Source organism: Camelus bactrianus, chromosome 26, assembly GCF_048773025.1.
Source record: "Camelus bactrianus isolate YW-2024 breed Bactrian camel chromosome 26, ASM4877302v1, whole genome shotgun sequence".
Lineage (NCBI taxonomy): Eukaryota > Metazoa > Chordata > Mammalia > Artiodactyla > Camelidae > Camelus > Camelus bactrianus.
In genome coordinates, this window is record NC_133564.1 from 22,339,909 (window position 1) to 23,322,307 (window position 982,399).

Genomic DNA, 982,399 nt, shown 5'->3' on the forward strand with positions numbered 1-982,399 from the left:
GCAAAGAATTGTCTCTCCTTCCCAAATGTAACATTTCACAAATGCCATTCTTTCATGATATAAGGATGGTTTTGGCCAAAATATTGTAAGGTAGTATGTACTTCAATGGTTTAAGTTTTCATTTAAAAGCCTTGCGAAAGAGTAGTAACAACAGGAAATGGGTCAAATGAAGCATATAAGAACCTGCAGTGAAAGTAGTAGTATTTTTAATGGCTTATCACTAGTGACAAATCACTTCCACTTACTGTATCCAAAGGAGTCCTAATAATGGCCCTATGAGTTTATAAGGTCAAAAGTTACCTTCATTATACAGATAAAAAGCTGAAATTCTCATGCTTTGCAAAAGCCCAGTCTAGAAAACAGCCCAAATGTTGGTCTTTTGACTCCAAAATATCGAGCAATTCCCAATCCACCAATTTGCTGTATCTATTCTTGTTTCTGTTGTTGGTTTTGCTTACTTGTTTGTGCATGAGAACTATGGCTTATAGTATTTTTAATATGAGATAATGCATTCATAAGCAATGACTACAACCAGTATTAAGTCCCACCCAGTTGAGAGAACAGGAAAGCAAAGAATAAAGGAAAGAAAAAGGAGAAATAGGAGGGAGTACCGGAAAAAGACAATGAAAATGGAGGAGCCAAGAAATATTGAAGGACTGAAGAATGAGAAAAGGAGATGAAAATACAATTGGACATACTTTTGCTTGGTGTTGGATTCAGTCTTAAACACTGATGAGGCATTGTACAACTCACATTTGAATCTGTTATCCAGAGTCCACAGAAATATTTTAACTGCTTTGATTCTTGAGTGTATTCATTTGATGTGTGTGTGTGTGTGTGTGTGTGTGTGTAAAATGTTTGACGGATAAATACTTAACTATTTTATGTTAAAGTCACCTAAAAATGAGCACATAGAACTGGATTCTTTACCATGTTTTGCCACACACTTTCCGGTGAAGTTGAGCATTTAATCCTCTTAAGTAGGATTTAATCCTCTTAAATCCTACTTCTCATCTGCAAAACTGGGGGTTTGAAAAAAGGGTTATCGTGAGTCTTTAATGAAATTGTCACACAGCAGGTGTGCAAATGTTCATTTTATTTGGCTGACATACAACGCCTGTATATTTTGGCTTTAGAGCACTAGGCCTGTGTGATCTGACCCGTGTTTATTTCTCTAGCCTTATCTTGTCCCAGGTTTCTTTTCAGTCACAGCAAGGACAATGTCCTTCCTTCCGGGGTTTTGTTTATTTTGTTTTATGTGTGTTTTTACTTTGTTTTGCTCTTTTCCTCTTTAAACCCTTTTTCATCTTTTGGTTTCCTATGCCCACAAGACTATAAACAGCAAGGTGGCAATCATGCTTGGTTCAACCCCATCCTGAGGTACCCAGCTCATAGCACCAAGCAGATATGTTGCAGATATTCATTTAAACCATGTGAAATTTATTACTTCAGACTTTTAGAAAGGTGCCCCCTCATGCGAGCGCACACACGCACACACACACCCCCTTAAAGATAACATGTGCCTAACTTGTGTAGATTTCATAATGACTTCCTTTTATTCTCTGAAATGAAAATTGTCTAATGATTTGTGTAAGCCTTTTTAACCCCAAATCTTTTCTTTGAAAAACCAAGGAAAACTCTATATTTAAGATATTAAGAAACTTTATATCATATTTATTCTAATCTTTATCAAGTGCCCACTATATACCAGTTACCTACATACTATATGCTTAAGAAGTAGCAGTGAACAGAGAATAATGTCTGCCCTGATAGGAATCACATAGTAAATATGTAAATAGAGAAGATGAGGCAGTGAGGGAATCAATAAAGTAGTATAGAGCAGCCAAGAAGGCTTCTTGAATAAGTGATATTTGGGTTAAACAGTAATGTTGAGAAAAAGGCAGCCTTGCTGAAATCTGGGAGAAGAGAAGAACAAGAACAAGTTGCAGCAGAGGTCCTGACATTGTAGTTCTCTTGAATTGACTGAAGGCAGAAGAGAAAGCTAGCCTGACAAAAGTGCAGTGAATCAATGAGACATGGAGGGGGAAAGTTGGGAATGCAGGTGAGGACTAGCTCATGTGGTGTTAGTCCCTGGAAGTAGCTTAGATTTTATGCTGAGATGAAAGATCTCTGAGGTTTTCAGCTGAAGAGTGACTTATTATTTCATGTGTGTTTCAAATTCACAAACATGATGTAAACAATAAATGATGGCTACATTGCTTAGTTATGTTCCTTAATAATTCCCAAACTGGTGCTTGTTTACAACCAAGAACACTGTATTTTCTGAATATCTGAGAAGAATAAACATTTGATTCTGCAGTTGCAACATAATTTAAGAGTTGCTTATAAGGGAACAATTTTCAGACCACAATGAAAACATTGAAATTATTTCTTAATGGCATTAACATCCATGTACGTAGTATATTTTTTCTCCTGCCTCAAAGATTCAACTAGCTTTTCTCTAAAAATGTGTGCTTTCCTTTCCAGAAGGCCTTGGCTCAGCCCACCTTGGATTCAGGTGTAGCCAAGTGACAAGTACTCACCAACAGATTATGAGCCAAAGTGATGATTGTCACTTCCAGGCTAAGGCCTTTAGGAAGCTAGTGGGTTCTCTCCATTCTGTTTTTCCCCTTCTTCCACTAGAACACAAAGGTCTACTAGAACTGAGGAGCCAGGGGAGCCATAAGATGGAATGAATTAGTTCCCTGAATTATGGGGGAGAATAAAGCAGCCCACCAAACTGAGACATCCCCATTAGGTTTCCCTTTCTTCCCCTCTACAGTATATAGATAGTTTTCTTCCATGAAGTTTTATTCATTTCCTGCAGATAACTAGCACCCCCAATAAGACCATTCTACTCTGGCAAATCTCAGATTGATTGTATATTCTGTACTTCATCTCAAAGAACCCTAGAGAGCCTCTCTTTCTTGCCCCAGAGAGTTTAGGGTGGTAGGGAATCTAAAAGTTTAATGATCATTTTCTCTGAGGAATTTTTTCCCAATCAGTTCTTATACTCATTAAATGACATTCATTTAGCTTAGGGACCAAAAGCCTTTCCTCCCATGTGTCTTCTTTCTGCTAGCAATAAAGACATATCTGCCCTTGTCATGGAACAAATAATTAAATCTGACTGTAAGTTGCAAAGAATTGTGGGGCTGATAGAAATCTTATCAATTTTTCTATTACTTTATCCCCTAAAACTGCTAAGGCAGGAGGTCAGGTAGTGAGAATCAAAGAGTTACCAAAACAGAGGTGGCTACTCTCTTACTTGATGGAAGAACCATTCCTACCAAGAAAACCAGTGTTGGGTCAGATATTTAATAAGGACATGGAACAAGCAGCTGAGAATCTAGGAATACAGTGAAGTCATTTCCTGAAGAATCCAAGCATTTTACCACAAACTGATGCAATTAAGGGAAATCATCCAGATCTCATGAAGTGTAGCTGGCAGTGTTGATTGGGATAGAGCTGCCATTTTGAAAAGATGCTTAATTATTCCCTCATAACCTCACTTAAAGGTGTCTCATGGGCCTAGACTGAATTTTCTGAATAGACTGGAGATCTCCACTCATGGTCTCAGATGTTCAAGGAAATAGAGATTCATTTGAAAAAAGAATGAAGAAGACATTAGGGGGACATTGGGAGGGGAAGACATTTCACTAGAGATTGGTAATACTAAATGGTAAGAATTACGAGCATAAGAATCTCTGCTGTTAAGCTTAGTACTCAACTTAGATACTATGTGACTTGTAATAGATGCTGAATGCATGAGTGCTGTGTAAGTAAGTGGATGGAGAAAAAGTGGATGGAGAAATGAATGAGCTAGTAATGACTGAATGAATTTTAGCTCCCTGGTTATCATATCAACTTGTCAGATGGAAATGGAACCATTCAGATTCAACCTATGATCCTCCCTCACAGATTCAGATATGTGCCTTGTCCTCCTGCACCACCCTATTTCTTGTAAGAATCATTCTTCAAGAATCATCTTGAGATGGTAGAGAATGAGAATGGAGCAATGACACGTTCATTATGAAGGTAGAAAAGGAAGTACTATCTTAGGTCACCTGGAGCCAAGGCTCTAGATAAGCAATAAGGACTAGATATAGAAAGAAAAGAAAATCCAATTTTAGCCTCAAAATGGTGAGAAAAGAACAACGTTTTGGAAAAAACAAGGTCAAGTACTAGATTTGATGTTAAAAGAAAAAAAAACTATTTCTAATTCAGTGCCTACTACACACCCTTATACTATACCACCTATGCCTCAAAATTGTATTCCCCTTTCCCCATTAGTAATATTTAGTATTTCAACACAGTCATATGGTAAATAAATTGACCTGTGACCTCCCATTTAGAATAGTTGTCTTTCAAAAGAGAAGCATGTTGCTACAACCACTTACATTTTGGAACACAGCCAGTAACAGGGTAATTGAGAAAAGGTCTATAAATATTTGCCTTTGCCTAACAAATGCAAAATTGGTTGTCCTAATATGTGGAGTACTAATCTGAGGGGAAAACAACACAAGTCAGAGAATGAAGATTTTTAAAAAGAAAGAAAACAAGTTAATAAATGTTAGATATTTTAAGTATATTTAATCCTTTTGCTCATAATGAATTTAAAGAGTTAATAGCAATATCTTCAGGCAGTTTATCTGGCGTAAAGTACAGTAATGTTCTTAGAGTATATATTTTCACTTTAACATCTGACTTTGAAACATCTACCCTGAGTCTAGATCTTCCTATGGCAATGCCAGATCACCCCTGTAGATTACCTCTAGATGGCAATGTCTCATTAAAGTTATAATTGGAGACATTACTAGGCTCTGTTTAGGCCCTGTCAAGCAAACCCTTTCGAATTAAAGTGCCAGGTATAGAACCTCTATCTATATAACTTATCTTTTAGCAGACTGGGATGGAAAAAAAAAAAAAAAGATTCTATCTAACCAGCAAGTTCAAAATGGAAGTCTTGCTCTGAGCCCACATTGACCGGCTGTGGATGGTTTCCATGACTTCAACGAATTCTCAGAGTCATTGACCACTCTTGGACTCACCCAGCGCTGAGCATGTGTTCTTTTCAATAAAAGGTGTATGTCCGTTCTCAAGGTTATGTTTCAAATTGGCTACCTAAGACAGATTTTATGTTTTCTGGTAGTCTAAAAACTGCATAACTGTACTGAATGAGCAACGTGGTCACAGAGCACCAGACAAATGTGGGTTTGAATCTTCTTTTTGACTTTAAGCTAGTTACTTAACCTTTCTGAGTTTGGTTTCCTTATTAGCAAAATAGGGATAATGATATCTAACTTGAAACAGCTGTGGTGAAATTAATGAGTTAGTGCATGTAGAGATGTACCCATAGTGTCTGATGTATTTAGAAGCTAAACGGTAGCTGATATTATGTCTCTCTCATTTTCAGTGTGAGTCCTGCCAATTTTCCACCCAAGAACTAATCTACCTGAATAACTTCCTCTGTCATTTTACCTGTAACTTTGCAATTTCCATTCATTCTTCAGGAGCCAGGTACAGCTTTTCTGTTGAATTTCCCAAGTTCCATAACCAAACTGAGTTATCTATTCCCCTTGCTCCCACCAAATTTATTGATACTTCTGTTACACCCTCTCCATGTTGTTTTGTTACTCATCTGTTTGCACACATCAGCATCTTCCAAATGACTATGAACTTTGCACGGCCAAAAACAGTGTTTTATTCACCTGTGCCGTTTCAGGGCATAGTATGAAGTACACCACATAGTAGGGTCCCAGTTAAAGTTTGCATGAATGAATGAATGAATGAATGACCCTTCACAGACTCACCTTGACCGGATTTCAAATTTCATAATTCCCACAGTCCTTTCTGAGTGGATCGCAAAATGGGTCTGCTCTGCACTTTTCCCAGGATAGTGAGAGGAATTGCTTATCTAGTCCCTTTGATTTGGAGCCAGAAGGAATTACTTTCGGGAAGATTGCCTTGCTGGAAACAGCAAACCTTTCACTCTTTTTTTTTCTTGATTTCCCTTTTCAAAATCCCTGTGTTTTATCAGGCTGAAAAAGAACGAAGACATGTTTCTGTGCCCATTAAAAGGTCCTGCCAAAGATAAGAAAGAAATAGGCAAAATTGGAATAGCCTTGTTAGATTTCTGGCATTATCAGTAATTGAAGATTTTATGGTATGGATAATTTTTACAATTAAAAGACAAGGAAAATAGCTGCTGTGGTTGAAGAAAGTCCCACTGCTCTGTTGAAACCCATTTTCTACTCTGCTGAAAATAATCTGACCAATAGTGCATTTAAAAAATTGTGGCAGATAACACGGTGTTTTGGAGACTAAAGAACAGATGGGTTGACTTTCATTTGGAGTTCCTTTTCACTCACTTTCAACTGGAAGTTGCGTGTTTGCCTGATAAAGTCCAATCATTTGGCTAAACTGAGAAGTGCAGTCTGTCTTCCTGTGCTCAAATAAGATCTTTAGTTATACCTTTTTAACTGACTGAGATGATAATTGCCTCCTGTACCTCATACCTGTTCTAAATGAAATCCAAATCCTTTACTTAGTAGAAAGGGTAACTCTATAGTCCATCTTTGCCAAAATTTAACAGTGGCATGGAAATACTGTGGTAGTTTCAATGGAATTTTCTATGTCTAAAAGGCTTGAAAAAATAATTCATTCAAGGAAATTTCAAAAATTGGGATAAATTATCAAGTGGAAAGGAAATTTCAAGAGTAACATAATAAGACATTATAAGACCTCCCAAGTACATAAAGTGTTACAAGTCTACAGGTGTTAGTGACCAGCTTCGTTTCCACCCAGAACGGTACCTGACTGCAGAATCTCATGGCCTTGGCAAAGCCAGGGAGCACATCCTCCTACAAGACCTGGTGAAGTCCAGACCCTGTCTCAGAGGGTGCCTGCAAAAGGATGCCACGTAGGAGCAGAAATTTACCCTTTTAAAGACTAGGTTCTAAATGTTTTAAGAACCAAGTCCAAGTGCTTTGGGGTTACCTTCTTACTAACCCACATACTTGCAACACGTTCTAAGTTACAATCGTGCATGTCCTACATGAAAAAAAGTCTTGTGAAGTGAATGTTCAAGTAAAGGGTTAACTTCCAAGGATATTCTCTAAGGATTTCAGAAACTAAATGAACTCTCAGATGGTTGCTTTGGACCATATTTGATAATGTAAGCAGATTATCTTCATTCATATGTATCTTTTCGTCTCCCCTTCCTCTTCCTTTTTTTTCCAATTCTCAATATGCTTTCTCCTTCTATATATCTTATGATTTGGAGGTTACTAGGATGTAGCTATGTGAGAAAGGCAACATATTCCACAGTGTAATTGGCTCTAATTGACAATATTCCAAATTGTGCTTTTCCAACACACAAAAATTGGGAATTTGATACAACTTAACTGAAACAGACAGAATGCAGTTAATAAGTGTTGGTCTAGGCCAACTTCTTAGAGTACTCTATTCCTTTCCCCATGCCCCAAGCATCACCAGATGGAAATGTGACATTTGCAAAATGGAGGGTCATATACTTGTCTCCTATGAAATAAAGGTGCCAATAAACATGGGCCAATAATATTAAAAGGATAACTTAATCAGAAAGTGCCCTTGAGTAAATACTGGGTGGTATGCATTTTGTAGTTGGACATGAAGAAAATCATTCAAGATTTGCATAATTGTGTAGATCAATAATGGAAATTGTATGACAAGTCAGAGAAAGAAAACAGATCAAAATCTAAGAAACCAACCTGAGAAGTCAGGATTTTGTAGCACCTATGCCAAGGAAAAGTAACCAAAATCAATTTCAAAGTACAGCATACTGATTCCGGGGTACGTTTTAAATATCTAGAAATTGGATCAAAGTAAAAATTTAATACAAATCTACTTTTTTTAAAAAGTAAATATCTCTGGTCAGAGTCTGCTTGTTCCTTTCCATGGTCCCTCAGAGATGTAAAAGTTCCTGGATCGCTTTCAAGCTCATGCCTTCACAGTCACGTGCCATGAAAGTTATTATTAGCCAAGAAATAAGAACATGCCAATCCCATTTGTGCAACTTAGAGCTCTAGAATATAAAGACTGCCAACCATATGAACATATTGCTACAAACGATCCTGAATAATAAAGATAATACTCTTCTAACTTATATACAAGTTATTTCAATTAAAAATCACTCAGAGATTAATGGATAATCTGACATCAAGAAATGGCAACACATCAAACATAATTGATTAGTACACTTAATTTATATTGCTATGTGATTTATCACTAACAACTATTGAGTATCCTTAATATATCTTGAATTGAAACCTCATGCTACTGAATAATTATTTGATGTTAACAAAGAACAGATTATATTCAGATCTTGTGCAATTTATAGTGCATCTGATTTTTATTACTGCTTGGCTGATTGCTTCCTTAATTCTTCCAATTTTTTTTTTTTTACTAAAATTGTTCTGAATTGAGTTTAGTGAGCAAGATGAGTTCTCATTTTATTATCAAAGTTTCCAGCACATAATAATAAAAAGCTGTGATGTAATTGTACAAATATCTCAATTGCCTAGCAATGAGAAAGAGCATACAAATAAGATAAACAATTATCAACTGAGGAGTACTCCAGAAAATTATCACACTGTTTTTCTTTTATCAGTTCTAAATCTATTGCTTTTTTTTTCATCAAGGGTAATAGCACTGTTTTTACCTATTTGGATACACTTTTTACCACATTCATATTTTTAAATATTACTGAGAACTAGTTATTGGCTGGACACATTAGGTAGATATATTAAGAAAAGCAATATCATAACTATTAAAAGTTTTAAACATTATCTAATGTTTCAGAAATTCTGTTACTAATTAGCAATAACAGATCTTTTTTTTAATATTCATCCAATAAATACATGAAGCATACATGTGGTTTAAAAACTCAGATATTTCTGGAAAATTTAGGATTAAAAGCAACAGTTATCTTCCTAATCACTACTTTTCTGTTTCTGCTTTCAGGGTCAGAAATCATTTGTTGCTTCCAATTCTTCTGGTAGTTATCCTGTCATTTCTGAATCATGTGTTTATATTGATGTTTTTTATTTATCGACTATAAACATTGTTTATTGGCTTTCTGATGGGAGAGAGGAGAATTCAGCTCACTTAAGCCACATTTTTTCTGCTCTTTCCTCCCAACAGTGATTTCATTGCTTACAGATGCTTCCTGGTTACTGTTGCAACTTTAAATAATGAATTTAAACCACTTATTCTTGATCTATTAATGATAGTACCACTTTACTCCTTCCTTTATGAAATAAGGACCTTCTCACTCGTACCTTTCCTTCCACTCCCCTATTCCTTCCACATATAATGTCAACTGTGCATGTAACTTTAATATCAGCAGAGTTGATGGTAGTTATTATATTCTGTTGTGTCTAGTTAATCTCTGAAATGGGTTGATTAGTGGAGTTTAACAACAAAAAAATTTTAAATCTCTGCCTACCTTAATAATATTCTCAAGTTTTTCTAAAATTTCAGTCATATTTTAGACCACTCTTTTTCCCCAGAGAAGTGAGTCCCAAATGAATCAGTTAATTCATCTCTTTCTGGCTTTCTGGGCCTACTACTTAACTGACCATCTAAGAAGTACTTTTATTATTACCTTTGGGTTGAATTTATTATTTCCTGAACCCCTTATCTTTTTCTCCATGTTTTGCTAGAGATCATCCTCTATACTTTCAAAGGAGTGGTATGTATAAAATAGATTTTCTGAGATTGTGTGTATCTGAGAATGACTTTATTTTACTCTCACATTTGATTAGCAGTTTTGCTGGGTGTAGAATTCTAGGCAGGAAGTAATTTTCTCCTCAGAATTTTAAAGGCACTGTTGCATTGTCAGTGAATCAGTAGTGTTGCTGATGAGACTAATACCGCCTGGGTTTTCAAAGTTACCTGGATTTTCCCTCATGAAACTGTATGGAATATCATTTTATATTACTTTTATTCTCTACTTTTTAAAATATTTTAATAGTCTAAGGTGGCAGTGATCCTTTATGTTATCTTTTCTTTCAGTATATCTAGTCTCTTTGTCCTACACTCTGGGAGTTTAACTTCAATTTATTTTCCAAGACTTCATTTTTGTTTCAAAAATTGTGTTGTTTGTCATCCAAGAGATTTCTTATTTCCTGATTGTGTTTCCTCAAAAGTGTATCAGAGAATACATACACATGTCAAAACTCAGCAAACTTCAAATGGATGTATTTTATTTTATGCGACTTATGCTTCAGTAAAGTTGATTTTATAAGCTGGAAGCTATCCATATATCTCCATGCCCACTGTTAGCCTTCATTGCTTTCTCATTCTTCTGAAATATTTTTCTTAATGATTTCTTTATTTCTACCCTTGTCAATCTGGAAAATATCATCCCCAGCTAATAATAAGCAGCTTTTAGCACGTGACTCACATCATATAAGGCTTTCTGTTGGACACAGAATAGTATCTAGGCACCTTGGTATAGACCAAAAGGTCTGTCTAGTGTCTGACCTTTTCGCTGACATCATTTCATGAATTATCTCTGTTATTCACCAAGTTTATAATGGAGATTTTTTTTAGGTTTTTGAAAACATCAAACCCCTGCCTGCCTCATGGCATTCTGTTCCTTCAGCCTGGAACTCTTGCCCTATGGTTGTCTGCACAACTGACTCCTTCTCATCACTGAAGTCTCATGTATCTCACCTCTTCAAGAAGGTCTTACCTGATCACCTTAATTAAAAGTCTCCTCCATTTACCACTCTGCATTTACATTTTCTTTATAGTGCCCAGCAGTATGTAAAATAACCTTGTTTTGTTTTCTGTTTCTTCTCAGCAGAAAAAAAGCTTCTTGATTGATAGGATTGTCTATTCACACATAACTAATATTTTGTAGCATGTTCATGTACCTGCATTTTAACAGCTTCCATTTCAATATTATCTATATCAACCAATGGATTATACAATCTTGATTCTTTTTTAAAAAAATTCTAGACAGAGCATGCACAGATTGCAGCCAGAAAGATCTTTCGCAGAATTCTGAGTTAATTCTTTGTTAATTTAGCCTCTGGGCTTCAGTTGTCTAATCAGTAAAATGAAGATTGTATTTGCAGTGGAAAGGATTATTGAATAAATTAGGTGACTACTTTCTAGACAAATTTAATAAATCTAAATTATCTTCCCTATCTTCACTTATTCGTTCCAAAAATATTGGTAGAACACCTGCTATCTGACTTTACAGTTCTAGGCCTCCATGAACACCCCTAGAGCTGGAAACTTACAAACCTCCAAGAAATGTCCCATTTTGAATCAACATTAATGTTAAGATGTTACAGTTTATGTTATTGGGAAATTTGCCTTCCATTATTTTCACAGATTCTTCCATATGGCAGGCTTGTGACAGTGCTTTTTCTTTTCTAAGTCTTCTTTGCTCCAACTTAAATATTTCCATTTGCAATAGGCATTCTCCATATGACACAGCTGCTGTTTTCTGGGTGAATTCCTATTTGTCATTTTTCCATGTACTGCTTATTGCCCAGAACTTCACAAAATTCCCCCATGTATTTTCATGCTAGGGTATACTGGAACAAGACCGTCATCTCCTGAGTTTATTTTACTCATCATCACACTCACTTTTATTTTTTCAAGTGGCATCCCATGAAGTCTTACATTGAGGCTCCCAAATCTTTCCACATATGTTTCCATTAAGTAATGTCATCTTAATGTCGTACTTCTGCAGATGACTTTTTGTTTCTTAATTCAAGATTGACAATTATCCTTAATACATTTCAGGCAAAAAGATTTTACCTGTATTCTATCCTGTCTCCTTGTCTATGATTTTTAAATGGGCAGCAAGTGTAACAGTACAGAACATTCTCAACTTTTCCCCTAGAATTTGAATAATGTTGAATGTTAACCATTAAATAATGCATGTTTGTGCTCATCCCCACTCACTAAAAATGAAGTTTTGAAAAATCTGACATCTGGGCTGTATGCATGTGTATTTGTACCATCTGGTAGATGTTACTGCCTTGTGGAATAAAAGAATTACGTAGTATTCTAGGAAGGCAGGTTTGGCACACATAGCCATAAATATAGAATGAAATGAAAAGAATGAATTTGTCAGTTAATTCCAAATCTGTATTTATTAATAAGCAAGCAATAAATGTGCACATCTGGAATGTGTAACCACTGAAACAAATTTAAGTCTAATTCTTAAATACATCCTTATATTATTTTCATTAAAATTGATATTTTGGTGGTATAGATTGTTGTATTTTATGTCCATGTTACAAATTCAAAGAATTCATTTATCAGGGTACTTTTATATTCCAAATTGATCATTTTCATTCAGCGTCTTAGGAGAAAATGTCCTCTAACTGCTTGATAAGCATCCTTTGAGGATAGGAGCATTGCGTCAGCTTTTAACTAAATCAAATTTTATATTGGTGGGAAGTATACCTAGGGCTTAAACTCCATAATATTTTTGTGGTTTTCCTTGTCTCCTCCCCCAAAGCAGTCACATATGAGGCTTTTAAAATTAATAAAAGTTTAAAGTTTATTTAGAAAACTATGAAAAATAGATTCATTAAATTATGGTTGACACCTATTGTTTTTTATCACCTATTATGCATACCCTCAGTTTCTGGTGTAACAGCTTGATTTTCTTTTAGTTAATCCCATCCACCTCACTTTTAATCTGTATGGTTTTGTTGGGACCCAATCAGTTCCATTCTCCAAAGAGTGGGGGTGTGATGCATGCCTGGCCAAAATGTTTACCCTGTCCTTTTAGTCATCAGGTATAAGGAATGAGCATTTGATTTAAATTAGAATAATGAGCATTATCCCTACAACTTTTGCTGAAATAGGGAAAGAAGATCCATGTATTTACTGAGATTACTAAACAAGTAGGGTATAAGCCCAGAGATGTTAGAGACTGTTTTCGAAATTGCTTGGACATAACGAACCTAAAAATGAAAGACCACATAGAGAAAGAAGATACAGCGAAGAGATAGAAATATACTTTTAAAACGATAGTTTAGTTATTTGGATTTTGCTATACACCTGAAGATCTATTTCTGAACTCTGTGATCCAAATAGTTTTTATAAATCCCAAAAGGAAAAAAAAATAAAGTAAATTTACCTGTCTATTTTAAGGTAATATGTATGTATGGTTATAAAAGTTAAGATTCATGACACCCTTTTTATGCAGGAAAAAAAAGGCTGAAAATAATTTTCTTATAATGTAACCTTCTTATAATATAAAGGTATCAGGAAACTTAGATAACTGAAAATTTTAGACCAGGGCTTAATTCATCTGCCTATGTGTTTTTGCCAGTAAATCTCTCTATGGTTGGAAGAAGACATCATGCCTTTTGTTACATGACCACTATTGGGTCATACGTCTATTTTCAGATATTTCTTCCCAAAGAGACTGATTCAGTGGGTCTAAGATGTGATCTACATTCTAACAAGCACACTAAAATGATTCTGACATAGGAGGTGGAAGGGCTCTGTTTTGAAAAACCACTGCATAAACTTTCCTCCTTCCAGTGGGATGAGTTTTCCTTTCTGGTTGTATTGGCTAATTTTTGCTGTGAAACAACAAAACACAAAATCTCAGTCGCATTTAACTATAAGTGTTTAATGTTCAAATGGCTGAAATCAGCTGGGTATCTCTAAGCAGCTCGGTGTATAAGAGCTGGGCTTGCTTATATGTCTGGAGATGAGCTGGCAGATCCACTCATCCAGACTGGCCAGCTGACATGCCTGGGGCACTTCTCATCCTCCAAGCAGACTAGCCCAGATGTGTCCCAAAAGTGAAGGCAGAGACACAGAAGAGCAAGGAGAAGCACTCTAGTTCTCTAGAGTCCTGGGCTCAGAGCAGACCTGTTGTCATTTCTGCCTGACTCTATTGAACAGAGCAAATCACATGGTTGAACTCAGCATTACAGGGTGAAAAAATATTTTCTGACCCTTTAGTGGGAATAACTGCAAAGTAATCTGACAAAGGGGATGAATATATAGTGAGAATGAAAAATTGAGGCCATTATTGCAGTCAACCCTTAAAAAGTATTGGAATGCCAAGTACTCTGGATGGAAAGTGAGTTGGGAGCCATGAATTTTATTTGGGGGAACATGGATTTGTAGATATGCTAATTCAAGGGAATTTCTAGAATTCACATCCAATAGGAATGGAGCAGTATAATCTAGTCCTATCAAGAGACTTATCTAAAGCTTGTGCTGTCTTTTTCCTCCTATACATTGAAGTATGTATAAGTAGCTGTGCAAGTTCACATTGAGCATAAATGCAACTTCAAGACTGTGTTAACCTAACATAGTGCCATATATCAGATACATTTGAGTTTGTGAAGCCTTCAAGGAATTCAAGCAAATAAATAAAATAGGGGTTTTTTGTATGAAGTTTTAAGAGTCCCAAACAATAGTTATAAACATTTTGAAATATCATCTACTTGAAAATTTATTACTTACAAAAAATCTTAAGATTCCACATTTTACAATGCATGATTTTCTGGGATGGGATGTGTTCAGGCTTAAAGCTACTAGAGCTATGATTAAACATGCTTTTGACTGTAAGAGAACATACATTTCAAAGCAGGATTTGAAATGCCAACAACACCCTATTTTAGAATTTTTTCTTGAATTGTTTTCATATTTTGGATAGATACTAACTCTAGCTCATTCTTCTTTATTAGTTTATATAACCTCAAGTCTTTTACCAGTAACAACTGTATTCCTATAAGGAATATGTGCATGGTAGTAATGAGACTGGCTTCCTTTAAACATTTTCTGAAATTGAAACGTCTTAATTCAGTCTGGTTTTTGTTTTAATTCATATGGATTAGTGGGATTTTGCATTATAAAAATGTCAATATGTCTTTATTTTAATAGATTGCCAGTGCTCTGAAAATGGAAGATTCTGTGTATATAACATTTAAATATTTAACAGAAATCATTTTTGACACATACATTAGTCAGTGCTGGAAGAGTTACTGTTCTCCAAGTAAATACAGAGAGTGAAGAGATAAATGATTAGCCTTGTGCCTCTTCTTGTCATGGAAGAACGTGAAGAACCTCACTGTAATAAATAGACAACTCTGTCTTGTAAGCTCACATGATTTCACATCTATAAAAATAGAAAGTATTGTTGATAAATACTCTTGATTTGAAGTGCCACAGAGACATCCTGCTTAGAAGGTTTTTTCCCAAAGTCTTTACTAAATCGTAATATTCAACAAAGTTTCTAAGGAAAATTTTGAGAAGGGAGGAAAGGGCTGATGGGACTAGGGTGTCGAAAATCAAAATACTTATTTTAAGAATGTATTCATTGTTAACAAGAATGAAGTGCCATTAGCTTACTTTTGTTACCTGGCTGGAGTTTCTACCAGTCTTTGAATAATGCCAAGGGCATTTTAAGGGCATTCAAAAATGCCATGGGTACAACATTTATTAATTTGATGTTATAGACTTTAACATTAAAACAAAGTGAACGTGGTGAGAAGGTAGACATATGGAGCTATTTAATGATAAATTAATTAAGACATGTCCTTAAACCAAAAATACCAACCACAAACTGCCCATCAAAAGATCCCCTAACTTTATTTCTTGTGATTTGGAAAGGTTTTAAAAATGTTGTTAATTTGTCTTGAAAAGTTATTTTAAAAATGTAATAGCTCCAGAAGGATCTGTCCTTGAAGCTTTTTATGGAATTACAGTTGATACTTAAATTAATATAGTGGTTCAGGGTAGCTTCCAGATTCAAAGGAAGAGACTTCCAAAGAGGGATGTGAGAACAACAAAGAAAACTTTTCCTACATCCAATGCGCATTAGGAGCAAGTGCAGACTTTTCAACAGGAGGCACTTCTACACTATTGTTCATGCAACAGAGAACTGATCTTCTGTGTATGTGCCAATTGAATTGGGCACCCTTGAGGTACAAGTTTCCTGAGGGAAACTGAAAGGGTGTGCTTTTCCACCAGTTACATAACTAAGCAGTAAATGGTAAGTTCCATGAAGGTAGGGAATTTACTCATTTGCTTCTATATAAGCAAGACCCCAAGCCCCCTTGGCAGATGGTTTGTGCACAATAATTGACTGAATGGATTACAAACTTGAGGTATTTTTTAAGTTCCCTGTAAAACTGGTGATTCCCTTACAAATGTAAACTTCTCATCTAGATGTGTGCTACAATTACATAGTTATTGGTCTGAGACGTTTCGGAGAAAGGGTTTGCACTTTACTTGACAACGGTGAACATTTATTCCTAATCCATCCACCACCACTCAAAATATATTCTCAAATTCTTTTTGACATCATTGAATAGAAGTAAAACAAATCAAAGTCATCTTACCTGCTTAGTAACAGTGTTGCCTAATATTCTCTGCTGACTCAGTCTATACATGGGTGTGAGTGAAGAAGCTCAGGAAGTATAGACATATTCTGAAATTGATACCTCATTAAAGCAAGGTCAAGTATGCATTGATGGCTAAAACTTTTCAGGGAAAATTCTGATAAACATGTAGGTTAGTACAGAAGTCAGTGCTTACAGAAATCCCTTTATACTTCTCAACCATGCCCCCGGCCAAAGCAAGTTAAGAACCTCAAGAGAGCCATCCCCAGATGAAGCAGCTGCACTGGCCACTTTAAAATTAAAGCCCCTGGAAGGTCATTTCTGCCCTCTGTTCATCAATCTGTGGTCCAGATTCCAGTCCAGAATCCACATGTCCTTATCTGTACTTCATGAAGGGCTCTATTCTTCCATAATTTGAGCTGAGGGCCAATAAAGACCCAATGGACTTCCCCAGGATTACATCTTGCACTTCCACCCCACCTCTCCTTGCACCACACAACCTAGATTTTCCTATCTGTGTTTACTTCTCTAGGTAAACAAAGGCTGGAAGAGGGAAGACAATAAAACTCCTTTGAAATAATTTACCTGTTTCTTCCTGTATTCTCAGTTTTATTCCTAAATGACTCTAAGTCAAATACCTTCATTATCAAAAAAGCAACAGCAAATTAGTAAATTTAATTAATATTTCAAAACTCAAAGTCAACATACCTGTGATTTTTTTATTGAAGTAGAGTTGATTTACAACGTGTACAGCAAACTGATTCAGCAATGTGTTTGTGTGTGTGCGCATGTGAACGTTTTCAGATTCTTTTCCATTATAGGTTATGCAAGATATTGAATATAGTTCTCTGTGCTTATATAGTAGGTCCTAACTGTGGTTTTTTAAAAACACTTTATTGGGGTATAATTGACACACAAAAAGTTGTACATTACTTGATCAGTCTGGAGATGAGGATACAGCCATGAAACCATCACTACAACCATGCCATAAACATCCATCACCTCCAAATGCCATTATTATTATTATTATTATTATTATTATTATTATTATTATTATTATTATTATTATTATTATTATTATTATTATTATTATTGCTGAGATTAGCATGGTAGTGGCCAGGGACCGGGAGCAGGGGAATATGGGGAGGTAACTTAGTCAGAAGGTACAAAATTTCAAGATGAATTAGTCCTAGAGACCTGAACAGCATAGTGCCTCTAGTTAACAATACCGTATCATACACTTAAAAGTTTGATAAAAGGGCAGATCTTACATTGTGTTCTTACCATGCAAAAAAATAGATAAATAACTGTGATTTTATTAATTCTTTTGTACAGCTCTGTTGTGATTTTTTAAAGGAACAACCTGAAATGAATAATACTAGAATTGTTTGCCTTAAGTGATGCTAAAAAATGCCGGCCCATTTTCATTCTTTTTTACTTGATCTTTCCTTCAAGAAAAATGTGTACTAATTTAGACAGGGAATTTGATCCACAGAGGAAATGCATCAGGATGCCGAGGGAGAAAGGAGCCAGGCACTTGGATTAGCTTAGCAAAATCTAGAAAATCTGTAGTGTGGGAAAACTAACCAGCAAAGAAAAACACATGCTCCAAATATTTTGCAAGTTTAAGAGCTATTTGTTGACTGTGAAAGACTCAGTCCTGGTAGATCTCCAAGCTTCTCTGCTCTCCATTTCTTCAGAAAAACAACAAAAAAAGATGATTTTTAAAACTCTGACATCATTTTTTTCTTTAATCTAGTATCATAATCATAGTTTACACATTATTAATAATATGCAGTTTTTATGGCATATTTTAGTATGTATGATAGAATGTTCACTTCCTTGAACATTTCTAGTATTATAAATTGAAATATGTTTAAATTTTTCATTGTCATGGAAATATTTGTAGTCTTACAGATCAAATTCTTCATTCCTTTTATCTGGAGAGCTGACTGATCCCATTAGTTTTCCTTGAATGGAGAAAGTTCTTTTTACATGTGAGTGAGGAAAGAGCGGAGGTCCATCTATGTTCCTTTAGATCCACCCCACACCCATTTTTCTTCTTCGGTCAGTATGGAAGTCATCAAAAAGATCCCTTGCCCTCTGACTTCTTTTGAATGGAGAACACTAGCAAGAGAAGGGAGGGAGGAGAATGTGGGCATGGATTTAACCTGCTTTTCCCCTCTGTGAAGGATCACCTTGGAGACTGTCACCATCCTTCAAATGAAAAGGTCCTAGGTAATGTCAACTCACCTTCTTCACACAATCCTCTCTCCACCCTCCCTCAGAGAGAGACGGAGAGTCTCTCTCTGTCTATGTGTGTGTCTGTATCTCTGTCTCTCTGTCTCTCTCTATACAGTTGTCTGGGATCCTTGTGTCCTCTCTCTTGGTTATTCTTGGTTTCTTACACCTAACTTCTGTCTTTGAAAGTAGTCCTTAATTAAACTTGCCTCTTCTTTTGTTCTCCAACCAATACTCTCTTCCTACCCTTAACAATTAGAGGAATTTAACTTACTGAAAAAATAACTCACCTCCTCTGCCTGGAAGTCCTCACTGCTCATCACTCCACTGAGCCTGCTATGACAGAAGTCACTGATTGTCATCCACAAGCTGAACCCATTAGAAGTAGACTTCTTATTCTACTTGTGCCCTTCAAAACCCTGAAGAATATTATTCATGCCTTCTTTTTCATTTATTTTTGGGTTAGATTTTGCCATATCACTTCTATCTCCTTAAAAGATCCTGTTTGATGCTCTTAATTTAATGATGTTGTTCAAGTCTCTGTATTCACTGCTCTGATTCTCGATGATTTCAGCAATAACCATGGTTTCAGTGACCACTTACATACTGAAACTTCCTAAATCCATAATTTCAGATCTTTTTGCTAATTGAAGGCCTGTATATTCAACAGCGTTATTATCAGTTCTAGGTTGAGGTCCCTTAGATACCTCAAAACAAAGGTGTCTGTTTATTAACCCATCTTTATTTCTAACCTATCCCTTCTCCTGAATTCTCTCACCTTAATGAATATTAAAACCATCTGCCTGAGAACAGAAAACAAGAATAGTGGATTCAAAAGTGTGCAACCCAGATTCTCCCTTTAAGACCAAGGCATGCATTTCCCCAGTTGCTATAGGAATGCTGACAGTAAATTAATGAGTCCCTCTCCAGCAAATGCCCCTAGCTAAATTAGGAAGCTCTTTTGCGCAAGGTTATATCTATTTCCTGGGGACAGTCCACGTCCAATGATTGTTATACATGGAGGAGAAAAGCTTACCGTTCTTGTGTCTGTTGCGGACAACTCCTGGGCTATCGCAGCTCGAGATCTAATGTAGGATCAGTGAAGCTTCTACAGCAAATCACAGTTCAACTTCTCTGTCTGTGCAGTCAGTCATAGTTTCCCTAATCTTTTAGAAGTGTTATTCCTTAAAGCACTCCCCAGTAAACTCCCTGCACAAAATCTCTACCTCAGTGTCTGCTGAATTTCTGCCTGTGTTTCCACCCTCGAACCCTTCTTCTCTTACTACCATCACTACTACTACTACTATTACTGCGACTGCTGTTGTTACTACTAACTCACACACACATACTCACTTACTGGAATTTTTTTTTAAAGAGTCTTATAACTCCATTCACTCCATTTTTCCAAATAATTTATGCTGGTGTATGCTTTGCCATCTTCAAAAAACACTAGTTCTTCTACCTGGAAAGTTTCCTCTGGCATATCCTATACTCTGTACCCCATCCACCTTTCACCTATATTTTCTGTGGCTCTCAAACTTTAATGTGCAAATCTTATTAAAGTGTAGATTTTGATTCAGTAGATCAAGGCTGCAAAGCTGATGCTGCTAGTCTGGGGACTACACCAGGAGCAACAAGGTCCAAGTTAACTCCTATTCATTTGTCAGAAAGCAGAGGTGGAGAATAACTGTTAAGTAATAGTGACATCTGAGTAGGAGCCTTTACCCTGATATGGTGTCTTACTGGATACTATTTGCATTCTCCCATAGTCGATAGACACAGAACTTGCCTAGCCATAGAGGAATATATCCAAGGACTGCAAGGTACTCCTTTGTAGCTGTTGATGGCTATTATTCTCCCTGTTGGCAACCCTGCTCACTGTTAATTATTTTACAATGGTAGTAGTCCCTAATAGATCATCTGTCCTATCTACTAGTCTCACCTACAAAGTGTCACTAGTGACAAAAAGGAAAAAAAGCAAATCAATATGCAAGCAAACAACAACAGTAAAAAACAGAATTAAGTAAAAATATCTCAGGCTACTGTAGAGGGATGTGGCTGCAACTTAGTATTAAATTAACATCAAAGGTAGCAGCTATAGGGGATCCCACACCCCATCTCTTTCAGGAGTGAATGCCCTTTATCTTTAAAATGTTGTGTCTTATTAATATGCCATCAGACAAGCTACTAAACTAATGTTGTCATTCATCATCCTTGTAAATCAATGAAATCTGAGTTACAGATGTTATTTCCTTTGATATAGTTCCAACAACAACCATGTATTTCATCTTATTAAAACCATCATATGTTTGCTATGAGGTTTTTGTAGCAGGTGCTCCAAGTAAAAGATAGAAAAAGATCAGGAAAATATTAAGCCAAAAAACTCAAAGAAATTATAGTAATAAAGGTAAATAATAATCAAAATATTATTATTATCAAATTATTAGGAACAAAGAATAACTATGGTGAATAAATAAAATAATTCATCAGGGATGTATAATAGTTCTGATTCTGTATTTATTTTGAAAACATACACCCCAAATACATAGCATAAAAACTGATATAATCACTATGAAATATTGATAAATTTGCTGTCATAGTTGGAGATTTTAAGATAGCATTATCAGAAATGTATAGTTCAAGTAAAAAAAAGGAATATAGAAGCTTTGAAAAACCAATAAATTTTATCTAATAGAAATATATAAAACCTTGAATCTAACAATTAGAGAATAGACATTTTTGTTCAAACATACAAAAATTATTTGTAAATGTTAGACAAGTGCTAGGTTTAAAAGATCTTTTCCCAACAGATAACAAAAAATTGTACTCATATTGAGGGCCATTATACATTTCTGTTAAAAGCAAGTACTCAGGACACAGTCTGTCTATGTTAATAGTCCAGCATTGTCACTTATTACTTGGATGGCTTTGGGCAATTTATTTAACCTTTCAAAGCTCAGTTTTTTCATCTGTGAAATGGGAATACAATACCTGTGTCATAAATTATTGCCTTCAAGCTAGAACAGCACTTGGTACCTGGTAAGCACTCGCTATTAAGAAATATGATGATCAAATAATTGATAGGTCAAAGAAAACTTCTGATATTAGTAGAGCATATTTGAAATTGAAAAACAATGAAAACACTCCAACTCAGCACTTGTGAAGTTCAGCAGACCTTGAACAGCATGAGTTGTATCTGTGCAGGTTCATTTACACACAGATGTTTTTCAGTAAATTTAGCACATGTATTTTCATTATACAGATCATTAAATTAACTAAGTGTGGGGAAAGTTTATGTTCAATTAGAGATCACAATATATGGAATCGAACTAGGGTTTGAGTCCTGATTCTATCAAAACTGTTTCAGCTTCCTGCCCTTGGGTGAGTCTTTATCAATTCCTTTGTTTTTGAAGCAAAGATACCAGTATGCAGATTTTCAGCTGGGTGGCATTGGCGCCCCAACCCTCCGGTTGTTCAAGGGTAAGCTGTATAGCTTAATTAGTACCAAAAGAAAAACTTAGACCCTTAAATTCATGCACTATTATAAAAGAAATAATCAGAAGTAATCAGATAATTTTGACAAAGAAAGAGTTTGTGAAGGAGAGAAAGAATAAATAAACAATCTTAAGAATGAAGAGATGGAACAAACTACAGTTACAGATGAATAACTTTATATCAATAAATTTAAAAGGTAGGCAAAATGGGAGCCTTTCTAAAATGCATATATGTGTGTGTATAAATTTATCATATATATGCATACACATATAAATGGTTTATATATACACAGGTAAATGGACAACACAAATAGACTAATAGTAATTAAATAAGTTGAATTTATAGTTAGAATTCCCTCCCCACATCTCAACATAATGCATGTATACACAGAAACACCAAGCCCAGACAATTGTACTGTAAGTTCACTTAGGATTCAAGCAACAGTACTTAATAGTATACAAACTCTCTCAAAAAAGAGAAAGGAGGAAATAGGCCCCAACTCATTTTATGATAGAGAAGCATGATAAAGCCCATGAAAAGGGCCTGAGAAAAGAAATTTAGAGCACAATCCCATTCAATAAAATAGATAAAAGAGTCCTAAGGAAAATAATAACAATGTGTTGGCAATGTATAAATAATATGTAAAATAATGTATAAAATAATCAGAAAATATTTCATCAAATCAACTGAGTTTATCCTAAGAACACAGGGCTGGTTAAACACTGGAAAATCCATTAAAAACTTGCATAAAATATGAAGAGGCACAAACCTTCAGTTATGTAAATAAATAAGTCACAAGAATGTAATACACAGCAAAAGTCGTATGGTCAAAAATACTGTAATAACTTTGTATGGGGACAGATAGTAGACTTACTGTGGTGATCATTTTATAATGTATGCAAATATCAAATCACTGTGTAGTACACCTGAAACTAATGTAATATTGTACATCACCTATATTTCAATGCAAATAAATAAATAAATGCATTTACATACAATAAACAACTTCATAAATAATATATAAATCTATAAAAATAAAAAAAATTTTAAAATAATATGTAAATCTAAACCATAGTCTGGCTGAATTACTTTGTACACATATAAAAGACAAAACATTTATAACAGATGTAATTAAAAATCTACAAATAAATATGGTCAAATAAATAAATAGGGATAAAATATGATAAACATACTGTTAAATTTAAAAAGTAATTTGCAGAAGGCATCATGCATAATGCCATTGATATGTCTTAAACGGTTAAAAAATTAGCACAATATAACCTATGTACTTTGAAATGATTACCACAACATAGTTAGTTAAAACATCCATCATCTCACATGTTACCTTTTTTCTTTGTGGTGAGAACATTTAAGTTCTACTTTCTTAGCAAATTTCAAGTATACAATACCATAGTATTAACTGTAGTTATCATCCTGTATGTTAGAGCTTCAGAACTTACTTGTCCCATAAATGGAAATTTGTCCGCTTTGATCAGCATCTTCCCATTTTCCCATACTTCCTCCCCACAGCCCTAGCAACCACCATTCTACTCTGTGTCTGTGAGTTCAACTATTTTAGATTTCACTTATAAGTGAGAGAGGTCATACAGTATTTGTCTTTCTCTGTCTGACTTTTTTTTCACTCAGCATAATGCCCTTAAGGTCTATACATGGTATTGCAAGTGACAGAATTTCCTTCTTTTTTATATATATCACATTTCCTTTATCTTCTCATCTGTTGAAAGATACTTAGGTTGTTTCCATTTCTTAGCTATTATGAATAATGCTATAATGAACATTGGAGTGGGAGTTATCCCTTCAACATAGTGATTTTGTTTCCTTCAGATACTAATCAATTAATCAACCAATCAATAAAACATATACAGCATTCCTCAATATCTACATCTTTGGGGGATTGGTTCTAGGATGCCACCTTTGAATTCCAAAATTTGCATATGTTCAAGTCTCAAATAAGAAATGACGTAGTATTTGCATATAACCTATGATGTGCATCCCTATACTTTAAATCATTTCTAAATTACTCAAAATACCTAATACAATGTAAAGAATAAGTAAATAGTTGTAAGTAAATTGTAAATGTTATGTAAAATAGTTGCTGGGGCAGGGAAAATTCAAGTTTTGCTTTTTAGAACTTTCTGGAATATTTTTTCCGAATATTTTCAATCTGCAGTTGGTTGAATCTTCAGATGAGGAACCCACGAATACAAAGGGCCAATTGTACACACATAAAAGTGTCAGACTAGACTGGATTTATTTCAGAATCTGTATCCTTTTGAGGAAAAAGTTATGAAATCATTCTGACACACAAAAAGGCATAAATGATATCAACAACTGTGTACTAAACACCTGTGTTGCAAATACAAGTGAAGCTTCTTCAGCTCCCCAGACACATTCCCCAACCTTCATCTTGGATTTATCCCTGTGATAGATTTAGTTTTTATCCACACTAAATTTCTTTGTACTTGACTACATATGTATCTATCCTAAGCCATATATAGCGCACTCTTTAGGGCTACTAAATTTCTATGACACATAACAGACTGGTAAATGCCCTGACAGCTTTCTGTTTCCCTATCAACATAATATTTGTGAGACCCATCCAAGAGTGTATATTAACTCATGTTGACTTATTTTTCACTGATGTTTATATTACTTTTGGTGAACGCACCACAGTTTATCTACTCATTCTCCTATTGATAACATTTCATTTTTCCGGATATTTACTGTAATTCACAATGTCGCTGATTGTTGTACACATCTTCTTAATCTGTAGGATATATGTTTAGCAATGCAATTGTTGAGACATAAAAACTATATACATCTCAAATCTACCAGATAATAACAAGCTACTCTTCAGCATGGTTAAAACTATTTATATTTCTTCATCTATGAAATGAAATTCTGTTGCTCCATATCTTCACTAGCATTTGTTATTGTTGGACTATTTAGATATTTCCCAGTCTGAGAGCTGAGAAATGGTATCTCTTTGTGACTTTAATTTGCATTTTACTGATTTCTAGTGAGGTTGAACATTTCTTCATGTGTTTATTGGCCATTTGTATTTCCTTTCCTATGAATTGCCTTTTCATAATTTTTTTCTATTTTTCTACTTGGTTGTTTTCTTTTACTTTTTGATTTGTAGTTTCAAAAATCTATTTTGAATACTAATCTTTGTTAATATTTGGCATTCCAAATATCTTCTTCCAGACTGTCCCAATCTTTTCATTTTTATTATGTCTTTTGCTACCAGACATTTTTAGTTTTAACAGTCAAATTTATTAATCATTTCCTTTGGCATTTTTGTCCTCACTCCAAATTTTTATAAATATTCTACTTTATTTTATTCCAAATGATTTTAAAGTTCCCTCTGTCTCTCTCCATCTCCCTCTGGTTTATGTACAACGCCAACCTTGTCATCAATAAAATTTATATATGTCAGGGTCAATTCTTTGATTCTTTATTTCTGTCCTGTTGGTCTATTTTTCTGTCTCTGCTTCTGTTTCATACTGTCTTAAAACTTTGTAAGCCTTGATATCATAGGACAAATGCACCCACTGGGTTTGTCTTAAAATTATTTTACTTCTTTTGGGATCTTTGATCTTTTTTATGCATTTTTAGAATCATCATTTCAAATTCCAGTCAAATCCCTATCAAGATTTCTATTAGAAATATATTACCTTTTTGGAGATGATTAGTAAAGAATTGATATTGTTATTATATTAACTATTCTTCTCCATGAACATAGACTGTGTCTCCATTAACTTTAAGTTCTTCATATATATTTATTTTATTCAATATCAGTTGGTAAAATATTATACTTATATTCCTAAGCACTTTTTATTTTTTGTTGCTATTGTGAATTGGATATTTTGAAGTATGTATTTTCAAAATGTTTTTTTCTGGAGTGTAGTAAATTATTTTAGTAGATTGTGTAACAGATTTGATACATATGTAAATATATAGCTATCACTAGTTATATTCCATTTTAAAAGTTCTATTATTTATTTATGCATTCTCTTTCTCTTTCTTTTTCTGAAAAAGATCTTCCAGATCTTTATCTGTCTCCTTAAAGATTTAGCTTTGACTCTGTTGGTTTCCTCTATTATAACTTTTTCTATTTCATTACTTCATACTTATTTTTATTATTATCTTTTTCCTACCATTTTTTCATGTCTATTTTGTTTCTTTTATAATTTCTTGGCTCAAATTCTTACATCACTAATTTTTAGATATTCTTCATTCAATATTTACATTCAATATTTACATTTATGGACATATTTTTCTAAGTATTACATTGAATATCCAATAATTTATTATTATTTAATCATAAGTATATTATGTCAACAAATACATTTATGTAATGATATTTTATTGGCAAATAGGTTAAGACAAAATGCCTTTCTGGGCCAAGGTAGTTAAGTGTCAGTTGTGTGAGATTCCTCACTCTTTCTGCCGTCTAGGATGTTGATGATGCCAGGGTTATCTTGAAATTATAAGATGGTAGGTTCACAAGAGGGAATTCTGAGTCATGGCTTGGAGGAGAGCTATCTGTGTCATTCTGGCCTCTGAAATGGGCAAAACCCAAACATTTTTATATTAATCCACTGAGATTTCGCAGTTGTTTGTATTTGTTGGCTAACCTAGCTTATTCAGTGACACCCTCTTTCAGTAGGCACCTTGTACCTTAGACTTCCAAAATTCATTGTCTTTACTGGTCTCTTTCACAGAAAATATCTTTACACAGTAGGTATAATAGTGGAGATGTGCTTTCAATTAAATGTTTTATATTATTTTATCTTTTTGAGTTTTATTCTGTTGATGAAATCCCCTCATACTAAATTTAACTATGAACACATATATATTTTTAGAGAAAGCTGTGTTTGGAGTTAGAAGTATTTTGTAATGTATCTGAATATCAAGAAAAGTAAATGTGTTATTTGCATTAAATTTGCTCTGAGTTATTAATAGAGTAAATTAAATTATTGTTCAATGTGGTGGTAAAGAGAGCCAATTTCATTATTTTAAGTGGTACTTAAAATGCTTCTAAGTGTTCATTGATCTATTATCTTAAGACATTAGATGGAAAATGTGCTAGTTCCTTTTTTCTGTAAATGCTTATAAAAGTAAGAAAAAGCTGTGTAAGAAATCAGCTTTCAAATATCTAGTTCAATAACTGTAATTTTACTTTTTAACAGCTAGATAAAAATTAGCTTTTAATGAACACATGAAAATTTGCCCATTTATCTAATTATACCCTAATTATTCTATAATTAGAATTTTATTTGAATGCAAAAGATAATAAAGATTTTTCTCCAACAATAATAATTTAGGCCATTAAAGTACTAATATAAGTCTTTAGCACTTAATGTTCTAAAAAAAGAATGAGTAAGCTTTTCTCCAGTCCTGGACAAAGTAAGGATGCAACTTATTAAACCATATGTTATCCAAAATGAAACTCTTTGCTCCTCTACCAAAGTCATGATTAGAAGCTGTATTTTCCTACCAAATTTGAGCTCAGTTTTAGAATATTGGTATACAATATCCATAGGATGTAATTCCGTGATACTTTGTAAGAGAACCTGCAAGAATGGAACGTGGACCATTGCTTAGAAATCCTTACTTTAATAGCAAAGAAATATACAGTTCAGTTAGCCTATTAATACACTAGATTGTTGACCCTATTTAAGTGATGATTTGTCTGTATTAACAAGAGTATTACAATGGAAACACATACATTTTCCAGATGGAGCATGTACACCCCTAAAATCATGTAAGATCACTGGTTTTTGTTACGATCAAACAGATATATTAGGGCATAAATTATAATAGTTACTACCATTTATGAGGCTGCTGGTATGTGCCAAGAATTGTGATAACTGCTTTATATGCATAATCTCATTTGATGTTCATAGAATCCTCCTGCAAGTTGAATTCCTATTTTATGTGAGTAAATTGAGTCGCTAAAAGGATAAATAAATTGAATACTGCTTCCAAAGCTGGTGCAACTTTCACAAAAACACCCTGCTTGTTTTCCCAATTATTGGATATATTTCTAGTATGAATTGCATATTTTATATTTTATTTATACAGACTTTAAGTACTTTTTATGAATGTACGGATTCTATCCCAAATCGGTGAAAAAGAGAAATATTATCATTATTTCAGAAAATGATGGCTACAATTGTCTGGGAAATTATATATTAAACTGTGGCAAGAAAAAAATATATATAAATCAACTTTCTAGCAGAAAGAGTCCTAAGCAAGGAACCCCATCTGGTGTGACAGCCTCCAACACTGTCTACTGCCAACCCCATGTCAATTTCCCTCTCTTTTCCAGATCACAGTACCAGTGACAGAAATCCCTTAGTTTTGGAGATAGTGGTCACTATTCCAGCCTCCAGGGATGAAACTTGACTACTGTATGCCAATTCCAGTAACTTCTTTCCCCTCGAGAAGTGATTGGAAGTTAAATCTTCTGAATAGGGCTTCTAGAAAGCCTTTGCTTTCCTAATGCAGATAGAATTTCTTGAGATGCTGCAGTTATATTATAGATGTGAAGATGGACAACATTCTGAGGATGGCTATGTAGAGGGTAGAAAGAACAGCTTGAAACTGCTTGATTAAATTGTTAATCTTTCTCAGATCCAGTTTTCAGATAAAAAGTTAAAAATGGAAGCACCATCTTGTCCTACATGTATAGACAGCATACACTCATAGAGCTAGCTATTTAGAAGGTAAATTTAGAAAATGATACATAAATAATAGCATAGAGTTAAAGAACTTCAAAATGCACATTCAATATTTCAAACAAAAAAATCAGTAAACTTAAACCAGATTTTCCTGTGCCCATGTTAGAATGCTAGGGTTAAAAGCAAAATTTTGCATTCACTCTTCCAGCTTGGGGTTTTCTAAATATGTCCCTCCAGGGCCTCCATAAGTAGAGTTTTTCACACATAGTAGCTCCTTTCTGCTTACAGACATTCGGGCCAATGCGGACATCATTTGTCCCCTCCTTCCATAACCCAACCTGGTCACCCTGTACCTAGGGAAACTGGACTAGCATTAGGAATGGGGAGGATAACTGGATAATGAGGGGTAAAGAAGAAAGGGGATTTTTAAGACATAGGGTATGGAAACTAGGGTAATGGAAACATACTTTCAACATGCAGATAATTCTTTAAATCCAATTTTTAAAAATTTATTGTTAATCCTGTGGCTTAGTCCAAAAGGGGCAGAGACAATCACTAGAATAATAGGCTTTATTCCAACCTTTTTAGACAGAAGTCTTCTAACCCAGAACAGTATGGGGAGTGCTTTAGGATGTTCTTTCCCATGAAGAAAAGCTAAAGACACAATACTGTGCTTACAAATTCTGGAGCACTTTGGAATAATGATGTTGTGATATGCAAATTGTCATCTCTCATTTCTCAGCGCTCAGAGAGAAAAAGGGTTTGATTTCCAGTCTCCAAAAAGAAGTTTATTTGCAAACATGAAATGGGGCTTCTCCCAGATGTGTTCATGACTATAATCCTTTCTGAGACATTGTCTTAATTGTTAAGTAGTTCATCTTTTCTATCACACTGGGATGCCTCCCACATCCAAAGGTAGAATGGCAGCTGCTAACCATGCAAAAGGTTTTCCATTTTCAAGGGAAAAGAATTATTTTACGGATTTAATTTTCTCTGACAGAAAACACAATCTACCTACAAAATGGAGTAAGATAACTTAATTAACATCTAACTATACCTTGGCTGCTAATGGATACCATGTTCCTTACCCAATGTTAAATTCAGAAAATGCTGCTGCCAGATTAAACCTCCCTAAAGGAGCAATAAGAAAATACATGTATCTAATCCATTTATAATAGAAGAAATGACCTGGGGCAGTAATGTTATTTTCTATTAAGGTAATCCGGAAAGTGGATGGAAACCAGTTAGACAGTAATTTAATATAAGCACAACACAGAACTCAGAAAATGAACAAATTTGTTCCTTCACTGAAGAACAGTTAAATGGTATCTTAAGCTTGTATTTGATCTGAGAAAATTATTTCCAAAGCCAGGAATATAGTAATTTAATGAACACTACTTCAAAGATTATTGAGAAGTACTTTCCAAAACAAATGTAAAGCACATAGTTCCTCTTTAGTGATTATAAAATTTGTTAGAAAGCCATCATCTTAACTTCTATATTTACAGTTTTTTAAAGTAAGTGAGTGAAAGAAATCTTTACTAAGAATCAAATATCTGTCCAACATCATTGTAACACAGATCAGATCCCAGGATAGAAAGTCTCTAAATAGACTTTTACATATTTACATTTTTAAGTTATTACATACTTATATTTAACCTTTGTTTATCGGAAAATAAATGACATCCTCATAAATCCTATGTCTAAAATACAACTTATATATCCACTTATAAAAAATTCTCTCCCTCTCTTTCTCTCTGTCTCTCTCTGTGCGTGTACGTGTGTGTGTGTGTGTGTGTGTGTGTGTGTGTGTGTGTGTGTGTGTGTGTTAATGTTCAAAAGTCTTCCCGGATCTATTGTCTATGTAGAAACTGTTCTAAGCTGAAGTGGCATTTCTCTGTGCCAGTTGTTTCTCTGTTCAGAGCTCAGCCTGGGGAAGGACCAGCAGAAATAGCAGCATGAACTGGGTAGTAAAATTGACAAGGAAACTGGTCAAGTTCTAGTCAGAGAAGTATTATCACACTGCTCTTTAGCTACTCAGATTTAACCCCCAAAGCCCCTAATATTCCAATATTGAGATCTTATTATGAAGCAAGTAAAATGTTATTTTAAACATTTATATACATACTGTCTGCATTTGAAGACAATTGATTGTAAAATACCTTTTTAATAATGGTATTTTCAAAGAAATACCTTTCAAAGAAAAAGAAATATATTAAATACCCACTTTTAAGCAATCAAAATAGTTTTTGTCTTAATAACGACATTTCATCTTAGTAATTAAATATCTTCTTCAGTATCAGAATGAAAGTTTGAGTATAAGCTGTCTTCAGATCCAGAAAACAAAGGTGCTTCTGAATCTCTTCCCTTCTTCAGTACTTATACCTTGTGGCAAAGTCACATCTTACTCTTGATAGATTTTGCTCATGATCCTGACCTCTTTCTTATAAAAATGGCTTATTCTCAAATTTACTATGGTTAAACTCATGTTTTCACTTTTTCCTTAATTGATTTGTATATCCCTGGAAGACTTCTGATTGAGAAATGTTTAGCATTTGTTTGACAGTTCGTAAGGATGCATAAATTTGCAACACCAACCTTTTTTATTTTTCCCAAAATATGATTACAATGTATTCTAATAGTACATTTGGCAATTTCTACTTTAAAATTATTAATTTGTTCAATTGCATAAGAATGAATGCCTTTTCATCATACATGATTCAAATTATGCAAATTAACTCAGATTCCATACCCTGGTCTTCATCTAATAGTTGAACATACATTTTACCATAATTTATTATCTGAAGCAGTCAGACCACAACTGTTGCAATGATACTGTTCCTGAATAGTAATTTTAGGTCTACATTGTAGACAATCCTACACTGATATTTAATAAAACAATTTAGAGAAAAACTACCATAGAGTGCCAAACTTTAAAAAAGTATGTTAGAGTTTTCTTTTTTTTCTTTTTTTTTTTTAAATGGTGAAATAACAGAAGATGTTTTAGAGATTGTATTAATTATATCACTCATCCATTACTTAAACTGATTTGTTTGTTATTTGTCATTTGATAGTTCCAGTTTCTCAACAAGACAGCAAATCCCTAGAAGGCAAGTATATACTTAACATCTGTACTTATCACCACCAGTAACTTCTACTATTCTGGCAGCACAGATTAAGAAATATATAATTCTGTTCAAGAAAAGGTCATAAAGGGATGTATATAGCCCAAAATTTATGGAAATTGTGGAAATAGCAATGGATAAAATGGCTCTTTTCCTTGAAGAGCCTTTTATCTGGTTTTTAGGTGTTCTCAAATTTAAAAATTAGAAGCTCCTGTCCTCAACTCCAAATAATAGTCTAGTAGCCAAATCAGAAAAGCATCACAGAAGATAATCACATGCAATGTAATAAGGGCTTCAAGAGTGGTGCATAGATAGTTCAATTATAGCAGAAAAAAAATCTATTTTTTCCCAAATGATAGCTAGATTTTTTTCCATCTCACTTCTCTGTACTGATCTTAGTGGTCAGTTGCCATCTATATATTGAGTATAATAATAAGAAGAAAAGGATGAAGAATACAGACAAAAACAGCAATAAGAAATTGGCAGAGCTGAAAGTTTTCCTTCTATGATGTGTTCTTCATCAGCAAAATTACAAATTAAAATCAGACATGGTCAGCTGAAAATTTTTTGAAAATTATTTGTAATACGAATTTCTATCCACTACTGTTAACAAGCAACCTTGCTCTGAAAATTTATTGTGGCTTATAATATTAACTAATAATTGCATACAAATACCATGATTTTGTCTTATCTTTATTCTACCCTTTAAGCTTGTTCTCTTTGTGTGTGTGTAATTTTAAAATTCAAGGCTTACATAATTTAAGTGGCCATACTGCTTGGTAAACATCAAATCCCTTCCCTAGCAATTAGTCATTAGTTACTATATCAAGTGCACTGAGTGTCCTTATGCACCTCAGTACCTACACTGGGACCCTGTCTCTCTGTATCCAACAAATCAGAGTGATGCTTAGCAAAGTAAGGAGCCTCCAGGACCCTGCTGCAAGGATTATGGCCAAAATTCATTCCATTTAGTTATTGCCTCAGCTAAGCCTGCTGTTAAATACTCTGAATATCTATCTCCCTTTTAATTAAATGTTGCAAAAGATAGGTAGGTAGATGATAGATAGATAGAGGCCTACATTGAGACCTAGGTAGAGACATAAATAGGTGGTTTCTGGTAAAATCCTAAAAGAAATATCCAATCAAATATATTTGGAAACAGTTCATTTAAAAATAATCAGATCAGGACTCTGGTGTTTTCACTCTCTGATTGGTTTATCAAGTTTATAGCTACCTCTAATGCACTGCTATATATATAAAATGCATATATTATATAAATATATTTAAAACCAACATAGTAAGACATCTGAACATTCCAACCATTCTGAAACTTCCTGAATCCTATGCATTCTACATCCTCTGAGTTCTAACACATTTGCTCTCACATCACATCCTATACCTTCATTTGTGACCTGGCAGAACCTTTAAGACATTTACAGATCGATAGAGGCCTTTCACAAACTGAGAGTTACATGCTGGTTGCACTGTTTTCCCTCACGTTGTCTGGAAGTAACCACTGGAGTTTACTAAAGGTAAAATTAGAAAGTTAGGTCTAGCTTTAAAGAGGGACCAACGTACCTTTACATGCATGTTGTTTCACAAAACTGACACCTCATATCTTAGTTTTTAGTTTTTAATATAGATGTAGAGATTTTGCTGAAATGAATGAGAAAATACATTTTTATTGTGAAAGATATAAATTAAGGCCTACAGTAAATAAGGGCTTCAGAAAAAGCTTACCATATTTTAAGGCAGAAAAAAACAGCCTATTAGCTTTTCAGAATCTTCTGAGAGATTATTTGTGCAAAGGAAGCAGTTTTTAGGCAGAGGATATTTTCTTATAAGGTTCAATTTTAGACCAAAATGCAGTCCAGCCTGGTAACAGAAGATGAATCATGATGAATGTTAAGAGGTCTTCAGGTTCTAAGACTTTAAGGTACATTTGATAGTTATGCTGATTTACACAGTCACATAAGCCATCATTAAAACAGACTGATATTTCATTTATTTCATTAGATTCTATTGGTTAAAATATTCTATAAAGTGGGGAAGAAAAAAAAAGCTTAATTATTCATCCATTTAAAAAATGTTTCTTCAATGCCTCCTCTGCAGAGCCTTGTTCAGGATGCTAAGATACATCAGTAAATAAAACAAAGTCCCCTTTCTCTGGGAGTGTATATTCTATTGGGTGAGATAAATAGTAACCAGAAACACATGAATAACCAAATGCTATGAAGGAATAAATAAAGCAATATAAGGAGAGCATGGTGAAGGTGTACATACTGTTTCTATAGGTAGTCAAGGAAGATCCCACAGGTAAACTGACATTTAAACTGAAAATTCAAAGCAGAGAAATCCATCTGGAGTAAAGTATTACAGGAGAATAATCAGCACGTCCAAGTTCCTGAGGCAGGAGCTCCCTTGACACCCTGGAGGGATGGCAGGAAGGTCAGGGTGCCTAGAGCTTAGGGAGCAAGGGAGGGTAGTGCAAGAGAAGGGGGACGTCAGAGAAACTGGGTAAGGGGCTGGCTATTGCAGACCACCACTGAGTATTTTTACTTTATTCTGAATTAGATTGCAAGTTGCCAGACAATTTCAAGATCACTTATTAGAGCAGGACGTTATTGGAGGATCAGGAGAATGACATAAGCTGATGCTTGTTTTAAAAGAATCAGGCTGCTGTGTGGAGAACAGACTGTGGGGCCAGGCCATATAAAAGGGCAAGCTAATTAAGAAGGTGAGCTTGTGGTCAGCTCTGCCAGGGCAGTAGAGGTCGAAATGGTGAGAGTTGTAGGATTCTAGACATATCCTTAAAATAAATTGACAGAATTGGGTGAAACTAACGAGAAGAACTCCACAAAAGGGAAAAATACTTCCAGAAAATGCAGCTCTCAGCTGGATTATCAAACAAAGTTATCTGGCTTGTAATACAGAAATTAAGATGTGTTAGTCTGTATACAATTATAGTGAAAATACTATGCATAAATACCCATAAGATATAGAGATGTCTAATGGCTAACACTGTCCTGAGCTGAATAAAGTGGCTCCAAAAATAGGGAGACTCCACTCCCCTCCCGTCATGAAAATTTTCACAGCAGAGACCACATGTATCCATCCACAAGTGTTGTTTCAGAGAGCTACTCAGTACCATTAGGTGAGAGATTACACTGCTTGGAGATAAACCTTGTGATTTTCATCCCAATAGGGGAAAAATGAGAAGAAATTAATACACAGTGGAAAAACTTCAAAGAAATGAAAGATCAATCTTATTTTCATGTAACCCTTGTTTCAAAATATACTTCATACCATAAACTTCAGTGAAATATATGTCAATTCCCCACTGATGTCTGAATACACCCACAGCAGATTGTACTTTCAAAACTAGGGTCAACAAATGGAGAATGGTTTCATTGTCTGCAACAGCATTCCCTGATTGGAAACCGTCCCTTGGGAATTCATTGCTGAAGACAAGTCCCACCCCTTGAAACTGCAGCCACCCTCAGTTATGATCATCAGACAGGACATCGCCAGGAATCTGTTCTACCCAGCTTCAGACAGACCAACACAGGTGATTAACCAGGTAAAACCCTTCCTTCTCTTTTTATATTTAATATTATATATACCAATATATACACATTATTATGTGAGCAGTTTGCATGTTAGTGTTTCTGAAAATATGGTCATAATACTTTATTCATGAAATGAAGTTTTATAAGTAGAGAAAAATGCCTAAGATTAAATATACCTAAAAAATTGAGATATTTACTTAGTGTCACTTTCTGGCATTGACTGAAATTATATTCATCAAAAAATGTGTAATGCTTTCACATGGAAAGTATGAGTTTTTAACAATAAGTGATAATTGCAGTGCTCTGCCGGACAGTTGTTTAGAAAGATGATTTCTGCCAAGATTTCAAAGTGAAAATATTTGTTCTATTTAAAGCAGAAGGTACTATTTGGGATTTGCATTTTCATTTCTGTTTTCATATCCATTATTTTATTGAATAATTTCAGTACATATATAACATTATCATTGCATTCTGAAATTATGTATGTTTAAAGTCATTTTGAATAGAAAAAATTTTTATACTGTTCTTTTTAGCATAAACTTTTTCATAGAATATGATCAAAATCTATGAACTAAATCATTTACCTCTTCTGACAATTAACTAATGTACCAAATAGATCCAAGCAACTTAGATCCAAGCAACCAGAAAAACACTGCCAAGGTGATATTGTCTAAAGGCATATCTTTTTAAAAAAAATTCAGAGCTGCTTAATCAACAATGCTACAAATGAAATGATCAGTCGCCTTGAGGTGAGAGTTAATTGAATGAACACACAGCCTGTTTTCCCTTACAGCAACCTATAACACTAATGGATAAGCTAATTTTTTCTTCCCTAAAGTAATTGCACAGTCTCCTTAATTTAAAATCACTTGCATTTACTCGGTTGTTTTCTAACAGGGCAAAGGTCCTGAACATTTAGGCTGGGAGATTTAAATTGTCAATATGATGTAGGGTGTAGGACTCTTCAGCATAAGTAATCAAAATTTACCGTGCATCATATTATGTTAAATACATTATCTGTTACACTTTGCAAGAAAGATAATATTACTACAAATTAATCTTATAAAACCCTAGGTATGATCTTATTTTCTGTTGATTCGATGATTTCAGTTTCCACATCACTTAGGAAATTCTGAATGAAATATTAAATGAAAAAATTATTCTCATCAAACTCTGTCTAGCTCAGTGAATTGTGTATATTAATTACTGTTTTAACATTGTCAAGACTCACATAAACCAGTGAATGATGCTAGAAATGTTACATAGAAATGGGTGACAAACTCAGCATCCTAATGAGAAAAACCCAGCTCATATTTCCGATAGCGTCTCTAATGCACAAGAAGAAATTATTGCAAGTGTTAGTCCACATGTTTTTAGTATTTCTTATTACAGACAATTTACAGGGCAAGAAATTTTTTTTGAATTTTATTAGAAGAATTTGCTCCTTCTTTGAACAATTTAATTTATTCATTATCTTAAATTTAATTACCTTAAAATTTAGCATTTCACTTTGTTATATTAACAGCTCTGTTATCTAAGGTATTGCCACCTAAAAAGCTTAAGAAATCTTAATTTCTGATACCTTAAAATAAGTCTTCAACCTAGCAAAAGGACCTGTCTCTGGAAGTGGTCTGATGACAAAAAATTATATTAGCTACAGATGCTTCTATCTAAGCAAATTTTTAAATAAAGGAGAATACAAAATTCCTCCCTCAAAACCTTCACAGAATTGGAAAGTTTACAGACAAAATTTTGGGAAATAGTAGAAATTTGAAAAATTTATTTTTAAATTTTATTTAATTTTATTTTGTTTGTTCAGTAGCCTGGAAATGCCTTTATTTTGCCCTAACTTTAAAAAAATCTATGGAGAATTTTTAAATATATACAAAAACAGCAGGGTAATGAACTTCTAAGTAGCTAGGACTAAGCATTAACAATTAACATGATTTTTCTGAACGTGTATCCCATGAAGAAGCCTGTAGTTTGTTGCACCTACTCAGAACAATGATTACCTCACCTTTTTCTTATCTCTAATCACCTTTCCCCACGCTCCCCATGTCCCAGACCACCTGCTTCTTTATCCCATAAACACCCCAGCCCCTTGCCCTCGGGGAGGCAGATTTGAGATGTGTTCTTCCATCTCATTGCTGCATTGGGAATAAGCCCTTTCTCTACTGGGGAAAAAAAGGATTAACACATATGGCCGTTCTTGTTTCATACATAGTCCCTTCAGTTTGTTCTAGTTCCCATGTTACATTGAAGTAAATTCTAGACAGCCTGTCATTTCATATGTAGACAATCAGTATGCTTCTCTAAAACATAAGCTGTTTCTTTAAAACACTGCAATACCATGATCACAGGTTTTAAAAAATACTAAAATATATTGTAAGTGTATAAATACCCTGTAGTCTCCTAAATGTCTTTTTTTTAATATTAAAAAAAGCAGGATCCAAATAAAACTCACAGATGGCAATTGGTTGATGCAGGGATGGGTTTGGGGGGCATTAATCTGCAAATTCTCCTATCTTGTTTTTTCCTTGCACTTTGTTGGAAAAAAAATCCTGGATTTTTGTCTTGTAGAGTTTCGCGATCTGGATCTTGCTGATTACAGTATCATGGTGCAATTTAGCAGGTTTCTCTGCCTTCCATATTTTTTCTGAGTTAGTATTTGGGTCTAGAGAATTGCCCAGATTCAGGTTCTATTTTTTGACCATAAACTTCAGAGGTGGCCTGGTGACCCTCCTTCAGGAGGCACTTAACATGGAGCTGTTTTCCTGTTTGTGGTGTCAGCTGTCATTGGTGCTCAATGTTGTATTATTTTAATTTGAAATGTAAAAATATAGTTAATTCTGAAAAATAGTGCACACATTGAAAATACATATGGAAAACAGCCCAAAATGAAATATGAATATTACTTCTGGGTTATTTAGCTAGCACAATCACCAAAGCAGGTTTTTTTTTCTTATGTATGAATGCAGTTTTTGGAATTTGAAATTACATATAAAATTAAATGTCTCAGGATTCTTAGAAAATGTCCTCTTAATTCATTTCTCTATTTTCTTTTCTCTGTGCTCTTGTTTCTTTGTCCTGTTAATGCTGGTTCTTCATTGGACGCTTAGCCACATTATCCAAGTTGCCATCTTATATGCCAGCTTCACATTGTTAGCCTGATTATTCTAACAAGTACTTTCCTGCAAATTAACTGGATTATAGCAATGATGTTTCCAAGAATCAAAAAGAGGGCACGTATCCTGAAAAGTAACCATTTTGTCACATTTCTAGCAATCTGAGAAATATTGCTCCCAGGCTAAAATGCCAGCATTTCTTTAAAAGTTCTATTACTTAAGGAATCAAATGGACAGAATATTTTAAATGATAATTTTCTCAGACAGGAGCTTATACATTAAAGCATAAGATAGCATCTGCTTATTGGAAGATGGGAATTTGAGCTCATAAGCTGGTCAGAAACCTGATTACTAAACTAAAGTATGAGAAGCCAGATCTAGGGCAAGGCTAGCTTATTGGTGGATGGCTGAGTGTTGTATTAGAATCCTTGATGTTGCCATACTTAGAATAACATTAAACAAGACGAGTCTGACTTCAGGAGGTGTTCACATGGCTTTATCTTAAGAGAGTGTATGAAATGGAGACCCATTTTTGAAAATGTATAAGAACCAAAATAAATGAATATTTGTTAAGAAAGTACTGAACAAAGAGTGAAACACAACTTAAACTGGGAATGTATCCATGATTTTATAAAATGAGTATTACATATAAAATGAGAACACTCCATTTGAGTAGTTAAATGGTTGTTCACAGTAAATAGGCAGATATACACAAATAAAGGTCCTGATCAGTTGATGCTATAACTATATATGTACACAATATGAAAATAAAGTTAGTGAGAAGGAAACTTCACTTTGGATGCTGTTTATGGCAATCCCATTATTTTATGTTAAAACAAGTTTACTTTAAATAAAAAATGAACTCTTTAACTGCCTACGATTTTGAAAGGCATAAAAATGAAAAGAAATCTCTATTAGGAATTAAAGTAATCATGTCCAGGTATACGATGGTATATTTTTGTATTGCCACTTTTCCTTCTTTTTAACTATGTCTGTTCTACTTTCTCATTTGAGTGAAGATTACTTGAGGATTGTGCCTAATAATTGACAGAAAATGCAAAATTTCTTTGATGTTGAGTTACTTTAAAATATCCTTGGACACTCCAGTTGTAGCTAATTTCCTGGGGTTCAGGTAATAAGAATAACTGTTATTTCTTCGAGTGGAAATGTTGACTGCTGAGCTTCATTGAGACATTTTAATTACTTTAGTTCTTAATTTCCCCTAGGAATTCTTTAATTTGTTTCCTCTTAAAGTTTCAATCATTGAATTTTATACTACTCGTTCCTTAAGAGAGTTTATAAATTAAACGAAAAATTATCAGAGACACAGGTATGTCTCTTTACAGTGCATTTACTTAAGTACAAACCCATAAAAAAGAATTGAGAATGATATAACATGGAGCCCCTTATAATCTGAGTGTGTGGCACAACTCCTAAAAGAAGAAAAGCATGTTTTCTACTGATTTCTCAGGTTTAAGGTTCTTGAGATACTGCCATATGTGTCAATTTCCCCAAGTAATAAAAAAGGTAGTGCCTCTAATTCAGGCAAGACTCAGTGGAGAATGATAATTATAATGAGGATGCGAAACTTGAATTGGATTCTCCTATAGGCACATAGTAATACACACATAGTAAGTTAGAGATTTGTTTTCCTTTCTCAACTGTACGTTTTACTTACTATATAAGATTTTTATAATGCTTTTTCTTTCTTCAGAATTGTTCTTGCTATTTAAGGACCTTTGAATTCCCAACTTAAAATCAGCTTGTCAATTTCTACCAAAAGAGATTTTTATTTGGATTAAATTTCTGTGTAAATATGGCTAGAATTGACATTTCAATATTGAATCCTCTAATCCATGTATTTGGTATATGTACCTATTTATTTAGCTATTTGTTAATGTCTCTTAATAATGTTTTATAATTCTCTGGGAGAATGACTATAGGTTTTGTAGTTTATTCCTAGATATTTGTGTTCTTGGTTAATCTTTTGTTCCTCATCAATATTTGGTAGTAAAATCATAAAAGAAAGTAAGACACACTCCATCCTTTTGTCATCCAGCATATTTTGACTAATATAAAAATGTTAGATAAAACCACCTGAGCTTAGGTTCTATTTTAGTGATAAATAATTAACAAAGTTTTCCTGTAGATCTTGATTTGTACAAGTTTTCTTCTTCTGTTCAAATCACTTTTAGTTATTTATTATTGCTCTATGACGTTAACTCATTTTATTGAATGTGCAAAATCATTCATGAGATTAATATAATGATCTTTATAATTCTTTAATCGCCCTTGCTATTGTTAATGTATCTGGTTTATAATTTATAATGTCATGTATTTTTCTTTTCTTTCTTTTTGTGTTAATCACACATGAGAGGAATTTTTTTTATTATTGATTTTTCTGTAGAAGCAGGCTTTTTCTATCAGTATGCCTATTTGTTTTCTAATTAACAATTTTCAGGGTTCATCTATGTTAATTTACTTCTCCTACTTCCTTTTGCCTTGTGTTTTGGTTCTTAAATGTTTAGTCTGACTTATTTTCATTTATATTTCAGTTACAGAAGCAATGAAGGCTATAATTTTTTCTCAGAGTATAACTGTAAACATACACCATTTTTCACATTTATATTCTATACAGAATCTCATATTTTCCTACTTAAAATAATGAAATATTAGTTTTGCAATTATAGCATTCCACATGACAGAAAAAAACCCTAATTATTTTTCAAAATTTTAGCTCATTCATGGAATGAGGTGATTTTGATGTAACATATACCTTAGGAAGTTGACTTTGGGCTGATTTGTCATATTCTAAGGCTGTTGTGTAAATTGATTTCTCTAATACTGATTATTAAAGCAAAGTAACAAAAGTAATAATGCAATAGAATAAATTTTACATTAAGCATTTAAAGAAAAATCCAGTGCTTGCAAATGTGTCGATAATCATCTTGTAAGCTGAAGTAAAGGAAAGATAATTACTTTTGGGAAAATTTACTATATCTTCAGGTTAATAAGAGACAGAATACTAAAATAGTAGGTGAGTTCCAAAAGGGATCTTAGGAAGCATATGTCACTCACTCCTATATCTTACTTAGCCAAGAAACTCTTTCTTCAAGGGAAATATTTGTTGCATATGTAAATAATAAAAGTAACCAAAGCAGAACCACTCTAAGTGGGCTCAGCAGAGGTGGAGAGGGTTTGCTTGCCCCATTCTCCCTAGCCTACTCTGCATAGCGCAGCACTTAAAAGTGCTGTGGTCAGCAGCATCACCCAACACTACTCTTCTCTATCTAAAAAATGACCTGAGGGCGTGGGGTGGGTATAGCCCAGTGGTAGAGCGCATGCTTAACATGCAGAGGTCCTGGGTTCAATTTCCCAGTACCTCTATTAAAAAAGGAAGAAGAAAAATGACCTCAGTGGAAAAATAGTGAAATTTTAGTTAAATTTTACTTTCCTTGTTTTACCTGTCTGAATTCTTTTTCATTTGACATTTTAATAATTCTTATTATACTTAAAAATCTGAACTATCAATCCAAATACTCTAGAAAATAAGCTTCTCTATTAGATGAGAAAATTGAAGCCTAGAGAGGTTTGTTTAGACAAAGGGCAGACCACTACTAGTGCCAGAGGAAAATTAGTAATCACTCTTGATACCTTTTTTCTTTTTTCTATATAAATTCCCTTAACTCCTAATAATTTATTCAAGTCTACATTCCTTACAAAGGTGGCTAAATTTAGTTTTCATGTGGCTCTCTTACTTATATATGATGTAATTTCAAATCTTGCATATAGCAATTCAAGTTAAAAATAGATCAGAATGTGTCTACAAGTTTTTTTTTTTTTAACTCAGTCCTGCTCTGTAGTTATGAAAGGTATTTTCAGTGAGAATTTGCAAGAGAGCAAGATGTTGACTTTGAATAAGAATATCTTCATTAAATATATATTTATACACATACATACTTCATATATCATAATATCATTTGTTCTAACCTGGTCAATGCCTCTATGTTTGTGCATTCTGCAGTTCCATTCAAGCTTTTATTCTCCATCACACACACACACATACAGACACACACACGCACAAAATGATCTTTATCTTAGTGTAGACATATAAAATAAGAGTTACTTATTTTAACAAAAAAGAGCAAAATATTAAATTTATCAATATGCTGAGAAGTATAAGTATAGCCCAATAAATGAGATGGTGTTTCAGGCAAACTTTTTTACTAATTTTTACATGGTATTAAACTCATTCAAGTGGCCAAAATGAGCAGTCTCAACAAAGATTGGATAATTATTTGTTGTAAAAATAGGAGAAGCAAAGCAGATGGCCCAGTCACTTTTTATGTCATTCCTCTAATTTGAAAATTGTCCAATGTCAGCTATAATAAAAACTTGAGATATAAGCTGGAAATGCATCCATCTTTCATCTGAATTTTTTCCAAATTAAATGTAGCTAGTCTGTTTCAGAATGTTAAAATAATATCAATAAATGTGATAAGAACTTTTGGCTCCAATAGTACAAGTGTAACAGTATTGATATATGGCCAATAAAAATTCAAGTGGGCATAGAAAGATGAAAAATCTTAATTTTCTTTATCCTTGCTGACTTTTTATGAGGAACAAGATGGCAATGCTGTTTTAATCTCTCCTTCAAACAACTGAACGTTGAATAAAAAAGAGCGTGTATCTATATCATTTAAGTTCACAGATACAAAACCATTCTTCTGATCTGCCTCCCATCCCTACACTGGGTGCAAAGGCATTTAACAGGATAGAACACTTATGATTCTAAAATGATTACCTCTCTCAGAATTTACATTAAGAAGGCATTGGCTCACAGAGCATCTGTGGCAGAACCTAAAATAAGAGACTTTCGAGGCTGAAGTCCTTGTGGCTCCAAGTTGTTGTGAGCCATAAGGGCCAGGGGACTCTGCCAAGAAAGATAGTCTGTCCTCAAACTCTCTCCATCTCACCATCCTGCTACTTCCAGAGGACAAAGGAATAATGAAATAGAGGCCACATTTCAGAGGTTCCTAGTGCCCTCTCTTCTCTACAGAGGACAAAGTTTTGTACTGAAGCAGCCACACAATAACAGACTATAGGATGTGATACTATTGGAATTAATTTATTCATCATTTTAACTCACTCCACATGACTTTAATCATTTTCATTGCAAAAGAACATATCCAAAGTGAATCATTTGCTGTACATATACTAAAAATTATTTAATTCAGGGAATTATTAAGTTCATCACATATACTTCCAGAAGATATATGCATATGTTTGTAAGGATTGTTCTATAAAAGGAGGACTTCTTAATATCTTATTTTTCTAGTTCATTTTTGAGTGACATATTTAGAAACAAAAATTCCAAAAGCATAACGTACAGTGATCACAGATTTCCCACAAGATTTATTGAAACCATTTTATTTAGGCTGATTTAACATTTGTGGGTCTACAGGAAAAAAAAAATGTGCCGTTCTATTTAAAGATGTTTTTAAAGATACTGTAGTGTAATAAACCACAGGCAACTTTTGGCACTGTGTTAATGATACATATTTTCACAATTAGTAATCCTTCTCTACTTGAGAGTATGTTTATGTTTAAATATGTATCTAGTAGTTACCAGCATATCTTTCACCCAGGTTTCTTTAACTCAAGCAGAATCATAGCTGTTCAACAAATTCAGCGTATGCTTCTTACTTTTTTTCTTTAATTGGTTCTTTGATGGCTGTATTATGTCTTCAAAGTCTTCAGGATTAAAATAAATTTTAATATTTATTTGATACTCATCTCATTTTGATGTATTTCTCTTTGGCAAAATTCCAAGCATACAATTGACTTTTGAGATCTGAAAGATATGTTATTTCTCTTTACCTTATTGTTCTTTTCATTATTCCAAGATGCTGTATTCACTGAGATTGTTTTGGTAGTTGATATACATTCATGAAAATGAACACATTTATCGTAGAACAGTCAGGAGAATTATCACCTGACATCTAGAACACTACCCTTATTCAAAAGCAACATGCTTGTGATTTTTATTAGCCAAAAAATTTGAAAGTAACTAAATGTGCCTTTGATTTGGGAAGAGGGGCAGGAAACATCTCTATCATGTCTTTCTCAGTGATTTTAATGCTTGTGGACTGTGTAAAACAATCGTGACTGCAATTTTGCAAATGACCTTTAGTCATTCCAGTCAGATTCTCTAGATGTCTGAAGAGAAAAATGGTGTGCAGTGATTCAGACTGTCCCTTTTTTTTTCTCTCAGCAAATAAAGACATCTATACAGAAATCCATAGAAACTAACAATAAAAAATAGAAATCAAAGATTGAGAGTCAATCAACTGTCAAGTCTGAGAGGAGCTTCCACAGTCTATAAGACTGATTGAAAGGGCCAGTGAAATAAATTGACTTATACATGCTTTGTACAAAATTTTCAAATAAATAAAAACAACGTAAAATTAGGCCATCGCTCCTAATTTGCTTGAAAACCTTCTTCATCAGTCTCCGCATTGCAAGTATAGGTCTTGAAGGTAGTCAGAATATTGTTTTGAAAAGACAACATCATGAGAGGTAAAGAGGCTAGCTGTAGAAGAAAAGGAAATATATAATGCAGAACTGAAATGAGAGCTATAAACACTAAGGAGAAGAGCAAACTGAAGAATTAATGTGAAGCATAGATTTGCGAAATTCCCTCAGAACGCAGGCAAATAGATGAAAGTCATTTGGGAGAATTTGGAATAATGTTAGGATAGGTAATAGGATAGAGCAAGGAATTAGCTTGTCCCTAAAAAATAAATCAAGATAACTGCCATAGAATCAACAATTACAGAAGGCTCTTCCTAAGCAAGTACAGAGCTAAGTAGTCCACACTGGAAGGTCTCACATGGTCCCAGGCAAAAATGAGTAAGAGGCTTATGCTTCAGAAGGTCAGGAGGTTTTTGGTTTGTTTAAATCAGGAAACCTTATATTTGGGCTCTCTGTTTTATTCGTGTTTCGTCATTATCATGTGGTGATAGGATCTTTACGTGAACATTTTCTCTCAATGTCTTGTCCTGTGCTTTGTCACAGTATTACAGTTTCACCCTGGTGAATAGCAATATGCTCATTTTGAGCACAGCCCCAAGGATGACGCTCTTTGCCCACACCACCGCCTCCCCTCAAGGATGTGCACAACCGATTTTCTAACCAATTTTTACTGTATCATTTCTGAATGTGACTAATAGCAACATATCTTCTTTTAAAAAAAAAATGTTGTCAAGTCATGTTCCTCCCATAGTAGCCCGCTTTAAAGTACAAAATTCTGTATCAGTTAAGAGGCGCTCCATTAGACTCTAATAATAAATGACTCTGTCAAGTTAGAGACTTAAAACGACAAAGGTTTATTTCTCAATGGAAGTTCATGGCTATTGCTCTCTCTCAGGCTGGCCTGCCTCCAGCATCCAGGCTGACAGGGCAGCCACTCTCTAGAACTGGCAGGTTGGTGAACAGTGAATCGACACTTAAAGCTTCCATCTGGAAGTGACAACACATCACCTCCACTCGACATTTCACCGATTAGTGCGGGTCAGGTGATCATAGCCAGTTTCAGGGGAGGAAAATATTGCAATCCTACATGTGCCCAGAATGAGAACTGGTAATGTCTCATGAACATAACTGATGACTGCCACACGTTCCCAGCTGAACTGGGGCAGTTAAATTCTCTGATGCTTCTAATATTGGTATGATGATTTAAAAAAATAAAACAAAACTAAGGGATCTAGGCATTTGGAATTGGGGATGCCAGATTCCCTCTTTAAAACACCTCCTCTTGGCGTGTTGCTAACAAAATTGATGATGGCTCTTATTAAAATCACATCCAACTGGGACACAGATTGTTTGAGGTATGTTGGGGAATACTGCAGTGCAAGTTCAGCAGAAATGTGAACAGCCTTGCTATGTTAGACCATAGTATCTTACTCAGACACTGAGGCTAAGTACCTTAACAAGGAATAAAAGAGAAATAGCACTCAGGCTTGGAATATTTGGGGGCAAAAAAGGGAGGGAGGAGGACATGAGGGTGTGACCCTGTTTAAAGAGCATGACTCAATAAGACTTCTGGGATTGTAATTACAAGCAACAGATTCAAATAGAACACTTGGGAAGCTAACATGACCAAACCTGGTTAACAGAGATTAATCATTGCTTAGCCACTAACAACAACAAAAAAATGCTCACAAATCTGCATCAAAATGAAGCTGATGGCTCAGGCAGTAGGGTCTTCTGCTGAGCACTGCTCTTATGGCTTTCTTAGGGGTAAGACTAGGGATACTGAATGAGGGAAATCCTCTCAGTGGGAAAAAACTTGGCAGCAAGATTGGCTACCCAAGATTCATTCCAGGGTTTCAAGAAATGTCTGCTCAGTTACCAAAATACATTCCAGATGAATTAGAGAGTGAGTTTTTTTTTTTTTTAAGATTTCATAAAAACTGAGAGTTCCAATGTAGCTACTCTTTTCATTCTACTTGCTCTGTCCCCTTGCTCTGTTTGGCTTCTAACTGCTGGACTGCCTAGGGACCTTATCATTTCCTGGCCTCCTTCTTTATCAACAGTGCTCCTTAAGTGACCTCATCCAATTCTAAGGCTTTAATCCCCATATGCCAATGAATCCAAATCTGATCTCTGCCCACAAAGTTCAGTTATTTATACCCAACTTCTGATTTTAAATCCCCACAATAATATCCAAAAGGTACACTCACTAAACTTAACAAGGTCAAACAGAACCCTAGGTTTCTCTCCCCATTCCATAAATCTAATCCTCCTTTAGTTGTCTTCATGTTGGTGTATTTCACCACCATCCACTTCAGTTGTCCAAAAGGAAATTTATTTTATCACCAAGAATCCACTTTGTTCTTATCTGTGAGAAAAAAATAAATAGAACATTCCATATAGAACTGGGCAGAAAGGACCCAGAGAACAATCCAGAAGATAAGAAACATGAAAGTAGCTAATCAACATGAAAAAAAAAATCCTCAAGCTCACTAAAATAAAATAAGTGTAAATTTAAAATGATTCTCCTTGATCCAATAGCTGAGCTTCAGAACAGCACAAGATCAGCTTCTGAACAGCACAAGATCAGCTCAACACAAAGTGAGCGTGTACCTGAATGTGGCTTGCAGAGAGCACATGGCGTCTACCCAACAAAGTGCCTATGTCATAGCTGTGGGGAAGATTTGCTAAAATGTTCCCAGAAGAAATGGAGAATCATTGGCCTTGACTGTTGTAACAGCAAATGTTGTTCCGTTGGATCTTCCCAAACATTCTTACAAAGATTTGGAGGGTTTTTTGTTTGTTTGTTTTTCCATTAGCTTTTTCAAACAAAAATGCCAAAATCTCCATCTTGTTATAACTTTCAAGAAGCATGCATAAGCATGTCTGGGCTGAGAACGGTTAAGTTTTATAAACTAACAACAGCCTGTTGTTTAGACAGATGAAGGATAGTGTAATGAGGAATATGGATCATGTGGTTAAAATACAAAGAAAAACTTGGCAAGGACCAGCTTGGTATTTGACTTCTCACTGTGCACTAGCAACTCATAATTGTTATCAGATTCTGTTTTATGTTGAGTGGATATGGTCCAGAACTGTGAAAAATATCTTCTCATATAGGAATGTGAGGGTAATCTGACTCCATCTGTCACCTGGTCAGCTGGCCTGGGGTGATCTAGCTTGTTAGCCAGGTGACCATCTCCTTTCTGACTTATCTCAAAACTATGTGCTTGGTCACAGAATAGAAGAATTTCCCCAACTGTGGAGCAAAAGAGTAGCCATGACCTCTCCCAGCCCCCATACTTCACGTAGTCTAATAAATATCACTTAACCATGAATCCAAAGTCTGTATCTTTAGTCTTTGTGAAAACAGCTGCTGAGACAGTAAAGTAGCCATAATTTCTGAATCATCTTATATTGAGCCAAGATCAAGGTAAATGATCCCAAGATATTTATTTGAACTTTTGTTTAATACGCTTTCTGACATTTTTATGGAATACACTTTAATTTTACTGCTTTATTATCCACTAAAATTGGGGGATTCTTAAATATGCTATACCCCCAGGCCATATTTTTCTGTAGTGGAGTGAATTTATACTTAATGGTCTTATGTTGGATGAACATAGCAATTATAATTCTCTACTGCCTCCAGAATTTTTATCTTTGACTCTGCCCTCTTTCCCTGGCTCTTAACTGCTGTGGAGTAAATATATTCACCTAGATATCATACACCAAATTAAGAATAATGATTTTCTCCTCATTTGGCCAAACCTCTCTTTTCCCTGGATTCTGCCTCTTAGGTTATCTGCATAGTACCTTAAAGTAAATATGCTTGATACCATTTTCTCTCTTAATCAATTGGTCACCAAGTTTTATCCATTCTGTTACCCCCAGTCTTTTTCCATTTTTCATCTGTTTGTTTGCCATTACTTAATTTCAGACCCTCAAAACTCATCAGATGAGCTAGGACAATGAATCTTTGCAAAATGTGCTTGTAATTCGAAGAGCTGGAATTGAACCAAAGACTTTTAAAACCTGGGCTCTTAATACCTGTTGAAAAGTGAAGTAGGATCTATATAATCAAAGTTAACAATTTGAGATTTTTGTCTATACACAATGGGAGTGATTTACCAAAGCATTCTTAAGAGATTGATTTGGAGTTATTATTTAGGATGTATTGGTATACAAGTATACTACAGTCAGAGAAAGAGTGAAAAACTATTATAGTATTTAGGGCATGACATAACAAGGGTCCAGCAACAGTAGTTTTGGAGGGCAGATTTAAGGAAATGTCAATTAAGGATAAATAAAAGAGTGAAGTACTGACAGAAACTTGAAAGACTGGCTAGCACATTATTTTAGTTTTCTAATTGTTATATTCAAATATCAGCATATAATAAAATACTTTATTTTCACTTTTCCAGGTAAATAGGCCTACTGATTAATGACCCAACATTGTAGTCAACAACATTGCCCAAGTTCAAATATAAATTAAATGTCACATTACCCATTGAAAACTGTATTTGTGATGTTCAAAGATTTAGTTTTATGTTTGAAAAGCATACCAGTGCTTTGGATTCTATAAAGCTCTTCAAAACAAAGAGAATCATACATGTCCCCTCCACATTTATCATTTTGTTCAGCAGTTTTGTTTGGAAAATGTCTGTGATATCCAAAAACAAAGTTCCAGATGGAGGAGGTGAAAATAGACATATGTTCCAGCTGTTTTTAATCTCTCTTTTTTTGGGGCTGTAGTTAAAATGAAAGCACACCCTTTAAAAGACAGAATATTCACTCTTAAAATGTGAGGATTTCATATAAGTGGCCACTCACAAAATTTTGTCTCTTCTAGTAGAAGTTGCATCTGTGTATATACATGTTTGTGGTATATATGTGTATACACCTTTGGGTGTGCATGCATATTTAAGTGTGTGTGTTTAAAGAATTTCCCCAAGTAGACTTGTTCTGTAGGTGGAATGGCACCTACGTGTATTCCCAAGTCACTGCTAGACATTCATTACATAAATCCTAAGTTTAAAAAAACTCCTTGTTCCTTATTATTATATTGAGGTACCAAAGTATGGATCTTACTTAGTTTTGGCAGATTTCTGGTACTTTTAGAGTGATCAAAACCAGGTAAGAGCACTTCTTGTGGACTGTCACCTTTGATTACTATGTACAGGCACCTCCAACTCAATGTATCCATATGTATTGGAACCATTCTGTATCTCAGCTGTGTCTGTGCCAACACCCTGTTGTGATATTGTACTAGAGATTTGCAAGATGTTACCATAGAGAGAAACTGGTAAATTGTACATGGGTTCTCTTTGTATTATCTCTTTGAACTGCATGTCCATCTACAGTGATCTCAAAATAACACGTTCAACTGTGAAAAACTCAATTAATTCAATTATTGTGCTTTACTCCAAGAGAACAAACCTCTTTTGTCTTTAATATCTGCTGACAACACCAGCATGTACCTGATGGGAATTTAAGTGTCACCTTTGGCTCCTCCCTACCAATCCACCCTCACCCCAACATTCAGTCAGTCATCAAGTCCTGCTGATTCACTTCCTGTTTCTAGAAAACATCTCTCTCTCCCTCTCTTCCTCTTTTCCACTGCCAATGCCATGTTTCAGAGCCTTATTATCTCTCTCCTTGATTAACGAAACAGCCTCCAAATTGGTCTTCCTGCCTCAGGCCTTATCATCCCAAAACAGTAGTCCCCTAGACAGCTTTTTGAAAATACTGCCACATCCCACAACAATTATATCAGAATATATAGAAGGAGGGCCTGGGCATTGATACATTTTGAAAGCCTCTCAGATAATTCTAAGGTGCAGCCATGGTTGAAAATTATTACCTTGAGCATCTTTCTTTAATAAAAATTCTAGAAATTTAACTAAGATGAAATTTTGGGCATTTCATTCTCCTGCTTTACTGCCCTCTCTATTACAGTTTGAGTTGTGTCCCTCCCAAAATTCGTATGTTGAAGTCCTAAATCATAGTACCTGAGAAAGTGACTTTATTTGGAGATAGAGTCTTTAAAGAGGTGATCAGGTTAAAATGAGGTCATTGGGGTAGGCCCTAATTAAAGGACTGGTGTCCTTATAAAAAGGGGATTTTGAACACAGACGTGCACACAGGGAGAAAGAATGCAGTGTGAGCATGAAGGCAAAAATTGAAGTGATGTTTCTATAAGCCAAGGAACACCAAAACTTGTCAACAAACCACCAGAAACTAGGCAAGAGGCAGAGAACAGATTCTCCCTCACAGCCTTACTTCCTTTTTTCCCTAAAGAATCAATATGTTGCTAAATAATTAATAACTTTATCTATGTAGTCAATACTGTGAAATGAAAATATTAAATATCCTAATTATGGTGTTGTCTTGAAGACAGTGGTTGCAGAAATGTTTTATTTTTTTTTTCTCGGCACCACTGCATTGTAGGAGAAAAATCTCTTCCCAGGGTGTGCACTGCCCTATCCTGCCTTTTGGAAAGCTGGTGGCCTAGAGCTCTGTGTGATTGTTTCCACAGGCTATAGGAATAGTCTCTCATATGAGAGATGAAGTTATTCTCCAGGGAGAGTGGGTGGGCTGATTTTTCCAAAACTTTATCTCTCAGGGACCCCATGAGAGTAGAACTTTGTCCATCTGTCCCACGTCCTTCACACACACACACACACACAAACACACACACACGCGCACACACAAAGGGGTTTTATTTTTTTAATGCATTAAAATGTCTTCTAGGTGACTTTGATGTGTTTACTTTAAATTGCATGAAATACAGTAGCTGATTAAAAAAAAAAAGAAGGTGAGGAAGAGGAGGGGAGTTCACAAGGTATGGGGGGCAGGAAGGTACATTTCCCTATACTTAGAACAAGGCCCTGCAACCCTGAGTAAATTCCTGAAAATTATTTGGTAATCTGAGGGTCCCTGTATCTCTAACACTATCAAAAAGAAGCAGTTGACCCCTCACAAAACCTAAGCATGTAGGAAAATGTTTATTACTCACTTAATGAGTGCTTCTCCCAAGCAGATCTAAAAATGGCTTGAGAGAGAGGAAAGGGGACTGGCTTGGCTTTTATTGTGATTGGGGGTTGGGAATGAGGTGAGGGTTCCCAATGGGCTCAAGTGGTTTGAACTTTCTGCTAGTACCAAAGTGGAAGGCACCTGGGCTTTCCTGTCAGCTAGTCCAAAGGTGGAGCAGGAGGATGGCGCTTGTGGGGTCATCAGTCTTGACATCCGAAGCAAATTTGGGGCAGAATGACCACAACACACTTTCTCCTAAACCTAAATTAATACCACAACAGTGGGCTCATCAAAACTAGACTCCAGGCTTATTTGAGCCACCCTGATAGAATTTTGCAATTTTCACTCTAATTTGAATCTATTGAAAATAGGCAAATTTCTGAATTCTCTATTGCAAAGGGTATTATCGACTAAAAATTCAACTATCTTTTCCTGTTCTGTTTCTCAGATTAACTGATTGTGTAAGTACTTTTCATCTGTCAATATGGGAAAAGAGTAGGGGCAAGCTCACACCCATGTAGAGCCACAGTTCCTATTTCTTTGCAGCCTGTTTAGCTATGTTGCTGCAGAAACAACCGAGTTACTATATTAGGCTTCATCATGAAATAATAAACTAACATGTTTAAAATTGGAGGTAGTCTGAGCTGGGTGTCCCAAACATTCCTAAACAGTTCTGAGATTGGAATTTGAATGAGTCAAATGTTCAGGACTGAGCTTTCTTTTCTCTCAATCTGTCGCATCGCTTACTTCTGTTCCAAGGATTTCATTTTTCTATTGCTCTTTAAATGCATATAGATTTGTTTCTGGGAGCAGAAGTATTTTTTATAAAAAATCTAGATGACAAAAAATACACTAAATAGATGCATGTTTATGTAATTTATATTTTACTATAGTTATAAATTACGTATCTGTATAATCCTGTACCAAGTTGCCAGATACATTTTTAGTGCATTGGGGAAATATGTGGTTTCTTAGCATCTGATCTGATGGACTTTTCTTTCCAGCTGTACTGGAATCTCTTGGGTACAGCTATAAAGAGTTTGGAGAAAGAATATTCATTCCTTTTGAATTTGTTCAGAGGCAATAAAAACTATTTTCAAGTTTGAGCATCAAGAATTTTTATCTCATTTCAAAATCGCAAAAAGTCATGAATTACCTTTAAAATTCACATGATTTTTTTCTATCTGAAAATATGAATTCTGGAGGGATATTTTTATATTAATTCTTTCAAATGAATACTGTATTAATTGGCTGCATACCTCCTAGAAAGATATCTTATCAAAAAGCTTTCCACTAATTTGCTGCTGAGAAAAAGTATGTATATACGTGGGGGAAAAAGGGAGGATTCCAACTCATGGAGAGAGGAAGAGAGAAAAATGACAGAAAGCAGCTACACAAAGGCAAAACTTTGACAGAAAAGAGTATACTAGCAGGTTATTTTCTCCTTTTGGTGCAAAAGACATATTAAATCTCACTTATATGGATGCACTGATTTTTTTCATCCATGAAACTTTTGTTGAGTACCATCCTATGCCAGGCGTTGTGGTAAGCACCATGGATATCATGTAAGATAGAGCCTCTAGCCTTCAGTTGCTCACAATCAAGTAGGAAAGGAAAGTTAATTAAGACACAAGTGTTATAATATGAATTTTTATTAGTGCCTGCCTTAGCATACAGACTACAGCCTTTAATTCTTTAATCAGTGTTTCAGGGTTATGGGCTGAGTGCAAAGAAGATGAGGCTTTAAATTTTAAAGAGTACATCAAACCACATGATCATATCAACTGATGAAAAAAACAAACAAAAAACACCATTGACAAAATCCAACACCCTTTTATGATATAAAAACATTCAATGAACTAAGAATAGAAGGGCTCTTTCTCAAAATGAAGAAGGCCATTTATGAAAAACCCACCACTGACATACTTAATGGTGAAAGACTGAAAGCTCTTCCCTAAGATCGGGAGCAAGACAAGAATGTCCACTTTCAAGGATGCCTTCTATTCATTATAGTACTAGACGTTAGAGCCAGAGCAATTAGGCAAGAAAAAAAAAGGTATCCAAATCAAAAGCAAGAAGTAAAATTTTCTCTGTTTACAAATAGCATAATGTTACAGCTAGAAAATCCTAAAGAATCCATTTTTTAAAACTGTTAGTGCAAATTATTACTTCAGCAAAGTATCAGGATACAAAATCAACAGGCGAAAATCATTTGTATTTCTATGCACTAGCAATAAACGTCTGAAAAGAATTTGGATTGGAAAAAGTCAGTTAACAGCAAAGGAGTGAAATAGAAATATATTTAATAAAGGAGACACACAACCTGTACTCTGAAAACTATAAAACATTGCTGAAAGAAATTAAAGAAGACCTAAACAAATTTTAAAATATCTCTTATGCATGGATTGGAAGACTTAGTATTATTAAGATGACAGTAGTACCCAAAACAATATGCAGATTTAATGCAATCACCATCAAAGTTTCAATGACTTTTTTTGCAGAAATGAAAAAACCTATCCTAAAATTCATATGGAATCCCAAGGGCTCCTGAATAGCCAAAACAATCTTGAAAAAGAAGAACAGAGATGGATATTTCACACTTAACTAATTTCAAAACTAACTACAAAGCACAGTAATTAAAACAGTGTGCTACTGGCATTAAGATAGACACATAGATCAATGGAACAGAATTTAGAGATTAGCAAATAAACACTCACATTTATGGTGAACTGATTTTTGACAATTGTGCCAAGATCACTCATTGAAGAAAGTAGTCTCTTCAACAGTCGTGCTAGGGAAATTAAATATCCACATGCAGAATAATAAAACCTTATCTCACACAATAAACAAAAAATTAACCTAAAATGGATTTAAGATCTAAGATTATAGAAAACATAAGGATAAATTTATATGACCTTAGGTTTGGCAATGGTTTCTTAAATATGACACCAAAAGTATAGACAATAAAAAAATAGACAAATTTGACTTCATTAAAATTAAAATATTTTGTGCTCCAAAGGATACTATCAGGAAACTTAAAAGACAACCCACACAATGGGAGAAAATATTTGCAACTCATTTATCTAATAAGGGTTTCATATCCAGAATATGTAGATAATTCCTACAAGTCAACAAAATAGATAACCCATTTTTTTAATGGGCACAGAACTTGAATGGACATTTCTCTAAGGAAGATACACAAGTGGCTAATACACACATAAAAAGATGCTCAACATCATTAGTTATTAGATGCTTCTATATCAATGTTCATAGCAGCATTATTCAAAATAACCAAAAAGTGGAAACAACCCAAGTGTCCATCACAGATGAATGAGTGAACTTACATATAATGTTTATACATACAATGGACTATCATTCAGTCATAAAAAGGAAGGAAGTTCTGAAACATTCTACAACCAAAATGAATCTTGAAAACAGTATACAGTAAAATAAGTCAGACACAAAAGAATAAATATTATGATTCCACTTATATAAAATATCTAGAATAAGCAAATACATAGAGAAGGAAGGTACATAGAGGCTGCTGGGGACTGGTAAGGAGAGATTAGGGAGTCATTGCTTAATGGGTCAAGAGTTTCTGTTTGGGGTGATGAAAAATTTTGGAAATGGTGGTAACAATTACACAACTTTGTAATTAATGCCACTGAATAGTTCAATTAGCAGTGGTTAACATGGCAAATTTTACTTTGTATATATTTTATCACAAGAAAAATAGAGCAAAGAAAAAGTGTAGAAGAGGGTATCTAGTTAATTATCTTTTCTCTTTGTATTTGCATTAAGAAGCCCAGGGAGAATATATATGACACTAAAATAAGTGGCTACTTAGGTAACATGAACATTCAGCTCATGTACACTAATCAAATTGTACCTGTTAAAATATAGAAATATTCTGTCCTGGTTGATATGTGCTCACTCCCCAATGCTCTGAATTCTCTCTAACTGCTTTCATCCCTGGATACGTGACTGCCCCATGATCCAGCAAGTTAAGAGTTAAGCATGTCAGGGGAGGGGTCTGGCAGGGGAGGGAGGAATGACTGACTGGAAAGACTACTTTGCATACTAAACCTTTTAATATTCTTTTGATTTGTGAGCCATGTGAATATATACATTACCTATTTTATAACAAAAGTTTAAAACTAAAGGAGGAGAAGGAGGGAAACAAAACAAATGCTCAGAGAATTGAAATTCTTGTTAAGAGGCTTAAATATAAAGAGGTGAGAAAGAAGATGAGATTAGATACACAAATTTGGGCCAGATACTAAGGGACCTCTATTTGGCATTCATTAATTTGACTATTTCTATGGCTCTGATAAACCTTTTAGGTATTTTTTGTTTGTTTAATAAAGGGAGTCACTTGAACAGATTTTTGTGTTAGAAAAATAATTCTGAAAACTGTGTAAAGAATGTACTGAAGAGAGAAACTAAGAGTGGGGAGGGCAGAGATGATGAGGAAAGAGGTAATGAGATGGAAATAAGTTATGGTCAGAAGATACTGAAGAACCATCTAAGGGTCGTACTGAAAAAATAGTTAGCTTGGGGGTTGAATTTTATTTTATTTTTTTTTTAAAGGAAGAACAAAAGATGACTAAGATCTCTAGCTTAGTTGACTAAAGGGGTGAATTATGACCTTTAATGGGGAAATTCTAAATGGGAAATTACTCAGAATTTTGATTGTGAGATGTGAATATATTAACATGGCAAAGATAAAGCATGACATAATGTGGATTTCAAACAAAAAGTTACTATGAAAATGGTAATGCTTTGTTTTCCACTTTATTTAGCAATGACTAAGAGAAAATATACTAAATTTTACAAGGAAAAAGTATCTTTATACATAAATGAAGGTCTAAAATCAAAGAGTAATACTGGAATATGATACAAAGGGTATTTTGTGCTGATTTTTACAATTTTTTTTACTGTGATAGGTGTTAGACATATAGAATTACTTCCCCTCTCTCCCTCCACAGTTAAACTTCAAGAAGTAGTCTATACCCATATTCATCATGCCCTTAGCTTACATTTATTCCTCAATCTACTTTGCCAGTCTGCCCAATTTCTATGAGTGAAGTGGCTGTTGTTAAGGGCAGCAGAGGCCAACACATGACTAAATCATCCCATGTAAACTCTCTGTTGCATTGGCATAGACAGCCCATCCTTCTTAAAATGTTTTCTTTCTTTGGTCTCTAATGCTACACTTTTCTGATATCCTTTAATCTTCTAAGATAACTTCTCCTCAACTTCCTTTGATGGCTTATTCTCCTCTACCCAGCCATTACTTGGTGAATTTCTCAGGAGTTGGTCATAGCGTTTCTTCTCTTCCACATTCTCCTTTCTTCCAAGAGAGTTCACCACATCTGTGACTTCAGTTTCCAACTACAGTATAATGTCAGTGATCCCCGGTCCCCACCCAGCCCTTTACTTCAAATCTCTGGGATGGACATTTTCTTCAGACTATAAGCACAAATAACCCAATGTTTCTCAACCTCTCAATGTGAAATATACCTCAAACTAACCATGTCCAAATAATCACCCTCTTAATCAAATATGATCGATCCTCTTCCAATGTTCTTATCTTAATGAAATTATCATTCAGCATTCAATGCACAAGTCAGAAACTTAGTAACATTCTTAACATTTACCGTTTATTAAATCCTCATATCTGTTTCTTCCAAAGAAGACCAAAGCATGTCAATTATTACCTCCTAAGTATTTCTTACATCTCTGTATTTCTTTCCATTTGTACTGTCAAAACCCTAGTCCAAATTGCCAGCATTCCTCTCCTGGATTGTTGTAAAAACTTTGTAAATATTCCAACTAAAATGTTACCATCTATAATCTGAAAAAAATACTGGATGGAAATTATTTAGTCCTCACATCTGTGAAGGAAGCATAGTAAACTCTGAAATTTTCAAATTGCCAATAGAAATGATGATAATTATTCAAATACACAACAGAAACATCTATCCACATTACACATTATCATTAATAAATACCATCCTGTTTAGTTAGAGTAAGTGGTTTGAGAATTGGTAGAGAAAAAAGATGAATGATGAGCACTATTTCCATTTTGCTACATCTTCTCCTCTGTATCTGACCTTTCAAAACCAGAGTATCCGACGTGACATTTCTCACTCAGTCTTTTCCAGATTGTTTTGGGGTCATCTGAAAGCCTGGGAAAGCTCTGATGTGCTTCTCCAATACGGGTAAGAAAGTCTTTCGTATGAAGATATTCATCTATTTTCTCTTGGAGTAGAAGTGACTCCAGTAAAGTCTTTTTCTGTTTCAGGAAGGCAGATAGGGCCAGTTCTTCTCTTTTCTTGTTACAGTTGGGACAATGAGAAGAAATGTGTTGCTTATCTGTTGCCACCTGTTCGGATGTTGTCCTCATGTTTTTAAAATAGGTTCTGTTCAAAAGCTCATCAGGGACAGTACAGTTTAAGGCATCTATCTCTGGGGCCTCTGCATCTGATCTAAGCTGCAGCTTTTTATGTCGGTTGCTCTTTTTCCCCTTAGAGTTCACTCTGTGATGGATCAGGTTTATCTTAACGGCACAGAAAGACTGAAGAGCATTCAGTTCTTCAAGAGATGCCTGAGTGATTTCTGTTTGGTACTGTCCAGAGTTCGTTTCCTTGCCCTTGAGGTTATTGATCCATTTTCTGCTCAACTTCTTTTCACTATTTTTGAAGTCTGAAAGCTCAGATTGCTTGTCTCCATATTCCAAGCATGTAGCCGGTGTTCCACTCCCAGGTTTGCTCCCAGGGGCACAGGACGAGGGCTGCAGTCCTTCAGAGGTGCTGAATGAACAGGAACTCTGTACCTCATCAGTTAAAGGACTCGAAGGACTCCTGCGAAAGGTCCGCCATAGTCTTGATGCCCGTGTGGGCCAGTTCCCCTTGCTGCTCTGAATCCTCGGACTTCTAGGCAGAAGGCCATCGCATTGCATCAGGCTCTGCGCCTCATCTTCTTTGCCATGGTCAACACTGCCCCAGGTCTGACCTGAATCCACAGGGGATGGGTTTTGGAGCCGGCAGTTCATCGGGGCTCCTCTTCCGGGCGACGCCTTTCCGCTGCCTAGGCAACCGGGGACGGTCATGCGCAGTGGGTCGCTGCGGCGAAGCGCTCCTCCCCTTCCGCCGCCTTTCCCAGAGCCGGCTCCGCCTGCGTAGTTCCTGCCGGGTTTTCCGGGCCGCTCTCTCCGTTCGCTCTCCGGAGGCTCCTCCTCAATGCTATTTTAAGTACAAAATCTAATAATCCTTGAGAAAAGGTTGCAAACTCCCCTTCCCCAGGGGCCAAAAAAGTGTACACGTGTATGAGGCCAAAGGGAAAGGCGGCATCTGACTAATCCTAGAATGCATGCCCCTCCTAAATGCATTAAAAAGCAAAACAAACAAACAAACAAACAACTCCTGCTGCCCAAAAAAGCACAAGCAAAAGCATATCTGCCAATCATACAGCCGGATCATCTAATCATAGGTCGCCTGTTAGGTTAAAACTCAAATTCTGAAACCATCCTGCAGGACTCCTGCATGACACGGCTCCTACCTGTTTCTCCAGCGTCATCTTGCACAGCCTTCTGTGCTTTAGCGTTTTGGACGATCTTGCAGTTTTCCCAAATCACGGCTTCTCAGGTCCTCGTCCTCCTCCCACTCCGAATGGCACAGCAACACCTCTCTTCTCTATTTATAGGATTAATTACTAATCCTCCTTCAAGTCCCATTTTATCAGGAAGAGCATCATACCCACCCTGTTTCCAAACACTTCACAGCCTTCCTTTCACGGTTTGCAACTGTCTGTCTGTGTGCATATTTGATAATTGCCTCCGCATCGCCTCCCCCCTGGATAAAAACTCCATGAAGGCAGAAATCATGTCATTGTTGCCCAGCGGTCAGCAGGTACCTGATACATAGTGTGTTCAATAAAATCTTTGTTGAATAAATGTATTGAATAGCTGTGGAAACAAATAAGTATTACCTCACACAGGTCCACTCCTGGATCTTGTGGAATAAGTACTCCAAGCTCAAGGAACTCCAGTCTTTTCTACTTACTGAGCCCCCCAAATTAGGCTGCTACTCATGATATATTCTTTTGCAACAGACTTTTTAAAAAATTGCAGTTTTATTAACAACTATCCTCAGAAATTTTGAAATGTTAACTCCAAAGATTGACTTTTTCTAGATCTTAATAAATATCTGAGTCTAGGTCTTAGTAAATACTTGAGATATTTCAAGAGAATGGGTTCCCTTGCTCAGTTCCCTGTGTGTGTGTGTGTGCGTGTGTGTGTGTGTGTGTGTGTGGCAGGGAAGGGTGTTATTCAAGTCTAGCCAGATATATTTAGTATTATTCAAAAAATGTTCACTTCATGGCAAAAAGTCTGAAATGTTCAAAAAGCATCTCTCAGATATGAGCAGCTTCATATAGAAGATAGAGCAAACCCAACTTCTTTTATTCAACTCAAATCATATTTTATCACATAATGTTAGTGTTTAAGAAGAGGTAATAGATAATTTGTGGTTAATTCCAGGTAATTTCCAACATCTCAAGGGCTCAAGATTTTCATTTTTCATTTTTGTTTCGAAAATCTCTCTCATTCCCTGAAATATTTACACATTCATATTTACCCACAACTCATTATAATACACATTTTTCCTCAAAACACTGAGCAAAGAAGCTATACTTTAAAGTATATTCATATCTTTTGATATGCTAACTATCTGGAATAATCTGTCTCAAAAATTTTTTAAAATACTGTTGTAAATAGCTCAATTTTATAAAAATAACTTTATCCTAGAAGCAAGTAAATTTGCTAAATTAACCAATTTCCTTGTAATAACCATCAGGACTCAGTAAATTGTTTAACATTCTAATATGTGTATTATCTACAGAAGTAAAATAGCTCAACAGCACTATCATTATCAACTAAGATTCATGAAGACAGAGGGCAAAGTTTGTTTTTAAGTATAGAAGCTACTACTCTTGTATAAACCTTATAATTTTACCTTTCAAATCTAAATCTATCACAGAGTAAAATTTAAAGGTGACACTACTTAAAATGTTCACTCTTGTTATCAGTTTTCTCTATATGAAATAAAAATAATATTTGCCTTCTGTCTTCTGAGAATTGTCAGTGATGTACGTGTGAAAAGAAAATCTCAACATTCCATAAGCAGTACTGGTAAAAATATATATTCCTTATTGTTTAGAGATTCTGAAGAGAATTGTGAACAAGTGTGATGTCTTAAACTAATTTTTTTTTTATTTAGATGTTTCAAGTGAGAGAAAAAGAAATACAAAAACCAGGAATGCGTAAAGGGGAAAAGGGAGTAGGGAGTTGCAACTTTCTATCTTATCTAAAATCTTTTTTACTATCCCAGCGGATACAAGTCACTATACTTAAAGATTTTATCAAGATTTTTCAGGGGGGAAAAAATGTAGTGTGTCATTTTAAACTTTTTTTGTTGTTGTTTTTATCAGGAAGAGAAAGATCAAAAAAATTGACAGGAAATATTTATAGCCTGCCCAGAAAATTCCTAGAAACATTTCAGTATCTCAATAACTTAGTTACATAATTGCTTCTTTAATTAGCAAATATCTGTGAACTTTTTTTTTGCAAAACTGAAATTAATTACTTAAAACTAAAATTAACTAAAGCTAAAAAAAAATTTACCTAATCAACATTCAAGTGTGCCAAGAAAATACTGCATTTTTATTTTCCATTATTAATGTAATCTTCTTTACAAGTTCTCACTCATTTTTGTAGCTATGGAAAACATTAACCTTGATAGTCAATGATATCCTAGGTATTTCTATGTCCATCAGTCTCATTCAATGTTAATATGATTTCCTAACAGAACTATTCCTTCCTTCCATATTCTTTTTCCCAAGATGGCGCTTTGTGGAGGAGAAAACTTGATTATCTTTGGGGCATTTGGTGTAGGGGCCCTAACTTTGTGCAGATCTTTTTGCTATTCTCCACTACAGAGTGCAAGTGGTCCCTGGTCATATGCTGTTTTCCACCAACGCACAGATAGTCTGGTTCTTTCTAGGATCCTGACAAAAATCCAAAGCTACTAGAACTTGTCAGAACCTCTCCTGGCTATCTTGTCTATATCTTGACATCCACAGGTACTTCGGTTCTTTGAACAGCCTGCTGAGAAGCAGTAGAGATAAAGAGGAATGTGGTCTGGCACACATAGCATAGCCTAGAACCCTTGTCTCCTTGCCATCACGCAGGCGACTTCCTCTGACAAGCTCTTCCTCCAGAAATCTCAAGCGTCTTGACATCTCTTAGGGGCTGATTGGAATGTTGGGGTCCTTTAGAGACCATATTGTGGCTGAAAGTTGCCTGGGGTCATGGTGGGAGGTGATAAGAAGGAAAGAGATAAATCAAGTGCTTCCAGCCTAACCATGCTGTGGCTCTACTTGTACCGTCCTGCCGTCACTGTCTCTTCTCTCATAGTTCTTAATGCGGAGCAGGGCAAAAGCTCTTCCAGCCTTCCCTCAACAATCAGATATGGTTTGTAGCTATGGGGCTCAACCCCAGAGACAGGTGGTCAATACAAATCAGGCTTCCTCTCTGATTCCATCTCTCTCTCATTTCTCTTTCCTTGGAGGGAGAAGGGCAAGCTTTTCTTCCTGTCTGGCAAGCACTCCTCCTCCAAGGGATCATAGTGGCCTCCTTGCCAAGGTAACATTTGGCCTGTACCCTTTCCTGGATCCGTTGTGGTAGACGGTACCAAGAGGGAATCTAGTTTATGAATAAGGGAAATTAAGTTGACAGATCCTTCGAAACCTACCCTTTACGTAAACTCTGCAACACTGTGCTTGGTTCTGTGAGCAAACGAAATATTATTTCCTCTCCCATGGGGCTAAGTTGAATGTATCAGAAATCTCACTGTGAGAAACCATTTTTGTGGAGTAAGGAATTTTACATCACTCATGATAAAAAATGATTTCAATTTACAGTGCACTGGTTGTTCTTCATATTTAAAAAATGTTTTACCAGACAAATATCTCAGTCTTTTCATTCTTTTTTTTTTGTATGTCTTCAGTTTTATTACTTTTCTGAAATTGATTAATTGCCTTATGAAGAATTGCCTCTTACGTTAATAGCTATTGTTTTGCAAAGATGACATGTGTTTATTGTAGTTACTTTAAAAGATAAAGACAAGCCACAAATATTGATTTTAAGTAAAAGTTACCTGAATTCTGACCTTCCAAAGATAATCACTATAAATACTTATAAAACATTTTAATACTTTTCCTTGAATAATTTTTTAATAAAACCTAGATTATATTGGACTGTGGTTTTATGAACTCTATTCTTCATTACCAGTAACATGAACACTTTTCCATTCAATTTATAAACATTGTTTTTCAACATAATTTTAAAGGTAGTATTGCATTATTTGATTTATTTAACTAATAAAACTATTTAAACATAAGGCATTTCCAGTTTTTTGCACCTAAAAACTATTGGAATAAATATATTTCTAGCTAAATCTTTATATACATTCATAGCTATATATTGAGGATAAATTCTAAAAATTGTATTTGGTAGGTCAAAATGTGTGTGTAATTTTAAGACTTCTGAGATAGCTATCCTCTCTCTTCTCTTTTTTATCCTTCCCTCCTGCAGTATTAAAAATTCCAAGATATAATATTATTTTGTCCATGATAATACAGTTTATATTGCTAGTAGGCCTTTTTAATAACATAGCCACATTATTGTGACTGTCACATCTAAAACATAATAATTCCTTAATATCATTTAATAATTATTTTATATTCAAATTTTTCTCATTGTCTCAAAAATCCTTTTTGCGAGTTGAGTTCCCATAATCAGGGCCTAAACAAAGGCTATTCGCTGCATTTGGCTGACATGGTTCTCCTGTCTTGTACTCAACAACACTTAAAAGGTAAAACAATTTTAAAAACGAAAAAGAAAAGAAGGAGCAGGCAGAGAAGTTTAACTTTTTTCTCTGCATTTGTCATGTTCCCTACTTTAATAATTCAGCATACTCTACACATTGCTTTACACCTGTTGTTTGTTTGTTTTGTTCTCCTAAAAATATATCCTGAATATCACTGCACATCAGCTTAGAGACGTCTTCTGCATTTCTCTCTATGACTGCATGGTTTTCCATTATGGGAATGTTATTCCCACATTTTGATGGGCATTTTGTGATTATAAAAAAAAAAATTTTTTTTTTGTATTTTTGGAGGTGTATCTCAAACAAGACTCCTAAGAGCGGGATTACTGAATCAAAGAATAAAGGTATATGTAGTTTTTCCAAATATTTCCAAATTCCCCCCATAAGGGTATACATTCTGCAGTCCTCCAGCAAATGTTTGTGAGTGCCTGTTCCCAAGAGCATGGCTAACAGGAGATGTGCTTAAATTTAAAATTTTTTGTAAATCTAATAGAGCAAATTTATCAATCATTTTCCTTTATTACTCTTGGATTCTTAGTCAGATTTAGAAATTTTTTTTCTACTCTTATGTTATAAAGAAAGTCACTCATGTTTTCTTACAGTAATTGTGATTCTTTTAATTCCCTTGCTTTAAAACTGATTCTTTTATGTTTTCTTCTCTAATACAGTATAAAGAATGAATTTAATTTTATATTTTTCTAAATGGCTGTCCAGTAATCCCAACGATACAAAATGTTCTTTATTACCTCACTGTCTTTAGATGCTGCCTTTTTCATAAATTCCCATATGCACGTAGGTTCCCCCCAACCCTGGAATTTCAACTCTAATACATTGGTCTGTTTTTCTATTCACATACCAATACCATACTGTTTTAATAGGCTCTATAACATGTTTTAACATCTGATGGTGCCAGAATCCTCTCCTCCATTTTCAGGAATTTCTTGGATGTTCTTATTTGTTTGTTTTTCCAAATGACTCTTATAACCAGCTGCTCTTGCTCTGGGATTGAAGTAAAGAACATATGGTATTTTTTTGAAATGTGCTAAATTTATAAACATTTAGGATTTTTTTAAATTGGGTTTTCCTATCCAGAAATATAGTATATCTTTCCAGTACTCAAGGGTACTTTGGCATCTTTTAAGTATTTTTCTTCATTTAATGGTTCTGTCCATTTCTTTTTAAATTTATGTATTTTGTTTTATTTTGTATACTTTTATTTTGGTGATTGTAAAATATGTTGTTTCTTCTGCTGTATTTTCTAACTGCTTATTATTTGTGTATTAGAATGCTACAGATTTCAATATTTTTATAGCCTGCTACTTGAATAAATTTGTGTTGCTTTAGAGTAGCTTTTTATTTTATAAAGGTTATTTATTTTATTTTTATATAGGCTTGTTTCATTCTTTTACTGTTCAGTTATATGAATTTTAACCATTTATGAATTCATGTAACCACCACCAAAATCAAGATACAGAATTTCCTTGTGCTATCTCACTGAAAGTCACCCCCTCAATCTACCCATGACACCTGTCTGTAAGAGTTTCTTCATTGATTTTTGTCTTGTGATTTTCCAAGGATATAGTATTATTTATAAGTTAAGGTAGCCTCTTCCTTTCTAATTCTTATTCCTATAATTACTTTATCTTGTTTAAGTTCTTTGGCTAATACCTCTAACACAACATGAAATAGTAGTGGAGTTAGTAACCTTATCCACTTAAAAAATTGGATATTTAGCTTTGTCTTTCATTTGTAAAACATATATAAAACTTCTAGTTTAGAAGTGTTTCTGAAGTTAGAAAAACAAAAAGTCAAAATGATCTGCATAATATAAAACTGTCCTATAAAATGCTATTACAGCAAAGCTCTGGTAGATAGATAGATAAAATGTTGAAGAAATTCATAAATTAATAGAGAACAAACTCTCCAATTAAATATTTTACAGAAATCTGCCATCTGTGTTCTTTCAATATTGCCAAAGCATTATTCACATCACCAAGATTTGTATTTTAAAAACTTAAGTTTAAATAAAATTCAATCCTGCAAATGTAGTGGGTTTTTCTTTTTAAATAATTTGTAAATAAGTGATATTTATCTAAATTTATTCTACATAGTTATAGACAAATTGATTAATACAAAACTTATAAAGTAGCAACACAGTTTGAACCTAGTTATTCTAAATGTCCCAGTTCTAACCAACATATTTTTTAGAATTAAGAAAAACAAGCATAATTTCAGTTATCTTTTTTTTTAAGAAAATTACCAGAGATGTGGAACATTCTTTTTTCTTTGTGTAGAGTATTAATTTTCTGGGGTTGCTGTGATAAAGTACTACAAACTAAGTGACCTGTGCAACAGAAATTGTCTCACAGTTTAGTAGAAGTCTGAACTCAAGGCATAGGTAGGGTTGGTTCCTTCTGAGGTCTGTGAAGGAAGAGTATGTTCCAGGCTTCTCCTCAACTTGTAGATGGCCATCTTCGTGTTCATACAGCATTCTCCCTGTCTGCCTGTCTCTTGGTCCAGATTTCACCTTTTCATAAAGACGCCAGTCATGTTGGTGTCCAGTATTGGTGTCCTGCCCTAATGACCTCATTTTAACTTGATTACCTCTGTAAAGACCCTATCTCCAAATAAAGTCACATTCTGAGGTACTAGGGGTTAGGACTTTAACACAGGAATTTAGGGGGTAGGGGAGACAATTCAACCTATAAGATAAGATTTATGTGAAAACCAAATTAAAAGGTAATTAGTCTGCTCCTCAGATAGGCTTTTAGTGTAAAACTGCTAGTGATTTTGCTAGGTGAGAAAAATAGAATTGTTAAGTACAGGGACTTGAGACCAACTGCCTTATAGGTGTACCTAGAACTACAGTATAGTAAGTATCACTTTATTTGTCTGTAACTTAAGAAGCATGTTTAGTTTAGATGATGGCCCCTGGGGGCCTTTGTGAGTACGAGTTGTATTCTCTGATATTATCACAAACTTGACTGGCAAGCTTGTAGACTGTTTACATCTAGTTTTTTAAGTAAAAAATTGTTGTTCTTATTGGAAAATAAGTAAAATTTAATTTTTTTAATTTTATGCAGTTTTTTATAAGATATTTTGATTGGTGCATTTCAGGATTTTTAATGTTTGCAGGCATTAAACAGTGACTTCCCACTGCTCCATCTGAGTATCTGGTAAAATTCCAAGAAGTATAGATCATAAGTTACTCAGTTATTTTAGAAATAAATATCTCCAATATATTTAAAGGCATCAGTGGTGATATTCTTCACAAAAAATAATGTGAAATGTGATTTTGAATTGTATGATCTCTTTTGCCATTTTGCTTGGAAAATTCTGTGGTAAGAGCATACTACAGAGGTTTTCTAGCCTTATTAATTTCCCTTTCATTGCTGTTTAAATGCAGAACTGTTCTCAGCATCTATATACAATTTTATGCAATAGGTCCCTGAGCCTTCCGGCCGTACTATTTAAGATTAACCTCCCTCAGCATCTAGCAAACTAATGTAAATTTGAACCTAAATATAATGTATTTCTCTTCAAAACACAGAGGATATATAAAATGAATTCAGAAATGTTGGCATTGATTTGAATTTGAGTTAAATAGTTTTGTGTTTTCCTTGAGGGTCAGAGGTCTGTGGCTCTGGATGACTGAGGGAAAAGATTAAAATTCACAGTGGTTTTCCTGAAAACTACTGCATAGAATTATTTTTCTTCTAGTCAGTATCTTTGCAAAGTATTTTACTGTAATTTTCCTACTTACAAAGTAAGCTTTCACTGTACAATGAATATTCATATGATTGCATAGGGTTGAATGACATAGAAATAGCAAATAATTTTGTTTGAGACCAGTCTTTCTGTACAAATATTATATTGAAGTGTTCAAAGTAATCATAAAAATATCACTGTGCTCTGGAAAGACATCTAATGTAATAAATTGAGCTCACATGCTCAACTTATTTTATCTCCTTATTTTAGATAGGCATTTTCCAAAAACAAACTCTATCACTGAAGAATGTAAGACTGTTTCTTTAGAGCCTTCCATGCTTAACTTGAAAGCTGTCAACCCGGGAGGCTGAAACAGAGCAAGATTATGAAACCTGAGTGAATAGCTCATTCTTTGCGCCCATGCCCTTGCTGCGCACTGCCCCCTGGTACTAGCCTGAGAGGTATGCACTATGATAGCTAATGAAGCACTTCCTTTATGTCCCACTGACCAGAACTCTTATTTGAAGCCCGAATATTATGCCACTGAAATCGCACAATGTCAGCCTTTGTTCTGGCTAGCAGAGGCTATTTCTTGTCTTTTCTGTGGCTAAATTTTTTGCATCAAACTTGTAAGACCCTTTACTAAGACATGTGGCTATATGTCATTAAACCACGTCACTGTTTGTGAAATTGGTTTTATTGTTTTGTTTTCCCCTTTTTCATTACAGCATCTCCCCAAAGCCAGAGATTTATCATTCTGTAACCCCTCGGAGATAAAGGCATAGAAGCAAGGCCATCCTTTATGTTAAATATAGTGATAACAGTTAACGTCATGAGACTGAGAACAAGAACAAAATTCATTCAAAATTAAGAGAAGGGCATCAAATGGATCAAAATTAGTTGGTCTGCCTAATCCTAAATGTAGCTAAGAAGCATTAAGAGTAGTCCACTTGCTGTATTTTAATGTGTCATTCTGTGTTATCTGATCTTCCTTCCCTCAACTATTAATATATAGATATGTCCCAACCCAAGCTTCAACAAAGTAAGCTAAAGAACAATTGTGATTCCCGTAGACTTCTATAAAATACAGGCTTCAGTTAACCTCAGAACACACAAGAGATGTTCAAAGGGTCTTCAGAGCATTAAAAAAACAAAAACAAAAAAAACTTACGAAGGAGTTGCACCAAGTTCTTCACATTTGTTTCTTGGAATGGGATAGGGATAGCAGCACCCATCTCTTACAGTGGTACTAAGTATTAAGTGAACTAATAGAGACAAGATCTTACCACCCAATACATGGAAGTTACAATCACCACCATCACTGCAGTTCTGGAGTGGATTTAATAGCAGAGCCTGAAGACTAAAATCCTTCTAGTACTGCCGCCTCCACTATGACTTGTTTAATTTTTCGTAAGTGTTTTACTTTTCTGATTCCTAATTTTCGCATTTGTAGCCTGTTTACCAAATAAAGACTGTCCAAAACACTAGTAAAAATACTTCGAACAGCAAATAACTACAAATTACTTCTTCAAATGAAAGCAAAAAAAAAAAAAAATCAAGTGATTAAAACACATGAACTCCTTGGGCCCTACTAGCTCAACATTTCTACCATCTTCATATTTTTTCTGAATTTCCTGATGTCCCAATTTTAGTGAGATTATCAGACTTTTCAGGTCAATAGAATATAAATGCCAGAAAAGTAAGTCTCACAATGCTAGCCTTTGTTCTAGCTAGCAGAGGTCAGGTTCTGTCCTATCCTTTGCTAAAATGCATTCACCAACTTTTTAAAACTCTTTAAATATAAAAGCATGTCTCTATATAAAGTTTATTTTGTTCTCCTCCCTTCTTGTCACATTTTTAGGTGAAAAAGTGTTTTTGAGCAAACTTTCTAACCTTTGATGAAGGAAAATTCTGTTAGTAAATAAAGCTATAATCTGAATTAGCTTCAGATTTTGATTTCATGTTAGAACATATGTCATATGTAATAGCATTATAATGTTAGTAATGGCATTAATGCATTTGTCAGATCTGTAGTATTTCTGATAATTGCTGAATCACTTCCCCACAGCACATATTAAAATATTTTAAAAGTATACCTAAAAAACTGTTGAATTCTCACAACATTTTCTGAAATATAATGATGTCCCTCCTCTCCACTCCTCACCTAATACTTGTATTGTTTAGAAGTAAGTTAAAGATCAAAACCAGTTCTGGAAATTGTTTGGAGTAGAAGTTGAAAACTACTAATGTGGTTTCTGCCAACCTTTTAAAGATGATCTGTAGGCTTTCTTTTCTAAGTGTTTCACTAGCTCACAAAAAAAAAGGTATCTAGGTTAAGTATCTGTACTTGACAAGTATATCTGAACAAAATGATTAGCCAAAATGAAGACAAATTCCATGTGAGATTATAATACTATTTTATCAATATTTTTAGCAATTTATGTTTGAGCTCCAAATTATCATCTTGATCAGATGCTTCTCAGGACAAGTGATACTTTTTCCATCTATTCGGCATCCACCCTCCACCCATCAGAATAAAACTATATCTCACAGACAGTTCTGCCCAGTGACTCACGAACATGGTGTTCTAAGACTCACAGAGCAAAAGGAATTCAAAAAGGATGCCCAGAAACCTATTTCCACTTATATAGTATTCCATTTCCTACAAAAAGGCAGCAAATATTAAAAACAATTTCTAAGTAGTTTGATTTCATACACTTTTTCATACTGCTACTATTTGAAGATATTTATGTTATTGAGAGTCTAGAATTATTAGCTATTAATAGTAATCAGACAATAGCAAAAATTGTTAATTGGAATTGGTCAAGAAACTGGTTATGAGGTTATAAACTCATGAATCATAGAGCAGAAACTCACAGATGAGCTAAGGAATCTGAACCCTGGGAATCATCCATGCGTCCTTTCTCTGCCCCATCACACAGCTCCAGTCACTCATAACCCCCTTCAAGACACCTCTGCAAGCTGTCTGCTTTTCTTTAGTGTCTTTTCAAATCCCCTAGTAAAGGACTTCATCATCTTTCACTGGCTGGAATGCACCTGTCTTCAGGATGCCCTCACAACCTCTAGACTCTCCCCCACATTCTTCACTTCCCTTCTTCTGTCCTTCTGCACCAACTCCTTTCTCAATAACTATCCATACTGCAACCACAGTGAGGCACAGCTCAGACTCCATCCGCCTCCTTCTTGTTTCTTATTACTTCTCATCATTTTGTCCTGTCTGAAATGATGAATTTCAAGTGACTTCCTGGAATATGGATTGGCTTTTACAGATTGCAAAAAATAAAAAATAAAAACAAAACAAAACAAGAAAACAGTGACACATTCAGGATAGTACAGTTACTAAAAGCTTTCTGTAAAAACACTTGAGGAAGGAAAAGAAAGGAAATTGTTTAAGCAGCTGAAAATTCTCCTGAGAACTATAATAACACATAGTATCCAGCAGCATTGCCCCCTGCCTCCTATCCAGTTCTCCTAACTGATGACCATTCACCCTTCAGGCCTCAGCTCATCTATCCCTTCTTCAGACAAGCCTTTCCCTCCACCCCCTCTACCCATGCTTTCAGTGCCCAGAATGTGCATAGAACAACCACCACATTGTCAATAAGCTCACAATTGGGTATTAAATTGTTTACTGTCGTTTATAACTAATAGACTGTAAGTCCCACCAGGCCTGGGAAAAATTTGTCTTCTCCACTGGTAAATTATGTGTCTCGCACCTATCCAATCATAGTACATTTGGAAAAGAATAAATGACTGAAATGGTTAAATAATTGATTTGATAGTCTGGCAACCATTCTGGCAAGTCAGCAGCATCTCTGATAGCTTTCTTGTCAGAAGTAGGCATATGTTTTCCCTATTGTTGCATTGCGTATAATGGTGATTCAGGGTCTTGAAATGATTGAACAGCCAGGCCTCATTCAGGAAAAAAGCACGCCTATCAGGTGTCCAGCCTAGGTCTGCATTTGGGTCATTTTGGGGATATTCTGAAGTTTGATTTAGCAGATTTCTGAATGGCATTGGGCATGAGTTGTAGTAAAGAGAAGAGTCATGGATGAGAAACTGCAAAGATTTGAGTTATCATTAATGGATACAGAAAAAAAATACAAGAAAAACAAGTGGAGGGGAAGAGTGAAATTGAGGTGTTGGAAATTCTAATTCTGAGATGTCTTTTAGACACATAAGTGGAAACATTAAATAGGTATCTGGATATATAAGTCTGGAGACCAAGGGAAGGAACATGGAAATGGCATTTTAGAAGGTTGAAGTCATGAACATGTAGGTAGTACTTAAAGCAGTGAGGCTGGAGGAGGTCACAAGAGAAATGTTTATATATATGAAGAGAAACAAGGAAGCCCTGTGTCCTCTAATATCAAAGATTGGGAACATCAAGGACCCAGCAAAGGACACTGAAGAGTAGCAAGGGAAACACACAAAAAAACAGGGGAATGTAGTGTTTTCGAAGCTCAGTGAAGAAAGCATTTTAAAGAGAAGGAAGTAATCAACCATATCAGACACCTCAAGTAAGACAAAGGCTGAGAATTAACCATTTGATTTATTAATGTGGAAGAATGTGGTGACCTTGACAAGAGTAGCTTTGAAGTGATAGGGATCAAAGACACATGGAAAGTCATTGTTTAGAGAGTTGGAAGAGAGAAAATAGAGACAATGAATTTAGATAACTCTTGAAATTCATTGCTATCAAGGGGAACAGAAAAAGGAGAAATAGCTAGAGGAGCAGGTGGAATCAAGAGATTATTTTTAATAGGAGAGAAAAATAGTACTTATGTATGCTGATGAGACATCCAGTCAAATGGGAAAATATACAGATGCAGGAGACAAGAAGAGAAAGGCTTCAGTGATACCTACAGCAGGTGAGAGATGAAGGGATTGAGTCCATGTATGGAAAGATTGACCACAGAGAGGCACACAGAAAGATGATCTAAAATAATAGGAAGAAAGGTGGTGTATATATACACAAAAGCTGATGGGCATTTACTTTGCAGTATAATGATTTATACAGGTTACTCTGTTGATTGTTGACAATTAACAATCCATGGCACATTAGTGGCTAATGCTATCAAAGTTTAAATATGTTAATGTTCTGTGGGTGTTGATAACTATTGCATTAATGAGACCAATATTGTATAAGCTGAAATAACAAGCTTTTAGTTTAATATTCCCATTCCAAATTCTGTGGTTAACCAATGACAGCCAACTAAATACCTTAAAAACATAATGCTTTTCCATAGAAGAAAATAATTTCCTCCAACTTATCAAATAAAAAGAAGAGTTATCATGGAAGAGGATGTCGGAAACATGAGAGCAACCTGCCCTCATGATCAACCCAGACTTGTGCTTAAGACAAATCCATTTTAAGAAACAGACATGATACTAGATTCCATTAAAACTATCTATGCCTACATATGTCTGAAAATCTCTATGTGCACCGAGAGATATGTTAATGCAAATTGCAGACCATGGTTTAAAAGAATGAGTGCTAATTGAAAGTCTAAGAGATAGATTCTTAGTCTTTGCTCACTATAACTGATTTTTGATTGTGTAAATCACTTCACCCAATGACTCTTAATTCTGTCTTTTTGCAAAGTAAGGGAGTTAGGCAAAGGCAATATTTCCCAGAGTTTTCAAATGAACATTCATCATGAATTGTTCTTTGATGTGTGTGCGTGTGTGGTCAAAGTAGCTTGGGAAATGCTATCAACTATGCTGTCTTTTTTGTGGAAAAAACAATATGCATTGGTAGAATACATTCACTGAAACTTCTTGCAGGAGAAAAGTCCATTTAACTTCAGTTAGCACATTGATTTCTAGACTACTTGACCGTAAAAAAAAAGTTTCATTTTGTACTTTGGAATGTACTTCAAGAATCTCTGAACTGGAGTAAACCATGATTCTTCCTAGTTTACGATTCTATGGTTTAACATAAGACATGTAGCCAGATTCAAGGCATAACTGCAGTCACCAATCTGATTAAATAGTTCATGTATTTGATAGGGTTTAAGCTTATTTTAAGATAGTTGAAACTGCTTTAGAAATAACAAAGAATGTGCATAATGGTATTTTGATTTAGGATTCTGTTGTATCATTTATTTTCTATAACTACAAAGTGATTTTGCAGAATACCAAATGCTTCCATATATATTTTGTCACCATTGGATGGGAAAGAGGATTATCCTCATCCTTAACTGTAAAATTCAAGCAGATTATGTAAAATGTGTCTGTGTTGGTGTCTCTGTTGTGTGGTCAGGATAGTTGCCTGGCCCTGAGACCAAATCCTGAAGTCTCAAAGGTGAAGACACATCACTTGTTTCTCTAATCTCAGTACCGATCTGGCACATAGTAGGCACAACAAATATTTCCTAAATGAATATAAATGTTTCAGCCTATTCATATGTATTTCTAAAACAAGCCAGATTGCCATCTTTGAAAACAATGGAAAGGATAAAAAAGGATAATACATTGCTAGACTGACTCTTTAAGCTCCAGCGTTTTCATATGATCCTTGAAAATCCAAATGTATTACATCCTTGAATTGCCTTTGTCTATTTTGGCAGTAATACTCTCAGAGTTCTTTTGGAGATTAGTTTAATACGATCCTCCGTTCCTGAAACCATGCAGGCCTGTTTCAATCAACCTGTTCTTTTCCAGATGTCTTTTCTACCACATCCTTTAACTTGGCTTAACATTTTGATTCCTCTGCTGTTTAACGTATCAGCCTTTTTTAGGCTGGTTGTGTCACATACATAAGTTATGTTATGTGTGTTAGCTACACAGCAATGATTCTGTGTGAGTTCACTGGGATGTCTTATAAAAACGTGGAAGCACAAATAGTGGAAATGTAACTGTAGGGTTAGAGCAGTTAAATTTGCTTACCTCTTACCTTGCCCAGTGCTTTGTAGAGAGTTTTTGAAACAATTTTCAACTCAGATGGAAGAGCTTTCTAATACAGTTTGTAATTTTCTTCAAAATAATTAGTTATTTTTTTAAAAGGCTTTTAAGAAAGCTGTTGAATCTCTTGTATTATAGTTAGTTTACCTGCCCTTCTGGGTCTTGTCCTATTACTCACAGCTCTATCCTCTCACTAAGACTGATTATTGAACATAACTGACTTTGAAAGAAATGTCTTACAGGAATTTCTACTTAAGTTGTTTATTTTTCTCAAGTGTTTTTACTGCTAATTTTTGCCAGCCCTACAGTAGGAAAATGTCCTTTTCGTGAGTGGATACTCATTTCTTGATTTTTAATATAATTCATCAATTATAACTAAAGTTATTAAAAGGGGAAAAGTCCCAAAATTGGATCAATCTTTTATTTTGCAAATTGAGTGGATAAAGTATAAAAGAGAGAAGAATCCTTTCACTGAAATTTAGTGATTATAGTTGTCCTCTCACTTGATGTATTTCAACATTTTTCTGGACCCCCAAAAAAGCATTTTCTAAAAAGAGAAATTCTGTTGTCAAAAACACTATGAGATGCTCACTATGACTCAGCTAAAAATTAATCAATAATAATACTTATCCATAGAAACTATATTGTATTGATTACTGACCATCTTGTTTATCGATCTATTGTCATAGAAATAGATCGTATTTCTATGCTATCAAGAGGTGGTGTGCTCTTAAGATATGAGGTTACCTAAAGCCACCATTTAGCCATGTATTGCTAAATCCATATGAGAGCTAACCAGGGTAAGAGTAGTTTCCTAAACCTCCATTGCAATCTTTATATCAGACTTCTTTTTCCAGAAGTGATAACATGTATGCATATTTGTACAATTATATTGTTGCTCTTAGGGCAAATATTTGATGTTATTTGTTAAGCACTTCTTATATGCCTGGTAATGAAAACAAAAAGAATTACCTCAGGTTTAACTGAGAGGTTTTTTCCTGAAGAAGATATAAACAAGGCACATTAACTTTGAAGTTGTCTCGGCAGTTGATACAAGACAGTTGAATATCTCTAATGGAACTGGAGTAAACGGATGGGGGAGTAAACTCATTAATTTAAGAATTCTCTACCATTTTCCACTTTTCAGGTGAATAACCCCTTAGGAGCACCTAAGAAAATGCCTCAGCTGTTCTTTAAAAAATTTATTTTATATTCCTCATAGCTTTTTAAATTTCTTTTAAAAATCCTGTAATATTATCCATCATCTTCATATCTACTTCCATATTCCAGACTCACATATCTCTGCAAGTCTCATCTCTTATTTTCCCTCTGGAAACTAATTTTTGTTAATTCAGTTTAATAATAGATGCTGGGTTTCCAGGAATGGATGAGAATACACAGATAGACAAGTATTAGTGGAGTGTGTGAGTGTTAAAAATAACCAGTCTGGGAGTACAGAATGCTATGGAAATATATAATAGTATTAGCTGATCGAGTGTGGTGGGGGGTGAGGTGAGGGTAAGGAGAGGATAATTAAACTTAACAAGAAGAACTAATAACAGCAACAATACACAGATTGAATTCTTGCTCTGTGCTGGACACTATGCCTATATATGTGTATGCCTTAGGTATATGCCTTACATGTATATATTACCCTAATAGACAAACACTTAATATTTTAGGACTTAGTATTGCATACTTTAAGTGTTATTTTAGGTTGATCTATGTTGAAGTGTGGGTGTGCTTGAAAAAATATCAGGGGCATTAATACTCATATAGAATCTTGAAGATGAAAAGTTTCATCCAAATGACAAGGAAGGAAGAGAGATTCGACGAAAGGGAACAATGAAAAATGTGTGAGGAATGAGTGAGAGATAGAGGTGTTTTAGGAATTGGCAAGTATTTCAAAATGACTAGATAATGTGTCTGTAGAGACCAGAGCTGGGAGAAGAAATCAGCAAGGGAGGAGGAGTCAGATATACAAAGGTAGGGATTAAGACAAGAGTACAATAGAGGCTAAATATTTAAGTTATAAATCAATCTAAAAAATACTTATGGTATATTGTGTTTTCCAGCCTCGACATATATGCCTTCTTAATGCATGAGCCATATCTGTCTTTGCTGCCAGCAGAGGCAAAACCTACACATATTTACAATATTCAGAGCAATAGGGTATACCCACCCTTCTTTTTTCAGACAGAGAACAAGAGATGGGGAGAAGTACTTAGGGCCTTAAGAGTGTTAGTCAAGAGAGTGATGTCTGTGGTTACAATTTTGCTATGTCAAAGACAGATATATATGTTTTCTTCTTCAATAAATTTAATAATTGTGACTTGCCAGGGAAATATTAATAATCAATAAATAATAACCATCTAGAATCTCCAGGAGGTTATAAGAAAATCTGTTCAGTTGTTTATTGTAAGTTCTAAATTGAAACTACTATTATTACCCAATTATGTTGATTTAATGCAAGGTAATACTGTACGTTCATTATATCATCAGCTTTCTGTCAGATAATGTGAAATTTTCCTCATTATTTTAATGAAACAGTCCCATGCAATAAAAGTAGCTGATTCATCAAAAGATTTTAAGGAATTGTCATAGAGATTCAACATATGATTATTATTAAGAGTATGTTTTTTATATATAACTTAATTCAAGAAGAAAGAACTTCTCCAAAGATTTCTTCACTGTAAGATACATAGAATGTCTATTTCAGGAAATGTAGGATTGTTTTAACAACATACAGCATTCTAGAGACTCTTGCCAAGTTATGACAGAAAACCATGATTGATGAATAAAATATGGACGATGGAAAGAAGCCTAAACCTGGGATATAATATTCCAGAGTAATTAGGGCCAAACTAAGATGTTGACCCCATTGGAAGCTTGGCCTATCTTCTAATGCTAGCTTTCATTATCAAAAGGCAGTGTAGACTGAGTGGATCCTAAAATAAAGACCCAAGAGAACAGAGGACTCTGGTATTTCCGTAGTTTGCATGAAACTTCAATGCGGAAGCAGAATGATACGTTGGTGATTCATGGATGAACTAGTCATGTTCTATAAATGAGACATCTGGAAGGTGATTTCAAGTTGCACCTTGAACATAATCTTGTAAAACTTTTCAGCTAAATATGGCTTTTTAAAAAGTTCCTCTGTTGATTCCAGTATGAAGGATGTAATTCAACCCTGTTACGGCTTTTTAAAGTGTTCCAAAGTATTTCACCATATTAAAATAGTTTTTCAAGATTGAGATTTATAAACATTTTACATTGCAACTGATTAAAAGAAAACAATTCTCGAATTCTTGGTCTATTTTTAATGCTGGACATTAAATTGCAGAATAATTTCAGACCATGAAATTCCATGGGTATTTAGAATTTATGGTGGCCTGTGATTATTGCTGAAATAAAGATTAATGACCAATATGAGAAAACCATTACATCTGACAGTCTGACCATGGGCCCTACAAATAGCATATCCTTTACAGGATTTTCAAAACTATTTTTGACTTTATAATAGATAAGAATCCCAAGATGCCATAAAAATGTTTTCTTAATCTGGTCTCCTATTCTCTTCAACATATCTTTGAAGCCAATGCACACATCTAATGACTATGTATGAACTCTTGTAGTTGGCTGGTATCCCACTGCACCTTTTAAAAAGTCAATAAACTTAAGGTTGCAAAAATGATTAATTTTTAATATGTTTAATAGAGTTTATAGCATTTTATTCATCATGAAGTGTGGAAACATTGGATTCCAATTTTCTTAATTGCTATCCATAATACTATAATAATGCTGAAGTTTTACTAACTCTGTAGACAAATGAAAGATACCAGGCAAACACAAAGGGTTTTTTTTTTCAAATATAATATTATTTATCTTAGTGTAAGTGGTTCAACCAGATGTAGAATTTTAATCTCCAGATTCCAAATTCAATGTGTTGTTATCAGTAGTATCATCATCATCTGGCTAAATGCTCTCTATATATGGTAGGAAACTAGAACTGATAAAGTAAATTAAGCAGAGCCCAACACCACTACAGAGTCAATTTATAATAGACTGAGGTTTTAAGAACAGAGAATAGGAGGGGTAAACCTTGTCCATATGATGCACCACGACCCAATCCTGAGAATGCAGGAAGCCACCTTGGGCCCCACTTTGTCCAGGAAAGTCAAGGTGAACATTGCCAGGTAAAGGTGACTTAGAGGAAACCCCAAGCTTTTCTCCAAGACATTCATGGAGTTGAAGCTTTCCCAGTTCTTTCCGATCCTTTATAGACATCTCCCTAATACTTTTCAATCAAATTCTTTGCTGTAGTTTAAATAGGATGTCCATAATGTTTTGGTCATTTAATAAATGGGCATTTAATAAATTATTTATTCTTCAGATAACTAGTTCTTCAAATACTGTTTCTAAATGTTGCAGTTTAAATTTAGTTACTCTTGCATTCACTGATAATTAGTTTTTTTAAATCCTATTAAGTACCTACTGTATGCCATGCACTGTCTTAGCACCGAGAAATAAAACAAGAATATAAAATACCAGCCCGTGTAGACAGGACTGCAGTACCGCACAACTCCGAAATGAGGTGCGAGGGCACTGTTAAACTTGAAGTCTATGTGAAGAACGCCCCTTTAGGTTGGCAGTGTACCGACGGTGTGTGTGACCTTTACATGGTGGTGACTGCTCCAGGATGTAGCAAACTCATTTAAGCAGCATTACTGAGCAAAGAGATGTTGAAGTGTATTGTCCAAGTGAATTTCGCAAAAGAAATAAAGCTTACTCAAAAAATGCCAAAATATTTTTAACCATGTTAACAGACAACTTTTTTAAATGGATTGTACACTTTCATGCCTTGTTAAACAGAATATACTGATCAGGCTTAACTTACTCTTAATGACTCCATTTCATCATCTTGAACATAGGCTATTAGACTGTGCTAAAATTCAGTAATTATTCTCAGGGGCATGAATCATGCACAATAGTATGCAATCACTGAGCAGCCCCAGCTGCTGTACTTTTCAGTTCTTTCGTCTGCTTTTTGTAATCTCTCTCTTCATGCTGTTGGCTCTCAGATCCTCCCATCTCTGCACCTATTACTAAGTTTCATTTTCTCATGCTAAAGTACTGTGTTTAATCTACTATGTAAGGATTAGCTACATACTGGCTCCAAACAATTGTACCTGCTACAGTCTCTCTCTTTCCATATATATGTATATATATGATGATGAGGAAATTCACTGATAAAACTTGTTCAGTTTGGCTGCTCTGAGACCTTCCTTTGGCCTCTGGATTGCAAGTTGCTGTGTTTGTCATTTAAGTGACCAGTGTATTAAGTAACTTCCTATTTGCCTGCATGTTTGTGTCTATGTGTGTTTATGTGTTTTTGTGTGTGACAGAGACAGACAGAGAGAGAGAGAATGACAAAGAGAGGAGAGATAAATTGATTTATTTGTATGCATATATACAATTTACGTACTTATCTGTTATTGTATATGGGATACAAATGATATAAAACAATGAATAGTAAAATAACTGTCTTTGTCATTCCATATCTGTCTGATGACTGCATATACTATTTCACCTAAATTATCTATTTCTGAATTTAAGGAAATTTACAACACAAAATAACTACAATTCTACAAGGTACAACTTCAGGAAAGCCTGCAAAGTTATATTTCCTCTAGTCTAACCTCTCAAAAATTTCTTTCCTACTTTTCATTCATTTTTTTTAAATTGACTATATTTAAAACTAAATGTTTATTAAACACAAATCATATACAATGTAATCATTAGAACAAGCAATAATAGCTTCTTCGTCTTCAGTTTATCACATATTTGCCAAGTAGATTGTAAATCTAGTTTATGATTAGAAAATCAATCAATGTAATTTATGACATCAACAGAAAAAAAGAAAAACAATATCATAATTACAATAAATTGTGATAAATGACAAGTTTTTATTTGTCACATAAACATTTGACAAATTTCTTTTGACATCAATTACAATAAATTATAAAATGTAAGAAGTGTATATTTGTTAAACATCTGACAAATATGTAATTGACATTTAACAAATATATATTGAATGAAACTATCTTTATTAATAGACAACATAACCAACTAGGTAGAAAATTCTAAGAAATCTACAAAAAAGCTATTAGATCTAATAAGTTATTCAGTCACATCTCAAATTATAATATCAATATATAAAAATCAATTGAGTTTTTATATATTAGCAATAATTTAAACTGTTAAGAATAGCATTAAAAATAGAAAATATTTATGCATAATTTAACCAAAAATGCAAAACTTACTAGTTAAAAACTGTAAAACATTGCTGAATGTTTAAGAAGACCTAAATAAATCTAGAAATATCACATGTTTATTGATCTGGAAATCAATAGTGTTAAGAAGTGTATTTTCCTCAGATTGATCTATAGATTCAACGCAATCCCAATAAAAATTTCAGAAGACTTTCATTTGAAGAAATTTACAAACTGCTTCTAAAAATTGTGTGAAAATTCAAAGGACCTAAAATAGTCAAAATCAATTTTGAAAAAAAAGACATAAAATTACAATAGTCAAGACAGTATGCTATTGTTGAAAAGATAGAATTACAAATAAAACAGAACAGAGAATTCATAGAGAGGTCCACACATACATAGTCAATTTAATGTCAACAAAAATACAAAGTTAATTCAGTAGTTAAAGGATTGTCTTTTCAACAAATGTTACCAAAAATTTGTATATCCATATGCTAAAGATATATATATATATATATCTATCTATATATATATAGATATATATATATGCCGTTACCTCACACCATATATACTTATTATCTCTACAGACATCATTGACCTAAATATAAAAGCTGAAGCTATAAAACATCTAAAATGAAACACAGGGGGAAATATTTGTATCTTAAGTTATGTAAATATTTATTAGATAAGACAGAAAACTCTCAAACCACAAAAAAAAGAACTTCATCTTGATTAAAAACATTTGTCCCACCAAAAGACACTCTTAAGAAAATGAAAAGAAAGCCACAGGCTGGGAGAAGATATTAGCAAAATATATAGTGACAAAGAACCTAAATTCAGAATATATTAGTGTTCTTACAACTCAATAATTAGAAAACAAAACCCAAGTGAAAATTTGGCAGAAGATTCAACTGACACTTCACCGAAGAATATACATAAATGTCAAATAAATACATGAAAAATTCTTAATATCATTAGGACTATGAAAATTAATATCACAATTAGATACCACACACACTCATTAGAATGATTGAAGTTTTAAAATTTGACCATACTAAGTGTTTTCAGGATGTAGAATAACTGGACCTCTCAGAAATTGTTGGATATGTTCTCTAATATAGTTCATCTATATTAGAGTACAGTTCAGCACTTTTTTATGTAATTAAATATACACTTAACATATTACCCAGGAAATCCATTCTTAGGTACTTACCTAAGAGAAAGAAAACATACTTCCGTACAAACACTTGTACATAAATATTTGTATCAGCTTTATTTGTTATAACCCCAAACTGGAAAAAAATCCACTTATCCATCAGGTTGTGAATAGTTAAACAAATGGTGGTTTGTGTGTACAGTGGAATATCACTCAGCAGTGAAAGGGTTGAACTACTGCCATGCACAGCAATCTGGATGAATGTCAACATGTTACCCTGAATGAAAGAAGTCAGATCTAAAAGGAAACATAATGTATGATTTTACTTATATGATATTCTAGAAAAAGTAAAACCATAGTTTCAGAAAGAAGCTCCATGGTTGCTAGTGCCAGGGGTTAAGAGAAAGGAAGGGATGACAGCGGAGGGTACAAGGGCACTTTATGGTGTGAATATGATGTTCTATAGCATGGTTTTGGTGTTGATTACAGGACTTTATATATTTATCAAAGTTCATCAGATTGTACACTTGAAATTGGTGACTTGTATTATAGTAAATTATAACTCAGTGAAGCTAATAATACTAATAAAGAATAAGTCTGTTAAATTGCTTGATAGCGCAGTAATGTGGAACATCAGTTCCATGTCTCTCAAAGAGAATTGTGATAGTTCTTAACAGTTAAGATACTGTGTTTATTGTACAAAAATTGATAACACAGATTGCTAAATCCTAAGAGGATGGTCTGAACTCTTTCTTGTCCTGGTTTTCTTCTGTGTTCAGGATCTATCCTGACATTCAAAACCACGTTTGTAGATGGCTATTTGAACAAATCCCTAGATGAGTGATGGTCATGTCCGAGGCTTCGTTAACTAACTGTTTGGGGTTTCTTATCTTGTCCTAACAGGATCATTACTAACCTCAGGAATAATTAATTTTGTACTCAAGCCTAACAAGTATTTTGGTGATAACAAAAATTGATTGAGCTTAATGCATGCTTTTTGAACAATACTTTTAGAAAAAATATGTCACATAGCTAAAGTTTGTCCAGACACCATTTTGTAAGGGATGGTGTTTATGTGGTTTATCCAATTCAAGAATCAGAATGTTGAGTGAGATTTTATATTTAGTACCAGACTTCAATCACCTCACTTTAATCATATCTAGAAAGATTCATTAAAACTAGGATTTCATAAAGACCACAAAGTCATTCGCTAAGAAGGATTGAAATTTTACTGTGGAGTGGAATATATAAACAGTTGATTTAAGTTTAGACCTATTTTTAACCATAGTAATACTTTCTTAAAGTAGCAATTAAATGCTTATCTGAGATCATGGAACTGACTGCAGTGAATTTTGACCAAATCTTCTCCAGCTCTTGCTGTGTTCCTGAACTATTTATTCACTTATTTTTGATGTCTGTGTTTCTCAATATCTCATGTTTGCCATTCCATTATACCCTTCTTTTTTTAAAAATCAGGACTGTTACATATTGAGTGTCAGAACATTCTCAAAATCTGTGTGATTACCTAAAATTCAAAGTCCTCTGCAACTAGGTTTATAAAGCTCTCTTTGCTATAATTTGATTTTTGCACACATCTTTTTAAACTGTGTCTCCTCTCAAGTTTTTAAAAATATGCCTGGGGCTAATACAAATATCTTCCTTCTCTTCACACTGCATTGGAAGATATTTTCAAGTTTATCCTAGCTTTGGTCAAGAAAATAAAAACAATTGTTAAATCACCACTACTTGAAATATTTTTTTTCTCTCTTATCACCCCATCCTACCCCACTACTTAGAAATTATTCACTCTACAGATTCAGTGTTTACTATAAAACATATCCCCCCCAGCTCTCTAATGCCTCATCTCAAGAAACAGAAACAAAGAAGAAAAGCTATCAACCTGCAGACCTGCAGAGGTTTTGATATTTAACCTGAAAGACATTTCCTGGACAGCCCCTCTACATGAGTCACTGGCTAAAGGGAGAAGGCATCTAGCCTCAAGGGATATATTGGAGGGAGGTCATTAAACGTGTATTTCTTAAAGTAGCTCTCAGCTTCCTAATCTCATTGGAGCTTTCATCAAAATACAGTTAGTAGATCCAATGAACAAAAGCAGAATTAAATGTCACCAATAACCTACACAAATAATGATTATGACCAAATATGATCATAGGATGTGAAATTATTCAAAAGAATAATATTTTACACAGATTAAAAATAAAGACTTATCTATGAGGAACAAAAGAATGTAAATGACTGAATAGAAAAAATGACAAGTATTTAATTGACCATGTATTTTAAGAGTGAGAGGAAAATGTAAAAATAGGAAACATTTTATGAGATGAAACTATTTTTTGTGGGCAAAGGAAAAATTTGATAACATTATTATCCACTTAGCTTGGGGTCACGAGGAAGGATTATTTCTTCAACTAGTATTTTATTCACACAGAGTGAGGTAACAATAAGTGAAGAGTTAGCCATCCTGAAGTTGAAACCTGCCTCTACTACATATTACTTGAAAGACTGTGGACAAGATAGTGACACTAAGTGACACTTATTTTCCATCTGTAAAATGGGAACATTCACCTCACCCCCACAGCAGCATGTCAGAAGTACTGACTGAAGGGAGACAACAGATGGTTACACCCAAGGATACACCACATGGACATAGAGAAAGCTCTGCATTTAAATGGCCAAGGACACACTCAAAACATCTCTGAAGCGAAATGACCACACAACACGAGAGTAGATGTGGCTTACCTTAGCGTCATATCCCATTGATCTCACTATCCCTAACAGGGGCACACAGCTGCTCCTGATACCATCTGCAAAGAGTAGGGTCTCACCATACCTGGAAGCCCTCGTTGTTGATGTGCTGCTGTCCTTTTATGCTCAGCGTTTGCATCACCATTCCAGAAAGGCCTATTCAAAATAAATGTGTTCCCATTTACAAGAATGTTTACAAACGTTGGTTCTTCTCGGTTCTGATCCACGTTCAACCTCAGCAAGTCCTTTTCCTCACCAGCAGGGAGAAGGTGGCACCAATGCTCAAGTGACCCTAATAATTATCTCTGCTCCCACTTTCCAGCATTTCAGGCTGTAGTTAACAATTCTATATTGCATAGCATATTTGAAAGTTGCTGAGGAAATCTTGAAAGTTCTCATCACACACAAAAAAACTTTTTGTGATTGTGAGTGGTGACAGATGTTAACTAGACTTATTGTGGTGATCATGTCACAGTTTATACAAATATGAAATCATTGTGTTTTGCAGCTGAACCTAATATAAGGTTAATGTCAATTATACGTTGATTTATTATTCTTTTAAAGCCTATTTCCCACAGAAATTTGGAGGGTTTTGTGAGCATTAAATGAGATGATAATCCTATAAAGTTTTAGGCACATGCTGAGCACTCAATTATTTAATAATTATTTAAATTATTTTTAAAGATATTAATTATTTTTATTATTACTTCAGAGAGTTTTAAAATGTGCTAATTGGTGTCACATGCCTAGTTCAGAGCCTGAAACATACTAAGCTTTTGAGACTTAGCTGTTACTATTACTGTCAGAAGTAATGATTCTTCTTGCTGTTGTTGTTGTTATTGTTCTCATCATCCACAGTTGCCCTCACTCTGCTCTCAGCTTTTGCCTAAATGGGTCTCAATCCCATAGCTTTTGTGTGCTTTTTCACTAAAACATTGACTCAAGCCTTGCTATTGTTTCATACCGTAAACAACTTGTTCTATTTTTGATAAAGGAACAGTTTGGGATCTTCACCTTGCCCTGCAAACATTTTTAGTGTTTTATTGCTCCAGGTGATAAAAGAACAATCAATGAGATTCATACTATTTGACAACATATGTGTTAGAATGATTAAGCCTTAGCAAACTTTAAACAGATGCTCACAGGTGATTGTGGAGGGTCCAAATAACAGAACCAGAGTGCAACTATGAAAAGTGTTCTTGGGATGTTAATGGAAAGAGCTTTTATCATCTTTGGTTTTTGTTTTCTTGATGTAAAAACAAGTGAGATCTTTCCAGCTTGAGTTTGTCCTAATACATAGCAGACTAGTGTGTGTTTATGTACTGTTACGATTTTTTAACTAAATATTTAATGTACTTAAAACAGAAACTTTGACATGCCGAAAAATGCCACCTTATTGACTGCATCACTCCTACTTTTTATAGATCCTATAAAAGTATGATGACTGTTTTACAAAAAAGATAATAATTTTGGAATTTAAACACAAAATTCCCTTTCATCTTATAAGACATAATAATGATGTGTTTCCCAAAAATATGGTAACTTTGAAACAGATTCTTGGATGCACTGAGACAATTTTTGAAGTGCCGATGGCCTAGTACTTCATAGTTACAAAAGAGCAAAATGAAGAAGATTAAAAAATTCTCTAAATACATGATTTATTTCATCATATCATATGTGGAGATGCAACACCCCTTCCCTAAAAGTTGCCATTGGATTACAGCTAGAAGTCATTGTACAAGGCTGGCCTGTGATTTTGAAATCAAAATGGATAATATAACCTGGGTTAGTCCTGCCCCGTAACTCGCTAGCCACCTGCCAGAGAGCAAGGCCCTTAATATCCCTAATCATTTGTAAAATAGAGTATGGGTATAATTGCTTTGCTGCTTTATATAGTCAGTGTAAATTTCCAGCTAAGTGCTGAATATGAAGAAGCTTGTTCCTTAAGACTTTGATTCCTCCTTCATGGGTCCACTACTAAAAATACACACATCTCTTACCTACCACTCTAAACTACGTTAAACCAAAGCTTTGAACCGTATAATTCTCTGTGATTATAACCTATAATCCTTAGAATTCCTCTCTCCCTCCAATTTCACCTTGTCAACTCGTAGGGTGGAACCTCCTAACTTTATTTGCCTCTCTATGGAATCAGGTCTGCCTCCCATCCATGTTATGTATGAAGTGTACCTTGTATTCTTCATTAATTGTGTTGTACAACTTACTTAGCTGGTAATCATTGGTGTATATGAAGGGAGAAGCTGTTCACCATTCTTTGGTATTATTATCATTTGTGTTAAAAGGAGTCTTCTTTCCCCAAACTGATTTATTTATAAGCTACCTAAGAGCCAGGATCACTTGTTACCTCTGTACAGCATCCAATACGGATGGAGCATTCTGGATGAGTTAGGGGCTCAGAAGAGTCTGCACCTCCACCTGCCAGTAGCATGGCTGGTTCTATTAGGCTGAGAATATAATATATAATAATCAATATATAAAATGTTGGTTGTCCAAATCTGTTAATTGGATAAACAGTTAAACCTATCAATAGACATTTTATAAATGTTAATAGTATGTACTTCAAAATATAGCACACTTTTATATAATAATCCTCAATATTTGAATCACCATGTTTATCTTTTTGGTTTGGGGTGGGTGTTTGTTTTATGAGCAGTCATACCCACCACCTCATTTAAATCTCGTTAAAACCAGTTTGATAGCTTCAAGGGACGAATGGGTCTTTCTGACAGCTATGTCCCTGAACTCACTTTATAAAGCAAATGATTGTTTAGACATTTAAGTTAATTTTTAAATATTGAAATTTGCCCTTATAGACTTTTTTTGAGGTAGCTTATTCCATTTCTTTATAAACCAGGAAATAATACATAACAGGAGACTCAGTCTGCCTAAGATGTGTCCACCCTGAACTGCAGGGAAATCCAGGTATTTCTGCTAATATTTATATTTTCTTCTGCCTCAAATGAAACTCCTTTCCCCATACTCCCATTCAAAGGTCATTTACTCATAGAGGACTTCCTTCCTAGTGCCAAATCTAACATAGTGCACACCAGGCACATGCACATGTGTGCACATGAAGATACATTACTATTTATTCCCTTGTTCTGATGTATTTTTAATAGCAGCTATCATTACAATTAATAAACACTTACTTGTTTAGTGTCTGTGTTCCTCTTTAGAATATAAACTCCAAAAGGTGAAAGGGCTCTGTCTCATTCTTGATCTGTGACCAAATCTTTGGTTGGTGCCTGGAGCATTCTGAACATTCAATAACTATATGTTGAATAATTGAATGAATGATTATGAGGCGATAAGGCATCTCCTATAACTTATCAAAAGGTGAATGAGAAGCAGAAGGACTAGGTCAGTGACAGGAACGTGGTCCAGTGTTACGGGGGCAGATGTAATGTTCAATATAAGGTCATTTAGATTTTCCTCCATTTCTTTCCCCAAAGACTTAAAAAGGGATGCAATAACAAAACTATTTCAATAAAAACTAAGCTCTCTGTAGAAGACTAAGAGAAAAAAGTGAGAGCTTCAGTCCTACAGTTTTCACAGCTAAGAAAGAGAAGGCAGAGGCTTGAGGGTTGCCAGTGGCTGGCTCTGTCTGTGACAGTGACAGGTAAACACCTCCAGGAGCATATGCCAAGCCTGATCAGCAGGAGTGGTGGCATCTTTCCTAGAGATCAGTACCTTAACTTCCACTTAGGACCTATAGAGCCAAGAGGTGACTTTTTGCCTCATTTGAAGTAGAAAAGGAGGGAAATGGTGCCTGCCATGGGGAACCGAGAGTTTGCAGAATATACACACCACTTTCTAGGGACTCCCAGAACAGTATGTTGCAGTTTTATTCCCTAAATTGATATAATCTTCAAACCCGAGTTACAGTGTGCTGACCCTTTTAGTGACCTGCAATTGGTGAAGTGTGTGTGTGTTTAAGAGAAAAACACAGTAACAACAGAAGATATGGTCCTTATCATTAATGAAGTAAAAACACAAACACGGAATGTCTTAATATCCTCACTGTGTGTATCAAAAATGGTGAGGCAATAGATACAGTCAGATAGGCTGATTAAGGAAAGGTTTTTGGAGAAATAAGTAAGATATTTTGGAATTGCTAGTACAAATAAGAAAGAATCAATTGAACAAGACCAAAAAGCTTGGAAGGAATTTGGAGGCAATAGTCAAAAGAATGACATGAAGAAAGGGGATCATAAGTAGTAAGAACAATAATTACATAAAATATGAAATATTTGTGGTGGTGGAGATTTTAAGTATCCTCTTTGGAAAAATATGATTTGATTCTTGGTCCTTACCACCTGCTGTTTGTTTCTGAAGTGCTCAGAAGCTCAACTTCTTCATCCAGAAAAAGCTGGCTAATATTGTCTACTTTTCATGATTATATAGAAGATTTTAAAAGTTAGTGTAAGTGACAGTTACAATATTGATAAATAGGAATTGTAATTAGTATTGTGCTCTTTTTGCAAGTGAGGAAACTGAGATCCAAAGAACTTATTTACCTGAAACCACACAAAAATTTGTTGACTGACTTCATGATATCTCAGCTCTTCTACATACACTGTTGCTAATACATTTCAAGTATATTTATCCTTCCACTGTTAAAGTATTATGTGCTCACAATGGAAAATTGAGAAACTACTAAAAATTAGAGAACATAGAAATATCTCACCAAGATTCTATTATTCAAGGATAATCACTGTTATATTTTGTTATATTTTCTAGAGTTTCTCTCTGTGGGTGGATTTTTTTGAGTTTTCACTTTTACTTCATGGTGATTTTATTGCCTCCAATTAAATCAGTATTCTAATATAAGCATTATTAATGGTACACAGCATTTCAACTAATGCATACTCCAAGTTTATTTACATTTATTCAACAGGCTATTTCCAAATATTTGCATAGAATTTTGCTGTCATAAACAACTTTGAACATAATTTTTAAATAATTGACTTTTGAAGTATTTATTCTTTCTGTTCATCTTACGTCTTTCAATGTACGCAACTGGAAGATTTCAGGCCAGTATTGAGGGGGACTTGGTAAAGAGACAAATGCAGCAGTTCAGAAATGGAAGGATCAGGGTCAACAGGGTGAGGAAGTGTGGTGAGCAGTGGAGCACACACATGTGGAAGGGCAGCAGTTAAGAGCTTGTGCTTTGAAGTTCGACACTTCCCAATGTGAGAATTTTGACAAGTTAGTTAAGCGCCTCAGTCTCAGTTACCTTATCTATACAAGGAGCATATTAATAGATCCTATCCCCTGGGATTGTTGTCAGGTTTAAATAGCAATCCAGTATAGCCCTGAGAATACGGTCTGACAATTAGTGAACACTCAATGCATATCTGTTATGACTCCCAAAGCTTCAGTAACAAAAAACAGATTCAGGAATTATAGTTCCAAGTGGGGACAGGATTGAATGATGGCTTCCTTATTTTAGGAGAAGTTGAAGTGTATGTTAATATAGAAAGAAAGAAACAGATGGTCATCTTTTAAGTCATCCTTAAAATATCCCTTGGTTAGTTTAGGAGAATCATATTCAGAAAAACCTTCTTCCTTTCATTTTCTTATTCCCATCCCACCCCATGGTAGGTAGTTCAGTGCCTGTTGCCTCCTGGGAAGAGACGTGTTAAGAGAAAGCAGGGAAGACAGCCTCTGCTGGCTTTTGAAAGAAGCCCCCTCAACTCTTTTTTATTTATTTATCTTTTGCTTCTTTTAGCTCTAATCAGGCCTTAATGAATTCAGGGCATAGATAAAATATTTTGGAGAAAAATATCGTAGGCTGGGGTTAGGCTTCTGCCCTAAGACTAAAAGAACTCTCCTTGGGTTGGGAGAGGGGAGCCTTTTCACTAACTGGCTGAGGGATTGGACCACTTGCCCAGCCTAATTGAAGTTATATAACTGGATCTATTTTTAGAAGTAGCAGAAATATATTGTGTTTTCCTTTTGTAATATGATAAGTCATTTTAAAAAATAAAGGTACAAAATGTTTTAATTCATCTTAAAGATAGCAGAGCTGAGAATGTTGCATGTGCTCAGTGTACACAGGACCAATATTTACTTAGAAGGAATAATAAAATTTCATCTTCGTGTTAATTGACTTCCCCACCAGGAATTTTAGCAAGAGAGGAAGGATAATTGGTTAAATTCTATCCATCATCATCATCATCTTTATCATCATCAGTACTACTACTGCTATTACTTATAGACATTAAGTTTCTAGTATCAAGTTTTACTTTAAATTGCAACTCTATAAAATTCTAAACTTGAAAGCGCTATACTAGTCAGTGCAGGCTGCTATAACAAAATATAATTGACTGTACGGCTTAACAACAGACGTTTATTTCACATAGTTCTGGGGGCTGGGAAGTCCAAGATCAAGGTGCTGGACAGTTTGGTTCCTGATGAGGGCCCTCTTCCTCATCAGGTGTGCAGATGAACTCCTGTGCATCCTGTGTCCTCGTGTGGCAGAGAGCTCTCTGCTGTCTCTTCCTCGTCTTACAAGGTTTCTAATCCCATCATTGTGCCCAAGAAGGGTCCCACCTTTAAAACTTCATCTAAGCCAAATTATTTCCCAATAGCCCCCAACTCCAAATAACATCACATTGTGGAGTTAGGGCTTCGAAATAAGAACTTGGAATGGCAAGGGGCAGAGGGACACAATTCAGTCCATAGCAAATGTTAAATTACTTACATATAAAGTTAAAAAAAAAAAACAAAACAGGCATACTACATTTGGTGACTCCAGTATTAAATTCTGTAATAGTTTGGATCTTAAACTAAATTTTATTTGTATTTGAAAATCTTGATAGAACACACTCTTCTTTATTAAAATATAAGTACTAATGTAAAATTGGAACAATATGTCATCTGATTTACTATATTTTGGGTTAAGTGGTGAAAGAACTATTCAGACAACCTGCCAGGTTCTGTTAGGTTACACCCAGAGCTTCACGGTTTAAGACAAATGCAGGCTGAAATTTTGACTCATAGGCATGTGGTCTGGCTCCAGATTACACTACATGTTTCTGGAAACACACACACTTACACACATACACACACGTACACACACAGAGCCAAGAAACACAGAAATGTCTTCAGAGAATGAAAGCAAAAACCAGAAACAGTATCTTGTCCTACCAATTTCCTCCATCCCTTAGAGAAGCAACTAAGTATTTCCTTTGTGGTTTGCATTTCAAGGAATTTTTAAAACTCAGCAGTAAGTAAGTTTCTTTTTGTATTATCTCAAAATTCTATTTCTCTCAAGAAATGGATGTATTAACCTTATGACAACCAGTAGGCTGGTAGATAAGCAAAGAAAAACTTAGGAAAAGCATTCAAACATGATATGAGAAAAGTAACACACTGGTCAACTCCAGATAAATTTGCAAAACAGCCCTTATATTTTTTACTTTTAACATCAATCCCTCAGGTGCCGTTATATTTCACTCGAGTTTTCTGTAAGCCCCCAAAGTGTCATTACAGACCAGCTGCTCAGTCCCACTGTGTACCGACTTGCCCCTTGTTCTAAATTACCCCCTTCATTTTCCCTAACCCTCCTCCCCAGAGTCCATGCTGATCAGAATTCCTGTTCCTATGGATAGGAAGAAAAATATCTCATTAAACTAATGCTCAAATGTAATTTCCTGATAACTTTCCTTCCCTGATTCCCTTAGCTCTTAAGTGTAGTGTTAGGAATAGAATTGTAAGACATGGCCTCGAACTCACAATAGGAGATTCAGATGTGAATCATCTTGGTATGTAGGATCGTAACGTATATTTACAATTCAGGAAAAACTAGGGTTCTGGAGGTGGCATCCCACTAATTTCTAGAATTTTGTTGTTTCATCATTCTATTCCCTTTTTTCTTATCTATTTGCCTTCTCCCACCCTGAAATTTTTCTTTTGGTTGCAAGGAATGACTTCCCTAAATGTAAGAGATCAGTCTTTAATTTAGGGTATTCCTTTAGCAAATCTCCCTTACAATATTCCCAAACAAGAGGCATGTTTGAATAGAGGTATAAATAAAGTATTAAGAGGAAATAGAGAAGAGAGTGGCTACATATAATTTTTGGACCATCTGGGAAGGCATTTACAGAAAAGCAAGACATTAGAGTGAGGGCTTAGGATAACAAAGATTTGGAGAGAAATGTTAAAAATGACTTTCACTTAAAATGGAAAATAAAACAGTTGCAAAAATTATAGAGTACATGCATGTCTAAATACTTTTTTAAATTATCAGATTGTAAAGTAATTGTTTCAATTTTCTTTGAATTGTCACAATTATCTTCAAAATCATTAATAACACTGGGCCTTGCTGTAGGTGTCAGAAACATTTGTTGAGTTTAACTGATCTTCTTTTTCTAATCAGCACTTGAAAGAAAAAAGATTGATGTTAACAAAACTACTTGATCCACTTTATTTTAAGGAAAAGATTTCTTCTAATTCACTTATTCTATTGCTTATATATCTTGTATATTCTGTGGTTTATCAAGTTGGTTTTTAGGAGGAATTATCATTATAGTTATTTCCCCATCTAGAAGAGAAGCAAATAACCATCTTGGCATGGCTATTACATAAGGTAAAACAATTTTTCTTACATGTGTATGTTTGAGTTTGAAAGCTAATGATAGAAGAATCTTCTCTCAAGAGCTTCAGTATCATCAGACTGGCTTCCTGGATACATAGCCCAAAGAAAACAATCCTAGGGCCCATTGCTCAGGGGATTCCATCTCCAAGTTCAGTGGGTCTGCTGCTCAAGATGCCTTTGCATGTGGAGTTGTTTTTGTCCTAAACTTTAAAGTCAAACGTCTGTGTTTTTGATAGTTCACACTTTCTACTCAAAACCAAAAATATTATTTTAACTCATTAAAAATCTTGCAGCTCAGCACGGCCCCAAATAAAATAGCTACTGTGTTTCTGTGATTCATTTGTCTACATAGGAACTTGGCAACTATAATCGACACTCTATTTTGGCCCACGAATAGCTAATATAAGTAGAGGAAACTCTTCTGTATTTTATTCCACAATAGGATTATTTTAGTAAAGTGAAACTCAACCTTCCAACATAAGGATAGAAGAAACTTATTATGACACATGTTTTGCAAACTCTTTCAAACTATTTTTCTAACATTTGAATTTTGGCAAAGTTGTTACTCCATTCTGCCCAACATACTTTTCTCCAACTTAAAATGAGATATATAATTTCATGAAAACATTCATTTTAAAGTTTAAAAAAATTTTTTCCTCATACAAAATGGAAACTGGGTCATTGAAATTCATGAAAGAAAATGCTGTTGTGTGTTGCTTTATCCAAAAAAATAATTAAGGCCAGGCTGTAGAAGTGATATTATATAAATGTGACTATGTCCCATTGGATACTGAATAGAACATCAACATTTCTCAAGAGTTCGAGAAAGAATTGTCTATATCCTTTCAGTTCTAATTGTGTTATTTATTTCTAATGGCTTACATACCACTTCTATCAAGGCTGATAATCTGTAAGTGAAATGATGATTTCTATTGGATACTCAAACAAGCACATGCACTGATACGTTTATTCTTTAAAATTGGCTGGACTCAATTGTCAAGGCTTTGGCTAATACCTAGCTAATAATACTCATTTCAAATATAAATGATTATTCTACTGGTATGTTGAGTTTAAATTGGATAATGCTTAAAATATTCCAGGAGCAGGATGACCTCTGTTTCAAGAAAATATTAGGTTGCTCAATAGGAATCCATTGAAACTGAGGGCTCTCTAGAGATAAACCTCCAGTTTATATTTAATGGATGCTGTTTCCTTCCTGCTTGACAGAATCGTAGTGAAAATTTTTCAGTTCTCTGGATCTTGATCAGATACTTCATCTATAAAAACATTACCGAAAAAAAAAATACATTCTTTTCAAATGCATCTACCAAAATGGACCATATGTTTGGTCATGAAACAAGCCTTAAGAAAATCAAAAATTTCACATTATCCATATTATGTTCTCCAGCCATAATGAAATTAAATTAGAAATTAATAGCAAAAATAACAAGAAAACAACAAACCATTATCCCATTGCAACACAGACACAAGCATTCTTAACAAAATTTTAGCAAATTAAATTCAGTAATATGCAGAAGATAATAATACATCATGACAAAGTATGATTTGTCCCAGGAATGTATAGTTTGTTTAATTTTGGGAATTCAATTGATGAAATGTGCCATTATTAACAGACTGAAAAAAGAAAAACTTTATGCAGGCTTAAAAAAGAAAAATCTTATTCAGAAAAATATTTTTGGATTTCAGTATCCTTTCCTGATTAAAAAAAAAAAAAACTCTCAGCGAACTGGAAATAGAATAGGGAAGTGTTTCTCAACCTCAACGTTGTCGACATTTTGGTCAGATAATTATTTGCTGTGGGAAGCTGACATTTTGGGTCAGATAATCATTTGTTGTGAGAAACCGTGTTGTGCATTGCAGTATGTTTTGCAGCCCAAACACCACTCTGCCCGAGCTGTGACAACCAAAAATATGTCCAAACATCTCCAAACGTCCCTATTAAACAAACTCACTCCTAGTTGAGAAGTACAGGAATAGCGGGAATTTTCTTCCCCTGATAAAGGACATCTACAAAAAATTCTTGTAGCTAATATTGTAATTAATGGTAAAAGACCAAATGCTTTTTCCCTTAGATCCAAGACAAGGCAAGACTGTCCACTTTCACCAGTGTTGTTTAACATTATAATGCAGATTCTGGCCCGTGGAATAAAACAACAACAAAAACAACAATGAAAAACATCCAGATTGGAAAAAAAGAAGCAAAACTATCTTTAAGAACATATGATCTATGTAGAAAATCTTAGGAATCATCAGAAAGCTACTGGAATTAGTGAGTTTTGGAAGTTTTCAGGATACAAATCCATGTACAGAAGTGAATTGTGTTCCATGTAATAGCAATAATCACTTGGAAATGAAAACTTTAGAAAACACCATTTGCAATAGTCTCAAAAATATGAAATACTTAGAGATAAATCTAACAAAAAATGTGTCAGACTATTACAATAAAAAATAGAAAACACTGGTAAAAGAAATTAAAAATCTAAATGAACATTGGGGTGCAGGTGTCATCCTGAAGTAGGGTTCCTTCTGGATGTAAGCCCAGGAGTAGGATTCCTGGGTCATACAGTAAGTCTATTTCTAGTCTTTTGAGGAATCTCCGCACTGTTTTCCATAGTGGCTGCAGCAAATTGCATTCCCACCAGCAGTGTAGGAGGGTTCCCCTTTTTCCACAGCCTCTCCAGCATTTGTCATTTGTGGATTTTTGAATGACGGCCATTCTGACTGGTGTGAGGTGATACTTCATTGTAGTTTTGATTTGCATTTCTCTGATAATTAGTGATATTGAGCATTTTTTTCATGTGCCTTTTGATCATTTGTATGTCTTCCTTGGAGAATTGCTTGTTTAGGTCTTCTGCCCACTTTTGGATTGGATTGTTTATTTTTTTCTTATTGAGTCGTATGAGCTGCTTATATATTCTGGAGATCAAGCCTTTGTCGGTTTCATTTGCAAAAATTTTCTCCCATTCCGTAGGTTGTCTTTTTGTTTTACTTATGGTTTCCTTTGCTGTGCAGAAGCTTGTAAGTTTCATTAGGTCCCATTTGTTTATTCTTGCTTTTATTTCTTCTAGGAGAAAATTTTTGAGATGTATGTCAGATAATGTTTTGCCTATGTTTTCCTCTAGGAGGTTTATCATATCTTGTCTTATGTTTAAGTCTTTGATCCATTTTGAGTTTATTTTTGTGTATGGTGTAAGGGAGTATTCTAGCTTCATTGTTTTACATGCTGCTGTCCAGTTTTCCCAACACCATTTGCTGAAGAGACTGTCTTTATTCCATTGTTTATTCTTGCCTCTTTTGTCGAAGATGAGTTGACCAAAAGTTTGTGGGTTCATTTCTGGGCTCTCTATTCTGTTCCATTGGTCTATATGTCTGTTTTTGTACCATGTTCATGTATAACTGAAAAATTGTGCTGAACACTGGAATTTGACACAACATTGTAAAATGATTATAAATCAATAAAAATGTTTTAAAAAAATCTAAATGGAAGAGATAGATTGTGTTCATGAAATATAAGGCTCAATATTATTAGGATGTTAGTTTTCTCCCAGATTGATCAAAATCCCAACAGGCATTTTTGTAGAAATGGAGGAACTGCTTCTGAAATTCATACAGAAATGCAATGGTCTAGATAATCCAAACAACTTCGAAAAAGAAGAACAAAGTTAGAATATTTACATTCTTGATTTCAAAACTTACTCTAAAGCTACAATAATTAATATGATGTGGCATTACTTAAGAGATATACAAATAGATCAATGGAACAGAATAGAAAGTCTAGAAATAGAACCACACATTTGGTCCATTGATTCTTGTTAAAGGGACAAAGATAATTCTGTGGAGGAAGACTGTTACAAATGGTGCTGGAGCAACTGGGTGTCCTTATTAAAAAAAAAAACACAACTTTGATCCATACTCTCACTATGCAATATAAAAAATTAACTAAATGTATCAAAGAACTTAATCGTAAAAGCTAAAGCCATAAAACTTCTAGCATAAAAAAATAGGAAAAAAAATCTTTGCAATCTTAGATTTGGCGATGAAACCTAATTTCTTTACCATGAGACCAGAAAGGCAATCTATAAAAGAAAAACGTTAATTTTTTTCATTTATCAAATTTAAGAACTTCTACTCTACTGTGGAAAAAATGAAAAGGCAAACTAAACTGAGAGAAAATATTTGCAAATCACTTAATAAAGGACTTGTATGCAGAATATATGAAGATCTCTCCAACTCAGTAATAAGGAAACCACAACCCAGTTTTTTTAATGGACAAAACATTTGAACAGGTACTTTATCAAAGGTATACTGATGATAAGTAAGCAGAGGAAAAGATGCTCCAAATTATTAATTACTAGGAAAATGCAAATGAGATATGACTACACATCTTTCAGGATGGCTAAAATTAAAGATACTGATTATACTAAGTGTTGCCATGCATGTGGTACAACAAAATTTTCAGGAATTTCTGGTGGAAATATAAAACAGAAAATCCACTTTAGAGGACAGTTTGATAGTTCCTGAAAAAGTTTAAAATACGCCTATCAAATGACCCTGCCATTCACTCCTAAATATTTATCCAAGGAAACGAAAGAATTTTTGCATACAAAGACTTGTACGTGAATGTTTATTGCAGTTTTATTTGTAGTAGTCAAATAACTTGTCCCAATGTTATTGTCCCAAATGTCCGTTAATAGGTCAATGGATAAAATAATTGTAGTATATCCTTACAATGGAACCCTACTCAGCAATAAAAAATAGACTATTGATACGTGCAACAGCATGGATTAGTCTCAAATAATCATGCTATGTGAAAGAAGCCGGAAGAAAATACATATATATGATTTCATGTAAATAAGTGCCAAGAAATTTTAAACTAATCTGCTGTAACAGAAGGAAGATCAGTGGTTGCTTGAGGGTGGAGAAGGAGAAAAGAGCAAAAGAGAAAGATAACAAAGAAGCATGAGAAGACTTGGAGGTGATGGAGATGTTCATCACTTTGATGACAGTGATAGTATCACAGGTATATGCATTTGTCCAAACCAACCAAATTGTACATTTTAAATGCATGCCATTTATTTTAAGCCAATTATATCTCAATAAAAGTATTAAAAATCTATATAAGAAATGCCAAAAGCAACTGAAATCTGGGGAAAATGAGAGATGAATTGAAAAATAAAAACGAGGAAGTTAGCAAAAGGACTCAGAACAAGAAAACAACAGTGAAAATATGTTATCTGAAGATGAGTGAAACACAAAAGCAATAAAAAGATGGAAACTGGAGTGCACAGTGCCTGGGGGAAAAGTCCTCTGCACCTGGTTGTCCCAGGCTGCATCAGAGAAAAACAGGAGGTGAGAATATACAAAGAATCACAAGGACAAGCATGCTTGCGAAAATTTTATGTATTTGTTCCTTGAGTATCACCTATTTAACCAATTATCTACTATGAGTATAATTTTTATGTGACTAAGGACAGCAAAAAATCATATTTAAATTGAATAGCAATAAAACCCATAATAGTGGCTGACTGGGATTTGATGAGTGATTGACTGAATCATGCTATCTCATATCCACTGAAGTTTTCACATACGTCATACTCTTGTCCAAAATCAGTCTCTGTACTCCACGTCCCAAGTACTCTTCTCCGCCTCAAAAATTCACTCCAACTTTTCTCCATTCTCTTCCCTATATCATCATTCCTCTCCCTTTGGGAAGATACCATGCTGATTAAAAAAAAAAAAATTGCAAACATACTGTCATTCTCCCATCCTGATAGAAACTTCTCATGGCTGCAGACAGTTATCATGCCATTTGTATGCTTACCTCTGCAGTGGAATTTCAAGAGTTGACTCTACTTGTATCCTTAATTCCTTTCCTCCAGTTTTCTTCTAACTCATGCTAATCAGGCTTTTGTCCATATGATTCTCTGAACTTTTTCTGTTATTATCAACAGTGACCTCTACATCATTAAATCCAATGTCTGGTTAGTTCTTTCTCCTCTTACTTTCTCTATTTACAGTCAGTCTCATGGAGATCTCTTTCAGTCTTTCGGTTTAAATTCCAGTTATAGGTTTAAGACTCCCATATTTCTTTTTGCAGTCCAAACCTCTTGAATTTATATATCCAGTTGTCTCCTTGACATTTCTATTAGAAATGCTTAACAGACATCTCAAATGAAATGTGTCCTAAACTAAAATTTTGGTCTCTACTGTGCAAGGGTTGCTGCATCTCCAGGCTTCTCTTTTCCAGTTGATGGCAACTTCATCCTTTAGTCGCTCAGGAAGTGTATTCCACTCCTCTTTTCTTCTTACGTAGCAAATCTAATTCTTCAGGAAAGACTATTGGCATCAAATACCGAAACAAACAACAACAACAACAAAACCTTTACCTTTCTCATTGCCTCTGCTTGAGCCATCCTTGTCTCTCACCTGGATCTCCATAGTAACCTCCTAATTGGTCTCCCTGCTTTGGCCCTTAATTCCTTTCAGCCTATTCTGAATACAGCAGCCAGAGGGACCCTATTAGAATGCAAAGCAGAACTTGTGGCTCCTTTGCTCAAAGCCTTGCCAGGGCTCTACTTTTCACTCAGAATCAAAGACAGAGTCCTCACAAGACACCACCTAACACTCTCCTCCTCACCTCCCTAAGCACACCTTCTCCTTCTCTACCCTTTGCTCCTTCTTCTCAGCCTTATTGATTCTCTCGCTGTTTTTGGAAACTGCCTGGCACACCTTTTTTTAGGAACTTGTTAACTCTACCTGGAACTCGGTGACCACCCAGATGTCTATATGGCCCTCTCCCTCACCTTTTAAATTTTTTTTACTAAAAAACCCCTCAGAGAGACCTCCCCTGATATTTCTTATTTAATTCTGTAACATGATTGCCCCTCACGCCCCTTGTTCTTTATCATGCTCTGCACCTTCTGTTTTCCCTAGTAATTATCCATATACTAATTTACGTATTTATTATGTTTGTTGTGGATTACCAACACCCTATGCCTCATCTAAACTCCATGAGGGCAAAGTTCTTTCGTTTTTTGTCGGGTTTAATGATGTATCCAAGTGCATAGAACAGTACCATGAATATATTAAATACACAGTAAATATTATGTGTAGATGGAAATTAAGTATGTTCACTTGGTATGTATACCAAGACACTCCAGTGGTTCCATGTTAAAGGGAAAAAGAGAAAAAGTATGTTTATATTTTAACAGAAATTGAACAGATGTTCCTTCAAGGCCACAAGCCTTTGTACCAAGTTCATGACCACTGCCCCTCGCCCACAGTAGTGGCCTGAGAATGCTGCCTTGTATTCTATAGTAGATTAAGGAGTCAGGTGGAATGACTGTCAAAGGGTAGAGATGAAATTGGAGCAGAGATCCTACCGAGAAGAAATTTGGACACAGATAGTTTCAACTCTTTTCCTGGGTGAACAGAGAGTATAAGCAACAATGTGTATGAACAGTAAGAACATTTGAAAGGAAATAGGAGAAGCTAAAAGAAAGCATGAGCTCTTAGCCTAAAGTGAAGAGGAAATATTTTTTGAATAGACTGAAGATACAGGGAAATGAGAATTTCAGAGAACATTATGGTAACATCAACCAGGATGCTGAAGAGGGCTGCCTGGTGATGTTAGGTTAAGTTTTCATACAGAACAAACCATTGTGTGACTTAGAACTAACCTCAGCCCTCTGCTAGCTGGGCGCACCGAGACCTCTTTAATATATCTTTCATGGCCTGGAATTTTCATGCTTCTGAGAGTATCCTGGCCCCTTTGGACAGGCTGGGAGGTTCATCAGTTTCTGAGACCACATGCACTGTAGTGTCTATGCCAATACATATTGTTTTTACTACTTGCTAAGTTTATGTTTTCATTTCTATTTGAAATTTACCAAGTTTTTTTTCATGGCTAGTCTTGAACTGTAGTAATTTTCGATGAAGGGAAGCAATGAACATAATAATCCAAGAAGTAGGTATAACTGGTATTGGTGAATCTCTATGATTTTGATCCTTTTGTTAGTTTAACATTAAACTTAATTGTGTTCCTTTAATAAATTCTTCTGGATGAATACTAAATGTTTAGCAATAGTAGGGTGTCAAAATTTGGACAAAGTTGGTCAAAAAACTAATAATACACATGCAGATTATTAAGTAAAAACTACAAAATTGTATTTTTTCCTATGTGGGTATGTGTCTATCAAAATGAACCTATTGAGAGAAAGTACATTTAAGTATTACTAGAAAAAAATAACTAGGAATCTTGTCAAGTACATTCCATTTTTATTGCTTTGACACACAAGGTAATTGCAATAAATTGCAAGCAAAGTTGTGAAATGCAGACTTTTGAAGGATCAATTTTCATAGACAAAGTGCTCCTGCATTCATTATACTAACTGTATGAGTATGGACACTTCTAAAGTGTTTTAAAGGCATTCAGTCTCTCCACATATTAATTTTAAGTTCATTACTATTAGGACATTATTCTTTCATTAAAATGGAAAGAATATAAGCCTGCTTACACCCACAATATCACAAATGTGAAATGTGAGTGCTGAAGTAATGATGTTTGCCACTCAATTCACAGAGTCAGACCTTCTTTTCAAAGAGTACCTCCCATTTTGCACAGTCTAAAGGTTGTTGGACTATATTAGGGTCATTGAACAATTCTGTAAAAGTCCAGATTCAAATGTACTAAAGATGGCCAGGGATTAGCTAGTCAATCATAGCTAGTGTTTATTATTTAGATCATAATGTGTGGAAAGGAAGTTGATCCTCACAAAAGCTTCTAATCCTCATTCTGCTACTCCTTTTTCTTTAAAAAAAAAAAAAACCCTAATTGCTCCACCAATAAAATTGTTCCAAATCCATACCTTTAACTGAGTTCAACAGATAGATTATTTTTAAAAAAATCATAGAAGAGGGTTGTAAACATGAAAAGGACAATAATTTAAATGGTAAAAATAATGCTAGTTAACAATAAATACTGCATCAGCCATGAGATCTAATGGTTTGACATGGACTGTTGTCTTGAATTTTGAAAAACCCTTAGATTCAGAGGCTAAAACTGAGATTTATCCCGGCTAAGTAACTTACATGGAGTCATCATGATTGTTAGTTTTGGAGCCAGGCTGCTATCCTGATACTTTGTTTTCAACTTTTTAACTGCCTCTGTACCATATTTTACTAGCTGGTCTAGTATAGAATAGTAGGCAAACGTTTAAGGATGTTATGTATTGAGATTTACAAGAGGAAAAGAGAAGAGGACAACTATTTTGGACCACTTCTATGTGCCTGATACTGTGTTAAATATTTAGGAAACTATCTCATTTGTTATCTTTATTCTCATATTTGGTAAAGCCTTTATGAGAATATAAGTTCTGGGATTTGTTTGGAATCAGGCAGCTGAAGTTTGAAAAATAAATAAGAGTGATTAAAGATTTGGGAAGTAATTCTAATAATAGAATAAATCATGATGTCTTATTGGTTTAGAGAAGAGAATGATAAGGAAAAAATTACTAATAAGGGTGTCTAAAAAAGCATTTATAAATCTATGCGAATAGGGTTTTGTTGTTTCTTCAGGCCAGTGTAAACAGAAACAAGGCTAAATTATACCAGGGGAATTACAGGATTCATGAGGAGAATGTAGCTAAGGAGAATTAGCGGAGTGTGAATGTTTATTGAGTGCCCTCTGTATCCTCGAGGCCGGCTAGAGACAAATAGAGATAGAGATACACAAGTTATTTTAGGAAAGAGCTTACATCAATTCTCATTCCATTCTGCCCAGTGTTTTCCTAAGGGAAAGAGATATAAATTTATAAATACATCTGTATATAAAGTTAATCCTGCTTTCCAATCTGTGAGTTATGTGGAGTTGCCCCTATTTTTAAGAAAGAATTTGAAACTCAGAGAGTTGAGGAAGTCTTCCCAGTTTCACACAGCAATTAAGCAAGAGTCAAGAGAGACAGGAGAGGAAAAGTGCAAAATTTAGAGTTAGAAAATCTGGGTTCCAATGTAGACTTGACCACTCTCCATCATTTGATTGTGAGAAAATTACTTTCACAAGTTTCTAATACTTTATCTGTAAAATAAAAATAAGAACATATAAAGATAGTTGGGAAGATTAAATGGGCAGTAGTTTCCGTGGAAATATTTTGAATGTGAACATAAATAACTCTTTAAAGAATTTATGAAATTACAGACTTCCTTCTTGTCATTATGGTTGAAGGTTAACTTCAAGGAATCTAAATGCTCATTGTTTTAATCAGTAATGTTTTGACACAAACTTCTAAAAATTGTTTCTGCCCCATGTTTTGATTTGAATACTTCTCATCTGAAAATTAATGTGTAACATAGTATTCATTTCACATTTTAGCCAAATTTAACATATTAACCACATATTAAACATTAGGTTTAATATTTCTAAAAATCCATTATTTGCACTAATTTTGAGAGATTTTAGTTATACAGTAAGAAAAGAAATAGTAACTATAATACTTCTCTGAGTTATCACTTACTCAGAAAGTACAAAAAAGATGGCTATTGTGATATCTAGATGTCTGTCAGCCTTTATAAAAATCAGAGCCAACTGGGAATAAATATGAATAATGAAAACTGCTTATAATTTCAGAGACATAAAGATTAGATCTTAGGGCTAGTGGGTTTAATACTTCTTGTCCCTCTTTAAATGTTACTCATTTATCTTATTGAAATTGGAATTGTTCTTGTGCCTCCAATTATCGGAAATCTCTGGATGTTTGCAAGTTCCACGTAGACCCAATAATCAGAAAATCTAATCACTAATCACTGAAAAAAAAATGCTCAAGTCATAAACAAGAGAATCCATTGATTGTAAATAAAGTAAAAGGGAGACATTACTGAGCAATTCCAACCAAGCAAGCTAATTAAACTCAGAGATGCTGTTTCCTGTTTCTCTGGTGTAAACACTGAGGCTGCTCCACCGCCCCCTCCACAACCTGATGTCCCAAGGCCACATCCCTCTTCTTTCCTTCCACTTTCCTTAAAGAGAATTCTGGATCATAAAGGAATGAGAATTGGTTCAACTTCTTCCCTAAAACGACTTGAGCTTCCTCTGCGTTTATATTTGTGTCATCTTATTAGAAGACGAGCTAACATCTATTATTAATTGATGCACTAATTAAAGCCATACTTGCAGTTTCCATTAGCTTATTCTCTAAATTCTCCAGAGTTGGCTGTCTGGTTTTAATCAAAACCAAATGGTAGTCCAAGTTCCCAGCCTAGAGCAGCTAGGAGGAAGTCATTCAGTGGAGGCACAAGAAAGCAGAAAAGATAAACAGATGATAGTTCACAACATTTGTGTCGGAAGAAGGATGCAGATATTGTGAGCTGCTTTAGGCATGTGATTCGGGGACTCTGTCATGCTGGAGGGAAGCAGTTGCAAGTGGTTAATGTCAGCAAGACTGTAATAGGATCAAGATGGAGTCTGTCTTCTGCTTTTCCAGCAGAGATGTGTGTGACTGGAGGATCCTGACCAGAGGTAACGCTGCATATGCTATGACACAAACTACTTTAATTCCGTGAAGGATTCTTGGGGTCGGCGAGATCTTGAAGAACACGTTCTATTTGCTGGATCCCTGGGATTTTACTTACAGATCTTCTCAGGTACAGTATATCAGGCTGCAGCATTTTAAATGAAGTAGCGTTTCGAAAGTTTTCAAATTTAGAAGAATTACGGTATTAAAAACTCTGAATGCATCTTGCGCTCTTAAAAGGGCTTTTGAAAGGAGCACTACTGCAAAGGTATTTGAATTGCATTGTGTGTATACATTTAATATAGTGGAAAAGTTGTAGAGGAAGGAGGGAACTGTGTTTTCTTTCCTTTTTTTTTTTTTTTTTTTCTCATAAGCAGTGTGGGATAGAAAAAGCCCTACAACTTTATGACTCTCCAGCTAATCACCTCAAGGGTTTTGACAAACTCACTTCAGTTCTGTGTAAAATCAGAACTCCTAAAACGCCCAGGCGGGCGGCCTCTGCTGGCCCCCTCCTCCCCTCCTCTTCCTTCAGTCTTACTCACATGCACACCACTCAGAGGCAGGAAATGCTTCCCAGGCAATCTGGGCCTGGTTGTGGAGGCCCCTTTTGCAAAACATCAGTCTGAATTTACTAGACAGAAGTCACTAGGAACGCCTTGACAGACTCCTGCTTCAGCTAAGGCTCCCTCCAGCTGCGGAGGGTGTTTTTGTTAGACTCACACACTGCGTAGAACTGCTTAGAATAGAGCCATGATCTCAGCCACGAAATGTGAACTTATATTTCGGAGAAACTAACGGAGACGGACTCCTTTCCTAGCCTGAGTGTTGAACCATGTCATGCCTCGGCGTTTCAGCAACTCCTTGTCTAGGTAAGACGCTGTGGACTATCTCTCTTTATGCTTTGAGTCAGTCTTTGAAGAGGCAGAAAGATTGAGAGAAATGTTAGCATCTTGCACGGAGTGGTGATTTCCTAAGTTTTAGAGCTGAGCCATGAAATCAGAAGTAGAAAAGATTTAGTAAGTAGAAAACTGTGAGTCAAATTGTTTTAGCAAAATGTCAATTCTTAAATAAGCTCTATAGAGATTTCACTCTTTTTACCCATAAACTAAGATCTTATTTTCATCACTTTTTAATCCTTATTTATGAACAGAGCCAGAAGACCAGTTTTCCTATTACATGGCTCGTATGAAACAAGTGTTCACACATAAGTCTGAGGTGTAAATGATTTTTCTTCTTTCCTCTTCTTTTGCCAACAGGAAGAGTAGATCCCACTAGAGTGACTTTTCTTAATAATGAATCTCCAAAGAAAATTTTGTGTCTCATTTAAAATGTGAAGATTGAATTCCTCAATATTTCCCCACCCAGTTTCAACCACAGGTCAAACTGCTAATGTACAGCTTAAATGATTCATTTTAAAAAAAGAGTGAACACGTGAAATTTTACAAATTATTTTCTCTCCTAAATAGTATTTAATCTGATTTTTTTAAATTTAAATGTCAGAATTGGATTTAATTTATATTAACTTTCCTAAATTCACACTATTCAGTGCTCAGATCATATTTTGTGTGAATATTTTTAAATAATTAAAGTATATGTCAATGACACTGACATTCATTATTACTATTTTAAGGCAGCCAGAAATCACTACAATCATATGAACAGCTGATCTGCATTCATAATTCATGTAATCATAAAATTACATTTCCACTGGGCTATAATGTCTTTAAGTTATCTTAAATGTTTGCATATGCAGTATGTGAAGAAAAAAATTTAGTAGTGACTGAAATAGCATAGAGTTTTAATGCATAACATACTGTTATATTTATATTTCTGAATATTTAGAACGAAAATCATTATTTTATAGAACTAATATAGAATGGTATGTGAAGGGAACAAATATCCATGCATGTTTCCAAATCTGTTAGATGAACACAAAATATACTAAATGAAAGATGAAAGCTGTTTTGACAGTTGGATCACAAGAAATCAAGTGTTTTAATTATAAACGTTTACGTAGTATAATGTAACCATTTGCTGTATTAGCTAATTATGCTTACATTTTATGTAGAATAACTTACATTGACAAATTTTAACTACTCAGTAACAATTTAAGTCATGTTTGACTTTTACAAATGATAAAAGAATTTGTTTTTAAGTATGTTAAAAATAAAATACTGACTTTTCTAAATTACAGCTTAATAAAATCCCTCAATAGAATTTTAAGGAAGGAAACAATATAAGAGGTCACCTCTTCTAACACTATCTTAAAGTTGCCAAAAAGGGAGCTGAAGGGAGCTGAAGAATGACATTTAAAAATGACCTGTCCAAGGTCACACCATTGGTTAGTAGGAGATGACAGTGGAACCATAGTCCCCTATGTCATAATCCAGATATCTTTATATCACATAACCTTGCTCTCAAATAAAGCATGCATGGTAAAGTATAAACATATTCGTATCTGGTGGAAGGCTTCTTTAAAAAGAAAATTGGAATGCTTCTTTAAAAAAAAAAAAAGGCTTACAGTTGCCATCAGTGTTATAGTGTGGGAAAAAAAATCATGGTTTTAAAAGAGAATCAAATTTACTAAGTAGTGAAATTTTCTCAAATGGAAAAGTTTCCTTATGCCTTCAACAAACACTTTAAAGGAGTAACTTGTTTGTGACTGTTTTGTTACATTTCATGTTTATGCCAAGAAAGTCAATCCATATTAATTTTAAACTGATGTTTCTTAAAAAAAAAATAGGACTAGAAAGAAGCTTGTCTGATTTATATCCTTGTATCAAATGATATCATTATAAATTACCAACCCAATCAGTGATGTTCAGAAAAGATTGTACTGCCCCCCATTGGAATCTCATGTACCCAGACATTCTTTTATTTATCTAACCTAAATCTCTATTGCTGCAGCCTATTTCTAGTCCTTTGGGTTTCTTGGTGGAAATGTAAAACGCCTAAATGGGTATATGAAAACATAAGTGTGCATTCTAGGCCAAGTAAACACACATCCTTGTATCTTCCCTCCTGCAGCCTATTTTCAGTTCTTTAATTGGTTCGTGTATCTACCCTGAGCCTTCTACAAAGTCCTGTAGTTGCAGAACACAGGATTTCTTACAGTCTGCACTTGGACCAGCACAGTGTGAACTGGAAATGATGGCTGTTTCATCTGTACCGTGCTTCATACATGCCAGCATATGTTGCCGCACGCCAAAACACTTTACTTTCCACTGCAAGAGCCTTTCTTACAAAACTAATATGTGTCATTTCTTTGGAGAAAGTGTGAATCATGATACCTTTTTCTCCTATTTTTGTGAACCAGATTGGATTTCCTGATGTTATTACCACTTAAAAGATATGCTATTCAACACTTCCAGTGTTTTGGCACTCCGCACTATTGGAATGAGGAATAAATGCAGTAAAGCAATAGCCTGTATAACTGATTGCATGATTACAAGGGGCCCTAGTAAAAGAGAGTACATCATTTTATTTTTTTTCTTGAAGACATTATAATAAAAAGAGAATTTTTCTGATCTGTATGCAAACCTGCCCATACCATACACCTCACTACAAATAATTTAGGCATGGTTTAATCTTACATATAGAGGGTGGGTCTTACAGGGTTAAAATAAGTCTAAATTGGGATATTTTTAAAGTATTTTTGTTGTGATTTTGTGTGTTTCCTCTTGGAGAATGAATGAACTGGTGTCAGTATCATCTTATAGTGAGAATCTCTCTAGAAATCACTGTAGTACCGCAGAGTTCCAAATGAGAGATGACTTAGATCTAGAGCAGAAAACTTTATTATCAAAATAGAGAAATGTCAAGAATTGTACATGAAAATTTAAAAAGCATGAGAGAAAATTCCTCCAGATTTGAGGAAGTAGCATAAATATTGTACTTTTGTCCCCCTCACATGAATGATAAGCCCCTTAATTGCACAATTTAAATTGAAAAGGTTTACAGAGAAGCCCAAATCCAGATTGACTTTGGTTTGGGTATAGAAATGCAGTGTTTACGTCTATGGTTCTAGTTTGGTGTTAAACTGCTGGTCAATTCATAGAGTTTTGAGAAATAGATGGGCTTAGTTTTTAAGGAAGAATAAATATGGTGAAGTGTGGCTCTTGAGGCCTAGTTTTAAAGAGACTATTGGTTTTGATTCAGTGGATTATAGGGTATATAAGTGAACTTGAAAAGATAAAATAAGAATTCCAATGCAAAAAAAAAAACCCAAAACAAAAAAAGCTGAAAGGCAGCGTAAACAGTGTGTATATGAACTTGCTCATGAATTAAGATAGAGGACTGAAAAAAAGCAGTTGGAGCTGCCTGTAAGTGTGAAAAGGTTTTCATATCTGAGTGAAATAGCAAAATGATATAGCAATACAACTCAGATAATCCACAGGAAATCAGCCCTTTAATAGAAATGAGATAGAAAGGAAGTAGGAAGATCAGAAAGCAAGTTTAGAAATCCAGTGAGTGTTTCTTTTTATTCCCAGTGATTGGCAAATGCCTAGCATGCCAGGTATTGTTGATACCTGTTTGTCAATAAATGTATGTGGAATAAATAGGAGGGAGAGAGGGAAGAAAGGGAAAGAAAACCAGTGTTGAAGAGTGGGTGTTGTGAGACTTTTAAAATTTTTTCCAGACATCCTGTAATGATAGAATAATAATTTTTAAAGGGGAAGGAAAATAAGAGGTTGGCAAGAGTCATCAGAGCCTGAGGCCAGAGGTTAACAACACTCTTACAAGATGACATTACAAGTTCATTAAAAACAAGAAGTAAGCATAAGTCTCCAGAAATAGTTCAAAATTAAAAGTTACACGAGGCTAGTGAGAGTGGAGCACTAGTGAATTTTCCACCATTTAAATGGGGTGGTGTATTGGAAAGGTCATGAGTAGAGACAGAAAACTGGCTCTTTGCATCTTTGCCATTGGATGCTCTGTGATGTCAAGCATACCCCATACCTACTTTGAGCTTCTGCTTTTTACTGGTAAAGTTGGGAAGGAAAACAATGCAAATATTTGTATCACCAGGTCATCTTGAGCATCAGATGAGATGTTTGTTGTATGTGCAGATTGTTTCACATACAGTATAACAGACAAACCTTTGTTTTAAAAAAAAAACAAAACATAGTTCAAATGAATCAAGAAAGAAAGAATCATAGTGTTTCACATTGTGGTTAAATCACTCTCCTATATTGAAATAAGATGGGCATGTAAGTTACAGTTCCAGCCCTTACTCAGCCATGGATTCTGCAGCTGAGACTTGTCAAAAACTAAAGGAGTCATTTCCATCACCATCATCATCATCATGTCATTTAGTATATGGTGTTCTTGCAATATGCCATGGATTAAGTGCTCTCCTTACATTAATAGCTCATTATTATTACAGTTCAAATATTATTTCCCCCTCCTAATTATAGAAGTGAGAAAACTGAGGAACACAAAACCTAGGTAACTAATGCAAAGCACCAGAAAAAGCATAAAATTTCTTTAACAGATATCTTGCCTTCACAAAAAATAGGGACAATAATCACTGTAAGTGCTAGAGGTTGAGCTAGTTACTTAGTCCTGACAATATTTCTCCCCATAAAATCAGGACAATGATAGTACTCACTTCATAGAATATTTGTGAGTATTATTACTAAAGAAGATAGTGTAAATATAGCACCAAATACAGGACCTGATCCACAACTTAACAAATGAATTAATGCTTTTTTTTTTTACTACTTAAATGCTTAACAAATGAAAGCTTTTTTTTTTACTACTACCATAATCATCGCAAGTTTCTAAGGCATCTGCTGTTGCTTGGGTATATAGGGCACTTGGTAGTAAAAACAAGCTCAAGATGTACATAGGCAGATGACAAAATGAGATGAGAATAATAGATATTAAAAACAGAAGACTAAAGTTGGTATCAGAGGCATCAATCCCTGGTAGGATACCAACCTAACAGAAATAGCTATATTCTTAATGATTTCATGTTCTTGATTTCAGTGAAAGTTGCACTTAACAAGTGACTGAAATCTCAGTATCCTGTTGTCACCTAGCTGTCGGAGCACCTGTGTTGGTGCAGCCCTATCTCTTATTTACATTTAGTGATTACTGAATCTACCGTTAGGAGTGTTCTTAGAAGTGAGAGCAAAGTTAAAAATAGAAAGTGGCCACTTAAAGTAAAGCCACATCTCACCATGCTAATAATAAAGCATTATAATTCATGTCCCTTGTGGAATAGAAGTATCTTTCTATAATAAGGCAAAACCGCATTTCAATTATATTGCTTTGCCATTAAAAAAAAAAAAGACAGGAAAACTTTTGATATCAAATTTAACTCTAAGCTATTTCCTGTTGCATGAAAAATTCCAAATGAAATAATTTCAGAACAAAGGCAATACTTTTCTTTGGTTATAAGGGAGTCTACAGAAAAGAGATACCAAGTCAAAAAACCAAATGATTAATTATTCGTTAAGGAATTTGCAGAAATATCAAAGATACAGTGTAGTTCTAGATGGTCAAAGGGTTGTGCATGGGATTGAGAAGACTGTGTACTTAAAAATAAATACAAAACATGGAAGCCCAAAGAAAGATAGAGATATCTAGAAATTACTGCGTCCATGATGCAATATTGTGCCCCAAGACTGTATTAATTCTGGGGTCTGTTGGAAACCAGTTATCACCAGAAAAGCCTTAGTGGTATCAGCCAAATATCATGACATGTTTCAGGAGTTCCTCAAATTACACATGGTTGTTTAAGAAAATGTTCCGAGAGTCTGCAAACCTGGCTAACCTGAGCTATAAAGTGGTGATAAGTCAAATACTGCCAGTATCTGGGCTCTTCCCTGAAAGGAAATTAAAAACAACTGAGGATCTACTAAACAGCAGGAGGCTGGAGGTAAAAAATAGGGCACTCAGAAATAATAACTTGCAATTTTGTAACAGTCTGCTCTTTTCTGATGAGTGCACTTCTAGTGGATTGACAAAGTTCATTTTCAAATGTACTTGATTCCTGGAATATATTTGACTCTGAGAGCTAAGAAGAAGAAAAAATTTCCAAGCTCAGTAAAACTGATACATACATAAAAATAGGTAAACGTTTTAAAAGAAGTTTTAATTGGGTACCTACTTCTTCATTTTTCTTCTAAAGACCCAAAATGATGGAAGTTTGGATGTGTCTCTTGGAAAAAGTGATATACTACTTATTCCACTGACTTAGTTCATTATAGGTGATTTATTCTGTAATTTACTGAGACTTGATGATTTCCAGACAGCCTGAAGAGATGGAAGCTTTTTCGTATATAATATTTTAAGCTTCATTAAGCAATTTACCAATAAAGAATTTTAGTAAGAGTTTGTTTTTTCCACATAATGAGTAAATTCCAACATTTGACAAAGTATATAAAAGTAGATGGATAATGATTTTGTGAGGGATTAAGACACAGATTGCTACTAAAGAAAGGAAATCTGCATGAAATCATACAGAGATAAATCCTTACATCATGTTATTAAAGGTTTTTCTCTCCCACAGCCTAATTCTAGCCCTAATTTGAATTAGATAGCATGAATATTTTAAAGAAAAAGCACTAATTGTCTTTTACTAAAAGTTGGCTGCCCTGATTAGATCTATAGAAATACTTTTTTGCCATGTGTTATCATTTTTATTTTGCTATTCATGCATTTACGTAAAGAGATTAAGACTAACCATATCTGTTCTAGGCTTTCTAATTGATCCTGAGCATCTTGAATATGTGAGATCAGTTTTGCAGTGAAAAGCACCTCTCTCATGTTATCACTGAGTTATAGAAAAGTAGAAGGTGCCCAAATGTGCACAGTTTAGTTTGCTAGATAATTTGTTCTTTGACAGCCCCATCAAGAAAATGAATTTCATTTTGACCTCCACAAATGCTGTCAGGAAGACTTACTTTGCCATTAGTGAGCACGCATTTGAAGAACTATATTAAGCTGTGATATGTCTGTTTATATCTTGCTGATTCTGTTCTAACTGTCTCATTCAATTCAATAAGCATTTGGGGGGCACTTAACTATTTGCAAAGGTGACTCCCTGAGCACAGACCAAGATACATTAAAATGTCAGATCACTATAGGATGTTAGGATTCCCCATCTCTCCTCTCCGACGTTGTGTTAGCAACAAAGTGGGCCAATGTAGAAATGTCCTTTTCTTGCATGTTAGAGAGTTTAACCTACTTTTAATTAAGAGAATGTTTCCCTTATATCTTCTCTTCCTTCCCCCAGTAACTGAGTACATGCTGTGTGGTAGCTATTATACATATATATGCATTAAAGAAGTAGTAGGAGAAAAACATGACCTGGAAATGTAACATGGGATGGGTAATTAGGAAGAAAGACCCTAAGGGAAACTGGAAGTAACTCCAGCCATTTAAGGAAAAAAGTAGGGAAATTAAAGAGAAAATGGTAGTACTATTATGCCTTTATTTTCCCTTGTATTAAATATGCAGCATCTGTGTGAAAGTATTTAAAAGCAATCCAGGATTCAATCTTGTGTGTTTGTATCTGTGTCTGTGTCTGTATGTCTGTCTATACATATATATATATACATATATATGTGTGTGTGTGTGCATATATGTATGCATGTCTATCTATGTCATCTGTGTTCTGAAAGGATAAAATGAGATAATATATATTTAGGTTTATATTCGCAATGTTTAGCAGACTGTGCAGTCCACTGGGCACTACATGAACACTAGTTGAACTCATGATCATACCAGTCAGAGTTACTCTCAGTTCTACGGAACTGCCCACTTGATTTCAGCCACAAGTACTTCATTTGTGCCATATTCTTCCAGGCTGTATTATCAGCAATAATGATTCTCATCAGGGTTTTCTTCCCTAAGGACAATTGCAAGACTGAAATATAAGATAAGTGTCTGTTTCAGGAGCAAGTGCAGAGGCATGATCATTTGATACCAGAAATAGGTTAAGGATTCTCAAACTAGAATATCTTCCGTTGATTTTTAGTACAATAATATTCCATTTTGATTAATTTTAAAACATACACTGTATGTCACAAAATGCTTATGTTAATGAGTGCTAAGTGTTACTAAATTAACCCAAATAATAAATTTTAAATCACTCTGTGTCTAAACATCCTGCTCACTAATATGCACTCATAAAAGCAAATGTGGACATTTCACAAATATTTTCCAGAATCATTGCATTAGAGGTACATAGAGTTTCTTGTAATACTAATACAGTGGTGTTTGAACAAATGCATTTAAGAAGTGAAAAATCCCCATGGAAATTCACTTCATAAAATCAACACCCTGGAATGACCTACACTTTTCCAGATTCTTCATCCAAATCCTCAGCAGCTGAGCTCATTCTGAATGAAACTGCATAAAAAATTATTTTAAAAAGGCAATAGAAGTTTGCAAAATAAGTAGTTAGGAGTTCGAAATACAATTTTGAATCAGGCAGCCTGGTGAGGAGGCCCAAAGGGAAAGTCGGGTCTTTCACAAAGACTTCTCAGTCTTAGAGGACAGATTCTAGTCAATTTAGATGACAGAAAATGAGGCAAATGTGCTCAGATGTGATGAACAATAATCCAGTACTCCTTTTAACTAATATCCTGTTTAGCCTTTAGATCCTGAAGGCAGATTTTAACTATAAATCTTACAAATCAGAATGTACATAGGAAGTGTGAATAAGAAAGCTGGTAGAAATAATTTTTTTTAAACTCTATCAGACCATGATATATGAAATGAATATTCAAAATGTAGTGATGATGGTCATAATGACAGAACATTTTATGTCTTCAAAATAAGACACTATAAATTCACAGGAATGATTTGGAAATGTCCAAAGAACCTAGATTAGAAGTTAGGCCAGAAAAAGTTAATGCTGTATTGAATCTCTCTAATTTACAATCTCTCTTTGCAGCTAGATTGTCTCAGATCTTGTTGAACTGTCTTTCTTTGACATTATAAAAATACTTAACCTACTTGCCAAGGTTGAGTGTAACAAGTTAATTAATATTATGGTAAGGACTTAAAGGCAAAAATTGTATGTAATCTGTTCCCCGAGGGGTTAATAAAACTCTTTCTCCTTCATAGAAGAAATAAAACCAGAATTCAGTCTCAACTTAAATGTAAATGTGGCTTAGGAATGACACAGTAATACCACTTGGCATTTCATAAGTTAGCCTGCTCTTTCTACACTGGATAAAAATAAAGAAAAAAAAGCATCTAAAACAGAACCGCCCTATTACAACCCAAATTTGCCCATGAAAGCAGAAATTTTCTGGCCTGCATCTATGCGTTTTTTCCACTTTCCGTAGCCTCCCACACTATAATGACTTATGCATGGAATTCAGGGATTTTATATTTTCTTTTGAATGCAAAATGAATGCCAACATGGAAAATGTGAATGCTGACCATTTTCAAAGATACTCACAGACCTTTAAGGGAACCAAATGGTATCCAGAATGATACTTGGTCAGTCTCGGGTACCAGAATTCTAGTACATTCCTTAACTGCACTGGTCTTTAGAGGATGGGAATATTTACCTTTCTGGCATGGGCTTAGTCAGAATAGCTTGAAACGTCTGGTGGGGAGTCAGAGTCCTTTTCAATAGACTGAAGTGACCCAAAACCAGCACAGCAGTTAATCTTGTTTATGGCTGAAATCAATAAGCCAATCCATGTTACGTGCTGACAGTTCTTGTGTGGCGTAAAAACCAGAAGTGTCTGCTCTTGAATGGGATTTTTCTTTTCCAGTCAGGCATTTGGTTTCATTATGGGACAACATTTGGGTTAGTCATTTTTATAAGGTTGAGTTTACATTGGTATAATTTGTTGCCTTTAACTAAGGCTTTGAATAATTCAAGGCAAAAAGGATAGATATGTGGAATGTGTTTATATTCTGACCTTATCTTATGCCTGGTTTTCTTGTTTACTTAAAATTTTATGGCCAAATTCTAACAGAAGTATACAAACTAAACTCCTTAGAAGCCAAAGAATGAGACTGAAGTTTCTGAAGAATTGTTTCAATTGTGTTATCATCCTCACGTCTTCTTTTTGCTTCACTTAAATTCCTGCCTGAAGAGTTTAGAATAAACATATACATAAATACATAGAATAAAATATACATTATAAGACTCGTGGAGGAAAGAGGTGGTGGTGGAATCCCCTTCCTTGGAGACAGTAAAGTTTGTTGGCTGTGTAAGCCTAGGTCTTAGAACCAGGGCCTAGTTTGAATCGGGCTTACCTCCTAGGTATATAACATTGGGCAAGTTTTCTAATTTCTCTAAGCTTCAGCAGTTCTAGCTTGCTAGCTGGTAGTAACAGCAGTGGGTTGCATGCAAATGTGTTTATCCTAAGGCATTGTAAATGGTGTGTTATGCTTTCTTATCTATGAATTATGTGTGAATATGAGCTAAACTGGATTACTCCGTGTTTCTTAGTCACTCCCTAGAGTAAATACATCCCGGTGGTTTGGGATTTGTATTTAGGTCTTTCACACACTAATACATTACATGTGCTGTCTCTATAGCTCAAGTTTTGCATGAACAGTTCCCCAATGGCCTTCAGTGCAGCTTAAACTAAACAGCCAGTAGATTTCTATAAAAATTTGTGTCCACAAAAGTAAATCAGGAAAACTTGTAAGCTAGAGCAACAAGTTTCTTCTGGTGAATTTTATTAAGGATAAGCAATCCAAATATTTTCTTCTTGGAATTTTAAATGTTCAATATGTGTATCTTTAATCATTAATAGATCAGTCAATCCAGCTGCTTTAGAAAGTACTGTCAAGAATTTTGGGCCAGGAATATTAAATGTGAGATTTTCTTCTAATATTAGGCTGTTTCTTAAAGAAGTAACCCTATTAAGACTATTAAACAGAAGCTTTGTAAAATCTCTTAATCTTTCAGAGCGCAGATTAAGTGCTCTCTTTTCTAAGGTAGAATTATATCCTGAACAACTTTTTTTTTAGTTTTTAATAGGTGGTGAAATGGCAACACGTACCTTCTTCTTCAGTCAGTGAATCTGAAGTAACCTTTCATCAAGTTTCATCTCCTCTGGTCTCATTTGGAATGTATCGCTCTGTCTGTTGTTAAACTACGATGACATGTCTGTAGCTATCAGAAAGAGAAGCTGGGAAGAACATGTGACACAATGGATGGGACAGCCTTTTAATTCTAATGAGTGTAACACAGCATGTCATCATGGACTAGTAGCTGACAGCTTGCAGGCAAGTATGGAAAAAGATGCAACTCTGAATGTGGACCGCAAAGAAAGGTGTGTTTCACTACCAGACTGCTGTCATGAGTCAGAGCTGAGAGATATTCCTGGGAGGCCAATGGGTCACGTTTCAAAGGAGGTGCATGAAGATGACAGCCACGAAGGTGAAGATCAGTTTCTTTCTCTGGAAGCCAGCACGGAAACACTCGTGCATGTTTCTGATGAAGATACCAACTCTGATCTGTATCTTACAGATGATAAACAAAGTTTAACTACTCAAGGGCCTAAAACGGCAGACCAACGTAGCGTCAGAGGAGCAGGCTCCTTAGTAAAGACGCTGCCCATCATGGAAAGTAACCAAGATTCTTATAACTCTTGGCAAATGTCTGGTGGAGCTGATTTAGTGCTGGTAGAAGAAAAAGGGGAGAGAAAAGTTGTTGACATGGTGAGTAAAAGCCTGGAGCTTTGTAATGATATAAGCATAAGTGAAATAAAAGATGCATCCAAAATAAATACATGCAATTCTTTGAATGTGACAGATATTGGGCCGGAAAAGCAGTTGCTTAATTCTGCTGTAATTGCTCAGCATCGAAGGAAACCCGATTTCCCTAAAGATGAGCATGAAAGAAACACCTGCAGTGTAGTACAAGACGAGTTCTTGGCTAGTCCTTGTGCAGACAGAGGACTGCCGTTATTAAAAGCAGATTCTGGAAGCTGCCTTCTGCAGCCTCCTTCCTGCCCAAATGGAATGTCAGCTGAAAATGGCCTGGAGAAGAATGGTTTCTCAGAACAGCAAAACAAAAGTCTTCCTGAGGTCAACTCAGGAGATGGCATGCAGTGTTTACACTTAAAGGAGACTCTGGCCACCCAGGAACCCACAGATAACCAAGTCAGACTTCGCAAAAGAAAGGTAAGACACTTGCATTGATTATCTGGCTTTTGGAGTTTTATAAATATCCTTGTTTCCATCACTTATTATTTTGCTGGGATTAAAAAACTATGTGGAGGTTTCTTTGGCCCAGTAGCATAGTTGTATAGCTCAAAGAACATCTTCTTGGGGAAACCATCAAAATATGTAAAAATTAAAATAGTATAACCGATCCATTTCACTAATAATATTTACTATGGTTCATGAACATTCTATTTTGGAATTGTGTTGAAGACAGAACTGGTTTCACCTTCTTTAGTTAAAGTTAAATAGCCACCAGATAGCTCATAGTTAAAGGCCAGTCTGGAGAGTGAGCTCTAATTTTTAGAAAGAATGTCATGGTATTTTTTATTACAATCATTTATTTGGGCTTGTTTCTTTTTCCCTTCAGAAAGTATATTTTATTATAATAAAAGTGATGTAAAACACATATTAAAATGAGCCTTTTACATATACTAAGGCAATAGTATCCCTTCCCCCAAAATATGCTGATGTTGTTTTAAATGATACCCTGGTACATTCACTATCAATAGCTTTTTTAAACTCTTGACAATAACTGAAATACATTTTTGTGCCAAGTTACCTTTGATTAATCCTGTAGATGCTATGCTCCCCTGAGAAGTTTTCAAGTGAGAAACACAAGGGTTGGAGTAGAACTACATGAAATATGGCTTAGTTAGTGAACTTTTGACCAAAGTTTGTCAGGTCTTTAGGATTTCCCCAGCATTCTGCCAACAAGGTAGTACTGTATAATCCTGATGTAAATACAAGTACAGTTCCTTCTATAAACCCAACATGCCTATTGGCATTGAAAAAAAAAAACCCCTGCAAGCTGGACCCTTTAGTGCAAAATCCTTGTCCTTCCCTTGATATATTAATCCATAATTACAATTCTTCTGAAACAAAACTAAGATTCTTAGCTCTGTTCAACCAGGGCTATCCACAATGAGAAAAAAAAAAATCTCCAACTCTGTTTGTCCTGAAGAAATCTGGTTTCCATAAACTGTGGTTTTGCTAACAAACTGGATCAGTAACATGTCATAAGTTAGTAAGTGAAGTCAAAGAACTTACAGCAAAGATCAATAGGCTCAAACTACAGGCCAACAGAGCATTCTGTGCTTCTGGGAAACCCTTCCTTACATAAATTGTATTAAAATGTTAATGCTGCATAAAGTTGTTATGATTGGAATGCTCAGGTTGCTTTTTCAGAAATGTCCATATACTCTGCCAAATCTGTTGGAGGGAATGCAATAATGACATAAGAAAGTATTAACTGACCTATGACATAGCACCCCTAAAATAAGACTAACCCTGCCCAACTGCCGACAGAAACATTAAACATTCCAGAAACATATGCTCACCACTTGGACATTTATATCAATACTAAGAATGCTAGAAAGAATTTGCTCTTGGGCATGTCACTATAGCATGGTCGTATTACAAGTGCCGTAATTATATCTCATTTACAAGTTCTAACTTAAATACTCTATTTTAAACATTTCATCATTCTAAAGTGCAGTGGCATTGTCTGGTGGAGTATTTGCTTTGACTCTACAACTCACTTGGGATGCTTTGTAATAAACAGATTAAATACAAATTTTCAGATTGGAATTTACCCTGGGAAAGTACGGTTATGGGAGAAGCCTCTAGAATCAAAATGTGTAGGAATTTTTGTTCTATTTGGTATTGAATAAGTGTTAAAAATAGCTCTGAATTGCCCACTAGCCATTCTAGAACCTTACAAAAAATAATTTTAAAAATTCATAAAGATATAAGTACAGAGATGTTCATTATTGTATTATAGGTTACTGACAAGAAAAAGATACAAGCAAATTTCCATCAATAAAGGATGTATAATGACTGTTTATCTATAGTTTGGAATGCTATGCAGCCATCAAAAAGCTGAAGTGAGAGCCACCTGCTCTGACTGAACAGTGCTCATGATATAGTATATCTAGAAAAAGACAGTGGCAGACCAGTATTTACAGCACCCCCCCCCAACCTTATATAACAAAATATGTGGACAGAGGTATAGACGGGGTATGAACCTCTCTGGATGACTAAATAGGAGTATGTGAAATTCTAGATAAATAGGCATAAAATTGTTGATAGCAATTACTTTGAGAGAATGGAATTAAAAACATGGAAGCAGGGGATTTTCCTTTTTTCATCTATATAAATTTTATAAAAAGTGATAGCATGATGGATAAGATACATACAGTGAACAGAAGTACAGAAACAAAAAATACTAGATATATAAACTGTTTGAAGCATTTTCTGCATGGCACAAAACAACCCTTTATCTGTAAAGTTATTCTGATTATTATTACTTGTATGAAATGGAAACAAGTATTTATAAACTTTTTCAACATATCAACAAAAGTTTCAATCAACTACTGGATTCTAATACTGAAATAACCAGTCTAAAACAGATAAGCCTTTTGGAGAGACACGTGGGCCACATTTTCATGTCTGAGATATTAGGTGCCAGATTCTGAAAAGAGTTTGCTTAGTTGTCTTGTATCTTTAAACTATTTGTCAACCATGGTGACAGCTTTGAGATTAGAGCTTAGAAAGGTGAGATAGAAAATAAACTAATAAACCTTTAGTTAGAGAACTGTATTCAGCTCATTATCTGATGGTCACATGAGTGAACCAAATCCTTCACTGAATTTATGAACATGATTTTTTTTGTGGGAGAGGTCAGAATATAATCAGGTTCTAAGACTTGAAAAAAAAATGACGAACACAGAAACAGTTTGTAAGAGTAATCTTCAGAATGCACTGAAATATTACTCCAGAGATATCATTGTACTTTAGATATAAATTATCGTTCCTTGAAACCTATAAATATTGGCAGACATTTGTTGTTTAGCATGATGTATTTTTTCTTGTTTTCTAATGATATTTCTGGCCGTGAAGAGAGCCACACATACTTATTAGGAGTCTCAATTGGAGATGACTGCATTTGTAGTATATGTAAATATTGACCTTTTAAGCTAATAATTCTCCCAAATATGATGAAATATATCATTAAATTGAAGCCACTGAAATCAAGAAAAACTAAATAGATCATGAGCAGACATTAGCAAATGAGCCAGAAGGTCGTGTGGTGTATGACCAGCGCTTACAGAGCGCGGGCGGGTCTTTGGGGTAAGACAGCTGGTTAAGAGCAAGTCTCAGAGACAAATTCCAAAGAAATGTGGAGGAGGGAGACAGCCTAAGAAGTGGTCTCTTCAAACCAAATGAGATGAGAAGATGGAAAATATGTAGGGAAAGACTTGAGGTTAGACTTTTTTTAAACAGCTAGTGTATTTGTTCTTGATGGCGGTTTGCTAATTAAAGAGAGTTCAAAATTCAGTCTTCCCCAGAGACTGTTTTAATAGTCCCAAAATTTTTGAATAGTCATAGTAGTTATAGAAATTTATGGAAATATTTTTATTGGCTCTCATGAGACATAATCCATATTACCAGGCAAAATAAACTACAAAAGATAATGCAGAAATGATCTGAATTTTGAGAAGACACCTAATTCCACATGTGAACAAAACCTCACACTCTTAACAGTAAACTGAACTGTACCATTTATGCTATAGATTTGACTGCCATCCCAGAAAACCAGCATAAATTTGGCCTGACCTATTCCTTCTCTCACACATATGTAATAATTGGGAATAAATAGTTCTGAACCAATATGTAGGCCCAATGTTTTCAAAACCTTAGACCTCTTTTATCTAATGGCTCTACCACCTTCAGCCTTTATCCATATTTGGATCAGTCAGAAGAGGAAAGGGTGCAGGGATGGTCACACCCCCGGGTAAAGGCAGGCTCCAGAAGGAACACACTTCCTTTTTTACTTGTATTTCATGTGCTAGAACAACTTGGCTGCATGGCCACACATAGCAATAAAGGCCGAAATGGAGTCTACATCCTGAAATGTCTGCTAAAAATTCTGTTGTCAGAAAAGGAGAAAACTTATATTGAAGGATAACTCATAACATGACTATGTTAAGGAACAACATAAACATAACATAACATAAATATATCCCAGTGTATCATGGCACATTGTGAATGAAATAAATGGGCTGCGTATATGTTCTGTGGTATTCTGTATGAATCCTTGATGCTTTCATGTCACACTACATAATACCTTTCCGTGTTTGGAAACTGTTTATATGTTGAAGTAATGTTGATCAAGTGCTATGCTCTTTCTATGGAAAAATTGCCCAGGACTAAATCATTATACAGGACATACTGTACTTTATCTCAGGACAAATGTAATACATTAGTTAGCAATGACTGAAAAAAATCAGATATTTTCTCCTTACCTTATCTTTAAAATACATATAGATTTGGTAAAAGCACACCTATACCTGAAATGACTTTCTTGTTTGTTTCTGTGACCTTCCTGGTCCTTTCTGTTCTCTGAATGCCTAAATGGGAGCCTTGTAGCATGAGAAGAATTGACCAATGGGTGACATAAAAAACATAGTAAATTATTCAGAAGGTAGAATGGACTAAGATAGGAGGCCAGCTAGAAGAATATAAAAGGGAAAGAAAAAATTGTCTGAGAAATGAAAACCAAAAAGATGGTTAAGCTCTGGCCCTAAGACATGTTGAATGAAAGTAAGGACTAGTGGAAGAACCAGAGTTTGATAGTAAGCCTAGTGTCAGCTGACTAAGAGGGAAGGAGTGGGAAGCAGGGTGAAGTATACACAGCTCTGCAGACAGACTCATAGTATCAGTATGATTTTACATGGAAGTCACATTTGTTTTAAAGACCCAGGCTTATTGAGCAGACTGTATTGTTTTTAAACCTTTTTCCCTAAGTCTAACATTAGGGCTACCAGGGAAAAGTTATTATCAAGTGGAAAGTCCAATAACACCAGATCTTCTCAGCCATATGTTTTAGCTGGATTCGTGTCCCAGGTAAACTGATAGCTTTGGAAGCTCATTTTGGGTGTCAAGCCACTGAAAACCATCAAATTATTTCATGCCATTGAAACTGGGTTTTGCCTCATAAACAACTAGAGAGCCAGAAACATATTTGGAGATATTTGGGGCTGAAATATTTTGCTTTATGATAAACATAATTCTCCTGAAACCAACCAGAAGTGCAAAACCATTTAATTATATGATAAAGGATAACACTAGATACAGTGTCAGGTAAAATTAATCAGTAATAAATATTGAGCATCTTCAACATCCTAGATCCTGTTCTATACATGGTACACCACCAAGAGCCAGAAGTGAAGTTCCTTATATTGTGAAGCATATAGTCCCTGAAATGCTGCTGGACTCCCCAAATACAGCTTCTGTATGAGTAACACGTAAGGCAAGCACTGAGGGAGGGAACAGCCGTGAGAGAGAAAGGGGGAAGGGGAGCAGAGGGCACAGGAGGAATAGGGTCGGGTAGAAGGACAACAGGAAGAGACAGAGAGAGAGAAAGGTGGGCTAAAATAAGGTACCAAGAGAAGCACCAGTCAATTGCAAGAAAAAGCAACCATACAGTTCCTTGACCTGAAGTGGACTTGTAGCAGGCTGGACTCAGATTCTATTCCAACATGACAGAGATAATTATGGTTATCACCAGCAGACGTTTAACAAGGGATGAGGAACATGAATTTGACTCCAGCAGTAACAGTTCAGGTGGAGACAAATTCTTGTCCCTGTCATTTCACAGTAGGAACTCTGCTGACTAGAGCCGGCCCCCAGGGGCTGTATCTCCACCGGGCTAAAGGTGCAGCCCTGATGAGTTCATATTTCAAGATCCTCAAAGGTTTTCCCCTTGGGAGGACTTTCGCCAGTTTCCTCAGCCAAGTTAGTTGCTTGATTCTCTCTTCACCCATGGAGAACTTATTCCTATTAGAATGTTTCCTGCAAATTAATTCGATCCCACCATTGCTAACAAAAATGTCAGCTTATCCAGGGACAGTTTTGTGTCTGCCACAACTCAATTTTGTGTCTATAGCTTCCATCTCAGTGCTTAGAACCCTGTTCATAAGTGTTTAAATGAATGAATAGCCAGTTATAGCAAATGACTTATTTTCAGAAGACAATATCAGGTGTCAAGAACCCAGGTCAGAAGGACAGAGAAGAAACGAAGTTGTACAACCAAAATCAGTAACCAGATACCCCATACTTTATACCGTAGTCTCCTCTCTGTTTTCCCTGCTGCTTCCATGCTAAAGCAGAGCATGAGGAGACAATGGGGAGAAAAGAATTATGTAAAATCTGGGTCTCTGAGGCAACCTTCAAATTTAAGATGATCATTACCCTTTGCCACAAAACAGTTCATTGTCACTAAATAGCTAGATAGCAATCTGAGTGGTGAATGTTATTTGGAATCTACTCAGTTGTCTCCAGAAAGGAGTGGGCAAAGGTGATTGTAAAGGAGGAAAATATTAGAATATCCATTCACACTTATTTGTAATTTATTCTTTAATTTTGTATGTATTTCATAAGATATATGATATATGAATACAGAAGTATATGTGTTATTTATAAGTAAATAACATGCACATGCTCGCTGAGAAGTACATAATCAAAAATGTTGAGAGGCCACTAGTTTAGAAAATCTCTAGCTTTCATGGCTGATGTCATTGTGAGGAAGTTGGGAGTAAAAGGGAGATGACAGGAATAGTAGAGTAAGAGAATAAAAGACAAATGAGGAAGGGAGGTTGGAGGACTTTTGTTCAGAACATGTCAGACAATCGTAAATGTATTTTTAACCTCTACTGTGGAAACCACATGAAGCAGGGAGATTTGATGTCAGGTTCCTTTAAGGCAGAAAAATATACTCTGAATGAGAGAAATTAGATCTGAAATGTTTCTTGTTCTAGGTATTTTTGGTAAAAAAAAAAAAAAGGTAGTTATAATGTGTGATGGGCCTCTGGATCTAAACAGTGACTTGGACCGAAACTGCAAGTTTACATTATTAGTAACAAGACCATTAATAAGTTCACATTAACCCAACATCAACTTTTATTGGAGCAAGAATGAATATACTTTTATGATATTATTTTAAATAATTAATTGGTATTTCAGAGCCAGTTGCACATTAGAGGCTATCATAATAGTGAAACTGATTTAGTTTCTTTTGATGGATTTGTTACTATAAACCAGGAGCAATTTATTAATCTGTTAATGCCAACAAAACTACCATAGATTTTGGCTGCCTCCCTCAAAGAAATGCCAGTATCCACAAAAGTTGGGATAACCAGCAAAACCTACATTGCAGGGCCCTGCCTCTGTTATCTGGGCACTAAGTACAATGGTGCCAATCGAATCTATTCATTTTATGGCTGATGTTCTTAGAAATAAAGTACTTATCCCTGTTGCCAACAAGATCTCTAGTCCACAAATAATTTTCTGTCAAGAAAATTATAGTGCCACTTTAGAGATAACCTCACAATTTTCAAAGGAAATATAAGCAAATAGACAAGTCCACTTTTATTCTTTTTTCAGTTCTATTTTTAAGTTGGCATAGGAATAAAACTAGTGATTAATGAACCTCTTCCATTTTGGGTTCAACTTTTTTGAGCCAGTGAGACTTCAAAAGGACATACTGCTTTTTATATACATTAAAAGTTAACCCAGAGGTTTTTTTGGAAAAAGTTGAAATAGCATCGTTATTTGGTCTAGAAAATTAATAGCTTGGTCTGAGCTTGATTTTCTAACCAAGAAATTAGTAGTGATGAGGAGAAAGCACAATCTAAATTGAGGGGTGTTATTTCATCAGTGTGAGCTTTGCGTGTTCCTGAAAAATGGAGACAATGGCCCCTACATCTCAGGTTGTTAAGGATATTAAATGAGATGGAAAACAGTTCAGTGCTACATAGCACAACACACAGAAGAATCCATTATTTATCCAAAATTCGAGGTGAAGATTTGACAGATAAGTCACTGAAGAATTGCAGAACTAGATCTGGGAATAGGTCCAATTCTAGTGGAATCTATATTCATAGTAAATATAGCCAACTAGGGTATAGTAGCTACTTCAGTTGGAGATTTCTAGAATGCTTCACAGCCCATGGTAAACCTCCACAGCTTCTACACTATGGTGCTATACACAGAACAAAGTACTTAAACAATGGACCCTGAAAGCAGACTGCTTCCCTCACTCATAGCTTTGTCATCATAGAGGTTACTTACTGTCTCTGTGCCTCAGTTTTTCACCTGTATGATGGGATATTTCATTTTGTTGTTGGGAAGATCAAATAAATTAATATGTATAAAGTAATTAGAACAGTGCCTGACACATTGTATATGCGACATGACTTCAGCTATTAGTCGTAGGAATTGTTGTTTTTTGTTTATTTGTTTTACTAAATTTCCCTAGTTACAGATCTAAGAGAGGGTGAACTGTCTGAGAATAATTGTGGGGAAAGACTGACAACATTTGAGAGAGGATTTAGGAAGTAAGTCAGCCCACATGTACATCTTTGTTATCTAATTATCATTTTAGAGTCTGGAATATGCATTCATTAACTACATAAGTATTAAGTCCCTTCTCTTCCCCCATGCACTTTGCCATGTGTGGTGTAGAATCTGAATAAGAATCATATGTGCATCCTTACCTAAAGGAGGTTACACATCAGTAGCAGCAGTGTAACACAAATAACAAATAACAGAATGTTCAGTTATGCTAACTTTTAACAGCTATTACTTTAGATCCTAGTGTACTATTAGATTTTGAACCACAAGTACAGTAACATCCTGGTTCAAGTTTATCCATGGTAGAAAGTATCAAGATCTATGGAGCTGGAGCATTAAAGGCAAGGATAGGGACCCTGTCCGGATGAGGAGGTCAGGGAAGGCTTCACCAAGGGTTGCCTGAGCTGAGCTTTGAAGGATGCAAAGACTTTGCATTTGTGAGAATGAGAGAGAGGGATCTCCCTGTGCCTACTTTAACTGTTCTTGAAGAGATACAATTTAACTTTTAAATACACAGACTTAAATCTTAGGGAGTATATGAAATAAGCAAATACTTCAAAAAGGCCATTTAGTAAACAGACACTTTTAAATGCTAAGATTTTTTCACAAAATATTTCATGGTGATATGAAAATTGAAAGAGGATGACAGTACTTCATATGCTGGACTTTAGCTTAGACAAAGCAGCTTTCTATTTTCAAACTTAGATTTCTAGCCAAGTAATTTCTGGGCTCACTTTATCATAAATAAATAAACAAACAAACGAACAAACAATCTAGATTTCAACATGCTAATGAGTTCTGAGAAAAATGCTAGCCATGTTAATTTGCTCCCCAGTTTGTGTTGGATTAGGTGGCAGAAAAGTGAAGTGATTCATGGAAATTTGCTTGATGTCTAAAGCATCACCAAAATGATTTGACTATAAAATAATGATGAGATGAGATGGTGATTCCCACTTTTAACACCCTCATGGATATGTAAAAATCATCTATGTAATGCTATTGATTAATTTTTTATAATTATGGATGATTGTCACAGAGTGATTAAACAGCATAACTGACTAAAAGCATGAAAAGTAAAAGCAAAAGAGTAATCCGTAGTTTGTCAAAAAATTTAATTTTAACTATGATGTTTCATATTCCACTCACATACTGGTCTAGTGCATAACTGGAAATTTGAATCACTTTGAAGAGGTACCCAAAGTTATTTAAGTCAGAATGTAACAGATGAGAAATGTACTTTATAACTATCTGATACAAGGTAAAATTTCAATTTCCGTCTTACCTGAGTATAAATCAAGAAATGCTTTAATAATACAAACCCATAGGTTCTGTGAATGATGTGAACTCTCTGATGGGCGGCAATGGGTTCAAAAGCCAGCATCAACAACCACCATGCTGTTCATATGTTGTTACATGACTGAGTGGGAAGGATTAGTGCCGAGCTCAGTGTGCTAGATAACAGCCTTTTTCTACAAGATTATTACTTAAATATTATTTAGATTAAACATCAGTTTATACCACAAAATCTGTTTATGAATTTCTGGATGAGTTAAACTTTTTCTTAAGAGAATTATGAAACATATAAAGCCCTTACCTATAGCAGGAAATCTAAAGATACAATAATTTTACTTAAAAATTCTATATATAATTAATAATTAATATGTCTTTATGTGTATAAATTAATTTTCAATATCTGCAATAATCGAGCACAATCTGAGATGCAGTATTTGGCTTCCTGCAGGAAGTACAGGCTTTACCGAAATTTGGAATAGAGGATAAAACACTCAGGAACTGAGTGGGCGCTATTGCAGGGAGGTTACTAAGTCACCTGATGGGGCTCTGTTTCCATGAGGTGCAGAGAAAATGGGAAGCAGGCTCAGCCTCTGTGGTAAACATCACCGTTGAGGCCTACGGACCATTGTCTCACTCCCCACACCCCTCAAACATACAGGGAAGTGGAGTTTACGTCAACACGGCCAACCAGAGCCTACATTGAGAAACAAACAGCTGAACTCTTGGTGCAGCGTAATTTCTCACAGTATGTATTTGCCATGCAGATGGGACTTTAATTTTCAATCCATTCCTCCATTACACCCCCTCCATTTTGTCTTCATTTTGCTGTAAGATGGTCACATGATGTTGAATATCTTGTCACGTGTTCATTTACCCCAAAAGCAAGATGTTGTTCAATTGACTATAGACTACTGTAGGCAGCATCTTATCAGCAAATAAGGAGTGAGAGAGGGAGAATTTGCTTTTCATAGGTCCATGGAATGTCCCAGAAGGAAGAGACTTTAAACATCCCTACATTTCACTTTAACTGGAATAATGCGTGTGTATTGACAAGGCCGAGGAGCTGTAATTTAGAGTGTTAATAGTGGTATGTCCTGTGACCAATGCAGAGTTGCTGCCCCATGGGGAAGATGCTGACTTGCATATTATCATGGAAAAGCTATAATTTAAAAGTAATCAGAAAGAATTGGCCAACATTGAAATGTAACACAAACCTAATATTAAGGGCTTTTTTTTTTTTTTTGAATGATGAAAGGAAATGTTTTATCCTTCTATTTTCAGACATTTGTCCACTTGGTATGCAGGAAAAAAAAAAACACAGCAGAAACATTTAACTACCATTTCAGGTATATGCTGACAGAAGTTTAAAATATATTTTTAGAAACTGAAAAGAGAGTCTAAAATGAAGTTTGTTTTCTTAGATTCCCCTGCTTTCTAGTTTTATAATAAAAAGTTGCTCTTTCCTGAGGCACAGATTTGCATTTAATTCAATTATTCTGTTCTCTTTCCCTGTGATCAACCTAGACTTTTATCATAAATATTATCTCTATCCACTTAGAAGTTACAAAGTGCTTTCTCTCAGATGTCCACAATGTTTGGGTTGAGGCATGATAAATTTTAAACAAGCTGAAAAGTATTTCAAACAACTTCCATACTGTGAGCAATCCTTAAGGAGGCCAGAGGAGAAAAGAAGCTAGCCAGCAATTTCAGTATCATCTTCATGCGAATTTTTCTTTTAAACATATTGGTAAATGTGTAAAACACTAATTTTTTATCTTTAAAATTCTACCTACTCTAGAAACAAAAAGCATGCTAAGTTGCACATCAGTGTAGCCTGGGCATCTTGCAATGGAAATAAATCTATTTTTCACATGCGATACCTTATAGTTGTTATAAACCTAAATTCTGAACCCTCATCACTGAGGAAATATGTGTTCTTGATAGAGAATAAATGGGCAATATTCGTATTGCTTCCACAAAGCCAGTTACTTAGGAAATCGAATTTCTAACTTTCAGACAAATCTTTTCATTTTGAAGAGGACCAAATTTTCTCAGGAGATGTCAGTATGATAAGTCATGACATTGATGAGTGAGTTACGTGTTTGAGCTGCTGAAGGGTATGTGTGCCTCCAGCCTTCCCATCTAAAATCAGAGGACTGGAGCTGAGCTGGAGCTCTGGTTTATTGTGCAGATGATCACAGCAAAAACTGGTGCACATAGTTACTTGAGGCAGGGGAAGGGTGGGTGGGGATGGTGTATAAGGACAAGGAGGAGAGCGCAGGCTCCTTGGAAAGGAATATTTTTAAGCTACTCTTTGTTATCAGTCTACATTGAAATCATTTTAAATCCACTGTTTATGCAGAAAGACTAAACCAGAATATTGTGAATGATCAGGAAGGCCACACTATGGGTTTCCGACACAATATGGGGGCTTGTGGCAGAAAAAATAAAAGTCAGTCTCTCCTAAATAAGAAATAGTAGATATGTGGTAATAGAACCAGGACCCCTGCTACTGGTGGAAGGGAGTGTAAAGCAGCCACAAAGTCATGTGTAAAATACCAAAGAAGTGTAGCCAACACACTTAAGGTGAATAATACCTTTGTCTAGGGATTTCTGATGTTACTCTACATTGCAAATCAGTGGGAGTTATACATGACACAGTGTTTTTAAGTCAGTGTTGCCATTTCAACCACTTAACAATGAAACTTGATTCTGGGAGAATTATTAGCAAATTAGCAAATAATCCCCCCACCCTGAGGTTGCTGGCCAGGCCACTTTCAGCTGTCTGGTAATCTCTCTTCTGTGCTTCAGTTATTATGCAACCCCCTGTCATGGTGCGTGGGCACCCAGGTGAGAAGGAGCAGACGGGACTGCTTATGTTCAAAGTGACATATTTCCTTTCTCCCACTGCTGCTGCTCTAGTTCTGGCAGCACAGAATTCCGTTGCCACTTTGATGACACCCTTCTGCATCCCTCACCTTCTCATGCAGCTTTTTGAAACCAAAAGAACTAAAGGTAGGTGCATACAATTAAGCGTGAGTGGTAAGCAATACCTAGCACCCAAACATGCAGTCCCATCCTTCTGGAGGAAGGGATTTAAAAAGCCAAATTTACTTTGAAGCAATGTGAATTCAGGTGTACCTGTAGCTCTGAGAACTGCAGGAAAGCAATCCATGTATCAAAGACATGTTTCAGAAATTCAATTCACCTGACCTTTCTAGAACTATGGCTAGCCCCTAGGTATGGACAGACATGGAACGATATACATCTCACAGCAGTTTTCAATAAACATTTTGAATTTCTGTCATACAGCATGCACTCACTACATTTCTGCAGGATGAGTGATTGAGTGAGGACAAGCACAGTATTTCTTTTTTTTTTTAACATTTTTTATTGATTTATATTCATTTTACAATGTTGTGTCAAATTCCAGTGTAGAGCACAATTTTTCAGTTATACATGAACATATATGTATTCATTGTCACATTTTTTTCTCTGTGAGCTACCATAAGATCTTGTATATATTTCCCTGTGCTATACAGTATAATCTTGTTTATCTATTCTACAATTTTGAAATCCCACTCTTTCTCTTCCCACACCCCACCCCCTTGGCAGCCACAAGTTTGTATTCTATGTCTGTGAGTCTATTTCTGTTTTGTATTTATGCTTTGTTTGTGGTTTTTTGTTTTTTTTTTTTTTAGATTCCACATATGAGTGATCTCATATGGTATTTTTCTTTCTCTTTCTGGCTTACTTCACTTAGAATGACATTCTCCAGGAGCATCCATGTTGCTGCAAATGGCGTTATGTTTTCAGTCTTTATGGCTGAGTAGTATTCCATTGTATAAATATACCACATCTTCTTTATCCATTCATCTGTTGATGGACATTTAGGCTGTTTCCATGTCTTGGCTATTGTAAATAATGCTGCTATGAACACTGGGGTGCAGGTGTCATCCTGAAGTAGGGTTCCTTCTGGATACATGCTCAGGAGAGGGATTACTAAGTCATATGGTAAGTCTATTCCTAGTCTTTTAAGGACTCTCCATACTGTTTTCCACAGTGGCTGCACCAAACTGCATTCCCACCAGCAGTGAAGGAAGGTTCCTTTTCTCCACAGCCTCTCCAGCATTTGTCATTTGTGGATTTTTGAATGATGGCCATTCTGACTGGTGTGAGGTGATACCTCATTGTAGTTTTGATTTGCATTTCTCTGATAATTAGTGATATTGAGCATTTTTTCATGTGCCTATTGATCATTTGTATGTCTTCCTTGGAGAATTGGACAAGCACAGTATTTCAAACACTATCTTAGTGCCCAGTAATAGTTAATACCATGCTTTCACTGTCTTCTTGTTCCAGTTAAATCACTTAATCACCTCATGCTATATTTCCTCATCTTTAATGCTACCTGTTAGTTCTTAGGAAATTGTAATAAAAAATAACTTGTGAACTAATAGCAAACAATATGAGGACATTTCTACATAAAATGTGCCTTATTTTGTTTGAGAGATAGCATGCTTTCCACAGCTATAGGTAATTACACAGAGTCAAAATTCCTGAATGAATGAATTCCAAGCTTTAAATGGCCTCACTGTTTAACTCAAAAAAAGATGTTTTTAGTTAAGATAACATTGGTTTATTGATCAACTACGTATTTTTTCTTTTTATTATATAAGTGATACACGCACATGGCCAAAAAAAAGTGTAAAATGAAACGTTACATTTCCTCTCTGGCTAGTCTCATTCGTCCAAAGACTACCATCATTGTTTCCGATTCTGGTTCATTTCCTATATAACTATAAATACATACTTTTATTTATAGTTATTAATTAATGACATTACAGAGAATTTATGATGTACATTTGTGAAAGATGTATTTTATTTGTATATATAACAAATATGGTTTGATTGCTGTATTACTTTGCAAGGGCTGTTGTAACAAAGGATCTTAAACTGCGTGCTTAAACAAGAGAAAGCTATTGTCACAGTTCTGAAGACTAAAAGTCTGAGATCAAAATGTCCACAGAGTTAGTTCCTTCATTTGTGTTGGAGCATCTGTTCCGTGCCTCTCTCCTAGCTTCTGGTGATTTGCTGGATTCTTTAGTGCTCCTTGATTTGTAGACACATCACCCTGATCTCTGCCTTTATGTTCACATAGTGTTCTCTATGTGTGTGTGCATGTGTGTGTGTGTATATCCAGATTTCCCCTTTTTATAAGAACACTTGTTGTATTGGAGTGGAAACCCATGCTACTGCAGTATAACTTCATAGATGTGGAAGAGACACAATTCAACCTATAATAACTGCTTATGTTGTGCCAAGCAGTGTTGATGCAATAGACTAGAACAGTTGGCTAACACATTTTCTATCACCAAAAACTCACTTTTCAATAGAATTCAATACTTTCATACTAGCTAAAAGCTTCTTCCCTGCACCTACTGATTTTTATTATTTATGGTATGTTATTTTATATTATTTTTATTAATTTTTCAAATTCATTTTTATTATTTTTATTTTATCATTTATGTGTCTATGTTCTTCTGGTATTTACTCTCATGAATATGCCTGCTGAATGAAATGCTTATTTCCTATATTTGTTGATTTATCCATTTTAAATAGTATTTATTGCATTATCTTTTCAAGTTTAGAAAATTAGTGCATATTTGTTGCTGTGTCTCTTCTCCCCAACTCTGTCTTTTAATTTGTGTTGATAACATTATTTTTGTAGTTTCAAGATTTTAGCATATATGTTCTCTCCTGTGACTATGCTTAATATTCCATGCTTCATCTGTAGCTTAATTGTAAAATTTGAAATCCATAAAAGGCTTTATTATATATAAACATCCACTCTAGAGCAAAACAGCAAAATCAGACTCACAGAGAAGCAGATATAATCCATGTCATTAAAAGGGGGAACACCCAGGCATCAAGGTCTAGTAGATTTTTTTTAATTCCTCCTACATTGTTTCCATTATCTGTGTCACACAACCTTTTTGTATTGGTGTTCTTTATTTTTCGTATTTATTTATTTTATGATTGGCATAGCTCTTTGAAAAACTTCATCACATATGGTGCATTTTTTAAGTCCTTTTACATCCATAAGAATCATTATTTCACCCACATTGTAATGATCAAACAGGTTTGGAAATCTAGGCTTTTTTGATGGCATTCCTCAGCTTTTCTGTGACCCTGTATTTAAGCTATGAACATCTATGTCACACTGATAAGTTGTTTTTTGTTTTTGTTTTAAAGTGTCTGGATGTTTTAAAGTTACCTTCTTTTTCCTTGGAGTTATAAAATTTATCAGTATGTAACTAAAAACAGCTTTGCTTCTTCTAAATGTAGCCTAATGTTTACTAAGATCTTTTAATCTGAAAAGCCATGTCTTTCATCAGCTTAGGAAATACTCCTTCCAATATTTTATGAGTACTGTCCCCTCCCATTGTTTTTCTTGTTTCTGCCAAGAATTCCTATTAGATGTTTTTTTAATAACCTGTACCTAAGTCTCTTAACTTCCATCTATTATTTGACATCTCTTGGTATTTTTTTCTTTTCTTTTTTTTTTTTTTTTTTTTTTGCTTTATTCACTGTGGGATTTCCTTGATTTGCTGGACCAGATCAGCAGCTTGGTCTTTAGATATATCCATTTTACATTTTATTATTGACTATCCATTAACATATTTATTGTTTAGGTCGTACTTTTAACTTACATAGCTCTTTTTCTGTTTTCATTCAATTGCCTAGTCAATAAACAGTTATTGAGCACTTACTGTGTACCAAGCACTCTTCTGGCACATGAGGGATACAAAATAACATCATCTCCAAGAAGGGCTTACTTTCTAGTGTAAGGAAGCATAAAATAAACCAAAAAATGAATAGTAAGCCAACTAAGGAGTGGACTGAACAAATGAAGGGAAAGAATCAAAGAGTAAGTCCTAGAAGCCATGTAAAGAAGCTATTTCTAAAAGAAGAGGGAAATCAAACGTTTCAAACGATGTGGGTCCATTGGGAAGAAACTTGCATTGAACAACATAAGGTCCCGTTGGCCAGCTTGTTCACAGCAGTTTGGGTTGGAGCAGATGCTTGCTTTCAGTGAATTCGAGAGCGAAAGGTAGGATAGGAACTGAAGGAAGTGAGCAAAGCTAACTGTTAAATAATGATTTAATTTTCCTATAAAAGAAAATGAAGAAAGGAGGATATGGAGTCAAGAGAGAATTTTTTTTTATTTTAATGGGTGATATTTGGACATCATATTTGGAAGCTGATAGAAATGACCCATTAGAGGAAACATCATTGATACAAGAGAGGAGGCCACTCTCTGAGTGATGTCCTTGAACTGATGAGCAAGGAGAGAATTCAGGCCCCAGTGGAGGAATTGGGCTTAGATTGGAGCTAAGCATTTATACCTGTAACACGAAGAGGGTAAAGAATGTGGAGTATATTTTCTGCTCACTCTTTGCTAGTAACATGTTTATGTTTATAGATACAACATTCTCTCAAATCTCTCTGAGAATACTAATTATAGAAACAATTTCATGTAAAATTTTGAGATTTTTTAATGTGTTGTTGTTATTACCTGAATTATTTCTTTTTGTGCAGTGGTCTATTTTCCTGCTACTGATTTTTCTTACAGTTACAGTGATTTTGGTTAGCTTTTCCTAGTATGACTAAGGAAGATTGGTTAGAATAGATGACTGAGGTTTGATCTCTCTGGGATTCTTGTAGGAATATATCATTTCTTTGTCTCCATTTCTCATGTGTCCACCTCATCCACAGGCTCATATCAACATGAAGAGGTACTATAATAAATTCCTTGTTATATCTACCTGGATCCAGTTTTTTCTCTTAGTCTAGCATATTCTACATAGTATGATCAGATTTAACCTTCCTAAGAAAACATTATCATCAGGCTACTTTCTTTTAAAATAACACCCAAACAAGCCTAACCCAATCTCTTGGTTTTTATCAGAAAGGGATCATATCCCCCAGCTTGTATTCTAAAGTCCTCTTTATTTAATCCTTGTTAAAAGTTTTAAGCCTATCCTCACTACTCTGATGAGTCCTACAGAAACACACTGCAAATCCATGCTCTTTGGTCATCATGAGCTCTTAGAGTCTTTTAGCAGTGACTCTGTACACCTATGCCTCACTCCAATGTTTATCACTTAACTGTTTAAAATTCGTTCCACTTTCTTTAAGTTCCTAAAGCTATGTATCTTCCTCCCTCTCTCCCTGAAAATGTCTTCCCTGAGGAAAGAAGTAAAATGAATGGGTTTTTTTTTTTTTTCGTTTTGTTTAATGATGAACCTAACAAATGCCTTCATTTGGTGGTACTGTATACTTATTGAGGGCAGAGAATATATGTTTCCCCTTTGTAGCCTCAATGACCAATATGGGATAGTGAAAAATGGGATACTGTCGACTGGATGAATGGATAGATGAGTGGATAGATGGATGGGCTGGTGGACAGATGAATGAGTCTGTATTCTCCCAACCACAAATGACTACAGAGCTATCTACATTTCCAGTAAGGCTGATGTAGAAGAAAAACACAACTTCCTTTACTATGGAAGAAGGGAAAAAGAAATACTATGCTGTCTTCTCATCTCCTTGACTCTGATGTTTCCTACTTTGATTTCACATGCATGAATGAGTGTATCCCAGAGGAAAATTATCATTTTCTGCATGAACACGTAATGTTTGTCAATTAATTCAATCAGTAATTTCTTTATGTAGCATTTTTTTTTACTGTCTAACTTTTGAGCATTATGTTAGTTGCCAGATAATCAAAGATGAATAAGTTACTGTCATTATCCTCAAGAAACTCAAAAAACTTGAAATAAAAACATTTCTAACTCCAACTCTTATGATACATGCTCCATTAGCCATGCTGACCATTCAACCTGGCTCATCCGGCCACCCTGGTTATGCCGCTGTCCCCACATCCTGCCTGCTTAGCTCCCACTTTCAGTCTCTGAAGTGTCTCATTTAGGGGACAGGTTACATAGTTGACTTATGAACTAGCCATACTAAAAAGAATTGTGGCGTAGATGTGTATATAAAAATGAAAATGTTCCTTTTTTCCTCTTCTAAATTTAAACTTCTTAGAGGCATAAGAAAATTCTGTTGAAATTATTAGACTATATTTGCTTATGTTTTTAATTTTCCTAATATGTTGAAGCCTCAATCCAATTTTTTTTTATAGAGATGCAGCTTTGGATAACTCATATAATGTTTTAAAAACATCATAAAAAGTAAAGCTCTTACAGCTGGATGTTCACAGAAAGCCATGCAAGAGCCAGTATTTACAAAGCAATGAATGACTTGCAAAGCAATTAGGTTGCTGAAGTAGTACTAAAGTAATTTCATATTTATTCTGTTTAAAGTTTAAAAAGTATAAATGCTGATTGCTTTAAAATGGATAGATTTCCATCATCACAGTTCACGCCTGTGAACAGCTTCTTTTTGTTCCAAGAGGCAACCTACTCACTTTTATGAATCCCTGAGAAATGGTAAATATACTGAGAACTGATTCTTGTAGAAGTTGGACACATGTAGGTCATTAATTAATACAGTAATACAGAGAATACTAATTGAAGGAAATGATGAGGGTTTAGGTTCATTCTCTTCTTAGAGTCCACATCATTTCTCTCTTGCTCATTAGTGTTCCAAGATGACATCCTGGTCTGTTTCACAGCACAGACTCAGTTCTTAATGCCACGTACCCAACACTTGTCAATCACTGACCTCAGTCCATAGTATGTTCTGCTAAGGATTTGAGTAGCAGCCTCAGGGTTTGTATTTCTTCCAGTTAACCTCAGGGCTGAAAATACGCCCAGGAGTCTCCCCATCTCTGGAAGAGATTTTGTGGTTATGGTTATGTCTTTCTTTTCATTATGAAACTACTACTGTTTATAATCTTTATTTTCTATGGTTGCTATTCATAATACAGTCTTTTATTCACTTTCTTTCTTTAATTCACTAAGTATGTTCAAAAATCTCCATGGCTTCTGGGCACATGCTAAGAATAACAGGAAACTCATTATTTTAACCACTATTTTTTAACCAAAGACCTGATAGGAAAGATAGCCTTTTGCTGGGCCTCCAAAGTCAGAAAACTCAAGTCTTTTTGAACCAAAAAGGACAATCACATTTTTTTTTCCAAAATAAATATTTTCAGAAACAAACTTTAATTATTAAGATATCTATGCTGTACTATTGAAACACTTTTTAAAAGCTGTTTTAAGCAAATTCAACCCTGATACAACGTATTTAAGTCAAAAAAAAAAAAAACCTAGCAGAAATATTAAGAAATTTACTTCTTTTTAAAAATGAAATTATAGTTTGGTCTTCTTTGTCTATATAAAATGCCGTAATAATTATATCTCTCAAAATATGTTCTCATTCAGTTGCAATTTATAAATCACAGGAAACTTAGTAATCAATTTTTTTAAAAGAGAAAAAAATTGGGGAATTAATCTCAGAGGTATTTTATTCTCAGGAAGGCCAGATTCACATATTTTCACATACATAACCACAGCACAGCAACACTGAATCTGTTATTGCTTCTTACGCTGTGATGGAGGGGACACAGAGTTAGCTCACTGAAGAGTATTGATGACACCTCTGACAACCCCTCTGAGCAAGTCTGTCCCCTCCTCAGGCCTGTGTCCTCATTATTCAATGCAGGGTGTTGAATTAGGAAACCTTCACATTCCTCCCAGCCGCCCTCCTATCTAATCCCCACATGCATGTTTGTTAGTAAACTGTGTTTGTGTCTCAGCGTAATGGTTGTTTATTTGTCAGTGTTTACTTTCAAGCATTAGAATTTATCCCACACACACACAAAGCTGTCACTGCAACTGAAAAATTACATCAGTGTCACCAAAAAAAAGGACTTAAAACTTTCTCTTCAAAAAATTGATCTGACCGTTTCATGTGCATACTTTACTTGTAGACTCCACCTGAGCATTGGATATCTGTCTTAGTTTGCTCAGGCTGCTAACCAAAATGCCGTAAACGGGATGGCTTAAGCAATAGATACGTGTTTTCACAGTGTTGGAGGCAAGAAGTCTGAGATCAGAGTGCCAGCGTGATCGAGTTCTGGTGAAGGCTCTCTTCCTGGCTTTCAGATGGCCACTTTCTTACTATGTCCTTATATGGTGCCGAGAAGAAGCTCTGGTGTCCCTTCCCTTTATTATGAGAATGCTAGTCCCATCATGGGAGTTCTAGCCTCATGGGTTCATCGAAACCTAGAGCACTTCTGTGAAACCTTTCCTAAATCAAAATGGCGTAGAGCTAAGAAGCAATTACTTTAGGATACATCTTGCTAATGGATGCACAAAATAAAAAGAGATAAAGCACAGATGCTCACAGACACAGTTCAGAGTTACGGGACTTGATGTCGAGATGCTAAGTGTAGTTCCTGGGGAAGGAGCTCGGCAGGGCCACTCTGCTGCTCTGGGTGTCTCTTTACCAGTTGCAAAACCAACTGAAAACTATTTTCGCTTTTTGTCTTTTTTTCATGAAAGAAAAAATCCTCTTCAGATTTCTTTCCGTTAGTGAAAACAGGCACTAATATAGATCTTTCTTAAAAGCAAAGTGGCGTAAATTGAACTTTTGAGAAAAAAAAATAGGATAGGTGCCCCTCTTAATGACATCATGTTAGAGGTTAGGACTTCCACATGTGAATTAGGAGTGGGGGGCACAAACTCCAGTCCCCAGCAGTACCTCTCTTCATATATCAGGTCAGCATGTTTCTCTGTGCCCCATACCCCAATGTTCAGCATCACAGAGTCTGTCCGTAGGGCTGGTTCCTACAAGATATTGCAGCTTCAGTTCTAGACCATTGCCATAAAGCGAATATTGCAGTGAAGCGAATCTCATGAACTTTTTGGTTTTCCAGTGCACATGAAAGTTATGTTTACACTATAGTGTAGCCTAGTAAGTATACAATAGTATCATGTCTAAAGAAGCAATGTACATGCCTTCATTAAAAAAAATACTTTATTGCTAACAAATACCAAAATAATTATAATAGTAACATAAAAGATCAGTGACCACAGATCACGATAACAAATATAATAGTAATGAAAAAGTGAAATGTCACTAGAATTACCAAAGTGACAGAGACGGGAAGTGAGTAAGTGTTGCTGGGAAAATGGCGCCGGTAGACCTGCTCAAGGCAGTGTTGCCACAAACCTTCAGTTTATTTAAAAAATGCAATATCTGCGAAGCACAAAAAGTGAAGCACAGTAAAATGAGGTATGTCTCTATTTGTCTCAACTATAACCTCTCTAAGGTAAAGACAGGTTTTTCTTTTTTCCTTATTCCTATGTGACATATTTATCGATAGATTGATAGATCCTTTGCAGCACTGAGTGAAAGGTTTTACCAAAAAGAAAAAGGATAAGGTTACTAAGTTTGAATTTGTAAGGGCTATGTATTTAGCTGTAATACACTCATTAAAACCATCAGTATGTTACAATACATTTTAATTTGTTAATAGTCAATCTTCATCTCTCTTCTGAATAGGGAATCTCTGTTAATATAAGAAATGTTTGAGTTGCCCTCTTTAGCAAATGGCATCAGTTTTTTGGGGGGTTTCTTGTTTTTTAACACACGTATTCCCTGCCAATCGCAGCCCCTGGATGGTTCTTCCCAACGAAGCATGACCCAGCAAACCATTAGGGAGTTTTAGTTATGTCCTCGGAGGCGAAATGCTGAAGATTTCTGGAGACAGGCCAAGTCTAACAGTGTGTAAAGAATTCCTAAGGATTAAAGGCCATTCGTTCAAGATAGTTAATGAATTCCTACACAAGAGTATGAGTTAATTTCATACTGTTTGGAGTAAATTATAGAAAACTAAACATTGAATGAAAACAAATATTTCCACAAAATTTTCATTTCTCACTCCCTCCTTCCCCTCCCCCAAGAAAATGAACAACCACTCCCTTCACTCAGTGTATGTATGTCTATATACATACATGTAAGTCTGTAGTGAGAACAGTGTTAGTTTTTTCTGGAAAGATTCCTAAGGTGAAGGACACTGCTCCTAGCCTCTCAACCATTCCCTGGGAAAGTTAAAAATAAGTCCCTCTGAAAAAATAAGTTGGCACTTGTTATTTGAGAAAATTGCTTTATTCCAGGAACTGCCTCATGTAGCAGAAATTTATTTACCATCTGTGTGGACTTTAAAAATTTTCCATCTTAACTGATACACAACTGAAATAGAAACAGACTTTCCGTGCGTAGGTTTTCCACAGGCCTCAATTTTTTAAAGGGTGTTAGCTAAGAAACTTTTCGGATTTTTGTGGTCCCAGAGTGGGAGAGCTCTATGACTGCCCCTCAGCCCTGAGATCTCCTTCTGCCGAAGGGCCCCAAGCTGATGTCACACAGTGGGCGGGAGTGGAAGCGATGGGAGAATCTGCCAGAAGCATTCCAGGGACTTTGCTGAAAGGTATTCTTTATACTAAATGTCCATCAGGATAGTCACCTAGCACATTATGCTCAAAGCATAAAATAAAATAAAAATAAAAGTCCCTGGGGCAATAAATTACTTTTTTTCTGAATCACTTTCAAGTGATGTAGTCAGATAAGACAAATGTGCTTTCCTCTTTTTCAGCTGTATCAAAGGATTATTTTATTCAAATGTCTTATTAAATTCTTCCACAAGAGGAAGTAACTTTGTTCACTAAGGGAAATAAATGAGGTTGAATGGATGGCTGAACACAAGTGGATTTATTGTTAGACAGTGCTTTATATAAATGACAGAAAAATCAAAGGAAATCCAATTGCCACTTTTAATACAAAATAAGCTGTCCTGTCCGGATGTTCCCCTACAGTATTGAGCTATAATACCACTATTCTGGTGGATAGAAACCAGAGTTGCTTATATATTTAATTCTTTTCACAGTTAATGCTTTCTCTTCAAGAAAATTGAACTTTGGCCTATTTAGATGGCTGGATAAATTTTAGCAAAGCAATATCACACTTTTCTAAACATGCAAATTTAACAACTAAGGTTGTTTAGAAGGTCAGATTTTATACACTGTATACTTCAATAATATCTTCCAATCATTTCTCATTGAGAAATTTCATGTTAATCTTAACCTTCAAATACAAATTCAATGAAACTTTTAGGATATGGAGAATTATACAACCTGTCTATACTTTACTTTTGCAAATACCTGTAATTTCTACTATTTGAGCATTAACTATGTGCCAGCACCAGCTCTGGACTCTATGTGCATTATCTCATTTAATCATCACAACAACTTACAAATTAGGTACAAAGTGGTAGATAAAAAAAAGCTGAGGCTTTGACAAATAAATGACATACTTCCAGGTCATAGAGTAATTAAGTATTGGAGCTATAATTCAGAGCTCAGTGAGTTAGGGCTCCAAAGCCCATTATTCTGGCCTTAGTATGGGCTCTTGGACCAGGCATTAATGTGAAAATCCACTTCTAATGGAATACATAGGATTTTTAAGAAAAGCAATGTTTATTTCACTTTTTAAGGCTTTATTTAAAATATAGGTGACTTCTAGAACTTCCAAGACTATTGCTGATTTACAAATTCAAAAGGGAAGTGACTTTGGCTCTTTGACCTATGCACTGGAACATAGGCATATGGAAATGGAAAAGGCAGAACTACTCTCCAGACTATAACCACTGTCCAGTTCTTTCTCACTCCTAAAAAGCTGTGCTCCTGCACAAAATTCATAGAAGAAAGTGTAAGAGAGTGGAGTCTGGAAAGAGACAAAATTCAACTTGGATCTTGATCTTGGATCTCACCACATTTTAAATTGTGGCACTGGGAAAGTTTTTTAACCTGTTAGTCTCATCTATTGTTAGGCTTAAAGTAACAATGGGACATAAGTAGGAACAATTAATTTTAATCACAAAATCTGTCACAAAAGAGACAAATAAAAGAATTCCTATGCAAGAATATGAGCTAATTTCATGCTGTTTAAAGTAAGTTGATGATGATGTTCTGACTTGTGGGAACTGATAGGGGACTTGTGGCAGGGGTCGTGGTACTAGGAAAATATGAGGAAAAGCAGTACATGTGTAACTGAATTCCACATATTCCTGAAAAATTACGATTGCTTCTACAAGAACAAAAACAAGTTACGTTCTTATTGTACCTCCCTTCAGCATTAGTGTGTTACTGTTTGCACAATTATTTTGCAGGTTTTAATAGTTTAAGGTAAAAAAAAGCATGGAATTGAAGTAAAAAAGCAAAACCAAGACTAATTAATCTCTTACTTAAATTGCTGCTGTGTCTTGTGCAATTTAGCCTCTGTGTCAAAATTTCTTCAAGATAAATGGGTGATAATAACTTTTACTTTGCTGCATTATTAAAATGATCAAAAGGGAGACTTCCCTTATGCAGTATTGCCCAAAAGGAACTTCCTTTTTCAGTTGACCTAAACGCTGTAAAGGACTCTTTCAGGTGCCATTAGTCTCACAAGGGGTAGGGAAGATTACCAATGAAATCTCAGCATGAGCTAGGGACAAAAGGAAAGCCGGGGACCTTGATAGCAACCTCAGTAGTAGACAGACAGGAAGAACAGGGTTGTCTGAGGACACGTGCCAGAAACTGGGAAACTGAATCTTAAACCAGCTTCAAAATGGGAAGGAGCCCAAGCTGAGCTCCCTCAAGTTTGGTAGTGTTTCCTAGTTACTGGCGGAATCAAGATCTCCCTGGCCAAAAACAAAAAAGTGTCCCCAGTCTCCAATTTATGCCCACAGAGTTCGCACCTATTAAGATCAAGCAATAAGATTCAAACACAGATTATAATCAGAGAAGGCAGCTACCATAACTGATCAGAGTTTAAAAGCTCAAATTTCTTGTACCTTTCAAGAAAGGGAGGACTGAATTAAGATATTTTTTAACTTGAAAAAAAATTTTTTTTAACTTTAGATTTTATAATATAAATTTGCCATGCTAAAAGTAAATAGTAAAATTTCAAGAATAATCACTAAAGGAATGAAATTGGGTAAATAAATTCTAGAGAACAAAATGGGATGCAAACAAATTAAAAAGTTAATAAGTATTTAAAGAAAAGCAAAATGTATTAAAGTGGAATAAATAAAATAGAAAAATGTTAAAATGGTATGACAAAATCCAGCTATATCAATAATCATGATAAATGTCAATGGATTTCAATAATAAATTTAAAATACATGGGGAAAAAACTCCAGCCAAATGCTGTATATACTATAAAGCATAAGAACTTGGAAAGAGGAAAAGGGTAAAGAAACTATAAAAGGTAATAAAAAAAACGATATTTAAGAAAAGGAATTATTAGAATCACTACATAAAATTGTAAGTCACTAATATTGATAAAAGTTTCAATTCATCATGAAAATATAGCAGTTTTAAACTGTATATAACAAATTAAATAGACCAAAAATTTGTGAAGAAAACATGAATATAAAGACTGAAATTTTGAAAAATCTGCAGTTTTGATAGGAGGCTATCAGATCTCTTAAATATTGAAAGTACAAGTAAAAAAATAACCAAATGATTTAAGCTACACAATAATTAAACTTATCTGATGCACATATAGAACTCTGCATACAATAATTAGAACATACATATTGTTCTCAATCACACATGGAGCATTTTAAAAATTGATATTGTAGGCCATGAAGTATGTATGTCTCAACAAATTACAAATACTTGCTGTCACAGAGACCACATACTCAGAAACCACAATACAAATAAGTTAGACAATTAGGTTAAAGTTTAATAATAGAAATCTTCATACATTTGGAAATTAAAACATATTCACATTAATCATTCAAGAAATAGACTAATAATTGAAATGTTAAAAATAATAACTGAATCATAATAAAACAATAATGTACATCTAAATATGCAGAATGCAACAAAAGAGGTGCTTGTAGGGAAATGCAAAGCCTTAAGTGCTTATATTATAAAGAAGAAAAACTGAAAGATAATAAGGCAGTTGTATTGAGGAGTGAAAAAAAGAACAATATAAACCAAATTAAAGTAAAGAAAGGAAATAATTAAGATAAAAACAAAAATCAAGGAAAAAAGCAATATAAAATTGGAAGAATTAACAACAACAACAAAGTTGATAATTTAGAAAACCTAAAAATAAATATACTAACCTCTGTCAAGTCAAGAAAGAAAGAGAATATGCACAAATAGTGTTAGAAATAGAAAGTAGTATATAAAAATTGATAAATATTAATTAGAGGATAACAGTGCAAAACTTTACGTCAATAAACTTGAAAAATTATATAAAATAGACAAATTACTAGAAAAATATAACAACTAAATTTAACCAAGAAAAAATATAATCTTACAACACTTTTAAAAATAAAAAGGTCTTTAAAATTCTCTGACAAAAAAAATTCCAGACCTAGATGGTTTTACATGCAAATTCTGTTCAGCTCTTAAAACAAACAAATCATTTCAATATCTTGTAAACTCTTCCAAAGAACGGGAAGGAATGAATCTCACTCATGAACATGGATGCAAAGCCTAAAGAAAATATTAGCAAATAGAGTTCAACAGTATAAAACAAGATAAAATATCTTTTCCAAATCAGGTTCATTCCAGAAATAGTAGGGTGGTTTGACATTAAAAAAGATATATATGTCATTTTAAATATTCATTCATGGGTTAAAGAAGAAAAAATATGTATGATCATCTCAAGAAATGCAGGAAAAACGTGGCAAAATTCAACATCCATTTATGTTTTTTTTTTAATTAAGAAAGTAAGAACAGATTGGAACTAACTTAAACTAACAAAATGATATGTATCAAAAAAAAAAAAAAAGCCTACAGCAAAGAGTATTTCTGATGAGGACACACTCTCATGGCCTCTCTTCCCCTTTATGCTAGAGACCCATACCAGCGGGGGAAGGGCAGCAGCAATCAATGTCCAAGAATCAGACTTTTTGCAGATGATATCATTGCCTACTCAGAAAACCCCACAAAAATAATCAAATTATTAAAAAAAAAAAAAGAGGATTTAGCAAACCCACAAAAATTTAGAAAATGTATATTTTAAATTTTGCCATTTTCAAAAGCAACAAGAATTATGTTACAAAGAAGTAAATCTTTTAAGTGTTGTACGTTTTTATGTTATACCTTATGCAGAAAATTATAAAACTTGATTGAAAGATTTTAAAGGTGATCTAAATAAGTAGAGGGATACATCATACTCACAAACAGGAAGACTTAGTATTGTAAAGATAACAATATTTCCAAAATTGGTCCATTGATTCTATGCAATTAAAATCAAAGTTTCTGTACACCAGAAATTGACACAACATTGTAAACTAACTGTGCCTCAATTTTTTTAAAAAAATCAAAGTTTCAACAGTTTTCCAAGAAACTTGACAAGCTGATTCTGAAATGTATATGGAAAGGCAATGGACAGAGTACAGCCAAGAGATTATTGAAGAAGTAGTACAAGGCGAGAGAACTGGCCTACCCAATGTCAAAGTATTATAAAGTTATTAAATTAACATAACGTCATATTTATGAAGGAGTAGACAAATTAACTAATGGAACAGAAAAGAAAGCCCAGAGAAACCCCATATAGATAGAAACTTGATATAAGGTAGAGGCATTTTTGAGGGAAAGGGGGATGATACCTGGAAAACTGATTATCTGTATAGAAAAGGGTAGAGTTAAATCCGCCCCCTCTCTTTCTCTCTCTGTCTCTGTCTCTCACACACGCACAACAGTTATAGCTGGATTAATGATTTAAATGTGAAAACAAAGCTTGAAATATTTTAGATGAAAGAATAAACAGATAAATTTATGATCTTGAATTAGCATAGTAAGGAGTTAATAAATGATATAGAATGAACACTAAGTACATAAGAAAAGATGGCTATACTTAATATTTTAAAATTTAGAAATTCTGTTTACCAAAACACAGTATAAAGGAAGCATTTTAAAAACTGCTTTCAAATCAGAGAAATGATAGTTAAAATCATGATATACCAAATGGTAAAATTACCCCCTCTAGACTGGCACTAATTAAAAAGTACAACATATCAAATGTCAGATTTGATCAGGCTCAATGGAAACTCTTATACATGCTAAGTATCAATATAATTTATATAACAAGTTTAGAAAACAATTTGGCATTATATCTTAAAGTTAAGCATAAACATACTCTAGAAATAACCAAGTGTACTCTTAGATATGTATCCTTAGAAACAGTCTTGAATTTGTCCTCCAAGAAATGTGTACAAGAATATGCATTGCATTAATGTTCATAATAGCAAAAAACTAGAAAAATTCAAATATTCATTGATAAGAGAATGGATAAATACATTGTAGTATATCAACAAAATGGCATATTATACAGGCATAAAATAAATTAAGCACCTTAACCCCCAACTCTGGGTGTTTGTAAAATAACGTTGTAAGGAGTGAGGAAGGCATGTTTCAGAAGACTATGTAAAGTTCAATACATTAATAGAGCTAAAAAAAAAGCTAAGTAATATCTTGTTTAGGCATATATATATATATGCAATTTAAAACCTATTTTTTTTTAAAAACAAGGGAATAAAACTTAGAGTGGAGAGAGGGGAGGATAAGATAGAAGAGGAGCATAAAAATGGATTTAAATCATTGGTAATGTTGCAGTTCTAGAGTGAGAAGGTGGATTCAGAAGGAATGATTGTAATATCATGCTCTATAATTTACATATACAAGATATGTTTCATATATCAGTTGATATAGTAATATTCAATATAGAGAAATGCTTAAATGTGATAATAAATGTGAATATGCTTTAACCACAAAGAATTAGAGGGATTTTTATTGCCACGTTTTAAATCCCAGTGTTTGAGATCTATTTTCCTAGTTAAATTGTAAACTGCCCAAAGGCAAGGATTGTGATTTTAATTCTAAGTAACGTTTGGCAAATATGATGCTTGAGTGCCTTAAATTGGTGAAGAAGACAGTGTCTACTGTTACCTTTGGTTTGTCTGTGTTGCTTTTTTGCTCCTGTGAGTCTAGATTACATTGGACCCCCTGCACTTGGTCACAACATATCTAACTCTCCAGACTAACACAATAAAAGTCCCTGTTCCTAAGGTGCTCAGGGCTTTAAGCTTTTTCTCTGTGTCCTCCAGCACCAACTCTACAAGTTGCCCCAAGGCCTCAGCACACATCAATGAGGCTGCAGTTTTTACTCACTTTTAGCCTAAAACTTGAGTCTTTCTTAACTCTGGGGAAAAACTTTTCATTGTATTCAAATTTCATCTTTTTTCTCTTTTAATGTAGTTTATCTCTTTGATTTATTTCATCCCTTGGACTACAGAGAAGGAAGCATTTTAGCTGTCTTTTTCTCCTTGTAGCTCTTCTGAGCTCTTTCATGTCCCCACAAATAGAGCTGCCACTCTCGTCCCAGATGGCCCTCTTTCCCTTAACAGACATCTCTCTGGGGAAGGGTGATAATCCCAGTCTTTAAAGACATAGGTCCTGGGAATCCAGCAAAATGTCAGGTTTCTGTTTCCTCATCAGAGAATAATAAGCCAAAAATAATAGCTCTAAACAGCTTTTAGAACAATGTTTCTTCCTCATGACCGGAAGTGGCCAGTCGCAATTTGGAGACAAGCACAGGATCAAGATAAAAGAATTTTATCTAATCTACATAGAATCTTTACCAAATTTACTAGTTTCAATAGGCCTACTCCAAAAGTAAACACAATTAAGGGCTTTTTCATAAACGAATATGTAAGAAATCAATAAGAAAAACAAAACAGTGAATATCCAGATAGTCTGAAAATGCATCAAATTAGTCTTTTATTCCTTGAACAGATCTGAAGAAACGAATCCTGGTCCTATCAGGTCATAGTTTTAAAACACTCCCTTTCCATGATTCTCCCCTGTTACCTTATAACCAAGTGGTCAGAATCACCCCCAAGCAGGTATTCTTCTTTGCAACTAATAGAATCTGAAATTTTGCTTATAATCAAGGCCCAAATTCCAGTGATCATTTTCTCACAGAATGGCAAACCTGATACATATTCAGTCACACCAAGTTATCATGCTAGATAACAGTCTTTTGTGAAGTTCCTTGAATGTTGGCAACCAGATAAAAAGCATCTCCCGAACTCCCTTGCTTGTTTTTCTAAGAATATATAAAAGGCTATCTTGGATAGTTGAGATATTTCAGTTCAAATCTTCCAGATGTATGTTGTAAAGGCCAGTAACTTCTGATTTATTTTTATTCTTTGCACGAATGGTACCTATGCATCATAATAATCAACAATAAAACCATAAGGTTCTGGGAGCTCCAGAAGCAGCTACAGCAACTGATAAAACGTGTTCAGTGCTCTTCTCTAAACGCTGTGGGTAGAGAGTGAGCTTTAACTCCTTATAAAGTCCTTTGATTATAGTCCTGTTCATTTCTTCTGCTTTCAAAGGTATTTAGCTGTAAAGAATAGACACATCTGCAAAAAGAACAAGAATGACAAAGGTATTTTATTCCTCTTGTTCAAGATAGATTGCCAACTGACTTATAAAAAGCAAGGTTCCCAGATGGACTCAGGGTTTCTCAATTATTCTCAGCACATATGGTATATGTTACTATAGACTCCAGGATGAAATGACAGCAGAAGAATTGGTCGATTTTTAATAAAAATGATCTTAAGTAGATTTGGATAGAATTTGTATGGACTAAGGCGAAAATATGCCTGCTGACTGATAAGGCCTGTGTACCCCATGGCTTTGCAGCATAGATCTGTGCCCTCCTGGAGAAAGGCTGGAGTGGAAGAACACCAGGAGTCTCATTCTGCCCCATCTGTCCCTGTCATGTGGCTTTCCCCCTTATAGTGCAGATATGGAGCACAGTGGAAAAAGAAGAGAGATCCTAGGTTCTCTCCACTATTACTAAGGTAAAATGAGCTAGATATTAGCAGAGATAAATGCCCCACTACAACTGCTACTGCTGGACATGCAGGAACATCACACAGTATGTCGCAGGCAGCCCCCTTGCACTCCATGCTTATTGACATATACAAATCAGGAAGATATTGTGGGGTAACAGAAAGAGCGCTTGCATCAGAGAGAAAAGGTAAAGTTCGTCCCAGCTCTGCCACTAACTAGCTCAGTGATCTTGGGTAAGTCAGTGAGCCTGCTCCTAAACCTGCAGAAAAAAAGGGACTGAATATAAATAACACTTTGCAAGGGGGGAAGAGCAGGGAGTGGGGAAAATGCCCACTCTAAAGGACGATTCATAGTTTGAAATCAGTAATAAATATCATTATATATTTGAGAAAGGGATAAACAACTATCTTTTTTTAATGTATTATTATTTAAAACTATGGAAGATAAACTCTACAAAAATCTGACCTGATGATGAGTGACAGAATACATGGTGCTCATCACCCAAAGGCAGAGGTATGCCCTGAGCAGGGCAGGGGTTGAGGGGGAAGGGCAGGAAGAAGCTGAAGATGTGAATGTTTGTTAAAGAGGTAGAGGGACATGACTGTTCATGTATTTAAATGTTGAGAAACCCTATGCGGACCAATGTGGATCTTCACATAGAGAGATGGTGACACATCTCTTTATGTGATGCCAAGACACACTGGTATGGGAAGCTAATTCACTGGAGTGGCAGTTTCCATCATCACATTGTTCTACACATATTTTTACATCCATAGGAACCTGGTCTTCCCTCACACTGTGCAGCATGAACCAGCATAGTTCCATAGAAGAAAGGAATCTGTCTTCAGTATCAGTGCTCACAGCAGTAGTGTTTGCTGTATGCATTACGATTCCTAAGTATGCCTGGCCTTAGTCTCAGACATCTACTCCTCACACGTGCTGATCACTTTTACCCTTTGAATAGCAGAGTGTGCCAGCAGGAAACACAGGAGGAAAGTATCTCCTTGTGCCCCCGAATTTGGATACACATCATCACCTCCCCAGGTGTCTCCCTAACCTTTCTTGTGTCCCATCTCAGAACCGTATAGTCCCACAGCTGTACTTTCATGCCATTGGATAGACACTCATAACCTTGAACTGGCAGTGTTTATTGACTTTGTACCTACCCTAGGAGATTAGATCCTCCAACGTAAAGACCATTTTTTTTTATCTGCCTCTGCAACTCTAGCATGTAATGAGGCCTAGAGAACTATCATGATGACTAAATGAATAGAGGCATAGAACATTTACAGTGAGCTTGAGGAAAATCATTATGGATATCTTTTAATTAGACAACCAACATTCACTAAGCTTTTATCATGAAATGTGAGAGACAGAAGTTGCTAAGAGGAGAAACAACCCTTCAGGTGCTGTGAGGCAATTAGATAGACCTACCTATACAGATGTAAATGAGAACAAGGCAGCATATTTTTAAAATGTGCAAGGGATACAGACAATACATATCTAGGTAGGACAACTTCACTGGCTGCCGGGATTCGTTTGTTCTTGGGCTCAGCAGTCTTCATGGAGGGCTCAGTACCTGCCAAGCTCTGCTCTAGATGCTAGTCCTTTAGCAGTGAGCAGAATCACCTGGGGACCTTTCAGAAGGAGGAAGTAACTTCAAGTTAATGCAAGAACGGTTGGGTACAGAAACAACCAGAGAGGAATTTGGTGGCATTCCAGGCACATGTTGGGTGAGTGGAAGGGGTGTTCCCCAGGCCATCCTCTTACTCATAAACTTATAAAAAGACTTGTGCGCACAAGTCTTTTTATAGAATATGTTATGTGACATTTGTATCCTTCTACTTTTATTATGCTTATTCACAGGAAGCAGTTTTTCCATAACATTTCCCTTTTCTAAAAATCAAAGAGGTCACTATTTAGACCGGATGGGAAAGGGAAATCATAACAGTGAGCCTTCAGAAACTTCGCTGTTCCAAAGAAGCAGGTCCACAGTATCAGCCTAGGGCACACTGATGCCAGGGAGTCGAGGGCCAGCTGGACCAGAGAGCTGGTCACTGTGCACCCCCAGCCCCCACCCACACCCCTGTCAGGAAGACACAGTGCAGTTTCAGTGAACAAAGAGATAATACTTATTTCTCTAACAGCCCAGTGATTAGCCTCAAAGGAGTCATTTGGTGATTTTACAGCTATGGGGAGGGAGAAGGAAAGAAAGCACTTAGAACTCATTTATTAACACAATTATCTGAAAAAATAAAATCAGGAAGAAATCCATGACCAGGAATCTTTTTGAAAAGACCACCTTCTGACATTGGGAAAGATCCAGATGAGATCAACACCCTCAACTTCCTGTCCCAGAGAAAGAGAAAAAAAAAAAAAAAAAAGAAAAAAAGAAAGAAAAGAAACAATGAAAGAGGGGAAGGGAAAGAAAGAAATCTGAAAAACACGGAGCATCACAGAACTTCACAGAACTTAGAAATCCTCAAGAGATAAAACAAGGGAAGAAAAGAACTTTGAAGAGAACTGCTCTTTAGAGAATCTTTAGAAGATGTGCTACATTTAGAAAATCAAACTCTAGTTCAGTTGATTGTTTAAAACTCTTAGGAAAGAACTCTTATTCACGAGCTGGACAGAAGAAATATACTGATCTGTGATAATACAACTGTATTGAAGGCTTAACATTTTTAGGTGGTTAGTGAGTTAGTTGGATTTTATTCTGTGAAAGAGAAAATACATATTTTGTAGTATAATACACTATATTCTTATGCCATGAGTCTTTAATATCCTAGCTTATAAAATTGTTTACCAACTTAACAATATGTGAATTTGAGGCGGGTAGATTTTTACCAAAAGCAATAAGCAAACCTTTTTTCTAAGTGAAGGGAACCTATGGATTTGGTTTTTAGTGTCCATTTCACATGACAGGGGTAGGAGAGCTTGAGGGGGAAAAACTGCAATTATAGATTGAGCCCGTATTTCAAAAGGTCACTTAAAGTGCTTTCAACTACTGACTTATGATGTGTCAGCAACATCTGTGATTTCAAAATTGTAGTAGGGACTTAACATCAGATCACTGTTTTCATATGTTGTACAGTGTGAGCTCTGTGGTAACAGAGAACAAAGTATTATTTTGGAGTTTTCTCAAATGTCAACTTAGCATTTCAAATGACAAGGGAATTCTTCTAACGGGCTCACCCCATGTTAGAACATTTTATTGGCTGTATCTTATCAAGGCTCCGAGAAAATCAAAACTTCAATTAGTGGAAATAGCAGTGGGCTATGAGAGTTAGGGGTTCTGTGTTTTACTTCTCACTCAGTTTAACCCTGGGAAACTCACTTCATCTTTCTGGACCTCATGTCCCTTATCAAAAACACAAAAGAGTAAGACTAGATGATGGTTACGGTTTCCTCCATCTCCAGAGTTACGAGTCTTGCCAAAATGGCTTCATTGAAGTTGTGCATCTAATGGTAATAAACTTGTAACACTCAAATTTTGTCTAGAATTAAATTTTTAACTCTGATAATATTTGACTGTTGTGTATCCTTATGTGACTTAAACTCTGCATTCTGTAGTTACTAGAATCATTCTGTTTTCTTTTTTAAAGAAAGAAAGCTTTTTAATAGTCCTTTCCCAACATTTAGAGGATTTTTCTAGCGTCCACTGATCACCTTGAGATTTGCACTGAGCTTCAAAATGCTCATACAATTATTTTACTGTCCAATGTTGTGGTCTGTGTTCTTTTGTCTTGAACCTATTCTATACTTTAATAAACTGTTTCAGAGAAAATAATAAATGATGATAATTTAAAGGAATGACAGATAGTTCCTCTTTTTAACTATTCTCATATTGTACCATAATACAGAGGTAAAAAGGAAAGGTTTAATTACGTCTTAGCTGTATAGGAGGGGCAAATGTGACTAGGTCACATCGCTAAACTAAACCACCAGATTCCTAAGGAGAGTTTGCGTGAACTTTGTTTTTACTTTCATAGTCTTATTTACCATTATTTGTTTATGCATTGATTTCCTCTAGAAAACTGCTCTTTTTTTTTTTAGTATCCTTAGAATTTCCTATAACATCAAATTATTTAATTAAATTAACTGCTCCATTGCCTTGTTCTCTTAAGAATAAATAACTATTATACTAGTTTTCTCTTTTTTCCCTCATCACTGATACATTTATAAAATAATTTTCTACTTTCCATTTTGTCAACCTCATCTCTCCTAATTTAATGTCTAAGAAATTTCCAGTCATTATTAAATATGACAGGAGTATATTTTATAATATACAGTAAATTTTTGTTTGACAGGAGAATATTTTAAATAATTCCACAAAATAAACATAGAAATGGTGGTTTTTAAAAAATATTTTGTCTTCATTCTTTTACTTAGTAAACATTTGTCAAACGGTTAACAAGAGTGGAGCATAGGGCTGGATTCAAGAAAGGAGCTCACAATACCCTGAGAAAGAGAGACACATTTTTTTTTCTTCCAGTTTTATTGAGATGTAATTGACATACAGCACTGTATAAGTTTAAGGTTTACAGCATAATGGTTTGATTTCAATACATCATGAAGTGATTATCACAATAAGTTTAGTGAACATTCATCATCTCATATAGTCACAACATTAAAAGAATAGAAAAATAGATTTTTTCCTTATGATAAGAACTCTTAGGATTGACTCTTTTAATGACTTTCACATGTAATATACAGCAGTGTTAATTATATTTATCATGTTATTCATTATATCCTTAGTACTTATTTTTCTCATAACTGTAAGTTTGTACCTTTGATTGCCTTCATCTAATTCTCCCTCCTCTCACATCCCACTTCTGGTAACCACAAATCTGATCTCTTTTTCTATAAATTTGTTTATTTGTTTTTGAATTATAATTGACCTACCACAGCATGTTAGTTCCTGTTATACAACATAGTGATTCGATATTTCTATACATTTCAAACTTATCACCACGATAAGTCTAGTTACAAAATGTCACCATATGAAGATAATTTCATAGTTATTGACTGTATTCCCCACACTGTAAGTTTCATACACAAAACTCATTTATTTTACAGAGAAACACATTTTTTAAATGCTGAGTGCAAATGAAGTCATGCACAGAAATAGAAATGTATCAAGAAGAAAGATTTTAAATCCAGTTTTTGAGTTGAATACAAATAATCTAAGCCATAATTAAGGCTGTATTCTAAAAATGGGCAATGTTTTCTATTAGGACAACTACAAAATAAAATAGGCAGCACAGCCACTGAAACCCATTGATAACAGCAGATTTAATTATGTTGTGAGTTGATTTTTCTGCAGCTTGATACACAGCTGGAAGAGTCTGTGCAAGCACTCAGAACAGTGCTGTAATATGAGCTCAGTCAACGTTAGTGAAATCTGTATTTGGAGCTGATTCCAGCTTTCAAGCCTCAGGGCCACAAAGGCCATCATATTTGGGGAATCTACTACCTGTCAAGTCCCATTTAAAGGAAAAGGGAACACATAATTCCTGCTTTCAAGGGCAACATAGGCAAGAAAACTTTCACATGTGAAACTATTGGCCTAGAAATCCTGCACTGAATGATGCTGGACTTGAAAATAAAGATAATTGAGAAGAGAGGGGCAATGTGAACAGAAACAGTAGAGGGATGCAGCGTTAAGGAACCACCTTGTAGATGGAAAAGCCAAAAAGTTTATAAACTATACAGAAATGTCACAGTGCTTCTAAAATTTCATTTTTGCAGGGCTGTTTACTGTTTACATTGCTCTACGTATTTATTTGATAGCACTGAAAAATTCAATAAATGTCTTGAATGTTACTAGAAATGTTATGGCTGCTATATTAGGAAGATCTCTGAGAATTCCTTTTGGAAGAAGCTCGTCAGAAAGTAAACACATAGAGTAAAGGAACCTTGGACTTAACTTTGAGAACTAGGTCAAATCACTTCTCAGAATCAGTTTCCTTGCCAGGGAACAAAGGAGAATAGCTGCCTACCTCTGTTGGCCTCACTGGCCTGCAGAGATGATCAAATATAAGTGACACTTTGTAACCTTGAAAACAACCAGGCAAAATGACATTTAGGGCATCACAACCCCCTGGAAGCAGTGAATCTTGAAATAAAATTTTGATAAAAATCAACTAAAAATGTTGTTGCAAAATATGTTATCCCAGGTCCATCCTCCAGAGATTCTGGCTTCAGTATGTCTGGAGAGAAACCCAGGGATATACAATTTTTATGAGTACCACTCAATCCTGGTTATACTACTATAGGTGGTAAGAAGACCATACTTTTGTAAACATTGTCTTTGAGTATATAACAAAGGCTGTAGTCTGTCTTACCAGAAAAATAAGTACTGTACACAATACAAATTAGCCTAAAAATATACAGGTTCAGAGACTCCTTATGAAATTGTTAGGGGTCCGTGAACCCCAGATTAAGAACCTTTAGTCTAAGATTTTACTTTTATATAAAACTCTGTTGCATGAAATCTGCAGGATTGATGTTTTTCCTCTTCTAGACACAAAACTTTTTTCTCTTCTTAATAGTTGCCATTTCACGTGATAATTGTCATTTCAGTCAATTTGCATCTGTAAAATAGATGATGACGTTCAACCAGAAAGCATGAAAAATTTTGTTAATTTGATTAATTTATTAATTTGCTCATCCATTAATTCAACAAATACTGTCTTTCAAACAATGTTCTAAAGGGTTAGGATACAAAAAAAAAATAGACAAAACAACTACAAAACAGACAAAAATCCCTACCCTCATGAAGCTTACATTGCAGTGAGGAAGACATAAAAGATACGTAAGTAAAATACATAAGAAGGTATGCAGTGATACATAAAAATGAAGCAGAGAAAAAGATAGGAGGTGCAATTTTAGACAAGGTGGCCAGAAAATGCCCTGTTGAGAAAGCGACGTTGGAATTAAGACCTATAGCAGATGGGGAGTGTAAGCCAGCATTGCAGGTGCAGGTCGGGGTTAGGGAACTACAGTGCCCGCGAGTTCACCTAGCACAAAGGGCTTGACATAGGATCTGGGGAGGCAGGTGTGGCTGGCAGAGTGAGATGGGTGAAACCTGTAGAAGAAAAGGTCCAAGAAGTGAAGGTCTTTAAGGACCTTTGGCCCTTACCCTGTATGTCATGTGAGCCTTTGGAGGGTTTCCTAGGAGAGGAGTAACATGATATGATGATGCACATATTTTAACAGGCCAGACAAGCGCTTCTCTGTGGGGGATACACGTGTGCAATGTGTCCATCTGAACACGTATGATCCTGTTAGTACAACATGCCGTCTCCTCACTTCTCTTTACCAAAGGCAGATGTTTTCATACTTGTGACACCTGTTTGTAATACTTGCTTTCATAAGCAAAGGAGTCATTTCACCTGATTTGTGGTGAGCTGTCCACAGATTCTGATATTAAATCAATTCTCACACTTCTGTCTAACTAGATTGTTTACTATTTAGTTATGCAATCATTCAACAAATATTTTTTGAGAGTTTACCATGTGCTGAGCACTTGACGTATGGGGATTCAGTGATGAATGAAACTAGCAGGATCCCAGAGTTAGCAGAAGTCACAGCCTCAGTTGTCTGTGCTCCGTGATCTTTACCACCTGCATACCTCTCCCACGTTGCCCCAGTACTGCCCATTCTACACAAGTTCTGAAACTTTCATACCAGCTTCTCCATTATGCAGCCATCAGGCAGTTTTGCTTGAACTCTAACTCCTCTGTTCTCTGTAAAAATGCTGGAATTTGATCATTACTCTTTGCCTTCTCAGACACTTGTTGGAAATTATCTTTTAAGAAAATAATGTACTTTGTTAATATGTTTGACATATGAAATACTATTTCAAGAAGACAGTAACTTATTTTTTTCCTTAATAGATGCTTCAACCAACAGAATCAAACTTTTCCCCAACCACTTCTCTACTTTCTCAATATTACATGCTAGTGTGCTTTTTACAAGATTTTTTTATGCTCATGAAACTATGACCTTGTATAAGTTTCCCAGGAGACATGATTCTCAGCATTTTGTTGGACAAACATTTGTTTTTTTTGTAACTACATGAACAAGCCAAACTGCACGTACGCCAAAAAAATAATTCTCCCTTTTCACCACCACTCTTTTTAAATGCCATATTCAAGGAATTCTAGTACAGTGACAGTTAAAACATTTTAATTTTACCATTTAACCATGAGAGGATTTTAAAACTTGGCACACGTAATGAAATAATTGAATATTCTCAGAAAGATTTTGTAGTGTATTCTCAATTTTTGGCTGTCAGCTGGGTAGACATGAAGGAAAAAAAAAAGAAAGCCATGTTTTGCAAATTCAGAATGTATTTATTTGCTTAAACAATTAGCAGATATCAGTATCTTTTACATTCTAAGACATATTTTAGCAGAAAAAGAAGACATCTTTGTAATTAAGTTTAACTGTAAAATAATAACATTTCTACAATGGTAACTGAGTACTATTGAGTTTCAAGTACAGGAAGTTGAATAAAAAAATCTAGCCAGGCTAACAGCATTTTTATAAATTCTTTTGAGGATAGTCATGAGATTTCCAATGAAATATACGTCCTTAAACCAGACAAATGAATTGGCTGCTCAGTTTGAACTCAGTTGTTTTATCTGAAAAAACTGAAAGCCAAAATATCCTGGGCCTTGTTTTCTGTTAATAAATGTGTAGCATTTCTATTTTCATAATTATAACAAACAAAAACAGGAATATCTATAAATGACTTACTGATTTATGAATCTTGTTTGATAAAGTGAATCTGTTTTAGTTGTTGTATATATCTAATTATATTCCATTTCTCTTTGTTTTTATAAATAATTATATTTAAAACATTCCATCTTGATTCTGGTGAAAATACTAAAGACACTCATTGTTATGTGGGCTAGTCACTTACCTATTTCTCAGTTCTTCTGTAAAATAAGGATTAAATTGCCTGAGAGGGTTATTGTAAAGAGCAATTGAGGTAATGACTGTGAACTCTTTCTAAGCCACTATTGTTACTTCCTTATTATTGTTCATGCCATAACCATTCTCATCTCAGAACTGCAGTTAGCTCAGCTGTGGAGGTAGCTGAGCAAACACAGCCATCATAGACTGTCTTGACATTAGAATAGAATGTCCTGGTGAGGAACCCAGCAGTCCCAGGTACACCATGTATGTATGACTGTGGGCTTACATTCACCCTGAGACTCCCAATGTACCAGGTAAGCTCAGCCTGGTTTGTACAGATCAGATGTGTAGCCAAGGCAGCATTCTCAGATCTAGGTTACCACTGTTGCTATTCGCAAGGTACCAGTGTTTTAATTCTAACATCACTTGAGATCGGTGTAGTCTACTGAAGCAGCTCAAGCTGGAGAACAGAGCAATAATTTCAGTTAACTAGTTTTTTCCTTCTGGTGTGTATATGGTAGTTGTTCATATCTAATGTTTTAGCTAATGGTCATAAAGTAAAAACCTTATGAAATACAGCAATCACATCACCAATTTGGCATGAGGATATCTGGATGTTTTGATATTAGATAGAAAGTATTCCAGTATCTCCACTAGCCATTCATAGAATAACATGAGCTGAGTAACCCTTTTACTCACACTGGGGGATGTTTAATTTCCAGAACAGATACAACTACTGAAGTTGGTCAAACTATAGGCAAATATAGACATAACTATGACCTGGTACAATTTTTTGAATTAACTAATTTTAATATATTTATAAATAAATAAATACATTTATTTATTTATTTATTTATGAAGAAAAAATTATTTAAAATATTAAATTTACTTTACCTTTTTTCATTAGATAACTCTTCAAATGTTGCTATAGTCTTATTGCACTTTTATATAAGATTTCTAAACACTATCTCCCAAACAAAATTTGATACTAGATGCAGCTGAAAACAAGTGAGGCTTAATAGCAGTAAATTCTGATTAAGAAATAGTCAATAAATGAATTCAGTGTGACCTAAACCAGGCAAAAGATAATTATACACCTTTGTTTTCTCAAATATATTTACTCCCTACTTTCCTTTATCTTACAGTTATCTTAAGAATATGTATAAAAATGTGTTTGTTCATGGCCATTAATTTTGCAGGACTATTCAGGAAAACTTTTCAGTCTTGAATTATGAACTCATCAAAATATTATTAAGTTATTTTCTAGAAAAAGAAAAAATGTTCAGAAAATAAAGTGTACAATTACAGTTAAAAATAAACTTACTTTTCAACTGTAATTCTAATTTTATAGTTATACTAAACCTTCTAACTTTCACTACCTCTAATTTTAATATGTTTTATTGCAGAACTTCTCCTTAATTCTTTAAAAACATGTTTTCCTAAATTTATAAGAAAATGATATCAAAAGAATTATGAATTGTGATAAGGTTCAGGGACTAAAACCTGATAGTCCCAATGGCATATATACTTACTGAGACTTTCACAATAATACAGATTTGTGGAAATTTGTAATCTGGTATTACAAAGTTATAGCTGCCACAAATTGAAAAGTATTCCTGTTAAATAATACCCCATTGTGTTCTTCCTCAAGATCTTTGTTTTTCCTCACGTCACGTCACAACTTGTCACTGGCATGCAAAGGGATAAAACAGTATTCCCTTCTCCTGTGTCAAATTCCTAAGTCCTGTCCTATATTTGCCAGTGATGCATGCAATATCCAGTAAATAATAAAGTTTGAAAATTGTACTTCTTGGGTTAATTAAAACAAATACCAGTACAGTCTCCTCTTTGAAAGAGACAATTATCCCTCCTTTGACACTGGAAATATTGTCTCATGAATTCCAAAATGACCTTTCCCTGTTCTTTCTCTTGCAAAGGCAAAAGTTACCTCTGTTTCTCTCTTTTATATCAACTCCATTGGAGCTGAGCTATCTGTCAATCTACACATTTCCAAAGACTATTATTTACTCAAGTCCAACTGTATAGTTAGCTCTCTACATAAAAAGAGTCTTTGTCAAGCCCAGTGATCTCTGATTCTAGGTCATTTCACAATACTGGGATGATTTTTCTTAATTGCTTCATAAGGTTAACCTCTGGAATGATTGTGGCTTGTAAGGTACAAGATGTTCATTAAATTGGTTTCTTCAGTAATCCATGAGCTGCCTGCAAACTGGCCTGAATTGCCTGAGTTCATCTTGGTCTCAAAACAAAATGGCTAAAAGATCCGAGTAGGAAAGCACAAATGCCCAAAACCCCCTGTAGCTCCCAGAAAATGATGAAAAACAATGGTGTTTCCCTTGTTGCCAAATCAGATACTGTACATTTGTGGCAATATATTAGAAACCACATTGCCTGCAACCAAAAATGTTCTAAACCAAGATAGAGTATGTCTGAAATTAAAATGAAAACACTGTGGACAAAGGAGAGAGGTGGGATTCATTTTAAAGATAATATAGACACTATTTTAAAAAAATAATTTAGGAGACACAGGTAGAGTATGTCTGAAATTAAAATGAAAACACTGTGGACAAAGGAGAGAGGTGGGATTCATTTTAAAGATAATATAGACACTATTTTAAAAAAATAATTTAGGAGACACAGGAGAGAAACAATTCTTTCGACCCTGGGCAATCCCATTAACATTGCTTGAAAATATGCTTCTGTTCCAGGACTTTGTGATTCATTACCAAGCTTTTTCCCCTGTGAGTGTCAGTGGATACCCACAGTGACATACTGTAGACTGAGCAATTGCGAAGGGGAGTGAGTCACCTGGTAAGAGGCCTGCCCAGCCATCATTGCTGAGGTTGACCAAGTCAACCAGAGGTAGTTTCCAAGATGAGTTTTGTTTCAAAAATTGTACTCTTTGGAGTAAAAAATGTATCAGCATTTTGTTATCCATGCTGCCAGCATTCTAGAGCTTGAATCTTTCACATATTTCACTATACTAGGGACAAATTTTAGGAGGATTTACTCATACACCATTCATAAATATTTCATAGCCTGATAAGTATGCATATGTATTTTCTAAAAATGTAAATGGTACATTTTAATGTTTGAGAATAGTTTGCAGAGTGTTCTCAAAGGATCAGGAAACCCAATTTGACTGGTCTATTTGAAAAAAAAAATGCATGAAATTAAAAAACTAAAAATAAAAGACAAGCAACTATAACCACATCTTTCACTCTAAAATGGCAGCAAATATTAGAAAAAAATGTTTTCTTATGTGATGTGTACCTTAATTCTTAGCCTATCCACTGCATAAACAAAAATTGACAAAATCTAAGAAAAAGATTTTATTGTACTGTTTATCACCTAGAAGAAATGAAGACTTACTATATAGCAAGCAACTTTCTTTTGTTCTTTTCTAAAATAGTTTTGAGAAGTAGTAAAGAGCAAAGGCTCTGGAGTCAGATTACCTGGAAAAAAAATCCCATTTCTACCACTTACTAGATGAGTGAATCTGATCAATAAAGAGAAAATCCTAGAAAACGTATGGCACACCAATTCTTCACAATCACACATTCACCCAAACCAAATCTAACGTAAGCGAAGTAGAAATTATTCAATGTCACAAAAAGAGCTAGTAGCATAAATCATATACCTAATAAGAAAACATATATATGTAAACTAAGAAAAGGGCAGTATACTGTATATATGTATTTACATGCAATATAATGTGTATGTGCAGTTGAACTGTAATAATTCTACCTAATAAAACTGAAAAAGGAGGAAAAAAAAGAATTACATGATATTAACAAAGAATGCACCAAAAAAAAATGTTTAGTAAAAATCAGTGTGTATTTTAATCTCAGTGTTGGAGATGAATATACTCCAGGGGCATCATTTTATTTCTATGGAAAATGAATTGTATTCTGATTCCAAAAATCAATGTTTGAAACATAGGTTGCTAATAAATTGAGACTCATAGCATACACGTTATTCAGTGTAGTGAAAGCTGGAGCCCTGACCACAGTAAAAGTTTGGGGGAATGTTTTAAAGTCGTAAGAGACATGAAAAGTGAGGCCTCGTTGTTTTTTTGTTTTTGTTTTTTTCCTGGGTTTTGTTTTGTCTTAATTTACGTAGGGCCAAAAGTTTCTGCCTCAAGTGTATAATGATTTAAAACTTAGTCATGACTAAATGAACAAGCCCAGGCCATGGTTTCCAATAACAATTTTTCCCATTGGGAAGGATTTGTGGAAATCAAGAGATGAAAACAAAAAAAGACAGTTATTTTCCATTTCTCACAATTTGAAAATAACAAAGAGGGGGAACAAATAAGCTTATTTAAAATGTCCAAAAAGTAGTTTATTGTACATAAGATTAAGTTCTGTCATAGTGTTGCTGAAATACATTATATCATGCATTTTACATCCCTGAGGATTGTAAGATGAGCATGTAGAAATTTCATTGATATTGTGGGTAAATGTTTATTTCTGTCATCATTTTTTATGTTTCTTTGTTCTCAATTGTGGAACATTTGTGTCATTTAAAAAATTTTTTAGAGGGAATTTTACCTTTCTTTCACTGAATATCATAAAGCTAATATAGGGCTAATTAGCCATTGAGGGTTTTTTTTGTTTGTTTCATTTTTAGAAAACAACTGAAAAGTTCTTTGTTTTAATGTGATTTTCTGATTTGTAATTGATATACTAGTAAATCTTTTCAGATAGTGCAAAGGGATGTAAGTGATTTAACCAAAGGAATGATCATTATTTCAGTCAACAACCCTGAGTAATGGCTTAACCTATCTCCTAACTCCCCCTAAGATTCTCTAAGTTTTCCTTAGATGAAGTATACTGAATATGGGGACAAGAGTGTGAAACATATGTTTCTTTATATCTCTTATACGTAGATATGCTGAACTAGGTTTGGCTCCTCAGAAAACTCTTAGATACTGAGTATGCAGATTCCTTAGGTTTTTAACCTAGAAAAAGAAAGATGTCTGGGTTATTTTTGCTTTGTTTTCTATTCTTTTACAGCTGTTGCACCTCAGAGTAGGATGATATCACTCAAAAAAAGAGGCCTCCCTACAGTAATGTCTGGTCAAGTCTGTAGTCACCAGCGCGTCATAGATACTAATTCTGTCCCTACTCATTACTGTGGCTTTTGTGGAATCAACCAGATGTTCTGCTCTTTGGGGTTGTTCTAGGTGATATCTTTAATAATTGATGGTTCCTTACTCTGTGCCTGTGTTTATATCTTTCGGTTTAGGGTGGAAAATCTGATACTACAAGCCCCGCGGTTGTTCCATTCCCTGGTTTACAAGCTCTGTGAAGATCTAGATTGGGTATTTGTGCTTTTGTCTCTGAAGTACAGGCTTGTGGTTGTTAGTGCCTAGAGTTTCTGGCTTCTTTCTTCATTTACCTTCCTGCCTCTCTCTCCTCCAAATGAAGTCTGCTTTCTGTTCCTGGTTAAGGATGTAATGAATACAGCAATCTGTGGCCAACTGCCTACTGACTTTTGGATGGAAGTGGAAAGACACCAAGAGCATGCAATCAGATCAAGCCATGAAGCTATTAACTAACTCTCTCTCTCTTTCTCCCTCTTCCTCCCTTTTTTTCAATCCTTTAATTTCTCTCACTTTCCTTCCTCCTGTTTTATGCCTCTCTTCTCCCTCCCTCCCACCCTTCCTTCAATCCTTTCTTCCTTCCTTGCTTCCTTCCTTTTTTTTCTGCCTTTCTGCCTTCCTTCTACTATCTTTTAAATATGAAGTTTGGAGAATACATGACTCCATACACAAAGGCCTCGCCCTTTCCCTTTTTTATGGAATTTGTGGACTGAGTGATTTATTAATTTGGGAAGTGTTTTACATTTGAAAATGTCACAATTGCCTACACAAGTAATAGCCTTAAATGGAATTTAAGGAGCAATCCAAGGGCACTGTGTGTTGCATTCAAGACAAGTAAAACATTTTTCACTGCATTATCATTTGTCAGATCTCAATGCTTTTTTAAAGTCAATTGAGTCCCTTATCACTTGACCATCTTGGAGTCAGGCTTTGGCTTCCACTTAGTTCAAGTACTGTAGTTTCTCCCTTTCCTCCCACTTTTACTGATGTTAATCCAACTGAAACCCCATAAAAGCCAATCCAAAATAATGGTATTGAAAAATCATCAATTACATGAATATTATCTTAGAAAATGTTCAGCAAAAACATTTTTATCTAATTGTATGTCCATATATTTTTCATATCTTATTTCTGTCCTCCTTAGATTCATGATTTCTTAGTAAATTTTTTCGAAAAAATAATATATTTATTTATGTTTTAAGTTCCTTTTACCACACTTTATAATTCAGTATGTATATGTTTTTTTGAAATGTCAAATTGATACATCTATGAATGCAGTGGTCAAGCAGTTCCTTTCAACTTTTTCCAGAACTATGACAGAGAGTTTAATTTCTCAAATTTTCATGGAGTCTATGTGAATCTGTCAATTCTTAATCAAATAGGGATTTTTAACTTCTGGCTATGATGGAATAGCTCGTGGCAAACCAATCCTCCCACCAAAAATAATAGCAATCCTGAAAAATAATTTTTAAAAAAATCTATATATGAAGGCATCAGAGAGCTATAAGAGGCAAATAAGAATTAGTGTCCAAGATATTGGGAAGAAAGGAACTCCCAGTATGTGGAGACAGAACTCCATGTGCTGTTAGGTGCTGTTTTCCAAATATTTCCTCATCCTCTCAAGCATTTGTCCAGGGAAGAGACAGAACAAGACAGAGAGCCACTGCTAAGAGGTAAGAAGGTTTCATAAGTCTCTGGTTAAAGAAAGACAAATATTGGCATTGAGAGCTGTCATGACATCAAACACGTGAGGGGATATGACCCATGAAGAAGAAGGCCCAGGGAAATGGGCCTGATACTCAGAGGTGTTGTATTTAAGGCATTAATGGATTCTAAGGCTGCACAGAACCAAAGAATGAGAAGGTAAGAAGATCTTTTAGCAGTCACATGGACATGAGAGAAAAACTGAAGTTCAGGTGGAACTAAAGAGAAGTTTAGTAAATCTCTCAGGTTCTCAGTTGGGACCCCTCAAGGGCAACACACTTGAAATGGAACTGAACCAGAGAAAACAAATCTTACCAAGACTTCAACCCAGCCAAAAGGTAATTCAGTTCCCAGCCCAATTATTGTGATTGGCCCCCATTATAGCTGCTTACCAGGAAATGGGCTGAACTCTTTCTGAAGGAAGAACATATTATCCAGCCTCTACAGTATTTCATGCAAAATCCCTAGCAGATGAGCAAAATTTCCAGCCATACCAAGAAACAGGAGCAAAGAAAAACAGATAATAGAAATCGACCCACAAATGATCTAGGTATTAGAGTTATCAGTTATGGACTTTTAAAGACTGTGAAAGCAAACAATAAAATAGAGAACTTTAACCATATTTATGAAATTCACCAGAGGCATCTGTTAAAAAAAATCAAATGGAAATTCTACATATAAAAACTACAGTAACTGAAATTAAGGTTTCAATAATGAGTATTTAAAATACAAAATATTTAACCAGCAGAAGAAATGCTTAGTGACCTGGAAAATCAGTAGTAGCCAGACTTATACATAGATTAAACAATGAACATTTTTTAATGTGATATCAGCACAGAGAAAATATTACCCTATATGTAATTTGATTTCCAGAAGGTAAGTAAATAGAGAAAAAAGGACAGAAACAATAGTTGAAGAGAAAATGGCCAAGAATATGCCAAAGCAGGTAAAAGACAATGTCAGGAAGTTATACAAATACAAATACAAATACAAATACAAATACAAATACAAATACAAATAAATGCAATGATATCCACTTTTAAAATCATCATTTTAAAAGGCAGTCAAAATGGTAATCTTAAAGTAGAGAAAAATGGCCATTACTGCATAAAAGTAAGTAGAGAAAAACAGCCATGCATTTAAAAGTCCAATACGACCTAAGGGAACAAATGGCTCAGCAATGAATAAATATGCACGTTACTGTATTTTATTAGCCAGACATCATGCAGTGTATATTTGGGGAAAAATAAGGAAGAAGGTTAGAACCATGTGTGAGTGTTATGACTATTGGTGTATTAATCCATATAAATGAAGAAAATGGGACTAAACCTTATACAGCCTCCAGTTAGAGAAGAAGAAAATGGAACTGTACAAACCAATCAATGTAATTAGAGAGATAAAGCCAAAATTTAATTATTACAGAAATGAAATGACTGTTTTTCAAATTGCTTTGAAAATTTCCATGAACCATAATTGTGACTGAGTACTGTAGATAATCACTCTGAACCTCTTCTAAGACTGAATGATAGTTGCTTCTATTCTTGTAATTTTAAAAGACAGTGCAGTGGAATAATATTTTATACTAAAAAAAATAACTGGATCAAGATAAAGAGAAATACTGTAGCTTGTATTAATCAAAAACTCAATATTATTTTGGTCTTAAAAATAATATATTAAAGTTTTTAACACAGTAATTTTGTTCATTCATTAGAATGCTTCCTAAACTTAACACATCAATCAGTGAAAATATCTCTGTCACTCGTTTGATATGATCTTATTAAGACCAGGAATTCTAAACCTATCCTGTGAGCTTATGATTATAAAATATTTTTGCTTTGCTTTGTAGGAAGAATTTGTGCATTATGTATTTATATTCTAGGGCTTAAAAATATACTATGTGTTTACATCATGGACATGTCTAATAATGATTACTTTTGCAGATTCTGGATAACTGTAGGATATTGCTGGCTAAACTTGCACCTTAAATTAGAACAGTAAATTCTGGGTAAAAGGGATAGATAAAAATGCCAGACATTTGACATTAGTTTAAGAAACAGGAGCATTAGCAAAGACATGTTATAGAAATGCGATACAGCAGCTGCCTTTTGGAACTTCATAATGTTCGTGATCACACAGAGTCTAGGAGAAGTATTACAACTTCTCTGGGAAGATCTGTTTGTCTATATTGAACATAGTGTTTCCCTAATTAAGTATCCCCAGAATCTTTTTTTTCATAAAAGCTTTTTAATATTCTTTGAAATTAACATTCAATGGAACACTTTGATAAAATACGACGTAGTCTGAAACTTCAGCTGCCCTTGAATATTGCAATGGCTATGAGGGGTGATTTCATATGAGGTCAGCATAATTTAATAAATCATGGAGGGCCAATATATCTAATAGACAAATTCAAGATACTGGAATTACATTTTTATATATTATCTTTCTAGTCTGGTTTTTTTTTTTAATACTAAAAGGACTATGGATAATGAGTGTTAAGAGGAAACAAAGCTGATCTCTGTGCTCCTGACATTTTTCTCACGTTCTCCTTTAGTTTCAACTCAAATTGGATAATAGAACAAAAGGAGGATGAAGGAAATATATACAGAATACCACATTTATTCTGGCTTTCAAATCAGACACATTTGTTCATTTGGAGGTTTTAAATATATTGAAGATGAATGCAGTTCTTCATAATGGTAGTTTGGTAGAATTATCCCAGGATATATTTCAAATCTGAACAGTTTGGTGGTTAATATCACATATCCTAAATAGAATTCACTTTCTGAAGAAGCTGACTAAAGCTGTGTTCTTGCAAAATATTTCTAAGCATGTATGTAGATAGTAAATATGGAGTAAAAGCAGTTCAACACACAATGCTAGGTAACAGTGAAAAGGAAATTACTGCTGAAAAGAAGCAGTTATTGCTCTTCTTGCCTTTTTAAATTGACTTACTTCCCTCTACTAGTCGGCAGTATTCCTTTGGTATACTTTTTCATCTAAAGTTCCATAAACATTACCCTCTTATTGAGCTTTTATTTTTGAGGAATTACTACCCACTTTGAAATATTCTTGTATTATATGGAAATAGAACTAGATGCTTCATCTCAGAAAAAAATGAGCATGGTTTCTTTAATGTTTTTATTGAAATTTTAAATACGTAAAAGAAATATCACTATTTCTGGACCTTACATTGAGATACACAGCTAATCAGCAAGAGTTGAGATAGGAAATTTGAAATTTTTATGGGCAAACTGCTTCACATATCTCTCTCTATTTATTAACATGTTTTCAAGTAATACTAATAATAATCAAAACAGTTTGTATCAGTAGCATTTCCAGAGGTTATTAAATAACTTTTAATGGGTGCAGGATTTAAAGAATGAGAAACCTGGACCTGCTCCAGCTCCTTCTTGAAAATTCATAACGGATAAAACTATCCATTCACATTTTTATCCAGGATGTTCTGAAAACCCTGCAGTAAGAAAACTAGTATTTCCCAAATTTATGTGGGCAAAGACTTTTTCCACTCTAATACCTATTATCTCACAAATCTAATTTTGGTGGAATACATTTTGAGGAACCCTGAACTATTTTTAGGGACATTTTATCTTGCTCCTGGGGAGGACATTCCTAAGAGTAAGTTCAAAAAGGCGATGGTCCAGAGAAAATATCTACCAGGTAACTGTGTTTAGAGCTATCATAATCTTCCTCATCAAAGATGAATTATGAAGGGAAGGACATTCTTAAACTAAGCAGGTTTAGGAAAGACAGAGCCACCATGGGATGTTCTGGCAGCTGGTTAGTAGTACTGGTAAGGTGATGCAAGTCTTTCTGTGAGATCACAAACAACTAGCTATAGTCTTTTGATGTCAGATCTACTACAAATCCCCAAAGTACTGGAGAACAAAGAGCTGGTTTGTTTGTATTTTATCCCTCAAAAGATTTTTGACTCAAAAAGAGCATACAAAGTATACGTTTCCATTAGAATTGGAAAGAATACCGGGGTTCCAATTACATTTGAAGTTTGCTAATTTACGCTTAGGTGCATTAATTTGGAATTTTCTTTTAGGGCAAAGGTTGTATCAGTATCAGAAAATGCAGAACCTAAACCCAGGTTTCAGTTACCTGTGGTGAACTGAGGTCTGAAAATATTAAATGGAAAATGCCAGAAATAAACAATTCTTAAGTGTTAAATTGTGCTCCATTCAGAGTTGCATGATGAAATCTCGCGTGGCGCGGCTCCGCCCACCAGGGACGCGAATCCCTTACCCAGCGAACCCGGCGTTAGTCAAGTAGTCGCAACCTTGGACGTCAGAGGGAGTGTCACGGTGCCACAGCACATGTGCTCAGGCCACCCTTATGTTACTTAATAATGGCCCCAAAGTGCCCAACTAGTGATGTGCCAGTTTGGATAAGCCAAAGACAAGCCGTAAAGTGCATCCTTTAAGTGACAAGATGAAAGCTCTGGACTTAATGAGGAAAGAAAAAACATTGTATGCTAAGGTTCCTAAGATCTAAGGTAAGAAATAATCTATCTCTGAAATAGTAAAGAAAAAGAAATTCGTGTGGTTTTGCTGTTGGACCTCAGACTGCAAAAATTATGGCCACGGTGCATGATAAGTGCTTCAGTTAAGATGGAAAAGGCATTATATTTGTACAATAAGATATTTTGAGAGAGAGAGAGACCACATTCATGTAACTTTGATTACAGTGTATTGCTATAATTGTTCTATTTTATTATAATTTCTGTTAATCTCTTACTGAGCCTAAATTATGAATTAAACTTTATCACCAGCATGTATGTATAGGAAAAAAACATAGTATATAAAGGGTTTGGTACTACTGTGGTTTCAGGCATCAACTGAGGGGTCTTGGAATGTATCCCGTACAAATAAGAGGGGGACTCTTACAGAGTTTAATTGAAATAGAGTCGCAATTGAAATAGAGTCACGTTCATTTGTCTGCATATTGTCTGCAGCTGCTTTTGCACTGTAACTGCAGTGAGTGGTTGTGACAGAGACCATATAACATGCAAAACCTAACCTATTTGCTCTCTGACGCTTTAGAGGAAAGTTTGCTGTCCCCTGGTTTTAAAGGGTATTGTTGTATGTATTGATAAGTGCAATGAGTCAGGGTAAGTGGATGAAGAGTAATCATGAAAGGGAGGTGGCTCTTTTGAATAGAAAACGTCCGTGCAGAGATGGCATTTGAGTATAGAAGGACCTGAAAAAGTGAACAGGCCAGCCTGTGGGAGTCTAGGGAAGAGTTTCCTTGGTAGAGGCACTCCACTTGATGTGTCTGAAAAACAGCTGGAAATTCAGAGAGGGGAGTGATGTGGGAGATACATGCATCGTAGGGGATGTGGTCTTAGGAAAGAGACAGATCACAACAACTTTTTAGCCACAGTAAATTTGGATGTTGAATGATAAGAAGGCTTTGAATTATTTTGAGTTAGAGAAGTTACAAGAACTAATTTGTTTTAAAACAATCATTCTGGCTGTTTTGTTGCAAACTGACTCCAGAGAGACAACTAAGAAGGAAGTAGGGCAATTCCAAATTAAAACAAACCAACCAACCAATGATGGTATTTAGTCCACCATCAGGTTACAAAGATACTATTGTTAAACATCTGTCATCAAGAAAGGCCATACATTAGAACAGTGGTTTCAGCTTTGATGGCACCTTAAAATCTCAGCAGCTTTAAAAAAATACCACTACTAGAATCCACAGAGTCTCATTTAATTAGATTAGAGTGAGATTTGAGTATCAGTCTTTTGCTTGTTTATTTAAAGCTCTCCAGATCTCTCTAATATGCAACCAGGATTGAGAACCACTGCTTTAGAGAAAAATACTGAAGACTAAAAAAAAAGTCAATTTTATATAATAGCTAAGAGCAGTTCAATATGCAACATAAATTGTCTGGGAGCTAGTGAACTCCTGAAGACTTTATTAGAATTTCAAAATTATTCAGTGCCCTGGACAGTTTTAAAATCAGACCGGGGATGCGTTTGTCTGAAGCAGACGTAACTGTTTAGGAGCTGTGTCAGTATCAAATGGCCTTTGGAGGTCCCAGGCAGCCTCCTGATTCTGTTATTTGAATCAGTTTGTACTACATTTATGACCTGATGGTGTGTGCTGGCAAGGAATGCCATAGTTTGGGAGTTTTAAACACCATCATCTGCACTCAGACCCTCCCTGAAAAGACAGAAAAGAGGCCTCGGCAGGTCTGCCTACACAGTGGTCTCAAGGAGCTAGTTACCAGAGAAATACAGCAATATTACTTGCTATACGTAAGCATGTGGACCTTCTAAGCCTCAGGCATAACCATTACATGAGGTCATGTGTGCTGATGTGATTTGTTGAAAGAAATAAACACAGAGTTAATCACCAGAAAGGAAACCTTATTACTTAATGTGAAAATGATTCACTTGGCTTAGATCATGTGTAAGATAGAATTCTGTGTTTTGACTATAAGAAAATAAAAGACATATTTCAATGTTCAAAAGATACTCAATTGACTATAATATCCACCATCATGTCTCAGAAATACAAGAAATCAATGTGGACCTAAAAGAAAGCCGGCAGCCTGTCTAATGGAAATCAGCCCACAGGCCTTATTAATACACTCTCTCACTGCCCCTGTTTTCTCTTCACCTTGATTAATGTTTTCATTCAAGGGAAAACAGTCTGTTTGCTAAAGCCTTCATTTCTCAGCTTGTCAACTTGAGAAACAGTAGGAATGGCACAGAAGACTAGAAGAGGGCAAAAAGAAGTGGGAGCTGTGTGAATTCTGAGGACAGGTAGTAGAAGCTCTGTGGGCCATCAGAGCTTTTGGAAAATCTCTGAGAGACGACTGAAAACTATTTAAATGTCTTAGGGCACACGCCTCCAGAAGACCAACTCAAAAACTATGTGACTATAAATTCAAATATATTCTCTCAAAGTTTGCCTTTTAATACATATTTTTAGAAATGCAAATTTTTGTAAAATATTTTCTACAAGAAACTCTCAGTCTTCTTTAACACAGAGCTGGGTCACGTAACCCTAGCTCCCCCCTGCCCAAAAAAGTACAAAGATAAAGGTAAATTTCCTTTTAAACTTCAAACCTAAAAGAGTCCATACCAAACACATTTTCACATTTCTGGTAGTATGTGCATTTTTTAATATTCTATGCATTTTGGCAAAGGGTCAAAAATAAATAGGCCATTCTAGCTTCAAGCATCTTTCACATGGCACTAGATCTTACAAGATAGAGCAATGAAGCAGATCCCTGGGAAAATAGAGTTTCCTCCTGAGCTAGTCTGTTTTCTGCATTTGTCCAGTTGCTGTGTGTTAAAAAGCTGCTTAAAAAATAAAAATGTTTTTCTGGTTACTCCTAAAGGAGCTTTTATATTTGTAACGCCCCAATTGTCCAGACAATTATATTTTTTTAGGAAAAAAAATCTCAGATTCCATTTTTATGGGAGAGTCTGGAAAAGTGAAAATAAGGAATATTGGAAAAGAGGCAGTCCTTTTGGTGTACCAACACAGTTTCTCATTTCAAGGATTGGTCTTGATAGCTAATTAAGTACTGGGCAATAAAATTTGATATGTTATTTTCAAGAAAAGCACAAAACCTGATGAACCAACACAGTAAGGCAAATTCATAAATAGAAACAGTCTCTTTTTCCAATATGTATCTACAGAGCACAACATGTTTCCTATGTACGTCTGGACAATATGGGAAAAAAGTGATAGAATGGGAAATAAGATACCTGGAATCCGGTCCCTGCTTCCCATTAATCAGTTTAGTGAAGCTAATTGTTATCTCAGTAGCCCTAAATTTCCTTTCTCAAGTTGTTCTAAAGAGCTAATATTCTTCATCTATGTCTCATTTTCAGTAAACTTTACATTGGTGCCTATTTGATGGCTTATCAGGAAATATGTGTATTCATTTCTGAGGGCTGCATAACAGACTATCACAAACTAGATGGCTTAAAACAACAGAAATTTATTTTCTTACAGTTCTGGAAGCTAGAAGTCTAAAATCTAAGTAATCAGGAAGGTCACATTTCCTTGAAAGGCTCCCTTGTCTCTGACTAGCTTCTGGTGATTGTCAGTAGTCCTTGGCGTTCCTTGTCTGGAAGATGCATCAACCGAATCTCTCCCTTTGTCCTCACATAGTCTTCTCCCCTGTGTGTCTGTGTCCAAATAGCCCTCTTTTATTTTGTAAAAAGAACAATGGCTTAGAAGTCATTATTCTGTCTCAACTCAATTCCTAGCTAACTATGGGAGCTTCATCTGGAATAGCATCCTCATTTGTAAAATGACAGAATTAAGTTAGTCATCAAATCCATGATTCAATAAGAACATTCACTTTTATTTCTCCTTCCAATCAACACATCATAATTGGGGGAAACTTTGTCATTTTTTTATATTTGTTCCCAAAAGAGAGGTGGGTTTTTGTTTGTTGGTTGGTTGGTTTGTTTTGAGTCAACAGAGCATACTTCACAAAATTTATAGGACCAAAGTCCCCTGACATCATACATAATTAAAGAAAACAGCCTGCATGTAATCCCATAATCTCATTTCAGTCAGTCAGTTTTAAAGATAAAACAAAAATCAGTTACTTGTCATTTTGAGGGAAGAAAGGTGAAGATTGTGCAACTTATGATTGAGCTTATCACTGAGATATTTGACAATTAAAAAACAGACTCGGTTGTTAACTCTTCCCATTTGGGATGGACATTTATGATTGATTTATGTAAGTAGCTCTTAATCCCTTTTTTCTGACCTGCAATTACCTTCATAGAAGTTTCCTTTGTGGAAATATGATACTCCTCACCCCTAGAGTGTCTATTCCATAGATTTCTTTCACCACGTTCCTCAAGTCTTACTGGGCACCTGTGCCCCAGAACACCTTCACACACTTTCAGCAGTGAAACTTGCCTCTTTGTTAAAGAGAAAATAGAGTCCTGAGTGAGATCATTCCTTCAAGTTCCTGTCCTCTCCCCACAAATGTACATGCTTTCTCATGAATTCTTCCTTTCAAAGGCCTTCATGGAATAGGAATCCCTCTTCCCTCCCACAGCCAAAGCCTTCACCTTCTACCTCCTTAGTGGCTTGGCTCCATCAATTTTCCTGAATTTCTGTGCTATCAACAACTTTCTTCTCTACTGGCTCTTTGTCTTCAACTTGCAAATTAGATTTAGTCTCCGTGTTCTTTGAAAAAGAAAAGAGAAAAAAAAAGGTGGGGAGAGGGACGATGGGACAAGAAAAAGAAAGAAAGCTGCAGCGATGGTGCATAACTAGATAGCAGCTACTCTTGAACACGTTTTTCTTCTCAGCCCAGCTTCTTGCAAGGCCAGTCTCATATCATTGTCTTCATTTGTTCACTTCCTGTTTGTCCTTCATGTGGTTCTGTCTTACAGCTTCACTACTATACTGGAACATTTCTTACAATGTTGCTTGCCATCTCTCAATTGCCAAAATTTCAAAGCATTTGAATCATCTTCTTTCGTTTTCACTGAGGCAGTTCACACTCTGCATTGCCAATATATCTTTCATAGGTAAAAGAGATTTTCCAGCCCTGAATAGTGTAAAGCAAAGATCAACCTTAAAATCAATTTAGAGTATTGCCTTTCTTACTGAAAAAAATTGAACACTGCTCCAGTCATATTTAATAGAGTGTAAACCTGTTATGTGTATAGGAGTTATGAAACTATAGGATTAAAATGAGAATTCTAATGTTCCTATTAGCATGAGTGCATATAGGATATATTATATCATTTAGTGATTGGTGATATATTACTTTATAATTGTTCATGCTCATTTTTCTTAGATGTATATTTTGCTCTCAAACTAGATCACAATTCCCATGTACATTGTTTTTTAAGCTATCATCCACCAAAATTTGCTTATAGCCAGTGAAATGTAAAAAATATCTGTTAGGAAGCTGACTAGTCAGTCAGGTCTCATTTTCAACATAATGCATTATTGAGTTGATTACAACAATTTGTGTGAAAGTGAATTTATTTGGGCCAAATTTAGAAGCTTTTGATATTGTTAAATCTGCTTCATCATTTTAAAATGTCAACCTAAGGATACTTTCCAATAAATCGATATTTTGTTATTTTTAATAAGAAAATTTGATAGGGAGACAGAAGACCACTGACTGAAATAGACAAATACAAGATCTGTGATAAAATATTAAATATGAATGTCTAATATCTGATCAAAAAATACTTCTTTCTTTGGATTCATTTTCTATACCAACTACTGTGGGAAGCCATTACCTTTTGTTTTCCCAGAATATTTTTATTACTGTATCTGCCTTACTTGGCTTGAGGAGACTGTGAATCACATGACCCCCTTCTCTCCACTCTGCACCCCCTCTTTCTCATCCACAACTCTCCAACCCAAGCCCCAGATATAGGTAAGTGTGTCACTCATTCTGGCCAGTCATAACTTATCCCCTTGGCCACAGTTATCCAGTTTTGTTTTGTTTTGTTTTGTTTTGTTTTGTTTTGTTTTCTGAGAGCACTTTTTCTAAGAAAGATTGTCTTGAGATTATCTTGAGCTCAAGATAAAAATCTTAAGCCCCAGGCGGCCAGGATTGGCATCACATTGAGAAAACTTGCCTGGAAATGAAGCCATCACAGAGAAAACGGAGACAGAGTTGTGATAACTTTGGTTGATACCTAAATGCGTTTGTGCCTGAATCTACCTCCCAGACTTCTCAGTGATATCCCCAAAATACTTTCTTTTTTATTCAATTAGTTTGAGTAGTGTTTCTGTGGGAACACTACCCTCACTTGGCTGACATAGAAGAAGCAATTATGGATCTTCTAGCTTATCCTCTTTTTGTTGAGGCTTTTCTAGTCTGTCCTCATTTGTTTTCTATTCATTCTTTCTCTTTTTTTTAATTTATCAGTGTCTTCATGCAACTAGACTTGATGGCAATTAACTGCACATGCCAAGTTTTAATGCTTTTAAACATCAGGTTAGATTGTGACTTTTTCTGTCTCCGTAATGATGAATAATATAACAAATTGTTGGTAATTTAGTGGCAATAAAATACATGTCACAAAAAATCTAATGGTTTATAAAATTCTGTGTTTCATAACATTTAGTTCTAAGATTTAGAATTTATATAGAGAATTTATATATTAAGAAATGTAACATTGATTCTTCTCAGCCTTCCCATTATATAGGGTTTTTAAAATCAAGTTACCAAATTTCATAAGCCAAAATATTTTAGGTAATTTTCCCAATTTTTTATCCAATGGAGAATGGGCTTTTCCAAGTTGAAACTCTACTTTTTACCTTCAGAAGTTCAGTAGAGAAAAAAGTTAGTGAGCAGCACCTCAAAATACAACCTAAAAATCATTTTTTCAAAAGATTGACTTTAGGTGTCTCGGTGGTCTGTTGCCCTAAAGTGTGTCTCTCTAGTAAGTCTGTCAACAGCTTCCTGGACTCAAAAGTATGATTGTCACCTAGCCTCTATCACAGATTAGAGGTTGCCTGTCATGTCCACTGGTAAAGGGTACTTAAACAGCATTAGAAACATAGATTACATTTTTATTTCTCATGCCAGCATTTACTTTTAAATTTCTTTTTAGAATTTGATTTTTTTCACAGGCTTTGGTTTGTCAAAGACCACCTGCAGCACAATTACATCTAAATTTTCAGATAAACCTATTGGATCAGAATCTCAGTTGTGGGGGACAGGGGAATTTGCATGTCCAGTGAATTCTCCAGGAAACTTTTACACGTTCTCTAATTTGAGAACTATTGATCAAAGCTGTAATCTTGGCTTTACATTGGAATTTCTTAGAGAGTTTTATAAAATACTAGAGGTAAGTCCCACCCTCCAGAGATTCTTATATTCAGGAGTGTGGCCTGGATATCGGCTTTTTTAAAAAAAGTTTTTAAATATGACATGTATAACAAAAAATGAAAGCTATCAAAAACAAAATAGGGATTTAATCTTTGGATTGGATTTTTTGATCCCCAATAACTAATAAATGTATTTAGGCATTATTAAGTATCAGCATATTTTCCAAACAAGTATTTTGGCATTCTTCGAGTTATACTTAGCTGACAATAATTTTTTGTGCCTTTTTGAGCAAGTAGAACAATTTTCTAAAAATCTATAGGTTCTACCACCACAATAAGAGACACCAAAAAAGAAATACAAGAGTGCTTACAATAAATAAAAATATACATATTGAGTTACTACTTTATGCCCTGCACTATAATGAGCATGGAAAAAAGATATATGAAATAAACCTTTCCCTTTTTTCTTTAACTGCTTGGAAGCTCAAAACTAAACTTGCTGCATGATGACAGCAACTGTGTGTATCTCAGCTTTTGGTGTTTTACTTTTCCTTACACTGTATCAGTGGCTCTCAACCAGAGGTACACAGAAAATCACTTCTGAAAGTTTTTTTAAAGTACAGATGCCTGGACCTCATCCAAAATCTCTTAAATCATAACTTATGATAGTAATAGACATACTTACATTGTAGAAAACTGAATAGTTGATCTTTATGTGCACTATTGTTTAGAATCACTGCTCTACATCATTGTTTTTTAAATCTTCATGTTTACAAGAATCATCTAGGGGACCTAGTAAGCTCCAGGTCTCACCCACTATGATTCAGTTGACCTCAATAGGGACCAATGATCTGGCATCTCTAAAAAGCATCACAATGTTCCTGATGCAGGTGTTCATTGAGCCACACCTTAAAAGCCATCATGGGGTATGGATTTTATTTTATGATTTTATTTATTTCACATGATGGGTTTATCCATTTTACTATAAACCAATAAATAATCTGCTTATTAAATTCAGTCTTGAAAGTCATTAAAAAAAAACTTAGAGATCATTGAAGACAGCGGTTTTCTGGATTTCCGTGCAACTTTATGATTAGGCAGAGACTCTACAAAGAGTAGAGGGGTGGGTGAGAGGGAAGTCTCTGCCTTCCCCACCCCACCATGTTGCCCTGCAGCCCTACCAGGGTCTACTTTGATCTCTTCCATGTATCAGGTTGCTGTGTAATATATTCTCGGAAGAAATGTTTCTGTGTCTCCAAGGTATTTGAAAACCACAAATTAGTCCAATGTTTGTATTTCACAGATGAGATAACTAAGTCCTTAGAGAAGTTTTCTTTGCTGCCCACAAGCACAAAACTAGAAAGATGTGAGAGCCTAGAAAAGCAAAAAATAAGAAAACTAAATTTACAAAACACTAATAAAGAATGTTCCCTATTCTCAAAGAACCTCAAATATAACAGACAGGAATGCTGGACTAAGAAACACATAGCACTAGTGCAAGTTGCATTCTGTAGTGTATGCTTTAGGGTGATGAGGGGAGGCTTAATGAAGAAAGCACAACTTGAGGTCAGCTCTAATTTGAGTGAGGATTAGAAAGAAAGGGGAAACATGGAGGGACAGCCTGTGTGCTTGTTTGAAGGAGAAATTTAGCATGGCATGAAAGTAGGCTAAGGAAGAGACTAGACTAAATAGACCTAAAAGCTCTGGGTTGAGGAAAAGGAGAAAATGAGTTCAAATTGTTGGTTTGGGATTAACTTTATGGAGGACCTTTTGAAGAACAATATGAATAATTCCTTGCTAACTTATTTCTTAATTTCTTAAACTTCCCAATTCCTCTTCGACTCTACTCAGAAAACTTGTACTAAAAGATTGTCAAATAACAGAAGCAAATGACCAGGCAGAACATTCATTGGCTTTCAAGAATGGCATATACTGGGGAATACACAAAAAGGAGTGGCAGCAGTCATGCAGTTGCACCGCTAGCCACATTCAAGTACAATACATTGGAACAGACATCAAATTCTGAGAAAGTCAGAACTGGAACCAAATAGCCATATGCCTTTGGCCTCTAGCCCTGTTCTGCCATTCCAGTATTCCTTGATTGAGGAGCACCAACCCTTTCCCTGGAATCATAAAGGGGCTGGGGTCCATGAGTCCACGATGGCCCAGTGGCTTCCAAATCTTATCCACCACCTCAACTACCTTGCTACTCAAAGGGCTTTCTCAAGACCAACATAATCAGTATAATTAGTATTACCTTGGAGAATGCTAGAAATTCAGAATCTCAGGCACCAGGTCAGACCTACTAAATCAGAATCTGCATTTTAGAAAGATCTCCAGGTATATGCATGTCCATAAAGTTTGAAAAACCCACTTTATTAAAACTGATTTACTTCAGCATTATCTATAGCCAGTCTCCAGAGAGCTCTTTGGGGGGCATTTCAACTCAGAAGGCCACCCAGCAGGAGATCCATCTTGGACAACTTAATTCTTACCTCTCAGAGACCCAACAGATGGAGAGAGGGCAGGGTGCTCTACAATCTTCCATGAAGTTTCTTTTCTTCTGAACTCAAGTCACCCGGAGTAGTTGGGCCAGCATTCCTCAAACTAGTGTTCTGTGAAAAACAAACAAAATGAATAAAAGGATGCCATGTCAGATATGTTTAAGAAATGCTTGGTTAAATAAAGCTAAATAATTGTATTCTCTTGAGGGATTCTCAAAGCTTTCAGTATGCTAAGGCACATTATAATGCTTCAGTAAACAATTATAGGAAATAAACATCACAGAAAACAGAATTTCACAAATTTATTTGATTATTCATACATTTTCTCAAGTCACGGCTATTGACATCTCAAGTGAAAAATCCCTGCTAAAATCCTCAAATACCAGTTTGGGAAACATTAAGCTAGGCATATGGGTGTTTGAAAAACATTTACGTTTAAAGTAGATCACACGGCATCTCTTGCCAATAACATGTTTTTTTCTCCCAAGACTCCAGTGGAGCCAATGAATGCATTTCTAACTTCCATTCTTCTGTTCTCTTTTGCTTCCTTTTCTTCCTACACCAGCGCACACCCACGCAGAGACCTAGGAATGGCTGAGATTAAAAGACTAATAAGAAAAACTAAATTCCTTTCTTCCTGAGCCCTAAATGTCAACTGCAGCTCTTCCCTTGTTCCCAAATCCATCTGTACAGAGGATTTTGTCTCTTTGAGACCAAACTGGGAACTCTGCTACTAGATTTCTGGCCAGATGGTCAAGCAGTCACTACATCTAGGGCCACCATGTGCTCATTGTTTTACTAGGTACTAAGAGGGGTGCAAAAGTGTAATAAGACATCATTTCTGCATCCCAGAACTTTCATCTAATAAAAGATTGAGTTTGTTTCTCAAAAGGGCAGAAATTGTGAAAGGCCCAGGAGAAAAGAATACAATTTAAAGGAAGAAGATTTATTCTTGACCCTAAGGAGCTGACACTTTTTTCAAGAAAATAGACAAAAATGAAGGTTAGAGAACAAGGGGCCTATGAGTGCAAGGCGAAAGGATTGATTAACTCCGGGAGAAAAAGGAATAGGAAAGAAGTCAGAGAGGATGACCAATAAATTATGCCCTGGAGAATGAACAGGATATTTCCACATGGAGTAGGAAAAGAGATGGAGTCTGAGCTGAAGAGTAGCACAGATTTCAAGCTGACAGAGGTAGAAACAGATCACGAAAGATTGTCTAGAGAAAGACAAATACCATATGATATCACTTATATGTGGAATCTAAAAAAAAAAAAAAAAGATACAAATGAACTTAATTACAAAACAGAAATACGCTCACAGACATAGAATAGCAAACTTATGGTTACCAAAGGGGGAAGGAAGGGATAAATTAGGAGTTTGGGATTTGCAGACACTAACTACTATATATAAAATAGATAAACAAGGACCTATTGTATAGCACAGGGAACTATACTCAACATCTTGTAATAACCTATAATGGAAAAGAATCTGAAAAAGAATTATTATATATATATGTATATGTGTATACACACACACACACACACACACACACACACATAACTTTGCTGTACACCTGAAACACTGTAAATCAGCTATACTTCAGTTTGAAAAATAATAAATAAAAATAGAAAGATTTGTCTAATCTTCACGTATTAAAAAAAAATCCCATTCTGTACAATTAGAAACAACTGGTGTGAAATTATATCACACTCACTAGATTGGCAATACAGGTTCAAAGAAAGAAGAAATGAATGAAGAATAGAGTGATTCTTGGGAGCTGAGCTGAGCCTGCTGTCCTGGTGTGGGAAGCTGGAGGACAGAACAGAAGAATCCAGTGTCAGGGCAGTGCGAGAGCGTGGAATCAAAGCAAACAGCAGGAAGTCCCAAAATACAGATTAAAGTTGGGCCACATCTGCATTAGAAAAGGCCCTTAGAGGTGGCAAGTTGTAGGCTAAAACTGGACAAAATTAAGAAAAGCCCATGATAAAACAAGAAACTTTTCAGTAGGTTCTCATTGTAAGTAATCTTGAGATATGTTTTCCTTTCTTAAAAAATTGCCTACATATTGTAATAAATATCTTTTTTTTAATATCTCAGATATAATTCTTCTGACTCACTCACTACATTAGATTAAACCTTGTTCTTAGTCTCTGCTTCATTTTCTCACTCTGCTTCATTTCTTACAATATATAGGCAATTTTTTTAAAGAGAAGGAAAAAATATATATAGAATTAGGCAACAGCACAGTAAAGTCAGGAATCCCATATGAAGTGTGAAGTATGTAGGAAATGGGTGGAGAAACAGCTAATTTCTGTATCAAATTTGTCCTAACTAAACTTCTCCTTGGTCTCAGTTATCCTATCTGTTTAAAGATAAAGATACTCTAAATGCTCTCAAGTTCTTCAAGCTTTAAATTCTATGATCCTCAGAACAGAGATGGTGCAGAGTGAGAAAATAAAGCAAAGCAACTAAGAACAAGGTTTACTTGAATGTATAGAGTGAGTCAGAAGAATTATATCTGAGATATAAAAACAAGGTATTTATTATGATATAGAAGCAAGTATGCAGATAACTGAAAAATATTAGTTTGTATCTACCACTGCAATTGTTAATACTACTAATAAATGCCCTTCACGTCTGTATAGCCATATATAATTTAGAAAATAATATAAAATACTACTGAGGCTCGGAAAAGAAGGGTAAAAATATGCTGAGTGTTAACTGCTTGCCAGCTTTATGTTTACATACATAATGCCTGCAATTTCTTTATGGAGGAAAAATGACTTACTAACAATTGCTTGGAATACTAAGCATAGGCAGCTATTCAATTTGTATACAATCAGGTTGGTCCATTCAAAAAAGGGCGGGGGATAATTTTTAGGTGTTTTGGAAGGGGTAGGTGGTTTTTGCTTTACATGCATTGAACTACAATTAATTTGACCATGCCAATGGTCATATTTTTGCTACAACATAGTATGACTCTGATCCAGTACTTCAAAAAATTCCAGCAAAATGCAATTTCTCAGTCAGCAGTAGGGCTTTGTAATGTCCATGTCACCTTCTGCTGAAACAGAGCCCCTCTTCCTCCCAGGGATGGCATTAAATGAGAGATTGATTGGGATAGTAAGCCACCTTCTCACTATACATTAATCTAAAGATGTCAAGCGGACTGTTAGTGCCACTGGTACCACTCCCACCGCTGTCTATTTGTTTTCTGAGTTTTCCTCTTTGGCCGAATAAAAATACTCCATCCTGTGGAACTCTGAGAGCAGATGTGCCAGTCTCTTGACCCCCCACATGGCTCCATCAATATTGATTTGAAACAAACCCTCTAGGGCCGTCTGAGTTCCTGGCAGCGTTTCAATACTAACATGTGGTTAATTTTTCAGAGGATTTTTCTTTCCCTTCCTGTGCTCAAGAGGAGCCATGGAGTGTGTGGGAAACAGCAGCTTGGTTCACGCATCTGTGGCGCTTGCATATTTCCTTAGAGATAGTGACCCTTTCTTCCTAACCCTTCTTCTTTCACTGCACGTTGTGTTCCCAGGAACTCGGAAAGGGACACAGATCCTAAATGCTTGAAGGGCTTTTAAGACAGTATTCCTAGTGACATGTGTATGTGAGAAAGTTCATAGAACTCTTACTACTTACTTCCTCACAAAACTTAGCAATAAATGCATGCTGTCATATTTATAGCTATTTATGCAGAGGCTGTTATAAATACTTGCTCAAAGGAGGTCAGTTCTATTTAATAACTAATTTCTGACCAAGAGCACAAGAAACATCTTAAGGCAAATAATGGAGATCTAATTTTTTTTTCCATTACTGTTATCTTTTCCAAGTAGGACAATGAGTTGTATTATTTTAATTTGAAAAGATTATGAGAACTTTCGGCAAGAAGAGTATTGCTGTGTTTCTATTTTCAATAACATAAGGAGATACTCACCTTAAAATCCTCTTATATGGAATAATGACATTTTTTAAGATTATTTAATTTATTTCGTATTTTATAGACATACTAAAATTCACATTTGGGTTGTATTTCAGCAAATAACAGATTCTTTAAAATAGTGAAATCATAATTCTTATTTTCCCCTTGGTTGGACTTTCTTACTCTGTAATGGAGCAACACTTTCAGTCCAGAAGGAGACATTGAGAATAAAAGTATCCAGTCCTTTCCTTTAACTTGCTTGCAGTAGAAGAATATGTACTTCGAATTATTTTATCAGTAATGATACCAGCTTCTACTAAAAGACCTATGCTTTCTCATGTATTTGGCCTTTTAGTCATCAGCAAATATCTGTGGTTAAATAAAATTAATTTTATCAAATTGAATAACAGCACACATCAAAACAGAAAACCTGTGGAAATGTCATTCCTAATTTAATAGCCACAGATTGTTTAAGAAGGGCCTAGAAGTTTGATAATTGTAAAAATATTTTTTCCTTATTGCTTTATAATGGGATTCAACTGTTGCCCAAAAAACAATAAAATGAAACTTTACCGACCTAGCAGAGGATCCTCCTCACCAGCTTATAAAACAGGTCTCCTTCTACAAATCACTTAACTGGTAAATTTAGGTTCATCTTGAAATAAATATGGGAAATACTGTACCACTAGAGACCCCAGGCAGAGGTGGCACCATGAAGCATGGGGATTTCAGAGAGAGCAGAAGGGGTTCGTTGGCATTTTCTACTTAAAGTATATTTTTATGACAATACAATAATTTACCTTGTAAAAATATCATAATGAAAATCTGGAAAAGGGAAGCTGATGGGTGAAGAGAAGAAAATAGAAAGATGAATGGTAAGCTCGGGGGCCAGTGTAAACCTATGGAATTTAAGTCAACCACTCTGTGTGTGTTTATCACTGTGCTTTGCACAACCCTTTAGCAAAACCTAGTCTCGTGTCATCGCACAACTCAATGAGAATGCAGACTTATTTTTTAACATGTTCCACATCCTATAATATTCCTAAGCACACCTTGCACTTCCATGCCGTCCATCCCCCCAAGTCTTATTCAGTTTTCAAGGCTCAGTTAATTGTTGCCTTCTCTATGCAGCTGACCCCAAGATCACCCAGAGTCTCTTCATTTTTTTGTTTTGATAGCACTTTGCTCTGGTACTAAACTCATACTCATCCCATTTTATTTTGCTGCTTGTTTGCATAGCAGTCTACTAGAGGTAATATAAAATTATTAAAAGAAGGGAGGATTTGTTTTATTTCTTATACACAGCACAGGGTTATTGATCTAGTAGTTGCCCAATAAATAAGGGAAAAAATTTATACAGCCTCTCCCTGAAACCAGGACTAAAAGAAGAGCAATGGGCCAAATTTGCTCCAAGAGTAACTTAAACATTCAAAAAGAAGAGATGTACAGTCGCTAAAATACCCATTTTTCAACCAACGTATACATTAATCATGTATGGTTTTCCAGGGTATATACTTTAACCTTCTCTCCAGCTATCCTTGCAGTCAAAAACCTAGCAAGCCAACTGTTTTTTTATTAATTGAAGTATAGGCAATTTACAATGTTGTGTTAGTCTCTGGTGTACAACATGGTGATTCAGTTATACATACAGGAATATGTATTCTTTTTCATGTTCTTTTTAATTATAGGTTACTACAAGATATTGAGTATAGTTTCCTGTGGTATACAATAGGACCTTGTTGTTTATATATTCTGTATATAGTAGTTAGTATCTGTAAATCCCAATGTATCCATCCCTCCCTTTCTCCCCTGGTAACCAAAAGTTTGTTTTCTATGTCTGTGGGTCTGTTTCTGTTTTGTAAGTAAGTTCATTTGTGTCATCTTTTAGATTCCACATATAAGTGATATCATATGGTATTTGTCTTTCTCTTTCTGGCTCACTTCACTTAGTATGATAATCTCTGTGTCCATCCATTTTTGCTATAAATGGCATTATTTCATTCTTTTTTATGGCTTAGTAGTATTCCGTTGTATATATACATCACAACTTCTTTATTCAGTCATCTGTTGATAAACATTTAGGTTGTTTCCATGTCTTGGATACTGTAAATGGTGCTGCTATGAACATTGGGGTGCATGTATCTTTCAAATTAGAATTTCCTTTAGATACATGCCCAGTAGTGGGATTGCTAGATCATAGAGTAAGTCTATTTTTAGTTTTTTAAGGGATCTTCACACTGTTCCATAGTGGCTGCACCAAATTACATCCCACAACAGTGTAGGAGGATTCCCTTCTCTCCACTCCCTCTCCAGCATTAATTGCTTGTTAACCTTTAAATGATGGCCATTCTGACCAGTGTGAGTTAATACCTCATTGTAGTTTTGATTTGCATTTTTCTGATAATTAGCGATGATCTTTTCATGTGCCTATTAGCCACCTGTATGTCTTCATCGGAGAAATGTCTGCTTAGGTTGACTGCTCATTTTTCAATTGGGTTCTTTATTTTTTTTTGTTATTGACCTGTATGAGCTGTTTGTATATTCTGGGAATTAAACCCTTGTCAATTGCATTGTTTGCAAATATTTTCTCCCATTCTGTTGGTTGTCTCAATTGTTTCTTGATTTACTAATCTTAGACAATTTTTTCATTGGTAAAAAAGCTGCAAACCTCTAAAGTACTTTCCAGCTCTAAATTAGTAATTTGTGGTCTATTTGTTTCATAATTTCACCATGAAAATAACAGAATTTTATCACTAAGTACATTTCGATCTTCCTTGGGCTTCTGAGAAGACTGATACTGTATTGTCTTAAACTCGACCTTTTGAAAACACAGAAAGTTACTTTTATTAGTTGATTCAACCCTCATTAAATATATATTATATATATACCTCAACCATAGTATTTTAAGAAAACTTGAATCCTATTTTCAAATACTTACTATTATTAAGCTAACTCACAAGCTTTACTAGTCACATTTTACTCTGTGCTTATTTGTACTTCTACAATTAATAGCTCAATAATTACTACTCATTATAGGAAGTAGGTGCAGGTCAGATGCACAGGAGACTCATTGAATTTGACCATTTGAATTAAAAACCATGGAAACTTATGGGTCTCTTTTATGGACACATAGTTTATATGGAGAACAAGCAAGATACGTGGATAAAGCAAAAATTCTCTTCCATGTGCTGGAGAGATTCCCTAGGCAGAAATTTGGGTTAAGAGTTATGGCCATATTGGGAAAGAAGATACTGTTTGGTTTCCTTATGCACAAGAGGAAGGGAAACAAACAGGTCTTAATGATCTCAGGGAATTGAAGGATGAGTAACCTCAATATTTTGGAAGCAAAAGGCTATTTTTCAAATGTCCCTTTCCCTCAGAAGTATTATACCACAAAGACGTTTTTGAGTTTTCACTAAGTCTTGTAAGGACACAAACAATGAAGTACTCTGCTGCCAATGCATGTTCTAATCAGTGAATCTGAAAAGTTCCCTTCAATTAAAAAGAAAAATGAAAGTTCCCATAGTAGTTGTTTATGCTTTCTTTCTATAGAAACTTTGACTTTTAGAGATTGACAGTAGTATGTGGATGCTCATTAAAGATTGGGACTTAGGAGATAACTAATTGTTAACTAATCAAAAAATACTTTTGAGTCCTACTATGGGTAGTTCCTCTGCTAGGTCATTCATTGGTTACAGAGAAGCATGAGGCTTCATCTTTTCTCACATGGACTTTAAAAATTGAGTAGTCTATATGTGTATGAAATACTTGATAATACAAGGGAGCTACTATTGACTAGTTATTCCTCTTCAAATTAGCAATCATCAAAAAGAGATCAATGAAAGAAATACTTACGCTAAAAGTAGATGATATACATCCTGGAATTTAACTGTCATTGATTTTTTTTCAACTTTATTGAGGAGCAGTTGACAAATATATTTATATATATTTAAACTATTCAATGTGATGATTTGAAACTCATATACATTGTGGAATGATTACCAAAATCAAGATAATTAACACATCCATTACCTCAGTTAACTCTTGTGTGTGTGGTAGGATGCTTAAGATGTACTCTCAGCAACGTTCAAGTGTACAGTACCATATTAACTATAGTCACCATGCTGTACAATAGATTCTCAGAACTTACTCATCTTACAACTGAAAGTTTATATACTTTGACCTAAATTTCCCCATTTTCTCCTCCCCATAGCCCCAGGCAACTACCATTCTACTTTCTGTTTCTATGAAATCAGCTTTTTTTCTTTTTTTCTTTTTTTTAGATTCCACATATGTGATACCACACAGTATTTGTCTTTCTCTGGCTTATTTAACTTACCATAATGTGCTCAGCTTCATCCATGTTGTCACAAATGGAAGGGTTTCTTTCTTTTTTATGGCTGAATGTTATTCCATTATATGTGTGTGTGTATGCATAAATATATATAAACACATTTTCCTTAGGGATGATCCATTTATCCTTTGATGATCCATTTTTCTTAATATTGTAGAGGTGTTTCTAATGTTTCGCCATTACCCTCAATACTTTCAATTGTCTTATATTCTTAATCAAGTTAAGAATGTTGCCTTCTAAGTACTTGCTACCTGAGAGAGTTTTTGTTATTATTGTTCTATTTATTAAGTCACTAACAAGTGGTTTTAAAAAGGTTTTCAATGTTATGAATGACTTTTTGACTTTTTTTTGTTGTGTATTTTCCATTAATCTATTACTGTAGGGAATTAATGGATTTCTTACTGTGGAATTACTCCGGTTGAGAATCTATTTTTATTGTCCTAATTTTTGTCCGAAGGCATGAAATGGCTCTCTCTGCAATATATTTCAGTGTTCCTCAGCCCTCACTCTACTTTAATTCATCTGTGGAACTTTTAAAAAAACACATTATGCTATGCCAACTGAATCGGAATTTGGTGGGTGGACACTTAGCATGTGGAAGTTTTCAAAGCTATACAAGTGTACTTATAATCATCCACTGTTGAGACCTATTGCTCTAATGTGTGTGTGTTCAGAGGTTCTCAGAATGTGGCTCCCAGCAACAGCAGCATTACCTGGGAACTTGCTGAAAACGCCATATTCCATCCCCATCAAAGACCTACTAAGTCACCAACAATCTGTGTTTAACAAGTTCTTCAGATAATTATGATGTGCACTAATATTTGAGAAACCCCTGATAGCATTTGTTGTTGACAGACAGAAAGACAGACAGAAGGAAGGGAGGGAGGGAAAGGAGAGAGGCATGGAGGGAAGGAGGAAGGAAGGAAGGAAGAGAAGGGGAAGGAAGGGAGAGAAGGAGAAAGAAAAAGAAAGGAGGGAGGAAGGGAAGGAAGAAGGAAGAAAGGAGCAACTCATTAATTAATAAGACAGTTTATCTCTAAATTTATAGATAAAAATAAAATAATGTCACTCCTGTGTGACAAAGTCTGTTTTTTAATATACGTGTATTTAGCCCAGATATCTCAATTCATGCAAGTTTATATGGAAAATAATAACCTTTTGGGTCACCTGTAGAGCTGAAGAAGAAAGTACCTTATAGAACTAAAAGTGTTAGTAGCTACCTGGGTAACAGGAAGCAAAGCTGACTTGAATCAAGAGACTCGGATTTTCCAGTTCTGCCATTAAGTCTGTAGCCTTAATAAAGTCTTAACTTGCCAAAGTTATTATCACATGGGAAAAAAATGAGAGGACTGGGCTAGAAAAGTAGTTCCCATACTTCTTCAATGCCAGGATTCGTCATTAATGTCAAAGCCACAAACGCACATCACATGATAGAAGTTAGAAAATATACAATGGCAAAAATTTACTCTGAATTTGCTCATTTGTGGAAGATTTAGTACAAAATATTAACAATTTAAGTAAATGTGTAATCCTAAAAATATCACAAGAGCAGCCTCATGCATTTTTCATATTTAATTCTACTAAATTAAAAGTAAAGTGGCAAGTCTTCAACTTTTGCTTGGAATTATTATAACACTGACTAAGATACTGAGAAAAAAAAAATTCCATTCTTTGAAGTTGTATAACTAAATTTAAGAGGCAGTTAATGTTCATGCATTCAAGGAAACAACCTTGTGAAAGACCTCTCCACTGGAAATGACATTGAATTTGAAACCAGGGGTTTCCTCTGATATACCCAAGCAAGGCAGAGGTGTGTTAAGCCAAAGGAGCATTATTACATGAGTCAAAAAGAGAGTTGCCAGATAAAATATAGGATTCTCAATTACATTTGAATTTCAAATAAACAACAAAATATGTTTTAGCATAAGTATATCCCACGTAATATCCCGTGCAGTATTTGGGACATATACTAAAATATATATTTCACATTAATCTGAAATTCAAATATACTTTTTATTTGCTAAATCTGATAATCCTAGTTACAAATGAGAGAAAACATGGCATATTTGAGAAACCAAAAGTTCTGTATTTCTGGTACAGTATTTCCTAAAACATAGTGTGGTTTATGTGAGATTACATCAGATAGTATAAGGATTTTTTATTTTGATAATACATTATAAAAAATAGATTATCATTTGTAGTTCATATATTAGATGTATTTTTATAATTACATATAAAAATTCATTGTTTCAATTGAGATATAATTGACATATAACATATTAGTTTCAGGTGTACACAATAATGAATCAATATTTGTATATATTGCAAAATGATCACCACATTTACTCTGGTTAATATTCAATACTACACATAGTTAGACAATTTTTTTTGTAATGAGAACTTTTAAGATCTACTCTCTTTTGACCAAGGAGGTGAAAGACTTATATGCCAAGAAGTACAAAACAGACTGAGGAAATTAAAGAAGACTTAAAGGAATGTAAAGCTATCCCATGCTTTTGGATTGGAAAAATTAATATTAATAAAATCCACAAATGATAAATGCTGGAGAGGGTGTGGAGAAAAGGAAACCCTCCTACACTACTGGTGGGAATGTAGTTTGGTGCAGCCATTATGGACAGCAGTATGGAGATTCCTCAAAAAACTGAAAATAGACTTATCATAGGATTCAGCAATCCCACTCCTGGGCATGTATCTGGTGGGAACTCTAATTCAAAGATGCATGCACCTCAATATTTATAGCAGCACTATTTACAATACCCAAGACATGGAAACAACCTAAAAGTCCAATGACAGATGACTGTATAAAGAAGATGTGGTATGTATATTCAATGGAATACTACTCAACCCTAAAAAAGAATAAAATAATGCAGTTTACAGCAACATGGATGGACCTGGAGATTGTCATTGTAAGTGAAGTAAGCCAGAAAGAGAAAGAAAAATACCATACATGGAATCTTAAAAAAAAAAAAAAAAAAAGACACAAATGAACTTATTTACAAAACAAACAGACTCACATAGAAAACAAACTTATGGTTACCTCGTTACCGGGGGGTGGGGTGGGGAGGGGACTGGAAGGGATAAATTGGGAGTTCGAGATTTGCAGATACTAAATACTATCATTAAAATAGATAAATAACACATTTCTACTGTACAGGGAACTATATTCATTATCTTTTAGTAACCTATAATGAAAAAGAACATGACAAGAAATACACGTATGTATATATATGACCAAAGCATGCTATACACCGAATATTGACACGACATTGTAAACTTACTATACTTCACTTTAAAAAATAAATTAATAAAAAAGAGGGGAAAATCTTTGTACTTTTTGACCCCCTTCACCCATTTTGCCCACCCCCCCAACCAACCTGCCTCTGGCAAGCACCAGTCTGTTTTCTGTATCTATGAGTTAAACTTTTTGTTTCTGTTTTTGTTTTTTTAGATTCCACATTTAAGTGAAATCATACAATATTTTTCTTTCTCTATCTGATTTATTTCACTTAGCATAGTAATATCAAGGTCTATCATGTTGTCACAGATGGCAAGATTTCATTCTTTTTATGGCTGAATAATATTCCATTATATATATACCACATTTTATTTGTTCATTCGTCCATCAGTGGACACTTAGCTTGCTTCTGTGTCTTGGTTATTGTAAGTAATGCTGCAATGAACATGGTGGTGCCTTTATGTTTTCCAGTTAATGTTTTTGTTTTCTTAAGATAAATATCTAAAAGTGGAACGGCTGGATCATATGGTAGTTCCATTTTTTTTATTTTTTGAGGGACCTCCATACTCTTTTCCATAGTGGCTGCACCAGTTGACATTCCCATCAGCAGTGCACATCCTCACCAACACTTGTTATTTCTTGTCTTTTTCATAATAGCCATTCTGACAGGTGTGAACAAATACCTGATTGCAGTTTTGATTTGCATTTCTCTGATAATTAGTGATATTGAGCATCTTTTCATGTACCTGTTGGCCATCTGTATGTCTTATTTGGAAAAATGCCTATTTGGATCCTAAAAATGTATTTAACTGTAAAAAGGTGAACCTAACTGAAGAAAAATATTAAGAAATTTATAGTGGTCCTCAGAATGATTGAACTTGAGGAACACTGAGGAGATCAAGGAGAGTAATGAAAGGTGAAACTAGAAAAGTGAACAGAACCCAGCTCAACACAAGACTTTTTTTTCTAAATTAAATCATATCTTTTTATGGAAAAGGAATAAATTTTTCTTTATGTCTTTTTTTGTTATCCACATTAAAAATCATCATAATAGTCCTGAAAATAGTTTATGAAATATTAATGTTAAATATGTTTTTCTTACGTTTTCAAATCAGAAGAAATCCTGTCTCCTTTGATACCTGAACCCAAAGAGCTGTTGAGAATTGTTAAAGAAAGAAAGAAAGGAAAAAAGAAAGAAGAAAAGATAAAAATAACCTGCAAGGATTTGCAAATATCATGTAGTCGTGATGACACAGAATATGTAATCAATCCAGAAAGACTGACTTTGTGTCTATAAATGTATTAAGTGACTTTAAATGTCAGTCTACAACTTTAGCAGTTAAAGTGAAGACTGGTTTCAGAGTGCTTACCAAATTATTTAGGTAGAAATTATATCGCAGCCAAAAATGAGCCTTTAAAGCCAGGGGAGGAAATCATCCTCAGGTTCCCCTGGGACAGACAGGAATTGCCACCCACACAACCCTTTCCCCATTCACACCTGCCACTTCTAAGTGCTCCTCAGGACCAGCTGCATAAATGTCCTTTGAAACCATCCAGAAGACTGTGTCGGCAATTTACAAAAGTCTCGGCTAAGAAATGCTCCATTTGAAGCTTCACTGGAGTTTAAAAACTGAGTAGAGGAGAGACCAGTTTTTATCATATGCATTTTAAATAGGAGATAAATAGCGAACATAAACACTTAATGTAAAGCCACAGTTTACATATCAGTTAAAAGATGTCTTTCAGCAACTTTAAATAAGGATATTATTTATCTCTCTCCACCATCTAATATTAAATGATATTAGCATATGTTATTATTAATTAGAGATAATATACAAAGATTTTGTGGTTGAACAGACTATATCTGGCAAGTAGGAGATAATTGCTGGGGTTTTCTGTTACTTCCCAGTCCATATAAGTTTCATCTTAAAATGCGCCCGAATATAAATTAAGGCTAACTTATTTAACTTGCCTAGAAATTCTGACATAAGATAATACGTTATTTTTAGCTTCTGTCGGTCAATTCAGATGAAAATCTTCACTGCTTCTGAAGAAACAAAGATTTAATAACTTTCTGGTTCTTTAAGCAGGATATTATACTAAGACAGGAAAGTCTAGAATGAGGAATTTATTGTCAAATGAAATTTATAACACTAATACAAGATTTCATACTAGTCCAGCTGGCTGTAGATCAAATAATTCAGAATGAAGTTGAGCCAAGTCTTTTGCTAAAAGGTCCCTTTCTTTTACGGGTGAGCAAGGAGAATTACCAGCCTAGAATAGCCAGTAAGATGCACATGGAATCAAAGACAGTGTAGGGGCCAGAACCTTGGATTATGAATCAGGAAGTCTTAGTTCTATCCCTGGCCTGGCCTTTAATTTATGACGGCTGTCTATGCGATGCCACAACTCATTGACAAGCAGAACATTCAAGCAATAGTGTGTTTGCTGAGCCAAACTCTACTATTTGGAAGCATCTGGGTATTTCACTGAATTTTTTGGTTCTCTTCCAAATGCTTGACATTAGAAAAATAGAGCCTGTGCGTCCCTGGGGGAGGCACTCTTTCCTCTGGACTTCATGTTTGCCCAGTCTGTGAAATACCCAGCAAGTTGCACTTCCTCCCCACTCACTGTGTGTGTTGTGTTCTATGTTGTTCAATAAAGAGCATCTGGATAAAAAGGAGGGTCAGAATTATTTTCTTAAGATGGGAAGAAACAAAGGTAGTGGAGGCTCCTGTTCAAAGGATTTCAATTTACGTCCCCGTAGAGAATGACCCACTAGAAACTCTGTTTATTTCCCCCAAGATACCACTGCGATCTAAGTGACTTCACTGCCCAGGGATTAAATAACCCTTGGAAGTAAAGAGGGAGCATCTTTCAGATTGCCCAGTAAACAACCATGTGTGGCTTGGCTATGTTAGGTTTTTGACAACAAATCAAATGGAAAAGAAGTTTCTCTCCTAATTTGCCTAAGAATCCACTGACTTGTGTCTGAAAAAGATACAAGTGAAAATTTCTTTCACAGCAGCTACATATATTATCTATACCTTGACAACAGCTGGTTATAGTCTCAAGACAACAGGATGTTTCTGTTCTTAGCATGACAGGCACATACTGGGAAAAAGAGACATATATCACACTGTTGACTCAAGGTCAGGTCACAGTCAACAAAATACTTTTCCTCATTAAACAAGCAGATTGTGGTTATCCAATTAAGAATAGCCTGTTCATATTCTAAGCAGGCACTTAATTCTTAGGCACATTAAAGAGGGTATATAGAATGAAGGGAAATAATTGCTTTCTCTGCCTTCATGGTCAGAGAACATGTAGAGTAATATATTTAATTCTGGGCATCAACCATTAATTGGGTCATTGACAGAATTATGTCATATCCAGAGAAGTGTAAACAGAACTTATAAGGATTTGAAAACATGTCAGATGAGAAATTATTAAAGGAACTGAGGGTTATTTACCTAGAAAAGGAAGAAATGGGCACAAAATAGTTTTTCAAGTATTTGAAAGGCTGTTTCATGGAATAGGCACTCTATGCTGTCTAGCTCTGGAGGCAGAAAATGGGAAGTGAGAGGAAGGCAGAATTTGACTCCATAACATTTCTAAATATTGTAACTGTACAAATATGAAATTGGTTGCTTCCTAGGAAATGATGTATAGCATGTAGTAGGTGGTCAATAAACATACCTTGAATGATTGTTAAATAGAAGTGTAAAGAATTGAACCAGATGCTTCAAAGGCTTCTTGCAATAAATTGTGGTTATTGGTGTTCTTCCAAAACATAGTTTCTGTATGTTGGAAACAATGGAAACCAGGTTGTGGGAGGTAAGAAAGAATACATGATGCTAAAATGGACCTTAAATTTTAAAGTGTACCCATGGAAGGAAAGCAAAATGGAGTATTGGAAAGAGACTAGGACAAAGAGTAGGGAGAGCCAGGCTCTAGGCTGCTAAGTTTACCAGTGAAGGTGGGATCTGGACTCAAAACTCCCTGTTACTCTCTTTTCTCATCTGCAAAGTCAGGACATTGGAACCAATAATGGCTGTCTTGGGCTTCTAGGTTTCTAAGGTCTTAAATGTTGAATGAAGTATCCAAGTGGTGCAATGAGTAACTTAAAGAAATGAGTTTTGACTTATTTAAGTGAAAATACAAATATAAAGATATGTTCATGGTAATTAATTTTAAAGAATTTTATATACATAGATAATGGATAAAACCAGGAAGGCAGATAAAGAAGCCACTACTAGGGAAAAAAAGAAGAACACTAAATTTAAATCTTTTATATTACCAAACTCTGTCTGGGCAAGAAGAGCAAAAGTTAGGGAAAGTAAATACATTAAATAAATAAAATGTTATTTTTAATAAAATGTTTATTTAATATGCTATTATGTTGACTAAACCAAAATTATAGCATTGGTTTAGTTATCAATGTTTCCATTCAAGTCAGATTCTAAAAATGATTCTCCATCCTGCTGGTCCCCACTCCCAGCATGTGTTGGAACCATGCATCAGCTAACATCAGCTTACAGGAGCCAACTGTGTGCATCTCTTCCAACTTTGCATTCAGTAATGCCTAATTGGTAGCTTGAAATCGGCCATGGCTAGGGAGATACTTATACTACAGAAAATCAGCACACATAACTACAAATTAGGAATTTTTATTTGGAGATCCAGTTGCTAAACATTTACCAACATATCACGACTCACCCACTCCCTACTTCCAGGAAATAGGTTCCCAAAAGAATTCCTTATTCTTTTTCACTTTGATCTCAAAATATGTAGGACCCTGTTATAAAAAGTTTCTATTATTTCTTTATAATCACTGTAATGTGGGTGCAATTCGGACCTCAGCAGGAAAAGGACTATGGCTAGAACTAGAACAGTAACCTTAGGATAAATTGAACTATTTAGCATGTATTTGTCGTGTGGCATTGCTGGATATAAAATATGGTGAGGATTTTTAAAAGTTTGGTTGTCAGTATGTGGTGAGAGCTCAAAAATTTTAAAACATAGTAAATCACTAATTTGCTTACATCCTGCCCATGGTCCCATTGCACAAAGAATAAAATTGACCTCTTTACGGTGACCTTCATAACAGGATATAATTTTCCTCATTTTGCCCTAGCACTCACTCACTCTCCCTTTCACTTTCCCTGGCCCAGCTTCTCTAACCTTTTTTCAGATCCTCTTACTCACCAAACTCATTCTCACCTTAGCATCTTTCACTCCCCACCCTGCATGGGACACTACTTTCCCAGTTCTTTCTCCTCCTTCCTCCCTCCTCCCTCTTCTTCCTTCCTTTTCTCTCTCTCTCTCTCTGCATCTCTGTCTCCATCTCTTTCTCTCCTCTACCTAATTTGTTTTCACGCCATCATAGTTTACTCTCACTTCCACAGAAAGCTCTTCACTGACCAACCCCCACAAAGTGGGACATTCCCCCTGTAGTTACTGTGTACCTCATTACCGTATTTGTTTTCTTCTTACACTTGTCCCTGTCAGAAACTATCTTATTTCTGAATTTGTTAACTTTCATTATCTGTCTTCTCATGGTTACTGTAATATTCAGGACAGCAGAGATTTTATGTCTCTTATTCACAGATGAACATTTTGTCCTTTTAATCGTGCTTGGCCCAGAACAGCTGTGACTGCAGAGGAGAAGGCAGGAAAGATGGAAGGGAGAGAATTTCGCATCTTGGCTTTGCTTTAAGGAGGTTAAGTTACTGAAAGACCTAGAACTTCATGGATAGGCAGCTTCACTTATTAAGAAGTTCCTCTTCGTGGCCTGTAGTGACAGTATGAAATGAAAGCTCCACTGTAGGATTCAGCCTCGCCAGAATCTGCAAATACACAGCTCTGTTTTCAGGCATGAGCTGTTTGCTGGAGTTTCGCCACAGACATATGAAAGGTTAGAACTTTGAGAAATATTCATACTTGGGCTTTAACAATAAGGACAAAAGATTTATCCAAAGCATCTGATTTGAATCCAACTCTGTTTTGTGGCATTTAGTGAATGTGTAACATACGATACCAGTCTGCGTACTTGGCACTTTGGGCAGATGTTGTAATGGATGTGGATAAGGAAGCATCCATGAGGGAAAGGGAAAAGAAATGAGCTTATTTCTCTAAAGAAATATCTTAGACCAAGGCTGTTTGACCTTATTCTTTTGGACAGATTATTCAAAATAATTTGATGCCCAGCCCATGGATTTGAAAATGTTTTTAAAGCACAATCTCAGCATCCAGTTAATTCAAAGACAAATTGTTTCTGAGGCTACTGCTGATAGGTCTAGGATAGCTGCAGGATATACTGTTTTATCCGACATTGACTTAATAGCTGGAAGAATATCAAGACATATTTTCTAAGGATTTAGGAAGTGTTATTTCACTGGCTTCTATTGATTTTAATATTATTATATTATTATTATTCATGAAAACATATTGTGTATGCAATGTAGACTTGACTCTGTATCTGCCAGTAGAAAAACTGAATCTTTGTGCTTGAGGATGTTATTACTGGGGAATGAAGGACAATTACACAAAAACACACATGGCTATATAGAGAGATGCAAAGAACATTAACTTGTCAAGCACAACTTGGTGCTTCTAAAAAGAGAAGGAAATTATATAAGCAAACACACTGGAGGAGTAATAAGGGGGACTCTCTTCTATTCAGTAGGATTCTTCCATTTTGGGGTTATTTAGAAGAGAGTTAAACTCAATAATCTCTAATATTTCTGGGACTCTATTTTAAGGTGTAAGTAGGGTTTTACTATAAATAGCATTCTTTTGAATATAACAAAATTCTGTAGCATTGAGGGCTATGATATATAGTAAGGTTCAGGCTTGTTTGTTTGCAAGTATCCTGGATCTTCTAAAGCCCAATAAACTTTCTGGTGACAAAAGTTCTGTAATTCTCTGTCAGAACCTCATTAAATGTTTTAGACAGCAGGGATGATGAAAAGAAAGTTTAGAAAAAGTCACAGCATAGGACTCTAAAGGAATTAACAAGACTCAAAAAGATTCTTAATTTATTCTCAAAATTAATGTCTTTGTGGAAACAGTACTAGGTCTTTCAATTTAACATTAATATTTAAACCAAGCACAGGTTCCGCTTACCCAAACAACTCATCGATGTTAGCTGAATTAATGAATTTTTAACCAACTTAATCTAATAAACCAATTATTTGACTTCTGAAATATAATTATTTTTAATATTAACAGTCTGCTTTAACTGTTTAAGGTAGAGAGAGCCCTAAAGAATTAGATGAATCCACGAAATTATCCCAGTCCTTGTTCTTTGGGGTCTCTCTTAATAGTGACTAGGGAATTTACAGAGATTAACAGAAAAAGTCCCCAAAAAAGTAAACGATCTGATTCAGCCAGTCACCTCATTCATGCCACTACTAATCGCATCACATCATCAAATCCTCCAGCTTACTCCCTCGTACTCATGTAGTTTCCCTTTGAGGTCACCCTTGGTGGGCCTTTTAAAGCTGACTTCACCCAGGTAAATATCTCAGACAGATGAGAAGCTGGCAGCATGAGCCACAAATGATGATTTGCCTCGAAAGTGCTGATCCTGAATCCATTACATCCCTCAGTAGAGTTTACCTCTAAGGAGCCTTACAGTGCTTTCCATGTTTGGTTTTTTTTTTTTTTGTTTTACCCAATACTGCCGAAACCTGATACCTTGCACACTATAAATGATTAAGAAGATTCCTAATACTAAGTGACTTGATTTGAACACAGAAGAATAGTAAATAGTCATGCCCAAACAACTCCATATGGTCAATGAGAAGCTTTGGCTTTTTCAAAAATGAAAGTATTTCCATAAATATATGTCTATATTATGGAGAATTCAGAATAAGTAACCATGATTCATCTGATTTTGGAGGCTTTTTACAAAAGTGTGTCAAAGAAAAAGAAGCTTGAAAATATATATTGGCAATGACATAACTTGAAGCAGCAGTAGGTAAATGGCCCCATGCAAAAAAATAAAACAAACAAACAAACAAAACCCTGCCTTGATTATTTTCCTTTTTTTTACTATACTCAGAAATATTCATTCAAAAATATTATCATATATGCATTCTTAAATGTCTAACCCACAATTATTAGTATGTTATAATTGATTTGTACCATGACAAAAGAAGAGTAAATATACAACTTTTCCCAAGAATAATTAATCAGAAAGTAGTAAATATATATCAGTACTCATTGATGTTATACTTTTTTCCCATTGAGCTTTGCTCCAGAAGATATGTATTTAATATTCATGTAAAATGCTTTCTTGGCAGAAGGTCAGTATCTTCTCAATGAAGAGCCCATTGATGGTACAGAATAGAACTTCCCTTCCCCCTTAAGTAGAAAACTGCCTATTATTCAGTGTCCTTTTTGTCACATTGAAGAACAGGGGACTTTTTATTCTTTCCAAGAAATGGCCTTTCAGATTCAGTAACAACATGTTCTGTTCCTCAGGAAATAAGAGAAGACCGAGATAGGGCACGGCTAGACTCGATGGTGCTGCTAATCATGAAACTGGACCAACTTGATCAGGACATTGAGAATGCTCTCAGCACCAGCTCCTCTCCATCCAGCACGCCCACCAACCTGCGGCGGCAAGTTCCTGTGAGCTTCCTACTTTCCACTTTTTTGCATGTGAACACGGTATCTCTACTTGGTACAGTCCCTCTTGCAAATGAAACATCTTTGATGGCACCATCTTCCCCCACATGACCTTGAGATCACTCATAATTCCAGGCTTCATGCGGGGGGCCATAAGAGAAGTGTGTGATTTAAAAGAAAATGGTTATTAGACAGGAAAGAGGGTCACTTTAAAAAATTATTTTGCTTCCTAGTGATCAAATTCTCTTCATTGCTGTTGTTCCCCTAATTGTCTGTCTTCTCTGATATGCTATACATGCCATCAACAATGTTCTGTTTATCTTGAATATTTTATTTTCAGTGTCCCACAATGTACATTGCATGTAGAAGATGGTTAATAAATATTTGCTGAATGGATCGATGGATAAGGTGGGTGGATGAATGGTTGGGTAGATGAATGGATGGATGCTGATTGAACTAACCCACCATATTACAATGAAGAGTTTAGATGAAATCAACTTGAGAGCACTCTAAAATCTACTCAGTGAAATTCCCAGGCAGAATCACTTACTTCTTCCCCGGTGTTGCTGTAGTGTTTTGCACATACTTCAGTAGGACAGGCATCCAAATGGAGGAGATGCAACCAAAGTAGTATCCTGAAGACTAACAAGAAGGGATGTTTTAACCTGTTTACATATGAAGGCTGTATAGAAGCTTCATACTCATTTTCATCAACTCTTTTAAAACCACATTTTTCAATAGGAGATGCTTCTCAATACTTTTTTGCCAATAATGTAGGTGTGGGATTCATTTTATCTTTTAAATTTTTCTGGTGTGAATTGCTAATCTCTCCCTATCTCTTCAATCTCTCCCCTTTTACTCTATATTGACCTTTCCTCAGTCTCATGTATTTAGGGGAAAAAAGCACAGCCCGTATTTCTACTAAATACAGTTCCATACTATTATCTCCTCCCAGAGAGCAGAATAGCTCTTACCTGCTAGATATGGTTCTTTGCTGAATGGTAAAGACAATACAAAACAAGAGGTAAGGTGGGTGATGATTTTAGGATTTGCCTACATCTATATCTTCTGCCTTCATTTAAAGTATAAACTGGATTTTATATTGCATGCAGTATCTCATGGACCATCATCACCACTGCTCAAATATGATTGATTCTGTAAATAAAAATCTATTTCTGAGTTTCCAGTTCAGCAGACACTTGGAATAGGCAAAATAATACAGTAGAAACAAACTTTGGAGTCTGCAGGTCTAGGTCACTTCCCAGCTCTACAAATGAATATCTGAGAATATAAGGAAATTATTTAATTTCTCAACTTCTAGTTCATGTAAAAAATGAAAAGGAAATTTTGTCTCCTACTTAATGGCTTATTGGGAGGAGTAAGTGAAGAACATATATAAGATGCATTGCAAAGATCTGGCACAGAATACATATTTAGTATTTGTTAATTCCTTTTCCTTCTCCCGTGTACTCACTTACGTCAAGCACTGGGCTAAAGATGAATAAGATGTAGCCTGAATCCCTCAAAACTTCTTTTTGGTCTCTGTTTTTCTAGGTCATCCCTTTTTCTTTATTTCTGTTCCTTGGTATTTAGAGCTAATTGTAACATTCTCTCATCATCAAAAATTTTTCCACATATGATTTCCATTCCTTTTGATAATTGTGCCATGGAATAAGTGGATTATTACAGATGACTATGACCTTGATTGTCCACCAAGGAGTAGTGTCCCAGATTCGGGGAAGAAACTCCCTCTGCCACAGCTTCATACTCCATTGTGAATGTACAGTTTAGCAGAGAAGGCAAGACATGCAGTGAAACAGTGACCTCAGTTTGAGATTATTTGTGAGAAAGGGCTGGAGTGAGTTCTACATGTAATAAAGGATGTAAAAGATGATATAGGCTGGAGTCTTTAAGGATGGCTTTAGTCTATGGCCATACCACCCTAAACGCGCCCAATTTCATCTGATCTCATAAGAATGGCTTTAAAGTTACAAAATATTAAAATAAGGATAGAGGTAAAAATTATAGTAGTCTGCTTTGAGAGAGCCTGACAAGTAAGGGTCAGACAGATCTGGGTTTTAATGCCACGCCTGCCACAGAATGTGGATTTGGTCAAGTTACTTGCTTTAAGCTTTGGTTTTATCATCTATCAAGTGATGATGATAAAACCTGCCATGTAGAGTTTGTGAACACTGAAGCAGAGTAAGACTGTTACAGTGTTGTCTTTAAATGGTATATATTTTCAATATTTATCATTTCACCTGAGAATTATTAGAAAAATGCAAGGTTACCTTGTTATTTACTTAATCAGATCATAAACAGGATGGCAAAATTAATGCAAATGATTTCTGATATACATAAAGGTCAAATATAAATACCTTGTAAACTACCTGCTATTACGATTATGCATCTGATATTTATAAATTACCTGTTGTTTATTACCATCCATTTGATGTTGATTCAATTTGAAATTTTAATGAATCATTTTTCTGTGATGGTAAAATGGTGTTTGTAATTTCCATGCAAAAAAAAAAAAAAAAGAATAGATGACCACTGATCTGAAATCACTCAGAGCATGAGAAATTTGGTTAGGGTTCTGTGTTTTATACACATACTCTTGAGAATATAGTGTTTTTGTTTCATATTTATTATTGTTGTGTATATTTTTATTGAGATATAGTCAGCTTACAATGTTGTATGAAAGTGTACAGCATAATGCTTCAATCATACATGAACATAGATATATTCATTTTCATATTCTGTTTCAGCATAGGTTACTACAAGATATTGAATATATGTTGTGTATATCTTTTGTACTCTTTCTATCTTTGTTTTTCCCTTTTTTCTTTTTTTGTACTTTTATTGAGATATAAGTGACTTATAATATTGTTTAAGGTATACAATGTGATGATTCGACACAGTTATATATTGCAAAATAATTGCCACAATAAGGTTAGTTAACCCATCCATCAACTGTATAACTACAAATGTGTGTGTGGTGAGAACATTTAATATCTACTTTCTTAGCAACTTTCAAGTATATAATACAGTGTTGTTAACTATAGCCACAGAAGTGAGTATTAGGTACCCAGAACTTATGCATCTTATAACTGGAAGTTTGTACCCTCTGACAGACATTGCCCCCATTTCCCCCACCCCCATCCTCCGGTAACCACCACTCCGCTCTGTTTCTATGAGTTTAGCTTTTTATTAGAATCCGCATGTAAGTGAGATCATCACAGTATTTATGTTTTTCTTTCTGGCTTATTTCATTTAGCATAATGTTCTTAAGGGCTATCCGTGTTGTGACAAAAGGCAGGGTTTCCTTCTTTTCTATAGCCAAATAATATAGCTTTGTGTGTGTGTGTGTGTGTGTGTGTGTGTGTGTGTGTATCACATATTCTTTATCCATTCATCCATCAGTAGACACTTGGGTTGTTCCCATGTCTTGGCTATTGTGAATAATGCAGCAGTGAACACAGGGGTGCAGATATCTCTTTAAGACAGTGATTCATTCCCTTTGGATGTGTACCCAGAGGTGAGATTGCTGGGTCACATCTATTTTTAACTTTTTGAGGAACCTCCATACTGTTTTCCAAAGTAGCAGTACTAATTTACATTTCCACTAGCAATGAACTTTAATTCCCTTTTTTCCACATTCTCTTCAACACTTGTTATTGCTTGTCTTTTTTATAATAGCCATTCTAACGGGTGTGAGGTGATATATCGTAGTTTTAATTTGCATTTCTCTGATAATTAGTAATGTTGAGCATCTTTTCATGTACTTGTTGGCCATTTATGTGTCTTCTTTGGAAAAATATCTATTCAGGTACTCTAAATTTTTTAATCAGATTATTTTTTTTGCTATTAAATTGTATAGATTCCTTATATATTTTGGATATTAACCCCTTATCTGATAATAAGGTTTGCAAATATTTTCTCCCAATTCTATAGATTGCCTCTTCATTCTTCTTTTGATTGTTTGCTGTGCAGAATCCATTTAGCTTAATATAATCCTGCTTATTTATTTTTGCTTTTATTACTTATGCTTTTGGTGGCATATCCAAAAAATCGTTGCCAATGCCAATGTCAAGAAGCTTTTTGTCTATGCTTTCTTCTAGGAGTTTCATGGTTTCAGATCTTACATTTACATCTTTAATTCATTTCAAGTTAATTATTGTGAGTGGTGTAAGATGAGGGTCCATTTTCACTCATTTCCATGTGAATATTCAATTTTCCCAACACCATTTATTGAAAAGACATTTTCCCCATTGAGTATTTTTGGCTCCCTTGTCAAATATTAGTTGACTGTATATGCATGTTTTATTTCTGGGCTGTCTGTTCTGTTCCATTGGTGTGTGTATCTGTTTTTATGGAAGTACCATGCTGTTTTGATTACCATAGCACTGTAGTTTGAAATAAGGAAATGTGATGCTGCCAGCTTTGTTTTTCTTTCTTAAGAAAGAAAGATCTTAAGATTGCTTTGGCTGTCCAAGATCTTTTGTGGTTCCATACAAATTTTAGGATTGTTTTTTCCTGTTCTGTGAAAAAATGCTATTGGAATTTTGACAGGGGTTGCACTGAATCTATAGATCACTTTGGTGGTATCAACATTTTCACAATTTAAATTCTTCCAATTCAGGAACATAAGATATCTTTCCATTTATTTGCCTTTTTCAACTTCTTTCCTCAGTGTCTTATAGCTTCTAGTGTACAGATCTTGCACCTCCTTGGTTAAATATTACATTTGTAAGCCTAGTTTTTCTTTCATAAAACAATATTTAATGAGCATGTTCTAGGTGCCAGGCACTATTCTAAGCCTGGGGATGTATCAGTGAACAAGACAGGTGAAGTCCCTGCTCTTGTGATACATAGATTGCAATAGAAGGAGACAATCAAGGATTAGAAAAAGAAACAAATGAAAGATAGACAGAGATATATACAGACAGATATATGGATACATACATATATGCATGCATAGGTAGAGATGGTGGATGCATATAATTGATATGTGGTAGATAAGGTAATGAGATTGCAAAATAGAGAATGATATGCTGTGGAGGTTGAAGGGAAGAAACTATTTTAGCTTGAAATGTTACTCAGGGTCACACAACAAGCAAGGAGTGTCTGTGGGCTTCTACCTCCTTGACAGCAGTGCCTGAGCTCCCACTACTGTCCCTTCCAATTCACAATTGGCTGTTAAATTATCAAAGTAGTAATACTACCTCTTTTTCAGCCTTTGCTTTCTAAAACCAGACCCTCTTAAGAGTACAATTGTTAATACAAAAGAATGTCTGATTTGGGTGACATGGCAATGTCAGCCGTCTTAACTCTGGTGTGTCAGTGTGTGTTGGGAGAAAGAGGAGGCAGAAGAGTGTTGGAGGCAGGGAGAAAGGCCTATAGAGAGCATGGATATGCCCCTCTTATCAATGCGTTTTTTAAACAGGATCTGGAATCAGGATCTGACAGTGGAGCAGATACCACTTCAGTGAATCAGACACAGATAAACTTGTCTGCTAACACTGAGTCCCCTGATCTACCATCTTCCACCCCGGTGGCCAGTTCTGGAACCAAACCCAAGTCTACGGTAAGTTGTAAATGATAACAGTCAGTTTCAACTTGAAGTGTTGATGATCATCAGGTAAGAGTTGATATCTCATCCATTTAATTTAGAAGAAATGCTCTTGGATTCTTAGTTGCAGTGACTTGATAGTATTTAATTAAGTACTACCCAACGTATGCTGTTAGTTTGTTTTATAAATGATAACACAAGTAATTTACTAAAATAGGTAATTATTCCAGAATTTTGCAAAATATGGTATTAAATTTTGTTGCTGGATACTCAGAACTTTAAAGAACCAAGAATGCAAAATCTAAAGATAACTCTCCCTGTGTTATTATCCTGACTACACAGTTTACCAGTTGGAAAATTGATGGATGGATGGATAGATGAAGAGGTAGAGACAGACACGTAAGATCACACACATCATGAAGTTTATGTGGATATTAAATGATATAGTGCATGTCACATGCTTAGTGAAATCCCTGGCACAGAAAAAATACTGAACAATGTTAAACTACTATCATTTTTATGATGATGCTTCATGGACTTAACAATGCTACCAAAACAAACGAAAAGGAGAATTACCACATATAATAAAACAGCACCATGAATTGTGAAAAAAAGACATTTTCCTTTAAGTAAAAAGTTGAACTGCAACTGAAAAGCAGTATTTGACTCTAAAGGTAACATTTATGGAGGAAGTAATTACTACTTCAAATATCTAAAGTCCCAGCAGCTCCAAAATAACCTTTCCTAGTTTAGTGAAAATCACAGTGTCATATTATTTTTTTAAATGCCTGTGTTAGCTTAACACAGAGAAACAAGTTTGGATTGCTTGTTTGCCTGCCTTTAAAATAAAAGGCATGTCTGAAATAAAACTCAAAAGAGAATACTTGAATTTAAAACATCGTAGGTGTGTTCATTTGCAAGAATATCTAAAGTATTTTTGATGGAATAAATATTTATTGAACACCTACAACGTGCCATGTGTTATGCAAGATGAAAAAGACTTGGAGAGCAATAAAAATATATTCTCTGCATTTAAATATCTCACAGTCTAGCAAGGGAGGGAGATATGTAAACAGTGAAATGCAATGACTTGCTTTATGTGTTATGTATATTGGAAATAAGAGGTAATAACCTATTACCTGATACTATTTTGTGAGACACTGAAAAAGTAGGGTCAGAAATAATGTGTGCCAGTGGGCAGACTGCAGTGAAATGGTGCTCTTCTTTTTCACGATGAGTAGATAATGTTGAGATGCAAAGTTCAAATATGAATCCTAACAATCTCATTTTACCACAACCTTATTAAGAAAAAAGATAAAAGCCTCTCAACAGTTTTAGCTTAAAGCTTTGGGAATCGTTGGAGCATTGGTTTTCTGAACACTGGGGACAGGTGTGGGACTGATATGTAAGAAGGTAGTAGAAAGGAAGGTGAATTCCCTCTTTAAAGATATTTATGCTTAAATTTGCTTCTTAAAGCACCAACTATTATCCTGAAGAATTTTTCACTATGAAATTTTTTCTGTGTTCACCTTTTACTTTAGAATAATTACCAATGGTATCGTCTTTCTCCCTTGGAACATATGTATTTTAGTATGTGGTCACCGTATAATTTGTAACAACAGCTAAAATTCTGTGTGCAGTTCTTTCACTTCTCCCGTGTTTGTAAAAGTGGCCAGTGTATTTCCATTGAGATATGTACCTAATTTTTATGGTTACTGTCTTCAGTAAAGTTTCAGAATGAGATACATAAAACCATCAGTTTTCCTAGGACTTTAATCCTTCAGTAGACTTTTATGATGGGATCTTTTTCAAATTTTTCATGTATTGCCATATCAATTGACCAAACTATTCACCCCACAGGCAAAATTAAGAAATACTTAAAATCAGTTATTGAATAGAAATATGTTTTTTTCATGCACCACAAATCAAATATTAATTGAAAAGTTGTTAACTTGGAATAAAATCAGATATGGAGATTTATATCCATCTGTTCACGTGTGACTCGTTTCCCAGGCATACAATCATATCTTCGTAGTGATGCCATAACTCACTAGTCAGTAAGCAATGAGAATCAGTGTGCAACTGACTTGGCCTCAAAACACAATGTTCCCCTTTAAGACACCCAAAACCTGCTTAACGCATCCTGACCAACAGCACAGGCAGAGTTAGATGACTGGACACGCAGCTGTGTTCAGCCACTGAACTATAATCTAGTCAAATTCTCTAGCCGGCCGTGAGAGGTACCCAGGGAGAAAAAAAAACCATTCCACTGTCAAAAGCAACTGACTTTTAGGAAGTTTTTTTAAGAAAATGGCCAACAATATAGCTTGAAAAACAGGCTTTTGTGATGGCGTAAGGGCTGTTTTAATGTGTGTGCAAGCTTTATTTTTTGCTGTTACTGGCGTTGTTATTCTTTTGAATATACTCTCTTTATACTACAGTTTAAAAATAATTCTTGGGCCATGGGTTAATTTTATATTATTGTCCTGGGTTAAAATATTAGAGAAGAATTTTATCTATCTTATGAGATACTAAATTCCCTTCAACTTGGAGCTTAGGGAATAGATGTGTGATGGCAGTTCTGCTATTTTGCGAAAAGAGAGAAAGCTCCAGTGTTCTGCAGAGCTGTTCTTTTCACCATGAACTAAAATTTCAATTTTAATATTAAGTAGAAACATTAAATTCAGAGAACAGCTACTTCTAACATCCGCCTAAAATGAACTAACCTTCTGCTCCATAATGTCACCCTTTTACAGAATGCTTACTTTCATTTCAGAATTATTTAATGTTACACTTGATTTGCTGCTGTGAAGTCTATTTATAATGGTGACTAACTACCACAAATATTTGGCTTTCTTTTTGTGCATAAGGTCTCTGGATTCTAAGTGCCTATTTTTCAATACGTTTTCTACTTTTATATTTATTATTAGAAGAAGACCAATGAATAATCTTTAGATTTTTTTCATGAATGCCATGTATATATATCATGCTGAAAATGGAGCATTAAAGTAGATTTCTGAGATGTATTTGAAGCAAAAATTTAAAACATTTAAAGGTAGGTTATCCACTGCCAAAAAACACATTAGAAACAAGATCTGGTGCTTCATGTCAAAAATCTCATCCGTTTCTTTCTTAAATTCTTTGTTTTGTTCCTTTGAGGCAATCTTATAATGCCTTTCACATAAGACACTTCTGCAAACCCATTTGTAATCATATCATTTTATATATAGTGCTTTGATTGACTGTAGAGCCGTATTTGACATCCCACTGACCAGGGTATTCTGTTGCTAGAGCTGATCCTGTATTAGTTGATATAAGGTCATTACATGAAAGATTTTAAAGCTAGGCACTAAAACAGGTTTTGTCGTCATTTTTCTTAAAGATACTGATTATTGTAGGTGGTCATTCAGTCACCATTAATCATACATTTATGAAGAAAGAGACACCAAGCCCAAGATAAAGAAAACTATATGTTTTATTTGTAAAATAAGTACTGGAGAATCAGGGAGGGTATTCTGCTATGTAGAGTAACATCAGTTTCATAGAGAAGACAACTCGTCTCGTTGACATGTGACTGAGAGGATTCTAACAAGAGGGATGAGAAACTCAAACATTTGGGCATGTTGGAATCCCAGCTAGACAGAGCAGCTTTGAGTGTATCCGAAAGTATATGAAGGAATGTTGGACGATATTGGCATTTATATCAGAATGTATTGAATACTGGAATTACAAAATAACCCTCCTTTGAAGACTTCAGAAACAGCAGAAATTATTAATCTTCATTAGTGTAATTGCTTCAGAATGGAAAAAGACAGATACATTTTACTCCAGCTCAAACTAGCAAGAGTAGCTCTAATTCCACAGACTGAATCCACTCCTAATCTTTTCATCATCACCGTCACAATTGCGATGAGATAGATGAGGGTGGAACGTCAGCTCACGGAGTGGGGTGGGAGCTAAGGGCCAGCAGATTGCCCCCAGCCAGAGACTGATTCTGAATGAATCCTGCCTACATGCTGCTGGAAGGTGACTGAAATAAAGCTTCAAGATTATGTCCTGCCTATAAGTTCGTGATCATTTCTAGATGACTATAAAAAAAAGAAAGGACTCCATTGCCACAGTCAACCTGATATTTTAGCCACTTTTAACAACAGTTTCAAAAATTGCATGATCAGTATAACCTTTGTTGAAGAAAAACAAAAATCTCTCAATATGACTCCAAAACACGTTCATGCTATAATCAACTTAGTGAGGCACTTACACACAATCTATTGTTTTTCCTCCTCTCTACAGTGGTAGAAGCAAACAGTAATTTTCTGCTCTGACATACACTTGTCAATAGTATTGTCCTCCCTAAAAAGCATAAATGTTTTGAAGTGGGGGTAAAAAGGTGGGTGATGACATTGCATATGAATTTTGACATTATATTATTTTCAGCAAAAGCCACTAACATTTAAGTCATTAAAAAACAACCTCATTTAACCTGTTTTCACTCAATGAGATATGGTCTAATCTACATGACTCTTGAAACTGTCAATTTATATGTTGGCCATTGTACACACAAGCACCATTAATTGTCATGCATAGTATTCCTATGAATTTGTATCTAAACCTAGTAAAAGTAGAGACTACAAGAATAAGAACTTGAGGAAAGACCCAGAAGCTTTATCTGGATAATAATTATGGAGAAAAGTGTTCTACCTATGTAATAATAATGTCAAAAATAAAAAGAACAAGCATTTATGGAGTGCACACTGTGTGGCAGATACTATATTATGGACTAGTAGGTCGTAAGCCATCACATCCTCACCACAGTGTTTAAGGCAGATGCTGTTATTACTTAGTGTTCATAGAGAGGAAAGTGGCTAATTTTAGTTGCCTATGGTCTTGCTGCTAATAAGGGACAGGGCCGGGATGACATCCAGATCTTCCAAGCACCTAGACACTGCTTTGTACATAGATTCACATGCTAATCACGTGGCTTCAGAACCAACAAAAATTATTAAATTTGAAACAAAATGTCACTAATGTTTGGAATCTCAAAGTGCACAGGAACAGTTTTATTGAACAGTAATGTACAGTGCTTGGTTAGTCAGAGCATGGCATAGGTTGTATTGTCCTAACATCATTTTCTAAATCATCCATTGAGCACAGACTTTTATATGTGTTTATATGTATGTGTGTGTTTGTGTGTATCACATTTTATGTAATATATATGTGTGTGTATGTGTATAATATATATGTATATGTATGTGTATCTCCATTCCTTGATGTCATTTTCTAATGGTCTGTATGGAATAATTCTTAACTATATGGTTAAATTTTAATGAAACCAAATTAATAATTATGGAGTTCTTATATAGTCATATAGTTATTAGTCAGTATAAATTTTAGTAACATTGATTTTATGTAAGACTATTACTCAGGATAAACATAGAAACCACAAATACGGGTTTAGTCATTGTTACCACGTATGGAGTGTGGTGTTATTTTCATCTGTGACAGGAGATAAAAGGTTTGAAAAGATCTGAGAAAGAGTTTCAAAGAGAAAAGCTCAGCAGGTAGAAGGATAGAGATTAATGGGCACGTTTTACAACCAATAATCAACTTGTTAATTGTTGCTTCTGTAAAAGGAGAACTCCGTGTAAGGCTGCTTAAAAATAAAACTTAAGAAGTCCATAAAATACTGTTTTGATGGAAAGCGATTTGTTAAAGTTATCAGGGACAGTCTGACTAAGAGTCTGACATTCATCCATGATGAATTAGCTACACAAGATTAGAAAAAGAATTAGCTTGGAATTCATGGATGGATTTAGGAGGATGCCTGAACCCCTGAAATTGTATTTTACATTATGTGTGCATGTGAGCATTTCCCCATGGGAAGACTGTCAATATCTTCATCAGATCCTCAGAAAACTCTACAAGGCCCCCGTAAAGAAATGCTTGTTCGAGTTTTGATGATTAGATCAGCTATCCAATGAAGAGACTGATGAACATGACATCTTTGTTACAAATAATGCACTTCAGGCACCTTGACAGGGATTACTTCATTCAGGTTTATTTCCTAGTAGAGAATTCCACAGTATCCCTTTTGCTACACTTCATGGAAATGGAAAATCTGATTCTGCTATGAGACTATAGGATGTCATTGGCATTTGCCCCAGTTATACAGCATATTAATGAAATTAAAACTGATCAAGAAAGGAAAGAAAAACCATCAGGAATCCCCCATAATACTTTCAGTGTAAGCCAGGTTTTATATCTAAATGGAATCACATGTCTTATATATATGATCATTAAGCTAAAGTCATTGTGCTTGTGATATATTAAATGGTAGGCACTAAAATTTTTAAAGAGCATGTAGATTTGGAAGTCCAGATCACATCATTTTAAAATACTATTTAAAACCCAATTCATAAGCAAAATTTTAGTAGTATCTCTATTTTGTTTTACCAGGATATTCTTCAATATTTTTGCTTAAATGGTTATCAGATAATTTTTTTAGCAAAAGTTAGTCATTTTCCCTAATGTTGTCCACTACTTAAAACTAAATAAAGAAATTAAACTTTATTTTTTTTACAAATAGGAACTGCAAATACTCCTTTTTACTGACTTCTTAGGGAAAAAAAGCAAGGTAATATATAAAATTGACTAGAATTTAAATAGTATTTCATATGTCACATAGGATCAGTAAAGGAAATAATCTGCATAGTAAAGCAAAAGATGACACAGATAGAATTCTTGAAGAAAGTAAAGTCACCTTCTTCTGAAACATCAAAAAATTTGAATTAGTACAGTTTACCATTAATAAATGCAAACAAAAATGTAATGGTCCTAGAAAAATGCCTTAGATTCTAATGCTTTTGAATGTGGCTATTTAACTTTGACATAGCTAAACAATAACATTAAAGTAGATGGATTTTTAAAGAAATATTTGTCTTTGTTTACTAAGATCTTCATTGTTTATGAGGAAGAACAGTAAGACAAAATGTATAGCTTTTTAAGGAAAACTGAGCCTCTAGAAAGCTGGGGGGGAAATGTTTCTAAAAAGGAAATCATTCTATTACTATTTTAATGAGATATTTCTTAGAATTCTGATTCTCAAGTATAGAGGATTCCATTCACATATTCTGGATTTTGAAATAATAAATAATGTAATTCATTAACCTTGGGCTTTGAAAAATAGAAACATTTTTCATAGCCATTTGCTTTTGTATTTAAAATAATTCAAAATTTTCTCATTACTTGTGTTTGAAGATACTTACATCTGTTTCCACTCCATTTACACGTTAATTCATGACAGTCTTGTTTGGGATGGGTTATTTGATCTCCACAATGACCTCCTCACGTAAGACTTTTCATTTTGAATCTAGGAGTTTCCTTGTGCCAAGAATAAGTTTAACTTTCATCCAGATATACTGATCCTTAGTACTAAAGACTGAGCACATGGTATTTAAGTAAATTTTCGAGTTGGCAGAATTGTTTTTCTGTCTTTTTTGTGTTTTATTTTTAATAACTTGGTTAATTAAACGTCTGGAGCAGAATTCCTACATCCAAAAGAAAGATGAGAAAAAAATGGAACACATGAATGATAGGACAGTCAGAATTGAATAGATTCCATTAGGGTAAGGAACAGTAAGAAAGAAAAAAAAATCTGCAACCTAAGATTTGGTCATATGAATAGTACTTTTGTATGTTATCATCATTACAATGAGAAAAATTTCGTTTTTCCATGTGCTGATGTTACTTCTCGAATCCAGCTCACATTTTCATCCAAGAGAAATAACAATTTCCAGTTATTTCTGGGCAATGTAAAATGGCAAGCCAACGGCATGCCACATCACAGCAACCAAGAATATAATTCATAGCACTGGGCAGTAATAATAACCCATAGGCCATTTTCACAGAGCTTTCTTCATTTCAAACCAAGTTGTCCCAAAGTTCTAATTACATATTCAATGATACCATTTTTTTTTCTAATTCTCTATTTTGATTCCTTAATTGATCACTAATTCTTCCCCAGGCATTTGATGGCCTCTGTACTCAGTTCTTTTTTTGTGTGTGTATATATATATATTTTATTGAAATATAGTCAGTTTACAATGTTGTGCCAATCTCTGGTTTACAGCACATGTACTCCTTAAAGACAGTTGAAGTCAGTCTAAATGTTTAACCAGGGATTCCAGGTGAATATTCAATAGCAGTTATACAAAGTTTACACAGAGGGCTTTCCTGACTATAGTTTTGAGCTGTCTACCACATACCAGATTTCTAAATGAAAAAGCAGAAACAGCAACCAAGTATTTGAATATTCTGAATATCACACATCTAAACAGATGGAGTCATGTAACAAAATATGAAAATAAGGGAATCACTTACTCTTTATCGTCATGGTGTCCTAAGATACCACCACTTGAAAAATATCAATATTCTTGATATCTGGGTATTTAACAAGCATTTTATATGCTAGGTTTTTTTTAATGAATGAATGGTTTATATTCCTTAGATTATTGTTGCAACTGTCACTTTTTAGTGATTCTCTGTTTTTTCCACTGTGACAACTCGGCGTAATCTGGGCAACTTCAGGATTAGTAAATTCCTTCAAAAGAAAATCAGTTGATGGTCATGAAAACAACTCTGTTTCCTTTTTACCATAGATTGATTTCTCCGTTTTATTTTGTTGCTGCTCTGTTGATTCATTTTGAAGGCCCTATCTTTGTATAAATATTACAGTAACTTACTGAATGGGCATTTACCCAATTAGTCATAATGTGACATGCAGAGAATCATACAAACAAGCAATAATAACAATAAATCAGTGCTGTTCAGACTGTGTGTTGTTCTGGGTACCCCTGGAACTGCCTTCCTTCACTGCCTCAACCAGGCTCATTTATTTCATTCTCTTTTATATAATGGCCTTCTGAATAAGATCTTCTTTGATCAATCCATGGCATTAATTTTGTTTAAATCCTAGACCAAACAAATTATATGGGCAAGGAAAATGTTGGAGATTTTTTTTTTTGAGTCCAGACAGCCTCTGATATATGTCTACTCCATTTCCAAGAGCATCCTAGTGAAGCTGCCCCAGAACTTCTCTGCTGCTAGGGCAAAAAACATTATTTATTCCTAAAACTTCATCATCACCAAGTTCTGAGCTCTGGGTGCCAATAAGAAACAAAGAAAGTAGGAGTGAGAGCAGACTCTGGATCAGAGCAGCTCGACTTAGCCTAGGTCTGGAATTCTGCTGATCCAGATCATTAAATTCTATATTCAGAGACTGGATTGCAGACAGATAGATAGTTCTACCTTTTTTTTTTTTGAACTGTCTATTGGAGAGTAAAGTCAGAATTTTAACTTTTAATTTTAACTTTCAGTAGATAAAAACATTTAGAACCCAGAACCAGTAGAATTTCCATTTAAGTGTATTTTCTAAGCAAATATTAACTATCAAATTTTACATTTTGAATTTCATGAAGATATCAAAATTGTGCAATCATTTCCCTACTTATAGCATATTTGTAGTTTTTCTACATTAGATGCAATATTATATAACATGATGAATAGTTTTACATACATTTTTATCTGCTTTTCTAATATTCTCTTATGTAGTTATATAGACCAAAAAGGAATTGCATATTTGTTAAAGAGCAATTTTTTATTTCTAGTAATAATTAACTTTAAAAATATTTATTAGACATTTGAAGACCTTACTTTAATCAGAATATAAAGAACAGTATCATTAGCCATGTGTAATATGTCTAACATATATTGATGTCTTTATGAAATTATTCTATATTTTATTAAACAAAAGCCTTTCTAATTTATAATGTAGCTGAACTCATACTATTAATGTTATGAACATTAATGTTATGAAACAATTCCTTTTTTTTTTTTTTTTTTTTTTTTTTTTTTTTCAAAAAACTCGTAAGAACTCACTCTCACTATAGGTATGTGTAAGCCTGTGTGCTAGGCACTGGGACAGAATTTAAGGAAAAAAGGGAGGGGAAATGACATGATTGGAATCTCTGGAATCAGGCTCTGGGACCAAGAATTGCTGGGAGAAGCTTTACTGGAGCGTGTTCTTGGGAGATAGAAACATATGGAAGTGAGGAAAGCAGGATTGGTCAGAGGGCAGAGATGGTTGAGCTGCAGTGCAGTAACAGTTGCAGCCTCAGCGGATCCTCTGGAGCTCTCCGGAGCTTGGATGGCTCTTCAGAGTTGTCCCAAATTGAGACAAGGAGGTTGGATCTCTGTATCCTGCACCAGCCAATCCTCGGTCTTAGGCTGCCCCTAGAAAGTGATGTATTCTAGAGCGAGGCAGTTCCTGGCTGCCAAGGACATTTCCCAAAGAGGGAAACAGCTGCAGCCATTGGCATCCATTATTCCCAGAAGCAAGGGAGTCGGTGCATTGACCTTAGGGAGTACCTCTGTAGTCTCTGCCACACATGCCATAACCTTCACCTTCATGAGGAGCACTCTGTGATGTAAGCAGAGACCCAAACATGTGGTTATGAAAAGATGTAGTAAGTACCAAGTTAAAATTATTACCAAGTCTAGGATTAAATGTTAAAGAAATGTATTAATTCTGAAGAGAGTACTATAGAGAAGGTGGGAACCCTTAGGTAAGACTGCCCAGAGGAAATGACTATGGAATGTGGTCTTTAATAATGACTAGGAGTTTCCCAGGTGATGTAAGAGGAAGAGGAATAGCATGTAAAAAGCATCAGAAAACTAAAAAACACTCTGTTCAGGGCATATTAGATAATCTTAAGTTGAATTAAAAAATGGGGTATATAACCACACTTCGCAGAAAATATAGCTAGAAAGGCCTTTGGGTCAATTTGTGGGTAATTTTCAATACCCTGCCCAAAAACCTATCTAAGGGAGATGCCCTTAGTTCTGCCCTTTGATTGATTCTTCCTTTTTCATATGAAATGATCAGTGTTTGCAGCTAAGCAGTTTTCATCCTGGTATGAAACCTCTATATGCCTATAGAGGTTTGGGAAATGTGCTGGGGAAGAGGTCCGATGCAATGACCAGGAATAGAATCAGTCTGGCCATGGGCACTGGACCTTCAGTTTGGGGCTGAGCTCTAGAAGCTTTGGTAGTTTCTTGGAATAAAGAAGAATGGATTTCAGCAATAAGTATACCTATTGGGTTTCAAATAGTCAGATCAAACATGGTTGGAGGGCATTAGGTCAGGCTGACTCCAGAGGAGTAAAGGGATATTTTCTTACTTAAGAGCTCCCTGGGCAGCAGGAATAGGCCTCAAAAGTACCTCCTTATATTCAGATTAGGCTAAAGGACTATTTTTCTTAAGCTTTTTGAAATAATAGACTAAATATAATTTTTTCTCACAAAATAGCTGGAAACTTTCATTAAAATACTGCCATCAAACCAGAAAATAATTATGTGGCAAAAAGTATATGGTGCCATTTAAAAGCAGAAGGCACAAAATTTAAATCATTTCATTGTTTTTCATTAGTTACCATCATGTATTTATTATTTTTTCACAATTATTCTAGCATATTTCTGAGTTACACAGAGTAAACAACATTACTCATTAACTGATTTGAAGAATATTGTCATAGTAGATTATCTATAATTCCATTTGTTATGTAAATTAGAAGGTACATTACAAGGACATGAGCTATATGCTCCCTTGAGCATCTTTTTAATTCAATTCACTTCAACTTGTTAGTAAGTTAGGCACATAAGGGAAGTTCTGTTACATTCTGATGAATGATTTTTTTTCTTTTTTAAAAGATTTGTAAATAAATAAAATTATATCTATGTATATATATTTATTTATCCAAGAAATATATATATATATATTTATCCAAGAAAGAATTTTTATGTTTTTTTAATTATGTTTGTGTATAATGCATTTTATATACAAGAACATTCCTCCACCCCAAACAGATACTTGGGAGAAAATTTTTAACATATTTAATCTCTTTCTGGATCATAAGTTTGAGTACCATATATATTACTTTAAGATATTATTTTTTACTCCAAGATAAAATTAATATACTACTGACTTAAAAGTCTGTCTAAAGATAATTATTGGATCTTTCAAAGGATTTTCTTCTTTGATGAGAGAATAGTACAAGTAGGCTCTCACTCAAGTTATTTTTCTTGGAATGAGGACATCTTACACCTCAAAAAGGATAATATACGACAAAAGATTAATACTAATTAAAGTAACGTTCATCATTGAACCCTTGAACAGTAGAAAGCAGGGTAATTGCCATACCTTGCTTTTTTGTTTTCCTGTTTGGTTTCTTGTTTTGTTTCTTTCAGATTGCTGCCATCTTCTGGTCAAATTGTATATCCCTTCATACACAAAATAAGAGATCTACAATGATGAGGCAATTTAGGTTATAATAATTCACCTTTTATCATTAGGAGTCACCTATTTAAAATTTATGCCTCCAATACTCCAAAACTGTAGAACTTTAAATGATTTTTCAGGAACTTTAAGAAGTTAAATTTACAGAGGATGTTTGAGGACTTGCAGTGCTGTCAGGAAATGTATATTGCACAGTAAATGCCTATGGAAGTACAGATAAGGCAGAGTATCTCTAGGCAGTATTTGGCTTTTTTATTTCTCTGTAAGAATCTATGGCTTAGTATAATTAAGCAACTTTGTCATATGCTTGCTGTTTTCCTCTCTACAAGCTTTCAATTTTCAGAGTGGTTCCCTTTGAAAGAAAATTTTTGTAGTACCTTATAAACACCCTTAATAAATGTCCTCCCTACAACTAAGAGGATTCTTGCCACAGACATGTCTTCTTGTCATAAAGTTGTTCATGTTTCTAACTTTTAGGATTATTTATTAAATGGTGCATAATTTAAAGGGCTAGATTTGATATACTTAAGTGTGATTACTTCGTACTTCTGTTAGTTTTTATGCCTTTTCATTGACTCCTTGAAAGAAAAGTGGAGGTCTTACCATGTGCTGATCTCTATGCTAGGGTCTGAAAAATGAAGGACAAGTAAGATGTCATCCCTGGACTTAAAAGCAGGCAATTTAGTGGATTCTTTTTAGCCAAGTTCCTAAAAATCTTCATTGTACCACGCTGTCCTTAACTTATCCACCAAAAACATCTTAGTCGACCAAAACCAAAAACAGTAAATCACAGTGCGAGAGTTGAGAGCAACTAAAAGACTCATTAGCTGCTGGCTTTTGTCACTGATGGTTTCTAACAGATTTTCTTTCTTTTTTTTTTTCTCCCATGGTATTTACAATCTGCTGACACACATAATCCACACCAAATAGCCATGAAATCAGCCACAGAAATCAATATTTAACATTGGACAATCCTGATACAGTGAGACCCACTGACTTGAGTCACTAGACAAGAACTAGGATTAAATATTAGCTAAAAAGAATAGTCGTGTCTTGCTTCCATCATATGGAAGACTTTTGTAGGTAAAAGCAGGCAGTTACTTTGTCAGAGCCTTGCAATGATATCATGAGGCAGAATCCTCAATAAAGTTGAAAAGTGTACTGACAAGACTGAGTGTCCACTCTTCCTGTGCTAGTTATGAATCCATAAAACAGCTTTCCTCCCTTCTCCCACACACCTCCCTGCCTTATTTCTTAACAATTCTAACTCTACTATCACAAAGTCACACTTCCTAGTCTAACTATATTGTCTTTCCCATATTCAGAAATTGCCTGATGAGTAGGGCTGGTGGTGGGCAGGGAGAAGGGGAAGGAGGGGTGCTGGGCTTCAGAGCAGGGCGTGACCCTCTCAGCGCCAGATCCAGAGAAGGCTGCCCAGTGAAGGGGGCCTTAGAGGCCAGAGGAATGCATGTCCTTAGCTAATCCTCCCCATCTTCACTGGCAGCAGCCTCACCTTTCTCCCCCTTATTAAAATGATCACATACATTGTTGGTTGGTGTTTACCGGGTACTGTGAGAACACTATCCACAGGGAGGAGAAGACAGGAGCCACTGAGCAGTTCCCCACAGTCAAACTATCTCTTCACCCAGGAGACATGACTAAGGCCACATGGGAACATCTTTCTGCTCTTTGATGCTTTTTCTTGGACCAGTAGTTAGAGTACAATTTAAACTTTTTCAGGTTTCACGCTGGTGAAAATATCAGAAGAAAATTAGAAAATCTATAAGCCACTCTAACAAAAATCATAGATATCAATATTTCCTGATATAATAATACATTATATATTATAATGATAATATATAATAGTATATAACATATATATATACGTATATATGTATATAACATATATATATGTAACACATATATATATATATATATTCTCCAGGGTTTTTTAAGCCAAGTTTAGTAAATTACTCATAGTTACATGTACTTTATGCTCTACTTGAGTTAAAATGGTAGCCAAGCTTCAAAGTATATAGATGATTTTTTAAATTTTCATCACATGCCAAAAAAATAGCTGTTGAAATTTCCAGTTTAGATAGTAGATTTAAAGAATTTAAGATTGAGTCAGCTTGCCCTTTGGCCTCCTGGGTCAGAGATAAAGTTGAAGCATGGATTTGAAGTGCTCACTGTGGAAGATCTAAATCCACAGCAAAATGACCATTGATACAGTGTTTCCATACATTGAGACCTATTGAGAGAGGCAAAATTTTAAATATTAAAAATCACAGCTTAAGAGAAGATACAGTTATTTCACTTACAGCATTTCCACACAAACCTATGAAGCAGAAGATGTCACATTATAGGCACATAATTTGTCCTTCATCAATGCTTTTTCTATTTTTTTGAATTCTTGGAAAATTATTCGATTTGGATTAAATTTTGGTAAAGCACTCCAAACCTGGAAATCACGGTAAAAATTTTCATGAAACAGAGCAATACACACTTATAAAGTTATTTAATAATAATTTATATTATTATTAATTACATTCTAATAATTATAGGAATTATAAAATTACTTTATATATGAATGCACACTTATGCATTTTATCTTTTCTCTTTAGTATTTATAATAAGCTGGTTTTAAAATATTTTAATTTAAACTAAATTATTTAACTAGGCCCTTTGAAAGGTTATTCACAAAGATTCAGTGATTTATGGAAGGAAATTTCTATGCAGAGCGCTCAATGCATAGTAAGCCCTCTACCAATGAAAACCATTATTATAATTCACTTCTCTTGTGTTGAAGTATAGCCAATTTACAATGCTGTGTTACTCTCTAGTGTACAGCATGGCAATTCTGTGCTTCAGTTTTATACAATAGATGTACTCTTTAAAAGGAGTACATAAAATTGTTTTTGTGAATTAACATTTTAAATAGTGTGTTTGCATTTTTCTAAATTCTGTGGCAGATTGTTCTTTGAGCTGAATCACATTCTGGTATTCTCTGTGTTAGGGTGAATTAAGGAGACACACAGGTGTCATTTAGAAAAGGACCAATGCAGTTGGGCTAACTAAGCAGATCAACAGCCCATAAAGGATGCCCTTGTCCTGCATGGCCTTGCATAAGATGAGGAGCAGCTTGGAGAGTCAAGTTCCCAGAAAGATGGGACTATTCCAGTACAGGGAAAAGTGAAAGAGGAAGGAGCGCTTTTATCATCAGGAGAAACCCCACAGCACACTTTTGTATTCAGAATGACACCAGTGAATGTGGTCACATCTGGGAAGCTGAGGACAATGAAAAAGATTAATAATTCAGTCAGCCCTCTCTGCATCTATCTTAATCATTGTGATTTGGGTTTCAGTTATAGCCATCTTCACCGCTTTCCCCAGCTATGCTTCTTTTTTGCTGTTCTCTGAGCCAAAACGTGGTGGATGCTGGGTCATGATATTGATGGCATTTCAACCATCTCACCTCATTGGGATAACCTAAAGTACATATATTATAAATTAGAGATACATCTGTTCTGCGAAATTTTGTTTATCTGGCTTCTTAATGGCTTAACACATAGGCCTCTTTCTTTATAAGCAAAAATCTCATGTTAAACAGTGTATTAGGAGGAGTACTATGTCTTTTAAAATGAAACATTTTGTGTTCCTCTGTTAACTTCCCCTTTCCATCAATGGCATGTTCCTTTCTACTCAAGAAGATAAGGAAGTATTTGAGCCTTTGGTCAAAACATGTTAGAAAGTTCACGAACTGTGTTTGTCTTACAACTGTAATAATTCAAATGCCGGCAACTAAACATCCATTTTATCAATGATGAATACAAACACTTACAAAAGAGGGATTTCTGCCCTGTGTTGGAGCCTCTGAAGAAATGATGTTCTTGCCACATCACCACAGAGGAATTCCTTTGGGCATTTTCTTGGAATCCCAGTGAACTGACAATCAATCTTAGAACAATACTACTGTTTCCCTACAAAGCGGCTGTAAACAGGCTACCCACAGAAACAATGGTTCATATTGACTGCAGGTCTGTCTACAAACGTTCAATCTTTATTACCAATTATTAAGGAAAGCATGATTTTGAGCCTTTGACTTGGAATTTTCTGGGGCTTTTAAAATAATCCCTAATAAAGGTCAATTCCCTTTAGCTCCATTTTTTCAGACACTTAGTGTCCTATTTCCCATGACCAAAACCACGCATACACACATTTTAAAAAGAAGTAGTAAGTAATGTAAATGGTAAGGAGGTAAAACTGTTCCCCAATAAGCACAGTCTCAGATCACAGGTCAAATGAATCCTCTCCTGCTCCATCACTCCCTGGTTAATGTTTTTGAGAGGATTTGGCTCTTGAGAATGAATCAGCTCCCAGAGACAGAATGCTGAATGTATTACAGGATCTTCAAGGACAGTGAAAGATCACCGCCAGCAGCTCTCTGTGTCACACATCGCAGCAGGTCAAGGTCTGGACAGACTGAATAAGGGACATTCCACATCCTGAGTCATCAACATTGCAGATTGCCCTTCTTTGTGTAGAAAGCCTGATCAGATCTCACCTTGCTGGTGATAGGACTGCAGATGGTTGCAGATGTGAAGGGGGAGGGAGGCACAGTAGGCAGAACGAGTGATTAGGGCTAAAGGTGAAACCCAATATTTAAAAAGAGTGAGGGCTTTTACGGACAGTGAGAGAACAAAGCAGAAGCGCAGAATCAAAAGGAAAACACACTGAGTTGTGTCCCACCCCATCCTAGTTTCCATCATTATAGACGTATAGTAACAGAGCCTCCAGGGGAACAGAGAGGAAAGGGAAAGAGGCAAAGGTCATGGGTGGAAGGGTGAGCAGCAGAAACAGAGTTGGAGAGAAAGCATTCCCGGTGCCTACAGGAAAGGAAGGAAGGAAGTGATGCAAGGCAGCAAAGAATGCAAGAGAGCCCCAGCAATTCCACAGAGACCGGGCTGTGCAGAAGGGGCCGCAGGGACGGAGAGGGACTGATGGGAAAGCTCTTGGAACCAACTGCAGCCAGATGACCTCCCACCAGAGAGGAATCGGACACACTGGTCTGGAGGGAACAGATCATACAGCTGATCTTCCTTCCCCAAGTCCAAGGACGGGTGTACAGCTTTGATTGCATCTTGAGAGAGCACTTAAATGAACAGAGAGAAAAACCTAGTCATGGACCGAAATTCAAACCCTCTGGAGTTGTTCTGTAGAAATGTGGACTTCTACAGTTTTTCATTCCTTCTCTTCCTTTCTGAGCTCTGAGCTTGGCAGGAAGAACAATGACATATAAGTCACAGCACCTAGAGTCTATCCCCAACTCTTAAGTTTATTATGTGGGGGACTTTATCTGTCTGATCTTCAGTTTATTCATCTTCAAATTGAGTGTGTTGGAACACCATTCATGGTTCACACACCTCCCAGCAGCCCACAGAGAACCTTGCATAGGCTACAGGCTTCACGAGGCCAAGGCCACTTCTATCTCGACCACCCTCACATGACCACACTTGGAGCAGTGCCAGCGTCAGAGCAGATGCTTAGTGGTTGTGCATTATATGAATTGAAGTAGACCACACTCTGAAGCAGCTAAAAGTAGAGCTGTCCTGGCCGCAGCAGCATGGTACCTACTGCTCCAACTGCCTTCTGCACCCAGGGGTCCTTGTGGGAGCCCCGGGACTGCAGGAAGCCCCCTGTGAACACCACTGGACTAGATGTAGAGGCTTCTCCTCTACACATCGTAACTCTCTGGTCTCTACGCAGTATATGCTGAGTTGAAGTATAGAAATTAATCTGGCTTGGTCCAAATTCACCTGACCAAAAGATCACTTTTCCCACTTCACCCTCAACTTCAAAGCCTCAGTCTTTAAACCTTCTTGCTGGTACAGTTCCCCCTCCCTCCACAGAAGATGAAAGCATTTTTCCAGACAGGCCTGCTGTGAGTGACTTCGTGGAAATGAATATCTTGTGTCCCTAATGTGCCTCTCACACGGGGAACTCCTTGTATTTATTTATTTTTAAGAATAGGGCTGGGAGGTTGACGTTTCCATTAGCAGTTGAGTGATATTTTTTTTTAATGAAAACCGTCTTCCTTGTCAGTGAGACATGCCCCACATTCCCGTCTTCCCACTTCAGGCAGTTACGCGCTACTAAATATGCAGTGGAAATGACACATGTCTGGAAACCCAGAAGCAACACCGTCTCAAAGCTGCTTGCTCAGTGGTACACAATGAAAGTGTTGTAAAAGGTTAATTGAGGAAGGCAGACTCCCTGATTCTCAAAAGCAAAATCTGTGGCACCTTATGTACTTGAATCCCATGAACTCCAAGGCACCCTTTGTGGGGGGAGCTGATCACATCTAGAGCAGGAGGAAGGCACAGAATCATATGACCTTCCAGAGGATCCTGGAAATATCACCATGTCCTGAGATAAACTGAGACCAGTAACTCTGCCTCCAAAGGAGGATAACACACTGCTCAAGGGGATGGGTCAGCTCCTCTTACATAACCTTAGATATCAGCAAGCCACGTGAGCACTTAGCTGAGTGGATTCTATAGCCCAGTGTGCTTCTAATTCCAAAGGACAGAGGTAATCAGTTGAACTCAAAGTAATTTTTTCTCAACATATGTCAATCAATGAATGTATTCCTACAGAGTACACTCTTGACCTACGTGAAAGCTAGTAATAGGATAGAGGTTGTGAAATGGAAATTGAAAATGTAATTGGATGGCTAAAGATTATACTAATGGAATGCAGATTGGATTAAATGTAAATTAAGCATCAGGACAGGAGGACCTTTGTCCCAGTTGAAGAAAGTATTGGAAGTCTTTGAGCACAGATTTATCATCCAATCTCAAACATACCACATTTAATCCTTGGCCAAATATGAGGTTAATTAAATATGAGGGGAAAACTTGTCAACTAACTTTTAACAAACTAAAAAGAGATTCTTAGACAACAATTAGTTCTTATTGTTTTGATGGTTTACAGGTAAATGAATTTGAAATGTGAGACAATTTTTCTTTTTTATTTAATTAGAGGAAAGGTGTTTACTTTTGATGGATCTTTGAAAGGTTTGGAAAGAAGTCTTCAGAATGTGATAAATTTAAAAATCACTTAACCCTGTTCCAAAAAAGGAATCTCCATAAGCTTGAGAGATTTTTGTGCCAGTACTTTGGGCCACCAAACACAAGGGGAGCTAGGAGTGGCATTACCTAGAGATCTGGAAACTTAAAAATAATGTTTGACTTGTGTGGAGGGAAGCAAATGGGGGAAGCAAATCTGGAGAGAAAGCTAATAAGCTGGTGTTCCATGCAAAGTTCAGTGTCATCTGAGAATCTAACAAGATCAGGCGTGTTCAGGGTGGTATGGCCATAGACTCATCTGAGAATCTGGATCAGAACTCACTTTATTAGTGTTCTCTGGCTTCCCCAGAGTTCTTGTCTTTTCTCTCAAGCCGGAGTCCAGCCCTATATAATCCAAGATCTGGAAGGAGAGATCTTGGGGAGAAAAGGAGAATATAAAAGCAAATATGTGAGCAAAATACACACCTGCACAGACACACACACAGACACACACATGCACGCCTCTCCCTGCTAACATTCAAGTCATAATTAACAAAGAAAACACCGTAAGAGTTTCTTTCTAATTTCAGAGAACTTCTTACAGTGCAGAAAGAGTTAAGAGAGTATGTACCTTTGTACCTGGTTTCCTTCAGCCAAGTCAAGCAAATGCCACACAAGCATACAGCTTTGTTCTTGACTGTTCAAGTTATCATTTTGCTGCCAAATCTAAAGAGATCAAAATGAAATCCTATTTTGCAATCACCAAACACTAGAAATATTTGAGCTTGGTTGGCAAGGTTAGATTTTGTTGGTCCTACAATGCTATTGGAAAATAAAGCTGTAGGATTCTTTTGCATGGTAATGGGTTTGGTTGGTTGACTGATTTTTGTTTTTGCTTTTGGTCTTATGGGGAGATGTGAAAATAATTTAACTAGTGAGCTTAGGTTCTACATTGTAGTAAAGCAATTTACAATAATTTATTCTTTGCCTCTCCCATGCTTTTTTTGGAATAGAAAGAGCAATGACTTGGAATAAGAGCTAGTTCAATTTCTGGTTTTGTCACCAGCTTCATGACCTTGAACTAATTTCTTATCTGAGCTTCAATGCTGTTACTCCATAAAATAGGGATAGTTGTACATAGTTCTCATGGTTACTATGAAGTTTAAAGAAAATAGTAAATATAAATGGTTAGCATTCATTTATTCAATGATACCTATTAAGTTCCCATAGTGTGCACACTGTGGGGCTACAGTGCAGAACCAGACAGAAAGCAAAACTCTTAGGGAGTGCATATTCAAGTGGGAGATAGATAACAAACTACAAGGAAATCCAAAATCAAACACTTACAGGTGTTCTGCGGGTTCTCATTTGTAGATCTTAACAGAATTGAGATTTTGCAATGATTTATGAGATTGGACGATTCATGTTTATATCCCCACTAAAGTGTAGGCTGCTGGTGGTAGAGACCAACTATTATATGCCATTGCCATGCACAGAGTAAGCAAATATGCATAATTCTGGGGGGAAAAAATGAATGACTGCATTGTGATAAGGAAATAATTTTAAAAAATAGAGAAAAAAGGAGAGAAATCTTTTGATAGGATAGTCTAGAATGGCCTCTCTAGGATGCTGTAATACTTAAATCATGAGAAGAAGCCATCCATGTGGATGGACAGAGCTGGAAGAGGAGAATTCTAGACAGGAAATAGCCAGGGCAAAGGCCTGGAGACAGGAAAGTGTATGGGATGCTTAGGGAACAGGAAGCAGCCGGTGTGACCAATGCAGGATGAGCAGTAAGGTCACACGGGGCCCACAGACTATAAGTTTTATTCTAAACACAATGTAAGTTCACTTTTCCTCTTCCACACCTCCCCTTGTTTATAGTTTTGTTCTAGTAACAAGATTAACATACATTTAAAAATTAGGCAACAATACTAGAGGGCAGATAATTAATCATGGATTATGAGAAATAGATGTCCCTGGTCAGAAATGGAAGAGTTGTGAGCTAATGCATCCAGGAAAGGTAAGCTTACATCAGAGTTTACGTCTAATTTCAGGCTTATCCTTGAGATGATTACTTTATCAGGTACTTGGCTCCCACTTTCGAGAATGCCCAGGAATCTGCACTCAGACAAGTGTTCTACTTTTACACTTTCTTGCCTCCACTCTGGAGGATGTCAAGGAAATTTTTCCAAGCCAGACTTTACAATGCTCCCAAAACATGGATGGACTCTTTCTCCAGTTTTACTGGTTAACTTCCAGCAAGTCTTTTAAGCTCTGTTGCTCAGCTTCTGTGTCCTTTAGTGTCACTGAGTTCACCTTCCCTGCAGATTTTGTCTCCAGCTTCTAGACTGACTCCATAGACTACATGAAGTTAGTATTGTTTAGTGCTAATCCATCTTTGCCCTGTAAGCAAATCCAGCTTAAGCCACTGCTCAACACTTTCCTTTGGGCCAGGAAACTGGCAAGTTCTCTTGATTTCTCAAAAGCTTAGTAGTTGGCATCTATTGTGTCCAGTGACTCTGGCTCTGAGTTTGGATTTATTTCTTTGGTTTTAGGACATTCTCTGTTCACCCTTCTTCTTCCTGTCTTAACTGTTGGAGGTCTGTCTTAGCTTGGCCAAGCATTCGAGTCATAACTTGGCCCAGTGCCCAGCATCCAATGCTATGACTTCCTTGTGGAAGATTACTGATAAATGTGACTGATGAGGACGACTCGGGCAGCAATCCCTGTTATCAGCTGCTTGAGTTCTGCCTTGAGCAAGAAGCTTGAGTTTATCCCTTCCTCAAGGATATTTGATTTTGTTAAGGAATGTTTGCCAAAAAGTTCCTACATAATTTGTGTGAAATTTTCTTCAAAATATGCAAAATAATTACATGTAATGGAGACTTTTTTAAAGATAGGCTACTTCTTTATATTTACACCTGGGCAGTGAGATTACAGATTTTTTAAATTATTATCTTTTTCATGGTTTTCTGCATTAATTTTTAAGACATGGATTACTTGTATAATCAGAAAAATCACACTATTTATAAAAAAAAAAAAAAGCAATTATGCAACCAGAGCACACAGGATAAGTGTTATCCTCCTAATTCTCTAGGGTCCTCAACCTGGGGCACATTAGAGTTAACTGGGGAAAAAAATAAAGATAAATAAAGGGGGCAGGAGGAGAGTTTGGAAGGTAATGGATTTGTGTGTGCTCTTGACTGTGGTGATGGTTTCAGGGGTGTATACTTATCTCCAGACTCACCAGTTGTATACATTAAATATGTACAGCTTTTTGTATGTCAATCACACTTCAGTAAAGTGAGATTTAAAAAAAAATAATTAACTGAAGAACTTTTAACACTCTCAATTCCCAGTCTGAACCATGTATCAGTTAAATCAGAAACAGAAACCCAGGTACCAGTATTTTTAAGTTTCCAGATAATTTCAATGTGCAGCCAAAGTCTACAACCACTACTAGACTAATTAGATAGCTTAGGTCCATTGGTTTGCAACCCTGGCTGCAATTAGAATCTCCTGGGGAGCTTTTATTAGACCAATGTATGTATGGTCCCTAAGCCCAGGTTCTGATTTTAATTGGTTTGTAGGGGTGCCCTGGCGACTAGTTATGTTTTAAATTTTCCTAGGTGATTCTGATATACAGACAGGGTTTCACCACCACCACCCCCATCTCACATAAACTAACGCACTGAATACTTACTCCGGGCAAGGCCCTGTGCTGAGTGTTTTTATGTGCATTTAATTCTCAAAATAATTCAGCGAGGTGGCCTTTATCATTCTCATTTTGCAGAAGAGGAAACTAGGACTCAGAGACATGAAATAAATTGCTCAAGGCAGCTTCTCTGAACCTAGGGTGTCTGTCTCCTGTGGGGATAGGCAGAGAAAGCATTCTCCCCGGTTCTGGGAGAATGCTTTCTAAGTACCCTAAAGAAGAATCCCGCATACTCACTTTTAAAATACTGATGCAATAGCTCTTCACAAGCCTTTCAATTAGTGGTTGTCCCATTCCGGTCAAACTCCATCAAATGTAAACACATCTGCAGTCTGCTGGTATTTCTGTCTGTTCATTCCATGACGACATAAATGGCATTAGTTTAATTTCATGTATGTTTTGATATATGTTGTAATGTTTTAGAATTTAAACTTCCCACTTGTTATGATAGTGTTTCATTGCTTACCTTTATGTCACTGTTCATCTTTCTCCTGAAATTGTGGTATGGTTGATTTTTTTTTTATTTTATATCATTTTTGGTAATGAACAGTTAAGAATATTTTAAGAACTCCTTAAATAATTTTGCAAAACTCCTTAGTTAAGTGCAGGTACTCTTAGATGTCACAAAACCAGTTTTTGGATTGCTGTTCCGCACAAATTTCAACATTACTGGGTTTGCTGAGATCTCCTCTCTGATGTTTTATTTAGAATGAATTGTGTTTTGCCAAACTGGCTGAAAGTAAACTTCACCTCTTCCAATGGTAGCAATTCCCACTGACCTCAAGCGGAGCTGCAGGTACACATGGCCAGCAGAACTGAGCCCTTTTCGTTTATAATCTGGATCCCAGGTCTTTGAAGTAAAACTCATTTGCCCAGATTTGTATAGCATTACCTGAAGGTAACATTACCCAATAAAGCCAAATTGATGGGTTAAGGATACAAAATAAGCCATTTCAGTTGCCAGGAATTCCGGATCAGCTTAAGGGGCAGGTTTTGTGAGACAGCAGAGAGGACAGAACAAATACTGTTTTAAAAGGCGATCGGTAACTGTTTTGCTTTTGCATAATAAAATGGGGATCACCTTTCAAATAATTTTGCAAACGAATATCTTCCACAAGCTTGCAATGTAACATAGTTTTATCCTGAGTAACTTTGTTGGTGAGTTTTTACAAAAAACGGAAAAGAAAGAAAATGTAAAAGAAATGTCTTTCTGGGGTGCTTGGGTTCAGATCAAAGGGAATCTTTCCTACTCACCACCCCTTTTTTATTTCTCTTCTCTGTTAGCATTTTTATCTGGCTCCTTCCTGAGCAGGAATTTTATGTTGTACTTTCAAGGATATTGTAACCCTGTGTTTTGTGATTATTTGGGAAAGAGGAACTATAATGGATAAAATGGAAAAATATTTCAATGTTTATTTCTTTAAAAAAAAAAAAAGTCTTACTACATTTCTTTCACCTACCATGGGCCAGAAGAAAACAGAAGAGGTAAATTAATAATAGCCTATGCTGCTAAGCAAATACCTAAGAATACCTATCAGGGAAATCAAGCTCTTTTTTGGAGTGAATGCAAGTCAAAGGCTATCCCCCTTTCTTCTACCAAAACAACACACCTCCTTTGCAGTCTCACAAAACTGATTCATTGAGATCAAAGTATGATTAGAGCTTTAATGAAGTTCCTCAGGCTATTTTATTACTTATAAATAAAATTATCTATGTATGTGTATTTCTCTATATGGTGGATTGTACATGTGTATTTTGCATATTGAAAAAGAGACTTGTTCTGATAACATCTATTTCAGTTAATTTGTCAAGTTAGAATCTTCTGACTTAGAGCCATTAGTTCTAGAAAAACTTAAGGTGGTTAGGAGAATGTTTGTTATAGAGCAAAATGTGACAGCAAGATCAGCTTTAAAGATTTATCTGGGGATTTTCAGAAAATTCTTATCTCTTTTAAGAGAATACTTAATATATGAGAATATATATACAGGTATTTTTATAAAACGTGTACCCTAAGTGGAATTTATATTTTTTTATCATCAGGTAGTCCTCCCCTAATTTCTTCCAAACATTTTTACACGTTTAGGGAATGGCAAAATTTCTAATCTTATTAATTCTGAATATTCATACAGCATTAAAAAAAATAGGTGTTTTTTTGTCCATCTCAATTTTCATAAGAATTCAACACATCTGTTGCAAAATATCTCAACTATTATAATTCTCAGGAAAGAAAATTCTGGAGATGAAAAGAATTGGCATTTGAATCATGAAAGGAGAATCAACCTGTCTTCTTGTGACTGTATTCAGAATTTCACAATCCTTGCTAAACCTTAAGGGAAGGGCCAAAAGCAATAAAACAGCAGAAACCCAGTAAGAATGTGCCAGAGTTCAGAGAACAATTGCCCCAGGCTTAACTTCATGACCTTTAATCTGTTTGGGGCATCAGTGATTTTTCTATAAGGCATCTCACAACGTGACTGTACTCAGTTTCTGCACAGTCCTTCCGCAAGCCAGAGTCATACCAGTAAAAATCAAATTTGACTTTTGGTGCTGAATTCTTGGGGTAAATTTGCCACATGGGAAATGTAATCGTTTTTGTTTGTTTGTTTTGTCGTGGTATATTTGAACTATGTAGGTGTCAGACAGTAAATTAGGATGTCATGTCTTACTCAGGTAAGTCCTTTTCTGAGGCTTCTCTGACATGTTTTATAAGTTCTTTGCTTCCAAAGACGTTCTAGAACGCTAAAATTAGCACCTTAAGAATGAGGTGTGGTCCAGGAATAGGAAGAAGTCAGGAGACCCAGATTTCTGTTTTTGATGTACCATTTATAAGCCACATGACCTTCAGAAATGAAGTTTGGAAATAATTTTATTAAAGTCCTATCCTATAGGTTAGGACTGGTGAATATAAATAGAACCCAGCTGCTGATTTCACTCAGCTCTTAATTTAATAAAGAATGTAAATTAACACACGTTACTTTTGCATAATTTGAGAAGTGCTATACAAGCATTTGGAAAAATTCCAGAGAGACAGATCAATTCTGTTTGGACAGTGCAGTCTTGGAGAAATTTCAATCAGGACTTTGAAAAGTGATTGCTGCGTAATCTGGTGTGGTGAGAATCTGCAGTGCAGGAGAAGGAAGGACAATTTAGATAAAATGTAAATTGAAGCTATTTGTGAAACACTTTGACTAACTTGCTAAGGAATTTGGGCAACTCGGGCTCTTTGACACTAAATTTCCTCATCTTTGAATAAAGGAATTGGACTGGGCAGTTTCTGAGTTCATAAACAGGTCTAAAAGTCTAAAATAAGATTACATTGAAAAGTTCAAGAGGAAATGCCTTGTATGATATCTGGCCAGATGATATCAATCCCCATAAAGATAATGCCAAGTCAGTAACTGTTACTCCAAACTCCGGAAAAATAACCTCTCTTGTATCATCGTAAGAGTGCTTAATTGGGAAAAAAAAAAAAAAAAAAGATTTCTTTCTTTAATACCTCAGTACTACTTTGTGTTATACATGCCAAAAGAATTCTTTCCAGAGCTTCAAGTTGAATTACTTAAAATTTTATCCTAGAATAATAAAGCTACTTACCTGAATTGCATTCCCCCAAATTCGTATCTCAAAGCCCTAACCCTCAATGTGACTGTAAGTATTCAGAATATTGAAGTAATTAAGGTTAAATGAAGTCATAAGGGTGGGGGCCCAGATTCAATAGGGTTAGTGTCCCTATAGAAGGAGACACAAGAGAGCTTGCTCTCTCTCTCCCCCCTCATGCACTCAGAAGAAAGCCCATGTGGGCATGCAGCTAGAAGGTGGCCATCTGCAAGGAAGGAAGAGGGTCCTCACTAGGGAGCAAATCTGCTGCACCTTGATCTTAGACTGCTGGCCTCCAGAACAGTGAGAAGTAAATTTCTGTTGTTTAAGCCACCTAGTCTATGGTATTTTGTTACGGCAGCCCATGCTGACTAATACAGTTCACCAAGAAATGATTATGTGCTGTGGAATAGCTTTTTTTAAAGTTTCAGTTCAGATATCAAAGTCCATTTTTAAAATGACTGCAGTATTTAGAACATTTGAATATTTATTTCTTTATGGTGATGGTCAAGCTCTAGAAAATAATATATTTTAACTGTGCAACAATATGATGACTATAAATACAACCCTCCAAGTTGTCTTACTTCATTTGAAATGAGAATGATCATTGATTTTAAACTTCTCATTTTCTTCATATCAGAACTTTTTCAGTGAACTAGTATTAGTGGCATTCAAACAATGCAATGGGCTAATGACCTTAGTGTGTAAATGAATTTTGAACTAAACACATTCAGTTTCCGGGGGTTTGGGGTTTTTGTTTTTGTTTTTGTTTTTGTTTTTGTGTTTGTTTTACTTCTAAGGGAGTTCTATTTAGGTGCATACCTATACTAAAAGCTCTGGTAATTATCTTGGCACTCACTCAGCATGAATCTTTTCACAACTACTTGATACCGTGCTGGGCCCTGTGAGTAGACAAAGGGGACAATGACAGACCCAGTCCCTGCTCCCACTTGACTCACAGTCCAGCCCATAAGACAATGAAACTGGCAGTGACAATGAAGTATGCTAAGGGCTATGATAGAAGCACAGCTTGCTGTGGGGGCATGTAGCAAGAGCATCTAACTACTTAGAAGGGCCAGGAAAAGCTTCCTAGTAAAAGCTTTATTTAAGCAAAGCTGGAAGGAGTTTGGCTGATTGTGTAAATCGAGAACTGTGCCTCTGACTACATAGTATAGAACATTAGTGCTGGAAGGGCTTTAGGAAAATAAGCTTTTGTTGTTTTAAGTAAACAAGCAGTAAAAGGTTGTGAAACCTTTTACAGATACTATATATGAATTCAAACACACATTTTTCCGTCTGACTCAGAAGAAACACCACAGATGTAACGGAGGAAAAAGCTTCTTTAGATGGTCTGAAACCCCTGACTAGATGCCCATCTCCGCTTCCTCTCCATGGGAGTTCCTCTTCCAATACTTGGCAGGGCAAGCCACCCCTTGGCTTAACTCCTGTTACCTGTCTGGGTTGCAGCCTCAAAAAGCAAAGCCACCCTGGTCACCATTCAGGGCAATGTGACCTATGTTAACAAGGACAACTTAGAAGGCAGAGTAATATCATCAGGGACATTAAAAATATACAGTATCTTTTTAAAAAGAGGGTTTAATTTTCTAATAAAAAGGATTTATAGTAGGGCTTTTGTTGTTGTTTTGCTAAGATAGATTTTTCTTTAAGTGGATGTCTGTGCATTTCAGCTTTTATCTTCTCTACAGAACAAACGAGGGGGTTACTTGGGGGAGTTACAATACTGGTATTACTGATAAATGTGAGGTTAGTGTTGTAAATGTTCTGGCCACAGGTTTAATTTATTTTTTCTTTAATCATAGTTCTCACAATCAGCTAGTGATTCTTCTTCCCCAAAGACAATGTACCATATACATATTAATGATAAAATACTGATTGGGCTAGATTATTTTTTAAATTTATTTAAAATAAATTCACATAGAACACTTCCTGGACAAAATGATTCCTGTATACTTCCTTTTCTATCTGATGACTTTCTTGGTATGTGTATGTGAATATGAGCCTGGGTCCACAACACGTGTGTTCTGCAAACACACAAAGGTGCACATATTCACATATACAGTCAGACACAGACTACACACACATTTCAGCAGCCAGCACAGACTACCGTGACCTGCCTCTTAATTGAAAAGAGTTTTTATACAATTGTCTTAACCCAACTACCCCAGGAAGCTAACAATTAAAAATAAATTATTGTTTAACAAGTCACAGACTTCATTTTAAATGAAGAATCATGAATGTTTTCTCCTGCAGCATCTTGTTGATAGTCTCTTAAAAGACTATAGATATTTCAAATGTATGCCTTTACTAAAATAAATATTTTCATATTCTGTCTTATTGATATAATAAAAGTTTAAACCCTAGCTGCAAAGTATGTACCCAAGAAGAGCTACTGTTTGTCTCTACATATCTCTAAGTGAATCATGTTTTGAATCAGAGAATAAAAAGGGACATTTCAACTATCTTGATTTAATAAAAAATTACTCAGCTTTAACTATAGTTCTGGACAATTTGTTTACATATAAAACTTATCTCTACTACTATATATTTATCACTTAACTTTGAAAAATGAAAGAACTGATATGCTTATCCACACATGAGTGAGGATTCTACTTTTTAAAGGAGGCTAAAATAAGTTATCTAATATTACAAAGCAATAGTTAATGTTTAGCCAATGGTAAATATTTATTTGATCACATTCTGATCTTGTTGGTGTCTCACATCACACCAGCATCTCTTAATAGAAACATTAAAAATCAAAAGCCATCATAACTGTCCATAAAATTCTTGAGACCTTGCAGATCCTTTAATCTCAAGCACAGAAGTTCACAGATGAGGAAACCGAAGCCAGGGAGAGGGGTGATCTTCAGCCTGAGTGCTTCCATGTGTAACTTGAGAGGGAGATAGGGTAGCGAGATTTGAAGGCAGACAGTCTGGCTCCAGGACCTGCCTTTAGCTGCAGTGCTCCACTGCTTCTCTCTAGTTCCACTAATGTCTTGCCTTTTTTTCATCATAAAGCTGTCTATCCATGACTTCCTGTTATCTCTTTATAAGCATATGGAGCCATTTAGCACATAATAGGAAACACATTCTAAGTGTAAAATGCAACAAAATTAATTACTAATAAGGATTTATTGATCTCTTAATGGTGTGCAAAGCACTCTATAGATGTTTGTGGAAGCATGAAAACTGACAGTAAAATAATGATACTAAAGGTTTTATTTTACTCTTTATTCTTTTCTGTGTTTTCTACGAGCAATGTTTGGCATATATGAATTAAACATTTGTTGAATGAATGGATATACGTTATTATATGCCATGAAAATGAATTCAATTTAAAATAAGAAAAATCAAATCAAATCACTATAATATAAATTACTAAAACTAAAAATTCCTTTGGAATTTCTTTTGAGAAATGTGTCAGAAGATAGACATCCACACAAGTATTATTTTTCTAAGTTTGGGGTTGGCAAACTTTTTCTATAAAGGGTCAAATAATAAATATTTTAGTCTCTGTGGACCATTTAGTCCCTTCACAACTACTCAGTTCTGCTGTTATATTGCAAACAGTGTGAATAATATATAAACCAATGTACATGGATATGCTCCAGTAACACTTTACTTCTGGACACTAAAATTTCAATTTTATATATTTTTCGTGTGCCACAATATAGTCTCTTTTCTTGTTTTTCAGACACCATAAAATGTAGCTTACAGACTGTACAAAAAGTGGAGGAGTATGGATTTGGCTCAAGGCATAAGTATGCAACCTCTTTCTTAGTGATTACATTGGAAAAATTAACATTACCTGATCATGTAGCATATCACCAGTGAAATACTGGATTTGAGACTGAATCTCAACTCTATTTCCTAGTCTGTGACATTAGCTTCTTAAATTCTTAGTGCTTCAGTACCTTCATCTATAAAATGAGGATAATAAAAATAATACCTTCCACATTTGTTTATAGTGGGGATAAATTAATACATGCAAAGGACTTAGAACCATGCTTGGTATATAATAAATACTACATTTGTGTTTACTAAATATCATTGTTTAAAAACATTTGAGACTCATTCAGAAAGATGTTCAAAGCCAATTTACAAATCATGGAAGAAAATATCATCACATTATCATTACCTTATTCATGAAAACTGTCCCTGAATGTGTCCATTTCAGAAAATCTAAGTCAAAATCACACATCTGTATCAAAAATTTACTTCAAAAATTCTACTTTATGAAAACTGTCACTAGATTTGACTGTGTAAAGGTGTAGTTATCTTGAAAAAGAAAAATATTTCAAAGGAAGATATTCAAAAGAATAGAGAACAAACTAGTGGTTACCAGTGGGGAGCAAGGGAAGGAGAATGTAAGATTGAGGGAGTGGGAGGCACAAACTGTTGGGTATAAAATAGGCTCAGAAATAACAAATCAATACAGAGCTTAAAATCTTGGAGAGGAGATATATTATACATACATAAAAAAAAATTCAACTAAGTGTAATAAATGATAAAGGACATATGGATAATAAAGTGATGGGTGTTGTAAAGGAAAGCTAAATGAATTCCAGTTGAAGTAGTTACAACATCTGTCATTAGAATACATTTGAAGATGATCCTTGAAAGAAAGGAATGTGATGTTTAGGAAAAGTTATCAATGTGGTGCATAGTATTTTTTCTCTTCTAGACACCTCCTGCTAACAGATCAAGCCTTTGGCCCCAGAGGGAAACAGGTCATCCAGGCTAGCTCTCATAATATCTCTAGAAATTTTCAGACCTGTCAGACAAGACTGCTTACTTTAGTTTCTGGTCACAAACTAAAAGATGTAATTCTCAGTGTGCTTACAGCTATTATCACCTGCTGCATGGAGAAGCTCTTCTCGAGGATTAAGGTCAGCAAATAAAAGACAAGCAAAGAGGAAAGATAGAGTCCTGATCAAATATCCTGAGGCCACATCCACCTTCAAACTCAGGAGATCTAAAATGCAACCTATCTCTTTTTCCTCCTCATAGCTCTAGCCACTGGCTACCTGCTCCTTTCCTAAAATCAGCTGCACATTGCCTAATCCAATCTAATCATTCACCTAGAATACTCTACCTTTCTCACCTCACCTACCCAAGCCAACATCAAAATCAGATGATTTTTCCTCGGTTTCCTTTTGTGATACTTACTTTTTATTTGTAATAACAAAAACATGTTCATGTTTTAATGGTCAGAGTAGTAGGACTGCATGTATAATAAAAATTTAACAACCCCCTACTCCATCTATCCCCTCTTGATTTCTTCTCCCCAAGCAGTCATTTCAAACAAGTCTTGCTGTTTCTATTGCTCTTCTGTATTTCTAAATAGCATGCTTAACTGAGATTTCTTGATTTTTCCCTTTTAGTTATGTAGCTACAAAAAGGTAAGATTTGTCTCTCCTATACACACACACACACACACACACATAAACACACACACAGACACTTCATCATATTATAATATGATTATATTCCCTTATTTGAAATAACTTTTTGCCCCTTAATTATCTCTTTTGAGAGAAACAGGGCTTATTCTTTATATTCTTTTCACTTACTCATCTCTAAACTCTCTGCCAGAATTGTAAAACTTCTTTCAATGTGCTGGTATTGTTGATCTGGTAATCTGTCTGGTTTGTTTTGTCTTGTTTTATTTTTTTCTTGAAGTTACTTCTCATGAAGCTTTCTATTTTTCTGCTTCCCTGTGGATTATCAGTTATCTGTCCCTCTTCCCCGCTGTCAACCTGTCACCATCATCCGTGGAATTCTCTTTGGTTCATCCTGGGTTGGATCCCCTATACCCTGGAATTCATTTATTCCCCCTTTTTGGTTTACTTCCTTGCTATAGTGGAGAAAATTCTCTAATATCTTCCTAAGGAATGGTCCCTGGAATGTCATTTTTAAAATTAACTTCCATGTCTCAAAATGTTTTTAATCTGTCCTGACAGTTGATTGATAGTTTAGATAGGTGTAGAACTCAAGGTTGGAAATCATTTTCCTTAAAGTGTCTAAGCATTACTTGATTGCCTTCTAGCTTGAAGTTTTGCTCTTGAGAATATCCAATGTCTCTCTGATTCCCAATCCTATATGTGAACTGTTTTCATTTTCTCTACCAAAAATTTATATTCTTCTATCTCTAGTGGAGTGAGAATTTACAGTGATATACCTTAGTGTGAGTCTGTTCCTTTCTCTCTCTCCATCCTTTTTTTCTTTTTTTTCTAAGCGTGTGTTTGTCCCTTTAAGTCTAAAAACTTATTCCTTTGTTTTTGGCGATATCTTTGTACTTTTAAAAATAATTTCTTCCTTCTGGTTTTCTGTGTTCTCTTTCTGGATCTCCCATGATTTAGAGATAGACCTCTTGGGCTTATCCTCCACTTTTTTAAACCTTTGTCTTCCATTTTCTGTGCCTTTTTCAATTTTATCTTCTTTCTGAGAAAATTTTTGCTGATTTGTTTTCCAAAACATCCATTAATTTTTGTTTAAAAAGTACGTAAGACCATTCATGTTCTTTGACCATAGTCAAAAGACCATAGTCCTTTTCTATGGCATCTGGTACCTTTTATGGTATTTTTTAATCATTTACTTATCCATTGACTCTAATTATGGTTTTCTTTACAGTTTTCTTTTCCTCCTTGCATTATCTCTGTTTTCTTCAAATTTTATATTTTGTACGTATTCTTTTTTGTTGTCTTTCATGTTAGCAGCCTTCCTTATATATCTGGTGAGCATTAGCTATATGTTCATATATAAGAATAAGTCACTAAAAGTTGATTGGATGTTCTGTGTTGGAAGGAGATGAAAGAAGCCACTCTGAGACTTGTTTACTGGTGACTAGTGATCTGATTGAGACCCAAGTCTTTTGGGGAAGTTTCTCAAATGCTGACATCTGTTGATCTTTTCTCTTTGGCTGACAAGTTTCTCCAGAAAGAAAGTCTCCAGTATTTCCTAGGTGATGTGTGGTTGTCAAAATCCAAGGGGTTGAGCAGGAGAAGGGAGTGTCTGCCTTTCACTTGCTCTCTACTTCCACTGCTGCATCTCATCCTGCCCTCGGCTCTGCCCAGCTTCCTTGGGTCTGGAACCTGTCTGATTAGTTTCTGCAGAAGTGGCAGATGGGCAGTTAATTGGCCGTGCAGTGTGGGTCTGTGGATCTGGGAATCCAACTGCTACATGTAAAGTCTTTCCTCCTCTTTTTATCCCCACATTCCCATCCCTAGTAACTGGTGCCTCCATTTCTTGAGCAAGTTCAGGTTTCTTTAAGCTCAGGGGTTCTGCTTAATTCTTACTGACTTCCCCCAAGAAGGCTGAGAATACAGCTCTCTGTAGCCTTTGAGTAGCTACCAACAGTCCATCTACTTTCCAGAGTGAAAATGTTATTGATATGGCTTACATTATCTCTGTGTCCTCCTGTCACCTTCGCTTCCTTTCTCCATCTCTCTCTCTCTCACTCTTACTGTGTGTTTGAAGGAGCAGTCTAATCTAAGTGAATGTGTTTATTCATATTTAATCAGAAGTATCTAATTATTTTTTGAATCAAAAACCATACCCTCCATTCCTACTTATCAACTCTCTAACAATGGTCTTCATAAGGTCCTCATCATCTTTCTTATGGCCTCTTAACAACAGCTTCCTAACTAGATCCCTTTTCAGTCTGACATCCTTAAATCCAACACATTGCCAGTTCATTCATCCAAAATGCAAATCTCTCAGTGTCACTTCTGCTAAACTTCGGTAGCCCTCTATGCTCTGGAGAAAAATATCCAACTTCTTTAGTGTAGCACCGAGCCCTGAGTGATCTTACCTCTCTAGCTTGGTTTTGCACTCCTTGCCATAATAGTATACCTTAAGCTTCAGTGAAATGGAACCGCTTGTGCCCAACCATCAGGCACATACATACCACCCTCATGGAGGCCACGCTCTCTCCCACCTCGTTCCCTTCATACACACCTTTTTTTCCTTTCCTCCCCATTTACAAAATACTTCTGCAAGTGAGATCTCCTGGAAGCTTTTTATTAGTATTTTCTTTTCCCTTGAGGATTAGGAGGCCTTATTCTATGTTCTTATAGAAAGTACCTTTTCCAGATATCCTTCAAATACTGAAATGAACTATTCATGCTTCTGTGCCTATAGGAGGATGACTTCTGCTTATTCATTTTTCCTGATTTACTTATGGCCCAAACCTCCTGGAATTAGCCGTGGAAACACCAGCTGCTTCTCTTCTTTCAGCCCTTCCCTCTCTGTCTTCTCTAACCTCTAACCTTCAAAATGATTTACCTAAACTTTAAATCTGCACATGAAGGCTGGCCCAGAATGGGGAGTATACTATAGAAGAAAGATTAAATTCCCAGATCTGCACCTTTCTTGTGCCCCAGCCCCCAACACTTCTACTCCAGCACTGTCCAGTCCTGCTGCTCTTGGTCTCAAAGCATCTGCACATCCTTAAGCTCCTGTGATGACACACCTGGGGCTATCTGTATCTGACTTTCCTCAAAAATGTAGATAAAGCCTTCTTCATCACCATTATTACCACAATGTGATGTTGCTTTTTCATAAAGAAATTGATTTAATGGTCACCTGGTTGTTTCTCCCTTTGTTTTCTGAAACATTCATGAAAAACCAAAAGCAATATATTCTGGTTTTAGGTCTGTTTCCTCTTGTTCTGGACCCAAGAAAAAATAAAACATTGTCAGAAATATCTGCCGTGGAAATATCTTCCCTAGAAAAAGGGAAGCAAGAGAACCAATCACAGGGGCTATGAAATAAAAAGGAGCATGTGTGCTGGGGGCAACACAGCCCCTCTGTCACCTCCCTCCTAGACACATCCCCAGCCTAGACACTGGGAAGGTCAGTGAGTCCACACATTAGAGGAACTCTGTGCTTTAGCATTAAGTTCTTGTACCTGTGGCCTATGTTACAAAGAACAAGAAAAACAGTTAAACTTTAGGTATGTGATGGTCTAAAGGGATTTAGTAAGCAGACTTGCCAATCCATGCTACCATGTCAGGTTGTTTGTTGTTGTTTGTCTATAAGAAAATGATTTCAGAATTCCAAACAGCAGACTTGAAAGTAAACATTTAGACCATAGCTTATTTGCAAATTTCAAATTTCATTCCTGTTGCTAATTAAAAAAAATCTTAAACAATGATTGTGAACAATTTTCCTTCCCTCAAACCCAGTAGTCTTGAAATATGCTGAAAGAGCCTCTTTTAACACTGTTGGGGACGTCTTCACACACACACACACACACACACACACACACACACACACACACACACACGCAATGCACACTGAAAATTTAGCCAGGCTTTACAGACGAGTGACATATATTCTCTAAGGATAATGCTATAATCCCAAAGTGCAACTCAGGACATAGTTTCAGAATATTTTCTCATGTGTCAGATTCTTGTGAAATCATCTCATGATGCAGTAGAAGGTACCTAACTTTATGTAACATGATATGGCAGATGCACAATGCAAAACTTCCAAATATATAACAAATTTGAATGTCTTTATAGTATTTATAAACATCTTAAATAACACCACCAAAGGTTTATGAAGTCATCCTTTTCTAAGTTAAAATGAAAACTTTGTCTTTTTACCCTGATTCATTGCTGAGTTTGAAAGTGCAAATTTACTTCAGCTCACTCTTGATTAACCACATAAGTATATTCTCTCTGCCAAGAGATCCCCCCATCTCTGAACTGTCTGCTGGCCACTTCCCTCCCTCCCTCTCTTTCCCAAGGCAGCCTTTAACCACTGCTTCGAGGAGATTCATTTCCTTTACTTTCTCTGCAATCTTTACTTTTTGCTTTCACTCTAGAGGATCTGAAATCAACTAGTGTTTTAAATTTTAGAGTTGTTTGTAATTACAGCAACTCCTAACATTTTAGGCACAATACGTGACAGTTGGATATTGTTAGGCAGAGAAAAACAAGTCTACAAGTTCCATCGCCACCATATCCTTGCCTCTCAACTTGCATCCCAAGTTCTTCCCCTAGTTCGTCGTCTATCGCACATGGGCAAGTGCATTTCCCCTCTGTGGTTTACTCTCCTCTTGTGCAAAGATAGTGGGGAGGGAGGGCTCTAAATTCCTCTCCTACTTCACTGTTCTGGAATTACAGATATTATTTGCTTTTTCAGTCTACTAGACTCACTTTTTCTTCACTTCTCATTATCCACCTATTATCCAATTTGGCAAAATAATTAAATAATTAGAAGTTGACAATGTACTAGGTTAAATGTGTGTACACAATTAGACTTTTGTCCTTTCTCACCACGTGCAAACTGTGTCTAATTACAAAGTGAAACCCACTTTTATGATTATTACTTTCTTTCCCTATTTCCAAGCCACAAGGAAAAAATCTACCCAAATGATTGTATCTATACTTGCTGTCCTAACAGATCAGTCTGGCTTGTGTTATGATCATGGTCTTCGTGATAGCTATAGAGGAGTAGTGGCTAACCTTGTGCCTTATTTCATCTGTAACCATTTCTACCACTGTTTTGCAAGAACCATTTTGTTGGCATTGTTTGATGGCAGACATCAAAAACCACCTGTCACTCTGTACTCTGTCCTCCATTCATTTACTAGAACTTCTCCTCTAGATTGAAAGTACTATAAAAGGAGAACCTATAGCTAATTCATCTTTGTACTTTCATAAGTATAAAATTCAGAATTAGAGTATAGTAAGAACTCAGTAAGTACTGAAAGAAAGAATAAATGGGTAAATGAATGAATCATTTATAGGATGCTAACATAGATTCAGAAAATACCAAAGCAAAATAAATCCTAAGATTCTGAGAAACCCTGACCACATTCCCAAAAAAATGGTACTAACCAAACATCTTGATGGGCTGGACCTTTTGTGCTACTATTCTGGAAACTTAAACATCCAAGTATTTCAAATTTGGGTCCCTAAGTATGTGAAAATAATATGCAGTATTGACTTTGATTCACATGCTGTAGATTTATTTTCAAACCAATGTCTAGAAAAGGTGCCTCTCTGAGAAAACTCAGGATGGCATATCTATAAATTGAACTAAAGGAATTAAAACTATGGAGAAGTCTAACTTTCACCTAGAGGTAACCCAGGGTAGGAAAAGAGCACAGGTTTGGGGATCAGAGATGACTTAAATTCATGTCCATTCATTCACCAAGAGCTTGACTTTGAGAGGTCACTTACTATCTCTGGCTCTCTTTTTCTTATCCATAAAATGGGACTTACCGTAATCATCATCATCTACATCATCTGCTTTACAGACATGTTAAAAAAATCAAGTAAGATTATAAACTACATAGTTTAATGCCTTGCACAGAATAAACAATATTCCCCATCTTATTTGATGCACATTTTATTTGAGCACATTTTAGCTCAGAGACATGCAGTTTTAATGCTTTTGTCCATTCAGTTATCATAATTGATTGGGGACACCATATTGCACAATCCCAGGAGTTGTGCAAAACAGCAGCCTTGTACATGATGTTCCTGTCTCAGGCAATGAGCCATCAGTTTCTGGGCAGAATAATGACTTGATGTAGCTGCACTTAAGGCTGCAAATGGTATGAACTAACAGTGGTGGACGATCCAATCTCTCAAACTGGTCAAATCACTGAGGAATTATACATCTAACTCTCTTGACATTCCAAGCAAATGAAATTATAGAAAGCATAGGTGAGAACAGTTCACCAATCTAATTTAGATTCTTAAATTAAGATTCTGCAGATTCTGTCTGCAGGCTGGTCTCAGTTTCGTGGAAGACAGTAGGCAATGGACAATTCTCACATGGTAGCATGCGTCAAGCTGTCCCATTTCTTGAGGGCACTCTTTCGCTTTCCTTTCTCATTTTTTCTGTTTTTTTGTTTGTTACTAGTTCTTTTGTACAGTGTTGTGATTCTAAGCTAGAGAGATTAGTTCGATGAGAAAAACATACTTTTGCTGAAATGTGATTCTCCACCCACTCTTCACTCCAATCCTACGAAAGACATGCTTCTCTCAGCAGGAGTCTCAAAGGAGCAGTATTGTTTCTGGACATCGCTGTAGCTGGATAAGAATATGCCTTTGTCGATGCCACAACATGGGGAACTTTAGACAGACTCAGGTGCTGGTAAAACCACTCTGAGGAGAAAAATAATTCATCTTCAGTTGGGTGCAGGCATGGAGCACAGCTGAACTTTCAGAAAGTATAGCGCTGTCAGATTTTAAGCTCTTTAGAGGCAAGGACGTACATTTCACTCCTTTGTGCATCTATCTGGTGGATGAATTAATTACAGAATGTATGGCTTAAACCAAATTGTCACCAAATTTGGGAGAACTTTGAAACATGTGAAGTTTATAACAATAATAAAATAACAATAGGCAGCACAATGTGTTAACAAGTTAAGGAACCAGCTGGTCAAACACCCTCATTTTACAGGAGAGGAGACAAGTGTCGAAATTCACTTCCATTGGGCCTGTGAAAGAAGAACAACCAACAAAAGGAGGAACAAAAAGTAGCAGGGCCATATGCAAGAGGAAAGTCAGCATAAAAAAACTGAAGATGATTTCTAGCCTAAAAAAGTGCCTGGAAGGCCCAGAAGTACCAGTGATGTGGATCGCTTTCCCCTGCATTTTTTCCTCATCTTTGCTCAGAGAGGTTTTCCCTGAGCCCCTGTCTGAGGCCCTAAGACCACACCCGACCCATCATGGTCTACTCCTGCCTCTGCTTTTTCTCTTCTTTTACAACCCTTGTTGCTACCTGATTTTGTGTTGTGTTTTATTAATTGCTGTTTGTCCATTTCCCCCTTCTGGAATGTAAGCCAATGAGAACAGCAGAGATTTTATATTTTATTCCCTGCTGTAATCCCGCTGCTTTAAGCACACAGTAGACATTCAATCAATATTTGCTAAATGAATGGAGAAGTAAAGAAGGAAGAAATGAGTGTGATCTCTTGAGCCACGAATGAAACACATTATAAACTATTTAATTGTTATAGACTTTCTATACCAGTAATTTTTAATTTGGAGAGAATCATAATCCTTCTCTGTATTTAATGAAAGCTGGGAGGTGTTTTCTAAAGAAGTAAAAGTACACATTCACAAATAAATTTGGCATGCAATTTTAGGGATTCAAAAATGAAGGGCCCCAGGTTAAGAAACCCTGCTTTGTGTGCTTACAGATTTACTTTTGTAGAAATGGAATTTTAGGCTTAAATCAAAAATAATCTCTGATTCTTAAAGAAAATTTTCTGGAGATGAGAGCCTTTTATTCTTTTTGTTTCAAAACAGTGAAGTAATGACAGAACATCTCTATCCAGTATGAAGTCGGAAATGGAGGGTGATTTTTAAAGCACAAGCAAATGTCAACAAAAAGGTCTAAAATAATAAACAGTAGTCTGTTGTCTGATGTGATCATTCCTAGAGATGAACCTTATAAAAGGAAAAACTGTAAACGGAAAGTAGAGAATTGAGAAGATAATACTTTATTTCTTAGGCACTTGCTATTTGCCTGGCTCCCTGCTAACTGCTCCACATGCATCATCTCTTTCTTATAAATAACCTAGAAAGGTGGTCACCAGAGACCAGAAAAGTCACACACTGTGCCTTGTCCTGTCTGACTTAGAAGCCAGTTACTATATCTCTTGAGCTGTGTTCATCCCTTGTATAGCCATTTTCACTATGAAAATTGTTCTAATATGCAACATCTCATTGTCTTTTAACCTCACAGCAACTAGAATAAAGGTAGTTTAGTCTATGAAATTCCTATCTGACGAACAAGTGAATGATTCAGTTAATTAATTATCAGTCATTCTGCAAATATTTACTGAGCTCCTGCTCTTCTGGAAATTCCTCTCTGTCTTGTTACCAGACATATGCATGGCTATATATGAAGTGCATCTGGTTAAAAATAAAGACCCAAATCCATAAATGGGTTTTGTTTTATTGCTTGATTAACTTACAGACATTTTGTGTGGAAAAATAAAAAGCAAACCAAGTATACAAAAATAAAAATCTAGATGTCTACAACCATTGTTGATTCTGTGGAATGCTTTGATTTCTGCAAACCACCAATAAAGGCTATTTATTGTTAGTCTACTGTTTCAAGAACTGAGTGAGCTGAGGCTTACCGGTTGCTGGTCAGACTGGTTACTCCCCTGGGACGTGGGTGCAGTGCCACCACATGTTATAGAAGGGGTGAGTCCGTCTGCATCGTCTGGCTCATCCTCCTTGCACAGCTGAGATGTGGGAACATTTGAAACAGATTTCACAAGACTGAACTCAGGATCAGGAGTCAAGAGTTATTCATCTCTGTGTTGTCACAAAAAAGAGGCACTGGTAAAGAACCAATGCCCACTAATATTGATTTTCCCAACTGGTGTCCACACTGGGTTGTTGCCATAGGATGTGATGTGATTGGATACTTTATGGATAGCTTCTCTCTTTCACAGCGGTAGTTGCTGTGTGATGTCCCCTTTCAGACAAAATCACTTAACCCACTCCCACATGCCAGTCTATCACGTCAAGATTTGAGTTCAGATGACGTGGTAGTGACAGCCTCAACCACAAATATTTCCAGTAAAGCTAAAACAATAATTTTTTTCAAAACCATGACATTGTTACTCTAATTTATTCTTAACCATTTCAAAGATTTATTAATCTTACTTCATCTTCCAGCCAGCCTCTAATTGGATCAGGGTATCATCCCAGCTCCCGTGAGCTGGATTCTGAGGGGCAGACAGGACCAGTAGCTTGACTAAGCCCAGAACAAGTTGGGACAAAATTGCAGCCAGTTCATGGTTTTTGAATTGCATCAAACTATCTGCAAAGGTAATGGTTTACAGCAATTTAACCCAGAACTAAGTTCCTCTAGCTATACCAATAGACAGGTGACATTGAAAGACACTACTCAACACATAGTAAGGGATTAATAAATATTAGTTGGATGAAAGAATAAATGAATGAAGCTTATTGGTCAATATTATATACACAGTTGATATTATGGGAAAATAATTTCTTTCATGCAGTTTATATTAATAGCAGTCAAAAGAATGGGACTGACTTCTTGATGCTGAGAGACTCTTGCTTGATTCAATAATTTAGTTAATACTCTGTTAAGTTTTCTTTATTGTTGCAAATCCGTCTCTGTTAAACATCAGTAATGTTATGCTTTCTAGCCTTATTTTACCAAAGTTTATGGGAAAAGTGCTTTGTGGGTACAATTATATATATACCCATCTTAATATATACATTATGTTAGAAATTCAATTTTCTTGATTTTGTTTTATCCTCCTAAATTCCCTGATATATGTGCAGTAAAGTTGAACAGCATGACAGCAGAATCCACCCCCTATTTTTCCATCCATTTACAATTGGTGATGCTAATATGATTATCAAATCAAATCAAGGTATTAAAATTAATTACAAAATACAAATTCCCTAGAATATGTTATTACCCTGTATCGTGACCTTTGAAAATATTGAACCAATTATTTTATGTAACTATGAGTGAATTCATTCATAACTACAAATGAGGTAATTAATTATTCTGAAATTAGGCAGATAATGAGTAATCTTAAAATAATCCTAATTGAATTGGAAGTACCTGCTTGAATTCAAACACCATATTGCTAATATCTAATATGTGTTATAGAAATAATATCCATTTACTATACTCCTTCATATAGACATTTTTTGTTACATAATCAAGATTTTAGCATAACAGAATATAAAAAAATTAAATGCTCTTATATTCTGGAATTCAGTTCTACAATAAAGATATTGTCAAGCAAGTTATTTGAACAAGTCTCCTTCCTATTTCTTTTCTTTATTTTTTAATTCAGGAAGGAGATAGTACTTTCCCTTCTGCCTTTGGCCAGAGACAACTGATTTTGTTTATACTTTGTTTATATTTTCCATTTTATCTCCTTTAGCTGATCATTCACTTCTATTCAATGATGTATGTATCTAAACTATATTAGAAAAAAATGTCAAATTTGACTCCAGTCTTAATGCTTTGGTTTTGCCATCTCAAGTTACTGTTAATGTCACATGGTAATAATATCAGTTTATATTTGGGTGCATACTACATAATGTTTTCAAAATATTTTATTAGTCATCCCAACAACCCTGCAAATGCTGGGTTGTTCTTATTTCCAAGATAAAGAAGATGAGGTTAAAGCCAAGAGCATGTGGCTAGTGAGTAACAGAGCTCATATTCAAATCCACCCTTCTGATAAGTCCAATTCTTTTTACTCACACAGCAAATCTCCACAATAGAACACATAGCTTAGCTGTGTGCGCCGACACAATGCTTAATCTTGACTGCTTTATCTCTCTAAGGTCTCAGTAGCTACTAACTTCACTTCAAAGCAAAAGCTAATCTCATACATTGAGAAAAATAGGACTTCTCTTTTTGAGTGTTAAAAAAAACCTCCTCTGAAATTGTTACATTTCCTAGTCTGCATATTAAAATAATTAAGCAAATTGTATAACATATTGATACATTGTAGTTCCTACATTGTAATTCTACCTCCAGTCCCAGTAATAAACCATATTATCCTGTAGTCAAGCAACTTCACCTTAGGACTGTGTATTTGTTAGAAAAATAAACCTTATTAAAGGTTCTGTTTCCCTGGATTTTAGCAGATAACGGAATATGCTTCACAGATTTAGATGAATGACTTCTAGCTCCTATTGGAAGGTTTAGAAAAAAAGAACTCTATATTTTCAAAAGAAAGATGAGTCTTTAGAAATATGCTCTTTTCCCAGTATTTGGAAAGATTCTGAATATCATATCTTTTCCTCTCCCAGCAAAAATTCAAGTATAGTAAGTAGTAAAATGTACCTTCGTAGACGAAAATATAAAGTCATTTTTTTCACAATTTGTAAAACATTTATGAAAACCTATTCTCTTGTCAAAAAATCAGGTTGTTTTGAAATTAAAAAAGTCTCAGTGTAGGTCCAATGAACAATGATTGATTAATTTTTTCTTCTTTATGTTGTCATGCCCCATGGCAGACTTTATATAGTGTGGACAAGTGAATTGGTGGTTTTATGGAACCACAGATCTAGATTTGGCTTGAACATTCCATCTGTTAGTGTTTTCTATAAGGCAGAATATCTGATATACATTATCCTGTACTTTCTTATGAAAAATAGGAATTTTCATCAGCTTGACCAAAAGGTGGCTTTTCCATGCAGGAAAATAGGGTGTTCGTTTCAAATATGCTTTGAGAAATTCAGTCAGGGGTCAGACAGCCCTCCCTTAATTTTCTTCCAGCCTACGTCAGAAAGTCTCGTGACTTGGTAGTAAACATGAAGTTGTCTGGAAAAGAATTTATTGTATGCTCACATAAAAATATTAAAATTCCGTAGAGAAAAATGTTGGACCCACATGTTCTTGGTTTCCATAATCTCTGAAAGATACCTTTAAAAAAAAAAGTTCTGTATTTTTGTTCCAGTGAACTTTAGACAGATTGTCCATTTGCCTGATTTCCTCCAGGCACACTAGCTTCTATTTCTCATGTTCCTTTGCTCTTCCTTCTTCGAGAGACCCCTAAGCGGGTGAAGGCCCCAAGACGCTGTCTCCAGTCATCTTTTCCTCTCCAGCTACACTTTTTCTTTGGGAGATCTCATCCTGACCCATGGTCTTAAAGACACATTGTAGTGTCTGTGATGACTCTAAAATGTATATATGAAATTTGGATCTCTCCCCTAAGCCCAGACTTTTCTCTCCTCCTTCAGCTTAGCACAGTGATAACCAGCTAGGGTCCTGAGCCAGGTTTTCTGAGAACCAATTCAGACTATGCCACTTATTTTAACTTTAGCAGTCATGATAGTAGTCCCTCCTTGCAGCTCTCCTGTAGCTGATAGGACTAAATTAGCTATTGCACCTACAAGGGCTTAGAACTGTGTCTGGGGCATAGCAAGCACTGATAAATCATAGCTATAATTATGACCTATCTCTGTGTGGATATCTAACAAGCATCTCATGCTTAACATGCCAGCAGAACAATTGGTTTCTCCTCCAAACACCCAGGTCTCCAGCCAATATCCAGGCCACTTCCTTCAAATGACCCATCCAATCCATGCTTCAGGAAGTCCTGCCCACTTTCCAAACCAAAAAAAAAGGCTGAATTTTCCCCTCTCCTTATCCTTGGCCAGAGACAATCGATGTTTGTCTCCCACAATCCCAGGTCAAGTTTCCATTGTTTCCCAGTGTCCAAGCTGGACCCCTGCCTTCACTCCTCACCCGCAGTAGATCCTAGGTACAGAGTAATCTTTTTAAGCACTAATCAGATCAAGCTACTCTTCCTGCTTAAAACCTCCCAGATGCTTTCCATCGCAGCCAGCACAGAATGCCTACCAGGGCTCACCTGGCCTGGAACTTGCTTCCTGACCTCCTCTTCCTCTATTCTCCCCGTCTTTCACTCTGCTACACTGACTCCAGCCTCGTCTCTGAGCTGTGAGCTCACCAAGCTCCTTTCCATCCCAAGGGCTTCGCACTTGCAGCTTCTGCTGCTTCCCTGTATCTGTGCAGGGCGGTCTCCTCATTCCTCAGGTTGCAACTCCGATGCCGCCTCCAGAGAGAAGACTTCTTCCCTGACTACTAAAGCCACCTCTCCCAGCCTAGGTCAGTCCAAACCACATGGCCTTATTTTATCTTCTTCTTCATAGTTATCTGAATATGGCATTAACCTATTTGTTTTGATGTTGTTAGTCAATCTCCCATACTGCAAAGTTAGCCTCCTTAGAGGAGGGGCTGGTTCTGTTCGTCACTGTTTTCCCAGTGCTAGAATAGTGCCCAGCACACAGAGGAGGTGCTCAAAAAATGTCTTGCGTATGACTGACTCTGGGCTTGCTAAGATCTTGTAATGAGTTTCTTACTCTAATGTGGAGCCTAAGGAAACAAAAACGTTTGTAGCTGTCTGACAAATGGATGTTAGATAATGAAGGAGAAGGACACTTTATGAACCTTTCATGAACTCACACTGAGTTTGGGTCACTGTGCATTTTGTTTTAAATATTCTGAAGTCATATTTTAAATGGGAAGACATGAAGGACAGTCCTACAACAAATTGGAGAGCCATTCCCACTGTAGCTTTAAATTCTTCCTTTGAGCAGTTTGAGTCTTAGAAAATTTTTATTCTGCATCTCAAAGAAAAACTCATATAATATTGGCAGGAAGATATTTTACAAGAATTTTTATGCATTTTAATAATAAGGCAGGCAACAAAAGTATTTTTAAATTCTGTAACAAGTAATAAATCCTATATGAAAAATACTATAATCTTTTTTGAAAAATAAATTATTTTTCTTAATAACTTTTACTTAACTTTTACTTAAATACCTTTTTTACTGAAATTTTACTTAAATGAACTTTACTTAAATAAACTTTTATGTTATTTTACTTTAGTAACTTTTTATTTAAGTAACTTTCTAGATTCATAGTGCTGTAGAAATTTCAGAGAGGTGATTTAATCCTTTCCCCTATCTTCAGGGAAGATAAATAGAAATTTTTGTAAATTTCTAGACAGAAGATTCCAGAATCACAAAATCACTCTTATGCGTCCATTTTAGTAGAGATTCAGTATACTTCAGAAAACATCACACTTAAATATATTGTTGTAACTAAACTATCTTAATTCTCAAAAATATCAATTAACCTAGGTTAATTGATGGGTTAATCAGTTTACCTATAATTTACTTCTCAGACAAGGCAAACCCAAGAAGGCAAACCCAAGAAGATCACCTACAGTGCGTATTTACTATTTCAAGCAGCTTCCAGGGTATGTCCTGTGTACTCTGCTTGCTCTCTGACCCTCGTGGGGACTTCTTGAAACTAGAGGGAGGGGTGTGCAGCTCAGAAAATTAGAAGCTATAGGCACTGCAAGAACCAGGGTCTTTAATGAAAGACTGCATTGTGTTCCTTATGCTTTATTTGCTAGGGCAGGAAAATATCCTGGTCCACTTTACAATGATTTTCAACAATAATTGAAATAAACTTTTCCTTTTTTAAATTTAAAGCTATATTAAGGAAAAATGCAATTTATGTTCCATTTCCAAAATAGTCTGGTCAGTCAAGATTTTACTATGTGTGATTTAAAGGTCATTAAAAATGCTGAAGCTAGTTCTTCAGTTAAAAAAAGTTTTTGTTGTTGTTTTACGGAGGCTGAACTCAACCTGAAATTGTTTGAGTCTTCATCCTCAGTCATCACACACACTGTCCTATGGTCACATTCTCAACACGTTATGTCAAGGACCAGACTAGCAAAAAGCAATAAGACAAGGAAAGGATAATATTAAAGCCACTTAAAACAAGGAGCAAGGCCTGACTTGATGCCAATATCAATATTTTACTCTTTTTGGTATGTAAAAATATTTATGCTTTAGAAATCTTAGAAATTTCAAAAAATAGATTGCATTTTTCAACAAAAAGTAAAATATCCTGAGTTTTAGGGTTTTGGGGGTTTTGGGGGGTTTTGATTTGGCGATTTGTTTCTTTTTTGATGTTTCTATCTGCATCATTTCTGAATTAGAACATAGATACTTTAAATTTGAAGGCATTCTGTAGTGAAGGCAGCTAAATGACAAAACCAGGCGTACTGATTTCTTTCCCCTTCTTAACCCTTCATGACAACAGCTATTTTAACAAAACAATACCTTATCTTTATAAGTCTTCAAACTGGATGATCTTTATTCTCCACCTTCTTTGGAGTGTTACCTTTCACTGAGTCACACTTATTAGAATACTGTTAAGCTTAGAATTTGTTATTTCTACACCTGGGCTATGGCTTCATAGCCTCAAATCTAAGCAAAAAAGAATCCTACCAACTGGAGTTGCCACCTAAGAGAAGACCACGTTTTCTCCTATCCATCATTATTTTCTACATACAAAGCAAAGAAAATGTCTTTTTAGCAAGGTCATCATGGCTCACAGACAGGCCTCAGTTTGATTGTTGAAAGAGGGACTTATTTTTATATTGCAGTAAAAATTATTTTTGTAAAAAAATATGCTTCAGATTTAGTCAACCCAGAGAAGTAATTGTCACACCCTCATACTCTGAGGCTCCATTTCCCTGGCTTCAGGTCCTACCAAATTTGTATTTCAGCTCAGACCTCTCCTCTGACCTCCACACCCCTGTAACCAGTGGTTTAAAAGTGTCTGGTTGATCTTGTCCAAGATGAAATTGGCTCCTGCTACCGCCCAGTCCACTCCCCCTGCGGCTTTCTTTACCTCCACTACTCCATCTTCTAAGCTCCATAGGACAAGAGGCTGATGATCTTCTTTGGCATCTGCCTCTCCAGTGTTCCGACAATCAATCCATCGCCAAGTGTCTGCTGATGATTCTCCTTCTAAAGTGTAAAGTAGGTCTGACCTCTTCTTCCCATCTTCATCATCAGCCCTGCAGCCTAAGCAGCAGTCATTTCTCTTTCCTGAACTGTGACTTACCTGTTGGTGCCATCTCTGGTCCTCTTTTCCCCAGTACACTCTCTGCAGTGCAGCCAGCATGATCTTTGAAAGCTGCACGTCGGATCACATCACTCATCTACTTAAAACCCACAGATAGATTCTCAGTGTGTAACATAAACTACAAGGTCTTGTGTAACCTCATCATCACCTAATTCTGTAGCATCATCTCATACCATCCTTTCCATCACTTTCCAAACTCCACCCACAGATTCTGTTTTCAGAACTAGAATCAAACCAGTATGTTCTCCTAGCTCAGCAGTTCTCACAGTATGTTTGCTAGAGCAGCAACAGCAATATCACCTGAGAACTTAAAGAAAATATAAAATCTTGAGCCCCACCCTAGACCTACTGACTGAATGAGACAACTCTGGGAGCAGGACCCAGCAAGTGATTCAGATGCACACTTGAGTCTGAGAACCCCTGATCTAGCTAGTCTGAGATGGGAATGCCTGAAAGTCTCAGTTCTATCTGTTTTATTACTTAGGCATACATAATTTGTCTGGCTTTTTTAGTGAGCTTAGTGAAGGAAAGATATTACGGCCCAGCATTGTTTGTCCAGCTTAATAAATTGGCTCCAGTTGGGGCGGGGAAAGGAGTAAGTGACTTTTGAGTTGTGAGTGGCAAGATATATACACAACTATGTGTACTTTTTTGTGAGCCTTTTACTGTTCTACTATACCACATCCCAAACTCTGAGTAGAGATCAGCTAATGCTCATAGAACTATGGTCTAAGTGCAAGACTTCCTTGAATAAAAAGCTAGACCCTCTCACTGTCAAATACCACCTCTTAGTTTCTTGAATCAGTAGTGAAATTTGCATGTGGATGTCTTTTTCTCTATCTTAAATCTCAAGTTTACTGTCACTAGGAATTATACTTCATAATTTTTAATATCCTCCTCATTGCCTTGTAATACTAAATTTTAGTGTATATTGAATGAGTAGTTAATAGGGCCATTTTCTTGGCTTAGTTTGGAATAAATATAAACCACGGCATGTTTTAAAATATGATACAAGAAGACAATCTTTTCCCTTAGTGTCAACTTTTCCCAGAGATTATTCAGTCCTGACTTTCATTCGTTAGAGTGCCAAAAGTTCTTGTTCTTTGAATTCTTAAATCTCTATAGAATTTTCCAAAAAGTTCCAGCAGCTGTTTGTCTTCACATGAAAGACCAATTACTTACTGAGAATTGTTCACTCGGCCTGCTTCATTTCTGTCTCTGCCTTATGGTCAGGCCTCAGAAACCACCCACTTGCAACCTTCCATGGAGCAGAACAACATTTATGGCCTTCTGAGATTTTCTCTGTGCGTGTATAAAATTATTGTCCTAGAACATGTTCAAATGTTTGAGAAGTGTTGTTGAAGTGTTGTGCAATTTAAGTCTGTTGGAAGCAAGAAAAATGTTTTTTCTGTGTATCATATTATCCCTGCTCACCATTTGTGAAATGATCCAACAGTGTCCTCAAGGGACTGCCTCTGGTTCAAAAGCCAAGAGCTCATTAGCCTCATTGTTACTTCCTTTCCAAGCTTTCAGGGCTCTCACCAAACTATACAAGCAAAAACCCAAGACTGACCAACTTCTGAGATTTCTCTTTTCTTGTTGTTTGTTGTTTCCTCAGTTTTTGTGTAAAATAATTGCCATAAGTTACAGGGTTCAGAAACCTTGTTATGATCCTCATTCCCAGTTGTGTCTGTTTAATGTGTAGTTCATTTACATGCCTGTGTAATTTCTAGGAAAGCAAAATTTTTTTTTAGCACTTAGTGTTTAAACAAATCAATCACTTGAATTATCTTTTACAAACAGTCATTACATAACATCACCAAAGTATCATTAAATGACTATATGATACTCTAATAATTGCGTTAAAATGTATATATTTACATACATACATCCTACGCACACAAACATAACTTTTGATACTCATCAAGGAAAGCACAATTATAATTGCATTTTGGTTACTTTAAATTCCGAATTTTCAAATTTAGTAAAGATTCTAGAAATGCTTCATGTGCAGTAAGATTCTAATCTGGAAAAAAAAAATCTTCCGTTTTTCATTTCATAAGTAAAAGTACATGGTTTGAATTTGTTTTGGAAGCCAAGGGCTTACTCATATTAACACAGAAAAAAGAAAGAAGGAAGCTATATACTACTCATAAATTTAGAGCTTACTTTAAAGTCACTTTTAAGGAATTGCCCTAGAGACTTGTCTCCTACATACTCCTTAATAATATGAGCCACTAAAAATCTTCAGTTTCCTTTTGAAGATACTTCTAGAGAGTTTCCTTATGAACACATTTGAGAGAGAACAGCAACAACAATAAAAATTTTGAACAACATGGCCAGATGTAAGACTTTCTGATGTAAGACTCAAAAAAAATCGAATCTGATTTGTCAGAACCTGTAGTCTGTGTTCTCAAGTAGCAGGCTGTCCCTCCTGTGCTCAGTGGCACCTGCTGACAGGCTCTAATTAAGCCACAGAATTGGATGCATTGAGATACATTAACTGTTTCACATGATTCATAAGCCAGCTTGCTGGATTGACTTACACTAACACTGCATTAAAGTATCTTTTCATATTTTCAAAGCCCTGAGATATGCCTATAATCAGAAAAATACCTATTTTCAAAAGTGATACCACCAATCAGTGAAATGCTTATTGGATGCCTCGTAGGATTACTGTAAAGATTAAGTTTTATACATACACACACAAATACTTAATACCAATAAGGCATTCACTTTGCTGCATTACCTTATCACTGTGTATCTCAAGACGGTATGAACACCATTCGTCTGACTCTGTATACTCACATCTTTGTTGAAAAGTCTAAGTTCCTTAATGGTAGAACTAAGTTTTTATTACGCTGTATATAATTCTTATTTTGGCCTAAAGTGTACAGGGGAGCTCAATAAATATAAATGAATAAATGATGACCATCAACCCAAGCAGAATACTTAACTGCAAAGAATGATGAAAAAGAAAAATAATGAAGAATAGAGATCAGCTGTTCTACCTGATTCTCTCAGGTCTGCCACACAACTTAAAATAACAATGAATAATCTCACACAGTGTTTGTGGGTCAAAAATTCAGGAGCAGCTTAGTTGGGTGGTGCTGGCTTAGCATCTGTCCTGAGGTTGCTGTCAAGATTTCTGAAGGTGTGACTAGGTCTGTAGAATCTGTTTCCAGTATGCCTCACTTACATGGTTGTTGGCAGGAGGCTTTGGTTCCTTGCCATATGAACCACATAGGGGGACTTAAGCATCCTCGTGATATGGAAACTAGCTTATCCCAGAATAAGTCATACAAAGAGAATGCAAGGGGAAAGCTGCAGTACCTTGTATAGCGTCATGTCAGAAGTCACACTTGGCCATGCCCTATTAGAGAAGGAAATGAGTCTCCACCTTTTAAAGGGAGGAGGGTCAGAGACTTGTGGACATATATTAAAACCATCACAGTAAACTCTGTGGGTAATGCCATCTCTAAGCAGTAAAGAAATATTACTTCCTAGAGCTCATATGGTTTCAGTTTGGCTACATTTTTTTGTTTTGTTTTGTTTTGGTTTTTTTGCTACTTTTCCAGTAGAAACTCTGACATTTCAGCACAAATTAAGAATTATTTAAAATTTAGAATTTTAAAGATATGCTAAAACTTTATAATTAAGAAAAGTGTAATCTAAAATGTTTAATTTTCTTAAGGCTACAGGACTAGATCTGAGTTCTCTGAATACCCAGTTTAAATCCCTTGGGGGTTAATTATATGGTAGAATGTCAGATCTCTGTGAATTCCAAGGCAGTAATCTAAATTCAGTGTAATAGTTTGTGTCCAACAAAGTAAGAGAGTTTTATAGGGGGTAAAAATAGATTAAAAATTCTACAGTCCTTGCCTAAGTAGAACAAAAAGCTTCCAATCATTTAACTGTAACAACTAAGACTGTATGTTTATTTTAACAACTGACATATGGTTGTCTTTCAAAGCCAAAATTATCAAGTATTGAACAGCAGTGGGTACCAGTTAAAACAGCCAATAGATATTACCTTAAATGTTTTGATTAACAAATTACAGCATTTAATAAAGCAATTGTGATTAACTTTATTCTGAATTCTGCCCATAATAAAATAAAATTTACTGTAGTTCTTGAAAAAAATACATGTTCAAAACCCCAATGCCAATAAAGCATTTGAATAGGAATATTTTTCAGGCCTACTTAATAAATCTAGGTTCTCAGAATGGAGACTTTATGGAAAAGTACTGTTTGTTATTTGAATTTTGACCGAAATAGTGAAGAAAACAGTTGTGGGAATTAAAAGTAGGCCTACCAGAGAATGTAGCACATTTACTGAATTCCTATAAAAGACACTTAAAAATAGGTCACCACTTTCATCTGGACCATTATGTGAATCATTATTAGGAGAGCCTGCAAATAACCAATTTTAAAAGTATATTCGTTTCTTATTTTTTAAATGATAGAAATTTTAGAAACCTCTCCAGTTTTCCTGAGATTTGGGTAAATTATCCTCCTGACTCAAGGCTAGTGTAATGGTAACTTCCTATAGAAAAGACAGTGCCTAATAGGAAAGAGGAAAAGGCCTCATTACAGACGGAACATAGTCTATGTTACCCAAATGCCCTCACTTTGGAATTACTTTACAGTCTCTAGTTTCTTTATTGACTATTTCCCTGAACCTAAATATTCAAAAGATGTATTGTTCTTTCCTAGTACTAGATTTTGTATTTTAAGTAATTGGGATGATATCAGTTTCATGGGCTTGGGATCCTGCTGTATTGCAGTCTTTAAAAGGGTAAAACATGACATTGCTTTCATATTTTTATTTTAAAACATGCTACCAAATACGTTCCTTTATTCAATACAGAAAATAGGTCATTGGATGAAATTGCACCCAATACAAGGGCTAGAGTCACCCCAACAAGACCTTAAGGTCTCAAAGAGAAGAACTGATAAGACACATTTTTAATCCATTTCATGGGTAGCAGAAGTCACCATGAGGCCAAATATTCCAAATGGAGATCAGGAAGAAGTTTTCGATAATAAAGCAGCATCTTGCCGATATTGAGAATAGAAATAATTTGACTTAGTGCCGATTTGGTCATTTAAAACCCAAATCAGTTTTTTGTCAACCTTAATAATTAGTCACAAAATTGAGCAATGTTTGGGGGAGGATCCTGAAACGAGTGGGTTGGGGAAAGCAGACAATAATGGAGCAGTGTTGAGGGCATGATGTTTTGAAAGCATTCTTTGCCATGGGGAAAAAATGGGATCTCAATTAGATCGCAGCTGTTCTCGAGGGTCACGTGTCTATTCCATGCTTCCTACATTACTTTTACTTTGGTGGGGTGTTTTTTATTTTGTTGATGTGCTCGTACAAACATTTTTATAAACTAAACAGCCAGTAAACTGATTAATTTTGACCTTGATGAAAGGTATACCCATTCTAAGTAAAAATCAGCCCTTTGGCATCCCTGCTGATTGATGAAAAACTCCAGGTCTGTAAAAGGTAGCTCCATTTGAAGTGCTCCTTGTCAGTGCCTGGCTTTGGAGTGAACCTCACTCAGTTGTGATTCTTTGGAAGAGAGGCATCACACAAGGCTAAAGTGCAAAGTGTTCAACTGTCTCATGAAAGTGTATAAATGTTTTCTAGTGTGGTCATAAAATTGGTTTCTCCTTTTACTCTAGTAAGCGTACTCTTAGCCAGTAATGCCTGATTGTGAAGGAAGAGGGAAGAAGTAGCCAGCCCAGGACTGACATGGAGAAGAGGAAAATGTGCCAGGGCTGATTCTGTGTTAATATCCCCTGCCCCTTTCAAATCAGACACACCCACCCATTTAAGCATCTCAAGGATGATGAGGGTTCACTTACTCCTTTAAGCCCACATTCCAATTTGATTTTTTTTTCCCAATAATTAAAAGCAATACCAATATCTTTGGTTTCTAACTTCCTTTTTTTTTCTATCGCTATCTATAGTAGAAGATATTTACAGAAAAAGGAATATATCAGTCCAAGAGAAGCTGTATAGAATAGAGGTTAAGAACACAGATTAATCTGGGCTAAAATCCTGGTTTTAATTCTTGGCTTGACCATTTACAAATGGGAACGCCTTGGGCAAGTAAGTCACCTTGTCTTTATGTGACATGATTTCCTCATATGTAAATTATGAGTTAATATGTGCCAAGTGTTTAGAAAAGTGCCTGGCATGGAGTAGGTACTGGGTAAGTGCCTTTCTTACTGTGTGTTGCCCATTCCCCACGTCATTGAAGCATTTTGACATCACTCTGTCCAGCTAGTCACAAAATGCTGAGCCCACTGGTAACTACTGTAACGTGACTCTCTTGACCCACTTATCTCTCTGCGCATCCTTTCTCAGTCTCTTTCCATTCTCCTCAACTTCTGCCTGCCCTTGTAAATGCAGGCTCCTTAATGGTCCAGATTCAAGTATCTCCCCTCTATACTCTCTCTCCCTGTTTGGTCCCACTTAGTGCCTTTAATCCAGGCCTTCCCCACCCTGCCTTGCTTCTCCTCTGCCTCTGTACACAGCCCCAGAAAGATGCAAGCACCAGTGCCTTAGGGATACTGATCAAAGAAGTGCCACACGTGGTCTTTTCATCCTTGTCTTTTCTCCTAGAACTCTAAATTATTGCCTTCTCTCACCATCTCCTATCTTCTACTCAGCCTTTGATAAATATTTGTTGAAAGCATATTTAGTAAAACATTTAGTTAATGATGAAGTCAAAATTTTATCTAACTTCTAAAGTTATATATAAATTTCAGTTAACCATGCTGTGTCTACAAAGTATTTACTCTTATGGCCAATTTGCAAAATACATTTAACAAGCTTTCTATAGAAAATTAGTATTGAAGCAATTCAATCAGGGCATTAACAATTTCATACTTGCTAATTATCCATCTATGTTTAGAAACAAAAATGTGGCTAATTGTTAATATTATTACCTAATCTTATATCATATCTTAAAATCTCCCACTTCCTCTCTCAGTATCCTACTCTCCCCAAATCTTGTTTCCTGTACTCAATCATTCTAATCTTGTCACCTTTAGCATAAGTTGAAAATGTGTCGGTATCACAAATTTCATCTTACCAAAGGCTCAGAATTTACTGACCCATTTTGAAATGCAGTTTTCTGGGATTAAGATAGACATTAAAGATACGTTAGTGGTTCTTAAGACTTTTTCACTTATTACAATCTATGCCCTACACAATGCCCCACACAGAGTGGGGTAGGCAGGAAGAAAAACAGAATTTTTATGCGCATTCTCAAAGAAAGAAAGGAATAGAGGTGTACCAATTCAGAACAGAAGGAACCCTTAAACTAGGATTATATGGGAAGGATTAATTACAAAGGGGCTGTTTACAAAGTTCTAAGGGAGGAGAAACATATGGTTAGTGCCATAATCAGGGGGCTTAGTACTGAGCCGTGACCACTCCAAAGAGAAGTAAAAAGTTAACAGAATGTAGAGAGAAGAAGTCTGCAAAGTCAGCAGCTTAAGACCTTGAGTGAAAGGACATAACCAGTTCAAGACAACTATGCCATGTAAGATCAAGGGGAATAGATACTCCTTCCCCCTGTGAAGGGGTTCTAGAACCACTTTCCATTGTGGGAGAGGATTTCCTCCACACCACCAAGTAATTCTCCAGACACTGTGTGGGTGTCCTGCCATTCAGCTCTATTCTGACACTATCCACCTGGAGATGGCATCAGATCCCACGAGTTAAGAGCTCAGTCACCCAGACTGCCCCCCTCCCTCCCCACTTCAGATGCCAGTTGCCGGCCCAGGTTATCGCCTGTGCTTCAAACCAACCAGGTATAGATCAGAGGTTCCAAAAACCCACTCCTTGGGTTAGATTAAGTTGATAGAGCGGCTTACAGAACTCAGAGAAACATTTTACTTACTAGACTACTGGTTTGTTATTAAAGGATATAACTCAGGAACAGCCTGATGGAAGAGATGCGAAGGGCATGGTATGAGGAAAGGACAGGGAACTTCTGTGCCCTCTCTGAGTCATCGGTCTCCCCAAATCTCCACGTGTTCATCAACCCAGAAGCTCTCTCAACCGCATCCTTTTGAGTTTTTATGGAGGTTCATTACATAGGCATGATTGATTAAATCATTAACCACTAGCAATTGAACTTAGTACCCAGCCCCTCTCCCCTCCCGGGAGTTTGGTTGGCTTCACTGGCAGCCTACCCCATCCTTCGGTAAGGTCAAAAGGTCATCTCATTTACATAACAAAAGACAACTCTATCACTCTGCTACCTTAGGAACTCCAGGAACAGGATGGAGAAATATAAATACATGACAGTATCGCAGCCTTATATCCCCTGCTGGGGCCCCCATAGGCCCAGCCTACATGGAAGCGAAGGGCATGGGATGCTGTTGATAGAATCCATGCAAAGTGTTCCCACACAAATTATCATCCAAACTGGGACATTTTTGACAGTTAAAGGAGTTGTTAGAATTAATTGTAATTACTGTAAAAAAAAAAAAAAAGGAGAGAAAAGAAAAGGAACATGCCATCCAACACTTACATAACTTGCAGATTTGTATACCCGTTTAGTGAACGATGAGAACCACTTTAGCGGGAAAGGGCCTACTACTCTGAACGTTCTATGGCAGAACTGCCCACTTCCGCTTCCCCACCCACTTCACGTGTGCATATTTCATGCACACCTAGCCCACCCTTCCCTCCTACCCCATCAGATTCTGTGCATCCTGCAGGCTGCAGGAGGCACCAGAGCACAACTGGCTGGTCCATCAAGGACAGGTAGGGTGGCAATGTCTAAGACTTCTGTGGCCACCTGAAATCAGGAGATCGCTGTCCCAAGCCACTTGTGTTTGAGTGCACTTTGTTAAACCCGTGAGCAACCTGCGTGCCGTTCTTGAAAGGGAGGCATTTGTTAGATTATATCTAAAAAGGGTCAGGAAAGAGGCTGTTTATGTCTACTCATCTTTCAGATATAACTGTATATTAAAGTAAGAACGTTGTTCTCTGCACATGCATCTCACACACTACTAGTCAGGATTGTAGAAACCAGAAAGGCAACCCCGCCCTGACTTGTATTAATACAATTATTCTATCCGTAATTTTGTGTCATCAAAAAATGAACATTCCAAAACTAAACATACTCTTACAATACAGTCTAGCCATTGCACTCTTTAGTATTTTCCCAGTGGAGCTGAAATTTTATGTTCACACAAAAACTTGCACACAGATATTTATAGGAGCTTTATTCATAATTAATTGTCCAAACCTGGAACAACCAAGATGTCCTTCAGTAGGTAAATGGATTAAAAAAAACTAATACACCCACACAGTGGAATATTATTTAGTTCTAAGAAGAAATGAGCTATCAAGCCCTGGAAAGACATGGAGCAACCTTTAAATGCATGTTACTAAGTGAAACAAGCCAATCTGAAAAGGCTATATCCTGTGTGATTCCAACTATAGGACAGTCTTGAAAGGCAAAACTACGGGGACAGTAAAAAAGATCAGTGGCTACCAGAGGTTAGGAGGAGATAAGGATGAATAGTCAGAGCACAAGAGGATTTTTAGGTGGGGAGGGTATAGCTTAAGTGGTAGAGCATATGCTTAGCATACATCAAGGTCCTGAGTTCAATCCCCAGTACCTCCTCTAAAAAAAATAAGTAAGCCTAATAAACTCCCCCTAAAAATAAATAAAATAACAATAAAGCAAAAAAAATTTTTTTTAAGAAACAATAACCCAAAAAAAGGATTTTTAGAGCAAAGAAACTGTTCTGCATGATACTGTAATGGTAGGTACATATCTTATACATTAGTTCAAATGCACAGAGTAGACCATGCCAAGAGTGAACCCAGATATAAACTATAGACTTTGAGTGCCAGTAATGAAACAATGTAGGTCCATCAGTTGTGACAAAAGTATCACTCTGACTGTTGAGGCTATGTATGTGTCAGGGCAGAGGATTTAGGGGAAAACGTTGTACTTTCCTCTCAGTTTTGTTGTGAACCTAAAACTGCTCTAAAAATAAAATCTGTATTTTCAATGAAAGAACAATGATTGTCAAAGCTAGAGACTTTGTAAAGCAAAATAGATGATATCAGATTGCCAATCAGACACAGATTTTCAATGAACTTCTTTGTTCAGATGAAAGCAAGCAGAAATCATTGACTAGTTAACAATATCACAGTCTGGAAAGATTTCAAAAGAGTCTTTAAATAGAGATGCAAACAAACCCATTTTCCAGTGTAGCTCCTTTTCTTTAATGTTGTCTTTCATGTCTTCCCCAAAAATGTGAGTCCCCCACCTCTTCCTGTTGTGCCCACAACGGGCTCTTGTGCTCTCATCTGAGACCGAGGCTCTTCCACCACTGAGGGACGTCTTCCTGCAGTTGCTAAGGATGTAACTACCCATTTTGAAATTTCTCTGTAAAATATTTTTGTGGGAATAAAAGCAAATGTTTTTAAGGGAAAGGAATAATTTACTCTGTAATAGTCACTGATTTCTTCCCATTTTTAAAAAGGTAAATAGAGGAAATTCCTATAGAACAAAACAGAGTATTTCAGATGGTTGTGTGAGCCTCTCTAATATTTAAAAACATGCAAAGCAAGCACTACCTATAAGAAGAGAAAGCACAAGATAAGTGGTAGCGCTTTGTCACTTCATGGAAACTACAAGTCAAACCTTTCAGCCTATCATAGCTGTCTATTGTTGGAATGGATTGACTTTCAAAGGGCCTTCTTAATGGTAGTATTTTATCATCCTGATTCCAAAAGATTAATAAGAAAATAATTTATAAAGATAATATATTAATAGATGTATTAATACATATATATGTATGTAAAATATATATGTAAAATAATTTACATGACATCACATATTAATAAAAATAACATATTAAAGTGGAAAAATCTTACTCCATTTTCACCTGAAATCATCACAATGAAATTGGAACAATTAGAATATTTCAGTCATCATTGTACTAAAATGGATTCAGATATGACATCCATTACTTATGTTACCGTTTATGTTAGCAGCTTCTGTGTAGTTGGTGTAATTCCTAAAAGGTATCCAGCTGAGGTCCTTCTGTAAGTGCAGAAAGCCATTGTAGCAACAGACCAAATGAATCAACATATGTCTACAACATTTCCGCAGGGCACGTCAAAATCAGCATTTCCCCGACCACGTTTCATGTCCAAAAACATAAACAGACACACACACAGCCTAAGCTCCCACACACAGCTTTAAAAGACCTCGTTAAGAGAAAGCAAATTATTTCCTCCTCTTTTACGAAAAAGCTTTCTCTTTAATTGTTTCTTAAAAATTCACTTGTAAAACACCTTAACAACTCAGCATAAATGAAACTCTTTGCATGTGGAGAGCTATTGGAGGGTCAGTAGAGCCATAGAATGGTTGTTAGCCTATCATTTGCATATCACAGAGAAGAATAACAAAAGACCATGAATAATTCTTTTCTCTCATTTGGAAGTTATTAGTAGACTTCCTTTGTTCCATTAAGAAATGGGAGAAGAAAATATGAAGTTACAGCGAACCCATATGGCCAGCAGGAAAATCCTATTTAATTGCTTTATTGCCAGAAATGTTAAATCACTTCCTGAGGATACAGTTCAAATGAAACACATGGCAGCTATTAACAAAAACCCCTAATGAATTCAAAAATATGCTTTTTATGGGAGCTTTCTCATAAGCAGCAGTTATGCATGTTATTTAAACTGTATATATAAACACGCACTTGGTCTTTTAATCCCACAAATGTTCGATGACACCTACTCTGTACTAAACAATACAGGCAGCTTGCATGAAATGTTTTTTTTCCCAAGCCTAGGAACAGATAAAAGACTATGAAACCTCAGGACATGGTCCCAGATCTAGCCATGCCACTTCTCAGAAGTCAAAGGCAAGAAGAATCTCCTGACCAGAACTTCCTCCCCCTGGCCTCAGTGCCTGCCCAAGAACACCATTCCACTTCCACCTGGGTTGCCCGAATACCTACCGTCTTCCTACTCCTGTTCATGTCACACCAGTGAGGGTGTTAATTGCTATCATTTCGCAGCCACTGCGTGGAACTCTTCTGTGTCTTTTCATGGATTGTCTTCAGTTGGATTGTGAATTCCACAAAGAAGAAAACTTTCCTAAGGGTGTTTTTCTGTAGAATAATGTGAGGCATCTGATTAAGAATCAACAAATAGCTTTCATTAATTGCAAACCAAGTGTCAGAATTGTTTTTTAATGTAATGCCTTTCATCCCTGGGAAATTTCACAACTCTAATCAGTGTATTCATCAACCATTTTTCTAAAGAGACAACTCTCCCTCAAATTCAAAGATAAATCCACTGAGGGATATCCAGCTGTTATTACTACATGGTTTTACTTTAAAAGAGAATTTGCATACGTTAAACTTAGACATTCCTTTCTCCACGTTATAATAGGGCCATTGCAGTTATTTAATGGAAGTGAACTTTGGTAGCTTAAAGAATCATGCAGAAGAACATGCAGCGAGATTTTAAAGTAACTGGCATTGTCCACATGACATATTGGCTTAGACCACATGGAGGCTAAAATATTTTTGTTTGATAGGGCAACTCATTGATTAACATCTTTATTAAATATTTACTTATATATACTTGGTTACACACTTAATAATCAAAATAAAATATCACTGGCCAACTTGTAATTTGGGCTAAGACATTCAATTTGTCTTAAATGCCTTAGCTGTAAGAAGAGAGAGCTAGCTTAGATGATTTCTAAATGCCTCATATAGTTTCTCCTGCACAAGTATTTTGTGATCTAAGTCAACATCTGCTCATGGGACCTCTCCAAACCTTTCTCTTCTTTCATTTCAAAATATTCCAGTTAGTATTTTAAAATTAGCATTAGTGACCTCAGAGGTCAATGTGCCAGGGGTTGTGTCCTGGCTTCCATTCCTTTACTGTGACCTCGAAAAATTACTCTACTTTTTAAGACTTCATGGAGTTGTTCTAAGGACTGAGTTTATGCAAGTAAAAGCTTAAAACTGTACCTTGTACATAACAGAGTACCTTGTGTTAGCCATTTGTACACTAAGGAACTTTCTCCATGAACATCCTTTAATTACTGTCACCAGCCTTTACAATCTTGTCAATGAAAGGATTTTTATGTTGTTTTGTTGTTTGTTTATTTGCTTGTCACAAAAGAGAAAACTCAGTTTTAAAGTCCTGATCTCCAGACTGGGGGCAAATCTAGGGGCTAGGCTTAAAATATAATATATAGTATGGATTTCCTTCCATTTTTAAATTCTTTCCCAAAAAAGACACATAAAAAGTAATCAAACATCACCAAAACTGTAGCACAGCTTTCTTGTCAGGTGTAGAATCATAATTCCTTCTTGAAGCAAAGGAAAAATCAGATGACCATCTTAAACTAAAGGGGGCTAAGGAAGATGCTTGAAGCCTATGCAGTCAGTCCCTCTGATGCCCTGGTCCCTGGGCATAGTCCTCCACCCTGCCAGTTAGTAACTTCATGTTCTTGTCATTTCTGCATCTTTGTCAGGATGCAGAGTCAGCGTTCACACCCAGAGAACAAAAAGTGAATAACTAAATGTAGATAGAGATTAAGTCAAAATATGCTTTCACTGTAGATCAATCTTGCCAAAATAAAACCCTTTCTATTTTTTTATCCATAAAAAGATTGTTTCCCTTGTTTGAAAAATCACATCAATCTCCAAATCCTATAAATTCCAAAGGTAAGGCCCTCAACAATAATCAGTATCTCACAAAGATATGAGTGTCTTGATATTTGATATTTCCTTAGGCTGACCTACAGCAGAGGTACAAGTGAGCCTTCTGCTGCCACTCACACACACACACACACACACACACACACACACATACACACACACTTGCAACAAAACTAATTACCCGTTTGAGCCTGCTTTTCTTACTTCAACTCAGGGGACTGTGTTCCCTAAGGAGAGGGAGAGAGACATCACTTGTAGACGTCTTGTGTGGTCAGTGTTTGTGGAGTAGAAGGCATCAAATCCCAGTGGGCCAGACAGATTTATAAACGGCCTCCAATAAAAGTTAATACCCCCATGCTAACTGTATTTTATATGTGAGTCATAAATTAAAGTCATATACTATGTAAGTCATAGTCATTATACTATACCTGAGGTGAGTCTCCAAAATAGGACGAAGAAATTGAACTACAAAATTTCAACTCAAATTCAAAAGTATTTTTAGTCTCATTTATTGCCAATATCTTTTAAGTATAAAATGAGTCTGTCGTAGAGAAGAAAACAGTTACGTGGTTGATTTACAATTATCATATCTCGATCTAGTAACTTTACCAATGGTTCCACAATTCTCTTTTTTTTTCTTTTCAGCTTTATTGAGGTATAATTGACAAAATTGTAAGACATTTAAAGTATACATTGTAGTGATTTGATATATGTATACACTGTGAAGGGATTCCCCTTTTAGTTAATTAACACATTGATCACTTCACATACTTACCTTTTTTGATGAAAACATTTAAGTTCTACTTTCTTAACAGATATCAATTATATAATACCAACTGTAATCACTGTGCTTCATATTACATCCTCAGATCTTATTCATCATATAGCTGAAAGTTTATACCCTTTTACTAATCCCTCCCTATTTCCTCCACCCCCTAGCCCCTGGCAACCACTATTCCACTCTTTCATACTATCAGTTTCACATTTTTTTTTTTAGAATCCACATATAAAAAATACCATGCAGTATTTGTGTTTCTCTGTCTGGCTTATTTCACTTAACATAATGCCATCAAAGTCCATGTTATTGCATATGGTACAGTTGCCTTCTTATACACACACACATACATGCACACAAAGCCATATCTTCTTTATCCATTCATCCATTAATGGACACTTAGACTGTTACTATATCTTGGCTATTGTGAATAATGTTTCATTGAATATGGGAGTGCAGATACCTCTTTGATACCCTCTTTTCACTTTCTTTGGATATACACCCAGAAGTGGGATTGCTGGATCATATATAGTAGTTCTATTGTTAACTTTTTGAGAAACCTCCCTACTGTTTTCCATAGTAGCTGCACCAATTTACATTCCCATCAACAGTGCATGAGGGTTCCCTTTTCTCCTCATCCTCGCCTATGATGTTATCTCTTGTCTTTTTTATAATAATCATCTAACAGATGTGAGGTGATGTCTCACTGTGGTTTTGATTTTCATTTCCCTGATGATTAATGATGTTGAGCACTTTTTCATGCACCTGTTGGCCATTTGTATTCCTTCTTTCGAAAAAAATGCCTATTCAGTTCCTCCTCTCTCATATTTCTATTACCAGGTTCTATTTAATTTTGGCTTCATTTTATTTCTAATAATGTTATTTGATGTTTCCTTCTAGTAATACCACAATTTTGTGGCTTTTGTTTTCTTTTTCAGGCTATTCCAGGTGTTTTGGAGAAGGAAAAGGCTGGTAAGTTGACACTGGTTGTATTTTCACTTCTATTTTAGAATAAAATTCCATCTTCATATAAACATTTCATTAAATATCTAAAATGAATACACCTCATCAGTCTCTGGGTAAATGTTATTGTTGAATTTCTAAAACATAAGTTTTGCTCAAAATGTAAAAAAAAATGTTTTCTAACACAGCATTGCATCTTGTTAGAATAAGATGTGAACTTCTTATAGCCTTGATTGTAACTGCAACTACAGTTTGTCTTCCTGAGGAAAAGAGTTAGACGTTGTTCAGTGTACTGAGGAATGGTCTTTGGAGATGTGTCTTTAATACAGCTGGTCCTCCGTTATCTGTGGGTTCTGAATTCACAGACTCAACCAACCATGGATCTAAAATATTAAAAAAAACCTCCCCAAATTCCAGAAAGCTCCAAAAGGCAAAACTTGAATTTGCCACAAAGGCAACTATATATTTAGCATTTACTTTTTATTAGGTATATAAGCAATCTAGACATGGATTCAAAGTATACAGGACAATGTGTGTAGACTGTATGCAAGGACTGGGCCATTTTATATAAGAGACTTGAGTATCCATGAATTTTGGTATTTGCCAAGGAGTCCTGGAAATAATGCCCTGTGAATACTGAGGGACGACTGTAATTATCAAGACTTTAAAAAAATTTTAATAGCTTGTTTAGTAGTCCTAGGAAAGATGTACTTGTTTAAAGCTGACGCTATACTATCAAAGATATAATTATGAAGCAATATGAATAGTTAGAGAAAAAATTATAGTACTTTTTATGCTCTGTGCTATGATTATAACTCTTTAACAATATTATGGGAAATGGATAAGAACTAATGAGAAATAACTGACATACCAAAAATTAGACTTGGATTGATAATTATATGCTTTTTAAAAATCTTTTGATCTTCCTCAATATTGTCTTATGTTTTCTGTGTAATAATAATCATCTTTTTAAAAAACAGATTGAAGGTGCTTTACTAAACTTGAAGCACATCACGTAGCTTTTAGACATGTGATTTTTAAGAGCCGTATTGAAAGTTAATAGTGTGATCTAAAAGATGTCATGACTTCAAGTGCCTTAACGCTAAAGCATTATTTTGTGTGATAGGATTTTTATACAGGGGATGTTCTCTTTAAAGTTCAGTGATCTGATTTTTGCTGCCAGATAGTTTTCATAGCTTATGTTCCGTGAGCTAAAGTTTTCTGTTTAGATTGTGTTTTGCTTCTGCTCTCTAATATGTTGAAAGGTAATATTCTTTAGAATAAAAAGAAAATATTGAATTGGCATCATGCATCAGTTCAAAAGAAAAACTACTCAGTGTATCAATGCAGTTGTATTACACAGATTAACAGTGTATACTAAACGAATTCAAATTACAGTTCCAGATCTCTAATACCTTCAATCATAGATGTATTAGCTATCTCTTTAGGACAAGAAGTAAATGGTTGAGAGATCTTTTGCATCACAAAGAAAAAGAAATTTAGCCAAAGTTGTGCTTTATCTTGGGTTGTGACAATCTCTGTAATTCACAAGATTAGCTGCAATTTAAACAAAATGTATAATAGAACAAAGTTGACATCTTATTTCAGAAAATCAGCAAATTCTTTTATACCCCAAAGAGAAAATTAGGATGCAAATTCTTGGCCTGTGGGGAAGAGGGAGGAGGGATGGAAATGCCATTGCTTGAGGGACTGGAAGGGCAGGCTTATCTTCTCCCTCAGGCACTAAAATGATGTCAGTGTGATAGGAAGAAGCACTTAGATTTGTCAAGCTCCTCTTAGAGATATTTCCATTAAAACAAAGAGCTAATTAAACAGAGAGCATAGTTATAATGCAACCACCACTTTGTATCACAATCTTGGAAATTTTCCCCCTCAAAAACAGAAACAACAGCAAAAACATGAAATTAGTTATCTATTTAATGATCTCTCTGGGTCCATTTCTATACTACTGGGGCACAAATTTTAAAAGCTGATAAATTTTATTCACAGAGGTTCTGCCAGATGATCTGTGAAGGTAGGCTCCACCAATTGATAAACATGCCCTAACCAGGCTCCTGGAGGCCTCATATCTGGTGCTTAACCCAGGACGGACTGATTTGAGCAGAACCTGGCTTCTGGATGTTAAAACATTAGAATGATTGGAATTTACTCCAGAATAGATTTTGATTTAGATTTCTTGAGAATGTAGTACTTTAAGAGGAAAATATAATTTTGTTTGACAATATGAGTAATTCTTTAAAAAAAATCAATGAATTTATGTGTCAAGATAAAGGCTTATGTTTGAATATTTTATTCAATTGGTAACAGATTGCCAATTCAAAAAAGAATATGATTTCTTTCAAAAAGTTTGAAAGGACCATACCAGTTTAATCAATCTAATTCTTGTATTTCCAAAATGTATTATGCTGTATTTTAAATATTTAAAACATTTTGAGTGTTTTATATACAAACGTGAATCCTTTATTCCTCTTTACAAATCTCTATTTTAAACTCTGCTAGACAGAGGAATGGCAAGGCAGGCAGAGGACCCACTCAATCTTCTGGGGGTTAATTGAGCCTTTAAATAGGATTAAGCTTCATTCCCACCCCTAAGGCCCATCATTTTTTCTGTCCTGCTAAATGAATGTAGCCTATTGTTTCTTATTAAGAACGTCTATTTTTAATCTGTGTGACCTCTCATCCAAGCCAACTGGAACCAACTCCACCAGGCTTTATGAAGCTCTAAACAAAATCATTTTGGGAACATTCCATCAATAATTCTTGAGTTGCAGTTGTGCAGTTGTCCCTTTGTGTGCTTAAGTAGCCATCTTCTCTTCTGATCCATGTTGCTATGTCAATACAGCCTCGTGGAGTCATTCTGCAGCTTATCTGACATCTTAGGATGACAAAACCCTCCAAGGGCAGGCAGTTTTGAAACAACATCCCATTGGTTCATTTACTCCACAAGTGCTTATTGAACAGCAGCATATACTAGGCATCATACTAGGTTTTATTGAGGAAGCAATTATGAACAAGGCATGATCCTTGCCGGGAAGGAACTCAGACTCTAGTTCCATTGGGCTAGCATCCTCCTTTTTCTCTTCTCAATTGAAAAATTCTTAACCCAGTTTATTTAGAAAGCTTCCTAGGAAAAGAATCAAATAAAAATGATGTTTTTAAGAAATTCTGTATCAGAATGTACATCCACAAGATCTGAAATAGATTCCAATTAATTTGTTTTTAAAACGTCAGAATTAATCACACAAGTATCAATATGCATAATTGTATCCAACACGTAATATTTTTATATAACTTCCCTTATGCCACCAGAATCTGTAAAGAGTGGGCCCAATGCCATTGCTGTATTTTCCAGCACGTCTGCTTCCTATCCGTGTGGCCTTGAACAAGTTATTTAACCTTCTCATTTTCGTATTTCTAGAGTATAAATAAATAACCTGCCATGTTGTTGTTGTAAGGCAACAATGCTTGGCACAAAGTAAGCTCTAAAAAATGGTAGCTGTTTCTTATAATAATTAGTTGTGCTTATAACCACCCTGTGAACAAGCCACATAGAAGCTAGCTGTGTTACTGCTGCCTGTGTCTGCTCCAAGAGTTCTTAAATGCTTCCTTGGGGCACCAATTAACAGCTGAGCAGCTGTCCATGTGGAAGAAAGAGATCACTTTCTCCATGAGACTCTGACTGAGTGAATTCAGATAGAGGTCATCACAGTATAGGCAGAGTTGGCCGTATTTTTAATACCTCTTTAGAAATTCTTGGCTCTATTAAGGTGAGATTCTCTCCAGTGAACAGATAATCTTCAATTTTCACAGAAGATTAGTCCTTGAGAAATATATACCCTGAGTCGCCTTTTCCTAGGGCTCCATTATCCCCTGCATCCCTAGTCCCTGGGGCAGTTGGATCCTGTCTGCCCAGCTCCCACCCTCCCTCCCTCCCCTCCTGCACACAGTCCTGTCAGCACTGCCTTCTAATCATCCCTTGTCCATTCTCCTTGCCCTTGTTTTAAGCAGCCCTCCACTTCGCGGTGGATTTTTGAAACAATGTCCAGAACTGGTTTCCCTGCCTTAACCTATCGTTACACCAGTTCACTCTCTGCATTGTCACCTGTTATCTTTGAAAAGCTTCCCCTGATGGTATCAATTCCTACTTTCCTACTTTAACTTTTCTTTTTCCTTCTTTTTTTTTTTTTTTTTTTTTTTTTTGCCTCCTTACTGATTACAGGATAAGATCAAACTTTCCTGCTTTACATAGCTGGCCATCTGTAATCCGGATGCGGTATATTGTACTGAATCTGCCCATTTCACCCCTCAGATCCACCCTCCAGCCTGCTTCTCCCCAGCTCTGCGCCCAGGAGGCTGACCAGTGTGGGAAGAATCAGTGGGCTGCCCTCCTTTCTATTTTCCCTGTTCCATCAGTAAGGAGCCCCAGCAGGAGACTGAGGGCTGGGGAAACGATAGGGCTGTGAGGATGGGTAGTTTATTGCACCGTCTGCCTCCCAAGGAGTCACTGCTGGCCCTTTCCACCCAAGTTTCCAAGTTCTGACAACCATTCTCTCCTCTTGCCTTATGGCTTCCCTACACCTTTACAACAGTTCTGTTACTAAACTCCCCTCAGTTTGCCCTGTGTACCATGTTTCCTGTCAGGAGTCTCACTGATATACCCGCCAGTACTTTCTCTTCTTTCTATTCCTTTGTGTTGGTTGGCTGGTTGGTTTGTCTAACTTCAGCTACAGCAGACAGCCACAGAACCCCTTCTAACTCTGGATCTTTCTACTTCTACCTAGATGGTGCAACTGCCTTTTTAAAAATAGGGATGAGAGGCAGAGAGTGATAGAGGGAGAAAGAGAGAAAAGACTTATTTAGGGGAAAAAAAGAGATACGGACCATGTTTTTCTTCATCCTAAATGAATATAGTTTCATTTAATCACATGGGGAGGAAGATACCTACTAGTATGATTTAGAGTGTGCTCTCTACTGCCTAGAAGCAGGTAAGCTAGAAAATTAGCACTGTATTTTAGTCACCAAAATGGGACTCTCTGAGCATATTTGAAAAGTAGTAATAGGGACTAATACGCAGTCTCTCTCATTCTGAAATTAAATTACAGATCATAAATTTTCTCAGGCTACATGGCAGCCTTTGGGAAGCAGACCACTATCATTAACCAAAAATGGCATTTCTTTTTCCTTTTCTGTTTTGAAAAATCTACTTGTTTTACTGGGTCCAACAATATCACCTCCTTAATGAATTATTTCCCAGGCAGGGTTAGTCCTAGATTTTCCTGTGCTCCTAGAAAACTATGTGTTTTCAGTTATACTCTTATCATCTTCCTTTGCTGTATGTTCTCTTCTCTAGGCTGTGAGCTTTTCTAGATCAAGAATATCGTCTTTGCATTCTCTGTAATTAAAACAGCTATTAGTTCATGGTGGGTGTTCTATAAAACGTGTTAACCAATAAATTATAATTACAAAGATGCTTTGGCTTCGATCTTACGCATTTAGAGTTAACATGGTTCTAAAACTTTGACTTCCTCTCTCCCCAGCTCTCTCCATTACTCCCACTACCCCGACAACTGCCAAATATCTCAGCTAGGTAATTAATTAATGATGTTATTCGGGGCTCTATCCCATACGAATATGTAAAGGGCACCATTGAGAAAGATGACTTAGAATCTGACTCTGGTTACATTCCTTGGTCATTTTTCTTAGAATGTTTGTTCTCCTGCCTCTAGGTTATTTAGTTGGCCAGAAAATGTTAAAAATCAAGATAATGAATAATTATAGCCTGAAACACTTGTGAAAGATAGCTTTCAGAAGCATATAACAGATTCATAGTCTCCCCAAACTTTGTGTTGTGGCTAGTAAGGCAGAATATAGAAATCAAACACTTCTTTGTGACGCATGTGTGAGGGAAAAAACGGGGTTTTCATAATTTCATTCCAAGCTCCTTGTAAACATACTAAATAACAAAGCCCAGACTTGGTGCCTTTTGGTATTAATTTTCTTGGCTGCTTTTGACCACTGAGAAGGGAAATGCATATGACCAAAAAAAAAAAAAAAATTGAAATGCAAAGACTTTTTCCAGTCCGATCATTTCTTTGATTCAGAGAATTAATTACTGGTGCGATCTATTCCACTCTAAGTCATGTTCCAATATTGACAGATCCGAAGGGATTTGTTGAAAAAGCAAAACTAGGACTGCTCTATTTCAGAGTTCTTCTTTGATAGACTGCCCTATTTTATGTCTCTGTTTTAGTACAGATCAGATTGATTTTAGTGCCGTCTCACTCACTAGACTGTAAGCACCCTGAAAGATGGAATTTTGTTTCATTCAGCTCTGTGTTTCCAACGCCTGGCATTAAAGTAGTTGCTTTATGATCAGTAAATGAATGAATAAATGAGATATTTTTTAAAAATCAACAAACATTTTATACGCACAATACTCCCAAAGCCAAATGTAAGATCTGAGCATTCTGTTGTAGGTGAAGCACTTTCTGGTGAGGCACTTTCTGTAACTGCAAAGGCCCTCAGCTGTTTTACAGAGTTGGGCAGGGTCTGAAAATTGTCTTTATCAGGCCAGGCTGGCCTTTGGCCAACATTCCAAATTCTTTATTCCCTTTTATTCTTAGAAAATGAATTTCATTATTTTTTCCTAATGGCTTATAAATACTCACTTATTTCACTTTTCTTAGTATTATGGTCTCTGCTAGCCTGCTTTTTTATGCGAAAGGAATTTAGGGTATGCCCACACATAACCTCTCAGTTTTTCTGAAACCTAATGTAAACTAATCCATGAAAAGTTGGCTGTGGTTGACTGGGCTGTTGAGAGGAAACACATTAGCTTTCAGGTATCAAGGAATTCATGAAAAATATAAGTAAGCTATTCTTAACTGCCAAAGATCTTGGATTCATAGGGTATTTTTCAATACAGATAATTTTCTTAATCTGTTTCTTAATGTTCTACTGGTGTTTCATTTATTACTAAGTAGCTAAAACAAATCCACTGTATCGCCAGAACCAATTAAACGTATTTCCTTTTCTTCTCACTTATATTGCAAGCACATGATAATTTTTCTTTTAACAAGTTGCAATTTAAATGTTACCTTCTGCACTTGGGGTGGTTGTCCACAGGTGATGTAGTGATTCCTGTGACATATTTCTGTTCATGAATTATCTTCCATATCAGGCTGTGAGCTCCTTGAAGGCATAAACTCCACATTTCATCTTTGTCATCCCCTCACTCAGTGTAATATCTAGCACAGAATAGATGTTCAAGAAATACTTTTAAATCAATCCATTCATTTGACGTATCAAATAACTCATGCAGACAGTTAATCTCCAGCCTATCAGTGACTAGCTTTTCATGGTATTTGACAGGCTTCAGATTTCTTCCTCCAAAAAGTCTGTGCACATTTTGCTCCCCCACTTTATCTCTCAAAAGAATGGCTATCAGCATTGAACAGGAGGTGATGAACTGCCAATACAGGCTAATGAGGCAGTTTTTCACTTCCATGTTTTAATTGACATTGACCTTTTATCAGTAGAAAAATTCATTTGCCATTTTCAGTCTCCCTGATTTATGGAAGGGCTTCTTTTTGTCAGTTATATTTAAAAAGCAATAGAACTTTCATTTAGTTTGAAAATCATATCTGATCATTTCTTAGATGCCTCCAAATATTTACCTTTATAGAGTTCTCCATGCATAGTTTGCAATTCAGTTACTTTTATTAATAGCTTGAATATTTACACAAATACATACCCACAAGATAGTTGTACATTAATTCTCATTTCTTTAGAGAGGTGATTTTACTTTGGAAAGGTACATATAACAAGGTATTACTTTGACCTGTCTGAGTATGAAATGTTAGGTTTGAAATTCTAGGTTTGAAATATTAGGTATGAAATTCTGCTGATGTGACTGTACTTTTCTTCTCTTATTGACCCTCCATTGGTTTGAAAGACTTTAATTTGTGTTTCTATAAGCAAAAGTTTGCGATCAATATCTCTTTCAAATGGACCCATATATATTTCTGTTTTAAAATTAAAATATGATTTTGAGATACGGTTTATCTAAGCAGGGAATCCAAGACAGTTATTAGCAACCATAACAAATCATCCAATGCCCGAGAAAGGGCTGGTGCCCATATTGTGTGCAGTCTGTCCAGAATAATCTGGCCATTTCAGGAAAGTGGATCATGGGTTTAAGTAGCTACTTTGTCTTGATACTATTATCAGGTAGAAATAATCTTACAAAATTCTACAAGTGATGTTTAAGCAAAATGGTCATCAAAAACCCTCACTTGACCACCAAATTGAGGTTTTTCTTTTTGTTTTTAAAATTTTCTAACCATTGAGCTTCCCCAGGAAGCACATTCCAGTGACTCCCAACTGCTAATGTTATAAACTGCTTCTTTTTTTTCTTCCAGTTTTATTGAGATAGAATTGACATACAACACTATATAAGTTTAAGGTTTTACAGAATAATGATTTGCCTTAAATACATCATGAAATGATTACCATGATAAGTTCTGTGAATATCTATCATCTCAAAGATATAAAATAAATAGAAATAAATGTTTTCTGGTGATGAGGATTTATTCTCGTAACAGCTTTGATATATAACATACAGGAGTGTTAATTATGCTAATCATATTGTACATTATATCCCTAATACTTATTTACTTTATAACTGGAAGTTTGCACCCTTTGACCACCTCCATCCAATTCCCCCTCCCCCTTAGCCCCACCTCCATCCCTGCCTTTGGTAACACAAACTTGATCTCTTTTTCTATGAGTTGGTTGGTTGGTTGGTTTTTAAAGTATAATTGACCTGCAACACTATGTTAGTTCCTGGTGATAAGCTTCTTAAAATAAATGTTTAATCATTCTTTTCTATGGATTTAAGGAAACATAAATGGAGGACAATGGTACAGTTCATCACTTCTTTATTTACCTTTTTAAGTCTGTGGTCTTCTGTATATTTATCCAAATGTTTTCCCTGCTGTGCTGTGATTTCCTGAAAGGAGGACATTTTCCCTGCACCTGTGTAGTGCCAGCCTTTTAGAGGGTTTTGGACTTAATGTTTGTCAAATGAATGGTTGAGTGGATAATAATATCAAACATTTACTCTGTGCCTGCACTCTTCTAAGCACTTTATAGATATGAACTCATTTAATCCTCTAGCAACCATATAAGGAGGGTGTAATTTTTTCCACGTTATGGAGATGACGAACCTGAGACTCAGAAAGGTTTCCTAAAATAACCAAAGTCATGCTATGGCCAAGGCAAGATTCAGAGCAAGCAACACAGGCTAGAGTGCATGCTCTTAACCACTATGCTGTACGTAGTGGTTAAGTGCCAAGACTCCTCAGGCTGATGAACAAATTTTTCCTTAATCAGACCTTACCCTTCCTTTCCAACCTTATCTCCCATCCTCCCCTAACAGGCACCTTCCGCTGTAACCATGGTAGCAACCTCATTTGCTCCTGAATTTGCTTCTGCATAACTTGACCTTTGTTCTTCCTGCTTCCCTTCCAGAAATTAACTCCCCCATTCCCCAAGGTCTTATTTGGGTTCCACCTTCACCAGGAAGTCTTCTGTGACAACTCCTGCTCATATTAAGTTCATAGTTTTTGAAATGATACATCTACAGCATATATAGTCTATACCTGTCATTTTCATTCTTAATCATATGTGGCTTGTCATTGTCCATTGAGAGTTTCATCTCAGCCTTGCCTTCCAACAGTCTTGTAAGCATCCTTTTAAAAAGCACTTGGCACTGTGCTGTGCAGATAAAAGGGGGGTATTAAATTAATAGACTTTATTTTTTAGAGCAGTTTTAGATTCACAGAAAAACTGAGTGGAAAGTACGGTTCAAATTATATGACATTCTTTTAAAGGCAAAACTGTGGACAAGGTAAAAAGATCAGAGGTTGTCAGGGATTGGGGAAGGGAGGCATGAATCAATGGCGCACAGAGGATATTTAGGGAGGGAAACTACTCTGTGTGATGCTTTAATGGTACAGCATATAGGCTTTTTGGGTTGGCTTCTTTCACTTACAAATATGCATTTAAGGTTCCTCCATGTCTTTTCATGACTTGATAGCATGTTTCTTTTTAGTGCTGAATTATATTGCATTGTTTGGATATACCACAATTAAAGGAGCTATCTAATACATTTTTAATGTAAAAAATTTTTAAACTCATTGATCATAAAATCTATTACACACACCACTTTTGTTAGCTTTCATCCTTTCTTCTTTAGGCAAAAGTAACTGCTCTTAGCCACTGATTGTGATTATTTCATTTCTCCCGTTCGAAATTTCTTCCAGTTTTCAAAAGGAAAATACTACTACTAAATATATTATCAACAGCTGTTATTTATTGTGTATCTTCAATGCAGTCTCAGAAGAGACGCTTCCTCTACCTTATCTTTAATACACACCAATAAAAATATGACCAAAATTAGTAAAACTGCAACAATTCATATAGTTTATATGATCTACATATTGCTGTCTTTATGCCTTTGCTCCTAAAGTTTACTGTCCCCCAAATACTCCTTATTTTTTTCTCCAAATCACACACTTTCTTCAAGGACTCATTTAGTGCCACTTTTTGTGCAAAGCCTCCTCAATTGCTCCACTCTTTGATGAGCTATTTGTTTAAATCAGACAGATTTCATTGCTCATCTTATATTCCACCCTTGAAAGGAGCAGCTTGTGTGCACTGTGACCACCGCCACTCTCCATCCTAACCCATGGCCAGAGTCAGTTGGACTGGGGTCAGGCAGGTGGGGTGAGGGGCACATGTGACTCAAGGCCAGAGAATACATTGAGTAACCAGTGGACAATCTCTTTCTCTCCTCCTCCTCTTCCTCCTCCTCATCCTTCTCCTCTTCCTCCTCCTCATCCTTCTCCTTCCCACTCCCTTTCATTCAAATTATGAGCCAGAGACTCAATCAACTTGTAACAGATGCTTTGGCTGAAAGTTCACATTAGCTGTTAGGTAGAGTCACAGAGGAAACCATTCTGCAAAGAGTAGCAGGATATTGGGGCAAATGAGCCAAGAAAAAAAAAGAAAAGTTAGAGACAATGCAAACTAGAGAAAGAGATGGAAAAAGTAGCCTCTTCTATCCCAGATGACTCCCAAGGTGTCAGCTTACAACTCTCAGGAGGTCCCCACCCCACATCTGCAGGATAACTCCATATCCTCACATCTCAGGCTTTTAGATGGACCTAACAAGAATGAGTTCCTTCCGCTCAGATGATTAGCCATCCTTCTCCAAACTTCTATTGAATACAATTAATATCAAAAATAGTCTATCACTTAATTTTACCTGACGTCTTGCATTATTTTCTGCTTCATACATGTGTGTGTGTGTATATATATATGTATATGTGTGTGTGTGTATATATATATATATGTATTATATGTATATAGTATATGTAGCTTCCAAAATATGTTATAAGCAGCCACAATGAGGAACCATGGCATATTGGTCTGCTGTTTGGTTTGTTTTATTCTAAAAGACCTCGCAAGAAGTACATATATAGTGGATGTTCAATAAAATTGTATTTTTTTACAGTTATACTGCCTTTTTAGGCTACAGAACTATAATTACCTAGCAGCCCATAGAAGACATCACACCTCTTTCAGCCCTACTCAGCCACATCAGTACCATCATATCTCGTATTTATGAGACTTGTGGATTGATTATTTTCCCCTTGACCAAATAAACTGTCTCCTTTTAAGATCACTTAACTTCATCCTGACCATGCCACTCGGTTTTTAATTTGCATTGTAATTTGTTTGAGTCAGTTCCTGTTCCCTCAGCAATTTCATATTTTCCTTAGACTGTATTCACATTTCCTCATTCCTCTAAGTATAGTCAGTAAGATATTAAATAATAAGAGCTAAGAGTGTAAAACTGGAAGAGGGAGGAATATAAACAAACACTTAGGGAGTGAGATAGTTGATACATTTTAAAAAATAAAATACCTTTAAAAGGAAAAAAATTGAATTCTACTAGATTTAACTTGTATTTTATGACTTGGTATTTTTTTATTTAAAAAAATCACATGCGTTTGTGGGTTGTGGGGGCATTTCCATGACTTTTTTCCCAAAGACCACCAAGGACTGCATTCCTGATGCAATTATGAAAACAGTAGCTTTCATCTGTGCAAAACAAAGCTCAGCCAGGTGACCGCAAGGACGTAAGGCTTTTCTTATTTTGTGAAAGTAAATTGGGAAGCTGGCTTATTTATTATATTGTGAAACTTTCATTGTTCAGTAATATTTTAATCACCAAATTTGGGGGCCTTGAAAAAAAAAACAAAACAAGTCTTCTCAGTCTAACTAGTGACCCTGACTCTGAGTTGGCACTCATCACTCTGCAGCTAATCAGGAGCCATTCTCCCAGATGGTCCCTGACAGCAGAGCATAAACAGAGCAGTGACTCCATCATCCTCACATGCAATAACTACCCTGGACTTTCTGTGATGTGGACAAAGGGACTGTGACAGAGAGATGTTAGAGATGTCTTTTCAAATGGAGATATTCTGACAGACAGACAAATACCTTCAGGCGTTCTGAAAGTGCTCCCATCTGGAATGGAAGCTAGTTTTTAAAAAATAACTGCCGATCACAGATAGCAAGACTTTTTCCTGGAGGAAACAAAATACAAAATTTCAGCAGAGGGGGTTTAGTTAGATTACAGATAGAAGTTAGAAGGAAGCCATAGATGCATTCTTCCCCCCGTAGAACTTAAATGAGACAGCACAACTCTATAGGAAGAATTCCACATCTGGAAAGTCTTTGCTCCATCTGTGGTAGGTTTCCAGCCTCTTGCTCTTTCTCTACAATTTCCCATGACTTCAGCTTACCTCCTTTTTGTTTTCTTTAGTGAAATTATTTAACTCTTAGGCATTTCAGGTTTTGTTTTGTTTTGTTTTGTTTTGTTTTTAAGAGGAAGGAGCACAAAGGAACACCCCATAATGTTTTTGTGATTCTCTAAAATTTAGCCTGGTTTATATTTCTTTAAGTGTTTAACTATGTAAGTGATAGGGATGGAAAAAAAAAAAAATCAAAGTGCTGGTCAATTCTATGGGATTATATTTCAGAAATACATTAGACAGCACTTTGATTTTTATTTTAGTGTATTTAACATTGGTCTTAATCTTCCAATTTGTGAATTTTATTTTGTTTGCCTCAAATAATAGGCATTAATATCATAGAGCACATAGAAGTAAGATTACATATTCATATCATAGAATTCATTAACATCATATTTAATATAATTAAGAAATATTGTTTATGATTGAATCTTTATCTCACTAAATCCCTTCCTAAGCCTTAAGTAAGTTACATGGCAGTGATGTTTGGCTTTTCTGTCCTTGTCTGTCCTTATACTTTCTTTTAGGAGTCTCATCCAAATAAAGATATGTCTGCACAATCTCTAGCCCTATTTACTCAGCCAAGTTCCCCACCTCATCTCCAGCCACCCCCAGGACTCCATCACAGGACTGCTCACACTCTTCACATCCTGCTCTTTTCTACTTCAGTGTCTTTGCTAATTCTGTTACCTTTTCCTAAAACTTCCTTTTATGCTGCCTCCAGATTGCCAGATACTCCTCCTCTTTGAAGGCTTCCAAGATTTCCACTACTCTAAAATCAGCCCTTTTTCTGGGAACTCTCAATACTATATTTGAAGTTCTCATAAAGTTTTTATCCCTTTGTGCCCTTTATTATGATGATTAAAGCTTATTTTTCATATTATATAATAAAATTCATGTCTGACTTATCTTTAAATGTCTCACACATAAAGAACATTTAATAATTTTTGATTGAAAGAAAAATGGCATTTCAATTGAAAATAAAAGTGTACTCTTTTAATGCAAGGTTTGTTAAAATGTGCCTCAGAATGTTCTAGAATATTTGTTTTAAAATGCAGATTCCTGGATTCCTCTAGGACTCCTGAATCAGAATCTCTTAGACCCAAGAATCTTAAATGTAATGTACTATCTAGGGAATTCTTATCCACACTAAAGTTTAAGGATCATTGGTTAATGTCAATGAAACTTTCCAATTTAGTCTTCCTCCACATGCATGTAAATTTCAGTATAGGTTTCAAAGTTTGTACTGCATAACAAAATCCTAAGGCTTAAGTAAAATGATCATGACACTGAATGGTTAGGGAAAGGTCGTATTTTATTGTAAATATAACCAGGAATATTTCTGAATATCTTTTTTTACCAAATAGTGTGCTGGGCTTATAAAACTCTTTGAGACACTACCCTCCGAGAGCTTATGGTCAAGATGAGAGAAAATATACACACGTGAAAAGTTGATTGAGCAAGCAAAGTAATCAGAGATGCCCTGTTGTGTCATACAGTTTCACATATCTGCCATGAGCCATCCAACTCATTGCCCAATCAAATAAAAACAACATTTTAAAGCAGTGGAAATAATTCCAAATGCAGACATGATAGGAGGAGATAAAAAGAGCAAAGACTTTGCATTGAGGAGCTGGGAGTCTTGGTTGTCCCACCACTCACGTTCAATAAGGAGATGTTTATTTGGACCAAGTTCTTGTTTTAGATATAAATTCCTTTACAGCCCTACACCTTCCCCCTCCTCTCCGGGACTAACCCTCATTTTGGAATAGCCCAGCGAGTATTGTCAAGCCCCCGACAATAGGATTTTCAACTTCTGTGAGATGGGGGATATTTGGAGGTGAATGAGTCCATTGTGCAGTGGTGACTCTGGACAGTCAGATGGAGGAAGGACTTGGATGACTTAGGGATAAGGAAGCGAGCTCAGTATTGGAGATGTTCAGAGAGAGAAATGAGGAATAATATAAACAAACATACCTAATTTGCAATTTTGGAATCCTAGATACAGCCCATGTGACACTGACAAATCACTACCATATATTGGTGACAACTGATATAAATATTATAATTCTTTAGTAAATCTACAGTCTTTACTTCCCCTCAGTGGAACCTATTATCCCTACTCTAGGTTAATCCAAGTCCAGCCATCTTTACTCACTTTCTCTCTCTTCCCTCCACTAGAGAGCCAAGGGCCAGGGATAAACGGGGAAAGGACTGGGAACAAATGATGTTGATATGTGCTGCTTTTCCTGCCTCTTCTGTTTAGTTGGCTCAGGATTTCCTTGTTCTAGACCCTGAGGACACATCCCTTGAAAGTGCTTCCAGCATGCTGGGCAAGGTAAGTAACAGCAGCTAAGTGGCAAAATGGTCAAGACACTCTAGACATTTAGGTGAGAGAGGTCACCTAGGCTGGAGTGATCCAGAGAGGATCTGGGGGAAGTGAAAGCTGTGAAAAACTGGAAAGGAAGATCTGAGACATTTCTAGGCAAGGCAAATCGTGTTGGCAAAGTTAGGCTAGTGGAATGCACGAGGCAGGGTGATGCAATGGTGCAGCCCAGCCAGCTGGAACACTGAGTTTGTGTTTGGAAGGGGAGAAGATTGGAAAAATGGGATGAGTCCAGATTCCAACAGGCCTCAGAGAGTGATTATAATTTTCACTAAGAATAGTAAATCTTTTAAAATTAATCAGTGGTATTACCCCATCTGCAAAGAGGTAATTTTTTTTTTGTCCCAATCTCAATATAAATAAACCTAAGATAGCTAGTATGAATTGAAGTAAATACAATTTAAAAGCAATTCAGGTTGTTAATACTATAGTGTAAATCTGAGTAAGCGGAGAAATTACAACACTGTAATTCTATGTCATAATGCTGGACTCCTTTAATTACTAATATACTAGAACTTTACACTGTGAAGAATAAAGAATAGGAAACTAACAGGATATAAGAAAGAATTAAAAATTAAAAGAAAATGAAGAGTAAGTAAAAGGGAATAATTTCCTTCTAAAGTTTTTACTGTATCTAAAATTCATTTTACCATTAGACAGCCTGTTCTTTTCTAAGGAAATATAAGTTACAGAAGTATTATTTCTTTAGCGTTAGCATTGGTGAGGTATCCTTGTTGATTTTCTGTAGAAATTAAAAATATTTTAACCTTCTGAAATCATAACATAGAAGAAAACTTGAAATCATTACATTAAAAAAAATTCTAGGAGCATCACTACTCCCTCTTCTCATTCTCTAATAGCTTTTGTTTCCTGTCTCTGCCAAAAATTCCAGTATAGAAAATGAGTCAGCTATAGAAAAAAGAAAAAAAAATTGAAAAGGGAGTAAACCAAAATAAATAAATATTTCTAAAGAAACATATTCAAAGCAACTGGGAAATAGCTTGAGGAAAATATTAAAATGGCCAACTATTTTACTAATAGTTAAGATTCTGTTGAGGTATTGTTTAGAAGTGGAATGAGACTGTCTATCCCAGCAGAATCATTTGACCTATTTGTTCCACTTCAGTAGGAGAGCTGGCCCCACCCTATATGAATCTGACATCCACCACCACCATCTCCCCCACTGGGCCACACTCAGCATCTAGTCAGTCCCCTCAAGCAATTGTGAAAATGCCGTCCCAAGACTGCAAAGCTGTTAAGGGGAAAGACTGAAGTAAAGCTTTTCTTTGTCTTAGTCTGCTTTGGCTGCTTTAATACCATAGACTTAGTGGCTGATAAACAACAGAAATTTATTTCTTACAGTCTAGAGGCTAAGAAGTCCAAGATCGAGCTGCAGGCAGGTTCAGTGTCTGGTAAAGTTTTCCTGGTTCTTATCTTTCTTTCACATCATTCACTGTCTTCTTGCTGAGCCCTTGCATGGCAGAAGGGACAAGGGAGCTCTCTGAAGTCTCTTTATAAGGGCACTAATCCCATTCATAAGGGCTCCACCCTCATGACCCCTCTAAAAGCTCTACTGCCTAACACCCCTAATACCATCACATTGGGGATTAAGTTTCAACATATGAATTGGGAGAGGTGGGGACACAACATTCAGTCTATGGCAGTTTCCTTTCTCATGAGCAAGGTAACTTTTCTCAGCCCAGGTGAACTCTGTTTCAGAAAGCATAGGTAGTAATGAGATTCAGTAATTGAAAAGGAAATAAGATATTGTTGCATCAGTCAGGAAGAAAAGGAAGTCTTTCTCTCTTTCCTTATATTTACTTCATGTTCTATTACACCCTTTCCTTTTATGCATCTATGCAACAATATGCCCCCACAAGTTGATTTTAATCCGAAAGAGTATCTGAAAGACAGTGTGATTTTGGTTTATATCAGTAGTTGCAGAGAAACAGCCTCTGAACTTTTTTGATCGCTAACTCCCATCAGTAAAACTTTCTGAGCATAGAACTCTAATGTATATGTTTATTTATAAATTAGATCATAAATCACTATACTTGCATACTTTATATATTTGGCAAAAATAGAAATATTTAAAGAACTACATACATAGCTATAGATTCTAAGACTTTCTTCCTGCCTTCCAAGGAGAATCTTGTCTGCCCCCAGGTCAGAGATCACTGATTTGGAGAAAATCGTCATCATGGTCTATTGGTCTATCAAGTATCAATAGATACCTGGTAGTTAGTGTACACAACTTTGGCTGGAACCCTTTGAAAACGTTTAACAGAGTTTACCACAAGAGAGATTCTCAACCAAATTCAGTGTAACCTTTAGCATTCCAAATGCAGAAACAAATTAAGAGATAAAATTGCCACTTACACCAGAGCAAATGTACCAAGATGGTCATATTAAATAAACAAAATGCAAAACGAAACGGTCATTGGCAGCATGTAATCTACATGTTAGGTGTTACTCACTGGAGTATACAGGAACATTTACACATTTCTCAGAGTTTCAGAACCTTCATACTATGAATTCTTCTCTCAGGCTCTTGGATACCTATATAATGGAAGAGAACTCCTTTTGTGGAGTTATAGCCCTTGAGACAGACCTATGATGCCAGGGTAGACACTGTCATTCACTAAACCTTCTGTCCTGTTGCAGGGGCTGGATCACTTACAGGGCTTAACCAAATGGAGTTTTAATAATTTCCTTCCTGTACCAAAGACCCAGATCCCTGTGTGGCAGTGACTCTTAATAAATGTTACATTTCCCATCATTATTCACATTATTCTGAAAGAACCTACCAACACTTTGGGTAGTCCTAAATATTCTAATTGCTCCAAAGAAGGCATAAATGAGTTGAAGCAGCAAACAAGAGTGTCCATAAGACCAAAGTGGATTTATGTTCCACAGGCTTGGGAAAGAAGTTGTCCCTGCCATTAGATCAAAGCACAGGGAACCTAGAAACACTATAAAATTAAAAATGTTGTTCATAGTAAGAAGATGAAATTTATAAATCAGACAAAATTAGATTAAAATCTGTAATACATTACTAAAGTGGAATAGTTTTCTTAGATGGAAAATACCAGGAAGATACTTAAGCCAGACTTTCCAGCTTAATATACTGACAAGAATCTCTGCTCTCCAGGGATCGGGAAGAGTTTGCAAAGCTTTCCTAGGTCAGAGAGCAGCTCCACCCATGGCTGAAACTAGCCCTTTATCACAAAAAGGAGCTGAGAAGCAATCAGAGCATAATGTCACTGTTCTCATTGCTCTTATAATTCCCAGTGGGATCTTGAAAAACACCAAGTGACTTCTCATATTCCCACTTCTCCCATCTGCCAAGCTGAGACCAACACTAATTATCACATACTGTCCTCCCCTCTCACAGTGACAGGAGACTTGGATCATCTCAAATTCGTGGAGATAAAACTTAAGGAATTATTCTGTAAGCAGTGGATTCTGAAAAGCACACTTTCTGTGTGGAATATTTCTAATGGTCAATAAATGCAGACCATGAAAAATAAAAATAATTTAAGGTTGACTATATATTAGAAGGTTTTTTACACCATATCTGTGATTTGTGGCCAAGATTCATTCATAAGGACTTGAAAAGCCTTGTGATGAAATTTGGATTTAATGAGTTTTCAGAATTGAGGGGCCAAGTTGCCAGCCCTACTCTGGGCTCTGGGAAGATCAGTAATGAAGGGTCACCTTGCTTGAAACCATTTAGTTGTGTTCCTCTTCTCCAATAATCTGTCAATAAAAGTTACATTTATGTTGGTAAATTTCCTTTTTAAATATAAAAACCTTTTAGAGATTTTGGGTTTGTGGATTATTCTACCTAATGGAATCTGTACTTAGGATAAGTAGACTTTTCCAAGAAGCTAAGTATTAGGAGTATTGTCCTGGAACGAGAGTGCTGCAGAGGAGGAGGAGGGTCATCCTGGAACACTTTGGAGATCAGACCTGGATGCTCCATCATTAAACAGTATGCACTGACTTGGTCTTGGCTCTCTTGACTTGTTGCCCTTCCGTTTCCATAGCTGGGATCACCTAAAACCCATCTGAAACTCAGGCTTCTTTCGCACTGTGGGTCCAGTGGTGGTTATTTGACTGCGATTATGGAGCTTTGGCCCAGAGCTTATTATCACCTGAGCCTAGATAGCTCTTCTCTATGACTTATTTCTGGCCAGTTGCTATTGGGAGGTTAATTAGCTCTGGATGCAGACAGCTCTGGGTATGAACTTTGTATCTGCCAATTACTATCTGACCTTTCTCAATCCTTTTCTCTCTGTGCTTCAGCTTCCTTGTCTCTAAAGAGAAGATAATCACATTGGTAGTGGTCTATACATGAGTCTATAGCCAATGCTAGAAGAGTTTGTGGTGCATCATAGGTACTCAGTAAATGCTATTTCCCCTTTATTGCTTCCCCTTCCTTTTTGTGTTTGGGTAAAGGAAAGCTTTGGGTTGTTATAGTCAGTCACTTGGCATGACTCAGATAATTGGTTGTTGATATCCATGCTGGAAATGATTGTATGTCATTGACTTTGTCATATGGTTCTAAAAATTTAGCTGAGGTCAGTGCCTAAGAGGAGTTAGGAATCCAGGCTCCCTTTTCCTCCTTTGTGCTCCTTTGCATATTCTTCTATGATAGAATACATCACACTATTTTGAAATTGTTTGTGGTCAACGTGATTTCTCCTTTTCAAAGACAGAGCTGATGTCATTCATCCTCAGTGTCCCCATGCCTAGAACAGTGTGTGGCTCACTACTCATGCTATGGTTGCTTCATGCTGCTCCTCTGCAAAGGGGTCCACATAGACCTGTCCTGTTCAGCTTGACCAGGAAATGAGTCAACCTGCTTCAAGGTGCCCAGACTCTTTAAAGCAGAAACACACACAGACAGAGACACACACATACACACATACAGAGAGACTTTGGGTACTTCATTTTAAAATAGAACTGGGTATTAGAGATCAAATATTTTTGTGATTTTTATCGAGGCTATTCACTTGGAATTGTCTCCCACAGGTACAGAGGTCTACGTACTGCAGCAGTCGGTACTTACTACCTCCTGATCAATGCCCAACCCAATGATAAGGCAAAGAAGTAAATATCTACCAAGGAGTACATTCTCGGTTGGAGAGACTCATGAGTGTGAACAATCTGGGAACAATACATGGGTTACTAGTAAGCAGTGGTACTAGTGTTAGTTACAACTCGTGAGCACAGCTGCAGTAATTTAATTATCATCCTTTGTATAATTCAGTTTTCAAAGTTGATGGGAAGGAGGATGCATGCTGTAGAAATTCAGACATGGGATCAGTGTGGGTTGAAAATGATTTCATGTTTAAAATTATTATGAAAATAATTAATGAATAGCATTTGCATGGTGCCTTACTATGTATGAAGTGCTTTTACAGCATTATATAATTTCACAAAGGTTATGAACTAGCCCTTAGGTACTATCTGATGCCAATATTAAGCTTCCATGCCAAACCTTGAAAGTTTTAAGATTGGATTTAGGGGACAGTGAGAAAAGAGAGGATTATTAATGCACTGAAAGGCAGAAAATCAGTCAAATTATTTGGCAAAGAAATAGATTTATTTGGCATTTTAGAAGCTCAGAAACATACCTTGTAAAAGAAGCAGTTGGCCCATATTCTGATTTAATGACACTTGGCACTTAAAAAAAATCTTTTGGGCAGAGATTTTGATGTGCAATTATAATGATGAAGTTGGCTTACTTGGAACTAAAAGATTCACAAAACCAGGGGACATTCGAACCTTAGTTAGGGGCAAAACCTAGAATTATCTGATTAAACCACTGAATATAAGTAGATGTAAGCATAGTTAGAGGGGAAATATGAGGAGCTGTTTAATGTTTCCTTTAAAACTCAGGTGTCTGTTTCCTAGACGGAATCTAGACTGATCTGAAGATTGCTCATTACAGCCATATCTCCTTCCCACAACCACAGCCAAAGGCTGAACTTTCTGTCCCATAAACAGCCTAATCTACAATCAGGAGTCAATAAAACGCAAATGAGTTAATCAAATTCAAATGTAAGTGAGAACTAACCTTGAAAGTGGAAGAGAACCCTACCTGCCACCCCTTGTCTCCCTCCCTCCCTCCCTTTTCAGCCTCCTGCCTGGCCCTTCCTTCCAAAATGCAAGGGTGCCTGGCTTGCCAGGGTAGGGGGACAAGTTATTGAGTAGACCAACAGCCATGCTGTACCAAGTCAGGTTATTGGATTACACAGGAAGCTAGAATCATCTAGACAGCCACGAAGGCAGATCGAGAGCTGCGCGAGGGTGTCGTTGGCTCATTTGTAAGCCTTTCCAGATGTGGCAGCCGCGCGGGCTTGGCGGCGGGCCAGGCGGCCGCCTGCAGTCGGCGCTCCCCGGGCCGCAGCGCGAGCCGAGCCGCAATGCCGGGTTCCTGAGGGTGCGGGGCTCGCGCGCGGCTCGCTCGCCCCCGGGCCCGGCGCGCACGCAGCCTGGCCGCCTGGCACGGCGACAGCCCGCAGCCGGGGAGGGACCTCTGCAGGAGCAGCCCCGCGGCATGGTCGCCGCGCCAGGGCGGCGCTGAAGTCCTCTGTGGCTGCAGCGGATGGGGGACCCTGAGGTCCACGTGATGGCGCGGCCCCTGAGAGCCCCTCTCCGGAGGTCTTTCAGTGATCACATCCGAGACTCCACGGCCAGAGCCCTGGATGTCATTTGGAAAAACACCCGAGACAGACGGCTGGCAGGTGAGGCGGGAAGGGGGGAGGGTGAGGACGACGTCTGAAAAGGAAAACAATTAAATATATAGACACAGTTATTAATTCGGATAATGAATGATTTCATCAGCTGGATAAAGTTCATCACTGTCATGGCAATGATTTCAGTCTCTCTCGTTCTAGCATTTAACGTATGTGGAGTGGTTTGGGGTTTTGTTTTGTTTTGTTTTAACTGCAACGCCTCTCTGGTTTTTGATCTGATTATTTCTAGATAAGGTTTAATGAGAGAGTTGTTGTTCTAACCTTGAAAAGAAAAGCAAGGTCCTTTCGAATGTCAGGAAATTAATGGTGATGAACACCACAGGCAAAAGCACCGAGGTCTTTTGGGCTGGTGAGGGTCAGTTATGAAGCTGGTCTGGCGGGAGGTGGCCTGCTGTGTGTGCAGGAGGGGGGCCTAGGAGGCTGAGTGGCAGGGGAGTGATCTGCTCTGCTTGGTGAAAGCCTGCTGGTATTTCCTCTGGCAGCCTAGGGCTGCTCTGAGTTCCAAGAGGGTGTCAGGTATGCTAGAGGCAGACGTTTGAAATATAATAAAACATAAATACAGTCAGTGTGCAATTCAAATGTTCTAAGGCTCATATGACAGCGACCAAATGCAGACTGTTTGAAGGGGTACACTAAAGAAACAGGAACTTCTGCTTGATTCTGGTATTAAGAATATTCATAAATTGATATAAAATAGCATCTCTCAATAAAAATAGAAACCTCTCTGAATCCAGGGATGGTATCCCAGTAGTGTTTGATGGCTCCTTCTGTTTGTTCTCTAAGTCTGTACATGTAATGTCATCTGCATGGATGGGTCAAAAGATTATGTTTTCTTTACCTTTTTGGTTGATCCAACTGTTTTCCATATACAGAATGAAATTCTAAATGGTTAAAAATATCAGAAGTGGCCTCCAACTGTCAACCCAAATTTCTGTGCTGTGTGTTCTTGATAAAAGGCCACTTGACTTTGGCCTAATTGTCCTGACATGACTTGAAGAGGTGAAAGTTAAGGTTTGTGATTGTGATGAAGCAGATTAGGGAGATAACCTGCCAGTTACATATCGTTGTAGGCTGTAAGTTTGTCTCAAATGCTCACAAAAATCTCTCTCTGTTAAACTAAACATTATTGCCCAAAATGAGGAGAGAGTAAACAATGTCAAATCTACCATAAGGTAGGGGAGAGAGAGTAAAATATTTTGAATTTAATCATTCTGTTATGGCTTTAAAGTAAAATATGATACCTTGAAGAAATCCAACTTTATAGTATGTGTTTTTTTAAGGTGGATTATCTGGTGATAACAATTTCCAATTGACCAGAGGAAGTTTAAGACATAAGATATGGGAATATAAAGTCCTTGACTATGATTGGTTGATTCTTTTAAAAAATGGTTGCTTTATTGTTGTTTATCTTGACAAATACATTGTGCCAGATGGAAAGATTCAAGAAATAATGTCTTATTAAAGATAACACAAAAATATCTTATTGTGGTTTGGTGTTTTAATTTGAGACTAAGGCTGATTAAAATGCTTCTGCTTCCCATGCTTCCTCTTATATTTTCATAAATGAAGAGGTTTTTACAGCCGTTGATCTCTTTGAATAAGGATATTATCCCTGGAAAGTTGCTGTCTCTGTCTTGTCATCTGACTGTTACATGTTAATGGTCTATATGGAGTCAGTCCGAAATACAGCATTGAATGAAGATCATTTAGAGAAAGATAGTTACTTTTTACATGTAATGAGAAGTTAAACATTTCCCCATCTCTAACAGCAACTAGGATTTTTGATTTTTGCTTCAGGTCCACTGAAGGAAGAAATTCTTTATACTGTCCGGTTTCTCTAAGGCAAATATGACCTCTTGGGTAACTCAGCACAGTAGAATGTTGAGATACAATGCTTGAAAAGAGAGGACTTTGGCTACCACAGCTGACTCTGATTACTGGGGACTCTTTGTCCTCCCCTGTGCTTGGCGTGCGGCTCATAGCTCAATCAAGTGGAGACCGATTTGGTACACATCCATACCTTGAGTGTACTTCCTTTCCCTCAAAGTTCTCTGCACCCAATCGTCCCAACTGACCAAAGGCTAAATATTAGCTGCTAATTATCCACAAAAAGTCACTTCTCTAAACATCAGATACAGCCTTTCTTTTATATCATACCACTTTGCCCTTACTTAAAGAACGGAGGGTAGTAGAAAGTCCAAACTTCCTGCTTCTCTTACGTTGTTAAATGAATGAGGTGACAGGTAAGAAGTGTTTAGCAGACTCTGGAGGGAGATACTTCTCTTAATAGTACTTGAAATGTTACTTCCATGAGGATCATGACCTTGATGACTTTCATCAAGTTTCTCAAAAACTAATCTGAGATTTCAGTTTCTTTCAGAGGTTTTACCTGACCAGAGTGGCCATGAGACAAAGTTTTATGTTTCCTTGTTAGGTATTTTTCTCTTTCAATCAGTTTAGCTCTCTGTTTGTCTCTGTCTCTCTGTATCTGTTTCTCTCTCTCTGCACGCACACATGCACACACATGTGCACACACACACCCCCCATAACTTAACAGTTCCTAGCTCTTCTACCTCAAGTGATGTAATGTACGCAAACCATCATTGACCTTTTCCTTGCCCTAAACTCCCTTACATATAAAACAGGGATTCCATCTGTTATTTTTAAGAATCCAAAGCCTTAGATAAACAAAATACAGAATTGCTGTATTGAAGGAAAAGGCCTTCAAGCCATGAGGAGGGACAGAACAGATTGTCTTAATTGCATCCTCCTCCCTATGTAAGTGCCTTTTTCTGCCCAACCCCGGCCCGCAGGAGTTCTCTCACTCCTACTCGCTCTCCAACCATTATTCCCAGTCCTTGTCTTCTTTCCTAAAAGCATAGGATGGCACTACATTTTCAGGGCATTAGAACTTTGAGGTTAACAGTGGCAGACAGATGGGGTTGACAGCCCTTCTCTGGGCAAATCAGACATCCATCTTAATGCCTCTTCCGTGTCCTCACTGCTCCTCTCGGTGGGAACAGGGACATATTGGCTTCAAGGAGCATTTCACGTCTTAAAACTTGGTGCCCCTTAATCCTTTCATATAGGGCTTCTGCACCTTTGTTGTGCCAGTGAATCTCTTCAGCTTTCTGGTGCAGCCTAGGGACCACTTCTTCCAGAATTATATTTTTAATGTATAAATAAAATATATAGAATTATAGCAGAAATCAGTTAGAATGAAATATAGTGATCACAGTATTCAAACCAAAAAATTTTGACATGGCACTGTAACATGAATGAATTCTGTCACAAGATATTGTGTTTAAAATACAGGGAAATAAATATAAATTCAGTGTTTTTTAAAGATACCAGTGTGCAGATTCTTATTGCTCAGCTATAATTTATGGCATTAAACAGTCATCTTTGATCCATCTTCTTGTCACCAATAATTATAAAAAGTCCTGGGGAGTGACACCCATATCTGGGTGGCCAACATGCAAATCTTCAGCCTTCCTGTTTGGTGGCTGAATGAGGCCAGCAACATCACATGAACATCGGTGTACAGAAAAGCCACCATCATGTGTGATCTGGGGAGCGGGTATGACAACTACTCTAACTGGGGAGGAAGGATGAGTGTGGATGATATTTTGTGATCTCCACAACAACTGTAATGTGATTTGAAAAAGTCTGGTTCCTATTGGTGACAAAGTCACAGGGACAGCTAATACCATTGCATGTGCGGGATGGCAGTTTGTCAACATTCATAACTGGAAGAAATGCTAAATTTCAATTAAAGTTTAGTGACAATAAAAATGTAATTTTCCCTCATCCAAGTTCATGGATGCCTTGAATTCTATCCATAGACCCTAAATTAAAAATCCCAACTTAATACTTACAGTGGCTTTCAAATACCTCTAGTCAGAAGTTCTTACAGACTGAGATGCTGGGCTCTCATACATGAGAAGGGTGGAAATCTTTGATGTATATTTGACAGAGCTCCACAAACAAGTCTGGACTGACGTATCAATAAGACTGCCTCTGAGGAAAAGGGAAAGAAACTAAAATTCAGATGAGAAAGACAGAGAGAGACTGAAAGTAAGGCAAAACCCAGATGACCTATGTACCATAGCTTTCATCAATTTGGAAGTGGAATGAATACATAAACCAAAAATAAACTAAATATTAGTTCTTATTTAACAACATCTAATAAGGTAAGAACAACTTCTATAATATAAAACTTTTATAAAACACACTGATTTTTTTTAAAGTATTCAACCTGTTCTCCCTATTAAGGAAACATGACATAAGGGGAAAAATTCTAAACACTTATGAAACATGTGTCACTAGTTCCATTGCTAAACATTTTAGAGAAAGAAGAGACTAAATTGCCTATGGAGTAGTCAGGAAATTTTAGACCAGTCTCAGTCCAGGTGAGGTTCAATGGACATAAAATAAATGCTTCAAGTATCAATATTAGGTTGGAAACCCTCGCCCTGGGTGTTTTGTTGAGTGTACAGCATTTTCTGTCTTTTGTGAAATAGATTTTTACATTTCAGCTGACCAGGTCTCCAATTCACCAGCAAAAAGAATGCTTGACATACTGTGTAGCATATTGGTTCTCCGTGCAGTAGGGCATCAGGAATTCTGGCCCATTTCCCATGACAGGCAACCACAAATACTGACTCCTGTGAACTGTTTTCTGCTCATTGGTTCACCGTGAAAAGCAAGTAAGGGCAAATAAAATGCCTTTTAACCAAGAGTGATGTATGCCTCAAAATATGCAGACTCCTCCAGTAAACAAAGACTTCTCTAGATGTGTGCAACACGATAGAACATTTCAAAGGGCCTGAGAGACAGCCATTAATGAGGCTTCATGAGACATGGTCACATTCCTGGAGAAGGATGTGAGCACATATTAAATTAGATATTACTATTTCAATAATGAGAAGCATATTGATGTTGAGGCCAGCTTTGATGAGAAGAAGCATAATATCAAGTCTCAGAGAGCTGGCTGTGACATCAGACTGCCTGTGTTTGAATCCTGGTTCTTGTGCTCAGTAACTTTGGGCAAGTCAGTCTGTTCCTCACCAATATAAAAAGGATAATGGTACCTGTGTCATAAAATTGTTTTAAGGATCATATGAGCTACTGTGCAAAGTACTTAGAAGAGTCATTGGCATAAGTGAGCCCTGCATCAGTTTTGGTTGTTATAACTCCTTTTTCCTTTGTGCCCTGCTTCCAAAGAAGCATCACCACTATAGTGTGACACCTCTATAATCTGCCTAAGCCTTTGGGGCAAAAGTATTTCAACCAGTCCAGAAAATGAGAAGATAACATTTTGATGGCAAATGGGATTTACTTCTGTACCTTTGGAGCAAAACAAAGAAGAATCTAATGAAGGTGACTTTGGGGCAGAACTTGCTGAAATCCAAAATGAAGTGGCTTGAGAATAACTGTTCACGCTGCGATGAGGGAATCAGTCCTTGCATACGTGTTTGTCAGGCTAGATATACAATATCTGAGAGTCTTCCCAAGCGAGTTGGAACCTGCTTGGAAACTGCTGTATAGATGGAGCCAAACAAGGGAGAGAGCAGCGGCCCAGCACGTGGCCCAGCTCTGCCATGGGAAAACGTGTGCTCAGCGTCAGGACTGCCACTCGAAAGGGATGTTTCCCACACCTCCCCTTCTGGAGGGAAACTTCTGTAACTTTCTTCATTTAGAATAGTATGTGTGAGCAGTTTGCATAGTTTTCCAAAGGTCAGTATAATTGCAATGATGAGATGCGTCTGAAACCAAAGGCTTGGTAGGAGGAGTATATTCATTAGTCACATGGGAAGCTGCATCGTGGAGCCAAAACTGGATTTGAGCTGCATCGTGGAGCCAAAACTGGAATAGAGACTTTCCACTGGAAAGTCTCTATTCCAGAGGAATGATTAAGGAATAGACTGAAGTTAAACTTGACATTGTATGTGTTTTCCAATTTCTGGTTCTCATCACTTCTTTTAAGAATGATCTGCATTCTTGAAGAAGGAGGATGTGCCATCCAGAAGGTGTGTGTTGGAGATATTTACGTGCAATGATGATGAGTTCACACTGATCCTTCTGTGCTCTTCCCCCGTTGCTTGTGAACAAACACGGATGTTTTTGAGGCATTTACTTGGAATTATTGATGAAGATCTAACCATGGAAAAGACCAAAGTTCTTCATCCCCTTAATAATCACACTCACAACTATAGTGTTAATTTCTTTTCTCAGGCACAGCCAAAGATTAGGCAGGTAATATGACCTAAACTTTTTGTAATACGAACTAAATGTGGCACCCAGCAGTAGGTAGCTATTATCATTGGATGCTTTAACAATGACAATAAATATAATAACAAGAATTCAGTTGCCATTTGATTGCCTAACTAAATAACAACCTATGCTGAGAGTTCTAAAGGCACTTTCTCATTTAATCTTCAGAATAATCCTGAGAGATATGCACTACTATTTTTACTCCCATTTAAGTTAGGGTATTTTTTGGTAGCACCTTAAAAATCCATTGGTGAGTGTCCATGGGCAAAACTCAAAAATGTTCAGAATCTGTCCATCATCACTAGTTAATCTTACAAATATTCATTGAGGACCTGTCGTATGTAAAACACCATGCTGGGCACTGAAGGACACACAAGGCAGACACAATCCCTAACTGCCAGCCATGAAGATGACATCTGAATTCTATCTTTGAATTCAGGAGGGTCCCAGCGTAGGGAAGGTAAACTCTATTTCATTAAGGAAGAACTAGACAGTGTCTTTTGGACACTGAGGGCTGTTTGAAACATAACTGATTTGTTCTTTAAACCAGTGACTCTTGGGGGAATGAGAAAAGACAAATTTGTAAGGGGCAGTATCAGAAAGAACACATGTGGCTTTTAAAAATACACTCAATCCATTTATTGTTTTCATAGTGCAAACTACATCTTACAAAATGCTGAAGATAGAGAAAGAAATCAAGGGTGGGAGAGAGGGATGGGACATGAGTCTAAAGGTTGACAAACACCAGCTTAAACTGCTCTTCTGCACATCCCTGTGGGTCCAACTCCTCCCATGAGCAGAGTAACCTGTAAACATAAATAAATCAGACCATCAGTGGGTGTCCCCACGGAGCCAAGGGAGACCCTCTCTGCAAAGAAGGATCAGACAAGCTAGTGCATCTTTCCTAATGAACTGGCCACTCTTCTCATGGGACAAAGACTCAGTATGTCCAAAGTACTATGAGGTCATATCTTTAATCATTTTTTAAGATGAGATGCTGACCTTTTTTCAAAGTTGAAGTGTACTGAAGTTTAAATATGTCTATCTAAAATGGGATGCTTTTGACTGATTCACAAATCAGAATGAACTTAATTGGAAGTTGTGCTTTAAATATTTCAGTTTATGGACAAGATTGGTCTCAACGTACGTGGGCTATAGACCTAAAGTAGATTGTCCTAAGTCTTTTGTTATTCCACACAATTTCTTATGGAACCAAAGTGGAAGTAAGGACATCTTTTCTTCCCATGATAACTTTAAGGGATATTCCTATTTGGATTTTTAAAAGAAAAGAAAAATTATGATAGATGACTTGTATTAAAAACATGACATAATCATTACATCACAATAAAAATATGGCATAATTATTATATTCTTTAATGTTTACCAGTCACCAAGGTTATATTATACTCTGAGCAGAAAAATACTTGAGATAATAGAATTTAAGGATTAAGAATACAGAGTGAAGCAATTCTATAGCTTCCTATATAAAATGTTCTCAAAAATTCTAGTCCATTTCAGGTCAATAACATTCTCGATTGCTTTCAATAATTTGAAAATTAATTATCATCTACCCAGTGCAGAGGTTGATTAAATCAATGATAAAATTACCCAAAAAGGTAGGAATTTGTATTAATACTGCTGCTACCAGTTTTCACACTTAATTAAAGTCTATTTTGAATACTGACAGTATGTTGATGTATCATGGCCTAGTTCTCTCTCAGAAGTGATTTCACCAGTATATTCTAAAGAATCTAGTTAATTATGGCAGCTTACTGTTACCAGGTGGAGAGGCCAAACAATGAAAGAAAGCAGGAAAGTTTTAAGGTTGAACATTTCATCTTTAAATAAAGGGTCCTAGAAACAGAAAACGTCAGACATGGCTCAGACATTGTACTGTCACGAAGGCAGACAGAATGTCAACTCTGAAGTGAAGAGTAACAGAGGGTTTTTATACTGGATGGGCATAACCTTTTACTAACTACAAATTAGCTAATATTGATTGTATGCTGACTCTGTGAAAGGCACCATGCTAAGTGATAGGAAAGATACAGAGATAATTAAACACTGTCTCTGGACTTTAGTACTCTAGAGATTATTTGGCAGGAAAAAAAGTAAACTGTACAGAAAACTAGACTCTAAGGCACGGTTTGCCAGATAACCATAAGGTACTTGCTGAGCCAGTCAGAGTCTGTCTCCTTCCCTCCTTTTTTTCTTCCCTTCTTTTTCTCCTTCCTGCTTCTTTTTCTTCTTCCTTATCCCCTCCCTCCCCCTACCTCTCTCCGCTCTGCAGCATGAACTGACTGCTGATCCATGTGCATTTTAACAAAAGATCCATACTATCTCATCATTACTTAGTGGTTTTTCTGTACTTTGATAGAGATATGCTCATTTGCACCCTGATGAACATCATTTATAAGTGAAAATTTCCTTGACATAACTAACTTTTAAAGTCATAATTATCACTTTCCTACTATTACTCATGGAAATGAAAACATTTGAATCATTGAAGAGAAAAGTCTTCATGTCACTATGAGAATGTGACAGTAGTGATATGTGTGCGCACACGCGCCAGGAGGGTGGTAAATGCATTGCATATTGAAATTTTTTTCACAGCAGCACTGGTATATTCAGTAAGTTATTTGGACGTTCCTCAACATTTGAAAAAAATTTTCAAACTAGTAACTGGGTTGATTCACTTGGTTGCTTCCACCAGTGAATAAAAATTTAAAAAAAAAAGTCCTCCACCATGATTTTACTCCAGGGTAGACAGGGAAGCAGTAAAGTTTGCCTTTCTTAGAGACAGTCATTGACCCACACCTTACATTCAGTATAATGCACTTGTGTTCCAGATAGAAAGTTCAGTAAGCGCTTGGGAGTAGCAACCAGGAAGTAGAGAGGGCAGATGGCCATTTTCATGATTTGCCAAGATACTGACCCTTCTTCTCATTCTTTGACAGTAAAAATATCTTAGTGTTGAATTCCGTGTCATGAAAGAGGGGTGGCAGTTTTGATCCTTTGTTTCAGGAGTTTCCAATCAGCAAATTATTTCCGTCAAGAACAGGAACACTATTAGTAAAAAAAAAATCAACAATGTGTAGGTAATGGAAATGACTACAACATAGCAAAGAAATATGGCATTATTATTGCTCGCTGAAATCTTGCTTGGTGATCTGTGAACAACCTGACTCCACAAATCACTTTTCTCTCTCTTCCCTTGCTGTCTCCATAGGGGGTTTATTATTAGTATGAGCACAATTAGGCAACTGTGCACACACACAGGCGCACACAAACATACACACATCCCTCAGGAAGCCATGACTTCAGGAAACCTCTCTCCATAAAAGATTAAGGATTCCTGATTTACTGGATGCTGATGTAAAAGTCACAACATAGCATCTGGCTGTTGACAGCTTAGGGTTGGGGCAGGGGTTCAGCCCATTTAATGATGTCTAGACTTTGTTTCATCTTGTAGATTTTTTTGGTGACATATTTAGGCTTTTGCAGACAACTCTCAAATCTCTGACTCAGCATTCAATGTGGTTCAGTTTATCATCAGCCATCATCTCTAATCTGGTTTTGAATAGCAGGATGTTGTAGGTCCAGATTGAAGTGTGACCTCTGAATGTTTTCCATTCATGCTTGATTACTATATCCCAGAGGTCTAGACAGTGTTATTGGTTTCTCACCAACATAAATATCTGGGGAAAAAAGAGAACTAAACTAGATGAGTAAGGACATTCCTAATATACCTGCTCAATATGCTGCATTTAAAATAAAACTTTAAAAAATGAAGCCCATCTCATCTTGAAGAAGATGCCATCAAACCTATTTTTTTCAGCTCTGATAAGACAATCTTTGGAACTTTTCACTGATGAAAACAAGTTTGAACATGTACTTTCAGACTACAGTAGAAACATCTTTCCTTTGTGCTGTGACAAGAAGCTAGGATTTCATTTAGTGAATTCCAGCCAAATGAAATTAGCACGCTCATGTTGACTCATGTGTAGCTCCTGCGTGGACAAATGAGATGATAAACCAAAGGGGGCGGGAAGGGAGGTGATGGGACCAAACACACAGCAGTGTGAAGATGAGTTATCATATCAGGCCTTCTCGTGGCTATTTCACACAAGGAGATTTTTGCATTCTAAGAGTTATTGATTTGTTGGAACTATGCAGAGGGCTTATTTAGGACAGAACCCACCACAGTAGAATACTGTGCCACTGATTCACAGGGAAAGACTGAGACCCTTTCTTTTTTACAGACCACATGCAGCCAATCACCAGCAAAACTTGTCTGTGGCCATGAGCAACAGGCTGGAAAGTGTAGGAAGTGACAAGACAGCCCAGTGTTTGCCTTATTAGTGCCCCATGTATGCAGATGGCATGTACAGAAATAATCTGAGAACAACACTGGCAATGTTACACTTAGGATATTGTCAGTTTGTGAAATGTACATTAAGTAATGAATTCCAGTTTATGTACAACATCGTGTGCGTAATATTAAGCTTCTTTCTTTCTTCTTTCTTTTGTTCCTTTTTTTTGCTAGGGTAAGAAAGGACTATAGGGAAAGGTTTCCTTTAGTCCCTCAGTGATCATTTGTATAAATTGATGACTTCGAGCCCAGGCTATGTTTCCAGCCAAAACTCTTTGGCGTGGAGTAATCATTGCACAACTGAAGGTAAACATAGAGGGTAAACCCTAGAAATATGATTTCAAAGCAGAGCCGAAAATCTATTGCAAATGCCCTTTTGCCCCATTTAAGACAATAACAACACTCTGTGACCGGCCACTGTGCGCATACCCCAAGTATTAGCCAGCACCTCAGAGGAGAGTGTTAATAGGCTGGGAAAGGGGAAAAAATAAACATTTAATATTTTAAGAAAGGAAGAAAGGAAAATAAGAAAATGGAGTCTGGAAAGAGCCTTAACATTAACAGGGAGGTTAGGGCAAACCACCGCTTGGTGATGCTGCCAGGACAGTTGGGTAGAAACAGCGCACCCACCTCCTCAGTCAACGCCACACACATTCCGAGTTCCCATTCTTGTGAGGCCAATTCACAAAAAAATGTTTTTATTTCTGTGACCCTGAGCATGACTCCCACTTTGCCCAAGAAGTATTCCCAGAGTGAACCTTCCTGGCCTTCCGTCTTCATTAATCCCACCTTCGACCCACACATACCCTGACTCTGCAGCTTCTTTTGTGACTCTCCGTCTTTTTCTTTACCCAGATAGTACTGAAAGTGAGCTGCTGAGTTGGATCTGCTCAGAATGCGTAATCTGTCCTGTGTGTGCCTGCTTTCTTTTCCTTGCTCTGTATTTTTCTCCCTATTTGTACTTAAAATATTTTAACTGATTAATAAAACACCGTGACGTGAGCTACCCACTTGGCTCTTTATGTAAGTGTGCATGTTTTTGAATCACAATAACTTATGTAGCATTCCTGTTTTTAAATGGAGTCTAAGAAAATGACATTTTGCAACTTTTATTACAATGGAAAAAAGCTGACCCGTACCTTGGACCAGCTGAGCTCTAAAGGTCAAAAGCCAAGTGCTTTTAATAACTTTTTAAGAGTAGGTAATCCTTGCTCACTTTGAAAACTGAAGCATGTACTAATTGCTTTTGTGAAATGAAGGTGATGTTGCTTTAGCTAATGGTCCATGCAGTCCTGCCCTGGGACATTTGATCACAATGTCTCATGTGGCTTAAATTGCTGTTTTCGTAACATACTTACTGTTTTTTCTTTTTATTTGATACAGTTCAGGTAACATTTGAAATCAGTACTTTTGCTTTCCATAAACCTTTTGTCCAAAAACATCTTTAGCTATGTTATCAGTTAACAATAGCAAGATTATTATTATTAAATATTGTAGACATACAAGGAAGCCATGTATCAACCACTAACTTAATAAAACATTAAAATTACTGTCTTAAAATTTGAAATAACTGTGTGCCCCTTCTGGATCCCATTTTATCCCACTACTTCCTCCCAAACTCCCCCTGAAATTCCAGTCCTGAGCGTGGTGTTTAATCATTCCCATACTGGTTTTTACTCTTATTACTCATCTAAGTAACTCAAAACAATGTTAATTATTATTTTTCACTTTTAAAAGTTTTAAGTGGTACAATGCTGCAGATAGTCTGCATCTCACTTTGCTCATAATTATATTTTGAATATAATTTTTATCATTTAATTTTTATTGAAGTATAATGTCCAGTATCATATATGTGTGTACAATATAGTGATTCACATTTTTTAAAGTTATTCTCCATTTATAGTTATTATAAAATATTGACTATATTCCCTGTGCTATGCAATATATCCTTGTAGCTTATTTTATGTATAATAGTTAATAGCTCTTAATCCTCTATGCCTATATTGCCTCTCCCCCTTTCTCTCTCCCCCTGATAACCACTAGTTTGTTCTCCATATCTGTAAGTCTGCTTCTTTTTAGTTATTTTCTCTGGTTTGTTTTGTTTTATAGATCCCACATATAAGTGATATCATACAGTACTTATCTTTCTCTGTCTGACTTATTTCACTTAGCATAACACCCTCCAAGTCCATCTATGTTGTTGCAAATGGCAACATTTTTTTTTTTTGTGGCTGAGTAGTAGTATGTATATATACCACTCAGTATAATATATATACTTTTCTTTATCCTTTCATCTGTTGATGGACATTTTCTTTATCCTTTCATCTGTTGATGGACACTTAGGTTTCTTCCATACCTTGGCAATTGTAAATTATGCTCCTTTGAGCATTGGGGTACATGTATCTTTTTGAATTAGTGTTTTTGTTGTTTTGTTTTTGGATGTATACCCAGGAGTAGAATTGCTAGGTCATGTGGTAGTTCTGTTAGTTTTTTGAGAAACCTCCATATTGTTTTCCACAATGGCTGCACCAATTTACATTCCCACCAACAGTGGTATGAAGGTTCCCTTTTCTTCACATCCTCGCCAACATTTGTTATTTGTGTTCTTTTGGATGGTAGCCATCAGGTGTCTGACAGGTGTGAGGTCATACCTCATTGTGGCTTTGATTTGCATTTCCCTAATGATTAGCGATGTTGAGCGTCTCTTCATGTGCCTGTTGGCCATTTGCATGTCCTCTTTGGAAAAATATCTATTCAGGTCTTCTGCCCATTTTTTAATTGGTTTGTTTGTCTTTTGTTTTTGATATTGAGTTGTCTGAGCTGTTAACATATTTTGGATATTAATCCCTTGTTGATCATATCATTTACAAGTATTTTCTCCCATTCAATAGCTTGTCTTTTTGTTTTGTCAGTGGTTTCCTTTGCTGTGCAAAAAAGCTTTTAAGTTTAATTTGGACCCATTTGTTTATTTTTGCTTTTACTTCCTTTGCTTTAGGAGATAGACCCCCCCAAAATATTGCTGTGATTTATGTCAGAGTGTCCTGCCTATGTTTTCCTCTGAATTATATTATTCATGTTAAAACATAAAGATCATTTATTCTTACTGCTATTATATGAATATGCCATAATTTACTTATTCATCCTCTTGTTGAGAGGCATTTAGGTTGTTTCCAATTATATGCTGTTAGAAGCACTGCTATTAGGAACGAATATTGTTTATACCTCTGTGTACATGTGTGTAGAAGTTTCTCTATGATAGAGTAATCCATCTAAGGATGGAATTTCATAGTATGATATGCGCATCTTATAGGACCAAATTGTTCAACATGCATTACACACCCACCAATAGTATATAAGAATACCCAATATTGAAGAGAATTTTTCAAATGCTATAAAAGTGATAGAATATTTACTTTAAAATACACAAAGATGTAAACTGTATAAATACAATATTAACAAAGTTAAATTTATATATATAAATATGTGTATATAGATATACATATAGAAATGTGTCATGTATAAATATACCATGAAGAGTTTTTAAATTATTAATAGAATTAAGACTACATAAATAAAGTTTAGAATGAAGCTTGTAAATAAATAATATTTCTCTCATTTTAGTGTTGTTTTTTGAGCTAAAATGTAATTAAGTATCTATTTAAAGGTGATAATAAGTGTCAGGTATATTTATGCCTATTCTGGGCCTGTATTTGGGTACAAATGCAGTTGAGATAGGTGATGAGGATAGAAAATGGAAGGAAAATCTATCTGAGAATTAGAGGAAGCCAAAAGAATGTGATTCAGAGACAATTTCCTCACAATAACCTTTATGAAGAAGTATGTACAAGAACACCTAACAGAAAACCTCCTCCCTACCAAAAAAAAAAAAAAAAAGAAAGAAAGAAAAAGAAAAATCCCTTGAAGGCTTCCACGAAGACCAAAGATTCCCTTGAATTAAATGTGAAAACCTGGCATAGGGGACCAATTATTTGAATGTCTTTGAAAAGTAGCCATATCCTCAAACACTGGATAATTATCCTCAAGTGGCAGAAGTATTAATTTGCAAAAATTAGGACAGATTGTATTTTTTCATTCTACTCTATTAAATGAGTAAAGTAGCAATACTTTATTTTTATAAAGATACTTTTGTCAGCAAAGCATCATGTTTTAGAATGATGTGCATGTTAAAAATCTATCTCTACCTCAATGTTTTCTCAGAGATAACTAAAGATGGTTATTCGGTTTTAAAGTTGAGACTACTGAGAAAGGACATGTTGACCTCTGCACATGTGTTACCAACCAAGGTTCTTGGACTCTAATCAATAGACATTGGTGAGAGGCTGGATGAGGAATTCAGGCGATGCTTTATTGGGAGTCGTGCTGCAGCACGAGGGAGCAGAAACAAGTAACAGGTGCTCTTGCTTACTCGCTCAGGATTGGCGTCGAGCTGGTCCTTTAAATGGGGTGAGGTTAGGGGTGGATTGGAGGTCAGTATGGAGGGGTGGCTTATGTGGTCTGCTCACCCCATTGGTGATGCTGTGCGCAAGGATCATGCGCAGTCCTCTGCTTTTGCTCCCAGCACCTCAGAAGTGCCAGCTGGGTTTCGGCCTTTTTGTATCTTGTTGTTCATAATTTGCCCCAACTGTACATGCAGGCAGTTATTTTTAGACCCTTATAGTTTCTTTGTATTCTGTTGCTCAAGGAGACGTTTGTCCAGTAAAGGGTTCCCGGTCCCTGCCTGTCTCACACCCATCCACCTAGCAACCTTTTATCTTATATTGACAAATTGGGAGCCATGCACTACATTATGTTGTGAAGATCTCAAATGTCATCGTGAAAATGGGGACATAATCAGCTCCTCCTGACCATACTGGTGAATTTACAGCTTCCTTAGTTAAATGACATCTTTTCACTTTACTATGTTGACCACAAGTCATTTCTTTAAGAACATGAAGTCTGGAAGGAAATAAGCCATACTTTGTAAAACATGTGTTGATTTTCTTCACAATCACATGATTATCGATTTTCCTCCAAATTTTAATGGCTTTTATTATTTCTCATGGAATATGTTCCCCTCAAGCAATTTTTTAAATTCTTTCTCTTCTTTTCTTCAAGGTATAAAATCTTATCTCTTCTTTGAAGTTTCCTAATGTCAGTTAGAACTTCTCTCTAATAACCATCATTTTTGTACTTAATCTCCTTATTCAGTGTAAGTCACCATCAAAATTATTATTTTTTTAGCACACACTGCATAATTGACATTTAGAACTAACACTCTCTCCCACAACAACAGTAGTGCCTATAGCCCAAAAAAGGGGTCATAGAAGAAATTGTAGTAAGGTTTTTAAGCTTTTTTTTTAAAGACTCAGAAAGAATATAAGATTGACGTTTCCTCTCGACTTCCTGATGTTTAATTTTAGCTGAGCTCCTAACATGCAGTGCTGGGCTCTGCTCAGAGCTTCTCTTGCATCAATATTTAATGCTTGCATAATACCATGAAGAAGATTCTGTTAGTAGCCCTGTTTTATCCTCATTTTACAAATGAGGAAACATGTCTAGAGACATTAAGTAACTTGCCAAAAATTGCATAACAGGTCCAAAATCGACACATTCTTCACTGTCCCATAAAGCTTGTCTTTCCATCTCAGTTCATGGTGGTCATCACTGACTTCTCTTTTCTTTCATACCTCACGTTCCTTCCATCCGACAGTCACATCAGCTCTCCCTGCAAAATGCGGGGAAAATCCGACCACCATCCTCAGTGCTACTGCCCTGGGCCAAGCCGCCCTCTTCTCCAGCCTGTATTCTTAACCATCGCCTCTCAACTGGCCTCCCTACTTCTACCCTATCTACCCCCCCACCAGTAATGTATCCCAAACATGGCAACCAGAGTGATGTTTTTAAATGTAAACCGTGCCTGTCACTCCTCCACTCAAAACCCTCCAGTATCTTTCCCTCACACTTAGGATATAATCCATTCTGTGCCCAAGATGTCTTTATCTGACCTGGGGCCTGCCCATCTCTCCTTCAACACCTTCTTTTCTTCTTCCCCTAGTTCATGCCTTCCCATGCACTCTGGACTCCACTGTTCCTTGGCATGCGCTGCCCTCTCTGTTCTCACATAGTCACATAGCTCTCTCCCTCACTTCATTGAGATCACTGATAAATGTTATTTCGACTGAGAGGCCGCTCTACCTCCCTGTATTAAAATTACATTCTCCTATCAACCAGTCCATTTATCCCAGTATGTTATATGTTTGTTTATTGTCTCTCTTCCTCTCTTCCTAGGATCTAAGTTCTTCTTTGAAGCCAAACCAACATGCATATACACATATTGCCAAATGCAGAAATGCATGTGTGAATATTGTATATCAAAATATGCAAGTACATTTTGTATAGGACCAACTAAAAGAAAAAAATAGGTATCAGGAAGTTGGGGCAAAAATGTCTATTTCACATTCTTTCTGAATCAAACACTTGGAAGCTATTTGAAATAGTACCTTCTCTCTTGTCCATCACATATACTGTTTTTTCATAAATTTTTCGGGGATTATATTCTTGCTTCCATGTTGATAATTCCTAAAGCTCAAACTACCATATCTATGTAAGTGATATGATAGTTACATTTGTTTCCATCCAGCATCAGTTGAGTCTCTTTTATCTGTCTTTCTATCTACCTGTCTATCTACTCATCTATTTGTCCATCTTTATCTGTCCTAGCCTCACATTTAAACTCTAACCCTGTATCTCTGTCTACTAGGTATGTCCAGTAAATGTTGGAGGTCTTGCAACATCAGATTAAAATCAACAATTGCAAGGTTAACCTCACAGCCTAGTCCTTGGAGTCCGTTCTTCTTCTCCTACCCTTGCTTCCCCTACCCTTCATCCTGCATACCACTCCAGTCACCAAATCCTGTCATTTCTGCCTCTCTGTATATCCATGTCTGCCCCTTCCTTTCCAGTTCCACACCCACCATCATGGCACGGACTGCCGTTATTTTTACATAGAAAAAGTCTAGACAAGTCTTCTAAGCGTGTCTCTCTGACTCCAGCATCTGCCAGTTCAATCCATCTTGCATACCACAGCCACATTCACTTTGTCACTGTTTTTGCTCAAAAACCTTCATTGTCATGCTGTTTCAGGCACATGTGATCAAAACACTTCTATGTGTTTGTGAAGGTCCTGTGTTATCTAGCTGCACTCTTCTTTAGTCATACTTGTCTCCTTATGTTCCACTAAAGCACTGTGTTAGTTTCCCCTCTGTGGTTTGCTGCTATTCTCCAACAAATGGAGCATGATCCCTGATCCAAGTTATCTCCACCTTCAGTCCTCTTGCTATCATAACATTTAGAACAATGTCAGCCTTTACGGATGTCCATTTTATCTGAAGTCTTGTAACACTTACTGATTTTTTTAGATGTCTGTAATTAATTATGTGCTTCTTTTTATTTATTTCACCTCATTTGTGCTGTTTAATATGTTACTCTTCTTCACCCAATTAGATAGGAATCTACTTGAACAGAAAAAACATCTCTTGTGCTTGTATATATAGAGCTGGTATGCACTGCATAGCATACCAGTACTTTTTTTTTTTCAGGCAAGATACACACACACCAGTTCAAATAAGTCAACATTCCCATCGCTTACTCAGGAGAAACAAGTTTACACGCCAATTCAAGTAAGGCGGGGGAAAAAAATGAAGGAAATGTGATGGGTTTGGAGAAGTTATAAAATTTTCAAAGATTGTAATATCTATATTTTTAATAATAATAATAATAATAATAATAATAATAATAATAATAATAATAATAATAATAAAGCACTGATTCCCTATACCCCACAGTCAGAGGTAGGTTTTTTAAAATTAAAATATAATTGATTTAAATGTTGTGTTAGTTTCATGTGTACAACAAAGTGATTCAGTTATATATATGCATATATTCTTTTTCATATTCTTTTACATAGTAGGTTATTGTAATTTATTGAATACAATTAGTTCCCTGTGCTATACAGTAGGTCCTTGTTGTTTATCTATTTCATATACAGTAATGTGTACCTATTAATCCCAAACTCCTAATTTATCTCTCCCCGCCTTTCCTTTTGGTAACCATAGGGTTGTTTTCTATATCTGTGAGTCTGTTTCTATTTTGCAGATAAGTTCATTTGTATCTTTTTTTTTTTGATTCCACAAATAAGTGATATCATAATGATATTTGTCTTTATCTGACTTACTTCACTTAGTATGATAATCTCTAGTTCCATGTATTTTCTGCAAATGCATTATATCATTTGTTTTTTATGGCTGCATAGTATTCCATTGTGTGTGTGTGTCTGTCTGTGTATATATACACATACATACATACCACATCTTCTTTATCCATTCATGGACATTTAGGATACTTCCATGTCTTAGCTATTGTAAAGCTACAATAGGGCTGCTGTAAACATTGAGGTGCATGTATCTTTTCAAATTAAAGTTTTCGTCTTTTCCAGATACATACCCAGGAATGGGATTGCTGCATCATATGGTAACTCTATTTTTGCTTTTTTAGAGACCCTCCATACTGCTCTCCATAGTGGCTGCACCAATTTACATTCCCACCAACAGTGTAGGAGGATTCTCTTTTCTCCACACCAGAGGCAAATTTATAATGAGGCTACTAATGATCTTCAGAATCCCTCACTTGCCTATACCCTTCTAAGGTCCTAAGGGAACCCTAGCACTGTGTTCATATGTTTTTGTAAAATTTGTTAAATGAAGATATTTCTAATTGCACTTAATTCAGATTCTTATGGTTCCTTATGATTCATGGCACTGGATTGTCTGTGAGCATTTTGCACTCAAAATTTCTTGTATTAAAGGGTATCAAGGTGGCAAAGACATTTCTTTATAGTCATGTTTCATCCCGAGTACCCCTGAAGTGACTGAATGGGCATTTTTTATTTATAATTTTTAATCTTTTTTATTTTCTCACGGTTTTCTTAGTTTCAAAATGAAATTGAGTGTTCTAAAGGCTAGCTCTAGACTGTCGCCTGCCCTTATGAGAAATCACAGAAATGAAATATCAGAAGAGATAGAAACAAATTTTCATTGAGGACCTACTGTAGTCCAACAGTTTACATGAGTCATCCATGTCTCTGAGTGCTGCTACAACCATTTAAGGCAGATAGCATTTTCCTTATTAAGAAAAGTTAGGAAACTCAAGCTGAAAGTGTTAAGCAACTTATCAAAGGTCACATAACTAGTTAAGAGTTTAAATGTGGATGTGAACTCAATTCTCTTGAATCCCAAGTCCATGGTGTTCCATTCACTCTTACAGGAATGAAACAAAACTCAGGAAGTAAATAAATAAATGAGGACGTATATGAGTAACCATTTTTAGAAACTAAAAAAAAAAAATCGAAATCCCCTCCTCTTTGCATATTTTCCAGCATCTTTTTGTAAACCAAAAGTAAAAATGTTATTTCTTTCCTATATTACTGTGTATCCTCTTGACCTATTACTTCAAGAGATTCAGAGTAAAGCTACAGTTCCCTCTGTGAAGTCAAGGATTTATAATTTGTCAGTCCCTAAAGAAAAATGTGAAGGAGGAGTAGTTAAAAGATCTGAAGAGTTTGGAGTGTGACACTTGGACTATTTATCTTCAGGTACTGGAATGTTGTGTTTCTATCACCCTTGACTTGTGATTTGCTGGGCGATTCAAGTTGAGATAGTAACCACTCTAAAAACAGTCTGAGTGAATTGAAACTTGCGGTGTTTCAGTAATTGCTTCTTGTGGCTCCTTGGCGTTTAACAGACTTGGAGAAATCTGTCGTTGGTACTTATATATATTTTGTTTCAAGTTGACTTTTGAATATTTCCCTCTTGTACTCTCTTAGACACTTTGGTAGCTAGAAAAGAGCTCTGCCATTGCTCTGGTAAAACGCATACAGAGCTTGCTACTCACCAAACACACTGTAAGAAAAAGAGAGAGATTGCTATTAAATTCCCACGCATTCAAGCAAGGACAGCTGGTTAGGATTAAGAGAACATTCTACCTTCCGCGCACAGCTTTCCCACAGCTTCTATTCCCCTTTAAAATTTTTTTTTCTGTAGCTGACATAAACAAAGTCAGCATCATATCCTGTATTCAGTTAACATGTTTGATATAATCAGGATATCCCCCCAATTTTTTTAATGCTGAATTCAGCAAACATCTCCTTACTCAGGAATCTGTGTTTTAATCAGAGCATCTATTCACAAGATGACTAAAATATTTAAAGTAGACTGTCACACAAGATCATTCCTATCAATAGCTGGAGAGCTATGCGCTTGCCCACTGGGCATGGCAGACTTTTGGCTTTCCTTTAAGGTAAGCATATGCATTCTTGGGAACTGCCTGTCAAGATTAGATAGCAAATTCTCATCAGAGAACTTGGTCTTGCAACACGTGTGATGATCACCGTGGACAACCATCCTGATTGCCTTGCTGCAGAAGTTCAGGGTGGAACTTGGTCCCTGATCATATCTTCCAGCACGAACAAGACAGTACACAGAATGCAGGTAATAAGAAGGCCAGAGACTGCAAATGTGTGTAAAGAGTAGCCTTCATTCTGCCTGTTAAATAGTGTTACTTGTTCTCACTATTTATTCCGAGTCACCTACGGCCATCTCCAAAGAGCCTGCCCTTGCCTCTTGACTAGATAAACTATTTTAGAAATCTGTGACCAGAAAAACCATCATTCTTGCAATTATTTAGTCTAACTAAAAAGCTTGTTTGAGTTCTTAGGAATTTTGAAAGTTTGAGTTACGTAGTAATAAGTGCATGTGATCACTTACAAACCTTTAGGATTTTTTTTTTTTTTTTCATCTATTCAACCACCATGATGAGTCAAGAGGTCTGATTTGCATTCTGCACTCCAGGATTAAACCATCTCTGTGAGACCTGAGCAAGTCATTAACCTATGTTATCCTCATGTTCTTCATCTGTAGAGATGGGGTACAATTACATTACTGCTAAATGTTCTTCAAACCCACATAGCAATGTGCCTGAGTATCTGTTCATCGCTAGCTGTGTTCTGGTGAAAAGATGTAAGACACAGACTCTCCTCTCATGACAGGTATGTTAAACAGGAAACAACGAAAAGGGCAGTATTCTTTTATTTAACAAATGTGAATTACTTCCCGTATGTTAGGCACTCTGCCACATGCTGCAGAGATGACTGTGGGTGACATTACTGACTGGTGCTGCTGTTCCTGGAGTTGCCTGGAAAGTGATGATGACAGACAGTGGGGATGGGATTAAGTTAATAAATTCAGGCAAAAGTAGGGAAGATGCAAGGAGAGGAGGGAACATTGTGAATCCTGGTGAAGGGCGCAGAGATGGTGAAAAAACTAGCCAGGCCAGTCTAGGAAACCAGGGGTAAACTCACTTGGCTACAGTGGAAGGCTGTGGTTTCCCGAAAGGGAATATATATTATATTCAGAACTTCCGTCTATGAGAAAGTCAGGTTTTTAACTGTAGTTTGGTCTTTCTCCAATCAGTTTTTCCAGTGATATTTGACAGTTGGGAGTGTGGGTGGGTTAGGAGAGAGCAAATGAAATTTTGTTCCATTTTTTTTCAATATCATCCCAAAGACAAGCCCATGTAGCATAGCTTCATTAACTGTATGACTGTGAAAAGTATGTAAGGTGTCAATTACCCATTAATTCAATATAGCAATCAAAAGTAGAAAGAAATTTAAGATATAACTTACAGCTTTCTTTTCTATCTGCATTCTACTAAGACTTCTCTTGTTCTTCAGCTGCCTAGAGTATGTGGAGGGTGTACATAAATCATAGAAATCCGGACGCTCTTTCCGGCGGGCTATAACTGGGGAAGACTGCCTGCCCTTGAGGGGTAGGAAGAGCATCCTGCCTCATGTCCACACGTCCCTTAAGGCTCAGGACTAGTTACTTCTCATGTTTACATTCACAGCTCCCCTTCTTGCAATTCTTTCCAAGTACTTTAGATTTTTTTTTTTCTTTATTGTTTTTCCAGGAGGCAGAGGTGGGTGGGGGGAGTGGGATTTCCAAGTAGGCGACCACAACATTCTGAGGAGATGAATACACCTAGGAAGCTGGTGTATTTGTGTAATCCCAAAGCTGGTCTCCTAAATATTTGGTAGACTACTTATATCCCTAAGCTGTTATGTTTTCAAGGATTTTTGCAAAAAGGATTTTTCAAATTAAAGGAAAGACCACATTCACCCAAACTTTAGATGGTTACTATAGTTAACATCTGGGCTGTGTCCTGACGTCAGGGTTGCAGTGATGAAGTCCAGATGTTATAATTTAGCCATGTTTTTGTTACTCCTAAGCATTTGCTGCCTTTGTTGTTTGTTGTTGTTGTCGTTGTTGTTCTTTTCAGACTCTAACTTCTTAATACATGAAGGTATTAGAGAAGAGGGGAAAGTGAAATTAGCATATGGCATGGGCCCAGAGTAACTGAATTCCTCCTCTTTCTAAATGCATTTTCAGGCCATCACAGGGTGTGCATCCTATGGGAGGTGGACTCCAGGCTGCTGAAATAAGGATGTATATGTCCATTCAGTTGCTATTTTCAGTTAAGACAGGTTGTATGATTTATTAAGCCTTTTTAGGTTCAATATCATGTAGTAAGGAAACAGGAAAAAGAAGAAAATCAACAATAAATATTCCAAAATTTTTGTAGTTGTTTTCTTTTAACCTGATTTTAGTTGTATAAATGCACATACATGTACATCTATACATATATAAATGCAACATACACACACAATATTTATTGTTCTAGAGGAGAACCACCACTCACCCAAGAGCAACCACACTGGAGCAGATTCACGTTACAATGAACATCCCAGAACAGTTTGGAAAAACATTATTACTGTTACTCTCTGACATCCATACCCAGAAGTTCAGAAAATCCCTGAAAACAGTGTCTTCCTTCAAAACCCATCTTAGCTCTATATCCATTAATTTATCCATATTTCATGTGGCTATTCATGTTCTTAACTGACTTCACCTCATATACTAATGAATTCCATATGCATTCCAAACACTTTCTTATGTAGAATTAATAGCTTAGCTTAACCTGAAACTATTCCCTCAATTTTCTAAGAGTTACCCCAAGCTCTGTTCTACTCTTACGAGGTTAGGGGAAGAGATCATACGATAGCTTCCCATTTCCCTCATTCCTGCAGACGACTTTGTGTGAACATTTTATAGCTTCATGATAATGGACTTTAAGATGTACGTGGTGGTTTAATAGTGACCAGATATGATCTATACATGGTGAGATTACCTTTATGATTTCAGTTCTTGATCAAACTTACCATTTTCTGCAAATAAATCCTGAGCCTCAATAAAAGTGCACCTTTAGGGTCAAGACAGTCTGCTTACTCCCAATCTTGTGCCATTACTGTTTGGTCTGACACCTGAGCAGGACAATTACAATGGGACTGGTCTTTGGAGCATCACATAAAATATTTGCTCACTTTTCTACATGATGAACCTTTAAATATTCGAAAGTAAGCAAGAATGATATCCTTTTATTTCTAGGATAGGTTTTCTTAATTATGTCAGCATTTTCTTAGTGGGAAAGGTTTCAGTATCTTTAAAGAGTCTCTTCTAGATGCTTCCTTGCTTGTCGGTAGCCCTGTGTAGTGAATAAGATACTCTCCATCTGCTCTGCGCAAGGTAGGATATGATGGGATTCTTTCTTCTCTTAGTCTAGACCATATGACAATATTAATGTAACGTATCATTTCCATATATTTGTTCTTTGTCTTTTTATCACCTCTGTCATATTAAGGTTTCATAGTAAGCTTATGATCACCTATAAGCAAGAGGTATTTTTAACAGGAACTAGAAGCCTTAGGTCTTTTCTCTTGTGCAGCAGGGTTTTGTTTTGTTTTGCTTTCTTAACCTAAATATAGGGTTGGCATTTGTCCCAGTTAAATCTAATCTTGTTCATTTTACATACACCTCCCTTTCCATCATTCCAGTCTGTTGAGATAATTCTGAATCTTTATCTCTTCATATACTAGTTCTTTATTTCAGCTTTTAGACACTCATAGACTTTGTAAGCACACCACTTGGAACTGATAATCAAGGACTTTTTAATTTAATCAAAATATTACTTAGGACAAGATCAATGACAAAATAAAGATTTCTCTCCAGATCCATATTCATCCTGTTATCAGTACTCTTAAAAGTCGGTTGCTCAGCCAAAATATGACTGTCTACTTGTTCCCAGCATCCATCCAGTCTGAAAGAACATCACTAAAACTGTAAATGCTTTGCCGATATCAGGAGGCATGCCAATCAACTAGTTTAATGACTTTATAAAATGGAATTGTGTGTTATTAAGAACTGCTTTTTTACCTAGTTCTTTTATGTTTCAATATTTTTAACCCAACTATGTTATCTCTAATAACTCTTATTGCACCTTTATTTGTATAGAGCTTTACACATTAAAAAAAAAAAAATCAACATAAATCACCCTCATAGAATCCCTTCAAAGAGATAAGAAAACCCACGTGATTATCTCCATTTTAAAGATAAAGAAACTCAAGCTCTGAGAGGTGGCTAGAATCCAAATCTTATTATTTTAAGCATTTAAGTTTTCTTTCCCTGACACCGCAGCTGACAGGATTCAGTTGCATTCAGTTTACATGGTAGGTGCTCAATGAATATTTTTGACTGGTTGGACAAATTTGCCCCAAAAAATCCTTGCACCCACAGACTTTGCCTCAAAGCATTTTGCTATCTAAAATAAATGGAAATTTTTAGAAAGAACAAAAATTAAATATTATACAACAAGAGGTACAACAAGAAGATCTAAACCTATACAGAAATAAAATGAGTAATTTTTTTAGAGGCAGTATATGTGATATTTGCAATGTTCAGAACTGTGTTTCCCAAATGGTGGCCTGCAGATTGGTGCCAATAATCCAAGATAAAATTTCCAGTGACCTGCAACAAAATGAGAAATGGGCAATTATTATGGACTGAATTGTGGCCCTCCCAAATTTATATGTTGAAATCCTAACCCCCAGGACCTCAGAATTGAGTGACTGTGTTTGGAAATAGAGCCTTTAAGGAAGTAATTGAGGTTAAATGAGATCATAAGGACAGGGTACTAATCTGTAAGACTAGTGTCTATAAGAGCAAGAGACACCAGGATAGTGCACTCAGAGAGAAAAGGCCCTGTGAGGACACAGCCAGAAGGTGGCCATCTGCAATCCAGGAAGAGAGTTCTTGCCAGACACCGTCCTTGCCAGACACCCACCTTGCCAGCACCTTGACCTTAGAATTCCAGCCTGCAGAACTGTGAGAAAATAAATTTCTCCTGTTTAAGCCTGCTAGTCTCTGGTATTCTGTTATGGCAGCCTGAGCAGACTGATGTTAGCAACACACTGGATTTTTTTATAGTATCAAATGCATTCAGTTTAAAGCTTTGTCCTTTGTTCTGCCTTTATTCTTAATTCCTCCATGTTTGATATTAAAATATTCTGACTTTTATGAAATTATAGTAATCTAGAAGTTGGTTTGGGGTGATGTCGGTTAATACATTTACTTAAGACAATAAAAACTATCAGTCCAGGCCTGTGCCCATTATAGTTTGGAAATGTTGGTAGTCTATGACATTCCCAAGTGTAGAAGTCATTGGAGGAGAACATGTGAGTGAAGAAATGATGTTCTGTTGGCCAGCTGACTTCAACCATAACTCTGAACTACAAAGAACTATCTGAGATCTTTACAGAAGCTTAGTGAATCAGATAAGAACAATATTGTTCTGGCAGGGAGCAGTGATTTGTTGGGTCAGAAAGGATCAAATTATATTAAAGCAATAAAGAGGAAAAATGAATGAAACAGAGCCATTTGGTAGACCTTTATATGGAAGCATTTATTCAACAAAGACTTACTGATCCTCTCCCATGTGCCAGGCATTGTGCCTGACAATGGAGACACAACAGTGAACGTGGCATGTTCCATGCATGGAAGGGTCTCACTGCCTAGTACCCAAGTACAGTGAAGGAAGAAACTATAAAAGTAGTAGAAGTGGGCACAGGGTCCCAGAGCAATTCCAGAGAAAGGCCCCAGCCCAGCCTGGAGGGTCCTCGCAGGCAAAGAGGTTTCAGGGAGAGTGAAGGACGTGTGGAAGGGCAAGAAACGCCAGACTTGTAAAAGAAGGGATGATCTTGCTTGTCATTTGGAGACATTTGTCTGATAAGGGAAAAGAGTGAGAAATGGGGCTGGTTTGAGATGGGAGAGAATTGGTTCTGGATATGTTTTGGTTTTCTGTTCATTGTTGTTTATGTTATTTTGTTTTGGGTTGTTTGTCTTTTAATCAGGACAAGAGACACTTAAGCTGAGGGGGAAGTTGCCAATTAGAGAGGATGACAGCGAGGAAAGAGGAGAGGACGGAAGGAAGGAGGGAGGGAGGAATAGAAGTTGAAATTCCGAGAAAGGGATAAGAAAATGGTTGAAGCAAGAATTCAGAAGATGATGAAAGGCAAGGGAAGAGTCTAGGCAGGGAGAAGGGCACTTCTAGTCCCTGAGACTAGTGGAAATTGGGTGGAGAGTGTTGTGGTAATAATCACTTGACAAGGAGTCTCTGGGGTCTGACATAGACCGTAACTGATAGCCTCAACTTTCTTCATGCAGTTTGGACAATGCAATCTGCGGGAAATGGTTCAGAGCTTGAGATGAGTGGGGAAGGTTTGGAGGAATCACTAAAGGAAGGAGACGAGGAGGTCCCAGAATGAGTAAAGAGCCCCCTCCCATGAGATTAGGGAAGTGGTAACAGCTCCTGTCTGCAAAGCTGTGGGATCTTCTCCAGCGGTAATTTGCCATCTCAGGGAGGAAAAAGAAGGGGGTGAATTGCAGCTTTAATGTCGTGTGGAAGTTTTCCTGGTTGAAGGCAGTAAGAAGCCAGGATTTTAGGGAATTGAGGGTGCATGTCAGAGAGGAATGAATGAGCAGAGGGAGAGAGATAGGTGGGAGGTTGAGATCAGAATGAGGTATCCGAGTTGGAAACTTCTTAATGAAGCACTCTGTGGAATAAAACCAGACTGTGTGCTGGTGATGGTCTGATAATTGTAAGGTTGCAGTGTCTACAGAGATTTTGCCTCCTGATGAGTCTGTTGGAGTTGCAGTGACAGGGACATGTATGAATCAAGGGCTAGAGTCTTCAGTGAAGAAAGAGGAGCATCAGGAGATTAGGCTGATAGAGTTGATGGCCTCAAAAGAAATGGGGGCATAAGGATTGGGAAATAGCAGCTCAGAGAGAACATCTCTTCCTGTAACTAACTTAAAGGGATATGAAAGCAAGGGAGAGCTGCAAGAGAAGAGATGTGCTTAGGGGAGATTCAGGCCTCCAGTAGGAGCAGGAGGTGCAGAAACTACAGCAAAAGTTGGGGATGTAAGAGAGTGTTGATGCTGATGATAAAAATGCTGATGGTACAGGAACAAGGACTGAGAGCAAGGAGACAGGAGTGAGGACATGCCAGACAACACAGTGTAAGAGATGCTTCAGTTACCCACTGAGCACCCACTCTGTGCCAAAACAATTGATGACTGAGACTAACCAGGCCCCTGCCTTCCTGGAGCTTCAGTATCAAATGGCTTGCCTTTTGTTTCATAACTGAAGGATATAAAGAACAGAGGCATGGTCTTAAGTGACTGCAAAACTACAGCTAAGCATTTACGTGTTATTTACTAGATTTGCCATAAACAATAGCCCACTAAAAGAACTGCAGACCAGAAAGAATGTTTAACTTTGAGCAGTTCCAGCTAGTTACAGTACTCATAAAACATTAGAGTTGAGTTAGAAAGGTTGAGTTAGAAAATTAATCTAGCATCATCATTAATCTTACATCTTTGGTATTTAGCCTTGAGGGTAAAGTAGGTCTATTTTTTGCACCTGTTTGAGCATACTTATACATGTCTTCAGAGCCGGGCATTTGCACTGCATCAGGGCAGGCAGGCACAGTGGTTGTCATGATGAAGCAGTGATGTGCAGCAATTAAGAGCATTGATCTTGGAGACAGACTTATGGGGCTTGAATTCCCATTCTGCCACTTACAATGTGGGTAACCATAGACAGGTTACTTAACCTTTCTGTACCTTAGTGTCCTCATCTGTACAATGGGCATGATATTAACAACATCTGCTGCATGAGCATGTTGTGGGGATGAAAGGAGTCACTATAACCAAAGCACTTAGAAAGTGTCCTGGCACATGCTAAGTGTTCTGTAAGTGTTAACAGTTACTATAATTGTGTATGGTGTGTCACTCTTTAAAAAGGTCTCATATCTTCTATAGTGGATCCTGCAGGGCAAAGTATCCGCTGTACTAGCTTTGCAGTTGTAATCCTGACCCAGTAGTGACTGTGCCAAATTGCACAAGCAGATAGTAATGTCTGGCAGCGCCTGAAGTTTTGACTGTTAATGGAACAACTGGAACTGACTTTTACTTGGCACCCAACCAAATCATGAATCCTTGCCATCATTTCAGCCATACTTTTGCCTCTTATCTCTCTGTTGTCAGTGGTCATGCATTAAATACTTATTTTTTTAAAAAAGCAAATTGCTTCTTTTTGGGCAGAAGGTGAAACGCCTTGAAACGTGGTTAAGGACATGGGATATCTGGATGGTATGCTCGTTAACTGAGGAGTCTGTTTCTGCCTGTGTTTAAGAGAGACACTCAGTCTGGGTTTTGTTCATTATAGTTTTGCAATCAAGGTCACTTCTAGGTGGGGCATTGTACTGACAACAAAACAAGAATGAACAGTATTTATGATCTAAATGATGGACTTTGCCTTATGCATTGCTTTATTCATTCAGCAAATATTGTAAGTATGTCTCAGGCACTGTTCTAGCCCTTCTCCCTGGACTGTCTTCAGATATTTAAATAGTAGTCAGAGAAATGTGAGAAAGAAATGAGTGAGGCAGTGGCTTGCAGGTGAATGTTTGATGATGGAATGTGATCATGCAAAAAAAAAAGTCATTTGACTTAACTGTAGTTTTGCAGGTATCTTTATTGTGAACCACCATCTATGAACACTTCATTCAATAAGATTTCTGAGTGGTCTTGATTTTTATAATGCTTTCTGAGCATCATATTCTTCTATTTTTGATGAGACACACACACACACACACACACACACACACACACACACACACACACACAATCTTGAATGCCACCATATGACTGAATCTACCTGGTAAAAGGAAGAGCACTGTCTATGTTGAATTATCAATAACTTCACTCTGCCTATGGGGATCACTACTGCCATCTTACTTCCTAATTCTCTCATGGTCAAATCAATTCTTTCTAAATAGTTACCTGAGAATCCTATAGAAAAAGAAAATCTAAGATATTTAAAAGACATGCTTTCAGTCTTTTGGAAAGAAAGTTATTTTTTCTCCAGATGAAAAGTAAATTAAAACATATTTTTAACCTCAATTCTTTCTTTTAATTTGTCATCATTGCAGGTGACCTCTAAAAGTCCCTGTCCTGGGCAAAAATGTGACTGTACTCCTTAAGCCTGCTCCACTGTCTTCTCTAACAACTGTGCTTTCTCAGGACCACCGTCCCTCATCCAAGTTTAAGCCTCTTGTGTAGGCGGTTTAAAGTGTTAATTAAAACACTGTAAAATATTTTACATCCACCTGAATAACTTCTGAAGTTGGGAGCTGGGCAGTTTCTTAACTTGGAGTTTTCTTTTTTAAAGAGTCCCTGAGACAGTGGTTTGGGTGCATTAGCTTATTTAGGATGTGGTCCCAAGAAGCACAGTGAAAGCATGAGGAGGAGGGGTCAGTAGTAAGTGAGGAGCCGATAAAGGGTTAATGAGCAGATTACTGCCGTGGGTGTGTGTTGCTGTTACCATTGCTGCAAAACAGCCCCAGAACGCAGTGGTGTAAGACAACCATTTATGCTCAGGAGTCAGGATGGGCACAGGCACCTCCACTTCACAAGGTCTGGGGAGGGAGGCCTCAGCTGGAAGGTTTCAAAGGTTGGGGTAACTCCACAGCTGGGGATTGCAATCACCCAGAGGTTTCTCCATTTGTGTCTGGTGGTTGATGCTGGCTGTCAGAGGGCACCTAGGCTGGGGCTCCAGAGCACCTACATGTGGCCTCTTCACATAGGACCTGGGCTTCCTCTCAGTGCAGCAATCTCAGGGTAGTCAGACTTCTTACCAGGTAGAACAGGGCCCCAAAACAAATGGCCCAGAGAACAAGGCCAAGCAGTATCACCTCTTCTGACCTAACCTTAGAAGTCACACTGCTATATTCTGTGAGTCACAAGCAAGTGATAATCCCTCCCCAATTCCAGGTAGGTCAGGGGGTGGGGAAGGGATGAGAACTCAGCTCTCAATTCAAGTATGTGAAAAATCCCCAGCATTTTTTCTAAAAACAAAAAATGTTGCGTCACAGTGTAGGCGGGCGTCTTCCTTCTTGACTAGAAGCATCAAAGGGAGAGGAGAAGAATGTGGGAGGGAATATGAATTAACAGGTAATTACAATATAATGTAACATACGGGTGATAAGAGACAGATATGTACAAGGTATAGTAGGGTCACAGAGGAGAGGCACTTAACTCGGGCATAAGGTTCAGAGAAGGTGGATTAGAGTCAATCAGACGTGTGAAGAAAGGTAGGAATGGGATTTCAAGAAGGAATAAAAGCAATCACTTGGTATGTGCAGTCGGGTGAAGTGGGCCATGAGGAGTGGCAGATGAAAGTGGAAACGGAAGGTCATGAAAAGTCTTGAATGTCACATGAACAAGCAGGAACCTTATTTTTAAGCAGTGAAGAGTCATTAAAGGTCACTGTAAGCATCCGGGGCAAAGATTATGAGAGCCTGAATGAAGTTTAGCTGAGCTCCACAGTAGCGGGTCGATTTGAAATATTTAGAAAGTAAAATACATGGGATGTTAACAGTAATACTCAGGTGTGTGGACTAAAGGAAAGAGAGAAGTCTAGATTTACCACCAGATTCCTAACCTGGATACTTGGAGGAATGGTGGTCCCATGGAGATGAGGAATTTTGGAGGAGAAACAGGTTAAAGAGGAAGTGGTGAGTATGAGGAGCCGGTGACCATCCAGGTGCACATGGCCAGTGGTCATGGGCACGTCTAAGTCTCAGCTTGAAGAAGAAGACAGGGCAAGAGATACCAATTTGGGAGTGATCAGCAAATGGGAAAAGAATAAGAGAGTATAAGAATCCAGGGAAAGATAAAAGCAGCTTTTTTGGTTCCAAGAATTTGGATGTTGCTGATAACTTGAAGTAGTTCATACCTGATCACCTCCGTTTTCTTAATGACGAAAACAAAGTTATCTGCTGAGAGAAAATGGAGCCCAAATACTAAGAAAAATTTGTAAAACAATGAACAAAGAGAAACAACAAATATCATAGTTCAGGGGGAAAAAAAGTTTACACTTTTAGTACCATGCACATCTTTGCAGCTGTTCCTGATGTTGGCGTGCCTTCTATATTCTGAAATTCTAACCCTGAGGTCTATCATTAAATAGGCAAAAACACTGCCAAAAACGCGTTAGGGTCATACTCCCATGATCCCCAGCACTCTTAAATTGATTTCAATTTCTTTGGATTCACACATATATTGAATCATTACTAAGCAAATAAATCATAGCCGTCTTCGAATTTAAGCCTTCCCAAATGGAAACATCTATCATGAAATGGAGAGACATTTTTTCCTTTTCTCTTGGTATTTAGTATTCATTATTCCAAAACATCTCAACAATCAGTAATGAGTTTCCAACAGATGGTAGATACCAGGCTTCTCCTGTAAACCTTCATTGCTTTACTTGAGTCTGAACCGCAAGGAATTCAGAGTATTGATGCCCTAGGAAAGATCTCTTTCCAGGAAGAGTTGGCTGGGGAACAGAAGACCAAGAAGACAAGATGAACAAGCCTTTCTTTCATATGAGCACATGCTCACTTTCCTCAGCAGACACTAACAGTGTAATTACTGTCATGTCAGGGGGCACAAGGTTTTTTGTATCTGTGAAAGGACTCCTCCTAGTTAAAAGGGTTGAAAACTACTGGTTTAGGTAATCCTAATCCATGGGTAATCCCCACATATCGCTTCAATGGCTTCAATTGCCTTCCCCAAAAAAGCTCCATCAGTGCTCCTAAGGGTGGGACAAATGGACAGATCTGAACTTTCCCTCTTAATGAAGCATGGTAAATGACCAAAAGGCAAGCTGCTAAGAGAGAAATGAAAGGAACCCAGGGTCTGGATATTCCAAACCAGCTAATTGGCCCCTGAAAGATAGTGAGTGGTGTGCTAATGCCTCTTACTTCCTCACAGCACAGCAGGGTCTCCTTGGAAGGAGACCTCACCAACTGGGAGGTCACCAAGAGGGAGATTCTCCACCAGCATCCTTTGTCCCCCTTGAAATGACTGAAATCTTCTCTTCATCATGTTACTTTGCCATTTAGAGAACATGAGGGTAGGGGAGGGAGAAGGAAAGGGAAAAAGCTTTTCTTCTGTTTCCTCTGCTACATTTATTGAGATTCTTACCAAAATGTTGATTTTCCAGATCTCTTCCTTTTATAGTCTACAGTTGAACCTGAACTAGAATTTTAAAACTTACGAAAGGGTATAAAGAGTTTGAAAACTAGTAACTGAGGAAAATGAAGTCAAAGGAGAAAGAAAAATGTACCCCAAATCAGTTTGGGGATTTTAGCCTCGGAAAACTTGTCTGCGTATGTGATATTGCCTCTTGCTTGTTCGCACTAAAGGTGTTTACAGTAGAAATTTGCATAATAATGCCTTCCTAAAGTGGCCTTTTCTTAATTCTTAATTGAAAGCGCTTCTCACCTCTTTGGATAATTTCTGAGCATGGAGAGAATTTCAAAGTGTGCATACAGAGACAGTATAAATCCACAATTTAACCTCCCAAAGCCCCCTTGTGGAAGTACAGTATTTCTCAACTAGACTTTTGAGTCCAGGCAAGAATAATTTAGTTGTAGAAAAGCCCAGTGCTTTTCTCCTTTCCTTCCCAGCTGTCTCCCTCTCTCTCCTCCTAGATTTGTTTCCCTTTTCAACCCCTTCTATGGCCTTTCTTGCCCCGTCTTTCTCACCCTCCTGAATCAGATTAGAAGAGAGAGTCTAATACTATCTAAAACTATTCACAATTGAATATTTTGTGTGCCAAACCGCCCTTACTGGCTGCCAATGTGACAGTGTGAAGCAAGTAGCCTGTTCTATGCTGGTAATATGAGTCTCCAGGAAAGGTTCAGATTTTACACATTCAGGGATTTTCCCTATCAGAGCTAAGATACTGTGAAATTAAAAGAGAATACATATATTTCCATTTGAATAGAAATTGGTCATGAATAACTTGGATACCCGAAGTTACTAATATATATATATTGCCAAGTCATTAAGGCATCCTTTTCCTCTACCAAAATTAAAAACATCTTAAGGATGATCAGATGAACCATCGCATGACTCAGACAAAGGTCATTTTCATGTTCCTTTGAACAACCAGCCCTTTCTGCACCTTTGAATCTGGTTAAGCCCTTTACTTCTTCTAAAGCTTCTGTGGCTTAGAGGACACTATTATGGGAAAAGAGCAAGTCCAGTCTGGTAAACTGCCCGAGTCTGCAGAGACATCTACTTCAAATGAAATTTCCATAGTAGGCTGAAGTTTGTTCCTCTGGAAGTTTCCATAAACGGCTAAGGAAAAAAAAGTCTCGCTAATCTTGTTCCCATGTGTCTACTGTTCATTTGAAGATTAAGATTATTTATGTTTAGAAAGCACTGCAGCCACTTAGATAGCTCTCAGCGGGCAGAGGGCTGGAGGCATGCACTAATGTTTATCACTGGCACCAGAACAAGCATGACAGAAATGCAGGCTCCTTGGCTCACCTCCCAAACTCTGCTTTCTCTCCGACTGACTTCAAGCCACTTTGTAAATTGTTTTGTTGTTTGAGGAGAGCATTTCTCTCTGGGTTACAGTTCTGCCGGAGTCAATATTTTAACACTCTTCTTCTGGAAAACTTCCCATTTCTAATACTTCCCCTTGTTGGATTCTTCTTTGAAGTAGAGAACATGGCACAGGCCTGAGATTACATATTGGGATTGTTTCCCTCTTGAGGTCTGTGCCCATGTCTGAGTGAGTGAGTGAGTGTGTGTGTGTGTGTGTGTGTGTGTGTGTCTGTGTCTGTGTCTGAGCTGGGTAATTATTTCACTGGGTGCTTAGAATATGGTATAATGTTGGCCAGGATCCTGGATTCAGTCCTGGAACATTTCACACTGAGGGCAGGTGCTCTAAAGCTATAGATCCAACTCATGTCCCCAAATGGTATTAAATTGTTTGGCAATTATGTGTCTGTGATCAGATCAGTTGGAGAGAATGGAATGACGGACCCCAGTCTGGTCTTGCCTTTCTCGCCTCCGCTGATATAACCCAACCTTGACACCTGCTTCAGTTACCTTGTTGGACTTCACTATTCCATACATTTCCTATAGAAATTCCTATCTTTGTGCCTATGCCTACATAGCATCCCATAAGTACTGGAATATTCACCCCAGTCTTCTCCAACAATTTAACATTAAGTGCTTATCTAGGAAGCCTCCCCAGCCACCTGCATGTAACAGCTACTCTCATAGTTGTATCTTCACCATGAGCTCTAGATAGGACATATTGCAAATTGGTCTTTTAGATTAGAGATAAGAAACTTATTGCCCTAGGTAGACACACTCAAAGTCCTCCTGCCCAATCTCTTTTTTATATAAAGAAGATAGAGAAAAACCCAAGTGGTTGTATATTCAGAACCTGACTTCCATTCACACCACATTGCCTAGTTTTGTTCTGACTTTCCACCCAGACTGCATTCTGTGAAGGCAGGGACCTGTCCTCCCTTTACTTATGCACTCCCACACCTCTCAGCAGAGTGCAGGGCACACAGTAGGCTCAGCAAATGATTGTTCAGCTTCTGAGTGTTCCAAAGTTAGGACAGGCCCCTCCAGAAAGAACACCTCAAAGAGCATCGCTGGAGAAGAATGATTTTTATGAGCTGCCAGGAAATTAGGCTGATTCTAGTTGCTAACTGTATAACCCAGGGCCACGGTTGGGCAGCATCTGCCCTTCTCAAGGGCTCCCAGGCAAGAGAACACCTGGGAGCTGAAGTCCAGCCTGTCCTCAGATCTCCAAGCCCGCGGCAAGGAGAAGCTCCACCTGAGGAAGGGAAGCTTTTTTAATTTGTTAAAAGCTCACTAAGCCACATAGCTGTGGGACAGTGTCTCCTGAGAAGGCACAGTTTCTAATTTCCCTGATGGTTACATGTGCGTTAGCAAAGGTTCAAGTATAACACAGGGAAAATGATGATCAAAATTAGTTTAGTGAGCTGGCAGGTTTTAGTTTTATATTATCACTGAGTCTATACAGAGAGACATTTATTTTTTTAGACTTCCTTTAAAAACGTAAAATGCATCTATCTACCAATACAAATCCATGTGTTAACATATGCATATTCATACACACACACATACACATACACGTACACACACACACACAGACACACACAAAGAGCTTGATTTGGGGTAAAAGTGAAAATACATGCAAACCTGAATATTTAAGAGCATAGAGCTACCCAATATTTATCAACTTATTCCAAAGGATGTCAGAATGATTTTTTTACCTGTGAATACGTTCGTTCATTTCATTCATTCATTCATTCATTTAACAGATGTATTAGATCCATACCATTTAAAGTTGATCACTTATAACCCAGGAAGAGATGTGTTACTCTTACTGCTCTACTCCGGAAATACTACAGATATTTCTTCTGTGTGGTCAGAAAGGCCAACAAAATTCAAGGCATCTGAACAACAGAAAGCTTTGTCCTCTCCTTGTACAAGATAAGTGTATCCACCCCCGGACTATTGTGCATGGTTTTGTCCACTGCTCTGCAGGTCCTTAGAAAAACAAGCAAAACAACTGAAAGCATGTAAGGACTTCTGTATGAGAATAATATGTATATAATCATAGAAGATTAGGGCTGGAAGGGACCTTGAAGCCATCTAAGCCATCAGTCTCTTCATTTCACAGAGAAAAAAAATTGGTATCTGAAAAGGCTCAATGCTTTGTATTTTATTTCTTATTTTAGAAAGGTCAAATTATGTTCAGGACCAATGACATTTCCTTTTCTCCTCTGACTCCTAGAAGCCAGGAACATCTAGCTATAGCTTTGTTTTTCCAGCACCTAACAGCTCACCTGCGTAAGCAGTAAATCCTTTTAGATAGAGATGAGATTGTTTTATCAAATCTCAAGTTGCATTGATTTCAATAAACGCACAATAAAAGTGATAATCATTGCCCTGCACAACATTTATCTGAAATATCCCTCATTTTTTCTTTTAAATCCATCTCCAAAGCATGTACAATAATATTTACCTGGCTCAGAGTTGTAACAGGGTTTAATAAAATTTTTAAAATAATCCAAGAATCTATGGTTTAATACACTCAAACAAGTTACTATTTTGCTTTTCTTTTTTTTTTTGACTATAGATATCATTATATAAGTAATTTCCTATGGATGTGGGGAAAGCAACTGTATGACAAGTTTGACAGCCTAATTGGGGATTATGGATTTTAAGTTTTAAATCTGTTTTTAACATCAGTTTACAGGGAGGAGCAGACAGAATCTTTTAATCACATTTCCCATTAGTTAAGGTACAATAATGCCATTCACTGATGTCAGTCAACTTGAACTAAGATTGTTAAAAAAAGAATTGAGCTAATAAGTATAACCCTGGAGGTTTACAGAAGATCTAGAATCTGTAACAATAAGTGTTGGAAAAGTGAATGCGACTCAAAGAGATTACACCCAGAGAAAGATCTCCACAGCTCAGTCCTGCAGCGTTTTACACTGGCTAACCCCCGCGGCAGAACCTGCCTTCAGCATTCTTTCACCCTTAAGTCAATTAATGATTTCTTCTGTTTTACACAGTTTAAAATGTTTTATATTCATAGAATATATTTCAAATTCACTATAAATAAATTATTCAGAATTTCAAAAATGGGTTCCATTTTAACATCAGAAAATGGATGCTCCCTTAATTGCAGATTTTTAAATTTCGCTTTGTCTTTTACTGCTTCTTCCTGCTTCCTCCTATTAGTGCTTTGTATGATAAGTACCAACGGTTCTTGTCTTTAAACCATCCCTCAGAAAACTGTCAGCTATTTATAGTCCTTTCTCCTCTATTTTGCTTTAATGGATGCTTTTAAAAGCTGTTAGAAATTAAAGGCCACCATGGCTGAATGTGTACGTGGCAATTTGTCCAGATTGACTTATTACTGTGGCCTGGCGAGTGATGATGAGGCATCTGGCCCCATTTCTCAGGAAACATCCGCCAAGAGAGTGATTTCTGGGAGGAGGTTTAATTATCTTTCAGCTAAAAACAGAAACAAGAACAAAACGTCTAGTTATCCTGTGGATTAACCCTATGGATTAATTATTGTGAAATTTAAATTTAGGAGGATCTGTCCTTTAATATCTCATCTATTTCTACTGCATAAGAAAATTTACACCAGCCCCAGATTGATTACTTTTATATGCAGACTCAGAATATCACTTATTGAAGAAGTGTATCATTCTGCAAAGATGAAAATGATAAAGAGTTAGTTGAATATACAAATTTCCTTTTGTCCCTCTACCTTGAGGGGAATGCAACGTGTTCTCTGCACACTTTCCTCAGAGTTCCCAAATGAAAAGAGGTACCAGCTTTAGACCCAGCTTTTAGCTATTATTACCTCATTTTATAAATGTAAGTAAGTCCACCATTGTCCTTGGCCCATCCAGTGGCACTCCATAGTCAAAAAGACGTTAGATACTTTGTTTTTGTCTGTGAAATTGGAGTAAAAGATAAAGTATACCTGTTCTTTTTACTGCCTGCATCCCAACTTTTCATTACTAAATGGATAAGCTTATAAAAAAACAAGCAGCCTCAAACATGTTTGTATTATTAAATACTGGATAAGACTTGTCACAAAAATGACCAGAAGATAACAGCTATCATGAATAAATTGCCTGTTAATCAAATGTATTATCCACCTCTGTACAACTTACTTATACATTTGAAACAACCTGAGTATCCTTTGGGGAAACATCTGGCTGATACGGTGCTGCAAATGTTAAAAGTATACAGATTACTCCATTTTTTAAATAGCTTTTTTTTTATCACTATAAATTTGCTAAACCTTACCTTTTAAAGTTAATATACCATGGTAATTGGTGCTTTGAGTGCAACATGTGCAGTGATGAAGATTGTCCTACCTACATGGTACAAGTGACTCAGAGCTCCCAGGTGAACAACTCTCAGAAGCAGGAGCATGAAGGCCATGCTTCCACACCACAGGGGTGCAGAGGAACAGCACCTGCCACCCTCTTCTCCCGGGTAGCCTGGCTCCCCTGTCTCATGAGCTCCTGACCTCTGCCCAGAATTCAGCCTCTGCCTTATGGATTCAGAGCAACTTTCAGAAGCTGCAAAATATGTAAACAGCAAAGGGCTTTGGAGTAAATAAAAGTTGAGTTGAAAGTCTGTCTCAGTAGTTTAATAGCTCAGTGGCCTGGGCAATGTACTTTTAACTTTTCTGAATCTTAGTTTTGTGGCTCACCTCAAAAATAGGCACGATAATGTCTAGTCTACAGAACAGTGATGTCATTTAAATGAGACAACACAGGTAAGCCTCTGACTGCAGTGTCTGGAACACAGCTGACACTCAGGAAATGAGGTTTTCCTTTCTTTTCTGAAAGAAGCAGAACAAGAGCACAAGTAACAGACAGTTCAGTCTTGACCATCCATACTTTTAACTAAAGGTCTCAAAATATTTTCTGGTTTGTCTTCTTTTAAAATAACATTATTTATAAATTAGTAATTTGGGCTTTTTTTTTTTCGCCTAATACATAACTCCTTTCCTTGCCAGGGTCCTATGCCAAAACAACCCCACAGAATTCAACTTCTCAGCATTCATGTGCCTTTTCTGGTTGAGTGTGGCTTTGAAATTTAATGCGTACAACTCTCCAATGTTCCTTTGACAAATGTAACTAACATGCACTATTGTTTTATTATAAGTGGAACTTATGACATGTTTAAAAAAGGAACCAAAGAAAGGTATTTCTACCACTTAACAGATGTTCTCTTGGCTAGCTTCCTTTGCTCTAAGATGGTAGTGCTTAGAAAGTTTTCTTCATTTGTAGTATTGTCTTCAGATCTCCATAAATGCATATCTTTCCTGCATAGGCTAAGTGTGTTGTGTTAAAGTAACTATATAGCCAAAAGATAAGTACAAATAAGGCTAATGTCAGGATGCTAATTAGAATTAGATTAGGCTTATGTAAACAGGAAATAGGCTTGAAATAGGTATATCCTGATTTACCCAGCTACTTACTAAATGTTTTATTGGAACCTGTGTTTGTCTTAAAGCAAAAAAATTTAATCATTATAGCTTATGAGTGGCTGAGACTTCGTGATACTTGGCATTACGAGGTTAGCCACAGAGAGAGACGATAAACTGATAGACTTCATCCCCCTGCAACCAGATCCTCAATCCCAGACTCTCTTGCGCTCAGGATTTATGGCATATGAAGATTGTATTTGTTTAATACCAAACAGCTGGATGAAAATGAACAATTCAGGCGTATCCAAGTATCAAAACATTGTGTTGATGAAATATCTGGATGACAGGCTACTTTTGTTGATGTGTTTAAATATTTTATTGAAAAGTAAAACTAGAATTACCATATGATCCAGCAACTCCACTCCTGGGCATATATCTGGAGAAAACTCAAAAAGATACATGCACCCCAGTGTTCATAGAAGCACTATTTACAATAGCCAAGACATGGAAGCAAACTAAATGTCCATTGACAGATGACTGAATAAAGAAGGTGTGGTGTGTGTGTGTATACACACACACACACACACACACACACAATGGACTACTACTCAGCCATAAAAAAGAATAAAATAATACCATTTGCAACAACATGGATGGACATAGAGATTATCATACTGAGTGAACTCAGAGAAAGACAAATATATGATATCACTTATATGTGGAATCTAAAAAAAAAGGATACAAATGAACTTATTTACAAAACAGAAAGGGACTTACAGACATAGAAAACAAACTTGTAGTTACCAAAGGAGAAGGAGGGGAGGATAAATTAGGAGTTTGGAATTAGCAGACACAAACTACTATATAGATAACAATAGATAACAAGATCCTAAAGAAAGTTTCTTCTGTATAGCACAGGGAACTATGTTCAATATCTTGTAATAACCTTTAATGAAAATGAATATATGTATGTGTATGCATGACTGGGATACTGTGCTGTACACCAGAAATTGACACATTGTAACTAACTGTACTTTAACTTTTTTAAAAAAGGTCCTAACGTATAGGTCAGGGAACTACATTTGGTATCTTGTAATAATCTATAATGAAAAAGAATATATCTATTTTTTATGCATAACTGAATCACTATGCTGTACACCAGAAACTAAGACAACAATATGCAAATCAATAATACTTATATAAAAAAAAAGTAAAATAAATTTGTTACCACTGAAGCAATGTGATAGAAGATAAGATACATATTGATTGTGGCATTATAGCACTTTTATTTGAAATTCCTGTGGCATGTATTCTTATCCTATGCAAATTTCCTTCTATGGAATATACTCCATGATCTGAATAAAATATTTTAAAAAACAATATTCAGTCTTTGAAATATCTGATTTTTTGAGAAAAAAATTCTGTTAGGAAAAAAGAAAACATACTAAAAATGTATTGAAATGCCTCTCGGATAAAAACAGGAGTATCTGTCTGAAATGTAGCTAACGATGGCCACGGGCTATGAACAAATATAAACCAGAGTTGTAAAATATCTGTTTAGCAGTCAGAAGTGTAACTAAATACTACACTTTTAATAGTTTATTTTGCTTCATATGCCATTATTTCTTCCTAAAATGTTATTGCTCCTTCAGAGAAAGCAAATAAACAGAACCAATCAATAGAAGAGTTTTCTTTTGTGTTAAAAAAAAATTCTACCTATTACAGAAGACAATGTAATGAAATAATTATTTCTAAGAACTCTGTCTAGTACAATATGATATTTTATGAATGTACAGCAGTAACTTATACTTGAATCTAAAATTCCAGAAATGATGAGGTAAATATGAGTCTCTTCTAGTTGCCAGGGCAGCATTAATGTCACTTGAAATGAGGGTGGGTAATAGAGGGCAGCCTTTCTACCGTGGCTTTCTTCACACTTTGTTGAATCATCATGTTGGAATGGCAAAGAAAGAATAACTACATATTTACTCTGTGTGTGTGTGTGGCTGGCTGTGAAGGAAGAGAATCTTAATCTGTCCTCACACATCATCCCCCAACCCAGTGTCAGCATTCAGTGGTCCAGGACTGTCTGTATCCCCCACCGTGTAAGCTTGGCTCTCTGCTCTCATGATATTGCTTTACCCTTGACCTTATACTGTGTCTGCTGCAGACACCAATGGCCAGGTGAAATGGGTCATCTCTCTGTTCTGGGGAACAGCTGCTACCACACTGATTAAAGAACTGAGAACCCAAGAAGGGCGACTGTGACAGACTGAGAGTGGGCAAAAGTAAACACAGTGGGCTAAATTAGATGTGCCAGATATGCAGGGATCCGTGGCTTATTTGTGTTTTCAGGAAACGCCCATAGCTGGACACAGCAACATAAGCCCAAAAGATTTCCTTTGTGAAGAAAATACAACCAAGCATATATAAATATAAGAAAGTAGGGTTCAAAGTTCCCACTTTTGTAGAGAACTTTCAAGGTTAAGATCAAAAAAATGCCATTTGAAAGCAATTAGAGGACAAGACATTTTATACTAATTTGTATACAGTGATGTGCTCAATCAAGTGTGCTATGCGACCTTGGAGAATTCATCTCTCAGGCTCCTCATCTGTTAAATAAGAGGGTTAGACAGGGTAACTGGTGCCGTATTGCCCTGCTTTAATGGTCTTTGACTTGAAGTGTGCAAGATTACAAAGAGTCAGGGACCAAAAAAAGTGAAAGAAATTTCCAGCTCTTTGATTCTCTGTGTTTTATAAATTTTCTGCAAAGAATACATTCCTTTTGTAAATTAGGAAGTAATAACTTATCTGTATCTTTTTAAAATTTAAAATATTTAAAGGAATAGAAGCTCAAAGGTCATCTCATTTAGTGAATGAGGTTACAGAAGAATAAGAAGGTTAAGTAACTTGCCCAAATATACACAGTAGTCAATGATGACTCCAGGATTCTGACCAGATTCCTTTGACCCCAAGGCTGGTGCTCTTTGGTGATACATTAAACAGAGAATGACAATCATCTCCATCAGTTAACAAGAATAAAAACCCTCCCTTGATTTTTCCATCTTCCTATCAAGATTTAAAAGACACTGAGACTTAACAGTAAAACCAAGAATTTAAAGAACCTGAAGGTCAGGCACTTCTTTGTGTAGTACACAAGTCCTGCAGTAGACCAGCCCCACTTTCTCCTGTGCAGGGTATCCCAGCCCCGATGCTGAAAGTCCCTTTCCTCTCCCCAGCCAGCCCTGTGTGCCTGGGACACAGTGATCCACCATTCCCTTCTCCAACCACAAGCAAAGTGGCAAATGCTTACAACTTTTTGTTGTGGTGTTTCTTCACAGTATAATCCTGAGAATGCTATCTACTTCTGGATTGAAGCCACCTCTGCGTATACTCCACATGCTCCATATAGGCAGCCCTTTACCCCTCAACCGCCAAGTGTCAAAACCTGGAAGAGGAGTGACAGGAGCTCTCCTAGATGCATTGCAACCTAACCTTGCTTTACGACTTACTGTTTAAATTAGCAGTATCATGAGACAAACAATGACTTTTAAACTTTAAAAAAAAAAGGCAATAAACTACAAAAAGCAAACTGCTGTGTGTCTGATTAGGACTTTCAAGGTATTCTTGACTTTTGGCTGCAACCCTTTCTGGTGCACCTTCTGTTCACACCAGCAGAGGCTAAATATAGTATTTTTGAAGATATCCTATAATCACTATTTACTGGCTGAGAGTGCCAGCAATGGTTTATTGGCTAGTATCAGTAAAACATCAAAGTACCTTCTCAGAAGGCAGCGCTGTTTCCCACCTGTTTGGTGCGCATGAAATCAGTGACCCTAATAAGGCAGGGGAGGCTTATTAGGAGAAGCAGGTTTCCAGTGTCCTTTAAGAGCATGCAGCCACCACAGAGGAGATCAAAGCCTCCCTCGGTGGTGCCTGTACATCTGTTTTCTTTTCATCTAACGTGTTACTTGCTTAGTTGTTTGACAACATCAAAGCGTTTGACCATTAGGTTCTCTGGTCCACATGGGACCAAATTGATTTTACTAATCCATCTGGTTTAAGATAGAAATGTTCCTGATAACTGCAGGTCACCAATTTGAGGGAAATGAACACTTTCACAATTTATCATTAGTTCTTGGGGGCCAGGTTCTTTCTCTCCGTCAGTCTGGAGGTAGAGAGCTTCTTGGTTCCTGCACCTTGTGAAGTCATCCATTTTTCCTAAGGAAAAATACAATTAAGAATCCAGGAAAAAGGAGCATTCTCTCTCTCCTACTCCTTCTCTCAGCAGCTTTATGGAGATATAATTCACATACTATGTAATTCACCTATTTAAAGTGTACAGTTCAAGTAGTTTTTAGTATATTCACAGAGTTGTGCAATTTTAGAATATTTCATCACCCCATAAAGAAACCCTAGATCAAATCAACATGTTGTATACCTTCCATTTACACAGTAAGTCTTTTTTCTAAATAAAGCTGGGAAACAGAGGGAAAAAAAGGAAAGAAACCCTGTGCCAATGAGAACAGTCACTCCCATTTTTCCTCCAAACCTCTCCCACCCCCAGTCCTAGGCAACCACTAGTCTACTTTGAATTTCTACGGATTTGTCTATTCCGAATATTTCCTATAAGTAGAATTGTACAAAATACGGTCCTTTAAGACTGGCGTCTTCCACTTAAAGTTTTTAAGGTTCATAATATGTAGCATGTGTCAGTACTTTATTTCTCTTTATCGGCAAACAATATTCTATTGCATGTATATATCACACGTTATTTATCCACTTATCAGTAGGTGGACATTTTAGTTGTTTCTGCTTTGAACTATTATGAATGATGCTGCTGTGAACATTCGTATACAAGTTGTTGTGTGTACATATATATTCACTTCTCTTGGCTAGGAGCAGAATTGCTGGGTCTTACAGTAACTCCGTGTTTAACCCTTTGAGGACCTGCCAGGCTATTTTCCAAAGCAGCAGCATTGTTTTACACTCTCATCAGCAGTGTGTGAGAGTTCCAAGCTCTCCACATCCTCACCAACACATGTTACTGTCTGTCTTTTGGATTATAGCCATCCTAGCGGGTATAACGTGGTATCTTTGTGTAGTTTTGATTTGCATTTCCCTTTCTATATGCATGGCTAATACTGCTGATCATCCTTTTATGCTTATTTGGCCACTTGTATGTCTTCCTTGAAGAAATGTCCATCCAGATCCTTTGCCCATTTTCTAATTGGGTCATTTGTCTTTCTATTATTTACTTACGAGTCCCTCATATATTCTAGATATGAATCCTCAAATTCATAATTTGCAAATTTTTCTCATTTTAATTTTATTTCCATGCTCTATGGTAATTGTGTATTTCCTGTTTATATGAAGAAGAAACTCCTTAAAAAGGAATCATGAGTCACAATAGAGGAAATAAAACATATTTCAGAACCCTCTTTTGCCATATGTACAGATTCAAAGAGAAAAATAAAACTCGAATAATAACATTAGAACAAGAACTTAGTTGTTACCATAGCCGCTTCAATTTTGTTGCAACCATAATTATTCATGTTTGTATATAGATTTAGAGTTTACATAGTACCCTGATGTATGCAGTGTCTTGTAATCTTCCTAATAGCTCTCTAAAATATTACATTATCCCATTTACTGATGAAAAAAAAGAAGGGAAGGGAATAGGGTGGAGACATTCAGTAAATTACCTCGTCACACTTAAGACTAAGTTCAGCCTAAACACCAGCTACATAAATGCCAGATATTCAGGCCAAAGTTCATTCAGTGAAATACAAAAACCATCAAACTGGTTGTGTAAAGTGATTTTTCTTTTTTTTGTAATTTATCTATTTGTACGTGATGCCAAAATGTGAGATGGGAAGTAAAACAGCAGCTTGTGCCACAATAAATTAGCTACACTGTAACTACAGATATCAGATATCCAGAAAACTTAATTTATCTTTTATCATGCCTTGTAACACGTAGGTCTATTCTCCTGTGAGTGTGCACTAATATTGTGGGACTTGGTATGACCATAGAGCCTGTATCTTGAGTTTTTATCTAGCAGTAATGCATGCACTTGAGAGAACAGTAAATATACACTACTCTGCCATTAACTTGCCGCATGATACCAGGCAAACCGCAAACTTCTCCCAGCCTCACCTTCATCATCTAGGAAATCCACTGAGATTTCTGTTCCTAGCCTTGCAGGCCTATAGATTTCTGCCTTATGACCTCTGAGATGATATGGATTAGGGGAGGGGCATAAGAGAAGACGTGGCCTCCTCGTAGCCGAATAGGAGAGAAGTAGCAATAATGATATGGTGATACAGGTCTTGTTGACTAATCCCCATGTGAGACTACATGTAGAACTAGGATGAGTTGTTTTTATTAATATTATCACTGAAGCACAGACATAAAAAACAAATTTATGGTTACCAAAGGGGAAAGGGGGTGGAGGAAGAAAAATGAGGAGCTTAGGATTAACTGATTAACACTCTACTATATATAAAAATAGATGAACAACAAGGACCTATTGCATAGCTCAGGGAACTATATTCAATATCCTATAATAAACTATAATGGAAAAGAATATGAAAAAATATCTATGTATACGTATAACTGAATCACTTTGTCAGAAACTAACACATTAGAAATCAACTATACTTCAGTTAAAAAAAATTATCACTGAAGCAAGCAGGAAGTTCAGATTAAGTTCAGTAGTCAGTCTCATCCCATTCCCCAGTCTACACAGAGTACTGATGCATTAATTTGTGCCCAGTTATTTGCCATGGTTGATCAAGGAGATTACCACCTCTTAGTATTAGTCCATGGAGTTCCAATTTAGTTTGTACCCAAGACTTTGATTTGAACCACTTGAGGAAAGGTCAGAAGCAATCAAATCTATATGCAAGACTGTCTTCTAAAGTGGGCCAGAATCTTCCCTCGCATCAAAGTCCAAGCATTTCCTAAAGCTACAAAGATTCAGAGGGACTCAAAGTTATACTAGTGACAGAAAATCAGAATAGCTTCCAGCCTGATATAAGGAAAAATCTTTTCTGCAACAAAACATGTCACAAAGTCTAATCAATAGAGAATACTGTAAATACAGACCACCCTGGAAAATCTAGGACCTATGGTTGCCATATTCCTGTGACTGTGAAGAGATACTATTAGCATCTCCCCCAAAGGACAGACTCGAGGACTTAGAAAGAGAAGCTCACACTTCCAGAATTTAAGTGCTGAGACTTGACTGTGCAAACCAACCATGTCATCAACTGTGGGAAAGGGTAACTGCTCTCTAAATCAACTTGAAGCAACCTATCAGCATTTATTAGTATTAAACAAAATAGGTCAGATCTCCATAATCTATTGAGTGATGTATAGATGATCATATGATATAAGTATATATGTATATATACTTATATAATGTGTGTGTGCGTATATATATCTCATAAAGTGCAACGTAGATGTTTGTGCTATCCACTGTCCTGTAAGCAGCACTGATTTCTCTGTATCTCTACCAGAATATGAAAGCATATGTGAAAGTACCTCTAATTCCCTAGAAAAAAACCTCAAAACGTAAATTGAAAATAATATTAACCAAGAATTCTACATTCAAACCAATTAATCAATTTTTGGAAGAAAACTATTCTCCAACTGTGGAAAAAAAAGGAAATCTCTACTGTTTCCCCGCCCCCAAATGGACTCTTGGACATGGGCAGCTCCCCTTCTATGTGTTCTACATGCAGTTTGGAGTTCTTAGCTCCCTTCTCACCAGCAGTGAGGTCAGAAATACCTGTGCAGGGGGAAGGGAGTGAATGAGACGTTTGCCCTCTCTGGTTGTAGGTGCCAGCAGGCTGTTCACATTCCTTTCTGAACTTTGTTGGACAAATCTCTTGACTTACCCTGTTTGGGAAATCTTCAGATGTAGACGTGATGATTATATTGGTTGGAGTGCCTGGAGAATGAAGCCTTTAAAAGCGTCCTGGGACTACTTCAACAGTCCAGGGGAAACATGCTCTCTGTCAAGAGCCACTTTGAAAAAGAAGTATGATTTTCTTCAGGTAGAACTCCCACCTTTATGTAAGAATATCAGCTTTCTATTTAAAATCGCACAGAAGCAGGCATTTCCGCCTTTGCAACAGACTTTAATGAGTTGAGATTAAGCGACTGGGCTCTCCAAGAATTCTTCAGATTGGCCTTTCATTTCCTGCTTTAGATAGGAAAACTCATTGAAAACCTAGCGAAGAAATGAATGACTGAGCCGCTAATCCAGGAGCCTATCTTCCTTAATTAACTAGAAAATTCCTGAAGAAGCTTCTGACTTGCAGTTTTTTGGTTTTGTCTTTGCTGGTTAACTTACCTGATGTATAATACTTTTGTGGGGTGAGTAACTTGGCCTTTGGCCCCGGGAGGAGCAGCTACAGGAGAGACAGTAGGAAGAGAGAGAATCTGTAGGCACTTACTCCTGTGAATACTGCTGTATCTCGCCCTTGTGGTGCACACTGTCCCGTGCTAATATAGAGCAAGGAAATGTTGTTTAGGAGGAAGTACCTTCTTAAGGAAGGAAGTGGGCAGTGCAGGAAAAACAAATCAGAACCCTCCCAGAATAGAATTCACCTTTGACCTCCACTTAAAGCTCCGCACCCCATATCTGAGTACTGCCAGACAGGGATACACATGTCAAAACCTGTCTAAGCCTGCCCTGCCCATAAACAATAGCTAGTGTTCTGAAATTAATATCGGTGGCGTTTGCAGCTCTCAGATACTACTTAGGCTCTCAAGTCCTTAATAAACAGATGAGTCTACACCATTTGTTCACACTTGACAAAAAATTTTACATTCCTCCAACAGCAGCCAAGAAATAAAAAAAAATTAATGAGATTTAGTGGCTCCTTAGTTTATGAGTAAGCTCTTCTGACCAATAGGACTGCCATCTGCTCATAGGCAACGAGATCATCTAGAGAATAGACTACAGTTTAGTGTACATGTCTCCGAAAACCAGCAGATAGCCATTGTTTTTATAGAAGATTCACTATTTTCATAAAAGCTTTATGATTGCTTTATGGGAGCAAACACATTTAATATATTTTGTTCTGGAGGTTGGGAAGTCCAGAATCAAGGTGCAGGCAGAGTCCGTCTCTGGTGTGAGCTCAATTCTCTTTTCTTTCCAAGCTCTCATCAGAATCGCCCTGACCCATCCATTCATGACATTGGCCTTTTTGCTTAGGTTTTTCCTAGCATGCACCTCAAAACTTTTCCAGCTTGTACTGTAGCCCAGCTCTGGTCCCTTCATTCCCAAGCTCACAAACCTTCAGAAGTTCCTCCACTGCTTTTGAAATAGAGTTCAAACACTCTACTTGGCACTGAATGAATCCATAACCTTGACCACCGCTTCTCTAGGTTTCCTCACATTTTCTCTGCTCTACATTATATCATGAACATATATTATGAGCATGCATCATTTTTTCCTAGTTTTTCCGCAGTGGTGGAGCATGGCACTAGGTGAATTGCCCACTAGCTCTTCAAGATTTCTATTTAGAAATGTTCTACTGGCCAAAGCAAGCCATATGGACACATCCATCTTCAAGGAGGTAATGAAAGACAAACTTGACATATGCCCAATAGAAGGATAGCTGACATCATTAGGGATGCCCACCACACACTAAAGTCATCAGGTATTAAATAGAAACAATCTGTATAAGTAACTTTTTTATATTCAAAAGATTCCAAATGTTTTTACCAATAAAGAAGTTTTTGTTGTCAGATATTTTATATGCCCCCAGAACACAAAATTATTCAAAAAATTAAATAATCTGGTTATGGCAATGCAGGGTAAAATCAATGCAAAAAGAAACAGCTTCTTAAACATATTTTCAGTACATTTTCCTTTTTATTAGAGTTGGTTTCAGACATTCTTCACATTTTTAGGAAATCTTTTGATTTGTTTCTGTTTCACTGTGTAATTTAAAACTCTCCACCTTTCACTGAAATGTGTTAACCACTGAAAAATTAAAAGCAATATAAAAGTAGGAACAGTTGAAGCCAGTTTTCAAAGACTTTAAGGCTAAAATAAATTTTTCAAACTATAATGTTCTACTTTCATATATATGTATTCCTAGCAGACCAATAAAATGGAGTGCTTGTTGTTTATTGGGAATTGACATTCCAATGGTGTTAGCCAACTGAGTAATTCTTTTTTAAAGTTTCCTGCTCAAAAATGTGTACAAAGAAATGTTTCTATACCAATTTATGTTGATAGTTTGGTTTGGAACATTAAATTAAACTGAAGTTAGTTTCATGTATTATTTTCTTTTTACCATACTTAATGACTATCCTTGGTGGTCAGTTTTTTCCTCTAGAATTTTTAATCCTTATTGCACTGCAGAAAAATAGCAAGAGAAAAATCAAAAATAGACGTAACACAAAAAAGCAAATCTTTATGGAGGTAAACAGATTATGATGTTATTTTAAATGAGCATTTATTATTCTTTAAACGAAGCACAGCTGGCTTATTTGCAGAGATGCCACACAAGATATTAGGCACCAACTGACAGCTTGAAACGGGGGTGTGGGGCAGGAACAGTGCTTGTCTGATGGGCCAGGGGGACAATTTTTATTGAATTCCTACCATGCATACTACTGTGAAATAAGTGGTTTAAATATAGTCTTTCACACTATCCTTTAACAAACTTACAGTGTTACTCCCCCTATTCTGCAAATGGAGAAATTAAGGCACAAATATTGAGGAATATTGCAGACAGTCACACAACCAGTAACTGACAGAAGTAGGATCCATTTGATTCCAAATCCGAAGTTCCTCTCATTATAACAGAGAAGGAAGATGTAGTACCTAGAAAACAGAATGGTGTAAAGAAACAGAAAATCAAGCAGCAAAAGCAGGAGGGAAACTATGGTAGGAAGCAAAGAGTTCTGGAATTAGCAGGTGGTGCTCAGATTTTAGAAACACTTTTGACATTTTAGCAAGTAGATTTTGAGAACTTCTGATGAAGGAACAATCAGATGGCAAGGCCTAAGGGGAAAATTTTTTTTTAATTCATATCTTATTTGCGTTATAAAAGACATGTCTAACCTACGTATACCATTATCAGTATACTCAACAAAATACTGATGTGGAATGTAAATTTCCTCTCCAGAAACACTTTTAGCACAATGGCTCAAAATCCAAAGTAAGATAATCTACGCTACCTATTTTCATTTAATTTTCTTACCGTAATCTAAAGTGATTGAAGATGTGGTGCTTCCTCTGTCCCTTTCTTAGGATAGCACAGGTGGGTGATTAAGTAATTTAATAAAAATATATGTTTTTGAGGATGGCCCTAAGTTTCCTGATGTGGTATAACTCCGTAATATCTTCTGTCGTTCAGTACCATGAATGCCAAAGCTTGCCAAATAAATATTAATTGATGAACATAATTTTTAAAAAGTCTTCTTAGACACCAAAATTTAAACCTTCTTTGTTGTCTCTTAGAGGAAGAGCTAAGTTGAACATCGACTTGGCATTAAGAAATGGAAGCCTTTGGAAACAATGTTTCCCGTTGCGTGGAATGGGTCCCTGAGTGAGGATTCTGACTGCCGGCCAGTTTTTGAGGCCTCTTCCCAACCTAGGCATGTCTGTTTGCGTGTGCTGCCAGCAGCAGTCATCCGGGTCAGTGGTGTCTGACATCTCCCATGGAGAGAATGAGGTGGCCATACAACGACGTTTGTTTAGTTTGTAGGGAAAACTCATGAAAGGTGACGACCTTAGTTCAGGGCTGAGAAAACCCAATGAGTTTAAAGCGGCTAAGAATTGAAGACTGAAAAGATAGTCCTTCACCTTCTTGTGCACCAGAGTAACCTCCTGTACTCCCTTGGCCCAAGTCTACGCCACTAAGTTTAAAATGCAGTCACCTAACACCTTCTTCTGTGGGGCTGCCTTTCGTCACTCAACCCACAGCCCTCCAAGCCGACAGTCTCGGCTGTCACCATACAGCTGTCACTGAGCTTCCCCTGCAGGGCACACAGTCGTACCTCCTGAGGCTGCTGATCTCCACGTGAACAGTTAACAATCCTTTCATGAAACTGTGTATTTCAGGGTGCACTTGAATGTGATAATAAATCAAAGACTTCACGTAGTTCCTAGAACAGTGATGTGTGGATTCACTCCGATATAGAAAAAAACAAATAAGCTATGTGTGTCCACACGTCTCTCCTTCACAGGAACACAGTTTTTATAAAACAAATGTTATTAAAATTTATGAACTGTGAGTGATCCCAAGGATATTTGCTTCTTTTCTTGGGGTTAATCAAAAAATAATATCTGATTACCAGCTCCAAAGAGCATACCATCCTAATTTATGTGTTCACTTATTGATAGTTGTATTTAACAATTAGGGAGCATTTGGTCTCTGATGAAAATGTACTTTGTGCTTTGAAGCAATTCTTGTTTGGATTAAAATCAGACTATAAAGGGGCTTTCCTTAGCATTTCTACGTGAGCCCCACTTGTCCCACTGGCCATTCTACTCAGGCCTCCATTTTTATCTGGGGCACCTTTATCCTCCTTTGCTAAAAATTCTAATTTACACCTCCTCTGTGCTCAGAAACCTACCTTGTTCAAAAAAGCCGTCCCCGACACCCCTGCCGCTGAACCGTTGTCAACCATTCAGTTTCATTTGTTGTGGCAAGATACACAAAACACAAAATTCATAATTTTAACCATTTAAAATGTACAATTCAGGAGTATTTATTGTATTCACAGTACTGTGAATCATTATTACCTGGTTCCAAACATTTTAATTACCCCAAAGGAAACAACTGTACCCATTAAGCAGTTACTCCCCATTTCCGATGCTCCTCCAAACCTAGAAATCACTAACCTGCTTTCTGTCTCTATGGCTTTTCCTACTCTGAATATTTCATATAAATGCAGTTATACAGTATGTGACCTTTGTGTCTGGCTTCCTTCACTTAGCATAACGTTTTAAGTTTCATCCATGTTGTAGCGTGTACCAGTATTTCATTCCTTTTATGACTGAATAGTATTCCATTGTGTGATTATACTACATTTTATTTATCCATCCATCCAGTGATGGACGTTGAATTGTTTACATTTTTTAACTGTTGTGAAAATATACTTATTGTGAAATATATTTAACTAGCAATTGTTCGGCTGCTGTGAACATTCTTCTACAAGTTTCTGTTTGCACACCCATTTCCAATTCTTTTGTATCTATACCTAGTAGAATTGCTGGGTCATATAGTTATTTATTTTTAACTTATTAAGAAATTACCAAACTGTTTTTCTGAGGCTGAACCATTTTACATTTCCACCAGCAATGTATGAGGGTTCCAGTTTCTCTGCATTCTCACCAAATTTGTTATTTTCCACTTTTTAAACTGTAGTTATCCTAGTGAGTGTGAAGTGATATCTTACTGTGGGTTTGGTTTACATCCTCTGATGGCTAGTGACCTGCAGCTTCCCCTCATGTCCTTGTTGCCATTGTTCACCCTTTTTGGAGATATGTCTGTTCGTTTACAAATAGTTTCTCCCATTCTGTGGGTTGTCTTCTTACTTTCTCAGCTGTGCACAGAAGTTTTAGTTTTGACTAAGTCCAGTTTATCTAGCTTCTCTTTTGTTGCTAATGCTTTTGTTGTCATACCTCAGAATCCACTGCCAAATCCAAGATCTTGGGCATGTACACCTATGTTTTCTTCTAACAGCTTTATTTTTTTAGCTCTTAAATGTAGGTTTATGATCCATTTTTAGTTAACTCTTTAACATTGTGTGAGGTAAGAGTCCAGCTTCATTGTTTTGCATGTAGGCATCCAGTAGCCCCAGCATGATTTGTTGAAGAGACTATTCTTTCAGTCGTTCAGTTTTGAAAGCTTGTAGGTGAAAGTGTTTTACTTAATAATTATATATTGCTATTTTTTCAGTTGTTAATACATGTATGTCTTCTTTATCTAAGTCTACAGGAACCATTCAAGAAAGGAGACTTACTTGTTTTATGTCTAGTATTTTACGTAAGGGCTAAATGGTTTTCAGGGTGGAAAGAAAGAGCCAAAGACTTCTCAAGCTTTTGGCCCAGAAAAATCAGTAATTTATTTAAAAGACAATTTGCAATGTTTTTAAATATAAAATTAATAAGACAGTCCCTGCTTTCAAGATGTCATAGTATAATGGGGGAACCAGCACATCTGGTGGCCACTAGATATACATGGCTATTGAGCACTTGGCGATCGGCTTTCACTGAGATTTGCTGTAGGAGTAAAATATATACTGAATTTCAAAGGCTTGATGCAAAAAGAAGGTCAACCATCTTGTTAGTAATTTTTATATTAGTTACAGTTTGAAATGGTAATATTTTGGTGCATTAGATTAAATAAAATATAAAATTAATTTCACCTCTTAATGTGACTTGTGACTTGTATAATATTTCCATTTGTCGACATTGGCATAGACGAACAGAAAATTAAGCAATTAACTCACAGTTACACAACTAATAAGTGATAGAGTATATTTATGCACATTTCTTAAAATTCTGTAATCTAGGCTCATAATTATTATGTGATGCAACTTAAAACCAATCAGGAATGTGAAGATATGATCAGTGGCTCCAGTTTGAAACTGGAACGTGGGGCAAGGGTCCATAACATATATTTAGGGCAGAACATCTTCAAAGAATGCAAGGATAACACATTCTGCCTACACTGCAGATCTCATGGGGAAACATAGCAGACCCTCATCATTCAACTAGAGATTAGTAACTACATGCTAAGCCAGGGCCTCTCAGCCAAAGGTGATTTGGGCCCCCAAGGGACATTTGGCAATGTCTGGAGACATTTTTAGTCATCACAACTGGAGGTACTATTAGCATCTAATGGGTCAGGGATGCTGATAAATACTCTGCACTACATAGGACAGCCCCTCAACAACAAAAATGATTTGTCTTAATGGCAGTAATTCTGAGATTGAGAAACCCTGGGCTAAACCTTCACTCAGGAAATATTTCAGAGAAAGAAGAGCATCTGTGTGCTGAGCTCTCAGGGCAGACTACAGCAAGGACGGGACCCTAAGAGGGGCCTCTGGGTGTTGGCAGGTCCAGCAGGGTACAGCAATGGAGCAGTCAGGAGGAGTATGGCCACTGGTAGGAACTGGAAATGGACTGGAGCCAGTTGGAGCAAAGAGTGTGTCATGAAAACGAGAAGCAGCGGCCAGAGAATTGGTTTGGAATTCAGAAGAATTGGGCTCTAACACTGGTTCTTCCGCTTGGCAGCTGGATGGCTTTGGGCAAATCACTTGACCTTTCTGAAATTCAGTGTAACCCTCTGTCGATGGGGATAATTTTAATCAAAATGAGATCTTGTGGTGTACAATCAATTTATAGCAGAAAATACAAAGTATTGCTGTTAACTCTGTGGCTGTGGTTGTTACCAGATTAAGTTGGTTACATAGTGTCAGGGTCTTGAAAGCCTGGATGAGGCTCGGTCTGATGGGACAGACCATCTGGAACAAGAAAGCCATTAGAGAAGAGTGATGCTGTGGGAGGTTGACTTTGTCACATGTGCAGGAAAGACAGGAGGGAGTGTCGTGAGGACAACCATGTAGGACACCTTTCCAGGGAAGCAATGTGAGCGGAGGAGAGGGCCAGAAAGGGGGCAGCTGAGAGAAGGACCTGCCCCCCCATTTTCCACAAGTGGCTGCAGCCCCTGTGGATACACATCAGCAACAATTCTTGGGGCATGTTGGGGAGTTAGTCGTGGCCCTCTACAGAGATGGACAGAACAGTAGGCAGATTACTCCATGAGCTTGTGCACCAGTCCTGTGTAACGAGGTAGAAGAGATGAAGTGAAAACTACATGTGGTTTCTGAGACTGAGTGTTGACTATTTCATAATTAACGTAGAAGTCTAAGAAAAGATGGATTCTGAATTTTCTTTAAATTTTGTCCCACCTTCAAGAGCACTACAATGGTGGTCTTTTTTGAAGCATATATAGATAATGGAATATATTTTTATAGCTCTGAGATTTTTCCACTTTTTAAACATTGAATACTTAAATTCAAATACTCCCAGCCTGGCACCAAAGCAGAAAATGTCCTATGTTAATTATTTTTAATTGAAGTAATTTATTTTATAAGACATTTGGGAAATGGCCCAGCAGTTTTACTGTGGCATAAGAACACAGAGGATGTAGAAAGTAGGCTCCATTAGGATGTATGCTTGGAGAGGGCAGGGATCCAGAGCAGTTTTGTTCACTGTGTAACCCTAGTACTTAGAACAGTGCCTGGTGCGTGGTAGCTCTCCATAAATTATTTGTCAAATGAACGAATGTAACGCATAAATGAAGAAGAAGTATGTGCCCTCTGTGCGTTCTTCCCAGGTGGTTGTGTGATTGATCAAACGCCGTGTGCATCTGTGGGGCTGGGTATGACAGTATCCAACCCCCAGTCATGAACGAAGGTTGTTATCAAAGCTATCCACCAAGACCCATCTCTTGTCACTCATTCATTGCCAGGAGCACTCAAATGAAGCGTTTTCTCCTCTCCTTTTTACCTCCTCTGGAACCCAGCAGAGGTAAATTAGTAGAATTGGAAGTGGATAAAGATAAGAGCACAAAGGGATCCGGTTTCTCCCCTCGGAAGTGGCAGTTGGTTTGTCTCCTTACACCTTTCTCCAAAAGTGCCCTTTCCATGTTCCCGAGGAAGAAAACATCGCCTGGGCGGGTGCACGCCTGGCAAGACCGTTGTACACCAATCTCCTCGGCAGCTACAGAAATAAGTGCTCTCAGTAAGACTTGACAATACGCCAGTTCCATCAACGATAAGAGAGGCCTGGAACATCAGCAGTCACCACGGGCCACGGGCCACAGGCCTTATTTCCCAAGGTGGGGCTGCAAGGCTGCCAAACAAAGCAAAGAGGGGAGCCATCGCGAAAGCTTGTCAACAGAGTTCTAAAAATGCAAAACGTCGCTTTCCAAAAGAACCACAAAAAGAACATAAGAATTTGAAAACAGTCGTTTAAGGGTGCTCTCCGTGGTTCGAAGGACCCTCATCTGTGTACTTCCCATTCTCTTTAGCCGTCTTGAGTATTTCCTAGCCACTAAGAATGTTTTGTTTCCTCACTTTCTGCATCAGCTTGCAAGTTGTTCTTTATGATACCTGAACTCTTTGTTTGGAGAAGGGGGAGTCCAAAGATGCAACTTTTTATAAAGGAAGACAAACAAAATAGGTTCTTATTCTGACGTGCATTGAAGTACCAAATACTCATGAAGCATTAGTGTGAGATGTTACTATGTCCTTAGAGCCTTACTGCAGACACTGCCAAGGCTGTGCAGTTTTATTAGTGAGGATAATAGATCTTCAATAAAAGGAAAGATGCAGTTTTATTATTGAAGAGGAATCAGGGAGGGGAAAGGAATCTGCCACAGGGTTTCTCTTCACTGGAAATGGAAGCCCCTCTATTTCAGATTTGATTCATGGGAGAAGCCAGCTTTACTTGTTTTCTTTCTTAATATAATGTCCTTTAAAATAGTATATCTTTGGATTAAAAATAAGTAATTTTTCAACATCTTCCCAAGTTTTAACTTACATGGTTTCTGAAAATCTGAAGATGCCTGGTAAATTCTATGAGACATTCTTTTTCAATCATTTTATAGAAATACAGAAGTATATGTTGTTAGGTCTCTGTATTTCAAGAATATAGTGTGCATAGGTTGGAACGCTGTCCTGGAGGGTGTGCAATACACAACTGTGAGCCTGTACGCAGTGGGTGTGAGTGTACATTCATGAAGCATGTGTGATCACTTTGCTTTCCTGGGCTACCTATAGCCAGTAATCACTCCTGAGGAAAATTCTGTTTTCTAAGTGTTTTTTTTTAATGTTGAAATTATTATGCAGAATTTTTATTAAAAAGTCTTTCATCCTGCTCCAAGACTATATAGAAGGGCAATAAATTAATAAAATTAATGTGAATAAATAAACAAATGTTACTTGTGAAATTACAAATAAATTGTAGTTAAGCTCCCACTACATTAAACATCTCTTTCTGAAACTTAAAAGTTCAAAAAAAAAGCATAAGCCATTTTTTAAACCTCTATTATAGCAATAGAAAGCTATACAAATAAAAATGAATACAGTGCCCTGGAGTAAAAGCAAACTTGGATTAGCTCAAATGAAAATGAGCAAAGTCCAGAGGTAGAAACAAACATTTGTTCAAATGGAAAACATGTCTGGACTTCTGCCTTTCAGACCTGCCTGCCTCCCAAGCTGTTATATGGCGATATTGAAAATACTTCACATATCACGGAGATAACACGAGGATGAAAGGCATGTTTGAAGTTCTTGAAACTATTCTGAGAAAGCTACTTGAGAAAACACAAGCGCTGTCAGTGATACCATGCAGCCTGTCATTAAAACCAGGCAACCATTTTTCATCTATTTCATCTTTCTCTTATATCTTTTGACATTACAGTATCACATCATAATGCACATTTTCTACATCAGTCTTCTTTTGTAAAATGAGTGCCAAAAGCAATACCAAAACCAAACCCTCGGATGAACAAGACAAGCAGAAAATATGGTCTTAGGAAATGAACAAACATGGATTCATTCATTCACTCATTTAGTCATGTATGCCAAATGTTGTCCTAGGCACCAGAAACACATCAGTAAACAGTGCTGACATAACCCTTCCCCTCATGGGACTTCCAGTTCAACAGAAGAAACAGCAGTAACTGAATGTTCCAAAGAAAAGCAGAGTGCTATTAAATTGTGTCTTAACAGAGTGATGTAACTTATTCTAGAGGAGGATTAAGGATACAGATAGAATAGAGGAAACTTTGAAGCTTGGAAGGCCAGCATGAACTGGTCATCTTATATGACAAAAATTAAAAGAATGCCATTTATTTTGTTGCTCAGTAGAGATGGATGGAAGACTTTGTAATATTAACTTAAATTCTCCCTGGAGTGCTTACGTATGTATACCACAGTTTGTTTAGATTGAAGGCACTGGTGATTTCTTGTCTGTCAGGCAAGGTGCCGGCTGTTTGTAGGAACGACATTTTTATGGTGAGTTAAAGTCCCAGTTATGATTTATTTAACCTCACTGTTGATCAGCCTCAGTTTGCCAGCACACAATGTGTGAGTTCTGTTCAGTTTTCCTTCTAGAATGCTAATATGTACAATACATAGGATTATTTTGCCTGCCAGGACTTCATGTAGATTTAGAAAAAGCCGCCCACTCTTTGTTTGGGAGTTTCCTTTGTTTTCTTTACCTTTCTTTTCTTTTCAATCCCAGACTACTTTTTATTTTTATTTTATAGCTGTCATGCTGTAACAAATAGTTTCAATTAAAAGGAACTAAAAAAAAAAAAAGAAATTGACATTTCCCCTACCAATTGTGATACAGCATTATTATGGCTATTTGTCTAACAGAGAAAAGAAACATGACAAGTATTTGTTGCTAACTTACAGAGTGGCTTCCAAAGAGTTTTAGAAACAGACCAACATTTATCTTAAAGTTCCCTGCAGAAGATACTGCTCTTCTTCTCTTTCCTTTTATCCCCCCTCCCTATTATTTGTTTGGTAGTTCTTAGTCTAATTAAATACAGTTATGGAAATAAAGGCTGCATAGATTTTCAAAATAATAATCTTTATAGATATATCTACATAAATATCTAGAGAGAAAGGTAGAATGATATTCACAAATGTACCTGTGCACATCAGAATATGTCAAATGTATCTGCTAAACTGTAGAGCTGTCCTAAACAGGTAGTTCCCCTCACCACTACCACTTAAACTTTTTTTTCAGAGGAGTATTGATTTTTCTAGAATGTTACAGGCTTTAGGAAAAATGAGTAGAAAAACCAAATCTATCACTGACTCTTAACATTCTCTTTATTTTCATATTTTTTAAATTCTTTATATTATTTAATATCAACTAAAACAAAATAAAATATGGAATATAATCAATAAAGACGATATAAATGACATTTTCACAACTTAAGCTACAAATAATGAATACTGGGCAATTAGTTTTTCTTTTTTGATAGGTTTTTATGATCTCCTTCCCTCCATCATCAGCTCCTCCAAGGAAATACTTGTAAAACTGTCTTGCTTCATTGCATTTGCTAGGCATACTAAAAGGGACATGTGTGACCATCTCTCTGTCTCTGTTGGCCTGGTCCTATATTCAAAAATCCATTACCTTTAAAATTTTATAACTCAGTATCTAAATCTCCATTTTGAAGTCATGAGTAACGCTTGATCTAAAACTCTGGGCATTGCAAAAAGGAAATAGAAGTTTGATAGGCTATCAGAAAAGAGGAATTTAAAGCTGGGGGGTGATTATTGTACCCCTGGGCAATTTTTAATCCCAAAACCCTGCACCGAAGACAGGAAAACTAATATACTAGCCTTTAAAACTGAAATTGTGAATCTGAAATTTTTTTGGTAAGTTTTGATACTTTTACTGACAAAAGTTATTGATAACTGCTAACAATTGTGTTTATCTCCACAATGTTTTTTATTTTGAAGACTGATCAAAATAGAGACAAGGATCCTGATTACAAAAATTTTTAGCAATGTTTCTAAATTCAGTTCCTCTCTGCCTAGAAACTCTGGGAATTGTACTGGGTACTGGGAATTGAACTCAAGACCTTGGGAATGCTAAGCACGCACTCTACCACTGAGCTATACCTTTCCTCCATAATTTTCAGTAATAAATTCACATAGCAATGCACACATTTCCAGACTATTTTCAGAATGCTTTGTAGATAACACAAATTGTTGTTTGTTTTAAAAAGCAGTTACTTTCTCCCTCATTGTTGAAATGTCATCTTTATCTTGGAGAAACAAATTATACAGGCTTTTAAGAAATGTATGATCAGGTAACATAATAGTGACAGCTACTTTTCATCACGGAAATGTCAGCAAATTTGAAATATTTGCTTTTTCTTAAAGAAAAATGAGTAACTCATCTTCAGGTTCAAGTTCTTTGCTCTGAAATAACCAGTGAACCTCTGTATGGTAACAAAGATTTTTGTGGTCACACCCTACCTCATTAAAAATACTGTTTTAAAAAAAATTCACTATACTTAATTAGCTTTTTTAACTAAAATATTAGAATGTCAATATCATCCATAGCATTTTGTGCACTTTTGGCTTTTACTTCTTTGCTAAAATAGCTCATCTATTAATTTTGCAATGTTGTCTCTGTAAACTTAGCCTAGAATACATTCTGTGGTTAAATTAACAGCTTTTCTGAAAATTACTATTTTTATAAGAGGAGTCATTTATTATTGAGAATATCACCTCATTGGTTTTTCTTTCCTTTAGTGACTCATAATAAAAATGAGAGGGTAATCGTTCATATTCCACCAGTGAAATAAAATTTAGCAAATACTATATAAGCTGAGACCTATTAGAAACACGTGTACTTTTATTTAACTGTACCAAACCTTTTACACTATGTAATGTATTATAAAACTTATTTCTTCAAATTTTTAATAATATTTATTGTGTATTTTCTATCAGTGTTTACTATCAAAGGAATGTAACCTAGCTTGACATTATACTGTTTTTCAAGGAATATTTTAGTCATTTTCATCATGGCAAGAAAAACAAGTGTTTCCTTAATGTATCTTTAGGTTATTGGTTATTAAATGAAATTTTTCAGTTGTGGCTTCTAAACATTTAAAATTAAACATGAGATTGAGTGTTACATAATCAATAATCATGGAAGAAATCAAAATAATATGCTTTAAATGCATAGTTTGGATGCATCATGCTAATTATTATGACTTTATTTTATCCTTATCTGATATCTCAAGGCACAGTTTCCCCCCAGGTCATGCTTCATTCTGAAAAACAGTGACTGTCAATATGTTGGTAGCCTTCTTTATAATTTTATGACGGAAGTGGGCAGAGACAGGCATTTTGCCAAATCTGATGAGATTATCAACAAATAAAAGAGTTTATATTAGGATCGAAGAAACATCAACTTTATCTTGCTTTTCATTATGTATTGAATTATTAGCATCATTTTCAAACTTCTTTTCAAATGAGATAATGTATCTTTTAAATCTCTTAAGTTTACCTATGTTTATCCATAGATAAATTGAAACATATATGTATATGATGAAAGCCAGTGAGTAATGGAGCCTGCCAACCCATCCAAGCCATAAAAATCAGTCTTCCCTTAGTTAGGCTCTGAATATCGTGACATACAACATGCGAATGAAGGTGGGAATCAACTTCAATCTACATATTAAATATTAGCAGGGCCTAATTTCATTCTCTGTTAATCAAAAAATAAATAAAATATAAATAGAAGTCAATCATATTTTCTTCCCAGACCCCAGAGAATCATCTTGCACATTCAGTGGGGTACAAGACCCCACTTCTGGGGCCCCTGCCTTAGCGTAAGTACTAGCTAGTTTTACAGGTGCAAATTATGTATACCAGACTGCATTGCAGACTGAAATGAACTCTATGTTCCTATAGAAAGTAAAACTTGCAGTGCCGTTGTGTTGTTCCTAGTGTGACTGCCCAGTAATACCATCTGGTCTGTAATAGTTGCATTTTTAACATGTGATCACAAAATGCTCTATTACGAGATTGGCCCAGTTCAGGCAGTATGATCAAGAAGGTGCTAAGAAGCAAACCAATTAATGTCATAGTTACAGTCACGGTCCAAAATACAAGACAGGTGCCTGTACTACTAACCAATTGAAAAGCATTCTCTCCACTGAGTCATAGGTAAAGGCAGCAGAGGAATTTGACCACAAGCATTCTCATAAATTTTAAAAACAGTTCCCTGGCTGAGTTAATAAGTGAATGGAATGGTTCAGAATTTCCAGCCGGAGTGTGACAAGTAACTGGTGAAATCAGCAAGATATCTAGTGACCATTTAAAAAGATGTTATGTTTTCAGATCATTAAAATGCAGTGTTTTATTTGCCGATGATTTATTTCACTTGTAGAGTATCCTACTCATAATGAAATGAAATAGCCATGACTTTAGCTTAATAAAATACTTTATTGCCTCTAAAACCTGTCAGAAATTATCCTGACATTGTCTAGATCTATAGTAATTTATTTCTATGTAGAAAGTTTTTTTTTTAATCTGGAATTTGAGCTTTGCCCATATCAAGACTTATCAACAGAAGACTAAAGTTATCTTTAAAGTCTGAAGGAAATAGTGTATTTAACCTTAACCTATGCTAGGGGGTCTCATTACCTTGAACTTCAAATATCTGAAAGTAAATGAACTTTGTAAAGACATTTACTCCTGGCAGAGTTCAGCGCCGCCCACAGGCCTTGTTTTCCAACCCCCCCACCCCCATCCCACTTGTACAGACCCTATATGTTAGCACACCCAGCAGAGTTTATTAGCACATGAGTCCGTTTGTCCTTGGAGTTCACTGGACTGAACAAAGACTTCAGAAATATTTCTGGCTTTACAGCAATATTTTTCATAACAGGAATCTTTTCCCCCTGAGCCTTTTTGCCCCTCCAAGCCTCAAGACTCTCTTCAAAGCCACTCTGGTGATAGGTGTGCTGCAATACGTCTGTGGACCCAAAACACATCAAAGACCCAAGAAGTTAGTTACTAAGGCTTATGAGCATGTGCGAGACTTGTCATGGCATTTCCCTCCAGGGTAACAGCAGAGGCAGGGAAATGAGTCAGCACCAACCTTTAACGACTCCCCTGGTGAAGAGGTTGGATTTAAAATTAACGCAGAACTACGGAGGCTCACTTCTTATCATGTTATTTCCCATCCGTTCTGTTTTGTTTCCCAAAAGGTTTATTTCATGTAAAGGACAAAAGTCCTATCACAAAGCTATTTTAAAAGGAATTTCCTCTTCTGTCTATAATCCTGAGGAACACTAGCCTTAAAAAGTAGGAGCCTGTGTTTACAACTAAGTACAGAAGGTGGGGGAGAGATATTCTTAGAGTAAAACCGATAAAAAGGGGATGGGACACCAGTTCACTCTGTTGACTCACCATTTAGACAGGATTATAAATAGCTTCAGGTTGTTCACTTTCTTCCTTTTCATAGGAAATTCATTCTTCGTGTCACTAGGGGATTGTTCAAAGTTAGAAATACTCATCCTAGCGTAATTCCAAAACCGATAGAAGGAATCTAGACACTTAGCCCCTCTTACTTACCTTCCTTGTTTCGAATTTCTGGGTGAAATTCCCTATTCACTGTCTTGGCAGAGTAGAGCCCAGGTATTTTTTTTTAAGTCACCCAATAAAACTTGTAAAAGAAGTGAGCATTCCAGTTACTGACATTTTGTGCTCAGTCCCCTCTAGTATCTTACAACCTGAAGCAAAATATAGAAACTAGTAATAGGGCAGTTTGTAAGCGACCACTACCTACATACTGTGAGGTCCATGAGATCTTACCGTTTTTAAGGAAGGACAAAGAGATAAAGTGAGTGAGGTTAGTGTTTGGGAGAGGCATAGGAGAGAACCCCACTTTCCACTATTCATTTCTCATGAAAGACTGACTCTAACTAAAATCTCAAGCTGTCCTTGAAAAAGAGAGGAAATGCAATGTGTTAAAAGGAAGAAGCTTCAATTTTGATAAATACAAAGTCATGGTGTAGGAAGTGAAATAAATAGTGAATGAATAAGTGAGTTAATTAACCTAGAAGGAAAAGATGGAGGAGTGAAGGAGATAGGCAAGTTAGGGAAAATGCAGGGACAGAAAAAAAGAAAATAATTTAAGAAATTCTGGAGAATGAGGACCCAGGTCATTTGGCCTAAATGTCCAGGAATAAAATTTTATATACAGCATTCAAGATGTATTTTAAAGAAACTATGAGAGATGAGAAGTTCAATGTTGTTAGACGTATAGATGAGAATATCCAGAATGTGTTTCAGGGATTTTGGAGACTCCAAAAATCTCAGTGGCAAAAATTGTTTTTTCTTCTTAATTTCTAAACTAAAATAGTGTTGAAATAGCTGTAATAGTGATAGTGAATTTTATTTTAATATGTTGGAAATGGCAAGTTTTTCTTCTTTGGACACATTCTCAGCTATGTTTTACGATTCTCGTAGTTGTTTAATATTGCCTTCCTAAATTTGCTTTCTTAATAAAGTAAGTTTTTGATTGATCATTATCAGAGGGCACAAAATACTTACGAAGATTTGATCTGATCTATGCTTTTAGTTTGTTTTTATTCAGGTTTTATGCTCAGATGGTCTTTACAATGTTTACAGTATAAACTGTAATGATGTTTGTTCCATTTTTTATTGTTCCATATTTAAAAATCTTTGACACAGCAGCTTGTCACAACATATTTTACAATTTTATTTTTTCATTTCAGAATCATTTCAAAAGAGCATGGTTGCTTTGAACACTCTGAAATGCAATTCTGAATGATTCCTACAACCTTGAATGCAGTCCCAGACAAATCAGAAATAGGTTGTTTGGCTTTTTTTTCTTTTTTGTTTTTCTCCCTCAGTTACCAGTTTCCTTTATTTGAAGGGTAGAAAGAGGGAAAACTTTAAAAAAAAAAAAAACCCTATTTATTTTATAATAACTATCCAGTGAAACTCAATATATTCAATCATCTGAGTCAATTTTGTGCTATGTAATTATAGTTGAGGCTAAAAATGGAAAATCAGAACCAAATCTTGATTCCATAGTAAGTATAGTATCAAAATTGAAACCAAGTATTGTAGACAATTTTCATGTCCAAAGTTCCACTAAGGAGAAAAAACACCAGTATTTAAGTCTATTTTTGTTAAGAATATGAGTGCCAAGCCCAGACCACCTGGGTATGAATCTCAATTCTGCCACTGTTTAGCTGGGGGACTTCAAGCAAGTTATCTCACCATTCAGCACCTCAATTTCCTTACCTGTAAAATAAAGGTAATACTAGTATGTATCTCACAGGATTGTTATGAGAATTAAATGAATTAATACATCTAAATCTCTTAGAACATTGTGGGCATGTTGTAAATAATAAATGCAGACTGTTAGAATAATTTTTATTTTTCTTAAAAATTTTAATTACTATAATTCTAAGAAATAAAAGCTATGGTGATACCTGTAATATTTAGCAAAACTGAGCATCAGAGCATGCTGTAAAGAGTGGTGCTGCAGAGCAGAAAGAGCATGAGTTGGAGAGAGAAGGCCCTAGTTTCAAACTCAGGGTCTAAAATTCACTGGTTCTGTGATTATTCATTTCCCTAACTTCCGTGTTATCATCCATAAATCCATAGAAATGGCATCCTCTCCTCACTGTCTTGTGTGGAAGACTTTTATGAAAAATAAATTTAATGTAAAATTAGAGCTATTTTTAATGTAAAAAAGAATACTTTTTAAAAAAAATACTTTTTTAATATAAAGTAAGAGCTATTTAATGAAAGTATGTACAAAACACCATGAGAATGCAAAGAAGTGTGGACTGATGAAGTAGCAGGAAAAGGCCTCCAAGGAAAGTGATGTTTTGATGGTGTTAAATGAGGAGAAATTTGCTAGTCAGTGTATTCAGTGACATAAAAAAAAGGCATGTTTGGAGATCAGTGGCTAAGGATAAGTTTATATGTGAGAGTTCATTATAAGCTGTTAATCGCTATTAGTTGTATATGTTGGTTTAACTTCATGATCTAAATCTTGCAGCCTTATCTGAGTTGCTGATCAGTTGGGAGAGGTAATGTCTAAAACCAGGTGCACCACCTCTACTCTGCCTTTGTAAATGGTACCAATTCAAAACAAAAGGCAGAGCTATGAAATCAAGAATTACTGGTGTTGATTTGGGGAGTAAACATTTTTTGCTTTGTCCTTTTGCCAACACTGTTTTTTAAATTAATTAATATAATTACTATATGTTATTATTATATTATTTTATATAATTACTAATATATTATAAATTAATAGTAATTATTATTATTCCTGATTGTGACTTTCTTCTAAGACTGACCTTATCTTCCAGGAGATTTCTTTGAAATTCTTTTTTTTTTTCTTGAAATCTTTTTTTTTTCAATCTCACTCCCTCTTTAAAATAAATCAAGGGCTTAAATAGCTACCAATCAGGAAGTCTGATCAGCATAGGATAGCTGCTGTTAACAAACTATATTGCTATAACTGCATCCAAGAGCAAATAAGTTGGACATTTTTACTCAGATTTCTTGAAGCATTTCGAAATACTGAAAATGGCTCAGTGATGCAGCACTCCTTGACTCCACTATACGTCCTTAGACCCAATGTTGGAAACTTCCCAGGACTAAACAATAGAAATGAGAACTGAAATATTTTGTAAGTACACATCCATCCATCTGTTCATCAAAAAACAACTACTGAGTGCATATCATAGGTCAGGTGCTTTACAAAGAGACATAAAGAAAGACCAAGTAGAGAAAAAAATAAACTAGAGAAAAGTCTAGGATGGTTTTTAATTTCTCTTAAGGAATAGAATCAAATTAAAGCCCCGCCTGTACCCTCACTTCCAGACACCCCCACTGCTAGAAATACTTCCATCTCATTGCAAGGCATGGTTGTGACTTTGCAGGAGTACTTAAAGATATTTCGGTATTAGGTGTGAGCATCATGCTTTAGTATGCTGTGACTGTTGGTGGCAGGCAGGGGATGGGGCTTCTCTTAGCCCCAAAGGATGTCAGTACAGATTATCAAAGAGAAGAGTTTTTTCTGGTTTAATAGGAAATAAAAGATCTGAAATGAACCATAAAAGGAATATCTGCTGAAAATTAAGATTCAGAGAACCACAGAGCAACAGGACTAGAGGAAGCACAGACACAGGGCCTGGCCCACAGTAGGCCTGTGAGATACAGTTGATACCTGAAGTCTCCTACCTCCCAGATAATGGTCTGCAGACCAGTAGTGATAGACAATTTCATTCACTTTGGTTGCATGTTGAAATGAGTAAAGTACAGACAGTGTAGTAAAGCTTGGTGTTCTGTTTTGTTTGAGAGGAGAGGGCAATTATTTTAATACAGAAGAATACAAAAGAATAATATAACAAACATCCTTGCTTCCCACACCCAGAACTGACAAATGCAGACATTTTATCATATTTGTGTTAACATTTTTTACATAAAGTGAAATGCTGTAGATAAAGTTGACATCCTTCTTAAACACCATGCCAGGCCATTCTCTCCCCCCAGCCACTCTCATGAGTTGGCATGTCTTCTTCTGTCACCATTTGTGTGTGTGTGTGTGTGTGTGTGTGTGTGTGTGTGTGTGTGTGTGTGCGCTCAAGCCCATGCATGTGTGTCAACGTAGAATGTACAGTATTGGTTGTCTTGTATTTTAAGTTTACATAAATGGCACATCTTTCTTAGATCTGAGTTTATTTACTCTTCAAGAACTATTCTTTATTTTTACATTATTTCTTTGCTATTGTTATTGGCTTTATCCTTTATTTTGTTAAATGGGGGTAGTAATAAATAGCAATTAAAATATCCTTAACTGGCAAAATTAAAAATCTACAGCCTATATTTCTATAATGTTCCTCTTGCTTATTTTTAGATGTTCCTTGAAATCTATGAGAAGGGGAATAATTCTGTAGTAAGATCACAGTGTTTCTGCCACATGACCATCAAGCATCCATGTGGACATCTCCAGGGATGGGCATGTCATTTGGCCTTGTGGAATCATCTTCAAGGAGCTGTGTTAGAAAATAATCCCCTGAGTTGGTCTGGAGTCTGTTTCCATGTGGCTTCTGCTGTTGGTCGTGTTCTGTACTTTGAGGTCACCCAGGCAAACACACATTTAATTCTCCTTCTTCACAGAAGTCCTTCAATCACACAGAGAGGCTACTAGATTTTCCCTGAATCTTCTTTTCTACAAATTAAGTATCCTCATTTCCATCAACTGTTCTTCATGGAACATGGTTCTAGTAGCAGCAAGCTGTGTTCACAGTCCCTTCGGCTTCTTGGCTCCCCATTGACGGGAGCTCTTCATTTATATATGGAGGCTCAGAAATGCCATCACAGCTGTTGCTACTTGTAAGAACATTTTGATGAGACAACTCATTGACTTTTGATCTTGGAGCAGAATGCCTGCCAACTCCAGTTGCTGACAATCTATCAGTCAACTTCAGCAGGTATCCCAGGGAGTCTGTGCAACTCCAAAAATACACGGCAAATTGGTGATAAGTTCGGCCTTAGAAACCAAAGATATTCACATTCCAGCTATTTCTCCCCACATTGATAGACTATTATAGCATCAGATTTGCCCAAATGAGAAATAGCTAGAAAACTGCTCTCGGTATTTTTCTCAGTGCATTCATAGCATTTTTTAATGAGAAGTTGATTTTCCTAGGTCTACTTTCTTATCCATAACAAAACCAGATAATTCAAGATCACAGTGCTCCTTCAAGTTGACTGTGAAAGGATTAAAATTCATTGTTGGGTTTTTTATTTTTAATTCCCAAAATGGTGTCCTTGTGCTTCTGCCAGGACCACCAGCTTCTGCCTGTGACAGACAGCCTTCCAGATCAGGTGTGTTGACTCAGACTCAAAACAGCATTTGCAAACATATTTGAAACATATCCAGTTCCAGGGTACACAGCTCACCAGGGCCTGCTTTTACTCCAGGACTGTCTAATGCCATCAGGGAAAGCATTCTTTATAAAAATGTAAGGTATTATTTTCATGCACTATTCCAAGGACATCAGTTATGATATGTGTAAAGGACGAGAGGTGATTCATGGCTGCTCACTCGGCTTCCAAGCAAGTTTCCAAGGGCGATGTTGAATCATTCCACACAGCAGTTGGCACAAGGACCTTGGAAAGCCGTTCTGATTGCAAAAGCAGGCCTCTCACTTTCCTGAGAATGGTGATGGATATCTCCCCTAGAGGACCTTGGTTCACTGGAAAAAATATGGCATTTGATAAATATTTTGAACCCAGATATGTTTTCTTACTAGGAGAGTAAGTGTGCATTTCCCTGTGAGTAGCTTATGCAGATTTTGGGGTACTCTTATTCTGAGTCTAATTATTGGCCACTGTATTTCATCAACCTCCTGTGAATTACTATATTATATTTAGTCCACTTTTAAGCCTGCACCAAGAAATGCTGGTAAGAAGCTAGTCCTGTGAAACTCTATCAAGAAGGCCTGTGAACTTTGGAAGGGCCACAGATAGTCCCTATAAATAACCAAAATAGATGCTCACTTCCTTCGAAGGCTTATTTAAAATGGACTGTTGGTTGACATCCAATGAGTACTGGCAGATGTCCACCTCCCAGGGAGCACCATGGTAATTACAACTTGTTGGCATTCTTTTCAGCAATTTCAGAAGGGATACCAAGAATTAAGCACTCAAAGAGGTTGAATCATCCTTTCACCCTTGAATGTACTCACTTCCTTTGATTCTGGCCAGAGCTTTTTGGAAGATATTCTTGTGCACTTCCGTTGCTGTTGCATGCAACAGAAAAACAGAAGGCAACAACCAGGATTGGGTTGCGGCAGCAGAAACAAAGAGAAGTGCCTCTGACCCACTGCATTAGTAAGAAGCAGTGGGAGGGATTAGGGGACCTCTGCTGTAACTGTTGTTATGCTGTTTCTATCTGTTTAGTGCAGATATAGCACTAAAGTCTCAGCTGGTATGGTGGATTCCATTATCTTTTAACTTTGAAAATGATATTTTTAAAAGACCTTTTTTTTTTTTTGGTTTTATTATCCACAGCACTCAATGGGCCTTCTCCCTCCTAATTCAAAAAAATTTTCTAACATTCAAATTTTATATGACATTGTCCCTAATAGTCTTCAAAGAACTCATCTCGTAAAGGAGAAAAAGCGATGATAGATAGAAAAGTCAAAGTGATACCACATGGTAATGATATAAGAGCAGTCGCATGGAAACTCATATTCCCTAGCCAAATGAATGAAGGTCAGTAAGTGTGAGTGCACTCTGAACCCAAGAGGTCTCTCCACTGGGAAGACTCGAAGGAGAGAAGGTTCAGGTTGGGTCAGATCAGACGGAGAGGAGGAGGCTGCTGTCCAGCAAGGGGATGAGGCAGGAAAGAACAAGGTCCATAAGCAGGGGAAGTTTGTCAAGAAGCTAATAGTATTGGTTTGCTCTGGCTTCTGTGATAAACAAAATACCCTAGACTGGGTGGCTTAAACAACAGAAATTTATTTTCTCACCATTCTAGAGGCTGAAAGTCCAAGATCATGGTGCCAGGAGGGTTCATTTCTTCTGAGGTCTCTCCCCTCGGTTGGCAGTCACCTTATCATTGCTTTGTCCCCACATGGTCTTACCTCTGTGCCCTTGTCCTCCTGGTGTCTCTTCCTCTTCTTATAAGGACACTAGTCACATTGGATTAGGGCCTCACCCTAATGGTCTCGTTTTAACTCAGTCACCTCCTTAAAGACCTTATCTCCAAATACAGTTACATTCTGAGGTACTCGGGATCAAGACTTCAACATATGAATGTGGGGAGACACACTTTAGCCTGAAACACTAATGAAACTTACACTTCAGAGCCCCTGACTTAGAGGGCCCCTTGTGAGTGCCAGGAGGTGAAGGAGTTAAGGCGGGGAGGAGGAGCCAGGTTGGAATCAAGAAACACTTCTGCATAGGTGTGTCTGGTAAATTGCCGAGAGAGATATCAAAGGAAAAGGGCATGAAGCTTCAAGTCTCCAGTGACCCTGTGATGTCTCTTTTCATTCTACGCTGATACCCGCTTTTATACCTGGTTTTGTATTAGTAACGTTGTCGCCTGTTTCTTAAAGAGGGCATCATCCAAAATTGCAAAGCATTAGGTTCCACAAATGGATCCACTCTTTGAGGTATAAAATACACACCGGATTTCAAAGACTCACTATGAGATAAAGAATGTAAAATCTCTCATTAATAACACACCTGTCTCAGGCCAGCTGCTTCTCTCCTGCCCTGCTGAAGCCTGGAGCTTGTAGGGTTGTAGGGAAGCTAAGGCCCAGAGTCTCATCTTTTGCCTCCATGAGAATTGTGTTCCTAATTTGGATCGTAATAAATTTTTATTTAATTAGAGTTGTATTTAGTGGTTAGGGCCTGAGTATCATCCCTAGCGTTCTCTGAGTTAAACAGGCTTTTTCTCCTTTGGTTAGAATTCCAATCATGTGGGCTCTAAGAGAGGAATATTTAGAGTTTAAAACAAATGACTTATAAACAAACAAAATGGCTCTGTATGTAACCTTCGCAGGAAGAGGCTATTTTAGCTGCTATTGTTGAAAGACTCTAACATAAAAACTTTCCACAGGGAGAGCTGAAATGCTTAGAATTAGTTTATCATGGAAACTTTTAAAGCTATTTAAGTGACTTTGGTGAGTTTAATTCTAATATACATTAAAGGTCTTTAAATGATTGAGAAAAGTCTTGGTCCAGAGGAGCAATTTCTTTTTTCAATATTTCACAAAAATATATGTTTCATAAACATAAAAAGTAAGAAGATGAACACCCTTGTGCTCACCATCCAGCTTAAAAAATTAAGCAACTTCAATGCCTTAGAAAGTTCCTCCCACCTCCCAGAGGTAACCAGTAACCTAAATTTCATATTTATCATTAGTTTCCTTTTAGTAAGAATTTTACTACCAATAGAGCTGCTTTTAAAGGCTGGTTTAGCCATTTAAATCTGTCTCTATTGTATGGGACTGCTTAAAACAATTATTCTGGATTTTATATCGCAACTTAAACTCCCAAAGCAACTATTCTATTTTTATAAATACTTTTCTATTAAGGGGAAGGAGGAGAAGAGAAGAGGGGGGCAAGAGAAAAAAATATTATTAACTTGTATGATTTTTACTTCTTATATAAGAAAGTGTCACCACATAGCGAAATGCAGTTATTCAGGCTGGAGCCAGAGGGTTGAGGGCCAAGAAAACACTAGCGGGCAGACACTGGAAATCACATCCAGCAGTCTGGCGCATAATAAATATTCCATAAATGTTAGTGGCTCTCCTGAAGAGGTAGCAGTGTTGAAGCCCTCAAATATTCCCAGGTGATTATGATTAATAACCTCCCTCCCTACTCTCTTGACAGTAAAAGTCTGGAATCTCCCTGGCCTCAATTTATTTCCCAAATTCTATCTACATTTTTATAGAATGTAAAATTTAATATCTGTGTATCTGTTGGTTGACTGAGACTTTCTCTGTCTCTCCTCTCAGTCACCCCTCCAGTCCTTCTGTCCATCTTGGAATGCATTACTCAAAGAATCATAGAGTGTGCTCTTCTCCAACAATTCACTTCAATAATAATGACTGACCTACTCTTTGCCAGAGACCATGTTAAACTCTGAAGACAGAAGGATGAATATCACATGATCCCTGCCGCAAAGCAATTTATATTCTAGTGAGAAAAGCAGAGAGGTGAAAGAGACTCTTTTACTCAACAAACATTTACTGAGCACCTATTATGTGCCAAATGCCCTTGGGCTCTGGGCACACACCAATGACTGAAACAAAATGTCTCTTGTTATGGAGCTAGCATTCTACTGGTAAGAGGCAGATAATGGAGAGAATAAATAAGTAAATTATATATTATGTTTATATATTATTATATGTTATGTATATATTATTATGTTAAGTAATAAATATTATGGAGAAAAAAAGCAGAGAAAGGGAAGAGGACAGAGCTGATGAGGGTAAGGAGAATGTGAGTGGCATTTGAAACAACACCTCTGAGAAGGTGACATATAAGTAAAGACATGAAGGGTGGGACAGCAACCTTGTGGGTCTTGGGAGAAAGAGCTTTCCTAGCAGAGAAGAGAGTAAGTGAAGGCCTTGAAGTGAGAGCAAGTCTCGGGTCCCTTTTTTCCTCGGGGTTCTTTTTTAAGAAACATCAAGGAGGCCAGTATGGGAGCTGGAGTGGAGAAAGGAAGGGTCTTAAAAGAAAAGGTCAGAAAGGTGACAAAAGGAAGGACCTGGTAGAACGTTGGAAGGACTTTAGTTTTTACTCTCATAGAGGGATTATCTAGATAGAAGATATCACAGAGTGATGTTAGCTGGCTTAAATCCTAATAGAATCACTCTGACTGTTAACCCTGTAATAGACTCAAAGGGGACAAAAGGAGAAGCAAGGAAACTAGTAAGCTATTGGAACAACCTGGGCAAGAGCTGATACTGACCTAGACCCAGTTGATAGCAGTGGAGATGGTGAGAAGAGGTCTAGCTGTGGCTGTATTCTGAAGCTTGGGGCAGCAAGATTTGCAGATAGATATGGTGTGAAGCATGAGGGAAAGAAAGAAGTCAAGAATGATTAGAAAGTATTTTGAAAAAAATGGAGTTGTCAGGAGCCAAAATGGACAAGACTGAGGGAGAAGCAGATTCTGAGGGGAAGATCAGGTTTAGTAATTAGTTTTAAAGACCAATTTGACATCCAAGTGTTTGTGCAGTTGGGTAGAATTCAGAAGAAAAATTTGGACTAATGTTATAAATTTGGAGTTATGAGCATGTTGATGGTATTAAGGCCATGAGACTAGATAAGCTCACCAAAGAAGGAATTTAACTAGAGAAGATGTCAAAGATGTCTGATCACCTAGGCACTCCCAACAGGAAAAGTCTGGAGAAAGTAGAACCCAGGAAAAGACTGAAAAGGCATTGCCAGTGAGGTAAGAAAACTAGGAGAATGTAGTGCTCTGGAATCCAAGAGAAACAAGTCTTTCAAGGATGATTGAAAGTGATTAACTTATCAAATAATGTTGATAGGTCAAGAATATAAAGACTTGAGAACTAACCAGCAACATGAGAGTCAGTGGTGACCTCCAGATGAGCAGTTCTGGTGGAGATGTAGATGTTAAAGCATTTTTGGGGTGGGTTCAAAAGAGGAAGGAAGGAGTGGAATTGAAGACAGTTGACTGTAGAAGACTTTCAGGAGTTTCACAGTTAAAGGGAATAAATAGATGAATTGAAATACCTGGAGGGGGTAGTGGATTCAAGAGAGGGTATTTATGCTAATGGGAATAACTTGGAAGAAAGAGAAAATGTAGTGATGCAGGAGAAAAGGGAGAGAAATCTCTGGAGATCTTGAGTGGCAAGAGGAGGTGGGACCGAGTCTTTGCTTACACTGAGATGGGTGCTTAGATGAAGTGAAGGACAACCTGGCAAGTAAGCACATGATGAAAGAGATGAAGACAGTAGGAAATCGTCATACCAAAGTGTTTCACTCTCTGCTCCACTCTTACAAAAAAATCTTTTGGACTTACATCCTACCTTTTGAAACTTCCTGTTGTTCCCATTATTTGTGCCATTATGAAATTCTGTACCAGACATGGATAGAAAGATACTTCAGCTAAAATGGGACTTTAATAATAAATTAAAATACACACACACACACACACACACACACACATATCTTCGACAGCAAAAAGGGACCTATCAATTAATAATATGTAGAAATTCTGAATGTGAAAATAAAACTGATTCTATATCTGATAGTAAAAATTTGGATTTACCCATATGGGGCAACTGTCCAATAGCAAATGTTCTGTTTTCAGAAAATTAGTATCATGTGATTGTTTGGTTTTAATAGGATTCTTAGGGAGAAATTGGTCAATATAGGACAAAAGGCCTGTTAAAAACTAAGTTGTACAATGAATAAAGGAGGTATAGCAAGTGTTTACATATGATTGATTTGATTTAGTGACAAGTTCCATAGCATTCACTTTAGGAACCTCTTAAATTCAACTTGAAGTGTCAGTATTACCCTCTTTCTGTTCATGGTCTTTTGGACAATGGCCCCCCCAAAGTGCTTAGTTTGGATTTCAGAACTCTTAATAATTACCCTTTGCTAAGGTACTTGGCCTCACGACATTTCTGTAGGAGGAAGATTGTTTTTAACATTTTAAAGTGAAACTCTCTGAGTTTAAATAATGAGCCTAAGATTACTCCCTTGTGGAAATTCCTAGGACCCTCTGCTATAGAATACACGCTATGGTTATAAAAGGGAAAACTTTGAAAAATCAAAGGTAACTTCAGTTTGAACTCTGAAATCCACATGAAGCTTCTGCAGTCTAGCCACATTGGAGAACAATGTAAAAGGCGGGCTCGCCTTACTGCGCATTTAGAAAACAGCAAAGCATTTATTTAGTTAATCTTTAGCAGCTATTGAAGAAGAATTTTCAAATTTAGTTTCAATTATGTTTCCTCTGTAAAATTAAGCAAAGTGCATGAAAGTTATTTTCCTCTAGGTGTTACAGCTTAAACCCTTTGTGTCTAACAATGATTAAACATTAAAGAATTCTGTAGGGAGAGATTGTGCAAAAGAAGAAGGGAAAAAGTAAGAATTGTCCATTAAAGGTTATCAAAATGCTTCTTTTGGTTCCTCTTATTCAAAATAATTAAATGGACTTTTTTTAATGGGTCATTATTTAGGAAGAAAGCTGGGTCACGGATGTATGATTATAGATATGTATAAATATATATTTCTTAATGTCATTTGAATGAGTGAAAAACTTCAAGAAAGTGCTCAGTTTAAGTGTGTTCTGCTAAAATCTTTCTCTGGTCAGTTCCTTATCTTTAATTCACAATTCATCTCTCATGTGTTCTAAACCTGTTTAAAACCTAAGACTTTTGCCATACAGAAGCATGATCTTCCATGCAAGATAAGGAACTGAAAAAGATGTTGAGAAGCATCTTCTGTAAGGAAGAAAATGAATTTGTGTTCTGAGCTCTGTATTTAAGGATTTGTCTGTCTGCTGCCTTCCCTATTTCAATGGATTCTGACATTCATAAATAAGTTATAAACCATTGACATAATTGTGTCATTAAAATGCACAGCCTGATTATGCCTAAAGCAAATGTCAAGTTCAGCAAGGGTCATTTACCCGAATTATTTATTGACTCATGGCATTGGTCTGTGCATTTAAGTGGAGCTTCAGGAACACAACCAGCACAAGCAAAGCAAACTCTCCTATCCTTCCCTCTAGCACAGAATCTGGATAAGCTTAGATACATAAACAACTAAGTACAGCTTCATAAGTAATGGAGTAAGTGCCACAACAGAGATACAAGCAAAGCACAATGGAAACACAGGGCAAAGGATAGTGTGTTTGCCTGGGCTGAAGACAACAGGTCAGCTTCAGGAAAGAGATGTCCTTCAGTGGGAACCCTGAAATGTGAATTTAGTAGGTAAAGGAATGTTTGCAAACACAATCTGCATTTGATAATTACATAGATACTAATCATCTATACGAACTCCCAGCAAACTCAAGGTTTACATTGAGGGCTGCCACTGATGTCCAGTAATCCACAGCAAATCTAGTATCACAAAGCCAAGGATGTATTCATGTTGTAAAGAAAATCAAACCACATAGGCCCACCAAGTACACATGCAAAATAATTGCCTCTTTAACTTTTATTAAAGCATAATATACACACAGAAAAATGCATGTGTAAGTGTAGAGCTTGGTAACTTAAAAACTGAATATGCCTATTTATCTAGAAGCCACATCAAGAAACAGAACATTTCCAGCTTTGGAGGAGACCCCTCACGTCCCCTTCCAGTCACCACCACTACCCTCCCACAAGGTTCCTAGTTTCTAACAGTAGAGTTTTGTTTGCTTTCAAATAATAGTCACACAGTGTGCACTATTTTGTGTCTGGCTTCCCTCACTCAGAATTGTGCTCCAGATATTCACCCATTATTGCTGTGCGTAATCGTAATGTTCTCATTGCTCTGTGGCTTTCTGTTGTGTGGATAATACAGTTAACTCTTGAACAGTAAGGTTTGAACTGCACAGGATTTTTTTTTTTCAGTATTAAATACTACAGTAGTACACTATTTTTGGTTGATTAAATCCTCCAATGAGGAACTGGGGATATGGAGGGCTGACTATAAGTCATATGTGAATTTTTGACTGTGCGGAGGGTTGGCGCCACTAACCCCCACGTTGTTCAGGGGTCAGCTGTACTATTCATTTATCCATTCGACTGTTGATGTGCATTTGGATGGTTTCCAGTTTGGAGCTATTACAGATAATGCTGCTCTGAGTGTTCTAATGCTTGCATTTTGGTGAACAAATACATACATTTCTATTGGGTATGTATTTGGTAGAATTGATGTATCACAGCTGATTGTTGCTACCAAAAAGTTGTACAAACTGTACCAATTTACAGAGTATCATTTGCTACATATCCATTACTAGATATTTCCCATCTGCTTCATTTTAGCCATTCTGGTGTGTGCATAGAGATTGTATCTTTTTCTTACTGATTTTTAGGAGTTCTTTATATATTCTGGATACAGAAACTATTGTTGGATGTATATATTGTGAAAATCTTCTCCCATTCTCCTAATGGTGTCTTCTAATGAGCAGAAGATCTTAATTTTAATATAAAACATCTGTCACTTTTCTTTTATAATTACTATTTTAGAGGGTTATCTAACAAAGTCTTTCCCTACTTCCAGGTCGGGAAGAGGTTCCACTTCTTCTCTAAAAGCCGTATTGTTTACTTTTCCCACCTAGAGCTGCAATTCATGGAATTTTTTTTTAATCTCCTGTAAGGCCAGATTTGAGATAAGTTTTTTTCCCCCTATATGGATATCCAGATTATTCAGAACTATTTTATTGAAATAGGCAATTGTTTTAATTCAGTCTAGATGTTTTATATCCACTGAAATAAGTAAGAATCAAATGTATGTTATCATCTTAAATATTTTCTATCATCTGAAGTCTTGGTTTAAATGTCAGGGACATTTGTGTGTGTGTGTGTGTGTGTGTGTGTGTGTGTGTGTGTGTGTGTGTGTGTGTTTGACTAACTCAAATTTCCAGCAAACAGTAGGGAGGAAATTGGAGAAGGAATAAGTTAATTTCACTACTATAAATCTTTCCTACAGATATTAAATTGGAGTAATTCCACTGTGATTCTGCATTTTCCATTCCATCCAGAAATGGCACGTGGTTTTTACATGATTCTCAGTCCAAGAACCAAAATTTCTCCTGGTTACACTCATGATTGGAACAGCACCTGAAGTATAAAATAGCAAAATGGCCAGGAACGTTGGCACTATCACCCTAGACCACCACAACTTCATCTGCAGCCCTTGCTATCACTGTGCGTTACTTCCTTCAGATTCCATCTGAAAGAATGATTGCTTTGTAATTTATATACCAATAAGCCTCTAAATCTCCAGTGTGTTACCACATCTCAAATGCAGGAATTTGAGGGAAGTATGGTTGGAGATGACTGCAGTTATTAAATTCTATAAACAATATACTCAGTTTGCTGAGAGCTGCTATATTTAAATAACTTGATGTGCTTCTTAGTTCTCGTGATTATGAAGATAATGAAAATTTTATTTCTCAAAGTAAACAAATGACACAGAAGATTAGTGGCATATCATCCAATATTCAGCTCTTCTTATTAAAAAAAAAAGCACACTACCAGAGAATAATAGGAAAGTTGAGAAATATATTATGAAGTTTCATGCAACCCAAGTAACCAACAAAATATGTTTCTAAAACAAAACTTAGCTTCAAAACCCTCAGTGTCAGTAGACTTATGGGCTAATATATTATTATCACTTAAAAATATTTTGTTCAACTCTGATACTCAACTATAAAAAATAAAAATTTAAAAAGTGTGAGAGAGTTAGGAAATTTGAACATTTAGTAGATATTATGATAAGAAACTATCATTAATTTTTTAGGTGTGATTGCTGCTAAGTTTTTTAAAACTTAAATTTAGCTTTTGTAGAGATACATTCTGAAATATTTTGGATGAAATGATGTGTGATGCCTGGTGTTTACTTCACAACAAGCCACTCAAGTTGGGATGGAGTGAGTGGAATTTGGAAAAAACACTGTAAATCAGCTATACTTCAATAAAAAAAATAGATCTATCTCCTGTCAGATCTCCCTACTAACTCACCACCAGTCTAGACAAGAAAAATTTTATTCTGTTCTTAAATATCATGGAGAAGTATTTGTACAAAATATCTCCTCTAATTGTTTTAAGTTTTCTAATGTGTTAGTTTTCTGTGTTTTAAGTTTTCTTTGTGTTAGTTTTCTATGACTTCACCTAACTTCACATTTCTATGGCTTATAACCAAATAAATTTGTTATTTGTGTAAAAAATTAACACAAACTTTTAAAATTACAAATTTATCATCTTACGGTGCTGAAAGTCAGAAGTCCGAAAAGAGTCTCCCTGGGCCCCCTTCCTTCAAGTTGTTGGGAGGGCTGCACTCCTTTCTGGAAGCTCAATGGGGGAATCCTTGCCTTTCCAGCATCCAGAGGCCACCCCATGTTCCTTAGCTCATGGCCCCCTCATCTTCAAAGCCGGCAATGGCCAGCAAGCTCTTCTCACACTGGGTCCCTCCACACTCCTGTCTCCCTGGTCCACTTGTAAGGACCCTGTGATCACCCTGCACCTACCTGGATATTCCAGGATAATGTCCCCATCTGAAGGTCAACTGATTAGCTAACTGACTTCTATCTGTAGTTTAATTTTCTGTTGCCATGTAACATAACCTCTTCCTAGGTTCCTGGCATTAGGACATGGAATTAGAGGTGGGAGAGGAGGGAGACATTAATCTACTTCCCACAGCCATCTTTTGTATAACAAAGAAAGTTCTTATTTGTAGGCAATTGTCATCCTTCTCTCAGCAATTTAAAACTTATTTCCTTTTTTTTTTTCCCTAGAGAAAATGGAGAACAAATAAAAAGCATATTAAAATTTTGCTTCCAGAGCCATAAAACCAAGCCAGGTCCTGACCCGATTGTAATATATTTATTTTTATGAAATACAGTAAAAAAATGCATGTCCAGAAAAACAAAGCAGGAAGCTAGAAGCACAATTTAACAAAATAAGATCCTGTGAAGTTTGAGTTTTAGAGATTCATCTATAAAAAATATGTAAGTTTATTCTCTATTTATAATAAAAAAGTAGCATTGGTGGTTTGGTGGTAGAATCCTCACCTCCCATACTAAAAAAGTAATACAAACTGCAGGACTCCATGAATATAATATTCTGTGAAAGACAAAATTATTGAAACAGAGAAGAGAGAAGTGCTTGCAGGGGTGAGGAAAGGGGGTAGGGTGTGACTTTAAAGGAACGGCAGAGGAGAATTCCCTTGTGGTGACAGAACAGTTCTCCGTCTTGATCATGGTGATGGGTTACAGGAATCTATACATACATGTGATCTAGGGTGATAGAATTATCCACAAAGACTTTTTTTTAATGAGGGCATGCAAAAAATTGTGAAATCAGTCTAAAGATGACTAAAATCTGTAGTCTCGTTAATTGCATTATGCCAGTCAATTTCCTGTTTTTGACAATGCACACTGGGGAAAGCTGAGTGATGCTTGGGACTGTTTTTGTGACTTCTTATCAGTCTATAATTATTTCAAAGATATGGTTGGGTTTTTTTTTTAATAGGTGTTTATAAAACAAGAGAAAAGTGAGAGTGTGGACAGATGGTTAAAAGTTGAAGATAAGCACTTGAACATCTGTCTGCAATGTTTAAGGTAAAAAAAGTGGACTCTATTTATGGTTTAACATTTGGTGGAGCCACGGACCAGCTAAATGAATACAGGTTCCAAAATGGATTCTAATTCTCAGATCATTCCAAATTCCTAGGTTCAATGTACTTTAAATTCAATAAACTAAATAGTTTTATCCTTAATCCAGTAGCTGAAAAAAAGAGGCAGAACAAAGAAAGAAAAAGAAACATTATTTGGTTTCTTTAGAAGCACCAAAAGTTAAGTAATCACATTGGTCTGAAAAGGGAGACTACGTGGAGAGCTTTAATTCCCATCCCACGTGAGTGCAGAGAAAACTGGAGGGTGTCCAGAAAGAGGCTCCCCCACCGGTTTGCAAGAAGCCAATCCTCTGACGAGGATCTTTAAAAATAGGGCTCAAATCCATGTTCACTTTGAGATAGTCAAGACAATTCCAGAAAGTACCTTTCAAAAAATATTTGTTGATTTTTCACATGTGTATGTTTACTCAGAGTTCAAAACATTTAAAAACAATCATTCTAACTGTGCTTGGAAGAAATACAGTGTCAGTTACCATTAAGCATATAGAGAAAAGGGAACATTTTATACAGACTAATGATTTTTGTGTGACCTAGTCAGGGTCTATAATCAGAGAAGCGGCACATCAAATTGAGAAAGTTGGAGAAGCAGCAGAAATTAACAAAACACAAAGAACTCAGAATGTTGAGAGTAATCTGAGGTCTGTTAAATTGAATCCTGCAGTCTCTGGAATATGCTAGGAGCTGATTCCTGTGTTCTTTTTGGTATGGGTTTGTAAACTCCTGTTAGATCAGTTAAGCTACTGAGGAACAGAACTTCCATTTTCTGATTGTTGAACCACCATACAAATCTGTAACAGAAGTTTGCTCAACATAGTACCTATTCCTGACCAACTGAAATGAGGCAAGTTCAGAACCCTATTTTGTCACTTGCTGTGTGAGTTGAAGAAGTCCCTAAAATAAACTGAGTCTGAACTGCATCATCTATAAAAGAGAATTATAATAGTGGCTAACATTTATTGAAGGATTGCTGTTTTCGAAACAGATCTAAATGCTTTACACATATGGCCTCATTTAATCCTACCATAACAATAATGCTAAAATACTATTTATCTCACAGGAAATGATTAAATGTGAGGCATAAATGAGCTACAAAGTGTTTAAACTCCAGCGCTTTGTGTTTGGAACTTACTAGGTGCTAAGTAACTGTTGATTTCCTTCCCTTGGTTTCTGTGATTCAAATACTTTTCTACCAGGGATTTTGGTTCAAGGATCCACTGGCCACACCCTGTCATGGGTCTCTGTTAGTGATGCTGAAAGTATATTATGGAAACATTTGCGTAAGCATCTTACAAGGCTAGGAATTTAACTCTTAAAATAAATAATTACATCTTTAACTCCCCAGACTATAAATTAGTTATAAAAATAGCACCCCCAAACGATGTCTATAAAAATATATTTTTTTCTCAAAAGCATGGCGCCATATAGATGAAGCATAATTATTGTTCTTCTTGGGTTGATGTTATTAGGATCAGCTTTTTTATGGGGGTGATTGCGTGTAGACTTACTGATCTTAGACTTACTCCTGAGTCCATAAACTAATCTTGAGCTCTGCTCTGCCGTGGACGTAAGCCCGCTCCCAAGGTCAGGCACTCCTATGGCTGCAGCAGTAGGATTGATTAGGAATTCACTTTGGACCCAAACTTCTTCCTTTCTTTCCTCCACAAAGAGGTCCTCACCTAGAGCATCACCTGTGCTAGAAACACCGACTTCCCTCAAGAGATTTAAGCCTGAAAGTAATCTTGAGCAGTGAGTGCCCTTTATAATTAGCTGCTATATAGACCTTACATAGAAACCCATTTTCTCATGGAGGAGAGCAATGTTTGAAGAGGAAATGGAGTGTCTATGGAAGCTCAGTGAACTCTCAGTCCCCAATGACTTTGCATCTATTAAAAAATTTTTTTTTAATCATATGAATTGAAAATAAGAATAAACCTAGGTCAGTTCCGCCTAACTGACATAAATCATACCATTCTGGAAAACTTCATTTAGTCCTTCATAAAAACTCTTGACAGTCTATTGGGAGGAGATGATAACTTCGCAGCAGGTCCTCATTTCTTCCTTTCTTGCCTTCATCCTCAAGTCATAACTGGAGGAGGAAGGGTATTTTTGCTTTTTTCTCCTCCACCATTGAAGGATTTCTAAATCTTTGACAAGCTTAGCAAGTTACTTTCTCCCACTGTTTCAGCAGCTTCTGAGATTGCTACCCATAGCATGTGCTAATAACCAGTAAATAAAAGTGGAATTAATATACTCAATAGTGCTAAGTGAGGTTATATTTCATAAGTCATGGGATTTTGGACCTGTAGGAGCCCTCGGCCCACAAAGTAGTCTCCTGTGGATCTCACTTCTTTTGAGCAGTATATGAAAGGTTGGACCTGTAGGCTCAAACCTCTAGGTTTCGTTTTTCTCACCAGACACCCTAAATGACTCTATTCCTCTAGCATTAGATGTCCGCAAAATAGTCCATGCTTTCTGTAATGTATAGAAACATATTTTCAGAGTGGTCTTCTGGCATCAATAGTACTTTCCCATTTACATCTTACTAACTCTCAAGTCATAAGACTTCTATCAATTTCTAATGACTATGAAAGACTGTTCAGTTTATTTCCTTTCTAGTGACTATGACTGCAGTTTAAATGAGACATTCCATTGTGTTTAACTGATCATCCAAGAACCATTGACTCTTCAAATATTAAGGAGCATGTAAAATACATCCATCATATCTTTTACCTCTAAAGAATTTTATATACATCAATAGCCATCTCTAGCATAGCATGTCCTAATAACAGTTAGCAAAAATTAAAATTTTACATTAAATAAGCTTGAAATCAGCTTTATTTCATAAATCATAGAATTTTAGTGCTTAAGTGACCTAAGTCATGAAATGGTCTTCCATATTCTTAATCCCTTGGAGAATTTGATGAAAGGCAATAACACTAACAGGCTTTTTTTTTGAATCCTTATTTAGACCACTTCTTTCATTTTTCTAAGAAGGCAACTGAGGTTCCATAGGTTAAGACTTGACCAAACCTGCAACCAAGTTCTAGGACCCAAGTGTGGACTGAAATTTAGATATCATAATACCTGACCAGTTGTGGTTTTTTTAGTAAGAAGAGCTGATCATTACTGCATTTCTACTAAAAGCCAGGAAATATTCCAAGATATTTGATACATATTAGCTCTAAATTTAAAAGCCATAAACCCTTACAAGGTAGTGATTATTTCTCCATTTTACAAAAACACTGAAGTCTGGGGGATTAAGTAATTTGCCCAAGTTCTCATAAGTAATTCAACAACAGAGCCAAGGTTTAAATCCCTGTATATCCAAACTGCAAAGCAAAAAAAAAAAAGTATTCTATTCCACTGCTTCTTTCTAGTTCTTAGATACTAAAATATAAACATTCTGAAAACACTGTCTCATTGGGTATAGTTGGTCAATGAGAAGCAAACAAATCAAAACTTAAAAATGAGCCATGTTTCTGTTAGGTTCTAACCTTGAGCTGTCCAGAAGTAAAGCCCCCAAATTTCCAAGTGCTACACGTCACATTTCCTTCTGACCCATAACGTGGTGACAATAAAGATATATGCCTATGCACTATTTCTGGACTCATAATAAACTTCACAGAAAATTCTAACTCCCACTTCCTATACCCATGACCTTTGCTACAACGCAAAGAGGAGTCTGAGCTCCCCCAACATTGTGATAATAAATTAGACTCTTCCACCCAGCAGTCATAACCACAAGGCCACCTTCAGGAAAAACAGCTCTCTAAGCATCAAGTTCATTTCCTGACTGCTACAGGGGATTTGGGGGTGTCCTTCGGAAAGCAGATAGATAGAATCATGAGGTCACTGGTGTGGCTGGCTCTCTGACCAAAGTAATGCATACCAACAACTGGTTTGCAGTGGACTTCACTTTGAATTTTAAAAGCAAATGTAAAACATCCAGTTGTTTATCTCTCTTTATGCCAAGAGGAAGATCAAAAGGAGGCTTATCATGACTGGAGAGGGTTCATTTCCATCTCAGAACAAAAAACAAAAGATACTGTGTCTTTTCCTTTCCTTTGAGGTTCCTGTGTTCCTTTCCACTCCCTTTCCTGGTTGGCAATAATATCCTGACCATTAATCTATGTATTTTAAGCATAAAACTCAATTTCGGAGACTCGTCTCATTTATTTTCATGACAGGGACAATAGAAACAGCATCAGGTTGCTGTTGGAGGTAAAAGAGATTTTTGAAACCCTGTTAGAGGTTCCTTTCTGGCATCTGATGATCCGAAGAACTGAAGTGTATCTGGGACAAGATCTGAAGGCAGACTAGAGCCCTGAGAAGAAGAATTTCATCTGGGAAATAACACTGGCCCAGGCAACCATTTGAATTTTGGAAAGCCATCTAATATCATATTAACAAATTCCTTTATAGAGAAGCCACTCTAGAGAAGCCACTCTAATATAAAAACTATCTGTGCTACTCTGCTTATTTAAGAAAAGCCTTAATGACACAGTTTTTGTCTTGGGGCCTCGTAGAATGAAGAGAAATGAAGAGAAAATATGGATCTGTTACATTTTTTTTTTAACAAAATAAGACTTAGTATGGTACCCAGTAATATTAGAAATGACCAAATTGTTTGAGTGGTCTAAAAATAAGAAGTTTAGTTTTTGCTTTTGTTTTAAATCAGGGTTTCATGAAATGGCCAGTTGGAGACTTAATGGCTAAAATAATCCACACAGGTGATGCCATTTGCAGGACTGTATGGGCCCCATAAATACTGTTCTTTGGCGCTCCTTCTGGAGTTCAGTCACTGATCCAATTGCAGTTGTTACTGTTATTAGAAAATGATTTTTGTAACTGCCATGGTGAGTTCTCACATAGCAAGGCTCACGTGAAAAGCTGTGCTCTCCTCAGGAGCTGGACTCTGATTTCAGGCATCATCAATCAGGCAACAAATAATAGCATCAAGACCCAGTAGATAAAATACCCAGCTTTCCCCACTGAGAAGCCATTCGACTTTAATCCCTAATCCTTAGGGAAATAAGTGTAAAAACCTCAGGTAGATCCAAGGGGAGCTATGGTCCAGGTCACACACAGAATATGTGTAATTCCGTGTAATCAGAGTCGCTTACTAAAGAGTCCCCAAATCCCTAACATGAAGATTAAATTCCCTTGCAGCCTTTGAGAAAAAGTCTCAACCAATTAGACTTAAGAACATAGGAAATGTTAAGACAAAGGGAGGTTTAGCAAAGTCTGCTTCTATTAGCTTTTGTGCTTTCCCCCCTAACTCCCTTTGTAACCATTTGCCGAATTATCTTCTTGCTGAGTGTTTACCCTAGAATGTACACAGATTCCTTCCACTAGAAAAGGTCTTTTGTTCATTTCCTCTAGTTGTTTCGTTCAGCCCACTTGGAGCCTTTTGATTGTTCGTTCAGAATTCAATACATTTTCGGGGTTTTGTTTCCTTTGAAAGTAAATGAACTGGACAAAATTTCGCTCTCTTCATTTTCATCATAGGGAAGTGGGTTTATGGCTCAGGAAGCCTGCCCACTTTCCTGCCAGCTCTGACAAATCAGGGCCACAGGGCAGCAAATTTCTAGTAGCCTCTGGACTCATCTTTCAGCCCTGACCTGCTTCCTATCCCATAGGTGGCCTTGGTATGAGATGGGGAATCTCTGGAGGATTTTAAACAGCCACGCTCATAATCAGAGGTGTGTTTGAGAAAAATTAGCTAGCAGTCTAAATAAGTTGGCTTATTTAATCCATTTAAATAAGGTGACTTACAGAGCAAGGACATCAGATACAAGGAGACTAGTTGATGGCCGATGGTTCTGATGAAAAGTCATGATGGCTTGAATTAGGGTAGTAGCAAGGGCAATGGGACATGCACTGCAGAAGTCAAATGTGTTGGTCTTCATAACTTACCAGCTATGCGGGAAGAGAATAACATGCAAGGGTAGGTGGTCAAAAAAGATGGGAGGGATCTGAGCCTGTGTGACTTGCATGATATCATGCCATTTAGGAAAGACTAAGGGGAAAGATGGTCAGTTTAATTGAGAATGTGTTCTTTGGCCATCCACTCTAAGATACAGAAATATAACTCCTTCCCACCCTCTACAGCCCCCTTCCCACCTCTAAGGAAATTGCCCTGACTCAGTGTCATAATTAGTGACATTGTATCTGGCTATACCTCTAGGGGGCGTAATAGCAGTGGACCCGGATTAAACACTTTCTTGGATTTGCCTTCTGGACTCGTCTTACCATCTGAGTGACCCAGGTGAGCCAGTGTAACGATGTGTGCTTAAGGAAATGGACCCAAGGAGGCCACTCGCCCTACTTCTGGTCAAGGCCACAAGACTGAGTGGAAAGAGAATCACTGCCACTCATGTGTGGTCAGCTCATTTCACTAGGGTAGGAGAATCCATGGAGGTGTGGAGGCTAATGTTTTAATTGGAGCCTGCACTGCTTTGGCTATACTCTTCAGGAAAATGTGGCTGAAGTAAGTTTAAGTTTCAGGGACCCAAGCCAAATCTTTCTTTCCAAAAGAGCCATGGCAAACAGAAATCCTGGCCACGCGTCCACCTTCACAACTAACAGCACTGTGTCAGAGGTGCCAACAGAACATTCAAGTAGAGACCACTAGCTGGCTGTTGAAACTAAGTGCTCAGAACTGGAGCACTTTGTGACAAGGTCAGAATCTGTCTGGAAATATGGAAATACTGCTGCTCAGTCCATTTACCTAGCAGCCATCCTTTCAGTGCATCATGCCCAAACCACTTCAAATTCTTTGCCTACTTATCCCCCCCTGAATGAGGCCACTTATCTCTCTTTAATCTACTTTTTTAACTTAACATTGAGAATCCATCAAGACCACAGGATAAATTAAGGTTGCTAGATCTAGCAAATGAAAGTACCAAACACCCAATGAAATTTGGATTTCAGATAAATAATGAGGTTTTTTTTTTTAAGTATAAGTATATCTCAACTATCAGATGGGTGATACTTATACTAAAAAAATTACTTGATATAGGTCTGAGATTCCAGTGCCACTAGGCATCCTGCATTTTATCTGACAATCCAACGACAAACAGAAAATAACTTGAGAACCAATCCCAGAGCCACATATGTCTCCATTCTGCAACTCACCTGTTCTGATGGTGATCTCCTTTACTGATGTCCAGGGCGATCATATACACATGGACTTGTGCTCCCAAAATACAGCAAAACCCACCAGAGAGTGGAAAATCCAGATTCAATCTCTTCTGATTCAGATTTAATTTCACAATCATAGTAGCTCCTTTTTTACTCATACAATTTTGCAGGTTATTCCACTGAATTATGCAAGCTGACAGACAACTTTAATCCTGGTTCAACACAATCAACAGTTTCTGTGCAGAACATTTACAAAAGCTCTGAAGGAGAAGTCTCTGGGTTATTACAGAAAGATTTTCCCCTGGTGTATAAAGATGAGTGTCTTCTTGGAGTATGCCTTTCTAGCTCCAGAGGGGTGACGTTTTTAGACCAAGTCCCATACTGTGTCCCATACTTATGGTCCCTAGTTAATATTTTCATATGGATAAGGTCAGCTTAAAGTCAAAGCCACAGAAAGTCTTCAAAGGGAACATCAGGAGGTGAGATGTCACAAAGATGCCAGGAAACCAAGGGAAGAGATCAGGTCATATTGCCCAGCGACTAGCCGATTGCTTTGATTGATACCTCACCGCACTGGGCCATGAGTACCATCTTGATCTTACTATCTCTTTCCTCCCAAACTGCCTACAGAATCTCTTTAGCCACCTTGTTCTAGAAGCAGTAAGTACCTTTCCTCTGCTTCCCGCCATTTCACCCACCACAATGCACGACCACCTATGACCTTCCCACCCTACTCCACACACACACCAGGGGCAGAACTACCCCAACTAGTGCTGCCGCAGGAACTTCATTCAGTCCCTCAAATGAGATTGGAGGAGCCACTCTTCCTCCACCTTAATGTCTGCCAATCTTAGAATAAGGAGCTTACCATCCATTTTCAAAATCATTTCTTGGTCCTGGGCACTTCCTGGGAAGTCTTGCAGGCAATGCTGAACACTAAGTGAATTATGTTCCTTTCTCCCAAAGTTGATCAGCTAATCACACAATTCACCACTCAAGCAATCTAATACTAACAGAATGCAAGTAAAATGTGTATAAAGGTATGAATTAATATTTGTGCTATATTGCAGTTTTAACTTATATTAAGTAAATGTGGCAATATTATAAAAGGATGGACCTGAGCTGACTACTGGCCAAGTAATATGTTTTATGACTTAGTGAGGCTCAGTCTGAGGGAGGCTACATGGTGTCAACCTCATACACCAGTGCAGACAATGACTTCGGAGAGCTTTTCTGCCATCTTGATTAGCATATAAGAATCCCCAAACCCAGCTGTTTAAAACTATAGTCTACCACCATTTAACTGCCAGACAATAACTCCTTTTACTTTGATTCTCTTCAATCTCTGAAATTGTTAGAGTTCCTCTTCCAGGGCCCTACACTTGTTTATCTTTTCCTGAACTCCTTCTTATGGTGTTTCTACTAAGCAGCAAAGCTGTTCCTGTAACAGTAACTACCATGCTTGTTTTATCAAGTCTCTGTTATCCAGGCAGGCACTCTTTAGTCGTGGTTTGTAACCTTTCAGTTATACATTCTTTATTAAAGGAAAAAACTTGTGTAAATACCTGCAGAATGTTACCTTTCCTTTTATTTCATGTTGGTTGAGATACGGTACCAAAAAAGCTGCTATAAATTTAGTGCTCTTTGAAATGAATTTATTCATCACAAAAGCATCTACCTGTATTTTAATAACTGTACATATCAGAGTGAAATAGTTTGTCCCTTCAGCCTATAAATACTACAAGTAGTGATTTATGGACCTTTTACATGAAGAACAAGTCTCCTAGCCATCGGTCCACTCCGTCGTTCCATACGTTCTGTATGTTCTATAACTCAGAAGGGATACCGGCCAGGGACTGTTCTAAGGGATGTGATACATTTCCATCAGTGACAGAGGCACATAAACCACTCAGTCTTACTCCAGAAGAGGGATGGGTATGGGATAATTTAGGGTCAGAATGAGGACTTTTCTTTGGAAAAGCTCCCACAGATTATCCTAAAAGATCCCTGCCATTCTTTCACTCACGTTCAGAACTGCTTAGAATTTTACCTTTGTTGTTGTAGCCATTTATGCTACTGTTGTGAATAAATGTATCCATCAAGGTTTCAGTTCTGTTTCACATGCACATAGGTGGTAACTTGAAGGTGAGGAGAGTAGATTAGGTTAGGTTAGATATAGAATAATCTTTTATAAGTTTATCTCCCCCACTGCCAACACCCCAAATCCATCCTAATCACCACCTCCTCCTCCACATAGTATTTCCCCAAGACAGGGAAGGGCATTGACAGCCATTACCTGTTCCTCTCCCCTCCCTGGGAAAAGTCCTCTCTTTTAGCTGAGCATTAGCATGCAGTAAGCTTTCTGTGGTTTCAAAGCCAAATCATTCTGGAGGTGTAACAGATGCCAAGTAAGAGAGAGAGGAAGAGAGGTAGCAAGTAGGGAGACACGTCCAGGGCCCTCTCCCTCTGAGTGCTGTGAAATGGAGACGGGACCCCCGAGCCTCCAATCCAGGAGGGCAGCACCTCGGGAAAGCCACGTGCAGGTGACGGGAAACGTGTCAGGATTTCAAATCAAGCTGGGACAGGTACTAAAATACTCTCTGAGTCAAACAGCGTTCGGTCCACTCATCAGAGTTATTCTTTATGACTCAAAGGTTTATGGCTTAAAGCTGGTGCTACAATGCTTGTGGCCCTCCCCCATCCCCTTTTCTTGGTAGATTTCCACTCCTTCCCTCATCTCCTCCTATCTTCCTCTGTGCTGTTTGCCCTTCAGATTCACACACCCATTGAAAGAACATTCCAAGGACCATGCATCTGCTCAGCTATCAAGAGCTCTAGGAGGGAGGCAAACGTTGCCCTGGATGCCGCCTGGAGAGGTGGTGGACCTGTGTGGGATCTGTTCCATAGGACCAATGCCAGCTCACCCAAGGAAAGTTATTAGGCAATGGGGGATGGGGGGATGGGGAGGGGAAAGCCCCTGTCTGGGTTTATAATTGAAGTGATACACCTATAGGTTGCGCAATAAATAAACAAAAGAGGGGATGTTGAATGACATGGTGCCTCAAGCAAGGGAGAGGATTTCTGAGGCTTCATGTCAGGGCACAGAACAAGGAGAGCCAACCAAGTCCCTTCTTCCACCATAGAAAGATCTCAAAGCAAGAATGCACAGTTATATCCCAATCCCTTGATGAAGGGCACTGCTTGAGAGTCATTCTAAGTGGCCCAGTCCTGGGCCTCTGTGGTGGCTGACACCTCTGCCTAAAAAGGGGAATAGTATGAAATGCCCGGCTTTGCTTCCCTTGTTAGAATTTCACTTAGCAACTGTGAACCCAAAGCTTTGGGGAGTGGACGCGTGAGAATTTTCTGCCTTGATCTCTTATAGTTTCTTGGTCTGCTGCCACAGTACTGGTATTTGATTTAGAGGCCTAAGAGGGAAATCAGTCCCACGTGGGTAGATAACAAAATGCTCTCCACCTTGGAATCATGAAGTGGAATTTGAATCTGAAGCCAAAAATCCTATCTCTGCCTGCTTTGCTAATTACATAAATTTCCTTGCTAGATTCTGCAGCTGTTTATATGAATATAGCTCTGGTTCCCAGAAGTGGCACCTCTCATCCCAGGCAGGGTGCTCATGCTTTGTCTGACTCTCAAATGCTGGTCCTATTTCTGTTGACAATGCTAGGTGACCCTGGATTCATCTCATGCTTTCATAAAATGAAGCTAATCATTGCCCTGTGATACAGAGATATCAAAGAAACGTGAGACAGACAGACAGAGAGGGGTGTGTGTGTGTGTTGGTTGTGAACAGGAACTGGCAATCAAGACTAAGTGCAGAACCTTACAGAAAGCACTGGAAGAGAAGCAGGGCTATAGCTGAAAATAAGCACATATGTCCCTTCCTGCAGAATGTTCCAAATTTCTCTGTGGAAATGATCATCAGGCTTCACAGATACCCCCTAAGATGCTGTTTGCCCTGGGGAAGAACTGCCTGATACTATGGGATCCATTTCCCCCTCTCTTATCTATCCCAGAACCTCACCACCCCTGTCTGACAACCATGTTCCTCTTTCCTTTCACTGAGAATAAAGAAGTTAGGGGAAAGGTATAGCTGAATAACCCTGAATTTCTCCCAGATATGCAAATTATTTCAGCACAACTGTTTCTAAATTGAAATGTCACCTGGTTACTCCGTAAAGAGCAAGTGCTGTGTAAAAGTTTGCTTCTTGTGTTTATAGCATTCCTTTTAACAGAAAGATGAACAAGTCTGACTAAATGTGGCTCCTGTAAATAAGTACTATATTTTAACAAAAATTACACTCACAATTAACCCCTCTTGATGATATAGGGTGATTAGGCAGGGAACCTAGAGACCCACTATGGTTAAAAATATTGCAGACTTTCTATGTGACATACAGATGAACCAATAAAAATGTGACCTCTTGACATCTATAAAAAAAGATATCTTGGGTTTCTTTCAGTGAAATATTTGAAGGCTTTAAAATTTTAAACAAAGCCCAGCTGGTTTATATGCACAAGTTCCAAACCCTGAAATATTCCCATGCTATCTAGTTTCAAAGAATTCTACTGCTATAAACTAATGGATAAACTAAACTGGTAAGAGATTTTCTTTTTAAAAAATTCATTTTTGTTATCAAGTATTACGTGTGATAAACAAAAATTGAGAGGAAAAATGTGAATTGGTCCAGTGGGAAAGGAAAAAGAATATCACTGTGATCCAAATGTAGTGAAAATTCTAAGAGCTAAATTTCTACTTAGAGTGTGAGAAGTATACCAGAGAATCTCCAAGGACTTACATTTAGATCAAATTTAGTCACAGTGTCACACATTTAGATTCTAGAGCTCAGCATGGCATTTTTGAAGTTGCCCCTTTAGATCACAGCCCCTGTAATATACTTACTATTTTTGTGAAGGCAGACAGTCTGACCTTTCTTCGCTCAGCCTGCCTAGATTAAGCTCAGTTAGCCTATGATTTAGAAGCCAATAAATAGCTATGTGGTGATTACTAGTGCTTTGTAATTTTTCAAATGCTAAATTACCTCTACTCATTGCCCCCTTGATTTGTTTTTGTTTTTTAATTATTCAACTTATTCCTATTGTTCCCTCTGGAGCCAACTAATACTCTCCGGCTCTCTTGCAAAAACACATGTTCTTCTCAGTGGTGATTTTCTTTTCCCGACTCCTCCAGGCTCAGTTTCACTTCCATGCTTGCACTTTCTCTAACCCCACCTCCTCAAATTACATGTAAGTTTTTATTTTTTTCTTTTGCACCCCCAAAGAGTCTTAAGGTCTCCGAGTTCTTAAGGTTCAGAGGGTTGCAAACTTACTTCATGGTTTCTACCAAAAACACAGAAAGACAGTTGCAGTGGGTGATCACACCTGACTTGTAAATTACAGTGAGGACAAGCACCCTGCCTCTTCTGACTTAGGTCATTGAGTTTGCAAGGTCGGAGCGACATGCATGACAAGTCCCACAGAGCTCCCAGTAAATCAGTCTGAAGGTTCTGCATGCACATTGTTCACATAATTGTTTACACTTCCTGTCTAGGAATCAAATTCTAGTCACTGCAGTTAATCCTGGCGTTTTAGTTTAACCTTCCTACCTGAAAAAAAAAAAAAAAAAAAAAGTTACTCCCTCACAAAGGTAATAGGAGGTAGCTATTCTTTCTCTCCCTAATGTATTCTCTGAAAATATACATTGACTCCAGCCAGGTTTTCACTTTCAAAGGGGCAGAGGCATCAGGTTGCTCCTGAGCAGATCTTGGAGTAGTTATTACATGCTGGCTGCATCCTACCCAGGGATGCTCTCTCAGCAAGCCTTTTGCCTAAAATCTCTGACTTTTGAGTTGCAAACATTCTCCTTAACCAGATCAGATACAGGGACATTTGGACTCTTTATAATCTCTTATTCTAGAGTTTATAAATGTAGGAACCCACCCTTTCCTTCTCCAAACCAACAACTATGATAAAGCCCTGGAAGGAAGGGTTAGGAAGTGTGAGAGTACATAACCCACCAGTGACTCGGGTCAGAATTTCTGACAGAAGAAACTCGATGCGTTTCTCTAGGCTCTGGTGGGAAGGAAGAGAAGAGTTTTCCTCAGGGCGTGTCACAGGGCAAAAGAACAATGTAAGGCAAAGTTAGAGCTCAGATATAAAAAGCAGCTAGTGCACCCAGCACTTTAACCTCGTAACCTTGTAATCATTTGGCACAGCGGGAAGAAGTTCAGAACAAAACAAAACGATGGACTCAATATCCTTTGTGTGACTGTAACTTAGATCCTTCAGGATGGCCTTTTGGGCATCATATTGACGGTAGGAAGTTGCTCTAAGACACAGCTTGAGGTAAGGGTTGGAGCAGTTGGTTACCAGTGAGCTGAACAATGTATTAATAGAGACGAACTTTCCAGTAGAAAAGAATAGTACTGCATTGTAGAGATTATTCATCTTGAATACTATAGCTGCTGGGTTGATTGAGGCAAAACAACAGGAGCGTAAATTATTACATTTTCCCGAATTTGAAAAGTCAAAAAAGGAAGGATGCCATATTCCAGATAAATCTAGAGAGCACATTACTTTTAAAAAATCTTTAAAATTAGGAGTCAAAATGAAAAATTAAACAGGATTACTCTCCATTTAATCTATTCAAAAATGTTTCAATTTTATCAAACAAAAACTAGTTAGGAGGTTTGAAATTCCATTTTATAGGCTTTTGGCTTATAGTTAATATATTCAGATAAGTGACTACTGACCTGTGGCCCTAGGTTCTTTTATTCCTCATGTGAACTATTAAATGATATCTTTATTGTGTTTTCATCAATAAGTATTATTTAGTAGGAGATCTCAAATATGGGGGAACCCTAAAGTAGTAAGGTTTGCAACAAAGTTGTAATGAGGGACTTTAAATTACAAGTTAGTCCAGTAGACAATATAATTTAAAATAGAGGGAAACTTATTAAAAAATATTAGACTGTTTAACTTTTTTTTTTAATGAACAGCATTTATCTCAATATTTTAGGGTACTTCCCGAGGCTTTGAAAATATCTGGTTCTGGGAAACATGCTTTTTCTATAACGTAAGCACATTAAAAGTTTAAAACCTAAATAAATGATAAACTAGGACATCCATTATAATTATAGTATTTAATATTCTAAGGCTAAAAATGTTGATGTCCAACCATATAGTCTCTTTTTCTTTTCGTTTGTTTTTTGGAGGCGGTGGTTTTGTCATGTGCTCATCTTGCAAAGCTATACGCACCATCACTGAAGCAGGGCTGTAGCGGTTAAAAAGCAGACACGGCACATTGTGGATGTTCATCAATAGAGGGCTAGTTAATTAGGATATAGCCATCTAACAGAATTCTATACAAACTTTAAAAGAAATTGGGTATATCTGTATACGTTAACATGAAGATGTGTACATTGTATGTATATTTTTAAAAGCAAGTTGTAGAACAGTTAACAGAAATTTGTGAACAAAAAAATAGTGTTTATATTGGTATATGCAGAATATGTAAAATATACTAGTAATTGCATAGAAAATGATTTGAATAATCACACTAGCTACCTTAATAGATGGAGGGGTTTCACTTTTAAGTTCACTCAATTCTATATTTGATTTTCTAAATGTGAACATGTATTATAAGGTTTTTTTTTCCATTTTCAAAAGGAAATGATTTATATAATAGAGTTCTCTCATCTACATATCAAAATATTAATAGTGCTTATTTCTTGATGGAAGATAAAGTGGTTTCTCTATTTTTTTCTTAATCATTTGTACTGTGTATTTTTTCCACACTAGATATATGTAACTGTGTAATAAATAATACATTTTAAAGCAGATAACAGAATATTCCCAGGAGAGGGAAAATGTACAGAGGCAACAGACTGGAAAGGAATATGCCTAAGAGTGAGCAGTGCCCAAAATAGTTACTAAGCCTTATTATTGTCGTAAGCTTAAAACAAATTCCTCTCACTAGCTAGTTCCCCACGGCAAAAATGGCAGCAGCTTTTCAGATAATTGATGAAGTCCCAGGTGGTTGCATACAGCCATTTCTTAGGCATAATGAAAATACAACATTCATTTCATATTAAAGCTTATAATCAATCATATTGCTAAAAACTGATGTTTGCCTGGGAATGGTTCAACTTATTTTTCATAGTTGACCCCATATTTTATAAAAATTAAAACCGTTGCTTCCTTTACTGATCTGTAACTTCACTAAACAAAGATGCTTTATTAAAGTTTTTTTAGATATCATTGGAACCCATCAAATATTTTAAATCATTTTTTGGGGTACATATTTATAAACTCAGAATTATTGTATTCTATCCAAAAACCTGCAAATGAACCCAAGGGAATGATATGTGCCTCTCAGAAAAAGCACACAAACTTGTCAACCAGGGTTAACAGTGCCTTACTACTTACTATCTGCCATTTCACAACACATCTTACGGATCAAGATGTAAACTTCACAAAATCTGGCATAATGGCCACTTTTTACAGGTGCTGAACTTCTGCAAAGCATGCCTCAAATTCTAGCACCGTCTCTCAAAAGTTCATACTGTTCATTTAATTAAAAAGGAGAAAAAGTGAACCATCTGTAACATCACATAGAAATAGACACAAGATAGCCACATCTTTCTGGGTAGAGGAAACCTCCAGAGATCTGTTCCTTCAGGAACAGGTCTGAATAGCACTAGCATTAATTCGCGCACACACACACACACACACACACCCCCTCATGAGTAGTCCTACCACTTTCTTTTCTTTCTCTTTTAAAAGGATTAATTTTAATAGACAATAAATGCACAATAGTATAAAACGTAAAATTGTCTTCCCCCAACTCCTATTATCCAGTCACCTGGATTTTCTTCAGATAGTTTTCTTTTCGTTTTACATTTTTAAATCCTTGATACATTTGAAAAATGCTTTAGGGTAAAAAGTGGGCTAGGGTTCAACTTTGTTTCCACATGTCTACTTAGGTGCCTCGATTTTCAATTTTAGGTATTGAATGATCATCCTCCTCCTTCTGTTATGCAGTGCTACATTTAGTAAAGTTATCTAAATCCTCTATTTAAGTCAATTTCTAGACTCACTATTCAATTCCATTGACTTGAAAGTACAGATGATGCTTAAGCTCTAGAGTTTGGTTTAAATGTCGGTTCTGCTGCTGACTGGCTGTGTGACCTTAAGCAGGTTGCTTAAACTCTGCCTAAATTCCTCATTTATATAATGAGGAAATGAATAATCATAAGATTATTGAGGGATTAAACTATTTAAGAGATGAAAATACTCAGAAAGTATGGGACATAGAACGCAATACGTATTAGTGATCATTATTCTTAAAACGTACTCTTGTTTTTATTGGTACTTCACTAAATTGATGGATTAATTAAAGGAGAACCAACATATAAATATTGTCTTCCCAAGTAAATATCATGTGCTTCGTTTATGTATTCAAGTCTTCTTTTGTGTCCACTTTTTTCAGACATATGCCCACAGATCTTTACACAGGGTTCACATTCCCTTCTGTACAATTCATCTTCCTCAGATGTTTCATAAGCATCTGGTTCCAATCCCTGTAACCCTAGTTATCACGTTCCAACTGCCTTGCTCCATCTTTAAACATCTCTTCTCCAGGACTCTTAACGGAGGGCCTTGACTATAACCCGTCCCTAAAGGAGCAAATTGTATTTCATTAAAACAATCGCGATTCAAAATCACATACAGAGGCTTGAGCATTTTTAAGGCTGGTATTTTCTCTGATGAAAAAGTTCACTGTTGCAATCTTTTTGTGGACATGAAGTCTGAGTGTGTAGAAAGCATCTTGAGAAATCAGACCCTTCAATACGATTTTATGCTTGAACCCTTTATCTGAGTTTTTGTTTCATGGGCATTAAACTATTGCTGAAAAGCATGGGTCCTTTAAAGTTCAGGGCGAAAGTGTTTATAAAGATCTAAGACGGAGCTCTTACAAAGCTATAGCCAGAGGCCTGGTTTCCTGAGAAGGAAGGAGTTCCCCGCTAATCTGTCATGCGTCTGTCTAACAGGATATTAAAGCCATCCCCAGCTCCTTTCTTTTACAGCCAGCTGGTCCTGTGTCTCCCAGTCTCGTGTTTGTACCAAAGAGCACATGACCAGGCTTCCACACCGGGGATCCTCCAGAGGGTGTGTAAAGTGCCATGGAGTGAGCAATTGGAGTGCGGGCAAAGGGGAAGAAGAGACAATGAAACCCTTATTACTAACCACCATCCTCTCAATCACTGCCGAGTGCAACTAGAATAAAGAAATATACCTTTAAAGGAATAATTGGGCCTGCTGGGCAAGCCATTACAGTTCTTCTTCTGTGTTTGTGCTCCTTGGTTATGACTCCTTGATTACATTTAGGGTGAGATGAATTTTAAAAGAAAACACTCATTAAACTTCTTCTAATAAAAAATGGTTGTTAGAAATAGATGACGAGTAATAAAAGAAGTCATAGAGCCTCCCCCAACCCAACGCATAGTCCTGTCTTTCCTATACGTTTCCCTTAAGCTGCTAAGAGGGTTGGGGGATGGATGTATGTTCACACACACACACACACACACACACACACCTAAACTACAAAAGACATTTAGGTGGTGTTAGTTTTATGGGCAGTATTACATCCTTCAGAGACAAATGGCTGATTAAATCCTGGCCCAGAGCTGACAGATCTTGGGAAATGCCTGCTGCATCCTTCAGAAGAGTTCTACAGACAAGTGCTGTGGTTACCAGCAGCGTGAAGTCTCAGTCTCGGACTCTGAGAGTAATTCATTTAGGCAACGCCTTCCCCCTACAAGTGCAAATAAGAGGCCCAATGACCCTGGTGACAGTTAATGGAGCCTTTGGTCTCACAGTCTCCTGTTTTACTCCAGCCCCTGGCAGTTGGGATATCAGTTTTTTTATATCTCATTCCCTCCTCTGTACAGATGTTCTTCCGACTGGTGGTAAGGCTGGCCAGGTTTACAGATCTTTTCGCCTTTCTGGAAGATGCAGGAAAAAATCTCAACTATAAAAGAGCCCTTGAGAAACATTAATGTTGTCTTTGTTTGTCTGGGAAGAGTGAACTGCAGGTGGGTCTGCACAGAACCAGGCAGGACCTGGACCAGACTGTGTAGAATAAGGTGAGGAGCCAATAAAGAGAGAACAAATATGAAGATGTGATGAACTGACAGTGAGGGGGGCATGGCCTCAACAAAGGGCTAGGGAGCGAGAGAAGTGGAGTCAGAAAGTTTGTCCCTAGGAAAGAAAGAGACTGTTTCAGAGCTAGCTCTGAGAGCAGGAAGTGAGGCAATTATTAAGCTCAGACTATAATGGGGCAGCTTAGTCGCGCTGTTTTGAAATTTCAGGGAAATTAAACGAAAATAATAGGTTCATATATGGGCAAGAAGTTAGGAAAAACAGCTTGATTCTTGGGTGTGATTTGAACAAGTGCGAATGGAGGGGCTTTGAAACTTTGCTTGAGTTCAGCTTTGTCAGGAGACTAGGAGTTAAGACTGTGCCTTTAGTATTTTGTTTCTGCTGCGAGATTTCCGATCAGTATCAAAAAAAAAAGTATTATCCACCCTATTACTGATCAACTGGGTGTTTGCTGTCCAGAAAATGTCTGGAAGAGTGAGAAGTGAGCACATCAAGGCTAGAAGGTTAGGCTGAAGTCTTTAGGAAAAAAATCTCTTAAGCCCTCTATGAAGAAGTACTAGCATGTTCATGCCCCATTTATGTATCACAAGCACCAGTGTACACACACACACACACACACACACACTCAGAATTTAGTTGAAGTTTCTCCCTATAGTCCCTGCTTGGCTGTTAGTGGCCTAGAAACCAAAATCAATCAGGTGTATTACATCCCTGACATCCTCCTGGCAAACACCATTTAACCCTTAGCCTCAGTTGCAGTAGACCTGCTCCTTCACACATGTAACTTCCAGGTTAGGGCCCCTGCTTCTCCCTAACTGTGGAGTATCCACAGGTTAAGCATTGTCAGCATGAAAATCAGCATGAAAGAACTTCTTGTTTGGATTTTAAAATGTAAGGTTGGTGTTGGAGGGAATAAAAGCTGCTGGGACAGAACAATCTGGGTCACAAAGCTGTTAGTACAGAGAAGCACTCAATTCATTTTGAAAAGGGAAAAGGAAAGCCACGCATACTAATTTAACTTCCCTAAATTTGCCTTTCTTCTGTTCTGCACTGGAGATTTATTTAGGTCAGCATTTTTGGTTAGATCTCTCACTCCCCCAGGAGACTGAGATTGTTATTTAAAAGCTTAGTTCTGAGGAAGAATCCCAGAGATACAACTGATATGTTCAGTTTCTATTATAGCCTCATGAGGAAAACCTTTTTTTTTGACTGAAGTCATGACACAGACATGCAAACCCACCCTACCGCGGAAATAAAGAAAAAAATATATAAATTGTGAGATGATTGATTCATATTTAACACTGTTTGGAGGATGCTAATAAAAGCCCTTTGCCTTCATCTTGCCTAGCATTAGATTGATCATCCCAGAGAGATTTAAAAGTTATAGCGCATTTGTGAGTGTTCCTTCATTCTTTCTAAATTCCATGTAGATTTCAAAGTGCCATTTAGGAGCAGGGCTATCTCAGGACCAGATTAAGTCAAAACTAACCAAGAATGCCTTGTCACTTCCAGATTAAATATCCTGGTTTGCTTTTCCCTCTGAATGTTATGCTAAGGAATATTATAAACCTTTTCATAACCCTATCTTAGACTTTTATCCTCCCGACTTTAAACATCCTAATAGCATGAGCAATAGCAATATGACATACTTTTTTTTTTAAACATAGAACAGAAATAAATATGGAAGACTCACGTCTTATGCTAAGTGACAGGAGTAAACTATAACGTTGGAAAGTAGATGTCCCTTTACTGAGTAAAATTACTATTACTATTGTTTTCATTATTGTTATTATTAATATTATTTAGCTTTCATTATGCAAATGAAAATAAATGAAAAAAAGGAAGAAATAAGACGGATATGGGAATTGCTTTGAATGACAAATTCAGATATTAAAAAGTTACTGATTATTATTTTCATTATCACTAGTTCATTAGGTCTGGAACTTTTCAATAATAACACTGCAACAGAAGATAACTAGTACAATAATTAAAAGAGAAAGAATCTTTTTAAGACACAGGTAAAATGGCAGTGTAATACAATACAGCTATAAATATTAGTGTTTGAAGAGCCTAAACAGATGAAACACACACACCCCCAAAACAGATTTTGAGTTAAAGTTTTAGTTCCTATTGCTTACCAAGTTCATAAGTATATATTGAGCCCTTTATAAACATAGTCCATTTTAATCCTCACAACTACCCAGTGAGGTATTATTATTGCCATGTAATGGATGAGGAAAGTAAGATTTGAAGATAAAGTAACTTTTCCAAGGTAATGCAGCAAGTAAATGCCAGCTTCAGGATTTAAATCTGGATCTGACTCTTAAGTTGATTTTCTTATGATTGTAATAAACTTTATCCAACATTATTTCTCTTTTAAAATCTTAATGATATTATATTTAATACCAACAAGAAAATATATGTGAATATAAATTTTAAAGCATAATAATAAAACGACTGTTAGCCTAAAACCTAACTGACAAGTAGAAATACCTTTCCCGTTAAAGCTACTCATGCACTCTTCCTAGTCTTTTCTCCCTGCCTTGCACCAGAGGCTGTCACAATCCTGAATGTTGAATTTATCATTCTCTTCACATTTTATCATTTTTTTTCCATGTAAGCACTTTATTTTTAATGATGCTGTTTCACTCAACATTGTTTCAAAGATTTATCCATATTGTTGATGTAGCTATGGCTCACTTATTTTCACTTCTGTGTAATATTCCACTGTGTAAATATGCCATTTTAAAGGATGCACGCTCCAGTTGATGGACATTTAGATTAGTTCCAGTTCTTCCTAGTATAATGTAACTGTAAACATTCTTGAGTTTTCTAGATGCACAGATGCAGAAGTTTCTCTAGGGTACAAACCTCAGAGCAGAATTACTGGATCATAGCATAGTCAGTGCTCAGCTTTAAAATGAATGTAAAATTGTTTTCCTAAGAGGCTGAATCAGCAATATATATAGATTCTCACCTTTACAACACTTGGCATTGTCATGCGTTTTCATTGTAAATACAGCATATGTAAAATGGTAGCTAATTATGGTCTTGATTTGCATTATTTTATTACTAACTAGTCAAAGCCTTTTGCCATATGTTTATTCATTATTTGTTTTCCCTGCCTTTCATATCTTCTAATTTATACTAATTACTGCTCTTTTGTTTATTAATTCCTTTGTTTTGCTTTCTTTGAGTTAATTTTGTTCTTTTTCTGAGCTGGGTACTTAATTAATATTTAGCCTTTCTTCTTTGCTAATATAAACAGTTAAGCGTATATATTTCATCAAACACTGGTTTCCACTGTATTTCACATGTTTAAATATGCATTACTTTCACTTTCATTCAGTACTTAAATTTTTTCAGTATAATTTCTTCTTGAATCATAAGATATTTAAAATTATAAGTAAAAATATTTAAAATGTATATTGTTGTTATTGACTTCTAACTTAATTGTGTTTTGATCAGAGAATGTGACTGTTCCGGTTATCTGTTTCTGTATAAGAAATTATCCCAAGACAGGGACATAAAACAACAGTAGTTGGTTATGCATTTTCCTCGTGGATCTGGGAATTGCCTGGACTCGGCAAGGCATTCCGTGGCATTCCTCAGGGTCTCTTGGGCAGTTGCAGTCAAATGTTAGCTGGAGTTAGCCTCTCTCAAAGGCTTCTCCTTTCATATGACTGGTGCCTGGGCTGGGAAAACTGAAAACAGCTGTGGGCTAAAACAGCTGGAGTTCCTCCGGCATCTCTCTCTCTGTCTCTCTCTGGCCTTTCCTTTTGGAGGCTCCACATCAGAGACTTGGGATAGCGAAACTTCTTACATGGAAGACTCCAGCATGAGCAAGTGTCCAAAGAAAACTTGCTGAAGCTACAGGACCTCTAATCCACCTTGGAAGTAAAGCAGTTTTTTGTGCCACAGTCCAGTCATTGAACATTACAAGGACCACTTGGGTTCAAGGAGAGGGGACACTGATTCCATCATTTGATAAGAGGACTGCAAAAGACTTTGTGACATGTTTTAAAACCACCACAGTGCTTGATATGATACCACTTCTTTAAAATGTGTTGAGATTTGCTTTATGGTTTAGTATATGATCAGTGGTTTTGTTCTGTTTTGTTTGTTTGGTCTTACAGGGTTGCAGGTCTTGTAGGGTTGAGAGTGTATATGTTCTAATTGATGGGTACAGATCATCTATAACACATAGTCATTAAAACTTTTCTATTTTACTTTTTTTGTCTGCTCAGCCTATCCAGAATTCAGAGAAGTCTGTTAAAATCTCTCACCTACATGATATTTGTCAGTTTCACCCTCTAATTCTACCAATATTTGCTTTGTAAATTTTGAGGTTATTTTACTAGGGGCCCACAGCTTCATAATAATTTCATTTTCATTATTAAATGAGCTTTTTAGTGTTGTGTAGTAACTCTCTTCACTGTTTATAATCCTCTTGAATTAAAGCCTTTTATTTCTATTTATGTAACTACTCTAATTTTTTTTCTCAAGTATTTGCTTGGTATATTTTCTATCCTTTTACTTTCAGCCTTTCCATATCCCAATCTTTTTAATTGCTCAAGTAAACAATATATATCTAGGTTTTTATTTATTTATTTTTTTTGGAGAACAAAATAATCTATCAGTTTTGGCTCTTAAGTGGCAACTTGAGACCATTTATATTTATTATTAGTACTGATAAATACTGATCTATTTGAACATATATGCCCCTTATTTTGTATTTTTCATTTGACCTGCTCTCTCCTATGCCTTTATCCTTTGCCTTTTTTGCTTCAAAACGTTTAAATCTCTTTGCTTTCTCATTCCAGTTTTTCCCTATACTAGTTTGGAAGTAACACACTATTTCTGTTCTTTTAGAGATTATTCTTGAAATTTTGTTATGCATACTCAAAAAATAAATATAAGGACCTTAGAACACTCTACTCCAGTTATTCCCTCCTGACTTACTGTTGTCTCTGTAGTTTTTTTTTTAACCTCTACAAATTAGACCTGTTATCAACATTTCTATTTTCTGTAGATAGTTTTTTTCCCCAACTTACCTGCATTTTACCAGTTTTTTTGCTCTCCCTTCTTCCTTGAACATCACACTTTTGAGGTCATTTTCCCTTTTCTGTAAGTACATCTTTCAAAATCTCCATTAGTAAAGATGTATTGGTGGTTAACTTCTTCTGTTCTTATTTTTCTGAAAATGTCTTTCACCTTCTTTCTTAAAAATTTGTTTTTATGGGCACATAGTTCAAAGTTATCTTCTCTCTCTGTTTCTCACTGTCAACTTGAAGATATTCCAATATCCTCTGGCTTGCATTTTTGCTGTTGTGAAGTATGCATCAGTCTAATTGAGGTGATTTTTCTGCAGGTGATCTCTCTTTTCTTTCTAGCTTCTTTGAGATTTTTTTCTTTTTAAAGTATTCTGCAACTGCCTAGGTGTAGATTTCTTTGTATTTATTCTGCTTGGTATACTTTGTGCTTCCTGTACATGTGAATTCATGTCTTTCATCAGTTCTGAAAAATCCTCAGTCACTGTGAACTCAAACATTGAATCTTTGCTCCGTTCTCTATATTTATTCTTTCTAGGACAGCAAAACACTTATGTTTGACCTTATAATTTGATATTCCTTGTCCTCCTAAAGCCTCTGTTACATTTTTAATAAGCTTTATATTTTCTGACAGACGAAAGTTTACAGAGAAATTAAGAAATAGATTAAGAGATGTCTCGTATAACCCCAACCTTTCCCCCGCATGCATAGCCTCCCTCTTTATCAACATCCCCAACAAGAGTGGTACATTTAGTACAGTTGATGAATCTACAGGGTCACATTATTATCACCCAATGTCCATAGTTTACGTTAGGATTCACTCTTGATGTTGTACATTCCATGGGTTTGGATAAATGTATGATGACAAGTATACACCATTATAGTATCATACAGAGTAGTGTTACTGCCCCCAGAGTTCTTATATATAGCACCTATTCATTCCTCCCTCCCTCCTAACCCCTGGACCCCTGGCAACTACTGATCTTTTTACTGCCTTCATAGTTTCATCTTTTCCAGAATGTAAAATAGTTGGGCTATAAAAGAAAAAAAAATTGGGGGAGAGGGTAGAAGGAAGATGAGAGAAGAAAAAGATTAGAAGAAAATACAATAAAATATCTTGCTCAGTTATTGACTGTCTATATTCACTCCTATAGGAATTCCTGTTATAGGAAATGAAATTTGTATTTAAGAGCACTGTGCAAATGAAGAGTTTTGTTACACACCATACAGATAATGGCTCAGATGTAGCAGGTTGTAGTGCATACAAACAAGACAGCCAGCACACATGTTGTCATCTTTTTATTAGTTTGATAGTTGTTTTAAAAGTGTTTGTGTTGCTGTGAGGAAAGGCATGGGTAAAAAATGTTCTATCAGTAATACTTGGGGATGGTGGTTTCATATTCTTTTATAATAATCATAATTTGTTTCTTGGAAGGGAGAATAAATTTAGAAGAGAGACTAAATGTATGAAAAATGGAAAGTTACTCTTAATGAAAAGTGTGAAAGAAATCATACAAATAGAAACACTCTGTTTAAAAATCTGGGTGGGAAGATTAAAATCAAAATACAATTGGAAAATTAGAGCAGTGACACAGAAAAAAAGGAAAAGGAAGAGTTTGATTTTAAGAAGGTCATTTGAGTTGAAGAGCCTTGAAATTCTACCAAACCAAACTGCATGGTCTGAATTTCATGAGCAAGTATAAGGACCACACCACATACCTTGTGAGGCCTCGGTAATAGTAAAGAGAGTTGTCCAGGGAGGAGAAAAGCTTTACTTGTGGATTTCTGAGAAATGTTGCTTTGGTACATGAGAAACCAGCTGTCAAGGGAAAAGAGTTCTACCGTAGCCTGTGCCATCCTGGGATTTGCAGCAGTACACTCAGTGGGCCACTGTGTTCTGTTTTGAATTGGTGTGAGGCTTGATGGCCTTGACTGGATGCTCCTTCTTTTCCACCATTTTTTTAAAATTAGTGGAATTTTTAAGGTTGGATATATTAGAGCCCTATACAAGGAAGTGAATGTGAATATAAATTCAGTGTTACACTGTAAATCGGGACAAACTAGAGCCTGCAGGTGGCTGAGGGGACTTGAGAGAACATCTGGTCCAATCCCTTCATTTTACATTTGAAGAAAGGGGAGAACTGAAATCCTGCTCCAGGTTCACTTAGTTTTACTTTAAAGCCCTAGACATGATTATCATTTCAGAGGGACTCAGATTCAAGTTCTTGCTTCCCTGTTATTAGCAGAAAAATCAAGCAAGCTACATAACTTCTCAGAGTTGAATTCCTTATCTGTGATAACAGTATGCAGCTCCAAATTATATTGTGTATTCAACTTAAAAATCCTTAAATGATTCAGTATCCTTGTTTTGCTGTGTAAATTATATCTATTTTTATGTCTACATAATAAAATATACATACTTATATACAATGTATGTAATATATAATTCATTGGATATCATATATTATATATGTGTGTATATATATATTTTAAAAATAAACCAAAGAGCAAGAGATATTATTATGTGAGCAGCTCAAGGCCACAGATAGTACCTGTGACCAGGTCAGGAACATGATTTAGATCAGCATTCTTTGTTCTACCCATGTGTGGACTTAAGGACCCTCACAGATTCATTTTTCTAATTCAGATCTGGAGAATTCTGTTATGAAATTCAGTGGGCTTTTCTAATTTTTATTTTGCTTTTTATTTTATGTTTGTTATGTCAACCCATCAAAAAGATGACCATAATCAGTATAGAAAAATCTGTTTGTCCAACAGTAGAATATTTGTGTAAGAGTGATCCAGTCATGTCTGTTATCTCCTGACACATCCTCAAACGTCAGTCTTTCACAATGTGTGATTCTTATTGCCAGGACTACTTTTAAAAATGCCTTATTTGTTGCCTTGCAGTTCCCTCCTGCACAGCTTAGTTCAACTAAATCCATAAGAGATAACTGACTGAGTTAGTTATGCATGAAAAGCCAAGCTTGACGACTAACTGCAGCTTCATTCTCCTGTTGGCCATTAAAGTAAGTTAATGATCTGGAGCTGTGTAGGGGTTTCCAGAAATAACACTGTAATGGCCAACATGCTGTAGTTAGCAGCTGAGAAAAAGAACTGTTTATTATTTTTCAGGCAGTTGCCCAAACCCATGCCATACTATTTTTTATTCTAAGACCAAATCTACTATGAAGAAAAGCAACACATTACAACTCAAATGAACACAAACCATGTCCTTAGTGAAAACAAACTTATGAGTGATTTCATGTAGACTTTCAAAACTATGGTAGAGAATTTTCTTTGAGCAGATTGCTTTCAAATGATACTGATTTAAAAGTCAGAATTTAGAAGGAACCACATGAATGGCTCTTTTGAACAAGGAGATAGAGAGCAATACTAAAAATAATTTTTTGCCCACAAGGTGAAAGGCTAAAAAATGGCTATCTTGGCATTGGACTTAGTTCCAGAAACCTCTTAGGTGCTCCAAGATTTATTTATCAGTAGATATATATGCACACACTCACATACATACATATGGAAAATTTGAAAATCAAAAAGTTTCTCAAAAATTCAGTACCTCTGGGTCTCCAACTTATACCCTGACTCTGCCAGCCTTTTGCAGTGGATCTTTATGGAGGCATAAAGGCATCTATTTGTGATGCTAGAGGAGATAGGAAAATCAAATAAGACAGCTAGAATATTTCTTTGAGTAAACAATGAAACCTGTAACTAGAAATAAAGCAAAAATCCCACCCATTAAATGACCTTGTTTTGTAAACTGATTTTGTGTCTTAGCATTTCTGGCTTCATACCATATAGGGAAAACTATTTAAGTAAATTTCTAGTTAATCATTAAAAAGAACAAATAAGTAAGATCTTTGAATTTTGTTTTAATCTTGTTAGTTTTTTAATGTCATAAATAAGCGTAAAAGGCAATTAACAAACTAGTAAAAATATTTTTATAATAAATGACAGATAGTTAATATGTTTAAGAAAAGACAAAACGCTTCATCAAAAAGAAGAGCTATAGAATTAAATTACCTAATTACCTAAAAATTACCACCTGTTAATAAACATGAAAATATTCAACCAATATAACAAAGGACCAGACACAATAGGACAAATACTGTATGATTACACTTACATAAGGTGCATGGAATAATGAAGTTCCTAGAGCCAACAAGTAGAACGGTGGTTACCAGGGACTGGGATGGAGGAGAATGGGGAATTATTGTTAAATAGATACAGAGCTTCAGCTGGGGAAGATGGAAAAGCTCTGGAGATGGATAGTGATCATAGTTACCCAACAGTGTGAATGTACTTCATGCTATTGACCTGTGGACTTAAAAATGGTTAAAATAAATTTTATGTTATGGATGTTTTACTATAATAAAAAATTATCCAGTTTAGTATTCAAACAAGTGTAGACTTGAATAATAATGAGATAATATATTTTTGCTAATTAAATAGCAATAGAAACAGAAATTATAATGCTGGCAATACTTAATGTGAAAAGAAATTCAAACACTGGTGAAAATGTAGAATAGATAAAAAAAAAAATTTCTGGATGCCAGCCTGGAAGTACATATCAAATGTTCTAATACTCTTTGACCTCTTAATTCAAAGTAAGTGAATATGCCCAAGGAAATTATCATTCTTGTTCTTTAGAATTTATTATACAATAATGTTCAATAAAGAAAAAATGGTGAAAAGTCTAAAGTTCAACATTAGTTGATTAATTTGTTATGTATCCATAAGACAGAATATGGAGCAACTATAAAAAGCCATATTCTTCAAGTATATTAAGTGAAATAAAATATTACAAAACAATATATACTATGATCCCAATTTTGTACAATAAAGTATCTGTCCTTAAAAAACAGACTGGGAAGAAAGATATAAAAATGTAATTCATCTGCAGTTGCCTCTGGTAGTGTGATTATAAGAAGGTTTAATTTTTTCTTTATACTTTTCCATATTTCTGAAACTTTAGCTATAAGTATTTTATAATCATAAAATTTACATAATAAGAAAGCAAAAGATTAAATATTATCAGTCCTTATAAAATAATGTTGTCCATCCTCAGCTTTCAATAAATTATTTGCTATAAGCTCAAAAAAAAAAAACCTGTTAAATCAAGGAAAATGTCAGAATAAAGAATCAAAAGCATGCCATTAAAATTGGCGAATTCAGTGAGGAAGTAGCCCAGTTTCTTTTGTGGATTCAAAAAGAATCACAATTTTTACTTTTCCCTAGCTTGATCTTCATGTTGTCAGAGGCCTCTTGAAAAAATCAGAATCCTCATGGAAGATCCACTGGAAATTGGGGCGGCAGAGGCACTGACTAGTGTCCCAGGGTCACTTCTCTGCTGTTTTCAGCAGTGAGGCCTTGGGCTGATCAACTACCTGTGCTATTAAATGAAATAGCCTTTCAAAGGAGAATCTACTGTGAATACAGTAATTATCTTAGGAAAGAATGCCCACTGATTTCTCAAATCAGGATTGAAAATTCAGTATGTCCAACCCACCAGTGAACTATCACAGAACCATACCTGTTTTGACTTTTCACCTAAGAGCTTTCTCCTCCAAGCCCTCTATGTTCTTTTTTTTTTCTTTTTTTGTCATTTACTGAAGTTTTTAAAAATTTGGATATAATGGACATATAACATTATATTAGTTTTAGGTGTAAAACGTAATGATTCAGTATAGGTATATATTGCAAAATGATCACCACAATGAGTCTGATTAACATCTATCACCACAAATCATTGCAAAATTTTTTTTCTTGTGGTGAGAACTTTCAAAATCTATTCTCTTAGCAACTTTCAAATATGTAGTACAGTATTATTAACTATAGTCACCATGCAGTACATGATATCCTAGGACTTAGTCATTACTGTTCATTTTTGTTGCATCAGCACACTGGCTTTTCTAGGGTTTAATAAATATTTGTTAAATGATAAAAGTTCTATGCCAGGCTGGTTCATATTTGGGGCTTCAGTGATTATCCAGAAAGTAGATTTATATTACATTTATGCAGGAACAAGGGACTTATCCCCTCTTAACTAAAACTGTCACTGATAGACCAAGTAACCTTCTCCATATTTTAAACTTTAGTTGTTCAAAATATGTAGTCTAAAAAAAGGTCTGACTGAATGAGAGCTATTCTAGGTCGAATTAAAAGAAGGCTAATTTATTTCAGCTCCTAAACCCTCTCTTTTTCTCCTCTTTCCCTATCCTACATCCCTGGCATCTGAGTTTCAAATATTTCTGAAAAGGCTAAATACCAGGGTTAGACAGTGGGAGAACTCAGACTTGGGTCACAGAAAATTAACCATAAATAAATGTTTTAAGGACCAGTCATTAAATTTCAAATTTAATTATTTCTCTGAAGTGGATACTGTTTATAAATTATTTTCACAACTTTCTACTGTTTGTCATATTTCCTTTGAACATTACAAATAAACTATTTTCCGCACTCATTTCACAATGCTCCATTGAACACAAATTACATTACAACATTCTCCAAGCACAAGAGTGTTTTAGTTCCTATGGGAGAGAAATAAATTTCCAAAGAGATTGCTTGGCTTATATCACTGGAGCAAAGGCTTAAACTAGTTGCTACAGGGCTAAATGAAGCCCAAAGTTGAAATTACTTGGAATGGGTTTCAATTTTTTTTAATTGGTTGCCAGCATCTAAAAATTGGGACATGTGGTATAAAAATTTAGAAATCTAGGGGCTGTTGAAAAAAACCTTTAAACCCAGAATAATGGGTTGCTGTAACACAAGCCAACAGCCAAATGAGCCTCAGTAGCACTGCCCTCTTGGAGGGGTCCTGGGTTCCTCACTTCTTACCACCCCACCGTAGCTTTTTTTCCTTGCCAGCATTACCTGCCTGAGTGCCTACGGACACCTGAGTTTTATTATTTTTTTTAATAGGAAAAAGAATAGGAAAAATGCAAGAGGGTGCCCTTGGGCAATTGCAATGATATCTAATATCATTTGTTAAAATAGAGTAGGAACCGGAGAGTAACCCACTCAAGTCACTCAGCTTTCTGTCAGGCAGTTTAGGAGTTGGCTATGTGATTTTTTCTTGCCTTGGTAGTATGACACTTGAATGTGAAGACTGTCAAGTAGAGAACAGGGTGTGGCTATCCCTGTGAATAGCTTCCCCGAAGTTGATGCTCCAGAACTGCGGAAGAGTGCCTAGGGAAGTGAAAAGCAGCAGATGTCCTCAGGGCAAATCTTTCTTCATTGTTTGTTTTAACCTGCCATTGAGAACAGATAATTAAGGGCAGCAACAAAAGAAACAAAACCTGGTGTAATTTGTAGGGTGGTTGTTGTTGTTGTTGTTGTTGTTGTTGTTGTTTAATAAATCTCATGTATTGAAGGGGTTTCAGAGTATGGTATACAGCTGGTGGGGAAATGGGCTACATTAATCCCTGCTGCTTAAGACTCCAGTGTTTCAGTACCCAAATCTCATGTCATGTGTCAGCTAACAAGCCCAGTCTCATGGCATCTTCCTATGACAGACAAATGAAGGTGATGAGTTGTAGATTAAATGGAGAAGAAGGACTCTGCGCTGTCCTGGGTTCCCTATTTCATCTGGTAAAGGATCACTGTTTGTTTAACTCTTAATGACTTTCCCACTTCTTCCTTCCCCCAGTTTGTAAAGGCTTCTCAGATTCACAAAGGTTGAAGTCAAGGTCTTGTTTTTGTTTTCATCTCCTCCTGGATGATTATTTAAATACAAATTGCATGGCTTTGTTATATATATGGCTTAGTAATATATAATAATAATAATGTCTAGCTTCATCAAGTGCTTATTATGTGCTAAGCACTGATGTGCATGATCTTACTCAATCCTCATTAAAAACCTCGTGAGATACGCATTATTTCAACCTTTTTTTTCAAAGATGAAGAAACTGAAGTTTGGGAGGCTAAACAGTGTGTTCATCACACAGCTGGTAAGTGGCCTGTTCAAAAGTCCAACTTTCAACCACTGTTCTATCACTGTAGCAGTCTTCAAAATGTAGTATGTCCATTTCTAATGGGAGTAGAATTTATAAAATGGAATTTGGGATTTGACAGGCTGTATCAATAAGCCAAAGAAAGGAAGATGATGACATTCAGGGAAGGCCAAATGCAAACCAATGCATCACCAAGGAAAGTGTGTCTGGAGTTATTAGTGTTATTAGACAATGAGCATCCCACATCCCACAAACCTCCAGAGAAGTGGAGTGAAATTAGAGAAGATCCAGAGAAGACAACATCAATAATCAAAGAGAAAGGAATGAGGCTTGACAAGAAGAAACAAGAAGATTGGCAGGTTTTATTCTGGAAAGATGAATACTTAGTGGTAGTGGGGAGGCGCACATCAGGACTCCCGGAAACCTAATTCAGTTAAAACACAATTTCACCCAGCTAATAATAAACATTAAGAGCTTATTCTGAGAACTGATATACTTTGGAGGAGATGCTTAGATTACAAATATTTTTAAGGTTTGGATTGTTAACAAATAAGCAAAGTTTGTGTGTTTAGGAGATATAGTCATATTCCTATGTTCTAAGTTTGAAGTACCCACTGCATCCTGAGAGAAATTTTCAAAATGCACATCTGATCAAAGGATGCCTTCTTCGATTAAAATGGCTTCTCATTATTTATTGCTGTTAAGGATTTTAAAAAAAAGTCCTCAATACAGTCCTGCAGGGAATTAATTTGCCCTTACTTTTCCAGCCTCCCCTGAATCACACTCCTCCTTGCTGGCAACGCTGGGAATTTTGACAGTTCTCCCAGACTTCAGAGGGAAGTTCCCTCTTCTTGTCTTCTTGGGCCAGGCCAGGTCCCCACTTCCCAGGCCTTCACAGCACCTCTTTTTCATAAGACCCTGTTGTTTCCTCAGCAGACTTACACTCTAAGCAGGCTGAGGCAGGTCTGCCCTTGCTTAGCTCGGTGTCCCCAGCAGCTATAGCAGGTCAAAGCCCTGGAAATACCTGTTAAGTAGAGGAGCCCCATGCACCCCTGAGATGCCACTCTTCAGAGCCCAGTTCTGCTTTGGGTAAATTAGGGAGTCAGTGGTGGAGTGAGCATTTTTATTTTATTTTTGAAAAAGTAGGGTGAAAAAGAATCTTGTGTGTGTAATCTAAGACATGGCTATGAAATCAGTCCATTTTAAACTATAATTAAGAGACTAAATTTTCCCATTTGTATTTAACCCTATTTAAAAACAGACTTAGCTCTAAGGTTTTGTGTCCCCTCCTCTGCTTTATACACCTCCATCTAAGACACTATATATACTTCACTTACTTATTTTGCTTATTGTGCATCTTCCCCACTAGGAAGTAAATCCAGAGGGAAGGGAAATTTATCTTTTTTGCTCACTGCTTTATCTCCAGAGCCTGGAACAGTGTTTGGTACATGGTGAATAAATGCTCTGGATATACTTGTTGAATGAATGAGTTTTTGTTAGTAGTTTTGTTTACCCAGAGGTAATAGGCAGAAAGCATCAATTAGCCCCAAAGTAAATTTTCACGCAATTCTGAGTATTTAAAAATTTTAGGTATTGCAGTCACTTGTGATCTTTTAAAATGAGGCTTCCTTTTATATAAGGGGCCTTCAAATTACAGTGCATCAGAATCGCCTGAGGGCTCGTAAAAAAATGCAGATTCTCAACATGAGAGATTATAATTCTGCAGACTACAGTCCACTCTACCAGTTACAGGAGCTGCATTGGGTTATAGCCCATGGGCCGTGGTTTGGAAAACACTGGCTATGACTGCACACAGCGGATTCAACACGTGCTGAGTAAGAGCTGTCCCTCTCTACAGCAATGTCAACTACTTACATTGGCTCTGTATTCCTGCACTCTTCAGCAGTGAATGATGAATGTCCTAGGGACAGGTACACTTCTTCCCATTTAAAGGTGTGGAAACACTCATACACCCTCTCTTCCCCACTTCGTCTCCATTCCCAGGAATTTATGCGGTTCCTACCAGGATGAAGGGCAGAATGACATAGGTTTAAAAAAAAAAAGTGTGCAAATCTACCAGTAAAAAGATACAGTGAAAGTGCGCGTTGTCCCAGTGTGGCGCCCAAACCTCACTAGCAAGTAAATGCCTTGTGGGTCTAACCTTTGCCTTTGCCCCGCTAGGCCAATAGTTGGAGACTTGTAGGCGCTTCCCCCTGCAGACCTCAGGCAGGGGCAAAGCATTCCAGCCCCGGGCGGAGGAGGAGCGGGAAGGGGCCAGGAGGGGCGGGGCCAGGGGACTGCTTGAGGAGGTGGCGGGCCAGCCCTGCAGTGGGGAGGAGGCGAGAGGCAGGGCAGACAGGGACCGGGCCGGGGTGGGGCAGTGAGGGGCGGGGCATTGAAGGGCGGGGCCGGGGGAGCGAGGTGGGGCTTGAGAATTGCGAGAGGCCCCTGCTGGCGACACTGGCGGCTAGGAGGAGGCGACCCGCCGGGCCTGGTCCCTCCCCTCGTGGGTGAGTGCTGCTTCAGCCGGGCGAGGCCAGCAGGCTACGCGGGAGGCAGAGCGCTCCAGCCGCTTCTGCGAAGGAGCTTCTCTCCGATCCTTGTCATGGCCGAACTCCCCTGCGGCAGGAGCCACCGCTCCCGGGCTTCTCGCCCTGCTCCCTGAGCACTGTCCCTTTTCGATCTCTGGAAAACTCCGCCTGCTTTCTGGGGCCTTGGCGAGGGGCACGGAGTGGCGATCAAGGATGCGCTGAGGACCACCAGGGCGCACGTCTTAAGTGCCGCCGTGGGTCCCGGCGCTGGAGCAGAGCTGCCTGGTGCTGCCTCGATTTCCCCCTGCGCGCCTGTCGTCCCCCGCAGCGCTTGATGTGCAGAGAGAAGCCGGACACCATGATCCTAACACGTAAGCTAGACTTGTGCCTTGCCGTCGGGCCGGCTTCGGGAGCCAGCTGCGGAGGGGACCTGCCTCGGAGGAAATGTCACCCTGCCTTGTCAAGTCGATGCCTGACGTTCTGTGCTTTTGCAGCGCTGTCCGAGGAGACTCGGAACCGAGTCGCCCGAGTTTCTTGGAGTGGAGGAGGTGGAGTGTGGGGAAAACAAGGGTCGTAGTCCGGGGAGGGAGGTCTTAATCTCGGGTAATGACTCCTGGGGACAGCGGGCTGGTGCTCTGGGTGGGCTCCGGGAAGGGCTGCGGGCTGAGGGGCGACCGTGACTGATGAAGTGAAACCACATTAGCTTCCAGCCTAGGCTCCGGGCGAAGGCCGGCCTGGGGGCTCAGGGTTGATTGGCTTCCTGCCCAGCCGAACTAGCGGCCCTATAATTCTTATTCTAAATCCCAGGCTGTGGCCTCTGACTCCAAGGGGCGCGGCGCGACCTCCTTTCCACTCTCGCCTTCGGGGACCGTTCCGGGCTCCGTACTGGCTGTCCTTCACCATCCAAGTACAAAAATCAACGCTGACTCCCCTTGAGAGTCTATTACTTAGGAATGTTCAGACCATAGTGGTCGTCGTCATCGTCGTCGTCGTTGTTGTTGTTGTTTAGACCATAGTGGTCGTTGTTGTTGTTGTTGTTGTTGTTGTTGTTGTTGTTGTTGTTTAACTACTTGAAAGTAAATTCACCAAAAAATTGTCTTAGTTTCCAGCCGTTTTTGTTGAAATATTTTAAATGCTGAAAAATAACAGGCTTAGCCAGGGAAGTCTCTCTTTGGTGGTTGCCGGGCCAGGAGAGCGTTGGAGCTGTTTAGCCAGCCCCAGCGCTTGCATGTGGGGGCGCCTGCTGGAAGGCTGCAGTGTGCCTTCACGTGCTGGGCCGTTGGTCTGGGTTTCCTAAAATGCCCCATGGAAATGCCCACGCCCTTAGCTCGGGAGGAGGCGCCCGCGCGCCAGAGTCCCGGGGCCGGCGACAGGAAGGAAGCACGCCGCCCTATCTGAATTTTTTTGTAACAAGGTGAAGGCTGTTTAGACCCATGCCCCACTCTGTGCCCCTGTCCACACCTCCAACTTCTCGGGCCGAGCCTTTGATTCTTCAGGAGTTACACCTCTGGCCGGCGCAAACAGACGCCGCCACGTGTAACTACAGTCTTGGCGCGATCCTCCAGCGCGCAGCCCGGGTCATGTGGGGAGTCAGAGCGGACCCGGGGTGAGGTCCGCGCGGTGGGAATCCTGAGTCTGCAGCCTGCTAGCTGAGCGAATCCGGAAAGTGACACGACCTCTCTGTATCTCCTTTATCTGCAACGTGAGGGTAGTAACGTGTATACCGCGCGGGGAGGTGCTGAGGATCAAACGAGCTAATACAGTGTCTGGGACTATGGTTCAGTAAATACTCAATATGCTAATTGCTGTAGAAGGAAACCCCTCTGTGTAGTCATTAATCTGCACTGTGGAGAAGAAAACCTTGCCCCACGCTTGCTTTGACCGAGTCATTTTACACGCAACTCGGTTAGGAAATGGGTAAATTCTTAGGATTCAGAGGCTTCCTCAGCGATTGCGCTTGAGGTGGAGGAATGCAGCCCAGGCACAGCCATCGGTTACCGAAAGATTCATGAGGATGGCGTGTATGACGCATTTGGGTGGGAAAAAAAAAATCACAGCTCTGGAGAAGGCAGAATACTGTCTCAGATTACATTTTTTGCAAAACTCTGTTTGCTGAAGGGATGAGGGGAAATAATAGCCCAGCAGAACTCTGGATGTAAATCTATCAGCAGCTCCAAGAGGTTGACTAATTGAGCATCCATCTGGACTGCAGGCTGGTCCTCTGCAGAGATAATTTGCCGACCATAAGTGTGAAAGTAATGGAGGCACCCAGTGCCATCTTGGCTTGCAGACTGCAGCAGATGGTCAGAGGGGTGCCCTGTAAGTCAATAGCCCCTCTAATAGAACTAAAGTCCTGGGAAATGAGTGTCGAATAGTTAGCAGATGTGCCTTCAGACGTTACTTCGAGACGTTATCTGAGAAAACGTTGGCCATTGCATGTATTAACTTTTATTGTGGCCTGCTAGATTTACAGCATGGCCCAAACCTGGGGTGCACACTTTTTTCATTAGCACTACTGTTCAGAGTTTAAAATGAAGCTCAGCAGACTGACTTTCTCTCCCAGCTGTTTTTAAAAATTTGCTTTTGACAAAAACAGATTTTATTTTAATTCAGGCTGAGTGACACCTTACACCAAACTGGCTGGATGCTCAAGAAAGGAGTCTGACTTGGTTTCCTTACTCCACAGAATCAGATTAAATAGCTTCCAATTTAATCTTTCCCTAGGGTAGATGAGAAATGTCATTTCAGTGAATTACCTGTGCCTAACTTCCTAATTGTAGATCTAATGAGAAACACCATTTAACTCCGTAAAGACTGAAAAGGTTTAACAGTTAAGTAATGAATTATGGTTAATTGAAGGCAGTGTTCCAAATTTTAATACACTGGACAAATCAAAGGATTTACCTATAGTCCTACAGCAAAGATGACGTGATGCCCCTTAAAACTAAAGAGTTTTTGTTTGTTTTGTTGTTGTTCTATATTGTAGTTCAAAAACCACAGACCAAGTGAAGCTTAAGGGCTTTTTCACATAAAAAAAGGGATGTTTGGTTGCTTCTGGAAAATATATAGATTAATAGAAAAACATTTTATAATTAAACAAGTTACCACTGTGAAGTGATTGAAAAATGTAGATAGTACTTAAACTCTTATGTGTAAAAACTAGTGTGGGGCTTTGAAGGGGGTATGGGAGGCTAGAGTGAGATGCCTTCCAATCAGAGGCTTGGTGGGATTCTAAGAGGTGGTTTCAAATACAAAAATAAGTACTTGGGTTTCCCTTGGTGTCCCCATGGAGATTTTAAGCCATGATGCAATTCAAATGAGGGTGGTATTTTTATGACTTAGGCTAGTAAATATGCAATTTGAAAATATTCAGGGAAGGATGATTTGATTCAGAAGAATGGGGCATCCAAAGTACAGTGGGTGAAGTGAATCATACTTTTTTTGAAGAGAGCCTTGTGCTGGACAGGATGGTCCAGTATTGTAAACACGCGTTTCTCATGCTTAGCTCTCCTTCCCAGCAACAGGAAGACGGAAATGAGGCCATGCAAAAAAAAAAAAAAAAAAAAAAAAGAACTCTGAAGGTTCCAGACAATACTTGACCCACCCTAGTATTCACCCTGTACAACCAGAAGACTTGCAAAAGTAAAAATAACTTCAGATGTTTCCCCTTCCTCCCTGAACATAGCCAAATCACTAAAGACCAAATGCTCGGTGCTTCAGAACATTACCGCACAAGCTGGCCCATGGTGTAACTGGTAGGGAGGCTCACGTCATGCCAAGCCTGTTCTTGAAATTATAAAGCAGACCTGGGGAGAAAGGTGATTTTTCTTTTTTAAAGTTGGCTTAGTCCAACGCTTAGGAATATAGGAGTTGGGATCTAGTGGAGGAGAGAGAATTTAATTTCCAAACCTAGTCATTCCTCTGAGTTTCTCTGAGGCGCTCATTTTAACAGGATTTACCTCTAAGGTACTTACTTTGGAGTTGTGGGGCTACAATACAAAGGAATAATCTATACAGCATTCAAGAAACCAAAGATTGTCCTCACCGTGGTGGTCAGGGTGAACTAATGCCCAGCCATAAAGTGTCAGTATCCAACACCATGTCCTAAAAAGCACAGACCCAAGTGCCTCTTTAACATGGCTGTGAAATTAGGAGGAAAATGCTTTTCTGGAGTGGACTTTGACAATTGTCTTTGTATCCGATTGTGTGACCATTGTGTAGGGAGGAATTCTGAGACTTGAAGGGTAATTCTTACTCCTTTAAGGAAGACAGCGCTGTAGGGTTAAAATATGTTTTATAGGAATGGATGGCTGGAGTGAGTACAATCAGTGGTGTTTTCTTTCAACCCAAAACTAGTCAGAAATCTAATTAATGTAAAAAGGGTTAATTCCCAGCTGAGAAAGACTCTTCCTGTCTGTTTGCACTTTTCCTTTGGGGATCCTGTGTTATTGTTAAGGATTATCATGATCAATGATAAGGAATAGGGTCTAGTCCTGCCGGGAATTCTTTAATTAGGTCTACTAGGCCTTCTTGCCATCCTAATTAACAATGGTCAGGAAGAAAGACCTGCATATTTAGGGTGTGTATATGTGTATGTGTGTGTGTGTATTTATAACATATATAAATAAAGTATATATAAAGTATATATACATGTTTATAGTCTCTCACAAGCAACAGTTAGTCTACTCTAGTGTGGAAAAAACCTTTAATTTTTATAAAGAATCCATAGACTTGGCAGAACAGTAATAACAGCATAGAAGCTAAAATTCATCCTGACGTTTGCTTTCATTGTCACAGTTAATCTTCACGGCAGCTCCACAAGGTAGGTATAATTATTCCCATTTTCCAAATGAGGAGTCTAAGGCTTGCGGGAGTTAAATATCTTGCCTAAGATCACTCATTGTACAAGGTGGAGCTAGGATTTCAACAGGTTTCTGTGGCTGTAGATTCCAGTTATGGATGTATATTTGGCAGGAGTTGGTTCAATGGAGGAAACAATATTTAGTGGCCAAGTAGAGCCTTGCGGTAACTTTGTGGTTTCCTAGGAGGCTTGTGCTGGTAGGTCAGGAGATATAATGTTCAGTCCGGGATTGACAAATGAGTGGTTTCTGCGTCCCCTCTAAGGGGCCTCATGCATGGAGGACCAGAGCCTTTAATATTTGGAGAAGGGGTTTGGGATACCATTTCCTAGCCTCTATTGATTGTGCTGAACCAAGCTGTCTTCAGTGAAAGGATTCCAAAATTATATTTCTAAGGGAAACTTTTCTCCCAGATGTCACTGGAAACATTTTGAATGGCATCTGGAAAATGCCTACCTGTGAGGAAATAGTGTTCTTGGGCACCAAGAGGTAAAATATTATTCCTGGTAAAGTCGGGCCAGAACCCAGTATGAATCAGTCTCTCTTAATCCTTCATCCTTGGTTTTCATTCTGCTACTGGTGAGCTTCATAGTTCACCCACATAGATCACAACTCGGTAGCCTTCTTCTGTCTTACCCCCCACCCCGCCCCCAGGAGCAAAATCAAAGGCTAATTGAAGTCTGAGGTCAGTGCAGCCCAGTCCTCAGATGCCTTAGACACCTCCCCTCCACATTGTGTTCTCATCCCTGCCCCACCTCTGAGTGTCCTGCCGGGAGGGCTGGAGGCTGCTTCCTGCCGCTCGACAGAAAGGCGCCTTCCTCCTCCTTGCAGGAGTCTCTAGAGGATGTCTGAGGGACAAAAGTTTTCCACGCCCTGAGGTTGTAGCCTTTCCCAGGCTGCAGCACTCCGGAAGCCTTAGAGGAAGAGACCTGGGAGGCAAAATGGCCTGTGGCCCATGCCCAGGGCTGTACTCCAGCTGTGCCATGCCCTTTGTCACACTCAGGTGACAAAGTAGATAGAAGATGCTGAAATCCTGAAATTGTGAAATCATTTTCACCTCCCTCTTCAGCTCAGAAAGGACATCAAACTGTATAGTATCAAAAAGGGATCTTGTCTTGTGCTTGTGCATTTGTTAAAGTCATTCCGTGGGAAATTCCAGAACTTTGCAAAGGCAGCCTGGAAAAACATTGCCTCTTCCCTACTGAGGGGCAGCTGAGTTGCCTGGAAGTTCAGTAACTAGTCCAAGGTCGTATGTGAACTGAGTGGAACCCCTTCCTGCCCACATGTGTAAGCAAAACAGAGAAGCAACAAAATGAGGATCTCAATGTGCTTGTAGGGAAAACATATGTTATAAAACCAGTAACGTTCCTAAACTAAACAAATGTACCTGAATCAAGTTTTGACCAGTAGATTGTGTGTTTGGGGGGCTGAGTGTCTCATAAGCAATTTTGATGAAGATAATTCTTTAGCTCACCTGGAAGACAATAATCCTTATTTTTCTTACTCACCTTTTGCACAAAACTGAGAAAGTCAGGTTGAACACAGGCATACCTTGGAGGTATTGCATGTTTGGTTCCAGGCCTCCTGGTAAAGCGAGTCACATGAATTTTTTGGTTTCCCGGTGCACATAAACGTTATGTTTACATTTTACTGTAGTCTGTTAAGTGTGAAATAGCGTTATGTCTAAAAAACAGTATATATACCTTAATTTTTTTTTAAATGCTGTTGGAAAAGCATCCCGAATAGTATTGATCAATGCAGGGTTGCCACAAGCCTTCAATTTGTAAAGACTGCAGTATCTGTGAAGTACAATAAAGCAAGGTCTGCCTGCAATGTTTCCTGTTTGAAGTTAGACATAGGAGTGGCTCTAAGCTGCTTGCATTAACCAGTGTCTGCCATTTTTTAATTTTCATTGGTCTTTGATAAAGCTGCTGGGTGTTTCATTCTATTTTTGATTTTTTTTTTCTCTGTGAGAATGGACTGAAAGATGAGTGATTTCTTTAGAATTCCTCACTATTCCTTTTATTTCTAACTTAAGGTTTTTGTAGCACTACAATTTGCACCGTACTTTATATTTGCTGTGCTGTAACACTGTAGAACTTAGGGCAAAAGTCAAAGATTGGGGAGAGGGTGCTTAGTAGAATAAGCTTTGCTAACATACATTTAAAAAAAAAGACTTGATGAGCCTGTCAACCTTTCACTGGGGAGATAAGGGGGTGGGTGTTATTTTAGGTTTGTAACCAGGTATTTTTGCCTTGAAAAAATAAGTTAGAAAGTGGGTTATATAATCTTAAAACATTGGCTTCACTTACTGAAAAAAATGAAACTCAGAAAAACAAGGACCCTCAAAACTATGTTATCTAGGTGGTTTCCTTTCTTGAAGTTGTTATTTTAATCTATCCAATTATCATCTTTAAAGAGCTTAGTATTTTAAGAGCCATAGCAATGCATGGTTTGAAATGCATAAATGTTTGATGTAGAATACTAAAAGTGTGAGAGAGTGTGAGTGTACGTATGTGTGTGTAAACGAAAGTTTTTTCACCCTGCCCCAGATTGAAATGAAGTAGGAAGATGTAATGATGCAGTATCTATTTCCTTAATAGTTTATTTTAATTTCAGTTTGACTCTTTTTGTGCTGGGTAGTCAGTGCCAATTTTTGATTCATTGGGAGAAGTTTTCTGTTCCTGGAAGTAAGTGGATCAGCTCAAGTCTGGAGTTCCTGATAGTGCCTGGTCATGCCTGGACTTAAATTCATACCGAGCTGTTTGCCTTTGCAGGGGAAGGGCACATATTTTTTGATGTGAGCTACTTGCCTTTTTCCTGGTTTGTGTGTTAAAAAACAGTGTTTTGCAAACACTTGACCTAAATGGTCCCCAAAGGGGATTTCAATTGATTTCATTTCTGCATAGCTGGAGTGTGGCCTTCTGTGCAGAATTTCAGGTGTAGGTTTGCCTTGTGGGTCCCAAGGTTCCCTTCTTTCAAAGCAGAACCATTTATTAAGTTGTCATCACATCTTTGGGGAAAATGGGTCATTTTCCCTCCTGTATATTATTTCTAGGAATATTCTTTACTAGAAAGCAACATATCTGCCTCCAAACCTCAAGCCGGAGGGGGGAAAAAAGCCTTAGAAAGAGAACGCCCTCAAAACTCCCCGTTCTTACTTGTACTGAAAAACAGTCCAGTGATTTAAAAGTGAGAGTAATCTTTGTAGGCAAGACTGCAGGGTGCAGAAAGTTCTCTCACCTGGGAGAGAGGGCTGGGTAGCTCTGGGACTTTAAGCAAATTACCTAAACTTTAGACCAGCTTCTTCATTTGTAAAGAGGAAAAAAAAAAAGTAAAAAGTTCCAAGATGCATTCCAGCCCAATTCACGGATTCGGTATATACCAGAATAGTGCTATTAACTGAAACACAAACGTACAAGATCAGTAAGCAAAATAAAACTCAAGAGTTTTCTGTGGGTTGAAGTGTTTTCTTCCTAACTAAAAGATTAGTTTTAGTTTGAGGGCTGTAGACACACATGCAAAAACATCTAAGGTTTTGAGTTCTCTGTAATATGAACATAGGCTTTGTGGGACAAATCAAGAAATTGATCTATTAAGAAACAAATTAGATGTTTTAGCAATAAACTTCAGTAAATTTACAAAATTGGGGAACTCAAAGCAGTTACTACTGATCCAATTTTTTGAGGGAAGAAGGATGTCTCCATGTAGTTGATGATAAATCTGGAAAATTAACAGTAGAAATGGAACCTATTTTAATGCTATCTTAGCGAGCAGGAGAAATGGGCATAAAGGAATTCTTAGAGTCAGAAACGTAGGGAATTTACAAAGCCTATGGCAATCCCAGATTTTAAAGATGAGGAATCCGGTCCAGAGAGATTATTTTCTTAAGGCTACTTAACTAAGCAATGAATTCTTTCCTGGACCTGTTTTCATGACCTGTTGCAGGTAATACTTTGACCCCTTTCTGTGATGGATTATTAGAGGGAACTTGGGACACTCAGATGGAGTGCTCATGTCCGCTCTGTGAGATAACCTGCTTTCCCCTTCCTGCCTCCTCTTTGTTCTGTGTTACAGGAAATCGAGACTGCTTACCATTCCTTCACACACACCTGCTCTGTGCTTTGCCAGCTCTCCACTGAGTTTATTCTGTCTCTTTTCCTCCAGATCTCCTCTCCCACAATCCAGTCTTTAAGTGAAAGATCACAACCTCCTTAAATAAGGCAGAGCATGAAAATGAGTGCTGGAGAACCCCCTCCCCTCCATCTCTGAATTCATACCTGTCTTTCCTGTGTACAGCCCCCTCTGTACTATACAGAAGTGTCTTAGTTTATTCTTTCTCTTTCTTCCTTTTTTATTTTTCTTTCTCTGTAAGAAAAAGCTACATGAGAATAGTGAATTTCAAATGGGTTGTTTTGGGAGGTAACAAATAGCATTTTTTAAAATAGAATAGAAAAATGTAAGACAGCATTACTTACTGTAAATGCTATGTGGGGAAATTTGTTTGACACATGTTTATATATACACACGTGTTTGTGTACATGAATGTGTGCATATTTATACACACACACATGCATGCATATATATAATGTGCTTCTTATTGTAGATCCTGGCCTGAAAAAGTAAGAAGAACACTTCACTAGAAGAAAAACCATATTGCGATTTATTTATTTATGTAATATTTATGTAGTGAACAAACTGCTCTGTGCCCCACACTGTTGTAGGTGCTTGGGATACAGCAGAGAGTAAAACAGGCAAAGAAGCTTGCCCTTTGGGAGTTTACAGAGGGGAGAGACAGAGTAAGCATAATAAGAAAAAATAAAGCAGGAAAAGGGAGCACAGGGTAGGGGAGAAGAGGCCTGTAGGGCTGGGTCCGTTAGCCGGAGGGAGATGGTGTGACGGGGTATAGGAGGGAGCAAGGGCTTGTGGGCTGTTGTTAGAATTTTGCTCTTCACGTGTGACATGGGGACTCTGGTGCTGCCTGTATAGGGTCACTTGGGGCTTGAACACATGGATCTCAGAATAGCCCTTAGGAATCCAGCTGTTCCTAAGTAGAGGATCATCTGACACCATGTACTCAACTGTGAATTACCTTTCCCTTTGGCTTCCTGCTTCGGGGCAGGACGCTGTCTTTGGTTATCCCTAAGCCCAGCTGGCAGCACAGATAGTAGATGCCCAGTAAATAAATACTGAATTGAGGGGGGACGTGAAGGACGATTGGCTTCACATAAACGTGTGGCTATGCTGGCACATATCTAAAGGTGGATTTGGGTCAGCTACCGTGAGGCCAGATGGGCTGAGAAACTTAATTAGTATTGCCCGGTCTTCCAGAAGCTTCCTAAATGGTTTCTTTCAGCATAGGCACAGCAGATGTTTAGAATTTTTTTAGGCACCTGAGGGTAGGAATGTTGCTAGTTGCTAGTCAGAATCTTTGCTGTGATTAGATAACAGAAGAGTTTAATAAATATTAATATATACATTCTGCTATCTGACTTAAGCCAACTAGGAATTTTACACAGGTAGCTCCTGGTTACCAGTCTCTGGCAGGGTGTGTGTATGGAATGTTTATTGTTATTAATTGCAAAGAGACAGGGGTTGAAGTCCTAGTTGTTAACCTGTTTTTGGAGAAAGGGAAATTTTCATGGAGTGTTTCTAGGTCCTTCAAACAAATGTATGCATGCTTCCAATGTGGCAAAAATAGTCTCTCACTCAAGCTATACAGATGAATTAAGAAGTTTATGGTAGGTACCCCTCGCCCGCACTAGGGAAGGTGGGGGAGAGAGCTTGATGGGGTGCAGAAGGGGAACTGGAGAAGGAGAGAGAAGAGATTAAGAGTCTGAGGTGCAAGAGGGCATGTCTATCCTGGGAACCCCAAGAATTCAGTAAGAGCGGAGCAGCGCTGGCATTTGGAGGCCTTCCAGGAGCAGAATGGCCAGGCGGAGGCCAAATTAAGAGGGCTGTGGGTCTGCTGAGGAGTCCGGATTGTATCTGAAAGGCAGTGGAGAGTCACTGAAGAATTCTAAGCAGAGGAGCAACATAATGAATGATATATTTCATACAAACCAATCCAGGGCTCAGGGACCTTTTGGACGAGTATGGATTTCTTGGGGGCAGGGAGGAGAAGGGGTTATCAGAGGGAAGGCCATTAGGATAACTTGGGAAGAAATGTTGTCTGGTTCAGTGGTCCTCAACCCTGGCTACCCTTGAATTCACTTAGGGGGCTTTTTTAAAAAGATGCTGTCCAGGTCTCCCCTAGACAGAGAAAATCAGAATACCTGAAGTGGGTGGTGGTTGATGGTTTTAGAAAGCTCACCAAGGTGATGCCTCCCTGTATCCAAGGCTGAGAGCTGCAGCGATCAAGTGTTTTGAGGCAGTGGTTTGCTTCTCTGCCCCGTGGAACCCACCTGCCAGGTTGAGATGGGCTGTTGGGGCCCAGCTGTAGGACAGTTCCGTAAAATGGGCCACCTTGACAGAGGCAGGAGAAGCAATAGAGTCTTCCTCCATTTGAAGGGGAATGAATCTTGGTTTAGATCTACCTTCACAAAACATAGCTAACCTGCTTCTTCGTGGCTGTAAAGGCATCAGCATTTCCATAAATCTTTATTCCTAAGTCTTCATAGTTGAGGGAATCCAAGGAATCTGGAAAATGCTTGAATTTTCTTACATTCCTCCAGTTCCTTAGAATTTTATTTAAGAGGTAAATCCATGTAACATTTGCCTTGAGTCCTGATTTTGGAAGCACATTGCAAAGAAGGCAGGAAGCACGAGGGTTCCCACTGTGAGGACAGAGCAAAGGGAAGATGGAAGTAATCACACAGTCACATCCTGCTCCGACCCAATCACCCATGCTCAGCCGCTAAGATCAGCGAGTTCAGCAGAATGATGGCGGGCTTGGGGAATTTCTGTTTAACTTACTGTCGAGGGGAAGTGTCAGCCCACCATGCTAGGAAGTGTGCAAATATGGCCTGATGGTTCCCAGCCATACACAAAGGGGTCTCCCAAACCTCATTCATCTAACACGACTAATTACTAAAGCTGGTTCCAATAAAAATTTCCTGTTTCCTCCTTTAGCACATTTGTCTGTTGTTTGCTTAGAGAAAACCCAGGTCTAAAAGTGTCACTGTATTTCCATCATATTTTCAGTTTATAATGGCAGTTTTGCCCAGTGGGAAATGTTTTTTTCAAAAATCATCCTGGTCGTCTTCACATTACCACTCAGGTATACTGAAGGAAAAGTTAGAGCCCTTTAGAGGCCTCCAAAAATAGGCATGAGGGGTTAAAGTGACAGCAATAACACAACAGGTGCATGGTTTTCTTCAGCATTATAAATATTGTTCATTGTTACCCATTTTTTCAGGAAGAATTGGTCTTGTTCATTTCTGCAAGTCTTAGCTCTTTCTCCCATTATGGCATTTGAATGGAAAGGAAGCTCATTTTTTCAGGAGCAGTGGTTGTTTCTCCACTTGTGTCCTCATCTATATATCTTGGGGATGATATTCATTACCCATGTCTTAGGATCTCTATAAGGAGTCAGTGAATTCATACACATCAAGTGCTTACACTGGGCCTTGTACACATTCCATGCTCGATGAAAATTAGCCATTGATAGAATTGTTGGGAGGCATCTGGGAAGGCTGCCTGGAGGAGGCGGCATTTGACCTTGGCCTTGAAGAATGAGCGAAATTTGATACTGAGAGGATGGGAGAGCATTTCAAGGCAGGGATGTGTGGGGAGATGAGGAAGGACCGAAGTTTATTTTGACTAGAATCCAGAGGGAGTACAAAGAGCTGAAAAATTCGTTTGGATGCCACGTGGACACCCTTGAAAATCTCAGGGAGATGTTGAGACGATTTTCTAAGTATTGGAGCTCCAGGGAAGTTTGTGAGGGAGAGACAAGATCAGAACTATAGGAAGTTTAATGAGGCAAGGTTGGTAGCTGGAGTCTCAGAAAGGAGAAAATTGGAGACCAGGATAGGGTAAGAGAAAGTCCAGCCTGGATCAGGGGAGATGAGAAAGAGTAATCCCCACCTGACCTGGATGTAGACATAGATTCATTTCATATTGAATTAAACAGAAGTATTGATTTTTTAAGAAATCAGTACTTATGTCGGATTGTGACAATTTTCTCTTGGTAACTGGAAGGGGTTGGGAGTGAAATCAGTAACTGTTCCATTTTTTTTAAAAATCAGTGACAGCTTTTTATAGTTTTTACAGTTTTCTAATTCTGATTTCTGCACAAACAGCAGGTTAAGTTCTCACTTGTTACACAGCCTAAGTTTTCCTAAGTGAGCATTGTTAAATGTAAACTAGATATAGGCCCATGGTTTCAGATCTGAAAGGCAAATTCTCATCTATTTTAGGGAAGGGAAAAGGTGGGTAAAATGACTGCTTTCTGTAGTTCTTGAACGTGCTGCTTTTTAGCCATGGTAAACTTTTCATTAAATTATCTGCTGAAGAAGCAAACCGTGGCCTGTTCGCATGATTTCTTTCTAACCAAGTGGCCCTAAAAAGAGTGACTATTTGGACGTGGCTTTTTAGGTCAATTTTTGGTCATTTGGGGGCATTTCTTTTTCTTAAAGGTGGAAAATGAGTAAGAGTGACAAGACAGCAGTAGGCATTTATGTGTTCCTCAAGTCAGGTGGGGCCTTCAGTGAGTAATGTGTGTGAAAACACGTTGTAATTTGTGAAGGATTATATAAATAAATGTAAAAGTTTTTTAGAAAAATAATACATCATTTGTGCCTCTTGGCATGAAGCCATTTTAGTAAGAAAATAATGAATATGCTCTAACTAGGTGGTGATATTGGCTGGTAAACTGTCTAATTAAGGCGTGTGTGTTTGTGTGTGTGTGTGTATGCGCGCGCGCGTTGACCTGGTGTCATGTCTGAATAAAGTCCGAGAAGCATAGATGTTGAGAATTTTTGGCTACTCACCACTTAAGTAAAATATATAGAAAGCAAATACATCTACTTTTTAAACAATCTATTGTTTATTGTTCAGTGTCTAACAATCTGTTCAATGGCAATAACCTCTAAATAGTTAGAAGAAGCAAACTATTTAAAGTATTTTTTAAGAACACTTAGCTTTTTTTTCTTTCCATATCTTTCTTTGCGCAAGGGCCACAGGGATAGAGAAAAAATAGTTTCTACATCCTTTAAAATAAAACGTTGAGCTTTTATATGTCTCTACAACAATGTAGTTTTCCAGAAAATGTTTATTTTATGATTTTTATCTATAGCTTCCATAATTCCTTTCTGAGACAAGGTATGAATATAAATCCATGAAAAAATGTTAAGCACAGATAATTCACATTGGACAGTTCTCTACATTCTTTGATTCAGTGCAAACATGGAGATTCCTACACATTAATGTCACTCTATCCTTCAACTCCAAATTCAGTCCTGAATCTTGTACTTAATCATGTAGCTTTTGTTACCACCCTGAAGATTCATGAAAGTCGGCTTTGCCGTGTCATTTATTGTTGCTCTGCCGCCATAATTGTTTTTAGTTTGAGTATTTACTGACTCATCAGAAGATAGCAGCTTGCTCTTCTCCTTGGTATCAATAAGGACATTCCCAATTGCTTTAATGAATTTAAATATTCTTAATTATCTTTTTGTTAAAGACTCAAGGAACTCATAAAATACGAGGTTTTTAAAAAAATGCTCCAAAACCATAAAGTTACTGGACAAAAGCAAGATACATATACTTCTCTCTAGTGGACTATCCACCTCCCATCTGGCTCTGAGGAGCGATGCTTAATGAAGATTTGAATCTGGAATAAATTAAGCAATGTTGAGACATTTATAAATGAATAAATAGCCTTACATACCTAAGTACTCTAATGGTCTGAGGAAGGTGGGTAGAAGGGTTGAAAGGATATTCTTTGTGCAGACTGAGAACTGATGAATGTGCCCCGGACCTCCTCTGTGAGTCATTTTTAACGGGATTGTAAATATGTGCTTGAGTGAGTTTCAACACAGCGTGTGTCAGTTGCTCTTGGCCTTTCCGTTTATCAATACTATCTACAAGATGTTAACAGCAGGGAAGTAAAAGCTCTATTAGGCATTTCAGCCTGCTGACTGTGGGATTTATTGACTTAATGCCCTGCAGGTGACCACCTGACCACCCGGGCCTCTCTACTTCCTGACACACCTAAAGGCACTCCTTCATAGCACCTGCACCGTTACACACATCCCATTGGGTAGCAGAAGCTTTGTCCCTTTGGTCAAGTTAGTTCCCTTCTCCAGGTTGTCAGATGTACTTGGTGGCCTTTTATGGACATGCGAAGTAAACCAGGTTAGGCCATCCAGGCCTAAAATTAATTATTTAATCCCTCTTCACCTTTCTCATTATGCCCTAGTTTCTTAATTGTTTGTAACCAGAACCCAGAAGCAGCACAGAGTAACATACTGCTAGGACTCCATTTATGGGGTTTTTTTGTTTGTTTTTAAAGGAAAGACAAATAATTATAGGCATGTTTTAAAGTCTGAAAAGGTGTACAAAAATTTAAACCATTTGAATAAGTGGATTTTTATTTATTTACTTTGCTTATCCCTTTCCAACAGATGTCATGTTTCGCTTGTGTAACAAAATCAAAGTTTATTAAGGGAGAAGGAGCATGCTGAGTTACACCTCACACGTTTGTCTGTCTTCTGTTCTATTCTAGAAATCGAAGCCAAAGAAGCTTGTGATTGGCTCCGGGCGGCAGGATTCCCCCAGTATGCCCAGCTGTATGAAGGTGAGCTGGGAACGCTGTTCTTTTTCAATGAGCATAATCATATCCTTGGTTCATGATTATCATGGATCTGTGATTTATTTTCAGACATTTTATTATTTATTTAAATATTTCATTAAGGTAATGATGCAGCAAGCACCTAAGACCCCCACCCACCAACCAAAAAAGCTAGGACCTTGCTAATAACACACCCCCTGCTCGCCTGTTCGGTCCCTCTGCCACCCCCGGCCCAAAGTAACCGTCATCCTGAAACCTTGTCCATCACTTCCTTGCTTTCCTTTTATGTAGTTTTACTGCATTTCCTAAAAGAAGTATTTTTATAAAGTTGCTTTTACCTTTATAAAAAGGGTATCACGCTCTACGTAATCTTGTAAGATCTAATTTTTTCACTGAATACTGCTAAGGTTCTTCTATACCGCATGTCCCCTGCACTCTGATGCTGAGTAAGACTCCATTGTGTGGATATGCTGCAGTTTACACACAGCCACACTCTGATTGGTGGGCATTCTGGGTTTTTTTGTTTTGTTTTTATAAACTATACTGTTAGGAACATTCTTGTACCCTTGCGGTGCAGGTGCAATAATTTATCTCACACGTCTGCCCAGGAGTAGAATTACTGGGTACTAGAGAAGACGTATATTCACCTCTGTAATGCAAGTTTTTCAAAATGCCTGTACCAATTTTCACTCCTCCTGTTAATATATAAAGATTCTGTCTATCCACGTGCTCTCAACCCTTGATATCGTCAGACTTTAATTTTTGCCAAATGGTTATAAAATGATATGTTACACACTTTGACTGCCATTTCCCTAATTATTGATGATGAGGCACACTTCTTCATGTCATCTGGCCATGTGTGTTTGCTCTTCTGTGAAATGTCTGTGGCCCATTTTTCTCCTGAGTTGATTGCGCTTTTCTTGATGTGTGAGGGCTCCTTATTACAAATACGAATGCTTCGATAGTCTTGTGCTGTAGGCATCTCTCCCCAGTTTGTCGTTAGGCTTTTCATTTTTCCTTACGTTGTCATTTGATGAATATTATTTCTTCTATGGCATTTAGCTTTTTAATTAAGGGGAGGGAAATTGACTTTTTTTTTTTTTTTTTCCAATTCCAAGAGCTAGACTGACTTTTTTACTAGGACTTCATTTTCTCCTCAGCTCCCTGGGCGTCAAATGGTTGGGTGGTGAGTCTCACTCCTGCCCTGAGCTTTGCGCTTCCCCGGGGGTGGGGGGTGGGCAGACTATTCATTTAAATGGGAGGTTTATTGTTCTCCACGTGAAGTCACTTAAAAAGAACTAGAGTTGTGAACTTGTGAGCTTCATTTTATGGGTGACTTTTAAGCCAAGATTAGGTGGATAGTGAAGTGCTCCTAAGTTGAGAGTAAATTAAATGACTTCCACTACCCCTTTTTCATAATTTAAGAGGAAAGAAGATGCTAGGAGACAATTAGCCATTGTGAGAGAAAACTGCTAAAAGATCCAGGTGAAGTGATGTCGCTGAAATCTTTTCACCAGGGATCTTCAAGTCTTCTCACAGTAAACAGTGAATTAACAACATGTCTTTTGCACTTCTGTCCCAGGATGATAGCAAGCAGACTGCTTCCTGTGACAGGGGGCTCTCAGTTGGAGCTCGTGGTCACCACAGCAGCCTTCCTTAACACATGAGCAGAATGCCACGAGCTCATGCTAAGAAGGGATAGAGTTTGTGCTTGGAAATGCTAGCTAGACCTGGTCCTCAGGCTGCCTTAAGGAGGGATGTGGACGGGGTGGGCAGAACCCCCAGAAGCAAATCGGGCAGAGTCCGTAGAGATCATTTTTATTTCCCTTGCTCACTCAGCTAATCTAATTGATGACCTCATTTACAATACCTGCTTTTCCTCACTGTAGCCCAGACTGAATGTATGATATTTTCCTATGAAGATGTGTTTAGAATTATTTTATTGTTAGACTATGTAGGATATCTTACTGTTCCTTCATTTCAGAGAATATCTTCAATTCGTTTCCTTTTTTCTTCCTTTTTTTTTTTGAAGGTGTTTGGTTAACCTGCATGCTTATTATGGTGGGGTTGCTTATTTTTCCTTCAGGAGAATTTTTGACCTATTAACATTTTCAGCATCTCTGTCTCTCAGTAGGGCTTTGGAGGGGGTGGGTGGGGGGCAGATCAGCATTCTCTTGAATTTTCAGTTTGCAGCTCTACTGGAGATAAGGAAAGGTAATTGCATTTGCAGTGGCAGTAGCATGGTTGTCCTTTTGTTCCTTTTGCTCTCCTGTTTAGAAATTAAATTTCCTTCAATTATGTCCATTTTTGATGTTGATTTGCTGCCAAGCAGCACTTTCTTGTGATGTATATGTTTGCCGAGACCCAGTTCCGGTCTCAGTCTTACGTCTTTCCAAATCCTAAGATGCAGACTGTATTTTCACAAGTTACATTTTGGGGTCCCTTCACATCTTTGGGGCTTTTAAAGCGGAAGCCTGCTTTTGAGGTTCTATGTACATTGTTCTGAGCATTTATAATTTCTCCCCTCCGTCCTGCCCCTATGTACGAGGTGGGTACACACACCACACACCACCGTGCACACTCTTCGATTCCTGTTTAGCTTTATTTTGCTCCTGACAATTTATACATCCTGCCCTTAAGCCCAAGCTGGAAGTTTAAATCCCAACCTGAAGAACTCTGAGAATGACTTTTTTTTAATTGAAGTATAGTCGATTTACAATGTTGCATTAGTTTCTGACACCTACTTTTTTACATCAATAAACCATCATCCTTTCAAAGCTAGTTCTTTCAGAGGGAAAAAAATTGATGTAATTATTTCAATTTTTTCTCTTGCAATTAATCCCTACCTACCCTAGATTTTTTTTTAAAAAACCAGAATTTTAAAGTTAATTTGGATCATGAAAATAATCTAAAATATAGTTCTGGGTACACTAAGAACTTGCTAAAATAACAGTTGCTGTCTCATATATACTTAACAGGGCTGTGAATTTTATGATTTACATTTATTAAGTATTAAAAATATATTCTTTAATATCAGCTCTGTCCTCTAATACTTAGAGTGCCTGGTGTCTGTTCAAAGTGAAATACAATTGCCATAACCTTCCAACAGTTTACAGCCTGCCTTGCTTCTATTTACTAATAATTTACATTCACTGTAGGTCTTCTCTTTTATTTCTACTACAGTAGTGCCACTAACCATTTGCCTAAGAGACATGGTCTGTAAGGTGATGAAGAGATATAAACAATATCATAAATTTCTTCATAAACCTTTGGACACCAGCTACTTCTTTGGTCTGTCTATGGTGTCTTTCAGTAAACAGTATCACTAATCTGACTCTAGCCTTCAGAAAAAAGAATAGACTGTAACACTAATTATGTTAGTTTTCAACATTGGGGGAAAAAAGGTACTTATAAGTGTGATCTCTAGAAAATAGATTATTAAGAATAAGGAACTTCAGACCATTCTGTAAAACCAATGATCATAAGTCAGAAACCATAAAAACATAATGAACACTCGTGTACTCCCTAGTCAGCCCCAGAACTAAAACATTGCTAATTACTTGCATCTCCAGAACTGCTGATAGCCGTGTCTATTTCAGTGTGCAGCACTGGCTATTTGGGAGTCCAAAGGGGTTTTGTTTTGCTTTGTTTTGTTTTGTTTTTTTGGTTATGTTAATCCTGATTTTCTGTGGTACTGACTGACTTTGCCCATTCCTGACCAACAGAGTTACGTAGAAGGACTGCCTTACAATATTTTATAAGTGTTCTACCAGGAAGGCCCATTATTTACCCTAGTAGCTTGGAACTCCAATGAAGGATAACTTGCTTTTATCTAGTGGCAATTCCAGAGCTGTTGTAAATTTCCACGGCAGCCCCGCTGGTCTTCTTCCACCCTACTCTTCCTGAATGTATTTATCCACAAGGGACAGAAAGGGGAATTCTTCCACTGAGTTGACTGTTTCCCCCATTTCTGCTGTTCGATTCTAATATAACTCTTACGTATTCTTAGAGTGGTGAACTGTCTACAGATTAAAGGATTGGGGATTCCATTGTTCTACTGCGGCGTCAGAGCTGGCCTTTTGTTTTACAGGGAGTTATATAAACTCCTGAAAAGCCATGTGGAAGTGTTAGAATTTGTTATAAAAAAAGCACATCCTGAATTCTCTTTAGCTTTTGATGTAATGCAAATGGTTGGATTCCGTTGACCACCACCATTGTTCTCTGGATCTTTTCTTGGCCCAGTTTTCTGTGACATCTTCCCTGATCAAATGTGAGCAAAGACACACATGGCGGGGAGGGGAACCAGCCACATTAAAAGGGAGCATCCTTCTGGTGTTCATTGTGGTTTAAATTGTAATTTATAGCAGAGGCGTGTTGCCTGCTGATTTGTTCAAAGGTGGAAGTGTGTTTTGACCACAGATATTTGAGTCTGCAGACCACTTTTCATCCAGGCTCCTTTCAGACACAGTTGAAAGTGTCTTAGGCTGCTTTACTGTCCTATATCACTTTATAGGGAAGGAGGTATCCTGCCCACAGTAAGTATTCAATAAATTATCGTGGTTTTATGGGGTTTTTTTCCCTCTGCTAAACTGGGCTAGATGGGCAAGAACTGAAGTGCTCAGTAAACATATTTATTTTTCTTGTAGATCTCCTGTTCCCCGTTGATATTTCCTTGGTCAAGAGAGAGCATGATTTTTTGGACAGAGATGCCATTGAGGCTTTATGCAGGTAAATGGAGATGTTTTGAGTGTTTCCCTTTTCTTCTTTTTTAAGAACATAGTACTTATCACTGATGAGTTTGCCTTTGTTCTAATTAGGTCAGCTTTTTGATTAGTAAATGAGTATGGTGATTCACTTCGTTGTAAGTCACAGGCCTTTTAATTAAAGTAAGTAACTTCCTGTTACTTAATATTGCCATGAAAATAGCACTGTCCTAGTACGTACTCAGATAGTACCATTCTGTATTTGATACCGTATGATTGCTAAAACAGTAATGTTCAGGCGGTTAGGAAACTTGGAACAGGGTTTTCTTAAAGGCAGTGTAATTGACTGCACAGCCCCAGCCAGATACCCTGGCAGAGTCAAAGCTGCTGTTGTATTGAATGATGGAGGAATAGATGGAAGTGGGGGGACTGTGGCTAGCTGGAGTCAGGAGGACCATTGCTGGAATTCTAGGAAAGCATCTCTGAACCTCTTTGGCTTCCCCAGGTACACTGTAGTAACAATAGGATTAAATCAGGCTGTAAAATAGCTTAGCACAGCCTTTCATAAAGTGGACAGGCAGTAGATGAGCACTGATGTGAAGTGTGAAAAAAAACAGTCAGAAATCCTTGTTCATGGTTCTGGTGGATCTTCAGGCTAAGACGCAGCTGGCAGGTATCAGTGAAGTGGAAGTAATAAACCACGTAGTGGACAGTGATGGGACACTGACAGTCCTTTCAGACTCTTCAGGACATATTATTCATTTTAAGTTAATCATCCTTTGTGATTTTTCTCAAAACCTATAAGCCATCAAAGCTGAGTTCTAGGGATAAAAATTATACACAGACATAATTCACTTGTCGATGTGATTGTAAAATTAGAATAATTTTTTTTTTTTTAGTTTCAGTATTAATTTTAACTTGGAAAAACATCATTAAGGTAGAATGGCACCCAGTATTTATTTCCTCTCTACAGGCAAAGGAAGCAGACATAGCTTTGTGAAAGTACTTTTTTTTTTTTTTTGGCCTTTCTTATGAAATACAATGTTTTTTGAAGCACCTAACTTAAGCAGGGATTTAGACTGGAGTATGGAATAGACAAATTCTCCTTGCTTGAGAAAGAAAAAAAAATGCCACATTAAACCACAGATACACTGTCACTTTTCATATCCAATTAAATGACTGCTTAGAAATATCCAGGATATGTACACATTTTCTGAAAGAAACCTAATTCCAAGTCCCCCACTGTAGTCTGTAATATCATAGCTATGTCATCTGGAATGAAAAAATGTCACTGATGCAATTTAGGAGGGAAGAAGTCAACATCTGGAATAGAAACTACTCCAGACATTTTTGAAATGTTTTAATGCTGAGCTGCAGGGCAGAATTAATTTCTTTTCAATTCATCATTGGTGATAACGCATAGAAATGAAGTCACTCATAAGATGTCTCCTAGGAAATATTTCCTCATTGCGTCAGATCATCCATTTCATACATTTCAAGCTGCTTAGTGAGGAGGCCCTATGAACTGCAGCCACGGCTTAGGAATTCCTGGGTCAGAAAAACATCCCTGCAGCACTGCAGTGCAAAGGATCGTGATTAGACTCTTGAATTTATTTTACTAATTAATTTACTTAATATCAGTCTGAAATGTAGTTGCCCTGTTCTGGGGATAAGGGCGTCCTCTGTACTTGGTGATTTACACTGGCTCTCAGCACCATCGGAGAAGCTACCTCCCTTTGGAAGAATTAAATCTATACTCTTAGATCTTTTATGAAAAGAAGAGCCTAAAAACACCTAGGCCTTGACATCTGTTTGGATTCTGCAAGTGTATCCTGACTGGGCTTCAGTTTCTCTTATGCATAGAATAATGTCTCAGAGGTTAAGTATGAGAATGAAATGCGGTGATGGATGTCCAAGTGCTTTAACAATTATCAGACCTAAAACTGACACTCAGATTTGAGTATGTGGGGAAAGGCTTGAGGTTGAGTTCAGAATCCACAGGAACAGCCATCAACTTGTTTGTAATGGAAAACCCGAGGACTCTTGTCCACGTGTTCACATCAATCAACGTCTCACGGCAAATGATTTTCCTTTGAGAGGGCTTAACAAATGTTCCTTAGAAAAAGATGGGGCCGAGCATCTTCCCTGGAAATGTGCTGCATTGTCAGCAGAGTGGTTGGGGATACTTGTTTTACTGATAATGTGATATTCACCTCATTTACTAGACTAGCCTCTTCTGCGTACTCTCTCAGTCCACAGAATTCAAAGGGCCAGCAAAGCATGAAGCTATAGTGTTGTTTGAAATTTGGTCTTGTGATTTGTCAAGTTTTTTCTAGACATACTTTTTGTAGACTCCCATCTTTTGCCTTGTTGAAATATTTTGAGCAATTGATTTTAAATACATATGGTAATATAGTTACAGAAACTCAGCTGAAAAGTTATACTTTAACAAAATACTATTAAATGTTTAATTTAGTATTTTTACATTAGATAAAGCTTTTTACATTGGTTTTAAATGACATAATTCTTACATGGTTTCTCTTTCCGGCCACCGCATCCCCTACCCCTGCCCCACCATACACACACACACACACACACACACACACACACACACACACACACACACGGATGACCTGCTCCCATGTACACACCAGTACACACTCCCATGTTCTGCTTAAAAATTATTATAAGCATTCATAATACTTAGAACTTTTGCAGATCTTAGAGTGCCTTTGGTCGAAAAACTTGTAGGAGCTGATCTCTTCACATAGTCTACTTAGAGCAGAAGACTTGTAGACTTAGTTTTTAGTTTTCTTGAAAATGATAATGATACAAAGTTTGGTAATGACCAAAAGTTGTAATTATGGAACTACCGGGTATTTTGGATTTGGATTGCTAGCCAGCATTCTTACGCACACACTTGTAAGGAGTTTACATACTTGTTTCCTTGGAGAGATTGGCTTTTGTCCCAGCCTTACCAGCTTTGCTGTATAATCCAACCCCAAGGATAAGGCCAAGATTCTGAGAGCGTCACATCCAGTATTAATACCAGAAGAGTGATTCGCTTGTCTAGAAGCATGTACAGGCGATAATACAAACTGTGACCCACTCTTAGAATACCTTTTCCCCTTTTCTGAAATGTTCTTCGTCTTTCTATAGCTTCTGAAAATTATTCCATGTGACTGTTTTCCTTTGGAGTTACAGCTGACTCCTCCTATGAACACCAAAGAATTAGGTAAATATGGTGATAATTGTATAAGGTCAAATAGCCATGGTATCACCTTCAGCCTGCACTCTGCTATGAAATGGCCCTTGAAGGGAAGGGCCCAAGCTCTGTAAAGCAGCCAGCCACATAGCAGGTTTCAGCTGTGTTACTGTTTCAGTCTTATTAAAAGACAAGCAATGGCATTAATTCCAATAAAATATCTTTAAGGATTGGAACAATTTTTATTTGTTAGGTCTACTTGGGAAATCGTTCCTTTTTCCTTTCTCTCTTTTCTTCTGCTTTTCCTGTTTTCACTGGGAATATGGTGAGGTGAGGCCCAGCTCCCCGCCCGCCTGCCAGGCTTCTGCCTGGGTGCTTACAGCTCCCTGCAGCAAAGCTCTTGACCCTTTGATGCTCACCCTAAGCTCCCTCCCTCAGCAGAGCAGAGTACAGCTCACCCAGCAGATAAGACTGACACATTCCTGAGAATCTGAGCCAGGGAGGGCCCTCAGGGGCAGGAGGGCCCTAGGGGGAGATTCCCGGTTTCTGCTGCTCTCGCTGGAGGAATCATACCCGGGGTATAAGCTGCTCCTGTTTACTATAATGATGAACACCTATTTTAGAAAGGAATGCAGGAGAGACTGTTTTTGAGGGCCAGAGCCACCATGTTTAAGTCATGTGACCTTGGACAAGGTTTGGGACACGCCAAGCCCCCATTTCCTCATCTAGAAAATGAAGATAAACAGTAGTATCTCTAGCATAGGGCTGTTGTGAGGACCAGGATGGAATAATATGTGTGAGGCGCCAGGCACCTCTCCTTCCTGTCAGCACTGTCTCCCTCTAAATCGAGGCGGTCCCCCCCAACTTTGGGGGCTCCTAGGGGACAAATGAATCCCAGAGAAACCTCCGGGAATGACTTCTGGGCTTCAGAATTGAACTGCTATTAGCTTGGTGTTGTCAACAGAAAAAGATAACGTTGACCTTTACAAAACTGGCTTCCTGGGTCTTTTTTGTTTGACTGAAATCTAGAGTTTGTGAAGTAAGCGGCTCCCCCAACCCCACAGGCATTCATGCCTAGTAAACTTGGTTATAAACACCACTACAGCCCACGTGAAGTCGAGAGGGTATTTGATTACAGGTTTGATTAATGAAACCCAGACCTAAGACTAACTGCAACCATCCCAGATTCTTTAAGTCTTGAAAACATTTGAGAACTAAAACGCAGTGGGTAGAAGTCATTTAAGTAATGGATGCCCCTTAGAGAGAAGGACTTTATGTCCACTCATTTTAACATCTGCAGACTTTCTCTTAGTTATTTGTTTTCTTTTCCTTCCCATCAGCATAGAGGATTTTCCTGAACATAGGTGCTCTGGGTTATCTTTGTTTATTCTATAAACAGGCCACCGCATAATCTGTGAAATCAAAGGCCGTCTTATCAGCAGACAAAAATACTTTCCATCCTCTTGCATCCAAGTTGTTAGGCTACTGCAAGCCTTAAAGAGGGCTCATGGTCAGTTTGAACCTGTGTGAGTTAAATGCTCCTGTACTGTGGAAGTGGAAGAATTGCAGTCTTAGGAAATCTTGGAAAACTGTTGGTGCAAGACAGCAGATCTAGTAAAGGTCCATTTGTGGAAGACTAAGCGATGACCATCTGGAAGATGTTAGAAAGAACTGGGGCCTGAAAAGCTGTCACTCCCACTTTCACATGCCATTTATTCTTGCATATGTGATTGGTTTCTTTTTTTCAGCTGTTTCATTATCTGTGAGGGGTGCGGTGTGTCTCGTTTTTGTTTTTGTTTTTTTTAAGTACTTCATTTTCAATGAAGCTAAATTATTTTCCTAATTTTAAATTATTACTCTTTGGCAGAGGTAAAAGACTGTTTAGAGTGAAAAATGTGTCTCCTTTTCCAAAGAAGAATCTGATTCAAGTGCTTGTTTTTGAACTCTAAAGATGTTGACCCTTGAAGCTGCAGTACACAAACTTTTAAATTAATCATTTGCCCTGTTGTTGTGACTATACCACCAATTATCCTTGTCCTGTACAGGAAGTTGTGAAAAAGAACTGGATATTGAAGAGGGCTCAAATTTCCCTTCTATACATAACTCATTAAAATTTTTAACAGGCTGTCTAAGATTATTTGTCAGAGATAACTAAAAAGTTTTCCATTTTTGTATCTGAATTTTGATTTGAGATAGAATACACACTTATTTACCAGCAAGTCTGCTTGGTCCCTTCTTGCTGTTTCTATTGCTGTGAAAGGAGACCTCACTGGCTTTTAATTCTTGGCACTGGGTGGAACTACCTGATGGCCCAACCCAGGACTCTTGGGAGAAGAAATTTCTTCACTGAGAATTGTTTGTTCTGTGAAGAATGAGAGACACTTGACAGAACCACAGCAGTGTGCCATTTTACTAGAAAATGGTAATATTAAATTTAAGTGAAAAAACTTGCAAAATAAAGTGTTTTTAAGCTATTCACCTTTTTAAAGAAGTTCCGCATATTCTTCGAAATTACAGATATTAATGGAGTCAAAGAAACTCAATTAAACATGTCAACTGTTTGGAAAAAATATTTATCCATCCATCAGTGGTTTTTGTCTTTGCTAATGTTACTTCTTTGCTCTGTAGGCGTCTAAATACTTTAAACAAATGTGCAGTGATGAAGCTGGAAATAAGTCCTCATCGGAAGAGAGTGAGTATATAAAACATATAATAGGATGGGAGGAGAGGGGGAGGATCAAAATCCAGATTCTGTGTTTTGTAATAGGTTTTGTTTCTCAGACTTTCCCTTATTCCAAAAAGGTCTAGATTTTAAATGTTACAATCCAGTCAGATTTACTAAAGACTCTGTAGCTTTACGTAGTTGAACCCAAGAGCTGCAGCCCGCCAGTAAAATGTGTCTTTCTTGCTGTTTTTGATCTGAACAGATCGCCTGTGATTATGCCTCTTTAACTCAGTGCCTATGATGTATGAAAGGGATGAGGCTTTAGGAATTCCAGTGGGTTTTGCATTGCCTCCCTACAGAAATTAAAGCCGAAGAACCCTGCCTTCTTATATATAACTGAAACTGTGTTTCAAAGCTCTAGAGATGGCAGTGCAGGCTGGTGGGGGCGGGGGTGGGGAAAGTGGGAGAACCGTAGAGATTTGGAGGGAGAAACGGAATTAGAGGATGAAGGGGGGAGGGCGGGAAATCCCACACATTCTCGTGAAGTGGAGGCACATAAGTGAACCAGATGGTATTTTCTTCTGTGTATGAAATGCAAGGACCTCCTGTGAGCTCTTAGGAGATGAGGTGGGTGTAGGAGTGGGAGTGAGTGTCACAAATTAGAGTAAACAGGAGTCAGTTTGGTCAAAGAACGTATTTCTGGCTGTCCAGGGTATCAACTTTATAATTACCCTAACCTGGAACTAGTTGCCTTCTTGGGGGAGTTTTAACCTTTTAAATGAATGAACTGGAACCTCAACACCCACTGAGCTGTGGAGAGAATCCTGCAGGTCAGCGTTTCATGCCCTCCACTCACTGTCCCGTGAAACTCAGGTCACATGAGATTCTCTGCATCGTTGGGGACGACTTGCATCACCCTGAGCTATACCTTCTAATGTCCCATCTGAAAGGCTCAGCTGCCATAGTCTGTGTCACAGTCTCCCTGAGTCCAAGACACTTGTGGCATTAACTCTGTTTCCTGTGCTGGGGGCCGGTGGGGGAGGGGATGAAAGGGAATAGGTAAGAGGCTGAGAAGTACCAACCAAAGAGATGGGATGGCTCACCTTGCTTCGTGTCTCCATTAATCTGTCAGAGGACATCTTGTGAGCTTTTAGGGTAGTTAGGGCTTTCTATTACTGCTCTTCTTAAAGAGTTTGAAAACTACCTTTTTAACTGCAAAGGGGAATATAAACACATGCTATCACAGACAGCAGAATTGGAGGCAGACCTGAGGGAGTCCTACCTGTTGCTAACTCCAGTTCAAAATATTTTACATGCCTGAAATTTTCACAGATCTCAGAAGTTTCCTCTGTGAGCAAGTCAAGAGCAGCCTATGGATCCCAGAATTTCCATCAAATAACTATTTAGCTTGAAACACTTGGTCAGGCTTTCTCCTGTTAAATTCTTTACATACATCTTAGTTATTTATTAAAAATAATACAATAAAGATGTCGGCAGGGGGAGTCAACACTGATGCCAAGTTAGGATCCGCCTCCTGGCCCCTGCCATCTGCCAGTCCCAGGGGATGAATGGCTCCATTCTGTCTTTGCAGAGTGAGGATTCGGATGAGGACGAGCCTTGTGCAATAAGTGCCAAATGGACTTTCCAGAGGGACAGCAAGAGGTGGTCCCGGCTTGAAGAGTTCGATGTCTTTTCTCCAAAGCAGGACCCCATCCCTGGGTCCCCAGACGATTCCCACCTGAAGAATGCCCCGAGCCATGAAAGCATGCTGACGGACCTCAGCGAGCGCCAGGAGGTGGCTTCTGTCCGCAGCCTCAGCAGCACCAGCAGCCTCGCCACCCACTCACCCCACCGTGGGGACGCAGCGACGACCCGGACCAATTCCACTAACTCTGTCATCAGCGTCTGCTCCTCCGGCACCTTCGTAGGCAATGATGACTCTTTCTGCAGCCTGCCCTCCCCCAAGGAACTGTCCAGCTTCAGCTTTAGCATGAAAGGGCACGAGAAGAACGCCAAGTCCAAGACGCACAGTCTGCTGAAACGCATGGAGAGCTTGAAGCTGAAGGGCTCCCACCACAGCAAGCACAAGGCGCCCTCCAAGCTTGGGCTGATCATCAGTGGGCCCATCCTGCAGGAGGGCGTGGACGAGGAGAAACTGAAGCAGCTGAACTGCGTGGAGATCTCCGCCCTCAACGGCAACCACATCAACGTCCCCATGGTACGAAAGAGGAGCGTGTCCAACTCCACGCAGACCAGCAGCAGCAGCAGCCAGTCAGAGACCAGCAGCAACGTCAGCACGCCCAGTCCCGTCACCAGGACCCGGAGCCTCAGTGCCTGCAACAAGCGGGGAGGCATGTACTTAGAGGGCTTCGATCCCTTCAACCAGTCCACGTTCAACAACGTTATGGAACAGAACTTTAAAAACCGTGAGAGCTACCCAGAGGACACAGTGTTCTACATCCCCGAAGATCACAAGCCTGGCACTTTCCCCAAAGCCCTCTCCAATGGCAATTTCTCTCCCTCAGGGAGTAACAGCTCTGTGAACTGGAGGACTGGAAGCTTCCATGGCCCCGGCCACATCAGCCTGAGGAGGGAAAACAGCAGCGACAGCCCCAAGGAACTTAAAAGACGCAATTCCTCCAGCTCCGTGACCAGCCGCCTTAGTATCTATGACAACGTGCCGGGCTCCATCCTCTATTCCAGTTCCGGTGACCTGGCTGACCTGGAGAACGAGGACATCTTCCCTGAGCTGGATGACATCCTCTACCATGTGAAGGGGATGCAGAGGATAGTCAACCAGTGGTCAGAGAAGTTTTCAGACGAGGGAGACTCTGACTCAGCCCTGGACTCGGTCTCTCCGTGCCCATCCTCTCCCAAGCAGATACACCTGGATGTGGACAATGACCGAGCCACCCCCAGTGACCTGGACAGCACAGGCAACTCACTGAATGAACCCGAGGAGCCCCCTGACATCCCAGAAAGGAGGGATTCTGGGGTTGGGGCCTCCCTGACCAGGTCTAACAGGTAAGAGCTTTCCTTGCCTCTCCAGTTTGGGGAGGGGGCATCAGAAAGGGGCTGCTTCTGCTTGTCATGTGAGCGAAATGGGATTAAGTCTTGCAGTCATAGCCGTGGAAGTTCCTAAGGAAAGAGACAGACCATGAAATCCTACCAGCTAGAAAAAAGGAACACTGTTGAGCGGGTGCCGAGCTTCAGTTTGGGAAGATGAAGTTCTGTGGATGGAGGGTGGTGGTGGTTGTACAACATGGTAGATGGACTTGTTGCTCAGAGTACTTAACTGTGCACTGAAAAGTGGTTAAGACAGTAAGTTCTATGTTATATACATTTTACTACAGAGGGAAAAAAAGACTGGAATGGAAGTTGAGTCTTAGTTCCTAAGAAACAAGGCCAGTGAGCAGCCCACTGCTGATTTTGCATCGACTCATTTGTAAAAAACCTCCGTACTCACTCATGTTCCCCTGTCCGTCTCTCACAGGCACCGACTGAGATGGCACAGTTTCCAGAGCTCTCATCGGCCGAGCTTAAACTCTGTATCACTGCAGATTAACTGCCAGTCTGTGGCCCAGATGAACCTGTTGCAGAAGTACTCACTCCTGAAGTTAACTGCCCTGCTGGAGAAATACACGCCTTCTAATAAGCATGGTTTTAGCTGGTAAGTGTTTAAACTGCTCAGTGAGCTGTCACTGAAAATGCCTTCCATCAGCTCCTTGGGGCTGTCCCACCACTGAGTGGATGACAGTTGGATCCTGTACCAATATCTTTCGTCCATCATCCTAAGGCAGTCAGTCACTGCATTCTCGAGGCCACATTTGATACTGCCTAACCCAGGTTAGCTTTAGGGAATTTCCATCCGGGTTGGCTGGCTGAGTTTTCAACTCTCTGCATGACAGACTGCCCTTTGGTGGGGTGAGAGTGCATTGATCTCCCATCTCATTGAACAGGCACTTCCTTTCCAGAGGTAGGAATAGCCCACCATAGGCATATGTATGTACGGGATCAGATGATAATTTGGAAGGCAGGGAAGAAAAATATTTAGATCATAAGATGTCCATATGAGACCAGCTTTGAAATGCTGGATGTACAGCTCCCGGCTTCGTGACCCTCTTCGTGTATGTTTTTAGAAATCATTTTTGATGTGACTGTCTGCAGCAGCACTCAGAAATCCACCTGGGCTAAAGAGTTTAGGTCAAGTTTTTTCCAACAAAGACTCTTAAAACAGTGACTAATCAATTTAAGGAATTCACCACTCTAAGATATTATAGACTAAAATATATACGAAGATGAAATTTATCGAATGAACTGTTCATCATTCCTTTCAAAAGTACGGCCCTTGGGGTGTATAAAGTGAAATGTAGACTGTTGGGCTGGGAGGGTCATAGATGTGACCTATTTTATGCCTGTATCTTAATTTTTCTACTAAGTGCAAAGCGGAGAAATGTCTCTAGGTTGACATCCCAGCACATTTCACAATGTCATCTAGGCATCCAGGTGTCTTTTCAGTAATCTAAGCACTCATTATCCAATTGCACAACTGCCCTCTATAAAAACAGAGAAGCCTCCCGTTTCACGAGTAGCGCTCAGTAGTAAATCGGTCGCTTGAGAGAATCAGCGGAGCAACGTAACTGTTCTCTCTCTAGCTCCTCCCCTCGGGACGCATAGTGAGGTTAACTTCAGCATCAAAGCACCTCCTGTTCAAAGGCTGTTATTATGTGAGCCCTGCTAAATACAGAAGTTGTTTGTTCTGAATGACAAAAATAAGTATTGACTGGTTTATCCCCACATGCTTCAGATTCTCGGTGGAGATCGTAATGTGTTCCTTGTGCATTCCGATGCTGGGCTTTCTCCCCTGACAAAGCGAGTATTATGCACACTTATAGCTGTGATTCCATATACTTAACTGTATGGAAACACAAATCTGGCTCTGCGCTCCAGCTGTACCTTTCCTAGAGCCATAAACAGTAACGTGCTGCGGCTGCTGGTTAGGCACTCAGAGTCAGAGCGGTCTGTCTTCCGCAGTGTTCCTCTCTGTGCTTGGCGTCAGATTTTCCCTGCTGGCTATTTAAAACTGCATATTTTACATTCTCATTTCTGAGTTGCCCACCCCCCCTCCCCACCAAACCCTCAAGAATCTGAAAGGCCATAATACTTCTTGAGTTCTGGTCATTTTTTCCAGTGAGTCAAAACCAAATGGTAAGGCCTCACATTGTGAGATCCACAGAGTAGGGAGAAATTCTACACAAAGTTCTTTCCCTCTTTGGCCTTGCCCTTCCTTGTCTCGTTTAGAGAGGTCATTTGCGGAGCTGAAATTTCTGCTTGACAGCATTAAGTGCATGCCATGGGTTTCCTGCTGTTGCGTATACTGCTGGGCTGGTGTCAGGACTCCAGGGAGCCTGGGCTAGATTCACAAAACCCGCATTGTTCTTTCCCATCTTCCTTTAGAAACCTAAAGATGTTATATTCTCTGGGGTCATCAGCAGGAGGCTTTATTTTGACTTCGGGGTCATTAGCTTGGCCTCCAGCCTCCACGGTTGAGCTCTGGAGTTTGTTCTCATTATGTGGGACCAACATCATGCATTTGCTGTTTTCTGATCCTTTCTGTTCATTTGTTTAACCCTAAATAAATACTTTGGATCTCATCAAGAACTTAGAAATGATTCTTGTCCATTTTCAGGACAAATAGGAACTTTTTTTTCAACTGTGTCATGAAGCACCTAATTAGGGTCTTGACTGTCATTTTCTCCTCCTCCTCCTTTATGTGCCACCATCTTGTAAGGAAGCCCATTAGCTCCCTTAAGAACATAGACCCAATTCTCAGAGTAAACAGTAGAAGGAGAATCCCCAGCTGAGGAAATGTTGCTGGGTCTCACAGCCCCAATTCTTGGAAGATCTAGAGCAGCACCATCCAATGGAACTATCTGTGGTGTGGAAATGTTTTATATTTGCACGGTCCAATTTGCTGGCTACTGGCCACAGATGGCTACTGAGTGCCAAAAATGTGGCTGATACAACCAGCTGAGGAACTGAATTTGTAATTTTGTTTAATTTAAATTTAAATAGCCACTTTATTAGCACAGATCTGGATTCCACCTACAGAGATGGACAAAGTGTAGACAGACAAGTAAACATATCCCTCCCACCCCCAATATTCTTTATAAATAGGGCTGTGCCCAAGTTCATGAAAAGGATCAAGGTTCCAGACTACAAGGACCGGAATGTATTCGGGGTCCCTCTGACGGTCAACGTGCAGCGCACGGGACAGCCCCTCCCACAGAGCATCCAGCAGGCCATGCGCTACCTCCGCAACCACTGTCTGGATCAGGTGAGAGCCGCTGCTCACAGGTCCCACTTAATCACGGGAGCTCAGATGCACGCATTTTTTTCTAGTTTTGTGGTGAAAATGTTTCCCTCTTGACATTTAATGTGTTTCTCTTTTTTTTCCCAACAGGTTGGTCTCTTCAGAAAATCGGGTGTCAAGTCCCGGATTCAGGCTCTGCGCCAGATGAATGAAAGTGCCATAGACTGTGTCAACTATGAGGGACAGTCTGCCTATGACGTGGCAGACATGTTGAAGCAGTATTTTCGAGACCTTCCTGAGCCACTAATGACAAACAAACTCTCAGAAACGTTTCTGCAGATCTACCAGTGTAAGTGTTCTCCGATCTTGACGCTCTTGGCGGTGGGGAAGGTGGGGTCAGCTGAAGCCTGTAGCTTCCTTTGATGTCATTCTTTTTGGACCCACACGATGACCTCTTGGAAACACGTCATCAGTGTCTTTCTACCTTGCCTTCTCGTTTGTGGAACAGCTTTCTGTATACCTGTTGAATGATGCAAAAATAAATTCCCCTTGTCATCATTCTCTAACTGCTGATACAACCGTACATTTTTACGTTCTGATCCAGGAGCTCGTTTTCTCATTGGTTTCTAGAACAGTGTTGTCTAAGGTACCTAAAAGAGCAGGTGCTGAGATCTGTCTCCGCTTTGTCTATAGACGTTTCAGTGGCTTCGCATCTCTCCAGCAGGGCCTGTTGTGTTTAAAATTTCACAGGTGTCTGTGTGTTTCATCTTGCAGTAAAATGAATAAATAATCTTTTTCTGTTACTCATCTCAGCTTCTGCCAAAAATACTTGGGAAAACAGTACCCGTACCTGTCTCACTTTTAAGTGAAGCTTAAAGCAAACAGTTGTCTAAATTAATGATCAAGATCAGGATTATAGCTTTTACAGCCGTGTGTTTTTCTTGGCTCAGTGTGGTATTGCAGCAGTGTAATTTAAAAGCAGCTTCTCTCAGTGCTCAGAGTGTCCTTAGAACTGGCCCATGGGACTTTATTTTATGAGAAATGGAGCTGGTCTGGATTATTTCATTATTTATTTCATCCTTTCAGATTTTATGAAAACACAGGTCACATTTCCCCCACCGAGGTATTTGTTATGTATTGTAACCATGGAGCTGTTTAATCAGTCTGTCCTATGGAGCTGCATTTGAGTGATTTGAATTTTCCACCACGTGCCTTTTAAAAGAAAAGGAGACCTGAAGGTTGGGGTCAGCATTTTCTACACATATCTTATTTTATATATACATTAACTATGTTACATTACATTATATTGCATTATATTATTTATATTATGTGTATTTTATGGGTTTATTTCTCAAGTATGTATTTTTATAGTAGCCTTTCAGTAGGCTTTCTAAGACTTAAAGAAATTACTGGTTAAAGATATCTGTTGTTTAAATAAAATATTTTAGGATCTTCCTTTTTCCCATGTTAAGAATGAGCACATCAATTAAAATTAGGAGAGTCCCCAGGGATACTGAACATTTTATCGTCAAGGCAAAGAAATCTCAGTTCTCATCCTCTTGTCTGTATCTTTGATAAGACTTCTCACTGAAACTAAACCAAAGCATAAGTGTAAACTGTGTTCAATAATTGAAAATGGTAAACTAGGAGTTTTGAAGAAGTACTTAGAAAAGAAAAAAACGTTCTGTAGACTAGAGAAGAGAGCAGGCATCATCTGGAGTTGAACTCTGAGGTGGACTTAGGAGTATATTGGCAACATGGGTGTTTAAAAATTTTAACTCCTCCACAGGCAGGAAATACTTGAGGGTAGTGACGCTGGTGGCAATCCCTAATTTCTTCCCTGTTAATCTCAAGTACACTTTCTGCAAGTGCTTGTTCAGTGCTGGGCTGAAGTCTTTGATGCTGTTTGCTTTGGGACACTTGCTTGCAAATGTCTGTGGAAAATCACTGGGTTGATGGGGGAACTGCTGGTGTCGTGCAGACGTGCCCAAGGACCAGCGCCTCCCGGCGATCAAGGCCGCCATCATGCTCCTGCCTGATGAGAACCGAGAGGTCCTGCAGACGCTGCTTTATTTCCTGAGCGATGTCACCGCAGCTGTCAAGGAGAACCAGATGACTCCTACCAACCTGGCCGTGTGCTTGGCACCTTCGCTCTTTCACCTCAACACCCTAAAGAGGGAGAATTCCTCTCCAAGGTACAGCCCATGGGGCGCTCGGGCTCCATTCTTGGACAGAGGCAGCCTCCTTCCTTCTAGGGCTGTCCCTGGCTCGGGCATGTCCTTCTATGGCGTATTTGAATGCAGCAGAAGGGAGTCTGACCCCCTTCCTTCACCACCCACATTCCTGCCCTGGGCTTCCCCCTTTCTTCTCAGCCCTGGGGACTTCCCTGACAGTCTAGTTCCAGCCGCATTTCGAGAGAGATGAGCCTTCCTGCTTTGCCAGGCAGATGTTTCCCCGACCCCCAGTGCCCTCTGTAACACTGTCCTCATACCCTCTGCCAGCAGAGTCCTGAGGATTTACTGACCTCAAAAACTGGGTGGGGGGCGAGAGCCCTGCCACCTTGGCTTCTTCAGTAGACCCAAGCTGCCGGCCGTGTGGGAAGTGGAAAGCACCTGGGTCTAAGAGAACTAAGGATCACGTTGAGCCTCCAAGTTAGGACCCAGCCTCTCCAGTTGTTGCGTGGTTTCTCCTTAGGTGTAGACAAGATGGGAGCGACTGTAGAAGACAGGGAATCTGGAAAATAACAGAGGCTGAGATTTGCTCAGCACTGATTCTGTCCCTGCACCTTGATTATCTCATTTAATGCTTATAACAATCATAGGAGGTGAAGCGACTCTCAGTACCTATTTTACACCTGAGGCCAGTAAGACTGGGGGCAGGGCACCTAGTTAAGTCACTTGCCTCTGTGTGGTGGGAGAAAATGGCAGAGCCGCTAGCGCTTCTTGCCTATTTGAGGATTTCACGTAAAGGCCTCATGGTCGAGTGTGTGAGAAAGGAGTCACTGACTCCCTCCTCCCAGATTCATCCCTCTGATCCTTTTCCTCAGCTCTAGGGGAGCTTGACAAATGTTTCTCATCAGCTACAGGCACGGGTAACCCGTCGGTCGTGCTAGTTGCTTTGATTCTGAAAGCCACACCATGCTTAATTAGCTAGTTCTAACGGTTGACCGGGGCATTCCAGCGTTAATGGGATAGAGAACTAGAGGTGAGCAGGAGAGATCAGATAAGATTAAGACAAAATCTCTAGGAAACAATGGACTTTTCTCTCACCAACAGGAGGGGCTCCAGTCTATTTAAACTGGAGAGAACATTGATTCTGTTTACCCCAATGACCCATGCCTCCCACCCACACACCTCTTGAAGCTGCTTTTCCTTCTCCCTGCAACGCATACGTAGATCTTACATGCTTCCCTGTTTCACGTGATGGCTTTAAATAGCCTGGATTTCATCAGAAACTGTTTCGTATATTTTGTGCGTGGTAGATACAACTGAGAAATTCTAGTGACCAGATTAAAGCTCTCCCGAACCACTTAATGCCACATGGGCTCCAGTGAAATAGTCTTTTTGTCTACTTTAGTTTTCTTCGAATCACACATTGATTAAAAATTGACAAATGTTTAAATCTTTCCCCTCCCTTATTTCTTCTGCCTAGGGTAATGCAAAGAAAACAAAGTCTGGGCAAACCAGATCAGAAAGATTTGAATGAAAACCTCGCTGCCACTCAAGGGCTAGCCCATATGATTGCTGAGTGCAAGAAGCTTTTTCAGGTAAGGAGACAGGAAGTTTTGTTGTTTGTTAAGGATAATGTCAATAGGAACAAAATCTTAGGCACATACTTGTTCACATCTTAACCAAAAGATCTTTTCCACAGCTGGAGATTATATACGTAGCCTGAGAATGTTATTTATTTATTTTGTAATGTATAAGCTCATTAGAGTTAATATGTTTAATGAAATTGCCTACCTCCATACCCCTTTACTTATAAAGGAAAAGCAACAGATGATGATGTATCTAAAGTGCAGCCACTATGGAAAACAGTATGGAGGTTCCTCAAAGAACCAAAAACAGAACTAACTTATAATCCAACAGTTCCACTCCTGGGTATATATCCAAAGAAAACAAAAACTAATTCAAAAAGATACATGCACCCCAATGTTCATAGCAGCATCATTTACAATAGCCAAGATATGGAAGCAACCTAAGTATTCATCAAAAAATGAATGGATAAAGAAGATGTCTGTGCGTATATACATATATATATATATATACATATACACACACATACATACACACACATGTACAATGAAATACTACTCAGCCATAAAAAAGAATGTAATTTTTCCATTTGCAACAACATGGATAGACCTGGAGGGTATTTTGCTTAGTGAAATAACTCAGACAGAGAAAGACAAATACTGTATGTTATTACTTATCTGTGGAATGTAAATAAAAGAGAAGAATGAATATAACAAAACAAACAGACTCACAGGTATAGAGGACAAACAAGTGGAAGGGGATAAGGAAGTACAAACTACTGTGTATTAAATACATAAGCTATAGAATATATTGTACAACATGGGGAATATAGCCAAATATTTTATAATGACTTTAAATGGAGAATAATCTCTAAAATTTTTGGATCACCATGCTGTACACCTGAAACTATTCTAATATTGTAAATCAACTAACTACCCCTCCATCTGCTGGAAACGGGGTGAGGGTTGGACTGCTGGCACTGCATTGAGGGTCCAGCCCATTATTTCTGCCCTTCCGCTTCCACTCACGAGCATCAGACCTCCTTTATGTCTCTCGTGTCCCTCCCAGGTTCCTGAGGAAATGAGCCGATGTCGAAATTCCTACACCGAACAGGAGCTGAAGCCCCTCACCCTAGAAGCGTTAGGACGCCTTTGTAATGACGAGTCCGCCAACTACCAACACTTCCTCCAGGACTGTGTGGACAGCCTGTTTAAAGAGGTCAAAGAGAAGTTCAAAGGCTGGGTGAGCTGCTCCACATCTGAGCAGGCTGAGCTGTCCTATAAGAAGGTGAGTCTCCTCCCTCTTGTCAGCCACTGGAGTTCGGGTGCTCAGGACTTGGGTTCAGCAGAGACAAGACAGTTCTCCATGGAGATCTGTCATCCGCTCCCTTCCCTGTAGAGCTGGGCAGCCAGGTGACTCATTCCCCCTGTGAGAGTAAAAACCAGTCCCATGAGGAATACTACTCACTGAAGACTTGTCAGAGGACTCAGACTATCTACTGAAATCCTTCGGCTCCACAGAATTCCCTGGAATGTTTTGCTAATGGTTTTGGGCCTTCAGGCATTTTATGACCTGCTTAGACAGTGCCATCACTTGATCAGAATCCCTGTGCATCTCCTCTGTTCTCAGTCACTGCTCCTGGCCCTCTAATGAGCAGGGAGTAGTGAGGGAGAAAGTAACTTGAAAGCCTCCTGAGGGCAGAGGTATCTTATGCAGCTCAGCACAATGGCCCATGGAGGTATTTGTGGATTTGTCTCTGCTACCTTGAAAAGAAAGAAAACAGTGAGAGTGGTCTGGGTGGCCATGCAGGCTGGGGGTGTGCAAATAAATCTTACTTTTATTACATTGACCCTAATATGGGTCCCAGGAAAACAGATGTAATGGAGGTGACTCCAGCAATTATGTTTGCTTTCTGGCCCGACCTTGAATATACTTGGGGACAGCAGCCTAGTAAAGCCATCGGTAAACATAGGACCATATACCCAGATAGCACTTTGCCTTCAGAGTCTCAGTGTGTGTGAAATGCCTTAGCGCTGAAAAGTGCATCCTCTTTTCAGGTGAGTGAAGGACCACCTCTCAGGCTTTGGAGGGCAACCATTGAAGTCCCTGCGATGCCTGAGGAAATCTTAAAGCGTCTACTTAAAGAACAGCATGTCTGGGACCTAGACTTGTTGGATTCGAAAGTGATTGAGGTCCTCGACAGCCACACCGACATTTACCAGCATGTCCAAAACAGCATGGCGCCCCAGCCTGCTCGGGACTATGTTGTTTTGAGGTGAGAGCTTCCAGATGAACTTTTGTGGAGGGATGAGCCTGTATGTCACTGAATGTCACGAGAGGGTAAAATTATTTAAAATAGAACATATGCTTCCAAATATGGAAAATATATCTGCATTAATTCCAGCAATGTGTCCATCCTTGAAAATGGTTTGAACTCTTTAGGAACTGAGCCCAGAAAGAGAGGCACATTCCGTTGACTGTGCTCAGTGGTAGCAGATTTTTGCCCCATTAGGATAGATTTTCTCATTAGAAACAGCTAGTGAAAACATAAGCCAGGAAGTAACATTTGGGTCCCAAGTAAGCTGTGGTTAAAGCTGGTTTATAAGCACTTCATAAATTCTCTGAAGACATGATTGAAAGAGGAATTCCAAAAATCTTTGAGGAAATGTCACATCATTAAGTCCAGAACTTCTCCAACAGAGGAACATTCATTTGGATGTCCGTGTTCTAATTCATCTGTGAAATACAAAAAGGGTTTTCAGACCCACTTCAGATTGGTTGTCTTTCAAAGAACTGACTGTGTGAGCTTATCTACCTGCTGCAGAAGGGGCTCTGTCCAGAGTCATTCATTCAGGAGTCCCTGCACAGTCGTTCAAGGATGCCATCCATCCAGAGCTGGGTCACAGGGTGGCCCCCAAGTCTGCCCTTGAGCTATATCCTCTAACAGTGAGGCCCCGTTTTCAGCTTGGCTTCCAGGAAGCTCCATTTTTCCCACTCTCATTTTGTGTCTACAGGACATGGAGGACTAACTTACCCAAAGGAGCGTGTGCCCTTTTACTCACCTCCGTGGATCACGACCGGGCACCAGTGGTGGGAGTGAGGGTCAACGTGCTCCTGTCCAGGTATCTGATTGAGCCCTGCGGGTCAGGGAAATCCAAACTCACCTACATGTGCAGAGCTGACTTAAGGTACGTTTTGATGCTGCTTTTTTTTTTTGATGTGGTGAGTGAGGGGCATAAAGAAGATTCAGACTTTTTCTCTAATGGCTTAAATGAAGACATCATTGCATCTTGGATGCTCCATGAAGAGTGGTCCCTATAAAGTAACTCCTTCATGTTTCTTGGTCTTCTGGGTGCCACTTCCTAATTCCCAGCCCTTAGAGAATGTGGTACTAAAGCAATGTGGAGATGATGGTTCTGCCACGAATTTAAAGCCACAGGAAATGCGAGATTGAACTAGCAAGCAGATGTTTCTCATTTTATATTCAAAGGTGTTTGAATAATATGACATGGCATTGTAGTAATTAATTAGGTCTATACTCTGTGCCGTAGATCAATGTGAATTCTTATCAGAAAATTAAGAAAATGAAGCAATGCCAAAAAGAAAAAAAAATGAACCTCTAAAAACTTCCCAAAGTGGTGCTCATGTTAAATAAATTCTCACTTGAAGTCTTTACATCTCAGTACTTCTTCAAGTGCCTGTGTGATCTGTTTTTGGTTTAGATTCCAAAGCTTTCTTGAACAGTTTCACTCAATATCTGCACTCGGTATGTTGTTCCTTGGGAAACCTCTGGTTCCAAGAGTGTAATGAAGGTGCCAGGAGGATACCTTGGAGTAATAAGAGTAATCTTTACATGCACATTGTGTTGATCAAGAAATAGAAGTGTATTCAGAACTCCCTTCTGCTGGTTTAGGGTTTTCCAACTTGAATAATATTTCCATGTTTCCTTTCTGTCTGCTGTAGGGGCCACATGCCAGAGTGGTACACGAAATCTTTTGGACATCTGTGTGCAGCTGAAGTTGTAAAGATCCGAGACTCCTTCAGTAATCAGAATGCTGAAACCAAAGACACCAAATCCAGGTGATTCCTGCAGCAAAAGCAACTGTGTCCATTATCTGGGTGTTTGTTTCTAGAACCCTTGCCCATCCTTGGAAGACTGGGTTCTGTGTCTAATCCTGAAACAAAACTACAAGTTGGAGTATAGGAATTGACTATAGCAATTTGATACATTTTTAAAGCTGCTTCCTGTTTGTTTAAGGTCTGTATTATGGACCTTGACTGGAATATATGACTGTGCAAAAAAATGTATTCTTATTCGAATTGCTTCTGAGAAGCAAAACTCTATAAATACGTTAGGGAAGGTCATGAAGAGACTTCACTCTCTTGTGATGTCGGTTTATGTGTCCGTGTACCTATGTCATTTTATTTGCAGTGTGTTGAGGGCTGGTGTATCCACTGGAATAGTTGGTACTCTTTGACATGTTTTCTCACTGAGAAGAGCAAAGAAAGGTTTGCACAGAGGAGTGTGTGTATGTGTGTTTGGTGCTGGTTGAATGGCGTAGATGTGGAAGTTGGGACGCAGTGTCTGGCACACTGAGACACCTCCAAGAAGGATCTTGATGCATCAGGTTCAGTTTAACCTGGAATAGCTGACTACCCATGGAATCATCCAGAAAGGGAACCCATTTGAGGTGTTGGACAACCTACCCTTGTCTTTTTTTTTTTTTTTTTAACCTGAGCAAGTAAACATTTCTTCTCCACCAACCTCTTCTTTACTTTAAAAGTAATTATAATAAATTTACTCAGATAGCCCATTTCAAATGCAGTTTGTCTCTAGACCTCATTGCAAAGAGTGAGGTCGTTTTTATCCAGTATAGGTGAATTCAGGGATGAAAACTCCCTCTTGCTAGCTCCAATGCAGTTTTTGGTTTTGGGGTTTTTGTTTTGTTTTGTTTTTTTTGTTTTGTTTTTAAGTTGAGATGTAACAAAAAATGAACACTCTAACATCTACTCCTGATTCAGGCATCAAAACTTTTTACTTGTCTGCAAATTCTTTGCATTTCCGTGTTTATAACAGAAACTCTTTAAGGCACTGTGTATGGGAACACAGGAAGCTATGTCCCAAGGAAGTCCTTGTAAATTTAGTCCAGCCACAAAGGTTGTCTGTTGCTGTTATGGTTATGGTTATTAACAGCATTTTTTCAAAGCTGCATATGTTTATTAACTGGGTTTGTCCTTACCAGCAAATAGGGTTTCTTTTTTTGTTTGTTTTGTTTTTCCTACGTTTCTTTTTCTTCTCCTTTATGATGCCCTTAGAATATATTTTAGTAGTAATGGGAAGTAGTAATTGCAGTAAAAAACAAACAAACAAACAAACAAAAACACCAGTGCAGATTTTTTGCAAGGGTGGTCGTTATACAGGTTTTTCTGTAATGGTAAAGGTTGGCTCAAAAGACAGTATTAGTGAATTTATTTTATGTGGGTCAAAAGTGAATAATGTATGAATGAGAGTTGTAAGAAGGATTTTTATTTTGTTATAACATAATTTAGTTACCATTGTCAGTGTTATTTCAGAGATTCCTTGAAGAATTTGGGGGCAGGGGACAGATCAGAGTTTAATTTTGAGTATTTTGGATATTAGTGTTCCTCGTGAAGATATACTTGTATATTCAATTTTAAAGCCTTTCAAATCTGTAAGATTGTATGTTGTATATACCATTCTATTAAGAAACATGTACACCTGTCCACTGTGCTTTCCAACATAGATAAAGCATGATAAAGATTATTATTTAAAATATACTTGTATTTATACCTCAGATATTCTTTTGGATTTTGTACCTCAAGGCTTTTTTTTTTTTTTTTTTTTGGTTTTTTTGTTTTGTTTTGTTTTTTTTGTTTTTGGGTTTTTGTTTTTGTTTTTTTTTTTTTTTTTGCTAATGTAAGTACACTTTATATGAATACAGTCTAAGTGAGAAAAAAGAAAATAAAAGAAGAGGTTTATAACTTGCTCTATATCTGTACAGAATATAATCAATACGTGCACTATTAAATGTTTAAAGTAAGGGAAACGTCTAGCCTGCTTTCCGTTGTATCGCATCTCACTCCCACCCTCAAAACCACAGATGGCAAGTCATACCATTGTAGCATCAACTGAAATGAAAACACAGATTTGCTGCAGGAAAAATCAGACTGCAAATCATTCCAAGGCCAAACTGCAACTGAGCCACTCACTAACAAACAGGAAACCCTGGTGAAGGTTCAGGAAGCACGGAGATGCTCTCCAAACAAAGGTCTCGAGGAAACGATGCTGAGAAAGTTACAAGAATAAGCAACAGCAACTGAAAGATGCTCATAAGCAAAGCCAAGGTCACCGATTAATTCCAGAAAAGGTCTCTTTCCCACTGTGTGGCTTTCCTGTTGAAAGGATTCCTTACATATTTGGCCCGAGGAGAATTTGAAGGATGTGAACATTTTCAAGAACTCTGCTTTAAGCCACCTAAAGTGATACCGCCACAATTTACTAATTGTGACTAATTGCCCAGGTTGTAAGCTCTCTGAGAGCAGGGCTCTGATACGCGTCTTCATCATCCCCTACAGCAGCTTTCAGTGTTTTGTACTTGTAGGCACCTAATAAATTTATTATTTGCCAAATGGAATGGATTGAATTTGCCTCTGTTATTTGAAAAGGGGGAGAATCTAGGCTGCCGTCTGTCCGAAGCCCTCACTGTGGCTCATCAGTGCCTGTTTTGAGATGGCAGAGACAGGACTGAGTGAAACCTAGTAAAGTCCTAAGGTTCAAACGGGTGAAGATGACATAGATGCCGTGGATTCTAAATTAGAGAGTTCTTTCTGATGGAATTTTAACCAGTCTCATTTCTCGGAGACAATGTGATATGGATCTTAGGTCTGATTTTGACAAATATTCGCTCTGGGCATAGTAAAGCGGAAAAATCAACCTCGTTGTATAAGGTTTTAAAAAGATGCACAGAGACCAAAGGTTTTCTTATCTGCCTCTGCCTCCAGTCCTGGTTTCCTCAGAGCCATAAGAAAATAAAGGATCAAAATGTCTTGGGCCTGAAATATCTAATATTCTAGTTGTGTGAACAGCTCTGGAGTCGGGAGGTACTAATAGGTTACAAGCTGGTCACCAGGGTAGAAGAGGCACTCTCATGGGCACCCCCCACCCCAGGTCGATTCAGATTGCTTTTGTCGCCACCCATTTTCTTATTCACCTCACGAGGTCGTTATGCCAACACCTACTGTTTGTGGAGTTTCCACATTGCTCAGTGCTGAAGACACTGCAATCCTCCAAATCTCTCCTGGATATTCAAATAGAAATGATAATGCCACGTGGCATCCTGCCGACCGATGTATGGATGGAATAACTTGGAAAACTCTGACAAAATTACACAGGTTCTTAATTGATTTTTTTTTTCAGGGCTGAGGGAAACAGGTGAGATTTGGGGGAAGTAAAATCTGAAGAAAAACTGTGGAAGATAATCTAAATTGGTGCTTTTCCAACATTGCTAGTATATGTGTGTGTGTGTGTGTGTGTGTGTGTGTGTGTGTGTGTGTGTGTGTGTGTGTGTGTGTGTGTGTACGCAGCAGGAGACAAGCTTTAGAGAGCTGTGTGAGATTTTATAGCTACGTTCATGGGTCTTTATGCCACTTTTGCCCACTTTTGTAAAATCCTCACACATACCCCACGAAGTGCAGGTATTATCATAAGGGGAGGCTATGACTTAGTGACAACTTAAGGTACCCAGGGCCACAAAGAGGAGCTAAAATGCCAGCCCAGTTCCACTAGCCCAGACCACCTCCCCATCTGCTGATCTCTCCCTAATGCGGAGGTAGATTTCTTATAGTTAGAGCCAGTCCACATCGCTTCAGCATCAGAATTGGGAAGAACACTAGAAAAATGAAGGTCCATAGCAAAATAACCACGTTAAAGTCTCCAAGAAATTATTGCATCATCCCATTACTGAGATGGTTAAGGAGAAATGAAGTAAGTCAAGATAAATGTGAGGCAGCAGCTTTGTTTCAGGTTAACGGTTGACAGAATTTGCAGTTCTGCTTGCAGATTGAATACCTGGTTGGAAGTGTACCAAGACTCCCGCCTGCCCAGGAGACAGAGCCTGCTGCTCTGCATTTGCAAGTGAGGAAGCATGAGAAGTGTGGTCTGACTGCAGCCCATCCGAGCCCTCGGATCATGGGCACCAGGGAAACACCGCCTTACAGGCTTCTCACCCTGCAGCCCAGGAGCGGGGCCCCGGTCCTGTGACTCTCTGCACTACATCATGATGTCCTTCGCACCACACAAGATAAGCGTGAAGTGCAACTGACATATTTGTGAAGGTGCTATGAAAAGCAAGAGCTTTTCAAAGGTAAAGGAGCATTCACAAAAGCAAAGTAGAACTTAGCCCAAATGTTCTACCTCACCTGCCTGTTGAAGCATACATGAATGATTATAAAGCAGAAATCCTGAACAGTGAGATCACGGCATGTATGTCATCTTGGTGTTCCATCAGGGTGAAATTTGCCTAAGGAATTTAAATTCCATTTGCCTAAAGAATGCAAATTACAAAAAACCTCTAAGAGCCTATGGCAAAGAAAGCTCAGGTAGGTCTGTGCAGTTGCAATGAATTTGGGCCCGTTCTCCAGGGGATGATCAGTCCTTTGCAGGCTGGGAGTTTGCTAAATCATGTTGGCAGCTGTAGCCCGAAGTAATTACCCTCCTATGTACACACAGTTCTCTTTAGAGCAGTCGGTCAGCCTGTCTAGACCCAAGGCTGTGTTGATACCTATAGTATAAACACCTCTTTGGAGAGATTTTCATCTCATTGGACTTAAAAAAGTGAGTTGTGGGCCAAAAATGTTACTCCTTGTAAGGGATTTTCATTTCTTTATTTCTTTTTCCTATCAAGACAAAAGCATGTGAAAAGCAAAGCCTTACTCTTTTTATGTTCATCATTCACCATGATTTGATAATGTTCCCACAAAAATAGTGACTTGTTCCCATCAAAATAGTCTGATTCCTAAGGAAATTGTTTCAGAAAGGTTGGCAGGTTACAGGTACTTGAAAAGTACAAATGTGTTTGGCTCAAATCTGAGTGGACTTGCTGTTGAGCTGCCATTTATTGAGCATAATAACATGCTAGGTACTGAAATGTATGCTTCATTCAATTAATATTACATTTAAATTTCATAGCAGTCCTTTGAAGGAGCCCTTACTAGCCTCATTTTATACATGAAAAAGTTCAAAGATGTTAAGGATGCTTAAAGAAATAAAGTAGCTCTATAATATTTGGAAAAGGACTCCAGAAATTCTAGAGCAGCACTGTACAACAGAATATTCTGCCATGGAAATGTTCCATCTCTGTGCTAATAGCATAGCCACTAGTGCATGTGGCTGTTGTTGAAATGTGGCTGAAGTGAGAACCTGAATGTTTAATTTTAGTTAATTTTTATTAAGTTAAATTTGAATAGTTTCATATAGCTTGTGGCTACTGGACTGGACAGTGTAAGTTTTATTTCAAAGATCTGAGAATAATTCCAAGCAATCCAATTCTGATCTCTCCCTCTTTCACCCATAATAATCCTCTAAAAGAAAGAAAGAGGAAGGAAGAAAGAAAGAAAGAGAGAGAGAAAGAGGAAGGAGGGAAGAAGGGGAAAAAGGAAAAGAAATATAATAACTATTTGTAAAAATCTAACTGGCCACATTTTAGGTCAGATAATGCCCACTCAGCATTCCACCAGCCGCAAGACTGAAACTGTCTGCTCCAGCCCATGGCCAGCTCCTGCATTTCTCAGGCTTGAGTTGGATGACCTCTTTTCTTTGCTGCTAAGGTATGTGTATATCTCCAAGCCAAAGATAAAGCTGTAGCAGATCTGAAAGAGCGCTTCGTAATTCAGAATATTCTCCTTGGCTTGCTGCCGGCAACGGCATCCTCACAGGTGCTGCTGTTTCAACAACCACAGTGGTCCCTTTGTGGTCTGTGCCCATCCCCTGAGTTTCCTTCTCTGCTGTCCAGGCTTTTTCACATGTTGGTGAGACTAGCTACCAGGCAGCAGCTGTCAGAGCCCAGGGTATGCGTCAATGATAGGCGTCAGGTGTCTGAACCCAAAAGTCAGTGGTTAACAACTCTAAGATAAAGACGTATCTTCAACAGTGGGTTCTAACTTTTTCCTTCCAAGGACTTTTCATTATTTCTTTTTTTTAATAAATTAATTTTTTAAATTGAAGTATAATTGATTTACAGTGTTGTGTTAGTTTCAGGTGTACAGCAAAGTGATTTGGTTATGCATATATATATATTTATATTCTTTTTCAGATTCCTTTGCATTATAGCTTATTACAAGATACTGAATATAGTTCACTGTGCTATACAGTAGGACCTTGTTATATTTTTTAACATGTTCCACTCTTTTTCAAAGTTTATAGTATTAAACAATATAGCTTACTAAGAAGTAATGTTTTTTCTTATTTTCAATATAGATACGTATTATTTAAAGCTGCTAATCAAGTCTAGAAGCGTCTTAGAAATAAGTGTGAAATAACTTTAATTGGCACAGGATTTGAGAGGTCTTTTTCTTTCTTTTTTTTTTTCATGAAAAATAGCTTAGAAAAGCTGCTAAAACTAAAGACCGTCCAAGGCCTTTGACTCCCCCTCAGTCACCAGTCCTTAGCTGAGTGATGGTTCTGAGCACAGCTCAGATCATTAATCAAGGAAATGACGGATTTAATGTCATGCCCCAGAGAAACTAGTTTTCTTGACTTCTAGGGCTGGCTGATAGGATGTATTTCTTTCCAATAACAAAGATAAGGCGAGCTCTATTTTGTTGCAGCATTTTAAAATGTAAAAACACGAATAGATCATTAACGTCATTCCGAGAAAGCAGGAAATGAAGAGTTCACACAGCCTGCAAAGCAAGAAGCGATCTGAAGCCCCCCGGGAACATGCAGAATGTGGCAAGATCTCAACGAGCTAAAGAGTATGAACCAGAGTACTGAAAATGGGATATGCTTTCCTGACACGTGCAAAAAGGAAAGAAGATACATTTCCAGAAGCAAAGCAACTTGACTGGTAAGGTAAGGTATAACTGTTTCTTTGTTTTTAGCCAACCTAATATGTAAACACTCTTGGGTGAGCTGAATCTTCCCCACAGTCCCACCCGTGAAAGAACCAACAGCAGCATCCAGAACTCCCCTTTCCAATGACTTCAGTGGAGAGTTCAGCCTGACATCAAAGGACCAGAGGCCATTTAAATTTCAGGATTGCATTTTTGGCATTTTTTAAAACAATTTCATAACAAAGCGGACCTAACAGAATAAGAAAGCAGTTTTCAAGACTGATACCTCCTTCTATTTGCTTTTGTCCACCTTCTGGTGTTCTCTGATCCTAAACCCATTCAAGAAGAGTACAAATTTGGCAAGAAAAGTACAAACAGAGATAAAATCAGGAAGTACAAGGGATAGTGCCTCCCAACAAACCCTCATTTAAGCAACAAAAGAAACAGTCCAGGGAAGAAGCAAACAAAAGAAGGACCAGGGCAGGGTTTCTAGTGACTGAAATACACTCGCCAAAGTTCTGCAGTCTAGACCACCCCTCCTGCAATTACCTCCATGTTGGGAGACACCCAAAGAGCCAGACTCTTTCTTATTTTGCCAAAGGAAATGCCACTTAGTATTTCAATTTTCACACTAACTCCTCGGCCTCCTCCTGTTCTCTCCTCTTGATGTATGGATTCCCCTCACTCTGCTACTGCTCCTTCACACGAATGCCTCCCCTCTCCTGTGACTTTTCTCTCCTCACTCCTGCCAACCAGCTTTACTCCAGGGCCCTCCCCACGAGGACAACTCCCTCTGTCCCCCCTCAGTCTGTCCCTCTTCATCTCTTTTCATCTCTCACATCTTCCTAGGCCTCCTCTTCCCACTGCATCCCTCCCCGCCCCCCCCCAAAAAATCCCACTATAAAAACAAAACATTTTTAAAATAGTTTTTTAGGCTTTTTTAGTTTGCAAAGCAGAAGGGTCACTTTGTATTTATCTTGCTTCTATTAATTTACAGGTACTCAGCCTATCTCCGCTAGGTAGGCTAAGGAATTCTTTATCCATTGTCCTCTTGGGCAAGCACAGCTATCTAAAAGTTGTCATGGAGGGAACATTATGGGAGGTGGGAAGGCACTGGGGAGAGAATTAATGGTCCAGATGGGTAAAGGAGACAGGCACAGTGGAGAGTCAGAGATAGCCGATCTGGGCAAAGTTTTAAGTTCAGGGACACATGTGCATAGGCTTGGAGGCAAAGAAAATTGGCCAATGGAGAGGGCAGGGTTGCAGAGAGTGTCAGAGTCCCTCTGTGATGGGGAAAGAAGGAGCTCACCGGAGAAAGGGTGGCTTTAAACAAGAAAGAAGGATGCTCTCCTCTGGGACAGCAAGGAATGACAGGCTGATAAAGGATCTTGGTCAACCAGAGCCTCGGGCCGTGGGGTCAGAGAATGCTGAACTGGATGGAACTTTCGAGATAACTGAATCCCAGCATCTGATTTTCCAGAAGTGGAAGCAGGGTCAGCGAGGCCATGAGTGCCCTGAGGTTTCAAACTGCAGCCGCCAATGGGCTGGAAGTCCCATTAGGGTGATAGCAGTCACCTGGAGGGGCTTAAGTTTCTTGCTCCAGCATACATGAATGCTTCAGTGACAGCCATTTCTCCTCAAGTTTACCTCTGTCGAGGTGCTTTGGTGTAACTTCCATCCACCCCTCTGACTCTTCTAGGGCTGGACCCTCTTCACTGTCACTGTCAGCCAGGAGTGTCATTTCCACTTTCTCCATCATTATTCCCTAGAACTGTGAGTAGCATGAAAAATTGCTCATTTAAGCAGGTAGGTCTGCACAAGTCTAGAGTTTCCATGTATTATCTTATTTAATCCTCACTGCAAACCTGTAAGGTTGGGAAGCGTTATTATCCCATTTTACAGATGAGGAAAACAAATCACAGCTAGGATAAACTGCCAGGGTTCCCATCAGATAAATCACAGACAGCATTTAGGACAGAGCCCGGCACGTGATAAGCACTCAAAGTCTGTTAGCTGTTGTTATTTTTATTATTTTATGTAGCAGGTTGGAGCACAGACTCTGGACAGTCTCAGAGGTCAAAGCATCATTGACACTAAGGCTGTGATCCTAGGGAAATTGTTACTAAACCTCAGTTTTCATATCTGTAAAATGGACATAATAATAGTAAAGAAATTTGAATCAGGCCCAACTCATAGTAAGTACTAAGTATCATAACTTCTAAATGTCTGTTTCTTATTCTTTCATAGTTTAGACCTGTGCCTAAACTATACATACTCATAAGATTAATATTAATTAACATTTATGCCATCCAAGCTTGAGTGGTCAGACCCCATGAGCAAAGAGGTGCAGACCTGACAGCTTTGTTTCCTTTGGGGGTTCCTGGAATTCAGCAGCATTAGTCCTCCATGTTTACTTGGTTATTCAGTCAACAGACATTTGTTAAATATACTAGGGACCAACAGAGGAATGCTACAGAAGTGTAAGTCACCCTGCTTGACTCAGAAGTGTTTATAGTCTTTTCAAGGGGACAGAGAAGTCATTTCACTAAAATGTGCCAGAGGGAGACTCCACCCAGAAGCCCAGAGAAGGAGGTGGCAGCTCAGCTGGGTGCTGAAGGGTGAAACGGAGGGAGAGGGCAGAAGGGCGTTCCCAGCAGGGCAACAGCTGGGCAGCTCGAGGAGCCGAGGAGCCAAGGAGCCGGGCTTGGTGAGGAAGGAGAGAGGGCTCTGCGTGGCGGGAGGAGGGTGTTCTGTTCTGGAGAAGCAGGAGATGTGAGGTTGAAAAGGGCCTTGTAAACTTTTCTACAAAATTCCAATGTCACCCTCAGGCAGTGGGAAGCTTTGGAAAGGTTTGAAGGAGGGGAGCCATAGAGCCTGACTGTTTTCAAGCACAGTCTGCAGGTGGTGTGGAGGATGAGGCAGGGAAGGCAGTACTGAGTCCCTCACAGGAATCTCCCCAAAAGATCACGAGTGCCACACCCAGAGGGCACCGTGGGGACGTGAGGGGAGGAGGCATTGGAAATACACTTAATTAGGAGGTAGAATCAACAGAACTCAGTGACTGATTTTTGAAATAAGTGATTGCAGATAAGGCCTACGCACCAAATCAGAGCTCCAGAGCTGGATGGAGGGGCTGCTGCCACCGGCTGAGATAAGCAGCTCGGGCACAGACACAGATCTGAGACGAGGACGGGACAGTGCGGAGAGCTGGACTGTGCGAGCACCGAGGCTTCTGCAGGGCATCTAAGTGGGGCTGTCCCACAGCTGGTGGAGATGTTCCACCAGAGCTCCTAGAGAAGCCTGGTGTCAGGCCTGGATGGAAGGGTGAACGGAGCTGAAACCCTGGCGATAGCCTGATGTGGAGAAGAGCAGAGAGGCCCGTCCTGGCCCCGAAGTGCGGCCATGTGCCTGGAGGTCACGTTATGAAAGATTCCAGGGCCATGGGATGGGGAGGAAGGTTCCTGGATAATTACCAGGAATCTGCAGGTTTTTCTCCTTAACTTAATGGTTTAGGTTCATGGATACTCCAGCTTCACTGGAGACAATGAATTTTGTTTCTGCATCCCTTTTCATGAGGAGCTGGAGGCTTTCTGGAGAAGTGGAATGGAAAAAAGAATGACTGGCGTCAACCAGAAAGACTTAATTAAATGGAATAAATGTGCACATCAATAAAAAGAGTCAGAAATTGCCCTAGACTCTCTGATATTCAGACCCAGTCCTGTCACAAAGTTAGTGTTTCCCAGAGAAAAGAACCAGTTGCTATTTCAATATCTTAAAACAAAAACAAAAACAAGAAAAGGCTAATTCAAATCATGCCTTAGCACAAGTCTGTACAAACTAATTAAAACACTTCTTTGATTTTATAAGAAATTACATTACACCCTCCCCCGTGTAGTGTCATTTGCTCTCCCAAGATAAGCAGAAGCTTCAATTGGCAGTTACATGTGTTTAAATTCAAATTATAATTGAAAAGTTATGTCCTTTAAGTTATTAAATTATTTAAATTATAATAGAAAAACTAGTTAGGTTGGCTTAATCAATGCACTTTAATTGGCAGACATCAGTTTTCAAAACGTGAAGTCTCTGAGGATTAAAAGAGAAACAAAACAAAGCAAATAGCTGGTGGAGACTTGGGAACCTGCAGCAAATGCTGGGCTCTTACTCACTGTCCTAGTTAGTGAGTTGGATGCCACCCAGCAGCGCCACAGGCATCTCCTGAGGTGACCAGAGGGTCCTGCCTGCTCACATTTCCAACCATGTCTGTGAAAGAGACAAGTGGAAAAATTTAAATCCTGCTTCACTAACTCCAAATCATCCACCCAGAGACTCTAGGAAGCCCACCAGGGTGAGTGAAGTCTCCCTCTGGGTTCTGTTTTGCCAAATTATTTTGTCATTGTCTGGGTTTGTGTTTTGGTTTGGGTCTGGCTCTGCTACCAGACAGCAACCTCTCAGGGGCAAACATTACCTTCCTCCCGTCTCTGTTCCCAGCACCTAACACAGTGCCTGGCGTGTTTCCAGGGCTCCAGGGATGCATGTGGAACAGACCACAGGCAATCTGTTTTACAACCAGACTTGCCTTTGAAGACAGGATTAAGAAATGGGTATTTTCTACCACGAAAGCTCCAGCTGCAGCTTTGGGCTCAGGAAAATGGTGGCAAGCAGTCAGTCTGGGTCTGCCGGGTACAGGGGTCTCCTCCCCAGGTCGTGCCTGCAGGCCCCAGCAAGCACGTGCCAACAGCTGCTGTAAGCAGGCTCTGGGGTCTGGACACAAGACTAGCAGATGTGGTTCTTGCTGACTTGAGAACTGGAGAGTGGATATCTTTTTCTTCTCGTTATCAGTTTGGACTCTAAGAGACAATTGATCTGAATGAGCATTTATCCTCAGAGTCAGGACTAGCAGAGCCTGGGGGAAATTTTAATTCGGGCAAGGATGGACAAAAGCTTTTGCACGGAACACTGGGTCTTCCCTTTCTTTGTGGCAAATGGCAAGAGTAAAATCCAGCTCCAAATGCTCACAACATATGTTTCTCTGGCTTCGTGGTGAAGAACTCCGTTGTCTAGAGCTGTTATGTAATTGCATTCCTTGCCTCCTCTTCAGATTAGTCTGACCATTTTCTTGGAGACTGTGTTTTATGTGCATCCTGGTAGGTGTGACTGTATCTTGCTGGACTTCTTGAGTCGGTTACCTACTCACCCAAGCACCTCTCCTTTAAAAACTAACAAGCAACAGAGTCTTAAGATATTTATTCCACTCAGGACAAACAGCTCACAATAGAAATCTAGGCTTAAAAAAGCCTTTGGGAGAAGGCTACCTTTGAAATCTATGAACTATCAGACATCAGTCGTAATGGATAAGAAACATATTGTATGTAATTTAACCACCAACCTCTGTTTTCTATTCTACATTTCTCTTCCCAGATAAAGGGCCTCTCCTCACACCCCCTTATCTTCATCTAAAGCCTCACCTCTGGGAGAAGCAACTGGGAGCCATGACAAGATTTAATGTGGTCAAACAACAACCTGGGGAGAAAAAAGTAAAAAGATGTAAATGAAGTTGAAGAAGGGCTGAGGTTTTAGGGTCAGAATCCAATTGCTGCTCACACCTCCAGTGTCCTTTAAACACGTCCAAATGTAAACTGCAAGGACCACAGGAGGGGCTACAACCTGGTTCAAGATGCGGTGACAGACTGCAATTCTCTGGTCCAGTCCACAAGGGGAGTCTGGGATTCCACCAAGCCTGGGAGGGACCTCTGGACTTGACAAATCTTCCAAATTAATCCTCTACACAAAAGGGCTTACAATCTACCTGTCTGATCCTTTTGTTTGTGTGGGGGTTTTTTGTTTTTTTGTTTTAGCATTCTCTTTAGTACCCGGTTGTCTCAGGTATAAGGAGCTGCTTAGAAACCTGCAGAGGCTGGTGATGGAGTGTAGGAGTCGGGAGGTGGAAGGGAGGAGCAGACTTCAAGGTAGAGATGCCAGTTCAATGACTCACTGTGTCGTACTCCTCATGTGAGATATCCTTCATAAAGTCAGATACTGAAGTGGACAGTTAGCACTTCTGGTGGCTAGAATGAATTCTGAACCCCTGCAAGGATATAGAAGTTCACACTGCAGAGCTTGAGAATCGCATCAGTTTATGTGCAGACTGAGCAGCCAGTTCTGCAGTGTGTGTTTGTGGGGTGGAGGATGAGGAAGGTCCACCAGCCTATAGCCCGTTCTTTCATCTTCCTTACGTGGCTAACCTTTTGATACCACTAAGCCCTGTTAGTTCGGAGAAACAGGATGCGATTAATGGGATAATTTAGTGGGGTCAGAATTTTAGGGCTCTGCTTCTTAAACTCTCTGAGTCTCTGTCTCCATGTCAAGAAACAGGAGGAGGAAATATGTCACTTAGATGAAGGGCCAGGGTAAGGATAAAGGACTTCAGGTATACCAATCTCCACCAGGGGCTTAGGAGAAACATTTTTCTGGCTGTACAAATGCAGGCATTGCTGGAATTTTTTCAGGGGATGGTGGACTTTGAAAACCTTCCAGGATGAAATCACCTTGAGCCCTCTCCGTAGAAGAAAGCTGTGACTTGTTCATGGGCTAGGGCGGACCCCGAACTATTTCCTGAAAAAAATTCCTGGCTTTGCCTGCCAGCCCTTCACCTTCCACACTGGAGATTTCTAACGTCTGTGGATTGCCTCTCAATGACACAAAATATGGTCTCTCTGAGCCCATGAACGGATGTCTTCTCTTATCCAAAGGTGGGGTGAGAAACAGTTCCCTGTGAAGGGTCACTTCAAAATTATTCAGTCCAGCGCTCTTCTTGGTACTTGAAGTTCTTTCTCTGGATACAGCTAGTCATCAGAAAAGTAAATACTTAGTTAGACATTTAACCCTTAGATGAAATACAAAGCTGTATTTTCATCAGGGAAGCCCCCAGAGCAGAGGAAGAAGCAGTGACACATTTGGTCTGGATCTGCTTGGGTTGTGGAGCTGGGGCCCCTCTGCCCCGTGTCCATTCGAAGAAGCCTCACATCAGAAAAGGCTTTCCCTCCGAAGGGCTGCAAAAATCCTTTCCTCCACTGAGTTTGCTCTCAGAACTGACTTTCTCTCCCATCCTTATATTTTGAGTTGAGAACCTCAGAATCTAATTTGAAACTCAATGGCACAATTCTGTAACCCCTGCTGCCTGCCAGATTGTACTGCATTACTTCCCAGACCTTGTCACCTATCCCATCAGTCTCCTTCCACCTGTTTTAACATATGTTTCGGTTGTGAGCCATCTCCAACCCTTTCTGGAAATTAGAAAGTCCTAACAGGCAAACAGTGCTTAATAAGTCTCAGAGACGGATGATCCAAGTTATAAAGTGGCCAGGCCCTTTGCTTCAAGTCTGCTCTCCTTCCAGTGGCCCTTCCTTCACACTTTCTTCCTAGGTCACTGACCGAGGGAGGGCCTTACTATTTACACTAGTAACTGAACGCCTTCCAACACTCAGCCCAGATGTGTGCACATTCGAAGGTCCTGGGTAAATGTCTGTTGAATGAAAACAAGATCTACGAAGGGGAGAAATTGAAGCTTTGCCCTGCAGTTTGAAAATTCTCTCCACATTCTGCTACATTAGATCCCAGTCTCCTGACCTCATGACTGGTCTCATTTGCTCCCGTTTCTGAGCTCCCTCTAGTTTAGACACTGTTCTGGAGGAGTTGGTCCCTGTCTACCTGTTTCACTCTCCTTGGATAAAGGCTAAGGATACTGGAGAGCAGGCGATGGCAATTGCTTTTTGTAAAGGGCCACACAGTGAATATTTTCAATTTTGCAGTCCATATGGTCTTTGTTGCAAGATCTTTACTATCCTTGGATTCTGCATTTGTTGCAAGATCTTTACTATCCTTGGATTCTGCATTTGTGAACTCGCCTACTCACTAACATGTATCTGTAAACCCTAAATCAATACTTGTGCCTTTGCAGTCAGTCATCTGTGCACACATGCAAAACAGCAAAAAATGGGAGTCACTTGATGCCTGCGTTCCCTGTGTAGCTGGGAAGGACAAATCTGACTCCATATTAGATCTGTTCCTTTGGCTCTAGCCCTGTGCTCTGTTTCCTGTGCTGAGTCACGCTGTTTCTGCACCTTTTGTAAAAGAATGTTGCCTAGAGCCTGAAATATACAGTATAGCCTATTCTCAAAGCCCTGACCTTTAAGGGTATAAAACTTTCCCATTCATATAAAGATAAAAAGTTGCTGAAGAGAAAATAACACTGGTCTTGTTGGAGATTTGCAGGGACATCATGACCTGACCTACCTGGACAGATGCAAGAACAAAGGATTCTGACACTAAGAAGTTTGCAACAGCCAACCACACCCCCTCCCCTTCTGAGTATAAAAGAAGCCTGAATTCTGACTTGGTAAGATGGTTCTCCAGGACATTAGTCTGCCATCTTGGTCTGCCGGCTTTCTGAATAAAGTCGTTATTCCTTGCCCCAGCACCTCGTCTCCCAATTTATTGGCCTGTCGTGTGGCGAGCAGGAGTTTGGACTAGGTAACATGGGCAGTGAGGATGAACAAGGCAAACTTCTGCCTTTTTATTTCAGCTTTCACACTATACACAAGTATCCTTTTTGTGATCTGTTTAGTGTCATGTTGATTGTGTTTTGTGAGTGATTTGCTGTTTCAAATGGCCCCCATCACTCAGACGGGACCTGAGAGCATTCATGATATCCGGGTGTCTGGAGTACAAGGAGACAGTGCTGAAGCTGGAGTTCAGCTAGCGGGGTTTGAAGGCTGGATGCATGACTTCCTAGCCGTTTTACTTGAGGCGACTTTTCTGGGCCTTATATATATAATGACAGAGCAATCATGGAGATCTCCTAGGCCTGCAGTACAGGTTGGACCGCATCAAAGGGGCCATGCAGATGGGATTCCTTGATCACCTTCACTATGCCCACCCCAGACCAGTTAGGCAGCTTGACCTCTATCCTTGGGGTTCCTTGGACATGCATCACCCAAGCCTTGCGAAAAGAGCAAGTAGATGCAGACAAATCTCATTCCTTTCTCCCCTGCTCACCACTTTCAGGGGTCAGGGAGACCAAGAGATGCAACCAGTAAATGAAGAGCAAGATCTTTCTCCAAAAACTGTAGCCCCATTTCCGTGACCTCACAATGTCCCCTTTAGAGCACAAAGGAGGTGCTCCCCAGATTGCCCCACCCTTGCTTGGGCTCAAGTGCCCCGAAAACCTCTCAAATGTCACAGCTCACAAAAGAGAGGAAAAAATGAAAATTCTGTTTATTTTCCTGACTTAAAAGATAACATCGCTTTGCCCTTTGCTTTTGTTTAAGGTCAGATTGGGAGCATTCTTTGAAGGCGGCTCCAGTAGTTTCTCAGATGTATATGGATTTAGCAATTTATGTTTTTCATTCAAAATGGATCACTTTCAGTAATAATGATATAATGATGATTACCATTGTACGAAACAACGTTTAATTTCATCATCTGTAAAATTTAATTAATGATCCGGATCCCAGTCTGATGTTTAAAGTGTTTGGCAAACTGTATAAGGAGGTTGTTATGGTTGTTACATCTAAGTAAATATTGATTTGAAAATGCCATTTTTTGTGGATTTTATAAGCAATGGGTGACAAATTAAATCGGCACTTCTATGCTAAGGAACTCAGGGCGCTTTACAGATACGGTCTCATTGTATGCAGGCAGAGTGGGAAAGCATCACTCATGAAACCAGTCTTAGATCTTAGCGCAGCGGGAAGGGCCCTCAAGGAGCCTCACCAAGTCGTGAGTCTGGGACTCAAAGCCGAGATTCACACCTGTGGTGACCTTGAGCGGCTCGGATCCAGGAAGGAGCGGGCAGTGCGTGCGTCTGCATAGCGCGCCGCGGGACTTCGGCGCGCGGAGTTGAGCCCGAGGTGGGGGAGGGGTGGTGGGAGAGGAGGGGGAGGAGGAGGGGCCCCGCCCCCGCCTCGCCCCTCCTCGCCCCTCCTCGCCCAGGTCGTGGGGGCGGGGCCAGCCTGCGGGGAGGCGTCCGGGCCTCGCGACGCAGCGAGCGCGCAGTCACGTAGCCACGAGCCGGCCAGCCCCTCCGCGTCGCCGCGGACCGCGCGGACTGTTGAAGGTCAGCGCTTTGAGATTTGGGTGTGGTATGGAGAGGAAAGCCCCTCCTTTCCTGCCCTTGGCCGCATCTTTCTGGAAGTTGACAGAAAATGGGAATCTGGCACATTTGTGTACCTGTTAGACTTTTCGAAAGCAAAGAACTGTCAGAATGAACAGGTGGCTCAGAGAGCACGAGTTTCTCGGGCTTTGCAGATAAGGAAACGGGTCTGGCCAAAATAGAACTAGTTTAGCCCCCACCCCCCCCCCCCATTCCCGTGCCTTCTTTCCTCTCTTCCCTTTCCCCAGACTCCACCTCAGTTCTGTGCCCTTGCCTCGCACACTCCTGCCATTGAACTATTTTTTATCTGGTGGCTTAGGACTTTAAACAGTGCATTAAAAATGCATTTTGCGATTTGGGAGCGCCAACCCTACCTCTGCCACCAAGTAAGAGTGTGCCTTTAGCGAGTTGCGTTATGGCTTGGAAAGCAGGGATTGCTGCAGGCGCTAGTCACACGTGTGCCCGAGGACACACGCCTTGATAACATGGGTGGAAGGCACCTGTGCTCGGAGCTGTCCTTTGCTGAGCCTGGATAAGGTGCGAGCCCTGCCCAGAGCCCCCGCTTGGTTTCTTCGCCCCGCTGCTGCCAAAGCTGATCCAGAAAACCTGCTCATTCTTACAGGGCACCCCGTCCCGGGCCTCGCCTCACCCTCTTTGTGGTGATGAAAGGAAATGATTGATTTTACTTGGACTTGGTGATTCTTTAAGGCCACAGTTTCCATTTTCAACAGAGATGGTTTTCAAAATTCTGGCGGTGGATGCAGCCTTCAGAATAAGGACTAATCAGAAGCAGGATGTGTAAAACGGCAGAGGTGTGAACACACGTGCCATCCTGCCTCTCCTCCAGCATCAAATGGCCTGGCAGCTGCGAGGCCCTTGGGTTCTTCAGCGGACAGCTTGAAAATCTCTGGCCTGTAGGTTAATGGTAAGGCTCTTTAGTGTGCTCTCCTCAAAACCTTTTACAGTCTGGCTTCAACTGCTCCCCACCCCCGCCCCCACCTCATGGTCCAGGCACATCAGGATATGATGTCCCTTTCACTTGTCCACCTCCCCTGCCCCTGTGTTCTCTGCTCAAAGTTACTTCCTCTGTAATCCGTCCTCTAAGCCATCTTGGTGCTGTGTGCATACCTCACATGTAGCAGTTGTCACACTGGTTGGAGGTCACGAGTCCCTTGAAAACGGGAACTGCGGCCTATTCTTGCAACATTTAACTGATATTTAAAGAGCACGTGAGTGCTGGGTTCTGGGGACAGAGTTCAAACTCTCAGGGCTGACATCCTAGAGAAGGGGAGACGCAGTAAGCAAGACGGACAAGTAAAAGATGTGGTCTGTACAGTGACCACTAGGGGGAGCAAGAGAGCAGACACCGGAAGGGAGGGTGGGGGTGGGGGGGAAGGAAGCTCAGCGAAGGCCACACGTGGAAGGCGACGAGGCATCAGCCTGAAGGTGACGAAGGAGGGATCTTGGTGGAGAAACTCTGCTGAGTACAGGGCAGCAAAAAGCAAAGACACTTAAGGTGGGAGCAGGGAAGAGGCCCGTGTGGCCAATGAGAAGAGAAAGTGTGGGGTGGTTAACGGGGTGTTACCTGGGCCACTGCGAGGACTGTGGTGTCACCAGAGTCAGAGGGTCACACCTAGTGTTTTGAAGCTCCCCCCAGTCCCAACAAAGGACACGGACTGCCCCAGGGACCCTCTCAGTGCCCCTTTCTCAGGCCTTGTTTGATTTCTCTGCTGCCTTTAATGCCATTAACAACACTCTCTTTTCTGAAGCTCTTTCTATAACTTTTGGGATTCCACTTCCTCCGTTTCTTCCCCATTTTAGTGGCCACTCTTTCTTGAGCTGCTGTAATTTTCTGCCTCTTCTCACCCATTGAGGGTTTTCCCCAAGGCCCAGTGTTCTTCTTAACACACGCCCTCCTGATGTGAACTCATCCACATGGCCGCTTAACACACCAACAAGATTGGGTCCCATCGGCAAGAAGACGGTGAGGAGGGCAGTGGGCCCACGGCCGGCAATCCTCTGACCCCTGCTTTCCTCTCTGTCTCGAGCTCCTGCTGGTCCTTCACATAAAACCACCTTTGTCGTTGCTCCAGGTATCTCACATTTTTAGAACTTTTCAGCTGTGTTTAAGATGTAGTTTATTAAATTAACTATTGCCAAGAAGCAGATCACCCAGAACTTTTTCATGGCTTGCAAACCAGTTGTCACTTATCATGACCCTTGGTTCTGGCTTAGGTTCCCCTGTGAGGCCGCAGTAGAGATGCTGGCCAGCACTGCAGGCACACCCCAGGCTGGATGATCCCTCTTGAGATGGCTTCATCACCTGACGGGTGAGTTACGCTGGCTCTTGGTGGGAGGCTTCAGTTCCTCTTCACATGGGCCTCCTCACAGGGCTGCTTGAATATCCTCAGGGCTCAGCACTTGACTTCTCCGAGCAAGCTGTCCAGGGGAGCAAGAGGGACGCTGCAGTACCTCTTACAGTCTAGCATCAGAGTTCACACACTGTCATCCCTGCCCTTCTCTTCTGGGAACTCAGAACGGCCCTGATTGAGTGGGGGGGTGGGGGGAGGCTACACAGAGGCACAAGTACCAGGAGGTGAGGATCCCTGGGGCCAACTCGGACATGGGCTTCTCCATGTGGTGATCCACTTTCTTAGTCTGAATAACTCCGACTTGTCCCTCAATACTCAGCTGAGAAGCCTGCCCTGAGTGGTGAACTTCCTCTTCTGTTCCATTAGCCCGTGGGCATACCTCCCTTCCCACAGGTACCAAGCTGCACTGAGATTGTTGATTTACTTGTTTCTCTCTTCCCTAGTCTTTAAGTTCCTTGAGGGATAAGAAAATGTCTAATGGAAAAACCTGATGTCGCAGTGTCTAGAACAGTGGCTTGTGGCAGAGTCTCAGTGCAGTTTACATAAGGAATAAATAAATTTGTAAATAACATTTACTTTTTCCAACCAGAAATATTTGTATAGCACTTAATTTAGATCACATCCCACTTCAGGTCTCTGTTGATTGGTTTTCATATTGCATTTCCCACTCTAATCTCACCCCTGACACAGCCCTCCTCTCCTTTGACCCAGCAATTCCATTCTAGGAATATTTTTATTCTAAGGAAATAATTGCACGTGTGTCAAAGAGGTAGCTAAGTGTTGCCCACTGCATTTTGTTTATGATGTTTGGTTTTGTAGAAAACCTTAATTTCCAAAAACAGTGATTTGATTGAGTTATGCAGTAATAAAATAGACTATTATATAACCAGTAAGATAATAATACCAAAAATGTTCATTAATATGAAAGATGTTCAGTTGATATTTTTAAATGAAGTAAAACAAAATTATGAAATATTTTACTTTTTAATTTTAATTTTTAGTTGTGGTAAAATACATGTAACATAAAATTTTTGTTAACCATTTTTTAAGTGCACAGCTCAGTGATGTTAAGTGCATTCACACTGCTGTACACCCCAATCTCCAGGATGTTTCTCATCTTGCAAAACTGAAGCTCTGTACCATTCAGCAACATTTCTCCCACCCTTCTTTCTTCCTCCCCTCAGTCCCCGGCAGGAACCATTCTCCTTTCTGTCTCTATGAATGTGACTACTCCAGGTACCTCATATAAGACGAATCGTACAGTATTTGTATTTTTGTGACTTCTTATTTCAATGAGCATAATGTCCTCAAGGTTCACCCATGTTATAGCGTGTGTCAGAATTTCATTCCTTTCTAAGGCTAAATAATATTCCATTATATGTATATATCACATTTTGTTCATCCATTCGTCTATTGAGGATACTTGGGTTGCTTCCACTGTTTGGCTGTTGTGAGTAACACTGCCGTGAACATAGGTGTACAAATATGTCTTCAAGACCTTGCTTTCAGTTCTTTTAGATGCCTACCCAGGAGTAGAATTGTTGCATCATATGGTAATTCTGTTTTTAATTTTGGAGGGAACTTCATACTATTTCCACAGAGGCTGCACCATTTGACATTCCCATCGGTAATGTACAGGGTTCTGATTGCTCCACATCCTCGCCAACGCATATTATTTCTGTTTTTCTGATTGTGGCCATCCTAATGGGTGTGATGTGGTATGTCATCATGGTTTTGATTCACATTTCTCTAATAATTAGTGATGTTGAACATCTTTTCAAGTGCTTATTAGCCGTTTGTAAATCTTTTTTGGAGAAATGTCTACTTTGGAGAAATATCCTTTGTCCATTTTGATTTTTGTTGTTGTTGAGGTTGAGTTGTAGGAATTCCTTATATATTCTGGATACTAGCCCCTTATCAGATATGATTTGCAAATATTTTATCCCATTCTGTGGTTGCTTGTTCACTCTGTTAATTGTATATAAAATGTTTTTTAAAGAGAAGCGTTTATACAAACATACATGCACTCAGGAAAAAACTGGAAAAAAAAAACACCAAAAAGTTAGGAGTATGGATTATACAGTGAGTTTAATTTTCTTCTTTATCTTATATTTATTGTTAAATTTTTCTGGGATAAGCATATTACTGTCATGGAAATTTTTAAATAAATAATATTTTCATTCTAATGAAGCATAGGTCATAGGTTTATCCTGAAGGTCTAACCAAAAGGGCCTAAATCAAGAGAGTATTCAAATTGTCAGCATCCTCCCAATGAGGTTCTGAGTCAAGGAGTGCCACAGTGGTCTACTTTCTTGAGTTTCATTTTCTTCTTCTTTAAAATGCAAGACTTTTCCAGCACTGGAGTGTTGTTTTTTTTTTTTTCAATTCTAAAGAATTTGCACACCGTGTGTAGAATTGATTGTCCTTGGGAAACTTTTCCCAGTACCCACTCTGCTCTCAAAAGGCCCTTTTTCCCATTTCTGTCAGAGTAGTCATCCCACAATCTGGTATCTTGTTCCCTGTCAGATTGGGATGTTCCCCAAATCCAGGGCTCACTCATCTTTGCAGCACCCACGAGCACAGCGCTCAGCGTACTTGCTGACTAATGTTGCCGTGTCCAAAGGCAGGTTTCTGTTCATCAGCTGAACACGAACATCTGACTCAATCAGCCGACCACTTCTTCCTGTTGAAACCGTCTCCTGTTTTTGCATCTGCGACACCACACTATCCTGTTTTCTCTGCCAAGTCTCCGGCTCCTCCTTTTCAGTCTTCTTTTTCAAGTTCCTCTTGTTTCTCTAGCTAAGCTCTAACATCTGAGTTCTTCAGTGCTCAGTCCCCTCTCTTCCTTCCCTCTCCTTCCACGACCTCACCTATTTCCAAAGCTTTAATTCTCACCTGTTCACCAGTTATTTCCAGCTAGCCCATCCAACTCTTTAGAGCTCCAGACTTGTATATCCAGAGCTCTGTTTTGTTTGTCCTTCTAGGTCCACTCTCTACTCTCGTTTCCTGGTACTTTGACTTTTGTGGGCCACATCAGCCAACTCTCTCACTTCCAGCTGGGTTTGGCCAATAGAAGTTTCCAGCAGAAGTTAGAAAGGAGGAGAGTGAGGTCAGTACATTTCGTACCCAGCTCCCTCTTTGTGGTTGCCCTCCGGTTAGCTGTATCTCTCTACTGGGGCCACAGCTCCTACCAGAAGGCCCTCTCCACCGAACCAGCACACTCTCTCTCTCTGTCTCTGTCTCAGCCAGTTACTGCCCCTTTCACTTGGTCCTGCAGGCCCAGACATGGTTACCAGCTCCATGGTCCTGCACCGTCTCTCTTTGCTTGTCCTAGACTCTGCTCACACCTTTGTCAGTAGTCCTCCTAATAAAACTCTCCTCACATTACCCTGGTCTCCAGCCAGGATCCTGACACATACATATCTGCTTGACATCTCCCCTTGGAATTCTCACAGTCATTACAAACATGACATACCCAGACATAACTTCTGGTTTTCCTGCCATCCCCCTCCCTCTTCCCACTTTCGGCCATCTCTGTGCACGTCAGCCCTCCTGAGCCAGGTACACAGGGTGGACGCCTGTGGGTCGTGCATGGTTTCTCCTTCTACCTCCCTCCACTCGCCTCCATCTTCTTTGGCACTAGGTCTGTAGATTCAGTGTCACACAGCTGGCTTCTCCTTATTCTTTAGATCTCAGCTAAAATGTTACCTTCTTTTAAACAAATCTTCCTCTAGCCAACCACGTAAGGGCCTCCGTCCCTTTATTCTCTCTCCATGTACTAGTCTGTTTCTTAGGAAGCAGTGTAACTTAGGAAGTGATCATCTATTTTCCTTGAGAATTATGTCTCTTTGGTAGGAAAGGGTGACTTTGAGCTATAAAGGATAACGAATGTAACTCTTAACGTCACTATAAAGGATAACGAATGTAACTCTTAACATCACTATAAAGGATAACGAATGTAACTCTTAACGTCACCTAACTCGGAAGCCAGTTTTTTCCTGGGCTTGATCCAACATGGCAGAATTAAACTTTGGTATTCCAGGCCTGTATCTGTGCTAACCTCTTTAAGGTACAGTACCCCTCAAAGCCTTGTGGAAAACAAGTCATTGGCTTCATCCATCTATTCTAAGTCTAGAAATAAATGACATCTAGGGTTTTATAATGGGCCAGCTCTATTGGCTACAAGTCCAAGAGTTTATCCTTCCCTGTACATTTGTTTCATGTAAACTCCACATATAAAAACAACTTTAAAAAGATGTAATCTGCATGCTAAAATGCCAGATTCATGATTTAATTATTTGGCTCAGTCAGTGAGCTGCAAGTTCAGAAAATAAAACAAACAAACAAAACCCTAAATGAAAGAAAACATTTCTGAAACAAATTGCCTTCTTTCTGTCAAAAGTCCTCATATGCATGAGGTCAGACAGGAAACAGAAATAGATCTGTGTGTTATCAGAACTGAGCTAAAATATTTGCCTTTTTCCTCTTGTGGAATATCACCTAAAAGAGACACTCATTGTGTTTGATGTATGGATTCAGAGCCAAGAAGTTCCTGTGGTGTTTAGGGTCTCCTGTGGATTGGTTTGAAACTTGGGGTTGAACCAAGCAAAGGGACTCAATATCTTGGATGCTGTCTCTGAGTAGGGGAAGATATACAGAGATGGGAAAAGGAGAAAATGAGAGGATAGCTGGTCCACTCCACAAACTAATTGAATGTTATGGACGAGGCACTGCTCTAGGGTCTTCACAGGTAAAGAAGATGAGGTTCCTCCCATCCAGGCGATTATCACCTGCCTTGAAAAACATAAAGCACTACAGAAGTGTTCTTTCCTATGATGTTGTGAACAGTGTCCATGAGGACTGGTGTTCTCTGGGAAGCCATCTGAATGCTTCGTTCTTTGGTCATGCAGAGCCAAAGAAAAGTAACCAAAAATGTGAAATCTCAGCTTTTTAAAATTTAACATTATCAGTGCTTACTATCTTCCATGGAGGCCTTGGGTGGAAGGTTACAAAACAGGATAAATTTTCACCTAAAAATAAATGAGTGGGTGCTACATAATGGAAATTCTACCTGGGTTAGAATTTCAGCTCCTTTTGTTTCTCTTCTCCGTGAGCTTAATTATACTGAAACAATTAAATGAAAAAGTTGAAGGAAAATATTTGAACAGTTAGAATTTGTGCAGAAAAGCATGACTTTCATTTTATTCACTTGATTTTGACTTTAAGCAAGAACACGTTTTTGATCAGATCTTTGAGCAGTCTCTCTCAGACACACCATGGGCTACTGGTTCAGCCAGGGGTGATGGGAGCTGCCGTCCTCCCTCTAAGGGCTGAGGTAGCCCTCCTTTCAGATACAAAGAACCACACCTTCTCTCTTCCTCCCATCCCTGCTGTTCAGGAAGTGTTCCAGTTCTACCCCAGCCATTTCCACCCAGGAATTACCCTTAGTCACAGTCGGTGCACAGATGTGACACCTATCGTTTTGGGGCCATCTCACACAGCTTCATCTGTCTCTCTCCATCACATCTGTCTTTTTTTTTTTTTTTTTTATGGTTATCACGGGACTTGGAAAGTCTCTTTCATGTTCATTTATTTGCAAGTTTATTGTCACTTCTTGTCCCTCTAAAATAGAAGGCTAATGAGAGCAAGGACTTTGCTTGTCTTCTTGATGACTGTGTTTTTCTCATTTAGAACAGTGTTTGGCGTGTCATAGGTACGCAGTCATTGTGGTGGTGGTTGTTGAAAGTAGAGTGTAGTCGATTGTAAACGAGAGAACTCGGGCAAACAGGACGTTCTCCTGAGTGCCGCTAGAGGGCGACTTAGAGTAGCTGAGGGGAGCGGTGGGGCTGGAGAGCCGAGGGAAGAGGAGCATCAGGGTGTAGGGAGGGGCTAGAGCAGAGGTTCTCAGAGTGTGGTCCGCGGAGCTCCGGGGGTGGGAGTGTCTCTGAGACCCTTTAGGGGAGTCTGTAAGATCAAAGCTATTTTCATAACAGCATTAAGATGTTGACTTTTCACTGTGGTGACATTTCCACTGATGGCACAGAAGCAAGAGAGGCTGTGGCGTGACCCAAGGCAGCAGCAAGCCCTCCCACACTCTCACAGCAAAACAGGTTCCGCTTTCACTGAAGACCGCCCGGGACCGATCAGCGAAAGCTGTTCATCTTGTGAAACCTCGACCGACAGCACGTGTCTGTTTCGTGTTCTGTGCAGTGAAAGGGGAAATACACGTGGAGCATTTCTGCTGATCAGTGAAATGTGTCCGTTTTCTTGAGGAAGGACCCTTGGCAATTGAATCATGAGCTAAATTATCTTCTGCGGGGGGTCATGGAACAACGTTTCTACTTTAGAGGATGAAAGACAAACTATTGTTATTTAGATGTGGGCATTTCACAGATATTTTGCTAAAAAGGAATAAAGTCAAGTAAAACAACTGATACTGTCAGTTGCCAGTGATAGATTTTAACTTTCAAGAGAATATTGGAATTACCGATAACCTGTGTCTATCACAGGAAGCTCGACATCTTCTTTACGGAGACTATTCTTATGAGATTGGTGGTGATATATTATTAACAATGCGATTTTTGATGTTGGGTAATAAAATATGTCAGCATTTGGAATGATCTCTATAACTCAGTGAATCGGTATTTTCCAAATGCTACCGATGCAAGGGAAAATGATCTGTTTAAAGAGCAAAATAGACCAATAGATTTCATATAAGAGAGTTTAAAAAGTCCATTGACAAGGTTGCAGATTCCACACTGAAAATTAGCTTCAAAGAAATGAGTATTTACTGAGTTTGGCTGTAGTATCAAAGAGTATGTATAATTATCTTTAAAAAACATTAAATTACTCCTCCCACATACGAGGGCTGATTTTTCTTCATAAAGTTCAGCTAAGACAAGATATTACAACAGATTGAATATAGAAGCAGAACAGGTATGAGAATCCAGCTCTTTTCTCCTACGCCAGACATGACAGATTTGTAAATGACATCACTCTTCTCACTAAACTTTTTTTGTTTGGGAAGATCGTTATTTGTCATAATTTATGTCAACATGTGATGCATTATGTTTACTTTTAAGTAAATATTTAAAAAAATTTCTTAGTATTAATGTCTAATATGGTAAATACTGATAACTCATGTTGAAAAAAGAAAAAACCTGCTCAGAATCCTCTTTTAAGAGTGTAAATGGGGAAAAAACCCAAAAAGGGTGTAAGTGGCTTCTGAGACCAAAGTGTTTGGAGAACCTCTGGCCTAGAGCCTCTGGCTTAAAAGAACTCAGCATTGGCTCCAAAGAAAATAAAACATTTTCTTCTTACTTTTCTCTTTAGTTGAGGCCAAATCCACACCCAGGAATTGAATTATAAAATTATATTAAGGGGAGGTGGCTAACATTTACAGATGCTCCTTTGCACTGTAGGACATCTGCTTTTGCTTATTCCTCAGACCTATCCTATGAGGTAGTAGTTATTCAGTCCCCTTTTGATAGAAGAAGAAAGAGCCTCAGAAGAGTTAGTTGCCCTGCCAAAGATCACACAGTTCCTGTCTGCCCCGCACTCCATCAGATCACAGAACACCTGATAACTATCAGAAATGTTTAGGTCCAAAATACTTTCACTTGAAATGTAAGTATAATTGAGGTAAAATACAGTTTTGATGTATTTGAATGATCCCAACCACTGCCTCACCACGTCACCACCCCATGCTAGCGAAGACTAGTGTCACAGAATAGTTAACCAAATTTCCTGCAAAATCCTTTCAATTAGCTGGGCCTCTCTTTAAAGTTCTTGGAATAATTCTTCTTCCTAAGGAAAATGGTTGTGTGTGTGTGTGGTATTTTTCTTTCCTTCTGTTTGTGTTCTGGCATTCTTTTGTGAGTATGGAACTGATTACTAACCAGAGTCAAACAGCTGAGTCAGGCTCCCTGTGAGACCATGAACAGTGCGGATTTCCAGCCTTTGGTTTGATGTCTTATCAGTGGCAGATGTACCCACTGTGGACAGTTCACATGGCTTCCTTCAGTTTCCTGAATTGTCTGAGCGGGGGACGTGTGTGCACAGGGCACGTGGAGACAGAAGAGAAGACAGAAGACAGAATCTACGTGGATTCCCTTGGATTTTGTGAAAGGTTTTCAAGTAGGCATGAAGAGGGCCATGTGTTTTGGTAGAAAGATGCCGGGTAGCCCAGTGCTTGCCTTCCACAAACTATCTGTGTAGTTTTGAGCAAATTACTTAGTTCTCAGGCCTGATTGTGCCTCCTGGTAAGACTTCCTTCCAGCTCTGAAATTTTACAACTCTGAGTTCTACTCAAAGCCTCACTTTTCAGCTGGCCTCACTTTGTTGCTCTGAAACATGGGTTTTTCTTTCTGATTTTACGTTACATGTGCTCTTCGTCCTCTTCAGTTTCCCTTTATTATCCCGACATTAAGTCCCCTTTAAGTTCTTCCCAAATGGTTTTCCTTCACCAGCTCTTATCATTCAGCTCTCGCTGTCTCTAAAATCGTATTACTGATGGTTGATTTTTTTTCTTAGAAAGAAGCCCCTGAGCGGGTTCACTTCCTGTTCAGTTCAGGGAAGGCGGGTGTTGGTGGTGGGGGGTGTTGTCTAGGGCTTGGAGACGATGTTCTGTCAGGATCCACCCTCAGCCTACAGATGATGCTGGGCTGGCGGCCGCTTCTCCAGCTGTGCTCTATTTTTATTACATTTAATTAGATTTAAGTATGCAGGATAATAGCAAATTTAATTCATCTGCTTTCATGGCCCAGTATGAACATTTAAAATGGAACCAGGACGTTAAATTTCTCCTGTTTTCTCCGCGAGCTTGGGCTGTGCCTCCCTCTGCCTGCTTCCCCAGGTCCTCCCCGAGCGCGTGTAGCGCCACCTGGTGGTGGGACGGGCTGACGCTTTGCCGCCTGATTTCCTATCATGCTTGCTTCAGAAAACCTGTGGGCTGAGAAACACAGGCAAACAGGGACGTAAATGAAATACTGGCCACATTTGCAGCAGGTCTGTCGGTGTACCAAAAGTTCAAATGTATGTTATTAACCAGGAAAATGTGTAAGTGACAGAATCTCTGGGACCTTGTAAAGTGAGGATTTATGAGTTTCTTCACTTTAGGTGAGTCATGTTCAGTTTTGAACTTTCCACTGAGCTTTTTGTGTTCTTAGTGTGAGATCCTAATGTCGGAGGTTGGTAATTTACGCTCCCGTGAAAAACATGTGCAAGTTGCTTGGTTTTTCTCAGCCTCAGTTTCTCTTTTTCCCCATCTGTAAAAGACCATTTCTAAAATCCTTCCAACCTTTTAAAAAATTTCAATCAACCACAGACACTGCAAGTCTGTGATTTACTCTAGTGATTGTACCTACTTCGGATCCATGATTTTTTCCATCATCTGAGAGTTTAATGTTAACAGGAGGTGTAGAAAGAATACCAATAGCTGTCATTGATTGGGTACTGCTCCATCTCCAGTGTTGTTTTAGGAACTTTACACACGTTTGCCTTTTTATTTCATCTTTAAAAAGTTCTCACTGACAAAACTCTGAAAGATAAATATTATTAGGCCCACTTTACAGACAAGAAATCTAGTCTAAGACTGCCACATCTTGCCGTCCTTGTTCACAAACTGGTAAAGAAGATAAAGTGAGAAATATGCTATTGTCATTATAATTCATGATAGCACCATTTGCCGGGTTCCAACAATACCAAGTATATTTAAGCAACATCAGAGGATATATTTATCTTTCATGTACTCATAAAGCTGCTGTCGCCAGGCAGTTGTTAGAAAAACAGTAAAAAACAAAACCCCAAAACCCAGTGTTTCCAGGGATTCAGAGGGGCACTCACACTTTTAAGTGCTTAACGTGGTGCCCAGACCTCTTCCCCGTGTGCTGAGCAGGGAGGAGAGGTAGAGACAGATGTTCAAGAGTAACCGTGGTGTCCCAGCTGCTGACGCGGGAATGGCAGGTGGCCTGTCAGCACCATTGCAGGAACAGCTCTGGGCTGCCCTAGGCGTGGCACCATAACGGCATCCCCTTTGTTTTTGTTGGTTGGTTTGCTTGGATCTTCCTTTTGACAGCTGAGCAACCTTTCCCAAAGTGTGCTCTGTGGGGTGGTGTTAATACATTTAACATGGAAGGCAAAGCTTCCAGGTCAAATAGTATGGGGACAACTGGGCTGAATAACTTTAAGTGGGTTTCTGGGCTCTAGTGTAGGACGGCTTGAGACGTTTTGTATGTCAATGTGTACTTCTATTTCATTTATAAATTAAATAACCCTCAATAGTTGAGGATAAGACAGGAAGTGGAACTCTCCCTCCTATGCTGGGAACCTGGCCCCTGTTGGTCTGTGTGTGTACATTTCCAAAACTGTCCTCATGGCCTCAGCTTGCTCATGTAGGAGGGCACAGTAATGCTGATGAGGGATGAAAATGTCCTCTGGCTGTCACCTGGCAACCTGGTCTGCACTCCCACAGCGCAACCACGAGCCCAGGATCTGCTGCGCCCTGGAGGTGGGGTTGCACCATCCAGGTTTCCTGGTCCTCCCAGCATCTTGCCTTTAGGTGACCCACCTGGGTCCTGTTGGCATTGGGGTTTTTTATTTTACCAACGGTTTCAATTAATAATCAGCTCCACACTGACCTGATGCCCAGACGGACTGTCCTATATCATAGAAATTAGTCACGAGTTAGTTTATTTTAGGGTGTAAACTGTATTCTTCAGAAGTCTATTAAGAATTCCTAGTCTGCCAAACATTTTCTGGGAAATCCTAGATCCTGACTCATGGAATCTTACCACTTTAGTAATCACATCTTCCCTATGTGCTGGGCGCTTTACATATATTAATTTGACTACCCTCCCTCCCCCACCAGCAACCCTATAAAAGTAGGTGCATGTAACATCTGTGATTTATAGAAGAGAAATTGGACCAAAGATTGGTTAAGCACCTTTCACCCTTAGACCATAACGTGCGGAATCTCTCGGCACTTCCTGCTGTTTCCCCTCATTGGCCTTTGATACCCTCTGCTTCTTGGAATGTCAGCTGATCCTGACACAGCCTTCTGGAGCACTCACTGACCCCTGACACTTCCCTCCTTCCCCAGCTCTCCCCTCCCCTTCCTGCCCTCAGCCCACAGCCCTGAGTGTGACATAGTTGGAACAGCTTCTGTGTCAGACTCTAGATGAAGTTCCTGTATTAAGACATAAACTGAAAGAAACAAAAAGCAAACTTTTATGTACACTCTTGACCTCAATTATGGGAAAAGTGCCTAGAAAAGGAAGCTGGAAGAAAAGATGGTGATGAGATTGTGTTAGAGTTGCAGGGTAATGGATGATTTTTTCCCCTTTGTGTTAGTTTTCTGAAATATGCTTATGTAAGACATTAAATGGGAGAGCTTTATAAAGAAACTTTTAAATTTCTTTCCAAAAACTGAAAGACATCTATCAGTTCAAATAGTTAGCATACAATATCATGAAATCATAAGTAACCTTTACAATAGCTACCTTTTATCAGTTGATTAATAATTGCTGCTTACCTCACATATATCATTTGAATCCCCATAAAAAGTCACCAGAGAAGCTACTATGATGCTCTGTTTTGGACTTGAGGAAACCAAGGAATAGCAGCTTGCTCTGACAGCCTCTTGTCTCTGCACAGATTTGTCTGAATTGCTACCTACTTACTAACTTGTTCGTTACCAGGTGTTTGAAAGTCACTGTCAACAGCGTCAGTTGGTTCTGGAAAGACCTTTAGACGGTGCTGGGAGAGTGCTGTCGCCACAGCTGACAGAGGCTTTTATTCTCCAGAAGAGGGCGACCTAGTTCCACCCTGACCGCGCAGTCCTCTCCATCACAGCCCCTCTGCTGGGCTCTCTGTTCACAGCCTCCCAGGCAGCCAGGTGGGAATGTGGGAGCCGTTTCCTCCTTTTCTTCTCCCTGGCTCTCCAGTCAGATTCTGGCTTATTCTGTCTTAGCTCTGCACGTGTCTTGTTTTCATTTCCAAACCTGCTGTCCCACCTCTTCACCATGACTCCTCCAAACCTCAGTCTCCTCCCCACCACACCTTCGACCCCTCTGCTCCAGAGTAATCTTCCAAAGCATCTGCCCAGAAGTTGTCCAAGGCTGTCTAGCAGTAGAGGTTGAAGTCTCAACTTCTAGCGTGGCATTCAAGGCCATGAGAATCAAAACTGCAGCCTGCTTCTGCTGTTTTCTCTGCCTTTTTCTCCCTCTGGCAAAAGCCACCTCCCCATGGAGCAGGTAGAACCAGGGGGTTGTACAGACACATCCACGTGCAAAGCTGAGGACCCCTGCTCTGTGGCACATGACTGTGGCAGGCAGCCTGACCTCCTGGGCCTCGGTTCCCACATCTACAAATGGGGCTCAGTCACACCTGCCCCTCAGGTCAGTGTGACAGTTAATGAAACTGGAAACATGAACGTTCTCAGCACAAAGTGGCCACATGATAAATGGCACCATCACTGTTACTGTCATTGCCGTCAGTTTACTCTGAGCTTTTCTTTCTCTTCGCCATTGTCCAAATTCCCTGCCCTCCTCACCGGTCAGCATGCCACCCTCTAAGGTCCAGCCTTGTGTCACCTTGTTTATGATAACCCTCTTCTCCCCCCAGGGCTGCCTGGTTCTCTGTAACTTCCTCTGAGCACCCCTCGTGCCCCGAGCCCTGCAACAATGAATGACTGTCCCATCCTGGGCACCCCTGATGGGGCCAGCGCTCCGCCAGGCATTGTCAGGTTCGGGTGAAAGGGGTGGACGGGGTTCCTGCCCTCGTGATGCCTGTACTCTGGTAGAGAAAAGATGTGCTAAGGAAATAAGTGTGTGTGACGAATTTCAAAAGGAAGGCTACACGGCTCTGGGAACATAGAGAAGGAATGTGACTTAGCATCTGGTCTGGGTTAGGGTGGGCCGACCTAACTCTAACGGTTAGATAAGTGGTCACTGGTGGTTTTCATTTTACCTGTTGATTAGTGAACTCCAAGGACCAAACCCACATCATCAGTTTTCGTCAGCGCACCGATGCTCAGGGATGTGCCATAGCTCAGGCTGCGTCCGTCGCAGGGGAGGGTTGGGGTGGGAGGCAGTCAGGGCTGCACGTGCCAGAGCACCATCCGCTGCTGGGACGCGGTCCCGCTGAGCGTGTGCGGGAGCCACAGCAGGGCCGGGCTCCGTCCCTCTTACTTCACACCCCCCGCTGCCCCGTCCCCAGCCCTGACAGTGGGCGGGCACCGTGCAGATGGAGCAGGTCAGGAAGGAGAACAAGAGTGCTTGTGTTCCAAGGACATAGAGAATGATGCTCTTTCAATATTAGCACTGTATTTTCACACACACCCGCCTTCAGATAGTCATTACACTATTAACAGTATTAACAGTTTTTTCATCTTAAAATACATCTTTTGTTCTACTTAATAATATCCCTTTATTAACCCATTAAAGACAACTCTGTTATTAAATGGTTAGTTTGGTTTCCTTTAGACAAAGATAACAGACCCCAAATACGAATTTGCCCGGTTTTCCTGAGTCTCAGGGGAGGTGGCTCTCTGAAAGGAAAGGGGGTAATTCCTGTCCTGTCACACCCAGAATGGAGATGAAAGTCAGGATTGTGTTCGTCTAGCAACATTAAAAAAAATACACTTAAACATGACTTAAACTATCTTATACAATTCATACACATACAAATTTTTAATATGTGTATTTTTAATACTTTTTTTAATAATACTTATTACAAAAAGATCCTAAACTTTATTGGTTAATGCAAATAAAATATCTACAAGTAAGTACAACAGTCAAGATATTTTACATCAACTTGTGCTTTTAAAACTATTTCTAGCTTCTTCTGAGAAAAGCTAAAGTAACTGTGTATTGGAGAAGAAGAGGATTTTTGCACTTTTGATACAAATACACACCCGAGGAGGCACAATAACATATGACAGTTCTCTTCAGATTGCCCCGAAACAAAAGAATCTATTCAATGAAATACATTTCCACTGTAATTGCTAATTTAATGTTTTCACAAGTGCATAAGAAAGTCACTAGTGACGGCAAACACTTAGACGTTTAGGAATATATATACATATTTACATAATATATATTTAAGAGAACACCTATGGAAAATGGGACAGCTTTTACACACATATTCAGAGCATCTCAGAAATCCCACTGGGCCCACATTAGTGAGCCTTAAGTATTGCTAGGGTTCTTTGTAATTAAATAAGAGTAGAAAGGCAAACCTTTACTCATGGTGTCCCTCTACATATGTTAATAGAAAATCTAATGGAAGTGGTATGATTAGCTCATTAGAGAAATGCCTGTCATTCAGCCAGATTCCCTGCTGGGTGAGCATAAATAAAAATGTAAATTTTTCATGTAATTCAGCATTCAGTTACACTGGCTACAGGTGAACCACAGTGACCCTCTGTCTTTTCTATACAGAGGTAATACCTAGAGAAAAATAAATCTGTTCCAGGTGGAGATAATATATTGTTACATGTGAACTAATTAATAATTAATTGGGTTGGGATAAATTTTTCTTCCCCCAGCCCTGGTTGAAGAAGAGACAAAACATATATTGATTTGCCAGGCCAGAGATCCAGTTTCACAGTCAGCTCTCCGCAGTGTTCCATCCGATTGGTCATACAGATTATATTACAGCTCTCTTCCCACCCAGACAGAGTGATGACAAGTGCATAGTCCATTGGGAAATACCTGCATCTGGAGGGGGACAGGATGTGGGTTATAACTGAAATGACTCACATTCCTGCCGGGGCATCACATCCTGCGGGGCGCATGTTATGAATAAAAAATAGGACAATTCACAGTTGGTATTTTCTGTTTGATTAGCTCTCTCAGGTTTCCATGTTTGCATTCCCCACGCCATGTCAGATGCTTTCTATTTGCGTTATAACTCCAATCCTTGGTTGATGAGAGTCTTTCTGTAATATTCCCACTCCAGTTTTGTAGATGACTGAGGTTGCAAATATGGAGTCTGTAATATCAAACCACTAATCATAATTTTGAGTCAAGATTGGGATGAGAGGAGTTGAGCATTTTGACTGGAGGTCTGCTGACGTTTCATTTCTGTAATTTCTTTCCACCCCCATGGTCTTTCCATCTTTTGGATGGGTGTGTGATAACACTTATCTCATGTGCACTTTGAATTGACAAAATGAAGCCTATTTTCATGCATTTTTCTTTAGAAAAGGATTACAGTTGATATTGAAATCTTAAGTTTACATCCAAGGGATGTGATCATTACTTGTAATTATGTAATTCCTAATGAAAGTGTTGTTTAAAACAGCAAATTGCAGAACAGTTGCAAGGGATGAGGCTGAAAAATACTTGAGAGAATTTCTGAAGGGAGGGATGCATGCCGTCCTAAGGACTCTGCATTTTATTCTCTCAGATGCATTGTTTGCTGAAATGTGTTCCACAGAATGCTTGTGCTAGAGAATGTTAATATGTCGAGGGCAAGCTCAGTGAAATCAAATTACAGTTTACTTTAGGGGAAGCCTCAACTATGCTAATATGCATTGTGGTTCTCTGCGAGGGGTTTTTGTAAATTACTTTTTTCAAACTAAACAATATAATGCGGTGGTCAGTGCATAAAGAATATGAAAACTGCCAGTTTGGCACTTTCAGCTCAGTTAATTCTAATATTGTGCATATACTTAACACACCTGACACTCATGCCTTACAGCCTGTGTTTCTGGCACATAGCAGGGTTCAGTAAACAAACCAAAGGAATGAAATATCTGAATAGGCCTCTATTTTCCTACCTTCAAAATGGGAAAATAGTAATACAACTTTTAGAGGATATATGAGTTGGAGAAAAGTGATCATGGAGTATTTTGTGGCTATTTTTTCTAAAATTAAAATCAAATGGAAATGGACTTAACAAATGAAAAAATATAAAAGATGGGGGAAATATGTTAGGGATTCCTGTCCAGTTATTGTCTAACTGTGAAATCTTTGCTTAATCTTACTAAAGTTTATTTGTAAAGGGGATAGTCACACCTGCCGTGAAAGGCTCTTGTAATCTGCCAGCACCATGAGTGGTTGTCTGGGTCAGAGCACAGGATGGGGGTCAGACTGTCTGGGTTTGAATCTCAGCCCTACCCTTACGAAATGTGTGATTCTTACTGTGTATGTGACATTGGGCAATTTAATTGATTGCTCTCTGCTTCAGTTTTCCTCATCTGCAAAATGGGAACAATAAGTATACTCCGCCATGGGGAGGACTACAGATAGAACACTGTGTGTTATAGTAAGAAAACGTAGCTTCTCTCATTAGGGTTATTTCAGATTTCCTACACAATAGGATATAAATGCTCAGGCTTGCTCTAACTTGTCCTTTCTAGACTGCAGCTGCCAGCCAGTGGTTACACCCCCCTCTCCCTCTCCCTCCCAGACTAAGTGCTCACTGCTCATTTTTAAGGAGCACTGTCCCCCACTAAGATCAACAACTAGTGCGTTAGACCCTCTGTCCTCCTCCAAACCCATTTATTTTTACTTTAAAAAATCCATCAGTGCTTATTCTTTTTGTGACCATTAATATACAAGTACATTACTATTCTTAGCTGATTTATATTTGGGTTATTTTCTCTCTGGATTACTGCCAGCTTTTGCCTGTTCAGTTGATGGTCAGTGAAAACCCAGAGGAAGTCTTGACATCTCGAATTTGGAAGGACACAGAAAGGCAAACAAGAAACAGGAATCACACATGATCCTGTGTAGGGATGTGAGAAAGGAGGATCAAACCAAATTGATAGCCCAAGACATGTGTTAGATGATTTTAGGTCCTGGGACATGATCGAGTCATTTCATCACCTTAGTGACAATTTAAAAATTAACTTAAATAGGCCATTTGCCTGGTTCTCACTCTAATGTTATTTTGATTGCATCCTTTGTCCACGTTAATGCCCTTTTCCCCAAATCATTTGACTGTTTATATGAAATTCCTCAAGTAGGCCAATGAGGCTTTAATAAGACAGCAAGGGTTTTTTAAGGACCTTCTAATAATACCGCCACACGCTCCCCTCCACTTCAGATAGTGGGACTCCGCTGTGATGCTGGCAAGTAAAGGAGAAGGATCCGAAAAGACACTCTTTGATCCAGTATTAATAATAGATCGACATTTTCAAATTGCCTACTTTAGATAGGTCAGTGAAATCTATCATCAAACTAATTAAGGCAGACTGAACACACAAATAATCTGTGTACGCTTAAACTCACTTATGATTTGTATTTCCTTTTGAGGACAGTCCTAAGATGAGCAAGAGTTTTAAATGATCAAGATATTTATGTTATTTGGCTCTTGAATGACATATATATACACATATATGTATATATATATCATGTATATGTGATCTATATACACACACATACATATGGGTGTATATCTCCAAAGGCAAAAGTTCGAGTTAACAGTGTTTTTCACCTGAATATACTGAAGAGAGATTATCAACCACAAAGCCAAATATTTGCATACAAAATAATGTCTGGATGAATGGAATTCTTGTGCTTGGCAGATGAAGAGTGAAAGATTGCTATTATTACTGTTTTTTTATTTTCAGCTCTGTCAAAATTGTGTGAAAACATTCCTCTCTCAAGAACCATTCTTGAGAGTCATTTTATACAAAGTGGGGTGTGTGTGTGTGTGTGTGTGTGTGTGTGTGTGTGTGTGCGTGCATGTGCGCGCATATGTGTAGGAGGTTACTCACAAAGGTTTGCTCAAAGCTTTTCTGGTGCAGTCTCATAAAATGAGTTTCGAGTAAGTGGTAGACTCCCACCAGAGAGAGATGACTTCAAACAGATTTCTAGCAGCAAGACTGGGATTAAAGATACTTGTGACAGCAGGCTTCAAGGGGAGGAAAAACCCACAAATCATAAAAAGGTCATCAAGCCTTATTTGTAAGAACATCTCTAACTCTGAGAATCTTTTCTTTCCACCAAAAACCCACTTATATTCATGGTTTAATGCTCTCATTTAGGAAATTGGAGACATTAAATTTTAATTTATATTCCACTTTTATGTCACTTTGTTTTCATTAATGAAAACTGTGTGCAGAACAATACAAAACATATATTTCATTCCCACCATACATCATCATCAACCAAAAAGGGGATGATGCAATCTTACTTTGAAGCCAAGAGAGTAATAAACATCATTACTTTTCAGATACACATTAAAAATAATTCTTTAAGTGTCTGTGAAAGTAGCATCATTATTTTAGAGCGTAATTAACTGGAAGGAAAAAGGAGCCCACACAAATGAAATCTTTTGCTATTTTAGTAATTTTAGTGGAAAACAAAACAAGAATTGGGTTTCCTCCAGGATTACGGTGGTCCATACCGTAAAAAGGCTTTTGTCAAATGTTGATTCTGTCTGAAACTGTGTTCCTGGGTCATCTTGTTTCTGCTTCTTCTAATTATGTCTGTGTCTCAAGGTCCCTGACATGGATTTAAACAGACCCACGATGAAACATAAACAGATATGGTGACCAGACAACGCCAATCTATATTTTGGTCGGTAAAGTGGCAGAAATTGAACCTTTAATTAATAGGACTTGATTCTGCCTAAATCCCTAACGTAACTATTAAAATGCAGTCACTTTCAAAAAGATCAATGCCCAGATACTATTTTTTAAACTCCAACAACTGATCCTCCACCCAGGCCAAGTGTCTTGCACCTTACCAGTCCATTTGTTTTGAGAGCCAAAATAAAACAGTGCTTCAGCCAGAACCTCATGTCCTAAATATCCCTTCAGTTCATAGGAAAAGCATCCTTCCAGATGAAAACTCATTAGTCAGTCTTGGTCTTGTCATAACTGGACATTCCTGCTTCTAATAAGGTTGGGAAAACGCCACCTGGGTAACTTGCAGTAACTTCTGGTAGCGACATACTCCACTGTCTATGTGCTGACAGTGCGTTTCAAACCCTGAGCCATATCCGTAACATTGTTATGTACTTATCTTGAAGCAAGTTTGCTTATCATTTAGAAAAGTTCTCATAACACTTCTTGTCTCTCTCCACCGTCTCTCACCTTTCTGAGGACTTTAAGTAGAAGCGAGGCCTTGACAGTGAAATAATTTATCACATGGTTCAGTTTACATCTGTACAGTGGTACACATTTACCTGTTATCTTGCACACAGATCTAATAACCAGAGAAGCAGGAGTCACCCCCTTACTGTATAAAAATGATGTTTTTTAAAAGGTGTCCTTAAAAGCAGAATCTTTTGAAATCACTGTATAATACTGAAAAACAGTATACATGCATTCCTACAGTAATTCACACCGTGTTCTCCGATATCAACATTTAACCACAAATATCCTTTGTCAAATGCTTTAGATGCCAAGCTCTGTGCTTCCCTAAAGACTAACAAGACGGTAACATCATAGTCTCTACAGACCAAAATATAAACAGATTAAAAAAATAATGAAACTGGATGCCAACTCAGGTAACCGTATCACAGACCCAGCGAGAACATGGTTCATCTTTTGGAGGAGCTGTCTGAAGTGACCCGGCTCAATCACCACTTTGCTTTTTTCTCTGCGATGACACACCAGTTGCCGTGATCGTTCCCGGAGCTCAGAACGTTGAGCTCTGACACACTCTCCTCCAGCAGGCCGCAGAGCTCGCCTTCTCGAAACACATGGTAATAGCGCATAAAGGCTTTGGCATCCAAACCACGGGGCCCTTGGTCTTTGCCAGAAACTGCATCGTCACCTGGGTGGGAATCTGTGGCACTGACTGCAGAAATCCTCCTCCATAGTTTACTAGCGAAAGGGTTACCTTCTTCTAAGTCATCTGCATCCACACTGTTCTCATCAGTGCTGGCGCTGTCCGGAAACTTCCCACCTCCTCTGTGGTCTCCGTTCAGATGCTTCCTTGGGGCTGGTGCTCTCAGCCACTCCAGACGTTTTTGAGCAGTGCCCACAAACACTTCCTCATCTAAATGTTGCTCTCCTGTTGAAAATGGCTCCGGATGATCCAAGTCTAAGCTGGAGTGGCCGGAAGGCTGGGTGGAGATCGTGTTACCGGCCCACCCTTCTGTGTTTTTCAATGATCTCACACTTTCAATTTGCTTCCTCAGAGTTGATTCATCCAAAGATCTAGAGGAAAACCAGGAGCGGAAAGATTTTCCCCAAGTGTTACAGAACCCATTTTCTTCCTCGCCTGCCTTAGAAATACTAGCACAACAGGTGCCGGCCAGAACGGGCTCGCAGTCCACGCTGTGGGACCGCTTTGAGTCCCAGGGCCCCTTTAAACACATAGAACAGCGACCCATAGAGCAGGGAGGGTGGGCGGGAGGGCTCCTCTCCGGGGGCCCACACAGCTGCTTTCTCCCGGGCTGGCTGGGTTCGGAGAGGAGCTGGGAGCACAAGGCTCTGTCCCAGGGAACAAGCACATCTTGTTTTTCAAAGTGCCGGTTCTTTTGTTCCATGGCCCAAACATAAATCATCAGCTGGCCTCCGGGAACTAAGACCCTGGCCATTTCTTTGATTGCTCTGATTCTTCTTTCTTTTGTAGAAAAATGATGTATGACTGGAAAAGAAGAAACTAGACCTCACTGTGTATGCACACACGTAAACCTACACATTTACAGACTAGTATGTTCCATGGAACAATGATGCAATTCTGACATGTAGTAAAACCTCCTTATTTCCTGCAAGGCAGGCAGATAGTGAAAATAGGCCTGGTTTTAAGAGAAACATAATTTTTAGCTTCAGCTCCTATACAGGCAGACCTCGGAGACACTGTGGGTTCCGTTCTAGACCACCGCAGTATAGCAAGTATCTCGACAAAGTGAGTCACATGGATTCTTCGGTTTCCTAGTGCATATGTTTATACTATTTCTGTGGTCTATTAAGTGCATAATAGCATTATGTCTAAAAAAATGTACATGCCTTAATTAAGATAACTTTATTGCTAAAAAATGCTAACCATCATTTAAGCCTTCAGCAAGTCCTAATCTTTTTACAATAGTAATAACAAAGATCACCACAACAGATATAATGATAATTAAAAAGTTTAAAATATTGCAAGAATTAACCAGAATGTGACACAGAGACATGAGGTGAGCAAGTGCTGTTGGCAAATGGCTCAGATAGACTTGCTCTATGCAAGGTTGCCGTAAACCTTCCGTTTGCAGAAAATGCAGTATCTGCAAAGGGCAATAAAGTGAGGTCTGCCTGTACTTATTTAGACAACAAATCTGGGGCAATTATTTAACTTCTGTGGATTTTGAGTTTCTTCGTCTGTAATAAGACACCTGGAATAAATAAGCTGTAAGGTCTTCCAGGTCTAAGATTTTATGAATTTTGTTAACCAGACAAATGACCAGTGTGAATTAATAACACTTGAAAGAGAGCCCTAAGTTAGGTAAATGTTCCCTAGTAGAATTCTATGAAATAGTTCAATGCTTTAATGAATGATTTGCACTTCTAAAGCCCCAAAAGATCAACACCACTAATCAGGCTTTATAAAGTTAATGAAGCAAATGGAAGTAGGGAAAAATGTTAAAGATAGTTTTTCTGTTTAGGTAATGCAAAGATAAGCCAGCCAAGCTCCAGCTCGAATGACTGCTTATAATTTTTATTAATTCTAATATAATATAAAATTGTTGCATATATTTAAGTAAAAGCAATTTATAGGTCATCATCTTACTTCCAATCTTTGCAAAGTTAAAGTGAGTCGAGTGGGATGGCCTGGATCTAGTCTTAGGTGTGTTATTTGGCATATTTTTATCAAACCATATGTAGAAGGTGCTAGTCCTGCAGAAAGTCTGGACACTACCACTTGGCTGTGAGTAGTGGGGGAACAGAGGGTGGAACGGCTCCTGTAACCCTCACTGCAATCCAGCGTTTGGTTAGTAGTGGTTTTAGGCAAATGAGTCTCTTCAGTTTACCTGGCACAGAGACAGAGTAAATGTCTAACATGAGATGATGACATAGAGAAAGCCGAAAGCTGTCAAAGAAACAGTATACCAGAGGCACACTTCGTGCTGTTCCCAGTCTGGGTTTGGGTCCTATCAGCAGGCACAGACCCGGGTTTCTCTTGCTCTACGGTGCAGCAGGGTCAGAAGCTGCAGGTACGAGGTTAGACTGTGTTTGAAGAACAGGACATCAGTGGATTTTGTCTTTGATCTACCGGTGACTAGCCTCCTGGTCTTTGACCAATCACTTCACTAGGTGTCAGACTGTTCCCCCAACCCCCTTCCCCAGAGAAGGGGCCCTTTGCAGTGGTCAGTTTGGAAGCTTACACTTTCAGAAGTAGTGTGTTGGTCAGTGAGCTACAAGGGGGCAGAGAAGTCAGGATGAGTAAGACTTGGGACAGTACTAAGTGTCACATCTGTGACTGCTCTGGGCTGTTAGTATCTCCCATAACTTACACCTAATTCACTGTGGAGCCTCAAAGGATGTATTTTCTAACTACAGTTGACCGTTGTCATCTGTGGATTTTGTATTTGCAAATATACCTCCTCGCTAAAATTTATTTGTAACTTCAGAACTCAGTACTCTCGGTGTTTTCGTGGTTGATCGTTGACGTGAACAAGCAGCCAGAAAGTTGAGCCTCCCGAGGCACCCGTTCCCGGCTGGGGTAGAAAGAACAAGGAGGCCTCCACCATCTTGTTTCAGCTCCGGTACTGTCATCTGGTGGCCTCTTCAGTCTATGATCTGTTTCGTGCTGCGTGTTTTGCATTTTTGTGCTTTTTGTTGGTGATTTCGGTGTTTAAAATGGCCTTTGAGTATACGGTTGAAGTGCTGTCTAGGGTTCTTAAGTATAAGGCTGTGATGTGGCTTATCTAGAAAATCCGTGCATTAGGTCAGGTGTTAACGATGCTGCTGGCATGAGTTCAACATTAAATAAGTTGTCTTTAAACAGAAACACACATAAAACAAGTTTATATATTGATTAGTTGACCAAAAAATATGACCAGAGACTCACAGGAACCTAATCCTGTATTTCTCCTGGGAGCAATGGATTAATATTTGTTAACTCGGTGTTCACAGGGATGTTACAGATCATAACTACTGTGAATAATAAGAATTGACTGTATTCTTTTTTTTTTTGGCCATTAAAGGAAAAAAACCCATTATTTTAATATAATAATCTCATTTCAGCATCTTCATAAGTCTTTGACATTTCAGGATTCTGGGCTTCAAAAGAAATTTTGTTTTCAAGGAAGAATGTCTGTATTTTTTCATTTCTTAAACATTTGTTATGTGATCATCCATTTTAATAGTATAATTCCATTCAGGAAATATCTGAATCTTTTATACTATGTTTTATATTTATATTTAACCTATAATACTGAGACATCTTTAAGTCAAATGTTTTTTAAAAAGAAAAAGGATACAAATGAAGTTTTCATTACATATAAAGTGTATTATACATGCACACGCATGTATAATGTCCTGATAATAAACGTTGTGAATGTAACCCAAAATGGGACCTAAAGATATTTTTATAAAAATTCAATGTCAGGAAACAATGCTGAATTTTTAAAGGATAAAATCCCCTTTTGTTTAAAAATCATAATCACAATATAAAGACAAAAGTAGTCTCAATATACGTGTCCTGTAGGAGAGGTTGTTGAATTGAACAAATGGGTGGGTGGAATTCAATGACTGGATTCCAGAATCAAATGAAAAGTTACACAAGATCATCTTTAAAGTCCTGTTATATCTTGATATTTTATTATGTATTGCTATTTAAGTTTTTGTGTGTTTTTTTCATCTAACTGTAGCATTCAGAATCCATGGGTTTAGCAGAAAACAGTTTTTCAACCTCAGCACTGTTGGCATTTTGGGCTGGAGAATTCTTTATCATAGGTAGCAGGCACCAGCTAGACAGTAGCACATACACACTCCCAGCTGTGACAACCAAAACTGTCTCCAAACGTTGACAAATGTCCCCTGGGGGGAGGGGCAACATAACCTGAAGTTGACAACCACTGTCATGAATAGTTGATTGACACTATTTCAGTATATTGCCAAATTTTTAGAAAATCTTTGTCATACTATCCCAAAAGTAAGTAGAAAGTGTTTCTTTTTGTAATCTGAGGGTAAAACATAAGGAATATATAATTAGGTAGGAGGCTTACCCTCTCATGTTATTATTAAGAGACATGGAAAAATATGTGTTTATATATTTAAAAATATATTTCTTCATGTTGAGATAAGCAAGAAATGCCAACACAGATTGTAAATAGAGAAGTAAACATAGATGGGCTTAGGAGAAATTCCTCATAACATAGTCCTAAATGTAAATCTAACTGGACAGTCAGCACCCCACATTACTGATAGTTACAGTTCATAAAAACACATGCTGGGTTTCCACCCAAGGAAGCAGTTTTAATTGGAAGATGGCGACCAGGTGTGCTCCATTTCCTCTGCAGATATGAGACTTGAACTAAAGAAAAAAAAGACTTCACCATGTACATGTGGAGCATTTCCCGAAAGTAGGAAAGTTGGTTGGGTCCTCCCATGCCCTCAACAGTGTTTCAACAGCATAGCAGTTTGTAGGTAGTAGTGTAGATCCCACAACTGATATAAACAGAAGAGAGCAAAAAATACACTTCTCTGACCTCCCTCCGATTTCTCGTTCTTTGGGTGTCGTGACCAATCCAAAGACTTTCTTCCTATTAAAGGTTCAGAGCACTGTCTAGTGTTGTTTGGTTCAACAAGAATCTCTCCTCTTAATGCTTACGACTAAAACGGACATAACAGTTTCAAATGCAAAGAAGTAGGGCTGTCGTAGAGCAGGTTTCCAAGGCAACCATCTCCTGCCAGTCCTAACCAGTTCTAAGGTTATGGCATCCAGACCTGCAGCCCCTCACTATGCAGATACAGTCCACATTTAATGCTGAATACATCAGTTTCTCATCTGTTTCACTAGAGAGCAAACAGTCTTATTCAGTATTTTTATCTAGCAGTCAGTTTCATATAGGTTCACCTTGCTTTGATATTGTATTCAAATACAGTAATTTTTTAAAAGTGTGTTGGAGGAAATAATTTCCTTTGCAAAAGATTTTTTTGCTTTGGGAAAGAATTTGCCATAAGATTCCCTTACGTAGCAAGTTCCCCCAACATAAACATACTAGGTTTCAGAAATACATGTACTGAGTAAAATGAGCCTTATCTGTGTATGTTTCATGCACAGATTTTTACTGTTTCTTTTGACTCTTGGCATGTGTATTTGATGGGCACACTTGTTGGAAGAATATGAGGAACATATTCCCTAGATTTCTGAACAGTCTCTGGCAGCAAGAGAGCACAGTGGTCCTGTACAAACACTGCAGTCTGGGACCCTGTGAGGCTGTCTTCCCCAGTGACCTTCGTACAGTAAGTGGCAGATTGGTGACACATCCTTGCTGGTGGTATTCAGTGCATTAGTCCCACAACATTCTGCTAAGAGAGGGCACGCTGGTGGCCTAAAAAAGGTAATGCCTTCTAAAGATCTACTTTACATTGCTTCATTTCAGTAGAATAAAGTACTGTTTTCAGTGAGTACAGTTCCTCTTAATATTTTCTTGCTCATCAGTAAAAGAAGTTAGAATGAGTCATCAAAAAAAAAAAAACAGTTTGAGGGTTGAACTAGTTCAAACAATCATGGGTACCACCCTAAGTATGTTTGAAATTAGTCAAATAATTCAGTTAAATAATAACTGAAATATTTTTTAAAAACTAGATAAAATGAATCACCTAGATCTTTCTGCAAAGAATAGATGTTAAGTCGTGAAAGCGGCCTCAACCAAGAAACATTATTCTCACTGTGTGACCGGGCTGCCTTACCTCCTATGGAGATGACGGCATCGAAGCCCCGATCCCTAAAGGGGAGATTAAGGTTGTCACATACCATGACTTCACATCCTCTACTCCGGGCAATCTCTACCAGTGGCCCACAGTAGTCACAGCCCAGGGTATGCACCTGGCTGTTCACTTTTAGATACTTTCCAGTCCCACAGCCTATAAGAGAAAAACCTGTGTTACATGCCATCCTTAATAGAAAGTGGAAAATTATCTGTTACTTTGTCTTTTAACAGAGAATAGAAATAACTTTATACAGGCACACCTCAGAAATATCACGGGTTCTATTCCAGAACATCGCAATGAAGCGAGTCGCACCAATTTTTTGGTTTCCCAGTGCATTTAAAAGTTGTGTTTACACTATACTATATCATCTAAAACATTCAGCAAGTCTTAATGTTTTTGCTGGTGGAGGCTTTGAAATCCTGGGAGAGTTAACAGAATATGATACAGAGACATGAAGTGAGCAAAGGCTGTTGGAAAAACTGTGCCAATAGACTTGCATGATGCAGGGTCACCACAGATCTTCAATTTGTAAGAAACTGCAGTACAGTATCTGGGAGGCACTGTAAAGTGAAGCACAGTAAACTGAAGTCTGCCTGTATTAAGTCACCAAGACAGAACCCAGCATGGCATGAAGGTACACACAGAAACAAAAAGAAAAGCCTTCAGAGAGCACTTACATGTTTTTTATAGGAGAGAAGAGGGAAAGGGAATGGGAAAAAATATTGTTTATTGAGTATTTAATGAAGTCACATCCATAGGGCTTCCTTAACATGCTCGCACAACCAAAAATGTCAGCTGGACCCCAGCAGAGAATAACAGTTTCCTGGTATCCTAGTGACAGTGTCCACTCACTTTACAAAAGTTACCTTCACTTCCATATTTCATTATCTTTAGATCAATATGTTCTGGGTATTTATTCTGCTGTTATCTCACCAAAACTTCTTACCACTTGCCGACTGTGTAAAACAGACTACTGTCAACAGCTTTTCCATGGATACGTATATAAAATAATTTAGATGCCAAAATAAGCCTTTAAAATTTTTGTATTTGAATTTGAATGAAAAAACTTTGAATTCAGCATCTTTTTATTCAGTCTATAGTCAGCGCTAGGTTTTAAATGATCTCTGTTAATTCAGAATACAATTCTGACAAATAATTTTTTTTTTAAGTAGACCACTTTTGACGTTCACTTTCTGGTGGCAGAGACCCAAATAATTCAAGGTTTATACAGCCAAAAGATTTAGATCAATCAGATCTCACTGATTTACAATAAAGAAAGTAATAACATGAATGATCATCTTGAGACAAACCCTTCTACAATCTAGTACCTAGTATTTTATTGTAACACAGACATATCATTGAATTCTTTTTCAGAAATATTTAAAGATATCATTAGAGCTGATGTCCATACCTCCTGGCATTATCTCTGGTCATTTCTGCCTGAAAAGTATCTACCGTTGTTCAAAGATGGTTAGTTTGCCGCTTCTGAAATATGTCACAATACTCCTTAATAACTCCTCCTTAATAGGTGCTGTTCAAAATTATGAGACACTAAAAGCATAATTAAGATTCGCTGATGCCAGCTGAGACAGTGGAGAGCTTGTGAATAAAAAATAAGATTTCCAACATTATTATTTCAATGTAAGTGATTGAAGTCTTAGGAATATTTTAGATCTCATAGCCACTGTCCCTAAGAATGCTTATGAGAAAAAGTATCCAATTTTTGAGAGCAGTCATGGGGAAAATATAATTTGCCAAGTATTTTAAAATTGAAATCCTGAATATTTCAAGGATGATGCTCATATTTTAAGAAGAATAATCTTGTAACTCTGCTGTTTTGAACTGGCTCAGGGGATACATTTAGAGAAATGAAAGAGAAAATTACTTCAAAGATACTAATAAAAACAGGTTCATAGAACATTAGAGCCAGAGAGAAGTGTTTGGAGAGCATCTGGTAAAAATGAAGCAACCTGAGGTCCTTTCAGATCTCATCATCTCCTGAAATGTTTCCAGTTCCCCTGGTACCCTTGATTTATCCCATATTCATTTCGAATGGCATTCATTTTTAAGGATAGTAATGGAACTCCCGAATGTGATGCAATTATCCATTTTCTAAGTGCAGACACCGAGATGCCAGAGAGGGGAGATTCTATATCCTAATGAGGAATCAGAACATGGCCAAGCCTAGTCATCCCTTTACCTTAACTGTGCAAGAGGTAAATCAGAACATTTTTGATACTGCAGCAAGCTCCTTACACAAACAATCATGCTCCTTTACAAAAGCGCATTCAGTGGTGACCTTTTGTAGTACCGAGGACATACAGTAGCAGGTGTCTGTCTGCTTCCTTCCCCTCTGTTTGGTATTCTGCACCACACTAAGACTAAAGAAGAAAACAGATTAATTGCCTCAATTCAAAAGAATATTTTTGGCCCACGGTGGGCAAGTATTTGCTGGAAATAATGAATCTTTGAAGTTTGCAGAAAGAACTACATTTTTAAAATTAAGAGTCTTTTTGCTAAGACCTTATCTGAAAGAGACTTCTTTCCTATGGGAAAAGGAAGACTGTAGCCTATTTATTTCTTATTTTATATACATTTTTTGAGACCAGAGATGAGGGGATATGTTTTATTCTGCAGGCATGGTGCCTACCGCATAGTAGGAGCTCTAAATTTTGATGGGCTTAATGAAGCAATGGTAATTAAAGGATGACTTAGCAACTTAAATCTGACCACAGGATCTGGGAATAAATACACTGAGAGTTAAGAGGCAAAGGGAGTCATAATTTTTGAAAAATTAAGTTTAATTATGTACACCAAAATAAAAATTTCAATACTATTAGGACAGTTGTCTCTGGTGTCAGGTAAAAAGGTAACCTTGCTCAAAAAAGAGTCTAACTCTGGTCCTTCTCCTGCTTCCTAAAGTGATCCAAGTCAAGATCTCAAACCACAGAACACACTCCTCACATTAATGGCTGTAAGTTACTAGCCCATTTCAGGTAAAGGTGTTACCTGATCACAGTATTTCCTGAGAGTACTTCACATCTCCGTTGTCTTAAAATCATCAACGCTCTTTATCTTTAGGCTAGAGTTCCTGCTCTCTCATTCCTGATACCTGCCCTGAAGACTTAAGTTTCCATCAGGAGCCATTATCACACAACTCAGCAGGTCTGCTTCACGAGGAATGGGGGTGATATGCTTAATAACATTTAGCCAAATAAAAAATTGCACCTCTAAAATAGGGAAGCGATCCAGAGAATTCCTGTATGGGCAGCTGGAACCTGATCACCTCTGGACATTTATTGCCTATGCAAAGTTTCATTAATTATAAATTGATAGCCTAATACCCAGTCAAATTAGCCAATGTAAACTGTTGATGATTTTAGCTAAGTGGAAAACCTAGAAAGAAAAAATATTTCCTTTTGGAGATAGTTGTATTGTTCTACTTTCCTCTCTTCTAATAATCCCTTTGGGCTTCTTTCTTTCCTTTTCACTGATTTCTTCTTAATTTCAATTTTATTTTAAAACACATTCATCGTGTAATCAAAATATACCTATTCATCTATTGAATGGTAAAAATATAAATAGTACAAAACTCAAAAGATACCAATGTGTAAAATAATACATACTAGATATGATGGATTTGCACAGAGGCACTTAAAGAATATTATTTGTACCATAATTTGTAGTAGTGGAATGTAGCAGACAACATATGTATCTGTTGATCTGGTGCTCTTAGCATAGAAAGCTGTGCAGCTTGTAATGTTCGGCAGCTCTCTATGAACAAACGTGGAATGTTCGCCGCGATATATTGAAAGAAACAAAAGCTACGTGTATAGTAGTTTGTATAACATACTGTGTTGTGTAATTGAAAGAAGTCCACCCATACACAAACTCATATGCACAAATACACTTATATTTATGTAAAATATCTCAAGACAATTATATAAGAAGCTCAGAGCATGGCTGTCACTGATGTAGGTTATTCGGTGCTGGGGGACTGGGATGGGAGGATATTTTTCACTGGACATTTTTTTGTGCCCTTGTTACTAAGCCATTTACTGTGTGTGCATATGGTTTCATTGTTTTTGGGCAAGGGGGTTGGTATTTTTCATACTGACTTTAAAGAAGGCTCTGTAGATTAAGAAAATTACCTATTTTTCTATCACATATGTTGCAGGTATTTTTATCTAGTTTGTTTTTGGTTTTTTAACTTCATTTATATATTTGTCTAGATTTTTGCCTTATAGAACCTTTTAAATTTTAGGTGGTCAAAAATATCAATGCAGTCAATCCTCATTATTCACAGACTGTATTTGCAATTACTAACATTTATTTGTAATGCCAAAGTCTTTACTGGCAGCACATGCATGTCTTTAAACAGAAACACACATGAAACAAGGTGAGATGTTGATCAGCTGACAAAAATATTGTGACCACAGCCTCACAGGAACCTAATCCTGTACTTCCCCTAGGGGCAGTAATTCAGTATTCACTAATTCAGGGCTCATGACAACTGTCTCGAACATAAGTACTGTGAATAATGACGATGAACTACATTTTCTTTTATGATTTCTGACTTTTTTGTTGTCATTCATAGAGAGGCCTTTTGCTTCTGACAATGTTTTTAAAAATAATCTAATAATCATCTAGACCTTTAATGATTTCATTTTCTTATACTTAAATCTGCTTCATTTGAAATTTTTGGTGTTGAGGTATGAGAAAGTAGCATAGATACACTGTTGTCCCCAAACCTTTTCCTCCCAATTGATTTTAAGATCCTGGTAGTTTGTTTACATTACAAGTGGTAAGAGTTCCAAACTCACTGCATGTTCTGAAGCCAAATTTATTTTTTTAAGTTGACATAATAGATTTTTCAGACTCTCCACTTCTACATGACATGCACCCCTTCCTCAAATTCTACACTGCTCGCACCGTCTTTAACAAGCCAGAAGCCCTGGGCACGTCTGTTTCTCTTCTCAAAATTTAGAGAAAATGCCAAATTAGATGGAACTTGTAACTACTGACTTACGATTCTAACAGGCGCCATCTGCATGCAGTTACTAGAAGGCAGTTTTAGGTGGGCATGCTTCAAGGACTACCACCATAGCTTAAAACCTAATCTTAGATCCACTGGGCTGTGGTTTACCACTTCTAGATTCCAAAAGATACTGAGCCAAAATCCTCCAAGCAAGTAAGTGATTATTACAATATGATCTAATTTAAAGACAAGCTTTCATAATAAAACAACTACAGAATAGTTAAGGGAGAAAGGATCCATAAGATTACTAAGAGGCTACAGGACCGCTTCTATAATCCCACAGTTCCGGCTCCTCTGTAGAAGGTATGAGAGCCACTCAATGTGAGCCACCAAAACACTGTATTCACAAGTGTGAATGTCTCTAAATTTAAAATGGTCAATTTCACAAGCAGTCATCTCAATCCTGACTTCTTCAACTAACGCCAGGTTGATTTCGTGGAAATAAGCTGCAAAGAACAGCACCTTTACTGAAACCTCACCAGAGTCATCAAAAGACTAGAAAATACAGCATTCTTACCTTCACATCTTCAGAAAACGATCATTTGGGAAGAAGCTAATTACAGTAAGTTTCTGTGCAAGATCAATTCTTAATTTTGGAAGCATATACAAAGGTCTTACCAACGGTTCATTTTGGATAAAATTGTTCTATCAGATGCTAAATAGATTTGAAATTTTATAACACGTCGCTCACCACTCCAGTCCAATCAAAAGGAATTCTTTTTTCCTCTGGGAAAAGAAAGCATATAGCCTATTTATTTCCCATTTTATATACAGCTCTGAAAAGATCGCCACTGTCTAAATGAAGATTTGAGGAGCTTTACTACTTTCCAGCTTGAATTTCTGCTGTAAAGTGAAAATTGCAGTGCTGACATGCCAAGTGCACGATTTCAGACTTCAGATTAGAACAGAAATGAAAAATGAATCTGGAAAGGAAAGGCCAGATGGAATATATTTCAGACTATGCAGCCCCACCCTGGCTTACCTATGTCAGCGATGAGGCTGCCCGGCTTCTGCTCCTGGAGGAACTGTCGGACCCGAGGCCAGGCTTTGCTCTGCAGGTCGCTGAAGTAAGGTGCAGTGCTCTCATACACATCATGCACGTGCTGCTTCTCCAGCTGGGCCGCCGCATGGTCCATCCTGCAGAGCACAGGGCCACGCCAAGGAAAGCGGGTCAGAGTTTGCAGCAGAGACAGCTGATGGGAGGGTGCAGGTTTCCTAAGGTTGAGAACTTATAACTGCCAAGGCTATGCCGTTTGCATACTTCCTTAGAAACTGCAGAGAACAGCTGGAACAGCTTTGGCTGGAACCTCACCAGAGTTGTCAAAAGACTAGCAAATGCATCGTTCTTACCTGCACATCTTCAGAAAACAGTCGTTTGGGAAGGAGCTAATTATAGTACGTTTCTGTGCAAGATCAATTCTTAATTTTGGAAGCATATACAAAGGTCCACTTTAGATAAATCATTCTATCAGATGCTAAATAGATTTGAAATTTTTATAACATGTAGCTCACCACTCCAGTCCAGTAACAAAGCGCTATTGATTCTGCCTTTTTAATGTCTTTGGGTTCCAACCATTTTTCTACATCCTACCAATTCTATCTCAGAAACGGTCCTCATTTCTTCCCCGAATTACTGAATTACTTCAGCAGTCTGAGAGCAGGGGTTTTTTTCCTTGGTCCTTCAGTCCCTTTCCTTCAATTATGCCACATCTGTTTTCCTAAAACAAAAATCTGATTGTGTTGCTCCCTGTCTTAGGCTTCTTCAAAGGCATTTGATAGCTTGTCTGATCAAGGTCAGGTATCTCAGGAGGGCATACAAGGCTCTTTCTGATCTGACCTCCACTTACCCCTTGAAGCCATCTTTCACCACCCTTCCCCAGCATCAGATGCGCCTGTCATACTCAGCGATCTGTGGTTTCTCAGACATGACACATCCTCTGTCACCCCGGGGCCTGAAAAGATGCGGTGTTTTACCTGGCTGACTTCTGCTCATTCTTGGCACAGGCATCACCTCTTCCAGAACGACTTCTCTGACCTTCCAGGCAGGATAAAGGCAATCAGAAAGGGGCGGGGAAAGTACAAGAGCAGGTCTTAGAGGCCTGTGCTGTCTGGGGTTTGATCTTTTATTCTCTGTGGCGTGTGAGCGAGGAGTACCCCAGGGAAGCGGCCCGGGGCTCAGACCGTGGCTTTTTACCAGTCAATGTGAAAGTGCTTTTAATCATTTAAGAGCCCACTCGGCCCTAGTTGTGCACTTCAGCTGGTGCAGTCCTGCCCTGGCTACTCCTGTTGCATCCCATACACACTCCACAGGTTACTGGGCTCTGAGATAGTCTGCTAGAGATTTTCTCTAGCACTGGCTGGAAGGCCCTCGGTAACAAGGGCTTATTTTATTTAAAGCTGAATCCCCAGGAGTTAGCAGACCTTCAATAAATGAGCAAACAAGCAAACAAACAAACATAACCAGAATGGCCTCTAACTCTGAGTACAGAGGGTGACACTGGCTTTGGTAGAAGAGAGTAACCCTGGTGAGTGTGGGAAGAGAGGGGACCCTACACCCACAAGCTTGCAGACGGGGATGTCCTTGGACAACCTGTGCTCCCTCCACCCCCTTGCTACTCCTGCTCTAGGAGGCAGGTAACCACTTGGGTAAGACGGCATCTGATTAGTTACTCCACTGTAGAGTGCCTATCCCCACCTTCAACCCTTTGTATTTAAGAAATATCTTGATGAGAGATTCTTTGAGACCATGTAAATATTCTATTTCTCATAATCTCATTCACCAGTTTTAGCATCCTATCCATTGATGACTTTTTAAGTTGAAGTACAGTTGATTTACAGTATTATGTTAGTTTCAGGTATACAATGTAGTGATTCAATATTTTTTTATAGATTATACTCCATTTAAACTTATAATATGGTTATATTTCCTTGTGCTATAAAATATATCCTTGTTGCTTATCTATTTTATACATAGTAGTTTATATCTCTTAAGTTCATAAGCCTGTCTTGCCCCTCTCCACTGTCCTCTCCTCACTGGTAACCACTGGTTTGTTCTCCATATCTATGAGTCTGTTTCTGTTTTGTTATATACATTAGTTTTATTTTTTAGATTCCACATGTAAGTGAAATCATATGGTATTTGTCTTCTCTGTCTGACTTAACTTCACTAAGCATAATACTCTCTAGGTCCATCCATGTTGTTGCCCAGGGCAGACTGTCATACTTTTTTTATGGCTGAGTAATACTGTCACCAAGTGATGATACTCTAATTCCATCACTCCTTTTACTGCAAGGGAGAGCTTTTCAGGATCTACTCTTAAAACAAATTAGCAGTAGTAGGTTATCCTTAATTACTATGGACCTGCCCACAGTCCCTGCAAAAAATCTGGCAAAATCCTCCCAGAGTACACATCTCATTTGTGATGTCTGACAAAACTTCCACCCAAATTGAAACAGCTTATCTTGCACCCTCAACTAGAATTTACAGAGTAAACATATGGCTGGCTATAACTGCCAACACATGAGAAAAACCCAAACACGGAGTGCTTTTCTCTTTAATCAGAATCTCAGTAGACTTAAGTCTGTTTAAAAATTTCCCCCCTCAAGGAGTCAATCAAGCAATACAATCTTGAGAACTGTAGAACAAATAAATTTTTTTTTATGGCACTTCAAATGTTAAGTGGCAATCAACATAAACTCAGTTCCCTCCCATCTGGCTCCAACTACAAGCTCAGAATTTGTAGTATCTGAAACAGCACCCCAAGGAGACCTCCCTCTAAGACTTCCCCCAAATTGCCTGGCTTCTAACATAAACAGGTAACTTCAAAGAGCTGTTTGAAAGTGTGTAAAACAATATAAATCCATTTTGTTGTATTTTACAGTTGAGATTATATTGTGCAGACCAGGAAGCTGATTTGTAGAGTTGGAGCCATCCAAAATATGACATTTTGGACACTCTGTGGATTTAAATTTCCTGCAGTATACACATATGCAAATTCCTTGTGAATTCTCTTAACATGAAAAAGCTAGTAAGACTAGTACTTAAGTAATCAGGAAAGGTTCAAGCTGAAGCTGGGGAGGTAGGGTTTGGTTTAGCTGCGTGCCGACCAATTCCAGGCCCTTGGAGCCGATGCCTTGTTGGTGAGTCATGAAAGAAGGGAAAGTAATTTGAAAGGGAAGGAGAAGTCATAGAAAGTAATGCACTGAAAAGCTGAAGAGCTAATTTATATTTTATTTTAAGTGCTATGGAGAGTGGAAGAGAGGAGAGAAAAGTGACAGAAAAGTAACGGGAGTGGCCAGTAGCTCGGTGTGGTTCCCATGGAGAGAGGAACCAAGAGAGAAACATCAGCTGTTCTTGCTTCTAGCAACAGAGCGGTCCTTGAGAAGTCACGATGTTTGGTTTTCCTGTCCTGGCCATGTGACTAGGAGAACACTTCTCCACCCAGCTTGATTCAGGCAAAGCCATGTGACTTGCTTTGACCATTACATGTGATCAGAGAAGATGTGGATCACTTCTGGGCAGAAGCTTTATGAGCCAGTGTATGGCCCACCAAGTGCCCTTTTCTGTGACTCTGTGATCCTGGAAGCATCTGCCCAAGTCTCTGAGTGACTGCTCTGGATGGATGGACAGCTTAGGTGTTTTAAGCCAAAAGCAGGGGAATAATCAGCTTGTCATAAGAAGTGTTGATTATGAATGATTAAGAAAGTTAAAACTACCAATCATATTCTGTTGGAGGATAACATGTTACTATGTGAGTTTGTCCTGTGTTTTTTCCTTCATAAATATTAACATTTTTCTCTCTACTGTAGATAGAACAAAATTGGGAGAAAATAATACAGTTCTGTATCTCACTTTTTTAAACTTAATTTAATATTGTGAGCCAAGAAGCAACTTTTCCTTGTGGTCTTCTCCAATCCTCTCAAATAAATGTAATCTCTTTAATCCCTAAATTCTGCAGGATTTGAAATATGTCATGGTCTACAAAGAAAATATAATGAATAATAATTCAAAGTGAAATTAAAGATGGATTATGTCAGCCACAGCTTCCAAGTAGCACAATTCTAATGATACATGAGGATTACGGATCTTAATAAATGGATGAGGACAGAAATTATGTGAAGAATCCAGGAAGGATGCTATGTGATCCGTCAGCTTGTAACAGCTTGTGACTCCTGTTCTTACTCACATTCCTTCTCTGATAACTGTGCTGCTTTATTGTTCCTCTTTCTCATTAAGACGATTCTCAGCTACTTCAATACCTTTTAGAAATGTCTGGGTGAACTGACATTTCCTGATTCATGACTCCTAGGATGATCAGCTGGAATGTTTGGCCGGTTGTTTATGTGGCTCTCTATGTATGCACTTACTGGAAAAACCTGCTGAGCTGATCCAAGAATGAAACTTTTCTGAACAATTTCACAATATTTATAAGCCTTAGAACCAAGGTAAAAGCAACTTGGAGCCTAATTGATATTTAGGCAGTTAATCCCTTTATCCATACCTAATAGAAGAAACAAAGTTCTCCAAAAAACAAAGAAAGGAATCAAAAATATGTGCCAGTAATTTTTTTTTAAGACAGAAGATGGAATGACCCAAAAATGGAGAAAGGCACTAGGAAAAGAGAAAAGAAGAAAAAAGGGAAAATGAATGTACACTAAATGATTATCATGCACATCATCTATGTTAATGGAAAAGAAGACAGAGACGGAGACTGGAGAAAGCAAAGATTTAAGAGTTCTGATTTAATAGGGATTGAAAAAAAATAGAAGGAAAGAAGAGGTAAAAATATATAATCATACATTTGTTATTAATTAATTTTATATCTATTCCAGTTAGGGTTCAAAACTAGATTTATGCATTCTAATATTAATTGTGCATATAATTTACTACTCAGTAAGCAATCACTAGTGGAAATTAGACTTTGACAGCTTCTACCTGCAACTCAAGTTTGCTTGAACCTTTATATTAAAAAATTAAATTCCAAAATAATGCCAAAGACAGTTAAAAACTCTTGCTTTAGAAGTCTATACTTGTATCATTTTGGAGTGTAACATATGACATTCATTTCAGTGTAATAGGAAATTATTAAAAAGGGAATCATCAGTGAGCCCTGCTAACACATCTCAGAATGAATGCGTGAGAAACTGGGATCTTCACCTTTGAACTCAACTTGGAAGCACAGGCAGGATTTTCAAATGTTCTTTTCCTGTAATTTAAATTGGACTTTTAAGAAATATCAATTCAAGAATTGCCCAGAACTGGGCAAGCCACTGTGTTTCTTAAGGTCCTGTTAACCTGCCTTTTAGGGAAAGTAGCAAACTTTGAAATTCTAACACAACTAGGGCGTATAAATCAAATCACTTCAGGTCATCTGATGTATTTGAAGAGCTGACAAAAGGAAGGAAAGGAGAGAGGGTGGGAGAAAGGACACTAATCTGTGGACCCAATGTGGACCCAAAAACACAAGGGCATAAAAAAATACTGCTGGAAATCATTACTGGTCAACTTTTGTGTGTATGTGTGTGTGTGTGTGTGTGTGTGTGTACACACACACATATTTATTTATTTATTTATTTATTTACCAGTAAGACATTAGTTAGAAAAAGAAGAGAATTTCTCAGAGGTAGTAGTGAAAAAAGATTTTTGGAATCTAAGATTCTGGGGAACATTTACTCTCTCCCGAAGCCTGAGCCCATGCACTTATGACCATTACTTACAATCCCAGCCATTTTAGAGACTAAGTACTTTTAAAAACTTGTGCTTATCTGCTCTCCCTTTGAGGAACTGCATCTCTCTTTGGACAAGTGATGCTGAAGCCTGCTGGTCACGCAGGACGGGGGTGGACACACGATTCAGTCTAGGACGGTCATTCTCTCTCCCGCCCTGGGAAACTGATGAGAGGTAGTTGAAGCCGAATCACTAAAGGAAAGATCCTCCAGTTTCTCCCATGTCTCACCTTTCCCTTCCACAATCTTACCTGGCCTTCAAAATCTAACCCAGCCTCTTCCTCCATAAAGACTCTATGGACAGCTAGAGATAAAAATAATCATTTCTCTCCGTGTTTCTTACATACTGCGTATTTATTATCACTGTGCCTCTCAGAGTATTTCTCCCGATACCATCTTGAACTCTCAACTCTGTATATGTTCCCAACTAGATTAGAAGCTACTGGAGGGCAGGAACTGAAATTTGATCTTACTTTATATGTATCATAGTGCTTTCACTCGATAACTAACTGTAGAACCAATGAATCAATGAGCTCTTTGCTTAGCTCCCTCTGCGAGACAACAGTACCTTACTCCAGATAAACTGGTCCTCGATTCTTCGGTCCAGAGTCATTAATACCCTGCTAGGGGCCAGTAGGCGCTCAGAGGAAAGCTTTCCCAGTTGTGTTTTGTGTTTCAGTTTCCTTCCTTTGCAGAGGCCTGTTTTAGAGATCTACCCTAGACACGCAGTAGTCACATTTTTATAACTAAAAACAAACAAATACTGTAAATTGTTTTCCTATTATAAATGCTACAGAAGACATAGTATGTAAAATAAAGAGCATAAAACTCTGATTTAAATTTCAAAGATATATTCAAACTAATTCTAACATGAAAATACAAATTGATCAGGACAGTTCAAAGACTATGTACGTTATAGAAAGACTTCATTATACAGTACATAAGTTTTTTTTAAACCGTTTTATACATGATACTTCACATTTAACACCTACATCTTATTTTCAATTACAAATTATACTGCAAAGTTTTGTATGATTAAAACATTTCACAATATGTTTAAAAGCATTTTGCTCTCTAATAAAATACTAAGTATTCTTGGAATTTTAACTCACCCTGGACAATTGCTTTCAAATTCTTTTTTCCACCTAGTGCGAAAATAAGTTCCAGCCTACTTTATATCACATTGTTGTAAATTTTAAATTATAGGAATTGGGACTAATTTACTGAATATGCTCATATTATTTGAATTGCTATAATAGCTGAAAGCTACTAACCTGAGTCATCTTGTGATTACAGAAAATTACTTCTTGTCTTTGTGAATCATGGCAGTTTCCTCCCTCAGAGAGTGACAGTTGTTGCTCCTAATTTTCTCCATGTGTGATGTAAACGCAAAGTAGTAAGAGTGAAATCAAATAGCAAGGTCCTTTCACTTGACAAATTGCTCTGGATGAGTCTGAAGGGAACCCTGGCCCTAGTAGGATAAAAAAAAAAAAAACAAATATGAAAGTTCATTGTACATGATAAAAATACTGAACCAGCTACAGCCCAGGTTGACCTCTTGACGGATGCATAAATTACCCAGAGAAGAAGGGACTAGAAAGAACTGTTAATATGTGGAACAAGCCACAACTGTAAGACCAGTTTCTGAATCCATTCCTCAGCTTCCTGTAAAACATAGATTGCATTCTCCCAAAATTACACTGGATGATTTCATCTTGTTCCTAGAAAAATTACAAGCACTGATAGTCAACTTTTTAATCCAGTGGCTTAATTAAATGTAACTATTTAAGACAGCACCACTAAATGTTATTAAATCGTTGCAGTGCAGTTTAACTGTTCAGTATTTGTTCACGTTAACAGCTATTCCCTTGTCACTTGAAAAAGTACTCCTTGTTATTCTTCACTGTTTCACTTTTTTTTTTCTTTTTTCATAATGGAGCGGGTCTGTCATAAAACCCATCAAAAGACTCTGAGTTACTAAAAAGAAAAAAAGAAAAAAAAAAAAAGGACCTTGTATGCCAGAAAGCACTTTGTCATGGAGAGGTATTGGGGTGTAGAATGAGGTCTGGAAAGATGCCTGGTGCGGAAGGAAAGTCCACCCTGTCAGACCTCGGGGCCTGAGTCCTTATCTGTAAATGAGGCAAATGGACTTTAATCAGGATCACAGCTCTCCACCATTTTCCTTGCTCTTCATATCCTTTGTGTCCCCTCCTCAGTGCCACATGCTGTACCCCTTTATCACACAGTGATTCTCAGAATGGGGGTTGGCCTTCCCCCAACTTCCCTGGGCTTCCCTCATTCCTCCCCCACCCCCCCACCCCCCCACCCCCGCTTGCCATCTTGGTCCCTGTTTAAGGAGCACTGATCTGGGTGTGCTTTGTAAAGCTGCTCTCTGGTCTTCAGAATATGCATATACATTCTGACCCATCATCTCTCAGTCATATGCAGGTATATGATCTGCTTCGAGAGCCACAAAGGCTGTCTTTTAAGGAAGAACATTTTAGAAGAGTCTTGAAAGAGCTACTCAAAGATCTCATCTTGCCCTTCGCAATGTTAGAGCTTGCCTTCATCATAAAGGAGATGATGTTGTTAGTCCCAAAACTAAAGGCTCTCCCCCTGAGATTCACCCTTCCCGCCCTGACCTAGGGCTGCACGTCCCCAGCCAGCCCAGCTGTCTGAGCACCTTTCCTTCAGGCAGTAGTGCCCTGATGCAGTCACCCTCTCATATGTGCCACTGAAGGCAGAGTGTTCCGTGCCTTAGTCAGAAAGACTAGCTAATGAAAAGAACTCCAGATGGTGCGGCAGGCAGGTGTGAACTACGCGGGTGAGAGCAGGGATAGGGAACTTCCCTGTAAGCCCAGCTCATGCCTCCAAACACCTATACTCATAACTGACTCTCCTAAGTTTACTAAACTGGGATCCAAATTGAAAATGTATGAATTATATTATCTTTTCCAAGAAGTTAATGGGCAAAGACAACTTACAGTAGTATGTCTTTATGAAAAAGTTGAATTCAAATGATTACTTTTACTTTATCAGCCTTAGGGCTCTGGAGTATTTAGCATTTTAAAAAATGCATTTCTTCTGCCTTTCTCCTTGACTAAATGGGAAACCATGCTCGAGGGCAAAGGTTTGTAACTCAAACCTTCTGAAATGTTGAGGTTAACCGTGTGTGTGTTTTCCTGGAAAGAGGGTTGGTACCTCAAATTATGGCTCAGGCAAAGTCAGTTTTTGGAAAAAAAATAATAATTTCTGTGTTAAATTAAAAATACACATTTGTTCATTCAACAAATATTAATTAAAGCTCTGTTATAAAAAAGGCACTAGGGATAGAGTTTTTTTAAGTCTCCCAATTTAAGAATCCAAAATTTCATATGGGAAACATACAAAGAAATAGAAAATTAAAATATGGTAGAACCTTTACTTTTGGTATGGATACATCCCTAAAGCTTCTGAGCTTCTGAATCCCCAAACTACTTGTGTCTTGCCTTATTTTATGTATTGATCTATCAGAAGATAGATCAAGATAGATGGATAGATAGATAGATAAAATTAACCCTATTGCAAATTACTTCATGATGGACCTTTGGGCCATCACAAGTATTCAAAACCACAATGCCCAGAGCCCACACCTGGTGTGATGAGTGTTATGATACAGGTGTGCACAGGTGCTGTAGGAGCACGTAGGAGAGGAAACTCATCCAGCCTGAGTAGGGAGGGGCAGTGACATTCAGGCTGGAGCTCAGAAGACAGTGGGGATAAGTCAGGTAGAGGGGAAATGGGTGATTCGAGTCACAGAAGACAGCATATGCGAAAAAGATAAGTATAATCTCTGATGAACGTCAGGTAACTTAACAACAACAATAGCAAGACACACACGTGCACACACAAACATACTAATTCCTTACTATCATCCAGGCCCTATGATAAGCATTTAACATAGATTAACTCATTGAATCTACTCAACTACTATATGAAACAGGAACTACCATGTGCTCCATTTTACAAATAAGAAAACTGAGGTGCAGAGAACATAAGTGACTTTCCAAGGTCACGTAGCTAGTAAGTGGCAGAGCCAGGATTTGAAACCAGAAGATTAGATTCCAGAGTTCACACTCTAAACTCTACAGTCTGATGGGGAGGGAGGAAGGGAGGACAAGTGGAGCCTGGAAGAGTACACAGGAGTCAGACCACATAGGGCCTGGGTTAGCATTCTAAGGAGTTCAGATTTTGTCCTGGACATAATGGGGAACCACCGAATTACTTCAACAAGAGAAATGACAAAATCTGATCTGGTTTCCACAAATCTTTAGCAACAGTGTAGACTAGTATTTCCTGGACAGGTTCACAGAGAAAGAACATAGTTAAATACTTTAGACAAAGAAGGATATTAAGGATGCTTAGGAGGGGGGAAATATAAGAGAGATCTAGGACAGAGCATCACATTAATAGAACTTGGTGACTGATAAAAAGTCAAGGCAAAGAGCACACTGAAGAGGAAGCAGCGATACTAACAAGGCTGTTACTGTGAGGAGTATCACCACCATCCTAGAATAAAGGAAACAGGGAGTGAGAATGAAAGGCAAACAAAAGGAAACTTTGGTAATGACCATATATAAACTCTGACAAACCCTTGGGATGCATGTGAATACATTCAAAGATTAGTTACGATGTATGCATCTGCAGGAAATAGAATATAACAAGGACTAGGTGTTGGTAACTGACTTTGAAATTCCATAGTGATCAGTAGTAACACATTATATTTTATATTATGGCCTGGGTAGTCTGTATACATCCCTTATGTTCTGTAACTGATGGCAACTTTTTCCAGATAGCGAGAACAGATCTTATGATCGCTGTGTCTTTGGAATCGTAATTCACACAGTGCTAAGTCAGTCTTTACTGTATAAATACATGAAGAAGGGTATAGAAGGATAAAAAAGATGGCCTTCCTCCCCCCATTCTTTTTCATTGAAGTACAGTCAGTTTATAATGTGCCAATTTCTGGTGTACAGCATAATGTTTTAGGTGTACATATACATGCATATATTCATTTTCATATTCTTTTCCACTATAGGTTACTGTAAGATATTGACTTTAGTTCCCTCTGCGATACAGTAGAAACTTGTTTATCTATTTTGTATATAGTAGTTAGTATCTGCAGATTTCAAACTCCCAGTTTATCCCTTCCCACCCTCTTTACCCTCTGGTAACCATAAGTTTGTTCTCTGTGTCTGTGAGTCTGTTCTGTTCTATAAGTAAGTTCAGTTGTGTGTGTTTTTTTTTAAGCTTCCACATATAAGTGGTATCATATGGTATGTTTCTTTCTCTTACTGGCTTACTTCACTTAGTATGATGATCTCCAAGTCCATCCATGTTGCTGCAGATGGCATTATTTTACCCTTTTTAATGGCTGGGTAGTATTCCATTGTATATATACACCACATAGATGGTGCTGTAGCTCACCATCGGAGGGAATGCATCCAAGAGAAGGGTTCAGATTTGGACATACTGTTTCTGGGATGTCTGAAGGACAACAGAGTAAGATGGACATGAAGCTCAGGAGAGCAGGCTGGGCTACAGATCATTTATTTTATCCTAGGACTTGGCAGTGAGGGCCATGGGAGTGAATTAAATTAAGAGCTTGTGCAGAGCAAGAAAAAAAATGAGGTTAGAAAACCAGGGATCACCAATAGTCAACCCCCATGCATGTTAAAATTAGAGGAGAAGTTGGCCATGTGCTGTTAGAGGTCTACCATAATTAAGTTTAATTCAGGAAATACTGACTGAGAACCACTAGGCGTATTGCTGTGCTAGCTATGAGAAGAATGAAAGGTGAAGGGTGATTCAGAACAAAACGAGAGTAACACGGAATAACAGCTGGACGACAAGAGTAAGGAGCAAGCGTATGATTTATTGATAGGAAAGCAGAGGCAGCAGGCAACGTCAGCTTCTGTAATTTGGGGTGATGCTTTCACTGAGTCTTACTCTCTCTAAATAATGAGGCAAGTAAAACAGGATGCTGTTCTAACTAATATTCCCTACACTACACAGAACCCCTTAATGATACACCAGGGAGATTACAGTAGAAATGGTAGGAAGAGAAGCAGCGGGCATTTCTGATAGAAATCCTATGAGCAGAACAAACTCAGGGCTTTAAAACAACAAAATGCATAACCCTGGGAGAGTGTGACCCTCCTAGTAATCCCAGCAGGGACCAGAACGTTACCCTGGAGTATGTTGAAAGAAACTGGACAAAACGAGGGGAGGTTATTTTAGGGGAAAGAGATCAAATAGTCCCAAAGAATACTTGGTTTTCTCTAAAATTTTCAAAGACTACGTGTCTAATTTGACTTCATGTAGAAGTAGCATATTATCTCCAGAATCTCAATAAAGGAAATGAAGGTGGTAACATCGGGGTGAGGAGTGTGTGTCTATGTGACTGGAGGTCCCAGGAGGAGAATACAAAACAGGAGGAAATAAAAAAAGCACAGTATCGATTATGAGATCTGTTATCAAAGGTCTTTCCTCCGCAGGCAACGACTAGGCCCTGTTCACTGTAACTCTGCTGCAATTCATTTTGATTTTGTAGATTAGAGAATGCCAGGGGGAAAAAAAAAGGTAAATCAAATACGAGATTTAAGAAAAATGAAAATATAACATGCAGCTTCCCCCTGGTATTGGCTGCTGGTGTCAGTTTGACAAAACCATCTCTCAGGCTGTGTTTAAAATCAAGGTCACAGGATCCCTGGAGCAGCAGCTTGGAAGAAGATGGTTCCGGTATCACAAAAGGCAGGATCAGGAGAGAAACAGAACATTGCCCATCCTCCTTCCTCTTAGGAAAGAAGATTTTGGCAGGTTGAGTGACCAGGAATCTCACATTTTATTGTCAAGTGATTATTCCAGAAGGAGCTTTTACCTGAAGCCCATGGCAGTCAACCATAAAACTATAAATCACACGGTGATTCTTCTAAGAATGGGATCAAGGGGAGAGATGCAAGGAAGAATTATGTGTTAGTGCTTTTCATAAAATATGTTTACAATACAGTTGACCCAAAAGAAGCACTCACGGGATTATTACTGGACAAAAAATCAGATTGTATACGTGAGGTTTTAGGAAGAGAGTTTGTAAGCAAAATAGGGTAGAATCTGAGCTGTCAAGTATCTTATCCTTTAGATTCCTCCTCTGATTCATTTCTCTTTTGTCTCACTGTCCCCTCACCCCCACCCCACTGCCCAGCCTGAGCTTAAGCCCTCCCCTGGTAATCCAAGACTTCCCACTCTTGTGGGTTTCACAAGACCTGAAAAGTCTCAAAGGGACACTTGGAGAATCAGAGGGACTAGCTGATTCTTCCCTTGAAGGCTAGCACACACACACATTATTTAAAACCTGTTATTTACTGTCCCCATTATTGAATGGATAGTTTACCCCCACAGAAGTTGGGAGGTCATCATTTTGAACTGAAGAAGTCCTTCAAAATTAAAATTTTGCTTCATGAAAATTTACTCTACCTTTAAAATTTTTCTCATTTTACTACGGATTGATGAAACCACTGTCACAAACCAACAATGGAATAAAGACTGGGTTTTGGGGACCAGATTAGTACAGTGGTTTCCAAACCTACCAACCTCGCTGCCTTCACAGCTCTGTGCCCTGAAGTTCATCCTCCACACAGTCATCACAGGGGTGTCTTGCCACCTGTCTGGAGACTTAAAGAGAAAGTCCAAGTATCTTAGCGTGTCATAAAGCCCTCCATGACCTGACCGCAGCCAACCCTCCAGCATGGTGCCTTATTATGTCCCAGCCCCAACTCCATGCCCTCGGCCCCACAGTGCTCCTCAGCATAGCCAGTACTCAAACTGCTTGTTACAGCAAGATAAGAACTTTGCACAGAAGGTAAATCAGTGGTTGCTTCTTTCATTGAGAAACTCTTGCTGTGATCAGGGAAAAAGGAGTCAGCTTAGTGACTTAGCTGAATTACATTCAGGCCCAAGCTTCTCATCTAGTGTCACTGCTTTACCTTTGTGACTTGCGATTCTCTGAATGCTTATACGTTTGAGGTCTTCATGCTTTTTCCTCATCCCTTCCCTCTGCCTGGAATTAACCTTTCTTCCCTAGCCCACCTGACAGGCATAGTTATCTCTGAACGTTCAGCTTGGGTCACATTCTCTGCGGTGTCTTTCCTATCCCCAGCTTGGATTCGCTGCCTTGTGCTCCCTTGTCTTCCCTGTGTTACACAGAAACACATCAGTACTCGTGTTCTGGAGGCCTCTGTCTTGCTTACTTGGCTTGCCTCACATCCAGCTGCATTTTTTATTGGCGACAGCCTCTAGTGTGCGGCGCTGGTGAGAGGCAGGGAGGTTCTCCTGCCCCTGTCACCAGGTGGGAATGGGGTGTTAGTTTGTTGGGGCTGCCGTAACAAAGTACCACACACTTGGGGGCTTAAACAACAGAAATATATTTTCTCACAGTTCTGGAGGCTGGCAGTCCAAGCTCAAAGTGTCGGTGGGGTTGGTTCATTCTGCGGGCCATGAAAGCAGGACCTGTTCCAGGCCCCTCTCCTTGGCGGGTGGATGGCCGTCTTCTCCCTGTGTCTTTATATCCGCTTCCTTCAATGTGTCTATGTCCAGATTTCCTCTGAGAAGGACACCAGTCATATTGGATTAGGGCCCACCCTAGTGGACTCATGTTAACTTAGTTGTGTTTTGAAAGACTGAGTCTCCAGGTAACAGTCAAATTCTGAAGTACTGAGGGTTAGGACTTCAACACATGAATTTGGGGGGAACACAGCTCAGTCCAAAACAGATGGTATGGGGGGTTGAAGGGCAGCCCCTCCAAAAAAGGTGAGTCCTTATCATAACCTCTGGAACTTGTGAATGTGAACTTATTTGGAAAGAGCCTTTTGCAGATGTAATTTAAGTTACGGATCTTGAGATGATCATCCCCGTGACTTGGCTGTGGTCTGATGAGATTCGGTCTTTGTGTGGGAGAGGTGGGTGGAGTGGGAGTTAAGAACGTGGCTCTGAAGCCCTAATTCTCAAAGTCCAGTTTTAGCGCTGCCACTGTCTCGCCCCATCATGGAACAGGTTTGTTCCTAAAGTCTTGGATGGTTTTTTGACTTGAGCTTTTGCCCAACCTACACTGGTATCTAATTTAACTGATCAAAGATTTCGGGGCCTTGTATATATCTTTAGAGAATCACTTCGGAGAGAAAACAAACACAAAGAATGATTTACCTAGTGTCCTAGAGTGAAGCAGTGTTTGAACATGAAACGCACAGAACATTTCTGCTTCTCAACCCATTTTTGTGTGTGTGTACTGTGAAAATGTTTATTTTCATACTACCTAGAATTTTGTAACTTATGCTTCCCCTACCTCCAGAGTATTAACCATGGGTGTTTGTACAGGTGATGAACACTACCTAGTCCTAAAATGCCTTTGGATTATGATCTCATAATATAAAAATTGAAAGAGATACTGTAAAATGTAAACAAATCAATGAAGGTATCGTAAAGTCTGCCTTTTGCTGTTCTGATCTGGAGAAATGAGGCATTAGCCCTCAGCCATGCGCCTCCCACTGGGCCGACTGCTGGGCACACAGGCTCTGCCCATCTCCACCTGCTCGCATGTTGCAGAAGCCTAGTGCTCTCTCATCTCCTGCTGCACCTCGTTCCTACCTTCGGAGGGTGGATGGTATTCATTCGCATGAGCCATCCAACTCTTGCGTTAGTCTGGAAAGCCCTATGCTAAATAGACACGTACTAAACTCAGATTTTAGAGCAATTTTGATAAAATCCTGGGTCCTAACTGAACATTAGAAATAGCTGAAAATAATTGAAATTATTTTCAATAAATAATACCAAGGTATTATTTGTTTTAATCACTTTTAGGGAGATATTTCTAATACTACGTATTTTTATATCTTTCTACATAACATAGGGGCTAATTATGACAGAGTATTAGAGGGCAGCCATGCTCTCCGCGGCCTGACAGTGTCTGCATTTACACTAAATGGCACTAGGTTTTGAGGACATCTTGACCATTTCTCTACCCTGCTGTGTTGTGGGCAGTCAGTTTTCACTCTGTTTCCAGAAATCTCTTCCACTTTCCAATTTGCTGCTCTTAGTTGCCTTGGGGCTTAAAAGAGATGAGACCACTAAATCTGTTGGAAGCCCACCTGAAATACGAAGAAAAAGACATTTGGGTCATCAGAGGGGTCAGCTTTGAATGAACAAGTTTGGTGACATCTGTCCTGATGGCTCTCAAGTTTTGTTGGTTCTGGGTCATGATCTGGATGCTGGAAAAGGCTTGCTGGACTGGTGACCTCCTGCTAAGTCCTGGAGTACCAGTCCTCTGATTGACAGCCTTTGGGTTTTCAGCCTGAGCTCCTCCCTGGCCCCATCTTCTTGCTGTGTGTTCGCTTCAGCGCTGGTTCTGTTGCATTTGTGCTGAGCTCCTTCCTGACAGCTCAGATCGTGTCATTCCCTCCACTGTCTGCAGCAGCGCACACTTATAGAAACCAGCGCGGGGGCAGGGCTGGAACGTTTACATCACACACTGAGGCTTTCAATTCAGAGTAAGTGCCACGATTATTATGAAAGCTGCACAGAAAGGAGGAAATGCACCAGTTGGAAAAAAAAAAAAGTGGTCTAATCTGCAGGCAGCTTGCATTGTATTTTATAAGAATATGTTTGACATTTTAAGCTTCCCCGTGACAATAAATTGCACTTCTCCGAGGAGCAAGAGTTATTAAGTCTGTGCCTAGAATAAACCAGACTGTTTTTGAAAGTTTAATTTTTTTCAATTTTCGTGCTCCGTTTGATGACAGCGTTTATTTCTTCAGCAATAAGCCTATAATGATACACTGTCTATTATTTCTAATTTAAAACTATAAATACCATTTTTTAACCTTCAGAGTTTCATCATAATCTACTTAAAAAAACAAATTAAAAACAGTTCCAATCCTACCTTATACATTAAATAAGACATTAAATAAGATTTAACATAAAGTGCCGACTGCAAGGTGGAAATATTTTTGATGACGGCTATGTAACACCTAATGGAATCCAGGATGCCATGTTCAGGGAGGGACTCAATGTTTGTGTTGCCCCCGAAATTCACATGTGGAAGCTCTAACCCTCAGTGTGGCTGTATTTGGAGATCGGGCCTATAAGGAGGTAATTAAGGTTAATTGAATTCATCAAGGTAGGGCTCAGATCCGACAGGATTAATGTCCTTAGAAGAAATGCCAGACAGCTCTCTCTCTCTGCTGCCACACAGAAGAGAAAGGTCACATGAAGACACAGTGAGAAGGTGGCCGTCTGCAAGCCAGGAAGAAGGGGGCCCTCAGCAGAAACCAGAGTGGCTGAAACCTTGTGCTGGAACTTCCAGCCTCCGGAGCTCGTGAGAAAACAAATTTCTGTTGTTTAAGCCACCCAGTTTTTGGTTCTTTGTTCTGTCTGCCCGTGCTGACGAAGACCCCATCTCTTTTGTAATATGCACAATTATTTCACCAAGAAAGGCGATGATGATATGTTGTTGACTGTAAGATGTACCCAATTCCAGTGATGTTGAAATGTTAAATGTTAAAAAATGAAGATGACAGTGTTTTGATAAACAGTTTTTAAAAAACAACCAAAAAAGTACAATAATGACTAGAGTTTTGGGGTTTTTTTTTTTAAAGTTTTTTCCTTAGAAACGCCAATCAAAAGTCTACTTCCGTCGGCAGATCTTTGTTTCATGGTCTCCTCAATTGTTAGCAAGTGGGAAATTGCACAGCTTGTACATGAGAAAATGAGGGTCAAAAATGGGCAAATAGATATAAAACCAAAGCTTAAGCTTTTATTGTTTATATTGGGAATTTAACTCACTTTCCCCAGAAAGCTGAAGACATTGACGAAATAGTACCTTATCAGACTAACTCTGTTCCTGCTTCACTAAGAAAATGTACATTTCTTCAGTTTCCCTACTTCTGCCCCATGGTCTTGTGCACCCCTGTGTTTCGGATCATCAGACGTCTTTCCAAGGCTAGCACATCTCCTCCACTGAGCTCGTCTTTCCTCAGACATTGGCCTCTTCTCACATTGCACTGTTAGTCTCCCCCCAGGGCCTCCTCTCCTCAGCCCCCAGAGGTCCAGAGCTCCCTCTCCCTGGAGAAAAACTACGGTTGAATTCCACAGGAGGGTCATTCTACTGGCCCCTCTGGGACTGACCATTCGCACGTGGACCAGAATGGATTCTTCCTGAAGCCACTGGTCATCCAGCAAACAAGAAGCCTCAAACAGCTACCGTGCTGCCCAAGGGAAGGAGTCAGGATGCTGAGGGAGGCTTGGAAGGAAGTGGCTGTAGGCTCCACAGGCAGAGGGAACAGCTCCAGGTAGGGGTGGTTGGGCCAAGGAAACCATCAGCTGTATGGAATGACATTTAAGCTTTATGTCAGAGTAAGTGAAAACTCAGGCCACTGGTGTAATTTGTAAATACTTGAGAACCAACTAGTAAATAAAAGAAATTTATAGAATTAGTTTCTAAAGGACTAAGGACTGGAATCCACATGCACTGATGCTACAAGCCTGGAGGCCCACCATGCCATGCTGTAGTCTAGTTTAAATAAACAGATCCTGGAAAACAGGCTTTAACTAGGGTAGTCACAGCTTTAACTAAATTACTTGGTACACAAAGTATTCAATAACCTGGATAAATGCTTTAATGATTACTGTTAACCTGTAATAAAAATTGCCATGTCAAAATATAACCTAGTTTTCCTCCATGTTTTAAATTATTCAGTTATTCTTCAGACAGTTCCTGTTTTAATGGATGAATCATTATACACAGAGCACCGGGAATCATTCAAAACACAAAATTGTGTGGTTAAAAGTTTGTAACTTGACAATTGAGTCAACAGGGCATATCCTGCCTGCAGCACAGCCATCCAGGTTTAACTGCACAAATGGTGGGATTTCTAGTAGCTTCTGCCTTTCAAAACATTCACAACCATCCTAAAGTGATATGTTATACATGAAACCATGAATGTATACCGAAATACATCATCTTAATGAGCAGAAAAAGCTTCTGTACGCACATATTGCCAATGCCTTTCAAAGGGTCTGAATTCTAACACGTAGACTAGACAGATTATCAGTTAAAAGATCGTAAATTACTTTAAAACCATCTGGCTCTACATTCCATTTGCGGGTCTCTACGTGTATCGCATACATATGGGTGTACACGTGCATCTCTATAGCTTTTTTAAGGAAATGACAGATGGTCTGGCCCAATTTTTCCTGGTCATGTAGGAAATATAACATTCTTTGCTAGCAAAACCAGACGAGGTAGGTCTGCGTTTCTGCCAACTCAATGCAAAGCCTCAAGAGTTTCCTGCAGAGGAAAGCCAGCTTGGAGAGTCCAGTCAGTGTCTGCAGGAGGAAAAATTAATGATAGGAGGTTGGAGGGCCTTGATGACGAATGTCCTTACAGCTTCAAGACCAACATTTTCTCTGGTTTCAGGCCTGTTTGTCAGTGGATTGTGTGGGCTCTGACTGAAGACTTTAATCGATGTGGAACTGGATGGCAAGGAGGTAGTTTGCTCCCAAGTCTGAGTGCATCTTCCTCACCTGCTAAGAGCTTGGGTGAAGTTTCTGCACCTAAGGTAAGTGCAGCTTGTTAAATGTTTTAGCTGGGATTAGAATGACTGAACTGCTCTCATTTATTAATTTCCATGAATTAAGGGAGCCATATCCCTACCACCTGACATGCCATCACCTGGACCCCCAAAGCGAACGTTATCTACATTTTCTACTTTAGCACATGAAGTGCCTGTTAATTAAAAAAATATATTTAGGTAATTTTTAAATTAACATCTTGCACTGATGTGGAACATTGGTTACAAGTGGTGAAGTAATATTCATACATTATTATTAATAAGTGTCCCTAGTAATATAGTAGAGTGCACAGTTTGCATTCTATAGTTGCGTGGGGTTTGCCAAATGCAAAATGTCATGAATCTACAATTACCCACATATGCAGAATAGTTTCACTGCCCTAAAAATCCCCTGTGCCCTCTTCTTCATCTCCTCTTCCCCTCAAAACCCCCAAGCAACTACTGATCTTTTTACTGTCTCTGTAGTTTTGCCTTTCCAGATGTCATATAATTGGGATTTAGCCTTTTCAGACTGGTTTATTGACTTATCAATTCTGCATTTAAGCTTCCTCCATGCCTTTCTGTGGCTCCATAGGTATTTTCATCACAGAATAATATTCCACAGACAGTTTGTTTATGCATTCACCTACTGAAGGACATCTTGGTTATCTGCAAATTTGAGATGTTTGTGTTATAAATGTTTATCCAGGTACAGGTTTTCGTGTGGACTTGCTGTTAATTTTTCAGTCCTCACCGGTACAGGCGTAGTCTAACTGGAGGAGACTTGTGGACACTGTTCATTTTCAGCACCCATACGATGTTCCCTTAGGTTCCACTTTTCTCAATGCTCTGTAACACCTGTTGGGCTCTCAGCTATCACTTCTGATTGGCAGATAACCTCTGTAGATGTGTTTTCTGGAGCTCAGTTACTACTAAGTTATGAGATGATCAAGATTCCTTTGTTGATGCCATAGAAGGTTGATACCTGCTTGAGACTCAGAGGAAGAAATTCCCATCCAGCGAATGCAGCCATTCCTGATTTGTGCCAGGCATGTCAGCGTTACTTTCCAGGGCTAGAAATTCCCCATGGAAATAAAATTACCTAAAGTTTCAAATGAAGGGTCATATTGTAGTGCTTCTGTTTCCATAAAGGGATTATGTAGGTTGAGATCAGATGCACCAGTGGTCTTGACATTGCTGTCTGCTTCCATAGCCAAAGGAAGACTGTTCTTCCTGTATGTGGAAGATCCACGTTCCGCAGCAGCTCTTATCCTTTCATCTCAAACCAGCAGATGGTTGTTGGTTCCGCTGCCTGTTTCTGGGAAGTTCATGATCCCCTGTCCCCTGTGTTATGTTTTTGGTTACATGGACCAGTTCTGTTCAGTCTCATGCTATTGATCCATAGTTCTTTGTGTTGCTGGAGGCTGTTCACTTGAATCTTGCTGGAGGCACATCGCATTCCAGATGTCAGCCCTTTGCACTTAGAAACATCTGTGGTCAATGCATTACAGTAGTTGTGACAAAAAAGTTAGCTTCCTCTCTTGTGTGAGGATGGAATTTGAGACTCTGGGTGCTTTTTTCAGCAGGCAGCTTCTCTAGATTATCTGCACTTCCTCTTTCTGATGACTTTTGCAGAGGCATAGCTGGAGTCCAGCCTGACAGAGTATTATGTCGAAGAATTATGACCGGAGAGGAAATGGTGTTCTTTTTTTCCCTCCATTTTTAGCTTCTTCATTTAAAAATCAATATGGTGGGTTACCTACCCAAAAGAATTGAATGCAAGGGCTCATAGAGAGATTCGCACACCCATGTTCATAGCAGCATTATTAAGAGTTGCCAAAGGTAGAAGCAACTCAGGTGTCCATTTAGGAATGAATAGATGAACCGAATGTGTATCTACATACAGAAGAATAGTGTTCAGCCTTAAAAAGAAAGGAAACTCTGATACGTGCTACAACATGGTTGAACCTTAAGGACATTTTGCTACAAGAAATAAGCCAGTCACAAAAGGACAGATACTGTATGATTCTACTAAAATAAGGTACCTAGAATAGTCAAATCCAGAGACAGGAAGTAGAAATGGTGGTTGCCAGGAGCTGGGAGGAGAAGTGAATGGGGAGTTACTGTTTAATAGGTACAGTTCCAGCTTTGCAAGATGATAAACGTTCTGGAGATGAATGATGATGATGGGTTGCACAACAGTGTGCACGTACTTAATGCCACTGAGCTATACACTTAAAAATGGTTAAAATGGTAAGTTATGTATATTTCACCACAGTTTTAAAAAATCAGTATTGCAATTAATGCAATAATGCCACACAACTAGTGCCTTATTCTTGGGAGACCACAAGTCCTCGGTTGCTGGGACAGTCCCCACTTGTGCTTCTTTTTCCCAGGGCAACCATTAATGCAGGCAGACCTCAGAGATACTGCAGGTTTGGTTCCAGACCACCACAACAAAGCGAACACTGCAATAAAGTGAATCACATGAATTTTTTGGTTTCCCAAAACAATAAAAGTTATATTTACACATACTGTAGTCTATTAAGTGTACAGTAATAGCATTATGTTTTAAAAATGTACATGCCTTAATTTAAAAATACCTGAATGCTAAAAAATGCAAACCATCACCTGAGCCTTCAGTGAGTCTTAATCTTTTTGCAACTGTAACATCAAAGATCATAGATCACAGATCACCATGGCAAACATAATAATAATATAAAAGTTTGAAATATTGTGAGAATTACCAAAATGTGACACAAAGGCACAAAGTGAACAAATGCTATGAGAAAAATTACATTGATAGACTTGCTCAATGCAGGGCTGCCATAAACCTTCAATTTGTAAAAAAAATTAAACAAAACACAGTATCAGCAGTAAAACAAGGTCTGCCTGTAGTGCCCCCTCACTCTCAAAAGTGTCCCAGATTGAACAATAAGTCGCATGATCACCCTGGATCTAGTTTGTAATTGCATAAATCACTGCATTCCCATCGTCATTGACAAATGTCTTAACATCTAGAATGTGCCTGCATTTTCTCGAATTACTCTGATTATAAATTATATGTCCTATAGAACATTATGGGTTCTGGTCTTTTTATTTTTTTAACTTAAAACAACAGCCATTTATTTGCTCACAGTTCTATTGGTTTGACCTTTGGCATAACATGGCTGTTTTCTGCTCAGAATATGACAGGACCGAAATCAAGATATCAGCCTGGCTGAGCTGTCATCTAGAGGTTCTGGGGTAAAATCTGCTTCCAAGCCAATTCTTGGAATTGAGTTCAATTTCCTGTGGTCATAGGACTGAAATCCCTGATCTAACTGTGGTCCCACTTTCCCTCCTGCCACCATGAGCATTTAAAAAAAATTACTGATTACTTTCTGAACATTGACTAAAGTAGCAAAAGCTGTCCTCTCTTCTTACAAACTCCTTATTTCTTTAAACACTAAAACCCTCTAACTTCTGTGTTTTTTTTAATTGAGGTAACACTGGCTTAGAACATTATATAAATTTCACGTGTACAGCACTATATTTTGACTTCTATATATGCTACAACGTGTTCACCACTAAAAATTTAGTTTCTATCTATCACTATGTAGTTGGTCCTTTTACCCATTTGGCACTCCCCACATCCCATAACCAATACTCTGTTCTCTGTGTCTGTGTTTTTATTCTTTTGGTTTGTTCGTTTATTTTGTGAACATAAAGTATTCCACATAGGAGTGAAGTTATACAGTATTTGTCTTTCTCTGTCTAACTTATTTTACTTACCATAATACCTGCAAGATACATTCATGTTGTAGCAAATGGCAAGATTTCATCTTTTTATGGCTGAATAATATTCCATTGTGTACATAAATCACATCTTTTTTATCCATTCATCCATCAGTGGGCACTTAGTTTGTTTACATATCTTGGCTATTGTAAATAATACTGCAGTGAACATGTGGGTGTATTTATCTTTTTGAATTAACATTTTTGTTTCTTCAGACAGATGCCCAGGAGTGGAATTGCTGGGTCATATGGTGGTTCTATTCTTAATTTTTTTAGGAAACTTCATAATGTTACCATAGTGGCTGCACCAATTTATATTCCCACCAGCAGTATATGAGGGCTCCCTTTTCTCCACATACTTTCCAATATTTGTTATTTCTTGTCTTTTTGATAACAGCCATTCTAAAGAGCGTGAGATGATATCTCATTCTGGCTTTGATTTGAATTTCACTAATAATTAGTGATGTTGGATATCTTTTCATGTGTCTATTGGCCATCTGTCTGTTTTCTCTGGAAAAATATGTATTCAGCTCCCTACCCATGTTTTAATTGGGTTGTTTGTTTTTTGGGTTTTTTTGATTTGTATAAGTCCTTTATATATTTTAGATATTAACCCCTTATTGGATATATGATTTGCAAATGTCTTCTCCCATTTGGTAGGTTGTCTTTTCATTTTGTTAATTGTTTCCTTTTGCAGTGAAGAGGCTTTTTAGTTTGATGTAGTCCCATTTGTTTAATTTTGTTTTTGTTTCTCTTCCTGATGAGACATATCCAGAAAGATACTGCTAAGACTAATGTCAAAGAGCATACTGCCTGTGTTTTCTTCCAGGAGTTTTATGGTTTCAGGTCTTACATTGAAGTCTTTAATCCATTTTGAGTTGATACTTGTGTAGTATATAAGATAATAATCTAGTTTGATTCTTTGGCATGTGGCTGTCCAATTTTCCCAAGAACGTTTATTGAAGAGATTATCCTTTCTCCGTTGTATGTTCTTTGCTCCTTTGCCATAAATTAATTGTCCATATATGTGTGGGTTTATTTCTGGTCTCTCAGTTCTGGTCCACTGATCTGTGTGTCTGTTTTTTTCTGCCAATGACATGCTGTTTTGATTACTATGGTTTTGTAGTATAATTTTAAACCAGGGAATGTGATACCTCTAGCTTTGTTCTTTTTTCTCAGGATTGGCTATTTGGGGTCTTTTGTGGCTCCATACAAATTTTAGGATTTTTTTGTTTTATTTCTGTGAAAAATATTGTTGGAATTTTGATAGGGATTGCACTTAATCTGTAAATTTGTTTTAGGTAATATGGACATTTTAACAATGTTAATTTTTCCACTCCATGAGAATGGAATATCTTTCAATTCCTTTGTGTCTCCTTCGAGTTTTTCCCAAAATGTCTTAATAGTTGTCAGTGTACAGGTCTTTCACTTTCTTGGTTAAAAATGTCTTATAGTTGTCAGTGTACAAATCTTTCACTTTCTTGGTTAAATTTCACTTTCCTAGGTAAGTTATTCTTGTGGTTGTGAATGTAAATGGGATTGTTTTTATAATTTCTCTTTCTGCTAATCTGTTGTTAGTGTACAGAAATGCAACAGATTTTTATATATTGACTTTATACCCTACAACTTTACTTCTAATAGTTTATTATGTCTGATAGTTTTTGTTGGGGTCAATAGGGTTTTCTACATATAAAAATCATGTTATCTGCAAATATTGACAGTTCTTCCTTTCCAATTTGGATACTTTTATTTCTTTTTTCTGCCTAATTGCTCTGGCTAGGACTTCCAGTACTACATAGAATAAGAGTGGTGAAAATGAGCATATTTGTCTCATTCCTCATCTTAGAAGAATAGCTTTCAGTTCTTCACTGCTGAGTATAATGTTAGCTGTGGATTTGTGATATAGAGCCTTTATTATTGTTGAGGTATATTCCTTCTATATGCATTTTATTGAAAGTTTTTATCATAAAGGGTGTTTAATCTTGTCAGATGCTTTTTATGCATGTACTGAGATATCATACGGTTTTTATCTATCATATTGTTAATGTCCTGTATCGTGTTGATTGGTTTGCCAGTGTTGAACCATCCTTGCATCCCTGAAATAAATCCCCCTTGATCATGATGTATGATCTTTGTAATGTATTACTGTAGTCTTTGGTATAACCATCTAACTTTTGACAAGCTCACTTACTTTGATTTCTGTGGGTTAAAGGGAGCAGATAAAAGACATGGTCCTAGATAGTTGCCATTTTTGTGTCTCTCTTGGCTACTGTTTTGTTACAAAAATATCAGGAGATATTCCTTGAAGTCAGAAATATGTTGGTGGTTCAATTAACTCCACCTTTCACCTCACCATGAGAAAATACACCTCTTTCTCTTTGAGAAAGGCACTTTGTCCATACTCATGATAAGAGTACCATATTACTGTAACCCTTGATTACTGTCTCCCCCAGAGCATCAGTCTCCCAAAGATAGAGCCATGTATCTTTAGCACCTCATACCAGTCCTGGTACAGAAAGGTTCTTAATATCCACTTATTAAGTCAGTGAATAAACAAATCACTCAACAATGTTCAAACACTAGTCTTGCTTTGTTCTCCTCAAATTTTGCCTTAAAAAATATGCAATAACCCCATGCTCTCTCTACTCACATCCCCACTTCAATCTGGCACATCAGCAATCTAACCAGAGAGTGAGTTCAGATTTAGATATTCTACTACTTTATAATACTCTAAGCAAATCAAAAGATCATTTTGATTTTCAATCCATAAAAGGAGTTGTATCCTACAACTTGATCTGTAAGCTCCATGGTGTTGAGGACAAGAACTCATCATACTTATAACCCAGAGGGGGGAAAAATCCAGGTTTTTCTCTTGAATGTTTACTCAAATATGAATAAAACAGATAAACTTGGGGAGGGGAGGAAAGCTGGCATTAGGTCATTTATGTGTTAGTATAACGTAGAAAGATTAATACTACTTACTTTTCCTTACAGTTAATCAGATTAAGATTAGATTCAAACAGTTCCCTCCTGGGAATACACTTTCAGTGGGGTTTAGTTGGGGGTTCAGTATGGAAGAGAGTGGATGTGTCTTGAAGCTGCATTTACAAAGAAAGAGTACTGTTTTTATTTTGATGCGTTTATTTTTGGTGGCTTTGGGCAGAGTGGTTAACTGTTAGTGTCAGCATTGAACGCAAAAGAATATATTCATATTATAGTGTGATTTACTCCAGGCAACATGTATAATTCTGCATTTAAATGATCTCATCACCTACCAGAGAAGATAACTGAATGAACTCTCACCTTCTGAGACAAGGAAACCAATTAAAAACTCTATATGTAACAGACTGACAAATTCACTAAGTAATTCCATCTGTCTCAGCTACTTTTATCTCATTTCCTAGCTCCAAATATCAGAGGGCACATATAAAATGACTTCATTCAGTAATCAAGACTAATACCTAGATGTGCTAATGTAATTTCTGAGTACAAAGACATGATAATGTCTTACTTAGCAACTGTAAAGATCCAATCATATTTCCTTTAATAGTTTGAAAAAAAAATCTGACAAGCGCCAAAGTATGAAAGAGGTGATTAGAGTGAATTCAAGCATACTCTTATTTTAATCCCCAATTGACATGACATTTCTATCCCTAATCCTTAAAAGAAAAAAAAAAAAAAAAAAAAAGACCATTAAAGTTCCAGACCAAAGAAAGATTCAGCAGAAACACAGATGCACAAATAATTCATCTAATGAAAGAACCAGCCTGCCAGGAGCTATTATTTCTCTGATCAGACCCCAGTTCTTCCTTTACATTGCTATTCTTCAAGCAGATAGGCTATTTGGGACTTTGAAATGATTTAAAAATCATTTTTCCAATATTTTACTTTGATTCCTAAACCAAAACAAAGGAATATTATTTCACATTCAAATAGGACCACCATAGGCAGAGGTAGGTGCTTGGTAGTTTTTAGCTGTTTATTTGCTTGATGCTTTTTCCAGCAATTTCATCTGTAATGACTATAACAGCCATCTGTTTGACATGCAAATTGGTGAGCAACTGGTTCTTTTTTTGATTCTTACAATATATCATCTACCTGTTTTCAATGAAATATTCTAGCTAAGTCTCTGATGAAATACCTTTTTGATAAGCATTAGACATGGAGTGTCACTCAGCATTCACTGCAGTCTCCTTTAAGCGAGCCTTCCTCTATCTCTGAGGCTAGAAAGCCATTAACTACATTTCCCAGAGTCCCTTGCAGCTAGGATTCTGGGCACAGCTTGGGTACTGCCAGTGAGAGGAGCTGGATGAGAAGCGAGGTGGATGGTGTCTAAGGAAGATGTTTGCAAGCTTGTTTTTTGCTGTTGGTAACCATGTTCAGTTACTAGCTTCTTGTGTGGAGGGGCGCTCTGTAGCAGCTTCTCCAGTCCCTGGAGTGCTCTTGATGTCAGCAGCTCTGGTGGCCCTGACTCCCAGCCTCCAGACTTTGCCCATGATGAGGGCAACCCTGGGGGGCCGGTTCTCCCGTACTGTCTTGGGGTCATCTCTGGAGCTCAGCCTGCATCTTCTCCTCTCCCTTAAGTTGGAACCTTCTCACATTCTTTTTCATTACAGGTTATTACAAGTTATTGAGTGTAGTTCCCTGTGCTATGCAGTGGATCCTTATTGTTTATCTATTTTGTATATAGTAGTATATATCCACTAATCTCAAACTCCTAATTTGTCCCTCCCCTGCCCTTTCCCCTTTGGTAACCATAAGTTTGTTTTCTAAAAAAAATGTGAATTTCGTTTTCTCTTCATAGTTGTCTCCTTCATAAAAACTGTCAATGGCATGCATTACTTTTCAAACAAAATCCACACCACTTTTCTTAAAAAAAAAAGGTGGAACCTTCCCTTACAACCTTCCTGTGAGCATCCAATTCCCATGTTAAACCCCATTCCGCTCAGAGTAGCTAGGGTAGTTTCTATTATCTGCAATGTGACATTTTAAAAAAGAGAGAGAGAGAAGAGAAAGCTGAGTGCATTCATTGCACAAGACAGCAAGTCATGCCTGGGGAGAACCAGGAAAAGGAAACGGGTTGTGACCTACATGGTTACGCATTAAGGACCAGAAAGAAGTCCCAGGCTCCACTCTCCAGAACTACCCAAATCAGGACCAACACTCTTTAAGGCCTGAAGTTGAGGCCAAAGCATAATTATAAAGATTGAGAAATTATCATGGGGATCTTTGAAGAGAAAGAAAAAAAAAATGGCCAAGAGGGGCAAGAGGAAGGAAAAAGAGGGGAAGAGAGAAGAGAACAGGAAATAACAAATGGAATAAAACCACATGGATGATGACAAGGATCCCATGCCAGATTCCTCACATGACCTGGCCTGGACATTGGAGTGAACACAGCTCCCTGCACTGTCCTGCAGGGCTCATCGCAGCTTCGCAGAGCTGGGAGAGGGGTTCTCAAATACAGACTCAGAAAGCCTTTCCACACGGGAAATACAAGTGAAACTGCTTTTGAATCGATATATAGAGTCAAACTGGAGGAATATATATCTTATATTTTATTTCCAGCTAGCCTATAAATAGTCTCTCTTTATAGACAGTAGCTGGAAATACACAAACTATGTATTTTAAGCAAAAATCTGTTAGGTTTTAAAAAAGGAAATTAATTCAAATGGTTTTAAAGTCAGACAGTTAATAATGCAAAAAGCTGACAAACTAGTCAATTAGGGTAAATATGGGTTTAGGCTCCGAGCAGCTAAACAAAACAAAACAAAAAAGATTGGCACTATTCTTTTTATAATTCAATAGCGTAATCTATCAGAAAAAAAGCCTTAAGCTAGTATGTTTACACAAAACAATTAAGAGTTCTACAGAGATGTAACTCTTACCATCAAAGAAAAACAAACATGTCTCATGACCCGGGCCTACTGTCCCAGCCTCATTCACATACCACTGGCCCCTCGTCAAAGATACTTGTTCTCTCTACTGGCTCCCCGATCAGGGAACCCACGGCGTGTGCAGAGTCTCTGCAGGTGCTGTTCACTGGGCATTAAATGCTCTTCCTTCCTCCAAGACCTTCTTTCACAACCCCACTATCACTTCCTAAAGCAAGCATTGCTGACTCCCTCCCTCCACGGGTCAAATTCCCTGTCCCTGGTCAAATTCCCTGTCCCTGCCCATAACACTTCTCCCGCATAGCACTTAGCACAGTTGTAATTCCAGGGTTGCCTCTGTGTTATCAGCACACATGCTTCCAGGAGGGGTCAGGTCTGCTTTTCTTGCATCCGGAAGGCTTAGTAGCATGGTGCTTGCAGGGCCCTGGGGAGGCTGAACGATTGAAAAACTGCATGAATGTTATTGCTGCTTCAGCTCCAAAGTCCAAATACTCCATTTCTAAATATAGAGCTGTCCAGGGGAAAACTAGGGACTGCTATCATGTTATGAGGGAGATACTTCTAATGTCATTGACAGAAACTAGTTAATTAAAGGTTTAAATTTGATTTTAGAATTTCAGTGGATCATCTCTTTCCTCCCCCTGCTATCTCATCATTATCTCCACCATAGCCAACTTCTTTAACCTAGGTAAGCCAAACGGCCTGTCTAAGGGGAAGAAGATACAAGTTTGACAGTGTGAGCCTCTAGCTCCCCAAAACTCTGATTACTAAGAGTCTAGTGTGTCCTAGACTGTATACTGTAAGAGTAAACTAAGTGCACCAGGACGGGGAATGACACATTGACTCGAATATTCTACCATCAACCCCTCCACAGCCCCTGGGAGACGACATTTAAGTCAGCGTATTTCTCTTTCTTGTAAGACAGCTCACAATGTGCATTTTACCCCACTTACTCCATTTGTCCTGGCAACCACCTTAGGAAGTATAACTATTCCCATTTCATCGATGAGGAAGTGGCTCAGTACTGGGATTCACTCCAGGGGATGGAGCTCAGATTCCAAGTGAGAAGTTTCTCTGGATGAGACGTGAGTACCCAAAGTGAAAAGGGTCACTCTTTTTTGATACCTCTTAGCTAGAGGTCCCTGCTTTGTACTGTCTTGTGACATCAAGAGACAAGAACCACACAAAGTGTGGGACATTCAACTGATCATTAGCATCACCATACTGCCAGCTGGACCTGGGACCCAGCTATCCCAGAATCAGCCTCCATATTTAGTTCCTTTGGTCTGTCCTTAAATACATCCCCCTCTTATCATAATGTGTCTCAGATTTTGAAAACTAGTTCTCTAATGGTGCATATGAATTCTTTACAAGTGAAATACATACAGGTATTCACATATCCACCTATCAGAAATACTGTTAAGTATTAATATCTTCCTTATAGTCCTCTTACTCCCCAGTGAGAGTTGGTTTTAGGAGATGTACATACACAGGAGTTAAGATTTATTGGGAAAGCACCCCCCGCATCTGTTTTAAGGCAGGATAATCATGCAGACATAACATTTCCCATTTCCCATTCCCCTAGTAAGTAAACTTTTATTAAGACCTTTGAACTACCTTGGTGCTTTTGCTATATTAAGACATACACACAAAAGGACAAATTATTTCCAAAGAACATCATTACAGTAATTGAATCTTTCTAGAAATAGGGTTTCTTTTGATTTAAGAGAAGCGTCTTTAGAGAGCTCCCTTCTCAAATCTGACCAAATGCATTAATAAAGCAGTTCTCTGGAGCAGTTTCCTTAGTGAGGAGGTTGGTCCTTTCCAAGCTGTCAAGGTCCACTTTAAAAGAAGTTATGGGCAATCAGTGGCCATCAGGGAGTCGCTTTCGTTCTCTTCAAATGATCCTCCCCTCTGAGCTACTCTAAAGCATCCCTCACCATCCCTGGAGAGTCCTTTATACCACATTTTCTGTCAGGCATCAAGGACAGAAAAACCTACAATTCTCCCTTCCCAAACTTCAAAACAGATGAACCATTCTTTAGCCAGAAATGTCAAGGATTCTATATGCTAATGAGTTACATGAATAATAGTACTTTAGCTGCTGAAACGAGGGGTTAGAAGCCAACTGCCCCCTGTATTATTGCTAATAACCTTAACTTCAAAACGATACAGCTATATTCTAGCACTTCGCCCACAGGAAATGTTCAATGTACATTTAAATGCATACAGACTAACCGATATAAAAACTTTGTTCATAGATACTCACAACCTTACCCTTTTTCTACATAAAGCATGGCATTATAATATTGATCAGAAAGAACCCAGATAATACAAAAGGATACAGACAGGATGTATTAAACAAATCCTACCGTTCCGTCTTGATATTCCTTCTTAAACTGTGTTTTTGACACCAGCTTGGACTATCGCAATAAGTAATTTCAGATCAACTAAAAGATACTCTGACAAACTTTCTGGCTTCAAGTTATCTTAGTTCATCACCTCCTGCTAGTTAAAAAATAATTCCCAAGTGATAGCTTCTAAAGGGAAAGATACACGTGTTCTTCAGGAAAACACAAATTCATTTTCACGTTTAAACACTAAACATGTCCCCTGCAGCTCTGGGTTCTGATTTATCCTGTGTAATATCTGAAGCACACCCCGCAATCCCTTTCTGCACGCCAGGCTCGCCTGTTCGGATCACTTCTAAGTTTTCCAGGTAAACAGGTCACCCTCGGCGACTAGAACAGACGAAGAGCAGGCACTCACCCAGGAGGTCAGACCTGGGACGACGGCGCCCGAGAGCGCAGGAGGCGACCCGTCGCGCCCCCTCCTCCGGGTCCGCGGGGCGAGAGCAGGCACAGGGTCGGCGAAACTAGGGTGGAAGAGAGAGTTCCCGCCGCTCCCCTCCGCGGGCCATAGTCAACGCCACGGTCGCCGGCGCTGGCTGCAAGGTATGGGGGCGGGCAGCTCTATGGAACCGAATAGTTGCAAAGCAACCCCCCGAAGCCGGGGAGGAAAAGCTACCTTTGCATCAAAGCCGGGGGCTATACCGGGTGTAACTTCCACCCGGTGACCTACTTTAGAGTGTGAGAATGAAAGCGTTGGGGAAAAAAACAGACGGAGGGCGCGCAGAGGAGCGGGGCGCCAGGGATGCGCATGCCCGCGTGGGAGCGCGCCCGCGCGCCCTTGGTTCTTCCAAAAAGAAGTTGCAGCAAGGCCCCCGGAGGCCTCGGGGCCGCGGCCGGGCAGGCAGAGCCTAGGGGTAGCCCCTCCGCCAGCGCCTCCTCCCGCCGCGGCCGGAAAGCAAGCTTCCCGGAGCCTGGGGGCCTCCGGACGACAGCCCGCGGCCCCGGCAGCGCAGCTCCCCGCCCCCATCGTCGTCCCCGCCTCCCCAACCCGCCCTCACCTCTCAGGGCGGCGCTCGGGCCCCGGCAGTCCGGGGACGCGGGCCCGCGGCGCCTCGGGGCCAGGAGGGCGGCCAGCCTGGCAGGGGCGGCAGGCGCCGAGCGGAGCCCGGGGAGTGTCGCCTCCCTGCCTGGTCCCCTGGGAACGCCCCGCCCGAACGTGCCCGGGAAATGAGGCTCTGCTGCGCCCGCCCGGCCTGGGGATCGGGGTGACCTTGCTGCCTCCGCCCCGCGCTCTTCTGGTCGGTCCCTCCCGGCGTGGCCCGTCCTACGTGGAGAGGACGCCGAGGCGAGCACACCTGGAGCGCAGCAGTGCCGTACCTGGTTGACAACAGCGTGACGCTTTAGCGTGTCTTTTTTCATTTGATCTTGGCAACCACCTTCTGCCACAGAAAGTCCCCATTGGGCATATGGGGAAACCGAAGATCAAAAGGGTTAAGTCCCAGGTGCCATTGCTCAGACTCTTAAGATCTTTTCGTTCAAACAGCTTTCGTATTGATGTTAAGAGTTTTGCAAAACTAGACCCATCAAAGTAGCATCTTTCAGAAGAAAGGTTGGAAGTTAGGTTGGATATTTCTGCCGAAAACTGGACGCAGATTCCCCCTTCCCTCACCCTCCGCTTCTGTAACAATAGGGTTAACTACTTTCTGCCGGGTCCTTAGCCTGATCATCTTCAACTCCTATTATTAGCAGCTCAGCGATCTTCAGAGGCCTGATGTTTAAAAACATGCTCGTACCCAATATTGGAAAATGAACATGTTTAGTAACTGCTCGGCTGCCCTTTGTATCTGAGCCTGACGCTCCTGACTCCGTGGGGGGCGGGGTGGGGATCAGACTTCTTACTGAGTTGTAGTTCCAGGCGTAGTTTTTTGTGGGGACCCAACTATGTCTGATACAGACGCCGGCGATGTTACTTAAGGCTCTATGAAGAGGGCAGTGGAGATCAGCATATATATATAGTGTGTGAATCTGGAATGGTTTTCTAGTAGTGCCACAGTATATCGGGGTAGGGCAGGGAACCTTGGCTTGGGCATTTCTGTCTTACATGCCCAAAGATAATTAAGTTTCCTTTTTCTATAAACGTCTCCTTTTTGCATTTAAAAGGGAGAAAAATCTTGATCCTGATGATATGTGTTCTTGAGCTGAATGCCAGCCCACAGAAGCGCTACTGCTCATTTTTGTTTTCATTCAGTGGAGTTAGAGTTACAATATTTCCTACATATGTTCCTTGTTCTCTTCTAACTGTGCAATAGGAGACAAAGCACACCTAAGTAAGTATAGTACAGTGGCTGCACATAGTAGGTGCCTGATAAATACTTGTCCAGTGAATGAAATCGCAACAGAATGCGACAACTATGAAAGTACCCTGGCTTGAATTCCACTGGAAAACATGAGGGAAGTCAGTTACAGGTGATGTGGTCAGGGAAGGCATCCTGGAGGTGGTGACAAGTGCAGGATTTTGATATGGAGAATGGCAATTTGGCCCATTGGAAGTGAGAAAGTATGTTTGCTTTGCTTTCAAGATATGGCAGAGGCAGAGGTTCTCAACCTTTTGTAGCGATAGGTCCATGTGAGAATCTGATAGAAGTTTTGGAACTTTCCTATATCAAAAAAGAATGTAAAAATATTTGCATACATTTTCTGAGATTTCACAGACTAGCTGAAGCAGATCTGTGGAATCCCTAGAAGTCTGTGAACTTGAGTTACCATTTCCATGTTGGGAGGCAGGGAGAAAAATAGATTATTCTTTTCGAGGCCATTATAGTTCCATGGCATTTCCATGGCCAGTAACAGAATTTGGGTAATGGCTGAAGTATTGCAAAGAAAAGTGTGCTATAGAGAAAATGTGTACACCATGGAGGTATAGCACTCCCTTTTGGCAGCTGGACCTTGAACATTTATATTCTTGTAGTATATGAGAATTTTACTTTCATCTCTCAGCAAAGGTTTGGGGGGAGACAGACAAAATGTGAATGTCAAAATTTGGCAGTTGCTAATGCTGGAGGATACTTATCTCCTTATTTGTGACGTTTGACATTTTTCATGAAAAAAATTTATTAATGAAGTTTTACTCTCAGGTAGACATAACCAATCCTATGACATTTCTTAACCTGGCTTGTTAGAATGGAAGTTTTGTATGAAAAAAAAAAAAAAGGAAACAATACAAGTATGCTGGTGATGCCACACGTAAGATTGTTATTAATAAGTGAAGTCTATATAGAAATAATAGTTTTTCTCTTATAGTGAATTATGCAGTAGGTTGGCAGTGGTCTCAGCAGAAATTAGAGCACTGTGGAACATTGAACAGGTGTTCTCCTGTTTCTTCCTAAACTCACACTTAACTTCATTTTATACTGCTTGGTTAACTAAGTGCCATATATAATTAATAATTATATTAATTAATTATTATATAATGTTATATCATTATGTATTATTATAACAAACTATTATATATGTTATATAATATGTATGTTATACATGTTACATGTAATAATATGTATATTATATAATACATTATGATTTAATAATTATACAATACTATTATATTATATTATTAATATTATTCTATTGCTTCGTTAACTCAGCTCCGGTATTAGTTAACTCCCCGAGTCTGTCGAGCATCTCTGGAGGAGCAGATGGCGGGCTGTGGTTCTCTGAGTACCTGCCCTGCCCCTTTTGAGAAAGGCAGCCACAGTGGTTCCATCACGTGACTAACTCCAGCAAGGATTCGTGCCCACCCAAGGGGACTCTCTAGTTTGTTCTGTGACCTCCAAGGCAGCAGCTTGAGAACAATGCCTTCTAGGTGTGTGCTGTGTTGTAGATGATGAGACAGACCCAATCAGATCTTTTCCCAAGAGCCTTTGAGGCCAGGCCAGGATTTGAACCCAGGCAGTGAGTGTTCCAGTGGGTTGGTAACCACTCTGTTCATGGCCTCAGGAGAAGCAAAGACACTTAAACTGAGCCACTTGCATGACTGAGTCCCACCGTAGGAGCAGTGGATACCTTGACACTGAAGAGCTCACTCTACTGTACTATTTGGGGCGACTGTTTCCTTGCTGACCTTCCAGAACCTTCAGAGTTGCTTATGACTGCAGAGACTATCACTTGTTCTTCCTGTTCCTCAGGTAGCTTCATAATAAAGTAATATCAGTGTAGACAACCTGCTTCTCTCTTTATAACCTGAAGGAGCAGAACCATATGGTAACATACCAATTGCCTGTAACGCTGCCACGATAGGAAGTGGAGCTACAGCTGTCCTGTCCGTGGCGCCACCCTTTCAGTGGTCTTCTCTCCTCCTAGTAAAACAGAAGAGATAGCTTCTCAGAGATGTTATTTGCAAACAGATGTTAACTACAAATCAAATCACATTTTCCAGTTGACTTTTTTTTAAGTAAAATCTTTTTCGGAAAAAAAAAAAAATTCCCCGAACTGTTATGAAAATTATATCCAGAATTTAGCAGCTATGATTTTTAAATGTTTATATAATAAAAAAAGGGAAAATATAATCAACAAGTAATAAAACCAAATTATTTCATGTCCCTTCTGCTTGAGGGCCATAACCAGCTCTCCATTGCTCATTAAATACCACGAATCCCACAAAATAGGATACGGCTCCCCTCACAGTCTGGCCCCAACCTACCTTTCTGGGCCTAAGGAAATCATGAGATTTCTCTCAGCTTCTGCAGCCCTAAGCTCCACACCTCTGATTTCTTACATAATGGCAAGAAAGTCAATGTAAGCTATTTTCGTAAAGCTTCTGACCATTATCTTATTTATTTTGTCCTCATTGTCTGTCACAGTTCCTGGCACTTAGAGCTGAATGCACATATTTGAACAAAGGAAGTTGCATATATTGCTACAAGCCCCAAAATATGCTGCACGATGCTTACATAACTATTCCATTCATTTCAACCTTGACTGTCTACTTCATACAAGGCCTGAATCTAAGTACTGGCTATTAACCACACTGGGTGCTTACCTATTACTACTATAATGAGACTTTAAAAAAATATTGCTGGGTTCTTACCCACATTTTTCCTCCTTTCAGAGTCATGCCAGGTTTTGGGGGGTTTTTTTGAGTGACTTTAACTATGATAATGTCTTAGTGCATAAGAAAGTGGGACCTCCCCACAGATGGAATGGAAAACTAAGGCCAGGTTAGCCACAGATTACAGGGAAAAATGGTGCAGTGCTCCCTCAATGATCACTTTAGGAGACTGGAGACGAGACAGTCTGACAACAGGGACAGAGAAGGCTGAAGTTTTGTGACCTCATCGGTTTCAAAGGATCCCCCACAACAAACCAGTCAGACAGGCTGGGGATCAAAGAGCTCACAGCTGCTGCTGATAATATAAATCAGCGCATCTTGGAAATAGGAGTGCTAACCAAAAGCTCTTCTTAGCACGTCGGGGCGTGCACGGGCTGGGGTCTAGGCACTGTGCTAGAAAAACAAAACAGATAAATCCCTACCCTTGTGGAACTTATGGTCTAGTGGGATGACAGACATTAATCAAATAATCCCAGATAGCACCAATCAAATGTGTAATTCCAAACTGACACAAGTACCTGGGAGGCAAGGTACAGAATTTCATGAGAGTTTATGTGGCCCATCTCTCTCCCAGAAGGAACTTGGGTGCAGGATTCATCCTCAAAGTCTAGCCCAGAATGGTACACAGGGAGGTGTTCAAAATGTTTTTGTTGAAGGAACATATTCATCTACTTCTGACATGGAAGTGATGTATGATATTTGTCTATATTGCATAGCATTGACTAAAATACACAGCAGATATTCCCTCAAATGCTGATCGTCACCCACTGCCACTGAAGCTGTTGGCTTTTGTTCCGTGACTGCAAATCCATAGATCATGTATCTCCAAATGCATCCTGTTTCCTTTACCACCATGACAGCATATGAATTCTGATTATACCGGTAGCATCATCAAGAACATTCTTTATGGCCAAAGTCCTTATACACACTCATAATTTGCTCTTCTTTCTCAGCAGCACCAGCCCCTGACCGCTCTTCTGTGTAGCTCATAATGTTTTCTGAAGAGGTACAACCGCATTGTTTCTTCTGCCATCTGCGGAAACTGTGTCATCCTCCAGCCGTCCTGTCTATCGTTTTCCTGTTTCCTCTCCATCTCTGTAGCTGTGTGAGGTTTTTGGTTTTTTTTTTCCTGCATCCCTTTTCTCTTCATTGCTGCCCTGTTGCTCTTTCATCATCTTCTGCTTGGAATCCTGTCATTTTTTGAAGTCAGCTTTTTGCTGAAAGAGTAGACAACACGTCTCCTGGTTTATTTTATCTTTTTTTTTTTTTTTTTTTTTTTAACAGTGCTCTTGCTTAATTCTTTTCCAAGAAACACGCTCAGACACAGGTCTGATTTTTTCTGTATGTGTTGTTTGTCTTCAGCTTTAAATGGACAGGGAGTGAGAGAGCGACCTTATTTTCATTGGCAGGGAAAGAAAGACTGTAAAAAGGAAATTCTAACAACAGAAAACATGTTATATAAAATATAGAATATCCAGCATGTTGAAAAATACAGAGGCATGATTTTGAAGATAATTTAATGTTCTGGAAATACAATGTAATGTTAAATGAAAAAGCATTTTGAATAGACTTTAGGTTAGGTAGATTATATATTTACATTTATGGACAGGAAAAATACTGGAGAAGTATACCAAAACCTTCATAGTGGTTTTCTCCAATGATGGAATTTTCACTTTTATTTCTTTTATATGTTTCTTAAAGAGGAAAGGAAGGTATATAGTTTCAGAACAAAGCATATTCCTATTTGTCCAACTCTGGCCTCGTGGATTTTATCTGTGTGGCACCCCTACTGTTACCAATCAAGTGTGTGAGAGGCAGTATCAACACGTGGAAAGCCCTCTTGTTCGTTTCCTTTAATGTTATTTTAAATACCCAAGCACAGCAGCCTAAGTCAAGCCAATTGTTTTAAATCTAGAAGTCACAATTACCATAGCGTTCACCCACCGGAAATCTGTTCATGGCTATGCCAAGGACACAGCCACATGTGCCCCATACTGTTTTGTACTTACGTTACTGGTGTTTACATCCTGTTTTGTTAGGTACAGTCGAATGTCAGCTCCCTGGGTAAGCACCTTGATTACGTCTACCTGTTGGTAATGGTGGTCTTGAGTTTATATGAAAGTCAGCTCTAGAAAAAATGGAGTAGATTTATTGTTTATTTTGTGTGTGTGTGTGAGAGAGAGAGAGAGAGTGCGCTTATGTGTATACTTGTCTGTGTTTATGTAGTTCCTAGAGATTTGATATTCTAGGGAAAGTGGAAGGTGAATTTTGAAGTGGTTGTTTTTTTTTCCTCTGATGGTATTTTTGGAAGTTTTGCAGGGGACGGGGACAAAACTTTTTTTAAAAATTAGAATAAATTTGTATTTAAAGTTAGGTACTAATATTTGTTACTAGAAGTTAACTTATTATAAAATAGTTTCAGAAAACTGCTCAATAAGAAAATTTTGTTGGAAAACTATCTGTAATTGTCAAAGTACAGTGTTTAATTTTCTGAAGACAAGCAAGACAATACTACTCTACCACAATCCTACCACCAAAATGATAATAACCAGATTTCCTTGACTGTGATCTCAACCAGGATCTCTGGATCTGAGACTACTCACCTGAAAATTGAGGGAGTTGAGTTAGACCTCAGATCACTGAGGTCCCTTACAGTTCTAAAAACAAAAAGCGTTTTTGCTTGGATCTAAAACGTTGTAAAATTAAGAAGGAATTTGGTGCCTTCTTTAGCTTATTCATTTATGATCTAAAGGTTGAGTAGGCGCTTCCTGTTGTCCAAGCTGGATTTCAAAGGGTTGGATGTGGCGTTAATAGCTGGTACTAGCTTCTGTTTAATTCATGCGAAGAATTTAGGAAGAAGTTGGCAAGATGGAAGAGGAAGGAGACATAATTTTGAGAGTCTCCAGAGGGCAGACTTGGACCAGCGAAAGCAGGTTACCTGGGAGCACACTGAGACTCAACATGAGCAAGAGGTTTCTAAAGCGTGAACTGCCTGAAGGCCTGGCTGGCTCCTCCAGCAGGGGCAGCTCTTCGTCTCCAGACAGGCAAAGAGGCCGGCTTACTTCCTGCTGATGTCTGCGGAGGGAATCCGCGTTATCAGGTGGGAGGTCGTGCTTCAAAGAAACCTCAAAGTCCTTTCTGGAGCTGGGGTTCTTTGATGTGGTGTTATCAAAGGGTGTTGAGAGACGGGCAGAGCACAGAGTCTCTTCAGGTGTTTGGACGAAGAATGAGGCTGGTATTTCCACAACACAGCCTTTGCCACCCTGGTCTCTCCTCCCTTCTCCAGATGGTTTCACCTTCTGTATTATGTGAAAGAAACTGGCTCTGTTTGGAAATAGTAGTCAAGCCAAGATATAAACTAACATGGGAAGGAGTTGCAACGGTCAGTTTCATCCCATTGTTTAAGGCATTCGGCTGAGACCAGAGCAGGGAATATGCCACAAAGACCATGGGAACTGTATACAGATAATCAGCATCCTTGGCTTGACATAAAACTATGCTTGTAGCTGCTGACTTGGAATTTGTATTTGCTTTTTCCCATTTAACATGAAAGAAGAAACTAAATAAATAAAGATAATGAGTAGGAAGGTGATTAAAAGCATAAAAAAATCCAACTGAGCAATCAAAATAGCCACAAAAGGTCAGATAAGGGTATTCTGGGGTTTGTGGGTTATTTTATTTTGTTTTGCCTTGTCTAAAAGCAAAATACATAGTCATCACCCAGCAAGAATAAAAAACAGAAGAAAATGCCTTCCTGAGGGGAAGATTGCAAGTGAACTGGCCCAGAGGTTGAAGGCATTGCCAAGGGGCAGACAGGTGGGAAAGCCCTTGGGCTGTACATTTTTCTGTTATTGCAGGAGCAAACTTGTCTTAACATTTTGGGCAGTGGCTCTTTAATTCCCCAAGGCCAAAGCTTTCCTACAGTTACTATTCCAGCCACATACAGACAAGGGTAGTATAATGAAGTAGCCATCCCTCGTGAGCTCAGTTTTATCCAACTGGAAATCAAATCAGTCTAACCTGAAGAAAACAATTTAAGAGAAGTGCCAAGCATAATTTTCCTGTATCCAAAATGGGTACATGTTAAAAGAATGTTCTTTGCCCAAGAGCTGACTTGGCTGAAGAAATGTTCATGCAAAAGAGAAAGCCATCTTACATGAGAATAAAAATGAACTTTTCTTTTCAAAAATTCAATTTAAACCTAAATTCACAAACTACAGCATATGTAAAAATTCAGAATATTTTAGCTCCAGCTTTAAAGAAAGTTTGAAATGCCTTGGAATTCTAGAATTCTCTGTCTCTGAATGTCATGGTCAACTGTTAGTGAAATTTTACGTTAGAAATTATTTAGAATTAGTCCAACATTCAGAATCCTGGTGCATGTTAGGGAAAGAAGGGGAAAAACAGGGATCTGAAAAGATACTTTAGCTCTTTACTATTGACTGAGAGAGGAAAAATCTAGGAGCAAAAACTGTTTGCTTCTCAGTAGATTAATTTTTAATGTTACCGGCCGATTATTCTAACACAAGAGTAAAGCAAAGAATTTCCTCCAGGAGGTTTTCTTTGTCTTTATGAGAAAATAATATAAAAGAATCACACCAAGTTAATAAAGCAGTTATGTGTGCATATAAAGTTTAAAAGATGGAAAGAATTTTTGAGGTAATGGAGTGCATATGAAAGAAAGAAATGTTTACTTTAAAAACATGAAAATTCAGAATTGCATGAAAAATAAATGAACCCATAATTGTACCAGTTAGAGACATTATTGTTAACATTTTGGTGCATTTCCTTCCTGTGTGCTTGTGTGAGTCCATCTATTTAATATTTTTAAAATCAAAATTGGAGTGGCATTACAATCATTTTTATTTTAAACTATATCTTTGTGCAACATATCATGTTGTTGAGTAATCTCCCAAAACACTGATTTTAACATAATCATTAAAACTCATTTAAAAATATTTATCAGGTGCCAAGTGTTAGACAAAGTACAGCAATGCATTAACTCACTTCATCCTCAGGAGAGCTTAAGGCCCCATCATTTTTATTGTAGTTTGCTTTTTTTCTTTACTTTTTTGTCTTTAACAAATGGAGCAACTGAGCTTAAAAGAGGTTCAGTAACTTGCCCAAAGCCAATAAATGGTGGGGCTGTGACTTGAAACGATTTGGTTCTAACTCTATTGCCAATATTCTTAGTAATTGTGATATCACCTCTACATGACAAATGGAAGTGATCCCAATAAAATGTCAAAACTTTTTTTTACTTGTCAGGAGATCAATTAACTTCCTTCAGAAGCCTTACTAAGTAAATCTCCATGACAGCTATATGAATCGCATCCTCCCTCAGAGACCAAATACTACTGTCTGTTTAAGATCTTCAGTTTTCTTTTTGGAAGCTCTTGAGTTTTAAAAGGGCAACACCGTACATTTGCCTCTATGCTTGGAGAACACTGTAAGCCTCCCTTAAAACTGTGTAAGAAAATCCAGAGAACATCATATCTGCTGCTTTTTTGTAGGAATGTTTATATGAACCATAAACCAGAGTAGATGTCACTCTGTCTTCTGGCACTTGCCGTGTGCTGCGCTGCATTGCTTCTCTCATCGTGTGCAAGCCCTTGTCCCGCCTCAGCTGTAAGCTTCTGCGGTACATTCTGTCAGTTCTTGCATTTTCAGAATCTAGCACATCATCTTGAAAAAGTTATTCAACATTTTCTGGCAATATGCATGATGGCAATTGTGTTCAGTGTGTCAGTCCTTAAATACTAGATACTTAAATGCTCAACAACAGTCATCTTAAATGAATTAGCCTTCATAGAGAATCTTCCTTCTGAGGCAGAGACGATGCTAAGTGATAACAAACCAGGTCCACTTACCTCCTCAGCACAGAGGGAATTGACATGCCAGGTCTCCTTCCCAGTTTAGTGGGACCATGTCTGTGTGACTTAGTTCTGGCCAATAGAACATGGGCAGAGTGATGTACACCCTTCTGGTCTTGGTCCTTACTCCCTACAACCTCCTCTGTGGCATTCTCCCCCCAACACACACATACAATTCATAGGGAAAACACAACTAGTAGATTCATAGGTCCATGAATCTCCATGTGGAAGGTCACCTACTGAATACTGAATCTGACTGTGATGTGATGTGAGCTGTTGAGGTTTGGGGGTCGCTTTATAGCTCCTAATCTCCTGTTGTGTCTCGTACTGAGTTTCACTTATGCCACTACTTATGGCACTACTGCTGTCATGTTTCTTTTCCTTTTGCCTCTACTCTTTCTTCAACCTGCAATTCCCTCCTCCCATGTCTTTACCTGTTAAAACCCTACTTATGACTCAACTCAAATGTCCTTTGGGTGAAGCTGTATCTCTCATCACAGGCGGAATAACCATGCTCTACTCTACACTGTCGCCGAACTTGATTTTCTTACTGTACTTTCACAGTTGAGGGTGGTCACCATCGTATCCCTAGTTCTAGCCCAATGGCTGGCATTTGTTACCACTCAGTAATACTTGTCAACAAATGACTAGATGAAAGATTGAAGGGACAGATGGGAGCATGTCACTTCTCCTACAGGTCTGATGAGTTCTTTGCCTATGGGATCATGTCTCACTTCCTGGTGACAGGTGCAGAACTTGGCATAGGGAGTCATTTAAAAAATGTTTGCGGAATGGCTAAAGTGCTCTATTGATGATGATGGAAAGAGGTTTTGTTTTTTTTTCCTTAGAATAAGTGTTCATCAGACTTTTATAATTCTTGGAATATAACAACTGTCACAGATGGGAAATTTATCACTAAATTTGACCTGAATTCCCTTTGTTGCAGTTTCAAGTCTTGTGTGATTCTTAGTTACCCTACAGTCACAGCACTTGGAAGCAGGAAGAGGTTCAGTTCGCATAAACTATTTCTGTCTGATGTATTTACAGAAGAGATGGTAATGATTCAACTGCTCTAAATCAATGCGGCTGCCTTATTTCAGGAAAGACCGGGTTTGGAGAGTCTTCTGTCATATATTCCTTTTCCCTGGTGGTTTCTGTAATTTGTCACAGATTCATGCTTGTATGGAGGCGGAAAATAGGGATATAATAATCTGGGGAGAAGAGAGTGGGGTGGCAGCCGGTGAGGCCAACTCTATTGCTGAAGGCTCAGTGATTAAAACTATTCTAGTTATAAAATCAAGAAGAGTGTGGCACGTGGCTATGTAAGGTGGTAAAAATTACATGGAATTAATGACTAAGAATATGGCCATCATCCAAAATATAAACACAATCTGATTTCAGAAAATACAGCTAAGCATTGAAAATGCTACCATGATTGCTGTTGTGCTGAACAGCCCTGAACTGTGCCCTGAAATGTAGCAGATATGTTTATTGGCAAATAGCATATGGACGGCAAAATAAGGTTTTACATTTTAATTGAAGATTCCAAATATATTTTGGTAAAAAGTTAAACAATAAGGAAGCTACAGATTAAAAAAAAAAAAAAAAAAAACTGGCTCTCTTCGCAACCTCTTTCCCACTCGAGCTGCACTGTCCTTCCCAGAAGTCACCTCTGTTCGGGGTGTGTGTTACGCCTCTAGCCTTCTGTGCGATTGCCAACGAGTATTTGCCTATACAAATGTGATGGAGAGCAGTCCTTACATGAATGTTATCATACCACCTATATCATTCTACAGCTTCTTTTATTTATTCAACCATGATGTCTTGAAAACCCTTTCATATCCACACCTATAGATTGGCCTCATTCTTTTTTTAACTATTGCTGCGACTTCCACCCTGTGGATTTACTACACTTTATTTAACCAGATTTGCATTATTCCTGAATATTTATTATTGTGAACTGCTATAATGAAAATCACTGCACGGGTTCGCATAGGCACATGTGTGAGTATTCCTGCAGGTTGAAAAGTGCCAGGTATCTATAACAGTGTCAATTCTGAACATTAAAAATCATTGTATTTAGTTAGTATACCTCAGTTTAAAAAAATATAGATCTTAATGTAAGAATGATGCCCCACGTGGCTTCTGTGTGGAAGAAGACTAGGAGGGGTGGGTGGAGGCTGGGACTGGTGCAGTAGGCAGCAGAGATGATGATGGGGCTGGGAGTAGCAGCAGAGATGATGATGGGGCTGGGAGTAGGAAGGCCGCAATGGAAGACATTTAGAAGGGAGAAGGGGCAAGACTTGTGACTGAGGAGACTGGGGGTGAAAGGAAAGGGACATTCTAAATGTCACCCAGCTTTCTGGCCTGGGTAACTGTGTGGACAGTAGTACCGTTGGCTGAGATGGGGTCCTGGGAGACAGAGCCGGTTTGGGAGCAAGTGACAAATTCAGCTTTGGACATGTCTGAGGGGTCTGGAAAGCTTCTTGGTCTTGCCTCTTGTTATTCCAGCTGAGGCGGGTGAAATCCAGACCCGTCTCACACCGCAAGGCGCTGGCAGCACCAAGGGGACCTTCTGCCCCGCTTCCTCACTATTGTTGCAAAGGTCTAATGAGCAGGACAAAGTGGCATGGCATTTGTGAGTTGCCTATTCATTTCACTTTCTCTGATTTCATGGTTGAACATCTTTTTCTTATTGATTTGTAAGAGACTTTTATGAATTCTGGATAATCCTTTGGAAGCTATAAATGTGGCAGATATTTTCCACCAGTTAGTTACAAGTCTTTTTAATTTTGTTTGTGTGTCTTTTGTCATAGAACAGCTTTAAATTTTTAGGTAGTCAAACCTATCAATCTTTAGTATGGTAGCTTCTGGGGTTTGTGTTTTGCTTATGAAGTCTTTTCCCTTCCATGATTATGAAAATACTTGCCTATAGTTTTCTTATAACACCTCTGTAATTTGTTGTTGCTGTTAGGTGCAAGATAAGGGTCATGGTTAACACAGTGCAAAGCCTCACTCAATGACCCGCCTTCCAGATTTCCATGTAAGTAGAATTTTTGGATGCGAGTCTGGTTCTTCCGGTAGGAGACACTTATAAGAGACTTGTATTTGAACTGAGGTATTTAGAGAGGAAGGAAGGGCATGGGGTATTCGTTTGGCAGACTTGGATCTTGGCAGAGGTAGCAAGTTCTAGAATCAGCAACTATGGTGGCTGCTTCTAATTAGGCAGATGGATTCCTGTTTTGGCAGCTAACCGAGATGTCAGAGGGACGTAGTTCTGAAGCAGCAGCTGTGGTGCCAGCTTCTAAGTCTGCAGCTTCCTCCCGTACATGCAGCAGGCGCCTTAGCTGTTTAACTCGGGGGTCTGGTTTTGGTAGTGACCCTGGAAATTCAGGACATTTCTTCATTTATTTCCTGCAACAATTTTGTAAGCTCCACATATCCCTTAAGAATTCCTTTTATCTTATGCTAGCTTGAGTGGATTTTGTTGTCTACAAGTAAGACCCTTAACCAAAGCAGGATCTAACATTGTTCTTTACCCAAATCTGTCCATAATTACATTTTAAGAGTAAATTTATGCACTTTTCCCCATTGCTTTATTTATCTACTTCTATACCCAATTCAATACAGTTGTAATTGCTGTCATTTTATATTATGTTTTAATATAAGTGGGGATGTCCCTTTTCATTGATTAACTTTTTCAAAATTTTCTTGGTTATTAATGCACATTTTCTTTTCCAAATGAACTTCAGAATTAATTGATTGAGTTGCATAAAAATATAATTAGCATTAGGATTTCACCTGCATTTAATTTATGCATTAATTTGATAAAATGCTTTAAAACAGCAGTTTTCAAATGTTTGGTCTCTGGATCCCTTTATACTCTTAAAAATTATAGGACTTCAGAGAGCTTTTATTTATATGGAATATATCTATCAATATGTACCATGTTAGAAATTAAAACTGATAGTTTAGAAATATTTGTTAATTCATTAAAAATAACCATAAGACACATTATATTTAAATATATGTGGCATATTCATTATGAAAAATAACTACGTTTTCCAAAACAAAAAAAAAAATAGTGAAAGGAGCAACATTATTTTACATTTTTGCAAATCTCTTTAATATTTGGCTTAATAAAGAGAATTGGATTCCTATTTCTGCTGCATTCAGTTGGTTGTGATATGCGGTTTTGATTGACATATGTGAAAAAAAATTCAGCCTTACACAGACATGTAGTTGGAAAAGGCAATAGTGTTTTAATAGCCATTTCAGAGAAGTGTGGATATTTTTCTTTGATACCACACTACAACCTCATAATAAGACATAAGCTTCGTAGAGGTTAGTAAAAATGTGGAATCTGAAATCCTATCAATGAAATTTTTGTACTCTAATTCATTAAAATCCCTTGATCTGTCTTGCACTTTAAATAGATCTTTTAGCCGTTGATCTTGTAACATGATGCATTAGCCATTTGGCAAATATTGGTTTACTGAGTTACGCTGATTGCAAATATTAACACATTTCATTACACAAAATTTTAGAATTTCATTCATTAATATCACCACTGATCTCATCAAAAAAGTTCTCAAGGATTAGAAAGCTGACAAACTCCCTATTGTAACTACAAGTTCTTCAAAATTCTAATTTTCACTTAAATGCTTTAATTTTATTATTAGCAATAAACACTGTTAGTTGTTTCCTTTGAACATTACAGGCCCACTTCATCCTCTTTCAAAATGTGTTTGCCAAATACTCAACAATAACCATAGTTTTTTTTTGTTTGTTTTGTTTTTTTGTCATTTGTCCTTTCAAGTAAAAATGGTGTTCTGTGAAAAAAGTAGATGAATTACTTTATAAAATGATCAAACTTTGAGTTAGTAGAGCTTCTGGAGTTCAGACATGAGGAGAAGGAACTGTGGATGTGAACTCCATTTACTTCATTACTGATACCTTCATTTCTTAGTTCACACTTTGGGGATTATCTTGATGGACTGAATAATCAGTTTATTTGACAGATACATATTGAACACATGCCATGTGCCAGACACAGTCCGTCGTGGTCTTAAGTATAACAAAACGGAATTGTGAAACTCATATTTTAATGAGGTGAGACAGATTACAATTGACCCTTGAACAACTGGAGGTCGGGGTGGGGCTAGTGACTCTCATAGTGGAAAACCCCTGTCTGACTTTACAGTCTGGCCTCCACATCCGCGGTCCTGCAGCCAGGGACTTGCCACCTCAGAGGGTGTAGTAATGTCCTACGTGTTTAGTAGAAAAAAAAAAAAATCTGTGCATCAGTGAACCCACGCAGTTCAAACCCATGTTGTTCAAGGGTTAACTGCACAAACATTTAAACAAATAAATATAATCCCCAATAATCTAAGCACTATGAGGGAAGATAAAACAGGATACAGATGTAGAAGATGACAGAGGTGTGATCAGGGGGCAGGGATAAAGTGAGAGACAAGTGATGGAGGAGGGTGGGCAGAGCTCTTCCAACAGGGTGGTCAGGGAAGACCAGCTTGGCCTTTTGACCAGAGAGCTGTGTGAAGTAGGGCAGCGAGCAGCGTGATTACCCGAGGGGAGACTTTCTGGGCAGAGTGAAGAGCAGGTGGTCTGGGAACGGGAATACTCCAGCAGGTAGGAGGAGCTGTAAGAAGCCAGAGGTTGCAGCAGACAGAGCAAGGAAGGAGAGGCTGCTGCCAGGTCACATCTTGGAAGGACTTGGAATCTTACTCCAAGCACGCTGGCACACCGTTTGTCAGGGTGCTGACCCAGCAGGGTGGTGCAGTGATGACTGCTTTAGCCTCCATTTCTCTGATTTATGATTTTATCTTTTTTATGTTTTAAGAACCACCATGGAAAATACCTAATCTACAATTGGAGAGCATTCCCAAATAGGCAGTCCTGCTCCTCCTGGTGCTCCTTTTCCTTTCAACACAGTTAAGGACTCGCAAGTGGGTTCTGATTACTTATGTCGGTTGCCTTGGGAGCCAAACATAAGGGAACATACTGATGGATCAAAATACAGTAAAGACAGTCTAAAAGGCTCTTTCGGTATATTTTTATTTCCATCTCACTGTCCTTATCAGTCAGTTCCTATCCAGTAGCTAAAATATAGAAATGCTTAAACTTAATGTTCTAGCTTAAAGTCAGTGTTCCAAGAGACTTCCAACCTGACAGCAGTAAAATACTTAACTCTATTAGTCTTATGTTTCCAGGAATTTCACAGAGATGCTTTTGTCAGATGATTTCCAGCAAGAACATATTGAAATGCATTTATCTCATCTGTCTGTGAAGACCTTTGAGTAGAAACAGATCATCGGAGGGATTTAGCCATAGGGTCAGATCCTTCTTTTAAGTCCTCATCACCCAGCTCTTAGTGCATGACATTTGAGGCACTTATTTGCCAACACAGATGGAAGGTAACTATTGATTCAAGATGCTGACAGTGCTTGGTAGGACTCTGTACATGTAACCCAGACACTGGAATGGATTTTTAAATTACCCTCGCTACTCAATCTTCTCTTCAGTTCCCCCAGATCTGGGAAAACACTCCATTAACAGTAAAATGCTGAGATAATATTTAGAAGCTGCACCTACCTGTTAGGGTTTCAGTCTGGAATTTGGGGCTTGCTAATGACTCTTGCCATCACTCTGCATGTCTCTGCCCACCACCAGTCACCCCGAATATCGTTCCCTTCCTTGTACTTCAGATCTGTCTCCCACATGCCCCTTGGAAATGAAGGCCTCTGCCTTACTTGTCTTTCTAGCCCCAGAATGCACAGCATATGCCTTATAAGTGGTAGAAAGAACTCCACAAATATTTAAGCATAAAGAAGAACCCAAATATCAAAATTTGGAGTCAAAATTTGGAGTCCACTGAAGTTGTTTACAATTTTGGAATCAGATTCTTGCATTTAGGTCTTAACAACTCAGGAAACAGCTCTTTATGTGTGTTGGGAGCTGTATACATACAGCTAGGTCATAACCTTCTTGTTATTTTGATGCAATTTTTTCATTAGCAAATGACATAGTATTCCTGGTTGATTCCTCTGATCAAGATTTCTATTAAGTCAGTAGAAGAGATTAAATCAAGATAATTGAAAAGACTTGTAATCCTTTAAATGCAATCATTCATTTCTAAATCTGATTCCAGTGACAGGTCTAGGCTTGGGTTGTCTTCTTTCTCTGATAGGGAAATTTTGTAGTAGGCAGGACCCACGTCTGGGCAAAGAGGAAATAGTAATTCTTTCAGGCTTTGACTTCAGGAAAATAGACTCAGGGAGAGCAACTTAGCTGCCTACAGGCATGCATAGCAGTAAGAACTACAGAGGTGATAGAGGACATTTAGGAGAGCCTTTCCTTCCCTTTCTCCATATGCCCTATAAATGGATAGGCAGATACATGTTGGTAAAGAGTCCCCAGCTGGTAAATGGAAAATCACACATAAATGACCAGCCCATCCAGGCTGGAAGGGACAGCTCAGAGAGGATGACCTTGTGTTTGAGGGCCCTGAGATTGCAGCAAGTAGTGGAGGGCTGCCCTTCTCAGGAGGGAGGAGGAGCAGCCCCAGAAAGGAGAGCCTCCCCACTGAGTATTCTCTGGTCCAAGAAGTCTCTTTGATTTTTTTTTCATCACTTTATCAGTTGTGCATCAGTTTGCATGAAAACATAGTGAATGCTTTGTTAGCTATGGGGTGTATACTCCTTCATACATCAGTGGGACTTACTCTGATTGCTTAAATTTCTCAACATAGTGAGGCACTGGCGGTAGGGAGAGGCTGGAGAAGGCAGTATAAATGCATTACGTGTCTCATCTTTCATGTAGATAGTATATTAAGATGTGGAATTGCTGAGTTAATGGAATATGTGTCTTCAAAAAAATTTTTTAATCCTACTAAATGGCCCACAAAAAATGTCTGTAGTAATTTTACTCCCACCAATACTGTAAGAAAGAACTTCTTTCTCCACATTCTTATCTGTGTATGATACTATCCGTTTTTTAAAATTGCCAAATTTAGGACAAAGAAGTTAAATTTGGTATTTATTTCATATTTGATGATTATTTATTTTTACCTAATTAGTGAGCTTTGCATTTAAAATAATAATCACAACCTGTTTGCAAGGATTGTCAAGGAAAAATGGGATGCACTGCTGAGTCCCGAATGCCAGGGGGTCAACCTGTGGACACGAGGACAGAGGAGTCTCAGTCAGTGCTTGGCGCACGTGAGAGACAGGAAGTGGCTGAGGACCTGGATGTTGTTTTTGCTCTTCTACAGTCTTTACCTTGATGTTTGCCCCCAGGGCTCCCTCCGGCTCTCCAGTTGACCACTGCAAGGTGTATCTAGATCCAGTTCCCACTGCAGTGCTCTCTTATGTTTAAGGCTGTGATCTTTCAATCAAATACCCACCTCTTGTTTTTAGGGATTTTTTTTTCATAATTTCTGTTCAATTGAGAGCATAACTGTCTTATTTTCTGGCACATTACAAAATATATGCTTATGTCATTTCTAGGGAATTAGAAGCAGAAGAATGGGTTGCTCAGTCTGCCATCTTTCATCTCCTGCTTCTCCAAGTGCAATCCCACTAGGAGTGTATTTGAGATAGATAGATAGATAGATAGATAGATAGATAGATAGATAGATAGATAGATAGATTTAAATCATTTCAGTCACATTCCACTCAATGAATATCTGCTTAAGAGTGAGGATGAGGAGTCAAAAATCAGGTGGCCTACAGAATGAGCCTCTGTCTGTGCTCAGTGTAAGTCAAGTATTTGGTACAGTATGGCCTCTGAATGCAAGCCAACCACTTCATTGGAGGCTTAACTGAAGAACAACAATCTGTTCCAGTGATGGAGGAATAGCTGTGCTGGACTTGCCAAATAACCATAGGTTGGTCTTCAGTGTAGTATCTTCCTACAGAATTTTCAATGCTAATTTTGACTATAGAATATATTATCTTTACATGTTGACCTTAGAACCCACCTCTCAGCCCTAACGTGGAAGGTGTAACTCCACTATATCAATGTGATTATTTTTAAAAAATTAAAAATAGTGAAATATTTGAGAATAGCATGTAATTGAGATCATTTGTAGAAGAAATTTTTGGTTTCAGGGCAAAGCATGTAGAGAAATGAGATAGTAAGTGATTCTGGAGCCTGGAAACTGTAGGATGGAGACCAAGGGCAGGTCAGGTGGAGAACACCGTTTGCAGTCAGGAAAGTGGGAGGTGACATTACCACTCAGCACCTCACAGGAGCCCCATCAAACATGAGCTGGGGTAACGCACAGCTCAGGAAATGACCAGAGAACTTTAGGGCTTCCTCTGAAAATCGCGTTATACTCTTTGATATTATATTTTTTAAGAAATAAATTCTAAGTTCCAACTACAATCTTTATTTAGTCAAAGTATTGGCTAATTATTTGTGTTTTTGTTTCCAGATTCCTGCCAACAATTTAATATTGATTTTTGCCATCTGTCACTTAGCCGTGTCTCTCAGATTTGTATCAACTAGATAATTGCTTAAAAAGTACTTATCCAAATCACAGATAAAAAATGCCAAATAGGGCAGAACAAAGATGAGAACCATGTGGTGCTTTGCAAGGGGGCACTCCACTCCCTGTAGTTTATAATCCTAAGAATTTTTAGAGACAGAAGGATTTTTCAGAATATCTAATACAACATTCATATTGATGAGAAACAGAGACCTGGAAAGTGGGTTGATTAAAATGGAAAAAAAAATTTTTTTAAGTAGGCTGGGTGGTTCAAGGACATACAACTAGTTTTTCATTTATTCAAGATGTGTGTGTATGTGGGGGGAGGGGGGGAAGGGGTGTTTATTTATTACATGAACTCACTTTTACTGGAGGAGTCCAGATCCTCCCCTGACTCTAAGACCAATGCTCTTTCCCACTAATTCTTTTGACAAAGAATCATGAATTATCACTGCTGAATACAGATATTTATTCAGCTTTTAAAGTCCCTGTGTTATTTTCATCTATCTGCAGGGATCTCATGGGATAGTCTATAAAATACTTTGCTAATGTTAAGATGAATTGACTGTAGCATTCTCCTCCCCTAACAAGTAAATGATTTTATGGATTTCACTTGGCATTGCTTGTGTGAAAATTCATAAAGGGAAACTTCAGTAAGATGGAGTCTGGAGGGCAGAAGGGGAAGCTCTTACCCACGTACCACACAATGCCAGTGTAGACCCCAACAGGAAAAGGTGTACCTTGCATTACTGGCAGGAAGTGACTCTACTTTTCTACCACCCACAGGAGAATAAAGATTTTTCTCCTTGCCTGACAACAGCCCAACCAATGAGAGCTATCACAAATCAACCAATGAAAATCCACTATACTTCAAACTTCCAGTTTCCTCCAATGAGCTTTTTGTTTATACAGCTCCTCCCAACTTTCCCTTCTCAGTACAAGAGTTTCCTTTCTTTTGCTTTATTGACTTGTATATAGTTTACCCTGGTTCCACATTGCTCCCAAATAAATCCCTTATGCTGATAAACTAACTGGCTATTTTGTTGTTTTATATTAACACTTGTATTTTAATGAACTTGTTTGTTCACTCCATCCCTAGTCCTATTCTGTCTCCCTCTATTTGCCCAGCTTAGAAAATCTTATCCGTTGTGATGACTCCCAAATATATATCATCAATTCCTCTAGTCCTTAAAGCTTCAAACTTTTCTCTTCCCATATGTACCACAGATCTCAAACTCAACATATTCAAAACCAAACTCATGGTCTCTTCCTTGTCAATCCCATTTCTTGTCCTGCATTTCTGCTGTCTTTGATACCATCACAATTGACTTAATATTTGGGGCTAAAAACTGGAAAGGTTCCAGTTTCCTACTCTATTTCCTCATCAACTATCTTGATTCTCTCTCTAGATTCTTATAGTTTAGATGCTCATTTTGTTTTTTTTTTTTAACCACCACAATAGCCTCATAACCCATTTCCAAGTTTCAATGCCTTTGATTTCTAGTACTCTCTCCATAGTGTTCTTTCTTCAACATCAATCCAGTTTTTACCAAATTGGGCAGCTGTGGAACATTATTTTGCAGTATCCTAAAATATTTTCCATGGAAAAATAATTGCTTATTGTGGTAGGCAGAATTCTAACATGAATCCTCATGATTCCTGGCCCCCTTCTAGAGGTCCTTTTCAGTTTTCTTCCACATATCGCCTCCCCCCACCCCTTTGGAGGACTTGCACACTCTGATCCCAGCCTATATTTCCAGCATGGTCCCCCATCACTTTCCCACATTTAATTGTGCTCACTCTTGGACCAAGTCTTGGTAGTTCAGGCTTCCTTAACCTTGCACTTGTCTAATTTTTTGAGACACACTCACACATCCCTTCTGTGACAAGTCCCTATCGCCCCAGGCAGATATGCTTGCTCTTTAAACTCCCATTGGATTTTGTATATAAAGCCCTTAGGTCCCGTGTCACATTATATGACAGTCACAGTTCACCTCCTCCTACCTGACTGTGAGCTACTTGAGGAAAAGAACTGTATTTTACTCATCTTGGTATCCTTCATGACAGAAGATCTCAGACTTAATTTTCTGGGGTCTCTGCACATATTACTGTTTCCTTTATAAAGACTGAGGCAACATTAGCTTGTCTATAATCTTCTACCTTTTTTCCCTGGGTTTAATTTTCAATTATGTGTGTGTGTGTGTGTGTATGTGACCAATCATGAGAAATAGGGAGAGTGGAGAAATGGGAAGAGGAATATTGAGGCAATCCTAGGGAGTAAGAATGAGCAGAGGTTCAACATGGAAAGGAAAGTTCTGAAACTGATAATCTAGCTACTCCTGTCCCTTCCAGAAATACCTTGAATGCTGAATATTGTTCTCTTTTTCAGACCCCAGCCCTGCTGCCCATTTTCCTTTGGTCTCTCCCTTCTCAGGGGCCACTCATAACTTTCACTTCATTTAACCTGAACCCATCCTCAGTGCCTGCTTCACATGTAGTCACCCGATTAGGAGTGTTTTCACCTGTTGTAAGCAAGAATCAGCACCCTCAGCATCTGTCCTTAGAAGGGATATGCAGTGTTAACGCAATGTCAAACAAGCAGAAAAGGCACACTATTAAATAGTCCTTTGCCTGCTCTGTTTTTCTACTTGTGAAGTTATTTTAAATAGTTCTATCTAATGTAGGCGCTGGTGGTACCTTACCAGCATCCCTCCCCTGTTTACCTTCCATCCTTTGCTCCTTCTTTGGATGGACAGATACCCATCTACTTTTCTCCGTGTTGCAGTTTCCCTTGTAGTTAAGTTGGGCTGAGCATCTGCCCATTAGAATCTGGGGGAAAGTGAAGCAAGTCACTTTAAGTCCTGGTCCATGAAAGACCCCATGCATTTTTTTTTTTTTTTTTTTTTTTTTTTTGCTTTCTCTTCCCCTGTCACGGTGACCTTGGAAACCCCTGTGCACCAGATGACGTCATTTCCAAGTGGAGGAGAGACTGCTCCTTTCCCTCACTTTCTGTTAAGCTGCTATTACATCAAACCTGCTGAAGTCTCAGTGTTTAGTTGTTCATGTGGCAGAGGGGAGCGTTCCCCTAGGTTAGCCTGTTAAACATGTAAAACTTGAAAATAGTCCATAAAAATGTACTGGCTGCAAATATGTAAATGAAAACAAAAGATGAATTTGGAAGAAGTCATCCAAGAATCCCCACAGTTTTTTTTCAAGGGACGATTTGTTGTTAAAGTTTAAATGCTAAACAAGTGCTGTAGGCGCTGCAGTTATAATTAAAGTAATCGGAAGGAAATAGATGTCCCACACACAGATATAATTTTATCCAAGAACTAGGTTGTACCCCTTCCAGTTTTCTTTCGGAACTCTTAATTATAGAGATTACTAGCTCAAGGAACAGGAGGTTAAACATCTGCTTCCTAAAATGAAGCCAAAAGCTTGAGACAAATAGGGTGAATCATACTCAGAGGAGAGAATGAGAGGCTGAAATTAAACATCTCCACCAGCAGCTCGTCCCTCTTCGAATGAAATAGTCTTACACCAAGTGCTTAGTGGAGGGAGCGCAGTCAGGTAGTGAGGGAGACTTTGAGAGAGGCCTTCGTGATGCTTCTTAGCCACTTCCATTTCGTAATCGGCCCCCTCTTTCCTCACATATAGATGGAGTGCACTTTGTCCTCAGCTCCTTCTCCCACCGGACTCCCTCTGATGCCTAAAATGTCAGTATTTATCACTTTGGTAATAAAAGTGGTAAAAGTTAATGGTCTTTTGATTTTGGAAAGCCACTATTCAAATGCATCTATCCTTGCAGATGAGTTACACATCCCAGGAGATTTCTCCCCATTTCTGACAGTTAGCTGAAGTAGAAGACCAAACAGGTAAGGAAGGAGCAAGGGATTGGGGGCCAAGAGGGGAAGAGAGGAACAGGGTGGGGGGTGGGGAGAGGAATAGGGAAGTAATACTTTAAATAACATAAACTCTAAAACAGAAATCTAATATAAAAATTTAATATACAATCTTAAAAGAGGGCACGGGCTTAGTTGTACGTGAAGAATGGATGGTGGAGTCCTATGTTTTTATGACAAAGGCCTAAATCGATGGACACCACCGTGAGGCCTGACGGCTTCTCATCTGTCCAGTCTCTTCTCGTCCCGAGGTCATGACCCAGCTCCCTCCTGCCTGCTTCCTGGTCCCCCACATCCCACTGACCTGTGTTCTGCTGGGAATGGTGGAGAGGCACTAGTGAGGGAGTTTCACGCCTCATTAGTCCATTTCACCTCTGTGAGTCTCCATCTTCGCAGCTAAGAAGGCGCACAGATGAGTCAACCTCTGCCTTTGTAGCTGCGCTCCAAGTGTCTAACACTCTCTTACCCTCCTAGAAATTTCTTTGACTCTAGTCCCTGGAGTTCCTATCCATGTCGCCTTTGTTTCCCTTCGGTTTGCCTGAAGAATAGTCAGCAGTAAAGTTCAGTATTTCCACCTTTTATTCGAAACCAGTTTTACCAATTATTGGTTGAGTACAGTGAGTACCATCACTGTTGAATTCTGCAGTTTGCAGAAAATAACCTTCTCATTCTTTCTAAGCCGACTGAGTTGCCGCACACCACACGTAAGTGCACATCTTGCTCTTTTTCCCACATCTGAGTTATACATTCTCTGTCTCCTTGCGCTGAGATGAAGCAGAATCTGGCCCTTTCCAAATTCATTTGATTCAGGCTGTGTACAGGATATTTTAAAAATTCTGTTTGTTATTATCTCATCTTGAAGGATAATGAACGAAAAGAGAACAGCTGTCAGATACTTCCTTCTGAATGTTGTAATTTATTTTCTTTGAGGAAATAACATTACACTGAATACACTTACTGTATTGAATACACTCGGTTTAAAACATACCATCATTTTGTGCTTTTGTGGAGACCTGATGACACCAGAGTTCTGTGGTTTGGGTATTGTTAAGCCTCATCTTGCTAATAAGCAGAATGAATCAGGGACCAATAATAATTAAGCCCTGATTTCTCAGAGTGACTCTAAGGTAAATAAACCTAAGAGGGCTAAGTGCTTACTTCTGATCTAGTGGCCTTAGGGGATAGATTGGCAAGGTGGCAGTGGCCTTATTTTAATAGTCAGGAGTAGTGCCCAAAATCCGTGTAAGGAGATGATTCTTCAACCTCACATTTTGTAATTAAAAAAATAATTGACTGAGGTGAAATTCACATAACGTAAGTGAATCATTTAAAGTAAACAATTCATTAGCATTTAGTATTGTTGTGCAAACCCCACCTCTCTCTAGTTCCAAAACATTTCCATCATTCCAAAGTGAAACCCCTATCCACTAAGCCATTTTTCCCCACGCCCTGCTCCTCACAGCTTTTGACACCCACTCATCTGTGATCTGTGGCTATGGATTTATCCATTCTGGATATTTCTTTTAAGTGGGACCATACAATGTGTGACATTTTGTTTCTTGCTTAGATTAGCATAACGTTTAGGAAGTTCATTGACAGTGTAGCATACATCAGTACTTCATTCCTTTCAATAGCTGAATAATATCCCATTTACTGTATATACCACAATTTGTTTATCTGTTTTTCTGTTGATGGGCATTTGGGTTGTTTCCATCTTTTGTCTATTGTGAATAGTGCTACTGTGAACACATGTGTACATATTCATGTTTGAGGAACTGTCTTCAGTTCTTTGGGGTATATACCTAGGAGTGGAATTGTAGGGTCATATGGTAATTCTGTGTTTAACTTGTTGAGGAATTGTCAAACTGTAAAATGGCTGAACCATTTTACATTCTTACTAGCACCATATAGCGTTCCAGTTTCTCCACATCCTCTCCAACACTTGTTATATTTTTTTTTGTTTTCAAATTTTATTTTATTCTGGCTACCCTAGTCGGGGTGAAGTGGTACCTTATTGTGATTTTGACTTACATTTCCTTAATGACTAATAATAATGTTCTGTATCTTTTCATGTGCACTTGTGTCATTTTAATATTGTAATTTCATCCTGAGTCCTAGGTACATGGCAGCGTTTCTCCTCTGGTGTGGCATCCATAGCACAGGTCACAGATATGCAAAATTACTGACACCCTCAGCCCTTGGGGCCACTGAGGGAAACTGTAGATGGCCAGAGTCCCTGGGGTCATTCATCTCAGGCTGTGAGGAGACTCTTCCACTTTCTCCACTGGGCCATATGATTTTATCATTCTCTGTGTGTACCAGTATATGAACAGTTTTGGGAGTACTGGTTCTGGAGGGTGTAGAAAACCATAGTCCTCTTGATCTCTCTAATTAATGGAACAACAAACTGACTCTGAGCTGTTCTATAGCATTGGAAATTGTTTAATTTTGTTCAGAAACCATAGCACAGAACTTTCTAATGGCTCACTAAGAATAGCCATTCTTAGACTATGTTCTTAAAATAGGACTTTATATTAATGTAGTTAGAACAGTTTAGTGATATATTACAGCAATCATAAGTCATTTGACTTTGGAGAATTTTAATTTTCAAAATAGCATACAACATATACATACTTACATATTAGAATGTAAACAACTGTGTATTTGTTTTATCTCATGACTTATGAGAGATAGGTGTTTTCGATAAAATCCCAATTCTAGGCAGTGTGAGGATCATTCACCTAAGATGGATGCCAAATATTTCAATAGTTTAACCCATCAGATATTTCAAATACCTGGTGCTTAATTAATATTACTGTCTTAGAATGGCATTGGGAGTCATAATTCAAATGAGCTTGCAACATAATACCCTATTTAGAGTCATGCAGAAGAGCATTTAGTTGCATTTTGAAGTCCTTCTGAAGCTTGCTCTGACAGGGACTAGATACTATCATGTCCGGCTTCTGGGCAGTAAATGAAAGGTGTGATACTGGGTGCTCTTGGTGATGGAGAAAGCATTGAAACAGGCCACTCCAAATCAGTCTCCAGCCTAATCCCTTCCTAGAGGGCAAGGAGAAAGGGTTGCTATGTGTTTAATTTTGTGGATCAATAGAAACGTCATCTGAAACAAGATTCAGACACTCAACATCAAGGATCTTGTTGACTAAGTCAGCCCATTATTTCAGATTTCTCTGTGTCTTAATCTAAAGCTCTTCCACCCATTCAGGCATTTCTATGCTCAGAGAAAATAGAAAACCTTCCCTCCCCAAATGCAGCCATTTCATTCTCCAGATTAAAATGAACATCACAGACAGACTATGGTCAGTGCAATCGAGAAAAAGATTGGTTAAGAAGACAACAGGTGGTGGGGAGTGTATAGCTCAGTGGTAGAGCACATACCTAACATGCACAAGGTCCTGGGTTCAATCCCCAGTACCCCCATTAAAATAAGTAAGTAAACAAATAAATCTAATTACCTCCTCCAAAACAAAAACAAACAAAAAACAAATTTTATATGTGTATATATATATATACATATATATATATTTTTTTTTTTTTAAAGAAGACAACAGGAAATGTCTCAACCAGGCAGTTAGCAACCTGATTGGGAAGCTGGTGCTAACTGCACCATGTATGCAGACACCCAACCATTACTGACAGCTTTTTCTCTCAACTCTGGCTTGGAGCCCTTCAAAATGCAGAACCCAGGGAAATGGACATTTCCTAGTTCTGGAGTCACCCTAGTATCAGTGTGAGCCCAGTAAACACACAGCCTTTGGGAAAAGAACACAATTGCAACCGGGAAGGGAAATCTATTGGATAAAATATACTCAGTAAATATTTTCTAATTAGCTACAGGGTAACTAGGACTAAGGAATGTTTATAGGTAGATAGAAGACTACAGCCAACCTGTGCTTTCTTATGACAAATTGCAAGGCACAAAAATCTCCCACAGGAGTTGAGGGTGTCCTGGTGCCAGGCCAACACAAATTCCTTGCATTTCGTATTAATGCTTCTTTTACTAAAGAGGTTAAATTATACTACTTTGTCCTTAGCTAAGTAACAATGTGCATGAATATGACATAACACCTGGCTTCTGGAGAATATCTGCCGATAACTAGTAAATCCTCTTGTGAAGCCTGTGCTGGAGTAATATTGCCTACTTTAATGGCCTTCAGTCATAAAATCAAAATCTTATGAGTAAGAACTAGTGACTAGAGGAAAAACATAGCAAAGGAAAAAGAAATAAAACAAAAACAATGAAAACAACAAAATCCTCATTTATAGCATATTTTGTACTATCATGAGAACATTTATTTAAAAAAAATAAATCTTACCAGGACAGCAGAAGCAATTTTGTAAGTCATAAGGAACATCTTGTTATAAACACTTTCTACCCACAGTAGAATGAAAGAAATTTAAAGAAGTTTATTTTCACTAATATAAAGTCCAGTTGGATTTGGGCATTCCTGAGCCTTTGTCTCTCAAAGTCTCTCAGAAAAGTTTTATTTTTTACTGTTTGAGTTCTAGAAGCAGTCAGCTTTTCCAAGCCTGCAAAGCCTTAAGTTTCTAGGCTTCCCTCTTCCATTTCTGCTTGCAAATTGGCTAATTCTTGCTTAAACTCACCTCTTTCTTCTACTACTACTTTCTTCTTCTACTATTAAGCAATCACGGCCGGTAACAGCCAACACTCACTGCTGACATTCTGTTTTCCAGCCTCTTTGCTTCAGTCGGCAGCTAGGAGACTGCGATCCAGGTTATCCCAGGCAGCCGTGTAAATGTTTTGCCCCTGCTCAACGTGAATCTCCAGGTTGTCAGCCTCTGTTCTCAATGCCTTCACCTCCCACTGCTAAGTCGCACTTGGAGGTTTTGTTAAAGCAGTGCTCCATTTCAATATACTGATTTCTGTATTAATTATGGAAAGATAACTGCTACAAAACATAAAGCCCCAAATCTTGGTCGCCAAATAGAAGTCTATTTCTTGCTCACATGAAATCCACAAGGGGATTTAGAAGGAGAATTAGGGTTTGCTTCAAAAAGAAGTAAGGGAAATTTTTGAAATCTACTCACTTTGTTAGATTTCCCCCCAAAGCCTGCTTTTACCTTAAGAGCGTGATTTCTTTCTCGTGATTCATAATTTTTCATAAAGCCTCAGACTCCTAGAAGTTGAGTAAAATGCCAGATCTCATAGACATAGCTTTGAAATACAAGCTTTTGCTGTTCCAGCTTCCTCCCATTCTTCCAGATCATTAGGATAATTGACTGTCGATAGGTACCGAGAGGAATCACTGATGGTGATGCAAATAACGAACACAGTCTAGCAACTTGAACTCTGCTGATTTGTAGCAAGACAGGGTGCACATGTTAGAGTGATCAAGGCTGAGTGGTTACAGGCTGAGTGTTGGAGTCAAAGTTCAAATCGCAGCTTAGCTCTTTAACAGCTCCTTGTCGTGGTTGCACTTCTTGGCCTCTAGTTTTTAATCCAGTGGCGGCCGACCTGTGGTGCAGAGTGGGGAAATGTCACCATGTCAGGACCTTACCTTGATGTCTAAGGGAAAAAGGGCAAACAGTGCTCTTTAGAAACCAAGATCTGGGCACATATTGCTCCCAAGGTACCCATCCTAGACTTTCTCAGCAGACAAAGCTAAAATACAGATGTATGTACAAACAGATGCATATTTGTGAGTGCATGTGTGTGTGTGTGCACATTGATATCTTGCACATAATTCCAGTGTTTCATTTATATGCACACCTGGGTTCATTTTAGCAGAGTTTCTGTTTTGGTAGACCTTTTTGCAGGGTATTATAACAAATACTCGGACAGCAGGAATTCAGTTAGCAAGGAAGGAATCAGGAGGTATCTGGTACCTAATAAGCATCAGATAACTGTTTTTTTATCATTTGTTATAAACATGGGTGGTGTTGATTACCTCTTTGTCCTTTGCTCTGAGGCAAATAATTGGAAAGATGTGATTAATGAAGAGTTACAAGTGACAGTCACTGAATGGAATTTCTGATGTCCTTCTGTGTCCCTGCAGCAGATGTCATTATGTACATGAAAATGAAGCAGTATAGGTGTGTGTCCAGTATGCTCAAACCTCAGATATTGTCCTTTTGTTTCAAGACAAGTTGAGATTTCTGTCTGGAGAATGAGATGGTATCCACTGTGCTGAAGTGTCTGTCACTCCTGGAAAGAATATAAACCTGTCAATGGGCAGCTTTTCCCGGAGATTATTCCTAGATGGAGTATTGCCAGACCTTTGCTAAGTTACTCTGAATAGGAAGTGAACCACTGCAAGGCTAAATACTATTTTAGTATATTATTTATTAAAGCAAGACTTATTATTACCTTAAAAGAGATGAAGGTTTAGAATTACATTCATACTGTCAGAAGTAATTTCTCAAACTTGTACTATTGATGAACGTGCTATTCATCAATACGTAACCAGCTCACAGGTACCAATTTACTAACATAATCTACTCATAAATCAGGTTGATGGAGCTTTTACTTAATAATGAGCAGAATATTGTGTATATCATGGACAGTAAAATTAATCATTTACCTGGTGGTCATGAAGAATTTAGAATGAGTTGACAGCTGTCATGTGGGCCATTCTTACTTTGTTAGAGGCAAAACTTGCTGCTATTTCTCTAATGTTACTGTGAGGTAGTAGAAGAAATATATATATAGGTCTCTGGGTCCTGGCACGGAGCTCCTAAAACTCTTGCAGTTTCCTAAGTGATAAGAGCACTGGGAGCATCTTCTGTTCTTATATTTAGTCTGAGCTGGGTTCCTGACACTGAGTTCCTAAATCTCTTGGAGTTTCCTAGATGATAACAGTGTCTTTTGCTCTAATAAGGTGACTCTTGTTGGGTTCCTGAATGGGGGCTGCTCACCAGAAAGACCAAGCCCTGATTAGAAGCTTGGAATTTTCAGCGCGATCCCCCGTTCTCCAGTGAGGGGAGAGGGGATACAAGTGGCGTTAATGACTCATCATGACTCAGTGGTAAAGGTCTCCGTAAAAATCCCAATAGTCTGGGGTTTGAAGGGCCTCTGGGTTGGTGGCCGTGTGGAGGTGCTGGGAGAGCAGCGCACCTGGAGAGGCTCTGGGAGCCCTGCCCCATCCCACGTGCCTGTCCTGCACGTCTCTTCCACCTGGATGTTCATCTCTGCCCTTCACCTTCTCCTTTTATAATAAACTGATAAACAGTTAATATACTGTTTTCCTGAGTCTGTGAGTCTCTCTAGCAAAGTAATTAAGCCTGAGGAGGGGTCATGGGATTCTCAGATTTATAGCCAACTGGTCAGAAGCACAGGTGATGACCTGGATTTGCTGGTGGTGTCTGAGGTAGGGGTCGGGCAGCCTTGTGGGACTGAGCCCTTAACGTGGAGCCTGACACTATCTCAGTAGCTGGTGTCAGGCTTGAGTCACTGTGTTGTGGGACTCCCAGCTAGTGCTGCAGAGACTTGCCTGGTTGGGGAAGAGTTCTCACACACGGCATGTCGGAAGTGTTGTGAGTGTGGTGGTTGTATGAGACTAAAGGAGAAACACACAGGAGGTCTGTGGGTTTTTCCTACACAACTCCCATATTATGTTTTTTAATCTTAACAAAAAGTACCACATGCCTTATAGCCAGGGTTATTATGATCACTTTCTGTAGATAATTAAGTTGTGTGTCTATATCTTAACAAAATAACTTTTGTCACTGAGTGTTGGTATTAGAGTCTTGTGCATGTTTGGTAGCTCGTCACGTGGCCAGAGAGAGTTAATGGGACCTCTCTAGTGTCTAATTTGTTAGAGAATTTTGGTATTACCTCTGTTGGACACGAAAATAAGTAATATTAGCATGTAAAAGTTACCTAGTGATGCTCTAATGTCATTCTCTAGTTGTATACATGAAGATAATTTTACACATAAAGGAATTTGAGCTCAGAAGGGTGTTGTAAGTGTACAGAATCAGAATTAGTGGAAGAGCTAAATCCAGAATCCATACATTGGACTCTGGACCCTAAGTGCCTGCTTAAAATGTCAGGAATGAGTGAATGAGCTGTGCGTGGTCAGATCTGTGCCTCAAGTACTCTGATGAGGGACGTCATCATCCTAGAACAAGAATTCAGTGTGATAGCACTGAGTCATTTTAAGGAGAATAAGAAAAATATATTGAGTAGCATTTGACAACTCTACTTTCTCTAAGATTAGTTGCATTTCTAGCCATTGCAACTTTAACTATAATGGGGAAATATGTTTTTATTGGCAGAGATCTCATTTTTCAAATCACATATTTTGTATCTACGTTACTAAGCTATAATGCATTAGCTCTACAAAATCAATTAAAATTATGTTTTGATCCTTTCTTGTTGTTTTTGTTCTGTTGGTTGGTTAACTGTTAGGATGTGATTTGATTGTTCTTATTTGTGGTCTAATATCCGTGCTGCTGAGAATATGGCAAGTTCACTCATGATGCCAATTAAATTTACACATAATTTAAGGTTTTTTTCAATCACTGATGCCTTGATGTTGAACCGGTCATTATACCGCGGAGCTCAGAAATATGCTTCTTTTTGTTTATCAAGTGCGTCCACTTAGCATTTAGAATTAGCGTGGGTTTGGTTCCCGTTAGACATCTTCTGTTCGACTGTACAAAAGCACAACTGAAATAACTAGGGTTCAGAAGGAGTTTTTATAGAGCAGAAATAATGAGCCTGATTCTCTGACTCACAGGTCACAGAAGGAGCCCACTGTCAGGTTAGCTACAGAGAAAGGAAAAAAAAAAAAAACAACTTTCCCTTCCTGCTGGTCAGGAACAGGCAGGAACCTCCTCGTTTCTTCTGTCCCCAGAGCCCACTGCATCCCTGAGAAGAAAGCTGCCCCCTCAAGACCCTAGGCTCCGATTTCCCAGCCCAACCGCTGTTCCTGGAAGCTCTTGGGATGCAGCCCAGAGGGTGACAGGATTCTCCGGAGCCAGTGCTTGGAGCAGCTACTGGGCAAGACCTTGCCACATTGGCTCCTCCCTCCTATAGACACGAGGGGCTTCTCTGAGCTCCTGGACCCTTGCGGGGTCCTCGTGATCATTGTTTCAGACAACAGAGCAAGTGAGTTTTTGTTTGCTTATTTGTCTTTTACTGCCAATTATTGTTCATCTCATTTAGGGCCAGGATTGAGTTTTCCAGTCGTAGTAGGTGACTGGGACGAAGCTAGGGACCGTAGGGACGGTGGAGCAGAGGAGAACCATCCCCCATGACCGTCTGACCAACCTCTCTGGGTTTTGTTCACCTTCTCAGAGCTGTTCATCCACCCTAGGGTGTGGAGCTGAAAGCAAATCAACTGGTCAACTCATCTGATAAACAAACATCTTCTGGGTGCCTCCCCCTGGCCTGGTGTGGTGCTGTGTGCTGGTAACACAGCGGTACAAGGTGTGGCTGTCTTTACTTCAAGGAGCTCAGAGGACAGAGGGATGTGGCAGGCCAGGCCTGAGGAGGGGAATGCAGACTGGCCTAATAAGCTGGTAGTAGGAGTTGCCTGGAGAGCTAGCCTGATATTTAAAAGGCAAGTTCATGAACTTCTCACCAAGCTCCCGACTGGCGGATTTCTTTTCCCTCCCAAGACTCCCACTGGGGCACCTCTGTGAGGACTGGTTGAGGCAGTGGGAGGTGAGACCACTCACCTGATGGCTTGCACACGTTTCCCCCTGCTGTCTGAAAGTGGAGCTTTCCTATGAAACCTTACCTAAGCCCAAGTGGCATAAAGAGAAGAAGCAGTTACCTTAGCTCACATCTCCGTAACAGATGCTCAAAATAAATCAAGTTAAATCACAGATGCGCACAGACACAGTCAGAGCTGAGGGGCTTGATGCTGAATGCTGAGTATACTTCCCGGAGGAAGGAGCTTCGCGGGGCCACTCGCAGGTGCCAGGGTAGGTGCCGCCTCTACAAAGGCTGCTGCAAAATACATGCTGAGCGCTATTTTCGCTTTTCTTCTTTTTTCTGTAAAAGAGAATTATTGTTTTCAGACTTCTTTTGGTTGATGAAAACAGGTGGTGATGTAGGTCTTTTGTAAAAGCAAAGTGTTGAAGTGACGTAAAGGGAACTTTCTAAAAGCAAGCTTATCTGTGTCTAGACCTGTTCCACAGCCTCGTTACAGGCTTGAAGGTAAATGAAAGTGAAAGCAACTAAAATCCTCATTGTCATCCTTTCCCGCCTTTGATCTCAGACCCGCTGTTTGCCTTGTGCAGTTCATTTGGAGTCAGTAGGTGGGCAAGAATGATTTGTGCTTTAGCTGGAGTGAGAAGGGTGGGAGAAAGGTCTGCTTTCCCAGCCACTAGGAGGCTGGCTCTAGCCCTCCACGTTCTAGCCCAGAGCAGTGGCCTCTGTGGCCTGAATGCACATGGCATTGTGGGAAGGGGCTGAGGTAGAGGACCTGGTGCCAAACCAGGCCCCTCCCTTGGCCAGCACCAAACGGAAGCAAAACACAGATCAATCTGGAGAAGGTTTGGGTGGAGGAGAACATGGTTCAGGCTGTCTGGTGGGGACCAAAGACTTAAGCTTAAGTGCTGGTGGTGCTGGGTATATGCCCAGGAGTGGGATTGCTGGATCATATGGTAAGTCTATTTTTAGTTTTTAAGGGAGTCTCCATACCATTTTCCATAGTGGCTGCTCTAAATTACATTCCCATCAACAGTGTAGGGGTGTCTCCTTTCTCCACACCCTCTCCAGCATTTATAATTTGTGGACTTTTTCATGATGCCCATTCTGACCAGTGTGAGGTGATACCTCATTGTAGTTTTGATTTGCGTTTCTCCAACAGACATTTATTGAATGCCCACACTATGGAAGAGGTGAGGGAGATTAAGAGGTACAAACTTCCAACTGCAAAATAAATGAGTCATGGGTATGAAATATACAGGGCGGGAAACATAGGAAGACAAAAAGAAAAAAAGATATATATGATAAAAAAGATAAAATGTTAAGTTTAGGGGGGAAAAAAGGTTGATAAGGCTTGTTCTCTGTCCTCAAAGAACTCACAATTCAGCAAACATTATTTATAAAGAGACAGGTGCAATGATAGAGGTTAGAACAAAATGTTACAGGAACATGAAGAATGGAGCGATATTTACTTGTAATTAAGCAGATCACGAAGGCTTCACAGGGGAAGAGATTTTGAAACTATCAAGTAGAATGGGAAAGGGCCATTTGCATTGCCAAGACGTTTAAATATGTCCAGACTTATTTTGGTTTGCTCTATTTGTGAGAATACTTCAACTGTTGAGATGCTTATAAATTAGATGTTAATTAATGAAGTGAAAATGACGCAGAGAAGAAAGAGATCCAGAATTATTTTAGAATGGCAAGGTGTAAATGAGCTCCTTTCTAGTCAAGTTATGCAGATAAAACTGACTGCATTTATAATTATAAGAAAATCAGGAAGGTTGTTTAATATGTAAATGTATTCTAACAGGGAATGTTTATAATGCCAACAAATTTCCTATTTAAGATAATGTATATTTAACATCAGTGCATTTCCAGTTTTTTTAAAATACTTTTCTCCTCACTATTAACATTTTTCTTCTCTTGTGCATAAATATAGTGTATTTGCTATAGCACAGCTTCTCCAACTTGATGGACACTGCTTTGCTTTTACTTTCTATCTTTGGTCTAAAAAGTATTTTTATTGAGTTATAACATATATATCTGCACAAATCGTAATTGTATCATTCAGTTAATTTTTACATAAGTATGTGTTTATGTAACTACCATTCAGATTAAAATATAAAACATGGCCAGAACCTTCCAAGGCTCCCTCATGCCATCTCTCACATAATAACAAAGCCTGCAGCAGTGACTGCTGTCGTGATTCTGTCACCGTAGATTAGTTTGCCTGTTATTGAACTTTCTATAAATGGACTCATACAGGATACTCTTTTCAGTCTGGCTGCTTTTCTCAACTTTATGTCTCTAAGACTGAATCGTGTCCCATTTAGTTTGTTCTTTTTCATTGATGTGTTGTTGTATTTTATTTATAAATATACCAGATTTATCTATCTGTTTCTGTTGATGGCATGTTTCCAGTTTGGGGCTCTTATGACCAGATCTTAGAGATGTCTTTTGGTGGACGTATTTGCCCTAGAGAAATAAGTGCATAAGAGTGGAGTTGTTGAGTCATAGGACAGGTGTACGTAGGACTTTAACAGAAACTGCTAAATAAGTTTTCCAGGTGCAGCGACTCAGACTTATCCCAGCTAGGATGAGAGACTTGGTATTCTCAGCCTTTTTAATTTGAGCCATTCTAGAGAGTGTTTAATAGATCTCATTTTTAAATTTCATTTCACGGATGACTGTTGAGTACCTTTTCGTATGCTCATTGACCATTTGGATATCATCTTGTGCAATTCTGCCCAATTTTTTAGAGTTTTGAGTTGTCCTTTTTTAATTGAACTGTACGGTTTCTAGTCTAAAATGAGTCCTTTGACAGATATGTGTATTGCAAATGTCTTCTCCCAGTCCTTGGCGTGCCTTTTCACTCTTTTACTGGTGTCTTTTTGTTGAAGTTTTTGACTTTAATAGAATTTAGATTGGTCAGTCTTTTCTTTTGTGGTTAGTGCATTCTGTGTCCTTTTAAAGAAGTATTTGCCTCTTCAAGAGAAAAAAATTCTAATGAAATGAAGATAAAAATTTTGACATTTCTGATAGAATCCTCAAACTTGCCTGAATTAACATTTAGATTCCCACTCAAGAGTGATACTCTTGTATACTGTTATAGAACATTCCATTGGTAGATAAATTCCCCCAAAGCAACACCAAGATATAAACATGAGAGGGTTCCATTTTAAACCAAATAGGCAAGGAGTTTTAACTTTAGAGGAGTAGTTACTCAGAGCTATTATATAGTAAGTAAATCTAATATACATAAATATATATTAAAGAAATAAATATTTTTGCTCTACCATGCTTCAAAAATTCAATAATATGAAAAAATTCTGAAAAAAAAGGAGCATGAGATGAGGAAATCAATTCACTTGAAAGCACTGGAGCAAAACAAAATCTTGGTCCTTCCTCCCCCTCTATTCCTCATTTGGAACACTCCTCTTTCCCCTTGAGCTACTTTTTAGCGCTGCTCCAACACACACACACACACACACACACACACACACACACACACACTCTCTCTCTCTCTCTCTCTCTCTCTTTAGTCCCAAGGAAAGAACACAACTGGGATATTTTGGCTTCTGAAACCTGCTCTAACTTGACAGTCCACAAACATAACAGATGGTCTATAATAACTGAACTATTATTGTTGACTGTTTCTTCAGTAGTTAATTACACACTCATTTCTTAAAATCTAAAACACATAGAGAGTCATTATTCCCACCAAAGGAATAAACTCATATTTTTACATTCTGTTAAGTCATATTATCATACAATTTTAGATAGACAGATAGATAAATAATAGATTTCAAGTAATTAGGCATATTTAAATAATTACCATTTGCTATATTGAATATAATTTTCTAATTTTCAAGTCTCTGAAAAGCTTATAAACATCAGGGTCTTAGGTAGTAGTAGCATGCCTTTATTCTTGATACCCTGAAATTCAGAGTAATCTTTCTCTATGGATTCTTTAAATAAACTCTAAATGGGAGTTTATTAACTTATCTACGAAACGTTTCTCTCTCTAGCAAGGTTCCAACTAGAAATAAAGAAAGAGACACACCAAGAGTTCATATGCCTTATGAGGGTCAGAGCAAATCACTGAAATATTTGAAACTGTATTTTAGAACTTGGCAGAGAGACCTTCCCTAATGTTCAGACTAATACTAATGTTAAGTCTTAATACTAAGACTCTGTGTTTTTTGAGTATGCTCTTTTCCCAAGTTGTCATGATTATTTTGAGAAAGAAAGCCTCAGTGCAAGAATATTGTGTCCTTAGTTTTCTTCGTTTGCTCATTCATTTTTACTGCCTCGTTTAAAAAAAGTTTTGCTCATGTGTGAAGAATAAATGCATCAAAGGATTACATATGCTTTGACAGAGGGAGTACGGGGAGCAGTAGTCCTCAGATGAAGAAGGTCAGTCCCGCATGGAGTGGGGAGGGATGTAGGAAGGTTTCATGGAGCCATAGAACAATGGCTTGTTGACGAGTAGGTTCTCCACTTGTCCTGTATGCTCTTCCTCTGTTTTCTTCTACGTTCTCTTCACTGCTGTTCTGTTTTCCAAAAATGTTTTCGAAGATGTCTTATCACTGGTGCAGCCATTGCAGGTGGAATCTGGAAGATTCCTTCTGTAGTCGCAGTCCTGCCAAATTCACTTCTGCCACTGGGCTCCATGTCAACAGATCACTCACCAATAACAAACAAAGGACATAAGAGGTGGCTTAGGGCAGGTGCCTGCAAGATCACAGATCAGAGAGATGCCTTGTAGTTGTAGGAAGACTCTGGAAGCCTGACTTGGGTAGCAGAGGTGCAGAAAATTTGATCGTCTTGTTTAGCTTTGAAATCCTAATGAAGGTTGGGTTTTCACTTACCCATTCTGTGTTGGACCGTTCCTTCCTGTGCTTACGTACATCTCATCCTATTCTACTTGGAGCAGGACTGAAGTTCAAATAGCTCGGAGCCTAATAATCCCATATTTCAAACAATTAGATTCCCCAGGGGTTTTAGTTCAGTAATTAGGACGGACGTGAACCAGTTCTTCCTCCTCAGGTCCTCTTCACAGCAATGCTTTGGTTTCTGGGAAGCAGAGCTAGACTCCCCGATGTTCTTTGTCCTACTAGACTTTTTCCAAAACTTCACAACTGATTGTTGAACAACATCCTCAGCAGAGGACTTCTGATAATTAATTTATGTCTTTTTCACAAAAGAAAAATGAAATGCAGAGATAACAATCTGAGCTAAGAAATTATGTATTATTCATCCAACTGAAAAAACTCTTTGTTATTGCTAACATAATGGGCTAGACTTTTCAATCCTGCCAAGTTACTTTTCTTTTTAATTCTTTCCCAAAGGGTTATGCTTACTTCTTTTTCACTTTGTTATCAGACACATTTTCTACTTCAAGACTGGTTTCTCAGCAAGTTTACATTTGGAAGATGTTTTTATTAAATGGAAAGAATTTAGAATTTTTTTTTTTTTAAGTTTAAGCCTTTCAGTCTGAGGGAAGGAGAGGTGAAGGGAGTGGAAAAGGGAGAGAGAGTTTGTGTGTGTGTGTTATCTTGAGAGAAGCAGAGATCTAGAATGGGGGGAAAAGGAGACCTTTTCAAGAAAATTGAAATAGTTATGATAGGCCTTTTTCTAGTGGGTGTTGAAAAAGTACAGATCTTATGGTCTGGCGTTGACTAGATCTGGTATAGCAAGCTTTCTGACTATTCCTTCTTAATCTCTTTATGGACTCCTAATATTTTTTCCCTCTTAAACTCTGGCATTTTCTAGGCTTATGTCCTAGAAGTTTCTTTTCTTCTTTTTATGTTCTTCCTGGAAAATTTCACCCACTTCTTTAGCTTCATCTGCTTCCCATGTCTCCAGATCTCTACCTTGAGCCCCAAGCTCCTTCTTAATCTCGTGAGCCTCATAGTCCAGTGCTTCTGGGAGTCCAGGACACAGATTGTAAAGTTTCATGAATGTGGTCAAGAGTCATCTGGTTTAAGATCTTGAAAAAGAAATGTTGTGTTCTAGCCATGGAGTCCCTGATGAAGCAGATGGTACAGAAATGAAAATCTACAAACCTAAAAGATGAACAAATTGTCTAATAGTGAAACAGTATAAAGGTGGATAATACTTACTAATTAGTTTCTGTAATTGAAAGTGGTAAAGTTAACTTGAGCTAATTATTTCTGCTTTCTCTAATTCAGTTAACTGCCTACCAATCTGAATGAGGGTGGTTTTTATTTCCACACTTTCTTTTTAAAATGAATTTTACAATTATTTTTGTAAAACTTGAAACATTGTACCTAAAGGCCTGTGAGAAATAATTAAATAAGGACACTGTGTTCCATCATCAAAATGACATACCCAGTACAAATTAAAAGATTGCTTCCTGTCCAAACCTTTAATAGAATGAAACTCAAAAAGAATTTTATCTGGTAAAATTCAAGTCATCAAAAAAAGTTCAATAAAGAATATTCTCTATAGCAAATAGTGCTGTTATTTTACTGTTATTTCAGTTGATTTTTATCCATTTTGAATGTCGGTTCCAGCAACCTCAGGTATGTTTAGATATTGACAATCCCAACAACATAGGGAAGTATAAAATTTCAGGGAGATTACAATTAGTTATAAAGGATCTTAACCCTTATCTCCCAATAAGGTTTGTCACCATAACATCTTCCCATTTCAATCTCTAATTCCTTACATGATCACTACCCCAATATCCATTAGTCAAAGAAAAACAAACAAAGCTTAAATATCAGCTTCAAAAGATTCAACAGACATTTTGACAGACATTGAGTATAGAACTCTATTGTAATTCATAAACTAAAAATGAATTGAGGTGAGTTTCCAAAACTGTTTTAAATGGACACAAAAAACACCATCTCCAAATCCAGTTGGTTTTGCTAATGGTTCCAAAGATTACTGATGAACATAATTCTCTGAGATAGTGTTCCTCCATCACAGAACTGTCTTTCCAGGAATAGTAAAGCAACCGAAGAACCTGCTCAGCCTTTCTAACCAAAAATATATAGAGGATCTTCCGAAATACCTCTTGGCCCATCTGACTCACATATCCCTGAGAGATCTTTAAGTGAGACTTGAATCTAGTGCCTGGTGACTACACTCTAATTGGACTTGAGGTTTCTCTTCAGGGCTCAGTCATTTCATATAGTTTGAGTAAACTGTGACTGCACAGATGGTATCACGTGAGAAAGGTTATCTGGGAAAGTAGACAACTGAGAAAGAGAAGAAACAAGCATCTGTAGTTCTGTCAGAACAATAGCAAGACAAAAACCAAATCTAGCTTGGAGTCACATGCTGGAGAACAATTTTGAGTGAAGAAGAAAAGGTGGCATAGCAGAAATGATTCACTAGTTCTCAGCATCTGTGCACTGCTCATCAGGACTCCCCTCCCTCTCCTCTCTGCTGTGTAAGTAAACAGGAGGAGGGGGCCCACGCGAATTGAGGCCTGCAGAGTACTTTATCATTTGGGCCATTAGCCAAAGTAAGAACAGCACTAGGGAATGGCTGCAAGCCACACGTGAAAACCTTGCAATTCAACCAGACCAGGAAAGGGCTGTTCTTTTCCCTTCAGAATATCCGTGACTGAGTAGAAGGTAGAATATGAAAAGAGGCAAATATGTGCAGATTCATTTCATAAAGCCCTCCAGGAAAAACCAGCATGCTGACCAAATTGAGGACCCCCATTGAAGAGCTTGCCAATCGCAGTTTTCAAAGAATAAAGTCTACAAATAGAATATGCATTTAAGAATAGAAATAGGAAATTAAATTAGGTTAAATAAAAATACACTTGAAGATAAAATAAACTTCATATGATACTTTAAGGAGATAAAATACGAAAAAACTGGATAGAAAGGAAGTTTTTGTCTATGAGAATAACAAAATATCTTAAAAAAATATACTCCTGACATAGTAACCTTATTATTCTAGGGTCTTGTGATGAAACCACTTAAAATTATATCTGTTTGGCTTTTCCAGCTAAATGCTTGTCTTTTTTTTAAAGGTATTTATTTTTACTGAAGTATAATTGACTTACAGTATTATACTAGTTGCAGGTGTACAGCGTAGTAATTTGATATTTTTATAGACCCTACCAAAAAATTGTTAGAATTAATAAATGAATTCAGTAAAGTTGCAGAGTATAAGATTAATATGCAGAAATCTGTTGCATTTCTGTACACTAATAATGAACGATCACAAAGAGAAATCAAGAAAATAATCCCATTTACAATTGAATCAAAAAGAATAAAATGTCTAGGAAAAAAATTAATGAAGGAGGTAAAAGACCTGTACTCTGAATTCTGTATTCTGTATTCTGAACTCTGTATTCTGAATACTCTAATAAGACATTGATGAAGGAAATTGAAGTCTGTACAAGTAAATGGAAAAATATCCTATGTTCATAGATTGGATGAATTAATACTGTTAAAATGTCCATACTATGCAAAGCAATCTACAGATTTAATGCAATCTCTATCAAAATGCCCAGGACATTTTTTCCACAGACCTAGAACAAATAATTATATAATTTATATGGAACCACAAAAGATCCTGATTAGCCACAGCTATTTTGAGAAAAAAGAACAGAGTTGGAGGTATCATGCTCCGTGGCTTCAGATTATACTACAAAGCAATAGTAATCAAAGCAGTACGGTACTGGCACCAAAACAGACACATAAATCAATGGAACAGTATAGACAGCCCAGAAATAAATCCACACACATATAATCGACATATCTACGACAAAGGAGGCAAGAAGGTACAAATGGAGAAAAGACATTCTCTTCAATAAGTGGTGTTGGGAAAACTGGACATGTAAAAGAATGAAACTAGACCATTTTCTCAGACCATATACAAAAATAAACTCAGAATGGATTAAAGACCTAAATTAAGACCTAAAACCATAAAACTCCTGGAAGAAACCATAGGCAGTACGCTCTTTGACATTGGTCTTAGTAATATTTTTTTAGGGCTAAATGCTTCTTTAAGAAAATTCCTCTCCAAAATTAAAGATCCAAAGCAATTTGCAAAGTGGCTGTTAACAATCATTGAAACATCATTAATTCTTTTGAAAAGTCTTTGATCACAAGAGATATCAAAACTCAGTAGGACTGGTTGAGAAAAGATTGCTTCTCAGACAGAAAAGGGAACATTAAACAGAGAGGCGAGAACGAGCTGCCGATCTGAATGTGCCCAGCTGGCCCCACGCTCCTGAGTGGTGATGCCCTGGTCACCACTGACCTCTCCATCTGTGAAGTGCTCCCATTTTACCTGTTGGGACAAGATAGTCTCTTGATTTTCTCCTCTTCTCCCCACAATCTCCAATGTGTAGGTTCTTGCATTTTGGCCCAATATGAAAGTGCTTCCTCTTTTATTTACTTCTCTTATGGAACTGCCTGGGAAACACACAGCCTTCTCTTGGGTAATCAAATCCATGAATATTTTTATGTTCTGCAATATTCATCTCAGCATCTATAGTGTTTTAATCTATGCCTAAATAATGCCCCCAAATATTCTTAATGGCGGAATTATGATTTTGATCTGAACATGCTTTGAACATTGTCTTCCCAATGGCTGATTCATCCAAGATGGCTGAAACAATTGTTCTTTTGTGTTTCCTTTTAGGGTAGCTTTCAACGACTTACTTTCTAAATGAATGGTGTGTAGAAGTGATTGGCAGGTGTGAGAGACATCACCATGGCAACTCTTCATAAGGGAAATTGGCTGCTGAGCAAGGTAAGGTTTGTTTTATGAGCTTAGTAACCTCTAGGCTGTCCTTTCAGGTTCTGGAAGTTCCTCAGGGTTTCAGAGGAAGAATAATGAATCAAACATTTTATTAGTTCAAAAAGCCTCACCCAGAATATGTATTCATCACTTCAGTTTGTTCTTTGGCTGCCACACAGTTTAGCACAATCAAAAAATCTTTTTTTCTGTCAGTGACATTTGCCGAGAATTCTGACCATACACGACCTCAGTCCAGTGTTGGTTCCAGCCAACACAAACCGAGTTGAACACTGAAAGGGTTACACCCCCTCTTCAATTCCTTCTCCCTAGGACCAGCGACATAATTCCAGGGGCTCAGTGCAAAATAAAAATGGAAACATTTGTTGGAAGTTATTAAGAATTTCAAAACAGCTACAGCACAGCATTAGAACCAAGCCATGTGCCTTCGGCACAGCCGGGTCTCTTGGTTTCCTCGGCCTCTCCTTCCTTCGTGGAGGCTGCCGGTTCTGTCTCTCCTGTTCATTTGCAAGAAGGTGAAAATAGTTCGAATAGTTCCCCAAGCAGCCGAGTCTTACTGAGTCCTCGTTATTCCAAGTGAGAGAAAAGAAAAAGCCCCTCTCCACGTGCAGATTTGGTGATGAAAACAAACTCCATTTCTGAGGACTGGCTACACAAAACTACTAATTAGCCTGAAAGAGACAGGGAACATTATAGTGAAAAGAGCCCTGCCCTGGCAGGGATGAGACTGAATAGCCTGTTGGGCTTATTTCATTTTTTTAATTTCTAGAACTCGGTGAAAATGTGTATCTATACTTAGCAGTTACCAAATCTGCGCTCTGATTGTTTGAATAATGGGAGAAACGTGTCTTATCATTTAGAGCAAGCCATTGTCTTTTTCCTTCAAGCATGTTAACATTAATAAGACAAAAATGGAAAGCACTTTAAAAAAATTTGAGAACAAGTCTTATCATAACACTGTGGTGTGGGTACAAGAGAGGCATGTGTGGTCAAGGGATTTACTTCTCTGATGGAGGATAACTCAGTATTGCCCTCGGTGTGCCCCGCACATGACTGGTGTTCCATGGTAAAAGGACTCCATGCTCAGATAAGACTGGGAAATGCTACTCTAGAGAGCCATACGAAAGTCTCTTCAATGTCCTGCAGTTTAAAAAGGAAACAAAAACACAAATAAAATCTATAACACATTTGCTCTTTGTTAATAACCCAATTTTGCCCAAACACATTTAATCACAGAACGCTCTCTTTGTCATAACTATTAAAAGCCTGGTGCTGAGCAAGCCCACTTAGGGAAACGTTGATTTAATGAACCCATGGAGGTCTTAGGTCTTTTTGTGTCTTGAGCACCTTCTAGGTCCCAGCCACTGTTTTATGCCACTGACCCGCCTTGACTCAAATAGAAAAACCAGCCCCCAGAGGTGGTTATCACAATCCTAATTTTCTATACAGGGTGAATACGTTAAGCAGCTTTAAGTGGTGTAAGGTTTTGAGCCAGTGTCTGACTCTAGAGCCCAAGATCCCGTCCTCTACAGCACTCAGGATTTACTCACAGTGGAAACAAAACAATGCGAATATTTATAAAACCTTATGAATGCATGCTCTCAGTTCTGAAGGTTGAGTCCTTCATAAGATACATGGAATTTTCTTGACAGATTTTTCACAAATGAAATCATGAATCTGCCTTCTCCTGTGGCTTGCCATCTGTCATGAAGCCCAAGAGAAAAATCTTTCTCTTTACAGCAAAGCTAGGCTGAACAATTGTGCCCAGTAACTAAAAGGCAGAAGGCAGAATACCTTTTCGGAGAATCACAGTTGATGCACCGGTCTGCATTCTGTTAAATTGAAACTAACTCTGAGAATGCCCTGCATCTCACTAGGTTCATTCTAGAGTAAATGTGTTAGGAGCTTAGCCTTTTAAAGAAATTTATAAAAGTTTATGAGCCAGCTAGCAGAGGCAGCTGGATCAAAATCAAAGTGGACTTTGAGGTTTGCATTAATTTCTGCTCAGATCCTGATTTACTCTTTATTCTTAAAGCTGAAAATGAAATTTGCTGTTGGGCATTTGTTTTTCACTCCATCTGAAATAATTCAGTGTTTCAGACTTCCTAGTTTCTCCAGATTTTCAGGAAAAATTAATCTGTAATTGGTGAATCATTGCACATATTAATATTAAAGGAAGTATTCTATAAATAAAGTCAATCTGGAGTAGAGGCTGCATAGAGCAGACACTTGTGAAAGCACACAGAGAGGAAGAGGAACCCGTGGTAAGAAGGTAGACTAAAGAGATTGCTTAGACCAGATTACAGGGAGAGAAGACCCACTCGAAGAAAGCTCAATTCGTGTCACCATCTGAGGGATAAGTCGGGATTAATTTAAGACACCAGGTGGATTGGCTGTAAAGCGATCATGTGAAAACACTGACATAGAGCTGGGAAGCAGTAGACCCAAGAGTACAGGGGTAACCTCTTCTCCTTGCAGCCAGGGGGCCTGGTCCCCATATCAGAGAGCAGTGTTCCCTCCCCAGAGTGGGTGGGTGTCAAGGTAAGCATAGGAGTCTCCCATGCAGGACTGCTCCCGAGAGACCACAGTACCATGAGGGCACCACACCAGAGGCAACAGCAAGGGGTCAAGGTGGAGGGTACAAAGGCCAGAGAAGCACATTCTAGAACAAATAGGAGAAGGACCTTTGACAGCTCTCGGAAAGAGGTGAGGGAATTCTTGAGGGTGTCTGATGTCTAGCCATCAGTCAGTGAGATGATACAGGAAGTGTAACTACGCTGTGGCGGCAGGCTGGAAGATGGAATGCTGTGTAATGGCCTAGTTTAGGTTGTGCTGGGGGTTTTTTTGTGTATCCCTAGCCCCTACTTCCCCTGTAACAAAATCCTCTCCACTTGAACATGGGTGTGGGCACATGACCCCATCTTGGCCAATCCCAGTGTGTCATGCCCACGGGTCACTGTGATTGGTACACATCTGAGCACACAGGCAAGACCAGAGCCATTAGAATATACCCGTGAACTTGTTGGAGTCTTCAGGTGCACATACTGAAGCATTTATGGATGAAATGATTTGAAATCTGAAATTTGAATCCAAATAATCAAAGTAATTTAAGAAGGGTGAGGGTAGATGAAAGAAAACCATGTATGTAGAAGCAGGATGATTGGTACATTGGTTGTTGTCACCCCCTGTTTTCTCTCTATGTCTATGAATGTTCAGATTTTTTCATAATTATAAAAGAAAATGAATTCCTGAGATTTTTATCCACTGAAGCTGAAGGAGAGAGGTTCTGTTTCTTAGATCATATACGCAGAACTGCCTGCAGCCATCTTGTCTACCGCTGGAGACAGCCCATCTTAGTAAGTGCGGACATCATCCTGCAGGGGAAACCGAGGCCCAAGGATGGAGAGTGGGAGAGGGTGCTGACTCTTGTGGTGGTTTTGCAGGATTTTGTTCATTCACATGCAGAGCTGATCACAAAGCTGATCACAAATGATCCCTTTGCATAAAATGCACATTTGTTCATGTCAAGAAATGTATGTATCTATGCATAGAATACAACACTGGAGGAGATGTGTATATACAACTTAATATATTGTATATATACACACGTATATAAAATATTGTATTTAAATCTTTAGTCCATCTGGATTTCATTTTAGAGCATGATGCGAAGCATGTAACTTTTTTTGTCCCAAAATAACTATCTCATCACCATGTATTGACTAATTCACAATAATTATACCACATTATATTGTCACTTACAATACTTCCTCCCCAGTTTGATGTGCCACTTTAATCAAATCCCCAGTACTTAGGTTTATATAATCCATTATGTTCTTTTGATCTGCATGTCTTGGCACATGCATGACACTGACTGTGTAAATTCTTTTACTATATAGTATGATGCAAAACCCCGAAGTTCAAGTTCCCTCTTATAAAAGTTACTCTCATTCTTCAGTATTTTTTTTAAATGTTTGGGGTTTTGGGGAGAGTGATTAGGTTTCATTTATTGATTTATTCTTTTTTAATGGAGATACTAGGGCTTGGCTTAGCCTGCACTCTACCACTGAGCTATATTTTCCCCCCACATTCTTCCATACTGTAAATGTCTTCCTGCTGTTTTATTCTTTCAGGTAAAATTAAGATTTTAAAAATCCTACTGATATTTTAATAAACTTTTTGAAAATTACATAGTTTATATATTGGCTTAGGTGAGAGAATTCAAAAGGCATGGTACTTCTGATTTTCTTTTTGAAAAAAATTATCATGATTTTTAAAAGTTCCAAATTCTTCATTTGATGTTTCTACTAGATATTTTTGTACAGGTTTCCTCATTTCTGATAGCATAGATAATGCAGATTTGTTCCGCCAATATAAATTTATTTGAATGGTATTTACCTCTGATTATTTCTAATGTATGTTTGAGTTTCTGACGAATTTTATCAAAACCATATTTTTCATTTGCATCACTGCTATATTCCAAGAGCATATATTGGAAATTAAGCTCCCCCTGCTGGTGGATTTAACACCTTGTAAAGGATCTTACAGACTTTGAAAATCCAGTTCTGTTTTATAGCATCTTGGACCTAAGAGATTTGAAGTGTTTGCTAGCTCCTCCGTTACTTGGTCTATGTGGATGTTGATGCGAAATTTAGAAAACCACGTAGTTAATTCTGAAATGTACAAACCAGGAACTAAGAAAGAGGAGCAATCATATTTTTTCAGAGGATCTTTTTCATTGAAAAAAAATGTTTTTTAAAAAGACTTTTGGAGAGGAGGTTTGAGAAAATGTAAAAGAAAATGTTTGAGAAAAATTTCCCCCTCAAAAAATTTAGTTTGTGTATAAATTTAGTTTGTATGGTCTTTTTTATTGTTTGTTTTAATTGGAAACTGAGCTTGGTAGGTTTTAGAAAAGCATTTAGCAAAGTTTTGCTTCGGGGCTTTGAGCTGCTATTTTTGTGGTTTATTTTATTTGAAAACTTTGCTTATTTGTTTAGAAACTGAGGCTAGAGAACTTTAAACAAAATCAAGTTTCTAAAAAGGCTCTCTGGGTTTTTTTTTTTTTTTTCCTACTTTAGGTCCAGAAATGTGGTGGAAAATTTCTATAAAGAAACATTTTTTACTTTTGGTCTTTGCCTATTTTTAATTGGAAACTGAGGCTGGAGGATTTTAACATGATATTTTACAGCCATGTCTGAATTTTACAGTAGAATCTTTCCTATTCTTCTTTTTCTTTATATCAGAAAATTTTTGTTTTCTTAGCTTTTGTCAGTTACTTTGTTTTGTATTGGAAATGGTAGTAGGGGAGCTTGAAACATCATCACATATTGGAAGACTCTTAAAAGCCACTTAAAAACTGTACAGCAAACTGTGGGGTGCATATTTATACTAATTTTGTTTTGCTTTAAAGCAGAAGCTTTTGATTGCATGTTGTGTACTTATACCATACGGTATTTCAGTGTGAGTGGTAGTTAAATTCATTCATTCTTTATTTATATTTACTGAGTTCTCCTCATTGGTGCTGGGCGCTCCCCTGGGCTTTGAGGTATAGTCAGTGAACAGAACCAAGCCCCTGACCTTGTAATGTTTGATTCAATGGGTGCTTGGTTGGATATTCTCTTTGGGAGTAGGGTCAGGATTTCTGGCTGAGCAGTAGATTAAGGGATGAAGGGTTTCAGCTGGAGCTGGAGTTGGTGGGAGGTTGGTTGTAGAGTTGTATGTATCTATAATTTTTGTTTACAGGACCTCTACACACAGCTATTGTGTAATGCGGTCCTTTTGCTCATGGACTTTTTTGGATAGGCTCCAAGCTGGAACCTTGTTGGACTAACATTTCCACAAGGATCCCCATTTTCAGTGAGGTAATCATATAGATAATTTAAAATCCAAAGCACAGCCTGCTTTTTGAAGAATGACAAAAAAATATAATCTAAAACCGTCTATTTCTCTATCGGGGAGCCCCTCCATAAAGGTTTGGCTGCATTTATATAATATCTTTTTCAGATTCTTTTCCATTATAGGTTGTTATAAGATATTGAATTTAGTTCCCTGTGCCATACAGTAGGTCTTTGTTGTTTATTTGCTTTATATATAGTAGTATGTATGTATCTGTTAATCCCAAATTCCTAGTTTATCCCCTCCTTCCCCTTTGGTAACCATAAGATTGTTTTCTGTCTGTGAGTCTGTTTCTGTTTTGTAAGTAAGTTCATTTATACCATATTTTAAAATTCCACTTGTAAGTGATCCCATATGATATTTGTCTTTCTGTCTGACTTTCTTCACCTAGTATGAGAGTCTCTAGGTCCATCCATGTTACTGGAAATGGCATTTTCATTCTTTTTTATGGCTGAGTAATAGCCATATATATCCATATACACACACACACACACACGTACACACATATACATATACACCACATTTTCTCTATCCATTCATCTGTTGATGAACATGTGGGTTGCTTCTATATCTTAGCTGTTGTAAGTAGTGCTGATTTGAACATTGGGGTGCATGTATCTTTTCAAATTAGAGTTTTCTCTGGATATATGCCCAGCAGTGGTCTTGCTAGATCATAGGGTAACTCTATTTTTAGTTTTTACAAGGAACCTCCAGACTGTTCTCCATAATGGCTATACCAAGTTACATCCCACCAGCAGTGTAGGAGTGTTCTTTCTTCTCGGAGGGTCTTTCTGGTGTGTCTGTAGGGAGTGAGAGTGGGTAGTGAGGTTATATTCTCCTGCCGCCTCTCCGCAGATTCGTCCTCCTGGGTTGATTCTCAAGCACACCCCACCCAGCCATCCACTTGTGTGCTTATCCTCTTTCTGCCCTCTTGATCCCACTCGTGAAAGTCTTCCCTTCTTCATCCTTTAAAACATCACTCCCACATGTGCACTGTAGCAACAAACTTTTCTAAAAGTTAGAGGGGAAAAGTAAGGGGCGTTAAGTACAGAACAGAAAACAACCTAAGATCGAATATTTTACATCTAATACTTTCTCTTCCCTCCAAAGTCCTCTTCCACTTACTCCTCCTTCTCTCCAAATTTCAGGCTCCTCAACCTTATGCCCTCTTCCTTGAATTAACTATATATATCTGGATTTTTAAATACTTTATTAAGCAGAGAAAAATCAGCTCTCTTTAAATTCAGTTCTTTTCCATGATGTAGACTTGTGGGGGAAGGGGATGAGAAATATAGGTTTGCCTTTCAGACCCAAAGATGCATCAAGATATTTTGTAAACAAAAAAGCAGTACTTTCTTTAAGAAGTATTCTTGTCTTGACCAATGACTCAAATGGAAGTAATCTTTATAAATAACATTCTTACTAAATAGCTTTATATGTGTAGACAAAGGAAAAGTTCTTGCTCTGCCTCACTTCACAGACATCTACGTATACACCTGATTACTCCCATTTTACAGGTGAAGAAACTGAGGCTTAAAAAGATTAATGTGCTTAATCTACCTACTTTGTAAGTGACAGAATTGGAATTCAGACATATATTTACCTATTCTAAAGCCTTATCCTCTTGACAACCTTATTTGTACCTCTCTGGTACAGAAAGCAAGGGCTACAGACATCCAAGAAAAGTAAGATCCTGGCAGAAAGAAGAGGGGAGATTTCAGTTGGAAGAAGAGGCATAAGTGAGAATTGGTCCAGACATGATGCTATAAAGATGTGAACTAGGGGGTGGCAGTGGATAGAGTTTTGACCATTTGATGGGGGAAAAAGAGAGAATTAAAAACAGCTTCACATTTTCTAGTCTGGGTAACAAGCATCGTTCATCCATTCAACTAACAGGCATAGATGTGTCAGGCACTGTGTATGTCAGCGCTGTGCCGAGTGTTGGGAACAGTAGCAGGAACAGGAAAGTCAGGAATGAGAAGATGAGGCATCTACAGTTCGACATGAAGAGGTTGGAGTGAGGCCACCCATCCCCTTATAATGTCCCACAGGCAGCAGGAAATACCAAACTCACTTGTCTAAAAGATCAAGGCCCTCAGAGAGCACCAGGTGGCAGCACAGACTCGGAAGTTACAGTGAAGCAGCTCCCCCCACCCCCAACCCCACCCCCAGCATCTATGGAGTCTTGTGTTTTGCATCTGAAACAGATTAAAACAAAATACTATCATTGTTAGGAGAGTTCTTTTAAAATATTATATTGTTAACTCATTAAATGCTTATTTAAACATTTATAAACAATCTTTCCATTTGGGAAGCTGGGAGTTGTTTTAGTAGAAGAGTATGTGTACTAATATCGCTTAGCTTTTACGTAGTATAATTTATCAAAAAATCTAGGGGAAACAGTCACATGATTAGTGCAGCATTCTTCCAGCTGGACACATATTCTCAATATTATTAAATTGTACATTACTGTGTTCACAGTTTATAAGCTCACAGTTACCCCTATTGTCAGGGATGAAAATACTGTTTGAGAACCTTGAGGTTATAATACTACTAAATGAAGTGGCTATTTCATTACATAATTAATTAGCACATTATATTGTTTCTATATTTAGCATAATCTTTCTACCCACCTGAGCCCACCTTCCCTGAAATGAAGCGCGCTTAATACCGCCTTTGGTCTCAGGTTGTTTTATCTTTTCTTACAATTAATTGCCCAGCTTTTCACATCCTGTGCTCACAAGTCTCCTTACAACACAGCAGTGTGCTATTATTAGGGAAGGAACCAGTGTGAGAGCTCAACATGGGGTCAGCACGATGAAGACCCGCTCAGAACAGAAACAGTACCCACATTCCTCCAAGCTGAGAGGTTTATAGATGCTTTAGAAAGATGCAGCTGATAATTAATGCAAGGTTCACACTGTGGATATGGTGGTTTGTAAGTCTATGATTTGTAGCTTGCTGTAGAGAGTTATTCTTAGTTCTTAGTCACTGATAAATGGCTCATTCCAACTGGGAATTCGTTTTTTTCACCGAATCCATTTGGGGTCCTTATGTAATTCTAAAGTATTGAAGCTCTTCAGGGATTGATTCATGGTTCATCCAGCAAATTTTTTTAAAAAAATTAGAAGAAGCTTATGTTGTGAATAATCTGCCCTTCAAAACAAGTGTCTGTTTCTGGGATTTGGGGAAACTCAAAAGGTAGAAGATATCTGTAACAGGTGGGGAAACCTGGCAGAGAAAGGGGGAGGAGGTAAAAGAAAAATAAACCAGCAAAAAGTATTGTACCCACATGGAAAGATATTTTACAAAACAACTCTCAATATCATAAGAGATAAAGAAAATCTGAGGAACTCTTTCAGATTAAAGGGACATGACAGCTAAATAAATGTGATATATGAACCTGGATTGGATCCTGCACTAGGAAGTAAAGGAAATTATTGAGACGGTTGACAGAATTAAAATATGGACTCTATATATTGTGTCAATGCTGCATGTCCTGCAGTTGGTTATTGTACTGTGGTTATGTAAAAGGATGTCCTTATTCTTAGGGGATAGAGGCAAAAGCATTTCAGGGGAAAGGGGGATGGATTATGGAATGATTTCTGGACTTCCCAGATGACATCAGGAATTCAGAAAATGAGCCTCAAAGCCTGCCTCATTTTAATGTCATCTGTTGATTCTGTTTTTATTATTTAACAAGCAATCAAATCTTTTCCTCTACTGAGTGGCCCAGGATTTACATGAACTGAGATTGCCTGGCACAGTGGTGACCACGTTTGTCTCTGCTCTGCCCCTGCACTTTCAGTCGGTGTGGGTGATGCCATTGGCATGGTTCATTTCTGACCTTGCTCTTGGCTTTTGACTGATATCTAAATTTCCAGCGATTTGACAAAGGCAGCGTGGTACCCAAGAAGGAATGGTGGTCTTCAGAGCCAGTCTGATACAGTTTGAAATCTGTTCAGGTGAAGCTTGGTTTCCTTATCTAGAGAATAGCATCAAAATTGGTACCTATTCTGCTATATTTCTATGATGATTTGGGGGAGCATAAGTGTAATGAGGGAAATAATTTAACACTTGTGTAGGTCCTTTTTACTTCTGATTCCCTAATATATGCCTTATTCCTTGGACACTCAAGGTACTCCTCTGCCTGAGGGAAGGAAGGAGACTGAGATGTTCTATAAAAGGAGCACAAAACAAAACCAGCGACAACAACAAAATGACAGATGATGTTCCGCTTCTGTCATTTAAACTCTGGTTTAGTCTAAACAAAGTAAAACATTTAGAGCTTTAAAAAAAGTCATTAGAAGTGTAGCTTAAATGAAGCAAAACCAAGGCTTTTCAGACAAGGCTTTTGTCACAAGAAAGGATTAGCTAAATTTGTTTATCTTTTTCTTCAGCTTAGAGTTTTACGACGGGGCAGACAGAGTAGAATAGGAGGGAGAAATCTCTTTTCCAGCCCCGAGACAATTATGTAAAGGATGTGAGGAGTGAGAAAAAAAGAGAGAGGAGTGACATGGCCAGACAGATGTGCCCTGATTCTTCCCCCTGAAATTTGTTATATACACTGAGTGCACAAATACTTGTCCTGTTGCTTGTTTGGGTCACATATCAGACAGGGAATGGTCCACCCAAATAAACTTGGAGGAACAATGTAGTCAGGTAGAGAAAAATGGTTTAAAGTGTAGCTTCCCAGCCTACTCTCCTTCCTATGAGATAAGAACACTGTGTTGAGGGTCCACTGTGGCGAGGATAAGCCAAGGTGACCCACATGGAGACTAAGGGTGGACCAATTGGAGGATGAAGGAGAGACTTGGGAGTAAATCGGCAGTGGAAGATGAGGAGAAGCTGAGCCAACTAAAAGAGCTGACTGGTGCTGCCTGGAAGCGTTGCCCAAAACAAAGACCTTTGAGTTCCTCAGCCCCAGACAGTAGGTTTGGAAGTAGCTGACCAGGCGCCATACTCCATCTTGCCAGCTCACACTCCAGATTCAACACGAGACCAGAGGACCCCTTTCCCCACAAATCCAAGGGGTCACCTGGCCACCCCTTACCACCTCCTACACCAATGGCACCATCTTAGGGAGAAGGCAGAGAGGAAGGGTGATTGGAGAGACAGGATGTTTTCATTCAAAAGATTTTTTTTTTTTAAGTCCAAAAAGGATTGTTTCATTTTTTAGGTTGGACCGTTTGATTACATTAGTGATTTTCCCACAGAGTGAGGGATGGAGAAAGTCTGTAAAAGGTCTGGTCCCTGGTAACAGACAAAAGGTGCTGCAGGGCCCACCTTTCTCAGCCCCGTGATGCTTCGACACCCCACTCAGTCCTGACGATGTAGTCAAGAAACTGAAAAAGGCCCCGAACACAGCCAAGTCATGTTCCAGGAGTGGTTATTAATATCCCATCTGTCACGCGCTCCCTCTGCCAGCAATGAGTGTGCCGCCCAAGGCCAAGGATGGAGGGGAGGGGAGAACGGTGGGTTCCAGTTCCTTCTTTGGACCAACGATACCCAGTCTGTGAGCCCCTTTTCCATATTTTAAGGGCATGATGTTAAGAGTGTTAAGTTTGCCTGGGAACAGGAGAAAGTACTAGGGAAGTTTTGACTAAGGCAATCTAAGAAGACTTTCCGCAACTCTGCCTGTTTCCAAAACCTCCAGAGTTGAAAACAAGGAAGAGCCTATATACCATTTCTGAGCGGACACTTGCCTTTTAAACAGAGTCATCTGCTCAACTGGATTCTTAGGACTTAGACCAAAGGAAGAGAAAACAAAACAAAACACAAAGCAAAACATGAGAGGAGACTGTCCGGGCATAAATGTTTACTTTGTATCATAAAAATGCCAGAACCGTATCATAAAAATGCCAGTGATTCAGGCTGTGAAACTACCTTGCAAAACAATGCCTTTAAATGTTCTTAGAACATAATTTGAGTTTAATTTTAAATGAAACGGATGAGAAGTATGTATGTTTTATTTACCTACAAGACCAAACTGCTCACTAGTATGAGCCATATTTTTTCCCAGAGCTTTGCAGGTGCTGAAGTCTATATAAAAAGAGTCTTAATTCTGAAGGGAGAAATAAAAATTTTCCTACTGGCAGCTCCCTTCTTGGTTAATTAGATGGTATTGGGAAGAAAAAGGTTGGCCATGTTATCTAGAAGTAAGTATTATTAGAGATGGCATTATATCCTGAAAACATTTAATACCCTGTGTTCCGGTCTCTAACACGCCATCTGGAGCAGCTACTTGGGGAAAATTACAACAAATTGATAAGAATATAAAAAAAACTGCCTCACTTAGTTTATTAACAAAGATAAAACTTTCTTGATGAAAAATAGCTTTTCAAGTGTCATTCGCAAATCATGATTTGACAGACGACAAATATAGATGAGGAAGAGACGTATGACTTGTGTCTCGTTAGACCCACCATCTCATCTGTATTATTGGAAGTCAGATAACTTCTCAGAGACCCATTGGCCTTTTAGTAAAAGAGAGAGATAGCTTTTTAATAAAACATCCAGCTAAAAAGTCATATGAGATAAAGAATTTAAAACTAGCTATCAACTCATTAGTCTCATACTTCTTTTCTTTATTTTCTGGCTTAAAGAAGGATGAAGTATTCAGATTAAATAATCATTGTATTTATAAAGTCCCAGATAGATAACATTTCATTACAATAACTGTTTCCAAAAGCTTCTCATGCTTCCTACCAATTAGATTAGCATAAGAGGAAAGATTGAAATGCTGGCAGCAACATGGATGGGCCTGGAGATTGTCATTCTAAGTGAAGTAAGCCAGAAAGAGAAAGAAAAATACCACATGATATCACTTATGTGTGGAATCTAGAAAAAAAGACAAATGAGCTTATTTACAAAACAGAAACAGACTCACAGACACAGAAAACAAACTTATGGTTACTGGGGGCATAGGGTGGGGGGAACAGAGTGGGAAGGGATAAATTGGGAGCTCGAGATTTGCAATACTAAATACTGTATATAAAATAGATAAAGAACAAGTTTCTACTATATAGCACAGGGAACTATGTTCAATATCTTGTAGTAACTTATGGTGAAAAACAATATGAAAACAAACATATGATGTTCACGTATGACTGAACTATTATTCTGTACACCAGAAATTGACACAACATTGTAAACTGACTATACTTCAATTAAAAAAAAAAAGATTGAAATGCTTAATAAATAGTTCTCAGAAATAGACAATGGTGAATACACCTGCTGTTTACGTACTTCTGGCCTCAGAAGGCCAGGCAGAAAGTGAAGAAAAGTTGCTGGTCTCACAAAGAGCATTTCAGCTCCATCGAGGCCCACAGGGCAGTCAACACCAGCAAATCATTTTGGACCAAGAAAGGAAAGTAACTTCATAGTAAATGATATCCATTTTTCCTTTAGACTTGTCTTTGGATTTTTTTTTTTTTCTAATGGGTGATGGAGGTGAAGGGATAAACATTTCTTATGGCTTGATTCATTTCTGGTTTTGCTAACAAAATTACTCACCATCTTCTGTTTGAGAAAAAGCATTCACCAAGCTTAGAACTTGCTCAAGAAATAGGAATGGTTCTAACCTCAAACTCATAATTTGGATGTGTAGAGTTTTGCTGCTATATCTAGATATCTTTTGAAAGTCAATTCTCTGTAGATAAACAGGTTTTGGAATGTTCAGTTAAGAAAACAGTAGTATAAGAACAAAGCATTTTTAAAACCACTTTGTTAAGGTATGATTGACATATGAATATCTATATATATTGAATGTATACAACTTGATGAGTTTGGAGATAACTATATACTCATGAAGCCATCACCACAATCTGTGTCACAAACATATCCATCACGTCCAGGAGTTTCCTCCCACCTTTTGTACTTACTTTTTTTGTGTGTGTGATGAGAACATTTAACATAACATCTACCCTTTATAGCAAAATTTAAAATATATAATACAGTATTTTTAACTATAGACTGCTGTACAGTAAATCTCCTAAATGTATTCATCTTATATAATGGAAATTGTACATTTGATTAATACCTCCTCCTGCCCTCCACTCCCTACCCCATGCCTGACAACCACCATTCTACCCTGTTTCTCTCAGTTTGGCTGCTCATATAAGTAAGACAAAAGCATCTTTTAAAGTGAATGATCATGTGATAATAAATTGGAAAAAAATGGATAAAACACAAGAAGTAAATATCATTATAAATCTAATCTATTTTGGTACAACCAAATTCTTTGATTTAAATGGAAAATAGATGGTGCACATTCTTTCCAAAACAAAGCTTTCTGAAGTTAAATGTGTTTCACTGACATTTTTTTTTTCAAATATGGAAGAAACTATTATCTGGACCCATAAGGAATGCCTATGAGAAGGCTATGTCCTTTGTCTTTTCTGGGTCAGATTTAGGAACTGGTCCCATCTAAGAGAAAATGCGTACCTTATTGATTTCTAGTATGGGATGGTAGTGATTAAGCAGCTCCAAACTGGATCCCGTAGGGCCACTGACCCAGTGCCTGGTTTCAGGAACACATCTGCTGGGTTCCTTTAGCTCAGTCACAGGCACAGTCCCCAGTCCTCCCCACTTCCACCTCTGGGCAACTCACTCACTGACTCCTGTGTGACGAATGTGATCTGAGAGCCGAAATGACTCCGCAGATACACACAGAGGGTCCTTTTTAGGTCATGGGATCCTATTTCGTGCAAAATGTACTTTGATATCTTCAGAGATTAAATGCTCTTTTATCACCATCTGACTTCAAAGTTCTAAGCCTTCCAAAAGCTTCCATTGATCTGGTCTTAAGATTCCTTTCCAGGATGTCTGCAACATCTCTCACATTATCCCACACTTCTGCACAGCTGGAAACAAGGGGGTTTGTTTGGGTTTTGTTTGTTTTGCTTAATACGCCAGTTTTTTTTGTTTTACTTGCAAACATTTCTTTCTCCTCAAGTTTTAGCTATCTATTTATATCTCACCCACCCTTCTTTCAAGCCGCATTTAAATGGTATTTCCTCTGTGAAACCTTCCCTGAATTTCCATCATCCCCCTGGCTAGACATAATTTCTCCTTCACTTCTGCATTCTGATACCGGTTAGCTAGCAGATCTTTTCTAGAGGGACTTTATCATATTCTGGTTCATGTTTATTATTTCTATGCAACTCTCATCTTCCCTAAGAATAATTATAATAATAATAGCAGCTGCTATTGTTTTGTGACAAAACAACGTGGGCTCCCTGTGTTATAGGCACTGTGCAAGCTAGAGCTTTATTCTTTGCAATGGCTCTATAAAGCAGGTATTATGATCTGTATTTTACAGATGAGCAAATTGAGGTTTAGAGAGCTTAAAGCTATGTGGTATAAGATCACAAGGCTAGCGAGTGGTGACCCTGAGATTCCAGAAGACCTCAGTCCAACTCCAGAGTCCATTATTTTAGCCATGGCCTTATTACTAGAACCAGAAGTTCTTTAAAAGGGAGATAGAGAAAACGCACATTTACTGAACATCTAAAGTGTACCTGGCACTAGAGCAAAAACTTGGATGTATATTATCTCATTTATCTGTGACTTACATGGTATACCCCACATTTTGCAGTTGAGAAAACCCGGGTTCACTATAAATATATTTTTGAAAGACAATGAGTGGATAAGACATCTGTAGTGCATATAACTGGTAAAAGATTGAAAGCCAGAATATACAGACATGTCCTATAAGTCAACAAAGAAAATAATAGCTACCCTGCAGGAATATGGGCAAAAAACATGAACAGGTATTTAGCAAAGAAGAAACCAGGATGACCAAAAACATTTGCAGTAATGGTCAGCCTTACTTAAAATTTTCCCTTTTAGGTTTATTCCCTAGAGAAACAATCCCTAAGGTGAAGATGGGTGTGTTTACCCCAGTATAGTTTGTGGAATGGATAAACTGTGGTATTGTAAGATAATGGAATATTTTACTGAGTTTAAAAGAGTATATGTATCAAAAATAGATGGATCTTGATAACATAATATCAAATAAAAAAGGAAGTTGCAAGTATGCTACTTATATAAAATTTTAAACAACCAAACCACCAAATATTATTTATGGATAACATGTATTAAAACCTATGTAGAATAGATGTAGTAAAAAAAAAAAGTATGAAAGCATGTTAAAAGTGAGTTTGTTAGCTCACGTAAGCATCATAAAATTTCTCTCTGAAATGGCTCTGTCAATCTCCGTTTCCATTTGCAGTGTATGAATCTCCTCGTTACTCTAACATTTGGAGTTGTCAGGCATTTTAACTTTTGTCAATTTTAAGAGTGTGAAATGGCATCTCATTGTTTACATTTGTATTTCTCTACCTTCTAGTCAAGTAGAAGATCATTTCATACGGTTACCTTTGGGGTAGGAGACAGAGGAATGAGATCGGGGTTTGCATTCGTTTTTTATCTCTGAATGACAATTATCACAGACTTAATAGCTTAAACTAACATTGTTTATTATCTTATAGTCTCTGAAGGTAAGAAGTCCAGGCAAGGTTTCGCTGGGTTCTCTGAGCAGGATCTTTAAAGGCTGAAATCAAAGTGTCAACCAGACCAGTTTCTTATTAGGAAGCTCAACTAGAAAATAGTCTGCTTCCAAGCTCCCTCTGGTTGTTGGCAGAATTCATTGCCTTGCAGCTGTAGAACTCCTGGCAGCTTGTTTTCTTGAAGCCAGCAATGAGGAGAGAGGTTCTGTATCATTGCAAGTCTCTGATCTCCAGATGTTCTTTTAAGGTACTCCCTGATTAGATTAGGCCAAAACAGGATAATCTCCCTTTTAGTAAACTTAAAGTCAACTGATTAGGGACTTTAATCACATCTACAAAACCCCTTAACCTTTGCCGTATAATATAACCTAATCAAGAGAGGGACATCTCATCATCTTTGTCACATTCTGTTAATTAGAAACAAGTCACAGATTCTAGGGAGGGGACTATATAGGAGTGTGGGCCATTGGGTATAATCCCACCTGTCTGACATGGCTAGAGCCTTGACTTTGTCTAAAGTATGTTCTTTCTCCAAAAAAACCCCATACAATCTAAATTTTAACATTTGTTCAGTCTTGATGTTGTAGACACAGATTTCCATTGTATTGTTTCTGGGCTTTTCTTTATCATTGAAATAGTTCAAAATGTAACCAACAAATTTTTTAAATTAATAAGTAAGCTCACCAATAACAGACAGTTCAAATAGACCAAGAGAAATAGATGAGAAGAAAGGAGAAAAGGATCTGACTTGAAGACATTATCACTTTGTCTGAACTCTGGATTCTGAGGGTCCAAAGCAGTGTCTTGATGGCCCCTTTTTGGCCTTTTTTTAAAAACCAGTGGGCCCATGAATCCAGTGTCCAACCTTCTCACCCAAATAACAAAATACATCTGTGTCAGGTTTTTATCTGATGAAACAAGATAAACTCCTTTGGTTGCCGTCTGCTGATGTTAGTAACTGAACAGCATCTGGGTTATTCTCAGAGTTGCCATCTAAGAGGCCCTGCAAATCCAAGAAAACCAGAACCCAGGATCTAAACACATTTTCGGTCACATTCCTGCAAAAAAAATTAACCCCACCTCTAGTAACTTGTTGACAAGGTGACAGAAATTGATGATATCAGGCCAAAACATCTAGTCAAACATGGCTTAAGCCCACCTGCAGCCCAGACTCTAGAAGTGCATTTACTTTACTGGGAGTTAGCAAAGCTTAACAAGTTTCAACAAGATCTGAACAGACTGGAGGTTTGAATTATACAAACACATTTTGGTGCCAAAAGAAAACACTGTAGAGTGATTTACGCAACTCAAAGAATAGAGGATCTGAGTAAATTTTTAAGCAGGGAACGAGAAACCAGCCCATTTCTAGAAAATTAAGGAATAATGAAGGAATTAATACATGATCGAACATTTTCAAACTGTCCTTAATCCCCTAGTTATTTTAAATTGGTTTGCCATTTTATCTGCATTTATTTTAAATTGTTTTGTTCTGATTTGTTTTACCTCTTTCAAGAAAAATCTGGTGGAAACACAGAAAAATTGGGAGGTTCTTCTGGAAGGTACTTAGCCTTCTCTTGGCTCCATCCTGATGGAGACTGAGGGGGTAAAAGTCCTCCATCTCTAGGCATAAATGGAGCCCAGAAGAAAATCACACCATGTGTTGATTTCTGTTCGAGATAGGTTTTCTGTGAACAAGGACTGTCTTGATTGGGGGAGGAGGTGCATGCAACAGGGCACCTGCTAGCCAGGAAAGGACCATGTAAAGGACATTGCCGTCCAACCTGCCCAAGCTTAGTGCCAGTTAAAGGATTTGTGCACTGACTATGTGTCTGTGTGTTTCAGGTGCTTTGCTCTGTGTGGCACAGGTCCTTGGTCTTCTACTGGCAGCCCTGCTGAATCGTTATACTAACACTGCTATAGTAGTTGTCTATTACTCTGTTAACAAATTACCTCAAAATTCAGCATAAAACTGCAAACCTTTATTATCACACTAGCTTTTAAGGGTCAGGAATCCAGAAGCAGCTTAGCTGGGTGGTCCTGGCTCAAGCTCGCTGAGGAGGCTCTGTCCAAGGTGTTGGCCAGGGCTACCTTCATTGAAGGCTTGACGGGGCTGGATGAACTGCTTCCAAGATGGCTGCTTCCCATGGCTGTTGGCAGGAGGCCTCAGTTCCTTGATGGTTGAGCCACTGTAAAGGCTGCTTGAGTGTCTTTGTGAGTTGGCAGCTGGCTTCGCCCAGAGGAAGAGATCTGAGAGAGCAAGGCAAAACCCTCAGTGTCTCAGAAATGACATAGCATCCCTTTGGCAGTATTCTGTCGGTCCCTTGGACCAATCATGATAGGATGTGGGAGGAGATCACACACGTTGTGACTATCAGGAGGCAGGGATCATTGGAGTCTGCCTTGTGGTCAGGCCACTACAATGCCCAGAATAATGGATCATTGATACTCGTTTTAGTATTTCCCTCTCCCTGTTTCAAGTGACCCCTTTTCCCTAATACATTAATGTTTTTGTTGTCTTTTGGAATTAAAACAAATCTACAAATGTATGAATGTATAGATGTTAGTGCTGGACTTTATGGGTCTCCCCTCCAGAAGTATGTTTACTTTAGAAAAGGTTTGCTTTAGGGGGGTGATGGAACTATTCAGGAATTAGTGGTGATGGCTATCCAACATTGTGAGTATACTAAAAGCTGTTGAGTTGTGTACTTTAAAATGCTTCAAATATGTTAGGTGAATTTTATCTCAATTAAAAAAATTTAAGAGGGAGCCTGAATAGCATTGACACAAAGTTTGCTGATCCAGAAAGATTTATGGTTGCTTTCAGCTCTTTGTATTCTGTTTACTCTCTTAGCTCAAAACTCAGAGTATGATTAATCCAGAGGCTATCAGGTCCTGGGAAAATTGATTTATGGTGTCCGTACACGGATAGGTCGGGGTCTGCTGGAAGTAGAAGTACTGGTGCAGGGGAGTGGCAGTGTTTTTCAGAGTGCCATTGATGTACATTCCTATGATTCCAACTCCCGTGATCCTTCTGCTAAGAAATACAAATAGTGTATCTTATGTTCACCTAACAAATGTTATCAATAGATGTGTGTGTGCTTTGAGAAGTTCCCTCAAGAGCACTTTTGCATGATTTGAGATTTCACTTGGCATTTGTTTTCCATTATGTTGTATTGTGTTGTCAGTTACTTGGAAAGGCTCCAGAATTTTTATTTCTTGTATTTAATACCGTTTGTGGCAATGAGAACTGAGTCTGCCAAAGCTCTTTGTTTTATTGTTGTCATGCTCGCACCATCCTTATTAGGAATCAGGAAAACGAAGTCAGCATCACCTGGCACTGATTGTCTGCCATGTGCCAGGCATCACGTACATTGCATCACTTACTATTAACCAACTATCCTGATTAACTATTAGTTATGGTTAGTCTTGAGCCTCAGATTGGTTACATGGCTTTCCAAGAGGTCATATTGCCACTTAAAACCATATCACCAGAAATAAGACATTTGAACACAGATCTGTCTACTTTGGAGGAACTCAATAAATTGTAATCAAATTCAGTGAAATGAATGAAACTGAACTCGTCCAACTGGATATGTACAAAGATTGTATGTCAGCTGGAATTCTCCCTTCCTGTTTACCAAATTCTCTGGTACCTGACCCTCATCATTCTGTGATGCTGGGGAAGATGTACAGAAATAGGGGTGAGGAAACCCGTGACTTCCAGACAGCTCCTGACCTTGTGCTTTCTTCTTTTCCTCTTACCAAGTTGGAGCAGAGCTGCTGGGATGTGATCCAAGCATGAAACTGCTTACACATGTTGGTCAAAATCATGGGGTCAGCACAGCAGCTGCTCAGTCCTCTCGACGCCTGGTGAGTATTTCCAGTCTCTTGGAGGCCTCTTTTAAGTTCTGGGATGACTAGTAAAATGGGGAAGCACTGTCTCTCAAGATCAGACAGGTCAATCATGTGATAAAGTGCCTTTGTTATATGTGTTCTGCATTGATATCTTTTATTAACTGGAATCACAAAATATCTTACATATAAGCATACACTGAGCAGCAGCAATGAAACTTTCATAATCATTGAATGTTCATGCCTTGAAGAGAAGGAAATGAGTCCAGAGGGTTCAGTGATGCCCTGCTATACTGACATAAGGGACCTTGGGTCAATGCAGATGTCAAATGGAGAGAGACAAAGAATACTTCAAAATGCCCAGCCAACTGCCGTGAGATTTGCTGCTTGCTTTTGCATAGAGATAGCTCCGGAGAGATGGAGGGTCAGAGGATTTATAGAAGTCCGGTCCTTCTGGGAAGTGAAGAAGGGAACTTCCAGAAGACAAAGGTCTTGTACCTAGGCTTGCGAGCGGAGCCTTCTGATAATCCCATGATAACCCTTGAAACCTGAATCTACTCTTTCATGACTTCTGCAGACCAATAACCCGGGTCCAGCACAGCCAGGGCCCAGGAATCTCCGGAAGAACCTCATTACATATTTCTGCATCAAAAACCCCAACGATCATTGGTAGTCCCCTTTCACCAGGGCTGAAAAGTAAACAAGGAAAGGAAAATGAAAAATAAGAAATTATGTATTTTTTATGGCTAAAATCATGATAAAGAAGTTTCTGCTTTAAGAGCCTGGATATTGCGAGTGTTTAATTTGAGTGTCTTCACACAGTTTGGGGAGGAAGTTTGAAATGCTCTTGCATGCCAGAAGCCTAATATTTTCATTGGTAGTGTAGACTTTTAACTAAAGAAGATATTAAAAATATTTAATAACCAGTCAGGTAATAAAAATTGATATGTAAATTTAGAAACTTAAAAACATCTTAATATGAAAAACTAAAAATTAGAAAAACTAAAAATTCACGTATTTTATAAAACCACTTGCCAAGTGATTAAATTGTCTTATAATTCCTCCAGTCGAATAATTTCCAAATCACTTGTGATTTTTTTAAAAAATGGTTTATATGATCTTTTGTTGGATGTGGCTGTCATACCCAGCTGTGTATGAGCTCTGATTGGACGTAGGTTCCCTCCTCATCAAACTTCTTCATAATTTCCCCATTAAATGAATCATTTCAAGGTGATCTGTGATCCCATGACCTGCCTCGGGGTTTCTGTTTCTCATCTTAGCTCTTAAATCTCCCCACTGCTTTCTGGGCTTCACAGCTCCTTTCTCGCCAGGCCCGCAACCCCTCATTATCCAGGACAGGACTACTGGGTTGCTTGCGCACCAGGAGCCTGTCCTGGGATAAGTGAACCAGAAGGTGGGGGGGGGGGGTAGGGGGAGTGAGGTGTAGGAGGAGGGCTCATCCTGGTGGCCAGGAACCTGCCCCCCTTTGCCTCCTGTCACCAGGGCAGTGGGAGATGGCAGCTGCAGGTCCTGTGTGGGTCCACCAGTGGTCAGCCCATGCAGGCCCCCACACACACTGTCAGTCAGGCCATCTTGGCTGCACTGCTAGCAGGGACAGCTGGTGTCCAGGTCCACTGGTGTTAACAGGCCCTCGTGCAGTATCTGTGTCAGCGGTGACAGAAGTGCTAGCAGCACCACACCTGTTCCAAGGCAGGATTTTGGCCCTTATTTTTGGCTATGCAACCTCTAAGATTAGTTTTCTGGTTCACGCCAATTCTGAGCCTACTCAAAAATCCTTTCACCATTTCCTTTTCTGTTTAAACAATACAGAGTTAGTTTTCTTATTGGCGACTATGAATGGTGGTTAAATCATAAAATAGCACAAAGAATTGGATTGTGTGAGGAACAGACGCTAACTCATGGAATCAGTTGGGTGGAGGAGTTAGGGCCCCATTATTTTAGGCTGGATGACTCTTGCTCCACAGTTGTAAATATTTTGTCAGATTATCACCCATTGTACCGTTGGACACAGACAGGATTAAAAGAACTAGCAGGGAAAAAATTGTGCTCTACACTGGAATTTGACACAACATTGTAAAATTATTATAAATCAATAAAAAGAGTTACAAAAATAAAAAGAACTAGCAGGGGTGATTTAGGATGCTTTTGAGTATGGTCTACTTTTGTAGCTTTCACAAAGTCTTACAATAAAGAGATGAGCCTAGTCTGCCACACACTGCCTAAATACTTCCCATTAACCATTCTCTAGCCAAGAAAAGAAACAAAAGTTTAGGGAAATACTGGATGTGGTGCTTTGCCCACACAAGGCTATTATTTTGAATAAAATCAAGGTATAGGCCATTGACTGGAGACCAAGATAACTGATAAGGTACAGAGCGTCAAGGATGTGAAGCATGAATTCTCAGACTCAGAGATGGGGCAGACACGTGCTCTGATGCTAGTCCTTAGCCTAGGAAATGAATATTCCTATGACATTTGTGAAGGAACTTTCCTGCTAAAGACACCTGAATATTTGCCAACACTAGTCATAGATGGTTCAACTTCTTTGGTAATCTCCACACCACAAATCTGTTAAGGAGGCTGGATCCTGAGAAAGTATATCTGAACTTCAACATCCAGAGACACTAGAATTGGAGCTAACTGAAAGAGACATTGGGTTGTTTTCCTTTAAGAAAGCAATCACTTTAATTCACACAGGCATGCTTATCTTTGGAAGTACAGGTAGAAGTAGAATGTGTTTGAATGTTGAATAACCAAAGGGAAATTGTAGCAGAATTTGTTATGTGCTTACCCTCCAGCTACTTTCACCACTCTGTTTTTGTTCAGATACCTACTTCTGCAAGATCATGTACGTCATGAGAAATAAGCCTAATCTGAAGTCCTATCTGAGTCCATCATGGTGGTCCATTCTCTTCACTAGTAATTGATTTATGCAAAGACATGGGATATAATTCTGGTCAGTGAGGCAAGAGGGGAAGTCTGGTTGGAGGACTTTTTGTCCTGAGAAAGACACAAAAAAGCAGTGCCTTTTCCTTTGAATATTGTTGTTTGTGAACATATTGCCTGAAAATGCAGTGATCTCTTAGCCTGAAGATAAAACCAAAACACATGGAAGACAGAATCATATAGAAGTGGACCCAAAGATACTGATCATACCATGAATGGAGCCATATTCCCTTGGATAGATTCTTGTTAAGTGACACAACAAAATTCTTTAACATTTAAATCAGTTGGTTTGAAGATTTCTATTATTTGATACCGAAGTGATTCTATTGATCTAGCCCACAAACCTAATGCATTATCAGAGACTTTTTCACACTACATATACACCAATGGATTATGTTACGTGACATCCCCTCCCCTTGGCTCCCTCTCTCAAGTTGAGAAACAGCTGATTCTAAAATTTTTATGACAATACAAAGAGCCGATCTTGAGGATGAACCAAGTTAGAGGACTTAACACAACTTTATATCAAGCCTTGTTCTAAACACTATGGTCTTGGTACATGGAAAGACAAATAAACCAATGGAACAGAACTGAGTCCATAAAGAAACACACATATACAGCAGTTCAGTTTCTGACTAGTTACTCTACACTGCAATGGGGTAAGATAAGATGGTACTTTGAACAAATGGTATATGGGTATCCATATGAAAAAATTAGGTGGAATTTGGATACCTAGGTAGAAAAAGAATTTAAATTATCTCACATCATCTCACACATCCTACAAAAATCAATTCCAAGACCACTATGGATCTAAATATGAAAGAAAAATAAAGCTTTTAGAAGGTAACAGAGGAGAGTATCTTCATGACCTTGGGGTAGGCAATTTTTTTTAATGATACACAAAAACCATAAAGGGAAATACTGATAAATATGACTACATTAAAATTAAGATCTTAAAAGTCCAATTAAGAGAAGGAAAAGTCAAACTACAAGTGGTCAGATGTATATCTGACAAAGATATACAGAAGAAGAAATGACATCAGATATAAGACATATATCTGACAAAGAATATGTAAGGAACTCTTGCAAAGCAATAAGAAAAACACAGACAATCCAATAAGAAAATGCAAAAAAGATATAAAAATAGACCCTTCCCAGAGAGATACTCAAATAGTTAACATTTGACAAGATGCTCGACGTTATTAGTCATTAGGGACATGCAAGTGAAAACAACAATGTGGTATCACTACAGAAGAATCAGAATGACTAAAATTAAAAAAAAAAAAAGTACTTGCAACCAAATATTAGCGTATATAGGGAGCAACTAAAACTCTCATATCCTGCTGATGGGAGTGTAAACTGGAAAACTGGCCTTTTCTAAGAAAACTGAACATAATTATATGTTCTTACCAGTGGTATTCTGATGAATGTTTAAGCCAAGTGGATTTCCAACATATATGTTCATTGATATTTTTGTTTATGTTCACACGTAAGATAAAAGTGAAACCAAAAAGACATGTTGGAACTTCACTCACTTGTCAGTTCCAAAAGCAATTCTTTGCCGAATTGAATAGTAGTTTTCAAATATTCAAAATATTTTCTCAATTTTTATGCTATTTACAATGTCATGGCTACCTGTGTGATATACATTTATACTTAATCTGCATTATTAATATCTTTTCCAACTTTGTAGCTCTTGATGACCAGCAAAACACTGAGCCAGATCCTGATTTTCAGTAATTGCCAATTTCCATGATATATTTATTACCACTAAAACCAATGTAATGCTACGTGATGCTCCTAAATGCCCAGTTGAGAAAAGATACAGAGTAGCACACCGTTATATTGTATTTCTACCATACAAATGTAATAAAGGCAAATAATGTTGACAGCACAGATAATAGCAAAATGGAGTAAAAGAAAAATAAGGAAGGGAAAGGTTTTGAGTGTTTATTACTATTAATTTTTAAATAATTTACTTTATTGTAAGTTTATATAACAACTTTTAATAATGTCTATGTTTAACAACTGAATTGTAAATATCCTAAAGATTTAGCTGTGGGCTTTTTTAAGCTGGTGCAAGACTGCTCCAACACACCACTGTTTAGAACCCAGGAACGGCATTTCTTGATATATATCCACAGAAATACGTACATTGGTCCTCTAAAAGACAGGCATGGCAATTTTTATTGCAGCAGTATTCTTAAGAGTCAAATATTAGAAACAACCCAAAGGTCCATCCAAGATAGGATGGAAAAATAAATTGTTGCATTTTCATACCACAGAGTATGAGTCAGCAGTAAAAATGAGCAAATCACTGCTTCAGCAGCTCAACAAACAGAATTCTGAGCCAGGTACGGAAGAGTAAATACTGCCTGAAATCAGACAAATTAATCTATGGTGAGAGGAGTCAGAGAAATGGTTATTTTCTGGGGTGAAGTAGGGTTGGGAGTGACTTGGAGGTGGCCTTGAGGAGCTTCTGGAGGGCTGACAAAATTTGATTTCTTTTCTAGTTGTGGCCCCACAAGTGGGTTCACTGCATAAGATGTCATTGACCTGTAGCCTTAATGCTGGTTTGTATGTACAGCATACCTCATAAGAAGGTATACATTTAAAAAAAATCACTTAGAGAGTGATTTTTCTCACTGCATATGCCCTCCAACAGAGAATGTTATGTGCTATCCTCTCCTTTCAAGGAACTGAACTGATTTTAAGACCAATCATTGGAAAAAGTAAAGATGAGGAGTGGCTTATCGTTGGGCCTCTGAATGAAAGGGAAAACATACCTTGGCTCTTGGGAACATCAGTCCCAGGGAGTGAAAAATGCTTTGTTATAAGGACCTGTTCTACTCTAAGAAAAAATATATGATAAATAAGACCATATTAAAATTTAGGGAAAGTGACAGAAACCAGCTAAGAATGGTCAGGGTTGCGGTGTCTATTGATTGTTCAGGGGTTCCAGACAGTGTGGGAAACCACGTGGGACTGTCACATCATAAACAGGGCAGATTGCTTCAGTAAATGTACTAGAACATCACTGTCTCCTTGTGTAGAATATTCTGATTTGAGGTTTGAGATTATTCAGGAATGGTGATCCTGCCCACCCAGGCTTTGTCTTACTGTAAGTATTGTATCATAAAAGCATTCTGCCCTGTCTGAGGTTTGGCCTAAATATATAAATTATTCTCTCTAGTGTTTTGGCTCTGTTTACTTATAGTGCTTAGAACAAAGTCACACTCCACATCAATCATTAAAATGATAACAGGACATTCTGAAATGTGAAAGGACTCAACCAACTACATTTTAAATAGTGGAAAACTGTTCAGGAAATTCTAGAAGGTCATAGTTAAAAGGCATTTAAGTCAAGTAATGGTTTTAAGTAGAAATAGAACAAAGTATTTGGAAGACTGTCTTGTTTTGTCTCTGTTCATTAAATGCAGGTCATATGATCAGTATTCACCTTTTTAATCTACCCTTTTCTCAACATTTTAACTACTAGGAATTCCCTTCTTAAAATCTCCCCTTATTCTCATGCTTTTTAAGATTCTGTATGCCAAAAAAATTACACATTATAAATGTTGATGCAAATAATAAACAATCTATATTAAGGAAAAGAAGAGAGCCTTATTCAAGTCAAGGTGGAAACTGTAGACTAAGAGACACAGCACAGATTCAAGAAGCACTTGAATCGTGTTCCACCAAACAACAAAATGGGAGAGGCAAAAAATACAAAGTTATATAAGATGTTTGTCAAGAATTAGGATTGGAGCCAGCGAGAAGTAAGGGCGCTTGCTAAGCAAGGATTAACTGGGGTCTGAAATGGTTGCATAGTTATAAATTACAACGTTGAGACTATAAGACTGTAGCTGGCAGATATTAGCAGATATTATCATGAAAATGGCTGATGGTGTCCATGAGTTTAATACAGTTCAGACAAATCAGGTTCTCGATGATGCAGAGGTGTGTCTGAAACCAAATCCACAGTGGCCACCCGCGTCCATTTTGGATGCCTGAACCAGTTACTCCATTTTGATTTTTAAATGATCTTGAATATGTCTTCATAAATAATTCATTTTTATTTATTTAAAAAGATGTATGGTTGCCAAAGAGAACATTTACCCAGCAGGAGATAACGGGTATAATCAAAATTATATAAGAAATTCAATCCAAAGAAAAAAGAAGAACATTTTAGTTGTGCTGTGCTAACTAAATTAAAATATGATTTTAGGGACTTTTGCAAAATCAGAACTAGCATGCAAATTCCTATTACTACCCCAGTGCCTCTAGAGACCTAGGACACCAGTTTATGAACCATAGCTCTGCTGTTTCTTAATTAATGCATCAAAAGCTTCAAGAGTAGTATTTTATGTACAACGGATGCTGAGTAATTTTGGATATACTAGTTAACATTTTGTCTTTCAAAAAGCCTTCCACTCACATTTTTCAGTCCTTTACCTTGAGTTAAAACACAGAATTGTTATTAATGCAATATGGGCATTTTTCCATTACTCAGTGCTTCATATGCAATTTGTGAGTTGGCTGTACTTGCAAGGATTCTCCTCACCACCTGACATCACTTAGTTGACAATGCAAGGTCAGGAAAAAAACCTATCCTTGTCTAGTAAGGAGCCGTAGAAGGTAGAGGTCAAAGTGACTGTTTAAAGTTAGTATGAGCTGATATACCAAACTTCCGTTGCCCACATTGGCCATGTTTCTCTGTAAGACAGCAACAGCACTGCTATTGTCATTGAAAGGCCGCAAAGCACTTTCCTATATCTTTGTCACCTTTCTTTCCCCTTAGAGGGAAATCAAGGTGTGTATTGTTATCCTCGGTTATAATATATAGAAATGTAAGCTAGACATTTGCCCAGCACCAGCTCAGAGCTTCTGACTCCTAACTCAGAGCTCTGTGCACCATGACATCATGCTGCCCAACAGATAATTAAGGGTTCTTTGGTGTTGGTACGGGTTGAACTGTATCCTCCCAAAAGATATGTTGAAGTTCTAACCTCTGTAAAAAGAGAAAACTCATGTGAAGACAGAGGCAGAGAGTAGAGCTATGCAGCCCTAAGCCAAGGAACACCAAGGCTGACAGCTACCATCAGAAGCTAGGAGGCGGCAAGGAAGGATTCTGCCCAGAGCCTCAGAGGAAGCACGGCCCTGCTGACAAGCCTGATTTCAGACTTCTAGCCTCCAGAATTGGAAGACAGTAAAATCCTGCTGTTTTAGGCCACCCAGTTTGTGGCACTCTGTCACAGAAACCCAAGAAGACAACTACAAGTGTGAGCACTTCAATTTCATTTACAGGCAAGAAGCATGCAGGCTAATTATTTCCCTATAATGAAAATCTAACACCCGTAAATGAACTGGGACATTTCTACAAGCATTGACATATGGGGGAACAAAAGGTATTTTATGCAGAGCCACTTCTCAGTCGTGGTTGTAGCTTTCCATACATCACTATCAAAAAACCTCCTCATGGGAGATAAAACCTCAGTGTGATCCCAATTCCCTTGAAGTCACACCCTTTCCTGCACAGGTGATCTAATGCTCTGTACATAATACTCCTCGCTTTTGTTGGTGACTTGAGAGATGGGCAGTGTCAATCTAAAAATGGCAGTATTGTTGGAATTAATGCTTAGCAGGCAACAAACTCCAGACAGGGAGTAACTTAAAAAAATAGGATGAGGAAGAAGAATCACCTTGTTCCATTAATGCTCTAAAAATAAAACGCAGACTCTGCTCTAAGAGATAGTCTACAAATGTTTCCAGCAGAGACCTTCTGAGTATTTCTAATTGTGCTCCACAGAAAACTAGCCCATGAGCTATTTCTTAAAAGTGGGGTTTAGTAGTGCAATGAGTTTAGAAAACACAGCATTCTCTTTCTCAGAGAGAGTCCCTATTCACATCTGTATATTAAATCCTCTGAGAAATCTTGAAGTGAGAAACATTGACACAACTATTTTAGCTAATACTGCATTTCCCCAAATTATTTGATCAGAAACTCCTATTTGTTACAGCAGTCATTAACATCTAGAAGTATATACTTTGAGAAACAGTGAGCTGTAATATTCTTTAATCTCGCTCAGTACGTCCAAGTTTACCTAATGTAGGAGCAGACTGACATATTTACTGTTCTCTGTTTCAGGTTGGCTTACCAGAAGAGGCATGCATGAAAAGCTTCATTGAATTACTGAGGATAAGGTATGGATTTAGGGTTGTAAGGCCTATGCAATTTGGGGGACCCCTTTAAGAAAAAATACAAAATGACCATGAAAACACAAAACTAAGTTTCCTCCTCCCACCTTGGAATAATCCCAGATAAGGGAGGGTTTCTGAAGTTTACGCTTCATTTGCTGCATGGAAAACCCATGTCTGCTTAAAATCCAGTTGGCTACATGAACTAAAATAGAAACTCAAATTAACAGTGGCATAAACACCATAGGAATGTATTTCTCTCTCATGTTATAGTCCAGAGATAAGACACTCCTCAGATGGTGGTGTGACTGCATCATGCAAGGTTCCTTTTATCTTGTTACTCTGTCATTCCTACGATGTTGCCTTTGGCACCAAGACCCTGGTCCAGGCAGCAAGATTGAGGAAGAGCTGGAAGGATGGACTTGGGGACACGCTGTTCAAAGAGCATTTAGAGCTTCTTACATCCCGTTGGTCGGAATTCAGTCACATGGCCTCCTTCAGCCTGGGGGACTTGAGAAAGGAAGGCTCTATTCTGGGTGCTCAGGTACCTCAGTTAAATGTCAGTGGTTTTATTATTGTAGAAGAATATCAGTATTGGGGCATCTAGCATTTTCCGCCTCTCTCTCTGACTCATTAACTCCCCCGCCGCCAGCTTTACTGAGGTCGAATTGATCTTACTTTTAAATGTGCCAACTCAGAGCTTCATTGTCTAGAACTACTGTCTTGTGGACTGAGGCACTGAAGTCCCTAAAAGCATCAGAATACCATTATACTGTATGTCACTTTAGAGAAGTAAAAGCTTTTTAGAAGAAAGTAAAATGAAAAGCTTCATGGACTGCAGGGGTTCCCGCATTTCTTTGTACGCAAACCATACTTTCCATTTCCCGTGAGGCCCCAGAAGACGTGACCGAGCACGAGGCGAGGGCGGTGCCAAGTGAGATGAGGGCAGACCCGGGAGGGAGCTGCTGCCAAGGCCGCCTTTCCCCGCCCCCACCCCCGGAATCCGAGAGAACTGGGGGGCAGAGAGAGGGAGGCCAGCTGACTCCATTTGGCATGAAGAACCCTAAAGCTTTTCTTTTTTTTCCGGATGGGGGGAAGCAGGAACGTAAATACTGGAGGAAGGTTTGAAAAAGAGAATCTGTACTGAATTGTTTGGAAGAGAGAAATGGAGGGGAGGATGATCAGGGAAATCTGAGTAGGTCTTCCTGACTCTCTGAGCTATATATTCCTAGTAACAGCCCAGGCTTTCTGCTCGTGAGCCTGTCAACACTTCAGCGGCAGCGGAAGGTTCCTGGGAACCGTCCTTGGGCGTTTGGCAGGCGCGCCCAGGGCCAACTGTGTGCCCCTCCGGGCTGTTGGATTTGGAATTGCTCTTTTAGAAATGCATGGCAGCAACAAAGGGGCCCTGTTGGTTACTTCCATATTCTGGAAGAATCTCTGCCTTGAGTGATGGTGTGGAGTTAATGTGATGTAAACTTCCCATACTCACAGTTTTTTTTAATTGTGATTTTTGCAAGCTGAGTTTGAGAGGCATTTGCTTGAAACGCGTACACACTTACAAAAGGGGTCTGTCTACCCAAAGAGGAGTTTGGACGCCGTTCCAAGCCCGGGTGTGGCATAAACCTGCCCTGGTAAAGCAAAAAGGCACAGAATGTGGACTGTAAAGAATCATCTTTACCCTCAATTATGGACGACATTTCAACAACCTCTGCGCGTTTGTGGAACTTACTAAACGATCTTGATAAGAAGAGTGCTCTGTAATAGAAAAATCTGATTAAATCTAAGGAAAATAATTCTTAACCAGATGGAGGGGAAAAAAATGTTGGCAAGGTCTGAACTTCTGTCAATGGCTAAAAGTTAGGATAAAAGATTAATAAGTTCTAATACTTTATTCAAACAAAGCGCTGTTTTAAAAATACATTTGATCTATGCAAAAATACAAACTTAGGTTATCTTCTGTATTGAGTAAATAAATTGTATAGTGCCTACAAGGCTGATTGATTTATTTAGTGCACTTTTAAGGTGGGTCGCGATTAATGATTTAGTAAGATGTGAACTGTTACAAAGGGTCACGTCTATTCTAGTGCTTTTAAGTCCATTGTGTGGGCAGACCTGTGTTGTTTGTGTGCATCAGGCAAGACACTGGGGCGGGGATGGAAGGGACATAGAAATGGGCAGCTATTGTTGCTGCCACAGCAAGTAAACTATCCAGTGGGAGGAGATAACTCAGGTCTACAAATAAATACAATTCACCGTATTTCACAGTCAATGCCAAACTAGGGCTACAAGTTGTAATAGTAGGCTCCCTTTTTGGAGACTGACTTACTGTGTGCCAGGCATTATTATTTTTTTAAATTGAAGTATAGTTTATTTACAAAGTTGTGTTAGTTTCAGGTGTATGGCAGAGTGATTCAGTTATACATGTACATACATATATTCTTTTTCAGAGTCTTTTCCATTATAGGTTATTACGAGATATTGAATATAGTTCTCTGTACTATACAGTAGGTCCTTGTTTATCTATTTTATATATATAGTAGTGTGTATATGTTAATCCTGAACTTCTAATTTATCTCTCCCCTCAACCCCTCTCCCCTTTGGTAACCATAGTTTATTTTCTACATCTGTGAGTCTGTTTCTGGTTTGTAAATAAGTTCATTTGTATTATTTCTTTTAGATTCCACACATAAGTGATATCATATGAAATTTGTCTTTCTGTGTCTGACTTTCTTCACTTAGTATGAGAATTTCTAGGTCCAACCATGTTGCTGCAAATGGCATTATTTCATACTTTTTTTTATGGCTGAGTGGTATTCTGTTGTGTGTATGTGTGTGTCTGTATATGTGTGTGTGTGTGTGTGTGTGTGTGTGTATTGTGTGTGTGTGTGTATATATATATATATATATATATATATATATATATATATATATATATATAACACTTTTTCTTTATCCAGTCATTTGTCAATGGACACTTAGGTTGCTTCCATGTATTGGCTATTGTAAATAGTGCTGGTGTGAACATTGGGGTGCATATATCTTTTCAAATCAGAGTTTTCTCTGGACATATGCCCAGGTGTGGGATTGCTGGATCATATGGTAAGTCTGTTTTTAGTTTTCTAAGGAATCTCCATACTGTTTTCCATATGGCTGCACAAAACTACATTCCCACCAACAGTGTAGGAGGATTTCCTTTTCTTCACACCCTCTCCAGCTTTTATCGTTTGTAGATTTTTAATGATGGCCATTCTAACTGGTGTAAAATGATACCTCATTGTGGTTTTGATATGCATTTCTCTAATAATCAGTGATATGTAGCATTTTTTCTTGTACCTGTTGGTCATTTGTATGTCTTCATTGGAGAATTGCTTGTTTAGGTCTTCTGCCCATTTTCAGATTGGGTTTTTTGTTGTTGTTGTTGTTAAGTTGTATAAGCTGTTTACATATTCTGAAAATTAGGCTCTTGTCAGTTGCATCATTTGCAAATATTTTCTCTCATTCCATGGGTTGTCTTTTTCTTTTGTTTATAGTTCTCTTTGCTGTGTAAAAGCTTATAAGTTTAATTAGGTCCCATTTGTTTATTTTTGCTTTTATTTCTGTTGCCTGGGTAGACTGCCCTAGGAGCACATTGCTGAGATTTATGTCAGAAAATGTTTTACCTGTTTTGTTCTAGGAGGTTTATGGTGTCTTGTCTTATGCTTAAGTCTCTAAGCCATTTTGAGTTTATTTTTGTTTATGGTGTGGGGGAGTCTTCTAATTTCATTGATTTACATGCAGCTGTCAGCTTTCCCAACACCACTTGCTGAGGAGACTGTCTTTACTCCATTGTACACACTTACTGGTCAATTAATCTTTGACAAAGGAGGCAAGAATATACAATAAGGCACTCTACTTTTGTTTCCTGTGTCCAGGGGGTAGGCTCTATGCACTCATCCCAGGACCCAGATGGGGCTGCTGTCTTAACAGTAAGACCTTCTCCTGCCCATCTTGATGTGTTTTGGAAGCTAAGTGGACTCCTAATAATCTTACTCAGGGGCATCTGCCTTGCATCGGAATTATTGAGTCCTTGCCCAGCTATTAATAAATTGGCATCTTATTTTCCTGTTGGTTTTGCTCTGTGTGTGTGTAGATTTCTTGCTTAGAATCTCTAAAGAAGAGGGGAAAGGGAAGGAACAGGAGAGGGGAGGCAAGAAAGAGGAGGAGGGAGGGAGGGAGGAGGAGGAGGAAGGGGGGCAGGGAGGAGGCTGGGAAGTCTTATCGCCAGTCCCAGGAAAGGCAGACACTTGGAGGGCGGATGGGGAAGCAGATGGGTGGCAAACCTTTCTGGCTAGTTTTTTTGGTTCCATACACCAAAGAAGGAAAATTTTCCAAAATTCAATTCAATTCTGCAAACACTATTCGGCCTGTAGTACGCGTAAGACACTGTTCTGGATATTGGGAGCAGGCAAAGAGAGAAAAGAGATAAAATAGCTTCCCTCGAGGAACTACAGTACAGAATTGAGTGGATCTGGTCTATTATTGAAGTTTAATAGAAGAATTCACTTTTTCCAACTTACTGCAAACTCTACCAAATATCAAATGACAAATTGACTCATAAGAGCTCTTCGAAGTGAGGACTGGGTGTCTTCCAGGGGGTTATATAAGACAATACCACTTAAAAATTGAGCTGCTTTTGTAGTTTTTTCTTGATTCTGGAAGCTTCATTTACCCTTCTCACCTCTGATAACAAAAAAAAATCACGCAGAGATGCTACCCAACAAATGCCTTTTTAAGCAAAAGCAGGTCACGTTCCCAGCCTAGGATCCAGCTCTTTTCAAATTTCAACATAGATAACAGAAAACAAATGTTCAAAATGACTGTAAACAAAGAAACAAGTAAAAGATTTCCAGAAGCTAATGCTTTTTGAATTAGGTCTGAGAAAACACTATTCCAACTGTTAGATTTAGCTCCATCTTAGGACATCGTCCTTGAAACAGCATAACTGGAGAAGTCTCTGCAATGTTCTTTCTCCCTGTTCAGTAGCATCTTCGCCTCCTCCTGGGCATATTATGCTACTAGACAGAATATAAACTTCATTCTTTATTACAGAAAATATCTACAAACGTCTTCAGGCATATTCTTAATATGTTTTGCTGGTTTTAATGCTTTTCTTATGATGAGTATGAGATTGATTGGTTGTTTGCCAAGTAGCTCCAGTGTTCTGTGACTCTAGCACGATGAATAGTTTCAAAAAGAAACCAAAACCCTGGAGTTAAGAGGGAGAATCAAACATCTGCAAAACTATGAAAAATTGAGGTGGAAATGGGTAAAAGCAGATTTCACTGCTGACCTTTTGGGAATGGGTCCCGAGATACACCTTGCATGTTTCTTCCCCATCCTTGACTCCTCCCAGAAGCCAAGTCTCCTATCAAATAAAGAAAGCAAGCTAAACACTTAAGTGCAACTGCTATGACTTCACACACACGGATGGGAAAAACAGTAAAGACGTACTGAAATGGACGCAGTGGAAGAGCATCAAATCATGTGAGTTTCCCAGAGCGTGCCCTGCACTGGCGGAGACAATCGGGGACGTTTTATCAGGACTGTAGGAGGAGGGTGGCCTCTTGTACTCACAGTCCTCCCCACCCTTGGAGCAAATACAGAAGGAACATTCTGCAGTTTTCCTGGGTATGAAATGACCCAGGAAAGACACAGGCATTTGCTTTTCACGGGGAAGAGAGGGGATCCTGAAATGAAAAGAGAATCACCAGGGGTTGCCGACAGAAAACACCAATGTTGCAAAGGGTGTCCCTACACTGACCAGGATGAAAATCTCTGGTTAACTCCAATTATGCCTTTAGCGGGGAGCGTGGGAGGTAGAGAGAATGAGGTTACTGGGCTCCCTGCTGCCTGCCAGGCTGCCACTGCCCCCACTCCATGTCTACTCACGGGCACGTCAGGGCCCTGGCACCCCGACCTTTTTGCAGCCAGCCACAAGAAGAGGTGTGCTCAATGTTCATTCCTAGGGCCATCATCCCTTCTCAATAAGATTACACAGGAAGGGTCTCACCATCTTTAAAGACAGAGCTGAGGCTTCTGTTGGTCTAACTACTCACCCACACCAGCTGAGACCTCAGTGTCCCAGATTCGAGGGGAACAGCTCACTCACTCAGCAGTGAGTCAGGCTTGCATGTAGCTCACTGTCAGCTCTATGTACGGGCCTTACAACTGGCTGCTTTTGCTAAATCCTGGTCCTTCAGTAGCTAGGCTTCTATACTGTCCATTCGAGCTACTATATCAGAACACCACAGACTGGGTGCCTTATAAGCAACAGGAATTTATTTCTCACAGTTCTGGAGGCTGAGAAGTCCAGGATCAAGGCACCAGCTGTGATAAGAGCCGGCTTCCTGATTCACAGCCAGCACCTTCTCTCTGTGTCCTCAAGTGATGGAAGGGGTGAGGGGGCTCTGTGGGGGGGGGGGTCTCTTTTATAAGAACACTAATCCTGTTGATGCAGGCTCCACCCTCATGACCTAAGCACCTCCCAGAGGCTCGCTGCCTAATACTCTCACTGTGGGCATTAGATCTCAGCATGCACATTTAGGGGGTTCACAGACATTAAGAACAGACATTCAGACCAGAGCATAGCCTGTCCTCTAGGAGGCTTTGTTTCTTGTCTTGTCTTACAGTCTTCTAGTGTTTGTATTTTCTGGTTGCTGACTTCATTTTTCTCCTTACTTTCAGCCACCCTTGGCCTATCGATGCCAACTGCCCACCCACGTGGGCTTTTTATGCGTACCTGACCCACTCTTATTTTGCCAGTTACCATGAGCTTTCACTCTGTGTATCGCCTGGTTTTTCCTGAGGACTAACTCTTAGCTTTAAGAGTTCCTTTGAAGCTCATGTTTCGGGGTACTGTTTGCTCCTAAGATAGCTGACCCTTGACCTCACTTACTTGTTCAAAACCCTGGCTTCCTCTTGACACTGTGGCTTTAGTTGGATACTTAGTCTTTCTTTTTTCACTTTTGCTCATTTTACTGCTATCTAAACTCTGGTTTGAGAAAACTAAGTCCGACAGCTGAAGAAGAGACTTAAAAATGTATTAATTGGCATTCTCTTTACAACTGTGCTGTCAGCTGTATTATGTTTTTCTGCCTTCTCTGAAATTAATATTGCTTCTCATGAATTTATTTGAATCCTTTTGCTTATGTTTGATTTTCATATATGTCTTACATCTTCAAGCAGTTAATATTTTTGCATAATGATACTGATAAAGCTTGAGACCTTCTCTAAACTAATAAATTATTAGCTTACAGCTGAGCTCTATGTAGAATTCTTAATTTGCTAATGGCCTATCATAAGAACATAGGGATTTGAACTGAGTCATACCAGGGTCAATCCATCCCAATGTTCAGCTATGAATAGCTAGTTCAGATAACATGCATGGTAACATTAGAGCAGCAGTTAGCTAGACGTGAGCAGAGAAGGCAGGGGCAGGGTTGGGGGGAAGCAGGAGGTGGGGAGAGGATGGGCCAGGTGGCAGGAAACCATACATCTTGTGACAATGGGGTCCTTGGGCAGACAGAGGAAGGCGGGAAAAGTCAGGAATCTCCAGTGTCTGAATGTAACCTTATGCTCATTAAGCCCTCATAACAATAAAATTAGCCTTGCAGATAGAAAGTACCCATCATGTGCCAATGCCTTGACACTTCTGATCAAGACCAAATAAGGAGAAAATCCCCCCTCCCCTTAGGAAGGTAGAGCTGAGATGAAAATCAGGGACTATGGACCCCCAAACCCCTCCCTCCTCAATGAATATTCCACCCAATCATTTTCACACCCATATAAGCAACTTGCCAAAGGCACTCAGGGCAGCTGCTCACCTGAGCCTGCCCGCTCTCCCTTCTGGGAGTGTTCTGTCACTTAATAAATCCTTGCTTTGCTTTCTTTCCTCTGCGTCTTAGCTCTGAAGAGATGAAATGAGAACCTACTTGCCAGTAACAGTGATAGGCAGCTGTGCTACCTATCAAGCTTTCAAAGTAACTGTATCCCAGGGTGCTAATAGCAGTTTATGGCCTTTTTAGCCATAAATTTGTCCTTGTCTGTTATGATTCCATTTGTGTTTCCTAAGAGAGCCACTTCGGCTCTAGACGTCAGTCACCCTCTTTGGCTGGATCAAATAGAGATGGGTACAGAAAATGATGGAGTGAGAGAAAATTGTATTATTCATGCTAATGGAATGTAATAAAGGTATGGCTTGATCTAGAAAAGCAGACGTAATTGTAAGATATTTTTCTGTTTGGTGCCTTAGTGTGAGGTAGAGGAAAGAATACAGACTTCAGAGTCAGACAGATCTAGGTTTAAATTCCAGCGCTGTCCTTTACTATCTTCAAGGCCTCTCTGAACCTGTTTTTTGATCTGTTATAAAAAAATGAATATTTATCTTAGAAGTCTGTTGTTAAAATTAAAATAATAATAAATGTACTAAGTACTTAGTAGGCAGTCAATATATGGAAGTAATAACAGGAGTAATACTAGTTTGATACATCTCATTTGGAAATATTCTTTCCATTAAAAAGATGAAAAAGGAGGAGCTAAACACTTAGAGTTTTGTTTGGTCTTGGCAACATACAGGCAGAACTGTCAGAAGAACTGTCATGGTCTACCTGCACTGATACAATAGCCACTAGGCATATGTGGTTATTTATATTTAAAAATTTAAATTAATTCAGTTCCTTGGTTGCATTCATCACAGTTGAACAGCTTAGGGGATGGGAGGTATAGCTCAGTGGTAGAGGGTGTGCTTAGCATGCACGAGGTCCTGGGTTCAATCTCCAGCACCTCCATTAACCAAAACACAGAAACAAAACTAGAAATATGAAATGCTCAGTAGCCACATGTTGCCGGTGGGTACCATACTGGAAAGAGAAAACAGAAAATATTTCCACCATTGCAGAAAGTTCTATTGGGCAATGCTAGTCTGGACCCAGAGGTTCTCTGCAGGCTTTATGACTACTGTCAAAAAGCAACTGTCTCAGATTAGGCAGCCCCTCACAGTGCTGGGAGCTGGACAGTGCCAGTTTCCAGTGCCCCCTCCCCACCGTGTTAACTGGCTTCTTGGCTCCTGTTCCCTCATCCCATCGCACAAAGCATCAAGGCACATTTGTCCCTTCTTATGCCTTCTACCAGGGACTTTCTTGTTCCAAGTTATCTGTTCACTAAACTCAGCTCAGATATTAACATTTTGAAACATAATATATAACCCTTTATACAGGAATAACTTAGTTTTCAAATTTAAAGTAATGACTGAAATACCTCTCATTATAGAATTTAGGAGGAAAATTTGGTATAGAAACTATACCCTATACTCTTTGAAAACCATGGCATTTGAGTGGCCCGCTGGTTCCCTTCTGTCCCCAGCTGGTTCTGTTCTGGCTGCACTAATTGGATAGATTAAAACATGAACTATCTCTTAGAGGGATCAAATTTTGAGAGGTAAAGTGGCAGTTATATTCAAGTAGTACATGTTTGGGAAGATTTTTTTTTTTAAACGTATTCTATTCATAATCTGGGCTACATGATTCTAATAAGGGCCATAGAATAGTGAGTATGAAATGGTTGAACAATTAAAAACCTTGAAGTTCTGCTCCCAGGTGGAACGCTAAATGATGTTTGAAAGTGTCATAGTGTTAACTGACTTAGAACATTAGAGGGGTCATATCTGTTCAGATCTGATCAGGAAATTACTCTTCCTGCTTGAAATTGCTAAGTTTAAAATGTTTCTAATGCCCTACTAAGGAAGAATGCAGAAGTTTGAGCCAGAGGGAGAAATGTGAGTTCACATAATAAGAGAGAAAACATTCCCATTATGTGGCAGGCATTTAACAGGGATCCTCGGAGAAATGCAGCCCCTTTAAATATAGCTGCTGGAGATACTGTATCTAAAACCAGCACTTTGAACATTTGTAATACAAGAGACTATTTTCTGCCTTTAATACATGAGTGACAGCCTCAGAACAAAACACCCTGGGACTAGAATCACACAGAAGATATATAAAAAGATCAATAGAACCTGGAGGCTTAACATCAGATGAGAATTCGGACCAGACTAGAACAGAAACACTGCTACTAGTCACATCGAAGGAAGTCAACAAGTCAACATTTGTTGGGAAGAAAGGATGTAAGGTGGTATTAGAATTCTCACTGTGTATTTAAAAATGCTCATTTAAATTAATTAAACTCTCTAATTGAGTGTATATAGTTCACAATGTATAATGTGAATTAGTCTATTTTAGTTAATTATTTGGTTTTTTTAAAGTCCTTGTTAAAATGCAATTCCTATTCATAGACAGATGAATAGATCTCTTATTCATCATTTCTATCTATAGTATTGACCTGGAACAAACAGACTGCCAGATATTTCTCCAGCAAAGATGAGTTTATTCAGGATCAGTAGAGAATTACAATTCAGAGTCTGTAATCATGGTGAGCCACGGGCAAGTCCCCGCTCAGCAAGGGAAGAAGAATGCTTTTATAGAGAGGAAAAGGAAGTTGGGAGGGCTGCAGGACACCAGGAGTCCGTGGCTTTTCCTTGGCTGAGTCCTTGCCAGGAAAGAGAAGGAGTCTGTCTTCTTCTGGTTGGATGCTGCCATCAGCACAGTGCCTGAGAATACCCCCTTCTGGTCTCCAAACTCTATTTAATTGAGGGTTTTGTTTACTCATCTTTTACAATAGATATTTGGCTGGACTCACTTGATACTTGGATTTAAGAGTGTGTGCTCTACCTTGCCATGGAGAAAAAGGCACCCCACCCAAACGCATCTTAACAGGACTTGTTTCTGCTTAGCCAGCTAACACAAGTCATGTGTTAGAGAAGATACAACGTTGTGATGCAACACTCCCATACGCCCTGGTAGACCAAACATGCTCTCTGAGACCTAATCTATCTCTGTTTCTGATTTTCTCTTTGTCCTTGGACAGAGTCACTCAACTTTAGTTGCCTAACTCTCCCCACTCTTAAAATAAGAAAACTCAAATTCTTGAGTCATTTAACAGGGCTGTTAGCCTTCAATGCTGGAGTTATGTCCTGCCAAAGGCCTGATTAAATATTAATAGTTTGTTTCCAAAATGTCTTCTGTTACTGTATATGTTTCTATGAAACATTAAAGAAGTAGCATTAATCATCCCAAATCTTTCTCTCTTTCCCCTTCCTTGCCCAGACTAAGCATACTTGAACAAATGCAATATGAGCTTTCACTGTGTTGGCAAGGATGTTCATAAATGTGTGTGTATGTGTTTGTGTATGTGTGTTTACTCAAGTGATTTAAAAATAACCTGAGTGAACTAAGTAAGCAAGTGTATGCCATGCTTACCAGGAATATTAGGAAGCAAAGGCCCTCCAATATCTGAATTAGCTCTGGCACTGTTTCAGGAAAAAACTGGCTCACATCTCTTGCATAAGACTTATGTAAGAGATTAGATGTGGTGCCTGAAATATTCTGGTTATCTACAGCATGGAAAAAAGAAAAGTATGCTACATTGTTGTTACTTGCTAGCTCTCTCAATTTCAAGGGATTCTTTGCTTATAGAAGTAAACCATCTCAATTCTTTAAAAAAAAAAAAAGCTTAGTTTTTTTCCTGGTCTTTGTCACACAAGCATATGTGGAAGTAAACAAAGAAAAAAGCTGTGGGACAGGCAGTAAGTAATTCAGAACTTGGGTAGATATTTACATCGGTTACTATATAAACAATAACAAGAATAACAATATTACAATTAAAACTGAAACTCCAAAGCCACATTCCATACGTAGCTATTACATATTCCTGAAGAAACCATTAGATTTTCCCACGTCTCATAAAGCAGCTTCTCAAAATTTAGAGCTCACAATTCATTATGATAATCATTATATTCTTGTTACCGTGGAGGGGGTCTCTGTTCTTGTCTTGCCCAAAAGAAAAAAATTCAGGCGGGAGATGGAACTGTTATGCAGTTACAGATTAGCAAAGCAGAAGTACACCTTCAAGAACTGAAAGCGGGCTTTTCCAGTGAGGGAGACAGCCCCAGTTTCCTCCATTTCTCTTCCTTTTATTCAATCGCCTAGGGGCTGTCTTAAGCTAACTTGATAGTTGACATCATTTGAGTGGCAAGTGTGGGTTTTATAACCTTTTCCTTATTGCACATGTCCGTTCCCACAATGTATACAGAAAAGCCCACAGAGAGGCCAAAGCCGCAATGCTAATTGTATTATGATGAGCATGTGGTGGTCTTAGGGTTCTCTCAGGAGCCTTACTGCCCAGTTGCAGCAGACTGGTTTCAGCCAGATTGGCTCAGAGCCCCAGTATGGGGAAGTCCCAACCATAGGGCTAACCCCAGGTTTCCTGAGATGGAAGGCCACAGGGTGGAGTCATGGGCAGAGCCCAGGTGTTTCCTCCCGCCTGCCCAGCGCTCATGACTAATTAACTGCCCAGCATTCTGGAATGGATTTAGGTCAAATCTGATTTCCAGATATTTTGACCAAAATAGAAATGAAGGTCAGACAATACACAGATAGCCTTCTCTGTACTGTGTTGTCAAATCCAAGTCTACGTGCCCGATGTCCAGTGAGGCCAAACAAACTGAAATGTCAGAGTTTAGAGCAGAGAAAGGTTTACTGCAGAACCAGCAAGGAGACTGGGCAGTTTGTGCTCAAAAGACTGAACTCCCCAGTGGTTTTCAGGGAAGAGTTTTTAAAGGCAGCATGTGGGGTGAGGGCTGCAGGGGGTGTGACTTTCTTCTGATTGGTTGGTGGGGAGGTAACGGGGCAGTGTTCCAGGGATCTTGTGCTCAGCCTGAAGTTTCCATCCTCCACCTGGGTTGGGGCCATGGTTCCTGTAGAACAACTCAAAGATGTGTATCAGATTGTTGTGTCTATCACTTGAGGAGAAACTAGGACTCTGGCTTATTGCTGCACTATTGTTTCCTGGCTGCTTTTCCTCTTTTTCTGCATTCCCTCACTTCCCTAATTAGTAACTGCCTAAATCTGCCCTTTGGAACTCAGGGAAGATCTAGAAGACTAAAGTCTTTTCCTACAAACAAGAAATGAGGAAGCACGGAAAGACTTTTGTTCCTTGAGAGAGCCCTGCAGGGCCCCCTCAGTTTCATAAAGTTCTGTTTGGTTCTTGTTTCTAACATGTATATTTCCTCTCTTGGAGCTGTGTGGTAGAGAGAGAAGAACCTAAATGCCAGAGTCAGACCAGCTAGCTGAGGTACAGATACACACATCATCACTTACTTGCTGCGTGACCCAAGAAGACAGCTTCATTACTCTGCACTTATTTTCTCAGTTGTAAAAGGAGAGTAATAATATCTACCTCGTAGGGTTGTTATGAGAATCTAGATTAAAATAACCAACATGTGTTGAGTGCTTATGTGATATTGTGATTAATAATACGAAATACATATTTGGTCTTCCGTCTCTGTCCCTGGCACAGAGTTCCTAAAACCCTTGGAATTTCCTAAGTGATAAGAGTGATAAAGGTATTGTGAAACAAATTTCCTATTTTATGGCAAGACAAGAAGATTTTAGACATAAAAAGATTCTCCTCTACCCTTTGGCCTCCTCTCTCCCCGCACTGTGCATCGTGTATCTGGATTATGCATCCACCAAACCTCTCCCATCAGCAGGAATTCCTGCTTAACTCTGAAGAGCAACATTCTTCTAGCATCAACAAAACAGCTCCTTAAAAGATAACATTCCTTCTTGATCTTGTAGGGGGTCACATGACCCACCAGGGTGACTTAAATCTGGATTATGTAAAATGTCAACAATATAGCATTTGATGTATAGCCCTCTGTCTCAAAAACCTTATATAATTGTGCCTTGATTTCTAACTGGTGGAACAGTTCTCAGAGCTTTCTGAGATGCTCTTCCTGGGTTACAATCCTCAAATTTAGCTCAAATAAAAGTTGCCATCTCTTTCTTAGATCAACTGATTAATTTTTCATGAACAGTATCTTTTGTTATAACAAACCCCTTCCAGCCACCCAGAGTTCATGTTAAGGAGGTGACATTTGGAAAGCCCCTAGGGATGGCTGCTTGTCTGCAGGGGAACCAAGCAAGTAATGAAAAGGTTGGAAGTTTCAGCCCTACCTACCCCCAACCTCCAGGGAGGGGAGGGGGGCTAGAGCTTGAATCAGTCACAGACTACCAATGATTTAATCAATCATCTTACTCCATGAAGCCTCCATAAAAACTCAAGAAAGGACAGGGTTCAGACAGCTTCCAGACTGGTGAACAAGAGGAGGCACTAGGAGAATGACCCACCCAGAGAGGGCGTGGAAGCTTCACCCCTTCCCACACACCTCGCCCTCTGCAGCTCTTCCATCTGGCTGTTCCTGAGTTCTATCTTTTTTACAATAAACTAGTAGTTTAGGAAGTAAACTGCTTCCGTGAGTTCTGTGAGCCACTCTGGCAAATTAATCAAACTCAAGAAAGGGCTCATGGGAACCTTTAATTTAGAGATGGTTGGTCAGAAGCACAGATGTTTTATTTGGAGGCAGATTATGCTCAGAGACTGAGATTTTCTTTGCCAATAATTGATTTAACACAGGTTTACTGCAGGAATTATAATTTATAGTAATACTATTTCACAAGCCTGTAGTGTTCAGGATAATATCTCTTAATAAGCCAATAAAGAAATAACATTTCAAACCAATAATGGATTAATGACACTATTGTTCCAGGCAAAGGTGAGGTAAAAGAACTAAAGCTCAGATTTAGTTGAGGTGGACCTTTCTACAACCTGGTTCTCAGTAGCGGCAGTCCTCGTAACTAAAAGTACAGAAGTTGAGTATTTTAATGGACAATACAGGAGTGTTTTTCCTAGACAGCTTACGATGTAACTGGCATGTTCTCAGCACTTTATCTAGGAAAAAAAATCATTCATTCAATCCTCCTAGCAATCCTATGAAGTAGGTATTATTATTATCCTTCCCTTCTTGGTGAGGAAACCGTGGTCCAAGTCACCCAGCTCGTAAGTGAGGTAATGGGATTTGAACTGAGGTCCTGTAACTCTGGAACCTGCAAGTGTGTGAAATAACAAATATATTAGCACTTAGCGAGCCACAGGGCCCACATTAAGTTCTCCTGAATGGTCGTTACACTTAACCTTCCCTCTTTCCAGAGAAGAAACCTTGCAGTAAGGTGATACATACTCCACGAATCTCTAGGGTCCTTACTGAGCCATAATGTAGCCTGGCTACATTTACCACTTGTTTTGAGCTGCATTTCTGAGCAATCCCAGCAGGGCCCAGGGGACACTGAGAGTGACTCCAGGCCTCACATGGTCCCTGGGCTGGGCTTCAGTTGGAAGGACAGAGGTACTAGGGAGAAGGTCTTTCATACACATATTTTTAAATTTTAAAAAGCTTCACGTGGAAGAAATTGAAAGCAGATTCAGTGATCTCTTAAAAGCTGGAATAGTGAAAACAAGCCTGAAATATCTACATAAAGAAAACTTGTGCTTGTTGATAGTTGTCAGGGAAAAGAAAGCCTGCATGTGTATTTGGCTCATGTGAATTAGGATATTAAGTCATGGTGGTTTTAAGATAAGATGTGGTCAGAGTCATAAAACTTCTTGAGAAACATTGTGTGATGAGATAGACAATGCATGCAGCAGACTCACCGCAGTGCACACACGGAGCAAACATCAGGTCATTGTCATTGGTTTCTATTACAGTCTGTCTTCTATGTGTAAACTTCTGAGAACTGATGGTTAGAATGAGAAATGTGCCTCTCTCCCAAGTGTTCCTGGAAGAGAGGGAGGTTTAAGGTAAATGGCATTGATTTCAGTGTCTTATCCAAAATCAAATACAAAAGCACCTGAAATCTGACTGAGGGTTACCAAGGCAGCTGTTGTCCCTACAGCCTTTGCTGGTGAGAACCACAATTTCAGGGCGCATGCTGTTGCACAAATCACCTTGTTGGGTGGAACGGACTTGTTTGGTCCTTATAATTAGTTATTGTGGTTGTGTACCTTCAACATAGAAATTAGCCCCAGTACAGAGAACCACATACAGTTCAAAACTGTTAAAACCCAAACTTTGACAGCTCTGTCTGTGGATTAGTGAAATAATAAAAGTTATTATTTATCATTGCCTTTGAGAAGTAGTTCTGCCACCTTTAGGTTCTTTAGATTTGAGTGGCTTGAAAGTGACATCTAATTATGGATTCACTGCTCAGTTAGGTCAGGGTATAGGAAGTATTTTTACATTTGTTTTAGTATTGGCTCTTTTTCAGAATGCCCAAACCCTTCAATTGGTAATGTGTGACCCAGCTTCACTGGGTCAGGCAAAACAGCATTCTGTCCAAATAGACTGAATGCTGATGGCCTGTGTCAGCACGTGCGTGGTGAAACCCCGCTCTCCCCTTGGGTTTTTCTTGTTGTGCAGTAGGTCACGAGCCAACAGCAGCCTACACATAGCCGGAGGGTTGCCTCCAGTGTCACCCTGTGTATTAAATATTGGTAAAATTTACCTCCCATCTTGTGTTTAGATGAATAAACAGAAATAGAAGTTCTCCAGTGAACGCTCTCATGCACACCCATAGGAGTGTGCATCCCATGTTAGACACCACCACTCCCTTAAGGCATAACTAAAGAGTTACAGAATGCTAAAACGAGCGCTCCTCCAAACCCATTATTTTAAGGATTGATGTGTATAAAGCAAGGGTCCTTGGAAGTTTTCCTTAGAGTTGTTTATGCTGCTTCCCCAACAAACTCTCCCTGGAAGTTACAATTTAAGGCAATTCTGTTTTTCGGCTATGTTATCCTCCTACACCATTTGGGAGTTTTGCTGTACAAGATTGCAGAGCTGGCTTATTCCATCTGAGAGTTTGCGGCAGGCCCATGATGGATGGCCCAATTCTAGCATATAATAGCAATATGTTTCAGTTTGCTAAATACTATCACTGAAGTGGACCTCCGGTCCCCAGGGAGCAGTAGGTTGTGTGGCCACGTAAGCAGTGCCATTGTAGGTCAGATCTGTTTTTATACACATTGTCATGTTTAGACATGGTATGATTCACATATTTAGATATGATTAAGATAAATATATTTTGCAACAAGAATTGGAACATTAAAGATCCCTCTATTATGTTTATGCAAAAATAATTTTATTTACTTTAAGTAAGAGCTTTTCATTGAATGGCTTTGGAAACAGTGGACATTTTCTTTGGAGATGAGCTAATGGGATTTGTTGGTTTGGGAACAACACTAAAGTTTTGCTAGAATTGATGAGTTTTCTCCTTGCTCTGTACCATCATGGAGATAGTTCTGAGGTGAAGAGAATACCAGAATGTTTATCCGTGAATCCAAGGCACAATCTAATGTTAACTATTTCCTCAGACTTTTCTTGAGATAGGTGTGTATTAATAAGAGTAGAGAATAAGGAGGAATTGGATTCTCCTAGTACTTGAATAATGGCAGCTCTCAGATGTTAAGTCCTAAGTGCAGCTGGATGTTTAATTTCTGGTTTAAGAATATCAATCTGCCTGGTTCTCTGCTTTGTGCCAAAGAGTACACGTCACCGGGGGAACTCGAGAACAGAACCTCCTATGCCACTTTTTCTTATTTCGTGAACACTTCTGCCCACCGGCCAAGCAAATCATGCAGCTCTCAGGAGTTAAGCTCTCTGGTTAAATTCAGGAGCCAGCAGAAAATCCCTCCATGGTGTATTTTCTGGTTGAGGGGGTAGGCAAAGTAATAAAAACAGCCTAGTTTTCTAACAATTGATGGGATAGATTATCTCCTGGTTTCTAAACTCTGGTCAAACATGCAGGGGCCCTGGTATTGGAGAAGCTTTTGAATGTGTGTATGTTTTCAGGTATACAAAGAAGTTGAAGGAATGATACAGAGATTGTCTACACACCCATGTCATAGACTCAATAACAATATGATTAACATTTTACTATCTTTATCTTTCTACCTATGTGTTTACACACACACATACACATTTCCCAGCATGCGCTGATGATCCTTGCATAACTGATTATTTCTTTGGCGGTTGTCAAATGGTGATTTTTTTTTTCAGTCTGTCATTTCTCCAACATGTATGAGCTGGCTTTCTCCTGAGAAGAAAATCTTCCTTTCACTCAGCAAGTGGTGATGGTGATAATTCTTCTCGAAAGACAGTGATGACATATTTAAGATCATTTAAAAATCAAATTGGAGTAACTGTGGGTCAGGCATCCAAAATGAAGTCAGATGGTCACTATGGATGTGGTTTCAGACATGTTCCTGTATCACTGAGAACTTGAATTTTCTGAACTGTATCAAACTCAAGGACACCACCAGCCATTTTCAAAATAATATCTGCTAGCAGCTGCCAGCTGCAACCTTATGGTCTCAAGGCTGTAACTTAAAACTGTGCAACCATTTCGGGTCCCAACCAGCCCTTGTTTAACAAGCACCTTTACTTCTTGCCAGCTCCAGTCCTGATTCTTGACAAACATCTGATGAAACTTCGCAGTTTTTGCCTATATACACCTCCCCCATTTGGTAGTCTGATGGAACCCAGTTAAAGTGCTTCTTGAATCTGTCTCCCAGGCTATAGCCCTCAGCTTGGCTTGAATAAAACTCTCTTCTCTTCCTTATTATAGATCATTGATTGATTATTTGTGGCAACAACATGGTAAATGGCTCATTTTTTTTTCTAAAAAATTTCAGATTAAGACGTTGGCATAATAGTAGCCTCCAGTGCTGGTAAGAACTTCTTTTCCTCCTTTTCTTTCTTCCTTCCTTCCGTCCATCCTTCCTCCCTTTCCCTTTCTTGCTTTCTTTCATCCTTTATTAAGTATCATTGTGGACTCAGAGATTCTTATTTATTCATTGAGTAAAAATTACAGTTGTTTCTTTGAGCTTCAGATAGTCCAACATTTGGCCATTTGGAAGCTCTTCAAACTGTGCCCTTTAAAATTTTGTTTTACTTTTCATTTTGAAATCATTTGAAACTTACAGAAAAGTTGCAAGAATAATACCAAAAAAACTTCCTAATTTCCTCATCCAGTCATTAACATCTTACAACATTTGATTTATCATCCTCTCTCCCTCTTTGCTGTTTTTTTTTTCCCAGAGCCATTTGAGTAAATCATAGTCATGATGCCCCATTAACTATAACCACTTGAGTGTGCATTTCCCAAAAACAAGGCACTCTCTTATGTAACTAAAGGTCAGTCACCAAATCTGGAAATAACTATGATACAATATTACCATGATCTCCAAACTGCTTCAGTCACCTCCTTACTCAGAAAGAAATTCACTGCCCAGTTCTTGGTGGAAAGAAGGCAGTTTAGAATGCTGAAACATGCAACATAAAAATGAAATGTTTCCTATGGAGTATTTGCAGTTCTGCTGTCTCTAGGCCCCATTATTTCTTTGAAATTCTTGGATTAAGGTCTCGTGGAGGAAGACAACTGAGAGAAATTAGCCATAAATCTAGTTCATTATTTTTGTTTTTTTCCCAGCAAAATACATTCTTTTTCCATATAAGGACATAAACAACTACAGAAAGTTACTCTGAAGAGCAGGAGTTAAAAAGAAGACCCCCTAAGATTTGGAGGCCCTTGCTGAGTTTAACAGTGCTTTTACTGTGCTTCTTAATCTCCAGAGCTGCAAACTTTAGAACTTCCATTAAAGTTTTCAAATCCTGTAAATGGGCTCCCAGTCTTGGCCTGTGCAGAGCAGAGCTGACTTCCTGAAACACCAGAAGTTAAAGTCTTGAGCTCTCAGGGGTCTATAAAAATATGAATATTAGGGCTTGCTTTTTCCTCCCTTCACCTTAATGGTATTTTTTAATTATTTTACTTTCTACCTCCCACATGCTGTTTTAAAAAAAGATTTAACTTCTATTTAGTTTTTGAAGATAATATTTTTTAAAGACGAAAATCAGTTCGAACTATGAGGTGGTTTCATTGCTCATTAACATATTTTTGTGAAATTCTTAAATTATAACTGATATATATAAACCATATATGTATATATTTATAGCTGATATATATCAGTTAAAATATAGATAGGTAGATGGGAAACATAGTGATTGTTTTAAATTAAAATACTTTATTCATGGATAATATAGTTATATGCCACATAGATTCTAGGGTTCTTCTTCTTAAAACTCCTCAGATGGTTTATTTGTATAGTTGGTGTGGAAGAGACTCTCACACAGCACTTAGGGGTTAGGGATTTGTGGGTTTTGTGGCCATAGCAGGATTTTACCAGAGCCGTGGACTATCCCTCTTCCTCCAGACCTTCCTTTTCTTCATGTGCTTCCCTAAAGATTATAAACATAATGCTATCCCCCTCAATGCTTTTTTTTTTTAAATGGAGGTATTGGGGATTGAACCCAGGACCTTGTGCATGCTAAGCATGCACTCTACCACTGAGCTTTTTCCCTCCCCCGACCCTGCACCTCAGTTTTTGATGTGCAAGCGGCAGCTGCTTCGCTGGCCTTGTTTCATGGTCTTCTCTCTTCTGCAGTAGGCATTCAGGTGAATTAAACTTTCCCTGGAGAATTAGGCCCCCAGACCTCCAGCCTGTGCACTGGCAATCAGGACGGGAGAGACCAGGCTTTCTTTTGGTGGCTTGCTGGCTCCACTGCTTTTAACATGAGTCTGATCTTAGCCCAATCTTGATCTTGTGGTCCACAGTTTATTAAATATTTTATGACCTTTCTCACTCTTAGGCCTGCCAGCTCTTTTTTCTCTTTACATGAAGTATAAGATAAGCCAAATTATTTTTTTATACTTAAAAATATGTTTTGAATGCATGCACACACAGAGCAAACAAAACCTTTAATATAGAATACAAATATATTCTCTCTCTCTCTCTCTCTCTCTCTCTCTCTCTCTCTCTCTATATATATATATATAACTTAGCAATATAATTTATTTATACTCCACGAAGGAGGAAGCCTGTTTGTCTCTATTTTAAAAGTGTTGTTAATTTTTGTCCCCTATAAATCCTATTCTTTGTAAGAGATACAGGCCCATTCTGAAAACATTCTTTGTTACCCTTAACCAGTGATCTCAAGTCGTGGCTAAAGTGAAGTGACAGTGACATCTCATGAAATGTCCTTCTTTTGATAGTAGACCCTTTGTATTAGCCTGAGGGTGATGTATGAGAAATATGCCCCACATAACCACAGAGAAGAATCAGTCTTTCCCATGTGCAGAAATAGGTCCCAGCCCTGCTGCCTTGCACGTATACTAGCTTGTACTTCCCCACTTCCGGACTAACCAATGAGTATTTTTACTTATTTATGACAGTGTTTTGCCAAAAAGAATTTGAGGCAGCTTGCAAAATTGATTAATAGCTATTGGAAAACAGACTTCAGAGCCAAACTCGGGTTTTATCTGGAAGAAAGTTTCACCACACTAAGCATAACAGTTGATCAATGCCAGAAGTAAGTTTAAAATTTGCCTGGGAAGACTCACTAATGCTCATCACATACTTTGTGAGCCCTGGGTATACAAATGCACTTCAAAAGCTATGTAGCAGATTACACCAACCTAGACCACTTTCAATTATGGAAATATTGAGAGCTTCCAAAATAAAGGACATCCATGTAACAAAATATACAAAGCTTGTCTTTTAATAAGAACTACTCTTTGTCCAAATAATAATTCAATCCAGCCACAAACAAAATTTTCCTATGAAAGAAAAAGCAAGATTTGTGGATTTGTTTTTTGCCAGCCTGAAGAATTACTAAAGATTCCCCCCAAGTAAGACCTAGAACTTTTGGCTAATACTGTATTTCCCAATTTGAAAACTTTTCTCATGGGGACATTGAGCTGTTTTGGATTTCTCAAGAATATTTTGTAAAAATATATCCCAAATTTGAATATGCTAGTCCAGTCTCTGCCATTTCTTGCTTGGACTATTGCAGTAGCCTTCTAATTGGTTTCCTCTCTTCCACATTCACCAAGCTAAGGTCTGTTCTCTGCAAGGTAGCTAGCCTAACCTCTGAAGATGGGAATCACATCCTGAGCTCCTCTATTCAACCTCTTCAAATTCTTCCTATTTCACTCAGTGATGTGATTTTGTTCCCCCTCCCCAGCTTCCCCTCTTACTTGGGATCTGATCCCATCTCTGACTCCTTCCCTTTGTTCATCCTCTTTCTGCTCCTTTGGCCTCTTTACTTCCAACAAGCTGAGCCCACTTCTACCTCAGGTCCTTTGAACATCTGCTTTCTCCCTGGAACTTTCTTCCCCCTGTTATCCCAGCAGTTTCTGCCTCAAAGCCTCAGGGCTCAACTTAAATTTCATTGTACCAAAGAGAACCTTCTCTAACTGGTCACTTGATACAAAATCACACACCCTTTCTCTCTGTCAATCTGTATCCCTTCTTTATTTTTCTTGTAATGCCTTATCATTGTTTGATATATTATACATACCTTTATTCATTTGTGTGCTATCCCTTTTGACCAGAGTGTAAGCTCCTTGGAGGCAAGGCTCTTTTATCCTTTTGTATTCCTATTATCCAGAACAGTGCCTGGCAAGGTGCTCACTGTTGAATGACCAATTACATTTACCCACAAACTGAGATATGACACTTATTTACTTTTGACAGAAATTCCAGCTGAGTGTTGTAATACTGGTAAATTCACACAGATCAAATCTTCTGATTGGAAATCATTCATATGAATGCATCATTTCTTTTTTTTTTTTTTTTTTGACTCATCATCCCCCAAGGAATCTTTTTAAACATACTTTTTCTTCCTGATCACTCTCCAATGAAATTTTAATGCCATAGATATATTTCATACGTTTTTATGTTACTATACATATCTTTTTGTGTATCTGTATATCTGTGCTTTATATATAAAGAGTAAGATATTTTCACCCACTCCATAAGAACCAATTTTTGCCCCCATTGAGAATGCATGATCAATATCTACAATGACTACAATTAGGGGAAATAATTTATTACTCAGTAAGTTAATCTAGTAGATAAAATATTCTTAAATATAGGGTCCATGGGAGCAAAATAATAGTTCTCTTTGAGTGAAAAAAAGAAAGTTGAGAACCACATGAATAGCTCCGACCCTCATTGTCCCCTTGCTGGGCCCTGTCTTCTGTGTTCTAGTTCTATTCCTTCTTCCATGTAATTGACATGGACAAATAGAAGAACTACAGAAAAGATAAGAAATATACTGCACACAGAACCTGTGCCTTTTGTTTCCTGGCTAGCTTGCAGGCTATATTGGTTTGGTTGTATGTCTGCTCTGCGTGCATCTCTTTATATTATTTAGTACTTCATGATAATTTCTCCTGCCTCATTCAGGAAAGGACTCAGGCCATGCAAAAATTAAACAAAAAGCAATGATAAAATCACACAAAATGATACAATAAGAACTACACGTTGGTCTTTGTCAATGGTTCCTGACACAGATCTTCTAAAACCCTTGGAATTTCCTGAGTAATAGAGGTGATATGGATGTCTTCTGTTGTTCATAACAAACCCCTTTCAACCATACTTGAGTTTATTCTACTCTTGGTGGATCTCTAGAATAGCATCAGGATGGGGGCTGGTTGCCAGAGGAACCAATTATGTGACTAGAGGGTTTAAACTTTCAGTCTCAGAGGAAAGAGGGACTGGATATCCAGAGAGGAGGCGGGGGGCTGGAGATTGAGTTCAGTGACCTAATCCTACATAATGGAACCTCCATAAAGACCCCCACATGGCAGGGTGCGGAGGGCTTCCAGGTGGTTGGTGCATCACAGTGCAGCGAGGGCCGTGCGCTCAAGAGAGGGCGTGGGAGCTCCACGCGCTTCCCCCCACCCCTCAAACTGCGCACGGTGAATCTCTTCTATCTGGCTGTTCCTGAGCTGTATCCTTTAAATAAACTGACAAATGTAATAAAATGTTTCCCTGAGTTCTTTGAATGATTCTAGGAAGTTATGGAACCTGAGAAGTTTTGATACAAGGCGAAGGCAGTATGTAATTAAGGGCCAGGTGACTAACCTTAAGAGCCGGTGATTTTCAAAGTGTATCCTACAGAAGCTCCAGAGAGATGCCTCAGGTCTGCTGTAAGGATGGAGAAGGGGCAGGATTTAGGGTTTGGGGAAGTCAACAAGTAAGGTTCAAGGTCCACCACCATCACTCTTTAATCTCAACCAGGACACTTGGCTTTTGTATGTTTCTTATGTTGACATTCTGTGTGCTTTGTTTAAAGAACAATGTAATGATTTAATCTGTTCTGTGAAGTTCTTTTGACATTTGAACCAGTCAGATTTGGAAGAATAGTTTCCAAATATTTCCAATATTTTAGTTAATAGAAAGCCATTCAATCAGAAGATACTTTAAAGTCAGAATCAACCACCGCTGTGACAGTCAGCAGTGGAATACCAGCATTCCAGGGTTCTCACTCAGCCAGTCTCTAAGGCAGTGGTTTTGTTAGCATCCATCAGAATCACCTGGAGGGCCTGTTGAAACAAGACTTCTGATCCAGTAGGTCTGGGTGGAGCTTCCTGCTCCAGGCTGGGAGACCTGACAGTAGCATAAACAAAAGTGGTTTAAAATCACTACCAAAACAGCCAGAAGAGTCAGAGATTGTTTTTGAAACACTCAAGTTTATCTGCTCCACCTGGCGATTCTCCCTTGCTTTCCCTCATGTTAGTCGTGGTCTTCAAAGTAAAACACAGGTGTCAGATAAGCATCAATAACTAAATTAGCCTATTTTGAGCCTGTAGATCTTGAATTACCACCAATTCTCATTGGGAGTCAAAAGACAGCTAAGAGTGATAGAGCTGCAAATATTCTAGTTTAGACGCTCTTCTCTGAAACAATATCAAAAGCAAAACCAGTCAAAGACAAAGGTTTTATGATATCACGTATATGTGGAATCTGAAAATAATACAAATGAATATATACAAAACAGAAACAGACTCACAGACGTAGAAAACAAACTTATGGTTACTGGGGAGAACTGGGTGGAGGAATAAATTAGGAATTTGGGACTGACAGATACACACCACTATGCATCAAATAGATAAGCAACAATGATTTACTGTATAGTTCAGGGAACTATATTAAATATCTTGTAATAACCAATAATGGAAAGTAATCAACAGTTAATATCCTTAAACCAGTATCCACCTTCCTTCATCCACACCCTTCTCAGCTATTTTCTGAGAGCTGCCGGTTGTAAGTAGATGGAGAGTGACATGCACAAGAGTGTGGGGGCTTTGTAGGTAGGATGACAGTGCTTAGCTACCTCTCAAGTCACCGCCCTGAGAGTAGGGACACAAAGCCCTGTTTTCTAGTTTGATCAGCCCGTGAGGGGTTTGAGTTACGCAGTAGGCACAGTTAACGGAGTATTTTCTTAGACTTTAGAGGGTTTCTGCTTCATGAAGTGAAGGCTGAGATCATCACTGGCCAAGAATGTCTTGGTACATTTTATCCATGTATCTTTATTGTCACTGTTGATAATGGGACCTCTGCTCTCATTCTGTGCGTGTTTTCTGCCAGTCCTTGGTTTTTGGTGATTCAAGTGTTTTAATTTTTTACTGTTGAAACAGACACCTCTTGAAGTATGCAGCCCACTCCAGAGATGCGCTTCTTCTCCAGGAACCTCCTCTTTGGACTCCAGGGTCCATTAGCCGAGGAAGAATTGGATGGTCCAAATAAGATGGAGGGAAAGACAATATATGCCTCTGATGCTAAGACAACAATCAATAATTTAGGACCATCTTTTCAGCCAGCGCAATGTTGTTTAGAGTATTTTTATCATTTGATGTTTAAATAAGAGCAATAATAATACATTTGATGTGAGTAATGTTAGACAGGTTACAAATAACTTTATCATAAATTATCTCGCTGATCAAAAACCATTCACTATATATTCAGAAAGAATACAAAGAAAAGTACATTTAAGTGTACTGGCATAGAAAGAAGTCAAAGAAAAAAATAAGATTCATAAAACTAAGCAATCCAATACTGATAGATGTATTTCTCATTTGTTCCACCTAAAAGATACCCCTGAAAAATGTCATTTCCATTGCATTTTTTAATTAAATTATGTTTTTAGATGCAGTAGGGGAAAGTGCTCAAATAGTTCCTTACGTATTCTCTCTGCTTCTACTCTTCCCCCTTCAACCTACCCTCTATGCTACAGTCAGAGTGGTCTTTTTAAAATATAAATAAGATCAGCTCCTTGCTAAACACTTCTCAGTGGCTTTCCTTTTACTTGAGGTAAAATCCAGATCCTTCTTTACCTGAATGACGTGGATGCTGACTGCTCTCCAACTCTTGTCATCCCATGCTTTACTCCCCCAAATTTCTTCAGCCGCACAGGCCTTCCTGGAGTTGCTCAGACACACTGAGTAATTTCTGCCTTCACAGGCTTTCACCAGGCTGATCCCTCGATGCCAAAGCCCTTCCCCACCTACTTAATGGCCTAACCCATCTCATTGTTAATGTCACCTCGTGATGTTAGCCTTTCTCTGAGCCCCTCTATGTAAATTAAGTTCCTAATGCCAGATTTCCAGTTACAGTGACACACCTTACGTAACTTTCACAGCACCGTGCCACATGTGAAGCATTACTTGGTCTGTAGGCTGGACTGTCCCACTAGACTGGGACATGTGGGCAGTGACGAGTCTGTCTCACCAGGGCCAAGGCCACAGCATCTAGCCCAGGGCAGGCCCACAGGAGATGCTCAATGATACATTTTTCAACTGTGATAAAACACACCTAACATAACCTTTGCCATCTCCACCATTTTTCAGGGTACAGGTGAGTGGCATTAAGTACCTTCAGTTATTGTATTATCATCACCACCACCTCTCCACAGAACTCTTTCCATCTTGCAGATGCGCTTAGTAATATTTACACAAAGAGATGAGAGGTCCTTGCTTGGTCCCTTTTGTAAAGGGAAGAATCTTTTGCAGTGTAAAATCATCTCTCTTCCAGTTTAACCATTAGAGAAGTTCAGACTGTAAATTATCTGATTTTCATAAATAAGGTAACTGATGGACACAAAAGAATTCTAGACATACTTGTAGACATGGGCTTGGGAAAATAAAGTTTTGCTGAGAGTTCTGAGTGAAAAGGCTGAAAAAAAAAGAATAAGAATATAGGTAAATAACATAGAAATAGGGTAAACGCTTAAACTATCTTTAGCCTCTAGATACAGTAAAATCTTTTACACACGAATGCTCGTTTAGATGTTGAATTTCCTTCTAACTTGCGCTCTCAGAGGAACATGTGGCCATTTGACTGCATAAACAAGTAATTGGAAGACAAGATACTACCCAAGAGATGACTTGTATCTGGGAGGAATCATTTACTTTTGATTCCTATGAGATACTTCCAAAGCTCCAAGACTTGAAACTCGCTAATTGACTTGAACCTCTTACTGTCAGACAAAATCCTGGTGTGTGTTTGTGTGTGTTTTCACAATGTAAAGAGTATTTTGCCAGGAGTTTTGAGGCTTGGGGAGGAGGAAGACATGTATCTATCCTAAGAAGAAAACTTTCAATGTAACAAAAAAAGAGTCAAAGCAAATTAAAGGCTGTAGAGCAGATACATACAGATAATTATATACTTAAGGGGTTACATAAACACTAATTAAAATAAGCTCCGAAGGAGTGAGGGAGACTGAAGTCATCTGGTCTAACCACAGGCAGATTTAATGGAAGGCAGTGTCTCCCAAAACACAGTGTTTTAATGTCTATATAAACACTTTTCTGAACTAACACAATTAGCATGAATGTAACTCAAATCTACATAATTTACAAGTGAATCCTTCAGACCTAACCATAAACTCTGTAAATGCCATTATAAATCAGTATGTCTAAAATACTTTGTAACAAAGAATTCTTACAAGAGACCTTTAGGAAGGTGACCAGTTATTCAGCCAGGGCAGTTTTTTTAAGCTTTGAAGGATTTACAATATAATTCTTTAAATCAAAACCTAACTATAAATGGAAACTAAAGACAGGCTACAATCAACCCAAAGGAAGCAGTAAAAGTAAATGTACCGACTGCACATCTCTCAGAGGTGTGTTCTCAAAGGGAGCATTTCTTAGGACAAGATACTGTCAGGAGGCAGTGCTGTCCTGAACTGCCCAGCTTGACAGAACCTCTCTGTTCCCATCCATTAGCACAACACCATTTGGCTACTGTCCTTCATATTTATGTGGTGTAAACGTGCTTGCGTAAGAAAAGGAAAAATAAACCCACCACCCATACAGTGCTTGCTGCTGGTCAATGCCCTTCAGAGCATGCACGGTTTGGATTGTGCTTTATATACAACACAAAACCCTACTTAAATTTTGTACAGTAAGTTGCAAACTACTTGGAGAGTGGCATCAAAATACACAACGTGGAATGCATTTATTTCATCTTTAATTGTGTCATCACTTCCTATTACTTGGATCCATTTGTGTTCCAACTCGACACTAATGGTGTAAGCCTATGGGACACGCAGTTGCTTTTCTTTTTCCTCTAAACAAAATTGTCTGTGTTTGTACGAAAGCAGTGACCTATCTCTCTGTTAGCCTCACACTTGGAGTTGATTGTCCTAAGTAGCCCCCGTCTCTAGTCTCTTCTCCCCAGAAATGCCCACACACATCCTGGTTACTATTAAGAACCTTGGCTCTAGATTTGAATCTTGGTTCCACTTCTTATTAGCTGTACAGCTTTGAAGAAGTTACTCAATGCAGTGTCCTCAATCACCACACATGTGCTGCCCTCTGGGGAGGGACCAGCAGCTCCTGCTGACATGCTGGAATGATGCACTTGAATTAAGCACTTGCTCCAGCTCCATGAGGACACATCAGAAGCACCTGCCATAGACATACTGCTTCTGCTTCCTGCTGGATCTGGGAAGGCTGCTCCTGCTGGTGCTGTATGTATGTGCCAAGTCTGCACCCACAGTTGCCTCCGTGTCCATAGCTCTTACTGTGGTGCCTGTCATTAGCACTACCTCCTCTTTGTCCGGCCCTGCAGGTGTTGTGATTGGGAGAGAGTGTGTGCTTCCATGAATACAGGAAGTGCAGGAGACATGTTGGATTCATTTGCTTTCAGCATAACAGACGAGGTGGCCCCAAACACCAGGCGAGGCTCCTGATGCTGACCTGATGGTGAGCCCCTTCTCCCTGGGGCTCCGTGGCTGCTGGGCTCTGCCTCAAACAGGTAAGTCCATTGTGTCCTCAGCTGGGATGGCCTGGGTACAGTTGTAAGCCTCCGTTGGTGGTCTTGGAGGCTAAACTAGGTTTTCCCAGGGAGCAGAGTGATTTCTTGCAACTGAAGGGAACATAGTTGAAGGTAAAAAGAGTGGCCAGTGTCAAGCTTCAGGTGGGGCTGTTGTTTCTCATGACTGTGGATGGCTATCTTTACAAACTTTGAGGGAAGCTGCCTGGTTAGCACCAAGTTCTTTGTAGGCCTGGGCCTCTTCCCTGGCTGCCTTATCACCCCTGGCATGCCCTTACTGCACGCAGCTGGTCAGGCCAGCAGCATAGCATCAGAGATTGCGGGGCTGGGGCTGCTGGATAGGAGGCTCCCGGTCACCACGTGTTCACGGCGTGTCAATCGAGCACTTCTCTTTTGCTGCTCTGGATAAAATTTTTCTTAAAGATCAGTGTGTACTTAAATTAGAACACTCTCCTTTGTGCAGCTGCAGTTTCCCTGTGGAGGTAGTGAACACGTTCACTGCACGCTGCTTTCCCCCTGGGTAGTATGGTAACATGGATGCGCTGCTCATGACCATCTTTTATCAAGACGGCTCTGCGTGGCTCCGCACCTCGCAGGCGGCTTGTGCTCCCCGAGCCTTGCTGGCAGGTGGCTAAGCTGCAGTCTGCCCAGGCTCCCTTTTGCTCCAGAGCACCCCGGCAAAGGCAGCTAGGAAGGGATGGGGCCGCTGATTACCCACCCTTTGGCCCATTGCGGCCAGCTGGAGACAAGCCAGGGGTCTGGATCCAGACTGTGCCCTCCCGAGGGCACTGAGACAGATGGGGCGTCTCGGTCCGGAGGGATCTCCTCCACCTCATGGACAAGCTGGTTCACTTCTCATCCCTGGACCAGAGCTGAGATGCTCAACCGCTCTCTTTCCTCCCAGCCTTCACCTAACCCACCCTGTGGGGCTGCCTTTAACCCTGTCATTCACATCGCCGTCATTATCGCCCTTTGTCCTCGTCTCGCTCTAGGTAGGGACACCACCACTCTCCAACCCCAGACCCTGCGATTGCGCTGACGCCCGGGCCGGGGGCACGAAGCACAATGCTCATGCGTGGACTCCGCCTCCACAGGGAACGTCCTGCCCCTCTGGGGGCGGGCCCAAGGGTAGCTTTTTAATTACAAAATTAAAGATTTCACATGCGGGCCCAAATGCTTGGTTTTCCACTGGAAAAATATCAAAAGGCAGGCATGTGTTTGTTCAAAAATTACAGCCTCTTTTAGCTAGAAGGGACTTTAGAAATTATATATCTCAACCCTCTCATCATACACAGAGTTGGAGAAACTTTGCCCATGGGCATACAGAATCCAGGTGGCTTACCCTCTGGGTGAAACGGTTTTTGGCATTATTGCACATGACGTAGTGTCTTTTAACTCACACTGTCTCAGCAGTTGCAGACTTTTCTTATGTGTATAAGTGGCACTGTTTTGTTTTTTCAGATAAACAAAACAACTTTGATTTATCATATAAATAATTCCAAGACATTCTTGAAGCAAGTTGTTTATGCAAACAGATATGGATGAAAGCTTCATACACTCGGCTCTTGCTGGCTGGGTTTGAGCTATCTAGTTATATTTGGAGCCAGATAGCTTGGTTACATCAAATTTAAGGGAAACAAAAACGAAGCTCTTTAGTTACTCAAAATACCCCTTCTGCTCCGAAAGGTTTGATCTAAATCTAGAGAAGCTTGCCTATGGGACAGGCCTTAATTTTTTTAGACCTAAGCTGGTGTAACAGGGGGCATTGATATAGTGAGACCTGGATTAATAAATCTTCCAAGACCAAAGGCACTTGTAGCAAAATTGTCATGGTAATAAATGTGCTTGTGGGAGGGTTTGGTTCGTTCTGCACTGAATGAGAAGTGTTGTCACCTCAGATATGAGTCAGAGTCTGAGGTCCTGAATTTTCACAAAGACTCGGAATCAGATTAAATCAGTGGCCAGAATTCTGGGAGTCATAGAAGCTAGCTAGTCAGCTAGCGGTGGGAAGGGACATCATGCACTGACACATAGATACTGAAATATATTCCTATGCTTCACATTTTACTTAGAGCTCTGGTCGGTAGGCATTGTATTCAAAGTTATGTGTTTTTGATTTGGTTTCATAACGGAGTTGATGGGATTAATTAAGCAGAGACATAAGAATATGAGAACTATCCTACTGGGTTAGATCCCTGGACCGTCCAGCCCCGTGTTCTCTTATTGACAGAAATATCAAAGGATGGATCACAGGAAAGCATCATTGTCTTTCTTGACTAAACTAAATTCCCATGGAGCCTAACTTCCTTTAGTAGTATTTGAATGTATCTATCATTCTTAAACTTGTTCAAATCCCTAGAACATATTTTGTTAATTTTTGTGATAATTAGTGTTTCCTGCTGGATAAAAAGAGTTCTTCATGTTGTTTGTTTAATTTATTTCACTTTAGTTTGAAAAAGTGCCCCTTCATCTAGCTACATCAGAATTGGAAAAGAAATAGAAAAGCGATCCTTCTATCTGGTCCAAGGCCCTAAGCCAGCCTGGCCTACAGCAAGCCCTGGTACTGAATTAAGGTGACCATAATGCATATCAACCTGATGTGTTCCATGTCCTCCTCCTCCTCTTTTTTCTCTTCACTTTCTCAGCGACTAACCTGGTTGTTTATTCTACCATCACGTCCTTGTCTTGACTCTCTGATCTCTACACATTCACCTCCTGGTTATGAACTCTTCCATCATCTGAAGTCATCATCTCTTCTTTTCTGACCCTGACCTTGTGGACCATCATGGGACACAGAGCATCTGACCTGCCCTCGTCACCAGTGTCTCCCTACCTAACGTGCTTGATCTCCTTCACCAGCTCAAATGCCCTCCTCACACAACTAATGTACTTCAGTCTTTCAGATGGAGTTATCCAAATATTTACTTTATCCAAGTCACTCATTATGTTATGAATTACAATGTTGAATCCTTACGATGTATTTAATAACTCAGATTCTAAAAATATCCCATAGGAACTGAAAATGAGGCAAGCAAAACGCATGGCATTCCTTTATTCTCTAAAGCAAGTGACAGCCCAATCAAGCTGTATAATCTTGGGAACGTACAGATGAAATAAAACCACGTGGAAGGAGACTAGGAGCAGGGACTCATCTGTATATGATGGGTGGAAGGAGTTTACCAGACTGCCAGTGCATACGTGAGCTTGCCAAGGAGTAAATTCACTTGGTGTTGTTTACAAGAGCTAGTGATTCCTTTCCAAGTAAGCTGATATTACAACTTGACTTCTACTAATCTTTCTTAAATATAATCATTATTTTGTCAGATCCTGTTATAGGAAACCATGTTAGAGGTTCTGTTCCTCATTCTTACATCCGTAGACCTCACTCTCCCCTCCAGCTGTTGCACAGCGGCCATAGCAACACAAGCAGAAGCTGAGCATCAGAGCACACACATGTGTACAGTCTGTATACACGATGTGTGGAGCACCAGAGCCCTTTTTCTTTCATTCAACAGCTTTTTATTGAGGATCTATTGGGTGTTCTAGACACTGAAAGTCCAGGTGTGACTAAAGCAGTTTATTACATGCATGAAGTTTCCCTTGTGGAGTTTATATTCTTGGGGGAGACAAACAATAAATAAGATGAAGATGCCATACAGTATGTTAGGCATAAATGCTAAAGATAAAAAAAAAAAAAAAAAAAAAAAAAACAGGAAAAAGAGACAGAGAAATCAGGCAAGACATCACAGGTGCCATTTGCCCAAAAGTCTAAAGGAAGAGAGAAAGCCTCGGGGATATTTAGCAGAAGGGCATCCCTGGCCAGGAGAACAGAAAGGACCAAGGCCCTGATGAGGCCGGTGTGCCTGGAGAAGCATGAGAAAAGGGAGAGCAGAAAGGCTGCAGGGTAGGATGGATCAAGTACTGACTTCTGGGTCATCGTTGGGACTTTGATTTTCTTCTGAGTTAAAATGAGAAATAAATGCTGTGCTTTGAGGAGCGGACTGTTTGTTTTAAGGTGATGACTCTGGTTGTGCTGGTAACAGAATGAAAGGGTGCAACGACAGAAGGAGAGGCCATTTGCAGCAACCTAGGTGAGAGATGCTGCTGGTGGCTTGGACCTGGGCGGTGGGAGGGGAGGAGTGAGATGGGGTCAGAGTTTGGATGTTCTGAAGGTAGAACCGAAAGGATTTTCTGGCCCACCATACATAAGTGTGAGAGAAAGAGGAGTTGAGATGACTCTAAGATCTTTTGACCCTCATAGGCATCCTACCAAATCTCAAATCTTCAGTCTTTCTGATATTCCCAGGAGTTTAGCAAGCATTTCTAAGTAATAATAGTCAATAATAATGCTAGGCTCTATCTCATGAGTAGTGCTTTATAAGTTTCAAATTATTAAAGGTTTATTTGCTATGTTAGACTGTTATATATTTCTGTTTTCTTGATAAATGTATACATATGTACATATATATTTTGCTGATTATAATTTGCTTTATGTCTGTTACTACTTGCAAAATTTTTTCTCTTGCCTAAAGAATATCAAAACCAGTTGTGTTATTTTAGGAGGAGAGATCCTGGGCTTAAGTCAGGGTGGTGGTGAGGATGGAGTGAACAGTGAGAAGGGGTCAAATTCTGTATATATTCTGAAAGCAGAACTAAAAGCATTTTCTGGCAGGCCAGATGGGAAGTATGGGAGAAGGAGAAGAAATGAAGAATATAAATTGTCCTAGTGTGTTAATGGTAAATGTATTTTTATCACTGACGAGAATGAAAACTATTAGGTGATATCATTGATTTGTGTGTGACTCATTCAACAATGATTATCTAGCGTCCTCAGTGCTAGACACATCAGTGAACGAGATGGGCAGAAATCCCAGTTCTCAAGGAGTTTACATTTTAGAGGACACACACACACACACACACACATATATATATATATATATAAATGTCAGGTGATGATAAGTGCTAAGGTGAGGGGTGGGGACAAGGAAGGAGAATAGAGAATGCTAGGGGAATTTGTAATTAATTCTTAGAACTTGTTAAATAATGAATGGGATTTATTCCAAGGTCATTTTCTATTTAACAGCTTGATACTGGGAAATGCATTCATGTTATCAATTTGACTACCAATAAAATAGAATGTGAGTTATATAGTTAGTATTGGAAAAGAAGAATTAAGAATGATGCCCTTGGTGAGGGTAGTGTCCCTTGAGCACTTTGACAGTGTTCCCCATGGGGATAACAGAATATTTTAATCATGGGTCATAAACTTGGTTAGACAGTAGTCATTGCAGGCAGCTGGGTTTAGACATCTACTTAGCATCACCTCTATTTAACCTACTCAGTTTGTCCTCATTAGGGCTCTTCACTTAGAACACCATTAGAGCAATCATATACTGTATTTTTAGCATCTTATATAAACTTCCCCACAAATGCCCAAGTTATATAACCAGCTCCCCACCCCATCCCCCAGCTTTCCTCCAGTCTCTCACAGATTTATAGAAGGGGTGAAGAGGTGTGTGTGGTGGGGGATCCCTGACAAGCGACTGAAAATGGTCACATCCAAGAGGTGGCCCCCCTCCTCGGGACAGGGCTGGGTGCACACCAACAGAGTATGCTTTTGATATCCTCCTCTTCCATTCTCAGCCTTCACCTTCTGCTGTTGCATTTTCTTCAGGTGTCACGTTGCTATATTCCTGTGTCTGGGAAACTCTCTGCCTCCTCTCCTTGTGTTCAAACAAGCCCTTAGGACTCAGCTCCAGAGGCAGAAGTCACCTGAAAGAGTGCTCCAGTTCAGTCATTTTATAGATGGCAAACAAGGCTCAGGTGACTTCCTCTCAGCTATAGGGGCATCAACACGGTCAAGACCAGGTCTCAGGATTCCATGTCTAGTATAACTCTTGTTAAACCAGCAGCTTCTCAGATCTGAGTGTTTTCAGGGATATAAAATGAGGGTAGGGAAGGTGGGCTCTAAAGTCCCTTCCATTTGTGCTTTCTGTATCGATCTGCTATTGAGTCTGTACTGATTATATGCCATTCTTGAATTTACTGTTTTCAGTGCTTTCAGTAGAATGTTACCAACTGAAATGAATCAGGAAAAGGACATAATTTGGTTTGGCTCTTTAAAGGTTAAATTCAGTCTCTCTCTCTCTCTCTCTCTCTCTCTCTCTCTCTCTCTCTCTCTCTCTCTCTCTCTCTCTCTCTCTCTCTCAATGGTAAGAATGTGAAGAAACAAATGGTAAATTCACCCACAGCAAAAAAAAAGAAATAAAGAAAAAGGAGGTTCAAATACACATCTTCAGCTGACGAGTGCACAAGAAAAGCATCATGTTATGTGATTCTCAAATAGTTTACCTAACTATATCAGGAAAAGTCTCCTTCTGGTGCGGTGGGGGTGGGGGAGGGCAGGGATACGCAGGGAATGATGGTGATAAGCATTTTCCAAATTAGGAAACAGATATGCTTTTCTTCTTACTCTCTTACATAACTGATCTATTTTGGAAGACACTGAAAAACTGAAATGAAATACAAATCTCATGATTTTACTACTTCGTTAGCAAAGACACAAGCCAGTAATGCTGGAAAGGAAAGAGGAGAGTTTCACCCCATCCTACTCCTCCTGGCCCGTTTTTTTTGGTTTTTTTTTTTTGTTTTTTTTTTTTTTCTTTTTCTTTTCACAGGATTCCCTCTCCTCCATGGCAGCCTGCTGGGTGACTCAGAGACCAAAGTCTGAATTTTAGAAAATGAATGAAGAAAGATACTAATTTTTCTCTCCTCTGAATTTAAAGAGCAGTCGCATCTAAGTACATATTCTCTTTTGGTGGCAAAGAATGACAGACGAGTGACCTGTCCTAGAGCCAGTGATTGTTTCGCACCAGACTTCCTGATTCAGAGGGAAATTGTGGAGCACACAAAGGCCACAGAGGCAGTACAACCTCTTACATAAATGAGTTACATAAATGAGAACCAGTTATGTAAATATATAAACCAGCAAACATGAATTATAACCATTCACAAATGCCAAGAAGAACACGGCAAGATTCCTCCTACGGTCCCATTTTTTCCCCCTCACATTATCATAATTGTACTATTTTATTTCACACCAGAAGCAGATGTGGCTATTTGTCACATTTAATGGGGAAAGAAACTCCAAAGGACAAATGAGGCTTCACATTATTTTCTGCAGTATACATTTTACTTTGGAGAAAAATTCCATAATAAAACCTGATTTGAACTATATTTGATAAAGAATATAAGCATATTAATTTATTCTTTTTTCCTGTCATCTGAAACACATGTATTAAGTATTTACTATTGTACATTTTGCAAGTGGCTGCTAAGGACAGGAATGCATCACAGAAGTAAATGTCTATGGGCACATGGATATTTGTTTTACTAGTTATGGCGTCATGTTTCAAATGAGCGTGTGGGCACATCTGACTAATGTCATTCTTCTGTTTATTGAATGCAGGCAGTAATTCAGGAGGCTAGGATCAGATTCAAGGTTAGGCTTGCGAATTATTCCCAATATCCCCCACCTGAAATGATTAGGAGTTGCTCTTTGAGTCTCAGCTGTAATTTGCTTCAGGTTCAATGTGAATGATGAATGAACTCTGCACCCTGTTGGAACAGGAGGCTCAGCTTTTCCTCAGCTTTTTCCTTGCTCCCTTTGGGGCACTCTGTATACATCTTCTCTGAAATTTCCAGATTTGCTCCTTGTGTAGTAAAAACATATGTAACTCAAAGCAGTTTTGAGCCTATCTGTATAAAGAGGGATGCTAATTGTTAACCAGTTTCAGACACAGCATGCTCAAATTAACATTCCTTTTAGCATCTTCATTTTGAAAATCTCAAGTGAAATATTTTTATCTAAGGTCAAATAATAGTGGAATGAGAGTAAAGTGATCTTTAAAACATACATATATTATTAGCTGTGTGATCTTGGGCAGATAACTTTCCCTCTCTGGGCCACTATTTCTAACCATTTGAAAAAGGACAGCATTAACAATCTGGTACCCTAGAATCAAATCTATAAATATTTTCAACAGAGAGCTTTAAACTCGCTGCCACCAAATTTAGAGGAAATATAACCCATTACACAAAACCCAGATCATTTTCTTTCTCTTCTATCGGTAAAACTGCAGATCCTGCTTAGGTTGCGGTGATAACGGTGACTGCCAAGTGAAAGACATTTACCCTGGTGCCTTCTCTTTTAAAAAGCCAAATATAGGTTTAGCCAGCTGTGGAGCAGTAAATGAGATGTGAAGAGGAACCTGTGGGTTTCCTCCCTAAAGATGGGGGGGGGGGCGAGTTTTAAACCAGAAAGGCGGCAGTAACTTGACACCTGGGAAACTTGCCTTACCCTCTGGAGGGAGTCGGGTCAGGTAGGTGAGTAGGGTTATTTTGTTTCTAAAGTTGACCTACTCTAGGGGAATCACAAAGTAATCAGACTGACTTTGCGCTCTCCGCCTTTATGTGTCCATCTGTAACTTGGGCATAAACTAGTGAAAATGCAGACGAGCACCTGACCGAGAGTCTACACTTGGAGGCTCCCAGGGGCCAGGAAGAGGGGGCGGGTCCCCACTCAGGTGGGCGTTCATGTCAGCGGAGGGTTGGCGATTTGGGGTCTCAGTCCCGCTAGGCAGGCCGCCTGGCAGAAGAGCGCCCACGAAGCAGGGATTAGCGGAGAAGCCACAGCAGATGAGGGGGGCGTCAGAGGAAGAAAGCAGGGGAGATGGAGGTCTAGGCTCCTTCGGGCTTTGTTCAGTTACCAGCTAGGCCCTTCTTTCCCGAGAAGCCAATTAGATCCCCGCTGGGGGATCATCTGACCTCTCGTCTCCCGCCAGGAGGGGCTTCGGTAAGGGCGGGGCTGGCGGTCGGCTCCCTGGGGACCCGGCCGCAGGCGGTGCGGGGGAGTCCCGGGCGACGCCGCGCAGACCGGCCCCGCCCCGCGCCCGCCAAGCCCCGCCCATGGGGCTTCCCGGGCGCGCGCCGCCCCGCCGAGTCCGCGCGCCACGCCCCCCTGCTCGCGGGCCGCGTGCGGAGCCGCGCGTCCCGGAGGCTCCGGGACCGTGGCGGCGGGCGGCGGCGGCGGCGGCGGAGTAGTCCTCCGCGGGCCATGTCTTCTCCGGCCGTGGCGAGGAGCTCCCCACGAGGGAGTCAGGAGATGGCCCCCCAGCCGCGGAGCCGGGGCCGGTTCTGGGAAGTGGGCGGCGGCGGCGGCGGTGACCGGCTGGAGCGCGCGGCCGCGGAGTCGGAGCGCTGGGAGCTGCTGCTCCGCCGTGGGGAGCTGCTGGCGTTGGGCGGCCACCTGAAGGGAGCGCTGGAAGCGTACGCGGCGGCGCTGCGCCGCGGGGCCCCTGTCAGGCCGGAGTGCCTCGGCACCCTGGTGGACTGCCTGGTGTTCAACTACCGGCTCCGCCACGGGCTGGGCTGGAGCGCGGCCCCGGCGGCGGGTGCCCACCCCGGCGCCGGCGGGCTGCTCAGCTGCCTGGGCTGCCGGGGCTTCCTCAGCGAGCCGGTGACCGTGCCCTGTGGCCACAGCTATTGCCGCCGCTGCCTGCGGAGACAGCTCCGTGCCCGCTGCCGCCTCTGCCGGGACCGGCTGCCGCCCGCCCCCACCTCAGTCGCTGATGATGAGGGGAACTCCCCGCGGCCGCCGCCTCTGGACGCCGCCATCACCGTCTCGGGCTTCAGGACCAGCGTCGTCCTCAACCACCTGGCAGAGAAGTGGTTCCCGGGCCAGCGAGAGCGAGCCCGGGCGGCCGGCCGGCTCGGGGAGCTGCTGCAGCAAGGACGCTACCGGGAGGCCCTGGCCGCCGCCTGCGAGGCACTGCGAGCAGGTGACCGCGCGGGCCCGGCGACCCCACCCTCCATTCCCCGACGGGCGGGCCGCCCCGCGCTCGTCTGCACCCCAGGGAAGCTTCCCCGAGACCTCTTGCCGCCCGCCGGTAGGGTCTCGGGGTCCCGGACGCGGTGGGAGGGGGCGGCGCCCCGGGGTGCTTCGGTCACAGTGGGGATCGCCCACGAGCCGACTGTGACGCGGCGCGGGGTTCCCTCCGCCGCGGCCTGGCGCTGTGGCGGGCGCGCCCAGAGCGGAGCGGGGTGGCCGGGCGAGGCCGCCCGAGCGCGGGATGGGGTGGGAGTTGGGCGAGCCCGAGCGCCGCTCGCTTCCTGCCGCCCTCTTTCCGGTAATTGGCCTCCGGGGCCTGGCCGGGTCCGCCACGGGGGGACGCCAGCCGGGGCGGGGAGAGGATCCTCAGGCGAGGCTAGGCGTACAGCGTATACCTCGGTCTCCCACAAAAGACACCAGGGTAATTGGAAGCCCCGAGGGTCAGAATTGCATAAGCTGGGGCGGGTGGGGGGGCGGCGTTGTGTAACGGGTGACGTCCGGTGGGCGTGGCGGGAGCTTGGCGCCCGCACCCCGCACCCCGAGGCCACGCCGGCCGCCAGGCTTCGGGCGGGGGTCAGAGCTGCCCAGTGGTGTTAAAAGTCTTAGATGAAAAGGCCTGCAGAGTTGATTGCTCTTGATGGGTTTCAGCCTATTTCAAATCGTGCTTATTAAAGAAACACACGTGTGCTTGCTTTCGAATACACCTGGTTCACGGTAAAGATAAAGAGGTAGTCTCTGATCTAGTTGTCACGCTTCTGTTTGCATTTCAACTCGAATCAAGCTGTGTAGAGAAAGGCCTTGAAGATCTTTTGTCTATTTCTTCGCCTCCAAGAAGCAGTTTCTGCCTCCTAACCTCAGCTAGCACGTTTCTTAAGATGATTTTAAGCTTTGGAAAGGGACATTGCCAGAGTGAGTTAGCTATGTAAAATGAAGAGTTGTTCATTAAATCGGTGGTTTTCTACCAGGGGAATTTTAGCCCCCGGGGACATTATCTGGGGCAATATCTGGGGACATTTTTGGTTGCCTCGCCTTGTGGGAGTGGTGCTGGTGCATCTACTGGGTAGAGGCCAGGGGTGCTGCTCAACATCCGATGATGTACGGGATAGCCTCCCACACAATGATCAGGCATAAAATGTCAACTTTGTCACTGTTTAGCCTTGTGTTAAATAAGCATATTTCAAGATTAGTGTCTATACAAGCATGAATAATACTTGGGGAAATAATCCCCAAGAACATAGACTACAAAATATAAACTGATGTTAGGTATTAAGTGCATTTATAAACTATGTAACTGAAAGTATCTTTTGGTCTTTTACCCTAAGTGCTTAGTCATTTTGAACTAGTAAGTATGTTGAGTTGTTTAAAACCTTTAGAGTTCAAAGCACAAACTCGGATGTTTTCATATTCTTTCAGTATCTTTATGGGGAGCAGCAGTTATAAAATAGAACGATAGAGCCAGAACAAAAGAGATCTATTTGGACTACAAAATACTGAGGCACCTCAGCCTCTCTAGGTGAATAGAGTATGAATGGGGAAGTACAGACCATCTAGGACATGGTCCTTACTTTAAAAATGAAGAAACAGAAGCTGAGGTAGTGAAATGACTTGTCCCCAGTCACACAGCCAGCTGGTTGAAGAGGCAACACTGTGTCCTCCAGTTCTCCTAAATGTTGGACCAGGGTTCATTCTATCTTGATAGTTCATTCAATGAAAATGTTTAACATAAATTTCCAAGGAATTTTTTTTTTTTTGGTCACTAGTGTAAAAGAAAGGATGAAACTTACTGACAGCAACATTCAGTATCAACTACTACTGATTTAGTGGTTTGACCTCTTAAATTAGGCATTTCATAAGAATTCAGGTCCTAATCCATGGAAGAACAGTGAGCACATTTGCTAATTAAGATCTGGCTTAGTGTTCTATGCCCAATAATCTTTTAATGAAAGAAGACTTGGGGCCTGGGATTTAGGATATTTTTTAACAGAAAAAGACTGATTTTTTTCAGTTTGCAGATTGCATATAGGAATTCTGTCCATTTAGTTGCTTAATTCTACTTTTGCAGGACTAGAACTCAAGCCTCCTGACTCACTTCATTCATTCATTTTCCCTTCATTGTTAGGTCTTTTAAAAAAATCACTAATTCCATACTAGAAAATGTGTCTGAATGGTACTAATGAGGATAACTTTTTTCATCTTTTGAATTTTTGGTGCACAGTGGTAGATAGACAACCTTAGTCCTAGTAAATTATAGTTAGTAAAGTACATATATTAGGTGTGTATCAGTTTATAAGGGCATAAATACAAAGGTTTAGTAGAGTTATAAGTCTGTTTGTACAGTTAAGCTGTAACTTTTTTAGAGCTGGTTAGCTAGATAGACATTTGAAATGTATTTATATAATCATACAATTGTAATTACTAATGATACCTTCATTATTGTTGACAGTGGAAAAAGACCTTCGCTATAATTTCTTCATATAATTCTTACAATTAAACAAGTAAATACTATTAACTAGAAAAAAATAATCTAGTCTACAGTTAGCCCACACACATCCAAATTTAATCCCTGTCAACAAGAAAGGAAAGCTTGAAAACCTTTGCCAAAATCAGAACGTCCCCATTGAGATTACATAAGTTTCTGTTGAATTGAAATATATTTAGATAACATTTAATCCATTGATCTTTTGGTATTAACTCTCAGATGTTTCATAACTTTGTCTCTTTATTATTCAAGGATATTATATAAAAGTCTTTCCTGCTTTGAATCTTTGTTCTTAAGAGTCTATTCAAGTGATCCCACTTTACTATGCTCTCTTTATTTTTAATGAATTTTCACACTGACCTGCCACTCTTCCTTCGAAAGAAAACAACAGAACAATGTAATTTACAGTTTGAACTGTTTTTTTTTTTAATAAAGGTCATGAGGGGGAGAACAGTTTATTTAAAATACTTACAGAAGGAAATTATTGTCTTGAATACTAATTATATAGTCCTTGACTATTACCAAGTATTTAAAGATTCTTTGTATCATCTTATCTTCACAAAGAATCCTATGGAGTACTTTATCCTGAGAGGGAAATTGAGGCACCTAGGGTTAGAGATGCAGTCCAGCCTGGTAGTTAGAGCTGTGCAGGCTGGTGGCTGGCCACCAGGATTTGAATCCCCAGCACAGCCCTCCACCTGCTCCCTGGCCTCAGGTCTGTTGTTTAACCTTCCTGTTTTGGTTTACATATCTGAAAAGTGAGAATAGTCTCTGCCTCATAGATAGATACCAACGGTAACTATGGCCTAGGGCTGTTGTGAGCATTAAGTGATTCAAAACAGGTGAAGTGCTTTGAATGGCGTCTGACAAAGTAAATACGTGGTGAATGTTAATTAAAATATTTTAAAAATGTAAAACAGTTGTGCTACAGCTAGAAGATGATTTAGCTAAAATTTGAAATCTAAATCTGATAATGACAAGTCCTGTTCTTTTCTACCACGTTAATAATATTACCAAAGTGAGAGTTAAATTCTGAGTCTTGCCTACGTTTGTTAATTAATAATTTTTTTGCATACATCAACAGAATACAGATACTGCAAGGCTTTCCTTATAAAAAGATGAGTCAAATTATAAGTAAATATTGAATAGATTTAAATAAAATGTAAAAGGTTTATAATACCTTAGTCAACTAGGTTAACATGAAGAGATTTTAATTTAATTCATCAGTAAACTTATGTATGCCCTAACATGCTGCAAAGTGCTTGAAACAGTGAACATTGACATTTATATGTTGCTTTATAGTTCAAAATATTTGGATTTCCATTATCTTAACTGATTCTTACAAAAGTTGGTATGAGTTAGGAGGGCATATATTAGTAACCCTAATTCACAGATTGAAGAAAGAAGCTCTAAGAGGTCAAGTGACTTTTTTAAGGCAAGTAAGTAAGCAAATTAGATCTGAAGAAAAGAGCTCCAAGAATTTTAAACAACTTTTTAAAGGCATGCAAGTAACCAAGTTAGAACTGAAATCAGAAACCTGGTATGTGGATATTGCTTCTGAGACAGAAGTTGATTTTTTTAAATTAGCATATAAAACATAAATCTTAAGCATTCTCACTCTTCATTTAACAAGTATTTATTGAGTGCTTACTGTACACTACACATTATCTTAGGTGCTGGATATACAGAGGTGAGCAAAAGTTCCTGTCCTTAGTGAGTTTGTATTTTTTTTGTTTCTTTAAAAACTGCAGCATATTGGTATTTATTGAAAATCACCGGGAAAGGGGCTCATTGCTTAATTGACTAGTAACAGACTGAGCATATGTGCAATCTATCTCTGGTTCATCTTTTCTTTAATTCAGAAGTCACTTAAAGGATTTTTGCAGTGCCTCGGGGTCACTATAAAGATCAATTGTTCTGATTTATATAAAGAACAGCACATCCTAATTGATATAGAAGATGGAAAAAAGGTGGTTATATAAATGACTATTAACTGCTCTGTTTTAAATTTCATGTTTTTACTTGTTTTTTAATCCATTAGACAAATGCAAGATTTACTAAAATTCAGTTATCTTAGATATCTAGTTATTTGTATGTTAACTTTGGGTTTATTCATAATTCTTCTATTGGAATATTTCTAATGGGCTTAGATATAGTCAGGTGTAATTTTAAATGAATGTGTATAGTATTCTGCCTCTTAAATTATAAAGACATTTTTCAAAATTGTTATGTTTTACTATAGAAGGTAAATGATTTTAGAGAACTCTAAAATGCAAGATCAAAGTTTTTGTTCATTTTTTTTTTCCCTTTGGTAGGATAGGATCACTCTTGTTTTCTTTCTTCTTTTCTTTGGTTGTTGTTGTTAATGCTGCTTCTCTTTTTGCTCAGTCTGCACTATTGATCCCTAAAGATATTTCTCATCTGGCTAAGGTTTATCTGGATAAAAGAAAAGGTAGAAAATACTTTTCTAATACCTTGTACCAATATCTAATCTCATTTCTTTATCAACTTATTTTGAAATGTTTTGTAATGTTAACAGTAACTTATTTATTGAGCACTGTGCTCACTGTTAACATGCGTGATCTTGTTTAGTCCACCACAGTCTGAAGGTGTAGTTTATCACTAGCATTTTGTAGGTGACGAGTCTGAGGTTCAAAGAGTTAGGTAAATGATCCAACATGGATCTGAGCCCAGATCTTCTGAATCCAGTACTTATGATCTAAAGCAGTATGCCAAATTACCATTTCTGAACTTTATTAATCAACCACTAATAGCTTGTCAATTGGCAGCTCTTAGTTTAACTGTGATAACCAAGTCCTGAACTTGATAACCAAGCCATACTGAACTTGATAAAGGAATAAAAGCAAAGGAGTTTGGTATTTTGGTTAGCCATTGGATTCTTGAAATAGCTCAGCAAATAAATCTAAGTAAAAGACACTCAGAGGAATGAGAAAAAGGATATGAACAAGGAATTACATGAACAATCCAACTAGTCAATAAATATATAGTTTTAAAGGTTAAACTCCCTGAAGAAATGCACATGAAAACAATGATGCTATTTTTCATTTGTTTTTCTAGGGAACAAAAATACAGAGCTTCTCGGGGTGTAAAATAAGTTTTTATAAAAGGAGGATTAGTAGAATGTAATGAAGACTATATCTCCTATGACTTTCTACACATTCAACTTTATAGAAAATAACTAAGGAAATAAGCTGATATAAAAGCTTATAGATGTTCATTGCAGTAGTTTTTATATTAGCAGAAATTAGAATAGGGAATTTTTAAATAGATGGTGTATAGAGTGGAATACTTTGCAGCCATTAAAAATCATGGACAAAAAAGCAGATTATTCACAGTACATATGGTATATTTCATGAAAAAACACATTAAAAATGTAATCTATACACACAGGGAAAAAGCGTAGTCATATGTCCACACTGGTGGTTTTTCAGTCCATGAGAGCATGAATCAAGGAACATAAGGGATAGAGTTTAATGAATTTCTTTGTGGTGGTAAAAGGATTTTTAATTAATTTTCTGTTATTTTCAAAGTTTATAAGTAACATTTTATAACTTTGATAATTTAAAAAGAGTTTCTTGAAGATGAAATAAATAAATGACATGTACACTCCTATTACTGCTAATCACATATCCCTAGGGATTGGAACGCAGAGAAGGAATCCCCACTCTGGAGAACTCTCCCTCCTCAGCCCATGAAGTGCCTTGGACAGCTTAAGACTGGTTTCCTCAGATGTGTAGCAGAAGTTTATTTCAGTCTTTTTATTTGCCTAACGACTCACAACATTACTATGTCAAAGAGAAGGGAAAATGAGGGCATGAATTGAAGAGCTGAAGGGGATAGATTTTAATGAAATTCCCCAGTTTCGCAAACATTTATCAAAGCAAGAATCTGAGGATAGAGAGACAGTAAATAACAGAGGGTCTCAAAACCAGATTTTAAAATGAATAAATGCTACACACATACAGTGGAGGAACATAATCATAATAGCAAATACTTAAATAGTACTTACATGTACCAAGCCCTGTTCTAAGTACTTTGCACACATTAACTCTTGTCTCCTGAGTAACCTGTGAGGTGGATACTGTTATTAGCACAGAGGTGAACAGCAAGAACTCTGGAGCCAGGCTGCCCGAGGTAGCATCTTGAATCTACCACTTACCAGCTGTTTGGTCTAGAGCAAGTTACTTAAGCTCTCTGTGCTCAGTTTATCTATAAAAATGTAGACAGTGTTATACCCACATAATATTGTTCTGAAGGTTGTAAATCACTTAGAATGGTATATAGTTTCTTAAAATAATTTTTTTAAAAACTCAGTTTTATAGCTGAGGAAACTGGGGTACGGAGGTGTCTGGTAGTTTGCCCCAGGTCACAGCAAGTGAGTGGAGCCAGAAGTTGGACCCAGGCAGTCTGACTTCCAGGCTCGTGCTCTCGGGATGCTGAGTGGAGGTAGCCTCGAAGGAGAGCATCTTGGAAAAGTGACTGAACTGAGTTTTGTTGGATGAGAGAAAGTTATCCAGATCAAGGGGAGTTGGGGTGCTCTCACAAGGACTGGGATGACAAGGGGGGAGCTTGGTGAGAAAGGAAGGATGAAATAGAATGGCATGCGTGGGGTAGGATGAGGAGTTAGGAATTGCTGGGACTTCAAGTGGGAGGTTCATAATGATGGGAAGTAAAGCTGCAGAGATAGGCAGGAGCCAGGTGGGAAGAAACTTGGGTGTTGTGCTAAACTTGGGTATTGATATGTGGATGGTGAGGATATAGGTAAAACTGGAGGCAGGGTGTGTGGTCAGCAAGCTACTGCAATAGTCTTAATGATATTTTGGAAGCCAAAACCAAAGCTATTAGCAGTAGGGTTGGATAAGACTGGGGCCAGATTTCAGAAATAACATAGGAGGTACAGTTGACCAAGGTAAAGGTTTGATTTCGGGATCAGTGGTGTTTCTAACAGAATACAGTGAACAGACACCTTTATTAGGGGTCAGAAGTGGGAAGTGTACTGAGTTTGAGGAAAAACACAGCAGGCTTTTGGAAATTTTGATGCAGCTGAAGGTAGGGTGAAAAAAAATCAGGACTGAGGATAAAGGTGTGGGAGTTAAGTCATGCTCAGTACAGTTAGCCCAAATTACATAGGGATATTTTGTCACTTTTTCAACAAATTGAGTCTATAATGTGCCAGGCACCGCATACCTGCAGTGGTGGACTGAGAGGCAGGCTCCTTCCTGGTGGCCTGTGCATGGAGGTGACTTGTTCATTCCAGTGTCACAGGGCCAGGTAGAGAGCAGACAGTAAATATTTGTTGCCTCTTTCAAACTTGAGTTAATGACACACCCAGGGCTGATTGCTTTTTTTTTTCCCACAGTTGCTTTTTGTAAAAGTTGACACTGAAGGCAGACATTCTGTGTGCTTTGACTGTTCAAAGGGCCTCAGTGGGTGCATTTGGCTCTTTTTTTGAATTAAGAAGGATTTGAAGGAAATACATGGTATGGCCCTAATCTCTTTTAAAACATATTGGGAGTTTGAACTCAACTTGATGAGGGTTTTTTTCCCCCCAGTAGAGTCAGTCAAAATAAGTATTCCATTGACATTTGAAGTTCTCAAGGAAAGCATGACCCAGGAGGAACTGGGGAGCAAGAGTTTTAAAATCTGACCCTCTCGTCATCTCTTTGTGGGGTATACCTCTCTTCTTATCTCCAGAACACTCGTTTTTTAGGGAGTCTCCATAGCCTGAGTGCCTTGAGATGAGAGTGACACAGTTTGGTGTTTGTTTTTTAATGTCTTTGCTTTGCTCGGAGTGGAGAAGCGTGGTAGATGGACAGGGTGTTTTAAAGCCGGAGATCTCAGCCCCTTCCCTCAGTGCTGCCCTAAAGAAGCTGCATAAGGGGGATCACAGAGCAGTGAAGGCCTTGATCAGAGGGGTGTGGTACCCGAGCTCCCAAGGTGCCCTGCATCCAGCACCACGCTGTGGGGACCGGCTGTAAAAGAAAACACGTGAGAAGGAGGAAAGCTCAGTAAGCAAACTGAGTGTGGAGTAGGCTGCTTGTTGGACCGCTAGCTCCCTCTCTTCTGGGGTGCTGGAGCGGAGACGCAGTCCCCAGGGTGCTGTTGGAAGCACCCCAGCTGTGGGTGGAAAACTGCCCGTCCTCATTGCCATCGTCTCCAGGTCCGGGGTTTGGCTGCTGCTGCGTTGGTTACTCCTTCTTGGACGGTTTAGCACAGGCCGCTCTCCATTTCCCAACACCAGTCACGCTTGTCAAATCCAGATCCCATGACGCCATTTCACAACAAAATTGAATTTAGTTAAGATTGTAAGCTCCTCCAAGACAGGGCTAAAGTAAAAACTGTAAAATACTCCAGGGTCTGGCTCTATACTAGGACTCTTCGTTCTTGATTGATTAATCTTATGGAGCTTTCCATTTCTGGAATTTTTCATTGGTATAAATTTGAGGGAACCATGTATTTCCAGTTCTCAGGCACCAGCAACTGAAAAAGGCCTGTCTAATTTAATTGTTAAATCGAGAGTTTTCTGAAGAAAAGCAGTCATTTAAAAACTAGAGTAAATCAGGGAGCTATTTAGGAGGTTTTTTGTTTTGTTTTGTTTAAATAATGAGGCACTATGGACTTTATGCCCTTCCCACAATGAATGCTTTATTTTATTAGCGTACATTTTCGAAGCTTTCAAAGATGAATAACTTTAAAAGAAGAGTCTAGTTAATGTCATCTGTAGATGTACTGAAAATTAGTTTCTGGCTTAGTCTTCAGTTTTAGAATCTATGTACCTGTAGTAATTGATTATAGTATAAATGAACCAACTAAGTGCCTTAAATTTTGAGTGCTGTTGGATACTAGTTTGGTTTCTCAAATAGAGACACAGCACCTGGTGAAATTATCAACAGAGATTTTTTTCCCTTAAATATTTGAAATTAAATCTGTTTTGGGACTGTCCAATACTGTTCTTATTAATGGCAGGAATTAAAATTTTTTCCCTCTTGAGAAAGCTGACTCATTTCCTCTAGAACCCGTTTCCTCCAGAAGCAGGACCACTGTGCGCCCTCGTAAGCTTATGCCTTGGTCAATTTTTGTAACTATGGGGATTCCACGTGCAATAGCTACACATATGGTCCTTTATAAATGAAGACTTTGAAACGAGGTATAGAAAAGTAAGATTTACCACAAAAAGGCAAATCTTCTAAACATCTGAGACATAAGTCTTTTAAACCTTTACAGAATGACCTATTTTAAGAAAACAGTCATTTTCTTAGGGGTGCTTATTCATATTATAAAAATATTTTCAGCTTTTTAGCATAACTTCCTCCACTACAATAATCTACTCACAATGATCTGATATAACTTATAGATAAATTTCAGCATGTTAGTGGGTTGCACATGTACTATGCTTGGTTCGGTACCTTGACTTTGGTGGTTATTGACTAGGATCACTAAGTCAGTTCTTAATCTAGTATGATGTACTTTGTGGATTACACAATAATCTTTTAAAAATAATCAAACCTTCATAACATATTTATTTCAGAACCCAACGACTTGACTCTGAAAATTTACAGAGCTGAATCATATGCTGGTCTCCAAGAGTTTAAGGCAGCTATAGAAGATTTAAATGCAGTTCTCTTTCAACTGCCAGATTGGCCTGAGGTAAAATTACTGTTTTACATTTGCATACATTAAAAAATTTCAGCTGTAAGGAACATGCATTCAATTATGGTTGTAAGTTATAACACAATGGATTGGTTGATTCTTTAAGTAAAACATATAGAATTTTAGAAATCTAGGGTCAATATTTTGAGTGGGTGAATATCATCTGACAGTTTTTTAAACTATTAAGGAACCTTTGTTTCCTAACTGAATTCAAGGCACAGAAAAAAAAAAGAGACTTTAGTATACAGCATTTCCTCAAAGAGATACAACTTGGCCATATTGTGAAGATGAATCCAAACTGGTTATCAATGGAGGTGGTTTATTAAAAGAAAGAAGTCCTTGAGGCTGAACAACTGACCGAGGCACTGTAACAGAACTAGGTGATGAGGCAGTGATTTCACAGATGGGAGCAAAGCAGGTTGCCTTGCCTTTGCTGTTTTAAAAAAGACTTGCGGTATGTTTGCCATGTATGATCAGTTTACTAATTCTCCTTCTTATCAAATTGCCAAGCCAAATCAGTTCATCTCCCATATATGTTCTTTAAACTAGAAGTTTTTCTTTTATGTGACTTTCCTCCATTCAAAGCTGTGCCTTTGAAGACAGTATAATACGGATGCTCTAAAAATTATGAATTAATATGGAAAATGATGCAAAATCCCATGATGGCATGACTGGTTAGTACACATCAATTATATGTTAAGAATAAGAGGGAAAATGATCTGTATGGACAACTTTAAAACTGTTAAAAAGGAAAGAACCCTCTGGACTTAGATCACATACTTAGAAATGTGGTTTTGGAGTCCTTTTCTGGGCCTCAGATCCCCCATAAGTGCCTCTCCAGGGTAGGGTGTAAATATGCCTTTAAAATGCACTGGGCTCCTTAGAGTCTAATTTTGAGTTTCAAAATGAGCATTTCTGAGCAGACTTTTTTTCCTTGATACTGATTTAAAAAATTTTTCTATCAGTAAAAGTTGTGTATATGTGCTTTTATTGAAGGTCTACTTCAGGAAAGGAAAAGTCCTCCATGATGCTGGTTTTTTAGGTGATGCCTTACAACTATTTCTTCAGTGCTTAGCGCTGGATGAAGATTTTGCACCCGCACGGCTAGAAGTAGAAAAGGTAATCAGTTTACCAACTGTAATACTTCAAGACAGGTCTACGTACAACACAGGTCTTTTTAAAGATGCTAATTAGAAACTTGGGGTGAGAACGTAAGGAATGTCCATAAGTCAAATTTAGTAGCAGTTTGACAAATGGTTTTCATATTCATCTATTTAATGTCTGAAGTTCTTACTGAAATCAAAACATTTCATTTGGAGATAGTTAAATGCATTATTTTTGCTTAGTTAAATTTAAATGTTCTCTAATAGTTTGTTCCATGGGAGCCAGACTAATCATCCTTAATTAAACACTGTTGTTATGATGTTCCTGCTCAGGAATTTTTATTGGCTTCCCTTTGCCTTTCACTTCAGGTCTAAGCTTTGCTTGCTTTCCATGGTTGCAATAGTATTGCCCCACTCAATTTGTTTTGCCATAATTTTCTCAGTACTCCATACATCACTTTCCAAAGTTTGTTCAGTGGTATGTTCGTAGATGTTAATTAAGAGGAAAAAGGGAGGGGGTTCTGTGATCAAATGACTTTGGGAAACACTGGGTTAAACCAATTAAACAGGTTTCTTCAGAACCTTCTCAGAGTTTTTGCTTTGCTAGCATGACAGTAACATTCAGCTTTTGTCAAATTTACTCACAAGGGATCTGGGAAGACTAGGATTTGAAAAAAAACTTGGGGGAGGGAACCTACCTTAAGACAATTTCAGTGCCTAGTCACGATGCTCTCCTCAGTGTCCCCTAAACATGCCACATTATTTATCACCTTTGCAGTATTTCTAAGAGTGTAGCTTTTTGTCAGAATCACCGTGGGTGCATGGTAAACACAAAGATTCCTGGGCCCCACCACAGATCTTTGGAATTAGAATCTCTAGAATTGGGGCATAGTTTTAACAAGCACCTTGGGAAATTCTTACGTACCTTGAAGTATGAGAGATTTCAAATTTTTCTCAGATCCCAAATGCCTATGAATACAGCTAACATTGCTATATTCTCTTGTGAGGTTTGTCGGCATATACTTTCTAACCCACCAATTTAACAAAAAATGGTTTACTTTTGTGTTTTCTGAGTATTCTCTATTTGCTAGTGTTATCTCCCTGGTGAGACTGCAGACTTTTTAGAGGCTTATGATTTTGCATTTTCCATGCTGCTGGATATCCTTATATTTCTGTAAATATTTGTTGGTTAATAAGGTCAGGTGAATGCAAAACAACTAATGCTTTGTTTTTCCCCAATATGCTTTTTGCAAATTGTGGTACAATGTACATATAATCAAATGCATGGATTTTATAGTTCAGTGAGTTTTGAGAAATTATACACTCATGTAATAGCATCCAAATCAAGATATGGAATATTTCCATCACCCTAGACAGTTCCCTAGTTTCCTTTCCAGCAAGGCCACTATCTCCCTGCTTCCAGAGGGCACTACTGCTGAGATCTCTATCACCAAAGAACAGTTCTGCCTATTCCAGACCTTCGTATACATGGAATCATACAGTGTGGACTTTTTTCTGTCTGGCTTTTTTTTTGCTCAACATAATATTTTTGAGATACATCCAGTACTTTTTTTCTTTTTTATTGTTCACCAAGCATCCCATTGTATGCACATACCACAATTTGTGATACAGTTAGTGGTGATTTTCATTTGGATTGTTTCTAGTTGGTGTTGCGAACATTCTTATACAAGTCATTTTGTGGACATAGGTTTTTTTATCTCTTCAGTAAATAAGAGTGGAATTGCTAGGTTCTAGGGTAGCTGTGTGTTTAATACCTTTTTTTTTTTTAACCAGGGGAAATGTAAAAACATATCCAAATATTTACATGTCTGTTCAGTAAATGGGGTATTGCTTGAGCTCCTACCAAATATGCACACTTGCACACTTTTGTTGACATTGTATATATTTCCTCTTTCTTTACATTGTAACAAGCCATGAATAATTTTGATTTTTGTATGTTGAGAGAGAGCACAACTGAAAAACCATACCTCCAAACTGAGACTTAAAAAGTGTTCTGCTGTACATGTACACATAGCTTATTGGACCAATTTGAATCCCTTGCATTTCCTTCTAGCCAGGTTCCTCCTGTCTCAGCCACCCCGATTCTTGAGAGTTTTAGACATATTCCTGAGAGAAGCACCCAGAAATCTGGATTCTGCAGCTGCCTTCCATAAGGGACAGCTGCCCTGTGGTGACCACCCAAGCTGGGCAGTGGCAATTGCCTGTGCAGGTCCCTTGTTGAGGGAAAAGCTAAATTCAGTGTAAACACATTGAATTTTAGAGTTTTGTAGTTAAAGGCCCAAGTTCACATAAACACTCTTAAGTCCAGCCTTAAAATATACATTGTAATGAACTATGAACTGTTTTGACAGGATGAGGCTTGCTAATATTCAGAGATAGGTATTTTCCACTTCTCTTAAGAGCTCTTTTTACAAACCTTGTATTAAAACGTCTGCCTTTACCTTGAGCACCTTGGCAGGCCACCAGTCTAACCACCCCCACACCTGTCTTCTGATTGGTTTCTTTGGGGTAATTTGACCCCATTCAGGCACCCCTTGGTTTTGCAGGACTTTTTTCATCATTATGGAAGCTCTGGTTTTCACTTCACCTGTTCCTTCTCTGTTCATTAAAATAATGTTGGCTACAAGTTTTCTTTTTCCTTTTTAAGTTGATCTAGAGCTGGCTTACAGTATTACATTAGTTTCAGGAGTACAACATAGTGATTTGGCATTTTTATAAGTTATACTCCATATGAAGTTGTTATAAATTTGCTATAAATTTTCTAAAAATTCTTAAATATTAGGTAACTATACTAAATTACCAAATATTTTATACTTTCCATTACTTTTAACAATATTTCTCTTTCAGATTTTATGTGATTTATTATCACCTGAAAACTTAAAAGAAGGCCTGAAGGACTCTTCCTGGAGTTCATTACCATGTATTAAAAACAAACCTTTTGGTTTTCCTTCATTAATGGAAGAGTCTCACTCAGCCAGTGAGCTTAGCCCAGAGCAGGTAAGAGGGTGAGGAAAAGATGATCACAGGCTTAGTGTATCTGTTTCTTTATGGGTTATGATCTTCACTTTCCTGGTTTCAAGTATTAGACTCTATTTAGGTACTTTTAACCTAGTAAGCATGTCTAAATAGGGTTTCATCTGTAGCCTTTTATTTTACACTAAAAACTTTTATGTAAAATATTTGCTTATTAATCGCAATGTTAAGTCACCTGAGCATCAGAAAACTTTCAGGGTCTTGGGAAATATAAAACATTGTATTTATTTTAGTTTCCTTGAGGAAAGAAACAACTATATTAGCATAACTACTTAAACCTCATTATAACATAAATCAGCTGATGTCCAGGGCTATGTAAGTACTGGCAAAAATCATTTACTTGCCAGGGTTTTAGAATTAAAAGTTGGTGTTAAATTATAAGACATCAAAGTTTTATTTCAGTTTGATTCTTGGCGAGAGCAATAAGGATTGTAAAGAAATACAGTGAGTTACTCTTGTGTATTGTATTTTTGTAGAGTGAAAACATAGCAGCAGTCACTTCGGAGCTTGTCAAAGGAAGCTTAAACCGGGCTCGGTCAACACAGGCTATAAATTCAACAGAAATGCCTGCCAGAGAGGACTGTTTAAAAAGAGTGTCCTCAGAACCTTTACTATCTCTTCAGGAGAAAGGTGTTCTGCTGAAAAGAAAGTTGTCTCTGTTAGACCAGGATGTGATTGTAAATGAAGATGGAAGAAATAAGCTGAAAAGACAGGGAGGTAAAAATTTCACTACACTGATAAAACACATTGGTTTATTTAGAATGGCCTTCAAACTTTTTCCTAAAGAACATCATCCTCTCTTTTTTTTTTTTTTAACAGAAACTCCCAATGAAGTCTGTACGTTTTCATTAACTTACGGTGACATCCCAGAAGAATTAATAGATGTCTCAGATTTTGAGTGTTCCCTCTGCATGAGGTAAGTATGTGAAATTTTATAAAGATGAATATTTTATATTAGTGTAAATAAAATACAGAGTAGATAAACATAATCTACTCTGTAATAACAGGCAATGTGAAGTTAACAGAATACTGGATTAAAAACCAAAAGATACGAACTTTAGTCCTAGTTTCCCTTTCACTTCTTGGGCATATAATGCAATCTCTGAACCTTATTTATTAGCTTTTCTTTACTTAGAAAGTGGGGTCAGGATTTGCATAGCCTATATTGCAGCCTTGTAAGAGTCAAATGACTTAAGATATAAAAAGTATCTGGGGAAATTGTACTATAAAAGCTTTCTTTGTTATTAGTGAGACACTGATATATCCATGGTTTTAGACTTGGGTAAGAATTCTAATGATGTGTGTATGTGATTCTGCCTTGTTTTATATCTTAAATCTAAAATCCTTTTTAAGTAACATTGGATATAAGCATTTCCGTTATATAGAATGCTTATAATACTGAGACTGATAGTTCTGATAGAACATTTTCCATTTACATGAACTGTGCAGGGAGGCAAGAGAACTGCGTGTAGCGCCCAGTGTTGGCCACACCAGGCCAGTAGTGACGAGCTGTATTTCTGAGTGAATCCCTTAACTCTGAGTCTTGACTTCTTCATCTGTTAGAGGAGGGGATTAGACCCAGACAATTTCCAAAGTACCTATACCTCTAACAATACTTTTAGGAACTTCTGTAGTATCATGTTTCAGGAAATAATTATAATGTATGGGAAGTTAGTTTTTCCATATTGTTTGAGTATCAACATCTGGTATTAAGCCTTAAATTTCTTTAGGATTCAATGGTAATATTTAGTGGATTATTTTTAATGAATTTTATAAAGAAAGCCAATTTGAAAGTGATGATAAAATAAGAATCTATATAAAAACAAGTGAGTAAGTATTAATGATATATTTTACATAGTTTATTTTGCAATAAGCCTTTGAAGTCTGTTGTGGTTTTTAGATGTACTGCACATCGCCATCTGGACCAGCCCCATTTCAAGTGTGGGGCAGCCACGTGAGTGGCAGTTGTCCTAGTCAGTACAGCTCCAGGCCCCCAGCAGGAATCTCTGTTGGTTGCAAACTTTTAAAGGTTCAGGAGGATGTAACTGCATTTACCACCACCCGTTCCGTTCTCTGCTGCCCACCGCACCCTCCTTCCTCCTCCTCTACATAAAGATTAGTGTTGTGGTTCTGTTACTTTGTTCAGTTTTCCCAATGGATAGTTTAATATAAAAACTAACATGTATTTTGGTTGATTTCAGGTTGTTTTTTGAGCCAGTAACAACCCCCTGTGGACATTCATTCTGTAAGAATTGTCTTGAGCGTTGTTTAGATCACACACCATATTGTCCCCTTTGCAAAGAAAGCTTAAAAGAGGTAAACATTTTTATATTTACCTGTTTATTGGTCTTAAGTGTGGCAATATCATTTGATTTCTGTTCAGCTATAGAAATAGTGATGATTATGTTTAGGATAAATTATATTATATATGCTTATGTTGAGGATAAATTATATTATATATGCTAAGTGACCAAAAAGGATCATGTTTCACTACCCCACGTGCAAGAGTCAGAGAAAAGCACATTTGGAGAGGATAGGAGAAAGGAGACATGTTCTGGAGACCAAGCCCCCATACTTAATTTTTTTTTTTTTAACAAAGGAGGTGTGGTCAAGTACCTGATCAGGAATATATTGAATTTTCATGATGACAGTACTGGGGAAACCCAGCTGCCCTGCCTCACACCCCCAGTAATAGGCTAGATCTCAGGCCTGGTCCCAGCCCCTTAACATCTAGAACAACTCTGTCCAATAGAACTTTCTGCATTGATGGAGATGCTCTGTATGCTGTCCAGCATGGTAGCCACTGGCCATGTGTGTGGAAGTGTAGCTAGTGTGACTGAGGAACTGTATTTTAAACTTCGTTTTATTAGTTTACAGCTAATTAGGCACACGTGAGTAGTGGCCACCACACTGGACGCACGGCTGTAGGAAGTGGTGGACTGGCAAGGAGAGAGGGAGGCACAGCTTCCCACACTCATCCTCGTATAGTCAGTGATCCACACTAACCACCTGCTTTAGTAAAGTAGTGGATCTCAGGTGGTACCTTCTGTAACCAGTGGGGGCGGCACCCTCTCAATTGTGCTTCAATGATGGGAGATCCCCAAAGCTGAAGGCAAAGCCTGATAATTCTGAGCTCCAACTGCAGTGGTAGCATTTATCAGGGAGATTGAGTCTGTCTCTGGATTGTCTGGGGGAAAAAAAGTGTCTTCCAAATATGAATAAGAAATTGATAAAACCATTTTGCTACTGAAAATACATGGTTATTTCCTGTGTAGGAAACACAGCTCATATGTATAGATATCATCATAGCATGTGTGTATTGTTATGTTCGCCGTAATATAGCAGGCCTATGTGTAGTAAAACACAAGACCACATGTAGAATGTTCACAAAGTCAGGAAACATAAGGTGAAAAGCTCATTATTCTTAAAGAGTTTGTTAGTTATATTTTCAGCTAATATACTCAAGTGTTTTCAGGTGAAGTACCCTAAACATGCTGTCTTTCCTGATTTCCCAGAGTTTTTATATACTTTCATGTAGTATGCTGGTTTTTTAGATTAAAATTTAGATACATTAAATTTAAATTTAGAAATGTCTCACCTTAAAAAATGTCTGGAGTTTTAAGGAAAATGAAATAATTGTTAGTTAAAAATATAACTAACATACTAACTTTATCCTGTGTCCTGACACTGAAGACACCAAGACACCCTGTGTAATTGGTAAAAATCTAAATATATATTTACAAAAGTAAAATTGATAGGCTCTACAATTTTCTGCTTTTCCTACATGTCATTTTATTTTGCTCATTTTTTCATTTGAATACATTTTAAAGATTGATTTTTGTAGCAGCAAACTAGTCCAATGATATAACATTTTCCTATTGTTGGGCACTTTTTTTTTTTATTTTTAAGTATACTGTGCTTTTTGTCTTTGACTCATTCCTTATGATAAATTTTTGTGAGGTGAATTACTGGGTCAAAGGCCACATATTTATAAGACTCTAAAAACCAACTGCCAGATTGCCTAGGTCCTGAGAAATGTACAAATTTAAGACTCTTACTAGTAACATAAGAGAGGCTGTATTTCCCAAATTAATAGATTAGTTATAAATTTTAAAACATCTTTATTGATTTAATAGAAAATGGGAATAAAATTGCTTTTATAATGTCTGTAATTTGCTTAATTTTATAATAAATTCTTCAGTTATTTGTGTACATATTCTCTGCTCAAGAGCACTTCTTTCCAGGCTATAGTCCAGTGGTTCTCCAAGTATGTTCCTCTGGCCAGCAGCATCTGTGCCCCCTGGGAACTTGTTAGAAATACAAATTCTTAAAGAAGTTATGACAAATATGTACAATGGGATATTACTCAGCCATAGAAAGAATGAAATAATGCCATTTGCAGCAACATGAATGGACCTAGAGATTATCATATTAAGTGAAGTAAGTCAAAGACAAATATCATATGATATCACTTATATGTGGAATCTAAAAAATGATACAAATTTTATTTACAAACCAGAAATAGACTCACAGAGATAGAAAACAAACTATGGTTACCAAAGGAGGAAAGGCTGGGGAGGGATAAATTAGGAGTTTGGGATTAACAGATACACACTACTATGTGTAGAATAAACAATAAGGACTTACAGTATAAAACAGGGAACTATATTCAACTTTTTGTAATAAACTATAATGGAAGCGAATCAGAAAATATATGTGTGTGTATACACACACACATATGGATGTATAACTGAATTGTTTTGCTGTACACCTGAAACTAACAATGTAAACTACACTTCAATAAAAAATAAAATTGAACATGAGGAATATAGTCAATATTTTATGACTATAAATGGAGCATAACCTTTATTTTTTATTTATGTATTTATTTTACAACATATTTTAAAAGTTGAAGTATAGTTGATGTACCGTATTGTATGTTACAGGTATACAATATAATGATTCACAAATTTTTAAAGGTTATATTCCACTTATAGTTATTATAAAATACTGGCTATATCCCCCATGTTGTACAATACATCCTTGCAGCTTATTTTATACCTGATGGTTTGTACCTCTTAATCCTCCACCTCCATCTTGCCCCTCCCCTTCCCCTCTCCCCACTGGTAACCACTAGTTCCTTCTCTACATCTGTGAGTCTGTTTCTCTTCTGTTATATTCACAAGTTGTCATATTTCTTTAGATTCCACGTGTGATATCTTACAGTATTTCTCTTTCTGCGACTTATTTTACTTGAAATAGAGCATAAACTTTAAAAATTGTGTATCACTGTACTATATACCCGTAGCATATAATGTACAGCAACTATACTTCAATTAAAAAATAAGAGGATTAAAAATAATAGCATAGGGCTATTAAGTGGCAGATGTTTGAATTATACCTAGACTTTGGTTCCAGAGTCCATGCTTAATAAATATTTGCTGAATTAAGATATAAAAGAATGATTTTTTAAAAAGGAAAAAAAAAAGAAACAAACTCTCAGACCCTACTCGAGCCACTAAATCAAACTCTGGGGTGGGGCTCTGCATTTTTAACAAGCCATGATTACAAGCCATGATTCATACTATAGTTTAAAAACCACTCCTGAAACCCATTTCCCCACCGTTCACGCTTCCTACTCTCTTCTTCATTGGATAATGACAAAACCCTTATCTTTGCTGGGTCTGTAGAGGAAGGGTGGCTTGCCTTTATCTTACCTTATGACTGTCTCCCAGAAGTTTTTCCTCACTCCTTTTATTAAATTGGTAAGGGGCATTTTTTTTTTTTGGTCCAAAATTCTGCGCACACACTCTGCCCTAGGCCCTGGCCCTATGCAGTTTTTAGTTTAATTACAGAGATACCAGGTATCCCTGTCCATGTAATATGGTGTGCAGGGTATGTATGGTAACAGCCTTTTATAGGTAAAGGGTAAGGGATTCTTGGGAGACAGAAGAATAATTAAGGAACACTTTATTCAGAAGGTAAAATTGGAGCCAGACCTTGAAGGATAGTAAGGCTTCTCACAGGCAGGAGTGAGAGGGCTTTTAGCAGTTGGAAGAGAATAACACGAAATCGCACAGGGGTGGCAGTTTTCAGAGTATTAAGGAAGTGGTACAAATGTACCGTTTTCTGGAAGGGGTGCATCATACAGGAAAAGGAACCTCTTGATAGTGGGATGAAAATGGAAGGAAAATCTGAAAGAAAAATTACTTGGAAATGCTGCCACTAAAATGGGGAACAAAAGAGGGAATAATTTTGCTTTTCTTAAATAAGGCAGGTGCATTATTTTCTTCATTCCTTATTTTTGTTTCTTAATTAAGACACTAGTTTCAGGTATTCATGAACTGTCAGATGGAAATTGGCCTTTACTGTGGGAGGTGACGGGGCAGCACTGACCGCCACTAATGAAGACCTGCGGTCACAGCAAGACAAGGGTCTTAGATCCAGTTCTTGAGTCCAGCCACAACCACATTCCTTTAATGCTCTTGAGCTACACCTCAGGCAGGTTTACCTGTTCAGCACCATCCGTTGTAATGTCCCCCCTCACTAATGAACTCAGAATTGCCTGTATAAGTATGTAATAAAGGTTACTGGAGTGTAAAATAATATTGTCTTTTAGTATCTAGCAGATAGGAGGTACTCTGTCACACAGCTGTTGGAAGATTTGATAGTGAAGTATCTGCCTGATGAACTGTCTGAGAGAAAAAAAATGTATGATGAAGAAACTGCTGAACTCTCACAGTAAGTTTCTTCTCATAAAAATCAACATCATCGAATTATGAACTACTGCCCTGTGAAACAGGCAGGAGAAGCCTCCTCACAGCAAGCTGGATTCTGCCTTTAGTTCAGCCCAGTCTGGTCAAAGGCATATTTTAAACGAATATTGGTCAGCTTCCCCGTCCTCAACAGAAGTTTCTAAAAGTTCATTTGGTAACTTCCATATGTTTAGTTGGGAACAACTGACTGCTCTCTGAACCGACGCGGTGTTCTGGGGGAGGACAGGTTTCCTACAGTGATGTCCAGCCCTGTATTTGGGAATGGAGAGGTTGGGGGTGTGGGCAGTGGTTGCGGGAAACTGCAGCCCTCCCGCGTCACAGCCCTGCAGGGGGAAGGCTGAGGATGCCAGAGGCTTGGAAGGGGGTGGGACCTTGAGGCCTGAGACTGAAATTGGAAGGGATGACTTCAGGGCTACATTCTCCATTACTGAAGATACTGTCAGCAGAACTGACTTCACACCAGGAAGGTGGAAAACCTGGTGGTAACCTTGGGGTTCAGTGCTGCAGACCAGTATTGAGAGCGTAAGGGCTAACCAGGGCTGGGTAGGTTTGAGCTGGTTTTGTTGCTGTGTGTATCTTTTACTTTTCTTCCCCTTTTTCCCTTCATGTTTTACCTCTTTCATGAGTCTCTTGAGTCTCCAAGTTTCTCATGGGTTTGTAATTTCTTAAATATTTTTTTTCCCATTTTCTTTTAACTGGACACTAAAAAGCAAAATTGTAAATTTTTATGCTGTTTGTTTTTTAATATATAAATATTTTCTATTTCTTTCTAAGGAAAACGTAATTTTGCTTGTAGACTTTTTCAGTATGTGTCCACCAAATGTCTTCACTAGGCCTGCAGTAGAAGAAAGGTTTCCAGTCTTTTCTCTATATAAGTTGGTAATGATTTGTCTTCTCTTGGAATTGATATTTTATTGAGTGATTTTTATAATGGAAAATATTCTGATGGGAGGCTGAAGAACCTTTTTGAACACTGCAGAAAAGCAGGATATAAAAAAACTGCAGATAGACTTTTGAAATATTTAAGCATAGTGACAGGACCAGTCCTCCCCAGAAGAGTGGACTCCACAAGTGGCAGAGGAGCAGGGCTATGAGGGAGCCTGAGTGTGGTGGAGAGAGGCCTTAGGGAGTCTTGCTGCCTGCTAACTAACAGGGCTGTTTTTTTAAGGGGTAACTCATTCTCTAGTACTTGTAAGTTTTGCTAATTAATAGGCGTACTGGGTTTTTGTTGTTTTATGTTCCCAAGAAGAGTGCTCAGTGATGGTAAAATATACAGTTTTAAAAGTAGAGGAGCTAGTGATTGTATAGTAAACATGAGTTAATTAAATATTACTTCTACATAAGTAATTTCTGGTCTTTTTGAAGAAAAGACTAGAAAATATTAATGAGAGGGGAAAAAAGCCATAATCTATAACCCAAAGGGAATCACCATTGGCATTTCAGCATATATCCTTCTAGATTTTAACATATGTAAATACATTTTAAACAAAGATGGGATCATTTTACTCATTCTATAACCTCCTTTTCTCTAAACATTCAAGCATAGCATCCCATTTTATGGTTCCATCATAGTTTACTTGCCTCTCTTTTTGCTTCTGAGTTTCAGCTGCTATACATAGTGCTGCATTGAACATTATAGTACTTAGAGGGAAAAAAGTGAGCCTGTTGGTTCAAAGGATACGAACATTTTCACAGGTTTTAATGTATGCAGCCAAATTCTTCAACATGGTTATTCCGGTCTTCCCTGCCTCCCGCACTGCCAGTTTCCCCATACCCTGGCCAAAGCCTGTATCCTTCATAGTTCCTGCCAATCTGGCAATGGAAAATGTTGTATCATTTCATCATCTGGAAATAATGTTATCTCATTGAATTGTCTGTTTTTGGTAGTATGAAAGTATTTTAATGCCTAATTTTTAATTTGCTTTTTGTCTTTTGTGGGAGCTCATTTTTCCTTATTGTTATCCAAGAGTAAGAGTATTTTATGAATAAAAGATATTAACTCTATCATAGTTTAAACACATCTGTAGTATAAAGTAGTAATTATCATCAGTTGCTTTTTGACCGTAAGTTACATAACCTGGTATCTCAAATTCAAATTTACCTGTAAGAGGATCACAGAGAGATTTTTAGTGTTAGTATCACATCAACTTGAACTTAAATGAAGAGGATACTGATTCTTATTCTTGTCAAGAATAAAAATCACCTGAGTTTAGAGCTGATTTCTTTTTGTTTCATATTAATTTATTACTGTTGCAAGTTTTACTTATTTTTGTTGAATGTTCTGATGTATAATGACACTTTTTTCTTCTTCAGCTTGACTAAGAATGTTCCAATATTTGTTTGCACTATGGCCTACCCCACTGTGCCTTGCCCTCTTCATGTATTTGAGCCAAGATACAGATTGATGATTCGAAGAAGTATACAGACTGGAACTAAACAATTTGGGATGTGTGTCAGTGATACACAAAATAGGTATGCTTGTTGTGTAAATACTTTTATCGATTCTGTAATTTTCTTTGAATATTGTGGAGAACTTGCATGCTTGTTGCTTGAACTTTGATATTAATTGAGTTTTTCTTTTAGTTTTGCAGATTATGGCTGTATGTTACAAATTAGAAATGTACATTTTTTGCCTGATGGAAGGTCTGTGGTTGATACCGTTGGAGGAAAGCGGTTTAGGGTTTTAAAAAGGGGAATGAAAGATGGATACTGCACTGCAGACATTGAATATCTGGAAGATGTGAAGGTATTAGAAACTATTCTTTTTCAGCACCCTTTGGTGTACTCTGTCCTAGGTATTACACAGGCATACAGGCAGTATTTCTGGGCACATAAACCAATTATTCCTATCAGAGACCCTCATCAATACTTAGGCAAAGTAGCTCCAAGTTACCTTTTTCTCACGTTGCTCCTAATCGTTGTGAGTTCCAAGAGAACTTGGGAGACCAGAACCTAGATTCTGTTCATTTCTACCAGCCCAACAACCAGCAGCGTGCCCAGAACGTGAGTATATTTGCATGGTTCATACTTAACCATAGCAGTGCATTGAACTAAACTTCCAACCCATCTAAGTTATGAAACCTTCCAACCCTTGCCCTTGTTAATTGAATATATTAGTAGTCAAAGCTTGATGTGATCAGCAGATTGAACTCTGATGTAAAGGTAAACACACAAAATCCTTGAAGAATTGTTCTATATATGCTGAAGATAACCTTAATAGACGGAGTTGAGTGCTTTGTTCAAACCCAGGGCATCACAGACAGCACTGTCAGTGTCATTATTGGTGGTATCTTTCCAGGGGAGGGTAATTGTCATAACTTTCTTGGATAGGATTAATGCTGCCTTGTTGCTGTTTTCCAGGAATTACTTTACCATCTACACTTAATTTAGGTACCACAAAAATGATTTGATACTATAAATATCAAATCAGTTTCCTTTGGAAGGGCATTATAACAACATAGATGTTACATACTGTTGCTTGTTCATTGATCTGTTTGGGCCCTTCATGTCAGTCAGCATTTATTGAATGTTGGCATTAGGCATTTCTACAAATACTAACTCACTGAATCTTCAAAACTCTGTAAGATAGTTAGCAGATGAGGAAAGTAAAATTCAGAAGTGTTCATTTGCCTAAAATCCTATAGGTAGTGTAATAAAAATGATGTAAAGCCAGCTCACTGCCTCAAAGTGCTGTGTTGTATCATTATCAATACCATATTGCTTCGCTGCTGATGAACTTCATTAATCTGATACTGCTTGTCCTATCTTTTTATTAAGATACTATGGGGAAACTTTGCTTCATGCCGGGGGCCAAAAGTATGTAGTCATTTGTAACTTTGAGTTGACTGATAAGGCTTTAGGCACGTTTGGTTAATGGAATCATTTGCAAAAGGCGATATTCTTAAAACTAATAACCCTATTTTGGTTTTATCTAAATCTACATCTTTATAGGATTTGCTGACAAAATCCCTTGAGTATTTTGACTAAACATGTAACAGTATGTAAGTATATGACAATAGAATAGCACATTGAAAGTATTACAGATTTGATGTTTAGGAAAGTGAATTCTGTATCTTTGTGGTCTTAGGAATGTCTAATTTTTCTTCATCTTAGTGCCTCATCTATATAATGATTCCTTTTCCATTCTGGAAAAAGCTTCTCAAATTTGCTTTTTATCAGTTTTTTTTTTTTCTCAGAGTACTGTGATGTCTAATGACACTTTATATTCTGTTATATGGTTGCTGTGAAGTTCCATAACTTTAATGCTTGCCTTTAAAACTTCTGCCTGCTTCTTAGCTCCTTTTTTTTCTCTCAGACTCTTATCATTTCCTGTTTACTAGAGCCAATGGTTTGTTTCCTTGAACTTTGTATGGGTGGAAAGCAGACACTTTTCTTTCTTACTCTCTTTAACAAGTCAAGTTTATTTCTGGCTCCTATCAAGTCCAATGTGTCTTAGCAGGGGACTGACTCTTGTGTAGCCTTTGTAAGACCAGAAAGTCTGGAATTGTGTGGCTCCTCAATCTTTTATTTTTAATATGATAAAATAAATATAAGACTTACCACTTTAAGCACCTTAAGTGTACAGGTCAGTGGCATTAAGGATTGTGACGTTGTTGTGAAAAAGCAGATGCTTTTTAAACTTTGGGTTTTTTTTTTTCCCCATTTCAAATCTTCCAAAAATAAGTATGTTCTTTTGTCTTGTGTGTGCTATAGACTTACCTTTTCTATCTCCAGGATGTTTTCAGAGTCTCTCTGTTGTTTTTCTATTGAGTCATCCTGGAAGGCTGACTCAGGCCTGGCACTTGCTCAGATATGTTAACGTTTATGAAGTAGAGGAGTGGGTAGGCTAGGAGTGTGTTAATATGAGATGGCTGGGTTAATGTTCCATCTTCACACCTGTGTTTTATGAGACTACTCTTCTGGGTTAAAGGCTGGCACATTTATGATCCAGTAGTCTGAAGGCCATACAGAAGGGATGGAGGTAGCCTCGGCCTTGGGCCTTCATGCAGTGATGAACTTCTGCTGTAGTGTATTCTCTATCTTCTGATATTCTGGCTTTATATGCTACATTATTTGTTGCATTTTGTTTTTAACTGAGTTCCCTGGTAGAAGATGTAATTAATGCTTCTCCTCCATCCTGGTCTTGCTTCTTCCATGTCATCTGCATCTTAAACCTCCCCCTGGTCTTTCCTTTTATTGTCTCAGCTGTATTCCTCTGCTTTGTTCCACTGCTTTCAAAAGCCATTGATCCACAAAGATGAAAGGAATTCCCAATCCCTGAAGACCTCTGAGGACTCACTCCCCCTCCTGCCCCTCCCACTGCAGTGCTGCACTGCTAACTCAGCAAGGCCGGGAGGTCAGGCCTTACTGTCGTTCTTAGTCTGGCCCATTGGTACTACGTGAGGCAGAAATATACTCTGATCCTGCACTGAAGAAGCAGTCTCTATATTTTAATTTTTTTTTTCCCATTTCTGTAGGGTTGGTGGTATGGACCGGAAGATTGGACACAGGTGTCTTACTGATTATTGTATTTCTAGGTTGAGGATGAAGATGAGCTAGAGAATCTCCGACAGCTTCATGATTTGGTCTACTCTCAAGCCTGCAGCTGGTTTCAGAATCTGAGAGACAGATTTCGAAGCCAAATTCTTCAGCACTTTGGATCGATGCCTGGAAGGGAGGAAAACCTACAGGTATGATGGCTTTGATACTGTTTGCAAAAGTCTCACTTTTTGTTTAAACTCAAATTAGTAGATTTAAGTTTCTTTTTTCCATCTTTTTGCACAGCATTCCTTTGTCCTCCCCCTATCTTTAGACTCACGGCCATGTTCTCTAGCATAATGGGATCCACTACATCTTACATGGGATGAGGATGGAAACAGGTGTCAGCTGAGGATTCTCCAGGAAGGAGAGGGAATTAAAAATGGGACATGGGTTCCATCTAGTAAATTGTGGCTACAAGACAGCTCTGCCTTTGAGGCTGTTAGCTTTGCTGTTAGTCTTTGACAGTTAAGAGTACAGAAAAGGCTACATCTCTCAAAAAATCTTTTGTCCCCTCTCATGTCCCCCAGCTTTGTACTCTGCCACTCATATTTTTGTCCCTTCATGCTGTTCTTGCTCAGGAATTTAGGATTTACATTGCAGCTTAATCTAATTACTATACACCAGGCACCTTCTGGTCAAGCAACTCTGCTGTGGGCACTGCCAGAGGTGCAAGAGAAGAGTCCCTATTGGGGAAAAATCTGATTACAGACTCACCAGAGCACTAACTTTTAGGCATGAGGATGTTTTAATTGAGCTGGATAAAATGTTTGTGGTCAGAAGGGACTAGATTCCATGAAGGAACGGCTGTATATGAACAGGTCGGATGGACCCTGCCTCTCATTCTGCTTTTCAAAGGTTGGCCTAAGCTGCCTGAATCCCAGTTGAATCCTTCACCTGACCTTGAAATTCCAACATTACACCAACTCCAAACTGAGTTCTCATTCTGAGTCCAGCATGTTATCAGTTGCCACATGTTAGTTTTATCCTGGCTACCCCAATCTGATTGAACTTGATAGGAATAGATTTTGATGAGCACAAAATGGAATACTATTTTTATTGAAATACTGTCAGTCTCTGGAATGACATACGACATACACTTTTTTTCATATTTTTTTATTATTGGTTACTACAAGCTACTGAATATAGTTCCTTGTGCTATGTCTACTGGGACCTTGTTTATTCTATATGTAGTTAGTGTGTGCAAATCCCAGTGTATCCTTCCCTGGTAACCTTAAGTTTGTTTTCTATGTCTCTGAGTCTGTTTCTGCTTTGTAAGTAAGTACATTCGTGTCATTTTTTTAGATTCCACATATACGTGATACCATTCACATGGTATTTGTCTTTCTCTTTCTGGCTTACTTCACTTAGTATGATGATCTCTGGGTCCACCCATGTTGCTACAAATGGCGTTATTTCACTTCTTTTTAAGGCTGTGTAGCTGAATAAATGTTAACAAACCAACCTGTAGGAAAATTCAACATTATATTCCCATCACCTCCACCATCCTCACTTTTATTGGTCAGTCCCCTTCCACTGGTTTGTTAGTCATACTGTACCAGTCATGGTTCATTCAGGAAAACAAAAGCAGCTACTCTGACATCCCAGGAGTGGAGGGGTGTTTGGAGGACGCAGAGTTGGCACAGCCGTTGGGAGGAGGAGGGAGTATCAGGGACCTCAGGGAATCTGTCCCCACGGATCTCCACCTGACACAGTAGAGCTCGGGCTTACGACTTGAGACTTGCTGTCATTCTTAGGAATCCCAGGGAGGTCCCCACTAGTATATCAGTCTGCAGTAGCAGAGCAGGTGGTTTTCAGGAGTTCTCTGGAAAACTTCTGCAAATCTCACGTCAGCCCACACTTGGCAGCAGTCTCCAGGGAACAGTGGCTTCGTCTCCCAACTTCCCCATCTCACAAGAGTATCTCTTATTGGTCAGGTGTAACCTGGAACCATGTGAGGGAGGGAATTCTGGAAAATGTAGTGTCTGATGTTTAAGTGCTGAGGATACAGAGACAGAAATCCAGCTTGATTTCAGAAGGAGCTTGCTGAAATCAATGCTGACATTGCAGCTCCTTCTATCATCCTGAAACTAGATGTTCCAGCTTCAGTAAGAAGCAGCTCACCGTGTAGTGCAGGTGCCTCACACTCCATTCTTGTAAACACAGTCCTAGTTCGTTCCGTCACCAGCTCTTGCTACATCAGAGGGTCGTCTTTGCTGGAGGTAGGTTTATTTCTCAAATGAAACTGGAAGCTAAGACTTTTTTCTTACATTCTTCCTAGGATTCCACAATTATTTGAAGAAATTTTAATTATATATTTAAAAAATTAAGACACATTGATCTATTTTAAAGAAATCAGTCCTTAGTTGGGGGCAGTTTTGCCCCCATAGGACATGTGGCAGTATCTGGAGACATTATTGACTGTCAGAACTGAGGATGTGCTACTGGCATCTAATAGACAGAGGTCAGAGACGTGCTGAATGTCCCCATAACAAAAATTTGGGATAGCCATTCTGACATGTGTGAGGTGATCTCATTGTGGTTTTGATTTGCGTTTCTCTGATAAGTAATGATGTTGAGATATCACTTCCTACCTGTCAGAATGGCTATTGTCAAGAAGACAAGAAACCAAGTATTGGTGGGGATGTGAAGAAAAGGAAACCCTCACACACTGTTGGTGAGAGTGAAAATTGGTGCATCCACTATAGAAAACAGTATGGAGTTTCCTCAGAAAAATTAAAAATAGAACTACCAAGCAATCCAGCAATTCCACTCCTGGATATATCCAAAGAAAATGAAAACCCTAATTTGAAAAGATAAATGCACCCCAGTATTCTCAGCAGCATTATTTACACTAGCCAAGATGTGGAAACAACCTAAGTGCCCATCAACGTAAGAATGGATAAAGAAAACGTGAGATATACACAAATATCAATACACTTAGAGGAATACTACTCAGCCATAAAAAGGAGTGAAATTCTGCCATTTGCAGCAACACGGACAGAGGATGGACCTAGAGGGTATTATACTTGAAAAAAGAGAAAGACTATGTTTTCACTTCTTTGTGGAATCTATAAACTAAAATGAATAAACATATCAGAAACAGATTCACAGATACAGAGAACCAATAGTGGTTATCAGAGGGGGAGGAGCAAAATGGGTGAAGGGGTTAAGAGGTATAAACTATGAGGTATAAAATGGATAAGTTACAAGGATGTAGTGTACAGCACAGGGAATATAATAACTTTTACAGCAAATAAGCTATAAAAACATTAAATCACTGTTGTTCACCTGAAACTCATATATTGTAAGTTAACTAAATACTTCAATTTAAAATTTTTTAAATTTTAAAAAATTTGAGATGGGACCTGACATTGTAAAGTTCAGTAAAGAATAGCATGGTGGTGGCTTGTTACTGCTGTGATCACATCAGTGTTTCTTATTAACACAATACAATGTGGATTATTTTTAGGCAATCCCTAACGGACCCGCCTGGTGTTGGTGGCTTCTTGCTGTCCTACCTGTCGACCCCCGATACCAGCTGTCAGTTTTGTCAATGAGGTCTTTGAAAGAACGGTTGACAAAGATACAGCATATACTGACCTATTTTTCTAGAGACCAGTCTAAGTAACTGCTCGGAGCTTCCCCTGAAGTTACCCTAATCTGGCTGTGCTGACAGCCAGATTGTCTGCTGCCTTCGCACACCCAGTGCTGGTTTGAGAAATGTAAGGAAACTTTTCTTTTTCCCTTCAACCTCCTGAATCGTGTGGTTCTGCAAACGAATACCTTCAACTAGGATTTAGACCACTAAGAACTTGCACAGAAAAACACACACTGAATGTGTGTCAAACCTCTACATTGTGATGAAGTTGCACTATGTACCATACTCTAAATGAAATGAGAACTGTGTGTGTATGTGGGTGAGTGTGAGTGTATGTGTGGGTTGAATGGGTGCATTTTCTCTGGCTTTAAATTTTTAAAAGAAAAAAAAAAAAGCCATAGAGAGCAGGACTTGCTGAGGGTCATTTATTGCCCACGTTTACAACAATAGCGATACAAGTTTTTGCAAACTGAATTTGCCTCAGATTTCTCTGTCCTAATGCTTATATTTGCACAAGTATGTAAACTATGGTATTGAGTATCACTCTTTGTTGGAAATACCGCTTTTGCTGAACTGTCTTGACCATTGACTATGACACAGTTTCTTATTTATGTAAATACTTGCATCCCAATAGCCTACAGGCATCGGATGCTGAACCTAGAGCCAGTTTTCAGGAACAATTGCAAACCTGACTTGGTACTGTGCATCTATTCATAAAACACTTAAAACTGTGAAAATATGGTTTACACTTAACTGTACATAAAGGTAAATAGAGAACTCAGTTCAGTACCAGTTAGTTTGTACATTTTAGGGGGGCTTTTCACATTAACTGCCCATCTATGTAATTTATAGTTTGACGTGATGTATTGATTTAAAAAAAATTAAATAGTATAAACCCATTAAGGATCTGAGGGAAGAGAAGAAGCTTAATGTAGAACTAAGCTTTTAAAGTATGTTTCGTTTTGTTTTGAAATGCTGGTCTTGGTGCAAACGTTAGTTATGCCTTATTCATATCACAGTTAGAGCACCACGCGGCGACATGGTCTGTACTCATGCTGCCCTGGATACTTTTGTATTATTTGTTGCAAACTTGTGACTGTCCCTCTTAACTTTCTTTTATGTAAGTAATTTGTAAAAGTTTCTTAAATTTTTTGCTTTGGCTTATTTAATTTTGAATAAAAGCTAAATTCATAATACTTTTTTTCTTACATTTTAGGTGAATGTCAAAAACTGATCAGCGGAGTTAGGCAGAGTGAGGCTGAGTTTTGCTTACTATATTGTGCCGTGGGACGTAAGCTATAGCTTTCAAAATACTTTTTCTGGTCATCTTTTGACCATAGTGTCTTAAGGAAGCTTTAGGCCTATAACCATCCTAAACCACATTTTCAGCCTTTTAAAAAATCCATATCCCTTTAGGATACAGATAAAACTCCTACGTGCTTGTTACTCCCATTTGGGACTCCTCTTGGCTAAGCAGGCTTGACCCTTTCAGTCCCCAATTTCCCAGCTAGGATTTTCAAGTATAAATAAATCATTTTTAATATTGAATGTTTTTATTTAAAAAGATGCAAGATTAACTGCATAGGTAGAGGGCCACCACCTTTTGCCCCACAATTATGCTAATCAAGAATCTAATAGTTCTACAGAAAATGCTGTCTAAAGAATGAGCTATTCCTGAAAAATACCTTATCAATAGTTTCTGAAGTGTTTGATTAAACTTTCTTGTAATAAAACACTATTAAATGTCTGTTAAATAGCTTAAATAGTGTCCGGGTAGTGTAAGTGGAGAGTTTACTTATATAGTTTACAACATAACATATCAGAATGCAGTAGGACTTACCTGGTGCTGAATCTCCATCTGTGATGTGTACACACACACATTAAACAGTCTATCTATACACACATATACTAATGAAAATTCATGTTGATCATTTGACCCTAATTGTGTGATAAATGATCTCTGATAGGTATTCTGTCTATAGATTTTTTCAGTCTCTAGAAATCTTTTTCCTATTACACTTTCCATTCAGTTTATCAGGAAAAAGCAAAAAAGTCTGACATTTTTTGCCTCATCACTTTAAGTGACTAAGGTCTGTCATGAATTCCACATCTGAAGCCAGAGTAGCTCGTTGTTGCTCTTCTCTGCTTACCCACCTGTCTCTGCATGTCCAGTTCCTTGGGGTCGACTTGAATGACTTCACTCAGCAAGGACCCTGAACTCCACAGCACTTTCCTTGTGGCACTTCCGGGGGTAACTGAACTCAACACATCAGCCCTCTCCTGAGTGTTAAAGACTGGCATCTAGCAGTTCACACAGATTTAACCTCCAAGACCTAGGCTGATCGCTGAACAGAAATGAAATAAGTGTTAGTTAAGATGGTAAGTTGGAAAAAGGTTAGACTGAACATACACCTCTGTCTTCTCTTTCTCCCCAAGTTCAAAACAACGGCAGTCAAGAAAATGAAATCTGGGGGGAGGGTATAGCTCAAGTGGTAGAGCACATGCTTAGCATGCATGAGGTCCTGGGTTCAATCCCCAGTACCTCCTCTAAAAATAAATTAAGTAAGTAAACCTAGTTACCTCCCCCAACAACAAAAAGAAGTCTAACAACATTGCACAAGGAAAGTGTCAGCTGACCAACGCTTTTGAGGAATTTGAGATACGGAAATGAGATCTGGCAGAGAGGACCAGGGGAAAGCATAGCTTTACAGAAATGGAGGACTACAGGGGAGCCCCAATCTAAAAGAGGGTCTTGGAAGACTCAGGCCGATGCCTCAGGGAGGCTGCACTGGACACGGCTGGATGGTTCGGCCTCTCTCTCACTTGGCCTGGGCAGCAGGGGCAAGAGCAGTTGTTCTCAGGCCAAAGCACCAAGGGAGCATTGGGATAGAGAGGACCAGGTCCCCGTGGGATGCAGCGCCCTCACAGACAGCAAGCCACTGACCTTCGTCGCATGATGCATGTTCCGGCCGCCCCCACCGGCAACAGAGGCAGGAATGGACAAGGATCCCAGACGACAAAGACGAGCAATCACCTCCTATAAATTTGAGGAGAAACACTCTAGACAGCAAACCCAATACCCTTTAATTTGAGGATGTGCAATTCCAAAAAAAAAGGTCTGGGGGATCTAAAAACTGTTCCTAAGATGGTCCCTGGCAACATAGAAACAGTCAGTAAAAGTTTATTCAATCAATGAATGAATCATAAAAAATAAGCAAAGATGAATTAAAGATGGAAGAACACAGACAGAGGAATGAGGTGGCAGGTTGGGGCTCTTTCCAGAACAGTGCAGAGATTGATAGAGACCAAGTATGAGGAAAAGACCAAGAGTATTCACATCCTTCTGACAGAAGTTTCTTAAGAGCAGAAAAAAAGGAACATAATACAAGTCATTTTCCTAGAGCTCAAGACTAATGAAAAAAACCTACGTGCTTGCTTAGGGACCAAGTTCGTGCATTTAAAGAGAACAATAAGAAACTAAGGTGGACTGAGCACAAGCACAACAGCCGTAACTCAGTGTCGGCACCGATCTGCAGGGAGAGGACTGGCTCAATGCAGTAAATTTTCTTCCTAAGCTAGTGTTTAAATGCCAACATTTAAAAATGTTAAACGTTTTTTTAAGAGACATTTATGACCTGGCTTAATAAATGAGCTCTCTTACAGATCTGCCTCCAAATAGCTTAAATGTATTCTTAAAGATTTTAAGAGTCACAGTAGGATACAGAAAAACATACAGGCTTCGTTTCAAAATGTGAACACTCACATTTAATCCTCGGAAAAGTCCTGTAAGGTACGTGAGGAAACGGAGACTAGTTAATTTGTCAGAGGATTACACAGCTCGTATGTTGTGGAACTGACTGAACCCGCCACTCACTGCCACATGAAGTTCTAAGACATCTGGGAAGGGAAATGATTGACTTGACCCTCTGACTCAGCTGGCTGTGCACTTGGGGGAGGGGTTCATCTTACAGCGATGAATTAGAACTTTTTTTTCTTGCATTTCTTTTTTGGGGGCTGAGGATGGTAAATTAGGTTAATTTTTTGTAGAGGAGGTACTAGGGATTGAACACAGGACCTCATACCACTTGAGCTATACCCTCCCCACAGAACTCGTTTTTAAGCACCGCACCAAGATGGTGAGATGGCCAAATCGGGCTAAGCCCTATATTTTTAGGAGCAGTGTAAATCGCTAACAATCTTGTTAGGAGGTAACACTGCAGGATGTATAGCAAGAATCATTAAAATCATACTTTTCCAACCCAATCTCGTACTGTGGGGTCTTCTTACCCTGCATGTTTCCATTAGCAGAGACCCAAATTAAAACAAAACAAAACCACACAATAGAACAATGGTATACAACATTTAAATTAGGAAAATCTCATGTTTATGTGCCCCCATACTTATAATGACTATATTCTTTGAAATGCCATTAATTCTAAATAATCAATGATTCCCAAATCTTAATCCATTTGATTTAATTGTAAACCAGTGTCACCAGAATTAGTCAACATAGTCCAAGGAAGAACAAATCAGACCCTTCCAAAAAAGCAAAGGAAAGGAGGGAGGGAGGGGCGTGTGTGAGATTCTGGAAGTGAAATTAATTATCACCAACTAGTTGAATACAAAGGTAAAGAAAGATGTAGCAACATACAGAACAAATCACTGTTGAACAGCCTAACGCACCAGAACACATCTAAGCAAGGACAACAAAAGAAAACAAAATGGCAAGGTGAAAGGTAAGAACTCCTTGTGCAAGCTAGGGAGTGAAAGAAAAACATACCTTTAGTTCCAGGAATATTTCTACATTAGTGGAGTCAGAACAGACTTACCTCTTGCACTTAAATGTTCAAGCCGAAGACACGGTGGGAAGTGAAAACAGGCGTGCAAGTCCCAGCGTCTTGGTAAGCAGCGGTGGCCTCTGACTGAGCTCCTCGTAAGTACCAGGTCCCACACTAGGCATATTATGCACGTTGCTGCTGAAATCTAATGCAGACCTGATTTTTGTTCTCTTGTTAACTGATCTGGGTAACCCAATTTTCTAAGTAACTTCCCCATTCTATCTCAGTATGAAAAAAAAAAAGTTGATCTATTGAGAGTTTCAGACCCAGTATTTCACTGTAAATGTACTTTATACCGTAAATACACACATTTATATGTACATGTATGTAAATCTTCATATGTATACCTTTCTTTAAAAAATTTTACTGAGCTATCATTTGACACATCACATGATTAGTTTCAAATGTACAACGTAGTGATATTTGTATATATTGCAAAATGATCACCATCCTAAGCCTGGTTACCATCTGTCATCATAATCACAAATCTTTCTTCTTGTAATGAGAACTTTTAAGATCTACTCTCTTAGCAACTTCAAATATACAATACAGTATTACTAACTACTGTCACCATGCTGTATGTTGTATCCCTATGACCTATTTTGTAGCAGGAAATTGGTAGCTTTTGAGACAGTTACTCATAGATCTTGATATGACTTATCTAGAATAGCAGATAGATGTCAAAATTGGTTATTTCATCTTTCTGAGAGGAACAGCTCAATACATGTATTATGATTTGGCTGAGTATCATTTGGCCAAGGAAATACCAGAACAGCCAGGAAGCTAGTGGAGGGGAAATATCTTCATCTGTAGAGTCAGGCAGACCTGGATTTGGACCTACCAGCTCTACCTCTTATTAGGTGTATGACTGTCGTAGCATCAACTGGTAAAATTAGGATTAAAAAGACTACAGAATAAAAGTAAAGGAGTTTAGCACAGTGCTGCACATGGAGCTTCATACATACTAGTATCTTGTGTGTTTTAGGCACTAGCAGGGTGACTATTAAAGAGCAAGATAAGATCTAAGCAGTAGGCAGTTGTTAAAGTAGAAACTCAGAAACCAGAAGCAAAGCAGAAACCAAATAACAAAAAATTGGAAGACTCAGAAAACTGAGGCTCTGAAACGACGCAAGAATTCTGGTTTAGGAACTCCCTGTGATACCTGTTAAGGGTTGAATTGTGTCCCCTTGCCCCAAATATATGTTGAAGTTCTAACTGCTGGAACCTCAGAACGTGACCTTATCTGGAAATAGGGTCAGTTGTGCATATGTAATTAGTTCTTCGAGGACATCCTGGAGCAGAGTGGGCCCTTAATCCATTGTACCTGGTGTCCTTTTAAGAAGAGTAGAGGACAGACGCGCAGAGACAAGGCCACATACAGACACAAAGACACGGAGAAGACAGCCTTTGATGATAGTGGCAGATTGGAGTGATGTGTCTACAAGCCAAGGAATGCCTGAAGTTGCCAGAAGATGCAAGAAGCACAGAAGAATCCTCCTCTAAGATTTTTGGAGAAGCATGACTTTGGTGACGTCTTGATTTTGGACTTTCAGCCTCCAGAAGTGGGAGAGAATAGATTTCTATTGTTGAAAGCCACCCAGCCTGTGATGCTGTGTTACGGCAGCCTCAGGACATTAGTGTGGCACTCCCTTCAGACTAACAAGGACTGTGATACAGGCCTTGTGGAAGTGGGTCTAAAACGGGTTGAAAACTTTTTTTTCAGATATAATTGCTTCTAGTAACTGTAGCTGGAAAATCTGGAGGTAAAGTTGCCAAAAATGAAGAAAGGAAGGGACTTAGAGACAAATCAACAGATGAGATTCAAAATAATCATGTTTTGGCTCCAGAAACATCAATTCACAGATCCATTCAGACTAGCTAGTAAATACAGGACACACGGACAAGAAAACCCATCCTCCCATCCCAAGTCAACATATCTGAATGATTCTGGCACCTCATACATACACTAGTCACTCAAATACCTCTGGAATGACTGCCTCTCTGGATATGCAAATATGAACAAATGATTTCATGTTACCACTAAATTGGTGTGATTTTCAAAATTAAAAGATCAGTGGGGTCTATGAGGAAGCAAATTTCATGAAGTCAATAAATTATTTCATTCTTAATTTTATAGATTCTTATGCTACATCTGCATCATATTTTTGATAATCTATGAAGGTTAAGAATGTCAAATGATTAGAAGATCTAGATTGCTTTGCTGCTTTAAGTGAGACAATACTATTTTCCCAGTTAGATCTTTGGTCCCAAAAGTATTTATCAGTATCTATCATGTGCCCAGCACTGTTACAGGTATTTGGGATACTTGTACCAACAACTTATAAATTTACAGTTTGGGAGGAAAAACAGATACGCCCACAAATGTGCTAAGTGCATGAGCAACGTTCCAGGATAAGCAGTGCTGGCTGGAGAGTAGATGGAAGCAGTGAAGAAAATGAAGAAAGGAAGCTAAGAGACTTGGAATAGACAAGGGTTGAACAGGTGAAAAAAGAGTGTGGGCAGTGGTCCAGGTAAAGTGATCAACATGGGATCATAGAACCACAGGGAGTTATATAATGTGGCCAGAAGGAAAGTGGGTGAGGGGCGAAGTAGGCCTAGACAAGGTTGAGGTGGTGGGTGGGTATCAAATTACAAAGGCACTAGAAAAAGCTAGGACTTTATCCTACGGAAAGCATCCCTTATCAAATACTCACTTCATCCCGGTTTGTTTCATACATGACAGACCACAATAGGCTACCTCACATTAGACCTACCCAATGATATTCCTGCACTCAAAAGTTTGTAAAAAATATCCATAGCTGGAAAAATATCAAAAATTGTTCGATATCTAAATAGCTTCAATTAGTAGATGAAATCACTCAACCAATCCATTGTTTATTGAGCTTTTACTATGTATAGAACATTTATGTAAATACTAAAAATCTTCCTATTGATTTAAAATACCTGGGTTGTTCATAAATAATTTACACATTTTTAACTTTTAAATTCAAAATAGAACATCCATATAGAAAAGTGGACAAACTGTAAATGTGCAACTTAATGAACTATCACAAGATGAAGATATCTGGGTGAAGAAACAGAACACAACCAGTACCCAGAGGCCCCTCTTGTTCTCACTCCAAGTTACTAACCTCACCTTGACTTCTAAAATCACTGATTAATTCTGCCTGTTTCTGAATTTACATAAATAGAATCACATGATATATTCTTTGTGTGTCTGGCTTATTTCAATCAATCATTATCATTTGTTCATCTTCCTTATTGTATAGTATTCCATTTTATGAATTTACCACAATTTATTTCTTCTACTGTTGCTAGACATGTGGATTATTTCCAGGTTATTTTTGCTATTATGAGTAATGCATTTGTGTGTCTTAATGAAGACACAGACACACTGAGGAGGTTACAAAAGGCCATGAGGCTAAGGGTGGTGGAATCATGCTAAACTACTGGGAAAACCTAGGAATTGGTTGGGCCTGGGTTTTGTACCATTTTGTGTTAAATTAATGGGATACTGTTTTGCAGTGTAACCCAAGGTTTTCTAGTTATCCTGTAGGGGAGGGCAAGTCTTAAGATCCATGTGACTTGTTACCTACACGGGGTCAACCTGTGATTTGGAGATGAATATGCATGAACTATGCAGATTCTGACTGTTTAACCTGATGTCTACAATCTTAACTATGAGTTTAGAATTTAGACATGGGGATCTTCAGACAAATCAGAGTGTCATCGTTTCTTAATTGAGGAAAAAACCAGAATTTTATGATCTGCTCATAAAAATGTGTCAAGAAATACCTATACTCCATTTCTCCATAGGTTCATCTGGTGATTTGTTAAATATACCAAATTTCTAAAAATTTCTGTCTAGATTAATGTTACTCAAATCTGTCTTTCCCTGTGGAGACACATGAGCATCACCTGGTGGCCAGCAAGATCAATGCAGCCTGCAATGCCAAGCTTTTAGAAGTCTCATTCTAGCCTTTCTGTTTTCCTGCCCTGTACTTGGTCCGGAGGGTGGGAGAGGGTGCGGTGGGTGGGAGGAGGAAGGAAAGAAGGGGACTTGCTTGTAACTATCAAGGCTCAGACCTCCTTTCCTGCCTTCCACTGATAACCAGAAAGACTTCCAAATGCAGCAAATATTGCCCAAACCTAGAAAGTGAGAGTTAGGCTGACTGCTCACCACACACTGATTTCGAGGATTGTTTTGGTGGCTTGTTTTTAATGTAATTACAAACATATTACACCTTTTTATAAGAAACTTAAATAATCCAGACATATAATAAGCACCAGACAAAATTTCCTCACCATTCCTCCTTACCATTCCAATTTTCCAACCCCATAAGGGCTCTTTTCACTGTTTGGACATGTTTTTAGACAGAAGAGGCTTGCTGGAGGTTTATTCATACTAAATTAGTAGAAAATTGGGGGGCGGGGCAGGGGGAGCCATGCAGCAGAAGCTCCATCTGCCACATTTCCTCAGTTGTAGAAATGTCTCAATTAAGAAATCAAAAAAGTCCTGCCATGAGCTTTCAGAGGCCCACAATTTTTAACGACTGATGCTAACATATGAATAAACTCCAAATCTCAAACTCTGCACTATTAAATCAATACCATTTGAAGACTAATATGTAGCATATTTTCACCCTTCCACGATCCCTTACTAGTTTATTTCCCATCTGGTTGAGTCTTTCTTGCCTCTAGTATTAAAGTATGAAAAGTCACAGTAAGTCAATTGTCAAATCAGACTTATTAACAGTTCTCTGGTCCTAAAGACATATGCATCTCTGCAAGCTAGTCTAACTGCACAGTTCTCTCGTTTTACTATGTTGATACTTTTGACTAGATCCTGGTTTTAGGCTGAGGAATACAACCAGAGGATACTCCCACAACAATCTGTTACCACATTATGGTTCTTTCTGTCTCTTAAAGATTGGGAGTGTGCGTCACTGTCGTTCCTGCGATCCACTTACATCTTACATTCAAGTCAGTTTTTGCCTCCATGATCTAAGTCACTGCGGCCCAGGAGAGCTCTGACTTTAAGGCCACCTATAAACGTTCTTTCAGGGCGGTTGTCATTTTTGTTTTCATTCATTCAATGAACATCTAGTATGTCCCCCAGATGCTTGGCAACTAAAATGAATAACGCCAACTCCCTGCCTTCAAGGAGCTCGCATTATAATGGGGAAGATGGAGAAACAGGTGATTAAAACCAGGATGAGAGCGATGATCAGCATGCACCTGGGGATCCTGTAAGCTCTAAAGGTGGTGACTTAATCTATAAGAGGGTCAGATGGTGATGCAGTGCTGTCAGGCTCCTGGAGTGGGGACTCTAGACTGTCTTAAAGATGAATGGCATTTAAGTATGGAGATTCGTCAAAAAACTAAAAATAGACTTACTCTATGATCCAGCAATCCCACTCCTGGGTACATATCAAGAGGGAACTCTAATTCAAAAAGGCACATGCACCCCAATGTTCAGAGCAGCACTATATACAATATCCAAGACATGGAAGCAACCTAAATGTCCATTAACAGATGACTGGATAAAAAAGGTATAGTACATATACACAATGGAATACTACTCAGCAATAAAAAATAAAATAATGCCATTTACAGCAACATGGATGGAACTGGAGATTGTCATTCTAAGCGACGTAAACCAGAAAGAGAAAGAAAAATACCATACAAGATCATTTAAATCTGGAATCTTAAAAAAAAGGGGGGGGGCAGAAATGAACTTATTTACAAAACAGACTCACAGATATAGAAAATAAACTCCTGGTTACCAGGGGGAAATGAGATTGGGAAGGGATAAGATGAGATTTCAATATTTGCAGATACTTCTATATATAAAATAGGTAAGTTTCTACTGTATAGCACACGGAACTATATTCAACATCTTGTCGTGACCTGTAATGAAAAAGAATAGGTGTATGTATATGTATGACTGAACTATTATGCTGTACACCAGAAACTGACAAAACATTGTAAACTGACTATACTTCAATTAAAAAAATAAATATTACCCCCTAAAAAGTAATATAAAAGAGATGAACAGCATTTAATCAGGTTAAGAGGACAGGCAGTGAACTCTAGATGGAGGAAGAATGAGCAAAAGCCCAAGATTCTCCACCAGCTACAGTGACTAGGCGGTCAGACAGGTAAGCTTCCTCTCAGGCACGAAAGCCCGTTGCTAGGCTGTGATGGTTCTGCCAGTCTCCTAGGTGACAAGTAACTCAACTATCAACTTCACTGCATCTGTAAGCACATGTTTGACTTATCCCATAAATGCAAAGAAATGCATAAATCCATCTCTACTTCAAACTTCATTATTGGGAAATAAAAGATTGCTTACTGACAAAAGAAACGTTAGGAGCTGACCGTGATGAGAAGAAAAAGAAACAATAGCTGAGCCTTGAACAGCAAGGTTTATCCACATCCTCAGATTCGACCAACCACAGACACCATAGCACTGTAGTGTTACTACTGAAACACATTCATCTAAGTGGACCTGTGTTGTTCAAGCATCAACTGCGGTTGTTAATTTGTCTTCTTTGTTCAATGTCTGGCATAAATATCTTTGATTTTTTGTCACCTAGGACAAACCTAGGTGGTCAGTCATGAAGATTTTACGTCTACTAGCCTAAGAGAACAACTTGTTTACCAACTTCCCATATTGAGTAAAACAGGCAAAACCATATGCTAGGGTGGCAAAAGGACTTTTACGGGTGGTAATATTTAATCCTGATGATTCACCGAGAGGTATTATCAGGTAATTGAAAAGACCCTTTTACAATGAAAGTTCAGCAAAGAGGCCAATGCAGCTTTAGCACAACAAGGCCAGGATTATCATTTTACAAGGAATCTGGTCAGTGTCAGGTTGACAGGAAGTATAGACATTCATTGGGTAGGCTGGGCTGTGTGGTATTTAGGGAAAAAAAGAGCAGATAAGACTTGTGATTCATTAAATGTGAAGGAGTCACAAAGTCTTGGCTCTGAACTCCCAATAAAGAACAGACTTCCTTCTTTTGTGATAATGTGTAGAATGCTAGTTTGATACATTACCACTGTATTTTTACCTATTCTTTCTCTTGTGCTGTGACTTTTCTTCTACTAGAGAGTAGCCCTACTGGAAGTAATGGCTCAGGAAATTATAGGAATAAAGGTCCAACTCTTGGCTTACTAGAAGGACAAGAGTGCATGGCAGGGAACAGACTAGAGTCATACACAAGCAGGTCCCTGAGATGGTACCCAGTGCCCACCCTCCCCTTTCCATCTACAACAATCCTAGAGAAAAGGGCAGAAGAGAATCAAACTGAAATGGTTTCCAACTCCCCATGGTAAAGGAATAAAAATATGAATTAGGTTAATTTATAAAACTTTTAAAAAAGAAAAGTGAGGAAGCATATTCCCAATCGGATATAAAAATATACCATAAAATCCTCACCAAAATATTAGCAAATAGAATCCAATAGCACATAAAAAAGATTATACATCATGACCAAGTGGGGTTCATCCCAGGGACACAAGGGTGGTTCAACATATGCAAATCAATCAACATCACATCAACAAGAGAAAGGACAAAAAACACATGATCATCTCAATAGATGCAGAAAAAGCATTTGATAAAATTCAACCCCAATTTATGATAAAAACTCTCACCAAAGTGGGTATAGAGGGAACATATCTCAACATAATAAAAGCTATATATGACAAACCTACAGCCAGCATAGTACTCAACGGTGAAAAACAAAAGCTTCCCACTAAAACCTGGGACAAGACAAGGATGCCCACTATCACCACTCCTATTCAACATAGTCTTGGAAGTCCTAGCCACAGCAATCAGGCAATGGAGAGAAATAAAAGGGATCCAAATTGGAAAAGAAGAGGTAAAAGTGTCACTATATGCCGATGACATGTTACTACATATAGAAGACCCTAAAAGGTCCACACAAAAACTACTAGAGCTGATCAAAGAATTCAGCAAGGTAGCAGGTTACAAGATTAACATTCAAAAATCAGTTGCATTTCTTTACACTAACAATTAATCAAGAAAAAGAAAGTAAAGAAATAATCCCCTTTGAAATAGCACCCAAAGTAATAAAATACCTAGGAATAAATCTAACCAAGAAGGTGAAAGAATTATACACAGAAAACTATAAACCACTGATGAAGGAAATTAAAGAAAACTTTAAAAAGTGGAAAGATATCCCATGCTCTTGGATTGGAAGAATCAATATTGTTAAAATGGTCACACTGCCCAAGGCAATCTACAGATTTAATGCTAAATCCCTATCAAATTACCCAGGATATATTTCACAGATCTAGAACAAATCATAATAAAATTTATATGGAACCACCAAAGACCTAGAATTGCCAAAGCATTACTGAAGAAAAAGAGAGGCTGGAGGAATAACTCTCCCAGACTTCAGACAATACTATAGAGCTACAGTCATCAAGACAGCATGGTATTGGTACAAAAACAGACATATAGACCAATGGAACAGAATAGAGAGCCCAGAAATGAACCCACAAACTTGTGGTCAACTCATCTTCGACAAAGGAGGCAAGAATATACAATGGAATAAAGACAGTCTCTTCAGCAAATGGTGTTGGGAAAACTGGACAGCAGCATGTAAGTCAATGAAGCTAGAACACTCCCTTACACCATACACAAAAATAAACTCAAAATGGATCAAAGACTTAAACATAAGACAAGATACAATAAACCTCCTAGAAGAAAATATAGGCAAAACATTATCTGACATACATCTCAAAAATGTTCTGCTAGGATAGTCTACCCAAGCAATAGAAATAAAAGCAAGAATAAACAAATGGGACCTAATGAAACTTACAAGCTTCTGCACAGCAAAGGAAACCGTAAGTAAAACAAAAAGACAACCTACGGAATGGGAGAAAATTTAGGCAAATGAAACTGACAAAGGCTTGATCTCCAGAATGTATATGCAGCTCATACGACTCAGTAAGAAAAAAACAACCCAATCCAAAAATGGGCCAAAGACCTAAACAAGCAATTCTCCAAGGAAGACATACAAATGATCAAAAGGCACATGAAAAAATGCTCAATATCACTAATTATCAGAGAAATGCAAATCAAAACTACAATGAGGTATCACCTCACACCAGTCAGAATGGCCATCATTCAAAAATCCACTAATGACAAAAGCTGGAGAGGCTGTGGAGAAAAGGGAACCCTCCTACACTTCTGATGGGAATGCAGTTTGGTGCAGCCACTGTGGAAAACAGTATGGAGATTCCTCAAAAGACTAGGAATAGACTTACCATATGACCCAGGAATCCCGCTCCTGGGCATATATCCAGAAGGAACCCTACTTCAGGATGACACCTGCACCCCAATGTTCATAGCAGCACTATTTACAATAGCCAAGACATGGAAAGAGCCTATATGTCCATCAACAGATGACTGGATAAAGAAGTGGTATATTTATATAATAGAATACTACTCAGCCATAAAAACTGACAACATAACATCATTTGCAGCAACATGGATGTTCCTGGAGAACGTCATTCTAAGTGAAGTAAGCCAGAAGGAGAAAGAAAAATACCATATGAGATCGCTCATATGTGGAATCTAAAAAAAACCATAAATACAAAACAGAAACAGGCTCAAAGACATAGAATACAAACTTGTGGTTGCCAAGGGGGTGGGAAGGGACAGACTGGGATTTCAAAATGTAGAATAGATAAACAAGATTATTCTGTATAGCACAGGGAAATATATACAAGATCTCTGGTAGCTCACAGAGAAAAAATGTGACAATGAATACATATATGTTCATGTATAACTGAAAAATTGTGCTCTACACTGGAATTTGACACAACACTGTAAAATGATTATAACTCAATAGAAAATGTTAAAAAATTAATTAATTTAAAAAACGTGAATTAGATTCATTTATAAAACTTTAAAAAAAGAAAAGGAAGCAAGCATATTCCCAATTGGATATAAAAATGTACCATAAAACTATAATGAATGATAAGAAAAGTGTGGTATTAAACTACAACAATTAGATCAGCGGAATGGACCAGACTACACACATAACACACACACACACACACACTCTCTCTCATTATAAATAGTTATTCTACCTCAATGAGAAAAGGTCAGGCAACTCAATAAACTGTGTTAGTGCCAGTGGATTCCTTTGGGAAAACATAATAAAGTTAGGCTGTTACTGCATCTATATGTAATTTCTGATAAATTGAAGTGCTACATATACTAAAGTAAAGTAAAAAAAAATTGCCAGATAACATAAAAAAGGATATATTTTAACCCTGGGGGTAAGGAAGAAACAAAACTCAGATAATTTTGACTACATAACAAACACTTCCATATAATCAAAGGTATCTTTAACAAAGTTAGAAAACAAAACCAATTAGAATATTGATAATGTATAAGATAGAAGTTTCTGTCCAGAATACATGAAGAGTGCCTATAAATCAGTAAGAAAAAGATGAATAATTCAGCAGAAATGTTAAGAGGATACAAGTAGCCAGTTCACAAAAGAATACAAAAATAGTTAGGAAAACGCAAATTAAGATAATAATGGGATGTTGTCTGAGGAATGGGGAGGCGGCACCCCAAGCTCAGCTGGTGACGGTGCAAACCGGTGTGTCATGAGGAAGGGGCAACCTCTGAATTTGAACTTAAAGATACTCATTCTGTGATCTAGAAATCTTTTCTTGAGGCATATTTCTAAGATTAAATACTCCAACATCTGCATGGAGAAGGATTACAGGGTGTTCATAGCAGCACTATTTGTAATGCCACGGCACAGAAAACATCTGAAAGCTCACCAGGGGAAGAATGGGTAGTTAAATATGCTGTTAGTTCTAGACAGTAGAATGTTATGAAGCATCTAAAAAGAACGAGCTCGGTTTCTGCTGACACGGACACTTCCTGGAATGGGATAACCTGCTGCTTTGTTGAAAGACCCATCAAGTAACCGTCATAATAAACAAATGGGAAGGGTCCCACCAAGGTCCGTCACTGTGGAATCACACAACGCCTGTTTTTTTTTTTTTTTTCTCTTCTCTTTCTGAAAACCCATTGGACCTATTTTCCCCACTTAGATTTGTTCTCAACTTCTAGTTTTCTTTTGTTTCCTATTTTCTATCTGAATAATTCAGCAGAATTGAACATTTTTAAAAATGTTCAACAGTCATGGAATTTCCTGACCTTTAGCCTCCAAAACTCATCACAAATTGTTACCTCAGTTACCATTTTTTTAGATTTCAAAGAATTCTTTTTTTTCTGTTTTTCTTTTTCTTCGTTTAACATTCTCTTCTGATACATTTTCTTCCCATACTTTTAAGTGTAGTTTTTGTCGCATTCCTGCATCTTCTGTTTCCATTCAGCCTTTTCCCCATTTGTTGGTTTTGGTCTTCATTTTTCATGTTGGTCCTTTTTCCTCGAATGAGTGATGACTCTTGGCCATCCATTCATATTTTAGAGAGACTCAAACAAGTAGGGCTGGGTTTGTTAAATGCTGGTGTAAAAAGATTAATGAACAGAAATCTCAATAAAATAGTCTGGAGACTAGAAGAGGGTGCTCTCAGGTCCTGTGACACTAGCAGAGCCCAACAGGCAGAAGATTCCTGTCTTTCCAGGTAAAGACTCAGCAGATGAAAAGCCATGGACCCTTTGTGCACTCTTTCTGCACTCTCCCAACTTCCTCTCCCCACTATAAAAGCGATCTCCTTCTACTGCCGTGTTGTGGGACTCACTTGTCCCTCGCCATGGCTACAGATCCCGAATTGCAGTTTTCTGCTGATCCTGAATAAACCCATCTTTGCTGGAGAAATAGCCGTGTATTTGTTTCAGATCGACATTGCCTTCACAGAAGGTACCTAGCACCCAGCCTTCTCCCCGAGGGACTTCTGTGGCTGCATTTTTCTCCAGGGCTCTTCCATGTCTCCAGGACAAAAGGTGGGCACCAAGGGTGGGAAAGAGGTTGACGACCCACCACTCAGGGTGCGTATTTTTCTCCCCTTCCCCTCTTTATCCTCCTGGTCTACAAAGTCCTAATGTCCTTGAGATCAGCACCTGGGGATCAAATCCTCCTGAGGGTGAACCTCCTGACTCCCATGGGTAGCCCGTGAACACTCTTCACTAGCCTGGTGTCCAGCCCTGGCCTCAAGCCTCCTTCAGAGATCAGACCGCCCCGAAGCTGGGGGCCCCTCAAGTGTGTTCAGAGTGAGTCTGCATACTTGCATCAGTAACCCCTTCACACAGGCCGAGTTTGTACTTTTAAGTCATCACCCTCTGTCCTCTTTCTCTATTCTTAGCGCTTGTTGAGAAATGTTTCCAGGTAAAGGAGATAAATGTATTTGGTCATTTTATTTTGAATTGGAAGCCCCAAAGTAATGTCACCCTAAAAAGTGGTGTTAGTTGTCCAATGAAGAAAATCACTCACTGGGGCTATGTCTGTCTTTACCACTAGATGGTGCTGCCACATCTGAAGATGAACCGGGGCCTGTTGCCTCCACTTCAGAGGGAAGTGGATCCCTGTTCTCAAGGATTTCTCTCTTGGTACAAAACACACCCTCTTATGTAAGCCCACAGTGTTTTTTAATTTTTTTCCCTATTTTATAAAAATATCCTCCATACTAGAAGGGGAATACATTTTACCCATAATCTTTGAAGCCTGAATGATAAATGAATATTTTCACTAGTATTTGCTAGATGTGAAATCTTTGACCAGTTACTTAACTTTTCCAAGACCCAGTTCTCTAATCTATAAAATAATGACAATAATAACTATATCTCATACCGTGTAGGAGCTAAATAATTATATATCTCACAGGGGAATAGGGTGGGTGCACAAAAGTGTGTTAAAAATGACAACACTGTTAGAATAAATATTAGGCTTTTAAAATGACCAAAGGTCAATATAATTTCTGGCATCATTAGTTTAAAAAATGAATTATTTATCCTCACTGTCATTCATTTCTCACTTGAATGGTGAAGAAGTTTTTTGTTTCTTTTTTGAGTAAAGCAATGACATGTTCTTTAAAAATCTGAAAATGTAAAAATAGTCTGTGGTTTGTGATGTGTCCTATCGTCAGCGACCCACTTGAACTATCATCTCTTTGAGGAAATGGACTCAGAAGGTCACTTTAGAAATGCTTCTGGGGGTGTCTGGCTAGCTCATGTGGATTTTCCCTGCAGGGGGAATTGTCTTTGATCCTCAGAGATTGTGTTTTTACTGTGAGACACTGTCCCCAGGCCCAGTTATTCTGTTCTTCTTTGAGTTCCATTAGAAACCACAGTATCCTTACAATAAATTTCTAAGCCTGCTTACCTTCGTTTCATTTGGATTCTGACTCATCATCAAGTGAGTCTTAACTAATACAGCAAGGTGAAGTAATTATTTTAACAGCATCAGAATTTCCCTTAAAGATGGAACTTTCTCTCCCCTTGCCTGAGAAAATTACCTTGAGAAGTGGCTTAGAATTTATGGTGAGATTCCTAAGGCCGAACTTGGCGGGAGAGCTGAATTGCTCCAAAAGGAAGCAGCAGGCCTGTGAGGGTGGAGGGCAGTGTGCGTTTGCTGCAGCTGAGATAAAGTGAGCACGTGCCGGGTGGATACCTGGAGCTCAACCGTTCAACAAAAATGGAGGCTGCTCCAGGGGTGACCCCCGAACACTGTAAAACCAGGCTCCTCTGCCCAAACCTGGTGGGAGCTGGAGGGAGTCAGAGCTCCCACTGCATGGAGAATAGATTTAAACCGGTTTCACTTTGATTTCAAAGGTTCGGCTACTTCTGACATTGGAATTACACTACTAAGACTGATGTTAATAAATGAATTTTCTGGTTTAAAACCATCCGTGGTTACTTTATCATCAGACCTTAATTTCACCTCATTCTTTTTTTTTTCCCCTAAATGTTCCACTCACATTTAAATCCTTCATAATGAATGATCTCAGTTATTCATCTAATGAACCAAGCCAAGTATATTCATTTGCAAGTTTACTGAGACTCATGTAGGCACTGAACTTCAAGGAGACTGTTGCCTAGATTTATAGATCATAAGGTCTTGCTGAAGAGAAAATATTTATGGCAGCATCAAGTAAGTAATTTAAAATTGTGACCAGAGCTATAAAAGAATCAAACAGGATGCAAGATATAAGAACAGGGCTGGGTGAGCTCCTGTAAATACAGTGGCCAAGGAAAGCACTTTTGATCAACAGGAGAAGCAGCCAGAACTGGGAGGAGAGCGGTTTGCTGAGGAGTTGGAAGAACTAAGCCATTTCCAGAAACGTGTCCATTCTGACTAGCAATTGGATCACTGCCTCAGGGATGGTGTAGACCCATTTCTTATCTTTCCTACAGCACGGGGCCAGGCAGGGAGAGCTGACTTCACACAGGATGTGATACCCAGTCTTGGACCACGTGGTGAAGCAGATAAGGCACAGTATACACAGATCCCATGGAGGCTACAAACGCCAATATCCTACGACCTACCTGTGTTCCCCTTTGCTCCCAGACCCAAACGTGAAAACTGACCCCACTGTGTTTAAGCCGCACCTCATGGAAGCATGAAACAGGAGAATCATCACTGCAGGGCAGGCCAGCTACCATGGGCATCCTTGTTTTCCATGAGAAAGGGAGAAATTACTAGGAGACAAAACCAAGCCAGCTAGAAGTGGAAGTTAAAAGGATCCTCTGGCTGTGATGATCACTTACAATGGAAAGGATGCTATTTGCCTTTTATAGTAAGTCCAGGACAGTTGGCTTGTAGAGAAGTCATTAAAATTCTCAAGTTACTAAAAGGAAACCTCATTCTTCACGGGGCAATGTTATCACCACTTCCTCAATGTCTCACTGGAATTTCTATTATCAAATAAGTGGTAGTGGTGAAAAGGCTTTCAGATGAGAGTCAAGAAATACGGGTCTTCTCCAAAGTATGTGATCTTGGGCAAATCTTCGTTTTAGCCGGCCTCATTTTTCCCCATCCATATAATTGAGCTCAGATTAAATGTTTTTTGATATCTCCTCCAGTTCTAAGTTTAATGACACTATGGGACAGCAGAGGGGAGAAGAAAATAGATGGGGAAGGCTGGATTCAGGAGAGCACGGCATGGGTTTTGGTTTTGTCACCTGATAGTTGTTTGACTTTGAGAAAAATTCCTAACCTTCCTAACCTCAGTTTCCTCATCTCTGAAAGGGAATCCTAAAAAAAATGCACAACTCAATTACATCCAGTTAAGATCAAATGAAGCGACAGATGTGAAAGCCTTGTAAACACTAAAGCTCAGCATACATTTGAGTTTTTCTACTATAATTATGATGTTGAAAATAAAAATAAACAGTACCAATCAACACTCACATATTATTTTAAAGGCTGTAAATATGTGGTCTCTTCATCTTCACAATAACTCTGTGGGATAGTGAAGTTATTGTCACCATTTCCCAGAGGGAGACACTGAGGCCAGGATATTAAATGACACACAGCTGACAAACAGGCCACACAATTGGCCGGTGGCAGAAGGCAGTTAAGCTCCAGACCACAGCATGGATCCTGATCAGTTCCAATCCTAGAAAATTGTTGAAGGAACAGCATAAACTTATTGTGACCGCAAATGATGGTTAGTTCTATCCTTAAAGCTTCTTCACTAATATCCTAAATTGAAAAACCTATGTATTTTTGGTAGAAGTATCCCAAATGATTCATGTATCCACAATCCTGCAGCAAAATAGTTTTAAATTTTTCCCTAAAAGTTACGTTAAAAGAAATCAGGATGACCACCAAACAGTACTCCTACTGAAGAGAGATTCCGGAAGGGAAATGTTGCAAGTTTAAACATTTAATTCCAAAAATCTCAAAAAAGCAAAAAACAAATACTAGGCTGTATAAGTTTTGGAATGTATATATCACCTCTGTGCAGCCATCTCAGGTCCCCACCCCTACCCGCAGCAAGGACGTAGGCACTAAGCAAGCCAAGTCCAACTCCATGGCCTCCCGCACAAAGGCTGCACTAACCACGAGCAGGTTTCTGTGGCAGAATTTCAAAAGCAGTAGGCAACAATTTAATTAGTTCTAAGTCAATAAATCTCCATAAACCCTAGCAAGGCAGTAAACCTTAAGCTTCACTGGCAACTATCAGCAAAAAATTATTCATGTAGAACCATGATGCCGGCAGTACCCAACATGGAATATTTATGATTTTCCGAGAATGATTAATGATACAAGAGTGGCATTAAAATGCATCAGAATTAATTCTGCTACAATCCTTGATTTAGAAAGAACTCACATAAAAGGATATAACACACAGGAAAACCCCGATTGATATATGGTCAAAGGAGAGACAATTCAGAGAATAATTTCACAGATACTTTGTGGAGTTTTTCTCAAAGTGACTGCATGAATATTTCATGTAGGAAAATGTTAATTTCGGTGGGAGTGGGTCACACTGTGTTACTCCTGTATATACTATATATAGCTACCCATCGTATAATCCCCTCACCTTACATTAAGCAGCCCTTGGAATCTGACCCCACATCTCATTTATGATGCTAAACACTGCTTTCGGTTAAGAAGTGATTTTTGACTGAGAATTTGTGAGTTTAGATCAAAGAAATCTAATGATATGAACCAGATGAGCTTTGTCCCAGGCTCCCAGCTTCAACCTCTTCAAAGTACACAGCCCCTCCCCCTGACACTAGACACAGTGCAATTCAAATCCAGCAAACGTACCCTAGTTCTTCAGGGCTGACCCTTCAACCACCTATAGAAAGCAGAATACAGAACTTCTCCCTCGTGAGCCATAAAAAGAACTTCAGATTTTCACGGGTGGTAGGTTAGTAAGATGTTATTTTTCCTGCGTTCTCACTGATTACTCTCACTACCTGATCTTTTTAGGGTTCTCACAGCCAATGCTTCTGTCCTTGCTAGCCAGTATGTATTAGGTTTGACCGTGAGTGATAGAAAACTCAAAACGACATTTTCTTCAACAAGACAGAAGTAAGATTCCAAGTAGGTAGTTAAGAGCTGTGTGATGGTTCACAATGAGGCAGACCCCCTCCGTCATGTTGCTCTGCCGGTCCTGACCTCAGCCTTGTGGCCCAGGACAGTAAAAGCCATATTCCAGGCAGCAGGATGGAGGGAAAGATGAGGAAGAGAAAAGGGGTGCAAGCACACACAGCCTTTGGAAGGAGGGTCTTTGTGATGCTTCTAAAACATCCACACTCCCATAAGAAGGTGGCATATATGTCCCCTCCCCTTAAACTTGGGCAGACCCTTAAAGTAGCAGAAGTGATGCTGTGTGATTTCCCGGACAGATGGAAACAGACATGAAAATTCTGCCAGTTTCTCTTGGGGTATTCATCCTGGGAGTCCTCAGCCATCATGTAAGAAGTCTGACTACCATGACGTCTCCACTGGGGGAGGGGTGGACTGGACAGTAGAGACACGGTGACGTCGCGGGGAGGAAAGGACAGAGGAAGTGAGGTAGAGAGAAGCTGGGAAAGACAGTTTTTCATTACTCCGTGCTGTTAAAAGTTCCACTGTTGTGCCATAAAGGGAGAACAAATATCTGGGGACAGTCTCCACTACAGTATGTACGCAACAGTGCAGCAGTTTTTACAAATGTTCAAATTTTCTTGCAGTTTAGGAACACACAAAGTTAGATTCCACAAGACGCATGATTACCAGGCTATACAGATATCTGCACAGATGTGGAACCACCCTTCCACTTACTTTGGGCACAATTTACTCCTGAAAGATTTCTTTTTTGCCCAATTCTTTCCAGGCCTCTTTTCTGGTGAAAAAGAATTTACTTATGAAGGTAATAATATAAACCACATAAAATCTTCAAATGGTATGGAACAAGACAAAACAAAAACATCTTTTTCCTCTACAACCCCAAAAAACTCAGATCTCTTGACCCAGAGAGAACAACTGTTGGTGGTATCTTGTGAATTCTCTCAAAACTCATTCAGTGACCAGACTCAACAAATAAAACCATACTAATAAATACTTCTATTTATAGATGCATACTACAAATACTTCCATAAGCCTTCCAATTTTGCCACATAAAAATGTATTCTGGAGATCTTTCTATGAGAGCAGGTATAATTTAACCTCTTTGTATTGATACACAGAACTTGCATATACTTAAATTGTACAATTTCATAAAATTTGACATACATATATATGAAACTGACATATTCATGAAGCCATCGTCACAATCAAGATAATGAACATGTTTATCACCTACAGATACATTCTCCCATCTGCCCTCCAGCTCCACCCCCCACACCAAGCAACTGCTGATCTGCTTTCGGTCACTAAAGGCTAATTTGCAGTTTCTAGCATTCTATGTATATGAGATCATATGCTCAGTATTCATTTTTGTCTAACTTCTTTCACTCAGCATACTTATTTTGGGACTCATTTATGTTATTGCATATCTCAATCATTCGTTTCAATTTTTGGCTCAGTAATAATCTATTACATGGACACGCCACAATTTGCTTATCTACTCACCAAGTGATGAACATCTGGCTTGTTTCCAGTTTCTTCTCATTACGTGTAAAGATGCAAAGTTCCTTTATGTCCAAATCTCTCTGTGGACATATGCTTCCGTTTCTCCTAAACAAGAAGAAATTAAATGGTTAGGTCATATAGCAGGTATATATTCAAAATTTCAAAGAAACTGTCAAAATGTTTTTCAAATTGACTGTAACATTTTACTTTCCCACCAGTGAATGACAGTCCCAGTTCCTTCATAGTCTCACCTACTCTTGGTATGTTCAGACCTTCAAATTTTAGACATTCTGATAGATGTGCACTGACTCACTGTAGCTTTAACTCGCATTTCCCTGATGCCTTACCGTGCTGAGTTTCACATGCTCATCTGCCCTTCCTGTACCTTCTTTGGTCAGGTGCCCATTCAAATCTTATACCCAATTTTAAACTGGGTTATTTTTCTCACAGTTGTGTTTTTGAGATTCTTTACATAACCTGGATGCTGTGGCTTATCTTTTCATTGTTTTAGTTTTCTTCAAAGAGCAGAAATTACTTTTGATGACGTACAGTTAGTCAATTTATTAGTTGTACATCTAAAAACCTTTGCCTAACCTGAGTTCACAAACATTTTGTTTTTTCTAGCTTTACAGTTTGTTTTACATTTACATCAATCATCCATTTTGAGTTTACATATATGTGTGTATCAATCAAGGTTACTTTTTTCCATACGGATATATACTTTTTCCAGCACCAGTGTTTGAAAAGGCTAACCTTTCTCCTAAATTGCCCCTTCAGCTTGAAAATTTAAAAAAACAAATGACCATGTGTCGGGGGCCTATTTCTGGATCCTATTCTTTTCCATTGTTCTATTTATTGTTATATACAGCACTGTTTTGATTGCTCTAGCTTTAGAGCATGCCTTGAAGTAAAATATTGTTAAGTCATCTAACTTTCTTTTTAAAATAAATTTTTTTTACTATTCTAGATGCTTTGTGTTTCCTTATAAAGCATATAACAAACTTGTAAATTTTTAATCAAAAAAAAACTGCTGGAACTGCACTGAATATACAGATCAATTTTGAGGTAACTGACATCCTACATTATTACTATACATTCAGCACTATCGATCCTAATAGACAATACCGCTGAGTCTCCTAACCCTTGAACACAGTATATATCCATTTGTTTAGAACTTTTGCTTTCAGCAACATTTTGATATTCAGCTTACTGATCTTGCACATCTTCTGAAAGAATTCTAAAGTTGTTTGTATTTTTGTTGCTATTGTAAATAAAATTTTAAAAAATACCAATCTCCAAATGTTTGTTGCTAGTATATAGAGATGTAACTGTTATGTATTGACAGTATATCCCGCAACCTTGTTTAATACACACATCAGTTCTAATCCCTTTTGTGGATTTCATGGGATTTTCAACACAATCATTCCATTATTGAACTGAAAGTTCCACTCCTTCCTTTCAAGTCTGAATGGCTTTTTCTTCTTTTTTTCCTTATTGCACTGGCTAGAATCTCCTACACAATGTTGAATGCAAGTGGTAAAAACATACATTTTTACTTTGTTCCTGTTCATTCAGTACGAGGTTAGACGTGGGTCTTTCACAGATACTCTCTTGATGAAGTGCCTTCTGAGACTGTTGCTAGTCTTTAACCAGAAACGGATGCTGGATTTGTCAGTGCTTTTTCTGCATCTATTGAGATGACATATGGTTTTTTTCCCTTCTTCAGATTTTATATTTGAAGAGGGACCCCAGTCAGGCCTTTGAAGTTCACATGCTTATAATCTAAAGTGAGAGGACCTAGTATTTTATGAATATTTAGTTTTAAAAACTCTTATCGAATACAAATTGCATGTTAACTTTATTTTTGAAGACAAAAAAAAAAAATCAGCAAGGAAGAGTGTTACCGAATACAAGTTTGTGTACCCAACGCATGGTGAAGGCAAAAAAACTACTGGAACATCGGAGTCTGGAGCAGAGAAAGGTTTATTGCTGGGCCCAGCAAAGAGAGTGGCTTATGCCCCAAAAGCCCTGCACTCCCCAAGGGTTTCAGCTGAGCATTTTTAAAGGCCCACTAAGAGAGGGGCACCCCAGGGTCTGTGATCAGCTGTGCACAATTCTGAGTGGTTGATGGTGATCAACCCTTAGACACCAGAAGGTCTGGGGGCCCAGTGCTCAAGATCATCAAGTACTTAATTTCTTTCATTTTGTGGTAGTTTTTTAGCATCTGAAAAACTCAGGAAACCTTCATGAGATACTATTATCTGGGTCCTTCAGAGAGGAGCCACAGCAGAGGGTATGGGGGAGGAGTCTGTCCCAGGGGGTCCCTTAGGGTCTGGCTCAGTTACAGTTCCCCCCTTTTCTTCAATACCCCTCAGTCCTGAGGAGAACAGGTTGGACAAGAAGTGGCAAAGTATTTGGACAGAGAGGTTCATCATAATCTCGGCAGAGGAACTGGGTTTTAATCTCCAAACCTGTTTTATCCTTCCCCAAATCTTTCAGGGAACAGGGTGATGACTGCTCTGGCTACTCCCTGCTGAAATGGGGCAGAGTCCTGCCTCAATTTGGGGAATGGACACCAGGCTGGAAATATTCCTGAGTTCCAAGTCCTAGATCCAAGTCTTATATAATTAAGATCTCATTCCCTGAGGAATTCAAGAGAATGAGCCTGAAAACCAGTCTGGACCTGGCACTTTTGGGGAGATGTGCAACCAGGTAGCCAGTTGTCTACTTTAATCTGAGTAGGCTTTAACTTTTGATGTGGTGCTAATATATACATAACAAGAGCTACTGGCCACTACACATCTCCTTTTTTCTGCTAACATCTGATCTAAGGCACTTTTATAGTCTAAAACTTTAATAGTTATAAGAGAAGACCTTGAGGTCCTAAGGTTGCAGCTGCCATCTGCCAGCAGACACTGCTTTGAGAATGGCTGGTGCTGTCCTGAGCATGACACAGCTCAGAAAATTCAAGTTCTCAATAACACAGGAACGTGCCTGAAATCATGTCCACAATGGCCACCTAGTTTTACCTTGGATGTCTGAACCACAGCTATCCCATTTTGACTTTCAAATGCATTCCCCTCCTCAGTGCCAAAGCAGATGTACAAAAGGCCAAAGAACAGGCCACTTTGGTCAGTAAAGTTTAAGTCAAACCATGTATAAGCCAGGACTTCCCCATACCTCAATATGTGCAGATTTTTTCCATCATTTCCCCTTTCGATGACAAATCTTTTAATAGAAAGCACTGATGATCAAAATATCTGTCCCTGGATGCTGGGGTGGTGGCTCTTACCCCAGGTTCAGAACATGTTCCTCGGTGCTAGTCCTCCTTTGTATTTGCCTAGTTATCCATGTTGTGGGAAAACTAAATCAGATACTGTGAACAGGCTCAGAGGCATGCTAATGGGCCATACATTTTGTTACACAAGCATTGTACAAGTGCTTTTAGCAACAGACTTAAAAGCAAGCAGTATTATACATTATGGTAGTTATACTCTGTGACAACTCCATTAGAGAATTATCTTTCTATCCTCAACATTGGAGGCAATATTGATAGGGAGACAAACATTTGGTAAACAGTTCCAACTAGAAAACATAGGTTAAAACAACAGATTTATACTGGATAACACAGGAACTATATTCAATATCTCATTGTAACTTACAGTGAAAAAGAATGCGACAACGAATATATGTATGTTCATGTATGACTAAAACATGCTGTACACCAGAAACTGACAACACTGTAAACTGACTATATTTCAATTAAATATATATATATAAAGAAAACATAGGTTAAGCCAGTAATATTTCAGACAAAACCAAAAAATTAAAACCATACTCATCAGTTCACTCAATCCCATATAATGAATCCCCCTTACCAACAGTTCCATGAAATCAGTTTCAGACTTTTCAAACATCTTACCTAACTCAGCAGTATGATTTAAAAGAAATCTGTACTTGTTAAAGTCCTTTTTACGAATCTTCTTGAAAATGAAGTAGTTTGGCCAAGCATCAGCTTAACTGTCTATGAATGACCAAAGACCCAAAAAGGCAAAGTAAAAGATCTGATTAGAGTGTTTTTGGCAAGGAAGCTTAATCAAGTTGCTGTGACACACAACAGTCCAAGATAGCAACCAGAATCATGACTGACAGCATTACACCAGGACATATCCAACTTTCAGAAACTCTACATAATTTCTAGGATATCTATGCTAACACTTACTATACCATGTCATCTGAGGAGGCTTATCACTCATCTGATGATGCTTCTTGTGTAATTCAACATACCAACCAACCCAGTTAAATTTTTCTGAGAAGTCTCAGGGGCCTTCTGAAGCATCCCAAAGCCAGGTAAGTCAAAAGAACTTTACTTAGAACTTGATAGAAAGTTTGTCAAAAATATCAAAGTTTCACACAATCTGTCATCAGAAGCATTCTAAGTAGACTTGTTCTCTTAGCAGAGGAACCAAATCCAGTCCTGTACCAGCCCACTTTTAATAACAAAATCCACTTACCTAGTTAATCTAATCTCAGCCCAACCATGAACAGAACTCTCTTTTTAGAACTCCCCTTCCACAAACCTTCCCCAACTTTCTATATTCATATTAGTTTGTCCCTTATTTTTCTCCCCATATAGAAACAACCAGCTATAGGACCAAATCTTTTTTCTTAACAAAATACAATTCCATTCCTCATACATTTATTCCTCAAAATATATCCTACTTTCCTACTGTATACTGAAATGTTTCCTTTATTATTTCTATTAGCCTTACAAGTTTAAATTAGAATTCTTAACTCTTAAAAATCTTAACTTTTAGCAAATATTTCAGCATCTTATTTCGTTTGGGAATGACCTAGCTATTCAACTATTCAATAAACTTTCATCATTTAACCCAATTCAGCACAACTCCAAAATCTCAAGTCACCAAATATCCAGAGAGATCACCTTTAAGTAGACATTCCCAAAACAATCATTTCCAAAGAGTTCACCCAAAAGCTCTTATTTCACCTACACTCTATTTCAGCCGTAAGAATTTCATCATACTAAGCTAGTTGTTTTCTTTCTGCTGACACACTCTGCAACAGAAACATGAATTTACTGACCCTCAGTAAACCTAGGTACGATAAAAGACATGTCTTTATTGATTACACCAACAAGCTTAAGCTTGTTTTAAATCAGATATCAATTCAATATTGAATATTTCCTAGATAACATTAGCTTGAAATTTGTTCTGTCTAGCTTCTTTTATACTTAGAAGTATTTAACTTGTAAGCACTTAAACATTTAAGTCAATTAAATAGAGCTCATTTATTGAAAAAAAAAGTTTTTAAGTAAAGACAATCAGAATCAGAGATCTAAATTTTTTGCCTGAGTTTAAAAAAATTTTTTTTTCTCCTAGAGCACCCAGGTAGATCATTTACATCTCAAAGGAATGCAAATTCCTCCTCTAACTGCTTTTATAAAACCCATCCATCTTGGCTATTTTTAGGGAATTTTTTTCAGTTCCCAAATATCTATTAGACAATTTGATATATTTATATAATATATTATATATTTATATAATATGTATTTTATATATATATAATTTACTCATTCACATGCCTCACTTTGAGCAAAACTAGGGCAGAGAGAACAGGATTTAGACTCAGGTGTGCGCGCGCGCACACACGATAAAGGCCAAATCACAAAAGGCCCACTTTTGATACAGTAGCAGAGCCATGAGGGGCCACTGTTCTCTAGATCTCTGGGAGCACTGAGACAACACAGGGTCATGATAAAAATTATTTTCTTTCATTTATAGGAGCTTAGCTGAAGATCTCCTAGTTTTGCAAAATATACCCTCAGGGGACTAAAAGATGGAACACAGGTCTGGTCATCCATACTTAAATTATTCACGGCTGATGTTATCAAATATCAAGCAAACAACAATTCAAAATGGTCTCTCAGGGCCACAGTTCCCTAGCCCTAAAAGAGATTCCCAACCAACGCCCCATTGGTCCAAAAGGGGAGAACCCCACACAATACCCCAACAGAGATGAAGCTGAGTGAGTGACCAAGGCTAATCAACCAACACTCCGCCACAGGTGAAGCCAATGCAACAGGTCAGGATACCTGGTGTCATCACATGTGAGCCCCATGACTCACCAAGGACATCTCAACCGGCCAGTGCAAGTACCGACACACACACATAGAACAAACATGGCCCCACAAGCATGAGATGTAGCCCTAAAATTCCATTTCACTCCTGGACAGGGGCTTCCAGAGCTGCCTGGCTCCCAGAAAAAAGAACGGACCCAGAACGGCTCCCGTTGAGCCGGGAATGGCTCAGGGAAGGGAAGGGAAGGAGCCCAGGTGGAGCGGGTGGAATTTCTCATCCTGCACCAGCCAAAGTGGCTCACCCCAAAACCACACACACAAAAACACAAGTAAGCAATGGTCGCACAGTCAGGGGAGGTGTCCTCTAAAACTTCCACTTCCACTCCCAGACGGAGGCCTCCTAACAGAGAGGCCCAGCTCTCAGAACAGAACGGACCCAGAGTGGCCACCAAGGAGCCCAGAGCGGCTCCCTTCCTGGCAGGAATGAGCCCAGATGGAGCGGAGAGAATTCCCAGCCTGCACGGGCTGGAGCCACTCACCCCAGGAGACACCAAGTGTGGACACAGCTCTCAATGGTTCTTGGCTCCAACGGCCTCGGGCTGGGGCAGCCGTGCCCGCCGGTCAGGGAGAGTCTCTCCCTGTTCCCTGGGGCTCACTTTGCTCCGGCAGCTGCTGGGACCCAGGGAAGGCGCTGCCCCTGCCGGGGTCAACCTGCCACAGGCACAGACTCCGGGCTGGCTTCACCCAAACTGTTACTGACCGTCGTGTGCCTGACGCACCGTGAGACCAAACCAACCAAAGCTCCAGAGCTTGGAGCAGAGAAAGGTTTACTGCTGGGCGGAGCAAGGAGAACGCGTGGCTCACGCTCAAAAAGCCCCAAACTCCCTGAATGGTTTCAGCTGAGCACTCTTAAAGGCCAGTTGAGGGAGGAGCCCAGGGTCTGTGATCAGCTGTGCACAATTCTCTAGTTGATGGTGATTAATCTTTAGTCGCCAAAAGTTCTGGGGGCTCGGTGCTTATGACCATTAAGTAGTTAATTTTTTCCATTTGGTGGTGGTTTTCAGCATTTGAAAACTCAGGAAACCTGCATGAGATACTATTTATCTGAGTCCTTCAGAGAGGGGCCACAGCAGAGGGTATGGAGAAGGGATCTGTCCCACGAAGGCCCCATAGTGTCCTGCTCGGCTACAAAAGTACAAACCTTCAAAAGAAAAAGCACTTAATGAATCACAGGTAAATATTCATACATATTTTAGGAGCCCTGATCTTACCTTTGGGTTTAAAATGTATTGATATTAAGGTGCTACCAGAAATAGGATTTATTTTGAAAACCACGGATTCAGTGCAATTTAAGGGCACTACTGGGAATACTTTTAGCAAAACTTTCTTTTACAGCTACCAGGCTAGGGACAGGGGTTACAGACATGTCCAAGACAGAGCTCCTTCCCTCAGGGGGCTCACGATGCATGTGGGAACAGACACATAAACTCATAGTTGCCATGAGAAGTGATTAGTGGCACTTACAAAAGACAATACACACCCTGCTCTGGAGCACGTAGGGAGGGCAGGACAATTGGCAAAGCAAAAGATTCCAAAAAACCTCCAAGATAACTGGACCTTTGACCCTTCCCAGAAGGACCCTTCAACAAGGAATCCCCTGGAGGTCATGGCGCCTGCAGCTGCCCTCTTCCATTTTCTTCATCTCTTTACCCATTTATTCTTCACCTACCTTAGCCTCCACAAGTGGCAGAGGAAGGGGAGAAAAACATGTCCATCAGTGGAGCCACTGTACATCACGGGGTACCGCATCTGCTGATGCAGATGGAACGGCCTCAGTAAAAATCGCTTAAGCTAAAAATGTCAAGTCAACTACAGTGACCCCAAAGCAATTCCATGTCCATACCTGTCTCCAGCAAAGACTGAAACCAAGCACAGCGTATGAAACCCACAGCCTCTATTTGTGTGTACTGGTGCCATCCTTCCACAAAGCAGAGCCTCCATAATCAGATGCTGTTTAGAATGAATAGTCAGCTGAGGTCAAACACAATCACTATTCAGCAATTGTGAACGCAAGAGACTACAAAGTAGGGCCACTGATTTATGCTTAATGCCTAAGCATCTGCAATTGAAATGAATAAAACTGAATTTAGATGAATAAAAATGAAATTGATAAGACAATCACTTTTGGAAGGTTTAACCCAACACAAAATGCAATTTGGGGGATAAAGTGGCAAAGATAACAAAACAGCTCTATTGGTTATATTAATAAAGCAAGAAGAGGAACAAGAAAGGAACAGGCAGGTTACAGAGGGACCCAGTGCTGATCTTGTGCCACGAAGTTGCCCTCCCTGGTGAGGAAGCAGGGTAGAGGCCAAGAGCTTCCTGTGCCTTCAGTAGGTAAAGGAGGCACGTGTTCCCTTCAGTGGCTCCAGAGCTAAGCAACTGAGTGAAGAGGCGCAGATTGGGACCAGTTCCAACTGGACGGACCTTCATCACTGCCAGCTGTCCTGGAAGAGGCCATTTCTGGAAAAAGGCCCCTGACTGGGAACTCCTTTGCCAAAACCTACTCCTCTTTCAAGCTCAGGAGGTGTTAATCAGGCGTGCCTACCAGGTCCTAAGTGTTCCGCTTTGCCTTGGGGCAAAGTCGCTGAACTTGAGTTCCTCTCAGCCTACTTTTTGCTTAACTGCGATTTTCTAGATACAGTGCATTCAAGACAAAATACAGAAGGAAGTTGATAATGAGAATATGAATATAACTGCCATGACACTTAGCTTGCTTTAATTTAAATGCACGGATGATCTTTTTCACAAGTACAAGTAATACTTTGAACTTTAAAATAATTTACTAAGAGAATACTATTTTATCAATTGCATATATTGGGGTTTAATTGCTAAAATAGGACTATTTTATTTATAATGTAGGAATCCCCTTTTAACTGCCTGAATCAGTGGCCATTTGTCTTGTCCCTCCTGTGACAAAGCCCATCTCATCTTCAGAAGTTCTAGAACTTTTTTCTTTTTTCCTTAGTTACTTCGCATTTGGGTTTTAGCTGGCCTGCCACTCACTCTGATTTCCATGGAATCTCCTAGAGGCATCTGTTTCGGTTTTGGTTTTGGTCTCACATACCTGTTATTACAGAAGCTCCTCTACTTTTCTAATCTGGCTGGTCAGGCTCTGCAAAAAGAATGACCCAAAACTCAGAGGCTTAAAACAAAAGTAATATGTTGTCTCACCTACTTCTGTGGCTTGACGGGGTGCTTTTCCTGATGGTCTGACCCAGGGTCATTTGTGTGTCTGCGTTCAGTTGACTGATGGGCTGGGGGCATCACCTGGGATGCTCTGGTTCTCCTGCGTGTCATCTTTGACATTGCTAGCTTGGGCTACTTCACAGCACGCTGATCTCAGTGTAGTTGGACTTTCTACATGGCAGCTGGCTTCCAAGAAGGAGAAAGCAGAAGCTGCCAGTCTCTTAAGTCCTGGGCTCACAAATCCTGGAATATCATTTCTGTTGCACTCAGATAAGGACAGAAGTTAAAGCAAGTTAACAGACCAGATTTAAGGGGAGAGGAAATAGATTTCACTTTTTAGTGGGAGAAGCAGCACGTGCAAGCACTGAAGGAGGGAACTGTTGGCCATATTTGCATACAACCAACCATATCCTGAAAATCAGTTAATAAGGCATTTTCCCTCCAATATGTTCTAATGGCTATGAGTGGTTATGATTATGGTCCACCAATGTGTTTTCGTCCAATAGGAGAGTGGCTTGTTCTTCTAAAACCTTGAAAATAAGATAGTCTTTTCTTTCTTGCTGATGTAGGGGAGGCAAAACTTTACTTCTGCCCTTCTGAGTTCTCCAGCTGGACCTGAGAATTAAATACATGTAAGATAGCTAAACAGGAGAAAAGCATCACATTTTACTTTTACTTGTACACAGAAGTATCCACCAGAAAATGAAAACTCCAAGTGGCAGAACATAAATGCTTTTATTCTAAGTTGAACAAAGAGAGGTGATTGTGGAAAAGTAACTAAAATAAATGAAAAGGCTAGAAGGAGATGAGAATTCTTTAACAAAGTCTGCCTGCACAGAATTCTCCAGGCCTTGACTCTGGGTCTCGGGGGATGAGAATGTTTCTTTCCTCCTGATGGAGAGAGTACATTTTTCCCATGGCCGTTTTAGCTCCTGCATTCAGCCAGAAAAGGTCAGGGCACCTTTCTTGCAACTGCTGCTCCTAAAGTGTCATTAGCTCCAAATAATCCATATGCCAAAGTGGCACATCTAGGGAGGGTATATTCTGCCACTTTTCACTAGTCTATTGGCCCCTATTTCTAAATCGGATCCGTCTCAACTATAAGGAAAATCTGCTGGGCAAGTAGCCCCCTTCCAGGATGACTGTCACATGTGTTGTGGGGGGTTATCTAGCAATCAGTTTGTTTATGCAGGTTGGTCCCTCAACTGAGTCTCCCTGCAGAAATTCTCCGCTGCTCCATCTGCACTGAACATGGCATCCCTGCCTTTGGCGTCATGCAGATCTGAAGAGGCCTGCCATCCACGGCTGGTCACTAAGCCAATGGCATCTTCCTACTTTTACTGTGCCGGAACTTCTGAATACCTCCCAGCCTTTTTCTTGAACTGGCCAAATCCATTTTTTTTTCCAATTCGGTAATTATTCTTTCTAATCTTTTGTGAAATATTATTGATTGATTAGAGCACCTCTTTTTTCACATTGCTTTTGTAGAACTGAATGGTTCCTACGAGCCAATGAGGAATGTCTTCTGCGTGTATAATGTATAATTTTCTTACAATTTTTCTATTATTTCTACTGTTGTTTCCATTGTAATGTGTACTGCTTCAAACTAGCACTTTTAACAACTTGACTGTTTTTGCATTTATTGGAGATAATGGAAAAAAGGATGCTCATAAAATTAATACTAAATACATACTAGACTCATGGCTAACGCCATGGGCAAAACTATATTCAAATAAAAATGATGGTGCATAATTATTAAAGCCATCTGTTGGTAGCAGGCAGTTAATAGGTTTTTGCTCTGGAAAATAGTTTTGCTCCTCTTTGTGACAGCTTGTAAGTTACAAGTTTGTAAGTATAAAAGTCTCTATGTAAAACTATAAAGCTGTGGAGGATAGTCAGCTAGAGTATGATTCACTGTTTTGTAAGTACTAGTTGTCTGCATTTAGAGTGCTTAAGTAGTCATGCTTACAGTGAATTTTTAAAGTAATTGTGTTTTTGTAAAAATAGCACTTTATGAGTTGAATGAGACTTGAAACTTTAGTTAACATAGTTAAACCATCCCAGTGAGATGATAATCTGTTCTTTCCTTTTTCTTTTTTTTTTTTTTTTTTTTTTGAGAAAGAAGATTCCACATCATTTACAGCAAACAGTGTCTGGATTGACTTTCAATGTAAAGATATTTTTTCTAATTGTTATCAACCTCTTTGGATGCTACAGTGTAAGCTCATTCTCTCTCCTTATTTTGTGAATAACTAGGTCTGTATTCACTCTAAAAGATCCTCTCCTTGGCACTGCATACGTTGGGTTTAACAATTACCATTCTGAGCTTATATCCCTTGGGGCTCCCACTGGGTCTAGAACATATTTCCATCACACCAGTTAGTTGTGTTAGTGAATGTGTTCGTTGTGTGTCTATTTCCTTTTTCACTCGGAAAGTCCATTGAGATCCACCATTTTTAATCCCTGCAGCACCTACCTCAGTGTGCTAATAAGAGCTTAATATTCACTGAAGACAGGTCCCTGACTATTCCTCAGAGATTTCTATTCCACAGCTGATTCCTGTTTTCTGACTCTCTTTTAGGCCCTCTCTAAGCTCTCCAACAGCTCTTTAGAGTGGAGTAGGTCAAATTGTTTATTTTGATGTTAATTGCTACTTCTAATTTGATCAGTGTTGCTTCATAAATGAGGATTACTAGTGGCTGCTCCTTTGAAGAATACTTCCACTGACACTGCATGCTTTACACACTGTGTATAAATAACATCTTGTCTGGTTTGCCCAAGAAGCTTATGAGGTAGCCAAGTGTGGAGGACAGCATGTCAGATGCTCTCTCTGCCACCTTCTAGGGTGTGGCTCCAATTCCTTGTCATTAGATGAGAAGTTTGGATTGGATGATCTCTAAGCTTTCTCCCAAGTCTAAAGGTCTCCGATTCTACTGAGGTTTTATACTGAAGAGCTGGGACTTGAATCTCTCCCTTCAGACTCCTGGTCCAAGGATCATTCCACTGTGACAATTAGTTTCCCCTTTTTATAGAAGGAAAGTCCTTTTATAGAGCTTACAATTAGAAGCAAATTAGCTTTGAAAGTGTGGTTCTAAAGGCATTTCCCACTAGAAATTTTCCACTTTTTTCTTTGATGTTTGATAGCCATGCTTGCTTATAGCAAATTTTTTTCCTGCCATATGTGTCTCTCCTTTTTGCAATTCTCTGCTTTTCCTCTTATTTAATTTAATTATGTTTCTGTTATTTTTCTGATTCACTGTTTCCCTTCAGTTAAAGGCTTGTGAATATTTTTTGCAAACTTCATCCATATTGCACTGTTTCATCCTCCAAGTCATTAGTGGAAATGTAATACTTAAGATAACTGAATACGTGAAATAAAGCTTCCTGAAATACTTTCCTCATGTTATTCCCCTATGAAAAAGCCTACATTTCATCTTCCCCACAACACCTCGTCATGTTTGAACACAGCTCCCACTAGTGAAGAGGATAAGACTGCATTCAGGAGTTGCCAGTTGTTCAGAAATCTAGGGAAGAGAGTGAGACATAAAATTATGAAGGTACCTAGACAAGAGTTTTACAAAGGGACTGGCATCCAAAGTGAAGTGATGCAACTGAAGTGATGCAACTGAAGTGATGCACGAGGCTATCTGGGAGGTGGTGGTTCTGAGGGTGGAGAATTCTAGGCAGAAATCTTGGCAGGAGATGTACATTTTGGAGTCGTGAACATAAGGGCGGTAACTGATGCTGTCTTACCGGATGGCTGTGTAAGGAGAGAAAAATAAGGACTCAGGACAGAACCCTGAACAACTCTGGCTTTTACATCATGGGCCAGGTAGGAGAAGCCCCCAACAGAAACTTAGGTAGGAGAGACGTTCCAAATAGGAGAACATAAGAGGATAACTATATTTAACATTCCTTCCTTCATTCATTTACCCAACAGAAACAGATAAAGCACTATTTTAGGCCCTGGGAATTCAACAAGGATCAGAAAAACATGCTTGCTTTCCTCAAGTTTGAATTCTAGAGCGGAGACAAACATTAAACATCCAATTGCCTGTTTACTTAATCACTTTTTGGCTGTGCCCTTCTGAAGAGGCAGAGAGCTTAGATGAGAGAACATGGCAGGGCAACTGGACACCGTCTACATGATTCATCAAAGTCTTTTTGAACAAGTGAAGTCTGATCTGACCACTGAAGGACAGGGACAGGGAGAGGGAGGTCACTTCAGGGAGACAAAACCGTGTATAGGCAGGAGAATTAAGCATTCAAAAGATGAATAAGGCCAGTAGGGTTGAAGGGTGGAAAGTCAGTGGGGAAGGACTGAAGAAAAGCCTGGAGAATTAGGTAGAACATGCCGGCTGAAGGTTGTTCTCTTTATCTGAGGGACAATGGAATGTCTTCAAGCTGGAGAGTAACATGATCATATTCTGACTGTAAAGGTCGGTGTGATCATGGAGTTTCTTCCCCAGACTCCATGACACCTAGCTCAGTACTGAGTGTTGTGCTGACAGAGGCCCACGGGTGATAAAGGTGCTAAGCTGTCCGTGGGCACACAGCGTCCTTATACCTTCCCATTGCTTCTACAACCTTGAGGTTCCCTAAGCTATTTTCTTTCTTCTTCTTCAGCCAATATTGGCTGAAGGAGTCTCCATTTGCAGCAATAACCTTAGTAACACCCCATCCACTCTTTGTCATAATAAACTCATTTCTTTCTATTCATCTTCCACATAGAATTAGAGTACAATCAACAATCAGTTTCTTTCCTTAATTCAACAGTTATTGAGCACCTACTAGGTTCCATGCATTGCACTTGGTTTTAGAAGGAGCTAAAATCATTCATTCACTCACACACACACACACACACACACCCCACTTCAATATAAAGTGATAATTGTATTTTACCAAAAGTTTGTATGCAGTGCCTATTTTTGGGCCAAATGACAGTTAAGTTTTCAAACGAGTTCAGAACATCTTGTATAACTTCATGGGCCTCACGAAAGAACTAGCTCAAATCCTTTCTGCCTGTGTATGTGTGTGTGTGTGTGTGTGTGTGTGTGTGTCTGCTTGTCTGTCTGTCTTGCTGCTGAAGAGGCTGTCCAATGCTTCTTCTTTTCTACATATGGAATCTCCAGGAATCTCTCACAATTTTGAAATAGATGAGGTTTCTGTTTGCTTTCCCTCCATTTCCTTTCTGCACTCTGTCCTAACGGCACGCTCTCACGAGACCCCCGGGCACCCAGCCCCCTCCTGCAGCCCCACCTCGGAACCCACTGCCCTGCTTGCACCCGGTACTTTGCTCACGACTGTCCCATTCCCCACAGGTGTCCTGCCAGTTCTGACAGATGCTTTGTCACCTGGTATGAAAACCAAGTAAATGACTGGGGCGGAGGTGGGCTCAGAGGAAAGACAGCACAGAAGGGTAAGGAATTTATAGTCTGCAGGCGAGAAAGACATTAAACAATTATCTAATTATATTTGGGGTGAGTACAAGAGGTTGAGAACGTGATGAGAGCATATAATTCCGTGATCAACCGAGCCTGGGATGTAGGAGGAAGCCCTCCCTGAGACGACGGCACTGAAGGTGACTCATGAGGGATGAATAAGAGTCTTTATGTAACACAGAGAGAGTCCTATGAATGCCTCTTCCGTTCTCGCATGAATCCCTGGTTCTCCTTGTCCTGGGCCTTCAAAAGCACCATCCTCACCAGGCCGATCCCACATATACTGTCTAGATACGGGGTCAGCCACCCTGGACTGGGAGACCCAGGAGACTCAAAGCCCTCTGCGTCCATGTCCTGGCCTGCCACCTTCTGGGCAAGAGTCAGATTTGAAAAAACAATTTTTTTTAAACCATTTGACCCCCTTCACCAGTTTCTCCCACCTTCCACCCCTGCTTCTGGCAACTACCAATCTGTTCTCTGTTCTATTAAGAGTCAGATGAATTACGTCAGCCAGGAGCTGTGAACTGTGTGTGGTAAGGAAACAGGCCCAGGAGCTGGGCCATGCTGGGTTCAAATCCTAATGCTGCCTTAGCAGCTGTGTAACTTCAGAGGCACTGCCTAACCTCTCTAGCCTCTGTCGCCTCACCTGTAGAATAGGAAGGGAAAAAAAATGCCTGCCTTGTATGTTGTATCAGTTAGGATGATCTGACTGCAGCAAGCAAAAATCTCTGTTTAAACTGGCTTAAACAACACAGAGATTCATTATCTTATAGAAGCAGCAGTGTGCTCCCAGGTGCCTTTCTATGGTTGCATTTCTCTGTGATTCTCCTGTCCCACCCTCCACCTGTGCGGGCTTCAACCACAGGCAAGTAGCAAGATTTCAGGAGTTAAAGTTCAACAGGGAATAGAAAAGGAAAAAAAAAACCTCCTTCTCAAAGATCTCTCTTAGGAGCAAGGATACACAACCCAGGACTTTGGGCACAATCCCCAAACAAGTCTTGTTGGCCAAATGTGCATCCCTGGAGCAGAAACTGGAGAAGGAACGGGGGGACCCTCAGACAAATCAGGGCCACCGAGTGCTGAGCATGAGGTGACTTCTCCTGGGGTGCATGGCTGGGGTGGGGGTAGATAACTGGACAGACTTATTAAGGCTCTGGAAAAGAAAAAAAGGGTCCTGGATGCTGCGAAGAGCATGGGAAAGATTCAGTGAGAATCACATGTAAAGCACTTATTACTGTGCTGTGCTTAACTTATACAAATAATTCATCAATATTAACTTGGTGGAAGGGCAATGGAGGAAGCTTCTGCAGTTCTACAGAGACCAAAATAACCAGGGCATTCAACTCAACTCAGGGACATTTGCTATAAAAGTCCACTCCCCCAAGAATATCTCATTCTAGAACAGCCCTGGCTGATGACAAGTACCTGGGGTGGACGGCAGGAGGAGCTGTGTCACCTGAAAGACTTCTAGAAAATCCCATGGTGTGCTGAGGGTCAAAATAAGTCACAGACAGCTTTTCATCCTTAAAAGAGGACATCTCAATGGAAGATGCCTGGGTCTCCTTCAGAATCTTTTAGACCCAACGCGTCAGAAACCAGAGGTCCACGTGGGCCCTTCAAGCTGTCAGAAGCCATCATCCCTCTGATTTCCTGTCTTCAGCTTCTGCAAACATCCCCACCATGCTCCACAGATCCCTGCTACCCCCTGCCCAGTTCCAGCAATTGACCTTTGATCCCAGTAAGAGGTCCAGTAACTTGTCAATGGGAACTTCCTTCCACCTTAGAAATGCAAGCTCCAGACTTCTCCAGAGCCTTCTACTAGGCAAACGTAGGGAGACGCTGCAGGAGAAAGCCAGGTGCAGGTGTTAGTGTTAGATGTGAACAGTTTGAGTGCTTCTCAGTGCAGTCAACCTGACTTCAAAGGTTGCCTCACTGGGTCCTGCTTGATCTCTCATTCAGCTGTTCTCTTTTGTTTTTCTAACCCATTTGGCACTGTACCTAAGTTCCCACTCATTACTTGGCTCCTGTGGTTGCCGACCCAGTTTATAATGTTGGTTTTGGCTCCAATTTGCATTCCTTCAGGAACTTGACTTCCAGTGTTTACCTGTCTGTGACTGTACCACAACTTCCAGTGACAGAGAAGCCTCATTTCTCTGCCCCATCCCAACCCACGGACCGAGTGGGGCCCTTTGCCAGCCCCGCATGACCCAGGAAGGCAACTGAAGAAGATTCTGATGGAAAATCACACCTTCTTTCCTTCTAGCCCACGGACACCACTACTCCTTCAGGGTTCTGAAGAGGCAGGAGGAAAGTGATCTGATAGAACTGATTCCATTTCATGTGCAAATTAATAATACCTACTTAAACTCCTAAGCTGGTATGTTAAATGTATTTCTGGTTTTTAGAAGTAAATAAATGTAACAATACAAAGTGAAATATCCAAAATTTGGGGTACAAAGGGTCTCAAGCTGGTGTTAGCTGCTCCTTCCCGGGGGTTGAATCATGTCAAAAAAAACCCCCAAAAACCTAAGAACAAACCTTACCAAGGAGGTGAAAGACTTACATGCAGAGAACTATAAAACACTGATAAACGAAATTAAAGGTGATTTAAAGAAATAGAAAGATATCCCATGCCGTTAGATTGAAAGAATTCATATTGTTAAAATGGCCATATACCCAAACCAATCTACAGATTTAATGTGATCCCTATCAAATTACCCAGGCCATTTTTCACAAAACCAGAACAAATAATTCTAAAATTTATATGGAACCACAAAGGACCCAGAATTACCAAAGGAAAAAGGAAAAAGAACAAAGCTGGAGGCATAACCCTCTCAGACTTCAGACAATACTACAGAGCTACTGTAATTAAAACAGCGTGATACTGCCACCAAGACAGACACATGGCTCAATGGAACAGAATAGAGATCCCAGAAATATACCTACATACAGAAATATAAAGATCCCATATACCTAGTCAACTAATCTTCAACATAGGAGGCAAGAATATACAATGGAGAAAAGACAGCCTCTTTAGCAAGTGGTGCTGGGAAAGCTGGACAGACACATGTAAATCAATGAAGTTAGAACACTCCCTCACATCATACACAAAAACAAACTCAAAATGGCTTAAAGACTCAAACATAAGACAGGACATCATAAATCTTCTAGCAGAGAACATAGGCAAAACATTCTCTGACATAAATTGTAGCAATGTTTTCTTAGGTCAGTCTTCCAAGGCAAAAGAAATAAAAGCAAAAATAAACAAATGGGACTTAATCAAACTTATAAGCTTTTGCCCAGCAAAGAAAATGAAAAGACAACCTACAGACTGGGAGAAAATATTTGCAAATGATACAACCGACAAGGACTTAATTTCAAAATCATACAAACAGCTCGTACAACTTAGTAACAGAAAAACAACCCAATCCAAAAATTGGCAGAAGACCTCACTAGACATCTCTCCAAAGAAGATATCCAGATGGCCAACAGACTCATGAAAAGATGCTCAACATCACTAATTATTAGAGAAACGCAGATCAAAATTACAATGAGCTATGTCACCTCACATCATTTAGAATGGTCATCATTAAAAAGTCTACAAATAACAAATGTTGGACAAAGTGTGGAGAAAAAGGAACCCCTACTACACTGAATGTAAATTGGTGCAGCCACTATGGAAAACAGAATGGAGATTTCTTTAAAAAAAAAAAAACAAAACCTAAAAATAGAGTTAACATATAATCCAGCAATCCCACTCCTGGGCATACATCTGGAGGAAATTCTAAATTGAAAAGATACATGCACCCCAGTGTTCATAGCAGCACTATTTACAATAGCCAAGACATGGAAGCAACCTAAATGTCCACTGACAAATGACTGGGTAAAGAAGTTGTGGCATATATATGCAATGGAATATTACTCAGCCATAAAAAAGAATTAAAAATGCCATTTGCAGCAACATGGGTAGACCCTGAAAGTATCATAGTAAGTGAAGTCAGTCAGAGAAAGACAAATATCATTTGATATCACTTATATGTGGCATCTAAAATATGATACAAATGAACTTATTTACAAAACAAAAACAGACTCACAAACTAGAAAACCAGTTGTGGTTATTAAAGGAAAAAGGGGGGATGGATGAATTAGGAGTTGGGATTAGCAGATACTCACTACTATATATAAAACAGATAAACAACAAGGATCTACTGTATAGCACAGGGAACTATATTTAATATCTTGTAATAACCTAAAATGGAAAAGAATATTAAAAAGAATATATGGGTATAACTGAGTCACTTTGTTGTACATCAGAAGCTAACACACCACTGTAAATTGTGTATACTTCAATAAAAATAAATCAATTAATTTAAAAAAAAAAGAAAATTTCCATGAGCCAATGAACCATTTTCCAATAATAGCTCAGGACTAGTGATTTGTACATGAGGCCAGAGGTTTATGTCAATATCAGGTTGATATTAATATAAATTTGCAAGTTTGTTTTAATTAGATGAGCTTCTAGTGTGAGAACAGGCAGGGTTTGGTGCAGGATGTTTATCTTCCTTCCTAGAGTGATATTAATTTTGTTATCTCAAAAAAAAAAAGGATATTTTCTGGAACATTTATCTAATTACCATGGCAAAGCCAGGAAATGTCTCTATTGACATTCAAAATAAGAAATACACTTGTAGTTAAAAAATAGAAAAAACAGTTTCCAAAATTGAATACCTTTCAAATGTTTACAGATTCTTTGTTTAATTTGAACCACTGACATTAGCCAAACAGCATAGCACTTTTCATTTTCTGTTTGAGAAGCACAGACAGAAAGGAGCCAAAAGACTGAGAAAATGAAAACTACTATAAAACTGCCCTCATTTTTCCTAATTAAAGAGTAGGTTAGTGTGATTCAGAAATGAGCCTGAATCAGTGAGCACTACATAAGAAATGTAATTTATGGCAGCCCTGACAGGAATAGGAGAATCAAATTAAAAGCCTTTGAGATTTTTTTTAATTTTAATAAAATAAAGATTAATGATTTGTAGCTCATTGGTTTCTTTGTTTCTTTTTTAAATGCATTTGCTGTAGCACTTAATAGACTAAACACATCCCTTCTTTAATTATCACTGGCAATGTGGTCTGTCTGGAGTGACACAAAATTCCAGATTAATACAGCCCAAATCTATCTTGCCTTTGCCTTTATAATGTCAGTTAGAAATAGATCAGTTGCTCGCTTTTTTGGGGGGGGGTATGTTTTTTAACATTCCCAGAAAAAGAAATTATAGCTGTATGACAAAATGTACATTTCTACTAATAGCCACCAGGGGTCTACTCACCACTGCAAGTACTCCAGGCCTTGCTACTGAGATGTGGCCACAGACAAGCAGGGTGACCATCCCCACTGGTAAGAAATACAGACTCTCCAGCCCTCCCCCAGACCTTCTGAATGAGCACCTGCATCATAACCTCCCCAGGTGATTCATACATGCAGTGAAGTTTGACAACTATTCTAGGTTGCTGGAAGAAAACATTTTACATTCAATATAAGATCAGAATTAAGAGATTTGAAAGCTCAGGGGTTCTTGCCATCTGTTTCCAAGCTCAATCTCCTGTCTTCCAATTTGTTGGTTTTCCATAAAAGCATTACAGCCCCCCCCATTTTTTTTTCTTAAAAACAGTTGCCCTAAGGTGTTCCTTCTACAACACATTCTAATCCCACAAATTATCAAAGTCACGAATACTTCTTATCTAATCTGTGATTTATAGATTTTGAGAGCTAAAAAAGCCCTTCAATATGTTCTAACACTGGTCTAAATATTCTCATTTTACAGAAGAAGTTCCTGGCCAGGGGATTTTCAGAATGTGGTGATCTAAATGATGCCCTACCCCTCCACTCTCAAATCCAAGGGACTCGCCTTTCAAGAGCCAGGACCTCCAGCGGGTGTAAATGAGGGCTTGGGCTCTCCCTCCAGACTGCTTCCCTCCCCCATTCTTTGCAAAAAAAAGTGGTGCTGAGCTGAGTGAGCTTGGTCAAGAAGTGCATGCAGATCCCCGGGGTCTAAGGAGTTCACTCTGTCCTGCTTGAGTGTGCCAAGATTCCCCAAAGGGACAGAAAGGTTTGGACAAGCCCTCCCTGCCCAAGTGCTGGGAGAGCCCAGGATGATGTGAGATCAGGGACGCTTCCTCTAGATACCTTGGAGGGAGACAGTCAGCTTCTATCCTGGGACCCCAGGGAAGAGATCCAGAGGAATTGTGGATCTAAAGGTGTCCAGAAGCCCAAGAGGACACATGGAAACAATAATAAGATCATATACCCAATGGAACAGACACGCTGCAGACAAATGGGTTCCTAAAAAAAAATTAAAAAGAGCACTTAAGATCAAAACTACAGAACTAATAAAATAAAAAGACTTTGTAGAACTTAAAAAAAAAAAAAAAAAACCTCTTACCAATTCAGTGGCTGAATTAAGAGGGTGGATAGCAGCTAACAAGGAAGATACTCCCGGCCTAGAAGGTCGGGAACCATGAGCATCACACATCATAGAGCAAAACATGCAAAGAGATGGAAATTCCAAGGGAAAAGGAGAGAGATCTGAAAAATGGATGCAGGATATCATTTGAATAATACACATTTTAAAAGAAAAAGGAACAAATGAAGTAAAAGAAAGAACCTTAAATAACTTAGGAGAAAAATTTCCTAAGCCAAATAAAGACCTGAGCTTCAGAGTAAAAATGCTCAGAATTCTTGGCTGTGGATTGAGGAGACACACACACACTAGGGCGTGTACTGGTAAAACAAGTTTCCAGGATTTTCCTTTTTGACTATCACTGAACTTCTTATCTGCAACACAGGAAGCTAGAGGCCAGTGGATTTGTATCTTTAGGCCATTGAAAGAAAGTCTTGAGAATCCTAGATGGGGCATTTCAGTTGTTTATCAGTTAAGGTGAAAGAAAGATATTGCAGAACATGCACTAATTCAGAGAATAAATCGCTGAGTACCCCATCTTAGGTAAGTAATTGAGAAAAGGACCTTTCCAAACGTTGTATCCAACTATCAATCATCCATCTATACTTACACCTATGTTTATATAAATAAACATCTGGCATTTGTAGGCAAGTTATACTTAAAGGAGGTTTATCTGAATATTCTGTCTGCCGTATTACTAGAAATGGAACTGGGTGTGTGCGTGTGTGTGCTTGTTGGCTTGCTCGAGGAAATCTAACTCTTCACAGGGCCTTACCTTGCTGCATAAATGATTTCAGTATCTCAACTGGGCTGCCTCAACCTCTGAGCCCCTCTTTTTCCTTATCCTGATGCCCTGAAAGCATTCGTAGGCAGGTTTTTGCTTTGACTGGATTTTTGTCATGTCTGGTAGCAAGAATTCAGAGGCCATTTTCCAGGGGCAATGTAACATGAGAATCACATGCTTCAGTGGATTTCTGGGGTACCGAATAATTATTATGCTAACTAATGAATGACTGCCAAATACAGAAATAAAAGGACAAAAAGAAGAGGTAGGTACATGTCAGTAACCAGAAAAAAAAAAGAAAAGAAAAGAAATTTCTAGGTCTTGTGGGACACTGGGATACTGATCATTGATGACTAATTTGTGACTGGTATTATTACATAACTTCAAAATTACACTCAATGTAAGGACATTTGACATAAACTTGAAACAGTGGAAAATACCTCCTGTCTAGATTAAGGAAGCATCTTTCACCCTCTACAGACTCATACTCAATGGCAACTCAAGTGTAATATCTATAGTTTCTCTAATAAAGTAATTGAGTTACACTGACAGCTTCACTCTTTCTTCTTCATTTCTTATTTCATTTGTTCAACTGTCTGTTCTCAGTGTTGTCATGTTCACAGCCACTTCGTCTGAAGCCACCTGAGTCCTCTTTTTATCCGAAGTGAAATCTACCTAAAAATATATAATTCTATGTGTACAGGTCTGTCTTCATTTCAAGCAATAGTTGTTATTCTCCCCACTTTCTTGAACATGTCATAACGTGCTGGTCTCTGGAAGACGTTTCTCCCAAAGACACACACTGACCTTTCTCCAAGTGTTGTTCAGTATTGCTCTGCAGATTCATTTGTGTTGTGCATTCATCGGATACCTTCTATAATTAAGATTCAAATTTAGGAAATTAAGGAAAGAATTTCCAGGAATTAAATTGCCTCAAATCAAATGAAGAAATTATTGACGGTAGGTTTTGTTTCTTAACTGATGTATTGGATGCATGGCAGGGTCATTCCCTGAAACATTAAAAATGTGTTTCTCTTTTCTGTTTCACCCTGGTGTTCACAGTGGCTGGAATGCCAATTTTGCCTCGGGCACTCTGGGCGGAGCAGAGAACAGAAGCTATCAGAGGACAACATTGCGGCCTCTCCTTCACACAAGTTGCAGCTCACCTGGGACAACGTGTTTTGTGTCCAGGGAAGAAAGAAAGAGACGCTTTCTGTTGTCATTATTGCTGTTTTTCCCTTCCCTCCCTTCTTCCCACACTTCCTTCCCTGGCCTTCTGTTGTGAGATCATTCCAAGTGCACTGGGGACCCACACCACAGTCCGTGGCAGAAATCTGTGTGGTGTAACTAGACTCTGGGGCTTCGTGGCAAAGGAGGAAGGCGGTCTGCTTGGGCTGAGTGAGGAGCAGCTCACCTCTAGGGACCAGAGGTTGGAGAACTATGTGAGGGGGCAGTCGGGAGGCGATGAGCAGCACACGTGGATCCATCTCCCATCTGAGTACCATTCAGGCCTCCTGGGCTCTTTGTGTCTCAGAGTAGGGCAGGTGGGGGACAGGTATAATGGTAGAAATGGAACTTTCTGCTGGTCCCCTCAGAATGGGAATTCCAAATCAGAATTAAGCTGAAGTAAGAAAACAGTTATATTTCTTATACATATGGATGAAGGTTTGCAAACGTACATCTTCCACAAACATCTATCACAGAGCAGCAGCACCGCACTGGCTCCACTGCCATGAAGAAGTTCTGGTTCTTGAGACTAAGATACCTGCAGACTATGTTGATTCTACCCACCTTGGGAAAATGTATGTGAAAATCTGTGTAAAGTATAAACTGCTGGAAGTAATTATAACTAAGTTGAGTATGTCAGGCATTGCTTAAAGGACTTGGAGTGAGAATCCCTATGAAGCAGTACTCGAAAGATTACTTTAGAGAGCTACAAAAATGAATTTTAATACAAAACATCATAATAAATCTTTAGAATAATGTTATGATTGCTATAACAATGTACCCTGAATCTCAAATTTGGCCATTTCCCTGCACTTAATTTTCTTCATTTGTTTGAGTTTGGCTGAACTATGAAATCGCCTTTTTTTTGTTGGACAAAAATTGTCGATTATCAATGATTTCATGTAGTTTGTTTACTGAGATAAATGAGAGGACTTTCTGGTTTCTGGTTAGATACATGAAGAGCTTGAAAGTCATCACAACAAGAAAAAAGCTGAACAAAGTGAAGATTCACAACTCTAAGATGCACCAGAGAACTGAGGTCACAGATTCAGGAAACTGGAAAGACAGGTGGAGACAGACAGTCACAGTTTTCTGGGAACAGAGGCTGCAGGCAGTTTCGGCGCAAACACTTGAAGGGGTAATTAACAAGTTGCTGGAGGCTCAGTGTGGGTGTCTAGAGGGTAAGAAACTCCTTAGGGAGACCCCCACACTTTCATGGATCTTAATTCCAGGAGCTCTGCCAGGTTTTCCTGTGAAATTGAAGAAAAACTCCCTTGTGTTTCTGGCAAACAAGCATTTTGAAATCTACCCAGAGTATTCTGTTCTCTTTAACAAGGACTGTCCTCAGGGGAATCTATTTCACCAAAGCCTCAACGACCAGGGGGAAGAGAAGTACCCAACTCCAGCCCCTTCTAGTCCTCAAATGGGAATGGTAAATACCCAAGGCAGGCTCAGTAAAAGACAGAGACCGAGTTATAGGACCATCAATGCCCCTCCCCAACATCCACATCTTTCCACCCCATGACAGGGCTCCTTATCAGGAGGATGCAGCTTATGAAGTGCCAGCCTCAAGGGCCTATTCAAGGAGTCTTTAGGGAAACCCCAAAACAAAAACGGGGACACAGGAGGAAATTTTAGCCTTAGACATCACAGCTATAGTGAACAGTAAACCTGGCCTAACTCCTAAGCCAGATAAACAGAAAACCGCACCCACAGCCTCTGGACTTCAGTCTCCTTTTAAGAGAAAAAGAAAGGCAGGGAGAGTCAGGAAGCACTCAGGGAATCTTAGAGGTGAGGGTGGGGACGCACTGAGTGCATCATTCCCACAGCGTTTATATACAATTCACCCCCAGGCTCCAGCAGCAGTCCTGCACAACACTGCGGAAGAGCCGCAGAGAAGCATGACCCATCTTGAAGGATTTATGGGAGCTCTAGACTCACAGGTTACCAGTGCCAAAAGGATTCCTCTAGAGCTGGTCCAACCCTGATTTCCCAGATGAGAAACTGAGTTCCAGAAAGGATGAGCACTGCCCTGTATAGTATAAATAATGGGAAAGTCACAACTGGAACCTGGCTTTCCTCCCTGAAGAAACAGATAAAAAATCAGCAAACACACTGAACAGACAGGACTCTTGGGATGTTATCTTAGAGATGAGTGTATTTTTTTTATCTCCCACTGTTCCAGTATATTTGCTCCACGGTGGAAGTTCTTTCCTTACCTCTGAAGCAAAAATACATCTACTTTCAATCAGCAGGTTGTCAGTGTAGTAATTTACAGTGTCCAGACCTACATAATGAGCAAAAATTCAATCTGACTCAGAGGAAACACCTCACACGAAATATCTATATTACTTTTCGAGGTTCCTGAAAGAGTTTGGTTTTTCTCCCCTTCTTCTCTGTTATTGTTGGTGGGGAAGGTTGGCACCAGTGGGCAGAATTACACTTCAAGACAGTCCAGCTATATTCAGGCTGTATTCCAGGTTGTTGGATAAATCCAAGTATTGCCACCTGATTTCAGTGCCCAGGTATGTCTTACAATCACAGGTCACCCTGACATAGGGTAACCGTGTGGCCCAATTAGCCAGAGCAGTCTCATTTCTGTTATTGCCTCTTGTCCCAGCATAACACCCTCTTTCCTCTGAAACATGTCCTGGTTTGTGTGATACACTGTATGGTCACTTTGAGTGACAGCTTTTAACTTTATTGCAGTGCTTCTCACTGCTTGTACTGCTGAAGATTAAAGTATGTTTTACACTACAAAGTAACAGAAGTCATTAATTATTTCAATTGACAAAGCAATCTGGGACCTAAAGAAAAAACAATGGTTCAGAGAGTCAGTCACCCATCTGCCCCTCACAGTTCCGGAAATAAGGAGTAATTTAGTTCGCTTCTGTTGCACTGGAAGCCACAACTGGGATTCTACCTGACAGTAGCCCAAGTGTCATTCTGGTTCCCCAGCCTGGCTGGATGTTAACATCGCTAATCCAGAGCATGTGTTCTGCTCACCTGCACACAGGCAGTTCCCTCCATGAAAACCTCCTCCAATCCAGCATACTTCTGGGACTTGCCATATAACCAGACTGTCCACATCAGAATCCCCAAGACATCTGCCAAATTCTTCCTTTCCTCTTCAGTCTCTCCCTTTTCCATGTCTGCTGCCTACAAAGGTACTTGAAGGAGCCATATTTTTGCTACAGCTGATTGAATCACAAATAAGACCCAGCGTCATGCAAAGGTGACCTTGCTCAATGAGCCCCAAGTTGCCCGACCTCAAGGGGTCACTGCAGAACCGGCTCCGTGGAGAGCTCGGGAAAACGCAGCCCACACAGTTGGTCCCGAGGTCCCAAGGTGGCATGCAGACCGAACCATTTCATTTTCTGGTCCTTAATCCTTATTTCCATTGGGGTTTCAACCAAGCCAGACAGGAAACTCTGTGTGGTCCTACGCCCTGTTTCCTCTTTCTACCTCCTCTTATTCAAGAGGAAGCCCCAATCACATCACTTGGGGCACACAGATACTAGGTAAGAGACGTGCAGACTTCTGTAGAAGTATCCTAAATCCAGTCCCATCCTATCATCTAAGGACTTTCTAATAAGTAAAACTGTTTGAAAGTAGAATGATATGTCTGGGTAGGCCACGATTTGCCCAGAATACTGGCAATATCCAAGGAGTAACTGGATCTGGGTCTTTCCTGGGCTTTTGTAGGAGTCCCTTCACTGGGTGAGAATTTAGATGTCAAGGCCACCAGGACACCTGCAACTCTGAGTCTGCTATTTGAAAATTAAGTTACTTTCTGTCCATCGACACACTTAGAGATGTGAAAAGACTTTTTTTCAATCATGTTACATTGAAAAAGAGAGTGGACAAAAGATGTACTTTCTAAGCAAATCTACCCTTTGGCTAACCTTTGGATTATCCTTCTCCCCTTTACCTAGTATTTTGGTTTTGAGACAAGACATTCATTTTGGATTCCTTAAACTCTTGGCTTATCTACTTAGACCTCAATGTCAAACCCTTTCATACCTACACTTTGTAACAGAGCAGAGGCTGTCTACAGCCGTCTGAGTGATGAATGGACCCAGCCCCCGCGCTGTGGTGTGTGTGGCAAGGTGCCTGGTGTGCAATCACTCAACGCCCCACCTTCCCCTTCAAGGAGATAGGGCTGGTAGATCTGTTAGCACTTCCTGGCTTCCCTTCCTGTACTATTCATCAGGGCTGGATAATTGACAGGATGTATACCAAGTTATGAGTAATATGCTTTCCCCAAGAGCACCTAATCTTTTATTTGGTTGCTGTTGCCCTATCATTAACATTTCTTACCAGGGCAAGAGGTCTCCCTAGAGGAAGAGCTGACTCATTTGTGAGAAAATAGAGTTGCAACAAAGGTTATTACTTTAATTCCATTTGCAGAAAATTTAGGAATTTGGGGAAGCAAAAAAAACCAAAGACAATCTAAATATTTTTGAATGCTTAGTTACACTCTCACATTTAAAAATACAATGCTACATAAGCTACGCATGTGCAAGCCATATGTGATATCTACATCCATTCCCTCCTGTTAATGAAGGGGTGTATACAACCTCCATACTCTCTCTCCACCCAATAATTTGATATGCACCCAAGCATTACGAACATGGAAATAATTAATTTTACGAAATGTAACTATCAATCCCCATCATTTAAATGTGCGTATGTGTACATATATTTGCATTTACCCTGCAAAAGCAATACAGTCAAACATTAAAGAAAACACTTCCCTTCACATGCAGCTAAACTGGGAGAGTGATTTTCCCTCTCTGCTGGTGCACCTTTCCAGCTGAGCCAGGTCTAGCCAACTGGCCTGCTATTGCCTGATGCTCCTCTGCCTTCCTGAACCTTCCCTGTTTCGGGCCCTGTTTCTAAACCTTCTTCAGTTTGTAACTCCACAGGGATACATTTTGGAATTCTGCAGTTCTTTGTATAGTTTTATGATTTCTTGGGAGAAAAGCTGCTCTAAAGAGACAGAAAGAAGAAGCCATACCCTGTAACTCACAAGGCCTGTTAGGTAGAAACAAAATGATTAACTGAGACCACGCTTGCCTCTGAGAGTACTAGAGAAACAATAGGAATGGAAACAACTTGCTAACTGCCCTTTCAACTGAGTAGGAGGCAGGCCCACTGAGGGACTAGAATAACCCATGGTGAACTCTGGATGTCACAGGCTGAAAATCCACCCCATGAAACACATGGAACACCCCCACCCCCAAAATTGCACATGCGACCCATGAAGAGGCATGAAGGAGTCACAGTCACGCCTGTGCAGAGAACTCTTGAAACTTACACTTTCCACTGGTCATTTCTGAGCCCCCTCCCCACCTTGGCCTCTACCTCCATGATAAATACCCTACTCAGAAGCCGACAGGGGAGACAGATCTGAGCCTTGCCTCCATCTCCTTGCTTGGCTGCCTTGCAGTAAAGCCTTCTCTCTCTGAAAAAGACCACTGCCTGGGTACCTGGTCTTTCCTTTGTGCAAGGGACAACGAGCCCACTTGCTCCTGCACAGACACAGAGAGATACTCCCCTTCATTCCCTGTATCTTTATCACCATAAATCTTTCTCCTTCCCTGTCTCTCTCCCCGTTGTCTCTTTAAAATGTTTAAAGCAATTTTATTATTTAACTTTAAAAATAATTTACTAAATGCATGAGAAAAATACCTACTATGGTTCACTACTTATGCAAAAAATATTTAATCATTAGCCAATTGGTGGGACTGAGGCAGAAGATTATTCTGTATTTTTTTTCTCCTCTGCCCTACTAATTTCTATCACCATTTGGGTACAACCCAGGGTACTGCAAAGAGCACTAGAATCGGTCTTAGAAGACCAACTTTTGAATTCCTGTTGTGCTCTTACTAGGTCTGACTTCCTCATTTCATCTGTGCTATGCAAATTTAAGATACATGCAAACATACACACACGTACATAGATATACACACAGAGTTTCATGTGGATCATGTTGTCACTACCACCTTTGTTCTCTTTTTTTCAGTATTAATTGAAAAAGACTTGCCTTGCCAAACTTTTACACAACAGAAGTTGATTTTTTTTTAGGGTACAGTAATACTATTTTTTAATTTGGCTTTGAAATAAACAATCATTAGGAAACAGAGGTGTATGATATGGATAAAGATGTGCTGTTTGCAGGGGATGCCAGAGTACGCTAACTCTGTTGTGTGAAGAGATCATCTCTAAATCCCTTGAGTGACTGTTTAGCTAAAGTTTAGAGTCTCTTAATCTTACATTTGATGCTAAACCAAATGGGCCCTTAGGGAAGAATTAAGAACAAGCCAGACAGTATAAAACTCTTATTTTGTTAAAGTTGAATAGTATTTGCTGCATTAGGTATAACCAGAGTGATTACTCCGAGGGTTAGTTAATACACTATGTGCACGTGTACCCTTTAAAATAAAGTGACCCAGGGATACAGGTGGACTAAAGAGGTTAAAGAGGTTAAATACTTTTATCTTATTTGCCATTCAGAAACCAGAATGCCATTCAGATTAATAGATGTCATGCCCCTGAGACCAAAGTGAATCAAAATCTGCAGTGGGGTGGGGGTGGGAGTGAGGAGCAAATCTTGACCTAAATGCCACAGACTTTCTTTTTGGATTCCTGAGTCTTGGATTTTGTCCACAGAAACACTAATATTATCCAAAGAATAGAAATAGATCTATACTTCAATTAAATAAAACAAAACATGAAGAATCTGGAAAACAAAAAACAAACAAAAAAAGAAATAGAAAAGATTCACCAGTAATTGGCAAAACTTGAAGATAACAAAAATGAACATAAATTTCTAAGAAACCAATTTTTTTTACAGTACCCCTCCTTTGGGTTGATATGTTCTTTCATCTCAAAAAAATTATTATTCATGAGCATGTTTTTTTCAGTGAAAACACATTTTGCCTAAATTCTAAGTTAAAGCCACTCAAATGCTTATCCATAAGGCTAGTTGATTTTTTTTTTTAATTAGGATTTCCACGTTCAATAATCACTTCCATTTATTGCTCTTGTCAGTTCCCCCCCCCCCCAGGGATTCTTTGGGGTTTTGTTCTTATATTTATTTGTGAATAGGATTATTTCTTTTTCCCAGTTCTTCTGTTTGGACATAGCTCTGCTGGATGCTTAAGTAACTGCCAGGTTCCCTCATCGCTTCTGGACACCACAGCAGGTTTTGTTTGATACCAGGGTTCTGATCAGGACCTACTGTCTCTCTAGGGTACCACGCGGTGTGCGCTGAGTGCTGGGCCCCACCCAGCTGAGCACTGCCAGGCTGCTGGCACCTCTGCTCCCCACTGTTCACTTTTACCCCCGACACCCAAAGTTGGATGTGTAGTAGACCTGCTGTATCTACAAATTCTGCATCAAGTCAAAAATATCTATTTTTTAAATTCCAGAAATTTCCAAATAGCAAAGCTTGCATTTGACTCATACCTCAGGGCAACTATTTACACAGCATTTACACTGTATCAGGAATTAGGTAATAGAGGTGGTTTAAAGTATCCAGGAGGATATGTGCAGTTATATGCAAATACTACATCACTTTATATAAGGGACTTGAACATCCATGGATTTTGGTATCCGAGGGGCATTATGGAACCAGTCCCCCAGGAGTACTGAGGATATTGAGGATGAACTGTACTTCAGGCTTAAGCCGGCCTGACACTTGGTACAATGCATATATAATGGTGTAATGGTATAATCTCTTCCCTGGTGAGAACAGAAGGAGAATGAGGGGAGAATTTTCCCAAACCCTTTAAAGTAAACTTATTCATTCTGAACTGGTGTTATAATATATGCAGACTGTTAACTCTTATCCACTGCACAGAGCCATTCTTTACTTCTTCACTCTCTTTACTTTTCCGTGCTTCAGTTTACCCATTTGTAAAGTGGGGACAACAACAGTGTTCAAACTCATAGGGTTTCCATGAGGCTTTAATGAGTTAATAAATGTTTCATGCTTAGAAAAGGGCTTACAGAGTGACTGCTATTTAAGGGCTGTCTGTGATTACTTTCCTAGCTTATTTTAATTCATTCTGTCATATCCCGTATTTCATTAGCTGAGTGGTTTTCACAGGTGACCTAAGTTTGTTTTTCCCTTTCTCCTTTTTTTATTTTAGTCTCCCTACTTCCTACGTGAGGATTTTCCTTTGAAACATCCTTCCTGCTTTTGTGTGGTGCTTTTGCTAGGGTTCCTGATAGGGGTGATTTCTCATTCATTCAGTCAAATCAAGGACAAGCTGTTGGTGACACAAGGATTGGTGACAAGTGAGGCAGGACTCAGGTGAGAGGGATGAACGAATAAATTATCCTGGGGGGGAGGGAGGGGGAGAGGAAGGTGTCTCACGCTTCCCAGAACCTCCTCCCAATTCAGGGACTGTGTGAGCCTTTCGTTCCTGATTGGGAGCCAGGAAATGAAGTCCCAGCCCTGCCCCTACTCACCCTGAAACCCTGCCACTTCAGCCACCTCTGGGCACCCTCAGCTGCAGCCACTTTCTAAAGGCAACTCAAATCCCAGGCCTTTGTGCGTCCATTCCTTCTTCCTGAAATGAGCACCACTTCTCTCTTTGGGAAAACCACCCTCAGCCTCTCAAAACCCTGCTCAAAGTCCTAAATAGCCTCTGAGATGTCTTCCCCCCACCATCGCCCTGACAGAGGCCTCCACTCGTCCTTCCTGTCGCCACCAGCACAGAACTTATGGGGTCTCTTTGATGAGCAGGGCCTACTTCTCTAATTCGAGTGCAAGCCCAAGGAAGGCTGGGCCGACGCTGCATCCCCAGGCGGACTAAAGGGTCTGGAACCCAATAACGAAACCAAACCCAAGGTGATGACATGACAGCCTGAATGTCAGAATTGGAAGGAGAGGAGAAAAGTTGGTAAGAGAGAGATCGTCCATGTGTAAAGAGTGAAGGGCTGTTGGAAACAAAACTCCCTCTGAGTCCAGGAGAGTAAGACATCACCACCTTGTAGGAAGAAAGGGAGAACAGTAGGGATGAGAAGTCGTCAGGCAGAACTCGATGCCCTCCCTCCTGTGAATGAGGCACTGGGTCGGGCCGTACCCTGAGCACCTCAATCTATCCGGCTGGTTCAGCGGGGGCGGCTCCACCTCACCCCTGTGGACATGGCTGAGGTCAAGTTCATGGCTCCCCATTCACCCCTTTCTGACTATGCAACTGGCCAGTCCCAGGAGGGTGAGGGATGCTGAGAATGGAGAAGGGACCAAGTATGTGAAGTGCTGTGAGCGTGAAGGGTCAGGGAAGCAGCTGTCCTCCCCACAGGCCAGGGGCACCCTCCCCATCTGTGGGCTCCAACCTTCATGCGCTACCTGCTGACAGCAGCAGCTAAAGCCCTTCAGAACCCGGGCCCCCAGCTCAGGGCTCCAAGTCGCCTACCTGCCCCAGCTCCAGGACTTGGGCCCCCCAGCCTCACCCTGGCCTGAGGCCTCAAGCCTCAGTCAGGCCTGTGGCACCTCTGTGGAAACCACTCTCTTTTAAGTCACAGGCCGTGTTCCACAATTAAGCCCTGTCGTCCCTGTCTCCCAGCTGCCAGATCCCATCTTTGGAAGCGCTGAGCCCATGGATACCATTTCCGAGTCAGCAAATTAATTGTCCTAAGTTCTAAATCCATTCTGCTGAGATACTGGGGCCCTGCAAGGGTTTGAGGGGAGAGACTTCTGTAAAGTGGTACAAGAGCAGACCCTCATTTCTCAGCCCAGGGAGTAAGCATCTCTGATGGCCTCCTGGGTGCCGAGGACAAGGCACAGCTCTGCCTGGTCCTCACCAGAACAAACTCTTCCTTCCTTGTGGAGGTGGCTGGTGGAAGCATGTGGTTTCCTACCACTCACTCACTCCCAAGGAGCTCAGAAGAGCAAACCCATTCAAGCAGCAATTGAATGTTCGATTTGTTCCAAGAAGAGAATGTGTGGGACTTGGTCGATGAGACCTGTGCTAAGTCCCCTCCCTGAGCCCTGGGTGAAGCAAAGGGACCTGGAGCGGGTGGAGGGCCCACCCCACTTGCCTCCTTTTCTTTGCCCTCAGGGTGCAGTTTTGCTCAAATCTAAGTCTCGAAGTCGGGATGTTGGCCTACCCTCTGACTCACCTCATCTCTCTGACTGGGAGGGTGTCACCGGAAGCATTCCATCGAGCTGACCTCACAGTCAGCCCTGCCCTCACACCGTTGCCAGGGCACCCAGGGTGCTGGTTTCTGAGCCCTTACTGTGAGGAGGCCACCTTCCTGGGAACTGGGCAGTTTCTGCCTTCCCGGAGGCCTCTGCCCTTCCACCCAGAGGGAGACTTTGTGGTGGACAGCAGGGCAGACCTTTTCTCAGAACCTCCATGGACCAGGAAGGGAGATCACCTGAGCAATGCCTTGGGGGTCTGCTCCACAGTAGGGATCATCTGTGGAACAAGAAGGCATCTTCTCGGTCACAGCATCGTGTGGAGCAGAGAGGCTGCAAAGGGACCCTTCCCTTCAGCTGGGCCGAGAAGAACACCAGGAAGACAGAGGGTGGTCGTGAAGAAGGGGTGGGTCTGGGGGTGCTTCTCCATTTTCGGGAGAATGGAAAATTTCAGTTCAGCCATGGAGCCCTCAGAGGGTCAATGGAAAAGGTCAAATTGGCCCAAAGGACATGAGACCTCCTGATTCAGATGAAATTTTAAAAGAAAGCTGAAGATTTAGGCCTTCCCTGGGGCTCTGAGCCCTTGTGTGACCAAATTTGTGGTCACTTTGATGTTCTCTAGCTTCCTTTTTTTTTTTTTTAATTTATTTTTTATGCTGTTTTTTTGGGGGGGAGTAATTAGGTTTTTAAATTTATTTTTATTTATTTACTCTTTTAATGGAGGTACTGGGGATTGAACACAGGACCTCATGTATGCTAAGCACATACTCTGCCACTGAGCTATATCCTCCCCCCAGCTTCCTTCTTTTTTAAAGTGGAGTTAATGGTATCTCCTGCCACTGCCCTTTAAAAGGACACAGAAGGAACATAAGCCCTTAGACAGTGGAGCATTATATTTAAAAAAATCACTGGAGTTCAGTTATCCCAAAGCAGGACTTGGAATGACTGGGAAAGACCAGGTACGGAGACCAGGTGGAGAAATTCTTTCCTGGGTTTTAGCTGCTGGGTTAGGGTTTCCTGTCAGAGCTCTGCCTGAGAAGGTGGGCAGACTTAGAAAGGAAATGAATCGTGTCTCTTGAGGGGAGCTGACCATCTAGACAGGGTGAGTGAGCGAGCCGGGAAATTCCTGTGGGAAGGGGAACTCTTAGGGCTGTATTTTAACAAGAGGAAATGTCTCCCCCCATGGAAGGTGGAAACTAAGGGAAAGCCAAAGAGGGTGAGAGAGAAAGATAATGTGAGAAGAGGAAAGAAGAACAAACCAATGTCTAGTGTAGAGGGACTCAGCATCAGGAGAAAATTGATGTTAAAATTCAGAAGACTCTCTCCTATAGCAAGCCAGTCATCTGGAGAAAGCCTTACCCTTTTGGAGAAATGCTTCAGCTAAACACAAAGACTGGGCAGATATTCCAAAGAAACGGTGGTGAAAGAGAAAAGGACAGAGGCTCTCCTTCAGTGATTGTAATTGCTAACAGTGGCTGTAGAGGATGTTAATCATTCACGTATTTTAATAACTTTCATTGTAAGTTAAAAGAGTGGTTGCATCCGGTCATTAACAGCTTATCATGGACCATCTCCTGTGCCCCTAGACAAGGCTCTCAGAGCTCCTACAAAGCACAGAAAAGGCCACTCAGATGTCCCCCCAGGACCACGGACCACACGAGGATTCCGGCCAAAACAAAGAAGCAGATTCTAACTCCAATTCTCATCAGTGTCCCTCTGATTAGAGTCCTGTGAGCCAGGAAGACATGTCCTTTGTACAGTCTTCAGCTGGGTCTGGCTTATATTTAACAATGAGTCATGTCCAGTGAGTCAGCTGTCCAAGGAGGCAAACCTCAACCTACTGACAGACTACCTAAACGAAGACTCGTGGGTAAACCTTGCCAGGAAAAATAAATCCCTGAATTCCCAGGCTAAACGTCCAGGTTTGGTGCTTGGACTGCATGAACCATACAGTTCCCAACATCAGTGAAAAGGCGGAAACCTTCGCTGCTAAAGAGACAGAAGCAGTCGTCCTATGTTTATTTAAGGGGAAAGAGCCTCTGGAGAACCACAGAACTGGAAGAGATGTTACAGATTCTCTTCTAATGTAACGTTTGGGCTAAATTTTCCCCCTAAAGATTTTAGATGGACCAATTATTTTAAAAATGAACATATTTATAAGTGATTACTAACAGTGAGGTGGCACTTGACAGACAGAAAACGAAAAGCTGTAATTTTCATCTGTCTTTAAGGGACTACAAGTAAGTCCTACACTTGGGCAGAAAACCAGCTCAAGGTCTGGAAATCAGCCCGGGATGCTCCTAACAGTACCTTCCCATTCTTTCCAGGGTCTGCGTTTCCTGGCTTGTCTCACCTTCTCCCTCTACCTGTGTGGTGGAGTTCTTACCTCTGGGGAGACCTCGGAAGAGCAGGGGCCACAGTGGAGGAAAACACTAATATCAAGAAGCTTCCAAAGACCCTTCTCCACATATTCTGCCCCAGTTCCTTTCCATAGAGGAATTCTGAAGGAAATGAAGCAGGATTCTAAGATGTGAAGGCCAATAAGATGGTATCTTTGTTAAGAGGATAAATGAAAGAAGAATTTTATGAAAAACAATTTGCAACATGAAACAAGAGATTTAAAGGGTTCACATCACTTCAGTGATTTCTCCCAAGGGAATCACCCTCAGACGTGCCTTCCCCTGACCCAACACACAAAAAACATGTAAAATTAAAAAGACTGGCCAGGCCAAGTCGTGTGGAGGAACTGAGAGTCCCACACAGGCCAGGTGAGTATGTATGACAGTATGACTGCTCTGGAAAACTATTGGGCGGGTTCTAATAAGTTAAACTAACATCTACCCTATGACTCAGTCATTCCGCTCCAGGTATTTACCCAAGAGAAAAGAAAGTGTGTGTCCATATGAACACTTGTACATGAGTGTTCTTAGCAGCAGTTTCATAAAACTAGAAACAACTCAAATATCCATCAAAAAGTGATGAATACCACATGGTAAATCCATACGGTGGAAATCTGCTCAACAAGAAAAAGGTAAACTCCTGGTATACATGACAGCATAGATTCCTCTCAAAGTGATTAACGCTGAATGGAAAAGGTACACATGCTATGATTCCATTTACATATAATTCTAGAAAAATGTAAATTAACGTATGGTGGGAAAAAGCGTGTGAATGGCTACCTGAGGGTCAGATGAAGGTGGGGCGAGTGGGGTGAGGCAGAAGGGAGGGGTACAGTGGGCCACAAGGAAACCTTTGGGAGTGATGAGTATGTTCATTATTTTGATGGTGGTGTGATTTCATGGGTGCATTCCTACAGCGAAACTTACCCAACTGCAGCTTAAATATGGGCACCTCATTATATATCTATCAGTTGTGCCTCAAAACAGCTGTTAAAAAACAAAATGTGCTTCTCATCCGTACCTATCCTGCATTCTTCTTACTATCCTTCAAAATTCACCTCCAATATCACTTCCTCTGTGATCTTTCCTGACTCCTCCCCTCCTCCACATCATAAGACAAAATTAGTTCTCTTCCTCTGGACTCTCCTGTACCTTAGCTCATGTCTCTGGAACAGTTCGTGTTTATGTTGATAGTTCATATTTATGCCACTCTAATAATGTATTTGGTGCCCTTTCTCCTTAGCTCTACTGGGAATCATCCCTGTTAACAGTCTTGTCAACATTACTAAGATGCTTGGAAATGTTTATGATAAAAACAACATCCTAACATGACAGGCCCAGTACCATGAGCTCTTAAGTGAAAAGTATTACAGAAATCTAATAAATAAATCATAAAGAAATGCATAAAGCTTTTGTTCAACTACAGACAAGCAACTCATCACAACATTAATCCATAATGCTTGACAAAAACATAAGGAACCAAGCAGCTGATTAGCCTAAATAAAATAGGAAAGCTGAGAAGAGTGAGCTCGTCTTGGACCTGGCATTTGAGTAATTATCCTTAAAAATGTCTCCCCTTCATTGCCCTATACAATGAAAACCCTGGTTAGAAATGAAAGTTATGAAACACTTTTTTTTTTAGTTGAGTCCAGTCTAAAAGCTAGACAAACTGCATCAGGCTCCCAGGTACTATCCAGGACTGGAGAAAGAAAATTAATCCATGTAAATCTTAGATCACAATCTTCCTTTAGTAAACTAAATCTTTTGGTTGATCTTGGAAAAACTAGTTCACCTACTCTCTTTCAATTATACCATTTACCAGTCTAATGCACTAAAAGTCAAAAGATAGAACTGGATAACTTTACTCCTCCACAGGCAAGACAACCTCTTGGCCTTCAGTTTCCTCCTCTTTTACAGATGGATCACATGAAAATACTTTAAAAACATAAAGTATGACCCAGCAATTCAAATCCCAGGTATAGACCCCAAAGAGATGAAAACCCATGTCCATACAAACACTTGTACACTAATGTTCACAGAAGCCTTATTCATGGCAGCCAAAGAGTGGAAAAAAGCCAGTGTCCATCAGCTGATAAACGGACAAATAAAATGTACTACATCCACTCCACACCATGGAATATTATTCAGCAATAAAAATAAATGAAGTACTGATACACACTATGACACGGATGAACCTTGAAAAATATGCCGTGTGAAAGAAGACAGTCAAAAAAGCAACTATACTGCATGGCTCCATTGATACAGAATGTCCAGAAGAGGCAAAACTATAAAGACAGAAAGTAGATTCAGAGTTGCCTGGGAGGCACGAGGGCTTGAGAAGTGATGGTTTACATGAGGGTTTCTTTATGGAATAATAAAAATGTTCTAAGATTGTGACGGTGAATGCAAAATTCTGAAGTTACTAAAAGCTACTGAACACTATAAATGAGCAAACTGATACGTGCATTATACCTCAAGTTTTTTTTAAAAGTAAAGCATTTGTATGATAATTGAGTATTTTGCTTGAAGACTGGGGATCTAGAGAGATACAAGGAATACAGCAGCACTTCCCAAACTATGTGCAAACAAATCACATGGGGATCTTGTTAAAATGCAGCTTCTGACTCAATAGGCCCTGGGTGGAGCCCGAGATTCTGCGTTTCCAGCAAGTTCCCAGGGGTGCAGAATGCTGCTGACTCATGGATCATATTTTGAAGGATGTAAAAGAAGAGGATAAAGTCATTCTCCTTGAAGAATTTAAACAAGAATTGGTGAGACAAGACATCCAGAAAACAGATTTAAAAAGGTATATTTGAAAGAGGTGTGTGAGCACGCAAACTTTAAGTGCTGTTATTCAAGTTTGTGAGGATTATTCAAGTTTCAGCACTTAGAAAATGACCATAACTTTTTTCAAGCCCTGACTCAGTGCTGACTTATTTTGGCCATCATTGCCTGACTATCCCTGTCTTAAACCCACAATCCTTTCTTCACCTCTATCAGTCTCACAGGTAAAAGTCACAGGGCCTGGTCATGTCTTTGATCTCTAGTTTTTTCCCACATGGCTACTCTGTTCCTTACAAGGATGCTGGACAGGTGGTTCACAAAAGAGTGAGGGTCTCACCTAGGTGCAAAAGTGACTTAGGGAAACTCTCTGAGAGTATTACAGATCTTAGAAGCTGAACAGTGCTACACATTTCTAGTAATCAAAAAAACAGTGACTTGAGGATGTTAGGGCTCAGGGCATCCAACAGTGATCACAGTACAGCTCAGTGATTGACAGAGAAAGCATGACTTCTCACTCCAGGATTGTGGCATGTCACATGTTTCATTGACTTTTGTTTTTAATGCAGACACATTTCCTGAGGAGGTCTTATGGATGCAAAAATGAGTTAAACAGGAAGATGTACATATTTCTATCTCTCATTTGTTCTTTAACAAAAAATCGAATTTTAGCATCCCTCAAGATCCCAGATTTTACCAAGAACTGGATGTTATCAACTCAGACAGAAGCTTGAAAGAGGTTTTATGATCTTCATGGCCCACCTGGCAGCCTCTGCCCACTTTGAAGATTTTCAGTACTTGTCAGGGCCCTCGTATTGTCTTAACTTCCTCTGACCTTTCTGGATGACAAGAGCTGGGGGGGAGGCGTGGCACCCACAAAAATGCACCCTGCTACAGCCAGAAAGGGTCCACTGCAGGCAGCCCCTGGCTCCGGATGCAGAGAATAGTCATTCTCAGCCAAAGCAAACACTTCCCCATCTGGGAAGCCCACTGAGTGACAAGCAGCTTTTGATGCAGACATCACTTCCCCAGAGAGCTATTTGTTTGGAGGCTCTGGAGGAGAGAGGAAAGAAGCTTGTCCGCCAAGATGCCATGCTATCATATTTTTGCTTCCTGCAACATGATCCTCATGAGTTTGGGTAGCAGTGGTTACCTTGGCACTTTAAAAGGAAAGTTGCCTCTGAAACCAGATTCTTCCTGGCAGAGCCCTGACATGCTTTTATGAAGGCTGATGAAATAATCTGCTGAGGCTTGAGCTTACTTTCACAGACCTCTCCAACAGAAACCAGGCAGAGATCAGAACTCCACCGACCGTAGCTGTGAGGGACGCAGGGATAGGTTCGTGAGGTCTGTGGATCCCTTATCCCAGAAAGACTGAGAAATTATTTTGGAAAACTGAATCCCTACTGTCAGAACATCACACTGAGAAGCAGCTCAAAAGGAAGGCACCATGGGGCCATTGCCAGGCAACAGAAGTGTGTCTTAAAGCTGATCTGAATTTGGGGAAACCCAGAGAACAGAGCACTACATAATGGAAATTTTTGCTCAACAGTATTCCTTAAAAATCACTGATAAACATTACAATGACTTGTAAACTTACGTACACTTATGAATTCAGGTGGTTCTTGTCAAATTTCATCCTACGTTTTACCTAAGCACTGAAGAAAAAGTGCACCTCCTGTCTAGGAAGTCACATGAAATTCTCTATTCCAAGTAACTCAATGAATGCACAGCGTGGAGTTCTGCTGAGACAACAGGGCGCCCAGCCTTTCAGCCCTGAGCCCCGAAAGGCTGAGCCCCACTGCAGGTGTCCAGTACTGGGGGGTACTGGGACAGCCTCACTACAAACCTCATGAGTGCCACCAAGCTGGCGTCTTAATGACACTCGGACTCAGTCTAAAGGTGAAAAATCTCCCACTAAAGAGTGAAAAATAAGCAGCTTGAGGAGTTTGAAAACTCCTGCTCCCTTTCTGTGCAGGGAGCCTCATTTTGGGGCAGGAAATGGTATTTGGTGTTTTAGAGCAGTCTGGCCAAGAAACCACACCGCTCTGTCCGGCTGTCCTGCCTGGGGCTGGACACTAGGCTGACAAGCCTGAGGGGAGGGAGACACCACAGGAAAGTGACTGTGGAGTCACAGTAGTGTCAAGTTGAGTTTGCTGCCTGGGACATGCCCCACATGCCCATCACAGGCCCCTCGAGGCCTCAGCGCAGGGGAGGCGGCAGCTTGGCAGAGCACTGATCAGGGCTGAGCAGATGGTCCAAGAGAGAATGCTCTCCCTCTGGGTACCAAGGGGGATACTGTCACTCTGGGAGTGCACGTAAGGTAATTCAATTGAAAATGATGTCAATAAAACTTGGGTGCATCTGTTACTACCCACCTCATTCCCACACATCTCAGAGGGTCAGATGGTGTTTGCATGACATGCTTGAGAAATTGTAAAATGTTCCTTTAAATTTAACTTTTGACATTTGTGATGGAGCTCACTGTAGTCACTACTGCAGCGGAAAAACAAAGGACAGCTTAGGTGTAAAAGACAGAGGCTTTGGGGGTCCCTGCGTGAAGGCCAGTGCATCATTCCTCAGAAATGTGGAGAATGTTGGGTCTGACCACAGATGACATGGTTCCAGGCTGGGTCCTGTCACTCACCAGTCATTAGGACTCTCCAGCAAGTCACTCAGTTTCTCTGAGGCTCCCTGTCACGCTCTGTGCTTGGGGATGCTGTGCCACCTTAGAGGGCTGCTGTGAGATAAGGCATGTGGAAGTGCTTGGCTAACTGGAAGGCCCTGGGTGATGTGTGAGCCACCATTTTTCCTGAGCAGTGGTCACAGCCATCAACTGTAAACCACACATCTTCATAAATACCAGCAAAGCATTTATTAAGCACCCACTGTATACAAGATAAGGGGTTAGGGAATGGGGAAATGAAGTTGTCTCAGATGTGGTCAATGCCTGCAAGGGGCTCATGGTCAACTTAGAGAGGAACATACTACATCACCACTCTTGTTATAATGAGATACAAAACAAAGCCTACCTCTCCAAGCAGTGAGTCAGGAGGATGGGGTCAAGAGTGACCCAGAGTGAGGGAGTGCAGGGCTGAAACGGATGCTGCCTTACCTGGGCGAGGTGAAGCTTGAGCTGAATGTTGAAGGACAGCCAGGATGTCCATGGGTCCCCAGGAAACATTCAATCACACAGCAATGCTTAGCGGAGACTGGAAGGCATGCAGTATACATGCCAGTCCTGGTTTACACTTCACCTATCAGTTCACCTTTCCAGACCTCGATTTTCTCTTAAAATGTAGATTTTCTGTCTTGATTCCTAAATATATCAGAGAAGTATTGTAAGGAGGTAGAACGATATTTAGAATACCAAGACTCTAAGTTGTTTAGAAAAGTCAGGTAAACAAAGAGACTATTATTATGTCATTCATAGTTTTCCAATATTTTCATTTGACGCCAAACTAGAAATCTGTGTTTATGCAACCCAGGGAGCCCGGGAATGAAAGGTTGCTGGTGTGAAGGCATTCCTTTCTCGGTGCTCAGACCACAGGGGTGTGTGAGCAAAAGCCTGATAAAGAACTGGATTACATGGCCGGTTTCTGCTCACTACATGTCGTGGTGTCCGCTTACAGACACACAGACACCACACAGAGCCCAGCGGTAGCCACTGCCAGGGCTTGTGGCGTGCTCTTAACAACATCACTCTAGAAATATCAAGTGTCTCTCTCCTACGTCCCTTCCTTCCCTTCATGGTCATGTTAGAGGTACCACAGAGGAGAAATTCCAGACCTTCCAGGGCTTGTTCCCTGGAAGGTGATAATCCCAACTCTCCAGCAAACTGCTCCTGGAGAGCAGCTCCCAGAGGCCTACGTGCACCATGGTGAAAGCCCCTTTGTAGGTACCCTGGTGAGCTGGATGCTGCTCAGAAATAGTTATCCTCCCCCAAAGGGCAGCAAACCCCAGGGCACAATGCCCTTGGTTTTCTTCATTCCAGTGCTTTCTCCAATGGGCTGTTGCCTTTTCAGAGCTGAAACAAAGGGGGTTGCCCGGCGATAAACCAGGGCCCAGCAGCTGGCTCGGGGCCCGTCTGCAGGATGAGGGTTGCAATCAAATGTGTGATTCATAGCTGGGAGGAGGCTGCCAGCTCCAGCTGCAGGGGCAGAGGCAGCACTGGCTAGAAGGCTCTCCCTGGTGTGCCCTTGTGTGCCTTCTGTGTTGGAAATACAGCTCCCCCTGCCCCTCCACTTCTCTCCACCCCACCTTCCTTGTCTCCACGTGGAACCGTTCCACAGGGCAGAACAGCCAGTGAGCCCCTTCACTCTGTCCAGACCCAATCAGGTACTTGAAAGAGCACATGACTCACACTGAACTCAGCCAAGACCAACAGCTCAGGCTCCTTTTGTTGAAGAGTTAAGTCTAAGCTCCATAAACAATTTCAATGAGTGGAGTTCTTGCTGCTTACATGGCAGTGTCTACAGCCAGGGAAAGAAATGACCACACTGGAGCCACAGAAAAGCCAAGCGGCAGAGTAGCACAATCTTTTTCTTCCTTGAACGCTCTTTCTGGACAATCATCCTGAAAGTATTTTCCTCTGAGACCCAGCCATCATCAGCAGGTCGGGTTTGCTGTCAGGGATCAATGCCAAGCTTATCAAAGAAGTGCTGGGTTCCAAGTGCGAGAACCAGCAGTGCCACTCCAGGAGTGAGGGCCAAGGATGAATTTCATCACTGAACTTAGAGGTCTGCTGCCAATGCTGACTGCGGTTTGGGGTACACCTCAGGATTTCTATCTGGGAGGAAAAACAGTCCATCTCTCTCCATGGAAATTACATGGGTTGTCTAAGAACCAAGGAGCAGTTGCAGTAAGGTGTCAATTCACACTCTGGTGAATGATGCTCTTCGAGCTGCACAAATGATGCTTTTAACGCCTGAGTAGAGGGCGATGAAATCCCTGAATTCTCTGAATCCAGTGAGGGATCAAGTTGTTCCTCACTTTAAGAAAGCTTCTGCTGACACCCTGCTAAAAGAGAAAAGCAAAGTGCTCTTGCATCCCTGATCTACTAACTTTTGTGTGAGACAGAAGAAATATATATGCATCTGCTCTTTGGTGCACACGGAACACAGGAAAAAGAAAGAAGGAATTAGGGCATGGGTGACTACAAGGGACGGGTGAGAGCAGGGTGGGAAGGATGGAAGGATGGTGACAGGGGATGAGCCGTAGTGATACTTTGCTGAGTATATCTTTTAGAATAGTTTGGGCTTTTAGTGCCATGTTATGGTTTATATACTCAAAATCAGTAAGACTGAGGGGTAGTGAGAGGCGAGCTCCGTTACTCCTTTAGGAAAACTGAAAATTAATTCCATCATCATGGTGATGGGAATGGTCAGTAAAGAAAGGACATAGATAAAATGTACATTTCTTAAAGCCTTTCTGACTTTTTAAGTAATCTATGAACTCAGAAATTGAAATCTACCCAATCTAGAGCTCTACATCTTCCATTATCACTGGAGCTCTTTGAGAACAGAATAGATGTAAAGGTGTATATATGATCCCAGCAAAGGTCTGACAAGAGTGATGCTGTAGACTGAATATTTGCGTCTCCCGCAAATCCATACATTGAAACTCAATTCCCAGTGTGATGGTATTAGGTGATGGAGCCTTTGAGAATTGATAAGGTCATGAGGGTAGGGCCCTCGTGAATGGGAACAGTGGTCTTATAAGGGACACCACAGCAAGCTCCCTTGCCCCTTCTGCAATGTGAAAACACACAGTGAAAATATGGCATCTATAAACCAGGAAATCGGCTCTCATCAGAACTGAATCTGCTGGCACCTTGTCTTGGACTTCCCAGCTTCCATAACTGTGAGAAATAAAATCTTGTTGTCATAAGCCACTCAGTGTATGGTATTTTGTTACAGCAGCCCGACTGGACTAAGACACAAGAATATCCTTTTGGGGGTTGTGGGAAGTCCTCAGGGCTGGATCCAGGCAAGTGGTAAAGGTGGTTTGCCTCTGAATCTTGCTTTCTCATTTCCTGCCTTCTCTTCTACCCTCAGAAAAAGAGTCCGGTTCCCATGCTCAGTTCCCTCAGTCTGTCTCTATGCCTGGTGATCCCTGATAAAGCACTAAGTCAGGAGTCTGAAGAATGACCTTTAGGTCCTAATATCATACACGAACTTTTTGATAGCTAAGGACATTTGGTGTTCAGGTCAGTGTTTTTGCAGGAAATAGCTGTTACTGCTTCTGGTAAAGGATCTGGGAAGATTTGAATCCAGTATTTAGATTTATGTGATAAACATATATGTTCAAGTCCCATTGGGATTTTCCAATAAGCTGGCTTGTTGGCATGCAGAAAAATCCTGAGTACACTTGACTTTGCTTCCCCTACTCCAGAAAGTTGGGAAGGATGTAATCAAGTCTCCAGAGGAAAGATGCAGATCAGAGAAGACCTGAATATCCAGGATCCAGTAAAGATCCAAATCGATCATGGAAGTTCTGGTCATCCAACCCCAGTTCCCCCCAATCAATGACATCATATCTCTTTGGGTTAATTTAGACTCCTTTCCTGAAGACCTCCTTTCCAGGACACAGATCCTCCAAAGGCATCTGTTGCCTGGAGTAGGTTTCCTTGACTATCCTTTAACAGCATTAATTAGCACTGGAAGAGGAGGAAAGAGTAACTTGTCAAGACATTAGCAATCATCCATAGAACTTGCCCCAAATGTTTTGTCTTTCATTTTTAGTAATGACAGCAGCTGGTTTAAATTTTAGTTTGCAATAAATCAATTCCATTTACTTCAGCCTCTATTAAATACGCCACGCAGATTTTACCTTATAAACCTACTATTCTAATAAGCCTATCCTTAGATCTTCAAAGATTTATAGACATTCATCAGAGCACGAAAGGGCTGCTTCCTTTATTGGTTGTATACTTAAAGAACACATTTTAGAGAAGTCATTAAAGTAACATGTGCCTTCCCTCTTCAGAATCTTCATAATTGTTTTGTGCACATGTGTACATCACAAAAGAGCTTTCTCCAGCCCCTAGCTTCTGAAAACCAGGACGTGACACGCAGAGCGGTAACTACAGTTCCCCAGAGCCCTGTCTTTTTAGATCTGAGCCATGTATTATGATAAACAAATAATCCCTGAAGTGCTTATCTTGCTTCTGGCAAAGATATAATAATTTCGATGATTGCTTCGAAACGCCTACAGGAAAGAATTTAGGAGAAGAAAAAGATTCCACAACTTGGCATGAAAAAGGAAAAGGCCCGTTAACAGCCAAAATTACAATGTGGAAAGGATGTGGGGGCGACTTGACTCAGAGTTGGAGGGGGAAAAACCTGGAGATGTAAATACCAGTAGCTGGGTCTAAAGCCAAGAAACATAGGAGATGAACTCACAGACAACAGGATTATTAAACAGCCAGATGTTACGAGACTGTCATCATACAAAGGTCCCCACTTACTCTGAACCTCAGTCTCGTGGAACATACTCTTGTTTTTGGACTTAATCTGTTTGGTGCTTGAGCTCTGTATGAGGCAGAGCCATGTATCCTTGGTATATTTTGAGGTAACAAAAAACCAGTGATCATGAGCCCCTGAATTCTGTGTGACTGAAGCTATTTGCCAAACTGAATATCTCTAGCCACGTGACTTACCATTCAGGGAAAGAGCTGATTCAGGGAGTTGAGTAGGTGGTGAATGCCCTGTATAACCACCTTGAAGAAACTAGGCCTGAACGCTTCTCACCGGAATTTCACCTACGGTGGATATAAGAAATTGCCCTATCTAGAAAAATGCCTTTTTATTTTTATGTGCTACTGGGAACATTATTTGATGCCTCTAAAACAGGAAATCCTTGACAAAGTCCCTTCAAAACCAAGCACTGGGAAAAGCTTTGTTCCTCCCATAAACTATTTCCTAAAATTACACAAAGAATTCTACAGTTGTTTTCCACTTTTCTAAGTTGGTGGACAGACAGCTCAGAAGTAAGTTTTCTGATTACCACCTTTCTTCTCATTTAGAACTTATTGCTAGAGTTCCTTCTCTTTCCACCTTTACTTTTGGGTTCATTTTAAAACCTTTCCACCATCTCAAGTTATTTTTTTCCTGAAGTGGGTGGCCTATAAAAAAAGGTGCAATTAATTCAGAGGTTTAAAATGTGCCTCTTGAGACATGTATTTCCAAGTACCGCTGCCTTCCCCTGAAAGAATATGTTTCCTCCCTTGCCATTGTTTATTTATTTGAAGTAAGAAAGGACAAGAAAGCAAAAGACAGTAAATCAAGGGCGGAGGAGGGTTTGCCTGGAAACTTTCCAGGAAGAAACTGATAAAATAATATCCCCTGAAAGAGATGAGTCCTATGGAGAATTACGATTCCCATGTCCAAAACTCTTTCTCTTGTACATAATTGGAAGTTTGTTTTAGCCAGTTCAAGCAACAAATGAAATGACAAATATGCTCTGTAGCCGTATGTTTCCCTGAGGATGCCTGGAAATGTGGGTTTGTTCTCCTGGAGTCCCCCACTGGAAGGCGGAGCTTGCAAAAGGAGTGAAATGAATATGCAGAAGGGGACTTGAGAGATTTCCCCATCCTGGCTGCTAGCCACATTCCTAGGTTTCTACAACATCCATTAAGATCTTTGCATTTGTTTTATAACTGCCCATAGTTGCTAACAGGTTTGAGAAATTAATTAGTTCTGAAGTCGGAAGATTGCCCTTTAGGTAGAAATACAAGGGTCTTGAGCTGTTTCCCTTCAAATGAGTAATGAGTGACTTTTTATGTGTCAAACTTTGAGGAGGAAAGACCTGGGGCTTCCTAATTTTCTTTGTTCATTTTTAAAGGCATGGTAACAAATAGTGACTACAGTTAGTAGTAGGTGCCAACAAGTCTATTAACTGAGTGAGCTTTTAAAAATGGAAACCCAAAGGAGCTCAGAAGAGCAGCGACTAGTATTCTAAAAGTGGGAACACCTGAGCTCTATACTTGCCTTTGCCTTTTCTTAGAACAGTAGTAGCAGTGGGCTGTTTTCCACCTGGCACCCCATCCTTTCCTCCCGACCCTGCACAGGGAGGCCGACTGCATCATCAAGGACCCCTTGCTGTATGACTTCCCATTGGTTTTGGCCTAGAGATGACAGGCAGGAAACAGCTTGAGTTAATAGGTAATCCTCCCCAACACAGCCCTTGCTTTTGCCTCATCCTCCTTTGTTTTTCTCTTAACCCTGTCCATACCTCTATAAGTCGTCCCGTTAAGGTCTTGTTATTTGAACCACCTGGAGTGGCTTCTGTTTTCAGCCAGGCCTCTGATACCAACGATAACCAGCTTTGGCTGTTTGGAAATGGATTTTGAGCAGTTAGGATTGAATTCTGAAACTCTAGGATCACACCAGCTGTGTCTAGGTTCTTCCTAAGAGACTGTTAGGTGAAGAGAGAGAAACAGGGAAGATTACTTGGTCCTGACAGGCTTGGGGCCTTGCGGCCTGTTGCTCTATCCTATAAGAAGTGGAAGATCAAGGATACTTCAAGTGGTCTTGAAGCCAGTGCTTCAGAGGCTTATAAACACTTTTATCCACCAAAGATATTAACGCACTTGGAGATTAAAAAAAAAAAAAAAAAAAAGCTCTGCTCACTACTCAACCAAAAAGTTTAATTAAAAATGGAGGCTTTAAAAAAAAAAGGCATTTGACAAGAGGGTAAAGAGATTCCATAGTTAGGCCAGAGTCCAGGCTCCGTTCTGCTGGCCACATTATCCTAGGGACCTTGCAATGAGCTAGAGATATACAGAACTGCAGGGAAAAACAAGATTTGGTCACCAGCAAAGCCCATTAACAATTCCCGAGAAATAAAAACATAATAAAGTCTAACCTTTTTTCACCATTGTGCTGCTTGGTCTGGCTTCGCTCGCTCACGGGGTGCCTTGTGCTGAGGCCTTGCGCTGGACCCTTGAGAGCAGAGCTCCTGGTGGGAGACAGCTTCTCCTGAAACTGCAGCTCACCGGTCGCGCAGAAGCGCGGCGCCCGGCACTGCGATCTGGAGCCTTCAAGCTGGAGCCTGCGCACGCGCGGCCAAGCTTCAGCCACCCCTCGCGAGAACACTACCCCTCGCGAGAACACTGCCCCTTCCCCACTGCTGAGAACCTTAAAGCAGCCGCTTAAAGGGCCTTTGAGGGAGAGCGTGGGCTCTACAGAGCAAGCTCGCTTCCCGTTATTTGATTATTTGATCAAAAAATAACTTTCCTTGGCTTCTGAACAAGGGGAAAAAAAGATGAGGCCAGACCAGAGTGGGCAATGACATTGTCAGCATTTTGTATTCATATATTTTATATATATATATATATTACATCCAAGTACGACAGTCATTTGTACCATTTCCCAGGGAGATACAGATGTTTACAAGACAAGGCAGGGCACAAGGGTCAGGAAGAGGGTCAGGCATGGAGGTGGGCGGGGGCTGCCTCACAGAAGCTGCAGGAGCTTCAGGGATTGTAAAAGGGCTCCGGGCTCCGCTGATGCCAGATACTGGCAGCAAAGCCAGTCCTCCAGCTCCACCCCTCGCCGGCGGTCCACCGCCTTCTCCGCGAACTTCATCATCATCAGGGCCCGCTTCATGTCAATCCAATTGTTCAGTGTGGTGCACAGCACCTCCTGCGAGGTGCCTGGCTGCTCCACCAGCTCCCGCCGGGGCCCCCACAGCAGGCACTGCAGCACGCGCTTGGCCTCTCCGATGCGGATGCGCTTGATGGGGTCGGCCTCCAGCAGCAGATGAGCGAGCTGCTGCAGGCCGGGCGAGTAGAGGGACAGGGCGGGCAGGGGGGGCAAGTCTTCCTGCCGATAGTCCTGTTCCCGAAGCTGGGCCCGTACCTCGAATGGGTTGGGCTGGTGGAGCAGCTCATAGATGAGGATGCCCGTTTGGAACTCATCAAACTTGCGGTACTGGGAGGCAGACACGATCTCGGGGGCCAGCCGGGCCTGGCTCTTTTTCTGCTGCAGGTTGGTGGTGCCTCCAGGCTTCTGCTTGGCCTTCAGGAAGTTGCTGATGATGAGTCGGGGCAAGTGCTTCTCACTGGGCCCTCCCTGACAGGCGGGGGCAGCTGGAGGGGTGGGAGAGGGGCCAGAAGAGGGAGTAGCAGCAGGGGCAGGGGATGTGGTGGTGAGAGGGGCGCTGGAGGCGGCAGAGGAGACAGGAGGGGTGGGATGAGCAGGGGAGGCCTGGGGGGTGCAATGCACCAGCAGCAGGTTCTCCAGGCACAGGTCTCGGTGGATGATCCCGTGCTCCTTCAGATGCTCCAACCCATTGCAGAGCTGCAGGAGGAGGAAGCACACGCGGCGCTCGTACACCTCAGGCTCAGACTGATGGCTGGTGGCTGAGCCCCGCACAAAGTCCAAGGCGGTCTGGTGGGGCACCTCTCGGGTGATGACCACCACGCAGTCCTGCTCCTGGGCAGGGGGATGTGAGGGCAGGGCAGACAGAGGGTCCTTGGGTGCATCGGGAGAGGTGAGCATGCTGGAGGGCACCGAAGCTACAAAGTGGCCGCAGTCCTGCTGGATGTTGAAGTGCACAGGCACCGAAGGGCTGCAGTATGAGGCTGTTTTGGGCTCAGGGGTTTTGCAGATCTGTAGGGAAAAGGAGAAGTCAGGTCAAGAGCCATCACTGGCAAATGGTGTTAGGACATTTAGATATCCACATGCAAAAAGGTGAACTCAAACCCCAACCTCGCACTGTACACACAAATCAACTCAAAATGGATCACAGAGACTTAGGTGTGAGAGTCAAAACATACACATTTTCTGAAGAAAACATAGGAAAGAATCTTTGAGACCTTGGGTTGGGCAAAAATTTCTCAGATACCACACCAAAAGCATGGGCCATAAAACAAAAAAAGGATAAACTTGACTTTATTGAAATTCAAAATTTGTGTGCTTCATAAGATACTAACAAAATGGAAAGACAAGAAATAGAGTGTGAGGAAATATTTGCAAAATACATTATCTGATAAAATGATTCCTATCCACAATTTACCTAAAATTCCTGCAATGCAGTAATAAGATAAATTACCCAGTCAAAAAGTAGGCATAAGATATTTATAGGCATTTCACCAAAGAAATATGTAAATGGTCATGAGCACACGAGATGTTCAATATCATGAGTCATGAGGGAAATGAAAATCAAAACCACAAGATACCAGCTGACACCCACCAGAATGGCTATAATAAAATGTCAGTGTCTATTAGGCTATGGAGAAATGGGAACTCTCATATTTTGCTGGTGGAATGTAAAATGGTATCATCACTTTGGAACACAGTTTGGCAATTTCTTAAAAAGTTAAACCTAAAATTATCATTCAACCCAGCAAGAGTGAGTTCCCTGCAGAACAGTGTGCAGTGTGGCCCATTGGAACTGGGAGGAAGATACCCTTCTGCACAGTGTGTGGGGCAACAGATTCTCAGGAAGCCAGGTAAGCACTTACACATGCAGTCAGCCTCACAGGGGAATCAGCAGCTACCTGACAGCAGGTGTGTCTAACCACTGGGATGCTCCCTTCTTAGGGAACTTTAGAGCTGACCCAGGTCCTAAACCTCTAGGACTTGGCCAAATTCTCTTAGGATGCCCGAGTTTCTAGAGCCAGGGAAATATGCCCTGCCTACTGGCTGGCATGACCAGCTGATTTTAGTGAGCCGCTAAGTGGAAGCCACACACTTTTCCTCTAAGAGTGAGTCATAGCAGCTGAAGAAGAAAAAAAAAGAAAACCAGAAAGCTCTCCAGGGAATAGGAAATCCAAAGGGCCCAAAGGCTCCCTCTGAACTGAAGGTGGGAATAAACACGTGAATGATCTCAAACTCTTCTGGGGAATTCCCATAGTCTCTTTCTTGACTCTTCTATATCTTCCACTTGCACTACTGACAGCGCCAGCTGCCTGAGGATGCTGAGCAATGTGAATCTGCATCTGATGGCCACACAACTTGAGTCTTGAGCTAGACATAATGGCCTGTTAGGCCTCGATTTCCCTCTAATTACTGAAAGGGACTGACGGTGGTCCGTGGGCACCCCCTCTCAAAAGATGATGCAACCCCAGCCGTGCTTTATAGAAAGGTAAGGATCAGTGTGTAATCCTGAGAAGAAAGGCATCTCGCCTTCACCTATATAATATCATCCCGCAAACAACCTCAAAATAACCCTTCGGGCTGCTGCGTGGCTGCATTCAAATGCTTAGAGCAGTGTTTACAAAGTGCCACAATGCTTACAGGTGATGTTTTTAGAAGTTCTATTGCAAGCACCTTTTCAAAGAGATTTATTTACACTGCAGCTTTACAAACCTTCTCAGCCTGAAACCTGGCATAAAAGAGTTCAGCCTCTGAGGAAACTTTTTAAAAGATAATTGGTGGGCTGGGAGGGTTGCACATTAATTTAGTGACCGCTCTACTAGAGAAGTAGAACAGAAATAAAAGGGAAGTACATTTTCTCCCGGACCTTGCTTTCTATGACACTAACAAAAACGATTTCAGGATACACATGTAAAGAGTATTGCTAGAGGCTCTTTCTTATCTTAGTCCATCCAGCTGTATTCGGTTTTTAAATGACAGTCTTTTGGAACACTAGGAAATTTGGAGGGGTCCTCAAAAATGGTCTTGCATGTGAATACTGACCACTGTGTGTGGACCTGTCTGATGTGCCATCCCATAGAAACTGACATTGTCACTCGCCTCCAGTGAAGACGTCTCACCCTCCTGATCTCTTCCGCCATACCTACTCAAAAATTTTTGTGTTGTAAATCTCACTGAACAACCTCATGAGATACATGTTACTACAGAGGAGGAAACTGAGGCTTCAAGACATTAAATTATTTGCCCAAGATTATACAACTGAGAAGTGTTCTGGAGGTGAAAAGTATGGGCTTTGGAGTGAAAGGGCCTGACTTTAAACATGAACTAGCAAACATTGGCAAGTTACCATTAATTCATTATTTGCGGTGGTTATGTTCTATTAAGTAGCCACTAACACTAAATGCGTGAAGACTGAACCATTGCTCCTGGAGAAATACCGTGTGAAGTACTTACAAGCCTCTGGTCACAAGATGCTCACCAACTGGACAATATATTACTTTGTTTTATGTGTGTTTCTGTTTAAAGACGCATTATTCATGGATATTGTTGATTCACTAACAATGACTCACGGCCAAGAGTGTTCTAACTCAAGCCTAAACAAAGCTTATCTAACACCCTCTCAAAGGTGCTTCACAGCCTTCCTGACTTTAGGAATACGAGACAGGACGTCAGCGTGGACATTTTAAACCGTGAAATCACCAACAAAAAGCACAAAAATGTGAAGATGAGGCACTAAATAGACACAAAAAGGACACTGGCTTACAGCATGAGAGCTGACACAAGGCAGAAGGCCCCCTTGTTCTACCTCAGCTGGGGGTTTGTATGTTGGGTGACTCAGACCCCCCAACTCTGTGCAAGTCCAGGAGTGAACACAAAAGCACCCTAGTAATGATGTGGGGTTATTAATAAATTTCAGCATCAAATTCACAAATTCAGAATCCATGATTACTGAGGATCAGCTGTATTTATAATCAAAGTCTGTTTTCTCCTCTGTATATTAGAGGCAGTGTTGCTCCTCACAGGGTCTTTGGGAGCATTAAAGGACACAATGCCTGGCCCCATTGAGCACTTGGTGGGAAAGGTTGCTATGGTGACTACCCTTCCTGATCTGTCTGTAGCCAGGCTGTAGTGCCCAGCAATCCAGAGCGGACTGGCAGGTGACTACACAAACCTAGAGGATGCATCTGCAGGGGTCGGGGGTTGGGGGGCCTGGGCCCAGCAAACACTCCTCCCTCTGAGTTCCAGACAGTTTGCACAGAGATGTAAAGGAAGGAACAGAGTAAAGGATGCATTTCAGAATCAGTGAGCTGGTCCTCCAGCAAGACCTGCAGCTTCCTCACTGCCCCAAACCAGAGACAGAGCGCATGTGAAGCAGGGAAGCCCTGAAACAACCCCCCCACCCCCGCAGGATCATTCTACAGTGTTAAATTGGGGGTGGGGGTGGGGAATAAGGAGACTTCTCTTCCATCCCATCTCCTCTAACCCGCCTCAAGTTCATTTTCAGGGGGTTCTGTGCTGGGGTTTTGGGTCAGGACCTTCATACAAACCTTTGGTTCAGCTCAAATTTCAAACGTTTCGCAGAGCCAAGTCTCACTTTAAACCTTGGTGCCATGGCCTGATTCGTGGTTGAAAATCTGGGCTAAGTCACATCTGTTAAATAAAAAAGGCCCAGCTGGCTTAACATAGGTGCCTAATTACCAAGCTGGAGTTCTGGCTGACTGAGGCATGAAACAGCTTCGAAAACACGCACAGCTATGGATTTTTTTTCCACTCCATACTCGTGGAGTAGGGCTACATGAGCTGGCTTCTTGCCTCGCTGCTCCAGGGCGCTGAGCCCACAAACGGAGGGACTGCGTCAGCCAGAGCAGGTGTGAGCCTGCTTTTGTTAAAGGGGACCCGCACCCAAGCCTCCTGCTTCCCAGGCACGGATGAAATGACTCAGCGACAGACAGGCCACACGGGAAGGTGCCCCACTCCCCCTCCTGCGGATTCAGCAGATTCAGACAACTGTATTCCGTCTAGAACCATCACTAATGAAGTGGAACAGCTGCTCGTGCAGAAGGATGCTCCAAGCCCAGCCTCCCCATCAGGAGGACAGGCACATTTGCAAATTGATATTATTGTTCCCTAGACTCTGAATACTTGAAGCTCTTCTCCAAATATTCTTCTCACACATTACAGAGATAGTCCCTGAGATGCCAAGGTTCCAGCAAAATCAAACAGGAGACCCCTGGGACTCTTTTCTTTATAGCACCAAGGTCTATCCACTGGTTTCCTTTTTCTTAACTGACAGGACGGTAACACAGGCTTTGGAGACAAGATAAAGCAGAGTTCAAGTCCATCTCAGGCACCAGCTGGCTGTGGGCAGATTACTTAATCATTCTGAGCCTCAGATTCCTCACCTGTAAAACCTACCTACCCTGTGAGGACTCAAGGTCATGCAGCTGATACACCCATTCAAGAGTCGAGTTGTATAGTAACTGCTCAATCAATGCTATTACCTTATTGTTCAAGGTGATGCCTGGGTCTAACTCTCCTTCCAACTCTGTTTTAAGAATAGTATCTTAATTCTCTATTTCTCTTATTAGATTATAAGCTCCATAGCAACCACATGTTCACCTCTAGATACTCAGATCTATACAAAATACCCAGCTCATAGTAGGTACTCAGGAGAAACCTGCTGAATAAACGAATGACTTCTCTGTTACATTAAAAGGCCATTGTCTTCTTAATCCAACTCAATCACATGGGTTCATTCCTGAAAGCACAGAATGATCTTCTATTTATAGTACGAATCACACTGCACCATGTCCTGGGTCAGGTAGGGAGTGAAATCACTGAGCATCCTAGGAAACTAGCCTCCTTCTGGAACTGGCAGAGGGGAAATGGCTTCTCAAGCCACATTAATGCCCCAGCCAGGACCGGCTGGTCACGCTGTGGAATGGAAGTGGGGGTGGTACCTACTTTCACAGCGTAGGTGCTGCCGGGGTCCTCGGAGCAGGTGGCACAGTAATAAATGGCGTCCCCCGAGTCACAGCAGGGCTTGTTACAGGTCAGCTTGAAAAGGGACCAGTTATTCTCGCTGAAGTGCAGCTCCTTTTTCTGGCCGCCCATGAAGAGGTCCTCACACTTGGCCACAAGGCGGACCAGGGACTGGGCATAGAGCCCTCCCAGCTTGGCGTAGGTGCCCTCCTTGCTGCTGATGCTGCCTAGGAGGCTGTGCAGCTGGAGCTGGGTGCTGCCCGTGGAGGCCTGGCTGGACACACTCAGCTGGGATGATGAGGCAGAGGAGACCCCTTTGCCCTGGAGGCTTTTGCTGCCGGCCAGCCCTGGTGCCAGGCCCCAGTGGCCATTGCCTTTGAAAGTTTTCTCCAGAGGCTCAGAAGTGGAGATGTGATGGTGGCGGTTGCCGGGGCCCGAGGAGTGGCTGAAGTGGGACTCTTCGTGGACACAGACGTTAGTTTCCGAGTGGCTGAGGTTCAGCTTGGGACTTGCTGTTCCTGGCTGGGGGGAACCTTGGGTCCAGAAGAAGCCATCTGGCGAAGAGGCTGCCCGGCTCACTAACTTCTTCTGGGGGAGAGGTGGGGGCTGCAGGGGGCCGCTGGGGGACACATCCTCTGTAGAGCCCGAAGGGAATGGAACAGGGGCAAAGAGCTTCTTCCCGCTGTTGGTGGGCGAGTGAGTCGGCTCAGACGACGGGCCTGAAGAAGAGAAACAGAAACCATCAGGCTAGAGGCCCATGCTGCTCAGTTCCAGGGTCCTGTGGACTTTTACTTTTTTTTTTTTTTGTCAAAGCAATTTATTTTGTTTTTATCTATTTCTTGAATAGACAATATATCCATAATGAATAAAATTAAAAATGCAAAAAATGTATACAGTGCCAATGAAGTCTCCCTCCTACTCTGTCCCTGAGCACCCAGTCCCTCTTATCAGAGGAAACCCCTGCTGGCAATTTCTCATGCATCCTTCTGGAGAGCTGCCGAACAAGCAACACAGATTTCCACAACGGAAAGCAAACAGTGCCCACTGTTGGGAATATTCCTTTTCTTCACTTGCCACCATGGCTTGCAGACATTCCACTTCAAATGATGTACAGATTGATCTAATCCTTTTTAACAGCTATCCCATAATATATGCTCATAGGCACGTTATCATAATTTATTTAACAAGCTCCCTCTGGATGGACACTTAGGTTGCTTATACTATGTTGCAAACAGTGCTGTAATAACAACAACAAACTTGAACGTGTGTGGCTTGGTTGGGTGTTTTTCAAAAAGTCAGGTTTACAGAAGGTACAATTTCATTACAGTAAAATTCCCCTCTTTTAGTGAGTTTTGACAAACACCCTGGAGGTGTGGGGGGCAGGGCAGACCCACAGACATAGAAAACAGAGGAACATGATTTTATAAAAGAAGAAACAGATCTCAGGGGAAAGGGCATCCTTCCCAGGCCCCACAGTCCCAGGACTGGTGTACGTGGATACTGATGTGATTCTGGGAAAGTGCCATCACCACTTCAGGTCTCCGCAGAGCACAAAGATGTTCAGAAAAGTCACAGACAGTGAGACATAGAGCCGGTCCAGACAGTGCAAAGACTGGACTTTACTCGTTGTATCAACATATGAGATGGAGAGTTCACAATGAAACAAGATTTCAGGTAAAAAATAGGTAAGAAAAGGTAAATGAAATTGGAGACAGGAAAGGGACAACTGAAATAATTTTCATTTCCTTCATTCTAAGAACTGACTCAAAGATGCACCTACTATTTTAATAACAGCTTTTAGGAGGATTAAAAAAAATTAGCTGTACCTGTAGATTGTAAAATACATCCTATTATCCTGAAGGTTAAAATGTGAAAGAAACTCGGGTCTCAGATTCAAGGAAATAGGCAGTTGTGCACCTCATCCGGTTGACTGGGTGTCACCTAAGGGCAGGGCAAACAAGCACAGAGGCCCAGGAGCAAGTGGAGAAGGGCCCTAAAGGAAGTGAACCGTCTGTTAGCTTTGCATCACTTCACTCAGAGGCACGTGGCCTTTGTAGGGCTGCTTCTGAATAGGTAATAACCTTCTATGCCTGAGTCCCTCTCTGCTTTCTCCTGTCCCCTGAGCCAAAGAGGGGACACGATGGGCTGGCACCAAGCCTCTCACATCAACTTGGGGTCTCCGTACTTGGGACGCTCCACGGGCAGGAGAAAGTGAGGTGGATGACCACATGCTCAGGCACTGACATCCGTGCCCAGCCCTACTGATTGGGGGCAGCATCAACGAATGACAGGAGGAGCCTCCCGCCCAGTACCAGCCCCAGTGCAAAGCCCCCAAGAGGACGGAGTTGGTACACACAGTTCATTGAATACAGGATCTGGGTGCAAAGAGATGCCTGGTGCCACAGAGCAGGGCCATGGGGCCACCATCTCAGCAGACCCCGAAGGAGGCCCGATGTTTCTCCTGGTCCTGGTCTCCAGGAGGCGATCACTCTGGCTTCCCAGTGGTTTATCAAGATCATAACAAGTTTTCCTTCCCAACTACCCACACTGCTAGTGACAGGCGGACTGCCCGCCAGCAGGGCTGAATGAGTGATTTCTATCCTTTCCAGGAGGCCCAGGTTAATTATAAGCCAAGCAGCGGTGGCACAGTCGGGACCAGTCAGCTTTACACGCCTGTGTCTCTCCCCTCGATTGTAGGAATGGAGACATGAAAGAAACAGCCAGCGGAGGAGGGGAGATCTGGACTGCAGCTGAACTCAGCAGGCTCTGAAACCCTGGAGTCCATGGGTGCCCCCAGCCCAAGCTCCCCAGGGCTCAGTTAGCAATGTGGACAGATGAAGCCTAGGGCAGCTGGGACAGTTCCTCTCCCATTCCCTCTAGCAGCAGAGGCTGAGAGAGGACGAGGAGGATCACCCCCTAGCTCTGAGGCTAGCAAAGAGAGAAGAGAGACCCCTTGTGTATGGGGCCCTCGAAGAACACAGCCTCAGCCACCAAACACCCAGGTGAGGAGCAAGAGGGCAGTGGGATGGAAACATGTCAAGTTCCTGGACTTTCTGCATTCTGGACCGCAGAAGCCCACCACCATCGTGGTGTCAGATTCTTTATTTGTTATCAACACACAGAAGATAAGGATGGGGGAGGGAGGGAGTGTGATCAGAATCCTGGCCAAGGCTTTCATCGGCGCCTCCAGCGACAGGGACAGCCTATGGTCAGGACTCCTGGTCCCCCCACCAACCGGCCAGGGGGGTTTGTGACAAATCAGTGTCTTGGCTGGCCCCCTCTTTAAGCCTCGTGCTTATTCCCACCCCTTGACTGGCTGGCCTTCCTGCACGGCTCTCTTTGACACTTCTGACGTGACCCTTTCCGCTCCTACTCTGATCTGAGGGTGTACAGCGGGATGAAACCTGAACATAAGCTGTCAGTCTTACCTGGCAGAGTTTCCTCAAGTGGAAACTGATTGGTCTGCAGCCCCACGCAGGCCCCTTCCAGCACTAATAGTCTATCATTTCAGCCTCTCTCTCCATTGTCTCCTTATGTGCATGTGGTCTCAAAGCTGCCCCTGAAATAAAATACCTCTAGGCTGATGGTTATCTTGCTGCCACCATTCCTTTATCTCTAGTTCCCACAAGCTGCCGCTGGAAAACTTTTCAATCTATAAGGAGCAGGAATCCTTACAAAAAAAAAAATAATCAGTAACACTTCTTATTCCCTGGATTACCAAAGGGAGCCAAGAGGTTCTGCTTTAGCACAAAAAAACTACTTTTTGTGTTCAGGCAGTTGGAAGGAAGTGATTTTCTCCCTTGCCCTGTGTGTGTTCTAGTCCTTTCTTGTGGGAACTGTGTGAGTCAGTGGCTTTGATGAGCTCTGTATCCCATAACCACTTAGGTAAGTCAGGCCAGGAGCACTGCGTATTAGAAGGAAGGGTGGTTTCAAGGACAAGCGTGTGGGCAGGTCCATTTTTCTTTATTTCTTAGATGCTGTGTGTTTGTCACTCAATGGTCACTGCCTAAAGCACATAGTAATCAGAGGATGGCAGTAAGGACACTCCCAGCCACGCACTTCCCCAGCAGGTATAAAGGACTTTAGTTACACAGACATCATCCTGAAAGTGAGGCTCACTTGAAATGTGCACTGTCCCATGTAACTGGACATTACAAATGCATATTGTGATTTTTGCATTTCAAAAAGTTGCCTAGTTTGGTAACAGGCACACCACCTTCTGACCTGAGGCATTCTTAAATCCACAGCTGGTGAGACGACCATAATTCACTCTGATCACCCACAGGCACCCCAAGACTGCATAGCATCTCAGCTGTTAATGGTCTTAGGGCTACTCAAAAATAGGTGTCTACATGTGGCCCTTCTCAATGAAACTGATTTCTCCAGCAAGAGATAAGCAGTAGCTGTCTTCTGTGGGATCAGAGAACACCCCTGAAGCCCGTACTGGTTGCATCATTTTCCTGACTCTTGTGTGGGGCACCTCCTTACCAGCAGCTAGATTCTTACTGTTTGCAGCAGCTGCTACCTTCTGCATTTAGAAGAGCCAGAAAGAGGAGGGAACAAATATGTCTTGACACCTAAAATACTTTCAAATTTCACAGGCAAACCACTGGTTCAGAAAAACACGCCTAAAAAAATCCTGAAAAACTCTGGCCAACAGCCCAAATTCTCAAGGCTCAGATCCAATGGCACATGGAATATATCAAATATATTCTGGTTTTATGCTGGTGTTAGATCACCCTGTTTCCAAATTCTGGGTTACAATTAAAGGTATAAAAAGGGTGAGAATGGAAAATACTTTTCTGGGAAGTCTGCCTACATCATAGTTACAGCATTGGTAGGTTTTTAAATGACATAGCGTACTAACTGGGCCAGAGAGCTACGAAATCCATTTCCTAAATTTTCCTTTCAATTTCCAATTCTGCACATAGATCCCGCAGCCGGCAATGGAGTAGAACATCTCTGCATCTCTTTGGTGTCTGTACTTCGGAGAAGAGAAAATGTTTCTAAAGGGAAACTACTCATCACAAATGGTGCACTGGGTGGGGGATCTTAAAACAACCAAGGGGAAGGGATCCTAGTTTGGTGCCATTATATTTAGAAAGCACAGAAAGAGGAATCAGGATTTCAGCAGTCAGGAAAAACGGCTATGCAGATCTGCAGGCCAAAAGTTCAAACCTAGCAATGTGAGGTTTTCTTTATTATAGAGTCCTTTCTTCTGGCTGGGCTTTAATAGGTACTTTCATTGTTCCTTACAGCCAAAATGAGAGCTGGGCTTCAGGAGGAAGTGGTCAGTTCAGTTTTGAACTGTATAAAAGAGCCATGTGGCTCCCTCAGTGCCTGGCTCTGCCTTCTAACAGCAGTTGGTGTGGAGCAAGTGTGGAGACAAAGGGCAAGGTCCCAGTTAAGAGTCCCTCAGCTCCAAACTTCAGTTTTGGTGTCTGACTGTTCTCCAACTTAAAGCAAGGGAAAGCAAATGGAAGTTTCTTTTGTTCGAAACAGTTAGTGTTCTATGGATTGTTTTCTAAAATGAGGACAAGTGATTGTCTGGCTGGAAATGGCTGTATAGATTCATCCACTCATTCACTCAGTATTTCCTGAGCATCCACTAAATGCAAAGTATAGGGAACAAAGCAGATGGAGAAAACCTCGCTCACACCCCGTGGCCTGGTTCTACCCCTTCATGTTAAAGGTCAGAAGTCTAAAGCCGTCTGTGGAGGCACCTTGCTAGCGTCACACAGGAAGTGGCAGTCTTTCAGGTTTCGGCCAAACCCCACTTCCCACCTCCAGGAGACGTGAAGGGTGGGGATGGAGGGGATGTTCTAGCCTCAGAGAGTAATTTTTTCCTCCAAAGGAAAACTGCGCAGCTTCTTCTTAGGTCCCACAAGCAAAACAGGTTTAACTCTAGATGTTTAAAAAGAAAAGAAACAGGAAAGCAGCAAAGCATTCCTTCAAAAGGAACTCTTGCTTTTTCAAGAAGGTAAACGTGGTCTGCAAATGGAAGTGTACTATTAACATTTTACAACTGAATGGAAAATGTGGCATTTCTAAGGAGTCTCTCAGGACCACTTAATCATCCCAAGAAACAGCGATCAAGATGGGAAGGTGATTTACATGCAAAAAAGGAGAAGCACTGTCTCAGTCTGGAAAACAGGCTCATGGAAAATATTCTCTATCGACAGTCCACGTGTGACTCCAGAATCATGATCTTTTCCCTGTTATAACACAATCATGAAGGGGATTCTTCCAAGTTAACAGTAAAATTAAGTTAGTTCAAAGTACGTTCACATGCTATTGATGGAAGTATAAATTGACATTTTTAGAGGTCAATTTGGTAACCTCTACTTAAAATGCATATACATTTTGACATACTGATTCCAATTCTAAGAATTTATCTTACATATATATTCACCAAATTATTTCGATGTACGTCACAGGATCTTACTGAAGACTTGTAATGAAAGTAACCTAAATGTGCATTGACAAGAGAGAGATTTAACCAAATTTTCACACAATGAAAAAATATGCAGCATTAAAAAAAAAATGAAGTAGATCTAGAGGTTCTGATTTGAAAGACTTCAAGATATAGTAAATACAAAAACGTGTAGAATTGGAGTTTTTGATATTTAAAATATGGGAAAACATTTCTGGAATGATATAGAAAAAAAAAAATGTTCCAAGTGGGGATGGGAGCTTATATGAGGATATCTGAAGACTCTGACTCTTCATATCTTTCTCCATTGTTTGGATTTTTGTCATTGACTTTATCAAAGTAATAATATATACTTTAAATTCAGTTTAAAGGGAATAGTTTAAACTAAGATGAAGCTTCATTAGTGATACTGTAAGGGCTTGGACCACAGACAATCTGAAAAACGAGTATTTCTTCCTTTGGGATAAATCCTCCATCCTTCAGTAATAGACCTTCCAGAACAGAAGCACCAGCACTTGGCTTATATTCAACAAGTATCTATCAAACCGATGACTGAATGAATGTCTAGGTTTTAAGTATTTTCTTGGCATTATTATTGAGAAACACAAGCTGACTACTGTCAGGATATTTAATTAACTTTCTGTGTCTCTTGTTTGCCAGCTACAGAAACCAGAAAGCCAACACTGCCTTGGTACCTATCTTCATAGGAGTTTATAATTATATTGACTACTTAGTGAATATAGTTATTTAGACCTCTTATCTATCACTTGTGCCCACATTTTCAGCTCAACACAGCACTCATCTCCTGTACTGCAGGAACCTGGCCTCCATGATGGAACTGAATTTTAATGTTATCCTAAATCAAAAGGGCAAATGATTTTAATGCAACTATGAGGTTTGCATATTTTAAAGTAACCATTTAAAGCCCAAAAGTCTTCTAATGACCATTTGTAACGATCATTCCCCAACCCCCATCCATCCATTCAGGACAGATAACCTTTCCCTTAGCAGCATTCATGGATTTGTTGAAACACACACACTGTGTCCCTCCCCAACCAAGCATAAACCCAACAACTGCTTACATGGATTTTTCTTTTCACTAAGCTCAATGGAACTGATGTCCCCCCTGGACAAATGGAATAACAGATGTGCTGTGGGGAGTATGAAATCTGATATAAGCACAAAGAACTGGCATTAATATTGATACAAAAATATTTTGTAAACATAAAATTTAGACAAACTCATTTTTTAAATCCCACAAGGTTGTAGCTTTTAATACATTTGTTTTTCTTATAAAGTTAAAAACTTTTTTTTTATCACAAACCTGAATAGTAGACACTAATTTTCACTATTAACCCTGACGAACTTCCAAGAAGTTTACACAAACTACTATATGATATGACCTGGAATGACTCAGTCCCCAACTCACTCAGGCCAGCCTAACCCACAGATCCAAAAAGTCAGTGAAATGCATCGTTTTCATTAGTGAATTCTTACCAACAAAAATCAATGGATAGTCTAATGGTATCTTTTGATTTAATATATGAGAGAGGGGTACACTACATGCTTGAACTAACTCTACCTCTCCTATTCTGATTCTCTCTCTTAGCTTCAGCACTAAATAGTAGAAACAACAACAAAACTAAACAGTAACAAAGGCATGACAGGTAAATACTTCAGCTACCAGGTAAAAGTGAGGAAGGTTTCCCAGGATGGAAAGCCAATTGTTCAATAACAGATTGAAAGCCAGCTGCCTTGGCTAATGAGGAGAAGCTGGATGCGGGGTTTGTCACATTTCATGACCAATGGTTCCAGATATTTTCCAGATTAAGAGACATTAAAAACGAAAAAGAGAGAGAGACATAATGCCTTTGGTTTCTTGCCAGTTTCAAAGCATGGTTCTCGGTACAGAGCCATTCATAGCAGCAGCAGATAAACTGGTTTGCTATGAGGAGCCAGAGTCTGGTAAGAAGGTATAGACCTTTTTGTTGACCTAGGAATCTAAATGTTGAAGTGCATTTCCATTGAATAACTGGCTCATGATATAGAAATAACCATGAAAATGAATTCTTTAAAATTAAAGTGCAGTGGATTTATAATGTTATCTCAGTTTCAGGTGTACAAGAATCATGTATTCATTTTAATTTGAAAATGTCCTAGTTAGGTGTCACCATTCTACTCATAACCCCCTTGAGTGGCTCTATTTCCAAACTCCACAGATTGCTTTGGAGAGCTTTGTACAATCCAGCTTCCAGCCTCCCACCAACCTCATGTCCCGCTGCCCCCTCATTTGCTTCCACTGAAGTGTGTCAGGATGGTCTCACCCTTTCCCCATGTGCACTGCTAACTCTGTGCCTTTTCTCCTCTTGAACTGTTTCCCTAAACCTGCAAAGCCTTCTTCTCCCCTCTCTACCTCCTCAATTCTAACCATTCTTGAGATATGAGCTGAAGTCCCATCTCCTTGAAAAGCCTTCCCTGAACTCTCCATCAGCCTTCGCTGATTCCTCTCTCTCTGGAAGCTTTTATAGGCCCTCTTGTTTTGCACAGATCAATTTCCCAGCTTAGCCCATCCACCCATGTGTCATGCATTTTAATCTTACCCTTCTGGCTAGAACTTAAGAGCCCTGAGAGCTCTTATTTGCTGGTCTGAGAAGCAAAGTGCTGGGGCAATGAAGCTGAGTTCTCACCAACAGCAGCTGGCCTGTGGCGGATGGAAGACCCCTCCCCCAGAACTGGTCACAATCGCAAAAGAGCAGGTCAGGGCTCACCAGCACAGAGACTAATTGGTTCTCTAATTGCCCGGCTCAGCCCTCCATGGAATAATCTACCTTGCAGATTTTTTGCACAATAGAATGGGAAAAGGAAAAAGACAGGAGCCCAGGAAAATCTACAGAGAAAGTCCTCTTTTGCCATATCCCACTCAGTCAAGGCTAAGATATTTCCTGTTTTTAAGTCAGATCCATCAGAAGTTTCCCATCAGAACAAACCACAGGCTGACTTATAACATATGCTTTTGTCTTAGGGGAACTAATCTTTTAGATAGAAAAATGTTGGTGACAGTAAATTCACAATGGAAACTTCTACTCCAAAAATGCCTACTGAAAAGAAATACTTCCTAAGGACTGAGAAAGGTTGTCATGCCAGCACACGTCCAAACCTAACACGCTAAAGCAAGTCGATGAGAAACGCAGGAGAGGACACACACACAAAGAATGTTAAAGGGTGCAGGTTTACACATCGTGACTACAGAAAAACAAGAGCTTCTTTTGGGAAATACAGTCGCCCCTCTTATCTGAGGGGGACTGGTTCCAGGACCCTCCTCGGATATCAAAATCTGAGGATGGTCAGGCCTGATATAAAATGGAGAACAGTCGGCCTTTGGTATCTGGGGGTTCTGCATCCGCGGATTTAACTGACAGTGGTTGGAAATTTTTTTGAATCTGCGAATGTGGAACCCGCGGATGTGGAGGGCCAACTGTACACGCAATCAGAACATACCCACATTTGATACCTTAGACCTTAATCCAGAAAGTGGGATCGATAGTAGTCTAATGAGGCCTCCGTGCTTGAATTTAACAAACATTTATGTAAACAACTGCTGTGTGTCCTCACGCATGAACACATGGGAAAGAATGAGAGAGATGGAGGAGGGGGAAGGGGAACTTGTGGTTGGCATGCACCCAATCCCCTGTGAACTAATCCCGAGGGCAGAAATGGAAAGCAGACCTTTACATAGATGGCTCATTGCTCAAGGAATCAGGAGTCTTTCAACTTCAGCCTCCTCCCACCTTGTTGCCATGTGGATGCACATGTGTGTGACTGGACAGGGCCATACCGGGATGAGGCACCTTGTCATAAACCCAACAGGGAATAAATGTCAACTGCTCCTCAGAGGAGCCTATTTCATGGGGAAACTGGGACCAAGACAGTAGGCCTAGCTCAGCCCTTCTAAATCTAGGCAGTTAACCCGGGCCTGACCTTCCTGACTCTGGAGACTCTAAGCCTCTCTGTCATGGTCAAGTCTATTACCTCCATCACTGCAGGTCCTGGAGTCGGAGGCCAGGCTGTCTGTGGAGCCTGTGGTGAAGCCGACGTGGACACCCCGGAAGGAGGGGCTGAGGCTCTCGGCGGAGCCCTGGCTCACCTTCTCCAAATCAGAGCTGCTCTTGTTCATTTTTAAAAGGTGCCTGGAAAAATGCAGAAACAAATAATAAAAGTAATTAATCTGGTTTCTATTCAAAAAATGGATTATGACCCTACCATGCTCTTAAAGCCTGACCAGTGCCGACAAGTTTTGAAAAAATGATTTGGGAAAGAGAGAAGAATATGGGCTCTTCTGAAACCTTATGCACAAGAATGGCAGGCAATTTCTCCAGTGAGGTTAAGGAGAAGTGAGTCTATAAAATTTAGAAAAGCATTGAAATCATGATGTAGACGGAACTGCCTTCATATTCTGGCCGACCTGCCAAAACATTTACATCATCTATTATATCCTGTGTAACATCTCTACGAAGAAAAATTGAACAGTATTGTACAAGCCAATGTATAGAACTATACAGAGATTGGATAGGCTTTGCCAAGATCACAGGACAAGGGAACTGCACAATTAGACCAAAACCATGGAATTTCTCTTGTGCCTAGTACTGTCTTGATATAGCTTCAGAGGGTCCACCTTGTTCCTTGGAATTAAGGAAAATTTTATTTCAATTTTAACCAGACTCCCAGTGCAATGCTGAGATGAACCATGTTAACATAACCCTTATTCCAGAGCCATAGAATGAAGCTGCCCTCAGGCTGTCTATGAAATCTTTGGTTCTATCTCTAAGAAAGCTGGACCGGCGCATCAGGGACAGGAATACCAAGTTCAAGAAAAAAGAACTCGTCTTGGAGAAAACAGTTTCATTATTAAGTAGAGGGTTTAGCTTATTGATTTCTCTTTCCCTCTTTCTAAGGAGTACATGAATATTCACTCTGACCTGACATTTTCCCTACACAGTGGGACAGACCATAATCAATCCAGCCCCTTCCCTGTTGGTGGTAACCCAGATTTGTCTGAACTTATATTTCCTGATGACATTCCTGCTCCCACCACCGCAGATCTATATCTCAATATTTGCTGTAGGAAATACACAATACAGTATTGATTTAGCATCAGAACTGCTTTATTTAATGCATATGACCTTACAGCCAAGAATGTATCGATTATTCTTTGTGTTCAACATTGCTCAGCCCAGTTTTGCTCCTCACGGTCATTGGAATCCCTTGTTCACCAATAGAAAAGTTTAGAGAAAGTTTGTCTGCTCTCATGAAAAGTGCTGTTTAGAAACACGTCTCTCTCCCCACCTCCAGCCCTTAGAATCACATTAAAACATGTTATAAGCTGTTACAACTAAGTGTGACAGTGATGACAATATTACAACTAATAGTATTCTTTATATTTCAACGTCACTGCAGGGACCTTGGGAATATCAAATGTTCAGGAAGTGTTACGGCAGTAGATTATCTTTATTCTCTGGCAAAATATAATCATATAAAGTTTCATAACATATTTTTATCCTCATCAGATCCATCAATAATGGCTTTCTCAGATGAAGCCAAGGTATGAAGTTGTGAAGAACAAGTCCTCAGTCTAGAAGAAAAAAGTCAAATCTAAGGCAGTCCAACTAATCTGTTCTCTCCAAAGTGGTCTCGGGAGTCTCCTGGTGTTCAGGCTCAGAAGCTTCTCCCAGGCTCTGCAATGGGAGAAAGTCCAGCACCATAGCTGCTGATCGGCACAGAAAAACACTGGATGAAATTTATGTAAACAGATTAAACTAAGAAATACATTAAGTGTGTGTATGTGTGAGTATATACAGACACACATACAGACACACACGTAGTTCTTTAGTATAACAGTGAAGCATTAAAAGAAAGAGAAATTCTCAAGTGTCAGCTGCAAAGAGGGAACCGTGATATTCAAATGACTCCTAGTGAATGAACGGCTAGGTCAATTTAGTGAGTCAAGGTAGTTTACTGACTAGCAGTTTATTTTAACAGTACAGAACAGACCAGGAAAAAAATGAAAATAAGAGTAATGATTTCTGAAACTTTGTCATGTGAAACTTTTATTTCAGGTGTGTCTATGTGTGTGTGTGTTGATTACAATATCAAATATATTTCTTTTGTGGGTCCTGGTTTAAAAAAAGGGTTAAAAATCATTACTCTAGAATAGGGATAGACAAGCCTCTCCTTGAAGGGCCAGATCACAAATATTTTAGGTTCATGGATCACGTAGTCCCTACTGCAACTATCAACTCTGCTGTTGTAGCAGGAAAGCAGTCACAGACTGTATGTAAACGAACGGGCATGTCTTCCAATAAATCTTTATTTACCAACACAGATGGCTGGCCTGTGAGTGGTAGATTACTGACTCCTGAACTAACAGCCTTGTCCAATAGAAACAGAATGTGAGTTATACATAATTTTAAAAGTCTTAGGAGCCAAATTATAGGTGAAATTAATTCTAGTAATATATTTTATTTAACAAAATATATAAAAACATTTTCATTTCAGCATGCAATGAATATAGATTATTGAGATATTTTACTTTTTTTTTTCATTCCAAGTCTTCAAAATTTGGTGTATATTTTACATTTATATCACACTGCAATTTGAGCTCACCACATTTTTGCTAGTGGCTAATGTACTGTACAGTGCAGATGTAGAGAAACTCGTACATGGACAAGGCTGTTCACTGTGTTATTAACAGCAAAAACAAAATCATCAACAGTTCAAAGTCCATCAATAAAGGAATAGATATCCTGGAGTACAGTCTTATAATGGAATACTATATAGCATTCAAAAATAAATGAACTTGATTTTACTGTACCAGTATAAAAATGATTCTTAAAATGTTGAATATTAAAAGCTCACAAAAGGCTGAAGTAAAGTGTGATACCACTTATATACAACTGTAAAACATAATAATGCTATGCATTTTTAATGTATTACATAGATGTGGTAAAATGGAAATAATAGACAGGGATGAGTCTGTGTACCAATGGGAAATTGAAATTGAAATTGGATGGGCAGGGATCTTCCACTGTACCTGTAATATTTTATTTTTAAAAAATCTAGAACACATAACAAAATATTGCTGTTTGAAAAATCTTAGGGGAGGGGACACATGAGTGATTTAAGTTATTCTTTGAAATTCATACTTCATAAATTGAGAACGAACATTTCCAGAAGGAAAGGAAATCACTAGTGCCTGAACGAGTCCAGGGATGGCCACTCCCATGGACCTGTGGCTGAGCCTCTGAAAGGCGAGGAACACGGGGCTGACCCAGTGAGACAGACTCAGTGAGGGTTGGTTCCACCACAGAATTGCCTCATGGATGGAAAAAGATTTCTCAGCCCTAACAACTTTTCTGGGACTTTGGCGGTTCACTCTTCTGCATCCAGTCACTATGAGAAGTCATAGCTTTGAAGCCCACTAAGTGAGTGTAGACAAAAATCAGACGATTCCTGCCGCTGTAAGATAAATTTTCTACAGTATGTGTATGTGTGTGTGGGTAGGGGGAGGGAAGCGTCCAAATGCAGACCTTGGTAAATCTTAGTAGCCCAGCCACAAGTAAAATTTTCCTGTTTTCATGGCTTGTGGCAATATTAACACTGTTCCTCTACCAAAAAAAGCTTAAGAAGCCCAGGTTCCCACCCAGACACTAAAATCCAACAGGCAGTTGGAATGATCAGATGTAATTAAGGAGGAAAGGGGTGTCCCTTTCTCTTAAATCTTTCATACAAACTGCATCAATATCTACCACCTTGGGAACCTGTGTGATTTGCACTCTTAGAGAACTGCTACCTTAATTAGCAAATGAACAAAAACCATATTGTGTTTGAAAATGAAAGGGGAAGCTGGCCATTAAAGCGGAGACTGACAGCCACGTTGTATTTGTGTCTCCAGACTGTGTGTGCAATAGATTTCTTAAGAATCCCTGCAAAAGGTTTAATATTCCAAAGGTGACTTTTCTGAGCCCTAATGGATTGTTCTGTCAGATGCAAAGCCAAATGACAATCCGAATGCACTCAGTAATGCATAACAAGACTATATTTATTTTTTTTAAAGGCACTTTTCCCTCATTAATGATAGTTTGATTTGCCTTTCATAAAACCGGTGCAAACCATTAAGATGAAATCTGATGTCATGTGATTTAAGGAAGTAGCTTCACGGGGCCAAAACCACATACTCTAGTCTTTCCTCTCTGGGTGGTGACTAACACTCTTATCAGCAGCAGGAGAGCACGGCCCGCACAGATGTCTTTGCTCTGCACTGTGATAAATAGCTTGTTCTTGCTCAAACTTCCTTCCCTGCCTCCCTGCGTTGATTAGACACAGTCACAGGAGAGCAGTGTGAAATACACAGCCAGTGGCACAGCATCCTTAGAGATCAGAGCCCTGCAGCTGCTGCCCAGTGTTTGCAGAATGGCTTTTCCCCTCATTGTCCTTAGAGAAAGAAGCCTTGCCAGAGTTTTCTCCATACTGTACTGGTAGAAAGCTGAAGAAAAAAAAAGTAATAATAATCCAGCCGGAAGAGCTATCTGCCAGACTTCCTCATTCGTAGGAAAGAGCCGAGTCTAAAAATACCCCGAGTTTTCAGAATGTCCAAAATTCTAATGGATGCAGGACCCCACTGTGGGGCAGAGACTGTATCTCAAACTTCACACGACTGCTAGAATCCTCATACGGCAGCACAGTCTCAAGTGTGACTGAGGCAAATTTTCATTCTCACGGCCCTGAACTTGGTTTACTTCATTTCCATTTGGTTAAGAATTTTTTGCCCCTGGAGCAGAAAATATGAAAAATCACATAACGCCAGTGTGCAATATTAGACTAGCTGTCCAGACCCTGGAACATGATCACAACACCCTGTCTTTGGATTGGTCAAGTTCACTGCTAAATTTAGTTTTTTGGAGCAGACCTTTGAGGTAGCTCTGAAAGCATGAACACATTACAAAACCCTATATACCTTGTTTAAATTACCAAGAAGTGAAAACAGATTAGTTTAGTTGCAAATAAATTAAATTGTGTCTAAATCAAAGAATGCGAGCCTCTTACCATCCCAGACTCCAGCCCGTGGTGCCGCGATCATCTGTATGGCCTCCGAGAGCCCAGGGACAGGCTGGGCCAGGGACAGGGGGCGTCCCGTGGAGCAGCACGGAGAATGAAGGGCCAGCTTCAGAGGCGGCCGGGAGTGCCTTGTCAGCCTGCTGTGAATTCGCCAGCTCAGAGCTCTCCGTTTCCCCTCAGTTCCTCTCTGACTTTTCTATAAAATGCACTTCCTGCAAAAGCACAGGAAAATAAGGACGGCTCTGCCTCTGTGACCTGCAGCTTTCAATCTCCAATTGTCCTGTTGGGTTTCATCATTAGAAGCAATTCCAATACCCTCTCAAATACACCAGGTTTCACCCCATTCATTCTCTACTATTTAGCCACATCCTAAAGTCAAAATCACTCAGGATTCAAGCTGAAACATGGGGTTTGGTTGGAGAAAAAGGGCACTCCGTTTTCTTTTATCTTATGCCTGTATTACCTGTCATGCACCCCGCATCCTATCTCTTCTGAAGACCATTCTCAGGTTTTTCAACAACTAAATACTGACTGCCTGCTGGACAGTGTCAGGTGTTGTGGATACAACAGTGAGTAGAGATGACACTATTCCTGCTTCAACAAACGTACACCCTGGTAAACAGATATTTATCAAGCTTCTCTAAAAAAGTATACACGGATTCAATCCACATCTTCAGAAAAGATCTGCAGCCTTGGGGCAGAGCATCCTGACTCAAAATCTTTCCAAAACTCTGCTCTCGTAATGATGATCAAGCCCTACAAAGAGCTCTTCTTAAGTCTTGACCTCAGCCACCACCTTGGTCCTCCATGGTGACAGAAATACACACCCCAGATTTTTTTTTGACACTTTCAATTTCAAATATTTCCTCTCACTGTCTACACATTAGAACACATGCCTAGATTTTTTTTTGTCTCAAAAAATTACCATTTTGCTTAATTAATACCTACTACTTCCCCTCATAAATCCTTTGCTCCAATTGGGCTACTCTCCCATTGTCACCAAAGCAGCCTGCATTCCTGTCCCCTCCCCTCCTTGGCACATGGCACAGAGGAAAAAATTCTCTCTTCCCTTCAAACCTTTTCCATCCCAAAGATCCAGCACTAGGACCATTTACCTACAAACTCTCCCCAAGCCATTTCAGTCTCCTCCGACTGATCTGTCCCCTCTGGAACTCATACCAAACTGAGTCTGATTCACATCACTGAGCATTTGGTTATAATCCTGGTTAGATTATTCTAACTGTTTCATGTGAAATGGGCTTGTTACCACCACAATTATAAACTGTTTGAGGAGCTGTGTCATAGTCAGGACATGCTGGAACACAGAGTAATTATTAAATACTTCTTGATTAAGTTTATCTGCCTCTGTTTCAATAACTTGGTGGCATCTGGGAGGATAAATGTTTCCTTTAAGAAAAGAATTACACTTGCCCAGCAAAACTTGCAAAAGGCAGGAACAGTGAGCAAACAACAGCCCTCAGAAAAGCTAGAACCGTTCTCATATCTAAAAAATACAACAGTTCCAAAATATCCTGAATTTACACAATCTTGTAGTTAAAATTTTTATTTTTCAAGAAAGGGGATAAGAAATGCAGATAACTAAGCTGGAAAGGTTTTTATTGTTTTTATCATTAGTGCTTTCTGATGAAGATGCTTTGGGGGTTATTTTGCAAGTGTCTGTCTAAGTGCCAAATGAAGGAACTAATGGATCCAGTCTGCTCTGGGGGCATGTTTCCCCACTGATTTATTAGCACTTATAAAAATAGGAAATCAGTTTCATTTTGGGTCAGATGACCTCTGTGGTCCCCACGGTGCAGGCTTGTTAATTTGCATTTGCAGTTAATGCACTAGTGACTACTGGGGCTCTACGAACTGAAAAGGCCTTTGGTTCAACCTGAAAACGAACCTACTTTGCATTCAGTGGAAATAATTTTAAAACAGGAATAAAGCCATACTTATTTTTAAAGGTAGTGGCATGTGTATACACACACACACACACACACACACACACATTTAGGTTACTAGTAACTTAATTAGTAACTAGTAACTTAATTGATTAAAATGGCAAATGGCAATTTGCAGGCATTTGCCCTGACTATATACTATATGTGTACTTTGGCATTGAGAGATACAAATAGTTTTAAAAGATGAACTTTCACATCTCGGAAAATCAGTCTCTTATTTGTGGCCCCAAGTCTGCATGCTCCTGTACTTTCCTAAAGAAGTTCTAGTGCAGCAGTGAGGAGGGCAGATGCTTGTAACTACCTAGCGTGGAGAGGTTTCAGCTAAGGCTGAGGACAGGGAGACCAGCTATGGAGAAGCAGGTAAGGCTGTGCAGAAGAACTCAGAGGCTAGACCCTATCACCTGGTCCACTGCACCTGCATCTCCAATCCCATCACCTGAGAACAATGAGTCTCCAACTTCCTGGAAAGTCAAGGAAGAAACTCTTACATATGTTCACACAAGCAGCAGAAGGGAAGAGAAGATGAAAAGAAGGCAATGATGGTCAATAGGCACATGAAAAGATGCTCAACATTGCTAATTATTAGAGAAATGCAAATCAAAACTACAATGAGGTATCACCTCACACTGGTCAGAATGGCCATGATTAAAAGGTCTACAAACAATAAATGTTGGAGAGGGTGTGGAGAAAAGGAAACCCTCCTACACTGTTGGTGGGAATGTAGATTGGTGCAGCCACTACAGAAAACAGTATGGAGGTTTCTCAAAAAACTAAAAATAGAGTTACCATATGATCCAACAATCCCACTCCTGGGCATATATCCAGAAAGATACATGCACCCCAATGTTCACAGAAGCACTATTTACAATAGCCAAGACATGGAAACAACCTAAATGCCCATCGACAGATGACTGGATAAAGAAGATGTAGTATATATACACAATGGAATAATACTCAGCCATAAGAAGAATGAAATGATGCCATCTGCAGCAACATGGGTGGACCTAGAGATTATTATATTACATGAAGTCAGACAGAGAATGCTAAATATCATATTACTTATATGTGTAATCTAAAAAAATGATACAAATGAACTTATTTACAAATGGGAAACAGACTCTCAGACATAGAAAACAAACTATTACCAAAGGAGGAAGGGGAGGAGGGATAAATTAGGAATTTGGGATTAACATATACACCCTACTATACATAAAATAGATTAAAAAAAAAAACAAGGTCTCACTGTATAGCACAGAGAACTATATTTAATATCTTGTAATAACCTATAATGGAAAAGAAAATGAAAAAGAATGTGTGTGTGTGTGTGTGTGTGTAACGGAATCATTTTGCTGCACACCTGAAACTAACACATTGTAAATCAACTATACTTCAATTTAAAAAACTAAGAAATAAAAAAAGAAGGCAACGAATAACCAATGGAAGCAAAGACTGAACAACTGCAATCCACAGAGGGGCCCCTCCCACCAGCTGCTCTGCCACAGGCCAGCTCAGTGTGGAAGGACCCTCTGGAGCCTTTGGGAACAACAGTGATGTCAGCATTTGAACAGCTTCCCAGACGGATTTCGGAGTCATCCAGGAAGGCCACTGATGTGGTGAAGAGCACGAATATGAGGGCTCCATTGCCTGGGTTTGGGGTCCTGGTTCCACTGCTTATTGGCTGGATGCCTTGGAAAAGGCACTTAATCTCTCTGTGCTTCACCTTCCCATCTATAAAATGGAGATAACACTACATATCTCCTGGGGTAGTTAAGAAGATTCAACGGATTAATTAACAAGTGCTAAAACAGCACCAGGTACATAGAAAGTGCTAGTTATACAGAAAGATGGATGGATGGATGGATGGGTGGGGAGAGAGAGACAGAGAGAAAACTTCAGCAGCCTCCAGCAAACCCAGTAATTCTCTTTGCTACCTGGATGGAAGCAGAAAATAGATGGGCTAGAGATTTTGACATCTCTTCTTTTACTATGATACTTTGAAGAGACCCAGAGAAGAAAGTACATCAGGGTGATTCTTCGAGGAATACACTGTTCTAAAATAACTAGGAAGAGTTCATTTGTCCACCCACCAGACCTCAGTTTGAATCTACACATTCAAGAGCTTGATAATCTGTAGTGTAGCCCCATGCTCAGGGGCTGACCTACTCCTCAGAAAACCAGGTAGTTTAGCTCCATTATACAAAAATTTAGAAACAAAAGAACTTCTTTTATTACATCAGCCCATCTCCCCGGTATAGAGTAAGAACCCTCCATGATTCCTTCGCCCTTCACACCACCGCCCCACGCTCTAGCACACGGAGGACTCTGATGATTGACTAAACCAGAACAATAGTGAGTTGTTACTCACCAACCTGGGAATCACTGCTGTTCAAGTCCTGACCTATTCCTGTTGGAATTCATCCACCACGATGATCTGTGCCTGGCCAGAATCCTTTTGTTTCTAGACTATTGGTTTTGGCAACGCGGCTTTCAGAATTATCTCTCCCTTTTTCTCTTGACTCAGCAAATGCTTCAAGTCCACGTCGTTGACCCAGCTTCTGAGTCCAGCTATTTGGTGTAATCCGTGTGTATTTATGTTAGACTTCATTCCTACCCTCCTGACTTGGGAGATTCAGGCTATCTGTAACTAAAGTCCTGGGATGACCTACTGCTCTACTCCCACTCCGGTCCAGCCTGTTGCCTAGTAAGGCTAAGGTGCCCTTCCCGCTCCCAGGTCAGTTCTTCAGCAACCCCCTAACCTCCTCCCCGACAGCTACATCTGTCCTCAGACTTAGCCCTACCCTACATAAGGGATCTGGTCACCCAATTCCAACATGGGGTGGTGTGTTCCCCTACCATCAATCCTCGGAACAAGCTGGGTGTTCTACTATTCAACTCAATTCTGAGACTACCTACCCAGAGATAGCATCAGATTTCACAGGTTAGTAAGAGCTCAGTTCCACAAGCCCTCTGTTGTTGGAGGTTCCAAAGATCCCCTCTTTAGGTTGAATTAATTTGCTGGAGAGCTTACAGAACTCAGAGAAACACTGTACTTAAAAGGATATAACTCAGCAACAGCCAGATGGAAGAGATGCATAGGGCAAGGTATGGGGAAAGGCCAGGAGATTCCATGCCCTCTCCCAGTGCCCCACTCTAACCTGGAAGCTCTCCAAACACTGACCTTTTGGGTTTTTAATGGAGGCTTCATTACAAGCGCATGACTGATTAAATCATTTAAATCATTGCCCTTTGGAGACTGATTCAACCATCAGCCCCTCTCCCCTACCTGGAGGTGAAGGGGGGGTAAGACTGAAATATCAACCCTCTAATCACATAGTTGGTTCCCCTGGCAATGGCTCTGTTCTCAGGTGGGGGTCCAAAAGTCATCTCATTAACATAACAAAAGACACCTTTATGGCTCTCGGCACTTAGGAAATTCCAAGGGTTTTAGGTGCTCTGTGCCAGAAATGGGGATGAAGACGAAATATATTTATTATAAATCACAATATCACACTAGGTAACTCCAAACATTGTCCATCCTCACTTTTGCACTAGGCAGCCCAGGGCTTCTCTAGTAAAGTACACAACCATGCAGACTGGGACCATGATGAACACTTCCTCCCTGACTTCAGCCAGCTCTTGGAGCTACCTGGCCAACCTTTCACTTGACCTCTCATTTTCCAAAGCAGCTATCCCAAACATTCATCACTTTGCTTATATTTTTAATCGGCATCCTTAACCTCTCTCAAGTAAGTCCTCCCTTTATCACTGCATGATGCAGCCTGTCTTCATGTTTGTCTGTACTTGAGGTGCAGAGAGGTGAGAAGGTCACATGCCTCAATTAATGATACACTTTCCTACTGATTTGCATTATTTTCATTTTTCCCTTCACCCTCATCTCTAATTCTCTAATGTCCCAGTTTCTCACTTCCAGGTATTTACACTATATTGTGCCACTTTGTGTTATAAATTTATATTAATTGCACTGTGACAGATCTGTTTCTGAGTTATTTCACTGAAGACCACTTTAAGGTTCATCCATGTTTCTGTCTATACATTTAACTCATAGCTTCTGACTGCTATTAAGTATTTAATTTCATACTCATGACATCTTACTTTGCTGTCTCTCTAAAGATGACTACCTGTGTTTGCTCCAACTCCCTGCTAACTATGAACAATGCTGTAATGATCTTCATTGTATATGTCCCCTGTGTATGGCTCTCAAAGGCATCACTCAGGAATGAAGACCGTTCGTGCACAGTGTATTCTTACACTTAGTTTTCCTGGGTAATTCATTTTAGCTCACTTACACCAAGTCCTCAATACTTAGTGATTAAATGACTATCAAGATCAAGAAAGTCTCAGACTCTGAACTGTTAGAAGAGTCTCTTTCACTATCTTTCTCTGATTTTATAGGAAGCGTGGACAAGCATTGAAGGTAGGATAAGAAGCAAGATCAAGAGTCTGGATTTAGGATTCACTATACAGACAATTTCCTGTTTCAAGTTTTAGAGAGAATGTGAATATAGAGAAGGCATTCTGAGAGATTTGAAGGAGGGGGGGAGGTTGCCAAGTAAATGTAACAGATCAGCAAATACTCCTGTCCTGGTTTTCTTCTATTTTCTCCTAGGGAGATGCGTCTTGTCCTCAGTGAACGTTTCTATAAAAAAGATGGCCTATCACCAGTCAAAAAGACTCAGAAAAATTGTATGTATTATGTATTATGAAAACAATAGTTTGTTTTCAATTTTTCAAATTTAAATTTACATTATAATATTTAATTTCCAGCTTCAAACTATTCCTCTGAAAGATTCTGACATATCTCTGGCCCCTACCCCCTTATCTCATTATCTGGGGCATAAAAAGTCAGTGCTACAAGCTAACGAGGGTGAGGCTAAGTGAACATACATTATTTAATAAGATTTAAGGACTGAAAAAGTAAATTTAATGTCTATAAAGAGAAATAATACTTTAAATAATGGATAATAGACTTAATGGTAACTGTCATTACTAAAATACAAAGTTCCAAAAATTCATGGAATATCCATAAGCACTCATTAACAGGAAACAAAACATTTTGGTATAGCAGCCTGAAATTGGAGGCTATCATCAAAGAGGAAGACCACTGCAAACACTTTGCTTAGGGCCATCTGGGCTAGACAGACCACAGACGCCCTCCCGGGTAGGGAATTTTTAAATTAGTATGGGAAACGGTTATTGACCACCAATGACTTTGCATTACGGATGGTAAATTTTAGATTCTTAAACTGGATTGGTAAATAACTGGCACTTGTGTCTGCACTCCCCCCTGCGTCACCTGCAGACAGTACCAAATGATGAGGTCAAGCTTTCCTGAAGGGGGTGCACGTGGCCTCACCATCTCCTGTGTGGACCCCAGACTGCTACTCCAATTGACTGCAACTGGTGTGGAGGATATGACCTAACTGCCCTGGTGGTTCAAGAACATGCAGTCACAACATCTTCCTTTTGATCTGCACATATTTATAAGAATTATTTTAACTTACCTCCCTGCTATGACTGATTTTAAAATTCCAAAGACTTTCCCCCTTCTTTTCTGATCTTTAAGGTCTTGTTACTAATTAACATGACAATTTAGTCAACTATTTTTGTCTTTATCCAAGTGTAACTGAGCAGGACCCTATTGTCATATGTGACCATAGGGTATTTGTAACTGCTTAACTGTATACTAATTTAAAGGGTTTTTCTCCGGATTTTGCTGACCAGAATTGGGCAGGGAGGGAGGGAGGAGCTTGGGTGATCTGCCCATCCCCCTCATTTTGCTCTCAACACCTCAGAGAGAGCAGCTGGGTGTTTTGTGCATCTTCTTGTTCATAACTCACCTCAACTACTCAGGCCTGCAGTTATTTTTAGCCCCTTATGGTTTCTTTGTATTCAGTTGTCCTAGCCTGTACAAACTCTGCAGCAAGAGATCTCAGGCCTTATTCTGCCTAAAATGCCAGAAGCATATATCAACCAACTTTAAATTGCACAAGTTTTTCTCTAGACCTCTTTTCCACAGACCCCTTTCCTAAGCACCTTTGTTGTAGGCACAAGAATCTAATAAGACTTCCAAAGTGCGAGGTGAACTTCAGACTCAGCAGAATAAAGGGGACTGCTGCTTCTACAAAAACAAAGACAACTTTGCAACAAGTTGCTACTTGTATGTGATCTCTGTGGAAACCAGTGCTGCCCCCTGAACTCTTACTATAAAACCCCTACCTTCTCTCCCTGACAGGCTCACACTCTTGAAGGCATCGGCCAGCCCACTGTGACCTCCTTTGCCAGACAAAGAAATAAAGCTGTCTTTTCTATTTCATCCAAAACTGTCCTCGAGTTTCAGTTTAAGTTGGGTAGAGAGGTCTTGTATTCGGCAACACAAGGTGGTTGTATTTTCATTCATTTAACTGCCTACAGAGCACCTGAGAGACGGGAGCAATTCTAGGGGGCTTCTACAACTCAGGAACATACAGTGGTCACACTGCCAATTGCTTGCCTAAAAGACAGGTTTTAGACTTAAGGAAAAAAAATTTTAAGAACATGCATAATGGGCATGAAACGGCTAAAATCTAAACTGCCAGGAAGGCAGCACGATCATTTGATAGTGACAGATACTAAAATAAACTGGAGAATAAAACATCTAAGTTAAAAGGGAAGGATTTTTTTTTAAGTGGTCTTTAATCTGGAAGTTCCCCTTCTTTTCCAGTGAAGAACACTTGTTTGTATGAGTTGGCTGGTTAGAAAAGCAGAGAGAATAAACTGTCCAGAGCATTAGACAAAAGCTAATAAAGCAGAGGATTTTACAGAGCTGTGTGGGAACAAGAACACCCTTAACACCCAACGTTTTTAGGAATCTGCCCAAAAGTCAACGGAAAGAAATAACGAGCAATTTTAGCCCAGAGGATGACAGCTCTGATCTTAAACTCTGAAAATTATTAGCTGCAGAAGTGGTTGCAGAGGAGTCTTTGTAGTTGGTCTATCTAACCTGATACAGGAAAATACAAGTCTTTTTATGAGCACATCAACGATCACCAAACAACAACAAATTTCTTGCACCACGAATAGAGAAAATTTCTCACCAGTTGGCTCCACACCCCAAAGGTAGGCTGGCTATTCTAGGAACAAAGTGCTTCTGATCACCTTATGGGCAGAGGGGGCTTGATCCTACAGCCCATGCTTGTGTTTCCTGACCCACCTGGGAAAGCATGGAAAAATCTATTCTCAGAGAAATGAAACCACACCCTAGAATTCCTTGCAATTCATGGGTGGGGAAAAAAAAGTCCTTAGGTGATTACTGCCTGAAAGGTACATTCTTGTGGCAAGAGAGGGCTGGGCTCCACACACCTGCACAGCTAAAAAAGGAAAAAAAAAAAAAAAAAAAAGCAAATGTACAATCGTTGGAGAGTAATTAATCCATGAAAGGATGCATTGTGCCCTCATGGTGTTTGCCCACCTTGAAGCACTAATAATTATTAACCTCAGTTTCTTTAACTCAAGGTGACAATGTTTATTGAGCAAGACTGGCCACAGAATTATAATGGGGTGTCCAGTGAGAAAATAAGGCCAAGATCTGTAGCTCCCTCTGGCCTTTTTTTGTTTTTGGTTTTGTTCTTTTTTTCTAACTCAATAATCTGTTATTGAATACCTACTATATCCCAAAGTATCCTATGGGAAAGCCAAAGAAAAATGTATAAAACATGCTTCCTGTACTCCCAAAAGTTTATAAGCTCTCAAGGAGTTACAAACGTGAATCTGATTTAATGTTAACCACCAAAACAGAGTTAAGAACATAGTACTGGAGCAATCAGAAACCTGGGAATCAGAAAGATACTCTGATACAAATATTTAATGCTACCTGATCCTTTCTCCATATTTTTTCACGTGCAAAGCATAGAGTTAGGTGCTTTTGGAGAAACTGAAATAAACAGGGCATAACCAAGTATTTCCTGAGCATCTATATGTGCCAGGCACCAAACAGGATATTTTGGAATTCCAGATGGCTATGCATGCTTTTTACCTTCAAGGAGTATCTGGCTTTTTTTTTTTTTTTTTTTTATGGTTATCTATATGCCTGTACCAAGTGTGATCTTGTATCAGGTCAAAGGACCTTAAAGGAAGGGCTATTTTATCACTACTCTTGGATACCAAGCTGAGCTTACCTTGGCCTTACTGCACAGAACAGGGAATTTGGTGAGAATCTAGATGCTATGATAAGCAGTCTCATCAAAGGCAATCAAAGCAGGAGTTAGCCTTTGGGGGTCATACTGCCCACTGCTGGCTTTAATTCATACCGACTCAACTCTCAGTGGATTTAAGGGGCAGAACCCCAGTCACTGGCTTTTTTAACATCTTGCACAGAGCGTAACAGAAAGTAGGAAGTTAGTAGATATCTGATAAATTAAGGAATCTCTAACCCCTAGCTCTAGCCATTGATGCCTGCTCAAAAATGGAGAAAATGTCGTAAATATTTTATATATACTACTGTTCCACTCAGTGTTTTGTTTTTTAATTACAGAATAGGAAGATAGGAATCAATTTTAATTCTCCCTGCTTTGGCATCACTAGATGTCCAGTGTCAAATTCTATCCACAAACACATGGGAAGGGGCCAACTATTAATTTGCCCCTGGCATGGAGCAGAATATAAACTTGCATTGTTGATACCTGCGCTCTGCCAAACTTTGTGTATGTGTGGAGCAGGGGGCAATTTCTCTGCCTGACATATGCCCAGGATTCAGTTTCCCCTGGGCCAACTCGACCTTCAGCCAATTTATTTCATTTTTGCCAAAAAGTCAGAGAATATTCTTGAAGCACAGATAGTGCTTTCTGATACAAACTGTGATTTTCAAAGTGCCACCCAGAAAAGCCTGTTATGTGCAGATTGGGATTTCCTAATAAATTGTTGCCATTCCATTGTGATCAACTCCAGTCAAAAGTGCCTCAAGAATAAAGCATTTGGAGGCTTCATCAGATTGGATATGGGGTCTGCAGACAATGACCCATCACATTCATCCTGCTCCCACCTGCAAAGTCCTGCTAAGAGACCCCATTATTGAGAGACCACACAATGAAGACACTTTGATTCCTCTGGTTAGCGAAGTGGCCACTTCTCTGGACAGAGGAGACCTCTATCTCTGACACTGTCACCACCTGTCAGCTGAGAAGCAGCATGGGAGGGAGGGGAATTAAGAACGAACGGAAGCCCCAGGACAGACTCAGTCTTTACTCCCCAGAATCCCTGTAGAGAATCTCTTAGTTAAGTAACGGGTTAAACTTATAATCAGCACGAGCGATAACTTTAAAACAAAGTAATCCCTCACTTTCCTGGGGATACCATTCTTTCTTTTGGTTAGTCTCACCTGGGGCCAGACCATTTGGAAACCAAAACCATATAAATCTGTCTTATTTCTCATTCACCTGCTGTCCTCTAATCCCACCTCTGAGTTCAGGTCTATCAGCCTAATCTGGTGTTTCTTTGTGAAATGTTTGTCTGCACTAATCAGATGAGTTTTCCCTCAACTGAAGTCACTTGTCACTCAGAAGTCGTAAGTCATTTAAAACCAGGTTTGCATCTGTAAGGAAATAAAAGGCATAAATAAATTTGATTTTTTCCCATCTTAATTATTCCCCCAGGCACTGTATGCTTTCATTAAACTGCCTTACGTCTTGAAGGTGACATTTAAACTAAGAAGTCCACACTTCTTTCCTTCAGGTTCCCATTTCCTAACCAGCAGTATGTGTTGATCACATAGTGCCCTATATTAGAGCAAGGGTGACCCAGAGACTCAGTGGGGCTAGTTAGTCTAAGTAGGTGAGAGCTTGTGTGGGTAGGAGGCTGCCTTGGCAGCAGCAGATGAAGAGGGACCCAGACTGACTTACCTGCCCGGGAGGAGGGTTAGACAGGTACTCAAACACTTCTAAATGGTTTTCAGAGCATTAAATGAGTATTGAGAACCTTTGTCTTACACGGCATTATAGCAAGAATTTTCTCAGGAACCCTAATGGGACTTTACAGAGGACAATGTCTCAGACCAACAGATAAGCTACAGTGAAACATTCAAAGCAAGACCACAGGAAAGCCAAGTCGCTCTCAACACCTATCTTTCCTTCCCTTCAAGTCAGTCAGTTTTGCAAAACAGGACCACAGGCAAACCAGAAATTGATTCTTTGTTCTTCTATAATGGCCCGAGAAAGCAGATGGATCTGTTTAAATGAGTGTAAGTAAAAGTAACACTACCCTGCATGGAACAGTCCCTTCCTCTAGAGTCGTGAGTGCACATAACACATGTCGTGAGAACCATTATCTTTGTTCACAGGTGGGGCTGATCATTAGAAATAGGGCCCATTTGACAGAAGGCCCACGTGAAGAAATTAAGTTAACTTTGGATGTTGCTCAAAGAGGTTCCAACATTTTTCCATCTTGGAAAACTGACATCAGCCTGCCAGTTACCAGCATGGTACTGGTATAGGTACTGGATCAGCTATGGGCTGCATCCTCATCAATACTCTGATCTGCCATCACCCTGAACGGCTAGGTTTGAAAGCTGTGGGTTCCTGGCACCCTCCTCAGAAGCATTCAATAAGGACATCACAGAGTTACCAAATTAAAAATCAGCTTGTGGTCCTAAGCCTGCCCTCTTACCTCCTCATGGGAGAGATGTGATTCAAAAGATAATGTTGGCTATGCTTGAAAAATCTCCCCCAAATGAATAGATACAGTTTGACTTATTTGAAATATTATCAGATGCTCTTTTCTTTCCCTGTGTTCCCTTAAGCTAATTATATTTCCTAGATTTTTCTCCCCAAAGCCCTGAAAATAAAAACTTTTTTTTAAAGAGCTGGAACCCAGAATCTCTGAGATTCCCACCTGGTTTGAGTTGTATATAATCTAATGGTTTTGTCATAAACTCTGATTTCAAACCAGATGCTAATGAAAATTCTACACGAGCCACACTGCTTCGGTGACTGCGGTATCTCCAAGCCCTATGACTCTTACACAAGGAGGTTTCAGTTCCTTCTCCAAGGTTCAGGTGGTGTTTCTGGGATTGGGCCAGGACCATTCCTATAGGGTGTGGTGTCCCCATTACCATTAAGGTGGCTTTTTGCCTACAAAACTCATCTCTGTGTTGGCTTCTATTCTTCTCATTTGAGCCTTTCAACAACAGAGAGTTATAAATGTACTGTTATTATTATCTGATTTTGGAGAGTCTCTTGGAGGCTCAGTCACAGTGAGTGGCTTACTCAAGATCACTCAACCTATAGGTGAGACAGAGGCAGCATGAACTTGATTTTCTGACTCTAAAGCCTATACTTCCTACCAACCTTCTCAAGCCTAAGGCAGACAGATAAAATGCCCACGCTTTACTTGTGTGCCCTGCCCAGTCTTGAGGCCTGCTGATGTGCCCTATGTGTTTGGAAGCACAGACTTTGGAGGCACACTGCCAGGTGTGGCCATGTGACCTAGGTAAGTTACTTCAGCTCTATCTTTGTTTTGTCATCTGTAAATTGGGGATGGTAATTCCTACCTCCTAGGGTTGTTCTGAGCATCAAATGAGCTAATATGTCTAAGTCCCTTGGCTCCATGGCTGGCCCACAGTAAGTGCCATATAGATGGGGGCTCTCCTGAGCTGTGGGACCCCTTATTCATTCAGGGTGTGAACACTGTAGCCAATGAGTCCGCGACCACCTAAGGATCCAGAGGATGGATGTCTACTCCTCATGGCAGGTGGCCAACTCAATACTAGAACAAAGTAGTGGTCCCAGAAAAAGTCCATGCTGAAATACATCACAGCCTGAGACGCCTTGATGTTCAAAGTCAAGTGTCATTGCTGCTTCTCCCTGTGGTCAGTTGCCTGCTTCTGACATCAACCTGGAGGCACACAAGCCAAAACAGAGCCACTGGAGATGACACAGCTAAAGAAAGTCTGTCATCTTTTGAAAAACAGCAGGTTGATCCTTTCCCTGATAGAAATCCTTTTTGCTCTAATAGAGGGACTTTTTTTTTCCCCCCAGAATTTAAATTCCATGGACAACATAATGCCGTAAAAAAGGCATTTATTTTTCTTGGGCCTTTGAGAAGGACTTTAAACTGGCAGGAGAGAGCAGTGAAGTGGTGGAGAAAGCTGTGAGTTTCAGCACGCTAACATGAAACTAGATTTTTTTTCTTTAAAAACCCACACCTGAGGGTTTCAAACTACATGCAGCACCTCCTACTATTCTGCTTTTGGCTCCAAGGCCTAATCACCATTAGGGTCACAATTTATGAAGCACACTGGCGTGGCTCCTTTGCCTCCCCATCTCTTTGCCTCTAGAGATTCTGTAGCATAGCCTCCTCCTGCCTTCTTTTGCATGTTTAAATAAATGGAGAATTGCAGGAGCTGAGGGGAAAGGCCGCTACAGATACTTCAGAGGGATGGGGAGAAAAAGAGCACCTGATTACAGGATGATGGGCACCAGGAAAGAGCGACAGCTTGGCAGTGCTTCTTGGAAAGATGCCTTCGAATAGCCATTCCCAAGCAGAGCACTGCTCCTAGGCTTGTGTGCTAAGCACCAAGTCGCAGAAATTTACATAAAGCCACAAAATCTCTGGGCCAACACTGGTGCCTGGACTCAGGACTCCAAGCCTGTGTGGGATGACTTCTGTAGAGACAGCAAAGACCAAGGTTTCTGGAAGAGCCCTCTGTCCTTTGGGACAAAACCTGAGCCGCACACACACAATTGTACTCACCGCGACTTTGGAGGCGGTGGGGGAGGTGAGAATGCCTCAATCCCACTTCTGTCCTTGGGGAACTCAAAGGCAAAGGATGCCGATTTGCTCATCCCGGTCCCGATTTTGCTGTTCTGCCCAGAGGAGCTGTCTGTAGGGCGGAGACGGTGCCAGGTAGAGGAGTTCGAGGGGTCCGTGGGGCCATTTTCCACCTCTCTTCCCCAGCTTTGACTTAACAAGTCCTGCTCCACCTCCTCCTCTTCCTCTATCCGGCACTGGCGACTCCAGGCCCCAGTCTGGTACCAGGGCCGCCTCTGGTCCAAGGCTGATGTGGTGGTGGCGGCGGGCGGGGGGCCCTTGACAGAGTCACTGGTAGGGACTCCCTTGGCTCGGCAGGAGGAAGCAGGGTCAGCGAGGCTCCTGGATGGAGGCTGGAGCCCAGTGCCACCACCTGAGTTCCCTTCACTGAGGTCAGACAGTGGGGAGGCAGAGGAGGACACTGGGGACCCTCCAGGGCTGCTCTTGGACAGCTTGGGGGGGATGGCAGGCCTCCCCTTGGGCATATTCTCACTGGCAGCTTGATGGTGGCTCTCCCTCGAGCTCAGCCCCTGCCCAGATAAAGGCTCCCCTTCGGCTGCCTGAGGGATCTGGCTCAGGGGCCCACGTGGCCACTGCACCCCCACCGAGGAGTCAGGGCTGCTTAGGTAGATTGTGCGGTGGTCCTCCTCTGGGTGGGCCGCCATGACCGTGATAGTGGCTGCCACCTGGGGGGCTACCTCTGGGCCTTCCCTGTCCTGGCCCCAGCCAGATACTGTCTTCTGAGCCCAGGTGTTAGCCGTCCGCACCTGGCCCTGGGCAGCTACCATCTGTTCCACCTTGGCCTGTGGCTTGGAAGGCACTGGAACAGCTTTCTTCCTCTTGGTGCTCTCAGCATAGATGGGTTCAGGCTGTGCAGCCTCCCCAGGGTGGGCTGGGGGTTGGGACCCCCCTGTTGGCCCAAGGCACCTGCTGGAGGCCACCCCACGGCAGCCAGAGTCCTGCTGCTTCCCTGGCCCAGGTTCCCTCAGGAGGGAACAGTAGTCGCTCTCAAAGTGGGGGGCCGAGGGGCTGCTGGCGCGGCTGTTGGCACTCCCGCAGGAGAGGCCATCTGAGGAGCTGGCAGCCTCCGACGTGAGGGACTGCTTCTTGGGGCCCAGGCGGGGTGGGTTCTCTGTTGGGCCCTGGCTGCAGCACTCCCTGGGGAAGCTCAAAGCCTGCTTCCCCTCTTCGATGGTCCCTGAAAACATCCTGGGTTCCCAGCATGCTGGCGAGCAGTCCCCACCACCATGTCCGTGTCGGGAGCCATTGGCCTGTGAGGCATTCCCGGTGCCTGGGCTCCCGGGGCAACAGTCCAGGATGGAGCAATATTCTCCCCCTTCGCTGTCCCCCGAGGGCGAGCACCTTTGATCACTGTCATCCTCGGAGGGCAGGGATTCCCGTAGGGGCTGTGCAGAGGGGTGGGGCCCAGGGCCCTTGTGGCAGCCAGATGTCATCCCAGCAAAGGTGGCCAGTTTCTGGCGGAAGCTCTCCTGAGCGGAGGTCAGCTCTTGGTAAGGAATTGTGGTTTTAGCTTCTCGTCCAAGTTTGTCATCGAGGAAGCTCACGGGGTGGAGGGCGGCGTTTCGCTCCCCCCGGGGCTCTGGGCTCTGCAGGCTGACCATGGCACAGGCAGGCGGGCAGCGAGGGTGGCCGTCTGCAGGGGCCGAGGGCCCAACAGGCTTCTGGATGCCACGGAAGCTGCCCAGGTAAACTACTGGCACATCTTCCTGCTTCGGGAGGGGAAGCTTGCCGGGGGCTCGTCTCCAGATGACCTACACAACCCCAAGGTTCAAAGACTTACATTAGACCTTGTCAGAGAAAAAAGAGAGAGAAAGTGAGAGGGTAGGGCCGCGACATTGTAAACCGTCTTTCTTGCTGCCTGCTGTGGAGCAGCCGGGCAGCACGCCTCCCCTCTGATCTCTCCCCACAGCCTTCTCATCATCGCCAGGGCCCCTGTGGAGTCATTGGCCTTCCCAGGCTCTGCACTTCCCACCCACGTCAGTAACTCTTCTGCTTAAGTCTGTGAGGTAGGGGAAAAACACGCTAACGAAGAACATTTTGCCTTATCCCTCGAAACTGCTGGATGAGGTAAGTTCTCCTATGGGCTTTGAAATAGAGTTTGAGGTTTTGTTTAATTTTTGCTTTGTGTTTGTTAGTCTTTTGATAACCTTGTCACAGTAGGAAGAAACCAAAGTCATGAGGCTTTTAAAACACCTTGGGTGGGTGGTGGGGTCAGAGGACAGGAGGGTGGGGGTGGTTTCTGAGCTGGGCCCCAGCTCCCTTGCTTCACTCTGAGCCATGATCTTTCTCCCAGTTATAGGCAGTGACCTCGGCCCAGGCCTGCACAAGTGGCTGGACTAGTTGAGCTAGAGACAGAGATGTGGGCTGGTCATTCCCATCACTGAAGTCACCGACTCCTCCTCCTTCCCTTCTAAAGTGTTCCCTACCCCGACTTGTAAAGCAGCCTCAAAGTAGGACCTGCATGTGGCTCTTTTCCAAGAAGATTCTGAACAGGAGTCCCTGGTTTATGTCTATGAAGGTCGAAGGTATGGAGAAAGGCCTGGGGAATAGGTGTGGCCAGCTTCCAGAAAATGAAGCAACTCGGAAGGGGCCATGAGCCTGAGTGTAACCCCAGAAGATGGGTCACTTCAATCAAGCCTCCCCTGATTTAAAACTGAAGTTCACACACCCTTCCGGACCCACTCACCACAACAGTTTAGGAAAACCTGAACAGGCAAAGAGTTCAAAACAGGTCACAAGCAGTTCTTAGAATATGCCCTAGACATACAGCTTCCTAGGAGATGTCTCTAGAGGTGGCAGGCTCTATGCCCCTTCTAAATAATTAGACCTTTGGGTCACCTGGGGGATGAGCAGAATGGTCTAATCTCTACGGATATAATTGTTTTTAGTGATCTTCCACCAAAGCTGGAAAAATCCAAGCTTCCAAATTGGAAATATGAACACTGGCTAGGAATTGGATGATATTAAGGAATCACTGCTGATATTTTTAAGTGGGGTAATGATTTTTTTAAATAAAGACTTAATTTTAACAGGTACCAAAATGATGTGATGTCTGGAGTTTGCTTTAAAATCATGGGGCAGGGAGGGTGGGGGCAGGGGTAGAGATGAAACAAGATTGGTCATGAGTTGATGGTTGTTTACACTGATGCCTCAAGATGGTGGACACATGGGCTTCATTAAGCAGTTCTTGCTACTTTTGTATATATTTTAAATGATCGATTAAAAATTTTTTAACCTTTTATGAAAAGTTTCATTTTGGTATGCTTTGATACAGTCTTCAAAAACATCATTCATACAGTCGCCAAATAAACTTGGAGGGATGGGATGAATGGTTCTTAGCCTAAAGGGACTGAGAGAAAGGAGGGCAGAGAGAAAAGAGGGCAGCAGTCAGGAAGGAGAAGTCTTGGGGCGAGCTGACGGGAAGCCATCCTGCAGGCATCTTGCTGGAACAGCCCTCCCTGGCTGCCCGCCAGTCACCAACTGTTACAACAGGAGCAGCCCCTGTAAAAATACCACAGGGCTGAGTCAGCCTCACCTGCGAGCCGTCGGCACTCACACCGGCCTCTGTCCATCCATCGGAGGCATCGGAGCTCATCATGGTGGGCTTCACGGCGATGGTGGGTTTGGAGTAGGGCGAGCTGCTCACGCCGTCATCTTCGGGGCGGCAGCTCTCAGGCCTGGGGGGCAGGCGAGGTGGAGGGGGCAGGCTGCCAGATCTGGGCTGGGGGCGGCTGGGCACCAGCTGGTGGTCGCTGCGCAGGCAGAAGCAGTTTTTGCAGGACCCGGGCTTCCAGATGTGCTCCACAAAGTCACTGCACGCAGACATTTTTGGGTTCTCGGGGTTCAGTGGGAGGGTCTGGTGCATCTTGAGCGGTGGACAGGGTGCTGGTTCATCTTGTGCCTGGCTTCCTGGCGTGGTCTTTGGGGAGGCAGATGTGGCTTACAGGGCAGCTTCCTGGAAAGGCAGAACACTTGCCTGGTCAGAGATCTTCCCTGCCAGAGGATGGGTGCATGATCAATTAGAGTCTGATGATGTGGATGGGGAACAGAAGTCAGAGGGAGGAGGAAAGGAGAAGAAAAAAGGTAAAGATTAGTATTCTATTTAATCTGAGGTCTTCACCCATTTGTCATGAGGCTTTCAGTCCCTCTCTAGTGTTGTGGCCTTATAAAAGCTGTAAAAACTAAACACAGCTCTGTTGCATGTACAGCATAAAAGACACTTCAGCCCCCTAAAATCCTGAGCGCTTGGAGGTTTGGGGACAGTTAACAGGAAGAAATCCCACAGGGCTGTTGACGAGAAGTGTGTATCTCATCCATGTATCCTCTGCTGCTGGGGGTCTGGAGTCTAGGACTCTGCCACACAGAAACAAGAACCACCAAGTAGGACAGTAGATAAAAATCATGGCTTCCAGAAGATAAGCCACAATTTTTCACCAAGAACTACGTGAGTGGGGAGGCAAGCCTGGGCTCTGAAATCAGCACTGTAATCCGTACTTGTTGAGGAGGCAGAGACACAATAGGTGAGAGAGGTGTGCTGGCCTGCCCTCCGAGGGATCCTTTTGGGGACGTCTGGCATCTTGGGATTTCACGCCCCCTTCCCCTTGCTTAATATGTGATATTTGACCCAGGGCTCAGTGAGATCAATACAGCCAAAGCTGCAGACCAAGGAGGGAAACAGAAAGAGAGATTCATAGTCAGGACAGTCCTGTGGTCTCAAGTTGGGTAGAATATAACAGAAGGAAGAGATGACCACAGTTATTTTTCCCTAGGAAAACCCTGGAGGTGAGGCTGGGTTTGCTGCCTCTGAGAGTTGGTCCGAAAGCAGAGAGTTTACACAATAGAATTCGCCTGGTAATTCACTATTGAGAGGGAACTTGTAGGGTTGCTGATTTTAACCAGTGAACCTGAATAACACTCATTAGGTAGCTGTCATCCCCATTTTACAGATGGGAAAACAAAGGCAACGACATGAATTAAGACCTGTCCATAGGCACAGAGACTTTGGGGCTTCTAGAGAGAGAAGCCAACTTTGCCAGCAGCCCCTCACATCACTTCCCCACACATTATACCCAGTCGATTGCCATTTCCTCATTTCAGTGAACTGATTTCCTCCTAAGGAGCATGTTTAGGAGAAAATCATCCTGAAGAATCTATGGTGAACAGAGTCTCATTAGACAGGGAGGGTTTGGTGCCGGGGTCTGCTTTCCACCCTCCTCCCGTGAGAACTGGCTCTGAGGCTGATACTCTCTAAACCATCAACAAGACTAACCAGGTGGAATGAGCCAGGAACCCCAAAGATCATTCTTCAATCTCTGTGGGAAGAGCTCTCTTTCTGGTCTCCCACACTCTCAGACAGGGGTGCTTATTCAACAAGGGCTGAAGCTAAATTTGCCTCTTTTCTCTCCAAAGTTAACCAGGAAAATCAGTGCATCTTTAAGCTCAATGAATACTCAGCAATAAAAGACACGCATTTGTCTTGCGCAACTCTGTTATTAGGATTGTATGCATCAAGATGATTGCGAATTGAGTTCTCCTGTGAAAACACCTAAGTAGCAGGTTCATTCCTTGCCAAGTTCACCAGAAGAGGTCACTAAGCTTCAAAAAGCAGAGGAAGAGAGCAAGGATTTTTCTTCTACAAGGCCAGGCCACCAAGTGATTTAGGCTGTGCTGCTGAAATTTGAAAGGAGGGAAAAGTGGAGGAAGCATTTTGGTGTTCAGCAGAGCAAGTCTCCACACTCTTGCCCCAAGGTGGGGAGAAGGTCCTTTCCTGGGGATCCTGGCCACAGAAAAGACAGCCCCCTACCTCCCCGCTCTGCTGTAGGCAGAGGCTCCCGCACCCCTGGGTGGGATGGAGAGACAGAGCTTGGAAATCAGTTCTGGGTGAGCTCATCTTGATCCTGCAGCTCCTCAAAGGGCTGGGCTCTCTGAGGAGGTGGGCATCCACAGACAGGCAAAGAAGCCGTTTCCTTCTTAGCAGGCAACTGACACAAACTTGTCGTGGTTGCCTGGTGCCAGAGGTCCTCCTCCTCTGTAGCTCACTCCAGCCCTGGGACTTCTGGGAGGCTCTGGATTACCAACACTCAGGAAGCTGCCTTCAGAACCCCTCAGCAGTTCATGAGCACTGTCCTTGCTCCCACCCTCAGCTCTGGAATTCTCTGGCGGTGGGCACAACTTTAACCACATAGCTCTCAGAGACTGGAAAGGTTTTCCAGGCAAAGTCTTTGAAGACCTGAACAGAAGGAAGCCCTGGGCTCCTCACCATAATTGACTCACTATACATCCTGCTACAACTGGTTTCTCAGTCACAGCAAACAGAATTTATCACCACATCAAGCCAGAAAGGATTCTCTTCCAGTTCCATCTGTCTAGAGAGGTTTTGTGCTTGGAATTCTCTATTTGTTTTAAGTTAAAAGATGGTGAAAATTCAAGTGGCACTCACAAAACAGGAGCTGTGCCTGCCTCCCAGGGCCAGTTCTCCACAGCCTGGAAAGGCACCTTCCCAGCCCACATTCCTTACCTCTGAGGGCGAGGCAGCCCCCAGAATTATGCAAATTCCCCCATTTCAGTGGGAGGCAGCAGTGCAAGATTAGAAAAAGATCTCAGCATTCGTTCTGATCCAAGTCATGATAAAATATCTTTGCCTCTGCAAACTTCTGCAACAGATTTGTGGCTACAGTTTGCAAGACTGAAGCTGTCAGATACACACCCACCCCATCAGAAAAAGAATCTGAAGAGTGGTGGCCAGATCCATAAAATGAAATCTTTGGGCTCCAAATGCCCCTCATACTTGCATCAAAGGTTGCTCACACCTTACCCTGAAGTGACAAAAAACACTTACCTAACAATGTATATAATATATTACAATTAAATTAATGCAACACCAGCAAAGAGAAATATGCATGAAAGTGTTTGTGTGATTTCAACAGTCCGTTGACAGGGGCTGCCCAGGCAGAAAGGAGAAAGTGATGGCCTTACTTCTCTCTCCCTACCCACCACACACACACACAGGGTAAATCATGATATTCGCCCAACTTTTTTTCTTTTTTCCTTCTCCAGTGCTATGTAATCTAATCTCAGCAGTCGGAATGTGGTTTTTGTGGGTTAGAATCATTACGGTCTAAAGCAGTGAGGATACCCGCGTTCCACAAGATCCCACCATAGAGAAATAACCGCAGAAATCCTTAGTGCTTCCTGTCGAATTTATGGCTCAAAAAGGGAAGGGGTTGTTACGGATAGTTCAGGCCAGTGATCAATAAGGTCTTCCCAACCTGACTTGGGCTGAACGCCTGGAAAAATTCCTCCCTGCAAGACCTTTGGGCTTTCCTATCGCTCTGCAAAGCCATGTGCTTGCTGGCGGAGCTTTACCTGAGAGAAATATACACAGCAATTTGGCCCTGCCTCCATTCTCATCCAGGACCGGAAAGTGGAGAGGTGGTATTTTCGAAGTGTGTGTGTGTGTGTGTGTGTCCCGCTGGGGAGGGGGCAGCACAATCAAAGGTTAAGAACGCGCTCACAGTGCACCTTTTGGAGGGCTCTGCCACAGCTCAGGAAAAAGGCATCATCTCATTCCCTCTGGAGACTCCCAGGCTGGCATCCAACCGGGGCTGCCTAAGAGGCAGGTACTAACCTGGAGCCCCAAAGCATCACCCCCGGGGACCTGGTCCGAGCTGCCCCGCAGTCTCTCCCTCTCTGCCTCTGTGACAATCCTGCAGCCGCGGAAAGGCAGTCTCCACAATAGCAATCCCTAAAGCGCTCCACTCTCCTGCCCCAAACAGAGCAGCCAGACCAGCGAGACCAGCAGAACAGTCGGTTCCCCTCCCGGAACTCGGAGGAAAGTTTCCCCATTCGAAAGAGCGCGATTCTCGAATTAATCGAATAACCTCCGGCTCCCCTGTCCTCGGGGCTCAGCGCTTCCACCTCGGGCGCAACCCGGGGCGCACGCGGTCCGGACGCTCCACCCTCCCCCAGGGGTCGCCTGTCACCCCGGGGACGCTGACGGAGGTCGCAAGCTCGGCGATCGCCGCGCTCCCCCGGAGCTCCCCTCTGCGGCCACGTTTGCCAGACAAAAAGAGGCCGACTTTGGAGAAGGCGCCGCGGGCTCACCTCGGGGCCGCTCTCCCCCGGCCTCGCCGCCTGTCGCCCAGCCGCCAGCAGCCTAGCCGGGTGCCTCGGAGCATTGTTTGGAGAGTGTGTGCGCGCGGTGCGTGCCCGGCCGCGGGCGGTGTCGTCTGCCCCGCCCGGCGGCCGGGTGGCAGCTGCGAGCGCGGCTCCGCCCCCTCCGCCTTCGTTGGCGCCGCCCGCCCGACTCTCGCCGCACCTCCGCTGTCCCTGCCGCCACCCCGCGCCCCCTCCCCCGGGCGGGCTGGCTCCCTGGCCCGGGATTCCACCCCGCGATCTACGCCCCGCCCCCCTCCCTCTCCAGACCCGGAGGCTCCGCCTCCAGCCCGAGACTTGGCGCCGTCTGACCCCCAGCTAGCGCCCTTTTGCACCCCTCTCCAAGGATGGCCCCGCCCGGTTTTACAGGCGCGAGTTTCGGGTGTCTGCAGCTTTCCTTTGACCACAATGTGCGCACAGGTATTATAGATGTCCTACATCCCTTCATCCAGCCGGCTCTGAGACACCCTGGGAGGAAGACGGGTACAGCCCCAGGGCTGGAGGGGGGAACCAGAAAGCGAGGGGTCGGGAGGCGGTCAAGATGAGGTCAAGATCCGAGACGGGTTCAGAAAGCTGCACCAAGATTGTCAGTGACTGTTGCCGGTAGGAGGCTGACTGGCGACCGGCCAGGCTGGGAATCCCGACAACGGGTTCTAGGTCTTGCTCCATCCCTCGACTGATTCGAGGCCTCAGGCAAATGGCTCAACCTCTTGAACTTTAGTTTTCTGAAAGTGGAATCCTAGGGTTGGAGTGGAAAGAGCTAGTCTTCCACCACTCTGGGACCTCCAGGGCTTCCGCAGGCCAGTATTACACCTGTGTTTACATCGTTTCCAGTAAGTGACTCATTCACTGAGATAGAAGGAGTTCGAGATAGTCCTCGGGCTAAAAATCTTTTAACAGAGACTATGACAGCCTACGACCTAGTCAGTCCCCTCCCTTCCTGCTGCTGCCTACAACAGGCTCACACCTTGACCTGGGTATCAGGGAGCCAGGCCAAGGTCACCACCTTGCGCCCGCCTGGGTGCGGGGAATGCGGCGAAATGAAACAGGAAAAAGGCCCCAGAAAAATGCCTGTGGCCTTCTCTCTACTTCTTTCTCCTCCCCAGAGAGGCAGCGTATAGAATTCCAATGTGGGTTCTCCACCAGGCAGCCCACCTGGATGAGCTTGTGAGCCTCTGCCCAGCTCAGAGGAGGAAGGCAGGCTCTCCCTGGGATTCCTGCTCTCTCCACTCTCCATGTGATCTGGCAGTGACATACCAGGACTGAGAGGGCAAAGAGATGAGTGGGGGTGGGGGGCAGTGAGAGGGAGAAGACTTCTATTTGAGGTTGTCTTCTGTGTGAGCAAAGGAGAAAGATAGAAGGGATATGCTGATTTCTCCTGAGTATGAATAGATTTGCAGGGAAGGTATAGAGGGATGAAAGTAGAACTGACATTTGTTAAATACCTACCCTGTGCCAATCAACCCCATGAGAGGGACATCATCCTCATTTCATAGAGAAGACTAAGGCACAGAGGGCCACATAATTTGCCATCAGCTGAAAAGTGGTGGTACTGGGTTTGGAACCAAAAGCTGTCTGGCTCCACTAATTGGCAATTCCACTCTGCCACACTGCCCTCCCTAAAGTACTGGCTGTCCAGTTCTAGTTTTCTTTCTTCTCAAAGTGAAGGGGAAACCATTTGAACAAACATGGAAGGAAAACTCTGTTTAGGCTCCATCAGCATTAAACAAAACTGAATGGTCAATCCTGCTCATTTACCAAGTATCCAGGAGGAGAAGGTGTTGATAAGCAGGTAGGTACAAAGTGACATAGTGATCTCTGCTGGGGAACAAAAATGACATCAGGAGGTGCATGCAATTCAGTTACAATGGAAGAGGGCCAGCCCGGGTATTTGAGAAATTCCTGGTTCCCATGATTCAGGCTGGATATTTCAGTTCTTCCTCTGTAAGCTCAGTGGGGACACTCACCCTACAGAATGGAGCATATAGGAGGCACTCACGTTCCCACTTGATTTTCTTCTCTTTACTTAATTTAGCTTAACTACAGTAACAGGCTAAAGAACATAATTATAAGAAGCAAAGGCTATAGTATAACAAGATTGGCATGGGACAGCAATTGAAGGGTTAATTCAGTCTTTCTGCAAAATAAACTGTTTTCAAGTGTTTTGCTGCTCTCACACAATATACATGCATTATACTGTAGTTGCTAACATATAATGTGCATCTTTTTATGCCAGTAACATGGCCTTAAAGCCGGCTTCATCTTGCCTAATGAAAAGAATCAAAAAACAGTTTAAAAGAGTCGCTTAGATCTGCACAAAATACCCATTCTCTTATGTAGTGATCCACTAGTGACTGTTAAGTACGTTATCTCCTCGATGAAGCTACAGTAAGCTCATGCATTTTAATAAACAATTCTTGCTGGAACTTCCAAACTGTACCCTGCAATGCAGTGCAATTTGTGTATACACAGCATCCTGCTTCTAGTTACTTATCAGTTCATTTTCATGACATTTTTAATTGCAGGGCTTGGGTTCCCTGCTACAGATCAGACCTCGAAGAAGAGCGATTTCTCTCAGGGTTTTAGTCCTCGAGCACCATTCTGTACGAGGGAGCAGTTAAATTGGGGGAAATTAGGACAAAGGCTGGGACAAGTGGTGCTTTGGGGTGGGTAAAGTAAAGCAGTTTGGAATTAGAAAAGCAAAAAGGTAGATGAGAAGCCACATGACATTAAATCACACAGAGAAAAGGCTAGCTGGGGTATCTTAGGGGTTAGTGTGAAGATGGGACCAAAGTAATCCAAGCATGATATCTCCCAGCTGGAGAAGAAATCTCAAGTAATAGGTGTTCAATTTCAGTCAAAAACCACGTACTGAGAGACTTCTACTTATGAAGCACTGGGCGAAGGACCATAGGGGGAAAAAGAGAGGTGGATAAGAGACAAAATGTAAGCTCTATGAGAAGATGATAAGCCGGGGCAGTGAGGATTCAAAATAGGAAAAGACAAAAACACAAAAAGTGGTTTCATGGAGGGAGGGGGCTTTGGAAGATGAGAAGGATTCCAATTCATAGACAATGGGGACTTTCCAGACTAAGAGAATGGTATCCACAAAGGAATGGACGTGGGAGAGGCAGAAGACTTTTTTAGAGATTTCTTATCCAGTCTGGCTGGAGTATGATTACTGGAGACAAGCCTGGAGATGGCGTGGGGCACTGGACAGGAAAGGCTTCCTGTCCAAGTGAGCCAACAGGAGAGGATGAACATTTCTGAGCAGCAGAATGACATCATCCAAGTTAGTTTTTCATAGGCTCTATCTGGATTTCATGTCTCAGATGGATTAGGAGATGCGAGTAGAGATTGGAGACAAAGAGACTGGCTTAAAATTTCTAACGCTGGTCCAGGTGGGAGGTCAGGGCTTGATAAGGGACATGGCAAGGGGAATGCAAAGGGTGGATGTTGGATGGATGGTTTTGAAACATCGAGAGGGAGATATGGGGATTGGCTGCTTCCTGATGAGTATGAGCAATCTGATATTAACTAATCATAGCTTACATGATGGGGTGCTTTCTCTGTGCCAGGCCTGGTGTGCTAAATGATTCACGTGCCTTCTCTCATTGACATTTCATGGAAATGCTGAGGTCAGTGCTGCTGCTGAGAGAGAGGCAGGAATCAAAGATAACCAACAGAACTTCAGCCTCAAGAGACTGGTAGAAAGGTGGTGTCATTAGTATGAATAGGGAAGTCAGAGGATTTCGTTTGTGACCTCTAGAATCTGAAGTGTATGGTAGCCATCTGGTGAATGAAGATATCCTGCTGGAGGGGTGTTTGAAGCCACTAGAAGAATGAAAGAACTTGGGAGAGTCTGGTGAGGAAGTAGCAAGGATGAGATGGGGAGGGGGAAGGTGGGGGACACAGTATCTAGGAGCTGTCTTCCAGACCTTTTGTAATCCCAGGCAGTGTGAAAAGATGTCTCTGGGAGAGAGTGAGGAAGCCTTATCAAGAGAATTCCAGGTTTCAGTTAAGTGCATGAGGTGGGGCATGTTCGAGACCAGCTTTAATTCTCAGTTACTTTGCTTAAGGCAGAAGGAATTTCCCAAAGAACCCCATGGAAGAAGTAAATCAGATGGAGCACAAATGGGATGGGAAAGGTAGTCTTGACAGGGATGCAAGTAGGGAAAAAGTGCATTTAACAAAGGGAGGAGGGTAATGGCAGGTGAGAGAGGATGAAACTCCTGGAAGCCGTAGGCATGTGCTAGGCTTGCCTTGGTGGCATTTGAATCCCAAAAACATCATGGCGGGGATCAGGAGGGTCAAGAGAGAAGGAAAAACTGAAAATTTGCTGTGAGAAGTCCTTCTGGGTTCCCTCTGTCCTGCTAGAAAATGATACAGCTCCATTTCCCTCTCTCTTTCCTCTCAATTAATAGTCAACTCTTTCTGTTGCCAACCCAAAGTTCTCTCTCTTCTTGGAGGTGTGGAAATTCAAGTAATCTGATCCATTAGTCCCTGTCTCATGATTATGGCATCACACCCTTGGGTCCCAACTTTTTAAAAAACCTTTCTCTACATCCTATTCTTCCCTGTCTTTAGTCCTAGGCAGTACTACACAGGAGAAACTGTTCTAAATAATTTACAGTATCATATTCTAAGCACTGAGTAGATGCCTCCCTTTGAAAGCTGTTATTCAAATAGCTGCAGATGTCAGAAATCTCAACCCACATGGGACTGAGAGCCAAGGGTTCAATATTGTTATGATCTTTCTTTGTGCCCAAGTGCCATAGAACTCAGATGTCAGGTGTTGAAGATGGAAAACACTTTCCTCCCCAGCTTTCATAGTATAATTGCAGTTAGATGTGTACACTGTGACAGATACCTTATGGCAAACCTCATTTTTTTTCAGAATGTTACTGTCATGGGTTGAATTGTGTTCCTCATCTCCTCCTCAAAATATACTGAAGTCCTAACCCCGAGTTCCTCAGAATGTGACCTTATTTGGAAGTAGGGTCTTTATAGATGTAACCAAGTTAAAATAAGTTCATTAGGGTGGGTCCAATATGACAGATATCCTTATAAAAAGGGGGAAATTTGGACCCAGAGACAGACCCACACAGAGGGAAGCCAGTGTGAAGACATAATAGGAGAAGGACCACATGACTGAAGTGATTCATCTGCCAAGCCAAGGAAGACCAAGGATTGCCAGTGTACTCTGGGAGCTAGAGAAGACACGGATTCTTCCCTGGAGCTGTCAGAGCTTGGCCCCTGCCGACACCTTGATTTGAACTTCTGGCCTCCAGCACTGTGAGACAATAAATTTCTGTTGTCTTAAGCCACCCAGTTTTTGGTACAGTGGGCTCTCTGTTTCCTGGGGTTTCAATTCACAGTTGGTTGAATCCAAGGATGTGAAACTTGTGGATACAGAGAGTTGACTGTATTCATTGAACTATGTCATTTTATAGAAGGAACTTGAGCAACCTCAGATTTGGGTATGCGGGGCTCCTGGAATCAAGCCCCCAAGGATACCGAGGGACGACTGTACTTTGTTAGAGTGGCCCTAGGAAACTAATGTAGTTACTAAAATTAAAATGTTCCAGTGAATGATATGCAATACCGCTTCCAGACAGATGATAAAGATTTTTCAAAACTTAACTCAAAAGAACATGACATACAGAGTTACATTAATAGCCGCCATGAATGTAATGCCAGACAGCTCACTGGAATAAGGTCTGAGTGTCCTTTTATTCAACCTGCCCTGGGACAAGAATGGTCCTTCTTGCGTCCACAGCTCCCTCCTCCTCCAGCTTTCAGGTTCACAGTTAGGGGAAAGTCCCAGTTAGCTGAGTTTGCATTTGCATGGTTGAGAAACTTTACTTCCACGCCCAGGCCATGTGAATTAAGCATCTCAAAGCTCATAAGAAGATTGTTCTTGGTCCACAGTCACTTCCAAAAATGCCGTTAATGGACATAATGAGTCTTCTTGGTCTAATCCTTCACTGGCAAATGGGGACCCTGAGGCCCTAAATGACCTATGTGACTTGCTCAAGGTCTCATAGAACATTTCGTAACACTTCTTCTGAGCTTTCAAGGTTGTTTGGTTTTAATGCAAACCCAGCTGTGAGTTGAGGATGTGAAAATGAGAACTATTTGAAGAATTAATCCATCACACCCACTGCTTGACTTTCTGACTGAGCTAGGGTCAGAGTTGAAAAGAAGCAGAATATTTTACATAGGGAAGGGTCACAGAGAAAAAACAAATCCATTTGAAAGATCTGTTTAGTTACCGTAAAGAAAACTTCCTAATGGCTCAGCTACTTGGGAAGACATTTGGACAGTTTCTTAAAAAGTTAACTGTAAATCTGTCATATGGCCCAGCAGTTCCACTACTGGATATCTACCTAAGAGGAAAGAAAGTACATCCACACAAAAACATGCACACAAATGTTTGTATAATACTATTCCCAATAGTCAAAAAGTGGAAACAACTGTCCATCAACTGCTCAATGAGTGAACAATATGGGATACATCCATACAATAGAATACTATTCAGTAATAAAAAAGAATAAAATACTGATACATGTGGCAACATGGTTGGACCTCAAAAACATCATGCTAAGTGCTAAGTGAAAGAAGCCAGACACAAAACACTACTTAATATATGATATCATTTATATGAAACATCCAGTAAAGGCAACTTTTCAGAGGCAGAAAGTAGATCAGTGGTTGCCTAGGGCTGGAGGTGGGAAAGGGATTTGGGAGTGTGGATGAACTGGAAATGGGCATGGGGGTGGATCTTACTGAGATAATGAAAATGTTCTAAAACCGGATTGTGATGATGATTGAATAAACTGACAAATTTACTAAAAATTACTGAATTGCATGCTAAACCTGCTTGAACTTTATGGTATGTAAATTTCATACCTCAGTAAAGTTGTTTACAAAAAGAGAAAGATGGCATAGTATTCAGCCTTAAAAAGGAAGGAAATTCTGACACATTCTGAAATGTAACTGAGTAGGACCTTATGGGGCCTCCCTGGACAGACCCTGCCCCCATATCCTCTGCTGTAGCTCCTCTCTGATAACAGTATCTCATGCATATTTCCTGAGTTTTTCAGATGCTAAAAACCACCACCAAATGGAAGAAATTAACTACTTGATGATTGTGAGCATGGAGCCCCCAGAACTTCTGGTGCCTAAAGATTGATGTTAACTGCCCTGTTACCTCAATATCAACCAATCAGAGAATTGTGCACAGCTGATCACATACCCTGGGATGCCCCTCCCTCATCTGGCCTTTAAAAATGCTTTGCTGAAACCCTTTGGGGAGTTCAGGGATTTTGGGGGGCATGAGCCACCCGTCCACCTTGCTCAGCCCTTTTTCCACTCCAAACTCTGATGTTTCAGTTTGTTTTGGCCTTATGGTGCAGCGGGCACAGGAATTTGCGTTGAGTAACAACATGGAGAAAACTTGAGGGCATTATGCCAAGTGAAATAAGGCGGATTGTTGTTTGATTCCACCTATATGAGGTACTTATAGTAGTCAAATTCATGGGGACAAAAAGTAGAAGGGTGGTTGCCAGGGCCTGGGGGAGGGAGGAGGGAGGATTGTTTAAAGGATACAGTTTAGGTTTGGGAAGATGAAATTCTGGACATGGGTGGTGGTGATGGCTGTACAACAGTGTGAATGTGCTTAATGCCACAGGACTGTACACTCAAACATGGTTAAAGTGGTAAACTTTATGTTATAGATATTTTATCAGAATTAGAGAGAGAAAGGGATCACCTATGTCTCTGTGAGTGAACAGTCTGTTTTTGAAAGATGAAGCAGGTCTGAGAAATCTCAAGTATCTTTAGGTCAATGAGCATTATGCCATTCAAAAGGTCATGGTTTTAAACTCCTATAGGAGAGGGATGGATCCATAATCCTATAAACATCACAGAAACTCCAGGCTGATTGCTGCCTGATAAATCATGGTTGAGAAAATATCACATGCTTTACTGTGGTTCAACAGCCCCATTACTGTCGCTGTCCACTCGTCTTCCCCAAGGCAGCTTCATTTTCAGTTTTACTAGGTCAATAGGTTTCCACATGTCCTGACCTTGGTGTTGTCTTTGTTCACTTTTGCAGGAAGCCTTCTGTGTAATGTTACCTTTAAGACCTAGTTAGCATTTGCCAAAACCTAGCCATAAGGTTGTTATTACATGGACCTATATCTTAAAGGGTTTTACTCACATACAGGTAAGCAAGCCGGTGCTCCAAGTTTTCCTGAAGATTTTTCAATGGTAGAAAAAAACAGGTTTCTATTTATCTAAAAAGAACATGTCATTTGCCACCTATTGTAAAGTTTTATAAACCTGTTGAAAGAGTGTTTCCTTTGCCTATTTACCCTTGAAGTGAGGTGGTGTGTTTTCTCTCTCTTTTTTTTCTTTCCTTTCTTTTTTTTTTCTCTTAGATTCTCATAGGAAATATACCACAAAAGGAGGCTAAGATAATTTTTTGGACATTTACAGCATTTGACTAAAAACCAGCCTTGGCCCTTTCCAGGAGTAAAATCCCATTCTGATACAGCACAAGGGACTCTTGGAGAAAGGTCTTCTTTCTGTGGTACACCACATGCTGAAACCAGAAAAAAAAAAAAAAGACTTTAACCTGTTTCCTCCTTTTAAGTTTGAGTACATGAACTCAGTCATACTCATGAGACAGATATTGCCTGATTTCTGCATGGGGTGGGGTGGGGTGTTGTGGGGGAGCAAATAAACCTCCCATCTAGGACCTGCAGATGCATGCTGCCTCCTTCAATTTCAGGTCCACAGCACACAATAGACAGATTATTTATCGATGCCAACCCCTGCGCCTTCTAAACTGACTCTTATTAGTAAAATTATTTCTTCCCAAGTCATGTCAGAGAATTAACATCCTCATTTTGCATCTCAGTAAAGTGGTGGGGGTAGGGGGCCAGAGGACTTGCATAAGCAGACCAGTTAATGATCAAAGATAGACGATTGGAGGAAAAAACCATGATTGATTTGTCTTCCAGATCCTCTGTATAAAACCCCCAGCTGGCTTCGCAAACAATGTCACCATTGCTGCACTTTGTGGAGCCAGGATGATCTGCCTGTGGATTTACATTCCTAACTGGTGCTGGCATATAATAATGGTAGCCGAGAGGCTCCTGGAGGGACACTTGGTAGAATGTCTGGTGGCCACAGAATGTAGCAGAGTCAACAAGCTTTGCAGTCACCAGTGAATGGGGGACGGGGTCGGGGGGCACCATGGCTAGGAGACAGAGGAGAGCAAAAGCTTGAACTAATTTACTGGAAAGCCCCAGGCCTTGTTAAGGAGTCTTTAAGATAATAGCTCTTTTGACTGGCTGTTCAGTTTTTTCCCTTTTAGAAGTAGCAGTGGTGGTTGGCTGGGAAAGATGTGGCGAGAGCAGGGTAGGAAGGGGGTCAGAAGACACGTGATGGGGCTGATTAACAAGAAGGCTTTGTGAGCAGTGGCAGAGGGGACACCTGCAGCTCTTCCAGACATGCTTTGCCCAGTGGGGGTTGTTTGAATGAGAAAACAGCTTCCAAAAAGATGTAACACAAGAGCATAAAAGGAAAAGAAAACTGTGCATTTGTGAGATGAGGGAATGGTAGAGTTTTATCTCTGATTCCCCTTTAAATAAACCTTTTATTATCTAATATTCTCACCCATAGGTCAGGGCTCACCAGATGACGAGAGAGAGGACTCATTACCAGGGCTCCAAGCTGGTGTTTTGCTCAAAAAGGAATTTGCTTTCAAACAGACGTGTATTCACTAATCTCTTTTCTTTAAAAAAAATAAATAAACACAAAATCTCTTCCAACTCAGCTGACTAAATCTGAGTGGAGATGACAGCAGCATTCTCTGCATGATTCCACAGAGTGAGTGTCCAGAATGAAAATAAATGTGACTTTTCATATCAGAGCATAGTGTTGCTTTGTTTGTAATTCAGTTAAAGAACAGGCATCACAATGCTCTTGTATCACAGAGGAGAGAGTAAAGAGAGCCACTTCTTTGGGGCTGAAATTACAGCTAAACCTGTGCCTGACAGATTGGAATCAGTATCTTAAGAGAGCCAGAAGGGGACAGTTCTTGGTTTCCAAGGGGCTATCCTTGGGGTGAGGAGGTGGGGAGAAGCAAAAGAAAAAATCCCCATACCTTTCGTGATCAACCAGCTTAGCCAAGATCTATTCCAGATGGTTCTTTCTCATATTTATTGGCATTTTCCAAAGCTAATAGAGCTTTGATAAGTATCAACTGTGTGCTCATATACATGAGATATCAATCCATCTCTCAATCTATCCATCTCTCCTTATTGAAATGCTAAGTTGCCAAATAAAGTCATCCACTTATATTTGGTTTTAGCAGGACTTGGAAGGAATTAAGTGAGGTGTCATCCTTGTCAACTTTGGAAAACATTCCCTGACTCTGGAAGCTGAGCTGGATGTCTCTTCTTGGTGCTTTCACTGGCTTCAATTTCCTTGTCTGTAAAATACAGTTAGTGATACATTCCTCAGGAGGTTGTTTTTAAAATTAAGTCAGCAAAGATATGTAAAATGCCTAGTCTGGAACCTGGTGTTTTAGTCCATTCAGGCTGCTATAATGAAGGACCATCAACTGGTGATTTATAAACAGAAAACAGCATCACAGTTCTGGAGGCTGGGAAGTCCAAGATCAAGATACGAGCAGATGCAGGGTCTGGTGAGAGCCCACCTCCTGGGTCACAGAAGGCTGTCTTTTTGCTGTGTCCTCACACAGTGTAAGGGTCACTGAGGGAGCTCTCTGGGGTCTCTTTTACAAAGGCATCAATCCCACACATGAGGGCTCCACCTTCATGACCTAATCATCCCCCCAAATACCATCTCCTAATACTATCACCTTTGCTGGCATCAGTCCATGAATTTTAGAGGGATCCAATCAATCTATAGCACTTGGCATACACTATACTTTCAATAACTGATAAGGGTTGTTAAGAGCATTCATCAGAAAGTTAAATCCATTCATGTACTCATTCAATACATTTTTTATTGAGGACACACCCTGTGCCTGGCTCTAAGCAAGCCACCGATGATACAGTGATGAGCCAAACAGATGTGCTTCCTGATTTTCTGAATCGGACGCTATAATGGAGGGGAGAGTAAGGGAGTACACAGTGAGAGATCCAAACAGGACCATGCACTTTTGATGGCAAATGGTCACAGGAGCTCTGAAGGGACAAAGCTCTATAAGGTCATAAAGCAGGGGAACTCAATCACCTAGGGAGTCAAAAAAATCTTTCCTCTGAATGAACATCATTGCTGAGTTTGTGAGGATGAAGAGTGACCACTTGGAGGATGGGACACGAGACAAAAGTGGGCTCTGGGAAAGGGTGTCTGTTCTGTTGTGGTTTAATTTCATACTCTTGGAGGATTAGATTTATTGCTATTAACTTGGAAGAACTGAAGTCCAGTACTTTTTCTGGCATGAGTTACTATCCTCTGGTGTCACAGGGATGGGTATGGAGGGAAAATAAATATAATACAAGGAGGAGGTTTGGGGGTCAATGAGGAAGACACCTGGGGGAGGGTTATGGAGGCAAGTAAGAAGGCACCAGTAGGGTTCTGGAGCTAACACAGAGAACACTGACCGGGCTGTCAGGAAAGCTGAATCCTGTCCCTCGCTGGGGGACAGATGAGAAAACTGGGCTGCAAGGGACAGAGTATTTACCCAGGATATACACTTAGTAGGTGGTGAAACTTAGACTAAAATCCACGCCTTTGTATTCCAGGTCTCTTGACTACACCACAAATAGAAGGTCCAGAGGAAACAATTGCTGAGGTCCCTTCCAGGTCTAATGTTCAATATTATGAAAGAGCCCAATGGTGCTTCTTCAATAGTAGAAAGGAAAAAGAAAAGAAAAGAAAAGAGAAAAAAAGAAAGAAGGAAAGAAAAAAGAAAAGAAAGAAAGAAAGAAAAAAAGAAAGAAAGGGAAAAGAAGGAAAGGGAAGGGAAGGAAGGGAAGAAAGGAAAGAAGGAAGGAAGGAGAGAGACGAAGAAAGAGAATAGAAGACAGAGATAGACAAAGAAAAAAGAAAGAGAAATGATAAGAGAAAAGAGAAGAAAAAAACTTAAATTCTATTATGACTTTTCTATTTTGGAATATGTCCAATTTAATCATTTATAGAACCATGAAAATCCACATCAGAGCAAACATCAATTGAGTGTTCTGTCTCCAGCCCACCTTAAGGGCAATCACTAGGAGAGATGCGAGACTTCCCTGCCATATTATCATAATGGTTATTCCAGCCAATGCTTGATTATCTGTGCCAAACGCAGGGCAAGCCAGGGAGACGTGAACCCCTGAGAGAGTTCAACACTGTTCTGAGTCATTAGCTCCAATATCCTCGCAGCTCCAAGAGCAGCCAAGCTGGAGGTTTCTGCGGAGCTTCATTCCCTTAACCACTTCCACGCTATTGTGTTGAGCCTATAGGTTTGGAAAGGAGAAATAACACACAGCAAAGAAACAATTTATTTTACTTTGCCCTCAAGGCAGACAGCAAGTTCATCACCCACTTGAGAAAGAAAAAGGGTCTTGAGTGTAGACAACGCGTTATCCTTTTATTTCTTGCACCAAACCTCCTTTTGGAGGTTTGGCTACTCCAGGTATAAGGCAAATGTGCTTCTCCTCAAGGCCTTACTGGTATTTCCTTTTTCCCTAAGCCACAGCTACCAGACACTGATTTTCATGCCAATGTCTGCCTCACTGCCCTCCTCTGCCACACACACACACAATTTTTCTGTTTACACTTTTGTAAGAAAATTAAATATGCTGCCAGTTAAACACAGTATCAAAGGCCCTCAGTTACTTATTTTTGTTTCTCTATTAGAAGAAAGGAATCATGATAAAAATTGTGCTTTGCAGTTTGAATGGAATTTAAATATTTTTAGAATAAAATATTGGTAAGTGATGGATATCTTCTCCTCACCGAAAAACCCTTATTTTATAAAACAAATGTTTAAAAAGTTGAATCTTTTTTTTTTTTCTGTGGAATAGAGACTCAGGAATGACACTGAAACTTGTTGTCAGTAATACACAGCAACAGCTCCTGGGCTCTCTGTGGTGTAGAAAGAGAAAATGAATAACTAAAATGGAGATATTCTGATGTGATACTATATACAAAAATATATCATCTATAAAAACAGCATATTAATAGCACCCTTATTTTTAACCAAAGTCACAGTAATATAGAAGGATCTTTTCAACACTTATCCCAAATTCCATTATTGAAGTATTTCCAAGTGCCAGAGGAATATCTAGAAATGTACAAATCAGACAGTATAGTGGATTTACAAAAGGGTTAAGAGAGAAAATAAGGTTGGTTTTTATTAGCACACAAACTACTTCAAAGAAAACTAGATACCTTTTAAGGAGCAAAGGGCCCTATTTGGGGGACTAGGCCATTAGAAAATGTTTGTGTTCAGAAATGTCATCTGTGAGTCACAGAATCCCCAGTCTAAGGTTTATACCTTAGACTCAAGATTAGCTGGCTATACTGGGTCTTGTCATTGGAGAGTAACCTCATTTACTTTAGAGAAGACATTGTGTTTTAAGAAAAGACATTATTGCCCTTTGTGATACTATCATCTGTTCAGGTTACAGATACATCCCTAGTTCCTCTTAATAACCTATGATGTGTATAAATTATGAGTTTATATTCACATTTTTGAATATATATATTTTGTCTGTATCTCTCAAGGTTAACAAGTTCTATAAGGTTTCCAACTGCTTTGCAAAGTAACACTTTATTTTACTTTCTGCAAATGCTGTCATTTTTTATCTCCAAAGGGTAAGCGCCCCTCCACTCTGGGCTCCTGAGAAGCAGTTTATATTCTCTTACTACTTCTGCAGGTTTCCCTTAAATCTCTCTTAAACTTCCCCTAAGCTTCAGTACACAAGTTCATCCTAGACATGCCTCCTTAAATCTGTCATCACTGACAGAGTGCCTTTACCCTACCAGTGAGTTTTTCCTTCCATATTTTGTATTTTAATCAATTCTAATCAGTTCTACCTGTAAAGCTCTTTCTTACTGCCCCCCCCCCTTATAAATTCTATTCAGTTTCCAAAGTTCATCTATAGGCCATTCCCCCCCCCCCCCCCCACTCCCCCTACCTTGTCCTTTTCCTTCTTAATCCAATCCATTTGGAACTTCTATACCATTTCTGCTGGTCCCCTTTCATGCTACTTCCAAGCCTCCTTTCACTATTCTTAACCATTTCTCAGTTTTCTCTCTTGATCTTGCCTCAACAGTAACAGATCAAAGGTCAGATACCACCATTTACACTTGTTTTGTACCCCCTCTTAACTTGTAGGAGTGAGCTTTGCATTTAAGATGAGCTATATATGTATTTTGGTCTTTGATGGTTTCCCTGTCAACCTTTGTCAAGAAAATATTTAGTCTGTCTGCCCTGTTGCCAAGTTTATTCCCCACCTGGGTCACTTTTGTTGTGTCTGTATACACAAGAACACCTGAAATAACCATGGATGCTGGTTATCTCAAAATGGAGAGGCAGGAAGGGGATTCAGTGAATTACCATGCTGGCAGATGAAGATCATGCAGTGTGTAGAGCATCTATAGACTTCACAGAGGCAAGTGACTAAGAACTTTATGGTATCTTTGGGTGAAAGGAGAAGTAGATTGCATTGAATCTGAGTCATATCTGGATCCTGAAGCAGTTATTATTACTCATTCCAAATTAATTCACTGGCCTTCTGGATTTTATATACTGTTCAATCTCACAGGCTCATCTTGCTATAGGCAGCATGACTGATCTTCAGGGTGCTCATAGGGTCTGGGTTCTCTGCCCTGGTCAAACCCACATCTGGTTCTCATTGCCACTTTTTTGAGCCAGGAACCTCATCTTTTCCTTATGCAATATCTATCATTATAAGCTTAGGGCTAAGCCAACAACAAGGTGATGTGTTCCCCCCCCCCCAAAAAAAAGCCAATACAATCTTAGTCTTATTGCATTGTTGGGTGATGAAGTCCTGGGCAGAAATGAAGGTCTAGCAGAGCCAAGAGTCTGGATACTGTTGATAAGACACAGTTTAAAGTCTGGAAGCTGTTATCACCTGGAAAAGAGGATGTGATACAGAGAGGGAGCAACAGAATCCTACTTCCATCCCTACATGTCAGGAGGTAATGTGGAAGAGGGACTTTGTTTGTATGAAATGTATTACTAGTGAGGTCAAATTGTAGGGAGGCCCACTAAGTTCAAAAATGGAAAGAATTGGATTGTAACTGGTAAGCATGCATGCTCCTAACACTGGTAAGATGTAAGGACTTGTATTCAGATGATTAATCAAGATAGTATGGAAGAGATGCCTGCCTTACATGGAACTAAAAAGACACAATTCAACTCTAACTCCAGGCTTCTTGGAATCTATGATAGCTTCTAATTCACTTATGTCTTTCAAGAGATGTAGCACCTGTAAATAAATATGATTCCAGTTTCAGACATAGAGATGAGAAGATTTTATGCAAGGGCAGGATCTGGGGGGGATGGGAAGGGGGAAGGTATGTCCGGTATTAATCTTGATGGTTTTGTTCTAGTAGGTCTATCTTGAAAATGATGATAGTCATTCACACAGCAATACTAATTTTGTTCTCTCCTTCACATCCAGTACACAACTCAATATAGTCATCTCTCGGTACCATGAGGGATTGGTTCCAGGACCCCCATGGATATCAAAATCCACGGATTCTCAAGTCCCTTACATAAAACAGGGTAGTACAGTCACCCCTCTGCATCTGTGGGTTCTGCATCCATGAATTTAACCAACTGCAGATAGAATTTTGACTATAGCTACACCAGGATTTCAGCCATCTAAAACCTTTAAATGTTTGAAGAATAATGTTTGGTTGCTTTTTAATGTTAACTTACAATGATTAGGAGTAGAAAATAATTAGTCTTTGGGGGAATTATACTTCAGAGAAAAAGTACCATTTACTGAGTTGCTTTCAATATATATCACATTCAATCTCTAAAATAATTCTACAAGGTAAGCATTATTATTCCAATTTTACAGTTGATGGAGTGAGGGCGAGCAAGTGACTTAACTCAAGTTCACATGACCATTACATTGCTGAGCTTGTATTTGAATCTGGGCCTATCTGATGCCACAGTCCTTTCACAGAATTCCATGGCCAGCCCCTACTCATATGTCTTGTATATTTTTGAAGGATAGAAGACAATGTTTAGGGATGCCTATTACTTCTTCCTTTTTTTTTTTTTTACATTTTTTAATTGAGTTATACTCATTTTACAATGTTGTGTCAAATTCCAGTGTAGAGCACAATTTTTCAGTTATACATGAACATACATATATTCATTGTCACATTTTTTTTTTTTTTTTTTTTGGCTATGAACTACCACAAGATCTTGTATATATTACTTCTGAAAAAAATGGCCTGGCTTTACAGGGATGAAGCAGTCTTTGCTTAGCAGGGGGCAACTCCACTGTGGCAATGTACTAGCCTGGGTTTGAATATCAGCTCTTCCCTCTGAATAGCTGAATGCCCTTCGGCAAGTTCATTAACTTCTGTAAGTCTCCGTATCCTTATTTGAAAAATAGGAGTGCTAACAGTACCTTCCTCATAGGGCCTCACAGGACTGTTTTTAATAGTGAATGAAATAATACACAGAAAGCCCCTAACACAGCGTAAACATGGTAAGTTTTAGCCATTGCAAGGAATATACAGTTGACCCTTGAACAACATGAATTGGAACAGCACTGGTCCACTTATACGTGGATTTTTTCAATAAATATATTGGGAATTTCTTTGGAGATTTGCAACAATTTGAAAAAAAATTACAGATGAACCTTACAGCCTAGAAATACTGATAAATACAGTATAGTATTATAAATGTATTTTCTCTGCCTTATGATTTTCTTAAAATTTTCTTTTCTCTAGATTACTTTATTACACAGTATATAATACATATAACATACAAAATATGTGTTAATCAAATCAATTGCTTATGTTATGAGTTAAGGCTTCCAGTTAACAGTAGGCTATTAGTAGTTAAGTTTCAGGGGAGTCAAAAGTCATAGGCAGATTTAGATTGCACAGGGGGTGGCACTCCTCGTCCAGCAGAATTAATCCTACCGTGTCTTCACACACCAGGAAGGTTTACACTGACTTGAATGTTTTCACCCTTCAAGTAGCTAGTGTTTGATAAATACACAAAAGCACCAGCAAAGAAGTATTGAGTATTGGATGGAGAAGAGTTTGCACTCTGCTGCCTCCCTTCCAAACTAAACCTCTTGCTCAGCGTTCTTACTTCACTGCTGAATTGAATTCTGGCAGAGCATGAAGATTTCATCAGTGTCATTCTTTTCCCTCTGCCATTTTCCAGGAATCATTGTTTGTTTGTTTGTTTTCTCTCTCCAGACATTTGCATTTTCATACATCTTTTTTCTAGAAGTCACCTTTATTGAGGCATAATTTATATACAGTAAATTTACCCTTTTTAGGTATTGCAGTTCTACAAATTTTGACAAATGTAGAAAGCCATGTAACCACCACTACAATCAAGCTATAGAATAGTTCCATTACCCCCAAAAGTTCCCCCATTTCCCTTTATGGTCAACTCCTTCCTGCTCCCGGCAATCACTGATCTGATTCCTGTCCCCATAGTTTTGCCTTTTCCAGGAAGTCATATTAGTAGAATCATACAGTATGTGGCATTTTGAATTTGGCTTCTTTCACTTAGCACAATGCTTCTGATATTCATTCATGCTATTTACTACATATAGTAGTAATTTGTTCTTTTTATTGCTAAGTAGTATTCCATTATATGGATGTACCACATGTTTACCCACTTATCAATTGATGGGCATTTGATTTATCTCTGGGTTTGGGTGATTTTGAATAAAAGTTTATTTCAAAAGAGTGTTTTTTGTTTTCTGTTTTTGCAAGCTGTCAAATCTTTTTTTTTTTTAAGCAACTTACTGTAACTTATAACAATTAGCAATCGTACTTTTGGTTTGATTTGATATTAAGGAATTATCTTTTGCCTTTTCAATTGAAGCACTCACTCTGAAATCTGATAACTTGGGCAGGCTGGTCATGGGAACTTAATCATAGATGCTCCAATTGGTAGCCTTCTTCCTGCACTTGTCATTCCAAGCCTGTGACTTTCTACTTAAAGAATAGAACACCACTTCTTATCTGTATCTGAACGGGCAAAATGTCCTGCCAGCTGAAGGGACTCAGAAGGTTGTGGCTGTAGCTGCCTGAGAGCCAACAGTCCCTTTGCAATAAGGCTATGATGTAAATAATCACATGTGCATCAGTTTTCAGCTTTACCCATGGAAAATTAGGAGCCAAACTTTAATTCTTCAAACTGTTCTGTTTTGAAAATTACCTTTAAGAGAAGTAAGAAGAAAAGTACATATAAAGGCATCAAAGTTCTAAGATAGTTGAGTTTGATTTATTATATACTGTATGCACTTAAAATGGAATTTGTCTTTTAGATTCATTTGCCTCAGGCATCACAGTGTTGCAACATGCTGTGATATCATACTGCAAAACTATGGCTGTTGAAACTTCTCTCTCTCTCTAACCTTCTTTTCCCAGAGAAAGGGACGGGGGCACAAGATGAAGGAGGGAATGGGGGTAGGGAGTGGAGAAGAAGGAAACAGAAACCTAGGGCAATTATTCAGCACCTTTTATCTTAGAATCTCAAAAGTTGTTTTCAAAATCAACTCACTTGATAATACCTGACTGTCAGGACAGGGGAAACCAGGGAGGAACTTGAGTGGGGAAGGGAGTGGGAGAACCACAATGTAATGGTTCATTTATATGTGTCAACTTGGCTAGGCCACAGGGTACCCAGATATTTGGCCCAACCTTATTCTGCATGCATCTGTGAAAGTGGTTTTTTTGGATGAGATGAACATTTAAATTGGTGAACTTTGAGTAAAGCAGACTGCTTCCATAATGGGGGTGGGTCTCATCCAGTCTGATGAAGGCCTGAACAGAACTAAGACTTGACTTCTGGAACAAGAGGGAATTCTGCCAGCCTTTGGACAGCCTTTGGACTTGAACCGCAATTCTTCATTAGGTCTCCAGCCTGCTGGCCTATCCTGCAGATTTTGGATTTATCAAGATTCCACAATTACATAAGCCAAATTCTTAAAATAAATATATATTAATAAATAGAGAAGGATACAACTATAGATACACACATATATCCTCTTGGTTCTGTTTCTTCAGAGAATCTCGACTAATTCACACTGCAAGTCAGTGGGAGAATAGCCACCTGGCTGTAGGCAGGAGAGTGCACTGGTTAATGGTAGAGGCCCTGGAGCCAATGAACTGATTTCAAATTAAGGATCTGCCAATCATTAGCCATTTGCTGAGTCTCCTTATCTTGAGGGTGGGGACAATTCTCCCTACCTTATGGAAATGGGCAGGAGTAAGGGCTCTGGAAAGCCAGCTGCAACTATCATTATAATTTATATCTGAGTCCTAGTGACCTCTCCCTAAGAACTGCCCCACACTGTCAAACAAATGTGGCATTTCCAGAAACCTGGAAAATGACAGTTTTAAAAAGCTTTGGGAAAACTGAATAGTTACATCTAGGTAAGCATTTCTATCAAGATTTATTTACTTGTTAGTGAGTACTTTCAATGCATCTATCACCCTGCCAAGTGTTTTACCTAATTTAATCTTCCAAACAAACACACCGGCTAAGCATTCTTATCTCAATTTTATAGGCAAGGTAACAGGCCAGGGAGGTCAAGAACCTCATCTGAAGTCACACAACAAGGTAATAACACTAGATCTTGAGGGACTTGTCACCGTAGTATCAAACCGAAAGCAAGAGACACACACACACAACGTCCTGAAGAATCGCAGAAATTTTACATTTGAAAAACTATTAAAGACAATTTATTCCAACCCTCCCCAAGCCAAAAATCTCTTCTCTAGCATCTGCCTAACAAACCACTGAGTCTTAGCTGAATATTCTCTGTCCACGAACCCACTGGCCGCTGAAGCAGCTACCTTTCATTTTGAATAGCTCGTATTGCTTCAAGTCCATTGTGTTCCTTATAGCAAGTCTAATTTATTTCCCAGTGACTTCTGTTCTTTGGCTCAAAGAAAATTCAGAGCACTGGGAGAAGTGCAGGCTATTTGCACACGGAGGGTATACATCCTCCTTGTCCAATTCATCTTAATTTTAATGGGTCTACATGGTAGAATAATTTTGAAATATTAAGTAGGTTTGTTGATGTGTTTGTTTCCACCATACCTCTGTGTACCTCTTTGTCCTTCCTTCACAGTTCACCACGGTTATTCTTGCCTTCTGCCACAGAGAGGGAAAGATAGCAAAACAGAGTCCTGTGTGCCTGGAAGGAGCAGGGACAGAGCAAAAAGAGCACTGCTTGGGAAAGAACTGTTTGAATTATAATTGAGGGATGAGACACTGATCTGTGTGCCTGATGACTGGGGCCAGGCAGGAAAATGGACCCCTTGGGGATGCCAGTTTGGATAGGTGATGTCAAGAACTGGATGAATTCCAGAACTCGCAATGCCTTAGTAAGATGGAGTAAGAGAGGGGAACTGGAATTTATTGAGTTTAAGTCTCTACCACTAAGTAAAGGCATGAAACAAAATTTTGGTTGGGTTACAGAAAAATCTTGTCACATTTCTGGCCCAACTGACTGTATAGAATATGGGACCTACATTGGCTTTTATTCATCACTGAAAAGAAGCTAGAAAAAATGATTCTCTGCTTTGAGAACAGTCTGAATATAAGGGTGGGAAATCACAGTCCCCAAGGAAATACTGAGAATACTAAGAGTCGTATGCTAGGCACTATACTAATAATCATTGGAAAATCAAAGACAAAAGAGCCTTGTTCCCAGGAGAACACTAAAATGTGAGCAAGTACAATTAAACGACAATGTTAAATTGGTTTACAAACATGTAAAAAGGTCTCAGTTTTCTTTCCTAGGCAGACCTGCTTAAAGACAGTTACCTGAATTTTTATCTTTAAAAGTGATCATTAGGTAACCAAAGTGTCATTAAATCTACTTCCTGAAGCTTGTGGACCTGTAAGGAGACGGTCAGGGTATAAAAATTCTAGGGAGCTGAACTTCATATTTGGGGCCACCCTGTTGAGTATAAATTGACTCATACTGCACAGGCAGGTCGATGAATGCTTGCCTTTCTTGGTAATGATTGTGGCATTTTCTAAGACAGTGGAAATGCATGAGAGAGAGAACATTATTGAGCAGTTATCCTCTGTGCTTTACACGTATTATTTTATTTAATCTTCACAACAATTAATGAATTAAGTACCATTATTAACCTCTATTATTGATAAGGAAATGAAAGCTTAGAAAGTTAAGTATTATGCATGGTGTCACACAGGTAATTAGGGGCACAGGAAAAATTCAAATCCAAGTCTGATCCACAATAAAATCCTTTACCCACAATATACTAGTGTGCCCTAAAAAATGCATAACAGGCATTTTAAAACCCAAAGAGTTATAAACCTTTTTCTTAGTCTTCTGTTGTTATTATCAATTATAATAGGGATTAGTGAACCCTCTGCTTGTTTTTGTAAATAAAGTTTTATTGAAATACAGTCACGGGCATGAAAACAAGCCCATCTGCTTACATATTTTCTAGGTCTGCTTTCACACTACAGTGGCAGAGTTGAGTAGTTGTGACAGATACCTTATGGTGTGCAAAGCTGAAAATATTATCTGGCCTACTGTAGAAAAAGTTTGCTGACCTCTGAACTGTGACATGGAAAAATTTGACAGTAATACTTCACAAGTAATTTGACCAGATCATGTTCTTTCTAACCAAGAACCACAGTCTTGTGAATCTACCTTGAAGTTAGTCTCCTTGTATTTGATTTAAAAAATGTTTAGAGTATCAGACAATCTTGCTAGGTCTCTGTGATGTAGTTTATCATGTCTGAGCAGAAATTAGTCATCCTTTTTTTCTTGAGTAGGCTCCTTCTGAATCTATTAAAAAGTGCCAATATCATGAGTAACAGACTTCTCAAAGATCTCGCTTTTGATTAGTTTGGGAATTAGTAATTTGGCCTAATCACCTTTGAGAAAAGGACAGAAATAATTACTTTAAAACTTGGAACATTATCTGGGTTTGGGAGTGACAAGGTAAGGGATTCTGTTGGGATTATCTCATTTGAATTAGTGCCAGTCAAGGCATGCTAAGAAAATTTCTCTTAAGAGCCAAAGGAAGTATGTCTAGGGTAGCTAGTACACTCGTTTACGAAACAATGTATATGTCTCATGCATAGACATGCATCCACACATATGTCACAAAGACACACATGCACACATTTCTGGCATACAACTCTTCTTCCTGCTGAGATTTATTTTAATTTTTCTATTGCTTCCAAGAGACAGATGTAGCTGTCTTCACTCTGTGACTCATCTCTTCCAGTCCAAGACTGACTACATTGGTGGACAACACTGGTGATTTCAGAATAGGTTGCATTTGTCTTACAAATCCTTCTTCTCACCGATAATTTCCCATCACCCTTGTTATCTCCATTTTGACTTCTCTTTAAATTTGTTTCCTGAAAGAATGTTCAAGCAGTGACTAACTGGGAGAGTCACCTACTGCTAGTGGAATGACATCATAAGGAAGAGGGTGGTGCCTGCTACAAGTTGTGATTGGGAACACGGTGATGGGGACAGGGAAGACTAGTTATCCTGACTCAAGGGATATTTCCAGGCAGAGGAGTTATCTGATTAGAATCTTAATGGATGAGTAATGGTTATTCCCAAGAAAGTGAAGAGGAGTAGCAGGGAAGGGAAGAGTCTGAGCAGAAGGGTGTAAATGATCAGGAGTCCCTGCCCAGCACTGGTCATTGGTTCTACACAGCCTTCCCCCCGTTTAAATTCCTGCCTCCCCTAGTGCCCACTGCCACACCAGATGCTACCAGGGGAAGATGAATGAAGTCAACCCTATGATTGAGGAAGTATCTTCTGACCTCTGATTTCTGTTAAACCCTAACTTTTGTCTGTTTCTTCCTCTGGTAACAGTGCCTATCAGTAGGAAGCACACACCGTCAGTTTATTTCTCCACAAGCCTTGCAGGACCAGCTCGCCGCAGGTGGTACCAGTTATAGGTCCTGCACAGAACTCTTTATCTGGGTTAGATTAGAGGCATGATTTACCAGTGGTGCCGTTTAATCAAAGAACTGCCTTCAGGACTTTATTTATGAAAACTGTTGTTGACAAACCACAAATGCATGCAGACTCACACCCACAGTTTATTCAAGCCAGGTAATATGCCAAACGTATTGTGTAAGAAACAGCTTCTTTCTTGTCAGAAATTGTGCACTCAGATGTCAGTCTGGTGGTTTCATAAATGTCTTCCATTAAGATTCAGTGTTAGCAAAGTCTCTGCAGGATCTGATTTAAATCTGCGGTAAACACAGTGGGGCATGTGTTATTTACATGTACATGCAATTTACATGTATAATTTACATGTTTCTTTTCTGAACTTTTTTCTTCTAATGTTCACAAACTTAGACATATCTCTTTTGTGAATTAAATAGTAAGAATTTTAATAAAGCACTCCCTGAATAAAAACTTTAGAGTCTACTGCTAAATTTGATGGCTGGAAGATGGAGTTTACATGTTGCTGTTAAATACTGGCTGGTGGCCCTCTAGCCTATATAATATGGTTTTTTTGTAGTGACGTGGGCTTTTTCTTACACAGAAATGTGACATGAGTCCATGATATCCAGCACATTTTGGAACAAAAGCACAACAGTAAGACCCTCCTAATAGGCTCCCATTTTGCCCTGTGCAGTGTTACAATGGGGACATTCTTTTTCTAAGACAGTCTTTGAGACCAGCACTATCAGATTATGGCTAGATAGCTATTTATCACTTTGAGTTGATGTAAAAACCAGGCATCCCTAATCACTCACAACTTAAAAAAGCCACAATGTTATCAAAGAATAAAGTTTTAAAGAAATATTTCGAACATTATTTCACAAACTTTCTAAACCTGCAAAGAAACCTGGCTTTCCACACGCAAATACTTGACTAAATAATACATGAAGCAATTAAATTTGATCACTTAAATCTTCTGTTTTATGTATTTAATATGGAGAGGGCCAAAGGACAGAAAGAATGTTACTGCTCCTACCAGGATTTATTACAAACACCTTGTTTTTTACTTCTAGGAGGTATTATAAAAGGAAGTTGGGACATGATAAGAAAGAAGCCTTGGCTGATTCCATTATATCTGATACATTTGTCAGTTGAGTGAAGTGATCAGATTTCAGAATTACCTAGCAAAGAGGAAGCAATCTCCTGAAAGTGATACCCCAGTGCTGGGTGAGGGAGGGGATTACACAAAGAGGATGTCCCGTACCCCATCTGAGTAACAGCCTTCCATGTTCCCATGACAAGCATCCTTTGCATATCCCCAGTCTAATATTTATATAATGAGGTTTAATCATCTGCTTCTACTAGACTGTGAGCTCCTTGATACCATTCATGTTATTTACATTGCTTTCCTAAATCCCGGCCAGAGTAGATGCTCAATAAGCATATTGGAAGGAAGAAGGGGAGGGAGGGAAGGAGGAAGAGGCAAAAGTTCACCTACAATGTTTATAAAGATATTAAACAAAGGAGAACATGTACTTAGTTAATAAAATTACTTTGATGAGTCATTTTATTAACAACACAGTATGATTTATTTAAGATTCAAATACAAGTTATAATTTAACAGGTACTATAGGCCTGATATAATGAAAAATAAATACAATACATCTTAGAAGGCTTTCAAGTACTAAATATAAACTAAACCAATGAGACTTTTTATCCTCAAGAGTTACCTGGGGTATTAGCTTTGCAAGTATAAAAGTCAGTAAGAGGAAGATTGCTGAAATGAAGTCAGGTGGATTATTTGCATAAACATATACAGTGACTATAAACTTCCAAAGGATTTAAAAAACACATAAGGAAATAATGTGAAAATAAAGCAAATTTATTTATTGTCTTTATGTATTAAAACAAATTATTTTAGTATGTCTTACTGATAAGAGGTTGATTTAATTATTTATAAATGAAAATCTTTCTTTGTTTAACCTGGATAATATAAATATGTTAATCATTGGAGGGCTCCTAGTCTCCTTGTTTATTCTACTTCTTAAACAACCAGAAGATTGTAAATCCTTCAAGCTTCCTTGAGTTATCTTAGGTAAAGTCTAAAGTTTAAGGTAGTGTTCATAAACCATAAACCTCACCACCAAAGTCTCCTAACAGCAGAGAAGGGTCAAAAGACATCCAGCATTCTGGGTTAGTCCTTACTCAGCCTGCCTTCAACCTGTTTCTGTAAAGATGCATCCTACTTGGCCTTTTACCCAATGGCCTATCCAGATTTTCTTTAATATAAAATTTTTTTTTAGATTTATAGAAAAATTACAATACAGAGTTCCCATACACACCTGTACCCAATTTCCCCAATTATTAGCATCTTACATTAGTAAGGTACATCTGTCACCATTATTGAACCAATATTGTTACATGCTTATTCACTAAAGCTATAGTTTACTCAGATTTCCTTAGTTTTAACCTAATATTCTTTTTCTGTTCCAGGATCCTGTCCTGGATGCCACCCTTATATTTTGACATCAAATTTTCTTAGGCTCCCCTTTGCTTTAACAGTTATTCAGACTTGCCTTGTCTTTGATGAACTTGACAGTTTTGAGGACTAGTGGTCAGGTATTTTGTAAAATGTGCCTCAATTAGGATGTTTTCCTTATGATTAGACTGGGGTTACAGGTTTTTAGGAGGAAGACCCCAGATAAAGGACACCTCTCATTACATCGTATCAAGAGAACATACTATCAATGTGACTTCTGACTGTGATGTTGACCTTGAGCTCCTGGCTGAGGTAGCATCTGTCAGCTTTCTCCACTGCAAAGCTATGTTTCTTTCCCCTGCACCGCCCCCCACCCCAGTTGCTCTTTGGAAGGAAGACACCAGGAACAACTCTTCTTCTTCATTTATTTATTCAATCATTTATTTATATACACACAGACTTGAGGATATTTATTTTTATTTTTGGTTATAATCCAATTCTACTTTATTTGGTTGCTCACATTGTTCCAGTTTTGGTCATTAGGAGTTCTTTTAGTTGGCTCCTGTGTCCCTTTGACATACCTCTATCATTGTAGGGTTTTCTTTTTCTAATTAATTTTTTTTTTAACTTTTTCACACTATAAGATACTCCAGACTCATCTTGGGTGTTCCCTGCCCCAGTCCTCGAATCAGCCATTTTTCTAAGGAGTCCTGGTTCCTTTACTGGAGGATGCTATAAGAAACCAAGATTTGAGGTCTAGGTGTGCTTGGAGTCCTTGCTTCTAGGTCCTCTCAGCAGACAGATCAAGGAAATACATGTGTGTTTACTAGCCTGTATTTATACACATGTCTATAAATATTTGTATAGGTAACCAAAGTACACACAGACACATCTACACCTATATTTACCTAAACATACAATGTTTCTGATGTGGCTCCATTAACATGCAGATGATTCTAGCCTTCTCCCTTTATCTGTAAACTTTCATTCCAACAGTAAGAAAAAATAACTCCCACCATTGGTCATCCATTTACTCACTAATTTCCAGCACACAGGTATAGCAAATTTCAATTGTTAATCTGATTCCCCTATAGGAAACAACTTTTATCAACCAGAGCACAAAGCTTGCCTACAGTTTCTTTTGCCTTTGGTCTTACAGACGCCTGTCATTTCCAAAGTTACTAAGGCCAACCACAATTTCCCCCAATTCCCCAAACCCCTGGATGGCTTGTTTCATACATTTACAATACAGTTAACTTGTTTTATTACATTCTGTACTCCATCCCTGAGATCCCCAATCTCCAAGATGATTTTTTTGAGTCTGCAAAAGGTTCATGCTTAGTTTCAATTTGCTTTAATATTAAAATAAAACTTTAAATTACTCAACATCTAGCAAAACTGATAACCCATGGCCTACCTTGTGGCAAGCCCTATAACAGTGTCATTGTGTGGGGCTTTATCTTGTCATTTCCTTGAACATCCCTGGTATGTCCCTGCATACTCAAGACGAAGGCATCCCATTTTAAGAAGCACTGACTATAGAAACTGGATTGTGGTATTTATGGCCCTATCTCTAAAATTCTAAGATTCTTTAGATTTTTGTCACCCCCTCTCTTAGTGGTTTCAGAATCTGCAAAATCTGATCTATTTGAAGAACTGCATTTACATAAGGTTAGCTTTTTTTTTTTTTTCTTACTGCTCTTTTGCTCTTAGGGGAAAAAAGTAATTTAAAATGCAGGGGAGAATAACAACTACTAAAGCCAATACTTGCTTTTGTCTAAAACAAATGCCAACAGCACAATTTAAATTATAATCCCCTTTGTCAATCTGGGTTTGCTGAAAACAACAATTAAGTTGCTCTACACTTGCAAGTGATCTGCTATATTGTTTTTTTATGGGCTTTATTTGTTGCACCAACCACATAATCTAAACAGCTAATGAAATTGCACGTGCAAAATTATGCCCATAAAGAAAGGAAAGGCAATGGTTGTTGCTCTTATTATTGAGGGTAGGGGTGGGGGAAAGAACTGGTTGGAATTAGTAAATTAACAAATTGTCTTAAGGATGTTCATGCTTTATAAATCTTTCCAACTTCATCTGACTTAACCCCCAGGTGATCATCCACCCCAGGGTGGTATGAGGTTGTTCCCCAGTAGGGAATATTTATTTCTACTGCTGCCATAGCAGGTTGAGGACTTGGCAGGAATAATGCTCTGGAGTTGTATGACTAAGTTGAAAAACTTAAGAAAAATCTACTTAAAATCATAACATTTATGTAATGACATTAGACTATCTTTTGATGTGCAGAACACTGCCACACTGAAGGACAAAAGCATCTCTTGGGGTGGAGTCTTCCCTGTAGTAGGAGGGACTGTTGTGGTGGGACTTTTCAGCATGTTAGTTTTAGAGCAAATGACAGTCCCATGTGCAAAGGGAAATTTGGGACCAGAGAAGGAATCCAGGAGCAGATGCTTCGAGTTGACATGTTAGGTGCTCAACAATGTTGACTAGATATGATAACAGAACTCCATGTCTGAGGAGGTAGAACATGGTTTTCCCCTAAACTTTCCAGAACCATTCATGGGAGGCAGGCATACTTTGTCATCCAAGTATTTGCTTTTGAACCGCTGGGAGCAAGAACTGGCTTAGTCAGGAAGGACAAGCTTACCTGAACTTCTCTTCCCTTCAGGCTAGGGGAAGGAAGAAGAAAGGGAATGGCTGGGCTGGGTCATGCAACCTGGACTGTTGTCCCTGCCCATGTGAGTGGTGATTTCAGGTGAAATGTGCCTGACATTGGGAGGGTTCTCAGGACCCCCGTGATCACCATGCCGGAGCTCCAAGGGTCAGACTGTATCTGCTTATGAGAAGGGTGGGATTTCACCCAAAGGGAAGAAATAATGATCACGTATCCCAGGAGAGGAAAGGGCTGGGATTAGACTAGGATGGGAAGGTTCTCCTTTTTTCTGGGAACTGAGTTGGGCTTGGACTCTGAATTGGGGAGGCCAGTGGAACCTAGACCAGGGTGCAGAGGTTGGGTCTGAACCTGAAATTCTAAAAGAATCTAACTTGAGAAGCACTTTTGAATTTTACTTAGCTTATAACCAAGCCGTCTGTGAAGCTGTATGAAAAGCCTGATCTCATACGTACTATGTACTATGTATGTACTATGCATAGATGTACTGCCAGGGGTTGGGGAGAATCAGGCCCCTCCTGGAGTCTGGAGAAAAGGAGGCTTATGAAGACAGAGATGCCTGGCCCAGAAGAGCTGCATTCTTACATAAGCAGCAGCAGCAAAGGCTGCAGGCCATGAGACAAGAAAAAAGCAAATCCTCAAAACTTGCCCCTGAGAACATATGTGGTGGCACCTGGAGAAATCTCAGATTAGCTGGGAGGCACAGTATGAGGGTGGATATGGGTGTTGGGAAGTAGGGGCCACATTTGAGTAACTAAGCCAGGAGGGGCTCGTGCATAATGTCTTGGGAGGGCGAATTTCAGTTCAAGGTCACAGTTTGGGAATGCTAGGGAGACAGAGGTTACATTTAGCTTTCTTCAGATCCTTAGCACTTTTCTATGAATTTTCTACAATGAAAAGAATACACATCAGAAACAAATTCAGTGGCTAACTTGAAAAAACAGACATTTAAAAATAGAACAATATTTCAAACATTTTAAGCTTATAGGAGTCACACTGCCCCCTTTCTCTTCGTCCCATAACCCTGAAGGTACATGCGTTCCTGTGCGCACGTTTACTCTTCCCTCTCAGACATCCTTAGTGCAGGTGGAGGACTTATGCTCTTATAAGCCCTAAAACCTTCAATTATAAACCCACGCTTACATAACAAAGGTAATAAAATGTGTAGGTGGAAGCTTGCCAACATCTGTAGAGTACCATGCCATTCAAAAAGCACTTTAAAAATATTTGATGTTACTGGAATCACATTCCATTGTCAGTGTAGCTGTGTAGGTTTCTTTTTGTTTTACTTTTATTTATAAGCAATAATTTTTAAATATTTATTTATTTATTTACTTATTCATTTTGATGGAGGTACTAGGGATTGAACCCAGGACCTTATGCATGCTAAACATGTGCTCTGCCACCGAGCTATGCCCTTCCCTCTCTCCAACAGCTCATTTTTAAGGACTGGACAGACATTAGTTCCTACTTTCTAGATTCAGCACAAAGGACAACAATGTTCAATTTCCTTTTTTGGTATCACTGGCCTTGATCTCTAAACAAATACATGACCTGAGTCTCTAAACTCAGAGTGGAAGTAAGCTAGTCACTGACATTGAGACACTTTGCTACTTGACACAAACAAGAAATTCTCAGCCACTCTGCAAAGTAAGTTTCTGCTGTGGTGAAGAATTATCCCTTTAAGGGACCCACCCAGCTCTGCTGAGATGTCTGGTAGACTGTGACCTGTCTGCTTTTTTGGTGGCATCCCTCAGACTGCCCAGAGACTGGCACAAAAAGAGTGGGTACCATGTACCTGTTGAGCAGTGTAAAATAAGGTAATTGCCACCAAAGGAACACTCTTTCAGTCCTAAGCATTAGGTAGCAAGTGACAGATTGAATCCTCTTAATTACCATATGATGTATTGATTATAGTCCTATTTCACAGGGGAAGAAACTGAGGTTGTGATATTGTGATTTAGTAAGAAATATACATTTGGTCTTTGTCTCCAGTTCCTGGCACAGAGCTCCTACTATCCTTGTAATTTCCTGAATAATAGTGGTGATAAAGAGCATCTTTTGTTATCATATTTGTTCTTAGTCCCTGGTTCCTGACTCAAGAGCTTCTAGGCTTTTGGGATCTCTGGAGTGATAAGAATGTCTTTCTGTATGTTAATGAGGTGACTGGTGGCTGTGGTCCCCTAGAGAGCTTCAGGATGGGGGCTGGTCACCAGAAAGACCAAAGCATGATTACAGGATTGGAATTTTCATCCCCACCACTTGACTTCCGGGAACAGGGAAGGGGCTGGAGACAGGTAATCACCAATGGTCATGATTTAATCAATCATGCCTGTGTAATGAAACCTCCATAAAAATTCCTAAGCTCCAGGGGACTAGGAGGGGCATATCAGAGCTTTCCAGTTGGTAAACACAGAGATGCAGGGAGGGTGGTGAGCCCACATCCTTGCCTTACGTATCTCTTCTATTTGGTTGTTCCTGAGTTGTATTCTTTATAATAAGCTGTAATACTAAGTAAAGCTTCTCCTGAGTTCTGTGAGCTGATCTAGTGAATGACCAAACCCGAGGTGAGGATCATGGGAATCCCCAATTTATAGCCAGTGGGTCAGAAGTATGGGAGGTATGTAACTTTCCCTTGGTGTTCAAAGTGAGGACAGTTCTGTGGGACTGAACCCTCAACTTGTGGGATCTGATGCTAACTCTGGATAGCTAGTGTCATAACTGAGCTAAATTGTAGGACACTCAGTTGGTGTCCAGAGAGTTGGAGAATTGCTTGGTGTGGAAAATCCACACTTGGTATCACAACTGTTATGAGTAAAAATGGTTTATAGAGGCTCAGAGAGATTAACTTGTCTAACTTCACACCACCTGAGAATGTGAGAGCTTGGATTTGAACCGAATTCCCCAGATTTTAATTCTGTAATACCATGTTGTCTACTATTTTATCTGTGTAACTTCTAGAACATTCTTATTAATCCTGGTGCTGATAAAAAAAATGTATTTCATGAGAAACCCACAGTGACACTTCAAAATGAACATTTTTATAATCTTTGAGTGAAAAACAAAGCATAAACACACCACTGAATATCACAGTGAGTTTATATGGCTGAAGTGCTTTATCTGGAAGTTAAGTCTCTGGTCCCAGGGTCACTATGGACTAAAAATATTAATTCTGATAAGATTGATGGTCTCTCACTTTGGCTCGTTTTCTTCTGCTCTTCCAACACATAAACAACTCATTACCTGTGGTTTTGCTTCTGAGAAAATACGAAACTTCAGGAAACCATATTGTTCACTTCAGTGCAACTAACTGGGGAAAAGGTGTAATAAAAAATTAGAAGGATCACTCCCACTAACCATCATTCCACCACCACCAGCAAAACCAGTAGCATAAATATCACCACCACCACCATTACTATCACCATCATTACCATCACCAGGTTTTCTTCAGACTGGACCAAAGTAGTTGTTTTCTCTTCCTCATGTGAATGTCACATTTATGATTTTCCTTTCACTAAAAAGTTATATCCCATAACTGTCTAAGCCTGTTCAAAATTCAAACATTCAAACATGTCTTTGACAGGATACAGGCTTTTAGTACGTAAAAACAAATATCCAAGCAGCATTAATAGCAGAGGTAGCTTACAAACTTCTCTCTTTGATCAAATTCTTCTCATTGTTTATTTGGAAGTGGTCAGCCTTCAAAAATGTCTTTGAAGTAAATATGAACATACGCTTTTCCCGATTCATCCCCCTGACACCTCCCAAAGCACATACACATGCACACACACACTTGATTCTATAACATTTAGCTCTTATGAGTTTATGTTATACAAATGTGAATGTTTCTCTCCTTGCCTGTCTTTCAAGGTCCCAGATGAACGCATCATATGACCAATAAACTGAGGGTCAGACTTTGCTCCCTACATCGTAGCTTCTAATCTATAGTGACCTATGGTACATACACAATCCCTGTGTTTAAAAACTGTAACCAGTAGACATGACTAATTAATTTTCTTAATCAACCAATTAAATTTTGAGCACACAGATACTGCCTTTTTCTGAATATCAACATAAAGTCTTTTAAGAATCCACCCAAAACCGTTCTCAAAGTCTGTGGCATCTCTTGTTTTACGATGGCAAACTCCCCCTATTGAAAATGGAATTGAGTTTTGAAAAAGGCCTCATTCAGAGGCAGGCTGCTGAGTAAAGGAAATAACAAACTGAGTATTAAAGTTTGGTTTTTGCTTTTAGGTTAAAAACAAGCTTTTACTAAAATGTAATACAGTGATTTTTAGTGGGTAAGTAAAAAATCTGGGGATGGTATGTGTTGGTGATTTTGAAAATGCATTCCAAGGTGGCAAATAGAAAAAGAAAGTCTTCATTTCATAAAATAAACAACAAATAAATTTCAACTTAAAATTAAACTTTCTTGAATGATATGATCAGTGTTACAGGGAAAGTAGCTGTCTGTTTAAAAAAATTTTTTTCACATGTCAAAAAGATGCATGAGTTTAAAAAGGTTAAAAAATGTTGTAATAAGACTTTTTCTTGTGTGGCATCTAAGATGACTTTAAAAGCAATTCCCAAAATAGGACTCCAGAAATATTTTGAGAAATGGTCTCTGTATTGAAATACAGGTATAACCTTCTTAGGGTGCCTATTTTGAATGTTAATGCTCATTTTAATATTAAAGTTCTAGTATACTCACTTAAAAATTAGATTAATGCTTGATAATCATCTTTCTTATCCAGTTGACTCCCCCCAAAATTAAAGGGCTTTACAGATTTTAGACTATAATTTTCTACAATCCTTATGAAAAAATATAGTATTATATAATGTCTCTTTATATAGGCTCTCAGGTTCTCTGAAATTTTCAGGTTCCAGAGAAATGCCAAATGCAATTTACCACAATTTAGTTGTTTTTCTTTTTTTTTTTTTTTTTACCCAATATGTCCTAGGCATGATGGATATAAGACTGCAATTCTGTAACTTCTATCAACCTATCTGAGCTAATAATTTCTTCTGAAGGAAAGTGGATGGAACCCCCTCCGCAAACTTTTCCTGCTCAGAGGGCATCAGCTGGTATTACCAACCACCATAAAAAACACTGTGATACAATCTGGATAAAGACAGACACCTATGGTGGCTTCTGCCCTATAGTTTCTCTACTGTCTAATGTGAGAGGCAGGGTGGGAACCCAAGGGGGATGCATTATCACACCCAAAACAGAAAAAGAAACATATTTCCCACCAGGGACAACTCCCCTACTCTTGATATGTAGATTTTGCCAATGTCCAATTTCTTAGACAAGAAACTACCTGGTCCAGTGAAGGGTCACTAGTGACTAGTGTTTCTAAAATCTGAGACCCTTTGTTTCAGTCCCAAATGACAGTTTTGCATCCCCCAGGCAGCTGTGCATTCATGGCAATCCACTGAAGTCATATGTCAGGAAGGAATTCCCTGGTTAGACTTGGAACATGATTTAGCTATTTTTAGGGTTTCAGCTGGTGTCCTTACCAGCTCCACAGGATCTAGAAGTTGCCCTATTTCCTTCTATTGAGATAATTTGGGAAACGAGTGTTAGATGGAATTTCAAACTTTGCATCTATCATTATTGCTGCTTTTAAATAAACAAGTTCTTAGAATTCTTTCCACCAGCCTGTTAAAAACCACTTGCTGCCTCAGGTTTGCATGGCTTAGGATATTACATGAAAAATCAGCTAAAGTGAGTTGAGACTCTTGGGCCTTGATCACTATACAAAAGAGTCAAAGAAGGAGCCTCCCTTTGGACCAACCAGCATGGTAGTTTTTATACTGAACTCTGCTGAGCATCACTGTAAAGGATGATGGATTGTGAAATTGTAGGGGAGGCCACAGCCTCTACATCCCCTGGGGTGCTTGTGGAGATTTAGAGTCTCAGACTCCTTCCAGATCTTCTGATCAGACTTTTCAGGGGTTAGACCCAAGAACCTGCATTTTTTGGGACTCCCACATGATTCCTACACACACACACACACACACACACACACACACACACACACACACACACACGTAAGTACGTACGTACGTTTAAGAATCACTGATGATTAGGAGTCCCTAGATGGAGGAGCTGGAAATTGGGGTTCTGGGCTTTCTGGGATGCCCCCTCTGCCAATTCCACATTCATCTATTTTACACATTGGAAGAAACACTTCTGTGGCAAAAAAATTTAAAAAGTTAGAAACAACTATTCCAGCATAAACATCTAAAAAAGACCTTCTCATGATTATCTTCACTGATGATTCTAGTCAGGATACAAATAAATGTATACGAAAGTGATTTTGCCCAGATAACTTCAGGACATAGAAAGCCTCTTACTTCATCTACCACGAGGACCCAGTTCTGCACCTCCAGCTGCAACTGATCTGAACAATTCAGAAGAGTCCCAGGAGTGTTGGCCTGGGGTATCAGATTAATGGTCTTCCCCCATTACACTTTCAGGACCCTCTTCCCCCAATCCACTCCTCAAATTTGGCCTTCAGCCAAAGATTTCCTCATTGCAGACAAAATTTAAGAACATGACATATACAAACATGATCCCAGAATGCTTTCCATTCACTGGTTTTTAGCTCACCCAGAATGAAAACATTAAGAACATGTTAATATGGTTGCTTGTGAGACAGTTTTGTATTGTGGTTTTTGCTTTCCTCGATGCCTGAAGTCTTATTGGGTCAAATTCAGCAAGAGATCTAGAAGCTAAAGGGAACAAGCAGAACTAAAACTAGTGCATAGTTGTGAATTTTAAAAAATTTAATCTTCTTTGAATGTGTTCATCTTTTAAATATGAGAGGTCGAATCTTTCAACAGTAACAGTAAATTCTTAGACATTTTCAATCTGAATATTGCCTCTTCTCCATTCTTTTTATTACGTCCCTTTGAAAATCTGTGATTTTGTGATTCTGAAACTGACTCTCTACAAGGAGATTCTTAATGCCTTTCTAATTTTTTGTACTTCATTTTCTCTTTGCTACATTCAGGGTAACTTTTCTTATATCAAAATAATCAGAGTGAAAGAAAGCTTGAGAGAGTATATTACACAATGTATTCCATTTATATAAAATTCTAGAAAATACAAACTAATCTATAGTGACAGAAAGCAGATCAGTGTTTAGTAGGGGCCAGAAGAAACCTTTAGGGGTGATGGATATGTTTATTATCTTGATTGTAAGTTTCATGAACATATACATGTGTCAAGTGTCATCAAATTGTACACTTCACCTGCAGTTTGTTAAACCTCAGTTATACTTCGGTAAATCCATAAAACACACTCCTCCCCTGCCGCCCCACCCTTGACCTAAAGTTCATAAATACTGTAAGAGTAAAATATAGAGCATCTAGGGTTTATTCTTGTAGTTACTACTAAAAAGTAGTAAGTTTTATCTATTTTTATTGGCTTTGATGAATAGGTCTTAGGAATCCTGTTAAGTTGGTATAGGGGAGAGATCAGAGTAATGTATATAGAATAAAAAATAATATCCTATGTATGTACATGAATATGTGTCTGTCTGCAAACAGATGAATGAATGAAAGATAAATTAGGAGATGGAACTCGCAAAACAGAAGAGGGATGAACTTTACTTTCCGTTTAGCTGATATGCTGCAAAGGACTTGCATTTCTTTTCTTAAATTCCAGAGGGTAAAAAGTTACTTTTGAATGCGTATTACAACAATTCAGTGACTCAGCAAAAATCAGTTTCTTCCAAAGAGCTCCACCATACTCTGACTTGATGTCTTTTGACCTCCGCAAGTAAAAGCACCCCGGCAATTTTTATCAGCCATCACTGAACCGACCCTGAGGGATACCTCCTCTCTGAAAACGGCATTTTTCAGGTCAGGAACACCGGCACCCACCGCGAGGCCAAGCAGCGGCGGCGTTTGGCGGCAGGAAGGCTGCGGAGCTGAGGGGTTCCCGCCACAGATCGAGGGCTGAGGGCCGGCGCCCACTCCTCTGAGGCCAAAGCCACCACGGTTCAAGGGACAAAGCGGGGGCACCAACCGAAACAATACTGCCTAGCACAGGCTGACCATAAATAAGTAGAGCGCGGACTTACAGAGACCCTCCCAGCGCACGTCAGACGGTTCTTCCCAAAGCTCCCGGAAGACAGCCACGGCCCAAGATGGCGGCACACTTGAGGCCGGTTCTCGCTCCTTGCACGTCCCGAGGCGCACGCGCGGGGCGTGGAGGCCCCCGGCAGAGCCGGAGTCCAGCCGCTGAGGGCAGCTGTTCCCGCTGGAGGACGCCAGCGCCTGCAGGGTAATTATTGCTGAACCGTTTTCCACTTAAGTAAGTCAGTTTAAATTGTAACTATTGTGTAATCTGAATATTGAGTTTTGACTTTCAATTGCTCTATTTTTGTTTTTAGACATCCTTTTGTATTCTTTTTGAATTTTCTTGATTTATAATCTTTCACACCGGATTCCTTTTATGTGTCTGTTGTGATACTGATTACGGACTCCTTTCTAACTTCACCTGTAGTAATTTTTGAGACCTTAATTGAAAGTAATTTCCTTCTACCTGGCAGAGCAGGGCACTACCAACCGCGGGCTATTTTAAAAGCAGATTTGAAGTAGTGTAGATTTGGATTGAAAATTCACATGAAAACTGGATTATGATATGAATTCTCAGGAGAGGTATTTTCCCCTTCAACCCAGCTCCAAGTTTGAGAGACACAGCACTTTTTTTTAAATGGTTTCTTGTGTGGGTTCTTAGCTTTGTCTGATGTTCCTAGATGACTCATGGGTTTTCCTTTCAGACTCCCTGCTTTAGTTGGACTCTTATGCCTCACACTTTGCACAGTTATTAAAAACAGGAGCTGAAAGTAATGATTTAAAAGATTCCGCCAGAGCAAAAGCCAGATTTGGTGCTTTGTTACACACACACACACACACACACACACACACACACACACACTTCTTTTAATTAACTTTTACCCTCTGTTGATATTTTTTTCTTGCTTGTTCATGAATGCATTTATAAAGAGGTTTATTTAAAAACAAACAAACACATACAGCAGGTTGTTTTTAGTGGAAGAGCTGCCCAGGCTACCTCCTCAATATTATGTCAAGAAACAGCAGCCCATAAAATTCTAAGAGCTGAGCTTCTGTTTCTAATTACCTCCCACAGATGCTTCAGTCCTTGTCTCTCTGAGGCGCACCCTGAGACCATGATGATGGGAGGAGTTACATTACAGTGCAGTGCAGGGGGAAGCGCTCGCCTTTCTGATGGAAAAGTGAGGGCCCGCCCAGCTGCACCGGCCCTGCCTTCCTCTGCTGGCCCAGGTCAGGGTGGTGGTGTGTGAGTTCCTCAAACGTACAAACATTTCTGGCACTACTGAAGGCTCTTACCTGATACTAATTTTAAGAACAACTTTAGATAAAGTATTAACTTTAAGTTGAATGACTATATCTATCTGTGTTTAAAGCTCAGGGTTCAGGAATAATGTGGTGAGTTTTCTAAGAGTGAATTTGCCTGCTCTGGATAGCATAACAGAATAGCACAGACTGGGTTGCTTGAACAACAGAAATTTACTTTCTCATGGTTCTGGAGGCTCTCGGTCCCAGATCAAGGTCCGGCCTGGTTGGTTCCTGGTGAGAGCTCTCTTCCTGGCTTGCAGATGTCTGCCGTCTTGCTGTGTGCTCATGTGGTCTTTCCTAGATTCAAGTTTGGGGAGAGATAGAGATAACTATGTAGATGGAGATAGAGTTCACTTATGCCTGTTCTTGTAAGGACCTATCTAATCCAATTGAATTAGGGCCCCACCCTTACGACCCCATTTAGCCTTAATTACTGCCTTAGGGGACCATCTCCAAACTCAGCCACACTTGGGGTTTAGGGCATCAAGATATGAATTTGGGAGGGGACGCAAACATTCATTCAGTCCATAACAGGGAGTTTCTTATGAATTCACTTACACAAATGATAGGTGTTAGGGGACAGTTACAGATTACAATCTGAGGCAGTGACAGCCCATTTTAGACCTTTTAGAGGGCTTTGCTCTAATGTTTACCTGCTTGATGACATGCTAGACCTGTGTTTCAAAGCAGGATGCTTAAATCTCAGAGGGGAATGGACAGTTCATTAGGAGAGAGAATGAAATATTAGAACCCTATTTATAATTATTTCATCTTATCCGTTTATAATTTATTTTGTGTTCTTAATAATATGTGGAATGTATTTTACTATACTTTCACATGTATGTAATTTATATAATCATAAAGACATTCATAATAAGGAACATGTCTAGCATAATTACTGAGAGGTATGGAGTCACAGAGTCTCAAGGATCACTTGTAAGAAAGAAAGATGGCCCTTTGCAAGATGTAGGAATCCATGAACACAGTTCAGATCCTAAAACTTGATAGCAAGAATAGATCACAAGAAAAAAATTAAAGAATTAGAGATGATTGATAGAAGGAGTGAAAAGGATAAACCATGCCATCTCAACACGAGAGGGAAGGAAAAGAGACATGAGAATGAAGAAAGTATTCTTATTATTTCCCAAGAGCTTTTAGTTGTCTCTGCTGTGTTTGCCTTGCTTATTCCTAATAATCCCCTTGGTGGCGTGACTCTAGCTGAGCACAAATGATAATTATGTATGTGTTTGCCCTCACAGGATACCATGATTTCTTACAGAGGGCTCTGAGTTGCCCACAGCATTTATCCTGAACCAGCTCTGTGTTTCCTTCAAATAAAAAACAACATTTGGCCTTGACCCAAACATCCTCTCTGCTGCTTGATTTGAGAACTAAGAAGTGGAATTAATGGCACTTCCCTGACACTCTTGAGGTGCAGGAAAACCCATTAAATTGTTTTCTTTGAGAAGGTATTTTAAAAACTTGATGTGTTGAATTCCCTTCTGAAAAGGGAAAAACCAGTCAGGGGATTGGCTACCCTGCAGTAATGGATGAGTAAGAGTCCTGTATGCACTTATAAAGGAGCCAAGAGCCCCAGTCCTTTCCTACCTGGCCCCCATGAGGCGTGTAGAGTTTTATGTGCAGCCCCCCAAATTGTCCACAAATCAGAGCAGCCACTTCTACTCAGATCCCATAGTTAGCGCTTGTCTATCAGAGGCAAACACATAGGCGTCAATGCACAAAAAGCAAATGTCCTTGTGGCACCAGGCATTGGCAGAGAATCTGGGCTGGATAAAGGGGAAGGGAAGAGTTTCTGTCTTTCATGGTACTGCAAAGAGACAGTACGCATGCCTGGGGCCAGAGTGGGAGCAGGAAGGCTCTACCTCAATGACTTTATTCTCTGCTAGGTGTTGAGGTGCAGAAACGAATAAAGCAACTTCTCTTCCAAGGAAGAATTCACACACAGTACAGGGCTCAGTAATTTGCCTAAAATTTTATGCAAAATTATATGTGCATTTGGATATAAGCATTTGTTTTTCCCGAGGAGGTACTTCTTGGATTTCAGAAAGGTCTGTGACCCTCCAAAATGTTAAGAATGATTGTTCTAGAGGAACTGGAAGCCCACAAATGTGTTTTTTCTTGGGCATCTTTTTGTTCAATGAGATGTTAGTTCTTAGAATTAGATAGAAGCATCAAGAGACTCGGAGCAAAATAGTTGGAGTTGGCACACCTTGTCAGAGATCAGGTCCTCCAACTTCCCCTGCTGCCGAGGGCCTGATAAAAAGTTTCCAGGCAAATGGAGGTAGTGGTGGTGGTGGTGAGAGAGTATTTTTTAAAGACTTCTAGGCTTTTATTCTTTTTTGACATTCATATGAATGACTGATAGATTTCTCATGAAAATCAAAATGTGTTAAATCCCAGCATAAGCACTTTAAATAGAAGAAGTCTCCATCATAATATTTTTAAACTTTTCTTTTCCTACACATCTTCAAGGAAGACAGATCTATGATAAGAATAACATGTGTGCAGGGTGTTGATTAGTGAGAAGCTGTCATTTTAGTGGTTAAGGGCATATACTCTGGAGCCAGACTGCCTGGGTTCAAGTCCCAGCTCCTCCAATTTGCCATGACTCAACCTCAGTTTCCTCGTCTGTAAATTGGGAATAATAACAGTATCTGCCTCACTGGGTTGCAATGATTTGATGAGCTAATGTATGTAAAGACCTTAGTGCTTGGTGGGTTGTAAAGTCTACATTAGTGTTTGCTTACATTCTTGAAGATACTCTCCCTCCAGTTCCCCCCTTTTACCTTCCCCCTGCTCTCCAATCAATAACTAGACTGTGGTAAGTGATCATTGTCATGGGGAAGCATTGTGAAAGTAAAGAGCGGAGAGAAAAAAGTCTCCTTGTGGCCTTTGAGTTTCAAAAGAATAGGCTTTGAGGAAATGGAAACAGGACAGAGATGATAAATAGTAGATATCAGATGAGTAGTCGAAAGGTGCCCTCCCTTCACCACCCCCTCCCCCCACACACACTGGCTAGACAGGGATGTCACAGACTGGAAGGAGAGTGAATTGGATCAGGGAGTTATGAGAGCTTAGATGCTGGTAAGTCCCTGAGAAAGGAAGCCATGAGATGAGCCCTAGTTCCCATGTCAAGTGTGAGGGATGCTGGAACCTAAAACCAACCAAATAAAAAGAGAACAGAGTGAAGCCACGTTCTATCTCTTTAAGGTTCTGGGGAAGTGACAATGACAGTATAGTGTGATGTGGCAGAGGTGGCCTTACAGAGTTCTTTGGGCCCCATGCCCCATCATGGCTTCAGCATGGTTTCTTGCCCCCAGGTGTGGCATAATGGATGGGACTGAGGCAGCCTCAGCAACCACCAGGGTGGCCAGTGATTTTGGATGAGATGGGGCTTCCCAGCAGGAACCAGAATGAATAGATGACACTGAGGATGATGAATAGATATGCCCTCACCCACATGTCACATAAACCCCCTGGCCCTCAGACGCCACACTAGGGGAAAGGGAGCAGAGGGAAAGCTGGCTTGGCCACCTTTGGGAAAAATGGTACTGGAGATAGAAATTAAATTGAGTTGTGAAAAACTCAAGATAGATTTTTTTTGCATATTTGCATTTGCAGACAGAGATTCATACCTGCTCTGCCTTTTCCCTTCATGACTCAGTCATTGCCTTCATTTGCGGAAAATGAAGTAAGTTTTGGCTTGAAAGATGTAGCTTCCCCCGGCAATATACAAGTCACTGGGCATGTCTCCACTGCCCGTCAAGGCCCCACAAAGATGAGAAAAGACTGGGAACTTGAGAGCAGCTGACACCATGATACCACAGTCATAGCACATCAGAATAGGGAGGGGATAGCATATGAGCAGGTACTGGGGAGCACTCCATTGGGAGTGATGGAGAAGGGGAGCATTGTTCAGAGGTCAGACCTCTGTCCAAGGCAGGAACTATGGTAACATCCATACCTGTAAGATAGGAACACTGTAATCACGGTAATCCTAGCCTCCTGTTCTGTACCGGCCAGGATTCTCTAGATCAACATTAATGGAGGTCTACCATATTCCAGGCACTGTGCTGGATGCAGGGAACACTCCTGGGTGCATGAGACATGGTCTCTGCCCCCAGAGTGTCCATTTCAGGCTCACAAAGAGATCCTTCCATGTTGAGTGGGCAGTAGGTAAGATGGCACGAGGGAAGGAGGGTTTGTCCAATATGAGAGCTTCAGAGCAATTCCTAGAAAACAGGGCTCCTGGGCTGCATCTTGGAGGATAAATGGGTGTTCCTACAGCAGATAAAAAGGCAGAGGGTACACCTTGAGCACAGGTGTGTGGGGTCAGGAGCAGCAGAGAATGCACAGAGAACAAAGCATTCAGCATCTCTGGACTGTTGTGTCCAGTCGCTGGGTAGAAATGTGGGGTTGGAGTCATAGAGGGTCTTGGATGCTATGATTGAGAATAGAGGCTCAACTCTGGAGCTGATGAGTAGCTGCTGACAGGTTTCTGGCAAGATAGTGCTATAGCCAGGTTTATATTTCATAAAGGTGTGTCTGGCAGCATATGAGGGACAAATGTGAGAGGACGCAAGGGGTGACAAGAGTGTTAGGTAGGATTGTCTGCAGGCCTTTCACTCACCAACCAACTCCAGCTGGTCCCCAGATTGGACCATCGGCTTCACAGACCCACCCACCATGTCTTGCTTATAAAAGAAGGTCCAAAGGAAGCTTCCAACTAAATGAAAACAGTCCAGGATCAGACATATGAGAGCTGAGGGCTGGTTCTTAGGCTGGTTTCTGATGAGTTAGAAGAACAACAGACTACTCTCCTTGGTGTCCAGACCTCCTGCCTGTTTCCTCTCTGGCAATCTCGGTCTAGATTTCCCCACTTCTCTGACCTTGTTGCTATATGGAGTTTCCACTGCCAGCCCCTCCAGCCATCCCTGTCCAGCTGCACCCCACCTAGGGTGGCAACGCTATTCTTGGAAGAGGAAGCAGGCCATCTTGCCAGTGATTACACTAATCCTTCCGTGCCCTCGGGTCAGGCGAGAATCCTCACACCTTCCAGAGCTCCCAGCTTCAGCCCAAAGCATGATATGACACTTTCCTTCAGCCTAGGATGATTGCAGTTTCTTACTTCATCAAAACTGCATCTTCATAATTGCCAGAGTGTCTGGTGCTTCTGGAGATCTCAGTAACTCGATACAGCCTCTCGCTAAATCATTTGGCTGCATTTCTGAAATACTGTTCTCAGTACCGGCTGGTTTCGGTCTGCCTCTCCCAATTCATTATTCATGCCTGTAGCTCAGATTTTCACATCCTTACAGCCATCGGTGGCCCAGCAATCTTGGCTGGGTAATGAAGAAGTGGGAAAGCAGAGTGAAAGCAAACAAAGTAGGGGGAGTGAGAAGTGACCAAGAAAAATCACATAGAGAGTGGGGGGCGGCACAAGGCAGTGGGCAGATCTGCAGAAGTTGGGACGCAGGGATGGATGGGTTAAACGGGACTAAGAGGGTAAAAAGCTAGGAGAGACAAGAGAGTAGGTAGGGCCAAAAAAAAGAAAAAAAAGAAAAAACCCAGAGAGAGAGCAGGGCAGAGGGAAGTGTGGGGCCGCCCTGGAAAAGGAAATTATGTGACATGATTGCAAGATCAAAACGCAGCTCTTGCTATTGATTGAATTAGTTTATCTCTGCAGTGCAGCGCTGGGCTGCAAAAGAGAAGCAAGAGCTGGATGTGAACGGGGAAATGAGCTTGCTGTGCAGAGTCCCCAGCAGCTTTGCTGCTGTCCTACAGTTTTCTTGGGAACCAGGATGATTCCCTTTAGACAATAGATCCTTCCCTCCCCCTCCTCAAAGTCCTCACTCTTTAGGTTGGGTAGTCCAGTTAATGATGTTGGTTGTTTCAGCAGATTCTGTTGGAGCCGTGACCCTGATGACTTCTGCACGTGGAGTGTTCCATTGGATGGAGGATGGCCAGGCAGGGTGGACTGCTGGGGAGAGGGAGCTGACCCAATGGACACCTGATCCGACAGGAGCAAGTTTCGCAGTGCTGGTGCTGGAGAGACCTTGGCCATCACCTGGCTGGCAGTTCACCACCCTGGCTGCGCCTAGATGCACCTGGGAGCTTTAAAAAATAATTCGTGTCTGCGTTTCACCCCTGGAGATTTAATTCAACAGATCTGGGCTAAGGCCCTTGCATCATTATTAAAAAAAGAAAATCCAGTAAATCTACTGTACAGCAAGGGTGGAGTCCCCTGACTTAGTTCGAACTTTTCGTTTTACCGAAAAGAAAACAGAGGCTCTGAAGGCAACTTCACGTGCCCTGATTTTCACAGCTAAGAAGTCAAGGCTCTCCTGCCCCCCAGGCCAGCACTGGCTCTGCTAAGCTAGAGGCATCTCAGCGTGAGCTCCTTCCTGGCATGATTCCTGAGTCTTCCTGCAAAGAGGTGACTGAGCAGTTACCCCCTAACATGTCCATTTGGGGCTAAGCCCCCTCCAGAGAGGTTCATTCCAGCCTGCTGAACATTTTGTAAGAACTCAAAGAGAGGTTAGACATGTAAATAACTCCTCCTGCACCGGAACACACACACTAGATGTCCCTAACACACACACAGACATACCCATACACACACACACACACACACCGCACACACCACACACACACACACACACACACAGGTGTACGAGCACACATGGACTCAACATTCTGTCACTTGTATTTTCTAGCAGGTGGCTTTGTTTCTGAAATGTAGTCACTGCTAACAATAATAAAAAACATGGAGAGAAAAAAGTGAACAAAGGGAGCTGTACTGCTGATGCTCTATTCCAGAAGCATTCTGCTTGATCCTGGCTAGAGCAGGGCATTTCTTAAATGGCTTTGGACTTCACACGCATTTGACTGAACAAGGGTAGCTGGGGATGGTAAAAGTGAACACTGAGGTGGAGAAATCAGGCAAAAGGATGCCTGCTTGTCTTTATAGGAAAAATCCAGTTTATTAACAGCTTGTGGAATTTCAAACATAAAGCACACTGTATAGATTTCTCTTTTTAACATCAGCTCCAAATTCTTTTTCTTTTCTTTTAAATAAATAGAGTAGCTTTGCAGACTAATAATACTCAGGACATATATTCTCTGATAAGTTACAAATAAGAGAAATTAATTTGATTTCACACACGGCTGCATTCCATTTTGGACGATCTTTTGGTTTCATTCAAGTGCAAGAGGAAAAGATAACAGCTGAAATAGCTTAATATGGAAATAGAACATTCTTGAACATTTGTTTTCATTCATTTCCCCAGTCCAGCTGAACGTGGTGGGGAATAATGGTTTCTGGAACAATGACTCAGGGCAGCTCCCCCCCCCCCGAGAGTGTTTCCAGTTACATCCTAAACCTTAGACGATGCAGGATGAAAATAGCATCTTACTACACACCTGTCGGGTGGCAGCGTTTGCTCCTGGAAGAAATATCTCCCTAACATGTTGCAGTGGGAAGCTTAATTTATATGTACCACAAAATTCATATTCATGTGCTCTCCCTTCATTATATTTACAAATCTTCTGATGAGTGAGAAGTCAATAATCGGAGGAAATGTAGGTACAGAAACAGAAGAAAAATAGAGCTCACGATTCATGACAGTAAATGCCAGCCCATATGTGCAGTGTTATGGGGTCTAAAACAGTGACAAGCATGGAGTTAACTTGTGCAGTTACCTCAGGGTAAATTTTGCCAACTATTTACCTTAAAAGGGGACACGGGAAAGTTGAATTATTTAAAAATAGACAACCTGTAGGTTATAGAGATTTTTATGGCTTCTGTGTGCAATTTCAGTACCCTCTCTGAAAATTTTCCAGGTAGACCTCCTTCCAAAGTTCTATGAGAAAGAAAAGCTGAATTTCACCCACGACTGCAGACCTCCATGGGACCTCAAAGTCAGTACAAGAGACAGAACATCACCTGCAGGCTTAACAGGTAACGCTGTGCATCATGTCTTATCAGTGTGCTTTTTATCATTACAACCACTATCATTTAGAAGTTTGAAATATTTTTTAAAAGATATATTTGGAGAGGCTAGAAACTCTTGGCATAAAGTTCTGAGCTTTGATGACCCATTGTTTGCATTTTAGTGTATTCCTCAAACTGTTTTCTGAGGAATGTCTTAGTTCTCTTCTGTGTATTTTTTTGGTGGATGGGGCATCTATTCAGATACAATTCCTGTTGGGCTTTTTAGTTTTCATAAGATGCTACAAAGACCCATGAACCTTAATCAGCACTGTCGAGTTTCTGCATTTCAGTTTCTTGCCCCAAAGTCTAACCCTGCATGCTTTCTCACCTGCTGTGGTTCATCGGACCCCTCCTCCTTGAAACACCCAAGCTCAGAGGTGGGAGAATGATCCAAACCCTCCTGGTTACTCTACTTCATGGTTCTAGACCCAGTGATTGTTCCAGCAGGTGGCTACGTGACCCAAGCTGGCCCAGTTTAGAGCTTGTCTATGGATTTTCTAAATTTGAAATCGAGATTATTTTTTCTCTTTCTTTTTGCCTCACGGGCTCTGAAGAGCCTAGAATCATGCCTGGCACAGATTAAGCATCTCTTCTCAGTACTGTTAACAAGGTGTGCTTTCACAGATGCTAATGGCTGTGGCCCCCTCCACAGGAAGAAGCCTGGAAGAATGAGGGCAAACAGAAACAAAAGCTGAGGTGAGACATGGAGAGAGAAATCTAGTACCATTCACACGAATCTGTCCTTTTTATGGTTTGGTTTCATGAGTCAATACATTGCTTTTTCTTGTTTAATCTAATTTGAGTTGGGATTCTACCATTTGTATTAAAAAGTTCTAACAATGAACATAACATGATGTTATTTAGCAAATACTTGAAAGTGTGGACTAGAAAAAGGTAAATAATGATGCTGGAGTTTCTGGTAGGATGGACTCAGAGACTAAGACAGAAAACACAGGGTAACAGGTTTGAGAGATGATGACTGTGAAGTTAATTTTGGACATACTGACTTTGAGGGTCTTTGAATTTTGCCAAGTGGAGCTGCCCGTTAGGTGTTTGAAAATAAGGATACAAGACTCAAGAGGGAGTTCAGAGGTGGAGATACAGATGTGGGAGTCAACAAAGTGGAGCTGTAGCTGAAGCCCACGACACTGGATAGGGTCCAGAGCAAGACTGGAAGAGGCCCAGGAGGCGGAATAGGCAGTGGGGGGTGGGGGTGACGTGGTCAGGATATATAACATGAGGGAGATAGAAGAGGATAATCCTAGCAACACCCTTAAATGCTGCCAAGAAGTTTGGATGAGTGAGAACTTACAACAGGTATCATACTTAACAGGTAATTTATTGGTACTGTTTGAGAGAAAATGTCAGTTTAGCAAGAGCAAACCCCAGATGGCACAGGGTTGAGAATTGGAGGGAGGGAGAAATGGATGGGGGGGCAGTAAAAAAAAAAGGGAAAGGTGTGGAAATTCCATAGTTTTAGTGGAATCAGATCACCTCTTTTTTCTTAAGAGTAATTGTGATTTAAGCACATTTACATATTGACAAGAAGTCAAAAGACAGAAAAAAAGACGTCAGATGGGTAATGATGGAAGAAGCATGTTCAAAGAGGAAGTAATCGAGGTTAAAGGGAGAAGTCTCAGGGAGAAGAAAAAAGTGTTTCCTTATTTAAGACAACAGGACAAGAGAAAATGACCACAGTGAGTCTGGGAAAATTTGAGGTAGGTGAATGCTAGCTGGAATTCCATCCAATGACGCTGAACCCAGGAAGCTAGGTGACAAATTCGTGTGCTATGTGATAGGCAGGCGAAGGAACTTCAGTGTGGACAGAATTTAGCACTGTTACAGGTAACTAAAATTGAGTTTATTATAGTAATTTTGGAGCAGCACTGAGGTTAGAAAGAACAAACTGGCATGGATTCAGTCAGTTGCCGCTAGTGCTCGAGGTAAGAAAAGGCAAAAACCAAAGGTGCATTTGCCCAGTTCAATGGAAAGTCGAGGAACAAAGAAATCTAGGATGCTGTGAGTCTTACTGAGTTAAGGCAGCACATTTGTCTCATTTATGAGCTTGCGATCAGGGACTTGTCTTACTGTGGATGCAGGGCAGCACGGTATCTGGCACTTAAGGGATATGCAATAAAGATTTATTTCACTGAGTAAAAAGGCACCCGTTAACTTTGATGATGTACTCTTTCATCTAGTTTCAGCTCTGAAGCACAGGAATCACTTTCCTTTCTTCTCTGCATTTGTTCTGACGGTTTGATTAAAAAGAACAAGATGTTTTTGGAATCATCCCTGTGGAGAGAGAGGGTGGTAATGGCAGTGGGAAAAATGGGAAGTAGAAATTTGAGAAAAATAAATGAATGTATTTGCATTAGCACTGAGAAAGGAAATGTGTGTTCTAAGCACAAGTGCTGCTGGTTTGAGTGAGGCAGTGCATGAGTCACACAGAAGGGAAGGATTTATAAAGAAATTAATGGTGAGCAAGGAGGTCCAGGTAGGATGTGGGGTGACCAACTGTCCCGTCTGCCCAGGACAAAAGGTGGATGTGGAACTTTCAGCAGTAAAATGGGAAAGTTCTAGAAAGATCAGGGTATTTGGTCAGCTTAATATGTGCAGAGAAATATGGACAAATGTATTCAGTAGACTTTGTGGAAGACAGCACCCTAGGAAATCTCCTGAGAAGAAACATTTGATTTATATTGGCAGACAAGAAATTGTTAACTACACAAACTGTACACATTTCTAAATTGGGCTTCTTAAAGATTTCCAAAACTTCCAAGTAATTGATCTGAAGCTAAAAGCGAAGTCTAGCCTTTATGAAGACATCTTAGGTATACTATCCTATTGTTCCATTTTAAAACATATTTTTATTAGGACCTGAAAGTCCTTTAAGGCTACTCAACAGCTTTCTTGCAGTACAGTCTACAGGATACTGGGGGAAAGAATTGATTCTCTCTTCGGGTCCACCATCCCCCAGTTGAGGAAACGCCATGGTGGGGACAATCCACTGTCTCTAATGTTAAGGAGCAGGTGAGATGCTTGCATGGTTCAAAGGCCAAACAAAACATAAACCAGACGGGGCCTTATTAGCCTGCTTTGATACTGATCTGAACCAAAAGCTGGATAAAATGCATAAATATAACAGGAACACTGTTGACAGAATTCGACGGACAAGAGACACACATATGACAGAAACATAATTGTCTTTAATATGCAAATTCACATTGGATCCTAAGAACCCAGAATGAATGGAGCCTTTTCTTGGCTCTTGCTTACCTTTAGCCAGTGATTTCAATAAAGTTAACAATTGGATGGTGGTAGTGGGAAGTGAGTGGGTAGGGGGCCAAATATCTTCAGGACTTCACTTGGGGGTACAGAAACTGCAGAGAACAATTGAGGAAGTAGTGGTGGGAAAAACAAACACAAAAACCTTGAGCAAAGGAAAAAGTGGTGGCTCCCAGCATTCTGAATTGATTGTTACTCACACACACAAATATTATGAATGACTTAATGCTTCATTCAAATTCTTGCTCCAAATCAGTGGGTCTGAGGCTTGGCTGCATACTGAAATTATGGGAGCCTTTTAAAAAATTTGATGCCTGAGTTCAATCTCAGAGACTCTAATTAAATTGCTCTGGATTGTAGCCTTGCCCCTGAGCTGTTTCTGTGCAGCCAAGATGGAGAGCCACTATGCTGTCAATCAGGGAATCAGGAGGAATGGCCCAGGTCAATGGTTCTCAAATTGTATGTGCCTAAGAATGGCCTGGAGGGCTTGGTAAAGTCTCCTGGAGCCCATCTTAAAATATTCTGATTCAGTAGGTCAGGGTTGGGGCTGGATGGTCTGATTTCTAACAAGCTCCTGGGTGCTGCTAATGCTGCTGGTCCAAGGACCCTGCTTTGAGGACCCCTGGCCTGGGTGAATCTTATGTTACTATGTCCAGAGACAACGAAGCCATTCGGTATTCCTTGCATACCCCCTGGGAGTTCTGTGGACTCTCATTTACATGCAGTTGGAGTGCACATCCAAATTAATTTGCCCCATGCCCTCAAGCCAGCCGATTGGAGGCAGCCTCTTCTTTCTCCAGCCTGAAAGTATAAGGGCTTATTCTTTGCTAATCTTGCTGATTTGAGGGGAAGCCATCTAATTATCATCATGGGTGTCTGGTAATCCCAAGGAACACAGTGTCCTGGGCATGAGCCAGCCAGCTCCAAGGAGTCCCTCAGACCTCATGGCACCCTGACTACCTGGGGCAGCCTTCTTTCTGTGCATCCTTCTATTGCACCTTGAGGCCCTCCCTCTGTGCTCTGGGCCTGCCTAAATCCAACAAGCAGGACACAGTGCTTTTGGAATCCTGCCCCATGATGCTCAGAGAACCATAGTTGTCTGAATAATAGTAGTAAATCATAGCTAATGTTGGTAGGGGCACTTATTCTGCCAGAAACTGTGCTGGCACGTCACATACATCATTTAACACTCATATCAACCTTGAAAGATGAGGATTATTATGCTCGTTCTATAGATGAGGAAACTGAGGTTCAGAGGGTATGACTTGCCCAAAGTCTTAGAGCCATTAAGGGAGAGTTGGGATGTGTGGCTGGGCCTGGCTCCAAAGTCCATGCTTCCCTGCCCCACCTTTTGCTTCCCTGGCACAGGTGGAATAGGGTGGCAGAAAGGGCACTGGACTGCGACTGGCAAATGGTCTAGCTTCCACTCCCAGGCGCCCTACCCCACCCTCCCCAGTGCCTCAGTCCTTGGGTCCTTATCTACGAAATGCAGATGGTTGACCAGATGGCTGAGGTCCCTCCTACTCTTACCTTCTAACAGTCTCTCTGTCACGTAGGCAACTGCATTTCTTTTCCCGGAACTCTGCTCTGCCTGGTGATCACATGGTGTGTTCAGCAGACCTGTTTCCAGGGAGAGCACCTTCCAAAGGCCCATGTTGAACGACTGTGGCGCCACTCAGCCAAGGGAGCAGGAGGTTATGTCAACCTGTCTGAGAACCCCCTGATGACAGTTTATAACCCAGTTGTAAAATGTCCATTCTCTGGTGAAACTTGTCGTTCGAGTGAGTTGGTACTGGAGTGAAAGTTGGTCGCCTAACACCTGGGGGAAAGGAGGACAGGAATCAGACACACTCCAGTGCCTGACCGCCTAGCAGTAGCCCCGGGGGTGGCCTCCCTGCCCAGGAGGCCAGGGAGATGCGTGTGGGCTCAGCTCTCTGCAGCCCTTCTCCCAGGGCCAGCGGGGGCGGGTGTGCCAAAGGAGGTTGTTTTTCCAGCTTTTTATCATGATACTTACTAATATTACGGTTATTGCTACCAATAATCCATAGAATGATGTGCTGCTTTCCCCCAGGTGAAATAACTCCAACCTAAAGTTAGGAACCTTAAGTCAGAATTGATCTCTTGGTTCAAATGGGCTTCGTTTCTCATCTGTAATGTGGGAGGAAGAGGCAAGGGGGGCCAGTGATCCTCAAGGGCCTTCCAGTCCTGGTCCCCGCTCATGCTCGGCAAGATTCTGTCACAGATTAGAAGGCAAGCATATGCAAATGAGCAAAACATGGGGGCACAGAGCTGACAGATGCCCGGAAACCTGCTTTCTAAACAGTCAAATAATACAAAGCTTATGTTGTTGTTGGGTTTTTAAATATTTATTTTTAAAATTGTGGTCAAATACTCATAACACAAAATTTACCATCTTAACCATTGTAAAGAGTTGGGGCATTAAGTACACCCACACTGCTGTACCTCCGTCACCACCATCCAGCCACGGAACAGTTTATCTCTAAAAATATGTTAACAGTGTTTGCAGAGCACTAAAAATAACATCTCCAAAAGCAATAGTATTTTGAATTTATAAACCTCCTTTGTAGAAATTTAAGGCATTTCGCAATCATTGTCTTGTCCGTCCTTACAATGACCTTATATAGAAGCAGAGAGATAGCGGAGCGGGCAGATCAGACAGAAAGAAGGAAAAAGACTGGGGGTGGGGGCAGGGTGGAGAAGGACATACAGTTTTGCTCAATTTCACCATGAACCACAGAGACTTAGGGAATCATCCAAGGTCTCCTGGTTTTCAGGCAGCTGAGAGTCTTAGAACTCAGATACTCACCTTGCAGTTCAATTTTCAGTTTTCTACGACAGTGATTGTAATGTCAACCAGAGAGGGTAGAATATATTTTGAAGTTAAAGAATAGTGTGGGCCCATCATTCCTTGTGAGAGGAGTTTTCTTCATGAACACATTGTTGCGATGGGCATGTCAGTTTGGGAGTCGGGGCTCAGGGGCAGGGATGCTTTGGCAGAGGTCCAGATGGGGACATTACTGTCTTGGGTTCTGTTGGTTTCTGAGCAGCTGACTTGGTTTATAAGGCTGAGAGAAAAGCGCTCACAGGTACAAAAGGTTCCATGACCTGGGTATAAAGCTCTAGATACCAGGCTGTGTGTGTGTGTGTGTGTGTGTGTGTGTGTGTGCACGCGTGTGTGTGTAAGAGAAAGAGTTCCTGGTGCAGAGTTTGAATCCTTAGATTCCAGGGACAGTCATGCCTAAACTGTGATTAAAATACAGAGCCCGGCAAGTAAGATGTTGTCATTTTACCTGGAACATACACTACACACCAAAGTGTGTGGGAGAAGGAAGCTTCCTCTTGGTGAACAGAGTGGACAATGAACTGGTCTGGTGGTCTCCACTCAACCAGTCATATAGGTCGTTGGTTTCTCCCTGAAAGCGAGTGGAATGAATATTAGCTTTGCTATTGTTCCCTCTGCAGTTGGCCACATTCTGGTGGCCAAGAGGAGTTGGCTTCATATATGCTCCCTTCATTCACTCTATTTCTTAAGAACCTGCTTTGTACCAGGCACCGTGCTAGAAGCTGTGTGGCAGGGCGCCAGCCTTGACCTTGGATGAGTTTCAAGACTAGCAGAGGGAGACAGACAAACGTCATTGGTGCCATTAAAGAGGTGTGTGCAGAAGGTGCTCAAAAGGTACAAACTTCTAGTTATAAATGTCATGGGATGTCAGGTATAGCATAGTGACTGTAGTTAATAATATGTATTGTATTTTTGAAAGTTGTCAAGAGAATAGATCTTAAAAGTTCTTATCACATGAAAAAAGTTGTAACTATGTGAGGCGATGGATGTTAACTAGACTAACCGTGGTGATCATTTTGTAATATATACAAACGTCAAATCACTATGTTGTATCCCTGAAATTAGTATAATATTCTATGTCAGCTATATCTCAATTTTAAAAAGAAGTGTGTACAGAAAGTACAATGAAGGGCTTGATTAGCTTGTTTGGATGGTGTATAAGGAACCCAGGAGGGCTTTTGGAAGAGAGGGTGTCTAAACTGTTTTGAAAAAAAAAGTTGTAATTTTTCAGGCAGGAGGTGCTTGGGAGGATAAGTTAGATGCATTGAAGGGAAAGGGGAGCAATTGAAGTGAAGGTTTGGACGCCATATACAATCTTTACAAAATGATTACCAACAGAATGGGTCACAAGGCAGCCTGCATGGCCTGGAGGGAGTTGGCCACGAGATGACCACAAATCCTTATAAGAGAGGACAAAGGAGAAGATCAATAATGGAAAGAAGGAAAATGATGAAAAGAAAAAGCAAATGAGAAAAGTTGAGTGGAAAGGAAGCAAAGAAAGGTTGGGAAAGGTGGGAAAAATTAGAAAAAAATCATATCTTTAACCCCCAAATGTAGAACTACCAAGTGGTCAGATTTGGAGCAGATGATTGAGAGACAGACCTTTCCAGTTTAAAGCTAGGACGACATGGCTGCATCAGACAGGATACTTCCTACACGGAATCAGGAGAAGATGGTGCCATTTGGCGGCATGGTCTCTACCCAGACTAGAAGTCTGGTCCCAATGCCTGCTGGATCTGTACCCCTACAAGGGAGGGAGCCCCCCAGATGGCATCAAGGGGCAGCAACAAGGCCCATCTTCTGCCCTGTACCTGAAACCTCCCTCACCTTCCCAGGAGCTGGTCATGATCCAGCTCTATCCAGGAGCGAGGGCAGGGCCAAGAGTCCACTGCAGGCAGAAAGCCAACTAGAATCTGGCTACCCCAGGACACACAGTGGTCTGTTTTCACCTCCCCTTAGCAGGTCTGTTGATGGCAGAGTTAATCCTGGGGCATAAAACCACAGAGCCACAGAATTTCAGTGTGAGAAAACAGTGTAAGTAACTTCTAATTTAATCGTTTTCAAACTGTTTTGATCATCTACCCTATGGAATAAAAAGAATTTGAGTATGTAGCCTCAATTTAAGTACATACATTTATTTTATTTTATTTTATCTTATTTTTATACATTCATTTTAAAATGATATACTTAGCCTTCTGTACTAATATATTTGTTTTAAAACATACACAAACAGTATATTTATAAATAAATAAGTCAATATTATGTTATTTTCTTCCTGTACCCCTTCATATCGTCTCTGTTCCCTCTGGGGTACAGGAGATCTATTTTTAAGACAACTTACCAAATTCAACTGGATGTTTTAATTTCTTCTGTAACTCTCTTCCAAAGAAAAAAATCTAACTTTTTCTTGATCATCCAGAGGGACACCATCCCATTTTTTTGGAAACTTCTAGGAGTTCCCTGGTGACCATGTCCTTAGATGGCCAAGGGAGGGGCTTCCACGCGGGATCCCACCTGGAGTTTGGGTCAGAGCTGAACATGCCTCTGGGAAAGAGCCCTTGTTTCGTGTTTGCCTCTGCCTGGGTCTCACCACAGTCTGAGTGCCAGGGCTGTGAGGACAGGAGGAAGGGCCTCTAACTGCCACTGTCAGTATTCCCATTGCCTCTGGTATGCAGGAGAGCAGCATCGCTGCTTCCAGGTGGCAGACAGACAAGAAGGAAAGCAGGCTAGGAGGAGCTGGAGGGACGTCTGAGAAAAAAGAGATCAATAAAACCTCACTAGTGTGTGATATTTACTATAAACAGCCCAAGGTTGTTTGGGGTAAGGAAAACTGTCAACATACATCAGTTCTCTCTCAGCGACTGTGGGAGCAGGTGTTCCAGAGACTGGTAAAGACGGCAGCCGTGGTGGGTTCCGTGATCAGACTTGATTACACTGAAGCCCCTGAATGTTAATGTGAACAGCTGGCAGGGCCCCCTGCCACTTGTAAATCACTTTTCAAGATCCTGTATTGCCACAGTGTGTAAATACTTCCAGATCACGGACTGTTTCTTCCACCCTTCAGCAGTTTTTCCAAATCACACAAATTCTAGTGTGGAGCCAAGAATCCTTAACTGACCAAGAGTTCAAAAAGGACTGGGTAAGACAAAAAAAAATGCAGGCATAGATTGGTCTAAAACATCTCAGGATGCTCAGAGAACCGACTGGAAACGCTTCTCTGTTCAGCTTTTTGCAAAACATTTAAGAGAAAATCTCTTTCAGTAATTAAGTTGGTGGGGGATTGAAGATCTTTGTGGCAGTTCAAGATGAACTTTTTCTCTTCCCCCTCCATGATCCCTGCTTTTGAATGACAAACTAAGCTGGATCCTGAGACCAGATTTAAAATACTGTGACTTGAGTTCTTACGGTTCGATATTGAAAGAACGATATTCCTTTTGAGGTAATTACCCCAAATTGAAGGGTACTCAGAGTTTAGAGGAAAGGCAGAGTCTTCAGGGTCTGAGGGAATTGGACAAAACTCAAATGGAAAATAATTTGAGTTTTAGTCAGGGGTTGTTTTTTGCTTGCCTAGAAAGCTTTTCCTAACTCCCCAATTCGGCAACTTGCCCTGCTGCCCTGGCCATGGGGACAAGTGTGTATCCCAGGCCTGACTAGTCATTATATCCTGTCTTCCCGACAACAGTGATTGGTCCAAGGGTTGGCTGTATGACCCAGACAGGGCTTGTTGCGGTCTGATGTATAACTATGAAGTAAGCTTCCATGGCTGCTAAATGGGAGGGTGTGAATTTGGGGCTCTTGGACATTGTGTTAAGCCTGTCAGTCCCCTAGCATCATCCCATAGCTGTCCAATTTTCTCATTCTCAAGGCTATCACTTTTAGTTATTTTACTTTTTCTTTTCATATTTATGTCCGTGTCTCTCACTATTAATGTTCATCATACAATCTTTTGCTTTCTTCCATTTTAAGCATTAGCTGTTACCTTCCCCCATGGAAGTTGAAGGCAGAGATCTCACCGGCCATCACTGCTCACTGTTTCTAATACAGTTGCATCATACTTTGATGATATCATAACAGATGACATCATTTGGGTTACGTAATACTGCTTGCCCCTGAGCTATGTAGTATGCTCCCTACATCGTTATTCTTTCCCTTCTTAAACAATTCTATTCTTGTTCTAAGTTGTAATATCTGTTGTTACCTCTCTGAGGGTAACAATGGTAGTTTTCTGTTTGTTTTTGACAAAGGTGGGAAATAATTCTCACGTCCTTGCATAGTTTCTGCTTATTTCAAGTTGCTTTTTTCTGTTTGTCTGTTCTGGAGTCTGCCTTTCATATCTGAGACTTGCCTCAGAGGTCCTGTGACCCTTGGCAGTTTGCTTCCAGGTGTTATAAGGGGACTAAAAACCAGACTGGGCACCACATACATGGGGGCATCTATGCTGGTTTCACTGGGCATTTGAATCTCAGGCTGATCATACTGCCCAAAGGAGAATCTGCTAGTCTCCTGTCTGAAGAGTGTTACCCTGGATGCCAGCATTTTAGGGGTAGAGTCAGGGAGGGAGTTTGGAATATTTCAGTTAATCCTGCTGTTTTCAACCAAAGACTCTGGCCCAAGTACTTAACTGGTCTAGTGTCTGTAGAGCCTCTGTTTTGTTCTCCTTAGAGAAGAGCCTCCAGGCTTTTGAGGGCAGGGGGTAGGGGTGTGGTGGTGGCAGTGAGGAACACACCCATCCATGCAGAGTTAGGGAGGCATCTGTGCATCCTGCTGCTTGTCAATAGACTTTTAACCAACTACCTCCTTTTCAGTCCCTGTCCACCCTTAGTTCTGAAGGCCCGTGTGCTACCAATTTCTGAGGCTTCTTGAAGGTTCTGGATGCAGATGGAGTTGCTTCTGAGCTTCCCCTCTGCTGAATTAGAATGTATCTGCCTAGAAAATGCTGATTGGTTATCATTTGTCCTTCTGCTTTTAACAAACACACACACACACACACACACACACACACACACACACACACACACACACACACACAGAGATATGTGTGCTGTGCATGTATTTGTTATATCTTCAGCCCCAGTATCTTTCTCCTAGTAATGTTATACCCAACTGTCATTTTGTTGGGGATACAGACAGGAGTGGAGTGAGAGGAGTGTGTTTCATCCTCATCCTTATGGAGAGGTCAGAGCCTTTAATCACCACCTCCGTCAGAGTGATAGACAATCAGCTATCTTCACACTCCTGAATATGTATATCAGCACTTTGCCAATTCTGATTTCATTGGCTTTTCTCAGCTTAATTAGACAGGTCACACGGCCATCATATGCCCATAAAACAGATGAAGGATGACATGGGAACAGTGAGGGACAGTGCCAGGACACACCGCAGCCTTCTGACTTCTATCCAGTGCCATTTCCTCATTTTCATGTGGTGTCCTGGCCTGTAGTGAGGAGACCATCTGCCACTAGGAAGGATGATGCTCTCGGATCCACCAGCAATGATGGGAAACCATGATTCTGTTTTTTGCCTTAATTCAAATTTCAGGTTCATTGAGTCTACAAAGAAGAGAAATAGAAGAGGGAAGCGTGGTATAAAACTCTTTTATTCTATTCCAGCCTTTCTTTATCTGCTCTGACTGTTCAGGATGCTTAACATTTAGGAGCAGATAAATGAAGAGATGATCACATTTGGAGTAGCTACAAAGGATGCTAAAAATGCATGGGGCTTCCCAGGCACGGGAAGAATGAGCAAAACAGTCAACTTTGTTCCCAGGCTGAAGAAAGATGCTGTATGGAAACTGAAGTTGGCCCTTGGGATGGCATTTGGAGGCTAAATGAACTGCTGCTCTTTAAGTAGTGAGGTCAGTGGCTCAGCTAATTGTGGAAATGCCGGCACTCCCCACTGACCCAGAAATCCTTGTAATCCTGGGCTTAGAAACATACATTGTGAAGATTTGTGCAGTTGATCTTTGAAAACAAAAAGACCTGGTCAGCTCCAGCTTTAGCATGGCCTTCTCCTGAAGCTTTGGGACACTGGCAAAATCCAGCTTGCTGGCCTAAACAAATAAAAAAAAAGAACAAACAGCAAAAAGAAATCCAAAGGGCGAATGGGCTAGGCTTGATAAAGAGCATGCAGAAAACAGAGTTATTTTGTCTCTCTCTAGTGAGTGCGAATCCGTTCTGTAATTCTGTAGGGAAGTTCATTCCCATTGCTGGGGGAAATTTCAGGCAGGCCCACTGACTTTGTTACTGTTAGTAATAAAAAGTCTCTGGGTCCCTTAGGTCCAAGACAAGTCTCGTTTCAGAAATAAAGCATTTCAGTAATTAAAGTTGTCAGTCCAGTGTACGTGTCAAAACTCAAAATGTCATCCAAAGTTAAAGTTTTTCTCCTGTTTTATGCCTGATGTTGGGATTTTTCCTTCTATTTCTACCTTGTGTCATTGCTTCTGGGTTCTCTGGGGCTGGAGCTGGGGCGAGGGAGGTGTGGGGAGAGACCAGAGGTCTTTCCTGGCAGGCCCAGATACAATCAGATGTGATCTTAGGTGACTGTCCCTGCTTCTCTTTCACTGGGCCCTTTCTGACTGTGGACCTCATGGTGAGGGCAGAGCTATTCTGCTGACTGGTCCTTAGGATGACTCCTCCCTCAGTCATGGGGCCTCTGCATGCCGGTCCTTTTATTGGAAGGCAGTGCCCCTCCAGGAAGCGCTCTGTGTGTGTGTGTGTCTTCCATGGCCTGTGAGCAGCTTCCCCACACAGCCCAGACCAACTTCCCTCTCTCTCAGCTCTTCCTGTTCAGGCCAGTGGTCCTAGCCTCTGCCTTAAGGCTTCCCAATCTGGAATGAGGCACCAGTGTCTGTGCTCTGCATGCTCTAGGGGGACGCAGTTATGTTAAAAACTCGGTCCCCATGCTCCATTCTGTTCGGGGCAGCGCCTTCCATGGCCCTTGAAGAGGGACAAGTCCTCTCTCCCCGTGGGGGTGGGAGGAAAATGGCAGCATCCCATGAGCCTCTCTGGCCTCTTCAGCATCCATCTTTGATATCCAGGTGGGTGATGGTATTTAACTTTTTTTTTTTTTTTAATCTTTTAAGGATGTTTTTGAGTCCCACTGGCCTGGCACCTAACGACTTGTTCTTGGCCTTTGGGAGCTGTCATAGCTGAAAAATGTCCCCCTAAGATATCAGATACCACAACCTGTGAATGTTACCTTATATGGCAAAAAACTTGGTTAAACTAAGGATCCTCAGATGAGATTATCCTGGATTATCTGGGTGGGCTCTTAATGCAATAAGCATTCCTCTAAGAGGGAGGCAGAGGGAGATTTGACACAGGATGCAGAGGCAAGTGGTCATGGAGGCAGAGGTTAGAGAGCTGTAGCCACAAGCCAAGGAATGCCCGAAGCCCCCAGAAACTGGAAGAGGCGGGAGCCCGCCCTCCCTGATAGCTTCCTAAGGGAGCATGGCCCTGATTTCAGCCCAATGACACTGATTTTGTCCTCCAGAACTGCAAGAGAGTAAATTTCTGTTGTTTAAGCCACCCAGTTTGGGGTAATTTGTTACAGCAGCCACAGGAAACTAAAACAGGGGTCTCTGCCAGAAGTAAAGCAGAACAAATCCCATTTTAAATTAGGTTGTACAAAAAAAAAGAATTTTAAAAATTATCTCAGTGCCTCTAAAAGGGGTTGATTATTGCTCTTGTGGGTCACTGTTGATATATTTGACCTCTAACGTGTCCGTGCATAGATCAGCCTGAGTGATGTGGTTGGACCAGAGATGTCTCTGCATTTGTTGTTGCCTCTCTCTGACTAAGGGGCAGGGGCACCTTCCTGCAGGTGCTTCATCAATTTCTGGCCTCTGTCAATCTTTCTTTGACATTATCACCATAGACAGAACCTTCCTAATTGTCCTGTTCTCATGCGGCATCCTTGACCCACTTATACTTGAAAATCACTGTGTATACATGTCGAGAGGTTTAATATTCATTTTTCCTCTGGGAGCTCCCAGGGATACCACGGAACAATGTGCCTGGTGCACTCACTGTGGAGGGAGGGGGATTCCCTTGCTGGAGATAAAGAGATGTGATTAACATCTTGGATGTGATTAACATCTTGGTTGCATAGCTGGCTCCCAGTCCTAGCGTCCTTGCTGTTGACTCATCCTAGAACCTAAGGTTATATAGTCCAGCTCCTGGAGTTTTCAGATGAGGTTCCCAAGGTCTGCTGAGTTCCCTGGATGAGTGGCAAAGTCAGGCCTCTATCACACAGTTCCCCTCCCTGTGCTTACTTCCTCATCTCCAAGGAGGAAGGGAAGGCAGACATGGGGAGTGTCATTTGCTCATTCAACAAACAGTTGTTGGGCAGCTACCACATGCCAGATCTCCTGACTTGTGCTGGACACCAACTAAACTATCCTGCACTAATAGAACTCAGTCTAGTAAACTTCATACTCCTTTCAGACCACCCCCACCTCCTACCTTTCAAGCTAAGACTTTCATGGAAGTCCACTGTCTATAACAAAGAAAAGGAGGGCAGTGGGGTGGGAAGAGGAGTGGAGACTGCGAAAGTGGGTGCACCCCCAAACTTGGTACCTCCTGTCCCCTGACCATCCCCAGGGAGTCCAGGAACCCTATGACTCAGTGGTTTCTCAGCTTGAGCCCAACTTAGTGCAGGGGCCACAAGTCCTAACTTTAGGGATGTTCTGCTTGGTTTCTAATCCTGACATTGCTGCTTCCAAGTATCAGGCTCTTGTTCAAATTACTTAATCCCTTGTGACTCAATGTCCTCATCAGTAAAATCAGGATAGCACCTAATTCTAATAGTTCCTAACTCCTTGGGTGTGGAAAAGATTAAATGAGTTAATTCATTCACAATAGCGCCTGACACAGCACTCGAGATACATGAGGCAGTAGAATGTATGTGTTTGTGAATTACCTTTCAACTCTCTACTGTCCTACAGACTATCCTGATTCTTTAATCATGAACGACAATGTCAGTAGAATACACTTGAAAGTTTAGGAAAATTCCACTTGACTTCAAAGCACTTTGATGAATGATGGTGTGATTCCTGTTTTCTGATAGGCAGGACTGAACTTCAGCAAACCCTGAACACTGGAACGAATCCCAGTCAAGGGGAACAGAAGGGGAACTGTGTGCATCTTCATCTCACTCTGCTAGCAAACGGACTCCTCTTTGCAAGTTAACGACCCAGGAGTCAGAGGGAAATTGCTTTTATTGGATGATTATGCCTTTGCCACTAGAAAGTTTTTCCTACTTGCAGAGCCCTTTGCCAAGATCCAGCAAAATCATGAATGACAAAGGCTGGAAGCATTCCAAAGCAGACCAGAGAGGAAATTTAATTTTGGAGATGGGGTAGGAGTTAAGGGAGAGGGCGGAAAGGAACAGGAAAGGAAACAGGCTTGGGCAAAATGTTAGGGATGGGAAGGGAGGAGGGGAAGGAGGCTGCGTGGGGCTGCTCAGTAAGGAAGCTCATCTTGCAGTACAGGGCCATTGCTCAGGGCCCCGGGAGCCTGCATCCCAGACAGTGCCAAACAGATGGGGCCTGGAGGGCCTGCAGATGACTCTGGGGAAGCTTCAGCTGGTGGCAGATGCAGCTAAGGCTGCTGGCCACCTGTGCTCTGGTGCCCACGCTACCCACCTGGCCCCTCTGCATTTACTCAATCCACCAATTACAGGAGCCCCAGGGGCTCCAGATCAAGTTCCTAAGGAAGGCTGATGTCTGACCCAGCGAAGGAGTATTTCCTTCCTGGTTCACATTCTACCAACAGTGCAGCCTGTGGCAGTATCCCTGAGTTGCAGAAACTAAGCCTGGGCTGAGTGAGTGTTCCCAGTTCACACCTGGGTGCCCTGGCATCTGTTTGTTCCCAGCCAGTGGGAGGAGGAGGTGAAAAAGGGTGGAAGGGAGTTGCCTCAGATCCTCAACCCTGATGGGAAATAACCCCGTGCTTCCTGAGGGGGTGTCACTTTCATGTATAAAAAGGAGACACAGCAGTTGCGGATGAACCAACAAGAAAGATGGTCAGCCTACCAAATCTTGGATACATACATCCCAAACACTGGATCTAAACATTTACATGCAGTCTCTGGTTTATCCTCACAATGATGCTTTAAGGTTGGGATTATATTTTTACTTTACCGATGAAGAAACCCAGGTTCACTGATTTCAGTCACCTTCCCAAGGCCATGTAGCTGGATTCAGACCCAAGCCTGTGCTAGTCTAAAGGAGGAGTTCTTTCTATCACCTGAGTGGCTCCCAAGTGCTGCTGTTGGACTGGTTTGGGGAGCTGCTTAAGGCTACAAATGTCTAGTCCCACCCCCAGAAAGTCTGAATCAGAAATTCTGAGATGAGGCTAGGGAATCTGCCTCAGCAGATTTTTTGAGGCCCTCCTGATGATTCTTTATGCTCAGCTCCATCAGGGACCAACCACTGTACCATACTGCCACACCCAGCAGCACCTCTGACCGCCACTTGAAGCAGCATTTGTGCTTGAAATGGGCCTTGGACCTTGATTCATTATAACTCTCTTTATCCCAGATCCATGACTTTACTTGGGAGGACTTTGTAGACACCTGGTTGACCTGCTTCCTACTGGGTCCCTTGTACAACCTCCTTAAAGGTGGGATCTGGCCTCTGTAAATTCAGGCAGTGATTTCTTCATTTCGCAAACACTTCTGTAGCAGTAACTCTCTGTGCCTGGTCGTGCTTTAATCCTTTACATATACAGTCGATTCTCACTATTTGCAGTAATTGTGTCCACAAAGTTACAGCGAACACTGCACCCCTGCTCCTAGGGGACATTCAGGGTTATGTTCCTTGAAGCCTCTAATTGCAACATTTTCATTAACGAATAACACAGCGCACAACCGTTTTATCTGGGTTTCTGTTTAATGACACCTCGTTTAATAGCTATTGTGGACTCATTAGCATTGAACTCACAGCCAATAGCACTCTGACTCATGCCTGGACAAAACATCTAACACATGTATTTTCTCTGAAAGATCCATCCACAGCCTTCTGGGCCTATAAATGTCAGCTGGCACTTTTCAGCACTATGCTTAGGGGCCATTATAAACAGCAGAATCATTAATAAAAAGCACAAAAATGCAAAAACATAACCCTAAATAGACTTCAGAAAGGACACTTGTTTACAGTCTGAAGCTGAAACGAGAAGGCAGATTGTGGCCTTGCTCCATCTAAGCCGGGAACATGCACATGGGGAGACTCGAATTCTTCACCTCGCACATCTCAGAGTGACCACGAAAGTGCGTTGGGTATTGATTTGTAGGTTACAAATAAAGTTAGCCGGTTGGCGAATTCTCGAACTGTGAGGCTGGACCGTACTACCATGTCTAATCCTCACAACAATAGTATGAGATAGGCACGATCAGCGCCCCTCCCCAATCTGATGACCTTTAGAAAAAGTTATTAGCAGATTCCATAAATGTCACTCCCATTATAACAGATGAAAAAACTTAGTCACAGAGAGGGCAAGTGACACAGCTAGTAGCTGTCAAAGTCCAGACTTAAACCTGGTACATTTGGCTCCACTGTTAACCAGATAACCAGGCTGCTTTTCAGGGGTTGCAAGCTTATCTGTGGACTGCAGAGCTGACCCAGCCCAGAACCTGCCCAGCAAAGGGATGCTGCTAGAATTAAAAAGGGAAAAAAATGAATAATTCTGTATAGTCATGGACACTACTGAAAGTCATTACACCTGTTGCCTGAGTTCCCTTAAATTTGGGGTTTTCAAAGTGTGTTCCAGGACTCCTGGCTTCAGAACCATTTGGCGTAATGCAGATTCTCAGAGATTCTGATTTAACTGGTGTGAGATGTGGGCCACATTTTTAGTAAGTACCTCAAATATGTATGATGTTTTAGGATTTGTAAAGCACTATCTAAAATTCAGTACCATCTTGAATAAAAGTTACATGTCAAAAATAATATTTATGAAACATAGCATTCAGAGTTATTCAGACTTTTTTAAGGCCATTTTTTTTTCATTTTTTTGTTTTTTGGTTTTTTTCTTAATAGAATGGTGGGGGAAAAATGGATCCAATAAAGATTGGAAACTCAATTAAAATTAGAAATAATATTTTAAAAAATGAGTTTCTTCAAGATTTCCATAATACCGAAAGTTTAAGAAAATTCAGTTTACCTTGAGATCTTATTTCTTTCTGAAGAGTAGATTCGTACCTAGCTCAAACTCATCAAGCACTTTGGGTTGGGAGAAGCAAGTTATTAATCCTTCTCTGTTTATCAGCTTCCCCAAGATTTGGCCTTTAAAAGAAAAGAAATTACAGGTTTACTTGAAAACAATGGAGAAACTAGATTAGCTTTTTAATATTACTTTTAGAAATCTGAGCACTTAAGAATAATGACTAAATGAATTATTGTTCTATCAGTGTGTGCATTTGTCAAAATCCACTTAAACACTTGTGATTTGTATGTTATACTGTTAATAAATTATAGTTCAATAAAAATAAATACACAGAAATAAACAAAAAAGACTGATTTTGCATAGTTTTACTTAATTTCTCTCCTTTCTGACTTGTCACAGAAGACAAGATCTGTGTGCACCAACATTTTTTTTTTATTTTGTTCTCACTTGTTTAGTCCTGTGCACAAGTCAAAGGAGTAATAGCTAGAGGGGCTGCAGAAATATTCACCAGTTTAATGTTACCTCTGGTAAGAAGGGATGGGTATGGACTTGCCATGCTTTCTGCTGTGTTCCTCTTAAAAAATGAAATGCACATGATTGTTTCAAAGAAACAGTTATTTACCACATCAAAGGATCTAACTAAAACCAACTACCATCCAAGGTTGCAGGCAACTCAATGGTCCCAGAGCCTTGGCAAAGGGCAGTCTTGCTTCTATGAGATTTTCTGCCCAGGCAGCAGCCCATCTACCTCTTCTTCTGTTACACTAGCTCATCCATCTTCCAGGATGTTGGAAGATGAATGGGTGAAGGAATACCTTGCAATCATCTGTGATCGTAAACTCTGAACTATGGTCACAGCTGGAGCTGTACTTCATATATATACAATTAAACCTTGAACAACCCGGGTTTGAACTGCACAGGTCCACTTATAGTCTTTTTTTTTTCAATAGTAAATACAGCACTACACGATCCATGGTTGCTTGGGTCCTTGAATGTGGAAATGCAGAGGTGGACTATGGTGCTTGAGTATCCACAAGTTTGGTATCTCTGGTGGGTCTTGGAATCCATACCCCACAGATATCAAAAGATGGTTGTACTCCTCTCTTTAGCAACAATAGCGTTAGAGATTAAAAAATGAAACAGGTTACTTTTCATGTAGAAAAGGAAGGCCGCTGACTGTGGCTTGCTCATGAGGCAGAAGACTGTTGCTGACTGATCTCTTCTTTGACCTGCCTCCCAGGGGAGGAAGCACTCATAGGGTCTGGGTTGCCGACCAGGGTTCAGGGATGGGGACAGTACTTGGGTTTTGTGACAGGGGAATATATTCCCCAGCCAGTGAGCTGCTCCTGATTGTAATGCTTTTCTCAGGCTAAGGTATTTGTTCTCTGGCTTTTTGGGCTACACTGTGTAACAAGGCTGGCTGTGTGGCAATCATGAGCATAATCACCATTTCAAATTTGTGTTACCCCGTGTCTCCTCCAGTTTAGAGAGGGTTAAAAGGCTCAGCCCTCTGATAGCCATAGCCATAGAATCTAACACGGACCATTATGAGTAATCTTAAGGTTTCCTATCCTTTTATTCCTGATACCTGGAAAGCAGTCTGGGATTTTGCTTCGGGGACTATTCACATACTTATTTTCATAAGGACAGTGACCTCCTTTTGAACTCAGGTGTTCCTCACACCTGGATGATAATATATCTCAGAGTCTCAGAGAAGTTGCCTGATCTGATAGCTTTGAGAGAATTAAAAAGGACTCAAACAAAAGTACATAATTAGCAATTGTACCAGTAGGTGTCAAAAATACCTGAAAGGTTCTCAGTTGGATGCCCAAATAGAAATCTGATTCAAACCATTTCCTTAGCACATTTGTAAAATGTGAATGTGTGTGATTGTTTGTTGTTGTTGTTGTTGTTTGGGTTTTTTTTTTGCTTGTTACTGCTTTGCAAGTTGGTTGGGACCTGAATCAAAGTGTTAAAAAGTGGGCAGTAAGGAGAAGAACGTCTTTCTGCTGCAGTTCAGGGCCACGCCTTGATTTTTAGGTCCATGCCAGAGAGGCGACCTAATGGCCCCTGGATTAGCAGACTGTGAGAAAGCAAACCTGCCCAGAGCACAGGCCAGGGCTAGTCTGACAACAGCTTGGAAGTCATGACACAGATTTCTCTCCATGGAACCACTCCCTTCTGAGAAATGCAAATGTCACCCAAACCCTCAGCCTCAAAATTTACCAGCATTCCCGTTAAGAAAGAAGTGACGGACACTCAAATTATCCATTAAAAAATGGAGCATATTACATGACTATACATAACACCAAGCTAGATGGTATCCATAAGGTATAAGCAGAATTTTTACCTTGCTGAGACTTACGATCTAACATTTCTCATATGAGCCAAAGATGAAAATACATACAAACTTTCTTTTCCTAAGATGAGACATCAAATATTGAAGGGGAAATGTAAGTGAAGGGAAACAGCAGTCTGGAATGTGGAAATTTGCATCCTGTCCTTGTCATGGTCCTAGAGAACTCTGGATGCCAGTGTTCTTCCTAAAAACTGAGAAAGGTACTTACGTGCCTTCTAAATCTCCCTTTCAGCTTCTGGTACTCTGATTCTACTGCTTCCAGTTTCCTAAGCTGGCAGCAGAATTCAGGAGAAATGTGGATAAAGAACATTCTGTGAGATAGTTAAGTCATTGCCATCAAAGAGGAGGAGAGTGCCTGGTGGCAGAATCTAGCGTATTATGTTAGAAAAATATCTGTAAAGATCTGAGGTCTTTAGAAATAAAACACTATATTGGTACGTTTGGTGGATTTCTTGGTCGGTGGCTTCATCACAGGCAAAGGAATACAGAAAGGACATGTGAGTTGTCTCTTACCCTTTTAACTTGGTACTGAGGAGTTTCATCACCCATATATATACACTTGAATTATGCCACTAGCTTTCCTGGTTTTCTAGCTTGCAGATGGCAAATCGTGGAGATTCTTGCCCTCAGTAATTTCATGAGACAGTTCCTATGATAAATATACATACAGCTGATCATTTCTGTTTCTCTGGAGAACTCTGAATACAGGACTTTGACATATGAATTTTGAGAAGGACACAATTCAGTCCATAACATCTAATATGTTGCATTGATCTTTGTATCTGTCCCCCTGACTCGATCACTTACAACTATATAATAATTCTTGAAATCTGGTAGATTGATTCTTATCACTTTGTTTTTATTTTTCAAAATTGTTTTAGCTATTCTAGTTCATTTGTTTTTCATATAAATTTTAGAATAATTTTGTCTATATCTATGAAGAAAATCTTGATGAGATTTTGACCAATTTGAGGTGAACTGACATTTTATGTTGAGCCTTTTAATCCATGAACATAGAATATCTCCCCATTTATTTATATCTTTGATTTCTTTCACTAGTATGGTGTAGTCTGCATACCAGTCTTCTACATGTTTTGCACTAAGTATTTAATTCTTTTTAAGAGAATGCAAATGGTATTGTATTTCTAATTTCAGTGTCTATGTGTTAGTTGCTAGCATATGGAAATATAATTAATTTGTGCATATTTATCTTGTATCCTGTGTCCTTGCAGAACTCACTTATTAGTTCTAGGAGATTTGGGGTATTTGGGGAATTTTCTACTGAGACAATTACCTTATTTGCAGAAAGGAGTAATTTTATTCCTTCCATTCCAGTCTCTATGCCTTTATTTCTTTTTTCAGCTTACTTAATTGGTTAGAACTTCCAGCACTAAGTTGAATTAGAGTGGTGATCAGACATCTTTGCCTTGTTCCTGATCTTAGAAGAAAACCATTGTCTTTCACCTTTAAGTTTAATGTTAGCTGCAGCCTTTTTGTAGATAATCTTTATCAAGTTGAGGAAGTTCTCCTGTATTGTTTTTTTTCTGAGAGTTTTAATCATAAATGGATGCTGAATTATGTGAAATTTTCTTTCATTGATTAATATAATCAATGTAATTTTTCTTCTTTAGCCTGTTAATATGGTATATTATATTGATTGATTTTTCAAATAGTGAACCAGTTTTGCATCTTTGGAATAAATCCCATTTGGTCATACTACATAATTCTTCTTATATTTTGCTGAGTTCTTTTTCTTAATATTTTGTTAAGGATAATTTTATCTCTTATTATGAGGCATATTGGTCTGTAGGGTTTTTTTTTGATACTGTCTTTGTATGATTTTGGTATCAGAGTAATTTTTTTGTGGATATAGACAAAATTATTCTAAAATTCATGCAATGAATCAAGACATGTTCATTCCTCTTCTCTTTTCTGGAAGAGCTTGTGTAGAATTGATGTTAATTCTTTACACATTTGATATAATTCTCCAAGTGAATCTATCAGGAACTTGAAATTTCTGTTTTGGAAGTTTTTTTTTCTTATGAATCCAATTTACTTGATAGTTGTAGGGCTGTTCAAATTTGAGTGGAGGTAGAAGTCCAGGCTCTCCACTTATCCCCCCTTAACAACCGAGGTGGTGGTGGTGGGGCAGCGCTTATTACTGATGGCTGGGAGTGGGATTCCAGCTCCCTTTGTGTTCTTCACTGACTCTGGGGTAGGGGTGGCCTCAGTACTGCTGGTAGATCTTAAAATCCTGATCTCCACTAGGCTTCCTGATACAACCCCAGGCAGTAAGGAGATAGATGTCTCTTTACTGTGGGTGAGGGAGGAGGCCCAGGCTCCCTATGTGGTCTCCACCTGATGCCAGAGTCTCACTGTAGATTCTCAGTTTGGCTTTTTCTGACGCTACCTCCATGGTGGGGTATTGGGGCACCTTGTGACAGCCTTTCATGGGTTGAAATCCAGGCTTTGCACTCAGCGAAATTGGCATGGGTAGGGATGGAGTCACAGTTCTTTCTGAAATGTTTAGCTGGAGAAGAGAGGTTATTGTATGCAAGTTTTCTGTCTTGCAAGGCTTCTCCTTTGCCAGTCCTTTGACTAGAGAGAGCAAGCTTTTGTTGAATGTCTTTTGTCTACACTCTTGGGCATTTCTGAGTTATTGACTTCTTCAGCTCCTAGTCTAAGATATATGAAGCTGAAAGAAAACGGAGAGAACTCACCAGCGTGCTATTCCTTAGGTGCTGAGGTCCCCCTAGCATCTCCACCTTCTCTTCCCCACCTAGAGTCTTATGTTTGTTTTAGTTGTACTCAGCGTGAGGACTAGGGAAGAGATGTCTATTTCATATCTCTGGAAGTGGAATTCTCTGTGCTACGTTATTTTTAAAAACAAAAGTCAAAACCAGAATACCTCTTTCAAAGATTCTTTAAGCTTTTGTTCATTTATTTATTTAACAAATGTTTATTGAGTATCCACAATGTGCCTGCCTCTAATTGTATTTCTAGTGCTGGAGACAGCCATTAAACCAGCAATTGTGCAATTATTCTGATGTAGTCTGGAAGATAATGGTCAGCTCGCCTCTTGTGACTTATCATCACTGCTGCCATGAAAAGACATTCATTTAGAACTTTGTTGCACACAGGCTGTACAAAGTAAAGAAAATCCAACCAAATGTCTGATTCTACTAACTTAGTTAAGAAGCAAGTTTAGTCTTGGTCATGTTCAAAACGACTGTTGAAAGGTGATTGTTTTCTTTACGCATCTAAATATAATGTCAAGGAAAGAAGCTGCTACCCACGTTTGATGACAAAACTGTAGTTAGTTACTTAGTATTAACCACTTTGAGCTTGCAGATGATTCCTACGCCCACTCCCTCGACCCACTCAAATGCCAAAAAAAGTCTAGTTTCCTTTCAGTCTTCCCATTTCTGAAAACAACATCTCCATCCACCCCGGTGTTCAAGTTCTAAATCCAAAGTTTGTTCCCCTTCCCTCGCCGGCCCCCTGCCTCCATCCAGGCCAGCAGCAAACCTTTTCAGCTCTACTCTCAAAATATCCTGGCTCTGCTCCCTTCTCACCATCTCACTGCTGCAGCCTTGGCCCACATCACCGCCTTCTCTGGTCAGGACTGATGCAAGAGCTCCCAAAGGGTCTGCCTGCGTTAACTCCTGCCCCATGATCATTCTCCTGTGGGTCATGCCACTTCCCTGCTGTGAACCCTCCTCATGCTTTCTTCACACACTTGGAATAAAAGTTAAGCATCCTATCCTGGGTTTCAAAGTTTGCCTTAAATGGTCCTCTGCCTCTGTTTCTCTTGTTCCACTTTCATCTTGAGCCTCAGTCTCCTTTGTCCCTCAAACTCCAATCATCACAGCCCTTTCCAGTTTGCAAACACCACCATGCTTGCTCTGCCTTGGGGCCTTTGTGGTACCTGGTCTTTCTGCCTAGAAAGTTCTTCCTATTAACCTTTGATGGCTGGCTGCCTTCTGAATTTAGATCTCAGCTTAAATGTTACCTCCTCTGGGAGATCTTTCCTGACCGTCTAATTGGATGGATGGGTAACCCCTCTGTTATTCTTTATGAAGTCACCTTTTCAAAATTCTCAAGCATAATATCTATCATCTGTTCCTTTTCTTGCTTATTTCTTTGTCTGCACTCTGTTTTGCCCAGTAAAATATCAAGTCCAAAGAGAAGAAAGACATTCTCTGTCTTCTGCAATGACCATAGTAGTTTCTCAATAAACATTTATAGAATGGGTGAATGAATGATCATGGGCCCTTCTCCCATTGCCATGGACTATCAGGTGAATAGACTTAAATGACATGGAAAGATGAGAATAAGCAATAGGAACTAGTTACTAAAAGTAAATGTTCTCAGACAATGAAATACGTTATCATGTGGGAATGTAAATTGATGCAGTCACTATGGAAAACAGTGTGAAGGTTCCTCAAAAAATTAAAAGCAGAACTGCCATATGATCCAGCAGTCTTGCTTCTGGGTATTTATCCAAAAGAAATAAAATCAGAATATTGAAGAAATATCTGCACTCTCATATTCATTGCAGCATTATTCGTAACAGTCAAGATACAGAAACACCCTAAGGGTCCATCAACAGATGAACTGATAAAGATGTGGTTATACATACAATGAAATATTATTCGGTTATGAGGAAGAAGGAAATCCTGCCACTTGCAAAAACATGGATTGGGCCATTATGCTAAGTGAAATAACTCAGACAGAGAAACACAAAAATGATCTCACTTTTATATAGAATCATAAAAAAAGAAGTCGTAGTGAAAAAGTAGAAAAGTGGTTGCCAGGGGCTGGTGGGGGAGGGAAACAGGGAGAGGTTAGTAAATAGGTACAAATTTTCAGCTATAAAATGAGTAAGTTCTGAGGATCTAATATAAAACATAGTGAGTATAGTTGGTAACACTGTATTGCATAATTATATTTGCTAAGAGAATAGAACTTCAGTGCCCCCCCACCATACACACACGAAGATAAATGTGAGGTGACAGCTGTGTTAATTAAGTAGATGGGGGAATCTTTCACAATGTATACATATGTCGAATCACCACAACATACACTTGAAATATTTTACTATTTTACATGTCAGTTTTACCTCAGTAAAACAAACTTTTTTTTTAAATAGAATAGTAAATCAAAGTCCTGTAATACTCATTGTCCAATCTCACGTCATCAATCTACAACCAATCTTATTTCATATGCCCACCCACTCTTGTCCTCAGATAACTATTTTGAAGCAATCCCAGACACCAAATCATTTCATCAGTGTACTAGAAATCTGCTTTCTCCAAAATTGTTGTATGTATTTTATACAGAGGTATTTTATTACTGAGGACTTCAGCATTAATAATAACGTAAGTTAGCATTTATTACATTGATAATAATATGTGAATATTAGCTAGAATGACAGTAGCTCACTTGATCATTCAGGAGTTACAGGTACTTCCTGTCCAGTGAGAGCAGTGGATTTTGTTGATTGCATTTCATAGACAGCAGTATGTTGAGCTGTGCATATGGGTGAAAAGAGGAAACTGTAAAACCTCTGGCCAGAAGATCTACTCTACAGTGAGACCCTTTCAGGGGCTTAGACAGAAAGGAATGCCATGTGAGGATTCAGGGACCTTGTTCAGTCTCAGCCAGAAAAACGCCTTGGTTACTCCATGGGAAAGGAAGGGGGAGTGGGGACCAGCAGTTGTGCCCTGCACGTGCCACAACTTTGCCACTTCCACCTTAAGACATCTCTTAACTGTTCGAAGTAATGTCTTCTGTGCACTCCTAAGGAAGGAATGGCTATTTCCATGGAAAGAAAAATTCCAGGGTGGCAAGAGCACCAGGTCTAATCTGGTTCTAAAATTAGAACAGCACCAACAGAACAAAGATTTTTGTGTGTATGTTCTGGTCATCATCCGAAACACTCACACACAGTGATCATATTGTTCAAAGCAAATTTCATTACCCACAGTCCCAGCCATGGGATGCTTTTTAAAAACCTTCTTTGTTTCATATTTGCTGAGTTATTCAGACTGTTAAAAAGCTAAGTGCATGTAAGAGCCCTAAATCAAGTCATCTGTCTAGAATATTTCCTTTGAGGAAAGTTCCTTTTTTCATTCTTTCTCTCACCCTTACCCCCTCCCCCATCTTTTTTTTTTTTAATAAAAAGACTTCAAAGGGTAAATTGCTTTATTTGTACTCTAATGTTATCCTGGAAAGAAGAAGCAGCCATTTGAAATGCATGTCTCTTTGTGAATGCCAGAAAAAAAATGTGCACAATTGTTATCAGCTCCTGCCATCAAAATTCTTTAATTTAAAGAAGTATTCAGCTGTCTGAAATTAGGTTGCAGGCTCTAGGGTTGCATATCCTGTGGGTGGGATTTCTTGGTGATATAAAACAGCTTTTAAGAACTGATATGCAGCTAGGGATGGGAGAAGTGCAGACAATGAAGAGACGAAGACATGCCGGAAGACACACCGTACTGGGAGTGGGGAGGGCATGTGCGTGTGTAGTTGGCGAGCAGATTAGAAGGGGGAAGGAATTGTCCTCAGAGCAGAAATTCAGTGACTCCCATTTCAGACAGGTCAGAAAGCTATTGCTGCCTCCTTCCATAGATTTTGCTTGAGGTGTCTAGAAGTGGATGTGACTTTAATTAAGCTTTCTCAACCGAGAGATGGACTTCTAGAAAAATATTCACTCCTTCCACTCAGACCATCATTCCAATTTTTCCTTCTAGTCACTGCTTTATAAAAATTGCCCTCCAACACAGGATTCCTTGACACTACTGACATTTTGGACTGGCTATCTCCTTGTTGATGGGGGCTGGCCTGGGCATTGCAGGATGTTTATCAGAATCTCTGACCTCTCCCACTAGTAGCACCTCCCCCTGCCCAAGACAGCCAAAAAGGTCTCCAGAACTACTGAATATCCCTTCAGAGACAAAATCACCCCCAGTTGAGACCCACCATGCTAACACATTGAACCACAAACTACTAAGAAAAACACAGATTGCTGAGAAAATCTAATCAGCAGATAGAAATCATTGCCATCATTTTTTTAACCCACCCAAGGAAGGAAAATTAATTCCAGTTTCTAACTGGAAACAGATAATTCCTTCCACTTAAAAACAAGAATGATAATAAGAAGGCAAGCTTGGCTCTGTAAGAAGCGTTGTGAACTCTTGTGAATTTTGGCGTGGAGTAAGTGAACACGAGTCACTCACAGCTGGTGAGTTTTAGGAAGAGACAATGATGTGAGTCGGGGTAGCAGCTGGAACACACGTCAGTCATTTTACTCCTGGAGTCCCCATTAAAAAGGTTGCATGTATGTGTTGCCCTTACGGTTGTGGGTCAGAACATCACCTTCTGAGACCATGTGGGACATTCACCCAGGGACACAGCATGAGAATTGAGCTCCCCCTTTCACCTTTGAAAAGACAAAGCCACTCTCACCTTCATGGCCCCACCCTGTTTGGCCAGGCATCAATCTATCAGCAGCACCTGAGGCAGTTTATTGCCCTCCCTGCCTTTTTCTAAAACATACTGTTCCTTTACAGAAGCATAATCTCCTGAAAACCTATAGATTGTGTCCTATTTTCCTAGCACAATGTTGGGTAGGTCCTTAAAAATAATTGATTAAGCCCTTACAAATTCACTCTAGGTAACTTCACATGGCCACAGAGTTCCTAACATTTTATAAACTTACTTCCAACAATAAGTTAATACTCCAGAGCTGTAGTTGTCTAAAATATGTTGGAAATTATAAACCCAGATAACTTCTTTTCCTCTGTGTATGTTTGAATATAAACACAAAGCAAATAAAATGGTTTCCAAAATGTATCTATGTGCAGACCTAAAATAATTACATGAAATATATATATTTGTGATATATATGCCCACATAGACACTGTGAATATATTTCATAACTTGTGAGGGTAATTTGTATTTGAGCATTATTCATTTGTTTGCACTAATCAATATGTGTTGAAATGATATCCTTATGAATAATAAGAAGACAGTGTAATGAATAACTATCTTTTTATGCAAGAGAAGACATTTTTGGAGCATCAAATAAATGTTCTTTGTAAAAATACACATTTCCCCCTCATATCTTGCATTTACTGACATCTCAAATAAACCCAGAGAAATAAAGTACTAGACTGCTGGGAAATCCCTGTCACTTCGTTAGAAATCTCAGAAGAAAGGGCTCTGGTAAACCGTAAATATGACAGCAAATTTCAACACTGACTGTCAACTGCTAGGCGTGTTTCATTAACACACGAAGATGAACTGGGAATCCGTGAGACTGTGACTGAATTAATAAGCCTGGCTTCCTTTTATGATGATAGTTCCTTCAGGGCATGCTAATAATGGGCCTCCTTGTTCTACTCCAGATAGGGAATGTCAGAACAACAGTTATAGTAAGACGTGAGATGTGAAATGGCCTCTGCACTTTTGAGTTTTAAGCTCCCAAGGGTTTAATGAGATACATGGTCAGAGTGACCCTTTCTACTGAAGGATGCTTTCAGCCCCTCCAGGGGAGCTACCTGTACCCCACCCAAGTGACTGGGGGAAAAAGTGATAAAGTCACCTCCCAAAGTAAACCATGTTTTTAAAATGTTTCTTTTGGAGAATGGATTTATAGCACAAGGGCAGGAGAGCTCAGTTTGGTATTGGACTGGTATCTCATGTCTACACTGAACATGGGAGCTTCCATCGTCCGGGTGGATGGTGAGTCAGTCACAGGATTGTGGGTCTCCTGGTCCATGATGCAAAGCTGAAACACAAACAGTTGCAATGATGCATAGAGGGAGCGGCACTGACTCAAGATGCAGCACACACAGCAACAGGGATGAGGCATGATCTTAAAGCAGGAAAACTAGAAATGTTGACTACATGAATAGATGAGCATATTATCAGGAAATACCCCTGAATCCTATTTCAGAATAAATTTGTTGCATGAAAAATCAAGCTAACTGATCAAGCATCCATGTTATGAAAATCTTCATCTTACGCTTTTTAAAGATTTTATGTTCCCCTAGCACATTTAAAATGTAATTGATTAAACAGTGCAGGAAATTTTCTTCCTTTGTTTCTCTGCCTTTTTAATATTTTTTCTGAAATAAACATATTTCTTGTTTAACAGGAAAAATAATAATCATTATTTTAGAAATACAGTTTAACTTACGAAAGTGGCATTTCCACATACATTTTCTGAAGTAAATTATTCATCGGGTCTCAGAGCTGATACCAGCTCTGCTTGTGGTAACAGCTGTGCTTTTCCTTGCCTGACTTTGCAGCCTTTTTGTGGGACAGGAGAGCCTGAGGTCCAGGGAAGGTGAGCGATGTCCCCACAGGGACAGTTGTAAATAGAACAGGTGAACTCAGAACCTAGGGCTCCTTTACCAAGAGGGACACACTTAAAGGGACAGTGAGGTTGATGTAAAAGACAGTTTATGCTAAACCGAGTTACAGGATTCTAGAATGTTTCTATTGTTATCAGATAAATTATGCCACCTCTTTGGTGTCTTTAGATGTCCAAATAAATATGTGACATCAGGTAATAAACAACAGTGCTGTCACCATCTTGTTCATTAGCAGGTACTTGACTTGAATGCCTGAAGCAGTTATAATTGAGCTTTTCCTTGGGAAAAATTTCAATACTGTGTTCAGCTTCCTGTATTGTGCTTGCCAAAGCTAAGTCTGCAGCTGTATTATGTGGTACAAATCAATTCACCAACACCTCCAGCATTAGTTTTCATGGGGAAGAAAGCAATTAAGATTTAGAGCAGGTGCTGCTTTGACTATTAATTATAAACCCTGTGGAACTCATTGAAATGTGCAGTATAATTCTGAGAAACATCCCATTCTAAATTGGAAAATGCTTTTTTTTTTTCTTTTTAAGGAGACAAGCTTAGGCAAAGTCAAGGTGTAAATATTTTAATGTATGCAGTAAAAATTTGAGACTTTCTGAAACAGAGGTTATGAAAGGACTTGGTTCTATTAAATGACTCCAGGAATAAGTAGGGGGTTGTGAACGATTCTGATCCAACAAATTAAAAACTTTAATATTCATAACAAAATAAAATGTAGCCCAAGGACAGAGAGAAGAGGTCTGTTGTTCCTGGTGGGTGTGGCTCTGGGGTGTTCCAGCCCCCAGGAGATGCAAAGAACAATAGTGAGAGGTTGGGATTCTACAACATGGCAGGCAGGACTGCCTTCAAGAGCAGTGAACGTGGGCTTTTTGGCTACAGGAAGCAGCTCATAGCTGGGGACTGCCCAGGACCAGAAGACCAGTTACTGTTGAAAACAGCACCTTGAGAATACACTCTGCCTTTCCCCTACATCACTGGAATAAAGGCTTAGAATTCACAAATAGGCAAGAGAAGGCCTCAGATACAAATGTGAGCCCAAACCAAAGTGATCTAACATGTTAGGTAAACAACCTGAGAGAGACACCAAAACTTATCAACAAAAGAACTAAAATAAATGAAAGCAGAATTAATAGAGGAAATAGATGCATAAGCATTAAAAGAAATGTTATTATGAATAATATCTTCAGAGAGAATATGGAGATTACATATCCCTAAAACAAAATCAGGTTATATGAATGATTATCAGGGAAACTGAAAATAAAAATCACAGTTATGGAAAGAACCATGTCTATAGATGGACTGATAGTAAAAGACAAAGCTTAAAAGCAACACTTTGGAGATAGGAGTTAAGATGTTGTATGAGAAGATAGTTCAAAAGAACAAAAAGATGAAAAGTCGGAAAATGAAATTAAAAGGCATATAGAATATCTCCCAAAATCATAACATCTATCTTAAGGAAGAGAATAGAAAGAAGAAAGGGAAGAAAATCATCTAAAAACAGTACAGGAATATTGCTCTGAGTGGAACTATAATACCAATTGGTTAGATTTTATTTCTATTCTCAGAAATTAACTATATCAGCAATTACCATAAGTGGATTACATTTACCTGCAAAATACTCTCAGCCTGGGTAAAAAACAAAACCAAGATAATTCAACTATTTGCTGCTTACAAGAGATACAAACATGACAGAGGAAGAAAATCTTTGGGAAAAAAATTTTTGAAAAAGATTTACAAAACAGATGGTAACCAAAAAACCTCAAGTGTGACAACATTATGTCAGACAAAATAGAATTCAAGGCAAAAAAAAAAAAAGCATCAAAAGAAACAAAAAGGGTATATTTCATAGTCTGAAGAGGTGCAATTATCTGGGAAATTATAACATAACTCCTAATGAAGCCAACAAATTATGTGAGTTACATAAAGCAAGAACTGGTAAAAGTACAAAGAAAAATAAAATTCACAATGCCAAAGAGAGATTTTAAAATATTTCCCACTAAAATGACCAAATAGGTACAGATACATAGGATTCAAAAGACATAATTAATAAACTTAATCAAGTATGCGTATATTGACTGGTTAACAAATACACACAAAATCAAAAGTGTATATGTGCAGATATAAAATATGTACACATACTCTTTAAAATACATAGAACATTCCTAAAACTGTCCATGTATTAACACAAAGAAAATTTTAACAAATTCTGAAATTCCTAATCAAGCAAATATTAGACATTACACATGCAATAACCACAACCCAATACAATCAACATCAAAGAAACAGACACAAAAAACAATCTAAAACCAATCCAACTGGATTTTTAAAACTAAATCCTTTCAGGTTAAAGGAAAAATGTAAATAGAAATTACTAGCTATTCAGAAATGAGCTACAATAAGGAAAATATATAAAAACTGTAGCACATAGGCAATGCTCAGAGGAAAATATATAGCCTTCAGTGCCTTTATTGGAAGATAGGGCAGGATTCCTTAATTTATGAAAATCTGAAAGCCAACTAAACTGGCTTAAGTAAATGGAAAAACATATTGGTTTATGTAATTAAGGAGTCCAGGGTAGACTTCAGGCATGGTTAGATCCAGGTGCTCAAAAAATATCATTAATTCTGTTTCCTCAGTGTTGCCTTTATTCTTAGGTAAACTCTCCACATATGACTGCAAAATAATCGTCACCTGTAGGGACTGGCATATGTATTCTCTAGTTCAGCAACTCCAAGAGTAAGAGCCTTTTTGCCAAGAGGCAAGAATCCTCGTACTAACTCCAGTGTGATCACTTTGAATGAGGAGTGGGTCCGCCCAACTCAAAGCAGAAATACTAAGTAGGAGTGGGTAGGAAAAAAAAATCTAATTCAATAGGAGAGATTGAAAATAAATTAAGCTTATACTCAGTTAAAAAGGTAACAGTAAACCCTGAGAAGTAAAAAAAAAAAAATCAATTAATTAAGCAAAATGTTATAAAATATGAAAAAGTGGGATTTGTGAACAAAACAAAAAATTACTACTTTACAAAATATACAAATCTTTGGCAATTCTGGTTAAGAACAAGGGTGGAAACACATACACAAACAAAATTAAGATCGATAAAGAACAGAACTCAAGACTTGGATTCCTAAAACTATAAAAGAATACTTTTTATGACTTTGTTTTAAATAAAGTAGAAAATGTAAGTGAAAGAGATGATTTTCTATGAAGATAAAATTAATCAAAATTTGACTTAAGAAATACAGCTGATATTAGAAATACACCCTCTACTCCACCTCCCCCCACCCCCGACACAACCAGAAAAGGGCAAAGATGATTCCTAATAAACACCACAATGTTGAAATTATGACAAGTATATTCTATCAAACTTTCAAGAAGAAATACCTCCGATATTGTATAAACTGTTCCAGAGCTTAGAAAAGTATGCAATACCTCCTAATTCATTTTATGATTTTGGCATAATTCTGATGGCAAAACTAGGCAAAGAAAGCATGAGGAATGATATGCAAATCTCACATAGAAACAAAGGTGCAAAAACCCTAAATAAAATATCTACAAATAGACTCCTGTATTTAATAGGAAAGTTCAGCAAGATACATAGAGTCAAGATTTCCATATAAATGTAGATAACATGTCACTGATACTAACCATTGGACATTTCAATGAAAAGCTCCTATTTTCAATGGAAACAAAAGATAAAATGCTCAGTAATATCCTAATAAGGAGTATGCAAGACCCAAGTGGAAAATTTTATAACATTTCCAGAAAGATGTGCACTGACAACTGAATAAGCAGAGATAGTCTGAGTTCCTGCACAAGAAGAGGAAGTTCCATCCTCTCTCCTTTCACCTCTGGACCTCTTCTAAAACCAGCCGCGTACTGATGAGGAAATTACCTCCTCACTTTGGAGGGTTGGTCTTCAGCCTAGGGAGCTTAGGACCAGGGGAGCTTTCTGCTTCCTGTGCCTCTGCTGTAAGACCTGGGGGAGAGGGCAGATTCTTCTGGCAGTTTCTTGTTAAGTATATTACATCTTTTCTGTAGCAACCTGCTTTGTTCTCCTCCCCACCACCTCCCTCAAAAGAAAAGTCTCTCTCTTTTTTCCCCTTTTCTGGAGACAGGTCTTATGCAACAAAACTCCCTTTCTCAGATTTTCTGTTTTTCAACAATTACTTGCCCATTTGCAGGGAAAGGGATATTTCAGAAGCTGCTTTCAGGAACAACATGATTCTCCATTCTGCTCCCTGTCGCTCCTTCACCTTTGAGCTGTTTCTGAAGATCAGTGACAAGCAGAGGAGGGAAGAGGCTGAGGACCCTTAGTTACCCCTTTGAGCTCTATGTGAAGCGATCAAGGCCACTCCTGGGCCTCTCAGTCACTCTCTGTCAACACTGCGGGGCACATTCAGTGAAAGGTAACACAGAGATGCAAACCATGAGCTATCCTATAGGCCTTAAGCCCCATCTGCTTCCCTTCAGGTCCCAAACCCAATTCTAGCACTAGCCTCACTATCAGTAAAAAGGACATCTGGAGCCAGAAGGAACAGAGTTGTGCTGTTTGTATTTAGGTGAGAATTCCTCAGAAACTCCTCAGTAGCCTGGGAATTATACTTCATGGAGACTCTAATCTACTGGGGAAAAAAGTTTGTTTCTAATAGTCATTAATAGTCACTGTAATAGTCACTGTGTGGCTGCCCCCTAGTCTTTTCCTCCCGACTAGCTGACCCTCATTCCTCTAAGTCTTCAGTCACTCATCTTTCTTACCTGCTTCTCCACTGTCTTCCTGAGCCTCTTCAACCCCCGCCAGACTCATACTCATGCTGCCCTTCTGGTTTTTTGTTTGTTTTCATTTTTGTTTGTACTTAGGCTCCCCCCACCCCTTTTTATCCTGCATCACAACTAACTCAATTCACAATTGCTTGAATAGGGGCCAATAAAGATGTTGGCTTTCAAATCCTCCATCCTCCTTTCCTCCTACCTAACTCCTCTCCAGTTCCTGCTCTACTTCAGATCCAGCATTTTCTGGGGCCAAAGAGCCAGCACATGGAGAGGGCTGCAAGGGAGGCCTAGGGGTGGCAACTCAGATCCCCCCAGGGTCCAGGCAGGTGATAGGAATCTGTGAACGGGCCAGATGGCAAACTGGCAAGCGCATTCCCAATGAAAGGGAGCAGCTGCTACTCAGCTCCTCTGTTGAGTGCCAGGTGGGAGTGCGGGCCCAGAGCTGCCAGAGCCCTCAATTTCTAAGAAGCCAGACATATCTTTGTTATCAGAAATATCTCAGGCTTCCCACACACTGTATAATTCTTCAGCTAGACCTGGAAAACTGCAGGAGGTGACTACCCACTATAGCTCAAATGTATAGTTTGTTGAAGATTGTTATCTCCCACCTGGGGAATGGGACCCAAACAAAGCAGAGAGCAGATGGGTGTCCACCAGGAGGGCCAGCCCTCCCTTTCCTCTCTTGGGACAAACTTGGCTGAAATGCTATCAATCATGCGGTTACGGTGCATGTCGAGCCCTGTGTTAAGCTTTTTACTAAGTGTGTTATTCCGTGGAATCCCCACAATAACCATGAAAGTAGGACTGCAGGATAACAAAGAAAACCACAGGACTCTATTAAATTTGGAATCTGCAAATTCCAGATTTGGAATTTGTTATACTGAACAGTTATTTGTTTCTCTGAAATCCAAATTTAATGGGGCATCCTGTGTTTTATCTGGTGACCCCACATGAAAGTTAAGGTCTGTCTTAACCTCGTTTTACAAAAGAAGCTGATCCCTGTGAGTTGCCCAGGATTACCCAGCTAGTAAAGAGTGGAGTCAGAAGTCAAGATTCAAACCCAGACCTAGTCATTTCCTAAGTCTACACTTAACCTCTGTGCTAGTATTTCACAAACTTTGGTTCACCCATATCATGGGCCCAGAGGTTAGAGAGTAATCCCCAAATTAATTTTTTAAATAGATGACAATTTAAAATGCCTTACTTACTAGTTATACAGGTAAGAAATTGGATCCTGATTTGAATAAACTAATTACAATAAAACATTTATGAGACAGTCTAGAACATTGCAACAGACTAGATATTTAATTAAATTGAGAAATTAAATGTAATAATGGGATTGTGATTTAGTTTTTATTGAAGAATTATCTTTATCTTTTAGAAATACCTGTTGAAATATTTCCATATGAAATGACATGGTGTCTGAGATTGGCTTCAGAATAAGACATGGGGGCTAAATGAAGGGTAGGAACAAGATTGGCCATGAACTGATGATTGTTGAAGCTGAGTGATGGGCATACATATGGGCTGCTTATACCACCTCTTTCTCTATCCTTTTGTGTATAATTAAAAATCTCCATAATATAAAGTAAAAATAAATTACATCCTTTTGCAGCCAAAATTGCAACCAAAAGATACTTGCATGAAATAGACTGGTTTCTCAAGTCAGCATTTATCAAACCAAGGTCCAAGTATTCTTTGGGATTCTTGAGACTTGTATTTTTTTTGAAATAGGTACATACAGTTTTCAAATTTGGGAATTGCCAAATGCTGTTTTATTGTTAAACATATACAAATGTAACAGAAATACTCCCAGAATTTTAGGGACATTGGAAATCTACTTCTTAGAGGTTAAAAAGGATTAGGTCCTTTTTTAGAATTTTCACTTCCGTGGGTGGGTGGCAACATTTCTAGACCATGCAGCCAGAGAGTTGTACACACCTCTCACATACAATGAAGAGAATTCTGAGGCTGTTGTTGGTTTTATAACATATATTTGTCCTAGAAGCATCCACTGAACTAGAGTGGCAGGACTAGAAATCTCCTCATCACCCAAAAATGTTGGGCAAAGTGACAATGATGGCAACAGGCTCTAACTTGTGTGTGACCTCAGAGGGGGTTATGACTGCTGAGCTTCCTAATAAGAACTTACCCTGTCCCTTGAACAGCAAGTGTTGCCACTGGCCACCTTCCAAGCACATGCCTGGTCATCATCTGTGTATGTTCCAGGCTTCAGACATAGGAACAACTTTGTTCCTCCTAGATCTTCCCATAAGTGGGCATAAGCAATGTCATGGGGACAGGAGGAAGAAGACAGGCAGAGGAATTGCACAGTGTGTGAAAGTGGGATGGAGAAATAGTATTGAATACAGCAGTGGCTGGGGATAAGAAGCTGCCTTCGGGTGACACTTGGTAGCATTTGTGCTATAGATAAAAATGTTTCCTAAGAGTGTGCCCTGAAGTAGTGAGCCCCCTCATCATCAGGTTACCAAGATTGCCTAGGTGGCTAGATACGCATAGCTGGTCATCTTCATTGGATTGTTTGGATTCCAAATTACCTCCAGGTGACATCAGTGTACCATATGAATGTTGCCATTTTTTCATGAGTAATGTGATCTGAAAAACATACTATAGAGTTTTTATTTACATTTACACAAAAACAGCCAGCCAGACCCAAGACGCCCTTGCTAATCAGTAGCTTAAACTCTACAAAGGAAGAGCTTTGACTCCAAGACTACAAGCCTATATAGCTTCCATGGGTGAAGGATGTTACCATGCCAAGTTTATACTGCCTAAGTACACAACTATGTTGAGATAATCCTTATATGTATCATCTGCAAGATACATCATTATTTTTTTCTCATGGATCCCTACCCAGTAGATTCACTGTAAATATGATGAGTTCACTACCCAAGCTACATCCCATAACTCAGGTAGGATCCTATCCAAGAGACTGAGGAAATAATTTTGTATCTGTTTAAGCACTTTAAAATATTTAGGTGTGGGGAGGGGATGTGTAATCCCTGTAAACTTTTTTTTTTTTTTTAAATCTCAATCTTTGGCTTGGAGAGCTTAGTTTCTTTGGTTACTTTTTTTCCCCCTTTAAAAATATGAACAACTTTTAAAAGTCTAATCCAGAAGAAAAACATTTCAATGCAAAAACAGATATCTGCAAATACAGTGAGGTGAAATGCCTGATAGGAGAGGAAAAAATGACCTCAGCTGACTAGGGGAAGGAAGCTGGACACGTGCCAGATAACATATGTGATCCTATGTCTATAATATGCCACTGCTTAGGGTTTTTGTTTTTGCTTTTTTAAACACAGGGACTGTTGATGCTGAGTGTAACAACAGCCTTGGGTAGCTTGGAGGAGGGAGTTGTCCAGGGACTGGCTGATAAGGATTTAAGATTATGAGATAAAGAAAATTTGCAGAAGGGATCTACTGCTCAGTTACCTCAGACTGACTGCTTTGCCACTGCCAGTTTCTCTGCCATGATTGCATTTGTAAATGGTTCAAAGGCCCTAGACATTTATTCTGCAGCAATTCAGGGAGGCAGACAGGGGGGAGTCCAAACGGAGCCAAGGAACGCCCAACCAAGCAGTGAGAGAGGTGCATGGAATACGGGTGCTTCTAGGAATTATAGTCAAGAGGGAAGGAACACGAAGGAGGTGGGACCTTATAACATAAGGAGTTCACTCCACTGTCACAGTAGTGCCACCATTGTGATCTGAGCGTGGAGGTTAGCGGCCTTCTATGCTACTCCTCGCTGGGTGTTTGGAATCTAGAGTTGGCAGGTGTGTGCTGACTGTCAGAGAAGGGCAGGGCTTGTCATGAAGACCTCCGAGTCACTGGGAGGGGACAAAGAGATGGATTCTAGCAGAGCTTGGACCTTCAGATAATAGAGGTGGTGCCCTCTTTTAGCTTGAAGTTCAAAAGGACAAACGTAGCCTTTCTCGACACATTCAGAGAGGCTTTCCTGTTAGAGCAGGACTAGATATTGTCTACAGCAGCGCTTCTTAAATGTTAATATGTGCATGAATCACTCGGGGATCTTGTTAAAATGTGCTCTGAGGCAGGCCTGAGACTACATTTCTAACAAGTTCTCTAACGATGCTGGTGTTGCTAAAAACAAAATACTCTGACCAAAAATGACAAAATCTAGAAGACTTTCAAGAAAGACTTTTGAGCTGAAGAGAAATCAAAGACAATGATCTAGTTTTACCGTGGGCATGTTTAATCCAATCCTGCCCACGGTAATCCCCCCCCCGCTCCCCCCGCCATGTTCAGCACCAGTGATTTAAATAAAAGTGCACTTCTGAGAGAAAATAACAGAGAGGGGTGGTCTGTGGTCTTCCAACAGAACAGTCTGGTGTTTAGCTGGGCTCAGCTCGGCGGCGGTGGGTAGGGCACCTCGTCGGCGCCGTCCAGTGACTCCGCCGTAGGCAGAGGCGCGCTGGCCCTGTTTCCTTTTAGGAGGGAGGCAACCTCCGAGTGGAGAGGCGACTCCGTTTTTCACGAGACAGTTTCACCTTGAGCTCCGTTTTCTTCTTGGCAGGGTCGTGCACAACGGCCGCCCAGTGGGACTCTTTTCCGGCGGACGTCTCACCACAGCCGGCGCTTCACGCACAGACGGCGCGCATCCTCGGATGCAGAGGATGCGGCTCTGGAGGCTGCGCGCGGTGGGTGGCCGTCCGGACACAGCCTTCTCTCCGACGGCGGCTACGTATCTGTCTGGGACCTGAGTTTTCATGTGTCGCCTAAGGTAAGCTTCACGTTTAAATGTTTTCCCGCTCGTGTCACATATTGTTTCCGCTTTATGAGTTTCTCTCACGTTTCAGAAGCTTCGTCCATGTTTTTGCCGCAAAAGAACATTCTCTTTGAAATACATAGTCCTCCTGGATCTTCGGGTGTCGCCGGGGATGGGGGAGGGGGGGTAAGTGACGTGTTTTCCACAGCCTTGGGTACACCTGAACAGTGCTCTGTTGTTTTGCTGGTACTGATGGATTTTCAGCTGCAGATGTTTCTGAAAGGTATCATCACAACCTTCAAAACTGCCTACGTATTGTTTTGGCTGGTTTTCATGTTTGCATATCAAGTGTTTCCTCAGGTTTGATTTTGTGTGGCATTTATGAGCACAGAGGCTAGCTGCACAAAGGGCTTTTCTGTGGTGTGAATCAGGGCGTGGCGGCTCAGGTGGGAGTCGCTGACAAAGGCTGTGTGCCTCGCTGTTCTCACGGTGGCAAACACAAGGTCTCTCCAGTGTGCTGGCACAGGTACAGCCGGCTTCCAGGCCTTCGTGTAATTGGCGCTGCAGTGGGAGGGGGGCGGGGCGGGCCGGGGCTCCTGTGGCCTCCAGGGTGAGCGGGCGGGCGCTCCGTCACGTGCTGAGCCACGTGCCCGGAACCGGTGCAGACTGCTCCCAAGGCACTTCCGGTAAACACTGGTGCTGGATAAATCTTTGCGATGTAAGAGAGTGAACTGGGCTCATTGTGAGTGTCTGACCTTTTCAACTCTTCACACGAGTTGCTGAGCTGACTTCTCAGTACCCATTAAAAACATTAATTCCATGCGGGCGTCTCCCACCAGCACCTCAGTCTTTCCCAGCCTTACTCTGGCCCCAGCTGGAACCTCCTTCTGGATTAAACCACACTCTTCCACCCACACCCTCTCAGGCTCCCTGGAGCCTTCCCGGTCCTAGTGATGAGAACCCCCTTTAGCTGAACCCTTTATGTGTCTGGCAAAAAAAAAAAAAAAAGTAATTTCTACTGTCTACTGTTGTTTCTAATCTTTAAAAAGCAAAACAAAACAAAAAACAAACCAACCCAAATAGTGGAAGAGTGAGTAAATGATCTGGGGAGAACATTTTTCAGAATTTATTTTTCTCAGAGTAAAAGGAATAGAAATATGTCAGTGTGAAGGAGACAAAAGAAATGTGATACTCATCTAGGGAGACCACTTTTTTATTTTCAAGATAAGTGATTATTTTATGACTAAGTTTTAGAGCCCTCTCATTATTTTATTCATTTGGCTGTGTTTGCTTAGTTGTTGTGTAGCTTAATCTCTGTAGGTGATGACTTTGGTGCCCCCACACCTCACATAGAACGGTCTGGGTCTTCCTGCAGTTTCTAGCATGTGCATCTCAAACATGGAAATGTCCCATCTGTCTCTATAAAAATCTCTATAAAAATCAAGACCTGAAAGTTGCTTATATATAATACAACCAGAAACAGTGATTTTTTAAAAAATCATAATTCCTGTAACATTTAATTGTTCCTTTCACTCTGCTGTTTCCACCATGTCCCTCTGTCCCAATAAATATTTAGATATGGAAATGTGCCTTCACAGATGCCCTAGTTACATTTCCTCATATATATGCATCTTTTAGCTTTGGGAATTTGGTTGGGGAAAAAGCCTCTGTCTTGTGTAAAGAAAAAGTCTCCAAGTGAGCAAAAGTCACAATGAACTTTTCGTCACCTGGACCTCCTGCCCAGCATACCTGCCTGAGGAGCTAACTTTTGTCTTGGCATCTGAGGAAGACCACTAGGAGATGCAGTGGGAGCAGAAGGAGGCCATCCTGACAAAAAAGGAAGAAGGTCAGGTTCAAGGAGAGAACAGCTCTGCTTCCCCAGTGCCTGCGTGATGTGCTTTATGTATATTTATTTGCTGACTTGTTGGAGGTGTTCTGCTCTGAGAATTTCTTTCTAGGGAACCATCCCAGCATCAGTATCTGTGTGTTTACATGGTTTCTTTACACATGTACCTCCCTGAATATTACTAGAGCCTTCACAGAGACTGCCTACATCACAATGCTGGCGAAGGTTTGCCCTCGCCCCATCTGCCACCACCTTCATAATTGAAAGATTTCAGTTAGATGAACGCAAGTTTTCTGCCATCAGCAGTTAAGCAGACCATCAAGTCAAAATTAGCAAAACATGTTAGAAATTCAACAAGCCCAGGAGAAACTTTCCTGTGGTCTTCTATCATTGTGTTTTTAATCAGTAACATAAAAATGTTATTTTTAAAGAATAAGAAAAAATTAAAATTTTGTGAAAATTTGCTTTGGTAAGAGATGGTGCTGTTTGCAACCTTTCTCAAAGTTAAAAGTAGCCTAAATGTGAACTTTTCCCAAGAAATGGAAATATTTGCATTAGGATCTTTTAGGAATAGAATTCAAGTGCTCTGAAATTGTGGTCTAGGCCCCTGGTCCTGGGTGTGCATCAGAATAGCCTGTGGCCCAGCTGTACAACATCACAGTCCCAAGATCGGCTATAGCCTTAGCATCAGAATCTTGGGCTCAGCATGCCTCAGCCAGTGGTCTCCAGAGTGGGCTACAGGGACACAGGGGATGCCCTAGAGAATACATTGCAGGAGGAGTGAAAAAGATTAGAACTTCTATTTTTATATGTTTCATCTCATCATTTGAAATAGTAAATATTATTTATGTTCAAAATAAATATGATATGTTTAAACATATATACATATATTTGAAATATACATACTATTTATTTTATATGGTTAAAGTATACAATTGCCGCTATCACTTATAAATAAATAGTTGTATTTTGGGGTCCATGCCCAAAAACTTTTAGACAGGGGTGCATGACTAAAATTTTGAAGGCTAGGGACCCAGATCACAGGAGCAGCCTCTCGGTGTTCTTCCTCTGTCTGGCCTGTGTCTCTTTATTCCCTCTTCTTGTCATCTGACCATGTTACATGCTTCAGCGGTTTCCCAGGTCCCTCAGGAAAGTTACATCTCATTCACTGGCAGAATCTGGTTTCCTCCTCCAAACCCCTTTCCCTCTGGCATCCTCACCCTACTCTACGTCCCAGCCATATGGGACTAATCCTGCTCCCCGAACACCCATTCTAGCTCTCTTTCCTAGGACTTTACACACATTGTTTCTTCTCCTGGGATGTTCTCTTCTTCCTCCCAATCTTACCTGATCAATTTCTGTTCAACATGTAGAATTCAGTTTAGATGTTATTTCTTCAGACCCCAGAGACTGGACAAGGTGACCTACGTGGGTGCTGCCATGGCCACCAGGACCTCCCTCTATAAGTAACTGTTACAATGCCTAATAACTCTCTATTTATCCTGCTTTACTCTAAGCCCTTAGAGGGCAGGTTTCTCTGACTTTTCATAGTAATTCCAACACCTAGCCAATAACAGATATGTCCAATACAAGTAGAAACTATTCCACAGTTATTTTTCTAAACAATAAAAGTGGGTCCTCTTTTAATGTTTAGTTCCTTCCTCCCCACCTTTTATCATCTTATAGGAAGAACAAGGGAATTCAGTGTCCATATTAACAAATGTGAAGTTTCAGCAGATTCAATTGTATGCTTGGGAGATAAAATAGGGGTTGTGTGAGTGGATCTCTTATCCAGGCCACCAAATCTCATCAAAGGACACTTTGACCATTGGAAGGAATAAAAGAAAGAAAGAAAAGAAAAGGATCGATGGAGAGACTGTTTTCATCTACCTGGAACTGAGTGTTAAAATATGTCTTGTTCTCTCTCCAACCTCAAACAATAAGTAGAAGTTGTAATTGCTTGGTTACTGCATTGTCCACTATTCACCAGATAGCCTTTAATATAGAAAGGTCATTTAAAAAGGGGGACAATGGGATAACTTCCCTGCCAACAACAACTTATAAGAGCACAAGATAGACCGTATGGGTGTCCACCCAGGGTGGAGACAGCAACTCTCATCCGAGGCATTGTCATGAGTTTCTAGTTTATGTGGGAGTCTGGAACAGAGGTTATCAAGTGACACAAATAACACATCACATATAAACCCCAGCTAATCACAGGATATTATTCCATCTGTGGTTTTCTGACATGAGAAATATAAATCCATGGGTCAAAATTCCCCAAAATAAGTTCACATGGGCTTAAGACCAGCCCCCAGCCCAGGACTGTTAGCTCTGCATTCCAACTCTATCACTGCCTGAGGGAGCAGAGGTTTTGGAATCTCCATACTGCTCAGTGACATGTTTAGGGTCACAACTAACACCAGCTACCCATCCATCTCCTCAGGAACATCATGCTTCACATTCCTTTTATTTAGTCACTGCTGTAAACCCAAGTCCTGCATCCCCGCAGTCACTATCATCTCAGCCGTTATCCCCACACTGTCGCCAATTCTGAACCAAAACTCCACGCCACCCCTACCCTCCAAACCTTCCACGTGTCCCCTGACGTTCAGGAGACTCCACGGTATCTTCAGTCACATGGCTGAACTTGCCCTTCAGCTCTGGACCTCCTCAGAAACCAGGGTACCTCCATAGATTCTGCAAACACCATTTCCTCTGGTGGCCAATCCAAGTAAGGGTGATTTCCTCCTCCCAGCCACAATTCTGCAGAGTAGGAGGGAGAACCAATGATTTCCTTCTTCAGCTGGCTGCTTCCAGACCGCTGTTCACTGTACTGGTCTGTTTTCCTAGCAACAAACAACAGGAACAGGTGGCAATGTCCACTCTGAATTCAAGAGAACTTCCTAGGAAGCTTTCCTTCTTTGAGAAGAAAGGCATAGGAGAATAGGAGTCAGGTATTTGAAGTGGGTCCTTACATGTGATGTGAGCTATCATTCCTGCTCCACCCCTCTCCTTCCCAGACTTATTCTGGCTCTAGGAGAAACAGTCCCATACATAAGGAGCAACCAGATTTCCCAGTTTATGCCTCTTGTACCAGCAAACTATTAATTGCACCCCTGTAACTCTGACACTGTTCTATCCTCCAGCTACTCAAACCTGAATGCCTGACTCCCACCCTGGACTCTGACCTCAGATATGTTTTTTCTCCATGTCAACCACCTCAACAACAGCCCTCCATCCATCCAGTTAACTCAAGCTTGAAACCTGGGTGCCATTCAGAACATCTCCCTCTCCCTTATCTCCCATATTCATCAATAACCAAAATATCTCACAAACCCTCCCTCTTCTTCTCTCCACCACCTAGCCCATGCTGTTATTATCTTTCCCTGTATTATTGCAGGAACCCCCTCTTAGCTATCCCTACATCTACTCTTTTTATTATTATTGTTATTGTTGTTGTTGTTGTTATATTATTATTATCATTATTATCATTATCATTATTATTATTATTATTATTATTATTATTATTATTATTATTATTATTCAAGTTATTTACTCCATGCAGCTGAAGAAATCATTTTGAAAAGACCATCTGGGTTGTGTTACTCTAACGCATAAAACTCTTCAAAGACTCCTCATTGCATTTCGAATAAAATCAAAATTCCTACAAGAACCTGCAGAATCTGCCTGTCTCTTCAACCTCATCTCTTGCTAATATCCCCCGTGCCAAACAGGCTCACTCCCCATTGGCCTTCTTTCTGTTCCTGAATCAGAGGATGCGAGTTCTCCCTAACTTCAGGATCTCATCACAAATTGTTCTCTTTCTGAAAGTCTCTGGCTACTTGAAACATCTTAACGCACTCTTACTTAGCTTTTAACTCCTTAGAGAGAAGCCATTGCTCTCTTTGATTCTATTCTATTTTTTTTTTCTTAGAGAAGTCAACACAATGTGTAACTATATATATATTTTTAGATTCTTATTAATGGTCTGTCTCCACATTTGAGTGAGTTTGATGTCAGAGGTCTTGTTTGTTGTGCTCTCTACTATTTTAATTCCCTCTCCAGAGCCTAGCACATAGTAAAGTTTTAATAAATATTTGTTAAATTCACAGATGTGTTTAAGGATTACATTAGTACTTATTAGAACTATATTGAGCATTCATATCTTGCAGTTCATTCCAAATATTTACTGAACATCTGCTGTGTACATGGTTCCAGGTACTGTACTAGGCATTGGAGGTGAAAGGAGAGGGAAGCTCAGAGGACTGATAGCCAAACAGAGGACGGGCCAATGGTCTGAGAATTCTCAATAGAGGGAAAACTCAGGTTTCTAACGGGCCCAGAAAAGCAGCCACCTCTCTCCTGGGGGTTCTGAAAATGTTTCCCAGAGGAAAAGATGTCCCAGATGCATGTTCTCAGGCAGGAATGGTTATATAATTTGCAGGGCTCAGTGTGAAATGAAAGTGTGAGGCCCCTTAGAGGGCATTATGCTTAGTAAAATAAGTCAGACAGAGGAAGACAAATACTGTATAACACATATGTGGAATCTAAGAAATACAGCAAACTAGTGAATAAAACAGAAAAGAGACAGATTTACCGATATAGAGAACAAACTAATGTTTACTAGTGGGGACAGAGAATGTGGGAGGGGTAGAGGGGAAAAGGGGTTATTATGGGATTATATGAAATCATGTGTGAATGTTTTGAAAATTATAAAACACTGAAGAATTTAAAGACTCTATCATTCAATATAAAAAAAAAGAATTTCAAGATAGTGACAGCAGAATATTAAACTGAGTGTGAAGCCTTTCTGAGCACAGGACCCCATGTGACTGCAAACATCAAATGTCCATGAAGGTGGCTCTGCTCCCAGCAACCCTAGGACATGGATGAGAGTGTGGGTAAACCATACCACCTAAGATTTTAGAGCAAGAAAGACCCCCATTTGTCCACCCTCTTGTTTGATAGAAGTTATATATATGTATATATATAAAATCTTATTTTCAAATCATTTCCTGAGGCTCAGAGAAAGTAAACTTTCCACTGTCTCAAAAAAAGTCAGCAACGTCACGGTATCGGAGCCATGCTTCCATCAGGGCAAACAGTTTCTCAAGGAAATAACAGATAGTATTCTTTCTCGTGGTTTCTTGTCCATACTATGAAGCAAAGCCAGTGCACCCTGAAGCAGCCCGAATGTCCTCTGGTGGGACCATCCAGGCAAGCAAGCACCTGGGCGTGGTTTGTATGGCGGCTGCCAGAAAGAATTCCTCAGGGAGTGGCAAGACTAGCAGAACTCCTCCAGGAAAAGTGTTTGGCAGCTTTACCTTTGCTCACTTGATGTCCTCCCTGCAATGCATGGATCCTCTCTGATCCTCACCAAGACATCAGAAGGTAAGAGGCTCAGGGCCTTTCCTGAGGACCTTTGAGTCTTTAAAGACCCAACAGAGTCCTTTACGGTGGACTTCAGGCATTTGCAGGTTGGTAGGAGACACAGCTCTGGTTCAAGAAGTCTTCCAGCACCAATCCCGCTGCAGAGGCAGCCAACCGTTGCCCACATTCCCAGGTGTACCCTCCCTGCAGAGACAACACCAACACCAGGCTGTCTCCTTGGAAGACTTGCCTAGGACTTGTTGGACATGCCTAGAGTCAGCTGAATAAGACCAGCTGGTGTGAACAAAACAAGCCAGTACACATCACTGGAAAGACGGAGCTGGAGTTTGACTAGGGACTGCCAGGCAATTCAAGTCACCCCTTCCTCTGTGGGAGCAACATACGACTCTCAGAGGAAAAGCAGCTGCTGGCATCGTGGCTGGGACTCTCAGCAGATGCTTGTTTTTGTTTGGGGGCTTCAGGATTCTTTGGGGTGTCAAGCAGGATGAGAACACGCTGTGGCTTTGGTTTAATTTAACGGAGACACGACAGTGTTAAGCTTCAGGCATGTGTGGGTATGTGTTTAAAGTTACTGTCACACCCAAAAGAGAGTGCCAGAGAGGAAATTTCACATTTTCCATGCCCTGCAGCTTCTTTGCCTTAAGATCTTCCCTGACTCGCTACCTCTACTTGCCAAGGAAAACCAGCACCTTCCATAGTCATTGGTACAAGACAGAAGCACACCTGTGATGGATGTTCAGTGACTGCATGGATGAATGAATGAACTAACAAATGAATTAATGAATTCACAACTGCTGGACTTGGCCATCACCAGATGGAAACAGATGGAAGTGTAGTCTGTCAAAAGCACATTAATAACTCCAGTGCGGTACCATATTGACTATGGGAAAATTCAGCTCTTTTACAAGTGTTAACTAGATTGCTCACATTTTTGCCTAGTAATAGACTTCTGAAGTCTATTATACAGTACGTACATTTAGGAAGAGGAATGCTTTCATTAACATATTTATCTATTTTATTAATGATATAATGTGTAAAATGCCTTGGGATTCACTAAGATAAAAGCAAGCAATATAAATGTGAGATATTATTATGCTTCTTATAATTACAGCATGTGTTTACACAGCTCATTATGAGCACCCATCAAAGTACCCTGTCATGCTGCTGTAACAAAAGGCAATTGTTGGAAGGGTTCAACAAGGCCAGGCGATACCATTTTAAAAGAATTTGGGTTGGCTCACTGTTTACAGGAACACTTTGGTGTGAGTCAGGTTCTTCAAATTCCATTGGCCAAGCCCTGAACATGGATTAAGCTTTAACAAGTTCAAAGAATAAAAACTAGCTCTTCCTCAACTTCCCAGGGATGTACTCATAGCATCTCCTGAGGCAGTGAGCATTCATAGCAAAAGAAAGTTCTCCATCTTTCTTTTGTGTAGCCTGAGTCATTTCAAAGCTGGGGAATGAGAGTTGCAGTGGGGGCAGTGGGGAGGGCAACAGGCCTTTTTCATTTCTCATGGTTCTGTGGACCTAGTCTCACACTGACTCTTAAAATGAATTTTCCAAGAAGCCTGTATGTCCCCCAATAGAGCAAAAATTGTCTTGGGGGAGCCAAAAAAAAAAAAACCACTCAGCCTTTTTATGTATAAAGCTTAGGTATACATATAGTACATTAAGAATATCTCAATAATGTTTCTGCAGTATGAAAATTTCACGAAGGAGATTAGGAGTAAAGTGTCTAAAATGGCTCCTTAGGGGGAGTGGTAATGAAAAAAAAAGTTAAGAAACACTGCTCTTGCTTTCTAAGAAGAGTTTAACTCAGAATGATTAAACATGTAGCTTCTCCATTCTGTGGGAAGCAAGCTTCAGGGTGACCTTGGAACCCTGGGAAGAGAGATCCTCCTAGGAAACCATATTCCCACCATTTAATGGAAATCTGGCATTCCACAATTACGGATTTTCTCTTGTGACCTAAATTCTGAATCTTTGCCAAAGCGCAAGTATCTCTGGGTGAGGTAATATTTTAAATTTTATCATCCACTTATACCTTGGTGTAAGGATCTATCAATTCCTTTTGTGACATCAGATTTTAACAGGAGAGACGGTGAGGGTATTTGGTACTTGAGGGAGGGAAGGCAGTACTATGGAGAGAAGCTAGTATGTCTATAAAAAGCAAAGGTTGAAAATATAATTAGGCTAGTTACAGAGCTCAGTCTACCATCTCAGTGTTCAAGAAATATATTTACTTTACAGAACTCCATGTAACTTTTTAAAGAGTTCGTTCTGCTGAGGTATCAGAAAAAGCACTACAATAAATTCAACATTCCCTCTGTTTCTTGGAATTGGTCTTGACTTCCATGGCAACTGTAGAGTGCCAAGGTATGGGCGATGGCAGGTCATGCTGTGACAGGTCTTCAACATCATTTATCATCTCATCTGGGCTTGGTCATTGGTACCTGCAGGTCAATACTGGGTCACTCCTGCCATGTCCTTCATGTTTACTCTACATCCATGCTGGGAACTCAGAGAGGCACTCTGGCCCCATCAGTCTAGGTACATCACATTGTCTTGGTCTTGCCTCCTCTCTAGGATTCTACCCAGGAAAGGACACCAGGTCCTCTCTAATTCCCAGGATCATCCCAAACCTATCTGAGATTTTTATCATTACCCTTCACAGCCCATCTCTGGGAGGCTTAGTTTGACAGGGGCAGAGCGCAAGGGGTGGAGAAGCACCTAAGTTCTCAGCATATTTGCTCCAACTTCCCTCCTTCCTGCAGCCCAGGGAGTGCCTGTCATTTTCCAGCTGAGGCACTCCTTCAATAAACATTCTTCCAAATCCATTGCTTGTGCACATCTGTCCTTGCAGGCTGCCTGAAGACCTTGGCTGTTGTGACTCAGAAGCCCTGAATTGACTCCTGTTTTCTCTGTCCTCTGCTCTGTCACACCTGCCCTGAGGTGATGTGTACAGAAATGCCAAGAGGACTGGACAGGGACAGGCCAAGAGGAAGAAGGAAATTCTAGGGGAGCAAAAATCAGTTAGTATTTCAAAATATTTTACCACCTAAAGAAAAAAGACACCATTTCACAATTTGGAGGTTGATCCACTACCCAGCACTGGTTGTGTGGACTTCCGCTCTAGGCTGTATTCAGAGAAATGGCTACGTATTTTAGTCATATGAGTGGGTCCTTCGTAGCAAACCAAGTGAAAGCTGTCTCCCCTTTTTGCTTATATGTGCTACTGGGATTGTCATAAGGTAGATTTTCCTGTTTCAACAGGGTTCAAATAATAAGATTGTGAGTTTCTCTCCCAAGGTGAGACTGGCATCAAAAAAAAAATCATACAGGTGACAACACACAATTTTTAAAGTCTGTGATTATTTGGGTGTGAAATAAATGCTGTTGAAATGAATTATTTCAGGTCTTATAAGAAAAAGCTAACTTGAGAGGTTGCTGTGAAGTCAAAAGAGGTTGAAAAAATGACAAAACCTTTCTGTTGGTCCAAATATGAAGTGTGTTGATCATTTTGCCACAGAAGAAGGTACTGATGCTGCTTGGGCCAGGTGACTGGAGATGAGGGGCAGACTCTGTAGACACAGCAGCCACAAAACCAAAGTCTGCAAGAGGATAAGCTAAGCTAGTCTGGATTGGTGTTACTGTGCCGGTAGGAGTGTTTGTCATAGCTGGGTATGCTTAATCACAGGGTAAATCTGACTTCACACAGGATACTCTTAGTTCACTTGGTGGATTTTTTTCTTCCTCAAGGTGGTAACTCAAAGTGTGATAAAAGCCTTATTCTTATGCTTTCTCCGGTCTTCTGTCTCATATATACAATCCACATGTGTTCCAGAGGAGGACTTCAAGGCATTTTCTGATGCGTCATCTCATTCATCCCTTCGGAGACTTTGACGGGGTCTCAAGGGGTGAGAGGGGAACAGGATGGTAAGAGTGATGAATATTAGATTTAAAGAGGGGTAAACACTTAGGCACAGTGAAAGTTCTCCTTCACGGTCACATTAGGAATCAGAGCACAACTTTTTTTGGGTAAATCTTCCTTTTATTCTCACTCCTGAGTCCCACAGTCCTAAATGTACAGGTTTTCCCATTCTTTGTTTCCATCTTAGAGCTTACTGGTTGCCAAACAGAGACACAGCACAAACAAAACAAATCCAAGAGATAAAAAGAAACCCACCCATTTACCTGACAAATGATTTTCGAAGTTTAGCTTTCAAAATGTTTCGTCACGCTCACTGTTCTTCCCACTAAGATGAAGTGACAATGCAGTGCTTGGAAATGTTGGCAAAAACAAGTATGTCATCCGGAGTTACAAAGAAAACAAAGACACCAGAGAATCCTCACCAAGTTTTAACATGTGGAAACAACAATGCCCTGAACCAGATCCTTGGAGGTTGAATCAAGGGGAATAAAGCAACAGAACAGCTCATTTCCATGTGACAGACCAGCCCTGGGAACTCAGATAAGGCCTTAGTTGCATAAATGCTACAAATCCGTTTTCTGTTTTCTTGAAAGTCCTGGCAAAGGTTCAAAGCCAACCCTTGAAACAGACAAGAGGCCTGTTTTTGGCCAGAGTCTGTGACAGCAGAGGCTCTTGTTCCAGGCCACATGAACAATAAGCATCTTCTTTCTGGGTGGTGATTGAGTTCTCCCACGGAGCCATTGTGTGTAAAATAATTTCTAGTAACCAGAAGCTAGCTTGAAGACAACTCCACTAGTGGGTATAATAATAATAATAATAGTAGCTAACATTTATTGAATGCTTACTATGTGCTAAGTATTGTTGTAGGCATTTTGTATCATGATCTCCCCTAATATTTGCAATAACCATATGAGATGGTATTATTATTCACCCAGTTTTATTGATAAAGTAAATGAAGTTCAATGAAATTAAATTTTTGTTCGAGATCCTGTGGCTTCTAAACAGTGTAGCTGGATTGGACTCTAGAACGATGCTCTTGATCACTATAGCATATTGCAATGATCATAACTGCAAATATTATTATCATCCTCTGTGTGTTTGAAAGGTAGCATAACTAGGTAAAAAAATAAAAACAGTACAATTACTAATGGACTACCTAGCAGTTGTTATTCTGTCCTAGATGCCAGTCTGAATGTGACATGTTGATACGTAAGAAACAAAATGTCAACCTGTGGCATGTTTTTAGAACACCTTAAATACCTTTGAATCATCACTGAAAATCAGTATTAAAATTTGAGGAGGAAAAAGCAAGGTAAAACAGTTGCCAGACTTTTGTTTAGAGAACAGAATCATCCAGTCAAAGCATAATTTTCAGAGGGTTAAAAAACAAGACTCTCATACAATTATAAAATGAAGATATGCAAAAAATTTTATTCAATTTATTGACTAATGAGGGAGTCAGTAAGATGTTAAAACTGGTCCAAAGGGTATTTGGAAAGCTGTGTATACATAGGTGATTTAATAAATTGCTAGGTTAGATATAAAGCTGGTTAATGTTCACTTCAGCTTAAAATGTAACTTTTGGGGTTACCCCACCAGAGAGAAATTATTTACATCTCAACAAAAATGTACAAGTTGATTTCTTACAAAGATATAAATTAGATCAGCAAATAGAAAACCAATCCTAGCACTGCACTGGGAAAAAAAATAAAAGAAAAACCTATGCACTATTCTCTTTTATCTATTCTTAAGTTGAGATAATTTTTCTGACAATCCTTACTAAGGTAGGGGAGCAAAGCGTTGTGTCTAGCCAGCTCAAAATGGGCAAAAAAAAAAAAAAATTACCCAGAGAGTAGGTATGTTTTAAAAACTTAATATGTTTTAAAAACTTAATAAAAATAGATTCTGTTTTCTAATGATCAAAAAAAAAAAAAAAAAGTAAGCCACTGGGACATGGAGAGAGGAGTAGAAAAAGGATGAAGATAAAGGAAGAGCAAAAATCTTAGTTCTCTCTTTTGCTTTAATGCAAACTCTAAAGAATAGTGGGCTCATTTTATAGGCAAAGTGATCAATAATCAAATTTTAAAATGAGGGTGGATAGATTATAAGAAGTCAATATGCCTTTAGTATATGTCCTCTACCTCCTTTTAAGTCTCTCAGCTACCCCGTAAAATGCCATCCTATCCTTTGACCAAAGTAAGTCTTTGATTCTACTCATTTAAAGAACATGAAATTTAGTAGTTAATTTATCCAGAGTGATGGAATCTGTTAATAATCCAAATCGCTGTTTCACTTGAACTAGTTCTCACTTTCGTTTGTGTTACAGGTTAGGAAGAAATGTGAGGCTCTTCGGTAACTAAATATTTGCCAATTCTGTGGGCTTAATGTAGCAGACTCCTGATGTTAATACTTAATTTGTGCTGAAATTTTCTGAGCATTCCAGAAGATTTTTGAGGTTGGATTTTTGAGATAACAATTGCTTATTCCTATCCTCAAAATTATGACTTATCTACAATGGCCCAGTTTTTATTAAAATTGATAAATACAGTAGTTTCCTCTTTTTTTTCCTCCTGCGTGAATGAAATGCCAACTCTTCCCTTCCAACAAAATAAAACCAAAACATCCTACATTGGAAAACTATAACTGGATTAATTTCCCATTGAACAAACTTAACTGTTTAATTTTTAGCCTATTCTAGAATAATTGAACATCAAATCATATTCATTGCATGTTATAAGCCTCTCTCCCTCCCTCAATTCTGTAAGATCTGGAAGCTAAGCTTGGAAAAGAAGAATGGCTCATCAAGCCAGCTGCATTTGTGATTTTTCAACAGGAGAACATGAGTTGATAGTGTTTATCTCTAAGACTTCAAGGCATTGTTTACTATTTTTTTATCCTAAAATATCTGAAAAAAATTACAATGAATATTTAACATTCCCGTAATGGGAAAATAAGTCCATGTAGCTATTTTCACTTATTTATTCCTTATTAACTTAAAGTTTTTTGAAAATGTGGTAAGACTACATTTTTAAGAGCAGTGTAAGATTCACAGCAACATTAAGAGAAGGTATAGATATTTCCTATATAGCCCCTGCCTCCTTTCATGCATAGCCCCTCCCATTATGAACATCTCCACCAGAGTGCTACATTTGTTACATCATAATCGCCCAAAGTCCATAGTTTACATCATGATTCACTTTTTTTTTTTTTGAAAAATTAGTTTATTTACTTCATGTGGGCAAGTGATTCACTCTTGATGTGGCCCATTCTATGACTCTGCACAATTGTATGATGATATGTATCCATCATTATGGTTTCTTACAGAGTATTTCAGTGCCCTCGGAATCCTGTGTCCGCCTGTTCATGTCTCACCTGGCAACCACTGATCTTTTTACTGTCTCCATAGTCTTGACTTTTCTAGAACATCATATAGTTGGAATCATACAGTATGTACCCTATTCAGATTGCCTTATTTAACTTATTAAAATGCATTTACATTTTCTCCATGATGTTTCATGGCTTGATAACTCATTTCTTTTTAGTGTTGAATAATACTTCATTGTCTGGATGTGTGACAGTTTGTTTATCCATTCACCTACTGAAGAACGTCTTGGTTGCTTCCAAGTTCTGAAAATTATGAGTAAAGCTGTTTATGAATATCCACATGCAGGTTTTTGAGTGAATGTAATTGTTCAGCTCCTTTGGGTAGAAACCAAAGAGTCAAAGACTGCCATTGTTGGATCATATGCTAAGAGTATGTTTAATTTGTAAGAAACTGTCAAACTGTCTTCCAACGTGATCATACTATTTTGCATTCCCGCCTGCAATGAGTGAGTGTTCCTCTTGCCCATTGCCAGCATTTTATATTGTCAGTGTTCCACTGACTGTGTTCCACATGTTGGCCATTCTAACAGTCTACCACTGTTGTTTTAATTTGCATTTCTCTGATGACATGATGTGGAACATCTTTTCATATGCTTATGTGCCATCTCTGTCTTCTTTGGTGAAGTGTCTGTTAAGGTCTTTCCTGCATTTCTAAATCTGGTTGTTTGTTTTGTTGTTCTAAATCTGGTTGTTTGGTGAAGTGTCTGTTAAGGTCTTTGGTGCATTTCTAAATCTGGTTGTTTGTTTTGTATTGTCAAATTTCAAGAGTTTTTAAATATATTTTGGGTAAAAGTTAGAAACAGATGGGTCTTTTGCAAATATTTTCTCCCAGTCAGTAGCCTTTCTTCTCATTCTCTTGACGTTGTCTTTTGCAGAGCAGGTTTTCAATTTTAAGAAATTCCAGTTTATCAGTTATTTTTCATGAATTGTGTCACATTTAACAATTCATTGCCAAACCTAAGCTCATCTAGGTTTTCTCCTATGTTATCTTGTACTTTTATAGTCTCATGTTTTCTATTTCCATCTGTGATCCATTTTGAGTTAATTTTTTTTTTATAATGAGTGGGTGGTAAGATCTCTGTCTGGATTCACTTTTTTACATATGGATGTCCAGCTGTTCCAGCACCACTTGTTAAAGAGACTACCTTTGCTCCATTATATTTCCTTTGCTCCTTTGTTAAAGATCAGTTGATGTATTTATATGGATCAGTTTCTGGGTTCTCTGTTCTGTTCCATTGATCTAACTGTCTATGCTTTCACCAGTACCATACTATATTGATTATTGTAGCCTTATAGTAAGTCTTGAAGTCGGGTAATGTCAGTCCTCCAACTTTGTTGTTCTTCTTCAATATTGTGTTGACTATTCTGGTTTTTTTTTTTTTCTTTCTGTATAAAGTTTAGAATCAGCTTGTCAATATCTGCAATCACTTGCTGGGATTGATTGGGATTGCATTGAAGCTATAGATAAAGCTGGAAAGAACTAACATTTTTGATATTGAGTCTTCCTGTCCATGAATGTGGAATACCTCCCCATGTATTTGGTTCTTCTTTAATTTTGTTCATCAGGGTTTTATAGTTTTTCTCATATAGATCTTGTACATATTTGGTTAGATTTTATATAACTATTTCATTCTGGGGGTGCTAATTTAAATAGTATTGTGTTCTTAATTTCAAATTCCATTTTATTCATTGCTGGTATATAGAAAAGCACTTGACCTTTGTATATTAACCTTATTAATTTTTTAATATGGAAACTTTCAGACATGCAAAATTAGAGAACCTATAAAAAATTTTTATCGCATTAACCATATCCACCCCATCTTCAAGTTTATTTTGAAGAATTCTCAATATCATATCATTTTAGCCTAATTTCAAAAAGCATTGCTAAAAGATAAGAATTCTTTAAAAATAAACATAATACCACTTTCACAATCTCTCTCCAAATTAACAATAATCCCTTAACATTATCCATTATTAAATTAATATTTAAATTACCCTGATTATCTCATAATTTGTTCTCTTTTTTGTTCCTAGTTCAAGGATCAGTACATGTGTCTTTGCTCTGGATGACTAAGAGGAGAAGTGACATCCAGGGAATGAGGACTGGAGTTTGGGCTGACCCTGGCCCAAACCACAGGGGAGAATGGGAAAACAGGATTGAGTTTTCTTTGTGTCCAGCCCAATTCAGCAGTTTAGGAAGACCAGTGAAATTGTGGGACAAAATCTTAGCCAAGATAAAATGCAGATATTTGGTAATTATGTCCTGCATTGTATCTCTTGGAAATCTAATCCTGATTGTAAATGGGCATATTAATTACAAACCCTGCCATCTGTCATGCTAGATAACATCTGGGTAGGTAGTACTTGGGGCTGGAAGTGTAACACATGCTCGATGGAGAGCCTCTTATGATAATGGCAAGAGTGGCTACATTTCCCCTGGACTTAGTACTATATGGAGAGTATGATACTCTAGCATTAGCAGAGGCTCATGATTTTGGTGTAGATTGCTAATGTCACACAATGATATTGGCTACTTCAGGGTGTTGCTGCAGTTATTACCATTGTTAATATTGATAATAATAATAGTAGGCATGAATTATTGCTTCTTCTATGGGGAAGCTATCCTTAATCCCAAATGGAGAAACAGACAGAGAAATTAAGCAATTTGTCCACACAGCCAAGTAAGTACCAGAACCAGATTTTTAACTCAGATTCTTTTAAATCACCACCCTGGTACTCCTTTCCTGTTTCTACATTTCTCAGCTAGTAGGGAGGGATCAAAGTGCTGCTTAGGGAGCTTACCCCCCTGTCCCTCTTCCACATTAACTGGCACCTGGAACCAACAAGGGAGAAGCAGCAAGAGTGAGTTTTTAGGATTCCCGTGGTTTATCCACAGATTCTCAAAGGCACCAAATCATGAGCTTTACCTATTCAAGAAAAGTTAGTTTCTTATGTTAGACTGAAGAGGTATGAATATACAGGATGAATATACAAAAAGTGGATCCACTGTGGTCTCTACTGCTAGTGTTAGTTGTTCAGAAGCATCTTCCCCTTCCCCCAGGCAAGGTTGCTCCTGGCCTAGGATTCTTAGCAAGATTGAAGTAAACCCTGATCAAAGAGTTGGAATCAGAGGTTTTAACCATAGAAGCCTTGAGGCATTTAATCAATGAGCAGGTATTTTAAATGGTGTCTCTCTTAAATGGGGAATTAAGTATTTTCCTAAATGGAAGTTAAGGAAAAATTCAAGAAATTAGCAAAACTCCAAGGGCTAATGAGGAATTTTAAAACTCATATCCTCCGGACACCATGTTTCTGAGAATTAGATTTGTTCAAAAGCAGAAGTGTCTGTTTTCTGTGGATAAGACACCTTCAGAGACTGCACACGAACCCAGAACCAGTAATTAGGGGAGAGTTGGCTTTGGAAAAAGAACAACACATTCAGAGAAAAGTGGGATTGGACATAAAAATACAGTTTTATTTTGCAGTTATGACAAAGTGGAAACATGAAACAAAGTGAGGAGGAAGACAGTAAGGTCAGGCAAAAGTCTTGAGGAAAATAGAATTTAAGGTGTGTGTGTGTGTGTGTGTGTGTGTGTGTGTGTGAAGAGAGAAAGAGAAACAGGGAAAGAGAGGGGGAACAGGTGAGCTTCTATGTGCTAGACACAATGCTCAGTGCTGGGGGATGAGAGAGTTCTAAGACTCCAGGATGATGCCCAGGTTTCTGATACGGCAAAAGGGTTGAATTAAGATGTCATCCATTGAGGTGGGGGCAGTCTTGGGAAGCAGTTTTCAGAGGTGACTCTTGTTAAGAAAAATGTAGGGGTGATTTTTGAGGTGCCAGGAATAAGGAATATATTTTTTAAGGGAGGAAACTCTTTAGAATTTGACAGCTACTAATCTAAGCTACCAGCCAGTGCTAGAGTCAGAGAGAGGAGCTCAGGAGACAGGGATAAGACTTGGCATCCTGTCTGGGCCCTGACAATTTCTTGTGCTGAGACTGAACAGCACAGTTTTCTAAACCATCATTCCGGAAGTTTTTAATCTCAAAATGGAGATCATTGATTTTTTAAATTTTTTTCCTCTTTTTTAATTGAAGTATAGTTAATTTACAGTGTTGGGTTAGTTTCAGGTATACAGCAGTGATTCAGATAGATAGATACATACATACATACACACATACACACACACACACATATATATTCTTTTTAGATTCTTTTCCACTATTGATTATTACAAGATATTGAATATAGTTCCCTGTGCTATACAGTAGGTCCTTGCTGTTTACATATTTTATATATAATAGTACGTATATGTTAATCCCAAACTCCTTATTTATTCCTTCTACCCACGCCCAGCCCAGATCGTTGATTTTTGATGACTGTGACTTTCAGTGTTGACTGCAGAGGGTAGATTAAACATTAATCCAAATTCATAGATAGAGCAACCAAGGCACGAGAAATCAAATGATCACAGGGGTTAATGGCAGACCATAGTGGGAAGAGTCTGTGGCTAGAAAGTTTGCTTCTCATCTCAGAGACACCCTTTCAGACAACTTCACACTGGAAATTGTCAAATTTTGGCATGATGCAAGAAAGGCAGGCTACCCAATCATGTAAATTTGCAGTACCAAGAGCTTCTGTACAGTAGTGAATATGGAATAGCCAAATATTCACCAACAGAGTGAAACTTTAAAAGTCTGATATAATTCTTGAATATATTCCTTACTGCAGATTAACAGACATCCCTCTGGGTTTTTCTCTCTTTCCCTCTTCCATGACTTTTCATTCTTCTCCATCACTATGTCTGTTTCTATGCCCATGCCCTCTGCATTTTGCAGATTAAAAGCTCATTTACTTCCATGGTGAATAAGCAGACACATTAAAGTATTCCCAGGGTAGTGATTCACTCTATTTGATCAGATGTAAAATGTCTGGAATCCAGACTGGCCTTGCAGCGATGGAAAAGAATTTCCAGGAAACTCTGACCCAGAGTTTAAAAGCTAGAATTTGAGCATTCCTCTGGACTGTGAAAATGGAAATAATCTTGTTCCCCAGGGAGCAAAGAGAATCCAGAACATCCTTACAAAATGATCAAGCTTTCTACAAGATACCCTCACGATTATTCGCATGATCCCATCACTAATGGGATCTTGGTGGATTTTCTGAACGGAGGCTGCAGCCTTGCCTGGAATCCACCTTTTGCTTTTGTTCGTATGGATGAGCAATTGCAAAGACATAGCACAAGTCTGACTTCCTCAACACTGAAATTTAATTTTCAAACAAAAGACAGGAAGATAAGGGTTGCATTCTTCACCTGGGAGACTCTCAGGAGAGGGTTCTGTTTGGACTGCTGCTGGCCTGAGTTCCAGCAGGGATGAGATGTTACACTGGCAGGCCAAGTGTAGTGAGGGACCTGTGGACAAAGTTGCTGAAAGTTGGAGTGATCAGATCAAGGGTCATGTCCAGAAGGCAAGCTGGTGCTTGTTGGAGATCCTGTGAGTTTGGGGCAGGGACTCAAGGACAGCAAACCATCCCAACCAGAAGGCAGGCTGAGACTGGAAAGACCAGGCTGGGTGCAAGTTACTAAACTCATCTCAGAAACCGTCTGTGAGCGCTCTAGGGAGCAGGTGTGTCCATAGTTTGGGCTTCTCCATGAATTGTTTTTGTTTTTGTTTTCTAATTTGATTGCCTTTGGCTCACTCTTAGTCAAGCCAACTAGTCTTAAAGATCCAGGTCTGTTGCATTGTGCAGAAAGGACTTCTTAGTGACCTCAACCTTGACACTTCTTTATATTTGAGTCTAAGGAAGGAAGAGGAGAAAGGAGTTCAACCTCTGTAAATTGCCTACTACATTTCAGGTTTCTTCTCAGGCGTTTCCTTCTAAATCTTTATCTTCAGAAAATGGAAAGGAAGTATTCTTATCCCCACTTCAGCACGTGGTGAAACTGAGGATTAGAGAGTTTAAATAACGAGGCAAAAATCAACAGTGAATAAATGGAAATTCCAGAATCAAAAAATAGCAATGTGTTCCAAAGGCCATACTCTTTCTACCTGCCATGTTTCTATGTCTTCTGGAACAGCAGTTTCAAACAAACAGCGTCTCAGGACCCATTTACAGTCTTAAAAATTACTGAGAATCCAGAAAAGCTTTTGTTTATAGGGGTTATATATATATATCAATATTTGTCACATTATAAATTAAAACAAGGAGTTTTAAAGGTATTTATTCAGTTAAAATAATAATACCGTTACATGTTAACAAGCATTTTTATGAAAGGTGACTATACTTTCCTAAGCAAAAAAAGAAAAAGAAGAGTCAGCCCTCCCTTTCCAGCTAGATGTTTGATTTCTGTGGGTACTGTGGTTAGGCCGGAAGTGGGTGTTCCATAGGGAATGGAGGGAGACCTGAACTGCCAGTCAGCAGTCAAGGAGCAAGGTTCACAGCACTGGACTGGAGGTCAAGGATGTATTCCAAGAAATAAAAATATATCACCAGCTCCAACCTTATCATTGACCAAACCATGGGAAACTTCACTGGATCCTCACTAGATCAGACCATAATTGGCATTCTTAAAAACTATTCCCATCAAAAAGTATCAGGAATGAAAATCTGAGATATACATACCTACCACTTAAAGAAAATTCCTGTATCAGCCAACAGTTCAGCAGATCAGCTAGTTTCTTTGATCATTAAGCAGACATAGTCAAGCTACCAACAAAATAGAGGAAAAAATCTCTGTATCATTGTTTTTCACATTATATGTGTGACCCATTTAGTAGTTCATGGAATCAATTTTGTGAGTCACAACGAACATTCTTTTAAAACAAAATAAAATATAAAATATCAGAAAAAAGAAGAAGAGTAGCAGTATGCATTTTTGCAGGTCTTTTAATGTCTGGTTTAAGGGAAGACAGCTGAAATTTCGTATCTGCTTCTGCATTCAATCTGTTGTGATATGTTATTTAGGTTGAAGTATACCGAGAGAACCCAGCTTCACATGAATTTGTAGTTGAAAAAGGAAAGAGTACTGAAATAGCCTTTTTGGAGTATTTAGGATATTTTTCTTGAAGAATGCTGCAATATGGACTCTGAAATCATATCAATGAAGATTCCGTACTGTTACATTTAAGTCTCTTCTTAAAATACTTAAAAAAATCTCTTTTCTCTAAGTCCCTCTTGTGCTTTGAGTGAATCTCTTACCCAAGCATGATTTTGTAGTGCTTTGGTCATTTGAAAATTCTGGTTTACTAACTTCCGCCAATGGCAGCATTCCTAATAGCAGCATACTTTGTTACCCAAGACCTGAGAGTCTTGATGGTTAATATCAAATCTGATCTCTTCAGAAAAGTTGTTAAGAATTGGGATGCTGTTAAGCTCAAGGTACCAGATACAAGTTTTCCAAAATTCAATTTTCACTTGAATTTCACTTGAAATTTTCAAATTCTACCACTGACAACAAACACTGTCAGGTTTTCCTGAAGTCACAGTTCCACTTCTTTCATTTTTGAGAACATGCTGGATATCCAAGTCTGAAAAACCTTTGTTTGCCTGTCATTCTTTTCAAGTGAAAAATAATGTTCCATGAAAAAGCATCCAACTCAGCTCACAACTCAATCATACAGGTGCTTTTCCTCAAAACATCTGTCACCCTTAGGTGATGCAGCTGAAGGTGTGCTTCCTTTATATATCCTTTCTATTGTATCATGCAGAATATTAAAAATACACTTGCTGCAGAGTCAAGATCTTTAAAGTCAATGATTTTTATGGCTTTACCAGGGACATTCTTAAGTGAAACTAGAGTTTTATTTTATTTCCTTTTAGTTTTACTGTAATGAAAATAGCTACTAGTTCAGTTTGTTACACCATCTTGATTCATATTAAGGCACTAGCAGTTTTACCTGCCACTGCTTTTGCCCTATCAGTGCAAATGTTAATACAGTAAAAAGGCAAACAAAACAAAACAAAACAAAAAACACACAAAAAACAAAAAAAAACAACACACACACAAAAAACCCCAGTATTGTTATTACAATAGATTAGATGTTGTGAAAACACTGAAATGGTATTGGGGACCCAGAGGGGAAGCTACAGGAGAACCTCTCTTCCGGAAGAACTGGATTAGGTCTAGAGTAGGTCAAGGCTGTTTCCTTCTCCTCGGGGGCCTGCAATCCAATGTGACCCAGTCACCCATGGGCAGCCTGAAGGCATGAGACTCAGGATTCAAGCAGAATTCCCATCAGGCTGGATCCCAAGATACTTCGTCTTCTCAAATTACGTCCTTTTCTGTCCTTGTGGAGTTTACATCTTAGTGGGGAGAAACAGGCAATGAATGAAATGAGTAAGTCAGTTATATGGTATACCAGAAGGTGATTAAGGGCAGTGAAGACAAAATAGGGAAATGACTCGGGTAGGGAAGAGTTTTGATATGTTAAATGGAATGATCATGGAAGCCTACTGCAGATCCCAATTTGACTTCAACTACATGATGAGGCAAATAGTATTCCCATTTTAGAGGTGAGGAAATGGAGGTGCAGCTGGATTAAGTGATTCATGGAGTCTCATGGCTAGTAAATGGCAGATGGAGGATTCAGACTAAAGCTTGGCTCTCTCTACTGGCACACTATCCTCACAGATCTGTAACAGGTCTCAGACACCCCAGCAACATTTCTAATTTAGTGACCCAACTTGAGAGTTCTAAATCTGTTAGGGACAGGAGATGACACTTTTCCAAATGTACAAAGAAGAGCGAGGGAAAAAAGCACAATAACCTCAGAAGGCAATGAAATGTGAATCCTAGTTAGAAATTAGGATTATATTAGGAAATCCTTTTCTTTGACTGTTAGGCTTTTGACTGTTAGGTTTATTTCTAGACCCTGAATTTCTTCATTTATTCTGTAAGTGTTTAATAAGTGTTTCTCTTTGTCACTCACTGTAGTGGGTGCTGGGAAGGAAGACAGTTCCTGTGCTGAAGCAGTTCACGATTTTAGAGGTGAGAGAAAAAAGAGAGGACACTCCAAAGGGAGGGAGAACTCTCTCAACCTTAATGAGCAGCATCAGAACATGTGTTTAACTGGGCTAAGCTTTAAACACAAATGCACACGTGTGCATACGCTTACACACACACACACACACACACACACACACACACACACACAGAATAGAAATGGTTCCCGCCTCTTCATGAGCCACAGTCTCCCACTTCTTGAGACTGTGACGATGAGAACCTTGTAAAATGGAGAAGCTGGAAACAACCCTTTTTAATCCTAACAGCCAGATAAGGAAGATATTATTTGTATTTTACAGATGAGAAAATAGAGTCTTAAAGGGTCTCTTTGCTCTGTTTTGTTGTGTTGCTTCAGGCCTAAGCAACCACACAGATGTCACCAACTCCCATAAAGGGGGGAGCCTGGGGTCTCAGTTCTGCTCACAGGACATCCTTGGTCCATGGCAGCCCACACCCTCTTTGTGCTTTACTTTCTGCCTTCCTTCTGTTTCAGCATCGCTCTTACCCTTTGTGTCTGGATCTGGCATTTCCCCAACACTTGCTTACCTCTTACAAGTGATAACAGGTCTGATGCCTCAGCTTGAACCCTCTGCCCTGTTCCTCAAGCTTTATTTTGTTGGTTTCTTTTCAACCTTTGGTTTTTACTGGCTCTGTCTGTTTCTGGGGAACTGAGGTAAACCTCACATCGTCCAGCCTCCACCCCTGAGCCCCCAGAGTCAGCAGCCTCCTTGTTCAGGGCCCTGATTCTCTGTCACTTTTAGACCAGCAAGCACAAATTCGCTCAGATTGAGGCTTCCATAAATTTTACACCATGTACCTCTGTCTTGCATCATCCTGGCCTTGTGAAAATAGGATGCTTAACATCAAGAATTCCCATGTCTTTTTTTTTTTCCTTGATAACTATATCCTTCTGTAGTTGCTCACTCAGTAAAGGACTCATGGATATAAAATTACTAAAAAGAGTTTAAAATCAGCACAACCTTCTCTGAACCATAAACTGGTTTTCTCATGGATTCAGAGCCCATCCTTGGATTCTTTCCCTCTGGTCTATCTTCCTTCCCCAATAACCAATTTTTCAGTGGATCTCAGTGAGTCAAGATCCATAAATCATTGGTTCATTCATTAAGTTATTCCAACATTTATTAGCACCTCCTTTGTGCCAGGGTTTTTGCTGTTTCTTAATGGACAAGCAGTAATTGAACACACAGGACTCATAAAGTATGATTGCAAAAACAGCTTTATTCTGTTTTTCCTCAGTTCTTAACATGGCATTTATTTATTGTTGGGTCCCTCTCTTGATCTGCAATATACACATGGACCGTTCCATGACTTTTCTGATCATTTTTAAGTTTAAAAAAATATATATATATATATATCCTGTAATCAATTTAAATAAGATTCAGACATTAGAGTGTCTAATCCTATTTAGTATGTAAATCTTTATTTCAAAGAAAAACTTCTCCCTCCCTCCCCTGGGTGCAGATTAGCTAGCCACCATCTATGACTCCTTTGAGATTAGCACAAGAGGAGAGAGAGGAATAGGGCCTAGAGTTCCCCCTTGACTGTCACTGTCCCAAAAGTTCTTAAGCTGGACTGTTTCACTGCTGGGTCCTCCTTCAGCAAGGGGCCTCCCTTTTTTGCCCCAAGCAGCTTGCCTTGCAGCTCCCTTCTGTTGTAATCTCATCACCCTAGGGGCTTGGCCTCAGAACATGTTATCCATTCTCCTACTGTTGGATGGTTGGGTGGTTGTTTTCAAGATTCTGACATTCTAAAGTATGATATGGTGTTGGTGTTGTAATAATTTTTAGACTTTAATTTCAGCATTCTTTTCTATACAATGACATAGATTCTCACTTTAAGCGATGTTAATGTGAATTGAAGTCTATGAATTTATTCCTCCAACTGGCTGTTGCATTTTAACTATAGCATAAATGGCTTTGGTCCTGATAAAGATATTTCAGGCATATGTGAGTAAACTGGGGTTGCTCTTTCTAGAGCCTTTGAAGTCAGTCAGAGAGACATGGAAATCACCTGTTCACAAATTATACCTTATAGGCAATGCCTGTTTATGAGTAAAGTTTGCTGCCTCTGACAATCCTTCTGTAAGGATTAGACTTGGCTCAGTTGGTCTATTAGACAGTAGAGAAAAATACAGTGTTTGAATGTGTTTAACTTCTGCGGTAGGGGAGAAAGTTGGTACATTAAGAAAAAACGCTGATGCAAGACTTCAAGTAGACTTAAAAAAAAGACTGAGAGATTGAGGCAGTTGGCTGAGCCCAGGGCTCAGGTCCTCAGAAGCCTTCCCTGATAGATCCTTCTGGCCAGCAAGTGCTCCCTCACCCCCAAGTCCTCAACCCTCTGGTTTATCTTTCTTATTTCTGCAATTTTAAGCATCTTCTTCTGCTTTGTTTGCTTTTTGTTGGTGGTGGTGGTGGTGATTTGGCACATGTTTCTTTCACCAGACTTTTAGTGAGCACTAGTTAATGCAAAGCATTTGTTGAATAAATGTTAAGTAAGTATGAAGAAGATAGTGCTTTCCATCAACAGCTCTGATGCAGTTGAAGACAAAGCTATATGAACGACCAACTCTGGCTCAAGGCAGAATTCAGCATGTATCAAATAGAGGTGAAAATGATGGCCCAGAGGAGAGAATCATACATTTGCCCCAGTGGATCAAAAAACCTTCTGGAGTTGTTGACAGGAGAACTTTTATTTGAAGTATGAGTGATATTTCTAGAGGTAAACAAATAAAGAAAAGCATTTCAATTTGAGTAACACATTTTGAGTAATGGCAAAAAACACAATGGTATATTTGAGGAGAAGTGGATTACAAGTTAGACTAGAAATAGAGTTTAGGGGTAGAGATGAGTTGCCTAATGCAGTAGTGACTACTAGCCACATGTGGCCAAGAGTGACTGCAATGTGTTAAAAGTGTAAAATACACACCAAATTTTAGTGTGAAAAAAAGAATCTACTATGCCTCAATAATGATTAAAATTTGAAATGCTACTTTGGATATATTGGGTTAAATTAAATATATATTAAAATTAATTTTAATTGTTCCTTTTCACTTTTTTTAATGTGGCAACTAAAAAACTTAATATTATCTACATGTCTCACTTTATAGTTCAGTTAGATCATGCTAGTCTAGAAATTAGAATATCATTAATTTTTAAGAGGGGAGTTTGTATATTCCCTTCTAGTCAGTGGGAGGCTGAGTATTTTTGAGCAAATAACATACAGGGTATCTTTAAATCAACAAGGCATGTTTTCCATATCTTGTATATTCTGATCCCCGATAGGCATTTAATGCTTATTTAACAAAAATCTTCATTGAACATGCACACTTTATCCAAGAGACCATTGATCAAAATTACCCTGCAAAATACTTTATTATAACTTTTATTTTAATACATATTCATTGCAGAAAACTCAGATAAGCAAAAAGAAGGAATTAAAACTCATCCAGAACCTACCAACCCAGATAGCTACTATAAGTATTTTAGTCTGTACCCTCCAGGTATAGGATCATGCTGAAATAATTATTCCTAGACAGCTGCATTGAATTAATAGTATGGTATACAGTTTCCCATGGAAATAAATTTTATTTGATACATGATTTTTAATGGCTGCATAGTATTCATTGTATTGATGTATCCACTTATTTTAGTAATCCTTTATTACTGGACATTTGTTGCTATTTTCAATATATAAAATTTTCTAATTTCATTTCAATTCGTTAAGGTCAAAGAGAAAAGCAACAGGAGTGAAGATGTTAACATGGAAGACTTTCATTTCTCTGAAAACATCTAACAAAGCAGGTGCATGGAAATCACCAGCCCCCTTAAAATCCAAGGCTACATTTGGTAATTAAGCAGCTTTCAAGTGTTCCCATAGACACAGCAATCAAAGTGATTCCAGTTAATCTCTCTCTTTCTTGCTCTTTCTCTGGAGGAGGGGGCAGGTATGGGAGTCATATAAATAAGCATAAAACAAGTTTCTCTGGTTGAGTGAGTTCTCCACTCTCTTCCTGTTATTGCTGTTTGAAAAACTCACAGATTTATATAAAAGTTAGAAATAGAGTACAAAGAACTTTTGTCCTGAACTATTTGAGAGAAAATTGCTGACTTAGTGCTAAATCATCGCCAGATAGATAGTTTAGTGTCTATTTCTGAAGACAAAGACATTCTCCTAACTAAAATGCAATCATTAAATTCAGGAAGTTAACCTTAATATGTAACTACCAGCTAATCCTCAGACTTTACCCAAGTTTCTCCAGTTGTCCCTAGAATGCCCTTTTAGTAGTAAAAGTCTCCACTTCAGAATCACACCAGGCATTTAGTTGTCACGTTCTTTAGTTAACTTCGGTCTTTCCTTGGTTTTCATGACCCTCATGCTTTGATTACATGCCAGGTATTTTGTAGAATCTCCTTGAATTTGGCTTTGTGTGAGGTTTCCTCAAGATTAGATTCCAGAGCTGCATCTTTGGCAGGAATATCACAGAAGTGATGCTGTGTCTTTCTCATTTCATCCTATCAGGTGGCACACAATTTCAATTTGTCCCACTACTGATGACATTCCCTCTAATGGGAATTGTCTGCCAGGATTCTCCACTGTAGGGTTACTCTCCTCCCCTTTGTAATTAGTATTTAGGGGGAAGAATTTTGAAACTATGTGTATATACTGTTTTCCTCCTCATTGCCCTCTTCACCCTCTTGGTCTCCACCACCTTACAAGCTTTCCCCTCTCTCTGATTGAACTTTGACACCCCACTCTGGGCTGCTGTGGCCCCTGTTACTCCTCTGTATATGGACACCTACCTAATGGCTTTAAGACTGAATTGTTCAAGAATGAAAGGAAAGAGGGAGGAGGAGAGAAAGATCTCTGATTGTATTTTATATACAAAAAAATGTCCTATTCTTTTTGACTCCAGTGGAAATGTACTACCCAAATCAAGGTATAAAGAAACAGCCCTTCTTGACTGATCGATACTGTGGAAGTCCTTAAAGCCATCCTTTGAGACTCTCTGCTTCTCATTTATTCCTGTTACTCCTGATGCACAATATAATTTGTTAAATGAAGGGCAGGGAGAAAGTTTAAATTCCCAGGTGCCAGTAATAGTAGAGGAGAGGAAATGTTCAACCTAAATGGCATTAAAGAAAGGATAATGATAATACTCTAGTGTTGAGAACAGTGGATCTGGTATATTTGATCATTGAGAAGTCACACAAGAAGGCTCATTGCAATTTGGCAAGATTAAGGGGAAAAAAAGTAGAAGCCTCTTTGCAGGCTTTCAGGGGTTCCCAGAGCTATTCTGAAAGGCCTTTTCTACTTCAGGTTCTGCAGGTCACAGACATCCGGCCCTGCCTTCTTTGCTCTAAGACTGCACCAGCTAGACTGTGCTTCCCGGGCTGTCTTTGACCTTAGTAGATAGTTCCATTATCTCACAAGGCACAATCAGGGGAAGGCATTTTTGCGTGTGTCAGAGTAATTAGAGATCACTCGAAGTGCTACCACTGCAGATATGTCATCCCCATCAACAGCTGCAAGCACCACCCTTTCGCCCACATCCCTATCCCTAGGCCTTCCTTCTCAATGCCGAATTCAGAGGAGCACTTAGCCACACAGCTTCCCACTCTTATCAGGTCAAAGTCTACAATGCAGGGCCTTTTCAAATTGAGTTTGGTCAAGTTCAGGCATCAATGCATACCAGTATGGAAACCTAAAAATAAACCAAGCAGAGGAAGCTTCAAAGACATCCTGGAAGGTAGAAACTACTAGAGGTTACAGAGGGCAGGGGGATGACCTCTCATAGCCTCTGTGGAAGCCATGAGGAATTCTCAAATTGCCAGGAATGTCATCAAGTACTGTACCACACTGTCTTGAATGGGGACAGAAGCCAGCATAGTGACTGTAATAGTTCTTCAGTGTTCAGAACAGAAGTGAGAGTGTGCGTGGAGAGGGTGCCCTGTGGTGTCTACCCTCCATGGAGGATTTGATGTAGGCACACTCCAGGCCCTGATGTCCTCAAAGCCAATTCCATCAAGAAATGACTTACCAGTAGTTCATATCTAGTAAGTAAAAAACTGATAATATAACTGACGGGTCATTATGAGTTAATTCTTTTAAAAATTAGAACCAATAATTAGCGTAAAAATATTCTCTCCATTAAATTGTGAAGTGTCATGTGCAGTTGTATTCTATTGATGAAACAATTTATACAAATTATAAGAAAATTATAAGGCACATATTAATGCCAAGTTTTCCCACTCAACAGTTTTCTTCATCTTCTCAGCCCATTGCCTAGGTGAACTGAGCCATAAAAGGATGTGGGAGGTGAGGGAGATGTCCAATGGTCACTGTTTTTTTCTTTTTTTTTTCCCCCACATGTTCTTGACTCGTATCTTCAGACAAGTATTTACAGTTAAAAGCTGGTGGTGTCCATTGTAACCAAATGGCCATAGTCTTGCCTGGAATCTGGCAATATTTATCATATGTGATATTAAGAGCCTAAGTTCTGATTGTAAAATAGCATCTTTCCTTTAAAATCTGTTTTAACTTTTTAGGCTAAGTAGTAGATTTGGAAGAACATGGGAGGAGTGGACTTTTGGAGCCAGAAGAGGTTCCTTCTTCCTCCTCTTCACATAATGCTGAGCATTTATACTGTCAAGAAATATTTAAGAAACAGAATAAGATTTGTTGATAGAATGGATGACACAAAATAAAAATGAAGTTTGTTTTTGTTTTTATTTTTATTATGAAAAATAATACTGAATCACTGTAACAATAGAAACAAAATTGTTTGGAAATCAGTCAACCCATCCAGGCACTTATACTGTGTAATGAAAAATCTTACTCATTCTAGCTCTGACTCCAAATGCTTTTGAAAAGTAACTAACTTACCTGCCCACTTGAAGATTAGACACATCGTATTTGCTACCAAATATTGTTGCAAAATTCTTTATTACCTCTTATGAAAAGTTCTAGTGAGATAAAAGAAGTAAAACATCCTAGACCACCCAAATAGGATGCTTAAACTACTAAACAAAATTATTTGATACATTTAAAAAGTTGTCATCAATGCATTTATAAACAAATTATAATAAGCATTTTTATAAGCTGCAATGGTGATTTTGTTGCTAAATATCTAATATTAAAGAAGACAACCTTTTTAACTTCATTTAAAGACTGTATAAAATATAATGGAAATTTTGCATAACTACTTTTATGCTTTTTTAAAAGCTATCTTTATAGCTGAATGTTTTTGAAGCTTAACTGGTTGTTTTTCTAAGTCTCCAAAATAAAAATTGCTTTGACCTTTAGGATATTGTTTTGAAGTTAGTTATCACAGTGAACTTTGAGTGTAATTTTGTTTTCTATTATCAAATACCACATTCTTCCAGCCTCATAGTAAAAAAAAAATGTTACAAACCTTAGCTCCAATACCAGATAGAATAAATATGACTATAACTTCACTCAAAGAGTGAGTGGCAAGGTCAGATTTTAAAAGCTATGTGGAGATTAGATTGGCACAAGTGAATGTATGCATGTGTTACATTCAATCGAATAGAGTCAAATTTTGTATGTAATGTATGTGTATCAATAGGTACTTTATGGAAGCTCTTCTTAGGTAGGAATAACCTGTGGTCAACTGAATTTGCAAAGTACAGCAAGGTTATTAAATAAACAATATAGTAAGACATCCACTTAACCAAGATTATAAATGAAATCAGTTGCAGGCTGTTTATGAATGAGGTGTGGAAGGCACAAACTGCATTTCTCTTTTCGAAAGTGTACTGATAAAGAAAAGAGATATGTAATTGTTACTAATAAACTTGCACTTCATAATTATGCTACAGAGAGAGAAACAGAAACCGACCAATGGTGTGATGTTCATTGATCAGGACACCCAAATCATGAGGGTTACCTCAAAGCTTCCCCACTGGTTATAGTTATAAAGGAGACAAGTTACCTTCCAGGGCTTTCCTTCCAGCAGGCAGCAGAGTTCATGCAGAGAGAGAATCACCTCAGAGCAGAACAGACCACAGCACCCCCACTAACGTATTCTGTCTGGGACTATGCAGATGCTTTGGCAAACTAGTTCTACACTTCTGTGCAGTTCATTTACAGAATTTACACTGAGAAGGGATAGTTAAAGGAGATGGGGCTCTCTCTGCAAGGGGGAATCTGATTATACCAAATGGCCAAAGCATTATGTTTATATGGTTATATTCTCCCTTGGGAGGAGTTTGTTGAGATGGGCTCTAATGAAGTCAGATTCTTTTGTTTGTGGGAAATTAAATAGAAGGTCTTGTTAAAGCGGCCCCTTCATCAACTTTCCTGAAGCCTGGAAGTCACATGATAGGGTGGGGCATGCGGGAGGGTAGCAGGATAATGGAAATTCACAACCAACTTTCTGATTGGTGTGTATCTCTCCTTACTGAGGGAGTAAATCATCCTCCAGTTAAATAACAAATGCAGTGCAAACCTAGGTGTTGGAGAAAAGCAGAATCTGTCAAGACCTCATCATAGAGATATCTAACATGAAGATCCAGGAGTAGGAGATCAAGATTTATTCACAACTGGGTTTGCTCATGACTGGTTTCTATTCTAATTGGACAGTATCCTGGCAAATATCTGTTCTGATTGGTGGAGGCTCATACGGTTTGTACCAACCGTAACTATTTTGAACATCACCTCCACTGGAATTCTTGCTAATCCATGGCCCTTAAGAAGCCTGGGAAGTTCACAGAACTCTCAGCTGTAGTGATTCTGATTTGAAGAGAGAGGGAGGAGAGAGACAGAGAGAAAGTGACAAAGACAGAAAGAAAGAGACAGCAAGTTGACCATACATTTTAGATACAAAGATGCAAACAATTTAGCATTGGAAAATTAAGCATTTTCCTCCAGCCAGAGCCAAATGCAAGAGGGGAAACACCTGAGAGAACCATGGCATGTACTCCTGAAGCATGCACCAAAGAAGGGTGACTCTTGAGTGTTTACTCCTCCTCACCTCCTTTGTAAAGCACTTTCCATCAGTTTAGTTCTAATCCTTTGTCCTCTATCATATGCTATTTATTACTGTTAGTTGTAGTTTTGCGAATGTGTACCATCCTTTAGGGCAGGGAGGAAACATGTCATATATTTTGTTGCCTTTGTTTACTGTGACTTGTGTATTGCATGGTATTTTGTTGACTCGTCAGTTAATACAAATAAATATGATCTTGCTCAGTGGATCTTCTCTCTAAGCTAAGTAAGTCTCTAGAGGAAAAAAAAACAATCTCCCATGTCCCACTCTTTTATTCCCTACTGTTTTCTGATAGATGAACCCTCTGTCAGTGGCCCCGACAGGCTCCAGGCATAGACCTGGTATGTGGTTATGTGGACCTGCAGTGGTCAACCGCAGTGCCTACTGTGGGGAGAGCAATGTGAATGACAGCATAGCTGCTCACCCATGGATTCAAGAATGACTCTTGCTTTCAGGCAGAGAAGTGGGTGGATGATTATTCTTTGCTTGAACATCTCTAGGGGAATAACAAGGACAGATAATCTTCAGTGAGCTATTTCAGTTTCTAATTAATCTTTTAGACAGGAAATTCTTTTCATATACAATCAAAATCCTTGTGCCACAAATTAAGTCAAATGTCCCTGGTTTTCTTCTTTTCAGAGATGGATCAGAGTCAGGTACTATCCTGCATTTTGTAACCAGGTATGGGTAAAAATACATGGGGTATCTAGATTGCTTATTTAATAATGTTTTATTAAAACGTATATATTACTAGGAATCTCACTTGGAGTCTACAGGATCTAGAGGGAGAAACAGAGCTCACATCTAACTGTGAAACTGTTGATTTACAAAGTGGGGAAAGAGAGGTGTCATGGGACAATCACTTCTTTGACATGGCCTCGGGTGTTGTGTTTTATGTTGTTTGGGTAGGTTGTGTGGAAGATGGGATGGATTTGTTCAGCTGGTGTGGATGTTTGAGGTGGGGATGTGAGAGGGGTTAGGTGAGGCTTCTGTGTAATAAAGGGCAAATAATCTTACAGCACTCTCTCCCTTACCTGCCTGTACTAGAAAAGGCACCCTGCCATCAAAGCAGTGACTCTTACACAGACAGGAACCATATGAAATATTTATACAAGATTGTCTGTTGTGTGGAATCTGTGGAAACCAGACCACCCTTCCTTCGGGTCAGCTGCCAAAGTTCTGAAATAGCTCTGAGGGTCAGGACCTTTCCGTATGGTATTTTGTCTTTCTGTGTTGCATAGAACTGGGGAGTCAAGGGGTGGGAGATGGTTTTACTCCAATCAGGCTTCAGTGTAGCCTCTCCCGCCCCCAACTTATTAGCATCTCTTTACTGCCTCTCACACCCTTTTACCTGTTTAAACCTGGGAGAAAAACAGGGAAAGAGGAAAGAGGAAGGGGTGGGGGCAGGGACCTGGACAGGCCTTCAACTGAGAAGGCAGCTGCTTGCATTGTGTGCTGTTGGCAGCTCCAAGCCTCCCTGGAGCATCTCCAAATACCTCTTCCAAATGCTGACTGATATAGAAAATTCCATTTTGTTCTCCTTCCAAATTCAGATCTCCACCATGGATTTGTCATTCATTTTGTTTTATCTTTTTCCAATGAATTTTTCTCCCACCCTCCTCCCCACCAAAATCTCCTTTAAAATAGCTTACCTGTATTTTAGAATTATAATAAAAATGTACAACACATCAATGAATACTTGAGATTATGACTACTAGATGAGAATCTAAAGATAATCTAACCCAACCTTCTCACTTTTCAACTGAGAGGCTTAGAGGGTAAAATGACCTACCCCAAATCAGGCAAATAATAAATGGGAGAATCAAAGCTAGAAATCAGTACAAATGCTTTGTGTGACACTGCCTGTAGACACTTGCAGCAGATCAATGACCAATAAAAACTGTGATGTGACTTTGAAACAAGGTATTAAAACTCTTAGTAATTATGAATGATAAGGACAAAAATGAGGAAAAGAAGAGTTGCCCCAGGCTAAGGTACACTCTGAACTGTTAAATCCTTTGAGACCCAAAGGAATATTAATGATGGAAGCTTTATTCTGGGGAGAAAACACCTAGATGGCTGTGGTAATAGTCAAGACAAACTTCTGACCTTTCCATCTGTCAAGTTTTATCACCATGATTTAAACATTAAGGAGCTTGGGTGAGCCATTATCTGCATCTCTCTCTGTTGTAAATTACACTGAGGATGTTCCATAGCATTACAAGGAGAAAAAAGGGACACTACCAGTAGGACATACAGAGTCTTGTTGATGTGGAAGGATTATTTAACATCGGATAAAAATTCACTCCTGAGACCACATATATCCCTGCTAGGATGCCCCATTAACTCCTGCCACCATGGGGTCAGTGGATGACCCACCAGTGACAGAAATGAGTCAAGTTCAACTAAGATGTGTTACAAAACAGGGCACAGACTATCAGAGTTTTTAGAAAATTGCAGGTGATTTTGCAGAGCTGCAGGATGTTGGAGGAGAATCCTGTTAGTAGTGCTTCTTTCTGTGGTATCTTAACGAGAATGTGTATTGCTAACAATTTCTTAAATTAAAATATTCCACTAATTTAAAAAAATGTAAGTAGCAATGGAAGTCAATATATTCCTCTGATACGACACTGTATTGAAACACAATAAGACAAATTAGATTGGACTTCTTTCATTTTCAAATGGTTCTGAAATCCTTGAACTTAAAATCAGTATATTAAAATGTTCTGTTATCTTAATTATCAATGGTCATGCTTTTCCATAGAATGCCTTTCATTTCAGAGATGTGCCTGCTTACTCAGCACCATCAAATGTTAAGGGACACATTTGAGCTAAATGACTACCATCTCATCTTCATGGATAATTGAAATCCACATTTTTTTCCAACTCTCTTTTATCCTTGAGGTAATCAGGAGGTACTGTCAATGAATTAATTTATCTCCTGGCCAATCACATATTTTCCTTTTGCTTCAAGTCAGTGATTCTGACTGATGTAGTTTTCATCTTCTTAACTCTCCTATCCACTTTTTGGCAGGGGCATGATGGCATAGAGAGGATATCATTTCAGGACCCAGGGCATTCGGGTCCAAGTCTTATCCCTGAAATGTGCTAGGGATCTCTGACAAGGTACCTCACCTCTGAATCTTGTTTCCTTCATCTGTAAAATGAAAACATTGGATTACACACAAAATATATTTTTTTCTAGTTTAGCGTTCATTGTGTCTGAAATGGTGAGGAAGACCAGCAGGAGGGGGGGGGAGGGAGGGGAGCAGGGGAAGGAAACAAAGGGCCAGACGAGGGGGCATGTCACAGCTATTTAATCCCTGTATAGTTGGCAGTCAGCAGCACTAGAGGAGATCAGACCTTGCCTGCTGGAATCATTCTAACCTGGAGTGAGAGCACTTACGTCCTTACTAGGACAAGATTGTATTTCATCTCAAATATTGCAGTTCCTTTAAAAGCTAAATTTGAAATAGTCCTTGAATGCGAGCTTCCAAAGGTATAATCCTGATGGGATCACAAGTCAGTTACAAAGGGAATCACTGTGTCTTACTTTTTTCAGGATCATTTTCTATATTAACCCATGAATTATCATCTCTTTTATTGTCCCTTTTTAGACCATCTTTTAACCTGGTTTTAAGATAAAGATGAACTAACCTTCTGCCATTGCATACTGTAGTATGTGGTACAGTTTAGCTAAAGACTACCTTTCTAATCATTTAGTGCTCTGGTAAATTGTACTCATGCATATTTATATATAAATGCTCAGCTGTTTTTACACCAAGAAATCCATACCTAGAGATTTCCCTGGTGAGTGGCTCATGAAAGCAGTTTTCCACATTAGCTGTATTTCTGGCAATCCAACCCAAAATAGAAGTCTTCTTTGCAGCACATAAAAACAGGGCTTAGGGCAAGTGACATCTAATAGGATCTCAGAATCAGAACTCTTTTGGAAAAGCCCAAGAGCAGACTTGCCTTTGACATTCATGAAGAGGCAGTACTGCACATTTCTGTCAGTGGCCCTGGGGCCTGTCTGTCATGGAACCTGTGAGGTTCTTAGTGAGAGGTTGTGACAATTAAAACAAGAATCAGAATTGTGGCTTCCTTGACACCCCTGATTAAACTCCCTTGAATGGGATCTGAGACAGGCCTGGCAGTTCATTTTGCTTGACAGCAGGTTATGCAACCTCGAAGCCCCAGTGCATTTGCCATTAAAATTCTCAGTAAACCATTTCTATACCATTGGCCATTACTCTCATGCTCCTGTTGGCAGCAAGATGGAACAGTGCACATCCAGTACACAAATCCAGCACACTTTATTGAGTACCTGTTTTGTATCAGACAGCGTGTTAAGGCCCTGAAAGCATTAAGCTAATCATATATAATCCTTATCCCTGAAGGATATATAGTTCAATCTGGAGTCACAGGAATCTTCCTGGAGCCACTGATGCCTACACTGAGCCTTAGAAGAGAAGGACAAGTTAGCCTAGGGAACCTTTCCTGGGGAAACCTAGGAAGGAGCACAGCCTGGTTTAAAAACCCCTCTGCAGACAAAGGCAAGCAGGTTGGTGTGAGCAGAGCGGGGGTCCATGTGTGGGCACATTATTTCTATAAAGGGCTAGAAGGTGAATATTTCCGGCTTTGTGGCCTACAGGACTGAGCTCCTTTGCTGTCAGATGAAAGCAGCCATGTATGACTGGGTGTGGCAGTGTTCTAAGAAAACTGTATTTCCAACCCAGGTGTCTGGGGTTATTTGGCCAAGGGGCAGAGCAAGGACAGTGACAGAGCAAGGGAAGGTCAAGGGCCTGTTTTGGTGGGACTCCTTTACCAGGTCAGGCAGGCTTGAGTTTGTGAGGAGCGATAAACAGGGCCTGAGCTGCCTGTAGGAAACCAAAGGCCAGATGGTCTTAGTACTTCTTTAAACTTAGAAAGGAAAGTCTACACCAAGCAAAGGCATTGGCAATTTTCTCTTTCCCTGCATAATGCCCAGAGTTCCTCTAAGGCCTTGCCTGCACAATTGGTACAGCAGGAGACTCCAAGCTAGGCCATGCTTTCTCTGGGTGACTATAGGCACCAGCGTCTTTCCAGTGCACCCTCCACCCCCTATGCCCATAGGCCTCTGGAGATGCAGGCATGATGAGATTTTTTTTTTAACATTTTTTATTGATTTATAATCATTTTACAATGTTGTGTCAAATTTCAGTGTTCAGCACAATTTTTCAGTCATACATGGACATATACACACTCATTGTCACATTTTTTTCTCTGAGCTAGCATAAGATTTTGTGTATATTTCCCTGTGCTATACAGTATAATCTTGTTTATCTATTCTACAATTTTGAAATCCCAGTCTATCCCTTCCCACCCTCCGCCCCCCTGGCAACCACAAGTCTGTATTCTATGTCTATGAGTCTATTTCTGTCCTGTATTTATGCTTTTTTTTTTTGGTTGCTTGTTTTTTAGATTTCACATATGAGCGATCTCATATGGTATTTTTCTTTCTCTTTCTGGCTTACTTCACTTAAAATGACATTCTCCAGGAGCATCCATGTTGCTGCAAATGGCGTTATGTTGTCAGTTTTTACAGCTGAGTAGTGTTCCATTGTATAAATATACCACTTCTTCTTTATCCAGTCACCTGTTGACGGACATTTAGGCTGTTTCCATGTTTTGGCTATTGTAAATAGTGCTGCTATGAACATTGGGGTGCAGGTGTCATCCTGAAGTAGGGTTCCTTCTGGATATAAGCCCAGGAGTGGGATTCCTGGGTCATATGGTAAGTTTATTCCTAGTCTTTTGAGGAATCTCCATACTGTTTTCCACAGTGGCTGCACTAAACTTCATTCCCACCAGCAGTGTAGGAGGGTTCCACAGTGTGGAGGTTTCTCCACAGCCTCTCCAGCATTTGTCATTTGTGGATTTTTGAGTGACACCATTCTGACTGGTGTGAGGTGATACCTCATTGTAGTTTTGATTTGCATTTCTCTGATAATTAGTGATATTGAGCACTTTTTCATGTACCTTTTGATCATTGGTATGCCTTCCTTGGAGAATTGCTTGTTTAGGTCTTCTGCCCATTTTTGGATTGGGTTGTTTATTTTTTTCTTATTGAGTCTTATGAGCTGCTTATATATTCTGGAGATCAAGCCTTTGTCGGTTTCATTTGCAAAAATTTTCTCCCATTCTGTAGGTTGTCTTTTTGTTTTACTTCTGGTTTCCTTTGCTGTGCAGAGGCTTGTAAGTTTCATTAGGTCCCATTTGTTTCTTCTTACTTTTATTTCTTCTAGGAGAAAATTTTTGAGATGTATGTCAGATAATGTTTTGCCTATGTTTTCCTCTAGGAGGTTTATTGTATCTTGTCTTATGTTTAAGTCTTTGATCCATTTTGAGTTGATTTTTGTATACGGTGTAAGGGATGATGAGATTTTTGGTGAGATTTTTTATGAGACTTGTTCAAGGGCAAGGTAAGGAAAAGAGGGGCTCCAGACAGCACCAGAAATCTTCTCAACACAGTACGTGTATTTTCTTCACTTCCATAGAAATGTGGGAAAATACAAGCATTTATGCAAATATGTTTTCCAGTATATTACCATTTCCTGTCTCTATTGGCAGACTCCCACTCCAACCAAATTTGCTATGAACCCAACAGAGAGTAATATGGCTTGTTCCCGCCATTGTGTGACAATTTGGCTGGCTCCCTGTCACATTCAAAATGTACCCTACGTGAAATAGTATCTATGCTCTACCTGTGACTCTGGTTAAGAAAGGAAATACAAGATTGCCAAGAGTCAGAGGAGCACAGGGTGTTTAGGAAAGGAGTAACGGAGTTCTTTTGGTGATCAAATTCTTTTTTCTAAAACAAAACTCCTGAAGCCAGGGGAAGAGGAAGAGAGGAACCAGTGCTACCCTGAGATCCTTACCTGCTTTGTCTGATTCAGGGTTCCCTACAGCTGTGAACTGGGCTTCAGAGCTAGGTTGGCACAATTATCTTTTCAGTGTACATTTTTTTTTACAAATTAAAACAGTTATTAAATTTATAAGTCAACATCATGAAGATTGAGATAATATCTAAAAGTTATTGGCATGCAGTTTCCACAGTATTACTAGAAGTCAACACTGAATCATAGCCTCCAGGTATGAAGGAACTTCAAAGTTATCTAAGCTATGCCTTAGACTAGGGTAACTGAGCCTCTCCCTAGCTGGTGGATACTTCATGGTAAGTCTGTGAACTATGCTACATTGGAAAGGTTAAGTGATATGAAGGTAGCCCACACTACTAACTCCAAGGTGAATTCTATCTTCAGGTAACGCCAAAGCTTCAACTTTAGCTGAATGACTGTGGATGAATAGAACAGGGGGCATCGGTACAATTGTCAAAGAAAACCCTAAAATACATGGACATCCACAAATAATGAGGGTTTCCTGAAAGACTAGAAAAAAAATTTCACAGAATATGACTTTAGGCCTTGAATTTATACTTTAGCACTTAAAGAGGGACACTTCCCCCCCGCCCCAAATTAATGGCATGTTCATAGATAGTTACTAAAGGGAGCTGCTTCCTCAAATGTCAAGGCAACTCTGACCTTATGAATTACTTTTTAAAATAAATGGTCTACACAGAAATATAATTAGATTCAACAATTATGAAATGAAGGCTAGTTTAGGTTTAAAAGTTTTAACACAATCCTATGCATTAGCTGTAGGTTGAAAGTCTCTGTTAATACCAATTAAATCTTTAAAGTATTAATCTTGAATTCAGTGTGGCTGTTAGCTATGGAACTATTTAGTCACCAAACTGAAAATACTTAATGGCAAACTCCAAGTGTGAAGTCACTTGTTAACCTACTTTTTATCTTATCAATTGCAGTTGATGAAAGAATAAATTAACGTTAGAAAATGTAAGTGATCAAAAGAATAACTGGAGACTCTGCTACAGTACAGATAGCACCCTGTACTTGATCTTGAGGGTCTTAGAGTATAGTCATGAAAAGTGTGAAACCATATCATTGCCAAGGTTCTCAGCAGTTTATGCTGTACCATGTTGGGGACAGTCAGCTGTCACAGCCGAGAGATCTTTATGACTCAACTCAGAAGCCAGGGGTTGGGACCATGAACATTGGCCCAGTCCTTTCTGGAAACTCAGATTTGGGCCCCCTTCTTTCATGCTGTTACACTAATTTTAGAGCTAAATAAAAACAACACTGTAAAATTAATATACCTTATTCAGGTGTGGGCAATGATGTCGTAGGGAAAAAAGGATTCAAAGTATAAAAGGAGCATGACTCCAGTTTCCTAAGATATCGAACTTTGTTCTCTCTCAGTGGTGGGATTATAGATGACTTTTGTTTTTCATGCTTTTCTACATTCGACAAATGCTGCTTGATAATTAGAAAATATTTTTAAATACTCTGTTCTCAATAAAACATGTAAGAGAAAATTGGTAACCATGAAAAGTGTTTAAACTTGCTGATAATTTAAAAGTATGAATTAAAACAATAATAGATATCATTAAACTGGCTAAAAGAAAAGAAAACTTACTAAATCCAAATTTTGGCAAGGCTGCTTAGGAACTGACACACTTAGACATTGCTGTTAACAATTTAAATTGATAGAATACTTTTAAAGAAGAATCTTCAGTAAATAAAAATGTTCTTAACATTTGACTAATTATAGTGATAAAAATTTTTCCTAAGAAAAAAATTTAAAAATTAAAAAAAGGCACAAATCTTTCATTACTTTTAGGAGCAAAAAATTATGGAAAAAATTTTAAATAATGAATTGGTTAATTGTGACATGTAACCTAATATAATAGCAAGTATCTGTTAAAATTTAAATTTTCATATGACACCGAAAGCACAAATGACAAAAGAAACAATAAATTGGTCTTCATCAAAAATATTACTGTGCTTCAAAGGAATCAAGAATGTGAATAGTTAATACACAAAGTGGGAAAAATATTTGCAAATCATATGTCTGACAAGAGATTTATATCCAGAATATATAAAGAATTATTACAACTTGACAAAAAAATTTTAAAATGGGCAAAGAATTTGAATGAACATTTTTCCAAAGAAGATACACTAATGGCCAATAAGCATATGAAAAGATGCTCAACAACATTAGTCATTAGGGAAATGTAAATCAAAATCACAATAAGATATCACTTCATACCCATCAGAATGGCTATAATCAAAAACACGGACAGTAACAAGTATTGGCAAGGATCTGGAGAAATCAGAAACCTCATGCATTGTTGGTAGAAATGTAAAATGGTGCAGCTACTGTGGACAAGTTTGGCAGTTCTCTGAGAAGTTAAACATGAAGTTACCATAAGACCCAGCAGTTTCACTCTTCAGCATACACTCAAAAAAACTGAAGATATATGTTCACATAAAAACTCATGCATGGATCTTCATAGCAGCATTATTCATAATAACCCAAAAGTGGAACCAACCCAAATGCCCATCAACTGATGAATGGATAAACAAAATGTGGCATATCCATGCAATGGAATACTATTCAGATATAAAAAGGAATTAAGTACTGACATAGGCTACAACATGAATAAACCTTTAAAATATTGTGTTAAGTGAAAGAGACCAGTCAGTAAAGACCACATATTATACGAGTCCACCTATTTGAAATGTTCAGTATTGGCAAATCCAGAGACAGACGGCAGATTAGTGGTTGCCAGGAGATGGGATGAAGGGGAAATGGGGAGTGACTGCTTAGTGAGTAAAGGATTTCTTTTTAAGGTGATGAAAATGTTCTGGATTTAGACAGTGGTGATGGTTGCACAACACTTTGAATATACTAAACCCCACCAAATTGTACACTTTAAAATGGTTAAAAGGTGAATTTTATGTTACGTGAATTTTATCTTAGTTTAAAAAATAAAGCTTTGTAAGAACATGTACACTGCAGGTTTGCATTTTTTTTGTTTGTTTATAAAGAACTGTTAAGTCTCAAAACTTAAAGCACTTGCATCTTCAAGTATTGCATTGGAAGCTTACTTCATTTCATCTTACTGATTTTTCCCCCAACAGCTTCTAAATCTGCTGTGTTCTTAACTAAAGAAGCAGAAGAAGGGATATTCCTTCTGCCCCTGGCAGCCAGGATGGCATATGCCTAGGCTCAGACAATGTAATTCTCCCACCTAAAACTTTGAGCCTTAGGGGCATGATACAAAGACCCAGGGTCAGTTTGTAAACTATTCGCAGAAGTTGTGGCAGCATCAAGAGTCAGACAGGGGAGCAGCCTGTGCTCAGCTTAACCTGGGCTCTGGTCCAGCTGTCCAGTCTCCTTCGTTTCTACCCTGTGTTGATCAGTGCATTCATAAGTGAGTGTATCTGCCCGCCCAAGAATTTATTTGTACTTCAGGGGAGATGTCCCAATATACTTATTAATGAGTGTGAATAAATGTATTTTGTGTTTAAAACAAGCTGAGGATTCCCAGGAAGGGAAAGAGGGTAAGGCTTATTGTGGGTTTGATGAGAAGGTGACCAGGATGGGGTTTTATTGTGGGTAGAAAGTGGAGCCAGGCTGGGGCCATGCACTGGGCTAGAGGCTGCATTATTTGAGATTCCTGGCTGCCAGCAGAGGCGTAGAACACCCACCGGGTCTTCTTAATTTGGTTGCCCAGATGTAGAGCAAGCAGGAAGAAGGGTGTGGATCTGCAGTGGTCAGACATCGCAGATGGATCAGCCTGTTCATTACACACCCTTTTTTGTCCTTCTGGTTCTCAGTTCACAGAGCTGAATCTCTGAATTCAAAGAATCTTCCAGTGGATTTCTTTTCATATTAAGTTAACCACACTTGATTTCTGTTGCTTACAATTAAGAATCTTGGCTAATACCAGTGGAGCCAACAACTTTGCCTTTTCAGATTAAACAAATAGACAAACAAGCATAAAACTTTAAGCAGAGAAAGACTGTGAGCACTATTCCAAAGCAGTGAAACTGCCTATGTAGATTTCCACAAGTGCATGTTCTGCTTCCTGCAGTAGTGACTGTATACAGCAAGTCTCAGGGGTCACAGTATTGGAAGACATCTTAAGAGGTCATTTAGTTCAGTCTTGGGCACAAAGATGATTCAGATACATAGAATTCTAGATCTTAAAGAGGCCCAAGAGATTACTTATTAAAAAAAAAAAAACAACCTTTAGTTACTGATGAGGAAACCACCACCAAGAACAAAGTGCTTTTCCAGTCATATGAAGAATTGATAGAGGATCAGAGAGCAGGCATTCAGATTTGTCATCAAGGGACTCTTTTTATCATAGCTGGCAGATTCTTGGAATTCAGCCCAAGAGGCTTTCTCATGCCATGGTATTGGGAAGAACAGAATGTCTCTTCATAATATATAAAGGCTTTATCCTATATCGATGCCACAGTGCTCTGTGGCTGCCAATATATTCATGAAACCAAGGTCATAGGCTTGAGTCAGGAATGAGCAGTCAGGCTGGCTCATGTTCCATAGCACAGTGTCCAGATGTCAGCTAGGGACCCTGCTGGCAGCACCTGGGTAAGGGTGTGTGATTGGTTCAGTGAAGTCCATGACCACTGCTTACAACACAGGGCAGAAGCAGGCTCCTAGAAGGGCTGAGATGAAGACAATGGCATCAGCTTTACATATAAAGGCAGCGATACTAAACCCTTTGCTTTAGAAAACAAAGTATATTTGACAGAAAACAATGAAGAATTCCATTTATTAAGTAAAACAGCCTTGCCAATTAGAAAACTTCCTTTGTCTTAGGACCAAAGCCAGGTATTTCTTCCCTTGAGAACTTTCCTGTTCCTTCTCCTCTCCTTACTTACTCCAGATCATGCCTGCCCTTTAAAAAGGAGAAGGGGAACAGCCTCGAGAACATCCCATGGCCATGGCCCTACAGTTGCCAGCACCCACTCACCTATTTCTTATTGATGCAATAAATTTGGAAAGAACTGGAAGCACCAGATGAATGCATATTTGACTTAGTGAAGGCAGAGCAGTGAAAGATGTCACTGTGGGCTGAATGATTTAAGAATTAGTTAGAGTAAGAACCAGTTTTTGAAGACTGGGGAGGATTCTTATGGAAAAAGAGCAGAGCGTGGGAGACATCCCAGTATTGGAGGAGCCATTTATGTATAAAGACACTGGGGAAAGGGTGTGTGAGGCATGCTCTGGGCATCCTACAGAGAACTGACAGAAGAAGAAGCTTCCTTTAGAAAAGACGTAGGAGATGGGTTTGAAGAAAGCAGGCTAAGGCCATGTTGGGGGTGAGGGGGCTGTAGTGACAGGCTGCGGAGTGTCCTCTTTGCTCTGTAGGCAGTGGGAACTATTTGAAGCTTTTTTGAGCAGGGGAGGATTGCTGATCAAAGCCATATTTAAGGAGGAGGAATCTAACAGTGGTGTGTAGGCTGCATTGGAGATGGTGCAGGGAGGCTGGGTATCGCATTCGTGATGAAAATGACCTGAAGTCAAATAAAGAGTTGATGACCTAAAGTCTGCATCCCTGATAAGTCACAGGGAGGGAGGGAGGAGGATTTACTCTTCTCTCTTAGGAAGCAGCTCAGGTGTCACGACTGAGTCCCAGAAGATGTGACTTTGCTTCAGACAAGAATACCAAAGACCACTGCTCTCAGTGAACCTGGCCCTGTAGATACACAGGCAGGCAGCCAAATGAGTCTGATCTGGGAGCAGTCAGGCCACTCTGGACCACACAGTGCTTGGCAACAGTATGTGCTTAATGAGTCTTTGTTAGATGAGAGGTTCTGATTAAAAACAAAGTGTGTTTGACAGGAGACAGTGAAAAATCCCACAAGTGCCTTCATCGACCTTGTCCAGTACCTACTCACCCAAATAGGGGCTGAGATCCATGAACACTGAATCTCCTTCAAAGCAGGATGATGAGCTGAGGGTCCCTGCACCTGGGTCCCCTGAGCCTGGCTTTCCAACCTACTGTTCCCCTACTGCACCTGCCGCTAGGCCACTGGGCTGTAGTACTTGTCCTACAGCTCACCCTCACCCCTCACCTCATCCCACTTGCACACAGCTAGGTCGGGTAGGGATAGAAGAAGGAAGAGACATTCATATTTTATCGTGAAATCTTTTAACTAGACTCCACGAAGATATTATGAATCTGGATCCCTTCCAGTCTGTATTCGTCCAGGTCTACTAGTCAAACTATTTTGCCTGATTAAACAATCTTCTGAGTCAGACAAATGGTCTAGCAGATATTTTACAGGAGTGACCAAATACCTGACTGTTCTGTCTCTTCAGTTCATGTTATCAAAAGACACCAGCATTTTAACTTTCTAAAAATCTGTAGGAAGACTTAACAGCACCTGGCATCTTACCACGACATTTTGAAGAATAATCTTTTTTTATCTGTCACCACCTACATCCAACACATTTATGTGGAGCAAGTAAATTTTCCTTGTCACAGAGCATTATAACCTGATTTGTTGGTCCATAACCCTAAAAGGAGAAAACAGGTATCAGCCTTGACAAAATCGAGAAAAGAAAAAAAATGAGATAAAGGGAATGAAAAGATGTTTGTAATGTAAGCATGTAATTATGGCCAGTGAATGCTCTTGTCTCAGGAAACAGAACAGGAGGTCCTGGGTCACTGGATCCCAGTCCCCAGAGCAAAAGCAAAAAGACCAGGTGCGCCAGGAGGGCCAAGGTCTGCTCTGCAAATCTTTAGCTCTTGAATGAGCAGGTGCTGCAGGAGCAGCAACCCCACCTCTTTCTGTCTCTCTGCCTGCTTGCTGGTTGGGGAGGGTACAGAGGAATACTCTGTGCACTGAGCAGGTTCTCCACGTCAGCGCTTCCCTCCCTCCGCCCCACTCTGAGAGATCCAGGGACTCAGGTGGCAAGGGCTTTTCTAGCACATGCACAGAGTCAGGGGAAATCACCTCCTGCTCAAGCTTTGCCGAATGTTCAAGAGGCTGGTTTCATTTGGTTAAAAGCTCCATCCTCCAGGAAAGAAGCCAGGTCAGTGGGGAGCCTGATTACCAGTAGAATTCTTCAGGGAAGCGGAAAGACAAGTGAAGGGTTCAGCTCTGCTGCTATCAAATATTCAGCTGCCTTTAACCACAGGGAGCCCCAAGCTTTCCTGCCCCAGCCCAGTCCTGGGTTCTTTGGCTGTGCTCTGCGTGCCCTGTGATCCTTATGAAAAGCCAAGTAAGAGGAGATGGGTTAAGTTAAATCCACAGTCAGGGAATGTACTTGGCACATGTCCAAGAAAGAGCTGTGCTTCTTGGTCTGTTACATTTCAGGTCTGTGCTGTTCATACTCTGTTCTGCAAAGTTGGGGGGTGGTGAAGGGAAGGACACTTAGACAGGACTCTGCCTCCTGCCCTGCCTCAAACAGAACAGCTCCACCGGTGTCCCAGATGTCCCCCAGGCCCTCTCAGCCCTTTAAGAGCTGGGTAAAATTGCCTGGGCAAGGAGTTTTCAATTCCTAAGGCTCTGGCTCTGCAGAGTCCTCCCCAAGATACTTCCTGGAGGTCTGAGAGCATCATGGTTCTCTTTGCAGAGTGAGATCCTGCCGCCTTACAAAGTTCTGCATCTCTTTGCTGAACGGGGAATCTAAGCCGCATCTCTGATTTCCATAGGGAACAAAAATAAACAAAACAAACCCCAAAAGCCTCAACCATGAGAAGCAGATGTGAGCACAGTAGACTTTGAGAGAGAGCCGGAAGCTACAAGGAGAGGGTCATAGTGTACCCAGCATGGCAAAGAACCCTTAAAGTCTGTATCAGACGTTCTTGTTCTCTAACACCATGGCAGTCTCCTGGTAACAGATCTGCTGTCTTGGCCCTTTACTGAACCAAAGTTAAGTAAGTCCCTTCTTACCAATGGACCCCCTCTCCTCCCTCTCTTTCCTTTTCCCTTCCCTCTCCTCTTTCCTTTCTCTGTTCCATCCCTATGGGAACAAACTAGTTTCTGCCCAGGCTTCTGGGGTTTCACGATCTCATTTAAGCAATTATCCAGATATTTTTCCAAAGATACAGTTGATTCTTTCTATTCATGGTAGTCGTGAGCTATCAAATCATGGAAAACACTGAATCAAGGAGTGCTGAACCACTGTTCCTAGTGGAAATATAGTTAGGCTCCTCCTGTGAGGCTCTCATCACAACTTTTTTGTCAACAAGTCAATAAATAACTTTGTTTTATGTGTGTTTCTGTTTAAAGACACCTTATTTAAGAGTTATCATTGGTTCATTAACTATTCATAATGATTGAACTCATGGCCAGTGGCAATGTAGCTCACACCAGAATGAAGCTTGTCTAACACACATATTTACTCTGTAAGGTACACCACAACCTTTTCTGTTTACAGCCATAGACAGCACTTCAGCACTATGCTTGGGGCCATTTCAAACAGCAAAATTGCCAACGAGAGGCACAAAAATGCAAAAATATGTGGCACTAAATAGACCTCAGAAAGGACACTTGTTGACAATACTAGAGCCAAAGGAAGAAGACAAACATTGCCTTGTTCAGTCTTAGCTGGGAGCATGCACATCAGGTGAATTAATGTTTTGCTGCTCTGCAGATGTCAGTGAATCACTGCAAAAGCACTGCAAGTATGGATTTGGGGGCTACAAACAAATTTTAGCCAGTGGATGAATATGAAATTGGCAGATAGGATCAACTCTATGTCCTTTTCTGAGAAGCATCATGGTACCAACAGTTTTCCGTTTTGTCACTTATATATTGGCATATGATTTCACTTGAAAAATGGGTTCTCCTTTTAAAGAAGATTTGGAAACCATTGCTTTGGGAAACCTGATCCATGGTTCATTCCAGTTATGATTATTAGTCTTGTCTGGTAACAGGGAACTGATAAAACTTGTCAACCAGGTTGAGTTTTTGTTTGTTTGAAATATGGTTTTATTTACAATACTGTGTTAGTTTCTGATGTACAGCATAGTGATTCAGTTATATACATATATAATCTCTTTTTCATATTCTTTTTCATTATAGATTATTATAAGCTATTAAACATCATTCCCTGTGGTATACAGTAGGACTTTGTTATTTATCTGTTCTGTATATAGTGGTTTGTATCTGCTAATCCCAAACTCCCCTCCCCCTTTCCCCTTTGGTAACCATAAGTTTGTTTTCTGTGTCTGTAAGTCTCTTTCTGTTTTGTAAATAAGTTCATTTGTGTCATTTTTTAAAATTCTACATATAAGTGATATATGATATTTGTCTTTCTCTGTCTGATTTACTTCATTTAGTATGATAATATCTAGGTTCATCCATGTTGCTACAAATGGTATTATTTCATTCTTTTTTGGCTGGGTAGTATTCCATTATGTATAAATACCACAACTTCTTTATCCAGTCATCTGTTGATGGACATTTAAGTTGCTTCCATGTCTTGGCTATTGTAAATAGTGCTGCTGTGAACATTGGGGTTTATGTATCTTTTGAAACAGATTGAGTCTTAATATCTAAAGAGAGCAAGGTTTTTCCACATGAACCGAATAGAAAGATGAGTCCAGAGGGGAGGATGTTACATGAAGAGGTTACATGTTACTTTATAGATTTCTGATTGATAGAGAAGATAACCTCAAAGTCATGATTTTATTGTCCTGTAGGACATTAATCAGTTTTGTACCTAATCCAGGAATCTTATTCTAGAATTCCTTTTTTTCCAAAGTGCCTACAAAGTGGACCCTAAGAATCTAACCTTCTCCTCTATGAACCTGAAAAGCATCTTCAGACCTTTCATAGCCTCCAGGTATATGCTGCAGATTGTTGCAAACCTTGGGAACGTTCTGTTTTTTCAATTAAAAGACTAGAACTACTATAACGAACTCAGATGTTTGTGTCAAAAATCGGCACCAGCTTCTTGTGAAAAGTTACCCTGAGGCTCTGGGATCAGCAGTGGGTGAAATGCAGTAAACTCAGACTGATGATAGGTTTACTGGAAGAGATTTTGTTTTTGGAGCTTCACCAAGGTTCCCAGGTCCGTGCTGTTAACTGCTTTCACAGTTCCCCTCTGTTTGCTTTCAGCCGTTAGACATAATTGAAGGATGGATGGGTGGGTGTGTAAGCATGTATGTTATTTTCATTTTAGTTATTTGAACAGCATTTACAAGCTTGAGTCTTTGTGGTCCACAGAGCAGGATTCTTGGCTGTGGAAACCTGACACTGGCTCACCCTCCAGCAACAGGCATGTGTGGCTGTCATATTTACAGATGGCATTTCAATCACTTAGCTTACACCTTCCTCCACTGTCGTTCTGACAGAAATGAGTTATATGTGCTCCATTTTGCAGACGGCTGAAAGGTTACAGTGGATCTCCAAGTTGACACAGTGAGTGACGGCAGTACCCAGTTCAGAATGAGACAAAAAAGTAAAACAATTATAGATGTGAATCAAAGTAGAGCTTTGTTAACTTGAGGATCGTTTGATAATTTTTTTTTTAGCTTGTTAAGAAAAATTATCCCAAACTTAGAATCCACACACATACAGCACCTCATCAGGGCTGAAGACGCGTGCACCTCTCTGTCGCGTCCATGAAACGCTCCCCTGAGCGGCAGAGATAGAGGTCCCGTTAAAAAGGCTCATAACATGGAACTGGAAGGAACTCAGACCCAGTGAAGTCAGATGATTAATAATCTGGAGAGGTTGATTTCGGGGATTAAATACCTACCCTGTCAGTTGATCCAACTGTGAGTCGAGTGAGAGACCAAAGAATGATAACCATGCAAGGAATTTTGACCAGATAAAGTGCCCAATAGGTAAGGTCTCATTTAGTGTCACCCCGAGGTTATGGGGAAAATAAGTGAAGCAAGACCACATCCGTCACTAGATAGGAGAAAACAAAAACGAACACATAACATTACTGAGCAGAAATGAGAACAGCAGCTCATTTAGGTAAATTATGTAGACGATCAAATAGGTTCATTTACAAGCCTGAAAAATTTATCAATTAATTCAGTTGGTCAGTTATTCAGCAAACATTTGCTGATAGTCTACAAATACCAGGCAAGCTGGTAAGTAAAGATAAGTAAGAAATATACCCAATCTCAAGGAGCATGTAGTCTCTGCAATTAACAAAATAAATGCCACTGGGGGAGGATATTACCTAGTATGGGGTGTCATAGGAATGAGTGATAGCATGTGAGAAGTTTTTAAAAATTCTGATTATTTTATGTAATTCAGCATCTATTTCTGCAGGGTTAGGTAGCCCTACTTTCAGACATCTAGAAATAATCTAGAAATAAGTTTTTTTCTTTATTCCGATTTTGGTAGTCTGACAAATAACCAATTCATTGATGTGTAAGTGAGTATTTATTTTCCACAGGTAAAATATCATCTAGGGAAATTTTTCTCTTTTTCCCTTGTAAGATCCCTTGCTCCTATCTGGACCTTGACCAGGAATAGCTCAGGCCCTGGGAGTACCTGGCCTGTCCCACAGGAGCCATGAGCTGTGGAAAGCTGGGACATCACTGGGCTCCCCAGTCTATGCTTGTGCCTTCCCTGTAGCAAGATCCCACAGGTGGAGGAGTTTGTCTGAAAGTTGGTTTTATAGATTAAATCATATTTTCATTATACCTACTTAGCCTGCTGTTCAAAAAAATTTCTGCGATAAATATTTTGACAAAATGAAGCATTCTTTAACTTGTATTTTATTTTTGTGCTGGACTTTAGAATATAAAGAGAGATTAGTTATGTTGGTAAATGTAATAATCGGTGTGAAAATATTTCACAAATTAAAAAAAAAAAAAACCTGTTAGTCTAACTATTTAGACAGTATAGTAGTTATCCATTGCTGCATAACAAATTACCCCCAAACCTAGCAACTCAAAACAACTAGCATTGTATTTCATGGTTTCTGAAGGTCAAGATTCTTAGCTGAGTTGTTCTGCTTCAGGATCTCTCACTGAGTCACAGTCAAGGTGTCAGCTGGGGTTGTTATCCTTGAAAGCTTAACGGGGGACTGGGAGGATTCAATTCCAAGTTCACTCCCACATCCATTGGGAGGAGGCTTCCTTTCTGTGTGAGACTCTTTCTAGGGTGCTCACAACATGGCTTTTCCCAGAGGGAATATCAACATGAGTATCTACATGAGAATGAGAGCAAGCAAGACAGAAGCCAAAGTGTTTTAGAACCTAATCTTGGAAGTAACATACCATCTCTTCTCTGTATTCTGTTGGTCACACAGACCAACCCTGACACAATGGCACTACACAGAAGTGCAAGTACCAGGAGGCAGGGGTCATTGGGGGCCATCTAGGGGACTGGCTACCATAGAAAAATTAAACAGATGCATCTCTCCAAAATCCTTGTCCTGTGTTGCTGTTGTTGTTGTTGTTGTTGTTGTTGTTGTTGTTGTTGTTGTTGTTGTTGTTGTTGTTACATTCATATTAAGAGTATTAAGCCATTTTCCCCCATGGGATCTTCAGTGAGTCATAGAATAAGAGCCATTGACCTGGGAAAAAAGTAGCATTCAGTCAAGTGTAAAATGTGTAAAAATACACATTAAATCGAAGTATTTGACCAGGGCACTCAGAAAAGTATGAGTTGTGGGACAGGCAAGCATCAGTTTTTCAAAGGAAATAGCTGAAAACTTGTTACACAAGTCCTGGGCTTCTCACCCAAGGGCTGTTCCCTCAGATCAGGGGTGGGAGAGGGGGGAATTAGAAAGAATACGTGAGGAGGGTTTGTCTGAGAGAGTAATTCATTGCAATGACTCCTATCTAAGGGAGACAAGTGAGAGTCACTTTAATGGGATTGTTTTGAGGGCTTGAAATGTGTTCTTTGTGGCTGGAGGGCAAAAAGGAGAGATGTCTGACTGCCCATGCAGTCTGGAAGTCGATGAGATGTGCAGGCAAGATGTCAGGCACTTTGCAAAGAAGAGTTGCTGGCTTGGGATTGCCCTGAACCTCTAGAGTCTACCTGGGCAGAGAATGCATGTCTCCTGCAGAACAGAAGAGGTTCTGGGGCAGAAGGAATTATCCTGGATCCGTTTCACATCCAGATTGAGCCAACCTGAAGGAGGAGCAGATCAACAGAGATTCTGCATGCCTGGATCAAGAAAAAAACAAGAGCTGAACAAGGAGCAGGCAGCTGATGAAGCATCTTTGCCCAAACTGCAGGAATTGTGGGCAGAGGCACAAAGCAAGGAATCTCCAGATAACCTGTCAGGTATCTATAGGTCCAGAGAGGGTGAGCCATCTTAGACCAGCACCAGAGGAGTGAGAACTTTCCAGCACTGCTTTCCTACTGGTCCTCTCCCTCCTGGATCCTGGTTGGCAAGCTGGGGCAGGGGGTTAGGGGGAGACCCTCCCCAGGCAAGAAAAAAGAGAAGTAGAACCTTTTCTTGATGTGACACTCCAGCAACCAGGCCACACCCAGCTGGGAGTGGAGAAGGGGAGTTTAACAATAACTCAAATTTGAGGATTATTACCTGGGACTAGACACCTTACGTTATTGAAATTACATGGTGGGTCTTACAGTGATTGAAAGACTTTCTTTTCCCTAAGAGTGACCAAAATAAGTCATAAAAGTAGTCAGGTCTCCTTCACCTTCCCAAGGGCAGGGTTACAGTGGGATACGAGGAGACAAAATTGAGTTTTTTATATGATTACATCCCATGGTTTCTTCTTGTTCAGTTTCTAAATTTCACTAGCAGTTGCTTCTCTTTTTGAAATTAGGGTCATTTTCAATATGAGGTTTCTGTGACTCTTCCCTCAGTGAGTTACAGCTATCACAGACCACACTGTCACGGGTGAGAGTCGGACAGAAAATTAGGTGAACCAGACAGTAATAGGAGGTGAGATGTCCATCTTGTCATGTGCCTGTAGGATTGAGGCCATGATGGCAGGTTTTTCTCTAGGCCTTGTGATGGGTATTTATTCATCTTCTGAGGCCAAAAGCTTAAAAAGCCCTTTAACTACTGGCCCTTTCTTTGTTCATTCTTTCATCCAATCATTAGTTCATGCAATAACCTTTCTCAGAGCTCCTACCACATTCCTGGAATCCTCCCCTCCACTCCTCAGAAAACCTATCCCACCATCTTTTGTATCTTGTTCTTTTCTCTGCCTCCAAGACTCTCCCAAGTTCATCAACTGCTCTGAGACTGGTGGCAGCTTTCCTGTAAGAAATATTTGGGTAGAATTTAGAGAAGGTGGGTATTGTATGTAAATGTCATAGGACATGAAAGCCTTGAAAGTTGCTGACACTTTTCTGCTATATATAATCATACATGTATATGTGTATGTATATATATTTTTAATGTGTAAAGCTATATATGTACAGACATCCCATATTTTTATTTACATATATGTATATATATTCATAGTAGCACAGTTTGAAAAAGATTTGCAATCTGGAAAGTTTAAATAAAAATAATATTTTATATATTCAAAATACTTTACAGAACATTACCTTTTTTTTTTCTCCTAAGAAGGTCATCCTCTCTTTTTACAGCTCAACTGTCTCACAAGCCAAAATCCATTATCCATCCTGGTGAGTACCAAGGAGGCTGGATCATTAACACTATAAACTAGAGCCTTCTGTTGTATAGAACATTTTAAATTACATCTTTGGGCCTTGTGTCCTCTTTCTTTAGGAAGATTTTCCCCATTATTAGAAAACTGTCTTTTTTCATATATATATGATATTTATATAATGTAACATTTTTCTTTCTGTAACATTGAGATATTTAATATATTTAAAATTAATTTTGATGTATAATGATAGCTAAGAATGCATTTGAATCATCACTTCAGACAAATGGATAGCCAAGTTTTCTGAGTATGAATAGTCCATATTGTTCCACTTATTTGAAAAGAAATTTTAACATATAATTAATTTCCATGGCTCCATCTCTCCATTCTGTATTTGGTGCTGTAATATCTATGCTGGTATAAAACTATTTTATTTACTGTAACATCAAAATTGGTTTTTATGTCTGGTAGCCACTCAGTGTTCCCTGAACACCCTTATTGTCTGAATTCCTCCCCTAAACCAGAATGCCTTCCCCTCCACTCCAAATTTCCCATCCTTGACTTCCAGCTCAAGCAAGGGACACCTGACTTAGGTGGAAAAGACAGAAGGTTTTGTTGGATCGCAAGTTTGCTACTTACCCGCAATGCAATGTGGTGGCTGAAATATACAGCACTGTTAAACTTTTAATAGGTGAATCATGTTCAGAGGATGATAAACTATGGTCACAAGATCTTTGACCTGAAAACTTCTGGAGAGCCAGGCTCTGGGCTGGCACCATCTTTGGCAGGAGTCTTCCCTGAGTAGAAGATGCATCCAGAGGTTGGCCAGATCCTGAGTCATGTCGGGGCAGAGGGAAGGATGGTTGGTCTGGAGAGGAGAGGGCATTGAGACTGCTGCTGGTTGTCTTCAAGTCTGAAGAGGGGTTGGATGAAACTCTTTTGTCTGCCAGGAAAAAAAGAAAGCTAGATCTCAGCTCTAGGTTGTAGAGAATTTTCTAGGGAAAAAAAAAGAGTATCTTCAAGACAGAAGGGGTTGATTTGTGAGGTAATGGATGCCTGTTATCAAAAATGTTTTAACAGAAGTTGTATGCTGCAGAAAGGATTTCTGTCTGGGTAGGAAGATGAACTTGATGTTTCTGTGGATCTTTTTTATCTCCCTAAGTTCCCTTTCCCTTCCTTGAAACTTTTGAGCTCATAGTGCTTGCACTCTCACCCCAACAAGCACAGAACTTCTAGCCTCTGCCATACAGATATCTGTCTTGGAGTATTTCTTGAGCTGATATTTCTTGAAAATGGCGATTTGAATGTTTACTCTTCTTTTGAGTGCAATGACTCTTCCTGAAAAGTCTTTTTTCTTTCACAGCATCTAGCCCAGTCCGTTACATTTAAAAATAGGTTAATACATATTTATTTATTGTTCAACAATGTGCTGCTGGATGGGTTGATTATCCTCACTCTGGTCCACAAGAAATTAATAACGCATTTTGTCAGGGTTGGTCCTGTTTCAGAAATAGCCACCTTGTAATGTAACTCCCTCTGCAAATTTCAATCCTCATTCATTTCCCTCTCTCCATTTCCCTTCCCATGGTTTTTTTAAAGGAAGAGTAATCTTTTGCTGAAATGAAACTCTTTTGTGTGTGTGTGTGTGTGTGTGGTCAGAATTACAGCCAGGAAGGGAACAGATGGCTGAGTTTTGAGGAGACAATTCCAGGCCTCTGAGGCTTAACGAAGTTAATAAAAGGTAATTTACCAAAGACTTAGAGAGTCATGAGGCATTGGAGATTTTTTAAAGCCCCAACCCCACTGCCCTTGCCAACACCTCCCCACTACTCTCCCCCAAACCCTTCCATCCTCCCAGAGAACGTGAGGTTGCCAAGCTGTCACTGATGTAGCCACTCAGAGGCTCCCCTCTCCCCATCACTTTTGCGAGCTGTCTGGGTAACAGGCTGGGGTACCATTGTCTGTCAGCAAATGGTCTTGGCACCATTCAGCTGCCCAGGCTGTGGCCCCGTGCACCTGGCTGGAATCCCAGAACCCCCAGAGTGAGAGCTACACAGTGTAAGGCACCACTAGCGTCTTTATTCCGCTCTGGGGGGGATGCGTTGTTTGGGTCTTCATTTCATTTTTTCCCTCACCCGAAAGGCCCAGCTTGATGCTTCCTGCATCTGCTCTGTTCCATTTAGCATTTGTGTCCAAAACCTCTTTATTCCGCTCCTGATTTTCCTTGAATAGAAAGCTGACAAAAAGGCCCCATCTGCTTCTCTTAAGACTTTGTCCCCAAAGGCAACCTGAGCCTCTGTCACTCACGATAAGATGTCTCTTTGCTGCTTCCCTTGGGCTGTAGTTTTCACTGCCATGTGCTAACCCTGCACAGGGCAGTCACCAACCAGAACTGCCCAGAGAAAATGCCATTTGTGCTTTTAGTTTCTTAAGTTCAGGAGATAAATACTGTAAAATGTGTATGACTCATTACAGAACATCCAGGGTGCTGGTGGGACTACTTGGAGCCCAGGTTGGCTGAGGTGATGCAGAGAGAGAAAGGGAGTAGGTCATTAGATACATGACACACTCACTTCAATTTCTTTTTGTTTTCAGTGATGAAAGGCAGTGCTGTCTCCTGCAATATGGCCAGGAGACCTGTGGACTGGGGCAGAATTTGGTTTATGCAAACCCAGCCTTTGAGCTTTCAAATCAGAGCAGCAAACACATAAGGAAGTCTTATTGTTTTATGTGCCTGGTAATGTGCTAAGTACCGGCGGAGGAGGAGAGAGGAGCTTATATTTAGTTACAAAAGAGGTAGACACACTTCAGCATGAGGTGATGATGGTTACAAGGGAATTTGCACAGGGAACTGTAGGTACACACAGAAGGGCACTCAGCCCACCTTCTGGAAGAGAGGATATCTGAAGTTGGACTGGAGATTGAGTTACCATCAATGAGGCAAATTAGTGGAGAAGGGAGTTTCAGAAACAGAGTCAGAAAACATGAAACAGCATTATCTAAGACCCAGAATCACGACCCCAGATGCTGAGTGCAGGTGACCTAAGATGATGAGAGCAGGTGCTCGTAGGTGGTTTGGGAAAATTGTAAGGTAGAGCAGCTGGAAGTTATGTCAGAAGATAAAGGCAGGGCCATATCACAAAAGGCCTCCTGTGGTAAATGAAGAGGATGTAGGTAAAGGAGAGCTGCCGAAGGTTTTCAGTGAGGAGTGACAGGATCAGGTTTGCAGTTTAGAAAGGTTACTCAGGCAGGAGTGTGGATTTTGACGAGGGGGTCCTGGACAAGGAGCCCCCAAATCAGGTAACCACTCAGGTCTAACTCCCTGTGCCCAACTCTTATACTTCTCTTACCATAACCCAGTAGTCCCTGTAGTCCTTCCAGAGATTTCATTGGCTTTACTTTCAAAATATTTCCAGAATCTTCCTTTTCTCAGCATGTCCATTGCTACCACCCTGTCCCAGTCACCAGCATCTCTCACCTGGCCACAACCTCCTACCTGGTCTCCATTTCTATCCTGGTTTCCCTGAGTCTCTTCTCAAGGTGACAGCTAAAGCAATCCTTTTAAAACATATATTGAATTTTATCATTCCTCCACTCAAAACCTAGCAGTAACTCCTGACCGCACTCCGAAAAGGCTGAACTTTGTATGTTGAGCTCTGACCTCTTTTCTGACAGCCCTCCCCTCACTACCTTCACTCCAGTTGTGCTGATCTTCACACTGCTTCTTGAACATACCAGCCATGCTCGCAGCTTATGGTCTTTATCTGCTGCCCGGAGTTCTTCCCCCAGGTGACTACATACAGAGATTGCTGCCTTCACATCTTGGCTCAAATGTTATCTTCTCAAAAAGACTCACCCCAATCACTCTACTTAAGATGGCACACTGCAGCCTTCCTGCCAAAAATTCTTCCCAATATTCCTGCTCTACTTTGTGTGTGTGTGTGTGTATTTTTTTAATTGAAGTATAGTCAGTTTACAATGTTGTATCAATTTCTGGTATACAGCATAATGCTTCAGTTTTACATGGACACACTTTCTTTTTTTAGTAATTATTATTTTTAAAATTTGCTATGTAATTTACCCATTTATTATGTTCTTATTATCCACTTTCTCCCCCATCACTAGAATATAAACTCTTCAAGGGCAGGGATCTATGTGTATTTTGTTTGCTGACTGTATCCCAGATGTCTAGAATACTGCCTGGCCTACAATATATCATTAACAAATACTTGTTGGATCAATAATTAGCAATAGTAGATGATGAAGGACTTGACTAGGACAGTCATATGGGGAAGAAGAGACAGACTTTAGAGACATTGATAAGACTTCCTGATTGATTGAAAATACTGAATGAGAGAAAGGAAATGATCTGGAATGAATGTCAGGCTTGGATAGGTAACTAGGGCAGGGGGTGACCTGGTATAGGGGAAAGGAAGGTAATAATGAGCCCCATTTGGGACATTTTGAGATGGAATTGGCTGCCAAATACTCAAATGAAGACCAGCTGGCAGTACTCAAGCAAAAAAGTCACTGGAGAGATCAAAACTGAGGTGTAGAATTGGGAGTCATTGGTATTTGGATATTGACTTGTGAATAAGTTAATGACGCCCTAACTTTCTCCCAGGACTAGGTATAATTAACCAGGAAGACTTGTTCATCCTGTTATGCTCACACAGAGGAAAGAGAGGGTCCAGGCACACTTCAGAACTGTTGCAAAGGAGATGGTTAAATTTATTTATTATTTTAAATTTCCTTCTCCAAGGGCAGTTTTTCCTGTGAGACTTTATAATGTTCCAGGATGAAACAAAGTTAAAGGTAGAAGCATTCTTGGGGCAGTTACATGTCGTTCAGCTGAGAAGTACTGAACACACACAAAAAGAAACTTAATTGCATTGTTTATCTCAGATAATTATCTGAACGTTGCTGCAGGGGCAAAGTATCATTTTTCCCTCTAGACAAAAACCACAACTTCCCCCTGGAAATCTCATAGATTTTTTTTTTAAAGGCACTGTATTAGGGCAAGTAATATTATCTCCATTTACAGAGAGGATCAGGTCACAAAAAGGTTAAGGTAGTTCTCAAGGATTGTACAAAAAGTCAGAGGGCAACTCCTGGAACAAATCGGAACCTTGGATCCCAGGCCAAGGTCCCCCAAATTGGGGTCATCTTTCTGGTCACAAAAGCTTAGGCAGATTTATGAGATAAGCAGAAGAAAAGTCACAGCAGCAATGTGAGACTTCTTGGTTTGAATGCTAATAGTTTACTTTTTGCTCTGGGAGTTAAAAACCCACCTCCTTTCACTTTTGCCTTTTTAAGTTTTTAAAGCCTAAGCTCTCTCTTCCATGTACATCTTCTAGTCCTGGATCCTTTTGACCCAAAAGGATAGAGGCAGAGGATGAAGGGGTCTTCCCGCTCTTTCTGTAATAGAAAAAGTGCTCCTATTTTTTTTCCCCCTAACAATGTGAAGCAGTGGGATCAGAAGCCAGGAACCTGGAATTCTGGGCAAAGCTCTGGTGCTAAAGGAATGAGTGTGGCTGGGAATGTTGGTCCTTTAGACCCCAGTTTCTCACACCGCAAAGTGAAGGAGCTGAACACCATCCTTTAAAGCTGTTTCTTGCTTCAGCAGTCTGTAAGTCTGTGATAAGGGAATAAGTCTATTTGAATGGTATATCAAAAAATGTAGCCCATTCCATTCAGATCAACCAAAATGAATAAGGATATGTATGTCTGTGCTATTTTTGTCCTCCAGAATCCTGGGGTCTCCATTGGACAGCCTGAGCACATGGAATTGCTCCCACCTGGAGGAAGGGTGGGAGGTGAGGGCAAGGTGTCAGTAGTCAAGGCAGGGTCAACGTGAGCAGGGAATGTGGTTCTCTGGCAAGTGGGCTTTGGGAGGTGTTGCAGAAGGGCTTGTGGGAAGACTGTGTGGTACATGATAGGACTCTTCTCAGTGGCACTTCAGATCTTCAGTTGAACATCACAAAACACAGACAGGGATTATAGTGCTTGTGGGAAACAGAGAAAAGGATCTATCTTCAGCTTTATGTCCAAATTTGACTCAAGGTGAAACCATGAAGAATCCATGGGCTCAGAAACAGAAACAGAGGAGAGCAAAAAGAAGATGTAGAAGTTGTGGGGAGTACTCTGAACTGTTCTAACCTGAGAAGAAGAGTTAGCGTCCAGCTTGACCTAAATTCATGAGTGGCAAGGTGGCCCCGAGTGCTATGTAATGATATCCAGGTTACTGTAAGAAGTATTTTAGGCCAAAAGTCAGAACTCTTGGTCCAAAATATTAATATAAATATTGCACTTAAAATTAGGCAAAATAATTAATGTTAATGACAGCAACTTCATTCACATCCAGTGCTGAAACCATGGCAAGTACATAATATAAAACATCCCTAAGAACAAATACATGAAGTCATTACAAATGTTTATGTGTGTCTATATTTATTAACAGGGAAGAACTACACTAGTTAGTGTTGAAAAGAAAACCAAACCAAAACAAAACCCAGATGGCAGAGCAATTAATGTGAATCTATTTTAAAAATACATGTGTGTGTGTATTTGCTTGGGGAAAATATAGAGAAAACTATGTATCCTTCTCTGTATTTTCCCCAAGCAAATATAAATATGGTATCTCTCTCTGCATGATGGGATTTCAATTTTTATTTTAAAAATGTTTATCAATATATTCTAGCCTTTTTACTATGTTTGTGTTTAGTTTCAAAAAGTGCATTACAATCTGAAATCAAATAAGAGAAGTCCAGCTGAAAGTTATTCCTCCTCACTGGCTTCTTCCCAAGGAAGCACAAAAAGGCTTGTCTTAAAAACAAGTTATCCCAGCACCGCTGTTCTCATTAAAACCCAGACTTTATTGCTGAAGCCAAAATGGTACAACCTACAGCTCCGTCCAAAAGGAGTGAGGAGAGGTATTCTCTCTGTCCTGGGTTCTTCTCCTGTTCTCTCCCCTTGGACTGTAGTTCCCCTCTGAGGACTCAGTAAAATTCCCTGCTCCTCAGAGTCTCCAGTGAACATCTTGGTTTAAGTGCCCTCCTATCTCAGAATCTGTTCTTCACAATGGAAGGAGAGGAAGCCAAGCAGAGTGGGAAAACTAGATGACAATTGTGGATGAAAGAAGGATGTGTCCTGGGAGGTCTGTGGAAACATGAAAAACAATGCAGCCTTTCTCATCAGATTTAGAGTCCCTCATATTTAAATGAAGTGTTTAATGTGCAGTCAAGGAAGCCAGGGCTTGGGCTTCAAAGATGTTGGAAGCCCGTGGTATACCAAAACAAAACGAACAACTGTGATTTAGAGCTGTCTCCGGGCTGCAGGAGGGCCGTAGTCATCTTGGATGGAAGTTCCATATGGCTTTCACTTCGAGCAGAGCTAATCCATTTGGAATAGTCAAGGGCAGTTATCAGCAATCAATCAGCAAATATTTATTGAGAATCTTGGACAGGAACCGGCTTTCTTGTTTAAAACAATCATGAAACACTCCATAGCTTCATCAGAGAAGCACTCCAAAAGGAAATCTCCAAGTAAACAGAGGGAGATGTAACACTCCCCCTCAACTCCCCCTACCCCTCCGCCTACAGAAGTTGATTTTTCTCTTAAGTATTTCAATTACTCCCACTATCATAAAACTGAGCCTTTCTTCCATTAAACTCCTGGTTCAAACATAGACAGAAGTGCCCTTTCCTTGGTTCCCTGCCAGCAGCTTTCTGCCATCACCTGGCTGGCCTCTTCTGCTTCCCAACTTCTAAAGTCCCCAGTTCTCTTAGCTTCTATATTCTGTTCCCTAGGGAAGTACAGCGTCTCTTTAACTGAGGCCATGACAAGAGTGCAGTAGTCTGAAGAGTATGGGAGAGCACCCATCTTACCTTCTGGCCTTTCTCCTCACTTTCAATGTGTTATACAAACAAAATAGAGCCCAGTTATCTGAAAGAGGACGGTTGATATTTTCTTAAAATCTCAGTCCACACTAAGCTGTAGTAACTCATCCTGGCCTCAGATAGTATGAATGCAGTTTTTAAATAGTACTTCAATTCAACAAGTACTTAATTAATAACCACTAGGAGCTAAATAAGGTATAGTATATAGAAAGGCTTACAAAGATAAGTAAAATTTGGCTTTGTCCCTCAAGAAATGTACAGTTTAATAATGGGAATAGGACAAGTATAGGTTCCACTGTAATACCAAACAGAAAGCAAGTTCCATAAGATTTTTTTTTTAATGTGCAAAGGCAGCTTACACGAGGAAGAAAACTCATTTAATTGGAAGCTGAGGGAGGATGTCTTAAGAGTTAGCTTTGGAAGGTGAGGGAAATAGCTCTAGTGGTAGAGCACATGCTTAACACATACAAGGTCCTAGGTTCAATCCCTAGTACCTCCATTAAAAATAATAATAATAAAATTTAAAAATTTTTAAAAACTAAAAGAAGAGTTACCATTGGAATGAGCACTGAAGGACGAAGTGAACAGAAATAGAGATTTTTTTAAAAAAGGGAATATTATTAGCCACAGCCCAGAGTTCAGCAAGCATGGCAGTAGTCAGGCCACTGAGTAAGTGTGGGAGATTAATCAAAGAAGAAGCTGGAAAGGAGATTCCAGATAAAGTTTGTACTTAATTCCATAGGTAACAATAAACAGCTGAAGATTTTTGAGTATGGGAATGCAGTGATCTGAGCCATCATTAGGTAAACTAATTGGACATAAATATACAGGATAGATTGGATGGAGGCAGGGAAGCCAGTTAAGGTCAACTGTTATGTTCTGGGTAAGAAGAAATAAAGGTCTAAACAAGGGAGGTGTAGCTAGGCACGACAGAGGTTGGGTGTGAGAGCCCAGGAGAGGCAGCATCCTCATACGCAGAGGTCAAGAGGAGTGAGGAATCAGAATGACTCCCAGGTGTCCAGCCTGAGAGGCTGGGAGAGTGGTGTAGCCATCAACCTTGACCTTGGAGTATTAAAACTATAAAAAGCAACCAAGGAAAGCAATCTGAGGAAGACCTCGTAAAAGGAACAGAGTTCTGAGACAGCAGATCCCTTTGCTTTTCGTTCTCATTCCATTCAGTGTTTAAACACGTATAAAGTCTCTCCTTTGTAGGGAGGGAAGCTGGAATGAGTACTTGCAGTTGGTAGATTGCTGATTGCTGATAACTGTCCTTGCCCAAATACTTTTTCCCTCTATGAACCAGGTCTGAAGCTCTTGGGAGACCTGATTCCCTCAGTTCAGCTCCAAGGATCCTCTAATTGATGAAAAAGGTGAAATGCAGCCTAGAGATTAGTTAATCAAAGCATGTTAAAGAAGTCATTGATTCCAAATCTCCTATGAAAACAAATCTACAATGGGCAGAAATCTAGTTTTACAAATAGAATCCTTAAAATAAGAATCCAAGCCAAGAATAGGGCGGTGTACAGGATGCTTCAGATTATAGACAAGCTCTCTTCAAAGTCTCTAATCTGGAAAATCAGCCCCAGTGCCAATATTACAGAGAAATACTGTCCTCCCAGCGCTCCTTCCTGCTCCCAGTGACAAGCAGGGTAGCAGATGGTCAGCCATTTGGAGACCTCTTGTTTTAGCAATTACAACAGCGAAAATAGCCTCCTGGGAAGACCCAAGTCAGTGCAGGTCTATGTCATGAATGTCTCCTGCTTCAGAATTGCCCTCTGATTACTGTCCTTCTTTAGACCTTGGGGATCTGGGAAGAGGCTAGTTTCTGCTTAATGTTCAGCTGAATTTTTCATTGCTTCTCCTACAAAGTGTGGACTCTTTTGTCACCTTGACAGTCTCTACCAGAAGTCTCCAGACTTAGTGCCTATACCTCTCAGTTTCCCTGGGACTGCCTGGGTTTGGGCCTTGATCCCACATCTTTTTTGAGTTGAAGGTTGCATCCAGTAAATATACAGCTCTTAGAGGGTCCAGTTCAAGGTTTTGACAACCATATCCATCTGTATAAGCAACACTCCAATCAAAATATAGAATATTTCTATAACCCCAGAAAGTTGCCTCATACCCTGATCCAGCCAAACCCCACCTCCCCACACATAAATAGGCAAACACTATTCTGACTTCTATCACCATAGATTACTTTTTCCAGATCCTGGAATATAAATGATCTTCATATAAATGGAATTTTAAAGTTGGTACTCTAATTAGTTTTAGGTTAACGTTACAAATCCAGAAGAAATGTAAGATGTACCCTTAAAAAGGCTATAAAAGAATGTTTACAGCAGATTTATACATAATTTTTCCAGACTGGAAACAACCCACATGTCCATCCACAATGAAATATACTCAGCAATAAAAAGGAATAAACACACAGCAATATGGGTAAGTCTAAAACATTACGTTGGGTGAAATAAGGCAAAAACAAAAAACAGCCACTAATTTTACCAGCAAAATGGGTTTATTTGGGAACAGGAAAGAATTGCAATTCAGATGCAATCTCTAGTGAACCACAGGCATTCCAGAGAACAAAGTAAGGGAACCTGTTTTTATGGGAAGGAGAGGGGACTTGGAAGGGGCTGCTATAAATGAAAATTCATTGGAGGAAAATAGGAGTTCATGGTGGTGATGGCTTCTCACTGACTGAGCTGTGACATTTCTCATTGGCTGGGCTGTTGCTGAGCAAGGAGAAATTCTTCCTTCCCCTTGGTGAAGCAGTTGCGTTTCCTATTTGGGAGTGCAAATACACTTCTTCCAGTGCGGCCTGCAAGTAAATGTCAGTGCATGTAAATAATGGCGAGTGATAATGCATGAGAGCTCCCTCTACAGGCGATTCCTGACTCTAATTTTAGTTGAGGTTTTCTTTATTCATTTTCAATACGTAAGAGTGGAATTACTGGATCATAGGGCAGGTGTAGGTTTAATTTCTTTAAAGAAGCTGGCAAACAGTTTTCCAAAGTGAATGTCTCGTTTTACACACTTACCAGCAATATATGAGTTATAGTTGCTCCACTTCTTAGCCAATATTTGGTGTTATCAATGTTAAATTTTAGCCATTCAAGTGTGTGTGAAGTAGCATCTCATTATAGCTTTAACTTGCATTTCCCTAATGACTAATGATATTAAGTACCTTTTTATGTACTTACTGATCATTCACATATCTTCTTTTATAAAGTACATGTTTATAAGTTTTTACCCCTTTTTTAGATTGGATTGTTTGTCTTTATTATAGATATGTAGAAGTCTGTTGAGTATTTTTGATTCCAGTCCCTTGTGAGATATTAGTATATTGAAAATACTATCTCATAGACAGTTCCAAATATAGTACAGAGATATCCCCTGTCCTCTTCATGTGGCTTCTCCGGATAGTTGCATCTTATACAGTACAATACAATGCAGTATCTACAGTGCAATATCAAAATAGGAAACTGACATTGCTACAATGTGCTATGTGAGTTCTGTGCCAGTCTTTATCACAAGTGTGCATTCTTGTAACCCCCATCACAATCAAGATACAGAACTATTGCATTACCACAAAGATCTCCTGCTACCCTTTTAGAAATCACACCCTTCACCTCCCCCACCCCACCCCAGCCCTTGGCAACCACTAATTTGTTCTCCATCTTTATATATTTTTCATGTTGAAAATGCTATATAAATAAAGTTATACAGTATGTGACCTTTTGAAATTAAATTTTTTTTACTCAGCATAATGTCCTTGAAATCCATCCAAGTTGTTACATGCATCAGTAGTTCACCCTAAATAATACTTCGTGGTATAGATGTACGGCAGTTTAACTATTTAATGATTAAAGGACATTTTGGTTGTTTCTAGCTTTCAGCCATACAGATAAAGCTACTATCAACATACATGTACCGATTTTTGTGTGGACACACGTATTTGTGTCTCCTGGATAAATGCCCAGAGTGTGATTGCTGGGTTGAATGGTAAGTGGTATATTTAGTTTTTAAGGAAACAGCCAAACTGATTTCCAAAGTGGCTGCACCATTTTACATTCCCACTAACAATGTATGAGAAATTCAGTTTCTTCATATCCTCACCAGCATTTGATATTATCACTATTTTTCCTTTTAGCTGTTCTGTTAGATGGATAGTGATCTGATACACTGAGTGGCTAGTGATCTTGAACAGCTTTTCATGTGCTTATTTGCCATTTATATAGCCTTTATGATCTGCACATATTTTCACCCAGTTTGTAGCTTGTATTTTCATCCTCTTAATAGAGTCTTTCACTGAGCAAACTTTTTAAATCATGATAAATATCAATTTATCATTTTTTTTCTTTTATGGATCTTGCTTTTAATGTCATGTCTAAGAACTCTTCGCTTTAGGTTCTGATGATTTTCTCCTATATTTTCTTTTAAAAGTTTTACAGTTTTATGTTCTACATTTGAATCTATGATCCAGTTTATGTTAATTTTTATATAAGATGTGAGAGTTACATAATGGGGGTAATGGAAAGTTAGTGTTTAATGGATACAGGGTTTCACTTTGGGAAGATGAAAAAGTTCTTGAGATGAATGTTGGAGATGGTTGCATGAAAATGTGAATGTGCTTAATGCCATAGAACTGGGGAGCTAAAAATAGTTAAAATGGTAAAATTTATGGTATGTATATTTAACCACAGTTTACACCAGCTATAGAGTGAAACTCAGTGAAAATCTGCCTTGGGTTATTACCAGGTGTGGCAGCAGCCAAACATCAAAACCAGGCTAAGAGAACAGAGCACACAAAAATAATAGGTTTAGGTGAGAACCAGAATTCTGGTCTTGAATCCAAATCATGGCTGATTCCATTTTATATTGTTGGATGACATCATCATGTGAAAACCAGAGCTAGAAGCATGGTTAAGTAGGAGCCAAGGGCAGCAACTCTAACTAGGGAATAACCTTAGTTTATTTGTTTTTTTAATTGAAGTGTAGTTGACTTACAATATTATATTAGTTTCAGGTGTACAACATAGTACTGTTCAGTATTTTTATAGATTATACTCCATACAAAGTTATTATAAAATATTGATTATATTCCCTGGGGTATACATTAAATCCTTGTAACCTGTTTATTTTATACCTAGTAGCTTGTACCTCTTAATCCCCTCCACCTATTTTGCACCCCCCACCAACCATTGGTTTGTTCTTTGCATCTGTAAGTCTTTCTGTTTAACTGAAACAAAGAGAGAACATGAAATCACTCAGTGTGCTTGAGATGGAAAACTGGGCTGAGACTTTGGCACCATTTTGTCCCTGATGTGAACATTATGATCTCACTACAAGGTGTTGTTATGGATTCTTGAAGATCTCCAATAAAGATCTGCCAACACTCTTTGTATGCTAAAGCTGTAGGTAGAATACTATCCCAGAAGCAGCCAATGTTATGATTTCTACATGTTATTTTTGGGACTCTGGTTCTTCAAGCAGCATGCCTGAGTCTCATTTCCACAGGAAATTCTCCCTGCAGTGTTTGTGAGCTCCTTGTAAATGGAGAGCACGGACATGGCATGACAAACCAGTCCAGTGACTTTGGCATCTTCAGATCCTGAGCTTATGGAAATGTCTCACTTCCTGGGGTTTGAAGGGACCACAGGGAGCAGGGGGAGGACACCAGACCTGCCCCTGTGCTCTGGGCAGAATCTGATTATTTCCCACAATCTCCTGGCCCAGACAAAGGCCTTTAGAATGGAGCCAGGAATGCTTCCTGGAGTTTAACGTGGCCCGGAGGTCATGAATGTGATGTTGCACAATGATTAATGACAGAGCACTCTGGTTGGGGTTATATTTAATTTATACTTAGATGTTGGTCGTTTCTTGTAGACAGTTATTTCTCCAGGACATCTCCTCATTGGCCCTGAACCATGTGGCTATGACTGTTAGATGTGTCCTTGGGATCCCCGGCCTTGATGAATAGTTGCTGGAAGACACATAGAACTGCCTCTGCGTCCCCATCTGGCATCTGTCCCCTATTGTTCCCATGTTCATTTCTATTATGTTTCCTAAAATGGTGCCACTTTCCTCTACTTATAGAACTGTTCAGCTAATTGAATACTGTCAAAAACAGAAAACAGAACAAGGTGGAAAATGAATATCCTCCTGTTCCGCCTTATTTGTGATCCCAAGTCCATGAATGAAATGTGTTCAGTGGTTACTTATCTTTAATAGTATCATATTTAATCTCATTCCTCGACAATTTTAGATAATAATGTCAATCCCTAAGGTTTAAAAATAAATTTTGATATAAAATCTGAGTCCTGGACTTACTTTTTAGAGGAAATGAGGTTTCTAGTGATTTCCTAAGGAAATTCAAAATTTCCAAAAGTTATTTACAAAAGCTAATTTGTTTATATGCATGGGGGAAAATCACTCTAACATCACCATATTGCTGTCAGGGCAGAAATCCTGGGATTGCTATGAAAATATCTGAATGATATATGCTTCTCTTATGTTAAATTATTTCATCAGCCTTCATCATCACAATGCTGTTATTCTCGGGTGGGAAGCCAAGTTTAGCACTTACTCATGTGGCTTGGTCCTGATTATCACATTCCCAAGAAGCTCAGACTCCTTTCCACATTTGTGTTCATCAGTCAGATACGTGATGTACTTCTTTGACTCAGTGATGTGGCTGGACAGTGTCCACCAGAATTTAGCCACAATACATCCTCTCTTTTTATCTATATAAGCTGATGCTGTCACTGTGTTTCCTTAATATAATGAAGGTAATTTAGTGTTAAACTATAATTGATTTAACTGTTTCCTTGTCAACTAACCTATGAGTTGAGGGGAAAAAAATCAGTCTCTAGAAATCTAATTCGAATGTATCTTCTCAAAAGTAAGGATTGATCCAAAGCCCTCCAGTATATGTACCACATCCTGGGGAAATTAAGACCAACTGTGTAAAAATTAGTGTTTTTAAATAGTTGCTATTTCATACTTGAAAAGAATTACTTGTCCAAATAGCATCCTAAGTTTAATTATGAAATAAGACCCATTATCATTATTGAAGCCAGAACTTCTGGATTAATATTAATTAGCATTATGTCAAGAGTACCCAGTGCTATGAAAAGACAGATATTGCCTAGTTTAGGAAAGTGGGACAAGTCTTGATTGCCTTCAGAAACGGGCAATAACAGGTGGGGAGTTCAAGGTACACAGGAACATAACCAAGACTGCCAAGATACTTGGAAAACAAAGGTTTTTGTTTATGTATTTGTTTTTATTTGTGGCCTTCTAAAACATAGTTGGGTGATTTAATTAATTAGAGTCTGGCTTAGATTTTTGATTAATTTGATAAATTTAAATTCATTCAATTTTGAAAGTGGAGGAAGGCTTAGAAAGTTGCCATTTCACCCCTTTTTCGTATTAGCCATTTCCTCTGGAGATGTGATACCTCTCATCACTTTTGAAATTCGTTTCTATTTCCTATGTGTCCTGCCTCTTAAGCATTGCTTACGTTGAGTCTACCAATTTGTTCTAAAATTGCCTAGCTCCACATAGAGAATAGTTATATAAATATATAGAGAGAATATAGTTAGAAATAAAGTATGCTATGGGTGAGCCCAATCAAACCAACCACCACTAGCAGCAAAAATGTTTGCAGTCACCTTTCTAAGGAAAAGTAAGATGGGTAGCAGGAAAAGCACCATTCAAGGAAACTTCCCTGGGGTCAGGAGGCTAATTTCTAGGAGAGTATTGGGAATCAGGAGTCATTATGAAGATGTTGTCAGCTAAACAAGAGCCTCGCTTGGCCTTTGTATGAAGCTAATAGGAAGTATTTCCCCCACGCAGAGTTATTCTTTTCCACCCCGTTGGCTATCTAGGTCAGGCTTCTCGAACTTCAAGGTGCAAATGAATCACTTGGGGATCTTAATAATCTTAATGAAGTACAGACTCTTATTCAATAGGTCAATAGGTCTAGGGTGGGGCTGAGATTTTGCATTTCTAGCAAACTCCTAGGTGATGCTGTTGCTACTGACCCAGACCAAACTTTAAGTAGTGGGATCTAGATGATCAGCGTGGGGTGGGTTGGGACAGAGATTCCACTTGGTTCTCATTTCATAGGTTGCTTTTCTATAGTTAAGTCAGTGACAACTCCCACACCTTTGTTTCTTCATTAGTAATTGTTCTGTGTTATCATGGAGTGCCTGTAAAGGGACTCTCAATCTTGGCTCTACGTTATAATCACCTGGGAATCTTTTTAAAAATTGGATTCCTGCACTGCACATCAGTAAAACTAAATCAGACTCTCTAGGGAGATGTAATCAGAATGTTTACAGATACCCAGGTTATTCAAGTATGGAGCTGAGAACCAGTCACTGGAGGATCTAGAAGGCGGAAAGGGACCCCATCAATCTGGCTCCAAGCTGTGCTGCCAGGACTTTCCTTTGTCTTCAATATTAACCTGAAAGTTGGCTGGAAATAATTCCCTCAGAAGCCTGTTTGCAAATAGAATTTACCTTCTCTGGAGACAGAGAGATCATTTTAAGGGGACACTAGTGGAGGAAAATCTATAGGAAAGCTAGAGAATTAAGTTTTTCCTTGGCTTCTCTGAGTTAGAATTATATCATAAGTTCATTCAGGGTTTTACCTTTCGTTTCATATCTATGAGCTTGTTGTTTGAATCATTTTGGAAGAAACAAATGATTTTTCTTCTTCAATAAAGTGCAAGCATGTTAAGACAAAAATCCAACTAATCATCCAGGTAATTAAATAATCACAACCCTTACAGATACCCAGGGAGCTGACAGCACGGTGAGATAGGGATTTCAAATAGATGAACCATTAGAAAGAGAAAAGCCTTTTTTTCCTATCTGAAGTTGACTCATTCAAGCAAACTAAAACTACTGAAACCATGTTATTTTAAAAGCAAAACTGAGATGAGGAAGAGTTTAAAGAAATATAAGACATGATATTCATCACAGTTTTCCATCCATCTTTTTTTTTATTTTACTTTTAACCATCCAAGTTTGCTAGTATCTAATGATTCCCTGATACTATAATTATGATTGCTTAAAAAAAAAAAGAAAGCGTTTCTACAAGTTAACCCATATGATATATACTTTTTATTCCTAGGATCCCCTAAGTTTTCTCCTAATGTCCTTGTGAAATAGGTGACTAGTATGTTTGTCCCCACTCAACAGGAAGAAAAACAACACATTGGTTGGGAAGCAACCACACCCAGGCGGCAGAAAACAGCCTCATCTCTCAGGAAACTGGAGGAGAGTTCACAGTTGTGAGGTAGTGTATTGTTCAGCCTGTTGAACATCTCAAGCAATGATATTCACTTGATACCTGAAAATTACTTTTTCAGAAATGTCCCAGAGCATACTCATTCATTCATCCATCCATCCACTCAACAAATAATCATTGAGGGCCTTTTATATTCCAGACACCAGTCTTAGGTACAAAATATGGAAGTCAGGGCACTTGTCCTCAAGAGTCTAGAGGCCATGGGAGAAGCCAAATTATGGACAAAACGGCAATAGCACGTAGAGATGAAGAACTCAGGCGCAGAAGTCAGACAGATGGATATATGTGGGAGTTTTTCCATGGTTTTATTGAGAAATAATTGACATATATTACTGTATATGTTTAAGGTATACAACATGATGGTTTGACTTACATATATTGTGAAATGATGACCACAATAGGTTTAGCTAACATCCATCTTCTCGAGTAGATACAAAAAAAAAAAAAAAAAAAAAGAAAGAAAGAAAGAAGAAAAGAAAAAAGGGGAAAATTTTTTTCCTTCTGAAAAGAACTCTTAAGATTTACTCTCTTAGCTTTCCTGTTTGCAGATGGATATTTGAATCCCAGCTCTGCTACTGTCTTAGCTGTATGATCTTAAGTTACTAACATCCTCAGTTTCCACATCTGTAAAATCGGGATGACAGTGGTACCTAGGTCAGAGAGTTGTGCAGGCTCAATGAAATCTTCCATGTAAAGCCACTTAGCCCAGTACCAGGCATATACTAAGCAAGTGAGACTGCAGACAGCTCAGTGGTAACACACAGAAAGAGCAGAGATTGATGTGACTGAGGGGTCACAGGCATTTCTGTTTCAAGATTTTATGAACATAAGTAAACTGGGTTGAAGCCAGCTAGCCAAGAACAGAGGGGAGAAATGTCTAGAGTATCCCAGCAGCCATAGAACATCAACTTATAGAGATACCCAATTATCTGTGGGGCTGAAATCAGAGAGGATCTTGATAGCCACAGAATGTGCAATAAGATTGTTTTTTTCCTAGCTCTCTCCTTTTGAATATTTAGATTGTGATAGTATATACTTGCTATATATGCATACTCTGTTAGAAAATAGGTGTCGTAAGAAGGATCTCATCACAATGTTGTTCTGTCATGTAAGAGAATGTGTGTGAAATTCTAAACAGTAAAGCATTGCACAAAATACATGATTGCCCTAATTATGCAAGTAAAGATGTGCTCTCTCCAAGAAGTTCACTAGGCAGTCTTGATGATTGCCAGGAGAGCTTTGCCAGAGCTATCCAGCTGACCTCTGTTTTTCCCTGCCCCAAACTCCTCAACCCCGCCTCAATGTGAGTTTAAAAACTCATAGTCTTCCCACCTAGGGAACCAGGGCACAGCTGATGAAGGGAGGCCCTGAGAATAATAAGAAAGTTGAGTAAAATGAATGAATCAAGAAAATCACACGTACTGGTCAGAAGTTAGAAAGGGCTTAGGATTCCAGGACCCATCCCCCTGGAGGGAAAGAGAAAGCATGAAAGGAATGAGTGGCATCTCCACTTGCCTCAGGAGGAGAAGTCAAAGATCAGAAGATAAAAAATACACTTGCCTAATGGCAAACACTAGCCAGAACAACAGTGAGCTAGGACTGATGGGAACCCAAATCAAAGAGCATACAACATTAAGCAAGTAGCTTCAAAGGCTGGTGCTGTCCTGGGGCTCAAGCATAGCCTGACATCACAGCATTGACAGCGCCCTACATGTGGGCATTTTTGCCTGCCTGCCATCTGAATATCTGTGGGAATCTACTGATGAATGAGCCTTGGGAGGACCAGAGGTCCTGGGATTCTGAGGTTAGAGTGAGTGAAACAAAACAATAGGAATTTGTTTCCTGGCCCAGTTTTGGGCCATCCAGTGACCAGTGGCAATGACGGTATGTCTTAACGAATCTATTTCTGTGGTTTGGCCTTTGCTGAGCTTTTGGCTGCCAGCTGTCCTCTTATCTGACCTGGGGATCTGGCCTTTGTGTAGACACATAGATTCTAAGAGTTGCCTGTTTCCTTCTTATAAACCCTTCACCCTCCTTACCCCCCACTTCACATCTATGGTATGTTTTTAGACTTTTGTTTCCTGATCATCTCCCTGCCCCCACCCACACCCCTTTGGCCATAAATTTTACAACCACAGATAGTATTAAGTATAACTGTATATACAATGGCCTTTTGGAGGGCTGCAGACCATTGTATTATCTAAGGTTTTGTTTGCTCTGCCAAAAACAATATTCACCTGTTTCCTGGGTAAGATCACTCCCACTGAGAATGCATATAATCATTTCCCTTTCTGCTTATGTGGACCAGAGTTGCAACCATGAACCTTGAGAAATACAACCCATCTCTTGCTGTTAAACCCAAATGAATAAAGTTGATGTTATTTTCATGTACCCTACACCAGAGTTTTACAGGACTCTGTTAACATTAAAAAATCTGGAAGAATTTACTTTTAAAAATACCAAAAATAGCTATTCTGTATTTATCAGGCACTCTGCTGAGTATCTTTCACATAACCTTACTCAGTCTCCACACCACTCTATGCGTAAGTCATTGGCTATGCTTTACAGATCAGGATATGAGATTTGAGGCATGCCAATAACTGAGTCAAGGTTACCCTGCTTGTCTATGGCAGAGCCAGGAGGTGTACCTTACATGCAATGCTGTGTGTCCACACGGGAAAAGTAAGACTCAATTCATGGGAAGCTTTGGAGCTAGAAAGGGAGCTCTGCTTGCAGAGGGGATAATTAACTTTAGACATACCGGTGTGCTTTATCATTTGCACTCTGTGTGTCTTATCTTCCCCACTAGGCAGCTTATGATGGGGAGATGGGATAGTGGTGAAATTTAAATTATTCAAGGAGGACTGAGTGCATGCCCAGCCAACCAGAATAGACCAGGCACAGGAGTGATGGTCAAGAGAAGGCAGTGGAAGGAAGCTAGATAAATAGTTTTGAGGCAGTGCTCCTGCCTCCCGTCATGGTAGAAGGTGGCCCAAAGGGGAACCAGAACCTCCAGCACGAGAGGACTGGCAGAGGTCTGACACCAGGACAGAGTAGTTGATGAAGACAGTACCTTTTAAGACATAGGGCAAGTGTTCAGAACCACGGGTGGTGGGTGCAGTACCTTGTGGAAATGGATGAAATGCACTCAAATGAGAAAAGCAAAGTCTGTTTAGCAGAGCTTGCTTGCTACAGCGAAGGAGTCTGCTACCATTATTTGTGTTTTGGCAGAGGCGTAAGGCAGGCAGAAGAATGGGGAAGTTTTATAACAGAATAAAAGGAAGGCTTCACATACGCCCTGCCTGGAGGCTGCTGGCATGAGGAAGCTGTAGGCCGGCTGATTAGAAGGACGGCATCCTGTGTAATTGGTTAACGGTGTATATTTGGCTTTTTCTGATTGGTTCTAAGTTGAAAGCAGAGACAAGTAGGGAAGCTGTCAGTTATCATTCAAGGTCTGGCCATTTGGGGCTGATTATTATGGAAGTTATTGTTAGGCTTCCTGGTTTGTTCCTAGAGATAGAAGTCTGACCTGTAAGCCCCACTTATGGAAGGCTGGCTTCCTGAGCTCATTATAGTAGATAAGGAGGTGGTTTCCTGGGCAGTTCTGCAGGTGGTGCGTCAGAGCCTAATTTTATATATGGCCTGGCCACTTTCCTTTTGGATGTTCAATATCTAAAACTCACCCCAAAGGCCACACAGAACCAGTCATGTCTTAGTGGCCATGAGTTTGGATGAGGAACAATTCAACCTCCCCACAGCAGAGATCCATGAGGATCCGTTGGATTTTCATGGATCTGAGAAAACCCTTCCTCAGCCAATACACTGACTACAACTAGAAAGATGACCTTTCAGAAAAGCACCAGATGGTTGGCAAAGCTGTTACAGAGATCCTGCAAAGGACAGCCCCCACATTCCCTGTGCCCCTTTTAGGCACCTGGGTCCTGCTGCTTGCCGGCCTCTTAGCTCCAAGGAAAGACTCTAGTGTTGCTCAGTTGTACCTTATTTCAAATTAGGATGTGCATAAGTTTACATATATTTACTATTTATTATTATATAATTATTAATTTAAGTACTCAGAAACAGAAAGCTAATTTTAAGGTTATAGGTCCTTTGTAGAGCTCCTGAAGTCATATAGTACAAGCAATCACCAGGCTTTTACCTGGTTTATTGAGTTGACCCTCATGAAGTTGCCAATATTCAGTAGTTTTTGCCCCACAAAGTGGCAATTTCATAGAATTCAAACAGAAAGCAAATTATTGTCATGAGTTTTCCTTGTAGGAACCAACTAGGTGACTAGAAAATACTTGTAAAAAAATTGAAAGGCCTATTTTAAATTCTTGCTTTTATTTAGGAACCCCTCATACATGTGTGTGCATACACACATGTGACTGAACCCTGCTATTAATTTTTTAAAGTATGTGGGAAGAAAGTTTAAAAGCACACCCCTCTCTAATTAGCAGAGAGACAACTATTCCAGGGGAACGATTTTATGAACCATATTTTATGCCTTCTTTCATTTATCTACTCTTGAATCAAGACTTTTTTTTAGACCTCAAAGTGATACATTTGATTTCCCTGTCAAGATGGAGTGATAATGAATAAAATTAAATTTAATCTCCTCTGCAGAGAGTTGGCAGAGGGAAGGCAGAGGGAGGTTAGATACCGTGTTGTTATCCTGTAAAGAAATGTAGAAGCCAATATTAAGTAAACCGCAAGTAGTTACACGTTTCTCGCTGGCTGTCGATTAAGGGGCAGCCATCACAACTGCCTCATGTTGAAAAGTGTGCTTGCCATTGATTTTCTAATGTGCTGGTGGAAATCTTGTCAGCCACTGTCAATTTAAAGCCCCCTGTAATTACACTTCTTGCAAGAGAGATTCTAATTGTATGTTCTATACCAGGGCCTTGTCCCCAGATACCTTTCCATGGTAAATCAGAAGGGAGGCTGCAGCAACTGCTATCACAAGGAGTGTGTAAGGCTCCCGGAAGAATTTTCCTTTAATTGATGAATTATATACTTCATCCCTCTGATGGAGGTCATCTTAGTCATTTTCCTTTCCTACTGGTGTGAAAACCTTTCACGTGTGGGACAAGTTCAAGGTCAGGGAGTCTTATCAGTGGAGTTACCAAAGTTCAAACTCTGAGCTGTCAACCAGGTAACATCGTATTTTTGAGGTTATAGACGTAAGGCTTCTCTACTGACATAACCATGAAGTTTCTATTCCCCTTGATTCAATTTTTCTTAGACGTCACACTTGCCATATATCACTACTTCTTCCACTCCCTTGGTACTTAATCAAAAGCAGCCTTGTGATTGATATATGTAATATTGTTAATATTTCTTATGTCTCTTACATTGTTAATCCAGTGAGAGAAGAAACCATGTGTTCTACCCTGGAACACCTATTTCAATGCTGACCATAAATACATATCTGTTGAGTAGTACGTAGACCTTCTTCTGCACACCTAGGACTCCGTACAATACCAGGAACCCAGGAGAGACTCCAAGTTGACACTGTTGCTAAAAAGTATTGATTTGAACCCCAGGTTCAAATTCCATGAGCTAAGTTTGATATTTTTCTCAAAATAATCGGGGATTTTGAGAAGCAAGTGGAAAGAAAGCTGTTCTACACGTAGGCATTATAGAGAAGCACACAGGGCCTTAAACCAAAGTTAGATGATTGTCAAATGAGAGAGCAAAAGGAAAGCAGTTGACAAACATAGACAGTCCCCTGTGTCCTCCCTTGGAAAAGAGCCCTGGGGTTCTGGCCTTTTGGCATCTCTCCCACACACAATGCCTGCTGTGTGCTACAAAATGGATTTTGCTCTGGCCCCTTGGCATAATCTCATCCCATGAGTTCCCTTATAATGTCTCTATAAGGTTTATGTACACCAAAGACATATAAAACCCAAGATATCCCAGGAAAAGTCAGAAAAAGTTCACCCCTGTCGGCCACACATTCAATTTCAGAGTTTGGCACTGGGAATAAAAAGGTCATGTAAAGAAAAACCAAACAAAACCAGCCCACTGATTCTTTGTCCCTTTTTATTCCTTCTTTGTTTGAAATGAAAATTTCACTTCGGAAATCAAAAATAAAATCCCCAGAAAACATATAAACCTTTCCTAAATTTGCTTCCAGCACTGAGCCTCCCTCCACTGCCCATTAGAGGAGTAAAAAACCTCGAAACCCTAACACATAAATCATTCTGAAAGCTGGGGCTTCCCAAGGGTAACATCAGAGATTATCAGTCAGGCAGAAATGTTAACATCCATTTTCCCAGCATTGTAAGGCCTTTTGTTAATGCCAGTTTTTTTCTCTGCAGAAAAGGCACAGTGCCCGGCATTACAGGGACATTTTATGCAAATGGAAGTTAACCGTGTGAAACTGCTCTGTCGTCTCTGTAACCCAGGGAAATGCCCCTTACACAGAGGGATTTTCATCCCACTGCAAAGCCAAAAAGCACTGATGCCACACGTTCCATTCCCAGGTGAAAATAATCAGGCTTTGAACAGGCTGAGCTCTCAGTGGTGGCCCAGGTAAAGGGAGGCTCTACTCAATAGCAGGAGAGGGACTCTTCCTTGTCTCTTCCGTTCCTGAGGCTGAAAAGCTGGTCAGATCCTGGTCACGGGATTTCAGAGCTGGAAGCATCTCTCCTCTTACTTAGTCATATCAGTGGGGAAACCGGAGCCTGGAAAGGTGACAGGACTTGCCCGAGGTCGGGGAGCCCATTCAAATTGAATCAGGACCAGAATCTGTATTTGCTGGGCCACATGTTACCTATATTCATTCATTTCTTTAATAAGTAAAAATACCAAGGTTGGAGCACTGTGCAGGGTTCTGAAGGGAGAACAATGAATGAGATGCAATCTATGCCCTTGGAAGGGGCTCACAGTCCCGAAGAGGAGGCAGGAGGAAAAAGGCAGATTTGTTCAGTATTCTGAAACACTGAAGATTTTGTCTTAGTTATGTGTTACCAGATTCTTGTAGTCACCGGATGCTTCATCTCTTTTATCTCAGCATATCCTTTGGTGTAAGGACTTGGGTAAGTTTGTTTGCAAAATTTTTTAAAATAACAAGCTATAAGAAATATCCCTGTAGTGCATGGATTGCAAAATTTTCCTTAATTTCTTCGCCCCTCCCTGTATCCACTGCAATGTGACTTGGTGGCTTCTTCCATCAAGAAGCCTGGTGATTGGTTTTGATCAATAGAATGAGGTGAAAATGGTGTTGGGCCAGTTCTGAGCCTCATTTTTCCTCTCATTCTTGAAGTCCTGTCCAGCTACAGTGACAACAAGCCTGGCCTAGCTTGCCTGATCATGAGAATCGAGTGGTCCCATCACCTTGTTGCCCCAGCTCAGCAGCCATCCAACAACCACACATGCCACTGAAGTCATCCTAGCTAATCCAGCCCTCAGCCACCCAGCTACCCTACCAACTGACCACAGATTAGGCATGAGCCCAGTGCAAATCAACAGAATTGCCCAATTGACCCATACAGTCAAGAGGCTATGATGAATGCTTCTTGTTCAAGGTCAGTGAGATTTTGTGTGGTTTGTTGCACGGTCATAAGTAATTTTATCACCAACTATTCCTTATAACAAAACCAACCAAAAGAGACAGAGGAGGCGGTAAATAAGAGAGAGCAGTTCTAATCCTATTGAATCCTCTACAGCTTAAACCCTTCTCTCAGTACAAGTTCTTCAGCACATCCTTTGTCTTTCACTGTCAAAAGGAAAACACTACAACTTGAGTTGGTTTGGGAATTTGCAAAAACTACAGAAGGGCCTGGAAAGATTGTCTCATTTCAAAACTCAAAAATGGATAGAAACAAGTATTTGGGTCCACCAAGGAAACATGCCTTGCAGGGGTTCAGTCCCCTATTCCTTGTGCTAGCATTTGATGAGCCACGTTTCTAATGGTGTCCTCAAGCTTCACCAGCAGTGTTTTGAGAAAGCATCACCTGAAGTCATTTAAGGGAGCATATGCTTTTGTTTCTATTTGACTATAAACTGTAGTTAAAAACAGAAGCAGAAAGCAAACAAAAAAACAACATTATATATAATGCCCTTTCCAAATCAGAAAGCAGAGGTCTACAATTGATTAAGCTTTCACATCCCCAAATATGTGTTATCCCTGCAAAAACGAGGAAGAATCTCAAAATATTTTCTCTCTGTGGAGCAAACAAGGGTCTAGCCTTCTCTGTGTCAGGAATTCAGTACATCCCCCTGCAGTCATTACAATGGTTAATTACAGGCCAACACTCCCCAATGTCAGATGGTCACCACAGCTCAGCCTTCTGGCTCCCATCTTCCGTAAGGCTGGGAGGTCTTCCTTTTGAGAGAGTTAAGCAGGATGAAGGAAAGTGAGACTAATTTATGCAAATGTATGTGACATAAATCAGATTATGTCTGCCAGATAGCACAAATCGCTGGGGTGATTTAGTGCTTTCCAGCTCTGCACAGAAAGAGTTCCAGACACCAGCTCTTTAGTTCAATGGCTGTGTACCTGGGCTGCCAACCAGATTTCGCCACAGTAATTTGTTTCTTTACCTTTAAAAATAAACAGGCACAATCCAATGTAATGTGCATCTTGAACAAATAAACCCACAAAAGGGTCTTCAGAGTCTGCAATAAATTAACCAGACCTGAAGAAAGTTAGAATCATGAAAATTTTAACTTCAGACAAAGTAGAATTGAAAAGAATTTTATAAGAGTTGAATATATGTATGTTCATGTATAACTGAAAAATTGTGTTCTACACTGGAATTTGACACAACATTGTAAAATGACTATAACTCAATAAAAAAATGTTAAAATTTTATAAGGAAGTTATTTAAAAAAGGAGAGTGAGGACTTGGTCAACATTGAAAAATATCACAAAGAGATGGGAGAAGGGGGGAGGGGACTGAAAAGAATCAATTATTTCTAACTTTATAAGCTCAATGGCAGTAGAATAATGGTGATTGAAGCCAAATAAGATTGGCTTTTAAAATGAGTTGTTGAGGGGATATAGCTCAGTGGTAGAGTGTGTGTCTAGCATGCTTGAGTTCCTGGGTTTAATCCCCAGTATCACCATTAAAAATAAGTAAGTAAATAAATAAATAAATAAACCTAACTACCTCTCTCTTCCAAAAAAAATTTTTTTTAAAAAAGGAGGAAAAAGTAAATAGGAGTTGAATAAGTAGAGACAGTGGGAATGTTTATAGGAAACTTACGTAGGAAAGGTAAGAAATGCAGATGTAACTTAAAAGGTATGACAGGTCAAAGGAATTTTTTGATGAGCAGAGTAATGAATCACAGAAGCATAACTAACCCAGAGCAGCTAGTAGATAGAGATTAAAGTTTCTGGAGAAACTGGAATGTTTCATCGTTTCATTGAGAACTTGGAAGAGGAAAAGGGCCAAGTGCGTGTGTGTTTGGAATGTCATCTTTGTTGCTGAAATCTTGAAGTTTGCCTGAACTTTGTTATAATGAAAGTGTTCTACTCTCATAATAGAAAAAATAAACAATTTATTTTTCAGAAGAAATTTTTTTTCCTTGTGAAAGTAATGGAGTTTAACATGGCACACTGGTTTTACCATTTATTTTATTCTCTGCACTTATGATTGCATTTTACCCAGATGGCCCTGGTTAACATCACCCACCATGTTTATTACTGTAGATGGAGGGAGAGGTTGAGAGAACCTGCCTTTGGAATTAGAAACATCATGTGAAAATATAGTAGCCTTGTCTCAGCCATGCTATGGGAACAAATGTCTCAGATGTCCACATCTGAACTAAAGTTTTATAGGAGGAGAAAAGTCTCCCTAAGACAGCAGAAGAGAGGACTAGTTTCTAGACACAGAGTCCCCAGGGAAAATTGAATCTCTGATTTGGTCAAGCTGCCCTTTTCCAGAAGCTCCTCCACATTTCTAAGATGGCAAAATCTTGGTTTGACTTGAAGAGAAAATGTGGTCCCCTTTCCATCATCTTTCTAAACCATCTTTAATGGCTTCTGCTCCAGAGTCCCTGGAATGCTAGTTTCTCTATGTTCCCATACCCAGCCCTTTTTCCTTTTCACTCTTTCTGATTTTAGTTGGCCTTATCTATTCCCAGGAAGTCAGTTACCTTGTATAGATTGCTACTATACCGATGTAGTTGCTCTTGATATATTGGCATACCCAAGTCACTCCTAGTTCAGATAATTTACAAGGGTTTAGGTTGGTTTTATGATTTGCTAAAGGTTGTGTCATATGACATCCTCTCTAGATAAAAAGAATTAACCTTTCACATACGAACTTTGGCACATGATGGGCCCTTCATAAATATTTATTGAATGAATAAGTAAATAAACTAGATAAGAAAATAAGGGACCTAAGCTGATTGTGGTTAATGATAATGTGTCTTTATTTGTAAATAGTGATTTTATATATTATACTTTGAGATGAACTATCCTTCATACACATGAATGTACTACACCACCACCATTAATGCAGTTCCTTTCCATGCTGGTGATGAATTTGTGGTGAATGATCTACCATTACTCTTTTATCTAGACTTCCTTGTGAAAAAATTGCACATGCTAGTGGATCAGTAGAAGAAGCTTCTGCCTCCATGCTTCTTCCTTCCCTGGGTCTACCTGCTTTCACTCTCCTTAAACACCACATGCCAGTTCAGTGGAGGATGGGGTAGTCTGATGATGAAACAGAATACATCTAACAGTGTCATATGGCGATTGAAATCATGACCTCGTGTGTATAATACTTGTAACCAGTTAAGGAGTGACACATCTTTGCATTTTAAGAGTTGGCTAAACACTCAGCCTTTAGGTGAATGCCTCTGGAAAGGACTTCAAAAGCCAAACAGGTAAATAGTGTAACTTTTTACTCACAACCGGATTTCTGAACTTTATATTCAGTTACTAGTCTATAAGGAAAATCTTGAAATATTATTGAAGTCACCTAAATTTCCTAAATGTGTATATCATACATCAGACAGAAGAGACAGGGTCGGGGAGAGAAAGGAAAGAAAATGTAATTGAATTGAAACATGCATGCGATGTCTATATCTTCTACCTCAGAAGTCTATGTCTCTTTTGGCCAAAATTACTTTCAGAAAGTATTAGTTTCCTACCGTCAGCTTAAAGGCTTCCTGGAATGTCATGACCAAAAATGAATCAAATTCCTGGCTAATTTCCTCCAAGACAAGACAATACAAGATGTTATTAAACGGTTTGCTTTGGCCCAGAGCTCCTCCTATCTAAAAATAAATAAGTATATTTAACATGAAAGAAACTCTAAACCTTTAAAGAAAGTTTGGTTTTACTTGTTAGATGAAACTCCTGTGTGCATAGGGTCAGCTATATTTGTCCTGGCTTTGTCATGGTTTTAGGCACTTCTGGGCATACCAAAGAGACATCTTGTTTAAATTCCCAAGGCTCTGTGCTGTTAGGAGACACTGGATTAGGAACAAGGCATCTCAGCCAGACTCTTCTTGCTCTTTCTAAGCATGGTAACAACCTCCCAACAAGCTGGCAATTCTAAATGAATTTCAAGTATTTGAGAAACAAAGTTGACTTGAATGCCAGCTCCTCACTGTTTTGTCACTGGCGCCTTAAAATTGAGATATACTGGTGGGGGGGGGGGGGGTGGTTAGTGCATTTTTCTGTATGTTCTATATAGAAAATGTGTTTTCTATATGTTTCCATATTTTTTCTATATTTCTGTATGTCAGTGGACTCTCCATTTGATTCATCTGGACCCGATTTTGGAAAGCAGGTTGGCAAATGTATCAAAAGTCTCAAACTGTTCATAGCTTTCCTCCCAGTAAATCCACACCTAGGATTCCTTCCTAAACAAAGCATCCTCAACATCCAAAATGTTACTGCAGCATTACAATTTTGAAACAGACTGAAGTGTCCAACAAGAAGGTGTAGTTAAACAAAGCATAATTATATTTACAAAGGGTTTTTAATAATATTGACAAATGTTTGTTCTTTCTATTAACTGAAAAATTGGATGCAAAATTATTTATATAATCACAGTATACATAGCACAATTCTGGCAGAAAGCATTTTCTAAATATTTCTTTAATGAATAAAGGAATGAATCACAACTGTGTTCAAAATAAAAGACTCTTGTGTAGAAAAAGAGGCTGAAACAATATTTATGTATGGATATGGTTACCTCTGGGTGATAAAACTAGGTATAATTTTTTCTATATTTTATAAATTATTATAATTAACACCTAACATTTTCATAATAAAAAAACAAAATTAATTTTGTAAAAGAAATATGTTCAAGAGCACATTCTGGAGACTAACATATAAGAGAAATTCAACTGACTGTTTAAGTCTTCATTGTTTGATAATTCTTAAAAAATATGGCCTGTAAGGCTAACCTGTATTTTTTGAGAAATGTCATCATGGCAATAAAATACTACTTATGATCATAATTACAGCTACCCTTTATTGAGCACCTAATTTATGCCAGGTTACAAGATACCATTTTATACCCTTGTTATATGGGTCTCAGCCTATTAATATTGATGCTATCAGTTAGGAATGCCTGAGATCCTCACCTGAGCTCTACCACTTGGGGAAGCCCCCACAGACATTTCCCCAGCCTGAGCCAGTGTTGTAGCTGGACCAGCCCTTGTGGTTTTTATTATGATGGCAGAATGCACCTCAACAACAACCATCTGGGAACTGTGAAGAACAAGATTTATTACTCACAAGTCCTGGAGGGTATATGGCATGCCCCAGGGCCACACAGCAAGGTCATGGTGGATGGGAATGCAGACAAGGAGCTCTGCCTGTATTAGAGACCAACGGTTGGGTATCTAGCGTTTTGAGACTTCACTCTTCATTGGTGAATTTAGATCTCAGAGCTGGAATGAGGACATGGGTAGGGAGAGGTGGGATCACTCAAGGGATCAGTTTTCTAGATTATCCAGGGTTTTCTAAAAGGGAACCTAGATGTTTTGCTAGTAGCTGTGTAATACTGCTGGCAATACATTTGTTCAAAATGATGTGTTTGAAATGGATACCCTGGCAATCAAAAACTTAATGACAGGCACCTGTACTGAAACCATTTCATTTCATTTTTATTTTATTCATTTAAAACAATTTTTGAGCACTAACTAAATGCAAGGCACCGTTTCAAGTTACCTTCATTGACCATTATAACAACCCTGCAAGGCAGAAGAATCTTCTAATCCTCATTTTATCAATGGCTAATTGTGAAAACTTTATACATGTTGACTATTTTCATTCGCCATTTGATATCTCCAGGAAACAAAATCAGACATACTGTAAAGGGTGAAGCAGTTTCTAAAGAAGTGACTTAGTTGCAAGTTGGCTAAATCTTCTGTTTAAACATTACAGCTTCTCTTCAGATTACCAGAATCCACTAACTCTTAGTTAAGTACTTATACAAAGCAAATATAACACACCTTAGGCTAGGGACAAATTAATTTCATCTTTATATATTTGTAAAACATTCTGACCCCAACTGTGCTGTAATAAAAATATTCTTACAGTGATCCATCTTAAAAGAACTTAGCCCTAAGGAAGTGACTTGAACATAATTAAGTGAAAGAGGAAGGGTAAGGACCCCAGAGGGTTTCTCATCTCCTGTTTGCATGGATTTTACCTGGGGACCATCCAGTTACTAACTCTGGGCTGTTTTCAGGAACTGCCAAGTACCCTAAGGGACCTCCTTCTTCCTATTAACTTTATTATAATGGTTTCCAGGGTTTAAATAAACAAACTCAGAGCTTAGCAAAGGAATCAGATGTCATATTAGAAATTATAATAGCCACAACTTTACCATCTAGATAATGGTATTCAAGTTAAGTACTTCTATGGGATGAAAATGTATATATATATAGCACTTACTGAGAGCTTACTTTCTGCTGTGTGTAATCCTAAACACTTTATATGCATTATTTCATTTAACCCTCATCGTAATTCTGTGAAGTAGGTACTATTGTTGTTTCCATTGCATGGATAAGGCAACTGAACCACAGAGATAATTACTTTACGTCTCATGTGGTCTTCTTCAGAATCTGCTCTCTTGACCCTTTTGCTGCTCTGCATGTTATTAAGAGTAACAAATACCTAACTGATTAAAATAATATTATCACAAAGCAGCTTATATAACCCAAGGGCTTCTAAGCCTCTGCATACTACTTATTTTAAGTAATATTAAATAAAAGCATTTTCTAATATAATTAGAAAAGTCCTATACTCTTCAGATGTTCCTAATAATGGAATTTGAATTATGGTCAAACCACTAATAATATGTTAAACTAACCAAAAGAAGAAGTTAAGGATTGGTGTGTGATTTACTTTTTCCTTGGGCAGCCAAGGTAATCTGACAAAACAAAATCATCCAAACTACAAGTCAAGATGTTTGACAGGCTCTTCCTGACTCCTCTAAAATGTAATTTTGGCAGCAACTTTTGACCGGACATCATTTCAAATACATAAATAGAAGGACATGGATTATCACAAAGAGGACAATCCTGAGCTCAAATATTTCCTATTTACATCTAAAATAACTTTAAAAAGTTGATTCCTCTGAAAATGTATGAAGTGTGGGCTCTTAATTTCTCTTTGCAGCTGCCTCTGTGAGGAAGCAAATAGCAAGGGACCTGAGTGCAGGAATTGGGAAACTCTCTCCAGGAGGTGACGTTCTAATTTCTCAATTTAAAGCAGGACTAAGTGGAGGGGAGGGAACAGGAAGGAGGAGTATCTCTGAAAGAAGAAACAGTTGACACAAAGAGCTGAAGGCAAGAAAATGCATATGAACCCAGAAGTTCAGTGTAGCTGGAGGTCAGTTCTTGAGAAAGAGCTCAGAGAGGGGAAGCAGAGGCCATGGTGGAGAAATTAATCCCCTTGGGTGAGAAGAAGCTATGGAAGGTTTAGTAAATGTTAAGCATATCAACTATTTCCCAGGCTTGGTTTAAGGATTTATGAAATAATGTTTGTAAAGTATGTTTGCAGCCTTTAAAAGTGAGTCCAAAGGAAATACCAAGGTGTTTCTGTCTCTTCCCCCAGACAGCAAATACAAAACATCATCCCAAAAGCCTTCAGGAAAGAAACTCATGGATCTCCTTTTAATTGCAAAGAGATTCACTGACATGTCTTCATCGCTAATCCCATACAGTCCACATCATAGATCAAGAATCTATATGATTTATATGGCAAATATCCACACATTTATACACAGCTTTGGTAGAATCATGCTTTCACACATGCTTTTGTTCATAATTCTTTGTAAAGTGACAAAACCATCACCTGCCTTTGAATTAATTCTTCCAAAACATCTCAGTTTACCCAGGTAACAACTACCAACAGTTCACAAAACATCCTTGACTATTGACTTCTGAGGCACACAACAAACAAGGAACAGGATTTGTGATCCATGGAGCCCCTGTAACTAGGTAAAGTCATAGCAGCTACCATGCACTTGAGAGAAACGTGGAAAAATCCACTGCTAGGAAAGACGGAAGAATAAAACCCAATTCCAAGACCCACTGAGTCATGCTTCAACATGCCTAAGTAATCACTGCTTTGCCAAAAAGTGCACATAGTGGGCACAAATGAATCTTCATCTCTCTTTATCCTTTTCTAGCCTAAGGACAATGATGGGTGATTATGATCACCTCTCTCTGGAACTTATAATCACTATGCCTTTTCATCCATTCAACAAATTTTACTGAGCTTCTGCTCCATTCTGGGCACTATGATGGGAAGCAGAAAAGAGAAATTAATAAGACTTAGTCCCTGCCTTTCTCATGGGGAGATGAAAGATGTAGGTAGGTTTTACATATAAACACACACACACACACACACACACACACACACACGCAATATAGAGTCAGGGCTAACAAAGCATTGGACATTATTGGAAACTATGGGATATATGTTGTTCCCAGAACCAGGGTCAGAATGAAAAATAAACAGGAATTCCCAGCTGCAAGGTCTTACCAAACAATCCCCTTTAGGCAGTTAATCTTTAATAGGAAAACAGGAAGCATCCTATTCAAAATCGTAGTTGAAGGATGCAGGCTGAATATTCATTAGAGCGGAGGTGGAGGGGAGTAGGAGTGAGAAAATAGCAGGAAGCCGGGAACACCCACCACATGAGAATGTCTCAAATTGTTGAGATGCGTTTCCTAGACAGCTTCCATGAAGGAGGGAAGTTGAAATTTTCCTATTGCAAGATTAAACATGACAATGATAAGTAGTTTAGATAATAAAATATTCTTTAATTCTTGATAATTGTCAGTTCACAAATTCTGTATACATTTTAACAGTAAGGCATATGAGAGTAAAAGCATCTTTTGCTTTCTGTACTGTCACCTAAAGTCAGATTAAAGGAATATAGTGGCAGTATGCAATGATAATTATGATATAGTGCAGCCATGGGAGCTAACAAAAAAGACTGCACTTTCTTCTTGCTCTTTCTGTAGCTGTTATTAAGCTGCTGCTTTCCTGCTGCTGATATACACCATCTTTGGGCTTGGCTAATGGTTGCTGGACAAGTAAGCTTGGAGGCAGACTGTTAGAGACAGGATTATATATATATATACACACACACACACATATACACAGTAGTGCTATAAACACAGGACAATAAAATAGCTCTAGAAGAATGAATGTCTTCCTTTTTCTCTCTACTCTTTGAAAAAGGAAGGGAGAAATACATATTGGCATTATCATTAATAGCCAGATGTCTTGTTGAATTGAGACATCATTACTGAATGCAGTTCCTCAAAGGGACACCTAGGAAATTTTAAAGGTGACCTAAAAATTGGATTTTAATATAAGAACTGAAAAATTCTTCCTGGCAATATTTAAGTAGAAGCTAAATGCATTTGGCTGCGCTGCACAACAGAAATCAATGTTCTCTGTCAGCTAGATTTGAGGTCACTTGTGCTAGCTTTCCCAGTCCCTGAGAAACCCAGTTCTTGCAGAGTGAGTCACAGCTCTCTCACCTCCCTTCCCCCGGCTCACTCTACCTCCAGCCTGCATCCTTCTAACTCTCTGACAAACACCCAAAGCTTAGCAGGATCAACTCTTTTGTGTTCAGGTTTTTTTCTCACACATCTTCCTGGGGGAGTGGGATGGGGCAGCAGCAGCCTGATGCCCCCACAGAGCCACTCTGATACCAGAGCCTCTTCTGGGAGTATAGAGAACACCCAGTTCCAGTAAGCAGAGGGGTACATTTGAGGCAAATGACACTACTTAATAACCTAACACTACTATCACCTCTCCTTTACTTCCCCCCAAAAAACACAAGTGAAGCCTTCTGGGGATAAAAAGGAGTCACAGAAAGATGGCCTGCTGGAGGGGAGGGTGGGTATGGTAAGGTGTTAAGTAAGACCTAGAAGGTCATAAAAGGGAATTATTGATGATTTGATTTGATGAATGCAGGTCTCAAGGTTTGTTGTTAGCGCTTGTTTTAAGGTTCCCCAGCTCCTTCCCTCCCTGCCGTTCTACTGAGTGCTCTTCCCCTACCAGGCACACTCTTTTTTTAAAGAAGGTTGGAAGGAGCCTTTGGGAAGAAGGATGGAGTGTTCACACACCCTATACCCATGGGTTCTCTCCCCAGAAAATGAACTTACACACAACATTTTTTGCTAAAAAAAATTGAGTTTTGGCTCTCCCCAAATCCTTTCCATAGTTCGCTTCTTCGAGTCAAAAGTTCACCTCAAAGATCAACGTGAACTCAGCTGTCAACACTGGGATACAATGCTGCCTTGGAATTCTGAACTGTCTTCTTTTACAGCTAAGATCCAGCTGCTTGTGCTGCTTAACAACTTTGCCCTTCATAAAGCACTTCCACATACATCGTTTCATTGGGATCCTCTGGAACTCGGTGTGGTCATCCAATTTAGAGACGAGACCCAGAAGCACTGATGCGTGAGGTCACACCCCTGATGAGAGCAGAGCTGGAACTCCTACTGCATCTCTTGACTCCAGAGCCCTGCTTGGTCCTCTTTACTTTGCAGCTCATTTTTAAAGTCTCGTATGTTTAATCCCTCACGACCAGGCCCTTAAAATGTGATTCTGATCCAGATATTTGCACAAGAATTTGGGAACCCAGGAAGTTCCAACTTCAGGGTGAAAAATGCTTTTTTAAAAAAAATTCAAAGCATTCTTTGGCATTTCATGGCATGAAAATAAATACCTTAGGTGTACACACCCTTCTCTGTTGGCAGGTTTGACTTACATAAATGGGTCCTTCAACATTCTAGCCAGACTTGGCTCGATGTTTTCCTTCAACACCCCCTGATCTGCTACTCATTTGTGCCCACTCCACGTGCAAGGACAGGGCATCTCATAGGCCAAACCTTAAGGTGGGTCAGTAGCATTGCATGTGAGGAAAGCAGTTGGCAGACAATTAGCACATTGGCAGAGTTCATTTCTCTTGGCTTTGTTCTTTAAGAATTTCGTAAGAAAGCAATTTCAAGTGAATCATTTCATCTCTCTGGGACATAGTCTCCCCACCTATATACCAGGCCTGACTCTGGTTGCTCTTTCTGTATAAAGCAGAATTGTGAAGAAGCCAGGAGTTCTTCCAAGGTTAGCAGGCTTCTGAGCCCCAGGGGAAGGGGAGTGCATGAGTGTCCTGGGGGCTGCCACAGCAAAGGACCACAAACCAAGTGGCTTAAATAACAGAAATGTGTTCTTTCAGTTCTGGAGGCTACAAATCCAAGACCAGGGTGTCAGCAGGGCCATGCTTCCTCTGAAGGCACTAGAGAAAGATCTGTTCCAGGCCTCTCCCCTGGCTTCTGGTAGTTCCTTGGCTTGTGGCAGCATAACTCCAGTGTTCACAAGGCGTTCTGTGTGTGTGTGTGTGTGTGTGTGTGTGTGTGTGTGTGTTGATCTCTTCACATGGCATTCTTTTTATAAGGACACTAGTCATATTGAATTAGGGGACCACCCTACCCTAGTATGACCTCATCTTAGCTAATTTCATCTGCAGTGACCTTATTTCCAAACAAGGTCACATTCTGCAGTACTGGCAGTTGGGTCTTCAAATGAATTTAGGGGGATACGATTCGATCCATCACAGAGAGCAACTGTATAGTTGGCCACATGGGATAGTCCTGTATTTACATGTACATATCTGAGGACATAATCAACTCTGTGGTTGTCAGTAATTCAAATTCCATATTGGGAGGGGAAAAAAAGACAAACAAGTTACATGTGTATATAGATTGAGTGTACATGGACCTGTCAGTGTTAGAGCAGGAGTCTGACAACTGCTAGGCCAGTTCTGAGTCACCAAGGAGAAGTGAGCACATGCCTGTGTGTTGCCTTTAAAGACACCTGCCTCTGTCGGCTGATGGACACCGTGAGGTTTATGGGGTCACTATGAGAAGGCTAGACGAGGCTTCTGAAGACTCTGGCAAGTGACCTTAGCTCACTGCCTTTGCCATGTTCAGAGGCTGCCCCTCAGCCCTACAATAACCAGGGTTTAAACAGATTCCAGAAGGCTGACTCACCTACCAGCTCAAGCATGCACATCAAAATGCTGATTTGTTCATTTCTACTGAGGGATGATTCTTTCCAGTGACAAAAATGCTTCATTCCCTACCAGGGGCCAAACATCAATTACAAGGATGCTGAATGAGTGTGGAGTGAAGTCGGGGGGCCTGATGCATCATTGTCATCTGAACCACTACAGTCAAAGCCTTTGGGGGGAACCCAGGTTAGCGTGCCTCTCTCCCTGGACATGCTGGGTGAACACTGCCAACTTCTGTCCCTGCCTTCCCTTCACTGCCCTCCAGGCTGGCCACTCCCTCACATGGCCTTTCCCTACAAAGCTACAGTAAAAGTAAAATCGTATGAGGTTTCATTCAGATGTCCCCAAGGGAGCTAGGGGAGGGAGAGGGGAATGGTATGCATTTGTCGTCTCCAGGGAAATAATGAGATCCTTTTCCCATGTATCTGAGAAAATGGGGAGACCTTTGACACTCCCCACCCTCCCAAAGCCCCAGCAGTCCCAGGTCCTCTCAGTAAATCCATCTCACACACTCAGTGAGTCACACACTCAGGATGACCACAGCTGCCAGGGAGATTTGTTCCAGAATCCAGGCAGGTCAGAGGGCAGAGAAATTCAAGGGACCACCTGAAACAAGGATACAGCTCAGGTGCACCCTCTTCCCTCCTAGCATGTTCATGCGGGTGCCCACACAAACGCGCGCGCGCGCACACACACACACACACACACACACACACACACTTGAGTGCAAGTGAACCAGAGATCTTCGGTGTTTGAGCTGCCATTTGCTGTAAAGCTGAGATGTTGGAGCCCCCTGTGTGTAAAGCTGAGACTGTTCTCCAGAAAGTTTCTGCCTGCTAGGATTTGGAAGAATATCAGGAGCTAATGTGATAATTCTACTCCTATGAATACACTTCTAGAAAATAATTATTTTATTTTATTCATATATTCTATAATTCTCTATTACATGTGTGTGTCTCTGTGTGTGTGTGTGTTTATTTACTGGAGCATCTTTTTTATAATAGGAAAAGTAAAAAAAAAAAAAAAACCTAAGTGCTACCTTTATGAAATACTTTTAAAAAACATACTTTATCCATATAATGAGTTATGAATCAGATGATTTAAAAACATGTTTTTGGAGATTTTGCAATGTCTTTGGAAAATGCCCACAGAATAATTATGAAAAGAAGAAAGTGGGTTGTTAAGACTACTAAAATGATAAAATTCTCCAAAAGGTTAATGGTGTTTGCCCTTGAGTTTTTATATTGTGAGTGTTTTAATTTCCTTCTTTAGACTCTTCTGTATTTTCTCAGTTTTCTATAATGAATATGTGTTCTATTTACAAACAGAAAAAACAGCAATAGTGGAAGCATAAGGAAGAATCTATGTCCCCTTCTTTCCCTTATTCCTTCCCAGCCCGACCCCAGTCCTCCAGTGGGGGAATTTCCCGGCATCTTTTCCCTATGTTCACCTAAAAGGTAAACAGTGCTGGATCTGACACCAAGCCCAGGTCACACTTGGCTTTGATACAGTGAGAGAAGACACTCTGGCTAAATTCCTCTCCTTTTTCCTCCTCCCCCAGCCCTCCACGCTCCAAAATCCAGTGCAGAAAATCTTGACCAATGCTAAAAACAGCAACCTGGTCTTTGTACCGTGGCCCTCTAAGGTTCAGACTGTCTTAGCCAGAGTTAAATCCCACCAGAGAGAGGAGGAGAGAGAGAAGGGGAGAGAAATAGGTGGATCTGGGATTCAGGGTTCCTGGTTGGAATCTGTCCAATTCGGGCAGAGATGAATTAGAAACACAGGCCCCTTCCCACATGTTAGGAACCCTGGCCCTGAGATGTGCATTTCATTTATCTTCTTTGTGGGCTGAACTGGATGAAACTGCTTTAGCTGAAGGAAGTGGCACAAATTTACTTCTGTATTAGATTTGCAGGATGCATCCATCAGACCGACCTCTGGACCACCTGACACACGGGAGCACACAGATAGTGCTGGTGCTCCTGCTGACCAGGTGGGCAGGTGTCCCTCTGTCAGTGGGCAGAGCTGTGTGCTGGTGGCTGGGCCAGTTCCCCTTCCTGGCTGTGTTAGGGATGTGCAGTAGATCACACAACTGGAGAGAGGAAAAACTGGTTAATAGGACTCAGATTTCCATCTTCCCACCTTGTGAGACTGACGTGAGGTCTGCCGAGAACTTTAGCATCCTCACATCTCCAGCCAAGTGTACAGCGCGAGACTCATTAAAATAACCCTTTTCGATGATGACAGTAGTTCTTTATCTTCTTTCCTTTACACACCTTCCCAGCCCAGCCTCCATCCCTGCCTCGCCTCCCACAGACTCCATCCCTGCCCTGCCTCCCACAGACAATCACCATTTAACCAAAAAAAAGCTTTGTTTCATCTCTCGCCTGTTCTAGGTACATCTTAGGCTGAAATGCACAGGGCCCATATCTTATGAATATTAAAATCAAACTTCTCTCCCTCCCAGCATTCAGCGCTCCTCCAGCCCTCAGAAGTCAGCTTCCCCTCCCAGCCTCACTGCTGTCTGCGGTTCCTCTTTCTCACACCCCTATAATGGTTTCTTTCCTCTCTTGCCTACATGCTTTCCCAGACAAAGACTATGTGTTAACCTGTCCCCACCTGAGAAAAAGAAAGGGGCCTTTGTTATACCTGCAGGATCCTAAATATTATCATCATGTAATTACTGCCATTCTCCCAGGCCAACTTCTTGGCAGCAGACTCTCCTTTAGTTAAATAGGCATTTAACTTTTCCCAGCAAGGCTGCATCAGAGATAATTTGTGAATGGAGACTAATTTGGGATGTTGCTGCTGGTATAAAGAAGTGACTCCAAGGTAACAGAGCCTTAAAAGACAAACTGGGAGAAAGGTGATGTGTTTCTTCCAGGAATAGGTCATCTTTTGGAAATGGTTGCTACTCTCAGGTTCAGTGTCTTGGACACAAACCAGTGGATGGCATTATTAATTGGCCCAGATTCAATTCTTTTCTCTTTTTCCCTGCAAGGAGAAAAGGAGAGCTAGATCATATTCATTATGTCTTTGGTTGCCAGAAATTGTTCCCTTAGTTGTGCTCAGGCAAAAGGGCGACTTTGCTTCACTCTTCTGGAATGTGTGTCAGGTGGGAGGGTCTGGTTGACCCTAAAAGTTGTCAGAACCTTTGAAGTTTTGAGATGTCACTTGCTCTGTCAAAAGACCAGAGGATTCCCCACCAGAAGTGACAACATTCCAAGCAAAAATGGCCAGCTCCCGGCCTTTGGAAAGGGTACCCTGATTTGCTGCATTTGTTAATGTGACTGCAGGAACACAGATGCCTCTCATGCTGCCAGGACATCTGTAACTTCTTTTGATCATTAACCTTCCCATTTCCTTATGATGTTCCCATGGGAAGGCTCTGGTGATGGCTTCCTTCAGTGCTACCAGCTGGAGTGATCCTTCAGTTGCGCTTGTTAGTGGCCACCTAGATTGGGGGAGAAAAATCAACTCGACTCATCAGCCATTCCCGATACTGGAGGACTAGGGAGAATTAACACCAGCATGCTCAGCCTTTCTCTCTCCATTCTAATCTTTTAACATTATTATTATTGAGATATAATTAACATACAACGCTGTGTAAGTTAAAGGTGTACAGTGTGTTAATTTGATATGTTTATATATTGCAATATAATGACCACCTTAGCTTTAACTGCACCTCTATTTTGTTACATAACTAACATTCTTTTTTTGTGATGAGAACAATTAGGATCTAGTCTCTTAGCAACTTTGAAGTTTATGATACAGTACTGTTGACTGTAATCTCTATGCTGTGCATTAGATCTCCAGTACTTATTTATCTACTGCTTGCAAGTTTGTAACCTTAAATGGCATCTCCCCAATCCCCCAACTTCCCAGCCCCTGGTAATTGCCACTTTACTCTCTGTTTTTATGAGTTCAGCTTTTTTAGACTCCACATATAAGTGATATCACGTGGTATTTATCTTTCTCTCTGACTTATCTCAGTTAACATAATTCCATCCATGTTGTCACAAATGACTAATATAGTGAGTGGATTTGAAGTAGCATCAAAAACGTTTTTTCCTTATATTTCCTTCCACAGTAATTGATTCCTAAGGAATCTAGAAGATAATTCAAATGATATCTGTACCTTGGAAATATTTTAAAACTCAGTATGTTAATCCTAGCCTATAAGCACAGGAACCAGAATTTATTAGGGTAATTTAGAAGAATGGGTATATAAGAATATAATTATTAACAAAATTAAACAGTTATAAACGTTGGCGCAAGTATCACTTCTTTGGGTCTTGGAGGCTTATTCAGAGTCAAGGTGCTAGACGATTTTGTTAAAAGAAACTATCATACAAGACTTCTGAGTGGAAGTTGAGCACTGAACACAGCTACTTGCTGCCATTCTTCCCTAAAGCCCCACAAAATAACAGTAAAAGGACTTTCAAAGACATAATTACAAAGGAAAATGGGAGAAAAGAGACAATAACAGCAAACTTCTGGAAGCTGGAGAGCAAATGAAGATTCACAGCTATGAAAATGCTCTTACTTTGCAGAACCCTCCAAAAACTCAGGAGCTAGTAGCACTAGATACTTCTGAAAGTGGAGGCAAAAATGGAGCTAAATACAGAAAATTGTTTGGTGGTTTGTTGGAAAAAGAGCTGGATTTCCCAGGTGGCCTCCCCAAATCCAAGCACCAGGAAAATTCTCCCCGCCTTCACCAGGAGAATACCGGAGGTGTGGTCTCTGGAGAGGGAAAAACAGAACGTCTTGGATAGGAGACATCAGGCCTGTTGAGGGTGGGAGCCCTACTGAAAATGGGGTCACGTACTAGTGTAGAGCTGCTCTGGCTTTCTCTCCAGAGTTGGCTCCTAAAATGCTGGGAGTCAGGGTTAGATCTTGGCTTAGAAGTTTATTTTCTGTGGAATAGGACCAGCTCAAAAAAGGGAGGGGAAAACTAAAGTTACTACATTAGGGGTCCCTCCCCAAGAAAACAGTGCAGCAAGATCATCCCAACAAAGACCATCCAGGGGCACCCTAGTACATTAGTACATCCCTAGTACATCCCTAGTACAAGGAATAATGTCCTCGTATTAGATGATCAGATTAGCCCTAGGAGATCATACCTGAAGGAACTGGGCCACAGAGAAGGTAAATGTTGACACTGGGAGAGAAAACAAACACTGGTGGAAGCCAGCCTCCCCTGTGGTGGGTCTTGCTGGCACCATAAGGTGGGCTCTGGGAGGCCCAGGGCTGCATGAGGTCCTGGAACCTCCAAGGTCCTGGGCCTGGGGATCAGAGAGTCCTAAACTCTTGGAAAAGGCAAGTGCCTTCAAGATCGTCTCAGTTACAGTTCTCATTTTACCAACGATGATAATTTATACTTCAGAATCTTGCCTAAAGCTAGTTCTAAGTCCATTGAACATACCTGTACTTTATGGATGTCCAAATAAACATATGAAGGGTAAATATAAAGAGACCTTATGTACGTTTAATTTCCTGTCCTAATTGTCTTCCACCGACTACCTGTGCTGCCAACGACCTTGTTTGCTGCCATCCAGGATATAAGGTTTCCCTCACTCAGTGTCCCTACAGTTCCTTTACATGCTCAGAGCTGGAGCTGGGCATGTTTCTTCAGAAAACATTCTTTGAAATATTTTTGAAGAGCTTCATGGAGTCCTTGTTACCTAATAGATAGGCCAAAAGTCTGACTCCGGGAATGTTTTCCTTTTGTGTCCTATCAAAGGAAAATAAGGATGAAAAGCCTCCCCGCCACCCCCCCCCCCACCCCAGACAAGGCAGCTTAGGGCTGGGGAAGGCCCCAAACCTGTCTACTCTATTTATTTATTTGTTTATTTATTTAATATTTTTTATTGAGTTATAGTCATTTTACAATGTTGTGTCAAATTCCAGTGTAGAGCACAATTTTTCAGTTGCACGTAAACATATATATTCATTGTCACATTTTTTTTTTGCTGTGAGTTACCACAAGATCTTATATATATTTCCCTATGCTATACAGTATAATCTTGTTTATCTTTTCTGCATATGCCTGTCATTATCTGAAATGCCTTTTTATATCTTATTAGGACATTTTTAAAGTAAATAGTTTTAGTCATAAATGTTAGAGGCAGTCTGTCTAAAATAGAGGTATATTTAAGTGGCTAGATTTAATAAATTCCAGCTTACAAATTGAGCTCATTGACCATAATTGCTTGCAACAGTAGGCACTAAACACAGAGATTAGCATAATTGTGATTGTAACTCCTGTTAGCATTTATAAATATAATTAGAGCCACATATTGGGCTATGTTAGAAAGATTTCTCTTGTGAAGACATGATAAGCACATGCCCTTGCACCAGGAGGCAGCATCATGGTTTAGGTATAGACTGGCTCTGTGACCTTTAACCTTTCAGTGTCTCACTTTCCTCTTCAGGAGTACATTGTGTGATTATTCAATATTCATGTTGAAAATGCCCTGATTGAGGAATTTTGCTTCTGCTTAAAACGGAGAAACAAGGACAGATTTCCCTGCCACCTGAAACAAACATACACAAACAAAAAAATCCCAGCAAAATATACGATACTAAAGTTTTCAAGACACTGACAATCAGGCAGTGATGGACAGTGATCCCCAAAGGATAGGAAACAAATTAAATGAGCCCCACTGTTGCCCCAGCTTACTGCCTTGAGAGAGTTTCCACACTGTGGCATGGGAAGGGGGTACCCAGGCAGAGCCTGGTAGATGCTCTCTGTTAAGGAAATGGACTTGAGAATCTAGGAAGACTAAGGCGGCTACCATGCACAGAACAGAGTACCAGCGAGGAGACAGCTGCAGAGCAAGGGATCCCTGGAGATATGGAAGAGATCCCCTGGTGTCTACAGCAGAGTTCTGATCATTACATGCATGTGAAGATACTACTTAATGCCAGAGGAAAAAGCAATTGGATAGGATTAGATAAAAAGCACCCAGAGCTCACAAAGGGCCAAGAATGTAGCCTGTTCAAACTTTTTGGGACACTTGGCAGAATACTCATGAATGTTGCACCTCAGTAGTGGGAGATGTTTAGACCCACACCAAATACTGTTTCAGATGCATTTCACAAATTAAAAAATAGACCTGAAGAGCTCAAACTATTTCCAAGTAACTTAATTTCATTCCAGAGCAAAGTTCAAGAATGGCTATAGGAAAACAAAACGAAATACCCAGCATCCACAGAAAATAGTCATTACAATGGCTGGCATCCAGTCAAGGGTTACCAGACATTCAAAGTAAAAGGAAAATATAATTCATAATGAGAATAATCAACCAATCAGGACTGAATTAGTAAATAAGGACATTAAAACAGTTATTATAACTGTATTCCAGATACTCAGAAAGTTAAGTACAGACATAAAGAATGTTTTTTAAAAAGCACACCCAATTTGAACTTCTACAGATGAAACCTACAATATCTGAAATGAAAAATGAACTAATGGGATTAATAGTAGATTATACATTCAGAAGAATACATTTGTAAATTTGAAAACATGGCAATAGAAACTATCCAAAGTAAAACAAAAAGAGAAAAAAATTTTTTTTTCAATTAACAGTATCAAGTCAAGTGGCTTAATACATGTATGATTAGAGTTACCAAAGGAGAGGAGAGAAGTCATGGAAAAAATATTTGGAAAAAATAATCTGAAAATATTCCAGTTTTAATTAAAACTATAAACCCAAGGATCCAAGAAACTCAACAAACCCCCAAGCAAAATAAGCATGAAGAGAATGACATCAAGACCTACCATAATCAAATTACTAAAGAAACCAGGGATAAACAGAAAATTTATAGCAGCCAGAGAAAAAAACTGAGATGTTACCAAAGAGACACAAAGATAAAGAGGAGAGCAGATTTTTCATCAGAAACAATGTTGACAAGACAGTATCTTTAAAATACTGAGACACCTGATCTAATTAGATGATCCCTTAAAAGAAGTCAGAGAGGTTCAAAGCCACATAGCCTCTCTGGCCCTACAGATGCAGTCTCCATGAGTTCCACAGCTATGTGAACTCTGCCCACAGCCACAGGAGTTGGAAGAAGACCTCAAGCCTCAGATGAGACTCCAACCCCAGCTGACTCTTTGATTGCAGTCTTGTAAGACCCTGGGCAGCGGGCCCAGCTCAGCCCTGCTTGGATTTCTGATTTACAGAAACCATAACACAATCAATAGTGTTGCTTTAATTAAGCTTTTGTGTTTGTGATAGTTTTTTACACCGCAAAAATCGAATATACTTAATCCTACCTAGAACAGCGTTTAAAACAAAGAAGGTCTAGGCACTCTATTTCTGAGCAAATATTATCCTGAAAGTGTTGATTTTTTTCTCAGTGTTTTCTGACAAAGCTCTATGTTGGTTTTCCTTCTCTGAATCTCCAATATAGTATTAGAGAAATATCTCAAAGTCTCCAATCTGCTCAACATCAACTCTCCAGCAGTGTTGAATGAAGCTTCATCTCCATATAATTAGAAGCTGCTTCATTAATTTTATTTCCTTTGCCCTCTTGGTCCATCAAGCTCACTGAGTTTTAGGGAAGAAAAGTTAATCTCATTATATTATTGCATTAATTATCACCACATGAATCACTCAACAGGGAAAATAGCAAGCCTGGTTTGAAAAACTAGAGGAAGTGACCATTTATAGCCCCCCATCTGATAGGCCAAATTAAAGTCACCATGAATTGAAAGGTTCTTTTCCCTTAAATATAACAGTTGTCAAAAAAAAAAAAAAGATTTCCAGGTAAGATATATTATTAGCCATCTAATGCACATAAGAGGGACGTAGGACATGTGGAAATAGGGCAGCATATCTCTTGGGATGTTCTTTGAGAAAAAAATCATAATCTAATTGTTTGAAAAACACAAAATACAAATGGGTCTCATTTAGAGATTCACAGCATTTAATAAGGATGACCCAGGTTTCAAGATGTATGGAAATCATGACTATTATACTGACCTGGTGGATCGTTTATCAGTATGAAGTATTCCTCTTTCTCCTTCAAATACACATTAGATTCTAGTTTGCCTACTATTTTTTAAAAAACAGTTCAGGTTTGTGCAGCAAAAAACTTACTTAGTTTATCCTAGAATTTCCCAAACCTATTTGTTATGTATTCTGTCCAAGTTTTATAGTTGAGTTCAGTAGGAGGTGAGTGGAGGTGTGTGTTTACTTCACATGATTGGCAGAGTCATTACTTTGACACACCTATTAGTCCCTGGAAAAGCAAATGTTTTTTCATGGAAAATATTTGGCGGAAATGTGGATCTAGAGATTAAATTCATCATGTGTTTATCCTGTTCCCCTCTTTCTGATGATATTCTACTCTAGGTCAAGGGTTGATAACAAGTGAATTCGTGAGAAAAATTCCTAGCATAATTGCTCTCCAATAGAAATGGGCACCCAACCTCACCTCCAGCTAATATGAAGCACTAATGCAGTCCACAGTCTCCTGAGATAAAATGCAGCCCCCGTAACTCAAGAAGTTCACTGATTCGGCATGGCTGATCACTGTAAAACATTCAGTAGACGTTTTCTAAGCACCTACCTGTGCTAGGCTCCGTGTGTTACTAGTCTGCCAGCAGCATACTGGCTTTGCAAGCTCACAGAGATGTGGCTATGCCAAGAAGGTATCCAGGAGGAATGATAACTCACAGAACCCCCAGAGGCTTCTGAAGATGAGTGGTCAGGCTGGAAGATGACAGTCAGCCCCAGTACAGAGGCACCTCAGTAGTGGGAGATATTTAGACCCACACCCAAATACTGTTTCAGATCCATTTCACAAATTAGAAAATAGACCCAAAGAGCTCAAACTATTTCCAAGTAACTTAATTTCATTCCAGAGCAAAGTTCAGGTGGGACCTTGGATGGGCCTGAATGGGGTAGAGAACTCACCCCCAGAATGTAAAGCCAGTTGGAAGCAGACATTAGGTTACATCAACCCCTGGTGGAAATTTCTTCAAGTTAAGAGCAAAGGAGGAGTAGGAAAGAATGAGATGTAAGAAACAGAAAAAATAAATTACTTTCCATTTTCCTTTGATTCTAAGGTGCACATTTTTTTTTTCACATTTTGACATCTCTGAACTCTCTGAAATTAGAATATATCTTACCATCCAAAGCATCTTACAGTCGCTGGCCTTCAGGCATCAATACGATCTAGTTGTCATTGCCTGCGTGTGCAAACTTGTTCACAGCCCTTGCTGTTGTCATCACTTTAACAGGATTATGTGCATTGTTGGTATTACATATGCCAGGTTTAATTGCTGTGTAAAATGTCTTCAGAAAGATTATACCATGATTCAGTATTGAAAAGGAAACTTACAGTATATTCAGAAAGGCAAGGAGACAGAGCAGCAGGGCATAAATTTGTAATCTGTGAAGTGAACATTCATTAGAAGAGAAGTAATTGCAATTCCATTATCTCTTACAAAACACACCAAGTGTTTTACACCTGCTAGTCATAGTGTGGTCCATGGACCAACAGAATCACCTGGGAGATGGTTAGAAATAGAGAATCTCAGGCTCTACCATAAACCCCCTGAATCGGGATCTGCATTTAAGCAAAATCCCCAGGTGACTGTATATACATTAAAGTTTGCGGGTACTGCTTTAGCGGACATAAAGTGAAGCTATGTTGTATTGAATTGTTGAGATACATGCAGGCGAATGCTCTTCAGAAGCCAAGCTGTGCAGCCACATCCTTCAGAACTGATGAAAGAAATTTCAACGCAAGGAGTGGCTGATGGGACCAATCCCCTCATCAGGCAGGCTATTTTCCTTGTCTGATTTTGGTATTAGAATACTACTACTTTGATCAAATAAATTGAGAAATATCTCTTCCACTTCTATATTCTGAAGAGATTGTGTAGAATTGGTGTTTTTTTTAAAAAAAAATTTTTGGTGGAATTCTCCCATAAAATCATCTGGGTCTGGATGTTTTTTGATAGTTTTTTTAAAACTGTCGATTCAGTTCCTGACTACTTACAGGGCTACACAAATTACCTATTTAATATTGGTGAGTTATGGTAGTTTGTGTTTTGGATGAATTGGGTCATTTCCCTAAGCTTTCAAATGTATGTGTATATAGTTGTCCATAATATTCCCTTATTATCTTTTTGATGTCTGCAAAGTCTGTAGTGATACCTCCTGATATTGCTAATTTGTGTCTTCTCTTTTCCTTTGTCAGTATTGCTAAAAGTTTGTCACTTTTGTTAATCTTTGGAAAGAACGAGCTCTTTTATTGATTTCCTCTACTATTTTCTGTTTTCAATTTAATCAGTTTCTGCTCACATTATTTTTATTTACTTCTGTTTGTTTTGGGTTTATTTTGGGTTTTTTTTTAGGTGCTTGAGGTGGGAGCTTAGATTGATTTGAGACATTTCCTTTTTCTAATGTATACATTTATTGCTATATATTTCCCTCCTAGCCCTATTTTAGTTGTATCCAATAAATTTTGATATGTTGCATTTTCATTTTGACTAAGTAATATGCTTTATATTTCATTTGAGAATTCCTGTTGGATCCAAGGATTATTCTAAGTGTATTGTTTAGCTTCCAAATGCTTGAAGATTTTCCTATATTTCTGTTATTGATATCTAGTTTGATTCCACTGTGGTCAGAGCACACATTCTGTATGATATCAATTCTTTTGAATTTGTTGAGGTTTGCTTTATGAGCCAGTATATGTTCTATCTTGGTACATATCCTGTGGGCACTTGAAAAGAAAATGTTACCTAATCTCTGGAACCCATAAATATTACCTTATATGGCAAGTCTTTGCAGACATGATTAAGTTGAGGACTTCGAGATGGGGAGATTATGCTGGGTTATCTGAGCAGGCCCTAAGTACAAACACACGTGTCTATATGAGAGGGAGGCAGAGGTTGAAGTGATGTTGCCACAAGCCAAAGAATGCTAGCAGCCATGAGTAGCTGGAAGAAGCAAGGAACAGATTCTCCCTGAGCTTCTACGTGGAAAAGATTTCAGACTTTCAGCTTCCACACTGTGAGAGAATATATTTCCATGGTCATTTGTTATGGCAGCTACAAGAAACTAATAAACCCTCCTTTCACCCAGATGGCAGTAGAGCTAGACCCTTTCATTAGAAGTCCCTGACCCCAGGCAAGATGCAAATTGGAAGGAACAGATCTCTGCTCAGTTGTCCTGCTTCCTCCATCTTGGAGAACAGAGAGTCCACATGATGAGCTGCATCTCATGTAATTGCAACAAAGTGAATGTCCCTGGATGCTCCAATAGACGCTATGCTCAGAGGCACCAGAAACCTTCCTGCAGACCAAGAAGTGTTCAGTCTCTGCATCTCCTCTTAACTCCCACATCACCGACTCTATCTGTGCAGAGGCTATCAATCAAGTTTTCGGTATAAATTAGGCTGGTGAGGGCAGAAGCAGCAGCAAGAGGGGGAGGTAATGATGTCATTCATCAAAAATGTTTTACTAATGCTTCACTTCTATAGGGTGCTATAGTTAACTTTAAAAAGAAAGCTCACACATTCTGTTGTACTGCATCCTGCAAGGCATATAGGGCTTTGTTCTCATTTTCACAGATGAATAAGGGTGGCCCGGAAAGTTTAAGCTACTTAATTACCAAAAGTGATAAAGCCCCTGAAAGACTTACTTGATATTTAGACCCCAAGGTCAAGGAATTTTCTGAAGGATGACATTCCCCCTCTTTTAAGGAAACTGGCAAACTCTGATATAGGCACTGTTTGTAAGTCACTATCCATTTTCTTCATCCCTCTCTCCTACCCCTAATTTAATGACCAAAGACCTTATCTAGGGATCGATGTATTTTACACCCTGAGATTTGCTGACACCTGCTGACAAGCGGAAGGATAGCACTGATGTTTTGTTTAAAAAAAGAAACAAAGAAAAGAAAAGACGAAGGAGAGCAGAAAGTACTCAAACACGCACCAGGAGCCGCAAAACCCCTAGTCGTGCCGCATAAACACTCTACTGCCCTGTGGGGTGGTCTGACGTGAGGCATTGGATGTTCTGTATTCTGAGCAACAAGTCATAGGGATTAATTTCTAACAGCACAAGTAATAAAACTCACGGGGTAACCTGAGGAAACTACTGCAGGTCCGTGCCTCTGCTTTCGTAGAGCACTCAGATGGGACACATTCTAAAATTGTTCTAGCTAAATCCTTATTGATACAAGGTATGTTTAGATAAATAACAAACATAAACACACTCACACAAACTCCATCCATTTTACTGGTAACGATGGGGTCTAACGACCCGTGATGTCTGGACTTTTAAGAGCATGAAGTACCACTTCATTCCATTAGGTGGAGCCAAAATACCAGCTGAAGTTCCTCCATCCTGGACCTTAACAAGTGTTTTCCAGTATTTTCCAGCACTTGACAAGCTTTACATTTGTTAGGATCAGTGAGCAAGGTAGTCGGGAGCTCATATCAATCCACCTCATTCATCTTCCACTCACATCAGCCATCCTCTTATTCATAACCTAATCTTCTACCAGAACCACCTCACTATGTATAGATAAGACCTCTGATCTCCCACGCCTTCACTGTCCTGGTTGCCCTCACCTGGTCTGTCTCTTTCCAATCTCAGAACTAAAATTGGCAAATCGGGGTATCAAAACACCAAAATGTTCCACCTCACAGATGCTACTTCTGCCTCATCCCTGTTGACCAAATAAACAAACAAAAAAAAAACCCTAATGTCTATGGAGCACCTGCTGTATTTCAGGCATTTTCATACACTGTTTAATCCTGACCTACAGGGAGTCAGAATGGGTAGAAGTCAGAGAGGCCCAGCGGGGAATGATAGTTGGTAGAGACCGCCACAAAATGGCCCCAAGAGATGAGCCCTATTTAGCCATCTGCCACACTTAAGTGGGCAGCATGTAACTGTCCCGATCAGATCCAACCTTCACAGCTCTTCTCCCTCTCTTGCCTTGAATCCCAAAGGAGCACAGTAAGCAGGGGAGATGGAGAATAAAGGCAAGGGGAAGGCAGAGAAAGGTATTAACCTTGTCCTGGCCACACAACAGGCTTTCCAGCCTGAGCCACGATGGACATGAGGAGCGGAAATGCTCTAGTGTGTGGTTGACATTTTGATGTTGGGTTGTTTAGTATCTGAAAGGGACCAGAAATGCTTCTATAGAATTCTATAGAAAAGTATAATGATGTAGTGTTGAGAAAGAACAGAATTGGTTTCTTCTCTTTCTGCGTAGAGTCCAACTTGGATGTGGGGCTTTGGGAGGTGGGCAGGGAGAAGGGGAGCAGACAGCACAGCAGTGCTCTCTCCCAGGGATGCTCTCTGCCCAGCAGTTCTTAATGGAGTTTTTCCCTTTATCCTGTGTTTTTGTCAAGGTGAGTGATGGTGGCAGAACAGGTTCTGCAAAGATAGCTTGGCTTCTATTGTTCTCAAGCTTTGAATCGCCTGTGAGAAACAGTCCCATTTCACATTCTGTTACAAAAGAATAAAATGAGTTGGTATGAGCTAAGTATTTTTCACCTTGCCTGGTACACAGAAGGCACTCAGGAAGTGGCAGCCATTGCGATTTCTTTATGGAAGATCCATAATCTCAATTTTCTAGTGGGCAGAACAGTTGTTAAAATTCACCAAAATCTTTCACTGTAATTATAACATGAAATTCCACTCTCTGAATAATAATATCTTTTAGAAAGTGGTTTGACAGTAGGGGGAGATAAATGCTGACTAATTGCCTATGTCTGAGTCTAATGTGTCACCTGAAGCATTCCTGTAAATAGCCTCCTAGCCAGTCTCCCTTTCTCCCCGCTCTCTCTTCTGCTACAGAGCGATGGCTCAAAAACAAATCAGAGCACGGCATTGCCTTGCTTTAAATCCACTGATACTTCTGTTCCTCATAGAATGAAGACCACACTCCTCAGTGTGGTGTGCAGGTTCTTTCAGAACCTGCCTTAGTGGTCTCGTAGCCATGACGATGATGATGAGATACATACACGGACGCGTGCACACACACACACACACATTTATACAAATACACATGGCATGATTCTCAAGAATCACTCCTCTGTGCTTTTGCTCCTTCTGTTTCCTCTGCCTGGACCCCTTTCTCCTCCATCTATCTGGTGAAGTCTTCAAGGACCAGCTCACCTGTATCCCCTCAGCACCTTTCCTCAAGGCTCACCTGCTCCCTCTCTTCCAGGAAGGGGATTCACCACACTGTGTGATAGGTATTCTTCCTGAGAACCCAGCACAATACCTGACAAAATAAGTGTGTGTGTAGCATGGCAGGGGGCACCAGGAGTGTTGGTGGTTTCGCTACTCAAGAAAATCAAAGAAATAAGAGACAAAAATAACAAAAATGGGAGCAAACTAAATGAGTAAGAGAAGTCATTGAAACGAGAAGAATGAAGCACGTGTGACAAGGTATACATACATTTAATCACAAAATAGACAAGCTGATTCCATGTCCTCCTTTATTTTCAAGTGGCTGGATGTGATATTCAATCCAGTTTTACTTTTTAAGCACTGGAATAATACAATCCAACATTAAAGTAAGAGCCACTTATTTCTGTATTCACTAGGAACATGTAATTTATCAGGTGTTTAGAAAAGAACCTGATTTCATTATTGTCAGCAGCACAGCCGCTGAATGAGGATGTGGGCTAGTAAAAATAAAAACAATGTTTGATACATTTTTTTTTGTATTTATCAGCAGGGATAAAAATACTAGCTAGCTACACTATAGACTGGAATTTTAAAACGCCCAGAAAACTCATTTCCCTTGTTACATATGTAGGCAATGAGTAACACTGGGCCAAATTCCAATTAATGATATTCAGATTCATGGCACAGAAATTAAAGGGTGTGTTTCTATGACAAAGGGGGATGTGGTGAAGCAGGGCGGGTATAAATTAGTAGAGTTCTCCCCTTCCATCTTCTTCCTGAAAGGAAGTAGATCAGTTCATTTTACAAGTGCAGATTATCTCCAAAAGTCACACTTGGAATTTTGTTCACCTGCCTAAGGGTAAAATTAATCAGCAGTGAAACTTATATCATATTCAGGACAGAACAGCAGAGAGACCAACTATACATTCAATACCCTCTAGCAAAATATTGCAAGAAGTGTCCTTTTAAATTTACAGACCCTGGCTGGAACTTCATGCAAAAAGATTGGTGAAGAGTTAGCGACAATTAGGATTCTCTGGGGGAAGGCAGGACAGAATGGACTGGAAGAACTAGGTCCATAAAGGGCAAAGGTCAAACCAAATCAAGTCCTCCTGTCACCAGACTGGACAGTGCTCACCATCTCCCAGCCCAGACTTCACATAGATATTTCTGGGCCTTCCCTCCCTCTGTCTCTGTCTGCAATGTTAGTCTCTCAAAACATCTTACCCAGGGTAAATATCACTTCTGTGACCCTCCCACCATGGCCCTCTGCCCCAGATATAGCATTCTGTACATACCTTTCTTAGTGTCTGTTTCTCTGCATCATGGCTGTTTACTTATAATTCTGTCTTGCCCTTTGTCTAAACTGAGCCAGTGTTCTCTTTCACCAGTACCAGGCTCAGTGAGCACTCGACAAATGCTTGATGAAAGAATGAATAAATTAATGCATTGATGGAAACTAGATTTCTGGACCCAAGCCTGCCAATGTCAGCCCTCATTTAAATTCTCTAATCATAGTTTCCAGTATAGTTTTGTTATAAAGAAATGCAATTCAGTGGTTTCTAAAATAAGT

General features: G+C 39.2%; 5 protein-coding genes and 4 long non-coding RNA genes across 28 annotated transcripts; 3 read left to right on the forward strand and 6 right to left on the reverse strand.

Moving 5' to 3' along the window:
- Window positions 1–53,855: 53,855 nt before the first annotated feature.
- C26H8orf48 (chromosome 26 C8orf48 homolog) lies at window positions 53,856–59,967 on the reverse strand. The gene is given in 2 exon segments (XM_045515444.2): window positions 53,856–59,069; window positions 59,071–59,967. Coding segments are annotated over 2 exon segments (792 nt in total). The 5' UTR covers window positions 59,104–59,967; the 3' UTR covers window positions 53,856–58,310.
- A 44,925-nt stretch (window positions 59,968–104,892) lies between these two features.
- DLC1 (DLC1 Rho GTPase activating protein) lies at window positions 104,893–449,798 on the forward strand. Of its 9 annotated transcripts, none has more exons than XM_074353515.1 (18): window positions 104,893–105,280; window positions 117,109–118,266; window positions 200,031–200,180; window positions 205,624–205,764; window positions 269,423–269,456; window positions 422,436–422,507; window positions 427,148–427,229; window positions 433,038–433,101; window positions 434,666–436,098; window positions 436,568–436,744; window positions 439,252–439,411; window positions 439,538–439,736; window positions 441,369–441,582; window positions 443,039–443,153; window positions 444,211–444,429; window positions 445,200–445,417; window positions 446,157–446,330; window positions 447,106–449,798. In XM_074353515.1, the coding sequence occupies exons 2-18, from the start codon at window positions 117,244–117,246 to the stop codon at window positions 447,224–447,226; spliced, it is 4,596 nt and encodes a 1,531-aa protein (XP_074209616.1). In that variant the 5' UTR covers window positions 104,893–105,280; window positions 117,109–117,243; the 3' UTR covers window positions 447,227–449,798. The 9 variants fall into 9 exon arrangements, with proteins under 9 accessions (XP_074209616.1, XP_074209622.1, XP_074209623.1 ...); XM_074353514.1 differs by lacking the exon at window positions 104,893–105,280 and adding an exon at window positions 105,700–106,019; XM_074353516.1 differs by lacking the exons at window positions 104,893–105,280; window positions 200,031–200,180 and adding an exon at window positions 105,700–106,019.
- LOC141575096 (uncharacterized) lies at window positions 243,179–254,027 on the reverse strand. Its single transcript, XR_012502431.1, has 3 exons — window positions 253,943–254,027; window positions 246,618–246,725; window positions 243,179–244,629 (listed from the first exon to the last, which is right to left on the reverse strand). It is a non-coding gene; the product is annotated as an uncharacterized LOC141575096 (long non-coding RNA).
- Window positions 449,799–464,192: 14,394 nt separating the features above from the next.
- On the forward strand, window positions 464,193–630,638 carry LOC123616382 (uncharacterized). Of its 2 annotated transcripts, XR_012502485.1 has the most exons (8): window positions 464,193–464,326; window positions 464,985–465,287; window positions 466,598–466,692; window positions 517,828–517,969; window positions 573,652–573,762; window positions 593,941–594,044; window positions 603,142–603,197; window positions 628,724–630,638. It is a non-coding gene; the product is annotated as an uncharacterized LOC123616382 (long non-coding RNA). The 2 variants fall into 2 exon arrangements; XR_012502484.1 differs by lacking the exon at window positions 628,724–630,638 and having other exon boundaries at window positions 603,142–605,182.
- Window positions 480,416–531,290, reverse strand: TRMT9B (tRNA methyltransferase 9B (putative)). 10 transcript variants are annotated; one of them, XM_074353581.1, is made up of 6 exons: window positions 531,038–531,290; window positions 506,334–506,452; window positions 505,598–505,794; window positions 498,580–498,734; window positions 492,539–492,712; window positions 480,416–487,286 (listed from the first exon to the last, which is right to left on the reverse strand). In XM_074353581.1, the coding sequence occupies exons 4-6, from the start codon at window positions 498,731–498,733 to the stop codon at window positions 486,271–486,273; spliced, it is 1,344 nt and encodes a 447-aa protein (XP_074209682.1). In that variant the 5' UTR covers window position 498,734; window positions 505,598–505,794; window positions 506,334–506,452; window positions 531,038–531,290; the 3' UTR covers window positions 480,416–486,270. The 10 variants fall into 10 exon arrangements, with proteins under 10 accessions (XP_074209682.1, XP_074209680.1, XP_045371392.1 ...); XM_074353579.1 differs by lacking the exon at window positions 506,334–506,452 and adding an exon at window positions 530,398–530,575; XM_045515436.2 differs by lacking the exons at window positions 506,334–506,452; window positions 531,038–531,290 and adding exons at window positions 499,572–499,632; window positions 530,398–530,986.
- A 10,723-nt stretch (window positions 630,639–641,361) lies between the features above and the next one.
- On the forward strand, window positions 641,362–673,667 carry LONRF1 (LON peptidase N-terminal domain and ring finger 1). The gene is made up of 12 exons (XM_074353578.1): window positions 641,362–642,199; window positions 652,278–652,396; window positions 653,396–653,518; window positions 656,371–656,520; window positions 657,033–657,273; window positions 657,376–657,472; window positions 658,758–658,872; window positions 663,176–663,297; window positions 665,646–665,804; window positions 665,916–666,078; window positions 668,870–669,022; window positions 672,343–673,667. Exons 1-12 carry the CDS (start codon window positions 641,476–641,478, stop codon window positions 672,499–672,501), a joined length of 2,325 nt encoding a protein of 774 aa, XP_074209679.1. The 5' UTR covers window positions 641,362–641,475; the 3' UTR covers window positions 672,502–673,667.
- Window positions 673,668–677,340: 3,673 nt separating this feature from the next.
- LOC141575129 (uncharacterized) lies at window positions 677,341–737,764 on the reverse strand. The gene is made up of 3 exons (XR_012502486.1): window positions 737,577–737,764; window positions 695,864–695,968; window positions 677,341–677,454 (listed from the first exon to the last, which is right to left on the reverse strand). It is a non-coding gene; the product is annotated as an uncharacterized LOC141575129 (long non-coding RNA).
- Window positions 737,765–744,089: 6,325 nt separating this feature from the next.
- Window positions 744,090–789,682, reverse strand: PRAG1 (PEAK1 related, kinase-activating pseudokinase 1). 2 transcript variants are annotated; one of them, XM_074353330.1, is made up of 6 exons: window positions 789,478–789,682; window positions 784,910–785,329; window positions 781,297–783,125; window positions 761,510–761,667; window positions 751,030–751,766; window positions 744,090–746,076 (listed from the first exon to the last, which is right to left on the reverse strand). In XM_074353330.1, the coding sequence occupies exons 2-6, from the start codon at window positions 785,237–785,239 to the stop codon at window positions 744,919–744,921; spliced, it is 4,212 nt and encodes a 1,403-aa protein (XP_074209431.1). In that variant the 5' UTR covers window positions 785,240–785,329; window positions 789,478–789,682; the 3' UTR covers window positions 744,090–744,918. The 2 variants fall into 2 exon arrangements, with proteins under 2 accessions (XP_074209431.1, XP_074209430.1); XM_074353329.1 differs by having other exon boundaries at window positions 784,910–785,400.
- A 31,128-nt stretch (window positions 789,683–820,810) lies between these two features.
- Window positions 820,811–826,120, reverse strand: LOC123616352 (uncharacterized). Its single transcript, XR_006724321.2, has 3 exons — window positions 825,970–826,120; window positions 823,947–824,072; window positions 820,811–821,186 (listed from the first exon to the last, which is right to left on the reverse strand). It is a non-coding gene; the product is annotated as an uncharacterized LOC123616352 (long non-coding RNA).
- Between the last annotated feature and the right edge of the window lie 156,279 nt (window positions 826,121–982,399).

Coding starts and splice junctions, on each gene's coding strand:
- DLC1 (XM_074353515.1), top strand. CDS start 117,244: ATGTCTGTAGCTATCAGAAAGAGAAGCTGGGAAGAACATGTGACACAA. Junction 439,412..439,537: donor GCAACCACTGTCTGGATCAG/GTGAGAGCCGCT, acceptor TTTTCCCAACAG/GTTGGTCTCTTCAGAAAATC. Junction 441,583..443,038: donor AGGGAGAATTCCTCTCCAAG/GTACAGCCCATG, acceptor TCTTCTGCCTAG/GGTAATGCAAAGAAAACAAA.
- TRMT9B (XM_074353580.1), bottom strand. CDS start 498,733: ATGGACCATGCGGCGGCCCAGCTGGAGAAGCAGCACGTGCATGATGTG. Junction 492,713..498,579: donor CAGCCTCATCGCTGACATAG/GTAAGCCAGGGT, acceptor TTTCTCTTATAG/GCTGTGGGACTGGAAAGTAT. Junction 487,287..492,538: donor TGCCGTCATCTCCATAGGAG/GTAAGGCAGCCC, acceptor CTTCTTTTCCAG/TCATACATCATTTTTCTACA.
- LONRF1 (XM_074353578.1), top strand. CDS start 641,476: ATGTCTTCTCCGGCCGTGGCGAGGAGCTCCCCACGAGGGAGTCAGGAG. Junction 653,519..656,370: donor CACGGCTAGAAGTAGAAAAG/GTAATCAGTTTA, acceptor TTTCTCTTTCAG/ATTTTATGTGATTTATTATC. Junction 656,521..657,032: donor GTGAGCTTAGCCCAGAGCAG/GTAAGAGGGTGA, acceptor GTATTTTTGTAG/AGTGAAAACATAGCAGCAGT.
- PRAG1 (XM_074353330.1), bottom strand. CDS start 785,239: ATGCACCAGACCCTCCCACTGAACCCCGAGAACCCAAAAATGTCTGCG. Junction 761,668..781,296: donor CCACCGCCTCCAAAGTCGCG/GTGAGTACAATT, acceptor GCATTTTTCCAG/GCACCTTTTAAAAATGAACA. Junction 746,077..751,029: donor GCAGCACCTACGCTGTGAAA/GTAGGTACCACC, acceptor TTTTCCCTACAG/ATCTGCAAAACCCCTGAGCC.